At 41.1% G+C, this 1,043,905-nt stretch overlaps 7 protein-coding genes, 4 long non-coding RNA genes, 1 other non-coding gene and 1 pseudogene across 30 annotated transcripts; 4 read left to right on the plus strand and 9 right to left on the minus strand.

Annotated features, from left to right (window-relative positions):
* Window positions 1-3,623: 3,623 nt before the first annotated feature.
* Window positions 3,624-577,443, plus strand: LOC113251236 (uncharacterized). Of its 6 annotated transcripts, XM_057309351.1 has the most exons (11): window positions 152,059-152,342; window positions 240,641-240,800; window positions 389,059-389,132; window positions 452,461-452,589; window positions 461,505-461,535; window positions 521,646-521,793; window positions 556,325-556,491; window positions 556,908-556,994; window positions 561,627-561,926; window positions 562,472-562,737; window positions 577,222-577,443. In XM_057309351.1, the coding sequence occupies exons 2-7, from the start codon at window positions 240,642-240,644 to the stop codon at window positions 556,351-556,353; spliced, it is 570 nt and encodes a 189-aa protein (XP_057165334.1). In that variant the 5' UTR covers window positions 152,059-152,342; window position 240,641; the 3' UTR covers window positions 556,354-556,491; window positions 556,908-556,994; window positions 561,627-561,926; window positions 562,472-562,737; window positions 577,222-577,443. The 6 variants fall into 6 exon arrangements, with proteins under 6 accessions (XP_057165327.1, XP_057165330.1, XP_057165334.1 ...); XM_057309344.1 differs by lacking the exons at window positions 152,059-152,342; window positions 556,325-556,491; window positions 556,908-556,994; ... (1 more) ...; window positions 562,472-562,737; window positions 577,222-577,443 and adding exons at window positions 3,624-3,764; window positions 108,762-108,824 and having other exon boundaries at window positions 521,646-522,074; XM_044381738.3 differs by lacking the exons at window positions 556,325-556,491; window positions 556,908-556,994; window positions 561,627-561,926; window positions 562,472-562,737; window positions 577,222-577,443 and adding an exon at window positions 187,729-187,796 and having other exon boundaries at window positions 521,646-522,074.
* RXFP2 (relaxin family peptide receptor 2) lies at window positions 32,253-90,142 on the minus strand. Of its 2 annotated transcripts, XM_057309317.1 has the most exons (18): window positions 89,945-90,142; window positions 72,280-72,426; window positions 69,488-69,565; window positions 66,502-66,607; window positions 65,586-65,657; window positions 59,044-59,115; window positions 58,367-58,438; window positions 56,754-56,825; window positions 55,638-55,709; window positions 52,311-52,382; window positions 50,779-50,850; window positions 47,382-47,453; window positions 47,203-47,274; window positions 44,890-44,961; window positions 42,053-42,282; window positions 41,015-41,425; window positions 37,806-38,024; window positions 32,253-33,527 (listed from the first exon to the last, which is right to left on the minus strand). In XM_057309317.1, exons 1-18 carry the CDS (start codon window positions 89,985-89,987, stop codon window positions 33,268-33,270), a joined length of 2,214 nt encoding a protein of 737 aa, XP_057165300.1. In that variant the 5' UTR covers window positions 89,988-90,142; the 3' UTR covers window positions 32,253-33,267. The 2 variants fall into 2 exon arrangements, with proteins under 2 accessions (XP_057165300.1, XP_057165307.1); XM_057309324.1 differs by lacking the exon at window positions 50,779-50,850.
* LOC123000723 (tigger transposable element-derived protein 1-like) lies at window positions 132,308-134,052 on the minus strand (annotated as a pseudogene).
* Window positions 389,409-418,303, minus strand: LOC130543177 (uncharacterized). The gene is made up of 3 exons (XR_008958314.1): window positions 417,999-418,303; window positions 411,475-411,575; window positions 389,409-389,812 (listed from the first exon to the last, which is right to left on the minus strand). It is a non-coding gene; the product is annotated as an uncharacterized LOC130543177 (long non-coding RNA).
* On the minus strand, window positions 541,303-661,606 carry B3GLCT (beta 3-glucosyltransferase). The gene is made up of 15 exons (XM_026493096.4): window positions 661,257-661,606; window positions 645,804-645,853; window positions 637,372-637,411; window positions 631,330-631,439; window positions 617,167-617,243; window positions 616,577-616,688; window positions 609,893-610,029; window positions 602,982-603,045; window positions 597,752-597,871; window positions 596,024-596,093; window positions 589,735-589,848; window positions 581,175-581,274; window positions 561,751-561,870; window positions 554,466-554,610; window positions 541,303-543,370 (listed from the first exon to the last, which is right to left on the minus strand). Exons 1-15 carry the CDS (start codon window positions 661,327-661,329, stop codon window positions 543,203-543,205), a joined length of 1,500 nt encoding a protein of 499 aa, XP_026348881.2. The 5' UTR covers window positions 661,330-661,606; the 3' UTR covers window positions 541,303-543,202.
* Window positions 582,781-595,935, plus strand: LOC130543176 (uncharacterized). Its single transcript, XR_008958313.1, has 2 exons — window positions 582,781-590,361; window positions 590,632-595,935. It is a non-coding gene; the product is annotated as an uncharacterized LOC130543176 (long non-coding RNA).
* A 33,752-nt stretch (window positions 661,607-695,358) lies between the features above and the next one.
* HSPH1 (heat shock protein family H (Hsp110) member 1) lies at window positions 695,359-720,842 on the plus strand. Of its 2 annotated transcripts, XM_026493094.4 has the most exons (18): window positions 695,359-695,927; window positions 698,653-698,710; window positions 700,610-700,750; window positions 701,473-701,595; window positions 703,750-703,849; window positions 705,065-705,198; window positions 705,637-705,881; window positions 706,614-706,842; window positions 708,336-708,442; window positions 708,700-708,833; window positions 710,709-710,917; window positions 712,539-712,670; window positions 715,154-715,291; window positions 716,166-716,291; window positions 717,870-717,977; window positions 718,078-718,197; window positions 718,601-718,762; window positions 719,936-720,842. In XM_026493094.4, exons 1-18 carry the CDS (start codon window positions 695,821-695,823, stop codon window positions 720,140-720,142), a joined length of 2,580 nt encoding a protein of 859 aa, XP_026348879.1. In that variant the 5' UTR covers window positions 695,359-695,820; the 3' UTR covers window positions 720,143-720,842. The 2 variants fall into 2 exon arrangements, with proteins under 2 accessions (XP_026348879.1, XP_026348880.1); XM_026493095.4 differs by lacking the exon at window positions 712,539-712,670 and having other exon boundaries at window positions 695,430-695,927.
* A 14,153-nt stretch (window positions 720,843-734,995) lies between these two features.
* Window positions 734,996-833,920, minus strand: LOC113251005 (WD repeat-containing protein 49-like). The gene is given in 26 exon segments (XM_057306790.1): window positions 734,996-735,307; window positions 740,199-740,296; window positions 742,271-742,458; window positions 743,433-743,518; window positions 744,150-744,189; window positions 745,980-746,121; window positions 747,010-747,068; window positions 748,539-748,634; window positions 754,621-754,786; window positions 757,101-757,160; window positions 758,638-758,683; window positions 759,357-759,411; window positions 760,263-760,356; window positions 760,418-760,528; window positions 764,687-764,789; window positions 768,537-768,688; window positions 775,355-775,460; window positions 776,775-776,868; window positions 778,125-778,186; window positions 802,249-802,295; window positions 808,537-808,582; window positions 826,378-826,470; window positions 828,389-828,471; window positions 829,276-829,506; window positions 830,787-830,852; window positions 833,819-833,920. Coding segments are annotated over 26 exon segments (2,634 nt in total). The 3' UTR covers window positions 734,996-735,099.
* A 37,890-nt stretch (window positions 833,921-871,810) lies between these two features.
* On the minus strand, window positions 871,811-907,459 carry TEX26 (testis expressed 26). Of its 11 annotated transcripts, XM_057309372.1 has the most exons (10): window positions 906,845-907,459; window positions 906,615-906,728; window positions 904,145-904,591; window positions 903,860-904,040; window positions 898,098-898,179; window positions 893,172-893,337; window positions 887,318-887,474; window positions 879,774-879,950; window positions 877,920-878,081; window positions 871,811-872,434 (listed from the first exon to the last, which is right to left on the minus strand). In XM_057309372.1, the coding sequence occupies exons 4-10, from the start codon at window positions 903,918-903,920 to the stop codon at window positions 872,343-872,345; spliced, it is 897 nt and encodes a 298-aa protein (XP_057165355.1). In that variant the 5' UTR covers window positions 903,921-904,040; window positions 904,145-904,591; window positions 906,615-906,728; window positions 906,845-907,459; the 3' UTR covers window positions 871,811-872,342. The 11 variants fall into 11 exon arrangements, with proteins under 11 accessions (XP_057165355.1, XP_057165358.1, XP_057165354.1 ...); XM_057309375.1 differs by lacking the exon at window positions 906,615-906,728; XM_057309371.1 differs by having other exon boundaries at window positions 906,615-907,459.
* A 2,234-nt stretch (window positions 907,460-909,693) lies between these two features.
* On the minus strand, window positions 909,694-926,669 carry MEDAG (mesenteric estrogen dependent adipogenesis). The gene is made up of 5 exons (XM_026493087.4): window positions 926,201-926,669; window positions 916,151-916,260; window positions 913,005-913,117; window positions 912,293-912,578; window positions 909,694-910,906 (listed from the first exon to the last, which is right to left on the minus strand). The coding sequence occupies exons 1-5, from the start codon at window positions 926,476-926,478 to the stop codon at window positions 910,782-910,784; spliced, it is 912 nt and encodes a 303-aa protein (XP_026348872.2). The 5' UTR covers window positions 926,479-926,669; the 3' UTR covers window positions 909,694-910,781.
* Window positions 926,670-970,956: 44,287 nt separating this feature from the next.
* LOC130543182 (uncharacterized) lies at window positions 970,957-1,006,702 on the minus strand. Of its 2 annotated transcripts, XR_008958326.1 has the most exons (6): window positions 1,006,243-1,006,678; window positions 1,005,066-1,005,177; window positions 974,039-976,863; window positions 973,346-973,449; window positions 972,225-972,293; window positions 970,957-971,765 (listed from the first exon to the last, which is right to left on the minus strand). It is a non-coding gene; the product is annotated as an uncharacterized LOC130543182 (long non-coding RNA). The 2 variants fall into 2 exon arrangements; XR_008958325.1 differs by lacking the exons at window positions 970,957-971,765; window positions 972,225-972,293 and having other exon boundaries at window positions 972,704-976,863; window positions 1,005,066-1,006,702.
* Window positions 1,006,703-1,011,260: 4,558 nt separating this feature from the next.
* On the minus strand, window positions 1,011,261-1,015,085 carry LOC130543183 (uncharacterized). The gene is made up of 3 exons (XR_008958327.1): window positions 1,014,935-1,015,085; window positions 1,013,022-1,013,135; window positions 1,011,261-1,012,042 (listed from the first exon to the last, which is right to left on the minus strand). It is a non-coding gene; the product is annotated as an uncharacterized LOC130543183 (long non-coding RNA).
* A 12,153-nt stretch (window positions 1,015,086-1,027,238) lies between these two features.
* On the plus strand, window positions 1,027,239-1,027,341 carry LOC113251559 (small nucleolar RNA U13). The gene has a single exon (XR_003314537.1). It is a non-coding gene; the product is annotated as a small nucleolar RNA U13 (small nucleolar RNA).
* The last annotated feature ends 16,564 nt before the right edge of the window (window positions 1,027,342-1,043,905 follow it).

A 1,043,905-nucleotide genomic window follows, 5' to 3' on the forward strand; every position in this document is an offset into this window, starting at 1 on the left:
AGCATCGCCCGCACGCCGCCGCTGCGGGGGGCTACTTCTCTGCGCCGAGAGCCGGATACGGCGGGGACCGGGCGCTGCCGCCGCCGCTGCCGCCGCCGCTGCCGCCGCGTGTGCCGCTCGCGCTCCCTGAGCTGCGCTCCACTCGATGCGCCCCGGCTCTGCTGCCCGGCGACCGCCACTGTCAAGCGGAGCCCCGCCCCCTGCGCGCCCGGCGAGCCGCGGACCCCCGGGACGCGCCGCCGCCGGGATTGGCTGCGGAAGTCGCTGGCTCCGCCTCCGCGCGCCGCGCCCCTCCCGCGCCGGTGGCGCGCGCGGTTGCCGGCTCTCTCCAGGGGCGCCGCGGGAGGGTGGGGTCCCGGGCTGGGCGAGGCTTCCTGCGGGTACGGCGCTCGCGGAGCCTCGGCTTCTGGGCTCTGCAGTTTCTCTCTCCTCGGCCACCCCAGATATAACTGGACGGCCAAGAAGAAAAAGAGGAAACATCTTCTGTAGGGCCCTTCGCGGGGAGGGCAGCGGGCTGCAGCAGTTCTGGTATGAAATCTTAATGATAGAAAGACATTATTAAGGAAGCCCAGGAAAGGCTACCTAGGGTGGAGTATTGGATTATAGCCAGAGGGTTTCTTTTGTTTTTTTGTTTTTGCTGGTTTATTTTTTAACCTGAAGGCGCCCTCACACACCGTCTAAACTTCATCTTACCAAGAAACGAAATCCAGTTCAACAACTTGTCCAAGGTCACAGGGGAAGGAGATTGATTCTATACCTCTATACCAAATCAAAGCTGCTTCGGGTTTTATTTCTTTTCAGTCATGCTAAGGGACGCATTCTAATATTTGATGTTATGTATATTGTGTAACAAATTAATTAAAAATCCGTGGAAAGTAGATTGGTGGTTGCTAGGAGGTGGAGGGGAAATGGGGAGTGACTGCTAATGGGGAGGATTTTTTTTTTTTTTAGTTGTGTGTCACCACTATCAGATCGCATAACTGAGTATACTAAAAAGCACTGATCTGTACAACTTTCTGATACAAATCTGAATTGTATCTCAATAAGGCTGTTACAAAATATATCGAGAGTAATAGTGCTTTGGGTTAACCCACATACACATAGTTGGAGTTTGTCACAATTCTGTTCTTTGTGGGCCAAAATGATAGTTTATGTACATGCACTCATCCATCCATCCACTCATTCATTCAATAAACAATGTCCATCTTTACCAGGTACTTTGCCAGGGGTACAAAGATTAATAATGCATAATCTCTGTCTTCAGGGACTTCCTAGCCTATTGAGGGGGCAGTCATTATTAGTACCGTTAAGTAAATGTTACTCCAGGGAGGTAACCAAAGTGCCAGATTTAGGGTACTAAGATGAACAGACAGCCCTTTGCACAGTCATGGAGGGGCTGGAGTACATGTTGTATTTTAGCAATGGCTGATATGCTGGGTGTGAGAGGTGTGACAGAAAGTGAAGTTGGACTGTTACGGGATAAAGTTTCACTGTGGATTAGAGATCAATTCAAGAGGGACAGCCTAATTAGAAAGGGAAAATTGAGTCCCTCTTTGTCTTTCCTATTCCTGGTACAGTGTGTGATTTTGGTGAATGGTCTTGCTACAAACCTAGTCTCATTGCCTTATCACAGGGAGCAATAGTATTGTCAACTGACCTTCATTTCTACCTTTATAGTACAGCAAGAGTTTTGGGCATTCTTTCCCCCGAAGCTGGAGAAGTTGAGGGGATGCACTCAAGGCCTTACAGCTTCTAAGTGATGGAGCTGTGATGGATCTCCATTTCCAGGCTATGAGTCCTACATTTTTTACATTATCAGCCTTGCGAGTTGTGAAGCTTCCTGAGAAGTGCAAAGAACTCTTGAGCTAAAAAAGCTTTTTAAGCAGCAGCAAATGAAACCTGTTTTTTTTTTTTAGAAATGTAAATTTTTTTTAAAGATTTTATTTATTCATTTGACAGAGAGAGAGACAGCCAGTGAGAGAGGGAACACAAGCAGGGGGAGTGGGAGAGGAAGAAGCAGGCTCCCAGCGGAAGAGCCTGATGTGGGGCTTGATCCCAGAACTCCAGGATCACGCCCTGAGCCGAAGGCAGACGCTTAACGACTGAGCCAGCCAGGCGCCCTGAAACCTGTTTTTATACTTAGAATTGATCTACTTTTTGACTGGGAAGTAGGAGTATTATAGGTCCTAAGGGAAAAACACAAACAACATAGCTAACTGATCCCCTTAGTTTCTCGGTTGAGTCTGGGCAGGAAAATCCTGGATTCTGCATTTATAGAAGAGTGACTCTGCAGCTAGAAAACTGCAGGCTACCTATTTGTGTTGTCAAATATGCAGCTATCAGCACACTGACAACACTTTCCTTTTCCTCCACCTTTCCTTCCATCCCTCATGGGATTGTGAATACCTTTTGAAAGCAGGTACTGGGCTTTGTTAATTTCCTTACTTCCCTTCCCCTCATTTGCATCCTCATCCATCCTTCCCCTATGCCCTTCCCCACCCTCTTCCCAGCCTCAGAGCCTGGGATCCAGGAGCCCCTCAATGAATGTTTGTTCAGTGCTCAATGTTGTTTTATCAGCAAAAAGGGAATTATTTTTTTCCACGCTAATTGTTTATAGTTCTGACATACATTATGAAATTTGGATATTGGCCCATATAGCATGTACATTCTAGAGCTTTGGGACATAGTTGCAAGAACATTACAGAATTAATACATTCCACATTTTAACAAGCTGTGAATTAAATTGTAAATCTAACTGCCTGAAATTTAAGTTAGTTTCAATCTAAGAAAGCACAACATTAATGTTTTAACAGTAAATAAGCTAAGTACTTGAGAGCGGAATAATTTAATATTTATATAGAATTTTATCTCTGAGGAGATAACTTACTAGTAGTTTTAAATGTCTTTGAAATCTTTTCTAAGTCTTCTTTGATTCTTTTCTTTTCCTTTTTCAATTCCTCCTTTTAGTCTCATTTTAATCTTTCACGGTATTCTGTTATCTAATTAACACTTCAACATTGCAATACTATTTTCTGTTAAATTTCCGTGTAAAAATCTAGGGAATCCAAAAGAATGGGGGGAGGAGGATGCTGATCTCCCAGGAGTCTAAAGCCTGGAGAAAACCAACAAGAAGCCCGTAGCTATTTCTCTTGCAAGAACAGATGTTGTCCCTCCCTGAGGAGTTATTATGGATTGGAAGAAATGAGATAATGACAATAAACAAGCTACTTTGTGAATGTTATCAAATATCATCAGCACAGCCAGAGAGATCCCTAAATAAGTATTCTTTACTGATGAAAGTAAAAGCAGATGAATGTAACAGTTTTCTAAATATATTCAGAAAGAAATAATTTGAGCAAAAGGACCAACATAATAGGGCCACACATGGTAGGGTGTGGGAGACAGTCCTTGGGAAGTGGAAACTGTTGGATGGGCCGGCTGGGCTGGCCATCAGCAGTCAACCTTGCCCCAGAGCCATGGCTTTGCTGCCATCTCAGACAGCCTTCCTCCTCTCCAGGTCACATGGTAGAGTTATTGGGACAGTAATCTCCTGCCCCTTAGGATATTTATGGGACCTGTTTTATGGGTGAAAAGCCAACCAAGATAGGAGAAGGGGAGGAGCCAAAATACTTCGCTGCTTAGCTGTCTGCCAGATCCTGGTGTTTTTAAATCAGCTAGCCCTGGTGTTCGTTGCTGTTCTAGGAGCATCAGTTTGTGGCAAAATTTCAGGAAAGGAAGGATACCAGCAGATAGTGATTACAAAGGTATGTAACCTGATAAAAAATAATAATTCTATAGATGGTATAAATGGGAAAATTGTGAAGGTTTTTTTTTTTAAAGTCAAACATAATGCTACAATTTCACACTCTAAACAATTAATAGTGGGAAACTATTTCCTAGCTCAGACAAGAACACTTGATTCTGTCTGATTAGGGAAAGCATCGTGATGAGGGTGGTTGTTGAACTGACAATGAGGGATGTGTGAGGAACACTAGTCAGAACGAGGGGAGGAGGAAGCATTCTGTATGGAGTAAACAGCACCTGGAAAGTCCTAGGGTGTGCATAGGGATGTGGTTTCAGAAAAGAGCAAGGTGACTTGTGGATGACGTGTGGAGGGGATAAAAGTTTCTGTTTATCTAAACTCTGTATAGTTTCCCTTTGTGTATTTTCAGATTCTCCACTTCCACCTCTAGGAAAATAGATACATATTTGAGAGAGAAAAGAAACAGGCTTGAAGTAACTTAGCTGTTACCATAGAGAACAAGAATATAAAAATTTTCACATTATGTGAAAGGAAAGTCAAGCATGATATATAATTATTTGGAACAAACCACTGAAAAGACTCTTCAGTAGAATAAAGAAGAATAGTTATCCCAAAGGAAGCTACTGTTTTGACATTTAACTGGGAAGACATCCAAAAATTTAGACTAGGAGTATAGCCCTTGCTTTTCTTTTGGAAGACTTCATAGTGATTATCTCAGAAAAGCTGATGTTTGTAATTCTAGTTACCTTCAAATGATAATAAAATAAAATAAAACAAAACCCAATGGATGCATATATAAAGGAGATGGACACTGAAATAATTTTCTCTTTTTAATAAATGACTTGACGCATTTTCCTAATGTAGCTAAACTTCCCTTAGAAATGAATCTTAATAATCCTCTTTTATTTCTTACCTCTTTTTGCTTACTTACTAAGTCAGACTAGTTGAAATGGTTCCATTTCTTTCCTCATTTTTTTTTCTGTTTCCTGGTGTGTAAAAATTATATTTCATGGCAGTAGGAGTAGCTTAGAAGGAAATTACCAAGGTGTTAGTTTTTGAAGAATCCTAAGGAGTGAAAGTATGTCAGGAAGATGGGGAAAATTCTAATTTAAATCCATTTTCCTAAATAGAGTGTGGTATGTAGTTTGTGCAAAGAAAGACTGATAAACTTGATCAGGATTCTGAGTGAAGGTCTAGGTCAGGTTATTAAAAGTCTAGATATGAGTACCTAATAGAAAGTAAGGACCACCAGAATCCAGTAGAGATTACTAAAGAATAAATCATGTCAGATTAACCCTTTGGATTTCTCCAGGTTACACTGATAGATCAGAAATTTATTAGACTGATGCTAATTTCCCTCAATATCTATTTTCCCCATCTTATTTTCACTAGAAGAGCCCCCTGTGTTTTAGATGGAAACATGGCAACTTGGTTAGGATTCCAGTGTAGCTGGGTGTGGTCATGTGACTTGCTTTTCCCTGGTCAATGGGCTGTGAGGAGGAGTGACGTGTCCCACCACCCAATGGCTTCCCTTCACTTCTGCCTTCCCTTTCCTGTAGACAGTAGTGGTGAGGACACTTCACCCAGGTAGAGAGAACAACACTCAGGGGATGGTGCAACAACAACATGGAGGGCCCCTGAGTTCCTCAATGACTTCATAAAGCAAAGCCACTTATTCCCCTCCATAACATATATTAGAATAAATTCATTTTGTTTCAGCCACTGAAGTTTTGAGTCTCCATGTTATAGAAGCTTAGATTATAGCCTAATTAATAAAATATGTGAAATTTAATAAGACATTTGCTTAGTCTCTTATGATATGCTTCCATACACAGAGAAGAAATATGTATAAGACAAATACTTGAATTTGTAGCTGGAAGAATAACCTTACTCAAATTGAACTCACAGTTATGGTGTATTACCGTGAAAGGATCCAGATTAAAATCAGACAAGGGATTGTCTGGGTCAGAGTCCAGGAGAGTCCATGACTAGATCTGCAATTTGTCCTCCCCCACTGGAGTCCTGAACACCATTAACTCCTCCCAACAAAAGTATGTGACAGTATGCACTGAGTATTACCAATCAGGGGAACTAACCAGAGCTTTGGTGTCTGGATTTATTACTGGGGCTTGTTCACATAGACCTGCAAGCTGACCTTAGCATCCAGCCCCACCAGAGGTAGAGCTGATACTGCATGGCCCAAAGCCCCAGCCATAAATCACATTATTAGACTATCTTGTGTGGCCCAAGGTTCCCAGATAAATAAAGATATGTTTATCAGGTAGGGGATTTCAAAGACCTATAGATCACCATCCAGGAACTGAGAGCAAAGACAAGATCTCTTTTTGGGTAGGGTTAGTTTTTTACTACACAATAGGTTTCAATCCATTGAAATTTTTATTATTGAAGTCCAAACCTTGTCATCTTTGACCAAGGTGAGCCTCTTAAATTGGTTCCTAAGTCCTTATGAGAAGATTTATTGATCTTGGATATGTTCCTTGTTTTTTTGTTTTTTTTTTTTAATATCACAACATGCTCCAAGCTCATCTAGTTTCTTTTGGAACAAGTGTTTGAAGACCATAGTCTGTATGCTAGGAATTTTCATTGTTATTGGGTTAATTATTGCTTCTAGGGATTTTCAGTGGACAGAGTTAGAATGATATATATTCTATATATTGTATTTGGAATAATATATATATAATAAAGGTCAATTTTTTATGAGTATCATCTGATATTTACAATTGAAAAAAGTACTACAGAACTTTTACTCAAGTTCTTCCATATTAAAAATATATCTTTCTTACACACTGAGAATTCTGGTTCTCAAGGAACAACAGAGAGGATATTAGAATTACAACACCCCATAATTATTCATTTGTTCTATTTATAAACACACACAAAAGAATAGTACTACTAATAGTATTATTAGTACTACTGATGTTAAGGATAATACTACTAACAGTATTATTAGTACTGCTGATACTTAGAATAATGCTACTAATGGTGTTATTCCAGTAGGATTACTGAAAGCCGTTAGAATGTGTTTCCACATTCTTTTCCTAGTGTTTCCCCAACTTGTTTACAGGTCCTATATCTACATTGCTGGAGTGTATGACCTCCACATACTCTACTTTCTCTCTTTTAGACATCATTTAGTCTTAGTTCTATAAGAAACTATACATTCGATGTTGACAACCAGTCACGTGACAATGTCTCTCCAGTCATTTTGGTTATCTTAAACTCATTCTTTGACAGGTTCTTTAGGAAAAGCTCACAGAATAATGTTCCCTGATCTCTTGCATGTTGGTAACATTTTTCTATGTCATTTCTACCTGAAAATCAGTTTTGCTGTAAGTCATCTGTTCTTTTTTGTCTAGATGCCCAAGGACATTTTTTCTGTCTCCTTTGTCTAATAATTTTACTAGAATAGATCTCAGTGTTGGTCATTCTGGTCTATACTTTCAGATACCAAGTGTGCTCTTTTAATATATAGTTTCAAATCTTTAAAAAAATTAATTTCTGGAAAGTTTGCATAAATAACAGTTTTTAGAGTTTGTTCTATTCTCCTGTCCCCTCACTATACTTCCTTCCAATCTATCCATGCCCAGAGACTCCTATTATCTATATGGTGTCTTCTTTGCCTATCTTCAAAGTTTATCACTATCTCTCAAATTTTTTTTAATATCTCTTTCATTTTATTCTGGAGTGCAAGTTACTTAAATTTTAAACATTACCTGTTATGCTTATTTGTTCTTGAGTTCCTTTTAGTTTAGTTTTTATTTATGAAATTGCCTTTATAAAATTTCTAATTCCTTCCTCAGTTCTGTCATTTTATTCTGAATTTTTCTAATTTTTATTTTTATTTTTCTTGCATTATTATCCTAGTATTTTAGCTTGACTTGAAATAATAGGCTAGAGTGTGGCTTTGTTCTAGAAGCATGTCTATCTGGCATGCTTTCATTGTCTGTCCAGATATTATTTACTCCTTTTTCTTTTTTTTTTTCTTACGATAACCTTGCATTGAATTTGACCCCAATATTTTTCTGATGTTCATTTTTATGTGAAATTAGTTTTCTTGAATTGTTAGAAGGAAATAGAGTTCAGGAAACCTTTCTAACTTTACAAAACTCTTTCCTTGAAGTGTTGTAAATTAACAACTTTATTTATAATATTTTCTGGCACTGTGTCTCTCTTTCACTTCTCTGGACTGACTCTCTTTTCATATCTACTGTTGCTCTGCTTATCTGATTTTTCCTCTCAGCAGTGTCTCCTCGGGAGCTTTGGCTAGTCAATTTTGAGACTGTTCCAGCCCCTTCAGACTTCGTTACAGTGCACTCCTTGCACTCAGTACCTACTGGAGCGGGCGGAACCTCTCTCAGTTTCAGTGTATGTTCTCAGGTTGGCCTGCCACACTTTCTGGTGAGTACTTTTGGACTATATTGGGATTTTCTTTTCTTGGCTCCATCAGATATCCCATTACTCCCTCCTGCCTCTTGCGACACAGATGTTTTGTTATAAATGTTGTCCATGGGTTTTCAGTTTTGCTAACCATTTACTCAGTCTGTTTTTAGAAGGAATTTCAGAAAGTTTCAAAATATATGACCATAACACCACCATCATCTGGCAATAATCTTAAGGTTTTTCTGTGGTAGAATCTGTGATATTAATAATGAAAAGTAATAACCTAGTGGATATCCTTAGCCTGGGCTATCTCAGCCTACTCAGGCTGCCATAACAAAACACTTTGCATTGTGGCTTGAACTACAGAAATTTATTTCTCACAGTTCTGGAGGTTGGGGATTCCGAGGTCATGGTACTGGCCAATTTGGTTCCTGGTAAGGGCTCTCTTCCTGGCTTGCAGATGGCCACCTTTCTTGCTCTATTCTCACATGCCTTTCTACATGTATGCATGTGGAGGGGGTGGAAGAGGAAAGAGAGATATCTTTTTTCCTTTCTTTATAAAGCCACTAAATCCCTTACCCTTGTGATCTAATATAACTCTAATTACTTCCCAAAGGCCTCATCTCCAAGTAACCTCACTTTGGGGGGAAACAAACATTCAGTCCATCCCATGTGTTTTATAGAAGGGTTATAGGTGGCTATCAACTTCATAAAAATTTATATTCAAAATTTTATACAGATATGTTCATGTTTCTTGGAAGAGTCTAGTTCTCACTGAAATCTACAGGGATCACTGACCCAAATTTTTAAAACCACTTTCAAAAATTATGAGATCTTTGAAAAGAGCTCATCTTATTCCCCTTTTCAAAAAGTGAATATATGAATGAATAAATGTTTCTTCTTTTTATAATATATACAGACAAGAAGGGTGATTTGAAAAGATAAAAAACTGGCTTCCTTTTTCTGTTACTGATTTATTTTGTTTTTATGGGAATTTGAGTTTGCAGAACAACTGTAAGTACATTTGCCATGCAAATACAGGGTCAGCCACAGAGAATATGAGAATTGATGAGAATGGGACACTGGAAATAATATAAGTATGTAGGTGGGCAAATGGAAATCTTGTAGGCAAACTAAAGACTAGAATTCCTGCCATATTTTTGCCTTTCAAGAAGTACCTTTTTTTTTTTTTTTTTTTTTTAGCGAGAGACAATGAGAGAGAGAGAGAGAGAATAAGCACTTGTGGGGGTTCTTGGGGGGGAGGGGCAGAGGGAGAGGCAGAGAAAGAATCTTAAGCAGACACCACACTCAGCATGGAGCAGGATGTGAGGCTTGATCTCACAACACTGAGATCATGACCTGAGCTGAAATCAAGAGTTGGGCATTCAACCAACGGCACCACCCAGGTGCCCCTTAAGGAACTACTTTTGCCAGGTTATCTTGGAACACTTAATATGATAGCAATTTTTTTATTTCTTTCAAAGGATGTCATTCTAGTGGTGAAATAAAACTAGAGAAGCTCCAACATTAATAGTAAATGCAATAAATGCAATGTTATCCCAGGTTGGATTTGAGTCAAGGTGAAGTATTTTCTGGCAGATTTGAATCATCTTAGCTAGTTTTACAAATTCAGTTCTCATTTCCAGCTAACACTATTCTGCTTTTATCAGGTTAAAAGATATGTGACTGCTGGAAGAACCATGCAGGTGTTGTACTGTAAAAAGCAACTGCAGTGTTTTCAGCTCTCGGCAGGTTCCCAAGGCCTTGTGCTCTGCACCCACAGCCTTCAGCGTGATTCAGAACTAGGACTCATTGAATTGCAAGAGCTGACAGGAATTAATCCTCAGGAGTGTTAAAAATAGGTAGACCAAACCCTGGAGCTCTGCTGATAAAATAAGATATATACTTGTTGACTAGGCAGCCTAGGGCACTCATGTGAGATTGACCAGCAGCCAGGGCCCGGAGCGGGGAAGATGGGGGCAGTGTCATCTCCATATGTGTGCACAGTGTGAAGAGATCCAAAGCAGCCTGCTTTCCTCTTAACTATTCATTGAAGTGAATCAGGTTAAACTCAACTCAATAGCCACCTTAAAGACAGAGGGTAAAGTGCAGCTTGAGGGATGTGAATGAACAAGGGGAGGAAGAATTCCCATGTGGGTTGGAATTTAGGTATTCAAAGTCTGTAGGTATGTGAGACCAGGGTTTGTTGTTGTTGTTTTTTTTTTTTAGCACCCTTTGGTAGCATTATTCTCAGCTTCTTTCTTGAACACAAAAGATATGAAACCCTGTGCATTTCTTGATATATATATATATGTGTGTGTGTGTGTGTGTGTGTGTGTGTGTGTGCGTTTCATTAACTATTTTCTCTAGACATTGTATTTTTAGAGGTGTATTTCTGTAATTGTGTTTTTAAACCAATACCTACCAAGTTCTGTAGTAAGAAGACTCTAAGTATTTTGGGGCATCTGGGTGGCACAGTGGTTAAGCCTCTGCCTTCGGCTCAGGGCGTGATCCCGGCATTATGGGATGGAACCCCACATCAGGCTCCTCCGCTATGAGCCTGCTTCTTCCTCTCCCACTCCCCCTGCTTGTGTTCCCTCTCTCGCTGGCTGTCTCTCTCTCTGTCAAATAAATAAATAAAATCTTAAAAAAAAAAAAGAAGACTCTAAGTATTTTATAGTTAAAGCTTCCAATTTGAGGTCACAATTAAATACCCACTAAAATTAGAACTGTGTGATTTTCAAGCACGTGTTGAAAATATACTCAAATTATAGATTTTGAAGTGCCAAAGAATATAGCTTTCATGAATTTGGACATGTTAAACAATTAGTTATGAATAAAAGTGAAATTCTCAATACCTCTTTGCAAAAAAAAATCAATTTTAAACTCAACTAAAAATGAAATTGTAATGAACAGGAAATTAACTGTAGCTTGATTCGTATGAACTATATTAATATATTGTTTTATTATAATCTATTTACATATCAGAGCATAAATTTTTAGATCTTAGAGTAATATGTAATTATAGAGTAATTTTTTTCCAAAAAATGCTTTTTTTCCCTAAAAATAGGCATAGAAAAAAAATTGCATACCTCATCTAAAACAAAATATATTTATATCTGTTTGTTCTTTCAATATCTGGAAATTCCTGACTTTAAAACAAACAAAAAATTATATTTGTTATAAATTGTGTTGCTTTGTTATTTAGTGATTATTCTTCATTGATTTAATCCCTACAAGACCATTCATCTTGTTTCTCCAAATATAACTTAGGGAAATAAATTATTATATAATTAGGGGGATAATAATATTGAACTCATGAATAATGTAATTGCCTTTTTTCTATAGGTTTTTAGAAATATTAAGATAAAAGAAACAGTGAATTTTTATTTTATTCATTTCTTTGTTAGTCAATATTGCTGATAGTTACATGTTACTAAGACAGAGTTGTAACTCTAGAAAATCTATGGCTAAGCCAATCAGGGTTAATAGTCTTTCAGCATTTAGTTCATCCTCTAAGTTCACTAAATTTAAGTATTATTCTTGCACAATCAAATCATACAGACAGAATTGAAAATATAGTTTTTATTTTGATAGAGCATGCCTTTGATTTTTCTAGAAAATGAGATGCGCTGGCCTCTAGGATGAATAATGCCCAAGTATGCATTTAAAGTACTTTTGGGTATTGATTTTTAAATTACATTTCAGAAACATTATAGTTGTGTTTACAAACACAAGAACAGACATCTCTGTGATATTCAGTAATAGCCGATGGATCAGAGAAATAATGTACTTCATTTTAAAAACAATTTAATGTCAGATATGCATCACATTATACACTTGGATTTAAGTTATTTGATTAATAGACAACTACATGGAAATAATCCTACTTTATAATCTAAGAAATTTAACTTTTCTGTGTCATTTTTTAGGAAAGAGAATGAATCAACAATTTGACTTTATTTTATAATACCCATTGGGCGCATTGACACAATTGAATTTTTCTTGAAAATGCTGTTTCTAAATTGGAAAATAAATACTCAGATAAAAATAAATACTAAGGAAAAAAGTTTATTAAAAATCATACAATTTATTTTCTGCCTTATAAAAATTGAATCTTAAGACTATGAAAAACTAAATTATTTCTTTCCTGCAGTTGATAATTATTAATTTTGAGAATCCAATATTAAACAAAAGTGAATAGTACTCTGATCTTGCAAAAACTCAAGTTATTGCTTTTGTTTTTATAAGTCTTTTTAATGTTGTTTTCTTTTTTAATTTTAATTCTGGTTAGTTAGCATACTAGTTTAATATTAGTTTCAGGCTTACAACGCAGTGACTCAACATGACAAGTGCACTCCTTAATCCCCATCACCTATTTCCTCCATTCTTCCACCCCCCTACCCTCTGGTAACCATTTTGTTCTCTATAGTTACGTTATAGTTTCTTTGTTTGCCTCTCTCTCTCTCTCTTCCTTTTGCTCATTTGTTTTGTTTTTTAAAAGTGAGATCATTCGGTATTTGTCTTTCTCTGACTTAATTCTTGATGTTGTTTTCTTTACGGAGTGACAATTCAGTGAACAAGTCCTTTAGCAATGAAGTCCATGATAATAAAATTGACCAAATTTAACAAAATTAATTTAGAAGAAAAGATAGGGAGTAAGCTCCTTGACACTGGTTTTGGTAATTTTTTTTTTTGATTTGATACCAAAAACAGAAGTAACAAAAGTGAAAACAAACAAGTGAGACTACATCAAACAAAGAAGTTCTGCACAACAAAGGAAATCATCAACAAATGAAAAGGCAACCTATGGAATCGGAGAAAGTATTTGAAAATCACGTTTCTGATAAAGGACTAATAATCAGAATATACAAAAACTCATATGACTCAATAGTAAAAAAACCAAACAATCCAATTAAAAATTGGGCAGAGGAACTTAATAGATGTTTTCCCAAAGAAGACATATGAATGGCCAATAGGTACATGAAAAGGTGCTCAACATCACTAATTATGAGGGAAATGCAAATTAAAACCAGAAGGAAATATTACCTCTCACATCTGTTAGAATGGCTGTCATGAAAAAGAAAACAAGAGATAGAAAGTATTGGCAAGAATGTGGAGAAAAGAGAACCTTGTACACCATTAGTGGGGAATGCAAATTGGTGCAGCCTCTACGGAAAACACTTTGGAGGTCCCTCAAAAAATTAAAAATAGAACTACCATATGATCCAGCAATTCCACTTCTAGGTATGTATCCAAAGAAAATGAAAACAAGATATCAAAGAGATATCTGTATTTCCATGTTCACTATAGCATTATTCATCATAGCCAAGACATGGAAACAACATAAGTGTCCATCAACAGATGAATGGATTAAGATGATGTAGTGTGTGTATACAACGGAATATTACTCAGCCATGAGGAAGAAGGAAATCCTGCATTTGCAACAACATGAATGGACCTTGAACGCATAGTACTAAGTGAAATAAGCTAGAAAAGACAAATATTGCATAATATTACTTATATATGGAATCTAAAAAAACCGTAGAAGAAGTCAAACTCATAGAAACAGAGAATAGAAAAGTGGTTTCCAGCGGGTGAGAGGTGGGGGAAATAAGGAGAGGTTGGTAAAAGAATACAAAGTTGAAGAAAAACAATAAGAAGAAAATCCCAAAACAAAAAATTGGCCAGATTTAAAACATATACCCGTACATTAATCATACGAAGCACAGCTACGTGCATATGTTAGCAAGGGAAAAATATATCTCTTTGAACCACATTTATGTGTTATATCTAAGTAGGAGACAGACCTAAAGACCATTCTGGAATATGTGAAAGTTGATGAAACCCATTTCCCTAGTCCCCATCTTCCCATTTTCCACTTCATTCATTTCACTGAATGAGTGAATGACTATTCCTTTTAGTCATTTGGATGGTCAGGACTTTTTGGGAACATCAGTGATATGGGCCTTATAATTGTCAATTCATAAGAACAAAACAAAGCACTTGCCCACGTTGGCCTTTATGCTTTGGGTGTCCTGAGCTCCCAAGCTCTGGGTTTGCATGTGTCACAGGACATAAGAAGCAAGTGGTGCCTGTGTTGTTTGTAGTAGTACTTTTTGAACGCCTTACTGGTGCTTTCTCACTTAGGGTTGTGGCTTCCCCGTATGTCCCCCTTCACTTCCCAGACCGTCACCTCCTCTCTTGAGTTTCCTTGGCTCAGTTTCTGTTCTTTCCCACCTCTTCCAAATAGAAATTATGCTTCTCACGGGACACCACTACTCCATGTCACTGCGGGTCAGCCTCCCAAACACTGTTGGTGATATACTCTTTGCACACGACTTCGACCTCAGGAAATGCAAAAATGATTCTGTTGCATAAACTGGGGGCATTTAAAATCTTTATGATTTTTTAAAACATAAAAGTTAAACTATTATAAATGTGTACTTACACTTGTTACTTATCTTGTGGGTGGTACTCAGTACTTTGGCACATAATTGTTCTCATGTGTAGAGCACCACTCCTTTAATTTTCTCATTTTGGCATGTTTATCCTTCAGAACTGTCAGATCAGAAGACATCATCATTGACAGACACTGAAATCCTCTCTGTTCTAAAGCCAAGTATACTACCAGACTAATGGGAATTAAAGGAATCAAAAAAGGCTTTTGGCAAGATATTATCGACATTCCCAGAACTTTAAAGGAAGGAACTAGCAGGTAGAGGGCCTCTATATCAAAAGATTAGGGCCAAGAAGAGCTCCTCAGATTGGGGTGAAGGTGGTCATTTGTAGGTAGTTATCTCTGCTCCCCCAGCCAGCTGGAGTCTGGCTCTCCTTAACTGTCAAGTGAGAAATCTCCGCCATCGGCGTCATAGTAGCAAAATGGTTCTCATGGATCGTTTGTCTCTAAGAGGTTATTATTAACATACACCTGTCACAGGTTCTGAGGGAGCAGGCCTACCCACCCATCCTCCTTCTGTAATATTCAAGTAGCCTCTGGATTCGCTAGTTAGCCCTTAAAATCTGAGGGCATGAGAACCCACCGTGCTTTGGGTTGGGGGATGGAGGCAACATAAAGATGGCAAGTCAGAGATGACCAAGTTAAAATGAGGAGTTTGGGAGGCCAAGGGACTGCAAAGGGTGGAAACCTTCACAGAGCTTGGTAGATCCTAAGCGAGAGAGAAAACAGAGATAAACAGAAGAAAAGAAGGGATACCAACTTTGCTTTTTTCCATTTTTCTTTCGGTTTAGCCTAAGCCTTATTCTATTTACTATCAAACTGACCCTACCTTCTCTATTATTTATTAATATTGCCAGGAAAAATCAGAATAATTTGCTCACTCTTGTTCACTGGCTTTGATGGAGCCGCTCCACTTCCAACAGTTAGGTTTTAAATAGGTTATGCTTTGTTCTTATGCTGGAAAAGAGTTAAAAGAATGATCTGTGCCTTAGCAAAGGGAAAGTGTTTTAATTTTTAATTAATAATGTATTTTTCAGTGAATCGAAATAAGGAACTCAAAGATCTCTGAAGGTTGCTGAAGGTTATAGAGAGGCAAATGCCTTCATTATATTCGTTAATTTTTCTTTTGTAGCAACCATTTGTAAGTGAATTTTTACATTAATCTGAGACTCCTTCTCCAAAAAAGAGAAAGAGAGAGAGAGAAATGAAATGTTTGTAGTGAGACAATCTGCAACGGCAGATGTTGTGCATTGGACACCTTTGTCGTATCAACTGAGCACAGGACTCGGTGCTCAAGTTCGGCAGCAGGCATCACTTCTCAGGCATAACTGACACTTTTCAGTGAAGAGCTGTCTTCCCCACGATGTCCAGTCTCCGCATTATCCGTCTCTCCTTCTGTCGCAAATTGAAATGTTGATCACTCTTTTGGTTTCCAGTTGAACTACTTACTACCTTTCCAGCGAGTCTCCTAATGATTAGGAAGGGACTTCACAAGAACAAGAAAAAAAATGAGCCAAGGATTACTTACCAAGTTCTCTGATCAAGATGGGCTGAAACGTTAGAAATATGTCCCCCACCCCATAAAACCATTTCTACACACCCACAGGACTTAGGGCCCACATATATCCCTCCCTAAGTGTCTATCTTCAACTCTCTCATGTCCTTACTTTATACCCAAGATGACAGGCTTTCCTGTAGCCTGGGGCCTGGGTGTATAATGATCAATTATTTTTACTAGAAATGTTTGTAATAAATTGTGGAGTACATTGACATTCACTCAGAGTTTTTGATTTTTGACATCTCTTTTGAGCTTAAAAAGTTAGTTCCAGCCAGATGTGAGAGTAGTCCAGAAGAGTATTATTCCAGAGTGATCTGAATGGCTTACTGTTGAGAAAGATGGACTTACAGAAGAAGGAAAGAAAAAAACCAAACCCACAACTCCAGAGTCTATTGAATAATAATCAATCATCTAATGTCTTGCACTCTGTAGAGTGCTTTCCCAAGACATATATTATCCTGTCATTAAGTTTTCATGATAACTACCCTGTGAGAAAGATGGGGAGGAATAATTCATGTCTTACAAACATTTGAGTTTGAAAGACAGGTCTTGTTCAGGATCACACTGACTCTCTGTGGCTCATCTGGAACTGGAACCAGATCTTTTGATGCCCAGTGTGAGATGTTATATTTCCACCCAGCATTCTGGCAGCCTCGTATTTCCTTCATGGTATGTCACAGGTTGCAATCTCCAAAAAGTAGACCCTCAGTTTCGTTCAGAGGTCTTTATTAGGGAGTACCCTCAGGATCAACACCTGTAGAAGGGATAAGAAGGAAGCTGATACAGCAGGGGGAGAAGTGAGCTAGATGCAGGACCAGCAGCCTTGGCTGATGCCATGAGGAGCCCTGGATCTGAGGTGACTCATCAGAGCTGTCATGCATGGAAATGCACAGGGCCGAAGTGGCCAGCCCACCTCAATCAGTTATTGATGGCAGCCACCCTTAGGAAGGCAAGCCCTAGGGCCCGTGGTTCTGGAGATGAAGTGGCCCTTGAAGGGGCTGACAGCTGAAGGGTGCTGACTTCATTCATAGCATCTGGGACAACAAGTCCTGCCTTAAAGGGCCATGTGGGCAGGTGGGTGGCATATCTGTTTAGCCACACAGAGAACAAATAGGAGGTGCAGTTGTGACTCATTCTGCTTAGCATTCCCCTGCAAAAACAAAAAACAATTCACAAAACAAAACAAAACCCGAAAACAAACCCTGGAGTGACCTTAACTTCAGTTAGAAGCTTTGAAGAATGTTTGCTATTAATGGCCATTAGTATTAACAGAAAACTCTGGTCTACATTGAGCACATCTCACCATTTTAGTCTCAGCTTTGCTTATTTACATTCCAAAAGAAAAGTGCTAAGCCTTGCATAGGTGTTAAAGAAGAGTCAGAAGAGAAAGCTTCATGCTCAACTAAGTCCATTGCCAAGAGCACAGCCCTGATCCCATCGTTAGTGGGCCCTCCTGCTTCTCAGACCTAGTGCACTTGTCAGTCACCTGGGGAGCTCGGAAAATGCAGGCTGTGCTTCAGTAGGTCTGAGGTGGGGCTTCGATCCTGAATTTGTATTCAATTCTCAGCTACTGCTAATGCTGCTGGTCCTCTAACTACACCGAGTACCAAAGTCCCACATGGAAATTTCAAGTCTATCTTCAAGGGCAAAGGAAAGTCTACCTTAGATAAGCTGATGGAAAGTGATATGATCGCATGCCACCAACAGGCATCGGCCATGTTTGCTAATTACTATCTGTCAGGGAATCTTCCTCTTGGGATGATTCATGTGTGGTGAGACAGAAAGGAGTTATGACAAAGAACCTGTACTGACATTTACTTTGTGTAACTTTGCCAACGTTTTCAAAATTATGGAGGCTTTCCTTCTTTATTTTAGTTTTACTGAAAGGTGAATCTTTCAGAAAGAATAACTGTCTCTGAAGACAATTGACCATTGACTTCTGTGTTATTACTCTTTTTTTTTTTTAAAGATTTTATTTATTTATTTGACAGAGAGAGAGAGCCAGCAAGAGAGGGAACACAAGCAGGGGGAGTGGGAGAGGAAGAAGCAGGCTCATAGCAGAGCAGGGAGCCTGATGTGGGGCTTGATCCCAGGACCCTGGGATCACGCCCTGAGCCGAAGGCAGACACTTAATGACTGAGCCACCCAGGCGCCCCTCTGTGTTGTTACTCTTTAATATTCTTAAGGTATAAATTCTACCCTAACCAAAGCTTTGGGGTCCTTTCCAAAATGTGTATTTGGCAATAAATAGTGCCTTTCTTTTCTTGTGTTCAACACACCTCTGTTACAGTAACGATCTTACAACATAGACAGGAAGAACTGTAGGGGACCTTGAATAACATACCACCCAACATCCTAATTTTCAGAAAAGGTACACTGTTCACACAGCTATTTAAAAGGAAAGCAAGAACCAACACTTTGGTTTCCTTGCTCTCAAACAGCCCTCTTCCTACGATGTTATACCTCCATCATATTCCTGCAGAATTCTTGTGGATATTTGCCATCTCCATTTGTAGGTGGGAAGATCGATTTTTTTTTATAACCTAATTGTGTCAGATTCAGAAAGAAAATCAAGTATTTATTCTCCTTATATTGTCATTTTCTCTTCCTAGTCATACCACTTAAACCAAACCAAAAAACCATGTCTAGTAAATGAACCTGAGGCAGCCTTTATTTGTGAATAAAATAATTAACTAATGTGGTTTTTGAGTACTTTCTATATTCCAGATACTATTCTTTGTGTTGAAAATACATTACTTCCTTTAACTTCAAATCATCAAACTTGAAAGGGTGAGGAAATAGGCACAATAAGGCTCAAGAGACTTGGCAGAGCTCAAAGAGCTAGGAATTGGTGGAGCCAGGATTTCAATCCAGGCAGTTTGGTTCCAGATCCTACTAACTTTCTGTTTGCGACTGAGAAAATTAATGAAAGGAAACCTCTTTTAGAATGGAGTTGGGAAGCCAGCAGGTGGGGGTGGATGGGTGGGGGCACTCTCATGCTCTACTGCTTCTTGTCAATTGCAGACCCAATAAGAAGAGAGGGACCCTACAGGTGGCTACTACTTTAAGGCCCCAGCAGGAGAAAGCAAGGCTTTCCTCCTCCCTCAGCAACAGTCCAGCCAACGAGAAACTGTCACAACTCAGCCAATGAAAAGCCACTATACTTCGACCTCCCAGTTTACTCCAATGAGCTTTTTGTTTATACCAGCATCCCAACTCCCAACTTTCTTTTAGAAGAATGTGCCTCTCCTTTGTGCTCAGGAGCTGCTTGTGGTTTGCTGTAGCTTGCTTGTGACAAAAGTGCATTTCTCTTTTACTCCTGAATAAACAAATTTTTTTGGCTGGTAAAATAACTGGCAGTTTTATTTTTTTAAGGTTAACACAATTATGTCACCTGCAGAACCTGGTTACCAGAAATGGCCTTTGCCATCGTGATAACTTCAGCTGTGTGAGAAGTAATTTATAATCCAGTGGGAGTATCTTCTGGATCGTTTCCTGAGAGAAGGTCTTCTTAGAGCAGAAGGGGAAGAGACAGTGGGCCCCTGTGGGGTTTTGAGAGGAGGCAGCTGCGGCGTTCTGACAGATGGTGTAAGACAGGCTGAAGAGGCTAACGGAATCAAAGGTAGCCTCCCCTCTTCTCCAGTATTTCCCAGCATTGGTGGTGTGGTGGCCGTATTAGTTTCCTGTGGCTGCTTTAGCAAACGACCAAAACGTGGCTGGGCTTAAAGCAACAGAAATTCATTTTCGTACAGTGTGGAGGCTAGAAGTCTGAAACCAAGATGTTTGCCACGCCATGCCCCCTCCAAAAGCCCCTGAGCAGGATGCTTGTCTCTTTCAACTTCTGGTAGACCCAGGTGTTCCTTAGCTCTGGCAGGATAACTCCAAACTCAGCCTCTTCTTCACATGGTTGTCATCCTTCTGTGCCTGTGTCCAAATTTCCCTCCCCTTAATAAGGATACCTTGGATTAAGGGTTCATCCTAATGACCTCAATTTAACTTGATTTCATCTGCAAAGACCCTATTTTCAAATAAAACATTTACAGGTACTGGGGTTTAGGGCATTAATATATCTTTTAGAAGGACATAATCAACTCATAACAGTATCTATATTAGGATTCTCCAAAGAAACAGAATCAATAGTGTGTATGTATGTGTGTATATATATATATATATATATATGTGTGTGTGTGTGTGTGTGTGTGTGTGTGTGTGTGTATATATATGTATGTATGTATGTGTATATATATGTATGTATATATATGTACGTATGTATACACATATATGTGTGTGTGTGTGTATATATATATGATTATGGAGGCTGAGAATTTGCATGATCTATTGACTGCAAGCTGGAGATTCAGGAGAGCTAGGGGTATAATTCAGTCTGAGTCTAAAAGACTGAGACCCAGAAGAGTTGGTGTAAATCCCAATCTCAGGATGGAAGATAAAATGAGATGGCTCAGCTCAAGAAGAGAAGCAGGGGAAAATGGGGTGAATCCTCTTTCCTCCACCTTTTGTTCTATTCAGGCCCTCAGTAGATTGGAGGAGGCCCGCCCACAATAAAAGAACATCTACTTTACTGAGCCCACTGATTCAAATGTTAAGCTCATTTGGAAGCACCCCCACAGAAAGACCCGGAAATAATGTTTAATCTGAACACCCAATGACCAGTCAAGGTGATACATAAAATGAACCATCACAATATCCAGTCATAGCTGGGAGGGATCCAGCAAGTAATTTAAACATTTAGGAAGTATTAGCAGCAAATCAGTTGAGTACTGAGGTACATTTGACACCGATTTAATTTGTAAAATTGTCAGGGATAATGCTGTGGATGAAATCGGCAAACTCGAGACTCTGGGGAGATGTGTTTATTATTTCAGTCTGTTTGGACACCTGCTTATAGTAAGTACCAGAACAGCTTTTCTCAGTGTCTCCCTGGTAAGTCGTCTGTCTAATGATTGTCTGCAAAGGACCCTGTGATAGATAAATGTGGGAGATGCTATACTAGCCCACATCCCCTCCTGCAAATTCTAACCACACTGGCTCTCTAGGAGCACAGACTTTTCAAATCCTATGTTTCACTTTCTTTCATTCTAGCTCACCTAAAGCCTACTTGACTTTGCAACCCCTCCTTTAAAAAAAAAAATTTATGTCCCTGCCTAAACATTTTGAGAAATGGTAATCAAGACTCCTAAAAACTTCTTTTTGACTTCTGACCCTTTCATTGCACTCCTTGCACTGGGTTTGGGTCCCCTTTTAGTGAGCACATCTCTGTCACCCCACATTTCTCAAGTACAGATACTATTTCACATTTCTTTCATTCTTACCTTTTTGTCCCTAAAGTTAGTATGATGGTTGGCACATAAGAAGTGCTTCATGCTTAATGAATGAATGAACAATGTTGGAAAGACCCAAAATGTTTCACAGCAGGGAATTAGGTCGATTAGGATGAATACATCAGTGGAAAATCGTGTATCTCTAAATAGAAAAATAACAAGTATGAAAATGGTGTAACAAAAAAATTTTGCAATCCAGCAAAAGGAAAATAGTGTAATGCAATCGTACATACTATATGCTCATTTTACAGTGACAGAGACATGTTTATTTATATAATAAGTTATAGTAATAAGTGAATAAATAAAGAGAGTCATTATATTAAAATGGCGAGATTATGGGTAATTTTCAGTTTTTAAATTCCTTTTCCTTCAGTATTGCCATAATTTATTTCATGTGATAATAATTAAATTGTTAAAAAGAAAAGAAAATGAACCACCAGTTTGTGGCTTTCCCAGCACAACAGTTGGCCTGACAGCCAGCCTCTTGGGCCCCAGCAGTGAGTTGGGGCTTACAGAGCTGGAGTGTAGAGCTGTCAGGTGAAGCCAGTTAGCCACTGAAGAAGTCCCGGAAAGTCCCCTCACCCACCCCCACGAAGGAAGGATGTTATTTCCTCTGCTAGAGGCTATTCTTTTTTTTTTTTTTTTCCAAATTTTTATTTAAATCCCAGTTAGGTAGCACGTAGTGTAATATTGGTTTCAGGAGAAGAATGTAGTGATTCATTACTTACATATAACAACCAGTGCTCATCACAAGTACCCTCCTTAATACCATCACCCATTTAGCCAATCCCCCGCTCCCTCCCCTCCAGCAACCCTCAGTTTGTTCTCTAGAGTTAAGAGTCTCTTATGGTTTGCTTTCTTCTCTTCTTTTTTCCCCTTCCCCTATGTTCATCTGTTTTGTTTCTTAAATTCCGCATATGAATGAAATCATATATTTGTCTTTCTCTGACTGACTTATTTCACTTAGCATAATACACTCTAGCTCCATCCACATCATTGCAAATGGCAAGATTTCATTCTTTTTAATCATTGAGTAATATTCTAGCGTATATATACACCACATCTTCTTATACATTCATCTGTGATGGACATCTGGGCTCTTTCCATAGTTTGGCTATTGTTGATAATGCTGCTATAAACATCAGGGTGCATGTGCCCCTTCAAATCAGTATTTTTTTTATCTTTTGGGTAACTATCTAGTAGTGCAATTGCTGGGTCGTAGTATAGTTCTATTTTTAAGGTTTTGCAGAACCTCCATACTGTTTTCCGGAGTGGCTACACCAGTTTGCATTCCCGCCAACAGTGTAAAAGGGTTTCCCTTTCTCTGCATCATTGCCAACATCTGTTGTTCCCTGTGTTGTTAATTTTAGCCATTCTGGGTGAAGTGATAGGTCATTGTAGTTTTGATTTCCATTCTTCTGATGATGAGTGATGTTGAGCATCTTTTCATATGTCTGTTGGCCATCTGGATGTCTTCTTCGGAAAAATGTCTGTTCATGTCTTCTGCCTATTTCTTAACTGGATTATTTGTTTTTTGTGTGTTGAGTTTGGTAAGTTCTTTATAGATTTTGGAAACTAACCCTTTATCAGATATGTCATTTGCAACTATCTTCTCCCATTCCATAGGCTGCCTTTTAGTTTTGCTGATTGTTTCCTTTGCTGTGCAGAAGATTTTTATCTTGATGAAGTCTCAAGAGTTCACATTCTATGCTGTGATATGTAGGATGAGGGCTTGAGCCATTTAAATTTTAATTCTAAAAGATGATGGGACCACAGAAAAGTTTATGAATTAATATATAACAGATAAGAATGGATATACTGGCCAAGTTAAACCAATAATCGCATCAGTTATATTTGCTTCAGGTCTTTTTAGATTTTTTACAAAAATTATTAAAGACAAATCATTTTTTTCTTTCATCTTTCCCAGAGATAAATCCTTTCTTAAAATTAGAAGATATTCCCCCATAGTGGATATATGTGGGATATACTGTTTTCTGCATTTCAATACATGAGATCATTTTAACTGTTGTCTGATAATTGATTGTCTGAATAAACCATAGTTTATTTATCCATTCTTCTATTGTATGAAACTTAGGATGTTTCCACTTTTGTGCTGTTACAAACAGTAAGGCATTGGACATCTTTGTATTCATTCCTCTGGGCACATATGCAAGGATTTCTCTAGGGTGAACATCTAGCAGTTGAACTGTTGGTTTGTAGGATGTCTTAGCCTGGGTTCCCTAAAAAACCAGGGCCTGAGGCAAGGCTTAGGTGCTAATGCTTTATTAGGAAGCCAGGCTTAGAGCAGTGAGGCTGAGGGAAGCAGGAAGCAAGGCAGGGAAGGTTGAGAAGCAAGTGCAAGGCTTGTGTGAATGCCACTGCTTCACGAGAAGCGAAGAAGAGATACAGCTGGTGGCTGGGCAGGTGGGCCTACTTGGCCACATGGACTGTCTCTGGACAGGCTATACCATTCCTAGAAACAGCCCATAGGAAGAGGAAAAGAGGAGATTGATTTGTTGGCTTCCATTTCTCTTCTCTCTCCTATGAACAAAGTTCATTCCAAGGGAAGTAAAGGACGCTGTACTTTCAGATTATTACCTGGCCTCTTTAATAGCTGCCAGACAAGCCAGGATCTACTTCCCCTCCCCACTTCTCACCCCTCCTGTAGCCCAATGCTTCTTCCTGAGTGCTAAGTGATGGGAAGAGTCAGGGACTTTGATGTCTGGCTGGCCAGTGCCACGCAGTCGAGCTTCATAGACCTACGTGGAGCTAGTCGTAGTGACAGCAACTGAGTTGGCATAGATGGTACAGAATTTGGGGAGGCATATGAGATGTATCCAATAGGGAATGTCTATTACTATTCTACTAGGTATGTAGTGATATTTCATTGTTGCTTTAATTTCATTTTCCTTGATATATGATGTGGAACATCTTTTCATATGTTGTTATCTGAGCCATCATTTGTTGAAATAGTGCTTCTCTTCCATTCTTTCTGTTCTTTCCGTCTGAGATTCCTTTATTCCTTTATTTTATTTAAAAAATTTCCTCCAAGTTTATTGAAGTATAATTGACAAACAAAATAATTTATTTTAAAAATGTACAATATGGCAGTTTTATATTGTATACATTATATAGCAATCAAGTTAATTAACACATCTGTCATACCACATAGTTACTTTTTTGGGTTATTTTGGTGGTGAAAACACTTGAGATCTAGTCTCTTAGCAGATTTCAAGTTATTCAATACAGGATTGACTAGAATGACCATGCTGTGCATTAGATCTCCAGAACCTGGGATTCCTTTTAAATGTGCATTTGACCGTCTTGTACTATCCTCTGTGACTGCTAAATCTTGATCATCATGTATGTATTTTTAAAATCTCTCTGTCTCCATTTTCTGTGCTTTCTTCATGTCTAACTTCTAGTTCAATAGTTTTTTCTTCAGCTGTACATAATCTGAACTTTAAACTATCTATGGACTTTCTAATTGTAAAGAGTACATTTTTCATTCAAGAAGTTCTGTTTTTGTTTTTTGGGTTTTTTTTTAAAGATTTTATTTATTTATTTATTTGACAGAGAGAGAGACAGCCAGTGAGAGGGAACACAGGCAGGGGGAATGGGAGAGGAAGAAGCAGGCTCCCAGTGGAGCAGGGAGCCCAATGCAGGGCTCGATCCCAGGACTCTGGGATCACTCCCTGAGCTGAAGGCAGACGCTTAACAACTGAGCCACCCAGGTGCCCCAAGAAGTTCTGGTTTTGAAGATACGTTTCATAGGGTCTTATACATTTTGTGGTTTCGGTTTCTTTATTTCTTGGATAATTTTTAAAAATGTGCTTTATAGTCTTGTTGTTTAGTTTTGTGGGTTTGTCAGCTCCCATTTATGATGGATTATTTCCTCATGGTTTATTAATTTTGGATTATGAGCCCATTCTTTGTGAAACCTTACCTTTAGAATTTCTATAAAGGCTTGTATGAGAATCTAACATTCTGGAGATGTTTGTGAGGACTGAGTAGGGGACAGATGTTCCAGAGAAATTTGTTTTTGGTTCTTCCTGTTATCTCAGGGTTATTTTTCATCCTCCCAGAATTAATTTTTAGGTAAGTTTCTTGGCTTTGGGGTTCATAGATCACAGGAAGCCTAAATTTGTAGTGGAAATACACATGGATATCCAAGACACACATACAGGCACACACATACACACACTCATACACACTCATATATGCATCCCGCATATATTCATGCTTACAGTCTTCTCTGAGTTTAGAAATAAGAAAATAAACCTTGTTAAAATTATATGTGAACTATAGGAAAATGGATTCTGAACATATGAAGATTTCTGAGATGAGTGAAATTCATGAGATTACAATGAATCTACTGTTTGTTGAGTAATTAACACATTTCAGGCTTGTGCAGGAGTATGGATCTGTTCATTTAAAGCTTTCAGTAATTTTGTGAGATAGTCATCATTTTTCCCATTTTAAAGATAAATAAACAGAGGAGAAATGGTGGCATTGGCTATTTTTCTCAAATGTCCTCTTTTATTGAGGACTCGCACTGCCATGTCCCCTCCTCTGGCAATAACTCATCCGCTTCCCTGATTTATTTGTGTTTTTTTTTTTCCTATAGAATTTCTCTCCCTCTAGTACACTATAGATTTTGCTCATTTTCCTTTATTAATATTTCTCCCCCCATCTACCTGCCAACTCCTCAAAAAAGTAAGCTCCATTCAAACAGGCACTACTTTCTGGTCCATGTGTTCACGGATGATTTCTGTTACTGAGAATATTGTCTGGCATAATGGCACCTGACAAATATTTGTGAATGAATGAATGACTCAAATGAGATGCTCTGTGCTTTTGCTTATGCACCATTCTACTTCCGAGGTTTAATTTACAAGTCTGTAACAACTGTTTTGTCTTGAGTTCCTTAAAGGCTTTAAAAAATTTATGGGTTTATTCTTTTAACTTAGTTACGTTCCAAGTAGGTGAGATTGCCAATTGGATTAATTCCGACATAATGAGGTGTTTATGTGTACGTACATGTCTGTAATACCATGTACTTGTGAGTAAATAATGCTTGACCTCTAGCAGATTAAAGGCTATGTGAAAGCATTTGGCAGACTGTAAAGCCCTGTTCCAGTATAAGATGTTCCTACTATTATTTGTTGCTATATGATGGTAGTCAGATGGTTAGACCCCCTATCACTGACTTAGGGCACTTACAGCTGGCTGAGAGCATTAAAAACGGACCGAATCAATCAGTCTACTCCCTAATGTGCTCAACAGAAGAGTGTGTCTCACTTTTGGCCTTACTCTGGTCTTATATCCCCTGTCCAAACACTGCCTGCCCAGGGAGAGAGACAGAGACAGACAGACAGACAGACAGCAATAGAAAGAGTCAGGACAGAAATGAAGAGGCAAAGAACAGATTTAGAGAGCGGTAAGGAGGAGTGTGTGTGTGTGTGTGTGTGTGTAGTGAGAGAGCAAGAGAAAAAGAACAATAAACAACAGCAAAAAGTTTGAAAGAGGGAAAAGGAAGAAAAGTAGAAAGAAAAAGATATTGCAATAAAGAGGAATGTCCTGTGGATAAAGTGATAAGACTGGTACACATGTGGGACTTAATCTTTGAAGATAACTCTAGAGAAGTCCTCGGTTGTCTTGCTGAGCCTCTTTTATCAGAGTGTGAATTGCCTGCCCTTGAAGATGACCTTGTCAGACAGCACTATGGCAGCTCCAGGTAGCTAGCTGTACAAAGCCTGTTTGCTGACTGAATAAATGAATGGCAATAGAAATTTAGATGTGTACTTCCTGAAGTGATTCACTTCCTTAAAAAATGTATTATTTTAGAATCATACATTATGTCCAACTGTTTTCTTATTGTCTGACAAAAAACATGGCAGGACTCCAACGATGGTGATGATCCACAGTGGTCGAGCAAAGGGTAGGGTTAAGGCTGGAAAGACACAATTGTGAATCTAAATAAAACCCAGTGCCTGGTGGGTTTAGAGTTAGCCCCTATTTAGGACAAAACCTTGAGGCTTTTCTTTTTCTGAACAATAACATAAAAGAGGTGGAAATGAGAAATTCAAAGCAAGTGAGGAACCAAGGTTTTTTTTATGGACTTTTTTTTTAAAAAAGTAATTTCTCTACCCAACATGGAGCTCGAACTTACACCCCCAAGATCAAGAGTTGCACGCTCTACCCACTAAGCCAGCCAGGTGCCCCAGGAACCAGGCATTTTTAAGGGATAATATAAGCCAGTAAAGAGTGAAAAACTAAGAAAAAAGGATTTGCTGTTTACTAAGCAGAAGAACGATACAGCCCTTGATCTCTAAGGCTACTGCCAGCTACATAAAAACTGGAAAAGTAGATCAATTAATATCGCTGGCTCAGTCTCTACGATGGCTATCATGTGATCTGAGGTTTCCACCCCACTCCATCCAGTGACTCTTCAGTAATACGTGTAAAACTTTTCCTTAAGATTCCTTTCTGGATTTCATACTTTAGGTAGACACATCTGCACCAAAAAAGCAAGAAGTTACGTAAGCTTAGGTCCTGGATTAAAAAATAAAGGAATTGAGAGGAAATTTTATATAGAGAGCCACCAGAATCTTCATCTCCCTTCTTTAGCCTAGGCCACTTATGTAGTTTAAGCTTATGGGATTTTCTATTAAAAATCTTCCAAACAAATGATTTTGGTGGGTTTTGAATCCATTTGTTAAACATGTAAAAATACATCAATTTTAGATGAGTTTGAGAGAATAGTTGATTTTCAGCAGGGAAGTTAGAAATTTTGACAAGTTTGTGTGGTGGCAGACATTAAAAAATAAATGTCAAGATTTAATAAGAACTATCAAAATAACCTCCTTCTACTTAATAATTATTTTAAGTGAGTTTTAAAAATTAGTTTACTTAGCTATGACAGTTATAGAGAGGTTAAAGCCCAGGAGGGACTTAAGGAGAGTAAAGAACAGGGAGCCAAGGGTAAAACCACAGAAACTTATTTATAAGTTTATGCGACAGGTGGAGGAAGAGGAAACTCATAAAGGTGTGAGAAGGAAGAGCCAGTGAAGTAGTAGAAAGGGGAGTGGTGTCCTTCATTCCAAGAGAGGAGTTTAAAGGAGGAAGTGGCTGTCAGTGACAAATTCTTCAGAGAAATGAGGAAATGGCAACTGTCCATTGAGTTGTTATCCTGAAGATCTCAAGCAGGAGATGTTTAGCTATAAATGTTTAGCTATAAAGAGAAGGTGAGAATAGGCAGATACTAAAGGAAGGTGTTGGGTAGCAGGACTGTCTTCTTAGATATGAGAAATTGGAGCATTGTGAGCTGAGCAGAAAGGGCCAGAAGAGAGGAGAGGTTAATGATACAGGGGAGGGAGTTCATGGCTGATGGAGCAAGATTTGAGGCAGAGATCGATTCTGGGTCAAGAACCACTTGCTGTATCCTGGTTCTATGGGGAAATTAGAAGTGTTGTTGTGTCTTTACCCTAACAACATTTTCCACAAGAATGTACCCAGTCATAAGTGCTGGACATGCCTGTGCATTTGTGTATTTTCCAGGATCATGTAGGTGATAGTAGAACTATTTATACACTTTGGTAAAGAGACCAATTTATGACTTGTAGTTAATTAAAACGGTTGCTTGTTAATTGCACCAGTCTGTATTCCTAGGTTTTGCTAACAAGAGGTCACCTAATTTTTAAGTGTTCTCACTGCTGTACTGTTGTAATCTTCCACGTCTTAGGAAAGCTTCATTGTCTGAAGTTTTGCCTCAGAATTCTTTCCAAAATAGAATGGGAACCCTGTAAGCCTCTGCTGCAAGAAGTGGATTTCTGAACATTGGTGACCTGTGCATTGGTTCTTTCTGAGAACTTGTATTATCCCAGGGAAACTGAGAGTTAGATGATCCTTGAACTCCATGTAACTTTTGGATTTTTAAGCCACACAGACCTTCAGCAAGTGGTTTAATCCACATTATGGATCCTTCCAGAAATGGGACATCAGTTTATGTGATATGATCCTAAGGAAACTCAGTTATAGAGAATTGAAGAGATTTAAAGTCATCTGTCTGAGGTCTTATAAGTAGTTGATGACTGACCAGGAACTATGGCACCAGCTCCCTCACTTTGACTCTGTATTTCTTTGCCCTGAAGGTGTATGGTCTGTAGCAGGAAAGCATATAGTTTCCATTACAACATCATTACTGAATCAAACCTCAGCACCACGAATTAAGTGAATCAGTAAATAGGTGAAAGTTTTATTGGTTCCCAGAGAGTCCAGAAATAATTTCTTCTTGTATCCAAACTCATCGTGAGTTTATAACTCGAAATAGTTATGCTTGTTCAGTCCTAGAGATAAGAGGTGTCATCGTGAACTGGAGCCGTTCAGATGGCATAAGGCACCCATTCTTGGATCTGCAATTTTGTCATTTGGCCTTATTGTTTTCTATTTCTCTATTTGTAATTGATTTCTTCCACATGCATCATGTAGAGAATATCCTGATGTGTATTCTAGTGAAGTACATTGAGTAATAGGTTTCAATCAGCTTTCAGGGCTTTAGGAAGTATTCCTCACGGACTTTGAGATCTCCTACTACAAAGCCATTTAAAGAATACCCTAATTACATTTTATATTACTGGCTCAGAAGTAAACATTGTCTTTATTAAATATGTATCTTCTATCTTTCAAAAACAGGATATCAGACAATTGACATATAAACAGATAAATGTAAGGAGAAATCTTTGTAATCAGTCTTTCTTTTCCTTATTCAGGAAATAAGAAAATACAAATATTTATTTGCAATGCTTTGTTTCTTGAGTAAAATTGCCTAAGGCTATTTGTTAAACAGGACCATATGCCCGTTTATGCTACATTGAAAAGACAAAGAGAAATATGTCTTACATGTATTCCTTGTTAATTTTGGAAGATCCATTTCCTTCAGACCTCTCTTGGAGCATTTAATAGGGAGCATATGATTTGTGACACTTTACCATTTTTCATTTTTATCGTGTGCATTCTCTGAATCTTTGCATTGATTATAAACTTGAGGATGGTAAAGCAGAGTGAAAGATCACATTGGGTGAGATAAATTATTGACAATGTACCATGAATATATATGTGGCAATTTACCAAATACTGACTTGATCTGGTATCGGAGTCACCCTTAAGAGAAAAACACTGGGGTGATGGGTCTGCTTTTGTGGCTCTATAATAAGCTATAGAGAATAGGTGGATGGGGCTGTAGAGTTGGGGTGAATGGTTGGGTGGGGGACGGTAATACCGCTACCTGGGAGCTAAAGCTTAGCTATGTGTAATCCCACTTAAATACCCTGGTCATCAGGGCCTCTTTTAGCACCTGCAATGGACATAAACTATTTTAATTTTGATTGCAAATAAACCTTAAGAACAAAACAAAGTGATGTAAGTAAGCCTAGCTGTGTCTAACACAGATAAACCATGTACCCTATTTTGTACACTCATTGAGACTCCATGTTGATTTTTTAGACTATCTTTTTTATTTCAAGATCGGACGTCATTAATACACAGAAACATGATGGGGATGTGGACTGGGTAATTTGCCCTCATTCTTTCCTACTCAGAGATGGCACAGTCTATGGCCTCTTACATTCTCAGGTCATGCTTACTTGCTGTTTATATTGTTATGGGAAGTGGTTCAAGAACAGAGGTGGTGTTTTCACAACCATCCAGAAATACTGGGTTTAGAAAACAACTAACCTAATGCAAAAGACCTTACTTAATCCAGATAAAAGACTTATTTGCTAAAATCAAACATATTTTGATTTTCTTACAGGTTTCTATTTATATAGTAGTACAGAATAAGAGTGTAGATCATTAAGCCATTAGAATTCAATTTTATATTATCTGTTCTCACGCTGCTGACCAGTATATAGCTTCAGTTTTTCTGTGAGATATGATGCCAACTTCCCCAATACATCTGACCTTATGCTTTTCACGTCCACTACTTAACAGTGAGAGTGCAGACATTCACACAGTTCCCAGATGCTTAGAGTGTGGGCCATGCCTGATGCTTTTCAAGAATGCGAGATACGCGTTTGTGCTAAGATCTAAATACCCTGGGCTCAGGGTCTATTCCTTATTTATGTTCCTGATGTTGGGAAATGTATTAGGAAACAAATCATCTGATGATTGAGGACTGTCAAAAGACATTTAATAAAATGTCAGCAAATATAGCAAAGAAGTTGGGAAATAACTCACCATAGTGGAAAGAAGATGGAGGAAAGTTTGAAACCATAAGGGAAAAGGGCAGCCTACCTAATGAGGAGGAAAATTATTTGTAGAATCCTGATGGAAAGATTTCACTGATGCAAAAAAATATTTCACTTGATCAAAACATAATGTTTTTTTTAGTCACTATTAAGCAATAACAGGTAAATTACTAGAACTGCTATGACATATGAACTCTAAGATTCTTTCTTGGATGCTACTGGATCCACATAATAGGAGGTAATCTGGGGTTCTCAGATTCCATTCCACTCATTAAAGGAACTCAGAATGCAGCAAGCAGTGAAGACATTCAAGTATTGCTTCATGCTTTGGAAAAAGGGGGAAGAGAAACATGTAAGATGTGTTTTGTTAGCTAAGGTGGGTGTTTCCTAGCTATATTCTCTATCAGGAGAAACATGGTAACAGCCAATAAACACTCTCTGTAGGCTTTGTTAAGCATAAAATAATATATAGACAAATGCAAAATATAATTTTATTTACCCGATTTTTTTTTCACATAGAGACTTTCTTGATAACATGTCCAGGCCTTTACAAGTACTTTCCATTTTCAAAAATCAAATTGAAACTTACTGGCCTTTTTGTTAAAAACAGTGGGAATTTCTCTGAATATGTAAATGGTTCCAACCAAACCACTATTCTTAAATCCCCTTTACTACCACACATCCGTGTGTTCTGTGAAGGCAGAACTTTCTAGCAATAGGGATACTGCTTTAAAGAAGCTATACCTGAAAGATATTAAAATATAGCTTTGGCAGTTGGGATGCCCAATTTTTCTTTGTGGCCTGGGCAATCTGGACAAAAATATCTTGTTTGAGATCTCAGCTCTACTGACATTAAATAATAGCCAAGAAGGTAAATGGTACTAGGCTTAGTCAGTGTCTCTCTCTGCTTCTATGTTGGGTGTGATAGCCTTGTGTAAAGATCTGCTTTCAACGTTCCCACTCCTCTGGTCTCCGGAGGGGCAGGCTTGAGGCAAATGAACATCTCAGAAATCCTTTGTCATCAGTACAGCAGGATGCTGATGATTTCATCTGACGTTGAAAAAGTAAGGGAAGAGATGCTAGGCTTATGTTATCATGGTCACACTGGAATTTAATGTCGTGAATTTTTTATTTTGTGGACAGTGCAACTCAATGTACAAAGCAGACCATGCAGTGCCAACATGTGGGTGTTCACCAGTAGGTTGGTAGTGTTGACTAGCTACAGTTCCACTGCACATGAGCCTACTATCTATGGATTCACTAGTGCATTGCAGGAATGTAAGGGTGAGAAGAACCCGTAGATACAGTTCTTGGCACGGCTGATGAATAGTACAGCTGCTATTGGAATGTGGCGTGTGCCAGAAGTCATTCTGCTGTGCTCTCTGTGCAGAAAGGTTTGCTGTTGGTGGAGATGAAAAGCATTGCAGACGTCATCTTCCAAACGCTGTACTTTTCTTATAGGTAGTCCCCTGAACAAGTCCAGGGATCTGAAACCATTACTAGGACATTGGTTTCACTGTCCCATCCCCAAGGGTTATTTTGTTCAAAACCCCAAGTTTAAGTGAAGAGGAGTCATCTGTCCACACAATGGATGTAGAGAGACTCTTTTTTTTAGTTTTGAAAATCGATTTCCTCCGATGTTTGTGCAGCAGCTGTTTCAACTTGTCCTTGAAAAAGCTGGTTGTGAGCGTGTAGAGGATTGGGTTCAAGGCACTGTTTACTGGAAGGAAAAAAATGACTATCCAGGAGGTGATTGTGCCTGGAGAAGGAAATGAAGTGTGGAAAATTTCATGAAGTGGAAATTGTAAACATCACAAATAACACATAACGTTTTGTAGTCAATGCTATTTGGGGAGGCTACCTAGTTCACTTAAGTTTTCTTTCACCTTATTGAAAATCTCTCTGTTGGAGGAGCATAGGAGCTATAAATCCAAGGTCCTACCATTCTGAATTTCAGTAACTACTTGGTAGTTTGTCGTGAGGTCGAATGAGAGGAAATGTGTAAAAAACACTTCATAGATGTAAGTTGATATGTAATGTCTTTTCCTTGTCTTTATCGCTTTTCTTGATAGAAAAGTAAGAAAATGAGGAAATACTTCTTAATCAATAGATCAGTGTTCAGGAAACGTCTGGTCCAGGGTCAGATCTGACCTTGGTCTTAACTCCACTCCTGAAGGCCTTATTTCCCCCCCCTCGCATTCCAACCATCCTATCCAGAGAGGAGGCTGAAGATGTGAAGAACAAATGAGAATACATCTTCCAACTTAGTCAATCCTTTTGTGTGAAGCCTTACAGATACTAATTAGAATATTAAGGGAAAGATGCCACAAAAAGTCCTTTGTGAGGAGAAATTTGTGATGGTAGTGTCCTTTCCAAATTCATCATGCACTTGGTTAGGGTGAAGTGTGTTTTCCCCTTTATGCACAGCCTGCCGTTAGGGTCAGACACTTAGCTACGTGACCATGGGCAAATCACCTAAGCTCCCTGGACCTCAACTACCCTATCTGTGAAAGGGGCCGATGATAACTTACTTGATCGAAGTCGGGGGGCTGGGTCAGAGTCGGCGGCTCTGCTGACGTCCCTCTTCAGCACTAATACCTGTGATTCTCTGACCCCACCACACTATGCTACTTCTTCCCACATCTCCAAAAATATCAAAGAACTCCCAGCTCAGGGGAAGAGCTGGATTGTAAGGCCAGGGATACATTCCCTGTCACTGTCCTTTGTCACTTTCTCTTTCCTCCCCACCCTCACAGTTTTCTTATCCTTTAGACACCGTTACTTGTTCTTCTTTGCCCTGCTTTGTTCCTTCCATCTTTTCTGTTCTTCTCTTTCTTTTCTATTTTTCCTGACTGCTCATCTGAACTTTCTTCCTCTCTCCTCCTCTCCTTGTCTCTCTCCCTTCTCCTTTTCTCTATGTTTGCCTTTCTCTTTTCCTATCCCATCTTCTCTTTCTTGTCCTTATTTATTTTTTTGAACTGAAAAGAATATGGAAGAAAAATATCTATATTTAGCATATCTTAGATTTATTAAAATTTCATATTACTGTATTACTTGTATTTAATTTTTTAAAATTAGACAATATGGACAGTGCATGATTGAAAAAAAACAACAAAGCAAAACAGAACAAAGTAAGTTGCTTTTTGTCTGTTATGTCCCCAAAGGAAATTGTGACCTGGAATGAGACTTCCCATTCAGTCTCAAGTTGACTCCCTAAAGTAAGGTCAGCAGGTGAGTTCTGAGAAAGGAGGGCTAATGCTGGCTTATCTTTCAGGCTGACCACACGTACTATCAGTGACATGCCTTGGAGCGCACCCCAGACTTCTTGGAGGGTGGGCACAGAATGGATTTAGGTCAGTGAGTGTGGCGTTTCCTACAACACATAGGAAGTCAGGCAAACAAGAAGGGGCTTAGTCAAAAATGACCAAGGCTACTCTCTTAGGTCCATTGAAGTGTTCAAGACAAACTTCAAAGTATTGAGCTACAAATGTAGAGAAAGACTGATGTATGGCCCAATAAGGTTTTCACAAGATATTTTTTTTCCTATTCCAGTTCCCCATTATGATCTGAAATGTCATAGTCTTTCCAAGGATGATTACTCCCGTGGCTCTCAGATACCCCGGATCACCAGACATCTCCTGATTCTAAATCAGGCAGTGCTATGGGCTGAATTGTGCCCTCCCAAATTCATACATGGAAGTCCTAATCCCCAGGACCTCAGAATGTGACTATTTGGAGACAGCCCTTTAAAGATGTCATTAAGTTAATATAAGGCCGTTAGGGTGGGCCTTAGTCCAATTTGACGGGTCTGCTTATAAGAAGAGGGAAACTTTCTTATATGAGAGATACTATGGGAACACGCACAGAGGAAAGGTCATGTGAGGACACAGTGAGAAGGTGGCCACCCGAAAACCAAGAAGAGAGGCCACAGCAGAAATCTGCTGACATTTTATCCTGGACTTCCAGCCCTCCAGAACTGTGAAAAATAAATTTCTGTTGTTTAAGCCACCCAGTTTGAGTTACTCTGTTATGGCAGCCCGAGCATTGTAATACAGAGAGAAAAAGCCTCATGGAGTTGACAGACTCACAGAATATGAAAACTGGAAGAAATTTGAAAGACCGTATGAAAATCATCTCAGTGAGATGAGGTGACCTCCCTATATTTCCTCAACTGCTCAGTGACGGGGTCAGGACAGAAACCCAGGACTCCTGCCTCGCTTGGTCCTTCTTCCATCACACAAGAGAAGCGAGTGCCTGAGGTGGGGAAGGACATTAAAGGTGTGGAAAGAGAAGTTGGGAAGGTTGATGAAATCATCTCTTACCCTCCCTGTTCCACTACTCTTGGACCAGTTCACCATCTTTAGTTGAAGAAGCATTTATTAAATAACATTATATGAAAAGCACTGTGGAGAGATGAATAAGACATGGTCCCTAACATCCTGAACCTTATAATCTGAAGGGAGTAATGAACACATGAAAAAATAACACTGGTGGGAGGCAGTTCAGATGAGGTTAATAAGAAGTATGAACAAAATGTAACAGACATTTAAGCAATTGAGTTGGATGGGAGTGGGTTGGAAAGAAGTCTGGAATGGCACCTTGGGAGAGGAAATATTTGGGTTGAATTTTGAAGGATGAGAAGGGGAATTTAGTAAGCTAGAGTCTTACAGGTGGAAGATAAAATCCAGGTGGAGGAAACAGCTTCAGCAAAGGCAAGACATCAAAAAGGTACAGAACAAAAAAATCCCAATAATTCTAATGGGCCTGTATCACAGAAAAATGAGGGCAGGGTGGGAGGTAAACATCTCTAATGCTGATCCCAGCATTTGGACTTTATTCTATGAGCAAATGAGGCCAAAGGCCATTTTAGTCCTGTTGAATTTGGAATGTAAGGATGTAAACATTGAGATGCCCAGGAAGCTGTAGCAGACTGGAAAACTCATGTTATCTTAATTAACTCTGTTCCTCACAGCCACCTGGCTCTCCCCCACCCCCAAGCGACGGCTCGCACATTCTTATGGCCTCTGCTCTCCCCGCCCAGCCCAGGGGAAGTTCCCAAGTAGTCAGCCCCGATCTCTCTCTTGTTCTGCACTCTCACACCTCACATGGCTCCAGGGTTACCTCTGCCTTGAGTTCAGGCTAAACGGACAGGTTAAGGGGAAGCTCTGGCTGTTACGTGTCATTTTGCCGTGAGGCCTTTGATAAGGCCTCCCATGACTCTGTGCACAGGCCTGAGGGACATAAACTGTTATAGCTGTTACTTGTACCTTCATCACACCTTTATAAGTACTTCTGAAGTGCCAACTCCATGGGTGACCCTGGGGTGCCAAGATGAATAAGACACAATTCCTGCCCCTGATGGACTCCCCAAGTAGAAAGTCTATTTCGCTGAGAGTCGGGCCAAAGCCCCAGAGGGCCCCTCCATGTCTGTGATTTCTAGGTTCTAGAAAGGGATTCACATGAAATCCTAACTCACGAAGGTTTTTTTTCTCTGGTTGAACCAGGGGTGTGGGTGGGAAACCTGGCGTTTCGGATGAAGCACTTGAACAGGACATCTGACACTCTATGGAGTGGAGCCTAGCGTGAGGACCACAGGCCAGGGACCATGAAATAGACCAGGGGTGTGTGTCTCAGAACCTTGAGGGGAACGTTTCCAAAATCCCCATGCATAGCCTTTTGCCCCTATAGGTTAAATCTAGAAGCCCAGGGTGGAACCTGGGCATGTATATTTTGATTTTGTATGTGTCCTCTTGGTTAAGAACCACTGTCTAGCTCAGGTAGAAATGAGACACTAAGTCTTAGTTTTTTTTTTTTTTTTTTCCTAGCTCCTGTTTTCTTATCATTCTTGTCTGGGTTGCACCACTACCCAGTTTCTATCTTAGAATACAGATTATAAAATACTGAGGAAAATAATAGCTGTTTGTGCCAAAGTTGTAGGTATCGACAGAGAATTTACTATATGTCAGGCACTGTATTCTGCTCTCGTCAGGGGGTGTAAGATGGCACAATGTACTTGGAAATAATGGAAGGGACTGACCTGGTATTTCCACCCGGAAGAGGGAGAGAATTTTAATTACAAATACAGGAATCCAGCAGATGGCATCAGAGAACACTATAAAAAAGAAACGATTTGCAACAGCCACCTCTCTTCCAATGTGATTCTTCACTTCCGAAGTCTGCAAGGCAGTTTTTTTAATGGAACAGAACATAATAGTATAGGAAAACACAATGATGAGAAAAGCCAGCAAGTTCACACCTGTTGGGAAAAGCACAGCTCTTAACATCTCAGGTGTATAAATCAACAGTAAAAATATTGTGTTACACAGATGTTCATTATGGTGCCTCTTCTTATACTGTACTTCTGAGAAGCATTCTTTTGCATAAGCCCGGTCGTAATCAGCTAAAAACCTTGAATCTAAGGCTGTAAGCTAACGGAATTGGGTTTGTCAGATCGAAAAGATATTTGAAATACACAAACCCTTTATGAAGAGTTACAGAGCTCTGAAATTCAGATCTATGTGTATCATGAGATGAATTTTAGCTTCTTTAAAGCCAGAAAAAGCTATTATCATTTTTTTTTGCTCTCTGCAAATTCACATCTTAAGGGATTACTGTAATCATACGTACATCTCAAAAAATAAACATGACCCCATTTTTTTATCTTATAAATATGAACAAGATAACCTTGGAATATCAAGAAAATAATAGACTCAGAAACATTATTTCTCATGGATTTTTTGGTCCTAAGTAAAAATAATACATAGAACAAAAATCCATTTTTGTTTTTTTTTCAGATAGCTTACAGTAATTTAAACTAAGATTCAGAACCCTTTAAACTTGTTTTAGAAAAAAAAAGAAATAAGCAAAAATAAAAAAATCAACTATATGGATTATTTTTTAGGATCACATATGTTTAGATGATTCTCACTTAACATCACTATCTTATAATGTTGACTTTTTAGTCACTTTGTTATATTCTTTCTATAATAAAATTCCTAAGAGTAATGATCTTATTCCTCACGGCGAACATAAAATATGCATACAATTTCAAAGTTGTTTAAAAAAATGTTCCTCTGAATCTCGACTATATGTAAGATGGGTGAAGTCTAGGGGAAAATTCTATAAATTCCCAGTGTTCTGTTGTTTTTATCCAAAGTATTTCACATTCCACAGAATCTCATAATAAAGCCATACCATAGAATTTTATAAAATCGGTTTATGTGAGGCCTCTTATCAGAAACTTCAGTTAAGAATAAAAGAGAATAGACAGTTAAAGACGATCCTGTGGTGCAAATTATGAAAACAGACATGAACAGACCAGAAGGGTGTGTTCTGAAAACGCCGTAGGGATGCGAGAGGTTAGCAACAGGGGATGCTGGGCGAGGGGCATATGGAAACTGTACTACCCTTACAACCTCTCTCTAAATCTAATTCCATTCTAAAATAAAGAATTCATTTAAAAACTGGGTATTCTTATCCTCTTTAAAGAGAATAAAGGGCTCTAGGACTCCTATCATAGGTAAGCCAAGTGTATATAGATGATGATGAGGTGTGTGTGTGTGTGTGTGTGTGTGTGTGTGACTGTCTCTTTGTCTGTCTGGAATACGTCACAGGTGCTAAACCCATTTTAGCCTATCCCACCCCCTTTAACTGTAAGATCCAGCCACACCTAACTCCTTGGCCCTTCATCTGGACCTGTTCCTTGGTTATGGGCCCCTACATCCACTACGTCTTTTCCTGGAAGAGACTTCACTTGGCTAACGCCTCCTTATCCTTTGGGCCTAAGGATTTGGATTCATTTCTGCTGGAAAGCCTTCCCTGGTGCTTGGATTTGGGGCTCCTAGAACATTCAGTACTCCTTCTTTGTGGTATTTGTGCGTCTGTGATGTAAGAATGTGTTTACTTGTCCTTATCCCCCTTTCTGGTGGCAGATCTGTGAGGGCAGATCTGTTGTATCTCCAGGGTCCAAATAGTGCCTGGCCTATCGCAGGTGTTTAATAGATCCTTGATGAATCACTGAATGTAATGTAGTGTGTGTGTGTGTGTGTGTGTGTGCGTGCATCTATGAAGTGCATCTATGCTAGGAACAGTTTACAATATCTGTGAAAAAATAGCTATGGAGCAGGTAGTATGTGAAGAGTATTATTAAAATGGTGCTAAGAAAGTGTATTTCTCAGAAGACGAGAAGGAAGAGATCAAGAGCTGGGACTGGTGGTTAGAGCCATTTTAGGATGCGTTAAGGGACTAATTTACCATTTACCTTGGTAGTAGCAGGAATTCATTGAAGGTCTTGGAGTCTTTTTGATACTCAGGTAGTAAACAGGCTAATAGGAGAGAGGAAGCCTCCGAGGCCAAAGGACTAGTAAAGGTTAATGTAGTGAACCCTTATCTATAAGCCCTGTGGGGTTGAGGTAGTGAGGTTTTAAATGAAGGTGGTCGTAGGTACAGACTGGAAGAAATAGAAGGCTGAAGCATATTTTGATGAAAAAACTATTCAATGAAAAAGAAAGGATGATAGAGGTTATTGACCACTTAGATGAGGAAAAGAGGGACAAGGGGAATTAAAATGATAATACTGCCTTAGTTAAAAAACGACATGGAAATCGCCTTAATTTTAACCAGAAGGGATACCTATTGGGCAATAACAAATGCTTTTTTCTAACCTTGAAGAGCTAAACTTCTCATTCATTTTTTTAAACAGAGAAAGTAGGATCTTTTCTAAAAAATTAGGGGGCATTCAGAAAACTGAAAAGCAAACAGTTTTATTAAGTACTCTTACGTTGTTGACTTTAGAGCTGCATTTACCAAAGGCAATAAACCTTCCTGTTATTTCCATTCCGGTAATCTCCTGCTAGCGAGTTTCCAGAATTTTATTATTATTATTTAATTAACTCATATCTAGATTGTAAAAATAAATGATCTCAGATAACTTGGTGGGGTTGCAGGTCAAAACATTAAACTAGAATTCCTCCAGCTCAGAGTCACAATGTGAAAATCAAAGGGTCTTACAGATAATAAAAAATCATCCAGAGGTCCTGACAGTATGCTTTTGTTTCCCATACTAAATCTCTATAATAAAAAGTTTAATAAAAACTATAAATACTCAGTAAGAACTTGTCATTCAAAAAAGGACACAGTCTGGAGTATAATCGTTTACTTTCTGAAATGGACAAAGACATCTTTGCTGAAATTTCTGGTATTTCTATCAGAATTACGTTGGTCCAGAAAAAGAAAAATATAATTTACCTAGGAAAATTCCAAGAGAATACCCTTTGCTTCCAATATCTTCTGTTTGGTCATAATAAAGTGGGAAACATACGCCATTTTTTCCATAAAAGTTTCCAAAATAATCTTCATTCCAAAATGGAATCACAGCTATTAAAAATCCCACAATCCAGATGCAAATGAGGATGACCGAGGTCTGCCATTTTCCAGGACGAATGTTACTGAAGGGAAAGACAATGACCAGGAACTTCTCCAAAGTCAAGTACGTCAGCAGCAGGACGGAGACCTCGGTAGACAGCATGGCCAGGAACCCCATGAAGCGACACTGTAAACTCTCCATCCACAGCAATGCATACTTCTGATATTGTCCACGGTATTTTATATCAAAAAAGCCAATGAAGAACAAATAAACACCCATCAGGCAGTCTGCACCTGTTAAAGAATCAATATGGTGTCTGTTGGTAGTTCCCAGCGTCTCTGCTTTGGTTTTCTAATTATGTCTTCCTCCTCCATCCTGTATTAAATGAACTAATATAAACACCGACAAGAGTCTCTAAAGCACAACGGACTTCACAAAAGCTGTCCTAATTCTAAAGTAGCACACTGGGTCTTTGTTTTATAATTTTAAAATAAGGGTGGTGTGTGTTTCTTGGGGGGAATTTGTGTGGGAAAGCTAGTTTTTGAACAGCAAACAAATATTACTTGCATAGTTAATAAAGAGAATTATTTTCTGGGCTTGAGGAACATGGGTGCTGTTGTAATTGAAGGTTAAACAGAGCTTAGTTTATACCCCACAACCTGTCCTCCATAATCTGTCCATTGATTCATTGGCTCCCTGTTACCCCATTTCCAAGATATAACCCCACACGGTGGGTGCTGGGTCACTGCAAACTCATGCAATCTAAAACAGAGAGCCAAAGAGAACAGTACATCATACTTAGAAAAAAGCAGCCCAGCTCATAGAATTTATATTCAGTGCTATTGTTGAAGGGCCAATATGTATCTAGCACACAGGTCCCAGAAGGCATCCTAAGTCCGTTTGATAGGAAACATACTTACAACAAAGGATTTTGATGGACGTAGCGTGAGTCGTATTTTCAGCTTTAATGAAAGATCTCATGCCAATGACAAAAAGATTTCCAAAGCAGGTTATGAAAGCTATAACCCAGACAAATATTCTGAGGATATTGTTAGCCAAGAGGTCCTCAAATGAAGAAATGCCGTCAGTCAAGGGCATACATATGCGGACATGGGGAGCATAGGAGCAGTATCGAAAGTTTGTGAAATAACTAAATTCAAAGGGAAAAAAAGAGTCACTTTACAGCAATGACAGAGAAACGACAGTTGCCACCCCATACCAGAGCTGCCGCTCTGCCAGGTACGCAACTTCACTAGGTCTGTTTAATTTTTGTTTAGTAGTGATTATGCAATGATAGAATTCTTCATTAAATATTATGTAACTCTAGGCAGGGTGCCTCTTGGGAAGACGAAGGACCTGAAGGACCTAGAAATTTCGTGCCTTGACTGAGATGAGTCGGGGGGGGGGGGGGACAGGAGAATGTGAAATCCCTAGGACTCCATTTTTCCTCATCACATTGGATTATTCTCTAGGGTATCATAAAAAGTAAATTGTCCCTTTTACACTGACCTACAGCAAACATTCAGGGGCTTGTGTTTGGGTGGCTCACTGAAAACATCTCTGTCTTGCACCTCGTTTTAAGTATACTCACTTAACCAGCCTCCTCCTCCCTGACACTGGCAGAAAGGGAGGGGCTCGGAGACTAGGGAAACTCTGTCTCACAGGAGCTAGGAGAAGAAGCAGATTTCTTACCACGGCCTAAAAGGGCTGAAACAGTTTCTAGAGGCAAGTATAGGTGTGTTTGTGATCAGTGTATTTTTGACCTAGGTGTGTGGAAGCTTGACGTGTTTGAATTGGTAGGTCATTTGGCTTATCGCCATTCCCCAAACCTGCGTATTTAGGCTTCCCCACTCCCATAAAACCTATTCCATTTTTGTTTTCTTGTACCACCTCTTTTAGGTCATTTCTCTTTGTCTAATCCTTTTTTGCCATCTCCCCATTCAGGTTTAAGACTAGCAAGTTAAACCGAGCTTTACTTTGCTGTGGCCTCAAGGCCCCTGTGATTGATTGACTGCCCACATCCCCCTCCCCCTCCCTTCATTGCTCACTCCACTCCGCCATATTGGCCTTCTTCCAATTCGCAGAGGAGCCAGGCTCAGCCCTGTTCTCACTGCCGTGCTTTTGCTCTTACCTCTGCCTGGAAGATTCCTCCCCTAGATATTGCCAGACCTGGTCCCTCCCTCCATTCAGGTCTGCTCAGACATCACTTCTCTCTTCTACGCGAGCCATCTATAGCCTCTTTCTGTCCCTTCATCTTGCTATACTTTTCTTCACAGTGTTTATTCACAATTTATTTGTCCATTTTCTGTTTCCAAAGCTAAATGGAAGCTCCACGGGGCGGACACTTCTGTCTCCTGTTTGTCCTGTGTTCTCAGATCTAGAACCTGACACACGGGAAGTACACAACAAACACTTCCTAGATGAGCAAGTGAATGATGGGTAATTTAGTGCTGGGCTTGTCAGGTAGAGAAATACGGGGCAATCTCTGCCTTCAAGTAGCTGACAGTCTAGCTTCCTGAAATCATCTATCTAATTAAAGAAACTTGATGTGTAATTCCCTTTTTATCTTCTCCTTGACTGGAGTCCTTGGCACACACTTAACTTGACCTCTTAGTTCCTTTAAGATTCCCTTATGTCCACTGTCTTCAGATAGACCCAGCTAGGGTCTCTTGGTCATTCAACCTCACCTCCTCTGTGACCATGGCACAGGTTGGCAGGTGGAAGGGCAGGGGGTTATGAGGCGGAGGTGTTTAAATGAAAGGTGGACAAGGAAGGTGAATAACTAGGTCACTTAGTAGGGAAGAGCTAACTTAGCACATTTTCCGCTCATTGTTAGGTCTTTCTTGGCCTCAATGCAAGGTTCGTATTTTAAGTGCCAGCTTCCCCATCAAGTTCTAAAAAGGTTGAATTTCTCTATTCAAAAAGGACCTCACATTCTATCCACAACAAGGAAATGATAGCCTCATTTAATAAGTATCTACTGGTGCCACAGAAAGAGAAATTATGAAAACCATGTGGATATGCATCAAGTACTTGTCTTTTAGTAATCACACCTACTGCAGAGACATAAACAAAATGTTCTCCCAAAAGAGCACCTTCACACCAACCATTTCATCCACTTGCTGCACCCAACTTGTAATCTTACACCGAATCCTCCCTATTGTTGTGGATAACAAGGGTTAATTTTTGAAATCATGAACACATAGATTACACAGTTGATAAAGAAATGAATCATGTCATAAACACATATATTAACACAACTTACACAGTGCACTTTAGCCAAATATATTAAAGTGACATCAAAAACTACTATAAAGATTAATTACCTCCATTTTGTAGTGCACTTAGTAACAGTAACAACACCTGGAATTTATATAGCATCTTGCTTCCTAAGGGCTCAAATCTTAGAGCAGCCGACTGCTCATTCATGTGAGGTGAATTAATGTTTCCAGGTCTCCTGAGTACCATTTAGCCAGGGACTTCATCTTGTGTAATGTGTGGCATTCTGGTACCCTGATCTCTTATTGGGCCTCAATTGGATAAACAGCGTGTTTCCAGGGAGAAGTGTCATTCATGTCGGCACATCATAATATTGAACTCTATTTGACAGGGACCAAAGGTGACAAAATTAAAAAGTTCTCAATAAAAAGACTTTTCTTGCATAAAAACACATTGCAGTGACACATTAGACAGTTTATACTAGGACATCGGCAATATTTCGCCATGCTTACTTCTCCATTCTTTCATACATACATACATGTGAGAAAGATTCATCATGGGTTGAAACATCCGTGTGTTTATATTTGGAATCTCTATCCTTTCCAGGTCTCTGGAAAATATGCACAATAGGTTTCATGTTTTCAGGGCTTTACTTTTTAATAATTGCATTTTTTGTCATATCCTAGATACCACGCTTCAAAGTCTTGTTACCAGTTCAAATTAGGATGAAAATTTTACAGTAAACTATCTTAGAAGATTGCCATTTCTATTTATGACTTCTGTGAGTTGGAGCTGATTTTGTCACTTCATATGCAGAATTACATTCTAATAGAACATTCTCACGCATTTCTTTGATTTAAAAATGGTAGTGGTGATTTGTGTGATCGTGAAATTGGCTGCCTAGTTTGATTTTATAGACCACGCCATGTGAGTTTTGGAGGGTTTCAGACAGGAACTGATATTTCCAACCTGAGAACATCACTGAAGTAGGTTTTGTGAGAACCTGGATTCAAATACAGTCATTTCTCCCAGGTCTATGCATCTTTGGGGTAGAAAACTCTGGAAGCAGTAAGCAAGGCTCCAATTCAGGACAAGTGTTCCTAAGACAGTAGTGGGAAGCATAATGCCTTTCCTTCCTCCAGACCCCATGAGATGTCCTCAGAGGGCTCCAGTGGGAACCCCTATATTCCTCGTTTATCCAGAAGCTTCTTCAAATACAGATTCTTTTAAGACTCTTTAGGATGGCATGAATTAAGGGAGTCTGCCATGTTCTCAAAACAGATGGAGAGAGGAAAATCTAAAAGGACAGGAACCTTTTACTTTTAAGGTTTATTTTGAAAGATGTTTGATTCTCACTCAGTTTCTTTTTGACTGATCTGAATAAGGATTTCTTTGACATGGTTCTGAGTTTTTCTGTATCCATTGAGTCCTTCACAGAACTGCCTTGATCTTTGGCAGTCAGAAATGAAACCTAGTGGAGCAATTATACTCCAGAATGGTCCCGGGGCCTCTGCTGCAGGAAACTCTTGAGTCCTTTTTAAAGGATTTGTTTCCCTCTTCTTTCTTTTGGTCTCTGGCTTTCTTCTGGACTTATCACAGTTTTAGCTCTACATGGATTGTGTGATTATTTGATTAATAGCTGATAGTTTCCAAAAGGGCAGAGCTCACTGTATCTTGGGTGCCTAAGACAGTGCAATGGATAAATGGGTAGCCAGCAAATGTTTGTAAAATAAATGTGTAAATGAATCTTAAAAAAAAAAGAAATGAGACAATAAAGAAAAGAAATAAAGAAAAGTATTAGGTAAATACTTTCTAGTTTCTAATTTGACTTTTAGAAAGGCATGATGCAGTAGTATGATATTTTGGCTTTTAGAATTCAGCGTGTAGTAAATGAAAAATCATTTTGTTCATATCCTAAGGTCTATTCTTATATGAAAATACAATAATCTAACATATATGGCATATATATAAATCATATATATAATATATATCTTTGGTTTTTTATATTCTCACTTCTTAAGAACAGGAGCCAACTCTTTTTCATCAGTTGGTGCTCACTAATACCTGTTGAAAAGGTGAAAGAGAACCTACATCTGGAATCAATTTCCAAAGACAACTATTTAGCAAGAGGAAAAAGTGATATTAAGGATTAGTCTTTGGAATTAAATGAACAAAATCTTTAGGCTGAGATCATGTAATGTGTATGCCCTCTGTGTAAAAACAAACAATAAACTTGAACCAACAATGGCTATTCCTGGGAAAGGAATGAGGAAGTTCAGAGAAAAACTGTCAGGGTTCTTGACACTATTTAAACCTAATACATTTGAAATTTTAAAATAGTAAACAACATTAAGTGCCTGAATGTCCTATTGGTGTGATAATTTTATTCTTTACTGGTAGAAATATAAGAAGCATGCACCATAGACCAATATCAAGTAGACTGTTGTGGCAAAGGAGAAAGGAAAAAGGAAGCAGGTCTTACATAAGCTGGGATTTGTTGTTGTTGTTGTTGTTGTTGTTATTGTTTTTTTTTTTTTTTTTTTTTTTTACCAACTGTTTAGTAACCAAACTACTGAAAATTCAATTCTTTGGGAAGACTGCAGGATGAGACTTTCCCATGTGAATCCGGTATACGTAGCTTCAAACACAGAAATGTTCTTCACAACATATTGGATGGTTTTGTTGTCATTCAGAACATAGTTGCTGGTAACAATGATATTCACAACTGTCTGATGATATGTGCTCAAATAAAAAGCCCTCTCTCTATAAAATACCCATTTAAAAACAAATGTGGTTCAAGTAAACTATATCCACTAAAATGATAATCAACATACTGTTATATTTCACTTACAGAGACTGAAGTTGTTTAAGACTTTCAAACTGGTTCTTGTGGAGATACAAAAGAGGATTGGACGACAGATTCCTTTTGTACCATTAGAAAGAGGGAGGAAAGAAGCATCAGGATGTTATTATTTTGGAAGCTCAAGATGTTGCCATTTAAATCTGCTGATGGTGGGAAGAAGAACTTACAGTTTTTGTAGAAGCTTCAGGTCTTTAAAAATGTGGGGTGGTAGCTCCATTATCATATTGCTAGACAGGTCCCTGTTGATGACAGTGAAAACCCAACACAATTACATCAGAAATAAATGACATGGTTAGTATTCCTCACAATTATCATCCCATTTGACGTAACAGAAAATATGATCCAATTTAACCAACCTGATAACTTGTTACAAAACAAGGCTGTGTGAGTCAGCCAAATGGATATGTTTTCCATCACTTTCAGACGTGTGACATTTTGCTCATTCAGTTCCTGTCTGGAATTTCCTCTGAGTGTCTCTCCAACACATTCCCAACCTGGCTTCAATGTCTACTTCGATTAATTTCCTCTGTTTCAGGTACTCTCTGTACACTTCGATCATTCATTATTTCTGTGATTCTTATTTGGTTCAAGTATGTGATATCTTGTTTATCCAACTGTATTACAAGCTTTCTGAAGCCAAGACCTATGTCTTCTACTTACTCTGCATTTCTGCTAAGACAGTAGTGGCCACATATTATCTGCCCAGATAATCTTGAATTGATAAGTTCACACATTTTAAATCTATTTTGATATGGTACTATTTTTTATAAAGAATTTGAAAATTTAGAATGAAATATAATAGGACTGCCCAATCCACGAAGAATCACAGGAAGTGCTTCTACAGAATGTAGAAAGGGATTGGCTCGGATCAGAAAGAATCAGGACTCTTCAAGAGTCCAAAATATCCTTCTGAAGGGAAGATGTTCAAAAGCGAAACAGACATGCAATTACTTAAGACTCAAACAAAAGATCTCATCTATTTTTGATGCTTTGGAGCTGCTGATGGGTATGTGGGAGTTACAAATAACTAAGACTTAGGTCTTTCTCTAAAGAAGTTTACAATTAGAATAAACAACGAGATTATAAAACAGGGAAGGAATGAAGCAAGTGCTATTATAGAAGCACTGATAAAAAAAAACAGAGGAAGGAGTTGGAAATCAGGAACTATTTGAACAAAGCTTTATGATTTTCATAGGTAGTATAAAAGAAGAACAGCTTTTCAGGTGAGAGTTAAGCAGGATCAGTGAAACACAAACTTGAAATTCAATGACATCTTCTGGTGTTGGCAAATGGTCCAGCGTGAGTGGGGGATGGGGAGTATAGGGAGATGTAGAGGAAGTAAGCCTGGAAATGAGCCTGGAGACAAAATGGAAAGGCTGTGACTACATTCCAAGGCAGAACTTCCCAGAGCATAGTCCAGGCATTAGAACCGAAGAGGATGCTTATAAAAAGAGCACATTCCTGGTGCCTACTCCAGAACTATCACTTTAGAATCTCTGGGAGGGAGCCTGGTAATATGCATTTTAATCCGGTAACCCTTGTGATTCTTCTGAGCATTAGCATTGAAAGTTGGCAACAAGGAGTGAGAATATGAAGCAGGACAGGGCATACTATGCTCCGGTTGGTTCATGGGATGATAGTTCTGTCAGAAGCATGAAAATTTGGAGAGTCAAATGATGGAGGCCAGGCAGGCGGCTTTGACTCTGGACCACGTGAAAACTGATGAGGGCTTAAGATGGTCACGGGCAGGTCTCACCATCTGGTAGGACATGAAGTGTAAAGAGGGTTGGAGGGAAAGGAAGAGGCTTCCAGCCTGGCTGCCAAGAAGAATGCCAATACCACTGTGATGGTAAGCTCAGGAAAAGAAGCTGGCAAGAGGGTAAAGGTCATCTATAAATTAATTGTAACAGATTACTTTTGAGGTGCTATCATGATATCCAAGTGTAGATGCCCTGCCAGCTGGGAATTCTGATCTGGGGCTGCATGTGAGAAGAGGAGCTGCAGGTACGCATGAGTCAGAGAGAGCATGACAACAGAGCAAGATGACGGTGTTTTGTGCGGCTAGAAAACATCCTGCTCAGTGCTATGTTGAAAAACAAAGTACAGCCTTTTGGAAGAAAGGACTTTAGTGGCCTCACCTAAATGTGCTTATTCCTCTCCAGCAGGGTTTGCTGTCATGAAGGCATGGTAAAATTATCTAACATTTTTGTAAATTCAGGAAGTAAAAGTGCCTTGTTCAAGTTAATTCTCTAAACTTCTGAATTTCTTTTCGCTTACTGATGAGCAGTGGATTGGAATAGATTACTGGTGATGTTTTAAAAAGACAAGCGAATATCTCTTAATCAGGCTCTTTTTTGGGGGGTGGGAATGTGTGTGGCTCTGCCAAAGTGTAGGATAAAAAAAGGATTAGAATATTTTTCAAAATGTGGACTCTGTACCACTTTTCCTTAAGTTTGTACCTAAGATATGCTCCTGCATGTCCTGGGCTGCTCGCATGTTCTACCCTATAACCCCAATCCCTATCAACCCTCTAAAGTCTCATCGGGAATGCCCTCGTGAAGAATGAGTGAGCGATTCTGAGGGAGCTGCCTTTCACTTTTTGCCATAAAATGACAATATTTTTAGTTCTAATGCAGTGTCTTGCACACAGCAGGCACTTAGTAAATATAGGTGGGTTTCATTGTGAAACTTATAAATTCATTTGAATTATTTTGATTATTCATGAATTAGTTTTCAAGTTACTCTTACTGAGTTATTTTCCCAATACTTCCTGGATTTTGAAGCGAGGTATAAAGAATGGGGGAGAGGTTATCTAAGACATTAATTTCCATTTTTTGTCTTCAGATCAGGAGGAGGAGTTCTGTACCCAAGTCACCCCCTTTGTAATGTAACAGACTTAGTTTCAACTTCCAGTGATACACAATTGTGGGCGTAGCAATGAATTAATAGCAAGACAGATGCTTTTAAAAGTTTTAGTTCCACAAAACGTATATCTGAACAGAAAAAGTTACATGAGCTCTCTGAATATTTTTCAATAAATCCAATCATTCTAGACATTTGTGTTTGCTTCATCTGCTCTGGAACTCATAATTTCTCAAGGGATAATAAGCATCTTTGTTCCTTTGTTCAGTCATGATTAATAGGATCTCAGTCAGTCATTCATTTAGCAACAATTAATTGAGAATTAACTGTACTCCAGCCATTAGAGATAATGATCCTTGAGTTTAAGGAGCTCTGGAAAACTCATTTGCTCCAAAACACACAGACACACACAGACACACACAGACACACACACACACACACACACGCACGCACACACACACATGAAATCACCCAAAGAAAATAAGGAGAGAAATTAGAGTAGGCTAAATCTGCATTAAGCCCACTGCTGGATTTTAATTTGCTTTTGACTTTAGGATAATGTTGGTTTTCTTAATTGATTTCGAACATCCAGGAGTCTGCCAGGATTAGATTGCCACTAGTGAAAAAGCAGCCTCCCTAGTCACTTAAATTTATAATCTTGGAAGAAGCAATCCTATTTTCCTAGTAGACAATGCTACTTACAGTTCTCCTAAATTTTTTAATGAAGAAAATGTCTTCTCTGGAACAAAATCAATTTGATTTCTAGGCAGAAACCTGTAAGACATGGCGAGAGTCAGCACTGTTGGTTTGTGTCTGCTGTAAGAACCAGTTCTCATTGGGAGATGCCACTGATCCGGGGGTAATTCCATAAGGCCTCCTTTGAAATCTCAAAGGAAGGCGTGTTCTGGTGTGGAACATAAGACACGAATTTCTCACCAAGGATATCCACGTGTTCTCCCTAGGAAATGCTGCCATAGGTAATTTGAGGTGCTGAGTGTGGTCTATGAAGCTGCATTTCGTTTGGATTCTGATCATTTCAGAAAGTGTTCATTTCCCAATATACACACATGGATGTCAAATTGGGATGCTGTTGATTAATTAGAGTAGGCTTTGAGAGGATCCTTGTGTGAGGCACATTCCTTAGGAAAAGGCCAGAAAGAACAAAGCTTAAACCAACCCCATAGCGGTTTCTGGGGCCACACGTGGATTTTAAATTGGGTGGTGGTGGGGAGGACGGTGGTTTTACATTTCCTTTGTCTAGAAATGGAATTCTCCAAGATATTCGGTAGAAAGAGGAGGTCTGCGGCTAACTGCCTTACAGAGGTGTTAAAAGATGCGATCATGAGTGTGACGGGGATTCAAAAGCTACGTGGGGCTATAAAATAGAAGGTGTCAGTGGGACTTGTTTAGTTTACCAGGGTTCTCTCTCATTATCTATGAGAAAAGGAATAAACTCTTTGCATCTCCTGAGTGGGATCGCCCCTCTTTTCTCATTAAATACGCGAGTCTGCAATCTGATTGACGAATACATAGCCTGGCAATAACCTTAGTTCTTACTTTGTTGAAAAACAGTGGTTAGACTACTACAAAGGAATATACTTCAATTTTTCTTTTCCAACCACATGTGCAACCATCAAACATTACTAACTGATTACTACATGTGGACAATTACGGCTAAAACCAAAGCAAAATTCTTGTGTTTTTACCAGTGCAAATGCGCCATAGCCGATCCATGTGTGTACCTCCCCCCCCCCCACACCCTTAAAAAAACACAATCAGCAATCGGAATCACCAGTCAGAATCTTTGGCAAATCAGAACGCATTAAATATTCTTCCCTTAAGAATAAAATTATTATTTTTGTTTCTTTAAAGAGAAAGAAGAGGCATCAAGGGATAACTGTTCACTGGAAGTAATAGCTAATTGCTGTCCAGCTAACCGTTTTCACACACATTATCTCATTTCCTTGGTGATCACAGGGTTAGACGCCAGCTCAGCTGAGAGGACGCATGGAAATAATGATTGCCCTCGGCAAGAAGGAGAGCAGCTGGAGACCTAAATGCTGGGCAGCTAAACTGAAGGCTGGGCCCCACCATCAAAATCGATAAATCTGTGTGTGCAGTTTCAGACCAAGGCTGTAAACAAAACACTACCTTAAAATTCCTTGTCAGTGTTTTCTTTGACTTCCAAATCTATTGGGTCTCCCCTCCTTTACTGATTTCCATTGTATACTTACAGCACTGTGAGTGAAGTGCATGACAGGAAGGTGGAATCCGTAAGATATTTTATCCCGTTCCCTTCCAAATCCCTAAAAGGCATGGAGGAGAAATATTTTGAATGTTTTTGCACAAATCATGTCTACGGGCACTTTTTGTTGATATAATGGTTCTGAACCTTATTTTTTCCCCTCATTCCAATTTTTATGCTTTCTCCCTATTATAGGGATAATAATATAATTAATAATATGCTTCTTTTCCCCTTCCAATTAATGTTCGAACTTAAAAAAATTGAGGGAAAGGGCAGCCCAACATTTTGTGAGTGTCTCTCTGTGCTAGATACCATGCTATTAATTACAATTATATTGCCACCATAATAGCGGTAACTACCATTTATTAGACTTTTATGGTGTCAGGTACTGTTCTGAGTGCATAACAGCCCTCCTGCAAAGTTGATATTATTTCTTCCCCCTCCCCCTCCATTTAACGTATGAGGAATGTGAGGCTCTTGGGAATTCACTTAATTTCTGGTCACACAGCTGGTAAATGGTAGAATTGACCTTCTAACCCAGATCTGTCTGTATCTAAAGTCTAGACGCTAAACCATGTCATTACAGATCCTTATATGCTCACATTCCCCCAACATCACGTAGATACTTTCATCTCTATTTTGCCAAAGGAGAAACTCAGGCAAATTTATCTTCCAGATACTGAACACCGGAGTCAGGATATGCATCCAGCTGCATGATGGAAAGCGACTGCTCTTTCTTTTATTTTGTTTTTTGTTTTATGTTTGTTTGTTTTTGGTGCTGAAACCCAGAAATGAAATGACCACTCTTCCTACCTTGCCTCTGAGATGTTGCTGCTGAGTTAGCCCTGCTCCAGTGTGTCTGGGACAGCCCTCGGTGTCACCTGGGACCTTCTTAGAAATGCAGACTCTAGGGCTCTACCCCAGTCCTACTCTAGGACTGAGGTCTTTTTTTTTTTTTTTAATTCCAGTATAGTTAACATACAGTGTTATGTTATTTCAGGTGTGTGATATTGTGATTCAACACTTCCATACAACACCGGGTGCTCATCACAAGTGCCCTCCTCAATTGTCATCCTCTATTTCCCCCATCCCCCAGACCCAGCTCCCCTCTGGTAACCATCAGTTTGTTCTCAATAGTTCATCTGTCTCTCTCTCTCTCTCTTTCCTTTGCTCATTTATTTTGTTTCTTAAATTCTACCTATGAGTGAGATCATATGATATTTTTCCTTCTCTGACTGATTTATTTCACTTAGCATGATACTCTAGTTCCATCCACATCACTGCAAATGGACTGAGGTCTTAACTGGTCCTCATGATGTCTGTGATGTGTGCTGACACTGGAGAAGCACTGGCAGAATTATGACATCCTGCTGGGAATCCCTTATGACAGTCGCTTCGCACATGATCAGGGAACCCCCCTCGGGAGCACTCTGACATTACCACTTCTAGCAGCACCAAGGAAAGAGACAGAGGCGACTTTCCCACCAAGTCTCCTAACTTCTTTTTATAGTCTGCATCCTACAATCTTCCCCATATATAACAATAGCTATTTTGCTGCTTCGGAACATTTCTCACGTTAACGCCAAGATCACCAATCCTTTTGTCATTCCCTTTTAAGTTTTATTTTATAGCCATCCAGGTGGTCTTGTAGGAACTTGGTATTTTTTTTCAGCCTTAATATACTGTGATTAAAATAATGAACACTGTGCTCTCTTAAAAGTCCAAATATTGTTAAATGGAATGGGAATAAATATTTTTACATCTCACAAGTATAACAGTGAGGAGTCGAGAGCATAGCCCTACTGATGGCAAGTGAGGGTGGAGGAGCCTGGCCAGGGCACAGTTTTTTCTGCCTTTTTAGGGTTTTTTGGGCCTGACCTCTCAGTTCTCTGTCCTCTTGGTTTGAAGGCCTGTTTCCATGTGCAATCAGACAATCTTACTAATGATGTATTTTCACTGGTGTCTACATTTTTCCCTAGTGTTTGAGGGAGCCTCGAGTGACCATGAGTATCCCAGAACCCAGGGTTTTGATGCTGGTTCCCGATCTCCTCTTGGTTGCTGATGTCCATTTTTGGGGACAGGCTTGGGCCCTGATCTTTTTCTGCTACCTTCACCCTTTCCTGTTTGCTTCTCCTTGTGCAGATGTGCTCATGTGTTTTCTCTAAGTTGTTTTTTGTCACTTATTCTTAACAAGTTTTATTCTCATGTCTTTCAGACCATTATTTCCCTTTCAGCAGTGGCACATTTACATGAGACCTCTATTGCCTTAAAAGTTTTTTGATAACAGTATATAAATAATAAATAGATAGATAGATGTCAGTAAATAAACACAAGGGCACCTAATAGTTGTAACAAGTAATTGTAAAGCTACCTCAGAAAGGATCAAAAGCTGAAGTACTACGGTTTTATCATCTTATGAGTATCGAATCCCCTGATTTGAGAATGAGAAGAGTTCCGGGGGGGGGGTACAATCAGCATTTCACAGGGCAAGAGATCACTGCGTGTGGCAATACTGCCTGTCTCAGGAGACCGCGAAGATGAAGGCGGCAGGAAATGAGGAGTGGTGGTAGGGAAGCCATGAAGTAGGTGGGTTAAATGTTGTCAGCCAGTATTGGTTCAAAGCTAAGGAGTGGAAATGGTTTAGCACATTCATCTTACAAAGTTGTGTTGAGCAGGAAATATGTGCTGGTCACCGTACAGATGCTGGGATGTAAATCCCAGGGTGGGTTTCTGCCCTCATAGATTTTATAGAACAGTAGGGGACAGACAAGTAAACCAACGGTCCTGTGATAGTGATAGCAAGAGAGGTATGCAGTATAGGGACCAGGTGGCATGGTGCACGTCTGCCCAAAGTGTAAAAGAGGCAGAGGGGCAGGCGACGAAACTGGCTGGTATGTCAGGGACGGCTTCCTGGAGGGGATGTTTAAGCTGACTTTTGAAGGAAATGTTGGAGTTAACCAAAAGAATAAAGGAGAAAGACTTTTCAAATTGAAGGAATAATGCGTGCCCAGGGAATTGATTATAGCAGTTTGGTGCATCGGGAAGGAAGGGACGTGAGGAGGAGGAGCGGGGTAGTAGACTAGACGGAGGAAAGGATAGAAAATGGGGAACCTTGGGTGCTCAAGGGGCAAGTCTGAATTTGACCCGCACACCCACAGGAATTCTCAAAAGATTTTTAAACCAGGAAATAACATAATCGGATTTGGGTTTTGGAAAGAAGATCACCAGTGCGCTTTTTATGTAATCATGAATTAACTTCCGGTCTAGTTTCCTTAATCTGGGTGAAGACCAACGTAGCTCCTAAATGCATACTCACATCCAGTTGAGCTGAGGCATTCGGGCACACATCTGTTTGGGAAGGGCTTCTAAGTAGTTATTAACCATAGACCTTTACACAAAGAAGATGTTAATTAGAAACAAAATGATATGCCACTTTAAGAACAGCATTTTTACTCTTTCCACAATTTGGAAACTTGCATGCTAAAATCAACGCATCCGGATAAAGAATACAGACATAACTACTTCTTCAAAATGGTCTCTAGATACTTGTACAGCATGGAAAAGGAAGCAGGTGTCAAAGAAACTATGAACGCAAAAGTATGATATATAACCTGGGAATAAACATTGTACAGTTTAATTTTATGAGATGAAACAAAAGTATATATTGAGTAATAATTTTGAAGTTCATGGTAATTTTCCTTGTAAACTTCAAATTTTGCAATCATTTCTGGCACCCTACATCCAGAATTTTTTCTTAAGGGAAACATTAGTCATTTGCAGTATTAAAGGGCCACATCGCAAACTATATTAAATCTAAGAAATGATAGCAGGGGGGCACTGGGGGAAAGAAAACAACCCATCGGCATGTTAAGCTGCACTATTAATTTATGATATTGTGGTCGCTTTTGACAAATGGAAAAATAATGATGCTGTATGATCAACTATAAAGGAACATAATAATCCCCTGCTGATAAATCATTCCAGTGTATTAATAAACAGTGAGAATGTAATTATGAGAACAGCTCTGTCGGTGGGACAAAGATTTTGGAATTTTTAGTGACTCTCGCTGGGCAAAGGCACATTTCCCTCTGTTAAAAATGTAGCCGGAGCCGAACTCCCGGGAGATTCTGATAGATTTATGTGTAGTTAGGAGATAAAAATGAATACTATCTTTGGTTAACCACTGCAAGTCAAACATGCCTTAGGATTAAAGGAAATTAAAGGAGTTCAAAAAGCAATCAACCAGGAGTCTTAAAATATACCATGAGCCATGGCCAGGAAATCGCAGTAACTGTGGCTGGACATACAGGAAAAGTTTTGATTAATAAAAATGTTAGCAGGCTTGAGGTTTTTTAAAGCTCTTTTTGTAAGCTGGTGTTAGATGTCATTGCAATCTATAGACAGATGTACTGAAGGGTAGATGAACACTTACAGGAAAAACAAGGACTTTAACCCAGTAAACAACCGCTGTGAAATTCTGGTTATCGGATTGTCATCTAGAATTCTGAAAAAACATATCACAGACATTTCCAACATTAGAGACATTTGTGAAATTAAACCAGGAAACAAGAAAAGGCCCATGACAATCCTGTCTCCCCCAACACCTGCTCTCCTCCTTCCTGCCTGTCTGCATTTGGCCCCTGTCCTTTTCCCTGAGAGCCCTTCCTTCACCCTGGCTCTTTCCTCCAAATTCCCACCACCCCAGTCCCAGCCCTATGAGCTCCATCCTGATTGTTTTCTCTGCCTGCAACCACCTCCCACTGGACCTCAAGACCCGAGTCACATCCTTCACCTCTGGATACTTGGGTCCAGCACAAGCTGAATTATTAATTGGCTGAATACAGGCTTGGTGAATGCTTTGACCTACTGATGGACTGAAAGAAGAGTGAGTGAGAAAAAAAAATTCTTAGGAAATCACAAATGGTTCTTTGGTCTCATAGTGCTTAAAGGATGCATTTAATAAAGTCTGTACAAACAAAGTCATTAGGAGCTTTGAGGGTGAAAGAGTGAAAATATTCATATATTCAAATCACCGTTTCCAATGATATACGGTATTTTCCTAGAAAGAAATAGACTAAAGGGAAAAATGTCTTCTTTTCTCTTTACCTTTGAAACCAGGTAACATTTCCTCTTACTTTCAGGGGTCCCTGAGGGTAAGATTTGGAGAAGGGAGTGACATTGAACACCTACTATATGCCAGGAGCTCTACATGTGGCAGTTTACATATGCCCTGTGATTTAATCCTCACAACATTGCTCTTAGAAAGGAACTGTAATTATAGTTTACAGAGGAGAAAAAAAGCAGCCTGGAAAGATGAAGAAAGTTGCCTGGAACATTAAGCATAGGACCACGGCATACACAGGATCTGGATGAAGTTGAAGTTCTGGCTTTTTCCACTAGGCCAGGCCAACCTACAGGACGTGGGCAAACTGACACATAGAACCTTCTAACTGCCCAATGTTCATTTTTCTGAAGAAAACACAAACATCTGATGTGAGATTCCTCAGTACAGAGCTGGTGTCTCAGCCTGGAAAATGATGAAACACCACAAGCTATCGTATTTTCAGACCTTTCTGTGAATGTTCTGGAAATCAAACAAGTCCTTAACTTGCTTTCTTTCTAGGTCAGTGGACGTTTGGGAATGTCTGGAGACATTTTTGGTTGTCACAACTCTGGGAGCCAGGACTACTGGCATCCAGTGGGGTAGAGACCCCAGGTGCTGCTAAACATCCCCCAATGCACAAGAACACCCCCCTCATCAAAGAATTATCTGGATCAAATGCCGACAGAGTTGAGGTTGAGAAGTGTTGGAATAGATAAACACTGGATGGACTCAGAAAACGACCTGAAAAAGCATGGCACAGATTTCTTTGTCCACAACTACCATTTGGCATGCCATTATCTGAATTGCTTAGCTGCAGATTATGTGACAGTCAGAAAAATGAGTATAATAATCAAGGTACATAAATAGATGGAAACTATAAGCATTGATGTATGTCATCAAGACTGATCTTTTGTGGGGGAAGGAAAAGCTAGAATACTTACAGCCAAGTTAGCTGATGTAAGTCTTTGAATACTCCGGGTCTGAGAGTTGTAATGCAGTTGTGGCTGAGATACCTATAAATAGCATGAGCGAGTCAATTAGGCAAACTCAAAACTCCATTTTAGTCACATATAATTAGAATATGAGCTGCTGCTGCTGATCATGGATATGGACATCTGTTTCTGAAAGCACCCAACTGGATAAGAAGGTGGGGAGAAATCAGGGAACAGCCAGGGGATACAGATAACAAGTCTAGTGTGTGTGACACCAGGGCCAGGACCAGGACCAGCAAAGTGGCCAAAAGTAATGTGTTGGAATATTACATTTTGTTAAGAGTACAAAAGTAGGTTATTTTTGCTTCTGTTCTTTTTGGTCACATCCTCAGTAGACTAGAATTTTAAGAAAATATATAGGTAAGTTAGCAAGGGTTAGAAAAAATAAAATGTTAAAATATTGTGGAAATGACCCAAACTTGAGAAGACAAAATTAAAGAGAGCCATTGTAACTGGTAAGATTGGAATCTTTTAATAATTCTTTTAGCATAATAACTAATCTAAGTACTTCGCGATAACCAATTTCTACCATTTCGCTATGGCCAAGTCAAGCCTTCAAAAATGACCATTCTACTGTTCTAGTCTTTACTTAAAATTGTACTCATAATTATAAAGAAGTTACTTACAATATTTGCAGGTTATGTAATCCAAAAAATGCTTTCCTGGATATGTGTGTAATACAATTATGCTGAAGAAATCTGGTAAGAATAAGAGAAGAGTCATGTGATCATGGTTTTGGCATTTTATCAAGTCGTTGAATGTGGTCTCTACTTTCTTCATCTAAAGACAGTTTGTGAAACTGGCTTATAAAGTCCCAAGTCCTATTCTTATGTTGGGCAGTAGAGGTGTTGCCCATGAGAGATGGCTGTGAACCTAGCCAATGCTTCTGTCCCGCTAGCACCCACACAGCGAGATTCGGGTATCTCTGGTTTGCACTGCTGAGCTCGTGTGTGATGAGTTTGAGGAGCGAAGTGGTCTTGTTTTAGACTTTTCTTATTCTGACTTGCAAGAGATATGCCCCATGTGAGACCAGCCAGTCTCACTGTCGAGCTTTATTTTTTCAGCACAGAGTTCCAACTTTAATTCCCTATTTCTCTTCATTTTATTCCCGTGGAAAAAGGAGAGGGTAAGTCTTATTCTATTTTGAGATGCAAAGTGAGAAGCACAAAGGGAGTTAGTAAGGTGCCCAAGGTCACAAATGGCATGAGTAGTTGAACTGGGGCTAGTACATCAACTTCAGCCCACGGGGTCATGGTTTACTTAACCCCTGAAGCAATTTAGCAATATAGTATTATTCAATAATAGCACTGTTGGGAGTATCTAAGTGAACAATTTCCATTTCCTGTGCTCATTATACAATGGGAGGTTAGCCTTGAATTCATATTTTCTAAACGTATTTAGGAGCAGGAAATGTCCACTAATAATAGTAACTAATGACTACATAGTCTTTTGAATGGCTTCCCTATCTCTTATTTTCATTTGATTTGGTTCCTAAAATCTTATACAACAACTTCGTAATTGTTATTGTTACCGCAAAACTATTCATAGGACACGTGCTCCTTTAGCATCTGACTGGACTCTGAATTTTGTTATACTGTAACTATTCATTCCCTTGCAAAGCTTCCCAGGCTTTGAGTCATGAAGGCATTATAGGTGCGCCAGGATATTGAAGCCCTCAGACATTCAGGTAGCTAGGTAAGGCAGAGATCAGCTCCCAGTTATCAGCTAACCCATCTGTTACCCTAAATGTTAAACAAATACTGTCATTTTCTCTGTGTACCACCAAGTGGAAAAGGTTGGTACTACAGAGCACATGCATTACACCCACAGGTAGACAAAGCATCGATTTCAATCCTACAAAGTAAACTTGAAACCCATGGAAACCTCATGCCCTTCCAACCCTTCTCCCCCTGAACCATGTCTGTGAAGAGATGGTTCTCGTTGCAGCATAAATTGTGCTTTTGGTTTTAAAGTTCTGCTATGAACAGAATGAATCCATACAGATCAATATCTGTTTTAGCATTTCAGAGCCCTTGAGTGATGTAATGGCAATTAATATAATGAATTATGTTACAATGGTAAATGAAAATAGAAAAAGAATATAATGCTATAATATAGGTATATTGAAGTTCCTCTTAAATATAAGATTTACCACCTAACTAGTGCAATTTATGTTTTATTCAAGATAATGAATTCGGAAGTGGAATGCACATTTTATCTACAAGCTCTCGATCTTGAAGAGATGGGCAGTCATAAACTGTGAATTTGACTTTGTACTTTCGATCTCCATGACTCACTGGACATGTACAGCTTCTCTGCCTTCCCTGACATGATTTAAGTCTCCAACTCCTTAAATAATGAAGAGCCTCTAGTTTTCTAGTTTGGCTTCAGCTTGCTGGCACCCCACAGAGAACCAGAGCCCCAAGTCCCCTGTCTCAGACTCAGGCTAGTTAAATTTAACTTGATCCTGTCTTATCCCCTTTCTTCTTTGCAGAATAGAAGCTTAGTGAATATGAGGGGAAATTTGGAAACATGACAATTTGGCATGTGGCGTCCTCTTTTTATTCCGAGTTGAGATATGAGCCCATTTAATATACTTTACATTGAATGGCTTTTCTAAGAATAACTTACTGGTTCATGAATTCCTGCTGTTTCAGCTGTCAGGACGTTTCAAGCAGAAACGCCAGGAATTTATGTACCTGAAACTAAAGCAAATAAATGCTTTAATGACATGCATGTTTATAGGCTATTTTTTTTTAAAGATTTTATTTATTTATTTGACAGAGATAGAGACAGCCAGTGAGAGAGGGAACACAAGCAGGGGGAGTGGGAGAGGAAGAAACAGGCTTCCAGCGGAGGAGCCTGACGCGGGGCTCAAACCCAGAATGCTGGGATCACGCCCTGAGCCGAAGGCAGACGCCCAACCGCTGTGCCACCCAGGCGCCCCTATAGGCTATTTTGTAATGCAACATTTTGTATTCATGAGCCAGGCAGACTCCTTGAGCTACATTTTGTTGCCAACGATTGTCTTGAACAAGAACCATGTTTCAGAAGGAATTTCTAATTTATATAAAGTTTATGTTACAATGAGGAGGAGAACTGCTGTTGGTTTCCATGATAGTGGTGATAAAGTATTACAGTCAATGTTATAAATTATATTTTATTTGTCTGAAAGGTCATCTTAAAGTTCCCCCCCAATGTAAGAATGTCTTGGTATTTTAAAAGATTATTAAAATGAGTAATCTGATCAATAGTAAAAGCATTCAGATAAGTTGAACAACATTTATTCGTTTGGCAATTAAAATTTCATTTTGATTTATGAATTTATTTTTCTGGATGCCTAAATGACCTCAATCCACTGAATATTTAGAGCTTTCTAGACCACAGATTCACTCAAAGGTAGATTCAGTGATCTCTTAGAATATATCCCAGTGCATAGAAAGATGAGCCTGATGTTGGTTCTGGGCAAGATCACAGAACAGGCTATTTAGGACACTGCCCGTGAATGCCTCGAAGAGAAAGTGAACAAGGGACTACATGAGAATCAGGGTGTGTCAGACCAACTTGATTTTGTTCTTTGAAAAACTGGTCAGTCCAACACAAATGTGTGGCTGATATTGCTTACACGTCTACCAGGCATTGACCAAGTGGTTTTCTTTTTTCTTTTCTTTTTTTTTAAGATTTTATTTATTTATTTATTTATTTATTTATTTTTAAGGTTTTATTTATTTATTTGACAGAGAGAGAGAGAGAGACAGCCAGCGAGAGAGGGAACACAAGCAGGGGGAGTGGGAGAGGAAGAAGCAGGCTCATAGTGGAAGAGCCTGATGTGGGGCTCGATCCCGTAACGCCGGGATCACGCCCTGAGCCGAAGGCAGATGCCTAACGACTGCGCCACCCTGGCGCCCCTCATTGGGTGTGTTCTGATCAGTTTCATGGAGTAAGTCTAAGAAAGATGGGGAGCTTTAAAGATACCTTTGCAGTAGTAGAGTTATGTGACAGGACAAAATGGATCAACATATTCTTGGAAATTTCTTTTCCTCAGCACACCCTCATTCCCTTCCTGGCTTATTTTCCTCCATGGCCCTAATCAGTATCTAACACACTATGTATTTTCGAATTTATTGTCTATCCTCCTCCATTGTACCTTAAGTTCCATGAAGAGAGGGCTTTTCGTAGGTGTTCTTTACTACTGTACCCTCAGTGCCTGGCATCTGGCAGGTATGAACAAATATTTGTTGAAAGAATGAATGAACATGTGGTTTTGTCAGCTGTTACCCTCCTGCCGAATACTACCGAGGGTTCTGGGGTTGTCCATTCCCCGGACACCTTCTCCTGGGGATGGTTTGGGTTTTGCTACAGTGGTTATTTGGGCTATTGTAATGCAGAATAGGGAAGGAGAAGGTAAGTGTATGATAGGACAGGGAAGAGGGTGTCTCAGTCTGGAGGTTGGAGAAGGAGTGGCAGGAGCTGCTGAAGAGTGGGAGAAAAGGGGCGGGGGGTACTCGTGAGCTCATGGGCTGCCTTGTGATGTTTGAGTAATGCTTATAAAGAACTTGAGTTATTTTCAAATCAAAGTTTGGTTAGTGGACGTTTTCATCAATAACAATATTCTGAGACTGGATCTTGCAGCTAAGCTTCCAAAGGATCAGAGTTAGAGGTCTGGCTTTGAGGCCAAATTCTAATACTTGTCAGCTGGCTGCCTTTGGGCAAACAACCCCTCTCCAGAGTAGGTATCCTCATTCCTGAGAGGATCTCATGATGTCTGCCCACACCTCACAGATTTTGGAGATCAAAGTCCAAATGAGAATTCCAAATACTGGGATTCTTTGTAAACTTTAAAAAGTGCTATGTAAATATCAGGAATTGTGCTGTACTTTGCATAAAATAGATACTTGGTGAGTGTTTATTGATGGGGGTCTCCTGATCTCTTTTCTCAACCTGCCTAGAAAGTATCAAATAACAGCTTGCATTGAGAGAGCTTCTGCTGGGTAATGATGTGGCACTTAGGATTTCTCAGACAAAGTAGAAGTAAATATTTACTTGGAGAATTTTCCAGCTGCTCTGGGCAATTAAGGTTAATCCCTATTTTATTTCACTAGGAAACATTGGGGCCTGAGTTATCAAAAGGAGTGATTTCATATTCTTCCCATAAGTGGGCTAGCTGATACTATGAGAGATAAGTATTGACATAGATCAGAGGTCCACAAAAGGGCTTCGTCTGAGTAGTTGAAATTTAACTCTCCTTTGCTTGATCGCCTGGTGATCTCTCTGCCTTTCCAGAAGTCAACTTGCCCCAAATTAGAGGACAAATGTAGAGAAGGGAGTTTTGCATGTACGTGTTGGTAGAACATTCAATCTGATGCTAGAATGATTTCTTTCCATCTCTAGTTTCTGCTTATTGTAAAATAAACACTGCACTGGGCATCAGAAGATAGGGGCGCTAATTCTGCCTCTTCTACTTACTAACTGTAGATCTTAGTTAAATCATTTAACCATTGCAGACTTTAGTTGCCTCATGAATAATAAGAAGATTTAATTAAAAATTCATAAAATTTCAATGACTCTAGATCATAGAATTGAAACAGGTACTCAACAACTCAGAGGCACGCATATTCTTTTTTCCTTCCTTTCTGCTAGTGCTATTTTATTTTTCCTCCCTTGAGCATTATTCAGGCAGTTGCAAGCGCAATATTGATTCATAGAATGAACATGTGGTGATTCTAAGAATTTCCAGTAAGATTAGTAGCAGTATAGTCAGGATTTCCTCTCTGGAGGAATCTGGAAACCCAGAGTCCATGCACAGCTACTCCATGGTGACGATGTCAACATGACCACATGCTCCAGGATGGTATTTACAGAGATATAAGATGATATTTACAAAGGCTGTAATCAAACCCAGGCATGATTATCTCTGTTCACATAAGATTCCACCTCACTCATGGCAGTCTTTCAGTGACTTCTTTTCTTGTGTGAGAAAATCTGTACGTAAATTCAGGAACAGCATAGAATTGTTGATGGCATTTTAAATGAAATATGTCTGTCCAGTATCAGCCAAAGATCAGATTATTTTTATTCCTTTTAAACATATTTTACATTTCTAGATTTTAACATATTTCACATTTCCAGAAACTTTATACGCTGAAGGCTGAAGGATAAAACAATATGATTGTACTGCCAAGGGGCCTTACAACATTACCTTGTTAATTTTTAAATCTAGTCTAATGATCATCTTGGCAAGTGTAGAAACTTGATCTCTTCATTATCCCAGAGTGACGGGGCTCAGAGGAACTGACACACAGTAACCAAACGCATAAGAAGTTGAATACTCTCAATTTCTTTACTTAAATAGGAAGTTTCCAGTTCCACCAATAGGAATGTTCCTATACCCTATCCAAGATAACTGCCCAAATACTTTAGTATGAATAATTTGGGAAGGTAATGCAGTCATCATAACATTGCTTGATGAGCAGGGAATCAAAGCAAAGGTAATCTCCATCAAAAGATAGTTCATGTTAGTTACGGTGGATATTGACAATCTATCCCTGTCCTCCAGGAGAGATTTCTCTAGAGATTATGCCTCCCACATCCTGGTTTTCTTTCTCGGAAGATGGCATCTTGATACTTTGTTTCCTGCTGACTACCGTTTCTTCACTGCTGACTGTGCTCTATTTATTAACATTTTCTTTCCTCAGATATGCTATCACTATTTCATTAAGATTGTAGTTTTGTTCCTATTATCCTGGGGGATAGGCTGTATCCTATCATTATGTGTTTTAAATGATCTGATCATTCTGGTCTATACTAACATTCCTCCTTAAATTAAAAAGTGTGTCTTGTGCCTCTGAATCGACAATGTCATTTTCCAAATGATCTTGGAAAATCTCATGGAACTAAGTGTTTTCTTATTAAGATGCCTGATCTCAACTCCAATTTAGTTCTCTAAAAATAGTTTAAATAAAATCAATTCAGCTACTCTAAATTATGAAATGGAAAGATGATATGCTAGTTTTCAAAGCTTAATTTCCTAATCTTAATTACATTTGGAAAAATAAATTTCATGATAAAGATTATCAAGTTTATATTTCATTTTACTTAAAGATAAAAGGCATCTTAAATAAAACATCACAAGGATTTCTTCATGAAGAAACTGTTAATAGTTACTTACATCTGTTTAAGTTCTGTGTATTTGATGAAAACTTTATCTGGAAGACTGTGAATTTTGTTTTTCTTAAGAGACCTAAAATCACAGGTAAAGCAGACTTCATTATGGGTATAATGACCAACCAAAGTTTTCCCTAGAAAGTGCATGCTTGAAAACAGGGTATTTAATGATACTTCATGCTACTTAACACACATTTGAAAATGACTGTAGTAACTGAAAACTTCCTCATGTGAGAATGAGAAGTCCATAAAGCAAAATTAAAGCAGTTTGCAAACATTTGACAAGTCTGGCCAGTTAGCATCATAGACTAGAATGTCTATGGTGAATTAACATCTTTACTCTCCGGGTAATTTAACAAAATACAACAAACAAAACAAACAAACAAATGAACAAAAAACCAACAGAAAATCCTAACCAACACGTGCATGCTCAAAGTATAACATGACTGCAAATTCCTGAGGCTCTCGAAACATTTTTGCAAAGTACAGGAAAACTTGCACAGTGATAACACAGCTAGCTTCATGGATCTTTTCTATCTTTGCAATCTTGGGCAATTACCTCTATTTAAAATGAGATAGAATAAGCTAGTGGTCTTCCTTTTTATTTCCATTTTTAGTTGTACAGTACTGGCATTTTAGTAAAAACAATAGATCAGAAAGGAACTGAAATAAACACTCCAGACCACAGACATTTGTGAGCTAAATGATATCCAGGCTAATCTAACACTCAGGGTTAAAAACTTGTTTTCCCTGGAGATGAAGCATGAGGAATTCTCTGATAGCAGGTGGTTTAAAGGGAGCTTCTATTATTTTGTTAATATACAAGTAACATAAAACAGAACAAGGGGAGGTTAAATTAGACTATATGGTTTCCATATGACTTTACAGGCAAATATCAGCAAGATGTGAATTTTACTCACAGTAATGTCGTATTGCTGGAAATCACTGGCACAGACTTTAAGCCGACATTTACACATTCCAATTCAGTTCCTTTGCAGTCACAGGGTTGTGGATACTGATTTAGAACTAGGGGGCAAAAGAGTAGTATTTCACTGGGGAAAAAAAATACTTGTCTTATCTCTAATAAATGACATTGTTCTCTCTTCATTGAATGTATAACATTTCCACCTTCAGTGCACTAATTCAGGCCCATAACAAAAGCAAATAAGAATTCTCACTTAGTCAAATGTAGATTAATATGGTGTTTCATCTCAGTTCTAGCTTCCAGGGGTCATTTCAGATGCACTTAATAAGTGATTAGAAAGAAACCACAGAAAGGTTTAAATGGCAAAAAAGCATATAGTGAAGCAAGATTAAGTTCTCCTCGATGAAAAACATTAGTATGATGGAGTAAATCTGTAATGGGTATAATTGAGTCAATTTAATTGAATTGAATGACACAAAGAGTTTGCTCAATAAATGCTTGTTGATTAAGATTAAATTCCTTTCTTTTCACCTTTCAACCTTCTGGAGCTGACAGAAGAGAGGGATGCAGCTTCTTCCATAGCCTCCATTGTGGCTTATTGAAATCAACCAAGTCAGAGTCCTTGTTATTTTGGTTCTTTGTTTTTTATTACTATAAAATTATAGTGGAAGATAAAAATTGTAGAGAAGCTATAAAACTGAGAAAACCAAAGATCCATCTATCTGAAACATTCAGAATTTACTGCGAAGAAGCTTACATAATTATTAAAATAATGGCATATAAAAGGAGTGAGAAATCTATGGAGAAACCAGGCGAAGTTGTCCCATGGGACAGACAATCATTTTGTGTGTGTGTGTGTGTGTGTGTGTGAGAGAGAGAGAGAGAGAGAGAAAGAGGAGTGATATTTATGGAGCACTTGATTTTGCCTCTGATCCTGTGGGTAATTGTTTTGATGGAAGCTAAGAAAATGAGGATTTTTTTCCCCAATTTTTGTATTTATTGTTATTTATTTAAATAAGTTCTTTCTAATTGCTCTTCTTCCTTTAAATCACTTTTATCCATACTTTTTAAAATCAATTTAACTGAGTTTTAACAAATTCAACAAACTTTTATTGAGTCCCTGCTTCATTCAGAAGATGCATTCTAGCATATAAAATTCTGGAAAACATTCTATGTTGCTTATAAGTTTATGCTAATTAGCTCAACTTCTGAAAGATAAGTTCACAATATTTACTTCAATGTTTATTGACATTAAAAATAGTGGTTATGTTATTAGATTGAAAACCTGGCGTTTAAAACTCGTCTTTACCAATAAAAGAATCCCACGTAGTCCAAGCTGGGCCTGTTGTCTAAACCAGCAATGGGAGCCTAGATCCCTCACCCGCAAGTCAGTCCTACCCACAGGCTCTGGATTCTTCCTCAGAAATGCTTCCTGCATTTCTCTCTATCTCACTTTTCTCACTAACATTTTCTGGGCTCGGATTCTGAGTATTAGTCTGAAGCATTGCAGGAAACATAATGATCAGTATCTCTTTCACTGTTCTTTCTCCTCAACCTTGGCAAGGTTGACATTTGGGGAGGCCCATTCTCCTTTGTGGGGGGGCTGTCCTGTACACTATAGGATACGCGACAACATCTTGTCCTCTACACACTAGATGCTGGAGGCAACCCACCAGTTCTAACAACCCAAATGTCTCCAAACAACTGTCAAATGTTCTCTGGGGGGGAAAGTTGCCCAGGGTTGCTGATCACTGTGCTAATCCATTCTTTATAATTCTGGTGGAAGAATCAGTCTCACAAATGCTCCTTATCACGTGCTTCTTCCTCTTCATTAAAAGAAAACAAGCCCACAATTTTGGTGGTCGCCCACTGTGTACAGCAGTGATCTCCCCGATGGGATGTGTACAAGATGACCTATTGTGGCTCAGGAAGAAAATATTAAAACTTTCAGTTATATTTATTTTTAATCTTTTAATTTCTAATTTTTATATATGATATTCCTGTGTATGTATAGTAAAGCATATAATAAGTGGTGGTTATAAACTGGTATTATAAAGTGCATAATATAATGTTAATATAGTGTTAATATGTATGCATTATATATACATAGCAAACGTGTATATAATTGTACAAGCACCCACCAAGTTATGCCTAGGTACACATTATACACATGTATGTAATATAGGTATGTGTAAAGACATAGTTCTATCTACAGGGTAGAGGCCAATGTCCAAAGCATGCACCTGAAACCTTTATGGGCTTGCCTCATCGTCTAGGTCCAGCTCCAGCTCCTCTGTCCCATGCACTCAGAACCACTGCAAAGTGCATCGGGAGCTGCTTTGCACCCTCCTACCCCAGTGCTTTACAGATGTTGCTCCCCTGGTCATCCTGTTACCTCCTCGCATTCCCTCATCGAGACACTCCTAAGTCCATCTCAATGTCCTCTTCTCCGTGGATCTTTCCCCACCCCTGGCACAGCCTTCTATTTCTTCCAATGGGCTTCCACATTCCCTTGTGCAAACATCATTCCTCCAGTTTAGCACTATATTGCACCTTCCCTGCTTCCCTTAGGATTTGTCTTACTTGCTACAATGTGAAGCATTTGTGAGTTGGGGCCACATCTCACTTATCATTGTACACTCAGTCCTTAACAGAGGGGCTGGAAAGTAGTTTGTGCTCAATATCTTTATTGAAGAAAGTAGTTAAAGGGAAAAAGATCTTTATTATTTATCATAATTATTCAATACCTATATATTCTTGCAATCATAGGCTAATACATAAAATGAACATGAATGGAGTATGCTGTTTTCTTCCACCTCTTCAGTCCCATGGCAGACAATAGACCAGTTCACCATTGAAATACATTGATCTGAAATTGAAATTCCCAAAAGGAATTTATCACACTACCCATATAAATCCATGCACCGCAAATCATGTTGCTCGAAAAGCTGATACTGAGTCTTTGAATCAATACCACTTACAGCACTCCTGTGTTAATGCCACATTATTAGCATTTCCATGGACTGTGCCAAATATAGTCGCCCATCCACTAGTGTCTCCTGTGAAACGGTGATGAATATGTGTCAGTTATTCTATAAATCAAATATCAAATTACAAAACAAAAGTATATAAAAATTGATAATGAAATCAATTAAAAATTTGTTTAAGTAATTGAATGATAACATAGGTGGTAAGGGAGAAAAAACTAGGCAAACATCTGGAGTTTTCCCTTCTTTTGCAGTTACAAATATTTCAAATGTCTGTATCAGAAAATAGATAATGGAAATAGATAGTTATTTTACATATATATCCATCCTGAAAAATATTGCTTGTTTCTAATGCTGACCGTTTAATTTTCGTCTTTAATTTTGAGGTCCTCAGAAGAAAATACAATCTGAACTGTTTTGTCATATGCATACTGCTGCAAATGTTTATGTAGATACGTACTTGATAGATGTAATGACTAATAATATGTGTCACCTGACCTTCTTAATAAAGCAAAAGCAAAGTTCCTTTTAATAAAGACTATCTAGTCCTACAGAGTGAAATAATTTCTCAATTTGTGAGAGGACATAACCTGCTTATTTGCCAAATTTCCTTCTCCTCTTATGCAAGAAAATTCTATTCTTTTTAAAAAAGAGGACTGATTCTGAAATATCATTACTTTAATATATGTTATTAAAATGGTAAGATACATATTATAATGTATGATACTGAAGTTCATACAAATAGAAAGTAAATTTAAATAGCTGCCCACAAGTCCCCTTTGATCCCTGAAACCTTTAACTTGTTTCTATTTCTTAGTAATATCCGCAGTGTTTTGTTTTGTTTTTTAAGATTTTATTTATTTATTTGACAGAGAGAGAGGCAGCGAGAGAGGGAACACAAGCAGGGGGAGTGGGAGAGGAAGAAGCAGGCTTCCTGCTGAGCAGGGAGCCCAATGCTGGGCTCAATCCCAGAACCCTGGGATCATGACCCGAGCCGAAGGCAGACTCTTAAAGACTGAGCCACCCAGGTGCCGCCCCCACAATGGTTTTTAAAATGATTCTATTTGAGGCCTTTACACAAATTATTTTTAATTTGCACTCAGAACATCCTCATGAGGTAGATAAACATGCAGGGACTCTGATTCCCATGCAGTGAAGAGGGAATGCCAAGCATTTGATTGACTTGCCCATTGGCATCCAGACAGCTGCCTTCATCACTGAGCAGTGTTTGAGCACCTACAATATACTCTACTGTCTTAGGCTCTGGTGGCACCAAAACAAATAAGACACAAAGAAGAACTCTTCTCAAGAATTTCATGTCTAGTGAAAGAAGTACAGTGAAAAGAAAAGGCACCCTTAGTATGACCATACAGGTACAGCCAGGATGCTGTGGAAACAGAGAGAAAAGGTGCTTATCCTAGACTTATCGGCGAGCTTCCAGGCGGGGAAGTGGGGCCAGGGAAGCCAAGCTTCTCAGGTGAAAGGGGGACCTGAACTTCATTCCAAAGGATGAGCATGAAGATCCACAGGAGGTGAGGGAAGAAGGTTTCATCAGAGGGAAGCAGGCATGAACACTCAGGGGCAGGAAAGCAGATTCCAGAGACAGATGCCTGGCATTCCTGCACAATGTTGTCTCACTTTGCTTGCTAGTTGGGCAGTGCCAAGGAATGGCAGTTCTATGTGGTAGAAAACACACAAGATTCTTGCAGATTCAGGAGATCTGGGTTCTAGCGTCTACTTGTTCATTAACTAGACATGTCAACTTGGCATCAGCTTCTTCAAGTAAAAATATACAGGTTATATTAGACAATATGTACACTCCCAACATACAGACCTGAAATGGCCTGTAAGACTTTTCATGATCTGGCCTCTGCTCACCTCTTCACCCTCTATATCCCTGTTCGCTCTGCTCAAGCCATACTGGCTTTCCTGTCCCACAAACACATTTTCTTATTTCATGGAGCCTTAGGGTTTTTGCACTTGCTGTTTCTTTTGTCTGCAACTCTGTTCGTCTACAGTTTTTCATGGTTTGGTTCTCAATTCAGATGTTATTACCTCAGAGAGGTTTCTTCTGGTTGCATCTCTAAGTAACCCTCCCTTCAGCTCACTTGCTATCCCACCATCTTGTTTCCTATTCTTTCTGAAACTTATCACTCTCTGAAATATTATTTATTTATTTATTTATTTATTTATTTATAATAATAAGTTTTATTATGTTATGTTAGTGAAATATTTACTATTTAAATAAATATTAATACTTAAATACCATTTGCTTATTTATGTACGGGTTTATTGTCCTCCTTCTTCACATGGCCCATATGAACTCCATGAGGTTAAGACTTCCTCTCCCTTGAGCCCGCTCTGGCCAGGTGAGTTGAACAGTCCCTGGCACACAGTGGGCTCTCAATATAGGTCCATTCAATGAATCAATTCTCTAGGCAGAGCCCATTTACACTTTATGAAAGGTATTCCTGCAGGTGAACCAAATTACCAAGCCAAAAAGTAGTCATAGGAAGATATTTAAAAGAGGTAGTCATCCAAGTAGACTTCAAAATACGACTTCTATTTTTCTCAATTTTGTATTTCTGATTTAAGCAACTTCTACCTGTGAAAATTCTGGTAATCATCACAAATAAAGTGGGGAGCAATTATTTGTGTTACAATAGGATTCTCTATAGAATACTGAATCATCTCTTCCCTTTCATGACAATTATTATTTGGTCCAAGCACAGCTTGAGGGCATTCCCAAAGGGAGGTGGGCATGTGGAGCTGAGTGGGGGACTCACCACAGTTGTCCTCGTCAGCCCCATTCCCGCAGTCATCCACACCATCACAGTGAAAAGCACGGGGTAAGCACTTGGTAAGATTCCCACAGGGAAAGTATCCTTTTTGGCACAAAGGAGTGATTGTACTGCCCTCAGTCAATGGAAAATCTATGTGAAAGAGGGGACAGAAATCTCATGTAATAGAAAGAAAGTGTTAATATGGCTAAATTTTCTTCATGGCATTCCCTTTAATTTTCATAAGAACCCTATGAGTTGAGTTTGTCTGGAGTTACTCATAGTGCACAATTTCTTTGAATAATATTCTTAATTACAACATTCGAAACAATCATGGTCATATCTAACCCCAGCTACACAAACAATGGGATCAAGGTTCATTTTGAACTATTCAGAAAGGCAGTAGTAAATAAAACCAATGTAATTGTCTTACTTTCATGTGAAATATAAGAGTTGCCACTCTTGGACACAGAAAGGTAAAGGCATGAGCTAACAGAATTAAATAGATGGATTTATTTACTTAATCCTTTATGAGAAAGATTTGAGGTGACATAATAAAAATATATATGCAAAAGGACAGTTGAAGTGTGAATTAGAGAGAACTCTAGAACCACATTTGACTAAGGAGAGATAATAGTAAGTAATCACACCTAACACTCTTTGAGCTTATTGTGTCCCAGGCCATTTGCACAAGTGGTTTATCTCGGTTATTTCTTCAACCAGTCTATGAATGGGTGATATTTTTTTTATATTTCAGGTGTAAGGAAGTTAAATGCAGTCATCAGTTTGGAAAGTCACGGAAGGTTTGTTCTCTATCGTTCTGCTATATTAAAAAAAATCACATCACCAACCCAAGGGAACTCCTGGCCTTGATGTCAACCTTCAGGGGCATGGTTAGGAGCACCTTGCTAATGCCCCTTGCTCCTTTCAATTAGTTATAATGAGCTATAGTCATGCCTGAGTGTACACTCTCCTTCAGTCGATTTCTGTGAAGTTTCATCTTGCATTCCTTTAAAAAAATACATGACTTCCACAATTTACTAGAGTATTTACGAAAAGCATCTATTTTCTGGAAAGTACTCTTTAGAAATTGCAAGAATGTCTCTTACATCTAAATTTCTGGAGTGTTTTTGGTCATCCTATCCACAGAGTAATTTTGTCAAAGTTAATTATATTCCTTTTTATTCCTTTTTTCATTTTCTCATTCAACCTAGCCACTATTCAGCTTTGGTCTTCTCTTATTTTCCCTGCACAAGAAGACTATTTTTAATTCGTCATCACAGAGAACTTATGCCCCTTGAAATGCAGCTTCCCTCTTTAATTGATATCTTCATAACACAGTAGTTCACAGTGGGCCCCTGGGGCCAGGGGATGATTCAAATATGTGTATGGGGAGAGGGAATATGAGAATTAAATTGTCTTTCATAGGTAGAAGTTCATAGAAAATTGTTTAACATCTTAGAAAACACATTATATTTTGTATTGTCATTGCTCACTTTGTCTAATTTTTACTTCCATTTAATAAATACATCAACACACACACACACACACGCACGGAGCCTGGCCCTACTTGGGGACAGCTGGACATACCAATGCACACTCTACTCCAGAAGCTCTTCTGCCCCACCTGCTACACCTTTCCTAGATGGGGAGGGTGGCCCTTGGATGCTTTTATACCCATTGGATCTTTGTTCTTACCAAAGCAAAAAATATTTGTTCTGCTATTGTTGCAGTGACAGATGAGTGACTTACTATTAGCAACTTGGCATAAGACCAGTCAGGTCTGACTATTTTAGGAAAATTCTGCTGCATGGCTCTGGGAGTTGGCTTGTTAAGCCTATTCACACAGGGAGAGGCATACGGAGTCATAGATTTTTAAATCTCTTCTTTCTTGTAAACATTTCTGTAGAGGGCAGATTTATAAAAAAATTAGTAGTCCTCCTGTGTTTGGAACATGAAGGAGTGAGAGTCAATATATCTTAGTGAAGCAGCTTTGAAATTTTTTATGGTAGTAACTCACAGACATATATTTGTATCACAATTCAGCATACAAACAGACACACGCTGAAAACAAAATTTCTTGAAATATAACTTGCTTTTTACTTTGTGGGATGTATGCTGATCACTGCTATTCTATCTTACCCACAGATGGGATCACAAGCCACTAAGTTGATCTCATGATCCACTAATGGCATAGGACCCATTATTTACAAGTATTCATTAGTGATGAAGTACTCTGGAGACCCTCAGACCTGCCTAGATTGGAATTCTCTCTGCCACTCACTAGACTTAATCAAGCTACTTAAGCTCCAAATGTAGTTTCCTCATATTTAAAATACAGTTCATGTAATATCCCCCTTCTGGATGTGTTTTAGGAGCTAGATAAGCTAGTGCTTGTGAAGTACCAGGGAGTGCCTGGTTCATGATAAGCCCTCAGTTAATGTTGGTAGGAGGGCAAATTCAACAAGGGGCCAGAAAGTAGGACTTTACGAAGGAAACTTTAATGTAGAATGAAGGCTTGCTGTGCCTTAGCATTGCAGAATTTTTTATGGGATTTCTAAGAAAGAAATAACAGGGACTATAATAAAGCTTCCCCTACTTCCTCATGTTTTTCTGTTTGAAAAGCCCTATGACATGTATGGTTTCTATTTTAAGCAGCCTCAAATCACTTTGAAAGCTAATGGAGGGTTATAAATGATAAAACAGCAATGAAAATGCCCTTACAACCTCATAATAATAATATTTTCTTAATGATCTTGTAGAGGTGATTAAACATTTGATTAAAGACAATTTTGAAATAGAAAGCTGAGCACTATGTAAGACATTTTGAAGGCAATGTATTGTGTTCCCTTCTGGGGTTTTCCATGAAGGTAACCTTGAGTTCCTTGCAGGCTGGACCCAACTAAATGTCCATCTCACAGATGGCGATTCAGAGCAAGATAAGTAATCAAATGTCACAGACAAGAGGGATCAATTTTATTTCCTTGTCCCTGGAAGAAAAATGGAATACGTGTAGCAAGTTACGGTGAGGGAAGGGAAAGGGAAAGACTGACCATGTGCAAACAGAACTTATCAATTGCATTTCTCTTAATTACTCATTTTGCACTCAAGAATGGTATTTTCCTGAAGACATCCTCAAGGTATAAATTTTATGTGGAAGGAAAATAAATAAATGAAATCTATTCCCTATGCCTTCCCCTCTGTATCCTAAATCCCTATTGTCCAAGTGCCTGGTACTTACTTGGCACTCAGTAATTTTTTTAATGAATGAATGAATGGGTCATTTAACAATAAAAATAATTGAAGAAGCGCTCTTTTCAAGATTTAAACTTCCCAAACTTACAAGCTTGTATTTTTATTTTAATAACAAAAATACTGCTTAGTTTTCTGAGTACTTCATTTATTATTTTTGTCCTGGTCATTATATAATTTAAAAAAAATAATTAAGAATTCCTGCTGTATTTGGCACATACTGAAAAAAGAATCAATAGCCGTCTGTAGAAAGCATATCTGCTGTCTAGTCTTCCTGCCATCTGTGGAAGTGGAAAGAGATAGGTTTTATTGAAACTTGGGGATTATTAAAATGGAGGATGCCTACATAAAAGCTATGTTGATAGCTTCTGCAGCGATTTTGTGGGACCCCTGCCAAACACACAGCTGAGGGGAGGTTCAAACATGTGAGAGAAAAATGCTCAGTGAGTGCTTCTTCTCTCTTCTGGTCAATATTCTGGACATGTCTGTGCAAAGAGCTTGTTAAATGACTCCTTGATAGCCTTTTGAGGCCAACTGGACTGCTGCCCAAAGACATTTTTTGCTGCCTGCCAACACCTTCCTCGTGTTACTGGGAAACAACAGGTGAAAATGCTTTTTTAGGTCCTCAGTTTAAGAATCCATGGAGATGTGCAAGTCCCTCTTTGTTTTCTCTGATTCTTTGCCAATACTAGTCCTGTATGAAACTGAAGAAAGCCCTTTACCCTTCAACCTGGTGTTCTGGCTAAGATTCTTTCCACACTAGCGCTAGAGATGACAGCTCTACAGTCTACAGGGGGAACATAGAGGATCCTGGCCAATGAGGCCATTTCCCAGAATGCTCTGCTCCTAGTGGAGTTCATTCAGATGCAGATGAAGCCTCTGCCATTGACTAAAGAGCCAGCTACTCTTCACTCTAAAGAGCAGCACCAGGAGAAACATTTATCTCACATGCAGAAATGTTAACTGAATGCCTATGTGCCAGGTCATAGGTCAGACAATGCTCAGTCCCACCCGGAGCTCAGGTGCTAGGATGTCTAAGAGGAGCAGTAACTCCATTCACGATGTGAAGCAAGAGTGAATCCAGCTCATTCCCTGAATCCACCCTCTAGAAGCCCTCCTATTTCTAGGAAGAGTCTGAGCATCATAAAAACCCACCTTTGTGAGATGGATGATTTATTGTTTGTTTGGAGGTAACTAATAAAGTCTTTCTAAAAAACGTTTATGTTAAAGTGAGTGGAGAGGAATTGGCCTCTTGTTTGTTGTTTTTTTAAACTTAGAAATCTTATGCTTTGATAGCTCTGTTTGGTCCTCCCTTCCCTGACAGTATTGCGTGACCATATCAACCAGGATGAATAGGATTCAGATCCAGTTTTAGTCACACATTAACCCACATCCTTTTCATTTCAAATATTGCTGCCTTAACAGAATTTCTCCAAGCCTCTATTCTCTGTCATGTTCTTCTGGGACAAACCAACCATCTCGAGCTGGTGAAAGTCCCTCAGGATCCTATTCACAGATGTTCTGTGGAAACTACCACCCCATCTCCCTCTGCAGATGATTGCCCAATGTTTGAACAAACAAATTGGGGGAAATGATGACAAACCTCCTGGAACAGAGTATAGGCTCAATACGTGTTGGTTTAAATTAGAAAACAAGGGAACTTCAAATTGCTAGTATCATCATCAACAGGGATGGATCTCAGCCCCATGTTTCCCGTGGCTGGGTGCATTTACGTGGATCTTGAACTGAACGCTGTGGTCCTTGAAGGGTTGTAAAGGATATAAGGGCACAAGGAAGATTTCTCTTCCAAAAGCATCTCTGCTACTCACCAATAAGCTGCTGAAATTTCACCTTTAGGGATGAATTCTTTTAAGTTAAAATATTGTCTTTTAGTATTTAAATACCTAACTTGTTCTGCATGAGTTTGAAAGACTGTCTTCTTCTTAAAACCTGCCTGAGCACAATGGACCCAGAGAATGCTCACTGTGGTGGATGAAGGGAAGAAGAACATGGAAAGAGTGCTCGTGAAAGTGAAGCCTGATGGAAACTTGGCACGGGAAATGTGGAAAGGAAAGAAGGTGGCTCCCTTTCCCTTTCTCTTGCTCTTCTAATTCATTCCTGTCTGTTGACTGCTCTGTCAAGGGTCTTTCACTGGCTATTCCTCCTCTTGGCAGTAATTCTCCCAAATTCTAGTTCCATTGATTTACAGATTTACCTATGTACAAGACTGCTGCATGTGCCTGGGCAGGGTGTATCTCACACAAGCATGGGGCGCCATTCACATAGACAGCTGGTGTTGAGCCACAGAGAAGCCACACCGTCCTAGGCTGATGCCCTGGGTGCTCCTTTGACGATGCACAAAGGATGAAGATCTCCTTCCTTGCCCGTGCTGAAGTTGTCCATCTATGTTGTATATTCCACTTCACCTCATGTTCTCAGAATCTCTCTCTGTTAATTATCGTCTTTTTCTCCTATATTTTAATATCCATTTTCTCCACTGGTTTTTCTTTTCAAGATTCTATTTATTTATTTGTCAGAGTGAGAGAGAGCGCACAAGCAGGGGGAGCAGCAGGCTCCCCGTTGTGCAGAGAGCCTAATGCAGGACTTGATCCCAGGACCCTGGGATCATGACCTGAGCTGAAGGCGGACGCTTCACCAACTGGGCCACCCAGATGCCCCTCTCCACTGGTTTTTAAATTCATGTTAATCTTATTCAATCAGCTGTCATCTTCAAAACCAACCAACAAACCTATCAAGCAAGCAAGCAACCAACCAGCCCATCAACCCAAATCCTACTATATCCGCAGTAGAACTGAGACCCAGTTCTCTCTTCGAAATTAAATTTCTCAGAAGAACCATGCAAATCAATGTCTCCACTTTCTCATCAACCTTTCTGTCTTCCACCCACGGCATTGGGTCTTGGCCTTGCTGCTCTACTGACAGTGTCCCATCTGAATCATTAGTGTCCTCTTTGTTATTAGACACAGCAGGCATTTTATAGTCTTCATCTTACTCAGTTCTCTGTACATTTGACACAGCCGACCACAGCCACCAGGCTGAAACCATTTTCCCATGGCTTTGTGATGTCTCACAGCCCTGGTTTACTTCCACCTCTCTATTCTTTAAAGGTCCTCTCCCCTATATCCCCTTAATGCTTTGGCTCCTTTTTCTTTGTCAACACCTTAGAGATCACTGATAAACGTATGGCCAGAGATTTCCGAGACCATCAAGTCAGTTAAAGAATTAAGAGGGACCTGCAAAAAGTTACTAATATTTTAGTTTGTCAAATGAGAAAAAAAATTTAAAACCCTAAATTACCATTATTACAATAATGATTTATTAGAAAAATAGCATTTTATCATTAAAAATTACACAAAACATAGCCACAGGAAAAAAAGACAATCCTTTAAAAGAAATATGCTCAGCTTTATGAAAAAAAAACAAAACGAACTTATTTATGCCCCTGGACTGGTGAAACTTTCATTCCTGACAGCAGTGGCCCAGAACACAGTGTTTGGAACTATGTGTGAGAAAATCGAATCTGGCAATGTTACCAGAATTCTTTAGCGAGCTTAGCCCTCTGGACTATAACTCACAAATATTTTCGCCCAGTCTGTCATTCATCATTAACTTTGCTTATGACAGGGGCTCCAGAGATGGATCTATCAAGTTCTGACTTTAAAGTAAGTATGCAAACTAAAAATAGAAGCTAACTTACTTGATTTAATAAAGGGTACCTATAAAAGCTGACAGTATACAATATGCTTCATGGTGGATTTTTCCCTTTGAGATTGGGAGCGAGATGGCAATGTCCACTGTTTGTACATCTATCCAACATGGTACCGGAGGACTTTAACAAACGTATTGAGACAAGGCAAGTAGATCAATGGTTTAAATATTGAAAGAGAAGAAATAAAACTGTCATTCTTTATGAATGATACGATTGTGAACATAAAAAAACAAAAATATTATTAGTAATAGTGAATTTAGCAAGGTTTTTGAAAATCAATGCCATTTCTGCATGTCAGCAACAAACAATTAGATAATAAAATGTTTTAAAAATACCTTTTATTACGGCATCAACAGTGTTAGAATAAATTAACAAAAATCTTCAAGACATTCATGTAAAGCATATAAAATTATTGACTGACGGTAAAGACTCAAATAAACGGAGACTTAATATTTTAAAGATGTTAATTCTTCCCCCAATTGATCTACAGGTTCAAAGAAATTACAATAAAAATCCGGGAGTGTGTATGTACATGTGCATAGAAATGGATAAGTTGTTTCCAAAAGGCATATATTTCTAGAAGCTCAGTAAAAGCCAGGTCAGTCTGGAAGAAGGAGAACAAGGAAAGAGAACTTATCTGTAAAATAAGACTTATTATGAGGGTACAATAATTTATGCAGTGTAATAATACTGGGGGGAAGGGGTGAACAATAGACAAATCGAATGGAATAGAAAGCTCTGAAAGAGACAGATATGAGCAAGTGGCACTACAGAGCAGTGGTGGGGATAGGTATTTCTAGGTGGATTATATTTAAATATTAAAGGTAAACCAATAGAATTCCTGGAATATAATAAAGGGAAAGTCTTTATGACTTTGGGGTAGAGATTTTTTTTTTAAAGATTTTGTTTATTTATTCAACAGAGATAGAGACAGCCAGCGAGAGAGGGAACACAAGCAGGGGGAGTGGGAGAGGAAGAAGCAGGCTCATAGCGGAGGAGCCCGATGTGGGGCTCGATCCCATAACGCCGGGATCACGCCCTGAGCCGAAGGCAGAGGCTTAACTGCTGTGCCACCCAGGCACCCCTGGGGTAGAGATTTTAAGGAGAATACAAAGAAAGAAAGAAAGAAAGAAAGAAAGAAAGAAAGAAAGAAAGAAAGAAAGAAGAAAGAAAACAAAAGCGTTAATCATAAAGGAAAAGACAAATTAAACTACATTAAAATGAAGAACTTCTGTTGCAAAAAATGAAAAAAGGATACCATTAAGAAAAAGTAATGGCAAGCTACAGAGTAGATGTTTCAGAAAGTTTGTAATTAGAATATATGTGTGTGTGAGTGTGTGTGTGTGAGTGTGTGAGTGTGTGTATGGGGGGCAGGGAAAGGGAGGTCCTATAAATTAATGAGGAAAAGATGAATAGTAAATAGAAAACGGGCAAGAAGCTGAACAGACAGGTGCGCCTGGGTGGCTCAGTGGTTGAGCATCTGCCTTTGGCTCAGGGCGTGATCCCGGGGTTCTGGGATCGAGCCCCGTGTTGGGCTCTTCTGCTGGGAGTCTGCTTCTTCCTCTCCCACTCCCCCTGCTTGTATTCCCTCTCTTGCTGGCTGTGTCTCTCTCTCTCAAATAAAAAAAAAATAAAAATCTTAAAACAAAACGAAAAAAAAGAAGCTGAACAGACACATAACAAAAGCGGATATACAAATGGCCAAAAACATTTGAAAAAGTATTAAATCTAATTAGTACGCAGGGAAATGCAAATTAAAACTACAATCTATCACTACAGATTACCAGCATGGCTATAATTTTAAAAACCACCAATCCTATGCTATTTGGTGAGGATGTGAGGCTATGCAAATTCTCATGCACTGCGGGGGGGGGGGGTATTCCTTGGAGCAATGGCTTTGGGGAAACCATCTGTCATTGTCTGCTAAACACCAAGCCTTGAAAACCTGATGAGTCGGCAGTTTTACTTCGAAGCAAGTGCCCACAGAAATGCATGCGTGCACGTGCGCACCTAGAGACTCAGACAAGATTAGTCACAGAAGCGTTCCTCCTAACAGCCTCAAACTGGAAATAACCCAAATGTCCTTGAAAATAAAACAGATAAAAACTGTGGTGTGTTCATCAATGGCATATAATATAGTGTTGAAAATGAACAAATTAAGTCGTTCAAAGTGATTTCCAATCAAATACAGGCAGCGGAGAGTTCTCCTTGACATTTCATAATTGTTGGGTACTCTGTCAGGAACACACTCCTGGCAGCCCTACGTCTACAGTAATAAGATTTTGAGGCTTCAGGGGCGCCTGGGTAGCTCAGCCGTTAAGCGTCTGCCTTTGGCTCAGGGCCTGATCCCAGGGTCCTGGGATCAAGCCCCACATGGGGCTCCCTACTTGGTGGGAAGCCTGCTTCTCCATCTCCCACTCCCTTTGCTTGTGTTCCCTCTTTTGCTGTCTCTCTCTGTCAAATAAATAAATAAAATCTTTAAAAAAGGAAAAGATTTCGAGGCTTCAGCTTGTGCTGTTCTCTACATCCAAAATGCAATTTTTCTCCTTTTTCACTTCATCGTTCTTTTTACCCATTTCAAAAGTCATTTCTGTGAGAACTTTACTGATCCCCTCCAGAATCTCTCAAAAGTATGAACTTTCTCCAGAGGCCTGGGTGGCTCAGTTGGTTAAGCATCTGCATTTGGCTCAGGTCAGGATCCCAGTGTCCCGCAGGAATCAGGATCCGGCTCCTTGCTCAGCGGGGAGCCTGCTTCCCCCTCTGCCTGCTGCTTCCCCTGCTTGTGCTCTCTCTCTCTGATAACTAACTAACTAACTAACTAACTAACTAACTAACTAAGATCTTAAAAAAAAAAAGCATGAACTGTCTCTTTTCCCCCCTCAAAGCATCTTATACATATCTCTATTGTAGCATTATGGCATTTTATTATAGATATTTTTCTTTTTCCTATAGTGTATTGTGCCCCACTGTTAGAAGGGAACTTATTTTACCAATTTGGATTCTCCCAATGCCTCACAAAATTTTCAGTTTTTAGCATCTACTATATGCCTCAAAATCATTATCTAAACTTAATTAACATTTTCAGGGGTGGCAGTGTTTCCATAATTGGATATATATCCACCTAAATTCCTACATGTGAAAGTGGAGAGCACACAGGTACTTCATGATAATCCATGCCAGAAGCGTAGGTGCAGCTTGAATGTACGTGGGTCAGATATGACGTCAATGTGGGTTAGGTGCAGATAGGAGCTTTATGTTCATTCCTCTTTTCTCATTTATCTAATATCAATGCTTCGGTTATTTTTATGTTGGCATTTTAAAAAAGATTTTATGTATTTATTTGAGAGAGGGAATGAGTGAGAGAGAGCATGAGCAGGGAGAGTGCAGAAGGAAAGGGAGAAGCAGACTCCCCGAGGAGCAGGGAGCCGGATGCAGGGCTTGATCCAGGATGCTAAGGATGCTGGGATTATGATCTGAGCCGAAGGCAGACGCTTAACAGACTGAGCCACCCAGGTGCTGCATATGTTGGCATTTTTGCTTGAAGTTACCTACCATTGAAAGGGAGAGGTGATTAGGTCTCTCCTAATTTCCAGGTAGATTCTGTGTAGGTTAGGTGGGGCAAGATGGCCCACACTGACTTATAGTATATGGTCTATGTGTGGGAGTCAGGTTATAGCCTAAATAATTTCCTCATGCTCCGCTCTTCACAAAACTCTTGCAATTTACTCATACAATGGATAAAAATCACATTTGCAAAACCCTGTTCTCTTAGTGAGGGCAACTTCTTTTTCCAAGTAGATAATTTTAGCATTAGTTATAGTAGGAGTGGCATTTATAAGTGGGAAGTAGGAAACAGCCATAAAGGAATGGCTTCTGAACAAGGGAACAGAATTTTTCACCAACACTCAGCAGGGAGTATTATTCCTTTCCTGACTGTAAGTAAGTTTGCCTACAGACTCTCCTATATCACTCCCAGAATTTAAGACTTTTGAGGGGATATTTTCACAGTGGCCCTCAAAAGAAGAATGGAAGTGAATCAATATCTTGAATTTCTTATATTTCATGAATTTACATGAAAGAAAATTAAGAGTAGAAATATCTACAAAAATAGATACACTATTTTTAGTCTACGTGGTTGAACCTGAAAATATCAGACAGAAGAGTGAATAAGAAAGAGACAGAGAGGGGCGCCTGGGTGGCACAGCGGTTAAGCGGTTAAGCGTCTGCCTTCGGCTCAGGGCGTGATCCCAGCGTTGTGGGATCGAGCCCCACATCAGGCTCTTCCACTATGAGCCTGCTTCTTCCTCTCCCACTCCCCCTGCTTGTGTTCCCTCTCTCGCTGGCTGTCTCTATCTCTGTCGAATAAATAAATAAATTCTTAAAAAAAAAAAAAGAAAAAAAAAGAAAGAGACAGAGAGGTGGGTGGTGGGAGGGAGAGGAGAGGGGAGGGCAAGGGAAGGAAGAGGAAGAGAGGAGTGTTTGCCCTTGTCCTGCTACAGGCAAATGACTAGCCTAGTGTCCACTGGCTGGACCATAACCAAGCAAAATAATGGATAATGAAAACCAGGTGACGAATGAAAAAGAGGATCTCACTCTAAATCAGAGGAGATGCTTCCCTAGCCATTTGGTCTTGAGTTAACAGTTTCTTCCAAAAAAGGTAGTGGTAATTAACATCAAGACTACCTTATAGTTAAACATGCACATTAATTACTTTTCTGGATCATACTCTCCATTAAGAGGCTGTATATCGATCATTAGACAATGTGGGTTTGGCTATTCCCTTGCTAAATATTTAATTTGTTCTTATAATCCTCAAAATTAAAAAAAAAATCCAAGTAGAATTAATATGTTAAATAATGCAGTGAACCCTGTTAGCATCCTGATATGCACAGAGAGTATAGCAAGGAATTAGCATCTCTTCTAGGAAAAAAGCCTGCTTATATTTTGATGTGCTAACTGTAATACCAGTGTTTTCAGAGCTGTAATCCATAGGACAAGTTTATCAGATCACCTGGCTTGCTTCTATACTGTGCAGTCCTGCGCCCTAGCCTAGACCTATTGAATCGACTGGGGGTGGAATCCCAGAATCTATTCCCTTAACCTCATCACAAGTGGGTCTGGAAACCCAGCAGTTGTACCAATATTACGGCTGAGGCTAAGAGATTATTTGCTATGCTGAAGACCAAAGGCTGGTCAAGGATAAGGCAGGGACTTGAACACGGTTCTGCTAACCCTAAGTCTAGCGTCCTTGCCCTTCTGCTGCCTCCCCTACCTTAATCCCTTCCATTTGTACGGCACCTCACTTTACTACTCCAAATCTCTGGTTTGTGGGCCCATCAGTGTCCTATTTCTGATAAAGCAAAATCTGAAGAATGAAAACTACCTTCTTTTCTGAGCTTCTGCATCAAGATGGTCTGTCGTGAGCAAGTTCTGAATATGCTCCCCACAACACACTTGTCCCTAGACGCAAAAAAGACTGATACTATGTTTCTTCATTAAAACATTAAGCTCACAGCAGAAAAAACTCTCCACAGAACCCGAATAGAGAAAAAGCCACGGGTGTGAGAGGAGCTAGCTTCCTAGGTGGGACTGGATGAGCACTAGGGCTGGGCTCCAAGCCCCTGTACAAGAGGGGCTGAATGCAGCCCAGGCCAGCAGGTGCGTGGACCTATAGGAAGCGTGCTCACTGGGACGGAGACCCTGATGATGAATGGGGGATGAAATGGCTCTGCCTGACCACCCGAGGTTGAGAATAGGATATCACCCTGCCCCTGTCAGCAGTGAAAGCAGCAGTGGTGCTTTGCAAACTGAACATGAGTTTTGGAATTGGTAGAATCCCTGAGATTCGAACATAAACTACAGCTCAGATCTGAACACTTCAGTGGGCTATGTCGAGGCAATTATGGGATCCCTCACAGGGAGAGGTGTGCAGGAAGAAAGTCTCTCTGCCGTTATGAAAACGTCCAGGGCTCCAGAAAAGGGAGAGTTCATACCTGGGAATTAGGTGATAGTGCTTTAAAAAGCAGTTTAAATCTGTATGATTAAAATTCTCAAAGAAATAATGGAAGGAATAGTATCATGAGGTAGGAATAGAAGTTTATAAAACCAGAACAGACAGATTTAAGTACAGTCAGAATTATTGGAATGGAAAATATCATCACCAACATTTTTTTATAAATCTGAACAGATTGAGTAAAAAATAAATTGGAATTACAGAAAGGGAGAAATAGTTAAAATGATCTCTCTCTTTTTCTCATCGAACACTTATTCTAGTAACACAGAAACTCCCCGGGCAAAGAAAATAGTCATATAGCACTGGGGAGAATAATGAGAATAATGGGGAGAATAATGGGGAGAATAATGAGACACGGGACAGTCGGTCATCTGAATAGGGTGATGGCTAGTACTGATCTATAACACCTTAAAAGAAACCTGTTGGAGAAACATATTTCAGAATTTATAATTTGTTTTATTCTAGAAAGTTAATATATGCCTATGCTATAAATGACATAACATTCCCTGCTGGGTGTGGGGCAAAATCACATAACCAAACATATTAATATTTATCTATATCACAATGTGTGATATTTTATAGTAAAATTATAAATGAAGACTCTTAACGGCTTCTGGTCAGTTCTGACCACATTTTGTAGGCAAAAGGGTTCATACTCGCAGTTTTCAGAGCTTCCTGGATTTCAGAATTGTCAAGAAATCACCATGGACCTACAAAACGAGTGCACGTTTTAGCTGAAGTTATAAGGAGACATAGTACGAGTTTGCTTGTGTTTGGACACGTGTGCTAGCAGTCGGAGCCACAGAAATGATGACTGCTGACCAGGCCAGGAGCCGCTGGGGCTAGCCACAAATAACAGCAAGGAGACCAGGGCCTCAAAGGGGGACAAGACAGATACACGAAGACCGAGAAAGGAAGTTCAAGAGCGACAGGAGGCCATTAGAGGTAAGATATGCTTGAGGAAGGAGGAAATAGAAGGGCGGATGGATTCCAAGGGGAAATGACCAGGCGGATGCTAACAGTCAAAGTGGAGTAGGTATGGGAATTAGGGAACATGAGATGGGAAAGGCAGGAAGACGAGAGAAGAGGCTTCAGAGGCCGGGAAGCCTGGAGGAGACCACGGTGAGAGGGTGAGACGGAGAAATAGCAGCAAGAGAGGCCGGGCGGGCATCCGAGACAGATGTGTGCAGAGGTGAGGAGAAGAGGGGGTAAATGTTGTGGGAGGCAAATCTAAGAAAGGATCACCTGTGGGGTGAGTGCGGGGGGGGGGGGGGGGGGTGGGCCGGGGGGGGGGGGGTGTTGCCAGGGATAAGAGAGCGGCGTAAACAAGACCAGAGGTAAGGACAGGAGCCAGAAGCCAGAACGGTGGAGAGGAGAAGCGGCCAAGACAAAAGGTCTGCCATTTTATCAATAAAGCCAATTCCTCAACTGCAATTCCTTTCTAATCTTACGATGTTCAAAAGTTTATTTAGTCACAGGAGCATGAAATCAATCATTTTATTTTGATTTGAAAACACTTTTCTTAGGTATTTAACACCGTTGAAATTATCGCAAACTTAATTTTTTTTCGGTATATATTCAATGACAGCAAGTATGGGATGAGAAACTGATGGGTGTGAATAAAGCATAGAAGACAGATATATTTTTTTATTTTCAGATGATTCGTGTAAAAAAAGCGTATTAATTTTTTTTTCTCATGAACGTTAAGTTATATATTTACCAAACAAGTAAAAAGTAAACCAAGCTACTTTGGGTTCTTAAATACCATATATAGTATTAAATATGTATTCTAGAAAACGCTGCACATTTATCATTATATTATTATGTACACAAAAACTATTCTTAGTTAATTGAATTTTATTCAGGCCACAATTTTCTAGGATAAAAATGTGCCATTTTTCAATCCTAACAATTTGAAGGAAATACCAATTTTGTCTCTAAAATCCAGTGACAGCCAATTATGTTAGTTCAAGCAAGAGTCCTTAAAATTCTTAATATATCTGGTCATATTTATTTACAATAAGATGAATAGATGAATAAACGTCTGTTGCAGGGTGTATTTACTTTAGAGAGAACTCATCTCAAATAGCTTTCCCTTCTGGGTTTCTGATATTTCCCCTCTTCGCTCACAGTGGGCTCCTTTCAGCCCTCGAGCAGGTGAGTTTCTTTTTCATTAGTGGGGCCACGTTACCCTCTCTGTATGACTGGCCTGCAGCATAATTGATTTTCACAGCTCCCAGCAGCATGATGTAATTGTGTGAAATTAAAATGTAGTTGGAAAACCTTTTCCTAAGTCGCAGCAACCAATTAGAAGTGACATTACTTAGAAAAAGAAGCATCCACGCTGAGCTTCGAGCTCGTCCATTAGAGGGCAGTCAAATACTGCTCACTTCAAAATATTGTTCCGGCCCCATTTCCTATGACTCCATTTTTTTGAAGGTTAGTGAATTATTTGAGTAAGTAGTTACCAAGTAGCATTCTGGGCACTTCATGCTTTTACTTTCCCATAGAAGCCCCAATTTTTTATTTGTATTATTGTCCATAATTGGTCCACAAAAATCTTTTGTTGGGGAGGAGGTGGCTTGAGGCTGGTTAACAAGGATACCCAATGAATAAATTGATGATAAAATACATGTACCAAGTTATAAGAAGATATGTTATTTCTACTTATCAACTAATGCTGTGGCTTAAGTTAGTCAATATCATTCATCCCTTAGGCACTCAAGGGTGATCACAGCCAGAAGAGAAAAGATAATAGCATAATGTCTACCTTTTCCTTTTGTTTAGCTGTGGCCTAAGAATCTATCACAAATGTTCATGTAAATTTAAAGAGCGACCTGTGCTCTTACATAATTTGGAATGACTTTTCTTTATTATCGCCGAACTGCTTTAACTGTCTATAATTTTATTGTGAAAAAGAAGTTTCACTAATGACATAGCAAATGATTATTATTTTTATAAATCGGAGTAAGATATCAAAGCATGAATATGTCTAACTTTGAAAACAGATAAGTTTGAATATAAAGGGTTAAACTAGCAATCAAAAGTAATGTAAAATCAGAAAGGGAAACTTACAGGGAATTACAATTGAAATATTTATCAGTTGGTACTGTGGATCTGAAATATGGCATTTACTTAGAAATAAAAACCAGAATCATCTGTTTAAAATTTCTTTCCTTCTTTTTTTAAAGAATACCACTACGTCGTGGTCAATCTTAAAACACGATGTTTTTCATCTCAAAGATTTTGTTTTTCAAAATCAATTAAATGCATTACCACAAGCAAAAGCAGCACTGTAATAAAACTGGTTAACTATAGTTGAAATTCCTGTACAGTTAAGAATTAAGGGTACAGATGACCTCTACAAAGTGTTTTGGGTCTAAGAACCCACTTCTTAACTTCTATTCTTAAAAATCATGTTAAATTGAATATTACAAATGTACGCAAGATGTGAACTGAAGGAAGACCTTAAATCAAAGAAATGGACTGCCTTCTACAACTACATTTCATGTCAACTGAGTTCATATATTCTTTCTCTTTAAGAAACACGTAAGATCACACTTAAATGATAACTTATGCTTTCATGTAAAAGAGATTAAAACCCAAAATAAAAATCATGCTAAGTGTATTAGAATAATATTTTAAAATAATTTGAAACAAAATTTTAACATTTCAAATTCACACTAAATCTGATATTTAAAAAAATCTTTTATTTGTTAGAAATTTGTGAATAACTGCTCACAAATACTGCATTCTATTTCAAGATTAGAAATATTCAGTTGAATTCACTTAATACAAATTGAGTATCTTAAAAACCTAAAACAAATTTCTCAGAAAATAAAAAATAATTTCAAATTCTAACTTCTATTTTCAGAGGTTTATGAAAATTCTTTAAGAAAGACTATGAACTTAAACAGATCCATTTTGAATAATAACAAACCCAACATGCCTCGGGTAAGATATATAGATGTAAGTTTACAAGCTCACAACAAAACAAGTCTATATTTTTCTTTAAAACCAGGTAAAGATTAATTTTTTCCTTAGCTTTACAAGAAAAATGCCACTAACTTGAAAATTAGCAGTTTGGCTGAAATAAAAATGTTTAAAAATTAAGAACAGTAAAGAGAATTATCCAAATAGGTATACTTTTGTACGTTTTTAATGATTTTAATTTATATAGGTTTACCCTTAGGGAGAGCTTCTGATTTTTAGATTTGTCTGTGGGTTTTTGTTTTTGTTTGTTTGTTTGTTTTTGCAGTTCCCAGTTTAACTATGTTAACAATGAAACATAGCAACTAACAGTTACATACATTTTATGAAGCTATTTCAACAGGTTGAAATTTCATAAGGCAAAATTTTAATTTCTTAATTTGTCATACGTTTGTTACAAATACTAAAAATTATTTTCTCCATTGTAATTGACATATTCAACATTATTTTTTAAAGACGTTTTATCTACAATTTTAATAACACATAAAAGCAAGTTTTCGTGAAAAATTTGTTGCTAGGATGGGACTACAAGCAATTAGTGATCCTAACAATGACAGTGTAAACTGGATTCTGTTTCCCAAACACTGCATTGAGGCTATTATAAATATGCTAGAACTAAATAGAAATACTCTATTTCCTATTCTTTTGGAATTGCACTCATTTAAGCGAGAAAGTAGCAGCCTTACCTTTGACATCTATCAGGACGATGAAATGAAGTAGAAGGAACATTGCAATCAGTCTGAGGCCGAAGAGATGTTTGATACCAGAAAAATAACAATAGGTTTACAGCAATTGAAGTATTAGATGTATCCTCCTTATACCTCAGAAGGAGTTCTGATATAGTAACTTCGGTGCCTCCCATGTCTCTGAGCATGCTCACAGCTAGAACCTTACTGGCATGAGGGGAGACGGTCTTGTCACAGCAGCCTATCTTTTTTGCTCTTTCTTTTCTGTTTCATTTTATTTTAAATCTACAGTTGTATTCTTGGTTGTTATTTCATTATAGGATGGACAGAGTGACATAAAGAAGACTTTGGTATTATTAGATAGGAAACATTTTTTTTTTAAATCACGTAAGAATTGTTTCCCCTCAAAACATGTAGTGCAATTTGCTCTACTTAAAATCCAAACATATACAGTTCTTACGTATGAAGGGATATAGATTTACACTGAAGAGGTGACGAAACTCTTTATAAGCATGTTTTGTTTTTATGCAAGAATCAAGTGACAAAAAGCTACTTACTGACAAATACACAGAGAACACCTATTCAAGTGCACTTAAATGTTTTCCAGTAATATACAGAAAGATAGTAATAATGAAAATATATGGCCTTGGGTTTAATAGTCCCTGTAAAACATTTGCACGATATTTTAAACATTGACTTCCTCTATAATCATATTCCTTTTTTGAAGTGGATAATTTTATTCTTGCTTTCGAGTCTTGTTGCACGCCTATTAGAAAACATTAATTACAGCTTAGTTCTTACATCCTGAAAGTGGCTTCTAACACAGCAGAGTTAGTGCAAGTTCAAGTATAGGAAGGGACTTTTGGTTGATCCTAATGTAATCAGAAAGAGTGCTACAAAAGTTCGTTGTAGAATTTTGTTGTCAGGGTGTATGTTTTACTAACTGGGAAATGCCTACATAGACATACAAAACAGCTTGTAGTGTTGATCTGGACAGAGGATTTTGTAAATGAATGATACGGATCCTCTTACATGTTATTATTAATCGTGTTGTTAACAATACTGTTTGAAAAACTATCCTTTGATGACTGGCTATTGTTGTCACAAATCATAAGAGACGGGATTTTCATCATTCTTTCTTTCATTCCAGCCTCTGATAGAATAAGGATTCAAGAGGAATTTGAAAGAGAAAATATTTTATTGATCACATAATGTGTTAGTTCTTTCTCTTTTAAGAAGTGAGCTAAATTCTCCAGATACATTTAGATGTGTTCTCTCATTTTTCAAACCAAGAAAGCAACAAAGAGAATCAAGTATAAGATGAGAAGAAAAAATTCAAAATCTTTTCTTACATTTTAGGCACCTTTTTTCTTCACTAGCCTCGGAGTCTTTTCAAATAAAAAATTGCCTTACTTCGCTTTAAAAAAATCAGGGTGATCAGTTTTTCCTATATTTTGTGTTCTGCTGTCGAGAGGATGGATGCTGGTTTCTGGTATTGAAATACTGAGCATGAATTTTTAAGTGCAAGTAAATGCCACGAATTGCCCATCACAAATCTATTTGAAGTTTAAATATATAGTCCATGAAAATACAATTTTTAGAGAAAGAAGAAATGTCAAGATTTCAAAGAACTTACTAGACTTCTACATGAATACTAAGCCTTGGAAATAGATTTAAATTGCTAAAAAGTTGAACCACCATCCCTTTGTGTTAGGATTTTCAGAGCTAATCTTTGAAATATTAGCACACAAACAATTCAGAACTGAGTAATTACAAATAATAGTTAAGAACATCTTTGGTTTATTATTGGTTTCTAAAAGCAGAAAAGGGCAAGTATTGAAATATGTTTCAATTAATATGCTTTAACTTTGATTTATCTAGTGTGAACATCCAGCCTTTTGAACTGAAACTGAAGTGGTTGAAATGTGCACAGGGTATAATGTATGTGTTTAAATAAGGGTAAATGAATTTACTCTTTCCTTGGAGACACTGCTGGGGAGGAAGTTCCAGAGAGTGCTTCACGCAGAGCTGAGAAGAGATGTGCAAACTGATTCATCCCCGGGTATTAACTTCAAATTTGCACAAGTGTGCTTTATTGACCCTTGCCTGAATCAAGTCATTCCTTCGTTTCAGTCCCTGGTGGGTAGCACCCATGATTTCACTGATCATAGTAAAAGCTTATGTACATATAGCATTTACTATATAGCACAATTCAATATCATTCTGGATAGTTGAAGGGAGTTTATTTACTGAAAGTACTGATTACCTAGTTCTGTCGGGGGTGGAGGTAGGTTGGGGCATTTTCCAAGTTTCTGTTGTAACTGGTATTCGTGTCTTAGACACCATTGTTACACGTAAAGCTCTGAGCTCCAGCACATAATTTATTTAAATATTGTCAGAAAACCCCGATTTTGACACATTCTTAGAATTATGTGATCATTTTTCATATAGGCTAAAACTCATTATCCTACCAAACTAATGTTTTCATCAAGACGTTTCCTGAACATTCACTGTGCTTAATGCCAGTATGTGCTTGTAAACACCTCTCACTTCTACAACTTATCTTGTTTTTTATTCACAAAACCTGATCCATTCGCTATTTCTATAATTTTTGGTTTGGGGGGAAAAGGACAGAGTGATATTCAATGAACGAGTTATATTAATAGATAAGATTTGTTCTCAAAAATAAATTATAAAATAATAAATATCAGAATTCCAAGGTTATGATAGCAGGCCAACTATGGCAATGTTCACTTGAGTGGTCTCCCTACCATAAATGAAGTTATGGTAAAGCCTTAGTCATTCAGCCATATTAGCTAAGTATTTGTGATGATTATTGTTAGCCTTTCTTCATGAGATTATGTCGCTAATTTATCATTCAGTGAGTGTTATTTTAAGTAACCTTTTCATCAGGGGTAACAGATGTATATGCACCCTGTTGGCAGAGCAAACCAGACCGAATCCTATGATGTCATTAGCATAAGCTGTCAGTCAGGTAAACAAACCAGTCCTGATATAGGGCCCATTTTGAGCAAGAGAGTCTAAGTTAAGCCTTCTAATTCTGATATTCTATGTTTAAAATAATTTAAGTCATGCTCCATTTATCTGGGAATCTCAGCTCTTGGCAAGCACAGCTTTTAGGAGCACAACTATAAACCCAGAGTAAAAAATATCACCAAGACATCCACTACTGGCGGGGCGGTAGATTAGATACTCTGAAAGGTCTTCTTGTTGAGAATAATAGCTCCTGCATAAAACAATATTTATTGCATTTCTGAAGTCTTTGAAATGAGGAGAACTAAGTATAAGAGGAAAACAGAAGACAAAACAAAACCAAAATTCTGAAATAGTAATAAACAGTAAACAAAAGTAAAGAGCAAGATGCCCTACAGACGACTGTGGATATCAGCGCTGCAACTTTTAGACCAAGCCTTGGGTCAGTGGCAAGTGCTGAGGCTCCATGTCCGCCTCCTAAGAGGATACACTGAGCACTGTTAAAGGAGGTGCCCTTCAGCACCATTCAGAACAAACATGAACCCTGTCGGGAATCTCCTGAATTTAGATTCTTAGGATTTACCCAGATTAACATGAACCAAACATTAACTCATTATCAAAGATCGACCAAGTGCACTTAGGTGATAGTCCGTAGAAATAAAAGCAACAGACTTAAACCCCAACAGTTTCAAATATTGAAGTGATCAGTTGTAGCATATAAAATGTTTAAAGAAAGAGACATGTGGAATCACAAACATGAGTAAGAAACAAGAAACCATTCAAAAGAAACAAAAGAGAATTTTTAGAAATGACCAACGTATTGTGGACATCAGAACTTAATGGGTGGGTAAAATAGTTGTTAAGATATAGTTGAAAAAAAAGTTGTACATTGGAAAAAGGAGGTGAAGAAATTATCCGGAAGGTAGTACAGGGAATGAAAAAATTTAAGGAAGTAAAAGAGATTTGAAGGAAAGCATGAAAAGTTTTAACATACAGGTAATGAGAGTTCCAGAACAAGAGATAGTGAGAATGAAGAAGAGACAACATCTGAGGAGATAATGACTGAGAATTTTCCACAAATGATGAAATATAAAATTTACAAATATAGGAAGAACAATTTCTAGTGGGTAGCACAAATAATTATAAATCCACTTCTAGACTTTTGGCATTGAAATGGTATAATATCCAATATACAGAGAAGGTTTTAAAAGAAACCAGAGGGGAAAGATCACTGACAAAGAGAGTACTTGAATGCTAGGCTTCTCAACAACAATGATGGAAGCCGGAATAAATAACATAGCACTCAGAGCTCTGAGAGAAAGTAGCTGGCAATGAAAACTCGTGTATCTAGGAAAACTATCCTTTAAAGGGAATAAAAAATAAAGTCAAGCACAAGATACATTAGGAAGCTAAGTAAGTACCAAAATGAAAGATGCAGATAAGAAGTTCAATGGCATTTCAGGGAAGGAAAAAATCCGTTTGAGTTGCAGTGACTATTAGGTAAAGCTTGAACTCTACCCATCTTGAATAACGGCTTGAGAGATGAGGAAGTAACATCAGCTATTCTTACAGTGATGTTAAGACACCGTCGAGTAAGGCTGAAGGGAGAAGGAAGTAAAGCAGATTCTTGTGTTTGTGGAAAACTGAGAGAACAACAGGCTGGATATTCAAAGAGTGGGTCAGGGGTATTATGGTACATTATTGCTCCTAATTCTTCCACTCCCTGTGAAAGGATTACACACAGCCACTTTTTGCCCTGTGATTTGGCAGTACCTCTTATAGGTAGTGTGTATTTCTCTGATCCATTGATTTTTCCCTTGGCCATGAGACTGGTTTTGACCAATTCCATGAGGCCAGATGTAGCATGTGCCACGTTCCAGCAGAGGCTTTAAATGTCTTTGCGCTGTATGGCCTGGCCTATTGAGCTCCCCTACTCCTTAGCCAGGTGAGAGTGACATGCAGCATGTTTGAACCTGAGTTGAGCTAAGCCCAGAAGAGCAACAGATGATCCACAGACCTGAGAGCAAGGCATACATGTTTATTATGGTAAGCCACTAAAATTTTGATGTAATTGTTGCCGTTTTGACTGCCACAGCAAAACTTGACTCAAACAGATAGAAGTCATTAGTCCTGTCGTTTATTTTTCAGGACAAACGCTGAAGACATTGGCCTAGAGGCACGCTCTATGTATATTGAATAAGTTAACACACAAATCCCATTTTTCTCTGTAGAAATTTTCTTCTTTTGGAACACCCTCTTCATGATATAGTGTTCCTAAATTTCTTAGAGTCAGTTATGTAGGGACTGCTTCCAGAGATGGCATTCCTGCCATTGTTCACAAAACCATTCCTAAACATTAACTATATTCTTTGATTTTTCTCAAATTCTATGCAATGTGACTGAACTTCAGTATGCACTTAATAAATACATGCTATTTTCTAGTGCATACGGATCATGGTCTCTAAGTGCCTACCTTTTAAAATTTTGAGTAACACATAATGAATTAGAACACTATTTGATGACTGCTTTAATTTTCAAATCTGTGTTTTGAGTTTACCCTGAATGATTGTACTTTTATTTATAAAGTACGATCATGTATATTGTTGGGAAATGATCTTTGATTTGAAGTGAAAAGCCACAAATCATTTTTATCTGGATTCTTTTCAAATTCATTAAGCCAGCTCTTTGTTTTATAGGATCATAAAACCAGAAACCTGGCAAAGCCCACTGAAGCCCTCAAACCAGCCAGAATGCTCATAATGGCCATTATTCTCATCCTCTTCTCTTACTTCTCCTCTTGCTTGAGGATGAGCACTGATCCGTGCACTGTTTCCTCCTAGTGTTACTTTACCTTTTGACAGCTGGATGAAATATGCAGAAAAGTGCCCAAAATGTTAGTTTCAGATGGGAGAATGAGCAAAAGCAAAACCCCAAGCAATCAATAAATTGGGTCATCTTGGATGGCAAAGTTAACTGCTCATCATTGGGCAACCCTGTGACAACTCACGATAGGTATTTTTATTTCATTTGTTGACACAGGCATTTGACAAACACTTACCAAGTTTGTGGTTTAAGCTGAAGAGTAAGGGAGCGTGGCTTGTAAGGAGGCCTGGACTGAAGGGGGCTGTGAGGGAAGCCAAGAGCTTGCATGGAATTGGAATGATCTTGTGAAGTGCTTTTTAAACCATGGAAAGAAAGGTAGACTTTCAGTGGTTGGAAGGGGAGAGCTGTTGAGAAGACTTAACCAAACAGAAGGGGAGAAAAGTTGGCATGGCCACTGTGGAAGGTAAGCTGGGGAGGACAGATCCCGAAGGCAGGAGGACCCATCAGTGCTACCGCAGTGGCCCACAGGTAGGCAAGAGCCAAGGCTGTGGTGGAGAAAATGGAGAAGAGGGAACAAATACAAGATACATTTAGGAGGTAGAATTGAAGGGATATGATGAGCAATGAGAGGAAGGGGGAGAGGGATGCCTCCGGTGACTGTTAGATCTTCAGACTGAACCATTTGGTATGATAATTAGAAGTGTCTCATCAGACACAGCCTTGAGTGAATATTTCCATGTGCTGAATTTGAGGGAACCGAGGGACATCTTGATAGCAACGCCCAGCCAGTAGGTGGAAATAGAAGTTAGAATTCAGGAGTGAGATATGGTGTGGGAAACAAGGAGTCTCATTTGTGAAAATAATTACCAAAAATACTTTGCAATAAAGGGATTGAAATGCTTCAATCAAAAATTTTAAACCACCCAGTTGCTGTGTATCCGAAGATAGTCATTAGAAGCTTTATTTAAAAGTCATTAGAATTCCAAGGCACTCAAGGTACCAGGGTTATAAGTAGCTAATTTCAGATTACTATCTCATGAGAATTCATTCTATGAGTAGCGAACGTGAGCTCCGTTTGGGTAAACCCAAGGAAAAGAGCTAAGAAAAGAAAATTATAATACCACACGGGTAGTAGATGAGATTAGGTAAGTGATTATATGCACATGTGCATATCCAAGCACATATGCAAAAAATCAGCTAGATCCTGTCAATACAATGCTATTGGATTTCGGAATGGATAGTTAAGGCACACAAAGCTAACAAATGAATGGGAGTAACCCCTAAACTCTGTGAAAATGTTACGGAGTTTTATTTTCCCAAGTTTTGAGTTAGCAGCTAACTTTATGATCAAGCCAATGAGCCCAAAGAGCTGAGGCCAAACACAGGGCCTCGTATGTCTTTAGCTGGCATACGTTGAGCTAGTTTTGCAGTTTGAAAATTGTTTTAATTACTAATTTTAGTAAATTGAGCCTTTGTTGAAATTTATAACAGGTACCGATGACATACGTTATCTATACTTGAATTCTTCTCGTTTAATGTATCTTTCAGGAATATAAACAGATTGTCATTCAATTAAAAAGTAACCCTTGACTATGATCAATTTTTCACTGCATGGAACTCTGAACTCAGGACATACTGCAGAATAGTTGCTGTAAAAACATATTGGATTGCTTTGGATTTGGCAAACCTCCCACCCATGGGCCAAATTTGGCCCCCCGCTCTAGTTCTGAATCTTGGCAAATATCCTCCATGCGAGTTTGGGCCTGCCAAGAGCTTCTGCAGCCCCCAGTGTGATTTTATTGCTGGGATTATTCCATTTGGGGAGGAGTCTGTGAAGGTTTAATGAGGCGCTATGGAGAACTTTGCAGTGCAGTTCAAAATGTCAGAGAGCAGCAGGGTTGGCTTTAGGTGACTGCCCCTCGGATAGCAGAGTGTTGGAGAACAGCAGTTAACCCTGGACTTCCCCTCATATGGAAACCACAGGGCTTCTCCCTTGCTTTTACCCGTCCCTTTATCCTCCCCTTCCACCCTTTTAGCACTGCTCTAGGCACATGGGAGACCCTTAGGAACTACTGCTGATGGAGTAGAGGGGTGATGTTTCCTTCATCAATCTTCCTCTTTACTCTGTGTGTTTCTCTCCATTTCCCATTACCTTTCAGGTCTGTTTTCTTTCTGTCTCCATGTCTCCCTCGTTTTAATTAATACAATATGGAGCTTTTTAGATTTTGATTGAAACAATTTTCATTCAATAAAAGAATTAAAATTTCTTTACTGAAAAGACAGGATTCATGTAATCCGTGGGCTAGTTGGTAAATTACCTGTATTATAGTTCATGGAAAAGGAAAAGAGAAGATTTTTTTTTTAGTTTTATTTATTTATTTATTTTTTAAAATAATTTTTTATTATGTTATGTTAGTCACCATACAGTACATCCTTAGTTTTTGATGCAGTGCTCCATGATTCATTGTTTGCGTGTAACACCCAGTGCTCCATGCGATACATGCCCTCCTTAATACCTATCACCGGCCTATCCCAGTCCCCAACCCTCCTCCCCTCTGAAGCCCTCAGTTTGTTTCCCAGAGTCCATAGTCTCTCATGGTTCATTCCCCCTTCTGTTTACCCCCCCTTCATTCTTCCCTTCCTTCTCCTACCGTTCTTCCTGCTGTACTGGAGGAGATTATTCTAAGTGAAATAAGTCAAACAGAGAAAGACAATTATCATATGGTTTCACTCATTTATGAAACATAAGAAATGGCAGGGAGAAGATTGTTTTTAAACCTTGATTGATTTCTCTGCTTAATATTATAAGTTTCTGATAGAAAAATTTTTGTTTTATTCCTTATCATTACTTGATGAACTAAATATCATTATTATAGAAATATTAAAATGATTTTTAAGGTACCAATACTGAAGTAAGCAAAACTCTTGCTTTACTTCTTTCCCCAATATCACTCGGCTCTTCAAGGTTTATTTTAAATACTCAGGGTAGTTAGTCATTTTTGTCTTTTAACTTTTGAAGAGAGAGACACTTTAAGAAAAATAGCATCCTGATTCTAAACATAAGCATATTATATAAACCGAGAACAGATATGTCCTAAGCAAAGGATACTTAATTATAATTAGAAAAAGTGCTCCGATGAAAGTATTCTCTTAGAATATTCCTCCCTTGAGATGTCTTCCTTAGAGGTTCTTTCCCAACTCGAGGTGGCACATGTGTGCTGCATGTGCTCTGGGACTCCCTTGGGGTCTCATTGCAAATGAGGTAAGAGGGGTGACAGCCAAGGTTGAAGTAGGGGATGGAGGGATCCCTGAAGCTAATTATTGATGGAAAAAAAGCAGAGCTGGGAAGGTCTGGAGAGTCTGTTTTTGAGTTACTAAATCCCTGTGTAGCCCACAAAGAAGTGAGCATAAAATAGTTCAACATCCAAATCTGGGTGCAAAACATCGAGAACTTGTATGGGCGAGGTCTGCATCAGATCACACAAGGAATCCAAGAACACCGGACTTCTGAAGAACTGGGAAGAACTTTTCAAGCCCTTGGAAACTGTTCTCTTACCAAATGCCAGAGTAGCTGCAATAGTCCTAAACTCCACTTCCTCTTGGAGAAATTGGCTAGAAGCACAGGAAAGATGTTTCTGAAAAAATGGGAGCCGCATTGGGCAGAACATGCATTGGAGAAGAATGTTGTTTTTCAAAATTCATGTGGGCTGTGCAGGAGCAAGTCTGGAATAAAAATAACTTGAGTAGAAGAAATACAAAGATAATAAGACAATACAAAGACAAATAAGGTAGATATACTTAAAATCAGATCATTGATTCTTTGCAGACACGGAAAGGGAGAAATAGTCATTCTAGCCCAGTTTCAATGGAATACAGAGTAATGCTGAGAAAGCCAGGATATAGAAGAAGAAAAGACTTTGAATGGGAACAGAATAGGAGCGTTTTCTTCAATCAGTTCCTGAGCAAGGAAGGATTAGATGTTGACATCAGCACAGGCAATGCATTGGTGATTTGCTTATTCATAACTTACTCAGTCACTGCTGCAGAGTGGATTCTATACTGTAACTGAGTCTTTTCAATCAATTCTTTGGTTGTATTTCTGATTATTTAGAGAATGCTTGCAAGTCAAAAATTTCAAACCTATATAAAAATAGCAACCACATTATTAGCACAAAAAATGCCTATATATTCTAACCAAATTCAACGTTCATTAGTGTTTTACCTTATTTGCTTTGTTACTTGTTCTGTCTATCGATCAATTGATCTATTGATCTATCTATCTAATCTCATATACATTTTATTCTGGATCACTAGAAGGTTAGTTACATACTTCACGGCCCTTTAAATACTTCTATGTATATTTCCTAAGAACAGGAATATTCTCTTATGCAACCATAGTATACATTCAACATCAGTAAATTTAACTTTGATGCAACACCTTAACTTACCATCCATATTCCAATTATGTTAATTGACCAAGTGATGTTCTTTTTAGCATTTCATCTCTCTGGTACAAGATCCTGGGCTAGGTGTTGCATTTGGTTGTCATGTTTCTTTATTCTCTTTCAATCTGGAATATTTCTTTTTTGTTTTAAAGATTTTATTTATTTAACAGAGAGAGACAGCCAGTGAGAGAGGGAACACAAGCAGGGGGAGTGGGAGAGGAAGAAGCAGGCTCCCCAGCAGAGGAGCCTGATGTGGGGCTCGATCCCAGAACGCTGGAATCATGCCCTGAGCCAAAGGCAGACGCTTAATGACTGCGCCACCCAGGCACCCCTCAATCTGGAATATTTCTATAGCCTTTTGTTGTCTTTTATGACACTGATATTTTTGAAGAATATATTCCCTACTCTTCACTTCAAAAAAAATACAACGGTTCTCATTTTGGATTTGTCTGATGTTTCCTTATGTTTAGATTTGAGTTATGCTTTATAGGCCAGAATATTGCAAAGTGGATGTTTTCTCAGGGTATCACATTGAATGGCATACAAATTCTATTTGTCCCTATTAATAATGTTAATATAATTACTTGGTCAAGATATTTTTATTTGCTACCGTGCAAAAATATTTTTTTTTTATTAGCTTCCAGGAAGCTAATAAGCAATCTGCTGGGAACCACTTAAAAACCATTCAGATATTTTTTTCCCTCAAAACAAGTTTCTTCCTGTATTTAGCATCCATCAATGACTGCTGCCTGACTCAGTCTTTACTATAATGGTTGCAAAATGCTGATATTCCATTTCCAGCACACTTTCTAGATTTACTAGTCTGCAATAGGCATACTGTAGTAAACAGGAACTCACCTTTCTTGTTCCAATAATTCATTACTACAAGTGCAGGTTGTCTCCGATTTCACCTGTGGGTACCCCTTCAAGTTGGCATCTGTGTCCATGACATACCCCCTCATATCTTTTTGATTACTGTATATTTTATGGCATGAACAGACATTTCTGTTCTGCCCCAGCCTAGGAATCAGTCACTTCTCCAAGGAGTTCTCATTCCTTATGGTGGAGGATGGCGTCAGAGATGAATATCTGGGAGAACCAGTTCACAACTGCACTGAAGAATGTGGGGAGATAATGGAAGACCTGGCAAAGGCTTTGCTTACTAAGAGTCTGAATATGGTTTTGTCTTAAAGGGATGTGTTTCACTAGCAGAGGAGAGGGGACTGGGAGCTGGAGAATGAACAGGAGGCTGAAATTGACATACTTAATCCATGAATTCTGCTGGCAATAAAGATCTTCACAGGCAACCTTACCCTCATTCAGAAACTTTTGTGTGGTTATGACCTTGGCTTGTGGGGAGTTAGACAGCTTCAGCATCTAGACAGTAAACTTCCTAAAGGACCATTCATATCTGATCATCTTGTATCCCCACACTGCTTTGTACACTGCTGCACACCTAATAATAGGTATTTAGTAAATAGTTCTTGACTAGGTCAAAGTAAGATGGGGTTAAGACTCTTTACCACCCTCGGTTCTTCCCTTGGCTTCTAGGATATCACACATTTCTATTCTTTTCCCTGGCGACTTCCACAAAGAACTCTGTTTTCTTCACTTATTCATCTCCTCTTTCCTTCCTCCTTGAATGAGTGAAGGCCTTGGGTTTCAGACCTTTACCCTCAGTCTTCCTGCCTCTGTGCTTTTGTCCAGTAACTCTTACTTATTTTTATAATTCAGCCATCCTATTCCAAATCTGGATCTCCAGCCCTGACTCGGTCCAAGTGCCAGCTTCGTGTCTTTTTTTTTTTTTTTTTTTGACGGGGAGGGGCAGACACCGCCCCTTTATTATTTTATTTCTTTAATTAAATTTAATTTTATTTAAATTTAATTAACTAACATATGGTGTATTATTCGTTTCAGAGGTAGATTTCAGTGATTCACCAGTTGCATATAAACCCAGTGCTCATTACATCATGTGCCCTTCTTAATGTCCATCATACAGTTACCACATCCCCCACCCTCATCCTCTCCATCAACCCTCACTTTGTTTCCTATGGTTAGGAGTCTCTTATGGTTTGTCTCCCTCTCTGATTTCGTCTTGTTTTATTTTTCTGTTCCTTCCTCTATGCTCCTCTGTTTTGTTGCTTAAATTCCACATATGAGTGAAATCACAGGATGATTTTCTTTCTCTGATTGACTTATTTCGCTTAGGAGAATACCTTCTAGTTCCATCTACATCATCGCAAATGGCAAGATTTCATTCTTTTTGATGGCTGAGTATTATTCCATTGTATGTGTATGTGTGTGTACATATATACACCACTTCTTCTTTATCCATTCATCTGTCGATGGACATCTGGGCTCTTTCCATAGTTTGCTATTGTGGACATTGCTGTTATAAACATTGGGGTGCAGGTGCCTCTTCAAATCACTACATTTGTATCTTTGGGTTAAATACCTGGTAGAACAATTGCTGGGTCATAGGGTAGCTCTATTTTTAACTTCTTGAGGAATCTCCACGCTGTTTTCCAGAGTGGCTACACCAGCTTGCATTCCCACCAGCAGTGTAAGAGGGTTCCCCTTTCTCCGCATCCTTGCCAACATTTGTTGTTTCCTGACCTGTTAATTTCAGCCATTCTGACTGGTATGAGGTGGAATCTCATCCTGGTTTTGATTTGTATTTCCCTGATGCCGAGTGATGTTGAGCACTTTTTCATGTGTCTGTTGGCCATTTGGATCTCTTTTTTGGAGCAATGTCCGTTTATGTCTTCTGCCCACTTCTTGATTGGATTATTTGTTCTTTGGGTGTTGAGTTTGATAAGTTCATTATAGTTTTTGGATACTAACCTTCATCTGATAAAACATTTGCAAATATCGACTCCCATTCTGCAGATTGTCTTTTGGTTTTGTCTACTGTTTCCTTTGCTGTGCAAAAGCTTTTTATCTTGATGACAGCTTCATGTCTTTGGTGATGGGACCTTTCTGAGTTAATATCTCACCATCATTTACTTGTTTCCTTTTCCAATATCTCCCCTCCATTCAGGCCCACATACTCTCACATCTACCTGGCACAGGAGGCTTCTAACTAGGCTGTACCATGTCTCTCTAATGCAGTGTATGTCTCACTCTTAGATTACCCGCCCCAAAATAGCATTTGACACATCAGGTCAAAAATTTCCACCATTCCCCATTGCCTTCATAATTAAATCTGGTGTCTTTATCCTGGTTTTCAAAGTCTTTCTCTCTAACCCTGTTTACCACTGGCCACTTCATTCTTCCTTGACTCCTGCCAATCAGTCTACCTTAACAGTTTTCAAATACATCCATGACTTTTCACCTATAACTTGTCTCTCACATACTCTTCTCCCTGACTGCAGTGGTTGCCCAAGAATCTGTATTTGCTCACATACAGGTGATGTGTCCTTGAAGATCTGGTAAATGTCCTGCTAAACTCTCATCAAACCTTTTCTGGATATACTAGCTCACAGAGATTTCTCCCTCCTCTTATGGCAATTTTTGTCCATAATATACAACTCATTGCTGTCTATATAGCTTTGTGATGTTATATGTTCCTTTGGTTATATGTTCTCATTCCTCTTCTAAACTCTAAGCTATTTGATGGCAGAGACTTTGATGTTCACAGTGCATGAAGTGACCTGGCTAGTTATTCCTTTGTAATTATTTGCTCATTGTAATGTTAAAGATCATAGCTGATTTCAGAATAAGGAATGAAGAATAAAAGTTGGAGACCTTTCCCTAATCCTGGGAACTTTGTTCTTATGAGTAGTAAATAAGACAGAATATTTAAACCTGCCTTTTCAAATAGGTTTGAACTTGATTCTTTTCTAATTAGTAATTCAGTTATATCGCCATACATTTAATAACTGATAACCTTTCACTTCCATAGATCATTTCATAGTTTGCAAAGTGTTTTTACAGACCTCGTTTAATCTTTATGACAACTCTGAAATAGGCAGGGTTGGTATGATTCTCTGAGGTTTTATGGGTGAGAAATTAGGGCTGACGGAGTTCAGATGGCTTGTTCAAGGTCATTTCATCACTGACCATGTATCTTTCAGCTCCTTGTTCAATGCACTTATTCTATTTTAAAGATATACATTTTCTTATTATTTTCCAGTTGTGGTGAGATAGGACTCATGACTTCTGTTTGGTCTGTCAGCTTGGCCGAAATGAAACCCAAAACTTGGGTGGCTGAAAAGACCTAGATCAACATGTCCTGGGAAATGGAACAACACTGCCCAAACCCATTGCAGTTCACGTTGAAGCAGAAAGCCAACTTCATCATTTTTAATGAGGAAAATGACTGCCAGAGTCATGTGGACAAGGAATGTCAACATATTTTCTTCCCAGTAGTTAATCCTGTTTTGGAAACCAAATACCAAGTCATTATATTCAAATAGAGCTTTTTATGGTTATAGTTTACAAATCACTTTCAAATACATATTCTCTTTTGATCCACCCATCACCCCTAAGTGTCAAACAGAACAGATATGATTATCCCCATCTTAATTCTACAGCAGGAAGGGAGGCTGCTGGTAGGCTCCCTGGGGCAGAGGTCATATAGATCTTCCCTAATACCACCTGATGTGGAGTTCTGGGGGAGGGACAAACAAGGGCAAGGAATCTTACGTATATTATGGCATTTCTTGTAATTAATTACTGTTCTTCCCCAAAGTCTTCACTTCACTGTGTGATTAGTTGTGAAATAAACGTGAAACAAAAAGGAGTTCTTTGAAATGGAAGGGTGAACAGGAAAAGTCTATGAAGGAACAACACGAGAGGGAGGAATTGGGACATCTGAATCCCACTTTATAGGTTGGTCCTGAGGAGGGATAAAGAGGGAAAATCAGGGTATCTGGAAAGAGTGAAGCAACTGGAACAATCCTGGAGATTATGATGAGGGAAAAATAGCCTGGAGACTAGTTAGGAGGCAGAGGTGTGTGGAGGTCAGGGAGGCTTCCTGTTCTCAACCCTTGATGGGCAGTGAGACAGAAAACCACCTGCTCATATACTCTGAGCATGTGGAGATTGGCTGTGCCCCAATGAAGAACAGAGAAGCATTAGCAAGCCAGGGGTGCAAGTGGATCTCCATGTACCTAGAGAAGAGAAGCCAAGAGAGGGTTCACTCTGCCAGGTGCCAGTGATTCCCATGAATGAAATTCACTGGTGGGGCACAGAGCAAAGAGCTTCTAAGAAAACTTCAGAAACAGCAGCTCCAGCATTCGAAATAGAGGAAGTGCTGTGGGACACAAGCAGCATCCAGAGCCCAGGACCCAGGGGCAGAGCCAGGCCCAGAGCAGTGTGAGGACAGAGGGGAGTGTGCTGGTCCTGGAAAAAAGAGGAAGGTGGCCTAGTCTTGCCCAGTGTGACATCTGAAGATAAGGCAGCCAGGAGAGCAGCCAGGAGAAAACTCCTGGGAGTTTCCAGGCAGACAGGAGGAGCAGAGGTAGAGGATCCTTCTTTAAATCATAGCTCACCATAAAACAAAAACAAAAACAAAACCGGAAAAAGATCCCCCCCACCCCCAGGATACTTCTACATGGAGCAAGAACAATTTAAAGCAGTAACAATGAAGATCCTTCCAAGGGAAGTGTTACGTGCTTGTGAGGAAAGAGAGGGGGCCTTTGGCTTCATCTACCAGGTAAAAAACAAGCTCTACGTAAACAACACCAACACCTGGGAGGTTGGTGCCATGTTCTTAGTAAGACTCTCAGCTCTTGATAGCAATCAGCTGGTCTGGGTGTGAGCGGAAGGCGGACACCTCTTGTCAGAAAAAGGAAACTACATGTAGTTTTCAGGAAAGTTCTTTGTACCTGCTCAACTTGGCCCAGAGCACAACAGAAGAAAACATCTTAACCAACCAATGCCTGTAAAATTGTAGACTTCGGGTTTGAAGCCATTTGCAGGGAACAAAACTATTTGAGACACTATGGTATTGTGTCAGCTTGCCAGGGCTTCCATAACAAAATACCACAGACAGGGTGGCTTAAACAACAGACATTTATTTTCTCACAGTTCTGGAGTTTAGAAATCTGAGATCAAGCTGTGGACAGGGTTGGTTTTTTCTGAGGCTTCTCTCCTTAGCCTGTAGTTGGCTGTCTTCTCCCTGTGTCTTCACATTGTCTTCCCTCTGTGTGTGTGTGTGTCCTCATGTCCTCTCTTTAAGGACACCAATCATACTGGATTAGGGCCCACCAGAATGTCCTCATTTTAACTTAATTATGTCTTTCCAGACTCTATCTCCAAATACATTATATCCTGGGGTACTGAGGGTTGGGGCTTTAGCATATGAATTTTGTAGGACACACTGCAGCCCATAAGAGGCAGGCACTAGTGAAAATGAGATCAGGACAAACTTTTTGTGAAATAATAAGAAATAAATATATATTAGTCTCAGCTTCTGGTTCCTGATAATATTTGATTTTCGACTCTGGTTCTTGACACAGAGCTCCTCAAACACTTGTACTTTCCTGGGTCCATAGGAATGTCTTTTGTTCAATACAGTGACTTTCAGTGGGCTCCTGGATGGGAGCTGGTCACCAAAAAGACCAACTATGATTAGAAGCTTGGACTTTTTGACCTCTCCTCCTGTTCTCAGGAGAAAGAAGAGGGGCTGGAAATTGAGTTAATAATTGATCATGCTTACATGATGAAAGCTTCATAAGAGTCCCTGAAGTGCAGGGTTCAGAGAGGATTCCCTGTGGATGAACACATACACAGGCTGGGAGGGTGGCACACTCCAACTCTACCAGAACAGAAGCCCCGTGTTCAGGACCCTTCCAGACCTCACCCTATGTGTCCCTTATATCTGTTGTTCAATTGTATATGTTCACATATCCTTCGTAATAAATTGGCAATAATAAGTGAACTGTTTTCCTGAGTTCTATGATTTGCTTTAGCAAATTACTGAGTCTGAGGAGAGGGTCATGGGAAGCTCTAATCTGCAGTCAACTTGGACAGAAATTGTGGGTAACCTGGGGACCTACTACTGGTGATTGGTATCTAAAATAGGGAGCAGTCTAATGGGATTAAGCCCTTAACTTATGGGATCTGGGTTAATTCTGGTTAGAGTCAGAAATGAATTGAATTGTAGGCTATCCAGTTGGTGTGGGAAACTTGGCGGAGGTGGGAGGAGAAAAACATACATCTGGTATAAGGAGTATTGTGAGTTTGAGAGAAGGAAAACACAGTGTGTTTTTCACAGATACCCTTGTACGCCTTTCTGGAAAAACAAACAGCTTATTTAGAAGCAGGATCCCAAACTTGGTTTCAGACTTTAAAATTGGTGTATTTGTTTGTAACCACCTAAGGGTAAGATTGTAGGGTAAGACCAAGGAAACGTGCTAAGTGGCAAGCTCAGGGAAAATTTTGCCAAATGAAGGATATATTTGATTCAAACTCACTTTTAATATTGAAATATATAGTTTAGCCCATATGTTCTCATAGGTACTACCTTTTTTCTCCATTGAGGTATATTTTTTATCATAAAATTTAAAAGACAAATCTCATTAAATAAGTTATCTCTATAATTCTTATTGTTCTGCCAATTGTGTTTAGAGTCTGAAAAGTTATAGACCTCTTCAATTTCATTTAATCCTGATATAGTATATAAATGTTATCCGATTAAATATAAAGGAGCTCCATCAAAAGATTATCCCCACAAGTCAAGATGTTCTCAAACTGAGTTATAAACTTTCAAAATTAAATCTTGTGCATGATTGAGTCTCTTCTTTAATTTGTTTGTTTTTCCTTGTCTGTAATAGGGGAAAAGCCAGAAAATTTGTTTTCAGTAAATGCAATTCACTAGAATCTTCAAAAGCTGGAATTCTTGGCACTTCATTTGTTTCACCCTTTGATGAAAGATTTTTCAGTTGACTTTGGGGGAAAATGCAGCCAACATTTAGAAGACTTATTTACAAATGAAGTTTCAGAACATTGTAGGATATTAAGCTTACAAAGTGGATCTTCAAAGACATAAAACATTTCCTTAAATCTAACTTATGATGGGCAGCTGAATTGGTTTGCTAGGGCTGCTAGCTACAGACTGGATGGCTTAAAGACTAGAAATTTATTTTCTCACAATTCTAGGAGTAGAAGTCTCAGATCAAGTTGTCAACAGGGTTGGTTTCTTCTGAGGCTTCTTTCTTGGCTTGTAGATGGCCATCTTCTTCCTGTGTCTTCACATGGTCTTCCTTCTGTACATGTCTATATGTAGACATGTACAGAAGGAATTTTTCCTCTGTTTTCCTCTTCTTATAAGAATACCAGGCGCCCATTAGGGCCCATTCTAAAGATCTCATTTAATCTTAATTATCTCTTTAAAGACCCTATCTCCCAATATGGTCACATTCTGAGGCACTTGGGGGGCTAGGACTTTAATATATCAATGTTTTTGGAATGAGAGAAACAATTCGATTCATAATAGTTGCAAAGAGAGAAGGCACACGCTGCCATGCCACATTTTGTATTCAACACCAGAAGCATCATCAACCTCTTCTCTTTTCCATTACCTAGAGATGCTCTTTCTTTTTGCACAGGTGTCTGGTCCTTGGTGTTCTCTCTACTCCCTCTTGGGCCTAAGTGGAGCCTGCGGAAGAAAGGTGAGAAGCAGGAAAGCTCTTACTTGATTTGTACTCATTTAATCAGACTTTGGTTCTCTCTTTGGTGGATGTTTAAAGCTGATTATCTGGGTATGGTGGTGAATGGGCAAAGGTGACTCTTTGGTGACCTTCAGAGGTTTGCATCAGCAACTCTTGGCCAGAGTAGCTGTGCAGTCTTCTCTGACTGGCCACTTGGGGTTGCTCCACTGGCTACTGAGAACTGGATGGCCCACTGCTCCTGGCTGTCCTCTTAGGCAATATTTAAAATGGCTCCCAAATGGCTTTCTCTCCTGAGTGGCCCACATTTGTTCCAGAAGAAATACATCCTTGCTCTCTTTTCCTCTGGCTCCCATGGTTTTAACTTCAATGACCTGAGATGTCATTTGGGATGCTCAGGAGAAGCCATTGTGAGGACACCGATGGTTTGCTTGGGAGGCTGAGGCTCCAGATGTAGTGAACATCAGGGACTCTGAGCAGAGCTGGGCTCCACAGAGAGGCCAGAAGAAGGAAGCTCCCAGAACAATGTGCCACAGGTGGACACCTGTTTTCAGAGTAACTGTATCTGTGCTCATAGACTCTTCTGGTGGAAGACATGCAATCAGTTTGTGGCTTCACACCCCTGGGAACCTCATGCCGTCTCTCATGGAAATGGTTCTACACTTCTTCTAATTTCAGAGGCTCAGACTCAGTTCATGGGGCTGTGTAGCAACAGACACCTTGCCACCCTTCCTCCCTTCACCCCTCCCTTTCCTCAAGTTCCTACTCAAATTAACCTTCTCCCTGCTATCCATTCACACAACCAAAATCATGTGTGCAAAAAAACACCGAGTGATGAGGGATGTTGTCTGTCCTGCTCAACCAGAAAATGTCTGTTGGAGGGGAGATATATTAAGTTGCCCCAAATGTGGTTTCAGCATCATTACCATTACTATTTTTAGCTAAAGTGTTTTGGCTCTTTTTATATAAAATGCTGATCTAACCACTTTTTACTACTACTTTTTATATGTATCATTAATCCTCACAACAACCCCATGAAGTAAATTATATTATAAATATGTAAGAATAATTAAGGATATGGAAAATAGTCACAGTGCATGTTAAGTGGAAAAAGAAAGGTAAATATGTTTAGATAGTATGGTACCAATTTTTTTTTTTTTATATAAAATAAGACCATGGATGTGCAAGGAAGGAAAACTGGAAAGAAAATAACTGAAATTATAATCCCAATGGGTAATGAAGTTATCAACTATTTTGATTTTCTTCTATTATATGTTTTTGTATTTTCCAATTACTTTACAATGAGCTTGCAGTACCTTCATAATCATAAAACTGTTATTAAAAAAAGATATGTCTAGGAGCACTGTAGAAGATAGGTAGGACAGGGGAATGATAGTTACAAAAAAACTAACATTAGTGAAGCTCTTATGTGCCAGGTATAATTTTAAGTATTTATATTAATTAAAGTAATCTCCACAACAACCCTAGTAGGTAGTTACTATCACTATTACCTTTTGTTTTTGTTTTAATTTTTTATTTAAATTCAAATTAGTTAATATATTGTGTATTATTAGTTTCAGGAGTAGAATTTAGTGAGTCATCGGTCATGTATAACACCCAGTGCTCATTACATCAAGTGTCCTCCTTAATGCCCATCACTCAATTAGCCCATCCCCTGATCCACCTCCCCTCCAGCAGCCCTTAGATTTTTCCCTATAGTTAAGAGTCTCTCCTGGTTTGCCTCCCTCTCTGTTTTTATCTTATTTTATTTTTTGTTCCCTTCCCCTTGTTCATCTGTTTTGTTTCTTAAATTGAACATATGAGTGAAATCATATGGTATTTGTCTTTCTCTAACTGACTTATTTTGCTTAGAATAATACCCTGTAGTTCCACCCATGTCATCGCAAATGGTAAGATTTCATTCTTTTTGATGGCTGAATAATATTCCATTGTAGATATATATATATATATATATATATATATATATATACCACTTCTTCTTTATCCATTCATCTGCTGATGGACATCTGGGCTCTTTCCATAGTTTGGCTATTGTGGACATTGCTGCTATAAACATTAGGATGCATGCGTCCCTTCAAATCACTATTTTTTATCCTTTGAATAAATTCCTAGTAGAGCAATTGCTGGGTCATAGGGTAGCTTTATTTTTAACTTTTTGAGGAAACTTCATACTGCTTTCCAGAGTGGTTGCACCCATTTGCATTCCTACTAACAGTATAAGAGGGTTCCCCTTTCTCCATATCTTCACCAACATCTGTTGTTAGCCATTCTGCCTGTTGTGAGGTGGTATCTCATCCTGGTTTTGATTTGTATTTCCCTGATGTCGACTGATGTGAAGCATTTTTTCATGTTTGTTAGTCATTTGTATGTCTTCTCACTCTTACCTTTTTATAGATGAGGAAACTGAGGCACACAGAGGTCAAGTTGCTTGAGGTAGGCAGGTGGTAGGCACCTAATGCTGCAATCCAGAAGGAGCTTATTATTATTAGTGGCTCTTCAAAGGATGGATTTATATACCCCACCAGCTGAGTGTTAAAGCCCATCCTCAAAGGAAGCTGTTGAAGGGATCTTTGCTGGCATTTCCAGCCATACTTCTCAGATGACCTGGTTCTGGAAATGGTAACATCAGGTCAAAAGAAAAATCCACTTTGGGGAGCAAATTGCCGAGAAGACTACATGTTATTTCAGAGGGTAAAACTTGGAACCAGTCGAGGTGGGCTGAATACTGGGAGGCAAATCTGGGTATGTCAAGCTTCCTCCTCCCTCAGACTTTCCACGGGTTCTTCCTCTCCATGGAATGCTCTTCCCCTGGATACCGGTAGGGCTATAGCTCACCTCATTCAGGTCCATGCTCAGAGAGACCCTTCTGACTAGGTTGGCCAAAATATCAAACTCCACCCTGCTACCTCCACTCACTCTGCTTTACCTCTTCTTAGTCCTGCCTCCAACTGTAATCATATCATGTATTTATCTGTTTGTTGTCTATCTCCCCTTTCTAGAATCTAAGCTTCACAAGGCAAGGCTATGACTTGCTGGGCTACAGTAGACTCTCAATAAATTATTTGTGGAGGGACTGAGTGAGTGATTTCATGAGCAAATGAAGAAGTCTGTAGAAGATTAAGAGAGAAAGTTGGCATTCTGGTATTTGAGAATAACTTCTCTAGCTGGAGAGTTCGGGCACTTGTTAGTGGCTTGGGTGCCTAGTCCAGAGTGGCCAACACATTTAGTGATGAAAGTTGGGAACACATGCACTTAATAAACCATATGGCTTCTCCATGTTGAGAACTTAACTAGAAGGATGATCAGGGTCTGCTAAGGTAGATTGCAGGGATAGATTTGAAGAAAGGATTCTGGAAAGTAGAAGTAAGTCCAGAAGACAGAGCCAAGATGATTTTGTTGCCCCAGAGATATTTTATGACTTCATGGCATTTCCTTTCTGGGTAAGGAAAGCTCCAACCACTTGCAGGGACTGGCCCATAATTTTTTTCTGTCTCAAAAGGAATCCATTATGATTATGTATATAGAAAATATTACAATTTTTAATCCAAAATATGGACAAAACATCTGGATTACTTGGCAACACAGAAGTCCAGGCTAATGATGAAACCCAGGCCCTGTAACTTGGGTCACCTGAGGTATATGATTGGCCACGTTATCACTCCTTGGGGACAGAATTGAATCTGTTCACAAATGGGGGAGTCTAAAAACAGAGAGGCAGTTGCAGATTTTCCTGAATTGGATCAGTCATTATCTCATGTTTAACATACTATGCAGAGCTTTGGCTTCTCCCCTCATGAATTTATTGATTAAGTAAAAGCCAGATGCAATAATTTGAAGCCCCGGGTGTTTGGGGATCTTTAACTAATTGGAAGTTGGGAAGACAGAAGACAGCTGTTCAACTCCTCCAGACCTTTGTAGTCAGGGAGCAAGGGCTTGTAACTATGTATGTTGTGGTGGAGAAGAAAAGTTCTCCCAAAGTTGGTTTTATTTAATTTTATTTTTGTAAACATGACTATTAAAGTATAACATGTAAAAAGTAATGCAAATCATAATTGAACAGCTGAATATATTTTTACATAGTGGATATGCTCATGTGATCTGTGCACACATTATGAAACAGAATACTGCACCAGAGCCCTCCCTGCCCTGTGTCTCCCTCCTATCCTAGCTCTCTAAAGCCATTATGTTAGTTTTGCCTGTTCTTTTATCCATACATACGGAATCATGCTATATTCCCCTGGGAACAGCCTTCCTCACTCAGCACGGCATCTGTAAAATTTATCCGTGCTGAGGCCTGCAATTAAACTTTATTCATTCTTCATTGTTTTTTACCGTAAGACACTATCAAGAGCCATCCATCACCCATTATAGATAAACATCTCTGTGGCCACTGCAAATAGTGGTTCTGTGAACACCTGTGTCTTTTGACAAGCATATGTGTGTATTTAGTTGGGTGTATATTAGGAATGTAATCACCAAGCCATGGGGTACATATGGGTTTCCATCCAGTAGATGCTGACAAAGAGTTTTCCATATTGACTGTTCCAATCCATTGACTGTCCCAACAGCACGACTGCTGTAGCTGCTCCACATTCTTGCCAATACCTGCTACCATCTGTCTGATTTTGGCTATTCTGGTTGCTGGGGAGTCTTGTTGCCTGGTGATCTCTTCAATCAGCACCTCCTTGATAACTTCTTCACTTATTTATTAGCCATTTGGATATCCTATCATGCAATCACCCACCCAGCTCTCCTGATGACCTCTCCTCCAGGTGTATATTCTCCTATGGTAAGCTGAATAATGGCCCCTAGAGATGTCCATGCCCTAATCCTCAGAAGCTGTGAGTATGCCACCTTACATGGGAAAAGAGATTTTGCAGATGGGATTAAGTTAAGGTTCTTGAGATGGGAAGTTTATCCTGGGTTATCCAGTTGGGCCCAATGTAATCACATGGTGCCATAAGAGTGAGGCAGGAAGATCAAAGTTAGAACAGGAAGATACAACAATAGAAGCAGAGGTGAGGGAAGTAAGGTTAAGTGAGGTGCTACACTTCTGGCTTTTCAGATGGAGGAAAGGGCCCATGAGCCAAGAAATGCAGGTAGCTTCTAGAAGCTGGAAAAAACAAAGAAATGGATTCTCCTCTAGATTCTTGAGAGGAACGCAGGACAACACCTTGATGTTAGCCCAGAGAAACTGACTTCGGGTTTCTGACCTCCAGAACTATAACATAATATATACATTTATTTTAAGTCACTAAGTATGGCAATTTGTTACAGTGGCAATAAGAAACTGGTAGACTTCCTGCTGGAACTTTCGGTATACTCAGAATAGTCTCCTTTCTAGACTGAGCACTACAGACATCCTCTAGCAGTCTGTGGCCAAACCTCCCTGCTCCCACAATGATGTTCTTAGATGAACAGGAGTTCTTAACTTCAGTGTAGTTTAATTTATTGTGTTTTCTTCTTTTATGGTTAGCAATTTCTGCCTACTATTTACAAAATCTATGCCTCTTCCAAGGTCATGAAGCCATACTTCTTTTACATTCCAATATTCAATCAATTTGGAATTGATTTTTGAGTGTGGTAGGAGGCAGAGGTTAAGACTCATTTATTTTCTCATGTAATGTTCATTCGACTTGATGTTGTTTTTTGAAACAGCCACCCTGGCCCCTATGCCTTGTAGTGTCAACCTTTGTGGTATATGTGTGGGGCCTGGTTCACTGAGCACTTCGTCAGGGACTTCACTTTCACCAAGGGGAACTCTGGTGTCTTGGGAAACACCCAAAAGGGGCTTTCCTTGGCTGGAATAGTGGTTAAGGGGAACATGCTCTTCTCACATCCCCAGGACATCAAGCTAACCTCTAAGACATTGGCCTTTCCAGCAGTCTCTGTCAGACCTGGTAGTTCACATTGCCTTAAGAATTGCAGCAGGCCCTGAATTGACTACATTAATTATCAGTTTGATGGGCACGGTAGCCACTCAGAACAGGCCTATAAGGCCTGCAGTAGTCCCAGAAGGCCCTAAAGAATGTGGAAGAAGATCCTTTTTCCAGGATCTGTATTAATGTGGATATTTGGTTTGGAAGGATCTATTCATGTAGTCAGTTCATGAATAAGAAAGCCCTAGAAACGGGGCTTCAGTTTGTTGGACAAGGGGGCTCCTTCTCCCTACTCTGGATTACGTCTTCTTCTCTTTGGTGCTTGAGATTCCTTGATCCTTCTAAGATCAGTTACAGATCCTGAGTTTGGGCACAGGCCCGAGCTTGGGAGGATATAGAGGAAAGAACCAGCAGGTGTCAGATTGAGAATTCCCCTTGCTAAACTGTTGAATGATGATGGGAGAGGGCACTTTGCAGCCTTGGTCACTGACCTTGCACCCACTGCAGAGAGTGAGCTATAGATTCAGCCCTTCAGCACATTGCTTGTTTGTGAAGAGACACAATGGTGGGCAAAGGCAAGCTGGGCTTGGACAGGGAGCTGGCTGGATCCTGGTTGGGAGGTCTCTTTGCCAAGACAGCACTTCCCTCTGTGAAGGCAGGAGAGCAGGGTGGTGAGTGGATAAATACAAACTTCAGTGGGATGTATGAGGAAATACTGCCAGGAGAAGAGTTGTTTACTCAAATGTGTGAGCTACAACTTCCATTTGACCATAGGTTTGAGGCAAATGGGTGGTATAGACCTGGCTTAGACTTAAAACTGTCTTCATGAGGCTTGTTGAGAATTGGATAAAATCTGAGACCTCTGGATCTCAAAGAATGTAGTCAGGAAGTCAGAGAAGGGGAAGAAGCTTCATGAACTTAAACGTGTAGTCCTGGCCCGAGGGGAGGTCCCAGCCGTACCAGCATTCTTCTTATCCTGAAGCAGGCAGGAGGCAGCCATTCCTACACCATGATGAAATTGTTTTGTCTTCAATTATCAAAAAGTCAATTGAGTGCTTGCACTGGGGATCCTCATTTTTTTCTCCAAATAGCCTATACAATACAGAATGGTAGCAGATTCTCTCTCTTTCCTCCTGCTCCTCTTTGAGCTCAGAGCAAGCAAACAGCCAGTTCTCAATGTTTCTCTCTTGTGGGGTGTTCTGCAACCCCTCAGATCTCCAGAGTGAAACCAGTGGGAGACATTCCATGCCTCAGGCCATTCAGGAAGGGAAAGAAGCAAAGGGAAGGACAGAGCACATGGACAAAAGTGTTATCTTTAACTTAAACTGTCTCTGGTGTCTGCCAGAGGTTTCTACTTCTGCTTTGTGATGTCTGCAAATGAATTGAGAGGCAGGGTAGGAGGGTAAAGGTGTATTTACATGTTTCCAGAAACCCATCCTGATAGGTACCCAATCAATGGCCTGTCTCTGGGCTTGCCCAGCACTAGTCTTTTCACAGGGTCGCTCTTACCCTCGTTTGAAGGCTTCCGTCAGCTAGGCCGCACTGCTCTGCCCACACATTGATTCAGGTACAGTTGAGGGTCCAACTAACATCTGATGGGAATGCACTGAAGACTGGGAGAATAGAGTAACTTCAAATAGAAAGCAAGACAAATGTCTTAGCCTGCTCGGGCTTCTACAACAGAACACCACAGATGGGATGGCTTAAACAACAGCATTTATTTCTCATGGTTCAGGAGCGTGGGAAGTCCAAGATCAAAGTGTCTGATGAGATCCCACTACCTGGTTTTCAGATGGCCATCTTCTCCTTGTATCCTCACATGGAAGAGGCACACAAACATTTAGTCTATAGTCATGAGTCTTTTCTCAGAGTCTGTGTGCCCCAGACCCTCAAATTGGGTCCTCATGGTTCCATCTTTCCTCTGACCCTAGCATGATGCTAAATCTTGCCCTTCACATGGACAAAGGGCATATCCTTGACAAATGTCCCTCCCGCATACAGTCTAGTCACCAATATGAAGAAAATGGCAAAACTTTCCTGATAGATCAAAGAATTGAATAAATGGAGAGTTCTGTGGTGTCCTCAGGGAGAAATACTGAATTTTTTTAAGGGTAATGATCCTATTATCTTAGAGGGTTAACATGATTACAATAAAAAGTAAATTTTTAGAACTTTATAAATGGATTGTGAATTATTGAAAAAATAAACAGGCAAAAGTTACTTGAAAGAGAATAGTTATGAAGTGAACTACCAAGTTTCAAAATCCATTTTAAAGAAAGCTAGTAATGATGATGATGAGCTAACATTTGCTGAGCACTTATGATGTGTTGGGCGTTATACTAACCACTTTCTGCACATTATTTTATCTAATCTTCACAATAATGCTGTGAAATAGGCACCATTATTATCCGTATTTTACAGGAGAAGTGACAGAATTCAAGTGGTTAAATACTAACTCACTGATGACCAAACAGCTAATCAGCTGTGAAGCCAGGGTCGGCCTGATTGCTTGGTGCATCTCTTTGCCCCTGGACGGCAGGCAGGAAACCCACGTGCTGCTGTTGAAAGAAGAGGCAGATTGCACAGTGGAACAGACTAGAAAGCCTAGAGTGATCTTCTTAGTTAAAAGTGATGACATAAGACACAAGGAAAACATCTATGAAAGTAATCCTTTAAAAATTGAAGTTGATGTTGTTACAAACACATATATATACACTCAGTGCACATACAAATCAAGGCTCAAAAAACCAGGCTTGAAAAAAAAATGCAGCAAATGTAATGGGGGTTGGGTGGGGTTAATATGAGAATTGCAGTCTGCTGCCAGGAAAGGAAAACAAGTGCAAACAGAATGGAGTCAAGGGGGTGAAAACCTTGCAGTCCAGTCTAGCTTGGAATCAGCTACCATCTTGCTTATTTGAGCTGAAAGGAGCAGGAGGCTGGGAGCCGGCAAGGGGCAATACCAAGTCCTAAGTCCTCAGCATGTGCTCCACCTTCCCCTTGGACTTCATTTATAAAACACAAACTCGAAGATAAAACTATTGAAAATGTTGAGACTGGGATCACAGAGCATTAAATCCCCAGCACGTGGTCCTTCTGAGGATGGGGCCATGTGTCAGCCTGCATCAGTCACAGGCCTGGGAAGAGCCGAGTAGTTAAGACAGTGATTTTCCAACCTTCAAAAGAGCTACAGAAATATTTTACAAAACACATTCACAGATCCCTGGTCTAGTGGACTCACAGGCTGCTGGACTGTGTGGGGGCCTGTGCACTTCATTGGCGTGGCAGTTTCACAACTCCAGAGAGAGAGAAGCTAAATCCTAGAGGGTCGTGCTATGGCTCCTCTGTGCAGGAGGCCCATTTTGCCTCTACTTGTCAATTCACCTCACATTCCTGATTGTGTCTGTGTCTGCATTTTGGCGTCTTCCCTGGCCTCCCCCTCTTCTTTACACCTTACCGCAAAACAAGTGAAAGACAACCATTGACACATGTTCACATTCTTCATCCACAGAATATTGTTATTTATCTAGGGATTTTCTTTTATTCAATTTCAGACAAGGGGGAGACGTGTGTTTGTACAGCACTGGGATTTGAGGAGGGTTTTTGTTTTGTTTTGTTTGTTTTGGGGATTGTGTGTTAAAATTTTCAGCTGTCTGCCAAATAGTGGAGAGGAGAACATTTATGTTTCCTAAAATTCTATTTGACCACAGTACAGTTCCCATGGGCCATGAGGTGTGAGGGTGGAATGAGCAAGAAGATGGGTGTCAAAAGTATAACCCGCCGGCTGAAGTGTTCTGGAAGAACAGGTCTGCAGCCAGCACAGCTGTGCAATGGCCATTCCCAGCCTGCGGGGCCTTCAAGTCCAGGAGAGTGGGGTCTGACTTGAACTAATGACCTGTGGAAGGTGTGTGTAGTGTCAGGAGGGGGGAGAGGAGGGTCTATCAAGGCTGCCATGGGGCAGAATGTCTCTGCTGGGCACGGTGTCATGTTGCCACCGTGGGTCCACGTGTGTAGTGCAGCCCCGTGTGAACAGGGCACAGCCCTCATTCTCTCTAATTAGTGTTCTGCCCCCATCAGGAGCCCACTGCTGACTCTATCAGTGAAGAACAGGGCGGAAGTGGTACCAGGGCACGAGGGAGGGAACTGGTGCAGTTAGGCAGGTCTTCACTGTCTCCTTCTGTCACCTCTGCACCTCCCAGGCTAATTGATGGCCTGGCCTTCCTTGGCCTTTGAGGTTTTCTGGGACTCCTTCGGGGACCCTCGTCCACTCATTTCCTAGGTGGCATCCCTCCTCCGCTTATGTCCAAATGTAAGCCATCTGCTCTGGCTAGCACTCACTATACAGTCTGAAAATTATTCAGGATTATTTCCGTGTTTATAATAATGTCCCTAATTTTTCAGAACTGATACAGGATTTTCTCTTAAAAAAAAATCACCACTTTGGCAATTTTAGTGGGATTTGGCAGAAAAGCAAGGCAAATCTGTTGGATCAAACAGTTACCTTAAAATATATCATTTCCAATTATTAACTTGTTTAAATAACAATGATGCCATTTTCATATTTGGATAATCTTAAAATCTGGTTCCACAGTGTGATTACTGGCCTACGCATATTGACATATTTATGACTCTTGCTGTATAATTGCTAAGTTGCTTTTCTAAAAGGGTCAATCAAATTTACAGGGCTATCGATATATGAAGATACAAAATGGCAAGACTAGCTCTCATCATTACCATTTTCCCTCCCTAATCTGGTAGCTAAAATAGTACCTGCTGCTTATTTTAATTTGTGTGTCTTTTATTCTTTTGAGAAAGAACGTGTCACATTAGCTGCAGGAATGTTAGCAAGTTCTGCTTGTTGGTTTCACCTTGTCCTCATTATATTTAATTAAAATAGCTTCAATTCCCTTGGGTGGCAGAAACCCACTGTCTGCTATGACACGTCTGGAGATTTGAGGGTCTTATTTTTCTTCCAGTCACTTCTTGTTCCAATTTTCTGAACAGACAGAATTCTCAGCCTCTCCCCTTTCTTACCTCCTGTGATCACGCTGTCCCCTCTTCATTTCCCTCATTTATGTCAGGGACAGCAAAAGAGGAGTGGAACTTAAAAATAAACAAAACCTCTTAGCATGGCCAAACCCTGAAAATTAAATAGTAGACATCTCTATTTGTAAAAGTGATGCTGGGGAAAAAAAGGCAAAAGAAAAATTAAATTTCTTTATTATCTACAGCTCACTGACAAGTTCTTGAAACAGGCAGAATGGCGTTCCTTTAGAAACTCAACTGCTTCGATGTTAATACTTTGCTGAGGGCAAAATGCAATCTTAGCCTGACCCCCAGGATCCTGTGAGTCTACTTTAATATAAAAAATTCCTTTGGAAACTTCTTTTATCTCTACCCCCCAAGATACATGTTGACAATCATCACCCAAGCATATGACCCACTGATATACATCTGAGGAGTCTCATGAGTAAGGTTTTATTAGACAGTAATAAATGAGCTTTTCCTAACAATAGGTAGCCCCCTCAAGGTCCTAGAAAAGCAAGGTCCTTGCTTCCAAAATTCCTTAGAGACTTACGCTATCCCTAGTCCCCTCCCAACTTGAAAGTATATAATCAGCCATTCCCCTGACCCCAGGTCAGCTCTTTCTGCCCAGGGGTCCTGTCCCTGTGCTTTAATACAACCACCTTTTTGCACCAAAGACGTCTCAAGAATTCTTTCTTGGCTGTTGGCTTCGAACCCTAACATCTTTCCTACATCAAAAGGACACAGCTGTTTCTGCTCCTGGGAGCTCACTGGTCCCTTTCCTTCTAGACGCCAGCTTCCATAGCATCTTGTGGCCCACCTCTTCCAGACCACACCTTGTCAAACTCCTTTCTCTTCTTGCCACACTGGGCTCTTGGCCCGGCGCTTTTCGGAGACCCCCAGCCCCTACTCGCTTCCCCTCTGACCTTGGCCTGCAGCTTTCTTTCACAACCAACAGAGGCCCATCCAGGTTTTGCTAAACAAAATGCAGTTTTCTCCTTGAGTAATTACACCAATAACTTTTAGCCACTATTTTTTCCTCCCCATTTCTCTGGCCATATTTTCTCCTTTTTGCATTTTCTGATCAGGCTCTTTGCTCATCTATCTGTTGTCTTAATGTTTCTCTAATTGGTAAATGCCCTCTTTTTTGTTCATTTAAAGATATCTGAATTAAGGGGGAAAATCATAATTAACAGATGCTCTCTCCACAATAAACAAAAATACTATTCCTTAGTTTCTGGGGAAAATTACTTTCACCCAGAAGGATCGATAAATCTTTCAAAAGATTATTACATATATGATTTCAAGCTACAAAGCAGAAACTCAAGTCTCATTTTAAATATATCAGAAGAAATTTTGCATAATTGTGTTTATTTATCTCTGGCTTATCTTGGTGATTAGTATCTCATCCTCACCCATATAAAATACCATAGATAGTCAACTCCTGAATCCTAGACAAAACAAACATCTGCTTTAAATATTAGACATGTGTTCTTTAGTTTTGAATCTTATTCTGAATAATGTAAGAATTATCTATTTCTAGAAATATATTCTACAAAACTCAAATCCTTACTGGTGTCTTTGAGGAAGTTACTTTATCTTGCTGGTTATTAAATCTCAGATGAAAACAGGTAGATTTTCAGAAAATGCAATTCAAGGTTGTGTACTTTATATTTTCTTAAAAAATCTGAGCAGCTGCATAGCTAATACAAATTAGTAATAAATACTCAGAACTTTTGCCAGCATTTCTCATGTCCTCCTCAATATACATGCAGTAGTGACCATTTGAGGAAAGGGGAAATCCTCTTTATAGAAAAAGAAATGATTTTGGGCGAGGATGCAGAGAAAGAGGAACACTCTTACACTGTTGGTGGGAATGTAAACTGGTGTAGCCACTCTGGAAAACACTGTGGAAGTTCCTCAAAAAGTTAAAAATAGAGCTACCCTATGACCCAGCAACTGTACTACTAGGTATTTACCCAAAGGATACAAAAATACATATTCGAAGGGGTACGTGCACCCTGGTGTTTATAGCAGCATTATCAACAATAGCCAAACTATGGAAAGAGCCCAAATGTTCATTGACAGATGAATGGATAAAGAAGGAGTGGTATATATACACAGTGGAATATTACACATCCATAAAAAAGAATGAATGAAATTGTGTCATTTGCAACAACATGGGTGGAGCTAGAGTGTATTATGCTAAGCAAAATAAGTCAGTTAGAGAAAAGCAAATACCATATGATTTCACTCATACATGGAATTTAAGAAAGAAAACAGATGAATATGGGGGGAAAAAAGAGAGACAAACCATAAAACAGACTCTTAACTATAGAGAACAAACCGAGGATTAATAGAGGGAGGTGGTGGGGGATGTGTTAAGTAGGTGATGGGCATTAAGGAGGGCACTTGTGATGAGCACTGAGTGTTGTATGTAAGTGATGAATCACTGAATTCTACTCCAGAAACCAATATTGTGCTGCGTGTTAACTAACTGGAATTTAAATAAAAACTTGAAGCAAAAAAAAAAAATGATTCAAGAATGATATACAAAGAGAGATTATAAAGAATCAATGGGGAGTCAAAATAAATAAAATAAAATAAATATAAATGTAAATATTTAAATGTATTCTATAAATATAAAATAAATCAGAATAAAAGGGTTTGACATGAGAACTAGAAGGCGAAAGTGAAGAAATTCTATGCCATTAATCTCTATGACTGGCATTGGATTTCTGTCAAAGGGTTAAATGTACATCTATGGAGGGATAAGCAGTCTGCAGAAAAATAAGGTTTCATGTGCACCAGGTCAAGGGAGGAACGTTAACACCATCTCCAAGTGGTGGTTAATGAATTCGAGTGTATTCTGGGGAGGTCACCTTACACCCATCTTGATGCATCTAGGCAGAGGGCTCACCAGCTGGCTTTGTGCTTTGTTAGCTGCTATCCAGCAGAGAGCCTGCCAAATACAGCACACTTCTTCCTTATCAAACTTTTTGTCTCTTTGCTTCTGTTGATTCATGTGGCAATAATTCATAGAAACCGAACAAACCTGTAAAATATCTCCAGTAACTTTGGAGTACCAGGAAAAAAAAATAGGTCTCAAGAACGCAGGTGGCATTTCAGGTTTTCTTTAATTTTGGAGACCAGGACATTAAAAGTGAAGAGGAGATCAATAAGACAGAAGTGAAAACTTGCTTTCATGGATGGAGTCAAAAAACTCTGTTTTGTATCACTTATGATTTAACTTATAAGCATCTTGAGGGCAAAATATAGGTTTAATTTATCTTTGTATACCATTCTCAGCACAGTAGTGGTACATAATAGCCTATCAGTTAATGTCGAGTGAGTACAGCTCTTCCTTAGGTGTTTTTTATTTTTTTAAAAACTGAACTTAATTTGACAAATAGTCTTATATAAGAGTTTATGCAGTAGCTCAAATTGATGAATGAGTGAAGTGTGTGCATCTTCTTATTATTTCACTAATGTTCTATTCTGCACTTTAAGGCTGATTGATTCCAACTTAGCTCATAGAAGAAGAAAGACACATAGCCAGTAAACATACAAAAAAATGTTCAACTGAACTAATAAGCAAAGAAGTTAAAATACAAAAACAAGATAGCAAAAATTAATGAAATAAAGGAAAACTTTGTAAAAGATATACAATTCCGGTTAGGGTGCTATAGAATATGAACTTTAATACACCACAGGTGGTAGTATTGGTCTAATGTTTCCATAAAACAATTTGGTAATATGTATCGGGAGTCTTAAAAATCTTATCTTTTCTTAGTCAATTTCTAAGAATATCTCACATGGAAATACACGGAAGTGCAGGAAAAGCTTTGTGCACCTAAGTACTCAGCATGACATCATTCGTAATAATAAAAATTGGAAACAAAACATCCAACAACACAGGAAGAGTTAAACAAATTATAAGACATCCATGAAAGAAATATTACATAATCACTGAAAATTATGGGTAATAAGAATATTCAAAACTGTTAAGAGATGTTGAAGATTAAAAGTGTGTCATCAGTTTCAGCACAAAGATGATGACAGGTACACAGTCTATAATGTCACCAATGCTTTTTATTGGGCATCTTTTATTTTCCTCTGCTATATTTTTCCTATTTCCAGCTTTCTGTAATGAATGTATATTTCATAAAAACTTAAAGGATTAATTTAGAATAAAAGTTGAGCTTATCAGAAATCTACAATCATAGCTTCAAGTGGTTTCTTCCATAAATGGATCCTTTGCTCACCTTCCCTTTAAGAGTGTTCTCCAGGCAAGGGCTCACTCATTTTTAAGCTGAAATTTGAAGAATCAGAATGACTTCATTGGGAAATAAAGAGAAAGAGCATTCCAGGCAGGGGAATAAATGAAATTGGCACAGAAGGTGCGACATCATGATGATAAGTCTGCAGGAATTGCAGAGTAGGTTATGAGAGATAGGTGTGAAGCAGATGACAGATTCATAGAGTGAAGGGCACTGGGGTCTCTTTTGTGGAGTTTGGCTTTACACCTGCTGCCCATGAAGAGCCAATGGAGGATTTTGAGCAGGGAAGTGAGCTAATTAATTTCATTCTGGAAATTGGTACTCTGGATGCATTGTTGATGATCATAGCTTGCGCCTGACATTTATCAAGTGTTCAGCAAATGCTTTATTTGAATAAATAAGTGAATATAAGAGGGTTGATCCGAGAGGCAGGAAAGCAGTACAAAGGCTGTTGCAACATCTGCAAAAGAGGTGCTGGTGGTCTGGGCTGAGGAAAAGAAATAACTTGGAAGGAAATTTGGGACTGCTGGTTCTGGTCTGGCCTACAGGGAACTTGGAAGTCATCTCTCCTTGTTCACACAACAATATCAAAAAGCTGAACAAATAGGGAATCAACAACTCTTCATAAATTCATCAGAGAATGGAGGTCATAGGCAAACCACTGCCTCCAAAATTAAAGAGGCAGACAAGCATATACAGAGAATTACAACTTCTCCAAGCAGAAGTCCAGGAGCAGAAAAGAAGTACTGGTATAGAAAAACACTGTAATTGATGAATTGCTGGAGAGTCAGTGTGGACAAGTGTGAGAGCTAAAAGCTCCCGGAGGGCCCAGTCTTGGTAGTGGGTGGGGGCACACTTCTATGAGTTTTACCTCCAGGAGACCTACCAAGTCTCTGATCAGAGAAAAATCCCTTCATGCTTCCGGTGGGGGAGGGGGGAAGTAACCATTTAAAAGTATGCCCAGAATATTCGGTTCTTCACAAGACTTGGCCTCAAGAGAAACTATGCAAGTAAGCAGAGAGTGGAATAAAATAGTTAGTGTTGAAGGCAAAGAATTACCAACCTTGAATTCGGTACCCATCGAATCATCCTCCAAGTGAAAGAGATGAAAATTTGGGAGGCAGAATGAAGCTGAAGAGTCTTTATCGGCTGTTATGGGGTGAAGTGGTTGGTTAGTGGGAGGATTTTATGGTTATTTTCTCTCTGCTCTAGAGACTGAGTGGGTTAATCAGGAGTGAGTACATGAGGAGGGGGGTCGGTGAGGAATGCTTTGGAAATAATTTAAGACACTTCAAGACATCTATGTAGAACAGGGGAAAGAGTTTGGGGTAGAGCTGTAGATTTGTGCATCTCTAGCATATTGGTGTCAGTGCATTTGGTTCTATCATCCAGAAGATAGTATTGAATGAGAAAGAAGGAACTGGGGACAGAACCCTGAGAAATAGCAGCATTTGAGCATGTATCAGTTAGGATTTGGCTGCCACTGAAAATCTGAATTGTGGCTAAAACAAATAGAGTTATTTTCTCATCTAACAAGAAGTCTTGAGTTGGGAATTTAGTTGGTGCAGAAATCTCTCTAACTTCTCTTTTCCTTTAGCTCCTAGTCACAGGTTTGCTAAGGACAATTCCAGCCAGAGTGTCTGCATTCTAACAGGGACAAAGGAGAGGGGGCCTGTTATCAGGAAAGCAAAGCTTTGCTAGGAACCCCAGAGTTGACTTCTGTGTAAGTCTTGTTGATTAGAACTTTCTTAAGAGCCTGCCCTGGTGGGAAGATGGCTGGGAGACAGAGGTTGGGAATGAGGGCTGATTAGCTAACCAGTAGTGTCTGCTGCTAGTGGTTAAGAGGGAAAAAAAGAGAATCTGGGGGAAAATACTGAGAAAAGAGGCAAACCAGGAAGGAGAGAGGTTGTCCAGAAAATAAGAAAAGAGTGTTTCATGAGCCATGGAGCCTAATTTTGTCAAATGCCTCAGACAGTTACAGTGAAATAAAGATAGACCCATAAGTGATGAAAAAGCCATTGGTCATTCCAGTGGGTTCAGCAATGAGTAGGCAGTAAGGCTGTGGGGCTACTCTTTTTTTTTTCCCTCTGTCTTTATTTGCTATTTACAAAGGCACATATGTGCAACGTATATGTAAGTCACAGAACATAGTGATGAAATGCATACTGCTGCCCTCCACCCAACTGAAGAACAGAACATGACCAACACTGTTATACCTCCCTGACCCTGAGGACCACTCTCTCAAGAAGTTTGATTTTATTTATTTATTTTTTTAAAGATTTTATTTATTTATTTGACACAGAGAGAGAGACAGTGAGAGAGGGAACACAAGCAGGGGGAGTGGGAGAGGGTAAGGGAGAAACAGGCTTCCCGCTGAGCAGGGAGCCTGATGCAGGGCTGGATCCTAGGACCCTGAGTTCATGACCTGAGCTGAAGGCAGACAACTGAGCCACCCAGGTGCCCCAAGAAATTTCATTTTAAAGGATGGAATAAAGCAAATGATGTAGGATAGAGTGGGAAGAAGGAAAGAAAGACATTTTTCAAAATGGCAGATTGGGAGGGTGAAGATACAGGGGAGAGTGGAAACATGTCTGACAGTTTTGCAGGGCCCATCATAGGGAATCTAGAAGACAAGCCACAGGCATCGGGCTAGTTTTTCAGGGTATGCTCTCCTTGAAGGAGCAGTGGTTAGCACTTCTCTTTCTGTGAAAGAGGCAAGTCTAGGAAGAGGAAGATTAACACCAGAAAGAGGGAAATAGGGCAAAGCTATGTGTCAGAGAGGTAAAGCACCGAAGTGTAATTCCTGACGGGTTATAGGCAAGGCTCCCAGATCTCTGCCCGGGGTGAGCTGCACGGTGACAGGGACTCAAGTTGAATGGCCACTCTGAGTCCCTTCCACAGGAAATCACTTTCCCCCAAGCTCAGGATCCAGTCTTCTTGAATTTGGCAGGTATGGAAATGGCACCTTTGTACAAACTCATATCTTCAAGGTGGGAGCAAAGACAATTTCAAAAAGAGACTCTCAAGGGACAGAAACTGAGCAGTTCCTGACAATGTTCCCCTGTGTTTGCCATCCCTTTATAGTTCGTTACCATGACACCTGATGCGTGCAGACTCTTCTCCCTCTCTGCTCTCTGGTCCACATGTAGAAAAAAGCATACAGTTCTTTTCAACTTTCTCCTTAACTAGGCCTAACATCTTCTGGATTAAACAAACAAACAAAACTCCCAAATTAATTGAGTAAAACAGAGAAATATTCTCTGAACATAGCATGTATTGAACTTTGAAAGTACCAACTTTGGGCTCTGTAGTAACAATCCGTTTTTCTCCTACATTTCTGCACCTCCACTCTTGCCCAGTAATAGTGTTTATTTAGCATTGATTATGTGCCAGAAATGGGCTAATTGCTTCAAATGGATTATCTCATTTGGTTTTCATATCATTTTAGTGAGGTAGTTGTTAATAAGTGTATTTCAAAACTTTTTGTACATGAAGCTACTGAGGCTGGGAGAAGGGAGTCGACTTGCCCCAGTCTGCAAGGTAGGTCACTGGCAGAGTTGGGATACGAACCCACTCATGAGGGCTGCCATACTCAGCTGTGCCAGACAGCCTCAGATTTGTCTTTCAGTTACTGCACGATCTGCCTCATCGTTCCTCAGGGAGGTGCTCACTCACAATAAGGTCTCTGTTCCTCTATCCTGTCTTCCCTCCGTTTGCTGAGCTGTAGATGTTACATCTCTTTCCTGAAATGAAATCCCTGGAATTAAACCCAGCTGAGATCTGGCCTGTGGCTAGATTGTCCATTGCTTTCTTTGTAATGAACATATATCTTATGCTAATGCAAGACTAGTCTGTACATTTCTTTCTGTCAATTCAGTGTTGTCCATTCTGTACTGTATCATAAATTTGTTTTTAAACCTAAATGGATAATTGTATGTTTATCTTTATTAAATTTTTTCTTGTTTGTTTCAACCTACCCGTTGGTTTTTCTCCACCTTTCTAGCTTCTGTATACCTTCATCAAAGAGACAGTTCCAAAAACAGAGCTCTATTACCCTACAGATCATCTTTAATTACCACCAATCCTCAAAGAAGGCTGGATTTTAAAACTTAATCAGATAGAAACAAACCTAACTATACTAACATGTAGTAATATTTTAAAAATGTATATTGATGAAGATTTAAAAGATGCTGTTAAGTGACCTGCTTTTTTCCCTCCAAATTTTTATTTAAATTCCAATTAGTTAGCATACAGCGTAATATTGGTTTCAGGTATAGAATTTAGTGATTTATCATTTACATACAACACTCAGTGCTCATCACAAGTGGAGTAGCCTGCTTTTTTTGAAGCTATAATGTTCTAAACTTGCAAACTCAGCTAAGCAAAAATGTAATAATACTTTTTAAAACATATTATCTATTTCGATCCATCATTATACCCATTAACAAAGTTCTTAACCTAAGTTAGTGCAGGTAAAGTGAATCAAATTCTGTACCTATCTGATTGTCTCTATTTCTTTTAGTAACATATGAAACAAGATCCTTGGTGAAAGCAAAGATCACAGAGAAGAGAGAATGGTGTGTGTGTGTGTGTGTGTGTGTGTGTGTGTGTGTGTGTGTGTGTTGGGCAGTGTTGAACAGAAAGAAGATAGGAAATTGCTTTTTTGGAGAGTGGACAATCACACATACTAAAAATGTGCTCATTTGAGATTGTCACTATGAACTTAAGGAGAAGTGAGTATGCTTGATTGTGTATTTGTGGCATTGTTGAGCTGCTTGAGTGCCGGCAGGGAGCAGGTGGACAGTGGGGCTTGTGGGTGGACAGTGGGCTTGCATAGTTTTTCAGCTTTACAAGGCCAGTTAAATGAGGAAGGGAGGAATGAGAGGGTTAAGTTTATAATTGTGGTCTATGGAATTTATGCTAAGCAAGAAGGGACACATGCACAAAGGGAAGGGTGATAGTAGGAAATGGTCATGTCAACGCTTTGGTAAGTCTGAGGATTTCTGAAGCAGCACTCAGGTAGGTGAGATGGAAGGAAGAAATGTAGTTCTCAGAGAGAGGGTGTTTTAAAAATTCCAGAATAGCTGTTGAGGTGGAGGAAGTCACAGGTCATTTGAAACAAAGAGCCCAAGGATTTGAGAGATCAAGATGCTGAATCAATTGTTGTTAAGAATGAGGACAGGAGTAGTTGCGGGGAAGTGAAGAAATCTCAGTTGATCATAGTCATCACTCTCTGAAGGAGAGGGAGTGGTGTGGGTTCTACAGATGACAACAACAAAGAGGAGCAAGAGGTCATGTGTGATGGTGTGAATTTCAGATGGTATGTTGGAACAACTGGATGGTCCGGACATCAGCATCACAGGGATATCAGATGTTCCACTGGCGCCTGTACTTTTTCATTTTCATTTGGATGTTGTGACATAGTGTGGGAAGGGCTACAAATACAGAGTTAAAAAAAGAAACAAAACACCCTTTTTACTTTCTGAAGAACATTCAATGTTAATTATGTTACAATATGCTTAATGTGCCCCCACTGGCAACGGCAAACATTTGGAGAACAAAGAAATCAAGATACTCCAGGGCTGGTAGCGAATGATAAGTGAAAAATATACCAATAACTCAAGTGTGTCTTTGACAGCTGGGGAAGGAGTTTCACTCCAAGCAGATCAAACAGAGGTTTTGCCTGGAGACCATAAAGAAAGTCCCAAGCTACGAAGAGGCAGAGTTGTAATTGGACTCACTTAGCAAAAATAAAATTTAGATAAAGTGAAAGTTCTCTGTGAAATTATTGTGGGTCATTTCTTATAACGCAGCTAAACAATATCCCTAAGGCTGTTTGGTTTGATTTTTTTCCATGTCTTGTAATGATGATGAATTCAGTTTGAGTTCTGATTATGTAAGTAGGAATTTATAACAAACACATAGAAGATACAAGTATAAGACAAAGCTACATTTTATAATGTATTTTGAATGGATTTTGCTACTAATTATGGCAAATGGAAGAAATTAAATAATGTAATATAGAATATGTTAAATCCAAGAGTAAATGTATAACATATAATCCAGGAATATTATACCTATATTCCTATAGGTCACCTATAGAAATACTAAGGTGTTTTCTATCACATATTTAAATTTTATCCATCTAGAAAGAGTCCAACTCTGGTGGTCTGACTCTAAAGGCCACGTTCTTAATTTCTAAATCCTGCTGCCTTATTTGTGAACTTTGTCCTGTGGACAGTACATGGGCCCAGGCTGGGCTGGGTGTCCATGGTGGTAGAGGTAGGCACTGCGGAGGCCTCGGGAAGAGTGCCCTGCCTTTCCCTGGCTTGTACTCAGCCTAGGCCTCAAGGCCATAGAGAAGAGCACTGTCACTATCTTTGTGGTTACCAACTCGCAGGCCCCAGAGAAATGACTGGATGAGAGTCTGGCCATGAAGCCCTTCCCTGGGTAAACACCTGCTCTTCACAAGGTATGTGCAGTGAGAAGTAGAGTCTCCTCAACCAAAATCACATCCCAGCTCCTGGAGAACCTGGTTCCTGTAATTCCTGATTGCCTCTGAGTGAACATTTTCTAGGACTAAACCCCACTGCCTGTTAGAAAATCGTTTTCATTTTTACTTGTCTTTAATTTGTAGGGAGTTCTTTAAATTGAAATGAAAATGACTTAAATTGAACTTTTTTGAACTGGTTCCAGATCTGCCGTCTCCACTTCTCATAACAAACCTGGGTTTGGCGTAGTATCACATACTCGGTGCAGAAAGATTTGCTCCGACCAAAACTCTCAGTGTCTTATTACTTATCCTGGGAGCTGTAAGTGCACGAGAGGATTACCTACCGATATGGCCTCAGGCACCTCCCTCAACAGCATGCTACACTCCTAATAGGAGAAGAAAATTCCTATTAGCAAGTTTAATGTTCTGAATGTGGTAATGAGACTGGCTTAACTTTGTTAACCCATCATTCCCCAAATTACTTGACAACAGGATGCTTTTTTAAAAAGCAGACTATCTGTTAACTCACTGGAGAGATAGAGTTTAATGGAACCCGTTTTGGAAAATTTTGGCAAGAGGGTAATCAAGTGATAATCTAAGAGACATTCTTCTTCAGGTTCTAATCTCAAAGAAAAATATGATTAATACTTCTTGCCAATCGATTCAGTTAATTTTCTTTGAGTTTGCACAGGGTCAAAAACATTGCAGAGAGTGTTCCATGCAAATTCTGAATTGTTAAAATATAAAATCATCTGATGATTCAACAAGGGAGATACACTGTTGATGTGAAGTGTAACTTTTATGTGATAATACATTTAATCACTTTTTAGTCTCTGTGAAAATGAAGAGATCTTAGAGATCATCCAATTCAACTCAGTTCACAAATGAGAAACCTGAGGCCCAGAAAAAGAGATTCTGTCTGTGATCACACAGCTAGTTAGCAAGAGAGAGCAGGAATAGAAGACTCCCAGGGCACCTAGGCAGTACCGGCAGTCTGCTGGACAACTGACTCTTGGTTTTGGCTCAGGTCATGATTTCGGGGTCATAAGATAGAGCTCTGTGTTGGGCTGCACACTCAGCATGGAGTCTGCTTGAGATTCCCTCTCCTTCTCCCTCTGCCCCTCCCACTTGTGCTATCTCTCTCTCTCTAAAAATAAAATAAATAAATTTTGAAAAAAATTTTGAAAGAATAAAAAGAATAGAAGCCTCCTGATTTTATATTTCCATTCCCACTCAGTAAATAATTTGTTTCCAAGTGAAATCTGAGCATGAAGGACAGATTTTTATATATTGAATATATATACAAACATACCTTGGTGATATTGTGTGTTCAGATCCAGACCATCACAATAAAGCAAATGTCACAATTAAGCTAGTCAGATTTTTTTAAAATTTCCCAGTGCCTAGAAAAGTTATGTTTATACTATATTGCAGTCTATTAAGTGTGAAATAGCATGATGTCTAAACAAATGTACATACCTTCATCAAAAAATATTTTATCACTAGAGGGGAAGTGGGTGGGGGATGGGTGAAATAGATAAAGGTGAATAAGAGGTATGAACTTCTAGTTATAAAATAAGTCATGGAGATGAAAAGCAGCTTTGGGAATAGAATTAATAATGTAATAACATTGCATTGTGACAGACGGTGAGCAGTGAGTAATGTATAGAATTGCTGAACCAATATGTTGCACACCTGAAACTAATATAACATTGTATGTTAATTATACTTCAATAAAAAAAAGTGAGAGTTAAAAAAATTCTTCATTGCCAAAAAATGCTAACCACCATCTTAGGTTTCAGTGAGTCATAATCTTTTTGCTAGGGGAAGTTCTTATTTCAGTGTTGATGGCTGCTGACTGATCAGGGTGGTGGTTGATGAACGTTGGGGTGACTGTGGCAATTTCTTAAAATAAGACAACACTGAATTTTGCCACATGGAATGACTCTTCCTTTCATGAACAATTTCTCTGTAGCTTGTGATGCTGCTTGATAGCATTTTACCCACAGTAGAACTTCTTCCAAAATTGTGGAGTCAATCCTCTCAAACCCTGCTGCTGCTTTATCAGCTAAGTTGATGTAAGATTCTAAATCCTTTGTGGTCATTTCAACAATCTTCATGGCATCTACAGTAGGAGAATATTCCATCTCAAGAATCCACTTTCTTTGCTCATCCACGAGAAGCAACTCCTCATCTGCTCAAGTTAGATCATGAGATTGCAACAATGCAGTCCCATCTTCAGGACCCACTTTTAATTCTAGTTCTCTTGCCGCTTGTACCACCTCTGCAGTGACTGCCTCCACTGAAGTCTTGAACCCCTCAAAGTCATCCATGAGGGTGGGGATCAACCTCTTCCAAATTCCTGTTTGTGTTGCTATTTTGACCTCTTCCCTTGAATCATGAATGGTCATAATGGCATCTAGAAATTGTGGATCCTTTCTAGAAGGTTTTCAGTTTACTTTGCACAGATCCATCAGAGGAATCACTCTGTATGGCAGCTATAGACTTACAAAATGTATTTCTTAAAGAATAAGTCATGAAAATTGAAATTATGCCTTGATTTAAGGGCTGTGGAATGGATATTGTGTTAGCAGGCATGAAAAGAACATTAATCTCATTGTACATCTCCATCAGAGCTCTTGGATGACCAGGGACATTGTCAATGAGCAGTAATATTTTTGAAAGAAATCATTTTTCTGAGCAGATCTCAACAGTGGGCTCCCAAGATTCAGTGAACTGTGTTGTAAACAGATGTGCTGTCATCCAGGCTTTGTTGCTCCATTTATAGAGCACAGATGGAGTACATTTAGCATAATTCTTAAGGGCCCTAGGATTCTTAGAATGGTAAATGAGCACTGCCTTCAACTTAGTCACCAGTTGCATCAGCCCATCAAAAAAGAGTCACCCTGTCCTTAGAAGCTTGGAAGTCAGGTACTGACTTCTCCTCTCTAGCTATGAAAGTCCTAGATGGCATCTTTTTTCCAATAGAAGGCTGTTTCATCTACAATGAAAACCTGTTGTTGCATGTAGCCCCCATCATTACTATCTTAGCTGGACCTTCTGGGGAACTTGCCACAGCTTCTGTATCAGCACTTGCTGCTTCCCTTTGTACATTTATGTTATGGAGACAGTTTCTTCCCTTACACCTCATGGACCAATGTCTGCCAGCTTCAGACTTTCCTTCTGCAGCTTCCTTACCTCTCTCAGCCCTCACAGAATTGGAGAGTTGCTCTGGATTAGGTTTTGGTTTAAGGGAATGCTCTGGTTGGTTTGATCTATCCGGGTCACTCAAACTTTTTGTGTATCAGCAGTAAGTCTGCTTCACTTTCTCATCATTGGCATGTTCACTGGAGTAGCACTTTAAATTTCCTTCAAGAACTTTTTCTTTGGACTCACCACTTGGGTGTTTTGCACACGAGGCCTTGCTTTTGACCTGTCTTGACTTTTGACATGCCTTCCTCAGTAAGCTTACTCATTTCTAGTTTTAGATTTAAAGTGAAACTCATTGGACTCTTCCTTTCACTTGAACACTTAGAGGCCACAGTAGGGTTATTAATTGGCCTAATTTCAGTATTATTGTGTCTCAGGGAATAGGAAGGCCTGAGGAGGTGGAGAGATGGGGAATGGCTGGTGGATAGAGCAGCCAGAATACACACAATATTTATCAATTAAGTTTGCCATCTTGTATGGTGTGGTTCATGGCACCCGAAAAGAACTACAATAGTAACATCAAAGATCACTGATCGCCATAAGGAATACAATAATAATGAAAAAGGTTGAAATATTGAGAGAATTAACAAAATATAGCACAGAGACAAGAAGTGAGCATATGCTGCTGGAAAAATGATTCCTTAGATTTGCTCCTTGCAGGGTTGTCACAAACCTTCAATTTATAAAAACAAAACAAAACAGACAGACAGACAAAAATTCCCCCAGTATCATCTTCTTCTTCTCCTTCTTCCTCTTCTTCTTCTTCTTCTTCCCCCTCTTCTCCTTCTCCTCCTCCTCCTCCCCCTCCCCCTCCTCCTCCTCCTCCTCCTCCTCCTCCTCCTCCTCCTTCTTCTTCTTCTGTAAAAGAATAGGTGCAATAACATGAAGAACAATAAAGTGAGGTATGCCCGTGTGTAATTTATTCTCAATATTGCAGCAGGTATAATGGAAAGCGTATTTTCACTCCACCCTTTGGATCTCTCTGAAGTTAGGTATCTTGGGAGTTGCAGAAAATATGAGGTTTTTGTCAGAGATCATAAAATATATTTAGAATGCTACAAGCACAGAAATCCAGACATTAATGGCAGAAGTACCTCCTGTATGAGCCAGAGTTTATTTTCCATGAACATATTTATAGAGTCCACTCAAGACATTTACAAAGCCCACTATGTCCCCATTTCATATAAATATGAAAAATGCTCTATAAAATTTCTTTGGAGAGGAGATTCACAGGTTTGACACACTGAAAGTTTCCATCTGCTAATAGAGTTGTTAGTAGTTCAACAAAAATACTAGACACATGAGGTAAAAATTTGCCTCTGAACACTTGCTATAACATCTAAAATAAAACTATATATCACATTTTATTGTTTTAAATTTTTTAAATGTTTTTTTTATTATATTATGTTAGTCACCATACCGTGCATCCCTGGTTTCTGATGTAAAGTTCGATGATTCATTAGTTGCGTATAACACCCAGTGCACCATGTAATACGTGCCCTCCTTACTACCCATCACCAGCCTATCCCATTCCCCCACAACCCTCCCCTCTGAAGCCCTCAGTTTGTTTCCCAGAGTCCACAGCCTCTCATGGTTCATTCCCCCTTCTGTTTACCGCTCCATTCTTCTTCCCCTTCTTCCCCTACCGATCTTCCTAGTTCTTATGTTCCATTGATGAGAGAAACCATATGATAATTGTCTTTCCCTGCTTGACTTATTTCACTTAGCATTATCTCCTCCAGTGCCGTCCATGTGGCAGCAAATGTTGAGAAATCATTCTTTCTTATAGCTGAGTAATATTCCATTGTATATATGGACCACAACTTCTTAATCCAGTCATCTGTTAAAGGGCATCTCGGCTCCTTCCACGATTTAGCTATTGTGGACAATGCCGCTATGAACATTGGGGTGCATATGGCCCTTCTCTTCACTATGTCTGTATCTTTGGGGGAAATACCCAGTAGTGCAATGGCTGGGTCGAAGGGTAGCTCAATTTTTAACTTTTTAAGGGACCTCCACATGGTTTTCCAGAGTGGCTATACCAACTTGCATTCCCACCAACAATGTAGGAGGGATCCCCTTTCTCCACATCCTCTCCAGCAGTTGTTGTTTCTTGCCTTGTCAATTTTTGCCATTCTAACTGGCATAGGTGGTATCTTAGTGTGGTTTTTATTTGAATTTCCGTGATGGCTAATGATTTTGAACAATTTTTCATGTGTCTGTTAGCCATTTGTATGTCTTCATTGGAAAAGTGTCTGTTCATATCTTCTGCCCATTTTATGATTTGTTTATTTGTTTCTCACATATTGAGTTTGAGAAGTTCTTTGTAGATCTTGGATACCAGTCTTTTATCTGTAGCATCATTTGCAAATATCTTCTCCCATTCCGTGGGCTGCCTCTTCGTTTTTTTGACTGTTTCCTTGGCTGTGCAGAAGCTTTTTATCTTGATGAAGTCCCACAAGTTCATTTTATCTTTTGTTTCTCTTGCCTTTGGAGATGTGTCATGAAAAAGGTTGCTTTGGCCGATGTCGTAGAGGTTGCTGCCTATGCTCTCCTCTAGGATTTTGATGGATTCCTGTCTCACATCGAGGTCTTTCATCCATTTGGAGTTTATCTTTGTGTATGGTGTGAGAGAGTGGTCAAGTTTCATTCTTTTGCATGTAGCTGTCCAATTTTCCCAGCACCATTTATTGAAGAAACTGTCTTTTTTCCACCAGATGTTTTTTCCTGCTTTATCAAAGATTAGTTGCCAAAGAGCTGAGGGTCCATTTCTGGGCTCTCTATTCTGTTCCATTGGTCTATGTGTCTGTTTTTGTGCCAGTACCATGCTGTCTTTGTGATCACAGCTTTGTAGTACAGCTTGAAATCCGGCATTGTGATGCCCCCAGCTTTGTTTTTCCTTTTCAACAGTTCCTTGGTGATTCAGGGCCATTTCTGTTTCCATACAAATTTAAGGACTATTTGTTCCAGTTTGAAAAATGTCATTGGTATTTTGATCGGGATAGTATTGAAAGTGTAGATTGCTCTTGGTAGCATGGACATTTTAACTATGTTAATTCTTCCGATCCATGAGCTTGGAATATTTTTCCATCTTTTTGTGTCTTCCTCAATGTCTTTCAAGAGTGATTTATAGTTTTTAGAATCTAGATCCTTTACGTCTCTGGTTAAGTTAATTCCAAGATAATGTATGGTTTTTGGTGCTATTGTAAATGGGATGGATTCCCTAATTTCTCTTTCTTTGGTCTCTTTATTCATGTATAGAAATGCTGATTTCTGAGCATTGATTTTGTATCCCGCCACATTACTGAATTGCTCTATAACTTCTAATAGTTTGGGAGTGGATTCTTTTGGGTTTTCCATATAGAGTATGTTGTCATCTGTGAAGAGAGACATTTTGACTTCTTCTTTGCCGATTTGGATACCTTTTATCCCTTTTTGTTGTCTGATTGCTGTTTCAAGGACTTCTAGTACTATGTTGAATAATAGTGGCGAGAGTGGGCATCCTTGTCGTGTTCCTGATCTTAAGGGAAAGGCTTCCAGCTTTTCCCATTGAGAATGATATTTGCTAAAAAAAAAAAAAAAAAAATGATATTTGCTGTAGGCTTTTCATAAATGGTTTTTATGAGATTGAGGAATGTACCCTCTATCCCTACACTCTGAAGGGTTTTAATCAGGAAAGGATGCTGTATTTTGTCAAATGCATTTTCTGCATCTATTGAGAGAATCATATGATTTTTGAATTTTTCTTTCTCGATAAAATCTAAGACCCCTATCAATTTGCGAATGTTGAACCACCCCTGCATCCCAAGGATGAATCCCACTTGGTCGTGATGGATAATCCTTTTAATGTACTGTTGGATTCTATTAGCCAGGATCTTGTTGAGGATTTTGGCGTCCATATTCATTAGGGAAATCTGTCTATAAGTCTCCTTTTTGATGGGGTCTTTGCCTGGTTTGGGGATCAAGGTAATATTGGCCTCATAGAATGAGTTTGGTAGCTTTCCTTCTGTTTCTATTTTTTTGACATAGCTTTAGGAGAATAAGTGTTATTTCTTCTTTGAATGTTTGGTAGAATTCCCCAGGAAAACCATCCAGGCCTGGAGTTTTGTTTATTGGAAGGTTGTTTATCACTGACTCATTCTCTTCATAATTAATTGGCTAGTTTAAAAAATCAATTTCTTCCTGTTTCAGTCTTGGTAGTTTATAGGTTTCCGGTAAGGCCTCCATCTCTTCCAGATTGCTTAATTTATTGGCATAAAGCTGCTGATAAAAGCTTCTAATAATCCTTCCCATTTCATTGGTGTTGGTTGTGACCTCTCCTTTTTCATTCATAATTTGATTAATTTGGGTCCTTTCTCTATTCTTTTGGATAAGTCTTGCCAGTGGTCTGTCAATTTTATGGATTCTCTCAAAGAACCAGCTTCTAGTTCTGTTGATCTGCTCTACTGTACTCCTGGTTTCTAATTCATTGATTTCTGCTCTAATCTTGGTCAACTGGTTCCTCATGCATGGATTAGGCCTGTCCCTCTGTTGCTGTTCCATCTTCTTGAGGTGAGAATATAAAAACTGCATTTTAGATTTTTCTATTCTTTTGAGTGAGGCTTGGATGGCTATGTATTTCCCCCTTAGGACTGCCTTTGCAGTATCCCATAGGTTTTGGACCGTTGTGTTTTCATTCTCGTTGGTCTCCATAAATTGTTTAAATTGATTTTTGATTTCCAGGTTTATTGAATCATTCCTGAGCAGGAAGGTTCTTAGTCTCCAAGTGTTTGAGTTTCTTCCAAATTTCTCCTTGTGGTTGGACTCCAATTTCAAGGCATTGTGGTCTGAAAATATGCAGGGAATAATTTCAGTCTTTTGGTATTGGTTGAGACCTGTTTTGTGTCCCAGAACATGGTCTATTCTTGAGAATGTTCCATGGGGATTAGAATAGAATGAGTATTCTTTGGTTCTGGGGTGTATTGTTCTATATATATCTATGAGGTCCAACTCATCGAGTATGGCATTCAAAGCCCTTGTTTCTTTGTCGATTTTTTGCATGGGTGGTCTGTCTATTTCTGATAGTGGAGTGTTGAGGTCTCCTACTATTAATGTTTTTTTTATCTATATGTCTCTTTATTCTGGTTAAGAGTTGGCTTGTGTATCTTGCTGCTCCCCTGTTGGGGGCATATATATTTATAATTGTCATATCCACTTGTTGGATACAGCCTTTAAGAATAATATAGTGCTCTTCTGTGTTTCTAACTATAGTCTTTAGTTTAAAATCCAATCTGTCTGATATGAAAATTGCTACCCCAGCTTTCTTTTGAGGTCCATTGGCGTGAAAGATGGTATTCCATCCCTTTACTTTCAGTCTGAATGTATCTTTAGGTTCAAAATGGGTCTCTTGTAGACAGCAAATGGATGGGTCATGTCTTTTTATCTAATCTGCAACCCTGTGCCATTTTATGGGAGCATTTAGGCCATTTACATTGAGACTGAATATTGAGAGATTAGATTTTAATGATGCCATGTTGCCAGTAAAGTCTTTGTTTCTATCAATTGTGACTTTCTGTTCTGTATCACTCTTGGGGCCTTTTTACCTTTATAGAACCCCCCTTAATATCTCCTGTAGGGCTGGTTTCATGATTACGAAATTGGTCAATGACTGGCGATTCTGGGAGGTCTTTATTTCTCCATCAATTCTGAATGACAGCCTTGCTGGATAAAGGATCCTTGGCTGCATGTTTTTCTCTGAAAGAGCTTTAAAAATGCCCCCCCCCCACCCTTTCTCTCATTCCTGGTCTGTGTAGATAGGTCTGACGTAATTCTGATACCTTTGCCTTGGTACGTGAGAAATTTCTTTGCCCTGGCTGCTTTCAATACTGTATCCTTGGGTCTAATATTTGCGAAATGCACCATGATGTGACGTGGCGTAGGTTTGTCATGGTTGAGCTTGGGAGGGGTCCTCTCTGCCTCTTGGACACGAATGTTGGTTTCCCTTGCTAGATTAGGGAAGTTTTCAGCTACAATTTGTTCAAATATCTCTTCTAGACCTCTGTTTTTCTCCACCCCCTCGGGGATGCCAATGATTCTGACATTGGAATGTTTCATTGAGTCATTAATCTCCTGTAACTTACATTCTTGAGCATGGATTTTTTTAAGTCCAGATTCTATTTTAGCTTTCTCTTCTACTAACCCATCCTCCAATTCACTGATACGTTCTTCTGCCTCATTCACCCTGGCCGTCAGAGCCTCTAGTTTTGACTGCATTTGGCTCATAGAATTTTTAATTTCTGCCAGATTCGCTCTCATTTCCACCCTTAGGGATTCTATATTCTCATTAACATTTTCGTTAATACTTTTTTCAAGTCTACACATCATCTTGACCATTGTTACTCTGAATTCCATTTCTGATAATTTGGTTATATCCATATCCATCAGTTCTGTGGCAGAGGCCACAGTCTCATTGTCTTTTCTTTGCTGGGGGGGATTTCTCCTTCTTGTCATTCTGATGAGGAGAGGTCATGGGGTTGTCCAGAGCCAAATTATTGACCGGGACCCAGGCAGTGCGCTCTTGTTTTATAGGGATCTTAGGGATGTGGGCTTCTTGATTTTTCAGTCTTCCTTCTGGGGGAGGGGCCTGCCGCACCGATACTCAGGCAACCCTGTTTGGGTAGATTCTCCGTGTCCCCTGCGAGGGGGGAGGGGGTGGGCATACTGTGAGCCGGTATTTCCAGGCTTTTGTTCTCTGGCAGCTTTCCCTGGCGGTTTGCTGTGCCTCTTTTGAGAGTCAGAGCAGCAGTGGCCGAATCTCAGCCTCTGTCTCAGAACAGAGTGATCGCAGACCATTCTCCACTGATGTTCTGGCCACTTTAACTCTGTTTCTGTTGGTGCTGCTCAGCCCTGCGGCTTCCCGGGATGTGCGCCCCACACCCGGCGTCCCAGCCCTCACTTCCAGGGCCGGCGCGTCTCTGTCCTTTGTGTTTCTAACACCGCCGCAGGCCGCCCCCGCGCGCTCCCGGTCTCAGTCTGGTTCCAGTGAGCGCACTGGGATTCCGGAGTTCCGCGAGATGCCTGGTGGCGCGCGCTCCCGGCTCACCGGTCTCAGTCCGCTCTCTCGCGGGTGCTGTCTGTGAGTCCACCCGCTCCCCCGTGCAGGTGGCTACCGCTTCCCGGCGCCCGAACGCGGCGGCTCCCTCCCCCTTCCGTTTATCTTCCGATATCTGTGCGCGGTTTCACAGCTCCCCACTTCATACCTCAATACTCAGCGCTGGAGATGTTCATTTGTAGAGATCCAGATGCATCTTCCTGCTTCTCAGGCTGATTCCGTGGTTGTTCAGGCCAGTCTGGTACCTATCCAGCTCGACTCAGGGGACCAGCTCAAAAGGGGTCCCGTACTCCTCCGCCATCTTAACTCCCCAAACCTCTAGAAGCTGAGATTTAAGCAATGATTCTCTCCGAGCTCTCAGTTCGATTGTTTTCCTCCTGCACAGGTTGAAGAGCTATCCTCATGGGTTCCTGCTAGTGTTCTCCCCCAAGCAGGCTTTGTCTTCCCCTCTTTGAACTTCAGATTGATCTTTGTTTTTCAAAGTCTCAACACTGGCTCATTCCACTGGAGACTTCTGTTTGATGGCTGGCTCCATCCTAAACTAATCCAATCCTGGACTCTAGACCTCCATCCAATGCTTGCCGTGTGACCTTGATCAAATCACCTCTCAGCCTTAGGTTCCCCTTCTCGGGCCAACGTGAGACGATAAAACGCCTACCTGTTTATCACATTTTAGTACACAACCTTTTAAATTTCCTTTCTTTTCTTTGATGCAAGTGAAAATAAAAATCCCTTTTATTAGTTCAACACTAAATATATTAAATTATTATTTCCTTAGATCATCCATGACACTAAAAATTCTTTCCTTGCCAATATTTGATAGGAAGTAAAGCAAAAGAAACCAATTTCAGCAACAGGAAATCACCAATATCTATCAAGGGCAGCGTTGGGAGCCCTTCCAAGTATCAAGTGGTGTTTTTCACTGTGAAAAGTGAAATAATATCTAAACTCTGAATGTCTTCATAAAGTCAATTTGGAAGGAGTTCATATTTGAATCAATTTATCAAAATCAATGACTTTCTTCTTTTTAAACTCAAAGGAATCAGAAGGAATTTTGTATTTACAATGTAGTGAAAATAATTCCAAATTGGAATTTTCTAAAGTGAGATAATTTCCTTAGATATTTGAGAACTTTCATGCCCTGATTTAGGACTTCAGGGCTAATTTTTAAGGAACTCTTCCACACGCCAATGTAATATTTTTACTGGAAGATACTTTTCTTCTCAAGAAATTTCAGAATTCAATGTCCCCTCCCAACTTTTTTCTATACTGCTGTCACATATTCCTTAATTCAAACAGGCATGGTCAGGTATGAGCAGGATAAACATTCCGCAGAGGAAGAAACTGTCAAAGGATGCATTTGAAGTGGAATTTATTCGTCACTTTTGTAGAGTTTCATTCTAGAACATTCTTCTGGACAGAAGGTGAGAATATGTGTGTGGCCAATTTGATGAAGAGTCTCTGCTGAGTGGTTCTAAACATGAAGCAGTTTTCTCTTCTCTAAACATTACTTCCAGCTCTGCTCTTCTGACTCATCTGTTGTGATCCCTTGTTTGTACCTTTGGCAGATTCTAGATCTTTCTGATCATTTTCAGTTATTATAATCTACTCTGGTTCAATATTTCAAGTTTAAACTGAATTCGAGTTTCATCTTGATGCTCTTCTCTTCCACCACCAATGTGGTAAATTATTAGGGCTGTTTAAGAATCTTCTAGTCCTTTTTAATAAAATAAAAAATTTAAAAGTTAAAAATAAATATAATTTAATATAATAATTTATAATTATTATAAATAGAAATTAAAAAAAGACTCTTCTAGTCCTTTTAATGAGAACATGGCAGGAAAGCACTTCCCACAGCCTTTCAAGTTAGGATGGCCATATGACTTGTGTTTGGCCAATAAAATTTAAGCAGAAATGACATATATCACATCTGGGCAGAGGTATTAAGAGCTGCTGCATCATTTTCTGCACTTCCTTCCTTCCTATAGTGGTAGAGGACGTACATGTCCAGGTTAAGCTTCCCTCAGCCTAGGTCTTTAAGTGACTACTGTGAGCACAGCCCCCTGCAAACGTGCTTTGGAAATAAAGCATGAGTGAGAAGGAACCCGTTATGTTAGGCCTTTGACACATGGGGCTTTTCTGAATGAGTGTAGGAAAATCTAGCCTATTCTGGTTCCTATATTCCAGCACAGGCTTGATCCATGAACCTGTCTGCTTGAAACTGGAGGTAGTGGGGGTGCCTAGTGTGTCTCTGCAAATGGCTTCTCTCAATTAGGTCTGGCTCCTTCTAGCTTGGAGGGAGGCAGGAGGGAAACGGAAGGCAAAGATTATCTTATATCAGTGGTTGCTTGCAGGTGGTAGGGAGTGTTGCTTGCCTTACTCAGGTTATATCTACTCTTGGTTGTCCTCTGCTGATATGGTAGTCTCTGTGGACAGAACACATAGTGTTGAGTGTATCTCTATTGTTGAGGACCCCTTCAGAGAGAGGCATTCAATTGCCCTGCCCAGTTTGGCATACCTCATCTTGGCTCCTCCATACTTCCTGCAGCTTGTTCTCTACTCCAAGCTCTTTCACAGGGCCAGAGGACAGGACAGATTGGAGTGAGGGTGTCCCTTCTTGTCCTTTTCTTTCCAGGCATGTGATGCTGCAGCCCTTTTTTGCCTACTAATACAGGCTCCACTGTGAACCCTGTGTCTTTAGGAATCCATCTGAGAAGCGAACACAAGTTTCCATGTTTTTACATTCCTATTCCAGAGGACACTCCAGGCTTTCTCAAGGACTCCTTCACCACATTCACTCAGCATCCAGCTGGAGAACAAGAGTCAAGCTTCTTTTCTTTCCGGCACTTCTCATAGATGCACGTTGGTCTTTTGGACTCTCCTCCTTCACTTGATTTTGGAGGGAGTGGAGAATAAATCCCACATGAACGCATTGTCCTCATAAGGTCAGCGATGTCCACTTTTCTCTCCCACCCAAGACTTCTTCTCAGAGAAGACTTGTGGGGGTGGGGCTGGAAGTAGGTGGTGATTAATTGTCATTGGACCTGGGGTGGGAATGCCCTGGCTTTTATTGTTGTGGGCTCTCTTTAGGATGTGACTCACCTTCATCATTGTCTGGTTCCGTAGTTTAATAGCCACAGGTAAGTCCCACTAAGCATCATATTACATTTATAGTTGGAACTAAGTTGATTGCCTGGAGGTACTAGAGAACAGAAAGCAGGCCACTGATTCAATTACTCATGCCTTCTTTCATTTAAATATTTACCAAGATTAACTATGTCTCTGGCACTCTTTCAGGCACTGGGATATAGAGATATAAGGCACTCTGCAGTTAATAATTTGCTGGAGGAGTAGTGATCAAACAGAGTATTAACTATTACATTATGGATCATATGGAACACTCTAGGGGAGTGAGGGAGAGGCCCTTAACCTAAGCTTGAGTCTGGGGAAGGACAGAGGGTGAGCAGGAATAGCGTAGGTAAAGAGGGGGTGGGGAAGTGTGTTGAGGCAGTGGGAGCAACAGGTCAGGACCTAGGTGTGCCTGACAGAGCTTGGAGAGGGAGGAAGAATGGTTGATTCTACCTGGGAGCTGAGTAGGGTTGAGTCTTGAGGGCCCCTGCGTGTCCCTTAAGGAATTTGAACTTTATGTAGAGGGCAAAGAGAACTCCATAAAGGGTTTAAGGAAGGGAACAACACAATCACATTTATGCCCTAGAATGGAGATTGGCAGCAATGTGGGGGTTAAGGCTGCAGGCAGGTAAATCTGTCGCAATGATCCTGGAAACAAAAGATGGTGTTCTTGAACTAAATGGCATTTTCATGCCAGTGAGGCCCGTGACCTTGCAATCAAGTGACAAACCAATGTAGGACACACAGTGAGAGTGTAACATGGGAATGAGGTGATTTGTATACTTGGAAATGATGCCTGCATAAAACCATAATTTGTTTGATATTTTCTCTATCTGGTTCTCAGACAGAAATCTCAAAAATGCCAGACTGAGGGGTTTCACATCAGATATGTGGAAACTATTTCAAAGCCTTGGTTTCAGGCTTATAAAAATAACTCAGGTCAGTCTTGTGAAACACATAGTGTAGGGGTCGTTTGAGAGTTTCAGCCTCACCACAGAGCTCTGGGATAAGCTATTAATCCTGTTGAATCCCTCCTCCAATCACAAGGGAAGGCTGTTTTCTGGAATGGCAGGCTTCCTAAGCCAACTGTACATCTTTCTAGTTATTTGTCTGGATTCTGGATCCTGTCCCTCAAGACCACTAGGTGACACTATGGAGCATGGTCATTGCATTCAGCTATTGTCACCAGCTGAAAAATGAACGCAGCTTTATATTTTTCACCCCCCAAAGTGGTAGAGAAGCCACTTGCATTTCAGCCATTTCCCCCAATTCAGTTATTTCCCACTTGGTGAAATAACTGGGTTTTTTGGTTTTTTTGTTTTGTTTTGGTTTGGTTTTGTTTTGTTCTAAAGTTCTATAAAAGTTTGCTAATTAAAGGATAAAATTTGGGGGTAATATTCTTGGAATATAGCTACCTTCCAATTAATTGGTTCCATAAGAAAGGATGTTTGTTTATAAAGTTTCCTTAACTTCAGGGACGCCAGCAGTAATAATGCCCATCCCACCCCCATCAAAAAAAAGAACAAATGAAACAAAAGTACCCAACAATGTTTGCTATTCACACTGTCTAGAAGCTTTGTGCTTTTGGTTTGCTGCATTTGGGTTGTTTTTTCCTGATCCTATAAGATACAGTCTTCTGAGAGCAGGGGATTTCGGGGTTTTTTTCCCCCCACTGCTGTATCAATACACTATGCACTTAAGTTTTTCCTCACTTTTTCTCATTTTTCTAACTTCTGCTTTAATGAACAGTTCTTTATTTACCCATTCCTTTGTTTATTCATTTATGTGTACTCTAAAGATTTGTGGTTGCGCTGTTATTCTTACGGAAAAGATATTATGTAGCTGGAAACAGACATTTCTGTACATTCTCTCTTGAGGGACACATAACTGATTACATCTTTTAAGGTTTGTTTTTCAGATTATCTTGGCTTTTGGGATACTTGATGAAACAAAAGCACGTTTGTCTCTCTTTTTAAATTTGCCTCTTTATGTACTTTCATACACATTTTTCTCTTCAATGACATCAGCAGCTTGAACTTTTTATCTTCATCATGGAAACTCACATCGTACTTTTATTATAACTGTACATTCTTCTCTTGATTTAACATTAGATCAACTTGGCATTCTTAGGCTATTTTGGCCTCCAATTTCTCCTTTTGAAAAGATTGTATCCCATATTGAAAAATTACAGGTTTCTGATTTATAGAACAATAGAACTAGAAACCTATCTTCCTCACCTTGTCTTATTCTGGTTATTAAAAAAAAAGGGGGGGGGGTATGACCTGCCCTGGACACAGCTCCATCCGAACACTGAGTTTTGGTCACTTGAAGATTGGTGGCCAACTCCACTAGACCCAGAGGATTCTACACAGGCTGCATGTGGGGCTACCAGCAGATGCCAGTGGTCTGTGGAGTTGGCAATGAACCCTCAGCTGCTACACCCAACAGTATCTTTCTTCATGTCAGTAATAATTATAGTATTGTCTGTTCCATCTGCTTCCCAGAAGGAGTCTAGCTGTATATTGGTTCACTTCCTGTTGGGTCTCCTGGATTCCTGGAGTTTCTCTTTCTCTTCGAGGCTCTGGCTCCAATGACAGCCCATGCTTTGCATGCTGGCTTTGCTGCATTACTTAAAAAATGTGAAAATGTTTTGAAAACATTTTCAAAACAGGTCTCTGGAAATACTCAAAATGTAAGCAAGTTTTAGAAAATTCTTTTAGTGGTGGTGTGGAAGATGGTTTTTGGAAGGACAGGTCTCTGGAAAGACTCAAAGCATAAGCATATTATAGTGTTATATCACATCCTATGTTTTATAACTTATTTTTATTTATAGAAGTTCTATAGAAAAATATGGTTCCACATGGCTTATAATGAAAATAGTTTCTACTGCTTTTTGGTTTTTGTTTGTTTGTTTTTGTTTTTTCTGCTATTGGGTATTTTACTGACTTCCAACTTTAATAGAACCCAAGGATTCAGGTCTCACGTATATAGTTGGGTCATAATTTTTAGTTACATCAATAGTAAATGAGGGGTTGCAGATGTGGAGTTGTACTGTTACTGGGGAAAAAATCTGCTTTGCACGTGCACCTCGTGACTGTCCCATGGCCAATGGTGATTGTACAATGCTTACTATTCTAAGATGCATCTAAATTTCAAAGTTGTTAAAATGGTAAAAAAATGTGCTTCAGAATTGACAGATGACTTTCTATTGATGAGCTTCTCAGTGAAGTGATTTGACATTTTGATGGGAGATCTCGCTTTCCTGGACCCCCAGGCGTTTTCCTTTTATTGGCTTAGTGGTTCCCCCAGAAAGATACCTTGCAAACTCTCACCTGCGGCTTTTGGAACTCCTGTTCTTTTCTTTTCTTTTTTTTTAATTTTTTTTAATTTTAATTTTTTAAATTATATTATGTTAGTCACCATATAGTACATCCCTGGTTTCCGATGTAAAGCTCGATGCTTCATTAGTTGCGTAGAACACCCAGTGCACCATGCAATACGTGCCCTCCTTACTACCCATCACCAGTCCATCCCATTCCCCCACCCCCCTCCCCTCTGAAGCCCTCAGTTTGTTTCTCATAGTCTATAGTCTCACATGCTTCATTCCCCCTTCTGATTACCCCCCCTTTCCTTATCCCTTTCTTCCCCTACCGATCTTCCTAGTTCTTATTGGAACTCCTGTTCTTCCACCATTCTCCTCCATCTTTTGTCTTCTTATTTAAGTTAATGACAGACACGTAACTTCTTATTCTAAACATGCTGGTATCATCCTTGAGCCTTCTCTCTCCCACACTCAACCAATTGATTGGGAAGTAGCATCAGTCCTGCATTCAGTACAGATCTGGAGATTCACCACTTCTCATCACTTCTACCTCCACTCTACCACCCTGGTCCAAGCCACCACCATTTCTTCTCCATGACTGCAGTAGCCCTGACCTGTCTCTGTGTTTCTTCTCTTACTCCTAGTGCCACTTGATCCCACCCTCACTACCTACAGCCTGTTCTCAACCCAGATGTCAGTGTAATGCTTTTAAAGCGTATGTGAGAAAGTGTTAGTCCCTGCTTAGAATCTTGCAGCAGCTTCTGTCTCAGTCCAAGTGAAAACCTGAATTCTTCCAATGGCTTACTAGGACACACATGATCAGGACCTTTCTGACTTTATCTCCTATCACTTCACCCTCACTCCCTGCACTCCAGCCATACTGCTCTCCCTATGTTTCCTCAAACACCAGGCATAACCTACCTCAGGTGTTTGTCCCAGCTTAACAATCTGCCTGCATGCATGTCCTTCAGAAATCTAATGTTCAACTCTTCCACCTCCTTTAAGTCTTTGCCCAGATGTGTCTTCCTCAGTTAGCCTGACCACTTTATTTAAAAGTATGCCAGATAGTCTCCAGACCTGGTTCCTCCTACTTTCCTGGTTTTATTTTTCCTATAGCACTTATCACTTTCCAACATATGACAACATCTTTATTTCTTTATTGTCAGTTTTCCTCTACTTTCTAGGCATGATTGTCTGTTTTGTTCACTGATGTGGAACAGCAGGCACTTGATTAATATATACTGTTGAATTAATAAATTTATAGGAAATATTCCCTCTAAAGGATTCAAGATAAGATTTGATGAATATCTACAGTGTGGCCAAAGATTTATGCACATCATCTCATTTGATCTCCTCTATAACCCCATGAAATAACTATCTATACTTGAAAAACATTCAGACTTAGAGACATTTAAGGAAATTTTTCTAAAGGTTCTTACTTAATTAGGGATGCTGGAATTTGAATATTGGTAACCAAAATCCACCTTTTTCTCATTATATTATGCTGGCTCCAACTCTTAAACCACCTGAAGCCCAGCTCCCTCCTTAATCACCACTGTATCTATACTACAATGTCCAAGATGGTACCACTAGACATACATTGTTATTGAGCATTTGAAATGTGGCTAGTCCAAATCAAGATGTATGGTATGTGTAAAATGCATATAGATTTCAAAGACAATAGGAAAAAGAATTAAAATATCTTGATATTTTAAAAATATTTATTATATTTTTAAATAATATTGTGGATATATTGGGTTGAGTAAAGTATATTATTAAAATTAATTTCACCTCTTTTATTTTACATTTTTTAATGTGACTCTTGGAAAATTTTAAGTTTCATACATAGCTTATAGTTATATTGGATAGTGTTGATCAAGACCATTTGTCCCTGGCTCTGTAATCATAAGAATTCACATTTTCATTTCTTCCAGTTAAAGACAATGAAATCTCCAAAAGAAAGAAAGATAAGATATATATCTCACAAATCTGTCAACCCTATGTCTAGTCAGAACAGGATAGAAGCTTTGAAATGTTCTAAAAGGTCAACCTGCTCCAAAACATCTCTGCAGACAATCTTCATGGATTTCCTGCCATTAGACTCATTCCTCTGGAATATTTCCAAGAGCTGTCATTAAAATGAAAATGTCTTTGCAATGAGTCATGGCAAAACAGCATAGATCAGTTTGTCAAATGATCTCTGGAAGGGCTAGTGGGTGTATGGTTTTGATCAGGAAAGTTAATGAGACAGATTGATAACCTCAGGCACTGCTGCTCCACAAAAGGAGATTTGGAAATTTTCAGTAATCAGATAAATAACAGACCGCTTGTTGGTGTCATTTTAAAAGAAGATGTAAGTTCCATGAAATGTAACCACATTTATGTTATCTATATGTTGAGAGTTAGTGACTATTATCTCTGAGTTGATTTATACAATCCAGAAATCCTTATTGCTTAATGCTGGTGCTATTAAATAGAGTGTTAGGTAGGATGTGCCTAAACATTCTTCATGCCTGAAATTGTCTAAATTGGATATTTTGAAGGTTACCCAAATATTTTAATTTTCATCAGGAAGACATGAAATGGTGAATTTATGTATCACTTAACATGTGTGCTTTTCAGATGATTCCAATCTATGGTCATTCTCTAAGTAGGCATCATCGTTGTCACAAATATCTGAAAATGGGAGACAGAGAGAAGATATGAAGAACTATATAGCAGTATCTTTGTATTGGAAAGTTGGTTGAATTGTCATGTTTCCATTAGTAGGTAAGAAATGAAAGATAGTTCTTTACTGATTAAATATGTTTAAAGAAGAAAAAGATGTGTAATATCCAAAAGCCAAGCAATGTATCATTTATAAGAGAAATCTAGAAGTTGCGTAAAAAGTTAGAAGTTAAAAAATCATGAGGTAAAATTAGCCTATATTCAAGCCTCCAGAAACACTCTGTAAGGGGAGAACAGGAATGTTACAGAGTATTCTAATGGTGGCTCTTACAGAGAAGTTTCCTCTTGAGGCATGTATGGCACACCTGGAATGGCACAGTCCTGAAATACCATGTGTTTAAGCCACGTGTTAGAGCACATGTGAAATCACACTAAAAATCAATTGTTAAAAAATGTTTAGAGAAAGTTTGATATCCATATATGGAACATCTATTACTAATGTGAATTTTGGTTATCCATTAATTTTGCAACTCATTTAAATATCAGGGAGAAATCTTAGAAACTAAGTATGAACAGACACTTTTCCAATGAAGACATACAAATGGCTAACAGTCACATGAAAAAATATTCAACATCATTAGCCATCAGAGAAATTCAAATCAAAACCACACTGAGATATCACCTTACACCAGTTAGAATGGCAAAAATTGACAAGGCAGGAAACAACAAATGTTGGAGAGGATGTGGAGAAAGGGGATCCCTCTTACACTGTTGATGGGAATGCAAGTTGGTACAGTCACTTTGAAAAACAGTATGGAATTTCCTCAAAAAGTTAAAAATAGAGCTACCCTAAATATGACCCAGGAATTGCACTACTGGGTATTTACCCCAAAGATACAGACGTAGTGAAGAGAAGGGCCATATGCACCCTATTGTTCATAGCAGCAATAGACATAATGGCCAAACTGTGGAAGGAATTGAGATCCCCTTCAACAGATGAATAGATTAAGAAGATGTGGTTCATATATACAATGGAATATTACTCAGCCATCAGAAAGAACAATTACCCAACATTTGCATCAACATGGACAGGACTGGAGGAGATTATGCTAAGTGAAACAAGTCAAGCAGAGAAAGACAATTATCATATGGTTTCACTCACTTATGGAATATAAGGAATAGCAGGGAGATCTTTAGGAGTAGGCAGGGAAAAATGAAGGAGGGGATAAACAGGGGGAAATGAACCACAAGAGACTATGGACTCTGGGAAACAAACTGAGGGTTTTGGGGGGGGGGGGGGCGGATGGTCTAGCCCAGTGAAGGGTATTAAGGAGGGCACATATTTCATGGAGCATTGGGCATTATACGCAAACAATAAATCATGGAACACTACATCAAAAACTAATGATGTACTGTATGGTGACTGACATATCATAATAATAAAAAGAAATTAAGTTTTTATATTAGAAATATTAGAACAGTTTAAGATTTACAGAATTACTGCAAAAATAATGCAGAGTTCCCATATGCCGCATGCTCAGTTTCTCTTATTATTAACATCTGACATTCATGTGGTACATCTGTCACAATAATGAATCAATATCGATACTGAGCTTTTTCCTAATGTCATTTCTGTTGCTGGACGCCATCCAGGATTCCACATTTTAAGTCTCCTGGGACACCTTGCAGCTGCTAGGAGAAACAACCGGCCCTGAAGCAGTGCAATGGGACAGTGGGTTTGGGTTGCCGCAGCTTGGACCTCAGCAGGTGGGATTGGGGCCCTGGGGTTCCCTATTGGAGGACAGTGTGGCCGCCCGGGGCCTTATGCCTCCTGGAAGGCGACATGTTGCCTGAGCATGCTCTGTTTTCATCCGCCGACCGGCTGCGGACAGGTGTGTTCCTCCGTACCTGGCCAGGATTATGGAGTGAGGAGCCCTGTGGGCAGGGTGGGGGGACGAAGCTTTGGTAAGGATTGGGGTTTGTTTGATGGGTGGCTTGGGCCAAAGTCCCTGTGAAAGAGTGTGAGGCCTGGAATCTCCAGCACTCTGGGCACCCAGGTGCCTGTCATCCCAGGACTCCCCTGCTGCCCTGAGATCCCGCGAGATCACGCTTGCTCCTGCAAGAGTGGCTGCAGCTGCGGCAGCCTGGGCCAGATTCTCCAGTCCTCTGAGCCGTCCTTCTCTCCCTACCCCTCCAAATTTACTCCCGTCCACACCCCAGAAGCCACATAGCACAAACTGTCCGCTCCAGCTGTGCAGGCTTTGCCTTGCTCGAAACCCTGCGCTCCACCCACCCAGACCAGGCTGGCCCTATCCAGACTCCACACATCCTCCCTGGGAAAGGAAGACAAACGCTTGCATGGTTTCCGGGAGAAGGCCACTGTAATTCCTAACGCTGCTTTTCTACAGGTAAGTCCTCCACCCCACCCCCACCAGCTCCAGGGTTCTTGAAAGATTGTCCCTTTGTCTGTGGTTTTCTGCAGTTCGAGTAGGATAAGTCTAGGTGCGGGGCTTTTTGTTTTGCGTGTGTGTTGATTACTCTGAGCTTCCTGGTTCTGTGGTTTAGTGCTTGTCATAAATTTTGAATAGTTCTCAACTTTTATTTCTTTAAATATGTTTTTGATCTCTTTTCACTTTGTCAATGGAAATATTACTTGACATACAATATTACATTAGCTTCAGGTGTACAACATAGTGATTAAGCGATTATATACGTTATGAAATGTATTACTACTCTAAGTGTATCATCCGTCACCGTACAAAGTTATTACAATACTATTTTAAGTATGTGGCCAAGTTGTACTTTTCATCCCTGTGGCTTATTTATTTTATAACTGGAATCTTGTGCCTTTTAACTCCCTTTACCCGTTTCATCCCTCTCCCCTTTGGCAATCACCAGTATATTCTCTGCATTTTTGAGTCTTTCTGTTTTGTTTGTTTTTTAGATTCCATATATAAGTGAAATCATGGGTATTTGTCTTTCTCTGCCTAACTTACTTCACTTACCATTAAACCCTATAGGTCCATCCATGTTGTTGCAAATGGCAATTTCTCATTCTTTTTTACGGCCTGAATAATATTCCAGTGTGTGTGTGTGTGTGTACACACCATTTCTTTTTTTATCCATTCACCTATCAACAGACGCTTGGGTTGCTTTCGTATCTTGGCTATTGTAAATAATGCTGCAGTAAACACAGGGGTACATGTATCTTTTCAAATAGTTTTCTTTCGGTAAATACTCAAAAATGAAATTACTGGCTCATGATCTTTCTATTTTTAATCTCCACTCTGTTTTCCATAGTGGCTGCACCAGTCTACATTTTTACCAACAGCGCATGAGGGTTCCCTTCTCTCTCTATATGCTTGCTAGTGCTTGCTATTTCTTGTGTTTTTTTATATAAGTCATTTGGACAGGTGTGAAGTCATATCTGATTGCGGTTTTGATTTGCATTTCCCTGATGATTAGTAATGTTAAGCATCTTTTCATATGTTTGTTGACCATCTGTGTGTCTTCTTTGGGCAATTGTCTATTTAGGTCCCCTGACCATTTTTAAAAATCAGATTGTTTCTTTTGGGTGTTGAGTTGGATTTGTTCTTCATTTATTTTGGATATTAGCTCCTTATTGAATATCTCATTTGAAAATATCTTTTCCCATTCAAAAGGTTGCTTTTTTGTTTTGTTGATGGTTTCTTTCACTGCAAACTCTTTTTATTTTGGTGTAGTCCCAAGAGTTGGTTTTTGCTTTTGTTTTTCTTGCCTGAGATGATCCAGAAAAATATTGCTAAGGCCAATGACCAAGAGTTTATTATCTATGTTTTCTTTTGTGAGTTTTATGGTTTCAGGTCTTACATTTAGGTTTTTAGTCCATTTTGAGTTTATTTTTGTTCATTGTGTAAGAAAGTAGTCCAGTTTCATTCTTTTGCATATGGCTGTCCAGTTTTCCTAAACCCATTTATTGAAGACACTGTCTTTTCCCCATTGTATATTCTTGCCTCCTTCATTGTAGATTAATTGACGACATAAGTGTGAGTTTATTTCTGGGCTCTCTCTTTTGTTCCACTGATCTCTGTGTCTACTTTTGTGTCAGTACCATACTTCCTTGATTACTACAGATTTGTAGTGTATCTTAAAATCTGGGATTGTGATAACCTCCAGTTCTGTTCTTTCTTCTTGAGTTTGTTTTGGCTATTAGCAGTCTTCTGTGGTTCCATACACACTTCAGGATTATTTGTTTTAGTTCTGTGAAAAATGCTATTGGTATTTTGATTGGGATTGTCCTCTTTTTCCTGAGTCTTCATCTGGTATACCCATCATACTGCACTTTTTGTTATTGTTCTTCTTCTTGCTATTATTTTCTTCTAGATTTTCGGTTTGGGAAGTCTATGCTGACCCAATACAAGCTCACTGACTCTTTCCTCAGCTGTGTCCAGTTTACTGTGGAGCTCCTGAAGGCAATCTAGTATATATCAGGCATCTCCTGATCATTGGAGATTAGCAGTGCTTACTCTCATGGAGCCCATATCTTAATGGAGGTTCCCAGAAATTGTTTATTGTCATTCAACAACCATTTCCTCCTCCTCTCAAACAGCACTATAACTAGTTCAGTAGAAGGAAGTACTTTGACCTTGGGGAAGGACAGACCCTCTGTCAGATTCAGAGACTATATTATAACTAACCTAACACAATCATTGTAATCCCATTTCTCTTTGCTAGAAACTCAATATCCCTGTGTCCTCTGTAGCTAAGCAATACAAGGGAACATTTTCCAGGAGGATTCCAAGGAGGATTTTCTTCCTAAATGCAAAAAGAGAGTCTTAGGAAGTAGAAGGCTTTTGTTCATGCCTTCCTTCCTTTGTGGGGATTTTGGTGTGAGGATGTGATACCTCCAGCTATAGAAGTCATTTTGTGACTCTCAGGGGATAAGCAGGAGGACACAGTCAAAATCGGTGGGTAGCAGTGGAAAAGGCTGAAAGAGCTCTGAACCACAAAATGAACTGTGAATCCACATTCCTCCAGTTAATGAGCTGTGGCTTCTATCAGTGCTTCTGAATGGCCACTTTTTTCCTAATTCTTTGAGGATGAATACTTTTGGTCTTCACCTGTTCCATGAGACAGATCCACTGATCTTGTGCTTTGATATTGCCACACAGTCAACTTGCACTCAAAGCATCTAGACACCCTTGATTTGTGTGATTATTTCATGGTGGACTTCTAACAGTTCATGAACTGGCACTTGTCTGCAAATCATATTTTGAGTGGCACTTATCAGTTAGCTCTCATTTAAGGATGGCTTGATAGAAACCATGTGTTAGACATTCGGGCAATTAGGGTTTTTTGCTATCAAATGCTTTTTAACTGATACACAGGAGACAAGTAGATAAATACATGAATAAGTGAAACAAAGAGAGATACACGTACACCATTTTGGTAGGTCTCTCACAGGTGCTGCTGATATACCAGAGCCTCTTTCTTTACTGTTTTCTGCTTTAGGAAGGTGCTTCCAAACCAGTGTTATGTGTATGCTCTCATACCTTACAGGATATGTTTGTGTCACCCCACATTCATATGTTGAAGCCTAATCACAGTATGATAGTATCTGAAAGTGGGGCCTTTGGGAGGTGATTAGGTCATCAGGGTGGAGCCCTCACCAATGGGATTAGTGCCCTTATAAGACTCCAGAGAGCTCTCTCACTCTCTTCCCCCCAGGTGAGCATGTAAACTGTATACAGTATAGCAGTCTGCAACTCAGAAGAGAGCTCTCACTAGAACCTGACCATGCTGGCACCCTGATCTAGAACTGTGAGAAATAAATTCTGTCACTTACAATACCAGACTATGGTATTCTGTTGTAGTAGCATATATTAAGATACAAGGGCTTTGGGGAAACAGTTTTTTATGTTGTTCTATCTAATCTTCTTATAACTCTCTGCCTCCATCACTATTCAGAGAAGAGCCCAGACCAGTGACGGGAGTAGATCTTGTACTCCGAATCATACTTGTCCCCAACACCAAAGGCCTGTCTGACTGGGCTTGGCCCCTTTTCTCAGGAGACTCCTCAATCATTCTGACAGAAGCATTAGCAGAGGCTGTCCTGCCAGAAAAGCTCAGACATGTCTGAATCTTGGGAATGAACATGACCTGGTCCCAAGCACATGTTTGGGAAAAGAATTGTGTGGGAAGAGATGCTTACGTTCTCTATTTGAAGTGAATGATACCAGTTCAGTTTGTAACTCAAACACGGAGGGAGGGATCATTCCACAAAGTAATTTCCTGCATTTCTTTCTCAGCACAGACCACAGCATGAGACCTTGACATTTTATGCCTTCTCTGAACAAGTATTACTTAACTCCTGTACTGGGTGGAACATGTCCCCCCCCCCCCCAAATTCATTTCCACCCAGGACCTCCAAATGTCATCTTATTTAGAAATAGAGTTTTTGCAGATGTAATCAAATTAAGATGAGGTGTTCTTGAAAGAAGAGGGAAATTTGGGACACCCTGGGAAGAGGCCATATGAAGACAGAGGCAGAGGTTGGAGTTCTGCATCCACAAGCCACAAAGGCTGTGGCTTGCTGGCGACCACCAGAAGCTACAAGACACCTGGAAGAAACCTTCTCTACAGCCTTCAGAGAAAGCTAATACCTTCATTTTGGACCTTCAGCCTCCAGAACTGTGAGGGAGTAAATTCCTGTATTTATTAGCCACCTGGTTTATGGCACTTAGGATTGCTTAATGGCAGCCCTAGGAAACTAACACAGCCCCTAATATGTTCATTGTGCAGAGCTCACAGCACTAGAAGTGCTACAAGCATAATATTTTTGTAGGGATTAGGCCATGTCTATAGAATACCAACAGATACAGAGGAAATGGAAGAAAAATCATCCCATTTTTTTGGAGCGTTACAAATCAACAAAGATAGGAACTACTGCTGTACAAGGAAAGATAATTCTACCAGTTGACTTGACATTTTCACTTTCCATCAGGACCCATATGAAATGTTTCAAAATATGCGCTGAGTCTCTCATGACATCCAACCCTATTCTCATCAGACCAAAGGTCCATGTTTTCCTGGTCACTGGTTAGCTAAAAAGTGTGTTTCTGAAACTTCTCCAAATAATAAAAATTACCTGGGATGCCAGTGAATTAGAATTTTCAGGAAATCTGGATGTTTAGCATTTAGTTCAGTATCAGTAGCAAATTTTAGTCAAAGAATTTAAATTACCCAGGCTTATATAACCAGAGGTTATCTAGAGAACATAAAATATTTTGATGCATTTTGATCTAATTGCAAGGTTCATCTTGTTTCCAGCAAACATCTGAGCAGGTACATATGTAGACTAGAAAGCACAGAGCTGTGGAGCTGGAAAACCTGGACTTGAATCTTAATTCTGCCACATGCTGTTTGCAAGGTTTAACCTCATTGGATGTCTGCTATTTTATCTGTGAAATTGTGATGATATGATATGGAGCATATAAAAATGCAAGGTATTATAATAAATTAGATGTACACACAGATAGTTGCAAGAGCAAACCTTATGGCTCCAAAGGAAACCCTGGAAGTATCAGAGATGTGAAACTAGGAAGTCAATGTATTTTTTTCCTGAATGAAGAATATACTTTGAGTAAGTTGTTCCCCACATGTCCTTTGTTCTGAAATAGAAATGTCTGAGGAAGATTTCTTTATGAGGACCATTGCCTGGCAGTGAGAAAAATGAAAGGCAGGCCCTCTGACCCAGCGGCAGTGATAATTGTACATTCCTTAGGAGAAAATTGACTTTTCTCATTATTGAAACAGAAACAGTATGAAGTTTTTTTTTTTAAATGTGGAAACAATGAATTTTAAAAGTAGGCCCTACTTGCAGAAATAACAGAAGAAACACAAGCAAAAAGACACAAGAAGAGAAATACCGGATCAATCACTTGAAATCAAATGTATATCCCTCTTCTGAAAAATTAAAAAAAAAAAAAGCAAAAGGGCCAGAATGTTCCATTTTTGTCATCAAATGATGAACAGTGTGGGAAAACTCTGAATGGTGTAACTTAAATCATAACCATGGTACAGTAAAAATACATACTGTTTAAAAAAATAACAATTGTACATCTATTTCTTTCTCTTCATAAGTGTAACATTAGCTGGCGTACAGAGGCTCGTGTTACGGATGGACTTGGTTCTAAATCTGGTTCATGTGATCCTTGGCTTCCCCCACATAAGAAATCAGGGGTGCCTTCCCCCACATGAGTAACCCCCCCACCTTCTCCCTGTAATAGACATGTATCATCTTTTTTCATTTATCTGGCATTTGAACTCTTATGTTTGAAAATTTCCTACCTTATAAGTCTGTGTGAAAATCAAATCTACTCTAACCCTATGGAAGCTGAAAATTCCTGCTATGGATTTTCTTTTCTCTTGTAGCTTAAGCAAGATCATGTGCAGAGTACTGATTCACCAATCAGGCATCAGCCTTAGATCTTAAATCAAGAGCTAGACAGATGAAGAGGCAGGAGCTGCAGAGAGTCCTTTTTGGGACAGGAAACAGCAGCAGTCACAACAACATGGGTTTCCATAGTTGCTGGAGTCAATGGTACAGCTATGGCATTTTGTATCCATTGCTGATGGTGACAGTAGTAGCAGGAATGGTTTCCTCACTGAGTAGTGTTTTTTTTTTTTTGGAGAAGATGAAACTTGACAAACACAAAAATTGTTGCTGGCAAAGAGACTTTTTTTTAAAGATTTTATTTATTAGAGAGAGAGTGTGCGTGTGCCTGTGCGTGGGGTGGAGGGGCAGAGGGAGAAGGAGAAGCAGACTCCCTGCTGAGCCCGGAGTCCCAACTTGGGGCTTGATCCCAGGACCCTGAGATCATGACCTGAGCCGAAGCAGTTGCTTAACTGACAGAGCCACCCAGCTGCCCTAGGCAAAGAGACTTTAAAGATAATAGGGAATCTGAGGTTATCTGACCTGGTTGGAGCTGAAGGCAGTGAAAATCCAGTCAGTGTATTGAGGATGGGAATCTATTATACACTCGGTAACCAAAAAATTAATTAAAACATCAACAGTATTAGAACTTAAATAAAAAACTTAATAAAAAGAAAAATCCAGAAATAGATTCCCCCCCAAACCCAAACATCACCAGTATTTATATGGAATAAAGTACAAATTGAGGGCAATGGGTAAGCTGTCAGTTATTGATCAAGTCCAGGCTGCCTTGGGCTGATTGCTATGGAGGTTGTCACTTGACTTTCCAGACTGGTTGCTACAGATTGTGGGTCAGAGTTCTGTTCTGCCTCCCAGTAGCTTAAGAAGTAGAATGGTAGACTTGTTTCTCAATGTTCTTCTATCTTTGATTTAGAATCAGGGACTTTCTGATTGTGCTTAAAACCAAAACCAAAACCACAACAAAAACAAACCCTCTCAATTCTTATAGACATTGGGATGAAAAAATAAATAACCCTTATAGATTTTGATCCAGATACAATATTACAAAGCTGTTGAATTCAGGTCACTTATGTAAGGCTTGAAGTGTTGAGTGAGAGTGAGGACAAGCCCTGGAACAGAAGATAAGGGAGGGGGGTCATGAGACTTGGATTACCTCAACCTCAGCTGATCCTCCCTTGTCATCCAAGAATCCAGTTTCACCCATTTTTTAAAGCTGTATCTACCTTTGTGAAGAGTAATATCCTTAAAGGCAAAGTCACTGTCATGCTTTTACCTCTGTACCAATATCTAGAGGTATATGTTGGCATAGCAGAGAGTCTATTACAAAATCTAACCATGGAGGAGAAGGCTTATATGCCTATACATATGCTAAAGTGTGAGGAATATGTTGTAAATGTATTTGGAGATAGAATATAATTTTAGATTTGATTTAATGTGATAGCTCAAACATGTTAGTTCGTGCTAGTGGCCCTTCAGTGATCTGGATGTCTCTGGAACCAATGGGATGAGGTAGTTCACAAACTGAAAAAAAAAGGGGCTTGTGTATTTCAAACACCACCTGATCTGGTGCCCAGAGACCTGACTTGAACCAGCATGGTTCACCCAATTCCCACACAGAGTCATTTCAAAGGCCTTGAATAGGAGCACCTGGGAGGCACAGTCAGTTGGGCATCTGACTGTTGGTGTTGGCTTGGGTTGAGATCTCAGGGTCATGAGATCAAGCTCCACGTTGGGCTCTGTGCTTAGTGCAAAGTCTACTTGGGTTTCTCTCTCCCTCTCGCTCTGCCCCTCCCTCCACCATTCTCTCTTGCTCTCTTGCACTCTCTCTCTAAATAAACAAATCCTTAAAAAAAAAGGGGTCCTGAATATCTTGAGCAAAGGGAAAACCAGTTATTATTGAGAACCCTGTAATAACATCACAAATGGGTGGGTACATTGACTCTCATCCTGCAATCCCAAAAAGGAATCAATCCACTGTTCATCAATCCACTGTTTTAGCCTCATTAAAAATTCTCTTTAATTGACTGACTGACGAGGAAAGAAATTTAGCCTTAATTATAGAAAACCCTTCATGATGTATGAACTCCAGAAGCTGGCTTCTGTAGAATTACAGACTCAACTGGGGTGATACCGAAACAAAGTAAAAAGTGAAAATCCTCCCAGTGTATAATACATTAAAGTATTTTGCCTGGAAGGAGAGATTAGTTAAGGATCTACAATCAATCACTGATTATTGCTAATGGTTCTTTTGGGAGATAGGAACATGGAAAAAAATTGGAGGTCTCGTGACAAGGATATTTGGGGAAGAATTATGCAGGATTCATGCTAGGCTAGCACATGCAGTGGTGATGACAGTAGTGACAGAACCTCATTGCTGATTGCTGAGATGGAAACCTTCTGATGAATAGATATATAATCTGATGCAGCAAATCAATATTTTGGTAAGCTATTATCTCTCTTCATAAGAATAAATAATCAGCACTGTTCAGGAACATGACAGTCATTTTCAGGGTGCACAAAAATAATTTTATTTCTTGAAAGAAGTAGTTGGAGGGAAGGTGGATGAGTTGTGCGCTCTGTGCTACAGAATTGTTATCAGTTAAGTGATGATTTAGGGGTTGTGTTTATTGACAAAGGGTTGGCTCAGTTATATCGGTACTCCTGTTCCGGCTAAACTATTCAAGGAAAAATAGATTTTCCCCATGGTGCTTGACTCAACTTTGTGAGAGAGGTGGTAGAGGATAGAGCATCTGCTAATCTCTCAAGTGGTATCATGGAATGAAAGAGTTAAGGGTCAAAAGACCTGGGTTCTCTTTCCATCTAGTTTAGGACAAATCACTTAATCTCTCTAGGGCTTGTTTTCCTTATCTGTACTAGATTTTTTAAAAAAGCAATTTAATTTCTATCTGCCTGCTGATATCAGGCAGATCTCTTCAAGTTCTAACCTCTTGAATTGATGATTCAATAAAATAAATGTAACTGCCTTTCCTTCACAGTAGTGTCACGGGGACTAAATCAGTTAATTTATGTCAAACATATCAGTTCAGACCCAGCACATGGATGGCTCTCAACAAGAGGTAGATCTTGCTGTTATCATTATTGTGTAGTTTCCAAAATTAATTTAACCCAAGGCATTTGGTGCCTTCAGTGGATCCTTTCATTTACATGATTATTCTTAAGTAAAAAGGCCAAGAGTTATTACTGCCATAGCAATCTGGACCCCAGGTGATACTGACCTGAATTCAAGGGTCTGTTTCTGGGTCTGGACCAACACCAGACCCATGTTGAGAATGCAGCTGCTTCTAGGGGCGCCTGGGTAGCGCAGTCGTTAAGCGTCTGCCTTCGGCTCAGGGCGTGATCCCGGCATTCTGGGATCGAGCCCCGCATCAGGCTCCTCCGCTAAGAGCCTGCTTCTTCCTCTCCCACTCCCCTGCTGTGTTCCCTCTCTCACTGGCTGTCTCTCTGTCCCATAAACAAATAAAATCTTAAAAAAAAAAAAGAAAGAGAATGCAGCTGCTTCTAAGCATATGTTCCATTTCGTTCAATGGGGCTAAAATAATATGGAGGAAAATCCACAAAACACTAGATTTTTAACTTGTATATTATCTTCCCTTTCTTATCCTTTGGTATTTCCATACCTTTACTTAAAACGAAGGGTATATTTAATTCTACTGCCTGGGTCGTTCTTGTTCTGTTGCCCATTAACACATTTAATAACCTTTGAGAGATTCGCTTTCACATATATAAAATAACTCACCTAGAGTTACGTAGTGGTGATTGGAATACTCATCTGGCATCTAGGTCTACTATGTCTTTTTTCCTTCTGTAATTCCTTGCATTTTAAAAAGGTGACACTTGGGTTAAAAGAAAAAACTATTCTGAACAAATTCACACAGTACATATACTAATACATTCACATTATTTTTAAAGGTCAAATAATATATAATAGAAATTAAAGAGTGAAATTTTCACTCCCCCCACCCCCATCATTCCCACTACCTTCCTTAGAAATAATTGCTTGTAACAGTCTGGTGTGCATCATTTCAAATCACTTTTAATGTTGACATAATGATGTACATACACAAATATATAGGCGTCATTTTGTGTTGGTTTGTGTAGAGGGGATCATAGCGTGTGTGGGGGTGTGTGTAGTGTAGTGTATATATAATAACTCACATTTTTACTTAATATATTTTGGAAATCTTTTTGAAAAACTATGCAGATCCACCTCATTCTTTTAAGCTAATAAATAATATTCCATAGTATGGCTATTTAATAATTCATGTAACAATCCTATTGGCAGATATTTGTGTTGTTCACAGTATTTAAATTCTTCTGAAAATGTTTCCAGAGGTTATATTTGTGCCTCCTTGGGAACAAAAATATTTCTCTTAGATACCAGGAAATGAATGTTCTCTGAAGAGTGTCCATTTTACAAAAGACTATGACTTTTGGGACTGCGTGTTAAGTCTAGGAATAAATATTAAAAACATGTCTGAGAATAAGAGTGGGAATGTGGTAGAAAGAAGGGGCCAGAATCCCTCATGGCCTCATCAGAGAACAACTTTAATGGCTGAATCATCCCTCAAATCTCTTCCAGCTGTAGTGTTCGAAGGCTGAATCCATCTCTGGCTCTCTCAGGGAACTCTCTGTGGCACCAACTCCCCATCATAAATATTTGTAGAATGATTGACTAGACCATATACTCTTTCACATTCAAGGAAGCTGGATTGATAGCTGTGCCTGTGGTTCTCGGCAAATTCTACTTCTGGAGTGCCTTGTTCATTTACCCATGGAGAAAGTTAGAGTATAGTTAGGGTGCATTCCCCCATCTGAAGGTGAGATGGGCCAGTCATATGTGATTTCAAACCCAAGGTTCCTAGTTAATTTGGACATCAGTATCTGGACACGAAGCAGTTAACTGCAGACTTGCTCGTTAGGAAGAATATTAAGGTTAGGGAATAGAGCTGGGTCAGATTATCAGTTCCCCCAACAGCTGAGAAACAAGGAGATTACTTAATTTTGCTCGAGATCATTTATGCAATAGGAATACCAGTAGCTACTTACAGTTTGGACTATGGAAGAACATAAAACCTGTAAAATGCCTATTATACAGTCGGTTCTTTTGGGGAATATGCAAGAAGGCAAGTGTGAAAATCCATCAGCTATCTAGATCATTATCTAGGATGAGATTATGCATCTATGAAATATAGCTGATATCAGGCAGTCACTTCATCTTTCTAAATCTCTTTCTTCACGTGTAAAAAGATTCAGCAATCTTAAGATTTCCATTGCAGATCAATGAGTGTCCTTTGGCTTTCTGGGGAACTCTTACTCATCTTTTATTCATTTTATCATCCCAACCTGGCTATTTTCAATAGTATTAAGGATTATATTTATAATACTTGCCTAATGTGCTTTGAATCACATTATTTCTCTTTTAGGTACATTTTGAATATTTAAAAAATATGTGAAATTTTAATGGTGTTTAAGTTGATTCTTTCTAATCAAAATATCTCTTACTACAATTTGGCTATATAGTCCCCATCATTGCTCAGAAATTGTTTTGCTTGATGTATTGATAAAAATGAATGGCTATCAGACTCCTTGAAATTTATAATGAAGCAATGATCCTTGAAGAAGGGAAAGAAGTATTAATTTTTCCTGGGGCTGGGAAAAAGCTTACTCTGGGGAGGGGCTCCGACTCTCTGGGTCAGGTTCTGAAACAAGACTCAGGTCAGAGGCTCCAGGGAGGAAAAAATATAGACGCTGGCAATTTCTCTGAGTCATTTCATTGGAGTTGTACTTCCATATCAAATTTAAACATAACAGTGATGCTTTATAGCTTAATGAGTTTAGTACAAATCTGAGATATTAACAGTTATTGACAATTCAGTGACCTTAACCCAGTTTGCACTCGCTGCTCTCATCTAGTTGTGCCCCTTAGTGAGTGAGGCTCGTGTTTGCTGGCAGGGAAGAATGGTGCAAAGGGGAAGGTCTTCCATACAGATGCAGAGAGCCTGGAGGCAAAGCAGGTTTCTAAGACCTTAGACAATTCCCCTCTTTGCCCTGAGCCACTCCATTACCTCATCCATATGCTAATTCTCTCATGAAGGCCCTCTGTCTCTGTGTGTTTGTGGAGAGGAGGGGGACACAGAAGCCCTCTTTCTGGAGCTTGGGATTTGAGAGTATGGGCCATGAGAAGACCTATTCCCTTTCTATTCTAATCTGAAATAAGCAGCTGAAAGTTGTGTGGGGTACCTCCACTTCTTTTAGGTGTCAAAGAAAGCTGATGACTGAGAGAAGAGATGTAAAAGAACAAGGTTTCCAGCCTTTTGATATATTTAGAAAATAATGAAAGTCATTTTTGCCGTTAGTTTTAATCATTTAATTATGCACCATGTGCTGGCTGAAAATGATGCATGCCCCATCAGAGATTTGGCATATGTGACCGTCAAAGATGATGACTGATTGGCGTTGCTCTTCTGAACACGTAGGCACATCCACAGCAGTCAGCCCACCTGTTGTTTCATAATCTTCAGTACCATGTGTTCCTGAGACCCATTCTTCTCATCAATTACTCTGCTCTGCACTGGGGGGACTGGGGACCAGGTTTATGGTGAGACACATGGTGAGATATGGAGAGTGATGTTTGCAGGATTGGTAGCAGTGTGTAGGTTAGAGCATCTGTTTAATACCCTGTCTGGCATCAGAGTATGAGGAGGTCATTTGAAGGTCCTGTCTTATCAATGTAGGGAAGCCAAGTACTGCAAGTACGCACTGTGGGCTGCAACCCCAGTGCTGAATAGACAGCTAATGGAAGCAAGAAGAAAGGGGAGAGGAACTTCCCCTGCAGGCCAAGAACCCTGTTCTATAGGACTCTCACTTAAGTCCTTTTAATCTAAAGTATTCTGAGATATATTGTTAGCCATGGTAAAGTGCTTAACTGAATATCCTTCAGACAATCTATAAGATAGTCTTTCTTTCAAATTAAGAATATCAATAATATATTTAGTTATTAATCAGGATGTTTGCTAGAACAATGGTTCTAAAACCCATCAAATCTCCCACTTTTTAAAATTGTGGTGAAATTTATGTAACATAAAATTAACCATTTTAAAGTGAATAATTCAGTGACATTTAGTACACTTGCAACATTGTGTTACTACCACCTCTGTCTAGTTTCAAAATATTTTTATCACCCTATACTAAAACCTCATACCCAGTAAGTAGTCATTACCCATTGCCACCTCCTCTTATCCCTAGAAACCAACTATGTGCTTCCTGTCTCTATGGAGTATTCTGAATATTTCATAAAACTGAAATTAGGGTGCCTGGGTGGCTCAGTCAGTTACCCATCTGCCCTTTGCTCAGGTCATGATCCTGGCGTCCTGGGATTGAGCCCTGCAGTAAGCTTCACACTCAGCAGGAAGTCTCCCTCTCCCTCGGGCCTGCCACTCCCCCTGCTTATGTGCTTGTTCTCTTTCTCTGTCTCTGTCAAATAAATAAATAAAATCTTTAAAAAAATGTATAGTTACCCTGAATAAGGATTTTGGGAAGAGGGTGGAGTAGAAAGCACTAGGAATATATCTCCCCACGTAGACAACAATTGCACTGGTAACATTTGTTTGATGTAACTATTTTGGAATTCTTGAGTCTATTGAAGGCTTACAACTTCTAGGAGAAGGCTTTGACACTAAATTGGAGTTAGTATCACTCAATTTCAGCTCTTAACTTGGTGGGGGCTGCCAAACCCCACTACCTATACCTGTGGCAGGCAGCTGTGCACATGTTCCAGGAGTAGCTTGCATGCAGCTTGCAGGAACCAGGGAGGGGGTCAATAAGCACCCTGTCTTCCAAATATCAAGGTCTTTGTTCTGAAAACTAATGGCTGCTTCTGATAACAGTTACAAAGAGGCAGTCAGCCAATTACTGTATACACCATTATTGCAAACCTCTCTACTTCTTCAGTTGAAGTGACTCTTAGTGGACTTAAAGAGGTGGCATGTTATCCCTCCTTTATTTTTCTTTTTCCAATTTTGGGAACCAGACAAGCAAGAACTAGAATATTCCAAAGCACCTGAATATACGGGGAAATTTGAAAAGTCCCTGCACATGCCCAGGCAAAAACACAGTCTCAGAAAAGACTAGAGAAGACCTGAAGTTTTCACCTCAGTCTGATCCATACCATAGAAATAGCCTATAGCATTCAACAACAACAACAACAAAACAAAGAAAATTTTGCAAACCATGGGAAAGGGGGAGAATCTGATTTCCAATTACTATATTATTAGATTCAAATGTCCAGTTTTCAACAGCAACAACAACAAAATCAAAAGGCATACAGAGAAGCAGGAAAATATGGCTCATCCAGAGGGAGAAAAAATAAGCCAACAGAAACTATCCTGGAGAAAGACCACATGGTGGATCTACACACTACAAAGGTTTAAAACAACTGTCTTGAAGCTGTTCAACGAACTAAAAGGAGGAAGTGGAGAAAATCAAGAAAATAATATATGAACAAAATGGAAATATCAATAAAGAGAAAATCCAAAAGGAAACTGAAAGAAACTAAAAAGTTCTGGAGCTGAAAAGAAAAATAACTGAAGTAAATTTGTTAGAGGGATTAAAAGTAGATTTGAGTATACAGAAGAATCAGAAAACTTGAGGATAAGACAATTGAAATTATAGTCTGAAAAAAAAAAATTGAAGAAATGTGAGCTGAGCCTATGGACCTATAGTACACCATCAACAGGATCAATATACACATTGTGGAAGTCCCGGACAAAAGAAGGAGAGTAAGGGGCAGATGTATTATTTAAAGAAATAATGTATGAAAGCTTTCCAAATTTGGTGAAAGACATGAATATAAATTTCAAAGAAGCTCAATGAACTCTAAGTAGGATGAAATCAAAGCCATCCTCACCAAGAACCATTACAATCAAACTGTCAAAAGACAAAGACAAAGAAGTAATCTTCAAAGCAGCAAGAGATGCAATCCATTACATACAAAGGCTCTTCAATAAGAGTACCAGTATATTTTTTACAAGAAACTTTGGAAAGTAAGAGGCTAATATATTCAAAGTGCTGAAAGAAAGAAAAAACTATCAACCAAGAATGGCACATCTGGCAAAACTGTCCTTTAAAAGAGAGGAAGAAATTAAGATATTCTCAGATAAATAAAAGCTGAGGGAATTTTTTAACAGTAGACCTGTCCTTCAAGAAATTGTGAAGAGGTAAATTCAAATTTAGGATATTAAATGTGATCACCATGGTAACCACAGATAAAATAGGTGTAGAATACACACAAAAGGAAACAAAGGCACTGAAATGTTTTACTGCAAAAAATCAACTAAAAGAAGAAAGAAATGCAGAAAATGAGGATCAGAAATGCTAAAAACCCATAAGTAAAACAAATAGCAAAATGGCAGTCCCTCCAATCAGTAATTATTTTAAATGTTGATCAGTAATTACTTACATGTAAATGAATTAAACTCTCCAAAAGACAGAGATTGGTAGAATGAATTTTAAAAAAATCCAACAATAATCTGTCTGTAAGAGACTCACTTTAGATTCAAAGACACAAGTAAGTTGAAAGTGAAAGGATGGAAAAAGATTCCTTGCAAGTAAAAAGCAAAAGAGGGCAGGGATAGTTATACTAAGACAATACACACTTTAAATAGAAAAAAAAGTTTACGGTAGACAAAGAAGTAAATTATATATTAAAAAGTTCAATAAGATTTAATAGTTATAAACATTTATGCACCTGAAGGCAGAAATATACAGTTCTTTTTTATTTCTTAATTTCTTTTCTGTTTTTTATTTTTTGTTTTTTATTTTTTAATATTTTTTATTATGTTCAATTAGCCACTGTATAGTACATTAGTTTTTGATGTAGTGTTCAGTGATTCCTTAGTTACATATAACACCCAGTGCTCATCGCAACATGTGCCCTCCTTAATACCCATTACCCTGTTACCCACTTCCCTCTGAAACCCCCAGTCTGTTTCCTGGGGTCCATAGTCTCTCATGGTTGGTCTCCCTCTCTGATTTCTCCCCCTTCAGATTTCCCTCCCTTCCCCTATGGTCCTCCATGCTATTGCTTATGTACATATATACCATGTAATATTATTAAGCCATCAGAAAGGATGAGTACTAACCATTTGCATCAACATGGATGGAACTGGAGGAGATTACGATAAGTGAAATAAGTGAAGCAGAGAAAGACAATAATCATATGGTTTCACTCATATATGGAACAGAAATATACAGTTCTATAATAATAGTTGGAGATGTTATTATTCCACCCTCAATATTCAATAAAACCAGACACAAATAAGGAAATAGAGTACTTAACACAATAAACCAACTAGATCTAACAGACATATACAGGACATTATCTAACAACACAATACACATTTCCTCAAGTGCATATGAGATGTTCTCCAGGATAAGCCATATATTAGGTCACAAATGAAATATCAATCGATTTTAATAGACAGATATAGGAAGTATCTCTGACCACAACAGGATGAAGTTAGAAATCAGTAACAAAAGCAAAACTGGAAAAAAAATCATAAATTTGCGGATATTACACTAAAAAACCAATGGAACAAAGAAGGAAAATTAGAAAATACTTACAGATGATGTATCAAAACTTATGAGATGTAAAAGCAGTACTGAGGGAAATTGATAGCTATAAATGCTTTCATTAAAAAAAAATCCCATATCAACAACCTAATTTTACAACTTGAAGAACTAGAAAAAGAAAAAGTAAGGTAAATCCAATACTAGCAGAAGAAGGTAAATACTAATGATTAGAGCAAAGATAAATGAAATAGGAAATATAAAAATGATAAAGAAAATAATTTTGAACCCAAAAGTTGGTTGATCTTTGAAAAGATCAACAAAATTGACAAACCTTTAGCTAGATGAACTAAGAAAAAGAGAGAAGGGCAAAATACATAAAGGGGAAATAACAGGGCAAAATGCATAAAGTGGGAGATAGAGTATTCCAATTATAGAATGAATAAATTACAGGAATAAAAGACACAGCATGGGGAACATAGCTGATGGTATTGTAGTAGTGCTGTATGGTGACAGATGGTAGCTACACATGTGGTGAGCATAGCATAATATATATACTTGTCGAATCACTATGTTGTACACCAAAAACTAATGTAACATTGTGTAGTCAACTATACTTCAATTAAAAAAAATATAAAAGAAAGAAGACTCACACTACTATTATGAGAAATTAAAGTAAGGGTATTAATAACCATTCTACAGAAATAAAAGATTAGAAGAGAGTGCTGTGAGCAATTGTATGCCAACAACTGGATAACCCAGATGAAATACACAAATTCCTAGAAACATAAAACCTACCAAGACTGAATCAAAGAAATAAAAAATCTAAATAGACCTATAGCTAATAAGAGGATTGATGAAGAGAAAGCATTTGACAAAATTCAACTCCTTTTCATGATTTAAAAAAATAGAAGAAAACTATTTCCACATAATAAAAACCATATATGAAAAACAGCAAACATAATATCAATGGTAAAAGATTGGAAGCTTTTCCTCTAAGATCAGGAACAAGGATGTCCACTTTTACCACTTTTATTCAACACAGTACTGGAAGTTCTAACTAGAACAATTAGGCAAGGACAAGAAATGAAAGGCACCCAGATTGGAAAGGAAGAAGTAAAGTTATCTCTTTGCAGATGTTATAATCTTATATACAGAAAACCCCAAAGATTCCACACACACAGACAAATCCCTGTTAGAACTAATAAATGAATTCAGGAAAGAGGTAGGGTACAAATTAAGGATACAGAAAATCAGTTTCATTTCCTTGTACTAACAGTGAATAATCCAAAAGGAAATTAAGAAAACAATTATATTTATAATAGTATCAACAAGTATAGAATACTTAGGAATTAACCAAGATGAGACTTGTATAATAAAAACTATAAAACATTGTTGTATAAATTAAAACATTAATAAGTGAAAACACATCCCGTGTTTGTGGGTTAAAAGACTTAGTATTATTAAGATGTCAACACCACCCAAAGTGATCTACAGATTCAATTTAGCCCTTATAAAAATCTCAATGACAGGCATATGACGAATGCAGCAGAATAGAGTCCAGAAATAAACTCTTGCATTTATGGCCAAATGATTTTTGAAAAGGGTGCTAAGACCATTCAATGGGGAAAGGATAGTCCTTCCAACAAATGGTACATATGGGTATGCATATGCAAAAGAATAAAGTTGATCCCATACCTCACATCATATACAACAATTAACTAAAAAAAATCAAAGACCTACATGTAAGTAGTACAACTAAAAGTACTTATAAAAAAACAGGGCAAAAGCTTTATGATGTTGGATTTGGCAATGATTTTTTGAGTATGACATTAAAGGCATGGCCAACAAAAGAAAAAATAAATGAATTGAACTTCATGAAAATTATGATTTATTGCTTCAAAAGACTTTATCAACAGAATAAAAAGCCACCCAGAGAGAAAATATTTTCAAATCATATATATGGCAAAGGATTAATATCTAGAATATATAATGAATTTCTACAACTCCACAACAACAAAAACCCTAACAGCCCAATTTAAAAATGAGTGAAAAACTTCAATAGACATTTCTCCAGAAAAGATATACAAATACCATTAAGCACATGTAAAGATGCTCAGCATCATTAATTATTAGGGAAATGCACATCAAGTTTTAATCATAAATGAATGTTGAATTTTTTCAAATGATTTTTCCGCATCTATTGAGATGATCGTATGATTTTTACTCTTCACTTGTTAATGTGGTATATCAAGTTGATTTGTGGGTATTGAACCATCCTTGCATCCCTGAGTAAATTCCATTTGGTCATGGTGTATGATCCTTTTAATGTATTGTTGAATTGGATTTGCTAGTATTTTGTTGAGGATTTTTGTATCTATGTTCATCAGGAATGTTGGCTTGTAATTTTCGTTTTGTGTAATGTCTTTGGTTTAGTTGTCAGGGTAATACTGGCCTCATAGAATGAGCTTGGAAGCATTTTTGTCTCTTCAATTTTTTGAAATACTTTGCGAAGAGCAGGTAGTAACTCTTCTCTAAATGCTTGACAGGATTCACCTGTAAGCCAGCTGGTCCTGAGTATTTGCTGGGAAATTTTAATTACTAATTAATCTTCAGTAAATAGTGGTGGAAAATGGGCAGCCACATGCCAAAGAGTGAAACTGGCCTACTTTTATATATATATTAAATTAAACTCAAAATAGGTTGAAGGCTTAAATATAAGACCTGAAACAATAAAAATCCTGGAAGAAAACGGGTAGTAGGCTCTTTGACATCGGTCTTAGCAGTATTTTCTTTTGGATTTGTTTCCTCAGGCAAGGACAACAAAAGCAAAAATGAGCAAGTGGGACTACATCAAACTAAAAAGCTTTTGAACCGCAAAAGGGAACCATAAAAAAATTAAAAGGCAACCTACTAAATAGGAGAGGATACTCACAAATGACATAATCATTTGTGAGTTAGGGGTTACTATCCAAAATCTGTAAAACCTCACAGAACTCAATATCAAAAAATCCCAAACAATCCAATTAAAAAAAGGGCAGGGAACTATTGAATAGGTATTTTTCCAAAGTAGACATAGAGGCACATGAAAAGATGCTCAACATCACTAACCATCAGGGAAATTCAAATGAAAACTACAGTGAAATACCGTTCATACCTGTCAAAGTGGCTACTATAAAAAAAAAAAAAAGGAGTGTTGGTGAGTATATAAAGAAAAGGGAACCCTCATGCACTGTTGGTGAGAATGTAAATTGGTAAAGCCACTATGAAAGACAGTATGGAGATTCCTCAAAAAGTTAAAACTATAACCACCATATGATTCAGCAATTCCACTTCTAGGTATTCTTTGGGAAAAAAATGAAAACACTAATTTGAAAAGACATAGCATTCCTGTGTTCATTGCAGCATTACTTGCAATAGCAAAGACATGGAAGCAGCCCAATTTATGTCCTTTCGATGGATAAATGGATAAGAAAGAAGTGGTGTGTAGTTGGATAACTAGATAGTTTGATAGAATCTATCTAAGACATACAGTGGGGTATTACACAGCTATAAAAAGAATGAAATCTTGTCATTTTAATAACAGATGGATCTACAGGGTATTATGCTAAGTGAACTAAGTTAGATAAAGATAAGTACCATAGGATTTCACTCTGTGGAATCTAAAAGAAAAAACAGAACAAAGAAAACAAAACAGGGACAGACTGATAGATACAGAGAACAAACTGTTGTAGAGGAGAGGTGGGGGGGCTTGGACAAAATAGGTGAAGGGGATTAACAGGTACAATCTTCCAGTTGTAAAATAAATGAGACAGGGATGTAACGTATAGAATAGGGAATATAGCCAATTATATTGTAACAACTTTGTATGGTGACAGGTGGTAACTAGAATTATTGTTGTGACCATTTTGTAATGTTCATAAGTATCAAATCACTACATTGTACACCTGAAACTAATACTAATATTACATGTCAGTTATTCTTCCACAAGAAATCCACCATGAGATACCACCTCACACCCATTAGAATGGTTACTGTCAAAGAAAAAAAAAACAGAAAATAATAAGTGCTGGTGAAGACGTGGAAGAATTGGAGCCCTATGCACTGTTGATGAGAACATAAAATGGTGTAACTGCTGTGGTTACAGTTTAATTCTTAAAAAAATTAAAAAACAGAATTACAATATGAGCTAGCAATTCCACTGTGTATATACTCTCCACAATTGAAAACAGTGTCTTGAATAGATGTTTGTATACCTGTGTTCATAGAAGCATTATTAAAAATAGCTAACACATGGGAGCAACTCAAGTGTCCACCTGTGGATGAGAGGATAAGCAAGATGTGCTACATACGTATAATGGGATATTATCCAGTATTTAAAAAAGAAGGAAGCTCTGACACATAATACAACATAGATGAACTTTTAGGATGTGAATGCTGAGGGAATTGGGAATGGGGTATGATTGTTTATAGGTAATAGTTTCAGTTTTGGAGGATGAAAAAGTTCTGGAGGTGGATGGTGGTGATGGTAGCACAACATTATGAATGTATTTAATACCACTGAACTATACATTTGAAAATGGTTCAGATGGCAAATTTTATGTTCTGTGTATTGTGCAATAAAAATGGGAAGAATTATAACCATCTTAATAGGTATGAATTATATCTTACTGTTTTGATTTGCATTTTCCTGGTGAATATGATATTAAGCATCTTTCCATGGCCACTTGTATATCTTTTTTGGAGAAATGTCTATTCACATCCTTTGACCATTTTTAATGCAGTTGCCTTTTTATTTTTGAGTCATGAGAGGTTGTTTTTTTTTTTTAACATTCTAAATACTATAACCTTAACAGTTGTATGATTTACAAATATTTTCTCCCATTCTGTAGGGTTTTTTTTTTTTTTTTTTTTTTACTTTCCTGATCATGTCCTTTGATGCAGAAAAGGTTTTAATTTGAATAAGTCCAATTTTTTTTTCTTTCATTGTTCATGCTTTTGGTTACATATCTAAAAATCCATAGCCACATTCAAGGTCATAAAGACTTACCCCAATGCTTGCTTCCTTCTAAGATGTTTATGGTTTTCACTGTTTTATTTAGGTGTTGATCTATTTTGAGTTGATTTATGTATATAGTATGAGGGAGAGGTCCAAACCCATATTTTGCATGTAGATATCCACTTATTCCAGGATCATTTGTTGATTTAATTGCTTTAAAAAAATGTTTTACATCCTTTTTACATCCTCAACTGAAGATGTTATAATCTGCCAACTACATATACTTTCATCTAAATCAATATACTAACTTAATTGTAATATAATACAAAGTGAAGACAGGTAATTTCTAATCAGGTATTATGTATTTCATTATATAAATGGTCACGTACCACTAATACTAGAAGACTTCAGGTTTTCATGTGCTTGAACGTAAGCATAGAATGACTATAACTGTAAGACAGTATTTTTTAGAAGTGACTCAAACATGGTCACCAGTGTTTTTCTGAAATGAACAACTCTTTCTTAAGCAAAACAAAGTACAATCTTTCCTTGATTCATATGGCAGTTGAATTCAATGAATTTTAACACCATGCTAAAAATATGTTGTACTTCTGTGTAGAACAGTTAGCTTAGATCCCTAAAGATCATAAAATGGCTTTTCACTTCCATTCTATGTAAAATGTCCCATCTACATGATTTCACTTCTGAAAGTTGTGCGGAATGCAGAATTCATCATGTATGACTATTCTACTCCCTGCAGCACAGGTAGCATTCTTAGCCTTTTTCGATGACTCTTGGCAATACCCACGTCCCCACTACTTACAAAAAATTAAAAAACACCCCACACCAGTTTTCAAATACCCTCACAATGTGTTAAAATAGTGTCTGCCAGGTTTCTCCATTGCACAATGACTACTTTTCCCATTGTAATTAATAAATACTTGAGATTCTCTAAGACTATGCAAATATCCTATTTCTTCTTAAACCTTTACCCCCTAATTTAAACATTTATTAGTGGATTTTACTTACAGTAATTATTTCTATGGTGTCTAATGCTGATTTTCTATTTCTATCATTCCTTCTACATTTAATTGGAATACTTCTTTAAGGAAGAATTGTCTTTTCTCCCCATTTTATTCATTTATTCAGTTATTTATTTATGTCCATTTGGATTCATGGATATTTATTTTATTCTTTGGGTTTTAATCCAGTACTATCATTATTTATTTTATTCCTCAAAATTTTCCAGCTTTGGCCCTTGAAGGGGCTCTTTCTGGTTGGACTTTGTACTCCTTTGACATGCCTCACCTTTCTACACAAATTTTCTTAGTACTTTCTTAATGTCTGGTACCGCAAAATTCTCCAAGCTCCTCATATATTTTTCTGCCCCAGCCCTGGAATCAACCACTTACCCAAGGCACCCCAGTTCTTTTCACTGAAGAATTATATTTAGAACTCAAGATCTGGGCACTAGATGTGCTCAGTGCTCTTGGGGTATCCCTGCTTCTTGACGGTCTCAGCAGATAGAACAGCGGAATAAATACATGAATACTAACCAATGTTAGTATTAGATACAGTCTGTCCATCCATCCATCCATCCATCCATCCATCTCTTTATCCATAATCTGTTAAACTATGTGTTGATGCCGATACCTTCACAGGCTTTGTAATTTTTTTTCTGATAGTGAGAAACCAAATTTTCATTACCTACAATGCATGTACTTAAATGTTTAACCCAAATACATATAAAGTAGTTTCACAACTGCTAACTCATACCTAACAGGGAACATTTTATTTTATTTTATTTTATTTTAAAGATTTTATTTATTTATGTGACAGAGAGACAGCCAGCGAGAGAGGGAACACAGCAGGCGAGTGAGAGAGGAAGAAGCAGGCTCCCAGCGGAGGAGCCCGATGTGGGACTCGATCCCGGAATGCCGGGATCACGCCCTGAGCCGAAGGCAGACGCTTTAACGACTGCGCTACCCAGGCGCCCCTAACAGGGAACATTTTAAATACACTGCACTTAAGATTTATTAAATTTTAAAAAGTAACTGTAGATAGTGACACTAAATAGAATGTATAATTGTTCTCATTTTATAGATAACCAAGGGTCAAGAGAGTTTTGATAACTTCTCCAAGGTTAGATGGAAGTCTTACCTCCAAAACTCATGGACCTTCCTATAAACTAAGTAGCAGTAGAACTAACCTTTCTTCCCAAATGAAGCTTCAGGTCAAATCTCAATTTACAAAACTAATAAAACTGGAATTGCCCTTGTACAGGGAGAAGTAGATGCCTTCCCGTGGTGGTGCTAAGCCCTCTGGGGAATCTTAGATTTTTAGAGAGTGCTGAAACATATTACCACTTTTGATAAAACTAATTTTCTTAGAATAATTCTAATTCCAGACATCAATAACCTGTGATTACAAAATGAAGTAAAATAACCAAATGACAAAATGATAATGGCTTAAGTTTCTATGCCCCCTCTTATTACCTAGGTTAAAACTCACAGTGTTTCTGCTAAGAATGCCATGTCTAGCTGTTCCCAAAGCTACCTACTCTAGACATGGGTTCCAATTATTTCTCTCTGATATATTTTACCATCAGCATCTAGAAGCTCTGTTGAACTCAGGATCTCACAAAGCCTTTAATCAGCTGTACCTCATTAGTTTCTACTGTTCTTTGCTCACCCATTAAGTGGCATTTCACCAAGTATCATGAAAAGTTTCTATCCCTTATCTCTTCAATCATAAGGGCTCAGACCTAGTTGAGGTGGCTGGTTTGGGACAGACACCAGGCCTTCCACTCAAATAAAACACCCCAGTTCCCCTCTAGTTACAAAAGCAAGGCTGCTATGCAGATACAAACAGATATGGATAGGTGGAAGTAGGTGACAGAGAGATGCGGCTTAGACCACCAGCTTTCAAATTATTATGCAAAGTCCTAGGGCTACTTAAAGCCCCTCCAGGAAAAGAGAGTTTTAAGGAAATTGATAAGGTCTTCAATTTTCTTCATGCGTTGTTCCCTAAATTTCTGCCCAGAACAACCCTGTGGTGAGAGGTAGCTTTTTTTTTCTCACTTCCTTCCAAATTGCCCTTCTCCAGATCTACAAAAGAAACACATATCTTTCACCTGCCCAAATCTTAACATGATGCATTGCCCTGATGTGTAAAAAATTGTAAGGATGCCAAACAATATGATAATTGAAAATATTGATTTTTGTCTTGGGAAAATAAATGATTCTAATGACTAAGTAATGAATCACTTTGCAAGTTATAGGTTTCTAATTCTTCACTTTCAACAACATTTAAGGGGAACCTAATGAAGTTATCAACTGATAGATTATAAAAGTAATTTTTAAAACATAATTTTGTGGAGATTTTCAATCATACACAAAGGTAGTGAGACCTTTATAATGAATTCCCACACGCCCATAATCTAGCTTCAGAAATTATCAACATTCTGCCACTCTTGAAAAAATATTTCATGCTTTGTCACTATATGAATTTTGGCATATTTTAAGAAGGAATTCAAAGAATTGTTATAGCTACTTAAAAACAAAAACCATCTTCTATTCCTATGTATGTACATAAGTAACAGGGTTTCTTAGAGCTTATATCTATAGAATGTGAAAAATAGGAATATAATTGATATTAAGCTGTCTTATTCCAGGATTATATTAGTGCATGGATACATGAATTAATTAAAAACAGAGGCCCAACTATCTATTTTTTAATAAAGATTTTTATTTATTTGAGAGAGAGAGAGAGAAAGAGTAAGAGAGAGAGAGAGAGAGAGAACCCAAGTGAGGAGGGTCAGAGGGTGAGGGAGAAGCAGACTCCCCACTGAAGAGGGAGCCTGACATGGGGCTTGATTGATCCTGGGACTCCAGGATCATGACATGAGCCAAAGGCAGATGGTTAATCGACTGAGCCACCCAGGTGCCCGAGGCCCAACTATCTAATTAAAGATTAATTTACAATGAAATTTTACATTTGAGTTAATAATTGTCAAAATTGGTAATATATTTATGTTTTTTTAAATGAGCCATTTACTTTTAATTGTTACAATAACCTCATAAACATGTATATCCTTTTGATCATAAGAAATTTAACTTTTAGGGACACCTGGGTGGCACAGTCTGTTAAATGGCTCACTGGATTTCGGTTCAGGTCATGATCTCAGGGTTGTAGGACTGAGCCCCACATTGGGCTCCCTGCTGGGCATGGAGCCTGCTTCTCTCTCTCCCTCCCCCTCTGCCCCTCTGCTCCCACATGAATTCCTGTGCTCTCTACAAAATAAATAAATAAATATTTAAAAAATTTGACTTTTAAAAATATTGTATTTATACTGTTTTTCGTAGCAGAGAAGTTTTAACAGGGAAAATAAAATTTTTTTCAGCCATAAAATAAATTACATTAAGAATAAAAATATGTGAGGAAAATGTAATGGAAATACTAGTTCAAAAGTACAAGGAACAAAACAAAGTTGCTATTAAGATTGTTTATGTATTTTTAATGGAAATTGATATCAAATGGCTATACTATTTTATTCCTTGGGATACATGTAGGAGAGGACTGCTTCAGTGATGTAATAGTTTAATTTTGAAATGTCAGCATTTAAAAGACGCTAGAAATTATATTCTTTGCAACTTGTGAAAATTTCAGATATCAATTTAAAATTTTGTGAAGGTATACATAGTTTTACAAAATTCTTATAAAATATTTGAAGACCCCTGGATGATGCTCATATTATTGGGATTTTAACTTAGTCACCTAAAATTCCCTTTTAATATAAGAAGAGAAGCAAGATTATGTGTTGAGGAAAATAGTGATCTCTTAGTGTTTGAATAACATGAGTCTTCTGGATAGTGTATGTGCTATGTGGATAGTATCCATGTTTGACTTCCAATAGACCACCAGGAAATGTGTTGCTCATGCTAAGGTGCGTTTATTAGACCTACTGCAGTAAGGAAGAAGACTGAACTGACATCCCTGCCAGAAGAGAGAAGCTAGGGGAGGATATTTATCAGATTGGGGGTCTGACCCATGTGGTTTAGGGCGGGTCATTCATGGTGGGAAAATGGAATGGGCAGAGTTGAAGACCTAATAGTTTGGGATTGGTGTACTTGGCAATGGTAGAGTCTTGAAATGAATTTTCATTAACCCACTGTTTGCCAAGTGAACTGTTTGCCCAGGACAAATTGGCTTTCAGTAGTTTTTTGAAACAAAGAATCATGTCAATTATTATTTTATAGCTTTATCTTCCTGGGCAAGAATTTCCTGGAATGAAGAGTTTAAAGGATTTAACTAGCACAGGCTAACCTGGCATAGGTTTTCTAGTTCTCATTCTGTTGATTAAGCTATGTAGGTATAAGAAGTCTCATTTCTCAGCAGAATATCTGCATATATGTAAGTCAGACTTAGGTATCTGGATGTTTATTAGTGAAAAGAAGGAGCACATATACCCGATGTTCATAGCAGCAATGTCCACAATAGCCAAACTATGGAAGAAGCCAAGATGCCCTTCAACAGATGAATGGATAAAGATGTGGTCCATATATACAATGGAATATTACTCAGCCATCAGAAAGGATGAATACCCACCATCTGCATTGACATGGATGGAACTGGAGGGGATTATGCTAAATGAAATAAGTCAAGCAGAAAAAGACAATTATCATATGGTTTCACTCATTTGTGGAACATAAGGAATAGCATGGAGGACATTAGGAGACGGAAGGGAAAAATGAAGAAGGGGAAATTGGAGAGGGGAGACAAACCATGAGAGACTCTGAACTCTGGGAAGCAAACTGAGGGTTTCAGAGGGGAGAGGGTGGGGGGATTCATTGGCCAGGTGATGGATATTAAGGAGGGCATGTATTGCAATGAGCACTGCGTGTTATGTGCAAACAATGAATCATGGAACACTACATGAAAAACTAATGAAGTACAGTATGGTGACTAACATAACATAATAAAGAATAATAATAAAAAATAAAAAAAAAAGGTATTGGCATTTTGGTTTCAAGAACAAATAAAAAATCACAAATGCAAAAAAAAAGAAAAAGAAGTATGTTTATGTAAGAGCAGTTGTTAACATTACAGATTTTGAATTTACTAAGAATGAAAAAGATGGAGATGTTACTTGCTAAAAGAATGTTGTTTAGTGAAATGTGGACTATAAAAATATACAACTGAGAATATTTTCAGAAAAGCATGTACTTAAATGCTGACATACTTGGTCTAGATTCTCACTGCTCTTGGCTTTCAGTAAAAAGGAACGAGGGCAGGGCCTGAGTTGGAGCACTGGAAGATAGGTTGGAGTTGGAGGCAAAGGGGGAAGAGAGGTCATTAGAGGGCCCCCCTTTCAGGAGGTTGAGGTGTAGAGTTGGGCTTGACTGAAGCCTCCACATGTGGGCTGTCAGCACAGCTGCTTGGCAGACAATGAATTGTTCCAGCTGCTGTGATCACCATTTCATGGTTAGGGAGGAAAAACCAGGAGTCGTTTGGGTTTGGCAAAGCTGCACGGGTCTTGTTTTGGTTCTCGATTTACCACATATGGTGCTTTAAGTTTAAATTTCCTCTCTCCATTTGCAGAAGATTTGAACCTAAGATGCTGCTTCCCATAGAATCCTTTTATCCTTTTTGCAGCATGTGAAATTACCCGGTTTACCTGTGGAGAAATCTCATTTAAAAGCTTAATGCAGAGGCAAAATCTTGCCTCAAATAGTAAAATAGCCATTAATGGGCAACTTTTCCCTGTAAATAGGACTCTAAATAAATTAGGAATAGATAGCTAAGAGGAAAGGAAAACTGTTTATCTCTGGGATTCTGTGTCTTCCAGTCTTCTTCCTCGAGGCCAGTGGTTCCAATGTGCATGGTCCTTTGGCCAGCAGCATTCACATTACCTGGGAACTTGTTAGAAATGCAAATTTTCAAGCCCTATCCCAGATCCACAAAACCAGATGATTCTAATGCACAGGTGATTCTAATGCACAAAAAGTTTGAGAACCTATGCTCTAGGCTATTCTTGCAGTGAATCAGGACCTTTCCTTTCCTGTATGTCCCCTTTCAGTCCATTTGAATTTGATGGACTACAAACAAGAATTTCATTGTGAACCAGAGTGAACAGCCTGGGAAGTTAACCTTTGTTGAATAGTTCCTGGTTAAACTTTTTGCATTTGGCTGAGCCCCAAAAACTCTGGAAGCTCTTTCCAATGTTTTTCCTCATTCCTGATTGTTACTTTTATTCATCTAAAATAGCACTCGGTGTGTCTTGAAGGCAAATTAACTTCAGGCACATTTATTTACATACGACTCTTCTAAGGACCCATACATAATATGCTTTTTCCTTTTACCTGGATGTTTCTTAGCACTGACAATACTGCTCACATGGTGATTCCATCTGTGTTATGAATTGCATTTAGAAGAGAATTTAGGGGCCACAATTAATTGTTACATCTTGCTCATTGATTGCTTCAGAGAATATTCTTGACTATTATACTATATGCATGGTATTGTGGAGGATGCAAAATACAGATAAGCGAAATCTCTATTTGCAGGACTTACAGCCTTGACTCTAGACTGAAGATTGTTGAGTCATATGCTTTGGTGCATATTATGAATAAAGCCTGTTCTAGGTGTTAACTCACCTGGAACCCCTCTGAGGTAGATACTATTTTCATTTCTACTTTAGGGATAGAGAATGTGGTAGGTTAAGTAATAAGAAAGTTGAGACATCTGAAGAATCTGGATTTGAACCCAAATAGTTTGGTTCCAACTACTTGCTTTTAACTACTATACCATACTAGCTTTTGGAGGATTGACAACATAAACACTGGTGAACGCTTTGAGTGGTAAAGATAAATTGTGGGAGTGAATACTTGTTATTAGATAGGATTGCCAAATTTAACAAATAAAAATACAGGATATTCAGTTAAATTTGAATTATTTTTAATTTCCTATGCATATGTATTTTGAGCAAAAGAAAACTATTATTCAGGACACACTAATACTGAAAAGTTATTGTTCATCTGAAATAAATTACACATATCTGAATTCTATACTTCTTTCTTTAATTATATTGCCCCAATTTAGCTCTGCTTAACTGTTCCTTGTTTTGCAGAATTTGCTTATAAAATTCCTTGCAGTTACAGTATGTGTTCCATTTACGTTGTAACATAACTGGTATAGTGTTTATATAAAAATTATTTGGTCCTTGTGCCCATTCAACATTCTTTACTGAGAAAATACACTCAACATTAGCATTACGATCTGGTGTCCTTAACATGTACTGGCATAAAGTTATCAACTGTGAGAATTACATTTCAAACTTGATTTGTTGAAGCACATAATACTGTATTTCATGACATAACTTGCTTATCTATTCTTGAAGATTATGAGGCATCTCTCAATGGCTTTTTAAAAGGTTATCCGCTGGCAAAAAGATGATCATTGTTGCTCATTTTTATTTTCTTCTTCAATACTATACATGATGACTCCTTTTTTATTAAAGAACAATAAACACATTTATTTAGAGGAAAAAAAAAAAGACTGACATCAGTAAAATAGCCAGATAAGATGTGGCTTTTATGTCTCCCTGCTCAGCAACAATAATTTGGCATTCATCCACAGAAAAAAGTGCCTTTGCTGGAACTTTGGGGTCTAAGTAGGAGACTGTGAAACCGTAGTGCAGGTCAAGACCAAGAGCTGTTTTAAGAAGGCAGGCTCACACCTAAGTCAGCTTACTCACTGACTGGTCCACACTACAGAAATGGAGAGAGTTCTGTACCCCTGAGAACACAGCTATAGAGCAATTTGGCTTTGGGTCTGTGTTGCTAGTGCTACATGCCAGGGGACGAGGAAGGAGTCACACCTATCTGTGTGTTTAGGAAAAGACTTACAGACCTTTTTCCTGTCTGTGGACCCTGAAATGGCCCATGAATCAGCATTAGCCCCTCTTGGCTCTACTTCAGAAACCTCTGGAGGTAAGCCTACCAAACTCAGACTGTACATTCTAAAAGGGTTCTGTAACTTGGCTCCAGCCTGTCCTAGCCACACTCTACAAATAGTCTTTCTGGAACAGGGACCCTGCAGGAGACATTCCTATCTGCATCCCCAGAGACCTGAGGGGACCCTATATGCAGCTCCACCTCCTTCACAGTCACAGTCTGCTAGCAAGCCTGAAGATCCAGGATCCCAGCAAAAGACACTCTTATCTGCAAGCCCAGAGATTTTGAAAGGGCCCTATATTGGGCTCCAGTGCCTTCCAACCAGAGAGATCCTGCAGGAGATACTCCTGGCTATACCCATGGACATCTTGAAGTGTCCTGTGCTCAGCTCCATTCATATTACAGCTATAGTCTATCACTAGATGTACCAGCCCTGGGAACTAGTAGGAAACATTCCTATGTTCTTGGAGATCCTGAAAGGGCCTTATATTTGGCTCCAGCCCCTCTCAACCACAGTCCATGGTTCCCTGCTGGCCCAGGTTACCAGTGGGATATACCCTCATCTGTACCGCTAGAAGTCCTGAAAGAGGACTATACTTGATTCCAGGCTTTCTCAGCTACAGTCTACAAAAAGTCTTTCTGGCACAGGGACCAGGCAGAAGACACTCATATCTGTGCCTCAGGAGATCCTAAAAGGGCCCTTCATTTAGCTCCAGCCCTTCCAGTAATGGTCAGGGACCAGTCTATCCCATCCAGAGACCAAATAGGAGGCACACTGAGATGCACTTCCAGAGCCAGGTCTGTAGACCTCAATCTCGAAGATTGATCTGGGAACCTGAAATTGATGTGGTACTTGATTCTGGCCTCTCTCAGTAAGCCCTATGCCAGTCCTGCCCACCCAGAAGCCCATCTGGTGACTAGACAACTGCCCTCCCAGGGATCTGGCAGGAGCCATACCTGCCTTGTACCTGAAAATAGGCTGTCTGAAGATCTAACTGTGGATCCTGAAATGGACCCTTGGCCCAGCAGCACCCCACTAAACAAGCTACTGGGAGCAGTCCATCCACCCAGAGACCAGACAGGATTATGCCCACTTGAGCCACCAGTAACAAACCTGCTAATTACAGACTCTACTGCAGACCCAGTGATAGCCTTATAACCAGATCCAACCCAGCATGACTGCAATCCTAGATGTAATCTTATAACCCTGGGGAACAGACAGGAAAAGGTGTTTATGTACTGAAACCAGTCTGTAAAGACTGGAGAGGAGTTTTCTTTCAAATGTACTGACACTGGCATAAGGCTATATGAATCATGAAGAATCAGACAAATATGACACCACCAAAGGAAACTAATAAAGCATGTGTAACTACCTTCAAAGAAATGGGGATTTAGTGTTTGCCTGACAAAGAATTCAAAATAATCATCTTAAAGAAACTAAATGAAATGCAAGAAAATACGTATAGACAGCTAAACAAAGTGGAAATCAATTCATGAACAAAATGAATTTAATAAAGAAATAGAAACCATGAAAAAGAACCAAACAGAAATCCTGGAGCTGAAGAATACAATGATAGAACTGAAAAATTCAGTAGGAGCTTCAGCAACAGACTTGATCATACAGAGACAGAATCAGTGAACTCAAAGACAACATTTGAAATTTTCCAGTTAGAGGAAAAAAAAGAATGAAATTGGACGCCTATCTTACATCACTCAAAAATACACCATACACAAAGATAAACTCAAAATGGATGAAAGACCTCAATGTGAGACAGGAATCCATCAAAATCCTAGAGGACAACATGGGCAGTATCCTCTTTGACATCAGCCACAGCAACTTCTTTCAAGACACATCTCTAAAGAAAGGGAAACAAAAGCAAAAATGAACCCTTAGGACTTCATCAAAATAAAAAGCTTCTGCACAGCAAGGAAAACAGTCAACAAAACTAAGAGGCAACCCATGGAATAGGAGAAGATACTTGCAAATAACGGTACAGATAAAGGGCTGGTATCCAAGATCTATAAAGAATTTATCAAACTCAACACCCAAAAAACAAATACTCCAGTTAAGAAATGGGCAGAAGACATGAACAGACATTGCTCCAAAGAAGACATCCAAATGGCTAACAGACACATGAAAACATGTTCAACATCACTAGCCATTGGGGAAATACAAATCAAAACCACAATGAGATACCACCTTACACCAGTTAGAATGGCAAAAATTAACAAGACAGGAAACAACAAATGTTGGTGAGGATGTGCAGAAAGGGGACCCCTCTTACACTGTTGATGGGAATGCAAGCTGGTGCAGCTACTCTGGAAAACAGTATGGAGTTTCCTCAAGATGTTAAAAATAGAGCTACCCTATGACCCAGCAATTGCACTACTGGGTATTTACCCCAAAGATACAGATGTAGTGAAAAGAAGGGGCACATGCACCCCAACATTCATAGCAGCAATGTCTCCAATAGCCAAACTGTGGAAAGATCCCAGATGTCCATCGACAGAGGAATAGATGAAGATGTGGTTCATATATACAATGGAATATTACTCAGCCATCAGAAAGGATGAATACCTACCATTTACATTGTCATGGATAGAACTGGAGGGGATTATGCTAAGTGAAATAAGTCAAGCACAGAAAGACAATTATCATGCAGTTTCACTCATATATGGAACATAAGGAATAGCATGGAGGACCACAGGGGAAGGGAGGGAAAACTGGCAAGAAATCAGAGAGGGGGACAAACCATGAGAGATTCTGAACTCTGGGAAACAAACTGAGGGTTACAGAAGGGAGGGGTTTGGGGGGATGGAGTAGATGGATAATGGGTGTTGAGGGCACATGTTGTGATGAGCACTGGGTGTTATACACAACTAATGAATCATTGAACACTGTATCAAAAACTAATGATGTACTATATGTTGGCTAACTGAACATAATAAAAAAAATTAACTTGAAATGAATTAGAGAGTTAAATGTAATACTTGAAACCCTAAAACTCCTAGAAGAAAATATATGGAAAAAGCTTCTTGATGTGGGTCTTGGCAACAATTTTTTTGGATATAATACCAAAAGTATATGCAGCAAAAGCAAAAATAAACAAGTGACACTGCATCAAATTAAAATGCTTCTGCACAGCAAAAGAAACAATCAACAGAATAATGAGGCAGCCTACAAAATGGGAGAACATATTTGTAAACCATATATCTGATAAGGAGTTAATATCCAAAACACATACATAACTCATACTACTGCACTGCAAAGCAAATGAACAAAACTCACCCAAATAATTTAATAAAAAAAATGGCCAGAAGACCCAAAGCAATATTTTTCTAAAGAAGACATGCATATGGTCAGTGAAAAGGTACTCAGCATCACTAATCATCAGGAAAGCAATCAAAACCAACATGAGATATCACCTCACTTCTGTAGAATGGTTGTCATGAAAAAAGACATGCGATAATAAGTGTTGGTGAGGAAATGTGGAAAAGGGAATTCTTGTGCTCTCTTGGTGGGAATGTAAATTGGTGCAGCCACTATGGAAAACAGTATAGAGGTTCCTCAAAAAATTAAAAATTGAATTACCATATGATTGATCAATCCTACTTCTGGATGCATAATTTGAAGGAAATGAAATAATTATCAGCACCCACATATTTATTCAAGCATTATCATGATAGCCAAGAAATGGAAACAACCTAAGTGTCCATCAGTGAATGAATGGATAAAGCAAATGTGATGTATAAAAGGTATACATGTACATATACACATACATAGTATAATATATAATGTATAATATATAACATATATAATATTTATATATAAACATTTTTTAAATATTATATACCTCCCCTATACTCTTGTCCCATCAACCTCTTTGATGCAGATAAGCACAGCAGTTTTGGAAGTTATGTGTTAAAGATGACCATGCAACTACATGAAAGGATCCCAGGTCCCTAAATCAGTGCTTGGAGAAGAATAACATTTCTGTTTAGAAATTCTCCTAAGTGGGGGCGCCTGGGTGGCACAGTGGTTAAGCATCTGCCTTCGGCTCAGGGCGTGATCCCAGCATTCTGGGATTGAGCCCCACATCAGGCTCCTCTGCTATGAGCCTGCTTCTTCCTCTCCCGCTCCCCCTGCTTGTGTTCCCTCTCTCGCTGGCTGTCTCTATCTCTGTCAAATAAATAAATAAAATAAAATAAAAAAAAAAAGAAATTCTCCTAAGTGAACTTCTTCCATATTAGGGCCAAAAGACATTTTGAGATTTATTTGTTATAGTAACTAATGTAAACTAATATGAATTTCTAAAAAACAAAAAATAAAGCAAATGTCATTTTTATCTTTCAGAAGAAAACCACACACAAAACATTTACCAAAAAAAACAAAAAAACAAAAAACAAAACCCTACCAAATTAGAAATATTAAGTCATGAACCTGTGTTAATCTGGTAGACATAAGTCAACATATTTTGTTTTTTAGTCTTGTCACTTCTCTTTGTTGTGTTTCTGATTAAGGCCTTTGTCTGTAAATTGTTAGAACTGCCTGTTGAGCTTCATATAAACGTGGAGATATTTCTTAGCCTAACCCCTGGGAATACATCTTGAAGAGCAAGTATATTTCTTCCTAAAAAATTTAAAAATATTGTTAGGAGATACTTTAACATATCCTCTTTTTTACTGGTCACATCACTGGGGCATAATTGTCTACAATATATGTTAGCCTCCTTCCTTTTTTAAAATGAAGGCAAACATGGCTTTCAAAGGTTTTCTTTTAAGAATTTTTAATTTTTCCATAAAGCTTTTCTTCTTTTAAGAACTGAGGACTACACAAGTACAGCCCAAAGAATGGGGAAAATGAGAATCAAGATGCTAAGTTCCAAAGGTAAGCAAGGCATAACAGACACTATATCCTTGAGAAGATGGAGTATTAAGAGTATTGATTTATGCAAATATTGTTTTATCTTATTTAAGTGTCTCTGACTGGAGTATTTTAACCTTCTAAGATAGCATATACCTCAATCAATATTTCCCTTAACTATGGTGGTTTCCTAGGAGATCAGAAGTAGTCTGTAGAATCAGATTACTTATTTATTTCTTGGACAAATATGAGAGCATTTAGCTCTTCAAATTATGTTGTAAATGTAAGGTGATTCTGAGAAACTAATTGTCCTAAGAATCAGTAACACAGATTATAATAAGCTGAAAGGGAGAAAATGCTTTCTGGAATATGACTGGCTTGTCTGTCATGATTTAAAATGATTGCTAGGAACATAGAGATGTGGTTTTGACAAAAAGTATAATACATGATCCAGATAATTTGCTATTTTTGACAGTCACACAATGGCTCACAGAATTACATAAATATGTAAAATTTAAAGCCCCCAGTTTACCTGTCCCATCTTCTTTTGTCAGAGCCTAATGCAAACCTGGGTTATTGCAACAACCTCTAACTGATCCCCTTCCACATTTTTCCCATCTAATTAATTTTTTTTTCACCAGACAGTCAAAGTGAGAATTCTTTTCTCTATGCAAAGTTGCTCAGTGGGCTAGTATGGCTTCCAACTGTACATAGAATAAATTTCAGCAACCTCAACATGGTTTTTAAGACCTAGCATCATTGTCCTGCTTACCATTCTCACACTTAACATAAAAATACTTCTCTTGCTTGCTCACTCTCTCGCTTGTTTATTTTGTGAAATCTCTTTTCATGACAATTGTTCATTTCTTTTTTTAAAGGTAATTTTAATGAATAATACAAATATGGCTACAAAATTTAAAGGTTTTATAATGGTATATAAGAAAAATAACTACCACCCAATTACTTACCTTGGAGAAAATAATTGTGATTTATTATTTGTGTATTCTTCAAAAGATATTTCGATCATACAAGAATTTTTTTTTTGCCAAGAGAAATTCTTCTGTTCTTCACCATGCTTTTTTCTTTCTTTCTTTCCTTCTTTCTTTCTTTCTTTCTTTCTTTCTTTCTTTCTTTCTTTCTTTCTTTCTTTCTCTTTCTTTCTATCTATCTGTCTGTCTGTCTGATCATCTATGGATGGATGGATTGATAGATGAATTCCATTTCAGTACATATGGAACTGTTTCATTTTAGTTGACTTCATGGCATTCTATTGTATGGAATAAAAAAAATGATATTGCCTTAGCTCAGATCTTCTAGATAGCAGAGCTGGATGCAAGAATTAAGGGCTAACAAATTATTTGAGAGGTACAGACCCAGCACAATGAGGGTGAGGGAGGAGGAAATTGAGGCTAGGCAGGGTGTAGGCAGCATAATGTGATGTGATGTTTGTCATGCTACCTACAGCTTCAGGATAAAGTAGAGACAGAGCTGGGTACTTAGTTCACTTGATGCAGGGGACTTCTCCAAAAAGGATTCAAGGAGGAAATATGTCTCAACATAGTCCACAATAGAAGAAAGGAGGGGGATATTATCTGCTCATCTCCCTCCTGTTACCTGTTTGCCATTAGTCAAGCTTCACCTTCAACTTATCCCTGTACTTCTATGTTATATCATCAGGTCCCTTCAGCCATTCAGGAAACCAGATGTATGTCACATAGTGTGTGGTATTTCATCAAAATCCAAAATTGGGTGGGTGGTCCAGTATGGGTGGGTCATTCACTAAAAGAGAATAAAGAGAATCAGTAAAGGAACAAAAGATTGATTTTTCAGTAGAGACATTTAGACAGTGTATTAGAGAACTATGAAAAGATTTAATGTGATTGGAGATAGAGGAGGGGAGGATATATCATAACTTATAATGCTATCTACAGTTGTTTGTCATTCAGACTACTTTATCTTTTTAATTGAAGTGTAGTTGACATACAATATTAGTTTCAGATGTACACTATAGTGATTCACCAAGTCTATATGTTATGCTATGCTCACCACAAAGTGTAGCTACCATCAGTCACCATACAGTAATATTTCAATACCACTGAGTCTGTTCGTTATGCTGTACCTTTCATCCCCACAAATTGTTTATTCCATAAGTGGAAGCCTATACACTCCACTCCCTTTCACCAATTTTGTCCATTCTCTTGCCCTCCCTCTTCTTTTTTTTTTGTTTTTTTTTAATAATTTTTATTTTGTTATATTAGTCACCATACAGTACATCCCCAGTGTTTGATGCAATGTTCCATGATTCATTATTTGCATATAACACTCAGTGCACCGTGCAATATATGCCCTCCTTAATACCCATCACCGGCCTATCCCAATCCTCCACCCTGCCCCCTGAAGCCCTCAGTTTGTTTCCCAGAGTCCACAGTCTATCATGGTTCATTCACCCTTCTCTTTACCCCCCTTCATTCTTCCCTTCCTTCTCCTACCAATCTTCCTACTTCTTATGTTCCATAAATGAGTGAAACCATATGATAATTGTCTTTCTCTGCTTGACTTATTTCACTTAGCATAATCTCCTTTAGTCCCGTCCATGTTGTTGCAAATGTTGTGTAATTGTTCTTTCTGATGGCTGAGTAATATTCCATTGTATATATGGACCACATCTTAATCCAGACATCTGTTGAAGGGCATCTCGGCTCCTTCCACAATTTAGCTATTGTGGACAATGCTGCTATGAACATTGGGGTGCATATGGCCCTTCTCTTCACTACATCTGTATCTTTGGGGTAAATACCCAGTACTGCAATTGCTGGATCATAGGGTAGCTCTATCTTTAACTTTTTGAGAGACCTCCACACTGTTTGCCAAAGTGGCTGTACCAACTTGCATTCCCACCAACAGTGTAAGAGGGATCCCCTTTCTCCACATCCTCTCCAACATTTGTTGTTTCCTGCCTTGTCGATTTTTGCCATTCTAACTGGTGTAAGGTGGTATCTCAAGGTGGTTTTGATTTGAATTTCCCTGATGGCGAATGATTTTGAACATTTTTCCATGTGTCTGTTAGCCATTTGTATGTCTTCATTGGAAAAGTGTTTGCTCATATCTTCTGCCCGTTTTTTGATTTGATTATGTGTTTCTCATGTATTGAGTTTGAGAAGTTCTTTATAGATCTTGGATACCAGTCTTTTATCTCTAACGTCATTTGCAAATATCTTCTTCCATTCCGTGGGCTGCCTCTTAGTTTTTTTGACTAATATTTGCTGGTGAAATCTGCAGAGGGGTTTTCAGTGGCTATGCTGGCTATTGATTTCTTCAGTGGCAAAATCTGCTAGGTCTGTTGCAGGGCAGATAAACTGTGATTACTCCCACTGCATGGTTGCTTGTGATAGCCCCCGCTTTTTTCCTTGTTTCTGACCATCTCTGGACATCTCAGCTTTGCCAGATGGGGTGGAACAAAACTGAAGTAGGACCTTGGTGCAGTGCCCAAAGCCTGGGTAAACTGGTCACTCACCCTGCTCTTCCTTTCCTGCTGAGGGGAAATTTTTCTAGCTTGGAAGTCCCTCTTGATGCTGAACAATGCTGGTAGGGGATGGGATGATGCAGGCACAATGAAGCTGCCTTCTCTTCCAGTGCAGTTATTCTCATGTTTTTTGTTCCACTGTTTTGTTAAAATGTCTTAAGTGGATTCCAGGGCTCTCCCAGATCTGTTCTTGCTTATGGATAGCTATCTAGTTGTTGATATTTGTGAGGGATGTCAGCTGAGGTCTTCTATGTCATCATTTTTTTCAATATGCATCTTATTAGAATCTATTTCAGATATATACTTACTTAATTCCAGTATAATATAGGAATGCTACTCTTATATAGAGTTCCTCTTCCACCTTTTGTGTTGTTATTGTTATACATATTACGTTTGTATATTACAAACCCAACAATACATTGCTGTAACTGTCACTTTATATATTTTTATGTCTTTTGAAGAAGCTGAAAGAAGCAAGGAGAACAGGTGTACATTTATGGAGTTTGTTACATTAACCATCTTATTTACCATTTCTGGTTCTTTTCATTTGTTCCTGTGGATTTAGGTTACCATATTGTGTAATTTTCTTATTCCAGTACACCTGGGTTTCCATCCAATCCCTTTGTGCAATTATTGTCAAATACATTACATTTATATATGCATAGTCCTAACAATACAATTACATACATAGTGTTCTATAATTCTTTTTAAATCAGTTAAAAGGAGAAAGAGGAAGAAATGTGCATTTAAACTGTCTTATATAATTACATTTACTGATGCTCTTCACTTTTTTGTGTGTGGACTCAAATTACTGTCTGGGATGACTTTCAGCCTGGTAACATTTCTTTAATATATCTTTCAAGGAGAATCTGAGAACAACACATTCTTTGTGTTTATCTAGGAATGCCTTTATTTTACTTTAATTTTTGAGAGATGCTTTTCCTGGGAATAATATTTTTTTTTAAAGATTTTATTTATTTATTTGATAGAGATAGAGACAGGCAGTGAGAGAGGGAACACAAGCAGGGGGAGTGGGAGAGGAAGAAGCAGGCTCCTAGCGGAAGAGCCTGATGTGGGGCTCGATCCCATAACGCCGGGATCACGCCCTGAGCCGAAGGCAGACGCTTAACCGCTGTGCCACCCAGGCGCCCCTGGGAATAATATTTTTGATTGACAAGGATTTTTTTCCTTTCCAGGGCTTTGAATAGTATGTCATTGCACTGACCTTTGGCCACTATTATATCTGATAAGTAGTCAGCCGTTAATCTACCAGGGCTCACTGGTGTATGATGTGCTGTTTTTCTCTTTCAGGCTTTCACAATTTTCTCTTTGCCTCTGTCTTTCAGTGAGCTTCTTGGATGTGTAGATTAATATATGTATTATATATAATATATAATGTATATAAAACATGCATTATATGTCAATATGTAACATACAGCCACATATATATTATATTATTAATATATAATACATATATTTTAATTAAGTTTGGTGTTTTTAGCCATTAGATCTTCAAATTTTTTCTAGTTCTTTTCTATTTCCTCTCGTGGTACTCCCATTAACATATATATTGGCTTCCATAATTGTGTTGCATGTTTCTCCAGAGCAATTCATATTTCTTTATTCTTTATTCTCTCTGTTCCTTGGCTTGTAGAATTTCTATCATTCTATCTCCAGGTTTGCTGATTGTTTCTTCTGCAAGGTCCAATCTTCTGTTGAATATCTTTTGTAAAATTTTCAATTATTATACTTTTCAGTTCTTGAATTTCCATTTTTTTTAAGATTTATTTATTTATTTGACAGAGAGAGAGGGAACACAGGCAGGGGGAGTGGGAGAAGAAGAGAAGCCTGACGTGGGGCTCTATCTCAATCACGCCCTGAGCCGAAGGCAGACGCTTAACGATTGAGCCACCCAGGCGCCCCTTGAATTTCCATTTTTATAATAAGTTATATCTCTTTTTGATATTCTCTATTTGATGAGACATTGTCATACTTTTTTTAATAAAATATTTATTGAGACATAATTGACATATAGAACTGTATGATTTTAAGGTATACAGCAAAATGATTTGACATACATGTATTGTGAAATGTTAACCACAATAAGCCTAGTTAACATCCAACATCTCATATAGATATAAAAAAGAGAAAAAGAAAAAAATGTTTTCTTCCCCTAATGATGAGAACTCTGAAATTTACGCTTCTAACTTTCAAATATGCCATCCAGTAGTGTTAGCTATAGTCATCATATTGTACATTACATCACTGGTACTTATTTATCTTATAACTGGATACTTATAACTTATACTTTTGACCACGTTCCTTTAATTTTCTCTCTAACTATGCCCACATATCTGGTCCACAAATCTGATCTTTTTCTGTGAATTATTATTTTTTTTAGATTCCATATAAGAGATCATACATGTTTGTCTTTCTCTGTCCAGCTTATTTTACTCAGTATAATACCCTCAAAGACCATCCATGTTGCAAATGGCAGGATTTTCTTTTTTATAGCTGAATAATACTCCATTGTATATATACCACAACTTCTTTATCTATTTATTCATTTATAGACACTTAGATTATTGTCATGTCTTGGCTATTATAAATAATGCTGCATTGAATGTGGGAGTGTATATATCTCTTCAATGTAATGTTTTTTTTTTACTTTAGATATATTCCAGAAGTGGAATTGCTGGATCATATGATAGTTCTATTTTTAATATTTTGAGGAGACTCCATATTGTTTTCCACAGTGGCTGCAGCAATTTTCATTGCCCCTGGCAATGAACAGAGATTTCCTATTTTCCATATCCCCACCAGTGTGTGTTATCTCTTGTGTTTTGGTGATGGCCATTCTGGTGGTATGAAGTGATAGCTCATGTGATTTTGATTTACATTTCCCTTATGATGAGTGATATTGAACACCTTGTGATGTATCTGTGGCCATTTTTTTTTTCTTGGAAATAATGTCTATTCAGATACTCTGCCCATTTTTTACTTTTTTCTTTCTTTTTCTTTTTTCCCTTTTCTTTCTTTCTTTCTTTCTTTCTTTCTTTCTTTCTTTCTTTCTTTCTTTCTTTCTTTCTTTTTTTTCCTGTTGACTTGTATGAGTTCTTTGGGTACTTTGGACATTAACCTCTCATCAAAATACAGTTTGCAAATATTTTTCCCATTCCATAGGTTGTATTTTCATTTTGTTGATTATTTCTATTGCTGTACAGTAGCTTTTTTATTTGGTGTAGTCCCACTTACTTATTAATTTTCTTGCTTGTGGTTTTGATGTCATATCCAAAAACGTTGCCAAACCCATGTCAGAGAGCTTTTTTCCTGTGGTTTCTTCTAGGAGTTTATGGTTCCTGGTCTGGCATTAAAGTCTTTAATCCATTTAGAGTTAATTTTTTGAGTGGTGTAAGCGAGAGGTCTGGTTTCATTTCTTTACATGTGAATATTTTTTTCAGCATCATTTATTGAAGAAGCTATCATTTCTCCATTGAGTAGCCTTGACTCTTGTCAAAAATTAGTTGACTATAGATGCATGGGTTTATTTCTGGGATCTCAATTCTGTTTCATTGGTTTATGTATTTATTTTTATGTCAGTACCATGCTGTTTTGATTACTTTATTTTTACAATATAGCTTGAAGTCAGGAAGTTTGATGCCTCTTGCTTTGTTTAGCTTTCTGAGGATTTCTTTAGGTATTCAGGGTATTTTATGGTTTCATATAAATCTTAGAATTGTTTTTTCTAATTCTGTTAATTCTAAAAAAAAAAAAGTCCTTGGAATCTTGATGGGAATGCATAGAACCTATAGATGGTTTTGGATAGCATGGACATTGGTTGTTTATTCCTGAGTATTTTATTTGGTGCTACTGCAAATGGGTTGTTTTCCTTGTTTCTTCTTCAGATAATTTGTTGTTAGTTTATAAAAATGTTACTAATTTTTGCCTGTTAATTTTGTTTTCTACAACTTTACTGAATTTGTTGAGTGGATGTAACAGTTTTTGGATGGATTCTTTAAAATATTCTCTATTATAAAAAAATGTTTTTCTATTATAAAATCTTGTCATCTTCAAATAGAGATAATTTTGCTTCTTCCTTTCTGATTTGGATGCCTTTTATTTTTTGCTGATTTGCTGATTGCTCTGGCTAAAACTTTCAGTACTAGTTTGAATAAGAGTGGTGGGAGTAGGTGCTCTTGTCTTATTCCTGATCTTAGAGAAAATGCTCTCAACCTTTCATCATTGAGTATAATGTTAGTTGGGGGCTTGTCATATATGTTGTTATTTACTATGTTGGGGTGTATTCTTCCTATGCTGAATTTTTAAGGAGTTTTATCATAAATGGATGTTGAATTTTGGCAAATGCTTTCAATGTGTCTACTGAGATAATGACATCATTTTTTTCATTTTATTAAAGTGATGTATCATTTATTAATTTGCATATGTTGAAACAACCTTGCATTCCAGAGATAAATCTCACTTGATCATGTGAATGATGCTTTAATGTGTTGCTGAATTCGATTTGCTAATATTTTATTGCATAGTTTTGCATTTTTAGTCTTCATGAATATTGGCCTGTTGTTTTCTTGTAGTGTCCTTTTCTGGATTTAATATCAGGGTAAGGCTGACCTCATAAAATGAGTTTGGGAGTGTTCCATCCTCTTTAACTTTTTTGGAAGAGTTTGAGAAGGATTGGTATTAATTCTTCTTTAAAATGTTTGGTAAGACTTACCAGTGAAACCATCTGGTCTTGGGCTTTCTTCATTGGAAGATTTTAAATTATTGATCCAGTCTCCTTACTAACATTTGTTCTGTTCAGATTTTCTCTTTCCTCCTCATTCAGATCTGGTAGGTTGTATGTTTCTAAAAATTGTTCCATGTCTTCTAGATTGTCCAGTTTTTTGGTGTACAGTTGTTCATAGTTGCCTATTATAATCCTTTGTATTACTATGGTGTTAGTTACAATGTCTTTTCTTTCACTTAAAATTTTGTTGATTGGGGTCTTCTCATTTTTTTCCTCTTGGTTAGGCTAGCCAAATGTCATTTTTGTTTCTTTTCAAAGAACCAACTTTTAGTTTTGTTAACCTTTTCTGTTGTTTTTCTGCTTTTCATTTAATTTATTCATGTTCTGTTAAAATCTTTATTATTTCTTTACTTCTGCTAACTTTGGCTTCAGTTTTTTCCTTCTTTTCCTTGAGATTTAGCATTTGTTTATTTGAGATCTTTCTTGTTTATTAATGTGGGCATTTATTGCTTTTAGCTTACCTCTTAGAGCTGCTTTTGCTACATTGCCATAAATTTTGTTTTGTTGTGTTTCCATTTTTGTTTGTCTCAAAATACTTTTTTACTTTCCCTTTAATTTCTTATTTGATCCACTGGTTGATCAGTAGACTGTAGTTTAATTTCCCTGTATTCATGAATTTTCCAGTTTTATTCCTGTTATTCATTTCTAGTTTCACACAATTGTGATCAGAGAAGATAGTTGATATCCTTTCAATCTTGAATTTGCTAACACTAGTTCTGTGTCCTGACATGTGGTCTATCCTAGAAAATATTCTGTGTGCACTTGAGAAGAACTTGTATTCTGCTGATGTTGGGTAAAATGTTCTGTATATGTTCGTTAGGACCTTTTGGTCTATAGTATTGTTTAAATCCACTATTCCTGTTGTTTCTGTAGATGATCTATCCATTGTTGAAAGTAGGGTATTGAAGTCCTTAATTGTTGTTGCATTGCTCTTTATTTCTCCTTTTAGCTCTATTAGCTTTACTTTATGTATTTAGGTGCTCCCATGTTGGGAGATATAATTGTTTTATCTCCTTGTTGGATTGATCACTTTATCCTATATAATGACCTTCATTGTCTTTTTTCTCCTTTCCTTTTTTTTTTTTTAACCATTTTTAAAGTACAACGTGAGTGATATTAAGTACAGCTACTTGGGTTCTTGCCCAAGGAAAGCTGTAGGATGGGCTCTGCATTTGCCTGGGTTCTCAATTCAGCCTTACAAGATGGTTGGGACTGAGTAGTATACTCAGTAGTAGATGGGGCTATGAATTAGTTTTCCTGCCCTGATGAGAGAGCCAAATGGGTCCCAGGGCCTGCACAGCTCATTTTTGGGGACCCAAATCAGGCAAGACTGTGCACTGAATTCCCTGACCAGACAGGGCCACTAGTTTTGCTCTGTATGTGTCCTCTCTGTTCCAGTGCCACTGTCTGCAGGGCTATTGGATGGGCTACACAGCTTCCTGTGTGCTTTGGTTTGGTTTCATAGTCAACCATACTGAAGGCTGTATTCACTCTGAGCAGGGCTGTAAATTATTTCCCCTGCCCTCGCAAAGCAGGAAAACGGATTCCAAGGCTGGCAAGGCTGTTTGTGGTCTTGACTCAAGTCTTCCTGCTCCCCAGGTTCCCTGGCTGAACAGTGCCACTGGCTTTGCTTTGCAGATGATCAGTTCTGCTTGCCAGATTCTCTGCTTGAGTGTTGCTGGGCTAAGCAGCTTCCAGATGTTCTGGCTAGGCTTTCTGGTCAGGCAGGTCCAGGAGTTGCACTCCATAGTGTACAAAGCTACTGCTCCCCTGTCTGAGCAGAGTGGGGGACCTGACTCCAAGCCTGGAAAGGCTCTTTGACTCAAGCCTACTCACATCTAAAGTTTCCTCTTCAAATGGCGCCACTGGCTTTGCTCTGCAGACAATGAGCTCTGCCTGACACACTTTCTTCTCAAGCATTGCTAGGCTGCATAGCTTGCAGGTGTTCTGGCCAGCCTTTCTGGTCAGGCCAGGCTGGAAGCTACATTCAGGGATACGCTGTGCTATGACTCAGATCTCTGCCTGGTCAGAGCAAGCCAGCCTTCAGTGCTGGAAGGCTTTTTGAGGATCTGAATCAAGCAGACCTGTGCCTTGCTGTGTTCCCTGGTTAAACTGCACCACTCTCTTGGCTGTGCAGGTAAGCAGATCCACAACTGGGACCACTACTTGGGACTACTGGTAGGAATTTGTTAGTTGTTTCAAGCCCTTCATCCTTCTCTGTCACAATCAGATTCTTGGTGGTCAAACCCCATGATTCCCCTGCAATCCCCATGGGGCAAGACTGGAGTGAGAGCTCCCAAGAAGTGACCTACAACATTGGGGGAGCTGGGTGTCCATCCGAGGTTCTCTTTTCCCACTGGAGAAACTGCAGGCTCAGGGGAGACCTCTTGGTTCTGTGTCAGCCCGGGGGAGGGGCAGTGCTGACACCATGTAGCTGGTCCTCTTGTCCTTCCAATTTAGACCGTCTTGGTCTCTGGTGCAGGGGGTGCTTCAGCCTCACCCCCGTGTTCTAGGATCTCTCAGTGATATCTTGCCAATGAATAGTTTGTTAGTTGTTCTTATGAGGAGAGCAAGGTCAGAAATGATCTACCTTACAGTCTCGGTGACCCATACTTTCTTTTCTTTTATAAGCATGGTTCTTTCAGTTTTTTCTTAAACATACTTATAATTGTTACTTTGAAGTCTTTCTTAAATTTGACCTCTATGCCTTCGGACAGAGTTTCTGTTGCCTGTGCTTTTTTCCTGTGCATTGGTCACCCTTCTTTGCATGTTTCATAATATTTTCTGTTGAAAATTAGGCATTTAAAATAATGTAATTATCACTATGTTGTAATGTTGTATCCCTGAAACTAATATAGCATTATGTGTTAACTATATCCAAATAAATAATAATAATAATAATAATAATAATGTAGCAACTCTGGACACTGACATCCCTACCAGAGGTTTATTGTTGTTTGCTTGTTAATTTGTTTAATGACTTGGCTGGGCTATTTTATTGATTTCATTAATAGTTATGAAGCCTCTAACATCATTCTTCAGAAGGCACAGCCTTAGGCGTGTACCCAGTCATCCTAGGTTGACAGTGATTTTAGCAGAGCTTTTTTACTGGCTTTTTCAGACGCTGCCTGAATCTGTTGGTATCACAACCATATGTTAGGCTTCACTAACTGCCAGATGATTGCCCTACCATTTCTAATAGTGCCCTACAACATTAGGTGTTCCGAAATCTTATCCAACTGAATTTGGGCCTCTTGCACAGGTAGTTTTTGAGTCTAGTCTTTGAGGTTTGTTCTGACTCCAGGAGAGATTTTCGTAACTATCCCTTTCTGTGATTCTTTCTGGTAAGCAAGCAGGCCTCTAGGGTTTAGCTTCTTATTCTTGGGGAGGTTCAAGCCTCCTCTTAAGTGCTTGTCACCAAAATCTCCACTGTTTCTGAAAACTTAGGCTTGCTCTTCCTTACACTTCTTCCAAATAAAGACAGTTCCTTATGGGGAGCTTTAGAGCCCTCTATTCTTATGATCTGTCTCTCCCCCAGGCAAAATCTCTAAGCCACTGATCCAGAACTGGACTCAAAGGGAGCATCCTGTTGCCATGGAGTGGCACTCCTGCTTTATGAGAAAGATACTAAGCAGGGGCCACAGCCTTTGGTCTTCTCAGCTTTCCTTGCCCAGCACGGAACCCCACCCTCAGAGGAGGATGGGGCAGGTCAGTTGGGGACCTAGTACTCTCAATCTAACAGACCTGGGGTAGAACCTCCACCCTACAAGTGGAGAATCATTCAGTTGCTCTCACTTGGAGTTTAGCTTCAGCCACATGAAACTGGGAAGTACATGCCGGGGGCCTCCTCCTCCTGGGGATATAGTAGCCTCCTAACTGGAGATTTGTGGGGAGGGAGTCAGCCACTCAGGGTGGAGTTCCCAACACATTGAGATATAGGAGAAGAGGAAAGGAGCAGGCATGTCTCACGTGCCATAGACTTCTCACTTTCTTGCCAAGATGGGATACATTTTCTTGAATTAATCTTTCCCTATTTATGGTATGACCTTAGGGCAATTTTCAGAGACGATAAATATTAATTTTTACCAGTTATGGATGTTTTGCTGGGGCATGAGTCCTCAGAGCTCATTATGTGGCCACGCTAGAAATTGTCTCATTTGGAATATGCAGAGCGGATTAGATCCCCAAGGAAGTTATTTAATTTTTTTAATTAAATAAACTCTACCCCCAACATTGGGATCGAGCTCACCATCCCAAGATCAAGAGTTGCATGCTCCACTGACTGAGCCAGCACTGTGCCCCGAGCCACTACTTTTTATTTATTTTTTAAAAGGTTTTGTTATTTATTTTGGAGAGAGAGAGAGAGGGAGTGAGTGAGCACAGGGGAGAGGCAGAGGGAGAGAGAGAATCTCAAGCACACTCCCCACTGAGCACAGAGCCCTACACAGGGCTCTATCCCAGGGCCCTGAAATCATGACCTGAGCGGAAATCAAGTGTCGAAGGCTCAACCAACTGAGCCACCCAACTGCCCCTGGAGCCTCTACGTTTTAAAGACAACTTTCTCCTGCCGGTTTTCCTGTTAGTTGTACTGGATGCATTTCTTAAATTCTCTGGGTTCTAGGTGGTTCAGCTTCTCTTAATCCTTCTAACATGAACCAAAATAATTTTATTTAAGTAGTTCACATAGAAATAATCAATTTCTTAGTTTTAATCAACACTTCTTAATCAACACTTACTTCCCTCTAGCTAGGCTTCCTGTGGAGTACAGAGGAAGAGGAAATACAGCCCCAAGGATGATTTTGGTTTTATCTGGGTCTAAAGTAAAATAAACCATACATGTCACAGAAGAGAACTAAATAGCTCTTGGGGGTATATTAGGCAAGTTTTATAGGACGAGCTCTGTTTGCAAAGCAGATGATTTTGCAAAACAACCAGCTCAGTGTTGGGTGAAAGAAATAGTTATAAAAATCTTTTGTAATCTAAGTAATATCCTAATTCCCTCCTTTATTCGGTTGATTTAAACTTGAATAAGTTCAATAATTTATTATTGTGAATTAAATCATTCTGTAAAACAGTTTCATGAAATCAAGTATGAATGCAGTTTACTATTTGGATAATTATTTGCAAACATTTCTAAAGATATCCCAATTGAATTGTGGCTATATTGCCTAATGTTTAATATGGAAATATTAATAATAATAAAACCATAGCTTTTCTGTTTAGTTCATGGGGGCAGTTTTGATGGCGAGATAAAATAGGACGTGTGTTCTGCAAAGTTTTAAAAACTTTATAAATGTAAATTCGAGGTATTATTTAAGTATGTTTGAGGTACTGTGCTACTTTCAAAGGGACTACAGAAAAAGCTGTCAGACAAATGAAGATAAAGTGGGAATTTTGCTAGACTATTCATTGATCGTATCTAGTAGATTCCCCCCCCCCCCCAGCTTCTGTTCTGCCCCTCCTTTCTGAGAGCAGGTACATTCATCTTAAACTCTAATTAGAATATCAAAGATAACTGCCTCCCCCAATTTCAGGGTGGATTTTCTTTCACCTGTTTTATTATTGAATTTCCACGTAAGACTTCTTTTGTGCAATTCACTCTAAGGCTAAAATAATTTTGAAAACTACTTTTCCAGAGCCCTTAAAGATATTACCCCTCTTTAAATTGCGCATATGTTTTCCTGAAATGGCAGCATATAAGAAAATGGTAAGGCAATATATAAACATGTCTCCAATGGGAAGATGGTATAATACTGATAATAACACCTTCCATTATTGAACATTTACGTTATTCTTTTGAACACTTAAAACAGCCCTGCAACAAAAATATTTAAATTTTTGGAATGGATTTATTTCTATCACTGCCTTTAACTATGCTGTGCTATGTCTTCTTTTCCCACAGCCCCCCTAATAATACTACCATATGTCCCTTTGAAACTACTAATCTAGTGGTTTCTGCAGCTTCTTCATGGCCAGTGCCAGGTAGTGATGAAATGTTTGCTGATCTGTAGCAAGGTGTGGAAAAGATCAAACTTTGTTATCAATTTAAAGGACTTTTTTTGAAAATGATAATTATTTATTGCTTTTTTTTGTTTGTTTTAAGATGTCCTTTCATGATGTAACAGGTATAGTAGATGGCAGGAATTTTTTTTAAAAATGTCATTTCTTGGAAAAATATAAATGTGGCAGGACTGTTACAATCTTTTCCTTATTTTTATCATATTGTAAGTTAATTTTTACATGGATAATAGATTCACACGGTTAAACAATGAAAAAATAAAAGTGAATGGTCTCCCTGGCACCCCACTTATGTCAGTTACTGATATCTTAGTATTTTTATAGTTTCTTTATGCATGTATGTATATTTTTTACCCCTTTCCCAACATCTTCAGACAAAAGATAATATTTTACTATCCTGCCCATGTTCTTTTCATATAAACATATTATCCTGTAGGGGTTTTTTTTTGGGGGGGGGTTGGCACATAAAAGTATTTTTCATTCTCTCTTAATAGTAGCATAGAGTTCAAAGTATAAATAAACTATTATTTATTTAACCAGTCTCCTATGAATGGATGTAAGACTGTTTCCAGTCTTCCGCTACTGTAAACAATGCTGCAATGAATAATTGGACATATTTATCATTTCACCCTCATGCAAGTATGTCTACAGGGCAAATTCCCTAAAGCTGAATTGCTAGGTCTGAGGATGCATAAAAGGTGGTTTTAAGGATGCTGCTAGAGTGCCTCCCACAGGGCAGTGAATTAGGATAGTTCTACCAGTTTTCATTCTCACCAGCAATGTATGAAAGTACCTATTTTCCCACAGCCTCACAAACAGTGAATCTTTTGGATTATTACCGACCTAATAGATGAAAATGGTTTGCCTGTACACTTATAAGTTGCACTTCTATTATTATGAATGAGAATGTACATATTTTCATATGTTTTAGAGTCATTTGTATTTCCTTTTCTGTTAACACACTTTATATACTTCGCCCATTTTTCTGTTGGCTTGTTGGTCTTACTCTTCCTGATTTTCTGATTAGGACTATTATTGCTCTATTATTTGATACATGTATATTCATAATCTTGTGTCTTCATTAGCATTATAGAGTTCTCTTTTTTGTCTTGTTTAATTCTCTATTTATTTATTTGTTTGTTTTTTGGTACACAGTGAAGTTTTCATGAGTTTGTTCCCACAGGCTTTACATATCAGTTTACAAACACTTACATCGTAATGAATGAAGAGGTTACTTGAAAGACACATTACACACAGTGTAGGTTCAGTGAGTTAACAATAGGGGTATTACCATATACTTCTTTTCTAAAAAGTTTTTATTTAAATTCTAGTTAGCTAACATGCAGTATAATATTAATTTCAGGTGTAGAATTTAAATGATTCGACACTTCCATACAACACCTAGTGCTCATGATAACAAGTGCACTCCTTAATCCCCATCACCTATTTCACACCCCCTCCACCTACCTCTCCTCTAGTAACCCTCAGTTCGTTCTCTGTAGTTAATAGTCTGTTTCCTGGTTTGCTTCTCTCTTTCCTTTTTTTTTTTTTTTTTTTTGGTGCTTGTTTTGTTTCTTAAATTTCACATGAGTAAAATCATATGGTATTTGTCTTTCTCTGCTTATTTCACTTAGCATAATACTCTCTAGCTTCCTCCATGTTGTTGCAAATGGCAAGATTTCATTCTTTTTCTGGCTAAATAATATTCCATTGTATACCACATCTTCTTTACCCATTCATCAGTTGATGGACATGGGCTGTTTCCATAGTTTGGCTATTGTCGATAATGCTGCTATAACCATTAGGTTACATGTATCCCTTTGAATTACTGTTTTTGTATTCTTTGAGTGAATACCTAGTAATGCAATTGCTGGATCATAGGATAGTTCTATTTTTAACTTTTTGAGGAACCTCCATACTGTTTTCTAGAGTGCCTGGACCAGTTTGCATTCTGGCCAATAGCGCAAGAGGGCTCCCCTTTCTCCACATCCTCGACAACACCTGTTGTTTCTTGTGTTGTTGATTTTAGCCATTCTGACAGGTGTGAGGTGATACTCATTGTAGTTTTGATTTGTATTTCTCTGTCAATGAGTGATGTTGACACATCTTTTCATGTGTCTGTTTACCATCTGTATATCTTCTTTGGAAATATGTCCATTCCTGACTTCTGTCCTTTTTAAGTTGGATTATTTGTTTTTTTTTTTTGGTGTTGAGTTTGGTAAGTTCTTTATATATTTTGGATTCTAACCCCTTATCAGACATGTCAGTTGCATATATCTTCTCCCATTCTGTACATTGCATTATTTGTTGATTGCTTCCTTCACTGTGCAGAAGGCTTTTATTTTGATGAAGTCCCAATAGTTTATTTTTGCTCTTATTTTCTTTGCCTCAGGTGACATATCTGGTAAGAAGTTGCTATGGCTGATGTCAAAGAGGTTACTGCCTGTGTTCCCCTCTAGGATTTTAAGAGTTTCATGTCTCACATTACGTCTTTAATCCGTTTTGAATTTATTTTTTTGTGTGGTATAAGAAGGTGGTCCAGTTTAATTCTTCTGCATGTTGCTGTCCAGTTTTCCCAACATCACATGTTGAAGAGACTGTCTTTTTCTCTGCTTTGTCGAAGATTAATTGACCATATAGTTGTGAGTTTCTTTCTGGGTTTTTTATTCTGCCCTATCGATCTATGTGTCTGTTTTTGTGCCAGTACTATAATGTTTTGATTACTACGGCTTTGTAATCTAACTTGAAGTCCAGAATTGTAATGCCTCCAACTTTGGTTTTCTTTTTCAAGATTGCTTTGTCTATTTGGTTTTTTTTTTTTTTTTTTTTTTTTTTTTTTGTGCTGCCAAACAAGTTTTAGGATTATTTGTTCTAGCTCTGCAAAAAATGCTGGTGGTATATTGATAGGGATTACATTAAATGTGTAGATTGCTTTGGGTAGTATAGACATTTTAACAATATTTGTTCTTACAATCCATGAGCATAGAATATCTTTAAATTTCTTTGTGTCTTCTTCAATTTCTTTCATGAATGTTTTATAGTTTTCAGAGTATAGGTCTTTCCCCTCTTTGGTTAGGGTTCTCCTAGGTATTTTATGGTTTTTGGTGCAACTGTAAATTGGATTGATTCCTTAATTTCTCTTTTTGCTTCTTCATTGTTGGTGTATAGAAATGCAACAGATTTCTGTACATTGATTTTGTATCCTGTGACTTTACTGTATTTGTGTATCACTTCTAGCAATTTTTTGGTGAAATCTTTCAGGTTTTCTATACAGAATATCATGTCATCTACAAATAGTGGAAGTTTTATTTCTTCCTTACTGATTTGGAAGCCTTTTTATTTTTATTTATTTTTGTTGTTGTTGTTGTCTAATTGCTATGGCTAGGACTTCAGTAGTATGTTAAATAACAGTGGTGAGAGTGGACATTCCTATCTTGTTCCTGACTGTAGAGAAAAAGCTCTCAGTTTTTCCCTGTTGAGGATGGCATTAGCTGTGGGTTTTTCATATATGACCTTTATTCTGTTGAGGTATGTTTCCTTTAAACCTACTTTGTTAAGGGTTTTTATCATGAATGGATGCTGTACTTTGTCAAATGCTTTTTCTACATCTATTGAAATGATCATATGGTTTTTGTCCTTGTATTACTGTGGTGTATTATATTGATTAATTTGTGAATATTGAACTACCCTTACAACCCAAGAATAAATCCCACTTGATTGTGGTGAATGGCTCTTTTAATGTACTGTTGGATTCAGTTTGCTAATATTTTATTGAGAATTTTTGAATCCATGTTCATCAGGGAAATTACCTGTAGTTCTCTTATTAAGTGGAGTCTTTTTTTTTCTTTTTTCTTTATTTTTTTTAAATAATGGGATCTTTATGTGGTTTTGGTATCAGGGTAATGCTGTCCTCATGGAATGAATTTGGAAGTTTCCTTCCTTTTCTATTTTTTGGAATAGTTTGAGAAGAATAGATATTAGCTCTTCTTTAAATGTTTGGTAGATTTTTCTTGTGAAGCTGTCTGGCCCTGGACTTTTGTTTTTTGGGAGATTTGTTTTTATTTTTTTATTTTTTTATTTTATTTATTTATTTTTTTTAAGATTTTATTTATTTATTTGACAGAGATAGAGACAGCCAGCGAGAGAGGGAACACAAGCAGGGGAGTGGGAGAGGAAGAAGCAGGCTCACAGTGGAGGAGCCTGACGTGGGGCTCGATCCCATAACGCCGGGATCACGCCCTGAGCCGAAGGCAGACGCTTAACCGCTGTGCCACCCAGGCGCCCCTTGGGAGATTTGTTTTTAATACTGATTCAATTTCTTTGCTGATTATCAGTCTGTTCAAGTTTTCTATTTCTTTCTGGTTCAGTTATTTGCTTCTAGGAATGTATCCATTTCTTTCAGGTTGTCCAATTTGTTGGCGTATAGTGTTTCATAATATTCTCTGATAATTACTTGTATTTCTATGGTGTTGTTATATCTCCTCTCTCATTCATGATTTTATTTATTTGGGTCCTTTCTCTTCTTTTTGATAAGTCTGGCTAAAGGTTTATCAGTTTTATTTTTTCAAAGAACCAGTTTCTGGTTTCATTGATCTGTTCTAATGTGTGTTTTTGTTTTTTTTTTTTTTTGTTTGTTTGTTTCTTATTTATTTCTGCTCTAATCTTTATTATTTCCTTCCTTCTGCTGGCTCTAAGCTTCATTTGTTTTTCTTTTTCTAGCTCCTTTAGGTGTAAGGTCAGGTTGTTTGAGATTTTTCTTGCTTCTTGAAGTAGGCCTGAATTACCATATACTTCCCTCTTATGACTGCTTTTGCTGCATCTTAAAGGTTTTGGACCATCCTGTTTTCATTTTCATTTGTTTCCATGTATTTCTAAAATTTCTTCTTAGATTTCCTAGTTGACCCACTCGTTCTTTAGTAGCATGTTGTTTAACCTCCATATCTTTGTGATCTTCTCAGATTTTTTATCTCAAATTTCATAGCATTGTGGTCAGAAACTATGCATGACATGATCTCAGTCTTTTTTGTACTTGTTGAGCCTGGTTTTGTGGGCTAATATGTGATCTGTTCTGGAGAATGTTCTGTGTACACTTGAAAAGAATGTGCAATTCTATCATTGATCTATCTATTTATTTAATATTCAGTTAGCCAGCATATAGTACATTGTAAGTTTTTGATGTAGTGTTCAACAGTTCATTTTAAACCTGAATTTCACCTTGTTTGCACTGAAGGTTATAATCCTGGTTTGTGATTGGTCATGAACTTGCATTTGCCCAGTTCTCCTTTATTCGTGTATTTTATTTCCAACCTTGCTGTGCCATGTCTTGTGTATAGTTAAACTTATTTTTATTTGTTACTATTAGAATTTTGTTTTTTCTTAGTTCTGCCAGTGTATTTTTGTATTATATTTTATTTTTTAGAGTTTAAGAGCCTTTTACTCTATAGAGTCTGTTGCTTTATTTTGTGTCTCAATGTGGAACGTTGAGAGGCAATTATGCCAACACACAGTGTGCCCTTTATTAAAATATATGTAATTATGTATACATTGTGTATATATTTCATGTTTCCTTTTACTTCAAGAATTTTGTCTTGATATATACCTTTAATTATTTGTTTAGTTCTTCCTTAGGCACTCCAATTGTAAATAAATTGGGTCCCCTTGTCTGTCTTCTTTTCCTATCATTTATTGCGTGTGTATGTGTAATTTTTCTTATCTCTTTATTTCCATTTTACATTGTTCACTTTTCATATATTCTTTGTGTCACTAGTGTATTTTTCAATGTCACTTCTCTCTTCTAATTACAGCTTCATTTTTATTTCTGTGACACTTTTCGTTTTTTTCCTATTTGTTTCCTGAGTTCTGGTACTTTAATTTCATGCCTTGTTATCTTACTCTCCTTTTAATTTGTATATTTCTTCATTGTGGTTTTTCTTCATTGAAGTGACTACTTTATTACATGCTTTTAAATTCATAGTGAATTATTTGGGCACAATTTTTATTTGTTGCATGGCCATTTTTTAGTGAATATTTTTGTTTGTCCTAAATTCTCTCTTTTCCCCCCACATTTTTTATTTTATATTCTCTTTGATTCAGTGCTCTGCCAGTGCCTTTTTTTTTTTTTATAACTCATCCAAATATACTTTCCTTGGACTGGATTTTGCTGAAGTTTGGTGTGTGTGTGTGTGTGTGTGCGCGCGTGCGTAAGGGTGGTGCAGCCTTCCAGGTTTCATATCCTAAATGCTTTCCCCTTTTCTACCACACAAATTGCTTTTCCTCCATGTTATTCTTTGGTCTTTTATCCTTTACTTCTCTGAGCCAAACTGTGTCCAGGGAGACTTGTTCAAGCATTCCTGCTAACTCCAATTCTTACTCCCATTAATAAAAATGATCTATATTGGTTTGCACATTACAAGTGAGACTTCTTATCTTCAGAAAGTATATTTTTCTTGGAACTGAGACATCTAGCCATCTTTAGGTTTTCTCTGAAATGTTACTGGTTTTGCCTAGTCTAAGCTCATTTGGCATCCCCACATATATTTTGAAATATAGATAATAATGGTATCCTAGTTTTCCTGAAGATAAAGTTTGTGTTTCCCCCCCTTTCTCCCTGTTGGCCTTCATATGACTTCCAGGATGAGAATAGAAAAGATACTGACCCAGTCATGTTTATCCTGGCAGTCTCTCCTCCTATATGTGTTTTAATTATGTAGTTCTGAAACCCAAACGAGGGAACCATTGATCTAAACAGTAGTCTCTGACTTAGTTTATGTAGATTTTAAAAACTGAATAAATTCTTAAGATTCTCAGGTTCCAGTGATGCAACCCAATCATTGAGACCCTTAGCAACTGATCCTTTATTTAATCTACAATTTAGATAAACACAAGTACTATATCCAAAGTACCATAATAATAAGGTGCCCTTTACTTGTTATAGGATGACCCACGTACATGAGCCATAGTTCAATGAAGAATCTGAACCTAATGAGTTCTAGCTAAGTAGGAAAGTAAATAAAGGAACTTTGTCAAACATTAAGTGTTCAAGGAAGAAAGAAAAAAAAACTACATGTAATTTGATCCACAAGAAAAACTCTCAGACACATTTAAATTAAATGCATAGTTTCCATTCAATTAGCTATATCTTTCCCACATGATTTCCATTAATAGAACATGTTTTCAACTATTCTTCTAAGCCAGAGCAGAAAGGTTAAAGCTATTACTGTTTCTATATTTCTAAGAATAAGTGGAACGAGAGTTGTTTTTGCCTTCATTACTAATTTTTTCATCATATGTACTTATTCAAGTGTCTGGGAGAGAGACTTCCTTTATTATCTTCTGGCAGTGATGAGAGATGATGGCCAATTCAGATAGTTAAAAATAATTAAATTGTTGCTGGTTATTAGTCAATGGATACTTTATTTTACTTTTAATCATAGATTTCTGCTTATTTTCTATGAAATTATACATCATTTGAGTTGGATAGATTTTAATATATAAAAGGGTGAAAAGAGCATCCATGACAGCAGAAATGACTTCGCCCTCTGCCCTTTGCTTTTGCACATCTACAGAAGAAGTATAGACAAAATGATCCTAAGGTCCTTCCATCCTAAGGTGCTGTGCACTGTGATATTGCTCCTAAAGCAGTGTGAGAGACTGGAACTAATAGATCATTCAAGCCAAAAGACGTAGCCTCTTTCCCATTCTCTAAAGACCTCACACGAGCACGCCCTGGGCAAAACCATCTCATTGTACTGGGAGTGTCTATCCTTACCTTGACCAGAGACAGAAGCTCTGTCTGTTATAGTCTCTCAAGTGATCTGCTGGATTTTTTGATCTGGTTTCCCTTTAGTGGAATATTTGTGTGCCTAGTCAAAACAACAACAATCATAGCCGAACTTTGCCAAGAAGTCTGGGAAGTTACTTTGCTGTTTATATTGAAAAAAGTCTTCAGTTGAAACCCCCTCAGCCCCACTTTGAAATCTAAAGCAGAATTAACTCTAAGGGGAAACCTTTTTAATGGGAGGTCCCATGTTGTAGATGCCTAGGCAGCATACAACATGCCCCTTAGCCTCACACAACGACCTCCCAACCACAAGGAAGTTATGCCTGCCATGTCTTTGAAGGCTCTTGAAGCTGTTGGCTATGAAATCTAAAGCCCTGCTCTACAGATGTCAGTATAAATCAGAGGGTATTTTGACACAAGACAAATTATATTTGAAAGTTTTCAGTTCAGTAGCCAGGGTCCAGGTTTCACTAATTAAAAAGTCTGTTTCTCATTCCATATTCCATGTGAGTCTCTCAAATCTTACAATCAGCAGTCAGTCTTGGTGGCCTCTAAATCAGGCTGCATGTTGCCAGCACTGTGGTCATTTTAAAACACTTGTGTATCTAATGGTTAGGAGTGTTGTCTTTGGAGTCGGGTGACCTAAGACCACATTCCCCTCAGGTATTTAATAGCTTGGGGATTGTGGGCCAGTTGTTTAATCTCTTTGGGCCTCTATTTCTTCATGTTGTGAGGATCAGATACGACAGATCACCTAAAGCAGAGAGTTACTGGCACAAAGTCAGTTGACTTTACAAGGAAGTTATACCACACATTCAAGGAAGAGATCCTTCCATTTGCACACAGTTCTTCCTGATACATTTTATAAAGCTAGTAAAAGGGTTTTATAAATTCCACATAAGTATGGAGTATGGAAGACAAATCTCACTCATAAGTGGTGATTAAAAAAAAACACCTGAATTGGTAAATCAAGTCCAATTTAGCTATTTATATGTAAAAAAAAGATATATGTATATATATCATTTTAGGTTTATTGCAGGAATTGCAATGTTGATTTATAAATAGAAAAATCTCAAGTAATTTAGCATGTTAATACATTAATACAGAAGAACCAACAGTCATCTCAAAAGAGGCATAAAAACATTCAGTAAAATTCAGCCCACTTCATGATGAAGTCTCAGCAAACTAACAATAGAAAAGAACTTTTTACATCTGGGATATGTTTCCCAAAATGAGCACTAGCCTTATTGTTACTGCTGAGGTTTTAGAAACATTTTCACTTGTAATTAGGAAAAAGCCAAGGATGTTTATTGTTTTCTTTTTCAATATTGAATTGTGGTCCCAACCAATGCATTCAAGGAAATGCATTTCAAGAGGAAATTAAGGTTATAAGAGTTGGGAAAAAGAAATAAAATGTCATTATTTGTAGAAGTTATGATTGTCTATGTAGAAAATCCATAATGACTTTCAAATAAATTGTTAGATTTAACAAGAGGTTTTAGCAGGGTTTCTAGATATATATCAATATGCCATAAATTACATTTCTATAGAGTAGAGACAGTTAGAAAATATTATTTTTAAAAAGATATAATTCATTACAGCCAAAAATAGTCATCTTAAAGTAAATCACATGAAAAATGTGCAGGACCATTATGCAGATACGTATAGAACTTTGTTGAGAGTAAAAAGATCTAAATAACTTAAAAACTATATTATGTTCATGTATAGGAATATTTACTACCATAAAAATTACACTTTTCATTCTAATAGACCTATGGATTCAAAAATAGTTCCTATAAAAATCCTGCCAAAGTTTTTTTGAGGATTTGAATAAGTTGATTCTAACATGTGTGAAATTCTAGAAAACAGTATGTAGGTTCCTCAAAAAGTTGAAAATAGAGCTGCCCTATGACCCAGCAAGTGCACTACTACTTGGTATTTACCCCAAAGATCCGAAGGGGCACCTGCACCCCAATGTTTATAGCAGCAGTGTCCACAATAGCCAAACTATGGAAAGATCCCAGATGTCTATTGACAGATGAATGGATAAAGAAGATGTGATATAGATAGATAGATAGTTGATTGATAGATAGATAGATGGAAAGATAGATAATGGAATATTACTCAGCCATCAAAAAGAATGAAATCTTGCCATTTGCAATGATGTGGATGAAACTAAAGGGTATAATGCTAAGTGAAATAAGTCCATCAGAGAAAGACAATGATCATATGATCTCACTTACATGTGGAATTTAAGAAACAAAACAGGATCATAGGGTAAGAGAGAAAAAATAAAACAAGATGAAATCAGAGAGGGAGACAAACCATAAGAGACTCTTAATCATAGGAAACAAACTAGGGTTGCTGGAGGGAGGGGAGGTGGGGGGATGGGTGATGGGCATTAAGGAGGGCATGTGATATAATTAGCACTGGGTGTTATATAAAATTGATGAATCACTGACCTCCACCTATGAAACATAATACATTGTATGTTAATTAATTGAATTTAAATTTTAAAAAATGAATATGAAACAAAATTTTAAAATAAAGATTAGAAAAATAAAAGGAAATATGTATGAAAAAGCAAAGTCTAAGAATAGCTAAGACTCTCTTAAATAAATAGTTAGGGGAACTTACCCTGCCAGAGTCAAGATTTTCTATGAAACATCAGTGATGATAAAGTTATAGCATCAAGGAAGAGAATAATGGAGCAGACTAGAGGGGTCAGGAACAAATTTATGCAGATATGGATAAGATGCATGCCCATGCAGAAGGGCAGTTCAGGGATGGAAAGTCAGGCTATTCACAAATATGCTAGGACACTTGGTTATGCACATGGAAAAATGTGACACTGGAGTCCTTTCTCATACATAACTCAAAAATTAATTTCAGTTGGATTAAAAATTTTAATTTGAAAGGTAAATAATGTAAAGATTTAAAAGAAAACATTGGATAATTTCTTTCTGACTTTGAAGGTAGGGAAACTTTTCTTAAACAAGAAAAACAATATACACATACAAAATAAATCAAAGAGCGTATATTTGTGTAAGAATTGAGAAACTCCCATTAATAAAAATGATACTATAAAGGAAGCGAACAAGACAACCCATAAACTAGAAGACCTTGGTAACGCACATAATACAAGGGATCATGTCCAGAACCTATAAAAGGTCTCCTATAAATCAATGCGTTTTAACATATGCAAGAATGTTTACTGTAATAGTGTTTATAGTAGCCAAAAAAGGGAAGCAACTCAAATGTCCTCAATTGAAAATGGCTAAATTTGATATATTTGTATAATGGAAAACTGATCAGTACTAAAAATGATTAAACCACATAAAATATGGACAAATTTCAAAAACAATGTTGAGTGAAACTTACAGAAGACTATTTATTTGTAGTACGATATCAATTATAAAGTCTCAAAAGCATAAAAGCAAAAATATATAGGTAAATATACATACATATAAAATATGATTATAGTAAAAAAAATGGCATGATAAATACGAAAATAAAGGTAATGGCTACCCCCAGGGGTTCAGAGTATGAAATGTGACCCAGAAGAGACACATAGAGGCTTCAATGATACTGATGCTGTACCACCTTTTAATATGAATTGCCGTTTAAATGATCTCAGAGATGTTAAAATGTGAAAAGATGTGCCTCTTAGAATTCTTAAAATATTTCATGTCATAATAAACAATTTAAAAAGATTAAATGTGCATAGTACATATATACATATTTTCTTGGACATTTCCCATATTTGCTTTCTCAGACATTTATCATATTCAAAATATTTTTAAGGACTCCTCATCTACCTCTTTTAGTTTGTCACTATTCCTCTTACATAAACTATTGTGGCTGGAACTAAATACAATACTCATTTAAAGAATGGGTTCTACTATAGATGTCCTCACATAAGTGAACAAAGACTTTATTTCCCTGAACTAAAAGATCACTATAGAAGTTGTGATTTTTGCCGTACTATTATTAGAGTTTGTGCAGAGCACAGATTTCTAAATGCTTGGTCTGGTAGACAGAAGAAAGGATGGGAAAGAAGCTCACAAAAGAACACGTGCCACTTGAAGGGTATGGGGAAGGAAGAACATGCAGTTGCCAGGCAACCAGTCTGTATCCTTCACCTTGAAATGCTGACTGCAAGTGGCACATGGGCCTCAGGTCTTTCTCTCTGTGACAGTGATGTAGCCCTCCTTACACCTCTATCCTCTTTTTTTCTTTTGCACCCAAGGTACAGGATTCTGCAAAAGTTCCTTAATTTTGCATGATCTATTGACCTTTTTGCATCTAGCTGCCCATGTTGACGTGAGTTTGGCTCACAAAAATAATCCTTGTCTTTATGGAATTCCCTAGATTAAAAGTATAAAACCGTCTGTAAAGATCTTTTAATGTATTTTTAATCTCTGTGTGTGTGTTTTCCATACCTTTCCTAGAAAGTTTTGAGGTAGCTAGAGTGCCATGTGTTTTATTCTCAGTTGATAAAACCAGAAATGAAATTAATCCCCTTTTCCATGATACGTTCTGGACTAAAAGGGAGATTTTCAGCAAGAAAAGCATATAATGTAAAACCATCTATTCCAGCTGAAAGATAAAGATGGTTGAGTTTGGGAGACAGAGCAATATAGAATTACGAATAGGTGTTTGCTTTCATAAATGCCAAGGAATTTCCAAAGTTCTTGTGCCAGAAAATCCTATTAAGTCACTGTTTCCCAAGAGTGATCTTGAATGTCCTGTATCAACATTGTCTGGGATGTGGGATTAAAGTGTACATTCCCTATTCACTCCCAAGCTCATTGGATAAGGTCCTGGGATTTGCATTTCTTTCTTTCTTTCTTTCTTTTTTTTTTTTTTAAGATTTTATTTATTTATTTGACAGAGATAGAGACAGCCAGCGAGAGAGGGAACACAAGCAGGGGGAGTGGGAGAGGAAGAAGCAGGCTCCCAGTGGAGGAGCCTAATGCGGGGCTCGATCCCAAAACTCTGGGATCACACCCTGAGCCAAAGGCAGACGCTTAAGACTGAGCCACCCAGGCACCCGGGATTTGCATTTCTAATAAGTTTTCCAGGCAATTTTGGAACACACCTCTTTAAGTGATTTTAAATGTCCCTAATCATGAAGTGTAAGTATTGTTACTAGCTTGGGTGGTCTCTCTGAACAGAGGATTTACCATGCAATTAGCAAAGATAAGCCTTCACAGCATTTAATGAAATATTTTACTGAGAGCGCCCTAATACAATTATAGTAACTACACATTCTCCAATTCCAAATAATTTGCCCTCTGGATTCTAAAATATTTTACTTCTGAGACCATGAGCCTGATTGTTTCATTGTATATTCAAGCTCTCTGATAGCAACTGACTCATACTGTACTTGAAGCCGTGTTATTCCATTTACCTCTTGCCCTTCAGACAGTAGATAAAGGGAAAGACCCTATCAACCAGAACTTAGGGCAAATGCTCAGTTGCACCACCTGTTTGATTCTTTTATGCAGCGACCACTGGCCGAAGACTTATGTTAGGGATATAATAGGAAAGCATGTTTGTGACCTTGCGGGCTTCACTGTGAATGTCAAGAGTCAAGCGGTCGGGAACGCCCGGCCTGCCCACCGGTTGGGAACGCCCAGCTGTTTGGGGGCAGAACACTGCTGAAACCTGATTGCTCTTGACTTAACAATAGCCCGCAGGGTCCCTAGAAACATGCTTAAGAATAGGCTCCACTGCTAAACGTTACATTACCTGATCCCCTGGCCTTCCCCGTGATGGTGATGCACCACTATCCCCTAACCCTCCCCGTGATGCACTACTATTCACTAGAACGTAATATGGATCACTCCCTTGATTGATTGTGATTGTGATTGCCTTTGATTGTTACCAATAAATATGCGAGGTTGCAGCTGTTTGGGGCGATCACTCCTGGCGATCGTCCCCTGCACCCGCGCTCTCTTTCGCAAGCTAACCTGTCTGTGCCTCGTCCTTCTCCCCAATCGACGAATCAAGGGTGCTGCGGCTGCTGCGCTGTGGACGTGCCGCGGCACTTTTATTTTATTCAAGTATAATTGACATACAGTGTTATATTAGTTTCAGCTATATAGTATAATGATTCAACAATTCCATACATTACTCAGTGTTCATCAAAAATGTACTCTTAATCTCCTTTACCTATTTCACTCATCCCCTTATCTACCTCCCCTCTGGCAACCACAAGTTTGTTCCCTACATGTGAGTGTGGGGTTTTTTTTGTTTGTCTCTTTTTTTAAATTTGTTCATTTGTTTTGTTTCTTAAATTCCACATATGAGTAAAATCGTATGGTATTTGTCTTTCACTAACTGACATTTCATTTAGCATAATGCCCTCCAAATCCGTCCGTGTTGTTGCAAATGGCAAAATTTCATTTCTTTTTATGACTGAGTAATATTGCATTGTGTGTATATATACTACATCTTCTTTATTCATTCATCTGTGGATGGGCACTTGGGTTGCTTTCATATTTTGGCTTTTGTAAATAATGCTGGGATAAACATAGCATGTATCTTTTTGAATTAGTGTTTTCATTTCCTTTGGATAAACACCCAGTAGTGTGATTACTGGATTATGTGATATTTCTATTTTTAATTTTTTAAAGGAAATTCCATACTGTTTCTCCACAGTGGCTGCACTAATATACATTGTCACGCACAGTGTGCGAGGATTCCTTTCTCTCCATATTCTCACCACCACTTATTTCTTGTCTTTGTCACCTTAGGTATGAGGTGATATCTCATTGTATTTTTTTATTTATATTTCCCTGATGGTTAGTGATGTTGAGAATCTTTTCAAGTGTCTGTTGGACATCTATATGTCTTCTTTGGAAAAATGTCTATTCTTGTCTTCTGTCCATTTTTAATTGGACTTTTTTTTGGTATTGCTTATATTTTGGTGTTGGTTTGGTTTTGGTTTAGTATATAAGTTCTTTATATATTTTAGATATTAACCCTTTATCAGACATTTTATTTGCAAATATCTTCTCCCATTCAGTAGGTTGTCCTTTTGTTTTGTTGATGGTTCCCTATCACCTGTTTGATTCTGATGTGTTTTCACATGGTTGTATCCTGTCGGTTCTTAACTTTTTGGCCTTCCTGATTTGGAACTCATCCCTAGTCTTCTTGGCAGTCAGGTCTAAAGTTTGTATTATTATTCTAAACTAATCTGGTCCTCTGGTATAACCCATTGTCAGGAGAGTAATCCTTGTTCCTACCTCATGCTTTTGGAAACCAACCCCAATATGGTTATGGTGAGCTCTGCCCTATTTCTCCTTCAACAAAAGAAGCTGGAAGCCTCACTTGGTATGTGCCATGCCTTCCTACTGCTACAAGGCATTCCTCCCCACTGGCTCAAGTTTAGTTTAGTACAGCTGACCCCAAGTATTCAGTGTCTTGTGACACCAGTTGAACTGGGCATAATATAAGGCAAGGCAGTTGTGTCTGAACTCTGATGTACATGATTACTTGGTCTACTGCTACCTGCTGTGAGAAGGTCCTTCCAATCTACAAAAGGTGATATATCCTGATGGTAGGGTTGAAACCTGTCTAGCCCTGTATCATATCCACACTGAACTCCAACCCACCACCAAAGTATATGTGTCTACTGATGAACTTGTCTGATTCACATCCATCTTGGCAACCAGGGAGTTAAAAATATAGCCAAAGACTCAATAGTTTAATTAATTCATTTTTTTTAAAAGATTTCATTTATTGATTTGACAGAGAGATAGAGAAAGCCAGAGTGCACAAGCAGAAGAATGGCAGAGGGAGAGGAAGAAGCAGGCTCCCAGTTGAGCAGGGAGCCTGACATGGGGCTTGATCCCAGGCCCCTGGGATCATGACCGGAGCCGAAGGCAGTGCTTGACAGATTGAGCCACCCAGGTGCCCCTAAGTAGATAAATTTTAAAAAATATTTATTGGGTACCTGCTTGGTACTAAGGCATTATTCAAATCATTAGTAATATACTATTGACATAAATGATCTTGGCTCTTGTGTAGTTTATATTTTAGGGGAGGGAGACAAATAAATAAATGTAAAATACATCAGGAATGATAAGTGCCAAGAAGAAAAATAAAGCAGCTAAGGAGGTGTCTTAACTTGTTTGACTCCCAAAACAATGGTTTAAGTGTAGGTAGTTTATCTTGGGTAGATCCCAAAGTACAGGATTGAGGCAACTGGGAAAGAATGAAGCAGTAAAAGAGAAAAAGCCCATCTAGAGTGCATTGTCACTGCAGTCAACTGGGACTCAGTCCTCATGGAGATCTTCTGAGGAAATGTATTCAATATGCCTTACAATTGTCTACCCAAATCACAGAAGATGGCAGTATTTATCAATAGCTCCTATTCCCTATAGGTTAAGGACTGTCACATTTGGTTCTACTTTTGAGCATGTGCCAGGGTGGCTGAGTGGCTCATATAGGCAAGAAGCCTAAGAGCAAAAGCAAGAGCTAAGCAGCAGAGCTGGGGAAAGGCTGTTGGTCTATACTTGTGTGAAGCGAGTGGCCATAGTGGCTGGAGAGAAAAGTGGGCTAGAGGACATAAAATGAGGCAACGGTGGGGATGAGGTGGATAATTTTATATAAGCTGCTCAGGGAAGGCATTAGACTACATGCTGTGTGCTGTATGCCCACCATCACCTCCAATGTTTGCTGCCATTAGGGGAAAAAATGGACCAGGAGAGCAGTCATGGCAACTTGACTCACATCTTAAGAATGCTTTAGAATAGTGGTTCTCAAAGTTGGCTTCTGTGAGGCAGCTTTGGGGGCTGCTGAAGTGCTGGGGGGAGAAAGAAGTGAGCTAGAAGGGGAAAGAGGACCAGTGTGTGGGAATCTGGGTCCCCTCAACTACTTCAACCAGAAGAATTCTTTTACCCACTTTACATATGGACCTTTACTGTAATAATTCTAGAGCTAAAATGAATTTGGAAATCACAAGATCACATTAGGAAATTCCACTAGGAGAACCAGGGAGGTCCCAAACCAGGAATGAGTTGCCCATCTCAACTCTGGCCATCTCAAGCTGGGCTGATATGCAATGAACCATAAAAGAAAGCTGCAGATATCAACCTGTGTTCAAGGTAACTCTGCTCCCCCCATAACCCCATTTAATCTCAACCTGCTTTCACTGGGTCTCATTCTCTGGGTCACTCATTCATTCATATGACAAATACTTCTTGTGCATCCATTATGTGCCAGTGTTGTGCTAGGGACCTGAGACATGACATAGCTCTTTCATTCCAGGAACCCAAGTCTAATGACAAATAAAGGCAGATAAAAAATTACTATACAATGCTAAGCAAACAGAGTACTATAACTTGGGGAAAAACCTTCTGATCTAACCTATGTGATCCGGAGATGGCATTTCAGAGGAAGTCAAATATGAAATGAGCCCTGTGTGGTAAAGTGTGCAGGAGTTAGTCAAGCTCTAAACTTCTGTCTCTAGCAAAGTCCTGCCTCTGGTCTTGGCTTTCCTCTTTGAAATTTGGCTTGGCCTGAACTTCTGGAACCTGTTTGACATCATTTTAGAATATAAGGTGTGACCTTGATCAAATTAGTCTTCTGCAAGCAGGAGCTTCCCTGTCTATCCCTGATGGTGGAATGAGGATAAACCTGAGAGAAATAAATAAGGTGACAGAGTGGAGTAAATAGTATTTATTGAACAAACACATTCTGAGCTCCTACAATGTGCCAACCTCTGTAGCCAGTGCTAGATACAGAAATGAAATATTGTCATAGTCTGTTTGGGCTGTTGTAACAAAACACCAGAGACTCAGTAGCTTATAAACAACAAAAATTTATTTCTCACAGTTCTGGAGGCTGGAAGCCTGAGACCACGACATCTGTATGGTTACATTATGTTGTAGACCCTCTTCCTTGTTGACAGTCAGTGTTTTTTTTGCTGTGTCTGCTCATGGTGGAAGGGGGTCTGGGGAGCTTTCTGGGTTCTCTTTGTAAGAACACCAATCTGATTCATGAAGCAGAGCCCAAAGGCCCCACCTCCTAATAACATCACATTGGGCATTAATATTTCAGCATAAGAATATTGGGATGACACAAACATTCAGACCATAACAAATAGTTATTCCATATCCTCAAATAGTGTACAGTCTAACAAGGAGAGAAATAAGAAAGGAGACAATTGCAGTGTGGTAGGTAAGGGTTATGATGGAGGTAACAAATGTGCTAAAGGATCCTGGGGAGATCCTGAAGTGCAAAGGGGATTTGGCATAGTCAGGTGGAAGTGGAAAGGATGGTTGGTACTACAGAATCTGACCTGTGCTAGGGTAGAGCCCACAGTTCACTATGACTGGACATAAAGTGTGAGAGCTGGAGTGAAGTGATAGGCTAAACTAGAGAAGTAAGAATCATACTCTTCTTCATGTTCCATGTTATAGGCTAGACTATCTTAAAGGGCCTGGGGAGCCATTAATGGTTTTTAGAAGGATTTTTCTGGTTAGAGTTTGGAGTATACATTAGAGTGGGTTGGGCATAAGGAGTTTCTTTCCAATGTTATTACAGTAACCTGAAAGGGAATTAGCAATGGTCTACACTAGCAGAGTGCAGAGGGCTTACTTATCTACTGATGTATAATAAACCACCCCAAAACTCACTAGCTTAAAAAACTAATAATTTGTTATTTCTCATGGTTCTGTGGGTTGACTGGTTATTCTGCAGAATGCAATGTTGACTGTAGCTTGGCAACAGCTGGAAGGCCCAAATGACCTCACTCATATAGGTGGCAGTTGGTTCAGGCCATAGGAGTTCAGCTGTAGCTTTCAACCAGAGGTCTCAGTTTTCTTCCACATTGTTGTCTTCATGTGACTTCTTGGGCTTCCTCAGCATCATGGTTGGGTTTCAGAAAGGAATGTACTGGGGCACCTGGGTGATTCAGTCAGTTTAGTGTCCAGCTCTTGATTTCAGCTCAAGTCATGATCTCTGGGTCATGAGATCAAGCCCCAGGTCAGGCTCCACTCTGAGCATAGAGCCTGCTTAAGATTCTCCCTCTCCTTCTCCATCTGCCTCTCCTTACCCTGCTTGTGTGCAAGTGCACATGCTCTCTCTCTCTCTCTCTCAAAAAACAAAAAAGAAGAAAGGACTAAACCAAGAATTCAAGACCCAGTGTGCAAGAGCTTATCAAATCTCACACTTGGTAGTGTCCTGTTGTCCCAAACTAGATACACAGTTAAGTCCATAGAGAATTATATAGGATGTGAATACCAGGAGGCATGGTTCACTGGGAGCCAACAAAATAATGTTATACCACAGAGATGGAGACATGTATTGAAAGTGCCACTGTAGTAACCACCCCAGCCATGGCTTCTCCATCACCTCAGCCTGGTCCCCAGAATTTGTTCTGGTGACCTATGCCTGTCCCCTTCCTCATGTGGGAGTGTGCAGTGGATGAGGGAGGGGTAGCACACTAGCTTATACTGCCTGAAAGATATGTATACCGCTACCAAAATATTATTCAAGTGGAAACTCTCTACCTTTTTTTTTCCTTCAAGGTATTTGGCTTGAGTTTATTATTGAATAATTTTATAAGAAGCAAATGTGACTATTTAGTAATTAGTAACATTTTTTATTCTCTTGGTGGAAAATTGATAGATATTATTCCATGTTATGGCCTGAAATTCCCATAGCATAATTAGTATGTAATAAAAAATAAGAAAGTGAAGTCAGACTGGGAAAAGGAAAGCAGGAAAGAATATAGCTATGGAATGAGTTGCATTATTTCCAGATATGTTTGCATGTGGCCCCTTTACCATAATGAAAATGACTTTTCTGGTCATGCTAATTGCTCCCTATGATTCTTTGCAAATTTGATTCTCTTGGAGTGATTGAATGCCTGAGAAGACATTAATTTCTGTATGTTGCAAGCATACTTTAAAAATAAACTCATTTGTTTAAGAGTCAGATTCTTGATTTTGGCTCAGGTTATGATCTCAGGGTCCTGAGATTGAGCCCTGCTTCTGGCTCCATGCTGAGCATGGAGCCTGCTTAAGATTCTTCCTCTCCCTCTGCTCCTCCCCCACCCCTATTGAACTCCCACCCCATCCCCACTTTTGCACAAGTCCATGTTCTCTCTCTCTCTCAAAACGAACAAACAAAAATTAAATAAATTCCTTGTGTACTCAAAGATAATGCACAAAATTCTTTTCTATGCCCAGCTCCTGGTCTATGCCCCAGTTTCCTCATTTGTAAAAAGAGGATACTAATGGTCACCTCATAGGTTTGTTGTGAGGATGAAATGTGATATAATGTAAAAGTGCCTAAAACAGTGCCTGGTACTCAGAGGTGTTCAATAAATATGAGCTATGATTCTTATTATGCTTTAGGAATATTTTACAGGTAACATTTGGGCAGGATATTACCACATACACTAGTGCTCACACACAGAGCACCCAGAAGGCTCAATAGACAATCTCTCCCTCAGAAAAGTTTCTCACCCTTCAGAGGCACCAAAGAGCAAACCATACCTTGTTCATAGACATCTGTGCCTGTTCACAGGACTCTGAAGTAGCAAAGCCTATCCATGTAAGGGTAAATTATACTCAACCCCAATAATTTCAGTTAGTCCACTTTCCAGGGTCTGACTTAGTAACACGTACAAAAATAAATCTGTATTTCCGAAGACACAACAAGGTTCTGTGATGCCACATTGCAGAAACGAACATTCTCTGATGTTGTCCAGCTCATGAGCAGTGGTAGACAGAGCCAGCTCTGGCACCAGTGAAGGGTTTAAATCACACAGGTATCACATGACATATATAACACCTAATTTTCTAGTGAGAAATTCTCTAACTTGTCCAAGATGGTTATTTTCTCCCCTTTGGATTGAAAACTAAGGAATTTTATTTCAATACCTTAATGTATCACTTTTTTCATCATATCATATAAAATTAAAAGGATTCATCAGCTAATGGCAAAGTGTACATTTCTTGGCATGTATGAAAGAAGGAAAAACAATGAGAAATTCAAAATACCACATTTCTGATCTCCTCTAAGATATCTTCCTGTGTACGTTTGGTAATGTAAAAATGATAATCAGAGCACCCATCTCCTAAGATTACAAGGCGGTTACCAAGCCATCCAAGAAACACTTAACAAATAGGATTGTTTTCATTGAACACTCATGACTGACTCTCAGCTTTTAGATATGCATATTACATGAACAGTGGTCAGAAGTCTACGTTCCTCAGCTTCTTTGTGATTTTCCTTGTTCATGCGTAGTTTCGTTTCCCCCGTTGCATTCTGAACGTGCCCTTGACTGATCCACAAAGCTCTCCTGAGCGCATCCTCCCCCTGAGGGAACTATTACCTTATGTTTCTGTTCACCATCTGTTTGTTTTCTGCAAAGCTTTCTTGAAGCTCAGTCTTTTGGAACAAGAGAAAAACAAAAAATGAAATTTATTGCCATCGATCACTTTTAGATAAAGCTGAATGTCTTCCAGCCACTCTGAATTGATTTTCTTCCTTCCCCCCCCTTGAGAAAGTAACAGAAAGGAGTTAGAAACCATGCAGGGGACTGAATCAATACAAAAGTTAGGAGAATTTCGTGGAGGTAATCGTGTGTAGAAAAGCAAGAAGCTGGCTGCATTAGTTGATAGAGGGGAGTTGCTTGCTCAGCTTTATTAATACCTCACTAGGACATAAAACCTCAGATTTTTCTACCTTAATCTAGGTCCCTGCTCCTTTGTGTGAGGAATTCACTGTCATTGGTTGCATCCTTTCCATGATTCAGACATGGTTAAGACCCCTCGCAATGACATTAGCAAGTGCCTGTTGTATGTATAGCAATATAATGTTAAGAGTAATGAGCTCAATAAGAAGTCAAATAAGAAGGTAATAATTATAATGATAGCAATAAAATAATGTTATTTGAGTATCATTTACTTATTTCCACCAAGAGCTAACAGTATGTCAGTATGTACTCCCTGCCCTCTTTTGGCCCCTCAAAGGCAACTGACTACTATATCTTCTGTAACATATCTTTTAAAATTTTGTTTACATTTTGGTAAAACATATATAACCCAAAATGTGCCATTTTAACTGTTTTTAATCATACTTCATGGCCTTTGATTACATTTCTAGTGGTGTGCTGTCATCATCACTATTTACAAAATTTATTAGCCCAAATAGAAACTCTGTACCCATTAAGCAACAACTCCCCCCATGTCCACACACCCTGGTACCTCTAATCTTTCTTTTTAAAATTTTTATTCTTTATTTTATTTGTTTTATTATTATGTTAGTCACCATACAGTACTTCATTAGTTTTTGATGTAGTGTTCCATGATTCATTGTCTACTCTACTTTGTCTTTATAAATGTGTTTATTATAGAAATTCCACATAAATCGATTTGTCAGCTGTTTGTGCCTTTGTGTCTGGCTCCTTTCACATTTCATAATGTTTTCAAGGTTCATTATTTATTGCAGAATGTATCAGAAATTTATTCCTTTTTATGACTTGATGATATCACATTGTATATACAATTGATTCTCATTGTTCACAGATTTTGTATTTGTGAATTTGTCTTCTCTTTGAAACTTAGTTATAGCCCCCAAATCAATACTGGGGACTCTTTTGTGGCCATACGTGGACATGTTCAGAGTGGCAAGAATTTGAATCATGTGGTGCTGATGTTCCCAGCCGAGGGTAAACAAATAACGCTATAACGAATATTGATGCACAAGTATCTAAGTCCCTATTATCCAGCCTTTGGGATATATACTGAGGAGTCAAGTTTCTGGGCCATATGGTAATTCCGTGTGTAAGTGTTTGAGGAGCCACCAAACTGTTTTCTACAGTAGCTGCACCACTTCACATGTCTACCAGCAGTGTATAAGGGTCCCAGTTAGTCCATATCCTCGCCAACATTTGTTGTTGTTGTTTTTTTTAATTATAGACATTTTAGCACATGTGCAGTGGTATCACACTGTGTTTTTGATTTTAATTTCCTTAGTGATTAATGATATCAAGTGTCTTTTCATATGCTTGTTGGCCATTTGTGTATCTTTGGAGAAATGTTCATTTAGATTTTTTGCCCACTTTTTAATTGGGTGGTTTATCTTTTTGTGGTTGGATTGTAGAAGTTCCTTCTACATTTTGAATACTCTAAACTTAGACATAAAATATGCAAATATTTTCTTTCATTCTGTAGGTTGCCTTTTCACTTATCTTGATAATGTCCTTTGATGCATGAAAATTTTATCTTTAATCCATCCCCTCCCCACTGTTGCCTTTAGGTCATAACCTCTCTATCTCTAGTCAGGATTATTTCAACACACTCTGAACTCCAACTTCTGTCTTTGCCTTTGCTCTAGTATCTGTCCCCTGCTGTGATCCATTCTCCAGTCAGTTGCTAATTGATATTTTTAAAGAAAACCTGATTAAATTTTTCAGCATTTTCCTGTTGCAATCAAAAGAAAACCCAGACTCCTTAGGTAATATTATTCATTATCTTCAGCCTCATTTAATAGACCATTCTCCAACCCATAGCTGATGCTTCGGTCAGAAATCAAAACTTACACTTGTACTCCAGGCAACATGGCACATACTCTTATAGCTCTGTTCATTTGTGCATGTGGTGCTCTGCCTGGAATACTTATAAAATTCTCCAGTCTTCAGCTATTACAATCCTACTTACTTGGACTTTAATGCAAGATGCCTTGATAAGCATAGATGTGTTGGACAGTGTATCACTGAGGAGGAAATTAAGTTGTATTTGAATATAAAACAATAGATAGTTACATGACAGTGAAAAAACATTGGGTCTGTTTAATGCTACTTCATATGGAAGATATAAAGGAAGCTCAATAATGTGACTCTACATAATTTGGATCTTAGAAAATTAATTTGGCTTCTATACAGCACCAATGTAAACTAACTAGCATTACTCCTATCAAGGAAGGACTGCCCAGCTGCCAAACAAAGTAACTCGGGACACCAAACCACTATGTGTATTATTGTGATGCAGTAATGCACATAGGAGGATGAATAAGCCTCATGAAGGCATGGAAACCAGCCATCATGCTGGATGGACCAGTGGAGACTGCCAGAAGGTAGTGGTTGACAGGAGTCCAGGTGGAGTCAAAGTATAAGTATGTATATTAAATCTCATTTGGGGGAATTTCTGAGGTATATCAGCTCCTATTTTCCAGGGACCTATTTGCTGGTGAATAGACCAATGCTGGCACATTCTTTATACTTTTCATCTTCTTATCCCTGCAAAGAATGGTTCTTAGAGTTCTTGCAGGTATAAAGAGTATTACAAGGTGAACGAGAGTTGTAGCAGTTGGGACAACTGCTTTAACTTGGGGGTAGACAAACTTTTTTCTCTGAAGGACCAGATAGTAAATATTTTAGGCTTTGTGAGTCAAGAGGCCAAATCAAAAATATCATGTAAGTACTCATATAATAGGAGGGAAAACATATTTCCCCAATTGATGAAGATCCAAATATAATATATATTATAATATAATATATAATAAAATATAATAATAAAAATTGAGTACAAGTGTAATACAGGCCTACTATTGACAGTAAAATTCTTTTTGGAATGTTATTTTACCTATTTGGGATACAAAGTCAGTGTTCCCTATAATCAGATTGATTGGCAATATTCATCTGTGAAAACTGTTCTCAGCTTGTGGGCCATGTAAAAACAGGTGAGGGCCAGCCTGCTGTAGTTTGCCAGCCTCTGCAGTTTAACCAAATACTTCTTTCTTAGAGCTTCCAAAGGGGTGTGCAGTAGGCAAGAATAAAGCGTTGAGGAGGGTTGTCAACAAAACATTTTGTTCTTGCACACTCCCAGATCTTCACAGCCTCCGCTCCACCCAACTTGTCCCTGTATCATCTTTCAATGAGGCCTTCTCTGACCACCCTATTTAAAATCACAGTCCCCTCTCCCACTAGTCACTCCTCATTCCTCTTACCCTACTCTATTTTTTTTTACATAGCCTTCGTCACTTTTTAATATGCTATATGATTTCTTCATTCATCATTTTTATTGTTCATTTCTGACTTTCCCTGCTAGAATGTAAGCTTAACATGAGCAGCAATCTTTTCTGCTTTGTTCACTAATATATCCCAAGTGTACAGAGTAGTGTTTGGCATATAGTAGGTACTCAGTAAATATGTTGGATGAATCGATATGAAATGGATCATTTCATCTTCACAAAAACCTACTGAGATAAGTACTATTAATATCTAAATTTTACATGTGAGAAAACTTGCAGGTGCAGGGAGGCTAAATAATATGCTGAAGATTATATAACTAATTCTACTACCACTGGCACCATTCCTACTCCAGGTAAATTAATTATTCCATACTAATCATGTGCCAGAAACTGCTCAAACATCTTATTTAATTTTCACAATAACCCTATGAGTTGAGTGTCAGAGTTAAAATTCAAACCCAGGTAGTCTGATTCCTAAACTTATGTTTTAATCATGTACCTATTGTCTAAATTATAATCAGAAGTAAATTCATAGCCTTGAAAGTTTTTATTATAAACATGAAGAAAAAAAACTAATAAGAAAATCATGAAGAAATCAATAATAAAATGAATGTAGAAATAATTGTGAAAACAGTAGACTTGATTAATAAATCCAAGATTTCTTTGAGAAAAGAATAAAAGGTGAATTTCTTATGAATCTAATTATGTGAAAGGAAGGTAAATCAAATTAACAAAAGTACAAAGGAATTAAACTCAAATGTAGAAGCAGAAATTGCAAGGTTGTTATGGATTGAATTGTGTCCCCCCCCCTCTCCAAACTCATATGGTGAAGTTTTAACCCCCAGTTAACCTCAAAACGTGACTTTGGAGATAGGGTCTTTACAGAGGTAATCAAGTTAAAGTGAAGTCATTAGGACAGACTTTAGTCTAATATGACTGGTGCCCTAAAATGGGGAAATTTGGGCACAAAGATGTGCAAAGAGGGAGGACGACAGGAAGCCATAGGGAAGAGAGGGCCACCTACAAGTCAAAGAACAAGGCCTGGAACAGATTCCTCCCTCACAACTCACTGAGGGAACTAGCCTCGCTGACACCCTGATTTCAGACTTCTAGCCTCCATAACAGTAAGACAGTAAATTTCCGATCAAGTTACTAAATTTGCAGCACTTCATTACAGCAGCCCTAGCGAACTAATGCTATTCCTAAATTTGAATTCATTCATATTTTCAGTCAGGATATGGAAATGGTGGGCTCATTACCTTGTAATATCTGATTTATTGTGCTAGAGCTGCTTTGTAGGATGAAAATTTAAAACTCATCTTAGGTTTTCTTTTCACATTTCCCACTCTGAATTTTGAAACCATTTTAAAAAGATTTTATTTATTTGAGAAAGAGAGCACGAGTGGGGGGAGAGGGAGAGGAACAAGCAGACTCTGCTGAGTGAGGAGTCCCATGCAGGGCTCAATCCCAGGACCCTGAGACCAGGACCTGAGCCAAAGTCAGACACTTCACCCAGGTGCCCTGAAATCATTTGAATGCAACCAATAACAACATCTTCTTCCATGAAACTTCCGGTATTCATCTATTAGGGAAGTTTTTGAGAATCCATAATCTGGTTAGTATTTAAAATGGATTTTCACAATGACAGAAAAATGTGATTCTAGGCCAAAGGAAGTTTGACAGGAAGAGCAAAACCACAGTAGGGCAGGCAGGCTGCTTTTAGACTGGATGGGAACCTGTCTCCTTGGTGGGTAGAACCCTTTGGCTTAGCTGAGCCTCTTGGAGCTACTACCTTTTTCGTCATTTGGTTTTGCTGTTTTTATTGCTGGAATCTAATTGCAGTAATTAATGCCTGTCTGTATGGTTCTGTCAGAAAGAACTCCTTGTTCTTCAGAACAAGATACAGATATGCCATGAAAAATATGTGAATTAATATAATGCCTCTATTTGAACATTCTACTCACATTACACATTGATCCCAATTTCCCTTGGTTTTGGCATTCTCTAAGGGAGTGGAGCCACTTACCTGTGATCAGCACATGGTGACCAAGTCAATGGCCACACATAACTAGAAGTGGTATACATCCCAGAAAACACTTGGTGATAATATTTACCTTAAAGTGGAGCAAATAGTCTTCCCATGAGCAGGATCAGCCCCCAGGTCTGGTCAGGGTCAAAGCTCAGAACTTACAGGCCTTGAAGTAGTTGAATTATGTGAGCAGATTCAGTAGCAAGCATACATGAGTCAGAAAGAAGTGTTTTGCGGGGCCAGACAGATATTTTAGGCTGTCTGTCTCCTTCTCGAGGTTGCTCTGACCGTCCAGTTTCCATGAGCAAAACTGAAATGGAAGAATCCTGCTACTCAGTGTAAAAGTAGCATGTATAGGGAAATTAATGAGGATTTGGGGTCAGGCAGACCTCGGTCCAAATCCAGGCTCATGTGCTTCTAGCTGTGTGACCTTAAGAAGATTGATTAACCAATATGACCTTCACATCCTGCGTCTGTATCATGTGAATAATAACGTATCATAGCTCCCTCAGAGGGCTTTTGTTAAATATGGTCGTGTTTATAAATTTATGTGCCTGATATATAACAACAGTTTAGCAGGAATTCAAACCTGCAAACATGCCTCTGACTGGTTTGGCAAGCACTGTGGGAAGAACAGTGGTACCCAGTCTTTGTTGGGAGACCACATGAGACACATGAGCTGAGAAGATCTCAACATGAGATGATATGAGACTGTTACATGGAAGGAAGCCCTGGACTAATAGTTTAGCATCCTAGCCTAGCCTTGACCTTGGATCATAACTGGGACCACACTGAGTCTCTACAGGGAATCCCAGATAGGAGGATTTTCTGCCCACCTCTTCTGTCCCTGAGCCACTTTTCCACCTGTCCTGAGAACCTCATGTGTCTCATGTGGGATATCATCAGAGGATGAGTTTTGGGGTGCCTGAGAACCTCACCTGTTTTGTGAGAGCACAGACCAATATGTATTCTTATCAGACTCTTAGGTTTCAGTCTACTTATCCTTCTTTTGCTTGAATGCCCCTAAGAACCGATGAAGAAGGTAAGATCACCACCCTGCCACTGGTATCACATACACAATTTGGAATTACCCTGAGTTCAAGCACTCAATGTATGGAAATAAATTTATTCCCTGCTGTACCAATGTGGAAAATAAGAGTCTAATAGTTTCAACATTTTAAATGACAAGACTTCTTTAGTAGAATAAATTCTTTTGAAATGGCAACTGTTCTTCTTTATGAATATAATATCATTTGGGGAACAAAAATTGACATCTGGTCTCTCCAGCAAGAAGGGGAAAAGGGTCTTCTAAAAGCTGATGGTGATTTGGGTGAATTTCCCCCCATAGAGCCTAATAAAATTGAAATTCCACACCCTTTAAAATATGGCTCAGTTGGGTTCCCTGGCTTGGCAGAAACACAAAATAGGAACAAGAATCCAAATCCATGTGGCTTATAAATGGAGAGGCAAAAATTCTGGGCATATTCATGTGTTTACCAGCTCAGTTCCAAAGTAAGGCCTTAAAATAGGTTAAGCATTTGTGACTACCTCCTTGGTATAGGCACATACTCCAGTGGCCTCTTGCAGGATTTGCGCATGCAATTCAATACTCTGATTTAACACATACATCATTACCACGAGGAGAAGTAATCCAGCTTAAGCTTGACAGGTCATAGCTTTGATAATAGTAAACTATGGACACCTTGAGAAAGACATTGACTGGAAATCCACGATCACTTAACAGCTTCAAGAGCAGCTCAGGCTGCTATTACAAGTACCAGAGGCTGGGTGGCTTAAACCACAGACATTTATTTCTCATATTTTTGGAAGCTGGGAAGTCCCAGATCAAGGTGCCAGAAGATTTGATTTTGGTGAAGTCCTTTTTCCTGACTTGGAAACAGCTTCCTTTTTGCTATATCCTCACAGGACAAACAAAGGAAGCCCTGGTTCTTCCTCTTTTTATAAGGGCACTAATCCCATCATAGGGTTCCACCTTCATGATCTCATCTAAACCTGATTACCTTCTACAGGCCCTTTCTCCTAGTACTATCACATTTTGGGTTAGTGCTTCAACATATGAATTTTAGAGAAATTCAAACATTTAGTCCATAATACTCACCAACTCCAAAAAACCTTGAACGGCCAAGTGAATTACTTTAGGAATCTTTCTTAAGCTTTCCTTTCCTTGGGCTAAGAAATCCTGAATGCAATCATGAGAACAATCACTTAACTGCAAATCACTTACTGCAAATCACTTTCTAAACTCTGATGAATAGATTGATGAATGGCATCTTGGAGGAAAGTCCTTGCCCAAGAACAAATTGCCTTGTTCAACATTTTGATCAGAAATTTAGATGAAGAACCAGAGAGCAGACTTATCAAAATGACATACAACATAAGGCTTAATGATGGGAAACTCAGCGGGTGGCAGAATTAGATTCCTAGAAGTCTCCATGGGCTGGAGCTGTGAATCACATCTTACAAGATAAAATTTAACAGGGTTAGCTAGATAAGGCTGTGCACCTGCATTTGAGAAATATCAAAACTACACAAGTAGAGATTGGACAAGATGTGGTTGTAGTAGCAACTTGAGTGTCAAGTGCACACATTCTCATCAAAGCAGTTTCATATGAATGGGAAATGTGACGTCTCTGCTGGAAAAAAGTAATGCAGTAATAGAAGCGTAGAAGCATGTCATCTGGAGTGAGGTGGATAATAGCCTGCTCAGACCCACCACCTGTGCCCCTTGTTCAGGTCCAGACTTTTCACTTAAAAAAAGAAATGGACACACTGGACCATGTTCAGAGGAAAGTATCCAGGAAGGTAAGAAAGGCGAAGCTTTGCCACACAAAGAGAGCTTGACAAACCCAGGGATGTGCAGCTTGTAAAGAAGATGAATTGGAGCCACACCTGGCTGTCTTCAGATGAGGGAAAACAATAAACCTATTTTATTTGGCAGGCTGTGTTAGGGAAGGATTAAGACAGCTGAAGAAAGCTTATAGAAGCATAGATTTTGATATAATATAATTTAAAACTTATCAATAGTCAGTTTGCTTACACTTCTTGTCATTCTCACAGCCACAGCCTAGATAGACCTCCTGACAATGATTTACTTGAGAAATCTTTAAACTTGGTACCGCATTTCGTACATTAGATTTAGATTCAGCTGGCAATAACAAGAAATTCCAAAGTAACAAACCACATTGGGCTTTATATCTCCTTCACATAAAAACCCAAATAAAGCTAAATTAATTAATTAATTAATTAATTAATTAATTAATTAATTCCAGAGGTGGGAGACTTAGGTAAGGCCTTCTGTCTTATTCTTTGCCCATCTTCCATCTTTAGCCTGTCTTTAGGGAGCTGAGCTACCTCAGGGGCCATGATGGCCTCTTGTGCTGAAGAAGAATGTCTGTATTCTGGGTGGAAGGAAGGAGGCAAAAGGTGGAAGAGGGAAAGTGTTCACATTATTCCTTTCTTTTCAGAAAGTTCCACTTTTCAGAAGTTCCACTCAACCTTTCTGCTTGTACCTCCCTGCTAGAACGTAGCCTAAGTTGGAGTCTGAGAAATGTAGACTTTGTGTGAGTGCCAGTGTGCCAGGCCTAAAAGGGAGTCCTTACTGAAGGAGTAGGTGGGGTGTTACAAGGCGATTTCAGCCACATTCTTTTTATGGCCACAGCCTCCACCTTTTCACCTCTCGTTTCATGACTCCTTCTGTAACCACTCTTCTGTCACAGAGGTTGCAATTCCTTGATCCCTCCACTTTCCTCTAGCCTGTCAGCCCCCATGTGCTCCCTTCTCTCTTACCAGCTAGGACTCTCGGGACATCATCTGTCCTATTTACTTCCTCCTGAGCATTCTTAGTTCCCTTCATTACTATCTTTTGTGGCGCTCACTGGTCAAGATACAACCCTGTATCTAAAATCTACCTTTTACCCTCCACATACAAATAGCCCAGCATTCCCAGAAGTTATGACAAAACCATGGACATTGGTGCCCTGGCAATCCTCGGATTCCCATATCAGTCAGGCCCCTGGCTTTGCCCATCTATCCTTCTGTTGCATCACAATTAGGATTTTTGCTCCTGCCCCTCCGTGGCTAATCTAAACCTACATCATTTCTTTCAAGTATTGGCCTTTTCACATGCAGAAAATTATCTAATTTCCTAGTGCTTCCAAATATAAAGTAGGAGGGGTGCCTGGGTGGCTCAGTCAATTAAGTGATTGCATTCGGCTCAGGTCATGATCCCAGGGTTCTGGGATCGAGCCCCAAGTCAAGCCCCACATCAGGCCCCCTGCTTAGTGGGGAGCCTACTTCTCCCTCTCCCTCTGCCTGCCGCTCCCCTTGCTTGTGCTCTCTCTCTCAAATAAATGAATAAAATCTTTAAAAAATAAATAAAGTAGGCCATCAGTAGTTGTCATACCTAATATTTATTGAGGGTTTATTAAACTCAAAAACTATGTTAAGTGCTTTAAGTCTATTCTCTCGTGTAAACCTTAAAGTTCAATAGTTACTATTGTTACCCTTAAATATGACCCTGTATTCTTAGGATAAATATTGTTTGATCATGACATGTTATTCTTTTAATATATTGTTGAATTTGATTAGCCAACATTTTGTTTAGAATTTGCACCTGTGATCATAAGAGATATTGCCAAATCAATATGGAATCAATGGAAAAATTATAAAATAGTCAATCATATTTATTTGGACAGTTTTTTTAAAGCTGATAAATAGCTGTATTTTGCTACTAAAATTATTTCTAGGTCATTTGAAAAATTTCACTTACTGAGTTCATTGAAAAAATTCATTTACTGAGTTTATTTTATAGCTTTGCCTCCCAGGTCCTCCACCAACACTATGGCAGAATCCTCAAAGCTAGAAGGGGTCTCTTCCTTCCTCCCTTGCAGGAACAATCCCATTTTAAGAACTAGATGTACCACAATTGTCCAGCAGGTGTGCTTCTAAGAGTCAATGAGCTCAAGGGTAATAGGTCTCTGAGGGCTATCAAACAAGCTTTTCATTTCAGTCCTTTTACCTATCAGGAAATCCCATGCCTCAAGACACAAATATCTAGCAATATAGGTATTTCTAACATCTACTTCGAATCTAATTCTTAAATTTGAGCTTTGAGAACAAAGACATCCATCTGTTTTTGAATGAGGAAGATGACTCAGAATCATCTAGTAATTCAAACCAATTGAAAGTGTTTTTCAGGAGGTTTGATAATATCCTGATATCAAAAAGGTCACTAAAAGCATAAATGTGTTTTCCTTCTTGGAGATTAAACATGAATTTGTAAGAAACAAAGTAAATATAGTTTGTGATTCAGGGTCCTAGAGTTCACTGTTAATTTGGTAGCTAAAAGGGAATAAATGAATGTAGCTTTTTAAATTGTCCATCATGTCAGATCTCAGCATATTTAGTTGGGGCATAGTTACAGATTTTTGGCTGTGGAATTTAACCCTTAAGAGGATAAGCTGCTAAAATAATCAGATTGGCTGACCTATGGTAAAATTCATAGGTAAATTCACAGATGACAGATTCAGAATTCATAAAATGTAAATAAGACTAGTCCTTTGGAAGGCATCAGCCAGTGAGTCAAAATCGTACAAACTCAAATGTAAAATTCTTCTAAATATAAACAACAACATTAATGTGAAATGAGGAACGTAAGCCTCAATAACAATTCATGTGAAAAAAAAAGGTTGTTTTCACTTTTTATTGAAAATAACCTGAATATCCCACAGAGGGAAAAACAGAGACAAGAAACGGATGCCATATAAACAGTTCCTACCAGGGAGATGATAATCCTGAATTCCACATCGATCAGACTAAGTGGGTAAAAAGGGACTCTAAGAAACTATAAATTCAAAGAAGCACTGAGAAGAGGCAAGTTTTCAAAATCTTAAGATCAGCAATGTATATGAATGCTGTTCTATTTAGTATTTCACCTTGTTGTTCTGGGCAATGCAAATATATCTGTCTGTGAGAATGCAGTTGAGCAGCTGTGCTTTTATTTTACCCTATTTTCTTTTAACAGTATGCTTATTTTTCTGCCTGTGTTTCTGGAGCAGAATGAGCAAGAAGGAAAGTAGGTTTTAGACCAGAGAGGCAACAAGGCACCAGAACATACAGGGTCTCCTGGGTGAGAATAAGGACTTGGGAGTTGCTTCTGATGTGGTGGAGTATTACTATCAGAGAATGGAAACCTTTCTTCCTAACTGAAGGAGAAAAGGGTATAATTCAGTGAATTTAGTGCTTACAAAGTCTTTGAAAAGGCTGGGTTCTCAGTGCACCTCTGGGAATGATTTTCAGAAAACTCCCCCACAAAGGCATGCCATGGAAGCTACTCTTCTGCCAGGATCAGGGAGGTAGAGACAGGGGCTCACACAGCATGTGCTTTCCTCTAGAGCCCACAGTTGTCACTGTGGTTGATCTGGTTTTGGAATATAGGTGAGGTTCAGTGGGGTGGAGTCCGGGGCCGAGGACCAAGAAAGCATTCTTGAGATGTCTTTGGTGCAAAATGGTGGTTTATTAAAGCGTGGGGACAGGACCCTTGGGCAGAAAGAGCTGCTGTACCGGGGTTGTGAGGGGTGGCTGATTATATACTATGGTTGGGGGGTGGGGTAAGGAATAAGGGAGGTTGAGAAATGCTTTTATATTTTAAAGAAGACTCACAGGATACTGGAGGCCTTGCCATTGTCAAGTTAAGGTTGTTTTTCCCTCTAGCAAAGCATTAGCATTAAGATGGTTGGGGGCTTCCTGGAAGACAGTTACACATGTCCCACCCAAGAGTGGGGGGTGGGGGGAGGTTGCAGGGTATCAGCTTTGTCTTCAGCCAGACTTCTGCTCCCTCATCATGGTCAGGGATCTGGAAGCTGCTGTTTCTGCAACTGCCTGTTTACATCCAAGCTGGTTCCTGGACAATGAGATGCTGCTGCAGAAACCAAAACAAAACAAAAACACCCAACACCGTTCACGACAGTGGTTGCCAGTAGCAGCAATTAAGGCAGCAGTTAGATGGCTTCTGTATCATTTCCATGTTCATCTTAACTGGCAGAATCTAATGTGTGTCTAAAACATAACTGCAAGGCAGTTTTAAGCTCTGTGTACTTGAGAGGTTTAGAATTAATGCTGAGTGTTGATCCTCAATATCAGGTGCAGATGGGAAGATTTCTAAGTATTTGAGCAGAGGAATGAAAACATGATTTGACTTAACCTTTTACAGAGATGGCAGTGGCTCCTCTGTGAAGGTAGCACAAGAGAGAGCTTGAGAGGAAGGGAAATGGGTGTGGAAGGGAGGGGCCCAGTTGGACACTACTGTAAACAATAGGTGAGATGCGGGGTGATGGGCCTGGACCTGGGAGGCAGTGGTGCAGGTAAGGAGAGTGGGAAGATTATTGTTTTTTTTTTAAATTATTATTATTATTTTTACTTTTTTTTTTTTTTAAGATTTTATTTATTTATTAGACAGAGATAGAGACAGCCAGCGAGAGAGGGAACACAAGCAGGGGGAGTGGGAGAGGAAGAAGCAGGCTCATAGCGGAGGAGCCTGCCGTGGGGCTCGATCCCATAACGCCGGGATCACGCCCTGAGCCGAAGGCAGACGCTTAACCACTGTGCCACCCAGGCACCCCTATTATTATTATTTTTAAAGTTTATTTATTTATTAACAAAGAGAGAGACATCCAGCGAGAGAGGGAACACAGGCAGGGGAAGTGGAGGAGCCTGATGTGAGGCTCGATCCCAGAACTCTGGGATCACGCCCTGAGCCGAAGGCAGATGCTTAACTACTGAGCCACCCAGGCGCCCTGAGATTATTGGGTTTTTTGAAGGCAAAGTTCAACACATCTGCTGATGGAGTGGATACAAGAAAGAGAGGAGGCAAAAATGTGTTCAAACTTTTTGGCGTGCACAATTAGAAACCATTTATTGAGGTGGGGAAGGCTATTGGGAGAGTCAGAGTTAGTTGAGGACAGTAGAAGCTACATGCAGAGATGTCAAATAGATTGGGGAGAGACTGGGCTAACGCCATCACCACAGAGATGACGTTTAAAGTCATGAGACCAGATGATTTTAAACTAGGTAAAGTGTGTTAGAAAAGATGTCTGTGGGCTGACCCCTGAGACACTCCAGTGTTTAGATGGCAAGAAAGTGAAGAGGAAACAGCAAAGAAGAGTGACAATGTTGGCCAGTAAAATAGGAGAATTGAGACAAAGGAGTGCTCTAGAAGTCAAGAAGAAAAAGTAAGTCAAGAAGAAGAAAGTTATCACTTCTATTAGACATTGCTGGTGTGAGAGGGATGACAGAGTGAGTGTGTGAGGAACGAGAACTAATCCATGGATTTGACAACATTGAGGTCATGGATTTTTTGGAATGCCGGGGGCAAAATCCTGATTGGAATAGGTTTAGGAGAGACAGCAAGTATAGATATCTTTCAAGAAAATTTACTGTAAAAGGGAGGAGATAAATGACTTACGGGCTCAAGGGTGGATATTTGGGTTAAGGGATTTTTTTCCAAGTTGGCCAATAATAGACCAAGAGTGTTTGTTCATGGAAATTGTCCAGTAGTGAGGGAAAATTTGATGACCAAAATGATACTTTATTATAGATTTGGATCCTGTTTTTTCCCCGCTTAACATTATGAGCATGTTTTCATGTTATTTTGATTTTTATAGATGGCTTTAGTGGTTATATTATATTCCATGGAAGGAAAATAACGATTTTAGAAGCCTTCTCCTTATATGTTTGAACTGTTTACTTTTATTTGCTACTGTAAATAATGTTGGGAGGATCATCTCTCTATATTTGTCTCCCTATCTTTGTCTATTTTTTCCCCACTTCTCATTTCCAGCTAAGGGGTTTCAATATTTTAAAGTCTCCTACACTGACACATTTGCTTTCCAAAAATCACGTTCCAAGTTTTCAGTTTGGGATTTAAACATTTTTCTTTCAAAGGAAATATCAGAAGCTACTCTAGACTTCACTTTCTAGCTCAGTGTCATGCTGATGTATTGGCAAAATATTGGAGGTTCGGAAGAATGCCCAAGGTGGCCCCACATCACTTCAGCAAGTTGCTTAGAAACAGTTGCCAAAGTTTCACTGTGGAGCAGTGTACTTTTTGCTTTATATATATTTTATAAAGTTCCCCAGTGTGAGAGCTGAGTTATGCTGAAAGGAAAATATCATTGAGAGATTTATCTAGATCTTTCAGTTGTTATATATGAAATTGACTGATGTGTCTTAACTTCCTGCATGGAACTTTTCTGACAGTCAAACTTATTGCTTCAAAGTGGGGGAAAAGGTAGGAGCATTTTTCTAGTTATTTCAAAATGAGAGGGATATGAATAAGGTGGTAAGTTTTTGATTATCTGGAATGGGGGGGCAAAGGAAATAAGTAAAAGAAATTATAAATATTAGCAATGAGTTGTTAGAATCTTTTAATTTTCTGCAACTGAAAATCAATTTCTTTCTTAATTTGTGGGATAGAATTAAAGAGAGGGAAAGATTTACTTTACATCCACCCCTCCTTGCCCACCCCCAAGACACGCACAATCATAGTTTCATACTTTTATACAGCCATATCTCCTTTCGAATTGTAAATACTCAGAATCTTAACCATATTGGTGTTTTGCTGATTTTGACATGGTGAAAATGGACATAACTTATAGTTCTCTCTAATTTTCTATACATTATTATTTGTGCAGGATAGATGATCTTAAAGATTGAGGAGTTTTTGGTTTTTGTTTTTGGTAAGGACAGTTAATCACATTTTACAATCCTTTTTTTCCTTTTATTTTCTTTCTTTTTTTTTTCCTTTTGGGATTAGAATTCAGCGATTCATCACTTACAACACCCAGTGCTCATCAGAATAAGCGCCCTCTTTAATGTCCATCCCCCATCTAGTCCATCCCCCACCCACCTCCTTCCATCAACCCTTAGTTTGTTCTCCATGGTTAAGAGACTCTTGTAGTTTGCTTCTCTCTCTCTTTTTCTCTTTTCCCTTTCCATATGTTCATCTGTTTTATTTCCTAAATTCCACATTGAGTGAAATCATATGGTATTTGTCTTTTCTGACTTATTTCTCTTAGCGAAATACACTCTAGCTCCATCCACGTTGTTGCAACAATGATTTTAGATTCTGTATAAGGCCCTAAAGAAAAGCACTCAATGACAATATAAAACTTTTTAAAAACAAAGTTCCTCCTTTCAATATAGGTTCTCAGTCTCTTAACTACATTTCCAGAATGTAAAAAAGGCTCTGAAAATTGAAAATCTTTTGTTTCACTCATTTGACTGCAAAATCTGATCTGACCTGAACTCATTTGGCCACAAAACTTGACCTTACCTGACATGAGGCTACACTTAGTCTTTATTCATCCTACTTTGTGTAAATATTCATACACTGATATACAGAAACATTAGTGTATTTAATTACCCATGCTGCCTTAGAACATTGCCGCAGAATTCTGAATACTGAAGCACTTATGACTCCAAGGGCATCAGAAGAGGATTACGAATCTACATTACTTTTAATTTTCTAATACATTGCTCTCTACCACTTCCTTTTCTGAAAATAATTGGTGAGACATGCAGACTTCCCTGATAATATTCTAAAATGGAGTCAGACTTTTAGTTGGAATTGACTAGCACCACATTCCTATTTTTTTGGTTCTGTTGAAATTTGTTATACCCAGTCAAAATAGTAAAAGTTTTTTAATGGTTAAGAAATAACTCTGGTTAAAGTATCGCATGCATTTCCATTTCTCCTTTTTCATTCTGAGGTTTCTCCTAACACATATATGCTTCGTATTTTTGGTGTATATTTGATAACATATATTTGATAATATATAATTGATACTTTCATCAATTTATTGATAAGAGGAAGTACAGTTCTGTGACCAGATTATTCCTGATTGAGTCTGTGAACACAGGTAAAGATGGAATAGACACAGGCTTTGAGAAATTCCCAGACAGTAATTTCTTCCTTAGCAGATTTTTGGAAAACTTAGTTTAAGCATGTAGTAAAGGTAGAAAGATGACCCAAAAAGTTTTATTTTGTTTTGTGGTATTCATGGTTTTTTACTAATTTACTTCAAAAAGGCAATTTACCAAAAAAAATTATTTGTCTCAAAATAAAGAAGTACATTAGTAAACATAAAAATAGTTTGTTAATAATGTACATAAGGTGAAGAGGTGACTGGAGGACTTCCCAGAAGCCAGATGAATGAAAAACCAAAACCAGGCCCAGATAACCATGAATAGAGCATTTTCCTTCTGCAACTTGAACATTTGGCCACAGAGAGATCTGATTTTCTTGTGATGTAGGCTGGGTGAAGGGTAATTAGTATCCTGTTCCACTTTGTTATTCTGTGTTTATAAGGAGTCGGATTATGGATTTATCCAGGTAGATAACAGAGATAAAGAAATACCCCAAGTTTTGCAAAGAAAAACCATAGCACCTCATACAGAATGGATTACCAAGGACCCAGATGCCTCAAGAATAAAGTTTGGAGCTGTCCACAAAGCAAAGAACTCAGACAAATTGGGGCCTGGTCCTGATAGAAAGAGTTGGTAAAGAAAAGTGGTAAAATTGCAACCAGTTGCTGAAAAGAGGATGATAACATATACCATATTTCCTTCTTGTATCATGTAATGATAATGTCTTTGAACTAATTTATTTTTATTTCTTTCATTTCCCTGGTATGCTTAGGATGTGTTGTGGTGGTGAACTTTACAAATTTAGTTCAGAGGCTTCAGAGTACCAGTATGGAATTGTGAGAAAACTGGGTGAGAAATGGACTTGGCCCAGAGTTTCTGAATTTGGAGCTGGATGCAGTGAGACTCTTGGACTGTTTCCTTTTGGAAATAGGGTGAGTGAATTTTGATTTGTTACCCTGTGTTATGTTAAGGAGGAGTAACTGTTGATGTTATGGTGCCCATAAGAAGACTGCATATAGATCTTAGACAAGTGGATACTTGTCTTTCCTGGTATCTATCATCTTTGTTCTGTCTGCCTACTGCACAAATCCAAACTCAGAATCCCAGGCTTTCTTGTCACTAATTTGTGAACATTGGAGTTGGGTCTAACAATCAGGTGCCTTTTGCAGGTATTCCTTTTGGAAGTGAGCCATGTGAGAAACAGGCTCTGCCCAGATCTCCCATTTTGCTGAGGCAGGTGGTAGTAGGAGCTGCTGGCTTGGGGTGGGATAATGTGAGGATGCCAAGTAGAATTCTTGATGATGCCAAATGCTGTAGGACTATGTCTAGGACTAACAGTGCCTGTTAGCTTCTAAAAATTCAATAAATGATTATTATTGATATTTTTAGTAGTAGCATCAGCAGCAGATGACAGAGTTCTTTAACTTTGGATGTGTTTAAACATGGACTAGATGACCGCCTGCAGTGTTGCAGAATATCTAGGTTTAGGTAATTCTGTACATCATGCCTTGCTTTTGTTATCCTTGTTATCCTTGATTTTGTTTCATAGGGGGAAATGCTGCTTCCTTATCCCATGTGATTCTAGAGGGCTTTCTAAAGGGGTCCTACCTCCCTATCACCAGGTCAGTGTGGACACATGACTCAGATTGGTCAATAGAATACTCTATCTCCATGGACATAGTGATTTCCCCCATTGAGGTGGATGGGCATCTGATCCAAAAGGACTAGTTCTGGGATTGATTCTTTTTTTTTTTTTTTATTATATTATGTTAGTCACCATACAGTACATCCCCGGTTTCTGATGTAAAGTTCAATGATTCATTAGTTGCGTATAACACCCAGTTCACCATGCAATACGTGCCCTCCTTATGGTCTGGGATTGATTCTGATGCTGGGGTGGAGATGTCTCTTTTTTTCTGAGATCATTACCTCCAAAGACTATTGAGCTCTCACGGCCTTCTTTTTATGTAGTCAAAGAGCCTAGCCTCCACTTGGGTGAAGACAAGCAGAGGAAAATGGAGCTGAGAAATGAAGAGAGAGAAAGAGAGAGAGAGAGAGGAAAGTGTGTGTGTGGGGGGGAGAAAGAGTGGGAGAGAGAGAGAGAAAGAGAGAGTGAGGGAGGGAGACAAGTAGAGAGGGATGGAGGGAGGGAGGAGAGGTGGGAAGGATGGGTGGAAGGGGAGGAGAGAGGGAGGGAGGGACTCAGTGGCATCTTTCACACCTTCGTCAATCTGTGCCTGAAGTCACAGAATGAATTTCCTCGTGATGTGAGCCAACAATGCCATTTTGGATTTAAGCTATTTTGGATTGAATTTCTGTCCCTTGCAACTGAGAAAGTTCTACCTGAAAGAGCAAACATAGCCTTTTTAAATCTGAAATACTGAAATTTTCTGTACAGGAAAAGAGGAATATTTTCCTTTTTTTCTTGAGCACCAAATCATATGCAAACCCACGTCATACACTACGTACACATTTTTCAAACAGAAATTCTGAAAATAGGTTTTTAAATCTATGACTAGGCAAGGGAAAGTAAAGAGAGAATATCGTAGGGTTGAAAATAGAAGATTGAGGGGTAACATGTTGCACTTTCCAACAGAAATAAGTTTTGTGATGATTAATTTCCCTAAAGGGGTCCACTCTTGTCACCAGGCATTCTGATTCTTGTCATCAGAAAAACAGTTAGGTGGGTCCCTCAGTCCAAATATCCATCTATACAGTGGTACTCATGAGGTTCTTTAACTTTATGAATACAAAAAAAAAACTGACTGAGAATAACTAAACCCATATGATGGAACAAGAAATTCTATATAGAGAGAAGTTCCAAAAACTCATTTTAAAACAAAAAAAGATCTATTTGTTTCAAATAACAATTTGGGTTTTAACCAGATTTGGATTCCTCTTCTACCAGTCCATTTCTGAGCTTCTTGGTATTCTTGACACATTGCTTACAGTACTATTAAAAGATAATCTAATTTTATTTAATCTTTTTTTAAATGATTTTTTATTATGTTAGTCACCATACAGTACATCCCCGTAATTTTATTTAATCTTTGTAGCAGTCTTATACACAAAGGGAAAGACAGGCTTTAAGAAACTAAGAAATTAGCTCAAGTTTCATGATTCGTAAGTATGGAGCCAGAGCAAGATTGTGTGGCCTAAATCTGTTTTCTTTCTCTTTTTAATTATTACTGTTGTGGTAAGAACATTTAACACAAGATCTACCACCTTAACAGATTTTTAAGTTTGCAAATATTTTCTCCCATTCCACAGGTTGCCTTTTCATACTATTGTTTCCTTTCCTGTAGTCCCACTTGTCGATTCGTGTTGTTACCTGCGCTTTTGGTGTCATCTCTCTGAACTCATTGCCAAAACCAAATCTTTTACCCTATGTTTTCTTCTAGGAGTTTTATGATTTCAGGTCTTATGTTTAAGTGTTTATTCTATTTTCAGTTGATTTTTATATGTGGTATATGACAAGGGTCCGATTTTATTCTTTGCATGTAGATATCCAGTTTCCCAGCGCCACTTGTTGAAGACACTGTCCTTTCCCCCACTGTGTAGTTCTGGCACCCTTGTTGAAGATCAGTTGACTGTATATGTGTAGATTTGTTTCTGGGGTTTGTGTTCTGTTCCGTTGGTCTATCTGTCTGTCTTTATGCCAGTACGGTAGTGTTTGAATTACTGTAGCTTTGTAATGTAGTTTGAAATCAGGAAGTGTGATACCTCCAGCTTTGTTGTTCTTAAGAGTGTTTGGTTGTTCAGAGTTCTTTGTACTGCCATATGAAAGTGTTTCCTCTAACATCAGGGACAAGGGAAGCAAGCCCACAGTGACCACTTTTATTCATCACAGAATGAGAAGTCCTAGCCAGAGCACTTAGGTAAGAAAAATTGTCCCTGTTTGCAGATGACATAGTCACATATGTATAAAATGCTGAAGACTCCACAAAACAACTTAAAATAAACAAACTCTGTAAAACTGCAGGATAAAAAATCAACTTACGGAAATTAATTATGTTTCTATACACTTAACAATGAATTGCCTGAAAAGGAAGTTAAGAAAACAATCTCATTTACAGAGGCATCAAAAAGAATAAAATACTTGGGAACAAACTTAACTAAGGAGGAAAGGTTTGTACACTGAAAACTATAAAACCTTGATGAAGGGAATTAAAGAAGATGCAAACAAATGGAAAAATAGCCCCATGTTCATGAATTGAAAGACTTAATATTGCTAAAATGTCCGTACTACCCAAAGGAATCCATATTTATTGCGATCCCCATTAAAGCCCAGTGACACTTTTTTTTTTCAGAAATTGAAAAATCAATTCCAAAATTCATATGGAACCACGAAAGACTCCAGATAGCCAAAATGATTTTTAAAATGTTTGCTGCTGATGTGATAACCACATAATAAAAAAAATCTTTCTGATAGGAAGATGTAGGAAAAAAAATTGGTGTAGATATGCAGTGATATACTGTAGCTGGCACACAAACACCGATTCTACACATCTCTTTCCAATTTCATGTTCAGTGATGCCATTTGGTTATTTGAAATCAGATATAATAGGTATATTTACACCACAGAAATTGGCAGATTCTACAAACCAGGACTTTTACTTGGAAAGCCAGTTATTAAATCTTGAACAGCATACCACAGCCTGCATATTAATGAACGTGGAGACTCTTTTTTATTTTTCATAAATTAGTAAATAATTAAAAATATATAACATATATAATGATATGAACATAAAGATTCTTGATATCTGTTTTAAAAGAATTCATTTCCACTCAGTCTAAAATTTAGAGTTTTGAAATTGAAGATTTAAATAGACTCTAAAGCAACTAGGATAATTTAAGAAACTAAAATTAAGGAAGTATTCCTTTTCAAGATAAATTTTGACAAGAAAAACACATTTCGAAAGAGGTATTTTGAGACATAGAATTTGGTCTTTAAACTGGTATATGGGTCTCAAAGATTAGGATGCCAAGTATGTTTAATGAGGTATCATGTTATTTCAATCCTCCTCTTCAGGGATGGGGGGAGGTGGGTGGTAGGAAAGAAAATCTTGACTATGGCAGCCATAAGTACCAGCATTCTAGTCTCCTGTTAACCTGGGTGACTTTTCACTTGGAAAATATGGTCAGTTTATCCATAACCCTCCAGAACAGTGCACATATATAGTAGAAACACATTGCTGAGACAGTGCCTCACTATAATTGACATCATAGTGATATCAAGGTAATTTTTCAGGAAGGAAAGACATCAGGTAGAAAGATTTTGGGTGGCAAATGAACAATTAGGGTGACAGAGCTATGTCATCATTGACAGTGGCTTAATCTGAGAGCCCCCTGGGAACCTCCACTTTTTAAAAGAAGTTGAAACACTCTGGTTGGTTCCAAAGGAAAATCCATATTTAGAGCTTAAGTTTTGTTTGTTATATAAATGTAAAATCTTCCTCTTCCCTTGCATTGCAACAATAATGAAAATGGGAATATAAAATTAATTGACTATTAAAATAGAATCCAACAAATCTGGAAGCCTATAGTGAGTAACAACTTTGTGTGAGATTCTGAGCTACTAATAATTTATTAGAAGAAAAATATATGTATATGTGGACAAATAGGTATTAATATGGGGAAGTATATAATCAAGGTCAAAAGAGCGAGAGATGTATATTTTATAAGAGATAAGGAAAAAGGGAAATCACTCCTAAATTGTGATGGAAGATTGCAAGGACCAAGTGGAATACAATCTGGTCCTTGGTACTCTGCAGTGGATAGAAACTAAGGATAGAGGGAGTATTCGTCAATAGCAAAGATGTTTTCTAACTGGAAAATAAACTAGAGATGTAAATGAAATACTGACCCATGTTCTCTCTGTATCAAAGTTTTTCTCTGGAAGTGAGTTAAGGGAACTGAATCTAGCTGTTCTGAGTATGTGACCTCCTTGAGCTCCCAAAGTGAACCCTGAGCTGCTATGAACTGGGCCAGTGGAAAAGTCACTGGCCTAAGAATAAAGAGACCCAGGCCCTCATCCTGTCTGCACCACTGACTTCATTTGTTTTTCTTATTTGTAAAAACAGCTGGTTAGAGGATTGAAGCCTGAGGATCCCTTCAAGTTAATAAATTCCTTGATAATTCCTGGAGCCACAGGGCCACCTGCGACATCACTCCCCAAGCATGCTAGCCGTTTTGTCCTTTTGGTCATTGTTCATATAAGAATCTGTGTTCCTCAGACAGCTAGTTCACACTGTGCACTGTTGCATGCCAGGTCATCTTTGCTACTAATTCCCAAAATGGAGGTCAGATGTTTTAGTTCCTTAAGATTGACATTCAGGTAGTTCTCAGTTTTGACTGCTCATTAAAATCTCCAGAGGGCACTTAAAAATACTGACATCCCACTCAGGGATTCTGATTTAGTTGGTCTTGGATATAGCCTGGGTGTGGAGACCTTTAAGAGCTTCCCAGGTGATTCTAACTGTACACCTAGTATTGAGAACTATTGTATTTAGGACATTTTCAGATCCTTATTAACAGTACTAAATTTATAAATCATATCCTGCAGTCTGTCAAGACTAAATTCAGTTTCCTAATTTGCCTATGTGATTTTAGAAGCAATAGGTCAGTCCTGTGTTGGCTGGTGAGAGGGCTCTCTGTTAAGCCTGTCCTCAGTCCCAACCCTCTCCTTCCCAAACAAAAAGCCACTACGCATAACTTGGTAATAATATCTAAAGGAATAGGCTTTAATAAATACTAGGAGGCCAATATTCAAAGCAAGTCAAAAAGGTTTATAAGCCAGTAAAGATAGGTCCTGCAACTTTTAACATGCTGTCATTCAGGAAAGACTACCTAGGAAAAACAGGAAAAATGGAAATCTCATAATAGATTATTGCAAAATGAAAAGCATATGGTGTGTAACTGAACAAATTTGGCATACTTGTCCAAAGTAAATGCTTTCTAAATATAATCATTCCATGTCACACCAAGACACAGTGATTTCAGAGGGAAAAAAGTCTTTGACCACATGGCCAAATTAAAAGAGCATTCTTTGGAGTGAATTATTCTTTGTTTACAGTATGTGTTCTTGTCTTTTAAATGAAAAGTGCTGTTTTACCATAATGTATCTTCAATCAAGCAGCCAAGTTAAATTCTTTAGCCTTAGGGAAAAACTAGTATAGAAGTCAGGAGAGAATATTGAATTCTAGGGATCCACCTAAGGTCATCCTGATGCTGTTTGATTGTGGGCAGCAAAACAGAGAGGTTACTATTGAAGGTATTAAATCATTCTCTGAGGAGAGATTTAAGAAGTCCAGGGTAGGCAGAATTTCTCCACCTTGGGGTATAGAGAGGGCCATGAAGTGAAGCTAGCAAAAAATAGAACAAACCCAAGCCATTTTTAAAATTATTATATAATAATTATTTTTTAAAAAAAGGAAGAAAGAGAGGAAAAAATAAGAAAAACACCCAACATTTTTAAAGATTATATAGGCCATTATTCAAAAACTATCTGAAAATCTGGGGAAAAAAGTCTAAAATATTGAGAGTAATTTAAAAAGATAAAAATGGAGAGATAAACCATATTTATGCATTGGAAAGTTTAATATTTTAAGGATGTCACCTTTCCCCCAAATTTGTATATATTTATTTGTATAGATTCAGTTCAAAGTCTCAACCTTTTTGTGGAATCTGAAAATATAATAAAATTTGTATAGGAATTAAATAAAATTTGTATGGAAATGCAAATGGCCACTTTTAACCAAGACTATAACCTATTATTTTGAGTTATAGAGTTATTTATAATATAGAGTTATTTATAATAACTCTATAACTATATATTCCAATGTTGTCTACTAGCTACATGTTTAAATTTCAGAGGAACCCTGAAGAGAGTGGAGCCCTCTTATACTGTAGGTGTGAATGCAAACTGGTGCAGCCTCTCTGGAAAATAGTATGGAGATTCTTTAAAAAATTAACTATTGAACTACCCTATGACCCAGCAATTGTACTTCTGGGTATTTACCCCGAAATACAAACGTAGTGATCTGAAGGGGCACCTGCACCCCAATGTTTATAGCAGCAATATCCACAATAGCCAAACTGTGGAAAGATCCCAGAAGTCCATTGACAGATGAATGGATAAAGAAGATGTAATATATATATATATGCCTATATATATATAGGAATATTACTAAGCCATCAGAAAGAAGGAACTCTTGCCATTTGCAATACTGTGGATGGAACTAGAGGGTATTATGCTAAGTGAAATAAGTCAGAGAATGACAAATATCATATGATTTCACTCATATGTGGAATTTAAGAAGCAAAACAGATGAACACAGTGGGGGAGAAAAAGAGAGGAAAACCAAGAAACAGAGTTTTTAAAAATGTTTCATGTTTTTATTATTAACATATAATGTATTATTTGTTTCAGGGGTACAGATCTGTGATTCATCATCTTACACAATACACAGGGCTCACCACAACACATACCCTCTCCAGTGTCCATCACCCAGCTACTCCATCCCCCCAACCCCCTCCCCTCCAGCAACCCTCAGTTTGTTTCCTAAGATCAAGAGTCTCTTATGGTTTGTCTCCCTTTCTGGTTTCATCTTGTTTCACTTTTTCCTCTCTTCCCCTATGATCCTCTGTCTTGTTTCAATAGTTTGGCTATTATGGATCACTACATTTGTATCTTTGGGGTAAATACCCAGTAGCGCAATTGCTGGGTCATAAGGGAAACAGACTCTTAACTATAGAGAACACACTGATGGTCATCAGAGGGGAGGTGGGTGGGGGATGGGAGAAACAAGCAATAGGAAGTATGGAGTACACTTGTTGTGATGAACACCTGGTGTTGTATAGAAGTGATGAACCACTATATTGTACACCTGAAACTAATATTATACTGTATGTTTAACTAACTGGGATTTAAATAAAAACTTGAAATAAATGCAAGTCATTTGGGTATCTTGTTGCAACAAAAACTATCCTCCAAACTCATGGCTTAAAATAACCACATTATTTTATATATTACTATTTGATGGATCTTTTGAGCAAAGCTGGGCTGGGAGATTCTTCTGCTGCATGTGACATCTACAAGTGTCACTCTTTGGTACTTAGCTGGTGGCTGGTCTGGTCTGAAGGGTCCAACTGACCTCTTAACATGCCTGGGGACCTTGGTGGCCACCTGGAGGATTGAATTTAGCTGGTCCGTTTCCTTCCTCCTATGATCTCAGGACCTCTCCACATAGGCAGTGTACTTCTTAAAGGGCAGGGCAGGACTCAGAGGCCAGGCAGAAATAGCTGGTCCTCTTAGCGGTCAGGCCCAGCATGGTCATCACTCTGCCATACTCCATTGGTCAAAGTAGTCACAAGCAAGCCCTAATTCAAAGAGTGGGGAAACAAATCCCACTTTTCTATAAGAAGAGTGTTAAGAATATGCAGCCATCATTAATGTGCCATGCAGCCCTCCCTCTGGCCGCAAATACTTCAGATTCCTCCCACAAGATCATCAAGGTCTTTTCCATTATGGCATTGGCTTGGAGTCCAGGATCTCATTTTCTGAGTCAGGTCTAGATGTAGATGAGGCTTTTCAGGTATAATTCCTCCAATGCATGCCCTTTTGCTTTGAAGACCTGTGAATTAAAGAGACAACATGTCTGCCTCAGTATAAAATAGACATTTGGTAGACACGCCCATTCTAAAGCAGGAAAATGGGAGGTACATAGCAGTTACTGACCTATGTCACTCTATCTTGATTAGGGTCTAGTGCTATTCCCTTGGAATGATTCTCCTCCATTTTTAGGTCTATCAGTTAGTTATTCACTGATACGTAACAAATAATCCCAGACCCTAATGGCTTAAGACAGCAATGTATTATTCTCTCTCATATTTCTGTGAGGTAACTGGCCTCTACATTTCTCACTTGCTGAGATGCGGCTACAATCACCTGAAGGCTCACCTGGACTGTCTCTATTGTCTTGCCAGAGTTCTAGTACAAGACTGGGTTGTTTATATACATGCTCACTCTGAGCTCCACACCCCTTCTGTAACAGTTGGGATTGGAACTCTAAAAAAATTATATTTCCCAAATGCCCTTGTTTGCTGGTTCCTATTAGATTCTGCCATTGAGAAGCACTCAAGGAAGAATCAGAGGCAAGAAGAAAGGGAGTTTTATTTCTACATTTTCCAGTTTCTGTGAGCTTCATTCCAGTTGAAACAAACACTTGGTTCTAAGCCTAGCTTCTTTTTCTTTTTTTTTAAATTGGAGTATAATTGATATAACATTATATTAATTTCAGGTGTACATGTAATGATGCAGCATTTGTATATACTGCAAAATGATCACAACAGTAAGTCCAGCTAACATCCTTCACCATATATAATCAGATTTTTTTCTTATGATGAGAATTTTTAAGATCTACTCTCCTAGCTACTTTCAAATATGCAGTACAGTATTGTCAACTATAGTCACCATGTAGTACATTATACCACCATGACTTCTTCATTTCATAACTGGAAATTTGTACCTTTTGATCCCTTTCACCCATCTTGCCCATTTCCCACCCCCTACCTCAGGCAACCCCCAATGTGTTCTCTATCTTTATGAGAGCCCCACGTTCTTTGGAAACCAGTAACAGAGCATCCTTCCTTAGGCTGAGTACCAGTTGTATGATCCTTACCCCATAGATTTGAACACCAGTCCTAAAGAGCCCCATCTTGAACTCCTAGGTTCTGGTAACTCCTGATCTCCATTTAAGTTCCTTCAGCCAACATTGGAACAGACTCTTATAGTTATTAATCTCTGAGTGACGTCAGAATGCTTTTTTGCTATTTCAATCCCACAATATTTATAAAACCAACTCCTTTTATATGATATGGTATTATTTCTTTTTTTCTGACTGGACCTTAGTGTATACAGGGACTAAACCAATTGCTTTCTCTCTTGTGTTTCTTGCCTGGTTTGGGAAAGCTGTTGTAGCCTATGTTCCTGAGCTCTTTCTTTTTTTTTTTTTTTGCCATATTTAGTATGTCTTCCCTCTGCCTCAGGTACGCTCAGCCCTTTTTAGCAACCAATTGCATAAGTATTTGAAGAAATCTCTCTTAATCTGAGGAGCACATGCTACAAGTTTACCACTATCTTTCCTATCAAAAAAAAAAAAAAAAGAATTCTTAAAACTAAGGTGGGGTCAAGCAGGCTCTGCCATAAGATCCATGGCCAAGCTCCACTGGTCTGTGTGGATTCACTGATATCAAACAGCTCCCTAGGCATTATTCCAGATTCTCCTTTTATGTTCCATGGCTGCAGCTGGGGTCAAAGTTGCACATATCAGTGACAGCCGTATTTGTTCAGTTGAACAACCCACCTCACCTTGCAATGCTCCATGGCCTCCGAAATTGAAGTACATATTTTATAAGCACCTTCTAACTTTAGAGGAAAATTCCATCTCACGTTGCTAAAGCTAGTACTTCAGATTTGACAAAGAGATATCTAGTTCAGTTGTTCTCAGCATCCCAATTCAAATAGCTGCATTTTATATACCATTCACACTCCTATATTACTAAGTTCAGCTTCACTCTCCCAGGCAGATGTTCTATCAGATCAGATATTGTCCTATTGTGTCATCTTTGGAAACTCCCAAATGGGTATTATTTCTGCCACTTTTCTTCTTTGCCATAAAAGAATATTGGAGAGAGGGCTCAATAGCTGAATTTAGGTATGGAATCTGCTATTTAAATGCTATCCCTTAGGTCTAATCTAAACTCTCTGATCCAAATGTCTACCCACCTTTCCATGCTATGTCTGCATTACTAGCTAAGTTCCATGGTCTAGAATGTCAAATTATTCTTTGTCCTGTCAGCTGATTGTGTATCTGTGACCCAAGACCTCTGCTGTCATAGGGAGGGAGGTGTTTCTCTGGGAAACCTATCTGGGACTCTGAGATTTGACTTCCGGGGCTAATTAGAAGGTATTCTCTGGAACAAAACTGACACAGGAAGGAGGATTGAGCAGCAGAATCTGAACTGCAGTACGGGTGCAGCAGAAGCTTCAGCTTTTCCAAAATCAAGTCAAGGGGGTCTGGGCATGGGGCATCCTCAATCACTGGGTATTGGCTACCTCTAGGAACAGGGCATAGTGTTGGATGAGGCAGCTACATTCAGCCAGGAGGAATCCCAGAGAGTAATGCAACTGGATCTGAATGATGCACCACAGTAGGGACCACAGTCTAGCCCTTGCACTACTTGGATCCGCTTTCTTCTTATAATAAGTTCACTGCATTTAGGAATAGCTCCCCCAGGATTCTGGTAGTTTCTTGTCCTGGGAAAATTTTCAAGAGATGTTTATTGGGATGAAGTATAGCCCCCTTTGCTGAAACCGATCTCAAGACCACAACTGATGCTCATTATCACCTTTCTCTACTATTTATTCCAGATTCCTCTTTCCCTTGACTAGGACCTCTGCTGTTGTAGTAACTTACCTGGTAAGGTGGCCCAGAACCTCAGGCTGAGGTGTCCAAGCCCTTGGTCACCTTGTCCTTCTAACGTCATGGTTATTGTCCTTGTTCATTTACTATCAAAACTGAACAAAGGAATACAAAGAGCTACTGCAGTGATCACCTCAGTGTCAAAGATCTTTGTTCTGCAACTAATATATAATGAGACCTCTCTCTCCTTCTAATGACCAGATTAATCACTCCTGCCAATTGGTTACTCCCCCTTCTTTGCTTGCAGGTCTTTTGGTACAAGAAGCCTGAGTGACTCAGCAGCATTCATACTTAAAGCTAAATTGGGTAATTTCTGTGTCCCATGATGGAGGCATTCCCCTTCTAGGACCCAGAATCTTTAGATCTATAAAGCCTACAGCTATGGGGATAGGAAGAACAATTCCCAGGTGGGACATTGAATGATGATAACAGGACAGTTTCTACTTACATATTTTGGTTCCCAGACCCATGTATTCATCTACCAAGGACACGGTACTATATATTGTCACAGCATGATTTAGCATGTTACTGTATCCTGGAGGACAGCACACCATCTACACAGGGTATTCTTTCCAAGTTGGCTCTTCAGCTGCACCTTCAAGAAGTTTCTATTGCCCTATTAGGCTGGCAACCTCCAGATAGTATGGTATGTGAAAGGACCTGTGAATTCTATGGTCTCATGCCCACTGCTACAACTCATTTCCCAGGACGTGTATGCCTTGGTCTGTGTAATGTCATGTGAGATTTTTGTGTCAGTGGATAAAATATTCTAAGTCCTCAAATAATGATGTGGTCTGAGGCTGGTGAGCAAGGAAGGCAAATCCATACTTGTAATATGTGTCAATGTCAGTCACCATAAAGTACTGTCTATATTGGTTTCCTAGGGCTCCTGTAAAAAATATCACAAACGGGATGGCTTAAAATAACAGAAATTTATTCTCTCATCGTTCTAGAGGCTAGAAGTCCAAAATCACACTGTCAGCAGGGCCATGCTCCTGGGGATAATCTCCCAGGCAGATGTTCTATCAGAGAGATAGGGGAGAATGCCTTGCTTCTTTCTGCCTTCTGGTAGTTTCCTTCAGTCCTTGTTCCCTGTTTTAAGTTGCATAACTGCAATCTATACCTCCATCTTGATGTGGTGTTCTTCCTGTGTGTCTGTGTCTTTTATTATAAGTGTACTTGGATTAGGACCCACTCTAATGACCTCATCTTAACGTGGTTGCATTTCAAAACCCTACTTCCAAATAAGGTCACATAGATAGCAGTCATTAGGACATCAACATGTCTTTTGAGAGACATAATTCAACCCATAACACTACACTGTAGAGGTAACAGGGATCTAACATAGTCAAATTACCACTAGGCAGCTGGTTGGACTTTTTGAAGGATGGTGTCTTATTGCAGGCTCATTGTTGGTCCCTGTTGTGAGTAGGTTGGATTTTCAGCAGTGGCAGTAGCTATGTCTTAGCTTACTTGGTGGAAGGCCATGTTGTTTGACTCATGCATAGCATCTTTCTCCCAGGGTACCTGGCTGGCTCTGCTAGTAGAGCATGCAACTTTTGATCTTGGGGTTGTGAGTTCAGGCCCCAAGTTGCATGTAGAGATTACTTAAAAAAAAAATAGCATCCATCTCCTCCACCAGAGCCACTCCACCTTGCAGCGCCGGAGTGAAAAATGACAAAGAGACTGACTTATGTCAAGTAGCTGGTTCATTCTGCCTACTTGGGTGTCATATGCCCATTCTGAATAATTATCGTCTGGGGGGCATTAACCTGTAATACAAAGATCTTTACATTTGGTGTTCATTCCCATAGATCCATCCACTTGCTTTACCTAAGATCTTCTTATCCAAGATCTTCCGATGCTTTTCCTTTTAAGCCCCTGACCAACCAAACAGGCCATTTTCTACGGTTCATGAGCCTGTACTTACTCTTTCTTCAGGCTACCTTTCTTTCTACATACAATAAATGACCAGATACACTGTTTATAGCCCTGGAAGCCCATTGGAAGAATTTCTTCTTATGCTATCATTTAGGACAACTTCCAATGGGGTGCTAGTGCAACAGAAGTCCAGATCTATCTTATACCTACATACTGCACCAACCTACCCATGAACTAAGCTTAGTTTGCTTACTCCTTGTTTAGTGGGTTATAGGGATACCCTGCTCCCAGCCCATGTCATCAGAGGTGTGAGCTGAGACAAAGGTGCCAGTATAACAGTGGTGGATGACACGCAGGTTTGGGTCACCTGCTCTTATAGTCTCCTTTTGCCCTCTGGCTCTTCTCTTGCCTGATCCTCTTGCATCTTACTGCCATTTAATAGTGGACTGTTCCTGGACCCACTGGACCTCCTCATTTGGTGGGTCTGACAGAACCCAGTTCGTGATGGGCAGCTATGGCTGCAGAGTCACTTGATGACATATGCCAAGTACTCTGTCTTTATCAAGACCCAAAAGAACATCAAGACCTATGTTTCAGTTGGTGTATAATGCTCTGCCACAAATATCTCCAGAAACATAGGGGTCAACAGTGTGATTCTCCCACTGGGGTTTGCCCTAAACCCCACATGACATCTTTTGCCTCCAAAGATTCCTGTTACTCTAGTCTTTGCCTGGATGTATGGCCCAAGTGACAAGCTGCTTCCACAGTAGCCTGGATCTGCTGCTGAATTATTTTCTCTTCTAAGCCACACTCAGAGTGAGCAGTCAACTGGTCTCTTGTTCAATTGTTCAGAGCAGTATCCCCAGCTGTACCTGGCACAGCAGCTATAGTTAAAGCTAAAACTTCCTTGAGTTGTCAATAGTCCATGGTCACCCTTCAATATCTGTCAGACTTTTTTGGGGGCCAGTCTTTTGTGAATTAGAAACATAAAGGAAACCACCATCTCTGCATTCTTTAAGTCTTTAAGGGTTGCACTAATTTCTGCCATTTCCCCTGTGATTTGCTTTCAGGGTTAGAGGAGGGACATTTCCAGAGGCTTCTACTCAGCCTTCTCAACTACCATAGCTTTTGCCAACACACCAAGAAATAAGTGTGCCAACTGCACGTATGTCCATTCCCATTGTGCATTGAGAGACTAGAGAAGTGACTGCTGAGCAAGTGGTCCTGCTGTGGAACTAGATCTGGGCTGATTCCATGTACTACGTGGTCTACATGAGTCTTACTTCTATGAAGATGCCTTTGATGATGTTAGTTCCTGGGTATCAATATCAACTCAGATTTTGTGTCCACCAGTTCTCAAATGTCTGGTTCTTGCATATCTATAGCACTTCCCCTTCCACAGTACATGATTACCCAGGGAAATGGCTGAGGCCCTTTGGGGAAGAACTGGGGCGGGGGGGGGGTTTACTTGTTGTAGTGGTGCTGGTTCCTTCCTCTTGGGCCTCACTTGTAGGTCGGTGGGTCCCAGGTCTGAAAAATGGCTTAGGTCTGGAAACCCGGCAAAGGATAGTGACTTTTTATTTGAGACTGCTGCCCTCAGCCTTCTGATAATCCATCCTTGATTGATTTTGGTGGTGTAGATGGAGCAATATATGGTTGGCTGCCCATCTATTTTGTTCCTAGGGATGCTGTCTTATACCAATCATCCCTATATCTCTTTGCAGATCAAGCTCCCTGGCTCCCTGACTTTGCCACTTATTATGATAATTATATGCACCCACCTTGCTCATTTCTGATGGGAGAGCATCACCTCTTTGCCTTTTATTTTAAGATCCTAGCTATGGATCAGGCATCACATGGGAGCCTGTTAGAAATGTAGGATTTCAGACCCCAAACCACTTCTACTGAATCAGAATCTTCATTTTAACAAGTTCTTCAAGTGATTTGTATGTACTATATGTTTGCGAAGCCCTACTCTGTCTCAAATCTTGATCTTCTGGTTTTCAACTCCAGCCGTATAGACCAAAACATGATTATTCCTCCAGCTTTAATGCTATGGTTTTAAATCTAAGTTCTCTTTTGACACTTATGGGCCCAGCCATTGTTGTTCAGCAGGCTGGGCCCAGACCTTTCCCCTGATGTTGTCATTAACAGAACTGTAGAGGTCATTAATCAAAATCAAGAATTGTGTTTATCCAACCTAATCATACAAATTCATGTAAAATCCCTTGCCTTGATTATAGTCATTAGTGACTGGAAACATTTTGTACTTCCACCGGTACATTTTATTTTTAAACATTGTGCATTTTATACCACAGTTTTAAAGCCACCGCTTTTACCTATGAGGTCAACGATGTGGACAGAAACATCATTTAAGCATTCGTTAATTGACAGACTGTGCTGTGACAATTAATTGCTTTATGTTGTAACTTTAGCAAGCACAAGCATAAGGTTTGCTGGATCGATAGCCACACAGGGCACTGGTGCTAGGGGAAGAAAGCTAGGTCCAATAACAGTAGGGATTGGTAAAATTTACCTAGGTGTAAAAGCTGACCTTTGGGAGGTAAGCCTAGAAGTCCTATGTGCAATGTTAGGGAGCATGGCAACTCTTTGGAAGACATTTTGACCATATCCCTAAAATGTATGTCCCATGTGACCTAGAATTTCCATTTGTATCAATCAAATAGATTGATTAGTGACTTAACCAAATAGAGCTTATTTTTGTCCTAAGGATGAAATCTGGAATAAGGCATTCATCTGTTCTTGGCATGTGACTTACATCCTCATGATTACGATATACGCGTTTCTATACCAAACAAATTCCAGAGTAAAGTATAAAGGTCAAAGGACAAAGGGAACATGTCCAGCTGGGCCTGCACCCTACAGTGAGCTTTGCCAGAAGGGAAAATCTGTCACATCCCCTTATATATCTTTGACTTTGCCTCCTTGGTCACTTTTCCCTTGCCACCCAAGTGCAAAGGAGTTCAGGAAGCTGAGCATTGGAAACAGGGCACTTTGCACCCCACACAAAATTGGGGTTTGGTTAGCAAAAAAGAAAGGGAGAGTGGACATTGGTGGACATCTAGCTATGGCTGTCACATCATCACTGGAAATATATCCTTCAGATTTATTCTCAGCAATACACAATAATATGTGCAAAGTTGCTCATGGCAGCAAAAATCTAGCAATAATCTTAATGACCATCAGTTGAGGACTAGTAAAGCTAATTATTAATTTATAATTTGAAAAATTATGCAACAATTAAAAATGAAGTCTATCTCTGTGGACAGGTGTCCAAAATGCTATTAAGTGAAAAAAGAAAGTTGAAGTATTTAGAACTATAAAGAAATATATATATTTTATATACTCACATATTTACACACATAAAATATGTATATAGATATATAAATGATTCCATTAGAGAAAAAGGAGAGAGAGAATGGATTAGATAAAGCTAGTACAAGTAGAAAGATGAAAAATCCTAGAATAAAACACTGTAGATTATAAATGGAATTTTCCTCTGGGATGTGGAAATGGGAAGCTGAGTTTGGGGCTACAGTTGGCTTTTACATCCTTTGGTACTAACTGAAAAATTTTTAAAAAACTTTTATTTCGAAATGAATAATAAGGCATTAGTATCCGGACACAAGAAAAAAATAATTCAAAGTATTTTATTAAGTAAATGTATCACTTGTGTAACTGAAGACAAAGGACAACGCTTCTAGTCTGGTCTGATGGCCAGCTCTGGCTGTATTTCTCTGTGATTCCGTTATCCTTGTGTTGGCTTTGTTCTTAAACTGACTTCTCTCAAGTGACAGAATAGCTGCAGTAGTTCTAGAGTTTATACCAATATGCCATAGCATCTGGAAAGAAAGGAGAGAGTATCTGGTGGCTCTTTCTTTTAAAATCAGTGTAACATCTTTTACAGAACTCTTTGGCATATCTGCCCTCACATCTCATTGGTATAATTTTGAAGTGGCCCCTGTAGCCTGGGGAATATCTTGTTTTATTGGGTTTAGACCTGGCTCCCTGAGTCCTCAGTTCTACCAGTGGTTTTTTAGTCTTGATTGCTATATGCGTTTGCAAGGGCTGCTGTAACAAAGTACAGCACACTGGGTGGCATACACAACAGAAATTTATTGTCTCATGGTTCTAGAGGCTAGATGTCCAAGATTAAGGTGTCAACAGTGGGGTAGGTTCCTTCTGGGGGAGTCTGTTCTGGGTCTCCACGCTAGCTTCTGGTGGTTTCTGGCAATCTTTGGTGTTCCTTGGCTTCTGCCTGATCACCCTAATCTCTGCTTTCATCTTCACATGGCATTCTTTCTATATATGTGTCATAGTCCAAATTTCCCATTTATATAAGGACACCAGTCATATTGGATAAGAAGCTACCATATTCCAATAATTGTAATTAATTATAGCTGTAATGACCCTATTTCCAAATAAGGTAACATTATGAGGCACCAATAGATAAGACTTCAACAAATAAACTTTTTGCAGACACAATTCAACTCATAGTAGATGCCCACTAGAATAATCTGAGAAACTTTAAAAACTAATGCCTGGCCTGAGCCCCACTCCAGACCAATTAAGTCAGAATTTCTGTGCAAGGGGCCCAGGCAATAGGTATTTTTTAAAAGTCTCCCAATACGAATCTAATATGTAGTGAGGGTTGAGACATGCTGCCTTAGGGAGCTGAGTCTCAGAGCTAAGGCAGTGGAGTTGGATTTTCCTAAAGCACATGGCCTGCATGGGGAAGAAGTAGAAACTGCAATATAAAACAGGAAGGGATGCTGGGGAGGCCGTCTTCAATGTCCGCCACATTATGGCAAACTCCAGCTTGGATCAGACATTTGGCTGGTGGGGTAGTTCACACTTTAGGTGTTGCTGATAGGCAGGCAAGCAGTCCAAGTATGGTTATGTGTTTATTCCCAAAAGACACCTCACCAGAGAATGGGGAGAATATCAAGAATAGGAGAGAAGACCTGTGGAGAAGAGCCAGGATGGAATTAATATGAATTATAGGGCAAAGAATCAGGGGCCCATCCATATGGCATGGATGAGTAGGGATTAATGATGCACTGTGATCATAGACTTCAAAGACATCCCGGTTTCATCTCTTATATAGTAAAACACCAGGTCTGTAGGCAATAAGATTTGAGATTGTCTGTAGGTGATGAGATTGAGGCTTCTGGTATGTAGATAGTCCCTCACTTACAATGGTTTGACTTACAGTTTTTTTAGTTTCACGGTAGTGCAGAAACCATATGCATTCAGTAAAAACCATACTTTTAATCTTTAATTTTGATCTTTTCCCAGGCTACTGATATGTGGTACTGTACTCTCTCATGATCCTGGGCGGGGGCAACAGCAAATAGCCCATGATCGCAAGCGTCAACAAACAATACACTGACAACTGTTCTATACCCAGACAGCCACTGTGATTTTCACTTTCAGTACAGTATTTAATAAATTACATGAGATGTTTAATACTTTATTATAAAATAGGTTTTGTGTTAGATGCTTTTGCCCAGTGTAGGCCAATGTTAGTGTTCTGAGCGTGTTTAAAGTAGGCTAGGCTAAGCTAGGTTAGGTGTATTAAATGCATTTTTTGGCTTATGATATTTTCAATTTACGATGGGTTTACTGGGATGTGACCCCATTGTAAGTTGAGGGAAAGCCATACTGAATTCCTTGGGATTGACCTTAGAGTTGGCTACATAGGTAAGTTACTAGGCAAAACTAGAAGATGGGAAACAGGAAATGGGGTCTTTGGCTTCAGGCCTCTCACAACCTGGCTGTGACACCACATCAGATGTGCTCTCGGTGACTCAGACTCCATCCTTGGCATTGGGCCTTTGTAATAAGTGTGCAACACTAGTCTTTGGATGTAGATTACAGACCCAGAATGAGGAGTGATGGTATGAGTGTCAGAAAATGTGTAATATGTATTCTGTGGAGGATTCAGGAATTCTTGGAGTTCAGTCCAAATTTAAAAACTATATAGGTCACTTTTGTCAGTCAGTACATTACTATCAGGTCAGTAAATTACTATCTGTCCTTAACACTTAAAAAAGGAAAAAAGGGGGAAAGAAGTCAATAGCACCTCTTCTAGGTCTTTGCCCTGGATCATTTCCCCTTTCCACTCAAACCACTGTTCTTGCTTTTATTATCATGGTGGCATTTCTACTCTGAGCCCTTTCAATTTTAGTGGATCATTCAAGCTGCTCTTTTGTGCTTATTGGTCTCAGCCCCTATCTAGCTCTCAGCTCTGCATTGTCCCCTGGCTCTGGCTCCCCAGTCCTATTAGAATCTATAGATGTAGTGTGTCAGCTTTTCTCCTCATATTTCCACCTGAGTAAAGATAGATTTTTTAGATATTGAGTTCAGTTGACAAATTTTTTTTAACTCACCCTGAAGAAATTTGCCACTTTTTTTGAAACCACTCTCTTAAGTTGATAAGCTAACCAAAAGAAAGGGGCATAGGAGGAAAGTTAATTAGTATTTATTAAGGGCCAGATACTTTATCTATATAATTTCTAAACTCACAACAATCCTGTGAAGAAAGTACCATTATCTGCATTTCAGTAATTGAAGAAACTGAGGCCTGGAGAAGACAAGTAATGTCCCGGGTCACCTAGTTAATAAATGATAGAGAGGGAATTCAAATTAGAAGATCCTCCAAAGCCTGCTTTCTTTTCCCTTTTGTTTTGTAGTTTTATTTTTGACTGGTGAGGCAGACTAGAAGCCAAAAAGTAGGAAACAGATCAGGTGGCTGCAACTTATAATGGTCCTTTAGGGCAAGAATATAAATTTTGAAGAAGATAAGGTGAAAAATAAGGTAGGCCTTGGGGTAATCTCGCATTCAGCCATTATTTCTTCAAATATACTTTCTGCCCCTTTCTCGCTTTCCTCCTTTTCTGGAACTCCCATTATGCATATGTTGGTGTGGTTTATAATGTCCCACAGGTCTCTGAGGCTCTGTTTATTTTTCCCCATTCTTTCTTCATTCCGTTCCTCAGACTGGACAATTTCAAGTTCCATAATTATTTTCATCTATTTCAATCTGTCGAGCCCCTCTAGTGAATTTTTCACTTCTAACTCCAAAACTTCTATTTGGTTCTCTTTTAAAATTTCTATTTATTTATTGATATTTGACAAACATGATTCTCACACTGTCCTTTAGTTCTTTGAGGATGGTTTTCTTTAGTTCTTTGAACATACTTAATAATAGCTGATTTAACATTTTTCTCTGGTGATTCTACCACCTACCTTCCCCAGGGGCAGCTTCTATTGGAAGCTTTTTTTTTTTTTCCTCTGTATGTGCATTACTTTCCCACATTTGTCTGCATGTCTGATAATTTTTTTGTGGAAAACTGGGCATTGTCAATAATCTAATATGACAGTTTGGGAAATGAGATTTCCTCCTTATAGGGGTTCTTGTTGTTGTTGTTTCTATTTGTTTATGACCTTTACTGGACTAATTCTTTAAAAGTCTTTATTCTTTCATGTGTGACCACTGAAGTCTCTGCTCAGGTAGCTTGGTGATCAGCTAAGAATTGGATGGAGATTTCCTTAAATGCTTTAATCCAGTATCTCTATCAGCCTTTGCTGAGAAGCTCTTTGGGTGTGTTGGGACAGGTCTTCAACAGTCCAACAAGCAGCTCACAACTCTGCATTCCCTTCCCTGCTTGCACAAAGTCTTGGAAAAATGGAGTGGTTTTCTTTTCCTGAGGCTGCTTTACTCTAAAAAAATCAAAGGAAAACTTACACAAGTTTTCGTCACTGCATATCCCAATACCTGCACCTATATGCCCTACTCACCCTTCTGTTACTACGAATTAAGTGTCCATGTTCCTAGCTATGGTTCCTCCCTCTGCACCAGATCCAATCTCTTCTTTCCTACTCAGTGACATCACTTCAGAAATTCTCCTTCTCTCTCTTGCCTCTCCTTTTCTACTGGATCGTTCGTTCTCATTAGTATACAAAATGCGATTGTTAAAAAGTAAAACTTTCTCTTGACCCCACATTCCCTACCAGACCACTTCATTTCCATGCACCTCTTTCAAGCATAACAAAATTTTAAAATCATCCAGACTCATTCAGTTCTTTTGCCATTCCCTCCTGAACCTACTTCAGTGGGGTTAAATCTCAGACCTCATCATACTTGCCTTCCCAATCACATTGGAAGCAGCTGATTACTCTTTCCTATTTCAACCACTTGTTTCCTGTGCTTCTCCCAGTTTTCCCCTTACTATTATGGCTACTGAGTCTCGGTCTTCTTTACCTACTCCTGCTCATCCCCTCTACCTTTTAATATTGGGGTGTTCAAGAGTTTGGTGCTTATGTCTCTTTCCCCCCTCTGGCTACACTCAGTCTCAAGATGACCCATCTAGTCCTATGGTTTAAATACTATTATATGCTGAAGATTCCCAATTCATATCTCCAGCCCTGACCTCTCCCTGAACTTCAAATTCATATATCTGACTAATTGTTTGACATCTCCATTCGGGTGTCTAACAAATATCTCAAACTTACCATGTTCAAAATTTACCTTTCCTCCTTCTCCTGTACAATATCTGCTTCTCTGGCCACCTTTGCCTTCTCAGTAAATGTTAACTCCATCCTGCCAATTGTTCAGTCTTTCAGAGTTATCTATGGACCTTTTCTTTCACTGCCCATTTCATATCTAATCCATCAGCAAATCTTGTTGGCTCAGCCTTTGGACTATATCTGAAATCTGATTGCTTGCTGTAAATTCCACTGCTGTCATACCGGTCTACCCCATTGTCCTCTCACCTGGGTAATCACAATAACCTTGTAACTGATCCGCTTGCACCACCTCTTTTCTCTTCCTATCATTTATTTTTAACACAGACTCCATAGTGATCCTGTTATATCCCAAGTCAGATTATGTCACTGTCCTGCTCAAAACGTCCAGTGCCTTCCCATCTTATGGAAATGAAAGCCAGAATTTTTACAGTGGCCTACCAAGCCCTAAGGATTTGATATACCATTTCTAACATCATCTCCTACCTCTCTCCCCATTATTCTCTCCTTTTCTGACATGTTGTTCTCTTTGTAGTTCTTCCAGCATAACAGACATATGTCTTAGCATCTGCTAAGATACTTCCTATCCTCCTAAACTGCTTTAACTTTTCCCAAAGCACTTCTTAACTTTTGGCCTATAGTATTTTTCTTATGTTACACCCAAGCAGCTAGAATTGTGCCAGGCATGTAATGGGATGCTAAAAAAATATTTGTTGAATGAATGTCAGTGGATCACCTGGAAGAAGAATTACTGTGTCTCCTCCCAATGGGGACATTAGGACAGTGGGAAGCCAGAGGGCAGGGAACTACCTTCAGAAGAAACAGCCTCCTATATGAATAAAGTTCCTCCACTTAGGACTAAAGAACTAAAAGCAAGCATGATCTTAGAAATAGTAATTTCCACATTAGTTTTTAAAAGATTTTATTTATTTGAGAGAGAGCGAGAGAGAGCATGAGCAGGGTGAGGGGCAAAGGGAGAAGCAGACTCCCTGCTGAGCAGGGAGCCTGATGCAGGACTTGATTCCAGGACTCCAGGATCACGACATGAGCCAAAGGCAGATGCTTAACCAACTGAGCCACCCAGGTGCCCCAATAATTGCCACATTATTGAGGTGACAAACTGTGGAGTGGAAATTACAGTCAATTTAGGGTCTTAAATATGTGGATACCAGAGCAATCAGATACAGAATGCAGAATAGTTGTAAGACAATTTTAAGGACACAGTTATAATAATGAAATGTTAAGAACTCATAGAGAACCTTAACATGAAGCAGAATTTCTGGAAATTAAAAATATAATTGTTGATGTCAAAACACAATGGATGAGTTTAATAGATTATATACAGCCAAAGAGAAGGTATATCTGAAAAATTTAAACATTTACTTAAGAGAGATATCAAGAAGGAAAGTATGAAAGAGAGGTTGAGAGACAAGGAGGGTTGAATGAAAGGATCTAATGTATGAATAGTGTCTTAGAGAGATAAAAGAGAAAAAAATGGAGGAGAGAAAATATTTTAAATGATAATGATGGAAAATTTTGCAAAGCTTTAAAAAAATGGAGGACACAGGAAGTATAGTGTATCTCAAGCAAGACAATAAAAGAGTTTAAGAACATGCAGAGGAACTATATACCAAAGGTACAGGAAGATCTTACAAATGGCCATAGAGAAAGACAGACTATGGTAAATGAGGACAGACTTCTCCACAGCAGAAATGGAACTTAAAATCCAATGGAATAATAATTATAAAATGTGGAGAGGAAATAATTCAGCCTAGAATTCAGCATTCCACAAAACTGTTATTCAGGGATAAAAGTAAACTAAAATATTTATGAATTTAGAAAATGGGAGAGCCTACTTCCAAGAAACTTGTCAAAAGAACTTTTAATTATTGACTTTAAAAAGAAGGAAAATGATTCTAGAAGGACAGTTGGGGATGCAAGACGGAATGGTAGACAGTAAATCGATACATTTGTAGGAAAATTCTGGGGCATCTGCGTGGCTCAGTTGGTTGAGCAGCTGACCCTTGCTTTCAGCTCAAGTCATGATCTTGGGGTCCTAGGGTCAAGCCCCGTGATGGTCTCCATGCTCAGCAGGGAGTCTGCTTGAGGATTCTCTCCTTCTCTCTCTGCGCCCCGCCCCCCACTGCTTGTGCTTGCTCATTCTCTCTAACATAAATAAATCTTTTAAAAAATATGTAGGAAAATCTAACACATACTATCTATATATTTTACCAACTCAGCACTCCAATGCCTCCTGCATTGTTTCACCCCCAGAACATCCACCCTCCATTCAGCACCCCACTCACCATTCACCATGCTTCTCAGAGTCTCACTCAGCCCATACTCTGATGAGTGTTGGTTTAGATCTAAAGGAGGTTTCAGTGCAGTTTTCTGAAGTTCTTCATTTTTGCAGTGGCCATCCTGCAAACCCCATCTACCATCTACAGCAGCTCTGAGTTCCCATCTCTGTCTTCTACCATACACTGCTTTCTATTTGGACACCTCTTCTTTGTGCTACAGTTTGAAAAGCACCCCAGACAGAAAACCATCATGAATGGTGAGCATCGTGTGTTTTTTTTTTCCTCAAAGTTTGTAACTTTGTTCTGCCTGTCACCCATAGCCTGAAAATAGTTACTTCATACATTTTGTACAGGTTTATAGTTGTTTACAGCAGAAAGATAAGTTACTCGTTACTCCCTCATGGTTGGGACTAAATCATTAATCATTCATTTTTTAGGCTATGGCCTTCTTTTACGGCTAAAAATGACAAATTATAGCATGTAAGGCAATCAGTTTTCTTCAAAGCACTTTTTTTTATTGCATTCCCACAAGTTTTATGTAGTGCTTGCAATGTAATTCAATTCTAAGGTTTTGTTTTCATCATCATTCATTGTGGTTTCTTTCTTGAAACATGGCTTATTTAGAATTGTATTTTTTTTAAACTAAAGACATGTACACAAATCTTTATATTCACTCTAAAGCCAAAAACAGGAAACAACCTAAAGAATCATCAACAGAATGGGCAAATTGTTTATTAGTACAATGGAATTCTACTTAGCAATAAAACCCACTAAGTTCTAAACTTGTAACAACATAGGCAAGACTCAAAAACATGCTGTGAGGAAGATGCCAGAGATTCAGGAGAACATGTGTATGATCCTGTTTAGTAGGAAAGTCTAGAGAAGTCAAAACTAACTTATGGCATTAGAAATCAATATAGTGGTTACTTCAGGATGGGGGTTGGGGATTGCAGGGATTGACTGGGAAGGAACAGTTTGGTGGGTATAAAACTCAGTGAAAAGCTTAGAAATGGGAGAAATAAAACTTCAAAATTTTTCTTTCATGCAACTCAATTTTTAATCCTTTAATGCCAGCCATTTCCAATGTTTCCTTCTCTCCTTTGAGTTCCTGCCATTGCAGGAGGTTCTAATGCAGCTTCAAAGCCCTGGGGCAAGGGACACCCTGGTCATTGATCAGTGGCTCTCAGACTCTCTTGCTCCTGACTACAGTGTCCCTTTGCTACTTCTGCACCTCCCTGGGCTATCTTATCCACTTTGCTAGACATGCCATGCAGCATTCCCTCCAGAGCAGAAGCATCTTTCTAGAGAAGTTACTGAGAAGCAGAGTCTAGAGCCCCTCTGCTCTGTGGACCCACAGATGTCTCTATCTCTCTCTCCCTTAGTTCATGGAGAATCTGTCAGTTTGGGTTGGGGTCCCCACATTCACTTCTACTTCCACAAAATGTTTCTTCTCCTATATGCATGAATCCTCTCCTCCTTTTGGCCATAGGCTTTTGGAAGTGCAGCCAAGAGAGGACTTGTGTGTCAGGCAATCCTAATTCTGCACCCTACCCCACCACCTGAAGGAAGCCATAAGCTCAGAGTCAACTCTTTAGAAATGGATGGGACAAAGGGAAAATAAAGGGAAAAAAAACCCCACATGGTAATGTCTTAATATATGATCTCACTCACATTGCTTTTTATTTTCTGACTCTGCCTTATGGAAAAACTCAGTTTAAAATTCCAGTTCAAAGTCCGCTCAGATATTCTTTTTCTTGAATAGATACTGCAATGTGCTTATAATCACCTCCCTGTAAAAATGATTCCACGAGGCTTTTTCAGTATTCTTTGCTCATCTTAAGTGTTTTCTTGACTCTGAGGCAATCAGTGATGTAACAGATTCATACTGCTGAATGTTTGGTGCTATTAACTACTGGAATCCCAGCTGTTAGAAGAAGGATTCTCAGTTTATGTACTCTGCTTGACACCATGTCATCAGTCTTCGTTCTGTTTCTGCAGTCAGCCTGATCTGAAACACATACAAGTTACTTCCTGGCCCAAAAAAGAGGCCCACCCACTAGTGAAGGACTTCTGTTTCAATCTGAAAATGGGTAAAAGTTTCTGCTTAGCTAATGACTAAGATGATAAAGGGCAGATGAAATTGTTAAAAGGGTCAAGGGAAAATATCCTTTGGCTATAACTGATTCAATCTTCTGTAAAATGTACTGAAATAAAAAGTATGCAATTGTGAGCAACTTTGGTTCAGAATTACTTCTTTCCTTGGCTTACCTGAGGGCTGTCTCTGACCTTTCTCCTGTCCCATGATTCAAATTACTACTCCATTAAAAAATTAAAAGAACTAAAGAGCACAGTAGCCTTTTAACCCCACCATTGTCATAAATATCCAGTATGTAAGGCCTTGTTCAAGTACAAGGACAACATGGACAGACTGAATTGTCTTACTTAAGAGCAACCAGTTAAAACAGAACAAATTTGGTGAGTTTCTGCTTGTGTTGACTTTTGGGGTTAAGGTTGTGTGTTCAACTTCCTGAGACTGGTGAGCCTTATTGAATTTGGTTTTTATTTATCTGTGAACATGCCTATATAGGCCTTCTGAGAACGAGCTCCCAATTTCCCTGTGTTATGCTCTGTACCCTATTTCTCTGTACCCTACTATAGCATAGTACCCTATACTATGGGTCACTCAGGTAACCCATGAGCCCAGCATTACCTCATGTTGCTGAGAATCCCCTAGCCCGTAGTCCGCATACCAAAGGTAAAGGAAATTGTTCTAGATCGAAACTGTCTTCTCTACCTCCCTTGAGAGGTATATTTTTGAAAGGTGTTTGTTAAGAAAGAAGCAGACAAGTGAGACGATTTGAATCTTTTGACACATTCACAGATCTCAGAGTACCAAAAGGATAAATTACTCTCCGAGACACCTATTTCTAAAATGTTGATAAACCAGTAACGTTAATATTTTGCTTGTCCAATCTTTGGTAACAACTTAGCATCAATATGCTTATTGGATATCAATAATCAGATAAGTAATTACCTATTTACTTAATGACTAAAAACACTAATTTACTAATCTAAGCCATTCTTGGAGGCAAAGTTACTTTATAAGCGGATTTCTAAGTTAAACTTTACAATTTACATAGAATAGAAAATAGTGTTTCTGATCTGGCAATAATTAATTTTGTGATTTATATAATTTTACATATGCTTTATTCATTAATTAGAATAAATGGGGTAAGTGATTTGAAGTATCACAGGAAGTGCTATACATCACCTTACATTTTCCTAACACTTTCCGTAACACTTTAGTCTAGATTGGCAAAGCATCTATGTACCAAGATTCAGCAGCTGACAGTTTGGCCAGATGTTTTGCTGCTGCAAAATGAGGGTCAATGCTTTCCAACATGCAATGCTTGGATTCTCACCCACCACTTCTCTATCTCCTTTATTCAGTCATTTTCCACGTTTTATGGCTTGTAACCAACTTGCAGTACCTTGCTTCCAAGAATCATACACTATTAGCGATGGATATGAATATGAACATGTGGAGCTGAAAGTAAAAGAATATGTTGTGTGTTTGTGTGTATGTATATATATATATATATATATATATATATATATATATATATATGCTGAAAGTAAAAGAATGTGTGTGTGTGTGTGTGTGTGTGTGTGTGTGTGTGTGTATAATGTGACAGGTCTGGGGGTGGGTGGTTGTTGACTTGTGTTCAGCTGTTGAATGACACCATCAGAGCCTCAGGCTCTTTTCACCTATATTTTCATCACTCTCAGTGTGGGAGCTTCTGACCTCTGGCTCGTTACCTCAGTGATATTTAAATACCTGCTCCAGCTTCAGCAAGGCAGTAGAGGGGATATAGGAGAAAAACAATGCCTGCTGGCTATTTTCACTGTAAACAGAATGCAAATGCCATCCCAGAAACACCAGCAGACTTCTGCGCAGATTTCCTTGCTTTGAACTATGTCATGATAACCTTTGGCTACAAAGGACACTGGGAAAGTGGAAAATAGAATTGTCACACTGGCCTTAGAGCAATCATTATCCATCATCTAGTGATGGATGTGTAATCTCCCTGAACAACAGAGGATAGATATTGAGAAGCCAATTGCCACCACAGTTTGTAGCTGCTCCAATTTCCTTGAGAAAAGGGGAGGCAAATTCTGTAATTCAGTGTTCAATGTATCTGCTCTTGATTTAGCCCCGCTGGGCAATGGGAAGCATTTTGGAGGAAAAGAGGGTTAGTGAGCTTGGTATTCTCTGTCTCTGTATCTGGAAATGAAGCCTGCCAGCTGGGGGTACAGAATTAGATTAGAAGGAAGACAGTTCAGGCTGCACAAGGCATTTGCAGTGTATTGGTGAGACAAAAAATTGATAAGGGTATTAATAAATAATTTCAATAGTGTTATGAGCTATGACAAAAATAAAGCAAACTAACAGAGTAGAGCTTGCCTGGAAGGGAAGTGGGAAACAATGATGAAACTGAGTATTTCAGACAGGACAGACAGGCAAGCCTTCCCTGGGAGGTGACTATTGACTTAGCACATGAGTTATGAGAAGGTGCCAGTTATGGAAGATCTGGGGGGGTAAGCATTCCAGGCAGAGATGATAAGTGCAAAAGTCTTAAGTTGAAAATGAGCTTGGCCTGTTTGGAGCAGAAGGAGCAAAGAGGAGAGTGGTAATGTGTATGGGAGGGGGGTGGTAAAAGAATAGGGAAGGCCACGTAGTATAGGGCCTCAGAAGCATGGTAAGGAATTTAAAGTTTAAGTGCAGTGAGAAACAGAACAGTGACATAATCTCATATGTGCAGTATATGAGCGGCATTAAAGCATTCTTGGAATAAATCAGAAATATGATACTGGTGTGGTAACTCCGATGTCCTGATGTAACTAGCCAAATTTGATTCACTGTTATTCAAAGAGAAAATGCTACAAAGAAGAAAAAAAAATAAGACATTCCTCATAGCTACCACCTCCAAAAACACAAATGTTCAACAAATATTTCTAAAATACTGATTAAAAGGATTGACAGGTTATTAGTTTGGGACATCCATGTGTCTTCATGCAGTGACTTCCTTTAGGAGATCTCTCAAGAAGTGCTACTTCAAAAATAAGTGGATGGGTGGACTTCTGGTTTCCAAGAACTTGGAAATTTTCACGTGAGTTCTTACCACCCACGTACATACATACACACACACACAGACACACACACACCCCACATACCACACCACATCACCTACACACACAGCTAAAGAAACTGAAAATCAAAAACTCTTCTTAGATACGCTAGAGAATTGCGGTTACAGGGCCAACCATTACTCTCAAAATCGGAGGGACAGACAGGCTGATAGAGAGACTCACAACTTAAGTAGAAGCCCAGGAGCAGAAATCACCACTGGAGCTGGTACTGAGATAGGAAAATTTAACCTTTAAGTGACGAATTGCTGGAGGCTCAGAGTAGAAAGATGGAGAATTTAAAACTCCAGGGGCCCGGACTTAGGAAGGTACACAGTTGCGAATTTTACCTCCAGGAGGCCTACCATATTCTCACAGTGAAGATTATAGAAGAATCTCCTCTTCTGGTAGGGTGAAGGGAAGAATAGCTACTTTGATATGTACACAGAGCATTCTTTTCTTAAAAAGGCCTGTCCTCAAGGGAAACTCTTTTATCAGAGCCTAACCAGCTTGGGGAAAGGGAAATATCCGACTGTAGCCCACTGTAGCTTTCTATGTAGGAGAAGGGAAGTACCCAACTCTTATATCCTCCAGTGTTATCTCACCCAAGGAAGTGTGGTTAGTGAGAAGCACATATGAAGGCCACAGCTCAGGGGCACACCCTCACTAAAAAACTGAAACCTAATCGGTCAGAGTATAGAACTAACCCCCTTCACACACACACATACACTTTAATTAGTACATCAGTAGGCTCCTGTATAATAATAGGAGATTACAATGGAAAGGACTGCATGCCTCATATTTAAGAAGAAATCTCAACGGAAACTAAAAGACAACAGGGAAGATGAAAACAAGGGTACCAGAGGGAAATTCAGCCTCTGACACCTGTAGTGACAATAAACACAGCCTAACTCCTACCTAAACATAAAACCTCACACTAAAGGCCCATTTGACCTCAATTCTTTATACCCAGCACATCATGTTCAGCTTGTCAATAAAAAGTTTCAAGGCATCCTAAAAGACAAAACAACAACAACAAAACTAAGCAAAGCAAAATAAAAAAACCCCACAACTTGAAGAGACATAGTAAGAACCAGAACCATACTGAGATATACCACAGATGTTGGAAGTATCAATTCAAGAATTTAAAACAACTATGATAAATACACTAAGGAAAAGTAGACAACATGCAAGAACACATGGGTGATATAAGCAGAGAGATGTAAAACTCTAAGAACAAATCAAAAGCAACTGCTAGAAATAAAAAACACTGTACTGAAAATGAAGAATGCCTTTGATGGTCCCATTAGTAGAATGGACATGGCCAAGGAAGGAATCAGTGAACTTGAAGAAATGTCAATAGAAACTTCTAAACTGAAATGCAAAGGGGAAAAAGAATGAAAAAGATGAAACAGAATATTCAAGAACTATAGAACAACAACAAAAGATTGAGCGCAATGACCATGAATAGAAAACTATAACAAAGATATAACTCTGACTATATGAATAATCAGTTTTTTTTTTCTGAGTCCTCATGCTTCATTGACTGTTAGACACACTTCTACAAGGCACTCCCCACCCTGTTCCTGAGCACCTTCTAAGAGGTTATAGGACATGTTAAGTGTTCATGTTTACCACTTATAGAAGGCAGGACAGATGGATTTTTACAAATCCCTTTTTCTCTCATCAAAGGAAATACCCCTGGGTCTTCTGCCTGCCTGTTCCTCTACACTTTATGCCCCTCTGTCCTGATAACCCCACTCCCTGAGAAGCTTGTCTGGGATACCTCTCCATGGCAAAATACACAAACCTTCACATTCCTTTTGATTTTTCATAGTGTTAAGTCTACAGAGGGATGAGTAATCACTTAAAACACCAACAGCTGAACCAAATAAATGCAGTGATATTCCACATTCATGGATTAGAAGACTTAATATTGTTATGACGTTGATTCTTCCTAATTTGATTGATAAATCCAGTGCAATCCCAGTCAAAGTTCCAGCAAGTTATTTTGTGGATTTCAACAAACTGATTCTAAAGTTTATATGGAGAAGTAAAAGACCTAGAATAGCCAACCGCAAATGCTGGCAATGCTGTAAAGCATCAAGAACTCTCATTTGTTGCTGGTAAGAACATGAAATGGTATAGTCACTTTGGAAGACAGTTTGGCATTTTCTTACAAAACCACATATACACTTAGCATATGATCCAGCAGTCACATTCCTTGGTATTTACCCAAAGGAGATAAAAACTTACGTCCACACAAAAACCTACACACAGATATTTATAGCAGCTTTATTCAAAATTGTCAAAACTTGGAAGCAATCAGGATGTTCATAGTGTGTGAATGGAAAAACTGTGGTACATCCAGACAATGGAATATTACTTGCCAATAAAAAGAAATGGGTTAACAAGACATGAAAAGATACAGAAGAATATTTTTTTTAAAAAGATTTATTTATTTGAGAGAGAGATCATGTACAAGTGGGGGAGGGGCAGAGGGAGAGAATCTCTAGCAGACTCCATGCTGAGCAGGGAGCAGGGACTTGATCTCATGATCCCGAGATCATGACCTGAGCTGAAACCAAGAGTCAGATGCTCAATCTACTGAGCCACCCAGGTGCCCTAAGATATGGAAAAATCTTAAATGCATATTGCTAAGTAAAAGAAGCCAGTTGTAAAGGCTACATTCTGTATGATTCCAGCTGTATGATGTTCTGAAAAATACAAAACTATAGAGTCCGTAAAAAGATCAGTGGTTCCCATGGGTTTGGCGGGGAGACAGGGAGAAAGGGATGAATAAGAGAAATATAAGGGATTTTTAGGACAGTGAAACTATTCTGTATGACACTCTACTGGCAGATACATATTATTATACATTTGTCCAAACTCATAGACCATGCATCACAAAGAGTAAATCCCAGTGTAAACTATGGGCCTTAATAATGATATGTCAATATTGGCTTATCAGTTGTGAGAAGATATATGGGAACTCTGTACTTTCTACTTAGTTCTTTTGTAAACCTAAAACTGCTCTAAAAATAAAGTCTATTGATAAAAAATAAATAAATAAATAAAACCTCCAAGCACTCCTCTATATGTTTTGCCAACTTATTAGCAGAAGCATGCGATTCTAGATTTCCTCTAGGTCTCTCCTTTGCCCCTGTCCTCCTTAGTTTTAAGCCATAAAACTCGATTTAGATCCTTTAGGGTTTTTTTTCTTTTTTTACATTTATGGCTTCAATTTCTTATCTTAGTTGTCCTTACCATAATACACAGTATGCTTCAGATGATCGTATGGTGGTCATATGTCTCTTTTTAGTCATAACTCTCTGTAAATGATGTCTTTGATAACGTAATTATAAACACTATTGGCTTAAAGCTTTGAATCTGTTAAATATAGATTCTAGAAGCTGTAACTAAATAATATGAAAACAAAAAACAAAAATTTAAGCCTCCTCTTTGAAAAAACAAACTATATAACCAGAGATGAGTATCACTTTAAGAAGAGAATCAGATTTTAATATGGGCAACTAAGGAGAAATCTCTTTAAATTTGAAAGTACTCTGTTTTGGAGGTGCTGTTATAAATCCTTCTGTGTACTGATTAGACAACTGAACTTAAAGCCTAGTAAACTCTCCAAAGAGTTCTGGTGAGATAAGAATCAACTGAAGAAACAGTCCCCAAAGCATTTGTGCCTCTGTCTGAAGTGCCTGCTTTCCTTCCATTCAGTGAAAAGAGATAAAGATCCATGATGTCATGAAGCTGTATGACAAGATGTTGCCTGAAAGTGTAAACCTTTATGTTTGTGTGGACAACATTGTTTGGAAAAACAGGTTAGGTAATTGCAAAAGGTGAGAAAAACATGCAAGAGATAGAGATAGTTCATTAATGGTATTTATTGCTAACCACACCACACATAACTGATCTTAGAATAAACTTGCTATGTTTTTAGAGTATTTTCAGTCTGTGATTTGGATCTTTGGTTCCACATCCACCATTAAAAAAAAATCAGTCTAATCTCTGATATTTGAAATAGGAGAGTCTCTGTTTTCTCACTGCTGCTGCTGGTCAGGATTGAGTAAACTGAAAATGCTTCTGATGGTTTGAAAATCTAAAACACCGCTCAGAACATTGTTCATTCTTTGGCACTACTGCTAGCCATTTAACAAGCACAGGAAGAGAATAAGAGGTTTTGGTAGTGATGATAATATGGACAGGTATGAAAGTACAAGAGGGGAAAGTGGAGAATCTTACTGCTTCCTCCCCACAAACGGGCCCCTATTCCAAGGGTCATATTTCTGCCACTAACAATCATTCTCATCAGACAAGTATAGGACTTTGATGTCATCCTCAAATCTTTTTTCCCCTCTCTGGCTTTCAGGTTCTTCTTCTCTGTAATTTTCTGGAAATTATAATCAAGATACTCCCAAAGGAACTATTGATTCAGTGTTCTTTGAACCTGCAGGACTGCAGCTTTGATCTGACACCCAATACAAAGGTCAATGAATTTCTGAGGTTAGAAATCAGGACCCACCATCCTAGGCAGGCCTAACTGAAGCCAAAGGAGAACTATCCCATGAGCAAAATTGCCTGGAAAGGACTTGAGCTGCCTATAATAAAATGCTGGAGTAAACTAAATAAAAGGTTGAATAAAATATGGCATAAGATTCTACAACAACAGTAAGACTTACTAGATTGGATCACTGATATTACCTCATAGCACACCTGGTAGCTACTCGGTCATTGACTTTTCCATTGTCTATTCATTCTGGTTTGCCTCAGTCTGTCTTATTGGCCACTTAAAATTTGCTTCTCACCAGGACTTCACATTGAGAGACTTAAATCAACTAGTCAGAAGCTTATGTGCTGCCTGTGTGAAGCTCCATTCCTACTAGCATCTCTTGCCTCAATACCTACTGTCTCAGTCCCTGCTAGCTTGCTTATAAATGGGCAACTCCCACTTCCGGTCAATCAACAAGCCATTATCTTGCATTCCTTGTCAAAATAGGAACTCAGGGACTCAATAAACATTCATTCTTTGGCCTTCATCTTTTTTCTCTTTGTGTCTATAATTCCTTTTCATCTTTCAAGTCCAATTTCTTATCACCTTGTGTCCAGACAGAGCTCTCTCAACTATTCTTCCTATACTTTAAGCTTTTCACTGTGCAATCTATCTAAAATAATACAGCTATTCACCTTTTTTGACTCATTGCCCCGTTCACCCCCTCCCCCCTGAATCTTTCCATGACTTTGTATTAATTGTGAGAGAGATCCAGCTGTTCTGCAGAGAATCTGGTTCCTACAGTCTGGCTCATGACTCCTGTTCTAGCATGATTTCCTTCATACGTGGACATAAACCCTCTGTTCCATTAAAACTAACCTGGTGATTTTAACCACTCAGTGGAAATGACTTATCCCCACTTTCCCCAGTCTACTCACTTGGCCAGACTAAATGAGACTCAAGAACTTGAAGGGTCTGATATATTTTCGTACTTGTAATGTAATATGTTAGCTTGCTATAATTTCCTGGATGCTGGTAGAAGACGCAAGACTCCTGGGTCAGAGACAAAGAACTTTATTAGTCACAGTAGTCAGAGTAACCAAAGTATAAGTACCAGTTTTAGAACTCCAAGTCCTACAGGGCAACACACAGAGGCCAGGTTAGATCAGCAGTCAAGGTAGATTGTATTATAAGAGAGGAACCCTTAAAAAAAAGAAAGAGGAACCCTGAGTTTAAGGAACCCAAACCTTTTATAATGGAGAATAATTATGCTAGCTGTTATTCCTGAGGACGACGCTGTCACTCTTTCAAGGCACTTCTCTGTGAAAATCCTTGAAAAGACAGTTCAAGAACAAAATCAGCCAATGCCTCTGCTCACAAGATGTGCAGAAACACGAGAGACCCATGGATAGATGTATCTCCACGAAGTATCTACTTCTTGAGAAAGGAGAAAGCTTCATTTGTTGGTGAAGTACACAAAGAAGGTTATAAGGGGTTCTTGAGTCAGACATCACCAATCCATTTAAAGCATTTAGCCTAATGCCTGGCCAACAGTAAGTGTTCAATATACGTTAACTATTATTATTTTAGTTGCTGTTCTTAAGTAACAGCAATAACTGATGATCTAATTTCCTACCCTCAGTCCCAGAACAGAAGGTCCTCCCAGTCAGCATCTGTCTCAAAATACACATGGTTGGTGATTATTATGGACCAAATTGTGAACCCCCAAAATACATATGTGAAAGTTCTAATCCTCAGGCCTTCAGAATGTAACTGTATTTGAACGTAGGCTCTTTAAGGAGATAAGTTAAAATGAGACATTTAGAGTGGGTCTTTCTCTAGTATGTCTGATGTCCTTACATATTTTAGGACCCAGACACACAGGAAGACCATGTAAAGACACTGGAAGAAGAAGGCCATCCATCTACAAGCCAAGGAGAGCAGCTTAGAAACAAAAACAAAAATAAAAACAACACTGCCAACACCTTGATCTTGGACTTCTAGCCTCCACAACTACAAGAAAATAAATTTCCTTTTTTTAAGCTGCCTAGTCTGTGGTCCTTTGTTACGGCAGCTTTAGCAAATGTAGTGATGAACAAAATATAAATGAACCCTCTGAGACCTGGCTTTGGCTGATTCTGGGCCTTGACCAAATAGTTGTTCCAGGGAAAACCTATGTTGAACATTATCTTAACAACCAAAGATATGCACCATGTAGTCCCACCCTTGGCCAAGACTGTTTCCAGTGTTCCTACCCACCCCTGCATGCACCCACCATTCCTGACAGCAAAAGCAGGGTAATTTCCCTTAGGAAATTACAACAGAGTTAGGGACTTACCTGACTATTTCAGCTTCTCAGGGAGATAGAGTCTGGTAGCTCTAAGAACTAAATTACCCTTGCAAATAATTTAGTAATAACAAGTACAAGGTTGTTACCTGCAGTTCAAAAACAAATTTGATATTCATTTTTCTCTTCTTTCCCAAGGCTAGGTAATTAAAAACTATAATCACATGTAAAAAAAAAAAAAAAGCAAACTACAGTTTTGCTTCGGATGTATTATCATTTGTGCCACTTTTAATCCCATGGCCTGCATAGTTCAGAATGCCCCCAAATTCCTCTCTTCTTATCCAAGATCTCCCCTTCCATCAAGGACTTGTCCTTAGAGAGAGTTCTTTTCGACATGAATTGTTATCATTATTGTGAGTTAATATGTTATGTGAGTTAATATAGCACACACTCTCATGCAAATTATTTTGTGGACAGCATCTCAGAAAGATTTTCAATTTTAGAGTAGTAGATTGCAGACCTCATTTTATAGTTTTTGAATTAATGGACTTGATTTTTTTAGAGCAGTTTCAGGTTTATAGGAATATTTAGCAGAAAGGTCAGAGAACTGCCATGTACCCTTCCTCCACCACCACCTTCTCCTATTGTTAACATCTTGCATTAGTGTTGTCCATTTGTTACAATTGATGAGCCCATATTGAGACATTATTATTAATGCAGGCCAATAGTTTATATTAAGGTTTATCCTTTGTGCAGTTCTATAGATTTTGATAAATGTATAATGGCATGTATCCACTTTTGCAGTATTATAATGAATAATTTCATTGCCCTAAAAATCCACCTAGTCGCCCCTTCCTCCCTTTCCTTAATCCTCAGAAACCACTGATATTTTTACTATTACCACAGTTTTGCCTTTTCCAGAAAGTCATATGGTCAGAATCATATAGTATGTAACCTTTTCAGACTGGCTTCTGCCACTTAGCAATATGCACTTAAGTTCCCTCTAAGTCTTTTTGTCACTCGATATTTTGGCCTCATTATAGTTTTAGCACAGGATTCTGCTCATGGCAAGTCCTCAATAAATATTTCCCATTGAACAAAACTTCATGGAAGAAGCAGCATTTGAGTTGATCTTTGAAAGATGAGCAGGATTTCTGTATGTGAAGGAAGATGCATTTCTGTATGTGAAGGAAGCTGGAATGCTGGGGAGAACATTAGCAAAAACACAGAAGTAATGTCCATGATTCTCTGAGGCTCATGCCCTTTGCCTATATTTCCCTCCACCTCCTCTCATTGCTATCATGTCATTTGTTCACTGAGCACCTGGCTTTAAATCCTTCTCTCTACCTCATGATTTGTTCCTTTTCCTGAATATTTTCAGCTTCCATGTGTTGATCCTGTTGGCATTTTAAAATTCTCATTCAACACCTGAGTAAAATAAGTCTCGGAGGAGTTGAGTAAGGTATCAGAGATCTCAGTAAGTGGCAGAATTGGTACCTAAACCTAGATCTTTCTGTCCCTAAATACCACAATGGCATTTTATGTCCCCAAGAGTTATGTCAACCCAGAGCCAGTGAAAATTCATTTGTGGCCCCGGTCAGTGCCTTGAATCAACAACCAGTGTATGATGCTGTTTCTCCCCTGGCCACAATATATAGGTCCTGGATCTAAGCAGTGGAGCTGGGCATGGCCACTCTTACTATCATACCTCATAGCACACTCTGAATTTTTGCTTTCTATTTCTGCAACCAAGCAAGGAATATTTCTACTAGGAAAACAACAACGATAGCAGTAAATTGGAATTAGGACTGTCACTTGGCTACTTGGCTTCTCATGCTCTTGAACCAATACACAATTGGGAGGTTGCTTTACTGGCTCTGGTAAATGATCTCACTTTTCAAGGGGAATCAGGTTGCTGCTACATAATTGTAAAGGGAAAACCAAGGCCGAAATCTAGGTGGTTTTTGTATCATAGGGAGGATGACTTCTTTTTTTTTTTTTTTAAAGATTTTATTTATTTATTTGACAGAGATAGAGACAGCCAGCGAGAGAGGGAACACAAGCAGGGGGAGTGGGAGAGGAAGAAGCAGGCTCATAGCGGAGGAGCCTGACGTGGGGCTCGGTCCCATAATGCCGGGATCACGCCCTGAGCCGAAGGCAGACGCTTAACCGCTGTGCCACCCAGGCGCCCCGGGAGGATGACTTCTAAAGGCAGTCTGGGAAGCATGGGTGTGGGGGTGGTAGTCTGGAGGATTTGAAGAAGGGAGCATCAGGTCTTTTTTCACTTCCCATCTGTCTCTGGTGGTGATAACATCCCCTACAGCAGCTGTGTCACCCTGTGGCTCCAGTTCTCGCTGACAGGCCCACCATGGTTTCAGCTTGCGCCAGTGACCCTGAACTCTGGACTCTGCTCATACCACTGCCTCACTTTGTCTTTCCAGCCAAGAGGTGGTAGTGGCTTCCTGCTATTGCTAATCCCTAGATGAGTATCATTGTCCTGTGGTTTGGCTTTTTAGCTCTTCCATGATTTATGCACCAAATTTCCTGTGTTAAATTTTCTTTGTTTTAGATATCTAAGGTGGTTTCTCTCTCTTTTTTTTTTTTTTATTTTTATTTATTTGACAGAGACAGCCAGTGAGAGAGAGAACACAAGCACGGGGAGTGGGAGAGGAAGAAGCAGGCTCCTAGCGGAGAAGCCTGATGTGGGGCTCGATCCCATAACGCTGGGATCACGCCCTGAACCGAAGGCAGACGCTTAAGGACTGCGCCAGCCAGGCGCCCCAGATGGTTTCTCTTTTTTCCTGGTTTTATCTTTTCACTTTTACAGACTCTTATTACTCTATATGTAATCTCTCTAGAAAAGATCAATGTCTCTAATGAATGTGATTACTACCTAAATACTGATGATTCCCAAATGCATATCTTCTATTCTGCTGTCACATCTGAGAGTTGGTGCCCTATATGCAAATGTCACTGTGAAGTTGTAACACTAAGTATGCTAGGTTATAATGAGGAAACAAGTGATCCTGATAGCTTACAATTTTTTTAAAAATGGTGTATTTTTTACTGACACTACATATTCATCTTGAGTAAGCTGTGGTTCTATATTGTTTTCCTTCTGGGATCCAGACCTGATGGCAAAACATCTGGGTTTTAAGCTTTATGCCTATAAGGTCCAAATGGCCACTCCTACATCTTGAAGCAGGGGAGGGGTCCACAGAGAGGGAAACTGAAGTATTTGCAACATGGTAACAAGCACTCACGTGCGGCATGGTCAGGTAGAACTTCATCATCCCCTACATATGTTCCCCCACCTGTGTTTCTATTCATAAATGTCACCATCATCCACAGTTACCTGAGACAGAAACCTAGGTTGATCCCTGGTCTCTCTCTTTCCTCAGTTTTTCTCAGTACCCTTACCCAATAAATCACCACATTCCACTGAGCCATTCCTAGTACTTCTCAAACCCATTTCTATTCCCATTGTTCAAATTCAGATTACCATCATCTCTAAATGGGTGTCCCTGCCCTGGTCTTGCCTGCCTTCAGTTGGTTCTCTGTAGAGTAGCCAACATGGAATCAAAAAGGATCCTCTTTAAATTTTGACTTACCCTGGTATTGAAGCAGTAAGTTACAACTGTGTAAGACATAAAGCCTTGGAAAGAAAGGGATGGTATTGTGGGAATAAGGACACGAAGAATTGATAATGCTGTGTTGAAATTGCTCTCCTAGAAATGATAAGAAAGAAGTTAAGGGATGTTTACATTCCTGCTACCGAGAGAGCACAGTAAGTCAGAAGTGCTGCTGGAGGCCAGCCAAGTGGGACCAAATTCTCAAGATTACAGATTATACAGTATCTTCTGTTGGTCATTACATTTACGGAACATGACCCTATATGTACTAATATCCCCACAGGATATAACTGAGTTCAAGGGTTAATAGTCTAACCATTTATGTTATAACATTTGCTGTACAAGATTATATTTTTTCACTCAAGCTATAAAAAGACTGATTTCTTCTGTAATTAATTTCAGCCTATTGATGCTGAGTGAATTCTTTGTTGAATTCACTTTTGACGACCTAGTCTATCTCTTTCTACATATGGATATCAGTGTATGTATCAGAGATATGTGTAACCAGTGTTATGGCTGGTTTGGCAGCTCTAATCCAAGTTTCCTTTCTTCCACATCAGAAAGATGTTTCTAAAGCTTATGACCATGATCATGTCATTTATATGTTTTAAATACTTCAGTAATTCTTCCTTGCTCTTGGGATAGAGTCAGAATATCTTAACCTGGTTTAGGAAGCTCTACGTATTTTGTTACTGGTTACTTCTCCAGTATTCTCTAGACCAACTGTTTCAGTTCCATAAGGATACTCCACTTTCTTTCTTTCCAGATCTTTGTATACATTGTTCCCTTGCTTCCAGTGACTCTTGCTGACCCCTAGCTACCCCAGTACTCTCTCCTCCCAAGTTCTGAGTCTGGCTCCCTCTCTGGTTCATCCTTTACATTTCTTTTTTTTGTCGTTGTTCAGTTTCCTTTTTTTTATAATAATATTTTTTATTATATTATGTTATTCACCATACAGTACATCCCTGGTTTTTGATGTAAAGTTCGATGATTCATTAGTTGCGTATAACACCCAGGGCACCATGCAATACGTGCCCTCCTTACTACCCATCACCAGCCTATCCCATTCCCCCACCCTCCTCCCCTCTGAAGCCCTCAGTTTGTTTCTCAGAGTCCATAGTCTCTCATGCTTCATTCCCCCTTCTGATTACCCCCTCTTTCTTTATCCCTTTCTTTTCCTACCGATCTTCCTAGTTCTTATGTTCCATAGATGAGAGAAACCATATGATAATTGTCTTTCTCTGCTTGACTTATTTCCCTTAGCATTATCTCAACTTAGGTGTCCCTTCTCCATGATCAGTCCCCTGGGCCCCTAGCCTGTGTAAAGTCCCTTTCTCTCTGTGCACCCAGAGTATCCCCTACTTGATTAGCACCTGATCACACCGTGTCCCATTTACTTTCCTACGTCAACCACTGCACAGTCAGAATAACAAGAACAGAGATTATGACTGTCTTAATAAAATTATAAGCATAGTACACATTACTAAACACATGCTACTACTGATTGTGCTAAATGCCTTAGGTGGCATATCTCATTCAATCCTCATAGACCTCATCAGCGTTCATTAGCAACAGTTAAATACCAAAAGAAAAGTTGAAGGTTGGGGGGCAGGGTGTGGAGTAATTCACAGAATCAAAGGAAAAGTTCAACAACAAAGTGGTGGTTGGGAATCAGGGAAGTCCTGGGAATCCAGGGCTGTATCTGCAAGGTGCTCCCCTCTAGAAGATGCACATCAAATGGTTACCACATGAGAATATCCCAACACTTCATGGAAGAGGGAGGAATATTTCTGTAAAGAAAATTCTTTTTAGCTTTATTGAGGTTTGACAAATAAAATTGTCATGTATTTAAAGTGTACAACATGATGATTTCATAGACATATACATTCTGAATGGGTTCCCACCATTGAGAGAATTAACACATCCATCACCTCACATATTTACCTTTTATTATTATATTTTCTGTTTTTGGTGAGAATATTTAAGTTCTACTGTCTTAGCAAATTTCAGTTATACAATAGAGTATTATTAACCCTGGCATTCACCTTTCTATTCTCCATTACTATGAGTTCTGTTTTGTTTTTTGTTGTTTGATTTTAGATTCCACATACAAGTGATGCCATACAGTATTTGTCCTTCTCTTCTGACTTATTTCACTTAGCATAATGCCCTCTAGGACCATCCATGTTGCAAGTGGCGGGATTTGCTTCTTTTTAAAGGCTGAATAGTATCCAATTCCATATGCCTGTGTGGATAGATAGATAGATAGATAGATAGATAGATAGATAGATAGGTGAATGATTGATAACATTTTCTTTATCCATTCATCCATTGATGACACTTAGATTTCCATGTCTTGGCTATTGTAAATATTGCTGCAGTGAACATGGGAGTGCAAATATGTCTCTTCAAGATAGTGACTTCCTTTTTAAAAATATATATGCAGAAGTGGGATTGCTGGATCATATAGTGGTTCTATTTTTAATTTCTCAAGTAGACTCGAAACTTTTTTTTATAGTGGCTGTACCATTTACATTGTTTATATAATACAGTGTACATAGGTTCCTTTTGCTCCACATCCTTGCCAGCATTTTTATAATAGACATTATGAAAGGTGTGATGTGGTATCTCTTGTGGTTTTGATGTGTGTTTCTCTGATGACTAGTGACATTTAGTACCTTTTCATGACCTGTTGGCCATTTGTATATCTTTGGAAAAATATTTATTCAGATCTTTTGCCCACTTTTTAATTGAATTATTTGATTTTTTTTTTTTTTGCCATTAGGTGTATATTTTTCCTTATATATTTTTGGTATTAGGTCCTTATTAGATTTGTGATTTGAAAATATTTTTCCCATTTCATAGTTTGCCTTTTTATTTTGTTGGTCTCCTTTGCTGTGCAGAAGCTTTTTTGTTTGCTGTAGTCCACTTGTTTATTTTTGCTTTCGTTGCCTTTACTTTTGGTGTGAAATCAAGGAGTTATTGCCAAAAACAGTGTCAAGGAGCCTACCTAGTGTTTTCTTCAAGGAGTTTTATGGTTTCATGTTTTATGTTCAAATTTTTAATCCATACTGAGGTGACTTTTGTGTATGGTGTAAAATAGGGGTCCAATTTCATTATTCTGCATGTGGATATCTAGGTTTTCCATCACCATTCATTAAAGACACTGTCCTTTCCCCTGTATATTGTTGTCTCCTTTGTCCAAAATTAATTGGCCATTTATGTGTGCATTTATTTCTGGGATATGTATTCTGTTCCATTGATCTATGTGTCTGTTCTTATTCTAATACCATTCTAGTTTTGATTACTATAGCTTTGTAATGTTTGAAATTAGAAAGTGTGATGCCTCCAGGTTTGTTCTTTCTTAAGATTGCTTTGACTATTCAAGGTTGTTTGTAGCGCCATAGGAATTTTAGGATTGTTTTTTCAATTTTTGTGAAATATGCATTTGGAATTTTTACAGGCATTGTGTTGAATCTGTAGATCACTTTGGGTAGAATGGACATTTTAACAGTATTGAGTCTTCAAATCCATGAACATGGAATACCTTTCTGTTTATTTGTGTCATCTTCAGGTTTTTTTTATCAGTATTTTATAGTTTTCAGTGTCTAGATCTTTCACTTCCTTGATGAAATTTATTCCTACATATTTTATTGTTTTTGATGCTGTTGTAAATAGGATTGAACTGTTCCAGCAGTTCGTTGTCAGTGTGTAGAAAAGCAACTGATTTTTGTAGGTTAATTTCGTATCCTGCAATTTTACATATTCACTGATTAGTTCCAGCAGTTCTTTGGTGAAATCTTTAGGGTTCGTCCTGTTCCTGATATTAAAGTAAAAAGTTAGATTTTCACTGTTGAGTATGATGTTGGATGTGGGCTTGTCCTGTATGCCTTTTATTATTGTTGAAGTACATTCCTTCTATAAAAATTTGTTTAGAGTTTTTATCATACAAGGATGTTGAATTTTGTCTAATGCTTTTACTGTATCTGTTGAGGTGCTCATATAATTTTCCCCTTTATTTTTTAATGTGGTTTATCACATTGACATATTTGTGGATGTTGAGTCCTCCTTGCATCCCTGGAATAAATCCCACTGAATCATAGTGTATGATTCTTTAACTTTTCTGTTGAATTCACTTTGCTAATGTTTTGTTGAGGTTTTTAATATCTATGTTCATCAGGGATATTAGCTTGTAATTTTCTTTTCTTGTAGTGTCCTTGTCTGGCTTTAGTGTCAGGGTAATGCTGGTCTCATAAAATGAGTTTGGAAGTGTTCTCTCCTCTTCTAATTTTTGGAAGAGTTTGAGAAGGATTGGTATTAAATTTTTGTAAAGACCTTATTTACATAGTGTGAGTGGAGGGAGGAGCAGAAGGAGAAGGACAAGCAGACTGTGAACTGAGCACAGAGCCTGACACGGGGCTTGATCTCACGACCCTAAGATCATGACCTGAGCCAAAACCAAGAGTCCAACACTTAACTGTCTGCACCACCCAGGTGCCCTAGTATTAATTCTTCTTTAAATGTTTGATAGAATTCACCAGTAAACCATCTGGTCCCAGGCTTTTTTGTTGTTGTTGTAAGGTATTTGATTACTGATTCAGTCTCCTCACTAGTAATTAATCTGTTTGAATTTCCTATTTCCTCATTATTTAATCTTGGTAGGTTATATGTTTATAGGAATTTACCTGTTTCTTCTAGGTTATCTAATTTTTTGATATAAATTGTTCATAATAGTTTCTTACAATCCTTAGTATTTCTGTGGTATCAGTTGTAATGTCTCACTTTTATTTCTTTCTGATTTTATTCAAGTATTCTCTTTTTCTTAGCCTAGCTAAAGATTTGTGAACTTTTGTCTTTATGAAAATCCAGCTTTTAGTTTTGTTTATCTTTTTTGTTGTCTTTTTAGTCTTCATTTCATTTATTTCCAGTCTGATCGTTGTAATTTCATTCCTTCTATGCACTTGCTATCAGGTTGTTCCTCTTTTTCTAATCACTTAAGGTATAATGTTAGGCTGTTTATTTGAGATATTTCTTTTTTCCTAATGTGTTTATTGCTATAAACTTCTTCTTAGCACTGCTTTTGCTGCATTCCATACAATTTACTATTTTGCATTTCCATTTTTCTTTGTTTCAAGATATTCTTTTTATTTCAAATTTTAAGTTCTTCTTTGACTCCTAAAATTCCACTTTCCCACCTGTTATTGATTTCTACTTTTATACCATTGTGGTCAGAAAAGAGTATTGAAATGATTATAATGTTCTTTATTAACACTTGTTTTGTGGTGTAACATATGATCTATACCATAGAATATTCCATGTGCCTTTGAAAAGAATGTGTATTCTGTTGCTATTACATAGAATTTTCTGTATATATTTATTAGGTCCATATAGCTTAATACATGATTTAAGTCCAATATTTTCTTACTGACTTACTGTCTGAATAATCTATCCATTGATGAAAGTCCAATTAAAGTTTCCTACTATTATTGTACTGCTGTCTATTTCTCCCTTCAGATCTGTCAATATTTGCTTTATATATTAGGTGCCCCACTTTGGATGCATAAATATTTACAAATGTTATATTCTTTTGATATATATAATGAACTTTTTTGTTATATAATGACCTTCTATGTCTTTGATGGAGATTTAATCCATTTACACTTAGAGTAATTATTTATAGATATGGAGTTACTATTTCTACTTTAATTGTTCTGGCTATTTTGTAGTTCATTTATCCTTTCTTCCTCTCTCATTCTCTTCTTTTATGATTTGATTATTTTCTGTATTAGTAGGCATAGATTTCTTTCTTTTTATCTCTCGTGTGTCTACAATAGGTCTTTGTTTTTTTATTCCTATGAGGTTTACATAAAACATCTTATAGCTATAACCATCTATTTTAAGCTGGTAACAACTTAACTCTGAACACAAAGTTCTGCATTTTTATACCACCTTCCACATTTTATGTTTTTAGGGGTTTTTAAAAAATTTTTTAAATTTATTTCTTTGAGAGAGAGAGCGAGCAGGGATTCTGATTTTTGAAGAAGAACAAGCAGACTCTGCACTGAGCACAGAGACCGACATGGGGCTCAGTCCCACCACCCTGAGATCATGACCTGAGCTGAAATCAAGAGTCAGATGCTTAACCAACTGAGCCAGTTGGGTGCCCCTGTTATTGTTTTTTGATGTTATAATTTACACATTTTTATGGTATATCCATTAATAGATTATTATAGTTATTTATAATACTTTTGTCTCTTAACCTTTCTACTAGAGTTATAAGTGATTTACCTACCACCATTACAATATTAGAATATTTTGACTTTAGCTATATATTTATCTTTACCAGTGAGTTTTATACTTTTATATGTTCTCATGTTACTAATTAGCATCTTAGATTTTATTCATTTATTTGAGAGAGAGAGAGAGAGAGCCTGAGCAGGGGAAGGAGAAAAGGGAGAGGGAGAAGCAGACTCCCTGCGGAGGAGGGAGCCTGACATGGGGCGGGGCTTGATCCCAGGACCCAGAGATCTCAACCCGAGCCAAAGGCAGATCAGAAGCCAGACCTTCAGGCAGCAGCTGGGAAAGTATGCAGTTAAACTCCTTCCAGGGAGAAATAGATACAAATATTTTTCCCTGCTCTTTCTTTTCTGAGTCCTGGGAGAATAGCTATTGCAAGTGCTCACATGTGTCCCCATTAATAACTGTTTCTTCATCCGCTACAGTCCTATAGAACTCATGAATGCATGCCCCACTTTGCTATCAGAGCTAGGCATTCCAGAGGCCTGTCTCTTGGTAGCAGCTGCAAAAGGCAGGATACCAGATGTGTGAACAAGCTCATTCCAGAGAGTTGCTGGTGATCTGGTTTTATTGTTGGAGTGAGCCAGAGGAAGAAGGTGGGGGAAATACCCACCAGCAATGTTAGAATCCCGGGAGGATTTTAGCCAGCAGAAAACTGAATGCTAATTAGAAAATCAACCTCCAGGCAGCATCTTGTAATGTATGCAGACTCCTCTAGGAAAAAAGCCTGGGGAGGTGGGCTTTTCTGTCTGTTCCTTCTGTACTGAGCTCTGGGGGTATAGCCACAATGAGTGCTTATGAACTCATTAAGAACTACTTCCTTGTTTGCTATAGTTCTGTGGGACTCCTAAACATATTGACTTTCAGGGCTAATGTTAAGGGGCCCATCCCTTGGATGGGAGCCATAGAAGTTGGGGATAAATGGACAGTATAAACCCTTTGTTCCTCAGGGAGAAGCTGGAAGTTTAGGGTTCCCTCCTGATTGTATGGTGCCAGGGCTGCAGTTTATGGCAAGGGTGTGTCTCAGCCTTTCCTACCCATTTCGATATGGTGCTTTTTCACTTGCCTGATGTGTAGGAGTCCCTCATCTAGTTTCTGGATTTCTGTCAGAGGGAATTGCTCCATTATAGGTGTGCATTCAGTATGTCTGTGGGAGAAGGGAAATTCAGAAGTTTCTATGTCATCACCTTGGTCCAGAGTCTATAAAAATTCCATAAGAAAGAAATAAGGCTAGGCACAGAAGCGTACTGACTGTAACAACCCCATGAGGTAGTCTTATTTGCTGACGACAAAATGGATGCTTTGAGAGATTAAATAATTTGTTGAGGTTGTGATTAGCAGAGCTAGACCTTAACCAAGTCTATCTGACTACAAAACCCATGCTTGCAACTAATATGTTATAATGATCTCTTCCTCACCCTTGCACCCTCAGTGACTGCTACAGTATTAGAATAAGGTGAGCATTCCATAAATATTCCTTGGGTGACTGAATGAAAAGATAAATAAATAAATGGATAAAAATATTGGTAAGTGGTCAAAAGTGGCTGAATCATAGGATGTGTGGAGATTTGTGTAGGTATATGAGGATGGAAGTACAGGATGGCCCTACACTTCTCTACCAGTCTTACTTCCCCACATTTGGCCTTCTCTGTGTCTTACTACCACATACCACAAATCTTGCCTCAATTTGTTTTACTTGTTTTTTGGCCGAGAATGCATCTCCACTTCCCACTGATTCATTTAAGCTCATTTGTGATTGAAACCTTCCTAAATATGTTGTTTTCCTAGATCTTCCTCATCTTTGAACCTGAAAGAAAGTTTTGCCTCTGCAACACTAATTTTATTGATAACACTGACTTTCACAGCTTGCTCACTGCTTAGTGTCTATTACATACTACACAATGCATCGCCCCAGTCGGATTAGCATCAGCTGGACAAGGACAGATAAAGGTTACTCCCATTTGCTGCCAAATAGTGAAAAACAAATTAAAGGTGCTCTATGAATAATTATTTCTTGATTAATTATTGAGGTATCTGTTAACAAATCAATAGTCTGTCTCTGGAAATGGCAAAGCTAAACTCCCTGGTTGTAAATCAATCAAACCATAATAATTTGAAGTTTGTAGATTCAGGACCTGGCGCTGCCACTGATTCACTGACCTGAAGTCAGATATTTATCCATACTGTGCTTGAATTCTGCCCTATATGCTGTGCATCCTTCCTGGATGGGAACACCAGAAGTCATGTAAAGTATTGAGACTCTATTAAAAACATATTTAAAAAGACAACTGGAAAAATCAGAACAAGCCACTACTTACTGAATGTCCTGACTAATTTGCTAGAAACAAGGAACACTCTCAACCTGTTCATTTCTTCCATTCTAATGTGGAACCATAAAATGCCTTTATAATAAATCTCTCTGATTCAGTTTGTCTTGGGCAGAATCCAAAATCCTATTTCTTTTTTCCGTGGTTTCCTAGCTTTCTTTCAAAGGATTATCTTTCTTTTTGTGAATGGGGCTTAAGATATTTTTTTGTGTGTGTCAGATGTTTTCTCTAGAGGATTTTTTTTATTCTCTCAGCAATACTGTACAGATTTTGACATTCTTCTTCCAAACATGTTAAATGATGTTTTTAGTAAGTACTTAGAGGGAGAGGCACCAGAGATTAACAGTAGGACAATAAATGCAGAGCAAAAATCAGATGTCTCAAATTTCCTTTCTTGAGAACAGATATTCTGGAACTGACAAAATGAAATAGAAGCTTATCGAAGGTATTAGGGAGTAAAGCGCGCGCACACACACACACACACACACACAAATTTAGACTTACTATCCAGAATAAGCATAGCTCTTAAATATGCTCCTACCCTAAAAACATTTTACAGGACAGTAAGTAGGCAGATATTACTGAGCATCTGTCTCAAGGCAGTAATTAAGGATCATCCTCTATTAACTTTCTTCACCTAGTCAGTGGTGTTTAGATGAAGTTTTCAGCTATTGTAGTATTAGAATTCTCCAGAGGGGCAGGATGAGAACGTTAATCCAATTGGGCTGCTGTAACAAAAATACCATGGACTGGGTGCCTCATAAATGATAGTAATTTATTTCTTACAGTTCTGGAGGCTGGGAAGCCCAGATCAAGATGCCAGCAGTTTTGGTGTCTACTGAGGATCTAGGGAGAGCCTGCTTCCTAATGCATAGATGTCATCTTTTTGCTGCATCCTAACATGACAAAGAGGCAAGGGAGATTTATGGGGCTTCTTTTCTTTTCTTTCTTTTTTTTAAATTTTATTTTAATGTTTTTTTATTATATTATATTAGTCACCATACAGTACATCCCTGGTTTCTGATGTAAAGTTCGATGATTCATTAGTTGCGTATAACACCCAGTGCACCATGCAATACATGCCCTCCTTACTACGCATCACCAGCCTATCCCATTCCCCACCCCTCTCCCCTCTAAAGCCCTCAGTTTGTTTCTCATAGTCCATAGTCTCTCATGCTTCATTCCCCCTTCTGATTACCCCCCCTTTCTTTATCCCTTTCTTCCCCTACCGATCTTCCTAGTTCTTATGTTCCATATATGAGAGAAACCATATGATAATTGTCTTTCTCTGCTTGACTTATTTCACTTAGCATTATCTCCTCCAGTGCCGTCCATGTTGCAGCAAATGTTGAGAACTCGTTCTTTCTGATAGCTGAGTAATATTCCATTGTATATACGGACCACAACTTCTTAATCCAGTCATCTGTTGAAGGGCATCTCAGTTTCTTCCACGATTTAGCTATTGTGGACAATGCTGCTATGAACATTGGGGTGCATATGGCCCTTCTCTTCACTACGTCTGTATCTTTGGGGTAAATACCCAGTAGTGCAATGGCTGGGTCATAGGGTAGCTCAATTTTTAACTTTTTAAGGGACCTCCACACTGTTTTCCAGAGTGGCTGTACCAACTTGCATTCCCACCAACAATGTAGGAGGGATCCCCTTTCTCCACATCCTCTCCAGAAGTTGTTGTTTCTTGCCTTGTCAATTTTTGCCATTCTAACTGGCATAAGGTGGTATCTTAGTGTGGTTTTGATTTGAATTTCCCTGATGGCTAATGATTTTGAACATTTTTTCATATGTCTGTTAGCCATTTGTATGTCATCATTGGAAACGTGTCTGTTCATATCTTCTGCCCGTTTTATGATTTGTTTATTTGTTTCTCGTGTATTGAGTTTGAGAAGTTCTTTGTAGATCTTGGATACCAGTCTTTTATCTGTAGTGTCATTTGCAAATATCTTCTCCCATTCCGTGGGCTGCCTCTTAGTTTTTTTGACTGTTTCCTTGGCTGTGCAGAAACTTTTTATCTTGATGAAGTCCCACAAGTTCATTTTATCTTTTGTTTCTCTTGCCTTTGAAGATGTGTCATGAAAAAGTTCGCTTTGGCCGATGTCGTAGAGGTTGCTGCCTATGGGGCTTCTTTTCTAAGGGCACTAACCCTATTCATGAGGGCTTCACCCTCATGACCTAATCACTTCTCAAAGGATGCACCTCCAAATGCCATCCCACTGGCGGTTAGATTCCCATAAGTGACTTTGGACACAAGCAGTCAGTCTATAGCAATGAGTGATTTCAACATCTGCAAGATGTTAAAGTGCAGCTCTGGCTGAAATCACTGATATGAAGAATGTTATTGAACAGAATACTGGACAAAACACAACCTGAGGAAACCTGCCTGTAACCATGAAACATCAAACCCCTCTGAGGTGTCAAGAATCTTTGTACATTAATACCCAGAGGTGATAACCTTCAGAGCATGGGCTTTCTCTTTATAAAAGACTCTAGAGATGAAACTTTGAAGGTTTCTAGACCCTGTGGGTTTAGCTGTCAATTTTGTGTATTTCTTTTCTTTTTTCTTCCATCTTCTTTAAGTAAACCCCCTGCTGCTATATGCTGTGAAAAGCTGAAATTTTTACTTTCAATCAGTTTTCATATATTAAAGCCATAAGACAAATGCAGGAATGGTGAAGTGCCTTTGAATTCCTTTTTTTGTGTAGAAAGTAAAGAAGGAGAGGAGAAGACAGAGGAGTGGTCTTATCAGGTACCTTGAAGGCACCAAAAAGAAATGGGCAGTTGACCCCAAGAGCTCCTCTTTCATTAACTCCACAAGGCAGACAAGATAGGGAGAAAGCACAGGACATTGGGTGATTTCAGGGCATCATTTATTGCAGGGGTAGGAGTAACAAAGATGACAAGGTAAACTAAAGGCCTGAAGGCACAACATTAGTGCTTTTTTTTTTTAAGGCATCATAAAATTTCCATTATGAAGATTAGAGCCAAAGCAATTTTATGAATTTTATGAATTTTACATCAGTATGCCAATTGGAGGTTTTCAGGATTAAAATATATAGTATTTCATGATATAGAATTATCAGGTTGCTACATCTTCATGTAAATATATTGAGCCTACAAAGCCATTTTCTATAATTTTGTAGCAGTCAGTGACAAAGGATATAGTTTAGAAATTTCAGATAATACATCCAAGAAGTTTAGAACTGCAAACATGCAGCTTTTCAGAGAGCAAATGAATGCACCTCTCAAAATTATTTTTGTATTTATTATTATAATTATCTCCAAAGAACTCTGGCATTCCTTCAGAAACACAAAACACAGGGCAACATCATACAGAGGATTCTTTGAGTGGGTTTGCAAGTAAGGGTTCTTGGGTCAAGAGCAGCAGTGTAGATCTGCACATTACCATAGTAGGGAAGATAAGGGGCTAGTAAACTCCATGTAGGCCATATTTCCTGGTAGGGTTCCTCCACAACAGAGGAAGGGAAGCTTCGTTAGTTACTAACCTTAGATAAGTTAACTATCCCCTGAAGCCCAGTTTTTCCCAGATATTAAATTAAGATAATAATAGCTAAGCTGGATTTTAAGAGGGTCAAATGAGATAATGTAGGTGAAAGTGTCATCTACACAATATTAGATGTGAAAAGACTAAAGATTAAAAACTCTGAACTGCTTCCACCAGGAAAGATGTGCATATTAAATAGGGAAGATAATGTATTTGACCCAGTGGGGAATCCTTTCCAGCACAGACTGAACATGAAAATTTCTCCCCACCAGAAGAAATATATGAGAAAAGGCCCTCAGTTGGGGTGATGTGGACAGAACACAAAAGAGAGAAAGTAGCAGAGACAGTCATATAGAAAAGTCATGTGTAGCTCATTTATAGCCACTGGCAGGATTTTTGCACCTTATATTAAATGAAGCAAACCTCATTACGGATGACATTGATAATGCTCCAGTACTTCATGTCTTTGAGGTCAATAAAGTAGAGCAAGGTGATGCAGAGGAGGAAAACCCTCTTTAACCTCTAGAACATAGAAATGCTGAATGTAATTTTTTAAGTGTTTAATATATAACTCTGCTCAAAACTAAGAAAGGAGCAGGAAACTCTAGGTCAGAATGATTAGTGGAAGCTGAAGCCAAATTGTTACCAGAAACAAGTTCCATATGTAGGACCAGACACGTGGGGACAGAGTTTTGATTCCAGCACATGTGCCCAAAATAGGATCCACGAAGGGCAACTCAAGTGAGAAAGTCAAAGGGAGTTGGCCTTCCCCTCAGGTGGATGAGACAGAAAGAGCCACTCATGAGAAATCTGAATCCTACTACCATGCCATACATCAGTGAGAAGTCTGAATTCACGGTTCTTCATGGTGGAGAGACACCAGGTGAGAACTTAACATAAAAGAGACATGGCGCAGGTTGAAGCCCCTTGGCTCCCAAATGGGCAAACACAAAACCACTCTGTAAGGAAGTTGCAACCAGTACACAGGAGGTTCCCATGAAAAACAACCCAACAAAGAGGCTTTCACAGTAAAAAATAAGTCTAATAAAAATTTTCAAGGTGACATGAGAAAGCAAAACAAAGAGAATCAGGAGAATGGACATTGCTGGAAGATGACCTTCACAAGAACTGAAGGTAACAGAACCATATCAAGGAGCATTTAAAATAAGTATGCCTAAAATGTTTTAAAAATAAAGAATGAAATATATTGACAGTATAGAGGATAAAAATGCAGCACAGGGGATAAAAGGAAACTGAATTAAGAACACATGGGGCTAAAAATTAAAAGCTTTAACATATGTTTTGGAAGAGTTTTGAAAGGAGAGAATGCAGAGAATAGGAGAAAGTTATATTTGAGGAATAATAGATGAAATTTTCCCTGAGCTGAAAAAAACAAAAACAAAAACAGAGGCCTTTTGTAAAAGCACATTGAGCAGGATAAAGTCAATACCTAGGAGTGAGACTATAAAACATGAAAGATAAAGACAAAATCACTAATGCTATTATAAAGAAAAAGATCACCTTCTAAGAAACATCAATTGATGTTTTAAACAATAATTTGTTAAAAGCAGCACATGGTTATCAGAAAGATAAAATAATATTTCAAAATGCTGGTGAAAAATGACTGTCAAACTAAAATTCTATGAGCAATTAAATATCATTCAACAATAAAGTCAAAATAAAGATATTTTGGAAGATGAAAAGATTGAGAGAGTTTACTACTCACAGATGATTACTAAAAATGTATGGCAAAAAAAGATAAACTTATAATTCAAAGTAAATTTTGACTATTAATACTACTAATTATTATTATATATAATTCTAATATCATTATAATAAGTACTATAATATTGAAGGTTAAAACCAGATACATATAAAAAACAAAACCTAAAAGATGGAGAGGGGGGAGATCAGAGTAAAAATATTCTAAGGTTCAGGATGGCGGTTGAGATGCTGGACATTTTCAAAACATGTGTGTTAAATTTTATGGATAATCACAAATATAGTAGAAATAAAATGTATTACTTACAAATCAGTGATGAATAAAAAGAGAATAAAGATCAAATAACAGAAGAAAGAAGGAAGGGAGGCATATAACAATCATGGCAAATAGAGTTTACAAAATACTAATGTAGTCCTTAATATATTAGTAAACACAGATAAACCTTGAAAACAAAATGGCTAGTGAAAAAAGAAAATTACAGACTAATATGTAAAGTCTGATAATATTGATGAACATTTTAAAAGGACAAAAAACAGTACCATACTCGAACCCACACACATACTAGGAGAACATGCACCAAATTTACTGTGGTGCTTGGTTCTCTGGAGAAGGGCTCACAAGAGAGAATGGATGTGGAACCAGCCCTATTCCCTTAGTGTACTGATGACCAAGCATCACATTTTCTTTGAGACTAGAAACTGGCTCCTTATATGCAAACATATAGTATCCTTGATAGTCTATATCATGAGAGCATGAATAGAAAACTGCATATATTATGAAAAGAGAGAGAGAGACTCCATGCTTTCAGCGAACTTTGACTAAGTGTATAAAAAAAGGTAATGGTAAGCACCTCAGCAAAAGCCTCAACCTCTATGGGACAGAAAGAACGGGTTGCCCCAGGAGTGTCAGTAGGGCCTGGAAAACCAAGAAGCAGAGGAATCTGAACCAGACTTCTGGATCAGAACACGACTTTTTTTTGTCATTACTCTTGCTGTAATGTTTCACCATCAATTTAAAGAGAGGGACTTGTTACCAAATACCTGATAAATACATGGTATAAATAGCTATAACCTTATATAGTTATATATAATGGTCTCGAGGCTCTCAAGGTTTCTTTGTCTCAGTGTTGTTAGTAAAAGGGGACAGAGTGCTCTAAGATAATTTGCATTGGGGGTGGCTTTCATTTGTATTTCAAGCTACCAAAGTTAGGCAATTAAGCCCATGTTTAACCCACAGCACAATTTAGCACTTGGGTGTGAAGTTAAAGCCAGTGAGCTGAGGCTGGGCTGACTGCCCCTGCTGCCTCAGAGGGGATCCAGAACTGCTCGCCCACCAAGGCTAATAGCAGGCAGGGGTAGCAGAGAGCAAGAAAAGAAAGCCCCTGGGTACCTACCCCCTTGGTCTGTGGTCTCTGCTGGCCCAGTGGCCACTTGTTTGTCAGTAAGCTACAAGCTAGTGCAAGAGTGGTAGCTGAGATCCTGACACACTCAGAAGGAAGGCATTGAGTTCAGAGAAGATGGATACTAGGAATTAGACTGCACATGTCTCCCTAAGTGCCAGTATGAGAGTCCTGCGTAGGAGAGCCAGGCAAGGGCCAAGGGAGCCAGAAGAGGAGTGGGCCTTGGGAACAGATGGGACTGAGTCACCCTCATCAGCACTGTCCAAAGGGGCCACCTTCACCTCTTCAACCACACTAAGACAGGGGCACTTGAATTTAATTATCAACAGAGATGGGACCATAACCTTGACACAGATAATCACATGAGGAGATTATTGTCTTCTTCACTCTCCTCTCTGGTTCAATACCAGCAGAGTAAGAACAGAGAAGGGAGAGAGAGAAGTGTGGGAGAGGACAAACTGAACCCCCCATCCTAAGACCCCTAGAGGCCCAAGTCTACCCTACACTAGGGATATAAGAGCTTGAATAGAATATGCAGGACTAGTGATATAATTTCTGGGCCCAATGCAAAATGAAAACACTGGGCCTCTTGTTCAGAAGTATTAAGAATTTCAAGATGGTGACAGGGGAAGGATCATATATGGCCCTGTGTGACCGCAGGGATCCCATGACTGTGAAGCCAACCCTGAGAGTGTATGAGAATAAAATTTGAATAGAGCTAACATTTTGGAAACTAGAATGATACTTTTTGAACAACCAAGTAATGCTGAAGTCATCTAGTCTGGAAGAGATACCCTGAGACAGTGTGTCAGTGGGAGAGGATGTTCAACACAATACAATTGGTAAAGATCACTGGGGGAAAAATTAAATATGATCCCAAGCTGACACTGCTCATTAATCCTGTTACTATCCAAGTATTTTATGTATTGGAGCGCAGTCTTTTTACAGCAGGCATTACAGTTTGTCAGGAAAAGAAAGCCTAGTGCATACAATTTTACAAGTAGGGAGACAGCAGACAAATGCAAGGTTTTCCATAATCTCTCTTAAGAAATCCATATAGGGGCTCCTGGGTGGTGCAGTCGTTAAGCGTCTGCCTTCGGCTCAGGGCGTGATCCCGGCGTTTATGGGATCGAGCCCCACATCAGGCTCCTCCGGTATGAGCCTGCTTCTTCCTCTCCCACTCCCCCTGCTTGTATTCCCTCTCTCGCTGGCTGTCTCTCTGTCAAATAAATAAATCTTTAAAAAAAAAATCCATATAATCTTCATTTTAGACATGAATTAGAGGCTGTGAGCATTTCCAATATTTGCTCAAGATCACAGAGCTAGTAAGAGGTGGAGGTCAAATCCCAATCCAGGTCATCAGCTCCAGTCCCTGTTCATTCCACCTCACCGTGCTGCTCTGGGGATCCACCTTATGCAGTGTGTACTTTGCAGAGCGCAAGTATGTGCAGGTTAACTACCGAGCAAACTATATGGTTCTCATTTCATAGTGTGACACATTCAGACTCAATCCTTTGGTTGTCTTCATGAAGTCCCATGAAGATTTTACTCTCCCCATGGATCCCCTCAGCCAATCCCCACAACACACAAGTATTTATGGATACATATTTGGGCTAAGTAGAGTCAACCCAACTATTGCAGTTAAGATGCCAGGAGCCAGAAGAGGGAAAGCAGGTAGGTTATACCCCTTAGAGAATGCCAGTTTAGCTAGGCTTGTACTGAAAATCAAAAACTTTTTATAGAGTAAAATCCTTACATAAATTTAATGAATGTATGTGTCTAGCTTAATGAGATCTAGAATGAAGTTTTAATATATACAATTAGGTTAGCTGATTTTCTTATTCCAAGTATGTAGCAAAGAGTGTTTCTCATTCAGAGGAGGAAATCAAAGAGAGTTAACTCCCAGAATTTTGCTTTTTATTCTGCTAAGACAATATCCTTCTGTGCTCCTAGATCACAGTATTGTATAAAGCAGGTAAAATCCCTCTAGGATTCCATGAAGATGTCTTTGTGAAGAGGCCCAATTTAGTGGATATGTAGTAAGGTGGTGTGGTTTGATGAGGATGAGGGCAGTCTTCTGAGGCTCTCTGATGTGAGTTTAGTTCCATTTTCTCCCTTACCAGCTGTGTGATCTTGGGCAAGCTGTCACGTAAACTCCAAGCATCAGTTACTTCATCCGTAAAGTAGGGAGGAAAAAATATATACTTCACAAGGGAGTTGTTAAGATTAAAGAAGATAGAATCCCTTTTCTAGCCATATCATGGACTGTTTAAAAAACTCACAGTACAAAATATCTGGAAATTCTGGAAAAAAATGGGAACACATCTGTTAAAATGCAAAGTGAGGAAAAGACTAGAATGTTAAACTGAGAGTGGAGGCTGGCCATCCAGAGGGGTACCATATTCCATTACCAAGAAGATCCCATGTACCACTTGTGCAGAAGACAGGAGACAGAGATGAGGCAGTAAAAAGTGGGATGCAGGGTCGGGAACTCTATGCTGGTACCCTTGAACAGTTAGGACTGAATCAAATGGTAGACTAGATAAAATCTACCTTAAAACACGAAGAAGAAACAGAGGAAAAGGCTTGTGTCTGCCTGAGCTCTTCACATGAACCTTACCCTCAACGTCATTCAAGTGTCTCTTCAAACATTACCTCCTCCGTTGTTCTCCAGTCTTTACCTCATTTCTTTCTTTCCAGTGTTTATCACTGCCTATCAATCTCTTCTCTGTGAGCACAGAGACTCTTTCTGTCCTGGGACTAAACTCCTGCACCAGGAATATAGTGGGCTCGTGATAAAGATTTGCTGGATGAATCAATGAACATTTAGGTCGTGAAGCGAAATCCAGTATTCACATCTAGTTACTAAATAAATATTAGTAGAAATTGCTCTAGGATAAGAATTTTAATACTTAATAATCAAATGTAGTGGGAAGAATACAAACATTTTCACCTAAAACCATTAAGCTCAATATTTACCCTAAGATAGGAAAGGCAAAAAGTTTTAACAAAATGAGCTTAAAAACCCCACAGATGTGGCAGGGGGATTGACTGAGACAGCTTGAATTTATCTCCCTGTTATTTCTGTGACTAATAACTGATGATTCACATTATAAAAGGTCCAAAGGGTGCATGTGAGGGAGAAGTTCAGGAAAATTCCCATTCGAGCAGTCACAGAGCTCAGGCTATAAATTCATCTCCTTTTCAAAAGAACTGATGTGCTGGGGGAAGTCAATTCAGTCCTGCAGGCAGTAGAGCCAACTGACTCCACACAAGAAACATGTGACAAAAACATCTGCTTTGATCTGGCACATATTTTATTCATTTTCTAATTTTAAAATACTACCTCATTTCTCCAAAATACTTGAATAAGAATTAGTGCATTTTCTCACCTCAGCTGCATGGAGATTTCCACCCACTTCTGCTTTACCTGTTGATTCCTGTACAGTAAAGGGAATGGGTGATTTCTTGGCAAAGTCTGCTCTTGCCAATTACGTACCTGCCCCTCACAATGCCTGTGCTCACGCACACCTGCTCTCTGTAATCTGGAAGTTACTGGGTTGGGGTGTTACATTTTGAGAGAGATGGATGCTCTTGGGCTCACTCCCAGGTGGTGAGGTAGAGAAAGGTGCTTAGGGCAATCATTCTCAAGAGCCTCTTGGTTCTCCAGAGCAACAATATCATCATTATCATCATCACCTGGAACTTATCAGAAATGCAGAATCTTGGGCCACATCCCAGACCTCCTGAGCCAGAAACTCTGGGGCTGGGTGCAGCCCTCTGGGTCATAATAAGCATCAAGGTGATTCTGATTCTCACTTAAGTTTCAGAGCCACTAGAGTAGAAGAACCAGCCTTTGAGCAGTGGCCACTTTCAGAATGAAGGGATTTCATGTTCTTTTGAAGCAGACACCCAGCCACATGGTGTGTGAGAGATGTAACCTCCATGCTGCACTAGAGCTGGGCACCTCTAATGGACTCCAGACTCAGAGAAGAAACCAACGTCCTACTAAAGAGTTGCCAGGCAAACACTATCAACTGATTAGAGTGGGCTAATAGGATGATACTTATTTGCCACCCAACAAAGACTCTAACCTTGACCAAACTTAGGCAGGCTCCTCTGAGTCCTTTTATTTTTAACTATGCCTCATCCTTGGGTTCTGTTCTTGGCCTGCTGAACCTAGTTTTGGCAAGAATATTGCAAAGTTAGTTTAGGGAGAGTCCCTCCATTTATGATATCTGATCAAGTTCCTCATCCCCACCTTTGATGTCATTGGCCTGCCTTTAGCAAGAATTCTGTTAGACCAGTTTAGCAAGAATCCCCTTACTCTTATGTTCCCTCTTAGTAATTTTCTACCTATTGCCCCCTCACACTCTGCTAGTTGCCTATAAATTCCCAGATGTTTTTGCTACATTTGGAGTTGAGCTTAGTTTTATTGTAGCCTCTCTCCCTTATTGTAATAATACTGAATAAAATCTGTCTTTACCACCTTTTACTAGTGTCCAGATCTGTTTCTCTGTATACACCTTGGCCAGAGGTGAATAAAAACTATTTTAGGAGACATACGTTGTCCATGATCTGATACTGTAGGCCAGGCCAGAAGGTGAACTTTATTTTTTTAAATAATCTTATTTATTTATTTCACAGAGAGAGAGAGGGAGAGAGAGAGCACAAGCAGAGAGAATAGCTCCCTGCTGAGCAGGGAGCCTGATGTGGGGCTCTATCCCAGGACCCTGAGATCATGAACTGAGCTGAAGGCAGACGCTTAATGATCTGAGCCACCCAGGCACCCCTAGAAAGTGAACTTTAAACAATGTGAGGATAGAAACTGAACTTCAGGGAATCTTATCCCTCATAGCCCTAGCCTTTAATGAGTCAGGTCCCGTCTGTCTACATTTTTAAAAATACCAGTTGCGATCAGAAGAAAATTAAAATTGGTGTAAAGTGCACCTATAGCTCAGAAGATCCTACAAAGAAGTAAATACTTTCATTATACTTAAGAAAGTCACCAATGGCCTGCTAATTTCTAAACCCAATGGCTCATATTCTACTTTAGGCATTCTCTGGTTTTCACCACCATTGCCAAATGCCCGAGTTTTGTTTCCCCAATAATTTCCACAATGATTCTTTCTGAGCACCAAATCCTACTTTGAAATATATTCATGTGACCTACTTGTTTCTCAGAGACTCTGATTACTATTATAGCATAGCCTGCATAAAAGGAAAACAACTAAAGTTCCTTAAATGATGAAAATTTAATTTGGACAATATAAGAGGAAGAAAGGGGGAAAAAGTCTTTATAAGGATCCCAAAGGAAGCTCATCAGCTCAAAGGCAAATGGCATTTGACTTTCTGGAAAAAGAGCTGTAGTGTGCTGGATGGTAATTCAACTTCTGTACTTCATGTCCTCCAATTTTCCCCCTGTAATAGTTACATAAACTTTAAAGAACAAAAAGGAAAGAAATTCCCCCTTTCTAAATCAAAGATAAATGCCTGTGTGTTTTGGAATTCATTTCAAAGCATGGAGTGGATTTTGCCAATAGGTACTTCTGCATTTGCATCAGGTATTTCATTAGAATTTATTTTTAAATCAGGTGAAATCACAATGCTTTGTTTTCTGAAGGTTAGGGGAGAATTAGCACCATTCTCTGGTGAGCTCTCTGGAGAGTGTTTCTGATAGATCTGTTTCAAGCTGACATTCCTGAGAATAACCCAGAGCTAGGGAAGAAAACTACGCTTCTGATATGCCACAGTAGATGTTTCTGGTTAAGGGTGAGTGAGCTAGCCAAGTATGAAGAGGATCTGCTAGGGAGTGTGCTGGTGGTTCAGTAGCCAAAAACCATTTGCTGATTGGGGGAGGTGATTGTTCTAGGCCTGCCTGGCCATGTGCCCACTGACACAAATGCAGGATGCTCTCCTCAACCCACATACTTTTCAGAGTGGCTCGCTGACACCGTCGACTGCCTCCATCATCCCCCTAACATTGGTGCCCTTTCCTGGGCACAGTGCCTGACACACAGTAGATGGGCAGCACTTGATTAGTAACTCAATGATTAATCAGCTTTTGGGCCTGACCTTAAGTTGTTCCAAGCTCCAGATGTCTCCAACTTCTGCCCTGGAAGTATTTCTATTCTGGGTCTCCTTTCCTCTGCCAGAGAGCAAGGAGTGATAAATTGATTCCAGCTAGCTAATTCTAGCTTGCTAATTTGCTGTTCTTTTCAGCTACCATAAGGTGTTCATTCAGTTCAAGCATCCAGGCATACTTGCAGGTCAGTGGGAGAAATATTTTGGGTCTGGAGGGCCTGTTTGTGCCCCCTCAGAAGTCACCTCAGAAGTAGTGCTCTTGGGGAGCAGCAGCTGCAGAAAGTTCTCCTTGGTAGAGAGGAGCCAGCTACTCTTAATGCAAATGCAGAATGCTGCCCAGAGGGAAAGAAGTGTTTACAGTAGTCCGGGTTCCAAAAATAACAGCTATTTGAGTATGCAAAAACTGTCTTGGTGTGTCCATAGTAAAGTATGGAAAGAAATCATTGAAAGGTCCTCTGCTTTGTAGCTTCTGTCCTTCACAAAACAGACATCTTTTAACTCTGCATGTCAATACTTTGTGGATTCAGGATCTAGAGTAGCTGATAAGGGGAAGCAACTCAGTGATTCTGTAAAAATATTAGAAAATGCACTGGACATAAAATTATTCTGGAGTGTCTAATGTGGTGAGATGTTGGGTAAACTAGGGCAGAATGCTATCCCATTTCTTATGTGTGTATGTGTATACGTGAGAGGACATAGCAACATACCCATAAATTCAGCTTCCTGCTCCCTTGAGGAGCAGAGCTTTTTAAAAAAAATCTTTTTATTTTTATTGACTATATTCCCTGTGTTGTACTTTTAATCTTCATCACTCTTTTATTTTATTATGACTCATTTATTTTATAACTGGAGTTTTGTACCTCTTAATCCCCTTCACCTATTTCACCCATCCCCCCGAACCTGCTCCCTTCTGGCAAACCCCAATTTCTTCTCTGTATTTATGAGTCTGTTTCTGTTTTGTTTGTTCATTTGTTTTTTAGATTCCACATATTAGTGAAATCATACAGCATTTCTCTTTCTCTGGCTTATTTCGCTTAGCATAGTACCCTCTAGGTCCATCCATTTTGTTGTGAATGGCAAGATCTCATTCTTTTTGTGACTAATATTCCATTGTATATACACCACCTCTTTTTTATCCACTCATCTATGGCTGGACACTTGGGCTGCTTCCACATCTTGGCGATTGTAAAGAATGTTGCAGTAAACATATGGGTGCATGTATCTCTTCGAATCAGTGGAGGAGCAGAGCTTCTTGATGATGGTATAGATGACACAAGGAAGCATATTTCACACCTTTTTAATTAAGAGATATTGGTGCAAATCCATTCAAATGAATTAACATTTTCATCTGGCTGATCTGGTGGTAACAAATCAATGTAAATTTAACCCAAATTCACTAATAAAGACAGGCTACCATCACATTTTCCCACTGAGCAATGAGAATTATCACATTTTCCCTTTTTTAACAGAAATATGTATTTGAACTCAATTTGCCATTCTAAGTGGCATCGATGGGCTAGTGAATACAATTCAACAGCAAACAATGAACTTAACACAGAAAAAAGCACAGGGGTGAGAAATGGGGTTTATCAAGATATTCTTCTATTTTCCTTTCTTTCCTAGAAAAACTAAAAAAAAAAAAAAAAAACAACAAACACTGTACAGGGAACGAACTTAAATAATGACCTTGCTAGAGATCATTGTGGACATAAATTTCTCATAAGACAATAGAGATGTTATCATAAGTGTAATGTCGTACGTCTCTATCAGAAAAGAGCAATTATGACCAAATTTAAATGTCCTACGTATATTGTGAATTTAAGATTATTTATTTGTTAGAATGAGAAAGACCATATGACTTTGGCAGGAAATTTAAACATTCAGCTCAAGTAAAAGATTAAAAAACAGGAAAAAAGAAATTAAAATTTTAAAGTTAAATATTAGAAAACTGAAAATAATAAAATACATAGAACCAAACGCTGATTATTTTTTAATCTTTTTAAATTAAATTTCTAGCAACCTTATTAAAAAATAGGAAAACACAAAGCAAACAAAACTAGAGATGAATACGAGAACATAACCAACCAAGAGATGACAAAGAATAAGCCCACATTCTGTGGCTACATTATCCATGCCCTAGGCAAGACTGCAGGCTCATGCTGAAGAAGGAATAAAAACACAAGCTGATCTGTTATACCAGTGGTCTGGTAGCCTGACAAAAGCCATGCCAGGACTCCCTCCAAGGAGCAGAATCCCTGTATATATCAAATAAGCAAAGGCACCTCATGCTTCCATACTCCTCTGCAAGAACAGAAGCTGCAGGATGGTTGTTAACAGCTCCTGATGCTTTACACTTTATAAGACACTTTTGAGTGGCCCATTCTATATTTTTTTTAAAAAGGAGGTAGATATTATTATCATAATCCCATTTTACAGTCATGGAAATGCATGGAAATGTAAATTCCCCAAGGACACTGCCTGGTAAATGGTAAATACAGGACTTGAGTCAAAGTCCATGCTCTTTGCTGTTTCAGATATACCCTATTCCTCCTGGACTTGCTTCATTGTCACATGGAGAACACTTTAAAAATCTCCATCACAAGCGCTTTTTCATTAAGAGTGAAGAATGAGAATAGCCAAAATTCAGGCACATTATTTGCACCTGGAGTAGGAGAACAGTTATTTCCAGAGAGAACCTATTTAATATAGGTTTGCCCCAGCATGCTCTTTAAAATGGGTAAGTGCCTCAAAAAAATACCAGTCAGGCTGATTGATAAGAAGTGTTGAGGAAACAATCAGGCCCAGAATCTTTAAGGAAATTCTTAAAGAGCCCTGACAAAGATTGGTTTCTGAGTGTAAGCATTTAAAGTTCTTAGGGGATGGTAGAGGGCTGAAGAAACTAATAGGCATTTATTGTGGTGATCACAAGACCCATAAATTACTGATTTTTTTAAATTATCCCTTGGTCTTGAAAGGTAAAACAACAGCTTTTTGATGTTGAGCCTCATGAGCAAAGGAGAGCCTTATCACCTGTGACCTTAGGAAAACACTGAGCCAACGGGAAGAACAGTGTTACATTTCCGCTGCAGCTGTGAGCAAAACGTTGGAGGATATATCACTGACAAGCAGTGTGAAACAGGAAAGCCTTCAAAGAGTAGACCCAAAAAAGTCCAGATTTGGAAATGCTGCCAGGGCTGGGGACTAGAGAAGCATCAATTACCAGTGGTCATGGCCAGCCAGTCCATTGAAGCCAAAGGGGAAGGTGATGACTTGTTATTTTGGTAGGGGAAGGAGTTGGTGCAGAAACCAATGTAAGTGCATTACAGGATTGAAAGGTTTCTGGAGTGTGTATTCCATCTGTAAATTCATTTGACATAATGACATGAAACAAAGCAAGTGAGCAAAAGGCTTCACCAAGTGCTGATTAATTATAATGTGTGTGTGTATGTGTGTGTGTGTGGCAGGGAACTTATGTTTGAACTGACATCTTCCTTTGATAGAATTTTCAGGATGTTATACAAGAGAGAAAAATTGTACTGGCTGTCAAAAACCTTTTTCAATATAGTTCCAAGTGTTGAGCAAGTGGCAGAGTTCAGTTGAGTCAAGCCATTCAGCAAGTGAATAGCTCTAAACTTCATAGGCCAGGGGGAAACCTTTATTTCATGTCAATGAAAATAAGGAGAATAATGAACACGATGGAAGCTGTAGCCAAGATTGAGCAGTAAGTAGAATGCTGACAGGACAGGAGGGAGGGCAAACATTGCTATTCCTGAAAGGGGTTGCAACCAAAGTACTTTCCACTTCCAGTTTGGTACCTCATAGTGATAAGTGTGCTAGCTAGCATTCAGTCACTTTGTCTCAGGGACCTAATGTGTCCATATAAGTTACTTCAACTGTCAATAGCAAAACCTTGTTTCTTTGGGGAGTGGCAAGCAAGATTTACAAGCATGCTTTCTCCTTAATTTAGCTTCCCAACTTTTCCTGGATTCCACTGATTCGCCTCCTTCTGCACCATTCATCTCTATGTTGGATACATTTCCACTTGGGTGAAATAGCTAAATCATTTTTCAGACTAGTTTCTATTATGGAGGACACATCAAGAAGTTTCTACTATAGAGGATACACCCTCCCATTAGATATTTAATTCTGCTAATAGATTCAGTTTCTTCATATTTATTTATTTTTTTATTTCAGGCAGATTTTTTCCCAAAAACATAAGAAAAATAATGCCTAAAGCAAATATACAAACTAATAATCTGAGTGTCTGAGTGGTTTAGTTAACATTTTCTGTTAACACATAAACCTTAAAAATTGGTTCAAGTGCAAAACCTTGATAGACTCATAAAGATGAAGGGGTTTGAGAACATTATCAAAGAAAGCACAAGCAAGAGTCCTAGGCACAGACGTTTTCATGCTAGTTCCTTTCAAAATACAGATGATTCCCTTTAAATTCTAACTTGGTGTGGAAAAACAAAAGCCCAGATGATTTCATAAAGTAGGAAAGTCTCTATTTTAATTGAAAGAGAGGTATAGGCCAATCTCATTTATTAAAATGCATAAAGAAAATTCCAAATAAATCACTAGAAAATAATAATCTGCCATATTTAAGAAGATCTTATCAGGGAAGAAAAAAATGAACCATCTCAGTAGATATTGAAAAGGCATTTAATATAATTGTTACCATTACTGATTGAAAGAAATTCTTTTAAATTTAATTTTGGAAGTGTGTAAACTATCTATTGCTGCAAAACAAAATACCCCAAAATTAACAGTTTAAAACAATAAACATTTATTATGTCACAAAGTTTTTGCAGGTCAGGAAGTCAGGAGTGGCTAAGTTGGATGATTCTGGGTCAGGGTTTTTCATGAGGTCATAGTCCAGGTATCAGCCAGAGCTACGGTCATCTGAAGGCTAGATTGGGGCAGAGTATCTCCTTCTGTGGTGGCTTACTCACATGCCTCGTAAGTTAGTGCTGGCTGTTGACAGGGGGCCTCAGCTTCTCACCACTCTGGTGCTGCTTGAGTGTTCCCACTACACAGCAGCTGGCTTCTCTCAGAGTGAGTGATCTGGGAAAAATTACCAGGCAGAAGCCTCAAAGCCTTTTAGGAACCCAGAAGTCACAAGACATCATTTCTATAATATCCCTCTTAGTTATGTAGGTCAGTCTTCTTCAAAATGGGAGGAGACTCTGCAGAGGTGTGAATACCAGAAAGCAGGAAGCATCTTGGGAATCCTGGAGACTGGTTGTCCTAGACCGTTTTACATAAGATAACATAAAGAATATCTACTTTAAACCATAGACAACATCAAAGTTAAAATGGAAATGCTAGAAGAACTTCCAATAAAACAGAATAAAACCAAGGTGCCTGCTACAGTCTTATTATCCACAGGTACCAGAGGTCTTAGGTAATGTAAGACACATGACAGAAATAAGAGGTAAATTTATTGAAAGAGATGCTTTTCAATTATTCTCAAATCATATGGTTGTCTGAAGAGAAAACTCATTTATGCCAACAATAGCTAATTTGAAAATGACTTTTACCATAGCACCAAAAATCACTAAGCAGCCAGAAATCTCCTAAACAATAAGAAAACTACAGTTTACTGAGAGACATGAGCAACTATAAACTACAGAAGTGCACCATGTTCTCTGATTGGCAGATGTAATAATGAAAATGTTCATTGTTTCCAAAATAATTTATTAGTCTATTGTGGGAGGCATCCTAACAAGGTTTTTAAACATTATTGAGCATTTTAAGTAGTACTAGTTAGCAAATAGGTAAAATAGCCGTGTGTGTGTGTGTGTGTGTGTGTGTGTGTGTATGTGTGTGTGTATTTATGAGCTTAATTTTTTTTTGTTGTTTCAAGTTTTTATTTAAATTCTAGTTATTGTATAGTATAATATTGGTTTCAGGAGTAGAATTTAGTGGTTCATCACTTACATATAACACCCAGTGCTCATCACAAATGCCCTCTTTAATCCTCATCACCCGTTTAGCCCATCCCCTGCCCACTTCCCATCCATCAGCCCTCAGTTTGTTCTCTATAGTCAAGAGTCTCTTATGGTTTGCCTCCCTCTCTTTTTTCTTTCTTCCTTCCATTAAGTTCATCAATTTTTTTCCTTAAATTCCACATAGGAGTGAAATCCTATGGTATTTGTCTTTCTCTAACTTGTTTCGCTTAGCATAATACACTCTGGCTCCAACCATGTCATTGAAAATGGCAAGATTTCATTCTTTTTGATGGCTGAGTAATATTCCATTGCACATATACATACCACATCTATTCAGTCAGTGGACATTTGGGCTTAGTCAAGTATGTATTGAAAAAGAAAAGGAAGGTTAAGGAAGTCATCTTGTCAGATATTAAAATACATCTTACAAATACGATTACCAAGTTTGATACCAATGCAAAAATAAAGATATAAATCAGTGTCACAAAATAAGTCCAGCAATAGTCTGACACATATGAACTTAAGATAATACTTTAAATTTCCAGTGTAACTTCCAGTGTAATAATATCACAATTGGAGAGGAAACAAAAGCTTGTTAAAAATATGATACAGTAATCCTCCCTTATCCATGGTTTTGCTTTCCATAGTTTCAGTTACCCATGGTCAATTGCAGTCTAGAAGCAGAAAATCCTCTTCTTGACATCTTCTCGGAAGGTCAGTAGCAGGGGTGGCTCAGTTGGTTAAGCCACCAGCTCTTGATTTCAGCTCAAGTAATGATCTCAGGATCCTGGGATCGAGCCCTGCATAGTTGTACTCTGTATTCAGCAGGGTGTCTGCTTAAGAATTCTTTCTCTCTTTCCCTCTGCCCCTCCCCCCACTTGTGGATGTGTTCTCTCTCTCTTTCTCTTTCAAATAAATAAGTAAATCTTTTTTTTAAAGGTCAGTAAAAGCCTTAATGCTGTTACAATCCCCACATCATTCACCTCACTTCCTCCCATCACATAGGTATTTTATCATCTTATATCTTCCCAAGAAGGGCAAGTCCAGTACAGTTAGATATTTTGAGAGAGAGAGGGAGGGACCATATTCATATGACTGTTATTATAGTATATTACAATTGTTCTATTTTATTATTAGTTGTTAACCTCTTATGATGCCCATTTATAAATTAAATTTTATCGTAAGTATGTATACATAGGAAAAAGCATAGTGTATCTAGGGTTTGGTCCTATCCACTTTTTCAGGCATCCACTGGGGTGGGTCTTAGAATGTACCCCTTGTAGATAAGGGGGGACTGATGTACTGGGTTAATTGGTTAGAGATGTGAACAATTGAGCTAAAATGGGGGAACACTAAGTACTGGGAATGAAATAGCTCCATTCTGGGACTTTGATAAGACCAAATTTCAAATGATACATCTCCACTTTCACATCTTTCCAAATTCTAAGCCAGTCTTTCTTTTCTTTCTTTTTTTTTTTTTTATTATGTTCAGTTAGCCAACATATAGTACACTGATCCACCCTTTCAAATAAATGCAAAGTGAATACACCTGGTGTCAGGTTTTCTCCACTATTTTCAAAATCTCTCCTTATGAGGCAACTTTAATTTTGGTCAAGTTTTCAGGAAAATACTTTGCCTTTTGGATGGGCCTGGTCCCAGGAAATGAGACAAGTTGTTTTAATCTCATCAGCATCACTTGTAAAGGTCCAGAAATCCCATTCAGGCTTTCAAACTTTTGCAGAGTTTGAATTTGCTCATTCACCACATTAAACCTTTTACTTGTTTTGTCTCTGCTTCATCCTACCAAAGTAGTTTAATAAAGAGTAAAGGGTGGGGGCTGGGAATGGACTAAATTTCAGGTTTATTTTGATGGATTTTTTTCCCCAGTACTTTGAAGCATCTACTGACGAAAGACTCGGAAAGTGTGTGTGTGTGTGTGTGTGTGTGTGTGTGTGTACATAGCATCTAACCATTAAAAAAAATGGGACGTGTTAATGGTCTTAAAAGTAAGACGCCTCTTGAGGAAAGAGTTCCCGCCTAGGGAAAGGAACTCCCTTCCTTTACAGAAACCTCTCACCCTGTGTCAAAGCAAAAGATTATAGTAGATTTGAAAATAAATACCTTTTAAATGTGAACCCCAAACAGAAGTATACAGTAACAAGTTTTAGGATTGATCTGACTTGAATGGATTATTCTAGTTTGTGGCTTGGTAATGCTGAGTGAAATGCACTGTGCTTCCAGATGGTTGAACAGTTTATCCGACTCCCGTTTTCACCTCAGACACAGATCTTGGCTCCCCTTTCATTCTCTCTCTGTCTTCATTTTAACTCAGAATCACCTAGGAATTTTCTCAAAACTGCAGAAGCTTGGGCACCCAATATGAAGCTAGCAGGCTCCCCCAAGAGATTCTAATATGAACTAAGGTTGAAAATCACTGTTTTAAGTCATTGTCTATTGGAACTCTCCCTGGAATTTTTTTCTCAATTAATATGCCACCATTATCTCTGATTTTAGAATAGTAAAGTTAAATAAGTATAGATTTGTAAAATATGTTTCCTTTTACAAGTGTTATTGGAATTTACCTCTCCTGTATAATGTTCTGGTATACAATATGCTCATATTCATAAAATTGTTGCAGTTTTTGGTAAGTGATTTATTCTCCCCAGCATCCACACTTACTATAAATAAAGCTTGATACCAAATGGCTGGTACTTATATACAATTTATTACGTCCGCTACACTGTCTAGATATTTTATATATCTCCTTCAATCCTCACAATATCCTATGAGTTAAGTAATATTATAATCCCCCTTTTCCAATTAGAAACTCAGGCTATAGGGAAATTAAGTAGTTTACCCAAGGTCATGCAGCAGAGCTATAGTTGGGCCTAAGTTTTCCAGCTCTTATCTGCTATGTTATTCTGCCTCTCCTGCTTCATATTTTATGTCTTTATTTAAATTTTTTCAAGCATAAAATGCAGCAGAATAAAAATCTTCCCTAATGAAAATAGAATGAAAGTATGCCTAGTTATTCCTGGCTTGCAAACAAACTGTAACATGGCTTGTTCTTTTCCCATATGTAGGCAAACAAGACTAAAATCACACAGGTAGAGAAAGAAGCTAGTTGTGCATCACTTAAACCTTTGCAGAGATTAAAAGTCCCTCAAAACTTCTAACAATCCTACACCATAACCAGAGATAACTTTGGTGTTGAGGGATTACCCAGTAGACAATTTTATGTGTCATTGCTTCAGCCTTTGAGTTTTTTGAAGTATCAAATTATTCTAATCACTTATTGCAGTCCCTTCCTCCTATGTGTAGAGAAAAAGACAGAAAGAAACATTAAAACCTGCATTGACCCCTTCACTCCATAAGCATTTATTCAGCACTAGCTACAGATGTCATGATAGGTATTTCCAGGAACACAAACATATGGGAAACATCTCTAATAGCAATACTCTGAAATCCTGATGGATCTGAACAGTGACTCAAAGTCCGGAGGAGCGCTGTCTCCATGTCTTGCACAAAACCACAGGGTGAGGCACTTATCACTGATGGTTGGCAACTCTCTGAGCTGCTTGGTTTTATAGACAGTAAGACAGGATAGAACACCCTCCCAGTGAGGACTCAGCGAGGCTCATGAGAAAGATGGTGCTGGAACTGAAGTTGGATAAAATGGAAAGTCATCAAATTTCTTCCAGGCAGAACCTAAAACTATTCCCAGTAACTTTTAATTAAATTGATGCCTAGAGATAAACAATCCTCCCTCTGCATTCTTCATTAGAAATGAGACAGAAACTCTTCTGGTAGTTAGTGATGAATGCTTGTACTTAACTATTTTATTAGTGTGGCTGTACTCATTAAATTATCTTTATTCCAACAACTATACCTGTTGGATATCCTGCTGCTTTAGGTAAATCACCAGTAATACCCAAGTTATATTTGACAGTTGAAGAGAAAAAAACTAGCATCCTGAGGCTTAGCTTTGGTAGACTTAAAACAGAAGTCTATGGCTAATATCTCCATAAAATTCTTCTTTCATTCATTTATTTGTTAAATATCTATTCTATGAGACTGTGGTGCACTGGATACATTTTCAAATTTTCCTTTGCCTTGTACTATTTGCATTTTTAAAACAATTTCATGTAAATGTAAGTAAAGCCTATTTTTCCTATAAATGAGAAGCTGCTGTGTTTCCTAATCCTACTTTAATTAAGGACTAAGACTATAGCTTGAATTGTAAGATCATAAAATGAGAAATAACCTTTTAGCAACTTAGTGTATATAGAATAATGAGTGAATGTTTTATGCTTTTTTGTAAGTGACCCCAGAAACCCACTTAAATCAACATGGAAAATGCTTCCCTGAATATCTGATTAATGTTGCACTTATCTCTGGAAACAAAGATACTAGTGATTAATAAAACAGACAGCAAAGTCATATTTTTTTAAGTTCTGGCATCTTAGCATTTTCAAATGCTGAAATTAATCTGAGGATTAAGGATGAAGAAGGTTTGAGGCAGTTTGAGCTTGCACATTTTGTGGGATAGAATTAAAGAGAGGGGGGCGCCTGGGTGGCACAGCGGTTAAGCGTCTGCCTTCGGCTCAGGGCGTGATCCCGGCGTTATGGGATCGAGCCCCACATCAGGCTCCTCCGCTATGAGCCTGCTTCTTCCTCTCCCACTCCCCCTGCTTGTGTTCCCTCTCTCGCTGGTTGTCTCTATCTCTGTCGAATAAATAAATAAAAATCTTTAAAAAAAAAAAAAAGAAAGAGAGGAACTAATCTCCAAAATGGGAGAAAGGAATCAGAGACAGGGAGATCATAAATTCGCTAAGGCCTGTGTACTTGGTTTGCAGAATGGTCCGACATCTGGGATTTCCTTGCCTTTGGCCTGGATTTGTTGTTTTATTGCAGTTTCACAGCTGGGGTATAAATTATGTCACAGTCACTTAGACAATACCAGTTATATGTTCTGTACTCATTCATCAAGCTTCCCATTACACTGCAAACCCACCATAGCTATCACCATCGTGGCTTCCAACAGGAGCCTGTTTGCATCAGGACACCTGACATCACACGTTGTTATCATCTCATACACTCTGTGACTGTAGAAACCACAAAGATAAAATAATAATGAATTGTAATCTTCACTTTTCCTATAGAAGATATATAATGCACGAGTCCTGTAGGAAATATGTTGGTTTTCTCAAGCTTATAAGAATGCATGAGCCTGAAAGTTACCGAAATAGGAAGTGAATTTCTTTAAAGGGATTTCTGTTACAAAGTGGAATGGAGAATTCTCTCAGACTGAAAACAGCTTAAACTAGAGCTGGATCTATTAGATGGTGTATTTTTATGTGGGGGAGGCTTTCAAGGGTATAATGCTAAATTGAGTTAAGGCTGAAAATGTGGGGAAAAAGTCTCAAGATCCTTTGACTACACTGTGATCCCACAATATTTTCTGGTCACACATTACTCATGCCCAATTAGGGCCGCTATTTCCTTCCTGGCTCCAGTTTCTCGTTTACACGGCTATCCTGTAGCCTGCTTTCAGGCAACTGTTTCTAAAATGCCATTTGTTGGGGAGCCTGGCCGGCTCAGTTCAAAGAGCCTGCGACTCTTGATCTTGGAATTTTAAGTTTGAGCCCCACTTTGGGCATAGAGTTTACTTAAAATACAATAAAATGACATTTATTCCATTTCCTTCATGTGGCTCAATAATATATTGTCCCCAGCCTGGTCTTTCAGAGCTCTCCATTATCTTCCCTGCCCCCACAAACACCAGCAGCTCAGAACTCTCCCCTGGGGGAGCAACCATCTACTCAGGTCAGCTCATTCATCTTGTAGTGAATATGGTGCTCCTTGCCATACCGAATTCCTGCATCTGTGCCTGTGTGTGTGCTGTTTCCTCGACCTGGAAGGCCACACCGTCCCCCAGTCCCCTTTTTGGGTCTAGCTCTCCCTCAACCACAGTTCATCCTCTCTGGATGCTTGTGTCTCAGCTGATCTTTTCTTTCTCTGAACTCCCATGAGCTTTGCAGCCCATGCCTGAGCGCCCTATCCTCTTAATGCTTCATGTGACTTAGTCATTCGTTACCTCCTATAGAGCAGGAACTGTCTCTGACATGTCTTTTGTGTTTCTCACAGCACAGGTGCAATGCTGAGAACAGAGAAAATATACAACACCTGTTAACTAATGCCCATATAAATACCTCATTTCCTTTACTCAGTGAGCCTATTAGTTTTGAAAGTTTATGTTCTATCAATAATTCAATAATTTCTAATTAATTTTATATGTACTATCTCTATAAAAATCTTTCTGCAGATTAAAGACAGCCTGAATTTGTAAGAATGGCACAGGCACCATCATCTGGTGTCCCCAGATCCTCCAGCCTTGCATAACCACCTTCCCTTCAGCATTTATATTCAGCTAGCTTGGCACTTGTCCCACGAATGATGGGAAACAGAGCATTGCCACGAATGTTTCCAGGGATTCTAAAGGAGATTACATTTCTCTGAGTCATATCTTATTTCTTGCCTCTGTAGAATTTTTCATTTCATTTGTGTTTCTCTCTTATGACTGATATTTGCTTTCATCTTATATTAATATAAATAAGCATAGCTTTTCATTCTTGGTTCCCCCAAATATGCCTTATACAAAACAGTGCTCTGTAGAAATATTTCATTCAAAAGTTTGTAGAGGGAAAGCAGGAGAAGAATATTACAAAGGATAGGAGAAAATCTGCAGTTATATCTTAGTCTGAGATACTTCTCAGCCATTGCCAACATTCTCACCATTCCCACCTCAGAGGAATTCTTGCTGGCTGGCTTTCATCCTCAGTCCTCTGTCCACCCTCCAGCTTGTTTTCTATTTTACCATTTCTTTCTTCCTCCTCAGACTGCTCCTGGAACTTAAAAAATCCCACACCACCTCTCCACATTTTTTTTCCCAACCTATTCAGATCACCTTCCTCTTCCACAGTGGAGAAAGTCAAAGGTGCTTAACACTGTTCTCTCAGGAAAACAAATCCGGCCATTGGCATGAAAATGGTTTTATCTTAATATGTAAATAATACAATAATCCTTCACAATTTTAAAGGAGAAAATTTATATATTATATATTATAATATATATATATGTATATGTGTATATATATATATATTCATTTTGCCAGTTCTTTCTTCTGTATTTTCTATTATTTTAGGTTCCCAGAGCTAGTGGGCAATTACTTATTTGCAGTGAGATTAGATTGTTGAGCCAAAATTTCTTTTATACGATGTTCAACATTTTCCCTTAAGCTTCAGTCTTCCTGCTAATCAACCCAGGGATTTTCTCCAACTTTCAGATACACCAAGTAATGAAAACTTAACTTTGAAGTATTTATTGTGATGTGTTATCTGGGAAAGGCTCTTGATAATAGGGTTTGTTTTCTCTTGATCCATCCAAGTCATTAGAGAGATGGGTAGCTTTTCATCTTACAGATGTTTCTTTGACTAATTAGAAAGCCTGAAAATTTTTCTTGGTGATTAGATGGAGGGGAAAAAAGGAAAAGATATTCTTCAGTATTAATCAAGAGAAATGGTAGAATCCTTGAAGCTTGAGGTGCAGGTGACAATCTCAGCCACCACATAGTTTGGAAAGAGTTGAGAAACCAAATCAATAATAGGCTTGAGAATGTTACCAGGAATTAGTTAATATGAGCTAGGCATTAAGTGGAGATTCCAGAGCTGGAAGCCAGAATAAAGCTGGAGCAGGCAACAGAGGTGTAGAGGTTGAAATAAGAAGCAAGACTTCACTAATATATATAGGGCCCAGAACAGGATACAAATGTAGGCCCTCACATGTGTCTAAATACTTAAAAGTTGTAGTAAATCCCTGGAAAAAAACTATTAAACGAAAGATGTTTTATCTTCCTGCCTTGACAAATATACCTTCCTATAAATTTGGAAGGCCAGATTTGAATTCAAAATTCTCAAACTCCTCAGAGTTCTATACTACCTTACAGTGGCATAGATAGTAGGTTCAGTTCTTGGCTTCCCAGTGCTGCCCTCTCTCTCCTATCCCCAGCTCAATTCAGAAGAGTGGAAGGACTTGCACATATGCCTACGGTCAACCCAGCTTTCATATCCAGATGCCATCAACACCCTTGTAGTCAGCCATTCCTCGACTGGCTGTCTGGGCCTATAGTTCTACAACCAGGTAGTATCTGCCTCAGAAAGACAGGCCCAGTGAAGAAGCACACACATTCTTTGAAAGTGGATTTTAGTCTGTTTAGACAGGTGATTCTGAGGTGCTATGTACCTGGGGTATGTTATGGAAGGAGTTTGTGTTTCCTTGACTCTGAGCACTCCTTGCCCTATGGGATGAAGTATGTCCTGAGAAAGTCCAGAACAGGAGTACTAGGCCTGGGAGTGGAGTCCCTCTTGCCCAAATTTAATGGCAATATTGATAAGAGGAGTGCCCACCCCCAACCAGGAGAACTAGGAAAGCCTAGTTGGGTCACAGGAACTAAATATCAAGGTGTAAGGCAGAGGTCCCAGGTAAACCGACTGGAAGATTCTTAAACCTCTAGTATCTACCTAAAATTGGTTCCACTCACCAATACTCCAGTTACTTCTTAATATGGATGAATATCACCACTTTTAGAATCCATCACTCATTCCTTATCCTCTAAACCTCTTTTTCTTTCAAGGTCCCCACCAGGTTCCCCACTGGAATATATCTTTCCCTGTATTTCCCCCAAAGGGGCTTTGAGGGACATATGATGGCAAGAGGTGACCTGCAGGGGGTGAAGGAATTGTCTGAAAGAAGATAGACGTTGGTCAAGTTGACAACCATGAAAGATCTATAAGGCATGTAAGCATTCTCTGGAGAGGTTCTGAAATTACTATGGAGAACTCATAAAAAGTCTGATATTCCTGTAGTTATACAAAATGGAACCTCAATAGATGTTAGTTTGGCATTAAGGGGAAGGACCACTTCAAACATCTGGGAACAAAAATACCATGTTGTTGGCAAAGATGGAGAATAACAGAAACCCTCAAAACTCATACACTACTGGTGGAGGTATAAATTGGTCTGGCCATTTTGGAAACATTTTGTATTATTTGATAAATTTGTATGCACAAATTCTCTGTAATCAGCCATTCCACTCGTGGTATATATCCTGCAGGAATGCACACATGTGTGCAACAAGAGCATGTATAAGAATGTCATAGTGGTGTTACTAGTGTGAGCCTTGAACAGGAAACAACCCTAATATCACTCAACATTAGGTCAGATAAGTAAAGTATGCATAATTACCAACAAAATTGTATGCAGTAATGAAAATTAATGAATTACTGCAACACACTGCATGGGTCTATCCCACAAATATCCTATTGAGTGAAAGAAACGAGACATAAAAAAACACATAAGATTCAATGCATGAGTGAAACTATATGATAATTGTACCATAGATGATGGGAGGGAAATCTGAACGGGGAGAAATCAGAGAGGAAGATGAACCATGAGAGACTATGACCCCGGAAAACAAACTGAGGGTTTCAGAGAGGAAGGGGGTGGGGGGAGGGGGTAACTGGGTGATGGGTACTAAAGAGGGCAAGCATTGTGATGAGCGCAACTAATGAATCATTGAACACCAAATCGAAAACTAAGGATGTACTATACAGTGGCTAACTGAACATAATTAAAAAAATAAGATTCAATGTATATATAGTTCAAAACCAAATAAAACTGTGTTATATAAGCAGAGGTCAGGATAGTGATTACCTTTGGGAAGGACGGTTGGGATGGCCAGTGGGAGGACATAAGAATGATTGGCTGTGCTCTACACAGGTGTTCCCTATGTGATAATTCATTAAGATGCACATTTATATTTTATGCCTTTTTCTATGCATATTATACTTCAGTAGAGTTAAAAAATTGAGGAGAACAAGCTTATACAAAATAGCATTATTTCATGCACATCTCAGTTTTGATCATGTATGTAGCCCATTTTTCCTCACTCCCATAGTACTAGAAAGGAGTTTGCTCCAAGGAGCAAGAAATGATTCTTATTTTTCACCCAAATGAGGGTCATATGTTAGAAATGGAAACTTGGAAAATAAACACAGCAATCTCTGGTGGCTTTTAAAAGTCAAAATCAAACATAATCAGGAAAATTTGGTAAAACCCCATTGTAAGGAAAGCTATCTGCTTTCCCTTGGCTCTTTTGTTTTCAGAGTGTTGTCTTTCCTGGTAAATTTGATTTTACTGTTAAAGTTTTCAAAACATGAAACTGGATATCTGGGAAACAACAAACAACAAAAACGGGAGGCCCAGGCTACTTCCTCCTATACCTGCCTCCCAGTAACACGGAATTTTGCCAAGGAAAAACAAGCAACTTCAACTTTGAAACTCATTAAAGGCTCTTCTGAAAGTCAGGATGGATTTCCTCTCTCCCCCCTATAGAAATGCACCAGCAAATAGGCTTGTCTGACAGAGACCTCCAAGAGTAGGAAATGAAAGGCCACTGGCCCATGGAGACTGGAAGAAATTCTGAAGGCAAAAAGCTGAAACTGGCAATTCTGTTGTCATGGCCAAAGGAAACCTTTGGAGAGTATCAGGGAAAAGGAGGGGATAGAGTTTTAATGGTCCCAGGAGAGTCATAATATGTCAAATTGTGTCCCCCATCCACATCCTTGTCTGTGCATGTGAAAGTCCTTTCCCCTAAACATAGGAATAGAAATAAAAATGGAAAGAGAAAGCAGCTTTAATAAACTCTGGAATTTGGAGTCAGTGTGTAGTTAGTGACTGGGTGAATTTGCTGATGACCAGACCAGCAAATAAATGGGAAGCAGTTGAGTGTTCTGGAGTAAAATGTATTTATGTTTTCATTGGGTTTTAAACCTTGCTCTGCTGTTCAGTTGTGTGGCCTTGGTTACTTAGTCTTCCTAAACCTTGAATTTCTTCATCTGTAAAATAGACATAATATTAGTACCTACCTGACAGTTTAATTATGAGAATTAAGTCTGTAAGCTAGGTAAGGTACTCACCACAGATGCTTACACATAGCTAATATCCGGTATATATTACCTGTTTGCTAGATCATGTGGTATATAGCACACACCACCAGACTTAAAAGCAGAAATTGGACGTGGGTAAATGTAAGTGGATAGCACTGAAGTCACTCTATAGTCAGTCTGTTCGCAATACAAGCAAAGCATTCTATTCACTCAACAAAAGGAATATTCTCCTTTAATAAAGCACTCAGCAAGCAGCAACTCTACAATTTCCAGAGGCGGGAGTTACAACATGCAGAGTTCAAGTCAATAAATCTTTCTGATATTACTTATCTATTTCTCAGGAAAGAGGAAAAACTAACAAGAGTGGGTGGCAAAGTGTCAGAGTGAGTGGTGGAGTTAGCAAGAGTGTATTATCATATGGTTTCACTCATATGTGGAACATAAGAAACAGTGCGGAGGACCACAGGGGAAGGGAGGGAAAACTGAATGGGAAGAAATCAGAGAGAGAGACAAACCATGAGAGACTGTGGACTCTGGGAAACAAACTGAGGGTTACAGAGGGGAGGAGGTGGGGGGATGGAGTAACCAGGTGATGGGTATTAAGGAGGGCACGTGTTGGTGTTATACACAACTAATGAATTGTTGAACACTACAACAAAAACTTATGATGTACTATGTGCTGGCTAACTGAACATAAAAAAAAAAGTGTAGTGACTAGGAAAGCTGAAATAAATTGTTACAAAGTAACACAGTGGCCACTGTTAAGCTATTTGTGGGGCCTCAGTGTCACTGAGGAAGAAGAGAAGCAACAGGCTTTACAGGAAAGGGATAGTGGAAAAGCAGGAAAGCTTTCCTTCCTCTCTACCAGATACTCCTCAAGGGCTTATACTTTAGGGGTGTATTGGTAAAGAGATTGGGTGGGAGTAGCATTATGAGGACTTAAAAGGGGGGAAAAGAACTATTTGCAGTGAAAACAAGGAATGCTGCACTACCACATGCAGTTAAGGAGTAGTAAGCCATAACTTAGCTATTGATCATCAATCATATTTGGGAACAGAAAATAAGAGCTATAGGGTGGCCGATTGTAAGTTGAAGGTGAAATGTGGTAGGGTTTTGCCAGGTTTGCATCTAGATAGGTGTCTGGGATGATTTTTTTAAAAGATTTTATTTATTTATTTATTTATTTATTTATTTATTTATTTATTTATTTGACAGAGAGAGAGAGAGCACAAACAGGGGGAGTGGCAGGCAGAGGGAGAAGCAGGCTCCCCGATGAGCAGGGAGCCTGATGTGGAGCTCGATCCCAGGACCCTGGGATCACGACATGAGCCAAAGCAGACACTTAACCGACTGAGCCACCCAGGCACTCCTGGGATGATTATAATTACACAGATATCAGGTTCCGAAGTTGAAGAGCTAATCACTAATCTGAACTAGAACATACTGCCGAAGAGGCATCCTATAGAGTTGCTGTTCTCAGAGTGTGGTCCCTGGACCAGCAGCATCAGCATCCCATGGGAACTTGATGGAAATGCAGATTCTCGGGTCCCACTTTTATAATGATTGGTTTTATATTTATTTTTAAAAATCATATGGGAAATAAAAAAAGGAGTTACAAAATGAAAATACAAGAATACTAGCTTTTATATTTAATTATGTAGTTACCTTTATTGGGGTTCTTCATTTCTTTGTAAGGCTTCAAGTTCCTTTCATTTTCACTGAAGGATTTCCTTTAGCATTTCTTGTAGAGCTAGTCTAGTAGCAATGAACTTCCTCAGTTTCTGCTTGTCCAAGAATGTCTTAGCTTCTCCTTCATTTTTAAAGGGCAGTTTTGACAAAAGATTCTTAGTTTGGAGGGTTTTGTTTTTTTCTCTCTCTCTCAGTTCTTCAACAATATCATCTCATTCCTTTCTGTCCTCCATGGTTTCTGATGAGAAATTTGCTTCATGGACGACGGCTTGCCTATGACAAGTCTGTCATGTGATTTGGAATAGTCTTTGTCTTTCAACAGTTGGATTATAATGTGTCTCAGTGTGGTGGTCTTTACATTCATCCTTCTGTAGTTTGTCCAGGTTCTTAAAATTAAAGATGAATATATTTTATTTTCAGTCATTATTTCTTCAAAAGTTCTTTCTGCCCCTTTCCTCTCTCTTCTTCTAGAGTCCCTGTTATGCCTATCGTGGTATAAGTGACGGTGTCCCACATGTCTCTTAGGTTCTGTTTCTTTTTCTTCATTCTTTTTCTTTTTCTGCTCCTCACACTGGGAGGTGTGGTTTTTGTTGTTGTTGTTGTTTTGTTTTTTAAGCTCTCAGAAACATATTTGTTTTTGGGTGAAAAAATCCAGGTAAATTTGAGTTCCTCATACTATTTTATGGAAACCATCATTTCATGCCATGGAAGATGTAATTTGTGTAGTATCTTGTTTCTCCACCATGTGTTCTGTGTAATTTGATTTTCTCGGTGCCTAAATCTCACTATCTTGTTATGAAAACTTGAAATAATTAAGTTTGGTTTTTGTTTCTTTATCCATTTGTTTCCTTTTTTAGATTTCACATGCAAGTGAAATCATATAGTATTTGTTGTTCACTGTCTGGCTTATTTCACTTAGCATAATACCCTCTAGGTCCATCCACATTGTTGTAAATGGCAAGCTCTCATTCTTTTTCATGACTGAGTAGTACTCCATTGTGTGTGTGTGTGTGTGTGTGTGTGTGTGTGTGTGTGTGTGTGTATGGCACCTCTTCTTTATCTTCATCTATCAGTGGACACTGGGTTGCTTCCATGCCTTAGCTATTGTAAATAATGATGCAGTAACCATCGAGGTGCATGTATCTTTCCAAATTGGTGTTTTTGTTTTCTTTGGGTAAATACCAGCAGTGGAATTACTAGATCATATAGCATTTCTGTTTTTATGTTTTTGAGGAAACTCCATACTGTGTCCACAGTGGCTGCATCAATTTACATTCCCACCAACAGGGCATAAGCGTTCCTTTTTCTCCACATTCTTACCCACATTTGTTATTTCTTGTCTTTTTTATTTTAGCCATTCTGTTAGGTATAAAGTGGTATCTCATTGTAATTTTTATTTGCATTTCCCTGATGATTAGTGATGTTGAGCATCTTTTCATGTATCTGTTGACCATCTGTCATCTTTGCAAAAATGTCTATTTGTGTATTCTGCCCATTTTTTAATTGGATTGTTTGGGAGTTTTTTGATGTTGAGTTTTATAAATCCTCTTTATATTTTGGATATTAACCCCTTAGCAGATATAACATTTGCAAGTATCTTCTCCCATTCAGTGGATTGCCTGTTCATTTTGTTGATGGTTTCCTTCACTGTGCAAAAGTTTTTATTTTGATAGAGTCCCAATATTTTTTTTTCTATTTCCTTTGTCTGAGAAAAATGTTTCTGCAGTTGATGATAAAAAAAAAAATTACTGCTTATGTTTGCTACAAGTCTATGGTTTCAGGTATCACATTTAGGTCTTTAATCCATTTTGAGTTTCTTTTTGTGTATGGTGTGAGAAAGTGGTTGTTTCATTATTTTGCATGTGGTTGTTCAGTTTTCCCAATACCATTTATTGTCTTTTCCCCATTGTGTATTCCTTGCCTCCTTTGTCACAGATTAACTGACCATATTTGCATGGGTTTATTTCTGAGCTCTCTAGTTTGTTCCATTTATCTATGTGTCTGTTTTTGTGCCAGTACCATACTGTTTTGATTACTCCAGCTTTATAGAATATCTTGAAATCTGGAATTGTGATACCTCCAGTTTTGTTCTTCTTTCTCAAGATCACTTTGACTATTCAGGTCATTTGTGGTTCCACACCAATTTTAATATTTATTCTATTTCTGTTAAAATATTGTTGGTATTTTGTTAGGGTTTGCAATGAATCTGTAGATTGCTTTGGGTAGTATGGACATTTTAGCAATCGTAATTTTTCCAATCCATGAGCATGGAATACCTTTCTATCTATTTGTGTCTTCTTCAATTTTTTGCATCAGTGTTTTGTAGTTTTCAGAATCCAGATCTTTCACCTTGTTGGTTAAGCTTATTCCTAGGTATTTTATTCTTTTTGGTACAGTTGAATTGTATTCTTAATGTCTCCTGTTACTTTGTTGCTAGTGTGTAGAAACACGACCAATTTCTGTGTATTAATTTTGTATCCTGAAACTCTACTGAATTCACTTATTTCTTCTGATAGTCTTTTGGTGGAGTCTGTAGGATTTTCTGTGTATAGTATCGTGTCATCTGCAAATAGTAGTGACAGTTTAACTTCATTCTTACCAATATGGATGTCTTTTATTTCTTTTTCTTATCTGATTGCTGTAGCTAGGAATTCCACTACTATATTGAATAAAAGTGGCAAGAATTGACATACTTGTCTTGCTCCTGAGACTGGAGGAGAAGCTCTTAGTTTTTTACGAGTATGCCAGCTGTTAGTTTTTCATATATCAGTCTTCATTATGTAAGTATGTTCCCTCTAAATTCATGTGTTTGAGAGTTTTTATTATAAACATTAATTGAATTTTGTCAAATTATTTTTCTGCATCTATTGAGATGATCATATGTCTTTTATTATTTGTTTTGTTAATGTTTAATGCCATGTTGATTTATGAATATTGAACTGTCCTTGCTTCCCCGGAATAATCCCACTTGGTCATGATGAATGATCCTATTAATGTTTTGTTGAATGTTGTTTGCTAATATTTTTTGAGGATTTTGCATCTGTGTGCATCAGGGATATTGGCCTGTAGTTTCCTTTTTTTGTAGTGTCTTTGTCTGGGTTTGGTTTCAGGATAATGCTGGCCTAATAGAATGTATTTAGAAGCATTCCTTTCTCTTCTATTTTTTGGAATAGGTTGAGGAGAATAGATATTAACGCTTCCTTAAATGTTTGGTAGAATTCATCTGTGAATACATCTGGTTCTAGTCTTTTGTGTGTTTGGAGTTTGTTGATTACCAATTCAATTTCAGTACTAGTGATTTTTCAGATTTTCTATTTCTTCTGGATTCAGTTTTGGAAGATTTTATGTTTATAGGAATTTATCCATTTTTTCTTGGTTTGTAATATGTTGGCATATCATTTTTCATAGTATACTCATAATCTTTTAGTTTTTGTGGTGTCAACTATTACTTCTCTTTTGTTTCTGATTTTACCTATTTGTGTCCTCTCTTTTTTTTTTTTTCTTAATGAGTCTGGCAAAAGGTTTATTAATTTTCTTTATTTTTTTGAAGAACCAGCTCTTAGTTTCATTGATCTTTTCTGTTTTTAGTCTCTATTTTATTTATTTCATTTACATCTTTATTATTTCCTTCCTTGTACTCACCTTGGGTTTTATTTTTCTTCTTTTTCTAGTTTTCTACCTTTTGATATAAGGTTAGGTTGTTTATTTGAGATTTTTCTTGTTTCTTGAGGTAGGCTTGTATTGCTCTAAATTTCCCTTTTAGAACTGCTTTTGCTGTATACCAAATATTTTAGAGTGTTGTATTTTCATTTTCATTTGTCTCAATGTATTTTTTTATTTCTTCTTTGATATCTTTGTTTACCTTTTGGTTATTTAGTAGCATGTTGTTTAACCTTCACATGTTTGTGGGGGGTTTTCTTATGATTGATTTCTGGTTTCATACTGTTGTCATTGGAAAAGATACTTGAGATTTCAGGTTTCTTAAATTTATTGAGATTTGTTTTGTTACCTAACATGTGATCTATCCTTGGGAATGTTTTATGGGTGCATGAAAAGAATGTGTGTTCTGTTATTTTTGTATGAAATGTTCTGTATATATCTGTCATGTTCACCTGTCAAATGTGTCATGGAAAAACACTCCTTATTGATTTTCTGCCTAATCTATCCATTGATGTAAGTGGACTGTTAAAGTCCCTTACCATTATATTACTGTCATTTTCCCTTTTATATTTGATAATATTTGTTATATATATTTAGGTACTCTGATATTGGGTGCATAGTTATTTATAATCCTCTTGTTGGATTGATCGATCATATGTAATACCCTTCTTGGTCTCTTGTTACAGTCTTTGTTTTAAAGTACTTTTTTCCTGATATAAATACTGCTATGCTGGCTTTTTTTCACTTACATTTGCATGGAATATCGTTTTCCATCCCTTCACTTTCAGTCTGTATGTGTCTTTAGGTCTGAAGTGAGTGTCTTATAGGCAGCATACACATGGGTCTTTTTTTTTTTTTTTTTTTTTTGTAAATCCTATTCAGTCACCCTATGTCTTTTGATTGGGGCATTTAGACCATTTACATTTAAAGTAATTATTGATAGGTACCTATTTATTGCCATCTTGTTAATTGTTTCTGATTGTTTTTGTATTTCATCTCTGTTCCTTTATTCTTCTCTTGCTCTCTTTCATTGTAATTGGTAACTTTCTGTAGTGTTATGTTTGGCTGTCTCTTTATTTTTTGTGTATCTGTTATGGGTTTTAGGTTTGGGGTTATCATGAGGTTCATATTCTAACATCTTAAGTATAGCAGTCTATATTAAGTTGATGATCATTTTAGTTTGAACACATTCTAAAAGAACTTCTGTTTTACTTCCCTTTCCATATTTTATGTATTATGATCATAGTTTACATCTTTTTATTCACAGTTTTTTTTTATGTCTAATTATGGCCTTTTCCTTTCCACTTAAAGAAGTTGGTTTAACATTTTTTGTACGGCTGGCTTAGTAGTGATGGATTCCTTTAACTTTTGTTTGTGTGGTAAACTCTTTATCTCTTCTTCAATTCTGAATGATAACCTTGCCTGGTAAAGTAATCATGGTTGTAGGTTTTTTCTTTTTTCGTTTTTCTGTTTTTTTCTTCCACAATTTTATTTAAATTCAAGTTAGTTAACATATAGCGTAATACTGGTTTCAGGAGTAGAATTTAGTGATTTATCACTTACATATAACACCCAGTGCTCATTACAAGAAGTGCCCTCCTTCCTTAATGCCCATCACCCGTTTAGCCCATCCTCCCACCCACTTCTCCTCCAGCAACCCTCAGTTTGCTTTCTATGGCTAAGAGTCTCTTATGGTTTGCCTCCATCTCTGTCTTTATCTTATTTTATTTTTCCTTTGCTTCCCCTATGTTCATCTGTTTTGTTTCTTAAATTCCGCAAGTGAGTGAAATCATATGGTATTTGACTTTCTCTGACAGACTTATTTCACTTAGCATAATACTCTCTAATTCCATCCATGTCATTGCAAATGGGAAGATTTCATTCTTTTTGATGTCTGAGTAATAGTCCACTGTACATATATACATTTTCTTCATCTGTTCATCCATAATGAACAATTGGGCTCTTTCCATTACTTGGATATTATTGATAGTGCTGCTATAAACATTGTGGTGCATGTGCCCCTTCTGGTCCCTACATTTGTATCCTTTTGATAAATATCTAGTAGTGCAATTGCTGGGTCATAGGGTATTCTATTTTTAACTTTTTGAGGAACCTCCATATTGTTTTACAGAGTGGCTGCACCAGTTTGCTTTTTCCCACCAACAGGGGGAGGGTACCCCTTTCTCCACACAGCATCAACATCTGTTATTTCCTGAGTTAATTTTAGCCATTCTAGTAGGTGTGAGGTAGTATCTCATTGTGATTTTGATTTGTATTTACCTGATGATGAGTGATGTTGAGCATTTTTTCATGTCTGTTAGCCATATGTATGCCTTCTTTGGAAAAATGTCCGTTCATGTCGTCTGCCCATTTCTTAACTGGATTATTTATATCTTGGGTGTTGAGTTTGGTAAGTCCTTTATAGAATTTGGATAATAGCCCCTTATCCAGTATATCATTTGCAAATATCCTCTTCCATTCCAAAGGCTGCCTTTTAATTTTGATTGTTTCCTTCACTGTGCAGAAGCTTTTTATTTTAAAGAAGTCTCAGTTGTTCATTTTAGCTTTTGTTTCCCTTGCCTCCAGTGTCTAATAAGAAATAGTGATGGCCAAGGTCAAAGAGGTTGTTGCCTGTGTTCTCCTCTAGGATTTGGATGGTTTCCTGTCTCACAAATAGGTCTTTTGTGAGTTTGAGCACCACACTGGGTGTAGAGATTACAAAAAAATAAATAAATAAACTTAAAAAATAAATAAAAATAAACCTTTTTGTTTACCAATCAAGTAAAGTTAATAGGGTAGATATGAATTTAGTGCCATTGTATTACCCATAAAGTCATTTCTGGAGATTTTCTGTTCCTTTCTAGTCTTTGTTGCTTTTGGTGTTTCTTTCCCACTCAGAGAGTCCCCTTTAATATCTCTTTTAGGGCTGGTTTAGTGGTCATGAACTCCTTTCGTTTTTGCTTGTCTTAGAAACTCTTTATGTCTCCTATTCTGAATGACAGCTTGCTGGATAAGGTATTCTTGGTTGCATATTTTTCCCATTCAGCATGTTGAATATATCATGCCACTCTCTTCTGGCCTGCCAAGTTTTTGTGGACAAGTCTGGTGTTGACCTTAGTGTCTACCCTTGTAGGTTAAGGACCTTTTGTCCCTAGCTGCTTTTAGAATTCACTCTTTATCTTTGATATATTTTGCAGTTTCACTGTGATATGTCTTGGTGTTGACTGTTTTTGTTGATTTTGAGGGGAGTTCTCTGTGCCTTTTAGACTTGAGTGCCTGTTTCCTCCCCCAAATTAGGGAAGTTCTCAGTTATAATTTGTTCAAATAAACCTTTTGCTCCTTTTTCTCACTCTTCTTCTTCTGGGACTCCTATGATATGGATATTACTGCACTTTATGGAATTGCTGATTTCTCTAAATCCATATTCATGATCTAATAGTTTTCTTTTCCTCTTTTCAGCTTCATTATTTTCCATAATTTTATCTTCTGTATCAACTATTTATTCATCTGTTTCTTGCATCCTTAGTGATTACATCAAGTCAGTTATGCATCTCAGTTATAGTATTTTTAATTTGGCCTGACTGGTTCATCCTGAACCTGGATGTCCATTTCCTTCCCTAGGTTAAGGAAGCTTTTAGTGATTATTTCTTCAAATAAATTTCTGCCCCTTTATCTCTTTTCTCCTTCTGGGACCTCTATAATGCAAATGTTTGTTTGCTTGATGTTGTCCAAGAGGTCCCTGTCCTCAGTTTTTAAATTTCTTTTTCTTTTTTGCTTTTTAGTTTGAGTGCTTCCCAATACCCTGTCTTCCAGATTGGTGATCCATTCTTCTGCATCCATTAGTCTATTGATTCCTTCTAATGTATTTTTTAAATTTCATTTATTGTGTTCTTCAACTCTGACTGGTTCTTGTTTCTATTTTCTGTCTCTTTAGTGAGGTTGAGTTCTTCCACTCTTCTCTCCAGTCTGGTGAGCATCTTTACAATCATTGCTTTAAACTCTGACCCAGAAAGAGTTCCAGTCTTGTTGCTTATCTCTATTCACTTAGTTGCGTTTTTTCCTTTTTTTTTCCTCAAGTTTTGTTTTGTTCTTTCATTTGGAGGATATTCCTCTTTTCCCCATTTTGCTTGACTTTCTGTGTTTGTTTCTATAAATTATATGGAGCAGTAACTTCTTCTAAACTTGAAACAATGGTCAACCCTTTTGTAGGCTGTGTGTTCCTGGTTACTTTCTCTGGTTGACTGGAATTGTGGGTGGCATGGGATATGGGGCACTCTGACCTAGAACTGCCCTGGTGGGATGGCTGGAGCTCAAGTGTGCATTAGCCAGGGCAGTTCTGTGGTCTCCATGCAGAGGATGTCCTGGCAGGACAGCCAAAGTATAAGCTGGGGGTTTTCGGGGTTCTATGTGCAGATGGCACCCTAGAAGGGCTGCTGAAGCTGAAGTGGTATAATCTGGGCTGTTCTGGGACTCTCTACACAGAGGGTGACCTTGCAGGTGACTGGAGGCAAGGTGGGGCACACGCTGGGGGGTCCTGGGGTACTCTGAGCAGGGATCACCCTGGCAGGACAGTTGTAGCTGAAGTGGGCATAACCTGGGGCAATTCCAGGGCTCTCTGCGCAGAGGATGCCCTGGAAGGACAGCTAAAGCTGAAGTGCATGCAAGTTGGAATGTCCTGGGGCTCTCCACACAGAGGGGAGAAGGACAGGACAGCTGAAGCTGAGGAACGTGCAAGCTGGAATATCCCAAGATGCTCAGTCTCCTGGCGAGGTGTCTGGAGCCAAGGAAGGCATGGGCCAGAGGTTCCCATGGTGCTCTGTGAAGGGGTCACCCTGGTGGGGTATGGCTACAGCCAAAGCAGCCATCAACTGGGAAGTCCTGCAGCACTCTTCTCTAGGGGTGCTCTAGCAAGCCATCTGGAGCCAAAGTGGTACAGGAACTAGAACGTTCAAGGGCACTTCGTGTTTGTGTCAATTTACCTTGGCAGCTGGAGCTGTAGTGAGTGCTGACCATGGGTTTCTTAGTGTATACCACCCTGGGACTGCCTTGTTAGGATGTCTAAGGCTGGTGTGTTCTAGAGGCCTAGAACTCACTGATGCAGTATGCCAGTTATGGTGCTCAAATTCTGCTCACTTCCAAGCCATCAAGGTGGAGAGTGAACAAAAATCATGGTACTTGCCAGTCCTTCTGACCCAGAGAGAGTTCCAGGAGCTCCTCCACTGTTTAGCAAGATTCTAGGGCTAGTTCCTTTATATTTCAGTTGCTCTTTTGAACTGAGGCTTTATTTTCCTGCACTCCAAGGCAGACAAACCTGCTTATGGTTTCTCAGTACGGTTCCTCACCACTGCAATTCACTGCATCTGGTGGGGGGGGGGGGAGGTTCTCTTTGCTACAATGTCCATTTTTCTTGCCTTTATCTTTTCTTGTGCAGAATCTATTAAGTCAGCCCTCAGTTCTTCAGGAGGAATTTCTCTGTAAATAGGTGTAGATTTGGTGTGTCCAAAGGAGATGAGTTCAGGATCTACCTAAGTAGCCATCTTAGACCAGAACTCTCCTAGACTGGGAGATTTAAATTGACTTATCTTCAAGTTTGCTGATTCTTTTTTCTGCCTGCTCAAATCTGGTGTTGAAACCCTTCTAGTGAGTTTTTCATATCAGTAATTATACTTTTCAGCTCAAGAATTTTTGATTGGTTCCTATTTACAATTTCTGTCTCCTCATTGATAATTTCTACTTATTTGTATATTGCTCCCCTGGATTCCATTAGCTCTTCGTGGTTTCCTTTAGTTCTTTGAATACATTTAAAAGAGTTGCCTTAAAGTCTTTGTATATCAAGAGTACTGTCTCTGCTTCCATAGAGACATATCTCATATTGAGCAAATCCTATCTGTAACTCTAGATTGACCTGTCTCTCTAGATTCGGTGTCAGTTTTCCCTGTGACCTCAGTCCTTTGCAGTTGTTGATTTTCAGTTTGCTGACTTTTTTTGTCTGTTTTTAAGACTTCTAACCAATTTGCATGTTAGAGCCAAAATTAGAAGTTTCTTCCCATTCTATTTTGTTCCTTTTTACGCCCTCCTTTTTTCATTCCTGTTTTCTTTCCCCATCTTCCTTTTGGTAACTTGAAAATATTTTAGAATTACATTTTGATATCTTATAATGATTCTGAGTAAATCTATCTGTACCATTTTTTATTTCTTGCTCGAGTTATTCAGTTGTATATACTAACATATGTAATGTGTAATACCCATATTTTCTAGTTTCCTAGTTTCTGTGTTTGATGCTTTGACATCTTGGGGTCTTGCTGATCCCGGATGGACTGCCCTCTCCAGGGTTTGCTAATTCCTAAAGAAAGCAAATGATTCACCTGCAAATGTGCCTTTCATATGCAAACTAACCAACCCAAAGCCAAACCTTCCACCACCTCCTTTATCTAACTCTTACACTTCTATACTCCAGACTTACACTGATTTGCCTACCTTTTCCCACAGAAACCACGATAAAGGCTCTTGCCCACATTTTCCCCTCATTTTCTCTGCCTCCTGACTAACCATGGGCATTCCCCATGTGGCCCTGCATGATGTGCCAAGCCTCCTGTTTCTAGGGATTTGTAAGTATAGAAACCTCTTTCATGACAGTCATGTTCGTGCCTATGTATGTGTCTTACCATACCTGATTAAAACAAATCCTGGGTACCTTTAAAACAAGAGTCTGCTAGTGTTGACATTTACCAGTTAGAAGGCAGTTAGAATCCCTATCTCTTTTTACATCCCTTTAACTGTTCCCATTTATGTAATGTGTCTCAAGTATTTCCTCTACATACATTTAAAACCACCCAGACGTTACTGTAATTTTGGTTTTAACCATCAAATATCATTTAGAAAACTTAATAGGAAAGTTACCCATATATTTACTCTTTCTATTATTCTTTCATCCTTCTAGTATCATTTGCTTTCAGTTTAGAAAACTTCCTTTAGCCACTCTTCTTTCAGCATTTGAGAAGTGTGGTAATCACTTCCTTCTGTATCCCATGATGTTTAACGAGAACTTGCAGTCATTCCAATAGTTTTTCTATAGAGGTAGAAGTCATTTCTTGAAGATTAACTGTGATGTATCTTGATCTATGATTCTTTGGGTATATCCTATTTTGGATTTGCTCAGCTTCTTGAATCTGTAGTTTTATGTCTTTTGCCAATTTGGGAAGTTTTCACCTGGTGTTTCTTTGAATACTTTTTTGAGTTTCACTCTCTTTCTCTGCTTCTTCTGGGACTCCTATGACAAAAAATGTTTGATCTTGTGCTATAATCCCACAGGTCTGAAGCTCAGTTCGTCTTTTCTTTTCTTTGCTTTTCTTTTCCTTTCTTTTCTTTTCTTTTCTTTTCTTTTCTTTTCTTTTCTTTTCCTTTCTTTCTTTAGTGTATTTTATTTCTGTTGTTAACATTGGATAATTTCTTATATTTCTAATATTGTTCTACCTTTATGTTCATTGATTCTTTCCTTCTGTTTATTCTGCTTTATTTTATTCCATCCACTGTGTTTTTTTGCTTTACTTATATTTTTTGGTTTTAACATTTTTATTTGGTTATATTTAGTATCTTTTATTTCTTTGGTAAGACTTCCTATTTTTTTCATTTGTTTCAACAATATTCACAATTGCTCACTGAAACATTTTTATAATAACAGCTTTAGAAATCTTTGGAAGATAATTCTAACAATCCTGTCATCTTGTTTGCATGTATTGGCTGGGTGTTTTTGTTTTTTGTTTTCCTAATTCAAGTTTAGATTTCCTGATTCTTTGTATGACAGACTAGTGATGTTTCCATTGAAATCTGGATATTTTAATATTATATTATGATATTTTAGGTATTTTTAAACCTTCCATTTTAGCTGGTTCCATCTATACAATTCTGGCAAGAAAAGAGGGTAAAGGTGATCCTGCTGCATTACTGCCAGGTGGGATAGAAGTCTAGGTTCTTCACTTGGCTACTGTTGAGACAAAGAGCTAAGAGTCTTCTAATTACTGATGGCAAGGGGTGGGAACTTGTACGCCCTGAACAGTCTTCACTGATGTCACTCTGGCTAAAAAGGTTAAGAGTCTCATTTCTGCTCCCCACTTGGCCTCCACTTATATCACAGGGGAATGGGTTTTGATGAAAATCCTCACTCTCTACTAGGCCTCCTCTATAATTATCCCTGTGTGGGGGAGAGGAGGAGCTTCCTTACTTCTGTGTGAAAATGAAATTCCAGTTTCTCCACAGTGTTTTCCATTGATACTAGGGGCCAAGGGGGCCTTCATACCATATACTGGGGATGAAAATCCCAGCTTTGTACTTAGATTTCCCTGATGACACCCCATGGTGAGGGTGTTTTGGGGCACCTCATGACAGCATGGCAAAGATGGAAGTCTGGGTTCCTTACTCTGACTTTGTGGACAAGGATGAGAGTGGGTCTCTGCCATATTTTCTGTGCTGTTTGGCTAGAGTAGAGAAATTTTTATCTAATAGTTTTTGGTCTTTTAAAAAAAGATTTATTTATTTTATTTTAGAGTGTGAATGGGGAGGGGTGCAGAGGGAGAGAGAGAATCTGAAGCAGACTCTGCACTGAGCCTGAATGTGGCTCTATCTCATGACTCTGAGATCATGACCTGAGCCCAAAACAAGAGTTAGATGCTCAACTCACTGGGCCACCCAGGTGCCCCGAATAATTTTTGGTTTTGCTAGGCTTTCCCTTTACCTGTTTTTTTGTTTTGTTTTGTTTTTGTTTTTGTTTTGTGTGGCTAGAGAGAGCAGGCTTTTGTTGGGGCTTTTCTTGTCTACATTCATTGATGTTTCTGAGTTGCCAGCTACATTAGCTCCATGTCTGGAATATATGAGGCAAAAAGGAAATCCATGAAACTTGCCTCTGTTTCATTCCTTTGGTCCCAAAGTCTCTAGCTGGCCTACCTCTTCTCTTCACATCTCAGAGTCTTCTTATAATTGGTTTTATATACAAAGTCAAGAGTTTTTATTTGTACTTAGCAGGAGGAATAGGAGAAAGTTTATCTATTCCATCTTCCCCAAAGAAGAAGTTATAATCTCATTTTTTTACACATAAATCACTGCAACTTTGGCATTTACTCTTTGTAAGTAGACAATATGGACATAACTAGTTTTTTTCCAGATGGCCATCTAGTCATATAAAATCTATTTTTGAAGAGTCTGTATTTTCCAACTTGATTCAAGATAATACTTTTAAATACTTAACAATCCCTATATTCATACATATTTCTGTACTTTCTATTTGTTTCACTGGGCTGTCTATGCATACATCTATATCATACTCTTTTAAATATTTGGAAATCATAGTATTTATAACATGTTTTATGTAGTAGAGACAGCCTCCTTAATTTTTTTTCTATATATGAACTTACTAGTTCTAGAAAAACATCTGTTGCTGTCTTTGCATTTATTAACTTAGGGAGACGAGAGTGAGATATTTTGATGATGAATCTTTTTTCTTTTACTACCTTTAAAAAATATGTTTTGTTACTATAACTATTTCCTCAAATGACGTTTTGTTTAAGCCATAATCTATTCAAATTTTATGCCCCAGTACCAACTATTTTGCTTTTCCATTTTTGTTTACTCGATTGACCTTATAGGCATAGCTTTAGAAATTTGGGCCTATTTCTCTGTTCTATAAGAAAGTGTGTTTGTCCTTAATTAAAATTCAAAATTTGTTTTTAAAATAAATGTTTATTTTTCCCATTAAGTTATAAAAGTTTTTTTCTATTTGAAAGCTTAACTTAGCTTTTTAAAATTTACTTTGGAATCTCAGGTATTTGTCATATAAGTAGCTATTAATCAACTGAGAAGGAACTTTTGAAGGCAGGATCTGTGTCTTATTGACTTTTCTCTCTAGAGTCTGACACAGCACCTGGAAATTCCACAAATATTTAAGAGGTTGAATTGAATACTAATAATTCAACAAAGTATATGATGAATTCATGCAGGCAGTAAATGTCAATAGAGATGAAGGAGAGAAAAATGGTTTCAAGCAGTGGTTTTTATGGTGAAATGTACCAACAAGGTGGAATTTAAGCACCACTTTAAAGAATGAGTTAAAGTTATAGAGGCAAAGATGGAGAGGAAGATAATTTCATTTGGATGTAGTGTGAATGTAGGTACAGATACAGAAAAGCACCAGGTATTTTGAAACCATTAGTAGTCAGGAATAGAGGGCTTATGAAGACAAATAGTTGAAAATAAACCTGAAAATGCATGTTGCAGCTGACTAGGGAATTGTGCTTTTTTTCTGTGTGTGATAGTGATCCATTGTAGGCTGTTAGTATATGCTTCCTTAATGTGTAAACACTACTGGAGTTTTATTCCTTATGTGACTAGAGGTACTTCATTCTATGACATCTAGCATTTAACATTTCAGACCAGCTTTTATTTCATTACCCTGCTAATATTTTTAAACAAAAAATGCACTTCGTTAGTCTTATTGGATCTTATTATGAATAATGTCCTACAGAAACAAAATAAACAAAAAAACCCCCTTATTCTTACAAAATTTTAATAACTTATCCTTATAATAAAAACATACAAAACCTTAGAGGTAGAACAAAATCAGTTCAATATCATGTCCTAATGGTGGTATGTTATTAGATGTAATAACCTTTTAAACTCTTTGAAAATTAATCTCTTTATCCTACTTTAAATAGTTTTTTAAAAATCAGTATATATTGGTGGTTAAAATCTTGGACTTTTCCTCTGCCTGCCTGGGTCTAAACCCTATCTTTGTTAACAGACATATAAAGTTGAACAAGTTCTTTAAACTCTTTAAGCAACAATTTATTCATTTAAGAAAATGAAGTTAGTAACTATATTTGTTTTGCATAAAAATCATTTCAAATGTAGGGGCGCCTGGGTGGCACAGCGGTTAAGCGTCTGCCTTCGGCTCAGGGCGTGATCCCGGCGTTATGGGATCGAGCCCCACATCAGGCTTTTCCGCTATGAGCCTGCTTCTTCCTCTTCCACTCCCCCTGCTTGTGTTCCCTCTCTCTCTGGCTGTTTCTATCTCTGTCGAATAAATAAATAAAATCTTTAAAAAAAAACTCATTTCAAATGTAGTAGCTTAAAATAGTGCCTTTTTTCTCAAATGTTTTATTGTGGTAAAATACATAAAACTGACCATCTTAACCATTTCTAAGTGTACAGTGAAGTGTTATTAAATACATTCATGGTGTAATACAACCATCACTACCACCATCTCCATAAATCATTTAATCTTGTAAAGCAAACTTTGTATCATTAAACAATAACTTCCCATTCCTCCAGCCCCGGCAAACACTGTTCTACTTTCTGTCTCTATAATTTTGACTACTCTAAGTACCTCATATAAGTGCAGTCATACAGTATTTGTCTTTTTGAGACTGGCTTATTTCACTTAGTGTGATATCCTCAAGATTCACCCATATCGTATAATGTAGCAGATTTTTTTTTCCTTTTTAAGGCTGATCTGAGAAGTATCAAACCATGGTTTTGATTTGGACTTCCTGAATGATTAGTGATATTGAGCATCTTCTCATGTGCTTATTGTCTATTTGTATATCTTTTTTAGAAAAGTGTTTACTCCAGTCCATTATCCGATTGTTAATTGGATTGTCTATTTTTTGTTGTCGAGTTTAGGAGTTCTCTATATATTCTGGATATGCATCCTTTTTATCAGATATAGGATTTGCAAATATTTTTCTCATTCTGTGGGTTGTACTCTGTTACAGTGTCTTTTGATGCACAATTTTTAAAAATCTTCATGAAGTCCAATTTGTATATTTTCTTTTGTTACCTGTGACTATGATGCCATATCCAAGAAGTCATTGCCAATTCCAATGTGGTAAAGTCTTTGTCCAAGAGTAGATCTTCTTATTTTTTTAAAGAGTGAAAACAATGATTGTTTTTTTATTATAATAATTTTTATTATGTTATTTAGTCACCATACAGTATATCCTTAGTTTTTGATGTAGTGTTCCATGACTCATTATTTGCATATAACACCCAGTGCACCATGCAATATGTGCCCTCCTTAATACCCATCACCGGTCTATCCCAGTCTCCCACACCTTTCCCCTCTGAAGCCCTCAGTTTGTTTCCCAGAGTCCATAGTCTCTCATGCTTCATTTCCCCTTCTGTTTACCCCCTTCATTCTTCCCTTCCTTCTCTTACCGATCTTCCTGCTTTTTAATTTTAAGAATTAACTTGCATGTTTCAACTGATCATTTGCACTTTAAAAAAATCAGATTTTTGGTTCACAATGTTGAAAAAAAATAGAAGCATGCCCATTTACACATTTTTTAAAATTTAATTTATTTTATTTTTTAAATTTAAATTCAACTAATTAACATATAGTGTGTTATTAGTTTCAGATGTAGAGTTCAGTGATTCATCAGTCTTATGTATTACCCAGTGCTCATCACTTCACATGCCCTCCTTGGGGGGGTGGGGTAACTGGGTGATGGATATTAAAGAGTAGATCTTCTTATGAGAGTTTATTATTTGGGTCTTACAGCTAAGTCTTTGATCCATTTTGAGTTAAGTTTTATACATGGTGTTAGGTAAGTGTCCAACTTCATTCTTTTATATATGGTTATCTAATTTTCCCAGCACCATTTGTTGAAAAGACTACCCTTTCCCCCATTGAACAGCCTTGGCATGCTTATCAAAATCATTGACTATAGGGTAAGGGTTTACTTCTGGGTTCTCTATTGCCTCAGTATATGTTTGTCTCTATACCACTACCATACTGTTTTGATTGCTATAGTTCGTAGTCGGTTTTGAAATCAGTAAGTGTGAGTCTTCCAGTTTTGTTCATTTTCAACGTGATTGGGATTTTGATAGGGATTGCGTTGAATATGTAGATCACTTTAAGTAGCATTAACATTTTAACAATGTTAAGTTTTCTAATCTATGAACATGGGGTGTGTTTCCATTTATTTACATCTTTCATTTCTTCCAGAAATGCTTGGAAGTTTTCACTGTACAAGTCTTGCACCTCCTTAGTTAATTCCAAAGTATTTTATTCTTTCTGAAATTACGGTAACTGAGATTGTTGTCAAAATTTCCATCCCAAATTGTTCATTGATAGCATATAGAAATGTAACTGATTTTTGTGTGTTGGCTTTATATCGTGCTACTTTGCTAAATTCATTTATTAATGCTAACTCATTTTTTGTGAAATCTTTAGAGTTTTCTATATATAAGGTCATATCTCTGGACAGAGATAAATGTAATTCTTCCTTTCCAATTTGGATGCCTTTTTTTTTTTTTTCTTGCCTCCTTGCTCTGGGTAGAACTTCTAGTACTATGTGGAATAATATGGTTAAAGAAGGCACCCTTGTCTTATTCCTGATCTTAGAGGAAAAGCTTTTGGTCTTTCACCATTGGCTATGATATTCACTGTGAGTTTTTCATTAACATCTTTTATTATGTTAAGGTAGTTTCCTTCTATATCTCATTTTTTTAGTGTTTTTATTATGAAAGGGTGTTGAATTTTGTCAAATACTTTTTTTTGTATCAATTGAGATGATCATGTCAGGGTTTTTTTCTTCATTCTGTTAATATGGTGTATTACATTGATTTTTGTATATTGAACTATACTTGTATTTCAGGAATAAATCTTACTTGGTAATGGTATATAATCATCTTAATATGCTGCTGAATTCAGCTTGTTAATGTATAGCTCTATTTTTGCATAAATATTCATAATGGATATTGGTCTGTAGGTTTTTTTTTTTTTTTTTTGTAGTGTCTTCACCTGACTTTCATATCAGTGTAATACAGGGCTCATTGAATGAGTTAAGAAGTATGCCCTCTTCTTCAACTTTTTGGAATACTTTGAGAATAATTGGTATTAAATCTTCTTTAAATGTTTGGTACAATTCACCAGTGAAGCCATCAGACCTAGGGCTGTTCTTGGGAGATTTTCAGTTATTGATTCAGTCTCCTCCCTAGGTGTAGATCTATTCAGTTTTTCTGTTTCTTTGTGATGTAGTCTTAGTAGACTTTCTATTTCTAGGAATTTGTTCATTTCTTCTTGGTGATCTGATATACTGGCATACAATTATTCATAGTGCTCTTTTATAATCCAATTTATTTCTACAATATCAATAGTAATGTGTTTACTTTCATTTCTGATTTTAGTAATTTAAATTTTCTGTCCTTTATTCTTAGTCCACTTGAAGGCTAATCAATTTTGTTGCTGTTCTTAAAGAAACAACTTATATTTATTTTTTTCTATTCATTTTATTCTCTACGTCCTTTATATCTGTTCTAATGTTGATTATTTCCTTCCTTCTCCTAGCTTTGGGTTGTTGTGTTTTTTTTTTCTCCTTAATTCCTTACATTGTAAAATTAGGTTGTTTATTTGAGATTTTTCTTGTTTTTTAATGTGTTTATAAATGTAAGTTTCCCCCTTAGTACCACTTTCACTTTGTCCCATAAGTTTTGGTATGCTGTGTTTTCATTTTCATTTGTCTAATTTTTTTCATTCTTTGTTTACTTATTTAAAATTTTTATTGAATTATAATTGACATATAATATTACATTAGTTTAAGTTGTAGAGCATAATGATTTGATGTTTGTATACACTATGAAATGATCACAATAAGTCTAATTACCATATATTACCATGCAAAGTTTATAAATTTTTTCGTATGAGGACATATTTAAGATTTTAGTTTCTTGGCAATTTTCCAATATGCACTACAGTATTATTGACTTTAGTCAATACATTGCATCCCAGTAATTATTTCTTTAAGTTTTTATTTTAATCACCCAGTGCTCATCATAAAAAGTGCACTCTTTAATCCCTAGCACTTATTTCACCAATCCTCCCCACCCACCTCCCATCTGGTAACCATCAGCTTGTTCCCTGTACTTAAAAGTCTGTTTCTTGGTTTGACTCTCTCTCTTTCTTATCCTTTACTCATTTATTTTGTTTCTTAAGCCACATATGAGTGAAATCATATGGTATTAGTCCTTCTCTGACTGACTTATTTCACTTAGCATTATACTCTCTAGCTCCATCCATGTCATTGCAAATGGCAAGACTCCATTCTTTTTTATGGCTTAATAATATTGCATTGTATAAATACACAGCACAACTCTTTTTGTAAAGATCTTATTTATTTATTTATTCACGAGAGACAGGGAGAGAGAGGCAGAGGCAAAGGGAGAAGCAGAACTCAATCCCAGGATGCTGGGATCAAGACCTAAGCCAAAGGCAGATGCTTAACCGACTGAGCTACCCAGGCATCCCGACATACTATATCTTCTTTATCCATTCATTAATCGAGCGTGTGGGGTACTTCCATATCTTGGGTGTAGTAAATTGATGCTATAAATTTAAGGGAACGTGTATCCTTTTAAATTAATGTTTTTGTACTTTCTGGGTGAATACCCAGTAGTGCAATTGCTGGATCATAAGGTGGTTCTATTTTTAACTTTTTGAGGAAACTCCGTACTGTTTTCCAGAGTGGCTGCACCAGTTTGTCTTCCCACCAACAGTGAAAGAGCTTTCCTTTTTCTCCACATCCTCACCAACACCTCTTGTTTCTTGTGTTATTGATATTAGCCATTCTGACAGGTGTGAGGTGATACCTCAGGCAGTTTTTATTTGCATTTCCCTGATGACAGGTGATAATGTGCATCTTCTCATGTGTCATGTTGGTCATCTGTATGTCTTCTTTGGAGACATGTCTGTTCATGTCTTTTGCCCATTTTTAAATTAGATTATTTCCTTTTTGGGTGTTGAATTTTATAAGTTCTTTATAGATTTTGAATACCAACCCTTTACCAGATATGTCATTTGCAAATATCTTCTCCCATTCCCTAGGTTACCTTTTAGTATTGTTAATTATTTCCTTCACTGTGAAGAAGCTTTTCATTTTGATGTAGTTCCTATAGTTTATTTTTGCTTTAGTTTCCCTTGTCTCAGGAGACATATCTAGAAAAAAAGTTACTATGGCTGATCTCAGAGAAGTTACTGTCTGTGTTCCCCTCTAGGGTTTGGATGGTTTCCTGTCTCTCATTTAGGTCTTTCATCCATTTTAAATATATTTTTGTGGATAGTATAAAAAAGGGGTCTAGTTCTGCTCTTTTGCATATTGCTGTCCAGTTTTTCCAGCACCATTTGTTGAAAAGACTGTCTTTTTCCCATTGGATATTCTTTCCTGCTGTCAAAGGTTAATAAGCCATATAATTGTGGGTTTATTTCTGGGTTTTCTATTCTGTTCCACTGATCTATTTTTGTACCAGTACCATACTGTTTTGATTACTACAGCTTTGTAATATAACTTGAAGTCCAGGACTGTGATGCTTCCAGCTTTTCTTTTCTTTTCCCAGATTGCTTTGGCTATTCAGCATTTTTTGTGGCTCCATTCAAATCTCAGGACTATCTGCTCTAGTTCTTTGAGAAATGCTGTTGGTATTTTGATAAGGATTGCTTTAAATATGTAGATTTCTTTGGGTAGTATGGAAATTTTAACTATATTTGTTCTTACAATCCATAAGCATGGAATGTTTACGTTTCTTTGTGTCTTCTTCAATTTCCTTCACCTGTGTTTTATAGTTTTGAGGGTATAGGTCATTCACCTCTTTGGTTAGGTTTATTTCCAGGTATCTCATTATTTTTGGTGCAATTAAATGGGGTTGTTTTCTTAATTTCTCTTTCTGCTGTTTCATTACTGATGTATAGAAATACAACAGATTTCTGTACACTGACTTTATATCCTGTAACTTTACTGAATTTATTTATCAGTTCTAGCAGCTTTTTTTGGTGGAATCTTTCAGGTTTTCAATATATATTATCACGTCATTTGCAAATAAAGTTTTACTTCTTCCTTACATACCTGGATGTTTTTTATTTCTTCTTATTTGATTGCTGTGGCTTGGACTTCTAGTATTGTGTTGAATAAAAGTGGTAAGAGTGGATATCCTTGTATTGTTCCTAACCTTAGGGGAAATGCTCTAGGTTTTCCCCCATTAAGGATGATGTTAGCTGTGGGGTTTTCAAAAGTGGACTTTATTATGTTGGGGTATGTTCCCTCTAAACCTACTTTGTTGAGGGCTTTATCATGAATGGGTGTTTTACTTTGTCAAATGCTTTTTCTGAGTCTCTTGAAATGATCATATGGTTGTCCTTTTCTTTATTTATGTGATGTATCACGTTGATTGATTTGTAGATATTGAGACACCTTTGCAACCCAGGAATAAATCCCACTTGGTTGTGGTGAATGATTTTTATATATTGTTGGATTCATTTTGCTAGTATTTTGTTGAGGATTTTCTCATCTATGTTCATCAGAGATATTGGCCTTTAGTTCTCTTTTTTTGTAGTATCTTTATCTGTTTTGGTATCAGGGTAATGTTGTTCTCATAGAATGAATTTGGAAGTTTTCCTTCCTTTTCTATTTTTTGGAATAGCTTGAAAAGAAGAGGTATTAACTTTTTTAAATGGTAAAATTCTCCTGTGAGACCATCTGGTCTTAGACTTCTGTTTGTTGGGAGTTTTTTGATTACTGATTCAATTTCTTTGCTGGTTATTGATCTGTTCAAATTTTCTATTTCTTCTTGTTTCAGTTTTCGTACGTTATATGTTTGTTGGAATTTATCTATTTCTTCTAAGTTGTCCAATTTGTTGGCATTTAGTTTTTCATAATATTCTCTTATAATTGCATTTATGTGGTGTTTTTTGTTATTCTCTCTCATTTTTGATTTTATTTGGGGCCATTCTTTTTTGTTCTTGGTAAGCCTGGCTAGAAGTTTATCAACTTTATTGATTTTTTTCAAAAAAAGTAGTTTCTGGGGCGCCTGGGTAGCGCAGTTGTTAGGCGGCTGCCTTCGGCTCAGGGCGTGATCCTGGCGTTCCAGGATCGAGTCCCACATCGGGCTCCTCTGCTGGGAGCCTGCTTCTTCCTCTCCCACTCCCCCTGCTTGTGTTCCCTCTCTCGCTGGCTGTCTCTCTCTGTCAAAATAAATAAATAAAATCTTTAAAAAAAAAAAAGTAGTTTCTGGTTTCATTGATCTGTTTGGTTTTTTTGTTTTTTTGTTTTTGTTTTTTTTGTTTCTGTATCATTTATTTCTGCTCTAATCTTTTTTATTTCCTTCCTTCTGCTTGTTTTAAGTTTTGTTTATTGTTCTTTTTCTAGTTCCTTTAGGATAAGGTTAGGTTGTTTGAGATTTTTATTGCTTCTTGAGGTAGGCCTGTATTGCTCTAAACTTCCCTCTTAGAACCACTTTTGCTGCATCCCAAAGGTTTTGGACTGTTGTGTTTTCTTTTTTTCTTTTTTTTTTTTTTAAGATTTTTATTTATTTATTCGACAGAGATAGAGACAGCCAGTGAGAGAGGGAACACAAGCAGGGGGAGTGGGAGAGGAAGAAGCAGGCTCCTAGAGGAGGAGCCTGATGTGGGGCTCAATCCCATAACGCCGGGATCACGCCCTGAGCCGAAGGCAGACGCTTAACCTCTGTGCCACCCAGGCGCCCCCCTGGACTGTTGTGTTTTCATTTTCTTTTGTTTCCATGTCCTTTTTTATTTCCTGGTTGACTCATTTATTGTTTAGTAGCATGTTATTTAACTTCCATGTATTTGTGGTCTTTCCAGATTTTTCCTTGTGGATGACTTCTAGTTTCATAACATTGTGGTCAGAGAAGATGCATGGCAGCACTTTGATCTTGAATTTGTCAAGGACTGCATTATGGGCTAATATATGATCTGTTCTGGAGAATGTTCCATATTTTAGAATGAAATGTTCTGAATGTATCTGTTACAACCATCTGGTCCTGTGTGTCATTCAAAGCCATTGTTTCCTTATTGATACTCTGTTTGATCTGTCTATTTATGTAAGTGGGGTGTTAAAGTCCCCTACTATTATTGTATTATTATTGATTAGTTCCTTTATGTTTGTTATTAACTGTTTTATGTGTTTGGGTGCTCCCATGTTGGGTCCATAAATATTTATAATTGTTATTTCTTCTTGTTGGATTGTCCCCTTTATTATTATATAGTGTCTTTCATTGTCTCTTGTTACAGCCTTTGTTTTAAAGTCTATTTTGTCTAAGCATTGCTACTGTGACTTTCTTTTGACATCTGTTTGTGTAATGAATGTTTCTCCATCCCCCTTTCAATTTGCAGGTTGTCTTTAGGTCTAAAAGGAGTCTCTTATAAGCAGCATATAGATGGGTCTTGTTTTTAAATCCATTCTGTTACCCTATGCCTTTTGATTGGTTTGTTTAGCCTATTTACATTGAAAGTTTAATCCATTTACATTGATAAGATATGTATTTATTGCCATTTCATTATTACTTTTGTGGTTGTTTTTGAATATTTTCTCTGATCCTGCCTTGTCTTGCTGTCTTTCATGATTTGCTGGTTTCCTTTAGTGATATATGTGGATATCTTTCTCTTTATTCTTTGCATATATATTAGTGGTTTTTTATTTGTCATTACCATTAGGTTTGTATATAACATCTTCTGCATATAGCAGCCTACATTAAGTTTATGTTCATTTAAGTTGGGAACCATTTTTTACTCCTCCTCCCCACATTTTAGTTATATGGTGTCATATTTTACATTCTTTTATTTTGTGAGTTCCTTGACAGATTTTTTACCAAAATACTCATTTTTACTCCTTTTGTGTTTCCTACCTTCATACTGTCATTTTTGGCCTTTCCTTTCCATTCAGAGTCCCCTTTAATATTTCTTGCAGGGGTGGTCAACTCCAAGGTTATTCCATAATCTAGACTGAAATGCATTCACTTTTACATTTCAACTCAAATTTTTCCCAGTCACATAGTAAGCTCAAATGATATAATACAGATACGATAATAATAAAAGGTCGATAATATTAAAAGTCTCAAAATTGCATAATATTGATTCCCTTTTATTATTTTATTTGTATGGAGAAATAAAGTCCAAAAAATCATGTTCTATTCTCTATATAAGTTAAAGGCACAGCCCAAATTCTTCAATTAAAAAAACAAAACAAAACTACAAGACCATATTTCTTTCTTCTTAAATTACTCCTTTTACACAGTGTTAAGTAGCAGTTTAAATAAGTCTCCTGGATACTTATAGGTGTCCATTCAGCTATTTTAGCATGAGTAGTTCCTAACAGAAATAAAGGTGAGTTAATTGGGGGAGAGGGAAAGTTAAAGAAATGATATCTGAACATTTTACAAATTTGATGAATATTCTACACTTATAAATACAATAAACTCAGTGGATCCCAAACAAAAGAAGCACAAAGAAAAGCACAGCAGGGCTCATTATAATCCAGTTGCTAAAAATCCATAATAATAGGAAAAACTTAAAGCCAGCCAAAGAAAACATTACATTTAGAGGAATAAAGATAAGAATGACAGAAGACTTCTTTTCAGAGGATAGGCAGGCCAGAAGACAATGGAACAACGTGTTCAAAATGTTGAAATGTAAAGAAAAAAATGCCAAGCTGTAACTCTACACCTAGCAAAAAGGAGGAAACAAAGACTTTTTTGACAAGCAAATGTGAGAATTTATGATCGGAAGAATGAACTACAAGAAATGTTTTTGTAAAAAAAAAATTTAAGAAGAAAGAGAATAACCATATGGAAATTTGGACTACACAAAAGAGTAAGGATGATTAGAGATGATACATATCTTGAGAAAATATCTTTCTCATTTGTTAATAATTTTCAAAGGTAATGTACCATTTAAAAGAGAACTAATAGCAATGTATTATAATAAGCCTATAATATATATAGATTAAAATGTACAAAAACAATAGCACAAAGGTAGGGGGAAAGTCATCTTAAACTATACAGAAAAAAATTGTATAATGTTATTTGAAGATAGTAGTCAAGTGAAAGTTGTATATTATTAACCCTTGAACAATAATTTAAAAATAAAACCAAGAGGTATTAACTAATAAGCCAATGGTGGAGATAAATGATTCATAAACAACAGCAAGCATTCAACTAAGAAAAAGTAAGTCAGCAAAAGGGGAGAAGAAGAACAAAAAGAAGATTAAATTAAATAAAACAACTAGCAAAATGATAAATCTAACATAATTATAATTAAATATAAATTGCTTAAGATGTTACTATCCAATATGGTATTGGATAATGTGGTTATTACATGCGGCTATTGAGCATTTGTTATATAACTGGTCTGAATTGCTGGATTTTGGGGACTTAGTACAAACAGAATATTAAATATGTAGTTAATAAATTTTATAGCAATTATTTAAGTAATATTTCGTATATATTGGGTTAAATTTAAAAAAACTTAAATTAATTTCCCCTCTTTTTACTTTTTTTTTTTTAAGATTTTTTATTTATTTATATGACAGAGAGACAGCCAGCAAGAGAGGGAACACAAGCAAGGGGAGTGGGAGAGGAAGAAGCAGGCTCCTAGTTGAGGAGCCCGATGTGGGACTCGATCCTGGAACGCCGGGATCACGCCCTGAGCCGAAGGCAGACGCTTAACGACTGCGCTACCCAGGCGCCCCTCTTTTTACTTTTTAATGTGACTATTAGAAAATTTAAAAATACATATGTAGCTAACATTTCTTTCTGACAGCTTTGGTATAAACATTTCAATTAAAAGGCAAGGATTGATAGATGGGATAAAAAGCAAAACCCAATTATATGCTGTATGTAAGAACTCAACCTTAAATTCTAAAAAGGAGGGAAAAGCATGGTAGTAGATACAGGTCTATATTTCAGATGTGAAACCAAAGATTATATAGTTTTTACTATACCCTACCTTTCTAGCTATCTTTAAACCCTTTGTAGTTTTAGGTGTTTGAGATACAAAGTAATTTACAAGTGCAAACATTACATAAAGGTCAGTAAATACAATACAATCCGATACCTTAAGAGCTAGGAAAGTTGTGTGGCAGGCAAAATTTATTCTTTGGTATCTTCCCAGTTCCTTCTTAGCATCTTCATGGGAATGCAATTATTGATAGCTCTCATTTTATGAACTATCTTACTCCCAGCTTTTCTTCTCCTCTTGCACTTATCTAGTTGTAAGTTAATTCTGAATAAAGTGTCAGTTGAAAAAAGTTTAAGGTATTACCTACACCAACTGACTTATATTTTACTAGAGGACTCTAGAAACATCTTGAAGGAAAAAAATTACAAACCTTAGCATAAATAAATTGAAAGCTTATTGACTGAAAGAATAAGCAATATCTCTAGTGATTGAGTATAGACCCCTTGAAAAGCCATGTTTGGGGATGAGAAACCTTCCCTATGCCATCAAATGAGACTATATAATGTGACACTGCTAATGAAAAAGTTAATGTCATAGTCCTTTCATCAACAAATGCTTAATACCCAGTTCATTAAAGGTTATTTACTGGACTCTGTTCTCTGGAATAGCCGTAACACATTTGTAACAATTTTCTGAAGGACATTGAAAAACAGAAGTGTGTCCAGAGGAAAGTCATCAGGATAGTAATGGGACAGGAAACCATTTCAATCAAGGAATACTGAAACATTAGCCTGGAAAAGCCCCAGAATGAACATAACACTCCTAAATATTTAATATATAATCACATAGAAGTGGGAGAGATTTATGCTCTGCTGTTTCATAGAAGGCCATTGAGAATAAGAAAGACATTTTAAGAGACAGTTTAGAGCTGCCCATCAATGGAATGATGAAATGGAATTGGATATGCTTCACCAGAAGCATTCAAATAGAGATAAATGAAGAATAATTGGTCAGGGATGATAAAGAAGTATCATGTGCCTTAGGGAAATATTTAACTAGATGACCTCTAAAAGTTCTTCCAACAGACTCTGTAAGTCCAACACTTAGATGTTAATTTTTACCCCAGAAGCAGCCATATATTTTATTGAGAAAAAAGTCTTTTTTGACATTTATACAAAATAAGTCATTTTATTTCCAATGTTATGTAATATACTGATTTCACTTCTTCTGCCCATGCTTTAACATACTGATCCCTTGTTATATAGTGGTCAGCTGGACCCCTGCATAGTAGTAAGAGATCTTTTAATAATAAGACTCATAGTTCATGCTTTTGTTGCATTTATGTAAATACTGTATCAACATTTTCAAATATAAGTAAATATTTTAATCCTGTTTTTTAAAATAATCTCTTATTAAGAAAAAATGATTTCTTTATTCTTCCTCGACCTAGCATATGCAGACAATTGTAATACCAACTTCACTTCCAGACAGTAATATAGTGAAAACAGAGTGATGCCAAAATAATAGGAATTATCCCACAGAAAATTCTGACAACTTGTATCTTACAATATATTCAGTATCATGGCTAGAAGTGAACTACTGTGTTCCTGGTTATAAGATAAAGTAGACAAGTGAGGTTGAGTTATTGATTACTGCTTTGACCTTAATGAAGGAAATACTGGCTATCACTGTAGATAGTGGCTACTTGGTAATTCTGTGAATCATTGTACATTTGACTGAGTAGCATTAAGACAGGAAGACTTGTCCCTGGTTTTTTATATAATGTTGTTCCATCTAAAAAAATTTTTTTATCTGTGTAGACCTTGGGTGAAAAGCCTCCAAGGAGGGGCACCTGGGTGGCTCAGTCAGTTAGGCATCCAACTCTTGATTTCAGCTGGGGTCATGATCTCAGCATTGTGAGATCAAGCCCCTTGTCGGGCTCCAGTGCTCCGTGTACAGTCTGCTCAGGATTCTCTCTCTCTCCCTCTGCCCCTGCTCATGCTCTAAGTAAACAAATACATACATGCATACATACATACATACATGCATACATACATACATGCATACATACATACATACATAAAACAGGTTTAAAAAAAGCCTCCAAGGAAATGTAAATGTTTAAATTAATTATGTTTATGTTGTTTAGATAAAGGTTTTCTGAGTGTTAAGCAAGTTTCTATATTTAAGTTGTTTGCATTATTCTTACACCTGGAAGAATAAATGAGCTTTTCTCTATCTGGCAAGAAAAAGGTTGTACTGAAATTAAATATAAATACAGAGTTCTGATTTTAGCAGAACATCTTGACCTCATTTTGTCTGCATGAATATATATTTACTAATCTGTCAATTTCACAGTCTCTAGAAGCTGGGACTAAAACCTGCTATCTTGACTATAGACAGAGTCTTTTTTTTTTTTTTAATCTTTTTAGCTGAGAGATAATGCATATTGTTTATGGCATACTGCTACCTGTTCCCCAAAATTTGATCTACCTTTTTTCCCATAGTAATTCAATTTAAACTGGGCTCATGGTCATCTGCCTATAGACTATATTTCCCAGCTTCACTTGCTGTTAGATGTAGCAAGTGAGTCAGTTCTGTAGGGCTGGTTTCTCACTGATGAATTGTTTAAGCAGGTAGTTTTTTTTCATCCTTGGCACTTTGGAAATAAAGAGTAGATGACAGGGCTTCATGGAAATGACACTGGTGTCCTTTTACTTGCTAGATCCCAGAATATGTGTAATCTCTTTTAAGCTAGTGTTGTGATACTATACTATATTCAGTTCCCCTAGAGAACATTTTAAGTTTTAGCATCTGAAAGAAAGTGATATATGCTACCTCCATGTTACTTGCTTTAAAAAGAAAAATCACTTGCCCTCCACATCCCAGAGTTTGGGACAGGAACAGGGAAGTGCCCTAATTCCCTGAGACTGATCAGATCAATATCCTTGGGGTTTGTGAAACAATAAATGGAAGCTCTGAATAATAACCTGGGTCTCTGAACAACCATGTGGAATAGTCACTCCAATAGCAAGGATCTTTGAGGGACATTAGTGGATAATTATAATTAATTAATTGCAATTAATGGACATTTGTGTATCCATTTCTCTCCAAAGTTAGAGTAGGTAAGGGCTTCACCTGGGACAGGGCTAGTGACTATCACAGAAGATGTATAGCGTTCTCTTGTTTGGTCAGCTACAACTCTCTGCTTATGCTGGATGGTCACCTGAATACAACTGTAGTAGTTTTCTTCAGTATGGCTACATTCGATATCAGGGCCACTTGTGTAAATGATTTAATATGTTAAGGTGCAGCTGTTCTTCATTCATTCATTTGCAGAATCCAGAGCAGTGGGGAAAAGTGGCTTTTAAAATGATTTGACCTCTAAATATATTTTCCTAGAAACTGTAACAGGTTTTTGGTGGTTGTTTTTGTTTTTGCTTTTTAGCAGCATACACAGGGAATGGCGGTGGGGAAAGAGGAGTTGGCTCATGAAGGAAGAATATTTTATCACTGACATTGTTTAGAATTGCAAGTGCATTGTGATAATAAAAGCAGGAAGACTTTTAATCAGGTTTATTATTGGTCTTTAGTTATCTACAGTCAATTATCTCCTTACTGCCTATACCAGGGAGCTCTGATCCCAGTAGCCCAGGCTTTGTACGCCACTGACTTATCTGAATATCACTGGATTCTGCACAACTGTTTTTCAGAATAGCTCAAACCCCTGGAAAGATGAAGTTAACTATTAGTGGCACTTGATAAAACAAACTAAAACAAACTAATAAATTGTTCTTTGCAAATACCTCACGGATATAGCCAGCGTCATGCCAATATCCCCTTAGCCACTGTCTTAGAATGTTCAGGTTGCCATACCAAAGTAGCTTAGACTGGGTTGCTTAAACAACAGAAATTTATTCTCACAATTCTGGAAGCTGGAAGTCAAAGATCAGTGTGCCAGCATGGTCCAGGTGCTGGTCAGAGTTTTCTTCCTGGCTTATACATAGCTACCGTCTTGCCAAATCCTCGCATGGCAGAGAAAAAGAGTTTTTTGTGGGTGGGGGCTGAGTGTAATTGATAAAAGGGATTAAGAGTACACTAATCATGATGAGCCCTGAGTAATGTATAGACTTGTCTGAATCACTATAATGTACATCTGAAACTAATATAATACTACATGTTAATTATACTTCAAGAAAAAAAGAAAGAAGGAGAGATATCTGATGCCTTTCTTATAAGGATGCTAGTCTCATCTTAAGGACCCACGCTTATGACCATCTAACCCTAATTATCTCCAAAGGCTCCACCTCCAAACCATCTTATTGGGGGTTAGGCCTTTAACATATGAATGGGGGAGTGGACACAATTCAGTTCATAGCAGTCATTTAATATTTTCATGCATGCCAGCCCAACTTCCAACTTCCCTTTATTTCCCTAGCCCTGGGATAGTCGTTGCTTCCTGCAGTTATTTCTGTATTACTTTTTGTTCTCTAATCCCCTATATTAAATTATCTTTGTTAAAATAACTTGTACAGTTTCTATTTTCCTAAGTGGACTTTAATTGGTAGGGTGTTAAAATTGTGAATCAAAAAGTTTAAGTCATTCAAAAGACAGGCTTTTTCTTAATGCTTAAAAGAAGTTAGGAAAGATATATTATCTCCTACAAATATATATTTTAAAATTTTGCCATGCAGAAAGTTTTAATGAAAAGAATGTTGAAGTCAGAAATCAGAAATGCTAAACTGAAGATCCCATGTTTATTGATTGGTCAACATTAGGCATATCAACTAGTTCTGAAGCCCTCATGAAGATATAATAATCCCTGACTCCTTCACAGATGTGAGATGCAATTCACATAAGAAAATAAATACTAAATTGCTTTATAAATTATAATTCATTTTGAAATAAAAGTTATTCATTATTTGTTAACAATTATACTTCTAAGAATTAAGAATACTAAGCTTAAATTTTAAAGATTATTTTCTTTTAAAGCTTTACCTTAATTCTATGTAAATAATTTACTTTTACAAGGTCTTTGGCCATAACAAAACTGTATTGACCTATATTAGTATTCTCTTTCTTACATGTAGAGATGATTCCGTTAACTCACCATCAGTAAGATTTGTGCTTCTGTGTATTTACTAGTGGTAGGTGAATAGTTGGCTTGAGCCACCGAAGTACAGGAAATCAATTCTGATTAAACACTTGACTAGAGAAATAAAGGATGTTAAAGTGAGGTTATTGGCTCTGATTTATTTTTCTTCTTGTCAATGATATTTTTGGTGATTTTTCTATCATTTCTGAGCATGTAATGTTAGATGTTTAAATCCTCTAAATGACCACTTAAATGTTCTCCCTTTCTAAAAATAAGGACTTCTGTGAGTCATACTTGCCATTGCAGAAGAAATCCAATGGTCCTGGAATTGAAAATAGAAAAATAACCAGTGAGCATTATCACATGGATGCCTCACCAGCTCAGACCCAGCATATTGTGAAAATAACTCATTATTCCTCCAACCAGAAAGAGCCAAGATAAAGCTATTTTTGTCTCCCAATCATTCACTTGGTAAATTCAGAATCAGTCCTTCTCCAGAAACTCTAGCTGCAGGCAGTTGCCAAACTCAATTATTTTTCACTTTTTCATGTTTGCCATATGTACTTCTCCTTTCTTCCTTTCATCTCGGTGCCCAACTCCTGCCCTAGCCTGATGCTTGACTGCTGCAGTGAATTCCTTCAACTCCTAGCTTGTCTCTGTGCTTTTCATGTTCTAACGCAATTCATCCTCTACTGCCAAAGTGGTTTTCCTATATTCCTAGGTCCTTAAGAAAAAGCTGTGTCAAATTTCTTTAATAATCTCCATCCTAAGAAGTTCACTTCAAAAAAAGAGGGGAGACAAAGCACTGCCTTCAGATTCAACAGAGGGAGTTAGCAAGGTGGCCTTATATCAGATGTACCTTCTTCTGTAGAACCAGCCTCGATGCAATGTGGGAACCAAAAACTCTACCAAATAGACCACCTCCTTGCATCCACCAATTATCAGGCAGAGTAAACAGAAACTTACACGGGTTGGAGCTTTACAGTTCCCAACGATTCAGTTACCATTTCTAAGAAGTCCATCCAAAGATCGGGAGTTCAGATAAATGTATTCTGATACATGACTTTAGTTTACAAGCTTTAGCAGTACTTTGAGGGGTGGGTTTTGTAAACACCACTATCTCAGGAACTTCTAGAAATTAACTTTGTGACTATGATTATGCAGGAAAAAAGACTTAATTTTCTTTCAGAAGCCAAATAAAATAGCTGTGTGCAGCTTAGAAGATATGAATGACCACCACTACTAATCTGTAGGTGTCACATATTGATAATCAAGCAATAAAAACATAGACACAAGAATGTTTATTTTTAATCATTGCCATTTATGTTTTGTGAAAGGGAAGGAAATGCTAATTCCAAATGTTTATCAAGGTATACCTTGTTCATATCTAATTGTTACTGCATTTTTTTCAAGTTTTTATTTAAATTTCAGTTAACATACAGCTTAATACAGGTTTCAGGAGTAGAATTTAGTGATTCAACTCTTACATACTGCATTTTACAAATAAACAAATAAGCGTAATAAAGGGCACAATGAATAAGTGTATGGCCAAGGTGAAAACCTATTTTGTGTTTAAGTTTTGATTTCTTAAAAACCATTTTGGGGAAAAATACCCCAGAATGTTATGGTTGTTATACATGTATAATATAACTTTATTATTCTATGGAGTACAATAAGTGCTCTTTGATAGTTTTAAAAAGAAAGAAAAAGAAGGAAGGGAGGAGGGAGGAAGAAGGGAGAGAAGGAGAAAGGAAGGAAGGAAAGAAGAAGAAAGGAAGGAAGGGAGGGAGGCAGACAGAAAGGAAGGAGCTGTGTGACCATTTAGTTAAGATGTAGAGAAGATGCAAACAATAGATCTCTCCCAAAACTGAGATTCTATTAACCTATGATTCTAACATCTTTTTACATTTCCATATATCTCCTTTTAATTTCCTTTTTCCTGACTTTTTCCAAGTTCTTTAAGATCTATTATATGGTACTTTTAGCTAGGAAGTAGATCTTCCCAGGCCATCTGAATTGAATTTAAAATTGCATCAATTATTAAAAATGCTTACTGCATGCATCTTTATTAAAATCTTCTTATTAAGAAGAAAATATTTAAGTTGGTCTTTTCTCAGTTGTGTCATATATTAAAACTGAGTTCAGGAGAATTTATCAAATAAGAATAAGACTTCTCTTACTTTTTTATATTTAAGCAGATTCATATGTTGGAGACTTTCTGATTGGGTATATTTATCCTATTATATTTAGTTTTTATCAAAGCTTTGGAATTAATTAAAATAATTAAAATGCTACTAATAGTAGGAACTTTGGAACTCCCGAAGGCTTTGGGCAATCACTTACTTAGTTCTAAAGTTTTTGTTAAATCTCTTAGGAAACTGAATGCTTTTGAGTCACCACTTTTTTGGTACAAAGTATAACTATAAATAAAACTTTGGTAATTCTGGGTTTTTTTTCCTTTGTGTCTAGTTGAAAGAATTGAAGCAACTCATCCTTATGAAAATACACAGTTTTTAAATTTTACAACTATTTTGGCAATCTTGCCACTCTTCTCTCCTTTACCCATGGTCCCATTGAGTGAGTGGGTTGACCCCACTCTCCATGATCATAGCTGATTGACTATTGGAAGAGACAGAAATCTGACCCAAAGTGAGCCTGTCCATGGGGTGAACCAACACCTATGACATGTGCAGCCTGGTTCAAAAAAAAAGTGGGATCAGCCAAATTTTTCTCTGAGAGAACTGAACTAAGACACAAGGGCATAAATTTTTAATTGGAAAGCTTACACTGAGGTATATCATGGAGCTGAGGTACATCAATGCCAACATTGGGCTCTATAAGCTTACTAACTTCTGATACTGGATTAACATGAAATATTCCTTATCACTCTTACATTAAACTCCCTTGGAAACCAGTATGAAGAGCCTTTGGTAAATGTAAGTAAAGACAAATAATAGACAAATCTATGCATGTTGCAATTCATAATTTGAATCTGAGAGCACATTATTGATACGCTCTCAATTATAAATGCTTAGATCTTCCAAATAATTATATTAGCTATGAGTTGGCACAGTGTCTAGCACAAGGTAGATTCTCAATCAGTGTTTTTGAATGACTCAACCAATGACTAAATAAGCTATTATCCAACAATATTTGCCATGAATAATAATGGTTCCATATTGTAGAATAGTCTCTACATTGTCTAAAACTTTCACAGGCCATTTTCACTTTGACTCATATAATTTTTTTACATCAGTATAGTATGGTCTACATCCTTGCAAAATGTCTGTGTATGAGTATCATCAGCATCACCAGCAATATTATTAGCAGTGCAGAATCTCGGGCCTCATCCCAGCTTGACTGAGTCAGAATCTGCATTTTAACATCTCCAGTGATTTCCATATACACTAAAATGTGATAAGGTTTGCTGTAGAATATGGAGACTACTTCGATAGAGATTAATCAGTTCAGTGGTTCTCATTTCTGGATACAACAGAATCCTTAAAATCCTTTACAGAATGCTCATGCTCAGGTCCCACTTTGTACCAGTTAAATTAAACTCAAACCCACCAAGTTAGGTAATGAGAATTGAGCCCCCACATTGCATGGGGACTGTACTACTACACCAATGATCCACGGTGACATTGTATATATATATATATAACTTACTATGTATTTATCTCTATCTCTATATCATCCCCATTGGTATAAATGAAGAAGGGAGAAGTAAATTAAAGGAGGGATGACCCTAATGAGGGAAACCCTTCTGGAAAAATTAATAGCTTGGGTTGTGATTTAAAGAAGATAAAATATAGTTTGGTTAAAGTAGAAATAATATTTTGGAGCAGGCTGGATCAATGGCAACATAAGATTACAGTAAAGGAATGAAAATTGCAAAAAGGTAAAGCAATTTATCTGAGTTGGGTAGATACTATTTATAAAACAACAAACAGAAACCAGAGATAAAGACTCAATGTTAAAAAAATAAATAAAGCCAAGGGGCCCTGGGTATCTCAGTTCGTTGAGTGTCCAACTCTTGATTTCAGATGAGGTCATAATCTCAGAGTTCTGGGATCCTGCCCTGCATTGGGCTCTGAGCTCAGCACTGAGTCTGCTTGAGGATTTCTCTCTCTCCCCTTCCCCAACCCCCTGCCACTCATGCACATGTGCACTTGCTCACTGTCTCTCAAATAAATAAATAAATCTTTCTTAAAAAGAAGAGAAAGGAAAAGAAAAGAAAAAAAAAGAAAAGAAAGAAGGAGAGAAAGAAAGAAAGAAAGAAAGAAAGAAAGAAAGAAAGAAAGAAAGAAAGAAAGAAAGAAAAGCAAGCCAGCCAAGTAATAACTACATTATAAATTGGTTGGGAGTTTTCCTATACTTAGACTAAGTTAAATGGTGTGTAGATGGCTTTAATCACTTAAAAAAATATTTTTCTTTACCCTGGTTTTATAAAAGAAAAAATTCATTATGAAAGATTTGGATGGAGAACAAAGTAGAAAAAAGGAAACACAAAGTAGTTATTATTCCATAATTCAGAGAATTATGCTTAACATTTTATTGTACAACCTTCAAGGAACCTATCTCTGTGTGTATCATATTTCCTTGCTCTTGGACACTTTTATTTTAAGACATATTATTGATTTAATATCATTTTTACTGGAAGAAGAATAATGTACACATTTAAAAGAGTACAAAATTTGAACCTGGTTATTTTTTATATAATACATGATGCATTCTTCTAAGCCTTCTATATTACTTAATCTAAATATGGTTATAAATTGCTTTGAGCCATGAACAGCTGTCCCTGGCAATATAGTGACATGCTGCTTTTCATACATAATCCATGCCTGTGATCATTACTTCTTTATCCCTTATAGAAATGAAAATATAACTTTGAGATATGTTGAAAAATATCAGGATCTTTCTACATTTCCTATTTGGTTAAAGGTAGTACATGTTTTTCTTTCTTTAACTAGAATACATAGTTCCTTTTGGTCATCAGCAGAGCTTTTGACACATAGATATTCAGGCCTGAGTAAAAATCCTTCACCATGCTTGAATTAGTCATGCCACCTCTCCTAGCTTTGAAAATTTTAAGACCAAGATCATTGTCTATAGACTTTAATACCATTGCCTAGTGTGTGACCAACCAAGTGCATGACAGGCAATATTCTGCATATAAAATAATTTTGGTTTGAAATATGTACCTAGAATAATTTTAAGGCATTAAAAGCAATAATTTGCAATTCATATTTATGTTAAATATACTGCTTGTACTACTCCAATAAAAATAACTCCACTGAGGTGGCAATCAGATGAACATATCTGTACATAAATTTTGATTTTGATTTTTGATTATTTTTTATGGCACATTTTTTGATAACCTAAACCAAGTACCTCATTATTTTGTTTTATCTCAGATGTCTTTGGTGATTAATGGAACTGAGCAAGCTTTATATTTATTGGTTATTTGCATTTTTCCTTCTGTGAATTGTCCTGGAAATACCCTCCGTTCATTTTTTCTTACTGTTTTTGTTTTTTAATGTGTTAAGGAGAGTAGCATTTTCTTATCACATTTCAGGTAAATGTTTTCTTAATATCTTGTCTGATTTTTAAACTTATGTTTGTGTGTGCATAGAAAATGTATAAGTTCAAGAAGTCAGATAGATACATTTTTTCATTATGGTTCCTTTCACTAATTTTGTACTTGGGAAGTTCTTTCTCCATTTTGAGATCAGATAAAAAAATTTTAAATGTATTTTATTTTTAAAATGTATTTGTTTTAAAAATGTATTTTTGTGAGAGTTTTATAGTTTACATGTGTCTCTTGATCTAACTGGAACTTGATTTATGTTATACAAAGTTCTATTTTTACTGAAAGGAAATTATTCACATAATTCAGCCCCCTCAGTAATTTGTGATATTTCACTTATTATTATATTAGGTTATTATACCTACTTATATACAACAAGATATGTTTCTAGATTTTAGTTCTGCCCCATAGGTCTATATGTCCTTTCTGAGTCAGTAGTAGATGATTTTAATTATTATAGCATATCAGTTTTGACCATAACCAACTGTAATAAAAATCCCTAGTATAAGAAAGGCATTACTTTACTCAACAAGAACTCAAGGGATTGATAGCTCATGAGTGATTCAGCTGCTCAATATACCATCAGGAACTCAGAATTATTCTCTCTTCTTGTTTCAACAAGCTTACAAGGGCTAGCTACTATAACCATAGTCCTTACTCAATTGCATGAAGAAAGGAAAAAAAAAAAGAGGCAATGACTGTACTTTGGGGTCATCTTTAGCTGCAAGAGAGTCCAGAAAATTATAAGATTTGTTTTTGTTTGCTTGTTTTGCTTTTATAGCCTCTGTAAGAAAAGAAGACATGACAAAAACAATTGAATTAGCCAACATGTAGTATATGTTGCATGTAGCTTTGTACTCTGTATGATATCTTTTAGGAATAATCTCCTTTTACTCTTTCAAAATTTCATAGCTTTTCTTTGTTTACCTTTCCTCATGGACTATGGAATTAATATGTCTAATTTTATTAGGTTTGTGATTAGAATTCCTCACTCAAGAATATGGTATGTCTTTATTTATATGTTCTTAAGTATCTTTCAGTAATATTAAGGTCTGTAGAGTTCCTGTTAAGTTATTCTTAGAAATTTAGTGTTTGGGGGTTGTTTTGTGAAAATTACCCCTTTTTAAATATAGCTTTTAATTAGTTACTAGTTGAATAGCTACTGATTTGAGATCATTTATCTTGTATGTAGATATACAACTGTACCCTTATTAGCTAGAATTCTTTTTCTTTGATTTGATACTGCTTTTCTTTTCCAGATATGTTACATAGAACGTTTTGCTTAACATTATTTTTGGCATGCATTTGGAACATGGGCATCTCGCTTTTAGTTTATCTTTAAGCATGAATTTTATCAAGAAAATTATTGTGTACTGAACTAGATTTCAAGCTTGAAGAGAAAAATTATGTGATGGTTAATTTTTTAATGTCAGTTTGACTGGGCCATGAGGTACACAAATATTTAGTTTATTGTTATTCTGATTGTATCTGTGGGGGTGTTTCTAGATGAAATTAACATTTGATTTGATGATCTGAACAAAGCAATTCACTTTGCCTGATGTAGGTGGGCCTCATCCAACCCATTAAATGCCTGGATAGAACAAACAGGCTGAGTAGGAGAGAATTTGCTCACTCTGCCTTACTGTCTTCGTGCTGGGACATGGGTGTTCTCTTGCCTTTAGACTCTCACTGGAGCTTACCCTATTGGCTCTCCTGGTTCTCAGGCCCACTGATCTGGAATGGAATTATACCATCAACTCTCTTGGGTGTCCAGTTTGCTAATTGCAGGTTTGGGGACTACTCAGCTTCCATAATCGTATGAGTCAATTGCTAATGTATTTCTACAAACTAACAATGAACTATCTGAAAGAGAAATTAGGAAAGCAATCCCATTTGCAGTTGCTTCCAAAGAATAAAATAAATTTGACCAAGGTGGTGAAAGACCTGTATACTGAAAACTGTGAGATCTTCATGAACAAAACATATAAATAAAAGATATCCTGTGCTCTTGGATTGGAATAATTAATATTGTGAAAATATTTATGCCACCCAAAATTACCTACAGATACAATGCAGTCTGTATCAGAATTCCACTGGCATTTTTCACAGAAATAGAAAAAAGTATCCTAAAATTTGTATGGGACTGCAAAAGACCCTGAATAGCTAAAGCAATCTTGAGAAAGAGAAACAATGCTGAAGGCATCACACTCCTTATTCAAACTGTATTACAAAGCTATAGTAATAAAACAGTATAATACTGACATAAAACAGGCACATAGACCAGTGGAACAGAATAGAAAGCCCAAACATATAGAATCAACTCATTTTTGACAAAGGTGCCATATAATGGAGAAAGGATAGTCGTTTCAGTAAATGGTGTTGGTAAAGTGGATATCCATGTGCAAAAGAATGAAACTGGACCCCTTTCTTACACCACTCACAAAAATTAAATCAAAATTGACTAAAGACTTAAATGTAGACCTGAAAGTATAAAACCAGAAGAAAACGGGGAAAAAAAGATCCTCACCACTGGTCTTGGCTAATCCATCAGAGAAATGCAAATCAAAATCACAGTGAGATACCGCCTCACACCTGTTAGAATGGCTATTATCTTTCGGTATCAGTTGAGACCTGATTTGTGACCCACTATGTGGTCTATTCTGGAGAAAGTTCCATGTGCACTCGAGAAGAATAAGTATTCTATTGTTTTAGGATGGAATGTTCTGTATGTATCTACAAATTCCATCTGGTCCAATGTGTCATTCAAAGCTCTTGTTTCTTTGTTGTTCTTCTGCTTAGATGATCTGTCCATTGCTGTGAGTGGAGTGCTGAGGTCTCCTGCTATTAATATATTATTATCAATATGTTTCTTTATTTTGGGTATTAATTGGTTTATATAATTGGCTGTTCCCATGTTGGGGCATAGAAATTGACAACTGTTAGATCTTCTTGTTGGATAGACCCTTTAAGTACAATGTAGTGTCCCTCCGCATCTCTTACTACAGTCTTTAGTGTAAAATCTAATTTGTCTGATATGAGAATTGCTACCCCAGCCTTCTTTTGAGGTTTGTTGGCATGAAAAATGGTTCTCCATCCCCTCACTTTAAGTCTAGAGGTATCTTTAGGTTCAAAATGGGTCTCCTGTAGACACCATATGGATGGATCCTGCTTTTTATCCAATCTGAAACTGTGTGTCTTTTGATGGGAGCATTCAGCCCATTTACATTCAGAGTAACCATTGAAAGATATGAATTTAGTGTCATTATATTTCCTGTAGAGGCCCTGTTTCTATAGATTGTCTCTGTTGCTTTCTGGTCTATATTACTCTTGGGGCCTCTCTTCCCTTACGGAATTCCTCCTAATATTTCTTGCAGGGCTGGCTTAGTGGTCACTATTCTTTCAGTTTCTGCCCATCCTGAAAACTCTTTACCTCTCCATCCATTCTGAATGACAGCCTTGCTGGATAAAAAGTATTCTTGGCTGCATGTTCTTTTAATTTAGTACACTAAATATGTCTTTGTAGCCCTTCTGGCTTGCCAGGTTTCTGTGGACAGGTCTGATGTTATTCTGATGTTCCTCCCTCCATATGTAAGGAAACTCCTCTCCCTGGCTATTCTTAGGACAGTTTCTTTGGTTGTAAAATTTGCAAGCTTCACTATTATATGTTGGGTGCCGATCTATTTTTATTGATTTTGGGAGGGGTCCTCTCTGCTCTTGGACTCGAATGTTTGTTTCCTTCCCCATATTAGGGAAGTTCTCAGCTCTGATTTGCTCAAATATACCTCCAAGCCCCCTCTGTCTCTCCACCGCCTCAGGGATCCCAATAATTCTGAAATTGGAATGTTTCATGGCATCATCAATCTCTCCAATCCTTTTTTCATGTGTTATAAGCAGCCAATCTCTTTTTTCCTCACCTTCCTTCCTTTTCATCAGCTTATCTTCTAGATCACTAATTCTGTCTTCTGCCTCATTTACCCTGGCTGTTAGAGTATCCAGTTTAGACTGCATCTCATTCATAGCATTTTTTAGTTCAGCCTGATTAGATCTCATTTTTGCTCTTCAAGATTCTGTATTATCACTAATGCTTTTATGTGGAAAACCCAAAAGACTCAACCCCCAAATTAATAGAACTATCAGGAATTCAGCAACATGGCAGGATAAAAAATCAATGCACAGAAATCAGTTGCATTTCTATACATTAACAATGTAACTGAAGAAAGAGAAATTAAGGAATTGATTCCATTTACAATAGCATCAAAAAAACCCATAAGATACCTAGGAATAAACCTAACCAAAGAGGTAAAGGATCCATACTCTAGAAACTATAGAACACTTATGAAAGAAATTGAGGAAGACACAAAGAGATGGAAAAATATTCTACACTCGTGGATTGGAAGAATAAAAATGTCTGCTGCCCAGAGCAATCTACACTTTCAATGCAATCCCTATCCAAATAACATTGACATTTTTCACAGAGCTGGAACAAACAATCCTAAAATTTGTATGGAACCAGAAAAGACCCCGAATCACCAGGGGAATGTTGAAAAAGAAAAACAAAGCTGGGGGCATCATGATGCCTGACTTCAAGCTATATTACAAAGCTGTGATCATCAAGACAGCATAGTACTGGAACAAAATCAGACACAGATCAATGGAACAGAGTAGAGACCCCAGAAATGGACCCTCAACTCTATGGTCAACTAATCTTCAACAAATCAGGAAAGAATATCAAATGGAAAAAAGTCTCTTCAATAAATAGTGCTGAGAAAATTAGCCACATGCAGAAGAATGAAACTGGACCATTCTCTTACACCATGCATGAAGATAAACTCTAAATGGATAAAGACCTCAATGTGAGACAGGAATCCATCAAAATCCTAGAGGAAAACATAGGCAGGAACCTCTTCGACATCAGCCACACAACTTCCAAGACACGTCTCTAAAGGCAAGAGAAACAAAAGCAAAAATGAACTTTTGGGACTTCATCAAGATAAAAAGCTTCTGCACAGCAAAGGAAACAATCAACAAAACTAAGAGGCAACCCACAGAATGGGAGAAGATATTTATAAATGACATTATAGATAAAGGGCTGGTATCCAAGATCTATAAAGAACTTCTCAAACTCAACACCCCAAAAACAAATAATCCAGTCAATAAATGGACAGAAGACATGAACAGATGCTTCTCCAAGAAGACATAAAAATGGCTAACAGACACATGGAAAAATGTTCAACATCACTAGCTATCAGGGAAGTACAAATCAAAACCACAATGAGTTAACACCTTACACCAGTTAGAATGGTAAAAATTAACAAGGCAGGAAACAACAAATGTTGGAGAGAATGTGGAGAAAGGCAATCTCCCTTACACTGTTGGTGGGAATGCAAGCTGGTACAGCCACTTTGGAAAACAGTATGGAGTTTCCTCAAAAAGTTAAAAATAGAGGTACCCTATGAACCAGCAATTGCACTACTGCATATTTACCCCAAAGATACAGATGTAGCAAAAAAAAGGGGCACATGCATCCCAATGTTCATAGCAGCAATCTCCACAATAGCCAAACTATGGAAGAAGCCGAAATGTCCTTCAACAGGCGAATGGATAAAGAAGATGTGGTCCATATATACAATGGGATTTTACTCAGCCACCAGAAAGGATGAATACCTACCATTTGCAATGACATGGATGGAACTGGAGGGAATTATGCTAAGTGAAATAAGATAAGCAGAGAAAGGCAATTATCATATGGTTTCACTCATATGTGGAATATGAGGAATAGTGCGGAGGACCACAGGGGAAAGGAGGGAAAATTGGGAAGAAATCAGAGAGGGAGACAAACCATGAGAGACTCTGGACTCCAGGAAACAAACTGAGTTATGGAAAGAAGAGGGGTGGGAGAATGGGATAACTGGATGATGGGTATTAAGGAAGGCACATGTTGTGATTACCACTGGGTGTTATACACAACTAATGAATCATTGAACACTAATTGAAAACTAATGATATGTTGGCTAACTGAACATAATAATAAAAAAAGAATGGCTATTATCAAAAAGACAAGAGCTAAGAAGCACTGGCAAGGATGTGGAAAAAAGGGAACCCCTGTACACTGTTGGTAGGAATGTAAATTGGTGCATCCACTCTAGAAAACAATATGGAGTTTCCTCAAAAAATTAAAAATTGAACCAGCAATTCCACTTCTAGATAATTATCTGCACTCCCATGTTTATTATAGCATATTTATATAAGCCAAGATGTGAAACCACCTAAGATTGGCAGTTGAATGAAGGCAATGTGAGATATATATCTTAAAACGTTCATGACTAAATATCCCCAGTCATGAAAAACAAGGAAATCGTACTATTTGCTACAACATGGATGAACTTTGAGAGCATTATGCTGAGTGAAATAAGCCAGACACAGAGAGACAAATACTTCATGATTTCACTTAAACATAGTCCTAAAAAAACTGAATTCATAGAAACAGAAAGGAGATTGGTAGTTGCCAGGAGAGATAAGTAGAGATAGGAGAAATGGGTAAAGGTGGTCAAGGGTGACAAATGTCCAGCTGTAAGATGAGTGAGTTCTGGGAATATAATGTGCAGCATGGTGAATAAAGCTAATTATACAGTACTGCATACTTGAAAGTTGCTGAGAGTGAATCTTAAAAGTTCTCACTATGCACACACACAAAAAGTAACTATATGAGGTGATCAGTGTTTTAACTAACTTGATTGTGGTAATCATTTTGTGATATATATATGTATATTGAGTTATCACTTTGTATGTCAGAAAGTTACACGATAATATATGACAATTGTATCTAAATAAAACTGGAGGGGAATAGAAAAAACAAAACAATTGCCATATTTACTTCTATTATCTTCAACTGAGTTCAAATTTTCCTGCTAATCCTTTCCAGCCACTTTTGTTTTTCATTTTCAATGCCAGGCTCCATCTCAGGACCCTGAGATCACGACCTAAGCCAAAGCAGAAGATTAACTGACTGAGCCACCCAGCCACCCCTGGAGTTCTTATAACATGTAGTTTGGGTAACCTTCTTTTATATTTTTTTATACTGTTTCTGTTTCTGGGGGGATATTTTTCTTTCAAAAGCTTATTAGTAGGACGCCTGGGTGGCTCAGTTGGTTAAGCATCTGCCTTCAGCTCAGGTCATGATCCCAGAGTCCTGGGATTGAGTTCTGCAATGGGCTCCTTGCTCAGCGGGGATCCTTCTCTGCCTGTTGCTCCCCCTGCTTGTACTTTCCTTCTCTGATCAATCAATCAATCAATAAAATCTTTTTTTAAAAAAGCTTAATAGTTTCAGTATCAAATCTCTTATTCATGTCTTAAATCAGTTTTTAATTTGTTACTTGTATTTGCCATATCCTTCCAAATTGTGGATTGTCCTTTAATTATGACTGATTGTTTCAATTTCCTTGATAAAAAATTCTCTCAAATCATGTTGAAAAATGTAATAGGTCTTTATGACCTATATGTTGTCTGATTCAAATTATATATTGGGACAAAAATTCCATAAAGGTTGTGAGATATGTCAATGTTATTATCTCTCATTTTTATCTCCAGTGCAGGTTTTTCCAAATTTGCATGTTCCACTGTAGTTGTGGCTGTTGTTGGGGTGCGGTTTACAAACAATGCGTAGATCTTTAGTATTTATTTCACTGAGTTTTAAGAAATACTAATACTCATGTAAATATCACCCAAAAATCCACATACAGAACTTTTCCATTATATAAGAAAATTCTTTTGTACCTCCTTTCATGCAATCAATCTTCTCATGCTAAAAGCCTTTTGACTTCTATCACCAGAAATTATTTTGCTGCTTCTTACAAGTTATACAAATGGAATCAGGCTCTGTCCCTCAACATAATGCATTTGAGATTCATACATGTCATTGCATGTACCATTAGTTTGTTCCTTTTTATGGCTAAGTAGTTTTCTGGTATTCAAATATGCCACAATTTATTAATTTATTCTCCTTTTGATAACATTTGATTTGTTTCTAGCTTGGTGATAGTATGAATAGGGCTTCAATACATATTTCCATGTTAGTCTACTTGTTTCTGTTGACTTTCTATGGAACAACTTCTCTGGAAGATCTTTCAATCTTAAAAAAAATGGAATAAAATTTTTCAAAATGCCTTAGCATTGACCATTAATTTTAAAACATCACTACTATCAATTTTAAAAGTAGGATTTAGTGCCTATCTAATGTGGAAAACATGTTTGTAGAAAAAGTATTATTTACCCAGTAAGCATTAACAATGACAACTTGAGGAGATCTCTATGGTGTGTGTGTGTGTGTGTATGTGTGTGTGCGTGTGTGTGTGTGTATTCATTCATTCATTCATTCTTGATCCTGTAAGAGATTGTATTCAACATTTTAGAAACAAAACAAAGCACTCATTTATTATCTCTATAGATGATACGAAGCTGTGGATAGAGGAGCAGATAGTTAATAGAGTGGGTAATACCATCAAATTGGGGACAATATGAATAATAGACAAGACATAATAATAGACAATATGAATAATAGACAAGATCTGCCAGAGGGGTTTGTGGAGGTGATTCCAGAATGAGATAGGAACTGAAATTTGATCAGTAGTTCATGAACTGGACTGCAGGAATTGGAATAATCTGGTTGGATAAATAACATGAGAGAGGTAGAGAGATGTAAGGAAAATGATGTTTTAAAAAATTAAAACTTAACTATACTCCACTGTAATCAAGGGGATTACAACTCAGTAAGTTAAGGATGCACTTAAGAATCAATATTTTTAAGAAGCACCTCAAGCAATTTTGAGGTGTTTGTTTGGATGATAATCTAGGACTCTGAGTTGAATGACTTCTAAGGCCCCTCCTAAACTGAAGGTACTGTATTCGTATTAATAGTTCGAATGCCTCCTGGTGTCCTTGAATTATGCTGGAGCCAGATGTTATCTTAGGTATGCCAAAAATAATTTACAATGATGTGATAATACTTCTTTCAAAAGACAAGAGGAACAGCATAAAGGACATAGGTAAGAAGGATAGGGAAGATGAGAGGAGATACATGCATAGAGGAATTCGGACCAAGAAAGGATGATGACAAAATAATTCCCAGGGGTTTGGCTTCAGCTTTTATAAATTCTCAAAGTTTCTAGATGTAGAAACTATGAATGAATTTCCTGTCATTGTTTGAAAAATGGGTAGGCATTTTTATTAAATGGATGAAAATGGAGTGAAGTATAGATTCTGTGCCAGCAGTCTAAGCTATAAAAATGTAATTGCTCCCAAATTGAGATACATTATCAATCCCTAGTTTAATAGTGATTCAGAATTAAAGGTCATGAATCAGCATGTTTGGCACAAGCAGAAGTATAGAGCAATAGTAATTGGTTTCAAAAAATAGAGAATCTAAACATTAGTTATTTTTTAAATTACCCATTATGGGATAGGGCTTGTGTTAGGCATCTTACTTATCTTGTCTCTGTTCTCTACAGTAGTCCTGAAAATTAGGTGTGGAGTCTAGAATATCACTAGAACTATATCATAGAATTTCCTTCTATGGAAATTGAATTTATGAATTTTATGAAAACGGGATTTTAGTCCAAGCTATGCCAGTAATTGGGTGATCTCCATTTTATACAGCTACTTAACTCTGAATTTAAGGTTGGAAAATGAAGACTAACTTCAGGCCTCATAACAGTGTATCAATGAGGATCACTTAGACTGTACAGTTATAACAACCCAATTATCTCAGTGCCTTACACAAAACAAGTTTTCCTCTCATACAAAATCCACTATGGATCTAGCTGACTCTCCAGATCAGGTGTTATATATGTAGTGATTCAGTAATCCAATCATCTGGTTCTATCCTTTCAGCATGAGGAAGAAAATCTCCAGGGGCTTTTCACCACCTCTAACCATAGTAACATCTCATTTCTATTCACCTGTCATTGGATAAAACAAGTCATATGGCCCCACCTAACTGCAAGGTAGTTAGGAAATCAAGTCTTCTATATGTTCAAGACATAAAAACGAGGTTTTATAGAACTAGCTCTAGTAAGGCCCATTACAAATTCCCTCTTTTCTTTAAATGCATGAGGTATACAGCCTTGAGGATGCTTGGTTAAGACCATTTGATTCCAGCATTTTATAAATGGATAAGGGAAATTAGCCTCAGTAATTACCCAGGTTCTTTTAATCAGTTACCCCTGATGATTGTTCATCATCATCATCATCATCATCATCACCATCATCATCATCATCATCACAACAGCCAATCTTTAGACATTATGACAATACACTAAAAACTGAAGTAATAATAATAACAATAACATTTATGGGCACTGACTTTGTCCAGGCATTAAAGCTAAGTGCTTCAAGTAAACTAAATTATTCCAATCTCACAACTCTATGAGGTATATATTTTTGTAATTCTCATTTCACAGCTTGAGAACAAAAATAAAAACAAGCATTTAAAAATGCTGAGGTTAAGTAATGTATCCATTTTTAAAACACTAGTATATGGCAGAGCTAGACTTTAACTATGTCTGACCTCAAAGCTCATGTTCATAACAAAGTCATACTTTGTTTTGTTAACAAACATGGAAACTGAGGCTCAGACATTCATGTATCCTGACCAGTGTTATTCATCCTAAATATTGTGAAGCTAGACCACAGGTACTCATTGGGGTTGAAATATTTATTCTACATTTTTTCCATGCCTGGGTCACTTAAGATAAAACAGGGTACTGCTGAAAATAGCCTCTGAAGCAGAAGTTCATCTGTTACTGTTCATCTGTTCATCTTAATTTACTGTTGGCTGCCAGCAGCTTGGCCATGACTCTCGGATCTTACAGTCTTTCTCAAATTTCAGAGTTTTTTTTTTTTGAGGTATTTTTCTTTGTGCCTTCTGTATTGAAGCACACACAGAGTCCACTCAAGGGCACATCTCTTTTGAGTATAGCACACACACACACAAATTCTTAGAGTATAAATCTCCTATTTTTAAAAACTACAGAACCTATTTTGTTTGGTCAAGGTGTTTCTCCTTGAGGAGCACCTGTATCACCAGTCAGTAAACATATGTTGAAATAAATGAATTTGAATTATTCAGTTAGAATTCAGTTGAAGGCATTAATAAAGAACTTCTTTTGGTCAACGTGGTTAAGATGGCGGAGGAGTAGGAGACACCGTTTTCAGCCGGTCCTCCGAGTCGAGCTGGATAGGTACCAGACCAGCCTAAACAACCACGGAACCAGCCTGAGACGCAGGATGATGCATCTGGATCTCTACAAATGAACATCTCCAGCGCTGAGTATTGAGGTACGAAGCGGGGAGCCATGAAACTGTGCACAGATATCGGAAGATAAACGGAAGGGGGAGGGAGCTGCCGCGTTTGGGCACCAGGAAGCGGTAGCCACTTGCACGGGAGAGTGGGCGGGGCTCGCGGACAGCACCCGCAAAACAGCAGACTGAGACCGTGAGCCGGGTGCGCGCGCCACCAGGCATCTCGCGGAACACCGGAATCCCGGTGCGCTCACTGGATCCAGACTGAGACCGGGAGATCCGGGAGCGCGCACGGGGCGGCTGGCGGCTGGCGGCATTAGAAACACAAAGGACAGAGACGCGCCGGCCCTGGAAGTGAGGGCTGGGACGCCGGGTGTGGGGTGCACATCCCGGGACGCTGCAGGGTTGAGCAGCACCAACAGAAACAGAGTTAAAGTGGCCAGAACATTAGTAGAGAACGGGCCGCAATCCTTCTGTTCCGTGACAGAGGCTGAAATTTGGCCGCTGCTGCTCTGACTCTCAGAAGAGGCACAGCAAACCGCCAGGGAAAGCCGCCAGAGAACAAAAGCCTAGAAATACCGGCTCAGGGAGTGCCCATCCCCATCCCCCCTCGCAGGGGACACGGAGACTCTACCCAAACAGGGTTGCCTGAGTATCGGCGCGGCAGGCCCCTCCCCCAGAAGGCAGGCTGAAAAATCAAGAAGCCCACAACCCGAGGCGCCTGGGTGGCGCAGTCATTGAGCGCCTGCCTTCGGCTTAGGGCGTAATCCCAGCATTCTGGAAAGGAGTCCCTCATCGGGCTCCTCCGCTGGGAGCCTGCTTCTTCCTCTCCCACTCCCCTGCTTCTGTTCCCTCTCTCGCTGGTTGGCTGCCACATAAATAAATAAAATCTTTAAAGAAGAAGCCCACATCCCTAAGATCCCTATCAAACAAGGGGCACGGCCTGGGACCCAGTCAATAATTTGGGCTCTGGAAACCCCGCAACCTCTCTTCATCAGAATGACAAGAAGGAGAAGCCCCCCCCAGCAAAGAAAAGACAGTGAGACTGTGGCCTCTGCCACAGAAATAATGGATATGGATGTAACCAAATTATCAGAAATGGAATTCAGAGTAACGATGGTCAAAATGATGAGTAGAATTGAAAAAAGTATAAACGAAAAGGTTACTGAGAATATAGAATCCCTAAGGACAGAAATGAGAGCGAATCTGACAGAAATTAAAAATTCTATGAGCCAAATGCAGGCAAAACTAGAGGCTCTGACAGCCAGGGTCACAGAAGCAGAGGAACGGGTTAGTGAATTGGAGGATGGGTTAATAGAGGAAAAAATGAAAATAGAAGATGGTCTTAAAAAAATCCACGCCCACGAATGTAGGTTACGGGAGATTACTGACTCAATGAAACGATTCAATGTTAGAATCATCGGCATCCCCGAGGGGGTGGAGAAAAACAGAGGTCTAGAAGAGATATTTGAACAAATTGTAGCTGAAAACTTCCCTAATCTAGCAAGGGAAACAAACATTCATGTCCAAGAGGCAGAGAGGACCCCTCCCAAGCTCAACCACGACAAACCTACGCCACGTCACGTCATAGTGCATTTCGCAAATATTAGATGCAAGGATACAGTATTGAAAGCGGCCAGGGCAAAGAAATTTCTCACGTACCAAGGCAAAAGCATCAGAATTACGTCAGACCTGTCTACACAGACCTGGAATGAGAGAAAGGGTTGGGGGAGCATATTTAAAGCTCTTTCAGAGAAAAACATGCAGCCAAGGATCCTTTATCCAGCAAGACTGTCATTCAGAATTGATGGAGAAATAAAGACATTTCAGAATCGCCAGTCACTAACCAATTTTGTAACTACGAAACCAGCCCTACAGGAGATATTACGGGGGGTTCTATAAAAGTAAAAAGGCCCCAAGGGTGATACAGAACAGAAAGTCACAGCCAATACAAAAAAAGACTTTACTGGCAACATGGCAACATTAAAATCATATCTCTCAGTAATCAGTCTTAATGTAAATGGTTTGAACCATCCCATAAAACGCCACAGGGTTGCAGATTGGATAAAAAGAAATGACCCATCCATTTGCTGTCTACAAGAGACTCATTTCAAACCCAAAGATGCATTCAGACTGAGAGTAAGGGGATGGAGTACCATCTTTCACGCAAATGGTCCTCAAAAGAAAGCTGGGGTAGCAATTCTCATATCAGATAAATTGGATTTTAAACTACAGACTATAGTTAGAGACGCAGAAGGGCACTATATTATTCTTAAGGGAAGTATTCAACAAGTGGATATGACAATTATAAATATATATGCCCCCAACAGGGGAGCAGCAAGATACACAAGCCAACTCTTATCCAGAATAAAGAGACATATAAATGAAAATACATTAATAGTAGGGGACCTCAACACTCCACTATCAGAAATAGACAGAACACCCTGGCAAAAACTAAGCAAAGAATCAAAGGCTTTGAATGCCATACTCGACGAGTTGGACCTCATAGATATATATAGAACACTACACCCCAGAACCAAAGAATACTCATTCTATTCTAATGCCCATGGAACATTCTCAAGAATAGACCATGTTCTGGGACACAAAACAGGTCTCAACCGATACCAAAAGATTGAAATTATCCCCTGCATATTCTCAGACCACAACGCTCTGAAATTGGAACTCAACCACAAGGAAAAATTTGGAAGAAACTCAAACACTTGGAGACTAAGAACCATCCTGCTCAGGAATGACTCGATAAACCAGGAAATCAAAAATCAAATTAAACAATTTATAGAGACCAATGAGAATGAAAATACAACAGTCCAAAACCTATGGGATACTGCAAAGGCAGTCCTAAGGGGGAAATACATAGCCATCCAAGCCACACTCAAAAGAATAGAAAAATCTAAAATGCAGTTTTTATATTCTCACCTCAAGAAGCTGGAACAGCAACAGAGGGACAGGCCTAATCCACGCACGAGGAAGCAGTTGACCAAAATTAGAGCTGAAATCAATCAAGCAGAAACCAGAAGTACAGTAGAGCAGATCAACAGGACTAGAAGCTGGTTCTTGGAGAGAATCAATAAAATTGACAGACCACTGGCAAGACTTATCCAAAAGAAAAGAGAAAGGACCCAGATTATTAAAATTATGAATGAAAAAGGAGAGGTCACGACGAACACCATTGAAATTGGAAGGATTATTAGAAATTTTTATCAACAGCTATATGCCAATAAACTAAGCAATCTGGAAGAGATGGAATCCTTCCTGGAAACCTATAAACTACCAAGATTGAAACCGGAAGAAATTGATTCCTTAAACAGGCCAATTAATTATGAAGAAATTGAGTCAGTGATAAACAACCTTCCAAATAACAAAACTCCAGGCCCGGACGGTTTTCCTGGGGAATTCTACCAAACATTCAAAGAAGAAATAATACCTATTCTCCTAAAGCTATTTCAAAAAATAGAAACAGAAGGAAAGCTACCAAACTCATTCTATGAGGCCAATATTACCTTGATCCCCAAACCAGGCAAAGACCCCCTCAAAAAGGAGAATTACAGACCGATTTCCCTAATGAATATGGACGCCAAAATCCTCAACAAGATACTTGCTAATAGAATCCAACAGTACATTAAAAGGATTATCCATCACGATCAAGTGGGATTCATCCCTGGGATGCAAGCGTGGTTCAATATTCGCAAATCAATCAGCGTGATACATCATATCAACAAGAAAAGACTCAGGAACCATATGATCCTCTCAATCGATGCCGAAAAAGCATTTGACAAAATACAGCATCCTTTCCTGATTAAAACGCTTCAGAGTGTAGGAATAGAAGGTACATTTCTCAATCTCATAAAAGCCATCTATGAAAAGCCTACTGCAAATATTATTCTCAATGGAGAAAAGCTGGAAGCCTTTCCCTTAAGATCAGGAACTCGACAAGGATGCCCACTCTCGCCACTATTATTCAACATAGTACTAGAAGTCCTTGCAACAGCAATCAGACGACAAAAAGGGATCAAAGGTATTCAAATTGGCAAAGAAGAAGTCAAAATGTCTCTCTTTGCAGATGACATGATACTCTATATGGAAAACCCAAAAGAAGCCACTCCCAAATTATTAGAAGTTATAGAGCAATTCAGTAACGTGGCAGGATACAAAATAAATGCTCAGAAATCAGTTGCATTTCTATACACGAATAACGAGACCGAAGAAAGAGAAATTAGGGAATCCATCCCATTTACAATAGCACCAAAAACCATACGTTACCTTGGAATTAACTTAACCAGAGACGTAAAGGACCTATATTCTAGAAACTATAAATCACTCTTGAAAGACATTGAGGAAGACATAAAAAGATGGAAAGATATTCCATGCTCATGGATCGGAAGAATTAACATAGTTAAAATGTCCATGCTACCCAGAGCAATCTACACTTTCAATGCTATCCCGATCAAAATACCAAGGACATTTTTCAAAGAACTGGAACAAACAGTCCTTAAATTTGTATGGAACCAGAAAAGGCCCCGAATCTCCAAGGAACTGTTGAAAAGGAAAAACAAAGCTGGGGGCATCACAATGCCGGATTTCGAGCTGTACTACAAAGCTGTGATCACAAAGACAGCATGGTACTGGCACAAAAACAGACACATAGACCAATGGAACAGAATAGAGAGCCCAGAAATGGACCCTCGGCTCTTTGGGCAACTAATATTTGATAAAGCAGGAAAAAACATCTGGTGGGAAAAAGACAGTCTCTTCAATAAATGGTGCTGGGAAAATTGGACAGCTACATGCAAAAGAATGAAACTTGACAACTATCTCACACCATACACAAAAATAAACTCCAAATGGATGAAAGACCTCAATGTGAGACAGGAATCTATCAAAATTCTAGAGGAGAACATAGGCAACAACCTCTACGACATCGGCCAAAGCAAACTTTTTCATGACACATCCCCAAAGGCAAGAGAAACAAAAGATAAAATGAATTTATGGGACTTCATCAAGATTAAAAGTTTCTGCACAGCCAAGGAAACAGTCAGAAAAACTAAGAGGCAGCCCACGGAATGGGAGAATATATTTGCAAATGACACTACAGATAAAGGACTGGTATCCAAGATCTACAAAGAACTTCTCAAACTCAATACACGAGAAACAAATAAACAAATAAAAAAATGGGCAGAAGATATGAACAGACACTTTTCCAATGAAGACATACAAATGGCTAACAGACACATGAAAAAATGTTCAAAATCATTAGCCATCAAGGAAATTCAAATCAAAACCACACTGAGATACCACCTTACGCCAGTTAGAATGGCAAAAATAGACAAGGCAAGAAACAACAATTGTTGGAGAGGATGTGGAGAAAGGGGATCCCTCCTACATTGTTGGTGGGAATGCAAGTTGGTACAGCCACTCTGGAAAACAGTGTGGAGGTCCCTTAAAAAGTTAAAAATTGAGCTACCCTATGATCCAGCCATTGCACTACTGGGTATTTACCCCAAAGATACAGACGTAGTGAAGAGAAGGGCCATATGCACCCCAATGTTCATAGCAGCAATGTCCACAATAGCTAAATCGTGGAAGGAGCCGAGATGCCCTTCAACAGATGACTGGATTAAGAAGTTGTGGTCCATATATACAATGGAATATTACTCAGCTATCAGAAAGAACGAGTTCTCAACATTTGCTACAACATGGACGGCACTGGAGGAGATAATGCTAAGTGAAATAAGTCAAGCAGAGAAAGACAACTATCATATGATTTCTCTCATCTATGGAACATAAGAACTAGGATGATCAGTAGGGGAAGAAAGGGATAAAGAAAGGGGGGGTAATCAGAAGGGGGAATGAAACATGAGAGACTATGGACTATGAGAAACAAACTGAGGACTTCAGAGGGGAGGGGGGTGGGGGAATGGGATAGACCGGTGATGGGTAGTAAGGAGGGCACGTATTGCATGGTGCACTGGGTGTTATACACAACTAATGAATCATCGAGCCTTACATCGGAAACCGGGGATGTACTGTATGGTGACTAACATAATATAATAAAAAATCATTAAAAAAAAAAAAAAAAAAACTTCTTTTGTGTTAGGTCTAAGAATTTGTTAAACAATTATTCTATGTACCTATTCTTCCATTATTCAAGAATAGCTGGAGTGAAACAAAAGAGAGGATAAGAGATTTAAATTATATTTATGAAATAACCATATGATTAGTACTCTAGAGATATCCCTTTCCTTTCTGTCTTTTAGATCTTTCAAGAAAATCTCAGGTTTCCCTCTATTTACCTTAGGAAACTAAAAATTTTCCTAAGATCTCTCTCTCTCTTTTTAAGATTTTATTTACTTATTTATTTATTTATTTATTTATTTATTTATTTATTAATGGTGGAGAGGGGCAGGAGAGAGAGAATCCAAACAGACTCGCCTTGGAGTGCAGAGCCCACTACAGTGCTCAGTCCCACAACGCTGAGCTGAAATCAAGAATCCAATGCTCAGTCAACTGAGCCACCCAGACATCCCCCAAGATCTCTTGAATACAGTACCAGAATGAGATTTATAAAGAAACTTAATTACAACCTAAAATGAAATTTTCCCCTTCCTTCCTTTCTTCTATTCCTCCCTCCCTCTCTCCTTCCTTCCCTCCTTCCCTTTTCTCCTCCCCCTCCCCTCTCCCCCTTTTCTACTTCCTAAAATTTACACTTATTTTTTAATCAACTACCAAATGAAGTATGGCAGTTACACATTCATCTTTGGTGATGGAGGGGAAAATCCAACACAGTAATATAATATGTAAAAAAAAAATGTGAAATTTATTGCATCTGGAGTGTTCCTGAAGGGGAAAATATTTTCCAAAAGTGATTTTAAAAATATTTGTGGTATAAGGTCAATAGGCCCTGTCAGCTTAAACATTTTTTAAAAAGGAGAAAATTTTTAATAAAAAGGAGGAAATATAAGAAGAAAGAAAAGAAAACAGAAAAATAGAATGCAAGAAGCAATGGTCAACATGGTCAATTTATAGGTAATTCTAAATAAATATTGCCTCTAAAAATAATCATAATATTGATGAATGGGCATTACAAACAAGATAGAATTAAAATCAGAGCATCAATAATATGAGACAGTATCTGAGCTAAAACAGTCAGGAGTCTTGCATTTTTTAGGAGAAAGAAAGAAGTATTGAACACTTCATAGAATCCTAGGTACAGAGGAAATAGAAGCACCAATCATCCCTGGGAATGGGAGTACAGAAGGAGCTGAAAGTGGAGACTTGATCATAAATCTGCATCAGAAGCAGGTGGACCCCATATCCTCTTCTTTCTTCCCGACAGCTACACAGCTACCTTTACCTAGTCAGGCAGAAGACTAGAGATTTACTCTCTGAGGAGACTGAAACAAAGGTACAATAACTTTGGGGACATTAGGCCCAGAGAGTGCAGACGTGCCATGTGACAGTAAGAGGAAAAACGAAGTTTACATACTAAACAGGAAAGCCCTCAGTTCCCTCACCCAGGCCCACTTTAAGGCAGGAAATTAAAGATCTACTTTCAGGGGAAATTGACCAAGAAAATAGACCTACCGATAACTGATACTTCAGATACTTGAATGGTCCCCTAAGGGAAAATTTCAGCTCATTACTCTCAATGTCCCTACCCATAAACAAGGAGCAGGAAGTCACTCGGTAAACAGTTTAACAGTTAAACTTTTCATGTGACTCAGCAATTTCACTCCTAAATATCTACTTAAAACAAATGAAAACCTACATCCACTCAAAGACTCGAATGCAAATGTTCATACGGTATTATTATTCATAAAAGTCAAAAATCGAAAGCAAACCAATGTCCATCAACTGATGAACGATTAAACAAAATACAGTATATATCTATCAAGTAGAATACTATTCAGGAATAAAAAGGCATCAACTACTAATACTTGCCACAACATGAATTAACCTCAAAAACATGTTAGCGAAAGAAACCTAATGCAAAAGACTGTGTATTATAGGATTCCATTATATGAAATGTCTATAAAAATGCAAATCGTTAGAGACAGAAAGTAGATTAATTGGCAGTGAGGATGAGAACAGAGATTTACTAAAAATAGGCAGAAGGGATCCTTTTGGGTTGATGGTAATGTTCTTAAGCTGAATTGTGATTGTACAACTCTATAAATTTGCTAAAAATCATTGAATTGTACACTTAAATTGGGTGAATTTTACAGTATGTAAATTGTACCTTGATAAAGTTTAGAGAAAGTACATATCCCATTCATTAAATAAGAACAGGATGCTATGAAATAGAAACAATAAGAAAGAACTCTTAAGTAAACATGATTTTGAAAATAATTTTTAGATGTAATAGAAATTTGAAATTAAAGTCCAATAATCTCCCAAAATATGGAACTGAAAGGCTGAGACATAAAAGATAAAAGAACCTAATCCAGGAATTACAACTTCTGACCAATATGTGTTCCAGATACAGAGGGAAAAAAATAGGGGAAATTGTAAAATAAATAAGAGCAAGTTTTCCAGGGCTGAAAAGAAGCATGAGTCCTTCACATTTTAAGTCTTCAGAGACCCAGGAAGAAGGAATGAAAAAACAAATAACTCTCTCTAGACAAATTGCCATGAAATTTCATAACATTAAGGAGAGGGTATTAAAATTTCCACAATGAAAAATACAAAAAATGAGAAACAGATGGGCATTGGTTGTCTCATCAACACTAAATGCCATAAGACAATGAAATAATGACATTTAAGTTCTAAGAGAAAATTACTTTAAACCTAGACTACAATACCCAAATTTTCAATGAGAGGACAAACAAAAGCCTTTTTTTTTAATGATTTTTTATTATATTATGTTAGTCACCATACAGTACATCCCCGATTTCCGATGTAAGGCTCGATGATTCATTAGTTGCGTATAACACCCAGTGCACCATGCAACACGTGCCCTCTTTAAGCTATGGAAGGGCTTAGGACATTACCTCCCATACATCCTTTCTGAAAAGAACAAGGGTGAAGAAAAGGAAATCATGGGATACAAGAGATAATGAACATCACTGAGCAACTCAGTGAACATGTTTCCCAGCATGTGACAGTTATACAGAATATCTAATAAGCAACTGATTCAAATAAAAGTAGGAAGCCACTAGACTCAAGGAAGAAAAAGCAGTAGGGTGGATTCTAAGCAATATACAATGACTGCAGAGCTAGTAGTTAAAAAAGATGATGAAAATAAAAACAGACGAAAATGTATTTCTTTTTTTTTAAGATTTTATTTATTTATTTGACAGAGACAGCCAGCGAGAGAGGGAACACAGCAGGGGGAGTGGGAGAGGAAGAAGCAGGCTCCCAGCGGAGGAGCCCGATGTGGGACTCCACCCGGATCCCGGAATGCCGGGATCACGCCCTGAGCCAAAGGCAGACGCTTTAACGACTGCGCTACCCAGGCGCCCCTGAAAATGTATTTCTATTCTCAACAAGAGGGATGTAAAATTAACACAGCAAAGAAAGCTATAAAATATGTAAGAAAGATGTGTCGAAATACATTTCAAAGTAAACTATGGCATGATTTTGAACAATAGGAGTGAAGGAAAAGAATTCCACTTAGCTTGGATGCTTTGAATTGTCTCTTTCACGTGACATGGCAGTCAGAACATTTTTCTCTATGGAGAATGAAATATAATTCCAGCACTCTGTTTTGCATATAGTTCTACTTTTTCAAATACTATTAGTTTTTCAACTTTAAGAGATAATTCATTGAAAAAAATTTCCAAGTCTTCAAATGTAGGTATGAAACAATATAAATACCATTATCATAAAGAGGAAAGGAAAGGAGGAAGGAAGTAGATACTAATATCCTCATCTGACATTGTGGGAAACTGAGATACAGTATTTAAAGTTGGTGACACAAGAAATAGAAGTTTAAACATGACATATAAAGTTACAACAATAAGCAAAAGAACTAAAGTCTATCAGAAATTGGAACAAGGAGATAGAAACTTGGGTAAGTTAGGGAGGCAAATCCTCATCTTTCACAGTGAGAAGTTATATGTTAAATGTAAAACCAAGCAATAGTGATATAAGCATATTATTCAGAGTATATGAAGATAACCCCCTTAGAATGTTAAAAAGTGTTTCTCTTGATCCAGTGCAATCCCAATTAAAATCCCAGAAAGTTATTTAGGAGATATTAACAAATTGATTCAAAGGTTTGTATGGAGAGGCAGAAGACCCAGAGTAGTCAACACAGTATTGAAGAACAACAAAGTTGGAAGACTGACCCTACCCACAGCAAGACTTACTATAAAGCTACAGTGATAGAGACAGTATGATACTCACAAAAGAATAGACAAATAGATTAATGGAACACAACAGAGAGCCCAGAAATGAACCCCGATAAATATATTGAACTCTGACAAAGGAGTAAAGGCAATACAATGAAGCAAACATCTTTTCAGCGAATGGTTCTAGAACAACCAGACATCCATGTACAAAAAATAAAGAAAGAAATCTAAACACATACCTTACACCCTTCTCAAAAATTAACTCAAACTGGCTTGTAAACCTAAATGCAAAATGCAGAAGTATGACTCCTAGAAAATAACATAGGAGAAAACTGAGATGATTTTGAACACAGCAATTACTTTTAGATACAACACCAAAGGTATGATCCATGCAAGAAATAATTGATAAACTGGACTTCATTAAAATTTAAAACTGTGAAAAACAATGTAAAGAGAATGAGAATACAAGCTACAGCCTGGCTGAAGATATTGCAAAAGACACATCTAATAAAGCACTGTTGTCCAAAATATACAAGGGACTCTTAAAACTCAACAACAACAACCAAAATAAACAACCCAATTTAAGAATGAGCCAAAGACCTTAACAGACACCTCACCAAAGTAGATATACAGATTGCTGGTAAGCATATGAAAAATCCTCCCACATCATATGTCATCAGGGAAGTGCAAATTAAAACAACAGTAAGATACCACTACATACCTATTAGAATGGCCAAATCCAGAATACTGACACTGCCAAATATTGGTAAGGATGTGGAGCAACAGGAACTTTCACTGATTGCCAGTGGGAATGCAAAATGGAACAGCCACTTTGGAAGACATTTTGGTGGTTTCTCACAGAACTCATACTCTTACCATAAAAAACAGCAATTGCAGTCTTGAAATTACCCAAAGGAGTTGAAAACTTATGTCTACACAAAAATCTGCACATATACGTTTACAGCAAATTCACTAATAATTGCCAAAACTTGGAAGCAACCGCAATTTTCTTCAGTAAGTGAATAGATAAACTCTGGTACATCCAGACAGTAAAATATTAGCACTAAAAGGAAATAAGCTAGCAAGCCATGAAAAGACATGGAAGAACCTTAAATGTATATTACTAAATGAAAGAAACCAATCTGAGGAGGCCACAAACTTTTGGATTCCAGCTATATGACATTCTAGAAAATGCCAAACAATGGAGACAGTAAAAAAAAAAAAAAATCAGTGACTGCCTTAGGAGCTAGGAGTGGAAAGGGGGAGGAGCGGGTAGGTAGTGCACAGAGGATTGGAGGGCAGTGAAAATATTCTATATGATACTATAACGATGGACATATGTCATTCTGCTTTTGTACTTTTGTCTAAACCTATGGAAGGTACAACACAAAAAGCGATGTGAACTATAAACTTTGGGTATTTATGATATGTCAATGTAATTTCATTAATTGTAATAAATGTACCATCCTGATGGGAAGGCTACACGTGGGTGGGAATAGGGGAAATCTCTGTGCCTTCTCAACTTTGCTGTGAACCTAAAACTTCTCTAATAAACTTAAGTCATAAAGAACAGATTTTTTCTTAAAGTGCATGTCTTTAGGAACTAAAATTAGGGCTAGGGCTGAGGAAGGGCTTTAATTATTTAATTCATGCATTCCATTCAACAGAAACTTATTGAATACCAACTGTTTGCTAAACCTCATTTATTTTTTTTACTTTAACATTGTGAATATATTATATTAAGAAACATTAAAAATTGGAAAAGCTAAATAAAATAATAATGAAAAGAAGTGACAAATAGAATTTAATATTCATGGTATGAAAACCTCTTCTATAACTGGAAATGTTTTGAAAATTCATCTTTATGTAGATTCATAATGTATAACTTTGATTCTAGCTAAATTACTAGTTAAATTGCTTTGTCCCTGACTGACCAGAAAGACTCAAATTAGAGCATTCATTTTTACCCATGCTCTTCACTACTTCTCACTCTCTTTGTTCATTTAGCACTTACAACTAATCAAGTATTTCTGAAACTCAGAGCCTAAAGCAAGAGAGAAAAATCTTATGGCATAAGATTTGGATTGAGTATTTGTGCATTATTTATACAATCGTTTACTTCTAAAAATAATTAGAGGGCTTTTATAACTCTAAAATGAGATTGTTAAAAGAGAGAAAAGAGGGAGCAGAAATTATCTAGAAGAGGCAATTCTTGAAATACCTAAAGAACAGAACCCTACTCTGGCTTGTTTGCTGCAGTGCAAGCTGATAGGTCACAGATCAAATCAACCTTTTTGAGCTATGGCTACTTGCAGAAAGGATCCATGCAACATGCTTTACAAATATATCCAGGAAATGCACAGTAAGGAAAACATTTCCACCGGTATGCGTTAAGAAAGATGTTTGGGGAATTCTTCCATAATGAAGAAGATGAATTGGATCTTATTTCGGGTGTATTTGTGACCCACCCTTCCCAATTCCTTCCATTTTTATATAGAGAAGTTCCAAGCAGGGCATGAGATACCATGACAATAAACAGTTCTGCACAACAGAATCCCTCCCCTGTAGCAGTTAATATAATGAAATGGATCTCTATGAGGTCTGTTTATGCAGTTTTTCTCAGCTGTTTCCTTGGTAGAACTGAACTGTGGCTTAGCCTTTCATAACTTCTGGTCTGCCGTGAAAATTATCTCTAATCCACACTCACTCCTATCTCTACTCGGTAAACCAGGATTCATTAAAAACCAAACCTCCCTCCCAAATCCCCACCATGACCCTCCTTCCCAGTCTCCTGAGCGCTTTATGTTTACTTCATTCTTCTCTTGGTCTAGCAGCTAAAGAAAAAAATGTGAAGTTCTATTTGTAGGAAATTCACAATAATGTAAAAAATCAAAGTCCAAGTAAGAAGACTTTGTTTAGGGTCAGAGACAGAAACATTGTACAAATAGTAAAAAGCAGGTTGAGTTCACTTTATGCAATAGGTTTGCAGTATACTGTTTATTTCAATAGTTTTGGAGAAAACACTTTACCCTGATCTATATCAAGTACAGGGGAATCTTGCAATTACCATATGGAAATAATAGTCTAAATTAAGATTAAATGATGAGGATGAATATCTGAGCCATTAATAGAAACCAATTAGCATCCTCTCTTAATGAGCAGAATTTTTCACTAAGTCTTCCTGCTATAAAGCCAAGGATAGAAATGGAAATAACTGTATTGTGATAAGTGCAACTAGCTATTCTCGTTGGTAGAATAGGTTTAAAGTAATTGAAGAAACTAATTTACATTAATGCTATGCTAAAGGTAGTTCACAGAGAAATGGGAGCTCACGTTTGGTAGTAAAGGGCCCTGGCTGACACCAAGTTGCCTAGGATTGTATTCTTACTGCATTGTTTTCTGCGCGCTTGGGCTTCAATTTCCTGCAATGTAACATGGGGCAAAACATTACATGTCCACACAAGGTGGTTGTGAGGATTAGATGAATCAATACACATGAAGTGTCAGGCACATCATAAGTATTCATTAAACATTAGGTATAATAATTTCTTTTTCTGCATTTCACTTAGGATGCAAAATAATTAGCTGGGAAGAGATTTCTGCAGCCACTGAGTTCTACCTTGGGGGTCCACAGTAAATCTTATTTGTTAGCTGTTGCAAAACAGAAAGAGAAGCAAGATTTTTTTTAAAATCAATGTGTTGATTTTTTTATAAGATTTTATTTATTTGAGAGCGCGAGAGAGCAAGTGAGAGAGCACGAGCAGAGTGAGGGGCAGAGGGAGAAGCAGACTCCCTGCTGAGCAGGGAGCCTGATGCAGGGCTCAATCCCAGGACTCCAGGATCATGACCTGAGCAGAAGGCAGACACTTAACCGACTGAGCCACCCAGGTGCCCCCACTGTGTCGATTTTTTTTAAGTATAACTGACATACTATTACATCCTATTACTTTCAGGTGTATATCACAGTGATTTGAAACTTATATATATTATGATATGATCCCCACAATAAGTCTAGTTACCATCTATCAGCATACAGCCTTATTATAATATTATTTTCCTATATTTCCTATGTTGTACATTACATCCCCATTATTTATTTGTTTTATAACTGGAAATTTGTATGTCTTAATGCTCTTCACCTATTTTACCTGCCCCTCTCTGGTAATCAACAGTATGTTTCCTATAATGATGAGTTTGTTTCCATTTTGTTTGTTTTGTTTTTTAGAGTCCACATATAAGTGAAAACATGGTATTTTTCTTTGTCTGATTTATTTCCCTTAGCATAATACTTTTTAGGTCCACCTATGTTGTCACAAATGGCAAGATTTCATTCTTTTTTATGGCTGAGTAATATTCCATTGCATGCGTGTGCATGCCTGTGCATGTGTGTATACACATATATCACATTTTCTTTATCTCTTCTTCCATCCATGGATGCTTAGGGTGCTTCCATATCTTGGCTATTGTAAGTAATTCTGCATTGCACACAGGGTGCATATATTTCTTCAAATTACTATTTTCATTTTCATTAGATAGACACCCAGAAGTGGATATTCCCACTCACATTCTGGATCTTACAGTAGTTCTATTTTTAATGTTTTGAGGAACCTCCCTACTGTTTTCCACAGATGCTGTACTGGTTCACATTCTCACAAAGAGTATAAGGAGGTTCCCTTTTCTTCACATCCTCAACAACACTTGTTATTTCCTATCTTTTTTATTCTAGCCATTATGACAGGTGTGAGGTGAAATCTCCTTGTGGTTTTGATTTGCATTTCTCTGATAATTAGTGATGTTGAGCATCTCTTCACATGTCTATTGGCCGTCTGTATGTCTCTTTTGGAAAAAAATGTCTATTCAAGTCTTTTGTCCAATTTCTAACCAGGTTGTTTGGTTTTGGATATTAAGATATGTAAGTTATTTATATATTTTAGATATTAACTCCTTATCAGAGGTGTAATTTGCAAATATTTTCCTTTATTCAGTAGGTTGCTTTTTCATTTTGTTAATGGTTTTCTTCACTGTGCAGAAGCTTTTTTAGGTTATTGTAATCCCATTTATTTATTTTAGCTTTTTTTGCCCTTGCTTAAAGAGACTGGTCCAAAAAAACAATTGCTGGGACTAATATCAGAGCTTACTGTCTGTTTTCTTTCAGAAGTTTTATGGTTTCAGGTCTTACACTCAAGTCTTTAATCCATTTTGAATTTCTTTTTGTATATGATATAAGATAATGGTCCAGTTTCACTCTTTTGCATGCCCAGTTTTCCCAAAACCATTTATTGAAGAGACTATCTTTTCCCCATTGTATGTTCTTACTTTTCTTATCATTGATTAACTGAACATATATGTGTGGGTTTATTTCAGGGCTCTATTCTCATGCATTGATCTGTGTGTCTGTTTTCATGCCAGTACCACACTGTTTTGATTAGTGTAGCTTTGTAGCATAGTTTGAAATCAGGGAAATCAACTTTGTTCTTTCTCAAGATTGCTTTGGCTATTCGGAATCTTTTGTGGTTCCATAAAAAATCTAGGATTTTTCGTTCTAGGTCTGTGAAGGAAATGCCATTGAAATTTTGCTAAGGATTGTACTGAATCTGTAGATTGCTTTGGCTAGTATGGAAATTTTAACATTAGTTCTTCCAATCCATGAGCATAATATATCTTTCAATTTATTTGTGTTATCTTTGGTTTCTTTTATCAATGTTATAGTTTTCAAAGTACAAATCTTTCACCTCCTTGGTTAAATTTCATTCCTGGGTATTTTATTCTTTCTGGTGCTATTGAAAATGGAATGGTTTTCTTAGTTCTTCTTTCTGATAGCTCATTATTAGTGTACAGAAATGCAACTGATTTCTAGATATTAATATTGTATCCTGCAACTTTACTGAATTCACTTATTAGTCCTAATAGCTTTTGGTTGTCTTTAGGGTTTTCTATATATAGTATCATGTCATTTGCAAATAGTGATAATTTTATTTCTTCCTTTCCAATTTTGTTGCCTTCTTTTCTTTTTCTTGTGTGATTGCAGGGCTAGGATTTCTAGTACTATATAGAATAAAAGTGATGAGAGTGAGCATCCTTGTCTTATTCCTCATATTAGAAAGAAAGCTTTGGGGGCATCTGGGTGGCTCAGTCCATTAAGTGTCTCCCTTCAGCCAGGTCCTGGGATCAAGCCCCATATCAGGCTCCCTACTTAGTAGGAAGTCTGCTTCTCCCTCTCCCTCTGCCCTTCCTCCCCTGACTTGTGCTTGCTCTCTCTCTCAAATAAATAAAATAGAATAAAATAAAATCTTAAAAAAAAAGAAAGCTTTTAGCTTTTCACCGTTGAGTATGATGTTAGCTATGGGTTTGTTATATGTGGTCTTTATTATGTTGAGGTCCATTCTATCCATATCCACATTGTTGAGAGTTTTTGTCATAAATGCATGTTGAATTTTGGCAAATGCTTTTTCTGCATTTATTGAGATGATCATATGATATTATCCTTTGATTTGTTAATGTGATATATTGATTGATTTGTGAATGATGAACCATCCTTGCATCCGTGGAATAAATCCCATGTGATCATGGTATATGATCCTACTAATGTATTTTTGAAATCAGTTTGCTAATATTTTGTTGAGGGTATTTACATCTATGTTCATCAGAAATCTTGGCCTGTAGTTTTTGTGTATGTGGTGCCTTTGTCTGGTTTTGATATTAGGGTAATGCAAGCCTCATAAAATAAGTTTGGAAGCATTTCATCCTCTTCAATTTTTTGGAATAATTTGAGAAAAATAGGAATTAACTCTTCTTTAAATATCTGGTACAATTTGCCTGTGAAGCTATCTGGTCCTAGATTTTTGTTTTGAAGAGTTTTTAATTAGTAATTGCATTTTATTGCTTGTAATTCGTCTATTTAGATTTTCTATTTCTTCATGATTCAGTCTTCAAAGGTTGTGTGTTTGTAAGAATTTATACATTTCTTCAAAGTTTTCCAATTTTTTGGCATGTAATTGTTCATGGTAGTCTTTTACGATCCTTTGTGTTTCTCTGGTGTCAATTGTAACTTCCCTTTCATTTCTGATTTTATCGATTGATCCCTTTCTCTTTCTTGATGAGTCTGGCTAGAGGTTCAGTGATTTCATTTTTTCAGTGAACCAGTTCAGTGTCATTGATCTTTTTGATTGCTTTTGAGTATTTCATTTATTTTAATTTGATCTTTATTATTTCCTTTCTTTTACTGACTCTGGACTTTTTTTCTTCTTCTTCTAGTTCCTTTAGGTGTAAAGTTGTATTGTTTATTTGGTATTTTTCTTTTTTCTTGAGGGAAGTCTGTATTGCTATCAACTTCCCTCTTAGAACTGCTTTTATGATGTCTCATAGATTTTGGAAAATTGTGTTTTCATTTTTATTTGTCTCAAGGTATTTTTTAATTACCTCATTGACATATGATTGTTTAGTATGTTGTTTAGTCTCCACATGTTTCTCCATGTGTTTTTCTCAGTTTTCTTCTCTTGATGATTTCTAGTTGCATATTATGATGGTCAGAGGAGATGCTTGATATGACTTGTCTTCTTGAATTGATTGAGGCTTATGTTGCAACCTAACATGTGATTTATCTTGGAGAATGTTCCATGTGCACTTGAAAGAATATTCTGCAGTTTTTAGATAAAATGTTCTGTATATATCCATTAAGTCCATCTGGTATAAGTGTCATTTAAGGCCAATGTTTCCCTACTGATTTTCTTTCTGGATGATCTATCCATTGATGTGAGTGAGGTGTTAAGTCCTTTACTATTATTGTATCATGGTCAATTTCTCCTTTTAGATCTTTTTATACTTGTTGTATATATTTAGGTGCCCCTATGTTGGATGTGTAAATATTTATAAGTGTTATGTCCTCTTCTTGAATTAATCCCTTTATCATTATGTAATGCCCTTTTTGTGTTTTGTTTACAATTTTTGTTTTTAAAGTCTGTTTTGTCTCGGTATAGCTATCTCAGCTTTCTTTTCATTTCCATTTGCATGGAATATCTTTTTTCATCCCTTCACTTTCATTCTCTGTGTGTCTTAAATCTGAAGTGAGTCTCTTGTAGGTAACATATAAATGAGTCTTGTTATATAGGTATCTCAGTCTATTTAACTTGATAGTCACTGCATATGTTTATATGCATTCCAAAAGCAGTACATTTTTACTCCCCTCCAAGTTTTATGTTTTTGACACCATATTTTTATTTTGTTTATCCCTTAACTATTGTATTTATAGCTGATTTTACTACTTTTGTTTTTAATCTTTATACTTGCTTTTTAAGTGGCTATCCACTGCCTTTACTATATATTTACTTTTACCAGTAATATTTTTTTCATATATTTTATTTCTAGTTATGGCCTTTTTCCCCCACTTACAGAAGACCTTTAACGTTTCCTATAAGTCTGGTTTGGTGGTGATGAACTCTTAGTTTTATCTGCCTGGGAAACTCTTTATCTCACCTTCAACTCTGAATGATGATGTTACTTGGTAGAGTATTCTTAGTTGTATTTTCTTTTTCCTTTCAGCATGTCAAATATATCCTGCCACTCTCTTCTGTCCTGTGAAATTTTTTTGAAAAGTCAACTGATAGTCTTATGGGTTTTTTGTATGTGATTCTTTATTGTTCTCTTGCTGCCTTTAAGACTGTCTTCTTTCATAAGTTTACATACTATAACATTTATGTGTTCAAAGTATACAGTTAAGTAGTTTTTAGTATAATTACAGAATTCTTTAACTTTTATCATTTTAGTTATGGTGTGGATCTCTTTGGGTTCATCTTGTTTTGGGAGTCTCTGTGTTTCGTGGAACTGAGTATCTATTTCCTTCCCCAGGTTAGGAAATTTTTCAGCCATTATTTCTTCAAATAAGTTTTCTGCCCCTCTTTTTATCTCTTCTCCTTCTGGGATCCAAAATGTAAATGTAAATGTGCTTGGTGTTGTCACAGAGGTCTCTTAAATTATTCTTATTTTTTATAGTTATATTTTCTTTCTGCTGTTCTGATTAGGTAATTTCCACTATTCTGCTTTCCAGATTGTTGATCTGTTCTTCTGTATAAACTAATTTGCTATCGATTCCCTCTAGTGTATTTTTCATTTAAGTTATTGTATTCTTTTTTTTTTAAAAAGATTTTATTTATTTATTTGACAGAGATAGAGACAGCCAGCGAGAGAGGGAACACAAGCAGAGGGAGTGGGAGAGGAAGAAGCAGGCTCACAGCAGAGGAGCCTGATGTGGGGCTCGATCCCATAACACCGGGATCACGCCCTGAGCCGAAGGCAGACGCTTAACCGCTGTGCCACCCAGACACCCCAAGTTATTGTATTCTTCAACTCTGATTTATTCTTCTTATGTTTTCTAACTCTTTTTGAAGTTCTTACTGTGTTCCTCCACTCTTTTTTCTAAGTTCAGTGAACATCTTTATGACCATTACTTTAAACACTATCAGGCAAATTACTTTTCTCTACTTCATTAGGGTTATTTTTCCCCCAAGGGTTTTATCCTTTTTTGGAACATACTCCTCTGTCTCCTCATTTTGTTTGATTTTCTGTGTTTGTTTCCATGAATTAGGTGGAATAGATACCTATTCCAGTCTTGAAGGAATGTCATTGTGTTGGAGTGCCCTGTGTGTAAACTGTGTGTGCCTGGCAGCTTTGACAGGCAGGCTAGAGCTGGAACAGGCATCGGCCAGGGAGTCCAGGGCATGCTGTACCAGGGCCATCTTGACGGGACAGCTGGAGCTTGGGCTGATGTGGGCAGGGGTCCCAGGGTTCATGGCACCAGAGCTACAATGGGCGGGGCAGTCAGCTGGAGCTGGTATGGGCTAGGAGCCCAGGGTATACTGAGGTAGCTCTAACAGGCTGCCTAGAGTGCTTGGACTCTGCTCCCATCCAACTGTCAAGTTGGAAAGGAACTAAAAAGTGGTAACCACTAGTGCCTCTGACCCCAAAACAAGTTCCAGGAGTTCTCTGCCCATTTCATGAACACTCTAGGATTAGTAAATGGATTTCTTTCATTTACAGTCTAATTGCCCTTTAAACTGCTTTTTTGTTCCTTCTGTACCCCAGGGCAGGCAAGTCTATGCACAGACCCCTCAGTGATATCACTCCCTACTCCAGGTCACCATGTTGGAGATGGGGTTCCCATCATTATTATGTTTCCTTCTCTCCTGTTCTCTATATGGTTTCTTTATTGTTTGCTGTGCAGAAGCTGTTCAATCAGTCCTCAGTTCTTCAGGAGCAATTGTATATATGTAGATATAAGTTCATAAATTCAGTGTGTCCATAAGAGGACTTGAATTCAGGGTCCTCCTACACTGCCATCTTGGAACCTCTCCAATGTGTTGTTTTTTATTGCCCTGTTTCTCTGGCATCCTAGAATACCACATAGATATAACAGTAGAAGGACTTATGTGAAGGTCAGAAGTAATCTTCACTTTCTCATACTGAAAATGACTGATTTTTTTGGGCGGGGGGAGTGTGTTATATTCTAATGATCTAATTTAATATGTCAAGTCAGCGGGCCAAAGTCAGTCAAGAACCAATTGTTAATAGTTAAGAGTTTTGCAAGCTGGTTGTTAAACTATTGATAACTTGAAATCAATCATGATGGGAGTATTTGCACCACAGAGATCTGTAAATGCTATAAATTGGGTCATTTTTTTTTCTCCCCATAGAGCCCATTTATCAGCACATCACTGAGTACCTGTGTCGTGTACAACACAAGGAAGGAAATGAGGATGCTTCAAAGGTAGTGGCTTTTTCTTTTTGAAGCATGTTTCCATCTTATCTAAATAATCTTCCCACCAATTGTATGACAGTGACAGAGTATCTTTATTATTCTGCTTTACATACTTGAAAACTGAAATAATGATGCATAGTCATTAATAATGAAAAGTAATGTCTATCAGGATAAAACCAGGACTAAAACCTAGGCTTCCTGACGTACCACATATTTATTCTATTCTGGTTTTGAGATACAGCATCATAGGATTTCACTTTTTGCAATTTAGGACTTCCAATTAATTTTAAGAGATGCTATGATATTTTCTAACAAAAGAAAGAAGTCATTAGAATTAAATATTCCATGTATCACTTAGTGGGGAGTGCTTGGAAATGAGGAAAAAGTCGAAGCTATGGTAAATATTTCCTACAGATGTATTAATTTGTCAACATTCAGTGAATCCTCTGCTGGTTGCCTTTGGGTATAGAAAAAGGGTGTCATATGATAATTGTCTTTCTCTGCTTGACTTATTTCACTTAGCATTATCTCCTCCAGTGCCGTCCATGTTGTAGCAAATGTTGAGAACTCATTCCTTCTGATAGCTGAGTAATATTCCATTGTATATATGGACCACAACTTCTTAATCCAGTCATCTGTTGAAGGGCATCTCGGTTCATATAATTTCTCTCATCTATGGAACATAAGAACTAGGAAGATCGGTAGGGGAAGAAAGGGATAAAGAAAGGGGGGTAATCAGAAGGGGGAATGAAGCATGAGAGACTATGGACTCTGAGAAACAAACTGAGGGCTTCAGAGGGGAGGGGGTAGGGGAACGGGATAGACTGGTGATGGGTAGTAAGGAGGGCACGTATTTCATGGTGCACTGGGTGTTATACGCAACTAATGAATCATCGAACTTTACATCAGAAACCAGGGATGTACTGTATGGTGACTAACATAATATAATAAAAAAACATTAAAAAAAAAGAAAAGAAAAAGAAAAAGGGTATCAAAGAAATGGAATGTGTACATGTTTCCCTGAGAAAGATTTCATTATGATTAAGAATCCTGAACAGACATGAAATGCTTAAGAATGTTTATAAAGCAAAATAACAACAAATGAAATGCAGTTTTGTTCAAACTGGGAACCTGTGCACTGAGAGGTTGATCAAAGGAGGCCTCCTGGAAGGAGAGGATTTTGAGATGTGCTTTTCAGGAATTGTCAGCCAAATCTGAATTGCTGAAGATGACAGGGAGGATATTGACACCTGGTGTGCTAGAGCAGCTAAGCAAGGACTTCATTCCCCAAAAGGATTTCCAGCCTTCAGGACATTGCTCTAGATAATGGTATCTCTTCTAGAGATGGGGAGAGGCAGCTCAAACCAGACAATTTTATTATACCTTTTCCAGTCTGGTAAGAGAACCAAGGTTGAAAATTAGTAACAAAATAGGGGCGCCTGGGTATCTCAGTCATTAAGCATCTGCCTTCAGCTCAAGGCGTGATCCCAGCATTCTGGGATCAAGCCCCACATCAGGCTCCTCCACTGGGAGCCTCCTTCTTCCTCTCCCACTCCCCCTGTTTGTGTTCCCTCTCTCGCTGGCTGTCTCTCTCTGTCAAATAAATAAATAAAATCTAAAAAAAAAAAAAAAAAAAAAAGAAAATTAATAACAAAATAGATTGAAGCCTAGGATTTTCATTTTCCTTTCCACCACTTTCCTTAGTCATTCCAGTCATTTCCTTTTGACATTCCAGTACATAAATCAGGTATGAAAATATCTGAGAAAATTTTCCTATTGTTTTCTCTAAAGCTACATGATATATTGTTGTACCACAATTAACAAAAACCTAGTAGACAAATATCTAAACCCATAAACCAAATGGATCAGGGTATGGTTATTTGCATCACACAGTCTTTCATTTTATAAAAGGATTCACTATTGTTTTATTAATTCATTTTTTATGTAGACATTTGTTAAGTGCAGCCTATATTTTAGGCACTATAGACACAAGGTTGTATAAAACAGTATCCCCTGCCCTCACAGATCTCAGAGTATACAAGAGGAGACCAGCATGTTCTGGCGTAATTATAGTCACACTTGATGTAGAAAAATGTTGGGGTTTGGAGCCGACAGCCAAGAAAGAATTTTTGAGACATCTTTGGTGCAAAAATGTTTTATTAAAGCACAGGGACAGGACCCATGGGCAGAAAGAGCTGCAGTGGTGTGACGAGTGACTGATTATATGCTTTCAAGTTGGGAGGGGGTTAGGAACAGTACAAGCCTCCAAGGTATTTTGGAAACAAGGTTTCCAGGATCCTGAGGGGACTAACTATTATTAGGAAAAAGTCATTTGTTAGTGTTTAGTAAAAACTCAGTCAAGAGGCTCTTCAGATGTGTATCAATGGGCTTGGAGGATGATGGCTAACATTTATCTTAAGGGTAGAGATAAAGGAAGCCTCCAAAGGAATTTTCGTATGTTAAAGAAGACTTAGAGGATCCTGGGGGGGTTGGGATAAGATTGCCTCTTGACTTTAGCAAAGTATTAACATCCAGGCAGCTGAGCTCCGAGAGGAATGTCACTCTCTTTTTTTTTATAATAATATTTTTTTATTATATTATGTTAGTCACCATACAGTACATCCCTGGTTTTTGATGTAAAGTTCGATGATTCATTAGTTGCGTATAACACCCAGTGCACCATGCAATACGTGCCCTCCTTACTACCCATCACCAGCCTGTCCCATTCCCCTACCCCCCTCCCCTCAGAAGCCCTCAGTTTGTTTCTCAGAGTTCATAGTCTCTCATGCTTCATTCACTCTGACTCTTTCGAGAACTTGTCAATGGGCTATATGTCGTAAGGAAATTTAATTTTTCTTTTGCCTTTGTTTTCCACATTAACACCCAATGGTTATAATAGAAGTTCAAACACCATAGGAATACAATGATTAAGACAGTTAACTATTGCAGATGTTGGGCAAGTCTATAAACAGAAAGTGATGATTCAAGTGGAAATGAATGGGTTCACCAGACAAAAAAGGAGAGCTTTCCTAAAGGATGACAAAACAGAAAAGCAAGTATTAAAAAAAAAAAATTGATGTGTTGCCATGGTTTCCACTGTGTTCATGGTGTTCCAATCTAGACCACTTAGGTATAATAATCAAAGGGCTCATGTGATATTAGGAATAATCCTCACTTTATGTCACAGGAGTAAAAAGTGATTGTTGTGATTATAATTGGAGTGGGCAAATTGAAGTTTCTGGAGACAGATTAGGTATACGTGATGATAAATCACTGAACATTTTCAGCAGGAACAAGAATGGTATGCTCTGATTTATACCTCTTTAAAAAGGTCATTTTATGATATAGAGGATGGATTGAAGGGTAGGATTCTTTAAATAGAACCTTCCTTATTACATTCAAAACGTAATTTTGTTTACAAAAGTTCTACTTGCATAGAGCAAACCCTTAACCCATCCTCTGTAGCAAGTGGGCCATACCTCAGATATGGCAGGTGAAGTCCAAAAAACACAAATGTTTTGATGCCATGACCTTCTATTTTTCAGTGACACAAAGCAGTTCTGCTTAGAACAGTGGTCCAAAATTTAAGCTTGATAAACTATGATTGATCTCATGCCACCTGCACCATAAATATTTTCAAAATATCAAAACAATGGCTCCAAATAGTTCAGATGTATAAATTCCCAGTTATTTATCTTCCATTTCTCGACCAAAAATTTTAAGGTTGTGAAACCTTAAGGTTGCCCCTTCCCTTGCTTTGAGATGTTGCCAATTAAAGCTGAATTATCTGCAAAACTGGCATAGGATTTACTTCATAGAATAAATAAAGGAAAGCTTATAAGGAAATGTCTCAAAATGAGGACTCAATACAAACTATGTAGGCTCTACATATTTTTTCCAAGGAATTTTGAAATTGAGCTCAGAGTTTACTTCTCTTGGCTAGCATCCTGCTGAGTTAATAACTTTCAAATTTAGAAAAAATAATTAAACAAAACTGTTTCTGGGGGTACTGTAAAGGACTGAAGAAATCCATGATTATTCAAATTAATGCTCTGGAACACTTGCTGATATAGCCAGGGATAATGGCAGGCAGTTGTTTTTTCCTTGTATTTTAAATCATCTTAATTTGGAAATCATCTTTTGGCATTTATAAATCCAATTCTACTGGGTCAACATAGCACATTACTATTCTTTTTTTCATTTTTTACTTTTAAAAAAGGTGAAAGACTTTATAAAACTCAATCTCAAACTTCTTGAACCAAAAAATCCAGGAAAATGATGCCCTGCCTGCCATTTATAAATAACCAGGTAGATCTGAAAATCAGTTAACTCTATTTCTTTTGTCTTCTGTTGTTAACATATCTTTATACTTAGCCAAGGACAGGAGGAAGAGTGGCAATGGCAGTTTATCTAGGGTTGACTCAGACTATAGACGAAAAATTTTTTGCCATTGACTTTTAGAAAAATAGATCTATCTGTAAGCCTGCTTGCATTTGTAATTTCATTTCAGTCACAGTTTGATTTAGCACAGCTCACTTGACATTAGGCTGTGACCAATTCTTTCAAGACCTTAAAGCTGCTGAGCCTTTGTTGCCCAGGAACTCAGGAGACCATCCAGGTGGATGGATTGCAAATTGTCAGTGATGTCGAGGGTGGTGGGAAAGCAGTAGCCTGGTCTACATAATTGTTCAAATCATTATCTTAAAACACTATTTCAGTGCTTCTTATTGGATCAAGACTAAATTCTCTACCCTAGGATCTAATCCAGTCAATGTACAGGCCTCACTCTCTCTCTCAGGACTTCTCTCTGGCTCTTCCCTATTGCCAACCCTCTTGCCAGCTAGTGACCTGTGGTTTGCCTATTTCTTTACTATTATGGCCCATATTTGGTACCTTTGATTTGTTGCTCATATCCAACCTATGATACTCTCTTAAATTCTCTCCGTTAAACTAAATCCTCAATTTTCTTCAAGACTCACACCTTAAAAATCACCTTAACATGCTTACGCCATCCCTCAAAGGTATTTTGGTAGCCATCAAGGCAGAAAATATAATACTCTAAACCCTTTATCATGTATTTTTAGTCTTTTCATTCATGTATCATAGGGCTTCATAACTGGAAAGGACTCTAGAGATTGTTTATAAAAGGGGATGGTGAGGTGCAGAAAGATTGAGGGATTTTTCCAGCTATAGTTAAGTGCAGTAAGGACTGATGTTCCTGAAGATAGTCTTGAGACCTAGTGATATCATGAGATGACCTTACAATCATCAAAGGATGAGAGGCTTGTGTTTATTACAGCTTCATAATTATATCTGAATCTCAGAAAACAAGCATTCCAGGTAATTCTTATGTGACATCTCCCAGTCCTGCAGCATAGATATCCCTCAGAACATCACATTATGTGCTCACTCCAAGAGCAGACAGAATGTGTTATATTTTGGGAAATTTCCACAGTTGTTTTGTATAGATTAAGGTTCCACTTTCACTTTCCCATAGCAACCGTTTCCTTTTGCAGAGCAAATATCTACCATTTTTATAATTGAATTGGACTGTAATTATCATATTATTATAATAATGATATTATAATTGGATTATAAAATCATGAGGGCAGGGACTAGGATTGTTTTGTATCATTATATCCCTGTGTCTAGAACAATGCTTTGAACACAGAAAGTATTAAAAAAATGTTGAATGAATGACTGCTTATGCCTTTTTTCCAACTTAAATGTACAGTCTACAGGACAGGTTATAGTTCTTGTTGGCTTAAAACAATTAATTTAAAGCTTAATCAAGATTTTTAAATAAAAATCTACTAGAACATGAGTCACACACTTAAATGCCCCTATAGATGCAAGCCGGGAGCACAAGTGAGCAAAGCTAGGCTGGGTGTGAGAAATACAGCACAACAGTGCAAGCACAATATTAGAAAAGGATAGTAATAATGATCAGAAGTGTGACAAACAGCATAAGTCTCATCCAAACTGGCTGATTATTGCCATGTCAGAATGGAAACCCAGTGATTTTTATAGAGAGGCTAAGATTCAGATTTTATTATAAAATATAACAATATTAAAATATTGATAATTAATTTTAGAAGAAAAACACTTGGGGCGCCTGGGTGGCACAGCGGTTAAGCGTCTGCCTTCGGCTCAGGGCGTGATCCCGGCGTTATGGGATCGAGCCCCACGTCAGGCTCTTCCGCTATGAGCCTGCTTCTTCCTCTCCCACTCCCCCTGCTTGTGTTCCCTCTCTCGCTGGCTGTCTCTATCTCTGTCGAATAAATAAATAAAATCTTAAAAAAAAAATAAAGAAAAACACTTCATGGACTAATCTTTCTGTGGATAGCCCAGTGGCTGTCAATTCCTAGACTTCTGCTCTAAAATCAAAGGAACATACCTGGGCAGCTCTGTATGGGTAATTGAACCTAGTACTTCCTGTCTTTCCTGTTGGGACCTCCAGTAGTATGTGGACAGCATCATGCTCTAAACATCATGCCATCATGAGAATCAGATGAATAGAGCCCTTTACTCCAATCCAGGATGTACAAGGGCCAAGAAGAGATAGCACAGATGTATACTGCTGGCAGGCTTTGCAGCTTCACAAGCCAGTAATTGACTTGACATTTTTAAAATAGGAAAGCAACAAGACTTATGCACTCTAAATTGACCATGAAATGCTCTCGAAGCAAAATTACCACCAAGCCTGTCTGAAACATATTCCCAGAAAAATAGGAAGGGGGAGGACTAAGATGGGAGAAGTTACTTTCTTAAGCTTACAGATTCTGGTTTGCCTACATATTTGAGAAAATTCTTATAAAAGTAGTACGTGATTTGATCGAGATCTTTTGTATGTAATACAGAAGGGCATGTGCACAAGAAAGGGTTTTTCATAAGAATGATATAGTTTAGAACATACAGTATATTACCTGTTATACAGCATTATACAGCAGGCCGTGCCTTCATGAACCAAAACAGTCAGTTTTCAACTAGAGAAAGTTAGTCATGTCTCTTACTTGTATGGGAACCCATATTTTTTTTAAATGAAGACAAACAAACAAAACCACTCAAATGGCTAACACACACACACACACACACACACACACCATGAGCTAGGTGAATACAATTGTTTTGTTAAAAACAGAATTTCATCAAACTGCCTTGTGTGTACATGGGCCTAAAAATGATATTCATTCAACTGCAAGTTCATTGATCAGCCCAGTGTGAAATGGAGAAAGTTGGCTGTCAGAAATAGCATCCTGTGGAAGGGAAGTTAGAAAGAATCTACTGACTGTGCTCACGTTTGGCTGGCTGGCGCAGCATGCTGCCATCACTCATTCAGCATCCTTTTGAGCTCCTGCTGTGTGCAAGACACTGTGTGGACACCAACACGCATCTCTCACCCCATCTTGCCTTCAAGTTGCTCCAGAGACATTCATTTTCAAGATTAGGCACGTAAGGTACACTGCTCCTCAAGCGAAGAATGTAATCATTTCAAATATAGTGACATTTTCTCTGATCCTACTGGGTATTATTTGACAAACAACACATAGGCAGTCTCAGCACAAACCCAGGGAACAGATACTTTTCGTGAAATAGCTGAGCTGGGACTCAGTCTCACCATCTCTCTCCTGACCAGGTGCTTTCTGCTCTTCCTCTGAGCCTCTCTGCCTCAGACACCAACAGCAGCCATTTGTTTCCCAGATGGCCAATTTCCAGCTTTTGAGTTAGCGGGAGATATGAGAGCATTAAACTAGAAAGAATTTTCAAAACATGAATCCAATATCCTGGTTCTACATTACCTTATGCAACTCACTTAACCTTTCCTGGACTTGGTTTCCCTTCTGTAAAATAATTAGATAATATCTGCCCATCTAAGCACAGAGAACTATAATGAGAATAACAGGAATTTACACACATGAAGTCAAAATATACAACTTATCCAGCAGAAATAAACTTTCTTAACTCAGAATTCCCTATCAGTATTTACCTGGTTTTGCTCACTCCAGTTTCTTAATGACTGCTTGTAAAGTAGGGGATTCAAATCTACCTATATAGAGCAGGTGTTCTTTAAGATGACAAAAATAACAAAAGACATCTTATTGGAAATGACCAACTTTGTTCTGGGATTAAAGTATACCATTTACCTTTCATATTTATATACAAAGAACTGGGTTCAGATATCATTCCCTAGTTTACTCCCACTAAGGAATTTGTTGTAACCATAACCAGTAGGGCTAAAAGATGATTTCTGGTCTGCTCTAGTCTTTGTCTCTGAAGTTACAAACTGAGGCATCATCTCTCACTCCCCATCACCAGTCCATCAGTTCTGCCTCTCCTCTCTGCCTCTCCTGTCTCCTCTCCTGAATCAGTAAAACTGCCTCAGTCCAGTCTGGATCTCCTTCCTCTATCATCTGGATTATTGCACTGACCTCCACACTGGTCTCCTTGCTCTAGGCTTGCTCTGCTCCAATCCTTTCATCACACAACCACTCTAATTCTCTTCCTAAGGGACACATTTGACCAGGCCACAGCCCTGCTCAAAACCCTTCAGTGACCTTCCATTGCCTTCATATGTAAGACTAAGCTCTCTACCTAGCTTTCAAACCCCTCCCCCTGCCTCCTTTCCTGTTTATCATCTTAATCATGCCACTATATCCCCTTTTGCTTTTAGGCCCTCCCATGTTCTATTATTCTCTCAGCCTGTGATGCTATTTTTTCCCCAATCCACATGACATCAGTATGTGACTGAGCAAAATCCTAGTCATCCAGCTTAAGTTTCACTTCCTCACAGGACCCTGCTGAATTCCCAAAATGGGTTACAGCACCCTTCTCTTTCCCTGTAGTAGTAGTCATTATTGTGTAATGTCTGTCCTCCCCCCTAGAGATGGGATCTACTTCATATAGCACTATATCCCCACTGCCTAGCACAGTGAGGAACGCATACTAAAATCTCAGCAACATTTACTGATAGAGTAAATAAATGACTGAGAGAGTTAATATCCCATGCTGTTATTTCCCCCACTCCCCACCCCTAGGCTACCTGTAGTATACTATGTTATCTACTTCTTTTTTAGGGCTTTTATTTGTAATCACATATAGTTCTTAATTTTGCTTATGTTTGATAAATAGTGTGTAAGTACTGATTTTGTCTGCCGATTTCCATTCGTAGCTATACCTCACTGTACCCTCCACTTCTCAGTTTGCACTGTGAAATATTAGCATTCAGTTCCAAAACAAAGAGCTAGATATATATCTAATCATATTCAAAATCTCTAAGCCATTTTGGTAAATAAAGCAAGTTTTAAAAAATACTTCCACTAAAAAACACAATATATTCCCACAGGGCTATATTAAGAAATTTGAAGAGCACCTGGGTGGCTCAGTCAGTTAAGCATCTACCTTTGGTTCAGGTCGTGATCCCAGGGTCCTGGGATCGAGTCCCACATTGGCCTCCCTGCTCTGTGGGGAGCCTGCTTCTCCCTCTTCCTCTGCCTCTCTCTCTCAGTCTCTCAGGAGTAAACAAATAAAATCTTAAAAAAAAAGAAATTTGAAGGCCCTAGACAATCTTAAATTTTGAAGGCACTGGTCCACCTAATTTAGTATATATTTCTCCAATTAAGTATAAAAATTTGTTGCAAAAATTAGGAAGGCTTTTTCTAATTTTGCTTTTGGAAAGATTTGGTTACATGTAATTTATTTAATTTGTAATTAGCTATTATTTTCAGTAATGATCATTCATACTTGGGAATATTTGTGAAATGACAAAACCTAACCTACCTATCGTCTTCAAATGCAGTGACTTATTAATGTTAGTCATTCATCACTTATATATATAAAGTAGGGATAGAGGGAACATACCTCAATATCATAAAGGCCATAAACAAAAGAACCACAGCTAATATAATCCTCAATGGCCAAAAACTGAGAGCTTATCCTCAGCAGTCAGGAACAAGTCAAGGATGTCCCCTTTCACTATTGTTATTTAACATAACGCTGCAAATCCTACCCTCAGCAATCAGACAACAGAAAAAAATAAAAGTCATTCAAATCAGCAAGGACTAAATCAAACTTTCACTATTCGCAGATGACATGATACTTGATGTAGAAAACCTGAGAAACTCCACCAAAATATTGCTAGAACTGATACTGAATTCAGTAAAGTCACAGGATACAAAATCAATGTGTAAAAGTCTGTTGCATTTCTATACACCAATAATGAAACAGCAGAAAGAGAAGTCAAGGGATCAATCCCATTTATAATTGCTCCCAAAACCATAAGATACTTAGGGATAAACCTAACCAAAGAAGTAAAAAGTCTGTACTCTGAAAACTATAGAACAGTGATGAAAGAAATCGAAGATGAAGAAATGGAAAAACATTCCATGCTCATGGATTGGAAGAACAAATATTTTTAAATCCCTGTATTACCCAAAGCAATCTACACATTTAATGTAATCCCTATCAAAATACCACCGGCATTTTTCACAAAACTAGAACAAATAATCCTAAAATTTGTATCGAACCACAAACGGCCCCAAATAGCCAAAGCAATCTTGAAAAAGAAAAAGCTGGAGGCATCACAACTTTGGACTTCAAGCTCTACTACAGAGCTGTAGTGATCAAGACAGTATGCTACTGTCACAAAAACAGACACATAGATCAATGGAACAGAATAGAGAACCCAGAAATGGACCCACAGAAAGCACCTTCCCTTGCACCGTTGGTGGGAATGCAAACTGGTACAGCCACTCTGGAAAACAATACGGATGTTCCTTAAAAAGTTAAAAATAGAACTATCCTACAATCCAGCAATTACACTACTAAGTATTTAAACATTATTTTTCAATTGTGTAGTTTTCTTTTTATTCTTTAGAGGCAATAAAACAATTTAGGACTTAAATATTTTAAAGGCCCCTGAAAAGTGAGTATTAGTTACCATGCTTATCATGCCCAATGGATCAAAGGGCTGTACAGCTCTAGGTTTAACTGTAGATGGAAGCACACAGAAGAAATAAAAGTCTGGAATTATATACAAGGAACTAACAGTGATTTGTTCTAGGAAGGGAATTATGATTGGAATTGGAGGATTGAGGGATACTAGCTTAATTCATAAGCCTAAATTTTGCACGGAGAATATGTTCCTCTATTACTTTGAAAATACAACTTGAAAGGGAACTTAATATTATTTTTTAATTAAATATAAAAAGACTTGAGTAAGAGATGTCATAGACACTAAGGATTTTCAAGTAGATATGAGTATTTTTTAATGATGGAAATATTTCTAAACCTATTTTTACCAGGCTATAATATATTTGGGCAGATGAAATAGTGCTGATTTTTTATAAAATAAGTAGAAAGTCTCCAAGATAATTGTCCAAGAACTTCACCGTAGTATCTGACTGTATCAGGTACTCTTGGAATGGATAATTCAATACATAACTTTTGTAATAAATCTTCCCCATTCATTTTTTTTAAAGATTTTATTTATTTATTCGACAGAGATAGAGACAGCCAGCGAGAGAGGGAACACAAGCAGGGGGAGTGGGAGAGGAAGAAGCAGGCTCACAGCAGAAGAGCCTGATGTGGGGCTCGATCCCACAATGCCGGGATCACGCCCTGAGCCGAAGGCAGACGCTTAACCGCTGTGCCACCCAGGCGCCCCTAAATCTTCCCCATTGTTAATATCTGATTTTGTAGCTTCTAGATACATATAATGGAAAAAAAATTGATATGAAACTTCTGGTATTAAAACGATGATACTCCAGAAGTAAAAATAAGTAGACTATGTTTCATGTTACTTTGCAGTAGTTTGGTTTAACCTCAGCATTTATTCCAAGACCTGGGTCAGTTGCAAAGGTTTTTCTAAGGACACTAAACCAAAGGGTATGTTACCACAGAGGAAAGTGTGGAAATTTCATGTAACAGGACCCCATTCTTTCAACATATATTTTAATAATTACTTTTGCTGACATTTGCAAGCAAACATGGGGTATTTAAATAAAAGCATATAAAGTGCATATCTTTTTTTTCTATCAGTACTTTATTCATTTTTAATTTTTTAAAGATTTTATTTATTTATTTGAGAGAGAGAGATCAGTGGGAGAGGGAGAACATGAGTCAGGGGGTGAAGGGTGGAGGGAGAGGGAGAAGCAGACTCCCCGCTGAGCAGGAAGCACCACATGGGGCTCCATTCCAGGACTCGGGGATCATGACCTGAGCCAAGGGCAGACGTTTAACCAACTGAGTCACCCAGTGCCCCTAACTTTTTTTTGTTTTTTTAGAGAAAAATAGAGAGCATGAGCAGGGGGAGGGGCAGAGGAAGAGGGAAAATCCCAAGCCAGCTCTGTGCTGAGTGTGGAGCCTAACATGGGACTTGATCCCATGACCCTGAGATCATGACTGAGCCAAAATCAAGAGCTGGGTGTTTAACCGACTGAGCCACCCAGGCACCCCGTACTTTTTTTTTTTTTTTTTTAATTTAAGTTTAGTTGACATACATTATATTACTTTCAGGTATACAACGTAGTGATTTGACAACTCTATACATTATGTAGTGCTCACCATGATAAGTGTAGCTATCATCTGTCACCATACAATGTTACTAAAATATTATTGACTATATTCCCTATGCTGTACTTTTCATCCCCATGACTCATTTATTTTATAACTGGAATTTTGTCCTTCTTAATCCCCTTCACCTATTTTGCCAATACCCCAACCCCAGCCTGGGTGTCTGGGTGCTGCTGGCAGCTACCAGTTTGTTCTCTGTATTTATGAGTCTGTTTCTGTTTGCTTTGTTCTGTTGTTTGGATGCCACATATAAGTCATATGATTTTTGTCTTTCTCTGTGTGAGACTTATTTCACTTAGCATGACATCCTCTAGGTCCATCCATATTGTTGCAAATGGCAAGATTTCATTATTTTTTATGGCTGAGTAATATTTCATTGTATGCATTTATAACATCTTCTTTATCAATTTATCTATCATTGAACACTTTATGTTTCTTTCATATCTTGGCTATTGTAAGTAATGCTATAATAAACATAGGAGTGAGTAGTGTTTTCATTTTCTTTGAGTAAATACCCAGCATTGGAATTACTGAATTGTATGGTATTTTTAGTATTAGTTTTTTAAGAAACCTCCATACTGTTTTTCACAGTGGCTGCACCAATTTATATTCTCACCAGCAGTGCATGATGGTTCCCTTTTCTCTAAATCTTTCCCAAGACTCGTTATTTCTTGTCTTTTTTTATTCTAGCCATTCTGACTGGTATGAGGTGATATCTCATTGTGGTTCTGATTTGCATTTCCCTAATGATTAGTGATGTTGAGCATCTTTTCATGTCTGTTGGACATTTAAATATCTTCTTTGAAAAAATGTCTGTTGAGGTTCTCTGCCCATTTTAATTGGATTCTTTGGCTTTTTTGGTGTTGAGCTGGATGAGTTCTTTATGTACTTTGGAAAATAACCCCTCATCAGGTATATTATTTGCAAATATCTTCTCTCATTCAGTAAGTTGCCTTTGGGGGGGGGTTAGATGGCTTCCTTCACTATGCAAAAGCTTTTTAGTTTGATGTAGTGCTAGTAGTTAATTTTGCTTTTGTTTTTCTTGCCTGAGGAAACATATTCAGAAATCTGTTGCTAAGGCCAATGTCTAAGAGGTTACTACCTATGTTTTCTTTTAGGAGTTTTATAGTTTCAAGTCTTACATTTATGTATTTAATCCATTTTGAATTTATTTTTGTGTATGTATAAGAAAGTGGCCCAGTTTTGTTCTTTTGCATGTAGTTGTCCAGTTTCCCCAACACTGTTTCTGTCCTTTCCCCATTGTATATTCTTGCCTCTGTAATTGTACATTAATAGATCATATTCACATGGGTTTACTTCTAGGCTTTCTATTCTGTTCTATTGATCTGTGTATCTTTTTTATGCCAATATCATGCTGTTTTGATTACATAACTTTGTGTAGTATATCTTGAAATGCGATTGTGATACCTCCAGCTTTGTTCTTCTCATATTGCTTTGGATATTTGGGGTCTTTTGTGGTTCTATACGAATTTTAGGATTATTTGTTCTAGTTGTATGAAAAATGCTTTTGGCATTTTGACAGGGATTGCATTGAATTGTAGATTGCTTTGGGTAGTATGGATGTTGTAACAATTTTAATTCTTCCCATCCATGAGAATAATCCCTCAGTTTATGTGTTTGTCTTCAATTTCTCTCATCATAGTTTTCAGAGTATGGGTCTTTAACCTTCTTGGTTAAATTTATTCCTAAGTATTTTATTCTTTTTGATGCATTTGTAAGTGGGATTGTTTTCTTAATTTCTTTTCTGCTAAAAAGTGCATGTTTTAACGCATCCAAGAACATTCTGTTTTCACCCATTCAGACAAGACAGTATTATTTTAAATGTCATAGTTTTCGTATAGTCTAACCTAATAAAAAAGTATTTTTTCAAATAATCTGGCTATCACATGATTGTTTTCCTACATTACTTAGCTAATTTTTTTAAAAAGTAATTTTTGAGATTTTTTAAAATATCTTTCTTTGTCCACAAATTTCCTTTGTGATTAGACATTATTTTCAAATGCAAAATCTGAATTGGCCGTGATGAGCACAAGGACAATTTTGTGTTCCATTTTTTAGTGTGAGAAAAATTATTTATTATCTTTTTATTTCCAAGATAAAGTCTAGAGAAAATGTTAATTGATTCCTTCTGGCAATAATTGAGAACTGGTAAAAGTATCATCCTAAAAACATGAGGTAGCAAGCAATGTTAAAGAAAAAAATGCTGGACTATATTAAAGCCAAATTTTCCAAACAGTATTATGAAAGAAGGACATGGAGCATTCAATACAAGGACAAGATACAAGAACAAAGAAATACATCAAACCAATGAGAACAAGATCATCAAAATGCCATTTATTTAAAAAGTGGCGAGCAGTAAGAAATGAAGGCATTACTGGAAAAAAAAAAACAAGAGTAAGAACAGTGGATGTAAAATGGAGCTGTGAAGAGGAAAATTGAAGAAATTAAGAAAATTAACAAATTGCAGTTTTTAGTAGATTGTGGTACTTAGGTAAGCACCAGTAATGTCAAAAACAAGCTTGTTTTTAATTTCTTTTTTAAAATATTTTATTTATTAATTTCACAGAGAGAGAAAGAACATGAGCAGGAGGAGCGGGAGAGGGAGAAGCAGGCTCCCCGCTGAGCAGGGAGGCTGATGTGGGACTTGATCCCAGGTCCCCGGGATCATGACCTGAGCAAAGGCAGATACTTCACCGCTGAGCCACCCAGGCGCCCTTGTTTTTAATTTCTGATTCTGTTCTGTAACATGAACCAGATGCTACACAAAACCATTCAGTTCAACTGATCAAGTGGAAAATTACTTTCTTTCCAACAGGAACACTTGGTCATCCAGTTTAAGAACTTTGTTCTATTTTGGCGTTGTATCGATATTTTAGGTAATGTAGAAAAAACAGATCAAATTTGAGATAAATTCTGAGCCACCCCAGGTGGGTGTTCTAGACCTAGGTTTAGCCAGAAGCATCTTGATGTTGCTCTGCTTTGGGTTTTGGTTTGGCAGAGCCAGGTATTTTGTGACCTCAGATCTGTTTCTCTAAACCTTACTGTTCATGCCATTCTGATTTCCTTCCTTCATTTTAGACTGACTGAAATGGCCATCCTTTATTTTGAGTAGGTCTTAACTCATTTTTTTTTAAAGATTTTATTCATTTATTTGACAGAGACAGCCAGCGAGAGAGGGAGCACAAGCAGGGGGAGTGGGAGAGGAAGAAGCAGGCTCATAGCGGATGAGCCTGATGTGAGGCTTGATCCCAGAACGCTGGGATCACACCCTGAGCCGAAGGCAGACGCTTAACAACTGCACCATCCAGGCGCCCCATGGTCTTAACTCATTTTTAAATCTCCTGGAGAGAGACATAAAACTGAACCTCAAACACTGAAGTCATATATGCGGGGCCACCCAAACCCCTGAGGAGTCTTACAGGCCTGTGCCCAGCTTGGCAACTGATGCGTGTTCTAGGCATTGCTCCTTCAAAATCCCAGAAAGCAGTAAACTCCCTCTGTATTTTCTAATTTGCAGTGTGGAGGAGAAGATGAATTTTGGAGGAAATAAAAATGTTTTCCAGCTTCTGACGTGAATATATTAATGAAGTCCCAACCTCAGCCTCTGGCATTTGGAGGCCAAGGAAATTATTCCACATCTGGGAAGCCTTGGGACATGGCCCAGTACCTGGGGATTGAGCATGCTCAGTATACTCTCTTAGACAGGGATTCAGCACAACTCAGAACTTATTACCTTCTGTCTATCTCACACCAAATCTAAGAGAACATTTAAAAACAAATCTCAACACTGCCTGATTCTGCTGAAATAAGATGGCTATTCAAGTTGTTTTAACTTACAGAAGTTCCAGTATGTCAAAAATATTCTTGCTCTGATACCAAGGTTATGAAAAATTAAGGTGGCTAGTTGACTTTTTTTTTCTTTAAATCCATTCTCAATCTTGGACTGCTTTCAAAGGTTTACTTTTTTTATTCTGTGTTCACCCAAATGAACTTTACCAGGGGCATCAGCCAGTGGAAGTTTTGTTTGTTTTACCTCCTTTACAGTCTTCTCACTTAAATCACAAAAATAGGCCAACATTCTGTTTCCGTTTTCATAGGGAAAAATAAATAAAACATACCTCTCAGTGCTTGTGCATCATGGTTCCAATTTTATATTGCTGAATTCACTCGGATGGACTTCCTGAACACAGCACCTATCAGTCCTTTCTGATGGGAAGGAATAGCCCTCAAGCCTTTCTCCTGTCCAGTAGTTTGTTTAGATACACTGTTGTCCACTCATCTTAGATTTTCCAGAAGAATCTCAGCTTTAAATATTGTGTTCTTCTGTTGTCTTAAGACACTGAATGTGAAGAGCCACCCCAGGACACTTCCTGAACCAAAATATCCTCACATGAGTTATGGCAATGTTTGGTACAAGCGCTGCTTTTTCAGTGTCTTCCTGGTTATCTTATCCTACAGCAATTTAGGTTCTGCTATCCCAGGACACCAAGCTTTTATCTTGATAAAAGCTGATGTAGGCCAGCCATTTCTGCAGTGGATCAAAGGACAGACTATTAGCAGAAAGAATCCTGTCATACTCACAGCCAATCACAAATGTTCTCAGAGTGGATAGGATGGTCTAAAATATCTCTTCGCTGTTTCCAAACTAAGCAAATTCTTTTTCATATGGGCCTCCAGAGGTCCCTTCTTTCTTGAAATCCTTTCTTCCTTCCTTTCCTACCATCTGTCCACCTTCAAGACCCCCTTTGTCACTGACCCTGCGTATGAGCTCTGGGAAACCCATCCCTGGTTTCATCCAAAGAGGGGATGGTGAGTTCTCACTTTCTTTGGAGCAGAGCCCTTTCAAAACCAACCAATCTAATGCATAACCCAGATGTGTTGTTCTGCTAGAAAAATCCCTCCTTGGCAGAGATGAGGATGCCCAGGAATAGAGGTGGTGAGAAGTCCATTTTACCATAGAGGACTAACAAGAATTTAGGGAGAAGAAAATATTTACCTAGGAGACTTCCACTGATATAAATTTTAAAATCATGGTGATCGAAGTTGGCATATTGCCTATCAAGATAATGGTAGCTAATATTACTGAGTACTTTCTTTATGATAGATACTGAGCTAAGTGCTTTGCTTGGATTATATTATTTAATCCTCAAAATGGCTCTAAGTAGTAGGTGCTATTTTTGTTACAATTTTGTAGTTGGGGAAACAGATTAGGAAGATTAAATTGCTTGATTATAATTAGACCATCCAGACTTTGGGTTCAGAAGATGATGTGCACTCCCGATGTTCATAGCAGCATTGTCCACAATAGCTAAATTGTGGAAGGAGCCGAGATGCCCTTCAACATACGAATGGGTAAAGAAGATGTGGTCCATATATACAATGGAATATTACTCAGCCATTAGAAAGAACGATTACCCAACATTTGCAGCAACATGGACAGGACTGGAGGAGATTATGCTAAGTGAAATAAGTCAAGCAGAGAAAGTCAATTATCATATGGTTTCACTCATTTATGGAACATAAGAAATAGCAGGGAGATTGGTAGGAGAAGGAAGGGAAGAATGAAAGGGGGGTATACAGAAGGAGGAATGAACCACGAGAAACTATGGACTCTGGGAAACAAACTGAGGGGGCTCAGAGCTTCAGAGGGGAGGGGGGTGGGAGATTGGGATAGGCTGGTGATGGGTATTAAGGAGGGCACGTATTGCATGGAGCACTGGGTGTTATACGCAAACAATGAATCATGGAACACTACATCAAAAACTAATGATGTACTGTATGGTGACTAACATAACATAATAAAAAAAAAAGATGATGTGCACTGTCCACATTATAGTTACTTGAGTATGAGTCAATCCTAGATTAAATTAAAAGGACTTGGAAGTCAAAAATTTTATACCCACCCACCACTCCATAACACATACTCACATAGAGCTTAGAACAGTGACCTGCACACATTAAGAACTAACAAATGTTTGTGAAGTACATGAAGGCACAGTGGGATTTGCATAGGTTAATGAAGGCATATTCCACATTTTTGGAGTTATAGTCAAGTGTTCACTCTTTAAGTTTACACAAAGAGAAATAAGAAGTGAAATATAGCAACGACAGGGAGCATATTTAAAAAGAGAAATGAAAGACCTTCGCCAGAAACGAAAACAAGATAAATATCACCCTGGACCAGAAATGGAATAGAGATGGAAAATGATGAGCTGGCTGAATCCAAACGCCCATGAGGCTCTGGGTCTGGACACAGGCAGTGGCTACCAGGAGGCGAGGTTCTGTGGGGTAAAGGGGACTGGAAATTTCTGGAAATTTTCTATCACATATGGGGCAGGAGCCAGGCTCATAGCATGAAGGCAGGGGTTCAGGTGGGGCTCTCCTTAATCATAAAAAGATACTAAACAATAAAATAAAAATAGTGGCAAGTGTCCTCATGGAGCTCTGGTCTTTAGAGAGCTGAGGATCTGAGAAAGCAGCATGGAGGTTCATCAAAATATGAGAGAGTAAGCCAAGCTGCCTGCTGGCTCTACAAGAGGATCTACTATCTCCAATATCTTAGTGAAACAGACATCCAACACTGTTCTTATTCTTCTTAATTTAGAGGCTCAGAGGGCCAGGAGGAGGCAGTTGGAAATCTGCTAGCCTGAGAGGGAGAGACAAAAGTACTATGAAATCTAATATTGAAAAAGCCAACAAAATCAACAATGAAAACATTCTTGTAGAATATTTTATAGACTCAATTTTATAGACTATTTTTGGCAAAACCTTTAAATAAGTATGCTAAATGTGTTCAAAAAGAAAAGGAGGCATTACTTTTTTTAACAAGAAAAGGGAAAACTCCATAAAATAAAAACAAGGAAAAATGAAACGGGTACAATAGTAAAGAAAAAGAACCAACTATGAATTTGGAAATGAAAAATATGATAAGAAAACGAAAATAGGATAAATTCCAGAAAGGGCAGAGTTGAAGAAAGACTAGCTATTTGGACAATAGTAGATAGAACACAACCTGCTTTTCAGTTCACGTCACAAAGAAAATATCTACTAGGTCTTGACCTTTTCTTCCCAAAGGCAATCTAACATCTGTAAGATGTGGCTTTGAGTCTACTTAAGCCCTTCCAGACTTAGTTTAGCAACAATCTCTGATGAGAGCTTTCCAGGAGTTAATGCATCCTGCTTCTGTATATAAGGGTATTCAGTCACCATGAAAGTGTACGTAGCCCCACTTTGCTAGAATAAGGATCCTGAAGCAACAAGAAGTGACTTGCCCCTTCCACTCTCTTAAAGTCCATTTTGGTGACCAAAGACAGTGATGGAGCATCTCTGAGTGATTCAGTGACCACACCTCTGTGCTCTACTAGAGTCCAGAGTATGAGGGGCCCAATCTGGAAGGCCCTTCAACCCCAAGATGGAGGGGGACACATTCTTCAATGAGAGAACATCGATCTCTGTTGCAAGGACTTGCAGAGGAAAGAGTTTGGGAATTAGAGGAGGTGTTGGTTAACCTGTCTGAAGAGAGAAATGGTGCTCCTGGGTTTTGTGTAGTCCAGGACAAAAATCAATCTCCACAAGAAGGGTTGTGTATGTGACTGTGGAGAGGCCCCATTCCTGGCTGGGCTTCTAGGCGGGTGGGGGATAAAAGGCACCAAAAAAGACACCTTATTAGGTACTATATTCTAGAGCCATAGCCCCTGCTCAAGGGGACCAGGAGGGCTTATAGCTGAGGGTGGCAAGCCATGCCTGAGATAGTGGGGTTGAAATGAGCCTCTATTAGAATCACAGGAACTAGAAGTATGCTGGGAAACTGGGAGGCATTGTGGGACCTGAGGCTGCAGAACAGAACATGTATGTTGAATTTTCTTTCAGTTTCCTCAGACTTCTAAAAATACTGTGGGCATTGCACTTGCCGTTTGAAGGGTTGATGCTCACCATTACTGAGGATTTCTGTAAAATTAATATTCCCTGGGGTCTTTAATGCATGGGCATCTTTTACACAAAGCTGCATAAACAGCAGTGGCATTCTGAAAGTAGATCAAAGAGTTTAACTCATTTTATTTGGAGCATCCTCTTAGTGGTGGTTGCACTGAGTTTTGCTTGTACCTTGATCTTATATAGTCTCAAGCTGAACACCACCTCGTTCTGGCTCCCCTGCAATGCCATGCTAGATCCAAAGTGTGTATGCTGGTCTCTGGAAGCATATCTCCTGTCCCTGCCCACGTCTGGTCTGCTCACTCATCTTCTCTGGTCAAGCTTTCTTTCTTCCCTTTAGCAACTCTTACATCCAGAAAATTCTGCCTCCCCTCATAACTATCTTGTGTAACAATTTCTTTTCATTTTTTCCCCATCTCTTTTATTTATTTTCTTTTGTTTCCCTAGAAACACAGAGCTGGAAGATACTGTAGGGATTACCTAGTTCAGCACCCACATCTTACAGGTGAGAAAACTGAGGCCCAAAATGTGTGTGTGTGTGTGTGTGTGTGTGTGTGTGTGCGTGCGCGTGTGGACGCGCGCGCTTAGTGAGCCATGGGATCTGGCTCTTTTCAGAGAGCTGGCTATGTTTCTCAGACTTTACGTCAATAGGATTTCTCAGGATGGCAGACTCTTCCTGCAGCCCTTGAGAACACCCCAGAAGTCCAGCAATACAGGTCATTCTGAAAGTATCTACTTTGTCTTGGGAATAGGTTGAGTCTGTCTCTGATATTTTTGGACTCTTTGAATAGTCTGACCGAGTGTGCTTCTTCCCCAGCTTCCTGACAATCCTGATGTCATCCAGAATGTTCTCCCTCCAGCCTGACCTGATTCTCCATCTCATTGCTTCTATCTAATATTGATCTCCTTGCCATGGAATTTGCTTACTGGTCCAGGAGCAGGTTGCATCATTCTGCTCCTCTTAAGTGCTTTTTGATGCCCCTTGATGACCATGAGCAGGGATCAGTTGCTAGGTTACATTGGGATCAACTCAGCCCCCCAGCTCCCCAGAGACTGAGACATGATCCATCTGCACCTGCATGCCGTGCCTGCCAAGACAATGTGCTGAGGAAGATGTTTGTAGATTTTAGGGCTGATGAAGATGGGGCTTTCAGTTCTTGCTGGACATCTGTGACCCAGGGCTTCTCTTTAGGGAGAATAAAGTGAGGCAAACTTAAATGGGCTTAGAAACATAGAATGTTAGTCCTGAATGATAAGTAAAAGTTAATCTAGACAAGAACCCAGTAGGTATCAGATTTAAGAAGCATCCACATCGTCTTGGGGGATTATTAAAAATTCAGATTTGGGGACACTACCCACAGAAGGTATGATTTACTTGGTCCACAGTAAAGCACAGGAAAGTGACTTTCTATTAAGCACAAATGACTCTTATCTGGAACCCCTCAATATGCACACCTCCTAATGCTGCAAATAAGGAAACTAAGGGCTAGGACCTCTTGGTCCTCCACCCGCGTGCAGTAGGCTGTGGCTCCCCGCCCTTGTAGAGAGGAGATCTCTAACTTGGATTTAGGCCTCTACATGGCCATGATTCTTCCCCTGGCTCAGTGAGAGGTGGGCTGTGCTCCCAGAAGTGTACCTGGAGGAAAGAGGAAACCCAAGGGTATGAAGGAGAGTGGCACAGAAAGAGAATTGAGAAAAAGCAGTGAGGACAGCTTCAAGTGCTTTTCAGTTTGCTGAAGGAAATTACTGAGCCAAAGCACCCAGTCAACTCTGGAAAAAGAGCCATCAACCACCTGCCAACCCATTAAATGTGTAGTCAGTCACTCACCTAATGAAACACAACACGAATGTCTGCTGAAGCCTTTCTTTCTTCCAGCTTCATCTTCCTCCTTTTCCATCCTCCTCCTCCTCTTCTCCTTCCTTATTTTGCTTCCCGAAGTATAATGTGAAATAGCAAGTTGGAGAGAGAAATTAATACAAACATTGCATTGTGCACACTATGTCCAAGAGTTTTTAAATGTGACATCATACAAATGCAAATATGTCAAGGTGTCTCCTAGTTCCCAAAGTCCACCAGGAGTAATGCAGCGGCATAGTCCTGCCTTCTTGGCATTCCTCACACTTCCTTTTCTCAAAAGGATGCCAGTGATGGAGTGTTACATACTCAGAGAGACTGCAGAGAAGGAGGCATTAACAGTTTTCTAGCAGAAATGCTTTTTAAGAAATGATTTTATCTTTCAATCTGAGTTCCTCTTTAAAATTAAAATAGCCGTTCAGCTCGTTTGCGCCTAGTGTGCAATTTCAAATTACATCCTCTTGCAGTTTTCCCAGTGCTTGCCAAGACCTCGCAGATGAGAGGATGTTTTATACCTTCAGTATAAGTTTTGTTCCACTTACACACATTAATCACCAAATGCCAAGAAATGGCAAATATATGGGACAAAACAGGCACATAAATTACATTTTAAGGTGCCCAGATAAGAGCAAAGTCAACATCTCCATGTACCACCTCAAATCTCTTTTGGAATTAGATGGTGGTATAAATTTGAAGCTATAAATAAGTAAGACATTTCTGCACTGTTATACTAACATTATAAAAACAAAACACTTTTCCCCCTTCTGAATGTGCCTGAATTTGAACCAGAAGTCAGAATGGTTTTAGAGAAACACAAAAATGTGCTAAATAAAAGCAAGTTTGAACTGCGAATTTTTTTTCAAATCACTAAATGAAAGTCATCATCATCACGCATGGCAGCTACTTTAGAGCTCCAGTCACACAAATGACAAAAATTCCTGGGTAAATGATCCTCTTCACTTTGTTGAATCATGTTCCACACATGGATTTACTTAAAATGTGACAGTTACAGTACTAATCATTCCTGTAATGAGATATCTGGTTAAGAGAAAACAGTGGTGAAGCCCAGATGATAAAATACAAGGAGTAGCCCTGCATGGATTTGGAAAACCCCACACATAGATGTGTTAAAAGTGTCGGTTCTCAAGATGTGATGGATGATTCTGGACCCCAATGCTTTCGGAGCAGAGGTGTCTCTCATGGGCAATCTGCCAGGAGATGCTAAATGACCGTTCAACAAATGATGGTAAAGGCAGATGCATCCGTCTCTGTACAAGCGGAGCAGACACTGAGAGGCCATGCCTAACAACTGGATACCTCTGGATTTTATAAAGAACTGCTGGGGGAATTGAAGTACCATTTAGCATGCTTAAGTATCAGAAGTGATTTTATTGTGGTTTTGTAGAAGAAACATTATTTTACTCATAAAAATATCGTATACTGTTTATTGGAACCAACGCCAAAATCATAATCTAAAGATGCAGCAATATTCCAACAATTCTGGGCAAAAGGTTTACAACTGTATGATTAAAAATAAATATATTGACATCAATAAATTTGAAATGCAGTAAATTTGCTGATGAATAAAATTCTACACCTTTCAGGTCATACTGTAAGTGCAAATAACAATTTTGCCTTTCAAAGAATGCCGGTACCTAAAACGTCAGCCATAATATAAAATGGATGTGAATGGATTTCTTTTTTTTTTTTTTAGCACTTTGAACAAAGTAAATGTATCATGCAAAATTCAAGAAAGTGGCAAGACACAATAAACTAATTGAAAATAATTCATAGATATAGAGTAAAAATTCTCATAAACAAAAAATATTAATAACTGATAGAAAGCTTTAAACTACATAATAAATTTGAAAGAATTCCAATATCATGCGTATGCATGCAACAAAACCAAATAGTTCCCTGACTGTGAGTAAACAATAGGAAACTAGGTGAAACATGAATTCTAATAGATACTACCTTGAACTTGTTATTATAATGATTCTATTGGTTCTAAGTCATAGCTTATTTTGAGGCAAATACATATCTCAAATGTTAGTAAAATAACACCAAATCTAGTTCTTATCGGTTGTGTGGCTTCAGGTTTGTTACATTTTTTTTTTAAGATTTTATCCACTTATTTGAGAGAGAGAGAATGAGAGAGAGAGAGAGAGAGAGAGAGCATGAGAAGGGAGAGTGTCAGAGGGAGAAGCAGACTCCCTGCTAAGCAGGGCGCCTGAGGCGGGACTTCATCCCTGGTGGGAACTCGATCCTGGGAGGGACTCCAGAATCATTACCTGAGCCTAAGGCAGTCACTTAAATGACTGAGCCACCCAGGCGCCCCAGGTTTGTTACGTTTTGTTTAACAAACACATCCCCCCCATGCCAGGTCCCACCATAAGGAGTAGTACTATCACTGTTGTCCTGATGTCCCCCCTAGAACGTTGGAGGCCTGGCCCGACAATTGGCTTAGGAGCTCATTGGATATGGGAAAAACTTGTATTTGGAGGAGGCTGAGGGAATGAGTGTCACAACCAACAAATCCAGGATATTTGGATAACTGATAGATTGATGTGTTTTGCTATTTTAATTTTCTCTTTAGCAAAAAGGCAATAGCTGCCAACATACTGCATTTTTAAGTGAAATACCTGAAGGTTTTACAAATCCAGTACAATCAGTTGATTTGCTTAGCCAAAAGGAAAAGGGGACCGTGACTGGCTTTGTATTAGTGGAGTCTTGTACCCCAAAGCAGAAAGCCCTGGCAGAAGTGAGTATAAAGAGGCATGACAACAAAATTGAGACAGAAGGGGAGGCCCACACTGACAAGGAGGCTGTGGTCCAGGATGTAATGGTGGATTGAACAGTACTTACAAGTAAAAGGACCTGATAGTAGTAATTAGAAAGATTGCCTTAATTGGAATATTAATGTTCTGAGGCTCAACCGTGCTAAAACTCCTCAGGAATTCATTTAGCTGTCATAGCCGTGGGCCAATTATGCATATTGATACCAGCAACTTTCCAAAGCAGTAATAACAAAAAACATATTTCAAGACCACAAGTGTATCTATACTTCAGCCCACAGTCTACTGCGGTCTGTGTCAACATCTGAGTCTGGAGCTACAAGATGAGCAGCGGACAAATTGAACACAAATTGAGTAGTTGAATGATACTCACATGCCCGAGGATTAATTATATTGAAATTGTATATACACTTAGTCGGCTCTGTCTCATAAAATAAGGAAATGCACATTTTAGAAAATTTCCCATTAAAAATGAATTATATATAAGATTTTTAAAAAAGATTTTATTCATTTATTTGAGAGAGAAAGAACACAAATGGAGAGGGGCAGAGGGAGAGGAAGAAACAGATTCCCCACTGAGTGGGGTGTCTGACATGGGACTTGATCCTGGGACTCAAGGATCATGACCTGAGCCGAAGGCAGACACTTAACCAACTGAGCCACCCAGGTGCCCCTATGTAAGATTTAAAAGGTCTGAAGGTATCTGAATAAACTTGGCCATCCAGAACTTCTTCATTCCCCAAGCACTCTGGATTGTGGGACACTTAAAATACTGTGTAGATTGGGGCTCCTGGGTGGCTCAGTCAGTTAAGCATCTGCCTTCAGCTCAGGTCGGTGATGTGGGGAGGCTGGGGTCCTGGGATAGAGCCCCACATTGGGATCCCTGTGCAGCAGGAAGTCTGCTTCTCCCTCGGCCCCTCCCCCTGCTCGTGCTTGTGCTCCCTCTCAAATAAATAAAATCTTTTAAAAAATCATTTATCTTCTTTCATTTCTTCACGTCCTATCTATACACCACAAGTATTTATTTTGTTGCACAAACATAGCTTTCCACTCGGCATAAATTTCCCTTTTTTTAAAAATCACAGATTCTTTTGTTTTAGTCTCCCCCCCCCTTCTTCTCTTTCCTTTCCTTGTAGAAGCTATATTCACAGTACAGACAAAATGTCTACCTATTGTACGTTCTTTATGACAAGTTGTAATGTATGTGCACACTGTCTTTCTGAGAAGAAAAAGAGAGTCGTGCAGTCCTATACTGTGTGGCTTTCTGCGGCCTCAACACTATCCTAGAATCTGAGCTTGAAGAGACCATGCACCTTGTCTGGCTTACTATTCTTATTTGTTGGCTGAAGACAATAAAGGTGTCATGTTATTTTCTATTAGCTCCAGCCCAGTGCTTGTCCCACTACATATATATTCCCCACTGCATAAGTATCCCCCCCACCACTTCCTTTTCTTATTGATAGTAATGTGCCCTGAAGGTTCTATTTGCTTGTTTGGGGAGAGGGGAGTGAAGTGGGTGGTAGGAGGGGAGCTGGATGGATACTGCTTGTCCAGAATGTTATGAGGATTCATGAACATTGCCAATACAATCATTGTACTTTCTCAAGGGGAAAGCCCCTACAATAAACATAAAGCATTAATAAGAATCTGATATAGTTTGCCTAACCACAATATGGTTAACATCCAGATGAGAAATAAGGAATTTAGAAATACATGCATTCAGAACTAATCCTTTTTCCTTCCTGAACATTTAGATTGGCATGCTACAGAATTTAAACATCTTCAGTCTCCCCGTGGCTATGATTATGAACATTTCCAGCAGTGCTGTAAATATGTAAACAAAATGCTGTGGAAAAATGACTTATTTTTTCAGGAAGTGCATACAAGATGTCTGCCAGAGATTTTTCTTCAAATCCAAAACAATGGATTGATGTGCACAGGCTATTCTTTTCCCTATTCTATGAGCCGTGGTGCCAGCACACTGATCCCGTCAAGCAGAACTCCAGGGCTCTGCCTCTCCTTTCCCAAGTTTCCTTCTGTGTTCCCTGGTGGCCCCAGGAAGCTCCCCACCTCCTGGGGACAATACATTCCTGGGAAGGGCAATTTGTGAAACTATAGTATAAAGGACCTTCTGAACCTTGCACAGAGCACCTCACTGAAACACACTTACTTTGGTAACAACCTCCCTGCAATTTACATATAATGCCAATCAGAGCCAGCTGTAGCTAAAATTATGACCAGGCATGAGTTGCTTCCAGAACATTCTGTACCCTTTGCCCTTTGGTGACTGAGGACCTTCAGTATTCACACTATTACAAAGGAAGTTTTGAAGAGTCCCTGACATTGCTTTATCTTAATGAGATTATGACAAATAAAAAGTCAATGGTCCAGTTCAAAGCATGCTTATGAAGAAAAATGCTGAATAGCAGTTTGGATACAGAAATAAATTAAAGAATGATTTATATCCAAGCCAAAATCCATACACAGACACCTGCTTGAATGTAAAAAACAAAAACAAAAACAAAAAAACAAAAAACAGAACTCTGGGGCCTATGAAAAAAACGGAGGTGAAAACAAACAAACAAACAAACACTTGTCAGGAGAAAGACAGCTTCAGTTGTTTTTTGAAAGGCAATGTGGTTGAGTTAAAAACCCATTAAGTCAATGAACTATTACTTTCTGAGTTCAAAAGGTGACACTTTAATTTGCTTCATTGTCCTTGAATTTAGTGCTTTTAAACTGAAGATCTATCATTTGTTTTTTTAACACTTAAAAAATCTGCTTCACTTTTCCAGATCTTTCCCTCTCCTCTTTATCTTATCTACATGTACTTAATTTTCCCCTTTTTACAAAAGCCTTAGAAAAGGGAAGGACAGGAAGAAAAAAGATTTAACAATTAGAGGCTTAAATAAAATTTTGATAACAGTTTTCATCAAGTTTCTACAGTCACAACTACAACAAACTGAGTGTTTTCAGGTACTCTAAACAGCTTCTGATACTCTGAAAAAGAAGGGTGCTGATTAATCTACCACTCATTGAACTGGACTGGGTACTAAATGGGAACTAGAGGAAGAGTTATCATGTTCCACAAGCATTCCTATGTGAAGGTTCTGGTGTTGGGACTCCTGCACCTGTCCTTCTTCTGACCTGCCCATCAGCCCTCTCTAAGCTCCTCACTGTCTGAATAAGTCCTTCCCCATTTTTCCACAAATCTTTATTGAACAACTATTATATGCCTGGTACTATTCTAGGTCCCTGCCTTCATGGAATGTACATTCTAATTGGGAGAGAAAGAGAGAGATGATAACATCTCATTATCCCAAGAGTTAAGTGATTAAAAAAATATATATATGAAAGCAAATGACTTTGCTGGGTATCGAAAAGGGCAGTCAGAGAAGGCCCCTAAGACCATTTAATATTACATGTCAGCTGCCTTCTCTGAGATGCTACAGCTCAGAAACTAGGTATTTCATTTCTGTCTGAAGAGATGAAGAACTTTTTAAGAATAGTCAAATATGGAATAATATGCAAGTATTTACCCTTGGAATATAAACACTAAGAGAACATAAGAAAGCTAGAAATAGCTATTCTAGACAGAACTATTTGCTGAAGTTTTGTAAATGGCCTCCATTCTTAAAATATAATATCCTTGGATTCTGCCCCCTTTTGCCCCAAGAGCCAAGATGTTTCCTGCAAACTTACCAGGAGACGTGTGGTATCTTCGCAGAGTCTCTGGGAAATGCTGCCGTCAGCTTCTGCCCCTAAGAGATATGGTGCCCTGTGAAGTATGAGATGAGGTGTAGTTCAAGGTAGATGCGTGGCAGAAAGACCGTCAGAGTCTTGGTGAGATCTAGTCCTAGTCTTGCCTGGTGGCCAAATGGCCTGCGTTCCCCTTAGCCTTCCCAAAACTTGAGAGAAATATAGTTCTCCAAGAGGAGAAAGGTTTCCTTTGATTATTGAACTTTGATGAAAGAAATATGGTTCTAATTTGTTCCAACTATGCTGTGTTTCCAATCTTATACTTGACATTAATTTTTTCTAAACTTTTTTTTTTCGTTTTGATCCTAAGCAGCTCAAAAAGGGAAACATGGTAGTAATCATACAAGCTTAATGTGCTAATCTCAGTCTTTATGCCATCTCCTTTCTAAAAGTCTAAAATCTGGGCAGAGACAGGAGAGGATGGTTTAGGAGATATTCAGTAAAAGCATCCAAGCCCACCATGCCCCTCCCCTCAGTACAGTATATTTCACAGACCTTCACAGTCCCTTGTCAAATATCACGCCCCTGATTCAGGACAGAGTTGCTAAAAAGGAAGGGTTTCTTATTTTTAGTTCTATCATTTGTGCTGATAAAACCTTTTAGCTTTTAACAGAAAAAAAAAATAGGATAGGCAAGGTTAAATTTCTATCTGAACCTTTCTTCTTAAATAGTTTTTGGATTTTTAAGGTAATTTTTTTGATCCCTAATTTTCATTTTTTTCTTGAGAACCTTAAACATTTTTTCCTTAACTGAAGTATCTTAAGAATAAATTCAAAGTACTTTATTTAACATGTTGCAGAGAAAAAGTCTACACAAAATATTGTAATTGTTTATCAGTTTGTAGGATGACCCTACGTTAAAAGTTTACACTTTTTAATGGTGGTGGAAACCATTTTTGCAAATTGAATCTAATGTAAAGTACCAACATATAAAGTCAATAAAATTTGGTTATTCTCATTGAAGTGGGGGTGGAAAGACCTAAATGTCCTCTTCTTTCACAAACGCATACCACACACATAAGAAACACATTCGTACCATGCACTGAAGAGGTCCTGATGTGTATCCCCAGAATGGAAGGCTCTGAGGGACACAATCTTAGAGTCAGTTTTTGGGGGACCTCACTCCTTCCATCCTCAATACCACATTTTATAGGTGGCCATATTGGTTATCCTGAATGTGATTACCCTTTTGGTGTGTCCAGCATTTGATTTTTGCTTATTCATCTCCAAATACTATCCAGGAAATTTAAAAGGCACCACATTTAACTCATTTTTTTTTATTTCTCCCTTTGTACCCTTTTATGAAAATAGAAATAGATAAGTTATTGTAATCAAGTTGCTTTGAAAGGAGCCTAGAAATTTTGCCTGGATCTGCTCTTAGTCTTAAATTTTTTGGTTTTTCTTTGTTACGATGTTAAATATTCACCCAACTCCGTTTATACACAAAGCAGTTAATTGTCTAAACCAACCAGATTAAGGCAGCATGGTTAAATGGGAAGGACACGGTTAAAAGGACAAGGACTTTGGAGTTATCCCAGTTCAACCAGTTAGTGTGCTGTCCCACTATGCCTCAGTTTCTTCATCTATAAATTGGGATAATGCCTAACTTGCAGTGTAGTTTTGCAGTGTGAAGCTCAATGGGATAATGCATATGGAAATGCGTATCCTAGCACTTGGCCCAGAACACCCTATTTTCCTTCAAATGGGAAGTAGAAGAGGGAGGGGCATGGCTAATAAATTTTCTGTGGCTTGGCTGTAGAGTGCAGGGTAAAAGCCTGACATCTAGTGGTCAGAGTGACAGTTGCACCTCATCTTGTAGCGTTGAGTCTCAGAAGTTCCCAACTTGAATGTGCATCAGAATGGGTGTTAAACACAAACAATGAATCATGGAACACTACATCAAAGACTAATGATGTACTGTATGGTGACTAACATAACATAATAAAAAATTAAAAAAAAAAGAATCACCTGGAGAACGAGGCCCCTCTCGTGAAGATCCTGATACTATAGGTCCAAGCCAAGACCAGGGAAGATATAGCTTTAAGAGCTCCCCAAAATGATTCTTATACCACCTGCTAGTCATAGATAGTTTGAGGTCACTAACCCGAAGGTTCAGAGAAGAGAGGCTGGTAGGTGAGAAAGGTCTTTATTTTAAGCTTTTCATAAAAAGAGATATTGTGCCTGCAGGAGTGCAAAGGCAAGAAGGTACTTTATGAAAGAGTGAATTTCCAGGTGTGCCAAGTCAAGCAAACCTAAACAAAACTAAGAATGATCTCATAGAGAAAGAGCAGTAACCAGAGCTCCATATATATATATATATATATATATATATATATATATATATATATATATATGTTTGAGGCAAACCTACCAAAAAGCACTATACTTAATCTCTCATTACAATTTATTGAGAAACAGAAAATCAATCAGCATTTCTACACATTTGACAAACACTTATCTCACAAATATTAATTTACCATCAGCTTTGTTCCAAGAACCATGTTGACCCTTAAGAGTATAACTTGAGTAATACTGATTCAGTATATTCTTCTACAGATCTCATGGGCTACTGGGAAGATGAACAAGTAATCAGGCTATTAAAATGGCATCTTAAGAATCTTAAGACATAGAAAGGAAAGAAAGGAATGAAAGTATGTAAAAAGCCATCTGTATTAGTTTTCTGTTGCTGCTGCAACAAATTACCACAAATTTAGTGGCTTAAAAGAACACAAATGTTTAATCTTACAGTTCTGAAGTTTAGACATTGAAAATGACACTTATGGGGCTAAATCATGGTGTCTGCAGAGCTGTGTTCCTTTAAAAGAATCTGCTTCCTTGCTTTTTCCAGTTTCTAGGAGCTCTCTGTGTTTCCTGGCTCATTGCTTCATCAGTCTGACCTGGGCTTCCATTGTCACATCTTCTCTGATTCTGACTCTCCTGATTCCCTCTTATAAGGACCCTTGTGATTACATTGGGCCCATCTGGGTAATCCAATACGTTCTCCCACCCCAGTCTCCTTAACTTAATCACATCTTGCAAAGTCCCTTTTGCTATACAAGGTAATATATTCACAGGTTTTGGCATTAAGACATGGACATCTTTGGGGAGCCATTATCCTGCCTCCCACATCATTTCACCCAGATTTGGGGAATCAGGGTGAGAAGAAGAGATATCTGAACTGAAACTTAAATGATAAAATATTATATTTCCAGGAAGAAAAAAATGGTGAGGTATGTGAAGAAGGTGATCATAGAGTGAGATTTCCCGAAGTAGAAACATGTGAGAAGACCCAGAGGTGAAAGGAAGTATGCCTATGGAACTAAAGATAATGCTTTAGGGCTGTGTGGTAGATGGTAGAGGGAAGGGTTGAGAAGGCTCTAAAAATAATCAGAGGCGAGAGTTTGGAGAATAATATCAAAAGCTGTATTATGTGACTTTGAATTTATCCTGTGAGTAGCAGGGAGCTAAACTAAAGAGCTTTAATTGGAAATATTTCACTCTGGTGTGAAGTGAAGCTTAGAAAACGGTATGGTTGGAGGCTGACATACATAGAAATCCAGAGTAGAGATGATATAGCTGCCTAATCTGAGGGTTCAGTGGCTAATGACACTGGTTCATGCTACAAGTCTCCTTCACCTACCATCTATGTGGTAGGTGCAAAATGCTTAACCTCTTTATACCTCATTTTCCTTATCTGTACAAATAAGAATAACACTGGAGCTCTCTGGAGCTTACCCAGTTGCATTGTTCTGAGGAGTAAATGTGGAAATACATTTAAAGCACTTAGTATAGAACCTGGTACATAACAATGGTCCAGTAAACATTAACAGTTGTTATTTAATGGTCATTTCAGTAGAAATGGAGACAACTGAGCAGATTCAAGAGGTATTTAAAAGAAAGAATGACTAGAATTAGTGACAGGTTGCTGAAGTGAGGTAACGTAGACCAGGAAACCAAGACTAACGCTCTGGTGTCTAGGTGGGCAGTTGATTTAATGGTGCTACAGATAATGGTGCCCCAGGACACAAGGAAAGGACTAAGGTGTGAGTATATGTGTGTGTAGGAGATGAGGGAAGAGATTGGTTCAGTTTTTGACATGTTGAGTTTGAAAGTGATTGTGAGAATCTTGAGAGATCCAATAGACATTTGGTGGGTATGTTTAGAAAGATTTGAGCTGGACATCTCTATTTGGGAGTCATTAATTGAATACAAAAGAGTGAATGAGATCACCTGGGAGCACATATAAAGTGAGGGAAGGAAGACCTAGGATAGAAAATGTGAATGAAGAGGACTCTGCACTTTCCTTCTCATGGCATTTGTGACATTGAGTTGTAATTTTTGTTTATTGTCTCTGCCACATGACCCCATTACATTGCAAGCTCCCTGGGGGCAATGATAAAGTCTAACTTGCTCATCATTGTACCTCCAAAGGGTAATATCTGGCTGGCATACAACCATACTTAATAAATATCTTCCACTGAATTATTAAATTATAGGCATCCTTCAAAACCATAAAAGGATAATAAATATAACATATAGTAAGAAGAAGCTGTGAAAAATCTTTGAAAGTCTGAGCATGAAGACAACTAACATTGTAGCAATATGCATATGGTATTGGGTAGTTTTAATAATGAGGTATATGAGAAGTTCGTAAGTAAAAGTAGAACAGTCACTCTAAGATGAACTATGAAGGAAGAGTTGACAGAATGTGGTTATTGGATGGTGATGATGGTGATGGTAATGATGATAATGATGGTAGGCAAAAATGAGACTTATGGAATGACAGTGTCATTAAAAATGAGATAAATGGCCATTTATGTTCCTGGGTGATTCAAGTACAATCTTGTCTAGTGACAGATCTTTTTCTGGTCCAATAGTTCTGGGGTAATGGCAGCCTTATAATGGGCATCCTAGGTCAAAGCCTTAAATATTCCTTTTCATATATTTACATATTCATTCCACAAACATTCATTGAGAACCTACTGCATGTCAGGCCACAAAAATGAGTGAGACTGTCTAAGAGGGAGTGATATGACACATCACTGGTATAAAAGGATATGTAAACAAATTAACAAGCTGCAATATTGATTTTATAATCTAAATATAGGACACTCTATCAAAATTGCTTTCTCAAGGTCAATAATGACCTCCATGTTGCCAAACTAAATAGTCAGTTCTCTGTCCTAATCTTACTTGACCTATCAGTAACATCTGAGAGAATTGATCACTCCCTATTCTTGTAATACTTTATTCCCTTGGCTCCCTAGTTTGATTTTACTGCCTAGTCCTCTTTAATTTCCTTCAATGATTCTTCCTCTCTTCCATGACTTGTGAACATCAGAGTGTCTCAGAGCTTAGTACTTGGATCTCTTCTCTATCTATACTCATTTCCTCAGTGATCTCATCTAATGTCTTGACTTTAAATGTACTGAAGAAATTTTTATTTTTATTTCAAGCCTGAAATTTCCCCTTAATTTCCAGGTCATGTAATCAGATATCAACCTGACATCTCCTCTTGGGTATCTAGTAGGTATCTCAAACTTAACATGTCCAAAATCCAATTCCTGACTATCCCTTCAAAACCAGCTCTTCCCATAGTCTTCCTCTCTTAGTCATGGCAATTTGATTCTTCTAATTGTTCAGGCCAAAATACATGGACTCCTCTTTGACTCCTGTCTTTCTCTAGCAACCAAAAGACAATCTATCAAAAAAATCTTCCAGCTTTATTGTCACTTTATACTCAGGATCTCATTTCTTTCACCACTATCGAACTTGTCCATGCTATGGGCATCTCTTACTTGGACAATTGCGAGAGTTCCTAACTGTTCTGCTTCTACACTTGCCTTCCTGTAGCCTTGTCTGAACACAGAAACCAGATGATCCTGTTAAACATGTTGGATTACTCCTCCACTCAAACCCTGCTTTTTATCTCAGAGAAAAAGCCGGAATCATGATTACCTATCCGACCTCAGATCCTCCCTTGCTCATTCTTCTTGAGTCGTATCAGCCTCCTTGGTATTTCTCAAACATGCCAGACATTTGTTTGTTCCTTCCGCCTGGAACAGTTTACTCTCAAAAAACTGAATGGCTCATTCCTTTACCTCCTTTCAGATCTTTGCCCAAATGCGAAGTTGGGAAGAGAGACACAATCAGCTCTGTGAATGGTACTAGCAGGCTACAGCACACCACTGGGAAGCTAACTTGTGTGAGGTCATTCAGTTTGTTACCCCTGTGAGCTTTAAAGACCTATCCCTCGAATACATGAAAGATTCTGATAGCACTAAAAAAAATCCACCTTGGGAATACCAAATTATGTCTTGTTCTTCAAATAGTCCTCTTCCCAACAAAGCACAGAGAGAGTGACATGATTGGCCATGCAGTCCTTTGGTTTAGGATGTGACAGTTGGACCAGAGGGAAAGTTGAGAGAAGGGCTACGCAGTGAACTTCACTTGTGCTCAACTTTTAAAGACCTGCTCATTCTGGGCATATGCCTAGATAACAAGACAGTCCTTGTCCTCAGAGGCTCATAAGGTGTTTCATTCAGAAATAGTCCCCAGTTAAAGCAGCAAGTAGACCCACAAATCTGAAAAGAAAAATGAGAACAAGTTTAGATGGGCAGATTCATCGAACCCTCTATAATTGTAAAACTTACAATTCTAGGGCAACTGTTTTCCCTTCAAAAGAGTTAGAAAGAGAACATTTTTTCTTGGAGAAGCATCTGAGATGATTTGAGTAGGAATTAAATATATATTCTCAGACCAAAGTAACCTGCCAATATGAACCCAGAAATATGAATAAAGTTTGAAAGCAATAAAAGTCTTTTTTAAAGTGCTTAAAATATGCCAGATATTGTGCAGACTGTTTTACATAAATTAGTTCATTTAGCTTTCATAATAACTCTCAAGTTAGGTATTATTCTCCCTATTGTGTAAATGGGGAAACTGACACCCAAAGAAGTCAGATAAATTAGCTCAGGTCAGTGTAAATGATAGGGCGAGGTCTGTTCACCCCCAAAGCCCTGTGCCTTCCCCTATCCCAGGTACTGAAGACAGTTAAAAGGAATGTGGGCAATATCTCCTACAGAGGATGAGGCTGAGGTCAAGGCTGATTTCCCTATTGAACTGTTCCTTACCCACCCAGACCTGCCTTCTTAGTTCCTCTCTGGTCACACCTTGCATAAAGTGACTGTGGATCATGGCCACTAGAGGGCAGACATGCCCGAAAAGTCAGAAACACTAGGAGGAAGAACTTTATCCTGTCCATTTCTTCTCTTGCTCTTACTCAGACCAGGACTGGAACAGGCACTCCTGGGTCTGCACAATAAATGGTAATAATTACCCTTTACATTTCCACTGAACAAATACCTTCCACACCACATTCCACTTCATCCTTGGCACAGCCTCATCAACCAGAGTTTTTTATCATTTTCATTTTATAGAAACACTTAAAAGGGAATGAGATAGAGACCTGCAATGTCACTATCAATGTTTTTCTAGACTGTAGAGTCTTGTTGGAACTGTGGAAGGCACTGATCCCTCAAAACAAATTGGTCTGTTGGGATAAGCAGCCCAAAGCATAGAGTATAGGCATTTAGAGGGAACAACACTGTCTTCTTCAGCCCTGGGTTTCTCATAAACAAGAAATATTAATTAACTAATCCAGTAATGTGGCAGGATACAAAATCAATGCACAGAAATCAGTTGCTTCTCTATGTACTAACAATGTAAATGTAGAAAGAGAAATTAGGGAATAAATTCCATTTACAATAGCACCCAAATCCATAAGATACCTTGGAATAAACCTAACCAAAGAGGTAAAAGATCTATACTCTAGAAACTACAGAACACTTATGAAAGAAATTGAGGAAGACACAAAGATATGGAAAAACATTCCATGCTCATGGACTGGAAGAATAAACATTGTTAAGATGCCTTTATTGCCCAGAGCAATCTATACTTTCAACACCATCCCAATCAAAATACCAATGGCATTTTTCAAAGATGACTGGATTAAGAAGATGTGGTCCATATATACAATGGAATATTACTCAGCTATCAAAAAGAATGATTTCTCAACATTTGCTGCAACATGGATGGGACTGGGGGAGATAATGCTAAGCAAAATAAGTCAAGCAGAGAAAGACAATTATCATATGGTTTCACTCATTTATGGAACATAAGAAGTAGGAAGATCGGTAGAAGAAAGGGAAGAAGAAAGGGGTGGGGGTAAACAGAAGAGGAATGAACCATGACAGACTATGGACTCTGGGAAACAAACTGAGGGCTTTGGGGGGGGGGGGGAATGGGATAGGCTGGTGATGGGTATTAAGGAGGGCACGTATTGCATGGTGCACTGGGTGTTATACGCAAGTAATGAATCATGGAACTTTACATCAAAAACTAGGGATGTACTGTATGGTGACTAACATAATATAATAAAAAATATTATTATAGAACAAAAAACAAACAGAAAAAATGAAGAGCTGGAACAAACAATCCTAAAATTTGTATGGAACCTGAAAAGACCCTGAAGCCAAAGGAAATGTTGAAAATGAAAAACAAAGCTGGGGACATCACATTGCCTGATTTAAAGCTATATTACAAAGCTGTGATCACCAAGACAGCATGGTAATGGCACAATAACACACACATAGATCAATGGAACGGAATAGAGACCCCAGAAATGGACCCTCAACTCTACGGTCAACTAATCTTTTGACAAAGCAGGAAAAAATATCCAGTGGAAAAAAGACAATCTCTTCAATAAATGGTTCTGGGAAAACTGAGCAGCTATATACAGAAGAATGAAACTCTACCATTCTCTTACACCATACACAAAGATAAACTCTAGATGGATGAAAGACCTCAGTGTGAGACAGGAATCCATTAAAATCCTAGAGGAAAACATAGGCAGTAACCTCTTTGATATCGGCCACAGCAACTTTTTTCAAGACATGTCCCCAAAGGCAAGGGAAACAAAAGCAAAAATGAACTTTTGGGACTTCATCAAGATAAAAAGCTTCTGCACAGCAAAGGAAACAATCAACAAAACTAAGAGGCAACCCACGGAATGGGAGAAGATATTTGCAAATGACATTACAGATAAAGGGTTGGTATCCAAGATCTGTAAAGAACTTCTCAAACTCAACACCCAAAAAACAAATAATCAAGTCAAAAAATGGGCAGAAGACATGAACAGACACTTCTCCAAAGAAGACATATGAATGGCTAACAGACACATGAAAAAATGTTCAACATCATTACCCATCAGGGAAATTCAAATCAAAACCACATTGAGATACCACTTTACACCAGTTAGAATGGTAAAAATTAACAAGGCAGGAAACAACAAATGTTGGAAAGGATGTGGAGAAAGGGAAACCCTCTTACACTGTTGGTGGGAATGCAAGTTGGTACAGCCACTTTGGAAAATAGTGTGGAGGTTCCTCAAAAAGTTAAAAATAGAGCTACCCTATGACCCAGCAATTGCACTACTGGGTATTTACTCCAGGGATTCAGATGTAATGAAAAGAAGGGGCACATGTACCCCAATGTTCATAGCAGCAATGTCTGCAATAGCCAAACTATGGAAGAAGCTGAGATGCCCTTCAACAGATTAATGGATAAAGATGTGGTCCATATACACAATGGAATATTACTCAGCCATCAGAAAGGATGATAACCCACCATTTGCATCGACATGGATGGAACTGGAGGGGATTATATTAAGTGAAATAAGTCAAACAGAGGAAGACAGTTATCATATGGTTTCACCTATATGTGGAACATAAGGAATAATATGGAGGACATTAGGAGAAGGGAGGGAAAAATGAAGGGGTTGGGAAATCAGAGGGGGAGACAAACCATGAAAGACTATGGACTCTGGGAAACAAACTGAGGGTTTCAGAGGGGAGGGAGGTGGAGAGATGTGTTAGCTGGGTGATGGGTATTAAGGAGGGCATGTATTGCAATGAGCACTGGGTGTTATATGCAAACAATGAATCATGGAACACTACATCAAAAACTAATGAAGTACTGTATGATGACTAATGTAACAATTTTTTTAAAAAGAAATATTCATTAATTAAAAAAAAGAAACTCAAAAACTCATTGTGTCGAGTTTACTACCTTCAAGATTTTGCAAATGAGGCCCCTTGGCAGTATTATCTCATTGCATAAGCAAGGTATCTGAAACTCAGAGACTCACATTAAACCAAAAGTTTTTCAGTGACAGTATGACTTGCAGTATTTACTTTTAGAACTCTTTTTACCAAACCTCATGATAATCACTAGATCCAGAATCCACAGAAAAATCAAAGTCAAAGAGACACAACCTGATAATCAAATTCTAGGAGGCTGGGTATGTTCAGGCTGTCTGTCACTCCTAGGAAGAGTCTATGTTTAGTCCACCCCACTTAGTTTGACCCAAATTAGAGAAAACTGCTAACCTCACCCTGTTTGCAGGGTTTTAGCATGTTATAGATAACAAGGCATTGGAAGAATACTTCTGAGGGCTTATATTAAAGGAAAGGTTAAGAAAAACAGATTCTAACTAGATCAGTAAGATGACCCACCACAGAGTAGCTGCTAAGAACTTGTACCAAGCCATGTTGATGATATCTGAACCAAGATGATGGCAAACACTGGTTTGAAGTTTCACTGGATGAGGAAGCAAGTATCATGAAGAACTTATTCCACTTAATTCTCTAAACAGGTTCCAATCTTTTTATTCCAGTGGTCTCGAGAAGACTCTTTAACTGTACTTCCTAGTCATTTCTCTGCCCAACCAGCTTTTTCTGTGCTGGTGAAATCTTGGTTGTGGCCTCTTTGGTTGATATTCCTTTTGAACTATCTGTTTCATTCTCAAATCTGGCTTCACCCTAAGATACTGTCTTGTGAATCCCCTTAGTACCATATTCTGCAACCTTAGAACCATGTCCATATCACCCCACTTCTGATCCAGCCCTGAGAATCCCATGCTGTATGAAACCCTGGTCCCACCTCTCATTAAAGGGATGCTCCAGAAAGGGAGCCATTTTTATAGCATCAATTCTGTTTCATTCAACAAGTATTTATTAAGCACATTCTATGTGCAAGAGTTATGCTAGGTCCAGGCAAGGACCCAAAGAACATTAAAATAAAAATCCATATACCCTTAAATTTTGACCATATATTGGAAGTGGGGCTTGATTAGGTAGGGCAAGATAACCCTAATATATGATGAAACAAGTTGAATATCATCATAAGTAGAAAATGCTATAGGTGTCCAGAGGAGGAAGAGATTAAAATCAAATTAGAAGGATCAGAAGAATATTTGTAAAGGAGTTGGCACTTACTGGGCTTTAAAAAGGATCAAAGGGAAGGATGTTTCATGAGAGAAAATGACACTCTCAAAAGCATGTACAGAGAAAGCACCGAAAGTACGTCTAAAGTGTACAATATGTTCTAACATTTCTAGTATTGAGCAATATTTAAACATAATGTTTCTACTGGGTGAGCTTGTGCTGGATGGAGCTCCTTGGTCTTGAGAGATTCACTTCATTAATGTTTGCCTGGAACATGTCTTCATGTCTCCCACCGCAGTTTATTAAACTCTTTCCCTTTGCTCCAACAGGTTATAAAACTTCTACCTCTTCTTCCAAACCTTGACTCATTTCCTAGAAGAGAGGTAATAATTTCACCTTTTTACTAAATATATTATCCCAGGCTGTCTCTCAGAGCTCACCTCCTACTGTCCCCCAAAACCTCCAGGCCTCCCTTCCTTCACCCCATCAGACATTTTGCTCATTATTTGTGTTGAACTATGATTGTTAAAAATTGATTATGCCCATTTCCATCCCCACAGTGCTACAGGTCTCAGGTGGTAAGATCTCTGTATGGTGGTTTTCCATATAGCAGGGATCACTGTCATTGTGTGGCTGGAAACGGAGCTCAGAAATAGCTCCAAGGCCCAGCCTGGTACTCTATTGATAGATGCATTTTACAGTTAAAATATAACATGCTAATACAAGTCTAAACCTCAGTTTATAAACTCTTTTGAGAAGTAGCTCAGGAGTGATCTAAGATATGGTGCCCAGTAATGGATTCATTCTTTGGTGGTTTGCTGTTAATTCCCTGTCCCTTTTCAAGTGACAATACTTTGGGTAGTATAAGAATTTGCTACTTCCTTCAGTAAGACATTTAGAAATGGCTTTCTCGACAATTATCATATGATTTCTTTCATCTATGGAACACAAGAACTAGGAAGATCGGTAGGGGAAGAAAGGGATAAAGAAAGGGGGGGTAATCAGAAGGGGGAATGAAAACATGAGAGACTATGGACTATGAGAAACAAACTGAGGGCCTCAGAGGGGAGGGGGGTGGGGGAATGGGATAAACCGGTGATGGGTAGTAAGGAGGGCATGTATTGCATGGTGCACCGGGTGTTTTACGCAACTAATGAATCATCGAACTTTACATTGGAAACCGGGGATGTACTGTATGGTGACTAACATAATATAATAAAAAAAATAAAAAAAAAGAAAGAAAGAAATGGCTTTCTCCATTTCTCCACTGATGTATCCACTGTCCTTAGAGCAAGGATGAGAATGCTAAAGAAACATGGCCCTTCTACCTGTGTGTCCATTTCCATAGAAAGTGTTGTTCCCAATAGCCAGGAAATCTTAGTGATTGAAGCTGAAATAATATTTAAAAAATCTCCATTGACTTAAAATTCAGACATTTTTGGAGGGGCACAGAACTAAGGTATACTTTTATGTCACGTGTAGAGGGAGAAAAGGCTTTACTAAGTATGCAACTTTGATCAGTGTGTTTTTTCTCTTTTCCAACTCAATGAATTATTTTTTTCCAATTTTACATATATATTTTTTCTCCCATCTAATTGATCTGATTATTAGATGAATTTTCAGAATTAATTATAAGATACACTGACTTTGGTGCTAAAAGTAATAGAAGAACAAAGAGAGATCCTAAACATTCTGGTAGTATGTAGAAGTGGGGTGGGATTCTAAGACTTCTACTCTGCATGTATAATTTTCACTGTTCTTTAGAAATCAGAATACTAAGGACATGACCAGAACATGGATATGGAAATATGGTGACAACATAATGATTATATGGAATTTAAGAAGTATAAATGAGGATTTATGTATATTCTTTTTCCTATAATTAACCTTACAAATTAAACTGTCTACACTTCAAATGGACATTTTATTTTGCTTTCACCAAACATTCCTTTGCTCCTTAAATGGTTTAACTTTATTCATGTAGTCCAACATAAGGTCAAGCATTAGCCATTATCATGTATGTATATGAACACATACGCACGTAGCAATTCCTTATCTCTATAGCCATGTCCTCATAAATGCAAACTGGGTGCACAAGAAGGAACGAATTCATCATTCCCAGTTTGGATTGACATATTTATATGGTCTCATGATGAACTTGAAGCCAGACATACTAGGTTTGCCTGTCCCCATTCCACAAGGACTCATAAAGGCCAGATCTGTTGAAACATGCCCAATCCACCCTTGCTTGTTGAAATCATTCAGTCATCAGCACATGCCCTGTTCTGTTTCTTCTTGTGCATTCCTAAACTTCAGTCACGCCCCAAAAGTCTGAACAGCAGTTAATGGGATATGACACTTATTAAAAAGTAAGGCTGTTAATTGGGGCCTGGGGTCCTTGGAGTATAAGCACTACATCAGCTCATGAGCACCAGCTGGGAATACCCCAAATGAAATGGAAGTTAGGAGTGGATGAACAAGAAGAAAGGATTTGGGAACAAAATGCTATCCAAAGAAAGTGAACATTAAAGGAACTAAATGACTCAGCTCTTAATGCTGATTTTTTCTTCTTTTTAAAAGGAATAGACGTCCGTAAGAAGTTAAATTGAAATGCATTGAATCTGACAACACAACCACAGAAGATGAGAAAGATGTTCAGAAATATATGTAAACTTTGAGAAACTTTACCAATCAAATGCCACCCAAGAAAAGAAACCCTTCTGGGATAAAAATCCTTTTACTGAATCGTGTAAAGGCTTTAGGAGTGTTTCAGAAGAAAGGCATCCTGGAAATTTTAAGTTATTTTTATCACTTTTATTGGAAAGGCCATTTCTCTGCTCTAAGGCTGAATTTTCTGCTGCAAGTTCGGTGGCTTTGGGGTGAATTTGAATGCAGTTTTCAGAGCAGTGAGAAAAATCATGCAGTGTTAAGATGCCAAGCTCCCTCCAATAAATCTTTTGAAAATAACTGATAAAGATGCTTAGGGCTTCTCTGAATTCCTGTGAGGTATAGCATTCAAAGAAGCTGGTAGTTTGGAGCAGTGCTTTCCTTTGATTACAGACTGTTGAATTCTCAAATGCCACATAGCAATATAAGGGCAAAATATATTCATTTTTTAACTCACAGTGGACAAAATACATAGGTACAGTCTTCACTTGGAGGCCGAGGAGGTAGATGTGGATGCATCAGTCAAATTATCTTATTGCCCGATCTTTATGATCATTACCAATGCCATGGCCATCAGTAGGGAGGGAAATGATAGTATAAGCCCTTTCTGGCATTTGGCAAAGGTAATCAAATACCAGGAGGAAGAAATGGGATAGAGTAGACACAAATACAACAAAAGTCCTCATAAATCAAGAGATCCAATCTGGCCAGTGGCCAATGACCGACATAATAGCACACAGTAATTAATATCACACCATTCTAATACAGGGGGAAACATCGTTTTGTTGGAGTTTGGACATTTTGTGAATTGTTGGGTTTTTAGGATTTTAATGCTGCTTTGTAACACAATTTGAACTTTACTTTTTAAAAGATTTTATTTATTTATTTTGAGAGAAAGTGTGCATGAGCATGGGGAGGGGCAGAGGCAGAGGGAGAAGGAGAACCTCAAGCAGATTCCACACTGAACACAGAACCCAACATGGGGTTCAGTCTCACAGCCCTGAGATCATGACCTGAGCCAAAATGAGGAGTCTGATCTGATCTGAGCCACCCAGATACCCCTGGGCTTTACTTTTTAAAAAAATATTTATTTATTTACCCCCAACGTGGGGCTCAAACTCATGACCCCAAGATTAAGAGTGGCATCCTTCACCAGCTAAGCCAGCCATGCACCAACTTTTTCTCCTTCAGAAATTGAACCCTAAAATTTCCAAAAATCATTCTATATACCAAAAATCATTCATTTAATAATAACAATAGTCTACACATACTATGCTTCTTATATACCAGACATCATAGTTTACAAATATTATCCCACCAAAATCCTTTAAGATAGAGGATTGTTTCTATCCTCATTTTGCAGAAGAAAAAACTGAATTACAGAGAGGTTAACTTGCCCAAGTTTATACAACTTGGTGAGAGACCTAGGATTCAAATCCAGTTAATCCAGCTTAAATATCAAGGCCTTTATATTACTACACCACACACTGCAGTTTATATTTTTACTGAGCATCTATTAAGGACATGGCATTTTGCTTATTTATGTAGATGATGTGAAGTATGAGACAGGATTTTTTAAAAATTCTTTTAATAAATAACATTCAGTATTTTTCTTCTTTCCAAAAAACCATGAGTGTAAACATAGCATTGCTTAGCGTTTTGCCTCAGTCTTTAGTGCCATCTGTACTGAAAATCCCCAAAATAGTGAAAATAGCTTACTGGCAGAGAAGAACTGATAATATGACACTTAATACTCATCTTTCCCAACGGTAAGATCTGGATCCACTGGAGCAAACATATGTCTTAGTGATGGCTCTCTGGGCTGCAGGCTTATGCTGCGAACTTCCTACTGTGATATCAGTAATGAGAGAGCTCCCCTAGCCTCCATGCCCAGCCCACTCCCCCGTTTCTCCAAGAGACCATTTCCTGGTGGAAAGTGGCATGTTAAAGGCCAAGACTCATCTCCAGATTGCCTTGGATTTCCTTTCACTATAACTAAAGTCTAATAATAATAACAACATTAATCAGACACATTTGTTGCTTAGCACTACCCTATACAGCACTGATTTGTTATAATATTCTCACCACAGAAATATTTGTATTAAAAATAGAGACTATATAAATCCATTATAGTGAGCCAGAGTTCAATTAGAATGGTGAAGTATATGAAATTACCAACATTCAACCTTTTTGACCTACCAAAGAAAGTTTTCTTATATACAATGAGTATAGTACATAGAGTAACATAAGTTCTTACCCAATGAACCAGCTTCCCATAGGGCACTTTGCTCAATCCCAATGAGGTTTAACTCTCTGGTGTCTCTTCCATTATTGGATATTCTTTTGGTTCACCTCTGACTCACCAAATTAAAAAGGGTACACAGGTGACAGTGCCTCAGATGCTGCAGAGCCTTATGGAAGAGCTGAAGGGTGATGTGAAATGCACGCTTAGTGGCTCGTGGCCTTCCCAAGGGAATGTCAGAGAAGCACAAGGTGAAAATCAGCTGCCACGTAGAGGGCCATGCAAGACATAAGACATTATGAAGAGCATCACAAGCATCATTGTAGCACTGGAAAAATAGGATCGAGATATGTCACAACTTCAAATGAGTAACTGTCAAGAATGCCTTTTCATAGGGATTATCCCCTGGCAACCCATGTTTCTAGAAAGAATTCTCTATATTAAACAGATATGTATAAAATAACATTGATTAGTCTATACTTTGTGGGGACTATGATGGGCAAGGCACTGTGCTAACTGCTCTTTATGTATGTATTAGGGTTCTCCAGAGTGACAGAACCAGTGGGATATATATACATTGCCATCAACTTTAAGGAATTACCCTACACACTGGTGAAGCTGACAAGTTCAAAGTCAATATGGCAGGCCAGCAGGCTGGAGACTGTCAGGTGGGAGCTGATGCTGCCATCTTGAACCAGAATTGCTTCCTCCTCAAGAAATCTCAGTGCAGCTCTTAAGACTTTTCAAATGATTGGATGCTGCCAATTCAGATTGTAGAGGATAATCTCCTTTACTTAATGTCTTTATTATAGTTGTTGACCGCATCTACAAAATACCTTCAGAGCAATCCCTAGATTAGTGTTTAACTGAATAGCTGGGTACTATAGTCTAACCAAGATGACAGCTTAAGCTAATCACCCAACATGTATGCTATTTTCTTCTTGTGAAAAAATCTGTGAGGAGGGTATCATTTTATCCTCATTTTACAAATAAAGAAAGAAGTCCAAGAAGGTCAAGAACTTGTTCAAGGTGATAAAGTTTGTAAAGAATGGAGCCATGTTTTGAAATTAGGGAATATTTAACTTTAGAACCTGTGAATCTTAACCACTGGGCTCTTTTGTCTCACCAAGTAGCAAGGATTTTATGCTAAGGATGCAGAAGTTGAAAGGGCAAAAGCCAGCAAAATGTAAAGCCAGAAAGAGGTCAGTATTAGACAGTCACAAGCTTTCCAGCACCACAGCCCCCACCTCCTCCAGCCATCTCACCATGCAGGGAACACAAGCTGAGACATATTAAATGAGCCACTCTATACATAGAAGATTATAACATAGTACACAGAGGGGTACCAGCTTGTGTGAAAAAAAAAGTCAGATCAAATTGGATTACACATAAGAAAGAAATCAGAGGGATGAATAAAAAAGTCCTTCTTTCTACCATTCCACATAGACTCCTTCCAAGGTTTCATTCCAATGGCAGCATTAGCAGTATCTGGGAAAGCTGCTCCCTCAGAACTATGACAACATGGACGTAGAAAGACGTGGGACTTGGGGACTCCAGGGAAAAGCAAGTTGACAGCTAGTTGGAGGGGGATTTTACAGTTGCCAGAGGACTCTCCCTCACCTCCCAAACAAATGCCACTCTCCCACTGTCACCCTCCCTTTCCCATAGACCATTGGTGGCACTTGCAAAACCTTTCCCTAAAACTCTCAGCTCTGCTTGCAGATATTTTAGGAGAAAACCTTGTTCCAGCCTTGGGAGAAAAATAGAGGCCATCAGAGACTACCTTCCTAAACATCTTCTCATCCCATCACCAAACATAGATCTATACCAATACTCCCTGGCTTCCTCTGTAAAATGACCCCTTGTCTTATGCTCTAGACTCCAACTATCACTGCCATCTGTCACCTCTAGAACATGCCTTGTCAGTCTTAATTTCCTTTCCCTCTCTTATTTTTTTCAACATTTTTAGTTTTTTTCTTTCCCCTCTGTCTGCAAGTAGAACAAATGCTTCCACCATCTTAAAAAATACCTTGTTTCTACATCATTGTAATAAACACAGGTTAAAATGCTTTACAAATGGGAAAATTTGGTCAGAGAAGTTGGGATAAAACAATTATATTCTTTTTTTTTTTAAAGATTTTATTTATTTATTCGACAGAGATAGAGACAGCCAGCGAGAGAGGGAACACAAGCAGGGGGAGTGGGAAAGGAAGAAGCAGGCTCATAGCGGAAGAGCCTGATATGGGGCTCGATCCCATAATGCCAGAATCACGCCCTGAGCCGAAGGCAGACGCTTAACCGCTGTGCCACCCAGGCACCCCAAAACAATTATATTCTAATAAATGCATCTTACATATAAGGTTATAAAGATTATAGGGGCACCGGGATGGTTCAGTCAGTTAAGCGTCTGCCTTTGGCTCAGTTCATGATCCCAGGGTCCTGGGATTGAGCCCCACATCAGGCTCCCTGCTCAGCGGGGAGCCTGCTTCTCCCTCTCCCTCTGCCCATCCTCCCTGTTTGTGCTCTCTTTCTCTCTCAATAAATAAATAAATAAAATCTTTTTTTAATAATAATATTTTTATTATATTATGTTAGTCACCATACAGTACATCCCTGGTTTTTTATGTAAAGTTCCATGATTCATTAGTAGCGTATAACACCCAGTGCACCATGCAATACGTGCCCTCCTTAATACCCATCACCAGCCTCTCCCATTCCCCTACCCCCCTCCCCTCTGAAGCCCTCAGTTTGTTTCTCCATAAAATCTTTTTTTAAAAAATTTAAGATATTTTAGATTAAAAGATAGAAAAAAATAGATTCCTTCCAAACCCTAAGCAAAATATAGTGTATATCACATAAAGAAAACACTGAAACAGGAAATATTACTAGAGATAAGAAAAAGAAGTTTCACAGAGATAAAAAGTTCAATTTACCAGGAAGATACATAAAATTCTAAATCTGTATGTGTTTAAATATACTCTTCAAATTTGCATGTTCTTCTAAATATAGACAGCAAAAATTAACAAAAGAGGAAATATGTATCAGTAATGTACTATGGGTTTTAACACACCTCTACCAGTAATTTACAGAGCAAGCAGATGTATACACATAGTAAGATTTCAGATGGTTTGAGTAACATGATCTAACTGACATTTCAATAAACAGTGCTATCAGTTGAATATAGAAATGCACTATCTCTCTTCCTACAGATACACTCAACCAAAACAGGTATACACGTATACCCAGAGACATTTTCAAGAATATTTATAGCAGCACTATTTCTAATTGTCAACAACTGGAAACAGGCATGATATCAAGGCAGATGAAATAAATACCATGAATTATGGTATTTAAAAATACATATACCTTATCTCAATTCTGCTTCTCCTAGAGCTACCAGAACTTTTCTTTGTTTACTTATCTGACAATCTTGAGTACAAACATTTTCAGAAAAAAAAAATACTAGCTCTGTTTCCTCACTTCTATCGCAGTGCTCAATCCTTAGCAATATTCCCAGCCCCCATATTGCCACAGAAATTGTTCTGGGTGAGGCAACAATTACAAAACTCCATTATCTTGTTTCTTCCCCCCATCCCCCATTATCTTGTTTCTTATTCTTGTTTTACTAGGTTGGCTTATCAGCATCATGTGAAACGGATGGTTACTCCCTTCAACCTAGCAATTCCTTTTTTTTAAAATTTATTTTTTATTTTAAAAAGTTTTTTATTTTAAAATTTAAATTTTTAAATTTTATTTTAATCCCAGTATAGTTAACATGCAGAGTTATATTAATTTCAGGTGTACAATATAGTGATTCCACAATTCCATACATCACCTGGTGCTCATCACAAGTGCCCTCCTTACTTTCTTGATTTCTCTCTTGGTTTTCTTTCTGATGCTAAAACCTTTTCTTTTTCCTTTTTTTTTTCCCCAGTGTCTTCCACATCTTCCACAGCCTCTTGTTCTGTCATTGCAGGTGCACTGAGACCTGAGGCCTCTTCTCTCCTCATGCTGGGCAACGATACTCAGTCCCACAGCTTAGTGTCATGTCTGTGCTGAAGCAGCACGTACAGTTACATGGTTGAGCATGGACTCTGAAGTCAGATAACAAGTTAACTCTGCCCATTGACCTCTCTAAACCCCAGCCCTTCTCCTGAGCTTTAATCAGATGGACCCTAAAAATAAACTTGACCTAGGTCCTATCTGTGTAGTAAGCCAATTTGCATCCTTTTGCATTCATAAACTGTTGAAAGCTCATATCCTATTCTCATAGGACTACATAGACCCAGTTCATGTATTTCTCAGATTTGCTTGGCTATGTTGTCTTCTTGGTGATACAGAGGACCCTCCAGGAAGATCACTTGGCACCAATGGCATTCTTATTGGTGCAGAGAGGTGATGTCCATCTTTACTGAAGAGAAGCTTGCTAAGCTCTGTCCTTGCCCTCATGATGGAGGTTGATCTCTTATTGCTCCAGGCTGCCTGGCACTTGGCTCTGCTTCAGTAAGTGACGCTTTTGATTTTCCATGTTGCTAGAAGCAGGACCAAACCATGCCTCATCTCACACCTCTGACCTCACACTGCAGGACTCTCTCTTCTGCCTGTGTGCTATGCCATCACTGCTAAAGTGCAGATGCCAGAAACTTCATAAGCTCCCAACCCACCCATCCCACTGGCTTTCCAGAATGGGTCTTTCCGAATGCAGTTTGTAAAAAGGTGGGCATGAAATGTTGCTGGCCTTTCACTAGCTAAATGCCACTGCTCTTGGGGAAAAAATAACCAGAAATGTGGGGGAGTTACACCCCAATGGTGGAGAGAAGGGGAGACCGTTCAGTGAGCAAAAGGAGATTGAAAGGAGCCAACAGATTCTTCTCCTTTCCTCCTCCCCGAGAGACTATTCTGGGACCCAGTGTTTCCATTTTCCTTCTCTGGAGTTGTCCTACATGACTGAGGAACCAGTAAGTTTCCTGGTAAAGTCTAGACAGCTTGGAATGCACTCCTTTGCACTTGCTTTCTCTCATCCCCTACTTCATTTACCTGGTTCCTTCATTTTTGCTTCCCTGTATTACACCCCCTCAGCAAAACTTTGGCACCTAAGTTTTGACTTAGGTTCAGTACTCTAGGGAAACCCCACTAAAATAGTCATCATATAAAGGAAAAGGGAGTATAATCCTCTTGATTCTGTAGTAAGTGCCTGTGGTTTTGCTAAATGACTTCCATTTATCTCTTTGAATCCTCACAGAAAACTATGCAATAGATATTATTTTTCTCCTATTACAGTGAGGAACTGGAGCTCAATGAGGCTTAAGTAACTTACTCAAGGTGGCCCAGCTAGGAGTGACAGGGCTAAGGTGCTAATGCCTGCATGTCTGGCTTCTGAGGCAGTATTCTTCCCCCTGTTCTTTACTGTCTCTAATATCAGGACATTGGGGCCTGGGGATTCTATGAATGTTATATGTGGTAATTCATTGGCGTTTTCAGAAGCTTTGAGAATGATTCAGTGAAGAACATTTTAAGTACCCAAGTGCAGCACCATAAGACAGTCCTAAGATGACAGGGTGAGCAATCAATAAAAGCAGATGGTTAAAATACCCTTATTATTTGACATTTAGATATCACTTATATAGTCATTTCTAAATGGAATCCCATTAGTGAGCCAACTAAAGGTCATGAAAGTAGCTGCTGCAGGAGGAGACACAGAGATCCGAAAGGAGAAACAAGGGAGGGGAGCTCGCCCCACCCAAGCCCAGCTCGGTGCTCCATCGATGTGTGAAATCATTTGGCCAGCTCATCCAGATCATCCAGATCTGTCTGTTCTCATAAAGATCTTTGAGAACAAAGAGTACGAAGATTTAGCTAGAAAATTAATCTTGAAATGAAGTAGAGGGGTCCTGACTGCCAGAGACTGACAAGGGAGGGATTTCCTCATCCTGCACAAACTGTTACTGGCAGAGTTCTGTGTGTGTCCAGAGTTTCGGGCCAGGATTGCGCTTTGGAAATTGGAGACAGACTGAATTTGGACCCTGGTATGGCACTCAGCATCTCTCCAGGTTGTGAATTACAAACTGAACCTTTTCAATGGGTCCCTCCTATGGGAATAGGATATTTTCTTGTGTGATTAAAAAGTCATACTGTTTTACAGATCTAATCATTTTCTCTGAGTCTGATTAAGTGCTGGGAGATTGACCCCCTGAATATGGCTCTTAAATCATAAATGCATACTTACAAAAGCTGGTGGATTGTGAAGAAAGCATTAATACCACCTGCCTGATACTGAAACTCTTGCCTTTAAACTTGGTAGGCGTCCCAGAGGGCTCCAGCAACTCTGCTGTGCCACAGGAAGCTAGTTCTCCCAGCATCATTGCCTGCAGAGGCTTTTTCCTCTTGTGTATTGTCCCTGTACGCTGTTCTGTCACATTGCTGCAATGCCAAAACCCTCACCTAAAGACTCGGCACTTGTCTCTAAAGATACGTAAACCCCTCATCTCTCAAACCACCCCCCAACAAAAACCGGTTCAAAGAGCTTAAAACACATTGTCTTAAATTGCAATATCACCTGGAAGTCTTGATAAAATTATAACATTTTGATTCAGTAGGTCATAGTAGGGGGTTGGGAGCTGAGATTCTGTATTTCCAACATAATCTCAGGATATGTCAGCGCTGCTGATCCCATGAACAAAATTTAGGATAAAAAGATCTTAAAAGACCACCTTGATTCTCTTTTGAGTTTGAAGATTATTTGGTCCCTAGAAAAATTTGCCCCTTGAAACTTCCTCATTGTTACCAACAAGCTGTTCTGGGCACCACTGCAGAAATTTTCAAACAGATGGGGACAAAGTTAGAAACACTGAGAACATCACATAAGAGCTGTTCTCATTGGCCACATTGTTTTAGCTCCCGGCACAGGCACAAACTCAATGCTGACCCAAAGGCTTCTTCTCAAAATTACATACAAAAATGGATTTTGCCAATGCTACTTGACTAATGTGCTTGTTCCTGAGACCACCAGGCTCATTTTATTGTCTCAAATTGGTTATTTTTCTTTAGGCAATTTCAATTATTATAGGGGAGTAAGAAGATTTAAATGTTAAGGCACATAAACAGAAGCAGCTCAATTGTGTATTTAAATTCTATATTTGTTTTAACAGAAGTAATACTTGTTATTCTGCCTCTATTTTAGGGTTTTCATTTTCTGCCTGGAGAATTCAGTCATTTTAATGTCTTAAAAAAAATCTATTGTGGAAATGCAGCTAGTCCAAAACATGTCTAACTGTCTAGAACAGATGAGGGAAAAGGCTATTGAATTAGGCAGCTCTTTCCAGATGCTTTAGAAATACTTACTTAATATGTATTGCCTTTTACCCAAAGAGTATAGCTGTGTATTATCTTATGTAGAAAAATACCTTACTTGGAGAAAAATAAAGGTAAACATGTGGTTATATATAAACTATACCAATTCTTAGATTTATCCCTTATATTCATTTTTGAAAACTGCCTGCCCTGGATCAAATCTTTACCACCACATTTCAGTAACATCCTCCTGGTTACAACCCCTATCTCTAGAGGCCATCTATTCTAAGTAGATATCTATTCCAAAACACATTTGCCAAATCTCCTTAATTTAAGGAGATTAAGACCTTAAAAGCCATTTAGCATATCATTCTCCTATTTCAAGACATTTGTTTAAATGTCTTGTCTTAAAAAGCTTTAAACAGGGGCGCCTGGGTGGCACAGCGGTTAAGCGTCTGCCTTCGGCTCAGGGCGTGATCCTGGCGTTATGGGATCGAGCCCCACATCAGGCTCCTCCGCTATGAGCCTGCTTCTTCCTCTCCCACTCCCCCTGCTTGTGTTCCCTCTCTCACTGGCTGTCTCTATCTCTGTCGAATAAATAAATAAAATCTTTAAAAAAAAAAAAGCTTTAAACAAATGCCTATAGTTATCAACCCACTATTCAACACCCTTCATCAAATAAATTAACAACCAGATTTGGGGGACTAGTATATTGCTCAGCAGGGGCAAAATAAGGAGTCCTACCTCAGTAAGTTAGTCTTAATTATTTTTCTCTGTCCATAGTGACCTGTGCATTTAATTATGAAACCCATTTCTTAAAAAAAAAAAAACAAAACTAGCGAGTTTTGGTAGTTTGTGTATTCAGAGGAATTTCTATTTCATCCAAGTTGTTAAATGTATGTGCATAGAGTTCTTTATAATATTCCTTTAGTATACTTTTAATGTATGTTGGATTTGTAATGATGCCGTATTTTTTCCTCCTGATATTGTAATTTGTGTCTACTCTCTTATTTATTTATTGTCAATCTGTACAAAGTTTTACCAATCTTTTTTAACTCATAGCTATTTTATTTTTTTATGATTTTTAATAATATTTTTTATTATATTATGTTAGTCACCATACAGTACATCCCAAGTTTTTGATGTAAAGTTCCATGATTCATTACTTGCACATAACACCCAGTGCACCATGCAATATGTGCCCTCCTTAATACCCATCACCAGCCTATCCCATTCCCCACCCCCCTCCCCTCTGAAGCCCTCAGTTTGTTTCCCAGAGTCCATAGTCTCTCATGGTTCATTCCCCCTTCTGTTTACCCTCCCTTTCTTCTTCCCTTTCTTCTCCTACCGATCTTCCTACTTCTTATGTTCCATAAATGAGTGAAACCATATGATTGTCTTTGCTTGACTTATTTCGCTTAGCATTATCTCCTCCAGTCCCGTCCATGTTGCAGCAAATGATGAGAAATCGTTCTTTTTGATGGCTGAGTAATATTCCGTTGTATATATGGACCACATCTCCTTAATCCAGTCATCTGTTGAAGGGCATCTCGGCTCCTTCCACGATTTAGCTATTGTGGACAATGCTGCTATGAACATTGGGGTGCATATGGCCCTTCTCTTCACTACATCTGTATCTTTGGGGTAAATACCCAGTAGTGCAATTGCTGGATCATAGGGTAGCTCAATTTTTAACTTGTTAAGGGACCTCCACACTGTTTTCCAAAGTGGCTATACCAACTTGCATTCCCACCAACAATGTAGGAGGGATCCCCTTTCTCCACATCCTCTCCAACAATTGTTGTTTCCTGCCTGGTCAATTTTTGCCATTCTAACTGGCGTAACATTGTATCTCAATGTGTGTTGATTTGAATTTCCCTGATGGCTAATGATTTTGAACATTTTTTCAAGTGTCTGTTAGCCATTTGTATGTCTTCTTTGGAAAAGTGTCTGTTCATATCTTCTGCCCATTTTTTTATTTATTTGTTTCTTGTGTATTGAGTTTGAGAAGTTCTTTATAGATCTTGGATACCAGTCTTTTATCTGTAGTGTCATTTGCAAATATCTTCTCCCATTCCGTGGGCTGCCTCTTAGTTTTTTTGACTGTTTCCTTGGCTGTGCAAAAGCTTTTTATCTTGATGAAGTCCCACAAGTTCATTTTTTCTTTTGTTTCTCTTGCCTTTGGAGATGTGTCATGAAAAAACTTGCTGTGGCCGATGTCAAAGACGTTGCTGCCTATGTTCTCCTCTAGGATTTTGATGGATTCTTGTCTCACATCGAGGTCTTTCATCCATTTGGAGTTTATCTTTGTGTATGGTGTGAGAGAGTGGTCAAGTTTCATTCTTTTGCATGTAGCTGTCCAATTTTCCCAGCACCATTTATTGAAGAGACTGTCTTTTTCCCACCGGATATTTTTTCCTGCTTTGTCAAAAATTAGTTGCCCAAAGAGCCGAGGGTCCATTTCTGGGTTCTCTATTCTGTTCCATTAGAACAGAGTTCTTTATAATATTCCCTTAGTATAATTTTAATGTATGTTGGATCTGTAATGATGCCGTATTTTTTCCTCCTGATATTGTAATTTGTGTCTACTCTCTTATTTATTTTTTGTCAATCTGTGCAAAGTTTTACCAATCTTATTGGTCTTTTGAAAAAGCCAATTTCTGGTTGTACTTATTATTTTTCTGTTTTCAATTTTATGGATTTCTGCTTTCTGTTATTTTCTTCCTTCTGATAACTTTGGTTTACTTTGCTCTTCTTTTCTGGTTCCCTAAAGTAGGATTATATCATTAACTTGAGGCCTCTTTTTTTCCTACAAAAATGCATTTAATGACATATTTTCCCTCTTAAGTAGTTTTACCTCACCAATTCTGATATATTGTATTTTCATTTTCACTCAATTCCGTATGTTTTCTGATTTTCTCTGAGACTTGCTCTCTGGCCCATGGATTATTTGTTGTCTAATTTTTATCTCAATTATTATCTAATTTCTAACAATTGGGGGATTTTCCAGTTATTTTTCTGTTATTGATTTCTAGATTAATTCCTTTATGGTTAGAGAATACCCTTTGCATGATTTCAATACTTTTAAGTATGTCAGGGTTGTTTTATGACCCAGTATATGTTCTATCTTGATAAGTGGTCCCTGTGCACTTGAAAAAAAATGTGTATTCTGCTGTTCTTTGGTGAAATGTTGTTGTTCATGTCTTTTCTGGTCTTATTTTTTGTCTACTTGTTCTATTACTGAAAGAGGACACTGAAAGCCTGCAGCTGTAATTGTTGGCTTTTCTCCTTGCAGTTCTTGCTGTTGTATTTTAATACCATTTTTCGTTTTGGTTTTTCTGTGTGTGCGTACATATTAAAGATTGAATGTCTTATTAGTATATTGACCCTCTCATTACATAATGATGCCTCTTGGTAATTTTCCTTGTTCTAAAGTCTCCTTTGTTATTATTTTTATTACTGTGTAATATTAATAGAGACAATCCAGCTTTCTTTTGATAAGTGTTTGTATGTTACATATTTTTCTTTTTACTTTTAACCTATCCATACCAGGATGTTTCAAGTGGGTTGATTTCTCAACAACATATATTTGAGTCTTAGTTGTTTTGTCCATCCTGCTGATTACTGTCTTTTATTTGGTGTGCTTAGACCATTTATATTTAATGTAGTTATTGATATTGTTTTGGTCTGCCATTATTTTGTTTTCTTTTTGTCTCCTCTATTTTATATTCCTCTTTTCCCCTTTTGTGAATTAAAAAAAAATATTTAGCTATTTATTTATATTCCATCTTATCTACTATCTTTTTGTCTTTATCCCTTTTCTTAGGGGTTGTTCTAGGCATTACTACATACTTATGTCACGTTTTACAGCTTATTAATATAAGTATTTTACCTCTTCAGATGAAATGGAGAAACTGTATCCTCACCCTTTTATGTTAGATTTGCAGTTGTCACATGTATTACATCTACATACATTAAAACCTTACCAGAGTATAATTTTTGCTTTCTATCATACATATTCCAAAGAACTTGAGGAGAAAATAATGTCATATTTACCTAGTTATTTACCACTTATGTTGCTCTTCCTTCATGCCTAATTTTTGTTTTTCCTGCAGTTCTTCCTTTAACATTTCTTTTAGAGAAGGCCTGCTTTTGACTAATTCTCTTAGTTTTCTTTCTACTTAGACTGTTCTTATTCTCCCTTCAGTCTTGAAAGCTATTCTTACTGGATAGAGAATACTGGGCTGACAGTTCATTTCTTACACTACTTTTAATATGTTGTGTCACCTTATTTTGGCCTTCATTGTTTCTCATGAAAAATCCACATTCAAATGTAATGTGTAATTTTTTTTTCCTCTGGCAGCTTTCAATATTTTTTTTAATGATTTTTTATTATATTATGTTAGTCACCATACAGTACATCCCTGGTTTCCGATGTAAGGCTCGAGGATTCATTAGTTGCATGTAACACCCAGTGCACCATGCAATACGTGCCCTCCTTACTACCCATCACCGGTCTATCCCATTCCCCCACCCCCCTCCCCTCTGAGGCCCTCAGTTTGTTTATCATAGTCCATAGTCTTTCATGTTTCATTCCCCCTTCTGATTACACCCCTTTCTTTATCCCTTTCTTCCCCTACTGATCATCCTAGTTCTTATGTTCCATAGATGAGAGAAATCATATGATAGTTGTCTTTCTCTGCTTGACTTATTTCACTTAGCATTATCTCCTCCAGTGCCGTCCATGTTGCAGTAAATGTTGAGAATTCGCTCTTTCTGATAGCTGAGTAATATTCCATTGTATATATGGACCACAACTTCTTAATCCAGTCATCTGTTGAAGGGCATCTCGGCTCCTTCCATGATTTAGCTATTGTGGACATTGCTGCTATGAACATTGGGGTGCATATGGCCCTCCTCTTCACTACGGCTGTATCTTTGGGGTAAACACCCAGTAGTGCAATGGCTGGATCATAGGGTAGCTCAATTTTTAACTTTTTAAGGGACCTCCACACTGTTTTCCAGAGTGGCTGTACTGACTTGCATTCCCACCAACAATGTAGGAGGGATCCCCTTTCTCCACATCCTCTCCAGAAGTTGTTGTCTCTTGCCTTGTCTATTTTTGCCATTCTAACTGGCGTAAAGTGGTATCTCAGTGTGGTTTTGATTTGAATTTCCCTGATGGCTAATGATGTTGAACAATTTTTCAAGTGTCTGTTAGCCATTTTATGTCTTCATTGGAAAAGTGTCTGTTCATATCTTCTGCCCATTTTTTGATTTGTTTATTTGTTTCTCGTGTATTGAGTTTGAGAAGTTCTTTGTGGATCTTGGATACCAGTCCTTTATCTGTAGTGTCATTTGCAAATATATTCTCCCATTCCGTGGGCTGCCTCTTAGTTTTTTTGACTGTTTCCTTGGCTGTGCAGAAGCTTTTTATCTTGATGAAGTCTCATAAGTTCATTTTATCTTTTGTTTCTCTTGCCTTTGGAGATGTGTCATGAAAAAGGTTGCTTTGGCCGATGTCGTAGAGGCTGCTGCCTATGTTCTCCTCTAGGATTTTGATGGATTCCTGTCTCACATCGAGGTCTTTCATCCATTTGGAGTTTATCTTTGTGTATGGTGTGAGAGAGTGGTCAAGTTTCATTCTTTTGCATGTCGCTGTCCAATTTTCCCAGCACCATTGATTGAAGAGACTATCTTTTTCCCACCGGATGTTTTTTCCTGCTTTATCAAATATTAGCTGCCCAAACAGCGAGGGTCCATTTCTGGGCTCTCTATTCTGTTCCATTGGTCTATGTGTCTGTTTTTGTGCCAGTACCATGCTGTCTTTGTGATCACAGCTTTGTAGTACAGCTCGAAATCCGGCATTGTGATGCCCCCAGCTTTGTTTTTCCTTTTCAACAGTTCCTTGGAGATTCGGGGCCTTTTCTAGTTCCATACAAATTTAAGGACTCTTTGTTCCAGTTCTTTGAAAAATGTCCTCTGTATTTTGATCGGGATAGCACTGAAAGTGTAGATTGCTCTGGGTAGCATGGACATTTTAACTATGTTAATTCTTCCGATCCATGAGCATGGAATATCTTTCCATCTTTTTATGTCTTCCTCAATGTCTTTCAAGAGTGATTTATAGTTTCTAGAATATAGGTCCTTTACGTCTCTGGTTAAGTTAATTCCAAGGTAACTTATGGTTTTTGGTGCTATTGTAAATGGGATGGATTCCCTAATTTCTCTTTCTTCGGTCTCGTTATTCATGTATAGAAATGCAACTGATTTCTGAGCATTGATTTTGTATCCTGCCACATTATTGAATTGCTCTATAAATTCTAATAGTTTGGGAGTGGCTTCTTTTGGGTTTTCCACATAGAGTATGTTGTCTTTTTGTCGTCTGATTGCTGTTGCAAGGACTTCTAGTATTATGTTGAATAATAGTGGTGAGAGTGGGCATCCTTGTCATGTTCCTGATCTTAAGGGAAAGGCTTCCAGCTTTTCCCCATTGAGAATAATATTTGCAGTAGGCTTTTCATAGATGGCTTTTATGAGATTGAGAAATGTACCCTCTATTCCTACACTCTGAAGGGTTTTAATCAGGAAAGGATGCTGTATTTTGTCAAATGCTTTTTCGGCATCAATTGAGATCATATGGTTCCTGAGTCTTTTCTTGTTGATATGATGTATCACGCTGATCGATCTGCGAATATTGAACCACACTTGCATCCCAGGTATGAATCCCACTTGATCATGATGGATAATCCTTTTAATGTACTGTTGGATTCTATTAGCAAGTATCTTGTTGAGGATTTTGGTGTCCATATTCATTAGGGAAATCGATCTGTAATTCTCCTTTTTGAGGGGGTCTTTGCCTGGTTTGGGGATCAAGGTAATATTGGCCTCATAGAATGAGTTTGGTAGCTTTCCTTCTGTTTCTATTTTTTGAAATAGCTTTAGGAGAATAGGTATTATTTCTTCTTTGAATGTTTGGTAGAATTCCCCAGGAAAACCGTCCGGGCCTAGAGTTTTGTTATTTGGAAGGTTGTTTATCACTGACTCAATTTCTTCATAATTTATTGGCCTGTTTAAGAAATCAATTTCTTCCTGTTTCAATCTTGGTAGTTTATAGGTTTCCAGGAAGGATTCCATCTCTTCCAGATTGCTTAGTTTATTGGCATATAGCTGTTGATAAAAATTTCTAATAATCCTTCCAATTTCAATGGTGTTCGTCGTGACCTCTCCTTCTTCATTCATAATTTTAATAATCTGGGTCCTTTCTCTTTTCTTTTGGATAAGTCTTGCCAGTGGTCTGTCAATTCTATTGATTCTCTCCAAGAACCAGCTTCTAGTCCTGTTGATCTGCTCTACTGTACTTCTGGTTTCTGATTGATTGCTTTCTGCTCTAATTTTGGTCAACTGCTTCCTCGTGCATGGATTAGGCCTGTCCCTCTGTTGCTGTTCCAGCTTCTTGAGGTGAGAATATAAAAACTGCATTTTAGATTTTTCTATTCCTTTGAGTGAGGCTTGGATGGCTATGTATTTCCCCCTTAGGACTGCCTTTGCAGTATCCCATAGGTTTTGGACCATTGTGTTTTCATTCTCTTTGGTCTCCATAAATTGTTTAAGTTGATTTTTGATTTCCTGGTTTATCAAATCATTCCTGAGCAGGATGGTTCTTAGTCTCCAAGTGTTTGAGTTTCTTCCAAATTTTTCCTTGTGGTTGAGTTCCAACTTCAGAGCATTGTGGTCTGAGAATATGCAGGGGATAATTTCAATCTTTTGGTATCGGTTGAGAGCTGTTTTGTGTCCCAGAACATGGTCTATTCTTGAGAATGTTCCATGGGCATTAGAATAGAATGAGTATTCTTTGGTTCTGGGGTGTAGTGTTCTATATATATCTATGAGGTCCAACTCGTCGAGTATGGCATTCAAAGCCTTTGATTCTTTGCTTAGTTTTTGCCAGGGTGTTCTGTCTATTTCTGATAGTGGAGTGTTGAGGTCCCCTACTATTAATGTATTTTTATCTATATATCTCTTTATTCTGGTTAAGAGTTGGCTTGTGTATCTTGCTGCTCCCCTGTTGGGGGCATATATATTTATAATTGTCATATCCACTTGTTGAATACTTCCCTTAAGAATAATATAGTGCCCTTCTGCATCTCTAACTATAGTCTCTAGTTTAAAATCTAATCTATCTGATATGAGAATTGCTACCCCAGCTTTCTTTTGAGGTCCATTTGTGTGAAAGATGGTACTCCATCCCCTTACTCTCAGTCTGAATGCATCTTTGGGTTCGAAATGAGTCTCTTGTAGACAGCAAATGGATGGGTCATTTCTTTTTATCCAATCTGCAGCCCTGTGGCGTTTATGGGAGCGTTTAAACCATTTACATTGGCACTAAGAACTGAGAGATAGAATTTTAATGATGCCATGTTGCCAGTAAAGTCTTTGTTTGTATTGGTTGTGACTTTCTTTTCTGTATCACTCTTGGGGCCTTTTTACCTTTATAGAACCCCCCTTAATATCTCCTGTAGGGCTGGTTTCGTGGTTACGAAATTGGTTAATGACTGGCGATTCTGAAATGTCTTTATTTCTCCATCAATTCTGAATGACAGCCTTGCTGGATAAAGGATCCTTGGCTGCATGTTTTTCTCTGAAAGAGCTTTAAAAATGCCCCCCCAACCCTTTCTCTCATTCCAGGTCTGTGTAGACAGGTCTGATGTAATTCTGATGCCTTTGCCTTGGTACGTGAGAAATTTCTTTGCCCTGGCCGCTTTCAATACTGTATCCTTGGATCTAATATTTGCAAATTGCACTATGACGTGACGTGGCGTAGGTTTGTCGTGGTTGAGCTTGGGAGGGGTCCTCTCTGCCTCTTGGACACAAATGTTTGTTTCCCTTACTAGATTAGGGAAGTTTTCAGCTACAATTTGTTCAAATGTCTCTTTTAGACCTCTGTTTTTCTCCACCCCCTCGGGGATGCCAATGATTCTGACATTGGATCCTTTCATTGAGTCAGTAATCTCCCATAACCTACATTCATGGGCGTGGATTTTTTTAAGACCAGCTTCTATTTTCGTTTTTTCCTCTATTAACCCATCCTCCAATTCACTAATACGTTCCTCTGTTTCGGTGACCCTGGCCATCAGAGCCTCTAGTTTTGCCTGCATTTGGCTCATAGAATTTTCAATTTCTGTCAGATTCGCTCTCATTTCTGTCCTTAGGGTTCTATATTCTCAATAACGTTTTCGTTAATACTTTTTTCAATTCTACTCATCATTTTGACCATCATTACTCTGAATTCCATTTCTGATAATTTGGTTACATCCATATCCATTATTTCTGTGGCAGAGGCCACAGACTCACTATCTTTTCTTTGCTGGGGCGGGGGCTTCTCCTTCTTGTCATTCTGATGAGGAGAGGTTGCGGGGTTGTCCAGAGCCCAAATTATTGACTGGGTCCCAGGCCGTGCCCCTTGTTTTATAGGGATCTTGGGGATGTGGGCTTCTTCTTTAAAGATTTTATTTATTTATATGTGGCAGAGAGCCAACCAGCGAAAGAGGGAACACAAGCGGGGGAGTGAGAGAGGAAGAAGCAGGCTCCCAGCGGAGGAGCCCGATGAGGGACTCCTTTCCGGAACGCCGGGATCACGCCCTAAGCCGAAGACAGGCGCTCAATGACTGTGCCACCCAGGCGCCCGGGTTGTGGGCTTCTTGATTTTTCAGCCTGCCTTCTGTGTTCTGGGGGAGGGGCCTGCCGCGCTGATACTCAGGCAACCCTGTTTGGGTAGAGTCTCTGTGTCCCCTGCGAGGGGGGATGGGGATGGGCACTCTCTGAGCCAGTATTTCTAGGCTTTTGTTCTCTGGTGGCTTTCCCTGGCGGTCGGCTGTGCCTCTTCTGAGAGTCAGAGCAGCAGCGGCCGAATTTCAGCCTCTGTCACAGAACAGAGGGATCGCGGCCCGTTCTCTACTAATGTTCTGGCCACTTTAACTCTGTTTCTGTTGGTGCTGCTCAACCCTGCAGCGTCCCGGGATGTGCGCCCCACACCCAGCGTCCCTGCCCTCACTTCCAGGGCCAGCGCATCTCTGTCCTTTGTGTTTCTAATGCTGCCAGCCGCCTGGCGCACTCCCAGATCTCCAGGTCTCAGTCTGGATCCGGTGAGCACACCGGGATTCCTGAGTTCCGCGAGATGCCTGGTGGCGCGCGCTCCCGGCTCACCGGTCTCAGTCTGCTCTCTCGCGGGGGCCCTCCGTGAGTCCACCCGCTCCCCTGTGCAGGTGGCCACCGCTTCCCGGCGCCCGAACGCGGCGGCTCCCTCCCCCTTCCGTTTATCTTCCAATATCTGTGCGCGGTTTCACAGCTCCCTGCTTCGTACCTCAATACTCAGCGCTGGAGATGTTCATTTGTAGAGATCCAGATGCATCATCCTGCGTCTCAGGCTGATTCCGTGGTTATTTACGCTGGTCTGGTACCTATCCAGCTCGACTCAGGGGACCGGCTGAAAAAGGGGTCCCCTACTCCTCCGCCATCTTAACTCCCACCCCAGCTTTCAATATTTTTAATATTGAATTTCTGCAGTTTGATTAAGATGTGTCTGGGCATGGTTTCCTTTGAGTTGATCCAGTGAGGGATTAAGTTTCTTGAATCTGTAAATTTATGTCTTTTACCAAATTTTGGAAATTTTCAGCCATTATTTCTTCAAATATTTATCTGCATCACCTTCTCCCCTCCTAGGTTTCAACTGGCATGAATGTTATATCTTCTTATACTATTCCACAGGTATATGAGACTGTTAACTTTTTTTTTCCAATATATTTTTCTCTGCTGTTCTAACCGGATAATTTCTATTGCTCTATTAAAGTTTATAGATTCTTTTTGTGTCATCATACTTTGCTTTTTAGTTCTAAAATGTCCATTTTATTCTTTTTTTACAGCTACCCTTTCCCTGCTGAGAACTACTATCTTTCCATTTGTTCCAAGAGTGTTCAGCCTTCGTGGAACAGTTATTGTAGCTGCTTTAAAGTTAGTTGGATTTATATCTTCAGGATTCACATCACCACAAGGTAGGCAACCGTTGAACGCTTTTTCCTTATGAGTTATTGAGATTTTCTCTCTTCTTTGTATATCAAGTATGTTTAAATTGTATCCTAGACATTTTGAATATAATGTTTAAGACTCTGGGTCACTGGATATCCTCTGGGATGTAGGACTTCTAGTTCCAGCCAAGTTGAAGTAATAGAAAATAGTTTCACCATCTCTTTGAAACACCTTCCCCCTTCAAAAAAAAGGGCAAAATATATGCAACAGTGGTTTTTAAGATACTGGATATCAGGCAGTTAAGGACAGCAGTCTATAAGGGATAGGGAACAAGTAAGGGGAGCCCTAAAATTGCCCGCTTTTAATTCTGTAAGAGAGTTATCAAGCCATGATTCAGGGAGTGGAGGCCAAAACAAAACCCAGTGGATTCTCTGAGTTGAGTAGATTAAATTCAGCATCCATAGAGACCAAAGTGGATAAAGTTTACAGTACAAATAACAGAGATGGGAGATGCCCAAAGAGGGGACTCTGGAGATCTGTAGGGGTACTGCATGCATATGTATGAGGAAACTACTTGATACAAGCAAATAACCACCCCAGAAGGATCAGAGGAAACATTCTTTGGAGTTCACACAGGACCAGAATATGACCTGTTTCCACCAGCCAGAATGGAAAACCTCATACCCCATGAAACATCTAGTAGGGTACTCAGAAGTATCTTATTTCAGTAGTGAGAAGTAATTAGCCTCAGGTTAAATGCTGCTTTGGTTCTGACTAAACAAATCTTAAAATAAGACACAAAAAGATCAAACTGTTTCTTACTTGCACCTTGCATCCCAGGAAAAAAATATTAAGAATACTTATAAGATGGGGCGCCTGTGTGGCTCAGTTGTTAAGTGTCTGCCTTTGGCTCAGGTCATGACCCCAGGGTCCTGGGATTGAGTCCTGCATCAGGCTCCCTGCTGGGAGCCTGCTTCTTCCTCTCCCACTCCCCCTGCTTGTGTTCCCTCTCTCGCTGGCTGTTTCTCTCTCTGTCAAATAAATAAATAAAATCTTTAAAAAAAAAGAATACTTATAAGAAAACAAAAATGTCCAGCACCTAAAAGGTAAAATTCACAATGCCTGGAATCCAATTTAAAAATCACCAACCATACAAAGAAGCAGAAAAATATGACCAACAATGAGAGTAAAAAGCAATCAACCCAGAATTGACATAGGTGTTAGAATTAGCAGAGAAGGGCATTAAAAGTTATTATAACTACATTATGTATGTTCAAAAATTTAAGTAGAGGCATCCAAATCAAATTTCTAGAGGTGAAAACTACAATGTCTAAGATGAAAATTACATTCAATGAAATTAACAGATTAGACATTATTAGATGTAAAGATTTTTGAACTTGAAGACAGATCAATAGTAACTATCCAAACTGAAATATGGAGAAAAAAGAATCCAGAAGAGAGGACCAGTTAACTGTGGGCTAACTTCCAGAAGCACAATATTAATGTAAGTGGAATCTCTAAACTAGAGGAAGTAGGAAGAAAATGAAAATATTTTTAAAAGTAGGGGGACAAAACTCCCAAATTTGATAAATGCTACAAACCCCCACAACCAACAGGTTCAATGAACACAAACTTGCTCAAAAACAATGATAAAAAATCTTAAAATCAATCACAAAATCTTAAATCAGAAAAATCAAAAAATCTTAAAATCAATCAGAAAAAAAGATTTGTCAGGCATAGAGAAACTAAAGGAAGGGTGACATCAGATTTCTTATTGGAAGTAAGGCAAACAAGAAGACTATAGACAGCATACAAAGTACTAAAATAAAAATTATTATATAGAAATATGTCCCTAGTGAAAATATCTTTCAAAATTATGGTAAAATAAACCATTTTCAGACATACAAAAGCTGAAATAATTCATTGTTAGCCTGAAATAAATGATAAAGTCCTCCAGGCACAAGGTAACTGATTATAAGATTAAAAAAATTTTTTTAGAGAAATAGAGAATATCAGATATATAAGATTTATTTTATTTAAATGTCTTTTTTATAATAATTTTTGATTATGTTATGTTAGTCACCATACAGTACATCCCTAGTTTTTGATGTAATGTTCCATGATTCATTACTTGCATATAACACCCAGTGAACCATGCAATACGTGCCCTCCTTAATGCCCATCACTGGCCTATCCCAATCCCCCACCCCCTCCCCTCTGAAGCCCTCAGTTTGTTTCCCAGAGTCCATGAGTCTTAAATGTCTTTAAAAATTAATTTATATACATATTGGATAAGAAAGCAGGACTCAACCCTCTGCTGCCATTCAAGGTTATATATGTGTATCTGCATATGTGTGTGTGTGTGCATGTGTACATATATATACAGGATCTTTTCTTTTATTTATACCAATATATATAATAGAAGTTCTACCATCCTAATATTAGTTATAAAAAGTCTGTTGTAATTGTATTAATATCATAAAAAGTATAATTCAGAGCAAAGAATATTACCAGAGATAAAGAAATTTAATAATGATAAAAGAAACAACTCATAAAGAAGACATAAAATCTTAGTTATTTATGTACTTATTAATAGAACTTCAAAATATTTAAGAAAAAATTAATAGAACTGTAAGGAGAAATAGAAATATCCAAACTTATTTTCAGAGATAGCTATACTCCTTTATCAAGAATCTATAGAACATGTAGATACATGTAGATAAAAATTCTAAAAAAAAAAAGAAAATATTTTAGCAAACAGAATCCAACATTATGTTGGGGCGCCTGGGTGGCACAGCGGTTGGGCGTCTGCCTTCGGCTCAGGGCGTGATCCCGGCATTATGGGATCGAGCCCCACATCAGGCTCCTCCGCTATGAGCCTGCCTCTTCCTCTCCCACTCCCCCTGCTTGTGTTCCCTCTCTTGCTGGCTGTCTCTATCTCTGTCAAATAAATAAATAAATAAATAATCTTTAAAAAAAATAAATAAAATCTTAAAAAAAAAGATGTCAGTTCTTTCCAAATTGACCTATATATTCAATGCAATCCCAATTAAAATTCCATTTGGGTTTTTTTTTTTGGTAGAAATTGGCAAGCTAATTCTAAAATTTATATTGAAATAAAAAAATCTAAGTTAGCTAAGACAAGTTTTGAAAGAAAAACAAAGTTAGAGAATTAACTTTTTCCTGATTTCAAGGCTATTATAAAACAGAAGTAATCAAGACAGTGATTGTCTTGATTGGCATAAAGATAAGTAGATCAATAGAAAGAAGAAAGTTTCCAAAAATATATGAACATATCAACAAATATTGACAACAGATTTTTGACCAAAGTACAAAGGCACTAAAGACAGTTCAGTGGAAAAATTGGATATCCTATGCAGAAAAGAGAGATGACTTCAATCTATACTTCAAACCATATATAAAAATTAACTCAAAATAAATCATAGATTTATTTTTTAAAATTTTTTATTATGTTATGTTAGTCACCATACAGTATATCCTTAGTTTTTGATGTAGTGTTCCATGATTCATTGTTTGTGTATAACGCCCAGTGCTCCATGCAATATTAAGTATAAAATCTAAAACTATTAAACTTCTGGAAGCAAAAAAGAAAATGAAAAGACAAGCTACAGACTACGAAAAAATACTTTGCCCATTTTTAATATTGAATTGATTATTTCCTTATTGTTGAGGTTCAAGAATATGATAGATAAAAGTCCTGTACAGATTTATGTTTTGGAAATATTTTCATTCACTTTGTTGTCTTTTTACTCTTTAAACAGAGTCTTTTTTTTCCTCCAAGTTTTTATTTAAAGTCCATTTAATTAACATACAGTTTAATATTAGTTACAGGTGTAGAATTTAGTGATTCATCATTTGCATACATCACCCAATGCTCATCACAAGTGCCCTCCTTAATCCCCATCACCTGTTTAACCCATCCCCACCACCTCCACCCACCTCCCCTCCAGTAACCATCAGTTTAAACAGTCTTTTAGAGAGCAGACAGTTTCAATTTTGATAAGGTCTGTTTTACCAATTTGTTCATTTATGGATCATGCTTTTGGTGTCATATTGAAGAAATCTTGCCTAACCCAAGGTCACAAATGTACCCTCCTTGCTTTCTTCTAGAAGTTTTATAATTTTAGGTTTTATATTCAGGACTATAATCCACTTTGAGTTATCATATGGTACAAAGTATAAAATGAAGTCAAAACAATTTTTTAAAGTTTGAAAATATTTATAAATCAATAAAGGATTTATATCCAGAACATATAAAAAGTATTCAAAACTCAATAAGAAAATGCACAACCAGTAAAATAAGCAAAAACAATGAATAGATGCTTCACCAAAGAAGATAATATGGGCGGTAAATGAGCATATGACAAGATGCTCAATATTATTAGTTATTAGTAAAATGCAAATTAAAAACAATGAAATACCACTACTCACCTATTAGCATGTCTAAAATCAAGAAGACTGGTCAAACCAAGTATTGGCAAGGATGTGGAGGAAATAGAACTCTCATGGCCTGCCTCTCATAGGTCAATTTTTAAATCATACAATGATTTTGGAAATGAGTTTGTTAGTTTCTTGGAAAAGTTAAGCATGTACTTACTGGATGACCCACTCTTCCTTTCCTAGATACTTACCCAAAAGAAGTGAAAACATATGTCTACACAAAGCTGCCATTAATGTTCATAGCAGCTTTTATTAATAGCTCAAAACTGGAAACAACCCAACCGTCTATCAGTAGAGCTCAATGGACAAAAACATTTTGTTTATTCACATGTATTAGTTTCACAGGGCTGCCATAACAAAATGGGTGGCTTAAACAACAGATATTTATTGTTTCACAATGCTGGAGGCTAGAAATCCAAAATGTTGGTTGCTTCTGAGAGCTGTGAAAGAGATCTGTTCTGGGCCTCTCTCCTAGCCTCCGGCAGCCTCTTGACTTGTAGTTGGTGTTCTCCCTCTGTCTTTATATCATCTTTCCTCCGTGCATTTCTCTGTGTCCAAATTTTCCCATTTTATAAGGATACCAGTCATATTGGATTAGGGTCCACCCTAATAAACTCATTTTAACTAGCTTACCTCTGTGCAGACCCTATTTCCATATAAGGTCACATTCTAAAGTACTGGAGGTCAGAACTTCAACATATCTTTTTTTGGGGGGGGGTACACAATTCAACCTATAACACTATACAGTGGGTTACTATTCTGCAATAAAAAGCAAAAGCATAAATAATTTTGAAAACATCTATGAATGAAAGAAACCAGACCAAAAAAAAAAAATAGTACATACTGTATGATTCCATTATATAAAATTCTAGAAAATGTAAACTAATCTATAAACTACTTTCTTTATAAAAGGCAGATCAGTGATTGTCTAAAGCAAGGGAAATATGGAAACTTGGTGATGAATGTTTGCTATATTTATTGCAATAATTATGGTCACGCAGAAAAAATAATTTAAAGACAAAACAATCAAATTCAGTGAAACCACACAGAAAAATAATCCAATTATTGGCAATGTTGGGTATCATTATCCAGGACAAAGGAACCAGTAGTTCTCCCCTCTGGCTTCACCATCATGTCAATCATACTCTTTGTACAGGCATACCTCAGAGACACTGTGAATTTGGCTCCAGACCACTGCAGTAAAGTGATTATGGCAAGTCAAAAGATCTTCTGTTTCCCAGTTCATGTGAAAATTATGTTTATACTGTACTATAGTCTATTAAGTGCACAATAGCATTATGTCTAAAAAATGTACATAGCTTAATTAAAAAATAATTTATTGCTGAAAAATGCTAATCATTATCTGAGCTTTCAACGAATTGTAATCTTTTTGCTCGTGGGGGCCTTGTCTTGATGTTGGTGGCGGCTGCATATGCCTCTGAGGGTGTATAAATGGACATAACTAAAAGTTTTGCTAATTATTGGATCCTTAGCCAAGATGTTTTTATTTTTCTGGGCCTTAGCTTATTTAACTAAAAGACAGAGATAATCGTATCTATTGCAATTCAACTAGATTTGATGTCAGCACACTTTAAGAAGAGATTTTTTATTTAATAAACTCTTGCATAGTATTATTTGCCAGCCATTGTTCTAAGCATTGTTCAAATATGAATTCATTTAATTCTAATAATAATCATATGATGTAGGTATTATTTTCCTCATTTTTAAAACTTGAATAACTTACCCAGTGTCACAAAGCCATACTATGACACAGTTGGGACTTGAGTCAAAGAGCACAGTTTGGCTACAGTCTGTGTTCTTAACTACCATGCACTACTGCCTTACATTTGGGATGAAATGTAACTTTTAACAGGAAAAAAATCCAGGTCATTTACTAAAAATTACAGTCTTTGTGTTGAAACAACAGTTTTCATTATCCAACATTAAATAATACTTCTGTTTAGTTATTTGTTACTGTCTGCCTAAGTTTCTAGCACTCAGTAGGCACACACAAATATTGATTAGCTGACTTGTCATGTTGTCAGTTCTCATTTAGCCAAACTGACAAAACACAGAGATCAAACGAGTAATAGCAAATCATTTATATTTGGCCTGTGCATATCTAATACGTTAGAGCAAGATGAAGAGGGCTCTTGTCTGCAGTTCCCCATCCTAAATGTACTTCCCTAGCACATTTCTAAATTGTCTCTCAGACATTCTGCAAGATGTCAGTAAATTTTCTAACTTTCTCTTATAAAATATCATTTTCTATATTTCTGAAATCATTTTAATCTCTTAGCCTCTATAAGTCTGTAACTCATCCCTTTGTTAGCTCAGGGATGGCAAGTGGGTTTCATCTGGACTGTGAACTCTGGATAGTTGTGTCTGCCTTGGAACAATGGATGGAAGAGTCCTGAGGCTGGCTCCTGGCGTAATCATATGGAGCTGCATCTACAGGGGACTAAGGGAGGCATGCACACAGGGTCACACTTACTTCCATCCCTGTGGCCCATCTCTTTACTCAGTACTATGTGTCCAACCATCAGAGTACAGTAATGTATGTAACTGGAATTTAAATAAGAACTTAAAAAAATAATAATGGTGATGGATTCAAACACCACTGTTAGAGAATCCTCAAATAGTAAGAAAGATATCCTCACTTTATTAAATTCAAGTCCAGTAAAGATACTGGAAGATAGAAAAATTGGGCTAACTCTTTGCTGTATACAGAAGAGGCTCTCGGCCAAAGGGGCAGTGATTACCTCAGAATACGGCACTGTCCTTAGACCATATTAACTCTTCCCCTTACTACTTTCCTACTGTACAGAGACACAGGAAAGCATGTTCAGTTTTTCTTCCTCAGAGACCCCTGGCAGCCTGGAATACTCTAGTGGTGCTCGGATTTCTTCTCCTATCATTGTGGCAAATCTCTTCAGAGCAAAGATTTCAGGCACATGTATCTGGTGGGCCAGCCTGAGACACACATGAAACTTTATGGCAGAAAAAGAAATTACCACGTTGTGGAAAAATACTTCTGCCATTTTAATTTTAGAACATTAGAAATAGACTTTCAAAATGGAAAGTAGCCCAGTGGTTTTAAGACTCTAGCTATTAGTTTTTCTAAAACCTGTATAAATGAAACTGAATCCTTTATCCCTCAAAAAAAAAAATAGAGTAGATAGAACTGTGTCATTTAACAAGGTGACTTTTTTCCAAAGCCTTTTTGACTCTCAACTTTAAAAAGGATGACATTCAATAAGAGCTAAAAGCCTCACATTATTCATTCCTCTTTGAACTTCTCTTGACTGTGGTCTCTGATCATGGTGTTTTTGGATAGACTCCCTTTATAGCAGCTGCCCAGTGATCCATTAAAATGACAAGCAAAGGGCCACATGGTGGGCAGAGTGCACTTAGTGCAACTCTGACAGGAGAGATGACAAAATGGTTTCTTCTGGTAAGTTGCAGAGATGCCTCCACACCTGGGCGCAGAGGGGGAACTTTCAAGTTAAAGCATAGAATGATCTTTGAAATTCCAGAGACTGGAAATGGAATTGAGGAACTATGGTGCCAAATGAATCAAAGTGATTTTAAATTGGTATTAGAAACCAAAGGATGCGAAGCTAGTTAGAGGATTTGCTACAATCATGTTCCAATTATTACCTCTTGTCAGTGGGTTAAACTATCATCTTTATGAAGTTTTACAGACATCATTGAGTAGATGACACCATCCGTGGTTATCTCTTTAATTACAACTAAACCCAGATTATTTATACTAATGTAGAATCTGGATGGATGACAGAGAACTGTAGATGACAGATGACCTCCCTGGGATTTTTTTTAGCCAACAACCATTAATACCCATGAGCTTACTACTGCAGAGATCAAATTCTATAGTGCAAGCTTGGAGAAACACAAATGTGAAAACTTTGCTTTTTTGACACAGGACTTTTAAGGGACTCCATTTCTAGTTAATGTGAGCAACGAGCTGATCTAAGAAATAAGTGCTACATGATTTCTATCTGTTTGATTAAAAAAAATTTTAATGAAAGTCATAAGAGGCCCGCGTATTTTCTTTTTAATTTTCTATTTTGAAATAACTTTAGATTTACAAAAAGTTGCAAAAGAGAATACACTAGAACCCCATGAACTCTTTTCCCATCTTTCCCCAATGGTTACACTTTTTACAATATCAAGATCAGTAAATTGGCATTGGCATGTTACTATTAACTAGATTACAGACATTATTCAATTTTCACCAGTTTTTACACAAACTCATTGTTCCACCAAACTTTGAAGAAACAGATTATTCCAAATATTTATTAGAGGAGTACCCATGAAATGTCAATATTTGGTCAGTTGAAAATTGAGTTGTAAACTTGATATATGATTCCATTTATGCTATTGAAAATTTGCAACAGTATTTTCTCTTTAATTTTGTTTTCTTACTGAGTTTATTTTTATTGTTTTTATTTTTTCACAGAAGTAAACAATATGATGTCTTTGAAAGAAATGTAAGTATTGTTTCTTTATGAATTTAAATGAATATTTTATAGCTAAGGCAGATAAGATTGTTTGAGGTTTTCTATGTAAACAATCTGATGTGAATAATGACAATATTATTTCCTCTTTTCTAATCCTTATATTATCATTTTCCTTGATGTACTGTTTTACCAGAACCACCAGAATAATGTAGAAAGTACATGGTAGGGGCGCCTGGGTGGCGCAGTCATTAAGCGTCTGCCTTCGGCTCAGGGCATGATCCCGGCGTTATGGGATCGAGCCCCACATCAGGCTCCTCCGCTGGGAGCCTGCTTCTTCCTCTCCCACTCCCCCTGCTTGTGTTCCCTCTCTCGCTGGCTGTCTCTCTGTCAAATAAATAAATAAAGTCTTTAAAAAAAAAAAGAAAAGAAAGGACATGGTAGTAATGGGTTCTTGATTTTCTAATGGGATGATTCTAATGTTTCACCCTTATGTTGTTTGGTGTAGGTTTTCAGTACATAACCTTAGTCATATTAAAGGAATTTTCTTCTATGTCTTACCATGTCTTTACCAAGAGCTTTTTTAAAAAAAATCATGAACGAGTACAGAATTTTCCCAAATTCTCTTTGTGCCCCTATTGAGGTGTTTGTACTTTTTTCTTTGATATTAATATGATTAACTACATTTAGAGATTTTCTGATGGTAATCACTCCTTCATCTCTAGGATAAGCCCAGCTTGGTCAGAGTATAGTTTCTGTTCTTTATATTACTGAATTTAGTATGATTTTATCATGCCTAGGATTTTTTAGATAAATGAGTGATATTGTGTTATAATTTTCTTTTATTATACAGTCCTTGTCTGATTTTGGTATTACGGATGTAATGACCTCAAAAATGAGTTGGGAAATATCCTCTTTTTCTATTCTCTAGGAAAGTTTAGGCCATATGAAATTGTTGTACTTATCGATAATAGAATTCTGGAGTTTGGAGGAAAATAAGTTTTAATCAACACATATTTACCATTAACATTAATAATTCTTTACACTGGCATATTATTCAATTTTATAAATTTGGCGGTTTTGTATGACATAAATTGTTCCAGTCTTCTAATATACTAGTTCTTGATTGGGGAAAGTTTTGTTATTTAAAGCTCCAATTGATGAATGTAGTGCTGGTCCACTGGAGGAAATTTCATTGAATATGGCAAATACAATATGATGATATCAGTAGTTGTTTTACCTGGGTTTAATAAACCACAACAGAGTCACCAGATTTACAAGCTTATCTTGCTAGTGTTTGATGGAACATGGATTCTAATTTTGACAAACTGACATCAGAAAACTTAAAATCTTGAATTCCACACTGAAAAAGAGATAAATCTGTTCAATGCCTGATTTTCTGGGAGGTATTCAGTAAGTATAAACTAAGGTATGGAAGCTGGCTGTCCATCAGTAGTTGCTGTCAAATTCTGGTCTCTCCTAATCAAATGTATTAATCATAGTTTATGTGTCTTGGGAAGCAGTCCTTATTTTTCTGGAGGAATACCAGAGAAATAAGTACTTTTTGAAACTCACATTTTGAAAAATATGCTTGACTCCCTCTACACTGAAAAAAATTAATAATAAATAAAATGCACACATACACAAAGACATAAGCCATAACAGGCACCATCATAGCCCTTGCATACACTCTCAACCCCTCAACTCCTGCCTGGCTTCACAATACTCATTTGGCAAAATCACAATCCTACTTAAAACCAGCTGTCTGCATGTTTCATACCTGTATCTGCACAGCTAATATGGCTGGAGGAAAACATGCAATCACACTGATTGGTCCTACTTCAAATTTCTAGTTTTAAGTCAAGTGGACCCTTATTTTATGATGCCTAACACTCACTTACAGTTCCCTATTTTATATACTCTCCTATTCTTCTAGAAAAGTACAGTAAATTCTTGTTGTTTGTTGCAGTTACAACCTTTGAAGTCACCAGCAACAGTGAACTAATACATACTGAACCAGTGTTCCTAGGAGAAATACAGAGTTAGGTTCCTAAAACTTCTGGCCCCATTTTCATCAACTGATCATATAGAACCTTGTTTTTTGTGTGTGTTCATTTAAAAATGTCTTATTTAATATATATTATTGATTCATTAACGTTGAACTTACAAGACAATAGCATTCTAACTCATGCCTAAATAACGTTTATCTAATACATATATTTTCTCCATAAGGCATGCCACAGCCTCCTTGCTCTTAGGAACACTAGCCAGCACTTCAACACTATGCCTGGAAGGGGGCATTGTAAACAACAAAATCACCAATAAAAACCACAAAATGTTAAAAATCTGGTTCTGAGTAGACCATGAAGAAGACAGTTTCTTATAGTATGAGAGCTAAAACAAAAAGGCAGAGTGTCACCCTGTTCGGTCTCAGCTGGGAACGTACACGTTGGGTGACTACAATTTTTCACAGCTCAGTGTGTGTGTGTATCTGCAAATGAAAACACTGAGAGTGCAGATCTGGGGGTGACAAGCTAATTTTAGCAAATGTGTGAATTTGCAAATATGAAATCCACAAATAATTAGAATCAACTATATTTTACCATCTTCTCCTCTCAAACCTTCATTTCTCTCCTCCACCCTCACTCTAACTCATGACCTTGTTTTTTACTTCTCCAAGAAATTTGAAGCAACCAGAACTTCTGCTCCCACCACCACACTGTCAACCTTCTAGCATCTTCTCCCACATACTACACCTTCCTGCTTTCTACCAAAGATAAGTTCTCCTTGTTCCTATTTAAAATCACCCCCCACCCCATCTGCACACTAAGATCCCATACCCTCTCACCTCCTTAAGGACATTGCTCTGGCTATTCTGCTCTTACTACCAAGCATCAGTTTTTCTCTCTCTTAGGTCATTTCTATCAGTACAAAAATTTTGTTCTCTCTTCTTTCTTGATAACTGTTCTGGAAGTTATTTTGCAGTATTATGAAAAGCTTTTAAAATAGTCGTACAGTTTGGAAAAGATTTCTGTCTGTCCTTAATACTCATGAAATAATCAGAAATAAGTAGTTTCTATGAGGTTATTAATTACAGCAGTATTCATAAAAGCAAATAATTAATTTGGGACAATATGGGTGGATCTACAGGGTATTATGCTAAGTGAAATAAGTCAGACACACAAAAACAAATACCATATTATTTCACTTATATGTAAAATCTAAAAAAAAAAAAAAACCAAATGAACAAACACAAAAAGCAGATAGACCCATAAATATGGAGAAGAAACTGGTGGTTGCCTGAGGGGAGGAGTGGGAGGATAGAAAAAATGAGTGAAGGGGAGTGGGAAACACAGGCTTGCCATTATGGAACAAATAAGTCACACGAACGAAGTGTACAGTGTGAGGATTTTAGTCAACGGTATTATAATAGTGTTGTGTGGTGACAGATGGTAGCTCACTTCTGGTGAGCACAGCATGACATACGAACTTTTAGAACCACTATGTTGTACCTGAAACTAATATAACTTGTGTGTCAACTGTACTTAGAAAAAAAACAAAGAATTGAAAACAGTCTAAGTAAATAGTAGAGGGCTGGTTAAGTACATACAGTAAAATACTATCCAGACATTATAAGCTACAGATTGATATTAAGTAGGGTAGAGTATTCATTTCTACAAATTAAGTTAAAAACACAAATTACTAAACAAATTATAAAATATTGTCCTAGTTTTATAAAAGGAAAAAATAAATTCATTTTGCCTATGTTGGTTTGTACTCTGAAAAATAATCAGAAGGATATATGCCAACATTTTACTCCTGTTTTGCTTGACATCCAAACCCAGGGTCTTAACCACTCCACTAAACTGTCAGGTGTGCCTGTTCTCAGCTAGACTGGAATGGAATACCATGGAAGTTACTCTAAATCTTGGCCCAGAAAGCCACACTAAAACTATGTATGTTTGACTAACTTATTCCTAGAATGTAAAAACAAGCAAACAAACAAAAACCAACCAACTAGTTGGAGTTGCAGTGTCTTCTTTTTCTTATATAATGGTACACCATATTTAATTGTAAAACTGGCACTGTAACTAAGGGGCTTCTTAACTCTAACAAAGTGTCTGCTGAAGTGGTGAGCTGGGATCACCCTCCCTTAGTCAAAGGCACAGACCACAAAATCTAATACCCCTGGTAGAATAAGAACAAACAGCTCTTACAATAGCAAAACCAACCAACAAGTGTCTCAAAATGGTGTTTAAAGAAAAAAAAAACAAAAATAAAAAACTCCAATGTCAAAGAGCAAGCAGAGCCTTTTGTAAGGTAGGTAGGAGGTGTATTTGTAGTGGGCTGACTAGTTCAAAGCCAGACTTCCATCTTGACAGCTGTTTGGATTCTCACAAATTGTCACCATGGCTACTCCTCAGCTAAGTTTCACCAGATGTTTTGAGAGATTGAGAACATTTCCCAAAACCTAGCCCAGTTCCCCAAAACAATTAAGACCTAAAATCAGATTCTAAAACTTACCTTCATACACTGTCAAACAACAGTACATTACATAATTAGAAAATAAGAATAAGCAATAGAATTTAAACTTAATACTATTACAGTTGTCAAAGGACTTAAGTAAATTTTTGTTTTGTTTTGTTTTCACAATAATCCTATGGAATGGATGGTACAGTTACTCTGTTCAATAGGTGGAGAAAGCAGGGCTCAGTGGGGTTAAGTGCTTTGCTCAGTCACGTGTCCGCTAAGACACAGGGAAAAGAGCCCAGATCTGCTACTCCGAGTTTACTGCTATTGGCTTCATGCCTTGCTGCTCAATGTCTTCTCAGGCCTTGGTGTATATGTACCCCAAAGCAATCACACACCTTCATCCTCACCTCCTTTCTGTGTACCTCAAACCCTGAACACTATGCTTTTACAATGTTCTACCAACCCTTTTCCATTATTTGCCCTACAAGATCCCACATCAGTCAAGCTTGAGGACTAGATTTTGCCTTTTATAGAAAACACATATTTAGGTTACATAGGTGTTTGCTTAGTAATTGTTCTTTAAATGATAATTTTATGTATCCTTCTGCTTTATATCTCAAAAAAAGTAAAAATAATCAGTTCTATGATGAAGAAAATAGTTAACTTTTAGGGTTTTTAAAAATTATTCTTGCCCGTATCTCTCTGTTAGCAGGTCGTGACAGAACTTTGACCCTTTCATGACCCTAGTTTTTGTCTAGGTTCCTCATGCCTGTTCAGTCAACTTCCCTCTTTTTTCCCCACCCTGTCCTATGTCAGTACTCCACCCCCTGCAGAAATCATCCTCATGAGCACAAGAGTGCTGCCCAATGGGCCCCTAAACTCTGGGGGCCTAGTCTTCAGGTCTACCCAATCCAGTATGGGCATATAGAAATACCTAGAACTCTTTAAGTTAAGATTTTATATGAAAATAGCAAAACAATGGACTGAATATGACTGGAATACATACTTCAAAATGAAAACTATCTAGTTTTTTTATATGCATGTAAAAGGGCATTTTTATCCAGGCCAAACCTGAGGAACTTTAGAACTCGTGACCTCTGACCCAGAGGTCAGCTGTGATGCTCCAGGCAGACCACTTCTTAACTGTCATAGAACATCAGGAAAGTTCTTAACTGTCACTGACAGCAATGTCCAGACATACCTCTTGATGCACCTGATGGAGCAGGAACCCTGTAGGGACATTTGAAACCAATGTATATTTAGGTATTTCTGCTGGACTGAGTATTCCCAGAGGGAACCAGACAGAAGCAAAGAAGTAGAGTCCTCAGAGAAAAATCCCTGTGAATAAAAATGATTAGCCAGTTGGATCTGACAGGGCATGGTGAAGCAGATGTGCCAGACAGGAGGAACATTTTATGTGTCCCTGAGCCAGCTTTTCTCCCCACTACCCACAACTTGCTCCCCTTCCACAAGGGAGGAGTATGCTACAGAAAGGAGGGGGCTGTGGTCCAAAGGAACAAAACCGTATCCCTTGCACTCTAATACTGATGGAGTGGTGATCCAGAGGAGATGGGCAGCCGTGTGGGCAGTTGCCTGTGCTGGAGGAGACCAGAGCATTGAGATGAGGCCAGAGAGATTATAAAGCATGTGGGCTTTGTTTTTAGGACGTAAGTTGCTATGCCTCCTTCGAGGGGCTTCAGGAAGAAAAGTGAATTTACCTTCCTAGAAGTAGGAATATTCAGATTACCAATGAAGACACACTTAGAAATCCTGAGGAATGTTTTGGAAGAGGGATCTTGAAGGGGGGAAAAATAGCATTTTTGCTGGGAAGAGATGTGGGCATCCAGAGCAGGGAGAATGGCAGGAGCGCCACAAATGGGAAGTGTATGTACTCAGTGGCAGATGAAGCTGGCAGAAAACTCAATGTGTATACAATGGGGGATATGAATCTGGCATTCTTCCCCGCTAAAGGGATCAATGATAAGCCTTAACCAGGATGGATTAGGGAATCATCCTGGTCCAGTCTGGGTCCTCTTCCTCATGTCCCAGCTGTCCCATGTTCCCCAGAACGTATCTTCATTGTGTATCCCCTTCTTGCTTTGCTGCCCTTATTCCTGAGACTGGGAGTTTTTGCTTTGGAAGTTGCTCACAGAACAGCCTCCAATTACACTGTCTTTGTTATTTATTTTATGGCAGGTTCTGCTTCCCTGAACTATGCTCTGTGAGGTTTGCTGTGGCCTTCTCTAGCCCAAGCCTGCTGTGCCTGTTTCTGTGTTCTCTTTGGCAATTGCATTCTCTCTTTGGGACCAGCTTCTTCCTACATGCTATGGTAATCAGACAGGTGTTTTAAATCTAGCTCAGCAATGAATATTAGCTCAAAAGTGTCTCCATTAGACAAAAAAAAATGTGGATGGGTTATAATTTTAACATAAAAGGTCAGTTCCTGCTCGAAATTAGAGGTGAAAAGTATTCCCCACTAGTCCAAAACATGGACACAAATCTATTGCTTGTGCAGTAGGCAGTAAGCTTCTCTCTCTAGCTTCCCACCCCATCCTCTTGCCACAGTAGCTGATGGCAAGTATATTTTGCCAGTTTTGTGCCAGTAATTAATGTAAGCCTCCATAGAGCAGGTTCTCAGATTTGCTGCCCACCTCTGGTCATTTTGCTTCTTTGTTTCTTAACTTGCCAACAAGTACTCTGACACCTAACCTATAGGTAACCGGGTTACCTGCCTGATCTATAATCTTGCTGCCCCTCACTGTTGTCTCCTTCAGAGGGCCAGAAGGACCCAGGTATCAAGAGTCTGGCTTCACAGGAAGAAGGGTCTGGAAGGTGTAGTCCAGATGTTGAACTCTAGAAGTTGGTTGAACTTAAGGGAAAAGTAGACACCATAAGTCTATATAGACATGTCTGGAGTTTGGAAATCCAGGTTTCTGGAACTATCGAGCCCCCTGAAGTGGAAGCTGACACCTTTGGCAAAGGTCCCATGATAAAAGCACGCAGGTTCCGGTTCTTATTCTGCCAGGTTGGTTGAGTGAATTTGGGCAAGTCACTGACTTTGAAACTTTGGTTCTTTATCCAGATTTCGGGGAGGATGGGGAAAAGCCGGGAGGGCAATTACCAAGAACCTTGTGGATTTGCAGATACAGCAGTGAAGGCAGGAGAGATTGAGACCAGCAGGAGATGCTGAGATGGCTCAGGCTGAGGGCATTAGCCCTGCTCTGTTTTGTAATACTTGCCCCACCTATGTGGTCTGGGAACCCCCTTCATGCAGATGTTTTTCTGTGTCTCCTGACTTCTGTAGCTCATTAAACTGCCTGCTTCTAAGGCTCTCAGGACCCCTAAAAGAATCCTGAAATTCCTCTACTTTCTCCATATGTTTCCTTTAATCCCATATCCCCTAGCATATTGAACAGCATTGAGTTCAGCTGTAAAAAAAAAAAAAAAAAAAGACATTAGGGTCTGATGCAAGAGCAGCCTCATTTTATTGTCTTTTTTCTGTTTTGAATATTTTTATTTTTAATTTTTAAAAGGATTTTAAATTAAAATTCTATATTTTATGAAGTGGATGGCACTATCCTGCTTAAAACTTTATTTAGATATTGCCCCATTGTCAACAAGTCAAATCAAACTCCTTGGAATGAAATTCACAATTCTTCACAGTCTGGCCCAAACTTTCCTTTCCAGTGTAATCTCCTGTCACTTTCTCCCACCCTAATTGCTCTGGCTCCTTCAGAGTGCCTAGAACATGCTAAATAGTGCCATGCCTCTATAATTTTGCTTACGTTGCTGGTCCTTCTCTCTCCTCTACCTCTAGAGCATGCCTCTACCATGTTCTCTTCAACATTATCTTGCTACCCTCTACCTCTTTCCTCCTTGAAAGCCACCTGTCCTCCATGCTCCATACTCCCAAAGTCTACTTCATTTATTCTCACGATTGTATACATACAGTCTTATTATTTAACTTGTATCCCAACTGTTAGAAGTTTTAGGGCAATATAGATGGTTCATGCATTTCTTTTATATTCCCCACGTTGCCTGACATAGTACACACATGTAGCTGTTCAATAAATGTTGAACTAAAATATAGGAAAAGAAAGCATACCAACCAAACCCCTTTAAAGATGTGCCAAACTTAAGCTTCCCTTCTAAACCTGCCACTTTTGTCTCTTGGCTGAGTGCTTTTCTGTTCTTGCATGTCCTCACTGCCTTTAGTGTTCAAGTCAGTTGATCAACGTTGATCATGCTATTGCATGTCCAACTCATGGACAGAAGCCAGTTTTCCAGGCGCAAGCCAAGGAGAGCAGAAATCTTCCCAACATTGCTTTTAGGATGTCCGAATCTGTCACATTGAGGTTAGACTAAAATGGCATGAAAGGAAAAAACAATGAGTGCCCTGAAGGTATGCCTACAGAGGATGAGGTCAAGAGTTAGAATTTATCTACTTAATCATATTTTAGAGAGAGAAGCTGTATTATTCAACGTTTAAAATGGAGTTTTTGAGAAAATTGACAAAGCAGATAACTCAATAAAGCTTTTACTTTTTCTCAATGTCTTTTAAGTGACAAATTATGTTTTAGGAGTCTTGGTTTATCTACCTTCTCAAAAGAAATCCAACTGAGTTTACTCTCCAGTAATTTCCCTCAGGAATAAGAGATGAGAAAGATTTATTATGGGTTATTGAAGAATTGAAAGCAGAATGATTTTTAAAGTATTAAGGAAGCTATTCATAGCACTTTAGATCTTCTTACCAGCTATTTCCAGAACATCTGCTACAAATATTTACATAACAATAGGTTGTGGTGTATACCAGAACATAAATACACAGTGTATGCCCTTAAATTGGAAAAAAAAAAAAGGACTTGAAATGAATGTTCTACTTTCTTGACTGAAGAAAACCTTCAAGCCCAAACCACAACATTCTACAAAATCATCAACACTATACTGGATGACATTTACTCATATTCTCTCCTGGCATTCTTCAATCTTTCAAGATAGGACAAAAAAACAAACAAACTGCCCTAGATAGGATAAGTTCATCCTGCTGGGAAATACAAACTTTTCCAAACAAAAAGCCATGAATTCAACCATTCATCAAGATCTGGGGATTATGAAGATTCCTGGCTCTTGGGCTATTACTTGTTTCCCAGAAAAACCAAAAAGACATCAGTTTTCACTATTCTTAACATAATTAAAACCATTTTGACTCAAAATCACTTTGAGAGGTAGTCATGCACATGATATTCACATCCTAAATCTCTTGTATTCTGGACAGACACTGGGCAGCATTGCAGATATCGTCCCTAAAGAGAGGGCTTTCAATCCTGAAGTCAAGTTCCCCTGGATAAAATTTAAATTCAAGAGGACTTCCAAATCTATGATTTTCCATCTGATTTTTCATCTTATGAGCATATGATTTTCAAAAATGTGGACATTGAAGGATAGCATGCATTTTATTTTTACCTGTAAAACTGTCCTCACTGCCCTCTTAATAACTCCATTCCTCTTGCCTTCTAATCGGTTCTCCACACACAGGCCAAAGTATCTCTAAAATGCAAACATGATTATGTCACTTTCCTATTTAAAATCCCTCAAAAGTCCTCCATTGCTCTTAGGATGAAGTCCAAGTTCCTTATCTTGGCTTACAGACCCTTCTGGGTCAGCCCTGGCTTATCCAACTCTGTCTTTCCATCTATCACCCCTGCTATCAGCATACATCTCTGCTTCCCAACTATACAGAAAATCTCTTAATTCTCTGTGCTCTGTTGTCTCCCTGTCTTCAGCATTTTGTTCCCTCCTATGCCTGCTCCTGCCCTCCATACTCCTTTAATTTAGACTTGACTTCACATACACGTGTTTGCACAAACACATGTAAGAATGAATGCCCTGGTGGTGTGAAGAGTAAGATTTCATTCTTAAATGTTACACACTACAAATTCTATAGTGATTTTACAGGCCAGCATATAACTTATCATTTTAAATGAAGTCATATATGTTTTTGTCTTGATTACATTTCCCACCCCACCAAGTCAGTTTAAATGTTTGATATATCATGAAATAAGTTCTGTTTCAAATTAAAAGCAACTCTAATATGTGGAGGGTACTGGCCATCTTCTTGATGCCTGTAATTGTACTCTAATGAGATTAGATGTAATCACTCTGGCTGTGTTTGATTTGGCTTGGCCTTGACTATGTAAAAGAGTGTACAGTAACATTAATAAGATGCTTAATTTACCAAAGAGGTATATTTAATTTTCTCATTTGCTAAATTAGAAGTATGATAGATAATCTAGGGGAATGATGAAATATAGTTCACCTGCCCAATTTTTACTAGATTTTACAGTTCTTAGAGATCCTCATAAAAAGTATCATAGTACTTTCTGTAGTTGCATGGGAAAATAATGCATTTGGAAACATTACCTCTCTCTACCTCTAAGCTTTTACTATTGAAATAAAATTCAGGATCATATATAGTAAGCATTCACAATTTTTGCTGGTTGGTGTTTACTGCCAAAATATCTGGTTAATGATCTGAATTCTTCAATTTTAACTTGTTTTAATGCCAAGGAACCATAGTTTTATATAACTTAACTTTAATCCAGGAAGCTTTTTCTAAGTGTTTACTATATTTCAAGGCTTTGCTCCTTGAAAATGCCCTTATTTTACACCAACTTACATGAGTGATTAAGCGTGTCCAGTATGTAGAGGAGCAAATGTTCAAACACTGACATTGACTCTAGGACCTCACTGAGTGATGACGGTCTCTAAGGGGTAGGCCTTCCCCAAGCCTCCTGATTGCTTTGTATAATGCTGGCACCCTTTCCTGCTGCTTGCTTTTCAGAGGCTGCATGCTTGTACCCAGATAGCTGACTTCATCTATTGTACAGTGTTGTTACAGAATACCATTAGGATGGGTCTGGAACCAATGAGGGATTTGTGATATTAAGTCCTTAAAGAATTCCTAAATCACGATCTGTATAACCAGGGTCTTTATCCAGTCAGAGTTTACCCAGGATCCCCATTTCCAGCAGCCCAAGAGCTCCTATAGTGAGTTCAGCAAGTCTTTATGTAAATGATTGCTGGAGCTGTCCATGGGGCTGGGGCTGGGGTGGCTTTGATGGGTCATCTACTGCCCTTCTCCCTGCCCCCCCCCCAAGAAAATCTTACATCCAAATGGCAGGGGCTGAGCCGGTGCCTCCCACCCTGCCCTGGTGTTCATAGAGACACTTAACAGTGAATCAGAGAATGAAGTGGGAAGCTTTTCAAAATGGACAAGTTTATCCTAATCAAACCAGTCTTTTTTAGTGCTTGAGAAAAAAAGTCAAAAACAGGATTAAACCAGAATCCAGAATTAATACATTTAAGGGACAAGAGCGAATGAGAGTGTTAAGATTTGGTAGAAAATAAAATCCTTCCTGTCCATAATATCAAAAACATAGGCAATCTGCCAAGAAACAAGTCATCAGTGCCTCTCTGCAGGTACGGTGCCTCATTACCATCACTGTGGGCAGCCATCCGTCTGTCCTGGAAGGGAGAGGCTGCCTGTGAAAGCCAACTCACCTGTCTTCCTTATGGGATGTGGGGATGGAAGTAGGGAGGCTTTCTGTTGGGTCCTTCAAGTGCAGGGAGAGCTGCGCCCTGCCAGAGGTTTTACTCTCAGCAAGTCACACCAGTTCTGTTTGGGAACCATGTGACAGAGAGGCTGACCTCTGGGAGGAAGGAGAGGGCTGGGAAGGGATGGACCCTACAAGATGCTCCTGGGGCATCATTGACAGCCTTTCCTTGACCTCAGTGGTGCTTACATGACTATCGGTTTTACAAGTATTTGTTAAACTGCATGGATTTATGCACTTTTCTGTAGTTTTATTTTACAACATTAAAAATGTTAAAATGAAAAAGAACAGGGCACAAGGGTGTAAAAGCAGGCCTCTTCCTGGTACCTTAGTAACTGTAGGACTTTGGGCAGTAAAAATAAGAATAAAAACTACTAGATGCTGGTTGTGTCCTTGTACTTAACTTGCATGATGCAACAGTCCCATAGTTAGATATTATTGTGCCCATTCCACAGATGAAACTACCTTAGCAAGGTGAAGGAGTCTGCTCAAAATTATACACCCCTTGAGAGGCAGGGCCAGGTTTAGACACAAGCTCCTCTTATAGGTCTACCCAGAGCCCGCTGTCCTGCCAGGACACAGGAAGATATCCTCCAAGGCCAGCTTGCTGCTGGTACAGCCACTCAAACAAAACCATGCTGTCATGCTATTCCTGGAGAGTAGGGTCATTTTTTGAGATTGTAATCTGAAGATGTAGTCTTGACAGCATACTTTAAAGAATGTGCTGCCAAGATATGCCTAATGTGATTTTTTTAAATTGCTTGTAAGACTGTGTTTTGACTCTACATGATGTTTCTGCTGGGTCGCATAAAGGAAAATGGCTGGAGGAGCTTAAATACTTAAGGGGTTTTTACTTTTGTTAAATGGCATACCAAAATGTGGGTACATGATTGACTTTCTCTGTAGTCCCTGGTTTGGCCTCTGGCTCCAAGTGATGCACCAGTCAACCCCTCAGGTCCCTGTACAGTATTCCCTCAGGAGCAGTGATTTGGATAGTCACTGGGTTCTGGTGACCCTGGAGAGCCTCAACTGGCCCCTCTTGACCTGGAAAAATGACTGAGCACATGGGGACCAAGGACCATTGAAACATTTCTCTGATCACTGGCTCCCACCACACAGCCAAGGGCAGTCCAGCCAGGCATGGAGCTGAGGTCCAGGACTCTGGGGACACAGGTGACTGTCACTGACTCTGTGCTTGAGCCAAGTCCATGGGTCCTGTGGAAATTGTTACTCCACAGTGTCCCATCTGTTTCCCCAAGCCGCTATGCTCATAACCCTGGTACTATTATGCCATCCCCATGCTTCCCCAAAACAGGGGTGCTTAGGTCTGGATATAAGTGGCAGAAGGTTGGGGGGTACACAAGCCACTCAATAAAATGTGTACATTTTCCTGAAGTATTCGATTAACTATTATTAGAGTTACAAGATTGTCCCTGTAGCCTGATTCTAAGAGACCCCTGGGTGTCTGAGCCTTGTTCAAATTCATAGCTCTAAAATCAGGAAAGGTTCAGGCTGTGCTGGCCTGAAGAGGTTAAGGGTGATAAGTCAGGAGAATGTGCATGCCTGAGTGGGCTGTGCTGGCCCCTCATGTTGTATCTGGTGCAACATGAGAGCAGTGGCATGCACCTTGTGCAGAGGAGGGCCTCCAGCATGTGCTCCCAGTCTGCAAGGCCTGGCCTAAGGGAACAGTGTTTAAGTGCTGTGTATCTGCTTCCATGAGCCTACTCTAGGGCCCTGGAAGCACAGACCTCCATCTGTCACTGGGGGATGTAGCTGTTCCCTCTGCAGCCTACCCTATTTGCCCAGACTTCTTTACCCTTTAGAGAAGCAGATCTTGTTTGACAGACCTATGCCCAGTCGATCAACAGGAACCTATTTTTGCCATTGTCAATATTGGGGAGGGGGAAGTACAGAAGTAAGCGAATGTTTACTTCTGTTCAAGTACAAAATTGCCTGAATTTTCAGACAAAATGCAAGAATCAATGCTTTGGGGCAGCTTTGGCCTGGCCTAGGGTAAGATTTGGGAGGATAGGGTTGCTACCAGGGGAGGTGGGATAATATAAATTCATTCTCCTCTGCCCTTAGGAACATGTGGCTTGCAGAGCAGATTCCCCAAGTCCAGGCTGACAGCTACCTCTCAGGAATAAATGATCAGGACAGGCTGTCTGTGGTCTGCAGTGCAGCACATGAATAAAAGTTGTGGACAGTGTTGTCATAGAGTTCAGACCAGGAACTGCGGGCTACTCCTGCCTGGGGTTGTGTCCCAGGACCGCCATCTCCTGTCTATCTCCAGCAAATTACATCTCAGCTTCTCATTTTCCTCCGAATATGGTAATAATAGGACCTACCTCATAGAGTTGTTGTGAAGATTAAATGGGTTAATTTGTGTGAGGCTCTTAGAAAGTGTCTGGCAGAGAGTAAGCGCTCGGTAAATGTTAGCTAGCAGCAACGCAGGAGGCATAGGAGCAGTAGAAGGAGGAGGAGGACTGTCGTTGAGGAAAAGCAGCCGTCCTCACCAGAGATCTCAGCCTGGTTCTCAGTGAAGCTGGTTACTTTTGCCCAAAATTCTCCTCTGTCATCCATCCTCTGTTTGCTGTCAGTGGTTTGTAGCATTATCACCCGTGTTTTTAAATCCATGAGCAATTGCAGGGACTTCTTAAGAGAAATACTCCCCTGTGCCATATGATGCTATGTTGCTACTTCTCCTTTCTCCTCCTCACAGAAGCTCATGATTTCCAGATTCGTTTTTCCCTGACAGAGCAAACGTCAAGCTGCGAGGGGAAAACTTGGCCTCTGTATGCTACTTAATCTCATTTTTCCATTATGTTCCCTTTCATCCAGATCCACACCTCAGAGGCTTTTCAATACTAAACAGAGGAGAGGGGCAGAGAGAGGAGGGAGGGGGAGAGAGAGAGAAAACAAAATCTGCTTTTTGATTGGTTCCTGAAACATTTTCCTTAGATGCTGGACAGAGGCTACATTGTTCTGGTTCAACAGTGTGAGGAAGCATTGACGGTTAAGAGTAGGAAATATATTCTCCCCAGATTTCACATACGCCTTTTAAGCACACTCCTCATTCAATATATTAGTGTCAGCCTTCAGCAGCAGGAAAGGACAAGGGTGCTGGATGCCACTGGCCCGCTCAGACTTCTGGTTTGCAGCACAGGGACCCGCCCTCACCTGGGGCAGTGAGGCTGGGTGTGACCCAAAGCACTCAGCAAAGAGAAGTGACCACAGAGAGATGAGGGGAAAAGAATGTCTTCCTGCCTTTTGAGTTTCAAAAGCCTAGACCTTCAAGGGCATTATAAAAAGGGCTTTGGCTTTAAAACATTTGGAAGATAGCCACGTGGGTAAGAGCTAGACTCCCCATGCTCCTCCATAGCCAATGATAGAAGACTCCTCCCTCCTCCTGGTGGGGTGGAAGAGAAAGGAAGAATACAAGGGTTGATGTTAGAGGGTCTCTGGAGAGATCCTGCTCTCCAGGTGAAGCTGTGAGAGGTCTGAGGGGACCATATGAAGAGAGAGCCTCTGCCATCGTTCTCAGGGAAATCCCTAGAGAAATGGCCAGACTCCAAAAAATTAGATGAATAAAGGGGAGAAGGCATCTAGAAAGATGGGGCTTACATGGCCTCCAGAAACTTCCAAGCACTTCAGACTAGCTGAAAACCTGAAGCTGGTTCTTTTCTGCTAGAGACATAGTATATCAATCAGAAGATGGGAACATCCCTGTAGCACCCTGTGTTGTGTGGTCCAACAACTGTGGACCCAATGCAACAATGGACATCACAGTGGACACTGTGCAGACAGGGGACCCTTTTGTAAAGCCCTGGAATTTAGCCAAGATCCAGAGCTGAAAGTACGAGAATCCCTGATTTGACTTGGATAATTTTCCCATTACCCTATCAGATTGACAGTTTCAAAGATGTATTTCTGAGATGTCTGGCCATTTAGATACACATGCATCCTAAAATAATACAAAATAATGTGTAAATTATTGAGCCTGCATTATCGCTGCCGAAGACATCTCTTCAAATGAAATATTGTAAACCTATAGAATATAAGTACAATTTGTTGAGGGTTGATTATTCTGAGAGCTTATCCCATGTTTGGTGCTGTACTGCCCATACCATGGAAGGAGAATGGTGAGTAGCCACAACAAGAGCCAAGCCAAGAGGAAACTCTTAGGGCCACTGCTTCCCCATGGGGTAGGGAGAAAGTCAGGTAGTTTTCCTAGATCTTCAAGGAGATTTTGGAATTCTGAGAGGAAGAGTAACCAAGAAGGGGTCTGAGGTCTAGAAGTTACAGAGGACAATGACAATGGTAAGGTCATCAGCAAGTAGTGAGAAAGCCATAACCTGATGGATCCCAGGACCAGACATCTGATGCCCAGGTCACTGACATGTTCAACAGATACTGCAGGGACAGCCAGCCATGCTCACTGGGGACAAGACACTCCTTTCCTTGTGCCAGAAAGTACATTAGTCTCCTTCCCCCCCCCCCCCCAGGCACTTAATGTCACCTCCAGAAAGAAAGGCGGGTGAAAGTGGAGAGAAAAGAAAACCTAGGAAGCAGAACATTTACCTCGCCATGGCAACCTCTGAACTTAACAGTGGTTGAGAAAACAACTTTTGGGTGTATCTGAAAAAAATCCCTGGATTAGAATGAATATGTCAAAATGAGAAAGAATGACTTGTCTGTTCTCAAGAGCAAAGTTGAATTCAGCATTCGAAAATGTCACATTTACTCACATTGAAATTCTCAATGGTTTGATGTGAACTTGCATTACATACCCAAGAGAGTACAAGCAAAGTAGTATTACAGGAGTGTTCTGGGGAGGGGGGGAGAAGTGGGAAAGCAGCAGGCAGTTATAGTCATGGCAGTCCACATGCAAGGAGATGGTTATAGCAGAAACATTGCATTAAGCTAGAAAGCCACTTAAGTGTAATTTCACATTAGAAAGTTCACAAAGGTAGTAATACAGATAGAGCAGGGAATGTGATGTTAGAGGTAGAAAGCCAGAAGGCAAGTTGGCATATACCAGTCCAGGAGATAGAAGTGACAAGGTCGAGAAGAAGGGATGGATTTCAGAGAGATTTAGGAGGTAAAAAGGAAGAGAACTTGCTGTTTGATGCTTGGCTAAGGAGAGGGCAAAGGAGGGTAAAGGATCTGGGGTAGCTTGGATTCAGCTCCTTTGACAACGTGTGCATGAGCATGGCATTCACTAATTTTACCAGGGAAGGCAAGAACTGAGGAGATAGCAATTTGTGTGGTGAGACAGAATAAGGGAGATGCTGAACTTTAAGCACCTGTGGAACATTCCGTTGGCAAGTTCTGCTAGCCAGGAACTGTCCATGGAGATCTAGAAAGGAATAAGAATCTGGGAGTCACCAACATGCCGATGGTAGCTGAAGTCATGCCATGTGTGAGACTGCTCAGTGGCCAAGCATAGAGTGAAAAGAGGAAAAGGCCCCAGGGGTAGAGAGTAGGGAGGATGAATGTTGGGCAGAGTAAGAAGAGCCCATAGTGAGCTCTGGCCTGAGCAGCCAGAAGTCTGGGATGTGAGTCAAGAGAGAGTAGGTTCAGGGAAATGAATGGACAGTTTCAAGAGGAAGTGGGCAGTTGGGTCAGATTCCCAGAGGAGCCGGTACACTGACACCTTCAGAGTCAAAGGCTCTGAGTTACAACATTTCTGCATTTCCCCTCTCTTCTATGGTTGCATGATTCTAGATGAGCTCAGATTTGCTGTAGACTGTCTTACTGAACCCACCAACCAAGATGGGATTTTGTTTTTGTTTTTCTCCTACTGCTCCCCTGATTTCAATGAGAAGTAAATTGGCCTGACAGTGACTGTAGAATGGCAAGAACTATGTGGGGGGCAACTGCAACCTTCTGGACAGACCCCAGCTCTTCTGTTCCTGTGAGACTTTCACTTTTTCATTGTCTCCTTTGAACTCCAAATGCTGGAATCTCCAAGAGTCTCTTAATACTTTAGAGAAACATGGTCAACATACAAACTGTCTAAGTAGCCTGAGAATTATTCCAGGGCTATGGTGTGCCCTTTGCTTATAGTGGCCCCCAAACAAGATAGATCCACACTGGATTGTTTTCAAATGTTCTCCATGGCCATTCCTCTCCTTAGGAGTTGGATAGCTCTCAGTGCTAACCTTACTCTGGTTTCTAGACCTGTATAAAACTCTGTCCCCTTTTTATCCTACTATATGGGCCACTCAAAGTATGCCCAATCACAAACAAAATGGATTAATGAAACTCTCCTCGATGCAATCTTCTGAAGATATATGTTGGAAAGTTCTCCAAGATTTCCATTCTCCCTCTGGTCTCCTCTAGCCCTACTCAGATGCAGAGACAAGAGACGCCCAAGCTGTAAGTTCAGCTCCATGCCATTCCTGATCACTTCACCTCCCTAAGCATGGTATTTGATGTGTCTCCAGTGCATTCTGGGGTACCCATTGGTCCACTGAGTCTTTCTTTAATCCCAGCATGGTAACTTGTCTAAGTCCTATTTTCCTGAGTGTGCTACAATTTGCCACACTAGGATAGGAAATGGTATCAAGCAAACTTGTGCTCACTTTGTCCCATAGCCTCACCTGTTCATAGCCACCTCCTTTTTATTCTCAAGAGACTCTCAAGAAGTATTAACCCAGCATGCCTCTCCTATATATCGTCTAATGGTTTATCCATTCAACAAATATTTTTGTGTCAGATACTGGGATATAACGAATTAAAACTCAGTCCTTGCCCGCACGGGACTTGCAGTTTCCCAATGTAGACAGACAAGAGAATAGACATGATAATACCATGATAAATGCTAGGTTATGGTGGTAAAGGTGCATAGCCTGGTACTAGACGTCAAGAAGGTTTTTATTGAAGGATGTCTATGCTGAATAGTGAAGAATTGTAAGGTCAAAGAGGGAGAGGAAGCAGGGAATGGCATTCCAAAATGAATAGACATCAGGTCAAAGAAGTCAGCGTGATACGTGAGAAGAACAGATTCTAGGCCATGTAATATATCCTGGGGTCAGAGCAGAGATCAGGGGCAGATGGTGAAAGCCTGGGCCTGTTGGGGGAAAAAAGCTTGGACTTTATCCAGTAGCCAATAAAGAACTGTGGAAAAGATTTTAGTCAGTGGAATAATAGGATGAGGTTGTATTTTAGAAGATGTTTGGAAGGCCCTGACTTGCTTTAATCAACAGGCATGGGCAGGGAAGATCATACTATGGAGAGGACTATCAAATCATCTCTTTGGGATATCATGGCATTGACACCATTTTTTTTTTAAAGAAATGTACCTGCACATGTGGAAGAGATTAGATTGTGGGCACTTAGACCCGACATTAAAGTAGCTAGTTTTCATCCTCCTAGTTGGAAATGGCACATGTTTTAATTTAGTCACTACTTCTTCACTGTCCTTCATTTTGAAACATTGATATGCATCACTTGATAAGCCTTCTGCATATCCTCATTATGGAAATCTAACAGTCATTAATTTCTTACTTTGAAATTTTCCAGTTTTTGACTCTGACTCAGGCCACCATGGATTGGAATAAATTAATCTTACACTGCCGCACGGGCAGTGCACAGGAAAAGAATATCAAAAACCTCAATTCAACTTGAAGTCCAGCTTTGTGCATTGATAGAAGGATGTGAGGATGTTTGTGGTGGTTTGAATGAACCCTTATGTGGTAATGGAACTGCCTACCTGAGCCACCCATACCACATCCTTTTTCATGAAAAATGTCTCCCCATTGTATGGCAGAGCCCAATGCTGAACCTATGATGCTTGGGGTCATGTTACACTGGTGCCAGCATTCAAGGGGCCACTGTTAAAGAATAACCCTTGTCAGAGCAGCAGAGGGGGGCTGTTCCCTGAATGTTAAAACACACTTTTGATTAGTCTCCCAAATAAACCTGTCGCATGAGGTGGAAGAAAGGATCGCTTTAGCTGGAGGAGATAATACAGAAAGCTCCAAGCTCAAGCTCAAGTGGTTTTTGAAAAGAAATGGCATGTCCGTATTCTGATCTCAGAAGATATTAGAGACCATTTTTTTAAAAGGTGGTATTTTAAACTTCTGTTGTTTTTAAGAACAAAGCCTTAACCCTTGCAGACAATGTGGAATAAGAAATAAAATACTCAATTTGATAAAAATAATGAAATGCAACAAAGTATTTCAACCTTTGGTGATCCCTTTGACATACCAAAATCACTCATTTCTAACATTCTTCTCATGCTAAACCACGTGGAATCAATGGTAAATCTATCTCTCAAAAGTCCAGGAATGCTATTGGGAAAATGCTTGCAAAAAAAAAAAAATTTTTTTTTTTAAATCTAAATCCGAAATAGGTGAAACAAGTGGGAAGAAATCAATGATTCTCTTTTTTAAAATGAAAATGACCACTATTTTCAGATATTAATGAAACAGGCGTGACAGCATAGTCCTTTGGATAAGAGCAAAGGTAAAAACAAATGAAATGGAAAAAATTTACCACCCTGAGCTTTGCAACAACTGAGAGAACTATTCTGCTGGCCCATCTGTGTGCTCCTCAGGACAAGCACTAGAACATGTAGTGGCACTAGCCAGAAGATTCCACACGCTATTAACAAAGTAAGAAGCATACCCAGCAAGGGAGGAAGACTGAGTGGCACCAAGTCACCACCTGAGGAAATGCCCTCATGCTGGATGGTGGTGGTGGTGCAGTTTGGGGAGGTGGCTTAGGAGTAGGGGAGCAGGGAGGAGAGTGATGGGAAGGGCTGGGATTTGCAAGGACAAGGGAAGGGTGTGGCAGAAGGAGAGCTTATGAGGGTAAAGGAAGCCATGGCAGAAAGGAGGATTGAGAAGGTCCATATATGGAGGAGATGGAAGTGATGGTGGTTATATAATTTTTTAAAAGAACTTCATAAATTACATGCTTATTCTTGATAGACACTTCAGGCATAAAATCCTAAATAACATGCATGAATGTCATTTTTGAAGTAAGCACTTGATATTCTCAAATCTGGTTAAGAGGTGAGAGTACTGTTTTATACTAAAAGTTGTTCTTTTAGGAGAACAACATTTTTCCTCATACTTTACATATCCTGAGCATGCCAGGTCTTTTTAAGCCAAAAAATATATATTTTTTAAACAAAAACAACTTCTAAATAAAATATGTATTACCAACAAACATGAAAAATGAGAAGTATGTTGAATTGAATGTGGACTGTGACCTATATTCAGTTTGAATATATGTTTGAAACAAATTGTTCCCCTTCTAATGCAAAGAAATGCAAACTACTAGCCTCATTTAAAATAAAAAGTCAGCCTGATCAGTGCAATATTTTTTTAAAGTGGTTAAATTAAAAAATCCTAATCCTCTCAACCCATCAACGGGTTGGTTAAGGTCTCCTCGGGAACCGAGGTCAGGTTACAGGAAGCATATTACTCCCCTGTAGCTAACAGTTTCTAAATAAAGCCTCCCTGGGCAACAAGAGAAAGGAAATATTTCTTAGATGCTGCTGGCTTAGCCACAGGCTAAATTATCAAATCAAAAGAGGCAACATCTGGTCTCCCTTTCTTTTTTCAATCACATAGGGACATCCAGCTCCCAAAACACTGCCTAGCCTATAGCCATACTCAGTAAATCTTGTATAAGGGAATGCAAGAGATGAATGAATGAAATGAATGGAAAAGTTAGTGAGCCTTACCAAGTTTTCAGAGCCCACAGGCCAGCAGTGAAGACAGAATAGCACAGAGAACAATAGAACAATAGAATAAAAAATTAGAAAATAAAGCACCAAAGGGAAGTGTTTTGGTAGCAATAAGTACAGCATGCTGGAGGCACATCAGAGCTCTTGCCTGCATTTATCCTTTTCTATGTTTTCCTTTTTTCCCATTCCACCTGTGTCCTCATTTCATTCATTCAGCAAGTATTCTTTGAGCATCTGTAACACACACACCATTAGTGAGTGGGATATGCCAGGTTTTGCCCTCAGAGAGCTTACATTCCAGGAGACAGACTGGAAATACACAGAGCATAGGGCTTAAGATAATTTCAAAGACAATAAATGCTGTTAAGGCCATAACATAGGGTAATATGGCAGTGATGGGAATTAGAGGACTAATTCATATAGGATTGTCAAGGAAGGCTTCTCTGATGAAGTGACACTGGCCTTCTGCCCACTACCAGAATGAAAATTGGCCTTTCCCCAGACAGTACCTTCGAGGAGAATGACTTTCAAACTGAAAAATCCCCAAGTAAGTAGAAAGAAGACATCTAACTATAGAAGTAATAAGAGAACTCCTAGCAGCTAATTATTTTAAATCACTGCTCAGAAGAGCTAAAAGCATGAGGAAATTTGTACACATAATCCTGGAAACTGAGTAAACTTTGAGGAATTATGGAGAATAAGAGAGGAAGCAAAAAAAAATGCTGATTATTCACAGAAGGAAAGAACATGCAGATTTTGGCCCAGATTGCTCAGTTTAATGTGAATTCTCAGCAAGACTGACTTTCAAAGAACTGATGTATGTGTCCTTGAGGATTCCCCCACCCCCATTTCATCCTCTCAGCACACCCATGGCTTGACATTGAACCTGCATTTCCCAAATATCTCCTAGATTCTATTTGCCTGAATGTTCAGAGCATTTTATACCCACATCCAAACCTGAGTTCATCGTACACCCACCCATATGTCCCTCCTCCCCTCAGTTTACTCACATTCTACTCATTCATTCATTCATTTCACAAACACTTAGTGAGCACTAAATGGCAGTCAAGATGCTACATGCTGGGGCGCCTGGGTGGCACAGCGGTTAAGCGTCTGCCTTCGGCTCAGGGCGTGATCCCGGCGTTATGGAATCGAGCCCCACATCAGGCTCCTCCGCTATGAGCCTGCTTCTTCCTCTCCCACTCCCCCTGCTTGTGTTCCCTCTCTCGCTGGCTGTCTCTATCTCTATCAAATAAATAAATAAAATCTTTAAAAAAAAAAAAAGATGCTACATGCTATCAATGCAAAGAAGAATGCACAGTACAATGTGGCCTGCACCAACTTCAGAGTCAGGCATTGGGAACTCCAACCTAGGCTAGGGGCTTCCACTGAACTAACTATATGCATACAGACAAACATCGTATCCTTGCTCTATCTCCATTTCCTCATCTGTAAAATAGTGGTGATGGTATAGGTTTGGCACCAAAATATGTGCAGAAGGAGGGAAAGGCAAAGGGAGAAAGGGTAGAGGGGAAGAGAGGGAAAGGGGAACATGGGAGACAAAGAGGAAGGGAGGAAGAATTGGCCCCTACCTCACTTGTGAGGATTAAATGAAATACCAGCACTTAGCACCGTGCCTGGCCCACAGTGGTATCTATAATTACAGCCCCTCGTTTCAAGGAGCCCACCATCTATCTAGTAAGAAAATAGAAACACAGTTCAGATAATATTAATAGTTAACACTTATTGAGTGCTTATAATGTGCCTGGCACTACTCTAAACACTCAGTTCATCCTCAGCACTTTGTGAGTTAGGTTCTATTATTATTATCCTGACTCCATAGATGAGAACTACAGGCATGAAAGGATTAAGTAACTTGCCCAAGGTCACACAAGGAGTGAGTGGGGAGCAAAGCTGGGATTCAAACTCAAGCACTTGGGCTCCAATCACTACAGTCTGTTGCCTCACACAAGTATGAGCAAACACATAGCAGCGATATGCACATGCTATTATGGGGGACTTGCAGCCCAGTAAGGTGACAGTGTGGCTGAGGAACTGTCCTGGGGAAGAAGATCGCCTGCACTTGGGGATTTCAGGATGCCCATGAGGAGTCATCCTGGGGGAAGAGCAGGCAAAGGGCATCACACAGAAGACAACATGAGTAGAGCTCTGTGTTGCTGGGTCAGGGATGGTGGTGCAGCTCATGCAGCATTGCAAACCATGTTAGGGGCTTGGACTTTATCCTCTAAGCAATGGGGAGTCACAGAGAAGCAGCAAGATGGGAATTGCTCTGTAGAAAGATTGCCCTGGGGCTGAATGCTTATGAGGAACATGATTGTGGAGAAGGGAGGTGAGTCAGAGGCTGCTCTTAGGGGTCCTTGGAATAGTGGACAAAGGGGGCAGATTCATGACCTATTTAGAAGGTAGCATAGGAAAAACATTGTACTTGTTGAGTGAAAAGGCTGAAGAAGAAAGAGGAGACGAGGAAGACTTCTAAGACTTTTGACTTGGAAGCTGGAGGGACTGTGGTATCATCTTTTGGGCAGGAAACATAGAAAGAAGCATTGATATAAAGATCTCAGGAGCAAGAAATTTCCTGCGTCTGAAATTCAGGAAGTTCCCCTTTGCCTTTTTTAAAACTTTCTTTTATAATGATAATAATAAACTTCAAACATATAGAAAAGGAGCACAATAAATACCCATCATCTAGATGCAAAAATTCTTCACAAATTGTTTGCCACATCTGTTTCATATGTACATTATATATATTTTTATAGTTACTCTTTTATTTTGCTTTTTATTGTTGTCAAATAATTTTAAATAAACTAAAGACGTCATTACTATTTACCCTTAAACACTTTAGCCTGTATCACCAAAAATACTTAACAATCACAATATCATTGTCACACCTCAAAAAATTAATTATGTAATATCTCATAATGAATCTACATTAAAATTTTCCTAGTAATTTCTAGAATTATTTTTTAGGTTTTTTGATCCCATATTGCTTTTGCTATGTCTTTTAAGTCTCTTCAAATCTGTAACTATCTTCCCCATATTTTTTATGACATTGACTTGTTTTTGAAACTAAGCCAGGTATCTGAAGGATGCCTCATAGTCTGGACTTGTCTGCTGGTTTCATCATCATATCTTTTAACTTGTTCCTCTACTCCCTGCATTTATAGCAAACTGGAAGAAAGTTGTAAAAGCTCAACCAGATTCAAGGTTAATGTTTTGAAGAGCATATGTCATTGATGATGTCATATCTGTTGTATCACATTCCATCAGTGTCAAGGTTTTGGTTTCAAGATACCTTCCTAATCACGCTACTAAACAAAACTTGACTGAGTCCAGGTCTGGGATGGGGTAATGAAAATGGTGAGCCCTGTTCTGGAAAGCACAGAAGCACCCAGATACTAATGAGTCATGTCAGAAGAATAAAATGGCCAATTTAAGGGGCCCCACTGGTTAAATTTGGGACACTTTGAGCAAAAAAAAAAAAAAAAGACTGGGATTGATCAAAACACACTGAATATATAAATCTATGTAATAATCATAGTACTCACACACAAAAAATAAACAATTCTGGGTCACTTGATGATTCAGGAATGGTTCACACACTGCTGAGACAGTTTCTCTGCCTTGTATTTCAATCTGATCTGTACCTCTGTGTCTTGAGTCTAGAATACTCCAGCCATGGGGCTCCTGGGTAGCTCAGTTGGTTAAGTGTCTGCCGTCGGCCTGCTCAGGGTCCTGGGATCGAGTCCCACGTCAAGCTCCCTGCTCAGAGTCTGCTTCTCCCTCTCCCTTTGCTCTTCCCCCCTGCTCATGCTCTCTCTTTCTCTCTCTCTCACTCATTGCTCTCTGTCTCTCTCTCAAATAAATAAAATCTTTAAAAAAAAATAGGATACTCTGGCCTTCACTTAAACTTGGACCATGACCCCAGCTGTCTCTTATGTGTGCCTGAAACAATTGGTAATGTGATGGGAACTGAAATTATATTTTCTTCCCAAAAATTACTTAGGTCTCATCAAAAAAGATAATATACCAAACATCATATTCCCATTTTAAAGTAAAATTGACAGCATATTCTAGAACTTCCCTAGTACTGTACAAATTCTTGTCACTATTAAAAACCAACAACAACAACAAAGAAGTATCTGATCCCGATTAATAAGTATGCCTTGGTAGTAAATATTCTTCTCGTGGCTCTGGCCCCACCCTAATTATTTTTCTTAAGTTTATATCTGTTCCATAAGAATAAGTAGCAGGTTTTTCTTTAGTATTTATGAGAACTGGACTCATTTCCTTCATGTTAACAACAGTCAAAAACATCAAAGAAAATTCTACTTCAGAACTTAAAGAAAACATTTGTTCATTAAAGTCTGTCTGTTTTAGATAATTTTTTTTCTCCTCATGCATTAACATAGTAAAGTAACATCTAATCGATGATGCAGAAGTCATACTAAATGAACAGAAATAGTAAAACATCACAAGGATGAAAGAAATAATCTTTGTAAAAATATATGCAAGAAGATAGAGTTCAAAAGCAAACATTCAATATCTTTTTTTGCAGAAAATAGGTATGGTGTCAGATAAAGACTTCTCAAACAGGTTCTGTTTGGTTCTTAACAGAATCTTAATTCTCCCCTATAGACAGTGTGATGAATGATTGAAGCCATCTTTATATACAGATTCTACAGTTGCTATTGCAAATTATATTTGCAATAATCTAATGTTTAGTAAGCCACCTAAAAAAATGGCTTACTCCTGAGACAAGCTTTCTTGGCAAGAAATAGAATTCAATAAATTGGCTACCCAAAATGAGATCCCCACCCCAAATCACAGGCAAAGTGATTATTATACCCATTTCACAAAACTATCAAGTCCCTCGATCAGGCTAGTAGGCTCAAGGCCACAGGAGCCTTCTAAAATCTGACACCATTAGTTTGGAAACTAGTTTCTTGAGTTGTATTTCTTCTCTGTGAGCAGTTCTCTCCAAACCATGTGAAGGCATCCCTCCTTGCTGAGGTTCCAGCAACTGTGTGTTCATTGGACTCTCTCCTATAGAGTTTTTTTGGGTTTTTTTGTTTTGTTTTGTTTTGTTTCTTATCGCAAGGTGACAGCTTTGGCTCATCAGTAAGAAGTTTGGGGAAAAGTTACCAGAATACAGACTACCATGGAAGAATTGCTCACAGGTCGAATCATTTTCTTTGTAAAGACTTCATCCGTATCCCTCTTCAAATCTGTTTTAGGACATGATGGGTTATTAATATTTCTGTCAGCTTCAAATTCTTCATCTTCATCAATTACTTTGTCTTCACTGTCCTGCAACCTCCTCTGGACAGCCTCCCGTGGCAACTCTCCAGTTACCTGATTCATTGTTTCACAAAGTTCTCTAATTCCAAATGAGAAAGGTCACCAGTACATGGAGCCCTCACATTGTCATGTCCATCAGGAATGCTGCCATTGGGACCCAGCACAGAGCGTTGCTCGAATCAGGCTTTGCTTTCTTACTGGACAATCTCCATCATCGTTATGCTTTTGCCTGTGTTTCTTTCCTCACTGAACTGAAACTCCTCAAGTCTCTAGAATCTAGCCAGGGCAGTCAGGGCAGCCTGACCTACAGCAGAAAGGACACTTCAACCCATCTGCCCCAGGGGGCACTCAGGCAAATGTGGAGACTGCACCCATCTCAAGCCTTCCCACCCCCCAGTCCATGAACTGCAGTGACACAGACTTTCCAGTCCTGACCCCAAAACATGTGTTTTTATTTGACTATAATCTCCCTGCTCATGTTCTCTTACAGTTGGGGTTGTCTCCCAATTGCATACAAATAGTGAATAAGAAAATTTCTTAACTTTTATAATGTCAACCCTATCCCTGCCTCTTCTAGCTTAACACACAAATGCATATTTAGCCATATGGGGTAGCCTACACACCAGATCCTCATATAGGAGGATTATTACTATTTGCTATCTACCACCATTAAATGCTTCACTCAGAGAACTGACATTCAATATAGAGAAGATGGCATAAGATAACAATTCTTAATTTAGCTGTACATAAGAACCACTTGAAAGAATTTTAACTAAAAATACAAACTCCCTGTACCCTACTCTAGAAGTTCCTAATCTGGTAGGCATAGAATTTGGTAACAGCTGGCTTTTGAAACCACTGGCTAAGGAGTATATCTCTATATCTTCAGCTGTGCCCTCCTATGGTGGGATCGTTGTTAAAGTGTTTATGCTTGTTTTCCCATATTTTTTCACCTACATGGATCTCTGCAACTCCAAGAAAGTAAGGGGTTGTACTAGCTTGCCTCACTTAAAGTTTTTACTGAGGTCAAAAGCAGAAATGGCCTGAAGTCAAACCCTATCTTGTGAAAACCTAAATCCATTGAAGAAATGTCATTAGATACTCCAGAGGAAGATGATGAAGCAAAGTCATACAGACTAAGAAAGATTGTACCATGGTAGAGAACTACACTGAACTGCATGGCACATCTCTGGAACAGTGACAGGGTCTCAGTAAGGAGAGGCTGCAGGTTCATATGTAGGCAGGACCCAACCTAGACCATGGGATTCCAATGTTGACAAAGACTTGTACCCTCAGTGAGCAGCATAGAAGTGTATTTGTCAGGGTTCACTCAGAGAAGCAGAAACAGTAGGAGATTAAAATATATGGACTTATTAAAAGAATTGGCTTAAGCACTCGTGGGAGTTCACTAAGCAGTCTCTGCAAAGCAGTCTCCACATCTAATGCTGGAACCCAGAACCAACAGGCTGGCTGGCAGGGAAGAAGGTCATGAACAGGCTGGAACCCCAGAAGCATGAGCTGGAACGCCAAGAGGCTAGGCTAACACACATCAGTTCTTGTTGCCTCTGACCTTGGTAACAAAGAGTGTCTTGCAGAGGCCAGGGTCCTTTATTGAGGACCTAGCTACACACGCACCTGACCAGAAGTCAGAGAAACTGAAAGAAGATCCAGGGGGACCGGAGAGCAATTGCTGGCCAAGTTGCCACTTCATGCCAATAAAATGAATCAACAGATAGGATCGATGTGTAGGTGTCGCAAAATGGCTGCTGTCTTCCTTACCTCCTCCAACTGTCAAGAGAATCTCCCTTGTATCTCATGCTAACAAGAAACAGAAGGAAAGGGAATTCTGGGAAATGTTGTTTAGTTTAGCCAAGTGGGCACAAGGCAAAGCCATCGCAGGAAGCAAAGAGTCTCTGGATATCACAGGGAACCAGTGTGGACAAAGACAGTGCCAGCCCTGAACATTCTGTTTTGTGTGAGGGGATGGGAGAACCTTGTACCATCCTAAAGGGAATCCCAATAATTATGAACATTAAGTTTTCTGTCAGCCTTACAGGAGATGGCTGAGTTAGAATTATTTTGGTTTAAAGGGGATAAAATAATGTGTTAAAAGTGATGAAATGTAATCCAGTGAGGCCTTCAGAAATTTGTTTGTACTGTCTTATATTAGCTCCCTCCCAAAACTGTCTTCACTAAGAATTCATTTAATATTATAACTTTGTATTATCAATCATTAGAAGAAACAACTGTATGAATACCATTGCTATATTTATTATTGGAAGTATACTCCACTAATATCAAGGGCATTATTTAGTTTACCATCGCCTATATAAGATCTATGTAAAAACCAAAGTCAAAATGTCCCAGAGATGCCATAGACAACTAGGCAAGAAGTTCATGGGCCATTTTGGTTCAGAAACCTATTTCTGAAGATTTCTGAGCAGTCTCCTGATACTTAAGTTGGAACAATGTGTTGTTCTAACATCATTAGGACATCTTGGAGACCATGATGTGCTTTCCCACAATAATAGCTATTCATGACAATCTCCATAATGCCCTAAACGTAGCTAAGTTTCTTCCCTGGCCAGGACCTGCATAATTGCCTTTCTATCAATGGCTGAGACCCTTGGCCCATCCTGTCTTAGAGTCTGTAGCTGTGTTCTTGACCTCACTCAGAGAGCTTCCATACAAACTCCTCAAAGTGTTGAAACTCAACCAACTTTTTAAAAGAATATTACTAGTCCAGGTTCCCAGTCCTCTGGGAAAATACTTTCATTTGTGTCAAACTCTACAAAAATCCATTTCTCTAATCCCAAAGGAACTAGCAAATTTATTTTTCTCCTTCTGATATCAACTGCTGTATTGCATCATTGTCAGACCCTTCTTATAATCTGACAATGTGGTTTCCCTGTAATTGTCTGGAAATAAAGCAGAAACGCAGCCCCCCCCCAAAGAAAAAACCTCTGGGTTTTATGAAGACTCAGCCCAAGTGTGTTTTGTAAACACTGTCTTCTGTCTCAAAGCCTTTTATCCCTTTAGCATTGAAAGCAAAAGAGTTGGAAGTGCAAGGAGTTGGGACCTGACAAACCAGAGTCCGGAGCTGCACTCTGTCCTTAAACCAATACAATAGTGTGACCTTGAGCAAGTTACTAAGTTTGCTGAAGAAGCTTCTTCATCTGTAAAATGGAAATGTTGTTATCTGTCTCCTAGGGGGAGTATCCCAATTAAATAAAATACCTAGTGGGCACTTATTTCATCATAGCTGTGTTGACAATGATTGATGTTGACATAGTGCCACCTGTGCATGTGCATGAGGTTACAGATATCATTGCTTTAAAAGCATTACATAGACATACTGTTATATAAAAAGTTATATATAAATAATGTTTTCTTATGTAGTACATATATATCCTTTTATTGTGGTGATATCTAAAGTAATAAACATAATACTTTAAGGAAAGCAATGAATAAATCTCTCAAGAATGTAAAAAAGAGAAAGAGAACTCATTTTCTCAGGAGAGAAAGAAAGGAAGGGAGGAAAGGAGGAAGGAAGGAAGGAAGGAAGGAAGGAAGGAAGGAAGGAAGGAAGGAAGGAAGGAAAAAAAAGGAAAAGAAAAGAAAAGAAAAGAAAAGAAAAGAAAACAAAAAAACTATTTAGTGCCTGAAAGTAGAAAAGAAAACACCTGACTAATTAATATTTTGTGTGGCCTATTCTGCAGTAGTATCACTTCTTTAAACAACCTTTGATGACTACTGATGAAATTTTGTTTTTGTATTTGGTCATTAGTTCATTGTGGGTAGAGAAGGCAAGGAGGGGGTTGATCCTTCCAACTTTAGTAACTGGCGCTCAAAGGTAGAGATGGCCAGTACCCCAGAGAGGATTACCACCTGAAAATCAGAAATATGTACAGCTGTGGCTGTGAAGATGACTAGGGCACAAAAGCCACTGGAAGACGACTCCTAGTTTGAATCCAGGGTGCTGTGTCCTAGAGTTATCCTGGGGCCCTAAATTGTGCTCATCACTGGATTCTGAGGAGCTGGGCTCTCTGAAGCACCCTGGGCTAGCTACAGGATCTAGCTGCAAAGTTATAAAGCCCTTCCTACAGGAAGAGGAAGGTGGGAATAAAGCTTATATCTTGGGAGGAGAGAGATAAATTTGAATGTTACTCAATCTCTGTGATTTAGTTGCTTTCTGTCCAGACACCATGTCCTAATATCTGGGGTATGTAGGGCAGAAGGAGAGGATACAATCAAGAGCAAATAAAGACTAAAAGATCTCTTTCACTAAAAATCTCTGTAAGGCTTTGAAGACTCAGTGGTATAGTCTTATATAGCTTATGAATGCAGAGAATAAAATATGCAAGGATGGCAGGTCCTTCCTTTTCTCATTAGAACCAAGAAGAGACATGGGGACCTGAGGAATAAGTCATTTTTCTGCATGAACCCAGGCTAGAGAGAGAATAATAGGAAAAAGTAAGTATGAGTTGGCAACCGAATTAAATATTAACAGCATTTAAATTTTTCTATTAAATATAGCTATAGTAGTTACTGTTTACCAGGTCCTGTTTTGAAACACTTTAAAAATATTCATTTAAACTGTCATAATGACTCTGTGAAATAAATATTATCTTTATCTCCACTTCAGACGGGGATTTTCAGCCATTTTATACTGCCTATAATACTCATTTCATTGAGTATTACTAGCTACTATAGCACTGTGCCCTATAAATTGGAAGAAAAATGAGGGGAAAGGGAATGCAGTAAGCCATACAACCATGAGACACACCTCCAAAGGTATCCCAAATATATTTGTGGAGAGAATTTAAAGAGCTAGATTAGCCTATTCATTTATTTTATTGGTCCCAGGGATTTAAGAAACCCAGATTTCATAATATTGCCTGAAAACATGATTAAAAGCAATATCTTAGTATCAATTCCAACAATACGTCCTGGCAAAAGTCACCAAGTCAGATTTCTGCAAGGACCAGACAGGTAATGTAAGTGAATGAATCTACTCTGGTGTAGAAATACAGTGTCTGCCCCATACAGAGGGGGAAATAGCTTCTCAGATCCAGCCAATTTGCTCAGACTCTCCATTTTTCAAGAGAAGCTAGAAATCCATATTTTATGCTAAATCTCCCTATTTTTAAATGTTTGCAACTAATTCAATTTTTATAACACTATGTAGGTTAACAAAGCAAGTCTGCTAGTCTCTCCTGGATATTGGGCATCCTTTGTGCAATATCTGCTCCATGGCCTTTGCACCATGGCCACAAGGGGAATGTCCTTATGAGAAACTGAGAATCCTATTAAGAGCTCCAACTTATGTGCAAGTCATGCTCCCTCTGCTGAGTTGCAATTGGCATAGAACTTTCTTTTTTCCTCTCTGAAACTTCTTTCAAAACATTTTGAAAGGACTTCTTTAGAAGTGCCAACCTTACTTATTCCTGTGGAGTCTGAGCAAGAGGAAATAAACAGTACACTGCATAGTTGTTTCCCGGTCACTCCCTCAAACCAATAATCAAAAGGCAAGAATGCTCTGAAGTTTCTCTAATTAGTTCAAGTGTACCCAGTGTGCCTGGTTCTTTGTCTTCACCAATTTCTCTGACATTCTTCTTTTGTTTGGGAAACTATCATAAAAGACGCAGAACAACCTAATTTCACGCTAGCTTCTTCTGCTCCATGATGCTCCATTCCTGGAGCTCCAAGGACTTCTCAGCCCAGTGGCTCACATCAGTCTTGGCTGTCCCACCTATCTCCTCTATCACAAGAGCTGAAACATGTCTGTATTGTCACTGTTACTAAACTAACCTTTGCCAGGTATCCAACACGAATCCCTAGATAGGTGCTACTAATCTGAAAAATTATTTTGGAATGATTCAATGTAAGGGCAAACAAATTCTTTGACATCTTGTCATTTTATGTAGCTGACCATACCATCTTTTTTAAAACTCTAGGATGCCTTGACTTCTGAAACACAGCATGTATCTCCTTGCTTCACACAATGCTGGCTCTTCTCTCCCTGGCCTATTTGCTCTTAGTTACCCATCAGGTAGCTGTTAGGCAATTGGGGCTCTTCTTTCTGTGTCTCTGCTGCACTGTCCTAGCACAGCTGAAGGACCCCCAGAAACTGGACTCAACCCAAAGAGCAATGTCAACAGGGTTCGGGATCCAAATAAGCTTGGAGATGCTAGGCTGACTTGAGTTTCTTGTTTCTTTACAGCAGGGCTTCCCTGGGTTTTTAGTATACTAATGTACTCTGAGAATTTCTAACAGTTTTTAAAAATTACTTAACTCTGAATGTCTCCTTCTGAAAAGCATCCTAAAGGTCAAATATTCTGTGGGTCACATCCTGGGAAGCCCATTCTAAAGAAAAATAAGCCAACTGAAATAATCCTAGATTGGGATGTATGTAGGTTGGAAGACTAGAAGGACCATGAGTGAAGGACTATACTTCTTCACTTTAAAGGTCTTATGAGACCTTAGAAGTTAGTGGGCAGTCATGATTCCTTCAAGAAATCTCTACTAACTCACTGGGTTAGTCACTTAGTTCTAGTGAGCAGAACACTTGACACAATTCATGTCCTTGAGGAGTTCTTCCTTTTTGATGCAGCCTGACTGGATCTGCCACAAAGCCTCAGAGGAAAGAGCTCAGTCAGTCTATTCTAACGTATATATGATTGCTTTGATGATGTGTGAAGGAAGAGGTATAGAGGACACAAATTGGAAATAAAGCTTGATAGAACATTCAGAATCTGAGAGGTTTGTTGGTCACAGAGGAAAAATGAGATGTGAACAGTTCCAAGACAATAACCTTTGGAAAAACCAACAATCAATGAGCAGGGAGAGAAAGAAGAACCAAAAAACATTACAAAGGGAAATAGCAGAGAAGAAAGAAGAAAAACAAGCTACTGCATTATTAATAGTAGTAACAGTGGCTAACATTCAGTGAGTTATTGTATTTATTCATTGCATTCAGTGAACTTGACATATTATTGAATCCTCACAAGACCCCCAGTGAGCTTGCTGAAGTTAAGGAATTGCCCAAAGTCACACAGCTAGTAAGTAGTGGTAGAACTGGAACATGAAACAGTCTACTCCCAGAGCCCATATGTAGAGATGGGAGAAGTACGCCCCACCCCCTGCAAGGTGGAGGAGGAGCTTTAGAAAGAAGAGTATGGGTAGCAGTGCCAAATACCACAAGGACACAAGTGAAATAAGAACTGGGAAGGATTTTGGATTTGGAAGTTATAAATTTTGGAAAGTATACTTTCCAAAAGAAGAAGAGTCACAGAAACATACCAGATTATTGGTAATGAGACAGGGATTTGGTGCAAAGAACTTAGAAGTAATTGGACATGTAGCATTTATTTGAGAAATTTGACCTCAAAGGAAACAACTTTCTGGAGGCACCTTAATAAGCACTTAATGCATTAAGGCCAGCGTACTACTCAGGATACAGTAGTTGCTTTAACAATCCTCAAATCTCAGTGGCTTAAAGCCATAGAAGTTTATTTCTTGCCCTCATTAGAGTCCAGTGAGGCTTGTGAAGGAGGAGCACTCTGCTCCACGTAGTCATTGAGGGACCTAAGCGCCTAGCATGTGGATCATCCTTTAAGACCTCGGAATCCTCTAACTCAGTGTGTGACTCTTTAGACCAGGAAAGCGCTTATGAATGAAAGATGGGGAGAGGGAGACATGAGTAATGGCTAAGCTTAGAAGTGATGTGCATCATTTACATCCACATGTGTCCAGCTATCACATGTTCACATGGCCCCACTCTGACCAGAGGGCTATCTTGGAAATGTACCATAGATGTGTGTCCAGGAAGAAAAGCAAGCAGCTCACCTTTGGCCTCTCTCTCTGAGCCCTCTGCTACAACTCTGTTCTTCCTCTGCTTACTAGCTACATGGTAGAGTGAAGAGGTTCAGATGCTTAGAGACTCTAGTTTCTTTTCCACTTTCATCTCAAAAATGAACTTGAAGTCCAGTCTTGGTATAGGCTGCCATTCTCTCCTGCCTCATCTCCCCTGTCTGGCCCAGAGTTGGCCTGTACCTGCAGTGCTGGACTTCTACTTCCAAGGAGACTGGTGGCCCTAAGATGTCCCTGAAATAAGAGAAGTCATGGTGGGATCAAAGCAAATACAGAGCAAAAGAAAATCCCATGCACCGTGCTGACAATTCCAGGGAAGGCTATCACATAGTAAATGTGAATGAGTAGGGCAGGCAGGGAACAGTAGGTCCCCTAGAGAATACTTGCCCCTCCTAAAATTCTAGCTGAGTGTCAGTGCTTAGGAATATGGGCCCCTTGTTGCCAGATCTTCACATTTTTCAAGAAAAGTCAGAAATCTGGATTTTTATTTGAAAAATCATTAATTTAAAAAAATCATCAAACAAAATACTTGTGGGCCAGATTCAACCAAAAAGCTAAGCATTTTCTATCTCTGGATTCTGCAATGTGACTCCAAGGACTCTAACCTCACCATTATGCTGCTCACAGAGCAATCAGAAGAGCCCAGCCTCTGGACTCTTGAACAACCTGTATCATAAGGAGAGAGGAATTGGGGCAGGGGCAGCAGCGGGAGGGGAGAATGCATTCAGAAGCACCTGTGATAAACCTGACTTTGAAACAAGCTACCAGATGCTGGTATGCCAATGATATCCAAAGTGCCAGAAAGAGGATGCCCCTTCTAGGTGCATGCAGTCTAGAACATTCCAGGGTTAGGTTTGAGATTGGGGATAAAGAATCTCTTCCTTGGGGGGACCTCTATCTCTCATTATTTCTTGGATCCTGGCATGCTGTTGACAAACTCTGTCCTCTGCGTTCTAGCATACCCTACTTTATCCTGTGCAATAATGCAACTCTGAGCCATTATGATCTCACCAACTACTTAGAGAAGGTGACCTTTACATAAAGAAGTTACAGAAAGCCAATAATGATTTACTGCCATGTGATATTTACTGCATCTATGATATCCAAGCTTGCAATCTTGACTTTCCTTCCTCTAACTTAAATCTCAGTTGGAAAGAACATTCTGATTAGGTCTGAGAAGGGATTCACCAACATGAAAGATGGAAAGGCTAGAAAAAATTCTAGTATTGACTTAGATGCATTGGTATTACTGTGGGAATTTTTAATACATATAAACACAGACATAGGAATAGTTACAGATGTTATATGTGTGTGTATATTAATACATATGTATGTACATGTGTATACATATATATATTTTTTTAACTTCATCTGCTGAAGGGGCCTAAAAGCAATGACAGCCCAGTAGAAATGAGCATATTGAGTGCTCAAATCAAATGTGGCATCTAAATGTCATTTTTCACTAAAAGGAACCAGAGTTCCTCAGTGGAATAGCAGTTTCTATCAGTGGGGTAGGAAGAGCACAACTTTTTTTTTTTTTTGCCAGAAAATACAAAAATGCTCAAAAGAATTACTGGAACAAAAGAGTAAGAGCCAGCTTGAAGGGGCCCCCCACTGGCCAAATCTAGAAAAAATTTAACATCTAAATATATAGTGGACATACCACTATCTAGCAGCTGTGGAGATACCACATTGTTCTGTCAATGCCCTGATAGAGAATTTGAGGCTAACATTAAATTTGAAATATTTGAAATATTTCAAATGGGTGCCGAAATACTTTAGCAACATAAACAATTGTATTGTCAGTGAAAGAGCCATCAGTTAAAAAAAGAATACAAAAAAAAGAAAGAAAGAAAGAAAGAAGAAAGGAAGAAAGGAAGAAGGAAAGAAAGAAAGAAAGAAAGAAAGAAAGAAAGAAAGAAAGAAAGAAAGAAAGAAAGAAAGAAAGAAAGAAAGAAGAAGAAACCAGGTCACCTGACAGCCTATCCAAATTCCGATCTGAATATATTCCAGCCATGCCTGAAGCTGTGCAGGCACAGTTAGGGTATAGAGAGCCATATGCTCTTGACCTTTTTGATACTACAGTGCAAGACGATTATGACAAAACAATGACCTTCTCTAGTCCACAACAGATGCATCCCTAGTGTGTTTTTCAGTGCTCTCTCTCTCTCTCTCTCTCTGTTTTCATTGGAGAATATGAAAGAAAAGTGGGTACTTGAGACACCACTGTCCACAGGCTCCTTTCTCGCTTGTTGGGACCAACATTGACCTCAAATGATCCCCCCACTACTGAGACATGTGCTAAGAACAAACAAAACCCTATCACCCTGAAGACTGCTGAAAAGCAGGCCCGTGGCCTGAAAGCTCTCAAGTGTGGGGGAGGGGGTGGTTTTGCACCCAAATGGAAAGACCAAAAGAGTGCATTTGACAAAACACTGTTTATTAGCTGTCCTACAGCCTCCAGAGCAGAAGAGCCACAGGTGTGTGCTGCTACAAACATCCCTCTAGAGCCCTTTCTGCACCAGTGGTGTCCACATGCTACCAAAGCAATGTTTGAATTGAACTAAAGATTAAACATTAAGATATGCTTTTGTAATAATAACAAATGCCATGCATCCACCTACAAGTACTTTTGTGAGACAAGACCCATAGGTATGGTCTAAGTCAATTTAAATACTAGTTAATGTAAGTGCTGTACATGATAAGAAATGTGATCAACACCATTTTTTTTTGGTCTTTTATTTCAAAAAGTTTCATTCATTTAAAAGGAAGGCATGCTTGTTATGACTCTGACAAATTCTTGGCTCAAATTGTTGAAACTGCTTCCTGGTTACACTCTGGAGAGTAATTTGGTACCTCTTAGTGAATTTTTCTTGTTTTTTGTTTTTTCTTCTTTTTCCTTTGAGGGGATATATGGAACAGTTTTTATTTGGTCTTGTTTTTAATTAACCAGTGGACAGCCCTTGAGCAGAGGAGTATGGATTGATTGCTTACCCTGCTTCCTAGACCTAATTTGGAAAACATAATCCCCATGTGGTGCTATGAGAAAGTAGTGTAATAGAGTAAATGTCTCATTTAATAACACATAATCCTTTTTGAAAGTTGCCTTTTCTCTCCTTGAGTGGGCCTAGTATTTTATGAAACTTACTATGACTTATAAAAATGGATGGAACTTTGATGTACCATAAATGTGACTATGACTGTCAAGGAAATTTGTGTGCCATGTGCTGTTCTTGAAGTTGTTTTCTGACCTCTCTCACTGAAAAATAGAGAAAAGTATTGCACCTTTTGAAATAATCCAAATAGATTCAGCTCTTAATTACTTCCCTGTTTAGAAATATGCATACAATGTGGGATTGCAACCCATTACATAAAAATCATAATGAAGGAGTCCATATTAACCTAAAGTTAATAAATACAAAGGGGAGAAAAGAAAGCGCTTCCTTAAAATAGAATACCAGCTGACATGTGTAGACAGAATGGGGAAAACAATCATTAGTTGACAGTCAAACCATCACAGCAGCACTTGTACCAGCAGGAGTTGTCAATGGATATGAGGTTTGGTGGGTGGGGGTTTGAGGATAGGATAATTTCAGAACATCTCTTCACAAAAGATGAATCAAATACAATGGTGGAAATGGCAGCTTTACATGAGGAAGGCAGGCAGACACTAACTTGTCCCGGTGATCACAATCAGCATCTTAGAGGGACCAGTAAACATCGTGTGACTACTGCTGACATGATGCAATGAGAAGAGTCCAGCATCATTTCTGTGCTATTTCTGCCAAGAATATGTGGCTCACATCTGGTCAGGAGGAAACATAAGACCAACCCTGCCTGGTAGTCATGCTATAGACCACTGTATTCTTTAAGCCTTATAAAGACATGAGGACAGGAAAAGACTGTCCCAGACTGATGGAAATTGATGTGACATGTTCACTAAATATAACACATGCTCCTAGGTAGGATGCTGGGCCAGAAAGGAAAATAGACATTTGGTGGGACAGTTGGTAAAATTTGAATTTTACTCCCTATTCTCTGTGGGAAAATAAATGTTCCCTGCCTGGATATTGAAAAGGAAAGGACTGCTTCAGTCTAAAGATTGAGGTTGATGCCATTCACAAGTGAAAAGCATTTGCTTTCACGGACAGATTTAAGAGCTCCTAAAGTCCTGTGTAAGGCATTTATGGATGGGATGGTAATACTGTACCAGTGTTGATTTCCTGATTTTCAGAGGTTTGCATGGTGGCAATGTAAGGGAATATTCTTGTTTGGGAGAAGTACATCTCAGAATATTTAGTGCTAAGGGGAAATCTGGGTTTGAGGGATGAGGAAGTTCTTTGTTTTGTTCTTGGCAATTTTTTGGTAGATTAAAAACAAAAGACTGGAAGAAAATAAAGCAAAATGGTAACAGTGGTTACTCTCTGAATACCAAAACTATGCCCAGTTTTTAAAATGTTTTATTAAATTTTGCTATACTTTCCAGGTATTCTATAATCATGCATTTTTTAATTGAGGGGCATTATAATAAAGTACATAAAGTATACCCACTTGATTTCTTACGTGTGTATACACACTGGGCGAGACAGTGAACGTTTCCAGCATGATATAAGGTTCCTCTAGGTGGCCTCCCTGTTCATACCTCATCACCAGAATTTCCATTACTCCAACCTCTGTCAACTACCTTTACCAGTTCTTGAATTTCATATAAATGGAATGACACAATTGTGTTCTCTTTTCTGTCTGGCATCTTTTGCTCCATATATGTGTGAGAATTGTTCATGTTATATCCACCAATAGCTTACTCCTTTTAAGTGCTGTGAAGTATTCCATTGTTGGAATATATCATGATGTATCCATTCTCTTCTTGGAGAGAATTGTTTTTCCAGCTTGGAGCCATTATAATAAAATTTCTGTGAACTCTTCTTGAACGCTTCATTTTGTGGAACCATGCCCTAAAGGGCAGAATTGCTTAGATGTGGTGTACACCAGTGGTCAGCAAAATTTTCTATAAAGAACCAGATAATATTTTAGGCCTTGCAAGCCATACATTCTGTCATAACTAGTCAACTCTGCCACAGACAATACACATTTTCCAAGCCTTCTTAGAAATTTGTAGTTGTCTCTGGACATAGTTCTGATATCTGTGTTTGTGACAGCTATTTTTGATCCTGAGGCACAAGCATGAGCACAAATGCAACATACTAAGAATGACAGGGCAAAAATATATAAGAAAAATGAGTGTCTGATGGCATTTTTGAGCAGCCAAGCCAAAACCAGAAACTACCTACTTCAAAAATGATTTATATGTGAGAAAAAAAATAACTCAATGCCTTTCTAACAGATATTTTAATTCAGCTTCAGTTATTCAATAAACTAACACAGATTTGTTGAAACCTGTTGTAAGATTCTGTTATGCTTTTGTTTTGCTGAGTATTAGAAGGAGTTCACAACATGACTCCTACTTGAAGAACTATAGTATCTTTCAAAGTAAATAGAGAAATGTATCAGTAAATATTAAAAAATGAACACATGGTACATAACCGTCCCATTTCAAATAAATGATATGATAGTGCCCAACTGATATTCCTAAATATAATTATTCTCCCTATTCTCTGTGGGAAAATAAATATTCCCTGCCTGGATATTGAAAGGGAAAGGACTGCTTCAGTCTAAAGATTGAGGTTGGATAACATTCACAAATGAAAGGCAGTTGCTTTCATGGACAGATTTAAGAGCCCCTAAAGTCCTGTGTAAGCAAAATTAAATTCCTTAGCCTGCATGTCCTCATGTTTTAAAAAGCCCACTGTTAAAACACTTCTTTGGAATTAGAGAATTATCCCAGAGTGTTCCTGATTGAAATAAATATCTTAGCCAGAAGGTGTAACATTAATAATCATCATTGTAGGTTTGTGTACCACGGTGCTAGCTGAAAGCAAGCCTCTGACGGATTGAGGTGATAAAGAGGTAGAATTTGAAGGAAGTTTGCAAAGAGAGGTTTGGAAGGGAACCTTTTCAGAAGGTTTAGGACATTGCCTGGGAAGCCAAGTGTATTTGTCTACTCAGACTGCCATAACAAAATACCACAGACTGGGTGGCTTAAATGACAGAAATTTATTTGCTTCACAGCTGTGGAGACTGGAAGTCCATGATCAAGGTACCAGTAAAGTTTCTGGTGAGACCTCTCTTCCTGGCTTGTAGATGGCCACCTTCTCACTATGTCCTCATATGGTCTTTCCTTGTTGCCTGTGCACTGGGGAAGACAGAGAGCAGGATCTCTGGTGTCTCTTGTAAGGACACTAATCCTCTTGGATCAGGGCCCCACCCTAATGACCTCATTTAACCTTAATTACTTCCTTAGAGGCCTCATCTCCAAAAACAGCCACGTGGGTGCTAGATCTTCAACATATGAATATGGGGGGGACACAAACATTTGGTCCATAACACCAGGAAACAGAATGAGGTGCTGAAAGTTGAAGGGAAGAAGCAAGAGAAAATCACACAGAATCCATGTGACATGAACGTAAGGTCACTGGCTTGGGGCCCAGGGTTCTGGTCCAGGCCTTACCACCACTTGTTGTGTCATGGGCTATGTGGTTCAACCACTTTGCATATCTTCAGTTAAAATGAAAAAAGCAAATGGGAGATTGCTACAGTCAAGCATATAATGGAGTAGATGTGGAAAGAGGCAGTATGGCTCTTAGATCAGGGAAGCAGATCCCTGACACTGGCCCCATGCCTCAGGACTCAGTGCTCTGCAGTGCCTTCCTTCAGGAAAGTCCCCCTCTAAAGCCTGGCATTTGTTGGGACTAGCCATGCCATCTGCACTTGGTGTGCCAAGCCCAGATGATGGCCATTTTCTATCCCAGGAGCACTTTCCAACCTTCTACCTCATATGTAGGGTAGACCAGAAGCCCGATGGAGCTCTGGAACTCATACTTACAGAGTCAACCTAGGGCCTCATAGAGATACCAAGTCCCAGGAAGCAGATTGAAGAACAGGTTACTACCACTGGCTGCCACAGTGATTCTTTTATAGAATCACATGAGATTGGGTCAACAAAATAGTGCTGAGACACTAAATTTGGGCTCATTCTCACTCATATAGGACACAGGACAAAGAATCTTCACATGTACTGATTGGAAGATAAATAACTACCTCTTCTCTACCTGTCATGTTAAGTTTTCATCAATAAATCACTATAACTCACATGGGTCCGTGAATTTTTTAATACAGTGTCTAATCGAACTGCTTATATAGACGGGCAACCTACAAAAAGATTTTCCCATAGCCCATGTGTCCTGGGGGTAGCTCTAGAAAGGGGCATACCTATTTAGATTTTGTCTGAAACTGTATCTGATTAAGAGATTAGAGGAGTGAAGGTAGGTAAGAATTAATAGTGAGAAGTTTTCCAGAAGAGGAAATCCTGGAAGCTAGAATGTTACTCAATCTTTGTAAAAAAAGAAGAGCAATTCAGAACCTTTAGGTATCTTGTTTCTTTTAAATAACACTAAATAACATTAATGACTGAATTCTGAGCTCTTCAGCACTAATCACATGTCAGATGTCTGGGTACTTACTCATTCACTGCTCTATAAACAGACCCCTAACCCTGATCTTGGCAGTTGAACTGTAGAGCAGGCTGCTGAGGTCTGGTTTTCTGTCTCTCATAATACAGATGCAATTGAAAAAGCAAGGCAGTTCTTAGTGGGTTATTTCTAGGCCTTAACTGGACTGGTGCAATCTGTGTTTTTGGTGCCCAAAAGCCTTTGGATACAGCGCCAGTTATCAGTTGATTACCTTTCAGCTCCAATCTACCCTTTGTTACCTGCTCTGCCTTATTGGAGCTAGACCATTTAAGCATTTCTCTATTGCAGCAAGCATGATGTTAAGCTTTGTCAGTAAAGTGCTGTGGAGGGACATTGCAGGAGGAAGGGGCTTCTTTTCCTGGTGCCAGTGCATTCACCTCGTTAGACAACTGCATGTGCATGGTCTTTTCTGCTGTGCTCAGTGGGCCAGCAACACGTATAACCTTCCAGTGAGCATCTTCCCCTACCACCTACCTCAGAAAGCTGTGCAGCAGAATGCCTCTGGTGGGAGTCCTTGCTACTACAGTCTTCCCCCCAGCTCCTCCTTTGTACCTTCAGAGTTCACTTTCCAATAAAATGCTAACAAATACTCATTTTCTAATGCTAAACTTATAGCACTCATTGTGTGAACATTTTCATTCTGCAGAGATACTGCAAATAGTTTAAGAAGGGAAAAACAGAAATATGCCTTAGGGAACACTTACATTTCTCAGCATGTCTGCACCATTTTTATTCCCCAGAGGAAGAAAGACTGGGGGAAATGAATGTAGGGTGGTGCATGCTGCCGAGGTAGAGCTTGGCGAATTGATTATTAATCTGGCTCTTAGGATACCTGAAACTTCTGGCATATATCTAGATGCCAAGATCAGTTAGGAACACTTTTGATGAATCAGGCCCTGTTTTAAAGATTACTAGAATAATCATTTAATTCTCACCACCAGCATATGAGGACAGCCCAACTATTAGCCTTGTGCTAAATGAGGTTGAATAACTTGGTTGAGGTCTACAAGTGGCAGAGCTTGGATTTCAACCAGGACATTCTGGCTGCAGAGCATACACTCTTAACCACTGTGCTTAAGTAACATACTTGACAGTTAAGCTTAGAGTGTCTTTGAAGGGAATCCCTCAGTAGAGACCTTAAAAACAAAACAAAACAAAACAAAAAACCCATAGTAGCTTAATTACTCTGTTTTACATTACACTACAACCCAAATCTGTTTGAACACAAATATCAACTTTCTTCACTGAAAGTTGTTAGAGATGTCACAAAGCCAGACTGTCATACAGAATTTAAACTCATGATCATTAATCTCAAAGGGACACAGAACCCTCCCCACTAATTCTATTGGTTCCCTCATCATAAGCTCATGTTCCTACGCTCTGAGGAATTTCAACTTTCTCTTCATTCCTCAAACCTCTCCCACCCTCTTCCTCCCTACCTTGCCTCATTTTTAACTGAAAAATAGAAATGATCAGATAAGAACCTTACTTTCCCACAGTGGAATCCACAGGCCCTCATGCATTTGCAGACACATTTTCTTCCTATTGCCATGGGAGAAAGGCCTTCCTTCTAACAATGGTAGGTTCTTCCACTGAACTCAGGTCATTTCTACTCTCTGCTATGTTAGGAGTTCACTCTTTCAATCTTTCCTCTCTTCTCTGCACTCCTGTAGCAGTGCTCTCTCTCCCTGTGATTGATCCCATCAGTATATTCATATGCTCTGGTATCTCACATCTTAATAAGGACATTCTTTTTTGACCATACACCCCATTTCATTGCTATGTTCTCATCCACAGCAAACCTTCTGAAAAAGGTTGTATTCATTTTTGTGGTATATATGTACAGTGGAATATTACTCAGTCATCAGAAATGATGAATACTTACCATTTACATCGACATGGATGAAACTGGAGGGTATTATGCTAAATGAAATAAGTCCATTGGAGAAAGACAATTATCATATGGTTTCACTCGTATGTGGAATATAAGAAACAGTGCAGAGGACCATAAGGGAAGGGAGGGAAAACAGGATGCGAAGAAATCAGAGAGGGAGACAATCTATGAGAGACTCTTAACTACAGAAAACAAATTGAGGGTTGCTGAAGGGGAGATGGGGGGGGATGGGGTAACTGGGTGATGGGCATTAAGAAGGGCATGGGATGTGATGAGCACTGGGTGTTATACGGAACTCATGAATTGTTGAACACTACATCTGAAACTAATGATGTACTATGTGTTGGCTAATTTAATTTAAATTTAAAAAAAAGATTGTATTCATTTTGTCATCTGACATGCTTACCTGGTCCAGCTGACTTTTGTCCTTAGTGGTCCACATGAAACTGAACTAGTCAAGTCCCAAGTAACTTCCACCTTTTCAAATCTAGTGGCTTATTCTCAGAAACTTACCTTATTCGTTTAACTTGGTGGCCTTTAACATTGATTACTTTTTCAAATACTTTTCCTGTCTTAGCTTCCCTGATAGCATATTTTCTTGTTTTTCCTTCATATCAGCCAGACTGGCTACATAGACCATGGATTGGGAAACATTTTCTAGGTTCCAAATAGTAATATTTTAGGCTTTGCAGGCCAATAGTACTCTGTCCCATATTCTTTTCTGTATATTTGGTGTTTTTTTAACAACACTTTAAAAATATAAAAAATCATTCTTAGTTCATGGGCAACACAAAAACAAGACTACAGACCAGATTTGGTCTATGGGTTATGGTTTGCCATTCCCTGACTTAAACAACAAAGGTTTAATTCTTATGTTCCATCTTAATCATGGGTCAGCTAAGGGTTCTGCTCATTTTAGTGACTCCAGATTCAAGCTTGTTGAATAGCCACCATCTCAAGCATGGCAGTCAGTGTGCCAGAGCAAGTGAAATGAGGGTTCTGGAATGTTCCACATCAGCAAAGGCGGTTCACAACTCATTGGATGGAAGTAGTTGCATGGCCCACCCAACCATAAGAGAGTCCTAAAATTTAGCCCCACTGATGAACATCACTAATCAGAATCACATTTTTGGAAGGTGGTTCTCCACATGTCTCTCCTGTTTCTATATATCTTACAAGCAGAGGTACTGACAGCTTTTGTTCCAGACCACCTTTACAAGGATGTCTTTTTGTATAGAAAAAAGCCAGGAAAGATAGAAGTTGGGCCTCATTCTGGAGCACAGTTTGTTTACTGTTGAATATAATGTGTTTCTGAGGCAACAGATGGGCTAGTTTGCTTGGAACCCATTAAAAAGATTGGGATTCCCTAAGCTCTGAGATCCTCACCTATGATACAAGCCCATAGTGTGTGCAGCATCTACATGTCACCCACACTAGATGTGGGGACAGGAGGAACTGAGCGAACATGAAGTTCCTGTGCCGTTCTGTGTCGTGCAAAGTGCTTTGTCCCTGACCAGCATCTTGTATCTTCTGACACCACCCATGAAACCACAGCAGGCTAAATCAGAAGACAAAGAACGTCCTCATCCTCATGGGTCTTATTTAAGAGTTGGGCCACTTTCATTGCTGTCCCTTTATCATAAAGGTCTTTCCTGAACTTCCCTATAAGTTATTCTCTACCACATCATCCTATTTCCTTCATAGATATTATAAAATTTTAAAACATAAATTCTGTCTTAATTTTCCATTTCCCTTTTCTTGAATGCAAGCTCCTTAAAAGTTGACATCACCATCTTCAGTGCCAAGAACAGTGCTCTGGCACGACAGCTATGTTGAAGGAAGAGGGGACAGAAGAGAGGAAGAAAATTAATGTGGGTGTCATGTCCCTGATCTGCAGCAGGTCTGAGTACTTATCTTCAGCTCCAGAGTCAAAATGTATTCAAAGAGGTTGGCCAAAGGGACAGCTAAGCCTTCAGGAAAAATTAGCCAATGAGAGTCAATCCAAATTTAGAGGTCTTTTTTTCCATCAGAACAAGAACACTGGACCTATTTCCATACCGAACCATATCCCTGAATGGAGCTAAAAGTTTCTCCCTTGAATAGAGAGATACGGGTATAGATTTTGGCTGGTCCTTTGCTGGAGCCCCTCAGCCTGCCCTGCAAAGCCAACCCTGACCATACAAGGAAAAGGCCCAGGTATCAGCTTTGTGGTGGTGAGGGGTTAGAGAGGATGGAGGCAGACAGTTTGTCTTTAATTTGCATTTCTCTCTTAGCATGGGTTTTGTAAGGTTCCCTTAGTTTGCACTTGCTGTGGATTTGATTTCCAATCTATTGACTCTTAACAATTTTTAGATGAAAAATGCACCTACCTTGCCTGGCCTTGCCAAATTTGGAAGGGATACAAAAAAGGCCATTCTTGTAAAAATAGTTTTTTTCTAATTACCATTATCTTTTTCCAAAACTCAGTGTCTCCTGTTTATTTTTGTTCTCTTCTGCTCTCTTGGTGGTTTTCCCATCCTTTTCTCCTTTTGCTTTTCACATTGCCAGCTTTCTTTGGGATTTCACCTGAAATCCACAGCATTACTCTGACTGTTGACATTTTCAATATCTCCTTTCTTACCTGAATTTTAGATCTTGCAAACCAGCCTGGGGAGAATGACAGCAATTTTTACTTATTTACTTTAAATTGCAGCAATAGTTCAAAAGGTTTTGAATTTCTAGAGTAAGGTGATATATTGCTTTATTAATTCAACCATTTAATACAGACAGAAGAATTTGCTGACTTTTGAGTCAACATGACAAATAGAAGACTCAATTTCTTTTTTTGAAGTGAGCTAAGCAAATGTTTACTTCGGTAATGAAGGGCAAATGTGAGTTACACCCTCTGGTGCCTTGGAATTGCTTTCTGTATTGGCTAAAACAGTGATTCTCAAAAAGGTACCCCTACAGAATAGTTTCCCAATGAGATGGGCTAATGTGTTCTAGTGCTCAAATTTTAACAATAGTATTTTCCCAGTTACCTGGGGAAAAAATAGATGAACTGAACTATTTTCTTAATTTTAAGACTTTCTCCCATAAATAGTGTTCATGCCTGTGGAAGCTGCTGCTGCTTATCTGTTAACAGAAGTCAGCAGATGACCACACTTAATGAATCAATAGCAAACAGATAGTTTTTTTTCTTATAATATTTTTTTGTTATATTATGTTAGTCACCATACAGTACGTCCCTGGTTTTTGATGTAAAGTTCAATGATTCATTAGTTGCGTATAACACCCAGTGCACCATGCAATACATGCCCTCCTTACTACCCATCACCAGTCTGTCCCATTCCCCCACCCCCTCCTCCCCTCTGAGGCCCTCAGTTTGTTTCTCAGAGTCCATAGTCTCTCATGCTTCATTCCCCCTTCTGATTACCCCTCTTTCTTTATCCCTTTCCTCCCCTACCAATCTTCCTAGTTCTTATGTTCCATAGATGAGAGAAACCATATGATAATTGTCTTTCTCTGCTTGACTTATTTCACTTAGCATTATCTCCTCCAGTGCCGTCCATGTTGCAGCAAATGTTGAGAAATCGTTCTTTTTGATGGCTGAGTAATATTCCATTGTATATATGGACCACATCTTCTTAATCCAGTCATCTGTTGAAGGGCATCTCGGCTCCTTCCACGATTTAGCTATTGTGGACAATGCAATAGCAAACAGATAGTTACATAAAATTCAGAATCTGGTTATCTTGCTACATCTTTTGCATTTTTTTCCCCCAAATACATCATTTCACACATCTGAAATGGTTCCTGGCTTCATGAGGAAATAAACTCAATATTTGTGGATCTCTAAAATGAATTCTTTGATTTCTAGCTGTTCTACTATCTAAACAAAATTGTCACTCTCTATTTTAGACCACAACACAGATCAGTTCTCCTCATAATAGCAAAATTATAAAGTGTTTAAAATTCAGTCTTAAGAGAACCCTCATATTACCTATTCTACATTCTTCAAAATTCATTGGCTAACCTGGTCAGCCCAAGGGAGACTCCTAAATGAAAGCTAAAGAAGTCCAAATTCTATAACAAGATTGTTCCTTCCACTGTCTCTTCCATGGAGTTTCTCATCTGGTGTCCACTTAAAACTGCAGACTCAGAATGTTTTTTTCTTTCTGTATATGTTGATTTGAAAAAAAAAATGGCTATTCTAGGAAAACTTGGCTTAGTTAATGCCAATGAACATCTACTCAGGTTCTTTCTTTGTTGATGGTTGTGTTGACTATGGATGGATTTCCATATTAACCATTATTTTTATCAGTCCCCCCCCATGTGTGTGCGTGTGTGTGTGTGTTGACTGAATGACCTATCATTCAACCTCAGGTCAACAAAATGATTTAAACTACTGTCTCTGTGGACCCATTTAAGATGAAAGCATATAAATCAAGTGCTATGAAATAATAAAAGAAACATCATTCATCACACTGTTAGTCTGCAGTAATGAGGCTGGATGCTGAGTTTGGGTTAAGAGGAATAGAGCTGTCTTATAACATATGCGACATATGGAAGCCGTGTGCCCAAGTGTTTGTGGTATAGATCATCTTGCAGGAGACTTCATGCCTCCACTGAGAGCACACACTTGATATTTATGACCCATCTGTCAACTCAGAGTTTACTTTGGTTTTTATGTTCCCAGTTCTCCCAATCTTGGTGGCCGTGAGAAAGTGAAGCATAATTGGTTTCCATGGAGATATTATCACTCTTTGCCTGTTGTAGTGCAGCTGAACACTTTAATTCTACTTGTTTTCATGTTTAAATGCATCAATAAATTGTTCAGATTATCTTTTCCCAGGTGAATTTCATGTCCAGAGTGTTGTTACTTTTTCCAAATACTTAGTTGCTTGTAATGTTATAAGAGGAAAGGAGGTAACTTGCCTGCATTGAAATAGATAACCAAGACAATATAGCCCAACACTACATGAAAAATAAGTACCAGTAAATGCACTGACTGAGAGCCAACTACTCTTACTTATCCAACTAAAATTGTATACTGCATAACAATTAAGTGAGAGATGAAAAGTTCATTCAGTTTTCTGGTTATTTTCTACAGCCTAAGTGTTATTTTTGTCACTAAATAACAGCCAATTTTTTGCCACATAACAATTGCGATAGAGAATGTGAAAATAAGTGAGTTTTGAGCATTATCTATACCAAGAGTTCTGAAAAATAAAGGGTAAATCTTATAAGTACTGTGCACTAACTGATTTTGCCACTGGAGGTGTAATAAAGGGTAAATCTTAACCTTGAAAGTGGCGGTTAGGTTAAGAGAGGTGTGCTCTGATCTGGATGGGCCAGATGTCCTCTAAGGCACCCAGTCCCCAGATGGCTTCTGTTCCTCTGCCTACCACATTAACCTTGACGTTTTTAATGATGCTTTCCTAGCCCATGGCTTCTCCTTCTGTATTCTTTGAGTGATTCAACCCACAATCATGGCTTCTGTGGATAGTAGGCAGGTTTGTTTGTGCCCCAAACATCCCTGCAGAGCTACACACCCATTTTCCTAACTGGCCCAATGGCCTTCCAGAGGCCAGTTTAGGCCCCTCAAATGCAATATGACCAAATCTAAACTCTTTTATCTTCCTCTTCCCTAAATCAGCTTGCCTCTCTTTATCTTTTGCCTCTGGAAATGGCTCCACCAAACTCCCATTGTCTAAGCCAACCTTCTTCCTCACCACCTATTCCCACTGCTCTGGCTTAAGCCTTCATCATCTCTTACTTGATCTAGCGTAATGGCATCCTTACTATTCCCTGTCTCTAGTCTTACACCACATTAATCAGTCCCTCAAAATCTTGCTCTAGTGTGCAAATTGTTGTAAGCTTTTCCCTTGATAAAAATTCTTCAAGATCTTACCATCACCTAGGACAAAATCTAACTTCTATTTACAATCTACCAAATTCTTCATAAATCTAAACTTTTGTTCTCAAATCAGCACCATCTTCTTAACTGCGCTGCTTTTGAAATGTTAGTGCTTTCACATTTTATAAAAATAACATATATATATATGTATATATATATAGTTTTAAAAATCAAGTAGTACAGAAGGTCTATAATTAAAAGTAAATGTTCTTCCCCCAGTCCTGTCCTCCTCCCAGTCCAGATCCCCAGGACAAGCACTTTTCAGCACTCATATCTAATTCTGGTATTCACCAGTGTATGTTTAGAAAATATACTTTTACTATCATTTTTTGCTTAGCAACTTTAGGGATCCCATTACCTGCATTCCCCACCTCCTCTAATACAGTTACATCACCTATGTATCTCTCTTCCTTTTTAAACTTCAAATAATATAAACTTCCATTTCTTATGGCATCAATTCTAGATATTGCCTTTCCACCCTTCAGATTGTAATATTAGGATAATAGCCTTCCTACATTTTCCTTCACCTATTCTCTCCATTCCATGCCCCTTCCTAAATTTTATCAAATGTGCGTTTACTTTCACAATCTGTACATGCTATTCTGTAACAATGATTTTTCTGTTCTTTTTCTGTAGGTGGATTTTTCAAGTTTTAAATATCAATGACATACTTACATTATCATGAACCTGTAAATATTGTTTACTGCAGAGCTCTTGTGTTATGATGTTCCTCTCCTTTACAGTTTTTATTTTCTGAAATACTAATTGCCTCTCTTTATCATATTCTTAAATTCATCCAGCATCTCAGTTGTACTGTGTGGTCTATGGATTCTCTTTTTCTCCATAAGATCTCCCTCCTGGGTTGTCCGTCTTCCTGCTGCCATCTGGACTGATTGTTCTCTAAGCCTGCTGCATTCTGTCACTCTGGGACTCTTACTGTTCAACTGAGTAGAAGCCATTGTTTTCTGTATCCCTTCCTTTGTTACTGTCTCATTTGGCTGGAACATGAGTAACTTCTTAAGAAGTAGCGCATAGTGCATGGGAAATAAAATTTCTGCATCTTGGCATATTTAATAGCATATTTACTGGCTCTTCACACTTAACTGATAGTGTGGCTTGTATAGCATTCCATATAACTTTCCCTCAGCTCACATAAGGCATTGATCCACCTGATTCAGATCTAGAATTATTTTATGCCCATCTTATTCTTCCTTTCATGTAAGAGTTTTATGGTTTCCTTCATAGATCTTTTAGATTGTCCTTTTATCCTTGCTTCTATTAAATTTCACATTGTTATGTGTAAGTGTGGGAGGTTTTTATCTTTTGTTACTTTTTTATTATGCTAGACATAGAACCTTTTAATTAGAAGATTGGAGAAAATTATTTCTTTGATAATTTCTGCTCTCTAATTTCTTTATTATGTATGGAAACCCCATTCTTTGGATGTTGTACTTATGATTTCATTTATATTAAATTCTAGGAAAAGAAAAACTATCATGACAAAAAGCATACCAGTGGCCACCCAGGGCCCCTGGTAGACAGATGGGATTGACATCCACAGTGTATGAGGGAACATGTTGACAGATGAAAATGTTTTATATAATGATGATGGTGGTGGTTTCATAAATGCATGTTTGTCAAAGTTCATCCAATTGTACACTTAATATTAGGAAATTTTGAGGTACATTATACCTCAAGGAAAATAACCTTTTAAAAAGGAGCTGAGTCCAAACAAGAGTTAGAAGCATAATGAGATCTATAGCATGATACTGTCATGTAAATTAAAAGTAAATATGGCATACCCATAAATTGACTATCATTCAGCCATAAATAGAAAAGAAGTACTGACCCATCCTATGACATAGACGAACTTTATTTTCAATTATGAAAGTGAAAATAGCCAGACACAAAAGCGACATATTGCATGATTCAATTTATATGAAATATTCAGAAGAGGCAAATTCATAGAAACAGAAGATTTGCCATTTCCAAGGCCTAAAGGAGAGGGAATCAAGGTGACTCATTAATGGATATAGAGTTTCTGCCGTGGGGTGATGAAAATGTTCTAGAATTAGGTAACAATGATGGTTGCACAACACTGAATGCACTAAATGCTACTGAATTACATATAACATGAACATGGTTAAAATAGTAAATTTTGTGTTATCTATATTTTCCCACAATAAAAATAAGTACATGTATACTGTTTTTCCACTTGCAGCACTGATAGGGTAGCTTATATTAGACCAAACTTTCCCCCAAGAAAAACTATAAAAACAGTATACATGTACTTTAGAGGGAACAAAAGCTTTTGAATCTGGTCATCAAAAATTGGCCAAGGCAGACAGAACATGAGGGAGGGAATGTATGATAGTCTCTCAGATGGACCCCAGTGATCATTGTTTCATGGTATTCATGCCTTTGAGTAATCCTCTTGAGTGTAGGCGTGACTTGTGATTTGCCTCTAACCAGTATATTGCAAAGACAATAATCTGTCACTTCTGTGATTCCATTATGTAGGACTATAACTTCCATCTTGCTAGCTGAGTCTACTATGCTCTCAGTTTGTATACTTTGATGAAGAAAGTGTTGGAATAGCCCATATGGCAAGGAATTGAGGACAGCCTATGGCTAAAAGCTACCCAGGAAGTGAAAACTTCCATCTAATAGCCTGCAAGAAACTGAAACCTGCTAACAACCACTGGGTGAGCTGGAAGTAGATTCTCCCCTGGTCTAACCTTGAGATGAAATCCTAGCTCTAACTGACACCTTAGTTGCAGCCTCATAAGAGATCTGGAAGCTGAGAACTCAGCTAAGTCATGTCTGGACTCCTGACCCTGAGAACTGTGAAATAATAATTTGTGTTGTTTTACATCTCTAAGTTTATGATAATTTATTACACAGCAATAAATAATATAAAGAGCTAAGAGCACAGAGGGGAGGATGATATAGTAGGTGCTAGACTGTCTTTGTCCCCCTTTCCCTCAGGGAATTGCTTGTTTTTGGTGCAAAAGATTGAGGCTGAGCAGAAAATAGCTGCCTAGAGATTTTTCTAGTTGGGAGTCATAAATGAATGCAAGATTAATAAGGCAGCCAGACTTGAAGTACTAAAATCCTAAAGTAAAGGAAACCACAGAAAAGTGAGTCCAACATTCTGCATCATTCTATATGGCATTTATCCTCAAAGAATTTGCCACATCATAAACTACTTTGGGTTGAGAGGCCAAGAAACTTAGCAGGAAATAGTTACTAAATGGCTACATGATAGAACAGAGTTTATACACTCTAACAGAGCTGGGGGAAGTAAAATTGCAGATCAGGATAAGACAAGGAGGAGGGACCCTGGTAAATATTTCTTGTTTTTATCTGAGACCCCTAAAGTGCCAACCACTAGATGAAGGGACCAAGTGGAATGATCAGCCCTCAGAAAACCTGGAATCCCACTTGAATCATCTCAAACCCTGATTTAATCAAATTTTTTGCTTCTAGTTTAACTACTTCCTAAAGGGAAATTAAATAATCTCTGGGACCCACAATCTATATGATATTTCATATAAAATGTCTAGCACTCAATCAAAAAAATGCCAGGCATGGCAGAAGACAGGAAAAACAACTGATTACCAAAAGATAAAACAAGCAACCAAAACAGATAATCCAGAAGATAGATGAAAAAGTAGAGAATTTTCCATAATATTGGAATCTTTTTAAAGTTAAATGGAAATTTTAGATCTTAAAATTCCTATTACTGATTTTAAGAACAAATAAGAGAAAATTCACAGTAGAAAAAAGGGTTAGTGAACTGGAACATCAAGTCATTTGAAACAATTCAGACAAACCACCAAAAGAAAAAAAGAGGATGGAAAACACAAAAATAAACTATAATTGGTGGCGTGGATGCTGTAACATATACATAACTGGAGTCTTAGAAGGAAAGAAAAGAGGAGAATGGGATAAAAATATATTTAAAGGGACAAATGACTGATAATTTCCTAAAACTGATGAAATATATTAGCCACAGATTCAAGAATCTCTATGAATACAAGACCTTAAAAAAAAAAAGTAAAATCACAACTAGACACACTAATAACATTCCTGAAAATGAAGGATAAGAATAAATTTTAAAAACAGAAAAAATAAGCATTAATTTCCAGGGAGAAACAAAAAGAACTACTGACTTACTGAGAGAAATTATGAAGCCAGAAAACAATGAGATGGCATCTTAAGAAGTGATGAAATTATTCAATTAAAAAATCAAATTCTTTCAAAAGGAGAGATGAAATATAGATAATTTCTAATTTTAAAAGTAAAGAAATATCCATTTGTTATAAAAACTCTCAACAAAATGGGTATAGATGGAATGCACCTCAACATAATAAATGACAAGTCCACACCTAACATTATACTCAGTGGTGAAAAGCTAAAAGCTTTTCTTGTAAGCTCAGGAATAAGACAAGTATACCCGTCATGCCACTTTTAATCTACACAGTATTGGAAGACCTAGCCAGACCAGTTAGTCAAGAAAAAGAAAAGTCATCCAAACTGGAAAGAAAGAAGGAATACTGTCACTGTTTATAGATGACATGATACTATATATAGAAAACCCTAAAGCTCCACCAAAAAAATCATTAGAACTAATAGAAGAATTCAGTAAAGTTGCAAAATACGAAATAAGTACACCAAAATTTATTGTTTCTATACATTAATAATAAACATTCAGAAAGAGAAGTTAAGAAAATAATTCCATCTACAATGGCATCAAAAAGAATAAAATACCTGGAATAAATTTAACCAGGGAGGTAAAAGAACTGTACTCTGAAAACTACGAGACATTGATGAGAAATTGAAGAAGACACAAAAAAATGGGAAGCTATTCCATGCTCATGGATTCAAAGAATATTTTTATGTCCATACTACCCAAAGCAATCTACAGATTCAGTGTAATCCTTATCAAAATTCCCGTGGCATTTTTCACAGAAATAGAACAAACAATCCTAAAATTTGTATGGAACCATAAAAGACGCTGAAAAGTCAAGTCTTAAGAAAGAAGAACAAAACTGGAGGCCTCACACTCCTTGATTTCAAACTTTATTATAAAGCTAAAGTAATCAAAACAGTATGGCATTGGCATAAAAACAGACACATAGATCGATGAAATAGAATAAAGAACCCAAAAATAAACTCATACATATATGGTTAATTAAATTACAACAAAGAAGCCAAGAATATACAATGGAGAAAGGACAATCTTTTCAATAAATGGTATTGGGGAAACTGGACAACCACATACCAAAGAATAAAACTGGACCACTATCTTTCACCATACACAAAAATTTATTCAAAATGATTAAAGGCTCAAATATAAAACCTGAAACTGTAAAACTTCTAGAAGAAAACAGGTGGCAAAACTCTCTGACATAGGTCTTGGTGATGATTTTTTAAATCTGACACCAAAAGCAAAAGCAACAGGAACAAAAACAGGTAGGACTGCATCAGACTAAAAAGCTTCTGCACAGCAAGAGAAACCATCAACAAAATGAAAACGCCACCATTGAATGGAAAAAAATATTTGCAAATCATTGCTCACACAACTCAATAGCAAAAAAAAAAATCCAATTAAAAAAGAATATCCAAATATGCATTTTCCCAAATAAAATATACAGATGGACAAAAGGTACATGAAAAGGTGCTCTAATATCACTCATCATAAGGGAAATATAAATCAAAACTACAATGAGATATCACCTCACACCTGTTAGAATGGCTGTTATTAAAAAAAAAAAACAGAGCTAACATTGGTGGAGATGTGGAGAAAAGGGAGCCCTCGTGCACTGTTGGTGGGGATATAAACTGGTACAGCCACTGCAGAAAATGGTATGCCAAGTTTCCTCGAAAAATTAAATAGAACCACCATGTGATCCAGCAGTTCAATCTCTTGGTATTTATCTAAAGGAAATGAAAACAGTAACTTGCAAAGATATCTGCACCCCTATGTTCATTACAGCATTATTTACAATAGCCAAGACATGGAAACAACCTAAGTATTCATTAATGGATGAATGGATAAAGAAATTGTGGCATATATACCATAAAATATTATTCATCTGTAAAAAAAAAAAAGGAAATATTGTCATTTCCAACAACATGAATGGATGTCGAGGGCATTATGCTAAGTGTAATAAGTCAGAGTAAACCAAATATAACATGATCTCACTGATATACAGAAATTAAAAAAAAAAAAAACACCTCACAGATACAGAGAACAGACTGGTGTTTGCCAGAGGTGGGGGATGGAGTGGGCAAAATGAATAAAAAGAGACAAAAGGTAAAAACTTCCAGTTAAAATCATGGTGATGTAACCTACAGCATGGTGATTATAGTTAATAATACCATATTATACATTTGATAGTTGCTAAGGGAGTAGATCTTCAAAGTTCCTATCACAAGAAAAAATGTATAACTGTTTATGTTGATGGATGTTAACTAGATATATTATGATAACAATTTTGCAATATATACATCTATTGAATCATTATATTGTACACCTGAAAATAATGTTACATGTCAATTATATCTCAAAAAAAGTAAAGGAATAGAATTTATCACCAGATAACCCATGCTAAAAAAAAAAAAATTGTATACATGGTAAATGGAAAAGATAAAAAGAAATTATCCCAGTGGAATCACAATATAGAAAGGAATAGAGAGCTTTGAAATTTTAAAAATTAACAGTAGATTTCTAAATAATCCATACATAAAAGAATAAATTACAATGGAAGTTTTTAAATATTTTGAACTAAGTAATAATAAATATTATATAGGAAAGTTTATTGGATGCAATTAAAGTTGTGCTCTAAGGAGAATTTAAAATGTATAGGTATATAAGATGCATATATATTAGAGGTATATATTAGAAAAATTAAAAAGGCTAAAAATCAATGATCTGATCTAAGCATCCACTTTTGAGAAGAAAAGCATTTTTGAGAATAAAGCAAAATAAATCCCAAGAAAATAAGAGAAGGAAGTCATTAAGAACAGGGAAGAAATAATTAAATACACAATAAAGGGAAAAAGAAGAGAAAAGAGGAAAGAAAAGAGAAAAGCAATGAACTCAAAGCTGGTTCTTTGAAAAGCCATGACAGGACTGATAATGAAAAAAGGAGAAAAGACATAATTGACCAGTATCAGAACTGCGAAAGTGATGTAACTACAGATTCCACAGCCATTGAAAGGATGAGACATTGAAAAGATGATAAGCACAATGCTATGCCAATAAATTTAAATTTGGGGATGAAATGAGGAAATCTCTTGAAAAAGTAAAGTTTGCCAAAACTGACACAGAAATAGAAAAATCTGATATATTAAACTGAATCTATAATTTAAAACCACCTCATAGAAAGAACTCCAGGCCAGATCACTTCACCAGTGACTTTTTCCAAACATTTAAGAAAGGAATAATGCCAATTTTAAACAAACTCTTTCTTAAAATAGAAAATTTGGGAACACATCTCAAGTTATTTTATAAAACCCACATAACCTTAACACCAAAACCTAACAACATTCTACAAAAAGAAAATTATAAATTAATCTCTCATGAACATGAGTTGAAAAATGCTAAACAAAGTACTGATACATTGAATCCAGGGATAGAAAGGGATAATAATACATCTCAACCATTTGGGTTTATTTCAAAAATTCAAGGCTGTATAACAATAATAATGTGATTTATCATTATTCAAAAAAGAGAAAAAAGCAGTGATCTCAAAAGATGCAGAAAATTCATTTGATAAAATTCAAACAGTGGTTTATACTAATAAAAATAAAACCTAGCTAACTATGAATAGAAGGGAAATTTCTTAATCTAATGGAGGGCACACACACACACACAAACTATAGCAAGCATCATACATATAAAACTGCAAGAGCTTTTTATGCCTGGGATCAGGAAAAAGCAAGCATATACACTGTTATTACTTCTGTCCAACATTGCATTGGAAGTCTAGCATTTACAGTAAGGCAACAAAAGGAGATGGATTGAAGAAATAAAGCTCAGTTAAAAATGACATTATATATGTAGTAAATTTTAAAAAATTTAAAAACCTTTGGTGGGGTGTCTGAGTGACTCAGTCAGTTAAGCATCAGACTCTTGATCTCAGTTCAGGTCTCAATCTCAGGGTAGTGAGTTCAAGCCCCTCGTTGGGCTCCATGCTGGGCATGGAGCCTACTTAAAAAAAATGTTTGGTAATAATTTTAGAATTAATATGTGAATGAAACAAGGTGGATAGATCTAAGGTTAATGATGAATCAACAAAGACTCATATCCAAAATATATTACACATTCCTATAAACCAGTAAGAAAAAAAAACAGATAAGTCAATTTTTCAAAAATGGATGAAAGATTTAATCAGGCATTTCACAGAAGAGGCTATCCAAATGGCCAGTAAATGTATTCAACCTCATTAATCTTCATGGGAATGCAAATTTAAAACACATTGAGGTATGACCACACATCCATCAGAATGACTAAAACCTAAGAGACTGAAAGTAGCATAAGGATGTGGAGGAGGGGATGGAAGTGAGCTCTGAGGACGAAAGCTAAGAGATGCCTGCCTGCCCGCCTCACTAAATACATGAACTAATAAAACAACCGGGAAAGAGGATAAGGAAAGAGGTGAATACTTTTATATTTTAACGTAAGTATAGCCTCTCCAAAAATAAATCAAAGGTGGAGGAACAGCAGGGGAAAATATTTATAGGTTTAACTATAAACAAATTAAAATTTCTTCCTGGCAAAATAAAACCAAATGGATCCCATAAATAAAGTTAAACATTAAACTAGTAAAAAAAAAATGCATACAACATATATCACAGACCAAATGAAATTATATCCAGAATGTACAGAGATATTATTAAGCACAAATCAATAGAAGCAATAATTGCTATTTGTGGCATAACTGGAAACTACTCCTGAAGAGGAGAAAGGTGTTCTTACTATAAGTTTGACAAAATCCCGAAAACAAATCAGCCCACATGATGTCAGGCCACTGACCCACTTTTCAAGGAGTGGACTGGAGGTACTTGTACCTGTCATCCAAGCCTTATCTGGAAGAGTACCAAGGGGACTTGTATTTCCAGAGTTCAGCCCTTGCAATGCTAAGGAGAATCTTTTTTACAGCAGTGGCCGAAACACCATCTCACAACTATTGTCTTAGAATCTCCAGGGACAGAGCTCAGGTATCTGTATAATTTGAAAGCCGTTCAGGAAATCGCTTGTGATCATTGAGAGTGGGGGACTTAAAGCTCTCAATTGAAGAAGCATGAAAAGAAGAATCTGTTAACTAAATAGAGGAAGGTATTCTTCGAGTTGAGGTTGTATACTTGATCAACTGCTTCTGCTCTTCTCACATTACCTCTTCTTCTATCCTTCTGAGTCAGATTCAGAGTGCTAGATGAAACAAAAAAAGTATTTGAGGGAAAAAAGAAACCTTCCCTTTCCTCACTTGAGCCCTTCTTTTAAACATTGAATTTCCAAAGTATTTGGGAAAACATTTGGGGGCAAATCGTTTGTGGTTTTTTCCTTATCCTCCATCCTTGTCCTAGGCCAAGCCATTAACTTAGTTGGGAGAATAAAAGGTTGTGTATAATGGACAATTTCTCTTACTAGTCCCTTCTGGAAGCATTGAAAGACAAGAATTATGAGAACAACCTCTCTTCCTCTCCCTACGAACCCATTTCTACAGACTTGAAAAGTTAAACTTCACTTCCCTCCTTTCTTGCTCCCTAGGTCAGAGGTAAGGATGAGTGGAGTGTTTCAATATGGACTTCCAGCCATGGTGATGGCTCTGACACCACTGCCCCAGGGCACGGGAAGCCATCACTAGGCCCCCTGCATCTTCACTGCTCATCCATCCCCAACACAGAGGCCGCAAGGGGTAAGTGCCTCATTTCTCTCTCAGCCGGGCTGATGCGACGACCAGGGAGTCACAATAAGAGAGGGAAGTAAGTGAGAGTATATGGACCATTAGCTGCTCATAGATGAAGGCTGTTGTATGTGATTGGCAGTACAACCTACTCCAGGCTGGAGAAACCTATTAATCTTATTGCATTAAAATACACTTGATAAAATCAATGGGCAGGTAAGTCTTACAATCTGAAATATTGGAATATACATATTACCTCATTAGCAAGGACAGGTCTATAAGTTAACATAACATGCTTTAGGATGAGTTTAGGGAGTTTTATATATAGATATAGATATAGATATAGATATAGATATAGATATAGATATAGATAGATAGATATAGGTATAGATATATATTTGTATATAGTTGCCTTTTTTCCAATTAATTAAATTAACCCCGACTTATAAGTGAGGTTATAGAATGAAATGATTCAGAAATGGATTGTGACAGGAGAATATAAAAGCCTGTTTCTTTTATATTTTTAAAGAGGAGGTTACAGACTAATCACTTGCGGAAATTTAAGTATAAATTCCTCAAAAGCTTATTGGGAGGAGAAGGGGAAAAAATATTTTTTCCCTCTTACGTTGTTTGAACTGATTATTTGGCAAATAATATCTCTGATTAGACTATTCAAACACTGGTGTGTTCTGCTAACTTTCTTTGTTTGACTGCCTTTCTTCATATCACTGGGGACATGAGAGGGTATTTCTGCATCTCAGTTCCAGGCAAGTGAGTCAGTGAGTACAGCTTTCTGCATTAATATGTCAGGATAAAATATCACCATTAGCTTCTGATGATAGGGGATATATTTCATCATTCTTAAATTGCTTTTCCCTCAAAAAAAATTTGTCAAATTCTGATATAAATTTCTAGGTTGTATTTTCTTCAGTTTGTGAATTTCTCTTTGGAACTATATTGGCAGGTATGTTTGGGTTAATTACACGGCCAATATAGTGGGTTCAGTGCACCTGTACTGGGAGGTCATTTAAACCCACTGAAAGGTTGGCATTGGTGCTTGAGGGAGTCCTATTTTGCATCATCACAAAGCCATGAGCTAAATTATCTAGAGTAGCAGCCTTCAAACTACGTAAGTGGTTATGATGTTTAACAGAATCAGTTTCCAGATCTGCACTTGCATATGTGCCCTGAACTTGGTACTGCAGGTCTCCTTCCCCATCTCACTTTTCACTCTATGAAAGGAAGGCCTATCACTCTCCTATCCCTAATTTCACTATATGTTGCTCTGGGTAGGCAAACCACCAAGTGCAAAACAAAGGATCCATTCAAAATCTTGGTGTCAGCAATGGGAAATGATTAAGTAAAAGTCCTTATATAGGTGAGGTGGTTTCTAGTTCTTTGCTGTCAGCAAAATTGAAAGATGACATAATGGAATTATTATTAGCTGGTAGATCACTAAACATCATTTTAAAAGAATAAATTACTATGTAATTTTTGGCACGTAACTCAGGATTTCAAAGTATTAAATGATAATGCTATAATAACATCGCCTCCATTTCCATCTACTTATTGATCAATAAAAATTAAAATAGCAATAAATAATATCCACAAATATATAAAATCGTATAAACATACTCCAGCAATCTTATTGAGTTGCATTTACCATAAAATAGTTTCTTATATTTAAAAATTATTTTAAAAATCTAATATGTACCTATTGTTTTGATCATAATGATTATGATAAATCAACTTTAATTTTTTTAAATTTAAAGCCTCAGAGTCAGGGAAATAATTTTAAAACAATAACTTTGTAGGATGTAAATTAAATATATATATATATATATATTTGCACATATATATTCCTTTATATATACCTTTTGCCAAGAGGTATGATGAATTATTAATAAACAACTTTTGAGAATTCTGGGCATGAATTTAAGGAGGAAAAGCAATGATTTAAACCTTCTGATTGTTGAAGCATAGATCGTTCCTATATTTTTAAAATGAATGATGGTAGGTATTAAATTGCCATGGTATTTGGATTCATCTAAATAGATCAAAAGAGTGATTTAGCAGTTTTACTTTAATTTTTTTACAATGTATTATAATTGCATATTTTATGACTACTTGAACTGTCAAAGCATAACTCACAAAATGTTAAAAATGTAATTATTATACAAATAGAAGTTAAAGATCATACAAACAGATGAGTCAAAGTTTTAGTTAACCCATTACAGAAAGAACTAGCATGAGACAAGTCTGTTTTAAACAGGAAATGAGAAACTGGGATTTTATGTAGTCAGTGAAAGAAGGAACACTTAAACAGTACAGGTAAATTAGACCAAAATTGGCAAACGTGCTGTGGAGCAATAAGATCATAACCCTTAAGGTTATCTGCTCTAGCAGACAGACTAGAAAAATCCACACACCTTATCATTTTTCTACCAGCTAACTTGTAACTGGACAGAAATATAAAATGACTGGTCCCTGATCAAGCACAAAACTAAGTCAGACTTCTATTCCCTGAAAGAGTCAGATTATCCTGCAACTGGATTGTTAGAAAATACTCTTAGCAAGACATTAAAAGTTCAAATAATGATCTTTTCGTTTTATTTATCAGCTTTGGATAGTTCTCCTCAGTAAAACTTATGATGAAACATTTTAAATGTCAGCTTTAAAAGGTTAAGAAACACAATTTTTTTGAAAAAAATTCAGGAGCTACATAAACAGTAATGGTATGATTGAAGCATGGGAATGAAATTTGTTAGCTGTGTTTTAAAGAATTGGTAGGCTATTTTTGCCCAGATTTGTATGTATTTCCTAAGAACAAAAACACAAATAATTGCAGCACAAAGGTCAAACTCAGAAAATATAATCTAGAATTCTAGTACTTAATCCCTAATTCACATTCAGATTTCATCAGTTGTCCCAGTGGAGTCCTTTATACCTATGTTTTTCCTACCTGGAATTCAAAATAGGAGGAGGTATGATATATTCCAAGAGAACTGTGTGATCTTCCTAACTTACATAGATAGGAAATGGGAATATGTGTGGGAATGGATCTTAAGGATGTGGGATGACGTTGGAAGGAATATAAATTTGGATGAGGCTAAAATTATTAAGAAGTGGCTTACTAAGCAGAATTCCGAATTCAGTGTTTCAGCTTGAGGGGTTAGGAAGAGCTCTGTTTGGTTGATTGACTGAAATATGGACCAAAGTAGCCCAATGCCAGAACCACGTTGGTATGTTACAGAAGGAGGAATTCAAAGATTTAGAGACATTAAAATGTTAACGTGGATTGATCATGTAAATCCTGCTCACCCACCTTGGGATAGTTGGGAGAGACCAAAGAACACATCTTTTAACCATGATTGTGAGAAACAGATTTGGGAGGGGAGCCCCAGCATCCTTGAATAGCTCTATGGTTGCCCTTTTCTGTAGGTCAGAAATTACAGGGGGAACTGCTACCACCAAACTGAGATCTCTAAATGCAATGTAAGTTATGGTATCCCAGTGGCAGGGGCTAAGAGGTGGCACTTGATTGCCAAAAACAATGTGGGCATGGTTACTGTAGTAGTCGATGGGACCAAAACAATAATCAAAATAGCCTAACTGGCCAAGACCTATAGCATTTGCTAGTTGAATCAGTGTCTCTAGAAAAGAAATAGATGGGCAGCCTACTAAATTCTTACCTGTTCTGTGTAAGTAAAATAATTCTAGGTCTAGTAAATAGAAGTCTGACTTGAATCACTAAAATAGTTACTCACTTAATTTCCAATCTTCAAACCCAGACCTTGGATGAAGGTGGAGGGATGACTCCCCTTAAGAAAACAACCCACTAAACTGCCAAAAATCTATACTGTCTTTCTCTCAGTCTTCCCGCAAAGGAACGTATGGGGACTGTGAACCGGGGCAAGGGAAATAATTAGATTTCTCAGGGATTACTTGACACTGGCTTTGAACTGATGCTAATTCCTGGAGACCCAAAATGCCATTATCATCCACCCGTCAGAACAGTGGCTTTGGAGGGCAGGTGATTAATAGTTTTAGTTCAGAGCAGTCTCACACTGGACTCAGTAGGTCCTCAAACCCACCCAGTTCCAGACAGCATAATTGGAGTAGACCTACTTAGGAACTGGCAAAATCAACCATTGGTCACCTGGTCCACAGAGTGGGCATTATTAAGATAGGAAAGACCAAATGGAAGTCTAGAATTGCCTCTACCTATGAAAAGAGTAAATCAAAAACAATACTGCATTTCTAAAGGGACTGCAGAGATTAATGCCGTTATACTCGAAAGGTGCAGAGTGATTTCCACCACATCCATATTCACTTGTCTATTTGGCCTGTGTAGCAGACAGATGGATCTTGAAGAATGACAATGGATTATCAGGTGGTCACTCTAATTATAACTGCTGTTCCACATGTGATTTTATTGCTTGAGCAAAGTAACACATACCCTGGTACCTAGTATGCAACTATGCATCTAGCAAACGCTTTTCCCTCTGTTCTTGTTAGTAAAGACCACCAGAAGCAGTTTGTTTTTTATCTGTCAAGGCCAGCAATTCACCCTCACTGTCCTACCTCAGGAATATAGCAACTCTCCATCTCTATGTCATAAAGTTGTACCCCAGAGACTTTGATCACCTTTCATCTCCACGAGACATCATGCTGGCATTGATGACATTATGCTGATTGTGCCTGGTGATCAGGAAGTAGCAACTATCCTAGATATATTGGTAAGACATTTGCATGTCAGAAGGTGGAAAGTAAATCTTACAAATTTTCAGGGGCCTTGCACCTCAGTGATGTGGAGTCTAGTGATATGGAGCATGTCAAGACATCCCTTCTAAGGAAAGGAGTAAATTGCTGCATCTGGCTCCTCCTGTGACTCAAAATATATGCACCTGGTGTGCTACTTCAACTTATTTGATGAGTGACCTAAAATCATTTTTTTTGTGAGACAATCCCTCTTGAGCCTTAACATTTCTAAACATGTAGGCATTAACAACCAATTTGCTTTGAGCAATCTTTGCAAGAATATTTGTGTGAACAAAGAGCCTTGGAAAGATAGAGACAGTGACTCCTTCTGGAGCAAATTCATTTAGATTCCTCACCTACATTACATTACTATTACAGTATAGTCAGGATAGAGATGTCTCCCTCCTCTCTGCAGAGCAGATTTGCTTATAATCCAGGGTGATAAGAGAATGGCTTTCTGTGGGGAGAGGATGAGCAAATTTTCCAGTAGCCCCTGAATAAGACCACAAGAAGTTTCCTAATCTCTGGTTCTACTCCAAGAATGCCTCCCACTCTATATGCAGGAAACACCTGACTTTGAGCACATGCTCCTGTGAGAATTGAGGCTCAGGGAACAGAGACAAAGTGTTACTCTAGCTACAACTATTGCTAAAAGTAATAAATCATTTTTCTGACCCAGATGCCTCATGTTTTTCTGCCAATATCCATGGAACTGTGACAAGCTTACTTCCTAGCTTGCAGAGAGAATAAAATCTCAGAGCTTTCACAGTTTCTGACTTGAAAATTTAATGCTGATTACTAATTACATTGAGTGTCTTTTTATGTGCTTATTAGGTATTTATACATATTCTTTGGAAAGTGTCTGTTCACATCTTTTGTCCATTTATAAATTGAATTGTTTGTCTTATTGATTTGTAGTAGTTTTCATATATTGTAGATATAAGTAATTTATCAGATACATGTTTTGTGAATATTTTCTCTTCCTCTGGCTTGGAAATATGACATAAAATATGAAGAGGGCTAATACTCAATAGGATATACAGAAATCATTTCCTCTAACTACATATCAAAAAGAGGAGTTGAAATCTGAGTGCAGACTACAGAATTTTATCTCCCCAAGTCAGGAGATAAAAAAGATGAAAGAGATTACAGTAAAATTGAATGAGGTTTAAACAAATGCATGATACACTGGGGGCAAAACTTATCTGAGTAGTATATCTGTCTATTTGGGGTTCATCATTGACACAGTAGGCCTGACTAAGTAGGTTTTCAGAATATTCACTTGTAGCTCATAGAATTCTTGTGTCTCAATCTTGAATCTGTGAGAGATAAGCAATCAGTTCTCAGTCCTAAACTTCCAACACAGTGAGTTCAGCCAGCCCATGATGGCAGTCTGCTTCCCTGGTTCTGTAAATGCCATTGTCACACCAAGAAACTATACTAATTACAAAACTACAAAGTGAATTAAAGTGAAAGTATACTTTCTTTTTACATTTTAGAATCATAATATAAATCTATTTGCATTTATTTAAGGTCTTTTGAATATTTAAAAAAATCAAGTCTTCTGTTTTCAGAAGTATGGTGGACTGATATCAACCTTATTGTTTAAAACAAAAAAGAATGGATAAAATATTTTTAAAATATCCTTAAAGAAAAAGCTGAACTGGAAATAAAGATACACAAGGGAACAATAAAATTGAGATGGGAACCAAAGAAGTAGGTATAGTAGAATGGTGAAGGCTTGTTTCTTGTTGAAGGTATCGGCCAAATTGGACTAAGCTGAAGTTAGGTGTCCTGGTGTGTCCTGAGTGAAGGGCACCGGAGACAAGTGGCCAGGGCCCAGATTGGGAGATCTAATAAGAGACCTCCCCAAATAAAGCTGGGGCCGCAAAGAGCTATACCCTCAGTTTAAGTGTGAAGTAGAAATTCTTCTGCCCTACCCCAAGGACTGTAAGAAACACTGCCTGTCTCATACTTCGGCATAGAGTAGAAGTGGAAAACATTTAATATGATCTCAGTACAAATGCCAATAAAATTGTGTTTAGTTCCCCAGCAGTCACTACTTAGATACACCAGGGTTTGGGCCTGTTCTTAGTGTTTCCCCACTTGAGACCATGTCTTTCAAGGGTGATTTTGTTTTTGTTTGACCACAGTTAACCATCCTGATCCCCTTCTTTCCTCACAGTCATTGTGAGATTCCAGCTCCAGGGAATGATTCTGAGTTGTTGCCATGTTTTATGACCTGTACCTCCCCCCTCTACCTGTCCTCTGTTAAGGACTAGACCTTCCTACCTCTCTGCAGGCTTTTTTGATCTGATGTGGGGTGCCACATTGCCCACATAAGTTTGTCAGTTTCTTCAAAACTGTATTTGGTTCTCTGCTCTCTCAAAGTGCAAATAGTAGAACTTCACATAGGATCATTTGAAAATAGTTAAATATCTTCCTCTTCAGAGGCCCCAGGTTTTCCTTCCAGGGAAATGTATTAACTGGTCTTGGACCAAAGGCATGTGTCATAAATGACACATGCTATAAAAGCAGAATTGTATTCATTTGTGCTTCGCAGAACACTCCTGTTCAAATGATATCCATTTTTCACTCCCTGGGAGAAATGCAGTTGGATTCATCTCTTGGGATACAATCCTCTTGAAAGCAGCAATGAGCTCAATTTTCCACAGGCTGCTAAAACCGTTTGTCAGAACTTCATTTAAATTTTGCTGTGACTTCATCAGGTTATTTTTCCTTGCCTTTGGTTCTTTAAGGAGCCACTGTGGAAATTCTTGAAATTGGCAGATGCTGAGCATTTTAAGTGTCAATGCAAAGATCTTATCATTTGAAAGTGGTAAGAAGCACTAGCATGATGAAAGAGGCTGGCTTCCAGCTTTGTCATCAAGCAGTTCTTACTTCAAATTGTTGCACACCATCTCTCTGAGTTGTTCTTTTTCCAAAGTTGCTCTGCTTACTGTGATGGAGTGTGAGAACACCCAGAAGTGATAATCATGTGTAAACAGCCATGGTGACGAGGTGTTACAGATAGGTCAATGGGCCTCTACTCTGTAGTTTTAAATCTTATATGTGATGACACGGAGAAATGTATACAGCAGCCACTAAAAACATTTCAGGACAATGCCAGTTACATTCAAGGTGTCCATAAATGCCCATGGAATTGATTTGGCAGAGAAAGCACTGGTCACATGTTTAGTGTATAATACATGTAGCCAAAAGTAGTACTCAATAGAAGCACACCCAGATGAATTTGACTTCCAGCTAGGTAAAACAGAGCCTAGGATAGTGTGATAGGCACAGTAATGACCCCCAGAGATGTCTATGTCCTAATCCTCAGTACCTGTGAATATGTTATCTTACATGGGAAAAGGGATGCAGATATGATTAAGTTTAAGATTTTGAGATTGGGAGGTTATCCTGGGTTATTCAGGTTGGTCCAATGAAATCACAAAAGTCCTTATAAGAGCGAGGCAGGAAGGTCAGAGTTAGAGTAAGAGTTGAAGATCATGTGCTGCTTGCTGTCTTTGAAGACAGAAGAAGGAGCCAGGACCCAAGGAATGCAGGTAGCCTCCTGAAACTATAAGGAAATAGATTCTCTCCTAGAAACTCCAGAAGAAAAGCAGCCCTATTCACACCTTGGCGATGAACCCAGTGAGGTCCATTATAGATTTCTGACCTCCAGAACTACAAGATAATAAATTTATGTTGTGTTTAACCACTAGATTGTGGTAATTTGTAACAGCAACCACCGGAAACTAATACAAAGGCATATGGAAATCCCTGCCTAGATAGATGGTTTCCATGTTCTGTCTCATGTTCTTCCCTGTTGGAGATTGAAACTTTGGGTATATACCTTGGAGATGCAAAGTGCCCAAAAAAGTCTAAGCATACGTCTTTAAATGTTATGCTTTCAGAGAGTTTCTTGATTCTGTTGCCTAATATGAAAAGAAATCTAAATTTTTAATTAATCCTTTGGGTCCTTAGAAAAGTCATCAGTTAAACAATGCCCAGTGCACCTCTTCTACACCAAAGGAACATGCAAATTGCAAGCAAATAATTTACCCCTTTCTTAGATCCAGCAGCCCAAGCTGATTCTTGCCCAGAATATCTCCCACTGTCTTGTTTTTCAGGATTTCTTATTTAGTGGCAATGTTACTAAATCCCCTTTGCCTAGGAATTTTAGAATGGCCAACATCCTTTATTTCTGCTTTAATTTTTTTCAATAATTAGAGCTATTTACTAATAGCACACAAGGATTATGAGTTAGATACATGGCTCTATCAGTAATTTCTTGTTTGACTAGGTAATTCTGTCAGAATTAGGACCAAAATGGCATGAATAATTTTAAAACATAAGACACAGCTTTAATGTAGGTTTGTACATACTGTGCTAGGTATTTTGATGCATTATATTACCTAACTCATTTATTTCTCACAACAACCATAAAAGGTAGGAAATATTATTACACCCATTTTACAGAAGAGGAAAATGAGACATAAAGAGGTTAATTAGCTTGTCCAGTATCACATAGTAAATTGTAGAGCCAGCATTAAAATCCAGGTATCCTGTCTCCAGCACTCTCAGATTTTCACTATAAAGCCCTGTTCATTAAATCTGAAAAACATAAAGCCCTTTCCCAGGTAACATTGCTCTTGGAATCTGGCCATCTGCTTAAATTATTTTCATTGTAATGTTACTTAAGCATGTACAAACATAAAACTGATTGCACATTTCTCTATTAGTCTGTGCGGGCTACCACAACAAAATACCACAGACTGGGTGACTAAGACAACAGAATTTTTCTTTTTTCTCACAGTTCTGGAGGCCAGATGCCCATGATCAAGGTGCCAACAAGAGCAGTTTCTGGTGTGGCCTCTCTTCCTGGCCTGTAAACAGCCACCTTCTCACTGCCTCCCCACGTGGGCTTTCGTGTGTGTGTGTGTGTGTGTGTGTGTGTGTGTGTATGTAGGGTGAAAGAGATCTTTAGGGTCTCTAATGATACTAGTCCTATCAGGTTAGGGTCCCACCCTAATGACGTCATTTAACCTTAATCACCTCCTTAGAGACCCTGTCTCCAAATACAGTCACTTTAAGAGTTAGGAATTTACATGAAATTTGGTGCAGACACCATTCAGTCCGTAACAATCCCTTGTTATTGCTCTTATACAAGTATAAAAGCAAAACTAATATACAAAGTAAATACAAACAACATTCCCAAGCCAAGAAAACTAATTTAGTGTAATGATTTTTGTTCCCCAGAACTAAATTGCTGGTATTAGGTTTAATACTAGAAAAGTGGAACCTGAGGCTCTATTTTGACTCTATCTGCATTTTGACTTCAATAAACCTATTGCCCAAGATTCTTGCTCACATAAGTATATTGAACAAAATGTTATTAATGACCTCAAGACTCTGATCGAAAGGACCCAGGTAGACACCAATGACTGTCCCATGGTGCTGGCTGGAAATCACAGCCAGAGTCATAGAGCCATATGTCTCTCCCTGTTCTGGCTCGCATGGGACATATGCTTGCGCCGGACACAAGTGGATGCTTTAGCATCACGAGGCTGTGCTCCAAGACAGGGAGGCTCCCTGCCCTGAAACCCCTCTTCCTGAGGGGTGGGAGCACCTGGTCCCAGCTAACTCACTGCCAGCTTTGCCAGGGGTGTCAGAGCTCTCACAGGACTCGGATCCCACACTCAAACTGGGTCATTGAGAAGAGTTTAAAAAGCAAAGGAGTGGGTAAGGTTTAGGGAAACCAAAAGCAATCTTGCAGTAGTACCTCAACACTAGCAATTGTGAGGAGCTATTCCCACCCCCATGCCTGAAAAGGTAAGGGAGGGAACTGTTCCTGGGACCACACACAGGGGCTGCATGGCAAAGGCTCTCCAGGAGGAGCAGAAGCCTTTGATGGAGGGGCATCCCAAGCCATGGTGGCCCAGCAAGAAGGAAAGCAGAAGTAAAATAGCTCAGACTCCTCCACTTCCAGTCTCCTGTAGGGGTCTCCCACTGGCTAACCTGGACTAGACGCCAGTGAGCCTCCCCATGTCACAAAGAAGGCTAGATCTGAGGGGCAAGCAGAAAATATCCAGCATACACGGCCAGAGCCTCTGAGGTCATTTTGCTGACAATCCCATTCGTCTTATCCACAAACACTTTGCTGGTTCATGATAATTAAGTGAATTAGATAACTGAAACAATAGTAGATATGGCAAAACTGTTACATCCTTTTGGTCTTTTGAAAACAAAGTTAGTATTAGGGCACTATTGAAATCTACCTTAAATGGGTATCTAATCCAACTATTGCTGAAGTTAGAAACTGAAATTATCTGAAATTCATTTGCAGTCTTGCAGATAATGAAATACATTCAGACTGTGGAAGGAAAACAGTAAATAAATGGCTTATTCACTCCATTTTGTAGAGTTAATCAAAGTTTGTTGTCATTGCTTCCACTTTGCCTTCAATGCAGGTTACATAAACACATGCAAAGTATCTTTCCCTAGCGTGCCATGGCATCATTTGGCCTTGGCTATGCACAAAAGCGCCATCTGTGAACCAGGTCTGTCTCCACTCTTTTCTGACTTAATGATGAAGTAGCACATTATTTTCCCCAAATTGTTGTTTTCACATCAAATCAAACCCTTAATATATTAAAAAAGTTCTCACGAAAATGACATTCATTACTTTTCTCTGAAAAAAGAAAGTTTTACTGTTAGAGTTGGTAAGAGAATATGATAATGGTTGTCATTGTGACATTGGTGTTGGCTTGATGCCAACGTAGTCATTGATACAAAGATGATTGTTGGTCATCAAAATGCTGAGATTACTTTCATCATATTTTCGAAAAGAAAACTCAGAATTATCACAGAGACCTCTCAGACTCCTAAACCAGTATAGGGATCTGTACACACATGAAAGCTTGTGGAGAGTTCCTGGTGTCTAGGGTATTAAAGATATTCAGAAACGTGGGAGGTCATGGAGACAAATCAGCTTATCAAGGAGCAACTTGTGGGCTTGTTTGGTATGGTGATGGATATGTTCCTTTGTCGGTCAAACCTGCAGAACACGGGAGGCTTCTTTGCCCCTTCCACCTGGCTCACACTGCAACCAGACTGATTGGTCTGCAGGGAGCCAGAAGTGTGTTTGAATTTGACAGTATAGGACTCAAGGCTCTCTTTGTCCCTCTTTTTGCCAAGCCGAAATGTGAAGTGAGCCCCAGAGATTTAGTCCCTCATTTTCTACCCTCTTCAAACATATTTACTGAGCCCACATTGTGGCTCAGGCTGTGTTCTCTGAGCTGGAATATCACAACACACAGTCATCATGAAAGGCACAAATTTTACCTAATCCAAGGCAAATAATGTTGCCAGGAGATTAGAGGCAGAATTCCTTCTAGATTAAAACAGATACTCTATCCCCTTATAATCCAAGCATCTATAGTGGTAAAGACCAAGGGAAAAAGCTGTATGTAAACTACCCGACAACCCTGAAGAGTCATAAGAAGGGAGAGGACAGGGCCGACTGATGGAGGAAGACCAAAGCTGTCACAGTGGGCAGCAGCCTTGAAGGTGATCAATGGACAGCAAGCCATCTCCTCTGCCCTATTTGCTTATCTCACCACACCACAGGGTATTAAAAATCTGAAAGGAGCCCAACAGTTGATGAAAGACAGGGAGCAGCTGGCCTGCCTAGAGTAGGTAATGACAGCAGAGATGAAGAGAACAGGATCCTGTCATGCCCACCTTCCCGCTGGGCCATGGCCAATGAGTCGTGCCCACCATGTGCCAGGACAAGGTCCTTTTGTTACAAAGGACAATAAAAAACAAAATTCTTCTCTAGTTACTTTTAGAAAGTACTTTTATAAATTGCCTTTTACATTCAGTAGATTCATAACGCCTTTAGGATCTGGGAATCAGTAAGTCTTTAGATCATATATTGCAGAAATCTGTGGGGAAAAAAAAACCTTACATCAACTAAAAAATTAAAGCACAGAGTAAGGAGAACATGCTCTGAGCAGAAGAATCAATATAGTCAATCCTGTGTTAACCATTCTTGACCACAGGTTAATGCTATTTAACAGGTGTTTATTGAACATGAACTCCGTGCTGGGCTCTGTAAAGGACACAGGAATGAGTAAGCACAAGTCTGTTTATCGGGGAATCCTTCAGCGTATTAGACTAATAAGTAGATTTGAATCAAAATAAAAAGGAGACATTTAAGAAAATAAAAGGCTCCCATAAAAAATAAAAAATATTATGAAATATGAAATGTTCTGTGGGACTGGTGGAAGTATAACTTGGTACATTGCTGGAGTGCTCTTTGATAATACACAGTTACTGCATTCAGAAGTTTATCTCATTGCATCAGAGGAATTTAGCCTAAAGAAGTAGTCTTGAACTCTTGAATGTGAACCAAGGTTTAGCTATTAGGTTGTGTACCACAGCATTGTTTATAAAATGGGAGATACAGAAAGAAACAGAAAGGAGAATGGAGGAGAAAGGCGGGAAGGAGGGAGGAGGGAGAGGAAGAGTTGGGAACTGCTTTAGAGATGCTGGTTATTTTTTCTTTAGCTTTCTTCAAAGTAATACTTTTCATTTGAAAAATTAAAGTCCACAACCTACCTACCCGCTTCGACCAACATAACTAATTTAACTCAGAATCATTGCCTTAATGTCTAATCTTAGCCAAGTCATCCTACTTCTCTTACTTCATTTAATCACTTCTAAACCTTAATTGAAAATGTGAAAACAGCAGGGGTGCCTGGGTGGCTCAGTCATTTGAGCATCCACTCTTGGTTTCAGCTCAGGTCATGATCTCAGGGTTGTGGGATAGAGCCCCACTTTGGGCTCTGCGCTCAGCAGGGAGCCTGCTTGAGATTCTCTCTCTCCCCCTACCCCTTCCCTCCCATCCCCCACCCCTGCTCACATGTTCATGCTCTCTCCCTTTCAAATAAATATTTTTTAAAAAGTGTGAAAACAGCAAATAACCAAAATAATCAATAATATAGAGATTTAAGATAAATTATAGTATAAATATGCCCTGAAATACTATGTGGGGATTTTGTTACAGAATATTGAACAGTATGTGAGATGTCCATGATAAAGTATGTGAAGAAAGCAAGTTAGAAAGGGTTATCTGTTGTGATCCTAGAGCATTCCAGCTTTTTCCAGTCCCTTAAAGAAGCTATAATGCCTCCACCACAGGCCCCTTGCATAGTCAGTTTCTTCTTCCTAAAATGCTCTCCTTTTGACCCCTTCATCTGGTTAACTGCTTTTTATTTTTATGTCTCAAATCAAAGACCAACTCCTTCTCAGCATTTATTAAAGCTTATGGATATTGTTTTAATAGTAGTAATAGTAATCTGTGGCCTACATTATAAAGTCTACAAGGACAGAGAGTTTATTTGCTTTTGCTCACCATTGCATGTTCAGTATCTAGAATATAATAGAAACATAATACATATTTTTTGAATGAGGCAAAGTTAATTTTCATAACCAGAAAAAAATATTACCTTAAAACTGTCTTATTACAGATTTCCTATGTTTCTGAATCCATGAATGAAAGCCAAGTATATTTCAAATTGATTAAATTCAATATGACACAATTTTCCAGATTGATAGAGCAGATAATTCATTTTAATTAGAAAACCTTGAAGTCTTAAAATTAAGTTCTTTTCATAATGGAGTATAAAAATGTGGAAATAGCACCCACTGGGAATATTTAGTAATGGAATATTTAGAAATACAGGCTCTATATTTAGACAGTAGAATCATAACATTTTCAAGTTCAAACCACTTCATCTCATTACAAAGCTAAAGCCCAGAGACACCCAGTGAATCACCCAAGATCTCATGGTGAAGGCAGAGCTAGGACCTTTTAATCCAGTGCTTATTATACCTAAACATAAAGGAGCAGAATAACTCCCAGTTCCAGCTGTGGAATCAGAAGTAACTCAGAGGAAGAATTAAACAGGAGGGTAAAGATAGTGAAAAAAAATTCTAGATACAGGAATGTCTGAAAAGGTCCAGTAGACTGGTATGCAGGTCTCTAGCTTAATTTGTTCCCCATATAAAGAATGCCTTTTTAAAAAAAAGAAAATGTGTGTGTGTGTGTGTGTGTGTGTGTGTGTGTGTGTGTGTGTGTGTATGTGTTTCCTGACATGGGATGATCTAAATGGCACCATTGAGAACCCAGCGCCTTCTGACATGTGGCAACAATGCCTGGCACAATATAGTTGCTCAATATATTTGTGGAATGAGTGAATGAATGAATGAGTGGGCATGTCATCCCCCAATTCACCCAGTTGCTTGCTCATGTCTGAAAATAGCTTATCAATGAATGATAGCATACTGCAGTAGGCTGAATAATGCTCTCCCTCAAAAAGATATCTATGTCCTAATTCCTAGAACCCGTGAATGTTACCTGATCAGGCAAGAAAGGGGTTTTGCAGATATGATTAGAGATGGGGAGATTATCCTGGATTATCTAGGTGGGCTGTAAATGCAATCACATGTATCCTTATAAGAGGGAGGTAGAGACATGGATATTTGACATACAGACAGAAGAGAAGTCAGTGTGACCACAGAGGCAGAAATTGGAGTGACGCGCCACAAACCAAGGAATACAGCAGCCACCAAAAGCTGAAAGAGGCAAAGAATGGATTTCTTCCCTGTGAAGGAAGCATTACCCTGCCAGCACTCTGATTTTCACCCAGTGATATTGATTTCAGCTTTCTGGCCTCCAGAACCGTAAGTGTATAAATTTCAGTTGCTTTAAGCTTCCAAGTCCGTGTAATTTATTATAGCAGAGCCCCAAGTACAAATTTTGGTCCTGGGAAGTGAAATGCTGCTCTAATACATAGCTGAAAAATGTGGAAGTGGCTTTGGAATGGGTAATGGGTAGAAGCCGGAGGAATTTTGACATGCAAATTGAAAAAGCCTACCTTGCTCTAGACTGTTGGTAGAAATGGATGTTAAAGGTGCTGCCAGTGAATACTCAGGAGGAAGTAAGGAGCATGGGGAAGAAAACGTATGTTGTGTTAGAGAATATATACATTATTATAAATAGAATGTTGGTAGAAATTTGAGCTTTAGAGGCCCTGCTGGTGAGGACTCAGAAGGAAATGAGGAAAATATTTTAAACTAGAGGAAAGAGGATCTTTGGTCTGTAATAGCAGAAAGTCTAGCTGAATTATGCCCTATAGTTAGTTACATGGAAAGTAGAACTTGTAAGCAGTGAACTTGGATATTTTGCTGAGATTTCCAAGCAAAGTATTGAATGTGCACTTGTTTCTTCTTGTAACCTGTAATGACATTTGAGAGGAAAGAGAGAGATAGAAAAACTGCTAAGCAAAAAGGAAACTGAACTTGATGGTTTGGGAGATTTTTAGCCAATCCAAACTGTAAAGAATGCCCAAATTAGGAGATCGATGCTGAGGGAAGAATGCCAGAAAGTCACGGGCATGGCTGGAACTGTCTTTGGCCAGTGTCATGGGAGAATGGAAAGGTCAGAGTATTCCCTTGCAGAAGGGGTCCCTTGAAGATATAAAGTGTATGACTCATGGATCGCCTCAACCATTAGAGCAGAAGCCAGGGGTAGAGATGAGATCATCAGGAACGATCTGTGGAGGAGTACCTTGTCCAATGGCATGAGTCCCCTTGACATACACAGGTGACTGATGGGATTTTTGAGACTGTTACACAAGTAGAAATGATACATGTTTGACCCAAAGGGACAGAAACAGGAAAAAATGAAAGAAGGCTGCTAGACTCTAAAATTCCACAGGCAGAACAGAAGATAATCATTTTTGCTTTTGTTAAGCCACCCAGTTTGTGATAAATCGCGGCAGCTGCCGCAGGAAATTAATACTCACATATTAAGTGGTCAACCAGACACTCTTAGGTTTTTTAAATTAAATCAAGTTTAACATTAATTATATCAAAATTAAATGTTGAACAGGGAGTATTTATAACATATGTATCAGACATAAAGACTACTTATGAAATAAGCAGCCATGTACCCACCAACCAGTTTAAGAAATAGAAATTAACGTTACCTTTGAGTCCCCCATGTGTCTGAGAGCATAGCCTCCTTGCTTCCCCCCCGAAGTAATTACTATCGTAAATTCTGTGTTTATCATTCTCTTTTTCTTTATTTTTTTAGGTATGTGTGTATCTCTGTGTTTACTTTTTCATATTGCATGGTTTTAAATTATTCGCAGGAAATCCTCAAATTTTTGTTCTGTGACTTTTTTAATTTGCTTAATACGGAGATGTCTCATGTAGTGGTGGTCCATTCATACTAACTGCTGCATAATGTGATATTATAAAGACATACCTCAACTTATTAATTCTTCAAGCATTGGACACATAAATTGGTTCCAGCTTTTGGGTCTCCTGAGCTGTGTATGCTGCTGTGAATGTAGTACGTGCTTCTCGGTGCATTGGTGTAAGAGTTTTGCTGGGGTCTATGCCTCAGAACAGAACTGCTGAGTCACAGCCTGAGTACCTTCACTCTTACTATGTGTATTGTTGGCCAAAGTGCTGGTCCAGAAATTTAAAATTCAATCTCAAGTAGCCAGTTTCTTCATTTTTTAACCTCCCGACCCATCTCGCTTCTATAATTTATCTGATATATAGTCATAGTTGCCTTTTATCTCTCTGATATTGGGTTACTGATGATTAACTCTTGGATTCTTGGTCATCTTTATCCACGCTGGTGTTACATGCTCCTCGTGGGAGAGGCGAAAGAGCACAGGTATTCAATGAATAGACTCTGGAGCCAAAATGTCTAGGCTGGAAACCCAGCTGTGCCACTTACCAACTGTGTGACTTAGAGCTGGTTACTTAATCTCTCTGTGCCTCAGTTGTCCCTAGTGTAAGTTGGGGAAAACAATAATACTCACTTTAAAGAGTTATTGTGAGGATTAAATCAGCTGCTATATGAAGCTCTTAGAATAGTGCCAGAGTAAACTCTAGGTAAGTGGTTGGCATTGTTGTTATTGTTCACATCACAGCTCTTCATAAGAACAAACATATGACGGTGCCTGGGTGGCTCAGTTGGTTAAGTGTCTGCCTTTGGCTCAGGTCATGATACCGGGGTTCTGGGCTATAGCCCAGCATTAGGCTTCCTGCTCAGTGGGGAGTCTTCTTCTCCCTCTGCCTGCTGCCCCTCCCCAACTTGTGCTGTCTCTTTCTCTCTCTCTCTCAAATAAATAAAATCTTTAAAAGAAAAAAACAAACATATGTAAAAAGTCAGATTCTCTCGGCAGATTATCTTACAATAGAAGGGATCAGATTCAAACACTCACATTTTCACGTCAGCAAATCTAAAACTCTTTCTCTGTACCTACACTTTGCTGCCATTTGACCATGGCTCCTCCTGTCAAAGTGGATCCCTCCACTGTGCTCTGGAGTCCATCCTGTTTCACCAGGACTGCCCACGCAGTCATTGTACCAACCTCGCTCTCTATGTGATTGTTCTCATCACATGTGCACATTCCCTAGAATCTTCCATCTCAAAATCCGTGATAACATGCATCATTATTAAAGATCATCTTGTTCCTTCATTTGTTTACTGCTTTACATTCCTTCTCGTTGCACCTACCCCTACTCTCACAGGGAACGTAAGTGCCTCTTAAGGGAAAATGTGCGAAAAGACAACATGAGAGATGAAAGCTTCACTTTCTATGGATCGGAGGAAAACACATTTTGCGGGTGACATGTTTATAGAATTCTTGGGAACATAAAACAATAGCGTACCTACTATGTGCCAGGCACTCAAAGATGTCAGGGGTAGAGTGATGAAGAGGATGAATCTATTATTCATTCATTTTAGTCCACAGAAATTACAAGTCTGACTTTTTAAAAAGATTTATTTATTTGAGAGAGAGAGTGAGAGAGCATGGGGGGGGTAGGTGCGGAGGGAGAAGCAGACTCCCCACTGAGCAGGGAGCCCATTGTGGAGCTGGATCCCAGGGCCCTGGGATCATGATTTGAGCCGAAGGCATATGCTTAAACAACTAAGTCACCCAGGTGCCCTGAAATTACATCTCTGATTATGAATGAAAGACAATAGAAACATTCTTAAAATTCTTCTAGCATTCTTCTAGTATCAATTTTTGAGGAAAAACACATAAACAATTTTAATGGATATGGATGTGGAGAAACAGGAATCAGGAAATTCAGAGAACACTGACACTTACATACCTGTGCATATCATCACTTTGTGCCACTGTTTTATGTTCCCGAACATTCCATAAAGTCTGTGTTTGTGTCTGAATTTCTGATTTAGCTGCAAAATGTAAAATCCTACATAGTCAGACAACTTGGCTTTAGTTATATCAAAAGTGACTTAAAAGCAAAAATAGCATTCCAGCTATTCCTTGATGTTGACATCCCTAGGATTTAAAAAAAAAAACAAAACCTGGAAGTAAATTCCCTTTAAAAAGGCAAAAGAAGTGTGAATAGGATACTATCTGTCCTGGGAAATTCAGATTCAAAACGTATTTCTTAAGATAGGAACAGTATGGGAATCTGCTCCAAAACTGTTATATAATAAGATAGATAATGTTTTCACAGACCTTGTATAAATATATCTTCAATGTCTGATGGTTTTCTCTTAAAAGGATAGCTTACTAATTTTTCTTTCTGACAACTGTGTTTACTAAGCTACCAACTTTTCCCCCTGACTTTACTCATTTTTCCCCTTGCCCTTCCCACCCTCGGCTGGGCTAATGAATACATTGAAGAAATGAGTAACTTAGGCAAAGACCTTTTATTTGTGGTTAGGCTTAGATAGTTCCAAAAAGTAAATAAACATAATTAACAAAACACCTACAAGTATCAGAGAGGTGCTCCGGTATCAGTAGAAGGCACTGATCATAAAAAAGCGTGATGTGGGCCATCATTTACAGATGCTGGTTCACTCCTGTCGAATGAATATACTATATTCTGAGCGTGACAGTTGGGAACAGGAAGAACCAAATCCTCGTCTCCACTGGATGAGGCAGCCAGGTCCTCCAGGGGTGTTATCACAGATGACATGAAGGTGTCGGCAGTGGTAGCTATGACAACAATGCTGATGTCATCACCAACAGTTTGACAGGATCTAGAAATCCTTAGGGTGCTTCTCATCCTGTTGATCACCTCTGATCCATTCCTTGGACAGGCCACAAAATCCACTTTCACAAAAATGAATCCAGTGCATTCAGTGACCACTGAAAACACACCAGTCCTGGTATTTGCTAATTTGGAACCATGGTCAAAATACTATTGGATCATTTTGGAAATGAGTCCAATCTAAGCTATAAGAAAATGTAGTGTTAAAAAACACACATGGGTCCTTTTGGTGGTATGGCTTTGAAACCCTGCACTTGGCTATAAAAGCCTTACAAGTGAAATTAATGAATAGTAATTTTTATTTTTAAAAAAGAGGAAAGTATTTTACTAGACCAAAATTAGTTTAAGACATACAAAAATCAAATTTTATGGAAACACCCTTAGAAAAACTGAATTATATAATTAAAACATTAAAACACAGTCCTTTTTACAAATTAATAATGAATGTTAAATTACTATATATTAAAGTTACGATTTGAAAATTAGAGTTGTTTCAAAATACTATGTTCAAATCTCATTCTGCAAGAACCCAGGGAAGTTGCCAAATCACCACGCTGTCCCTCCGCTAGGGTTTCATGGTACACTGGAGGGTCTATTACGAGCCAGGAGAGAGTCATTAAGTAACATTCAAAGAAAAATAAGAGTAAAACATCAGGTAAAATTAATTTAATTCACTTCCTGAGACTTACATAGATCTCGCTGACTTGAATAAAGCACAATGACATTGTTTTTAAATATTGAGAACACTATTTTCTGGCAGCATCCAGTATACTTTTGTGTTACAAGTAGGTCATAAAGATAGGGCTTCGGGGAGAAATAGAACACAGATGAACCTCTAAAGAAATAGAAAGCTCTAGCAGACGACTTCTTATTCTCTTTTTATGAGGCACAAACAGAAAAGTAGATAAAACATAACAACCCTGATTATAGACTACGGAGGACTTCATATCTCGACTTTTATGATGTTTTATGAATGATATTTAATACAGCATTATTCTTACTGAATAACCAGAAAATAATTTCCGTCATCAATAATGTGGTTAAAAAGTTCACACCATGGTAATAGCCATGTCGTGGATGTTGCCTCTTCTATATAAAGTGTGTGTGTGTATACAGTATATAGAGAATATAGATATGGCCAGAGCATATATATAAACACAGTCATGTCTTCCCAGTCTCATGCCCATCTGACACTTTATAATGAAGAGAGAAAACAGGAAGGAGACTTCTGATACCATTTATTGTTCTGTGACAGTAATAAAGCTGCTGTATCACAGCTTGAAAAATACACGGTAATCATTGTATATTACAATAACTGCATAATGCAAAAGCAAATGATTTTTTCCCAGAAAAAAAAAATCGGTTTTCCCTATGACTCTGCTTCCTCCCCTCTCAAAAAATACCGTATATACGTAATTTCCACCTAAGGTCAGACGGCTTCCAATGCCGCGTGGCGCGCGGAAGCAGCAGCTCAGCAGGACGACACCAGTCTCCATTTCTGTCTCTGACCCAAACTGTGCTCACGGGCCAGCACGTTTTATAATTCTTCCTTAAAGCCTTTGTGTGTCTCCTGCCTGGCCTTGTCTTCCTCCCTGGGTGCCAACCACGTGAAATACACCTTTACTGGATCGATGTTCCAGTGTTTGTGAAAGGAGATGGGGACTTGGTGAGAAAGGTAGTCCCTGGGATAATCCACGGGCCGAGCCTGTGGGAAGAAGAAGAGAGAATTACGTTCCTTTATTCACTGAAAACAATTTTGCCTCAGAATAGCATTTGAATTTATGAAGTGACTGTTTTTCTTCAATATTTGATATGGCTTATGAGAATCTAAAAGCAAAAAGGGAAATCTTTTCCACTACCCTCCCTCTGATGTGAGGCTCTTTGCTTTTGTATCTCCAATTACTATAATATCCCAAATATACCACTTTTTGCTTCTATGTTCCGTAGTCATACCTCTGGGAGATTCCTGAACCATGGTAATAGTTAAAAGCTTTCCTTAGTAAGTCATTTGAGTGACTATTACAACTTCTGCAAAAGGTAGAAAAATTGCTATTTCCCAGGCCTCTCTAAAGAAACTCTGGCCATACATGGTGTGTGTGGGGAGGAGGGGTTGCATGCGCGTGTGTGGCAGGGGGTGTGTGTGAAGAGTTCTCGGGGCTCCCCTTGCCTGTCCACTGCCCTGACGTGTAATTAGGTGTATTTCTCTCAGAGTAGGGAAATGCAGAGCTCATCAGGAATCGGGGAGAAGGGTGAAGTAACTCAACACTCTCTTCCCACCCAGATACCTAGTCTGATTCCAGAAATGGCAAGGGAAACATTGAGTAACCGGAAGCAGTTTGCAAGAGGGCCTAAAAAGGTTTTCCATCATCATAATTTCAGGATTCTCTAGAATTTACAAAATGAAGTTTAAGCAGAATCAGATGAAGCCTAGGATGGCTGAGATTGAAGTAACTTTCCGGGTATGGAAGGAAACAGAAACCAGATACTATTTCTTTTTTTTACTCTAAACAAAGCATCCACCTTTCTCTCAACGCTTATCTTGTTTATAGATTTATATAGCCCATCTGTGTTATATAGTAACTCACTGGGTTATCAATACTAAAACAGTCTTGACTTTATTAAAGCTAGATAGGAAACATTCTGAAAACAAGTCTTCTCTAGGCTAGTATTTTATTACACTCTGCTTAAATGTTTGCAATGAATACTTACATAAACCCTCTTACATGGTTTATAAAGTACCTTCATTAAATTTTATCTCATGCGACCCTGGAAACGACCTTGCAAGATGATCAGAGTATCCTGATTCATCCTCAATTTATAAATGAGAAACCAGAGCTCACAGAAGTTACAAGTTTCTTAGGGCAACAGGACTAGCACCCATTGGAGTGGGGATGAGAGCAGGTGCCCAGCCCCGCTCCCAGTCCAGGGTTCTAGCAGGACACCTGCAGCTGGTCCTCATTCCGTGTGCCACAAGCCTGGCACATCAACGATGCCGTGGCTGCTCTGGCCTCCGTGGGGTCTTTATGCTGGGATGGCACAAATATCCTGCTCTGATGAGCATTCAAATCATAACATCTGCACAGAAGACTTCAAGGTGACCTGGGGGAGGAGGGAGAACTTCCACACCAACCATGCATTGTCCTTTAAAAATTCTAAGTGCTCATGGAGTTAAAAATCTAAGAAGGCAATTTTAAAGGAAGAGAGTGAAACAAAGACCAAAATATACACTAGAATAACATCTAACAGAGTTGAGCAAGTTCTGAGTATTAGCTGAGGGGATTCATATGTGATGTCTACTTGCAAGGTCCTCTGGGAGTTTACTGGCTTGGAAGAAACTCCAGGAAAAACATACTCTCAATTCAGTTCTCAGATGATCCCACAATGCTCCCAGAAGAAAGAAAGAAAAACAGTGGAAACAAATCTTGGCTCATTTTTCACATTTAAAAATGAACTCTCAGAGACACAAATGCATCTCACAGGAAAGAAAGAAATCCATAATACCTTCCCCTCTATTAATGTGGATTCCAGAAGGGATTGCAGTTGCTTGTTAGGACACGAGTGAAGAGCTGGCTTCCTAAGTATTAGAATGTGCTAATCGTTTCTGGCAAATGCAGTTTTGGAAAAGAACAAGACAAGACTAGAGAAGTGAAATGCATCCACAGAGGCATCTGTAACACCAAGAAGTCTAGTTGGACTCTGATAATTACATCTCTGTGCCCAAAATGCCAAAAGGAAGTACCAAACAGGCAGGGTTGGAGTGAGGGAGGAGGCCTTAGGAACAGACATGGAGCATGATGGGAAACTGTGCCCAGGAAGAGCGAGATGGCGTAAACTGCAAGGGAAGCGCATACGTTGGGTGAAATTAAAACTTAATCTGTAAATATTACAGCACACTGAACAGTGCAAAAACAGAGATTAAATTTGCATTTCCGTAGACAAATGCATTTTTTTATAGCTGTATTGACATACGATTTACATACCATACAATTCACACACAGTCATGGTAGTTTGAAAATTTTTAGTAGATTTCCATATTTAAGCAACCACAAGCCCAGTTTTAGAAGACTACAGTCATTCCCCTAAGTTCCCTGCCATGCATTTTCAATCAATCCGCACCCCCACTGGCAGCCCCGCGAGACCACTGATTTGCTTTTTCTCCATAGTATTGCCTTTTCTAGAAATTTCTTATCAGTGGAATCATATACTATGCATGTTTTGAGCCTGGCTTCCTTCACTTAGCATTGCTGCATGTATCAGTAGTTCATTACCTTTACTGCTGAGCAATATATCACATTGAGTGGATACACCATACAAGCAACACACAGTTACTATCACACAGCTTCCATGGGTCAGGAGTCTTGGCAACACATAGCTGGGACCTCTGCTTCACGGTCTCTCTCACTAGATCTTAATCGGCATGTCAGCCCAGGCTCTATGATCTCAGCGGAAGGCTCAACTAGGAAAGGATGCACTTCCAAGTTCACTCAGTGGTTACTAGTAACATTCAGTTCCTTGGGGGCTACTGAGCTGAGGGCTTCACTTTCATGCCCAGTCCCCTTGCAGCTGGCTTCCGCAAAACCTGCAAGCCAGGAAGGAAGTAGGGAGTGTCTACAAGGAAGATGGAAGTCACAATCCCTTGTAACCTAATGACAGAAGAGACATCCCATCACCTTTGCCGTATGCTATTGGCTCATACTCCAGAGAGGGGAAAAAACAGAGTATGAATACCAGCAGGAAGGGACCAATGAGATCTATGTCATAAATTGTGTGTCACATATATGTTAAATTTTTTAAAAACTGCGAAAACACTTCCAAAGTGACTGAATTTTATATTCCCACTAGAGGTCCAGGTTTCTACATGCTCAGCAGCACTGGGAACGGTCTGTTTGCTTATAGGCATTCTATACATGTGAATTTAGTTTGCGTTTCCCTAATGACTAATGATGTTGACCATCTTTCCATGTGTTTAGTAGCTGTTTATGCATCTCCTTTAGAGAAAGGTCTGTTCAATCGTTTACCTAGATTAAACTCAGAAGTTGATTTCTTTATTCAGTTGTAAACGATTGTTATATATTCTGGATTCAAGTCCTTTACCAGATACATGATTTACAAATATGTCTCCCAGTTTATTACTTTTTTTATTCTCTTAAGGATATCTTCTGAAGAGCAAAGGTTTTTTAAGTTTTATGAGTTAAATTTATGAATTTTCCTTCTATGGATCATGCTTTTGATGCCATAAATCTTTGCCTAAACTAAAGTCACAAAGAATTGTCTCTACGTTTTTTCCAGAATTTTATAATTTTAGCTCCTATATTTTGTACTATGAGTCAATTTTTGTGTGTGGTATGAGGGAAAGTTCCAAGCTCATTTTTTTTGTGTGTGGAAATACATAATTGCTGTAGCACCAACTGACCATCTGTGCCACTTCTCCCCTGGATTGCCATGGCATCTTTGTCAAAAACCAGTTTACCACAAATGAGAGGGTTTATTTCTAGATTCTCTATCCTGTTCCATTGCTGTGTGTGTGCGTGCGTGTGTGTGTGTGTGTGCGTGCGCACGCACATGTTTACCCTTATCTTGATTATCATGGCTTTATAGTAAGTTTTGAATCATAGATGGGTAAATCCTCCAATTTTGATCTCCTTTTTAAGAACTGTTTCGTATTTCCATATAAATTTTAGGATCAGCTTGTCAATTTTAACAAAGAAGCCTGCTGTGACTTTGATATGGATTGCACTGAATCTATAGATGAATTGGGGGTATATGGGGAAGTAAAATTTCCTGTAAAAAAACCCTATAGCCCAAAAGAAACATTTCACATTCCATTTGTCTAGTTAACTGCTCTGCTCCCAAAGGAGAGTAAAACTTCCCTTATCTGTTGGAGAGGCCAGTGGTTATATCCCTGAACTAGGTCCAGAGGGTAAGCCCCAAGGTGCCAAAAAGACCTGAACACTTTCCACCCTGGGATACATTTACATTTCAAGGAAGAATGAAGTATTTATTTGCATACCAAAATGCTGAAGTAAGGAAGCATTCACCTTTAGAAGCAGAGAAAACAATTTTTCTTTGTCCCTTGTCTAGGGGGTATCTCGCCACTTGTGTAGGCCAATTGAATTGGCCCTCATGAGACTGCCCTGGAGGTAAAAACTAGGTCAGAGAGGCAGTGGGAGTGGGGATGGGGGCAAGATGTGCTTATTATTTACTGTGAGGTACTTAATGTAAAAATCTATCTCTGATCCAGAACACTTCATTTAGGCATTCAGAATAAGTTAATTTTAAGTGAATAAGATGAAATAATAAAAATCATTTTAAATGAATATTAAAAAATCAATGGAGAAAACTGCCATCATAGCAATATCGAGTCTTCCAATCCATCAAATTGGTATATATCTCTTCATTTAATTACATCTTAATTTCTCTTGGCAGAATTTTATTGTACAGTGTAACTTTCTTTTTAGATTTATTCCTGAATATTTTAGTCATTTGGATGCTATTTTGAAGGACACGGTTTTCTTCATTTTCAGACTTTCTTGTCGCCAAAAACGCAATTGCTTTTGTATGTTGACCTTGTAGCCCATAACCTTGCTGAACTCATCAATTAGTTCTCGTAGGCTTTTTTTTGGTAGAGCCATAGAATTTTCTACATACAAGATCATGTGGTCTGTGGATAAAGACAGTTTTACTTCCTCCCTTCCAACTTGTATCCTTACGATATATATGTATACATATATGTGTGTGTGTGTGTAAATATATATAAATATAAATATACAAATGACTATATGTGTGTGTGTGTGTGTGTGTGTGTGTGTATGGCATCTTATTGCACTGCTTAGAACCACTGAGTATAATGCTAAATAAAAGTGGTGAGAACAAACATCCCTATCTTGTTCCCAATTTTGTTATTTTGTAGATTCACTTTATCAGACTGAAGAACTTCTGTTTTGTTGAGAGGTTTTTGTTTTGTTTTGTTTTTCTATTTGTTTGGGTTTTTTTTAATCATGAAGTGGTGTTAGATTTTGTCAAATATTTTTTCTGTGTCTATTGTGAGGATCATGTGGTTTTTATTCATTATTCTACTCATGGTATATAACAATAATTGACTTTGGATATCAAACCAAGTTTGCATTCCTGTGATAAATCCCGGTTGGTCATGGCATACAACCCCTTTTATATATTGCTGGATTCAGTTTGTTAATATTTTGTTAAGGATTTTTCCATCTATGTTCAAGAGTAATATTGGCTTGTAGTTTACTTTTGAGATATACCATTTTAATCCCTTCCTTACTTTTTTAGCAGTATTTTTGGGGTGATTTTCTAAATTCTTGCTCTAGGGATAACAATATGCATCTTTTTTTAAAGATTTATTTATTTGAGAGGGAGAGAGAGAGAGCGCACGTGTGGGGGGGTGGAGGAGGGAGGGGCAGAGAGAGAAGGAGAGAGAATCAAAGCAGACTCCCCGCTGAATGCGGAGGCTGATGGGGGGCTCAATCTTAGAAGTCTGAGATCATGACCTCAGCCGAAACTAAGAGTCAGATGCTTAACCAACTGTGCCACTCAGGCACCCCAACAATATGCATCTTTGACATACTAGGCTAATATTGGCCTCATAAAATGAATTGGAAAGCATTCTCACTCCTTTAATTCCATCCCATCAATGTATGTAGGTTCAAATACTTTTTCCTTTAAGACAGTTTTGCTAATGGGTGTGATTCAAGAAATTTCTCCCATTTCATTTAAATTGTCTAACTTGTTGGCACAATTTTGGTAGGATTTGCAATGATGTCCCCTCTTTCATTCCTAACTTTGGTAATCTGTGTCTTCTTTCTTTTTCTCTTGGGAAGTCTAGCTAAAGGTTTACCAAATTAGCTGATCTTTCTAAAATAATTCATTTTTAGCTTAACTAATTTTCTCTGCTGTTTTTCTGTTTTCTATGTTGACTTGTAACCTTTAATACTTCTTTTATTCCACTTAGTTTGGATTTGAATTATAATATTCTTTTGCTTTCAATACAGATGTTTAGATTAATGATTTAATACCCTTATTCATTTCTAGTATGTTTAAAGCCATAAATTTCCCTCTAATCCCTATATAGCTATGCTAAAAATTTTTGTTTTGTTTTCATTTTTATTCAAGTTTTTTTCTAATCTTCCTTATGATTTCTTCTTTGACCCATTATAAAATGTGTTGTATGTATAATTTCCAAATATTTGGAAATTCTCCCATTTTTTTTTCTGTTGATTTCTAATTTCATTCCATTGCTGGGAGGATATATTTTGTATGTTTTCAATCCTTTAAAATTCATTTATACTTGTTTTATGACCTAGCATGTGATCTGTCCTTTAGAATATTCCATGCACACTTGAAAAGAATGTGCATTTTGCTGTTATCAGATGAAACATTCTATGTCAGTTGAGTCAAGTAGTTAGTATTTGTCTCTCATTTTAAGTCTGTCCATTTATGTTTCATGTATTTTGAAGATGTTAGGTATACATATACATTTATAATTATTGTATTTTCTTAATGTATTGACTTTTGGTTATGAAATGTCCCTCTTTCTCTTTAGTAATATTCTTCTTCTTGAAGTGTATTGTGTTTAACATAGACACTCAAGCTCTCTATGATTAACTGTTTGCAGGGTACATCTTTTCCGATCCTTCTACATTCAACCTATTTGTGTCTATGAATCTAAAGTGTATTTGACTCTTATAGACAACATATAGTCAAATCTTGCTTTTTTTGCAATCTGACAATATCTGCCTTTTGACTAGGAGTTTGGTCCATTCATATTTAATGTAATAATTGATATACCTGCATTTTTATCAGTCATCTTGCCATTTATTTTCTGTATGTCTCGTGTTTTTGTCCCTCTGTTTCTCCTTTATTGACTTCTTTGGTTAAACAAAATCTTTTAGTGTATATTTAAATCCCTCTATTGATATTTTAAGTTATATATTTAAAATCATTTTCTCAGAGATTGCTCCAAGGATAGCAATATGCATCTTTAACTTAGGTTCATACTAATTTAATTCCAACAAAATAAATTGCTACAATATAGCTTCATTTCCTACCCCTTGCCTTTGCACTATTATCATCATATATATTGCATTTATCTATGTTATGAACCCAACAATAGGGTTATAAAATTATTGTTTCAAACAATCTTTTATTTATTAAAGAAATTGAGAGAGAAAATATGTTTATGTGTGTTTATACACACTTTTATTCTTTCAGTTATATATGCACATATATACATATATGTATACACAAAGACACAGTCTTTTATATTTTCCTCCTTATTAAACCTATCCAGTATTTTTCCATTCCTTCCTATATATTCTAATTACCATGAGCCACTTTCACTCAGCCCAAAGGATTTCCTTTAGTTTTCTTGTAGGGAAGGTCTACTGGAAAAGATTTCTCTCACTTTTTGTTTACCTACAGGTATCTTTATTCCACTTTCATTTTGGAAGGATAGTTTTATTGGATATAGAATCATTAGTTGTTTTGTTTTGCTTTGTTTTTTTACTTCTGCCTTCAGGCTTCTATTATTTTTAATGAGAAATCAACCAGTAACTATATTTTTTGTTTCCCTTTTCATTAGGTTGCTTTTAAGACTTTGACTTTTTCATTGTCTTTCAACAGTTTAACTTGTCTGTGTGTGATTCTTTTCATGATTATCCTACTTGAGCTTTGTTGACCCTTTTAGAGCTAGCTATACATTAATGTTTTTCATCATATTTGGGTAGTTCCAACCTATTTCTTTCAAAAAAATATTCTATCCAATTCTCTCTCTACTCACTTTTTAGAACTCCTATTAAATATATGTTGGTACACTTTATGGTTTAAAGTATTTTAAAGCTCTGTTCACTTTTCTTTATTCATCTTTCTTTCTGTTCTTTGGACTGGGTAATTTCTATTGATCTGCTTTCAAATTCACTGTTTCTTCTGCCATCTCAAACCTACTGTTAAGTCCACCCAGATAATTTCTCAGTCAATTATTGGTTTTACAGCTATAGAATTTTCATTTGTTTTTTTCATAGTTTCTATTTTTTATTAAGATTTGCTATTTGTTGAGTCATTGTCATCATATTGTCCTTTGATTCTATGAACATCATTTCCTTTAATTCTGTGACTATAATTTTATTAGCTTCCTGAAGTCTTTGTCTATCAACTCCAATATCTGGTCCCACTCAGAGTCAGTTTCTATTTCTACATTTTTCCCTCAATATATCTCTTTGCTTTGTGTCATGATAATTTGTTGGAAATTGATTATTTTGAAAATGTATTGTAACAACAAATCTGTTTATTTTTACTACTTTTTAACAAGTAATTTGCCTGGATTTACACTGTGGAATCTTTCTCACTGCAGTGTGTAGCTATGGGTACCTCCACTCAATTTTTAGTTCTAACTTTTATCTTGTAGCTTGGCTTGCTAGAGGTCACCCCTGTGCTTGAATAGCTTAGCAGTCAACTTATGATATAGGCAGAGGTTATGCTCAAATACCTCAAGCCCATAAGGCTTCTACCTATGTATAGCTTCAGTGGGTTCTCAAATATGCCTTGGATTTTACTTTCTCCTAGGCTCATCCAGTGTCCCATGTGCATGCATATGGTTTCCCAGTAGGGAATTGTGGAGAGCTTTCCTGTTATTTCTCTCTTATTTTCAGGGTACTAAGTATTAAATTTCTGGCTAAGAAACTGTTTACCATATCTGAGACTGCAACCTCAGGCCCACAAAGGTGCAGATTTTTCTTATTTGTTTCCTACTAAGTTTGACTATTTTAGCTGACATATCTATGGGTTTTTATCTCTCCCTACCCAAACCAAGTCCACCCACTCTGACAGCAAAGGTGCCGTTTTCCCCAGCCAGACCCATACTGGTCAAACTGTTATTGCTCTAACAAGCTGGGGTGGCTAGGGAGGTGGAGACTGGGGGGCTTCAGGAAGAAAGGCCTCAGAAGGCCTCATACTCTGTTGATCTTATTGAAACCATACTCTTTCGGGAATAAATGCTTCTCGGTGCTTCTGGTTGATTTCCAGAGTCCTGAAATGAGTATTTTGACGATTTTGTGCAGAGGATTCACTGGCCATTGCATGCTGCCATACCCACTGAACAGAAAACCATATGCTCTAGATCCTTTGTTTTTAATAAAAGGATATACTAGACATTCCTTGAAGCCCCCTTCTAAGCCTATGATTTCACAATAACCCCCCCTGACTAAAAAGAGGAGGAAAGTGGCCCAGGCAACTTTGTATCTGAGACTGTTTCCAAAAGCCCACTCCATCTCTAACTCTTCAGGAATCTTGGATTTGTATCTTTTTGCCTCATATGTGTTTCTCAATATGAACAAATACACTGTTTGGAACACTGCTCAAGCATCACAAATGGGAAATGATTTCTAAATCATAGCAAACTCTCTAAAAGAGGCTTAAGAATTAGAAGATATAGCGGTATGTGTTGGGGAGGATATGCTTTAAGCATATTTTGCAATTTTGGAAAGATTTAAAATTTATTATGTGAATTAGAGAAACCAAGAGTTTTAAAGTCTGGGAAATGACTATTTTTTTTTTTCATTTTTAAATTATCTTCAAAGGATTTTTGCTTAAAGAGTATTTTCCTTCTATCTTTTCTCTTTATCATTTTCTTCACTAGCATACTCTTCCTTTTGTGAAAAAGGCTGCTATAAAAATCTAACGCTGCATTATTAACAATAATAAATCATTCCCCTTACACACCAACAGTTTTAATTCCCCTTCCCTTTCTGGAAGTGAAACACTATGAGATAGAGCAAGAGAGAGAGCAAGAGAAAATAACTTGCTTCTCTAAGTCATCCCATAATACAACATACAGGCTTATGATGGGTAAGGCCTCTCAAGGTTTTAAAAAATGGATAAGTACTCCTGACTGGTACCAAGAAAGAGGTTTCTCATACCTTTCGTATTATGAAAAGTCTGTTTTTATTCTCTCTTATGGTCCTCAAGATGCAGAAGTGGATTCTGCCTTTCTTGATAATGCACTGTCTTTGCCTTGTTCAAGTTATTTCCTATAGTGCTATTTCTGTCACGTTCAATTGTCTATATTGCTATGATAGCATTTGCTACTGGTTACTAAATATGACAACATATTTATTCTTACAACATCAGAACATTCACTGACCTGATTCTTAAAAACTACCAAAAATAGGACAAAGGATTTCCTTCTGCAAACTGCAGTACGGTGAAGTTATTAGCACCAACCGTCCCTCGTAAACATCATCTCAGACAACAACCACCCCCAGATTATATGCTTATTGAGATACAAAATTGAAGCTTAATAGAGTTTAGCCACTCAGCTTACTAGCAACCAAAGAGGAGTAAGCCCAATAAAAAGGTAACCAGTGGACAGTGTAAAAACTGAGGACAATATAGAATTACGTATACTTGGCATTTATACAGCAGGAAATATTAGGTCATTCCTGTATATTTCTAGATAGCATTTGATAATTTTTAAATGCCATCAATTTTTTAACTCAAAAATAGAAGGGGAAAAAAGAGCAGCTTTTCCCTTGTCCCATATTCAAAGACAATGGTCAAACACTATTCCGTTTTCTAGAGGTTTCTGACTTCCATCTTCCTGCTGTATGTGGTACAGCATCAACCCTCTGAACAAAGAGGTCTGTTAAGGATGCCCCCCTGGGGCCTGTCCACATAGTTCTTAAGATTGTTTCCAGAAATATGTGAAGGGAATGAAACAGGATCTTTAAGTGAGAAGAAAATCCCCCTCTCTCCCTCTGAGGTAGGAATAAAAACATTGTTCTCACCTGATGGAAGAGAGGGCTGTGCGTCACAGGGATTCCCAGCCCACTAAAGCACATTCCTAGGACCATGTCGTCGGGAGCATCGTTGCTGTAGCAGCGGCATTTACTGGCGAGAAGTCTCCTGATTGCTTCTCTGCTGAAGACCATTCTAGTGGGAAGCCAGAGCAGACAGAGAAAGGGGTTAGCGCAGCAGCTCCTCGAGACCTTTAATCTAAATAAAGAAATATAGTTTGGAGCCACATTCTTGATAAAGTTGTTGACATCAGCAGTGTTTTATCTTTGATAGTTATTCTGGGGAAAATGTTTTGTGCTTTCTATGAAAGGAAAATGGACTTTGAAGAAGTGTCTACCTACCTAATAGGCAACTTCATTCCTTTATATCGTTCTTGCAAATGAATACTATACGATGTTCTTTTCCTAATATGCCAATGGAAAATTAGAATAGTTCTTTAGTTTTAACACTCCCAATGAGATCAGTAACAAAATGCACCAACATTCCCAGCAAGTAGATGGGCCCAGGTACGTCACTCATACAGGTGATGACTGACAGTGAGATCACATCTAACTGAAACCACCAGGCATTGTCCAAGTGATTCCAGTCTCCAGAAGCTTCCTTTAGGTGATTTTGAGAAAGAGAAAGGAGAAAGAGACAGAGACAGAGAGAGATTGACTTGCCTCAAATAGTGCTGTGATGCTACTTGACCTGGTATGTTGGGTACTTTCTGGTGGAACTCATGCCCTGTCCTGCCATTCTGTGCCCTCCTCAGATCTTCAGGACACTGGAAATTGTAAAACAGTATTTTCCAGACTCCCTTGCCAGCTAAGACCCGGCTTCCATCTGACAACAAGGGGCACAATACTGGGGAGGCCATCCACTTCTGGCTCTGGAAGTCTCTGGGGCAGAGGCAGGGCATGGTGGGCAGCGCAGGCTCCAGCACAGCAGCCCCAGGGCAGCAGAGTGTTGGTGGCAGAACCACAGCAGCAGTGCAGAGCCAGTGCTGGGACTGGCCCAGATGCAGTGTTGAGACCCAACCGCAGGAGCAGCCACAGCAACCCACATGAATGGACTCCAGAATACAGCCTTTGCTTTGCTCTTCCAGCCTGTGGGGCAATGGCAGCTTGCTGTGATGACTGAGCTCTCAGTAGAGCCACCTGCACCATTTTATTCTTCTGGCCCTTGCCAACACTCTTGCACCAAGTTCCTGCAATACATCCTCCTCTTTTTGAAATACAGATTGGTCCTAAAGTAGGGGACCATTCTGGCCCTATGGTAGTAATGGATCTTCTCATATTACGAATAATCCAATAGCTGATAGGGCTGAACGGACTAATACGGTTCACAAATTCATTCCCAATAAGCAACGATTTCCTTGAAGGCAAATCTGTCTACAATGTATCCATATATTCCCAGAGCCCAATGCAGGGCCTGTACACAGTAAGCACTCAACAGAATTTGATGCTTCAAACAAGTGAAAACAAAGCTGCCTTTGCAAAGATCTTCCCAGAGGAGAAGAAGGAGTTCTATGAATCAGTCCAGTGGGAAGGAAAAAAGGACAAAGACCTTGGATACAATTCCTGAGGCAAAATGTGAATTCCACACTCAGCTGGAGGCTCAGTTCAGTGTAGTTTAACACTAGTGACCAAGAGCTGGCTGTGCAACATGCACAGGGCACTCTCTCTATCCCAGCCAAGATGCCAGAGGACACGGTGGAACAAGACCAGACAGGTGGAAAAAGCAGCTCTTTATTTAAGCTGATACAAGAAAATAGGACTGTACCAGAGGAAGAAACACAGTTCTTGTGAACTCTACCAAAAGGAAAACTGCACGTTTGAAAACTCACCAGAAATTCTCTTTCTTTCAGAGTCCAGTGCCCGCCAGGGACTGGGATAGCAGCTTCCTGCTGAGTCAAACTCCTGCTCATCGACCTGACCCCAGGAAAAGGGCCTACGTAAGGGGACATGCGTCCGCGGGAGATAGACACTTCCCTTTAAACATCTATCCGAGGCCACATCAAGGGGAATTTCCTAAGTAAGTATACTGCAGCTGACCTTGAACTATACAGTGTAGAGGGGCCAGCCCCATGTGCAGTTTAAAATGTGATCCGACTTTTGACTCCCCTAAAGGATACCTACTGATAGCCTACTATTGGCCTTACTGATAACATAAATAATCGATTAATACATTGTACGTTATATGTATTATAAGCTGTATTCTTACAATAAAATAAGCTATGAAAAAGAGTACGTTATTAAAATCATAAGGGAGAGAAAATACATTTACAGTACTATACTGTATTTATGAAAAAAATATCCACATATAAGCAAAACTGCACAATTCAAACCCGTGTCGTTCAAGGGCCAACTGTACTTGTATTCCAATCAGAGCTGTAATCTTGTTTCTCTTAAGCCCAATTTAAATAAAACACTATTTTTTTCTTTTGTCAGCATCTAATAGAATGAAAAAGAAAAGGAAGGCCCACTCTTTTATCCTGGCCCACTCTCTGAAAAGTTAACTTCACAGGAAGATAAATTGTAAGCATAAAATCTTTATTAGTAATTTTTTTTTCTCTTTTTTCTCTACTCACACAGAACAGTCTTACATTAATTATTCACACAAACTAAGTACACACGAGTCTTTAATAACACTTGCTTATTAGTATGCTGATGGGTTATTTCAAAATGAAGCTATCCCCCAAAATGGAAAACTACCAGACATATTATGTTATGTCTGCTCTGCCCGCCAACTTTTAAATATTAAAAAGATGTTGAGAGGCTGTAAGACTAATAATGTGATTTCTTTTAAGACACAACATAGTAATTTTAAGCGGAAGAAAAATTGAAATGGGAGGCAGGGGCTTGCCCAAGGCCGCGCGTGCAGGCCAAGAACACCTAGAGAAGGTGAAGGGCGTCAGAAACTGGCCGGCGCTCCTGGTCTTCCAGCAGATGAACAGGTCAGGGCTGTCTCTGGGTAGCATCGCCCTTGGCCCCTTGGATGAGGCTGCCAAAGAGAATGAGGACATCCTAATCATAGCTTCCTACTCAGACACAGGTAAGTGTTTCAAAAAGGAAAGCGGTTATTGAATAAAATGTCTGCAGATACCCGAACATTCAAGGAGTTAGCAATAAAGAGAACACCAGACACTTGCATTCAAATAATGCAAAGGTCTCATTTTCCAAACAATACAGAATACCTACACATAAATCACTGTGGAGTCTACACTCCCGATTCGGCTCTGCTTCGTGGGGCTGAAGGGAGATGGTTGAAGGCAAACTGAACTTGGCTGTAAGCCATAGTAAGAACACAAGAAACACATTTCATACTACAACCATTTATATGTGTTGTGTGTGTGTATATAACTGAAACCAAATTTCACAAAACAATACATATCCTTACTACATATGATACACTATGATATTTCTATTTTATTCTATTTCATTATTTTTAAATGATGGTTATGATCCATTCATTGGTTTTATAAGCCATTAACTGACCCTGACTTGCGGTTGTTCCTTAAGCTAGATCATCAGAAAAGTCTACTGAGAAACCATTTAACATGATGTCTGCAGCTTTTTTCAAAGGCTGACATGAGACAATCTCATGATGAATGTTTCTGCATCTTTGTGAAAGTGCTATTAAAAACAGAATATTACACCAGTTGTTAGTTATATAAAGACCAAGGCTCAATGTTCGTGCATTTGTTTATTCATTTATTCATTGTACCTTGTAAAAAAATGAGTCCCTCTGCTAGGAAGTGAGGATATAATGAGAAATGAGACACAGGTGCTGCCTTCATATAATTCATAATTTAGGTGGAAAACAGAAAGGTAAATAGGCAATTAAATGATAATGGTTTGCATAATATGCTATGAAAGTACATTTGAAAGGCATCAAACCCAGATTTGAGAGGTCAGACTAGGCCAAAGGCTTCCAGGACTAAATAATAGCTATATCGCGTCCAAAAAAATGAGAAGGATGAGCCAGGTGACAAAGACAGAAAGCTGGGGAGGGGACACAGTGCTATGTAGAGACCAGCAGATGCCAATCTTGGGGAAGAGGAAAGAAGTGGTGCCTCTGAGGAACTGAAGTAAGGTGAGGGTACAGATGAATGAAGCTAGAAAAGTAAAACAGCATCTGCCAAGGTCATGAGAGACCTGGTACGTCTTGATGAGGAATTTGGACTCTATCCTAACGGTAACAGGGGGTTTATAAAAGAATACAAAAGACTTTTACTTCCCATGGTAATACAAAAAAAAAAAAATCCAAATAAAATTAAAATTACATTAACCTATGGAATCGTTGAAGAGATGGACAACATGAAACCCAGAACTAATTTCTAGAGAGAGGAATCCTTCCCAGGTGGGTAGCAAACTATGGCCAGCTTTCAGGGACGAGCGGGGTCAGAGGGCAGGAGGAAGGAGAACAGACCAGCTAGAGACATTAGCCCCAAGGCAGTGGCCTCGGCAGCACCCAAAGAGGCTGTGGACCCAGCAGACTGGCGGTGGTTAAAATGAGGCCTAATCCCAGACCAGCATGACCCCTGTAGGAATCCGAAAGCCTATCTTAGATGCCACAGGTAGGAAGGAGTTCACCCTCTTGGGGAAGAATGAAAGCAGTGGAAGCGAGTGAAGGCCTCTGAGCAGGAGGGCCACAGGGTCAGACGTGGTTGTAGAAAGGTCTCTGGGGCTACAGTGTGGTGGACAGCAAGGAGCAGAGGAGACGAGGAGCTGTGGCAGGAGCGCACGCGTAAGAGGTGGGGTGACCTCGACTAGCCCTGGGGAGGTGGAGACAGAAGTGGTATTTAGGAGACAAAACTGGGTTGACTGCAGGGTCCTGCAGAATGAGGAGGAGAAAGGGTAAAGCAGACTCACAGGTCTCTGGGTCGGGAACTCATGGTTCCACGTCTTCCCTGAGGCAAGACTACTGGAAAAACAGGGGCCAGAGTCAGAGGATGAGGTGAGATGACAGTGCTGGGTCTCAGGCCCTGTAAATCACCCCAGTGGACGTGGCCTCTGGTATGTGGAAGGAGGAATCCGGAGGTCAGGAGAGAGCTGGAGGCTGGAGATAGAGGTTTGGGTGCTTTCAGCATAGTCACAGGGGTGGATAAGATCACCAAGGAGAATACAGAGTGAGAAGAGAAGGAACACCAGAAAAGATGCCTAGAAAACACAGCCATTTAAGGTACAGGGAAAAGGACCTGAGAAGGAATGCTCAGAAAGGCAGGAATACACAAGGACAGGACACTGTTCTGGAAAGCAAGAGAAAGGAGCCCTACAAGGAGTGAGCAGTCACCTTTGTCAGAGGCTGCCAAGAGGTTAAACAAGAGGAAGGTTGGAATTGAGCCACTGCATGTGGCTACGTGGACACAGCCGCAGACCTCAGCAAGGTAGTTTAGGCTGAAGGCCAAGCGTGGGGGTCAGATGGAAGTGGGGGCTGGGGAAGCAGAGATCATGAATCGTGGATTCTGAAGATGGTCTGAAGGGGAGAAGAGGGAGGGCGTGGTGGCAGGAAGGAGTTTTAAGATGGGAAAACTGGAGGTGGCAGTAGCAAGGTAGAAGTTGAACATGTAAGAGGTTAAAGATGCTCTCTTGGTGGTTACAGTGCCCACGACGGGCCTGGGAAGGGGAGCCCTGACACTCGTGCGGTGTATCTGCCTGTGAGCTCCCAGATGGAAGGAACTGTGGCTTTTGTTTGCGTCCCCCGGGCCTGCACCCACTAAGCTCTGGGAGTGAATGAGCAACCAGCTGGACTGATGAAAGGCAATGCTGAGGTCAAGTGCCATTTCAGGCTTCAAGGGCCGGTCTCAGAAATTACAGTGAAATCCAATAAGCAAGGAAGACAACAAAATAGTTTTCTTGACAAAAAGTCACTTCTGTGTTAAAAGTATATTAAACACTTATGTGCTGCAAAAATATACAAACCCATATTGAAATAACAGGACCCCTTTCAAAGGTAGGAAGTTCTTACTCAACAGCCACCATGCCCTGATCCTTAACCAGCCCCAGTACCTCACCCCCTGAAAACTAAACGCATTACCATAAGGCTGCACATAGCTTGAGCTTTTTTTTTTTTTTCTTTTTTTTTTTTAATGAAGAGATCAATACTCCTTGGCCTTCCCTTTCAGGTCTTTTCAAAGGCCAATCTGCACCCGCATCTCCTGTTGCTACTGACCTCAGGTAGAGGCGTGCCACTGCTCAACAAAGATCAGTACTCCTGCCCAGGCTTGGTTATCGCTACGGAAGAGCCATGTCCATCAGCATGTTATATTAACCACTGAATCAGCTGGACCAAACTAGAACCCCTGGAAGGTGATTCTTGAGGTCCCGCAGTAGGAACCATTCTGATCTAGGGGATCGCAAAGTAAGAATATAAAGTCCTGACCCTTCAGAGGTTTAGAAACCAGTGCCAAGAATGTGGCTCAGCACATAGTGGACATTCAGCAAATACCTATTGAATGACTTTAAATCACTATCATTGATACCAAGTTAAGATTCCCCCTATAGGGGCGCCTGGGTAGCTCAGTCATTAAGCATCTGCCTTCGGCTCAGGGCCTGATCCCAGGGTCCTGGGATCGAGCCCCGAGTCAGGCTCCCAGCAGGGAGCCTGTTTCTTCCTCTCCCACTCCCCCTACTTGTGTTCCCTCTCTCGCTGGCTGTCTCTCTCTCTGTCAAATAAATAAATAAAATCTTAAAAAAAAAAAAGATTCCCCCTACATACCCCAATAGCAAAGACTACAGAAATAATAGAAAGACTAATTTCTCAATTGATTTAACCATATAAATCAAATCAAAATCTTTCCCAAGAGATTTAAGCAGTTGCTTCATTTAAAAACATTGACTTTTCACTATTATTTAAAACCTATAAATCCTACACAAATATCACTTAATTGCTTAAGTCTAAACTTCTATACTACTCTTTTCTGAAATGTGACTTATTAACATTAGATAATCTAAGTAGGATGACTTATTTTCTGAATAAAATCTATATCCAAATTTCTTTTTTCATTTAAGCAATCAAAACTAATTGGCTATCTAGAAACAATCATTCCTATAGGGACATTTCTACCAACTACCTTGACGACGATTTATATTTCTTCACGGGATAAAATATTCTTTAGCGTGGGTTCTTTTCATTTAACAAATTTAATGTTCACTTTCCTATTATAGAAACAGCTGCCATTTACAGAGCACTTAGGTATCGGGATAGTCCCACCGTCACAAACCAATGCCTACGTCGTGGAAACAGAAGTAAATGCTGAGAGTATGTGCAGAAAGCCGCACTCATAGTTACCCTCCTCCTCCTGTGATGTAGCTGTAGCCGCCAGTGCCCAGGCCATAGCCGTACCGCTCTCCCAGAAACACCGGTTCGCTGGAGTCATAACAGCTAAGCAAGTGCTGGAGCCTGGAGATGCTAAAATTCCGAAGGGAACATAAGCAATAATGACTTGACTCAAAAGTGTGTTCACGGTAAATAGTTTATGATTCTCACATCCCACTGGTCATACTATATGTATAATGATATGTATATATGTGTAATTATAGTATAATACTCTACTGAAATTCAAGTGATTTACAGAAGAAATGCCTTTCTTTCACAAAAAAAGAAAAAAAAATCGGGGCCCCTGGGTGGCCCAGTCGGTTAAGCATCTGTCTTTGGCTTAGGTCATGATCCTGGGGTCCTGGGATCGAGTGCCGAATCAGGGTCCCTGTCGGCGGGGAGCCTGCTTCTCTCTCTCTGCCCCTCCCCCTGCTTTCTCTCTCTCTGTCTCTGTCAAATAAATTTAAAAAAAGAAAAAAAAATAGATGGACTGTATATTCCTGGAAACAGGAGAGAAACTAAAAAACAAGGGGCTTACTCCCCAGTGTTAATAAGCCCCTGCCAGCACATGGCTGCCTAGGTTGGGTGAACAGGGTGGCAGGTTAATGAAGTAAAGGTGGCCGATGTACCATTTAGCTCACTTCTGCCAGTCCTGTGTCTCAGTCAGTGTGAACTAACTGTCACATCTTTTCAGGTGTACTTGGTGTAGGGTGCTGACATCACTGACTCCATCTTGGGCCTCCATCTTGGTCTCGCCTCTAGCACACGGGTGGCACCACTTTAGGTAATTAGGAGAGCTTCTGGTGCACAGGTGGCGCCACCTTAGATAACGACCCCGTGACGACATCACCATGCGCCTAGCTCCATAAAAGCCAGGGATTAAGGTCTGGATCGTGGCAGAGAATTGCTGCATATCACCGTCCTGACCGACCGACCGACCCACCCACCGACCAACCGACGGTAAGTTGTCCTGAATAAAACTGTAAGCAGGGTGGAGTGGCTTGCTTGCATTTTCGGTATTAAAGTGCTCTCTCAGTCTGAAGGATATGACTGACCCTCCTCTACCTGCTAACACTTGGTGTAACGTGCAGGATGCCAAAAATCAAACAAGCCCTGGGTAACGGCGCTAGGCCGGGGGACCCCGTTGTCCGTGCGGGAACTCCCAAGCTGGCTAGCCACCACTCAGTGAGGAGAATTAACCGGGTCTTTTGAGTGTTTCAGACCAGCGTGTGAGAACGGGGATGCCCTAAAAACACCTATCTGAAATGGTGGAGAAGCGAAAGGGTTGAGGATGGGTGGCAGCTTGGGTGTTAGGACTGTGGGATACTGGAGGAGATGGTGTTATGGTAAATGGATTCAAGACGTCAAAAATGGCCTGGGCCACTGCTCAACCTGCCTTGTGACAAAGATTATATACTGCAGGTATGGGTGAGGACTGCAGGCGCTCACCTCATCTGACTGATTGGATAAACACTAGCATTAAGAAAACCTGGCTTAACAAGGAAGCTGTTCCCTTCCCTCCGTTGCACTGGCCCTCTATGGAAGAACTGGGGATGAAACGTGCCATTTACACCCATTTTGGTAGCCCCAATGAAGAAATACTTTCCTCTTGTATGAATGTCCATATCTCATGGTCAGCCCCAGGGGCAGGATATGGGACTTTAGTATCCCTTCTTGTCCCCAGGGTTAAACGGCCTATTGCTAAAGTAGCCGCTATAGTGGCAGACTTACATGAAACCTAAAGGGAAATAGATTGAAAAACAGGGAAAAATAAAAGATACTCCCAATGATAAAATGGTGGAAAGGGGGACTATCAAGAGCTCGTAAACAATGGTAGCAAGATCTAATATTATCTGGGACCCCGAGAGAAAATACAACCCAGCTCAGTCTTCCTAAGCCTCTAGAAGGCATTGCCTAAGGGAAAGCCATTTACTTCCTTGAAGGAAGGCTCTAAAAAGCCCGGGGTGTTGCCAAGTGCCCCTCTGCTAATGGCAGAATTTCAGGGGTGGATACCACCTACCCCCAGGGACTAGGAGGTAGGCCAGTGTTGCCCTCTCATGCATGCAATAGGGGGCAACAGGCGGCCCCAGGTGGAATTAACCATTTATTGGCCTTGCACCAACCAACAGACCATACTAGCTCTAACAGTCACTGGCTGACTGCACGCTTATCTATGGAAACGCTTCAGAATTTGGGGGAGAAATAAAGGTGAAAAGGGTAGTAAGATAAGTACTAGGCCTTAGGGATATTAATGCCAAATGGGAGTTGTAAATTGGATGTAAGTTCATATCCAGAAGGGTTTGGCTGGGGCTTGTGGCAACAACAAAATAGGAACTCCATTAGTTATTTGTGTAAGTTCAATAAGAACATGTTCTTGTAACAGGACATTAGAAACAGTGGTTATATTACCAAGGCTGCGGCTGGAAGGTCCCATTTGAGAGAACCTACATAGATGCTGATATGGCCAGACAGCTTTAAGGAACTAAGGTTGACTTTATGGAGCCAAGGAAGCTCCTTGAAAAAAATTCAACCTGGTCCCTTGTTTACAGGACTCCTGGGAGCCTTTACCAGGTGAGTAAGGAAGGTCACTTCCTGGCAGTCTCGGGAACCACAGGATATTTTGGGGGACCTCAAGAAGAGCAGAAGTAACCCAAACTAATGGTATTGCAGGCGAGTCTGATGGCAAGTATTTGGCTTGGCTTCTTGCCTCCAAAGGCTGTTAAAAGCTCAATCTGAAATTCCTTATGAGAAGTTCCAGCAAAGCAGCTTTAAAAGAACCTAAATGGCCAGTGACTATTCTTACTGCATTTATATAAATAATTAGGCCAAAAAATAATTAGGCCAAGTTTGGACTTGTTTTACAAACAACTTGATTGATTGATAGATTGCAGTGGAGGAGGGGGAGGCTAGGAAGGTGGGGGAAGAAGGAAAATCTCAAGCAGATGCCATGCTGGGCTTGGAGCCTAATGGGGCTTGATCTAATGACCCTGAGATCCTGACCTGAGTCAAAATCAAGAGCCTGATGCTTAACCAACTGAGCCACCCAGGTGCCCCACAAACCACTTAATTTGGCTACATTTGATAGAAATGAGGGTGATTTTTAGAGAGGAAAAAGTTGTTTCAGTGGTATATCTTTATGGGTGTTAGATTCTAGTTCTGATTATCTTTGAATGTTGATTGTTGACCTCCAAAACCAGGCTGGACCCCGAATTCTTCTGGTTTCCTTGCGTGTCTGGCTAATCTACCTGACTGCTTGCACACTATAGGCCTGACTTTGAAAGCCCACCAGCAGGACCACCTCCTGAAATAAGAACACTTCACATGAACTGACCTAACCGGCCTTGTTATAAAATGCAGACTAAGATGCTAAGACTAGATGCAAGACTTCCAAAATAATGGCTCTATAAAGGATGGGGGCTCAACTTAGTACTACAGAATCTCTGCAATTGGCTGCAAGGCAGTTTCATCCCTCAACTCCTGACCTTGTACCCCTCTTCAGCAGGAAGTAGTTAGACTGGTCATCGTCCCTACCCCTCAAGAATGAGGAATGCTGAAAAACCAGGAGTGGTACTGGTTAAGCTCCTGTTGCTCTCTGTATTGCTACTGCGGCCCCGGAATGCAAGTCCCCTCCCGGTATCTGGTACTAAGGTAGATTATATGGGCCATAAAGATGTCGGGGGCGGGGGGTGGAGTGTAGGAGTGCTGACAACATTGACTCCATCTGTGGGACTTCGTCTTGGGCTCCCCTCTGGTGCACAGGTGGCACCAGCTGAGATAACTGGTAGCGATCCTCTAGTGCATAGATGGTACCACTTAAGATAACTACCCCGTGACCTCCCCACCATGCCCCTCACTCCATAAGAGCTGGAGAAAGGGCCAGATAGAGGCCTCGAATAGGGGTGGAGAATAAGAGTGTACTACAGCCTGGTTCGTCTGTCAGCCCGCCCAACCACCTGTCAGTAAGTTACCCTGAGTAAAACTCTGAACGGTATGGAGTGGCTTCCTTCCTTTTTTGGTATTAAAAGGCCTTCTCAGGGCACCTGGGTGGCTCAGTCGTTAAGCGTCTGCCTTTGGCTCAGGGCGTGATCCCGGTGTTCTGGGATCGAGCCCCGCATCAGGCTTATCCACTAGGAGCCTGCTTCTTCCTCTCCCATTCCCCCTGCTTGTGTTCCCTCTGTCGCTGCCTGTCTCTCTCTCTGTCAAATAAATGAATAAAATATTTAAAAATAAATAAAAGGCCTTCTCAGTCTGGAGGATACCTTACCTCTGCCACTTCCTAACGCTCGGTATCTTAATTTTTGATGGCCCTAAATGGATTTTTTAAAAGATTCTCTTGAGAGAGCAAGCACGTGAGGGGGTGGGAGGCTGGGCGGCTGGGCGGAGGGAGAAAGAAACTTTCGCAGACTCTGCAATGAGCACGCAGAGCCCAATGTGGGGCTCAATCCCACGACCTTGAGATCTTGACCTGAGCCGAAACCAAGAGTTGGACGCTTAACCAACTGTACCACCCAGGTGCCCCCCCCAACAATGGAATTTTTGAGGTACAGATGAGGTCCATGTCAGGCACATGGCTGGCAGGTGGGGAAAGGGAATTTGGGCAGGGAGGCTTTCCAGGAAACCTTCCAATTATGGTGCACAGCCATGCATAGGTTTCCCCCAAGTAAGCCCACATGAGTTGTCTTTTTATGTCTGTTTATACCTCTGGCACCTGTACTTCTCCGTTCTGTGTCAACAAGATGGCTTACAAAGGGCAATGAGAATATCCAGGAGCTGATCAGAGAAATGCCTGCAACTATGGCTACCCTAAGGATGAAGGAAAGGAAAGACTTCATAGGAAAATAAAAGCTAGAAAGCTTTTTAAAGGTGAGACAAAGGTTGATGTTGAGAAGGGCTAGTTTTCCTGTGTTTGAGGAACTTACACCACTTACAGATGCCTTATAAAGTCCTTCCACTGTCTGTTCTAAACTAGAGCTGGCCAGGTCACACTCCACCAAATCCCCAGTTCTCCCATGATATTAATCAGTGCTTCCTGAAAAAAAGTTGTTCCACGGTCAATTTTGGATTAATTTTTTTAATCAGCTAAATAAATTTCAATGTTTCTCAAGCCTGATGAGCATTGTGCATGTCCAGGAGGTGAATATATCAAGTATTTCTCTAAATTATTAGTCACAAATTCTCACAGAGAAGTATTAACATCGAGAACACGAGTGTTCTAGAATTTCATTTTTCCCCCTTTGGGGGATAGGTAGGGTCTTAAGTCAAAGTGGACAGAAGGACACCTTTCCAATCCACACTCCTGCATCTTACACAAATAGCCCAGCTAATAAGCCTAAGCTGAAAGTGAAGAAAATAAATGTAATGTATGAAAAAAAAGTCCCTTAAAAATGTGGTGCTAAGAGTTTACAAGTTTGCTAATCATGTTTATATCTGCCTGGAGGTCGAGGCCTCTGACAATGTTGACAGTTTCTCAGTGGCCAGAAAACGTTATCTCTGAAACTGTTGTGTTTGGGGCACCCAAGGCAGCTAGGCAGCTAGTTTGGAATCCATCTTTAGGAAGTAAGCTGATAACTCTGCAAGCAAAGGTGAGGAAGTGTGCAGATACCTAGCAAGACACCATTTGGTTATGGAGAATATATTCTTAAAGATCTTTAAAGAAACTGTGGTCCTTGGCTGGTAAAAGTCTGTGTGTTTTTGTTTTCTGTTTTGTTTTGTTTTTTTGGTTTTTTGGTTGTGTGTGTGTTTTGTTTTGTTTGTTTGTTTTAAGGAAAGAAAAAAAAACGCCAAAAAAAGCAAACAAAAAAAAAAAACCCTCAAAGACCTCTGCGGCAAATTTACACCTACTTCTTGACCTGAGAAATAAAGTATTTCTCTTCCTCCTGCATATTTAAAAATGTCAATTCAACCCTCAACTTGTAATTTCTGAGGTTAAAATAACTGGGACTTAACATCTCCTCTGGGTTTCTTTTCCTTTTAACATCAACCCTACTCACAATATCCTTTTAAAGCGGAAGAATCATAGACTGAGTCTGATAACTATCATATGTTTCATTTTGCTAAAAACTAGAAATATGGATATAGCAGATGAATCTCCAATTCTGTCCACGCGGATTGGCTGTTCATCCAGGAAAGGAACTTTTATTTAACAATATGTTACCATTTCAGGCAATTTTGAGGCACAGAAATGAAGAAAAACAATATGGCAGCACTTAAGCTTACATGCTATCAAAATGATAATACAGCTTAGAGTTGCATATAGATTTTTAACGGCATAATGATTTGTGTGTGTGTGTGGTGGACCTGTAACGTTATAAGTTTCAGGTGTACAGCTTAGTGATTTGACGAGTTTATACATGTTATGCTCAGCACAAGTACAACTCCCATCTGTCCCATTACATCGTTATTACAATATCATGCATGGTATTCTTCATGCTCTGCTCTTTATTCCATGGCTCCCTCATTCCATAACTGGAGGTCTGTATCTCCCCCACCCTTCACATATTTTGCCAAACCTCCCACTCCCCTTCTCTGGCATTCATCTGTTCTCTGTATTTATAGGTCTGATCCTGCTTTTTATTAATTTTTTTACATTCTGTTTATTAGTGGAATCAGAAGTCAGACTGAGAAAGACAAATACCTTATTTCACTTAATACCCTCCAGGTCCATCAGTGTTGTCACAAATGGCAAGATCTTTCTTTTATAGCTAAGTAATATTCCACTGGGTGTGTGTGTGTGTGTGTGTGTGTGTGTGTGTCTGTGTGTATCACATCTTCTTTGATTTGTTTCGGGGTTTTGTTTGTTTTTTTATTATGATGTTAGTCACCATGCAATGTATCATTAGCTTTTGATGCAGTGCTCCATGATTTATTGTTTGTGAATAACGCCCAGTGCTTCATGCAGTATGTGCCCTCCTTAATACCCATCACCGGGCTAGCCCATCGCCCCACCCCTCCCCTCTAAAACCCTCAGTTTGTTTCCCAGAATCCATAGTCTCTCACAGTTCATCTCCCCCTCTGTTTTACCCCCCTTCATTTTTTTCCCTTCCTTCTCCTAACGATCTCCCTACTATTCCCTATGTTATGTTCCACATGTAAATGAAACCATATGATAATTGTCTTTCTCTGCTTGACTTGTTTCACTTAGCATATTCTCCTCCAGTCCCATCCATGTTGCTGCAAATGTTGGGTAATCATCCTTCCTGATGGCTGAGTAATATTCCATTGTATATATGGACCACATCTTCTTTATCCATTTATTTGTTGAAGGACACCTCAGCTCCTTCCAGTTTGGCCATCGTGGGCATTGCTGCTATGAACATTGGGGTGCATATGGCCCTTCTTTTCACTACATCTGTATCTTTGGGGTAAATACCCAGTAGTGCTATTGCTGGGTCATAGGGTAGCTCTATTCTTAACTTCTTGAGGGACCTCCACACTGTTTTCCAAAGTGGCTGTACCAACTTGCATTCCCATCAACAGTGTAAGAGGGTTTCCCTTTCTCCACATCCTCTCCAACATTTGTTGTTTCTTGCCTTGTCAATTTTTGCCATTCTAACAGGTGTAAGGCGGTATCTCAAGGTGGTTTTGATTTGAATTTCCCCAATAGCTAATGATGTTGAACATTTTTTCATTTGTCTGTATGTCGTCATTGGGAAAGTGTTTGTTCTTCTGCCCATTTTTTTGTTTCTTGGGTGTTGAGTTTGAGAAGTTTTTTATAGATCCTGGATACCAGCCCTTTATCTGTAGTATCATTTGCAAATATCTTCTCCCATTCTGTGGGTTGCCTCTTTGTTTTGTTGACTGTTTCCTTTGCTGTGCAGAAGATTTTTATCTTGATGAAGTCCCAAACGTTCATTTTTGCCTTTGTTTCTCTTGCCTTTGGAGACATGTCATGAAAGAATTTGCTTGGCCGATGTCGAAGAGGTTATTGCCTATGTTCTCCTCTATGATTTTGATGGATTCCTGTCTCACATCGAGGTCTTTCATCCATTTAGAGTTTATCTTTGTGTATGGTGTAAGAGAATGGTCAAGTTTCATTCTTCTCTATATAGCTGTCCAATTTTCCCAGCACCATTTATTGAAGAGACCATCTTTTTTACATTGGATGTTTTTTCCTGCTTTGTCAAAAATTAGTTGACCATAGAGTTGAGAGTCCATTTCTGGAGTCTCTATTCTGTTCCACTGATCTACATGTCTGTTTTTGTGCTAGTACCATGCTGTCTTGGTGATCACAGCTTTGTAGTATAGCTTGAAATCCAGTAATGTGAGGCCCCGGCTTTGTTCTTTTTTTTTCACCATTTCCTTGGTGATTCGGGGTCTTTTCTGGTTCCACAAAATTTTAGGATTGTTTGTTCCAGCACTTTGAAAAATGGCATTGGTATTTTGATCGGGATGGCGTTGAAAGTATAGATTGCTCTGGGTAGCACAGACATTTTAACTATGTTTATTCCATGAGCATGGAAAGTTTTTCCATCTTTTTGCGTCTTCTTCAATGTCTTTCATCAGTGTTCTGTAGTTTCTGGCGTATAGATCCTTTACTTCTTTGGTTAGTTTTATTCTGAGATATCTTATGGTTTTTGGTGCTATTGTAAATGGAATCCCCTAATTTCTCTTTCTTTGGTCTCGTTAGTGTATAGAAATGCAACAGATTTCTGTGCATTGATTTTTGTGTCCTGCCACATTACTGAATTGCTGTATGAGTTCTAGTAATTTGGGGGTGGAGTCTTTTGGGTTTTCCACATAAGGTATGTCATCTGTGAAGAGAGAAAGTTTGACTTCTTCTTTGCCAATTTGAATACTTTTTCTTTTTCTTGTCCGATTGCTGTTGCTAGGACTTCTAGTACTATGTTGAACAATAGTGGCAAGAGTGGGCATCCTTGTCGTGTTCCTGATCTTAAGGGAAAGGCTCTCAGCTTTTCCCCATTGAGAATGATATTTGCTGTGGGCTTTACATAGATGGTTTTTATGGAATTGAGGAATGTACCCTCTATCCCTATACTCTGAAGGGTTTTAATCAGAAAAGGATGCTGTATTTTGTCAAATGCTTTTTATGCATCAATTGAGAGGACCATATGATTCTTGTCTCTTATTAATGTGTTCTATCACAGTGATTTTGCAAATGTTGAACAACCCTTGCATCCCAGGGATGAATCCCACTTGGTCATGATGGATAATCCTTTTAATATACTGTTGGATCCTATTAGCTAGGATCTTATTGACAATTTTGGCATCCATATTCATCAGGGATATCGGTCTGTAATTCTCCTTTTTGATGGGGTCTTTGCCTAGTTTTGGGATCAAGGTAATGCTGGCTTCATAGAACAAGTTTGGAAGTTTTCCTTCTGTTTCTATTTTTTGAAACAGCTTCAGAATAGGTATTATTTCTTCTTTGAATGTTTGGTAGAATTCCCCAGGGAATCCATCAGGCCCTGGACTCTTGTTTTCTGGGAGGTTTTTGATCACTGCTTCAATCTCGTTGCTGGATATTGGCCTATTTAAGATGTCAATGTCTTCCTGTTTCAGTCTTGGTACTTTATAGGTTTCCAGGAAGGCATCTATTTCTTCCAGTTTGCTTAATTTATTGGCCTATAGTTGTTAATAGTTTCTAATGATTGTTTCTATTTCCTTGGTGTTAGTCCTGATCTCTCCCTTTTCATTCATAATTTTATTAATTTGGGTCCTTTCTCTTTTCTTTTGGATATGTCTGGCCAGTGGTTTATCGATCTTATTCTTTCAAAGAACCAGCTTCCAATTTTGTTGATCTGCTGTACTGTATTTCTGGTTTCTAATTCATTGATCTCTGCTCTAATCTTAATCAGTTGTCTTTTTGTGCATGGCTTAGGCCTGTTCTTTTTCATCTCCAGCTGTTTAAGGTGTGAGTATAGGGTCTGTATTTTAGATTTTCCTATTCTTTTGAGTGTGGCTTAGATGCCTATGTTTTTCCCCTTAGGACCGCCTTTGCAGAATCCCATAGGTTTTGGACTGATGTGTTTTCATTCTCATTGGTTTCCATAAATTGCTTAAGTTCTTCTTTAATTTCCTGGTATACCCAAACATTCTTAAGCAGGATGATCCTTAGCTTCCAAGTGTTTGAGTTTCTTCCAACATTTTTCTTGTGATTGAGTTCCAGTTTCAAAGCACTGTGGTCTGAGAATATGCAGGGAATAACCTCCATCTTTTGGTATTGGTTGAGACCTGTTTTGTGACCCAGTATATGGTCTATTCTGGAGAAAGTTCCCTGTGTGTTTGAAAAGAATGAGTATTCTGTTTTAGGGTGGAATGTTCTCTATATATCTATGAGGTCCATCTGGTGTACTGTGTCATTCAAAGCTCTTGTTTCTTCGTTGATTTTCTGCTTAGATGATCTGTCTATTGCTGAGAGTGGAGTGTTGAGGTCCCCTACTATTAACATATTAACTATATGTCTCTTTATTTTGGTTAACAGTTGGCTTATGTAGTTGGCTGCTCCCCTGTTGGGGGATAGAAATTTATAATTGTTACAGCCTCTTGTTGGATATACCCTCTAAGAATTATATAGTGTCCTTCTGTATCTCTAACTACAGTCTTTAGCTTAAAATCTAATTTGTCTGATATGAGAATTGCTACCCCAGCTTTCTTTTGAGGTCCACTGGCATGAAAAAATGTTCTCTATCCCCTTACTTTCAGTCTGGAGGCATCTTTAGGTTGAAAGTGAGTCTCTTGTAGACAACATATGGATGGGTCATGTCTTTTTATCCAGTCTGTAACCCTGTGGCGTTTTATGGGAGCATTTAGGCCATTCACATTGAGAGTGATTACTGAGAGATATGATTTTAATGTTGTCATGTTGACTGTGAAGTCCTTGTTTCTATAGATTGTCTCTGTAAATTTGATCTGTATCACTCTTGGGGTCTTTTTACTTTTATAGAACCCCCCCCCTTAATATTTCTTGTAGGGCTGGCTTGGTGGTCACATATTCTTTCAGTTTCTGCCAGTTTTGGAAGCTCCTTGTCTCCATCCATTCTGAATGACAGCCTTGCTGATACAGTATCCTTGGCTGTATGTTCTTCTCATTTAATACTCTGAATATGTCTTGCCAGCCCTTTCTGGCTTGCCAGGTCTCTGTGGACAAGTTTGATGTTATTCTGATGGTCTTCCCTCTGTATGTAAGAAATCTCTTCCCCCTTGCCGCTTTCAAGTTTGTTTCCTTGGACCTAAGATTTGCGAATTGTACTATTATATGTCGTGGTGTTGGTCTGTTCTCATTGATTTTTGGGAGGGGTCCTCTCTGCCTCTTGGACACGAATGCTTGTTTCCTTCCCCAAATTACAGAAGTTCTCAGCTACAATTTGCTCAAATATCTCTTCTAGACCTCTCTCTTTCTCCACCGCCTCAGGGATCCCAATAATTCTGACATTGGAAAGTTTCATTCAGTAATATTCCTCAGCTTATTTTCTTGAAATTGGATTTTTTTTCCCCTGCTACCTCTTTTTCCTCCTTTTCTATCATCTCATCCTCTAACACTAATTCATTCTTCTGCCTCGTTTACCCTGGCAGTCAGAGCATCCAGTTTAGACTGCATTTCATTCATAGCATTTTTAAGTTCTGCCAGATTAGTTCTAATTTCAGCCCTTAGGGATTCTGTATTTTCATTAATATTTTTTTCAAGTCTATATATCATCTTGATAATTGTTACTCTGAAATCCATTTCTGACATCTTCATTATATTCATATCTGTTAGTTCTGTGGCAGAGGCCACAACCTCTGTTTCTTTCCTTTGTTGTGTGTTCCTCCTCTTTGTCATTCTGATAAGGTGTGGTTGTGGGGATGTACAGAGTCCAAATTATTGATCAGGACCCAAGCAAGATGCACCTGTTTTATAGGGACCTTAGGGATGTGGGCTTCTTGTTCTTTCAGCCTGCCTTCTGGGGGAGAGTCCTGCTACGCTGATACTCAGGGAACCCTGTTTGGGTAGGGTTGCCCTGCCCCCTGGGGGGGGATAGGCACAGTGAGAACCGGTTTTTTTCAGGCTTTTGTTCTCTGGTGGATTTCCCTGGCGGCTTTCTGGGTCTCTTCTGAGAGAGCAGCAGTGACCATATCTAAACCTCTGTCTCAGAACAGAGAGATCTCAGTCTGCTCTTCACTGAGCTCTCCAGGCCACACTGACTCCATTTCTGTCAGTGCTGCTAAAAACCAGCAGCATCCTGGTTTGTGCACCCCACAGCCGCTCTCCCAGCCCTTGCTCCCAGGGCTGGCATGTCTCTCCCCTTTGTGCTTCTAACACCGCCAGCTGCCCCCAGTTCGCACATGCGCCCCCGAGTTCCAGGTTTCAGTCTGGTGCGGTGTCCTATAGACCTTTCCCCACCGCTGCTGGTCTAGGAGTCCGGCCCACTCCCCAGCATGGCTTTTGCCTTCCCAGCGCACGAGCACAGAGGCTTCCTCCCCCTTCCATTTATCTTCAGATATCTGCCCTCAGACTCTCAGCTCCCCACTTCATACCTGAGACCAACCACCAGAGATGTTCTGTTTATAGAGATCCAGATATATCTTCTTATATCTCAGGCTGATTTCGTGGGTGTTCAGAATGGTCTGGTAGATATCCAGCTCGATTCAGGGGATCGGTTGAAATAGGGTCCCCTGCTCCTCTGCCATCTTTCCCTGCCTCCTATATACCACATCTTTATCCATTTATCTGTCAATGGACACTTGGGTTGATTCTTTGTCTTGGCCATTGTAAATAATGCTGAAATAAACATAGGAATGCATGTATCTTTTCAAATAAGTGTTTTCCTTTTCCCTACGTAATTACTGAATAATGGGATTATTGGATCATATGGTATTTGTATTTTTGACTTTTTGAGGAACCTCCATACTGTTTTCCACAGTGGCTACACCAGTTTGCATTAGCACTAGGAGTGCAAGAGGGATCCTTTTTCTCTACATCCTTGACAACACTTGTTGTTTCTTGCATTTGATTTTTGCCATTCTGACAGGTGTGACATGATAGTTCATTATAGTTTTGATTTTGTACTTCCCTCAAAATTATTGATATTGAGCATATTTTCATGTGCCTGTTGGCCATCTGTATGTCATCTTTGGAGAAATGTCTATGCCAGTGCTCTGCCCATTTTTTAATCGGATTGTTTTGGTGTTGTGGGACTTCTTTATATATTTTGGATATTAACCCCTTATTGGATATATCATTTGCAAGTATCTTTTCCCATTCAGTAGGTTGTCTTTTGCTTTGTTGATGGTTTTCTTAGCTGTGCAAAAATCTTTCATTCTGTTGTAGTCCCAATGGTTTATTTCTGCTTTTGTTTTTCTTAGGAGATATACCTAGAAAAATGTTGCTATGGCCAATGTTAGAAATTACTGCTTAAGCTCTCTCCTCAGATTTTTACGGTTTCAGGTTCATATTTAGGTCTCTAATCCATTTTGAGTTCGTTTTTGTGTATGGTGTTACAAAATAGTCCACTTTCCTTGTTTTACATGCTGCTGTCCAGTTTTCCCAGCACCTTTGTTGAAAAGACTGCCTTTTTCCCACTGTATATTCTTGCCTCCTTTTTCATAGACTGACCATGCTAATGTGGGCTTATTTCTGGTGTCTCTGTCACGTTCCACTGATTTATGCATATGTCTTTATGCCAATACCATATGGTTTTGATTACTACAGCTTTGTAGTATATCTTGAAATCTGGGATTGTGATACCTCCATGTTTGTCCATTCTTATCAGCAATGCTTTGGCTATCCGGGGTCTTCTGTGGTTCTGTACAAATTGTAGAATTCTAACTTTAAGAAAAATGCTGTTGATATTTTGATAGGGATTGCATTGAATCTGTAGACTGCTTTGGGTAATAGGACATTTTGACAATATTCTTCCAATCCATGAGGATGGAATATCTTTCCATTTGTTTGTGTCACTTTCAATTTCTTTCATCAGTGTTTTATAGTTTTAAGAGTACAAGTCTTTCACCTTTTTGGTTAGGTTCATTCTTAGGTATTTTATTCTTTTTGGTGTAATTGCAAATGGTGTGTTCTTCCTCTATCTGTGATTTTGTTAGTGTATAGAAACACTGATTTCTGAACATTACTTTTGAATCTTGCAACTTTAGTGAATTCATTTATTACTTCTAGTAGTTTTTTGGTGGAATCTTTAAGGTTTTCTGTGAATATCATGTCATCTAAAAGAGTGACAGTTGAACTTCTTTACCAATGTGGATGCCTCTTATTTCTTGTCTGACTGCTATGGCTAGGACTTCTAGTACTATGTTGAATAAAAGTAGTGAGAGTGGACATTCTTGTCCTGTTTCTGATCTTAGGGGAAAAGCTCTCAATTTTTCACCACTGAGGATTATCTTAGCTGTGGGCTTCACATATGGCCTTTATTATGTTTGGGTTTAGGAGGAACATCCCTCTTTCATTGAGAGTTTTTATCATGAATGGAATCTTGTCAAATGTTTTTTATACATCTATTGAGATGGTTATATGATTTTTATCTTTCACTTTGTTAGAATGCTGATTTTTTAAAAAACCCAGATGAAATTCTACTCTAATCTACTATGGCTTTTATTTGTTAACATTTTATTTGGAATAATGTCAAGATTATAGAAAAAATTCCAAGAGTAGTACAATGGAAAGTACTCTCCTATATCCTTTACCCATATTCACTAGTTAACTTTCCCTTATTTGCTTTACCATTCTCTCTCAATCTTTCCCTCTATATATTCATGGATTTGTGTTTATATACATGTATGTGTGTACATGTGCACACGTATGCATATGCGTGTGTGCATGTGTGTATATACATATATTTTTCTTAAACATTTGGGAGTAAGGTATCTTCTAAGAACAGGAAAAGTTAAGAATTTCAAAAACTTTAATACAGTAATTGTCTTAAAAAGTTAAATATACACCTACATGTTCCAGCCATTCTACTCCTAGGTATTTAGCCAAGATAAAAAAACATATGTATACAAAGATATGTACACAAAGGTTCATAGCAGCCTTAATTAGGATTCCAAAACTGAAAACAAATGATTATATTTAAGCTACCACTTATTCCATATTCCAATTTTATCAATTGACCCAATGTCCATTACAGCACATCTTTCCCCTAGTACAGGATGCAGCCCAGGATCCCTTATTGCATTTATTTATCATATCACTTTATTCTCTCTTAATCTGCAATAGTTATTCAGCTTCTCTTTGTCTTTCATGACACTGGTATTTTTTAATAATAAAAGCACCTCCCCTATTTTTAATGGAATGATCCTCGTGTTGGGTTTTTCTGGTGTTTCCTCATGATAAAGTGTAATGCTGTGTCTGACACACGATGTCCTTCTGATCTTCACTGGTGATACCTATTCTGACCACCCAGTCAAGTTGTCTGGTTTCTCCACTGGACAGTTACTATTTTTCCATTGCTATTTTTTTAATTTCAGTGTAATTAATGTACAGTGTTATATTAGTTTCAGGTAACCTAGAAGAAATGGATAAATTCCTAGAAACATACCACCTCTCAGAACTGAATCAAGAAGAAACAGAAAATCTGAGCAGACTGATTAACAGCAAGGAAATTGAATCCCAACAAACAAAAGTCTAGAACCAGACGGCTTCACAGATGAATTCTACCAAACATTTAAAGAAGACTTAATACCTCTTCTTCTCAAACTATTTCAAAAAATAGAAAAGGAAGCAAAGCTTTTCTTCCAACACCATTCTATGAGGTCAGCATTACCCTGATACCAAAACCAAATAAAGACACTACATAAAAGGAGAACTACAGGTCAATATCCCTGGTGAGCATACCTATTTTCTACTTCTTATAAGCATGAACTCACTGATTCCTAATTTTAATGGTTCACAATTCATTGTTGTCCTTAATTATATGATGCTTGTCTAAGATGTGGCCAGTGGGAAACCATTTTTCCTTTAGTGTGGTTATGTTTTCATTTGAAACAGTTGAGTTCACTTGTCTTTTTTTTTTTCTCTATCTTTATTGACTTTTCTCCTGTCCTTATTGATCTTCAAATATGTAAAATATGAGCATGCTTCCCTAACTCAACTAAATTAAAAGATAAATTCAGAAGTATCACACCCTCCCCTACTCCATCTATCCTCTTCTCCCACCCAACCCTTTTAGAAACAAACTTCATGGTTTACTGGTTCATCTGTCCCTCACTTCTTTTTGTAAAGATAAGGAAACATGGGTATGCTTTTCCTTTTCATTCTTTCACAGAGACTAGCATACTAAATACATTGTGCACTTTGATTTCCAGGAGAATAATATTAAATGAGAAATGAATTCAGTACCAATTTTTCAAGGAAACACAATTTTAATTAATTTGATCTTTTTCTCTACATCATTTCTGCGTGTATCTTCATTATTTCCTTCCTTGTGCTTTTTTGGGTTGGCTTTGTGATTTTTTTTTCCCCCAACTTTTAGAGTTGGGAATTGAATTTTTTTTATTCTCATTGGTTTGCCAAATCTTTATCCATCCCTTTATTTTTAGGCTTTTTAAAGAACTATGTTTATGTATGTCTCTTACATAAAAGTACCAAGTTGGGGTTTGCTTTATGAGCCAATTTGAAAAGTTCTTTGGTGAGTTAAACCCATTCAAATCTAGTGACACAACTGATAATATTTGGTTTCAACATTGAAATTACTTTGGATTGGAAAAGTTTTTCCCATTATCTTGTATTTAACTTTTTATGCCTTATTATGTTTTATTAGATCTGTCAGTTTTACATGGTATCCTTTGAATCCCATCTACTAGCTATACAGTAAGCCATGATCTTATTCTACTTTCCCTTTCTATTTTTTTAAAGTTGCAAGTTTCTGCTTTGTAAAACATATTACATTTAATACTATTCCCCTACCCACATCCCCAATCGTATTTTAGTTTTACAGTTAAATATGAAATGTCCACCATCAGTCCTCTTGCCCAAATTTCATCTTTCATTTGCATGAACTTCTCTAATATATTCCCCAGGAAGGATGCATGTACATAATGCTTCCTTAGTTCATGGACATTAATTTCCTATAGTTGATACCTGAGAATCTTAGCTGCGTGTAAAATTAGTGATTCACAGTTTTTTTAGTTGAACACGTTCCTTTACTGTTTCCATACGTACGTTATTCTGAGAAGTCTGACACCAGTCTTACTTTCTTGCTCTATAGATTATTTCATCATTTTGTCTCAAGACTCAGAGGAAGTTATCAATAGTAGTTTTACCCAGCTATGTGAAGAAGCTCAGGATCCCGAGTCAATTTTCCATGGCACCTACTATGTAGGCCCTTTCAATATATACATTAAGATCCTTGTTTATTTCTGGTAATTTAAATGTTATTTCTGTTCTTTTGATTTTTTTTTCGTCAATCAGGAACTCCAATTATACATGTGTTGGAGACTTCATTGCCTCTTCATTTTAACCACTTTTTTCTAAACTTTTTAACTACTTGACCCCATTTTCTGGATTACTTTCCTAATTTTCATCCATGTCCCTTATTAAATTTTCATTTGAATTTGTTCACTTTGGGGTGTTTTAGTCATAACTGCAGATATGAATTTGCCTTTTTCTTTCTTTCTTGAGTCTAAAATTCTTTCACTTTTTCCCTTTCTTGGCCACTTTCTTTTTTCAGTTTTTGAATTTTTTTTTTTTTTTTTTTTTTTTTTTTATAAGTAGGCTCTATGCCCAGCATGGAGTCCAAAGTGGGGCTTGAACTCCTGACCCTGAGATCAAGAGTTGGATGCTTAACCAACTTAGCTGTGCAGGTACCCCTCAGTTTTTGAATTTCTGACCTGACTCTAAATCTTGCAATTATTCAGCCTCATGACTTAGGAGAAATCAAAGTTCATGTGATCAGAGTTCATGTGTCAGAGTCTTGCAAGGAAAAGGTGACAAGCTCAAAGTAAAAAACACATTTAAGACCTCATTGGGCAATTAGATATTATTGCTGGTAAATATGAAGAAAATGTGGCAAAACTTTTCATGTAGAGTATACTGAAGATTGATGACACACGTGAAGTGGTTACAGATATAAATAATGCTATATAAGATGTCCTTGAAAAAGACCCCATTCTGCTTGGATGCTCACAGCTGTCTAGGTTTCACCAATCTGGAATCAGTGTCTGAATCAGCTGGTTTATAGTTTTCATCAAATTTGGAAAATACTTATTTAAATATTGGTCAGGTGCCCTTTTTGGGGACTCCAAATTGCATATATACAAAGCCACCTGAGATTGTCCCACAGCTCGGGGATGTCCTGTTCACTGATTTTAAATTATTTATCTTTGTGTTTCCTTTGGATAGTTACTATTGCAATATCCTCAGGTTCACTTATATTCTTCTGAAATATCTAATTTGATGTTAATCTCATCCAATGGATTTTTCACCTCAGACAATGTAGTTTTCATCTCTAGAAGTTGTTTTGTTATACCTTTCATGTTCCTTTTTGAATAAAAGGAAGAGTTATTAAGCTATAACTAACAGAACGCGTAGTTACAATAACTAGTTAACACTGTGTCATTTCTAGGGTAATTTCAATCACCTGACTTTTCTCCTTATGGGTGTGTTTTCCTGCTGCTTTGCATGTCTGGTAACTTTTGACTGAATGCCAAACAATATGAATCTCTGTTGGGTTATGGATATTTTGGTATTTCTAGAAATCTTCCTGAGCTTTGTTCTTGGATGCAGACTAGTTACTTGGAAACAATTTGCTCTTTGGGGGTCTTTTAAGATCTCTTAGGCAGGACTGGAGCAGTACTTAATCCAGCCTTACCTGTTTCCCTGCTATTAAAGCAAGACACTTCTATATACTTTACCCAATACCCTATGAATCCAGGGTTTCCCTGTCTGGCTGGTGGGAACAGGTACTATACTCAGCCCTGTGTGTTGACCACCATCCCCTCTCATTTTGGCTGGTTCTCTCTCTAGCCTTCAGTAGTTTCCTCACACAACATGTATACTGATCAATACTTGAGGGGAGCCCCCACAAATCTCTGGTGTTCTTCTATGCAGCTCTCCCTCTACAGTGCTCTGTCCTGCAAACTAATGGCCTCAGTCATCCCAAGCTCTCAGCATCATCTCTTCAACTCAACTCAAGGGTTGGCCAGGTTCCACCTAGGTTCCCCTCCCTCAGCTGCTATTTACATTTCTTAAGGCAGTTACCTGGGGCTGTCATACAACTCACCTTCTATGTTTCATGTGTCTCAGGGGTTATTGTCCTTTGTTGCCTAATGTTCAGTGTCTTAACCCTCATTTCATATATTTTGTCCTTTTGGGGGAGTTGTTTCAGATGTGAGGGTAAATCTAATCCCTGTTATTCTATCTTGGCCAGAAGCAAAAATACCCATCATAGCTTCTGAATATGAATATATGTAGAATTTAAAGCCATCCTAGAATGAGAAGGACTCCTTACCTTATTAATGTATCGTCATCCACAATGACCAACCATGCTATTTTGTCATGGCTGTGATTCAGAAATTTTTCCAAAATGGCAAATGTCTTTCCACAATGACCTACAAAAGGCAAGAAGAAAACTTAGTGTAATATTTTCTTTAAAATACACATAATTCATTTGGGGGGGGCTGGGTGGTGCAGTGGTTAAGCATCCAACTCTTGGTTTCAGGTCATGATGTCAGAATCATGAGTTGGAGCCCCACATGGGGCTCTGAGCTCAGCAGGGAGTCTGAGTTTCTCTCTCTCTCTCCCTCTGCCCCTCTCCCCTGTATTCTCCCTTTCTCTAAATATTTTTTAAAAAATTAAAATAAAAATACATAATTCATTTTAAAACATTAGTTTTAATGTTTTAAAACTTAAATCCTGACATGTACACAAATAGAATTTAAAAATTAGCCTTTTCTAATTTTCACAGACATAGGTGAAGCAGAGGGAACTTCAAAGATCAGGAAGTCTAAGCCATTTATTTCACACATGGGGAAATGGGAGACCCAGAGGGAGGAGGTCACTTAGCTAATCTGAGGCAGAGCTAGGACTAGTATCTTTGTTCCAAAGTTGTAAGCTTCATAGAAACTATAGAAGCTTGGCACCTTTCCTTAGATATATTCTGAAGCATTACAACTATAGGGAAACAATGGTACAAAAGTAGGAATATAATACGTCCATTCATTTACTATGTAAATTTTTGCTATTAAGTTTCCAATATGCCAGATACTGTGGCAGGTTCTGCTCTAAAAGCATAGTATGGACTAAGAGTTACAGCTCTTCAGATGCCAACAGATAAAGGTCCGTACTTTAATGGAAAATGCTGGGGCCCAAGATAAGAATAAAATGCTTGGGAAGAAAACTATCAATAACAATATACCCCAGATTTCAACAAAATATTCAGTGACACAATAGAGAACAAGCTAATATTAACTAATATTAAACCACTCAATTTAACCTTTATTTTCATTTTTCTTGATCTCTTTATGTATTTTTAACCATTATTTGAAAGCCATCTCAAACTCCTGTTGGAACAAGGTAGAATATAAATAGCAATAAACACAAATTAAGAAATCAATTAGGCTATGGACTCTGGGAAACAAACTGAGGGCTTCAGAGGGGAGGGGGTGGGGGAATGGGATAGACCGGTGATGGGTAGTAAGGAGGGCACGTATTGCATGGTGCACTGGGTGTTATACACAACTAATGAATCATCGAGCCTTACATCGGAAACCGGGGATGTACTGTATGGTGACTAACATAATATAATAAAAAATCATTAAAAAAAAAATCAATTAGGAATACATGAATAAATGATTATTAAAGGCAACTTAAATTGAAATCTAAAAAACAAGCTTAACCAAAAACACCTCAATCTAAAATCATTTTTCCAGAGCCCGGGGAAGATGGCAGAAGAGTAGGGGACCCTAGTTTCATCTTGTCCCCGGAATTCAGCTAGATAGCTATCAAATCATTCTGAACACCTGTGAACTAAACCAGCGATCTAAGAAAAGAATTGCTGCAATTCTACAAATAGAAAAGCGACTTTTTTTTTTTTTTTTTTTTGCAAGGTAGGAAGTGCGGAGAAATTAATCCGACGCGATATATCGGAAGATAAACCCTGGGGGGAAGGAGCCTACATAAGCCAGCTACCAGAAAGTGATATAGCAGTGGGGCGCAAAATCGGAACTTATAGAAATCTGTTCCCACGGGGGACGTCTCTGCCTGAAAGGTGCTCAGGTGGTGAAGCGGGGTGGAATACCAGTGGGACAGCAGGGTCTCAGGATCCCTGGGGTCACAGAATTGGGGTGCCTGAGTGCGGCAGAGCTCCCAAGCATTAGAGCAGGGAAGCCAGATGCAATCGGCAAGCTCAGGAGTGGGCTTTCAGCTACTTGTTGCCATAAACCACAAACGGCTGCATGATTGGGCAACCGCTGTCTGAGCAGGGGTCCAGCAAGCAGCAAAACCACTACAAGAATCCCCTCTCTGCCCCAGAAGGAGCCGCTCATGTGTGCGCTGCAGGAGTCTGTAAAGTTTGGAGACTCAACAGGGTCGTGTGCCTAAGATAAAAATGCTCAGTCACAGGCTGGGTGAACAGAGTGTGGGCAGAAGCCAGGGAGACGAGAGTGACTGACTGCTCTCTGTGAGGGCTCACTAAAGCATGTGGGGTGCTAATCGTCTGCTCCGGGGCTGGGGAGCTGGGCGAGGCCATTTTCAGCCTCTAAACCTGCACAGAAAGCCTTCAGGGAACTAAAGCCAGATAGAGCAACCGGAAGCAGCTTACACTGGGCCTGGCTCCTTGGCAAAGGTGGTGCAACTCTGCCCAAAGACACCAGAGAATCAGCGCTGCAGGCCCCTCCCCCAGACGAGCAGGGGCACATCAGGCGAATACCAAGTTTACAGAGCACACAGAACTGCAAAGCTCCAGCGCTAGGGAAAATAGCATATAGAATTTGAGGGGTTTTGTTTCATTAGGCTTTCAGTTTAAAATTTTCTTTTTTCCCTTTTCAACTAGTTTCTTATTTTATCAACTCTTTTAAGTCTTTTAATTTTCATTTTTACATTTATATTTTACATATCTATACATATTGTTCATTTCTGGCTTCCTTTCATTGTATTTGATTTTATTTTTGTATATATATGTTTTTCTTTACAATTTTGGATCTATTTTCTAACAGACCCAAATATACCCAGGACCTAGTGTATTACTCTGGTGGGTCCACCTGTTTGATTATATTCTTTTTTTTTTTCCTTTTTTGGCTTCTGATCTAGTCTGATTTGTTTAGTACACATTTTGCTGGGGTCATGGCTTATATTTTTGTATTTTGTTCTCTTGTTCATCTATTCTTCTCTGGACAAAATGACAAGATGGAAAAATTCATCCCAGAAAAGAGAACAAGAGGCACTACTAACTGCCAGACACTTAATCAGTATGGATATAAGTAAGATGTCAGAGCTAGAATTCAGAATAACAATTATAAAGATACATCCAGATTGAAAGTGAGGGGGTTGAGAACAATTTATCATGCTAATGGACATCAAAAGAAAGCTGGAGTAGCAATTCTATATGAGACAAAACAGATTTTAAACCAAAGACTACAGTTAAACAACAAAAGGATCTAACAATTGTAAATATTTATGCCCCTAACTTGGGAGCAGTTATATAAACCAATTAAGAACAAAATTAAAGAAACACTTGATAATACAGTAATAGTAAGGGACTTTAACACCCCACTCACACAATGGACAGATCCTCTATGCAGAAGATCAACAAGGAAACAAGGCACACTGGACCAGCTGGACTTTACAGATAGATATATACAGAGCATTCCATCCTAAAGCAACAGAACACACCTTCTTCTTGAGTGCTATGGAACATTCGAATAGATCACATACTGAGTCACAAATCAGGTCTCAACCAGTACCAAATGACTGGAATTATTCCCTGCATATTTTCAGACCACAATGCTTTAAAACTTGAACTCAGGGGCGCCTGGGTGGCACAGCGGTTAAGCGTCTGCCTTCGGCTCAGGGTGTGATCCCAGCGTTATGGGATCGAGCCCCACATCAGGCTCCTCTGTTATGAGCCTGCTTCTTCCTCTCCCACTCCCCCTGCTTGTGTTCTCTCTCGCTGGCTGTCTCTATCTCTGTTGAATAAATAAATAAAATCTTTAAAAAAAATAAATAAATAAAACTTGAACTCAATCACTAGAGGAAATTTAGAAGGAAAACGAATACATGGAGGGTAAAGAGCATCCTATTAAAGAATGAATGGGTCAACCAGGAAATTAAAGAAGAATTTTAAAAATTCATGGAAACAAATGAAAATGAAAACAGAACTGTTCAAAATCTTTGGGATGCAGCAAAGGCCGCCCTAAGAGGGAAGTATATAACAATACAAGCCTTTCTCAAGGAACAAGAAAGGTCTCAAATACACAACCTAACCTCATACCTAAAGGAGCTGGAGAAAGAAAAAAAGTAAAGCCTAAACCAAGCCAGAGAAGAGAATAAAGATTAGAACAGATATCAATGAAATAGAAACCAAAAGAATAGTAGAACAGATCAGTAAAACTAGAAGCTGGTTCTTTGAAAGAATAAGATAGAGAAACCCCTTGCCAGACTTATCAAAAAGAAAAAAGACCCAAATTAATAAAATCATGAATGAGGAGGGATCATGACCAACACCAAGGAAACACAATTATAAGAACATATTATGGGGGTGCCTGTGTGGCTCAGTCATTGAGCCTCTGCCTTCGGTTCAGGGTGTGATCCCAGAATCCTGGGATCAAGCCCCACATTGGGCTTCTCTGCTGGGAGCCTGCTTCTTCCTCTCCCACTGCCCTTGCTTGTGTTCCCTCTCTTGCTGGCTGTCTCTCTGTCAGATAAATAAATAAAATCTTTAAAAAAAAAAAAAATACGAGCAACTATATGCCAACAAATTAAGCAATCTGGAAGAAATGGATGCATTCCTAGAAACATATAAACTACCAAAACTGAAACAGAAGGAAATAGAAAACCTGAACAGACCCATAACCAGCAAGGAAATTGAAGTTGTAATCACAAATCTCCCAACAAACAAGAGTCCAGGGGAATTCTACCAAACGTTTAAAGAAGAATTAATACCTTTTCTTCTGAAGCTGTTTCAAAAAACAGAAATAGAAGGAAAACTTCCAAACTCATTCTATGAGGCCAGCATTACCTTGATCCCAAAACCAGACAAAGACCCCACCAAAAAGAATTATAGACCAATATCCCTGATGAATAAGGGTGCCAAAATTCTCACCAAGATACTAGCCAATAGGATCCAACGGTATATTAAAAGGATTATTCACCACGACCAAGTGGGATTTATTCCGGGGGAACAAGGGTGGTTCAACATCTGCAAATCAATCAATGTGATACACTACATTAATAAAAGACAAGAACCGTATGATCCTCTCAACAGATGCAGAAAAAGCATTTGACAAAAATACAGCATCCGTTCTTGATTAAAACTCTCCACAGTGTTGGGATAGAGGAACGTACCTCAGTATCATGAAAGCCAAATGTGAAAAGCCCACAGCTAATATCATTCTCAACAGGGAAAAACTGAGAGCATTTCCCCTACGGCCAGGAACACGACAGGGATGCCCACTCTCACCACTGTTGTTCAACGTAGTACTAGAAGTCCTAGCCTCAGCAATCAGACAAAAAAGAAAAGGCATCTGAATGGGCAAAGAAGAAGTCAAACTCTCACTCCTTGCAGATGACATGATACTCTTTATGTGGAAAACCCAAAAGACTCCAGCCCAAAATTGCTAGAACTCATACAGGAATTCAGCAATGTGGCAGGATATAAATCAACGCACAGAAATCAGTGCATGTCTATACACTAAAAAATGAGAAAGAAAGGGAAATTAAGGAATTGATCCCACTTAAAATTGCACCAAGATACCTAGGAATAAACCTAACCAAAGAAGCAAAGGATCTGTATTCTATAAACTATGGAACATTCATAAAAGAAATTGAGGACGACACAAAGAAATGGAAAAACGTTCCACGTTCATGGATTGGAAGGACAAATATTGCTAAAATGTCTATGCTTCCCAGGGCAATTTTTAGTTCCAATGCCATCCCAATCAAAATACCAATGGCATTTTTCAAAGAGCTGGAACAAAAAATCCTAAAATTTGTATGGAACCATAAAAGACCCCGAAGCCAAAGGAAAGTTGAAAAAGAAAACCAAAGCTGGTGGCATCACGATGTCTGACTTCAAGCTCTATTACAAAGCTGTGATCATCAAGACAGCATGGTACTGGCACAAAAACAGGCACCTAGATCAATGGAACAGAGTAGAGAACCCAGAAATGGATTCTCAACTCTATGGTCAACTAATCTTCAACAAAGCAGGAAAAAATATCTAACAGAAAAAAGACGGTCTCTTCAAAAATTGATGATTGCAGAAGTGGACAGCAAGATGCAGAAGAATGAAACTGGGCCATTTTCCTACACCATACACAAAAATAAACTCAAAATGGATGAAAGACCTAAACGTGAGACAGAAATCCATCAAAATCTTAGACGGGAATACAGGCAGCAATCTCTTTGACCTCAGCCACAGCAACTTCTGACTAGACACGTCTCCAAAGGCAAGGGAAACAAAGGCAAAATGAACTATTGGGACTTCATCAGGATAAAAAGCACAGCAAAGGAAACAGTCAACAAAACCAAAAGACAACCGACAGAATGGGAGAAGATATTTGCAAATGACCTGGTAAAGGGTTAGGATCCAAAATCTATAAAGAAATTATCAAACTCAACATCCAAAGAACAAATAATCCAGTCAAGAAATGGGCAGAAGACACGAACAGACATTTCTCCAAAGAACATACAAAGGGCCAACAGAATGATGAAAAAATGCTCAACATCACTCGGCCTCAGGGAAATACAAATCAAAACCACAATAAGATACCACCTCATACCAGTCAGAATGGCTAACATTAACAAGTCTGGAAACAACAAATGTTGGTGAGGATGTAGAGAAAGGGGAACCCTCTTACACTGTTGGTGGGAATGCAAGTTGGTACAGCCATTCCGGAAAACAGTGTGGAGGTTCCTCAAAAAGTTAAAAATAGAGCTACCCTATGACCCAGCAATTGCACTACTCGGTATTTACCCCAACAATACAAATGTAGTGATCCGAAGGGGTACCTGCACCCCAATGTTTATAGCAGCAATGTCCACAATAGCCAAACTATGGAAAGAGCCCAGATGTCCATCAACAGATGAATGGATAAAGATGTGGTGTATGTATGTAATACACACACACACACACACACACACACACACACACACACACACCATGGAATATTACTCAGCCATCAAAAAGAATGAATCTTGCCGTCTGCAATGATGTGGAACTAGAGGGTATTATGCTAAGCAAAATAAATCAGTTAGAGAAAGACAATTACCATATGAGTTCACTCATACATGAAATTGAAAAGACAAAACACAGAGGAAGGGAGGGGAAAAAGAACAAGACAAAGTCAGGGAGACAAACCGTAAGAGACTCTTCACTATAAGAAACAAACTGAGGGGGCGCCTGGGTGGCACAGCGGTTAAGCGTCTGCCTTCGGCTCTGGGCGTGATCCCGGCGTTATGGGATCGAGCCCCACGTCAGGCTCCTCCGCTATGAGCCTGCTTCTTCCTCTCCCACTCCCCCTGCTTGTGTTCCCTCTCTCGCTGGCTGTCTCTATCTCTGTCGAATAAATAAATAAAATCTTTAAAAAAAAAAGAAAGAAACAGGGTTGCTGGAGCAGAGGTAGGTGGGGGATGGGGTAACTGGGTGATGGGCATTAAGGAGGGCATGCGATGTAATGAGCGCTGGGTGTTATATACAACTGATGAATCCCTGAACTCTACCTCTGAAACTAATAATACACTATATGTTAATTGAATTTAAATTTAAAAATAAATAAAATCATTTTTCCAGAACAAAGCAATAGACAGACTCAGTAATATATTTAACCCTGACAGAAGAATTGCTAACTACAGGAATGGCATATCTGATTCTACATTGTACATTATCAACCAAGACATTATGAGAGACAAGACCATGAAATAATCCAGATAAATTACTCGACAGAATACGACAATGAACTTTCTTCTTTTTCTATTCATAAGAGGGTATGGGGAAACAGAAAACTAAGGAAAAACATGTCGCAGGAACACTAGATAAAAATTAAGATAAACAAAGAGCATGTGAAGGTGAAGTGGCCAAATGTCTACTTCCAATTTTCTGAAATAAAAAATTTTTTTAATTAGCTGGAAATATGAAGCGAAAAACAGGTATACAACCAATAATTACTAATTAAAATATTAACAAAATACATGAATATCGTGGAGCTTATGCCACACATAAGCAGTGTAGAACGTGGTTAAGCACTACTGGAGAGGTACATATAAAATGTGAGACCATAAGCTTCATGAGGATAGAAACCATAGGCTTTGGTCCTGTCTCCCCTGCTTCTGGGGCTTCGGCAGCTGGCCAATAGCCGTCACAGAACAATACTGGCTGGTTCAACTACTACAATGAAATGAGAAGCAGCATTGTGTGGGAAGATGATAAACTAGCTTTGGACACTCTGTTATGGCCACAACGAATTATGAAGGTATAAAAAAAATCTTAAAGAATGCTAATTCTCATGTGCTCAGTCATATTAACATGGCCTAACAACTTACAACTTTTTTTAAAGTAATTTTTTATTATGTTATGTTAGTCACCATACAGTACATCCTTAGTTTTTGATGTAGTGTTCCATGATTCATTGTTTGCATATAACACCCAGTGCTCCATGCAATACGTGCCCTCCTTAATACTGCTTATAAAGCAGCTCTTAATCCAAGAGAATTGGTCCATACCCATGGGTAAAGGCGCTGGGAGAGGAGAAAGTGAAACTTACATAAGGCAAAAATCATAGTATTTCTATTTTATTTTTATCCTGATTTAGGATAATGGACATTCTGAATAAGGGTAGTAAGAAATAAGGACTCACCTCTATCTGTATTGGGAACCCCCAGATCTACTGTAGGGATGGAACTTTCTGCGTGATCACTGTAGTATTCAATGACACTTGCCTGGCCTGCCCAGGTCTGCTTTACAATGGGAACTGAAAAAAATGAAGGAGGGACAGTCACTGGCACAGTTCTGCAGGAAAGCTTAGCATCATGAAGGGCAGCATAATCGCCTGTAAAGGAAGAGAACCATTATTTGTTCCTCTTGGGGTATCCCAACCTGCTTGCTTTTCCTACTCTGAGAAATGTCAGGTTGTTGGTCGATGACAGCACCTGCGTGGAACCCTCTCCTTGAGACGTTTTCAGTGTATGTTAGAGCCCAACACTTCTCGTTCCTGGTGATTCCTCATTCCTCGAGTCCATGTAATAATCCATTTCCTAGTCTGATTATACCATAGTGTTTTAATTTTCCTTTTTCCCCCACAGGCTATTCCATTTAAAATTCACAACTGGATTTTTCAAATGCTTCCTAGAGGGGTGGGGAATTCCTAGAGGGGTTCTCTAAATTCTAAGAGGTTTCTGTTGTCTTAATAGAAAAAAAATCGTCATATCTAGATTGTAAACCCTGGCAATTTAAGAACCTCCACTCCAGTGAACTCAATCTTCAGGTCAGTATTTTGAGATTTTATCAGATCATTTATCTTTTTCCTTTTTCCCAGCCCAAATAAAAATATGTGCGAACACCCCCAATGCAATGCCAACTTCAAAGTCAGACAGCCTTTGCATATAAAATGCAAAAGTGCACCATTTTATCCATTATTCACCAGCTTTTAAGAAAGACCTATGAATTCTGGACATTTGTTGTAATCTCTAAGTTACCTATTTTAACCCACTAAATAACTTTTAGACCTTAAAATATAACTTTTCTGCAATCCTAGAAAGGCAGAGATTTCTTCATGTCAAAATGGACAAAGATGCATATAACAGATAAGGCTGCTGGAGGAAGCGGGGGAAGAAAAATAAACCCTCTTCTACTTTCAAATCTCAGCACACAATGAAAATCTTCCCCGTGACACTTGCAGTGGCAGTTTGCTGTATATGTCGCACGCGGGAGGACCTGCCCCAGAAAGGGCTCCCTGCAGCCTGCCGCCACTAATTCACTCTTGGGTAAGATGTCCCCCCTTGCATGATGCTGGAAGAAGCTGTGAGGAAAGGTCAAGAATTTTCCTCAGTCCCCAGCCCTCAGTCCTGCAAGCTGTGCAAAAGTCTGCTTTTGCCGTCCTCAGCTGTTAGCCTCCAGTTCCTGTTTGCTCTAACAGCTTTATTACATAGCAGAGATGTTTCTTCTCGGCTGATTTAAAGGACATTAAAATCGTGAGTGAGTTCTTTGCTGTACCTAACTACTTGCTTTGAGTTTTTGTCTGAAACAGCTGAAACAGAAATTTCACTAAAGGTAAGAATTACTGTATGAATTGTTCCCCGTACCAGGCACAGTGCCCAGGAGGTAGTAGGTGCTCAATAAATAGTTTGAATGAGGACTGAATTTTGTAGAAGTAAGTTCCCACAAAAGGAACTAGTTTAAAGGAAGGTTTTATTCGTAAAGGCAATTTATCATTTGGTACAAGACTGCTGCCACCATTACCAATCGTATAAAAATACACCAGCCATTTTTATAGAGTAGGGTGCTATGATTCTATAATCCCAAAAGCATTCTACAATTTTCATCATCTGTCCCCTAATCACTATAACTCCTGAGACGTTTGTCGTCTCTGCCAGCTATAAAAACCTTAAAGCTAAGGCTAAGTCTTCTATAACAGCAGGTAAAGCCTTTATTTTCAACTAGGGTTGATTCTAAATTATGTAAAACTTTTAAAATATTGGCCGATTTTATTAGCGATTTTTTGAATTCTAAATTGAATTCATTCTAGTTATAAAATATTTTATATTGAGGCACTGTGTTCCTAAGTACATTAAACTTTGAGAAAATATTTCAATATAGTTACATGATCTATCGTCTCATTTTCAATACAGAGAAGCGTACTTTCTACCACCTAATAAAACACTAGTGAACGCCTCTTTCAAGAAGGTTTACCGCAAGATAACTTATAATTGGAGCAAAGTAAAACTTGTGCTATTAAAAAAAATAATAAACCCCACTGCACAGATGGTATAAATCTTCCACATGGCTTTACAGACTCGAAGCAGGAGGAGATGTGTCTCGCTAGCAGGCACAGAACACACATTTTTACCCCTGGTGAATTTACTTGCAAAACTGATTACAAAAGAAAATGAACTAGACACTTAAACACGGTACAAAAACTACCCCACAATCAAATGTGAATGACTCTTAATGTTAAGAACTCTGCTATTTTCACTCGATAAATGGACTCCTTGTCTCCGTGTGTACGTCAATGACAAAACCCTGCTGGCCCCTCTCTCTTCCGGAGAGGGTTAGAGACACATACCCTGATTTTAAAGATGAGGCGTACGTCAAGACTGAAAGGCATCCCTCGTGGCTGATCTAAAACAACATTTTCGGGCAATTCTGGAACCTCTTTATCTGTTCCACAGCCAGGGGGAGATCTGAATGGGGCAGCACCTGACTCCCTCCCTCTCCTCAGTCATTAATCTGATCACATCATTTGCAACAGAGTGAAGCCCTCCACCTGGCTGCATTGCACCCCACGCCTCCGGTCTGAAATAAGCACACTCCAGCACGGTACCTGTGAGCCTGTCTAACCACACACCCCTTCAGTAAGTTTGTTCAGACTGGCCTCTTCCAGACAAGATGACTGCAGGAAAGATAACAGGGTGTTTTGTTTTTTTCAATCTGAAAGGAATAAAGTGTTTATTTTTAGGTGCTCAGGAAGCTGTGAAAAGGAACCAGAGGCTGAGCAAATAGCAATTTTACCTCTTTAGTCAGAGGGGACAGCAGCAGGAGAGCATCTCACGACCCAGCACTTGATGAACAAAACAGTGGCTGCCAGCAGATACTTAAAGACACGCACAAGAACGGCATGGCAAAATGGTGCAAAGAAAATTCTTAACATTTTCTGACAGCTCACGTCACACAGTGGAAAAACACATCACCCAGGAGGAAGTGAACAAGCTGAACATTAAAACTCCAGAGACCTTTTCCTTGCTTCATTATAATTTTACGTGCTATGCCTAATTTGCTTTATATAATATGTTTAAAGTTTCTTTAAAACCCTACTAACTGCTTGCATCCCAAGAGCGTGTTGCTATTTCGATGGTGTCAATATGTATTTCTTTCTTAAGCCAAAAGATAGAATGTATTTTTGCAGTGTCCTAAGAATGCTTTATTTCATTTACATCAGAATCTAGACACAAAGCAGTTACATAAACGTTTGTTTCACCGTTAAGCCAAAAAGGTACAGGATATTTAATAATTTTTTTTTAATTTTGGAACTTGCCTTTATTATCAAGTCTCCATTGAGAATATAAAAAAATGGGTTCAATGTGTATTTTCCCTTGCTTGACTGGAGCCTTTAACAGAAAGTGCCATCCCTCACCCTCACCCTGGACATGGCCAACATTATACGGAGCCCAGGAGTGGGGGGCATCACTAGGGGTCTTCTGCCGTCCCCAGGGGGCAGTGCACCCACAAGTGAGAACACGCCACCAGATACATCACCAATAGTATAGCCAGCTCTGTTTTTCAAAGATAAATATATAGTCTTATCTAAGTTTTGTGGGTTTTTTTGACCTTCATTGTCATTTGGCCTTTGTAACTTCAAGTGTTTCTACCACAAAGTGCACAGGGAAGAAAAAAGAAAAAACCCACCCCGGTCCATGTATTCAGCTTGACTACAGCAGTTATATGCTTGGACAGGGGTGGCAGTCTGAATGCCCAGCTTGGTTTATATTTTAGATCCTCTGTGGATTTCAATTTCTGGCTCTCCCCCTTGCTACTGAAAATAAAAAGCCTACTTTCGCACCTTCTGGCCAAGTCAAAAGTGACCTTGAGCCTAGCAGAATGTCAACATGAATATCAAATACGATTTATCAAGTGTTAAGACTGTAACACATCCAAGGAGATGACAGCACAGCTGTGCTGTGGCAGAAAGAACTTGGGATTTGGAGCCAGAAAACCTGAGTCCCAGCTCTCCTACTCAATAGTCTATAAGAACAGGGGCCAGCTGCGTCTTGTCCCACACTCAGCTTTCTCCACACGATCAAGGGAATAACGCTAATTATCACATCATAAGGAATTGTCAATATGAAGGCAGATGATACAACGTATGTAAAACACACAGCAGAAAATGTAAAGAAGATGAGCAGAAGCAGTTAATACAGTGTTGTCAATGTAATGAATACGATTACTGGATAATTCTCTGGGCCAATCAGTGGTTAGACTAGCCTTCCAAAAGAAGGAGGGGAGCCCAGTGGCCTGGAAAGCTCACTTCCATCCAGCCATAGAGACATCAAAGTCCCTAAAATCCTGCTGCCTCAGACTATCTTTATAAACAAACATCCAAGTTTAAAGATGGCTTGCCCCAGAAACCCAACTGTGAAAGCTTCATAATACCTTTTAATTAAGTGTCAGGCTTCAGTGACCTCAGATTCAAATTCATACCAGTGAATCAATGCATCCAGCTTTGGGAGGTTTGGTTTTAACGCTCTTAACAGGGTTTTAAGATTTGTAATTTTTAAAGACCTTTCACTCAAAATTTGAATATAAAAGCATTTGATGGATATCTGAAAAGATTATCTCAACCTTATGCAAATGAGAAAGCAATAAACTAGATCATTCAAAATTACTAAATTAAAATTAGCAAACTTCTTTTTCATTTCTGTAGAATATAAAAAATGCAACAGGAATGGTCCCTAATTTTACTGCTTTACTGTCCCTCAAAAAATGTTTCAAAAGAGAAAATACCACCACCACCACCATTCTTAACATCAGTATTATGAAAACAGTCACTACTCCCAAGTGCAACTTCAAGATCAAATAAATCAATTTGAACACTTCTGCTGGCTGTAAAAAAAAAAAAAAAAGAAAAAAGAAAAAAGAAAAAAAAAGGCAGTGCCTTCATTCATTTTCTTTGATACTTTTTTATAAGATATGTCAAAAATTGTCCCCAAACGCCCTTCCAGATTTTTAAAAAAAAGCAAAAGGATATTAAATCTAGGTTAATTTTTGTGAATGATGAAAATTTTAACTGCTGTATTGATTTTTAATGCTCTTTAGGACTCCCTGTATAATGCATGTATCTATTAGGCTGATTTAATAGGACTTGGTACTTTATGTGACTATTTTAGGTAATTATGAAGGTTTATAGTTACATGCTTTTATGATACTGTACATCATAACCAGATTTTAATTTATGTCAATATCTTAAATAATACTTCAATCCCAAATTATAATATTTTTTATTTGGAAAATGTTCCCCTTTTAAGTATAATTTATAAGTATCATATTATCAAATAAATTGTATAAATGAACTTCCCCCATAGTTCCAATCCCCTGAAAACGACAGCTGGTTTAGAAATCTCTTCTACATAAATATCACGCTCTTGATGAAATCGACAGTCTTTTCATGGAAAAAAATTAAAATATATGCTAAAATTAGAAAATGCAAAAGACTGTCTAATTTTCAATTTCAGAAAAGTGCAGCTTGAAATAAGGCGAAAAAAGAAAGAAATTATGTCTACTTATATTTAGGATGGGCTTTTTCTTTTACATTATCACCATAACTTAGTAGAATTCTGTAATGACACCAAAAACTTGAATAAAAACAACATTCATCTGCATGCCAAGATTCCCTTAAGAAGGGACCGCTGTGTATAAGCCACCTGTTGCCTTTTCTGCCATATAAACCACTCATGAGCGAATACGTATCTTTATAAGTTCCAATGTGCGCATCCACCATAATGTAAAAAGGATTAGTCTTTGAGAAAACATCCTTTTTTTGGCATTCTCTCACCTTGAAATCCCCTCTAACATTCTTTATACAGTTCAGAACTGGTGCATGGACATAATAGGACATTATTCCGCAAAATGGATTGTTATTCATATATCGTGACCAAGATTGCCACAGCTGTGCTTTCCCATTTCCAATTTAAAACACTGCTCTGAACAGTATTCAGAAGGGCTAGGGCCACTCATGTTTTGATACAAAACGGTCCCTTCTAATTGATCTTGGTGATTGAATTGGTATGATGAGGAATACTAAGTAACTGCTTTCGCTTCAACAATAAATGTGTCATTATCCCTTTCTTGAATTTCTATCTGGTTTGTACTTTCCTTTTTTTTAAAGGCAGTTGGGATTTTCAAAGTTCAACAAAAATGAATAACACAAAACATACTTCTATCACCATGAAATTTCTTGCATGTTTTTACTGCAAAAAATATATCCTCTTTCTTCACTGGATTTCCCTAGAAAACAAGAAAACATATATGCATATATGAGTCCGTGTCATATTAACACCCACATTCACACCCATGTTAGGTCTCACAGGCCGTAGAGGTGACCTTCACCAATGTTAAGGACATCAAACCTGTTTCCAGGATTAAGTTCTAGGGGAAAACAGGAACTGGAGTTCAGCTGACAAGTCCTCTGACGTCAGCCAGACCTGAGCCCAAATCCCAGCCCTGCCCTGTACACAGTGTGTCATCCAGACAATGTTCTTCAGCTCTCGACTTCAGTCTGCTCGTTTAGAAAATGGTCAGAATAGCCACCAGTGAAGCTGCTTTCACTGCTACATTTATTCAGCACATTATAACTGCCCAATAAATGTTAGTCACCTTCCCTTTCCTTTTCCCAGCTGGTAAAGATTGTGACAAAGGGAGAGAACAAGTGGGCTGTGTTCATGTACAGTGACTCCCTTTTGTGGGGCCCATCTCACTTTGATGTTGAAAGTATTTTTATGGCCCCTTTATTGTCTACCCAAGACTAGGCTACAGCAACATTCTATCTTCTGCCAAAGGGAGGATTACTTCAAACACTTGGGCTCAGAGAAGGAGGGACAATTACGGAGCCCTGAGCCAGCCCAGACCCAGCTGACCACTCGGATGAAGGCAGCACACAGGGAGACTGTGGACAGCCTACACTTAAGGCCACGGCCTGCTCTGTGGGGTGTTCTGACCCTTTAATCAAATGTCTTAGGCCTTTGATAATATTCAATCATGACTCAAACATCATCTGGGGCCAGATTATAGTGACATTTAACCACAGCTTTGTCATATTACTCAAGACACTAGGAAGCTGACCCCACCAGACTGCCCAGAAGAGCATTAAAGAACAAGTAAGCCATCATGTCTAGAAAGACAGGATTTCCCCCTTAGGAACTGAGCAAACATTACAGATTCTCTCCCATCACTGCAGTGTGTGTACAAATATTCGTCTTTGAATATGCAACACACAGACTTCTGTGTGACCGCCTTGAGAAGAACAGACAACACTTGAGGGTGAGGGATATATTTTCCCTTCTGAGGAAGAACTGTTAACATCCTAGTGAATTTCAGGGGTCTTCAGGCTCATCCTGGGGGCTGGACCATGGGGATGCCATAACAAGTAAGTTCATTCTGAAAGCTCTGCTGGACAGTGGCAGGTGAGATCAAATCAAGGTCTCCCGCTGAGAGGAGATGGGCTTGAGGAGAAGGCTTAGGTAGAACCAGAAATGTGTGAAATCGCCCTTCTAGGAAATGGAACAGATACTCCAGTAGACACAAGCTGAGTCATCGACACGAGAAATGACTGCCGGCACGCTGACTCCAGAGCTGTGGCAGGAAGTTCCGCACGGAGGCTCGGGAGTGAGTCTATGCCCTCGCGGTCCTCACGCCCCCTCCCCCAGACTCACTGTGTGACCTTGAACAAGTACTGCTCAGTCCTCTCTCTTCTCATGTGTAAACTAGGATAACAACTGTGCTCACCTCATAGGGCTGTTATTAGTAGAAACACGCTATCTAGTTCTTACCTGGCACGTAACGAAGGTTGGGGTTTTTTCAGTAGATACTTAAAGTGCTAGACAACGTTATCCACAGCATGTAGATTTTCCTTTGATGTGCAAGGAAGTTTTTCTTCTATTACTTACACAAAGTGGTAGAAAAGAATGGAATGTGGTAGCACAAGAAGAGTCCACAGCCTCTGTACAAAACTCAGGCACTGGAGTGAGGGGAGGCCCATCGCCTTTGTCCCAGATGTAGAGGGCAATCTGTCAGGACAGGAGCCGGCAACAAATGAAAGAGCTTGGCCAACACCACAAGTGTAAGAAGGTACAAAATATCTCAAGGAAAAGCAGACCACAACTTCTAGAGAGTACTTAGACTGAACCGTATCAATTTGACAATATTCAACAGATTTTTTTTATATATAAAAATAGTAATTTCATGTGGATCAATCTAATCTTTTATTAACAAGAATCCATATTCTGACCGCCAAACAATTCCAAAGTTGTCATAAGTAATTTCAGGGAAGCTATTTTAGGGTTTCTAAAACATCGCAGTGGAAGATGAAAGAAAATATTACCATGAGGCTGGTTTTCTGCAGTACGGTAATTACATACCTTGACTAACCGCCTTGCTGAAAACATCTAAAACTGTTGGATAAAATATCTTTAAAATAATTTTAAATGGATTGCTAAATTGCCACAAAAATATGGAACTTGTGAGAACAAAAATGCAAAAGGAAGAGCCTGGGAAAAGGTCATCAAAGATAGTTTTCCTCAGTAGGCGGATAAAGAACACTGGTGATGCTGAGTTTCTGACAGGAGTTAAGAAAATAAAGCCATGACGCACCCACGGTAGGGTGTCTAAGAGCAAACCCCACATAAAGCTGGGACTTTAGAGCTAGATGGAGGGGAAAAATCATCTGTAAATCTCCTCTGAGATTCTGTAATCAAAACCCAGGGCTCCCTAATTCGTGCCACCAATGTGGTCCAAAACACTTCAAACAGTAATTTAAAGTGGTCCCAAATCAGTATAACCCTGTAGCAGTAGGGAAAGCAAATGGAAATTCTTTCTGAGGAACCTGCACCTTAATGTAGGACTCAGAGGATAACCACAGATATAGTTCCAAGCTAGACTACTCAGAGGAAAATCACAAAAAGCACAAGGCCATGGGTGGGTGATCAAGAGCCAACAGACGCAACATAATCAGACCCAAAAGATGGCAGGTCTTGGAATGATCAAACACAGATTATAAAATTACTATATTTAATACATGTTCATAAAGAGAAAATTTTCAAACTTTAGCAAAAAAAAGTTTTTCAAAGATTATATCAAATAAGCAAATTTGAAAAAGAACGAACTAAACTTCTAAAAATAAAAAAAAATTAAAATGAAAAATTTAATGGTTAGGATAAGCAGCATATTAGACAGTGGTGAATAAAAAATTAGGGAACTAAGAGATGAAGGCCCCAAAACACCTGCAATGTAGCACAGCAGAAACAGAGGTGGGGAATGTAAGAGAAAAATTCAGAGAGCTAGCACACATCTAAAGATCCAGGAGGAGATAACTGAGAGAACGGGGGTGAGAACATGCTTGAAAAGACAATGGCTGAGAATTTCCAAAAACTACGTAACAATCCTATTATAGAAAGGGTCAATGAATCTCATGCAGGATGTTAAAAAAAAAAAGGTCAGCACCTAGACATCTCATAGTGACACTGCAGAACACCAAAGACAATCGTAGAAGCAGGCAGGGAGAATGACAGATGACCTACAAAGAAGCCACATGAGACCGATGTTGATTTCCCAACACCACAGCAATAACAGGAGCCAGAACACAGTGTAGTCAGGCCACAGTGATGACAGAGAATGACGGACAACCCAGAATTGTAAACACAAGGTAACTAAGTTTCAAGAACAAAGTTGACATAAATGTTTTTAAAGGGAAAAAAATGAGAATGTACCACCTCACTGAAGGAAACTCTAAAGGATGTGCCTCAGAAGAATAAAAATGATCCTACCTAGATACAGCCACTCTGGAAAACAGTATGGAGGGTCCTCAAAAAGTTAAAAATAGAGCTACCCTATGACCCAGCAATTGCACTACTAGGTATTTCCCCAAAGGATATAAACATAGTGATCTGAAGGAGTACCTGTACCCCAATGTTTATAGCAGCAATGTCCACAACAGCCAAAATATGGAAAGAGCCCAGACGTCCATCGACAGATGAATGGATAAAGAAGTGGTATGTGTATACACACACACACACACACACACACACACACACACACACACACACACAATGGAATACTACTCAGCCATCAAAAAGAATGAACTCTTACCATTTGCAATGACGTGGATGGAATAGAGGGTATTACACTAAGTGGAAATAAGTCAATCAGAGACAGACAATTATCATAGGATTTCATTTATATGTGGAATTTAAGAAAAAAACAGATGAACACAGGAGAAGGGAAGGAAAAATAAAATATGACTAAATCGGGAGGGAGACAAACCATAAGAGACTCTTAACTCTAGGAAACAAACTGAGGGTTGCTGGAGGGTAACTGGGTGATGGGCATTAAGGAGGGCACTTGATGGAATGAGCACTGGGTGTTATATGCAACTGATGAATAACTGAAGTCTACCCCTGAAACTAATAATGCACTATATGTTAATTTATTGAATTTAAATTTTAAAACTGTCCAAAAAAAAAAAAAATGATCCTCCCTGGAAGGTCTTAGAAGTAAGATGGGGTATTGAGCAAAGACACTGGGAAATACATGGTTAAACTAATACAAATGTGACTTACATAAAATAAAGATAATATTTAAGTTGAGGGGTTAAAAAAAAAAAAAGAACAAAAATACTAATTAACAAAGAGCATACAAATTGGGAAGGGGAGGGGCTCCTGGGTGGCTCAGTGGGTTGAGCATCCGCCTTCATTCAGCTCAGGTCATGATCCCGGAGTCCCAGGATGGAGTCCTCAATGGGGATCCCCACTCAGCAGGGAGTCTGCTTCTCCCTCTGACCCTCCCACCTCTCATGCTTTCTCTCTCTCACTCTTTCCCTCTCAAATAAATAAATAAAATCTTTAAAAAAATAGGGACGGGGATAATCAGAGTTCAATTATTCTAAGTCCCTTGAATCTGGGACATCAATTACTTAGCCTTTGTTAGGTTAAGAATGCATGTTAAAATATTTAAAATAACCAGTAAGGTACAGACAGAACTTCCAAAATAGTGGAGGAGGAAAAAATGGAAAAAGAACAAAAAATAATCTCTATAGAAAGTAAGGAAGTTTTTAAAAGAGCCAGAGAGAAAATGGGAGGGAAAGATAAAATGAAGTGTTAGAAATCAATTCAAATATAATGGTAATCATGTTCAGTGTAAGTGTAAATTTGCTACCTGGTTTAAAGACAAAGACTGACAAACGGAGAGGAAAAAAAGATACATCCTCTCTAAGAGAAATGCATCTAAAAGAGGGCACAAAGGGGCTATAAGAAAAAGATGAGAGACAATTAAAAAGCAAATCCAAAAAGAAAGCTGGTATAGAAATAGGGCAACAAAATACATGTTAGGGCAAAGAGCATGACAAGAAAGAAAGATGAATTCATAAGAAGATGTAAGGATTCTAAACTTGCATGCAATTAATTAACGTAATCTCAGAGCAAAAAGCAGGAGTTGGCAGTTATGAGAGGAGACATTGTCAAATGCACCGTTATTATGGAAGACTTTCCCATTCCTCCCTTGATGAATGATAGATCAAGCAGACAAGGGTAGAAGGAAGGGAGGGAGGGAGGGAGGAGGGAAGAGAAGGAAAAGGGAAGAAAAGAAAGAAGGGAGGAAGGAAGATTAACTTATTAGATTAAATCTATTTCTTCCTTAATCTAATAAGGAGAATATTATACCCCCAATATACATTTTTTGTCCATTTATGAAAAGTAAACACGAACCAGGCCACAAAGTAAGCCTCATAGTTCTAATTACTTATAGACCACAATAATGCTAAAAATCAGTAACACAACACAATAACAACATACACAAATATACCGGGTCGCAGTGAAAAATGTATTTTTTAAAGTGGGTCACAGTCAAAAAAAAAAAAAAAAAAGGTTTAAAAGCCTCTGTCCTAGAGGAACTCCTGCTCTAGTCGTAGGACGCGCTCCGCAGGGAGTGGCAGGAAGTCCATGATGCGCCCATATCAACGTGGAGGAGTTTCAAGTTGGAACAATACTCATGGTACACTTCTGTTTATCTAAAGTCCAAATGGTTGCAAAACTGCATAATGTCTTATTCAGGGCTACAGTCCTATGCCGTAAAAGATGAAGAAAAGGAAGAGAGAATTCAAGAAAGCGTTGACTAGTAAGAATGAAGGGGACGCAAGAACGTCACATTCATGTAGCTTCAAAGCGACTGGGGTTGTTCTAATTCTTAAGCCAGGTGGTGATTACACAGATATTTTGACTGAGCTTCATACCTTTCACATTCGTTAGAAATATTCTTTGTAGGTATTTCGTGTTTAATAGATTCCTGAACCTGAGTATCTATACCGAAGTTCAGTCTTCATTAAAAACATCTAGGCAGACTTACGCTTTCAATTAGTCGTTCTTTCCTTTCTACGGAAAGGAAGAAGGGTTTTTTACAGGTATGTTTTTTCCCCAATAAGCTACCTCATCACATGCAAACAGCTAAGAAGGTAAAGCCTTGTGCATGCCCTTTTGGCTCCTGGCATGCTGCCAGTGCTCCTGGCCTCAGTGGCATGTCAAGATGGACCCCACCGTCCTAGGATACAGATTCCTGCAGAGGGAAAGGTGGGGCTGTTCTAGGCAGTCAGATGTGCCTGTGAATGAAACCCACGACAAAACCTTCTTAATGATTCGGGAATGATGAATGATGGGACACCTGCCTCCAGGATGATTGGTCACAGATGTCCACTAAATGCCGGGGATGCTGGGGTCCCAACTGGCATGCCACGGCTGCCTGCTGGGGACCAACTGGCTCGGTTCTGCCCTAGACGGCCAAGGACAGAGACACAACCAAAGTACCAAATAAGAGCAAATAAGAGCAAAGGTGCTTTAATGGCAGTTTTGCATGTTTTTAGAAATCCACCTTTGCACCCATCCACCTAGCTTTAAAAAAAAAGAAAAACCAAGAATCACAGACGCAATCTTTTTCACTGCTCCTTCTCCACCTACGTGATTCAAATGAGCTTACAGAGCCTAATTTGCTGGAGAAGAATCACCTTGGAGGGGAGAAGATACATAGATGCGCTGGGGGGGAGGAGTGAGCTGTAAGAGAATAAAAAACACCCTTTATATCAAAACACATGAATTTTTGATTACTAAGACTTTTAACAAAGAAACTATGACGTACCTCATGTTTTAAATCTATCGTAAAGTCGGATTTCAGGGATTCACTCTTTAACCTCTTGGTAAGCCTAGAAAATAGATACAATTTGAGGCATTTTTTTTTTTTTTAATCAGAAGAAGCATCGAATAAGAATAACACATTGAGACTTTCTAATGTTTGAAAACAGATTAAAAGCACACATTTTAAGATAAAATTAAGAATTTCACATTTCCTTGAGGCAAAGCACTGTGAAAACGGAATTTTTGTTGAGTAGGAAATAAATGCAAGGCTTTTTTGCAAATATAGCATTCACTGTTCCAACATCTGGCAAATACTATAAAATACAATAGAATACATTAAATGTCTTATGTAAAACAAAGCCACAAAGTTTATTGACTCCTGATAAGTGTATTGACTCCTGATAAGTGTATTGACTCCTGACAGAGAAAAAAGACAGAAAAGAAAAAAAGAAAAAGTAAAGCTTGCATGATAGAGAAACAAAAGTTGTTACTTTTCAGTCTCATGCTTTTAATAACGTAAATGAACTATAGCTTGTGGAGTTTTTAGGGGAAGAGAGCATATGGTTTCTGGAAAGAAAAAACATTTAATTTCAAGTCCTTTTCTTAAAGAAATCTTCAGTGGCTCCTTTCAGTGCGGAGGGGAGGCCCATCATTCCCTTCCACTGTCCCCTAGCTTCTCCATACTTATCCATGATAGCCATGACAAACACCTGCCCGCTGCCTAGTACACCCACACCCAACCTTCACCTGGCAAACCTTTCTTCAAGATCAAACTCAATGGCATCTTTTCTGTGGAACTTTGCCAGACTTGTCCACTGGCATAAATGGAAACTTCCTTTGCTCCCGGAGTAGGAAGCAAGCTCCATTAACTTTATCACACATGCTACATCCTGTTGTGTATACGTCCCCCTCTGTGTGGCAGCTTCTTTGTACTGCCCACTGTGCCTGGCCAAAAGGGGCACTCAGTGAGCTGCCTGAATGAATGAGGGCAAGATATTCTTTGATTTTAAGCTGCATGAGGTAGAATTACATACCTACCCAGACCGCTGAAATACCATACGGCTCTATATCTGTCGCAGGGCTAGAGACTAGACCGTCAGTTTCAATTACAAACACCCTAACACATATTTTAAGGGCAAAGATGTAATACTGATTTTAAAAGGAAAAGTAGTAATAAGTTTCAAAACTCTTTACTGAGTTTTTAGCCTAGTTGAACCACAAAGATTTCTTTTTTATTTTTAATTTATTTTTGGGAGAGACAGTATGAGCAGGAGCAGTAGACAGAGAGAGAGAGAGAGAGAGAGAGAGAGAGAGAATCTCAAGCAGACTCCACGCTGAGCACGGAGCCCAAAGTGGGGCTCGATTCCCAGGACCCTGAGATCATGACCTGAGCCAAAACCAAGAGTCAGACATTTAACTGACTGTGCCACCGAGGCACCCCAAGATTTCTTTAAAAATTTACTTTTACTTACAGGAAAGAAAGGACACAGGTTATAATTTATGTTTAGTATTAAAGCATTTGTCTTGGGATAGATATTAGTGCAACTTGGTGGCAGGTGGCTCCAAACAGCGCACGTAATCTCGGTCACATCCCTGCTCAATGCCGGCCCTCAGATTTGTCAGTAGGAGTGGGTGAGGATACGTAAAGAGACAATGTTCTCAGACACACTCCAATATATATTAACAGAAAAAATTCTTCCCTGGCGCGGATTCTTATCCAGTTTGAAGTCTTACAAGCCAGTTTTTATAAACAAACAATATCAAGGTAACTTTGGAATCTGGACTCATGCCAACGGCCTTCAAAATCTGATCAGGCCACATTTAGACTCTGAAGACAGAAAAAGTCATACCTGGGCTTCCTGCCACAGGCAAGGGACACAGAGCTGGGACGGGAACCCAATGGATATGACATCCATTGTTAGACGGCCGTGCATCACAGGCCCCTTAAGCTTCCTAAACGATAAAATACCTCTGACGTATTGCCCTAAACATGCTCTCTGCTTTTTTGACTTTTTAAGTTTCTTTCTCATTCAATTCTTGAAAATTTGTATTTGGGGAAAAATTCAGAGGGGCAAAACTTGAAGACCACTGAATTTCTTTAAGATGGACAATGTCTGATTTGAGGACACACAGAGATGTACATTGGAATTTTTAAGTGGCTATGTCTAGCAGCTCATGGAGTCTACCACAACCTTAAGTGATGAAGGTCACGATGAGTCAGCCTCACTGACACCCAGAGCCTAAGTCAGTCACCTTGCAAATGTGTTTCCAGTTCTAAAAGTGTACAGGGCATTCATCTAATTTAAAAGACAAGTTCTAAAAGTGGGAACTAGGTTTTACTTTTCTATACAAGATAGCACAGGGGTTTTCCAAATGCTAATTTCATTAACCAACAATGCCAAAAAAAAAAAAAAAAAACCCACACAATTAAGGTCAGAAATTCCAATTACTTAGATAAAATATTTCCTCATTAAATATTCAGTTCCTGGCAAATACGACATTTAATATTCAGCTTTCCTATTTTTAGAAGGCTACCTAAGTCATGTCTCAATAACACAGCTCTAAAGACACAACCAGCAAGACTGGAAACTTAAAACAGACAGGGGGGCCCTTCAACTCCATATTGGAAGTTCCTAGCTGACTTTTACAGTTGCATTTGTGAGCTAGTCAAAGGAGCAAAATATTGAAAGAAATCTAGGTAAGTTTTACTGGTGGAAAAACAAGAGAAAAAACCAGTAACATCAACCTATTTGAAGAGATCATCTTACTGGAAATTTCTCCAAAAATGCAAGTGTGTTCTTTTATTGACACTATCGTTAGAAGATCACACAGAGGGGTCACCAGGAATGCTAGGTGGTGTTAATTCAAAACTCATGTGGGATTGCCAGGGCAAATAATGTTTTTGGTGGGAAAAATCTAAAAAAGTGTGTGTCATGAAATGTTTTTAAGTAACCAGTTTTTCTGATGATCTGAGCAGGAGAAACCCTTAAGTAATTGTAAACAGTTGTCCTACCTACGAGTGGGCCATAAAATCATGGAAAGGAGGGAAAAGGGCTCACCACTACTGCAGTGGGCGCTGTCAACTGCCTACACAATACAGAGCTTCCCCTCCCTTCTTCCTAAGAGACTTCTAATTACTGAGCCCAATAAATGGGCTCCAGGGTCAGAATTAGTTTGATCCCAACCAAAGCACTGAAATTCCCTGCAAGCATTAATGGTCCGGGAGCTGCTACATGCCTGAAGTGGACCCAACCAACTTCAATCAGACAAGACCCAGCTAGAGACTGAAGATAAGCACTTATATTCCAATGGTTAGAGAGGTTCTCTATTGCTTAACGTAAACAAACAAAAACATTTAGCCCTTTTTCTTTGAATCACAAGAGGAACCAGATTTAGGATGAACTGATACTGTATGTGGTTTCAGGAGGCTGTGTACTAAAAATGAGAGAGAGTGAGAACCAGCATCCTCAGTAACAGGGCTGAACTCCTGCATCAACCAACACAGACCTCACCCTCAATTACATAATCACATTTCCTTAATCCAGCATGCTAACTGATATAGTCTCTAATAACAGGAGGAAACAGCACATTAGCTTTGGAACTGGGAAAAACCAATTGGGAAGATCTAATTTTGCAGCCAATGGGGCTAATTTATACTTTATGTCTCCTTTAGTTCTAAGTATAATACCAGTTTCTTGAAGAATGTATACAATCTCCTATGAGAAAACCATTTTTAAATAGATCTTGGCCATAAGATAGTTGCTATGCTAAATGGGTTACATCATGTTTTGTCTGATTACTTGTCTGCATCACAAGAAAAAGGAAATACGGTATCAGGTAACCAGAATTTTGCATTTGGTACTCTAGGAGAGCCTACGCTTTCATTCTGTTTTGTTTTTGCTGGCAGGGGAAAGGGAGGAGAAGCACAGAGAAGACCATGGATATTAATTAACTACAAACACTGGGCAGTTTGTTGGCAATCGTTCAGTGTTGTGGAAGCAGAGGACACTGAATGCAGAAGGTTAACTGGTGCCTTAGGATTCCTCTATCACGCCGGAGTTACGGGGGAACTGCTGGAAATTTTCGGAACTTGTACAAACGATTAATCTTTTGGCCCCAATTCCCTTATGTAGTCCCTTACATATCCTACTGCAGTGACATGAGGCCCTCGGTCCTCTCCCACATCTCGGTAGAAAATATAGCTCAGCTTGACCAGAAAGGGAGAAAGCGGCACTTGTCAATAGATATTTTCAATGACTCCGTAAAGATGACAGAAGAGAAGCATGCGCCAGTGCGACTCCCTCTAGAGAACACCAAGTCATCCATAACAGTGTCCCCTTAATAAGACGAATATCTTGGCTAATCCAGAGCCTGGGCCCCAGCTCACAAAGCCCCTGGCAGTTAGTTGCGTGGTGAGCATGAGGTAGTTAGAAGACGAGCATAAGCCAGAGCCAACAGAACCTGCCAGGACTTTGGCTGCCTCTCCAGCTTAGAAGCAGTGAAGCCAGAGGGCAGAATTCATAGGCCCAAGAGGTTTTATAGAACAGGTTTTGTAGAACAGAACTGTCTGCGTGCCAAGCAATGAGTTGGGCTAAACTGTCCTTTAAGAGGATCCGAGGAGTCCAAGATGTGTTCGACCCAGATTACTTCTATCCACCTGGTTTAAAAGTAAGTCAAAAGGAAAGCAATAATTATTATATCAAACTCAGTAAAAGGTGAATTGCATCCAGCATCAAGGGGCCTCCAAGGTCCTTGCTTGATGGGGGATGGAAAGAAGTGATACTCGCTAAACTACGGGATTTGTCTGCTGGATGAGTGGCCTCCTGGATTGGAAGGGCAGGATGGAGAAGGGGGTCATACTGGCTTCAGAGAGATGGTTATATCCCAGGGTTGCTGTATAGGGTCTTTGCAGGTCCGTGGGTTTCTCTTTAGCCTTGAGGGAAGAAGATGGCATCTGTGCTCAGAGCACTGCATGGAACAGTTATAGCTGTACTTGTCCCTCTTTCAAGGGACTTGGTTCTCCAGTAGACAGGAGACAGACTGAGAAAGAGCTTCTAACCCACAAGTCAGAGAAGTCACAGCCACAGGAACTTCTGTAGAGGGTCAGTCCGTATAATTCCAGTCTAGGAAGCTAAGTACAGAGAGTGAGGACAGCGGGGAGGAAGGCTACCATGGGGGAGAAGAATCTGGAAGGCACAAGGAAAAGCTCCAGGGCTGGAATATGCTGCTCACGGCTCTGGAGAGTCCAGACTGAACACAGGTAGCCAAACTGGGCCCAAACACCAGGCTGCTGGACACAGTGGGAAAAGAGTGTCCTGGGGGCTCCCGGTCCTCAAGCCACAGCAAACCCCAAGCTTAATTCATTTGAGAATAAAGATGACCCAGGACTGCTGAAACAAAATTATCCTTCCCTCATTCCTGCAGAGAGTAGAGCCAGGCAGTGCAGGGTGAGGAAGGAATGACAACTTTCTCTTCTCGTTCCCCTTCCCCTCCTGCCCAACCTTTCCAAGAACAGTGCAGGGAAAATGTGTGGGCCTCCTAGGCATGCCTGGCACAGGCTGGGGGCAGGGTATCCTTGCCCGGTATTCTCAGGACGGGCCCATGGGTCAAACGCTGTAGTTGGAAATAACAGAATCCACTCTGGCCAGTTTAAGCACAAAGTTACATTTACAAATGCATATAGATGGCTCACAGAATTACTGGAAAGTCTGAATAAAGAGACTCTAGGCTGAGATTCTAAGAACAACCTCCAGATTGATACTACAGAAATGGGTAGCCGAGGAGTTGTGGCCTCTGCCACTATCAGGAAGCTGCTACCTCAGGAAGCTACTGTCTCAGCTGCAGCCTCCAAATGACCCCTCCTCTATCATGATCTCTCAAGCCGAATGGACCACCACGCATTGTCTCACTGTCTCCTCCTCCATATAACTCAGTTCCCAAAACAGATTTTCCACAGCACATCAACCTAATGGAGCCCACCTCACGTAGCTGCTGTCTTATAGGAGGGAAGGCTATACAACATGGAGGAGTTGTTATTGTCCTTTTCGGATTCCACATTGGGAAAGAAGGTCTTACGCTGTTAAAACTTTCGAATGTCAAATGAGTTGTCAGTAAGGGCTGGCCAGCCACAAATGACAAGGTACTACTACCTTATATGTCTACAATGGGCTAAAAAGTTTTCCAAGACTCAAAACCCCAGAAACAGCACACTTGGTGTAAGAAATAACAGACACCCTTCCATCTTTGAGGATACAAAGGCCTCAACTGCTTTATCAACTTTCCATTCCCTAAAGAACAAAAACACATCATAATTAATCTGAGGCATTCGAATTAAGAGCCTGTCAATGATCATATTTCTCCTGAAATATGACTTAATTATCTTTACTTTTCACATTGAAAAAAGCATGATTGCAATTATATGCACAAATAGCTAGGTACGAATATCTACAGAGCCTCTGATAACTGTCCCCCCTGTTTAAACGTGTGTACCCATGTACATAATTTGCCACCAACTCCCACCCCTAGGCATGTTACAGATTTGTTTTCTTACTGATGACCAAAGTCATACCTATAGTTAACTAGATCCATTAATAATAGTAATAACACTTGTGGAAGTAGAGTTCTCAATGCACTTACGTGCCCTCCCTTGGGCTCACAATTTATTATTCAACTTAGAGGAAATAGAGAACAGATGAGTAATCAGTCTGAGGAGACCAGTATGTGATAGAGCAAGACCCTCAGGTATCGATCAGTTCCTGCTCCAGGTCTTCCCACTCCACCACACGCTGCCTCCCACTGCAAAACTCACCCAAGATCTATCAATTACAGTACTCAGTGAAATAAAAGTCGATCTTCTCACACACACACACACACACACACACACACACACACACACAAAGTCTAATAAATTCTTACTTGTTTACAAGTGGAATACTAAGGGCCCAGCCAGCAGCAAAGTCTGGATATTTAAAAATTGTAGGATTTTCAGAAAAGGCATAATGGTGAATTATTGTAGATTCTTCATCATGTAATGCTTTTCCTAAAAACCATTCCTGTTAAATAAAGATATAAAATGTCATTCTCTTATAAAGATGTGGTATATACATATACAACGGAATATTACTCAGCCATCAAGAAAATGAAATCTTACCATTTGCAGCAACCTGGATAGAACTAAAGGGTATTATGCTAAGCGAAATAAGTCAATGAGAGAAAGACAATTATATGATCTCATTCATGTGTGGAATTTAAGAAACAAAACAAAGGATCAAAGTGGGAGGAAGAGAAAAATAAAACAAGACAAAATCAGAGAGGGAGACAAACCATAAGAGACTCTTAACTACAGGAAACAAACTGAGGGTTGCTGGAGGGGAGGAGGGTGGAGGGATGGGGTAACTGAGTGTGGGCATTAAGGAGGGAACGTGATATAATGAGCACTGGGTGTTATATAAGCCTGATGAATCACTGACCTCTACCTCTGAAACTAATAATACGCTATATGTTAATTAATTGAATTTAAATAAAATAAATAAAAGTAAAATTTTGAATGTACATCCAAAAAATAAAAATTAAAAATAAATAAATAAAATGTCATTTTCTTAAAAAGCCATTTCATACAAGACCAAAAAAAAGTCATATCATTAATTCTAGTTAATTAAGTATTCTGGGTGATAGAGAATTAGCATACATTATTACTTTCTGAAGAATTTTAACAAAAACATATTTAATGCTCTATGATAATGAACATGGCATAATCTTTACAAAGAGAGTAATTTAGTATATCAACAGAATGAACAAAATGTTAGTCATCATTATGCCATAAACATATGAAAGTGGTTTTCTACAGAAAATTCCATATCAAAATACTATTAAGGCAAAGAAAACAGCGCTCCTTTATGCCCTACTGAGGTTTGCAAAGAAGAATCTGAAAAATTCCTTCCAGAATTAGTGCCTATTTTATTCATTTATTCATTCACTCGATTAACATTTATTATTGTTATCAATTAACATTTGACATTTATTCCACACCAGGTGGGAACACAGCTTACACACTAGTGGGGAAACAGAATATAAGTAGGTAAAGTAGGGTCAGATAGTGACTGCAATGCGCTAGGATGAAAATAAAACAAAGCGCCTGGGGACTTCCCTGGAAGGAGAGAGAAACCTCTCAGGAGCTAACAACGGAACTGGGAGTAAATAATACCAAGGGGCCCCCTATGCACAAACCCCAGGAAGAGCCATCAAGGCAGTTACTACAAAGTCCCAAGGTGAGAACAAGCTTGATACTTACGATGAAAAGGGAAGTCCAGTGTGCTAGAATATACTGGATAGGGGGAAATGGTATGAAAGAGACAGGCAGCAGACAGCCCAGGGTGGATTTCAGACGCCAGTGGGAAGCAACGCAGACTTTACTCCAAGGGCAGTGGAACACTTTCACTTCTGGCCACAACAGAATAGTCTGGTTCAGACCTGCTCCCCACTGAGAACAAGTATGAATGCTGCTGGAAATACTTAAACCAAATAATTGAGGGCATCAGAAAACAAAGACAGATAGTAGATGAGGGCAAATATCCAAGAGAGAAGGGGAGCCCATCCCGCAGTCACCTCCTTTTACCCTCAAGGAATTTGCTGGTTCCTGTAGCAGAGAATGGTACAGAACAGAAGGCAGCAGTTGGGACACTGCAGCCTTGCTGCACTGAAAGAGGGGTTGGAGCTGGAGGCTGCCAAGGAAGTAGAGATTTAAGAGGATCCAGAAAAGCGAGCCCCAAATTCTTCATGTGATTTCCCTTCAAGTCCTAGGCTAGAAAAAAGAAAAAGAAAAAAGAAAAGACAAGAACCAAGTGGAAAGCAGCAGTAGAGAGCCTAATTGCTGACAAAGGCTTCAGCAGGGGTGCTGGGGAGCCCAAGGCCCAGGTGCAAGGTGTGCTGGAAGAAAGAGGTCTAGAAGTAAGGGCAGTCTGTAAACAGACGTACCCAAACAAGGTCTAAAACCCGGAAGAATATTAAATCCTCCTGTACCTAGGGATATCATCCACAGCCTCTTTGATTTTTCACATAAAATATCTGGCATTTAGTGAAAAATTACCAGGCATGCCAAGAAACAGCACCAGGACAAAAACAAAGAGAAAAATGAGAAATAGAGATGCACAGATAACCGCAGTTATCAAAAAAAAAATAAGTATTATTCATATATTTAAGGAAATAGATGGAAAGATGAAGAATTTTGCCAAAGAGCTAGAATAATAAACAAAAGTCAGATGGAAATTCTAAAACTGATCAATGCAATAATCGAAGTTAGGAATCCAAGTTAGGAAACAAAAGAGAAGGAAGGATTAGTGACCTGAAAAGTAGTAAGTCAGTAAAATATATTCAGTTTGATGCACAAAGGAAAACAAAAGGAAGAAAATACAGAAAAGAGAATAAAAGCAATATAAGAAACAGTGAGAAGGTCTAAAACACATGAAATTGGAAAGCCAGAATAGGAGAAACAGAATGGAATGGAATCAACATTTGAAGAAATAGAGGCTTAGAATCTTCTAAAACTAACAAAAGTCATCAAGCCATAGATTCAAGAAGCTGTATAAACACCAATAAAGTATAGAGTAAACCACACAGAGGCATATGTTGGTTGAAAAGACCAAAGTTAGAGAAAATCTTAAAAGTAACTTGAGGGGAGACGGGTGTGCACATTTCTTTTAAAGGAACTAAAACAAGACATACAGTTGAATTTTCAATGGAAACAACAGAATGTAAAAGACAACGGAACAACATCTTTACAGTGATAGAAGAAAATCACTGCCAACCTAAAATCTAGCGAAATTATCTTAGCCCAGTGGGAAACCAGGGGGGGGCGGGGTTTGAAGAGGTGAGTGGTATGATCTGAATTACCAAGAGGCTAGATTATTAGGATGGCAAGAGTAGAAACCAAGAGACCAGCAAGGAGACTCTAATTAAATTGTCAAGGCAAGAGATGATGGTAGGGTGGACCAGAGTGGCAGTATTAAATATGGAGAAAGGATGGAAGAAGATGTATTTTGGAGGTAGTCTCAATGGGATATGCCAACATAGGCTCCTGGGAAAAAGAGGAATAAATCATGAGTCCTAGGTTTTTTTATATGAGCCACTGGATAGACCATGATGCCACTTCTGAGATGAGAAAGACTGAATGAAGATGGGAGAGGCATTAAGAATTCAGTTTTGCATATGTTGAATTTGAGGTTGCGATCAGATAAGTGGAGGGTATGCAGTAGGGAGTTTGGTACAGGAGCAGGGAGCATATGGCTCGCTCCCTTGGTTCCTTCATACTCTGCTCAAAAGTGACCGGATACTCTATACAGAATAGTAAGCCCACCCCCAATCTATCCCTTATCCCTCTCATTCTGCTTTCTTGTTCTCCGTAGCTCTTACTACCATCGGACACATTGTTTGCATTTTTGCTCCTTGCCTATCTCCCCTGCCACAAGAATACCCCCCTCCTTGGCAGGGAAACCGTCCATTCTGCTCACCGCTGTATCCCCACCAGAAGACCTAACATGTAATAAGTGTTCACTAGCTTTTGTTAAATGAATGGAGCAAGTCCAGGAGAGCTTCAAATGGCAACCACCCCGTTAGAGAAACTAATTTAAATCAAGCACCCTAAATGCTAAACGTTTTGCATATTTTCCCTGTTATCCAACCGTCCCTACCTCTCTGCCCGCTCCTTATCAGAAAACAAAAGCAGGAGGGACACCATATTATCTCTTCTGTTTGTGGTTGTGTCCCAAATACCTCCCAGACTCTTGGTTTTGGTCACTTCAGCAACAGGTCATAACTGAACACATATGCAACCCATTGATATAACTATGAGCTTGGATTATAGAGCTACACCATGATTTTCTCGACATTTTACAGGTATTTTAAATCATCACTGGGCAAGAGGGATAATCATAAGGTAACTGGCTTTGGCTTAAGATAGAAATTCAAGATCTTTTTAAAAAAATCAATGACATGGGACTTTCTCAAACTGCTAAACACTACCTGACACGAAAATCGTCACATTTAACATAACATGTCAATACAGTTTGTTTAAAGAAAATAAAATACTTCAGGAGATTTTCAGTACCTTTCTTACTAATCCTTCACTGTTAGAATTTCCTGCCGTAAACATAATTTTATGCAGAACATGTTTCAATGTTTTAACTCCTAATGGCAGTGTCCAGCTATTATCCAGTATATAAGATTGTTTTCCAATATTGGGGGGAGGGGTTACTATATAAACTAAGGGAGAAATTTATATAGAATCAGTGGAAAGAGGCACTCCCCCACCCTTCTTAACAATTTTCTTAATAGTTTCACAGTCAAGACAATTATAATCAAGATAAACTGTAAAATAACAATTCAGACAATGTTCTATTAGTATCTTAGAATTACTCTTTACCAGAACCTCTGTTTCACCTCTATTAAAAAAAAGTCAAGACATTTCAGCAAATGCACATTCATATTAAAAGCATATAGTAGGAAAAGAAGAAAGATTCCAGCAAGATATGGAAATTTACAGAAATCACCTAGAAAGGCAATTTAACAAAGATTAATTATTTTAATAAAGATTTAAATTTTCCATTTAAAATATTGTATTACAGTGTGAATTTGTGTAAGAATGACAGAAAGATGTAGAAGGGAAAAAACATCAGAATCCAAAAAAAAAAAAAAAAAGACTGATGCTCTAACACACTAATTATTATTTTAATATAGTTTATTTGTATCAAAGCCAGTTTTGCTTTTTTCTAAAATTTCAAATTGTAGGGGAAAAAAGCATACCGGTTTGAGCTAACTTGAACGTTATGTAATCTTTATTTCCTAATGCTAGTTTCAAAAGAAATAAGGCATCCTAGATTTTTTTTAAAGGTTGAGTTCAGAAAAGAGGGGGAAAACATCTCATTTTACCTCTGTTCTGTACTTGCTTTTCATGAACTTGCTTTGAACTTTTAAATTTATCATTCCAATTTTCATTAAAAAGCACAGTGAGTCACCATCTTCTGCAAAGAATTAGAGCTATGGATAATGGAAAAATAATCTCCAGGTGAAATGAACACTAGGAGGAGATTAAAACTCCTACATTCTAAAAAGGATTTGGGAGTTTTTCTCAAGTCAAAAGGAAACATAACAGCCTAACAAATGTTTTACACAAAACATGGCCAAAGTACATAGATGCTGGTTAGCATCATCTGAAAAGATGGGATAAGACACATTTATAATTCTTCTCTCCTTTGAAGGATTTTTCATTTTAACCTAACAACCTTCTCATTCAATTATATCTGTATCTTTCCTGAAAGCAAAAGCAAAAAGAGAAATCATAATGGACCACTGCGGTTTTTGAAGAACCTCGAAACCAGCGGCTTTGTTAAGGTAACAGACTGTCCAGTGTTCGAGAATCATCACTGTTGCCCAACATTATTCGTCTGCAACAATAAACAAAGCGGCACCCAGAAGCCACCTTTCCTTCCCCACATTCTCATTAAATATGATTTAGTTCTGGAGTGGGCACCAGAATAGAGGTGGGGCAGGTGTCCAGTGGTACCCGAAAGGGCCCAATTCCACTTATTCTAAGTTTAAAGGATTCCATATGGTGATCTGGGTATAACCCAGGCTTCTCCAGGAGAAATGAAGAGCCTGATTACTCTCGATGTATCTCCAAGGCATCCTCCTGAGACACCACGCAGCCCAGCAGGAAAGCTGACATTACACAGTTAATCAGTCATTCACAAATACTCACTGACCACGTATTAAGTGTTAAACACTCTGCTCAGTGCTAGAGACTAAGAAATAAACAAGAGCCAACTGTTACATCATATCTGCCCAAAATATAATCTGAAAATATGAAAAGTAGGACACAGAAAGTAGCATTGGACTTTTTTTTTTTTTTTAGCATTGGACTTCTAACATGAGATGCACCCCTTCTTACCTCCAGACCTTCTCAAATTTTGTTCCCTCTGCTTAAAACACTCTTTCTCTCCTATTAACTCTTACTCATCCTACAGGATGCAGATTAAAGGTCACCTCCTGTCCTGACCCTCGGGGATTAGGTTTGATGCCCTGCTATGTGCTTCTGACAGCACCCTGTATTTCCCTGAGTATAAGATCTCTCACTTTTCATTGTTTCCTTAATGGTCTGTTTTCTCCTGTCAGTCTATATCACCCACGTCATCAAGATCCTTGTCTGCCTGTCCTAGCCCCTGCTATCACAGTGCTTCATACACAGCTGGCAACCAAGAAATACTTCTCATCTAAAATAATATGTGGTCATTGTTGACAAGGAGAAATAAGCAATTTAAACTTATTTCTTAACTCTGGGTTATAGCTTTTTAACTCTCTGAAACTGCTAACACATATAAATAGATTTTGCCATTTAAAAATGGTCCATTATAAGTTCTATCCCTCCAAAGCTACAAAACCTCAAAAAGAATTGTTTTAACATTGCTTCTAGATATTCAACTATTACTTCATTCTTTTTAATTTTAAATTAAGTGTTTTTATTACTTTGGAAAACCTCTTAATCAAAATTAAATCTTCTTTTAAGCATTTCCCCCAATAGATAAATACTGGTACTAAAATTACATTCACCTTTGATGGGTCATATCTTCTGAGTGTTTCTAAGAGTTCTGGAATTTGTATTCTTGTCTCCTCTTCACAGAAGAAAATCCACGATGAATTTCTGCTATATGTTACAGAAAAGCTGACAAAGAGAAATAGGTTATAGTAATCACTTCTATAAAATGAGTTTATGGTAAGGTTTAAAACTAATAAGCAAGAAATGGATGAAAGACATACAAAATGGCAAGAAATCTAGATTTTTTTCCCCTACATTTTTCTTCAATGTATAGTTTCAGCTTATTGGAAAGCCAGATACTAATGGTTTATAAAACAGCTAGAGTTCTTAAAGTTAATTCTCTCCATAACAACACCAGTCCAGAAGGTAGATAATTTTCAAATATAAATATCAAATCTATCAACATTTTAGCTTTTAAGAAAACAACATATTTAAAAACAGAAGCCATCCATGATTAAAAGAATCAAGAAATTTGGGTAATGTAGTAGTCTTAAAAAATAGAGTTCAAATTTACTTTACTTATTGACTTTCAGTAAGAAAAGTAGGGAGCATTGGAGTGTTCAGGTAGAAATGTCAAAATTCACACATTTCAAGTTAAACATACTGTGGTAACAATGGAAGTATGGTCCATGCACCTTCCTGCTTAGACAGCTGGTGAAGAAGAAGGACTCTGGGGAGTTCCTAAAGAAACATTATTAAAGAGGAGAAATAAATAAAAATAAAATATGATCACTCCGATTTAAAAAAAAAAAAAAGACCCAATTTTTAAAGGCAGGTATTTTCAGAAACCTGACATTTTACTCTACTCTCTTTTTTCTTCTCCTCAGGAGCTGCTAGAAATGAGAGATGTTGGCTGACTCCACATAACCTCTTTATCACCTACGCATGGAACAGTGCTAAAGACTCCAAGAAAGGTCTTCAGTGATACCAGGAGCTGACCTGAAATTTGCGAAGGTGACCAGAAGGGAAGAGCTCAGAAGCAGTCAGGGATAACACAGAGGCACAGAAACAGCTTTCACTATACATACCATAGGTAGCAGACGGAAAGTGAAACACATCAGCTAAACAAGAGGGTGTATATAATATTCAATTTATCTCATGTAAAAAAAAATTTAAGTGCCCTTAAAAAACTAAAATACCATGGTAATGAAGAGTTTAGGGTCTAATATTAGAAATACAACCCTTAGGTACTCAGACAATAATAGTAATAACAGACTTTGAAAATTTATAAACATAGGAGGAACTAAGATTCAGAAACAAGACACATCTGTGGTTAAATAAATATGCATACATATACACAGAGAAAGAGAGAGATTAATATGTTTAAGGCTACGAATGTTAGCTCACGTTATTACAAGCCCTAAGTCAGAGATCTAATAATATGCTTGAATACCATCCTCCCAACAAACTTTTAGTATATTCTGTGTTTTATTCAATTTCTTGATAGCTGTTGCAGACAAAAGATATTGAGAATAAGTGCCTAAGTATTTGAACTATTACTACACTAATGTAGATTCCATACCAGCTTTTAAGTTCATATAAGTTCATTATTTCAGGAGAATGGTTTTCAATATAAATCTTTGGAACTGACTTTCAAATAAAGTCTCGTTTCTTTATTTTATGTAGTATTTATTTTAACTTTCATGTACAAATATGAAATGCAAGAATAGTAATCAAAGGTTAAATCAGACTAGCAATATGACATGACAGGAAAAAACCAACTGAAAGGCTGAATTAACAGTTAGTCAGTATACTCAATATAATACCAGGCTTTCCTGCTGTTGGTTATGAATTATGCAGTAATTTTCACTGACTTTTAAGAAATGGCTATATATATATTATATATATGTATACATAGATACATGTATATTCATGAGGGATTATATAAGAACAAAAATCATGTGTGAAGAAAACTAATATTAATAGTTGAATAAAGCTTTCAAAGAATTATGGCATGCTAATATGAACTAGCTAGGAAAGAAAACAGCAAATACTTTAAAAGGTTTTATAAGAAAATAAGTAGGGGCTCCTGGGTGGCTCAGTCCATTAAGCATCTGACTCTTGATCTCAGCTCAGGTCTTGATCTCGGGGTTGTGAGTTCAAGCCCTGTGGTGGGCTCCACGCTGGGTGATGGGCATAGAGACTACTTAAAAAAAAAAAAAAATGAATGACCTATTGTGTAGCAATTAAAAGTATAATAATGAAGACTTCGTAAACATGGAACTGTCTTTATGTTAAATGGAAAAACAGACAGGATTCCAAATATGTAAAACAAATTCATATATGAACAGAGACTGGAAAGGAACCAGAAAAATGAAAATTTTTGTGTCAAGATGACCAAAGTATTACATCTATGCTTTTAAAATCCTTTAATGTAGTTAAAACATTGTTTAGGTTTAAAAGTTTCTTGAGGAAAAATGAATACACCTCAGAAGTCTTCTTCCATACAAGTCCTATCCTTCCTGGTTACAGAAAGTATAAAAGTGATGTCAACAGGTATCACAGGGAGGCTGTGAGGGCACCTTCCTGGCAAGGATGCAAAGACAGGCTTATGAACAATCTGTCACGACAATAAAAGTAAAAAGGCAAAGTCTTAGCACAAAGGAGTAAAATTCTAGTCTAAAATAAACTCTATGGATTACTAGTAAATTATAATCATCCTTATCCCCATTCCTTTTTGTTTACTAAATCATATGCCTGGGTTTCATATCTGCTTCGGTCAGTGAACACGAAAATGGCAATCAAATTTTCTGTACCCACCTATCTCCAAATAGAAACATTTCAAAAACTAGTGGGCTGTGTTGGTAACTGTCTCCAAAGGTGTATGAATACCTTGTTCTTAAAAATATACCTACCTTGACATTCAAAAACTTGGTCTTAATTCTTGATTAACCGAAGGTCATTTAAATTATAAATAAATTTTCATCCACGAATCCTCAAAAAGGCCCAAGAGCTTTTACTCTTGTTTTTTATATATACACACATATGTGTGTGTATTTATACACATGTGTACATATATATATTCTGTGTGAATACATATGCACACGTGTTCTTATGTATTAGCACCTCTAAGGTAAAATAATTTAAAAGGTCACAATAAAATTTTCTATCAAATGATCTTACCTCAGTTTTTACTACTTGGAATTATAATAATTAATGCTCTTTCTAAGAATTTGTGTGTTACAAAAAACACCACCACCAGACTTAGACCTCCTTACAGCTGCCATACCCAGCTTGCAGCACTTTTATATGCAATGCAAGTTTTTTAATATGTAATAGGATGGATGACTGAGAGAGTTTTCAAATGAAATATCAAAGGGAAAGAAAATAAGAAAATGTTGTATCAACAGTGCCATTTGGAGTAAAAGGTATAGTAAAGGCACCCATGCCTACGGCACTGTCTGTTGTCGATCTAAATGACACCTGTTCACCCAACAATACTACTATTCCAAACCTACAAGGTAAGGCAAAATTCTATCAGTAATGAGATAATGCCATAACAGAGGCAAGCATAAATGGGCTAAAAATACGAAGGGCGTACCGTGGGCAAATGACTGAAAAAGGGAAGAAAATGAAAAAGTTGAACAGTAATCTAAACTTTCATGTCAACCCTTTGTCTCGTTGAACCAGTCTGTCTTCACTTCCACCATCAGCATCTACTGGTCCCCAACAAGCACTTTGAGGTCAGAAAGCCTACTGAACGTGCAGTCAGTACTTCCTCTGAACACATGTTGTATCAAGTATATGTTCACACTTAAAGCCACTAACAATTATGAAGAACAATCACCTTCAAAATCAACACTCTAATTGGTTCCCTGGTTCTCACACAAATCCATCACCGGTATTTGGCAAAGGGGTTCGATTCCACAGCTGAGCATTCTAACAACGCTCTGCGAATGGAGATAGCCCATCATTCTTGATAAGGAAGGAAAACCAAGAAAATTTTATATCTGGAAATATTAATAGTATAAATGAAAGAGCTAACACTTGAACATGGATGGAAACAGATCAATATTTAAATATCATAAATAACTTTAATTATTAGGCAGGTTTGGTTTTGGGTCACTTTACTCTTTGTACCTCTGTCTGGAAAGAATGCAACTAATTTAACTTCATGCTGCTGGCCTTTTCCCTTCTCGACGGACTATTTCCCAATGCTTGTGACTTGCCCATAACCTTAATTCAAAGTATAAACCTAGCAGTACATGAGTTTATGGTCTAATTCAGTCTCATCATTCGGACCAAGTACTAAATTTGAAAGCAAAAGCCAAGACATTTTTCAGGATGAGGCAGTGGCTCTGAAACACTGAATCCTGTTTTAAGACAGATTCCAGTTCAACCGCATTTCCAAATTCCAACTGTTATATAGGTCTTAACCATTGAACTGAGCTTTTGGACCAACACATGAATTACGATGAAAACTAACATCTGTTTATTGTTATAATTTCTCCCATAAGAAAGAGGTATATCTTATGAGGATGATGATAAAGATGTCTGATATGCTGTTTGGAACCATGTCAGACAGATTTACTAGTCTTTAAAAATCCAGTATTCACTTATGAACCAGTAGATTACATGTGTTGCTATAATAACGTGTCTTCCAGGAACCTGAGCCTATATTTAAAATATATATATTTCTTTCCAGATACGTGTCTTAATCACTATCTTCTCCTAACAAGAGAAAATTATTACCTCCTTATTTATAAAATTTATTTTTATTAACTATTTACTTTGAAATGCATTACTAAGTACATTTTTATAGCTCATATAAATCTGTTTTAACTAATCATTCATTCATTCATGAAAGGCAGTACTACAGCTCAGTGTTTAAGGATCTGATTTCTGGAGCCAAGGTACTTGCATCAGAATCCTCGCTCTGGGGGCACCTGGATGGCTCAGTCAGTTAAGCATCCAACTCTTGGTTTCAGCTCAGGTCATGGTCTCAGGGTCCTGAGATCGAGCCCCACGTCGGGCTTGGTGCTCAGCATGGAATCTCCTTGTCCCTCTCCCTCTGCTCCTCCCCCTGCTGCCTCCCTCCCTCCATCCCTCTCTCTCTCTCTCTTTTTATCTCTCTCTCTCCCTCTCCCGGAATAATTAAAATCTTAAAAAAAAAAAAAGTTAACCATGATTACTGCCATAGTTTCCAACTCTCTGTCTGCTTCAGACCCCGACCCCATATATCAGATGTCTCACTAGTCCCTGCAACCCCACCTCTCTAAACCTAAGCTCGCACACTGGCTCACGGACTGGCTTACTTTCCTTGTATTCACCCTTTCCCTAATACCCAGCAAGACCCACAACGACTGCCCCCATCAACGAGAGTCCCCACCATTGCTCTTGGCAGGAGTCTGGCAAACTCTACTATTTGTTCAAGGCTCAGTTCAAACGCTGTAACAAAGTCTTCGCTGACCTTTCCAGGCGGGGCTAGATGCTTCCTTGCCTGTGTTCTCAGAGTGCAATGCCACCGTGGCTTCACGCAGCAACGTGCAGTGTGTCCCCTACTAGAACGAGCCTGCTGGAGGGCGGGCACCGTCACTCACCCAGAAGAGACCAGGTGCTGGGCAGCACCCACCACAAGCACCCTGTCCCCAAGGAGCACTTGCCCCCTCTGCACAGCTGCATGTGCTGGCCCTGAACCGATCCCCCTGTACACCTCTAGGCACTGGGTACGGACATCACTACCAAAAGAGTGAGCTCCGAAGTGACTGGCTTCCGTGGGCCCCCAGCTCCAGACTCAGTCCTGCGCAGCAACGTCGGACTGGCCACACTCCATCACAGGCTGCCTCCCCTGAACCTGGGGAGACCCGGCGTCTGGCCTCCGACGTTCTTACTGGGCCAAGGCCCAGCTCCCCACCAGATTCAGCCGGGATAGAGATCCCCAGGACAGGGAAGGGGTTCAAATGCTAGGCAGCCAAAAAGAGATGAATGTTCACAACACGACCTTCTCCAAAGTGGGGTGAACTCATGATTGCTGAGCAACCGCCTCTGAAGCAACGTGGGTCTCAATGCCCTATTTTCTCCTTGGGGCATCTTGCCCAGGTCCTTCCTTAGAATAAATATTCAATAAGGATTTATTAATGAATGGATGGCTGAATAAATTCTTACTCAACAGCAATGTAATGAAGTCTCCAGTTTAATAAACAATTAATGTGATGTCTTAACACCTAACAGTTACTGCAAAAAAATGAATCTTCAGTAAGTAAGCAAGCATCCAACTGCTCTCACCTAAAAAGAGAACTTTGGTGACAGCGACACACTGTCCAAGCCAACCTTTCAGTGAAGTGCCTCGCGCTGTCTCCTTGACAATAAAAAAAGTTCTAAAAACAGGAAACACAAAACCGTCTTGTTTCTCAAGCTTCTTCACACTGATCTATGAAAGGCTTTGCTCTGACTTATCTTATGGAAACAAGGTTTGTTTTTTTTTAAACTAATGAACCAAAGTCTGTAGACTAACTAACTCTCCTCAAGCAAATAGTGATTTACAGAACTTTCTGTGAACAGGGAAAAAATATCATTTATTTGTTAAGGTTGAAATTCTTCCAGGTTTTAAATAAAGTTCATACCACAAAAGAAGAAAATAAAATTAGACGTGTCTGTTCTTTTCAAAAGCTATTTAGTTGGGGGTGGGGAGAGCAGGGAAGTTTCTAGGCAGCTAGTTCAGCTCCATTTGATCCAAAGCATAAAATGTAATCCAATATCTGCCAAATGTAATGTATACAGCCGTAATATTCCCCCCCACTCTTCCCCCAAAAAACTCTTATAACAACATCCCATCTCTGAACTTGCTTTTCTGCATTTGCAGGTTGCCTTAAAAACAAAACCATAATTTGTCTGTGCTTCTGCCCATATCTGTCTTGGGTCCTGCCTCCACTGTGACGGGCCTTCCCTCCCCACTGCGCTCACTCCACAGGGGCTGACTTCCTCACTCGAAGTGGTTCCCCAACCAACCATGACCCTTGCCCTGTACCATGGTTGAAGCTCACACTTTAGAGTCTTCAAAATGGTGCCGGAATTTTTGTTTTACTAGAACCTACCAAAACCCCACCATGATGCCTTTATATTCTTTCCTTTATTATTTCCAACTTCATCTTATTTTGAAATTCCTTTGGAGAACAATACTGGTTTCTGTAACTTTAGGCAAGGGTTAATACCAAATACTTCTGAAGCCACAGGAAAAATGATCACCGTCTCAGTTCCCCTGGGTCACTGGATCCCAGGTCCCAGAAGGGAGAAGGCGACACTCGGAGGACGGCCTCTCCGTCAACAACATAAGGACAAGAAAATCCGATAGTGTCTTCACCAGAAGCCAAGCCGTTTGCTCCTAGCTCGTGTAACAAAAAATCTACATACAAGTATTTTCATGCAAACATCCATTCAAGAAGGAATTTTCGTAGGTTCAAAAAACAGAAGTCAAATCATAACGGACACACAGATCTCTGCACGTAGTCGGCATTTGGAACAACACACACTCAAGTGCCTCATTCATTAAGACACTGTTGCACGAACTCTCCTTACGGGTTTCTGTCAGCCTCACCTCCAGGCGGCTTTTTGTGTGTGCACCTCTTTAAATAGCCGGTCTTTGTAACTCCGCATTACCCCTCCCTCTGTAACGCAGGGAGAAAAAAGACGGAGGGGGAGAAAAATAGCACTTCTTCAAAATCCGTGTTCTCCTACCTACAGATTTGCATTTAGGGGCCCCATACTCATCAACCGCATCCCCCACCCACTGACTTTACTTTCCATCCGTTCTGATCTAAAAAGACCAGTGCTGAGCCCACTGTGAGCACATCCTTACTCATCACCCAAACTGCTCCCAAAATCCCAGATGCCACCTGGTGTCCTAAAAGTAAGCCTTCCTGACGACTTGGCTTTGTCTCCCAGTTCCGGTTTCCATGTTCTCAACTGACACCCCTCCAGCTCATTTTCCTATCTTTCTTAACTGATTTGACAAGTCTTGTTTCTTTACCCTCTCAGGCTTTATTTACATGTGCACTGGGCGCTCTGTTACTGTGTGCTTTTTACATATTGCCCCAATTCCTCGATGGTTTCAGATATGCACCGTCGTTCTAAAGGGCCCTGTGTATTGCCTAGAGTTGTCCTTTTAATTCGTAAGTACTTAGTATAACCACACATGTCCAGTTAATATTTGTTAGATAAATATTTTAAGATGCTTATCTCGGACGTCTAATACCTACCTAATGATATAGTCATTTCTATGAGGAAGCAGTTACCATCTACCTCCTAAGTAATTCAAAGAGCTAGAGGACCGGGGCGCCTGGGTGGCACAGCGGTTAAGCGCCTGCCTTCGGCTCAGGGCGTGATCCCGGCGTTACGGGATCGAGCCCCACATCAGGCTCCTCTGCTATGAGCCTGCTTCTTCCTCTCCCACTCCCCCTGCTTGTGTTCCCTCTCTCGCTGGCTGTCTCTATCTCTGTCAAATAAATAAATAAAATCTTTAAAAAAAAAAAAAAAAACAAAGAGCTAGAGGACCTTTCTCACCCTTCGCTCCACGCAGCCAAGAATGGTACTCTGCACGTAGAAGAGCACTTGGTAAAGTCCGCTGGCTGACTGATTCGAAGACACATACAACTACCAACTACAGAGCCGTTATAAGCTGCCTCGTAAGCTTCAAAACTGGAGCTGGGCCTGATAACTCCCAATGACCCAAATTATTTTAGAAACAAGGGAAAGGGTGTCACTTCTCCAGCCACAACTCCCCGTACAGTCCTAAGTTTCAGACGGAGAGTTAGTTTAGGCTCCTGCTTTCATATGTGCATTTAGAAGGATGAAAAATGTTTGTGTTGTTAGTAAGACCGCATTTAACACTCTGAGGCAAAACAGGCAGAGGTAACGACTTGCCAAAGCAAAGAGAACAGCGAGTAGCAGATGCGTAATCACAGAAACCATTAAATTTTTGCACCTTAATTTTTGGCAGATTTTGTAGTCAAGTGCAACCTGACGAGGGTAATGAATAAACAAACAGCAGTTCTAGACATCTGGTCCTGTGGGAGGAATAGATATTTTGGGCTATCAGATAAATATTCAAATGATAAAACTTACTGTTGATTCCTCCCTTGGCAAGCAACTTTTGTGAATGCTCATGGTGGGCAAATCTACGGGGAAAACCCAAATTGCAACCTGAACGCTTCATGGTTCAGGTCCCAAGTGACACGAGCACCCCAGACATCCTATTCAATTAGAGCACACCCCAGCGAAACCATGGGACTGTCCCCTCCCTGAAGGAGCCAGCATGCTCCCCACCCCATCACAGTGCTAGGGATGCCCTGACAACTTCTGCCTTAGGGTCTCTTCCGTGGCTGATGAATGAGTTGTCAATTCTTTCTCAAGAATAGGTCAATTTATTAAGTTCCAGTTAAATTTTAAGTAGGAAGCCATCCCTGCCTCTTAAAAAGACTTTGCCCCACCCCCATGTTTGGTGCATCTCAGCATTTAATTCTCTGAAGTTAACCTTATTGCTCTATTTTCATGTAGTTCTAGGTCAGGGTATCCCAATACTGCCCCAAGGATTGTCTGCAGACCCTGTATTAGCTGTCAATTATCTTTGGATCTTTGAAACCTAATCACATGTGTAGCATTTAAAAAAAAAAAAAAAAAACCTCTATAAAGAGAAAAAAATTAACCAGTATCAAGTACAGTTGCAGACTCTAAAATTGTTGTGGCCATTTCAACTACCAAAAGGCTGGATCTTACGAGCAAATTAAATCCAAGTATTACAGTTTTGTCGTAACTACCTCAGTATTCACAGTTGGCTTCCATCCTAGGAAAGAATTTCAGAATAAGAAAAATAGACTATCTTATAATTAAAGGGAAGTTTCCTTATTGCTTTCGTCTAGACTCCATTTATTATCACAGAAATTAAATGCTGGAAAAGAAGGGTTTGCTTAATGATGTTGCTTAATTACGTGTCTCTAAACGTAAAACCAATATTGCCACCTAGTGGCAATCTAAGACAGCTACTAAACACGTTTAAGGTGCAAATTGTAAACAGAAAGGACAATACAAATTAAGTATAAGCAAACTGAAAATAGAAGCATAAAAGAAACTGCTAGAAAAGGTGAATACTTGAGTGAAATGGACCTGCTTTCTAAGCTTTAAAAGCTGAGAAAAATGTATCAGTGAAAAATGCAGTTTCTAATATTGTCCACGTGTGGCATTCCATGAGGCGCCAAAGAGAAGTACAGAGCAGGTCTTGCCTCCCTTTGGATTCTGAAAGCAGAACAGATGCCCCGGAGGAGAAAGGGCACTGCAGGGGAGCTCATGTGGGATACCAAAGGAGCATCCCAGAAAGTGGCACCCGTCCTGCTGTCCGTCATGGTGGACCAAGGCTGTCAAAGGAAGAATAATAAACACTCGGCCATAAAAAGGAAGGAAACCCTGTCACGTGCTACAACACGGATGAACCTTGAGGCCATTACACTAAGTAGAATAAGCCAGTCCAAAAAAAAGACAAAGACTATGTGATGCCACTTCCATGAGGTATGTAGAGTAGTCAGATTCATAGAGACAAAGTAGAAGGGTGGTTGCCAAGGGCTGAGGGAAAGGGAAATGCAGAGTTGCTGTGTAGTGGGTATGGATCCAGTTTCAGTTGGGAAGACAAGAAGTTCTAGAAACTGGTTACACAATGTGAACGTTCTTCACCGTACCTGTACTTAAAAATGGTTGGGGGCAAATTTTACATGTTTTTTTTTTTTTTAACCACAATTAAGAATAAAAATAACAGTAACAACAGCACCAGCAACAGCAAAGTGCTCTGCCTGGGGATACCTTCTGAAGTAAGTGCACAGACAGGAGTCCCCACCAGATGGCCCAGTGAAATGGACATTTTTGAGACCCTCTCTTCCAAGTCCAGTCTTGGGAACAGGACAGTACTGATCACTGTTTGAAAGGCTATTCCTTCAGGTTCCCCAACATCAGACAATGCACCTTGTCTGTCTCCATCCCCAGAGTGCTGCTCCCGCTCTGCGCAGTCCCCAAACCCTGGTTTTCCCCAGGGCCCCACTGCTCTCCTGGGAGAAGCACCTTCAAGCTTTCAGCCCCTACCTGTCTATGTCCCCGATTCCAAATCCACCAGCTTCTGGTCAAACTGCTCTCCTGAGTTTCAAGAAAACAAATATCCAGCCTCCAGCACCTGACACCTCCACCTCAGACTTCATGGATAGAAACCTGACATCATCTTGCTCCCTGCAAACCTGCGAGTCCCACCCCACCTCAGCCCTAGCTGGGCACTGGTCCTGACTTCTCAGCCCTTCACCCCAACTGCCCCCCTTCTGGCCTCACATCTCCCCACCACCACCCCTACCAGCTCCACCCCCCGCCCCTAGCCCAGTGCCTCTCACACTGCCCCATGGCTAAGCACCAGCAGAGGTCTGCAGCCCCACTCAGAGCAGCGTCACCCTGGACAACTCCCAACGACCTCACACTAGGCTCCTTGCCCCAGTCTTAGCTCTGTTCAGCCACCGGAGTGATGGTTTTAAAATACGGAGCTGAGGGGCGCCTGGGTGGCTTAGTCCTTAAGCATCTGCCTTTGGCTCAGGGCGTGATCCAGGCGTTTATGGGATCGAGCCCCACATCAGGCTCCTCCACTGGGAGCCTGCTTCTTCCTCTCCCACTCTCCTGCTGTGTTCCCTCTCTCGCTGGCTGTCTCTCTCTCTGTCGAATAAATAAATAATCTTTAAAAATAAATTAAATAAATAAATAAATAAATAAAAATAAAATAAAATACGGAGCTGACACGCAGAGGCCCTAACGGCTCTCCCTAGCAGCCATGTTCAACTGGCGGTACTCGTACTAACAGGGATTGCGGGTTCCTCCTGCTTGTACTGCCAGGGGCCAGAGATGCTGAAGTCCTGGATCTCAAAGAAATGGTTCTCAAATGCGCAGAGTCCCCCGAGAGGCCCTGAAGAGGACACAGAGCTCCTCTGTGGGCAGGTTCCTACCTCACCTGCCGGGCTGTGGCACCTACACTGCCCACCTCCTCCACAACACGCTCCCGCTTCTCACCTAGCTGCCTTCCCCTGACTGGCTACAGAGGAGCCCTCCCTGCCCCTTAACCTCACAGTACCTGATTTCTTACTTATTTTTATCGTACTGTGGTAAGAACATTTAACACGAGCTCTGTCCTCTCAACGACTGTAGTGTACAACCAAGCACAATGCTGGACTGCAGATCAGAGCTAATTCATCTTACTCAATTGAAACTTGACACCTGCTGCTAACTCACTTCTCCCTCCCCTGGTTACCACCGCCCTGGCCTTTGATTATATGAATCTGATGATTTTAGATACCTCCTGTATGTGGAATCACGCAGTACTTGTCCTTCTGCACTTCTGCCTTGCTTTAAAATTGCCCGCGTATGGGCCTGTCTCCTCTCCTGGACTGTGGGCTCTTCAAGTGCAAGGACTATGCTTTGCTGATGCCTGTATGCCCAGTGCTTTGAATGGATGGGAGGTTCACAGATAAATTCTTCTATTGACTAGGTGAGTCCCTGATGTGTAAACAAAATCCTGACTTTAGCAGTGATGTCAATTTATCTCTTCTTCCTTTCAGAGATTAGAACTCCTTGCGTTTTGGCTGGATCCAAAGGCCCAACTAGATAATACTTTTCCCAGCTTAGGTGTGCCCACGTGACAATGGGATGTAGGGGGACATGATGGGAATGACGTATGCCACTTCAAGGTCATATCCTTAAAAGGAAACTGGTTGTCCTCCACACACCAGAACGCCAATGTCGTGGTAGTCAACCAGTTCCAGCCATGCTGATGAGGACAAGACACTTCAGCCGATGGCAAAGTAACAAAACATAGAATCCAGGAGCAGAGCTGCCAACTCCCGGCCCACCCAATATTTGTGAGGGGAAGTAAATCTCCACCTTCCATAAGTCATTGCTATGTTGTCTGTGCTGAAGTAGTCAAGCGAACTTTCTTCTTTTCCGTATTGTCTCTCAAAGATCCACTTACTCAAGAGATCATATTTTCCTAGCAACAACTCATACTCAGTTTTTTACTCTTTTCTCTACATTCTGTTGTTTCACGGGAAGAAGTAAAATAGCTATTCTAGTTAATAGGAGAGGCGTTCACCATTATCAATTTAAGAATTAACAAAAAATTTTTAAATAGAGAAAATAATTTACTTAAATTTTCATTTTAATATTTGTTCAGTTTCCTTTGGATTCCATTCCACTGCCATAGGTTGAATACCCATTATGTTTAAGATGCTGTGGAGGAAGAAAAAGCAGAACCACCTGGATTAAATGGGGAAGATACATAATCTAAAACACATGACTCTGCTTCTGCAGGACGGAAGGTATCTCGGAGAGCAAGGACACATATGGGTGCATAAGGATACACATGCTCTTAATTCATATGAGTAAGTGATACAGAAGTCTGTCCTGGTGTCATCACTGATTACACAATTTGGGGTAATTGCCAAGGCCCAGTGGAGCTAAATTCCATTAATGCCTATCTGGACCCAACAGAGGGATTATTCAGGTTATGGATTCCCCATCCTCCCTGCCTCGACCTTCATCTGACCGCTCCACTAGTCTCTTTACCAGAGCAAATGGAAGGAGGCCATTCAATCAAGGTTGCTGCGTGTCTGCCTCTCTGATAAATCAGACAAGGTTTAATAGAAGGAAATCTCCAAAGTCGGTTTCCAAACAAAGAAGTATTTTAATAAACTCATCACCTGCTCCTATCTCCAATTACCAAAAAACAATCTGTTTCTAGCATGCCAGTCTTTCCTTTCCCTTGAGAAGGTATGATCTTCCTAGGAGGGGAGGCAAGGACCTGTCCTTGTAAGGATGCTGGGAGGTTGTATGAATTTTATAGGTAAAGCATTTAAAGGCTAAGCACAACTAAACCTTATGCTCAGCAGTGTCTCAGCCTTGAATACCATTAAGGCTGCTAATTTGTCCATTGATAGTTCCAATCCTTTATTTCCCAGCACCCACCAACAGAAAGAAAGCAATCCGTCAGAGACACACATCTCCTGTCAAAGAGTTCTTGCCGACAGAGCTGAGGGATGGCATTCATCTATAGACAAGCACGTCTGTCTTGAAGGCCGTAGCAATGCAGTGTAGCGAGTGGGCTTGGGGGAATTTCTTTTGCTCGGCTAAAGAAAGCCCCTCTATGGCAAGACAAGAAGGTAAATCTTCCTTTACTCAAACCTCCAGCATTATTCACAGCAGCTTTAGATTCAGTTCATGCCTATTTTAAACATTATTAAAATATGTACCTGCAGGTGTCGATCTTTCCATAATCCACCTTGGATATTACATTAGAAATCAACCCAAAAGTTCAATTAATGATATCCAATTAAAAAACAGATTAAGAGACTCATAGAGGAAACACCACACTAAGGTTAATGAAAATGTTATTTCAACATGAAAATTGCCTTAGAACCTGGGACTAAAATTTTGAATATTAATTATCTCTGCTATTTTAAGCCCTGCTTTTAAAATGTTATTCCTTCCACTTCTTTTTATCATATTTTGTGACAAAACCACAATAGTCCTACACAATTATGCAAGTCTCTTAAATTTAGAAAAATAAGAAGAATTTAGAAGATGATGCTTTGAGCATCAGGAATTAACAAGAGAATTTTAAACAAGTCAATATTAAATAAGGAAAACAAGTCAGAAGAGTTATTCTTATTTAAATAAAACGATTCTCTACAGACAGAGTACTTTGGAAAACATGAAAGTAATAACAAATAAATAACTAGCAAGCATCCCAGCCATCACTACATACCTGTGTAAGATTTGCCGCTTGCTTTAAGATGCTTTTTTGTAACTGTTCTGCTCTCTTTGCATGAAAAGAATTACTTTGACTCTGGATGACAAATACAATTCCTTTTAAATCTAGAACCAAAAAAAAAAAAAATGTTTTCAGGTATTTATTTTTCAACAACTGAAATAAACTTAAAAACAAGTTAAAAAAAAAAAAGCTGCAAGGCAAGCCTTCTGGCCATAATCTTTTAGGGAAAAAAATTAAATGTAATCATAGTGACAAAAATCTCTTTAAACAGATCTCTGAAACATCCTTCCTAGAAGTTAGCAAGTAAATAAGCTCACTGTACTTGATCAAGTCTGTGGTAACAAACTGTGAATCTGCTCCCGCTTCTGTCGAAAGAATGACTGGAAACGTGAGAAAGTACAAAAATGTCTACAACACTAGCCTCCCCAGTGGCTGAAAATCTTGTTTGCCACTAGCCTTCTAACAAGTCACACGTAACCCTACATTGCACTGTTACCTGTTATGGGTTGACGGGTGTCCCCCAAACATCAGGCATTCAAGTCCTAACCCCCAGGAACTCCGAGTGTGGCCTCACTTGCAACTGGGTCTTTACAGAGAGGCACTCAAGTTAAAGTGAGGTTGTTGGCGGGGGCCCGAATCCAGTATATTTGATGTCCTTACACAAAGAGGAAATCTGGACACGGGTACACAGAGGGAAGATGATGTGAAGCCACCGGGAGAAAACAGCCACCTACAAGTCACAGAGAAAGGCCTCAGAAGAAACCAACCCTGCCCACACCTCGAGCTCAGACCTTTACCCTTCAGAACTGTGAGACACGTTTCCGCTGTTTAAGCCACACCATCTGTGGTACTTCATTTCAGCAGCCCTACCAAACTAATAACACTACCTCAAGAATGTTCCGGATGGCTCTTTAAGGTGACACTCAACAGTGACCGCTTCTGTCCCATCAGTTCACAAGAGCTTGCAAATAAATAACTCCATAATCTCTACTCTACTTCACAGGGCACCCAGCCAGAATTAAGTGTTATCTCCAGGAAAACAGCCCCAATGCCACAGGAGCAGGGCTTCAGCAAGAAGTACTGCATAGAAGCCCATCCACAACCATACTCGCAGTATTTGCCAGCCCCTTAGAGACTCACCTCGGGGTGGACAGCTTTCTTGCAATGACGAGCAGAGAGTAAACCCCCGAATGTTAGGCCCACATGACCAGGGAAGACTACTGGAGGTCTTGCCAGCAAAGATAGTTGCTCAGTCCCCACAATGGAGAAGCACGTTAGGTTCTGAGTTTGCAATAAAGCAACAGACAGAAACAGCCATTGGGTCAGCACCCTGCCCCCAGACAGGGGCACTGGCAGAAGGGAGACTTCACATAAACTATAGCCTCCTGCCCAGCTTACAGCAATGAATGTGGCGACCTACCCCCCACCATGTGCCTTTCCTTTTAACACCTCGACTCAGAGACATCATCTGGTTTTAATTTTATCCCATATATTTTATTGTTCTTATGTTCAGTTCTATGGTTCCATTCATTTATTCAATCACTCAAATATTCATACAACAAATAGCTCCACAGTGAGCCATCTAGATTCTAAAAATAATCCAAAATGCTCTTTGGTTAAAACTCAATAAAAAATTTAAAAGGAAATGTTCGACAACCTACTGAATATGACCTAATTCTTTTCCTATAGGAGTTTATATAAATATGAACATTCCACCTACCTACCTCTATTTCAAATCAACTTCTCGGCTCTATAAATAGGACACACAGGTAAGACTTAAACGAGTATCTTATATTTCAACTGAAATGTAATATTTGATCTACTATATCTGAAACATTAAACAAGTGACATATCAAAAGAGGAGTTATAAAGACTTACTTCTGTTAAAAATGAAATAAACTTCAGAGAATAATTTTTGCAAAATTTAATAAAGCTGAAGATGCACATTCCCAATGACCCAGAAACTCCACTCCTATTAATCATCCTTGAGAAACTTGCATATGTATAAACGAGGCTATATAACAAGAATGCTCACAACAGGATTGTATGAAAGGAAAATAAATTTGAAGCAATTCAAAGACCCACTAATAAGATATATAAACTGGAAAACTAAGCAGCAATGAAAATTAACTAGCACTTGATGCATCAATCCAGGTGGATATTGTAGATGAACCCTACAGACTGAAAAACAAAAGCAAGCTACAAAGGTATAACCATATAAATCGATGGTTTGTGAAAAGACAAGCACAAATATATATAAGATGGATTTTTACTATATATATATATATGTATGTATGTATATATCATACATGATCAGAAAATATAAAAGATTATATGAGAGTGATATAAACACCAAATCAAGATCATGGTTAAAAGGCTCCCACTGTGTTAGGAATGTTTTATTTCTTAAACTAGGTGGTAGATACACGGACGGTCATTATACTACTCTTTGCAGCTTCTGATATGTTCAACATAATTCCTAATAGAGTTTTAAAAAGAGCAGATCCATCTGTCAAAAGGTTAATCCTGCAGTAATCAACTCGTGCCTTTTTTTCTACCAGATCAGCAAAATTCCCAGTGTTCCCACAAAGACAACAGTTCTTCCACACAGGGAAGAGGTTTTGCAGGAAGAAAAAAAGTGAATTCTTCTCCTTTGCTTGTACCTGAGTCATGTGCTATGGGGTGTATTTGTTTTTTCTGCTCCTAAGAAATCATCAGCTTCCTTCTTCTCCTGCCTTGATCACACGTGCTACATGCACTCGCCCAGCAAGCGTCTCTACGTCTGTGCTGAGTGCAAGGGTCTGGCATACTGACGGAAGCAAGCACAGTCCCAGCAAGCACGAGCCTGAGCCGGGGTCAGAAGGCAGTCATCACAATGCAGAGCCAAGCAGGGAACCACGGGAGCACAGAGGAGGGAGAGCAAGTGTGAGCAGAGCTTCTGGAAAGGGGCATTTCCTGCATGTCCTTTAAAACGCAGCAACTTTCTGCAGACTTGGGCACAGAGGGTGGCAGGTCAGGGGCAGAGAAGGAAGAGGGGTTATCCCAGAGTGCACAGCCTGCCTTCTCTCTGCGGCATCAGGAGTCAATGACTGGGGAGTCTGTCAGGCATTGCCCAGAAAAAGACGAAGGGACCAGTCAGTGGTAATGTTAGAGGGGGAGGCTGGCTCAGCCAGATCAGATCATGAAGGATTTACGTGCACAGTAACGGGGTGGATCTATAGATGAATAGCTTTCAAACTGGGGAAGAGCCACAGAGCCATCCAGGACCCCCGAGAGTAGGGCCTTCCCAGAGGAAGCGATGAGGACCCTGTGTCCTGGGGATGCCCACAGAAGAGGTGGGAGGAGCTTCCCAACAGAGGGAACAGTGATGCTCTGGGAGAGCTAGTGGAATTAGGGCCCTGAAAACAGGAACAGTGAGGTACGGCTAAGAAATAGGCTGCATATGGGGCAGTTACTGGGGATGAGGGAAAGGAGGAAGGGTGCACCCAACCCAGTTCCTAAAACCCTGTTAATAATCAATGACAGAATACCATTTACAAGCCATTCAGCCCCACCTCCACTCCAGAAAAAAAGAAAGAAAAACAAAAAAACAGGTTAGCACAGTTAGGTGCTGAGCGCTGCTTATATACTTGAATTACTGGTGTTTCGTATATCAGCTCCAAGAAATATTTTTCTGACAGACATCCTAAGCCCTCCCTCACTAGATCACATTCTGGCTGAGTCTAGACCCCAGGGCTCACCTCTGTGGTGGTCTTCTCTGCCTACGCTGTCCCACCCTCTGACTCTTAAGCTCCTGCTGCCCAGTCAGTGGAGCTAAATAAGACGATCACCCTATTTCCTCATCGCTTCCGTCACACTCCTCTGAACCCACCGCAATTTGCCAACGGCAAACACTGTCACAACTCAAGACAGATGGTCGTTGTTTCTCCTCCAGGAATGTGCAATAAATGGGTCGTACACTGAGTGCCTGACGACAATGAGGGGCGTGATGAGCCGGAAGAGGAAGATAAAGAAATCAGTCAAGACTAGGAAAGAATCCGTGTGGGTCTGAGGCCAACGGTAAGCTGCAGAGAATTAAGGAAAGGTGATGGAAACAAGAAGGTCGTTAGAAAAGATCCCTGAAGGAGAAGTAATTCTTTGAAGGAAAAAGAAATCAAAGGTTCTCTATTTCTCAGTTGCTGAGCACCTATCGTGTGCCAAACGCTCTACTAATTTCTAATCCTTCCGGGTCCGAGGTAATCTAGAAACACGGATTCCATCCTGCTGCTGTCTCTCTGATGAGGAATCAGTGCGGGGTTCTTCTGAGAAAAGCCGAATAGCAAGCGGCCTTAGGACTAAAGGCTGAGGAGTACATATGCACGCACAGCACATGCATGAAGAGCCACTCCAATCGTGTTCTCCTTGGCGAGAATAACCGCCACCCATGAATCTACTGATGAGACAGTGAGCCGAAACAGAGAGAAGGCTATCCAGCCCGGAGTGTGGTAAGACTCTGACTCCTCTGGGAGGCTTGCTTTTATAGCCCGCCCCCAGCCCCCACAAGGTCTGCAAACCCAGGTTAACACTGTGGCAGATAAGGCCCCTGGGTCTTTTCTGGATATGCTGATACCAAATCACATATCACTAGCTTTGCCATTTGTAATTCCAAGAAAGTCGATTTACTTATCCAGGTAACTTCCCCTTGGTACTTTCAAGCCCATGTCCCAGACTAGCGACATTAGTTCATTTAATAACCGTTTTCGGATTTTCAGGGCACCTGGGTGGCTCAGTTGGTTAAGTGTCCGACTCTTGATTTTGGCTCAGGTCATGATTTCAGGGTCGTGAGACTGAGCACCACGTCAGGCACTGCGCTGGACATGGAGCCTGCTTAAGATTCTCTCTCTCCCATCTCCTCTGCCCCCTAGTCTAAAAATTAAAATTAAAAATAATCATTTTCTATAAGAAGCTCCAGGAGCCCCAACAAATCTCATAAAATAAACACACAAACAAATGCCCAAACCCACAAGTGCTGGCAGCAGAGAGAACATCTCCACATGGGGAGGAGTGGCTGAGCCATCCAGGGTGTCGTAATATAAAGAAGAAAAACCAATGAACCAACATGGCTCCTTCAATACGCCAGTCTCAGAGCTGAAGGCATGCATGTCCAGGGACCCAGCACAGGCCATCCTCCCCCTACCACCCAGGAGCCCTCTCCTGTCTTCTAGACTCCACAGAACTTAGACCTGTGAAAGGAAGGCCTAGAAAGGAAAGTGTGCCCTTTCTTTCCTGTCCAGGGCCCACCTTGCAGGTTCCCACAGCCTACTCTCGAACCACCGACATCGACAAAGTTCACACCCTTTGGGAAGAAACCCAACACACAGATGTCAGCCTTATCCTCTTGTCAACACACTGGGGCATATTTCTCACAATACCAGAAAACAAAAACAACAATTGTGACTTCATGGTCACATTTTTGAAGATACTTACAATATAGCGAAAGGGAGGACAAATAAGGGTGCACAGGGGCCATGATGCAGGTATGGGGCGTCTACAATGAACCAAGTAGCTGCTTCTGCACCAAGGTTCTCGGGATGGTTTGACAGATGTGGTTGGTAAGCTGACCCGTAGGGAAAGCAGTGTCTGCAAGTCAACAAGTGGGGAATCTGGCCCCAGGTAGAGGTTAGTCCTTTTCTCCCACTAAGTGTGGGCCTAGAATGACAGAGACTGTGTCTTATTCGTCCCCATCGCCCCCACAGTGGCCACCTGGCCCAGTCCTCCACCCTTATTGGAAACTCAGTAAATGAGGGTCAAGGGAATTCAAACTAACATATTGGCTATTTTTTCCAATACAAATCACACGCCACTACGTCGATCTGAAAAGTGTTCTCCCCGGGTCTTCCTGAGGGTAGATGCAAGGCCAGGCCCAAGACAGAACATTTGCACAGCAATACTGACCTTCTAAATAAAATCAGAAAGAGAATTCATTTCACTGAAATATAATTTACATGAAATACACCTGGGTACATACGCATAAGTTAAAAAAAAATCATTACTTACCTATGTCACTTTTCCTTGAGACACCACTTTTCTCCAAATTCTGTATTTTGGACAAAAGAGAAAAAGATAAATCTCACATAACAAATCTAGCAAAACACCAAATAAATATGCATGGTACACAGTAACATTTGGGGGAAGACACAGAAGAGGAGAGCTTGGCAATAAGATGGTGGTGGGGGTGGGGGAGGCAGCAACAATGAGCCTCTGCGTCATGACAGGAGCCTCCTACGAGGCCTTTTCTTACTTCTGACGTGCTCCTGGGCAAGTCACGTAATTGAACTGAGCCTCTTTCCTCCCATGTAAAATGGAACTAAAGCTAAGGCTTAACTGGTTCACAGTGTTCTTGGGAGAGTTCATTTAAAAATCCTGTGAACTCAAAAGCATGGCAAACAAAACAGAGACCGTATCAATGCCGGCAGTGTGTGGGCCATGAAGACGAGCCCCGCTAATGACGGTATTTACCATCTTGTGGGCCCAGACATACTGGCATCCAGAACATCGCCACGATATTCTCTTCCACCTGCGGAGCAGCACCGGGGGCCTCAACGGGGCCCGAGGAGGCAGTCAGCCTGCGGTTCATGAGCTCCAGAGCTCTGGACACAGAAATCCGGATGTGGGCACAGAAACACCTGACCCTGATCCTGGGTCGATCAGGGGAGGGGCTTGTAAAAGATTTCTCTGACAAAGTGCAAAGTGCCAGCAGCTAAATCTGCTGTTTTCATGGTCTTCTCCAGCAGACAAGGAAGGAATTTTCTCTCTAATTGCCCTTTTCTGCTTTCAACTGCCATTCACTATAATTATAACAATTGGACAGTGGCAAATATCCTTCAATTTTCTTCACAGACTGCAACAAGAAATGCACTTGTGAGCCTTTACGAACAAAACTGGGAACAGCTAAAAGCCAAGATGCAGCCACACAGAGATGTATCCTCTCAGAATGCCAAAGGGACCATGACAATAGACAGGGAGCAGAGACGGGGAAACACGGGACAGTGTCTACCTTTGGCAGCATTTCCTGCAATTATCTTGTCTCAGCAAAAGAAATACCACTGTGTGGAGGAGAACCCCATAGTTGTGTACTGATTTGTTATGCCTCGGGATCAAGTGACACTTTACTTAATCCTGATAAAACACGGATTTTTTGGAAAAGCCCACTAAAAAATACTGGAACGCTCGAGCTGGTTTTCTAACTGTGCTGAACCAAAACCGGGTTATCATTGTTAAGTCACCATGTATGGACTTACTGCATCTTCCACGCTCTAAACACCACCAGCAGCCAGGAGCACAGCCCCCCTCTCCCCCCAGAGAAGCAGCCCCGGCCTCAGAACCAGAAATACCACTCTGCGTTCACCATTAACCTGCTGCCCACCCCTTGGCCAAGCTGCCCGCTCCTTTCAAGGCCACGGCCTTGGCGGGTAGGTTAGGATCATGGAAAATTTGCAAGTTTAGATTTAAAAATAGCGGTGGAGTGGGTAAAGAAAATATGGTGTATATACAGAGTGGAATATTATTCAGCTTTAAAAAGGAAGGACATTCTGGCACATGCTACGCCCAGGTACCCTGAGGACATGATGCTGTGTGAAATAAGCCAGACGCAAAAAGACAAATACTGTACCATTCCACTGACAGCATCGTCTGATTCACAGAAACGGAAAGTAGAGGGGCGGTTGCCAGGGGCCAGGGGGAGAACAGAGAGCTGTTTAATAGGGACATTTTTAGTTTTGTGAGATGGAAAGAGTCCTGGAGATTGTCTGCAGGACGCTATGAATATCCTTAGTACTGCTGAACTGTACACTTAGAAATGGTTAAGATGGTAAATTTTACGTGTATTTTATGATTTTTAAAAAGAGAGATGATCCAACCCAACACTGCCCTTTACAAATGAGAAAATGGAGGTTCAGAACAGGTGAAGGATTTGCCCAAAGCCCAACAGTCTTTCTAGGCACAGACCCAGGCTTAAAACCCAAGTCTTCTGAGTTCTTCCCAATGTTCCTATTATCCACCCACAGGATAATGCATGCCCTGTCTTCCTCCAGAGCTATTCTTCAGAAAATGGGCACCAGAAGAACCACTTGGGAGTGAGCTCCAAGTGACACCCACAACAAAAGTCACCTTTAGCAACAAGCTGAAAGAGAAAAAAAACAACAACACTGAACTCAGTGTTTCCCAACTGAGTAACTTAAGCGGGAAACCAACTGGACTTCCTACCACATCTCTTTATGAAACCAAAGAAAATCAACCAAAATTACACATCTTTCCATTTGTTATCAAGCCCTGCGGCTCCAAATGGCTGAAAACAACAGCTCGGAAATGATTAACCATTTCGAATGGCTCGATTTGTAAACTGTAAAAATAAAACATCCAAGAACGCTTGCATTAAGTGAACTGAATAGAACCAAAGTGGTCTTGAGCAATTTCCCCTTTGAGAAAGAAAATTAGACTCAATGAACGAACTGACAGGACATTTAAAATTCTGTCTCCAGCTTTCCTCGTGAAAAGGCTTAGCTCTTCCTAAGCAGAAACACGTGGTTTGTTTTATTATCTCTGCTGCCGCATGTTTCTTACACTGACTATCAATATCAGTCAAAATGTGCTGTCCAAGTTTTGTAAGTCAACTGAATTGCTCCGCAGATAGGAAAGAGATTTCTTACTAATGTATCTACCCCACAGACAGCTCCTCCCCTAGCTGGAAAGACACATCCAAGTCACCCTTTGGTACGGGTTTTATCTGTGAAGGCACGATAGGTGTGAACATCTGCGATCCACATACACACTGACTCATTTACAAAACCTTCAAGAAAAGAAGGTAAAACATCCTCCAAAGAATTCGATAGCAAATCTTTTAGGAAGAAAAGTAAAATGGCATCTTGTACCCAGTCGCAAACAAACTCCACCCGCGAGATGTTGAATAAAATGACTTGGTCAGGGTGTGTTCATCAGTGGACTCGGCTAAAAGCGGGTCCTGTGTTTAACTTCTGCCCCCACCACTTACTAGCTCAGGCCTCAGTGTCTCATCTGTAAACAGGAAGAATAATTATAAGACCTATGTCACAGGGTCACTGTGGGAATTTCGTTAGGTAATATAATGCTCAGCGTAGCGTCTGCCCAAAGAAAATGCTCGGTAGTTGTTAACTTGTCTTTTTTAATCATGAACATCATCCGCCTCATATGAAGTCAACTAACACCATAACAAAAATTTAACTGATAGAAGCAGTAAGGTCTATGGTTCCTCTTTTTTACTCTGATTTGTTTAAGGTTCCCCCTTGAAAGGCTATGTAAGGTATTTCTTGCTGTCACATCAGGTACACATTTCAAAAGAGTCTAGCACAGTTTAACTGGTGGACACACACACACAATCTTCAAGACAGCTTTCTGGTATAGGTTCTATTACCCCATCTCCTAGATGAGGAAGCTGAGGCAGAGAGGGTCAGTAAGTCCCACAGCATATCAGTGTTGGAAGAGGGGCGTGAACCACAGTGTCCAACTCTACTCCTACATCACACAGGACACAGTATCATAAACCACCTCAGGGTGTAAGTATGGGCAGACTACAGGTTGAAGCAGGTACGTATCCATGGCTGAGGGGGTGCCGCAGTTGAGGGGGCATCGCGGCCTGGAGCATGAGCCTGGGTGGGCAGGCTCCCCTGAAAGCTGAGCTAGGTCAGAATCCGGGTCGGTGCCGGGGACCAGAAACCCAGAAAAGGAGCCTGGGCCCAGAAGTCAGGCCCCAGGAGGTAAGACAGGGCACTGGCAGCACCAGGAATTCGGATGTGAAGCCACCTGATGCCCTGATGTGCGGGGCGGGCCCCCAGCCCTGAGCAAGGCTGCCTGCATTCCAGAAAGAGCACCACCTGGGGCCCCGACTCCAGCAAGCAGTGAGGTGAGAGGGAGGGAAGACGGCTGCTTCTGAGCAGCTTGGCCAGGCAGGTTCTGATCCATTCTGCCGAGGGTGATCAACTAATGATAATCCCAAATTAACATGGTTGTTGTTAAGAGCCTTAACTCCTATCTCCAGTTTCATCTACAGACTTTGGGCGACCTTGGACAAAGGAATTCTTCTCTAGCTCCAGACTTGGGTATGGTCTACAGTGGACATTTTATCTCTGCCTCTCCTCAGGGAATTAACAGCTTTTCTGGTTCCGTGGCCTAAGCACAGATGGGGTTAATGACATTTTTCAAGGACTTTAATACCTTTGCTTGAAAAATTACACTAAGATATAAGACTTACCTTACTTCTATCTATATTTATATCTATATATATATTTAAGAACACAGATATATATATATTTCCCCATTTGAAAAGCTGAGTTAGAACCTATGCTTGAAAGTATAGACTAGAATTCTCAATCCATTACACAAAATTTTAGCTCCCTATTAATATCCCCTAGGTAACACTTTAAATTCACTACAAATGAGCTTTATTGTTGCCAAACACACATACACATTATAATGCACACAGCTATATAATATAAAATTACAGTGTGAAAAATTCAAGGATGCAGGAAATTGAGATTCTGATTTTCCTTTTATTTTCTTTTCAAGATTTTATTTATTTATTTGAGCGAGAGCAGAACGAGAGAGAGCACACGAACAGGGGGGAAGGGCAGAGGGAGAGGGAGAAACAGATTACTCTCCAAGCAGGGAGCTGCCCCCTCCCCCACATGCCAAGCTCCATCTCAGGACCCTGGGATCATGACCTGAGCCCAAGGCAGACGCTTAACTGACTGAGCCACCCAGGCGCCTTTTAAATGCCATGTGAACTCAGTCAAATCACGTAACTCCTCTGAGGCTAAGTTTTTCTGCTATGCAGGCATGCCTCAGTGTTTCATTGTGCTTTGCTTTATCATGCTTTTCAGATACTGTGTTTTTTATAAATCGAAGGTCTGTGACAACCCCGCATCCAGCAAGTCTATCAGTGCCATTTTTTTCCAACAGCATTTGCTCACTTTGTGTCTCTGTGTCACATTTTGGTGATTGTCACAATATTTCAAATGTTTTCATTATGATTACATTTGTTATGATGATCTGTGATCACTGATCTTTGATGTCACTATTGTAATTGTTCTGGGGTGTCACGAGCTGCACCTATATAAGATGGTAAACTTCAATGACAAATGTGTGTGTTCTGACTGCTCCACTAACTCGCTGTTCCCCCATCTCTCTCCCTCTTCTCTGGGCTCCCTATTCCGAGACACAACAATACTGAAATTAGGCCAATCAGTAACCCTACAGTGGCCTCTAAGTGCTCAAGTAAAAGGGAGAGTTGCACATCTTTCACTTTAAATCAAAAATTAAAAATGGTTAAGCTTAGTGAGGAAGGCACATTGAGAGCTGAGATAGGCTGAAAGCTAGACCGCTTGCAGCAAACATTAGCCAAGTTGGGAATGTGAAAGACAAGTTCTTGGAGGAAATTAAAAGCACTGCTCCGGTGAACACATGAATGGTAAGAAAGAGAAACAGCCTTACTGCTGATATGGAGAAATTCCAAACAGTCTGGAGAGGAGTTCAAACCAGCCCCAACATTCCCTTAAGCCGAAGCCTAACCCAGAGCAAGGCCCTAACTCTGTCATTCTGTGAGGGCTGCGAGAGGTGAGGAAGCAGCAGAAGGAAAGTCTGAGGCTGGCAGAGGTTGGTCCATGAGGTGTAAGGAGAGAAGTCAGTTCCGTAACATGAGGTTCAGGGTGAAGCAGCAAGTGCTGGTGGAGAAGCTGCAGCAAGTTCCCCAGAAGGTCCAGCTACCATAGTAATGACGGGGCTACACACAACAACAGGTTTTCAGTGTAGACGAGACAGCCTTCTACTGGAAGATGCCACAGAGGACTTTCAGAGCTAGAGAGGAGAAGTCAGTGCCTGGCTTCAAAGCTTCAAAGGACAAGCTGACTCTCTTATTGGGGTTAAAGCAGCTGGTGACTGGAAGCTAATACCTATGCTCACTGACCGATCCAAAAACCCTAGGGCCCTTAAGAATTATGCTAAACTGAACACCTGGCTGGTTCCGTGAGTTAAGTATCTGCCTTCAGCTTAGGCTGTGATCCCAGGGTCCTGGGATCGAGTCCCACATCAGGCTCCCTGCTCAGTAGGGAGTCTGCTTTTCCCTCTACCCCTCCCCTGCCCCGCTCATGCTCTCTCTCTCTCACTCTCTCAAATAAACAAATAAAATCTTAAAAAAAAAAATACACTGAGCACTGAGTAATATATGGAATTGCTGAATTGCTACATTGTATACCCAAAAAATATAACACCGGAGATTAACTATACCGGAATTAAAATTCTTTAAAATTGAAGATAAATAAAAAGAAACACATTTCATGAGGTAATATAATGATCTCATGGTGATTCTCTGATGGATCTGGGCAAAGAAAATTGAAAACCTTCTGGAAAGGATTCACCATTCTACATGCCATTAAGAACATTCATGACTCATGGGAAGAGATCAAAATATGGACGTTAACAGGAGTTTGAAGGAAGTTGATTCCAACCCTCGTGGATGACTCTGAGGAATTCAAGACTTCAGCAGAAGCAGTGACTAACTGCATTTGTGGTGGAAATAGCAAGAAGACTGGAATTAGAAGTGGAACTGGGGGCAGGGGGGTGGTGGTATGGGCAAAACGAATGAAGAAGAGAGAGAGTTATGGGCTTCCAAGTATGAAATGAATAAGGCACGGGGATGAAAGGCACAGAACAGGGAGTAGAGTCGATGATCTTGTAATAGTGTTGTATGGTGACAGATGAGAGCTACATTTGCGGGGAGCATAGCAGAATTACAGACTTGTCTAATCACAGTGTTGTACACTTGACACTAATGTAACATTGTGTGTCAACTCTACTTCAATTTAAAAAAAAAAAAAAGAAAGAAATGGAGCCTGAAGATGGGTCCACCTCATGATCAAACTTGAATGGATAAGGAGTTGCTTCTCATGGATGAGCAAAGAGAGTGGTTTCTTGAGACGGAAACTACTCCTCGTGGAGATGCCGTGAAGATTGTTGAAATGACAACCAAGGATTTAGAATCTTACATCAACTTAGTAGATAAAGCAACAGCAGGATTTGAGAGGATTGACTCCAGTTTTGAAAGAAGTTCTACTGTGGGTAAAATGCTATCAAACAGCATCACCCACTACAGAGAAATCATTCATGAAAGGAAGAGTCAATCGATGGGGCAAACTTTATTGTTGTCTTCTTTTAAGAAATTGCCACAGCCACCCCAGCGTTCAGCAGCCATCGACAGTAAGGCAAGACCCTCCACCAGCAAAAAGATTACGACTCACTAAAAGCTCAGATGACGGTTACCATTTTTTTTTTGCAATAAATTACTTTTTAATTCAGGCATATGTTTTAAACAATGCTATTACACACTTAACAGACTACAGTATAGTGTAAACACAACTTTCATGATGCGCTGAAAACCAAAAAAGTCATCTGACTCGCTTTATTGCAGTATTCGCTTTCTTATGGTACTCGCTTTATTGCAGTGGTCTGGAACCAAGCCCACACATCCCTAAGGTACGCCTGTACATGGGAATATCTGTTTTGCTTAGCAATAACAGGATCATTGAGAAGATCAAGTTAATGAAATGTCTGAAAATGTTTTATTAACCATAATGGATCTTACAACCAAAGGAAATCATTATTATTGTTCCTGTATAGGAAATCCACAGTACAGTTAGAACAGATAATATTCTGTTGACAAAAGAAACACCCTTTTAAAAAAATGTTTTTACACTAATTGTGGGATAAAAAATCAAGTCAACTGAGCCTTAACTAATATGATAAAGACAATTCATATTCTTAAAATACTGTTTCTCTTTTAAAAAAAAAATACTGTTTCTCTTTCTCATTTGCTAAACTCCTCCAGGGCAAAGTCTAAATGGTAGACTTTAGGTGAAGTTCTTGAATGCAACCAATGATGAAAAAAGCAGCAGCTCTGAGATTTGGGTAAGTGGTGTCCTGTCTCCATGGGTCCCCCAGGTCTCAGTTCCTGGGTCTAACTGTGCAAGGAGCCTGGAAGTCACCTTTGGGGATTCTCACACAGGGCCACCTTCAGGGAAAGGGATACTCAGGCTCTTGTGACCCCAGCGACATAGCAAAAGACTCCTTTCTCAGACTGGGAAAACGAAGCCCAAGTTTAGATGTGGTCAGACTAGAGAAAACTAGGGTCTCCAAGTCTTCTAAAATGTCTAATTTCATTTCAAAATACTTCTTCTTAAAATGAAATTCGAAACCTACTTGGTCTGCTTTAACTATCACAGGACTGTTTGTAAAGCAAGCTTATCTGTAGGTTGCCATTAGGGATTAAAAATCTGTGTTGACCAACATTTCATTAATTCATAAAAAAAAATCGGTAACTGTTGAAAGACGAAATCATCACAGCTCCCATTAAAGCAAATACAAATGACTCTTAGGAAGAATAGATTTGATCATGAGAATAGTACCTTAGATTGCTTGACCTCTTTCTTTATATCTTCAGAAACCAAAGCAAAAGCTGGAAAAAAGAAAACATTTTTCCATTAAAATTATCAATTAAGATTCATTCTCACATTCAACAGTTGTGCTTAAAATGAGGGGGAAAAAAAGGTACTTTAATAAGACATACTTTGCTCATTAAAAGCAGCTGCATTGCTACAAACCAGCACGGTGGGCCACCTTCATCTCCGGACCTGAAATTATTCATCGGCGGGAAGCCAACGTGCTTAAGCTACCAATCTAAAGAAATACTACATCAAAGAAATTAGACTCTGTATAACATTTGTGTCTACGGATATAAACTACAAAACAGATGCGTACAAAATACACCTTCTTAGCAACCTTCATTCTGGTGCCTTCTAAAGCAAAGGGGAATTCCTGAGAATCTAAAGGGAAGCGTACAAATTCCTACTCACACAGTCACTGCCAGAGCCCGGCAGGCGACGGAGCTAAATCTGGGGCAAGCTTTCAGTCTCGGGGCTGCCAGGGTAGAAGTGTGGTGCAGATAATGGTGCCGCACGCAGGGGAGGCTTAACAGAGCCCGCTCACGCAATGGGGCCGGAGAGTGAGGGGAATTAAAATCATTCCCTATTTAGAAGGATTTCATGTTTTGAGTTGGAGCCCATAAGCAAAGATATCCCTACAGACACACCTAGGCTCTACATTTAAAATCATCATCATAATACTAATAACAACATGACAGGAACACTTTGAAAATACAAAGCGAAATAATAAACCCAAGTCAGGAAGGTTACACCAGACAAAAAAATAATAATATTATTTTCATTTGGTAGTGCATTTCTCCTGAGGAGCTAAGAGGAAAGCACCTCATAGAGTTTGCTTTCTCCAGTTAGCATCCCCAGGAGAAAATGGGCAATGGCATAGAGCAGTAATGTACAAAAAGTGCCGGACAGCCGATTCCACGAGGCGGTAATGTAGTACAAGGGGTTTCGGCGGTAAGTCTCCCGCGGTAACAGGAAGCAGCAGACGACCTCCTCCATCCAGACCCCTCCGACCCCTCCCCCACCCTCACCCCCAGACATCCACTGCCTCAAATTCTCTCTCCATTAACATAGGCTCAAAGGAAATAACCGAACACATTCACACAAAAATGCAAATGACTGACATCATTTAATCATTTCCATTTCCAGGATGACATTTCAAAAGGCAGGGGGAAATTGAAACATAAGCCAAATGCACCTCTGTATGTGGGATCTGGATAACAGCAGATGCTACAGGAGGCCTGCCTGAGACCACCTCCTCTAAATAATAATCCCCAACTCCACCCCTCCTTACCTTCCTCACTCTTCCTTTTTCTCCAGAGCACTTACCACCATAATACATGTTTATATTTTTTTGTCTATTTCTTGTCTTACATATTAGTTTATTGTAAGCTCCATGAAGGCAGGAATGTGGTTTTATTGACTGCCTGCCTCATACCGAGAACACAGCCAGCATGCAGAGGAAGGTCAATAAATATTTATCAAATAAATGAATCGATCAGTGAATACAAGTCTTTACAACGGCACTGGGATCCCATCACTTACGGGCTATCTACTCCTTACACCAGGTAGCAACAACCAAGCAAACTGAAGGAATTTAGTGTATCCTCCCAACACCAATTTATTGTCAGTAGGATCTGATCGACTTTCTCACTTTACATACAAACATACACAGACACACACACATACACACACGAAGCCCAAATCATTCATTAAATTCTAAGAAGAAAGGAGAGATTTAACCCCAAATACCATTTTAAATTCTGCTCCCGGGTATTTAATTCTTTGGTTCTGTCATATTTGACTTACCTCTAAACTAGCATGCACACTTAAAACCCTCAAGAAGATATCAAAAATAGACTTATTAATGAATATCACACAGGGAAGTCACAACATGTTAATATCACTCAGCACCACAGAATTACAAGAAACAGAACATTCCAACAACTTGCAGGATATAACAACTGTGGTCAATCTAAGACACAACTCTGAGTCCAAAATCCGTCTCTGCCGACTCCATCAATTCTTAATCCCAAACACAGACAGTTAAAGCTCTCCGGGCTAGAATTCCCTCTTTTGTCAAGATAAAAAAAAAAAAACAAAACAAAAAAAAAAACACCTTCTCAGTTTAACACATTCAGTGACTCATCATCTAATAACCAGGATTTAGTCTTTCCTCACTTCTTTTGCAGGCCAGATGGCTATGGAAAAAGAAGAGTATGTCAACATGAAAGCCCTTTAGAATGCAGACTCTATACTGAAGAAAACATGTCTTTATTTGGTATTGGTTCTGCAAGTTACTAACACATCACCTTTCATAAGTAAGCAGCTAATGTCATTTGTTAATGTTTCGCGTAGGAATCACACGGAGGGAAGACATTCCCAATAAATCAAGTGAATTCCACATATGTTCCTTGTCATAATCAAGACAACATACCTCTACTCAGGCAATGCTTAACTGAAGTGAGCGTAAACTAGATTTTAGTTTAGTTCCTTCCCAAACCACAAAGGCCTAGAGTTAAAATATCCTTTAAAACACACACACACACGCACACACACACACACACACACAACTGTCATTTGTCCCTATCACACTCTGCTGTGAAATTAAGAACTCCTTTTTCCCCATGATAGAATAAAGTATACAATGTTTAAAGCAGTAATAAAGAGGTGTCTGGCTGGTTCAGTCAGTAGAGCATGGGACTCTTGATCTTGGGTCATGAGTTCAAGTCCCACGTTGGGCATAAAGCTTACTTAAAAAAATAAAGCACTAAGGTAAGAAATGCATCAGTTACTTTCAAGTACAAGAGCAAATCACATGGCAAGATAGTCCTCATTAAATGAATATTAAAAAAAACTAGTTGGTTTTATGTTTCCATAATCTAAATAAAACAAACCACCAAGGAACCAAACTCATTTTGAAGGCACAGAATATGCTATACCACTAATAAATCCAATCTTAAAATAATGAATCCTTTACAAAATTCCTACCCACAAAATCCCGGCTTTCACAGTTGGTGCAAATGAAGGAGAAATGGTAAAATTAGAGGAGAAAGTGAGAAAAATTAGCAAGCGAGGTAAGAAATTACCTGTCACACAGTGGGATTTTAACAGTGTGCCTGAGGGGTGGGGGGGGGAAGAACGAGGGAGGAAAGGATCCCCCAACTCTGCCAGAGGGAGTGGCCACCTGGGGCTGGATGTTTGCTGTTTGGCTTCATCCTAATTTCCAGATTCAGTGGGGAAAAAATATTCTTGAAAGCTTGGCCTTAATGTGCAGTTGGAGAACTGTTCCAAGGTAAATCATGCTCTTATATGCCAAACTGCTGTTTAAAAGTAATTTTCCCTTTTCTATTTTCAACATGAATTCTTGTGAATTGCTACAGGGAACTATATTTAAAGTGCAAATCAGGACGGGCAATAGAAATAAGACCTTTCCGAGATAACTTTAAATAATTCAAGCCAACTAATGTGTTAGCACACCTATTCTAAGAGATAAATCAAGATTTTACAACTAACCTGGGACTAAGATTTATAGGCCAGCCTAAGCCCTGGAGTGCCAGAAAACTGGAGAGGAATTAATTGCAACGCATTTAAGCAACACTAATCAACTATCTTTTCTTGTTCCTGGGAGGGAGCAAGGGACCCCAGGCCCACGCAGGAAGGACATGTGTACCTCCTAGCTCCTCACTCCGTTTTGTTCCTCTTTCCTGATTTGTCCTCCCAGACTCTCCCAGGAACATCTTTCATAGAAACCAGATTAAACACAAAAAAACAAAAACCACTGAGACATTAAATATCCCCCGTTCAGAGGGGAGGGGTGCTGCCGGGATTAAGTGAGGTAAGGGACACAGTGTTTAGCTCCGTCATTGTTGCCATAATGCCCCTGGTGGGGCAATGAGCGCTGTCTGGCCAGTGTCTAAGTGGTCGTGGGCCCTACCCTGGAGCCGGGAGGGAGGAAGGGAATGGAACTGCGTCCCTGGCTCTGCCATCTGGGACAAAGCCCCAGCACACACGCTGGAAGCTTGCAGCTGGGGCCCCTGCACGACTCAGGGTCTCGCACAGGCTCTGCCCCACTTTTTCTTCTGACACACTGTGGGAGAGAGCCTGTGGGGCTTCCCTTTCTTTCCTGTGACCTACTTACAACACGTTTCACCCAGCACAGCTCCTCCCGGAGTGGCTCCAGCTCCCTGGAGCTTTCCAGGTTGAATTCCAAGTTCTCCAAGAGGAGGCCTTAAGCTCCAGGATGTGCAGCCCACAGCTGATTGACTTAGTTGCAATTACCTGCTTTGGAGATAATCCATGCCAGCAGAGTGACCAGAAACAAATGCACCCCCACCCAGCGACAGGAGCCAGAGCCTGCCTTTCCTTCCTCCTCTTCAGACAAATCTCTCCCCTGGGGCTGTGCACACCCTGGGTAGCAGGTCCATCCACCCACCTTGAGGCACCACCACCCAAATTGAAGATGGGGGGCCCCTGGCACTCCACATGGGCCGAGGACAGAACCAGCCCAGGCATGTGGCCAGAGATCAAATGGTTTCGCCTGTGTTATGTTTCTAGCACAGGGCCTAGCACATGCTAAGTGCTTTGGGCCTTAGCAGTTACTGTCATTATTATTAGTTTATACTTTCATTTGTGCAACAGAAAATCAGAGAGTGGCTGGGTGCATCGTGCCACACGTTCTGCTAGGGGCCGGGGAAGATGTGTAAGCAGCTACCCAAGGAGCTGACATGAGGCACACGTCCCTCAGTCAACAGCCAAGTGCACAAGTGCCCACGCCACTGGCTGTCATTCTAATGGGAGTCCCTGAGAGAGCACCTGGGGTAGAGACAAAGGCCATCTCACCCAAGGCAGGGCAGCAGAGGGAAGGGGAGTCTTCTGGAGAGGAAAGCACTGCTTGGACCAAGCTCAACACAGCACTTGAGCAAGTAAATTCCAGGCAGCGGAGACTTCAAGTTGCGAGGGCAAGGAGGCCTGGAAACAGGCTTCTGCAGGGAAGCATGGTGAATAGTCCAGTGTGCCCAGAGCATGGACACCTGAGGGGAGGGACTACGGCATGCACACCTGAGGTCAGGGGAGAGACTGGGGCATGGACACCTGCAGGGGAGGGGAAAGACTGGGGCATAGACCCTGGAGGGGAAGGAGTGACTGGGGCACAGACACTGGAAGGGAGGGAGTGACTGGGGCATGGACACCTGCAGGGGAGGGGAGAGACTGAGGCTAGAGATGAGATTGGAGTCAGCAGGGGCCATATCATGAAAGGGGTCAGTGTTAGGGAGTCTGCTTTGATTGTAAGGGCCATGAAAAGCTTCTAAGAAAGCGAGTGCCATGTTGAAATGTGTGCCTTAGACGGGTTTCTAGAGTAGTGTTGGGTGGGGCTGTGGGGGGACAGAACAAAAGGCACAAACATGCCTGCTAGGAAGCTAATGCAGCCAGGTAATGAGAGAGAAGGGACAGAATTCAGATGAGGCAATCCTGGGGAGGTAGGCAAGTGAGCAAAAGCAGGTGTTGGGGATATTAAAGCAGCAGAATGCACAGGCTAGAAGTCAGATGCTACCAGTAGATGGTGCAGGAAGGGAGAGTCCAGAGGGGTTGGTGAATGAGAAAGGAGTGTAGGTGAGTCCAGGTTTCAGAGGGAGTGGCTGGGCACACTGCGGTGCCCATTCACAAGCCAGAGAATAAAGCTTGGTGGGGGCGGGGGGAGATGTGTGGAAAAACTCCATTTGGTTCCCAACATCCTGAGATGCTGAGGCTATTCACAGGGACACATCCAGCAGCAGGTGTACCCAGCACCTGTACCCAGGTGTGGAAATGGGCACAGGGTCAAGAGGAGAGGCACCGACGGTGGCCCCACAGTCCAATGGAACCAAAGCCACAAGACTGGATGGGAAGACAGGTGCAAGGCAACTCCCACATTTCAGGGACAAAGCTATAAAGATGACCAAAAGGAATGGCCAGGCAGAGAGGAGAAGCTAGAGAGAAGGCAGTAGTTTAAGGAGTTTTTAAGGTGTTCTTTCTTTTTTTTTTTTCTTTTTTTTTTTTTTTTATTAATAATGATTTTTTATTATATTATGTTAGTCACCATACAGTACATCCCCGGTTTTCGATGTAAGGCTCGATGATTCATTAGTTGTGTATAACACCCAGTGCACCATGCAATATGTGCCCTCCTTACTACCCATCACCGGTCTATCCCATTCCCCCACCCCCCTCCCCTCTGTAGCCCTCAGTTTGTTTCTCATAGTCCATAGTCTCTCATGTTTCATTCCCCCTTCTGATTACCCCCCCTTTCTTTATCCCTTTCTTCCCCTACTGATCATTCTAGTTCTTATGTTCCATAGATGAGAGAAATCATATGATAGTTGTCTTTCTCTGCTTGACTTATTTCACTAAGCATTATCTCCTCCAGTGCCGTCCATGTTGTAGCAAATGTTGAGAACTCATTCTTTCTGATTGCTGAGTAATATTCCATTGTATATATGGACCACAACTTCTTAATCCAGTCATCTGTTGAAGGGCATCTCGGCTCCTTCCACGATTTAGCTATTGTGGACATTGCTGCTATGAACATTGGGGTGCATATGGCCCTTCTCTTCACTACGTCTGTATCTTTGGGGTAAACACCCAGTAGTGCAATGGCTGGATCATAGGGTAGCTCAATTTTTAACTTTTTAAGGGACCTCCACACGGTTTTCCAGAGTGGCTGTACCAACTTGCATTCCCACCAACAATGTAGGAGGGATCCCCTTTCTCCACATCCTCTCCAACAATTGTTGTTTCTTGCCTTGTCTATTTTTGCCATTCTAACTGGCGTAAGGTGGTATCTCAGTGTGGTTTTGATTTGAATTTCCTTGATGGCTAATGATTTTGAACATTTTTTCATGTGTCTGTTAGCCATTTGTATGTCTTCATTGGAAAAGTGTCTGTTCATATCTTCTGCCCATTTTTTGATTTGTTTATTTGTTTCTCGTGTATTGAGTTTGAGAAGTTCTTTGTAGATCTTGGATACCAGTCTTAAGGTGTTCTTTCAAGGCGTTTTCTTCTTAAAGCTTCAAAGTGCGATGGAAAGAGGCTGCAGCACGGAAGACCTGGCCTCCAGGCCCTGCTCCACTAGGAGGCCTCGCAGCATGCTGGGCGGATGCACAGAATCTAGACTCCCACCTCGTGGCATCAAATCCAGGCTCTGCCACTTAGTAGCTAAGCAACATCGGGCCATTGACTTGGCCTCTCAGAGCCTCTGCCTCTATCCCCGTACAAGGGGGGAACCTTAACAAGAATGAGCTAAGTTGGTGCATGTACAGGTTCCAGCCGGTAACGGACCTCCAGGAAGAGCTAGGGAGCCTTTTGCTCGGGTGGCAAAGAGCAGAGTCAGGAAGACAGATGCCGCACCGGGCAGGAAGCCGGCACAATTCCTCAAGTAGACAGCTGCACAACATTGAGGGTCAGGGAACTACTGTGCCCCATTCCGTGGGTTCTGCACCACTTACAAGGTGATCAGCTGGTTGAGAGAAAGGTTGGAGATTGGGGGGGGGCCTCCCCTCAAGTGTGGCAGTGAGCACACCAACATGACAGTCCTCTTTTGAGCCACTCACTACCCACCCCTGTTTGATTTTACTCCATCTGAAGCACCTCTTCTGTTTTATCAAAGAAGGCAATGGGAAAATGGAGTTGGAAAACGAATTTTTCTTCCCTTGGGAACAAAGCCGGCCAGGACCAATACAGTGTCTGTGCCAGAGGGCGAGCGTACTTATAGAAAGGGCAGTAAATAGAAAGAAAATAGGAAGAAATAGGAAATAACTGTTATTTTAGAAAGACAAAGATCATTTGCTTCTTTGATTCCTATCTCATTTAAACAAATAATATGAAAGCCCACATGCCAACTGAAACAGAGTTTCGGGGGAGAGATTCAGAACACCACCCTCATAAGCATGTTTCATAGGCTGTGTCATAGGTAAGGGGCAGAAGAAACCCTGGTCACACAACCCACTCCCAAACAAACTCAACCTCAACAAAATCAGCCCTTCGTATAATCCCTTCGCATTGCAAGAGTAGTGCTGAACACCTAACTGTCAAGCTAACTTAGACAAACTCTGCTTAAATTTGGGGGTACTTATTTCTGCAATACAAAAAGTGGTTTTAGAAGCCCTCCCTGTCAGCACCACTGAATCCACGGTAGCCACAGGCCGAGACGTTCTAACTCTGTTAGGAACTTGTCAACTGTCCAAACACCTTTGCTCTTAACAACCCACTCTCTAGTTTCTGAGACTCATGCTCCTTCCCCTACAAGCCCCTCCAGTAGCAGGGGACACATCCAGCAGCAGGTGTACCCAGCACCTGTACCCAGGTGTGGAACTGGGCACAGGGGTCAAAAGGAGAGGCACTGATGGTGGCCCCACAGTCCAATGGAACCAAAGCCACAAGACTGGATGGGAAGACAGGTGCCTGTTCTCAAAGGATGCTGGAACCAGAGAAAGACTGCTTCCTTTGAATCCTGGAGTTCCTGGTTCCTTTCCCAAGGAGAGGAAATATCTGAGCAGGACGTATCAGCCCTCAAGTCCACGCTCTGCTGTCTCCAAAACAGCTCCTTATTTCATTTTATTTCTATTTATTTATTTTTTAAAGATTTATTTATTTATTTATTTATTTGACAGAGACAGCCAGCGAGAGAGGGAACACAAGCAGGGGGAGTGGGAGAGGAAGAAGCAGGCTCCCAGCGGAAGAGCCTGATGTGGGGCTCTATCCCAGAAGGCCTGGGATCACGCCCTGAGCCGAAGGCAGAGGCTTAAGGACTGTGCCACCCAGGCGCCCCACCTTATTTCATTTTAAAGACAAAGCAACCAGCAAGCATCTTTACATTCTACAGATATGCAAGAAAATCATCTGGCAAGAGTCCCAGATGATTTCTACCTGGGCCTAGGCAGGGCTCCTGCACCTGCCAGCAAAGACGACCCACCTGGGGCCTTGTAAAAATGCAAATCCATAGGCTTCATCTCAGATATTCTGAGTCAGAAAAATCTGGAGCTGGAACCCCATAATCTGCCTTTTAACAAAGGGGCCCGCAACAAAGGGAACTCTACAAGACGTTGAGGTGATTCTCCTGTGTGCTGAAGTCTGACACGCTGGGGTGCGTAGCTAGACAGCCTCTTGAAGGAACGGAACGGGGCTATTTTTCCAACAGGCCTTGGCCATTTACCTTCCTTTACTTCGTTCACCGCATAAACGAAGAACAAGCTCCAGTATATCCACCCTCAAGGATCTGGAGAAGATAAATTCAGTGTGATGTGTAAAGAGCCTTGAGCTTCTTACGGCAAGCAATGATGTAAACTAAAACATATCACCTTTTCAGACCGTAAAATATTCTTTTAGTAGTGAAAATAAGTCATATCCCCAGGAGAAAATGGCATTGCTATAATTGAGAGACATTCAAATCTTATTTGATGATACCTTTACTCATTTTTTGGTATAAACCTACAGCTTTACATCATACAGATAAAGACTTTTCTGCCCCAGCTTCTACCAAATCTTGGGTACACATATATTTTGAATACAAGCTTAAAATGGATTAATTTTGCCAATTAAGATTTTCTACTCTTAAAAAAAATCTACTCAAATTGCCCCCAAATCCCTCTGCAGCCGACCTCTCCTCTGAGCTCCAGACCTACAAATCTAACTGCCCACCTGACGTGCACCTGAACATCTCACATCCCCCCAAAACTCAGTTTGTCCAAATTGAACTCCTCATCCTCACCTCCCTCTAAAATTAAAAATAAATTTCAGAAAAAATGTCTGGCTACTTAATGCCATAGAAATGGTTAAAAGAAATTTTATGTTATTTAACTACAATTTTTAAAAAAAAAAATGTTTAAATCTGGTCCTTCTCCATTAGCGCCTGTATCAGTAAAGAGCACTGGTACCCACCCACAGCTCATGACAGAAGCCTGATTCATCCTTGACCCCCTCCTTCCTCTCAGCCCACTGTACCCATCAACCTCCCTGTCTCCGGGATTCTTCATCATCTCTCACGTAGTTGATTCCAGCAGCCTCCTCGCTGGTCCCACATGTCCTCACTAGCCGCCTCTAATCCCTGCTCTACAGGACAACCAGAGCGAGTTCCTTAGAACAGGAAGTTAAATCGTGTCACTCTCCAATTGCAGCCCTTCAGCCACTTCCCACAGCTCTAAGGACAAAGTCCAAAATCCTTACCCTCCTCTGCAAGACCCTGCATTGCCTGACCCCTGCTGAATTTCCCAGCCCCTCTCTCAATCTCGCCAGAACTGTCCTTTCTCCACTGTGTTCCTCCAGCACCAAGCTCTTTCCCCTGCTGGCCGTGTCCCCTTCCTCCATTTAACTGATCTCTGCTTCTCGTTTAGATCTGAGTTCCAATGTCTCCTCCTCCAAGAAGCCTTCCTTGAGCCCCTGTGCCAAGGTTTCTCAACCCAGCACCCCGCACTATTAACACCAGACCAGATCATGGATTCTTTGGAGGGGGAGGTTGTCCCGTACATGGTAGGATGTTCCTCGGCGGCCCTGGCTCTAGATGCCACTAGCACGCCATCCCTGTGGCAACCAAAAAGTCTCTAGCCATTGACAAATGTTCCCTGAGGGGCAAGATAGCCCCCTGTTGAAAACCATTATGCCAGACTCCAGGCTAAAGCCCTCCATCTCTCTGCCACGTGTTCTCACAGCGCCAGGAACCCCCCGCCACGACGCTGAACACAGTGCGATTTGTTTCTGCGGCATGTTTGATGTCAGCTTCCCCTCGAGACTGCATGTTCCACCAGGGAAAAGCCAGACTCGATCTGCCTTCTTCCTGCAATATCCCCAGTGCCCGACACATGTAGATACACTTTCTGAATAAATGAAAAAAATTCCAAGTACAGTTCTTTCTTGTAATACTATTTTTGAACTGTTAACATTTTCTAGGAGTGCAAATCAGCGCCTACACTGAATTGGGTTTCTCTGGGGAGTGGCTTAGTGAATAGAGCTTTGAAACATGGAATTAAGGGAGACTCTCAATCAATAATAGATCTGATGAACCCCTGACACTCACTAGAATTTTTCCTTTGTGTTGGGAAAGATGGAATTAGCACTCCTATACACTGTTCTTAAGCAAGAATCTGGCAACACCAAAGATGGATTCCCATAATGCTACAAAGAGACAAAAACATAATAACATTTGTGAATTTCCCATAAATAATCCTTTTGTGCCTAGAAATTATGCCCGATTTATGTTTCTAATGAAAACAAAAAACAAAAAAAACCTGGCCCTTAGTGGTCCAAATGAGGTCAATTATTAGGACTTGCTCAAGTACTGGGCCCACAATGTTTGCTTCAGAACAAGTTAACAAAAGGGTCAGGATAGCTCCTCCCAATCCCCTCCCCAACTGCCATCCCATCTGAAACAGATGCTCTTTTCCCCCCTCTCTTTATATGCACCCCTCCCTATAAAGAGCTTGACTGTTGGCTATAGGCAAACTCCCTTGGGTCAAGTCCATAACCAAGAGGCCCATGCAAACTTGGGAACCCCAGAATACCCGGACAAGAACCCATCCAGACAGGTAAAATCTCTGTCAGTCCTATCTGCTTAAGAAATAAAAGGAGGGGGGAGCCTGGGTGGCAGAGCGGTTAAGCGGCTGCCTTCGGCTCAGGGCGTGATCCCGGCATTGTGGGATCGAGCCCCACATCAGGCTCTTCCGCTATGAGCCTGCTTCTTCCTCTCCCACTCCCCCTGCTTGTGTTCCCTGTCTCGCTGGCTGTCTCTTCTCTGTCGAATAAATAAATAAAATCTTTAAAAAAAAAAAAAGAAATAAAAGGAGGGTTTAAAAATCAAAAATTAAAACACACACACAGACACACACGCATGAATCTGGGATCAGGTCTGACTCTTGGTGCCCTAAAATGCCTAACTCACCGCAATGAAGAGAATCTGAGCGAGAACTGGACCAGAATGAAAAATCAACCCTAATTTTGGCAGATGCTAACAAATTCAATCCTGACACATACAGAGTAGAAACACGGATAAAAAAGATAAAAGTTAGTACCTTATTATTTTACCATTGGTTCAAATGAGCTTCTTCACAGACGTATCAATTAGGATTAGGTTGGCTGCTGCATGTAACGGAAAACTCAAACAACTGAGGCTTAAACAAGACAGAGGTTTATTTTTAACCTCCTGTAAAACAAGCCTGGAAATAAGTGACCCAGGGCTGGCGTGGTGCGCCACATCCATCCGGCGCCCAGGTGGTGCTATCCTTTCTGCCCTACCACCCTCACTACTGGCTTCTGTCTTCAAGGTCACCTCATGGTCACAGGATGACCACTATGGCTCCAGCCATCAGATTTACAGACAATGGGAAGGAAGATGAAACAAAGACAAGCCAACAAACAAATAAAAAAATAAAAAATAAAAAATAAAGCACACATCCCAGCTGGGTCAGCTACCTTTAACAAGCTTCACCAAGAGACCCACCCAAAAATCTCTACAGATAACTCAGTGGCTGCCCCTACTTGCAAGGGCCACTGAGAAACATTTTCTTTCTGGACACACTGCCACCGCCACGACCATGACATTCCTCCGTCCTTCCCCTCGCCGCCTATATTATTAGTCAGCTAGGGCTGTCTTAACAGCAACCAAGGCTGGGTGGTTTAAAGAGAGGAAATTTATTCCTCACAGCTCTGGAAACTAGAAGTCCAAGATCAAGGTGCCAGCAGGGTTGGTTTCTGCTGAGACCTCTCTCCTTGGCTTGCAGGTAGAAGTCTTCTCGCTGTGTTCTCACATGGCCTTTCTCTGTGTGCATCCCTGGGGTCTCTTCCTCTTTGGAGAAGGATAAGGACAGGGGTCCCGCTGGATTGGGGCCCCACCCCTATGACCTCATTGACCCTTCAGGATCTCCTTGGAGGCCCTAACTCCAAATACAATCACCCAACACTCCTGATTATCTAAGAGGTTTTTTAGTCAGGAGAAGAAGGAGCTATGGGTTATTGAGTAGGCAGACAGCAGTCTCTGCCACAATAGAATCAGTATGTTAAAGCTGTGAGAAATGGCAAAGTTCTGGTATTTTATCTAGTCTATGCCTCCTGTTTTATAGGAGAAAACTGAGCTTAAACCCACTAGGAGCCACACAGTGGCTGACGGAGAGGTGTGAATAAATCTGATTCTAGAACTGGCACTGGACTTTAGAACTGAAGTTGCAGTGAATTGGGTCTGTATAATCATACGGGTTTAAAATAAATCTTCTATATTGACTTTTCTCTAAAAACTCAAGTGAATATGCTACAGTTTGTGGGAAAACTAAACTATATATATATAGCCAGGCCAAACTCATAAGGGACTATTTAGAGTATTCTTAAGCAATCAGGATTGTTCACATGCCTCAGAATTCCTATCATAATCTCTGTTTCAGCAAGAGTCCAAGATACTTGGTTCCGAGATCTATAGAGTGGGTACCACATCCTTCTGCATCTTGCTCCTCCCCCAACACCACCAAAGCAGAGCTCAATAAACTGAGCTCGTGATTTACCTCAGACCTGGAAGAATGCAGCTTCTTGTCTGTACCAACCCATGAAAGCCAGCTCACAAAGCCAAATGTCTCACAGGGACCTTTTAGTAGGTTTTATGTCTTATTTATTGTGCTTATCTGACAACTTCACAATGTTAATAGACATCTCTAAAAATGTGTTGACATTTTGGTTCATTCTGACTGTCCTTTAATGTATTATCAAGTTTGGGCAGTACAGATATTCCCTTAAGTGCAGTAAAAAACAGATACGCACAGCAATACAAATGTGTATTTCAACCCATACGTTGAATATATTATGTACAAATATTATATCCCCAGTACACCATTATAAAGTGCAGTGCTATAAATAGAAGGCCAATTTCAGCTACCACCCACCCCATTTGGTTAGGTGCAAAACTTCCAGGCAGCAAGCCAACTGAGGCAGCCAAGAGTCACCTAGTTAATTTCCCACCCCTTCAAACTCCCCTTCTCCCTGGGCTGCCCCCTCCCAGCGATGCATTCTTTCTTCCATTAAAGCAGATCTCCTCCAAGTTCAGTTGCTCCCCACCGTCAATTATAGCTTTCTGTGCCCAAGGTGCCCGAACATTTTTAATTATATTGTTGCTTACTTAATCATGCGTGTGAACAATTAATTAACAATTAATCTCACTCGATTTTCCCACACTTTCTGAGCACCTATAGAAAAGCGAGGTGTACGCAAATAACGTCCTTATTCGGAGAGTTTAAATCCAAATAAAAATGAGCTGTACAGGTTCCGGTGGGCTACCAAAAAGCAATGTGCAATAACGCTACGTCTCTTCCTAAATTGCACCATTCTGCCATTTCTAAAAATCTGAGATTACTGCCTTTTAACAGACTGGAAACACAAAAGTCCGGGTTAGAGGACAATAACCCCGAGAACACTGAAAAGGGAGTAATTTTTCCCCCAGGCTTTCAAATTTGAATAAATCTCACCATAAATGTCAATTAGAACAATTTTTTTAAACTTTGCCACATCATTTTACAATAAAGGGGAGAAAATACTCTTGTGAGGAGAACGGAGGAAAAAAGGGAAGGGGCATTATGGCAGCAGCAGACCCGACAAGCATTGTTTTCAGAAGTGTTCTCTAATTTCCCCCCATAAAGACTCAAGATTGGGGAATGTCCCCACCGCCTCCCCCACGCCACCACCGCACACACTGAGGGCCCAGCCGGGCACCCCGATCCTCCCTTTCTGGCCAAGGAATCTGTAGAAGGGGTTGGTGCCAAGTTGGCATCTCAGCCCCGGAGACCCGGGCACGGCCGGAATACCCCCGCAGAGAGCCCCTGCAGGGCGCGCGGACCTGGCGGGGTGGGGGGGGGGGGTGCCGTCCCTAGCCCCCCGCCTGCAGGGCGCGGAGGTGCGGAGCGAGCCAGCGGCCCCGACCGCAGGGCCCGCCCGCCTCCAGCCTGTGGCGCCCGCGCAGGGCGTGTGGGGCGCGCGGGGCAGGCGGGACGCGGGCGGAAGGCAGGGGGGCGGGACCGCGGCCGCCGCTTCCCTGCTCTCAAAGTTTCTTGCAGTTGCACATTTACTCAGCGCTTCCTGTGGGGGTGAGCGCCTCGCCCTCCCGGCTCGGCCGGCCGCCAACTCCCGGCGGAAGGAGGCGGGAAGACGCGAGTGGGGCCGGGGAGGCGGCGGGACCCAGCGAGCCGAAAGGGGCCAGGCGCAGCGCGCCCCGGGGTCCCGGAAAGCCGGGTCCCCACCCGGACGCCGCGAGAGGGCGCTGCCGCCGGCGCGGCGGGGACGGGACGGCGGGACACGAACGCCCGCGGGGCAGGGCTGGGCCGCCCGGCACCTCCTTTCGCGTGCGGACGCGGGACGCGGGCGGCAGCGTCCGGGAAGCCCACGCCGCTCCCGTGCGCGCCCGGGCCGCCCGCTACTTACCCAGGGAGCAGGTGAGGAGAGAGAGCAGTGCCGGGAGCGCGAGGCGGCGGCCGCGGCGGGCGGGCGGCAGCATGCCGGCGGCGGGAGCTGCGCACCCTATTGAGGCGCGGGGACGGGAGACGCGCGGGGAGCAGAGCTGCGCCGCTGCCGCCCCTGCCGCCGCGGCTGACCCTTCTCCGCCGGCTCCCCTCCTCCCTCCTTGGGCTCCGCCGTGCCGGCTCCGGCCGCGCCCTCTGGCGGCCGACTTCGGGAGCGTCCTCGAGCCGGTTCCAGAGCCCGCCTGGCTCGCGGCTGTGCCTCGGGTCCCGCTGCCTGGTGAGGGTAGAGGACAGTGACTCTCTTCCAGGCTTGTGGCCTCTGCCGCCTCTGGCCATTAGTCTCCACTCCTTTTTTACCTAGGCCCCATCTTCTACCTTCCTGTCCTCCCACCTTACCCCTTCCCCTCCCTTTCCTGGATCTCCTGGAGTAGATCAGTAGGTCTTCCTACTCCCAAAGTGAGGAACTGGTGGGGGGCAGGGAGGGGAGGAGACTGGAAGGGAAGTCACTTTTCCTCCCTGCTAATGTACCATCTGCTATTAAAAAAAAAAAATCAATAATTCAACTCTTAATATTGTTGGCACCCGTGTTCTACGTTGATGAAGGTGTTTTTAATCAGCTCAACTAATTTACTTAATATCCTCTTTTTTTAATGGGATTTGGCCAATAGCTTAGGTCTGGAATTTGGCTTTCAATAGAAGTTTGTGTAAATGTAATTTCGTATAAATGTAATTTTAAGTGTGCACCATAATGGAAGAGGGAGGGTGTAATTTTATTCAAAACGTCTGATAAAAATTAATTAAATTGGAATACAGAGAAGTGGAGTGACCTCATGTGGAGAGTCCCTCTTGTCCTCATGGGACCGTCAAGGGGCTCCCTCCCCAGCCAGGAGGTGTGGTAGCCCTGGCAGAGGGCTGGCCCCCTTATGTTCTGTGGTGGGCAGAGGGGGAAAGCAATAACAAATGAAGAACGATGAACCCCCTCTAATGGTTCTTCACTGCTTTGCACCTCCCTCAAGCCTTGACTCATGTCTCTCTCCTGGAAAGTATATGGGACCAAGTGCCCATCACTTACCTGAGATTAGGCCATGACCTTCTGAAGCCTGTGTCCATGTTCTCATTCATACTTCATCATATTTTTTGGATGCCTACTCTGTGCCTGGGATGGTGCTAAGCACGCTACCAACACCAGTATCTTCCACATGGACATGCAACATTCACCCACTTGCTAAACATTAAATGCAGACTGGTGTCAGGTGGTAGGAATACAAGTAAGATGTTGGGATAATAGCAGTCCAGGTGCTGAATAAATGTTTGTTGTCTTGAGCCTTATTAATGTGAAGACCAGGGGCACCTGGTTGGCTCAGTTGTTAAGCATCTGCCTTTGGCTCAGGTCATGATCTCCAGGTCCTGGGATCGAGCTCCCTCCCTACCTCAGGCTCTCTGCTCAGCGAGGAGCCTGCTTCTCACTCTCCCTCTGCCCCTCTCCCTGCTTATGCACTTTTTCTCTCTCTGCCAAATAAATAAATAATCTTAAAAATAAATAAAGAAATGTGAAGATCATTATGGGGGTTAACCTTGAATATGTTAGGATAGTATTGTTATTTGTCAGTTCCACATCTGCAGCAAGGAAGGAAGGAAGTCCAGAGGAGTCCCAAGGAAAAAGGAAGTCCAAAGGCTCTGGGTTTTCTCTCTCTGGTATACATTGACTTCTTAAAACTGGAAACTAAATATCTTGTGTGTAACCCATTTTGTGTGAATGCAAATAGTGCCATCTTGTTCCATTCAGCCAGGGTTTGTGGCTACATGTCAATACTATTTTTATAAAAAGGGAAAAGAAATGTAAGAATCCTTCCTTTCTTTTTTTTAGTGAAGCTTTTCTTTTTTTTTTTTTTTAAAGATTTTATTTATCTATGTGACAGACAGCCAGCGAGAGAGGGAACACAGCAGGGGAGTGGGAGAGGAAGAAGCAGGCTCCCAGTGGAGTAGCCCGATGTGGGACTCGATCTTGGAACGCCGGGATCACTCCCTGAGCCGAAGGCAGACGCTTAAGGACTGCGCTACCCAGGCGCCCCTAGTGAAGTTTTTCAAATTTATGGTTGACTGCATTGATCCCTTTCATCTTCTAAAATGTACCTGCCTGGTTAAGAGTTCTAGAAGTTTTCCAATTTCCAAAGCTGTTTAGCTTTCTTCCAAAAAAATATTCCTCAAATGTATTTGATATTGAATATTAAATCAAGGTATGTGCACATAGACACAAGACTAATAACTAAGCAGCTTGCTTACCATGTATGTGTTCAAATACCTACTTCATATTTGGTAACAAGCAACTCTAGGTGCTCCGTCAATGTTTTCAACAAAATTCACCATAGGAGAGTATTTTGTGTGCTGGAACAAGGTGTGGGGAATGGAGCCCTAAAGACAAGAGAGCACACTCTAAATAATAACCCTGCCCTGTCGTTCTCCCATCCCACAGTAGACATAGATAAATGGCACATTACAAAGCTCCATAACTCACATTTTAAAAAGAATTACCTTTCACTTACTCTAGTCATATGATAAATGGACTTCCTGGGAGTTCCTCTCCCAAAAACAAGTTGAGAGTTTCCTGGAACAAAATGTGCTTGTGAGGACACTAACAGATTCGTGGTGAGGCTCCGCGTGCCATCTGAAACACCAACTGTAAGGGGACAGCTTTCAATGGGAAAAAATAAATCTCATAAACTCTAAGATTGGGATCTGAGAAAAAAAGCAGGCCTTAGCTCTCTCTCCCTGGGGTTCACTCATCTTAATTTCAGATGCCACCCCCATACTGGCCCCTGAAATTATGTCCCTCCCCTGTGCAGGGGTGGATCGAGGAGTTCCCTCTTTTGAGGGAGGAGGGCCTATAACAATATAATTGAAACAGTTTGGTAATTTCTAAAATAATTTTCTAAATGCCAAGAAAGAATATAGAAATATATACATAAACCGTAGATAGTCAAATAATCTAATAGGCAAGCTCCAAACAGATGGTTTCTGAGCTTGTAATAACTATAGACCCAAAAGCCTGGACTCCATTCATTCATTCAATTGATAGTGAATGGCTTTTTGCTGGTGTATCCTTTACTAGGCTCTGAAACAGATACAATGAAGCATAAAATATGACACTGGGCACAAGAACTCACAGTCCAGTTAGGGAGATAAAAATGTTCAGGGGCATCTGGATGGCTCATTCAGTCGAGCAACTGAATCTTAGTTTCAGCTCAGGTCATGGTCTCATGGGATGTGGGATCGAGCCCCGCATTAGGCTCTGTTGGGCTAGGCTGGGCTCCGTGCTCAGCAGGGAGTCAGCTTGAAGGTTCTCTCCCTCAGCCCCTCCCCCTGTGCGCACGTGTACTCTCTCTTTCTCTCAAATAAATAAATAAACCTTTAAAAAAAAATGTTCCTGGGTCACTTGGGTGGCTCAGTCAGTTAAGTGTCTGCCTTTGGCTCAGGTCATGATTTCAGGGTCCTGGGATGGAGCCCTGCTTTGGGGTCCCTGCTTGGTGGGGAGTCTGCTTCTCCATCTCCCTCTGTGCTCTCTCTCTCTCTCTCTCTCTCTCTCAAATAAATAAAAATCTCTTTAAAAAATAAAATAATTTTTTTAATGTTCATGAGTGGGGTTCCTGGGTGGCTCAATCAGTTAAGTGTCTGCCTTTGGCTCAGGTAAGGATTTCAGGGTCCTGGGATCAAGCCCCCAGTGGGCCACTCTGCTCAGCACGGAGTCTGCTTCTCCCTCTCCCTCTATGCGTGCATGCACTCTCTTTCTCAAATAAATAAATAAAATCTCTAAAATAAATGTTCATAAATAATTTTACTGCCCCATGATAAATGCTACAGGACAGGTGGATGCAAACACTTTGGAACATACAGAGGGAAAAACAAAATGGTGGCCATGGGAATCCATCAGTAAGACAGAAGTGACTTGTGCAAGGTCTTAAAGGAAAAATTGGTTCCTGAGCTGAGAAAAAGAGAAAAGGCATCCCAGATAGAGGCGCAAAGAAGTGTGGTGTTCTGTGGCCGATGTCGAAGAGATTACTGCCTGTGTTTTCCTCTAGGATTTTGATGGATTCCTGTCTCACATCGAGGTCTTTCATCCATTTAGAGTTTATCTGTGTGTATAGTGTAAGAGAATGGTCCCGTTTCATTCTTTTGCATGTGGTTGTCCAGTTTTCCTAGCACCATTTATTGAAGAGACTGTCTTTTTTCCATTGGATGTTTTTTCCCGCTTTGTCAAAGATTAGTTGACCGTAGAGTTGAGGGTCCATATCTGGGATCTCTATTCCATTCCATTGATCTATGTGTCTGTTTTTGTGCCAGTACCATGCTGTCTTGGTGATCACAGCTTTGTAATATAGCTTGAAATCAGGCAACATGATGCCCCAGCTTTGTTTTTCTTTTTCAACATTTCCTTGGCAATTCGGGGTCTTTTCTGGTTCCACACAAATTTTAGGATTGTTTGTTCCAGCACTTTGAAAAATGGCATTGGTATTTTGATCAGCACGACATTGAAAGTGTAGATTGCTCTGGGTAGCATAGGCCATAGCAACTTCTTTCAGACATGTCTCCAAGGGCAAGGGAAACAAAAGAAAAAATGAACTTTTGGGACTTCATCAAGATAAAAAGCTTCTGCACAGCAAAGGAAATAGTCAACAAAACAAAGATGCAACCCACGGAATGGGAGAAGATATTTGCAAATGACACTACAGATAAAGGGCTGGTATCTAAGATCTATAAAGAACTTCTCAAACTCAACAACCAAAAAAGTAATCAAGTCAAAAAATGGGCAGAAGATATGAACAGACAGTTTTCCAAAGAAGATGTATGAATAGCTAACAGACAAATGAAAAAATGCTCAACATCATTAGCCATCAGGGAAATTCAAATCAAAACCACACTGAGATACCACCTGACACCAGTTAGAATGGCAAAAATTGACAAGGCAAGGAACAACAATTGTTGGAGAAGATGTGGAGAAAAAGGAAACTCTCTTACACTGTTGGTGGGAATGCAAGTTGGTACAGCCACTTTGGAAAAGTGTGGAGGTTCCTCAAAAGGTTAAAAATAGAGCTACCCTATGACCCAGCAATTGCACTACTGGGCATTTACCCCAAAGATACAGATGTAGTGAAAAGAAGGGCCATATGCACCCCAATGTTCATAGCAGCAATGCCCACAATGGCCAAACTGTGGAAGGAGCTGCGATGTCCTTCAACAAATAAATGGATAAAGAAGATGTGGTCCATATATACAATGGAATGTTACTCAGCCATCAGAAAGGATGATTACCCAACATTTGCATCAACATGAATGGAACTGGAGGAGATTAAGTGAAATAAGTCAAGCAGAGAGACAATTATCATATGGTTTCACTTATACATGGAACATAAGGAATAGCATGGAAGACATCAGGAGAAGGAAGGGGAAAATGAAGGGGGGGGAATCAGAGGGGGAGACGAACCATGAGGGACTATAGACTCCGGGAAACAAACTGAAGGTTTTAGAGGGGAGGGGGGTGAGGGTATGGGCCAGTGCGGTGATGGGTATTAAGGAGGGTACATATTGCATGGAGCATTGGGTGTTATATGCAAACAATGCATCACGAAACACAACATCAAAAACTAATGAAGTACTGTATGGTAACTAACATAACATAATAAAAAAAGTTAAAAATAATAAATATGGGACACAAGATGATCATATTAAAAAGAAGAAGAAGGAGAAGAGGAGGAGGAGGAGGAGGAGGAGGAGGGAGAGGAGGAGGAAGAAGAAGAAGTGTGGTGTTCTGGGAAGTGGCCAGAGGGTTGCACAGGCTTCTTACCCAGGCCCTTTCCAGCCTGCTACCTCTGTCCCACGACCTGGAAGTTCCTGTACCAACAACGACCAAGGAACAGATTCCAACTCTCCACTCAAGAAGGGCCCTCTCACATGGCTTCAGGAGAGCGGTTCTCTCCGCACACAGAGAAGAGGCCTTAGGAATTATTTTCAAAAACCTGAAATCAGGCCTAGGCTCTGACAGTGGACTAGAATGTCTAAAACTGGGTCTCCAGGACATAAGATCATTGTGATAATCAGACCTATGATTAACTGTCTGCCAGCCACGTTCCACACGCTCAGAATCAGTGCACACCTGGTAACAGAAGAACATCTGGTCACTTCACCTGAAGCTTTAAACTTTAGGGAAGCATGAGAATCTTTACTCCCTACGGGAAAAGAGTGAGACAGGAAGGAAAGACACATAGCAGGGCGCCTGTGTGGCTCAGTTAGTTGAGCGACTGCCTTCAGCTCAAGTCATGATCTCAGAGTCCTGGGATTGAGCCCCATGTTGGGCTCAATGGGGAGTCTGCTTCTCCTTCTCCCTCACTCCTCCCCCCTGCTCATGTGTTTGCTCTCTTTCTCTCTCTCAAATAAATAAATAAAAGCTTTAAAAAAGAAAAGAAAAAAGAAAAAGAAAGAAAGAAAGAAAGAAAGAAAGAAAGAAAGAAAGGAAGAAAGAAAGAGGGAGGGAGGAAGGAAAGACACATAGCATGGACCTTCATGGCTCAGTAGATCCAGTGGCCATGGCCTCGCCCTGCAGCAGGGGCTCAAGAGGAACACTCTGATAACACAAATAAGGTGCTCTCTCCAACACCCTGGAGGAGCTGGTCGCAACTTTCTCCCAAAGCTATTCAAGCCAGACTTTCAAACAAAACTTACCCAAAGAGGCTTAACCACAGGATTCTTACAAAGGAACAGCTCTGAACCAAGATCCAGGAAATAAACCAAAGTTACCATCTTGTCAGGCCCCAGGACCAGCCCTGAAATCCAAAGCCATTGCCATTTGGTTTTCTGTTCTTTTGAAGATACTGTATGGTAGAAACACTTCTCTGAAAAAACAACAACAACAACAACAAAAAACTATCTCCTAGAAACTTCTGATCAGAAACAAATCAGCCACTTGACTGTTCTATTCTCCTTTCTAGAATCACATATCCTCCTGTTCTCAGTAAAGATTGGGAATTACTCTTTACATCTCTTTACATTACTCTTTACATCTCCTAATAGGTGTTATCAACAGGAAGTGTCTGCATTTGACTTTTTTAAAAGCAATTTAAGTATATTTTAGCTCCCCTCTGTGATCCATTCTTTTTTATTACTCAGTTTATTTAAACTAAAACAAACACATAATTCATCCATTTCTCCTATCCTCCACCTCCCTGCCTCTGGGAACCAATTTATTCTCTGTACCTATAAGCTTGCTCTATATATAGAGAGAGAGAGCGCAATTTTATATATATCTAATATATATATAAATATATAATATATATATCTAAAATATATATAATATATAATATATATTACATATATATTATATATAAAAATATATATATAATATATATATATATTAGCTTCTGCATACTAAAGAGATCATATAGTAATGGTCTTTCTCTGTCTGTCTGACTTACTTACTTAGTGTAATGCCCTTAAAGTGTTGTTGCAAGTGGTAAGATTTTTATTCTTTTTTATGGCTGAATAATATTCTTTATTATTTCTTTTTTTCTTTATCCATTTCATCCATCAGTGGACACTTACGTTGTTTTGATATCTTGGCTACTATAAATAGTGCTGCAATCAACATGGGGGCGAAGATATCTTTTCAAATTGGTTTTCATTTCCTTCAGATAAATACCCAGAAGTAGAGTTGTTGAATCATATCATAGTTCTATTTTTACTTTTTATTTATTTAAATTCAAATTAATTAACATATAGTGTATTATTAGTTTCAAGGGTAGAATTTAGTGATTCATCAGTTGCATATAAAATCCAGTCTTTAGGGGCGCCTGGGTGGCACAGCGGTTAAGCGTCTGCCTTCGGCTCAGGGCGTGATCCCGGCGTTATGGGATCGAGCCCCACATCAGGCTCTTCTGCTATGAGCCTGCTTCTTCCTCTCCCACTCCCCCTGCTTGTGTTCCCTCTCTCGCTGACTGTCTCTATCTCTGTCGAATAAATAAATAAAATCTTTAAAAAAAAAAAAATCCAGTCTTTATTACATCAAGTGCTCTCCTTAATGCACATCACCCAATTACCCCATCCCCCACCCTCTTTCCCTCCACCAACCTTCAGTTTGTACTCTATAGTTAAGAATCTCTTATGGTTGGGGTGCCTGGGTGGCACAGCGGTTTGCGTCTACCTTCAGCTCAGGGCGTGATCCCGGCATTATGGGATCGAGCCCCACATCAGGCTCCTCCGCTATGAGCCTGCTTCTTCCTCTCCCACTCCCCCTGCTTGTGTTCCCTCTCTCGCTGGCTGTCTCTATCTCTGTCGAATAAACAAATAAAATCTTTAAAAAAAAAAAAAAACAATCTCTTATGGTTGGCCTCCCTCTCTGTTTTTATCTTATTTTTCATTCCCTCATCCTATGTTCATCTGTTTTGTTTCTTAAATTCCACATACGCGTGAAATCATATGATAATTGCCTTTCTCTGATTGACTTATTTCACTTAGCATAATACCCTCTAGTTCCATCCACATCGTTACAAATGGTAAGGTTTCATTCTTTTTGATGGCTGAGTAGTATTCCATTATATACATATATATATATATATATACATATCTCACAACTCCTTTATCCATTCATCTGTTGATGGACATCTGGGTTCTTTCCATAGTTTGGCTGTTGTGGACATCATTGCTATAAATATTGGGGTGCAGGTGTCCCTCTGCATCCCTATTTTTGTATCCTTTGGGTAAATACCTAGTAGTGCTATTGCTGGGTCATAGGGTAGTTCTATTTTTAACTTTTTGAGGAAATTCCATACTGTTTTAGAGAGTGGCTACACCAGTTTTCGTTCCCACCAACAGTGTAACAGGGTTCCCCTTTCTCCAAATCCACCACAACATCTGTTGTTTCCTGAGTGGTTCATTGTAGCCATTCTGACCAGTGTGAGGTGGTATCCCATTGAGGTTTTGATTTGCATTTCCCTGATGATGAATGATGTTGAGCATCTTTTCATGTGTCTGTTGGCCATTTATACATCTTCTTTGGAGAAATATCTGTTCATGTCTTCTGCCCATATCTTTTTCTTTATTAAAAAAAATTTTTTTATTATATTATGTTAGTCACCATAGAGTACATCCCTAGTTTTCGATGTAAAGTTCCATGATTCATTACTTGTGTATAACACCCAGTGCACCATGCAATACGTGCTCTCCTTAATACCCATCACCATATCTTGACTGGATTTTTTGTTTCTTGGGCACTGAGTTTGATAAGTTCTTTGCAGATTTTGGATACTAGCCCTTTATCTGATATGTCACTTGCAAATATCTTCTCCCATTCCATAGGTTGCCTTTTAGTTTTATTGATGGTTTCCTTTGCTGTGCAAAAGCTTTTTATCCTGATGAAGCCCCAATATTCATTTTTGCTTTTGTTTCCCTTGCCTCTGGAGACATGTCTAGCAAGAATTTGCTGCGGCCAAGGTCAAAGAGGTTGCTGCCTGTGTTCTCTAAAATTTTGATGGATTCCTGTTTCACATTTAGTTTTTTCATCCATTTTGAATTTTTTTTGAGGAACTTCCTTCCATACTGTTTCCCATAGTGGCTGCACCAGTTTACATTCCCACCAACAGTGGGATCTGCACTATTTCCAGATGACATGGTATTAAATATAGAAAACCCTAAAGACTCCATCAGAAAGCTTAGAACTAATAAAACAAATTCAGTAAAGTTACATGATACAACATAAGCACACAAAAATCTGTTGTGTTTCTATATACTAATAATTAGCTATCAGAAAGAGAAAGAAACCATCCCATTTATAATTGCATTAAAAAGAATAAAATACCTAGGGATAAATTTAACGAAGGAGGTGAAAGACCTGTGTATTGGAAACTACCAGAAAGTAATGAAAGAAAACGAAGATGACATAAATAAATAAATAAATACATACATACATACATACATACATACATACATACATAAATACATAAATAAATAAAAAGTTATGCTGTGTTTTTATTAAGACTTTTTTTTTTTAAGAACAGAAGCTGTGGGCCCTGACTGCACAGCAGCTTACACGAAATGTATTGGTTCTTTGGTGCTGTTGCTGGTAAGTAGTCCTTTATTTTACCACGGCTGCTTTCAGGCATAGGATCCTGGTTAATAAACTTGACAAAATGAATAAAAATTAGTTTCACTTATCCATCAATAAACACGTCACAGAGTCACTGCAGGTACGAGGGCCTCGCGTGGCTTACTGAGGTTGGGAAGAGAAATGCATTTCCTAGGGAGATCACAGTCCAGTTGAGAGGACCAGATGTGCATAAATGCCATGAGCTCATGAAGAATATGGCAAATACCCTAACTAAGAAGCATCTGAATGAAGTGACAGAACTGCAGGGAGAAAGACAGCACATCCCCCTGGGGGACCACAGAAGGTCTCACACACGGGGGAAGTGAACTGGGGGTTAGTGAACAGATGGGCAGTCTACAGCTGGAGAAGGTGAGGAGAACATTCCAACAGAAAACAGGGGGCACAGTCACATGGAAGCTGGGAGCTGTGAGTTCAAGGACTGATGAGTTCAGTTTGACCAGCACATGAGAAATAGGAAGAAGAAGCCAGTTTGGGCCACCTTGAGGAGGATTTTAAATGCCATGCTAGGGAGATTGACTTTCCATTGAGTGTGCCAGGAAGGGCAGTGGAAAGATGGGAAAGATGCTTCAGCGGTGACGACAAAAGCCTCCACCATGGGACTGTAGCTCTCAAGGCGTATCTTTTGTCCTTAGTCTGCAACCCCTGTCAGAAAGCCCAGTAGGTAATGTGTACCCAGTTCATGTGTGATTTCATGAAAGAGCTCCGCTATGAAAAATGTAATTCAATGGTAACATTTTGGATGCATTGGATAGGGGAAGGAAAAGAAGCAAGATTGGTTACAAAAACAGAACACCTGAAACTAATAAAATACAGTATGTTAACTAACTGGAATTAAAATAAAAACTTAAAAAAATACAGAAAATGAAAAAAAATGAGAAAAGGATAAAGGAAGGGAAAACAAGATGTGTGGAACACACACACTAGCTGGGCACTCAGCCAGTTAACTTTCAAATATGTTACATCATTTAACCCTCCCAAAAAATGCATATAAAAGAACTATTCCCATTCCCACTTCACAGGGTAGTAAACTGAGTCTTAGGCAGGTCAAACCCCAATAGCCAGAACTGCCTGTAGTGGCAGTTTCTTTCCACAAAATCATGCTCTTTAACCAAGATGGTAGCAGCAGGAAGAGAAGGGATCACTGTGAAGGCACGACCGAGGTCAGATCAATAGTACAGTTCTTGTGGGTGAGCAGATATCAGCTGGAGCAAAGAGACCACAGAAGGAGACCGCTGGAGCAATGAACTAGAATGGAGATCTGCCAGAGGAATGAGTTGGTAGGGAAAAATGGAAGATTATCAGTACTATAGTTACTAATGATAGCTATACCCTTACAACATCAATAGAGGGATAGTAATAGCTAACCTGTAATAAACACGTATATACGAGGCACGCTACTAGGGGCTTTACATGCATTACTTCTTGTTAAATATTTTATTCAATTCTCAAGGCAATATTCCATTCAATTCTCAAAACTTTTTGTAGCGATACTAAAATGTTATTTGTTTTTTTTCTCTGTGTTTCCACCACTGGTGCAAAAGCAGTGTGGGTAGAAGGGTTATTGCCTTAGCAGTAATCAAGGCAGCGGCTACAACAACGTAAAGCCAAGTTACTGCTTAATGAAGCACTACAAATTACTCATTTTCTGAAATTACACCTTGAGTACCTATCTTTCCGATATTTTGTGTGGCGAAACTGAGGTGTGGCGTAAAAGTACTTCTCCTGTATATCAAGCTACAATGTCATCTCAAGAAAAAGCACTCGTGTGACTGATGGCTTGAGTTGCAAGCTGAACTAGCTGCTTTTTTCACAGAACACCATTTTTCGTCACTAGACTGACAAACTATGCCTATTCGACCTCACGGACTGGGCCAACGTTCTCTCAAAAATAAACCAAGGGAGCCTGTCACTTCAAGGAAAACAATGGATGGTATTTGTTGCCAACAATAAAATTCAAGTCTTGACCTGAAATTTGAATTTTGGAAAACCTGTATCTGCAAACCATGAGCTTAATAGCTTCCCAATCCTTAAAAACTTTTCCATGAGATCAAAAGTGGTGGTAAGAAATATCACTTTTTTGATATCATATACTGATGTGTGTCACATTTGGAAAATCTGCATACTTCCGTGAAGCAATATTCTTCAATGACCTGCGTGTGATGTTACAAAACCATGAATGGGTTTTAGGAAGTTCTATTCAAAGTAAACGATAGACCAGCGAGGTTGAATGTAACACAATACAAAAGTTCACTGATATGGCTTCAGATTCCATGTGGCAACGAATGTTTGAGAAACTCCCAATCATCTCAAGTTTTGGTGTAGTATCAAAGAATGCCTGCAATTAAATGAAAAGGTTATTTAAAATCCCTCCATTTTTCAACTGTGTATCTGTGAAACTGGATTTTCTTCACTTACTTCATCCAAAACTATATATCCCACCAGATAAAATAAAAAAACAAATATGAAAAAAATCCACTCATCTTCTATTAAGCCAAACACTAAAGAATTTACAAAAATGTGAAATAATGAGACTCTTCTCCCTATTTTTTTTCTTTTGGAAAATAGAGTTATTTATCATAAAACTATATTAACAGATGATGGGTTAAGTATTGTTATTTTTTTATCTATTAATATGTTTAAATTTCTTGGGTCTTATATCTAATAAAGTAAGTGAAGTGAGAGAAATATTTGCAAGAGGGCCAATAGACTAATGTGGTAAATATTCATAGATACGACCCACATAAACAAAAGTTCTTTAGGGTCCTCAATAATTTTTAAGAGTATACAAGGGTCCTGGGACCAAAAGGTATGAAAACCACCCATTCAGGACATATAAATTTTAAAGCATGGGTGCCAGGACTCAAACCCTGGTCTGACTCCAAAACCCTTTCTCCTGCCCTGAATTGCTCCCTTTTTAGTTGTAGATTTATTGCATTTGAAGTCCCGAATTTCCAAGGATCCCACTTTGGCTTTCAGTTACCTAATTAAACCCCTAATCATTAGGGATTTAAAATAAGTATCAGTTAGATGGGCCAAGTTATATTGTGGTAACAAACAACCCAAAAATTTCAGTGGCTTACAATTACAAAGGCTTTCTTGGTCCTGCCAAGTCTGCTGCTGGCCCGGGCGACCCTCCAGGCCAGCTGTGCTCCATTGTCAGTGATCTCAGGCTGCCTGCCATCTCAACTCAAGTTCTCCTTCACAGTCATTGTTGTAGTAGAGACGCCTGCTGGAGAGCCAAGCACCGGCGGTCAAAGGCCTCCAGCAACAGTGAACAGTCATCTCCACTGGGGTTTCCCTGCAGGGTGGGGCAGGTGCAGTCCTCAGGGCCAGAACAGAGGACAGCCGGATACTGCTGGTAGCATCCACTCCCTCTGAGCCCCCACCTTCCACCACCGCAGGGTCTGCTCTGAAGAGATGCTGTGCTAGACACTAGGGGTATGAGCAAGTTTCAGGTCTCAGAACTCAGCCTCTGCCCTTCAGAAACTCACCATTTATCTAGAAAGAAAAAATAAGACTTCAAAAACATCTCTGTAGCTGACCTTTGTACAGCTTTTTACTATTTATCAAGTAATCATGAAAATAATTGCTGAACAAGGCAGCTAGAGGAGAAGTCCAGATGAATGGAACAGCTTTGAGTGTCCTTTGGAGAAAGAAAGGTCTGGGTTGGATATACAAGGATGCTTTTAGGGAGAAGGTAAGATTTGAACAGAGGTCATGAAATGAGGGAAGGATCCAAACAGGTAGAAATGGGAAAGGGGTAGAGGAGAAAAAGACATAAAGTAAGTGAAGTGAGAGAAATATTTGCAAGAGGGCCAATAGACTAATGTGGCTACAGGTAATCATGTCAGAAACTGTATTGGTAACACATAAAGATGGCGCCAGGGGGAGCAGACAGGAAGCTGTCTGGAGAGGAGAGTAGCAAGCCCAGGAGAGGAGCCCTGGCCTTGGTGAGGGCTCAAGTCCCTGGGAAGAGAGGGTTCAGCTGACCAGGCCCCCACAAAAGAAGGCCACAGGGCCCTGAGGACTTCTCATTAATCAACAAGAGAAATGTTAGCCTTAGAGATACAGACATCATTTGTTTTAACTGAAAAAGCTAGAGCCAAAATAGAACCAAATTTTTACCTCTTTTTTTTTTCTAAAAATATACTTCCTTTGTAATTCCCCAACTTTGATAACAACAAAATAGCTGTGGCATGATAATGTCTTACATAAATGAAAATACGATTTTTAGAAATCGCATTTCAGTAACTTTAAGTCAAGCGGATGTTGGAATATTTGGCTTCAATTCAATTGTCAATGGCTTTCAAGAGCAGGCAAGTCCTGTTTTTTGTGTTTTCCTGCCTTGTGACATCTATCAACATCCACTTTTGGAGGGATTTAAAATGAAAGAGAAGCAAGAAGGAAACCCCAAATCTTGAGATGCAGGCTCTGCCTCTGCTCAGGGAAGCTGCCCTGACTCACTGAAGCACTCAGGGGTTGGCTGAGAGTGGGGACAAATTCAAATAGGGCAGTGGTCATGGAAGAGAAGAGACTGCAAGGAGACACACAGCATGCATCGAATTTAAAGGACCTTGGAAAGACTGAAATCAACAGCTTTCTGTGATCCCTGCACAATAACATTTCTTAGTTTGTTTCAATGTTTGAGGATAAATCAGAGACTATATAATGCCAGAACAGAGTAAAGGAGTTGAAGCAAGGTGGGGGAGGTCTTGAATGGCAGGCTTGCAAAGGTGTACTTTCTCTGATAGTCAGAAGGAAACCATAGCATTGTTGAGAGGCGATACTCATGGAGGTAGCCCATTTAGAAGACTCTGGTGGCAGAGTCTAGGATGCACTGGAGAGGGTACAGACAGAGGGCAGCGAGGTGGGTTGAAGAACATTGCAACAGTCAGGGCATAAGTCAAAAAGGAGCTGAACTAAAGCCCAGGCTGCAGAATTAGGAAGGAATGCAAGAGTTGTCATGAAGGATAAATCAGAAAGATTTAGGATTAGCCAGAAGGAATGAAGCATGATTCTGAAGTTTGGAATCCTAGTCGCTAAGTACCATGGCAAGATAAGTGAGGGAAAAGAACATATTGAGTCAAAAGATTTCGGTTTTGTGACAAATTGTATCTGAGGTGAGGGTGGGTCATCTAAATAGAAACATTCCATAAGCAGATAGATGAGAGGACTGGAACTTAGAGAAGGGTCAGTGGCTGAAATACGAATTTGAAAGGAATGACAAAAGAATCAGAAAAAAATTCACAGGAGTCAATGGAGAGAGAGAGTGGCAAATGGCAGGAAACCAAGTTAGGGACGCCATCCCGGCAGCTGTTAGGTTTTTTCCATCTTGATACCAAATATTTTGGCGTCTTTTGCAACACCACATCGCCAGTCTCTGACAACAGTGAGTGTCACCATCCACCTGGAAGAGGTGTCAGATACCGTAGGTGAAAAGTCTCCCACAGAGTGCCCCACTTCAGACTCCAATTGCGAGTTCAGGGTCACCCTGACTGATAACTATAAATCTATAAATCCTACAACCCCCTCTTCAGTTTCAATACTTTGCTAGGACAACTCACAGAACCCAGAAATCACTTTGCTTAGGTTTGCCAGTTTATTAGAAAGGATACACATGAACAGCCAGATGAAGAGGTACATAGGTGAGGTCCAGAAGGATCCAAAGCACAGAAGCTTCTATCCTCATGGAGTTGGGGTGCACCAGCCTCCCAGCACATAGATGTATTCACTGACTTGGAAGCTCTCCAAATACCATCATTTAGGAGTTTTTATGAAGGTTTCATTCCATAGGCATGATAGATTAAATAACTGGCCATTGGTGATTAACTCAATCTCCAGCCTCTAGCCTCAATCTCTTTTCTCCCAGGAGAGAGGGGGTGTGCAGCAGTGATGTTTGAGACTGAAAGTTCCAAGCTTCTAATCAAGGCTTGATCTTTCTGGCAACCAGCCTCTATCCTGAAGCTATCTAGGGGATCCCTAAGAAATGCCTCGACAAAAGAAACTCCTGTCACCCTTATCACTTAGGAAATTCCAAGGGTTTTAGGAGCTCTATGCCAGGAACCAAGAAAAACCACAAGGGCTGTTTTATATAATACTACAGGGATTGTCCTCATTGAAGAGTCAAGGGCAGGAAGAGAATCTAGTGACAAAGCAGTCTGACATGTAGGACAGGAACCAGACTTGAAAGTGCCATGAAGATAAGCTGGGGCACTTCCAAAGGAGCTGGAAAGTGGACATTTAGCTTTTCTTTAGACTTTCCAGCATTTGGGTCCCTTTGCTACATTTGGGAAATTCCTCATCTTACTATATGCAGAGTCTGATTACGTTCCCACCCTGCATTGCAGCTAGGAAGCAGGGGCAAAACCTCGACTCTGCCAACCAGACACCTGCGCCCCAGGCTCTGAACAAGAAGCTGGGGATGCTGCCGGGTACACTGTGAAGTGAATGGTGGCAGCAGCAACAGGCTGGTCCAGTATTGGTGCCACCAGTAGTGGAAGCAGCAACATCCAGGGCTGGCAGCAGATTCGATGAATCAATTTCCAGCATGACTGGGAGACTCATTCTTGGCTTCCTGGCCTCCAAGCCTGATTCCATGCCCTCACCCCATGTCCATCCCCCAAACCCCCAGATTATTTGAACTAGCCAATACCTTTGTGTCCCTTTTCTTCTTAAACCAGCCAGAGTGACTTCTGTTGTTTGCAACTATGACCCATGGCTAATACAAAGTTGGCAACTTTGTCAAGTACTGCAGATTATTGCATTCAATTTCATGATTTGGTTATTTGTGACTTTTAGACAGATATCTAGTAATGAGAATAAAATATTATTAAGAGTGGAAAAAAGAGTGAGTTCTAAGATAATACTTATCTAGCCACATGTCTGAGATCAATATTGTGCTAACCAAGACTATCAATTTGTTGGGGCGCCTGGGTGGCGCAGTCGTTAAGCGTCTGCCTTCGGCTCAGGGCGTGATCCCAGAGTCCTGGGATCGAGCCCCACATCAAGCTCCTCCACTGGGAGCCTGCTTCTTCCTCTCCCACTCCCCCTGCTTGTGTTCCCTCTCTCCCTGGCTGTCTCTTTCGGTCAAATAAATAAATAAAATCTTAAAAAAAAAAAGAATATCAATTTGTTGGGGCACCTGGTTGGCGCAGTCGTTAAGCGTCTGCCTTCGGCTCAGGGCGTGATCCCAGCATTCTGGGATCGAGCCCCACATCAGGCTCCTCCACTGGGAGCCTGCTTCTTCCTCTCCCACTCCCCCTGCTTGTGTTCCCTCTCTCACTGGCTGTCTCTATCTCTGTCAAATAAATAAATAAAATCTTAAAAAAAAAAGAATATCAATTTGTTTATAGAGTTCTGGAGGACTCATCACGGTCCAATTGTTAAAAGTCTTAGGCCTTCTCTTGTTCAGAGCTACATTTTATGTGTTAGATGAGGTTACAGACTGTTTCATTCTCATTCCTTCTTCCTCCAACAGAGAGAGACCCAGTCTTAGGATCATAGCCAAGAAGAGAATCGCACAGATTGGTCCAATGGAACAGTAGAAAGGTCTGATTATCCTTCTCTTTCCTCCCCTCCTCTCCTTCCTGTGGCACAAAACACGGGTTCATGAACTGGGCATCCTCAGTTCTTCACTCTCTGGTCTCAACCTTTCCACCAGGGTCTCTACCTCTCCCTTCCTTCACATGTCCCATCATAGACGCAGGACTCTCTCAGAGCACATTCCATTCACAAAAGTGACATGTTCTTTCACACATATGAGAAAACACTGCTATATTTTCCTTCTGACTAAGATGGTTCCCCCACTTTTCTGCCTGGCAAACTCACAGGCTTCCTGTATGACTCAGATTGAATATTGCTTATTTGGGGAAGTCATCCCGAGTTCCACACTTCAGATTAAGTGATTCCTGTTTCTGTTCTCCTTTAGCACTGCTCTCTAAACAATCGATTATGCAACATATCTGCCTGTATCTATTTATGAATTACATGGGTGCCACTATACCAATGATACATAGCTAAAAGCACATAAAAACAGAAAAATTTAAAACGTGAGATAAAAAATGCAAAACAAATTCTAGTATTTTTCCTTGTCCCCTATCCCCACCGCCAGTCCAGCCCAGTCACATCCTTTGTACATTATTCTTTTTTTCCTTTGTACATAATTCTATCACATTCATAGCATCAATTGCATCCTATCATAATTCTGTTTCAATATCCTATTGAATTTGCCTTTGTATCTGCACATAAAATAGGTGCTTATATATATCTGTTGAATTAGCCTAATAACATTACAAGAAATCAGTTTTTTAATAGTTTCAAGTCCCCATAATTTCTCAGTGATGACAGATGGAAGAAATTGGTATATTGACTGGGTCATGTGAACAACTGCCGTTTAAAATCAAGTGAATTGCTCTCTTTCATTTAAACTGCCCCGATCTTGTGCTCAGTTAGGTTTTCTTTCTGTCAGTCCTGGATTTATGCTTTAGAGCACAAATAAATGACAGTCCAATCCTGGATCTGGAGCTATTAAAAATTTCAGAATCTGGGTTTGTTTTTGAAATGAAGTATTTGGACATTACCATCACAGCTAAGACTGGGTCATTAATTTGCAAATGTGAAAGTCTTCCCAAACAAGCCAAAAGCCCAGTTATTCATGACAGACTTGAATCAAAGAAAAAAACCAATAGGAATATACTTTAAATAGTCACAATTTCCATTTCTGAAAATTCTATTCATTTTGGGCATTCAAGGCTCAGTGCTTTTTCTTATGAAAATTATCTGACTGTGAAATACTTGCTTAAAAATAGAATCTTTAAAAAATACTATTATGTTGTGGTACTCTCCAATGTTCATCCTACTTGTTTTAATTATATGCTGGTGGCCGAGCTACATAGGCAACATATTAATGTGTTAATATTTAAGTGAGTTCTGTGAGGAAAGCCAGCATGCACCTGCCTGATGGGAAGGTGGCTCGGTAAGTGCGTGTTGACTCACGTGATGTTCTAAAGCTTCGTTTCCCAGCATCCTTCCAATAACCCCTCCCCCCTCCAAATACTCCAATTAAAAGGAAAAAAAAAGCTCATCTGAAATAGGTCTGTACAGAGTCTTTACTGAGCACTTATTCTTTCTTTTATTTCAGTTTACTTCTCCCTCAAGACAATGGTAAATTTCTGCTGAAGGCTATTTGGAAACAATAATACGGGGTGAACTGATGGCAATACTGCTTTTATTTGGGAAATCCTACAAATGAGAAATTGATAGCAAGTTTAAAGGAGTGAAAGGAGTTGTTCAGCATTTGAGTTGGTATTTGGGGTAGTAGACCACTCATTCCTCCTTTCCTCTAGGGGTTTATTCCTGACTGTCCCACCTGAGGAACAATAGCCGAAGTACTGCTTGAACAATGACCCCATTGCTGGGCTATCGTTAAACTGGATGCATAGGGCTGGGGCTGTACCCACGGTGAATATGGCTGAATAGCGCTGAGGCCAAGAGGCTTCCCTTCCAAATATTAGATGACTGGGTCTGTACTGCAGAGTGAGTCCACTCGCCCAAGCAATCAAATGGGCGGGATTGATATACTCTCCCAGCAGCATAGTTCTGTGGAGGCAGAATGTAAAAAAGGAAGTGCGTTTTGTCCATCCTGACCTTTAAGACCAGCTCACTAGCAAAGCGCAGACCAGGGAATGCCTTGAAGTCCTACTCCACCAGATCAGCAAGTCCTCTTTCTGTAGGAGTACTAATAGAGTACTAATGTAGGAGTACTAATAGAGTAGAGTTGAGTATAAGGATAAATATGGGTTAAAGTATTCTATCCACTCTGGGGAAGGAGGCTTAATAGGATAAAGTCTGAAAATTCCTCTTCTCCAATAATGGTAATATTCAGTTCCAAAATTTGCTGGTGTTTTCTAAATTTCAGGGGTTTGAGGTTATGCATCTGTCAGGTTAGACCACGTTATGCTGCAGTAAGAAATGACCCCTAAACTCTCAGAGGCTTACGTGATAAAGATTTATTTCTCTCACATTATGCGTCTATCAAGGGTCAGCTGTACGTCTGCTCTGTGTCCTTTTGACTCTAGGACCTAAGATGACAGAACAACTTCTACTTGGGACATTAGCGGTTGCTGTAGCAGGAGGGGAAAGATACAGCAAATAATACAACACTTTTGCTCACATTTCATTGGGGAAAAGAAGTTGCACAGACATATATGAGGGAGGGGATGTGTCTGTTCTTTCTAGGAGAAGTCGCCCTAAGTAGGTCAGCGAATATGATTAAACTATATGACAATCTAATGCATGCTGTTACATTCTTATGTTTTATGTTGACCCCAGGGAACTTTAGAAAGGTAAGTCTGGAAATGGAGAAATACTACTAAGAACATATTCCAGCCCCAGGGATGCTTCATTATCAAATACTCTAAAAAAAAAAAAATAGGCTTTTTTTGCTCACAATACAAGTCCTTCTCAAGAGGCTCTGATCTATGATGTCCTCACTCAGAGACAGGGGCCTTCATCCCTTCATCTGCAACATGGTGGACCCATGGCAGGGAAAGAGAAAATAAGAATTTGCACATTCTGTCTTAAAGACTTTCACCAAGGGGCAACACAAGACACTTCTACTCCTATTCTGTTGACCAAAGTAGATCACATGGCCATGCCCAGATTTAAAGGGAAAGTACTATCCCACGATGTTCTTGGAAAGAGGAGAACCAAACCACAGTTGAACTACCCACAGAAGGTACTGAAGGTGGCCTAGGCTGAGCAATGAGAGAAGAATCCAGAATCTACCAGCCACCTATGACTGCTCTGGCCAGATTACAAAGAATAGGGGACAATGAAAAAAAAAAAAGTACATCTTTTGTACGTCTCTTCAACTTGAACTTCTCTTGGGGAAAAAATAAAAAGGTTAAAGTTTCATATGTTGATGCAAATCTTGAGTTATTTTATTTACTAGCCCTTTATTATCTGGGCTGGGTTCCTGTCTGAGCTCACCATATAAACCTGCCAGACAAACTGAATTAGCCATGCAAATAAACTCTGGATGACTTCTCAGCCTCTTATAGAGTATGACCCTGGGTGTAACAATATCTCTTCTTGATTCAGTGTAGAGATGATGGAAACCACCTCATAAAGGCCTGATGGGCTCAAATACTCACCTTACAGACTTTGGGGGATGTGCAGAGAAGATAGGGTAATTCTGTGAAGGGGCCAGAGTAAACTTCTCCATTAGGCACAGAGGCATAGTGTCTGGGGCCCCCCACTTCTTTCAGGAAGTTCTTTGAAAATCAGAAGAAAAAAAGATCTTTTATGTTGAAGAAAGTGTTTTCATGTATATTAATATTCATCTTTTTACCAATGCTTTAGTAAAATTTTTCTTGTTTTATCATGAGGGAAGGGGCTCATGAAGACAGAAGTGGCTAAGACCCATGGAAGTCATAATGCGGTGCTAGAAAGGGCACCCAGGATTCTCCCCTAACCTCTCTGGAGAGCAACGGAAGTATGGTTGACTCAACCCAATCATTAAATACCCTAGGATTAACAAGCCAAGAACACAAATGAGGTAATTTGGCCTCAAGGGGAAAATAGGGCCTCGCCCTGCTCCCCAACCCAGGGCATACCATATAGAGGGTGCTAAAAAGCATGTTCAAGGTCTACGTAATAATTTGGGAATCAAGAGGAGGTGGAGCTTTGCTGGGTGATTGAGTGTGATGTGGAAGGGATTACATTGTTAAGCCAGAGCAGACAGTCTACTTCTGGATTCTTCTCTCCCATTACATCTTGGAGTTGTTCCCAATGTTGTTCTTCCTTCTCCCTATAAGGGGTAGGGGTGCAAGATTCTGCAAGTTCTAGCCTATGCCTTAAGAAGAAGCTATTGTTTCTCAGGTTGCTCATCCTGGGTGCATTTTTGCCCTTAGTGTCATCTTCCCTCACTATTATCTCCTATCTGCACTGTTGCAAGAATGTCCCAAATGGTGACCCTGTTTCCACCCTTGCCTTCTATGGTATAGACCTGTGTTACACATTATGGTAACCACAAGCCACGTAGGGCTAGTAAGCCTTTGAAATGTGACTGCTGAATTCAGAGGTGCTATAAGAGTGAAATATACACCAGATTTCAAAGATTGAATATTTTTTAAAAGATGTATGTATATTATCTTAATAATAATTTTTATATTGATTATATGTTATATTAATAATTCAGACATTAGGTTAAGTTAAATATACTAAAATTATTTTCACCTGTTTCTTTTTGCTTTTTTAAAGCAAAAAAGCTGTTTCTATTTGCTGCTTGAAAATTTTTTAAATTATGTATGACTCATTTTTTGTGGCTCACGTTACACTTGTATCAGACAACACTGCTCTAGACTTCATGCAACACCTAGAGTCATCCTTTGGGAATCATGAATATCACGTTTCTCCTCTATTCAGAACACTCCAAAGGCTTTTACATTTTACTCAGAGGCAAGTAATAGATCTTATTGTGGTCTGTAAGGTCTTATGTGATCGTAGATGAAGCCAGCTACCTCTCTGAACCCCTCTCCTACTACTTTTGCCTTTGCCACTCCATTCAGGGCACAGTGGCCCCCTCGGTAAACATGCCAACCGTGCTTTTACCCCAGGGCCTTTGCATGTGTTTTTCCCTCTGCTCAGAATCCCTTTCCCCAGATACTGGTATGCCACTCCCTCGCTTCCTTCAGGTCTCTAATCTTTTGTTACCACCCTATTTAAAGTAAAAGTGTGTGCACGTACGCACATGCATGCACACACAATCCCCTGAGTCACCTGTTCCCCCCTTATTCTGTTTTAGTTTTCCTCGGTACTTACCAGAAGCCATCAGTTTTTCTTCTTTCTTCTGTCTCCCTCTGTTAGAAAGTAAGCTCCACGAGGGCAAGGCTGTTTGTATGTTGTTTACTGCTGAAGACCAAGTACCTAGAACACTGCCCGGCATGCAGTAGACACTTAATGAATGTTTGTTGAACGAATGAATATCAGAGCAGTAAATATGTGTGGATCGGAGTGGGGGGGGGAAAGCCCAGGAGGATGACCCTCAGGTTTGCCACTAGCCTAAGTAAAAGGATCTCCTTCACCACCAAGAGATTTGTACACCGGGGTTTGCAAAAGCCTCTCAGTAATGGGGTCCCCTTTGCCTGACTTTGTTCTCTGTAGAAACTCAAGGACACGACAGGCCCTGGGGATGCTAGGTGCCATCCAAATATTATCAGCCCTAACACAGCTCACAAAAACCTCTTTTGTGTGTGTGTCCTTTTTTTCTTTTCTTTTCCTTTAAACACAACTAAAACAGAATACAGTGCTTTAAAATTCTTACGTTAAATGAAAGGAAGCTAAGAAATCCGAATAGTGTAAAACCAATTACTGTAGGACTTGGGCTATGCTCCTACAAAAACTAGGGTCAAGTTCCAGATTGATTAAATTTTCAAGGGCAAGGCCTGGCTTCCTCCAGCTTCAGCTTTCATCTGTCTCCAGCTCATATGTGCTCAGGGCATTACCTCATTTCCAACTACCTAGTACACTCCAGAACATTGCCCTCAATTCAAGGAGAAACTGGAATGCCAACTTTTCTAGCTGCAAACCCTTGCTTGCTAGAGACCCAGTTCATAGTTTATGGTTCCCTCCAAACGCAGTTAATTCCCACTTCTTCCAGTCAGCCTCCTCTCCTGCCCTCACTGGCTCCAAGGTTCGCTTCTCTGGGCCCTTCTCACCCCTGCCAGACTCAAGCGAGCCTTTCTGGCAAGATTTGGCAGCTTGGTCTCAATTAACAAGGAAATGGAGTACCTGGAGGCCGAAGGCCCCAGGTGGTAGAAGAGCCTCTTGGAACTCAGCCTCACCATCTGAGAGCGGCTCCATACTGTCTATGCCCCTTCCCCAGGGGAGGGTTAGGACCTGCTCTGTGTGAGATCAGAGGGGAGTACAGTACCCACCTACACTCCGGAAGTCACACCCCATTCCATCCCCACACAGCTGCCCAGCACCAGAGAGAGTAACCTGTGTCTTTAATGTGATGAACATTGTTTCCTTCTCTGAGACTCGCCTGTGAGGGATTTTGTGGCTTAGGCTGTGCTTGAAGCCAAGGGAGGGAATGACTTAGAAGCACTCTGCTCTGTTTCCTCTCACTGCCTGCATGTACACCCGCTACCTCTCTCACCCAAGCCTGACAGCCAACGCCTTTCCCCCACCTGCCCGCCCCTTTCCATCCAGCAAGGACTTCCCTAAGTAACACCTGGCTCCGCCACTTAACAGCTGTCCTTCGGGAAATCACTTAATCCAGCAGGGCTGTACTCTCAGTGTAAAATGAGGATGAAATAGAAGGTACCCATCCCCGAGGGGCCTTGGGAGCTTATCTGGAAAGCACGTGTGACACCCACTTGCTCTCCTCTTCTGAGCTGTAAGTACCGTGTCCACCTGGAGCTGCAGGGCCTGACTTCCTCCCCAAGACAGAAGGAAAGAGCAGAGCTCAGCTGAGAGTTGGATAGAGAAAGAACAAGTCCTGATAAGCTCAGTGGAGCCCCTGGATATGGTTGAGCCTAAACCAGATGTACCCCAAAACTTCCAAGTTGGGGGCATCAACAAATTCCCGTTTTTATTTTGTTGGGTGGTTGATTGGTTGTTTTGTTGCCTGCAATTGCAAAAGCTCAAACTAAAATACTGCTTTTCTATGCCCTGGCTCTTAACTTTGGCAGCTTCGTGTAAGATTTTCATGAGTCTCTGGCTCCCCTGGGTGGCAAAGAGAATAAATTCACCTTTCTAGGATTCCTACTCTACAGAAGCATTTTCATTTCTACAATTTATTCACACTTTGGCGCCTCTAGTCACGGATGTATTTGGGTTACTCTTAGCCCACAGGTGCTTTGACAGAGATTTTTTCTCATAATTTCCCCCCACCCCCACCCCCTCCCCCTCGCTGTGGCAGTGCTGAGTCTACTGAGCCAGTCGAATCCTCTCACTGGTCCTATTTGGGGTGGCTACTGGGTTTGGGGCAGTTGCATAGTGAATGGCCCAAATCAGGGGAGCAAACAGTCACCTGCCTCCAGAAGCAGTCAGGGCACAAAGCACCATTTTGGTATTATTACAGGTTTCACCAGCTATGTGAACCCGCCCAGACTCTGCCCCAGCCATGTGAATTAGCCTCATCCAAATTTCTCTGAGTGAGGAGAGTGCAGAATTGAAAAAACGTGCAAGGTGATAGTCATTTTCATTATGCAATTCATAAAGACATATTTAAAAACACAAAGGTTTGGCCATATTGATTTTATTTTATCATGATTAATTTTCTGGAGAGCCGTTGCTATTGCAAAAAAGCAACAGTTCTCGGACCCCTTACTCACCTTTTAGTACTCGGAGACCATCTGGAAACACGTCTTTAGTACGTGCCACACCGTTCTGCTCACATTTTTTACATAATTGTTGCTCATTCCTTCCTTCGACCCTTGCACTTCAGAAGCACTAACCTGCTTGTCCTTACAGGTTATCGTTTACCTCCTGTGTATTTGCATCCTCTGGCAGAGAAATGGAGTATCCCTCCCCCATCCTCCTCGCCTCCTCAGCTCAGGTGTATCTACTTTATCCCCCCATTCTGCATCCTTGGCCCAAGTTGGGCTAGGTGTCCCCCTTCCATTTCCAGTAATGTTCTATGCACAGTGCTGTCATTACAGCGATTACATTGGATAATTACCAGCTTATGAATTGTGTCCTCAACTAGACTGTGAAGCTTCAGGTGTGGTCTATTATCTCTTTTTTCTTTAAAAAGTGCTTCCTAGCACAGGGCTTGGCCCAAAGTTTATTAAATGAATATATGAATTAGAAGGGCAGGAGAAGATTAAATAGCATTTGCTGAGGACCTACTGGCCAGATGCCTTATAGCACTGTGGTAAGAATTCCACAAGAGAGCGTAAGTAAAGGACCTGGAGACATACCTAGCACAACGTGGACATGCATGTTGAGTGAATGATGGTAGGTCCACATTCTGAAGAGGAAAGCTAAGGCTCAGAGAGCTTAAGCTACTTCCTGAAGTCACCCAGTTACAGTGAGAGAGCTGAGATTTGAACATAGCTCTCTCTGGCCCCCAGGCCTGGCCTCACCTACACCCTGTAGCCTTCCACTTCCGCCTCACCATCCCTCACTCCAGCAGGTAGGCAAATTTTTTTCTGTTGATCATGATCTTTGAATCAACTGTAACACTTTTACATAATGACTTTCCATGGGAAGAATTCCACAAATATTTGTTGGATGAATGGGTAAATGACTAGACTGGGGGAAACTCCCAGTGCCGTACAAACACAGCCGGCTGACTAGTCCATTTAGTGCACAGTATTAGATTACTCCTTCAGAAAATGTACAATATCACTATAACAATCTATTAAGCAGAAACATAATGCATGATAAAATAACAGCAGGTAAAGGGCTTTAAGAACAATGTAACAGAAGTAAAGGTAAAGAAAATAATCTTTCCAGGACAATGACAAAGTTAAAATCTGTGCTATTCAGAATATTTTTAAGAATTTCTCACAACAGAGAGGAGGCATTTTTTTTTTAAAGATTTTATTTATTTATTTGACAGAGACAGCCAGTGAGAGAGGGAACACAAGCAGGGGGAGTGGGAGAGGAAGAAGCAGGCTCCCAGTGGAGGAGCCTGATGCAGGGCTCGATCCCATAACGCCAGGATCACGCCCTGAGCCAAAGGCAGACGCTTAACGACTGAGCCACCCAGGTACCCCGAGAGGAGGCATTTTAACCTCCCTGCTAAAATCTGATCCTCTGATCTTGAATTATCTGCAGAGATATTCACACAGATCTATCTAACGTTTTGAAATCTGGATGGTTGATTGTCTAAGCAGTTAAGCAGTATGAGTAGCACACTGTGAAATGTGAGGATAAGTAAAGAGTTTCAGGTTCTCTTACTGGGAGAGGATTAGGAGGAGAATGAAGCTAACTGGAGGCATTGTGGGTGACCAAGAGATCAAGGAATCAAAGCAGTAACAATCATAACTGCTGTCCATCATGCTCCTTTTCTGTGACAGTCACCTTGCTTATGCTCTATGATTGAATTAACTGGTCCCCACAAGACCACAGTGCAGTAGGATTTCTTATCCACATTTCACAACTATGATTTCAGAGAGGTTAGGTATAGTAATTTGCCCAAGGGATGTTACAGATGCAAAGATTTACACCCAGATCCATCTGACTCCAGACACGGAGGCTGATGGATTGTCTTGTGACTCTCACAAGAGAGTAAAGGCAAATTCACAACCCTGCTGCCCAGGCTGTGAACCTTACCGCGCTGGGTTCTAAGAGCTGTGCCCCCTTCAGTGTGCTGAGGATGTGGGCTGATCACCATCAAGTCTTCAGTACAAAGCAAAGGCCTTGCACACTGAAGGTGCCCATCCACTACAGGTGACGACAAGGGCTACTCTGTAATAAGCAAGATGCAAAGTTGACTAGTTAGGAAGAAAGCATATTAAGCTGAAGGCTAATAGGCATTTTAATTATGTAAACTGTAAGGACATATTTAAAACTCCAAGTTTTGGCCATATTGGTTTTATTTTTTGTGACTAATTTCCTAGACACCCACTGCTATTGAAAAAAGTCAACAAGGTCCTTGCAATCCTTCTTGGAAACAGCCCAGTGCTCCTCACTGTTACAGTCTTCCTGCCACCATCCCTGCCAAGCATCCCCACATTCTCTTCTGTAAAAACTCTGCCCCAGGGATGAGTTCCATTCAAGGACAACTGTGATCCTCAAGGACAGTTCCTCAGTCACAGTCATTAGGGTGGGGCTTCCTATACTCCCAAGGAACAAAAATGTACTCTTCTTTCATCTCTGTCCCCCAAGGGAACAAGCATAGTTGGTACCTCCTCTTCCTTCGGAGGTGTCCTTACCATTGGAAGATCAAGCAAGGCCAGTGCAGGGCCAGAGGAAATAAAGTTCTGTAGTGGTTTGTTCTGGGAGAAAGAGGCCCTTTTTTCACTGCTTCGCACTTAATGATATAAAACAGGACTGGGGCTGCCTTTTGCTGGTAGGCCTCTCAGGCCTTGGAAGGTCAAAGAGAAATCAGACAGGAACAAAACATGCATATGTATAGAACCTTAGCAGAGGCAGGTCAGGGATTTGCATTCTGGGCCACATAAGAGACACAACCAACAGTAAATGAGGAACCCAGAGGCGGGTATAAAAAGGCAGGGGTTGGGAACTATAGACATTCCTGAACTTTTGCTTTAGGTTGACCCTGTTCCTTCTTGTACAGACAAAGGAGAAGAAATTTACATTGTCAGAAAGTAAAAACAGTTGACAAATGGTGAGCTTCTCAGAAGGGAGACTTTGCAAGTGTAGAATAAAGTGCAATAGCATATTTGTGGAGTGTACTTTTTAAAATGAAAAATAACAACACACAAACTTCCTCAGGAAAAACAGACTTAATATATAATAATTTAAATAGCTGGTTTCAGGGTTGTTAGTAAGCAATATCAGGTTCCTACCAGTAATTGCGTTTTTCTCTTTCTGGGAGGTTGGAGGGATACATCTTCTCCAATGCTTTACTCATAACGTACCTTATGCCTTATGTTTGTTGATAGAGAAGGCAGTTGGAAGGCACGTGCTATTATTTTGGAGTGCCTCGTCATTCAGAATTGGCAAGAGTTTTTGCTCCCTTTTTGCTATTTCTCCTTTTTTATTGGAGAATTAAAGCAACTTTAATTTGCATGAGTCTTAGTTCTCATGTCTCTCTCTTTTCCAATTATTCTAGCTGTCCACCGTTAGACAACTGACTTTTTGTGATTATATGCATTTTTGCTGAGATCTGACTTTGCAATCAAGTAGCCAACGCTCCTGAAGGATCTAGAAAGAGGGATTTCATTTCACTCTGCACAAACGAAGTAACAGTTCAACTTGCCCAGTGAAAACAAATCCTGAGCAAGTTATTTATTCCAGCACTCCCACCCTCCTGACTGGGTTATTAATTCATTTGGGAAACTGAATATATATACGTTGGTTCCATGAATCTAAGGTGCCATCTTACAACAGCATCCATAAAAGCGCTAACATCCCTGCAACTCAGACACACCTGGTCTCAGAATCTACCTGACTCAAAAAAAAAAAAAAAAAAAAAGCACTGACACTTTGGTGGTTGTTTCCCACCAAAATGAAGGTGCTTCCTTTCAACAGGGAAAATCCAAATAGTCTGCAGTGAAATGACTCATCTCTATGTACAAGGACTTAGAATTTACCCCATTATAGCTCAGAAAAGAGAAGACACAGGAATACTAATTTTTCTTCCTTTCCTTTTTCTTACATGTGCTGAAGAAACAAAGAAAAGGGAAAAAAAAGAGGAATCTATTTCTGGCCTACGAATTTAGTTTTCAGGATGAAAAATGTAGGGCAACAATGATTCCGATTATCCAAATGTGAAATCTCTCATTTCTACTCTCATAGAATGGCTCAGGTAACCATAGATTTACGAACTGTTTAATAATTTTCAGTAACAGAGCAGGAATTCTAATGACTAGTTCGTAGGTGAGGAAACGAAGGCAAAGAAATGTGGTGAGTTACATATACTTGTCTGAATTAATTTATAGTCACAAAGTCCTTTTCAGTCACAGTCAAAATCAACTCCTTGGAATGGGCAGGGCAGGTATTCACAACAGCAAGCATGTCCTTAGCTAAATAGCAGACACACCATCCCTTCTCACCTACTGGAGGGAACACAGGATGGAGCTGGTTGTCTTATTCATAGTGAGGTCATTGTTCTTCCATCTCTTAGCCTCTGGTTTCAGAATCAAACATTACTCCATTTTTTTCTCTATTTGTGCCAGTTAAGCTTAAATAAAATCTTATAGATATTCTAGCAGTGGTTCTCAATCAGGGATACTTTTGCTTTTTTCTGCTACTGGTAAAGGCTTCGGGTGCTGCTAAACACTCTAGGACAGCCCATATACAATAAAGAATTATCTGGCCTAATATGTCAATATGCCAAGCTTGAGAAACCCTGTATTAGAAGAAAGCTGACGAATGTCCCTTTTCCCAAATAAGTTTGTGATATGTTTCTATCATCCAAATCATTCACCAAATATTTACTGAGCATCTATTAAGGCACCATGAAGAAGAAAAACAAGATCACTGCCTTCCTGAGCCATACAATTTAAAAAGAGGAAATAACTAACTAAATAAATAAATAAACAATATGTCAGAGTGTGGTACATATTGTAAAGGAAATAAATGGATAACAATAGAGAATAACCAGAAGACACTCTTGATAATATAGTCAAGGAAGACCTACCTTGATAAGGAAATGAGGATACTTTTAGCCACGAATAACAGAAACTCCCAACTCAAACGGACTTAGTAAGGAAAAACATGGTTTCACTTATATCCAGAGGTAGGATGAGTCTCAGAATTGAGTTAATGCCTAGACTCCAATTTCTATCCAAGTCTCTATATCCAGCTTCCTTTTCTGGATAGGAGTAAGGTCGGTTGTAATCATGAGGTCTCATAACGTCACATAATATGGCTTGAGGGAAGGCAAGGGAGATGGAATGGGGCACACAGATAACAGTCACATCCCAGGGCTCTAAGCAATAGCACTGAGAATCACCTGATTGGACTGTGTAGGTCACGTGCCCATCCCGAACCAATGACTGTGGCCAAGGGGAATGGAATGTGCAGATTGGCTTAAGCCCAAAGGTGCCCACCCTTGGCACGGGGTCTGGCATCAGCTTCTCCTTAACAACTAAACAAACACTGGGAAGAGTGATGTACTTACTGGGTGACTTGCTCTGTAGAAGATGAGGTTCAAACTATGCCTTGGAGAATGAGAAGGAGCTGGCCTAGCCAGGGACCCAAGGAAGAACATAGGGATGGCAGGGCGGGGCACAAAGGCTTTGAAATGGGGAAAGGAGGCCATGCTGCTCCAAGGGAAAAGTGGTCCACAGTAAGCTTGGAGGGTTAGATAAGAACATTATCCTCTAATTTGAGTTTTTGCTAACCACATTTGTTATAAAATATGGCGATCCTTTTTAGGTTGGAAAAAAAGTATTTCCTTCAGGATTTTTCCATGCATTCCTACTTTTAGGTAATGGTTCTAATGTCACTTAAGATTAAGACAAAATAAGTTTTATCAGAACTAATATTAACTTTCAAAGAATAATTTTCAAGTTAATATATGAAAAGAAAAAATCCTTTAGAAAGCAAATATTGAAAGAAACTCAAGTGGACGAGATTTCAGATATTTGAGCATTCAGAGAAGCTATACAAAACTCATCTTGATTTAGAACAAGTTTTATGTACTTCTGTAACCCCCAGCACCTGCCACCCTCCTAAATACAGAGGTGGCCTCAATAATACTGATTCACACCGGAAGTTGAAGATCATGAGCACTTTCAAGTTCATTATTCTACCTACATATCCACTGTTTTGACCATCTCTCCTTTCCTTGTAAGGAAGCCCATCACTTTTTTATATTGACTGCACATTATCTCTCTGAATGGCATGTTGGTTTGGGCTTTTCTTCTTTTGTCATTGTGTTTTTGTTTTATTGTACTTTGGGAGCTGCTTCTGCTTCTGATTTTGATGACTCTGTTGTTCTCCAAGACAAATATGGGGGACCCCCCCCCCGTAACTGCACTGATAGCTGCTAGCAGATTTAGGATAAAGTCACCTTAACTTCTGGTTTATCTTTGACTCCATAATTACATTATAATGATGTGTTGCAATTATGTTTATCCGTTCTTAGTTTCATCCTAAAATTTGACACTATGACAAATAGTGTGAGAAATTATGTGTATTAAAAATGTAATAAAATAATAAAATATGATAAAGTAATAAAAACAAGGATTCTAATTAGATAATAAATGCAGCATTATCTAATTAGATAATAAATGTGGTAGTTCATATGGTCCCTACTCGTCCCAATAATTAGTTAAAGGTTATATAAAATGTTAAATAAGGTTAAATAAAAGGGGGCTACAAAAATGTACAACTCAGCATTCACAGCAGTGTGAGCGGAGATGTAAGTTCTGGTACTGGCTTTTCTTGAGTAATATTACTGTTGCTACAATTTATTGAGTGCCTGCTACCAAATTGGTGTTTCATTTATAGGTAATCCTTCCAAACTCCCAGCGAGATAGTATGATCTCCATTTTTACATATGAGGAAACCGCGGCTCAAATAAGAATTGGAAGATTACACAGCTATCACATAATAATGACATATGTTTGGTGGTTTATATACATTTTCAGTCATTATATACAACCTATGAGGCGGAACTCAAGAAAGCTTAGTAATTATCTCAAGGTCTCACAGCTGGCAAATTAGTAAGTCTCTAGAGCCAGAATTAAAGCCCATGAAGTTTATCTCTGGGAGGCTGGCACTCTTAGAAGCTGTGCTATAAAACATCTTAGTATTGCCCAGGATTTGAACCTGACTCAAATCTGTCTAGTTCTAAAGACCAAGAACGGTTCCTTTCTCCTTTCTGCACAAGTTTCCTCATATACAAAATGTGAGAAGACCAAAAAATCTCAAAGTTCTATTTCTGTTCGAAAATGCTACAATTCCATGGATTTTAATATATAAAATTTTGTTATGCAAACAGCATGGGGGCCAGAGAAGTTTTTGTAAGGCAAAACAAAAATCATCATAGCTACCACTATTTTGTAAGAATACAATCACCTTTCGTTAGCTAATGAAGCCTTTAAAGGTTAAGTAGATTGTCTAAGTGCCATGCCAACCATCATAAAGCACATATAGTTTACTTCACGTGTAACAAAATCTAATCTAGACTTGTATCTAATACAACCTTCTAAGAGTTGTTGCACTCTTCAGAAGACGGATTTTTGTATCTTTGGGTCACCACTCCTAACTTACCCAGTTACACACCTTTGAACTGTGCTTTTATTTCTCTGTGCCTGAGGGAGAGTGAGCAGAGAGCTATCAGGAAAACTTGAAAGACACAGAAGTGTGTAAAAGACCTAATAATAGCCACAGAGTGCCCACTTTTTTCTTTTCATACGCGTCTCTTTACTGAAAATAAGTTGATAGCACCATCACCATTCAGGGAAAGAAACAAAAGTTGTTTTCTGATCAAACCTAGAAGCAAAACTTAATATTATGGCTAGGAGTGGCAGGGTAGAATAAGGTCCGCTGAAGTAACACATCAAAAATAAGCAGCAAGAGATACCACAGGCAGCCTTCCATATTACGTCACATCTAAAAACGATTCCCTTAAAAACAAATCAATAACAAAAAAACCTTTTACATTTTATTCCACAAAAGAATATCCTGCCGACTGAAGAATACAAGAACATTTAACACACACCCTGAGCCTATTAGCGGCTTAAACGGAAATTCCCCCTTCTAGTTCATAATTCCCAGGTGGTGGGGTAATCGGTACAACAATAGAAGCGAACACAAAACAAACAGCAAACAAAATGCTACTGCTACAGAACGCGCGCAAAAGCACTAAAGGGAAACCAGCCTCTCCCGGGAGTCTCCCAAGACAAAGCCGGATCCCGGCACGCACTGCGGCCAAGACTACACATCCCAGCATGCAAGGCGCACTCCATCTCCCAACTGGACTACGGTTCCCGACATGCTCTGTTGACAGCCGGTCGGCCTCCTCAGGGTCTAGGGGTCTAGGGTCTCCGCAGAAGTGGGGTTTGTCTCTGCCCGATCAGCCTTCCAGGGTCGGACACCATCACCCACTAGTAAATTGTGAAGATTACGATTTTCCATTTTTCCATTCTTCATTGTCCGTTTTATTAGGACAGCAAAGAGCCTGGTGGCTAGGGCGGGCGGGGACGTAGGTGGGTCAGCCTGGCCGGCTTGAGCCAATAGCGCCGGAGCGGCTTTTCTGCCACTATGGCAACCGCGGCCGTCCCCAGAGGGACCAGCCACCCATTGGGTAGAATCTTTCGAGAAGGCTCGAGAAGAAGGAAGCGGAAGTGGCACGTGGAGGGGCCGGTGGAGGCGCCGGTGAGTAAATGCCGCAGATTCTGGAAAGTTCTGATCAGTGCGATACATAAGGCTGAGGAATTGGGACCTCCCCTTCTGGGTCGGTAGTTGAGCGCCGCGCCGGTGAGCTGTGGGTGCAGATTGAGGCAGTCAGCCCGAGCTTGCGGAGCGACCTGCGGAGACCGATCGCCGCCTTCTTCCGTGCTTAGTCCTCTGAGAGCTGCCACTGTCCCCGGGAAGGCGGAGGCGCCAGCCAGGCCGACTGTCCGTTCGTCCGTCCGAGTGACAGAGGAGCGGTCGGACTCCGCGGGAGCCGCGCGCGGCCGGGGCAGGAAGCGGCTGCTGAAGGAGCGGGCGGGCGGCCGGAGGACGCAGACCCAGACCCAGACCCAGAGCCCAGGCGGAGGAGGACCGCGAGCCGGCCATGTCGGTGGTGGGGCTGGATGTGGGCTCGCAGAGCTGCTACATTGCGGTGGCCCGAGCCGGGGGTATCGAGACCATCGCCAACGAGTTCAGCGACCGGTGCACCCCGTAAGTGGGAGCCTGCGAGGGCGCCAGGGGAGGTTCTGGAGTGAGGAGAGGAACCCGGAGGGGGCTGGGGAGCGTGGGTACCCGGGGCTTGCGGGCTGGCTGCGGAGCGCCGGGCCGATCGGAGGGCGATGTGAGGAGTGGTGCGCTCCTCGGTAGGGTCTGGGTACCGGCGGCCCGGTAGGACAGGACGCTTGCCCAAGAGTAGGGGTGGGGGCTTGCCGCCCGGATTGGACAGGGTGGGGGTGTCTCGGCGATTCACGGGGCCAAGAGAAGTCCTAGAGTGTAGTAGCCCAGGGTCGACGTTTCGGGGGCGGGCTTCCTACTGGGGGCCGAGCTGCGGCCAAGCCCCGCGACTTCGTTCCTTTTCTTGGCAAGCCTCAATTCGCTCTTTCCGCGGCCGCCCCCGTTTCTCCACGCGGCTTCTCTGAGCTGCCTGTGCCGCCCCCAGCTTGTCCCCCTCCCTCCGAGCATATCTTTGCGCACCGCAGATGCGGGGCTGCTGAGTTTTTTCTTCCGCATTGTGAATCTCGAAATGAAGTGGAAGCTTCCAGAGCCTGTGTGCTGCTTCTTGTCCAGTGAGCGGGCGGACTGTTGTTAGCGACCACAGAATCACTCCTTTCATAGATACCTCTTCTTGCGCACTTTGGGTTGCTAACGCTGTCAGCCTCAGTGCCTGGGATCATTTGTGAAGATGTAAACATTCTTTTGCTCATTTTATGAGAGCCATTCAAGGGGAATCCTAAATCGTGTTCTAGTTTATTAATTTTGCACATTTTAAATACAGGAAATAAAATGAAATTTGCACAGTTTTGTGCTAGAACTCGGGGATGAATGTTGTCACCGAATTAAATGTTATATTCTACAGCAGCGCAGGGTGGGCAAAGGTAACATTTTATTAAAGCAACTTTTTCGAGGGGCTTATTTTCTGAAGATAATACATGAAAACATGCCTGCATGTACATTAATGAAAACAATTGCTTCTCCGGAAAATTAATGTAGGTATTTGTGTTTTAAATGCCTTAAACCCAAGATAAAAAGCGTAGAATGACACATTGAAGCCCAAAGGTAGAATGACTTTATATGTCACGATTTGAGTACAAATGGCCATTTATGAAAGTGCATGGAAAATCAGAAGATAAGCAAATATTTGACGAGTAGCCTTGGGAATTATTCCATGATATTGCCTATTTGCAAATTTACAGTCTGTGCTTTAGCTGTGTAAAGAGCTCTGTAATTGGAGTATAGTAAGAAAGACTATATCAGGCTTTCATGCTTAGGTACAGTTCACATCTTTGTTCTCTTTGATCCAATAAAGGGAAGAAAAGCTGTTCAAATGAGAGTAGGGAAAAAAATGGGTATCTGGCTGTAGTGACCACCGTGAAACTAAAGACAATAGATAAAGTCTCTAAGAAGGGTAAACAGGGGGCAGCTTGGAATTCCCTTTAATCTTTTGATGTAATAGCTGTTTGACTCATTTGCATTGGCCACTATTGATTGCAGTGTGGAAAATGAGTAAGTCGTTCTGCAAGTGAGTAGTTACTGAGTCTAGGATGATACACTGTTTTTGGAAGGTTCTGGCCTTTGCTTGAACACTTCTTTGGCTTTTAGGATGCTGTTTAGCACCTGCTCAGAAAATTTAGGTTTAGGGTGTCTCCTTAATAGCAAATTGAAAGTTGATTTAGCCTGGTGTATAATGCCCTCAGCATATTCCCATTTTGTTGCTCATCTCACTATTACTCCTACCTGCTCTCTGACTGAAAACCTAATTTGCTTACCTCCTCCTGACAAGATTTTGGGAGTTTCTCTCTGCTCTGTGCTACCTGAGAAGGCTGTCTCACAGAAGTCCTTTTTCATCTCTTCAGGGCTGACTTAATGTAACGAATTATTCACTCCTTTCTTTCAACCCCATTCTGCTGTGATACTTGATCTGCGTCATTTTTACTTGGTTTCATTAAGTAGAGTCTTCCATGTAAGAGCCTCTTGTGCTTTTAAACTTCAGAAACATAACTTAGGCCTATTTGTTTGGCTTTATATAAACCTTTTTTTTTTTTTTTTTTTTAAAGATTTTATTTATTTATGTGACAGAGAGACAGCGAGGGAGAGAGGGAACACAGCAGGGGAGAGGGAGAGGAAGAAGCAGGCTCCCAGCCAAGGAGCCGGATGTGGGACTCGATCCCAGAACGCCAGGATCACGCCCTGAGCCGAAGGCAGACGCTTAACAACTGCGCTACCCAGGCGCCCCTATATAAACCTTTTGATACTAAAGAGGCCGATGGTGCATCAGAAGAGCATGGATAAGATAGTGATACTTAGATTTGTACAGAGTTGCCAACTGAGAAGTGGAATGACACCATATATTTTGTTAATCATGTATCTAAGGCCAAGTTAATGATACCTTTTATTCAAAGTATTTTCAGAGTTAATGTGCACTTCCTAATAATTGGGGACCTGGAGAATTATACTGGTATTTGAGGTATTGGAAAATGTCCCCTGAACCATGAGCAGACTTTTTTGGCTAAGATGGCCACCTAGACTGGATTCTCAGAGTAGCAATTAAGCAGGCTTCTGCTGAGTATCTGACCAAAGCTTTAGAGTCCAAAATTGTGCTATACTTCTGCTGTCCTCCACCCGCCATGGGTAAGAAATTACTATTCTCTTGTCAGTTAAAGATGTCCACATCTATGCCTTTTAACAGTTTGAGACATGTGGTTTGTATATCTTCTAGATCAGTCATATCATTTGGATCAAAAAACAGGACAATTGGAGTTGCAGCCAAAAATCAGGTATGTTCTTCAAGAGAATTCTGGTCATTTTTTTAAGGGAGGGGAGATTTTTAAGGTAAAATCTCAAGGGCATTCAAAAGTATGAAATATCTCAGCCTATGTATTTTTGAATTTTAGAAATGTAATGCAAGTATTCTTTATGAGCCCTCAGATGGCTCATTTTCCTTCTGTTCCCTTCCTCTTTTCCTAACATCTACCTTAACTTTCTAATCTGCCAACCTTAATTTTTAGTAATTTTGCTACCTTCTAATTTATCTAATTTTTAAAAATTATAAATAAGACACTTGAAGTTCTTTCATGTGGAATTTCTTAGGATATACATTTAAGAGTTAAAGATTCCTTCTAGAAGTTCTGTGTTTGAAAGCACGTTCAGGTTATTTAATAATCAAGGTAAGACTGGGAGAACTTTCTGTATAGACCTGTACTGTCTTATAGGGTAGCCGTTGGAAACATTTCAAATGTACAAATGTGAAGTAAGTATGAAATACACATGAAATTTTGAAGTCTTAAAAGGAAATAAAGTATTTCTTTGATATTTTATATTGAGTACATGTTGAAATGACAGTATTTTGGATCTATTAGGCTTTAAAATAAGTTACTGAAATTAATTTCACCTGCTACTTAATGTGACTAGAAAAGTTATGCGTGCCCCTCCCATGTAAGCCTTATAACTGATGAGCCCTTAGCGTTGGGGAGGAAAAAAATGAAAGAAGATGAAATATGAAATCTCTTCTGAGAGGCTTTTAAAAAGAGACTGAAAAAGTTCTTTTAAATACAGAAAATAGTATTGCTGAAACAGAAACAAAATTCTAAACCCTGGAATGCTATAATAAGGCTAGTTGGAAGAGATACAAGATATAAGAGGAAAAAAACAAAGGCAAGAAAAATAGCTATATATACCCAAAATAATATACTCAGAAGGAAAGAGACACATTAGTGAAGTAGCTATCTTCCTGAATATGGCCGTTTAGAATATTGATAATTCCAGACCTAAAATTCTGTTGATTTTTTTGTGTTTATTTGAGGAGAGTCAGTTGAGGCTCAGATCTAGCCTGTAGGGTATTAGATATACTTCAAGTCAGTTTCAGTATCACAGGGAATTTTAGTATATAAACATGCTTCAGTTCTGTGTTATTTGAAAAACCGGTGCTGACAACTTTAGTCTTCCCTTTAAAAGAAGTGGACCAGAGGAAACAGTAAATAGTAAACAATTTTGGGATTTTCATTACTTCAGAAGTCTCAGTTTTTAATCTTTGAACTATTTCTATATTTTAAAGTTCCCACTGTGGACTTCTGTGAGCGAAATATACTGTGAAGTGTGGGACTTTTCAGTCCAGAGCCTAATCATCAAAAATATGCAGTTGAAAGCATTAAGTCACTTTGGAACTTCTTGAATTATCCTTGCCTCTTATGCTTTTGGTATAGATAATAAACATTCCATTATTGTCCCAATCCATGTATTTTGTGGCACAAAATGTTTATCCTGACCACTTACCAATTTATTAGACTGTAACAATTAATTTTAACTTAAAATATAATTTGACTTGTGCTTCTTGATCTCCTTATTCATTTATTCATTAGGTATAAAACTTCAAAGTTTAGTGGGGAAAAAGGAATAAAATAAAGGGATGCAGTTCTTAGTTTGTTCAGGGCTTTAGTGATAGTTTCACCATCTTTGATTTTATCTTGCAGATTTTGAAATCTTTTTAAAAGTCTGTGGTGCCAGTATTGCCTCCTGTTCCTTCTCACTGCCTGCCTTCTGGCATTTCCCGGGGTTGCGGAGAAAGTTATTTATGTTCTTAATGGTTTGAGTTGTACAGTTGACTTTCTATAAAATTGTAATAGCTGATAGATGTTCAAATTAGAAAAAAAAAATTAAATTTCTAATTTCTTTTGCAGCAAATCACTCATGCAAACAATACAGTGTCTAACTTCAAAAGGTTCCATGGCCGAGCATTCAATGACCCCTTCATTCAAAAGGAGAAGGAAAACTTAAGTTACGATTTGGTTCCAATGAAAAATGGTGGAGTTGGAATTAAGGTAATACAACTGAGCAGGCTTAGAGTCCTTAGTAAGAAATGGAACTCACCTATAGAAAAAAACACTTAATTCTTAATAAATATTTAATTTAAAGTTCTTAATTAGATGAGATCTTTTTTTTTTTTTTTTTTTTTTTGGTCAAGTTCTTGTAAACTGTAGGTATGTTTTAAGGTCTGAAAATTATTCATATCCTATATACTGCTGGAACTTAATTTGTGTCTCCTAACTTTTTTATAATTGTTAAAATTTAGGTTTCCTTAGTGGTGGTTAAAAAAATCTCAGTTGTGTTGTTTTATCAAACAAAAGTCTATTCCATGACCACCCGATTACAGTTGTTTGGAGAGCAATCATGTAATACAACCAGAAATCTGTTTTTAAACTAGCAGGAGCATTCCTATCATAAGATCTACACAAAATAATATTTGTCATAGTGATTCATCTCTTCAGTTAGAGTGGAGATTTACTACTTTCTATAATATTTCGACTACTACTTTGGGGAGAGGAAAAAATCTGCCCTAGCTTTTTTCCTTCTCGTCATCTCTAGAGAAAAGTTTTTCTTCCCTTTTTTTTTTTTTTTTTTGTTTCTCTTTCCTTTCTTCTTTTCTAACAGCTGTAACAATAAAGCTTTTCCGGAAGAGAATATGTAATAACATTTGGAAGTTAGTATTAGCATGTAGCTTTAACTACTACAGTGTTTAAAACATTTTCTTTCCTCAATATAGGTCATGTACATGGATGAAGAACATCTCTTTAGCGTGGAGCAGATAACAGCCATGCTGTTGACTAAGTTAAAGGAAACTGCTGAAAACAACCTCAAGAAACCAGTAACAGATTGTGTTATTTCAGTAAGTAGAATTCAGCAAGGCAATGTGTTTTATTTTAATTTGCCTTTTTTGCCGCTCTTAAGTATTACATGTGTGAAAGCTGTTCTATTACTAGAGATCAAAATCCTACTGGACTATGTTAGCATAGGGTTCGGGAGCAGTTCAGAGTATGTTTGAGTGGTATTTTTAGCCAGAAGTTGCAGAGGTTCTTGGCTGGAGGAGCAAATCAGAATCTCCTGGGGGGTTCCTTGGAAAAAGAGACTCATTGGTTGAATGGGGAGGGTGTTCTCATACAGTCAGTTCACATGCTGTTAGACAATTTGTATACTTAATGGGAGATTTTCAGAATTCTGTCAGTTGAGAACCAGTTCATTAGAAGTTTTACAGTGTCACCTACCAGTAGTGACAAAACTTCTAAGATTTTTTAAGATTTTATTTATTTGAGAGAGAGCGTACAAGCAGGGAGAGAGGGAGAGGGAGAAGCAGATTCCCTGCTGAGCAGGGAGCCCAACATGGGATTCCCAGGACTCTGGGATCATGACCCGAGCCAAAGGTAGATGCTTAACTGACTGAGCCACCCAGGGGCCCCAAGACTTAAGATTTTTAACACTGGCACATCCACTACCTTGAATGAACAGTTGGTAGGTTATCAAGGCGTATTCTAAATGGACAAAAGTCATCTTGTATTTGGATACCAAAGAGGTAGCAGAAATTCCCCTCCCAAATGTCTAGGATCACTTTTTGATCTTCTGTGGTTATGCCCTGGACCAAGACGGTCTGTGATGGACTTACTGTGTCATGCGTGGTCTTTGCATTATAACATGGGCACAGTGGCCTGCCCAGACCATTCAGAAGCTTTTATGGCAGTGTGTCTTAGGATATGAAAGAATAGAGGCAGAGGCTTAAAATTTCTCCTATTATTGCCCTTCCAAGACAGAAGGTGTTCTAAAACAGTATTTGGTTGTTGCTTGGAAAAAAATATTAATCTCTGGTAAAAGTAAAGAATTAAGTTTTAAGTCCGTGGTTCTTCCTTTTTTTTTTTTTTTTTTTTTTAAATAAGCAATATGGAAGACTGATGAAAGCAGTGTTCCTGATTTGAAAGGTGAACAGAGACCCACTTTTGCTCTTGCCTCTCTTTCTGAAGCAGCTACAAATACTTTGGGGAAAAAAATGAAAGCCGCTTATACCAAGTTTTCTCTTCGGTACTTTCTAGTTAAGTGAGTCTATGGCTGTATTGTTAGACACTTCTCCTGAAGAGTGTCCTAGTTAACGTGCTGTCCTAGAAAGCGATCAAAAGAGTTAACCTAGCTGGAAGCACAGGTCGGCACCATAAGAAACTTCATCCCATCCCTTGAGCTGTTTTTGCTCTTCTTTCTTTTAAGAATATCAACAGGCTTTGCCCTGCCTAAAAATGTTTTTATAATCTTAACAGGTCTACAGAATTAGAAGGTACCCTTTCCTCTACTAATGCTTAAATGCAATGAATAGCAAAACTATAGGGTAGTGGCATATGCTAGAATTAGCTCTGTATTATCTTTAAGCTCCTGCAGTATTTATCTGTAGTTCAATTATGTTTAACATTAAATGTTGACTTAGCATTGTGATTTCCAGCTGTCAGAAATTTAAGACTGGCTTTGGAAATGGTATTTCATACACTTAAATTTAAAGCTTTTTTTTTTTTTTTTAAGATTTTATTTATTTATTAGAGAGAGACAGCCAGTGAGAGAGGGAACACAAGCAGGGGGAGTGGGAGAGGAAGAAGCAGGCTCCCAGCGGAGGAGCCCGTTGTGGGGCTCAATCCCAGAACCCTGGGATCACTCCCTGAGCCGAAGGCAGACGCTTAACGACTGAGCCACCCAGGCGCCCCTAAGGCTTTCTATTAGATAGAAGCAATTGTGACTTAGCGAATACTCCTGATTAATTTTTATTTTGGGTTAAAATTTGGTTACAGTAAAAATTACTTTGATAATAAAATTTTGGGGCAATTTTTTTTTAAAGTAGTTACTCTAAAAGTTAAGGAACTTGCTAGGAATTAAGTCTGAAGTTCTATTTATGTGTTGTGATTTCACTGGCACCTGTTTAGCTGAACTGTTGTTAATTCATTATAAGTGGTTGTGAGGAATTTGTATGTATATGTTGTAGACAAGTTAAAATTCTTTCCTTTCTTGTTGGTAGGTCCCCTCTTTCTTCACAGATGCTGAGAGGCGATCTGTATTAGATGCTGCACAAATAGTTGGCCTAAACTGCCTGAGACTTATGAATGACATGACAGCTGGTAAGGGAAAAAAAAAAACCCTTATTTTTGTGTAGAAGTGAATATACTATCAAAACTAGGGTTAAGACACATCAGATATCATAACCAAACACTTTTTCATGTACTTGTAGAAACATAGCATATTAAAAAATATGGGTTAGATTTGAAATTAAAGAATTCTAATTTTTCAGATGCTTACGTCTAACGAGAAATTGGCACTTTGTCAGATTTATGATTCTGTTTTCATTAAGAAATTCTTTTATGTGTATATTTTAATCTTTTGAGTTGTGTGTGTTGGATTTAATTTTTTATTTCCTTACATGGCTTTTATAGTTAAGTTTTCCCAAAACCTTAGGATTTGGGGTTTTACAACTGTCTTGACAATAAGTATTGATTAAGTAAAAAAAAAAAAAATTTCCCTTCTATATTTCCTGAATATATGCAGTTAGTCATTGATAATTCATCTTCTATCAAATATTGACATAAACTATATCATTTACCAGTCACTGTATTAGGTACAGATATAGTGGTAAGCAAAGCAATCACTGTTCCTTCCCCCTAGAGCGTTTTCTAGATCTTTATAATTACAGGTGAACAAAAGGTCAGTTACAATTTAGTGTATTCAGACAAAACAAGTAAGACTTTTTTCCAGTGTATATCTAATATATGTGTTTTATATCTAATATATATGTCTTTCAAATCTAATATGTGTTTTAAAACTGCTAAAGTATTGATAAAGATGTGTTCTTAGGGTATATGTATTTAGAAATACAGTGGTTTCAAAGTTCAGAAAAAGCTAACAGTCTCTTTAAGGTAGATCCGTTATTTGCCTTGGATCTAAAAAGAAATTGGTAGGAACTGCAGTTGCTGTAGTTGTATATTAAATTCTTAATTTTTTTGGATAAGCAGTCTCCTGGCAGGTTGTGGTTCAAATGTAAGTATTGCGTGATGAGCCTGCTACTGTTTGTGGTTACATTTCATTGTATTTGCACCTCGCACATTTTCTCTGTCACATCTCTTCATACATTGAAAAGTGATAGAGCATTGTTCTAAAATCAGAAAGGGAAAAAGTTATTGATGCCATGAAAATTAGTTCGAAGTCAGGTATAAAAAGAATGTGTTCACCTTTAAGTGTTTGAAGTATAGTCAAGTTTCCTGCATGTATAATTATTTTGGTAATGATGAAATTCCTAAGAAAATGTGAACCAAAGAATTGAAACAATTATTTTTTTGTAGTTGCTTTGAATTACGGAATTTATAAGCAGGATCTTCCAGGCCTGGATGAGAAACCTCGGATAGTGGTTTTTGTTGATATGGGACACTCAGCTTTTCAAGTGTCTGCCTGTGCCTTTAACAAGGGAAAATTGAAGGTAAAGCCATAAATTGGAACTCAGTGACCAAAACATATTAAATGTGTTGTATTTGTCATTACTTTAAGCAGCTGAGCTTCTTGACTTTGCTTCTTGGTAATGAAGAGTTTGGGGTAACGATATTAATTAACAAGGAATTATTCCTAAGGTTGCTGTCCGTAAAGATGATGTAATTATCTTAACATTCTCCTAAGTATTCTTGCTTAAGAAAGAGCAGCTTTTAGGATTATCTTCTATGTAATTATTAAAAGTAAATCAGAGATTAGCATTTCATTTGGATTTGGTAGTAACATTTCTCTTGACTTGGATTTCATGTTGTAATTTAAGTAGAAGTCTTGATCCTATTTCTCTTTAGTTGGTTGAGTAGCAGTATTTAAAGATTCTAGTTAAAAATACGATTGAAAATAACCAGATTATTTGTCGTTTTAACTAAATTAGGTACTGGGAACAGCCTTTGATCCTTTCTTAGGAGGAAAAAAATTTGATGAAAAATTAGTGGAACATTTTTGTGCGGAATTTAAAACTAAGTACAAGTTGGATGCAAAATCCAAAATTCGAGCACTCCTTCGTCTGTATCAAGAGTGTGAAAAATTGAAAAAGCTAATGAGCTCTAACAGCACGGACCTACCACTGAATATCGAGTGCTTTATGAATGACAAAGATGTTTCGGGAAAGATGAACAGGTGCGTCTTGAATTCTGCTAGATTAAATAGAAGAAACTTTTGGTTAAATCTATAGCCCAGACGTCAGTCTAGCTATGGTGTTGAGAGTCTTGGCCCACATTTCAAGATTGTATACTACACACGAGGACTGTTCACACCATTAGAAACTAGAGTCACTTCTGCAAAGAGGTGGTTTTTTATTTATTTTAGAGTTGGGGTAAGGGCAGAGGGAGAGAGAAAATTTTAAGCAGGCTCCACGCCCTACAGGGACCCCGATGTGGGGTTCGATCCCACAATCCTGAGATCATGACCTGAGCCGAAATCGACAGTTGGATGCTTAACCAACTGAGCCACCCAGGCGCCCCATGCAAAGAGGTTTTTTAAAAAGATCTTTGCGAAGTGCCCTCACAATGGAGTCTCTTTGGTACCTATCATCTCTTAGTATTTCTAGGCCAGTAATTGAATAATGATTTCACAAAAAAACTTTTAGGATTAAAACGGCAGTCTTAATATAAAAGTGATTTTTTTCCAGTAATACCAGTAGAACTGATTTTCTCCCCCATTTCTTTTCTGTACCTGTTTTGTATATTTATATATATTTTTAAAAGTTACAAATTACAGTACACATGGAATCTGAGGTTGTCGAAGGAAAAAGAAATTCATTGTGTTAATAGTGGTTAAAAAAAAATGGACAGGATATTGGCTTTAAGATAACGTTTCTAAAGATTTATCGTGCTCCTCTTATTTGCCAAGGGCACAATTTGAAGAACTCTGTGCTGACCTCCTGCAAAAGATAGACGTTCCCCTTCACTCTCTGATGGAACAAACTCAGCTCAGAGTTGAAGATGTGAGCGCTGTGGAGATAGTTGGAGGCACTACGCGAATTCCAGGCGTGAAAGAAAAAATTGCCAGATTCTTTGGAAAAGACATTAGCACAACACTCAATGCAGATGAAGCAGTAGCGAGAGGATGTGCACTGCAGGTACTGCTTTCTCAGCCCTTCTTTCTCTTGGTGCTCATTTCTGCTTCACTTCATTGTGGCGGGGTCATACGGAAGCAAGCCCTGTGTCTAATTAGGTGTCACAAGGGAGTTCACTTCCAAACACATCCATAAGGCTGTGGGGAAAGAAGCATCTTCAGATCTGGAACATCCAGGAAATTTTCGATTAGAGGAAATTTGCAGCTGATGTTTCTTAAACTGCAGATCAGGAACAGGCATGATTCTGAGGGCACACGGGAAACACAACAGTCAAGCACAAATCAGCTGTGTGGTGGTGGTGGCAGTAGTTCCAAAGCACTAGAGGGGAATTCGAACGGCAATGTGGTGTGATGAGGAAATGGTTTGGGGGAAGATTTGCGGGCCTGAGAGTATTAGTTAACAAGAAGTTTTAGAAAGTAGCTCTTCTTCCTCCTCCAAATTGATTGTAACTTGCTTAGCAAGTAAGAAGGCCACTCAGAGGCTTAATTTGTTTGGGAAAGCGAAAGCACCAAAACTGGATATGAAAATTAATATTTATATTAATATATTGGTAAGAAAATTATTATTTTCTTTGATTAGAAAATTGATATTTGCTATTGATAAGAAAATTTATATTTAGAATAATAATATACTCATTAGGTAGTTTTTACTAAAGTTTCAAGAGAACTGTGCTTCAATTTTAATCTAGTCAGCACAGTTACTTTTAATGCAAGACAGCAAGACTTTGTGTACACAGAGGTTTTTAGAAGGACTATGCTTAATACTTTAAAAAGGGAGAATATGTATCCATTATTACTGATAATGCATTGTAGCCTCATGATGCATCATGGGGTTTTTGTTTTTGCTTTTTCCTTGATAATGGAGTGTACCTCCTTAACTAAGTCTCTAATTCCCCAAAAGATTGGAAGTTTATAATTTCTTTAGAGGAAGGGCTTATTGTGGCCTGTCTTTTGAAGGATGCTGTGCTAATCAGAGATTGACTTTTAGTTTAGTCGTGTATTTAGTCAGTTGTATGTGACTCGTCTGAGTCCACCTGTCGGGCATTCCCCACCTCAAATTTGAATTTACCATAGCTTCCTTCAAAAAATTACCTGAAAATATGAACCTTTTGGGTCTTATCCATTTTCAGTTTCTTAGACATTTGAAAAGTGATGTGGACAGAGCTGTTTGTGGATATATACACAGATTCAAAAGTGATACAGCTTGTAGTTGAAATTGCTATCAGGGCATTTCTGGCAAGTCCAGTGTTTTTTTTCCTAAGCTCCCGTGAAACTTGTTACTAGTCGCCAACTGTCCTGAGAGACATTGTATTATCGGTCTATGTTTAGTGATCGGCATAGTATTTAGATGTTAGATCCTTAGTACTTAAGCTGGCGTATGCTGTAAATAATTTTGAATTTGAATTTAAACTTAGCATCCAATTTGAATTGTTTTATATTAAAAGGTGAGTGCAGTTATTCATAATCTTATGATAATCCTTTCTTTTTCTTTTAAAGTGTGCAATTCTTTCCCCGGCATTTAAAGTTAGAGAATTTTCCATCACAGATGCAGTTCCTTTCCCAATATCTCTGGTGTGGAACCATGATTCCGAAGATACTGAAGGGTATGTAGCAGAAGATAACTTTATTCAGCTACTGTATTTTAATATAAAGAGGAAAAAAATCAACAAATGACTTTTACAGTTGAGGGTCTGATTAATCGGGATCTTTGAACAACCAAACCTATCAAAATACTTCTCTCATTTTGGTGTTAATAAATGGTGAGATAGAATTGGCGGAGATTCCCGAGCATTTATTCCATTTTGTGAGGCGTAGTAAGCTGAAGTGCTTGCAATACTGAATGCCTTTTCCTTTCCTCTAGGGTCCACGAAGTATTTAGTCGAAACCATGCTGCTCCTTTCTCCAAAGTTCTCACTTTCTTGCGAAGGGGACCTTTTGAGCTAGAAGCTTTCTATTCTGATCCTCAAGGAGTTCCATATCCAGAAGCAAAAATAGGTGAGCAATTAATTTGGTGTGTTTAGGCTTTTAAAGACTTAGTGTACCAATGTAAAAATTTTTCTTCTCAGTGACATTGAGTGGAACATATTCCGTGTAAAGACATTGTCAATTTAGAGTAATGGTGGTGGAGAAATCTGTTCCTTTTATTGATGAATACATTGGCCTGTAGCGATGAAACGACTTGCTTAGTGCTGCTGTTTCTTCCATGTTTTTGTGTTTAGGAGCATGTCCGTCTTTCTTTTCTTCTGATACAGTCTCTCCTTAAAGGATTGCCACCTGTTTTTAATATCAACCTTTCTTCTAGATGGAATGTTACTTCCAGTTTAAAACCTGGCTCAGAAACCATTGCAACAACTTTTCAAGTGTACCTTTCTTTTGTAATCTCTCTTTAAAAATGTACCTTTCTTTTGTAATCTCTCTTAAAAGCACATCTTTTTTGGTACATTTTTCTTTGAGAGGTTTGGCACTATCCATCTGTTTTGACTCTTGGTAACTGGAAATTTATGGGAGAGCTACAGATATCTTCCTGAGTGGCCATGTGCCTTGCCCAGGCTGAAGGTAGAGTTTGCCAGTATTGTAAGATCTGTTCAGGACTCACCCTTGCCCCACACCTTTTCATAATGAAGTTGTTTGAAGAAGTCTAACCTGACTAAAAATGTTCTGACACAGAAGAGGTTTTTTGTTATTGTTTTGTTTTTAAACAGTTTTTATGAATTTATTGCTAGGAAATTAGTTTGAGAAATTGTTCACTAGAGATGGTTGGACTCTCTACATTAATTCCCCATCATGCAAAGGATAAAATCCAGGCTTTTTAGTATGACATCAAATCAACATGTTATCACCAAAACTGAAAAGTTTGCATGTACTTAAAGAACGATCTTATGTCTCTCTCTCCTCTAACTCATCTCGGATACTCCATAGTAAATGCTGTTGCTTTAAATGGGTCTTATGGTAATTATTTCCTGTGCTCCAGTGATTTGATAATTATCGAATGCCTACTCCAACATCTCTCATTGACTTGGTAATTAAATCTGTAACTTCTGTGTTTGTGTAAACAGCACCTTAAATATAAAGATGTCAAACCCCATATAGCGCTTTGCACATAGTAGGTTCAAAATACTTCATTTTGGTTTAGTGGCCCCTGGATTAACAAGGCCGTCAGTGGAGATGGTAGCTAACACGTAGCGCTTGTTCTGTAGTCTTCCATGCTCACGTGAACACTCACCAGCTCAGTCCACAGAAGCATAGATAGCTTAAATATCCGTGCAGTAGGTTACACGGCCAGGATTCAAGCCCAGAGACTGGGTCAGAGTCCATACTCTTAAGTCCTATTCTGTAATGCTCTGGAACTACTGTATTTTGCATAATAATTTCAGGCTTTGATAACAGGTTTTATCAAAACGTCTCCTATTTAAAACATAGGAAAATGTTTTGATTATTCAGTCAGAAAAACAGTATTCCCTAAAGACTCTGTAGGATTAAAATGCATCCGGTGCTTGGTATCACTTGAGATCTCTGCCTGACACTTGCTAACAGATTTTCATGTCTAGTGTGTGCTTACCCATCTGGAGAAATAGGGTAGGAGGAGGCAGGGATTTCTCATCATCAGTATCTTACAGTATCTGTTAAATAAAAACAATATAACAAGAGTGCCTTGCCTTTGAAGGTTTTATGGCCTATTAAGACTAATTCCAAGTATTGAAGTAATAACCATGCAGCTAAATTTATTTTATGTTAATAGTATATGTCAGTTGGTAGAGAAAATGGGAAGATTTGGGAGTAGCAATACTTTGAAACTGTATTTCTTGGCCTTTGTCTTCTTTACAGACATTTAGATTCACTTCGAAAATTGTCAATTTCTTTTTGTTCTAGGCCGTTTCGTAGTTCAGAATGTTTCTGCACAGAAAGATGGAGAAAAATCCAGAGTGAAAGTCAAAGTGCGAGTCAATACACATGGCATTTTCACCATCTCCACAGCATCAATGGTGGAGAAAATCCCAACTGAGGAGAATGAAGTATCTTCTGTTGAAGCAGACATGGAGTGTCCAAATCAGAGACCAGTAGAAAACTCGGACAATGATGTAAGTTTGTTCATAAGCCTTTGGGTTGGAATATGTAGTTGACTCAACTCTATAGGAAAAGAGTAGGGAAGGGTTCAAATACATTTTTCTTAATTTTATTTAGAATTTTGGGGAATGATGATAGCAATTGCTAGATGTGATAATATATGGCCAGAATTTGGTGAATTACGCTTAAATTTTATATAGTTAATTTGAACTGGCACATTACAAAATCATTAGAGTATAATAATTTATTACAAAATAATAAATTGGTTTTTTTTAAAGGCATTGATCACATACTGAGAAGTTTTGATTGATGATTAAGAAAAAAAGAAAAGACTTAAAAATTAATTTGGTAGAATATATACTAAATATTAAAGCTGATTCTTAAAAAATTATTGTAAAATTGGCTTTGGTATTTCAGGACTTATTTGCTTTTATTGACCTGATTTGCTATATTGTGGGAGGGAAGGAAGAGAAGTATCTGCATGAGGTACAGAAAAAAAATTGTTACTGTTCATGTTCTTTGAATTAGCATGAGTGCAGACGAATTTTAAGAAACTTCAAAATAGATTCGCTGTTAGAGTTTACTTCTGGATAATAATAATCAGAAATAGCTTAAATGAAGAGGCAAGTGAACAGTGTTTTAGTTAAGATGTGAGAAAGTGTGCTATCCTGTGGTCAGACAACTCTTATCACTATCATTCCTAGAACATTTAAGGAATATTATTATCTGAGCCTTAGCTTTGTTCTCATTTTTAAAAATTTCAAAATAATGCGTTAAATGATCAGTGCCGTATACTTTTCCATTTGGGCTATGGACACCATTATTCTAATGCCTGTTGTATCAATTTCTTAGTACCTTTTGGATCTATTTACATCACGAGTGCCTTGTTTCTGAATACTTCAGTGTCTGCCTTAGAATCTTGAAGCTCTGAAAGAAACATTTGAGAGACTTCAGGGTGGACAGAAAGCAGTTAAATTAGAATGTTTCAGGCTTCTCCCGAAGATGGGAGAAGACTAGAGCAAGCACTGATTTATTGGGGATTGAGGTCTACTAACATGTAGCACATATTCTTTATCCTGAGATCTTCTGAGGTGGAAATAGCTGGATCACGAGAAGAAGGTGGGGACAGAAGGAGTGTTGGGTATCTCTAAGCTGAAATGATGAATCCCTGAACGACTGATAGTTGGCTGTTTTATGCAACTGTTCAGTTCATTGAAATGGCGATATGTCGAGACGCTGATGGCTGCTGGTGAATTTAAGTTTTGGAATTTTGTTTCTGGGAGAGAGGCCTGGAGTAAACCTATTTCTTGTGCTTCTGAGAGTTAATAGCTGTACAAAGCTAGGTGAAAGTTTCTTAAGGGAGAGTTCTTGGTAGTCATCACATCAATCAAAATGCCTACTGCCTGGTTGTTTAACAATATTAACTGCTCTCATTCAAAGAATTTCTTACAGGTTTAAGATTTGTAAGGAGTCTTCAACTATTTTGTGTTTATTTTGCTTTTATCCAGTATCTTTTCTCCCCCACCTATTAAGATTTCAGAAATTGAGTGTACTGTCTTTGGTGCCCTATAACCTTTTAAATTTATATAAGTACACCTGCTTTCTACATCCTTTGTGCCTGGGCTTTCATTTCAGAAAAATATCCAGCAAGACAACAGTGAAGCTGGAACACAGCCCCAGGTACAAACTGATGGTCAACAAACCTCACAGTCTCCCCCTTCACCTGAACTTACCTCAGAAGGAAACAAAATCCCAGATGCTGACAAAGTGAGTGACTCTTCTAGTTCATTCCTTTAGACAATGTTGCAACATGTGATCATTAATGATATCATTAAATCTGCAGTTTCAAGAGCAAGCACCAAGTTAACTTACTCTGTATAGGGTTTTTCTTTTAGTTTTTTATGTGTTTTTCAATTAAAACGAGTTAGAGGTACTCAAGCTCAACGAAGGGAATTGAATATCCTGCTTTAGACCTAAAAGCTTCTCTTGATTAACTGCTGGTCCAAGCAACAAGAGGCGAATGCATGGCATTTCTTGTCTTCTCTGGTGTCAGAGGTATCTGCTAATGTGGGGAGAGAAATAGGTACATCCCAGTGCTGTGTGATGAGTTTTCACTTGAATTAATCTGATGATAAATACATGGGCTATAGGAGTCTAGTAAACTTTTTTCTCCTCTCAAATCACCTGTCAAAATTAAATTGATTATGGTCTGCTAATAACCAGATTGTACTTCAAAGTCATTTTTCTTTGCCATGCTTCCACAGTATGTATTGGAGGCTAAATTAAGTATTTGTGCCGGTCCCTTGAAAAATGACAGCTTCTAATCAGACCTGTAAAATTCATGGTGGGATAGATATCGGGAAGTTCACATTGTCACTCCAGATCATTCTGTGCTTTGCAGAACTTCACTCTTCCTACAGGTTGCATGTAAATTATTAACCTTTCATTAGTGGTTTGGTTTTCTCTTTCCTTTGGATGAATTACAGAATTGGTCATCGGCAAAAATACATTTTATACTTGATAAAAGTTTCCAGTTTTTAATCTCATGCCCCGATTGGTCCTGTGCGGTTCCTAAGATGAGCTTTAGTTCCTGACTCTGAAAGCTCTGTGATGAGGATGGTGGAGCAGCATTGCTTTCTTTGCCACAACAGCTCCTTAATGTCCCGTCCCTCCCCTCACTTAGTGTTGAGTATTAACTGACTCGTGCTGATAGTCTCAGTGCCTGTCTGGAACGTGACATTGAGTACCATCTCATGTTCTTAGTTGTAGGTGGGACCGCTGGCATCGAGCCCTTTGGAACATTCTCACACACCCCTTTGGAGGGTTCTTCATCTGTGCCTTGTCGAGTGCCATTTTGTGATCTATCGGTTTAGTCAGTAGTTGGTTTAATGTTGTGCCGTCAGAGTCTTATGCTGACTTTAACTGCCACGCGTGTACTGTCATCCATTTGTTTCCCAAATATCTGTTGTACTCCTGTGTTTTGCGAGGTGTGGGTGTCCTCTAATTCATTTGCCTTGTGGTCTGTGCCCCCAGAGCATGCACAGTATATTGGGGGGTTCTCAGGTACACTAGAGTGAAGAAGACATGGGGACTGCAGGCTGTGATTGACTAGATCCTTGCTGGTGAGACAGCTGGCTACACTTCTGAGGCATGTGACTTTTAGGAATACTGAACTAGAAGTCTGGGAAACATGAGTTCTAGTCCCATCTCTGTCTTTGTCATTTTAGGCAAGCCACTGAACCTTTTTCAAGTTCCAGTTTCTTCTATAAAGTGTCTAGAGTTCTAACAACCTTTTAACTTCCCAGAATTAGCCAGTGGTGCTACCCATTATACTGATGGGCTAGTCCGTCCTATGTGACCATCCCAGCCAGCCATGGTATATGTTTTATTCCCTTGGTTATTTTCTGATCTGTTCTACAGCTGAGTTTCCTAAATTGTGTTCTTTGTCATCTCAGCTCGTAAGAACCTGTAGAAATGGAAATACATAGAAAAGTGTTGGAAAATTAAAGGCCTTAGGAGATACTTCTTTAGCCCTGTATTTACATATTTTGAAAAACCTGCAGTAAACTCTTAGCATTTGCTGCATCATTTCATTTTCTACTTTAAGGCTCCTTTGTCTCTTTTTAGCTTATGTTTGCTTATGAAAAGGGGTATGACTCAAAGGCAGATAGTAGGAATAAGGATATTTATGCATACATATATGTATGTATGTGTATATATAATCCCCAGGTTCAGTAGGAAACTTCAAAAGGCGCCCCTCAGTGCAGTGCTAATTGTAATTGCAGCAGGTATTATACTGGGATAGAGGGACTCAAGTATAGAAGGGGAATAGAAGTGATCCTAACGTGTTTAGCATTGGTCACAGTCTGTTTTAGTTACTGTTAGATTCTAGACTGTTACTTAAAGATGTGGTAACATAATAAGTTCTGACTTTTTTTGGAGTCCGAGACATTGCTTTACGGGACTTAAAAATTAAAGACCTATGAAGAAAAGTTTAAAAGTTTTAGCAGAAGAGATTAAATTTAAGCTTAATATGCAAAGAGAAAAATATCCTCGTGAATTCTTGAGAGAAAGTATGACGTTTAAGTTGTCATTGCAGCCCGGTTTGAAATGGGAGGGTGGGAACTAGGTGATCTGCACTCCAATTTAGCATTTGAGGGATTTTATTTTTAGTAAGTATGATAAGGAGGTTTTGTTGTTTTCAAGAATTATTTAGGAGTTTTTCCATTTCTTTTTTACCCCTTCCTAAGGCAAATGAAAAGAAAGTTGACCAGCCTCCAGAAGCCAAAAAGCCCAAAATAAAGGTGGTGAATGTTGAGCTGCCTATTGAAGCCAATTTGGTCTGGCAATTAGGGAAAGACCTTCTTAACATGTACATTGAGACAGAGGTAAGTACTTCAGGTAATTATTTTCCATTCTGGAATGTATTTAGTTGGTTGGCCCTGTTGCCCATACTTCTAATAGAGAAATAGCTGTGCTTTTTTCCCATACCGCATGTTTTATACAGTTTCAGGAAGAGGATGAATCCAAAACTAAAGGTTCTTCAGTTTAATTTTTTTAAACAAGTTTTGTTTACTTTTTTGCATCCTTATGAAAGAGATCTATACCATAGATCATTTTGCTTGGTATATAATTGACTGCCCAAGTTCTTGGAAGACATTGGATGCCAGTATGTCCTAGCACAGGGCACAATACAGTTGGTGTCTCAGGCCATACTAAATATTTCTGTTAAAATACTTGTGCTTCTGTGTGGTCAGAATAAGTGAAATAATTGAGATTCGGTTTTGTTGTTTTGTTTACTGAGATGGCAACATTGTGTTTCAAAATTTAATAATAAATTGTAGCTCATTAATATTTTATAAATAAGTAGATAAATTTACTTATAGTCCTTGATTTCAAATATGGTTGTAGCATATATATTGGCCAATATTAATCCCAGTGTGAGACAACCATATAACTACCTAAAAGAAAATACAATTATAGTGAATTGGGTTTTTTTCCTTCTTGGTATTAAACCTGAGATATGAAAGCTATGTAATTTATTATATAATTAAAAAAAAAAATCACAGTCCACTATGTGTGTTTTAGTAAATGAAGAACTTTGTAAGATTGGTTATAAGCTTTATGAGGTATAAATTACAACTGTTAACACTTTTTTTTTTTTTGGTATAATTGTTGATTTTAACTCTAGAGTCTAGTTAACATTCAGTTACAGATAACAGAAGACTAAGGCTGGAATTAACGTTTTCTGTTTTCTGACAGGGTAAGATGATAATGCAGGATAAATTGGAAAAGGAAAGAAACGATGCTAAAAATGCAGTGGAGGAATATGTGTATGAGTTCAGGGACAAGCTGTGTGGACCATATGAGAAGTTCATAAGTGAGCAGGTGTGTGTGGAGCTGTTTTTATTCAAATAATCTCATAAAGTGTTTCATATCAGATTTGACATTTAAATCTCTCCTAGACTATGTCATGAGCTTTTTGAAAACAGAAAACTTGAAATAGAAAGTGAACAGAGTCCTGGAGAGAAGCTCATTAGTAATGTGCCGTTTTATTCTAACTTGTCCTAATGACTTTTTAGTTTTTACCATCCAGAAGAAAGAACCTATCAAACATTTATGTAGAGTCCGTGACACTAAAGGTATGGGGGCTAGAAAGATAAGAGAAAATCCTTGGTTTTAAAGACCTCAGACCTTTTATTTCTGTTTTTTTGTTATGACTCTGGTTCCCTTGGTTGCTCGTGGTCATTGTTTTATCCCGTAAGACTCATTCATCCAGTCATTCCAAATTTTATCAGGCACAGTATTCCCCTTAGCCCTTTTCTAAGCTCCCAAAGTCAGTGTGGCTCTGAGTAAATCCCAGAAGCACAACTGTGAAAATGGGGCTTAGAAAGCAATTGGCTAGATAAAAATCTGGGATGGTTTCAGGATTAACTCTGAAGTTAAAAGAATTTAAACTTAGGGGTCTGTTTTAGTTCTAAGATCCTTGGGCTCCCTTGTAATAAACGTTAGTTTTCGGCTCTGCCCTGACATTTCCTGGGTTTCTTATTCTTACGGTTGAGATTCTGAAGGCGAGATGACCCAAGCAGGATAGACCTCCTAAGGCAAGAGTAGAAATACATTATGGGAATTGGTTTGGAATGATTTTTTTCAGGTTCAGTGATTGAGTTGTGAACTTGTCTAATTTCCCTTTGATAGTGTGGGGTGAATAGAAAGTTACCTGATTGCTTTGGAGAGCAGGAAGATAGTTGCTCTTCCATAACCCCATTTCAGTGTATAAATTGTCCAAAACTGGAACTCTCTTACACATGTCCCCGTGTAAGAGAAGCCAAAGAATTATTGTTCATCTTTCCTATAAAATCTAGTGTTCATTGTTCCTTGATACTTTTCAGTAAAGAGAATCCAGCTAATCAGAGTGCTGTCCTAGAAATAAGATTGGTGGGGCGCCTGGGTGGCACAGCGGTTAGGCACCTGCCTTCGGCTCAGGGCGTGATCCTGGCGTTCCGGGATCGAGCCCCACATCAGGCTCCTCCGCTATGAGCCTGCTTCTTCCTCTCCCACTCCTCCTGCTTGTGTTCCCTCTCTCGCTGGCTGTCTCTATCTCTGTCAAATAAAGAAATAAAATCTTTAAAAAAAAAAAAAAAAAAAAAGAAATAAGATTGGTGACTTAGTGTTTAGCATTTCTGAGGATGACTCTGTTTTGTTGGGAAAACTTTTTTTTTTAAGATTTTACTTATTTATTCAACAGAGATAGAGACAGCGAGCGAGAGAGGGAACACAGGCAGGGGGAGTGGGAGAGGAAGAAGCAGGCTCATAGCGGAGGAGCCTGATGTGGGTCTCGATCCCAGAACGCCGGGATCACGCCCTGAGCCGAAGGCAGACACTTAACCGCTGTGCCACCCAGGCGCCCCTGTTGTGAAAACTTTTAAATTGCCACTGATACGGACTCTCGTGTTCCGTATACAGGATCACCAAAATTTTTTGAGACTGCTCACAGAGACCGAAAACTGGCTCTATGAGGAAGGAGAGGACCAAGCTAAACAAGCATATGTTGACAAGTTGGAAGAATTAATGGTAGGTCTATCTCTCCCCCTAGAAAGTGGTACTTGTGTTTTAGACTACAGACTTTCGAAATGCAGTGAGACAAATGTTAATTTATTACATTTTGTTTTAGAAAATTGGCACTCCAGTTAAAGTTCGGTTTCAAGAAGCTGAAGAACGACCAAAAATGTTTGAAGAACTGGGACAGAGACTGCAGCACTATGCCAAGATAGCCGCAGACTTCAGAAATAATGTAAGTCTTTTTGTACAACGCGAGGAAGTTACCCTAGATTTTAATAAGCTGATACTAAGTTGAGGAACCTTCACTGTGAACACATCTTCTTAAATGAGAAATTTGTTTTTGGTATTTGAGACTGGAGATAGAGTTGAACTTCATGGAAAATTGGGTCAAGTTAGAGGTTACTGTTACTTTTTTTTTTTCCAGATTTTATTTATTTATTTGAGAGAGGGCATGAGCAAGGGTAGGGCAGAAGGAGAGGGAGCAGCAGTCTCCCCACTGAACAGGGAGCCTGATGTGGGGCTCAATCCCAGGATCATGACCTGAGCCGAAGGCAGACGCTTCACCGACTGAGCCACCCAGGTGCCTCATGTTAAATACTTAAGTCTACAGAATGACCATGCCTTTTTCCATTCAGGATGAGAAATATAATCATATTGATGAGTCTGAGATGAAAAAGGTTGAGAAGTCTGTTAATGAAGTGATGGAGTGGATGAACAACATCATGAACGCTCAGGCTAAAAAGAGTCTTGATCAGGATCCAGCTGTACGTGCTCAGGAAATTAAAGCCAAAATAAAGGTAAGTATTATTGTCCGATTACTGCTGTGTTGTCTTAGAAACTCCAGTTGCAATCCTGTGAACCGTAAACATAGCTCTTTCTTTGATCAGTCTTATACCTCATCCTGATTGAGACCAGATTTCTCAGTTCCTTATTGATACTATAAAATATAGAAAACCGTATGTTTCTCTTAAATTTCCATTTCTTCATTATTTATTCAGTTCAACAAATATTCTTGTTGAGCCCCTACCACGTGGCAGCCATTGTCCTCAGGTTAAGCTTTGAGTGTACAAAGTCAGTCCCTGCCCCTGTAGCAGTCACCCACTCGCTGGTTCGAGGAAGGCTTGACAGCAGACGAGGAGAAGTGTATCAGATGGGGTCAGGTGCTGAGGGCAAAAATAAAGTAGTCAAAAGGGTTAGGAGATTCTGGGCACTGGAGAAGGACCCACATTGGTATTTTATCAAGGAAGGCCTTGCTGAGTGTGTGAGACTTTGAAGGAAGTTGAGAAGAAAACCAAAGAATGCTTTCCCTCTGGAAGAATGTTGACACACAATGAAGGTTAAAGAATTGTGAGCCTTTTTTTGTTTTTTAAGATTTTATTTATTTATTTTAGAGAGCATGTGAGTTGGGGGGGGGGCAGAAGGAGAGAGGGAAAGAACATCCCAAGCAGACTCCACGGTGTGGAGTCCAGTGTGGGGACCCTGAGATCATGACCTGAGCCGAAGAAGTCAAGAACTGGAAGCTCAACCAACTGAGTCACCCAGTGCCTCAAGAATTGTGAGCCTTTGAAGTTGGGGGGCTCTAAGCTTGAATCCCAGTCCTTCGCGCACTGGTTTTCCTGATCTTGAGGTTAAGTTACCTAACCGCTCTGGACCATCTTTCTTCTTTCATTGGTGGAGATTAAAATTTCTACTTTTTAATATTGTTGTGAGGTTTAGATGAGGTAATCATATGGGAGTACTTTGCAAGTTCGTGACTCATCATAGAATATTTCCTGCTCTTTTCTCTTTTGATCAGGCTTCAAGCCATAGTTTTGGGCAAGTGTGTAATGAGGAAATTGAATTCATTGAGATATGTATAATTGGAGTTGATAGAAAAATAACAGCTCAGCTGCTGTGTTGGGAAAGTAATTGCAAAAGACAGGATGGAGCGGAGTTAACCTGATTACCAGTTTTGTTTTCCTTGCTTTTAGGAGTTGAATAACACTTGTGAACCCGTCGTGACACAACCCAAGCCAAAAATTGAATCACCCAAGCTGGAAAGAACTCCAAATGGCCCAAATATTGATAAAAAGGAAGAAGATTTAGAAGGCAAAGAAAATTTCGGTGCCGAGCCTCCACATCAGAACGGGGAATGTTACCCTAACGAGAAGAGTTCCATTAATATGGACTTGGACTAGATAACTTTACGTTGGCTTAGTCCTTCAATGAATAAAATATTTTTGCCATAGTATGTGATTCTACATAACATACTGAGACTATTTATATTTTCTTTTTTAAGGATGTTTAGAAATTTTGTGTATTATATGGAAAGAGAAAAAAAGCTTAAGTCTGTAGTCTTTATGATCCTAAAAGGGAAAATTGCCTTGGTAACTTTCAGATTCCTGTGGAATTGTGAATTCATACTAAGCTTCTGTGCAGTATTACCATTTGCATCACTGAGGATGAAATTGACTTTTGTCTTTTGGAGAAAATAAAACAAACTGTACTGCTTGTTCAAGAGGGCTGTGATTAAAATCTTGAAGCATTTGTTCCTGCCAAGGTAGTTTTCTTGCATTTTGCTCTCCATTTCAGCATGTGTGTGGGTGTGGATGTTTATAAACAAGACTAAGTCTGATTTCATAAGGGCTTTCTAATATTAATTCTGTCCAATAGAATATGACTTTTTGCTTTGATATTAAAAATCAACGAGTAAAGCAAAAGCTAGTGAAATGTGTTAGCAGCATGCAGAACAAAAACTTTCAACTATATCTCTTGTTATACAGTACATTGTCATGTGAAGGTGTAAATTGGAAGAAATGTTGATTCTGTTTGTAACTGATATTGTGAAGCCTTTTATGAGCTTTAAAATAAAGTTCATCTTACGGTGTCATTTCTAAACGGTTTTGTCATTAACTCAAAAATGGAATTGGGAAGGGGCAGGTGTATAAATTGTAGCAGAAATGAAGTTACTTTGTATGAAAATCCAATTTTCCTTTTTGCTGCTCCTTACATATGCTTTCTCCTGATAGAAAAATGGCATATATTTATCACATTAAACGTTTTTTTAATATAAAGTTGAATATAACTCCAACACCGGGAAAAAACCGTTAACTTGTTGCACATCCTTCAAGCCTTGTCCTCCTAAGGAAGGTGTGTTGGGACCAGTATGCGTGTTCTGCTGTTGTGTAGGCTGTCTTTTAAAACTGTTCATAACCAAGGGAAGAAGTAAATATAGTCAGGTGTTGTAACTGCGCTGCTCTCCTGAGTTCCAATATAAAGACATACAAAAAAGTGTTTTAAGCAGTCCCAGTGTCAGTGGAGAGGTTTCTCTGGGTTTTGCTATCTAATGCTGCAATGAATCCTGTCTATCTGCTTATTTTCTAAGGGCAATGAATCCTGTCTATGCTTCTTTTCTAAGGACAAGAAGTGTTGGGGGTGTGCTGGGGAAGACGTGGGCCTACGAGAGATAAGTAACCACACTACCCTCAATGGGGCCAGTCTTACATTCCTTTAATGAGGACCAGCTTTCCCTCACCAAGGCGCAGAATTCATGTTTTATCTGTTGCCAGTCTATTATAATACCTACTGTTTAGCAACTGTGTACCAGGTATTTCAGAGTTTGGTCCTCAAAACCTCCTGGGTACCCCAGTCACTCAAATTTTAAAGTCCACACTCCAAACAGCCACTAAGCACTAAGTAACTTGTCTTTGTGTGGCGTGTACTTCAACATTGTAAGTGTGCCTATTCCTCTTTCCTGAATACTTTATTCTAATTTGTGATGTTTGTTGATTTTTTGTTTTATAAAATGTTCTTCGTAATTTTTTTTCATTTTTTTAAACCATTTAGAGTGTGTCTCTTTTGTGGTTTTCCTTCTGTTCTCTTAATGCATGTTAATATATACTCATTGGGTATATGATTCCCCCATTGAGAAGTGAAGATAGGTTAGTGTTCTGTGTATAATTGGGAAGCTCATTAAAAAAAAAAAAAAAATGAAAGCTTTTTAAAAATATGAATGGGAAAACTTTTTTACTTTCACCCCAAAATAGTACCTGGTGATAATGATAGAGGAACTATCAGTCTGGTCCAAGTTTGTTTTTGTAATTAAAGGTTAAAAATTTTCTGTAGTATCACCTTTCTGTAAAGATGAGGTATTTTTTAAAATGGCTCAAATGGCTATAGTTTGCAGACCTCCGCGTTGTATTTTTGGATGTGGGGGAAAAAGCACATTGTCAACATTGACTACTTTGATTATTATATCTAATACAGGCTTACACAATTGATATATATATCTAGTCATCACCTAGAATCCTCAGGACATGGACTAGTTTCAGTAGTCCTATTTAACAAAGCATTGATTTTTATATTTAATTTTCACTTAAGTTATTATGTCATGACTGATATTTCAAAATGTCTACTCACTGGAGAACACAGGCAGTAACCTCTGACACTGGCCACAGTAACTTCTTACTAGATAGGTCTTCTGAGGCAAGAAAAACAAAAGCAAAAATAAGCTATTGGGACTTCATCAAGATAAAAAGCTGCATAGCGAAGGAAACAAAACTAAAAGGCAATCTTCGGAATGGGAGAAGATATTTGCAAGTGACATACCTGATGGGGGGTAAGTATCCAAAATATATAAAGAACTTAAAAAACTGAACACTCAAAAGACAATCCAGTTAAAAAATGGGCAGAAGACATGAATAGACATTCTCCCAAAGAAGACTTACAGATGGCTAACAGACACATGAAAAAACGCTCAACCTCACTCATCATCCGGGAAATAGAAATCAAAACCACAATGAGATACCACCTCACATCTGTCAGAATAGCTAAAATTAGCAATACAGGAAACTACAGGTGTTGGTGAGGATGTAGAGAAAGGGGAACCCTCTTACACTGTTGGTGGGAATGCAAACTGGTGCAGCCACTCTGGATATAGTATGGAGGTTCCTCAAAAAGTTAAAAAATTGAACTACCCTAGGATCCAGCAATCACACTATTAGGTATTTACCCAAAGATACAGAAATACTGATTTGGAGAGAGACATGCACCCGATGTTTATAGCAGCAGCATCAACAATAGCCAAACTATGGAAAGACCCTGAGCATTCATCAACTGATGAATGGATAAAGAAGATGTGGTATATATAATGGAATATTACTCAACCATCAAAAAAAATGAAATCTTGCCATTAGCAACAATGTGTATAGAGCTAGAGGGTATTAACCTAAGTGAAATAAGTCAGTCAGAGGAAGACAAATACCATATGACTTCACTCACAGGTAGAATTTAAGAAACAAAACAGATGAACATAAGACAGAGACACAAACCAGGAAACAGTTAACTGTAGGAAACAGGTTGCTGCAGGTCGGGGATGGGCATTAAGGAGGGTACTTGTTCTGATGAGCACTGGGCGTTGTACGTAAGTGATGAATCACTAAATTCTCCAGAAACCAGTATTACACTGTATGTTAACCAACTGGAATTTAAATAAAAACTTAAAACCAATAAAATAAAATAAAAATATCTACTGATTTTAGTAATCAGTAATGGACCTCCGGAGTCTAGTTCATCATGAACGTTGGTTAAGTCTGAGCAATGATGAACTTTTGTGGGTAAAATCCCTAATATTTACTTGATCTTTATTGTCCTTGATTTCTCATCAAAAAGTACAATATGGCTCTTTTAAAAATAGCAGTCAAGAGTTACTTTTAGAAAGACCAAAAAATAAACTTCAGCTGTTGCCAATGACTCGCTTTTATCAGCAGTGTTCAATATTTCTTTTTTGACATTACCACTTGTCAACTTGTACCCAGACTGTTGCCTTGCCTGCGGTATTTGCTGTGCGGGAAGATCTCACTATCTATATGTAATCAGCACAAAATAACCACGTCATACTTTTCTGGAGAGATGGAGTCCTGGTTCAATGATATTTTGAGAGAGAGAGAGTCGCTTTCCCAAAGAACGGAGGAGTTTGGGCATGGTGAAGCTCTTGCAGGGGCCAGGGTGAGGGGGAAGTGTCCCCTGTGCCCTTGCAGCTTGCTCTGGCAAATGTGCTCTGGTTTTCTCTTGGTGGTCTAGCTTTGCTAGCCTTGGCTACTTCCTAAAAGACAACCAGTCAAAATTAGTTATTTTTGAGCCTGTATTTGCATGTGTTTTGTAAATAATAAGAGCATGTGTGACATATTTGAAAGCTTTAGAATAATTAGCTGTTCCAGTCTCTAGTTTTATTTTCTCAGAATTGTTGCATGGTGTGGGTCCCTTCACAATTCTTACTTTACTTAAGGACAGGTGGCACTATGATACAGTGGAAAGAGCACTTTTGGGGGTAAAAAAGGATTTAGTTTCACGTCCAAGGGTCCAAACTGTGCCTCCCTCAGCCCCCTCCCCAAGTATACTATGATTCTTGGATCACCGAACTTTCCCAAATCTCCCATTTCCTCATCCAAAGCTTCATCACATACCCTCGGCAGAGTCTCTGATGTTGTGCACCCTTCGGTGGCAGAGCTTCTCAACCTCAGAGCCACTGACACTGGGGAATGGGTAATACTGTGTCGTGGGGGTTGCCCTGTGCCTTGTATAATGTTCAACAGCATCCCTCCTCCACTAGGTGCCACTAGATGCCCCTGTTGTGACAACCCAAAATGACCCCTGCCCCTTGAGATCCACTCTAGGGAAAGTGACTGAACCTCAAAATCATACGGAAAGAGAAGGTTCGCAAGCGGGACGTAACCAGCCCTGAGTGTCCCCGCGCTCTGCCAGGTGCTCTTACTCGGGCTTCACAATCCTTTGAGGGGGTGGGTACTTCCCGGTTTTCAAGTGGAGAAATGGGGCAGAAGACAGTCCGGCCAAGTTGGAATGTTGATCGGAACTTACATCTGACTGACTGCAAAGCCTGTGTTTTCTCTGTGGCAGTAGAGCGAGAGAGGGTAGCACGCACTGGGGTGTATCAGCACTGTCAAAATACACTTGTATCATCCTTGGAAATGCTTCACGAGAGGATTCAGAATCTGTTTTTTGAAATTCTCTGTTGAATTCAACGATCTTACGATTTGCTGTTTTTTTTCCCACTAGGCTGTATATGGTTTTGTAAACTCATGCTTATATGAAACACCAGAACTTTTCTTTACCACACACAGACCCTTAATCCAGTATTTTCAACCCTGGTCAAGAGACAGAAAAGGAGAGGGGGCGGGGGATTAAGCAAAATATCAGTGTATCAAAAAGAGATGAGTATCGGTTCTGTTAGACAATTGCAATTGTTGATCATGCTTTTATTAGGCTTTGCAATTGTTCATTTAAAAACAAAACAAAAAACAAAAACCAAGCTTGCCTTTCCCTTAAACTCTGGCCTAGAAACAGTATTTGCAACACTGGCTGCAACTTACAATGTTTCAGGGGCTTAAAAAAAAAAAATACACCCACACGCAGAAGTTCTGATTTAATTGGTCTGGGATGGGACCTGGGCGTCAGGATTTCCCACGGTTCCCAGATGAGTGTAATGTGCAAGGTCAGGAACTCCTGAGCTGCTGACCGCTTGTGTAGCATCTGTGATAACTGATACTTCAGCCCGAAGAATTTGAAGTTTCATTTTCCCAGCATTGATACTGTGTTCTGTAAACTGATATGTGCTCATCCATTTACCTTTTTCTGCATGTAGCCTCTTCTCATGGGCTGTGGATGTTCAGTTCTCACTTATAGCTCCCCAACTTCCTTACACCTCCCCTGTCGCTTCGCACTAGGGGAATTTGGGGACTGACGTGAAATGGTTGCTGCGCTTTTCCATAGGTCTGTGTACATTACTTTACTGGCTTCTGTTTTCATCACTTGAAGTTTGAGTCATCTTGAGAATGAACCCCCGTGCCGGCAACTGAATGAATGGTAAGAGTTATTTGCTCCAGTGCTCTTCGGGGGCCCTTCCCTGCATCATCACCACCCCTCACCCCAACAACCTCTGCATATAGTTATATGCCTACTCCATCCATCCCAGAGATTTCCTACAAATGTGCTCCTTTTAGATACTTTGGTCTTTTATTACTAAAAATCAAACAAGCCAAGTAGAGAGAATCGGGAAACAATCCCCTCCATCCGCAGTCCTGGCTCGGGCTCAGTTGGGAATTGTGCTGGATAATAAATTAAGTGCTTGCATGGCTTCTAAGTCAAGCATACTGGAGTTTCCATTCTGGCTCCACTTTTTACAGTCAGCATGGCTTTGGCAGTGACCTGCCAATTTCCTCTGTAAGCCCAGTTTCTCCCTCTACAAAGTGGTTGTGAGGACAAAAGGAATTTAGACGCGTGAAGTGTTTGGTGATGGGGGCACAGAGCGGGCGCCCAGAAGGCTTGCCACACCAAGAGGAGGGAGTCACTTCCTCTTTGCTAGTTTTCTTCTCCAACATCAGCATATACTATTTACTCCTCAACTGCTATCACTGCACACACACAAACACAGCAATATTTTTAAATTTCCTCCCTTTCATGTTTTCTGTAAAAAGCATGGCTTTTTAAATAGACACAGGCACTCGAAGCATGCCTGTCTTCCTGCTCAGCGAATTAACCACTTGCTGTGGGGTTACCGGAAATTCAGCCCATTTATTATTGCTGGGTGCCCAGGACTACCTCTTTGCTAACCACTTCCAGATTTGGAATGTTTTAAAAGCCAGATGGTGCCAAAAAATGGCTCTTGGGAACCATGACTTCATAGTCCATAAGCAGAGAACAATATTTTCCCAATTCCCAAAAAGTGGTGACTGTCAGGATTTGTGAATTTTCCTGTTTACTAGCATAAAAAAACATCTAAAAAAGGAGTGTGCCTGCGTGGCTCAGTCAGTTAAGCATCTGGCTCTTGATCTCAGTTCAGGTCTTGATCTCACAGTCATGAGTTCAAGCCCCATAGAAGGGTCCACGCTGGGCATGGAGCCTACTTAAAACAAAACAAAAGAAAAACCTCTGAAAGAGTTACCTTAATAATATCCCTTTCCCTTAAAACAACAAATACCAGAGTAGCATTGTTTTTTTTTTAAGTACTCCTACCTTTTTATTTAGAAAAGTTAGTAAAATATTACAGTCATGGCAACACTCACCTCTCTCTTCCCCACATACCTTCTCAGAATAGGGACCTTGTCCTCCTCCCAAACCACAAGTCCAATGCCACACCCAAGAACCACTTGTTGGCTCAATAGCATTATCAGGACCACTTGTCCCCTAAATGTCCTTTACAGCTACTTTTTAGATCCAGGATGCAATCGAGGATTATACACTGCCTTTGGTTATCATAAGCAGCCCAACCCTTTTTTAAATGTGTAAAGTAAGTTTTGATTGAGAATGTTGGACATTTTACAGCAATACTATTCATAAATGTTTTGCCTAAGGAGAGCTTTACTGAGGAATTAGAAGCTAGTTCTTTATTAGTCAAATAATTAGACAGTACTTGTATTCACTTAGATCAACTGCAGCTTTATAAAAGCTTTGGGGGTGATCTTGTGATTAGGGTCATAACATTCTTCCATTAGTAGATAAGACACATCCAAGAGTAAACAGCCCTACTGCTTAACGGCTACCAAAGTCAGACCTAGACTAGCAGATCTCCACTTCACAGTCGTTGTGTTTCAGTGGGACACAGGCGTCCTGCACACAATTGGTCCCTACATTTTCCGCTCACGGCTGATGTGTCGCGGTCGTGAGCCCTGCGTCCTCAGGAGGAAGCCCTGCCTTCGCTGTACTAGTCAGGTCTCTCAGCTGTCAAGTGTGAGACACCCAACTTCAAGTACTTTGGTTCAAAGAGGGAATTTATAGGAAGAATGATTACATGTAATTAAAGAGCACTGCAAAACCAGTGTGGGAATAACCTGGGGCGACTGGGCTTCCAGAACGTCGGGACGGCATGAGCCCGGCACGCCTCTCCTCTGTCCTTGCTGATGTCTGCCCTGCCTCCTGGATGCACGCCTGCTTCCTGGGCTGGGTGTGAAGTCCCCCAGCAGACCGTGCTGACCCGCACCTGTGTCCAGGGGTCAGGGCGGGGGGGGCACTTGTGATGGGCGCCCTCCTGGGGCCCAAACTGTGCCCACAGGAGAGCTCTGTAAGAGCATCACCTTCCATTCAAGCCCTGGGCGACGTGGCAGGAGGAGCGCGTCTCAGGACGCTTGGCACAGCGAGCCACAGGGTCTGCCAGCTCCTAACCCGGGTTCCCTGGGCTCTCCGCAGCCCAGAGCATCACACAGCACCCTCGCGGGGCATGGAGGAAGGTGGGCAGGAGGTGATTCTTCCGTGCTTGGAGGGCAGCCTCAGGAGTCCAGCTCTCCCTGCCCGTCCAAAGTTGTGCGCAGTAAGGATGGGCTGGGATGCTGAGAGGGAAGCAGGCCGTTCTTATGCCTTTCCTGTCGCTGGGAATCATCAGGAATAACCCAGCAGTTCGCAGATCCCTTCTCTGAACTCGGCGCCCGTGGTTTGCCCCAGAAGGCTCACCTCCCCCGAGCCCTCAGAGTGCTCCTCTGTCACTTCAGCGCCTCTCCTCCCTGGTGTGCTGTGGGCTCCCAGTGAACGGCAGGGACAGGGACAGGCTGAGTCCCAGGGCTCTGACTTTGGCGTCATTCCTCAACATGGAGCCCGCATAGGGGGGAGGTGAGGAGAGCTGACGTCACCTGTGTGCGTGTTGCGTTTGAACTGTGCCGAGAGCCCGGGCAGAGAGCCCGTGAGCAGGGGGGTGCCGGTGCGGCACTCGGGGGGAGGCCTGAGCCGAAACAGACTGCCAGTTAGCGCGGAGGCCGTGCCCCAAGCTCTGGGTGTAGAAGCACAAATGGGCCATACATGGAGCCAGGGTGAAGGGTGGGTGGTTGGGGGGCCTTTGGGGGAATCAGGGCAGGGGGCGCACAGGGTCCCTGGGAGTCACTCCTTCTCCCCAGGGGAAGCCACAATCCTGTTCCAACATTTCCGCATCAACCCCTTCTCTGAGGGGAGGCTGATCACAGTCTCAGGGACCCTCTTCGACAAGCCCCGGCTTCCCCAGACAGCTACAGGAGGATAGCCTCAGACTGCTCTCCCTGGTTGCCCAAACTGGCCTGACCTCTCCTCCTACGAGGAAGTGAGGATTTATTAACTTCCGTAAGAAATGATGCACCCTGTCAGGAACATGATGATCTGTGTAGACTTCAGCCTGGAGTCGGTCCCAAGGGCCTGCAAGACCCCTCTGCAGACTTGTTTCCGGGGGCCAGTGGCAGCCCCCTGCCCCCTGCATGCCCTCTCCCTGCCCCCACGAGACAAACCAAAAGCAGGATTGGACACATGTGGATTTCTATTTCCGGCCCGGTATTCCAAAGAGATCTTTGTGTCATGAGACTTGACAGTGTCTGTAAGGGATGGAGTTTGAAATCCACTCTTGGCTAAAACTCTGGATCGCATGGGAAAGAGGGGAAAGTCAGTTCTTGGCTGCAGTTGAGATTCGGAAGGGTCCCAGGTAGGAAACAGGCGGAGGCAATGGGGCGAGACCTGGGTGACACCAGATAGACAGAAGGGAGGACCCAGGACGCCTGGGGGTTCTTTCTGGGCTCCATGACAGTGGCTGAAACAGGTGGTTCTGATTTCCAGGGCCAGTTTACTCAGTGGGACCAAGGACGTGCAGGCACTGGAAGTGATTTAGGGTTCTGGTTTACTGCTCCTTCTCCTAAGTTTACATGGGGGGGGGCGGTGTTCTGCAAACACCATGTCAATCGTTTCTTTACATCCATTCACTCCAACTGCTCTGCTCTCAGAAATCACCAGTGAACTTTCTGGGGCTAAGGCTAGTGACCTTTTGGGCCTCATCTCCTCTGGCAGCTCTGTAGCACTCACTGCTCTCCATGCCTCGCTCCTCTCTCATGGGTCGGGAGGCCAGAGGTCTGAAATCAAGTTGGTGGCAGGGTTCCCCTCTCACTGAGGGCTCTGGGGGGAGCATCCCTCTTTTCCTATCCCAGCTTCTGGTGGCTCCAAGTGTCCGTTGGCGTGTGACCTCATCTCTCTTTTTCATGTCACCTTCTCCCCATGGTCACCTTTCCCCCATGTTCTCTCCTTTGCCTCTCTTACAAGGACACTTGAGATGGCATTCAGGGCACACCCAAATAATCCAGGGTCATCTCCCCCTGTCATGATACTGAGGTTAATCACATCTGCAAAGACCCACTTCCCAGTAAGATCACATTCACGGGTTCTGGGGATGAGAACTTGCTAGGTCTGGGCAGCCATTGTTCAGCCCACTACTCTGCCCTACAGTGGACAAGAAGAAATAGTGCCTGTCTTTCTTGCAATGTTTTCCTGTGTTTCACCAGAGAGAAATCTCCCAGATAAAATGTGCTTGCTTTGTTGTTGGGTAGGAATATTAAGCCAGTAATTAAGATTTGTAAGCCTTTAGTAATACCTCTGATGATCAAAAAGAGGCATGGAGATGACATCTGTCTTCATGAGCGTCACCACAACAGGAGGCAGAAGAGAAAGGGAAGGCTAGAAAGTGTGTCTCAGAATGGGAGGGAGGGGCAGGCGTGATCTATCAAACTGGCCAAATTATTTCAGACTAGCGTCTGAACTATAGAATATTCTCTTTGGGATCTTGGAACTGAGGGTGGGGAGAGAAGAGGCCCAGGTTTAACCTGATCAGAAAGGGCAGGGGGTGGTATGAGGGGTGGAGGGTAGAGGCTGACCTCGGGGAGGGGTCTGGGCATGGTCAGGATTCAGGTAGGACAGAGTGGTTTCCAGGGTCTAGAATAATGATCCTGCCCCTGTCTTGAATCTCAGAGGCTGCCCGTCAAGCATCTAGGAGCTGTAGCCAGCCTCCCCCAAGCACCTGGAGTGGAGAAAAGACTGTGGTTCCTCTTTGATGGGCCCCTGCTTTCTACCAGAGCTTCCCAGGAAGGCAAACAAATTGTGCTCCAAGGCTTGGCCAAGTGGCGCTACTCTGGGTTGTCCCCAACAGAGGAGAGAAGACAGTGCCATCACTCAAATACCACTGGTGAGAGATGGGGATCCCAACTGGGCTTCACCACACATGGTGGGTCAACTCACACCAGAGTCTTCAGCTCGCCAAAGTCCAGTGGTAAGATTTGGAGAGGAGAAGGAAAGACCTGCTCAGGCGCTGAGCTGTCATAAGCCCCAGCTCAGCTTCCTGGAGCAGTCCAACCGAGGGTCGACTGGGCATCCCAACTAGCAATAAAATGGCACCTGCTTCCATCTTCTGTTGCTCCTTGTTGCATGTCTCCCCCTGGGCTCTCACCAGTAGAAGGGGTTATTGCCAGGGCATCATCAGTATTTCACATCCTATCCGGTCTCATCCTTCCCACCAGCTGCCCAGCCATTCTCCCCACTTGGTAGTCCATGATGCCTCATGCTGTCCTTTATGTACAAGGGAAAGAGGACAGATGGAGGAATCCGGAGACGTCGGTCCCAGACGTGGCTCTTGCCACCTTCTTGCTTATGATCCTGAACGAGTTACTCTCTGTTATGGACTGCGTGTTGGTGACACCCCCAAATCCATATGCTGAAGCTCTAACTGCCATGTGGGGGTGGTAGGAGGTGATGCCTTTGGGAGGTGATTAGCTTCAGATGGGGTCAGAGGTAAACAAACCCGCTGAACGGTCTTTAATCCAACATTTCCCAGACTTATTTTTGCAAGGCCCTGCGGGTAATGGCTGCACTTGTCCCTGCTCCTGCTGTGTTGGGCAGCGGGCAGGTGAGAAAGCAGGATTCTGGCTGCAGAGGTGGAGTGGGAAGGGGCAGAAGGAAGAGCTGGGTCAGAAAAAGGTCCGATGTTCTTCACTGCTTTGCCCCATTTTCTTCCAACAAGGCCAGACCAAGAGGAAGTAGCACCTGGAGGTATCTGGAACCCTGCTTGTCATGATTTATAAGATGGGTTTTGTTTAGAAGGCCGCTGACTTCATATAATGACATTATTTCCTCAAGGGATTAGTTAATGGAGGGAACACTGCCCTCAGCAAAACAGCATTAATGCAGAGCTCTCAATTTAAAATAGTACCAAGTAGGCAGGCTAGAACCCCGAGGATTAAACTCTAAATGTTATGGTCCAAAAATAAAGGATTAAAAATGAGTACTTCATTAAAATAGGGAGAGATCCGGTGTTTTAAAGGTTTACATAAAGTAGGGTGGGAAAGGGGGTCTGGCCAAGGTAGGTTGGTTGCTTAGGAGGCTCAAAGATTCAGAAACAGAAGGACAAAACCTGTGTGGGGAGCAAACTGCTCCCCCTTCCCTTTTTAGCAGCTGAGGATATTAAGGCTTAAGGGATTGAGTAATAATACACTCTGGCCCATCAGCAAGCTGGTAACAGAGCTGCGAGCAGGTCCTGCCGGTGCCTCTGGAGCCTGGATTCAGTAGGAAGGAGAAAACTCAGGATTTAAACCCATGTCAGGAAGAGGGGAAGGAAGGAGGGAGGAAGGGAGGAAGGGAAGGGGAAGGAAAAGGCAGGCAGAGAGGCATAGTTTGATAGCCTGAAGCAGTGGGAATCAACTGTCTAGCTTTCAGAGACGTGCAGAGGATTGTTTGTGTACCCAGCCCCCTCCTCTTCAGGGGACAGCAGGGCCTTTGCATCACCATGGCTCTAAGAGAGCAGCCATTTCTAAAGGAACCAGTCCTTTACTTTCTAAAGGAACCAGCCCTTACTTGGTTTGAGCCAAGGTAAGCACTGACCCAAGATACATCAGCAAGTCCCTTTGCCAGGGATTTGAGACTTGGAACCCAAGAGAACTTGAAGTCAGTCTCTCTGTGGAATTAAAGCTACAAATTAAACCCAGAGACTATTGTGGCCATGTTTCCTGCAACGTGGACAGAACTGGTCTGCAGAGAAAGAGAGAACAGACAGTACCATGGGGACGAGGATAGAAGGTCAGTCCTGATGGGGTTTTTAAGTCCTCGGTCATCATTTTTCCCAGGATTCTATGAATCAATACATTTCTCATTTTGCCTAAGCTTGGATTGCCCAGCAGGTAACCAGGAGTCTTCACTGATGTGAGGGTTTCCCACCGGTGTCAGCTGGAGGTACTGAGGCCTGGGTTCCTGCGTGGCTGGGTCAGAAAAATCATGGGGAACAAGCAGGCAACTTAACCAGAAAGCAGAGCAGCAACTGCCCTGGAGCTGCCGAAAACACAGAAACCTGTGGAATGCCCCTCATGGTGGGGGGCGGAGGGGGGCTCCTAGAAAGAGCTCAGTGAGGATCCAACATTCCTGGCAAGGGCGGAACAGGGAATAAGGCCACGGGGGCCTTGGGGTGTGTGGGACAAGAAGACTCTGAGAAGAGAAAGGGAAATAGCGGCAGGCTCGCCCCTGATATTTGAGGGGCCAGGGCAAGAGTACAAATGGAGGTTCAGTCTTTAAAATTAAATATCAAGGGGCGCCTGGGTGGCACAGCGGTTAAGCGTCTGCCTTTGGCTCAGGGTGTGATCCCGGCGTTATGGGATCGAGCCCCACATTAGGCTCCTCCGCTGGAAACCTGCTTCTTCTTCTCCCACTCCCCCTGCTTGTGTTCCCTCTCTTGCTGGCTGTCTCTATCTCTGTCGAATAAATAAATAAAATCTTTTTTAAAAAATTAAATATCAAGTTAACAGAGTGTTCAGTAAAATGTTAACAGATGGTGAGTGTTCTCTCCTCCTACCTTGGCCACTCAGAAGGCCCCAGAAGGCCAGGAGGAATGTAGAATTTTTGGAGTCCTCATAGTTCCATGGTGACGTGGCAATGCAGGGAGGGCAGCCGCTGGTTCCCAGCCCCCAGCTCACCCTCTTGCTCCCTCCACCCTTAGCTTCTTCCTGCACCATGAGGGACATATACGGGCACCCCCTGTCAGGATGTCCACTGTGTGTCTGCACCCCAGCAAATACCCGCCCTCTTTGCTGCCCTGCTGGCCTGGGACTGCGTGGTCTCTCCAGGGACGGACAAATCACAGAGGACACGGCGTGGCTCTGGACATGGATTCAGGGCCGTCTGGACTTGAGATTTCCAGGTCCCAGGACCTGCAGCATGGTCCAGAAGCAGGACACGTGTCCTCAGTCCTGTAGACTCTTTGCCCTCTGGGGACGTGGGGATGGCCAAGACAGTACCCCTCTTGCCCTTCTGAGAAAGCTACTGCTCATGGGCTGACCACCAAAGGTGAGTGGGAACTAGAAAGTACTGGACTGCGGGGTCAAGAGACTTCCTGTGTTTGCAGTCATGGACTCTGCACCGTACTGTCCTCATTTGCAAAATGATGGCTTTGAATTAAGGGTAGAGATTGATAGCCCAGTGACCAGAGCCAAACTAAGGTTTGAAGTTTGAAGAGTTGGGCTTGTGTGACTTTGTGCAAAAACCCCATAATCTCTCTGAGGACCAGTTTTCTCATCTATAAAGCAGGGATGCACCTTCCTTCGGCTGCTTCAAGGTGAAATGATGCCCCTGAAGAGATTGGCATAGCAAGTGCGCTGTAACTGGCAGCTGCCTGTTATTCTTTCTCTCCCACTGTCGGGATCTCTGAGAGGGCCGATAGCTTCAGAATGGCTGCTCTAGGACCACGCTTGGAAAGGAGAGGGCAATTGGCCTTCTGATTTTATTCCCAGACGCTGCTTTTCTCTACTCAGTCCAAATTATTGGTAGTTAGGACTGTGGGCTCTGGCTTTTCTTGTGCCATTTATTTAACAGACAGCCATCGGCCAGTCATCTAACCTCCTAGAGCCTCAGTGTCCTTGTTGGTGAAATGGGACACTAACAGAATCTACTCATAAGGGTGTTATTAGGAATAAAGGAGATAATACCTTCCAGCTCTTAACTGAGCCTTGTCCGGCACAGTTGTTTTTTTTTTACCAACAGCCTCCCTTTCCTGGCCACTGTCCCATCCCATGTGCAGGTGGTGGCTGGTGGTGATACTTGGGGTGTGGGGGAGCTGCAGGCCATCAGTTCTGCCCTGTCTTCACTTAGAGAAATCATGGCTTCCAAGGAAGGAAAACCTCGAATTCAACTCTGTTGCTTCAACTCAAGCTCTAATTGCTTTGGGAGGAAGCCCACATTGGCTGGAATCCTTGCTTGCTCTGTTCTTCATTGCCCCTGTTGGGCAAAGCGGACTCTCACTCAGACATCTGGGTTAACTGGGGAAAAAGAATTTGCCAAGAAAATAGCAACCTGGTCCCTTCAGAGTCCAGACATGGAAACTGCTATGTGATCAGTGCTCCTTCAGGGCAACCTCACTTCCTTCTTTTTCCGGCACGAGACAATTGTGATTAAACAAATCTGAGCCAATAATAGACAAGTCTGGCTTCTTCACTACAGTGGACACGCAGGCAACCTCGTGGCACTGGAGGGTCTGGTAGATGCTGGGCCACCCCAGCTCACACGTTCTCCCGGAAGGCTGGTTCCGGTGCAGCAGCAGCCTGGAGGAAAAGAACCAGGTGAGTGGGCGGATTCCTCGGGCACCTGCTGCCTCCTGCTGAAACACAAGCCCCCAGCTCAGCACGGTGGTCCTTCCCATCAGCACACGGCTTCTGTTAGCAGAAACATGTGCATGTTGGTCTCTTCTACTCGACCCTCCATCATCAGCTAATCTCCCTCTTGTTTATTTCTCAACACCTTGGATAGCCATCTACTCCCACCCCTCAGAATCCTTCCTTTCATAGTCAAGTCCTTGCCACTGTTGCCTCCCCCCACCCCGGACCACCCCAGCGGGCACACGGAGCTTCTCGCACTCCCCGGAACTCCTCCACCTTTCTCTCTTGCCTTGGGCCTTGCCTCATGCTCCCCTCTCCCTTCCCTTCCCTCTCTCCCTCCCTCCTCACTCCCTTTAACTTTTAATTGTGGTAAGATTCGCATAACTTGCAATGTACCATCTTAGCCATTGCGAACTACAGTGCAGCTCGGTGACATGAAGACCATTCACACTGCTGTGTAGCCATCACCACCATTCATGTCTGGAACTCTTTGCTTCTTGTAAAATGGAAACTCTATCCCCATTACACGATGACTCCCTATTCCCCTCTTCCCCCAGCCCCTGGCAATCACCTCTCTGTCTCTCTGAATCTGACTACTCCCAGTTGTCCTGTAAGTGGAGTCCTGCAGTACTTGTCCTTTTGCGTCTGGCTTCTTTCACCTACCTTAATGTCCTCACGGTCCATCCGTGCTGCAGCCACGCTGCCTTTTCTAAAAGTGCCCTTCTAAAGGGCTATGTCCTATTCAACTTTCAGGCCTGGGTAGGTATTCCATTCTTCCAGGAAGCCCACACTACTGTTTCCATGATGATTTGCACCTGAGCTGTCGGGGGGGGGGGGGCAGCCAAGCCGTGAAGGGGTGGAGCCTGGGGACCCCCTGCTGCCCCGAGTGTGCACTCCTTTGGGTCACAGACTCTCCCTATTCCCACCATGCCCAGCAGAGAGTGGTGCTCAAAAAACAGTGTAGCATGAATGCTGAATAAACTCCCTGGAAGTATTCATGGACAATTTCCCACGAAAACCTCGAGACCAAGCCTGAATGTTCCAGATCTATCAGGGATAGTTGACATACTTGACTACTCTTTACTAGAGCACAGTTTGTCTCTGTGGTGCTATTCTCTGTCTGTTTATAGGTTTCCACGGCCTCAGTCAGCACCCTCTCCGTGTCTCTGGGAGTCCAAGTGTATCCTCTCCCTCCCTCTGCTCCATGCACGGCCGCTGGGTCAGCCGCTCGCCTCCCTGGTACCCGGTCTCTTTCCAGTCTGCCTCTCCCAGCCTCGCTTCACCCTGCACAGCCTGGAAAGCACCTGCTCCTGGCCACTTGTTCACCCCTTTCTGTGTAAGTGAACCCCAGCTAGTTAGCACTAGCGCCCTCACTTGGGCCTGCATTTGGGGGAGGGTGCTTGATTCCACGATAACCTGCCCATTGCCAACAGCTTCTACTTCGTATCTGGAGCTTTATAAAGCTCCACCTCCCTGGGGCGCCTGGGTGGCTCAGTTGGTTAAGCATCCGACCCTTGGTTTCAGCTCAGGTCATGATCTCAGCGTCTTGAGATCAAGCCCTGCCTCGGACTCCACGCTCAGTGGAGCATCTGCTTGACGATTCTCTCTCCTTCTCCCTCTGCCCCTCCCCACCGCCTCAAATCAATCAATCAATCGATCGATCGATCAAACAAAACAAAACAAAACTACAACTTCCTTTCTATGCTCATATGGAAGCCCTTCTCTGAGGCACGGTCCTTTCACAGAGCAGTGGCCACTGACCAGTGGTTTGACTTTGGGCAAACTCCTAAGCCTCAGTTTCCTTATCTGTAAGTGTAGATAACACACAGTACACCGTGAGAACGAAACAAAATAATTTAGTAAATCCCACCTAAATATCAGAGGGGGCCTGGAAGATGCTCAGCACTGTTTGGTGTTGGATAATGTGAGTGCTATTGGAGAAGCCCGGGCCCCCCCGAGAGAAAGTAGATAAGCTATCCGTAAAACCAGTAGGGGCAGACCAACCACAGGGTCATCTCCTCCTTCCCGCCCATCTTTTCTTCTTGTCCTCAGTGCTACAGCCAAGCTGTCCAGGAAAAGCATCAGTTTGATTTGTTTTGATTCTTGCTACTCAAAGGATCACATGTGGCAGACGCCCTCCAAACTGAACTGATGGATTGACTGACTCTGTAAACACCCTGCTTGATGCCCGCAGCTTCCCAGCGGTCATGGCTGGCAGATGACACGCCTGTTCCCAATGGTTGCAGGTTGAGTTGTATGCGTAACAAGGACCCACTGCATTTGTTCCCAAGCCTAGTGATGCCAGTGGTGCATTTGATTGTGGTTATAAATCAACTTACATGATATGAAAATTAATGAAGTTAGGGTGAAAAAACTTGTGAAAACTAAGATGAATTCTTTGGAAAGACCAGATGAAAGGTGATATTGAATTGAGGATAGATGGGATGACTTTTAAAGTGTGGGGAAAATTCTAAAAATCTAGGAGGCTACTGTGCTCATGTTGCTTTGCAAATATCTTTCAGTTCTTGCTCTACTTAAAAAGAGCAGAAACTGAAATTCGTACATAATATATTTATGGAAGACTGTGCTGAACTTGTCTCTTAGTTGAAGAAAGAGTCTTGGCCCAGCATTCAAAGATTGGGGAACGAATGTTACTGTTGCAAATTGAAATAAAACATTTACTAGATGTACATGGGTTCCCTGCCTTAAAAAAACATATATTTTTAAGTAGCCCAACAAACTGGTGTCTATCCAGTCGGGGTAGAGTATTTCCACTGGTTCCTTTCCTGGTTGGGACTCTCTAAGCAGCTCGACTCTGACCTCTTCTCTTCACTGCTCACAGCTCCCCCTTCATGTTCCACTCTCGTGGCTGTTCAGTGGTAGAGAATTGGTGCTGAGTCCAGAGGCGACATTCACGCTGCCCCACTTGGAGTGGACCTAACGGGTGTGATGGCGTCTTCCCACAGCTGCCTCCCGCTGTTGGTTCCTGTTGTTTTGCAGCCTTGCCCCACCTCACACCCCCAGCCATCTCTGGTGATGGACAGAATGGTGCCCCTCAAAACTCAGATGTTAGCGCCCTAACCCCCAGTGTGATGCTACTTGGAGATGGGGTCTTTGGAAGGTAATTAGGGTTGATAAGGTCATGAGGTGGGACCCTTAGGATAGCATTAGTGTCTTTAGAAGAAGAGGAAGAGAGATGGTCCTTGTTTCACCCCATGAGGACATAGTGAGAAGGACCTCACCTGGAACTGAGTTGTCCAGAACCTTGATCTCAGACTTCCCAGCCTCCAGAACTCTAAGAATAAATGTGTGTTGTGTAGGCCACCCAGTTGTGTTTTGTTACAGCACTTGAGCAGACTAACACTCTGAGGAGAGGCAACTAAACCCACGCTGGTTCTGCAGAGGTGTTTAAAGAATGACGTTGATTCCGCTGCTGCCCATGATTACAATGATGGAGATGCTGGTGCTATCAAACCCCAGGTGTCTGTGGACAGAGGAGCCCTCTCCCTTTCTGTCTCCAGACCGACACCCCGGCATGCTCACCGTCTCCTTAGAGTGCAGCCACCTGGCAGATCACCAGGTGTACCAACAGGAAGTGTAAATGACTGGCCTGAGGTCACACTGTTTTCAAAGACAGACCTGTAACTCTAACCCTAGTCCATGTCATTTTCTAACGAGCCAAATAGTCTCCCAGACCAAACTTTAGATTCATGACTGTCAGCCTTTTTCTGGCACGGTACACACGGTGGGGTTTCCATGTGTGATGTCCTCCGATTTCAAGAGCATCTGAAACATCTTACTATTTGACCCACTGGAACAGAGATTGCTAGTCACCTACCAAAAATCCTTTGTTGCTTTCCTCCTTGGTTACAGAACTCTGAACTTCTCTTGCAGCTAGATGTGGCCTGTGTGACTAAATTCTGGCCAATAGGATGTAAGCAGAAGTGTGCAGGACCCCCTGGAAAAGTCCATAAAGGGAGCCGATCTGACGGGGATGTGCCTCCCTTCTGTCCTGGACTTCCATGCTCCTGTTTCTTCACACTGTCTGGAAGGTGGGGGTCCCTGGCAGCTGTTTGTACCATAAGGTGACAGTGAAGACAGAAACCAGAGCTAGGACACTGAGCAGAAGTTTGAAGGAGGGGCCTGGGCTCCTGATGACAAGGACCAACTGTACCAAGGAAATGGACAAGTCAGAATGGTGTCATCACTCATGCAGCCCCACGGCCTAGACCTAAATCCCATGATGCAAGGAGCAGCAGATGACACTGAAGGGGCTGTTTTCAGGCCTCTTGGGGATTGGGGCCCATGAAGGCTGGTACGGGGTTGGGGAACAAAACACCTCGCAGAACTGGAGAGAGGCTTTCGTTCATCCTACTTCTCTGCAGAACCCAGCCACATCCAGGTGCAGGGAGACTGGAGGGCACACAGGGCCTTTGTGGTACCCCATGTTATCTGAGCTTTGGGCCCCCAGTGTCTGCCCCCAACCCCATGGCCTCAGGAGGTCAGAGCGGCTGCAAGAGGAACAGTGATGGGATAGTGCGTCACGTGGCCTTGAGGGCAGCAACGTCAGCCATGGAGCTCAAGGTGAAGAACCCAACAGGTGGCCCTTAACCACCTGGAATGGTTAGACAAAACTGGGGCTCAGAATGTCCGGTCATGCAGGTAGGACATCACACTGATGAGATCAGAATAGTGACCTCGTTATAGTCACAGGCTGGGGGCTTAGGGACAAGTGACCCATGCTGATGACAGAATGGCGTGGGATGCCTCAGCCAGGAAAGCCTGCCTTACTTCAGGGGGGGCATCAATTCCCCCTGCCTATTCCTGTTAGGTGGACCTGCCGTTGCGAAATGCATACCATTGGTCTATGTCTTCTTTCATTTCAACTTCGAAGATAGGGTCTTCTGGAGAGCGAAGGTTGGGGGTCTTTTGAGGCTGGAAGAAGAAGGAACAGTTATGGGAATGGGAACCCATGATCACACTGTGACGGGGAACAGGGATAACTTGTCAGTTACAAGAATTTTCCATGTTGGAACAAGATCCAGGCTGGCTGAATCTGTTAGAAAACAAGAGCATGTTCCCCTGAGCTTTTACTCAGTTTTCAAACCACAACCTCATATGTGATATTTTCCAGGTGAATGATTTTCTGCATTCCATCGACTTATTTTAGTTGTAGTTGTGTTTGCTATGCTGGCATTCTAGAAGAATCGCTACTGACACCCAGAATTCAATCAACACATTCGGTTTTGCAAAACAGACATTCAGAGAAACGTAACATTTTTAGGGCTGGAACAAAACTCACAGATCAGCTAATCCCCCTCTCATTTCATAGACTAATGGGAGGGATTGCTGAAGGTCACACACCCAACGCAGGTGAGCTTGAGATCAGAACTCAGGTGACCCTACCTTGTAAACAGTGCCGCAAACACTTTATTCTGCAATTTCACTGACTGGCCCAAATGCACTATATAAGAGCTCAGATTCTTTTCTTTTTTTCCCCAGTGTATTTCTCTCGGAAAGAATTTACAAACTGTTTCCTGTGGTACCAGCAGTCAAATTGGACAGAATAATAAACACAGAAGCACCTAAAGATTTATCTACATAAGACCAAGGTCAATCCTGGAGTCCGCTGCCCCACCCCCTCTCACCCTCAAAGAACAAACGTCACGTAAATTATCTATTTGGATTTGTTGAACTGAGTAGCCTTCCGCCCCTCCCCGCCTCTTCCTTCCCCTCCCTTCCTTCTTCCTCCTGCTTTGCCCTCCCTTAGCTCCCTCCTTCCTGTTCCTACATTAGACTTGCAGTGGGAATTTCTCCCTAGGACTGCCTTCTGGCCAAACATCCGCCTGGCTTCTGCACACATCAGCACATTTCCCCGTCCTGGCCTTCCTCTCTTCCCACCTCCCTCTGTGCTTTTGTTTCCAAATTGCAGGTCTATCAAAATTAATGAACTCATTTATTTGCTCTATATCAAATGCATGTGGAAATTACTCTATTTCTAAATAGGCCGATAGTGCTGGGTTGACACATTCTGATCTCCTGCGAGCCACCGCGGTACCTCTTTATAACCTTGGGAATGCTTATGAGAACACGATCGTGGAAATGTGAGAGGCCTCTGACAAGACGGAAGGTTTTCTTGATCTATGCTTGCCCGGTCCCTCTATTTCCTATTTTGAACATGTTTGGGGCTCTCCACAAAAGTCAGTGATGCTGTGTGATCAGTATTCTAGGAGGCTGCCGAGGAAAAACCTGAGACACATTATTTTGCTGGCAGAGCAGGTGTTCTGCTTTCAGTTGTAACATAACCAGCGAGCAATAGCTCATGAAATGACCTTCTTTTCAATTTATTAAAGGGCAAGCATTTCTTGGAAATCCATATATTTCACTAAGCTCTAAATCAAGACTGCATCTACCAGAGCCCCTCTCAAAATCTCTTGCTCCAATTTTGACTTTCATAGACTAGGGCACTAACCCGATCATTTCGCCCTTTCACTTGTTAAAAAGCCAAGCCTTTGTGTTTATTTCTTAATGGGGAGTGTGTGCAGTGGGCTGAATTTTCAGTGTCTGTCGTTCTCAGATGTGACAGCGGGGCTGAGCATAATGGTGAGTCTCCTTACTTTCCGAGGCCATGGATGGTCACTGCCTTTTTGTTGGTCAAAAGGAGGACAAAGTCAAGTGACACTGGGAGATGAGCTTCAACCACTCCCACAGACGGACCAACCCCTACCCCCCCCCCCCAGCTCTGGTCAGTAACATGATCTAGGGACACACTTTGAATCTCCATATTTACTTGGTTCTCTGGGTCATTCCTTGACTCTTTCAGGATGCAGTTTTTATTCCATGCTGATCTGCCTGGAAGCCACAAAATTCCAAAATGCAAAAATGTGAATTGGATGTGCCAGGACCAACCTTAGCCTTTTCCGCCACCACGTTGTCTTGCTCCCCCTTTCCTGTGTGCATAGCAGCCACATCCCCTTCCAGCACCGGGTGAGCAGGCATGCTCTGGGGATCGGTCAAAATTTCATCCGGCACTCTAGGGTGGCTCCAGGAGGCAGGAGTGAAAATATCCCAGAGGTTATGCTGCTGCCCAAAGGTTCCTGGAAGAATAGAGACAAGCATAGGGCTGGAGCTAACCTGTCTTCTAATCGGAGCAAAGCTTACTGCTAAGATTGCTAGGTCAACCTAATCAAATTTAGTTCTGCTTCTGTAGTTCCGTAAGGAAGAATTCCAGGGCGGCTGGCTCTGGAGACTCGAGCCTGGTATGCCTCCTACCAAATGCAACACATGGATGCTTAATCTACTCAGTAATATCTCAGGACTTACAGGATAAATTCTAACGAGTTTTAGCACTTGCTTCAAGGAATATCAGTTAGGGAAACAAGATGACCTGCTGAAACAGGTATAGAGTCTCTGTACACAGTAAGTCGGGTTAATCTCATTACTTTAGCCTACTCCAACTAGGCGTGCACAGCTCCCCCAGTCCTGAATTGTTCCTATCGAGACATGACCCCATGATAACATGGTTCCTTACCAAACTCACCGAGTTCAGTCTAGCTGATTTCTCGATGTTTAAATGTCTTTGATTTTGCTAATTTTTGTGAAAGTAAGCTAACTTTAAGGTATAGACTGAATTTTGTTTTCCCCTAAAACTCACATGTTAAAGCCCTAACCCACAATGTGACTACATTTGGAGATAAAGCCTTATGGAAGTAGTGAAGGTGAAAATGAGGTCATAAGGGCAGAACCCTGATCTGAGGGGGATCTGATAGGAAGAGATACCAGAGCAGTCTCTCTGCCATGTGAGGATACAAGAAGATGGCCCTCTGCAAGCCAGAAAGAGAGCCCTCTCCAGAACCCAACCATGCTAGCACCTGATCCCAGACTTCCAGTCTCCAGAACTGTTCTCATGTGAGAAATAAATGTCTATTGTTTCAGTCGCCCAATGGATGGTATTTGTTAGGCAGCTTGAGCTGACTAATACACTTGGCCTCAGAGAATTCATGACTCCACAGAGGCTACATCAGAAGCCCTGAACTGGGACTGAGGCAGCAGCCGGGTGGATGTTCCATACCTATGTACTCGCCATCCCTGCTCCACAGGCACACGGTGCGGTCGAGGGAGGACGACAGCAGAAATTTTTCTTCTATCAGCTCCAAACTAATAAGATAAAAAGGGAGGAGAGATGGTTCAAGGCTGCTCCAGCATGAAAGGGACATTGGATCAATATGTCAGTGGTCCACGAATTACAGTTGGAATATAGAAGCCAGGTCAATCTCCTGAATTATTCTTGGTGCCATTCTTTCCCTGCCTCCTACCACATCATGCCCTCCAAATTCTCCAGCTCCAGCCCCAAGATATCAAACAAGATACACTGGAAACCATCTTATGGATGATGGGTCCGGGGGGAAGATCAAGAGTTTGTAAAGAACAGCCCAGCCAGAGTTCAGGTCTTAGCACTACTCCTTTCAACTCAGTAAAAAAAATTTAAAAATATAAATAAATAAATAAATAAATAAATAAATTAATTTACTAAGTTTCTAAACTTACAGTAAAATACCAGATCAGATCTAGTCAAGGAAGACAATCATCCATTTACGAGAAAAATGAAGACTTCCAGTCAGCCCTGCGCAAGCAATGCACACATCTTGTCTCCCCAACAGCAGGACTGTAATACCGCTTTCCTATTTTGACTAATTCAGAGGCCTTCTGAGAGGGTTGATTTGATCAAAGCTATGAAGAGTATCTTAACTCTTACAAATTTTTGAACTCTAAAATGGATGGTACTCACGATGTCACCACACCGACATGGGCCCACCAGAATGTCACATCTAAATCGAAAGAAAGAACATACCTGAGTACAGTGGGAGAGTTAACCACCGTGATGCTAGATGCTGTACAACAGTTCCTACAGGATGGGGTTGCATCCGGATGAGTGTCCAGCAAGGGGAGAGGTCCTGGTGTGGCAGTGGTTGGTTTTGCTCTATTAATTGATAAGTGTTTCTCGAGCACCTACTATGTGTAAGACCTATGCCAGGTCGAAAGACGTATAAAATGGGTCCCATGCAAGGTGCTTATGTTATGGTTTCCCTCACTGCTTAGGGTTTGGTAAGCACGCAGGAGTAGACAAGTAATCAAAAATGATTTGTAAAATAGCCAGGTAAGAGCTATGCTCCTAGTACTTGGAGTAAAGGACCGATGCTAGATAGGTGTCTCTTACTTCTAAATTCCAATTTCTCTTACTATAGCATTTAAACTTCTGTGGCGAGCAGGAAAAGGTGACTAAATGGAAGTATGCAAACACTTACCTCTCTATTGGCTTTATAGAAATGTATTTAATGGGATTTCATATAACCATGTAAATATGTTAGATATTAAATATGCTAAACAGGGGCGCCTGGGTGGCTCAGATGGCTAAGCGTCTGCCTTTGGCTCAGGTCATGACCCCAGGGTCCTGGGATTGAGCCCCACGTCAGGCTCCCTGCTTCTCCCTCTGCCTCTGCTGTTCCCCCTGCTTGTGCTCTCACTCTCTGTCAAATAAATAAATAAAATCTTTAAAAAAGTAAAGAAAAAAAGAAAAGAAAAGAAGAAAACAAATATGCTAAACAAAGCTAAACATGCTTAGTTGGAAAGTTGTCTAAGGGATACAAAGAAAAAAACAAGTCCTGAGAATGATGTATTGTGTGTATGTAGGTGTCCTGTATGTATATATATATATATATATATATGGATAGAAACTTTCTGGAAGAAAATTAAAATTCACTAACAGTGTTCCCGGGATGCAGCAATGGCAAGTTAGGTGGCAGAAGAGGTCAGGGTAACAACTACTACTTTTCATTTTCCATTCTTTTGTGTGTCTGGTTTTTTTTTCCAAACTTGAGCACTTTTATAATTGTATGAAAGGGTTTTAAATTTTTAAACATTTTTTTCTTACTGCTAAAGCAATATGTTTCTGGAAAATTTAGTAAATACAGATTTCCAAAAATAAAAAATAAATACCCTTATCTACAAAGAGCTAACATTTGCTAAAACCTCGGTGCAGGTCTTTCCAGACTTGCAGTCTTCCACATACATCTTCATTTTAACAAAGACTCGTACTTCACTGTTTTGCCATCTGAATTTCATTTAATAGTTTACCATGACTATTTTCCCCATGAAGACATTTTCATTTACAGCATTATTTAATGACTAGACGATATTCCAGTATATTTGTTACACCATCGTGTACTGAATCAATTCTCCTTATTTTGGATATCTAGGTTGCTTCTAATTATTGTCTTTCTTACAAACAACATATTGATTCACAACCTGATAACTAAATCTTTGTGCACCTGTCTTAATCTTTCTTTCGCCCAAGTGCCTACAAGTAGGACCGCAGGTTGGAAGCTTTAGCTATGTGCTTTCAAGTTGCCTGCTGTCTAAGTGTATATAAGTGCCCATTTTCCTGTAGCCGTGCCAACCGTGAATACTTTTATGAAAATATTTGTTTCTACATCTATTCTTAAAAGGCTAAGAGTCCCCCTCCCATCGTCACTGGTACAATTTACTTTTATCAACAAGAATATTCAATTAAAACCAAAGCTGTGCTCATCGTGGTATTTAACATGAGTTCATGGCCTACTCTTGGGGGACTGCAGCTCAGGTCCCCGCAGGCCGTACTCTTTGATGTCATAGACGTGCACGAAGCCTTCCTGGTCAGCCACGTAGGCAAGGGCATCTCCTGCTGTCACCGCGATGCTGCTGACCTGCGCTTTGTCCCTGGACTGAAAGACACATGCACAGGGCCCATTACAGAGACACCGACACGGTCCATCACAGACACACACAGACATGGCCCATCACACTTACATACTCATAAACATAGCCTTTCACAGACGCATAGATACAGGACCACTCCTAGACAGACAGACAGACACACACATACAGGGCGCATGACACAGACACACACACACGCACAGACACACACAGACACACATACACACACACGGTCCATCAGACACACACAGACATGGCCCATCACACTTACATACTCATAAACATAGCCTTTCACAGACGCATAGACACAGGGCCACTCCTAGACAGACAGACATACACACACAGGGCCCATGACGCAGACACACACACACACACAGACACAGACACACACACACACGGTCCATCACAGATGCACACGGGACCATCGCAGATAAAGCTTACCTGTCAGACAATGGCAAGTGGAATGCTGTATCTCATTTACAGCAAGAACTAATCACTGTGCCTGTGTTAATCTTTCAGCAAGATAGGAACGTCACATAGAGAAATAAAGCTAAGAACTTGGAGCTCACAGGAGTTGCTGTGTTACATAGTCAGGCTAGTGTCAAAAAAGAAAAAAACAACAAGGGGCGCCCCGATGGCTCAGTCGGTTAAGCGTCTGCCTTTGGCTCAGGTCATGATCCCAGGTCCTGGGATGGAGTCCCATGTCAGGCTCCCCACCCAGCAGGGAGTCTGCTTCTCCTTCCACCTCCCCCTACACCCCTCCCCCCACCCCACTCATGCGCATGCTCTCACATGCTCTCTCTGTCTCTCAAATAAATAAATAAAATCTTTAAAAAAAAGAAAAAAACAACAGGCCCAAAGCATGGAAGTTATTTCCAACCAACTGCCCAACTTACCAGAGTGAAGTTTGCAATAGGACAGGCCCCACCGAACAGCCTCCAGAAGGTGACAGAACCTGTGAGGAGGGGACAGCAGGGAGGGCACCTTAGGTGTGCCCTCTGCCAGCAGGGCTGAGTCTCTGAGCCTTTGCTGACAGGCACTGCAGCCCCGTGACACCAGGGCCTTTTTCTTTTTCCCTTGGCTAACCGATAAGTTAGAATTATCAGTAAATATTGGGGCAGGGGTCCTCTTCATGGATTTTGGGTTAAGTGGCTCAGTAGTCTTTTCTTTCTTCTTTCTTCACTAATCTGGGCAGCTTTCCTGATGAGAAGGGCTCCAGATTTGACTATGGAGGAAGGGTCCAGAAGTCTGGGCTACAGCAATAATACGTGTGTGTGTGTGTGTGTGTGTGTGTGTGTGTGTGTGTGTGCGCGCGCGCGCGCCTGTATGTAGAAGCACTTATTTGAAATATACAGTGGGACTTTCCTAGTCAAAGGGATGCTTGCGGGCGGCAGTTCTTTTTGGCCTACCAGTCACACCCAGTTCTTGACTGTGTTTTAGACACGGCTGCTCATGTAGCAGGCCTTTGTGAAGTGGGCCCCATGCGTATTGCTTTCTCTTGGGGGCTCCCTCATGAACGCAGTTTCCTCCTCTTCTCTCAGGGGTGCAGGGGCTCTGTGCCCCCCCAGCCCCCTACCCCCCCGCTAAAGCAGAAGCCATGGACGCCTCGGTGGGCGGTGGAGGGACGCCTCCAAGGGCATCTGCAGCTCGGGGGCTGCTGGGGCCGTGAGGCCGCAGCCTCCTTTACTACCTAACGAGAAGAACACGAACGACCAAGTACCCTGGGACCAATACACACAACTCGAGCCTCCCCTGGCCCCCAGAACACAGGTGGCTGGCTGCTGTCAACTCGCAATTTTAATTAAAATCTTAGAGCTCTGGAGCAGGACTGTGGCCCACTTGTTTACATCTTACTAAAGCCCAGGGGTGCGGGGGGCGGTGTCATGTCATTTGTGTAATGTCACCGACCTAGTGAGTGGCAGATCTGGACTCAGAAGCTCCTCCTGGAGCCCTGATTTGTCCGTCCTAAAATGAGCAGGTTACATAGCTGAGCTCCACTTAGGATTCTTTGTTTTTCTTCTTCAGCCTCTTCGGTCAGGCTGCCTGTTGCTTGTGGCCTTCCCCTTAAAGGCCGTGCTCGGTGTTTACTCAGCCTGACTAAATGATGTCCTCTGTGGCCCAGTTCACCTGCAGAGGGCCTCTGAGTGGGCAGCTGGGGCAAGGAAACTTGATTTGGAGGAAGGGGGAGTCAGGCCCTCACTCCCCACGTGACCACCTGGCTGGCTGGCAGGACTGGGCCAGAGCAGGCCGGGGCGGGGGCCTTGGTCAGCCTGGGCTCAAGGAGAGACAGCAGCCAGGGGGAGGGATAGCACAGGTTGCGGAGGACAATAGTGAATGCCTAGGGACCCTCCCTCTCCAAACCTGGACCTGCGGTGACCCAGTCTTAGCAAAGAACAGCACAGCCTCCGGGGGACGCCATTCTCACCCCAGGGCCCATTGGCGATGAGGGAAGCGGCTGCTGATTCAAACTTGGCGGCCCGGGTCTTCAGGAAGGCGAGGCAGGAAACACTCCGGTCTGGGCCTGGGGACCAGGGAGAGCTTGGTTGTACCCCCATCAGGCTCACAGCCCTTTCTTTCCCCCTCTCCTGCAGCTCTGCCCCCTCCACGCCCCACCGCCGGCCTGAAGCAGGAGCTGAGCACACAGCGGTGCGGGCAAGCAGGCACCCTCGCCGGTTAAGAACCAACCCAGGTAAAGTCAGGTGTGAAGGCGAACGGCCCTGGCAGCCCAGGACCCTAGGACTTTTGGAGAGAGCCAAGGATTTGGGAGACTTTGCCCGGGATTTTACAGGTCCTTCTCAAGAAGTCCCCACTCTCCAGAAATTCCTGAATTGGAATAATATGAATTAACCTTTATGTCACCTTTGACATTTACCAAGATGGAAAACCATGTGAAATCCCAGGGTTTATTGGATTATTAGTCCCATGGCCAGATGAGGAAGTGGAGGCTTAGAAAGGTGAAAAGCTTCACTCGAGGGCATAAAGATGTTCATTTTTCCATTTACTTGTTTTTTTAGCAACATCTGTTAAATCTCTGGTATGGCCTAAGCATTGCACTGAAGGCGGTGGAGAGGGGGGAAGCAGAGAGCCAAAGCAAAGCAGAGGGCCCTCTAGGGAGAGACCTCAAACCCCGACCTTCACAGCACAGCCGAGTGTTGGAATAACCTCTAAGCCCACCACCCTGCTTCCCCCCAGCCTTCCACTCCCCATGCTAGACTTTCAGTGCCATCCACACAGGGGACACATCTGTCTCGTTTACCACTTATCTGTAATCCCCTCAGTGTTTGGTACACAGAACTCAAATACTTGCTGTAGAACAAAAATCCAACAAACTTCCTTAGATGCAAAGCTGTGAGAGCCACAAAGAACGCTGCTACGTGAGGTCGTGGGCTAGGAATTCTCTGTTTTCCTCCTTGAGTCTGTGGGCTCCATGGTACATACGTACGTTGCCCAGACTAGCGGTACAACGAATGGTCTCATGTAAATAAGGGGCCATAGAAATAATGGGGTTGGTGCTGGAGTTAAATACAAGGGGTGCTGCTCCCTGGTCTCACACTGTGAGGACACCCATGTATCAGGCTGTGAATCATTCAGCAATATTTATCTCGGCCTGACTCTGAGCTTGGCACTGTGCCATGCACCCAGGAAACCACAGTGGATATGGCAGACTCAGGCCCTGCCCTCAAGCTGTCATAGTCATGGTTACTGAGCTCTTTGGCTCAGTTTCCTCATCTATGAAGATGGGTACAATAGCACCTATCTCTCAGGGTCAATGTGAGCACTAAATGAGATAAAATATTAAAAGCACTCAGGAAAATGACATAGAAGGCTAAATATATTATTTTTCTAGTATTTATATATTGTTATATTAATTATCTTATTAAATACTAAATACTATTTATATTATATTTATTAAATATTATATTGTTATAATAGACAAATGTCATTATTTATAAATAAATAAATATTATTATATTGTTTTCCTAGTTAAAAAGCCTTAGTATCTAAGAACTAATAAATGAATTCAGCAAAGTAGCAGGATACGAAGTCAACACACAGTAATCAGTTGCATTTCTATATACAAATAAGGAACAATCTGAAAAGGAAATTACAAAAACAGCCCCATTTCCAGTAGCATCAAAAAGAATAAAATACTTAGGAATTAAGGAAGGGAAAGACTTGGACAATGAAAACTACAAAACATTGCTGAAAGAACTTGAAGACATAAATAAATGGAAACACATCCATGCTCATGGATTGGCAGACTTAATATTTTAAAATGTCAATTTACGCAAAACAATCTAGGGGCAACTGGGTGGTTCAGTCAGTTAAGCGTCTGCCTTTGGCTCAGGTCATGATCCCAGGGTCCTGGGATGGAGCCCCATGTCAGGCTCCCTGCTCAGCAGAGAACCTGCTTTCCCCCTCCCTCTGCCCTTCCCTCCCCTCAAATAAGCAAAATAAAATAAAACTACACAAAGCAATCTACAGACCCAATGCAAGCTCCGTGGTATCTTTTGCAGAATTAGAAAACCCATCCTAAAGTTTGTATGGAACTTCAAGGAATGCCAAACAATCTTGAAAAAGAAGAGCAAAACTGGAGGACTCACACTTCCCAATTTTAATATTTACTATAAAACTACAGTAATCAAAACAGTGGTGCTGGCATACAGACGGACATGTAGACAAATAGAAGAGAGAGCCCAAAAATGACCCCTCGCATTTACGCCAAGTGATATTTGATAAGGGTGCCAAGACTGTTCGATGGGGAAAGGACAGCCTTTTCAACAAATGGTGTGGGAAACTTGGATATCCACCTGCAAAAGAATGAAGTTGGACTCTTACCTAACACTACAAATAAAAATCAACCCAGGGTGGATAAAAGACCTAAGTGTAAAACCTAAAACAGTCAAACTCTTAGAAGAAAACAGAGGATAAAAATATCAGGACTTTGGATTTGGCAGTGATTTCTGGGATATGACACCAAAGGCACAGGTAACCAAATTTAAAATAGACAAATTGGACTTCATGAAATTTTTTTAAAAATGTGCATCAAAAGACACTACCCAGAGTAAAATGGCAACCTACAGAACGAAAGAAAATATTTGCAAATCATATATCTGATAAGGGATTAATATCCAGAATATAGAAAGAACTTCTAAAACTCAACACAAAAAACCCACAAACAACCTAATTCAAAAGTGGGCAAAGGACTGAAACAGATGGTTTTCCAAAAAAGATATACAAATGGTTGATACGCACAGGAAGAGACGCTCAGCATCACTCGTCATCAGGGAACTGCAAATCAAAACCACAGTGAGCTACCACCTCGCACCCATTCGGATGACTATTAAAAAAAGAAAGAAAAAAAAGAAAAGAACAAGTGTTGGCAAGGATGTGGAGAAATTGGGGTTCTGTGCATTCCTGGTGAGAATGTAAATTGGTGCAGCCACTGTGGAGAACAGTACGGAGGTTCCCCCCCAAATTTAAAAAAATACGGCCTGATTAAGCAATTCCACTTCTGGATACATACCCCAAATCATTGAAAAGCAGGGTCTTGAAGAGATATTTGTACACCTATGTTCATAGCAACATTATTCACAATAGCTAAAATCTGCGAGCAACCCGAGTGGCTACTGATGGGAAAATGGGTAAGCAGACTGTGGTATATCCACACACAGTGGAATCTTATTCAGACTTAAAAAGGAAGTAAATTCTTTAATGTGCTACAACATGGATGAACCTTGAGGACATTACACTAAGTGAAATAAGCCAGTCACAAGAAGACAAATACTCTATGATCCCACGTACAGGAAGGACTTCGAGTGGTCAGAATCACAAAGACAGGTTTGTAACGGTGGTTGCACCAGCTGCAGGGAGGGGAGGATGGGGAGTTAGTGTTTAGCAGGGACAGGGTTTTAGGTGGGAATGATGAAAGGGTCTGTGGCTGGGCAGGGGTGATGGCTGCAAAGCCACGTGCATGTAGTTAGTACAATTGCCCTGTACATTGTACTGTGTGGATTTTACCAGGATAAACAAAGAAAAAGGAGGAGGGGAAGGAGGGGAAGGAGGAGAAGGAGGAAGAGGTAGGGGTAGGGGAAGGGAAAGAGGAGGGATGTGGGGTGGGTAAGGGGAGGAGGAGAAAGAAAAAGCCTTAGTTTCTCAGTGAGCCCACTGCTTTCCTGGATTTTAGCTTGGTTGAAATCTGTCCCTCTCTTTCCGTCAAATTCTTTCTCTTTGATGTCAAGGAAGATGTGACAATCCCCAACAAAAGGAAGAATGAAGTTCAAATGTCAAAAAGTCAGCCAAAAGAATTTGTTTTCAGCTCATTTTGCTTTGCTTACACAATTGCCTTTCTCTCTTAGCTCCCTTCTCTACTAAAAATGACTTCAGAAGAACAGTCTGGACAGTTTTCCAAATAAGACTGTGACCTCTTAACCAATCCCATGTGAAAAAGACCACTGGGTTCTGGTTTGACCTTCAAGAAGAGCCAATACTGCTCTTTCCTGGAAGGGTAGGGAACTTTCACATATTTTCATCTCATTTGTGCAATGTAGAAATGTGAATTATTGGTAGCTACGGCTGGCTTTGCATTTGGGGAGCAGAAAAGGAGTTTCTCAAAGCCAGCAGTCACATAACTTTAAACACTAAATGCTCCTGCAAACGGGGTTTTAAATTAGAGCTGCTGGCTAAAAGGTCAACATTGCATTCTTGGCCAGTGACTTTATTTTCATTTTAATGGCAATGAAAATAATCATTTAGAAGGAAATGCCACCACTTTTCCCCCAAAGATTTTTAAAAGTTTTAGGCACTGGCAGAAAGAGCCTCATAGAAGAATCTTTTTAAATGTTATAGTAAAGGGGGTAGGAACAGACTGGAGAGTAAGTCTACAGGTAAGAATTTCTTTTTAATCGCGTGGTGTTCAGTTTCTAGCCACTGCCTTCCAGAGTGTCTCTCAAGCACTTCAGTCCAGAGGCTGACTGCATTGCGTTACCAGTCTTTTACCTGCTGGGCATGCACAGCTTGTCTCTGAATTTAGACTGTGAGCCATTTGAAGGCAGCATCAAGCCCCACATCTCTCTCTAGTCTTTTCTATGCATCTCCCTCAAGGTTATGCTCATGGGAATGGCTCAAAGATATTTTCTGATCAAATGAGTCATTAGAGCTGTTCCTTGGCTAAGAAGTTATCAGACGCCTCAAGCTGGGGATTGCAGGGTGGGGTTCTCTGAGGGTTTGCTGGTTGGGTTTCAGGAGATGCAAGAACTCCCCAGTTTTATGTAAAATCACCAGTGCCCTCTGTCTCCCTGTTGAGGCTCCATGGGTGTGGGGTAGTGGGTCCCTCGGCTGCTGACAGATGAGTGTCTGTAGACTGCCACTTGGAAAGGAGGAGCCTGGACTCTGGAAGCAGGGCAAGGAGTGGTAGGAAGTCTTTGACTGTGTGTCCCCATGGTTTTCCATCCAGCACAGCCAGCCATGAAACTGATAGATAAGTGTGTTTTTAGAAGGGTTCATGGCTTGGAGGGAGAGGAGTGTGGTTACCAGCCCCAACACCTAGTACTGGGCCTGGCACATAGCAGGAACTCAACAGTGTGTTTTGAATGAAGACATGAATGAGCGGGCCCGTGATCACATTAGCAGAGAGAGACGGTCTTGAAGAAATGGAACGAGGGCAGAAAAATTAGGGAGAATGGATGGGAGGGTGGGGAAAAGTTTTGCAATGAAATATACAAGTAATAAGAGGCACCTGGGTGACTCAGTTGGTTGAGTGTCTGACTCTTGGTTTCAGCTCAGGTCATGAACTCAGGGTCCTGGGATGGAGCCCCACATCGGGCTCCATGCTTAGTGGGGAGTCTGCTGGAGATTCTCTCTCTCCCCCCACCCTCCCCACCCACTGCTTGTGTGTGCTTTCTGTCAAAATAAATAAATAAATGAAATCTTTAAAATACATATATGTGTATGTGTGTGTGTATACATACAAGTAATAAGGATTGATCCATGTGGCAGAGTATAGGGGGTCACGGGCAATGTGGGGACTCTAGGACCCTGGGGGCCACCCAAGGGGGCTGATGGAGAGGGTGACATAAAGACTGAGGGCACATAGCTGAGTGACACATCGGAAGATGATGTTTGAGGTGGGTTGGGAGAACAGGCTTGCTAGCTGGGCAAAAGGAGCCCGTAAAGACAGAGGGGTAAAATCGGCACTATAACAAAGCCCAAGGCACTCAACAGGGGAGAGGGTGGATGGACAGTGGATGAGAAAATGCTCCCGGAGGTGGTAGGCTGGTCTGAGACAGCCTCTGATGTATGAGTGCCTGGGGATGTGGACTGAACTGGCTGGACTCTTAAACTCCCTCCCAGCTCTGGGAATATCCAGCTGACAGGTTAAACCTGAAACCAGGCTAATCCCTTCTAACTGGGAAGCTGTCCAGAACTGAGATCTCTTTAGGACATGCCAAGAAACCAAGCCTGCTGGGGCCTGTGCAGAGCAGCCATGAAGCCTACCCCTCACCGACCTTTTCTGTCTTCTGCACCATCAGAGGGGCTGGGAGTATTCAGCTTGCAGTATATGTGGCCTGAGATGACATTCCAAATAATGACCTCCCCATCGTAACTGGAGGTGGCAAGAAGAAAAGGTGGGCATTGAGCCACACAGAGGATGTCCTCTTTGTGCCCATGGTTCTGAGAAAGAGACATGGAGAGAGACAGGGTAAGAAGTCAAATCACCAATCACCCCCGGCTAGCTCCCCTTCATCTGATGCCTAAGACAGAGGATGCAGATGGGTTCCTCCTTCTGTGCTTGCCCACATCGAAGACTCACCTGGAAACTTGTGGCCCTGCCCCAGGGATCAGGGCATCCCTCCATGCAGGAGGCTGTGTACAGGTCAGCCAGAGAAGTGCTGTCTCTCTTTGGGTCAGTTGTATTACTTTCCCCAGGGAAGTGATACTCCTAGAAGCCTCCTGACCTCCCCATAGTACTGGCAAGCGTAGTATTTGCAAGGAGGCCTATTTGGGGCTGAAATGTTGATGGCAATGGGATAATGGAAATCAGCTCTGGCCAAGGTGGTTTGGCTTCCCAATAGCTCAGGTCTAAAATCCAGAGTGTGCTGTCCCTTGACTTGATTCCTACAGGGTTCCCATCTGCAGCTTATACATGCGATGAGGAACTGAGATCACCTACTCTCCTCGAAAGGAAGATTTGGATACAGATCCTTAAGAAAGATGAGAAACTAAAATGGAGTTTTTTTTGGTCACTATCATTTCAACTTTCTCACTGGGGTGTAGTTTCCCTGTAAAGAGGATTGGCTTCTCTTGGCATTGTCAAGATATTTTTTTCTCCCTTTTCCTCACATTCTTTCCACAGAGTGTCCCTTGAGGACCCACCCATGTCATCTAAGATGTCCCTTCTGCCTGAAAGTGGCTGGAAAGGTGGTGGATTAAGACAGCTGGAAAAGAGAAGACGGCTGGAAAAGAGAAGGTCAATGGCTCTCTCTTTCCCACAATTATCTGCCAAATCCTGCCTCCTTTTGTGATTTGTGACCACATACGTCTGGAATCCTCCTCCTGTGGTCCCCCACTACCTGCAGTGAGGCGTACATGCCTTAGCATGACTGTCAAGCTCTAACTTAACTTTCCAACCTCAATTTCCTCCTCAAACTTTTTATAATCCTCCAAACAACATGCTTTTCATGCTTCCCCACTTGCCACGTGCTTCCCCCTTTCCCTCATCTAGATTGCTTTCCTTACCTTGGCCTCCTGGAAAAATCCTAGCAATCTTTTAATATCTTGTGTGATATTAGAGCAAAGGTAGTGGTTCCCACTTCTGGGCTTCTCCAGCATCTTATATGTTATTATAGCACCTGTTACATTGTATGTTTATTATTTCCTTAGTTTATCTCCTCACTAGTCTTTGAGATTCTGGGCCAGGAATCACATTTTATTCACATTGTATCTTTTGGACCTATCCACTAAGCACGACACTATGAAACTGTTCAAAAATACATGTTGAGTGAACTAATAGTTTAATGAATAAATGTTTGGATGAACTAACACTTCGCTGACTTGCATAATGCTCATCCTTGCAATGGCCACCTTTTCTGGGGCATTTTCTGCCTAACTTTGTTCGTTCACTCAATAATCACTAATCTGCAAACTCCAGGAAGGCAGAGATCCTGAGATGACCATTTTGCTCATCACTTCATCTTCAGTGAATAAAGCACACTTGGCCCAAAATAGGGGTATATGCTAGTTGAATGAAAACAAATTAATTGCATTGCTATAAACTGGATGCTGGGCTAGGTCCTGGGAAGATCATGGTGAAGACAGACAAGGTCTGGCTTCATGGAGTTTGTATTCTAGTGACTGCACCTTCTGGAATATTTATGGGGGTATAAGATAGGGTTGAGCCATGGCAGCTGATGGTTGGGCACAGTGACTTTTCTTTCTTAGCACTTTCTTATTGGCTTGGCATCCAGGCAATTTTGAGGAAGGTCATTCAACCCTGGGAGGCTGTAGAAAGTTGGGGGGAGGCACTCTGCTAATAAGAATCACAAGAAGTCCCCTGCTTATAGGACCCCAACAAGTCACAGGGAATATTGTCATCTCTTAGGCTCCCTGGCTGCCCAAGGATGACACAGTAATTGCATATAATTTTGCATGCCAAGCAGAGGAAGGAAGTAGATGCTTCTTGAGGAAAGTTACACCCACCACATCTTGGCTGCTATTCCTGCACTGCATGAGTGCTGGCTGAGCTCATAGAGAGCTGCATGGATTGGTTTCTGTGGCCCCATACCCCCATCTGAACACAAGGCCATCACTCTTCCTGGAGGGGAAGCAGCTGCTTGGAGCTCAGTGCTCCTGGTTCTACCTGGACCAGTCATGAATCCTATCATGACAGAGGCAGGCCCAGGAGAGTTAGGGTGAGCCTCTAAGTGAGGGATATCCTCATCATGTGCCACTGTTTGGGCTGAGAGCCAGAGAGTGGACCAGGGCTCACCAGGTCATCCTGCCAGTGTGGCTGTGGCTTCCAGAAGTGATGAAAGTCACATGGTGTATCCTGTATTCAAAGCCAAAGAGGAGACGTTGTATAAGCAGTAAAATGAGCTGCCAACACACTCACAACTTCAGAGAGAAGGTGTTGGCACATTTCATAACCCTACCCCTCACCCCACCAGTGATGTAGATTTTTGAAATGTCAAAGCAAATTCCCCTAGTGCTAGTGGGAATAAAAAGCAATCCACTCTGACGTTTGGGTGATTGCATTTCAACAAATCATATGTCAACTGACAAACTCTCCTGGATGGTCTGCATAGCTTCGCCTTCATAATAAAACCCATAACTGTTGCATGTGTTCAAACAAAGCCTTCGGCTCAGGAACCTATAATACCAAAGGACGAATTCAACGTCAGGGCTTCTCAGGTAGTCATCTTTCAAATCATCTGGGGATGCAAGGCTCAGGCTGTGAAATACAGCACACCTTCAAATGAATAAAGAATTTACAATGTTTAAGGACCGTTGGAAATCCATGACCATCCAGCATAGCAAGCAGGGGAAAGAAAATGTCACAGGTAGATTTAAAACTTAGTTTCAGTCAGCATTTTCAGCTTCCCCTGTCTCTGAATCCCTTCCCCATCTCTAAGCCATAAAAATATTTTTTTTCCCATAGAGCTGCTTATGGATGGCATTTCATCTCCTCTTTCCACTTAGAGAGGGACCAGGGCCTAAAGACAGGTGGGAGGAAGAAGGAAGAAAGTAAAGGGGTGGAAAGTTGATAGAGAAGTTAACCCTCAGTTAGGGATGGGTGTGTGCAAGGTACAGCTGAAGCCCCTGCATGCTGGGGAGGAGGGAGCATGCCAACCTGTACAAGGGGTAAGACTATGAGGCAAGGCGTAGAGAGATACGCGTTCCAGGTACGGGCTGCTTTGGATTCCCGAGGATGCCCTGTATGGCTCTGATAGCTCTTCAAGCTAACACTTTGTGGTATTGCGATTTACGATAAGAAACAGGTATTTGGTCTTGGTGCCCATTTTTGGCAGATAGCTCCTAAAAGCCTTGGAATTTCTTAAGTGATGAGAGCGTGGGAGGTGTCTGAATGTGGAGGGCAAGAAGGACAGGCTTGTGGGACTGAGCCTGTAACCTGTAGGATACAATACCATCTCTGGGTAGATGGTGTCAGGATTGAGCTGAATTATAGGACACGAGCTGGTGTCAGAGAGTTGCTTGTTGGTGTGGGAACCACCTGTCTCCCAGAATTGGGTGCAGAGTCATTACGCTTCTTCCCATAAAAGAGACAACTAGAGGGAAAAACTGAAGCATAAAAGAAAGTAAAAAAGGTTTCTTAAAGGGAGAAATGGAAGGAGGGGGATATTCTTCTGTCTATATCATGGTTTGACTTGTAATAGAGAGCAGAAGCATGAAGAATTGCTGCAAGTATTGTTTTTAGTGGGAAAAGAATTCACAGGTCGGGGGAGGAGGATAGCAGTCTGAAGCAGGGTTTCGAATACCTAATACCTAATTTTGTACATTTCACTTACAAAATACACATTTATTCTTCTGTCCCATCCAACAGCTATGATACACCTAGAACAGTAACAGAGTAGTACATTTCAGTACTTAAGCTTAGCATCTCTTCGATTTTTGCCTGCATTCAAGACCGTGGTTTAATTTTGCCCTGTCTATGTGATAAATGGAGAGAGCCAGAGCATTTTTTATGAAGAACAAGATAAAATGTAATTGGATAAATTACGGTCAGTGTTTCCACTGGTGCTTAAGGGATCTATAATTTCCAAGATCTACAGATGCTACTCCATGCTAACCCTCCTGAGGGTTACTCAATCCTAAGAGCATGGTTGAACCATGGAGGCAAGGGCACGAACAGAATCTGGTCAGGAATTGTTTTTACTCTTAGTGTTCAGGAGAGAATTTATGGAATTTTTGACTTGTGTGTGCTGAATCTAGTCTAATTGCTCTAGTAATCTAGTCTGTGCTTTATTCCTTCAGAAAGCATTTGGTGGAGAGATACAATGTTCTCTATCTCTATCTCTAAACAGTCATAGAAATGGGCAGAGAATTGCTTCCAATATTCTAGAAGAGCCTAGTTGCCTAAATTACCATCAGGGAGCAACTGGGATCCTTGGAAATTTTTTGACACGTTTCCTTCTGGAAAATTCCCTTCACTGTCTCAGTGTCCTCCTCTAGGATAGATTTTGTATAAAAAAGATGCCTCTCTATATCCAAGCTGAATATAACTCACTTATTTTGGTTCACCTCCAAGTAGGTACAATCACAGACTTCATTTTGCTTTTCATCTAGAAAGATCACATTATCGAAGTATATTAGACATTTTTCTTTACTGGTTCTTGAATCAGTTTAAACATATTAACTCAACTAAACTGATGACTGGGGAAAACTTCAGTACTGACTTTCTAGTTTTCAGACCACAGTTAGCTGTCTTTTAAGGCATCACAGCACTGCTGGTTTCCTGCCACACTCATTGCCCTAAAAGGCTGACCCTGCCCTTGCTCAGCTCTGGAAGAGGCTTGCCTTCTGCTGACAGGACCCTACACGGTGCCCGGCACTTGCTGAGCGAGCGAGTGAGCGAACAAGTGAGTGTATGCAAGTCAAAAGCAGACCTGGAAATCACAAACTCATTACCCGGGGTGATTTTTGTCTTTTTAACTTCGACTTCATTTACAGTCTCTGGTAGTTGAAAACTGTCTGCCTCTTATCTTCCTCATAGAAGGGTGACAGGTCAGAATCGTGGAAATTCTACCAAGATCAGGCACAGCACGTGAACAAGTGGAAACAAATCACAACAACGCACAAAACAGACCAGCTTTTAGTTTGTTCATCTAGATTTTGACTTATGTGATGTTTAAAATGTTTAGAAAAGTTAAGCTCATCTAAGAACTCAGATAAATACATCGGGTAATAAAGGACCAAGTGCACGAGGCTTGGCTGGGAGCACATCTATTTATGTAAAGTATGGCTCTCCTCAGTACAAGTTTAGAGTCATTGGTAAAACGAAGTGCCAGAGGAAAAGGATGTAGGGCTGTTACATGCGTTCTAGACGCCATCTCATTCGTTTCTTCTGCACTGACAACAAATGCCCAATCTCACATCATTACGTGCTGTGGACCCTTGGTAGGAAGCGACTTGCCGTGTTTCAGTGTGTGCAGACAATGTCCGTTGTTGTAGCTCCATATTTTCAGACAGCCGTCTCTGCCCCCGTGATTAACTTAGGAAACAGTCTCCTGTCAGGAAGTCATGTCAGAGATCTCACTGATTAATGGTTGAAGAGACTGAAGAAGATACTTACCTTCTTCCACTGGTGTCAAAGGTCAGACATGTGATTCCAGCACTGCCATGAGCCCCAATGAATCCAGACAACAGCCTTCCTGTTTCAAAGTCCCACACTTTTACCACCTGTATCCAGAAGTTGAAAAATAAATGACCCAGAGATAATGGCTATCAAATTAAAGGGAATTTGCCTTTAGAAGTCTAGTGTCTTAGATAAAAAAGATGAAAATTTACCCTGAAAGTATCCATCTGTATATCCAATGGCTTACTTCAGTGTGTTCATTTGCTGGGGCTGCATAACAAAATACCACAGAGTGGGGGACTTAACAATGGACATTTAGTTTCCTATGGTTCTGGAAGCTGGGAGTCCGAGATCAAGTTGCTGGCAGGTTTGGTTTCTTTTGAGACGCCTCTTCTTGGCTCACAAATGACCACCTTCTGGTTGTGTCCTCACATGGTCTTTCCCCTGTGCGTGCACTCCCAGGGTCTTTCTATGTGTCCAAATTTCCTCTTGTTATAGAGACACCAGTCAGATTGTCAGCGTCCACCCTAACATCCTCGTTTTAGTTTAATGCCCTCTTTAAAGGCTCTATCACCAAATATAGCCACATTCTGAGCTGCTGGGGTTAGGACTTCAACATACGAATTTTGGGGGAACACAATTTATCTGTAACACTCAGTGAGAAGATTAGAAAATTTAGAAATCTTTGGATAAAAATCTCCTGACTACCTAGGCTCAGAGGAATAGGTGTGGATTGAATTTTGAGCAGCAAAATTTATTCGGCACCAAGGCAAAGCTGAGTGAGAAAGATGGCCTGTTTGGAGGGAAGGACATGTCTTCTAAACCCTCAGCTTTTTTTTTTCACTTTCTTATGACAGAAATGTTCTTTTTTTTCATTACAGTACATCATTTCCTACAGTACATCCTTAGTTTCAGATGTAGTGTTCCATGATTTATTGTTTGCGTATAACACCCAGTGCTCCATGCAATACGTGCCCCCCTTAATACCCATCCCCGGGCTAACCCATCCCTCTACCCCCCTCTCCTCTAAAACCCTCAGTTTGTTTCCAGGAGTCCATAGTCTCGTGTGGTTCATTTCCCCTTCTGTTTACGCCCCTTCATTTTTCCCTTCCTTCTACCGATCTCCCTGCTACTCCTTATGTTCCACAAATGAGTGAAACTTAAGATTTCGCTCAGTCCAGCTAGTTCCAGTCTTGGAATTGCTTTGTTTCAGCCCCATCCCTTGAGCAACCTTGAATGAGAATCATCTGTAAAGGGAGTGGAGTGGCGTCTTTCATGACTTCGGGTAGGTAAGTGCCCACCCTAAGGACAGCGTCCTCTGGGGCAGACTTTCTGGAGCCTGCCCCCAAAGGCAGTGACAGTGTGGGAGGAGAAATGCTTGAGGACACCACTCTTTCTCTGAACTACTGTTTGTTCCTTTTAGTCTTTCACTTTGTAAAAGAGGCTGCTCCATCGACATAGAGAAACTTCCAGGTCTCTCAATCCAGAAACCAAAAGGCATGCTCTCACTGGTGTTGATTTCAAGTACCTGAGGCGAGATTTTTGTAGTGTACACTTTGCTTCCTTCCCCTCTGTCTTCTTACAATGTCAGGGTCTACAGCTCACGTGCACCCATTTGTTCTTCTTAATATTGCAATAGACCCTTAGCATTACTGGGCTTTACTCTAGTTATTCCGACATTTGCAAACATCCCAAAGTTCCACAGCATGCAATGATTTGTAATATGGTTGAGGTCCAGAACTGAATGAAATACCAGTCGGCATGGAAGAATGAGCAGAAGGGCCTAGAGTGAGGAAGATAGCCCTGGATCGACACCCAAAGGAGACATCCTCCCTGTGGACCTGTCTTCCTGTGAAGTGATTAAACAGTCACACGTTTGTTCCATAAAAAGAAATTCCCCTAAGAACACCACCTGCTACTGCAGGTAATGGGAGTGAAAAGATTGAAGCGAGCAATTAAAATATCTTTAAAAATGACTTTAGGGTTCTATTTATAATCAAGAGAAGTCTAAACTTGCTATTTATCCTCTTTAGGTGCATTGTAGAGGGGATTTCATGCCCTAGCAGGGCTCCTCTAAGAATTTCCTTGCCCCAAGTGATTCTTCCTTTTGAAGTTCCCATTCAATTAAACATATTAAAATGCAACCACATCCCAAATGAAATATAATTTTACTATTAAATTTTAAAATATTTACAAATGTTTATTGTTTTTGCTTTATTTGCTCTGTTGATGAAAATTATCGTTATTCTTAAAAAGTAAACTTCCATATTACATATAACTGGGTATGTGGATGTGTGAAAGTTGCAGTTCCCATGTCACGCATTGAAAACATTTAATTGCATATTTATTAGTTTGCAAGGTGCCCTTTTCAAGCATTTTCAGAAGCATTGGAAGTTGGTGGTCCCTAGCACTCTGCTATGCAACTCGAAGAATAAAATGTGGTGTAGTGGTATTCATAACTTTAAGCATCATGAAGATCTTGGCCTACATTCTCTCCTCCACAAATATAGGCTGCAATGTGGCTTAGATGCTGTGGATCGTGACAGTGAACACGTGTTGTAAAGATTTCACACAGATCTGCAAGGTGAGCAAATACTCAAATTGATAACTCGATTCAGTACGTATCTGAGAGTTTATTACCAGCGTGTGCCTAATACAGTGAGAGCTAGAGAGTATTTATATCTCAATTCAACATCTCCTTACCACCCACAGGCAGGGAAGATATGCATATCAAAAGTAATGCTATTGAAGGAGGCTGACTGTGTTAGCAAGAATTAGGAGCCCAAATGCTAATGGAGCCCTTCATTCTGCCTAGGTGTGGGAGGGATCTAGAGACTTTTCTCAGAGGAGCTGATATCCAGAGTTGTGCACTGAAGAATAAGAAGGGTTTTGACAGATTAAGAAGGAAGAAGAGGGAAACACAGATGAGCTGCTTGTTCCCCTCAGTGCCTGCCGAATGATTAGAGACTCAAGGCTCACGTGTGTGAAACAAAGCAGAACAAGTGAGAACTGAATCCAGCAGCACATGGGAGGCTCCGACTTGGGTGGTCAAGAAGAGGGAGGTGCCTGTATGAGTCCAGGGCAGTGAAGACAAGTTTTGTGGAAGAGCTAGCACTTGAGTTGGACCTTGAGGGACTGTTGAGGTGTGTAAGAGAAGAGGAGGAAGGAGGACACTCCAAGGTGGAGATGGGAAGAAGTTGAACAGGGCCAGGGACAGGCCGGTGCAGGATGCTGAGACCAGAAGTTTGGCGTCTTTGGAGTCACAGGCGATTCTGATAAATCTGGAGGGAAAATGCTTCTTGATAAGTATGAGCCCAAACTATGCAGGAATCTACCTTCTTTGAGATGAACTGCGACTGAGTCATCATAAAACATTTTTGGTCAACAGACCAAATAATCTATTTCTTTCAATACTTAATAAAACCATGGTGATGACTAATCTCTGAAACAAGGACTGGCAAGAACATACGCAAAGACAACCGAATCTCACTGGGAGTGAAGCCGAAGTGAGTGTGAACATGAAGAAGATAGGTCCAGAATCCAGGCTGTGGTGCCCCCCGGGCTATAAAACCTAAAGACAGGGTGTGCCAGGCAATTGCAGGAAGAAGGAAAGAGGGTGCAGCCAGGTGGCCTGGGACACTGGCTTGTAATGCCAGAGCCTAGGCCAGTGATTCAGAAAGTGATTGAACTGATAAATTAGGAAATGTCAGGCCACTTAAGCATCTTGAGTGTACTTGAGATGTGCCCCCCATTAGCTCAAGGACAGAAGTACATAAGTTATGGGATGTGCTCTTGCTCCTTATTCAAGGAGCACTGGTTATGTCCCCTCCTGTGGACCAGACTCTATGTCACTCATCGAGGAGGGGGCCAGTATGATCCTTGAAAGCTCCAGTGAAAGGGGAAATGGACATGGAATGCTCCATACCCTCAGCTCCAGATTAGAGTTACAAGGTAGGGAATAGGGTTGTATTAATCATCCTACACCACTATGATATCATATCATTCCTTAGTACCAGATGGGACTTCCAAACAGCTCACACTACAAGCCACTGGGAAACTGTGAGCTCTTCTACCCAGCTTTCAAAGAAGAGTGTCCAAACAGTACTTGATAAATAGTAGAGTTGAAGAATTCTAGTAGAATTCTTAACCTCCAGGGACAGATGTCCCCAGAACATTCTGCTCAGCTCCAAGGTGAGGACGATGGGATTGTGCCCACACTCACAAATACATCATTGCTAAAGAAAGCAAGAGTCGATACTTACAGATGCCTCGGAGCAGCTGACCACCTGCCTGAAGGCTGGGTTGTAGCGGCGGCACACCACAGGCTCTTGGTGGGAGACCACCAGGTAAGGCTCCGGCGGAGATCTTGCTCATGAAAAACAGAAAGGATGAAAACCTGAACCGAATGTATGACATGGATACTGTGGATGAGGCATCTATTGCTTTATTAAGAAAAGTTAAGAGGACAGGAACACCTGGTTGGCTCAGTAGGTTAAGAATATGACTCCTGGTTTTGGCTCAAGTCATGATCTCAGGGTCGTGATCTCAGGGGCATGAGATTGAGGCTCCCTGCCCCACCTCCTGTTGGGCTCCAGGCTCAGCATGGAGTCTGCTCAAGATTCTCTCTCTCCCCCGCCCCCGCCTCCACCTCTCCTCCCACGCTTGCGTGATCTCTCTCTCTCTTTCAAATGAAGAAATAAACATCTTTAAAGGAAAAAAGGTTAAGAGGATAAAAATGGGTCTGTGACCTTGGACAGATTGTTTAACTGCTGAAAACTCTCTTTCTTATCTCTTAAGTGGGGATGATGGTATCTACTTTAAAGGGTTGTTTTGAGGATTCGTTGAGAAAACCTATACAATGTCCTTCCCACAGACCCTCACACAGCATAATTGGTATTCAGTGAGCATGATACCACATGTCTCCTATTTAGGGCAGGAGGAGTGTGATTTCTTAAGGCTACACAGTGGACCTTCTTCCCTATGAATTTACATCTTCCCTCAAACAAACACCAGCGGTAACATCCCGTCCCTAGTCTTCGAGCCTTAAGGGCAGCGCTTCTCACTCACAGTAGGGACAAGGCCATGCAGCATGCTTCCCATGGCACCCCAGGGCCAAGGGCGCCCCTCTGTACTTGGGCTTGGTCCCGTGTGCCCCCTCTGTGAAGACAGTGCGCAGAAGGGATAGCTCTAGGAGTTACGCAATCCAGTTGCTTTGCACTCATTTCCTCATCTGTTAAATGGAACCCCATAGAAATTTTGTGAGGAGTAAGTGAGGAAAAGGATGTCAAATGTCTGGAAAAGTCTGGTGAGCGGGGGACACTTAATAAATGAATGTTGGTTGTCAGTACCACCGCTCTGTCCTCTCTCCTGATGGTCCCTCCAGTGCTCGGCCCCAAGGCTCAGCCGCTAATAGAGATTCCGTGGATCTGAAATCTCCGGCTTAGTGCCAGACTGTTCCCAGTGGGAGGAATCTTTTTCAAGGAAGAATGGCATTGGCAGAAGGACGATGAGCACTTTCCCATGAATGGTCTCTGGACTGCTCTGAGGGGAAGTCTGGCCTGTAGGGAAGGAGAAGGGAAGGGCGTGGGAGACACAGTCCCAGAAAGAAAGTGCTAGGCCTGGAGCCAGAGCCTCCTGGGGTTCCCTACACCCCTTCCCCAACACCAGGAGGAAGGCACTGAGTCTCCCTGCTTCACAGATGAGGACACTACCAGAAGGCTAAGAAGGACCAGCTAACGAGATCAAGATCACAAGGTTCCCTGCGACAGAGCAGGGACGGGCAGACATCATGTGACTCCTAAGCATTGGCACTAGAGATGGGGGCTGTTCTAGCCACGAGGTGGAATTTCAGTCACTTTGCTTAAAAAAAAAAAAAAGGAAAATCAATCTAACAGGTTGTTTTTCTACACACGGACTCCACGTAGAACAAACAGCCGTTGGACTGACTGCAGTCCCGTCTTTCAGCAGGTTGCTTTGGTATCCTGAGCAGGGAGCTCACACTTGCACGCCTGGCAGTATCGATGACCACGCAGTCATTCTGCCAGGTGCTCCCCATCCCTGCGAGCCTTCCCCATGGCCTCAGGGGAAACATTAGGAAGGGTGGGTACAGGCACAGGCAGCAACCTTACGTTCTGGACTTCTCAGTAGAGTTTTCATGCTGTGAAATCTGATCACCTTTCTGTAAGGTTAATTCTTTCTTTTTTTGTAAGATTTATTCATTTGACAGAGAGAGATACAGCGAGAGAGGGACAGGGGGAGTGGGAGAGGGAGAAGCAGGCTTCCCGCTGAGCAGGGAGCCCGATGCAGGGCTGGATCCCAGGACCCTGGGTTCATGACCTGAGCTAAAGGCAGACGCTTAACACCTAAGGCACACCCAGGTGCCCCTGTAAAGTTAATTCTTGATCTGTGATTTAATCACCGAACACAGTAAATATATTTAAGGTTCTTCTTATGCATATGTTCATAAATCTTTTTAAAAGATTTTATTTATTTATTTGACAGGGTGAGAGAGAGAGAGTGAGCGCACAAGCAGTGGGAGAGGCAGGCAGAGGGAGAGAGAGACTAGCAGGGAGCCCAACACGGGGCTCAAGCCCAGGACCCTCGGATAAGGATCTGAGCCGAAGGCAGACGCTTAACTGGCTGAGCCACCCAGGCACCCGACACAATTTTTTTTTAAAAACCCACTTTCCGAGACAGTATGCCATCATTTTTGGCTCAGGAAATCCAGTTGTCATTATCATATAGATGGGATGTGAACCCTGCAAACCACAATATTCAGCCTAATCCTTCTCTGCCTCCTTTCCCTAGTTTTCAAAGACTACGGATTTGGGATCTGTCATCCTGCCGAACAGTGAGGGGAAAAGCTGCAGGCAGGAATGAGGAATGTACTTATGTCAGGGCAGCAAGTGGCGGTAAATGGGTGGGGGAGATAATCATAGGCCATATTTGAACCGTGAGGCTCTAATTATGTTCCTCGTTTTAGTATGGAGAGGGCCTGAAAGTTCTCAAAGCAGAGGTGATGTGCCCTGCCAGCCCTGCCAAGACCAAGGGCAGGGGTATGACTTACCCCAAGACCACTGGACCCAGGGAGGCAGAGCCCATTCTCTCTACTGCTCACAGGTACCTCGTAGGAGCTCTGCAGGCTCTGGAGAAGGAAGACTAGACAATGTGCCTCCCATTGTCTAATTAAACACACAAACAAATTAAGCTCTCCTTCCCATTCAATGTCTCAAACAGACTTCTGCCCTTCCGGTGGGAGGAGCCGCACACAGGGGAAGGCATGGGGCCAGGCATCCTGAGAGAGGCCTTCTAGTCCCAGCTCTGCTCCTTACTCCCTGCTTGACCTTGGGCAATTCATTCCCTTCTCCAGGCTTCTGTTTGCTTATTTGTAAAACTGCAGCATTGCACTGGGTGACCTGTGAGTGCCCAGGAGGCAGGATTTAAACTCTCCAGTAAGACCAGGCGGTCTCAGCCTAGCAAGCCAGGGACAGGCACTGAAGTGGACATTCATGCTAAGGGTCAATGACCTCCCTGAGTGTGGAAAAGGCAACCAGGCGCCCTCTTTCCTGGCCGAGGAGGAAATGAAATGTGGCCTGGTGAAGGCGTGCCAAGGAACATTTGCAAAGGAATCAGGGAGACGGGTCTTGAAGGCATTCAAGCTCCCTGATATGGAGGCCCTGGGCAGGAAAAGCCCACTAGGGGACCTTCCATAAGGACCTGTTCCATCACTGCGGCTTGTGCTGTCCTTGAATGGCTACCTTGCTGTAGGGACAGGGTCTCACACGTGGCCCACTGCTGCAGCAGTTAAAAGCCCCCAGGGCTCCTTGGACAATTCTCTGTAGAGGTAGGGCCAGTGGGTCGATAAGGGCCCAAGAGGTACATTCCAGACTTTGGGATAATCTACGGAGGTGGTGCTGGAGCAATTAATGGGAAATGTTCAAGGGAGCTCACCAAATACATACTGCAAGATAAAGACATGGGGGCATATAGCTCAGGAACTCACCCAGAGATCTTAACTGTGGATGGTTCCAGAGAAGGTTGCAAGCAGCTCACTGGGCCCTGCTGTACCCTCTAGAGGACTGACAGCTTGGGGCCAAGAGAATAACCTCATACCTCAGTCTCAGGTGTAGGAGGGCAATGGTGTCAGTGGCCACACACAGGGCTCCGGAGTGGGGGAGATAGAGGCAGGCTACAAACTCCCCCTTAATACCGCTGGCTTTGGAGGAGATGGTAAACAAGCAGCTGTCGGTCTCTAGATCCCAGATCTGAGAAGGGAATGAGGAAAAGAGTAATTGGAGGTCTTGATCAGGCTGCTTTGCTCTGTTTCCAAAGCTGTCACCTGTTGCGGGGGTCTGGTTAGGACTGACCAAAGTTTAAACCCTGCCTCGCTTCTCCCTCGCCAAAAGGAAACATGTTAAAAGGGCTTCCTTCTCCTCTGTCCTTTGTAAAGGAAGCAGAAAGGCGGGCCCTTGTTCCTGAGCCCCTCTGCCATGCTGGAGCTGCCCAAGAAGCGGAGATACCTCTGGCCAAGCTACCCTGGAGCTGAGCTTCACCCCCCACCACGAGGAGCGGCCAGTGGCTTCTCCTCTCCTGGACCCTCTTTCACAGTGGAGGTTTGGTATCATGGGTCTGATGTGTGCAAAGAGCTACCTCTATCCCCCAGATATGTTCCCATTTCTTAATACAGTTCCTCAAAACCAGCCACGGGGGAGAGATTTGGAGGGTTCAGGGAACAAACTTCAGCGTTGCTATTGGTTAAGGACATGGAGATCCAGAACCCCCTGCCTGGGTTGGAATCCAGGCCAAATTACCATACTCCCTTTCCCTCAGTTTCTTCATCTATAAAATAGGGTGACTAATAATAATGCCTATCTTACAGGATTTAAAATCCTAGGGATTTTCAAATATTTATACAAAATAGTGTTTAGCATTGCTGCTAGGCCATGGTGCAATGGTATATGATTAGAGTGATAATATTACTGTTGATCATTTATTAGGATTATTATGTAAGCCATGCTATGGGTCTTGTATTATTTTAAGGGACTGTGATCTGAAGAGAGCTGCAAGGGATGGCCACATCCCTGGGGAAGAGCAGATGGGCCAAGTGTAAAATGGGGAAGAGAGAATCATCACAAAGACAGCCGTTGCTTAGTGAGCTGACAAGTGCCAGGCATTGTGTTAAATGCTTTCCATGCATTGTTTCCTTTACTCTGTTATGGGTTGAATTGTGTCCTCCCCCAAAATTTGTATGTTGAAAACGCCCAGTATTTCAGTGTGCCCTTCTTTGGAAATAGTGTTGTTGCTAGTGCAATTAGTTAAGAGGAGGTCAAGCTGGAGTAGGATAGGTCCCCCCAGACAATATGACTGGTGTCCTTGTAAGAAGGGGAAATCCAGAGACAGACACAGAAAGAGGGAGAAGACCATGTGACGATGAAGGCAGGTGTCAGACTGATGCTTCTATAAGCCAAAAAATGCCAAAGGCTGCCAGCAAACCACCGGAAGCTGAGGCACGGAACAAACTCTCCCTCAGCCTCAGAAGGAACCAACCCTGCTGACACCTTGATTTTAGACTTCCAGCCTCTAGAATCGTGAAACATAAATTTCCATTCTTTAAGTCACCCAGTTTGAGGCATTTTGTTACAAACAAATAGGGTCTTAAACCAAGTTTGGGAGGTAGGTACAATCCATTGAGTTCCAGCTCCCTTACAGACGCAGTGAGCAGCTAAAGCGGGAGTCCTTCTCAGGCTTATCTCCCTCCAGAGCTGCACTGGAGAACCTGAGGACTCAACTGGGCGGGATGTACTTGGATGGGGCTCCTTTCCCCTCCTTTGCAACTCCGGGAAGCAAATCAGCTATCAGGAAATTTGAAGCCTTTACCCTTTAAGCTAGACTCTTTATTTGTTGAATTTATACTGTTTATTTTCCTTAGTTCTCCCCAGCAGGTAGCAAACTCATTTTGAAAGCTCTAGCCTGCTTTTTCATCTGTGATTTTAGGTCATGATGTAAAAAGTGGGAAGCAATACACTCTGAGAGGTCAGTATGGGGGTGACAGAGTAAAATAATCCCATGGAAAGGTGACCCCAAGGACTACTTGTGCAAGGAGCATCCCCCACTCCTTTCTGGAGTATTGAATTGTTTGAAAATGCTCATTTTCCTGGATAGAAAGGTAACACCACACAGTTTTTTATCAGTCACTTATACCACAAGGGGAATCCATTCATCTGGTAATTTCTTCTTACTTCATGAGGTAATGTTACTGAAAGAGAGGAAGTTTTGATGAGGGGAAGGATGAGGTAATTCTGAAGCCTGGCAGAGTGATCTCAATTGGGATGCTATTGAGGGACCCCAACGAGGTCTGCGGAAGGGAAAGGTAGGAAGGAACTCTTCCTACTGTTGTTGAGGTTGAGTCAGCAAGTTGGCATTAAATCCCCAAAGTAAAAGTAGTTACAACAAATTAGCATCACTGACTTATCTGTGGCCTGTCCAGCACCCTCCTGTCTTCTGTTAGGAGAATGGCCTCTCTAATTGCAAGCAAGAGACAAGAGACCCAAACCTGGTCAATCTGTGTCTTCTCTTAGATTTTTCTGGCTGGAGCTGATAGTGAATCTGGAGTTCGGTTGTGAGTTCAGACACATCAATGGTCCCAAGCCATTTGGAAGGAGATAGCCTTTCTGCACTAGGAGTTGATATCAGTGTGGACAAAAGTAGGCAGGCAGAGAGCGTGGGAAGAACGGTGCCATCTTTGAACCTAGCTGTCTATGAGGCCATCTGTCTGATGATCTGGTTTCAATAACCAATAAATTCTCCCTTTTTAGCTTAAACTACTTGAGTTGGATTTTTGTCTCTTTGTTTCAAAAGAGTCTTACCTAGTACAACTACTCTGTGGTGAGCATAGTTCATACATTACCTTTTATGAGCACAACTAAGCTACAAGGTGGGTCTTTCCTCCATTTTACAGAAAAGTGACCAATGTCCAAGAGAATTAAGTCACTGAGCTCAGAAGGATTGAATACTTCACCCAGGGTCACCTAGTTTCTGGTAGTTTCAGAGTTTAAACTCAAGTCTGTATTTCTCCAAAGCACGCTGTGCTCCAGCCCCCAAATGCACACAGAGGTCCACAGTGGAAAGGTGTTGCTGGGAACTGGCCACCGAACTAAGGCATTTCCTGGTTTCCCTTTCACCCAGCATTATGAACTCAGTGGTGGAGTGTGAGAGAAAGTGATGGGTCATTTATAGCTGTGATTTTTAAGAGGCAGATATGCCTTATCTGCTCTCATGTCCATTATCCTGGGATGAAGAAGACTCTGAGAACCAAAGGACCTTGCATAAGGACAGCCTGGTTCTTGAATGGGAGAAAAAATGCCCCTCACCAGGAGCACTGGCCTTGGGTATATATGACAGCAAACACATAAATTTCTATTGTCTCAACGTATGGAAAATATAGGGTTTATTTTTTACAGTGACAAGCCTTATCTTAACTATCACACCACGCTTCCTTCCTTCAGGAAATAACTTCCTTTCTATACTAATTCCTGTTGACACAAAACAGCCCTCTTCGTAGTGTGCAATATTAAATTCACAGAAAATAACAAGTGAAAACAGAAAACCGAACCTGTCACTTTACTCTCCTTTAGAGTAATGCCAGAAACCAGCAGACTCCTGAAACGTTTCTTGTGTCCCCATGATTTAGAGAAGTGAAATATTTGGGCTGAAAAATCAATTCAAAGGACAAGGACTATCTGATCAGGCATGCTAGAAATTTAGCTGTCTGGGTCCTGGTTGATTACTTTTTATTTGATAGGAATAATGTATTCTGAAATAAATTACACACCATATTTCCAAGATAGGATTTCAATATATTTTAAACACATTTTGGGAAGTGATTCAATATGCCTGAATCATCACAGGCAAGAAGCTAATCTTGTAATCATGATTTTAGATTGGAAGAAAATGGAGAGGCACTAGGAAAAGAAAATAGGATAGGATACGTGTCCTCACATACAGAATTATGATTATCTGATGGTGCTAAGTTTTGGGGGAAAAAAAGCTCATTAAAAATATGAAGTCTCCAACTTTGTGGCTTGGGAGGATACCTTAGGATGGATTCGATTTTCAAAATAAATCAAATACTGAAGTCCATGAATCTTCCCATTTTAATCAAATTTGTTTGGAGGACTGAATTGAGTGTGGGTCCTGGTTGCATCATTGACCATGATCTCAACACCTACTTTTGTGTAAAATGTCCTCATGGTTGCCATGACATTGACTCTGAGCTCATTCTACGGGAGCCATGGCGTACCCCCACACACAGTGAGAGCATAGTCTTTGAGGCTTTTCTCCCCACTGCTCACTCTTGCTCTCTTTTCCATCTCATCCCCTCCATGGGTTAAAATTCCATCTAAATGCTAATGACTTCTAAACTTATATCTCAAGCCCTGACATCTCCCCTCAACTCGGGATGACCCTATCCAACACATCCACAACTGAGCTCCGGGTCTTATGCTCCTCTTCCCCACCATCTGCCCTGTCTCAGTGGGCTCTAGCCCAAAGCCTTGGTGTCCCCCTTGACTTCTCTCTCTCCCCTCTCCCCCTCCTTTACAAAATAATGGTTTTATTGAGATATAATTCACATCCCACAAAAATTCACATTTTTAAAGTGTACAATTCAGTGGGTTTTAACATATTCACAGAATTGTGCAACCATCACCACTGTCTAACTTCAAAACATTTTCATTATTTCAGAAAGAACCCCCATACCCATTAGTGGCCACTCCCTATCCCGCCTTATTGCACAACACCCCCCCCCCCCCCCGGCCCCAGCAATGACTAAACTAGTTTCTGTCTCTGTGGATTTGCCTATTCTGGACATTTCATATAAATAGACTCATCCAAAACATGGCATTTTGTGACTGGCTTTCACGTAATATAAGCTTTTTCAAGGCCCATCTATGTGGTAACACCTATTAGTGCTTCATTTCCTTTTGTTGCTTCATAATATTTCATCGTATGGATATACCACATTTTGTTTACCCGTTCATTTGTTCATGGACACTTGGGTTATTTCTACTTTTTGGCTGTTATGAATAATGCTGCTATGAATATTTGTATGTAAGAATTTATGTGAACATAAGTTTCCAATTCTCTTGGGTTTAAATCTAGGAGTAGAATTGGTGGGTCGTATAGTAACTCCATGGCTAGCATTTGAAGAACCACCAAAATGTTTTCCAAAGTGGTTGCACCATTTTAAATTCCCACTAGCAAGGTCTGGAGAGCTCCGATTTCTCCACATCCTTGTCCATGCTTGTTATCATCTATCTTCTGATTTCAGCCATCCTAATGGGTATGAAGTGGTAATTCATGGTGGTTTTGTTTTGCATTTCCATAATGACTAACAATGTGGAGGACCTTGTCCTGTGTTTATTGACCATTTTAATATTTTCTTTGAGGAAATTTCTATTTAAGTCCTTTGCCCAGGCTATTTGTGTTTTTATTGTTGAGCACGCAGGGTTTTTTTGTATTCTAGATCCAACTCCCTTATCAGAAGTGTGATTGGCCACATTTTCTCCCATCCCGTAGGTGGTCTAACCGCTTTCTTAATGGTATCTTCTGAGGCACAAGGTTTTAATTTTGACGACATCCAATTCATTTATTTTCTCCTTTCGTCTCTGTGTTTTGATGGCGTATCTAAGGAATCATTCCCTAGTCCAAAGTCATGAAGATTCACTCCTACGTTTTCTCTGAAGAGTTTTGAAATTGTAGCTCTTTTTACATTTAGTCTATGGACTGTTTTGAGTTAACTTTTGTGTATAGTGTGCAGTAAGGGATTGAAGTCCTGGATCGAGGTGTAAGCAGGTTTGGTTTCTTGCGGACTTTCTCCTTAGCTTGCAGATGACCCCCTTCCTGCCATGTCTTCACGTGGTTACACCTCCATCTAAGTGTGCTGATTTCCTCATCTTATAAAGACACCAGTCATACTGAATTAGGGCCCACCAATATGACCTCATTTAACCGTAATTAATTTTTTCTAGGCCCTGTCTCCAGATACAGTCACATTGTAAGGTACTGGTGGTTAAGACTTCAACATATGAATTTTGAAGGGATGTGATTCAGCCCACAGCATCTACAAATCATTTACTATGTGTGTAGTCGATAAGCTGGTTTTACGTATCTATGCAAAGCAATGATACTGACCTGCCTGAGGCTTCAGCATTCCTTTGATTCAGACTGCTCTAAACTCCCACCCTCTGGTCCCATGATAGTCGAGAAAGAAAGATGGATAAAATCATGAAAACTTTTCATATTCACTGAAAAAGCATATGAAACGCTGGATAAAACAAATCAATAAAATTTCTTTTTTTTTGGTATAAAAAAGTGCATTACAAATGTCACAAGCAGCTGAATTTTAGAGGTGGGTAGGACCTTACATATAAAAAGAGGTGTGAAGGCAAACAAAATGAAGGTGATGATACCATGACCTCTACCAGGGTCAGAAGTGTTTAAATTCTAAGCCTTACTGACAACATTTCAGGAAGGGCCCACCTGCCCTAGGTGTATTGCAAAATAAGGTAAGCACTAGTAGCGAGGGATGGTTGCCTCCCCCATGTCCCCATTCCATCCCTTGCTCCCCCTCTTCATCCTCCAACACACATTCTCCCAGGGGAATCAGGACAGCATGAAAATAGGAACTGAGATGTTTTAAGGTTTACTCATCCCAACAAAACACCAGGTATAGAAAATTCTCTAAGAGACTACCCTTTGATTGCCCACATATCTTCTTTTTCCAAAGCAAACCCACAAATGTAACTACCATTTGAGTATCTGCTAATGCAGAGACCTCTAGAGCTGCAAAGAGGGGAAAGAAAACACCAAACGAACACATTCTCTATCTGAAACTGTTGGACAATGCATCCAAAAAGTGAAAGGGTGAAGACCTTAATAGTGTTGTCGGTGGACATGGAAAATATTTTGTTATCCTCAGCAGATACATGGATGTAGATCACTGGAGCCATGTGGCTTTTCAGCATACCTGTCGGTTTTCTAGAATGGAAAAAGAACAGATGAACACCAAGCAGTTCTAAGTGCTATTTCTAAATAAAAATGCAAGACTAAACTTGGCCCGGATCTGGCAGTTCTATTCAGCCTGGAGGAGGGTTATGTCTCCTTCTGAAATCACACAAGTATATATCTTGTGTGATAAAAGGACTGAAGCAAATAATACCCAGTTATAGCAACACAACTCAGTGTGAGATGAAGCTCTGGGTTTTGTTTCTCCAACTGCTGACAATATCACTATAAAAGGAATAAACGAGGAAGAGCACAGGGTGGTGTGGGAATAGATTCTATGGCAGGTTGTTGCTTTATGCAGGCCAGAGTTAACAGTATTCAGATCTGGGGGGAATGTCTTTTTAATATAAGTTTATTTTAAGGAGCTCTGAGGAATCACAATGCCCTCGGGGTCGCAGGGCTGGGTGTGTAGTGAGAGGGCGGGGAGGTGGGAAGAAGGGAGGCAGGGCTGAGGTTGAAGGGGAGAGCACATCATTTTATAACCACGTCACTGGAAGGTAAGTGAATTGTTCTCTGTCACCAGAAGAATGGGAGTCTAAGGTAAAAGATGTGGGTCGAAAATCATCTTTCTTTCTTTCTCTTTAGGCATCCAACATTGCACTGGGTGCTATACGTGGATGACCTCATTTGTGATCTTTATTACTACTGGAAGGGTAGATACTCCTGTGATCACCATTATCGAGGAGGACCCTGGCTGCAGCCCTTGCTCAGGATCACTGGGCTAGAAGGTGACAGGAGCAGGATCAGATCCCGCGTGCCCCCTGGTCTCCTGGTGCGGCCTCAGCAGCTGCCTGCCCCGGCAGAGGGACATGGGTCACCTTGCAGGTCCTCCACTGATGCCTGGTACAGAGCTCAGCGAGGAAGTGTGGCGCACCCTAGGTGACTTGTTCTTGTCCCCAAGTCCCCACTATCAGTGCATGAGAAGACTACTCCCCATTTTCCACTCTCCTTCTGTCTTCGACACTTACCAATGGAAATGGCATAGGCTTTTAGAATCAACCAAAATGTGTTTGAACCCCAGGTCTGGAATTATTTCCAAAATTTATTTAACTCCTCTAAGTTTCATTTTCTTCATTGATAAATGGAGTCGATGAGTTGCCTATTAACCCCAAAGAATGAGTCTTTAGTGGCCACCAACAGAAGTTTCCCAGGCTGTGTGTATAGGAGATCAATTTTGGACAAGGGTTCTTAAATTATCCTAAAAGGGAATTAGTGATCCCCTGTGTTGCTTTCATGTACTTTATTAGATCAGTGGCACTTTTGGTTGGAGAGAGAAAGAAAACTTACCCAGGCAGATAAGGATTCCAGATTTGAATGATTCGATCCATTCCCCCTGTCAGCAGCAAGTTCTTTCTCTTACAGAATGAAAATGCCTGGACTCCTTTGTAGATGCAAAAACAGTTCGATCACATTCTGCCCGCCTTTGGGGCAGACCAAGGAATGCTTGTTCTCTTCTTGCCTCAACATCTTTTCTAACACCCCTTATCTCTTTCGTCGTTTGCTTGACATTTGTTGTTCTCATAGTGCACCCTAAAAATAATCACAGAAAAATAAAACACAGCTTCTTAGTATGATCAGTCAATTTTCTGACAAGTTGCTGATTTTTAAAGGTCCTGGTTTTGCTTTCAGTGAGGACTACTTTTTTTCTTTCTCCTTTACCCCCTGGTGTTACACCATGGATAGTTTGAAGGATGAAAATGGAGTCTGTAAGAATAGCAAGATTCATTTCCCCTCCTTCTCTGGAAAGAGGCAAGAAGAGTCACCCCGGGGTAAGGAGGAAATGTGAAGAAGGCCAACTCATTCTGAGGAACCTTGATTTTAATAGATCTCTACCTAGCACCAGGCACCGTACCAGGGTCTCACCATACATGATTTTGTTTGAACCTCCAAGAAACTCAGTGAGGCAAGCACCTTTACCTCCATGGGACAGATAAGAAAATTTATACTATAGGGGTTAAGAAACTTGTCATTAACAAGACAATGAAACTACGTCTCAAACCCTAAATCAGGGCTCATTGAGTTGACCTATCAGTTTCATCCACCAACCAGGCAAATGTCTCCTACAATTATTTTGACATTTATTTTTAGCCAAATGACTTTTTTGCTTATGAACGTACTGAACAGTAAAATCAAAACAGTAGCAGCATACCGAAGCAATCACAGGCCTTCTGGTAGGTGTCAGACAGGGTCTCATCAGATGATCATGAAGGACATCCCGTCTAGCTTACCCTCAGCTGTGTCCAAGGTGGCTGAAGGGCCTTGGATGAAGAAGGTGGAAGAATATTTCATCTTCCAGCCTCCCCCTGCCCTCACGCCCAAATAAGAATTCTCTTTCATGGCTTGTGACGTCGACAGTTACTTGAGGGATAATTGGTGCTGTCTGGATGTCATGTGTGTTATCACAAGTTACCAGTTCAACCGTTTTCCAGGAATGGGGAGAAGAGTTTGCTATTCGGGAAAGTGGGATGCTTCATGCTTCATCTCAGAGGGTGCTTCTTCAATCCAGCAGGCCTCCTAAAGGAGGACTCCGATGCAGATCTGCTAAGTTTCAGGAGAAGTGGGAAGTGTCTATTTTCATTGGAAACTTCCAGAATTTTAAAGTTTGGTGCACGGTTTCAAAACAGGATCCTGTTTTACGTCTGTCTGTGGCTGCTTGGCCCATGGCTGCCTCTGGAGACCTCTGGTTTGGGACCGTGTTGCTGTGAGGGAGGACAAGAAGGTGTCTGGGAAGGGAAAGGGGGCTGTCATCTTTCCACTTCTGAACCTTTTTTCCTCAGTCACCTGACTGGTCTCCAGTCCATGAATTCCATTTCGAGGGACTGGGGTATGTGATCCCCACTTTATTTGGGGCTATAGTCTGAGTGTTGGGGCAGTTTGTTGATGGTGAGTTGAGGTGACAACCTGCTGTCCACAGTTTCTCCCAGCAGTGGTGAAGGGCTGGCGTGGGTAGTGCAGCTAGCTAGTCCCTCTGGCCCTGTCCTTCCCTTCCTCCTTTGGTATGCAGCAGGAAGGTAAACAGCCTTGAACTCGGAGCTCTTTCATCTGTTAGAGAGAGGGGAGGGGAGGGTGAGCACTGAGTGCAGATAATTACTTCAGACGGCAGAGTGAACCTGTGTATCTGTGTGAGCACTTGAAGATCAGAGCAATGCAGCAAACCCTCCTCAAACACCAGTTTGACACTTTCACCTTTCTTGTTATGAGCAAAGATCTGAAACTTCTAAGCAGGTGTGTCACTTTATTTTTATTTTTTTTTAAGTAGAAGGAGAGCAGCCAGTTCATTTGCATGATCTCTAGCAGTTCTCTTCCAACAGAGCCAGACAGAGATACATGTTTAAATGGTTGTCATGGAAACCAGAGAGCATAGCTCTCCCCCAAGGTCTGAAGGAAGGATGATGAAAAGTTTAAAGCAATCACCATGGAAACCTAGAGCAGATCCAAGGCAGGTTCTGATCCCCAGCACACTAACTAGCAGATAAGTCTTCAGGTGCTGGAGTCCGACAGGAAGGTGGATTCTGTGGCTGCTAACACCAGGGCTGACCTAGAAGCCACGTGCACAGTTCTGGGCTCCCAGCATCCCATGGGATTGGCAGTGAGGTGGGTGTGTTTCCCCAAAGCTCAGACTTTCACTCTTCCTCTTTTGAGGTGGATCTTGGAGCCTCTCCTGCCCATCCTTCCTTTTACCTTATTCCTCCCTTCCGTCAGTTTCTTCAGTGTGGCAGGAACCCACCTTCTGCTGTGACAAATGGAGCCCTGCCCAGGTCTGCAGAGGGAAGACTTTCAAAGCCCAGCCTTGGTTTCTCTGTGACCTCGACCAAGATATAGCTCCTTTTGATGTTCATTAATAACCAAAATGAAGTCAGAGATTCCTGTCTTCCGTCACCCTGAGTAAACAGATGCACTTGAAAACACTTCCTACTCTACAGAGCCCTCTCTGTAAATCCCATTTAGGGATGGGGAGCGGGTGCTATAGCACCCTGCGGAGGAGTGTGTGTGTGTGTGTGTGTGTGTGTGTGTGTGTGTGTGTGAATACACGGAGAGCTGACAGAAGCAGTGATGTGAATGTAGGACACTGTGGGGACATGCTTGGAGGGCAGTCGATGGGGAGATGGAGAGGGGATAGATAGCACAGAAGGAAAATATTTGTCACCACAGAATTCTACTTTTCCTGGAAGGCAATGCTTCAGAAGATCTCTTGGGGAGAGAGAGGTATGGGGTTTGAATTCTGACCACAGGTAAGTCCATTCAATAAATATTTATTGAGCACCTATTACGTACCAGGCACTATTCTTAGCACTAGAGACACAACACTGAACAAAACAGAAACCTCTACCTTTGTGGGGCTCATCTTCTGTTGGGGGAGGGCAGACCATAAATAACAAACGAGATAAATTATATAGTCTATTAGAAGGTGATTGGATTTATGGATTTAGAGAAGAATAGAACAAGGTAAAGAAGATTAGGAATGCCAGGAGCAGGGGCTGGGCTGTTCCAGGATATGTATAATGAAGTGGGCAGGGGGGCTCACCAAGAAGTGAGGCCTGAGCAAAGACTTCAAGGAAATGAGGGAGTGAACGATGTAGACATTTGCAGGGAGAACCTCCCAGAGGGAGGATCTGGTGAAAGATCTTAAATATATTCCAGGAGATTGGTGTGAATGGGGTGGAGTTCATGAGGGAGAGAAGTAGGAAACCAGGCCAGAGATGCAAGGGCTGGGTTGACACACAGGGCCCTGGAGGACTTTGGCTTTTACTGCGAAGGAGAGGAGGGCGGGTGGAGGATTTGGATGGTCTGACTTCTAATTTTCCAGGCTCTCTGGGTGCTGTGTGGAAAAGAGACCATAGGGGAGGCATGGAAGCAGGGAGAATTGCAAGGCTCTTGTGGTAATCTAGGGGAGAGAAGAGAGTGACTCCCACTAGATGGTAGTGGGGGTGGGGCCAGGGCAAAATGGCCAGATCCTGGGTGCAGTATGAAGACAAAGCCAACGGGTTGGATGTGGCCTGTGAAAGAGAGGGTCAAGGGTGACGAGTAGGTTTTGGCTGGAGCAACTGGAAGGATGGACATAGAAGCAACTGAGCTGGGGAGGATGGTGTGAGGGAGGTGTGGATCCGGGTTTGGATATAATTTGGATGTCTATGAGACATCCAAATGGAGAAGTCCTGTAGACAGACCCACGGCAGTTGGAAACACCAGACTGAAGTTTGGGGGTGGAGCTGGGCTAGACACATGAATTTGGGAACGGACAGCAATGGTGCTGGAGGGGATCACCGTGGAGCTGATGGAGATGGAAGAGAAGAGCAAGGACAGAACTCTGGGGCTCCAGCAGCTAGTCATGGAGACATGCAGGAGCAAAGGCCAGCTTGCATTGGGTCTTAGACAGACTGGGAGGTGTGGCCTTGGAAAGACCAACTGCAGGCAGCTTTTTCCAGGGGTCTGGCTGCAAAGGCTCTTCGAGCCCCAATATTCTCATCTTAACACCACGCCTGAGAAACTACAGAGATGGTAACTGGGCTGGGGACGGTGCTGACTCTTCCTGTCCTAGACTTGTCTAGATCTCTAGAGACAATTAATATTGGTTCAGAGTATGAGCAGCTTAGTGGCCCTTGCTTTCTGGAACATGAGAAAGAAGAAGGGATGAACAGGAGACTCAGCAAAATTAGGGATCAGGGAGTGTGAGCTGGATGGATCCTTAGAGCTCATCTCCAGCATTTTTATTGAACTAGGAAGGAAATGGAGGCCTGAGGCCATAGGTCTGTTAGTTGCAGAGCCGGGGTAGAACTCAGAGATCCTCATTCTGGATTCATTGCTTCTGTTCTGCACAAACCCTGAATTTTGAGCTGCTTCAGTTTCTGGAGGCTGAATTTTAGTTTCTTAGGATTCATATCCATGACCATTCCAGAAAACCACAATTTCCCAGTTCCAAGAACATCTAATGAAAATTCCCAAGAAATTTCTTAGCCATTGCACATCTCTTTCTAACGCTTTGGTGATTTAAATGTCAGTGAATCAGAAATGTATAAAGGAAGATTTCCTTGAAAGACAACGTGAGCTTGAAGGCTGTGAATCAGAGGTGGAAGGGGCCTCGGGGAAGCAAGGTGGTATTTGATAGGAGGCTGAGATCTCAGGCATGACTCATTACTGATTTTCCATGATGTTCGGTGGCAATTGGGACAAGATTCTAAAGGAAAGGAAAGGGGAAAAAAAGAAACTCCTAGGATTTCAGCCTTTCCAAATCTCAGAAATGCTCAGGCACAGCTTGGCTGAAAGGCATCACGAAAGAAATGGCTGTCGTCATTATGTGGGTGGTTGACTTCTGAGTTGTTTAAAAAAGCGTTAACTATTTTATTCATTACAAATGCACTGCTTGGTGAGTTCTAAGCAGGCCCTGAAAATCCAGGAGTGAAGCTGCAGGAAGGGAAAGAGGAGGTGAGGGCCAGTTAGAAAGGCCAAGAGAAAAAGGTGAAGATCTTTCCAGCAAAGGAAATATCTGTAAATGAAATGAAACACCCCAAGTCATGCCTGTCCTCTCGGTGGTGAATATCCACCTCTTGCCTCCCAGCCTTCCCCTTCTCTCTGCGGGGAGCCTGGCTGGGCAGCAGACCTGAATGTCTGTGTTGGGACTTTTCGCGGATTCCTTTCTCAGGCTGCTGCTGCTCCCGAGCCCAGGCATGCAAGGCACCCATCCAGAGAGCACAAAGATGATCAAAGGTGGCTTTTCTCGGCCACAACTTTCTCCCTATGTCAGGGTGGATGATAACATTTCTTTTCTCTGCAGTCAGAGCTTTGTTCTGCTCCAGGGTCAGAATCTTCCTTTTGAAACCAGGCTGTCCTAAAACAAGTCCCAGGAGCTGAGGGATAGACTTTCCCAACCCAACTCTAGGGCATGGCAGGTGGACTCCTGGCCTTGGGGTCAGAAAAACTGGACTTGAGTCCCCACCCACCTCTTTTGGCTAAGTGACCCAACGGGCAAACTTTAGCTTATGTGTCCTCACTGGTAAAATGGAGCGTGCACACAATTCCTACCTCACCTGGCTATCATGAATATCAAATAAGAAATATAGTTTATGTGAGTGGTTCTTGCCCTTGGCCACAAATTAAAGTCATTGTGAAGTGTCCAAAACAAAATACAGAGGCCTGGGCCATACCTCCTCGAACAGTGGTTTTAAATCTATAGAACCACCTGGGGGGGGGGGGCTTTTAAAGGTCCTGATGCCCAGGTTTTATCCCAAACCAATTAGGTCAGAATATCTGAGAATGAGACCCAGGCAACCAGCTTTTATAAAGTCCCCAGATGATCCAATAGGCAGCCAAGACTGAGAACCTCTAGTGAATGTGGAAGTTCTTTATAAATTAGTAAGTGCTAAACACAAAGAAGGAATCACCATCAGTAGCAACTTGAAAATTAAGTATGGTGATGGGGTGCTGAATACGTGTATGGGGCTTTCCGACATACTCTCAAGGCCTTCACGTGATAAGTATGAAGTTTAATTAAGTAAATGTGAGGAACTGAGAAGATCTTCAAAGGGCAAATTATTAGAAAAAAAATAAAGATATTAATAAAATATAAAGAGGAATTTTTATGTTATTATGATTAAAGGATGCTTCTCAGACTGGCCGTGTACACAAGTCACCCTCAGTTCTTTTTCAAGTGCCTGGGACCTCTCAATTCTAGCGTACACCCAGGGGACGCCATTGCTGTGGGTCCAAGGATGACAGGCACAGGCCTTGAAGACACACGACCTGGAATCCAGTTCTTTGTCTTCCATTTCTGAGTTGTGTGACTCAGTGCAGTTGTCGCTCTTCACTTTTTTGTCATTAGTAAACCCCCTCTTCCCATCCCCACTTCCAGAAAGCACATCTCTTCATGCATCATGTGGTTGAACGGGCACAATCAGGTTCTTATTGCCCCTGCCTTTCCTGGGTCACTGGATTTGCAATTGTCCCAGAGATGGGCCAAATTGGTTCAGTGAGAACCTTCCCAGGGGCAGCAGGACTGGAGACCAAGAGCAGCAGCCAGTCTCTGTTAGTGGCAGTGATGAGAGAGGTGGGCTCTTCACACTCTGAGGGAACTGCTGTGCAGAGGAGAGAGAGAGACAGAGTTGGAGCAGAATCTGAGTCCCTGCTTCTAGGACTTTCCAACACTTGGTTGAGCTTCTGCCCTTCTCATGTTATATGAGCCATCCAAAAAATTCTCCTCTTGTTTGCCCATTTGAATTACATTTCTTTCAATACTGAAAAAAAAAAAAAAGCCCTGAAGGATACCCCAGGACAAGTTAATGAATGACTCTGTGCTTCACTTTACTCAACTGTAAGATGGACTAATAGTGGGACCTAAACCATAAGGTTGTTAATGGAGATTAAATAAAATAATACATGGAAGGTACAGTGTCTGATACTTTGTGCTCTGGGCCAGAGATTGCAACAACTTCTGACCATGAGCTGTTATGGGGGGAATGATCCATTATAAAGGGGTTGGATTCCTGGTTCAAATCTAGACCAGTCCTTCACCCAGTACCAGGATGTCTGTCCTCCATCTGGTCCAGACAAAATGATTCCCATGTGAATAACACAGACTTGTTTTGCCATATTCCCTACTTCATGGACCTAAGATCAACCTGACTTAGCCCATGTCCAGACTAGTTGTGCATTTGGGGATGTAAAAGTGAGGGATGAATTGGGATCTGGGTTCTTCCTTGGCCTTTCTCTGAATGCACTTGGTCAACGTCCTGCTTCCAGAAAATGCAAAGGTCTTCAGGTTCTGGGTCTTCCTGTTGCCATCACTGAAAACTGTTATTTCCAGCATGCCTTTTGAATTGTAGAAATTCCCCAATTCCACTTCACACCAATGCCCAAGACCACTGTCCTGTGTTGATATTACTGTATATTTAATATCTTGTAACACATTAAGGGTGCTCAAACGGTGTAGCCTGAGGTTGCCTGAAGTGGATTTTGCTCTTATTTCAAATCAACAAATATTGACCGAGCTCTCAGTATGTGTGAAGCCCTGTGATAGGAGTGCCTTCCCTCACTCTGCCTCTCCAGCAGCCTAGTGTGAGGCTTATAAAGCAAACCGAACAGTGGAGGATGTCACATTTTGAGCTGCGGAGTGTGGGATGCCTGTTGCAATGCAGAAATGATAAAGGTGGGAGACATCCAAGGATCTGGCATACAGAGAACATTACAAACGTAAGGGGGGGTGTAAGCAGTACCTATTACTAGAGCACTGGGCTCATGGTTGGAGCTTGAAATGACAGCTTTGATAGAATCGTAGTAGTTCAGCTAGAAATGACAAAAAAAAAAAGAGAGAAAATGCTAATTAATATGGAGCTCACACACGAGGTCAAGAAAGCGTTTGTAACAATATCCAAAGCATTCTCCTGACACCCGTTTCGAGAAGGAGAAAGGACCCGCTTGCTCATAGGATAGGCACATGTTAAAAAACCCACTTTTGCGAGTGGGCAGACGTGTGTAGGTGGCCTGGCAGAGTGCGAGTGCGTGGGGGTTCTCTCTCCTTGACGCTAGCTCCAGGCTAACACCAGAACGACAATTCCTGGGTATCCTGTCTGGCAGATTGTGCTGAAGCTTCTACTACGTATTTTAGATAATTCTGAGAAAATCGGAATGCTGCCTGCATAGCTGCAGGGGGTTCATGGAGAAAACAGCTTATCCTTCACTATAAATTGCATTTAAATTGGATGCTTCACTGAGCATCATACTGGGAAGGGTAAAAGACTCCCTTCCCCTGTCTTTGAAATTGAGAGCCAGGGGGCGCCTGGGTGGCTCAGTCAGTTAAGCGTCTGCCTTCAGCTCAGGGCATGATCCCAGGGTCCTGGGATGGAGTCCCCTATTGGGCTCCTTGCTGAGCGGGGAGTCTGCTTCTCCCTCTCCCTCTGCCACCCCCCCCCATCCTTCTCTCTCTCAAATACATAAATTAAATCTCAAAAAAAAAAATGGAGAGCTGGGCTCTGAAGCAGCTGTGCCAGAATTAGGGAACCAGGGCCTTCAGGCAGGTGCCAGGGCTGGTCTTAGGTTCAAAGAACAGGAGTTGGTGGCATTTGCAAGTGTCTCTGCTCGTAGGACACCTCCTCCCTGGAGGAAGTCCTTATGAAGAATATAAACTTGTAAAATGGATAAAGCCACAGTAGTGTGGGAAGAGCAACATGCTAGCTACAAGGGCAAGAATGGGTTCTCCTTTAGACCTTCCAGGCACTCTGCTAGGCTCAGAGGGGCACCGACAGAAGACAACCCTTGGTTCTAACCGCCACGGCGGGCAGAAACCAGAAAGCCAGAGACACAGGAAGACGGAGGGGAAGTCTGGGGAGTGAAGAGAGGGTTTCCGGAGCTTGAGGCCTGACCCAGCACGACAGGATTCAGTGTCCCACGCAACCTACAGAGCTCAGAACTGTCTCTGTCTTTTCTCCGTTGGAACAGGCTCCCTCAAGATGGCTCAGGTGGCAGACCTCTGAGTGGGGATATCATGAACACACCCCCTGAGGTGGTGGGAGAGTTCTCCTATGGTTCAGCCCCTCTCTGTTAGCTCCCTTTCTACACAGCCAGTGCCAAGGCCCGCTTTGTCTCCCCCCACCCCACCCCCCCTCCATGTGTGGTCATCCCTTGGATGGCACTGACTCTGGATTTTGGTATTGTTCCTTCTACCTTCCAAGATAATAAGGGTTGGCAGTTCAGTAGGACAAAATGTCCACACGCCAAGAATGGCTCCATCTTGCAAAGTAGAAGAAGCCGGGTGCAAAAGGCCATATAGTGTGTGATTCTATGTACATGACATGGCCAGAAAAGGCAAATCAATAGAGATGAAAAGTAGATTAATGGTTGCCTGGCCCTGGGGTTAGGAATGGGGATTAACTCTACCTGGTTAACAGAGGTCTTAGTAAGAGGTGATGGAAATGTTCTGAAACTGCATTATGGTGATAACTGCATAAGTCGGTAAACTTACCCACAATCATTAATTGTACACTTACAATGGGTAAATTAATGATATGTACTTAGCTCAAGAAAGTTGAATAAAAAAGGATTTTGTGCCAATCACCTTTAAGAAACATATAGGTATTACATATGGCAATTTTACATGTGGTTGTTTCGTTGGGTTGTTTCTTTTTTGTATTCTTAATTAATTTACATTTCCTCTCCAGGAATTTACATTTCCTCTCCAGGAATTAATTTACATTCACCTACTCCAGGATTCCTATTTTATTTTCTTCTTTTTGTGTTTGAAACTTTGTTGGTGTTAATCTTTTAGACAAATGCGATTTTCTTGGCCCAATTTTTCTTCCCCTTGGATTTTCCTTTTCACTTAGCAAATAAATTTGGTCCTTTTCCTAGTTTTCCTTTCACCCAATAATATTTTCTAACTTTCTTTTCTTGCCTTAAGCCTGATGTGTTTAGGAATAGACAAGAAATGTTGGCAGGAGTCTCTTCTCCCCTAACTGGTGCTCTATCAATCCTGAAAAACTCCTCTTCTCTTTCTAATCCTCCGGACAGTGTGTCCACTCTGTATTTGGTTTCTAGGCTGCCTTAACGTAAAAAATAATGTTTTGCTTGTTTATGTGTTTAAGAAACACTAATTTAGCTTCTCAGAGCCAGTAGAAATCTCAGGAAAAGGACTCTCATGTCCAAAGTCGTATTATTGGTCCTAAACACTTGGGTCATTTGAGTTGGCTCCCCCCACCAAAGAGGAAAGAAAACACACCTACTGCCTTCAGACCCAGATGATGGCTGAATGGGAACCCCCAAAAACAAGTATGCCAGGAAGTTCAAATTGATCAATTTCACTAGCTTCTAGAAACCAGATGTTTATCATTCTTTGTACTATTCTGGGTATTTCATGCAACTTTTATTTGTTTTTGGCTAAGTTAATAAAATTATCTCAGGAACAGTGGTCACTCATTAAAGAATATATATATTTATTGGATAGTTTGGCCCCTACACCTGGAGAGAGACGTCAGGCTGGCAAATTCCAATTTACTGTTAACTTAAACATTTCTTTCTTTTCTTTTCCCTTTCCTTCCCCCTCTTCCTTCTTCCCTCCCTCCCTCCCTCTCTCACTTCTTTCTTTCTTCCCACTCTGCCTTCCTTACCTACTTCCTTCCCTCCTTCCTTCCTTCCTTCCTTCCTTCCTTCCTTCCTTCCTTCCCTCCCTCCCTCCCTCCCTCCTTCCTTCCTTCCTTCCTTCCTTCCTTCCTTCCTTCCTTCCTTCCTTTACCTGAGTAATCCCGTCTCCATGCACTTTCCAGCGGATATAGTTTACATTTGGAGAGGTCACAACATTATTAATGCTAATGTTTGGCATGTTCTCAATTTTGGGCAGCTTCTTCCAAGTTCTAAGGAGAAAGATATAAAAATCTCAAATGGATAAGAATGAATGTCCCTCCCACATCCTGCTTATTCCAACCAGGAACTTTTCTCAGATGATCCTTCTGGCCACAAATTCCTTCCCATCCTCTGAGGCCTCTCTAATTCCTCCACAGAAGCCTCTTTGATTATGCTAGACCATTTAATCGCTCCCTTTTCTGGACTCCAGGATACACTTGATGTGCAATGCTCTAGTTTTCTCTCCCAGACTTGCACAACCAACAGGCTTTCAGAGCCCACTAGGCCCGGCAGAGAATAAGGACTCAACCAGTACTGTCTGGCTGAGGACTCTGAGTATCCTTGTGTGTCCCAGTAGATGTTTGAGCATCTTTTTTAGAATAAGATAGGGTTTTTGAAGTCAGTCTGACAAAGAAGCGGACCTTGCTTGTAGGTATCATGCATGAAGTCAAATGGGAAGAACTTGGAAATGGCATCAATGACCTCATGCGTTATAAAAGCTCTTAAATTATTAATTCACATGGTATAGCCACTTTGGAAAACAGTATGGAGGTTCCTCAAAAGGTTAAAAATAGAGCTACCCTATGACCCAGTAATTGTACTATTGGGTATTTACCCCAAAGATACAGATGTAGTGAAAAGAAGGGCCATATGCACCCCAATGTTCATAGCAGCAATGTCCACAATAGCCAAACAGTGGAAGGAGCCAAGATGCCCTTCAACAGACAAATGGATGAAGAAGATGTGGTCCATATATACAATGGAATATGATTCAGCCATCAGAAAGGATGATTACCCAACAATGGCATCAACATAGATGGAACTGGAGGAGATTATGCTAAGTGAAATAAGTCAAGCAGAGAAAGACAATTATCATATGGTTTCACTTATTTGTGGAACATAAGGAATAGCAGGGAGATCATTAGGAGAAGGAAGGGGTCAATGAAGGGGGGTGAACAGAAGGGGGAATGAACCATGAGAGACTATGGACTCCAGGAAACAAAGTGAAGGTTTTAGAGGGGAGGGAGGTGGGGGGATGGGCCAGCCCGGTGATGGGTATTAAGGAGGGCACATACTGCATGGAGCACTGGGTGTTATATGCAAACAATGCATCATGGAGCACTGCATCAAAAGCTAATGATGTACTACTGTATGGTGACTAACATATCATAATTTAAAAAAATCACATGAATATTCTGGGAGACAGATTGTCCTTCCACAGCTGAAGCAGGAACAAAGCATTTGGAACAAAACAGAGAAATGATTCACTGCAGTGGACCCATGTCTGCCCAACAGGTATTCTCGCACTTCTTCCCTACCAACAAAACCAAGGCACAGATCCCTTGATTTCAGAGGTGACCTGTGACTCAGTTCTGGCCAATGGGAGAAGGTAAAATTAGTGAGGGGCTCTGGGAAAATATTTTGCTTCTTCAGATAATGTGAAAATAGTGTGAAGCACTGCCTCTCTCTCTCTCTCTCTCTTTCTCTCATTTTTCTTTCTCGTTTTTCCTCTTCCCGGCTAGCATTCTTTCTGATTTTTAAACACTATGTGAGATGATGTCTAGAGCTCTGGCAGCCATTGTGAGACAAGAGGCATAGGTTGAAGGTTGAAGGTTGAAGGACGTAGGTTGAAGGACAAAAAACCAACATGCTAAAGATGGTGAAGTGACATAATAGAGACTGAAGGCTCTTCATGACACCACTGATAAGCTAAGCCAATGCAGCAACCACCTATATCCTGACATCTTTATTAATGAAAGAAAGATAAATTCCTTTATCCTTTGCTAGTCATTTTTCCCTGTTATTTAAAAATAGCAAAAATTAACTTTTTACTATGTCAAGCACAGTTCCAAGCACATTATACATATTAACCCATTTACTCCTCAGCGTAAATCTATGAGATAGGCACTACTATTGTGCCCTTTTTTAAAGATGAGGAACATAAGGCACAGAAAGATTAGAGAACTTCCCCAAATTCACAAGTAGAAGAGTCGGGATTCAAACCTTAAGCAGCCTGGATTGCAGCTTAAAGCACTCTCAGTGGTTAAACTAACTGTATACAATAGTCTACAATTGATGCTCTGCTGGTTCAGCAAGTCACAGAATTACAGACTGTTTTAGAACTGCCAGGGATCTTTTGAGATGACCTTGAAAATATTTGAGTTAGATATAATCTGGGATGGTGATCTCAGTATCGTGAAGCTTGCCAGTAAGCCATTTTTATATATACCACCAGCAACCACAGAAGTGCACTAGCTTCCCCAAAAGCAGTCCTAATATTGGACTTTTTTCCAGAGTCATTGTGGTTTTTCCCCATTTTATTAGTTATATCGTAATAAAGTTCTCTTACTCTGTGCTTTTTATTTTATTTTATTTTTTTTAGTTTTTAATTGATCTTACTCTGTACTCATGGCAGTTTATTTTTCCATTTAAATTGTTCATTACTTTTGACGACTTTTGAATAGTCAATTGTATGTTTCAATCCACTCAAAAGTTATTCCTTGAGATTCTTCTGTGAGTAGTGGTTCTATCAGACTGGTAAGAGACCCTCTAAATTGGCGATCACTCAGCACTCCCTCTCAGTTTGGTTATAACCCTTGCTGTACTGTCTCACGTCATAGAGGGGTGAGGGAGAGTCTATGTGAGGACTCACCTTCTCTCCAAATTCCCTGTCAGGTTATCTTGCCTCTTGCACATGCCTTTCCATCCATCCTTACCTGATGAAGCTCTTTAGTGCTGAGTTTTCTTGAATTTTCCACCAAATACCCCTCATCCCCTACCCACCTAAGCCACAGAGTACAGAAAGTTACAGATTGAATAGATCTCCATTCCCAAACTTCAGAACTCTGGACCCATTCTTTGTCTTTTTTCTACTATCAGATTATGGCACCTCAGAAACCAACACTGACTACTTTGACAACCCCCATTTTACCTGGGGAGTTGTCCTTTTAAAAGTTATTTTATGCTTTAAATTGACTTGGCGTTATAACAATACCCCCGAAGAATCTGATATCACTGGTTAAATGGAACATCCTTCTTTAAAAGCAATTTTCAAGAAGCAGTTTAAAACGTCTGGTATTGTTACTTTATGACGTGTCTGTTCTCCAACAGTAGAGCAAATAACAAGTACGTCTCCTCAGCCCGCACCTTCCTTTGTCGTACTTTGAGAATCCCTCAACTCACTTTTTCTGTCAATTAATCTCTTGTTTAAATTTCTCTCACATAAAAACTTTTCTGACCTTCTTCCATTAACCTCTCCTTCACAAGACCATTCATCATCTGTGTTACTTTTCTCTGGATACATTTAATTTCTTAGAAGGAATTTTCGTAACAGAAATAGGGCAGAAGAGAAAAACTGGCCAAGTTTACAGACTTGGTGAGGTTAAGGAGATGGGGATGATGCTCAGTACTCAAAGGTGACTGACTGGAACCTGCATCAGTATTTCAAGAGCTAAAACTCTAGAAAAAACCTCCAATACTGCTGGGAAACATGGGTTCAGTCTCTAGTGCTGAATTAACTGATGGGGAAAAAGTCTCTAAAATAAGAATAAGAACTTGATTTTAATTTATATTTCATTCTGATAATAGTTTCTTTATGGTCCAGCAGTATTTTTTAAATTCAGACAAGATTTTTTAATTCCACCAGGCATAAAGTAGATAGATTTCTTGAGATACTTATGACAAAAGCTGTTCTTGTTTGAAGGTGCCTACAGGAGAGAATTAAATAATCTTTCTTGTATCAATTTTTCATCCACTCTTAAGAGCTGTTCTCCATAGTGCTGGCTTGATGAGTTCGAGTATGTTTGTATCAGGAGCCAATTGTTCACCTTGAACTTTATCTTTCAGCTTTTCAAAAAAAAAAAAAACAAAAACAAAAAACAACTAACACATTCAAATCACCAGCATGAATCTCCAAGGAAGCAGAGATTGGAGGAAGCTGTCAATGCAACCGGAACCTCAAGTCCCCGGCCCTCCATCCAGGACACTTCAAGAAGCAGTATGGGGCTCTTCCCGGTGACCCATGAGAACCCTTCCCACACTTCAGAAGCTCCATGCCTGTGGAAGGCCAATGTCACCTGGGACTCTGGTTCTCTGGTTCCCAGCAGATATACTGAGAAATTGTTTCACCGTATGTGTGTGTGTGTGTGTGTGTGTGTGTGTGTGTGTGTTGAGGGGTGATGACTCGTCCATTATAGGGAGAGCTCCAGCAGATTCATTCTTTTTCACCCAGATGCAACTGAAGAATATTGTGAATTGTCCTGCTGTGACTTGAGAGAACCAAAGATTGCTGGAATTATTATTACCAGTACTGTTTCTTCTGTTTCTTTTCCATTCTTCCCCCAAAGGTGTCCTTGCATTATATCTTTTGAGCAAATGAGTGAACACCTCTAGTCAAAGCGAAATGAATAGTACCAGGTGAATCCCACCCTATGGGGAGGTTTGAGGGACATGCCATAGGACCCTGTTCTTACTGTGCCCTGTTCCATAGTCTCCTCTAGGACCTGGATGAATACAGTGAAGTACTGTTAAATGTATTGACTACACAAAGCTGAGAGAAAGAGAGAATCTATTGGGTGTCAATGTCAGCATTTAACATTATTTTAACCAAATAGATTAAGGATGTAAAAATTCAAAAAAATGAAATTTAGCAAGAAGGAAAGTTCTGCATTTAGGTTCAAAACATCAATTTATAAGAAAAGGATGAGGAATACATGGCTTGAATGTGGGAGGTAATGTGCCGGCAGGTAAAGCCTTGGTGGGCCATATGGTGCCTTCTGGTGTCCAGTCTTGAGTACACCAGACAGAAAAATCACACTTTGTTTTTCTTTTCCTTTTAAAAAATTATTTTTATTTCTATCCAAGCTATATGAACTTGCTTAAAGAGTACAATAGTTCTGCAAATTTGAGAAGCTTCACTCTTCTTCCCATTTCTATCCCCAAGGGTCTCCACATTCCCACGTTTTAGATGATTATTTGGCATCTATTTCATGTCTTTAAATAACATGCCTACGTGGCTTCTTTGGTTTCTCAGAGTGGGGTATTATCTTTTGACTCCCTACTTTCATTTGCTTAGACTTCAGAGTACTTAGCATTTTTTACCCACCATGTCAATCTTCTCTGAAGACACCCAGCTCCACGAAACATTCATTTCATTGGCTTCACCTTCTGAATTGCTCTGGCTGCCCTAACCCTGATCTACAGCTGTCATCTCAGGCCCTCCTTTTCCTGTCATCCTGGGACGCAATTTGCTCCTCTTCTTTGTTATCTCCTGTCTGTTGTATCTCTGTTCTTCCTCTTTTCAGTTTTCTCCCTCACTTTGTAGAGAAAATCCTCTCGTAATTTTCTGAAAGATATACATGTATGGGAAGTACATTTTAAAACTCTGGATCTTTGAAAACGGCTTTGTTCTACTCCCACGTTTTGCTAATAGTTTATCTGGGCGTAGAATTCAACACTGGAGATAATTTTTCTTCAAATTTTTTAAAAGATTTTATTTTTAAGTAATCCTTACACCCAACATGGGGCTTGAACTCACAACCCCAAGATCAAAAGTCACATGCTCTACTGACTGAGCCAGCCAGGCACCCCTCCTTCAGATTTTTAAAGAGATTGCTCCATTGTCTTCTGGCTTCCAGTACTGCTCTGGGGAAGTCCAAATTGTGAGTATTAATCCTATGTATAGTGAACTGAATTTTTCCTTCTCTCCACACTTCTAGAATCTTCTCTTTGCTCTTAATGCTTTGGTAACTCTTCTCAAACTATTCACTCGATTATTTTCTCCCCTTTCTTTTCTCTTTTTTGTGGGCCCAATACTTGGATATTGTACTCCCTGGACTGGTCCTATGGTTTTCTTGTCTTGTCTCTTTTATTTCACACTTTTTCTTGTCTTTTTGTTGTACATTTTGGGAGAATATTATCTTCTAACCATTCTACTGAGTTAAAAAATGTTTGTCACAATTTTAAATTCCAAGAACTTTTTATTCCCCAAATTTTCCTCTGTAATGGCACCTTCTTGTTTAATGGATTTTATCTTGTCTCTCCAAAGATAATAATGACTTTGGATTGCTATTTCATGCCTGAAAGGAGAAAGTATGTCATCAGTGATCTAGCTGGTAGTGCTTCCAATTCTGGGGCCCATGCAGAGGGGCATGGCGTTCTTCCTTGTAAAATGGTTTTTTGGCTATCAGCTATTCCCATGGCTGACCTCAGGATTTAGTTTTTTGAGGTTTCCTTCGTAACTTATCATGGGTTTATCTGCTTTCCAAATTCCATATTTTGCTGCTGCTGTTTCCATTCATCCTATCCTTGTGGGGTTGTGCCTTCGGAGGGAAAAAAAAAAATCCCCTTCCTGTTGTTCAGATGAATTTTGTTTAGGTGGGAATAAAAGTAGAGGCCTGTGTTCAACCTTTTCTGTTTCCTGGAAGGATGGAAAGTCTATTTGGAATCATGCAAGGGTTTGTCTTCTAATATTTAGAAATAATCTACATTTTGGGCGGGCTGCCTTGAGACAGAAGCTCCCTTTTCCTGGAAGGGCCAAACCAATTTGGAACGTCTACCTCTCAGGGATGTGGTAGAGACGCTTCTAGTTCCACTGGCTTGGTCGCAAATTAGATAAGATGCCTACCTGAGACCTCACTCAGAATCCTTCACATCTATTATTTAAACCTCTGACTACATTACAGTTATTCCAGGCTTGGAATAATGTTCAAATGTTCAAATCTGAGAGGATGTTTTGTTTCATTTTCCACACAGCCTACAGTGTACTTTTGTGGAGGGATGGCCTCGGTGAAAAAGTGATACTAGGAGGGAGAATTTGTGCCTTCTGGTTCTGTCCTCCAGAGATTCAGGGGATGAGAAATATGTCTCTAGCCACCAGCAGGGAATTGTTTCCTCTGCCTTCCTGAAACAATGGGTGGGGTAGGCATCCGCTTCCGGTATGACCCGTATAATCAACATGTTACAGCATTTCTCAAGGTAAGAAGACCCTGAAGCCCTAAAATGACAACACTAGAGAAACAGATGAACTAGGAGATGCTTATGTGTTTCAAAAAGACTCCTCATGTTCTAAAAGGGTTCCCCTCAGTATTTTGCCAAACAGAAATCAATCCTTTCAGCTGAATGATATATCTGACAGAGGCAGCTAGGGAAAGCTGAATATCAAGGAACACAAAGTTATAGTGTGAACCACTGCTAATTGAATAGCATGTCAAGAAAATTGGGGCGCCTGGGTGGCACAGTGGTTAAGCGTCTGCCTTTGGCTCAGGGCGTGATCCCGGCGTTACGGGATCGAGCCCCACGTCAGGCTCCTCCGCTATGAGCCTGCTTCTTCCTCTCCCACTCCCCCTGCTTGTGTTCCCTCTCTCGCTGGCTGTCTCTCTCTGTCAAATAAATAAATAAAATCTAAAAAAAAAAAAAAAAGAAAAGAAAATAAAGCATGACTGAAATTATATTTGGTCAATGGACAAATAAGAGGCCATTTATCAAAACTCCTCTTATAGTCAACTTTCCAGCAACACAGCTGTCATGTGCAGTCGATGAGGACATATGCTCACAAGTGGTTACCTGAATGCAGTCTTTCAGCCATCTCTTCAACAATGAAGAAGTTAATGTCTTAGTTAGTTTTTATGCATTTTCTAATGCTTAACTAATTTTAAACTAAAAATAAAATCCCTTGAATTCAAGATCTTGTGAAGAGCCAGCAACCATCCATCCATGCATCCATCATCCACGCATCTGTCCAAGCATCCATCCATCATCCATCCATCTATTTAATGTCTACTAAGGACTCAGAAAGAAATTACTACCCTCTAGGAGCTCGCAGTTTAGTGAAAGAGACAGATTGTTGACAGAACATTTTGTCTCAGAGTTATAATCCCAGTCATTGAAGTATGCATGGACTGCTTTGGGATGCATGGTATGGAGAGGAGAGAAAGGCTTGCTTGAGAAAAAGAGGCCTAGTGAGGGCCCAGAAGGGTACTGTGGTTGAGGCAGAGGAAGCCGTCTACACAGACTCATGGGACCATGAGAGGAGAGAAGAGGATGCTTATTAAAAGCCCACCTGCGTTAGAACATGGGGGCCACTGGGAATGTGAAAATACCAGGAAGAGATGAATCTGAATAAATAAGCAAGGCCCCAATCTTGAAGTGTTTTGTGGGCCACACTGACACATTCAGATTTTATCCGAAGGCAAAGGAAAGTCACTGAAGGATTTTCTGCAGAACAGAGACATCACCACCTCTCAGTCTCCTCTGCTTCCCCCTGGTCTGAGTCACCATCAACAGTGGAGCGATCATTCAACATAGAAGTCAGAGCCTGTCCCACATTGCTTAAAACCCTGCCATGGCTCCAATCTGCTACAAGACCTCAAGTGACTTCCCTTGATTTGGAACTCATGCATTCAACTCCCTGCACGAATCCTGCTCCAGCCACACCAGCACGCTCACTGTGCCACCATAGAGCACTTCTCTGGATGTTCTGTCTGCAAGGAATGTTCTTCCCCACCAATATCCTTGTGGCTCACTCCCTCACTTCCTTTTTGCAAATACCAGCCTTTCAAGAGGACTACACTGGCTACCCTATTATAACATATATGCACATGCTTGTGCACACACACACACACATGCAAACACACATGCCCTCAGCACTGATGACACCCTGTGCCTTGCTCTGTTTTCTCCTTGTTTCCACAGTACTTATCACCTTCAAAGGTATCGTGTAATTTATTATGCTTATTGTTTTTCTCCTCCCACTAGACTCTAACTCGGTATCGAGTAGACATCTTTGTTGTGTTCACCGTCATGTCCCAAGCAACTAGCATGAAGACTGGCATACAGTAAATGCTCCATAAATGCTTGTTGAATGAGTGGAAGATTTTACAAAAAGATCATTCCATAAAAATATGGAAAATGATCTGTGGGGGTTTGATATTCGAGGCTGGGGAGCTCGATGAGGAGTTTGTTGCTGTGATGGCGATAGGTTGGATGCGAAAAGTGGCTGAGGGGAGAGAAAGGAGAGCACAGGTGATAATTACTAGGGGGAGAGAATTTTCAAGACTTGGTGACCAATTATTTGAATGTAGAGCTGCGTGACCTGGATGATTGGCCTGGAGTGGGCACATAGGGCTAGTGAGGCCATTCACGGAGGTGAAGAGAACACGGAGGAAGAGAACAGAGACACTAACTTTTGGTGGATGGCAAAGACATCACTAGACATGCCATCCTTCGGTTCTCTGTAGGACAGGTGAACGGATGCTTACTATCTCTACGTATTATGGCGTATATATGGGTTTTACGGTCTCTTTCCCCCTGTACAACCCTGAAGCAAACACACAATTTACCTTCAATTTTTACCAAAATCAAAATAACTGATGATAATAATTCAGTGCTTATCCTATAGCCACTGGCCTTCCCTCTGGTCTTATCTGAGGCTTTATTTCTTTTTAAGATTTTATTTATTTATTTATTTATTTATTTATTTATTTATTTGCGAGAACAAGCTGGGGGGGAGGCACAGAGGGAGATGGAGAAGCAGACTCCCGGCTGAGCAGGGAGGCCCATGTGGGACTCATGAGATCTTGACCTGAGCCGAAGGCAGATGCTTAACTGACTGAGCCACCCAGGCGCCCTTTAACTGAGGCTTTAAAAACAACTTCTGTATGAAGCACAACCGAGTACCTCTCTCATTTCCCTATTGTCCATTTTCACATTGACATCCAGAGGTTAATTCTCGATTCCCCTCCACCCTCAGACACCCTCTAATTTTCCCTGAAATGATCATGTCCTTAGCTAGATTACTTGATACAAGAGCAAACTCACTGTAATCCAATCCTTAGGGAAACCACTAGATTTTTTTTTAATGGCTGGCAAGGCTCTGGCTTCTCTCCAGTTCCTCAAAGCAGTAACCTCCTCTCATGATAAAACTGTACCCACTTGCTAGAAACTCAACAACTTTGTTCTTCCCTTTCTTCATAGCTCCCAGATGGCCACCAGCTGGTCTGGGCTATTTCTTGCATTCTAATCCCTTTATCCGTCCTCCTGGTTTTCTTTTTGATCTCTGTGTCTTGCCCCTCCTCCTTCTAACAGCACCATACTATTATACCCCTCTTTGGAAGCACCTACCTTCTAAGAGAATTTGAGGATTTTTTGGAGCATGACTTTTTTTTTTTTTTTTTTTTGGCTTTTGTATTGTAAGGAAAACCAGCTGCGGGGACGTGTGGGAAGAAAAGCTTTCTCCAACAGAGGGACAACCACCTCCTGCGTGAAAGGGGTCAGAGCTGACTTTGTTCCCTGACAGGGCTGTAGGGGGACAAATGCACCTGGCATGATCCAGAAGCCACACCTCGGTCTTCCACCTGCTCTTCATGGGCACAGCGAGATGTCTGGCTCCCTTCCTGACTTTCTAACCAGCCGGCCGGCCAGGGTGATGGAAAAATGCACCATTTGATCTCATTTGAGTGCTTTTCTATCCCAATCCCCCATGACCAGAGAGTGGTGCACCCTATCCCCCGTGCTTTGCAATACAGAACTTTTATTGATTTGCAAGATTATAGCTAGCAGAGTGTCTGAAATAGCAAATCGAGGAAGTGAAGCTACGGTGTCTGTGTCTTCTTCTGTGTTCGTTAGGCCTGTGAGGGTCTGTGTTATGTGTGTTCGGGGGACAGTTTCCGTGAGGTCTTGGTGAAGGCCTTGCAGGTGATGAGCCTCTGTGTGTCTGTGTGGGTGGCATTGCCGATGCAAGGAAAGGGTGGACATATTTGCGTGTCTGGCTTGTGTCTCTGTGTGCACAGGACCCGTGCTTGTGACTGCATGTGTGCGCAGGATCTGTGTGTGACTGCGTGTGTGTGTATGCAAGATCCTCGTGTATGACTGCATGTGTGCGCAGGATCTGTGTGTGACTGCGTGTGTGTGTATGCAAGATCCTCGTGTATGCGTGTGTGCACAGGATCTGCGTGTGACTGCGTGTGTGCACGGGATCTGTGTGACACTCACAGGGGACCTGTGTGGGGTAGTGACTGGGTGTGCATCTGGATCTCTGCACGGTGTTTGGAAGCTCGACTGTGTCGTGCCTGTGTGTCAGAGGGTAACGTGCGGTGCTCTGTGGGGGGAAGTGGTGAGTGTCTGGATGGGGGATTGTGGGGTGAAATTAGGAGATGCACGTGGCTGAGTGCTGCAAGGGAAATCTGTGGAAGACGTGTGGAGGGGTGTCTGCAAGGGTTTGGAGGGTATTTTTTGAGATGCTTGTGGAGGACTTTGGGGGTGTTAGTAGAAGTGTCTGTGTGGTGTCAGTGGGGTGTGTGTGGGGTTGTGGGGTGTATGAGAGTGACTGCAGAGTATCTATAGGGTATCTCTGGGGGCGAATGTGAGCATGTAGGAGTGTGTAGGGGTATTCTACTCTGGAGCCTGTGGGGGTATTTGTGGGATGTTTGGGAAGAGTCTGTACATTTGCCTTTGGAGGTATTTGTGGGGATGTCTGTGGGCGGGCTTCTGTGAAGGCATGGCTGGGTGTGGGGGTGCCAGCAGACCCCCACGCCTCTCTCCATGGGTCTGCGTGTCTGTGGACGTATGGTACATGAGGGCAAAACGACCTCAGACAATTCTCGCAGAAGCACACCTTACCCTGCGTTAGTGCCTCAGTGTCCCCAGAGTGTGGCTTGGACAGGCCCAGTTCTCTGGCCACAGCGGGCCACTCTCTCGCTGGGATGCCCGGTCACCAACACTGATTGGCCGACGCCTGTGCTGCACACTGCTGGCCTCTGAGGGCCCAACGTGACTTGGGCGTCACCTCTCTCCCGAGGGGAGCAGCCGTGGGTGCCTGCTGTCTCCTGCAGGGTGCACACAGCTGCGCGGTCCTCACCCCATTCCCAGGGCACCCCCCCAATGGACCGAGGGAGGCCTCAGCTGATAAAAACACAAACTCGTCATCTCCAGGACTAACTGGAGAGGCAGAAGAGAGAGCATGTCCAGCATCCTTTCTTCCAGCCAGCTTCCAAAAATCAGGTAAAAGTGCAAGAGACACTTGGATTTCAATCCGCTTTTCTCCAAAGGGAGAAAATGAGATGTCCTACAGAGATTGTGCTTTTCGCTTTATCCAGCCAGCTTCAAATTCACCAATGATACGTCCATTCAGAGGAATCCTGTGTCTCCTCATCAAGAGGCCATTGTTGGCAAAGTGGCATTTATGTTTAATGTGGGTAGCGCTGGTGTTCAGCATTAACAATTAAGTCCTTTCAGCATCTCCACGACGCGGCTTGTATTTGCTCCCGGGTTTGCAAATGGAGAAAGCAAAGCAGAAGGAGGTCGCAGTCTTGCGTGAGCCCCTGCGTGGCCCGGATTCCAGAGATGCCCAGCTAGCGTGGGACACGCCAGGCCCTCCTGTGGTCACTCCAGCCACGGGGGAGAACATTCCGGGATGAACCCTGAGGGCCCAAGCAAAAGCAAAAGCTGGGGGCACCTGGGTGGCTCAGTCGTTAAGCGTCTGCCTTCGGCTCAGGGCGTGATCCCAGGGTCCTGGGATCGAGCCCCGCATTGGGCTCCCTGCTCTGCTGGGAGCCTGCTTCTTCCTCTCCCACTCCCCCTGCTTCTGTTCCCTCTTTCACTGGCTGTCTCTCTCTCTGTCAAATAAATAAAATAAAATCTTTAAAAAAAAAAAAAAGGCAAAAGCTTGCGGGGAGGCAGGTGAATGGGCTTATTTACATAGAGGTCCCCCACATATCGTGAGGCACGATAAATGCTTCTAAGTAGAGCTCGGAGTTGCCATCATAGTGATTTTAGCCAGCTGTTTCTTTCATCTGAAGAAAGGTATTTTATTAATGTCAAAGCCAAAAGCCAGGGGTGTTCATTCCTGACGTACCCCTTCCTATTCACTTGAGATAAAACTTCTCCAGTTTCCAAGAAGCACCACAGGTGGCCATTCCTTCCCCTCTCTGTCCGGCTGACACAACGAGAGCTTTGTTGGCCCCTTGGCAGGTGCTGAGACAGCACCTGAGCCCCTTTCCCAGGATACCCTCGTGTGCTGCCTCTCAATCAGATGAGCCTGGTGACTCATCTTCCTGTCCTCCTTCTAGATACCTGAATTACTTCATTCGATTCTCAAACCCCCTCAGGGAGGAAAGGTGGGGTGGGTATTGCAGGAGCAGAGGTAAGGATCTGGAGACAGCCAGGCTGCAGGGAACACACGGGCAGGGACCAGAGCTGCGGGCTGGCATCCCCACGACCTCAGCCTCCTTTCCCCAGCTCTCAGGTCTGGATGACACGTGCTGTCCTCTCTAACAGCCTCTGGTCTATTGAAAGATGAGGCATCGCTCTAAAGCCTGCCGACCAGGTGGTGAGTGAGAAAGCCTCAGGGGCAGTGCAGACAGTGAGACTTACAGAAGGACTCTGGAAGACACAGGATTTCATCCAAGCACTGAGGGTGGGAGAGGAATTTGAAAAGCCAGGATGGAGGGAACGGCATACTCCAAATGTGCAGTTTGTAAGCCAAGACTTGGAGGAAGGCAAGATTCTGAGATGACCCACCCAGAGCCGGCGGGGAGATGGATTCAGCAGGCCGGGCAGGGCAAAGAGGAATGGAAGGAAGGGGTAAAAGAAAGGTGACAGGGAGAGAGAATTCCCTGGATTGGGGGGGGGGGTCCATGCCACCAGCAGACACAACATAGGACACATGTTGTGTTGAGGTTTTGGTACCTTAGTTTCAGGTGACTGTTTACCTGTCCCAGCGTCCACTGCAATTAAGGTGACCGTGTGGTGGACTTCTGGAATATGGGCAGAAGAGATCCAAGCACTTCCAGCCATGGTCCCCAAATCCTCCTATATGACCCCGCACTCAGCTCTTCCTTCATCGGCTGCCTGCATGCAGAGGCTCCAAGGCCCTAGGGGAGCCTGGGTCCTCGAATCACCACATAGAGGCCCCACACCAAATGCATGTGGTGAGCTGTTACGTGAGCAGGAAATAAATTTCTACTGTGAGAAGCCACTGAATTCGGGGGGCTGTTTGTTGCAGCAGCTTGCCTACACCATGCAGACTGACTGTGTTTTCATCTGATCCTCTGAACGTTTTATGCTCAGGCTTTGTCTGTGACTCGATTGGGTTTCACTGCTCTCTACCCTGAACCAAGCAGAATGACCGGACATACCCTCAGGAAGCATTTCTTGAGTGAATGAATGAAAGTACCAACTTTGGAGGTCCATAGTGGTCTTGTAGCCATGATAGAGACTCCATGATTGGAGCAGGGAAATCAGTATATCAGGGGGCGGGAAAGTGAAGACACAACCTAAGAAAGGGGAAGAAAAAGCTAATCCAAACCCTAAGCTATCTTAAGAACATTTTCTCCTTTTATTATTTTACCCCATGTCAATAGTTACATAACGAGGCTATGCCCTTGCTTAAAAATGTATTATTCCCCTTCTTTTGAAATTAGATTTAAACTTCAATATTTACCTTAATAGTTCACCTACAGAAGCCAAAGACAGAATGTTCACACAGCCCTGCAACACAGTTTAAAAAAGAAAAGAAAAATAAATTCCCTTCCGAAGTAAAGAGCCACCACATTCCATTTATTTCCCATGCTCTAATAAATAGCTGTGCTCTCTTGGCGGAATCAACAAGCAATGTTTTTCCAGTTAAAAGGGAATAGATAGTTTTTCAGGCTTCTCTGTTTCTCCCTGAGCAGATGGACTTTCATATTTAGCAAGTGGAACTGCCATAACCTTGAACGGGACATGAGCGTGGCCAGACCGCACGGTCCAAATGCCCGGACCTCGGTCGCAGGGAGAGCTCCCTGTCGCGTGTGACTGCACACAGAGGACCTTGATCACTGCAGGACATTTTTCACAGTGCCCTGCACTTGGAACAGCATTAGATACGGAGGAAAACACTGGCGTTATAGCAGGTATGTGTGGTAGCAGAGCTCACCCTCTCTTGTATGAACTTGCCCACGGGAGCGTGCTACAGTATTTTCTGGTGTCTATGTGACTAATCTCCTCGAAGAAGTAGCAGGCTCTGCACTAACAGCTTTGTATACATCATCTCACTAAATTTTCACAATAGTCCTGGGAGGGTAGGCACTTTGATTTTCTCCATGATGTAGGGGGAGGCAGAGAGAGGTTGAACGGTGTGCCCAGGGTACCAGAAGTCCAAAGCGGCAGAGCACTGAAATTGCTAGATTTCATGTGGTTTCTGAGCTCAGGTGAATCAGCCGTGGAACCAGGTATGGTCTTAGTTGGGTTCACAGCATGTGGAGTGCATAGGTCTGTAATGTCATTTTTTTGGTCGGTCTGGATACAGATCTCTAGAATTCTCTGGACTCGCACTGGGCTGTTTTTTTAACCTTAGTAGGACATGACATACACCAAAAATTCTGTGGCATGTGTCTTATGTAATATTTTTCCAGTGCATAATCGATTAATGAGAATTACATTCGCGTCCTTGGGTTCTGCCACTTTCCATGCAGTACCATTTAGAACCTTGTTTTATTTCAAGAAACCACCGTGTACGGATCCCCTCTCTCCACATTTCTCCTAGTGAATGTGTTGTTTTCTCACTCCGCACTCCCTCCTTAGAGCCCCGCAATCTGTCTCGCTGTTCCTCCAGTGACATTTTTCTCACCACTGGGTCCATTTCTAATAAATCGAATGGAATTTTCCCGGGCTCTCAACTTCTTCAAGTTCCCTGGATGTTCGGCTGCTAAGCAGCTCTTTCCTCTGAGACATCCCCCTCCCTCGGCTCTTGCCGGTACCGTGTCCTCTCGGCAACTTCCTTGCACCTGCGATGACTCCCAGCCTGCGTGCTCACAGCTGCTCCGTGCTGACTACTCCTGTATGGGTTGTTTTCCGTCCCCCACAGGATTTAACAGCAAAGATCATTTATTGTACTACTTAGTTTCTCTTCCATTGGGCCTACCTAATGGCTGATCAGATGATATTTAATTAACACTCACTTATTCTGGCTTCCGGCTTCCAGACTTAATGATACCGTGACCCCAATTAAGTTAAGCAGTTGATGAAGCCAGTGGTCATATCAGGATTATTTGCCTGATAAATAACAGAGCGTAATCAGCAGGCCATGATGACCAGTGACAACCTTGAGAGTACCTTTTTACCATTTCCTTTAGACAAAAAAGAAACCAAGGTAAAAAAAAAAAAAAAAAAAAAAAAAGAATAAAAAAAATAAGAACAAACCCGAGAGCTCATTGCTAGTCTGAAATCATTTTGTTTCCAAGTCTTATCAAATCATCTCAGAGGCTTTGTTGACATTATCTGCTAACGACTGTAATCCATCTTTCCAAACGGAGAAAGGCACCAGGAGGCCAAACATCACCCTCTGTCCAGAGAGCTGAGGTGTGAGGTCAGACTGTCGTGGCAAGCACACGCGCCCAGGCCAGCTGCCTGCACGGGGCCTCTGGATGCCTTTCTAAAGGGTTATATTTACAGTGTTGGAGAGCTGGGCACTGTGGAGCTTAATGGGATTCTTAATAAAGGCAGCTTTCATTAAGCCAGGGAGCACAGGCAAGGTGCCCTTGCTTTTGAGGGAAGAACGACCCGGCACAAGACCGATGCTCCTCCTTGGTTTGGAAATCATGTGGGTCAAGTGCCTTGTCATGCATTAACAGCCTTTTTAAGTCCCTGGCAGATTGAGAGGAACAGCTTAGATAAATGAAGGAAGAGGAATCATGCGATCTGTCTCGGTAGTATAAACGCGAGACACAGCAGCTGCATTTAAACAGAGCAATTTGCTAAATGAGTGGTTGGCTCCTTTCCAGATGGCCAATGTGACACAGGGCTTGGATGAATCCTTTATTCAATCATGCATCTGTCTAGACGGAAACAGGAAAGGCCAGGTTATAGCCACTGCACCAGCGGCCCGCAGCCACAGCCGCAGCAGCTCTGAAGCCCTTAGATAAAACCGGCTCAGTTTCGCCCACGAGGCGGCTTGGCCAGAGACCAGGCGGGGAGGTTGCGGCAGCGGGGTGTGCGGGAAGCCGCGGGAAAAGCCAGCTCCTCTGCTGAAGGATGGCCAGCTCGGAACAGGGGCCACTCTGTGAACGTCTGCCTGCTGGACCACTTCCCCCGCCTGCCAGGGACACGCAGCCAGGTGATTCTCATGGGACCAAGCAGCTAAGCTTCGAAAGCACAAACAGGGGTTGTGTTCTACGTGTTTCCTTGATGCGCACTCGTAAAGCATTTCACACGTGTTCTGTCTTGATTCTTCCAGTTAGGCTGTAAAATTCCCAAGGCAGATGAAAGAATATTCTTAGCTTTCACCCACGACCCCACGCTGCTGCCCCTTCCCTCTGCCTCTGACACTTAATTCAGTCCCAACTCAAGCACCTCTTTGGAGATGGTATCTCAGAGATGCTGGCTGGAGAGGCCAGGGGGTAGAGCAGACGATCACTCCCTTCTGGGGTCTCGGGGTCTATGACACATGTTGATTGACCGATGGAAACTAGGTCAGGTAAAACGGAGCCACTCGATGGGCAGGCTGCCCAACTTTAATAAAATAGGCAGTCCTAGGACTTCACTGGGCTGTAACGGGGACTTACAGGAAGGCAGCTGTACTGACCTATTTCTCTCTGCTCAGTTATCCCCCAAGCCTATTTAATTCTTATAATTGTACTGAAAGTTTCCACGGTGAGAGTTTCACTGTATTCTTTAGCAGGCTAGTTGACTTTCATGGCTGGGAGTTCTGACCAGTTAGTAAACCAGCCTCCCACCCCCCACCCCACCCCACTGAGCCCTCTGAGCCTCCACCGTGGATAGCAGCTTCTGCCTACTTCTGACTCAGGAGGAAAAGTTTAACCTGGTGAATCACCAGCAGCACTTCCTGTGACAGTCTGAGGAAAACTACAGTCTGCTTAGGAAGAACTCTGAAGCAATTCATTTCCTGCTTTTCTGATCTACACGGGGTGGAAACATTTGAGTTCTGCTCTGTGCCGATCCACCAAAGCTTTCTCACCAGCATTTTTCTCTCTTGGAAGTTTCCTCTCATCAGGGCTCTGCTGACCCTACGGTCAGCCTGACATAATGAACAGGGCTGTCCTGTAGGGGATTATAGCATTATCCCTCTGCCCGTCTCACCCAGGTTCCACTTCTTTTGTAACCATCTGAGCCCGGTTTCCTCATCTGTACCACAAAGCACAGAAAATGATTTGTGGGATGATTTTGTCAATTCCGCCAAGGATGGTAAGTAACTAGCATCACTCTAGATGGGTAAGTGAGAAGTTAATCCATACACAAGGGTTGCCTTTGGGCGTGGTCACCCTAGCCGCTATCAATGGAGGTCTTTAAGGCAAGACTCCAGGCTCTGGAAAGGGAGTTATTCTAATATCTAGAATATTCTAGTAGTAGATATGCCAAAAGGTCAGAGCAACAAAGTCACTGAACTCTGAGATAATTACAAGTCTGTTCAAGTCCTTGCAACAAGGAAATAGCTCAGAAAGGGTATAAAAGTAGATTATTAATTTTAAGGAACAGGTTCCTCAGCATGCCAAATGTAACACTCATGAATATTATGAAATGATCTTAAAGTGCACGATCCTGGGCTAGATGCAAATCTAAAGAAGTCCAAGGATAATCTCTCATCAAGAGAGCCTTTGTGGTATGATGTCGGTGCACCAAATTCCCCTTGCCTTTGTCAGCGTATTGCAAGTGTAGCTTCCCTTCTGCTGAGTGTGACTGGGTCCTCAATTCCAGGTCTTCAATGTGTGACCTCCAGAAGTATGCACCTTGTGAAGACCTTGAAACCTGCCAGACGATGATTAGGCGACAAGACAGGCAGAGCCAGTGCTTCCGCCTTATAATAAACTTATTTCTCTCTCAGGCACCACTGATGGCTTTGCTAGGTGGCAACACGAACTCTTTGATGCTACATTCACTGTAAGCCTTTTTCTAGCCTAAAGAAAATTTGATTTTTAAAAATAAACCTCAAATGAGGATGCAAACACTGAAAATGTCGTGGCTTTTTAACATTCAAATACAGCTCCACAAAGAGTCCCCACGATTGACATTTTATCTTATTAAAGTGCCGTTAATTAAGAACTGCAGACACCAGCGACAACGACTAAGGCAAGACTCTGGCAAACTCTTTCCTGACATAAAATGCAACTCTGATTTGCTTAGAAGCTGAATCAAAAGAACACAGGGTACCGGCTCATTCACATCTTGTCCACTAGGGGGCAGTGAATGATCGAGTTTCCAGCGAGGCGGGCTTCAACGCCGGTTGGTTGCTATATATACACCTGAAGTGTGGCAGGCCTTTTACACAAAGTGAGCAGCGCGGCAGCGATGACAGGTGTAGGGAGCAGCCAGTTATTGCTACCAGAACCGTCTGTCAGAAGGATGAAGTGAAACGAAGCATTTGCATTTTTACCAATGAACCCGCATTATAATGAACAGGCGGTGTCGCCCGGATGGGCCCTGGCTTCGCCTTCCCGGCTTCCGCAGGACCGCTGCCGCAGGCACCAGGCTGGACCGCACCCAGGACTGCAGCAAGGAGACGAACAGAGCCAGGGAGCCCGATTTACCAGGCGCCTGGGGCTGGTGACCACTGGGGCACGACTGACCCGCGGCAGGGGTCGGGGTGGGGATGCTTCCCTCTTGCATCCCCTCCCGGGGCCAAAGTCCATCGGAGACATTCCAGGCCGGGAAGCCGTGCTGCATAAATCCAAGGACACCATTCACCTCGTAGTCTGTGTGAACGGCGCCCCCTACAGTTGGGATGTGCGCAGATCATTCCCCGCTCCCACCACGTGGGGCCTTTTGGCTCCAGGTCTCTGCGCAAGAGTCCATCTGCTCTCTCCCCTGCTCCTAGTGTTTTGTTGTTGTTGTTGTTGTTGTTGTTGTTGTTGTTGTTTTAATCTGCTATAAAAGGCTTTCGGGGAAGTAGAGAGTAAGGGAACACCTGAGCAAAATTAGAAATTGGGACCCGTTGGATTTCAGTGTCTGCAATGGTTCCCTCTTCATTCCTCTCTGTTCCGTTGGAGAGCTAGCGCCCTCGCGGTGGTCTGTCTTTGCCCTGTGCTCGTACTTTCTTCAGGCCGATCCTAGAATACCAGACCATTCAACTTTAGCTGGGTTTGCAGCACTCTGTCTCCTCTCCCACTGGAATCTGCGTTTAAGCCTTATTTATGTGAGTGGGAAACAGAGTACCGAGAAGGGAATCCTCCCCTCTGGCCGTGATTTGCTAGAGCCTCTCCTTCCTAATGGGAGACAAACCAGATGTGCCGTTTCCCCCTGTGCTCCGATGTCAATGCTTTCAGACCGACTTCTTCATTCCGGGCCTGTTTCTTCACACATTTGCCTAGAACATCCCTTCTGTTTTCCTTCGAAGTCAGTCAAGCATAGTGGTTAAATGCACAGACTTGGGTCAAACTGCTTGGGTTCCAATCCCAGTCTGTCACCTCCCAGGAGCATGTACACTCAAAAACTGCATGACTGCCCCGTGCCTCAGTTTCCCCATTCGCACAAATGGCAGTCGTAACATCACTTTGTGTTTTGAACCGAATGGATCCAATGGAAAGCACTAAGCGCAACACCAGGCATGTGAACGAGTACTTCATACACGTTACCTCTTCGTAGTTCATTTTATTTGACATAATGTTGTATTTCTTCTTTGTCTCCGTTTTAAGACACACCCTCCTTTTCTCCCCCTTGCTTCTCCCTGAAAGAATGGCAGATGGTCTCCTGGCCCCTGAATAAATGCCTACCGCTCCCTTCCTCCCTCCACACCTACCTGATTATCGCCGTAGAGAATCAGGCACTTGTCAGGATCCTCGTAACTAAAGCAAAGAACGTGAAGAGAAAACATCTTCAGACACCAAGAACGAGCGCAGGGATGGGGTGGGGGGGAATCTGACAAATGTCCTTTATGTCATGCCTGTGTTCTATTTGTAGAACCATCTTGGAAATAGGCACTTGTTTACTTCGCCCAGATCAGGAGTGATTTCAGATTCTCTTCCTTTAATTGTCCATTTCCCCTGTGCAGCTTTGCAATTAAAATAAGAAACTTATTTATAAAGCCAGTGCCAGAGCTGAGAGATAACCGTAAGGAGGTGCTCCTCTGTGAAGCTGACTCTAAACCATGTTGGCCTGCCTGGAAGGAGGGGCAGGCACATCCCAAGTGGCAGGAATCCCTACTGTAGGGTGGGACTTGGAGAAAGTATGGAGGGACCACTGGCTCCCCAGTCCCAGTGTATAAGATAAGAGTGAGGACATTCCTTTCACAGAGCAGCCAGATGTTTATGGGGAAATGCAGCAACTCCCTGCTTTGAGTAAATGGCTGGTTCCAAAGGTTTGGACAACACTGGCTGGTACCAGGACCGGCAAAGGGAGATGGCTGCCCCACGGAGGAAGGCTTGAGCGTGGGTGGCGTTGGCAGGAGGGGCAAGGGAGGCAGGGAGGGGGATGAAGAGGCCGAGCAGGATAAGATGGTGAGGAGAGTGGGCAACAAAGCAGCAAGACCCCGAGTGTACCATCTTTCCCTGCGACCCCTGGAATCTTCAGTTTCGTCTGTGAAAATCACAAAATGCTTGGTGCGGTTGGATTTCTTATCAAAACCAGTGACGTGGCTATGTGGACGCAGGAGAAGGACGCCCACCAGTATCTGGGAAGCATCAACGTGACAACCGCAAGGCTTGTTTGACAGTATGCGGCCACATTAAATCTGGCAAATGACTCAGCCATTTATGTTGGATTTATTTATTCTTTTATTTCCCAAGACAAGAAGGGACCTACTAGAGGGGTGCTTGGGTGGCACAGTCGTTCAGCGTCTGCTTTCAGCTCAGGGCGTGATCCCAGCGTTCTGGGATCGAGCCCCACATCAGGCTACTCTGCTGGGAGCCTGCTTCTTCCTCTCCCACTCCCCCTGCTTGTGTTCCCTCTCTTGCTGGCTGTCTCTCTATGTCAAATTAATAAATAAAATCTTTAAAAAAAAAAAAAAAAGAAGAAGAAGGGACCTACTAGAGACATTTCTTCTTTGTGTCCGTACCAGAAATCCATGTGTCTCTTAAACACCTTAATTGTTCTCTTACAGACACTATGAAGCTGCCAATGGATGTTGTTTCCCTCTTTTTTCGGGCTTCTAGGAAGTCCAGAAAGAAATACTATATTCGTATTTCAGTTTTTAGAAAAAAATTGTTTAAGGTATTGTAGAATATATTTTGCTCATTGGCTTTATCTTTCTACATATGTTTTTTGTCTTCACCCCCATTCACATATGTACATGTGTATTATCTTCTATCCTATTCTATACTCATTGCTGTAAGTGTTCCCAAATCCTGTTTCAGACAATGTGGTTCTTAATAAACAATAACAGCAATAAATGCATTTTTTGTCTTTCCTGAAGCTTTTATACTTTAATCTGTAGTAAAAGAAAGGTTCTTCAAGTTTTGTTGTCAAACTGTTAATCTTTTCTTGACTTCTATTTCTAGAGTCCTGTTTTTGCAAAAGACTTTTTTTTTTAAAGATTTTATTTTTAAGTAATTTCTATACCCAACATGGGGCTCAAACTCATGACCCCAAGATCAAGACTCGTATGCTCTTCCTACTGAGTCGGCCAGGCAATACACTTTTTTTTAACCCTAATTATTGATAAGATGGTCTCTTATATTTTCTTAGCTCTTTACCTGGAGTTTATTTTTATATGTATTGTGATATAAGGACTTAATTTTTACCCTAAATAAATAGCCAACTGTTATCCGTTAGACTGTTCTCTCACTAATTTGAAATGCTTGTTTCATCAAATACTATTTTCCACATAAACGTAGGTCTGTCATCAATCCATTTGTCTCTTCTTTGCACCAGTATCTTATCTCTTTCATTTACTATAACTTAATAGCATACTTTGATATCTGGTAGCTTAAGTCATTATCCCTTTTCAACATTTCTTGGCCATTTTCACATATTTATTCTTCCAGATGAACTTTAGAATCAACCTGTTGAGCTCCAAAACAATCTCATAGAGATTTTGATTGGAATTCCTTTGAATTTGACATTTAATTTGGGGCGAGGTGACATCTTCACAATACTGAATTTTCTCATCCAGGAACGTAGTCGCTTCCCATTTATTTGGGCTTTCTTTCATGTTTTTAGAAAGGTTATCTATCTTAACATTTCTTGTTAAGGTTATTTCTGGGAATATTAAATAATGTACCAGTCAATTTCTTCCTCAGAGAAAAAATGAGAAAGATAGGAAGGAGTCAAGTTCCCCACGGCCAAGGTATTCTTAGTATGCAGCTATATTCACCTGCAAAGATACGACATACCTTTCCCAGCAAAGACCAGTTCAGCCCACATATGATATTGGAAATACTGGCTAAGAACCGTTGGCCAGTAAAGTAAATTACAAAAAGAAAAAGAAGTCATACAGGTCCCTCAAGAAGACGAAGATCTGAGGCCATCTGCTAAGCTATCTAAAACACCTGTTTGGGGGCACCTGGGTGGCACAGTCGGTTAAGCATCTGACTCTTGGTTTCAGCTTAGGTCATGATCTCAGGGTTGTGAGATCGAGCCCCACGTCGGGCTCCACATTCAGTGCAGAGTCGGCTGGAGATTCTCTCTCTCCCTCTTCTTCTGTCCCTCCCCCTGCTCTCTCTCATTCTCTCTAAAAAAAGTAAAGAAATCTAAAAAAAAAAAAAAAAGATCTGTTGGACCAAAAAACATTTCTTTCTACCTCATACTTATATAAAAGATTTAAAATAGAGAATTTAGCTCCTTGCACATTATCATTCTCCCCAACACTACTCTTTTCATAATTCTTGGGATTTAATATCAATCATAAATCATACGGTTTCTCATTTTCTCACAATGGTTTTGTCTTCTACCGCACTGCGGTCGCTCACGGCCACGGTCACACCCTTGATTTTGTCATTAGTAATAACTGCAACCTTCAGTGGAGAATCTCAATTTCAAACATTCTACCTCCAGTCTTTCACAATGTACTACAGATTTAACTCCAGGACTTTCCATCCGTTGATCCGAACACATTTTCACTGTCCACGACCCTTTCGTGCTTCGCTTCCCTTCCTCTGTGGCTTAGATTCCACGGTCAGTTATAACCACTTCCTCATGTGTGCCCTCAACTTTCTCTTTTGTTGTTGTTCTTTCTTGGCACAAGCACACCCCTGGTTCATTTTGACTTTCCACCCACCCCATGCATGAAAATGTGGCTGGAGACAAACCACACAACTGTGCTGAGTGGTCTGACTTCAACTTCATGACCACAAACCACAAATAGTTCTTACTGCTTCCTGGCAGCCATCCCTCATCTCCCACTCTCCAAGACCATTTCCACTTCCTCCTTTGTCTGAAAATCTCCAACAGCTCCCAATTCCCATTCTCAGATCAAGATCTTGCTTTCTAAGTCACTGAGAAAATGGAAACTCTCTGCAGAGGCCCTCCACCAGATCCCACCAGATCCCCTGCTTTATCAATGTTCTGGATCATTCCCATCAGCACACATACTCTTATTTCCCTCAACGGGGAAAAATTTTTTAAATTGTCTTGCTGGCTTTGCCCCTCTAATTATCACCCCGTTTTCTCCTTCCCTTTACAGAAGAGTTGCTTGAGACAGGTTTATGCTGCTGCCCCCATTTCCCTTCCTGTTCCCACGGGAAGGCATTCCCATCAGGCTTTCGCCCCACCTCACACAAAACTGCAGTGACCTCTAGTGGAAATTCTGTGTCCTCGTCTTTCCAGCAGCCGCACTTGACACTGGTCGCCGGGGGTTTGAGAACCCTGGACCCGAGCCTCACTACCTACTTTGTGCCATCAGCGAGCACGCCCATCAGCCTCAGGGCTTTACCTCCATCTCTTTATGGTAACGACCTGAGTCCGCACAACACGCACACACGAGACCACCCTGAATTTCTGAGGCCCTCACCTGGTCTGTTTTCTTCATAGCACGTACCGCTTTCCAGTGTCCTACGTAATCATATATTGACTGTTTATTGTCTAAAAGCCAGGCTCTGCTAGAGCAAGGGTTCTGGCCTGTTTTATTCATTAACATATCCCAACTGCCCAGAACAGTGTTGGGCCCATAATGAACGACACTGATCTTTGTTGTTGATGCATTTATACACTTCCAGGCTGGCCGCACAAACTCCTTGCCTGAACCAGGCATGTCTCACCGCGCAACCTTGCCTGGAAACTTTGTGACTCATTGCTGTGCTCCCTTCAAGTCCTTGCCGCACTGGCGCCTGGCAAGCTTTGCCCTTCCACCGCCCCATGTTTCAGTCCCTCCTCTGCTACAGTTGCTCTCCTTAGTTCTTATTCCCTAACATACTACCCACCGGTTTTGCATATTGCCTGTCTCTTCCACTAGGATGGAAGTTCCCTGAGAGCGTAGCTTCTACCTGCCTCTTCTGCTGTCCTGGCACCCGAAACGGTACCTTGCATTGATCTGTGGAAGTACCTACATAGAAATCATCCTTTATAGAGTTCTCTGTGATCCACGTGCACACTCATCGCTGTGTGTGACAGTCCACACTAGCTGGATGCACTGTGTGTAGCCCGCACATTTCATCCACATTCCTCAGGGTGGCCCTCATCCACCCTGGGCTGCTTGGCCTCCGAGCCCCATGCCGTGACCAGCCCCAGCCAATACCACAGCCTGCCCTGGAGGTCACAGGGCTTCCCTTCTCAGTCGCAGTGCTACCACTACGTGTGGCCTCTCTGATTTCTGAGCCTCAGCCGAACTCAGGGACCACGTTGCCCACTCTGGGCTTTGTCTTCCAGTTGAATGAATGTTGGTGTTGAGGACAGTGTCTGTCATAGTCTAGGTACTCCCCCACACCCATTCATTCCTTCATTCTTCAAATATAAATATATATAATACATAGCACATGCCCAGCCCTGTTCTAGGCTAATGGGATAGAATAGATAAAGTTCTTGCCCTTATGGTGCTTATATTCTAATCAGGAGGCAGATAATAAATAAAAAACCAAATAAATACATCATCTGTCAGGTGGTGATAATGCTGTGAAGATAAATAAAGCAGGGTAAAGGCAATAAGGAATTCTGGGTCTGGGGGAGAGGTGGTGTGGAGAGTGTGTTTGCACGTAGGGTGGTCAGAGAGGCCTCTCTGAGTGGGTGACATTGGATTGAGCCACATGGATTTCAGGAGAAGAACGCTTCTGGAAGAGCTAATGGGGAAGGCCCTGAGGCACAAGGGTGCTTGGGCTCGTCCAAGAACAACCGGGAGTCCAGCAGTCTGGAGCAGGCTGAGCAAGCAGGAGGGTCAGAGTAGGGATGGAATGGTGTGGAGAAAGCAGAAAGGGAGGAGGGTTTCTCCCACAACCAAAAGAGAGCCTCCACAGGCTGGGAAAAGAGTAGGAAAAGGAGAAGAACCACGAGGCAAGGGAGGAAGAGAGGGTTGAGGGTCCCATAGCGGGTACCCAGACCCCACTTCCTAGAAGGGCTGCCAGAGGGAGCAGTGGGTCCCCGTGAGAGAAGTGGCCGTGTGCAGCCAGCCTCCTGCAGGGCCTTGTATCCAAGACAACCAACCACAGGGCCCGAGGGGCCTTGACATGCTTCCCAGCAATGGGCCCCCCACCTGTGCCATGATGTTGGTGGGGGAACCCCTCAAGCGACTGATATTATGGTGGGTGATACGAACTCAAAATAGAACTGAACTCAAGTTTTGGGAAAGAAAATAAGTGATGTTTCTTGCACACCCGAAGCTAGGGACGGAAATTCACACTTGCTACATTATTCCAAGTACATTAAAATAAGGGGAAACATACTGTGGGTGCATCCCCGGCTTATCTTTCACAATCTTTGCTCCTGGATACGGGCCTATTTTTCTTACAACAAGACTGTTGAAAAAAATGGGAAGAGTTGCCTCAAGTGGAGATCTCTGCTCTGCTGTTGCTCACCCTGAAAGGAGCCTCTGAGCCTGCCTCGCGGCATGAAATCGCTGACTTCTCTAAGAGAGATAGACTCCGGCCGTATTTCTGCCAAAAAAATCCCAGAAACACATCCATCCTGAGTATCAGAGCCCAGAAATTATTCATATCACTCTGCGGCTCTGGCAAGAGACCAGATTCCTGGAATTCAAGGCATCTGAAGCATTTCATTGTTGCAGTAACAGCAACAGACATGGGCGATAACCATCTAGAAAGATGGAGTTTTCCTGAGAGGGTATCTTTGATTTCTTTTTAAGATGCAAAGAGGTCCACTTTAAGACTGATAATTTCCTTCCTTCTTCAGAAATGTCTCTGGCTAATCGGTGGGTGTACCCAAGTCTCCATAAAAGAAGCGAAGGCTCTCATCTCCTTTGGGAGTTAGAGGTGACAGAGAGGCGTTTTATCCAACTAGCTGCCGCTGAGAGATTCATGAGAGCATTTTGTCACATCTAATAACCTGCAGCTTTCATACGGTGCTTAGGACAGGGCCCCAGACCCAGGACAAGCTCAGCATATGCCCCTGGAAAGAACAGGGGAGCCAGGAAATTGGAAGTACCCCGCAGTGTTGGAATTGGCTCCAGATTTCTTTTCTTTGAACTTTTCTAAATTGCAAAGTATCATGATAAGTGAGTCGATTTCTGACAAGTCTTGGTATTCGAAATCCTAATGATCTTACCAACTCCATATATTTTTCTGTCTGGAGTGCAATAAGATAAAGCATAGAACAAATCTCGTTTTCCCCTTTAAAATGGAGAGAATCATTGACTCCCAGTTATGAAAGGTGATCCAGGAGATTGATACCGATGACAACCGTCCACAAGGGGCCAACCAGTGCCCTCCTTTAGGTGGCAAAATGTGTCTCTAATTATGATGTTAGATTCTTCTTCTCTAGACATCAGCCTTCCAGAAAGACAGTGAATGGATGAGCAGTGTTCCCGACTCACGACTCAGCTAAGAAAAGAATGCAGGCCTTTTTTATTTAGCACATGCTTGACCTGAAGCAAATTGATTATATTAAGGCACTGAAGGGTAGCTGGGGTTCTGTCACTTTTGTGAGAAGGTTCACCTGGGGCATCATGGAGATTGGTGTTATGGGATGAACTATGTCTTGAAAGTGCCAGATAGTCTTAATGTCATCTTGGAAGAAAACCAGAAAACAATAGTGATATTCACCACTTTTATGCCTTGAGGAACCTGTAGGGAGTTCAGATCATATGGCAAACATCAGTGTCCCAAAAGGTCTTGACCTATAGCATAGGAGCCAATATCACTGAGGTTTATTCAACACTGAGCAGAGCATAATCCAATCTGCCCAGAGTGTGTGGGCCAAGTTGCGAAAAGGAGAGACTGCAGGCCGTGGGCCAATTAACTAGCACACGTAAGAAACTGGGAGGACTCACACTGGGCAGTGATCACAAGTGGACACAGAATCACAAAATGGACAAGATTTGGCCAGTGATTGCAAATGGAAGGTGAGGAGGAAAAGAAGTGACCACAGGAAATTCTAAGGTTTTCAGTTTGAATGATGAAATACAGCTGGAAATCAAGACAGGACACACAGGAAGCACTGCAGAACTTGAAGGGAGTGCATTTGTCTTTTGACACTTCGAGTCTGAAAGGCCTACAGGTTATCCACATGGAAATGAATCTAGCATTTCAAGAGCAGGTGTCAAGAAGTAGATTCTAAATAATGGCCAAACCCAGTAAAGGAAAGACAATACTCAAATAGGGAATGTGGTACAAGGAGAAGGCCAAGGATAGCACCTGAGGGGCTCTCAGCATGTGAGTGGGGTGAGGAAGAAGAAGGGAGGAGGAGCAGTTAGAGGAGGTGAACCAGAGACAGGGCACTATTGCAGAGGTCAAGGAGAGAGGAATGGTCTATGTCACAGAGTGTGATATAATGAAGACTCAAAAGAGGGAAAAGATTCACCTCTTGGAGGTCATTGAATTAGGACCAGTGAGAAATAGTGAAGTTGTAAAGCCTCGAAGTGGTGGTGTCATGGGCACATAGCAGAGGACCAGTGACAGGCTGCTGTGAGTCCCTGAACGTGCAGGGCGAGGAGGTATGTCCCACTTCAGGCCTTTGCTCTGGCTGTTCCATTGTCTGGACTGCTGTCTTCCAGGTATCCCCTTGGCTTCCTTGACTCACTCCCTTGCTTCCTCTGGGTTTTTATTTGAATGTCACCTTCTCACTGAAGCCGTCCCTGATCACCTTATTTAATACTGCAACTGACAGCTCCCGCCCCCCAATTCCCATCAATATATTCACATACATCCTTGGCATTACCTTTTCTTTTGTCCAAACACTCATCACCTTCTAACAATACTATATCATTTGTATATTTATAATATTTATTATTTATTGTCAATTCACCCCCCACTTGAATGGATACATCTTAAGGGCAGAAAATCTTACTTATTTTGTACACTGAAGGAGTCTCTGTATCCAGAATAGTGTCTGACCCACAGCAGTCCTTCTACAGTATTTGTTGAGTGGCAGTCCTTCTATAGTATTTGTTGAGTGAATGAATACAGTGGACTGTAAAAAAAAGACAGAGGATGATAGTGCCTAGAATAGATATATAAATAAAGTACTATGGAAACCCAGAAGAAGAAATTAATTCTGTTTCAGAGAATTGATAAAGGCTTTGGGAAGAGTGATATTGGGGATTGGCTGGATATCAGCAGTCATAAGTGGATGCTGAACGGGTGTGTAGGTGAAGAAAACTGTGATGGGGCTTCTAGGTGGGAAATAACTCACACATGCAGGGAAAAGCAAGCCACCCAGTTGGCTAGAACATGATTCCAAGAGAAGGACTATGGGAAGGTTGGGTATGGGTAGTCAAAGGATCTCCAAAGTCATATGTTCTGGTGTCTACATGTGCGTACCAGATTTCAAGGTAGAGACATTGAGTAGGTAGTTGGATGCAAGACTCTGGAGTTTGAACGAAGATGTGTTCCAAAGATATAAATTTGAGCCATTGACATATTGGTGGTATTTAAAGCCAAGAGACTGAAGATCACCAAAGGGAATGAGTATAGATAGAGAAAAGGACCAAGGATGGAAGTTGGGGATGCTCCAAGTATAAGAGGTGAGGGAAAAGGGTAGGAAACAGCAAAAGAGACTGAAAAGAATTACCAGTGAAATAGAAGGAAAATCAAAAGTATGGTGTCCAGGAAGGTAAGTAAAGAAGGTAATCAACAATCAGCTAGGTCAAATATAGCTGATGGGTTGTCAGATGCGCTCAAAAGGATGAGTTGAGCTGACTAAAGGATGTTCCATGTGGGTTTTGTTGGTAACCTTGGTAGCTCGGTGGAAGGGGGAGGAAGAGAAAAGCCTGGTCAGAGTAGGTTGCTTCTTTTAAGAAGTTCTGCTGCAAAACAATGGGACATGAGCTGGCAGTACCAGTGGGATATAGAGCAGGATGTTGTTTGCTTACAATGGAAGAAATAGCATTTTTATTATTTAATGGGAAGGATCCAGTGGAGAATGAAAAGTTGATGGAAAAAAGAGGGAGATTTGTAGAAGGGATCTCTTGAGAAAGAGGATAGACTCTGTTACCTAAATAGAGAGATTCGCTTTTGATGGAGCATGGAAAGTTTATTTGGTATAGCAAGTGAGAAGGCAGAGTATGTGGTACAGATACTGGTAGGGGGTATGAAGGGATGGAAGCTGGTGAAAGTTCTTTCCTAGTAGCTTCAGTTTTCACAGTAAGATAAGAAACAAGGTCAATAGCTGAGATGAGGAAAAGGGAGGGGCTGATGGGGTTTTGAGGAGAGAGGAGAAAGAATGAAATTACAGATTTGGAACAAGGTTGGAGTAAGTACACTTGGAATGTGTAGATGACTGCCTGGGATCTCAAGGGATCTCTTGAGCTTCATGGTCATGAATTTAAAGTGAGCTCTATTGGTGTAACTCTGTGTTTTTCTTCACTATACTCATATGTATCTCCTTCACTTCATTTAATCTTCATTCCTTACTCATCATTTGACTTCTGTAAGGACTGGTGCATACAACAAGCTAAATCAATGTTTGCTATTTGCAACTGAGATCTTTAATACTTAAGGAAAGTACTTAGAGGAAATTCTGACAGGCAAAGGCAGGAGATCTAAGATTCCCAAGTAGGCTGAGCGGTAAAGCAGGGGGTACTTTTGAGATCCTCTCCTCTGACCCTCTCCTTTATCCTGGTTCTTCTCTATTATTGTGATAGATATAGTGTTGGAGAGCGGGTGAGAAGGAGAGAATGGAAGGGATCTTAATGATTATTTTCCCTAAACTAAGCAAAACCGAATGACCGCGTTAGTCCCTGAGTGGTGAAAGGCTCCATCAACTACCCAGACTTAGAGTGACCTCTGCTCAGGTGCTCTCAGGCCTGCACCTCCAACCAGTAAGAAGCCCAGTTTACATGGCCTTCTGAAAAACTTGAGTCATTTTCTTCTCCACCCCATCTGTATTTCAGCTTCTGTTGGTTACCTTCAGCATTTGTCATATGGATAATAATAATAATAATTGCTACTATTTATTGAGTACCTATTATATGTCAGTCACTAGTTCAAGGGCTTTGTACTTATTCCTTCATTTAATCCTCAAAATAAACCCATTTTACAGATGATGAGCTTGAGGCATCTGAATTTCTGCAATATTCTACCAGTCTCTCTGAACCCAGTCTAAATCATCCCTCATTTCTCTATGAGTCTCCTTAGATATCAATTTAAAATATGCACTGGGGGTGCCTGGATGGTTTAGTTGGTTAAGAATCTAACTCTTGATTTCAGCTCAGGTCATGATCTCAGGTGTGAGATCAAGCGCCATGTTGAGATCTGAGCTCAGTACAGAGTCTGCTTGTCCTTCTCCCTCTGTTCCTCCCCCAACTTGCTCACTATCCCTCAAATAAATAAAATCTTTAAAAATAAAATTAAATATGCATTGAAGGGATGTCAGCAAAATGGTGGAGTAGGAAGCCCTGGGCCCTGAACAAACACACTAGTTCAGCAACAATCCACAGACAAATTTCCTTTGTAAGAAATCCAGAAAGTAACTGAAAGCCTCCAGCACCATGGAAGAGTATGAAATCAGCCTTCCTGAAGCCCCAGGGAGGTTTAAGACATCGTCTCACAAGAATCCCTGACTGTGGCACAGTGCCATATGATCAGGAAGAGTCCCCCTTGCTCCCAGCTTCATCCAGGGGAGGGAAGGGTTGGTTTGTGTGTCCAGTATCCCAACTCTTCAGCTCTCAGCTTCCCCCTAGGGAGTCAGAATCTCTGGCTGAGCTGATTAATGGGGATCTTCTCCTATGAAGACAGTCTATCAAGGCTGGGAAAGATGCCCGCTTTGTCTAATAAGCAGACACCAACACAAAGAGCCAAGCAGAATAAAGATTCAGCAAAGATATTCCTAATAAAGGAACAAGATAAATCCCCAGAAACCAACCCTAATAAAGTGGAATTATATGATTTACCTGACAGAGAATTCAAAATAGCTATCATAAAGATGCTCACCGTCAAGAGACCAATGTGAGAATCTCAATGAAAAGAAAATATTTAAAAGTACCAAACAGAAGTCATGGAGCCAAAGAGAACAAAACTACACTGAAAAATTTACTAGAGGTATTCAAAATCAGACTAGCTCAAGTAGAAGAAAAGATTGGCAAACTCAAATATAGGTCATTGGAAATAATTCAGTCAGAGGAACAAAAATAAAAAAGAATGAAGAAAGTTTAAGGGACTTATGAGATACCATGAAGTGGGCCAATACACAAATTAAGGGAGTTCCAGAAAGAGAAGAGAGAGAGAAAGAAAGGAAAAAAAGAAAGCTTATTTAAAGAAACAATGGCTAAAAACTTCCCAAATCTAGAGAATGGAATGAACATCCAGATCCAGGAAATGGAAATTAGCTGATAAAGGTAAATATGTAGACAAATGTAGAATACTGAGTTGCTGTAATAGTGGTGGGTAAATTAGTTTTAATTCTAATATAAAAGTGAAAGACAGGGGCACCTGAGTGGCTCAGTCAGTTAAGCATCTGGCTTTGGCTCAGGTCATGATCCCAGGGGCCTAGGATTGAGCCTAAAGTCGGGCTCTCTGCTCAGTGGGGAGCCTGCTTCTCCCTCTGCCTGCTCCCCCTGTTTGTGCTCTCTCTCTGTGACAAATAAATAAATAAAATATTTAAAAAATTAAAAGACGAAAGTATTAAAATAATAACTAAAATGTATTAAGTAAAACAAAAAATTGTGACAATAACAAAGTGTGTACATAGGGCTATGTTAAAGTGTAGAGATTTTGTATGTGATTGAAGTTGTTATGTGCTAAAAAGGAATCGTTATCATTATAAGGTATTTTATGTAAGCCCCGAGGTGACCACACACAAAAATTAGAATAGAACATGTGACAAGATGTACAATTAGTATGGAGACTGAACCAGTAATCAAAAACCTTCTACAAAGAAAAGCCCGGGACCAGATGACTTCACTGGTGAAGTCAAACTTACAAAACTAAAAATTTTTAATACTGATCCTTCTCAAACATTTCCAAAAAAAGGAAGGGGAAAGCACACTTCCAAACTCATGAGGCCAACATTACCCAGATATCACAGCCAGCCACATACCACCAGAAAAGAAAACTACAGGGCAATATCCCTGTGGCTGCAGAAGAGGCATTTGACAAAATTCAACACCCTTTCATGCTAAAAACTCTGAACAAACTAGGAATGGAAAGAAAGTACCTCAATATAATAAAGACTCTATATGAAAAACCTGCTGCTAGCATCACACTCACTAGTGAAAAACTGAACAGTTTTCCTCTAAGATCAGGAACAAAGCAAGGATGCTTGCTTTGCCACTTCTATGCCACACAGTATTGGAAGCCCTAGCCAGAGCAATTAGGCAAGAAAAAGAAATAAAAGACATCTGAGTCAGAGAAGAAGAATTAAAATTGTTCCTGTTTGCAAACATAATGATCTTACGTATAGTAAGCCCTACACATTCCATTAAAAAAAAACTATTAGAAATGATAAAGTCAGTAAAGTTGCAGGATACAAAATCAACATGCAAAAATCAGTTGTATTTCTATACACTAAAATGAACTATCTGAAAAGGAATTTAGGAAAACAATGCAATATAAAATAGACCAAAAAGAATATAATACTTAGGAATAAGATTAACTAAGGAGATGAATTGGAAGCTATAATACATTGATGAAAGGAATTAAACAAGACACAAACAAATGGAAAGATACATGTTCATGGATAAGAAGACTTAATACCCAAAGCCATCTACAGATTCAATGCCAACCCTATCAAAATCCCAATGTCATTTTTTAACAAAAATAGAAAAAACAATTTAAAAATACATATGGAACCATGAATTACCAAATAAATCTTGATCAAGAAGAACAAAGCTGGAGACATCATACGTCTTAATTTTAAACTATATTACAAAGCTATAATAATTGAAACATTATGGTACTGGCATGAAGACAGATGTATAGATCAATGGAAAAGAATAGAGAGCCTGGAAATGAATCCACACATATATGGTCAACTGATCTTCAAAAAGGGTGCCAAGAATATACAATGGGGAAAGGGTAGTCTCTTCATCCAATGGTGTTGGGAAACCTGGATATCCACATACAAGAGGATTCAATTGAACCCCTGTTTTACATCATACACAAGTCAACTCAAAATGGATTAAAGATTTATATAAGACCTGAAACTATAAAACTCCTAGAAGAAAACATAGAAGAAAAACTTCATGACGCTGGTGTTTGCAGTGATTTCATGGATGTGATACCAAAAGCAAAGGCCACAAAAGTTTTATGCAAAGTGAAATAAGACAGTCACAGAAAGACACTGTATGATTCCACTCATACGAGGCATCTAAAGTAGTCAGATTCACAGAATCAAAGAATGGAACAGTGGTTGCCAGGAGTTGGGGAGATGAGAAAATGGGGAGTTACTAATCAATGGCCATAGGGTTCACTTAAGCAAGAGGAATAAAACCTTAGGGATCTAGCTGTAGAACATTGTACCTACAGTCAACGATAGTCTATTGAACATTTAAAAATTTGTCAAGAGGTTAGATTTCATGTTAAGCATTCTTACAACAATAACTAAAATAAATCTTAATATGTAATCCAAATCTTCTAGAACTGTTGTCCAAATTATCCCAAAGAGCATTTCTAAATCAGGCAAGCAATGTGGTCATTAAATAAAAAGTTAGAAACATGTTTAAGCTAATATAGTTCTTGGGGCCAAATTTATAATCTACCAAAATTCTGTTTTGTGAGCTTCATGTGTATTTTATAGAACAGGTTGAATGATAAGAAATTGCATTCATTTGACCATGTTGGGCCTACAAAATGAAAATATATTGCTGGCTGTAGTATACAATATAATGTTCTATTTCTTTTTCTAAGACTGAATAAAAGTAGACTATTAAATATTTATTAAAATGAAAATGAAATAAAATCCACACAGAGTTGAGGATGCAAGACAAAGTGCTTAGCAGGGCATAAGTGACTCTTCATTAGCAAATCTGTTGCCTGTCTTTCCTGATGTTCTTTTCTTTTCTTTCCTTAACAGATGTTCTTCATTCCAAAGTATCCTAGTTTCTCCAAAAACTTCAACATCTTCTACTCCTCCCTCTCCCCACCTATACTCATACTATTGTCATGGATTGGAATGCCCTCTCTGTCCCTGGCCCACTACCTATTTGTCCTCCAGTTCAAAGGTCACTCCCCTGTGGAGACTTTGCTGTCAGCTGCCATCTTTCCTCCAGTTTAACCGGTAGGACTCCTGCCTTCACACTTCATGCACATCTCTATCCAGCACTTAATCCTCATCTTGTAACAATTGGTTGGTTGGCTTGTCTATCTGCCCCCCTGGGGTGAAACATTATGAGAAAGTAGTGTTTTTTAAATATGTATTCCAGAGCTAATTTCATGGAGAAGTAGTATTCAAGATAAAACATGTTTTTTACACATAACAAGAGGAATGTCTCTAATTTGGGAAGTAAAGCCAATCCCTGTTTGGTCTTTTACTGACATATTGTTTTAACAAGAGAAAAACTTCAGTTTTTCTTCCAAGAAATTTTCTGAGGTAAGTTGATGTTATACCCCTGAGCAAAGTGGGGTTTTTTTCCTTCTTCTGTTGCTGTCAATTTATGTCCAAGGAGAGCAATGTCTTGTCCTGGGTTAGCAGACAAATTAGCAGTAGATCAAGCCAGGATTAAAAAATACTTCTTTTTTCCATATTTGTTAAGTCAAAAAAATAGCTATTGAATGTCTCCTATGATCCAAAGTTTCTATTAGGCAGATACATTTATCATTCATCAAACATATTTCTCTTGCCTGTCTGTTTAACTTTTATATCTAAAATTTTTAAGGCTGAAGCATACCATAGAGTGTGTCTACAGTAGTGTGAAAGCAACAAAACAGAAGTTGTATTGTATGTGAAATTGTATATTAAAGGTAATGATAGAGTGAGCTCCATACACGGCAATTAGTTTACAATGTGCTCCCACAAATGCACTCAGACACCATGATTAATGCTCCCTGGAGCATTCAGTCCCTGTAACTAGCTCTCATTGTACTTACCAGAACCCTACTCTCCCAGGATATTATGATAAATACCATGTTGGTTCTAATATTGCTCTAAGCGATTAGGTCTGGGTGTGAGGGGGTGGTGAGATGAAATAGAGATAAAATGCAAAGCTTATGTTCTGGTTGCTTAGCAAGAAATCAGTAAGGAATCAAACCAGCAACTCTTAAGTGAGGTTTTAGGGTGACATAGGGTCATCTCCCTCCAATACACCTCCATGCCCAGTCTGTGGGGGTTATAATGGGTTACAAGTGCTGTTTCACATTGGTTTTCTGTTGGGTGTGTCTGGAAGCTAAAGATCAGAAGTTGAAAGAAAGAAAAGAAGGGAAAACTAGTCTCCACATCACAGAAACAGAGAAGTATCTGAAACCTCACCCCTACTCTCCTGGGATAACCCTTCAACAGAGGAGGGGCTCTCAGAGAATGACATCATCAACAGACAACCCCATTAGTTGATGGGACTGGTATGTAGCCAACACCACTGACTCCATCCCAGATGAACACCTCAGCAAGGAAAAGATAACATAATTAGAGAGCACCACCCATGTCAGTAAACATTCACTGTAGTGGACTGCACGTTTGTGTCCCCCAGAATTCATATGTTGAAGCCCTAATTCCCAATGCAATGGTATTTGGGGATGGGGCCTTTGGGAGCTAATTAGGGTAGATTAAGTTGTGAAGGTAGTATTCTCATGATAGGATTAGTGTTTTTATAAGAAGAGACACCAGACAGTGCTCGCTCTCTCTCTCTCTCCATGTATACATATCACAGGAAGGTCACATGAGGACACAGTGAGAAGGTGGCTATCTGTGAGCCAGGAAGAGAGCTTTCACCAGAAACAGAACAGGCCCGCACCTTGATCTTGAACTTCCCATCCTCTAGAACTGTGAGAAAATTAGTTTCTGTTGTCTTAGCTACACAGTCTATAATATTTTGTTATGGTAGCCCAAGCAGACTAACACATTCACACCCACCAGACTGTACTCTTCTTGAGGCTAGGTGTCCTGTGTGTTCAATTCCTGAATCTCTAGCCCATAACAAAGGACTCCCTTCACACACACACACACACACACACACACACACACACACACACAGAGAGAAGAAAAAGGAAGAGTAGGGAGGAAAGGGCAAAATAAAACTGGAGCCTCCTTTTGTCAACTCACATAAGAGTTTTCGGACTTCGTCATTCAACAAACATTTCTTGAGAGCCTGCGTTGATCCCACCAGTCAGTGTGTAGGTGTCAGAGAACACACAGAAAAGACTAAGGCACTGGTGCTGCTTTTGAGTTACTCAGGACCTGCACCCCGTGACATGCAGGACCACCAACGCCAAAGGTTGGGGAGGCTTCTAGGAGACGTTGACTTTTGGGTATGGAGGAGATTCAAGAGAATCCACGGAGGTTTGGGCCATGAAGAATGATAGGATTTCAGCAGGAACCACCCACTCTGTGAGACTGTGATAGCCCCTAATAATCTTATCTCATTCAAGCATATGTCTCATTCATGCATACATCCAACAATGAGGGTGCACAGTAAGTGCTCAAGGAACATGGTGGGATGGATGGTTGGGGAAGGGGGCAGCATTGGGAGCAGTGTGGTGGTGACAATGCCTGGCCCAAGTTGAGAGTCTCTGTTTAGCTATGTTGGTGCTTGGGAGGCCTGAAGGCTCAGAGGGGATGAAGCTGAAAAGGCAGAGGGGGGTTTGGACACTTTCTGGAAGTGTGGATATTTTTGGAGAGGGAACTAAACAACCATTAAAAAGCAGAGTAACATGGTCAAAGTCAAGTTTCAAGAAAATTAATCCCAACAAATTTAAAACAGATGAATTCATAATTGCATGACTCTAAAAATCATTTCACCTCTCTGGGCTTCCCTTTCCTAATTAGATGCAGGAAGGACCCTCCTCTCTGGGTAGTACAGTGATGTGTGACATGGTCACGACAGGCTGCATGGAAGCCCTGATATTTACTCATTGAACACGATTGAACGTAACTGCCCAAGGAGAGAGGAGAGAAGGCCCCAGTGGCCAGGAGACAACGTCCCCGTGAGGCCTCCTGGCCCTGGAGATGCTCTTACCAGTAGTCCAGTTTCAGAGGAACAGCTTCCAGGCCACCAATCTGACAGTAAGGCTCCAGGTTGGAGAGTTCATACAGCTGGATTTCACGGTTTCTGTTCAAAGATCAAGCACCATTGGAGTAATCTTAAATTCTCCACTTCACTTTTGTAGAACAGTTTTTATATTTCATGGATTCCACAGAGCAGAGACACCTGGCCGGTGAAACAACTGCCCTACTGAGCAACCCCTCTGGCTGAACCTGGGGTCTCCCTCCACTGTTCTACCATTTGGGGATGTCTCTTCTGCCTGGTTCTAAACCATCCTGGTCTATCCTTCTCCATCAGGAGGCTGGCACAGCTTTCAAAAATATGAGCTCTGGGTGCCACTAGTTGGGGCGTCAGATCCCAGCTCACCAGTTAGTCCCCTCATCTGTATAATGGGGTCTCCTGTCTTTCAGGAGAGTTACGTGGATTGAACAAAAGCACGTGTGAGAAAGTGATTAGTCCAGGACTTGGGACTTGCTAAGGGCTCACAAATGTGAGCTGTTGTTTATTGCAAATACTAAAGATGGTTAGATCTGCAAAGAGGCGGGCCAAGGCCTCTTTCTAGAAACTAAGAGGTTAACTCAATGCTCCCTTAATTTCCTACCCTTTCAATCTGCATTCTTGACCCCTTCCCTCCTGTGTTAGCTTGTCTACCTTGGAGCTGATTGAGAGAAGAACAAGTTTGTGGCTACAGGAAACACAACTTACTGCTTTGACCTGTTGGCATAGAACGAACAGAGGTCACTCTCTAAATTCCAAAGTCTTGCTTTACCCTCAGTGTGAAATGTCCTTTTTTCCATCTCCTTTTTACCTGCCATGCAGCTCTAGTGGTTCCCTGCCTCCATGTGTCATAAGCTTTGCCTCACCTTCTGATTTGTCAGCTCAGAGAGTCTTTGGTAAGTTACTGAGTAATCTCTGAACCGCTTTGTGTGCAAAACACATGATAATTAAATTATTGGGCATGGCTTTTAAAACCAAACTGGGCTGAATGTATATGCCCAGACTTGTTGCTTTTTAGTAGCTAATATTAATTATATTAATACATTTTAATATATAAACAAATATATTTTAATTATTAGATTTAACATTAAACTTGATTGAATTTAATAGTCTCGATTATCTGAGGTTGGATTAACTGTTGGTTCATTAAAGTGGTTGAAGACTAGGGAACCAAGGGCTTCTGGAGGAGACTAGGTGGAGAAGAGATATCCCTAGCCTGGGGGGAGTCAGGGGAGTCCCAGTAGGCAGGGCTGCGGGAATCCCTTTCAAGCTCCACCCCATCTCTTAGCCATGCCCCCAGAGCCCTGTGTTTAGCAGCTTCACTCCTCAGTCTCCCAGCTCTGGATCACAGTTCACACCCCTGCCTCTGTACCCCTTCGTGTTGAACTTTTTGCTTTACCCTTGATTTGAAATTTTCCAAATTTCCTTCCCACCAAGCCACATTCCCTTCGCTGAGGTCCATTACTGGGGTTAACCAAGCAGCCCAGGATGGTGCCTGTTCATTTTCCTTGTGTTGCCATGATCAAAACCTTTAGGATCTTCCTTCCCATCCTCAGACCCATTCTTCTGAGGTTCTTCAGCAGTGAGCATTATCTTTTTACAGATTTTATTTTTTGAATCAGTCTAAAGCACTTTCGACTGAATTTTGGTGGATAATAAAATAGGAATATTATTTTGAATCTAAAATAAAATGTGCTAAAAGTTCACAAGACTGATTTTTTCCCCATCTGGCCCATACTTTCACTCTGGAACTATTCCAAAAGAGGGCCTCCGGCGGTGTTGGAGGCAATGACATCATTGCAATGGGCCAAACAAGGCCACGACTTTGCAAAGTAGCTTTGATTGATATTATGTTCTAGCATGTTTTAAAAAGGGCTTCATGACTTTTAAATACCACAGATGTGTATGTGTCTGTGTAAACTCACACATGGAAATGAATTTCATAACACGACTGTTTACTTCCAATTAAAGAGCTGCAGGCACTCACCCAGTCCCTACGATCAGTTTGTTGTACTGTGGCATGCTGATGACATCCGTCACCCACCTCGGCTTCCGACTCATGGACTTGTCCTAATGTGTTGAAGAGAGGAAATAAACAAAAATATGCCTTTTTAATGATAAGACAATTTGACAATAGACATGCTTAAAATTATAGTTTTTAAAAATTGATGCTCTCCTTCAAGTATAAGGCACTTGCTACATAGATTCAATGAGCCACCTTTATTCCCTCTCTCTACAGAGAGCTTATTTGGCAGCCTGAGGGGTTTAGGATAGCTGTAACTTCTAGTGTAGATGATAAGTTTCTGGAGGGCTGAGATGGGTTCCTATATCTCCAGTACCCAGCAGAGAGCCTAGGCTAAGTCAGGGGCTCAACTATTACTGAATGAAATAATAAAAAAAAAGAAATGACTTTAAAGACAGGATATATTGTGGAATAGGTCAGGCATTTCTATTCCTTTCCTAAGTCTACTTCCCGAATGCTTTTTGCCTTCTGAATTTCTGATTCTGTGATTGAATACGAAGACAAACCCTAGCAATAGCTGCCTAAACTGAAATAATCATTAACAGGAAAAAAAAAAAAACAATGGAAAATTCTTTTCCATTTGTCATTCATTAAGACATATGATAAATTACATGATGGTGTCATGTGTAATTCATTACTCCATCTGATTTTAGAAGCAAAATGAAGCATTATCTTGTACTACATATAGAGATCATATTTTACTTGCATTCTATAGATTAGCAAAAGCCAACATGAATATATTACATTCAAGGACACAATTTCTGTAATCATGCCACTTGAAGAGCAGTTTAAAATAGCAAATAAAATCAAACTGGAGCACTCAGCATCCTTATCAAATGAAAATCACATACAAAAACTCTCTTTCTTCTTTTCAACTTCAGCTGCAGGGACCAGAAATAAATCGCTCCATCTTCTCTGATCATGATTAAGGTGTCGTCAGGCACAGAGAGAATGCGCAGCACGGGAGCCCCATATGACAGCCCCTGCAGCACAGCAGGCAGCTGGAAGGAAACCTCTTTCTGTCGGGCCAAAGTATCCGCTTGCTCTGAATACTCTAGCTGCAGATATGTGCAAAAGCTATCCTGGAGGATAAAGGGAAGTTCATTAAACATCTACTATGTTCCTTTCTTTCAAAATTTCTCTTTACCATTAGAGTATGGTCCGTCCCTGGACATGACATAATTACTAGTACTCACTAGCTCATCAGTATGCCAAGGGTAATAACAGTGATGTGCCTGTTCAGCTGGGGTTGGAAGTCTGTTACCCAGCTGGGGCTCCCTTCCCCAACCCCAGTCTCTCTCTCTCTAAAGAAGATGGTGGTGATGATGATGATGATGATGGTTGTGATTAACAGTATACCATGTTCCATGCAACATGGACCTTGCTTTCAATTCTCATGATAACAGTATGAGATAGATACTATTGTTCTTCTATTTTACAAATTTGGAAACCCAAGCTTTGAAAGGTTAAATAGCTTGCCTAAGATCAAACAACTAGCAAGTGGCTGGCCAGAGACTGAAGTCCTTACCGGTCAGACTGCACAGTTCCCACCCACCAGCATATGCTTCATTTAGAACCTCAGCAGTACACCCAGGGAAAAGAAGTCTGCAGTCAGAGGGAAGGGGTGGGGGCACTGTAGGACCTGGGAACATTTCTTCTCTCTCCACTTTCCCCAAAGCCCCACTTCATTAGAGCCTCCCCTTCTCTTCTCTGGAATCCTGACTTCCTATTCAAGTCCGATGATAACGTAAACACTTGCATTCGAGTTGGTTGGGGAACTGGCCCACGGTCTGAATAGAGGTGTCTTATTGCTCAAGTTGTCATTTTAGAACTTAATTTATCCTGGAACAATAGAAGGGGACTGACAGACACAATGGCAGAGAATGTTTAAAGCAGGTATCTCAGCTCATTATTACACAACTCAAATTGGGTAATATTAATAATGATGGTGATGATGATATTTGTTGAGAATTTACTTTGTGACTGTCCTTGTTCTAAATACTTTACTTGTATTAACTGATCTGATTATCAACAGGTATTTTTTGCTCATTGAATTTCTTGTGCACTGGTGTTTTATGTTTGCTTTGGGGTAAGGTGACAAATGTATCCTTTATTCCCTAGTTTTAGGAAACCCTTCTTGGAACTCGCCTCAGCTACTGAAATCCCTAGTTAAACTATTCCAAGTATAATCTGACATTACACAATTTGAAAATTGTGAACATGCATATCCCCTTGGTTCAGTTTCAAGTTGACAAAAGCACTGAGGGGCATAGCATACTCCAGAAAGGAACAGGCTCAGAACTAACATTTTATGTTCCTTACTAATCTCAAAATTTGATTTACAAAATATAATCCAACTTACCCATTGAATTCTGCCTGCTGATTCATAGTCTATTTTCATGAAAAGTTGTTCTATTTGTTCAATATTCTGGAAAGGAAAAAAATAAATCTATTTATAGACAGGACAGGAGTAAACTCTTCACTAGGTTGTCAGAGGAGAGGTTGCAGAAGGAGGGGAAATCTTAATTTTTCCAATTTATGAATCTCATATTAAAATGCAAAATACTCAAAGATCTCTGGAATGCCTATTCTAAAACATAAATAGGACTATTAGTTGGTGTTCAATGTGCTGACCCTAACACTCTTCCCCCATGAGAGACTGGGGCTCCTAGAGCTTCTGTTTTTGAAATGGAGCCCTAGTTAGCATGAGGAGCTTTGTGTTTCCCAGTCCACGTGCTCCCAGGAGATCCCACTCCACTCTGGTCAGTTCCAGCCAAAAGACTGGACTGTGTTTAGGGACCCCACTTTAGATAACAGCAAAACAGGTTATGAGGACAATGGTTGGGTGGTAAGGGTGGGCGCTTAGGTGTATCTCAAAAGAAGAGGACATGCAAGTCATGAAAATTATTTTTGAGTATTAGAAAGATTATTCTATGAGAGGAGAATAGATTTCTTCTGTGTGGCTGTAGTAAGTAGATTATAAAATGGACCCAATGATCCCTGACTCTTGGTATTCATGGCTTATGTAATCCACTCCCTTTGAGTAGTTTACTTGTAGCCAATAGAATACCTAATGTAGAGGGTAATGCCATTTCCATGATTAGATTACACAAGATCCTAACTTTGGCCTTACTAACAGGCTTTCTCCTTGGTTGGTTTTGATGAGACCAGCTGCCCTGTTGTGAGCTGCCCTACGGAGAGGCCCACATGGCAAGGAACTGAGGGCAGCCTCTGGCCAACAGCCAGCGAGGACCTGAATCCTGGCAACAACCATATGTGCTTGGAAGTGGATCCTTCCCTAGTCAAGCTTTCTGATGAGACCCGAACCATAGCTACCACCTTGTTGCAACCTGATGAGACACCCTGAAGCAGAGAACCTAGCTAAGCCATGATTGGATTCCTAACTTCTAAAAACTGTGAGATAATAAATATGTATTTGTTTTAAGCTACTATGTTTGTGGTAATTTTTTTTTATGGTGGCTCAAAAGAATAGAAATTGAGCTAATGGGTAGAACGTCAAGAAAGACCAATTTCGGTTCATAAAGGGGGGAAAAGTTTCTAAGGTCAGAGCTCTCTAGCCTTGAAATGGGCTGCCTTATAAGACATTGTGTTTTCTTTAGCTGAGGGTATTCAAGCATACGTGGACTCATGGCTTAGCAGAGAAGAAAATTTGAGCATTGAAGGGACTATATACTAAGTGACCTCTAAGGTCCTTTCAAACCCCAAGATTCTGTATTTTCAGGAATGTATGTAGAAGGTAGCTTTGGGGTGCCTGGGTGGCATAGTTGTCAAGCGTCTGCCTTCTGCTGAGGGCGTGATCCCAGGGTCCTGGGATCGAGCCCCGCATCAGGCTCCCTGCTCCACTGGGAGCCTGCTTCTTCCTCTCCCACTCCCCCTGCTTGTGTTCCCTCTCTCGCTGGCTGTCTCTCTCTCTCTGTCAAATAAATAAATAAAATCTTTTTTTTTTAAAGAAGGTAGCTTCAACAGAAATATTAAGGTTGTATGTCTCTTTGGGAGAGTGAGATGTTGGCTTTTCTCTTATAAGTCCCACGGGTGTTTGCCATTGTGTAGTAATGGCAATAAAAGGGAGAAAATAAGATGAGGCCTGGTGTTCAAGACACCAAGGCATTGCCTCTTGGTGAATCAACACTCAGTGTCAGTGTAGTGGTTATGAGGAAAGGCCCTGGCTGTGGACCTCATCTCAGCCCCACTTCCCTTTAAGTCATGCTCAGATGGAGACATATCACACTCCTTGGTGTGGCTGACAGTGCAGATTTCACCATGGCAACTAGACAATACCATACACATAATATGAAACAAATGTTTTTGAAATGAATGTCCAAACAAACCAAAACACCCAGAGGGATGGCCTCAAGAAGAGTGTAGGGCCACAGATGGAACTGGAAACAGAAAAGCTCAGGATGAAAACAATCGCTGCCTGGGCTCAGGATGCCCACTCAGACCACCTTGTCACCACAAAGCAGAATGTGGGAGAGCTGTGGGTATGTCTGGGCATCTTGGAGCTCCAGACAAGGTGCATCAGGCAAGGATCATGCAGTGTCACAAGCCATGGCAGGAGCTGGCCATCAGATAGGGCATGGTCAGATGGTCTCTCTTTGGGGTGGGGGCATGTGTCTATGCATAAATAGGGTCTGCCCAAGGTACTGCTTTCTCCGCATGATTATGTGGGATTCCGAGGAACATTGGACTACTTCCTCCACACATTGATTCACTCATAGAAGAAACACAGGTTGAGCACCAATGGTATGCCAGGTCCTGTGCCAGATGCTGAGGCCTCAGAGCTGAAAGATGTGTTACTTGCCCTCGCAGCATTCACTGCATAGTGGGGTCACAAACAAGCAAACAGTGTAATGCAAAATGATTAGTTCTGTGCTACAGGAAACTATAGACCACTATCAGGTTAAAAGCAGAAGCATCTATTAATTTCTAGGAAAGTTAGGACAGACCCCTTCAAGTCCACGATGGCTGCCCTGTCTTAACATCATTCATTCAACATTTATTGGGCACCTGTCTGTGCCACACATGGTGCTAGATTCTGAGAATATTTTTTTAAAAATCAGAATTCAGAGAGAGTCATTACTAAAGCAAAATAGGGGTGGAGGGGGGTGCCTGGGTGGCACAACGGTTGGGCGTCTGCCTTCGGCTCAGGGCGTGATCCCGGCGTTATGGGATCGAGCCCCACATCAGGCTCCTCCGCTGTGAGCCTGCTTCTTCCTCTCCCACTCCCCCTGCTTGTGTTCCCTCTCTCGCTGGCTGTCTCTATCTCTGTCAAATAAATAAATAAAATCTTTAAAAAAAAAGGGGGGGAGGAGGGCATTCTAGCAAAAGGAACAGTGCATGCAAAGTTACAGAAATAAGAAAATAGGGCATTACCTTCTCTGCTCCTCCCCTCAAACCAATGGCTTTGTGGACTTGGGGACTAAGACTCCTGTTCCGATAGATGCCTCCTCTGTCTAAAATGCTCACCCTATGCATTGTGGTCTTCCTAAATGTTAATCTTTTTTTTTTTTAAGATTTTATTTATTTATTTGACATAGAGAGACAGCCAGCGAGAGAGGGAACACAAGCAGGGGGAGTGGGAGAGGAAGAAGCAGGCTCACAGCGGAGGAGCCTGATGTGGGGCTCGATCCCAGAACACCGGGATCACGCCCTGAGCCGAAGGCAGACGCTTAACCGCTGTGCCACCCAGGCGCCCCCCTAAATGTTAATCTTTAGCACCCTCTCCCCTTTTTGGCATTGAATTTTAACTAAGTCAACATTTCTTACAAAGAGCAAAGGAGATACTTCCTGGTTTTTAGCCAGTACTAGAATATGAAACCCCAGAATAGTGGAGGAGACATGAGGGTTGTTAGCTGTTCCTCTTAGCCATTCTTCCTTACTAAAGAACACACAACTTTTAACTGGATACATGCCTCCTCAGAAAAAAGACCATATTTACCTGCTAACTTTTGCTGCTAGATATGACACATGATCAATTTCTGACTAAAAAAGTTAAAAATGTCACAGGCAGCTCCTGGGAATTGTCCTTAAAGGGAAGGAGTAGATCTCTTTTTCCCCCTCTCCCTTCCTGCTGCCTGGAATGAGAGCACGTTGGCTAGAGTCCGAGCAGCCATCTTGAGCCATGAAGAGGAATCCATGTGCTGAAGGTGGGAGAGCAGCAAAGTAGGACAAATCATGAAGTCCCTTTGACCACCTGACTTCTTACATGAGAGAAAACCTTTATCTTGCTTCAGTCTTGGTGGCTTAGCATTTTCTGTCACTCTGTCACTCTGTAGATGAACCTAATCTTAACTGACATATTGAGCATCAGTTGCAGACCGGAGTTTGAATCCCAGACGCTTTCCTTAGTAGCTGAGGGACTTGAGGCAAGTTATTCAGATTCTCTAAACCTGTCTTTTTAGTTACAAAATAAGAATAACAATGCCTTCCGAATGAAGTTATTCTGATATTATGGAGAATATCGATGAAATGAAATATGAAGAGACCCTAAGACAGTGTGGTCACATAGTGAAAAATCAATTAATTGTTTGGTACATAGGCGAAAAAAAACATGGCTTCATGGCTCCTCGATGATATACTGTATGAAATTAAGCTTAGTACAAATGGTCCCAAATAACCTGATCCTTGTCCCATATTCCTTTGCACACATTTCCCTAGATGTATGTAACAGGCCGCACGCTGGCTCTTGCCTTTGTGCCTCTGGGAATGCTGTTCCCTCTTCTTGAAGGCCTTGCCTGTTTGCCCCCCTTTATGGAGCGATTCCCTTCATCCCTCAAGACTCAGACCAAGATTCATCTCCTTCAGGCCTGACTCCCTGGTCTGGTTGACATGTCCCCATAGCACCCATACTTAATTCTAGAGAGGCTCTAGGCCATATCTTGACTGACTGTGTGCCACAGGGGCTAAAACAAAGCCCCTTAGTAAATATTTACTGAGTGAATATTGCCCCAGTAAAGATTTGTCAAATGAATGAATGAGTGAGGAAATGAATGAACGAAAGTCAGGAATGAGGGGCTGACTAGTCAAGCAGGCATTCTAAAAATACAGATAATTAGACTGCTTTTGTTAAAAAGATCTAGAATGTTGGTAAAACACCCAAGAATTTATCCATGTAAAACACTCCCCTCTCTTTCCAAAAGAAGTTCTTTGCATAGTATTGCACAAATAGAGGGGAGACTGTTTAAAAATTGGTTCCATTTAATGATCACTTCTCATTGTAGAAGAAATTTTAAACACACCTAAACTTGTACCGTAGCCATTGGAACTGTGGGCTTTGCAGTTAGAATGGGCATGTTTTTGTTCAAATCCCAGGTACAAGATCAAGGAGCTTTACCTTGAGTTTGTTTTTATATATAATTTAAGATGTAATCAGGAAACCTTACCAAGTAGTGCTTAAAGAGCTTCTCCTTTTATGATATGCATTTTATCTGAGGACTATAACCTTATTTATTGCTATGGACTGAATGCTGTGTCCCCCACACCCCAATTCATATGTTGAAGTCTTAATACCTGATGTGATGGTATTAAGAGGTGAGGCCTTTGGGAGGTGCTTAGGTCATGAGGATGGAGCCTTTGTGAATGATATCTGTGCTCTTAGGAAAGACATCCCACAGCCAAGTCCCTTCTGTTACATGAGGACACAAGGAGAAGACTACAACCTGGAAGAGACCCTTCACCTGACCCCGTTCTCAGACTTCCAGTCTCTAGAACTGTGAGGAATAAATGTTGGGTATTTACAAGTCACCCATTTTGTGGTATTTTGTTAAAGGAGCCTGATGGCCCTTCATTAAGATTTCATCTTCTGAGCTAACAACTGGGCTAACCAATATGGCAAAGGGAATGTTTAAACTATTTCATTCCAGCAGATCAGGTGTGGAAGGGAGGTCCACACTCTTTGGAAACAACAGATATGCAGATCTTCCTCAGCTTTTGATGTGATACATCCTGATAATCCCATCGTTAAGTTGAAAATAATGTAAGTGGAAAATGCATTTAATACACCTCAACTACCAACATCATAGCTTAGCCGAGCCCACCTTAAATGTGATCAGAACACTTACATTAGTCTCCAGTTGGGCAAAATTATCTAACACAAAGTCTATTTTAAAATAAAGTGTTGAATACTACACTGAAAGTGACAAACAAAATGGTTGCCTGGGTACAGAATGGTTCTCAGTGTATTGTCAGCTGTTGACCTTCATAAGTGCATGGCTCACTGGGTGCTGTGGCTGCTGCCCAGTCTGGTAAGAGAGGATCAGACCACATATCACTAGCCCTGGACAAAAGATAAAAATTCAAAGTATGGCTTCTACTAACTGTGCATGGCTTTCATACCATCTTAAAGCCAAACCATCATAAGTCAGGGACCATCTACAGAAATAAGTGAAGGAACAAGAACCTTTCTCTCCTTTTCAATAAAAGTCTCTAAATATCTTGCTGGTCTAGCTTCTTTTCAATAATTTAAAAATATTTTCCCAAATAAACTGTTCTGTGAATCAGGTAGATCCTAACAGAAACCACAGTTTAGAGCCTTGAGTGAGCTTACAGATAGAACATCCAGCCTAATTGGTTCATACAGGTAAAGTTTTAACTGTGGTTTCAGTGATCCAACATTTATAAAATCCATTTACTTTATTCTGTGACTTCATACTCTGTTTCATTATGCATTTAAAAGTTTCCATGTCCAGCAGCTGTCTTCCTCTCTTTTCATACTCCTAGGAGGGAAAAAGAATAATTAATGATGAACATAGCTGCATTTTGTTTAGTCTAGGAGCAAGAGCCCAAAGGATCGAATGTCTAATTAGACTTACCTAAACCCTGTCAACTTCTAACATGGTATCCCTCTTGTTCATTACTATGATGGATTCACAACTTGTTTCTAATTCCATTAAAAAATGACAATTAAGGCGACTTTATTCTTCACTGCTATTTTATAGGAATTAAAAGGATTGTACTTTTCACTGAAAAATCAACCATCAAAGAGAATCGAATTACCCAGATGAATATTTAGACAGCTCACCTGGTCGATTCCTACCTGAAAGAGTGCACTTAAGTTGTGTAGCTCTTCTAGGGTCAGTTGATGTTCGATCTCATCAAAACAAAAAGAAAATAAATTTAAAAACACATAATACTAATGATAATGTCTATAAAATGCAATTTCTGGAAACCCATTATTTTTTTCTTTATGAGAGGCCAAAGAGATAGTTGAGCCTCCGAGTAATACTTAGGGTATTCCAACCCTCATTGTTCCTAGTTCCTATTCCAATTCGACTAACTCCTCAGTCCCCAGCTCTGGAGGAAGGTTGGCTGGATGGGTCTGGAAGGAAGGAAGAGGTGGTGAGGTAGTAGAAGGAAAGGAGAAGATAGGCACAGACTTATCATGACCCGGATGGAAATGGGAAAAGGGAGACTGAAAATACTTTGCTACATCATATTCCAAAGATTCTCTCTTTCCAGTTAGGCATGCTGTGCATTAGACTTGCCTTCTGCCACATCCTCTGTGTCCCCCACCCCACCCCGTCCCGTCTCACCCCAGGCTGAACCAGGAGAAGGTCTAGGGAGAAGTGATCTGGGATCTCTTTTTTGGGGGGTATATTTTCTGAACCTATGGCTAGATGTTCTTGGTGTTAGGGAAATGGGCCATCTTTTAGTCCCTTATCCTTAGCTCAATAAACAGACCATCAGAGGATGCCTCTCACCTCCAGTCTCTGAGCTACTACCTCAACAGTTTTGCTTTCATTATTGAAAATCTCTAAATTTCTGGCTTAGAATGAATGAATAAGCTGTGACCAGTGGGTAAAGCCAAGTTAAGCTCTGGTGTTCTTGTATCATCTCATGAGGCTTGAGGAAGATAGCAAAGGATAGAATTGGCTATTTCCCCAATAGGATCATTCTCTGAAATCACTATGACCAACCTCCAAGCTTCCAAGGTGGCCTTTACCATAAAACTCAGACTGACACCAAAGTCATTGAGAGACACATCATTTTACAAATTGAAGTACCTTTCAAATTCTGTCTTGAATGATCCCATAATTACTTCCTATTTGCTTTCATCAAGGAACAAAATTGGAAACCTAGCTCTAGAATGGGAAAACACTCCACCTGAAGATGCTATTAAAATTTCCCTATAGGGCTTTTTTGGCAAAGCCTGAACCCAAAAGGTAATATTAAAAAGCTGACTGGGGGGATGACTTCAATAGTATGAAAGATGATTCCATCACACTGCGGGGCCATTTCACTTACCCAACAAACGTTATGACCACTGAATGAATTCAAAGTCATCTTGGACCAAACCTTCTCTTGATCCAAAAAAGCAGATGAGAGTTTACCAGGCTTACACACAACACATATGAGAAAAATGTATGTGAATCTGCAACTAACAAGATGGCATCTCTACCAGCATGTGACTTCTCTTCTTGCACCCTCGATGTGAATGCCACGGGGTGAAACAATTTTTTAAAGAATGTGAAAATTATTTCCCTTAAGATCGAAAAATTATGGGGAAGACATGCTACTATTTCCATTTTTTACATTGCATTTTTCTGAGCCCTTATGATCTTGAATATACAATATAAATACTTTATGAGCCTATATGTTACATAAGATACTTATATTCCTAAGCTAACAAAATGACTCTAGATTTGTACAAAGCAATCAAAACACTGCATATATGTTATCCTGCCTTCTGTCTTTCTGCTGTCCCTGATGCCTTTTCCTCTTAGCTTCAAAATTTCCTGAAATTCTATATTTTGTAATTATTTGTCCACTAATTCCCTTATTATGTGAAATTGGCCTTTGACCTTTCTCTACTTCCATTACTGAAAGAGAATAAACAACAAAAAAATTGCCCTACCTCCCAGGAGGGGGCTCCCCAATCCAGAAAGAGACTAGCTCATCTTCTTTCAAAAATTTACTAGAAATGCTGCTGAGAGAGTAGTGTGAACGCCATCATTAATCGTAGTAATGAAGGGCATGAAATCTACAGCCAGAGTGATTATATAATTTATAAAGGGTTTTATGGTAATTTTCATTTAAGTATAAAATGTAACCAAAAAGCCTCACTTTCTCCCCAGAGCCATCCTTCCATGCCCGGCAAATATTCTATCCCTCCCGGCTTCCTCCCACACTCGTGACCCTCCGACAGCCTTCCGATCTTTAGATCTTTTGAGGTTTACTCTTTGTTATCTTGGTTGTTCTGTTCCATCCTAACAACTAAAATGCAGTTTTTCCTGCATCCTCTTTGCTCATTTTCCACAAAAATAAGGACACGGATGAAAGGTAAGTATATTTCAGGCTTGCAGTACAAAACTATGTTAACTAAATTTCCATTGCACTTCAGAAAACAGTTCTTAAATCTCACAGACCTCAACAAATTTTCATATGTCATGACGGAAATCGAAAATCCAATGATCATTAGCCAATGTCTTTTGAAAAGGCAGCAATACAAATACGTTTTGGAGAAACACGGCTACAAAACAGAGCCATTATTGTGCTTTTCCTTGAAAATATAAATCAGGCCTTCACATAATTGCATGTTTTTTAAGGCAAATTTGGAACACAAAGCAGAGAAAACATATGTCCCTTCTGGGTACTCCTGTGCTTGGCAGAGCCTGAAAATTCGTAACTGCCATCGACAGCAAGTCACATTGTATCACTAAAAAGCTTGAATGACTTGTTTTCCTACAAATAAAAACAGGGAGAAAAGCCTGACTATTTTATTTCCAAACTATCATAGCTATAGTGACAACCATAAATAATTCAGTCTACAATTGTGGAGTCAAATTTTAAAGATATTATCTATTGCCCAGCAATGCATTTTGCTTTACTCAAATGCAATTTCATAGAAAATTACCTGGATAATTCTCTAATATCCTATATTAGAGGGGATTCATGGAGCTATGATTCTGCTTGTCCTTACATTGCAGTCTCCCCAAAGCAAGTGGTTTTTATGATTAGAGTGGTTTTCCCATAAGGATTCATTTGCCTGCTGGTTGCTCATTTGCATTGCAAATGAGCTCTCCTATTGTTACAACCCAACATCTCTGTGCTTCTCACTGTAAGAGTCCCCTCAGTCGGGATGGTTTAGGGGTAATTTTACATCTACGACAAGGGAATTGACTAATTAATCGAATAAAGTATCCTTTTGAAAATCTGTTCCTTGAGCGGCTGTCTCTATAGCTTTAGAAAATAGTTATGATCCTGTGGTCTTAAGATTCTAAAAGAGAAAATAACTCCAGAGGGTTTGGGGAGTTCTATGGGTTGAAATCTAGTCGATCCTGTGGCAGATCGTCCTGATGAAGAGGAAAAGGGGCAGGCTACAGGGAGCTCTCCAGTGAACCTAGATGGTGACAGCATTTGTGTACAAAAGAATCATAGCATAACCTAGGAAGAAGAGGAAAAAGGGGGGATGGGGGCCTGAGTGACTGTCCCAGGAACTCTCAAACCCACCCTCAGCCATGACTTTAAAATAGATGGTCGTTTTAGCCATATTAAAAGCAGGAAGATTAAAAGAGTAGCTTCGATTTTAAAATAATTACTGTAGCCCTAGGCAGCACTGCCCCTACCATCCAAACTTTATTGAGTGTATCGTGAGCTGGCCACTGGGTACCTTATCTGCATGTTTCCATTAATCTCCACAACTCTGTAAAGGAGATCTTATGATGATCCCTATCTTAAAGATCAGGAAACTGAGGCACAGGGCAGCCAATGAACTTTCCCAGCTTCACGCAACTAGCAACTGATGGAACCAGGACCCCAACATAGGCTCTCTGTGCTGCTGACCAGGTCACTCACTGCCCAGCTCGATGTTTCACTGCTCAGCCTCTGTGTGAGGTCCTGGGCCAGCTCCCAAAGGAGCACAGACAGATGAGCAGACTGTGAAGGCATGTGGACTTCAAGACCTATACTGTTCACTATCACTCATGTCCTTCCTCTAGAGAGTCTAAAGTCAGAGTGGGTTATTTCAGCTCACGTTGCTAGTACCTTAAATGTGACCCTCAAATTCCCCTTTACTTGGAGGTATTCTTGATTTCTTATTTTGGTTATGGTTACATGTTATATGGCCAAAAGTATGGTGACATTGAAGAGTCAACTCCTCTCCCTTCCTTCAGTGAGTATTAAAGACTTCCCACCATGGGGAGATTTTACAGCTTATGTAAGCTTTTAAAAGGATCCAAATTTGTTGCAAGGAGCAGCCCAAGCATTTCCCAGTGTGCTTCTCTAAATTAATCTAAAATGAATACACTGCTGCTTTTCCAGCTGCTTGGGTAGATTCCATGACCTCCTAGGAGTTTAAAGAGAGAGAGAGAGACAGTGAGACAGAGAGAGAAATGCTTCCTCCAGTCTTACCAAATAAGTATGACAAAGCTCACCTTGCATGTGTATTCTGATCAACAGTATTGGTCAAGTACTATGCTGAGGAGAATTCTGAGGCAATATTCACTCTCGGCAGGGAAAACCCAGGATGGATTCACTCTGTCTGCCATGAGCACTGGAGGGAAGAGTGAGAACTGAGGCAACACATCTGTACCATGAGCAAGGTAACCAAGGAAAGAGACAGAGGAGAGCTGGAAGGGATCTTAGAACCCATACGGTCATCCCCCTTCCTTTACAGTGGGGAAACTGAGGACCAGAGAAGGTAAGTAACTTACCCAAGGTCCCATCAGCATCAAGACTGGGAGTCTGGTTTCCTTCTACAACACTCATGGGATAACCCTTCCCATTGCTGGAACAAGTTGATTGGAAGTTTCTCCTTGAACCGAGTGCAGGGTTAGAAGGACAGGGATTTTCCCAGTTGTCATCAGGCCCCTCCACACCCCTGGAGCTTTCCTCATTCCATCTCTCCTCAATGTCCTTCACTGCAGCCCTGCCTCACCAGGAGATGCCAGATTCCTAACTCACATCCTGTGTCCCCTTTTAGTCTGTCCCCTGAGGGCACCTCCTTGCCTACCACCTGTAACTCTTCTACCTGTTAGCCTGCAAAGGGAAGAAAGACTCCTGCCATACCCTCTGGAGTTCTAGGCACTAGAGGTTGAGAATCAAGATCAGAGAAGGGAAGACCAATTGTCTGGAGATAGAATCAATCAAAGCAAATCCAACTTCATTGCTCATTGTTGTAGCAAACTATAAAAATGGCCCACGTTTTTTGCCAAGTTACCACGCCTTCCCATCTTGTCTCTGGGTTTGGCTGGGTGACTTGCTTTGGTCAATGGAAAATTAGAAAATGTGATGCAAACAGAGGCTTAAAAAGTGTTTGCACAAATCCTTTTGCTCATGCCATCAACATGAGGACATGCTAAGTCTAGTCTGTTAGAAGAAGAGAGACACTCATCTCAAATTGCCCCAGTCATCCCAGCCACTCAGATCTTAGATCAGCTGATAACCTACTGGTTTCCAGACATGTGAGGCAGCCAGATGATGAACAGAGCTATCTAGCTGATTCTGCAAACATGTGAGAAACCAACGCTTGGTGTTAGATGCCACTGAGGTTTTGTGTTGTTTGCTCTGCAGTGTCACTATGGCAACAGATAACTGATATACTGTCTCTAATGTATTGGTTGGGGTTCTACCACAGGCACACATGCCTAAAATATCAACCCTTCCAATGTTAGATACTGTACATCATGACTTTTAAACTTTCTTTGATATCACAATCCTCAGTGAGAATCTATTAAACATATATATACATGCATGTTATAAATTATATATAAAAATGTAAAATTTCACAAAACATTGTGAGTGTATATATATATACATACACATATATGATTTATAGCACACAGGTATACATGTATGTTTAACAGATTCTCACCGAGGATTGTGATATCAAAGAAAGTTTGAAAGTCATGATTTTGTGAAACACTATTTACTTTATTTTTTTTTAAGATTTTATTTATTTATTTGAGAGACAGAGAGTGAGAGAGAAAGAAAGAGAGCACGAGAAAAGGCAGGGGCAGAGGGAGAAGTAGACTCCCTGCTGGACAGGGAGCCTGATGCGGGGCTCAATCCCAGGACACTGGGATCATGACCTGAGCCAAAGGCAGATGCTTAACCCACTGAGCCACCCAGGCGCCCCTACCTTTAATATATGTGATGTACTCGACTTCTTATTCCATTCTATTTCCCCTTTTTCTCCCCCCTAAATTGTGCTTATCATCTGCTAAACTGATTTCATGACCCACCAGCAGGCCAGGACCTGCAGTCTGAAAAACCTCAGCCTTCTGTGCCACAGACTTTCTCATGTTAGCAAACGGGCCTCATTCATCTTTGTGTTCTCATACCCTTCTCGGTAAAGGGCACAAACACTCAACAAGTGTTTGCTGAATTCGATTGAATCGAGAGATGCTTACAGCTACAATATTCCTCGGTTCACATTTTAATCTCTGCCTGCTGGATTTCACCTTATCTCCCAAGATTTCAGGGACAGGACAGTTACTGTTCCCCCAGCTCCACTTCTAGACTCCATGGAAACCAATTATGAGTCACTATTCACACACAGCTCCATCAAATGAAAGCATCTTTTCCAACGTGGCCCGTACTGGTGCCCTCTCTGCCCACTCTCAGTGATAGGCCAGCCTGAGAAGCGATGATCCCACTCTGAGTCTGTGCAGATGGGCATGGGGTGCTGGGAAGATGAAGGGTAGGTACTGCATCCTATCCATCCTTGCTTCCCTGCATCAAGCATGGTGCCTGGCATAGAGTAGGTGCTCAAAAAATACCTATTCAGTTGAGTCTAACTAACCTCATCCCTCTGAGTCTTGTTTTGATCAGGTTCTTTCCAGCCTTTAAAGCCAGGTTCAAAGTAGTGCCTACCAAATTGAGGGCATGCATTGGTGGAACAAGCAGCCACCTGCATACTGCGCTGTAATGGTGTGAGGAAGGGCCCCACTGCCTGACAGATGCTCTACTCACTAACGTTGGAGTCCAGCTAGAGCTTTCTTTTCCACATTAAGTTACTCAGCCTCACTGAAGTACAAACCCTTCTGCAAAGGTAAACTTAAGCTATTATCAGTCTTTTCCACCCAAATAAGAAAGAAAATTCTAGATCTTTCCCCAACAGCAGGCCTTGAGAGAGGGGTGAGTAATATACGAAGCAGGGGACCTAGGGTGGTACAGGAACAAGGCTGGAGTTTCTAAGATGAAATTGAGTCTGGAGACAATGAGGATAAACTTGAACTAGCCCACAGTGGGCCGGCCCTGCTGCCTACTGTCTTCCCTTGGCTCTTTCCCACTGGCTGCCAGCACAGAAGTTAGTGATAGAGCTGAAAAAGTCTTCATCTCCTATATCCAGAGCCAGTATTCTACTCTATGAGCAACTCCAGCTCTTACAGTTCCTAACACAAACTAAAAATAGCTGCTGTGTGCCTGTTTTCCCACAGCTGATTTAAATATGTGCCACTTAGGCCAGCCCTTTCACTTTGAAGTGGCTTCAACCCACACCCTCCTGCATAGCCTTGATTCTGCACCATCCCACACACACTTCATGCCAGGAGCTTCAGATTCTGTCACTATTCTGGGATGGCAACAGGAGCCTCAGGCCTCAGAGGTCCCCTGCCAAACACAGCCCAGTCACAAACAATGTGGCCAGTGTCACTGAAGTGTCCAAACCGGTTAACCCAATTAGTAAAGGATCAAACCCTGGGCTGGACACAATCAGTTAAAAACTCACCCTCGGGGCACCTGGGTGGCTCAGTTGGTTGAGTGTCCAACTCTTGATTTCAGCTCAGATCATGATCTCAGGGTTGTGAGATGGAGCCCCACACCCAGCGCAGAGCCTGCTTAAGATTCTCTCTCCCTCTGCCTTCCCTCCCCTCCAAAACCAGCTCACCCTCAAGCACACAACACCCCACATGTCTCTGCCATCCTCTGACAATGACCAAAATTTCCTTTCATCATGGGAGACTGAACAAGAGTCTGATGGACAAAGTGAAGGTGGGAGTCGAACATATATGGGAGCCACTAGTTTCAGACTTTTAGAACTGCCACCCATTTTCCATCACGACTCAATGCATGCTCAGAAAACAAAGGTCCCACAATAGACTACTTGTGTTTGTTCTGGAAGATGCACTCTGGTATTAACTCCTGTCTCTCTCTTTTTTAGATCCCAGTCGTATTCCCATAAATTACTCTCCTGACCCATTAATTGATCTCACCCACACTATGAAGCTCCTGTCCTAAGGAAAGCTCCTTTTGATATATTAGCCACATGGGTCACAAAGGCAAAAAGAACAAAACCCAATTCTTAACACCTAATGATCCACTTTCAACCTCGCTTCCCTGAAATCCCACTTCTGCTCCTTAGTCCCTGTGTACCTCCGTCACTTGTGTTTCTTGGCTTGTGCTATTTCCTCCATGAGGAGTGGCCTCTACTTCACAACCTTAGAAAAACTCCTGGTCATCCATGAAGATCCACCTCTAATGCCACTTCCTCCATGAAGCCTTCCTTTCCACCTCCTTGTCTCCTCATTAGGAATGAGTCTTTTGTCTACAAATGTTCCTCTCTTACTGAGCTCCTACTTCAAAAATTAGCCAGGAGTCCATCATCACCTGCACAAATTTTTGTCATTTCTGCATTACTTACTTAATATGTTTCTTTAAATAGACTTGTTTATTTTATATACTACCTTCTTTAGCCTCATTCTAAACAATAGTAATTATGAAATCATGGGTTTGATGTGCTTGTGAGATTTCTAGTGCACATTTACATACATATTTACCATTACTACAATTTAAAAAAATCTCATCCTAATACTTCTTCCTTTGAGGAAAATCTGTGCTAGTTGTATAAAGTCTTGAGAGACCATATTTTGTTTAAGTTTGAATTTTCTCTAGAGATCAGTACACGATATTGTTCCATGAATGTTTGCTGAATTGAAATAAAATAAAATGATTAAATGAAATTTATTCACACCCTTAACATATTAGCATGAATCTGACTTATCCAAAGAGGTAATTGTGACCTTGAAAAGCAAAGGATGATACTGAAAAGGAGCCGGATATTTAAAAAAAATAAAAGTTGAAAGACATGGAAGGGAGAGCGAGGAAGAAGCACGGTGAAGCTGGACACGTGGGTTACAGGAAAGGCTCTGGGAGGTGCGTGCATTAGGGCACGGCTGGTTAAGGAGCAGGAAACACAAGAATGGGACCTTACATGGGGGAGACCACAGCGCACCTACTATGAACGTTGGCTTTAAGTTGGGTTATTGGCCACGGACCCTAGGGGATTCCTAGGCAAGTCCCACAGCCCTGTCCGAGAGACTGCATGGCCCACCAAGGTGTGGTCCCAATCGCTGCGTCCTTACCTTCTCCGCCCTCAGGCTCCGAGCCGGGTCCGCGTGGTGCGGCGGCGTCCTCCCCTGAGCCAGGTCCTCCATTCCGATGGAGTGGCTGCGCATCCTCTGCCTCGTCAGGCAGGCCCGAAGCAGCCAGGCCGTGGGGTCGCCCCCAGCAGCCCCTGCTCGCCTGAAGGCCGAGGTCCAGCAGGGCAAGTCTGGGCTCTGAGCATTACTGGCTCCTCCAGAATCGCCGCTGCGTCCAGGATGCTGTCCAGACCCCAGCCCAGAACACAGTCACGTTAGGGGTCTCAGTAAGGAGACTGGCTCCCACTCCATTGCCATTGCCCGCGACCCCACATGCAGTTGCCTTGTGGGCCACCTAAGCAGCCACCTTTTCAGAGGGGACACCAAAAGTAGGGAAGGACTTTGGGGGTGGGGTGTGGAGGCAGGATCTCTGCCCTAACTGACCAAGATGCAAGACATCAAGCAGAGCCTTCACGAGTCTGCTTTAAGGAAAAGAAGAATAAAAAAAGAAAATAAAAAAGACCTATCTAAGCCCAGAACTATTCGTTCCCTAAATATTTTCAGTTCTGAACGGACAATATAACAAGCAGTAAACTATTAACAAGAAATCCATAGAAGTTAAGGATTGTAATTAAATAAAGCCTACAACAAAGTGAATCTGTCATGATAATTTTTATTGTAGTGAGTGGTAATTAGATATAAATGACAAGTTGTTTAAGCAATAATCCTAATTACTATTAATTTTACAAGAGTGTTATGGGGGCTGCTCAAGAAAATCCCCAAAGGTGCCTGAGATTGCTGCTTTTTCCATGTATTTCCATCTTAAGGAAACAGAGGCAAAAATAGATCCTAGACTTTTTTACATAAGTACTGTGCCCTTTTATATTTGTGTGCAGAGAGAGTAACACTTGGTAGTCCCTTTGTTTAAAGTTCTTGCTCACTGGATCTTTTTGAAATATAGGGATTTGGAAGAAACTCATCTCTTCAGTTGCCAAGTAAGGCAAAAGAAGTTTGTAATCTTATTTCATTTTATTGGTCCCACAATTTGGGCTCTGGGAAAAAGAACAAAAAGATAGACCAGTTATCCTACCCGGAGGCTCAACTGTAAGCCACAGGGCAGACTGCGGGTGCTCCTGGAGGTTCAGAATTATTGAGTGATAAAGAGCGCCCCCTTCGGAGCATCCTGCATATTGCTCGGATGCCCGATGTAGAAACGGAGTCTATAGAACCTGTGAAAACCTTTGAGGAGTCTCTGACTCTTGGTGCCCTGGAATTGTGTTCCATGTGACCAAAAGAGCACAGATTCTATCCTGGAATAAAAGCTCCCCAGCAATGGCAGGCTTTACACAACAAACAAACAGCCAAACCAGGCTTTTCTGGGGTAAGAGAAGGGGAAGGGGGAGAGAGCCAGAGGTGAACTGAGCAGAGTAGAATTTGGATGAGTAGTGGAGAAGGAATAGGGATGATTTTGGGAGCATGAGCATTTAAATGAAGTACCTTGGACAACTAAGGTGAGGGCACTGGACCTGTGCAGGAAGGGGACAAAGAGGAGAGAGGAGGATAGGAAGCACCACAGATGCACAATCCCCCCCTCCTTTTTAGGGTGGTAGAGTAAAGAAATACGGCTACGTGGTTTATAAAGCTTAATTTCCCCAACTGTGAAATGATCATAATTGTAGTACCTAACTCACAGGGTAAAAAATAAATGTGAGAATGTATGTCAAGTATTTAGAGTAGTGCAAGGCATATAGTATGTCCTCCGGGCCTGTTAGCTATTATTACTGTTGCTGTTATTCTTGTTATTAAAGCTCACCCTGCTTCCTCCTATCCTACATCAGGTGGGCCAAGTGTCCTTGACTCTCTTGCCCATGACTGATTGGGTGAGGTATCAAAGATGTCCATCAAGCTGAGGACTATTGAAGAGAGAAGCTGGGCCAGTACAAGTCTTTCTCTCAGTGTTTAAACCAGACTTTTGAAAAGTGTTCAGGAAATTGTGGCAGGATGGAAAGAAGCAGACATACGGAGTAAGCTGAACAGTGGGGCTCCACGGGAGAGATTCTGAGCTACCGCCACTTGGCTCCCAGATATCCTCTGAATCCGAAGCTGCTCCCCACTCCAGTCCCATCAAGGTCCCGTGCAGAGACAGCATCCTGCTCTGAGATTCCCACGAGAATCCCTGTGATTCCACGTGGCTTTCCACCACAACAACTCTTGGCTTGAGCCACCTTGAGGAGATTTCTTTCCCTTGCAATCCAAAACGCCAAATCGAAAGTGCAAAGGGTCCACACATGGTTTCCACTTTCTTTTCTTTGTTTTTCTCTCTATTCTATATGTTGTACAAAGAGCCTAGACAATCAACTTCTAATATTCTATAATCAACACTTATTTCATAATCAGAAAAAAATACTTTTACAGGAAAGGAATTGGCTCACTTCTTTGCTGCACCTGGAACGTTTGTATGAGGTAGACTAAGTCTAAGTCGGGTCTATCTTCAGTGGCTTTCTCATTATCCAGTCATGTCCCTAAAATGAGGAAGTGGGTTAAGGAATCTCTCTAGGATCCATTTTGGTTCTAAACACTATTGTTATTCTACTTATTATCCAGCTTAGCTGAATCTATTACCACCCCCCGCCCCACCAGACCTGTAGCTAGTCTACTAGCTCCTGAGTTCTGGAAGCGGTGGCCCTTCAGAATGAAGGCAGGAATGGTGGCATAGCATTGCTGAAATTCTCCGTTCATGTCTTCATTCATTCTTACTTGGATCAGCATTTATTAAACCCATGACCAACCCTGACACTATGAAGGCAAAACAGTACAGACAGGTGAGCCAAGAATTTTAACACTGTAATAAGTGCCATGTCGGAAGCTATCTGTTGGAGCCCTGTAACAACAGAGAGGAAGCACTTAAGTCTGGCTGGACAGGTCAGGGTGTGGACGTGCTTCCAAAGGAGAAGCCATTGGAGAAATAAATATTCGTTTTCCAGGAAGACTAGAGGGTCAGTGCCTTCCAGGAAGAGACAAAGCAAATAAAACAGTGCAGAGGCAAGAATGAGCTGGATGCTAGATGTAGTCATGGAGCTGCAAGCAGTTGAGCAGGAGACGAAAGATAGAACAGCAAAATATTAGTGGGGGGTCAGATCCTGAAGGAGCGGGTATGTCGTACTAAGGAGATTTCATCCTTAAACAATGGAGAGCCACCCCAGCTAGACGTTTTAGAAAGGCAGTTCTTTCTGCAGCAAGAAGGAGAGATTAGAAGGGACAGAGGCTGTCTGGAGCAGTCCAAGAGAGAACTGCAGAGGGCCTGAACCACAGCAGTAGCCGGAACGGAGATATGGGTGATGTATGAAGTAACAGGCTTCCGAGACTTTGTTGATGGACAGATGAAGAATGAGCGGCTCCAGAGTTCTGGATGACATAAATGGGGAGAGGTTATTAGAAAACCATGGGGGAAGAAAAAAGACGTGCCACTTCAGATCATACTGAACTGAAGCTCCTGTTGAGATAGCTAGGTAAAGAGGTCTGCCAGGCAGTCAGAAGTAGAGGTCTGGAGTGCAGAGGACTGGTGTGGGAGACCTCCCCACAGAGGTTATTGTAGCATAAGGAGAGGCAGGGAAGGAAGGCATGTTCAGTGTCTTGTTCTCAAATTGTCCATGTCACTGGCATGCCCGTGTATGAGGATCCAAGCACCTAATGGTGATGCTCAAGGTCAACAATTCAGAGGAAAAAATGCACACAGGTTAATGAAAAAGGATCAGATCTTGGGGCAGATGTTGGGAAATACGAAGCCAGAAGACTTGAGAACAAGGGCAAGAAGAGCAAGAGGCGAACTCTGGAGCCAGAGACAACAGTGTTCTCCCTCGCATGAGGTTTGGAAGGTGGAGGTTGGGGTTCCACTGTTCCTGAAATATAGGGCAACCTGCGCTAGCGGCAGGATCTCTCCTTTTGGTTGTCCTTATGGCTGCTGGATCCCAGCATGCTGAAAACTGCTCTTGTCTCATTTCCCTGGGAATGATCCCACTGTTAAACCAGCTGCCCAGTCCCAGAACCTCAGACCTTTTAAATTCTTTCTTCTCCCCACCTTCCTGGAGGCTGACCCACCATTTGAACAGCTGCCCAAACTCAGAAATTTGATCATCATGTTCCTCTTTCTCACCCTCTATCCTCTTGACCTGCCCAGTCACCAAGTCATTACATTCTGTCATCCTCCGTTCCCATGACCCTCAACCTGAGTGGTTTCTGGGTCTCCCTGACTTTTGAATTGGTCATCCCTGATTCTTCTTGACCCCAGATCTGCTCTTCTGAAGACCTTTTCCTCACGCCATCCCTCTACTGGAAGCCTAGGAGCTCCCCACTGCCCTACGGTCTGTACTCACCCTCCGCTCTCTGGTTTTCTGACCTTGGGCAAATCGTTTAACTTCTGTGACCTTAATTTTCTTGTCTGTTAAGTGGTTGGATCAGCTGATCTCCCAAGGGCTTCTTATGATTTCTCTGCTGTACTTTAAAATCTCTCTTCACCTCACACCTGTTAGGATGTCTCATTATCAAGAGACAAGGGATAACAAATGTGGGTGAGAATGTTGAGAAAAGGGGACTCTTGTGCACTGTTGGTGGGAATGTAAACTGGCGCAGCCATTATGGAAAACTGTATGGAGGTTCCTCAAAAAATTAAAAATAAAAATACCATATGATCCAGCAACCCCACTTCTGGGTGTTCATGCAAAAGAAAAAAGAAGGAAATCCTGTCTTTTTCAATAACATGGATGAACCTGGAAAGCATTATGCTAAGTGAAATAGACCAGACAGAAAGAAAAATACTGCATGGTATCAATTATTCGTGGATCTAAAAAAAGTCAAACTCATAGAAACAGAGAAGAAAGTGGTGGTTGTCAGGAGCTGGGGGTAGGGAAAATAGGGAGAGGTTGATAAAAAAGTACAAATTTTCAATTACAAGGCTAATAATGTCTGAAGATCTAATGTATAACATGGTGACTACAGGTGATGATATAATACTGTACTATATAATTAAAATTTGCTAAGAGGGTAGAACTTAAATGTTCTCACTTAAAGATAGGTAGGGGGGAAAAGGACTCTCCTGATGGATCTCCACTCCCACTCACATAACCCTTCATGTTTACAGGTCTCCTCCCCAGCCGAGGAATGAGCAGTGCTAGTCTCACCTAAGACCGCCTACTCATGTTGTTGTCGCCTGAGGCACCTCCCGGCTGTAGCAGGTATATAAACTGAGGTAGAAGCCTCAATCACAAGCCCAAGCATGTTGCTGTTCAGTGGCAGTGGTACGATATAACTTAGGTCTCTCTGTCAGTCTGCTCTTCTTTGTATCTGACCAAGACTAGGGTCAGCGAGGAAGGACAGGTCATGTTATAGCATCATAAAACATCACCTAATTCTGAACGTTTTCAGGGCCTCTCTCACCTGGAGCATCTCATAATTCAGTTTGTGTCACCATGTAATATATAGGCTGAAGCCCTGATCCCCAGTGTGATAGTACTTGGAGATTCAGCCTTTGGGAAATAATAAGGTCATGAGGGTAGAACCGTCGTGAATGAGATTAGTGCCCTTGTAAAAAGAAACACAAGAGGGATGATCCGTTTTTCCATAATGTGAGTATACAAGAAGGTGACTGTTTATAAACCGGGAAGAGAACCCTCAGCAAGACTCCCACTGTGTTCACTATGCCATCCCCCTGATGCTTGGGCTTCTGGCCTGCAGAACTATAGGAAGTAAATGTCTACTGCTTAAGCCACCCAGTCTGTGGTCTTTTGTTATGGCTGCCTGAGCTGACTAAGACAGGCTCCTTTGACAACAAATTTTGGTTTGTGTTGACATATTTAAATGGAACCATCATGGGCCCTTCCTGTGCTCCCTCCTTCCCTGCAGCCCTTTTAACGGGACCCTGACTGCCTTTCACCCCATTCCCAGAGCTGGCATTTACCCAAACACCTTCTCATTCCCGTCACGCCTTTTTCTTGCTCTTGTTTTCTCAACCAACATAAATCAGTTCCCAAGATCTGATCAGGCCCTCTTTGGGGGAAGACCCATTGGGCCCATTATTCATTTACTAACCAGCCTGCTCGCTCACCTCTGACCAAAGCACCACCCTTCATTGTCCTGACCTTCAACAGCAATGGCAGAGTTTCTTGTCACCTGCTCTTGTCCACACAGCTCCTTCCATGGTCCCCACTCTGTCCCCTAGCCTGCTTAAACAGAGCCACAGAAGGGATATGGAAGAAGTCCTGTGCAAATAGGAGTTTTAAAAAGCTGAGCAATTCAATCAAGAACTAATCCAAACCATCACAGGGGTACATTTTTGCAGCGGCCAGATCAGAGCCAACACTAACATCCTTGGCTCCCTTGGATTCTGTCTGCAGAATGTGCTTACCAGGCTGGGAGACATGGGCCTGTTTCAGATCACGAGCTGGCATGCCCTGGTTGCCCATGGCAACCCAGCTGCGGTGGAGTGTTAGCATTTGTAAATGTGTGTGGGCTTAAAATTATATTATTGATTCTGTCTGGAAGACGATAGTCTGATTTGTATATAGCTCTGAATAAATTACTCATTATCCTTTACAGCCATCAGAGTATGAGTGTCTCTCTTTCTCCTTTTAAAAAAAAATTAGAGAGGCAGCAAATTGTGTCAGCAGATGTGAAATGAAATGTTTCCCATAACAACCATACTATAGGAACCAACATCTAGGGCACCAGCCTGGGAAATTGTCTGGGCATTCCTGAATAGATAACTAATGGAATGTCTTTGGGAAGGATGGAGACTATATCAGGTAGTCTATTCCAAAGGGACCGTAAGGCGTAGTTTGAATTATAGCAACAAGCAGATGGGAACAGAGGAGATGCAGCCACACCCTGGGCTTGATCAGTTCAAGCTGAACCCAAGCTTTCTCTTCTGTTTTCTTTAACATGTAGTATATACTTTGGCAGATAGAGGTATTGTTCTGATTCATCACCCTTCCCATATTCATGCAACTTGCCCTGTAACTCAGTAGATGTGCCCACAAAAGGCATCAAGTACTGCTCTTGGTCTTGTAGCTTGCTATGATTGATTGGCCAATGTGGCAGTGTGCCAGTTCTGAACTTAGGCTTTAAGAGGCTCCAAGTATTTCCATTTGTCCTCCTGTGCCTTTACTCTCATCACTATGAGAACAACTTCCCTTGGGAATCTGCTGCCCCTTTGGATGGGATCCACAAGTGGAACAAAGTCACCCCTGACAAGCCCAGCTTCAAGGACTACCCCAGCAATGCCCAACCTAGGTGAGCCACTTGGCTGAAGATGCATGACAAATAAACGCTCTCTGCTCTATGCCATCAAGATTTTCTAGGTGCTTGTTACGCAGCAGTAGCTGACTGGTGTAATTCTCCATCTTTTCAACATCATAGCTTAACAGCATCATTGATGATGGAAAAGACGAGAATAACATCCCTCAGCTTTCCATTTCATTAGTCACTGATCACAAGCCTTATTGAGGGAAAATGCAGGTCATGCATTACAACTTCAATTCACACTGGGCTCTCATTGTACACTGCACCACCAAACATGGCCTTGCTACCAGGAGCATTATGGAAGTGAACGCTTCTGAGAGAAAAAGTAAATTGTAAAATTTCATGTCCATCCCTCCTTTAGTGCTCGTGGAAGTCCTGTCAAAAGATCGATGGGATTACGTTTGAATTGGAGAGGAAAAATGGCATTATACCTCTCAGAAAGCACTGTGAATGTTTCTTTCAATTTATCCCAGAATGAACATCTTTATCCTAATGCCACCCATTATTACCGTCACACTCTTTCTAACCTCCACACTTCCATTCTCTAATCAAGGTATGTACCACACAAGCACATTCAATTAATTTTCAACAAATATTTATTGAGCACCTACTATGGGCTGGACACTTGGAGTGGCATGCTAGATGCCGTATTGAACAAAAGAAAAGTGGTGGTGATAGGTAGTTAGGGAAGGTAAGTGTCAAGACTGACTCCCACGCATCTCTTCTGAAACACTGGGCAGATGGAGGTACTGTTTACTAGGATGGGAAAGCCTGCAGAAGGGCTGGTTTGGGGGAAAATTAAAAGTTCAGTTTTGGATGTACATGTTTGAGATGCTTCTGAGACACGAAAGTGAGCTGTCAAGTGGGTAGTTAGATGCCAAATGTGGAGCTCAGAGGAGAGTTATGGGCTGAAGATATCAGTTTGGAGGGTTGCCAGCATGTAAATGGCATTTAAAACCACAGGACTGGATGAGATTTTCTAAGCAGAGAGTACGCATCGAGAAGGAAAGCGGGCCCAGGCTGAGTCCTAAGGAATCCCAGTATTTCAAGGACAGGCAGAGGAAGGGAAGTAAGAGGACCACAGATGAGCAGCTAAAAAGATAGGAAGAAAACAAGAGTGCCCATGCATTTCTACCCAGCCGCATCCCCCCCCAGCCCTGCATTTGATGACAGAACTCTGCCTTTGTTTGCGTAAGTGATGGGGGCCATGCCCTTCATGAAAAGCAGGGCTCCTCCCTAGTCTCAGGGGCTGGATCATGCGGTCTGAGACAACAAAAGTAACCCACTGTCCTTGCTGGCTTGGGTTTAGTCAAGAGCACGTGACACAACTTGGCCAGTCAAATGTGAGTGGAAGTCCACTGGGTGGTTACTGGGAAAGGTTTCATGCTTTTAAAAAGTGAAAGAAAGGACACAGAGTTCTTCTCCTGCCTCAGATATGGACCCTGGCTGGAGATACCGTAACCATAGGTAACCCAGATAAATGAGAGACCAAAGCCCGAACAAGGAGGATAGACAGAATATTTGTGTTAAGTAACACTTTGAGTTGTTGAATTAACCAACCTCGGAGCACTCCCTGCCAACAAAGCGATATCGTGGGGTAATCCATTTTCTAAATGTGTAGGTGTTGCGGGTCTTCTATGACCCGCAGCACTAAGCCTCCTAGGTGGTACCCATGGTTTCACAAGACAGAGAGCAAAGTGACCCACACCTACTGGTAACAGGATTAGTACAAGGGCTTGAAGGTGATGCTTTGCCCATAACTTAATGGTTTCTTTTGACTTCTTTGGGGAACTAGCAATTAACCAATTTTTAAGTGTATTCTTTGTCAACACAAATATTAATTTAATACTATGTTTACAGTTTGTTTCTTTCCACAGTCAAAAAACATATTCTTCTGCCAAGCTAAAAGCAGGTTTTATCTTAGCCACCTCAGAAGAAATGGCTCACTTTTAATTATGATACTTCACCAACACTTGGCCAGTAAGAAGGATGGGTTGAAAGACTGAGTAAATATTCTAGGGCTTCTTTTCCTGCCAACATGACTGGGCAATGTGAGGAAAAAAAAAAAAAGATACCTAATGGTCAGGACAACAAGAAAATTAGATGGAAACAAATATAAATAAAGTACCCTGAAGTCAAAATGTTTGATGACACTTAGTACTTTAATTAATCAGATTTTAAGATAATGACTGTAGAGTCTGTATCTTCAAATGGTTTGGGATGTCCTTAAAGCTCTTTGAATAGTGTTCTTTTTATTCAATTAATGCTTCTGAAAGAGCTTTAATTTTGCATTAATCAAAAGCCCTCTCGTGATGTTCTCACGATTTACTCAAATTCAAGGTTGTTGTTTTTTTTTTTTAAGTGCAATTAAATTATCAAGGCAGAGGCTCTGATTACAGAGACAAAATGCCATAGCAACAGCCAGTTATGCACACTGAGCCCAATCCAGTGCTGCACACTGATGTTCGTGCCAGGTCGGGGTGCGGTCAGGCTTCACAATGAATGCGACAAACTTCCCTTTACCTTCCTCCTGAGGAGCAAAACCTGCTTCCCTGACAATGTAAACGACTACCTTATAATATCCACTATTATGACAAACAGCTCTCTGTACTCAAGCAGAATTCTAGAAAATTCTATGAGATTAAAAAAAAAAAGCAAGGAATGAAGGTAACTCTTCTTACCTGTTCACATGAGCTGTTTCTAACCTTCCCAAAGCAGAGCCTGCTCTTCTTCCTCTCCAGTTCATGCTATCAGACAGCAAAACCTGCCAGGCACTCCTTTACTGATTAGAATGGTGTCCACTTGGTCCCCTAGAGCAATTACTAATGATCAGAGAGATGCCAGATGAAGAAAATCTTGCAGCTTTTTCCTGGGAGCAGCCAATGCTGGTGCGTTCTGCCCACGGTGGTGGCATGCCCCTCACTGCCAGGGTTTGTAACTGGAGTACCAGGCTAGGTTCCTCCTCTCTCCGCTCCTCCCCAGGTACGTTAATCCCATCACCCAAGAAGGTAATTGATGCTAACATGAAGTTGGGGGTGGGGTGGGGAGGAAATGCCAAGGAGTGAACAAAGAGGAAAATAACTCTGGTATTAAATCAAACGTACTCTCTTATCACTTTGCCCTGCCGGGGTACAATAAAAATTATTATATTTGAGTGCTACCCACTGTCCAAAACAGAACCCTTGATTACCCAACCCCACTTCCCCACCTTCCCTAAGTCAGATGGCAACTCCATTTTTCCAGTTGTTTACAGAAAAACTCTTGGAGTTATCTCCCTCTCTTGCCCTCCCAAACACACATTCAGTCCACCAACAAATGCTATAGGCTCTGCTTTTGAAGTATCGCCGGAATCCAACCGTTCCTTACTTTCCCCACCAATACCTCCCAGTCTGAGCTAACTCATGTCTCTTGCCTGGCACTAGCCTCATGTTGGTCTCCCTGTTTTAATTTCTGCCTTTCTACTATACATTCTGTGTAGAGAGCCAACTTTTAAAAGCAGAAGTTGGATACTGTCAATCTTCTGCTTACGCCATGATTCTCATTTCATTCAGACAAAATCCATAGCCTCAGAGGCTCCTATGATCTGTCCACCCTTCTACCCGCCTGACCTTACCTCCTACCACTCTCCTCTGGCTTCTCTAGGATCACACTGATCTTGTTTTAAAACATACAGGGCTTCTGCCATTGTTCCCTCTACATGGGAGACCCTTCCTTCCGCTGTCCATAAGATCCTCCCCTTCTCTCTGACTTCTGTCAGGAATGAGCTCAATGCCCCCTTATAAATGCCTTCCTGACCACCCCACCTAAAACAGCAACCCCTCATGCCTCTCTGTCCCTACTAGTCTGCTGTATTTTCCTTCACACTCCTGAATTCCACAGTGTATCATATATTGACATGGTGTAATATATGTGAAATACATATTTGTATTACATGTTTATGGTTTTCTTCATATTGCTGTAACTGTCATTATATCATGCATTTGTTTATTAGTTTGTTATCAATTTTCTTTTTTTTTTTAAGATTTTATTTATCTGAGAGAGAGAGCACAAGCAGGGGCAGAGGGAGAGGGAGAAGCAGGTCCCCGCTGAGCAGGGAGCCCGACGTGGGGCTCGAACCCAGGACCCTGGGGTCATGACCTGAGCCAAAGGCAGACGCTTAACCAACTGAGCCACCCAGGCATCCCTGCTATCAATTTTCTATCTTCAGAATATAAGCTCCGAAGAGATGAATTTATCTCTTTTCCAGCTGAATCCTCAGAGCCTAGAAACATGTCTAGTGCAGGAGAAGCATGAACGAATAGCATTTCTCACTTTGCCGGTAGCTCCTGAAACTTCATCTGCTTTATTTGGGGGACAAACTCCTGTAGTGCTGTGATCTTCCTTTACACGTAGGGTGTGGCTCAGCTTCCATCTCATGGTCACTACATGGTAGAGCCATTTCTGCCGCGACATGTGCTAGCTTGGCTCTCTGTGCTCTGAGCTTCAATAGCTGTGTCACCTTTGGTCTCTCTTGACATTTATTTAAAAGTGTGGAGGTTGGGGCGCCTCGGTAGCACAATCGTTAAGCGTCTGCCTTCGGCTCAGGGCATGATCCCGGGGTTCTGGGATCGAGTCCCACATCAGGCTCCTCCACTGGGAGCCTGCTTCTCCCTCTCCCACTCCCCCTGCTTGTGTTCCCTCTCTCGCTGGCTGTCTCTCTGTCACATAAATAAATAAAATCTTTTTAAAAAAATAAAAAAATAAAAATGTGGAGATGCTCTTTTTTTAAAGATGTTATTTATTTAAGAGAGAGCACGGGGAGAGGCAGAGGGAGAAGCAGACTCCCCACTGAGCAGGGAACCCCCAACACAGGGCTTAATCCCAGAACCCTGGGATTGTGACCTGATCTGAAGGCAGAGGCTTAACGGACGGAGCCCCCCAGTCGCCTCTCAAGATGCTCTGACTTGAAGCACTATGTGTGATATGTCACCTGGCAGCACTCTGAGATCCATTCCTCAAGATAAAGTGCACCGTGCTAGACAGCAGTGTATTATCGTTTTATTCTATGCTAATATGAAGTTGTACAGTTTTATAGAAATGGCATCACATCATTTTGTAATCTACTTTTTTCACTTAGCAAGATGCCAGGTGACATATCACACATAGTGCTTCAAGTCAGAGCATCTACTTCGTTTCTTTATCAATAAATAGAGACCTAAATGTATGCATGGTGTTCCATTCTGAATTTACTTAACACTCCCCTATTAACAGAAAGAAAAGTCGTTGACATTTTTCTCCAGTTTTAGGGAGAACTTTGATTTAAAAACCAAACTGGGCCTGTCACTTTTCCCATTCGTGCGAAGATCTCCTTATGGTAAATTCATGAGGGGGAGCTCTGAAGCGTATTCCCAAACTGAGGTCATACTGCACAGGGTGGGCCCTTGTCCAATTTGAAGAATGTCATCATGAGAAGAGGGACACTTGGACAGACACACAGAGGTAAGATGGTCTTGCGAAGACAAAAAGACAAGGAAACACTGCCATGTGCCAAGGAGGCAAAGGCTGAAGTGACGCTTCTACAAACCACGAAACGCCTAGGGTTAGCAGAAGCTTGTGGAAGCCTGGAAGGATTCTCCCCTGGAGGCCTTGGAGGGAGCAGGGCACTGCCAACACCTTAACTTCTGACTTCTAGCCTCCCGAACTGTGAGACAATAATTTCTGTTGTCTCAAGCCACCCAGTTTGTGGTACCTTGTAACAACAGCCCCAGCGAGCTAATGCACACCCCAACCACACATGAGAGCATCCTTTCTTACCCTTGCCAGCACTGTTTGGTTCATCTTTGCCAACATGGCAAACCTTTGCCCATCTTTCCATTAAGGTGTTTGTTAATTTCTGATTGATTTATAAAAACTATTTGAATCTACTACTGCCACTTCATTATATGTGATACTAATACCTTTTCTGTTGTCTCTCACTTTTATGACAGACATTCTTTGCCGGGGGTGGGGGCGGGGGGGTGGGGAGTGCTGTTTGGGCCATCCTGAAGGTTTTTTTTTTTTTTTAAAGATTTTATTTATTTATTCGACAGAGATAGAGACAGCCAGCGAGAGAGGGAACACAAGCAGGGGGAGTGGGAGAGGAAGAAGCAGGCTCATAGCGGAGGAGCCTGACGTGGGACTCGATCCCATAACGCCAGGATCACGCCCTGAGCCGAAGGCAGACGCTTAACCGCTGTGCCACCCAGGCGCCCCCATCCTGAAGGTTTTAATTTTTAGGTGGACAAATTGAGTAGTCTCCTTATTTAAGAATCTGAGGGTTTTACCCTAGCTAGGAAAAAAAAAATTCTTCCAGTGTCTGGATGATTTCATTTTTTTAAAACATTTTACACTTATTTATTTCATCCATCTGCAATTTATTAAGGGAGTGATGTACGGATACCTTTTTCCCTGCAGTGGTTGGTTTTCAATGACATTTATTTGATAAGCCATTTCCTTCCTACGATTTTATACTGGCACCTTTATTATATACCAAATTCCCATCTATACATATTTTAGTTGTTTCCTGGCCTTTTTTTGTTCCATTAATCTGTTCATTTTCCCCTGCACCTGTGACAGAGTGTGGGATGGTAACTTTACCACACATTTTAATATTTGTAAGGGACATTTTCACCTAACTATTTTCTCCAATTGTCTCCTGGATTAAAATTTTCATGGTTATTCTTGACATTTATTCTTTCCAAATAAGGTTTAGAATTTTTTTGTCAAGTTACATACACAGCTATCCAAACTCATGAAAATACTGTAGGAAGTTCTATTGGTATTAAATGTATAAGTCAATTTAGGAAAAAGTGTCATTTTTACAGTATTGAATCTTCTGTATGAAACTATACTGCCTCTTTACTTACTCAAGACTTACTTCCTGTTCCTTAGAGAATTTTATGAGTTTTCTTCATGTGGGTCCTGTACATTTCTAATTAAATATTACCCAAAGTATTTTTATGGGGGTTTATAGTTACTATAAAAATAAGAAAAATTGAACTAATAAAATAAAACTAAAAAACTAGTAAAATTAGTTAATAACTGACTACTGATTAATTATACCCACCAATTAATTATAAAAAACTAGTCAATAAGATTTTTTAAAACACTGTTAGACTTTTATTGATACAATTAACATGCCGAAACATTCATCCTTTTTTTTAGTTTTATTGAGATATAATTGATATATAACATTGTATAAGTTAAAGGTGTACAATGTAATGATTTGATACATGTTGATATTGTGAACTGATCAGCACAGTAAGTTTGATTAACATCCATCACCTCATATAGTTACATATTTTTCTTGTGATGAGAACATTTAAGATCTATCGTCATAGCAACTTTCAAATATACGCTACAGCACTGCAAATTCTGTCATGCTCTACATTGCCTCCCCAGGACTTACTTATAACTGGAAGTTGGAAACTGTTAAAAGACAAATAAAAACCATATTTCTGACTTTCAGTTTCTATTCAGGGATCTGGAAACCTAGAAAGGGTAGAATTTCCACCCTTAAAAGTAGAACAAGAACAGAAAGCTGGACAACCTGTAAGTTTTGTGCCTCTCACAGAGGGCAACCGACCAGCCCCAAGTCTAAGGAGACACAGGCACCTGCAGGATGAGATGGGAACTAGTATTTGCTGACCTGGGACAGAAGCAGCTGGACACCAGAAAGAATTCAGCAAGAATAGTTAGTAATTTGATGGAGACTGAATATGGGCTGGCAAGAGCATGTGGAGCCCAGTGAGGCAGCACATATAGGGGGCGTTTCCACCCGATTGCAGACTTCTCCATGGACCCCACCAGGAGTGCATGGAACGGACCAGTGATTCTCCAGAGAAAACATGGTACCAGCCTTAGGGAGAGCAGCTACTAGAGGAGAAGCATGAAGTCCTACCCAAACTCCTGTCTCCCCTATGAAATACAAGCTTTAATCTGTAGGGGGAAAGAAAATAACACTGCCCTTAAGATACAGTGGGAAATCCATTGCTGCTGAGGGAAGGGAAATGAAAATATCCTCTACTCATGCGAGAGGGACAGGAACAAGGACTGGGCTCAGAATTATAGCTAGAAGGGAGGCAGGAGTCCTGAGAAGGCCACATCCCAACACCCAGGAACATAGTATCTGCCTAAGAATCAGGCTTAACCAGAACAACAAAGAACACCCCCCCACCACCACCATAAGGCTAACAAGCTCTGAGGAATGAGTATACAGGAAAGACCTAAAGTTGAGGATGGAGCAGGAATTGAAAATACCCTCTGGAAAACCAGCTGCTACCCTACAAGGTACTGTTAGACTACAAGGTATTGTTAGAGGGATCTGAAGCCTGTGGTGCACTGAGGGTAACCATAGCAACAATAAACCTCCAACCCAGTCTGACTCCTGACTGTATTAACCCTGATTCCCACACAAAAGGAAGAACCAATTCCCAGTCATGAAAACTGTCTACTCCAGTTCCTACTGTCATACACAAGATGTTCAGCTTTCAGCAAAAAGTTATGAAGCACATGGAAGCACAATTTAAAAAAATCAGTAGATTTTGCCAAGAGACAAAGCAATCAACAGAAACAGACTCCGATATGGTGCAGATGTTGAAACTATATAATGGGAAATTTTAAACAACTATGATGAATATATTAAAGTCTAATGGAAATGCAGACAGTATACAATATCACATAGGTAATGTCAGCACAAAGAGGGAAACCACAAGAAAGAATCAAATGGAAATGCTAGAAATGAAAAATGTAGAAATGGAGATGAAGAACCCCCTTTGATGGACTCATGTGTAGGCTTCACACAATCAAGAAGAGAACCAGTGAACTTGATGACAGGCAAATAGAAATTAGCCAAACCTGGGGCGCCTGGGTGGCTCAGTCGTTAAGCGTCTGCCTTCAGCTCAGGGTGTGATTCCAGCGTTTTGGGATCGAGCCCCACATCAGGCTCCTAGCCTGCTTCTTCCTCTCCCACTCCCTCTGCTTGTGTTCCCTCTCTCTGGCTGTCTCTCTCTGTCAAATAAATAAATAAAATCTTTAAAAAAAAAAAGAAAGAAAGAAATTAGCCAAACCGAAACACAAAGAGAAAATAGAGGAAAAAATGAACAATACAGAATACTCAAGAGCTGTCCGACAACGTCCAATAAGAAATATGTACTTGGAATCACAGAAGCAGAGGAGGAGAGAACAGGGCTGAAAAAATATGGAAGAAATAATGGCTAAGAATTTCCAAAAGTTGATGACAGACACAAACCATAGATTTAAGAAGATCAGAGAACATTGAGCAGGATAAATACCAAAAACAAACAAAAGAACAAACAAAAACCTCAGTGTTATACTCAAACTCCTGGACAAAAAAAGGAGAAAATTTTGAAGACAGCCACAGAAAAAAACCACATACTGCTGAGGAATAAGAATTACAGCACTCCTTGTTAGAAATGATGCAAGCAATAAGGCAATGGAGTAACACCTTTAAATGTTGAAAGCAAAAAGTATCTGTCAAACAAAAATTCTGTGCCTAGCAAAAGTAGCTTCAATAAATGAAAGAGAAATAGACATTCTCAAACAAAAACTGAGAAGCATTCGGAGGTTTTGTCCTACCGAGAATAACCCTACCAACAACAAACCTCAAAGCCAGCCCAGCTCCTGGCAAGATTAACATTAACCCTCACACTAAAGTCTACCAGAAGGAAAAGCTTTGGAAATGTTAAAGGAATATAGCATCAGAGAGAAACTCAGAAGACCTGCACAAAGAAATGAAGAGTGCCGGAAATACAATAAATAAAGATAGTATAAATTTAATTTTTCTAAAAGAAAGCTGCCTGAAAAATAATAGCAATGTATTATATGCTTACAGCATAGGTAAAAATAAAATGTAAGATAACAACAGCAAAAAAGAAAGAAGGGGAGAGTTCGGCATATACAATTACAAGGTCTTTAAACTATATAGGAAGTAGGAAAATATTTGATGATGGATGTATATTAATTAAAGATGTATATTAGAGAAACCAAGGCAAGCACTAAGAACATTTGGAAAAGCAGCATAAATAATAATAGTGGAGACAAAGATGAAGTAATAAAAATACGTGAATTAATCCAAGAGAAGACAGAAAAAGAGGGGAAAAAGAACATATGAAATAAAATGGAAAGCAGATATCAAAATGATAAGTCTTAATCTGTTCATATCGATAATCACATTAAATGTGAATGGCAGAAACACATCAATTGAAAGAGAGAGATTATCAGATTGGATTAAAAAGCAAGTCCAACTATTTGCTATCTACAAAAAACCCACTTTCGTTTTTAAATTTTTTTTAGGTTTTAATTTAAATTTCAATCAGGTAACATACAGTGTACAATACAGGGATTCAACACTTCATACAACACCCGGTGCTTAACATAATTGCCCTCCTTAATCTCCATCACCTATTTCCCCCATCCCCTCACCCACAAAATACTAATTCAAAAGGATACATGCACCCTGATGTTGATAGCAGCATTATCTACAATAGCCAAATTATGGAAACAGCCCAAATGCCCGACTGATGAATGGATGAAGAGGATATGGTTATGTACACACACAAAGTAACTCACTTTAAATGAAAAGACAAAAAGCAAAAGGATGGAAAAACACATACCACACAGAAACTAACTGAAAGAAATCTGAAATAGCTACATTAATATGAGACAAAGTAGACTTCAGAATATGGAATATTATCAGGGTTAAAGAGAGCCAATATATAATGAAAAAAGGGGTTACTTCTTCAGAAAGACATAGCACTATGTTTCCACCTAACAATGCTGCTTTAAAATACAGAAGGAGAATGGACAGACTGATGGAAACTGAAATGATACATAGATAAATCGACAATTATAGTCGGAGACTTGAACACTCCTCTCTCAAATAGAAAATCAGTAAAGACGCAGAAGATCTGAACTACGCAAACGACACAGCTGACGTTTAGAGAATACCCAGAAGTATGGTTTCCAATGTCTTTGATTTCTGTATCTAGCGTGGCACTGTGTCAGGCACAAAAGACTCTTAAAGAATATTCTGAAATAAATGTTGAATGAATGATAAAGTTTAAACTGTCATAATCATATACCTTAGCTTTTCTGGAAAAATCCCAACTTCACGAAATGTGATTATTTTTTAAGATGATTCTTTAAACAAATAATATCACTTTGTTTTGTAAAGCATTTTACAAAATTACATTTAGAAATCATACTCAGCACTTGGCTGCACACTCTGCTTTTGGTTTTGGTTCAGAAAGCCTAGCTGGTTGTGTTGGTTATATTTGGTTTGGCCCCCAAAGTCCCTTTAATGTTCTTCTCTAACCCACTCTGGGCCACTGGAAGCTGACCCTTTGGACTGTATCTCCCTCAATACGTTTCTGGTGGGAGTCCATTGGGCTTGGTCAATGAGAGCCATTGACAGGTGTTAGATTCTTTTAAAGGGCAGGAGAAAACGAGAGCAGAGTATTTCTTCCCCCATCTCTCCCTGTTGGCATGTCTCTGGCAGTGGTTCTATCCCTCCCTGACTACAATTCCCATGGGACAGGAGCTTCTGGGTCTCACTGGGCTCTGGTCACATTGTCCATCAGGCCTAGAGATGGTAACATTTCCTTCCATTGCTAGTCCTTTTAAGTAGTACACCATTTAAGCTTTATCACACGAAACAAATGGGGTGGGTTCTCTCTCCTGCCCAGACCTTGACTGAACTAGCAAGTGCAACTTGCCAGCTAGGTCACTTCTTTAGGTCAGCGGCTCTTCATCTTTGCTGAACATTAGAATCACCTGGGAAAATTTAGAACCGAGCGTTGCTGAGTTCCACCCCTAGAATTTCTGATGTAACAGGTCCAGGGAGTGGCCAGGGCATCCGGATTTTAAAAGTCTCTCCTAGCCATTCTGTTGTGCAGGCAAGGTTGAGAAACATTGCTCTGGCCCCTACACTTCCATACAGAGAGATTTTTAGCACAGAATGAAAATTCGACTTCAAATGCCCTGTTGTGATTTTTCTCTTTTTCTTTTTCTTTCATTTTTTAATAAATGATTGCAGTCTTTAATTTCAAGTGATATTATTTTTCTACTCTTCCATTTGTGAAAGCACTTTTTAAACAAAATAGAACAAATTTAAACATATTTATATCACAGTTTCCTCAGGAGGTTAACAACAAAGAACAGATGTTTCTGGAGAGCATAGAAATCTGTTATATGTATTTTTTTGATTGGGTGTGTGTGCGGGGGTGAGTTTTGCAAGAGAGTAGAAAGGGAATCAAAAAAGCCATCAGGGGATTCCACAAGAGAAACAATTTCAGAATCATTATCTGTGTTGAAACACTACTCTCTTTGAACTATAATAATAGAGGTACTAGTACTACATAATTAACTCATGTCAGACTGATCTGGTCTCGACAATCCGCTCTGAGAAGGAACCATATTAAAGTAATCATTCACATCCTTTGGCACATTAAAATAAGCAGTGGCTACTGGCCTCATGAGAACCTTTGAAGTTTTCAGTGTTTAAAATGCCTTTCACCATTTGGCAGGCTTTAAAATACAAAGGAACCACAGCCACACTCTCCTATGTTGAAAGACACCCACTTTTTAAACACTACCCATTTTTAGCGGTGATCAGACTTAATATTTTTAGGAGGGTGAACTGATTCTACCAAGCCTTTCATTTCATTTTGAGGTTTCCTGAGGTGTCTCATCTAAATAAATGTTGTGCCTGGATCACTTAGCTATGCTACGTTAATCTTGGTGGTATGCAACAAAAACCATTTATTTCTCACTAACAGTTTGTGGGTCACTAGAGTAGGTGAGCTGGGGTAGCTGTATCAGTCCATTTGGCCTGCTGTAACAAAATACCGTAAACTAGGTAGTGCATAAACAAGAATCATTCACTTCTAACCGCTCTGGAGGCTAGAATTCCATCATGGTGCCAGCAAATTAGGTGTCTGGTGACAGCTTCCTGGTTCAGATGGCTGTCTTTGGGTCCTCAAAGGCAGAAGGGGCTGGGGGCTCTGTGGGTCCTGTTTAATAAGAACACTAATCCTAATCATGAGGTCTTTGCCTTCCAAAGGCCCCACCTGCTAAAAATCACTTCAAGGATTAGGATCTCAACATATGAATCTGGGACAGACCATAGCAGGAGATCTCCCCATGTCTCTCATCCTCCTCCTGGGACCAGTGGGCAGTCCAGGCTCATGTCTGCTACTATCCCACTGGCTGAAGCAAGTCACATGGCCAAACTCCCCATCAAAAGCTGAGAAATACATTCCATCCTTGGTGGGAGAGACTACAAAGTTGTGTAAGTAAGGGTGTGGATACATACAGAAAGAGATGAAGAATTGGAGACAATCAAAACCACAGTTACCACAATGCCTCAAGAATAAGTCAGTTAAATAGCACATCTCAATACTATATTTACAAGCAGAATTTCTGGCTCTAGAGTGGCAGCCACTTCCCTGTTCTACAATTCTGTACATAGCATGCCTTTCTGTATCCAGCCAGGTGGATGGTAATACTCATCTGTAGGCTGTCTCCCACGAGGCAATAGATTTGGTGTTGGCTTTTCTTGGCCCTCCTGCCCTTAGAATACCAAAACCATTTCCAAAAGAAGTAATGAGAAGTTTGGGAAGAGCAAAGGGAGGGTTGAATAGGTGAAGCCCAGGTGGTATTTTAGGGTGGTGAAACTATTCTGTACAATACTGTAATGACTCTATGCTTTTGTCAAAATCCATAGAACTTCACAGAACGAAGAGTAAACTTTGTAAACATTAAAAAAAATCATTTAAGAGGGAGGTCAGAGATCCCATTTGGGACTCCCAGGGTGTGGAGCCTTCTCCTTTTGGAGATAGGTGGAAAGCTTTAGATGTTTTAGATGGTGTGCAGTGGCTAAGAAATCCAGTCCTAGACAAAGCTTTACGAATGCCCTTGCCTTACTGTTTCCCAAGCCTGGAAAGCTATTGCCTCATCTCTTCACCTGGTTTGCTCTTTCCCCTCTTTTTTTTTTTTTTAAGATTTATTATTTTAGAAAGAGAGAGAGAGATCAGGGGGAGGAGGCAGAAGGAGAGGAAGAGAGAATCTCAAGCAGACTCCCCACTGAGCATGGAGCCTGACATGGGGCTCGATCTCACAACCCTGAGATCATGACCTGAGCAGAAATCAAGAGTCGGACACTTGACTGAGGCACCCAGGTGCCCCGCTCTTCCTCCTCTTAAAATCTCAGCTGAAATGATCCTTCCCTGTAGGAGCCTCTTACTATTCTCTATCACAGCACTATTCATATTTTGTGTAGCACTTACATTCTAATTATAATGTTCACTTTTACTTGTTTATGATCTGTCCCTCCCTCTATAATGTATTTTCCATATTTTTCTTTTCACTACTAATGCATTCCTATTATCTAAAACACTGCTTGGCATATAATAGATGTTCAATAAATATTGACTGAAGTGGCTACTGTTTGTTTAATATTTGGCTCAAGATCCCAATGGAGTGTAGACCATACCTTGGCGTGAGTGTCATGAGAATAGTCAGGAAGTCCCACACCGCGCACACTATGCTAAGAAAGAATCCATGTGAAATTACTGGCTGGCCACAGCTAAATCCCTAGTACTCCAAGAAAGACATCAATAGCAGCTCGATGTTGAGGTGCTGGCCCACAACTGCTAAGGTGGGGCAAACACCAGCTCATAGGCAGAAAATCACCCATCCGAAAGAAAGGCACAGCACTGAGATATTACTGCTTTGATACAAAATGAAAGTGGAAAGTGGAACAGGTCCAAATAAGAGATCCATAAAAACCTTAGTGGTCAAGCTGCCCCCCCCCCATGCATATTTTGCTGGCAGTTGTCATTCAAGGTAGAGAGCAGAGGAGAGATGCCCCATAGGACTTTCAGGGAAGCAGAGAAGGGAGTGAGACAGAGAAGACTTGAACCTACTCCAAATCTCTAAAGAGCTTCAGACACACTCCAATGCCTTACAACAACAGAACTGCACACTTTTGAGTGGGGCCTGGGCTGTGTGTGAAGCCACGAATTCTTCAGAGATTTGGAGTAGGTACAAATCTTTGTTTTCCCTGAACCCTGTGCCATGATAGAGCAGTAGGCACAGAGCCATGGGAGAAGGTACTCTGCTGGAACCCATGGCAAGGATCTCAGACTTCAAGTTTCTCTGATAGGTGCCTGATGGGCAGATGTGGGAATACACCTTCCAGAATGGCCATACCTGTCCCCTCGTTGCTTGTGGTTCTTAGACAAGCTGCTCAAGCCTGATAACCATATAAAACCTGGAGGGGTTTGCAATAGTGGGATAAACTTTTCCCAGTCTGTGCAGTTGAGAAAGAGTTGTCCATCCCCTTCCTGGAGGAGCCCAGAGGGAGCATGGGATTCTTGTGTGCACGTCTGCAGCAAGTGAACCCCTTCTGTGTTAGCCCAGCCCCTTCACCGCTCATCCAGTAAATAAAACACTGACCAGCCTTCCCCTACGGCTCATTTTTCTTGGCTCAGAGGCCCCAAAGGACTGACCTTACCTGAGGGCACAGACAACCCATGATATTCTCTTCGAGCACCCCATATGCTGAAGGAGAAGACCAGACCCAATAAATAGAAAAGGTGTTTCCGCTGAAGGTAGAGTCCATGGAGAAGGTAAGGATATGTTTAACAAAACAGAAGTAAACTCTCAAGGAGATTCAATCATAGAGGGGGATTAAAAGACTTTCTAAAATTAATGGTAAAATAAAATTTCATGCCTGGATTTTAAAATAGGATAAACAGAACATTCATTGCTAAGAGCCAGACTGATGTTCTGAGTGGGTAAAAGGAAGAAATTGTCAACAGAAGTCAAAAACATTATTCAAAATGGAAACTATGGGATGAGCACTGGGTGTTATATGCAACTAATGAGTCATTGAACGCTACAACAAAAACTTATGATGTACTATACGCTGGCTGGCTGAACATAATAATAAATACATAAATAAACAAACAAATAACCAAAACAAACCCACCCCAAAATGAAAACTATAAACAAAAAGTCAAAAAACTCAAAGGACAGATCCAGGAGGCCTCTGTTGCAAATATTATATTCAGAAGAAGAAAAAGGATCATCGAGAGTAACATAGAGAAGAAAGGCCATAATAAAAAAATATGAAAGAAATTACCTGAAGTCAAAGAAAAATTCCAAATGAAATGAACATAGCCTTGAAAAGTTACTGAAATACTCCAAAAGGTAAAGAGACAATCTTATAAACTTCCAGAAAAACAAAACCAAAAACCCCAGATCACTTACGGCAGTAATTGAACCAGACCAGTATCTGACTTACAAATCATACTCTCAACCAAAAGACAATGGAATGGCTGCAGACTATGGAGAAAATCAAAGTTCCAAGAATTCTATACCCAGGCAAGATATCATTTAATGCAGAAGAATGACATTTTGGGACAAGTAAGGATTCGACGTGTCACCACCCTTGTAACCCATGTGAGGAAATACATAGAAACTATTCTAACCAAATAAAAGTAAGTCAGAGCATGGATCTGATCATTTGGGAAAACAAGAGAATGCACGTACAAGTGATAGTTAAACACAAATGGATGATACTGATGATGTGACTGAAAATTTATATGCCTTAAGTCTTCTTTAAATAGGACAGGAAATTGTAAGGAAATCCCTAAGTAAAGCTTGAAGCAAAAATTCCAAACTGCCTGAGCAATGACGTGCACGTGAGTGTGTGTGTCCACGTGCGTGCACGGATGGAGCAGGAAGTACGATATGGAATGGGAAATTGAAGATCTCCTCTCAGTTAGTGGAGAAGGGAGGAATTATGAAGGAAAGATACTGGAAGCATAGGAAAGTACAATTTTTATATATTAATGAGCACTGGGTGTTTTACGCAAGTAATGAGTCATTGAATACTACCATCAAAAACTAATGATGTACTGTATGGTGACTAACATAACATAATAAAAAAATTAATAGAGAAATCCAAATTCAGCAATGGCCATGTGTTATTTTAAGAAATTGCTAGTATAGTGAAAAATAGTATAATTTAAAAATTAACGGTGTAAGGGGAACCCAGGTGGCTCAGTCCGTTAAGTGTTCAACTCTTGATTTTGGCTCATGTCATGATCTCAGGGTCATGGGATCCAGCCCCAAGTCGGGGTCTGCACAAGCCCCTCTGTCCCTCCCCCATTCATGCTCTCATGCACTCTCTAAAAAAAAAAAAAAAAAAAATTAACAGTGTAAGAAAAAAATAAAGAAAATTAGGAAATGTAAGACTAAAAAAAACAACAAAGAATAACAAAAAATAATATGGAAATCATAAAACCAAGTATGTCAAGCATCATAATTATTGTGTACTACGGACTAAATTCTTATATTAGTTGTAATATAAAACCCATACATAAGGTATTTCTAGCAGCATACTGGAAGAAATTTACAAAGAAAGATTGGAAATTAAGGGAAGGCAAATATATTCCAAGAAAAGGTAAAGAAAAACAATCCCGGCATGAATGGCAACCTTAATATCAGTTAAAATGTAATTCATGGCCAAGATTATTAATGAAGTCAAAGAGGAATAGCATGTAATGAGTAAAAAAAATTAATCACTGAAAAAGCTCTGTGTGAGTCATAAACATTGATAAACAATATAGCAGCTATATATATTATATATTTACATATATAAATGTATACAGAATATATATTATATAAATATATATGAAACCCTAGAAATACAAGAAAACTGATGAAAACATTTTTACTGTGGGATGTTTTTAATATTATTCTTTCAGAATTCGACAGTTCAAGTATACAATTAAAGCAAAAATATATGGGATTTGAGAAATACATTAAACTATACATTTTTTTCTCTTCTTACATTCATGTAATATACAAATCACATGCTTAGCATAAAAGAAAACTTTGCTAAATTTCCCAAAACAAAGATTTTTTTTTAATTTTTAGGAGAAAGTCAACAATAAAAAGTTTTTTAAAAATCCTCTAATTATTGGAAAATTAAGCATCTTCCACATAATTTCTGGGTCAAAGACGAAATCAAAATTGAAACCACAAATTCAGTATCCAGAAGAGAATAGGAAAAAAAACATTATAGCAAAATCTATTAGATACTTCAGTGGGGGGAGGATTTATGGCCTTATATGATTTTATTGTTTAAAAACAAAGTACAACAAAACAAGATTACACAAAGCCATGAATATATTATTTGGAACAATTTGGATCTTTTTTTTTCCTTTAGTGAGAAAATGATCCGGTGCTTTTATTGACTTTCAACTTTTTTCATTTGAACGGTTTCCTTTATTTTTCTGTCCCATGCCAAAGTCACAGTGAGAGCGGATAAAGCGATCGAGAATTTGTCTGTCTGAAAATTACAAAGAAAAATAGGATGAAATTTTCCATTTAACTATTTAAGTGCTAAATAGACAAATTCTAGGAAGGAGGCAAGTATCGGATAATAGTAATCTATATACAAATTTGATGAGACCAAAATAATCAAAGGGTATATGTCTAACACCTATAAAGGCACAATTGTGTAATTATTGATTTAAAAAGAGTAAATTTAGTATTCAAAGGATCAGCAAGGCTTCCTGGAAAGAGCACGGCGTTTTGAATGAAGCTGAGGTAGGTTTCCATTCCGCCCTGGCAAGCGTTAGCAAGTCACGTGACCTTTTCATTCCTTCATTTCCTCATCTTTGAATATATACAATAGGATTTACCTTGCACAGTTGTTGGACTGGATTAGGGATACTATGTGTGAAGCACCTAGACAAAGCCTGGTCCATAAGAGACAATAAATGGGACAGCCTTACCCTTTAATACTGAGAACACAGTAATAAACAGCGATTAAAAAAAAGAAAAGAAAAGAAAAGAAAAACCAATACAGGCTACAGCTCCCAGAGTTTCCTGCAAGCTGGGGCTGTTTTTCTGCCACCAGCTGTTGGTGTGCTTTGCAATCTTTGACTGACAACTGACCATGAGAGGGCCCTTCAACTTCCTGGTCTCCACTTCCTCAGATGGAAAATAAAGGAATCTTGTCTGGTTCTGAACAGCTATAGTTCCCTAATTCTATTTAAAAAAAAAATTTATATATATATATATAAAATATATAATAATTATATATATATAATATTACAGAGTGGAGCTGTAAAATTGTTCTGACTCCTAGCAATTGTCATCTGTGTAGCAAAAACCAAAAGAAAGGAAAAACGCAGGGGCACCTGGGTGGCACAGTTGTTAAGCGTCTGCCTTCGGCTCAGGGCGTGATCCCAGCATTCTGGGATCGAGCCCCACATCAGGCTTCCCCGCTGGGAGCCTGCTTCTTCCTCTCCTACTCCCCCTGCTTGTGTTCCCTCTCTCACTGGCTGTCTATCTGTCAAATAAATAAATAAAATCTTAAAAAAAAAAAAAAAAGAAAAGAAAAAGAAAGGAAGAATGCAAGTAGTACCATGTTTCCATGTTCAATGTTCCTGTTACCATGCTCAGTGTTACAAATGTCAGCCGGGGTCTAAAGACTGGGAGTGCGTGTGTGTGTGTGTGTGTGTGTGTGTGTGTGTGTGTGTGGTCCTACTCTCCAATTCTTCATGGTTCTTTGTTCTTTTGTGACCTAACATCTTCACCCTACTCCATATCTTTTTTGACCTCAACGTCGTTTTCAATCTACGTGTACTTTCCTTGAAGTGAAACACACCGGTCTTTCATGAGCAGTTAGATGGGTTGATACTTGCATGCATGTAGCCTGTACCCATATAATAAGATCACTGCCACCACTCCAGAAAGACCTGTCATGCTCCTTCCCAGTCAACACCCCTCCTACCCCAAGACACTCACTGTCCTGATTTCCTTCATCACAGAGAAGTGTTGCCTGTTGGAGCCCTTAGAACATACGCAATCACACGACGTGTAAGATTTTGTGTCTGGCTTCTTTGACTCAGCACGGTGTTTTGGAAGTTCATGTTGTTGACTACTACGATAACTTATTCTTTTTTATTACGTAGCAGTATTTCATTTTATTAATACACCAGTTTGTTTACATTCTACTGTTGGTGGAAATTTGGATTGTATCCAGTTTGGGACTATTAAGAAAACAGTGGCTGTGGACATTTTTGTATAAGTCCTTCAGAGGACACATGTTTTCTTTTCTGTTGGGTAAATACCCAGAAATAGAATTTCTGGGTCATGGAGTAGATATAGGTTTAACTTTATGGGAAACTGCCAGATCTGTTATGAATGTTACACTGATGCTACTATTTGATAGGCCTACCAGCAACGGATTGCTCTGTATTCTCAACATTTGTTAGTTTTAGTTCTTGTCATTTTAAGCCTAAAATGTGTCTATTTTAAATCCTGCACCAAAGAGTTAATTTTAAATAAGCAAGCAAGCGAATAAAAAAATCCTTCTTATGCCAAAGATAAACATATAAGATGAATCAAGTTCAGCATGAAGGAATAAAAAAGAAGAGATGGTATCAAATTTAATATCAACTTAAACAACTGTTCAAAAAGGCTACCAGTTATAATTCCAATGCTACCTGCATTTATTATGCATAGATGCAGATTCATGTCCCCATGTTTTTGTTTATGCTATTCCCTCTGCTACCTCTGAATGGCCCTGCTTCTCGTCATCATGCTGATTCATCCTTGACCCTTAAAAGAGGCCTCAGAGCAGCCTTCCCTAATGCCCTTTCAATCCACAGAGTTGGGAGTATCCCTTGTAGGCATCTAATATACCCAAAGACTACTTCAATTACAGAGCTTATCACATTGTACTTATGTGTCTGTCTCCCACACCTGATGAGGAGTTCTTTGGAAAAGTTCTTTTTTATTTACTTTTGTATCAAGTCAGCATTACAGGTATTCAATCAATGAAGCTCCTTGAGCCTGTGAATATATTTTTAACAATACTGAATCACAGCCTAGGAAGAAATACCCTTTGGATAGCTATATGCATGGGAGTTTTGATTGGAAGAGATGGGGAGGGAGTGATAGCTGAAAGATTCTGAAAACCAGATTTCAGATAATTTTGTCTTTTAAGGCGGAGGTGGGGAGAGGCGGGGGGATAAGTACGGAAATGACAGTCTTTACCAATAGATAACAGAGGCCCAAAGATTAAGATGTTGGGTGGTCTGAATCACTCAGAGATCAAAACAATTTTGAAAACAGAATGGCCACTAAAACATTTAGTTCAAATCTCTCAAGTTATAATAGAGAACTCAATACCAAATAGCGATAGATAGAATTGTCGGAAACAAAAAGTTCACCTTAAGTTGCTCCTCCTTTCTTATTTCCCTAGCTTAATTTCATGTCTTCCTGGAATCTTCTCTACCCCACCTCACCACACCATCTCCCTAGCCCCTTGATTTAGGCCATGATGTTCATTCTTCCCCTTCCTCTCTCTCTTTCAAAATATACCTGTTCCCCCTTCCCTTTCTCTTTCAAAATGTACTAGAACAGGATACCGATACTGCCTAACCGGGGTAATCTAGTAAAGTACTTTAAGCGAGGTGGTAATAATTCACTCAGCCTAGTGTATCCGCCAAGTTTTTTATTCTCTTGCATACTGGCTCAGCCCTACCACACATGAGCTCTGCTGAGACACTTGCCATCTGAAAAGCATTAGTGTCATCCCAGACACTAATGACAATTAAATGACAAGAAAATGACAAGAGTTTTGGGGCATAAGAATTCAAAGGGAACCTCCTACTTGCTTGTCAGCCTCTAGCATAGCTGGCTGATGAGTAGGTCATTCAAAAGCAAAACTAGGAAAGAGAAACTAAAACCCACAGCAAGCAGAATCTGCAAACGCCCAAGTCAGTGCAACATGGCAAGGCTCTGGAGCCTGATCATCTGGGTACCTGCCCCCAGTGCTGTCCTAAGGGCACCAGGAAAGCAGGATACCTGAAAAGCAACCAAGGCCTAGATTGGCCCAAAAGCTACCTTGTTAGTTAATAGATCATGTCTCACTTGTTTGGGGAGAAGACTCAACTGGAAAACCCAACTGGATCAGCTTATGCTAGGAATCTTGGAGAAGGTAGATCTGAGTAGAACGGAAGCTGTCAAAGCACCTGCAGAGTCCTCAGTTCACCCCGGGGGGCGCCACGAGGGCTCAGTTACAAATCACACACACACACACACACACACACACACACACACACACACACAACCAAGGACAGAGGCACCAGCAGGCGCCATGGTTTTTCCATGCAGGCAGAGAAGTGACGACTCCACCTGTATTTCAAATCCCCGGGCAGATGGGAGCATCTGCTTTGGGCTCACTCTGTAGGGTCAAACAGATGTGGCTCCAAAGGTGAAAAGAGCATATTACAAAATGCAGACTATGGTTTTATATATATGAACAAAAGCTGGGAAAAAGATTGGAAAGCAGGCTGGAGCTGGATGGGTAGCTTCCGCACTGCCGCCCTGGAAGATCTGAACAGCCGAACTCAAGGAGCCTCTTGGTTTCCTTCTGAAGTGTCAGACTGGCCCAGAAGCATCTGTTGAGAGGAACAAGGCTCCCAATGGCAAACACAGGCTTCTGCCTGTGCCTTCGAGCGAGGCAAAACACCTGCTTCTGGTACTTCTTGAAACCCAACATTCAAGCTCTTTTAAGGGCCTTTGGGCCATCCACCCTCAGTCTGCAATCATGGAAAGTATCCTCTTTCCCTCCTTACACACACATACACACACATGCACACCCCTCACCAGTCTTGCCTACAGTAGGGTTTCGGTTTTGTGTGGGGCACAAGACCCTAGCATAAGAGGGGGTTTCAGTGAGGATTACAGAGGACCAAGCTCTTCTGATTGTAGCTGGGGACAGGCAAAGGACAGAGATTGGGGACCCAAGGCAGGTGGGAGGCAGGGAGGAGGTGGAGGGTTACTGAGGAGCTGGTGGAAGTCCCAAGTTAAGCCTGACCACAGGGCAAAAAACGAGGCAGTGACCGCCACATGGCCCCAAGCACCAAGTGGCAGGTAGAAATGGTCCATAGTGTGCAGGAAGAAATATTGGAACCTATATTAATATTCTACATATTTATGTTCTATAACATTATATTGCGTCGCTTTTTATTTCTATCTTCAGCATTTAGTATTAATTAGTTTAATGGTATATGAGCATGCTTTATAGAAATAAATGTTTACATTGGGCATGTGCTCAAAAATGGGGAGTAACAGGGAGTGTGATCACTAGCCGTGGTTGTGGAGGGCTGCTGTTGGAAGATTTTAGTTTCCTCTCCTCCAACTCTTATTCTCTGAGTTGACATTTTACACATGCACAGACTGACCGGTTGCCCCTGAGGTGCTCCCAAGCAGATTCCAGTCCCTGGGCCCGGGCTGGGCTAAGTCTCTGTAATACAGAATGAACTAACACTGTCCAGAGAACAGCCTTTGCTCTATTGGAAGATATCCTACACAGAGATTCTCATGTACCCGAAAAAGCCTGTCACCAAAAGTACCATCAGACAGGAAATAAAGATTATGTAAGATAAAACAAAACTCTGAGGAAGCATAAACACCCACAGAAGAAATCACTTAACTGTAGTAAAACCAGAAATCATCCTGGAGAAATGCAACCACGGGTTGAAGGAGCAAAGTGAGTGAGATCAGAAAGGAGTGAAAGGCTAGATGTTTCTTTTTTAATAAGTGGGGCTACAGTCGCTGGGGCCTCTTTTAAGAAAAATTTATGTTCAGTGGGTTGAGGTTGACACAAAACTATGGGATTTCTTTGAGGCAATGTTTATCTTCTGAACATTTAATTCCAGCAGCTAAACATTGGAACAATTTCCATTTGGCATAAAAAACAATGTATTACAATCTGTACATTCATTCAGTAGTAATTCAAGCCCTCCTCCTACCTTTGTAGGAAACACTCTGAAGGTACTCTGTGACTTGAGAGGGGGTAAATGAGCTCAAAATCGTTAAGAAATCCAGGTAGGCTTTCCCGTAATCACTTTGGTATATAGTCTGCTTCTTCGTGCGCTCTTGATTCCTCATGTGGCTGTACAGCACAGCAGGGACTAGGGGGACACAGGGGAAGGAAAGACATGGAGGCTGTCACTGAGCAAAGAATTCCTGCCCTTATTTGTCAAACACACCCGCAAAAGCCAGGATCCCCACTTGGAGCTTAGTCAGCATTCTTGAGGTTCTGGAAAGCCAGGCAGGGTAGGAGGGACTTCTCCCATGATTCGGGCTATGCAGAGCTGCTGGGACTCAGGACGGTTGCTGCTAGCAGTAGGGGTGATTGGGGCTATTGGCCAGAAACTCAAGAGTGACTACCATTTTCTGAAAAGTTCTCCCTGAGATCGACTCTTCTGCAGGTCAGAGTGTTGGGATGGTAGCATTCACTACCTCCTTAGTAAACAAATGCCTTCATAGAAGCTTCTTTCCTCTTTGCGCCATCTCCTGTGCCGACTGGGCTGACACATTAAGAGGAGTCCCTCAGGGACCCAGGTGAGTGTGGATGAGCAGTGATGATATGTCCAGCCAGTACTCATCGTACATTCAGACTAAAAAATTATCAGGTGCAAGCAAAACCAAAACCATTTATGTTTGATTCTGAGTATTGCTCATTTCATGTGGGTTCTGATAGTCATGGAATTATCATGACGAAAAAAAAGCAATGAAAACAGGATGTGAGAATCTAATGTCTACAACATGCCCAATCTTTGTAAATCTTAAGGACACCTTAAATACTGCTTTCGGTCCCAGGGGTCCCCTTTACAGGGACCACCGGCCGGTGGGAGGAAGCAGACTGATGAGGGGACTTTGATGGCACATCCAGAGAAGAGTGTTTATAAGGTCTGGAAATGCTTTAAGTAGAGAATATGGAAGGTATGTAGTAAGATTTTCATAGAATAATTTATACTGGTTAACTCTGTAGGAAGAAGTATAACCAAAGCCAAAGTTTATGCAAGGGAGGTTCCAGCTGTTGAGAACTTTCCAACAGTATCCAAAAATGAAACCTTTGCCTTGGGGGTGGGGCACTCCCCCCCAAAAGTGACAATATCACCCGTTGGCAAGGCCGGGATAGAGGGAATTCCCATACGGTGTGAGGATCTAGACGAGGTGATTTCTAGGCTGTCTTCTAACCTCGAGATGCTAAGCTTCTATCCTGTGAATTTTGTCTACAGCAATACTTGATTCCGACTCCATGCCAGGAATAGACTGACACCAAATTATACTCTTAACCGGTTGCTTCGAGATGGCTTGGCCATGGAACTTTCAAAAACTTTTCTTTTGAAAACAGCAGGAATCAGGATCATAAAAGAACACTCGAATAGAATGGTTTTCAAATCTGATGATGCGGGATGGAGGTACCACATGGTTAAGCTTCCGGGGGATAACTGACAAGTCTAATTTGAGTCCTACCCAGTCTCTTTTTTGGTCATTTTATAGCAACTAAATCCTTCTTTTTGTTTTATAAAGGGGAAGCATCTGCCAATCCCAACAACTGCCCCCTCCCTGCTCCCCCCACCCCACCAGCAGAGCATGTACTCGTTTCATAGCATAAGCAATCAGTTCTTTTCCAAGACTTACTCATTCCCTGGGTTTGAAGCTAGGCATAGTTTTGATTCCTTGCAGGGATGCAGGGATCACTGACATTCTTCATAACTGTTACCAAGATTACCTGGCAGGGCCCTGAGTGCTGAAGAATCTTGGAACAAGGACAGAATTTATAAAGTTGCTTTAAAAGCTACAGATGTACTTACCTAGACCCTGAGAAGCAACTGGTAGGCTTGAATAGCATCCATATCTGAAACTAAAATCCTGCAACTCAGGAATTTTAGCTGGAACTTGGTAATTCCGTCGAAATTCCGTGTCTGCAGGTCGGGGAAGTAGCTTTTTCCATTCCAGAAACATCGGAGAACTTTCCTTAATCTTCTGAGCTGGGGAGGGGATACAAATTCAGAAGTCCTTGTGAGCTATTTAAAATAGTGTCCTATTTTCCCATTTTGCTTCTGGCAGTACCTTCCAATTTATCACACTAAACCAAAGTAGTTTTTATGGATATTTCAACCGAGAAATAATTTTCTGCTTTATCAGGCACAGAAAGGGTTGCTCCAATGATTAGAAGCAGCTTCTAATGAAGAGATTGTATGTCAGTTAGGAGTGCTCTTTTGTTCTGCTGGGTGGACACAGAAGGCATTCCTCATTCCAGTAGGCCTGCCTAGTCCCTGGGGCAGGGGTGGGGAGTGGAGTGAGAGTTTACGTAAGGCTAGGGTTGATGTATAAAACATAGGATGCCAGTTAAATTTGAATTTCAGATAAATAATGAATAATTTCTTGGTTTAAGTGTGTATCAGAGTTCATTGTTTATCTACTATTTATAATTATTCAAATTTAACAGGTCACCCTATATTTTTATCTGTTAAATCTGGCATCCCTAGATGGGGTAGTGCATATCATTCTCATTACCTGGAAAAGAACCACTTGAAGCTTATCCCTTACTGATGGGGGGTTAGGTAACATTGTTCTCATTGGTGGACAATAGCACTATTATTTCTTTGAAATAACTCTGCTAACAAGTATTCATTAAATATATAACCATTAAATACCTATGAAGCACTGACTAAATGCCAGGTCACACAAGCACTACCAGATTATAGAGGAGTTGCAAGCCATCTGCCTTAGAATAAGTTCATCCCTAATTCTTGCTATCAAGTGTTGGTTCAGAGGCACATCAGGTCACACCAACTTTATCCAGGACAAAAGTGTTAAAAACATGGATATCAGCACAATATCCAAATAGTGCCAATTACTATTGAAACTAAACTCGAATTTTGTTCTGAATTCATTTTTCAATAGGTCTTTTCAAAATAAATTCAAATGTACATCAAACAATATGTGATGCTATCTACTGGCATCCGAGAGCATTTTAATATTGATTTTTAAAATGATCTCTGTCTAGACCAGAACAGTGAAAGACAGTTTCACTAGACGCTGCCTCTTCAGTTAGAAGACTCAGGAAAGAGACGTGATATTCAATGAGCCTCATAATGACCTCATACACTGCCCAAGGAGAAGACAAAGTTATAGAGAAGAGGCAACTCTAGGGCTTAATATCGGGACATCCCTCAAGATATTTTGGAAAATCATCTGGTAGTGTTCCTCGTATCCACCATCTATAACTTGGTTTTTGTAAATTACTAATAGCTTTATAGGAGAAAAACAAATTCCTGTGGAAGTACTTGATACATATGTTTATCCCTCTTCCCTAGAACTACCACTCAATAGCAAATGTTTTCAGATCCTACATGTGTTCTGTGCCAAAATTAAAAATAATGTAGTCATTGTTCTACCTTGAGACAACCTCAAGCTAGTGTGATTAGTAAGATATATACAGGACAAACAGATATGGAATGTGATGTCTTGTATCCCTAACACCAGGAACCATGGTTCTCACGTGGAGATAATACATCAGACTTACCCAGGAAGGTTTTTCCAAAACCTATTTGCTGAACCTCATCTCAGACATTGAAAAGCTCTAGAAGCGGGGCCCAGGCACTTACACTGTGAACAAGCTTCCCATATGCTTAACAATCACTGCCTCAGAGCCTTCAGTAGGTGCTACAGAAGCCCAGAGAGAATACAATGAGCTCTGTTAGGGGAGGAAGGAAAACCAAAATTAAAAGGCAGACAGAGCAAAGGATGTGCTTTGATGAGGTGTCAACACTGAAGCAAAAGGTACGCAGTGCGTTTGTGAAGTATGGTCTGGCTGGCAGGAGTATAAGCCATGCAGAGCAGGGAGAAGTAGCTGAGGGTGAAGCAGAAGAGGTGAGAAACCAGTTTGCAAAGGGTCTTGAGGGGCTGGTCCACGGAGACCACAAAGAAACAGCATAGTGGAACAATTGGAGGTGAAGACCCAGAAAAGACAAAAATCAGGGCCTAGACTTACTGAATCCATTTGAAGATAAAGATTAAGTCTTACTCTTCATTGATACCTTAGCACTTATTATAGTAACAGACCTCATTAAATGTTTATTAAATTAATGAGGGAATGAAAGAAAAAAATCAGAAACAATCTGAACCACATTCTAGTGACTATGTGATACATGCTTATAGTAATCTTTAGCTCTTCTTAACTAATGCTTTTATTGCCTTTATAAAATTTCATCTTAATGTGTCCTTTCAGCATTATTAAGAAGAAAAGTTCTTGATACAAAGGATCCAATCAACCCCTGAAGTCCCCATAGTGGTATGAAGTTTGGACAGACAGGTTAACTATGACTCAGAGCTAACCAGACCCAATGCTAACCCCACCTCCAGGCCTGGACTCCTCCCAGGGAGGCATCCCTGTTCCTCAGAAGCTCAGCTCCCACGGTTTCTTTTCCTCTCGATAACAGTGATACTACACTAGTGTAGCTGTAGTCCAAAGAGAGAAACTGGCCCATTGCAGATTAGTATGGCATTTACAGAAAGGCCCAATTCAAAAGTAACATCTACAGCAAAGACTATTCAAACCCACTGGGACCACTGGCACATAATCTACAGCCAAGTGAGAACTAGTTCTGCTGTCTTTGTCTGCTGTTCCAATTCATCACAGCCAAGTTCTCCAAGCCTAAATGTGAAAACAAGCACACTTTAGTGTTTCTCACTCATTTACCTTAATACCCTAATGAGGACACAAAGATAAAAAATGGTCCCTCTGGTGTTTCAGAAGCTTAAATCATTAGAGAAACAGATACCAAAAAAAAAAGAGAGAGAGAGAGAGAGAGAGAGAGAGAGAATTACAATATTAGGTGATAAACACTGCAAAAGAGACAAGAATAAGATCTATAAGAACATATGGGAGGGCCACCAATCCAATCTTGCAGGATCAGAAAGATTCCCAGGAGAGAAATGAAACCTATATTTAGACTTAACTTATGGATAGGCATGGGCTAAAAGAAGGGAGGGACAGGTGTTCCACAGGAAGGAAGCAGTGTGTGCAAAAGGCACAAAGCTGCCAGGGGCATAGAGAGTCTGGAGGAAGGAGGGCAGTCGGTCTCAGGGAGAGTATGGGGGGTGGCAAGGGAGAATGCTGGCGTGGCAGGCAGGGACCAGATAGTACAGACTCACATTAAGGCATTTAGCTTTTGTCCTGAGGACAATGGGGAGTCACTGAAAAAGTTTTCAGCTGGAAGGTGATATCAATTTGCACATCTGGAAACTCGCTATAGCTATAGGATGGACTGTGGATTGGAGGCAACAAAAGTGGAAAAGGGACTAGCTGGATTAGAGGTCATTCAAGGAGGAGACACGGGTAGCAGTGGCTTTGGGGAGGAAGAGAAGCAGATGGAGTTAAGAGATTTAGGAGAGACTCTTGGCAGGTCTTGGGTATTTATCTACACATGGGGAAATGGTAATTTGTGCACACTGAAAGGACTTTGATTAGAAGCTCGAAGACATCTTTTAAGAATGCTGACATTTCAAATGTCTTTCCATCACCCTTAATGTTTATCTGAAGTATGGAGGTCTTTTGATTCTCTACTCATCTAACTTCAAAAAGTGCATTTCCCATATATTTTTTCCATCATTCAGCAAGTATTTACAGAGCATCTCTTGTACACCAGCACTAGACTATATATATTGCACTAGATTCTGAGTGAATAAAGGCCTTTGGGGCACCCACTGAATAGTGCAGGGAAGAGCAAAACAAAAGCAGCAACAACAACAACAACAAAACCCCAAGAATCAGTAAACAAATGAGAGCAAAATGCAAGGTGCTAGAAGGTAACAGTGAGGTGATGGCACACCTCTTCAGATAAAACAGTAAGGAAAGCTCTCACAGGCAAGGTGACATTTAACTGGAGTCTATAGAATGACACAGTAAAATCACAGAAAGAGCTGGGAGAAGAGCAATGCAGGCAAAGGGGACAGCCTACACACTGGCTGAAGGTGGGGGGAAAATTGGCATCTGATAGGAATTTTTTAAAAAGGCCCATGTGGCTGGAGCCTGGTCAATGAGGGGGGATGGAGTGAGAAGAAATGGTAAGGAGGGAAGCAAGGTCCAGGCCAGCCTCGTAAGACAGAATGAACAGAGAGAAGGAACTGAAATTTGGATTTTATTCAAAGTGCAATGCAAAGCCAGTGAAATAAAGCAATAGAATCATATGATCCAGTTTAGATTCATAAAAGAACATCTATATATATTTGGCTCCTCCTTCCCCAAATTTCACCAGAATGATAGATTAGAGGTTAACACATTTTTAGTAGACGGAAATCAAATACAGACGTGCCAACTGAATTAGCAAAGTAGAGGAAGCTAAAACAAAGTGACTGCTGAAGAGGATAACAAAACAGTGAGCTAACCCACACTATAGAACCCCAACAGGCTTCTGTAACAGGTACAGGGGAAGGCAGGTACTGCAGCTTAGGCTGAAAACAAGAGGCTTGGGTGAAAGCTTATGCACAGAGTGACTAGAGTTCCTGCACAATCTTCTTAACTTCACGTAGTTATTTGACTGTCCTTTCCTAACCTGAAGTTTATTAGGTGCAAAACTGAACCAAAGAAGCTCTGGATGCCAGGACATCAGGCACAGTGGAAGGTAGGTGTAGTGGGATGCTAAACAGGAAAAAGAAGGGTTCGGTGAGAATCTGCCCAGCAAGCAGGAAGATCCCAGTTACCTTCCTGATCCTGCTCTCAGAATGCCAACAGCCAAGTGTTTATCTCCCTGGAGAAACTGACCTATAAATACAGGCATTTGGGGGTTTCCCAACCAAAAGAGAGCTTATCACCTAACCACCTAAATCAAGCACCAGCTAACAAGCTCCATCTCTTGTAGCTTCCAAACCCTTATGGGTTTTGTGAATCTTAGAAATTAATATATTACATACAGTCACTTCAAGAAAAGAAGTGTCCACAGAATTGAAACAAGTTTTATTAGCATCATAGTAAATCTGCCTCTGCTTCTCTTGTATATATGAACAGAAGAGCAAATTTTCATTAGACTATTAAAATGCTCAGAGAAAATAGAGACAAAGCAAAGAACAGATGAATACGTTGAAAATTAAGTATATCATAACTATCCTAAATTTTGTAAGAGAATTACTACATGCATAAAACAAGAACAGAATTCTTTTTAAAAAATAATCATGTTGAGGGCAGGGGTCTATATACTGCAGTAAATAGAATTTATTCATTTTATTTTTCAAACAAAAAAATCAGCAAGAGGAAGAACAAGAGCTTGGATATTAAAAATTCAATAAAAGAGTTACATTAAAAAGTAAAGAATTTTTCAAGTTAGCAGAACAAAAATACAAAGAGAGGGGCGCCTGGGTGGCTCAGTCGTTAAGCATCTGCCTTCGGCTCAGGGCGTGATTCCAGAGTCCTGGGATTGAGCCCCACATCAGGCTCCTCTGCTGGGAGGCTGCTTCTTCCTCTCCCACTCCCCCTGCCTGAGTTCCCTCTCTCACTGGCTGTCTCTCTCTCCATCAAATAAATAAATAAAATCTTAAAAAAAAAAAAAAGAAAGAAAGAAAATGGAAAAAAAATGTTTAAAAAAAAAAACAAAGAGGGGCGCCTGGGTGGCACAGCGGTTAAGCGTCTGCCTTTGGCTCAGGGCGTGATCCTGGCATTATGGGATCGAGCCCCACATCAGGCTCCTCTGCTATGAGCCTGCTTCTTCCTCTCCCACTCCCCCTGCTTGTGTTCCCTCTCTCGCTGGCTGTCTCTATCTCTGTCATATAAATAAATAAAATCTTTAAAAAAAATACAAAGAGAAAGATACTAGAAGAGAAAAGGTAAGAAAATTGGAGGATCAATTCAACTAATAGGAGTCCCAGAAGAGAACAGAGAAAAGAAATGGGGAAAAAATAGGAAGGAGCTATGCAGGAAACAATGCCCAGAATTGAAGGACATGACTCTAGCTTTTAGAGTCCCTGAATGTCCAACATAATCAGTGACAAAACATTCTTACTAACGCATATAGTCATGAAATTTAGAATGTCAGGAATAAAGAAAGGATCTTAAGCACTTCCAGAAAAAAAAAAAATACAACAGGGTCAGGAATCAAAATGGCATCAGTCTTCTACAAAGAAATCCTGGATGCTAGAAGACATTTGGAGGAATGGATTCTGAGGCAAAGTGATTATCATCCTAGAATTTTATATCCAGCCAAACTATCAGACAAATGTAAGGAATTAAAAAAGGACATTTCCAAAATGGGAAGAACACACTCAAAAAAGTTCCTCCCATGCACTCTTTCTTAGGAAACTACTGGAAGATGTGCTTCAGCAAAACCAGGGAAGAAAGACAAGAAAGAGGAAGAGGAAATAAGATCCAATGCAGGCAGAGGCCAAAGCAATTCCCAGAATGATGTCCCAGGGCACAGTTGGGCAGCAAAGCCCCAAAGCAACCAGTCTAGATTAGGGGAGAATGATGAAAGGTGTCAGAAAGGTCATCTCTGGGAAAAATACTAGAAGTGGTAGAAGTGTTTGAAATTGTGTTTGGAAAAACTCCTGGTAAGTATGTGACAAAGTATTTCGAAAAAATTAGTGACAGGCACATAGAAGACTAGGCATATGGGGGAAAAGTCAATTATTAACTCTGGTAAAAAAAAATAAAAAAAAAAAAAAGGAAAGGAAACAATCATAAAATACCACCTGGCAAAGCAGTGAATGTTTACATAATCATATCGTTATATCATCACAATATAAACATTAGCAATTGAATTAAACAAAACTTTGTAAAATAATTATTGAGAGAATGGATGGAAGGGGTGTGAGAAAGAGTTACAGGACAGCCAAATCCTCAACCAGCATAACAGGAAGTCAATAATGTCTAAAACTGATGAATCAAAAATATCAGTATATGGATATTATTTTAAAATATGGAGGATTACAAAAGAAACAGTTGAAAGGATTGAAATGATTGCCAGTGGGGTCAAAGAGCTGCTGTTACTTTGTAATAAGCCCTTACATTACAATTTGATTTCACTGTATGCATGCATAATTTAATAAAAGTAAGTTTTAATTTTTAAAAATAACAATAATTGGAAACAGCATGTTTAACTTGACCCCTTCATCTTCATCAGGCTCTTTCATCCTCGTTTTTCGGGCCCAGGAAGGCTTTCCTGACCACCCCCCTCTTTAGGTTACAGCATTTCCCACCTGGTGCACCTTTTCATATTTGACTGTCTTTATTTCCCAAATTGCCTTTTTCTGTGTCTATCCTGTGAGTTCCTTGAGAGAAGAGATGCATCTGTGCTGTTCACCAGAGCAACTCCAATGCACGACACATAACCAGGAAAAGGAGAAAAATGAACATGTTTACCTTTTGCTCTGTCCACAAAGTCTCTTTTAGTATTGGAAATAAACTGATTTGATATTGCCTTCCTAACCTCTTCCTCTGTAGCAGCAATCTTCCAAGGGAGGTAGCTCTTTATTGATGCTGCTGGTTGCCCTTGAGGTAGCGTCCAGAGAAAGAAATCCTATCAATCCAAACACAATTTTTAAGAAAATCCACATGGGTTCACCTAATGGAATGAAGACTGCGTCTGTGTGTACATATTTACACCCGGCAACGCACTGCAATGTACGTAGGAGCCTGTCAACAGGAACCATCAGTTTACCCAGCTGTAAATCAGGTACTTTGTAATTTCTTTGACTTTTCATATTGAGACAAGAAAATGTGACCGCAAAGTCCAAAGAGTTGTACCAACCAGAAATCTCCAGCCAAGATCAGAAGAGAAGACCCAGGCTACCCCCAGCAGACAGCTGCTGCTTCCCCTCTGAGCCCCAAGCTTCAAGAGACACCCTGTCCCATGGAGAGGCCTCAGAATCAGCCTGGGGGACGGGGGGTGGGGGGGTGGGGGGGTGGGGGCAAGCCCTCTCTCCCCTTTGCCTGCAAAGAAATTTTATGATCATGAAACCTGAAACGTCCAGCACCTCTTTCCATCTTCCCACTCTCTCATAACCTTGCTGTTTCCCTGAGAAAACTGAAGCCATCTGATGAGAGCCCACTCCACCACCACCCAGCCACCACATCTGCACTCACTTATGCTGTGATGGGAATGGAGCGGCTGGTGCTCCTAGCAGGGCCCACCGCATCTGGTACGCCACAACCCACTGCGTTTAGTCTGCTCCAGCCCACAACTCCCAAAATTCTCACTTCTCTCTTGCAACTTCCATTTCTCCCTCTCTTTGGGATCATGGTTGTCAATATCCAAGCTTGCCCTCATTTCTCTTAGAAAAGAAAACTCCCTCTTCACCCTACTTTCTCCTCTAGTTATTAAGATATTTCTCAGTCTGCCTTTACATTGAAAATCCCCAAAATAGTTACATATATTCCCTGTCCCCAAAATGTGTCTTTTAAGTGTCTTTTAATCTTCAGGGTCCCTCCCCGTCCCCTTCTTTCCCTTCTAATCTCTCTCTCTATTGAAGAAACCAAGCCATTTGATGTGTAGAGGTTCCCACACTCTGGATTTTGTGGAATGCATACTCATTGTTCAGTTTAACAAGTTCCTCTCTTCCCTGTATTTCCTGCAATTGGCAGCTAGATCCAGAGACTGATTTATACTTGGGATAGATCCCTTGGCAAGACTGTATTTGGCAAGGAGGGTCATAATATACAGCTATTTCTCTTTGTGTGATGTTAGCAGTTGTTGATGCTTAATGTCTAGATTAATGGATGCAAAGAGGCGATATTCCAACATTTCTTTTTCATTTATTAACTAGAATATGTTTATAAAGAGACATTTTCCCTCATCTACCATTTTGCTTACCAATGGCATAGTTCATACAGATAAGGCAGAAAAAGAAAAGCTTGATCTTTCCCCCTTTGTCAGTTTTTAAGATAATGAATTGGTTTCTTATTATCCTCTGGAAATGCCCCCCCCCTTTTTTTTTCTTACAGAACTCACAGATCTAAGCATATTTGATGTGTTTCAATCTATTGCATATATTATCCTTATAGAAGCTCAAATCATTTTTGGCCTGTGGACACTTCTTTAATTTTAATAATAACTCTAGTAGTTTTTTATGGGATTTTTTGCTATGTGGCATGACAAGATGTTCCAGACTCATCTCACACATTTCCCACCCCAGATCTGGACTCAGCCAGTTCTCCAAGAAGCCCTCCATTTCACACTAATCAAGCATTCTTCCACCACAACTGCTCTTGTCAAGGCAACCAAGGAACTCCCCTCTGCTAAAGTCAATGGCCAACTCTATCCTCACCTTCCTGGACCTGCCAGCAGCATTTCACACAGTGGTCAGTCCTTTTTCTTCCTTTTCTTCACTTGGCTTCCAATACAACACACTCTGTTGGGTTTTTCTCCTTCACAACTGGCTGCCCCTTTTCAGTCCCTTTTGCTGCTTCTTCAACTGGCCTCCTAATAGTGAAGTGCCCCAAGTTTCAGTCCTTGAACCTCTTTTCTTCTCTAGCTTAATGATCTCATCCAGCCTCATTTTATTTCAAATACATGGATGACTCCTGTTTATCTTAAGCTTAGACCTCTCCCTCAACTCAGATCCCTATATCCAAGGTCCTCCTGTAGATGTCCTGTTGGAACCTTACTAAGACACCTCTAACTTCACATTCACATCTGAACCCCTGAGCGTCCCCCTCAGTCTTGAATATTCTACATTTCAGTTAATGGCCACTCTATCCTTGCCACTGTTTAGACCTAAATCCCTGGAGTCATTCTTGGCCCATCTCTTTGCTTCCCATCCCACATTCGTTATATCAGAAAACCTTATTTACCTATGAAGTATATTTAGAAATTGACCATTTGTCCCAACCATCCCAACCATTTGTCCTAACATCCTAGTCTGAGCCATCAGAGTTAATCTCCTGGATTATTGCAATAGTCACCTAACCAGTATCTCAGCTTCCCCCTCTACTCTTTTATAGTCTACTCTTGGCCAGGGTGAGCCTGGTAAAGCCGAATCACGTGACCCCTCTTCTCAAAACCCTGCATGGCTCCTCATATCTTTCAGAGTAATAGTCACAGTCCATGCAATAGCCAATAGGCTCTATACGATTTACTCCCCCCACCTCAGCACACATCTATCCCTCACTCCCTCCCAACGCCCCTCCGCTTTGTTTTCTGTCCTCAGCTCCTCCTCCTTCTCCTTTACTCACTGCACTCCAGCCACCAGGACTTCCTTGCAATTCCTTAAACACCAGACATGCTCCTGCCCCAAATCTTTGCCTTTGAAAGGGTAAGAGATTCTCTCCCAGCTCTCAGCACGGCTTTCTCTCTCACCTCCTTCAAGTCTTAGTTTGAATGTTACCATCTAAATGACACCTCCCCAAATATTCCCACCTAAAATTGCAAACCCTTCCCCCACCCGCTCCACTCTGGATCCGCCTTACCCTCCTCAGTTTTTTCTGGAAAGCTATCACTTCCTAAGCCTATTACAGTTTGCCTGTGTGTTATATTTATCATCAGTTGTCTGGCTCCCCATACTGAAGTGTAAGCTCCGCAGAGATAGGGGTATTTTCCTGTTTTGTTCATTGCTACATCTGCAGGCTCAGAAGAGTGCCTGGCACATACTAGGCACTCAGTAAATATCAGTTGCTTAAACAGGTAAATAAAAAGGTAGGACACATAACCATCCACTGCCTGAACGCTTTGCCCTCCCAGTCACTGCTAAGCCCAGGTAAACTGGTTTTTTCCAATATCCTGAATGAGAATTGCAGTCACCAGTGACTTCTGGTGGGACACTCCACAGATAGCAGAGATAATTTACATGATGATGGATCGCTCTTGTATCTCTTTCCCAGGCATTTCAAATACCACATCTTTCCAGCTTTCCTCTGGGGCTGCTCCCTTGTCTCAATTCCCAGCTTCTTTCTTCACCCTGTACCTCAAACCTAGCGATTCCCCGGGGCTTCATGAGGCGCACAGAGCTTTATCGTCTACATGCTTTTCCTGGTGGGGCTAGTCCTCTGAGGCCTCACTGCCCCATAAACACGCAAGCCCTGCCAGCAAAGGGGGCCAGCCAACAGAATCAGCTGCAGGGTCCTGTGATCAATGGCCAACCCCTGACCCGCCTCCAGCCCGTTTTCTGCCTGACTGCCCACGCCTGGATGCATCATAATTGCCACCAATACAGAGCTGGCCCTTGTTTCCCACCACCCTTTCCTTGAAGGAACTCCAAAGCACTAGTCTACATTTTAACTCCCAGGGCAACTGGTCTTTAGCAGCAGACCCTCCCTGTTGGCAGAGGGAGCATCTTGCTAGTCTCATCCTAGTTCAGGCCCTGAGCCACAGTCAAAACCACTCAACAAGGGGCGCCTGGGTGGCGCAGTCATTAAGCGTCTGCCTTCGGCTCAGGGCGTGATCCTAGGGCCCTGGATCGAGCCCCACATCAGGCTCCTCTGCTGGGAGCCTGCTTCTTCCTCTCCCACTCCCCCTGCCTGTGTTCCTTCTCTCACTGGCTGTCTCTCTCTCTGTCAAATAAATAAATAAAATCTTAAAAAAAAAAATCATTCAACAAAAACAACAAATGGCGGATAGAGAGGGTTCAGCACAGTAAACAATGCAGCACACCCTCGGCTCAGGTCGAGGGGAAGGGCATTCACGTGCTGGAGCGGCTGCAGCCTGGTGCGGAAACCTCATCGGCTGAAAGCGCGCAGGGCAGTCGGCCTCACTCCCGCTCACTGGCTGAGAACGCGCGGGACACCCTACCACTCTAGCTCTCGTCGGCTGGGAGCCTTCGACACACCTAAAGGGAAAATAAATGCTTTGTGTGTATGTGTGTGTGTGTGTATGTATACATACACAGTATAATACGGTAACTAACTGCTTTTCATTAATTTTAAAACGTTAAGGCAAATATTTAAGGGGTAAATGCATTAAAATAAATGGGTGCCATGAGGAACCAAGTTAAACGGGGTATGTATGTTCTGATTCCCAAGTCGACATCTATAGCTCTCTTCTTCCACACAAACTGTAGACCTGTATATGTAACTGCCTATTGGACATATTTTCAACCAACATATCTTCAGCTGAACTCACATTTCCCCCATGCCCTTTCCCACCAAATCTGGTCCTTCCTACGTTTCAGCTCAGCAAACAGCAGCCCGTACACGCAGCCATCCAAGTCAAAAACGGAACCATCATCCTTCATTCTTTTGTCTTCCTTGTCTCTTTTATCTTTTCAGTCACCAAATCCTGCCCATTCTACCACCTTATTATCTATTGAATGCATCCAGGTGGCTCCACCCCAGGTGGCACCATGCCAAGGCAAAGCCAAGTAAATCAAATCCTTTACTACAATTGAGCATTGCTTTCTATGGTGGGAGAAGGGTATACGGTGCCAAGAAGACAGAGGGAATTATCAGTTACTTCCATCTAGAGGAGAAGGGAATTAGAGATAGCTCTCTTTAAGCTGTGTCTTACAGAATGTATACATTTCCTTGGTGGGCAGGAGAAGGGATTCTAGATGAAGTAAACAAAATGACAAAAGAGCTGGGAGTTTGAGAATGCATAATGCCAAACACAAATACTTGTGAGTACCAGCATTACTGACAATAGCCAAAAGCTGGAAACAACCCAGATGTCCACCAACGGATAAATGAATGAACAAACGGTGGTATGCACATACAATAGAATATTATTCAACCATAAAAGGGAACCATAAAAAGGAATGAAGTACTGATAGATGCTACAGTGTGGATGAACATCGAAAGCATTAGACTAAGTGAAGAAGCCGGACACAAAAGGTCAATATTGTATGATCCCCATAAAAAATATCCAGAATAGGTCATCCACAGAGACAGAAAGCAGATTGGTAATTGCCAGAGGCTAGGGAAGAGGGAAGCAGGAAGTAATTTCTTAATGGGTGTGGGGTTTCTTTTTGGGATGATGAAAATGTTTTGGAATGAGATAAAAGTGGTAGTTCCAGATTATTATGAATGTACTAATTGTCAATGAATTCTTCATGTTAAAATGGCTAATGTTATGCCCTGTGAATTTCATTTCAGTTTTTTAAGATATGTTTTAAAATCTGGAGGATATGGGAGAAGTGGTTAGAAATAGATGTGAGAAAGTAGACAAAACATAGTATAAGAAGGACCATAACTATAGATGAAGGATCTTTGGGATATATTCAAACTCTCATTCTTATGGATTACTGATACACCATTAAATTCAATAGATATGTAAATATTATCTTACTTGACTGGGGTGAGATTTGTGTCTCCTGATTCCTCCTGAAGTCCCGGTTCTGATCAAATCTTCTTTAGAATATGTTTTCCAAACATACTCATCATTGTACTGTGTCTGATTGGGAATAGGGTCATTAAGTGAATATGTATATCCTAGTCTTCTGATACTTTTTTGGCTATGAGAAAAGATAGTGGAAATCAGAATAAGGGATTAAATACCAAAATTCACAGCAGTACACATGTCAAATGATTTTGCTTATTACATTTTTTTTTAAAAGATTGGCTGGTTCAAGACTTGGTGCCAGAAATAATTTAATTTCCGGATTCCCTTGAAAAGAAACAATCCTGTATCTTAGGATGGCACTTCACAAAAGTGTGGGAAGCCTAAAATGGAACTTAAAATAACAGCCATCTGAAATTCAATAATTTAAAAAAAATTTTTTTTAAGAGTTTGTACTCTCCTCTATAAACAGTACTTCAGTGCAATCAAATACTTGGTGAAGAAATGTTTCTCTCTATGGAAGTATTCCAGTTAATAAAAGGAAGATACAGAAGAGCTGGGATATCACTAGTTTGCAAGGCCCAAAGAAACCATGCATCCAGGCAAAGATCACCAATTCCTACTCACAGTTCAGGAAGAGGGTCCACCAGCTCTTATGTGCCCTGGATGGACATACAAAACACCTTTTAAATATTTTTGTCAAAACACCCAGCTTGAATCAGATGAAGTCTTTGAAATAGTAGATTACAGAAAATACATGAAAAGAGGAATATTTTAGGGGTGCCTGGTTGGCTCAGTCATTAAGCGTCTGCCTTCAGCTCAGGGCGTGATCCCAGAGTCCTGGGATTGAGTCCCACATCAGGCTCCTCCACTAGGAGCCTGCTTCTTCCTCTCCCACTCCCCCTGCTTGTGTTCCCTCACTCACTGGCTGTCTTTCTGTCAAATAAATAAATAAATAAATAAAATCTTAAAAAAAAAAAAGAGGAATATTTTAAACAACACAATGGGGATGAAATCAGAAAAATCCAGAACAATGATCTGTTTCTTCAACAGAGAAATGCTCAAAAAAGAAAAAGAAGGGGAACTTATAGATTAAATGTGGTTAAAAAACAATAGCCAAGTGCGATGTGTAGAACTTATTTGGATTTAATTTCTAACTGACTGTTACTTTTTTTTTTAAATTATGAGACATTAGGGGAAAATTTGATTGCTGATTGGCCATTTGATATTAAGGAATTGTTTCTTTTTGAGCTGAGACAATGGTATTGTTGCATATTTTTAAGGAGTCCTTATTTTTTAGAGATACATGAAAGTAATATTTAGAATTAAAATGATAAAATGCCTGGAATTTGCTTCAACATTATCCAGCGGGAGGGCTGGGTGGAAGGTATACATAAAAAGCGTTGATTATTGTAGCTGGATAACGGCTAGGGATTCATCGTATATTCTTCTGTGCACATCTAAAATATTTCATATTGGCTTTTTCTTTAAAGAAGCCTGGGTTGGACTTAAAGAAGCCTGGGTTTCTTTAAAGACAGCCTAGGTATTGTCTATAAGAAAACAAATATCTAGAAAGTGGGATACATCTGGATGACAGACCATTTCACTTGTCATTCAGATGTGTGGGCTCAGGTAGGACTGTGGTCCTGAATGAAACTGAAGTAATCAAAGGCACATGAAGCTTTTGCAAAAGCAACACAGCACACATAGCCTTAAGGGACTGATCTTCAGATCTCCATCTCTCAATGTCCTCTTTTTCAACATGTCTTTGCCTGAGAACAAACCTTCATACCTATACAAGTGTTTTCTGTCGCTCCCCCTTGCTCCCTTCCCCGTGTTATGGTTGTATTACACAGGTGCGGTACATCTCTGGGTATAAGCCTCCAACGGTGAGAGGGCTGCTTCCGGAAGGGAAACTGTTACAGTAGTTTCAGGGAAGGCACCTTGTAATCCAAATTCCATACCTTTCCCTTGGGCTTGCTTTTGGAGGTCTGCGAGCATGAGAAAGGGGGACCGCAGAGGGGGTGCATTGCTCTAACCAGGGCACATGGTCTGTGTGGGGATGTCTTGAATTTAGGTACACTGTAGAGTGCTGTGGCTAAGAGTAATGTCTCATTTTTCATTTCTTCACATTTACAGAATGTTCAGCCCCCTTTAAGGAGAAGCCTCTAAGAAGAGAGCACAGTCTATAGAGCACTTCAAATGACTCTTTCCCCCACATATTTAAAGTTAAACATTTTTTCAGCTTTAAAAAAAATTCCTAGGATATGTCATTAGCTAGAAAGCATCTCCGCACAGGTGAAATGGTACAGGGTGGCAATGCTGACTCTTTGGAACATAACTGGAATCTTTTCTGAGACTAGCAAATTTGTAAGGATTCTCTGGGTAAAACTGGTACATAAAAATTTTGTTCTTTTTTTCCTTCAGATTTTGTATTCATCATTCAATAAGATATTTGAGTCTTATTTTTTTTAACCCAAACATATTATGAAATATTGAATCCAATACAGCCAGTCCTCATTTTATCTATATTTTAAAATATGTAACAATACATAGCAGTACATGCTGGCTTGCCAGACCAATTACTTTTCAGCAATTAGAACTTTCTCTCTCATTAAATGCATAGTAAATGTTTGATTTGTATCTATAAGAGAAGATGATGTTAGCTGAATCTATTGTGGCAATCATTGCACAATGTATGTAAATCAAGCCATCATGCCGTATGCCTTCAACTTACGCAGTGATGCCCGTCAATTATTCCTCAATAAAACTAGGAAAAGATATCAAACAAGTTTCTTCCAAGTGAAAGAGCAACTGATGTAATTTAATAGTCCTTTGTTAAGATGTAGCTTTTCAGTACACTTTGCCAAAAATGAGTTGGGGAATAACTCAATAACTGGATGACATATCATCTAATTATTTGCTTTCAAGAAAATCAAAAGACTAACCCAACCAAGTTGTCAGCTGCTCAATCATAAAAATCACCTTGTAACTTTTGGTGTATAACTCAGAAAGAGTTCAAAGTCTTGAGCGACAACGCCACACTTAACTCCTTTCATTCACATCTACTTATTTATGTGAACAAGTTTGCTCAACACTAGCATCTAAAATTGAAAAATAAACATGAGAAGCAGGAAAAAAATTGATGCTGACTGCAGTCCTGCTCCAAAAATAACACTTAAAACTGGATACATAAATTAATTGCGAACAGAACAGTCACATTCATCTCATTAAGTTACAGTTTCAAAAAAATTTACTTTTTGTGTTTGGTAATTATTAACATTTGTAATGTATTTATTGCTTTGAGCAATTGTGAACTAAAAATAATTGCGATAAGTCAATACTTAGGGTCACATAGTATGTTTAAAAATTAATTTCAATTAATATACTAAAATAGTTCCAACAAAGTATAATGGAATGATCAATAAATTGCTCTCAGACACAAAATGTATTACAGCAGGGTAAAATTCTATGGAGGAAGTGGAGTGGAATAAGAGTTCAAGAAGCAAAAGGAATGAGATAAATGGTCTATTAAAGAAGAGTGTGTGTGTTTTTTAAAAAGATCATAGCAAGTATCAGTTTGTTAAGGTGTTTAGGTTACCCATTGGCTATGTTTTTTTTAAATGACTTAATAGTTTTATTTTTGAATGTCAATGTTTAGGATGGGCTATGCATTTTATCTTTCACAATTATTTTAATTGACAATGAAAACTTTTCTGTGAACTTAAAAAATATGCAAACTTGAAGACCACTGACCTAGACTCCATTAGTACCCATTTGTTTTTGGCTTTTATCCCAAATGTTTCTTCTTGAGACAACTGTTACTGACTGGGAAGCTGGCATGATCATTATTGTCAGATGATAAATCTCCCAGTTAGGGGACATAATGTAACTCAGTGGGATAGCCAGTAACTCCGATATCAAGAGTCTTGCAGACCTGTAGTATTTGAAAGTCTATCAGATATTATGCTAGGGGGAAAATTTAATGAAAAATTTTGAATAACTTCTTGATGCTAGTCACTGTCCTAGTGCTTTCAATCCATCCTCAGAGCAACCACTTGAGTCAGGGATCAACATGTCCACTTCACCAATCATAAAACTGAGCCATAGATGGCTTGTTGGCTGCCAAAGGTAGCAGAGATAATAAGGGGTAGAGCAGGAAGCAGAGGTTAAACCCATTTCTGCCTGACTCTTCAGCCGTGGTCTTGCCCATACTCCATGTGACTTCTCAACAACTTGAACTTTTGGGGTGAAAAGATCCTCTTTATTGGAAACATTTCACCCAGGCAGGTGAAGTTTCTCCATGCTGGTTTCCCAACTACCACGGATGCAATGAACAATGACAGGGCTTTCCTGTTTCCACTCTCACTCACCCACCAACGAGCTTAAAGAGGCAGCGGATGGACAGAAATTCCCACCACTCACAATTCAGGTGGAAATGGAAAATTTGCAAGCCATCTGAGGAAGCAGTAAGTGGAGGAGGAAAGCTAAGGGTGAGGGGGTTATGGACGTCCAGCTTCCAAGACCAACCATTGGTGATGGAAGTGCTAACAATTCTTCATTTAGCCATTCATCCGATTGTCATTGCCTGCCTACTATGTACCAGGTAATGGATTCAATTCATACTCTGTGTTCAGGTAGCACGATTCTATTAACCTATATACTGGCTCAGTCGTAAAGCATGACCCACAGTGACTTTATGAAGGATCCAGGTGTTCCTTTTCTTAGTTCTCCTGTAGGAGGTCTGGAGACTGTCTTACGGGGGGAAGGCTATCTGCTGCTTGGAGGAGCACCGCGCATGTAATAGGCTCTACATGCATACAGTTTTATAAGCCTTCTCTGATTACTCTTTCTCTTGGTTTTGGGCTCTGAAGAATAGAATACAGGTGAACAGTTTCAGGTGTGTACATCCACCTGACACAAATTGGGATCTACCGAGTTAAAGCAGGCACGGCTCCAGGCTTGGGCGTGTATGCAGTCCTCATGGTGGTGGCGTAGGAATCCCAGGTGGCATCGCCTGCCAAAAGCACAACCAAACAGTTTGAAATGTGGCAAGCCAGAATATTTCTGTGCTATGTTGTTTTAATAATTAAAATAATTTTGCAAGAGAAAAACATTTTTTGGATAGTGATTTAAAGTCTAAAGGAATAAAGGCCAACTTGCGGCCTCTTATAGGAAAGAGGAAAGCTCAACTGAGTGAGCTGAGCTCCTCCCTAAATAGAAATAAGTCCGGGGCACCTGGGTGGCACAGCGGTTAAGCGTCTGCCTTCGGCTCAGGGCGTGATCCCGGCATTGTGGGATCGAGCCCCACATCAGGCTCCTCTGCTATGAGCCTGTTTCTTCCTCTCCCACTCCCCCTGCTTGTGTTCCCTCTCTCGCTGGCTGTCTCTATCTCTGTCAAATAAATAAATAAAAAAATCTTTTAAAAATTTTTTTAAAAAATTAAATAAAAAGAAATAAGTCCACTGTTTTTCCCCAGAACTCATACATGCTATTTTAAAGAGTTCAAGCAACACGTAAAAATATAAAACAGAAAGATTGTTTGAGGTGCTATAGCTTTAAGAGGCCCACGATGACTTTAGTGACTAACTTCTCAGGCATCGTGGTAGATAAACCTATACACACGTGGCATGATTTTACACGAAGTTTACATGTCCGTTTTATCCCGGGCCCCTTCTCCTCTCTACTTCCTCCCTCGGCTCATTATCACCCTCCTCCTCAGCCTTCCTCCCACCCCATGTCAACAACTGTGCTGGTTTCTTTCATGCTTTAACATCGCTGATACAATGATCTAGAGATTTATATATACATATATAAGTACTCGGACATTGGGTTTTAGTTTTCACCATCTTGTTTTATAAAAGTGGGCTTATAATTCACCAAGTGTCCTTTGCTTCTGTCACTGAACAGGGTCATATGGGAAAGCCCTCTAACTCATCCGGAGGCGCTCTAATGCATTCTTTGTCACGACTTTGCAGGATTCCTCAGCACCGGTGAGATTTAAAGCTGTGAGCGCTGGTGGGATCAACAAGAGAGGGAGGGTAGCTGAAGCCTTTGGAATGCGAACGTCAAGGGTTTCGGGCGGTGGGGGGGGGGGGGGCGCCTGGGTGGCACAGCGGTTAAGCGTCTGCCTTCGGCTCAGGGCGTGATCCTGGCGTTCTGGGATCGAGCCCCACATCAGGCTCCTCTGCTATGAGCCTGCTTCTTCTTCTCCCACTCCCCCTGCCTGTGTTCCCTCTCTCGCTGGCTGTCTCTATCTCTGTCAAATAAATAAATAAAATCTTAAAAAAAAAAAAAAAGGGTTTGGGGAAGGAGAATCAGAGGAGGAGGCCTAGAAGAGCTGTCAGCAAGGGCAGAGGAACACCAGGGCATGTGGTGCCCCGAAGGCCGCAGGAGGGAGGGGTTTCCAGGAGGCGGGGAGGAGGGATCACCTAGGGCAAATGCTGCTGGCTGGGCCCAGGAGCACGGGGACAGAGAATTAACCACGGTATACATGCTCACAACAGCAGAATTCATCTGCTCCAACCTCCCATAGTACCACCACACTCCTTGGGAGTAAAGGTTTTAAATTTAACTCAGTCGTCCTCTGATTCTTCCTTCCTGGCCAATTCACCTATTTACATTTCACTGGGACTGGGTTGAAAGGGTCCCCTTTAATGTCTGAACACACTGCGGTCGGGGTCTAGCACTCACTGGAGCCTCCTCGTTGCCTGTGATGTCCCCACTCGTGCATCTTAAATATAATTGCTAGAAAGTATTCTTCTCGAATACGTCTTCAGTTTCCAAATAACCCTAAAATCTGCATGCACTGCCTAGCATATAGTTTTTGCTGTGTGTGTACTTCTTCCTGTTTCATCTCCCCATCTCTCAACCAGCTCTTGTTTCCGATTGAACAGGCCCTTGGGTGCAGCCAGGCAGCTGGACGTGCTCACCCGTGACAGTGTCCCCACCGCCTTCCCGCTGGTGGGGATTCGCCTCCGGCAGCTTCCCCCGTCTAACAAAAGTCTAGCCCCTGCAGGCTCCACTCCGTGCCTCTGCTCACACGCACTCCGGGTGTCCCCGCCCTGATCCCACTCGGCGAGAAATGACGTTCTGGTCTGACGCCGCTGCTTTAGTGGGAGTCACTTCGTGCTTTCAAGCATTTTGTTCCAATTGTAGAATTAAATGTTCTTTGTTCAGAGAATTCCAAGTATGGACAAGTAAGTGGGAAGAAATTGGGAGGCAGAGCTGAGCTTAAAAGAAAACTTCGCTTAGCCTGATTTGAACCTCGAAGTGCAACTCTTGCAAGGCTCAGGAAAGACCCTCTGCACAGAGAGCACACATCATTGCCCCCTCTTTTTCCTAAAGCAAACAACACTAACCCCAGCCAGGCCAACGTCCTGCTAGGCCCACACATGCCTCAAAACCCCTGGTAACACAGTGTCCAGGTGACATCTCCCCATCAACCACAGACAAGCCAGATATACCTCTGCGTGTCCCTGTCTGTGGCCTGTCCCCTTTCTGAGGACAGACTGGGGGCTGGCAGCCTCCTATTGCTAAGATCCTATTCCAGAAGGCATCAGGTGCAGGAGAGGCCATGCCCAGCTGCCTCTAGGACCTGACAGCAAGTGGACCTCCCTCTCCCTAATTCTAACCCGCTTGGATGACTAAAATGATGAGATGCGTAATTTCCAGTACATCTTCCTACAATTTTTTGTTTAATGACTTTTCTTACTAAACATTTCTTACGTCAGGTCTGAGTCTATGCTTCCTATTTCCATTGACACAGCTTCTGAAAATACAATGTGATTAGAATTGATCCTCTTCCTTAACAGAAATAATAACTTCAAAGTCTATAATCATTATATTCTAAACACGTGTTTCTAGAATGTGCCACCACTTGCCTTTGCATACATTCTCGGTAAGTGTCTCAGTGTTTTTCCCTGTAACCCTGTGTCCACCTCTCCCAGGATTCTGTCTTCCTGTTTCTACCTTCTCTCATTTTCTGTTCTTTCTGCAGTGAAGTCCTGAACCCCTCCAGTGAACCAAGCCCCCTACTGGGCCCGAGGACAGAGAGATTCTGTCCTGGCCTTGGGGAACTCCCAGGTGAGTAGAGGAGACAGCAAATACCCAGTGAGCACAAACTTAGAGATGTGCTGCTGGGCCGTGTGCCGTGGGAGCTCCCAAGGAAGGTGTCATTCTTTCTGGGTGGATGAGAGAAGGGGTGTCGAGGGTGGGTCCAGGAGGTACTTCATAGAATAGGTAACATCTGAGCTGGGACTTGAAGTCGGGGTTGGACAGGGACCACAGGAGGACGCGGAGTGTAGCATTTTTCGGAGGAAGGGGCATGAGCTATGAGTCTGCGACCCGGCAAGTGGCCCAATGTGAGCGAGGCAGAGGAAGACGTGGCCAGTGGCAGGTCAGCGAGGCCTGGTTTCCCCTGCTCTACCCTGGCGCTCTATTATCCTTGGAGATATTCACAATTATAAAATAGTAACGAGCACGCGCATATTATATTACCCTTTACAGAGTGTTTGCACGTAGGGAATCTTGCTTTATCCTCCATAATAGCCCAACAGATGGGCAGGTATGAACAGTACCTGATAATTCTAGGTTTGCCTTGTGGTTGGGAGGATTAAAGGGGATGGCAAATGCAAGCATTTAGAGTGGGCTGAACGGGAACCCAAAAGATACACCACATCCAAACCCCAGAACCTGCGACTGGTACCAAAGAAGGAAAAAGGGCCTGTGCAGATGCAGTTAAGGATCGCGAGATGAGCAGATCATGCTGGATTATTGGTGGGCCCCACATGCCATTTTGCTGTCCTCATGAGAGGCGGAGGGAGAGTTCACACAGGAGAGTAGGCGATGTGACCGTGGAGGCACAGACTACCGTGAGGAGGCCCCCAGAAGATGCAAGGGGCAAGAAAGGGTTCTGCCCCCGAGCTACTGCTGGGAGTGCAGCCAGGCCAGCACCTTCATTCTGGGCTTCTGGCCTGCAGAATGTGAGACAATAAGTTTCCTTTGTTCCAAGCCGCCAGTCCATGGTTATTAAGGGCGGTCCTTCAACCTGATACAGCAATTACAAGCCCGTATCCAGTAACGGTTCAGTAGCAAGCAGCCCATGGTAGTCATTGTCCACGTCATCTTATTTTTGGATCAAAGCTAGGCAGTGACACCTCAGTCCCACCTTTTGGAGAGTGACACTTCTAGCAATGGAAGACAGAGTGGCAGAGAGCGCCTCGTAGAGCCCCAAGACTGGGCACGAAGAGTCAAACTCACCCACAGGAAGGGGAACTTTGGGGGCAGAATCGATGAGCCTTGCTGATCAAAGTGAGATGTCAACGAAGCTGCCCTCCCTTCTCCCTTGAGCAGCTGGCACCCTCCTAACAGCCTCCAAAGTCTGGGAGGACAAGGAGTGTAATTTTGTACATATTAGTTCAAGGCCCTTCTGTGACATCCAAATGAAACTGTCTGGTAATCGGTTGGATACTTAGGTTTGAAAATTAGGAGTGAGTGAGAGAGAAGATTAGAAAGCCATCGGCATGTTTCCGTAGGCTTGAAGCCCTCGGTAGGATACGGCCACCACGCAGATGTAAACCTAGACGGATAGATCTTGGAGGACTCTCACATCCCCCAGACAAGAAGGGGGAGAGGAGACAGCGGAAGAAACCAAGACAGGTGGCTGGAAAGAGAGGAGGAGATTCGAAAGGAATGCAGTGGGGGAATCCTGGGAAGGAGGTTCTCCCCCACCCCACCCCCCCGCCTCTCTTTTTTGCTTTGTTATCATACAGAAACAGCGAGTTTTCAATATATTGTGTACGAATTAAGTATTTTCATTTTCTATCCTTAATTTTACAAAGCGATGAATGGAATGAAAATATGCATTTCATTCGTGCTGGTGGGTCTACAATTCTAGAGAATTCACAGGTGAACAGTTTCCACCGCCCTGTAGCCACCATGGAATCACAATTACCCAGCTAGAGGGCTGCGGTGAGTTATTACCGCCATGAGAGAGGCCAGGATGGAGCTGACTACACAGTAATCATGCCACTAGCATCACAGCTAGAATGGCTCTCCCTCCATGGACAAAAAAAGCTGACTTTGTAAACCTGCTGCATTTGCATGCAAAATTAGCATTAAAAGCTCTACCTCTGTTAAATGCAAAATCACGTTGAAAGAGAAATCAGCAAAGGTTAGGTAAAGTGGCAGCTGAAGGCCAAGTTCCCAGCCTCTGCTACAACCACGTGGGGGGATGCTGTCTCCGCAGATCCGCTTAGGCGCCCCGCATGCTGCACCTCCACGCCTTCTGTGCTGTTCCCTACATTCGGCATGGGGACGGGTCTCTGCTGGGTCTGCTGTCTTCAGAGCGTTTGACCTCTGTACCTTCTTTGTCTTGGACATTGTTCTCCTGGAAAGGCACTATTCCCTCCCTTCTCCTGTAACCTCCTAGGCACTTCGTGGGGGGGTGTTTAAAAACACCTGCGCGGTTTAGGGAAAGGATCTGCAGAAATATGGCGAAGGGCTGTAGAAGGGCTGTAGGAGGGACAAGGTCATGAACACCTCACTCTCTCTGACTCCCAGACTCTCCATGAATTGAGTCCCACCCGGAAGAGGGAGGCAAACACCCTTGCAGACCGAAGCAGCCTTTGTTTTAGTGTACCGCATTCCCAGGAAAAAGCCCGTCCCCCGCTGACCCGCAGGGTCCGCAGCCTTACTTGGCTGAATCTTGTGGCCGCTTGGAGAGGGGCACGCGACCTCGGGCCCAGGCTGTGCCATTCTTGCTCAAAAGAGGCCGTGGCGGTGCCCTCTGCTCCTGCTGGACTGGGTGCTGCGAGCTGCGCTCGGTTGCTTTGTGACGCGTTGCCATGGAGACGCGGGTCACTTCCCGCAGCTCAGCTGGGGGCGGACAGGTGCGGGAGGTGGAGAGCGAGCTTCATCAGGCAGGCTGGGGGACGCGGTGCGGAAAGCAGAGATGTGTTTCCAGTAAAATGGATACTTACTTTCGTGTATTCATATAGTTCTCGAAGTGAGCTTTCCTGAGCATTGTCTTGTCTATCGGGGGAGTAGGTTGAGAAGAAAGTAGTATTGTCAGATTTGCAACTGCAAATTTTCATCTCTTCGTAACTTTCAACTTAAGTGACTGTGGGCAAAGCTGTCCTAGATCTTTTCATTAAGAAGGAAACAAGAGTGAGCAGGGATGTGTGCGACACCTTTCTCCCCAGGGGAGGTTTCTGGCAGGAACCATTGTGTTTTGTGATTGTCAACTTAATTGTTCTATCCCCACAGACTCAGCTGTCTTTCTCCCCGCCCCCGTGTGTGTTACAGTTTTCCCAGCATTTGGAGGGTCTTTTGTCTTCATATGCTTGGCAACGACCTCGGTAGTTTGACACATAGTAGGCGCTTAGTAAATCTGAATGCTTCCAGGCTAGGACACAGCTATTAGCCACCTGGGTGCAAAGAAAAGAGAGGAAGTACTCATTACAGACTGCTGGCAACATATTCAGAAAGCAATTTACAACCATTCCTTCTCTGCAAAGGGGTTATTCGAAAGTAGGACTTTCCGTGAAGGTGATGTTTTAAAAAAGGAGTTTATCAAAGGACACAGAATAGTCATCAAAGCAAGCATCCCAAGTGCATAAGCAAGGTATTGCTTAAAAATGAAGAACTAAAGCAGAATTTTTATCCATATGATGCAACACATATAACACATTCTAGACTCTCAAATTTTATAGCTGTGAATGGTGGTGGAGCACAGAGAAGGTATAGAGTTCTGTCGATATTATTAAAAGGAATGAGTCTAAATTAGGATTTAGTAGTGGCATCTAAATGAGGAATATCACACCCAATAACAGATTACTGTCTGAAAATGGCAGAGCTAATTAGCATAGCATAATTTAAGAAAAATATTTTTTTAAAACAGAGCAGGGAGTCTATAGAATTTTGAAAGTGAATTCTTATTAATATCTTACATTTGTCTCCTCTTAGGCAAGCTGTGAAATTGTGGCCTACGCACCGAATCGGGAGCTGGGAGATCTCTGTACTTTCTACCTGGAGCCCTTGGGATCAAGCAGATACTTCTCTGAGCCCCAATTTATCCGTAAAATGATTATACCAGTGCCTGCCTCACCGGGCTGTAAAGATGAATAATGAATAATTCTTACAATAATTTATAAATTATAAAGCCGCATAAACCTAAGGTATTGCTCTTTTGTCTTACTGCTATTCTGAGCTTCATTCTTTTTATAGTCTTTCATTCCCGCTTCAAAATGGATTTTTGGTACAAGTCCATTTTATCACGACCAGTATAGCACTATTCCTGCCTCTGAATTTGGGTTGCTTGAGGCAACCCCTTTCAATGATTAAGATGATTTTTTTTTTTTCCTTTCTTCTTTCCCTCCACAAACACTGTCTGGGCCCTGAAAACGAGCTGCATGATGACATTAAGGGCGATGCCCTGGATATTATGGGAGCTTGGGGAGCTGGTCCTAGAACAGGAAATGCCCAAGCTGAGTTCTCAAGGATGCCTAGGAGGCAACCAGGGGCAGAGGGAGAGCTGCCACCAGGCGGAGCAAAGGCCCAGGAGGCAGGGGACAGCACAGGATTGCCCCACTGGAAAGAGTGACGGGGTTTGCTGAGGAACACTGAGGCAAAGGCCACGTGGGCCGTGCTGGGAAGTTGGGCTTCCCATGAGCGGGAGGAGCATTCCTTGGAGTGGGTTACAGCAACGGAGTGAAGGGATCAGCTCAGAAGCTTGCACAAGGGGCGCCTGGGTGGCACAGTCGTTAGGCATCTGCCTTCGGCTCAGGGCGTGATCCCGGCGTTCTGGGATCGAGCCCCACATCAGGCTTCTCCGCTGGGAGCCTGCTTCTTCCTCTCCCACTCCCCCTGCTTGTGTTCCCTCTCTCGCTGGCTGTCTCTCTCTGCCAAATAAATAAATAAAATCTTAAAAAAAAAAAAAAAAAGAAGAAGCAGCTTGCACAAATCCTGACCTCTTTGTCCAGGGGAAAGAGAAGCAAGATCAGCCCTATCACCTCCCAGGAAAAGTTCACCATTCAGCAATTAAGATGTGCCGGTTACTAATATGCCTTTTACAGAGTTTCAAATTGGTCAACAAACAATTTGAGAGTAGTTGTATTGAATGGGCTAAATGTTAAATGGTCGTTTCCAATTTAAATTGTGATAATAAATTTCTTCCCACATACGTACACACATACACATACACACAGAGGTAACAGGATGTGAAGGAGTAGTGACAGGTGGGTGGTAGAGGGAGAGGGCAGCAGGGACAGAACACCGAGCTTTTGGCTGTGAAGCAGAAGGAAGTTTCCAGCTGGAGGAGAGGGAGTAGGTCACCTAGAGAGTTAATACCCAAATGAGAGAGGCGGCACCAAGTTCATAGGCCAGGGCTAAGAAGCAGGGAGAGAGATGGAGCTTGCCCGCCGCTGTGGAAAGAGCAGATGGGGCCCAGACCTGGAGAAGACGGACGTGCTCCTCGTCAAAATGAGCGTGACCACCAACACCTGGGCATCTTGAAAACACGGGTTCTGACTCAGGAAGTCAGGCGGGGCCTGAGATTCTGCTTTTCTAACAAGATCCCCAGATGATTCATAAAGTTTGAGACACGCGGATCCAGAGCCTGGTCCAAGGACCAGCAGCCTCTGCATCACCCAGGAGAGGAGCTTGTTAGAAGGCAGACCTACTGAGTTAGAGTCTGCAGCGTAGCAAGACCTCCAAGAGATTCCTAGGCACATTCAACTCGGAGAAGCTCTGCTCCAGGAAATACGACAGGCAAGGGTGTCTCTGAATGAGAAGGAGAATGGGAAATTAGTTGATAGGAGAATTCAAAGAGCAAGCCAACAAAGGATGTGTAAAAGATTCGGCAGGGGACTGCCTCCAAAAACCCGGGAGATGTCACAGATGATCTCCAGTGTTCCCCAAGAACTTCGCATATGGGTATACTGAGTCAAGTTTCTCTGGCTTGGTACATTTGGGCAGAAGCCTTTCTATTACTAAGTAATATGCAATGCTTTTATTCAAGTGTCTTCATGTTTAAAAAAATCATACTGCTTTTTCTCCTTTGTTTTAGCTGATTGATAAATTCATAAAATATTTTCTCAATTTCTGTGATGGAGTCTATTATTCAGGGTTTCCTAGAGAAACAAACCAATAGAGTGAGTGTGTGTGTGTGTGTGTGTGTGTGTGTGTGTGTGTGTGTGTCTATAGAGAGAGACTTATTTCATTCTAAGGAATTGGCTTACACAGTTGTGCAGCCTGACAAGTCCAAAATCTGCAAAGGAGGCCAGTGGGTGGTGGGCCCAGGGCAGAGCAGACATTGCAGTTCAAGTTTGAAGGCCACCTGTGCAGATCTTCTGTTGCTCAGGGGAGGTCAGTCTTTTGTTCTATTCAGGCCTTCAATTGATTGGAGAGGTGCACTGATATTGCAGGGGGCAAGGGGGCAATTCTGTTTTACTTAAAGTCCACTAGCTTAAATATTAGTCTCATCCAAAAATACTCTTCTAGAAATATCAAGAATAATGTTTGGACACCATGGCCCAGACAAATTGACACATAAAATTAGCCATCACAGGTCCAGATCTTTCTGAAGTCACCAAATTCCTAAATGCCACTCGGAGGAGCTGTTAAGTAGTCAAGAATGATTGCCATCTTTTTACTGAAAGATCCAGAAAAGAAAATTCTACAATGTTCTCTATTTTGTTAGGACAGTCCACTCTAATGGGCAGATTCTAAGCCCTGCTTCTAATGTGCCACTTGCCAAACTTACTCGCATTTTATCCAAATAAAACCATAGCAGCAAGTCCAGACTGTTGATTCTATCAAAACCTTGTCAATCCAGTATAAACATCGCCTCCCTCCGCCCTCCCTGGTTCTTGTGCGTTCCTCTTCTTTGAACTCTTGAGAGGTTAAGTGGGCCAGGCCAGCCATTGGGTAATTACTAAGGCTTTACACTGTTGGCTCTTTCAAGTGTATTCAAGTAGTGAATATCAAGTGTGAACACTCTTTTTAAATCTGTTATACCAGCATTTACCCATCCAAATGAATGTTCTCTGCTTCAAAGTAATAATTTATTCTAATGACACTGCCGTTGCTTAAAGCATTTCTGAAATTCTTTAGAAACTCCCTTCAGAACTAGATGCATATTCTTTTGAATTTCTTAAATAGGGGCATAACTTGGCTCTTTGAAGATAGATTGGGGATTTGAAAGAGTAAAAAGACATTCACATTCGAGCTGATAATTAAGGTAGGCAATCACGTTGGGCAATGTTATCCTTTAGCCAAAAATCAAACTATAACCATGAGGTAATGAGAAAAAACCTCCTTCACTCTGTAGATAATGTCTGGATTTGCATTCTTGTTGGAATAAATTAATAGCCTCCAAGGTGACTCTTGGACTGAGAGCTTCAATAAATCAATCACTGGATCAATCGGTCCTCACGTATTTGTTTTAAAACTCAGTTTTACAGTTTTACGTCATTAATTTTACCTCCCAAACCGGATCCCTAAGTGTTTTAGATGTTCTCTTTTTTGAACTTCTCTCATAGCACTTATTTTATTGTTCTTCTTAGCTTGCACACCTGTCTTTTAAGACTGGACGCTCCCTGAAAGCCAGGGCTGTGCTTTAGACACCCTTGTGTCCCAGCCCCCACCTGAGCGCGCTACGCAGGGTAGCCACTCAATCACACGTGTTGAATGGATGACTTGAATGAATGGATGACCTGAATGAATGGATGACTTGAATGAATGGATGACTTGAATGAATGGATGACTTGAATGAAGGATGACTTGCCTAGATCATTGTTGTCCTATAGATTTCCCTTGATCTTGAACTGTTAAAATATCTGAATGAGGCTGCAGTTATACCCAGATTGAAGCCTCCTTGACCCAGAAAGATCTGTCCCGGTAGACTTTTCACCAAGTTTAAAGATTGCCCACTAGCACTTCTTCGTGACCCAGCCTAGTAATTACATTAGCACAATGTATATTCCCCTGGAAAGGGTTCATAAAACTTTGCTGAGTGAATACCGAATGGGTGAATGTATTAAATGAAAATTGCTTTTAATTCAACAACAACAACAAAAAGGTTTGAATTATAAAAGAAACCTTCCAGACCTTTTAGTCCATTCTCGGAGTGATTCCTGATGGTTTTTCTCAGTTCAGCTATTTTTAAGAAAATCTTCTCTGTCAACTTATGTGAACAGAGTCCCTATTTCCTTTAGGAAGCATTTAATATTTGATATCCAGCTAAGGTTTGTTTGCACTGGTATAAAACTTATTTTATTGTCAACATTCTTCATTTTGCACTGAGTTGAATAGCAAATGGTTAGCCTCTTCTGTTATTAAGGAACTTTGTTTCCTTTTGTGAGAGATCAGTTATCAAATTCTTTTTCTTTTCTGCAAATGCTTCAGAGACCCGTTCTTCAAAAAGCTCTTCTTGAGAAAGTAGCTGTAAAAACCACAATTCTTATTGTCCTTAGTAAGTTATAAGGACACTATACCACCCGCAAGGCACAATGGAAAGATCACACATGCGCACTTGGTCACAAATTTAATTGATTCCATGTTGAATGCTAAGAAAAGTTTTAATTGCACTAACAGAGTACCCAACATATCAATATAAATGAAGGGACAATCAGTGGTGCTATCAAAATGTATAATACAGGAAACTGTTTAAAAAGGATAGAAAAATTATACTCAGGACCCATAAATCTTCCTCATTGTAAGCATATGTAGTGACTCGTTCATGCAGGTTTTTTATGCAAATAGAATTTTTTTTCTTTTTGAAGAACTCCATTGTAGCTATGAGATGAAAAATGTATTGATGTAACAATGTATTATGGTAATGTTATAGCTTTCTTCTATTTTGCTTTTAGTGTTAGGATGGCTAAAAGCTTATTTAAAGTACCTAACTGACTTAATGTGCTTCCGAAAGAGGACGCTGCCATGTACCTTATCCTTCCCCTATTACGTTTGGTACCACATCACATGGCCTCTTTCTACACAGGCCACTTTGATGAGAGAGATGGGCAAGGGAGCTCGAATTGCAGGCAGTGGGTGGCAAGGTTACCGTCCTCTCAACCTGGCCAATCCTCCAGCACTTCTTACCTAGAACGTTCCTCCTAAGGATGAGAAACATACTTGCCTTCCAGTGAAAGATGTCCCAGGCTTCTTATCAGCCACGTTTGCAAGAAAATAGTACTGCTAACCACCTGCTTGCTGGGTTTGGGTTCAGACAAGGAGGTCCCAAGCAGGGGGGCATTGATTTACGCAGTATCGAGAATTGGCACTCAAAGGCTGACAGGGGAGCTCCCAGGATGCCGGGGTACTAAGCAAAGCATTCAGGGTGGCAGGACTCTGCTGCTCTCTCTGCCTCTTTGGAGAAGGGTTAAAAGGAGAGGATACCCCTCCAGGCCACCAGGCCAAAGCCCTCCCCTCCTGAAGTCCGCTGCATGGGGCCTGCCAGGGAGTCGCCCAGGAAATGCAAGACAGGAGGCTTCTGTGGGAGCAGAGGGTTGACAAGCAGGTGCAAGTGCCCGCCTCCCACCGCCTCTCGCCTCCCCTCAGCCTTCTGCCCTTGCACAGGCCTGGCGGGTAGCAGTGACCACAGCGTGTTCAATCCAATCAGATAAACTGGTCGGGTGTCTCTTCAGATTCCAGAACACTTGGAAATGGCAATTCTGCCAAAAGAGCCTCTGTCAGAGATGATCTGGGTGACAGGCTGCAGTTGAAAACTTCATCTATTGAACCTGAGAAGAATGACAAGGCACATTATTATCATCACTGGAAAAACAAAAACAAAAAAAACCAGCAGGGCCTTAAAACTCACACAGCACACAACGTAACCATTTCAATAATTAGTAGAGACTCCTGACTTCCTCAGAAAAACTCAAAAAGCCGAACGGTTTTTTCTGGCTCTTTGTCTACCAGCAGGACAGGGACCATGTGCTTTTCCACGGGCTGGAGTAGGAGGTTGAGGGAGAGCGTGTATGAATGCCCGGGAGTGGGAGGCCCTTCCAGGATCGGAAATACTTACGAGTAAGCATGTTTGCTATAAACTTTGGAAAAAGGCAACTTTCATTAATACAATTAATGAAGACTCTGCTTTTTTACATCTGAACATATTTTACAGTGCAGGTTCATAGAGACTGGTGTGATTGTGTTTGTCTTTCTTTGTGTCTTTTCTTCACGCAATTAGCAGCAAGAGGCCTGGTGCAAGGAAGTTGCCTTCCTGCCCAGACTAGCACGGGGCAGGAGAGTGGGCTCAGCAGAAGACAAACCCAGACAAGACTTGACAGATGTCATCTGTCTTAGCCACAAGCTGACTGAAAAGTCTCACCAGCTGCTGGGGAGGGAGGAGGCACTGGATAGTGAAATCTAGATTAAAACCTGTTAGGTAGGGGCGCCTGGGTGGCACAGTGGTTAAGCGGCTGCCTTCGGCTCAGAGCGTGATCCCGGCCATCTGGGATCGAGCCCCACATCAGGCTCTTCCCCTATGAGCCTGCTTCTTCCTCTCCCACTCCCCCTCCTTGTGTTCCCTCTCTCGCTGGCTGTCTCTATCTCCGTCGAATAAATAAATAAAATCTTTAAAAAATAAATAAATAAACAAACAAATAAATAAATAAATAAAACCTGTTAGGTAAAGGGTTCTTAAGATTTGTTCTTTTGTGGTCTTATAAACTCTGGAGAACCCTTTCAATATTTTTAAAGATCGATGTCTTGACCATGCATAGTCCTCCCCCTCCCCCCAGCCGACATCGTCTGTTAACATCTGTTGCCTTGAATGTGCCCAGCAGGAAAGCATCATTCCTTCCTAATATTTAAATTATTGTTAATATTTAAATGAGGAGTAATACATATTTAAATGAATAATATATTTTAAAATTATATTCTGGGTTTGTTGCACACTGTAACTGCTGTGTCAGAAAACTTTAAGGAGCCTAAAAAGAAAAGTCACCGTATTTCTTCTTGGTAGTAAACATTTCTTGCTTCTTACTTTCTGAATTATGTGATATCGTATTTCCCCTTTACCAAGGGGCCTTTCTTTTTCAGTTAATTGACTTTCCACTCCCGTGATATTATTCTACCCATCTATTTAACTACCTTCCTCGGGTACTTGAGAATTTTTAACATACCTCTGGAAGTTACGCTGAATTTTCGGTCAGAGAAACTGCTCCTTCGGATTAAAGGTTCACTCATTTTTTCCAGAAATAATTTAATTGTCTCCTTCTTTTCTGGACTTGTACTTGACAAATTCAGAACTTTTCCTTTCACCTTTACAGTGGAATTGCTGAGCCCAAACCAATAGAAGAAATCAAATAATGCATCAGCTTTGAATTCATACACAAAGCTCAAATTTTCTCCATTAACCACCTCATTTCCTGGAGGGAAAAAATTTTTTACTGCCTCTTGAAAGTCAAACTGAAAGAGAGAGAAGCATTTAATTAATGTCATGGATATAACTACAATGTTATATTACAGAATTGTATATTATTATAGAATTATACCATTGAGTTAACAATGGCCCAAATATCCAAGGTAGCACACCCCTTATTTCTTTTTCATTCTGACAAATATTTTCTAACAGTTGGCTTTTGTTTTTTAAAACAAACCTCTGCATTTGCATCCTCGCCTTCTGAAGCCCTTGAACTTCTTGGTTAAATTGACATTTATTGTTTCTAGATCAGTTGCTAGAAACCAAGTTCATTTTACTGGTAGTGATAATGAAACAATAGAAAATCTGTGTGTCTGGTTATAATTAAGCTCTGGGGACTCGTACTTGCATGAAATGCACAGACCCCTTTCTATGTGGTTAGCAGCCCTGGATTCAGATTGACCAAAGCTTACCTGAAGCCGGTAGCTTTCTCCAATCACCGAGGAGATGACCATGTCCATCCCTTGCTCTATCTGTCTTCTTATTTTGGGGTGCCTTGTGTTCACAAGAAATGCATATGTTCTTTCTAGACGTTAGGAAGCAAAATTCAAATGGAAGTGCGCATGTGTGACAAAAACCTACTTCTTAGCATTTGATAAAGCAGTGATTCCCACCTTATTTGGAGATGTTATTCATTTGTAACTTCCCTTGGGTTCCCTCAGATCCTCCCTGCAAAGCGTAACCGGATTTCTACAAATGTTCCTGACAATTTTGTAAATGTGAAGGAAGCTCTGGGATACTGTAACAGCTGGTTAGAAAATCAGCTCCCCCATGAAGCATGAGAGACTGTGGACTCTGAGAAACAAACTGAGGGCTTCAGAGGGGAGGGGGGTGGGGGAATGGGATAGGCTGGTGATGGGTAGTAAGGAGGGCACGTGTTGCATGGTGCACTGGGTGTTATACACGACTAATGAATCATCGAACTTTACATCAAAAACCAGGGATGTACTGTACGGTGACTAACATAATATAATAAAAAAATAATTTAAAAAAAAAGAAAAAAAAGAAAATCAGCTCCCCCAAGTGCACTTTGTCACCCTAATGATCACAGATGAGAACCAAGTCCCAGGGTGTATGTCCCAAGGCATGGTCAAAACAGCCTTGCTGGATAGTTAAACAGCGACTTGGCTCTCACCAACATTTCCTTATCTGCAAAGCAACATCAGCCAAGTCCAGGGAAGGAGGCTGCCCCGTGCCTTCTCCCCCCATCACCCATCTCTCCCCATCCTTCCCCAAAGACCCGGCATGCCTTCTGCCAAAGGGCTAGTCTAGGGTTTTAAGGATCAAGACAACTTGAGACTGAGTCCCCACCAGGTCCCACCCCAACACAGTCCCCAGCAGAAGTCCTTCCCATGGTCTAACTAACACCACGTCACCGCCCTGGCAGACAGTTGTTTCGTTGGTGGAGGTGGTGGTTTGATTTGGGATTCTTTTTTCTTTCTTTTTTTTAATTCCTTATGTCCAATTCTGTCTGATTCTATACAATCTAAGCAAAGAGAAGGTTGTTTGTTCACCAGGAAATTTGAACTATTATAAACCAACAGTTTCTTAACTTTTCCGGTCCCCAGAATCAAGCTCCATGACCTTAATTAGCCAAATGCACTCTCTAGACAGACACGTAACATAGGTGGTCACTCTCTGTTTAAAGGCCATGGACTAGCCATTATGTGATTTTGAGAACTGAACATTTTGCATAGGCTTTGAGAGCCAAACCTGTGGTCCACCGGTAATGAGTCTTACAACCCTGAGGAATATATTTTGAGCTAACTTTTGCACTAACCTTATCCATCTTATTTTTTCTATCCCTGTTTCCTTTCTCCCAAATTACCATTTTTGGGGGGCACTTTAAATATAAATTACCTTATATGCTCTTTGAGATAACAGATTAACAAAGCAAGCAAGCTATTTGATACCGTGAATTAACTTTCACACAAACCAAACTAAGATCTTTAGGTTCCTTAGATACTAAGGGCTACCACATTCCACAATTGTGCTGGTTGGGCAGGTTGTGCACTGCACAACTCTAGAGGATGCCATTGACATTCACAGACACCATTTGTACAGTTATTATGACAAACTTCTGCAAAAGATTAGTGAATTGTGTTGAGTCACTGGTGGCTTTTTTCTAATTTGCACAAAAGTGCCGTTTAGCAGCAAGGTTGGACGTGTTACCTTACTTATAATTTTCATAATTTAAACTTGACCATCTTAAGCTTCTGTATCATAGGAGCTCTTTAGTTCATGGCTTTCCTCACAACTACACAGCACTGGGTTTCTGTACCCCCTTCCACGACAGCTGTCATACAACTGTGTACCTTTTGTAGGCCACCCGCAAATCCACAAATACCTCCTGTACCATTCCCTGCACTTTCATTACAATACTAAAATGGAGAGGTCTCTTATTCTTTCTTAAGATTCCTCCTGAGAGTTCGACGCAGGAGGTGTACTTGATGTCTGTGAATTACACTCCTGGAGAACTCTCCAGCTTTCCGGTCATCATCAAGCCAAATAGCATCAGGGGCTCAGATGCTCTAACAAGCATGGCTTGTTACCTTGTGTTGTGTTCCCAGCCCCTCCTGCCGAGAGAGCACTGTGACTGAACTACCAAGTGAGCAGAGAATCTGAATGATTCTGAATGACATGAACAGAGAATCAGCTCCACGAATCTGAATGAGAATGAATGTTTGAGAAAGTCTATTTGGAATCTGTAGATCGTTTCTTATTACCTTGGACTCATTTTAAGAATGCTATTTAGAAGGAGAACTAAGAAATTCTACCTCTATCACAGAGCATGATGCCTGTGACTTTCCCCGACATAACATGGAGCAGGAAGAAGGGAAAATGGAGATATTTTCATATCGGAACTGGAGTTAATAGAGTTGTTAGCAGTTAATTGGATTTCTTGGAAGAAACGATAAAGAGATACCCCTAAAATTGAAATTTGAAGGCCATAGCATGAAACATAAAAGCATCTACAGCTGCTATTTATTTCTTTACCTTAGTTTCCTTATCTATAAAATGGGTATAAGCACCTCATACGGAGGATGACTATGCATCTTAGCTCCCCTGGGTCAGTGCCCGTTTATACCTCAGTCCTAGCATAATTATTAATAGTACCTACTTTCATGCTCAAAAATGTTCCCATTTGGATGAAAGCCCTACAAGGCTGTTGTGTCAATTAATGACACGGGAGTACACCTCACATATGGAAGCAATCGGTATGTGGTGGACAGTATTATAGATCATCACCATCATTCCAGCTATTTTTACAAACCCTGCAGACTCGGAACGCGATAACACTTCCTGCGTAGACAGGAAGTGAAGACAAAACCTGGAGACAGAGGGCTTCTGCGATCAGATCACTGAGAGGTTCTGCAGGCTTGGGCTGTGCTTCAGATCGTCTAACTCCAGGCTCCCGGCTCCAGGCTCTTCCTCGCTCCCGACCTTGTCACAGCTGACACCCACCCTGCTTACTCCATGCACAACTTCTGCCTCATTAGTGTGCCACAGCCCACAACCCCAGGAGGCAGAATCCAACCAAAAATATTTTTATACCTACCTTTCGAGGTGTCTTTTTTGGTCTGTACATTCACAAAGAACAGCATTGGTTTGCTCAGGATAGTTTCCCTGTAGTCTTTATAATCACAGTAGTTGGTCAGTTCCACATATCTAGGAAAAAAGCAGAGATAATTGCAAATGTAATCTACCCCTCCATCTAGGTCAGGAAGGGGATGTCTTGGACAGGTGCCTGCCACATCCACAGATCTCGTGAGAGAAGTCCCCTAAAATGTGTCCTATGGAGGCAGTCATATTTTGTACCATAGAAATAAATCCCCTCCCTAGTCAGATGAGCAATCGGGACACAAACCAAAGGTGGTCCTGATCTTTGGGGTGGCCTGGCACCAATGCTTGGCTCTCAGGGGCAATTTTCACAAGATCATGGCCAGTACCATCTATCTTCTGGGCTTTAAGAGTTAATTTGAAGCAGTAAGAGCGCTGTGTCTCTCCAGATTGAGAAGGAATTACACTCAAAGAGTGAGAGAAGCTGGGTCTTCTCCAGTCATCCTGCCAAACTGGTGGGTATGAAAATTTTCCTTTTCTTCTCCTCCCCTCTTTCCTTCTTTAATCCCAAAATAAGATCCCAGGCCTTCCGTAGATGACACACTCAACCAATATTCATATGAACTAATTCCTATCTCCCTAATCCTGAGCTTTGTGCAATGAAGGGGAAAAAAAGAGCACACTGACGTTGGACTTTTGTCCACGACCCTATTCATTTTAGCCTCCTTGGTTTTCATTCATTATTTCAGCCTGGGGAGTTCTTTTTTGCTTTTTGACTCTGTCATCCAGCATGCCAGCTTTCTTCCCTATTCTACGACTTTTCCAAGTACTCTTTCTACCTGCATCGTTGATAAAAAAGATAGATGGAAGCGCAAATCGGCTCCCCTCAAGAAGATGGCTAATTTCCTGTCCACACCCAAGCTCAGACAGCACGTGGATGCAGGCAGGCGGAATGGAATCCAGCAGGCTGGGCGATGCGCCTGCCACAATCCCTCCTTGACACAGACCTGGTTCCCCATTGAGAGGCACAGCTGTGTGCACCTGCATGAGGTGAACGGCTGCCCTGGCTGACAGCATGGGCTGCTTTTGCTGTGCTGCGTGTGTTTGCTTCTTACATCTAGTCACAGGCAGAGACAGCGCCAGTGTTTCTCTCTGGCTTGTCGTCTGTCCAGTGCCAGACAGGAAAATTACAACCTTGGAGGGATCTCCGCTGCAGGGAGCTGCAACTACGCCGTCCTCTCAGCCTCCCGCCCCACCCGGCTTCCCACAACCCACTCAGAGGGGCCGGCGCACGAGACCTGGACCTGGGCATGGTTTGCGAGCACATGGGGAAAATATCTACCCCCGAGGCAGAAAAACACAGCTTCAGCTTGTCTGTCTCCCAGCTTGGTTTCTTAGAAATCTGTATCATTATCTTTTTCCTGGGATTGTCAGACCTGATTGCGAGAGCTTTTAAAACCTGACCCCTGATGGAGACTCTAAAACACTTCCTGCCTTGTATTTCACCAGGCTTTTCATGTAGTCTCTGCTTCCCATGCCAAGGGCACCGGGGGTGGTCAGGGGGCTTGTCCTGGGGTAGGGAAGGGGATACAGGGCTGGTGTGTTTCAGGGGAGGGAAGGGGGTGCAGGTGTTGACATTCAGGTGAGGGATGAGGGGGGCAGGAGTCGGGGAGAAGGGGTGGGGGACCAGCAGGAATGACAAGGGAGTGGACTGCGGAAGATAATGCAGACCAGGAATTTTGTATGGTTCTTCCATGGTCCCGCTCCTGCCCTCATCCTCACCTGTGCTGTGAGCAGCACAGTGCCCAGTGAGAATGGGGAGAGGTGGGGCACCTGAAGGGGAGTGGCCCTCATGGTCCGTATCAGCAGGGAGAGAACATTCCTGTTCTTTTTTATCCCAATTGGCCAACTGCCAAAAGGCACTAAAAAAGGAAGCAAAAGAGAAGGAGGGAGAAAGGGAATTACCATTTTCGGAGTTCATTTGCTCTCATGCATTCATTCATTCAACAGCAGTCGCTGGGCACTGATCATGTGCTGGGTACCAGGTAGGCGTCACACATGCTTTATCACACAGGAGGGGCTCAGGGCCTGCGAGGTGGGGCTGGGATAGAGGGTGGCAGCACAGGGTGTCCCCTGTGTCCTCCCAGCCCTCTGCCATCATCTCCTCAACTGTCCAGGGCCTGGCTTGGGCAGACAAGAGTGGCCTGGCAGAAGCTGCAGAGAGCCAGTAAGGTCCGTGGTTGCAGGGGGGGTGGGCAGAGGCGCCGAGGAAGAAAAAAGGAAGAAAACCCTTGTAGCCACGGAAGAAGAAAAGGACAAGTCCGACTGGAGTAAATATCAGCAAGATAGATGCGTGATGATGGGGTAGAGTCAGGTGCCACCTGTGACCCATCCAAGGCAGATTTTCCTATTCTCCTGCCTTGTTTACCATGGAGTTAATTTATAGTCATTTAAACATTTCATATTTTCCTCAGGGTGACTCCTTTGATCTGTCACTATCCATGGTCTGAGGGTCATTCTCGAGGGCGTGCACAAGGCATTGATACAGAGCACGTCTGGAAAATCTGCCATCCCAGTTACTATTCTGATCTTGCAAATGACAGTGCAGCACTTGCCTCTGCCTTCGAGACCAATCAACATCCAGTCGGAGGGACCATCGATTTTATTCTGATGAATCCACAGCTTATAGGAAAAGGATGAAAATCTCAATTTAGAAATGACCACTGGTTGGGAAAATAATCAGTGTCCCCCAGAATACTGTGGAAGGTTTTGTGGAATGCTTTGGGGCTCCGAGAGCTGTTGGTTCTTGTGATCAGAGAAGGGGGACCGGGCCAGCGGAGGCGGGGGGCTTCCGGATGGCCACACACTGAGTTGAATGCATAACCTATACAGGAGTCATTCTTTCTGGAGTCTGAATTTAATAAGATGCCCTGAATAATAAAACTATGCTCAACATAATTTAATCTTCCTTTGATGATTTAGAGGCACTTTTAAGATCTTAACGGGGCTGTAAACATCACCACAGAGCATGTCAGTTATCACGACGCCACAGATGTGTGAAAATGCTGCTATTTATATGAGAGGTCTGTAACAGAATTTACAGACAAGAGATTGTAGCAAGATCCCTACTTAATGAACTCTACTTAAACCGGGTCACAAATAAGAAATACCTTCTTAATTCATCATTCTCAGCCTCCCAGTGATGGTACAATTGTTAAACACCTTGAAATTCCAGTGAAATTAATGAATGTGAGCATTCCTTTGGAGTTCACCATTAGAAAATTCGGATATGTAAGTCACTAAAATACAAAAAGACTGAGGACCTGGTTGTGAAGTCTCACAGGTATTTAAGTATCTGACATTCGTTCACTGGTTTTGTCTTAAGATGAGCCTTACCAGACTACATTAGGGACTAGTTATTTCAACTTTAATCATGCGTATTTCTGAATTACTAATGCAAATACTGCTTCTTGTGTGCTGGATGTTTATTATATTTGCTGAAGTTATTAAGGATGAAAGGCAAAGTGTCTAAGATAGCTCCTTTAAACTCTCATGTCTTCATTGCGTTTACCCTGGCCCCAAAATGCTTCTAGGCTGAAACTTTCTATGCCTGGCTTCAATCCAAAGATTGAAAGGCAGACCAATGTGACGTAATGCACAGTGACTCGAAATAAGAAGATCTAATTCATGCCCTAATTGACTGGCTGTGTGACCTCAGCTGCAAAGCCACAACTCACTGTGACCTTGAGTGAGTTACTTCACCCGTCTCAACTTGTGCCTTCATCTGTAGAAGGGATAGAACAGGATCTCCTTCTGTGCGAGGACTCAAGGCAGCACAAGCAATAGAGACATGTGTACTTGGGCCCATAGTAGCTGCTCAACAAACATGGTTAGTATCTTTAATCCTGGCCAACTCTGCTGGCCGCAGGGTAAAGTTCTATAGACTTGTGATACACAAGCAGGGCTGTGTTCCTCTGAGTGACCAGGAAAAAGCACAACAGGGGCATCTGAAAAATACATGAGCAAGAGTTACTCCTTCCTTGCTTAAATTCCCTTCCTCCATTTTTCAGTTCGGAAGGCTAAAGCAAAGCTTAAGGAAAGCAATGCCTGGAAGATGAGACCAAGAAAGAACACTGTATTTTTGCTTCTAGCAAATCCGGAGTGGTCGAGAGATCAGATCATTCCCCTCTGAGATGCCTACCTTACTCTGGGGGTTCCTTCTGGTTTCACATCATTTCTGGCACCATCTGCAAAGCTGTGCCAAATCTCCCTTGGCTCTGGGAATTTAATGCTCAGAGGCCAGTAAGAATTCAAACCTATGGCTTCTGTCTGAGGGTGTGTGTGCATGTGTGTCTGTGTGTCTGTGTGTGCGTTCATTTAAAAAACTATGGAGCGTGGAGCCCAGAAAAAGAGGAACACATTTGGAACAGTCCTTATGTAGAAGGTCCAGAAACTGCTTATAACTTCCATAATCCTTTGCTGTGACACTACGCAAAAGCACCCCGCCCTTGGGAGCAAGCAGGATGGCCCTGCTGTGCTTCCAGGGTTAACGTGACAGCTTTATGTGGGGCCTCAGCCTGAGCTGTCATGCAGTTCCTTTTCTCTCACTACCTCCCCTGCCTCTGCCCCAACTCTAGGGAAATTAAGCAAAATTTTCTGATTTATCACCTTACTGTCTGGTGATTCGAATCAAGGACACACATGTTCATCTACTCATTCATTCATTCGTTCTTGATGCTCAGTACATGCCCCCCACCCCACCCCCGTCGTGGGGCAGAAATGATGCTTCATGCACCCATTTATTCATGCAATAAACACGAAGCCCATGCACTGGGCACTGCGGATACAGAAAAGCAAAAGGAAAGAGTCTGGCTCTCAAGGAGCATCTAGTCTATTAGAAAGACATAAGAAAATGCACCATGTCAATATAAAATGATAGACTGGTAAAGCCTGGTTGCTGAAAGCGTGATCACTGGGCCATCAGCACTGGCATCGCCCAGGAACTGGTACAACTGAGGAGTCCTGGGCTCCTCCCTGGTTTTATTCAACCTAAAAGCTGTGTTTTAATAAGATCCCCAGGAGAACTGCGTGCTTATTTCAAGTTTGAGAAGCACTGATCGGAAGACATGGTCCCTGCCATTCAGAGGCTTACAAACGAGTTAATGATTCAAACACAAATGTCCGAGAAAGGCATTCAGGTGTTAGAGGGCCACTGGCTTATGTTCTGGTTATTTAAATAAGAAAGAGCAAAGCAAGAGGGGTCTGGCGTTAGAACCATTTACTGAGCTGAGACACACAAGAGGGATTGTTCTGTCAGGCCAAACGTCGCACCATTGGGTAGGCCAACGCAGGAGGAAGGCGTCCCCCGCAGGAGTCACGGGGTAGCTGAGCCATGGGGACTGTGCGGTGGCCGCGCTCGGGCCTGCAGGCGGGCATCTGACAAGGACCAGGTGAGCTGAGAGGAAGAAGCGGACCAGAGCGTGGCTGGAGGTCCAGAGCAAGGCTCCTGAGGAAGGAAGCCAGTAATGGCACGTGGCTTTTGAATCATCAGATCTGGGTTCGATTTCTGTCTCTGTGACCTCAGCAAGTTTGTTTTTGTTTTTGTTTTTGTTTTTAGCTTTGCTGAGATTAGTCTCCTCACCTGTAAAATCTGGCTAACAAAATGTACCCCATCAGGTGGCTAACGGATTGGATAATGTGTGTGAGGCACTTGGCTTACGGGGCTGCTTAATAATATTCTCGGCTAACATTGGTCAAGCGATCGATATGTGCCAGTAACTGCATTCAGGACCTCATACATTTAAATTCTGAACAACAACCCTATAAGGTTGTTGGTACTATTATTTCCATTATACACTGAGGAGACTGAGTCACAGGGATTAAGACATCTCCCAAGTCCTTCAGCTACTAAACAGCAGAACCAGGATTCAAACCAAGGCAGTCTGGTCCTGGCCCCCGGGCTCGTCCACATTGATTCTAGACTGCATTTCATGCAAATCAGAGCTCAACACATAAAGGATGATTAGTTCATCACTATCCTTACATGTCCTAGTGAGGGGCTGCTGTCCTGGGCAGGTCACCAAATCCGAGACTCAAGACACCAGGATCAAGGCAGAGGACCAGTCGCAGGGACACGACGGGAGCCCCCGAGTGCTGCACACCGCAGATGGGGCCACGATTGCTTCTACGCCTCCCGCCTCCAGTCAGGGTCACCCCAGAGAGCTGAGCCTGGGCCCGCAGACACAGCCTGACACTTCCCGGGGCAGGTGGGGGCGAGACCTCCCCAGGCCCCAGCCCCGACTCCACCTCCCCTGGGCCCCTGTGTCTCCCCACTGCCCCCTGCGCCTCCTGCCCCAGGTGGCTGACCTCCGGGCGGGTGTCCCTGTCCCCATCTACCAGCTGGTCGCCTGCGGCCAGGAGCAGCACACATGTCTGCTTTTAGTGGCTTCCTCCAGGCCGCGGGATTTACTTCCTCTTTTCACCTGATTATATAAGATGCTTACTGTCTGCTGTAATTCCAGTGATTTCTCTGTTGATTCGGGAGACTTCTGAGAAAGCTGCTGCTGTCTACAGGAAGCCAGAATCCTTTCAGCTTCGGGGCTGCTGGCTGAGCGCAGAGGCTTACAGCTGGCCAAGGCCACACAGGCCTGGTTCTACTACTCACCAGCACCTCGCTTAGCTAAGTTATTTAATCTGAGTCCTGATTTCCTCACCTGGACAAAGAAGGGAAACACCAAGAGTGCCAACTTTGTAAGCTTTTGGGAGGTCAGTGTTGTGAACTATTTTGTGCCGTTCCTGGTATTTGAGCGAACATTAGTGCCGCCATTATTACAACACACTTCTGTTTATCACCCGAACAGCCTCCTTCGTGCTCAGGGACTTCTGGAAAGAAGGGTGGCGTTCCTATTTGCCAAACACGTGCCATTACATCTCACTAAGAGGCTGCATCCCGTGACAGGAAAAAACGTGTGTGCGTTCCTGGTTATTTACACCTGGTAGCCGGAGCAGGGCTTGTCCATAACACAGATGGCAATTCTGAGCGTGAAAGAAAAAAACAACAAGAAAGAGCTTACCATTCATTCCCGGCAATTTAGAATCGGTTTTTCCAGAAGGCTCTCGTTCCCTCAGGTTTACTGAGTAGGCATGAATTTCAAAAACGTTTAAGTATCAGAGGACACACCCCAGTAAGCGGAACCACCCTCTCTGTCCTGCTCTTACTGTCTGAATGAGTGAACCGCGTGAATGCCAGGGTCATAGCCCTAAGCCTTTTCCTGGGGAAAGGGCCTCATGAAATACACAGCATGCATTTCTGAGGCCTCAAAAAGGAAATCCTGCTTACACTGTAAGCTTACCCACACCAAAAATAGTTGTTGAATGGGAAAAAAAAGAACTAAGTTAATTAATGGAGCAAGGATCCTTAACCTGGATCCAAGAATCTCATAAACTACGTGGACGGTCAGCAACATTAGTGTGTGTGTGTGTGTGTGTGTGTGTGTGTGCATACACACACCTCTGGGGAGATGGTCTACATAAATCCTCAAAAGCTCTATTAGTCTAAAATGCGTAAGAATCATTGCTTGCCTTTCTCATTCCTTGGCCATCTTGGCAGCTGCTGTTGGTTGGAGGACATCCCACACCTACGGTGGGAATATGGTGGCTGAAGAGAAGATGAAAAAGTTGCTGGAGTCCATCAACTCCAGGTCCTAACTGGACATGAAAAGCGGGAAGTACATGCTGGGGTATAAGCCGACTGTGATGACTGGCAAAGCAAAGCGAAACTGGTCCGCCTCAACAACTGCCCCACCTGGAGGAAGTCTGCAATAGAGTACTATGCCCTGTTGGCCAAAACTGCTGTCCAGCACGGCAGTGGCAATAATGTGGAATTGGGCACAGCAGGCTGAAAGTAAATAACGCACGCTGGCTATCACTGATCCAGGTGATTCTGTGATCTTTAGAATTGTGCCAGAACAGACTAGTAAAAAGTAAATCATGCAGTTTTTCTTTAGTAAAACTGGCCAAAGTTTACGGAAGGAAGGAAGGAAGGAAGGAAGGAAGGAAGGAAGGGAGGAAGGAAGGGAGGGAGGAAGGAAATGAATCACTGCTTTGGAGTAATGTTCTGAGAGAGGAAGCTGTATGCTATCCCCAAAGCCAAAGACAACTTTGTAAATTTGGCAAATCTGAGGAGGCAACTTGGATGTGTGCATTCTGACTGTGCGCCCACTTTCTGATCCATGAAGACAAAACCTCTCACTGCTGCCCACAACCCAGTCTTCCCTCCCTTTCCAGAAGGCTCTCTCCGTCCAGATCAGGTTCGTCCTTCAGGACTGCACACCCAACCCATAAAAGCCTGCTTCCCCTGCCACAGCATGTCCCCTGCGAGAAAGACAGATCGTTCTTTCTATCACCCAAATTATTCTCAGATGCTCCTTATGTCCCAGGGTCCAAAGGCCCTCACTCAACTGCTTTGACAATGAGAACCTTGTTGTTGCATCCTCACTGCATTCTGGGCTGGTCATTGTTTATTTTGGACTATAAACTGCCAGGGGACCACTGCTGTTTAATAGGCTTTTGTGTAGGAGGTGTTCAAAGCAAGAGTTTAATAACCAGACTTCGACATCATTTTAAATTTTGCCACACTGCTTGCTAAGATTGAGGGAGCTGGCTCTGTCAAAAGCCTAACCTATGGCTTCAATTAATTTTGGACATTTTAATTTTTCATAGTCTGTTCTCAAATACAATGGTTACCTTTTTTTATTCTGTGCAAATGTGATTTCTAACTCAGTTCCTCCCATAGTCCATAGTCCCCTACTTATGGGTTATAATATTCAATTCACTAAGAAAGGGAGAAGTTCTTGCTGCAGAATGGTTTTTCAGGCATTCAAAGCCCTCACTATCTTTGTGTGGAAAAGCAATGTTTTTCCCGGCAGCCTTGAAGACAGTGTTTTAAATATCTCATTTTGTTTGCTTGCCCTTCTTGGTTCCATCCCACCTACAGTGAGCCACAGTGCTTCTGTCGTTCCCGGTAGCGAAGGCTTTATATCTTCATAGCTGGCCAGCTTACACATCTCTGATTCAAACTCTAGACTGCGTTGCCCACTTCCCAAAGCTCAGTTCCACAGCACAAGCATAACACCCACCCCCACCCCCCAGCACACACACAAGTACAGGATGACCTCTGGAAGGTATGAGGCCATGTAGAATCAAGCACGAAGCTCCCTCTTCCTTTATCCCATGATGATCAAAGCCTGCTTCAGATGGACTATGGCCTGCTGGCTGCAAGTTTGCTAAGAAATGCTTCTGACACTTTGGCCACAACAGCTAAGCATCCTGGGCACTCGCCATCAAATTAAGTTTAGGGCCAGCTCTGCACCAGGATCCTGGAAGCTACACTCATTGCACTTATCTTCCCAGAACTCGCCTCCCCACATCACAGCCCACATGGCCCTGAGGTGGACTTCATACCTGGCTTTGTTCCTTTCTCAGCCACGGTTTGTTTCTTTTTTTTTTTGAAAGCTAAGGCAGGCCAAAGATGGGAAACTTTGAACTTTTGCACGCTTTTCCACTGGGTCTCCTCACTGGATCAAGCCAGTAATACACAGAATTGAGCAGCCTCTCCCCTCCCCACAAATCCAAAGCCAGGGCATTGAGTCTCTCCTCTGCAAACACCCCCTGAAGGGTGTGTCTCCATTTGAGCTCATCTGACCCAGTTAAGGGCCCAGAAAGGGAAAATCACCCGCCAGTTACGAGCTCCCCACCCAGCCCTACACCACGCGCCTGCCCTGATGCCCTCCTGGGCGGCTTCAAGCTGCAGCTGCAAGATGTCAGTGCAAAGGGCAGAAAAGGCCAGGGCTGGGGGAGCCGTGCACCTCCAAGTGACGTTAGCAATGAGGCAAACCTAGAAGTGGCAGGAAAGGCGGGGGTGGGGTCCCGGCGGGGGGGGGGGGCACGAGGAGAGGGGGACAGGGGTGGCGGGAAGCCGGGCCACCCGGGGCTCCCAGGAACGACAGCGAGGTGGAGGCCTCTGCGGGGACCTGGCGAGGCCACCCACCTCTTGATGTAGCCGCTGAGGCGGTAGAGCTGCCCGTCGAGGCGCACGCGGCCGTCGCCGAAGACGTTGAAGCCACCGCGCGCCGCCGCGGGTCCCCCGGGGCCGGACACCACGAGCTGGTCGCCGCGCAGCTGGAAGGCGCCGGGCTGCAGGCGCAGCAGCTGTGCCAGCGGCAGCAGGGCCAGCTCGCAGTCGCACGTCCACAGGCTGCGCAGCTCCCCCGACGAGATGGAGGTCAGGCTCGGCCGGGCGGCCGGCGCTCGCGCCACCTCCGCCATGCCCCTGCCCGCGGCGCCCTCGGCCTCTCTCCCCTGGCTCCCGCGGCAGGTGCCCGCCCGCCAGCAGCGCCGCAGGCCCGGCGTGGAGAAAGCGGGTCCCGCGCCGCGCCGCCCTTTTATCCGCCCTGGGTGCGGCCGCCCGCCCCGCCCGGGCCTCGGGCACGACCCCGGACGCTCCGGACCCAGCTCGCGTCGGGCTGGAACTTGGCACGCTCCGGGCCGGCCGCGCCTGCTCGCCGCCGAGGGTTACTCATCCCCCTCGGGTCCGCCGCTCCACACCCCGGGCCGGGCCCGCCCCCGCCTGGCCGACACCGCCGGGCCGGGGTGGGGACGGTCGGCCCGGGGGCGCTGGGCCTGGCCTCTGGGGAGAGGGGAGCAAACCCCCGCGCGCGAGAGACCCCACACCTCCGCGGACCGATGGGGGGAGGCGCGTCCGTCTCCCCGGCTCTCCCTGCCTGGGGTCCAGGGGTGTGCGGGCGGTGCTGACTTCGGACCTCCGCTCCCAGGCCGACCCCGGTGTGGAGTCAGTTACCCACCACGGTCTCCCGGCTTGTTTTCTTAACTTTTCTTTTCTTTTTTTTTTTTTTTCTCCACACCATACCCTGCATGTTCGCTGCTCTCCCTGGATCCCTTTTCCATGTGGAAATTCCACTGATCATCAGGGCACTTTTCCATAAAGCCTTTGTGACTCCACCGTGGATTTCATCTCTTTGCCTCGGCGTGCTTCTCCTGCAGGTGGACCACGGGCCACAGTGCACAGAGTAGTGGGGACCTCCGAAAGGACCTGGCATTCCTGCCTCTTGCCTCCTGCCCCGCCCCCGCGGTAGGCTGAGCTCCCGAGTCCCCGGAATCTGTGTGTTGAGTCAGTCTATAGATGCTGGAGTGTTGGCTATGTGCTCATTCTGTGGACATACTGAATGTGCTCGGTCTCCTGAGGTATGAAGGACTATTGCATTCAATATAGTTAAACAACTGTTTCCGAACTACCTACTAGGAGCCGACAGTAGGTGAATTCTGGGCAGACTAGGAAGACTACGCACAAGCCCTGTCCTTGCCTAACTCCCAGTGTGGTTATAGAGGGTACTGAATAAAGCGCTCTGCTGAGGATAAACCTGGACTTATGGGGGAACAAGTAAGTCAGCCCAGTTTTGAGGAGCTGGGGAGGCTTCCTGAAGTACAGTAATTTAGGACACAAAACTGGATCCTAAAAGTTGACTAGAACTTAGAGGATATTTTTAATTCCTCTTTGTGGGCACCCAGCATGGACCCCCGCGTAGGTTTAATCAAGTTGAATGAAGAGCCTTTCTGACATATCTTGTTGCAACCCCAGAATATAAATGCACTCCATTCACTCCCTTCTCCAGACATGGGTGCCTTTGCCCCAGGATCAGTCCCCATTGCTGAGTCTCACTGAACAAATCTAATTCACCCAAGATGCACTGACCATGACTGAATCAGTCTTTTGTGGGGAGGAAGGGGGAATGTGCCCATGAAACCAGCACCCAGGGGGCTTCTCTCACAAAGTGAAGCGTGAGGACCACTCCGCAGAGGATAGGCGTGGAGTGGCTGAGGCTCTAGGCGATACCCAGAGGCTGAGGTTGTGTTCACAGGGACAGACGTGACACTAACTGTGGACCCATCACACTCTATTGGGGCATTCATTCTTGCTCCCAAAGAGATCAAGATGAGTGATATAATAGGTATATTGACTAAGTACTATGAGAGCAGGGTCAAGAGAGTGGTTGGTTCTACCTGGGAGGCCCCAGGAAGGGTTCTCAGAAGAGGTGACAAGTGGGCTGGACTTTGAATACAGGGTAGGAGCTCCCAGGTGGAGAAGCATCGTGGATAAAAAGTTGGGAGAAAAGATCCTGAACTAACCTATGCAAAGAGAGAAAGTATGGTCTATAGGGGGAAGAAGGGGAATTCTGAATGGCTAATACAGGCAAAGTCTATTTAGGGTGAGAGGGGTGAGTTTTATAAGAGATGAAGCCAGAAAGGGAAGTTGGAGCCAGATTAGGATAGGCTGTCTGAGTTGTCTAAGAATTTAGATTCTTAAGGCAATGCAGAGCCTTTGAATGTTTTGAAAGAAGGATGTGATATAATTATGCCTGAGCCTGAATAAACACCTTTGGTCATGGTCATGTAGAAGATGTTTTAAAACAGGAAGATTGAAGGCAAAGAGACTAGGTAGAAGACTGCTGTAACAATCCAGGTAAGATATAACGAGAGTCTGAACTGGTTCACACAGTAGCTGGGGGGATGGAGATGACAGGATGAGTTTGGGAGATTTTTGAACTAGAATCCAGCAGGATTTTATGAGCAAATAAATGAAGAGGGAAGAGGGAGACAAAGGAATAGAGAGAGACGTTTAGTATCTCACTGGGGTACCGACACAGATGGTATAGATTTTGAGGCACTTATGGAACATCCAAGTCGAAAAGTGCAGGAGGCAGCTAATTAGCTGGGTCTGGAGTTTTGGAGAGAAGACAGGGTTAATGATTGAAATTTGAAACCGATGAGCTCAAAGACAGGGGTTAAAATCAAAGAAATGGATGGGAGCATCTAGCTGATAAGTGATAGGGTAGGAACTTGAGCCCAAGGCTTTAGTTTACCTCCACGAATGTTTATTGAGCACCTGCTCTTTTCTAGGGCCAGCGGTTTGCTGAAGATTATGGAGGAATAGGCAGTGAAAATGAGTAAAGCAAAACCTCATTCAAAATGGGGTCAGGAAGACTGGAAGTGGGAGCTCTTATACAGGTATCACACATATCATTCATTACTTTATATGCCCCATTAAGAAGACACTTACTTTCCATAACCCGGCAGGAGCAAGGAAGTTTTTCTTCTTGCCCAGCAACAAACCCAACCAATGAGAAGCTGCCACAACCCAGCCAATGAGAAACTGCCATAACTCAGCCAATGAGAAGACACCACAACCTCAAATTCTCACTCTCCTCCAATGAACTTTTTTTATTTCCTCCAGCAAACTGTCATTCAAAAACACCCCTCCCAACTCCCTCCTTTCCTCAAGTAACGGGGAAGAATGCAGGGATCGGCACAGCTGGTCTTCTGGCACCACATCCAGACTAATTGATGAATTCTAGCTCTATTTTGCTTATAGCATGTCTCTGATCTCTGATCTACTCAACAAGAGTAACTGCTACAAAAGTTGCTTTCCTGGTTAGTAAGGTTAGTGAGGGCAGGTCCACTGCAGAGCCCCACCCAGACCCACATAGACTGAGCTCAACATTGTTGATCACCCTTAAACCTACACCATCTGTGAATGATTTGGCTTTGTTGAGGGGTAAAATGTAGCATAAGAATTTTATGTCACAGTTACATGCAACTTGTTTAGATGAATGTAGCATTTTCTCCCACCAAAATCTGTTTTCTTTATAAAGTAAAATATCAACATTTATTATCTAAATAGAAAGATTAAATGAAATTTTTCTTTGCTTCTTCATAGTTCTCTGATTTACAATTTTTCTACATTTTCCAAATGAGTACGTATTGTTTTGTACAGAAAAATGGTGTCAGGCATAATAAAAACATTCTAAAGATGCTTTCCTAGTGTGTTATCTAGAGGTTTTCATCTGATGCATTTTCAGTAAAACACCTGCATTTCTTAATGGATAATTTATGCACTACCAAAATGCCAGAGAACGGTATGAAAAAGTGAATGGGAAAAAAAATGGCATTCATTGTAATGTCAGCCATTGCTAATCAGTGGAGAGCTATAGAGATCTTTTCCTGTTTAGTATCTTTTTCATTACCAAAGAACCAACCAAGCAAACATAATCACTGTGAGTGAAGATACTTTTGGTCTTTTTTATACTGTTGGCTTATTTATGTTGTGTTCATATTGTAGAATTGGTATTCTGCTTTTCTCACTTAACACTATATGTATATCAAGTATCGAAAATTGTCTTTGTAAGTAATATTTGAAGCCACTATGTTATTTTCCATCAAGAGGATTTACTATTGTTTGTGTGTACATGTCTTTACTCATGACTACTCAAACTATTTCCAGTTTTTCCTTATTGTAAACAATGCTGCAATGAACATCTTTGCACTTTAGTTTGTTTCTGTATCCAAAGTCTTGGAAATGGAATTACTGACATGACAATGTTTTAAGGTTATTGAAACATGCATCATTATTTTCCAAAAGCATTGTACCAAATTGTCTTTTCACCAGCAGGGAATTCTCATGGTTTCAAATCCTTGGTACTGGGTGTATGGTACCTCCTGGTATTTATATTTGTATGTCTTAGATTACAAGTGAAACTAACAGTTTACTGTTAGTGGTGTTACTATTCAGATTTGGAGACTGTTTATAGCAGAACAGTTACCCATTGGTGAGTCTGTGGCTATGCCTGCAGTTAATGCTAGGCAAAGGAAACACAGGGACCCCCCCCCCCCATGTGTCCCCACTGGGATGACTGTGATGCTTTGGCAACACTGCCAGCTTATAGGCTCAGTTTCTCAGTGGAAGTCCAAAGTTAGAGACCGTGATTCAAATTAACCAAACTCACAGCAAACTGAAAACCAAAGCTCTACCACCTCTACCCCCATTCTTGGATTTCCTGTCAGCATACAAGTATCAGCAGGTTTTTCCCTCTTAACCAAAAAATAACGTTTAAACATTTTTACAGCCCACTTTTCTTTCTAGCTACTTTCCCATCTCCCTTCTTATCTCGATAGTCAAACTTCCTAAAAGAACAATCTAAATTCCTTGCCTCTCATTCACTCTTCAAGACTTTACAACCTGACTTCCACCCCATCACACCACTGAAACTGACCCTAGTGCCTCCATGTGGCCAGATGTAAGACACTTTCTGTTCCAGTCTCACTAGATAACACTTGTCCCTGTAATTCCTTCTTCCCTTAGTTTGTGAAGAAGGTGTACTGTATAGCAGAAAGTGAAACATTCTAGTTTAAAACCCGACTCTGACACTTATTAGCCATGTCACCTTGAGCAAATTTCTTAACCTCTCTGATCCTTGACTTTCTCATCTCTAAAACTAGTGCAGTGTAGGGTGAGGAAGAGCTCAGACTTGGGTGCCTTCTCAGCTGGGTCCGAGTTGCAGTCTACTCCGTGATCTTGAGCACACCACTCCTACGCGCTTCAGTGTCCTCGTGTATAAATAGCAGAGCTTTGTGAGGATTTAATGAGCTACTGCAAAGCACTCCACGGAGTGCCTGGCACATCGTCTATGCTATTTCGGTTTCCGCTCTACGCCTGCATCAGGGGACTTCCGTTTGAGTAGAAGGAGACACCAGTGCAGCATCACAACACAGCTCTCGGCACATAGACCCTCAGTAAATCAGCACCAGCTCTCTGTCTTCTCCTGGCCTTCCCCCCACATCTCAGGCCACTCCTTTTTTCTGAATCCCAGAGTTCTGTCCTTGACTATTTTCCCTTTCCCTGGATGACTTTGTTTAAATCCTTGGCTCCAATGAACTCAAATCTCTAGCTCCAGGCCAGATCTCTTTTCAGATTCTCAGACCAATGGACCCAACTGCCTGCTGACCTCTCCCTGTGATTTTCCACTGGCATCTTTAACTCACTGTCTCCCTCCCACCTCCAGATGTACTCCCCCTCCCCTGCTCCTCCTTCCAGGGAGGCATCCCCATCCTTCTGTTCAGAATTTCGACGTCATCCTAGACTCTCCCTCTCACTTGCTCCCTCCACCCACGCCCTCCCCTGCTGTCCCTCCACCCCAGCCAGCTGGCACCTCCGTGTGCAGGGGCGCCTTCCAGAAACCTCAGGGATCTATCGCTCTCTTCCCATCCTCACGCCTGGTGTTCGCTTTGCCTTCCATCACTTTTCCCCTGGACTATTCCAGCAGCTGCCCTGCCAGCTTCAGCCCCCTCGATCCCTCCCCCTTGTAGCTTATGGTTGAATCATGCCTCCCCACCCCCCAAATTCGCCTGTTGAAGCCTTAACCCCCAGTACCACAGAATGTGACTGTTTTGGAGATAGGACCTTGAAAGAGGTGAGTAAGTGAAAATGAGGCCATCAGGGTGGGCCCGAATCCAATACAACTGATGTCGCTGTAAGTCGAGGAAGAGACACCAAACATGCCTGCACAGAAGGACGGCCATGTGGGCACTTGGCTAGAAGACAGCCATCTATAAGCCAAAGGGGCAGACCTCAGGAGAAACCTCAACTTCTCCCACCTTGATCTTGGGCTTCCAGCTTCCAGAGAGCGGTGAGAAAATACATTTCTGGTCAAGTCTCCAGTCTGCGGTGTTTCGTTATGGCAGTGCGGGCACACTGAGACCCCTCCCCAACCCAGGTACGCTGCTGTCAGCTTGTGCAGTGTGGCTCAGAGATCCCTGGACGTGTGCACTGCCTTCCCTCAAAGCCGTGCAAAGGCAGCTTCTGCTCCGCGGCCCCTCCTCGCTTCTCAGACCCTCACTCACCTTTGAAGACACAGTTTGAACATCACCTCCACGGGGCTAAGTTACATGCCCTTCCTCCTAGTCCCCAGGACAAATTAGATATGCTGTGTGTGCCCTTATTACAGGCATTGTGCTATTGATTGCCCTGTTTGTCTCGCCCACGAAAACCCGAAGGGGGGAAAAACGGTATCTTGTGCCTTTTTATTCCTAGCGCAGTGTGGTTCAACAGAATATACCCAATTTATTTTTATTGAAGAATGAATAAATGAATGAAAGGCAGCATCGTGCTGTGGTCATATATAAAGTTCTTAGAATGGTACCTGACACGTAATACGTCCTATCGAGTGTTTGTTAAATAAATGAACACAATTATACTGCACATACTTCAGATCATTTTTTTCTGTGATTATATCTGCTGAAGACTTATGAAAGCTCAAGTAGGAACATATGGGAAAATAAAAGCCCAGATTTGCAAAGAGATTTACCCATGCAAATCAGTTCAAATTCGTCGCTATTGCACTGATTCCTGACAACTTTAGTCATGGCTGAACTAGAATGGAAAATTTTATTTCTTTCCCTCTGTGCTTACCTCATTGGGCTCTGGCTGTGTTATTCTCTGAGGTCACTGCTTCCTGTCTGCCCAAGTAAACACTCCCTCTTGGTAGGAGAGTTCATGGAAGCCTCCCCAGGCCAGTCCTGCTACATTCTTTGGCCCTTCCGTTAAAGCTCTTTGATTGCTGGGAGGGCACTGAGGAGAATGTGGGTTAAGATGTTGTAGCAGCTGGAAGCATCCAGCACATGGAGCGTTTAGTGCCAATGACTGGAGTCGAGCAAGTCCACAGAGAACCACATATGAGAGCAAAGGTGCAACGTCCTTCTCCGACACCTAGTTGGATGCCTGCGTGGGCTAGGTCCCTGGGAGGTGAAGATGCCAAAGACCTGTTCCCTGCCTCCAGGGACCTCAAATCAAGCCGGCTACAAGTGTTCACTAACTGTTGGGAGAGAGGACGGAAGAAGACACAGAAAAGGAAGAAGGAGGACATGCAGAGAGCCAGATATGGGGGACAGTGTCAGGATGGAGGGTCTTGAAGTCCAGGAAGAGAAGGTTAGACACAGGAGGCAACCAAGGGCACCTCCAGAACTTTGAACAGGGTTCGATGCAGCTGAAAGGCTGACTCCATAATGGTAGCTGGAGGTAAGACTCCCACCTTGGATGGGAGGTTACACTAGAAGGCCTGACAGCCCACCCAACTCTGAACACTTCTACTCCAAAGTGAGCAGACTGGGAGGGCCAGGAGATGGACCCGGTGACCCCCATAATACCCTCCAAATCCCTGCTGCTCCCTGGGAGAAACAAATGTGCCAGGTCGTTGTTGGGATTTCACATCCGCCGGTGTCCACTGCAGCATCAGCCGTGACCTTGGCCATCGTGATGATGGCCAGCAGTCGGTGAGGACTTCTCTGCTCTAAGTGCCTTCGGTGGATTATCTCATTTAATCTTCCAAGCTAGGGACTATTCATAGTCCACATTCATATTTTTTAAATATTTTATTTATTTATTTGAGAGAGTGAAAGCGAGAAAGATCACAGAGGGAGAGCGAGAAGCAGACTTGCCACTAAGTGAAGGGCCCAATACAGGGCTTGATCCCAGGACCCTGAAATCATGACCTGAGCTGAAGGCAGACTCTTAACCAACTGAGCCACCCAGGTGCACCTCCACATTCATATTTTATGGAAGGAGACATAGAGGTACACAAAGAGCTCCAGGTATTTGCCCAAACTTACACGGATGGTACAGTAGAGAAGCACAACCCCATCCTCCCCTAGATGGGTGAGCTCACACCCTAGATGGAAAGGTTCACTCCTCCCACTGGCCTTGACTCCAGGGCAAGATGGGCACACTTCGGTCCACAGACCAAGTCCTGCCTGCCCCCTGTTTCTGTACACTTGTGATTAAGAATATAATTTTTTAAATAGTTGGAAAAAATCATAAGATGAGTAATATTTTGTGACATATACAAATCACATGAAGGTCAAAGTTCAGTGTCTGTAAATAAAGTTTTATTGAACACAGACACACTCATTTGTTGACATACCATTGCACGTGAGCTATGGCAGCAGGACGGAACAGTTGCATTTGAGACTGTCTGGCCCTCGAACGTAAAATATTTACTGTGTAGCCCTTACAGGGAAACAGTGCCAGTCCCCGCTCTGCAGTCTGGCTGGCATCTAGAGTCAGGGGTTCCTCTCCAGTGTGGCAGCCTCTTCTCCAGCCAACGCTGGGCCCCTCGAACTCTCCTGAACTTACAGGACCCTCAGCCCCCACGTACGAGACTCCAGACCATAAGAGAATAAAAGCCACCTCCCAGGGGCACCTGGGTGGCTCAGTCGTTAAGCGTCTGCCTTCGGCTCAGGGCGTGATCCCAGAGTCCTGGGCTCGAGCCCCACATCAGGCTCCTCCGCTGGGAGCCTGCTTCTTCCTCTCCCACTCCCCCTGCTTGTGTTCCTTCTCTCGCTGGCTGTCTCTCTCTCTGTCAAATAAATAAATAAAATCTTAAAAAAAAAAAAAAAAAAGCCACCTCCCAAACCCAGACCCTCAAACCCCCAAGACCCTCTCTCAAATCAAAAAGAAGTAACTACTTAATGACCATTTTTCACATCTTTGGCAAGATGGCAGTGGCTCTGTTCATGCATTTATTCACCCAGACATCCATTCATCCCATGAACATCGGTGAGCCGTGTGGCCTTGGTGCTTTCTAGGTAGGTGAGGGAATGGGAAGTGAACCCTCAACCTCACATCGTCAACAGTTCCCTCTAGTCTTAGACCCTGACCTAGACAGTCAGGCACAGACTCAACTTGGACAGACCAGGGTTAAGATCCGGTTCTTCTGCTTCTGAGCTCTGACTGCACAAGAGGGACTAAAGCACTGAACCCTGCAAGAAGTGGGGATGCTCTTACCTCCCTCTCATTCCTGATAGGAGTGGTCGGGAGAGTAGTGTGGGCAAAGCGCTCACACGGGGTGGGGCACCGGGTCAACCCCAGAGAACCGTGTCCACCCTCAGAATCACGATCCACATCACTGGTGTTATTGGAGGAATGTGCTCAGATCCACCTTCAACCTGATAAAGCTGACGCAATTTAGAAAAAGCCACTCCTAGTGTGTTCTCTCTTTTTTAAAGGTTTAATACCTGGAAACACTGTACTATTTCTAGGTCCCTTGATATTTGTTACAATCTCGAAAGCCAAAATGATTTGAATCAGGAAAAAAAAAAGAAAGAGACTTTGCCTTTCACCAAGATCCTCTGGGATTGTGAGAAAACACAGAGCAGAAATAACAAGGATCTTGGCAATGCTGGGCTGACAGCAGTGGGAAGAGGGGCCGAACTCCTGGTCTGAACGTCAGGACTTTGGAATGCTGGGCTCAGCTCAGTAATCCTTTTAGAAGAAAAAAAATGACGGACACAGAATGTTCAGAAAGCAATAAAATTAAAAAACAAAAACAAAAACAAAAAAAACCACCACCACATTTTGTGCCTTTGTGAGGCTTTACAGTCAAGGGTTTAGCAGAGACGTGGGTTCGGAAGCCGAGTTGGTTTTCCTTAATCCTATTTTGGCCTGTAAATTACCAAAGTAGTGGAACAAGGGGGAGAATGAGTATTTCCTCACCCTTTCTGACAACTTCGCAACTTTGAAAACCTTGTAATTCATTACCACCCAGTGATATGTGTGAAGCGCAGAAAAATCAGAATATATTGGATTTAATATTTTTTAAATTAATAAACAGAAGCTTTTCCCCATAATCCTCCCACCCGGAGATAAACATTGAAAGCTGATCAATGTGCATCCCCCCGCCCCCAGTCTTTCTCTCACCATGTAAAGTGAGCACACAAAACGCACTTTTCCACTTAGTGTAGCAGGGTTAGCAGTTAAGACGAGGTGGTCTGGAGCCACAGGACCTGGCTTTGAATCAAGACTCTGCCTTGCCACTGTGTGACTTTGGGCAAGGGCTTTCCTCCTTCTGCCTCAGTGTCTTCATTTGTGAAATAAGTTTTTTCTTTTTTTTTTAAGATTTTATTTATTTATTTGACAGAGAGAGAGATTATCAAGAGAGAGAATACAAGCAGAGGGAGCCGCAGGCAGAGGGAGAGGGAGAAGCAGGCTCCCCACTGAGCAAGGAACCCGATGTAGGGGCTGGATCCCAGGACCCTAGGATCATGACCTGAGCCGAAGACAGACGCTTAACCGACTGAGCCACACAGATGCCCCTTTTTTTTCTTTTCTCTTAAAGATATGTTGGTTTATTTGACAGAGATAGAGAGAGAGAGAGCACAAGTGGGGGGAGCAGCAGACAGAGGGAGAGGGAGAAGCAGACTCCCCACTGAGCAAGGAGCCCGACGCAGGGCTCCGTCCCAGGACCCTGGGATCGTGACCTGAGCCGAAGGCAGAGGCTTAACTTACTGAGCCACCTAGGTGCCATTTCTTTCGTTTTCATGTAAAGATTTATGTATTTAGTTGAGAGAGAGAGACAGAGCACAAGGCGGCATGCGCAAGAGGGTGGGGAGAGGCAGAGAGAGAATCTCCAGCAGACTCTCCACTGAATGCAGAGCCCAGATTCGGGGCTTGATTTCAGGACCAATGATATCATGATCTGAGCCGAAATCATGACTCGGATGCTTAATCGACTGAATCACCCATTTGCCCCTGGACATGTGTGTTTTTAAGTACTCAAACCTAGCAATATTTTCCATTATACCTTTTGTCCTACAAATCATAAAGTCCTCAAATGATAGCAATATTCCTTTTCATTTTCTTCCAAAATATTTATAATTTCATTTTTTAGGTTTAAAAATCAGATTTATGGGACACCTGGGTAGTGCAGTCATTAGGCGTCTGCCTTCGGGTCAGGGCGTGATCCCGGCGTTCCGGAATCGAGTCCCACATCAGGCTCCTCCGCTGGGAGCCTGCTTCTTCCTCTCCCACTCCCCCTGCTTGTGTTCTCTCTCTCGCTGGCTGTCTCTCTCTCTGTCACATAAATAAATAAATAAATAAATAAATAAATAAATAAATAAAATCAGATTTATGTCAAACTTACTTTGCAACTTGTATCTGATATGTGTGGTTTCACCACCAGACTCAATGGTTCTATAAACTGATCATTCTCCAAGTTGGTTAATTTCTTTGAGCATCAATATTTCCCCCAAAAAAGTGAAAATAAGGAGATTCCTCTGCTTGTTACATTGAAATAAACATGTGTTGAAAAGTATTAAATGATGCAGCAGTGTACATAATTATTAAAAATTCAGGACATGAACGTAGTGAGACATAGAAGTGCAAGGTTGGAGAATTCTTCTACAATCTTGAAGAGAAGTGAGAAGTTCCAACTGTCAGTTTCCCTGATTCTGAGTGCCCGATAAGCTCACTCAAGTTTCCGAAGCTGGGTACAGGGAAGCATTTGGGATTGTTCAAATATGTCAGACACTTTATATGTACCTTTAGAATATCACAGAATTGACTTCATGTGCTGTCAAAAGAAAAAAAAAAGCCAAATTCAAATTCTAGAACTCAAAAAATTAGAAGTGGTTAATTATCACACGTTTCAGCTGAAAAGAACTTCTAGTCCCTATATGGCTTTGATTCTCCATAAACCTCGTGCCAAATGTATTAGTATCAAGCAAGACTGGCACTTCCCTTGTAAAGATTTACAAACTTTCACCTTGTTGTTTGCTCTAATCAGAGTAGTGCAGCTTGGAACAGGTCAGACGTGGTCAGCCAGGCCGCCCCACCGCCCTTGACGTTCTGGCTCTGCTCAGTGCTGCCTCCACCCACACCTGAATCTTGCACACCTTCAGTGTGCTCGGAATCCAGCACCCCAGGGGGCGACAGCAAGCGCCAACAGCCACCCACCATTTTGCTTCCTCCTTTGGTCCTTAACAGGGATAAATCGTGCCTTTGACAGCTGTCCCGGACTCCACTTCAAAGACGAGAAACATTACTTAAGGGGAAACAGCACCGAGTTTATGAGTGAACAGTTAAGAAACGGCTTTTAAAGTTTCTGAAGGGATGCCGAGAACCTGCTGACTAATCCACAGGCATCCATCTCTTTTATTGTGCGTTTGCTCAAGGTCCTGCAGGACATTATCAGAAACATGAGACATCTCGGATGGTATTCAAGGATGTGAACTAAAGCCTCCCTTATTCTTTCAGATGAATGTTAGTCAATTTAGCAAGGAGAGATACAAGAGGGCAGTGTTCCACCCTGATTATGCAGCCGTGATTGAATTTTGAGTAAGAAATGTTGATTCTCTGGTAAGTACCATGTGTTCTTTCATTTCATGCTTTTTCCTTTCTGTGCTATTGGACACTTTTGAAGATACGTCTTTTTTTTTTCCTTTCAAGAAAAGCAAGAAATAAGTGTGACAACACTTTTTTAATGAGTCCAAGTTTGTCCTACTTATATAAAAAGTACAAAATAACAGCTTCCATCTCCTATGTGCCTGGTATATGCCAGGCGTTGTATACACGTTTCTAACTGCTGTAACCCCCTGTTACGGTCAATATTATCACTGTTTTCCAGGTGAGGAAAGGCAACTCAGAAGAATTAAGTAACTTGCCCGAATTGTCGGAGGTGGGTTTTGAACCCTACTCAGTCTCAGTCTACAGCCTTTGCTCTTTCCAGGGCTGACCTTCCCAAACCTGACCTTCAAAATGCATCCAAGAGGCATTTCTCTCCTTTTCTCTGCTTTCACGCGGGACACGTAAAGAGGAAACAGACCCTTGCTGAGTTCTTAAATTGTGAAAACATTTTCAGCCATTGATTCTATGAGTTTGGGTTTCTTTGAGGTTTCTGTGAGATAGAAGGAGTCGCACTGCTTGGCCGTGTCTTCATTCCGCTCCACATTCTGTCCCGGGGGAATTACAATTCAGACTCTTTTCCTGACTACTTGGTTAGTGCCTCATCCCCACAGGGGGATCTTCCTTCCAGTTTCTTGTTACTCTAAACTCTGACAGGGTCTCAAACCTGTATCTTGCCTTTCCCTGTGAAGTATGGATTTTTTATCTACTAGGATACAAACTAAAATAGTAAAAGTCGATCTTAATGGTCCCCCCAGAGATATAAATGGACATCCTAGCATGCTGCCAGAGAGAGGCTTAACATTAAGAAGACGATAATTCAATGTTTGTGAGTTATTCAGACTGCACCAAGCACTTACAGCTGTCGACATGGCTTTCTACCTGCGAAGTCCATTCTCAAGGTAAACGAGGCAGAAACCCTGAATACATGCAACAGAAAAGAGAAGATTTTAAGACACAGGCATCCTCCCTCGCAAACCATTACCGGACTTTAAATATACATAATCTCTTAACTGTTGAAACTTTTGTAAAAGAGCACAACAATATTAAAGACATCAACAATTTTCTTCTTTTTGTTTTTTCTTTTGCACTAGAGTTGCTACCACAAATACAAATTAAACACAACACGTAGTAAGCATTTGGTAAATATTTGTTGGAAAAATGAATGAATAATTGAAACAAATAATTAAACAAAGGCTATTTTCTTTTTTACTCTTCAGTTCTGTCCTTCAATTTATTATTCATTCAACAAACATTATATCCAATTGACAAGTACAGAAAAGACACTGAGAATACAACTCCAAAATATGTACTAATTCCTATCCTTGTGTGGCTTTTCTACTTAACCATCTGTGTAACCTAGGGCAATGCCTTCACAGTCCCTCTCTTCATGTAAAATGAGAGGAATAATAGCCTTTCTGAATATCCCAGTGGAGATTTGAAAATGAAGTAACATAATGTGACTGTAAACTGTTAAGTTGTATACTGATACATCATCTATAAACTATATTGGCAAGTAACAGAAAGCCTCACTCAATATGGTTTCAACCATTAAATGAATTTGCTAGCCCAAGTAACTGAAAATGGTAGAGGGAAGTAATTTGGCTTCAGGCAAGTCTTGATCCAGTAGCTCAACAATGTCACCAAGAAACTGACTTCTTTCCAGCTCTTCACTTTGCCCTTTTTGGTGTCAAATTCTCAGACTTACTCCCTTAATGTCCTCTATGGCTTCCAGTGGCAATCATTGCTGGTACTTCCTCATTTTAGTCCAGAAGGGCAGAGAGAGCACCCCTGCCCAAGCTTTCCAAGGAAAATCTGAAGATTCATTCTGATTGGGCCTCCTAAGGTCACGTGCCCACTCTGCAACAAATGTCTATGTCCTGAAAAATGGAAGGCACTTATGGGCTCAGCTTACACTACATGCCCCATCCCTGGAGATGGGGGTGAAATCAGGTTCCCTCCAACTCATAGATCCCCAGAGGAAAGTGGTTGGCTGCTGGGTAGAGAATGAGAATGGAGGGGAATGGATGATGAACATGTGACCAACATACTATCCAGTTAGCTGAATTTGAAACAAAAGTTAACCAATAATACTGCCGGAAATCCATTTTATGGTCCCAGGTGAACTGAAAAAAATCTCCATCCTTGGAAAAATTAGAGACACGGGTGGACATACTATGATGTACATAAATATTATTTACATACACGTGCTCTGAAAAGTGAGGTAATAAGCAGAATCATTTCCATAATCCACTATTTTACTCCAAATCATGGCCATACAGTTTAAGGGAATTTTTAACATTTATTAAAATTATGAGAAAAAAGTAAGGGCCTGCCTGTCTGTCTGATAATAGATACTTCCAAGGATTTTTTGAAAAAGATTTTCCTGTTTAAACCTCTTATTCAAATCACTGGTTAGTCAGATATGAGGATTTCTCATTTCCTTAGAGAAATAAAATACCTTTCACCTCTGAATGATTTATCTGGTTAAGGTTTTGCCACCCCCAGGTCAGCCTTATACAGACATAGACCTAAAAGAAAAGAAAGTCTAAATCTGTAAAACTTGTGAAGTGACATAAATCTTCACGGAAGGTACTGCAAAGACCCTAAGAAGGCCTTACACGCAGTTAACACACAAGAAGACGGACAAGGCTTTGTACTCAACCATTGCCCACGAAGTGGGGAGCAGACAAGTGGCACTTCTCACCTGATGTGGCTCTTGCATCTGGGACACGTCCACAGCCAGGAGAGATCCGCATCAGTAAATTATAAAACATCTCTTCATAGGTGGAACTTAGAGCCATTATATTCACTACATGTTTGAAATATTTTAGTTCGAAGTAGGAGACCCCCCCCCTTACTAAGTCATCAGAGAGAACTTGGGGCAGTCAACGGGCTTACTGAATAGAGTCAGGAATGGCATGATAGCTTCCCGAGCTCAGAAAACATCAGTTCTCTGCAAATGAACAGAGATCCTTTCTCTCGGGACCAAAAATAGAAATTTCAAGGAAGGTCCAAAAGGGTTCCAAGTGTCGCAATGGGGAAAAAGTGATCTGTCACTGGTGGAGGGAACGGGGTATTGGGATCGTGGCACCAACTGTCCAGGCAGCTGCTGTCGATGCTAAGCCATGATATAAACGTTGGTGAGTGGTTTTCACACCATGCTCCGCAGAGTCGCCCCGCAGAGTCCTCGGTGTTCCCTGCACCCTCCCTGCAGGCCATTGTGCGAGAGAAGGGAAGCTGACTTCGAGTCTCCACACTTGGTTACGCCTCAGTGCTTTGTTCTATCTTTTACATCTCAAACTTCTGTCAAGATTTTATGCGAAGCTTTGCTTTCTCAAGATGGTGGTCAAAACACCTACAATGGCCTCTCCTCCAGCATCAGGGTTTCTAAGATGATGGAATGTGTACGTAATGTAATAATCCTCAGAAAACTAGAAAGGGAATTTTTGGTGAACCAGAAACTCTGAAAATACCTAAAAGACAGAAAGGATCCGATGGAAGGGAAAAAGTTAGCATCCTAAGAAGTTTGGGAAGGGCCCTGCCGCAGGGGGTGGAAGCAAGGAGCCGGGGTGGCTTAGATGCAGGGCGTCGTGCTTATTTGGGAAAGGAGGACCAGAGCCACCCTGGCTGGGCCCCTTTCTCCCCACAGTCACTGTGAACAGAGTAGAGCCCGGTAGGAGGCAGCGGCTTCCACCTCTCCTGTCAGCAGCCGGAGCAGACAGTGTTTGCAAGCATCCTTGTTGATCAATAAAACCCAGTAGGTGGGCCAAATATCCAAACGGATGCAGGTGAACGAGGCAGGAAAATCCCCCAGAAAGCCACACAGAGGGATAAAGAAATGGAATGTAAGAAAGGAAGAGTAAGAAATGCACATTGTAAATTCAGTAGATCTTTGACTCATCTTTTAAGAGTTCCAGAAGGAAAAAATCAAAAGAGGGGAGCAGAAGTAACATTTAAAGAAATGAGAGAGAAGAATTTCCTGAAGCTGAAGTCCTCCAATTGAGTGTATCTGGAAGGACAAAACAGGATACATTGAAAACCAAAATGAAACAAACCCACCCCTGTTGACATTGGAGTGAAATATCAGAATATTAGGGAGAAAGAAAAACTCCTAGAATCTTCTGGAGAAGAAGCAGTTCATCCATCCAGGAACGTGAAACAGTCTGACATCACACTTCCTCATCAGCACCCAGAGCAAGAATACACTGGGGTAGTAGCTTTCTGAAAGGCTGAAGAAAAATGACCTTGTTCTAGAATTCTCTACACAACCAAACTCTCAAACTCTCTTTCCAGTGTGAGGGCGAAAACTAAGATATTTTTGGACATGTAAGAGCTGAGAAAGTGTCCCACCCACAGACTTACCTGAAAGAATTACCAGAAGATATCGTTCGACAAGGAGGAAAATCAACCGGAAGGTAGTTTTAAAGAAGAAGACTTTTTCAGGCTGGATGATAGTCCATTGTATGGATAGACCACTTTTTATGTATCCATTTAGCGTCAATGGACATTTGGGTTGTTTCCATCCTTTCAGTTACTGTGAATCCTGCTGCTAAGAACATTAGTTTCCGAATATCCATTCACGGCCCCCCTTTCAACCCTTTTGTGTATATACCTAGAATTGGAATTGCTGGATTGTGTGGTAATTCTGTTTGACTTTTTGAAGAACTACCATGCTATTTTCCATAGCAGTTGGATGATTTGACAGCCCCAGAAACAGGGCACAAGGGTTCCAATTCCTCCACCTCCCCACCCCAACACTATTGCTTTCTGGCTTGTTGGGGGCAGGGCTCCTCTTTATGATAGCCACAGGAATGGGTGTGAAGTGGTATCTCGCTGTGGTTTTTGCGTTTGCATTTCCCTAATGGCTAGTGACGTTGAGCACCTTTTCATGTTGGCTGTCACCGGTAGATCTTTTTTGGAGAAATGTCTATTCAAGTCTTTTGCCCATGTTTTTTATCGAGGTTTTTTCTGTTGCTGTTGAGTTGTAAGAGTTCTTTATATGTCCTAGGTATTAATCCTTTGGTGGGTATATTATTCTCAAATATTTCCTCTGAGTCCATGGGGTGCCTTTTCACTCTTTTGATTGTGTCCTCTGACGCACAGGAAATGCTCTCTTGTCGTCCTCCCTACCTGCGCCCAGCTCCTTCTCTCGGGCTGTCTGGCACCCCCAAGGGGTTCGCTGGTGTATCCTGCCTCCTCCCTGGGTGGGCTCAACCAATGGGTGCTTCAGCTCCATTCACTGTGATTTCAGCCCCCCAGCAGGGCTGCCCCAGGCCCCAGGCCGACTTCCAACACACTTCAACATCAAGACGGTAGCCTACCATCAGGATTTGCTAACAGCTTTTTAAAAATATGGAAATGGGTTGTGAGCTTATTTTAGGGACACTTTTTTTTTTTGAAGAAAAAGCAACCTGTATTTTTGAAAATCCAGGGAATGTAACAATCCTCTGCCCCAGCCTGAGGGAAAGCGCTCTGCTGACATGTGACTGGCAGCAACCGAACAAGATACAAAGGCAAGTGCCTGCCAGAAGCCTGTGAGGGAGACAGTGGGGACGGTGAGGTAACCCAGGTCAGCAGACACACCTGTGGGCTCCACTTGAACCCTGTGCCCTGCCCCCACCCCCAACCCCGGGAAGCCTCTGGTGCTGGTCCAACGTAGTCCTTGGCCTTCTCTGGGGGAGGCCCCCTGACGCAGGGGGGAGAACATGGGAGTAAGGAATCGGACCACTGTGCAGGCCCAGCTTCACTGTCAGAATTTGGGGGCTGCACCTTCCCCTCCCTGAGCTTCACTTTCTTACATGGAAAATCAGATCAATAATCATTATAAATCTGACTCCTTTGTTATACGATACAATTTACACAGTGCTTCGCATGCATTATCCAATTTAAGAAAATACTACAGCACGAAGCACTTTGAAAATAATAAAATGCTTAACATATGTAAGAAATTCTTTTCTTTCTTTGAAAACTGCTCTGGGTGGTTCCGCTATTGTTTAGTTAAGAGAATTATACAATTTTGAGACATGGTTCCTTATCTTGTGTAGACTGAAAGGCAATTAAACAATTATTCATGTCAGAATGTGAGGTAAGGAGAAGGCTGCTTCAAAGGGTCCACTTGACAAAGTGAAAAGCAGTTGAGTAGAAACAGAGAGCAGTATATAATTTCCTTCTGGAATATCCACTCCATATGGCCCAGAGCAAGAATTTCAAACTCATCTGTGGGGAGAAAGAGACAGAAATAAAAACATCAACTTTTTTGCTCTGATTTCTCTCAGCCATTTTCTGAATAGCCTATGGAAACCATCCATTTCTGTAAACAGAAACCCACTAAGAGACGGCAAGGATGTTTTTTCTCTCTGTGGAGGGATTGTTCAGTCGTGAATCAGTGTCTGTTTCCGAAGGAAGGTGCCAGCAACAAAAGCTGATCATAGAAAGGACATTAAACTTTGGTATTCTCTTCATGGGCCTCTCCCACTTCCAACTGCCAAAAACAGAGACAACCAGAGGACATGGTGTACTGAAGGCTCCCCCCCCACAGCCCGCCGGCCAGGTGACCAGGACCCCAGCTCCCCTGGCAGAGGAATATAAAGGTTATGGCAAACACGCTTGCATGTACACCAGTATCACCCCTCACTGGCACTAGCGCCTGTTCCCCCCAAAACCCCATGTCTCCCTCAGCCTTTTACATGTCTCCCATGGGCGCTCTTGTACTCCAGTGTCCAGGGAGTGGAAACCCTTCCCCAGGCTTGCCCTGTTGGGATGAGCGGATCCATCATCTGCTTCCTCGTGTGTTCTTCCCCAGCCTGGACCCTCACAGAGCAGCCCAACACACACAGTCCTGAGCCAAAAGGAATTTCAAAATCACTCCAACCCTTGATTCGTTTTCCTCAAAACCAAAGGGGACCCACAGACATCATCCACAGCACACTTTAAGGAAGTATCCTCCCGTGTATATATATTTCCAGCCCACCCCACTCTTTCTCACTCCAGGACTACACCCGAAGCTGGTCCAAACACCCAGCCCCCTGCCACTTTTCTCTCCTCTCCCTGCACCTGGTTCCCTCCCGTTTCTATTCTTATAGCTTGACCAAGTATCTACCCCACGAGGTTTCCTGCTCTTTGGAGGAGGGCATGGGCAGCAACCGGGCTGGGCTCTGACCGGGGTGTCTGGTGGGCTGAGTGGGTGAGTGGGGGCTGGGAAAAAAATCCCTGCACAAGCGACCGTCCGTACCAGCCTTGAGTGCCTTAGTTGCTTGGCCTCCTCCAAGCCACCCACCCTGGCGTGGTAACAGCTTCAAAGCCTGAGCTCCGGCCCGGGGCATGGAGGTGGAGGGGGCGGAAGAGGGCGGGCAGCACGAGTCAAGCTTGGTTTGAAAGATCTGGAGAACGCTAAAGAAATTTCTCCTTACCCCTCCCCACCCCCACTGAGCCCTTCCTATGCTGCCTTTTGAAATCTACTTTTCCTGGGGGTAGGGAATGTGATGTGGACTGGCTTCTGCCCGTGAGGAGTTTATCGTAAGCCCACCCCAAGGTCATGCCTCCCACGGAGCCACTGGGTGGATCTCTGCCTGGATGGGGCTGAGACTCATCATTGTGCTCGCTTCTGAAATCTTTCTGCTTACAACCTCAGGGAGGCAAAGGGGATAGAATTGAAGAGAGGTGGGGGCAAGGCTGGGACTTTTTTTTTTTTTTTTTTTTTTTTGCGAAATGTAACCTTGGCTGCAAGGACAGCTGTTACCATTTGAAAGGATATATCAAATGAGCATTTGGTGGGTCTAGTAAGCCTCGCTGTAATACACGGCTTTTAGCATGAGTCACCTCCCTGCTGGGAAAGAAGTTAGAAGTTCAGAAATAAGGATATTGCAGAATGGGACCGTGTGGTTCACGAAACCACAGGGGAAAGGGTGGAGAAGCAGCCGGTGCCGCCTTAAGGGTCACAAAGCATTATTTCTGCTTATGATCCAGAGTCCAAGTGAAGTAAACTGAGAAGGTTAAGATCTAAGTGAAAACGAACTGAGGGTAGATGTGCCATTGCGACTCCGAGAACACGCGTGCTGTAGGAGAATGCAAACCACCTTCACTCTCTTCCCAGGAGCAGAGCCGAAGAAGGAATAGGTAGTCGTAAGGATAGATATAAAGGAAAAAAATACTGGTACAAAATGACAAGAAAAGTTTGTGGAATTCCTTTCCTTGTGGATTCTTGGAACAAGAACAGACGTGTGAGTTCGGTGCCGACGTCCCCTGGAAATGAACGAACTTCTGTCCCCAGGACTGTGAAGTGTGCTGTGCCTCAGCCTTAGTCCCCATGGCCGTCCTGGCCTGGGTGAGTCATTCTAGCAGTGCAGGACGCCACAGCCATGCTCATGCCAACCCACTGGCTCCCAGCCCCCACCCGGAAGGCCGCCGTGGGTGCTCTGACCTCCTTTCTCCTGGCAGAGTCACCGGGAGGTCATGTCCTCTTCTTGGTGATTAATAAAGATTTCGTGTCTCTCCATCCTTTGGCTTCATGGCCTTAATTTGCCGCCTTTTCCGTTGCAGATGGTCACTCTTGTATCTGTATCAGCCCGACCATTCCTCCAGCCGGTGAGTTGGCTTTCCTGCACTGGATGCTCTCAGAGAGGGGGAAGGGGCTCTCCTCACCAGTGTTTCTAATAAAAAGAGGGGCCCCTGCATTCTCAGTTGCCGGATTTCTGCCGGTGGAGCTAACCAGTTTTCCAGTGAAGGAAATACGAGGACCCCTTCCCCAGGACGCCCAACACACCTCTCTCAACAACACTGAACTCCTGCTCCGGGACAGAGGCTACGAACAAGAAATCCATACCAAGGACTTTTTACACACGAGACACTATGCTAAATACGCCGCATGTGTGAAATTATTCGATCTTTGCTTCAGCCCCACGAAGTGGGTGCCATTGTCATTCCTGTTCCACAGATGAGGACGCAGATGTGCAGAGACTCTCAGACCTCACATTGAGAGGGCGGGGCAGCCCGTCTGCTCTTCATGTTCAAGAGGAATTTTCACCATGTTGCAGTAAGCAATGCTCATTGTCATCATTCTGCCTGTCAAGTGTCCCTTGGGTCATCAAGGCAGTAGGTTTCCAGGGGATATCACTGGAGTGCCTGATGTGAGGTGGGCATTCGGCCTCACCACATTACAGGCACTGACAGCTTTTGGTTTTCCTTTGGTTACAATGCAGTCAAAAATGCGAATATAAGCTCAAGAATAGGAAATGCAGCCTGAAGAACAAGAGAGGCGAGGATATCGAGTATTTAATATTACCACGCTCTGTTCTGTGAGGACTCAGTCCTCGTAACACCCCTAGGAAGTAGGGACTGTTATTGTTAGGAGTTAGTTGGACAGTTAAGTAGTGAGGGCCAGGGTCCCCAACAAGAAAATATGGAGTCAGGACAGCTCAAATAAGAGCACTGCCAGCCTGCTTTGCAGCTAAGACAGGACCGCACTAATATTCTGCTTTGTAACCCTTGCAGAACTGACTTCTGCAAAACACCCTAAAATAAGACAATTAACCACAAGACATTTGTCCCTATCAAGGGCAAGGGGCAGTTAAGACAGAAGCCCCCGGATGTCAGCAAAAGAAGATCATCAGCACATAGACATTAACCTAGTAGGTAGACAGATACGTGACCAAAGCCCTGATTGGCAGGACTCAGCACACCCTGATCGCTTAAGATATTTCTGCAAAAGAGCTCATAAAACCCCCTAAACTTAGAAACTCCAAGGGCAATCCTCTCGGGCCCCTTCCCTCTCCGGGAACTTTATACTATTGCTCAATAAACTTTGCTTTGCTGCCCACCACTGTTCATCTGGTCTACCTCTTCATTCTTTGAAGCGGTGTGACCAAGAACCTCAGGCACTAAAGACAGAGAAATCCTGCAACATTATTATACCCATTTTATACGCACAGAGAAGTTAAGTAACTCGTGCAAGATTGCACAGCTCTTAAGTGGAGAGGGCAGCATTGAAATCCAGCAATAGTGTGAGCCTGTTCCTTGCAAATGCCAAATACAGCAAGGCTTTCAATCTTCTTGTTTCTTATCACAGTTTAGGAAAGAATACACCAAAAACAACAGAATTAAAATAAGATGTGAGAAGTAGCTAGAACAAGGGCTCAAGTCCAGGGAGTAGTGTGGAGGCCAGGCTCTGTGCTTGGTCCCTCCTCTCAGTTCAGCAAGAACATGATACTCAGCATAAAAGTGTAACCAAATACAAAGAGGCAAGCACCCTGAGAAGGACACACATACAGCCCTGTGGGAGGTTAGGTGACAAAAAGGCTCCCCACCCACTCCTTCTTCACAGAAGAGGCACCATTGAATGAGGTCTTGAACAATCACTAGGATCTCCATGGGTGGACACAGGAAAGAGACAGGAGCATTGGAAGCAGAGAAAGAACTTTGTGGCAGAAGTGTTCTGGGGTCCAGAAATAGTGAGTTACTAGGATTCCTCTAAGGAGGAGGAAGAGATGATTCCAGGAAGAAAAGATGCCAGGATTTACAAGAACCATCAGCAGGTGAAGTTAGCCACATTTCCAGCATACACGGGGCCTCCCAAACCTCTTGGTAGTGGCGTAGGGGGCGGAAAAGCATCATCTGTCTGGGGGGAACCTAGGTGCCCGTTCGCCATGATGTCCTGGTTTACACCTGCTATCCTGGCATCCCATCCCACAAGCACCCCTGTCCACCAAGAGGGTCCTTGCATGGACAGTGAATTATGTGGCTACCCTGTACCTGGCAAATTGAAAGGGCCAACAGGTCGGGTCCAACCCTTAGGACTATGGAATGTGTTTAAGAAGTTATGTCTTTAAAAGCCTATATCACAATGCTAGCTAAGCGTTATAAGGAAGACGGGGTCATTGACATTTGTACTTGTAAGCAATTACAACCACAGTTCATTCTGACAGCCAGAATCCATTGTTCTTCCCCACCCCCACCCCCCACCTTATTTTGTCCGGGCCCAGTTTTACACGGAATAACCCCAGCCAGCACCTATCACAAAGATATCCAGGAAGAGCCTGCTCTTTGTTAAATATCCCATCTCCCCACAGCCAGTTATAGCAAGGAGAAAGCTTACCGCAGGTTTAAAACGCACTCTCACACACACTGATAATGCTAATTTTTATCCAGGCACACTTTTGAGTCTAAAATAACTGAATTCAAAGAAGGTAATTAAAACCAGATAGAGTTGTCAGGGAGTTTAAAATTCAAACGCAAAGGACTTTGAAACAATGAGACTTACTAACTCTGCGGTAGACAAGTGAGCTAGGTTATGCAGAGAAGTCGGCCTATTTGTATCGGGGCTAAAATACTTTCAGGAAAGAAAGAAAATTGCAAAGTGTTTGCAGAGCAGAGGGCTCGAAGTGGAGGAGGCGTTTCCAACCATCCTTTCAACTTGGAAGTGGAATCTGTCTGCAGGGCTCCCCCAGGGGTGAGTGCAGACTCCTTTACTGAAGCCTTATTTAGTTGATTGATGCTGTGCTGTTGCTGGGTTTTATTACTATGTGAAGTTGAAAGGCCTGATGTTAACGCATCTTAAACTTAAGTCTGGCCATTCACACTCCCATTTAAACTTGCCTGTGTTGGTCAGCAGCTCTGCTACACATTCAGCTTGGGGGTTTCTTCCATCACCCAACGTGCGAGGTATGCTCTGAGCACCGAGAAGGGTAGGTTGGCTGTCTCTCTGGCTCTCCTCTGATTCTTCTGTTGTTTGTTCGTTGGAAAATGGGCAAATAATGATAAAAATTATTAATAAAGCGTCCCCCCCCACCACCAAAGCCTTATATTTAAAAGAATGTGGAATGAAAACAAGGAAAATAAAGCAACTTGAACGAATTTCTGTGCTGGATAGGGAATAAGGAATTTAGACCTTCCCTAATTTTGGATTCCAGATTCCAAACATTTCATAAATAAAATATGACTAGCTGCATGAAATTGCAAGGTATGTACCGCGTGAATTATATACACAGGGAGAGGTTGTTTTAAAAAATTCCTACTGGCGAAGCCAGACTTCTCATTGCCACTTTTAACCTTGTCAAATGAAATCATTCCAGATAGGGAGGTTGGAGAGACTTCATGGTACATTTTAATATGAAAGCTTAAAATTTGCACTCCAGAGTAGGAGAAAATCTGATTATATTCATTTATCCTCTATTAGGGACATCGCACCCAGCTATATTATTAAAGAAAGAAAAAGCATGTCATTTCCTTTGCATATCTATCATACAAATGGACATTTGGAAGTTGATATCAGGTGTCAGTAAAATGCCATATGACAGAAGTAAGATCACCTATGTAAAATGTATCTATATAAAAATTGCACTCTTATAAGTACTTTTTTATCTTAATAAATATTATGAAATATACACATAAAAGGTTACCTCATAAATAAAATCCAAGTTTTTTTCCAATGCTGAGGGTCTGGCAAGACCTCAATCTGGGGAAGAAAAAAAAAGCCTTCCACCACATTTGCTTTATTCCTAGATGACTCCTTCGTACTTAAAATGTGATAAATTGAAAAAATGGCATAGAATACTATAACGGAAATCGCTGAGGGAAAGCAAGAAACTATTTACTCTAATTAGCCGGGTAGCTGTTTCATGGTCAGGGAATGCTGAAGACATTGACTTGTTGCAAATACCACCTTTATTCAGGATGGAAGGGACGGAGCGCTTGGGGGCAAGGTTCAGTTCCAAACCCTCAAACACAAGTACATGAACACGAACTCCGACTGTGTGTCAGGGACTGTTAGCTCCTGTGCGGTAAATGGACAATACTGTAGTGGGCTGAGAGGCAGCCCCCCAAAAGTTACATTCACAGCCTCACCCCCGGAAATTGTGAATGTGATCTCATTTGGCAAAAGAGTCTTTATAGATGTGATTAAGTGAAGGACTTTTTAGATGAGCTCATCCTGGATTAGCTGTGTGGTCCCTAAATTCAATGACAAGTGTCGTCGTAAGAGATGCACAGGGAGGAGAAGGATCAAAAAGGCAGACGGAGAGACGGGACCGCGGGTCAAGGACTACCTGGAGCCACCAGAAGTTGGAAGAAGCAAGGAAGGCCTCTCCCCTAAAGCCTTCGGAGGGAGTCCCGACCCTGCCAACGCCTTCACTTTGGACCTCTGGCCTCCAGAGCTGCGAGAGAATAAATTTCTATTGCTTTTAAGCCACCGGGTCTGTGTTCATTTTTGACAGCAGCCCCAGGAGACTAATACAGACACCGGCCCAACATCCAGGAGCTTCAAGACAATATCCAGGGCAAGGAAAAGTTCGATAAAATTTACTTTATAAGTGGCTTCTTCACTACAAAGAAAACAGTCGACGGAACAAAATTTTTTAAAATTAATGGTATGTGTGATTTTTGGAAAATTCAAGCTAGATGGGGACTCCCACAGATAACTGGTGGATAGTCCCACCTCAAGCACTGGAGTCCTGGGCCGCCTGGAGTTTGGCTCGAGGCCTCGGCGCTCTGCCTTTCCTTTGCTAGAGGCCCCGAGGAACAGGCTCGAGTAGAAACTACTTTCTTGCCCATGCTTACTCGTATCCAGCCTGTGTAGAAGAAGGGATGTGACGATGATTGTGCATGCTGTGGGGGCCTGGGCTACGCCCACCGTGGGGCCTCAGCCAGGACTGGGTGTGTTCTACACACTGGCCAGTTGGACTGGCCCCAAGTGTTAAGAAAGCGGTACTAACAACGTTCTCGCGAGAAAATTCCCTTCTAGTAGGATTATTACTCAGAGGCCCAAGCATTAGCTTCCAAGGCCCATAAACTTCTGAGCTTGTCTCTGAAGTGCTGCCATTGGTGTCTGTATTTTTCTGTGAGAGGTTTCAGGGCTTTTATCACCTTTTCCTAAGGCTCTATAACCACTACCCTCCCCCCGGGCCCCAGAAGTTAGGACTTACGTCCTAAGTGATGTGGGGAACAAACGCAGAAGAGAAATTATTAAATTTCCTTACTACCGACAGCCATTGACAAGTCCTTGAAACAGGCAGAGTGACCTTCCTCTAGGGACTCAACTGCCTGCATGTAGACACATTGCTAAGGGCAAAAGGTACACTTAGCCTGACACCCCCCCCACCCCCACCCCCCAAGATCCTGTAAGCTTACTTTCACGTATAAGAATTATTTTAGAAATTTTCCTTTATCTCTAACCTCCCCCAAGATACATGTTGGCAATCATCCCCCAAGCATATGGCCCACTGATATACATCTGAAGGGTCTCATTACCCAGGTTTTATTAGACAGTAATAAATGACCTTTCCCCAACAATAGCTAGCCCCCTAAAGGTCCTGGAAACCTTGTTTTCAGAATTCCTTTGAGACTTACGCCATCCCTAACCCCCTTCCAAAAGGTAGGTATATAATCACCACCCCTCACGACCTCATTGCAGCTCTTTCTGCCCACGGGTCCTGTTCCCGTGCTTTTATAAAACCACCTTTTTGCACCAAAGACGTCTGAAGAATTCTTTCTTGGCTTCAGCTTCAGACCCTAACGTCTATCCTACATCACTAAGAACCCAGAGGAAGACTCAGGGAGCCTGATGCATAGAAAAGCCTCCATTATCAAAGAACAGTAGGTTTTCCAGGTACAAAGATGCAGCTTGTAGCTCGGGGGGGCAAGGGTGGGTCTGAGGTGGTGAGAGAGGAGGTAGGCAACAATTGAAAAGCCAGTATCTGGGGTCCCAAACAGCCTGGCTTTGGGGGTCCTATGAGGGAATAACACAGCCAAGAAAGGCATTCTCCATCCCTCCGCCTAGCACCCGGCAAAGGGTTGGCACCCTGAGTCTTCACGAGCCACCAGTGGTGAATGGCTGCTCCCTGCCGAGCAGGGTGCTCACGAGACGCCCCTGGAGACCCCCAGAAACCCACAGGCAACGCTTCAGAAGGCTGAACGTCCTGCTGCAACCTGAGGGGATCAGGGAGTCAAGCAGAATTCAGGTCACGATGTTCTACAAACTCATTTCCCCCACAGACATGGGAACACTGGGGTAACACACCACAATGACCCAGGACTTGTACCCCCAAAAGATTATACAAATATATTTATGCCAATCAATGCTCATTACTTTGGTGACAATTTTCATATTTAGTCCCATTTGAAAAAATCCCCTAGATTCCTGCCCAGATTCTTGTGACCAAAACAGTAATGGTAAAGCTCATTCCCTACCATGCCCAGAGGACTAGACTGTTCCGTGAACATTGCAGAATGAAGACGCGCTCTGTGCGTGTGAGAGCACTGGGGGTTATAAGAACACACGCATCTCCACGGATCGTGATTACACGGTCTTTGCAGAGTGCTAGTGGACTTCTGCTGGACGGCTAGCAAGGCCCTCCACCCTCCAGGGCTGCTGTCGCCAGCATCTCTGTTCCAGATGACGACCCAGAGCCTTTTCCTTGAGGTAAACAAGAAAATAGGATCTTTTCTCAAAACACTTGCCAAAAAAACCCAAAACCAAAACCCCCAAATGCGGAGTTCTCATTTTGTTTTGTTTTTTAGGGTCTCGACAGAGCCAGGTAAAAGCTAGAATATCTATTTACACAGAATGGTTTTTTGATAAAATAGAAAAGGAGCTTAGGGACTTTCCATTTTGTGATTTGCTTAAAAAACAAAAAAGCTAAAGCCTCAGCCCTAGTCTCTATTGAAAAAGGGAGGGAAAAAAAGCAGAAAAGAGGAACTTGTTGCAAAGTGGAGTGAATGCTGGCTTCCCTCCGGCCCACTCCAGCTCGTCACCATGGAGACTCCGGAAGGTTCCAGGAATGACTCACGCGATTCGCTGGCGAAGCCTTTGAAATGGAAGCAACACCAGAGCACAAAGACAAAGTTAGACTGCAGCCCTTGAAGAATGAGCCTTTGACTCCTGACTGACGGCCTAGGATGTGGAATCCGGGCTGTGGCACTCAGACAGAATGGCCCTTCCTTCTTTCAGGTCCTCATTATTAGGGGCACTTGCTCTTGAGAGCAAAGGTCAGAAAACACGTTTGCCTTGGACCGGGCTCTCCCACCACTATTAGAGAAATATTGATGTCAGCCCCACCTGAGAGTGCAAAGACTTGAAAGGGGAGGTTGCCCCCAGGGAAGGGGGGGCTGAGAGTGGGGAGAGGGGCCAATGGGGGGGAGTCTCAGAGACTGGGGAGGCAGTTTCCAGAAGCCCAGGGCTGGGGAAAGTGTGCGGGTGCCTGGAACTTACTCCCCTGTCTGCCCCTCTGGCTGCGCGACACTCTCAGTCACATTGGGCTCCTGCAGAGCTCAGTGATGGGAATGCGGGCTCCGTGCAGGATGGCACTGGGCCCCACCTGCACCTCAGCAAGGATGGAAAGACACAGAGCCCCAGGAGAAGCTCAAAGTAAGGACTCCTTCGCCCTGAGTTTTGTCTGCTGAATTCCTCTGAAAGCAGCCCAGGGGATTGGTGTGGGCTGCCCGGGGCTGGGATGCATGCCTCCCCTAGGAATCCACACAGGAGAAACGTGGGCCTCACCAGCATCTTCCTGAGAAAACTCCCCTGCCACATACCGAGAGTGCTTCTTTCTTAAGGGCCTCATGGGTATAGCAGGGTCCTCTAGCCCAGGGCACCCTGTCAGTGCCCCGACTCAGGGTACCCCTGGCTGCCACTGGTCCGAAGTGCTGGGGGGCCCTCTGTGGCAGAGGGCTTATCTGAGGCATTGGGGTTCCCACAGGCAGCTGTGTCAAGCTGGGCTGTCCACTGGCTCCACGGGGACGCCGGCCATGGTGGAAAGCCCGAGGAGGGAGAGAAACTTCTGGGGCCAGGCCTTGTCTCAGACTGAACAAAAGCACTGAGTCTGCGTCCTGGAGGGACCACGCCAGGCTTGCCTCCACAACACTTTTGTAAGACAGCAGTTCACCAGAATTCGTGTCCAAAATGCAGGGAAACCACCCCCCTTTCTTCCCTCGAGTGGGGAGAACCGAGGCGGAAGATGTGTATTCTTTCCTCCTCGCCCCTAAATCTGCATGCTGGTGACTGTAGACCTGCTTAAGCAGGAAAACAAATAAGAAATAAAGGTCTGAGCAGAAGCCCCAGACGTCTCCTCTCAACTATTTATTCTGATTTCTCGACAAGTGAGTTAATTGGATGGGCCCCCGTGACAGACATTCCATACTGAAATTCATAGCTTTCTGCCAAAACAACATATTGTGTGCTGCTATATTTTCCACATTGGAACTTGGAACTGACGTGGGTCTTGAGCAGTTTTATGTGGGAAAAGGGAGACCAAAGGTGTAGAAACGCAGGCGGCCGCTCCAGAGGTTCCAGGCCAGCCTGGGAAGAGGAGCTGCCGCCCGGCCCCTGCCCTTGGCGGCAGCCCCTGCTCCTTCGCGGTTTGCTTGCTGCTTGTGCTTTGCAGGGTTTCTGTTCAAAGGGAGCCACGGGGAGTGACACAGATGCAGCCCCGGCCGAGGCCTCCCTGCAGCCTGGGAAGGACCGTGCTGTCTGGCCGAGGCCTCCCTGGGCCCGGCCATCCCCGGGCCCGGCCATCCCTGGCACCGTCAGGTCCCTGCCACGAGACCCTGTCCCTCGTCCCTAACCCTGTGCTCAGCCCTGTGCCACAAAGAGGCACCCAGATTTGCGGGACAGTGTGGTGTCTGCTGACTGCTTCTCCGGGGAGGTAGAGCTGATCCTGGCTGCCCAGAGGGAAGGGCAAGGGCCGGAGCAGGCTCGGGGCTCCACGCGCATGCTGGCCAGCCTTCGGTGACCCATGTGCAGCCCCTAGTGCTGTCTCGTGGGTTCCCTTCCCTTTCGGACTCCCATAACACAGTGATGTTTCCGCTCTGAAACATCTCTCGCTTCATTTTCCAGGATTTTCTATCTCAGCATCCCTCCATCCATCTGCCAGGATCTCTTAGCCTCCGCCATCCTTCTGCCTCCTGGGCCCTTTCTCTGGTCCCCTCATATTCAAGGAGCGCCACGGAGTGATGCCAAGGCCGTGGCTCTCCCCCCAGCCCTTGGGGCGACCCCCACCCCCTCTTCTCCACTCTCTGTAGCAGGTGCTCTCAGCATGAAACAGGCAGAGACAGGCCACAGCCTCCCTGGGAGACAGCAGCCTGGAGCTTTGCTTCCCACTGCAGGCCCCAGAACGCTCAGCCGCGAGCAAGCAGATGCCAGCCTGGAGCGCACTTGCCAGAGATAAGAGGCAGGCCCCCGATGCCACAGAGCTGCAGAGCCCCCCGCCCCCAGCTCACCCCAGTGTGCGTCAGACCTCTGTGTCACTCTTTCCCTTCTCCCAAAGGGGCTCACCTACGTGACTTCACACAGTGCTCTTCTCCACAACCCCAAGGAGCCCCTAAGAGCAACCTCCTCATTCAAGAATGAACTCCTTTGTGCGGGGTCCTCCCTCCAGCTCTGTTGACGCACCATCTCACTTTTCTCCCTGACTCGCCTCACTCCTGAACCTCTAGTCTGGAGTCTCAGTCCTCCTGTGGTCCCTTCTCCCGTGAAGCTACCCTCTCTCTGGGCAACCTCACCCACCTGCAGTTGCCATGGCTGCTCCCATGGGGAGACTCTCCAGCCAAGAAGCCAAACCCGCAGGTCAACGTCTGGCTGGACCTCTCTCCCTCACAGTTCCAAGGTCACTTGAATTCTGTACATAATGAATTAAACAGAGCACCTATCTCTCCACCCTGTTCTTTCTCTGGTGTCAGCTGTCTGCCCCACTCTGCGCCCAGTCACCCAGACACCTGGGGCCACCTGACCCCCTCCCTCTCATTGTCACCACCGTGCCCAGTCCGTCACCCGAAGTGGACCCTCCGAACCAGCACATGCCAGGGCCTGAGCTGAGCACTTAGAGCGTTCCACTTACTTCCCAGCACACTCAAGAGGAAACACTCGTTTAATCCTTATCTTAAAGATGAGAACATCAAGATGGAGAAAGATTAGCAAACAAGCCCCAAAGCCCACAAGTGGCAAGTGGTGGTGTTGAGCGCTGAGCCCAGAAGAGATGAACCCATGTCCCTGTGCTCAGCCAGAGCCTGCCCTACACAGCAGAGGACCCGCGAGGTAGAGAGAAGCCGTTGGATACGGGAGAAAACCAAGGTCAAAGCCATGGGAGACCTGTCCGGGGCCCATCAGGGCTCTCTGCCTCTTCTCAAGCCTTTGAGGGACTGCTTCCGGGGCATTCAACAGTGCTTTCTTCTGTTAAGTGCCAACTGAGTTTAACATTCTTGTGTGAGTGACAATTATTCCAGCGATGATGAACAGTTGCTCTGAATTTCCATCAATTGCAAAGAAAAAGAACTTGTATAAGTCGCAGCATGAAAGATCTAAGTTAGACATTTAAGAGTCCCTTCCAGATCTGGAGAGCCGGGAGACTCTGCCCTTCCTGGCTAAGAGCATCTATGAAACCTCTCTCACACCGTTGCGGGAAATCCTTTCAAATGGCTCAGAGACCTGGTATGGCTGGAATGAGTTTGGAAGAATCCAGAATGAAGGTAGCTCCACCACCGTATACCAGAGGTTGCCTTTGGCCTGTACCCGTATTTGGTTTGGCACCACTAGTGTTTCATGAAAATCCCAATTCTGGCTTCTCTTGAAAGATCGGTTGGTATGACAGCTCTGGGCTCTCTGTTCCGTTTGGCAGCAACCCGCTGACGGAGGGGGGTCAGCCTGCCTCCGTGGACAGGGTCCGCCGCTCCAGCCAGCTTCGCTACTGATGTTACCTTCCTGGCCTCCTTAGCATGGGGAGCCGGTGACCTCAGATGACACGGGTAAGGTCACTCTTTCAAAGGCGTGCCTTTCCACGTAGCCAACGTCTGAGCCATGCCAAACGTTGTTAGACAGCATGAGAGCACAGCCTATGAGTGGAATTGGTTTTGCATCAGAGGCCCGACTCCCAACGCTCCCGTTTTACGTCTCCACGAAAATAGAGCCGAATCAAGTTCTCTTCCTCCTTACCTTCTGAGAAAATCAGAAGTATTTACCAGGTGTGGAAATGCAAACTTCGTTCTCAGAATTGCCAACGTTGCCGCACGGAGTCACGTGTTGATTTCTGCCTAATGAGAAATCCAGAGCAGGCTGGAGTCTGACAGATAGAGCCCAATCGGCTGTTTACTCTCGTGCTAATCACAATCATGTTTACAGGAAAATGCCCTCCTCGGCTTCCAGCAGCTCCAGCCACTCAGCCACGGGAGAGCTGTCTTCAAAGTCAATTGCCTGTCATTTTGCTGATTTATGTGGAGCAACTGCAAAGACCCCTCGAGGTATTTGTAGCTAGCTTGATGATTCCCGGCTTATAAAGTGGCAGTGGGCAGAGTATTTCAGTTCAAATTCCCATCAAGACGGAATTTAAATCCCCAGCTCTGCTGCTCATCTTTGCAATGTGAGCACTTTAGATAAGCAGAAACCATCATACCCTAAATGCTGGGGGACGTACAACCTGGGTTTCTTCAAATGGAGCCTGAACCCACATCTTTTAGACCTTAGCTAGGAAAGTGATTCTAACAGTCTTTAAAATCGTGCTCACAGATGCTGTTTCCCAAGAAATATTGATGATGGAGGCAGAATGGGAACTCTCAGGTTAAGATCGGAGGAGCATTCCCTTACCGCCTGCCTGGATTCGTAACATTTCAGCCAGCGGAATCTAATTTCTGTGGAATAACTTGACTCTTTTAAAAATGAAAATATTACTGGAGAGGGTGACCTATTCAATTACTAACCCATTAGCTTCTGGTTTAACTCCAATTTTAATGGGGCCTCCCTTCTGTGCCGATTCCCTCTCAGCCCCTCCCCCCCTTACAGAAAAGTGCTGGAAGGTTCCAGATCCCGGGGAGCTGGCCCTTCTCTGCTGATGCTAGAAGGTGAGACTGCAGGTTCTGAGAATCACACACGTCCTGTGGGGATACTGTCCCAGCGTAGGTGAAAATGGATGCATCTTTTATGTCCCCACTTACAGCCTTTGGAAGTTGAACACGGATGATTTAAGGATTGCCCACGGCTTACGTTGCCTGCATTTCTGCATTGCTTGCTCATTCAGCATCTCAGATAATAAAGCCACACAATGTTAGGGCTGAAAGGAGACCCAGAGGTCTAGATCAGTTGCTTTGGGTCCAGTGACATCCCCCAGATCGGTGGAGCCCGAGGATCCTTAAGAACCCAGACATGTGGGAGACTGAGTCATTCAAATTGAGGCCAGCTCCAAAAAGAGTACCATTGACTCATCTTCCCGTCATCTTTCTCCTGCTCTCTCTTACAGAAAGTGTGTATTTCTTCCATTTAGAAAAAGACTGCTCAGATGTACTATGCCATTACCTTCTTCATCCTTCTCTTTATAATCCAGCCTCCTTTCTCCTGGTTTCCGTCACCTGCCCTATTTAGCCAGTTCCAAACTAGCTACCTGTCTTCGTGCGTTTCTGCAGCTGGCCTCGGGGTCCTTGGACACCTTTCACACCCCTCTCGCTCTTCAGCCTTCAGCTTCTAAAACTGGGTTCCTGGCTTCCTTGCCGATGCGCTGTAATGCCTGGGACGTGCCACTGGGTGGCAGTGTTTCAGAGCATTCCCGAGCCCGGCTACGTGGCCTTGGGCTGGGCTGGGCTGGTGGTTTGTCTTTTCCAGCACAAACAGGGCTGTGGGAACAGGCAGAGCAAAGGGGGACTCGCGTAGTGCTGGGGAAATCGAGTATTAGATATTATGGTAACGAGGGACGGAGGTCTGCATGCTGTCTGTGTGCGCTCAGAGCTTGCTCTAGCCACAAAGCTGACATCTGCCATCATTCTAACAAAGGAATCTCAAAATCCTAAGGCTGTTTGGGAGGTGTCCTTGGAGAGAATGGCCATAACCCTCTGCCCTCCTCGTTTTGATTTTTTAACCGACCATTGGGCCTCGATTCATCCATAAAAACAACAACCAAAGGGAAAAAAGGCAATCCTCGTGAGCATTATGTGTTTGCTGGACAGGATAGTAATGGCCTAATCCTCCTAATGGCTTTGGTCACTGCAGGATATTAGCTATTAGAAGGGTCTGTTTACAGGGGGGCGGTGGGGGAAGGTAGGGCCATCTGCTGATTACAGCATGTATGAGGAATGGAAAGAACATTTAAAGAGACACTGTCCGGCTACTTGGACACAAATATTTGCCTGTCATTTCAAGGTTTATTTAGGGCTTGGATTTGAGTATCTGAATCGTTTGCATGGTCCAAACTCTAAACGCGATGTTTCACACTGGAGATGGGCCCAGGAACTGTTTGTTTCCACCCTGCTGCTTTCTGAAAAGAACTTCTCCGGGGAGTGAAAGGAATGTGGCCTGAATGTTTCAGCATTTACATCATGGGTTGAATTCTGTGGAAGTCAAACCAAATGTTTTCATTATAAACAAGTCAGCCCAAGACCAAACTGTGAAGCACCGGTTTGATTTCCAAGCCTCCCACCCAGCGCCAGCCTCCGCACAGGAAATAGGCCCCGGAATCCCACCAGGGGCCAGGCCCCCTCTCCAGCTCCTCTGCCGTTGCCTGCAAGCTGTCCACCTTCCCTTCCAGGCCAGACAGGCAACTAAGGTGAGATGTCCCTACGTATCGGTAGGGTCCGGTGTCCCTCCCTTTTCGAAAGTTCGCGTTAAGCCACTAGGTTTTCATAAAAGACCCTCACGAGTCCCTGTTTCCACTGACCACAAGAAATCAGAAGAGGATTTTTGCTTTGATGCGCAAAGGTGTAAAGTGAAAATCGCGTTCAGGATATGTTTGCAGTGAGCCATACAGAGACAGCACGGACCCCAAAAGCTGAGAGCCCTGTGGCCAAGCTCCTTCCCCGGGCGCCGTGCTGGGCATCTCAGCATCAAGCCGCCACACCTTTGAACTGTGTCTGTGAGCATCTGGGCTTTATCTTGAGTTACTTTGTGCCTCCACTAGGCAGATGTGTCTTAAGATATGGGAAAAGCCTAAGAGAGGTTATTTTGGGGGACTGAGAGCGCTCAAATTTTTTTCCATAGAAATTAATGGCTGTTGCCTCTCTCCTTTCCGGCTTACAAAAGATTTCATAGGACCACTCTACTTTCACGTAGTGGGGAAGTACCCATTTCCAGCCTGTAGCAGGAAATGAATGTAGGTGCCCATGCAGAAAAGCTGGAGGCAGGCTGACCACACGTCCGAGAAGGGGTTAAGCCTAGACAGAGAGGTGAGCAGATCCCCGCTTCCCCTCCTGGCCAGACCCTGGCTCAATAAGGCCACAACTCTTGTCGCATCTGCAGATTTTATACCCCGGCTCAATGGAGAGGAAGATGCTGAGGACATATTTGGTATCAACTCAGCCTATCATCACACGAAACCAGACATGCGGTTCCTGAACCAAGAGAATGTAAAGGCTTAGGGAGAGAGAGCTCCTAAATAGTAAGAGGTGAATGCTGAGTGACAGAAGGGGGCAGACGCTGTCCCATGAACGGCCCAGGCAGGAATGATGCCGGTGTCCAGAGAAAAGCCCGGCCTCTATGATGGTGACGTCAGGTAAGCCTCAAAGGAAAGGCGAGACTCAAACTGGATCTTGGGGGAAGGGTAGATCCGCCAACAGTGCTACAAGACGGGGGGAGGGAGGGCATTCCTGCAGGTGGAGCTTGGAGGAACAAGGTTCAGAATACAGGCACATTTCTGGATAAAAAGACATCGCATGTGGTTGAGGCTGAAGGGTCTGAGGAGCACAGTAGGAGAACGGTGGGAGAAGCCCGTACAGGTCCCATCCGCAATCCTTGTAGCTGACTTTTTCAGATTGCAAGGAAGAGAGCCACTCAAATTACCTTAAGCGAAGGGGGTTGAATCCAAGACAGGAGAGGTGAGGAAGAAACCACAGCCCTACTTCAGAGAAAAGCAGGGATAGCCACCCTGCCAAGCTCCCTAGACATAGGAGTGTAGTGTGGGAACGGAATGTTTGAAAATATAGCATATTAATAGAAAACTTGAGGTTTGTAAGGCCAACAATTCCGAAGATGATTGCTACTGAAAAGACAATTGGTTACTCAGAACTCCCAAGAGAAGGGGACATAACATACCACACAGGGCCACACAGGGAAGCACAGGGCCAGTCAGAGGGCAGAAGGAGGAGGGAAGTGGGAGCAAGAGCCGTGTATATGAGAAGGAATGGATGAGGCAGGGTAAGCAAGTCAGGATTGGCTTGTTTGGATAATTTCAGCATGCTCTGCGACACAGGGCTGCCCCTAGTTGCTGGTAGCTGGCCCTGAGATGATCAGTGCAGGTGGACAGGGGCCCAGGGCGCGAGAGCAGGGGGGGCGGGGGGTGGGCTCTGGACCGGTTGGCTTGTATTGGGAAAGCACACTCCCAGACGTGTATTAGCTCTTGGTCTTGGCTCACCCTGGGAAGGGCGGTCCCTCCAGGGCCAGCAAGTCCCCAGATGTCAAAGCATCAGAACACAGAAAATGAAAGACATGGTTAAGACACCAAGAGATCATTCAGGACACAGTGTGGCTCGAGCAAAGCTGTCATCTTGTCCCTATGGCTGCTACTCCAGTGTGGATTGGGTGACTCATCCCCACCCCTTGCTGACTGTCCCCTACCGTCCTGTCTGCAGTGGGACTCCCAGGAAAGAACCAGATTGGCCAAGTGGCCTCCATCCAGCACCAGCTGTTCCAGTTAGGCAGATCTTTACGCCAGGCCACCCACACTGCCACCCATAAATCAAGTGTCCACTCATGGACTAACCAATTTCCTAGTAGATCTCAGGGCTTGGCAAGCTACGCCTTGAGCCCCCTGGCTGGGGACACCTGCGGGGGGAGGGGGAGCGACATCCTGAAGATTCCCGGGAGGAGAAAACACAACCAGCCAGCGCCTTACTTGCCTTGTCCTCTGCATAAAGCTTCTGAAAGGCCAGAAATGAATCTGAGTTACAACTGCAGATACACCGAGGATTGCAAACAGGATGGGACAAGGGAAAGCAGGGTTTTTATACAAAAAGATGAATCTGGCAAAAACATAGCAAGAATGGATTGGAGAGGGAAGAGCCTGGAAACTGGAAGAATCATGAGGATCCTATGATAGGTCCTCAGGGCTCCAGGCACCTGGAGTGGGTGGTGATGATGGGGACAGGGAGGAAGGGGCAGTTTCCAGAGACAGGCTAAAGGAGGCGTCGATGGAACTTAGTAGCGGAGTAGACAAGGAAGGAAAGGGAGAAGGACGACCCAAGGGCAACATGGAGGCTTTGAACCTGGGGATGGAGAGAAAACACCTCACTAACAGAAACAGCAGATAGAAAGGGAACAGATATGAGAGGAGCTCATGCGGATATACGACCTTGTGTCCAGGGATGCACACCAAGAGCCCTGCAACTATTGCTGCACAGGAAACAGTGTGGCCCTAGCAACGGTCGCCTTGCTCAGTAGACAGCCTCGTAATGTTCTGCTTTACTCACAAATCCGGGAACTCCAAGGACGCAACTACCACTTTCGAGATTTCGCCCAATTTTCTTAGAGTCCTCAAAGGCCAGGTCTGGTCGCCAGTAACGAAGTGCCAACCACGCTTCTCTGATGTCCTCCACTCACCCCTGTCCAAGTGATTTTTTAATGATGTCTAAATCATTAAAAGCGTGGCTCTCGTACAAATACATACCGAGCACATGCTGAAGAGATCTTTTACACACTAATGAGGAAACCAGCAGGATGGTAAAACTGGTTCAAAGAGCATTTGTGGAACAGACATGTATATGCTCTCTCGGGAAAGGAATGTTGAAAGAAGTTGGCTAAGTTAGACGCAAAGCAAGTTAATGGCCTATGGGGCAATACAGCTGTAACCTGTTAGGCTGTCTTCTCAACTGGACAGAACCGTTTGCCTCTCTACTAGACAAAAAGTCATTTGCCACTTGGCAATTGTCTACAAGAAAACTTCTAACTTCACGCAGCTTCGGCCTTGGTCAACGGTTAATAGCAGGTCACATTTGGTACATTCCTTTAGAGAGCTGGATGGTTCTTGCGTGGGCCTTTTAACAATGTTCCAGTTTGGCACTGAAAGGTCGTGCCGTCATCGTCTTGCTCTATTTCCAAGTTTCGGATGATTCTTAACATTCATCTTCCATCCCGCCTTAGGATGGAAGATCTTAGCTCAGGCATCATTTCCTCCCATCAGCCTTCCTTGACTTCCGTGATAAGGTCAGATCCCCCTATTCATTTGCTTCCAGAGCTCGGAGTATTTCACCTTCACAGCAGTTAGGGGAAAGAAAAAATTATTATGACACTTGTTACAATGGTAATAAGACTTACTTGGGCCTATAGCAATAGGTGTCAAGACAATCGCAATAGGGAAGAGGGATGGGGCTCAATGCCCCAAACTAGGACAAGTGGAAGTTCACAGCCGATGAGCAAAGTGAGGGGGCAGGGGATGGAAAGTTACTAAGAGGACACATGAAGGGTGGGGGGATTCTTGCTATGCTGACTTAATAAGATTTGAGCTGAAGGCAAGCCAGGGAGAGCAGATCTCGAGGTAGGCTGGGGGGATTCTCCCTAAACTAGTTTAGCAGGATTCTTGCTAAGACTGGACAATGCAGGACCAGCAAGGACAGGATGAGGGCCAGGTCAAATCCTAGTCAAGAAGACGGCTCAGAGAGCCTGGCTAAAACTGGGTCCAGGAGAGAGTTTTACCACTCCTCTAATTTTTATGTGTCTGTGCTGTCACATGACTCACATCTGCCTCCTCTTCTAGACTATCTGCTCCTCGAGGACGAGGCCATTGCCAGCTTCTGCTTGCCGTCCCATCCCAGCACCTACGCTGGACTTGAAGCATAGAAGGTGCTCAATAGCTGTTTCCTGAATGAATGAACGAACGAACGAACGAATGAATGAACGAATGAAGGCCCAGGAAGCTCAGCAAGGGGAATGCCCTGGAAGGCAGGAAACAGTCGTCCACACACTGCAGCCAGTGCACTGCCTGGCTGTCATTATTTCCCTTCTTTGTTTCTATTTGCTTCATTGCACCTTTTCCCATTTGACTGCCTGGCTGGGAATTCAGCTCTGGGGGACTGGGAGCAAAGTCAAACTGTTTGCTCCCGCAGCTTGCTGGTGCTGACTCAACCAGCTCTTCCTGCTGAGGCCTAAACACACTGATCGAAGCCTGGGAAGCAGCTAACCTTAGTCTGTGGTACAGATGGTTTGTACGGCCTGCCCTCTGCCTCTCGTTCCTTCCCCATTTTCCAGGGGTTTCAGGATCTCCCTGCCAGCCTTCCATTGGGGTGGGGGAGGGGGGATCTGTGAGGACCCAGTGGCCACCTCGTGGCTCCATTATTTAATTTGCTTGGGATAGGGAGGGTGAAGGAAGGTTTGCTGAGCACCAAGGATTGGGAAAAGGATCCTCTTTTCAGGAAACAACTTCTTTAAGAATAAAACACCGGGAGTAGGATTTGGGTATTGTGTGTCGCTCCCCTTCCCCCCGACCTCCTGAGTAATATGTCAGTATGGTTTTGGAACCCCTCCCATTTCCACTTTGTGTCTGTTTCTAGTCAATTCCAGCCCATGCCACCTATCTGACCTCCCTGGCCCTCCTCTCTTACTCTTGTTTGTTTCTTCCCAGATGGCAACTCCTGAAGACTGGAGGGCTCAGAGCTCTTCTCCAGTCTGAACATTTGATCCCTGACATCTCATTCTAACCGGCCTGGCAGATCTTGAATGTCTGTGTGCAGCCCAGCCCTCTTCCCAGAACACCAGGCTTGCATCTTACGGAAAGCAGCCTCTAGGGTGACCCCTGCGATCCCCACTGCCTGTTGTTCACGACTCCTGTTGAGTGTAGGCTGAACCCAGTGACTTCTAGCAAATAGGAGACCGCCAAAGTGATGGGATGTTGCCGACCCAAGATTAGGCTTCCATCTTGCTGACCCTCTCTTCCTCTCTCTCCTGCTCACCATGATGGAGGCCAGCTGCCATGCTGTGAGCTGCCCTGTGGAGGCCCACGTGGCCAGGAACCAGAAGCTGCTTCTAGCCAGCAACTAGTGAGGATCTGAAGCCGTCAGTCCTGTAGCTGCAAAGAACTGAATCCTCCCGACAGCCACATGAATGAGCTTGGAAACGGGCCCTCCCCAGTAGAACCTTCAGAGGAAAACCCAGCTTTTTGATTACGGTCTTATGAAAGACCCCAAACCCTGAACCAGAGGACCCAGCTAAGCCATACCCAGAAACCTGACCCACAGAAACGGTGAGATACTGAATGTTTGTTGTTTTTGCTTTACACAGCTAGAGAAAACTAATATTATATGTAATTATCTACTCGGACTTCAAAAGGAGTTCTCAAATGTAACGTTGAAACCCAATCTCGATTTCCTATCCTCAGAGGAGAGAGAATAGGATATGTCACTGCTAAAGCATCACGGACAGGGATAGAAGCACCATGCTGCCGACAGTGCGGGGGGTCGGGGATGGAGAAATCTCACGGCAGGAAGTAGCAGGCCTGTGAGACGAGAAAACAACAGGATGCAGGGTGGGCACCCCAACCCAGGGGAGCACTCAATCAAACCCTCTGTCGATTGTCCCGCAAAGTCATGTGGATCGGCTGAAGTGGCTAACTTTGACATCACCTGCACTGACACTGTCGAGTGGACAGACACACGGACAGCCTGGCTGAGAAAGGACAGACTTCAGCACCGTGACAAACCCCACCGACACTCAACGCCAAGTGTATGTCATTTAAACATTTCAAAAAAATCCACCCCAACTCAGGCACGATGTTTAAATGCTTTTTAAGATAAGACTCTAACTGAGCACGAACTACGGAGAAATGTTTTCAGCTTCCTTCTTACGTGAGCAATTTTGAAATTTTATTCCAAGTCTCCCTCAATAAAAATGGCAAAAACTGAGCTCATCTCCAACATACCTCCATTCCAGGCAGAGATGGGGGAGAATCCTAAATCTGAAAACCTAGAGATAAGCTCCCTCTGTATATTTTGTGTTTTTGTAACACCTTATATGGAGAGTGCGTGTGAAATAAAGTGTGTTCTTTCACATATGCTTGCTCGTTTGAGCCTCATACAAGCTGTGGAAGAAATGGAAATCATGACTTCATTGCCATTTTAAGTGGAAACTGATGTTCAGAAAAGTCAGAGACTTGCCTTGAGGTCCCACAGCTGGTCCATTCTGGAACTTGCTCTAGAGTCAAGTTTCCTGATGTCTGAGCCAGACAGTCATTCACTCCTTTGCCTCCGAAGCCCAGCTTGACCCAGGAGGCGTCCGCCCTGGGACTCATCCAGCACGTTGGGAGAACAAGCCCATCACCAAAACCACATTCGCCGAGGCAGTGGAGGTCCACCTCGGATGAGGGGAAGCCAGAGGGGCCTGCGTGCCTCTGTGGTCAGAGGGAAACAAGGGAGGTGCGCTCTGCACAAGGCGGTGATGGACACCAGGTCAGTCTCTCAGGCGAGCCGTCCAGGGAGGGGGCTGACTGTTTAGCCTCACTCTCTGGAAGACATGAGCACACAGATAGGGCCCTGGTGCCCCATGCAGGATGCAGTACAAAAAGGGCCATGAGGAACTGCGGGGCGCCTGGGAGTTCCAGGGTCTCAGGTGCGACACTGGCAGTGGGTGGAGATGAAAATGGCATTGATGTGAGGCTGCCGGCGCTCACAGACCCCACCTCAGTCGTTCTGAGAGCAGGACCGGGAGAAAAGGGACTCGGCCTTGGAACCCACATGCCCACCACCTCATGGTCAACAGATCTTTGCAAGAGTGGAGTGCACAGGGAAGCAAGCAAAGACGCTGAGATCGCGGTCCAGGTCTGTGAGAGGGAGGCGTCACTCTCGGGAAGGGAGAGCGGGAGAGAACCGGGAGTGGAGGCCCAGGGCGATGTGCAAACTCAGTGGGGACTTGAGACATCCCAGCTGTCCGAGTGGAGGTTTGATGCAAACTTATCCTAAAATCCAGGGAGGCCCCGATGACCAATGACCCTGATAATGAAATTAAGGCCTGGAGGGTTTAAGGACTTGCCCGGGTCATCGAACTCCCAAGCCAGTGCTCTTTTCGCTATATCATGAATGTGCATGATACACCACATCGCTGGACTCTGTGGGATTTTCCCAGGCGGCTCTGGGTGACAGCCTGACAGTCATATGATTAACACCCAGCTCCCCCCATCCTTGCCTGGCCTGGCTCTCTCTCTCCTGAGTGCCAGTTTCTGCCTGTCCCGTGCCTGTTGACTCAGTCTAAAGGAATGCTCGTTTTCTAAAGGTTTGCTCTCATTATACAGTCAGTGACAAGACTTTGCAAACCCCTCCTTAGCTTATCGATTCTGACAGCAAGCTCCCAAGGGGCACGCAGTGAGCATGGATCTCCTGTGTGAGGACCCCAGGGGCAGCCTCAGTGTTCTCGGGCTGTGCCTGTCTGCCCAGGGCGGGCACAGAGCGACGCTTCACTGATCATGGAAGGCACGTTGTTCATTCATTCACTAACAGCGAATCCAACAGCGGAGATCTGAGGTCTTGATCTAGAACCGCAGGTCATAAGGCCATTGGACCCTTGACAGCATTTCCCCAAAAATGGAGGCTGGAGACAAGTTTAAATCACCCTGCAAAGTGGTAACATTCACAGCAGCCAGTCATGACTTCCTTCAACACATGCTTATCGAGTAGAAGTATGTGGCAAGCCCTGAGTTACATGCCTGGAATTTACTGGAGAGCAAGACTGACGCATGGTCTGGTCTCAGGGCAGGAATGCGGAGAAGACAGACAAGTAGCAGTTAGACAAGGTGCGGGGCAGCTGAGCTGGGGATGCATGTGGCCCAGGTACTGATGGAGGGGCTGGGGGACCAGGCTGGCGAGAATGCACACGAAGTTAGCCATGGCAGGAAAAGTCCAAGGTGCCAACACAGCGGCCAGAAACGGGTTTGTTTGCCACATCAGGCTATGAAGAAGCTGGTTCTCTGAGACTCAAGAGTCAGTCTTCAACCTTAACTCCTGGAAATCCTTGGGCAAATGGCTATAGGATTGACATCTACTTCAGCATTCATTTCTCCAGAACTCACTGGCTGGACTTCTTTCACTTCAGGGAGCCTGGTAAGACCACGTATTGGGGCATTGAAACCACAGATTCTGGAAACAGACCCAGCGCTGCCTCTCGCTAGCTGAGTGACAGGGCAGGTTCCCTAATGCCAAGGCCTCTGTGACTCAAAATGGAGATAATCGTAGGATTTCTAGAAGATATGTCAGTCAGGCTTCTCCAGAAAGACAGAATCTATTTCTATCTCTCTCTATCTCCCTCATGTATATCAAAAGATTTATTTGAAGATGTTAGCTCATAGAGTTTGGGGACTGGCAAATAAGAAATCTGTAGGGTAGGCTGGAAATATAGGCAGGAGTTGATGCTGCCAGTCTTGATACAGAATTTCTTCTTCTCCAGGATACCTCAGTTGTTGCTTATAAGGCCTTTCAACTGATTGGGTGAGACCCACCTCTATTATGGAGGGTAATCTCCTTTTGCTTAAAATCAACTAATAGCAGGGGCGCCTGGGTGGCTCCGTTGGTTAAGCATCTGACTCTTGATCTCGGCTCAGGTTATGGTCTCAGGGTTGTGGAATCGAGCCCCATGTCGGGCTCCATGGTCAACATGGAGTCTGCATGAGATTCATTCCCTATCCCTCTGCCCCTCCCTCATCTTCCTCTGCCCCTCCCCCTCCCCCTCGCACTCTCTCTTAAAAAAAAAATCAACTGATAGCAGATGTTAGCCATATTTACCAAATACTTTCACAGCAACACCTAGATTTGTCTTTTTTTTTTTAAAATAAAGATTTTATTTATTTATTCGACAGAGATAGAGACAGCCAGCGAGAGAGGGAACACAAGCAGGGGGAGTGGGAGAGGAAGAAGCAGGCTCCCAGCGGAGGAGCCCGACGTGGGGCTCGATCCCACAACGCCAGGATCACGCCCTGAGCCGAAGGCAGACGCTCAACCGCTGTGCCACCCAGGCGCCCCTAGATTTGTCTTTGATTAAGTAACTGGGTGCTATAGCCTGGCCAAGTTGAGACATAAAACTAACCATCACAGAGCATGAAAATGAGGTAAGTGTAACGCTTACCCCAGTCCCTGCCACAGAGAGTGCTCAATATACCGAAGAGATTCTTATTTTTAGTTTATTCAGAGGTGTTTGGGCACCTGACAAAAGTACATCTAATTTCTCCCATATTATGAGAGAATATTGGTACACCCAAATACTACCAAAGCTGGTGTCCAGATCCAATACGCCCGTCCCCTCTGAGCCAGCTCCTGACTGTTTGCGCCTCTGAAAGCCTCTCTCTGTACTGGCCAGAGGGTATCTCTTCATCACGAACTTCGCTGCCACAGGAAGCTATTATTAATAAAGAGCTCTGTAAACGCTCCCAGAATTCTAATCCTCACTCAGACACTGAGGGGAGCTCAGGACTATGTCTCTCTATATTACAGCCAATATGAGGGCTTTTATTTTTAACCAAGACCTTTATGAGTATTTTCATGAATTAGAATTCTTCAATACCTTAAAGGAGAGGTGAATCTTTTGTCTTCCTGTCTGATGAAATTCCTTTCCTCCTCTTATCTTCAATGCTACAAGAACTTTTGGCTGATGGAGGAGGGGTGGGAACTAGAGCAACAGAGGCATGTAAAACCAGAAATTAATTAAAGTTCACCTTACTTATGGCTTTGCCTTTAGTGGGACTTGGCAGTAGACCAGTATCCCATCACCAAAAGGACATATGGCTCTGGGACAACAGGCTCAATAATGGTGGCCACAAGTCCTTTGCGTGGAATTTCTTTCCTTTTCTATGTCTTGATCTAGAATCCAAAGATATTTGGCGGGGGGAGGGGGGAACAGATGATGTCTGCCCTTCTTCTACATGGTTCCTCCATGGTTAAGGTCAGAGCAAATATAAAGCCACATACAAGTTACAGATGTGAGAAGGTTTGCCCTAAATGAAGAACGCTGGGAGGCTGCTCGGGAGAGGAACTCCATAATTCTTTTAGAGAGAGGTCCTGTACCCTATGGTCAAGGGTACAGATCTGGGGTCCGATTTCAAGTACAAATCCTGGCTCTGCTACTTACCGGCTGGGTGATTTGGACAAGTTACTTCACCTCTCTGTGCCTCAGTTTCTTCACCTGTAAAGTGGGTTCCTGTAGGAATGAAAGTTCTCTAAGTATGAAGTACTTGGCCCATGGTAAGTATTTAGTTGAACTATATGATTAGTGTTAGTATTATTTTCACTACTCTTAGTAGTAGTAGAACCCAACTCAAGCAAACGTTAAAAAAAAAAAGGGGGGCGCCTGGGTGGCACAGCGGTTGGGCGTCTGCCTTCGGCTCAGGGCGTGATCCCGGCGTTATGGGATCGAGCCCCACATCAGGCTCCTCCGCTATGAGACTGCTTCTTCCTCTCCCACTCCCCCTGCTTGCGTTCCCTCTCTCGCTGGCTGTCTCTCTGTCAAATAAATAAATAAAATCTTAAAAAACAAAACAAAAAAACAAAAAAACAAAAACAAAACAAAACAAAACAAAAAAAAACACCCCACAACACAGGAAGTTTATTAGGAAAACAATGAGTTATTTTATAGAATGCAAGGATTAGGCTTTAGGAAGGCATAAGCCAGGGCAGCTCCAGGAGCCTCAGGGAAGAGGGTGCCCAGGATGTTCTCATCCTTCTTCCCTCTGCCTTTCTCTATCCTTTGTTCTCTTGATCAAAAATACAGGTTTTCTTCTCTTTCATGGTACACGTTCATCACCATTAGGCTGTGGCCACATCGTCTTCACCCAGGGAGTCAGGCTGAAGGAGCAGCCACCTGTTGCCACGGCAAAGAGAGAAGGAAGCCGGGCAGACCAGCCAGTCTGCCGAAAGCTGCTGCCCAAAAAAGTGACCCCGTCACATTTGGTCCCGGTTCCGTGGCCGAGCCTGCGAACAATAGGGTGGAAACGCATAATCCCGGGCAGGAGGGGCGTTGCCGGTGGGAGAAGAGGAAAACATCTACTGCAAGAGTCATTGAAAAGACCCCCCTTGAGCAGAACCATATGGTAGAGCGTGGTGGAAGGGCAGATATCTCCTCCCAACAAAAGTGAAGAAGAACCCTACGTGTGTTTTCTAAGGGAATTGTATGCCAAAATGCTACACACACACACACACACACACACACTTCAGAGGGGACATGGATAAAAAGAAACAAGAAAGCTGATTCACCATGGGGCGCCTGGCGGGCTCCGTCAGCAGAGCCTTCGACTCTTGATCTTGGGGTTGTAAGCTGGAGACCCACACTGGGTGTAGAGAAGACTTAAAAATAAAATCTTAAAAAAAAAAAGAAAGAAAGAACGCTGATTCACCAGAGCAAAACTCCCAAATGAAGATGATCTGACTGGCAGTAGGAAAGCCACATTAGTGATTAGAAATATTTAGAACAGTTAGACATGCTTGAAATCAAAGGTTACCATAAAAAGACTATGAGAATCTTGGAAAGGCATTCATTGGAGGATATTGTTAACTGAAGAGAATGCTCTCTCTCAGGGGGCCAAAGCTGCCCTGCGAACAGTCCGGTCCAAACTCAGGACCAGGATCTGGAGAAACCAGGTGGATTTAAGCTTTCTCGTGAGCAGCGGAGCTCCACAATCAGGGACTTGGCTGGATATAGAGAATGGGCCCATGGAAGGAGTGAAACCAGAGACAACACGCAGACACGTGCAGCACCAAGACTGAGGTGGCCCAGCCAGGCAATCCCGCAGTGCCCTGCGATTTGTCTTTCCATCCGCACTCCGTGCTCCAAATCTCCATTCGGCTTCGAAACAGTTCTAGGACTCAAAACAACTGACCCAACACACACCGCTGAAATACATCAGAGAGAAGAAGGGGAAAGAATGAAATTGCAGAAGTTCTACTCACAGAGAAGTCATTGAACCCCTTGTGAGGCGGCCGAGGACCTACCGGTCACTGAAGAGGTAGTTTTGGTTTTGTTTCTGTTGTTTCGAGGGGTCTTGATCCAGTACTATCCAAAAAGAAAGAGATGATAATAATATTGATTTCCTCGATAAATATTTATTGTCTGTGGTGTTCTAGGAGTTGAGGATACGGCAATGAGCAAAAAAGATTGTGTGACCTCATGGCATTTACTTCCTAGCTGGGAAAGATCGACAGAAAGAATGAGTGTGGTATGTGTGCTATTGGAAAGCTGTGTATCCTGTGAAGCAAACAAAGCGGAGAATGAAGACTGAGAGTGTTGCTGGGAGAAGGTTTGAGATTTTAAGGACAGAGGTCAGGGAACCCTTTGCCAAGAGGGTGATGTTTGATTACAGACCTAGACGAAGTGAGGCGTGAGCCAATTGTGCATCTGGGGAGCAGCGGTCCCAGACACAGAGAAACAGGACAAGCAAAGGCCCTCAGGTAGAGCCTACTTGGTACGTCGAGGCACAAAGAGGTGACAAAGGTGGGTGAGCTTAGCAAGGGCAGAACAGAGGAGATGAGGTGGGGGTGGGGAGCACATCGTGTGGGTGTTGGCTGTTCCATACCAGGATCTTGCCATGCCCCTCTGACATCTGCTCTTGTTAACCCCAGAGAGGCTAAGTCACAGAGCCAGTATGTGAAGGGGTCAGGACACACTCATGAGTGTCCACGCTGTTCCTGCTGCTTGCTGCTCACATCCCTCCTGCCATTCTTCGGGGATGAGGACTGTGAGCTTGGGAGCCAGCCACAGCTCCACGTACACCACCGTGTGGCCCTGGGCAGCGCACTTCACCTCTGTGAGCCTCAGTTTCTCATCTGTAAAATGAGTCTGCTAACTCTTCGGAGGATTGTTGCAGGATTAGGTAAGATACTAAGTCGGCAATGAGCCGAGTATGCTTGTATGTTTCCAAGCTACTCTGGGGCTTTTTGCTCATTGCATTAAATTTAAAAGAATTGTTTTTAAATTTATGATTCACACATATACACGGGTGCACCAGGAATTCAAACCAGACCATAAAAAGAAATAGAAAGAACAAAAGGACAGAAATGGAGCCCCAGAAATGGGAGATGCGACTAAGAAGGAAGCAGAGGTCCTGAGCAAGACAAGTGGGCAGGCTGGAGCCCCAGGATGGGGACCCAGACACTCGGGAAGATAGGAGAAGCCTGACGAAGCCGACAGAGACAGACCACGTTGGGTGCAGCACTATCAGCGAAACACGCTTTGCACTTCCGGCCCCCACAAAGCCCATCCTGTTGTATGCCACTGTTATCATGTCTCAGAAGTCCAGCTGGAGCAGCCACACCTGTCCTCTTTCGATTCCGCAGCTCTGGTCTCCCCAGCAATCGAGGGCCACAGTACAGGCTCACAGGGCTCTGTGAGCTTTGGGTTGTCTGTTCCCCAGGAAAGATACATAGAAGGACGACAAACTGTTCAGTCTACTACTGCTGTGGCCAAAATATTTGTGTCCCTCCAAATTCAATGTCGAAATCCTAATGCCCAAAGGAGATGGTATTTAAAGGTGAGACCTTTGGGAGGTGCCTAAGTCACGAAGGTAGAGCCCTCAGGAAGGGGACGGGTGCCTTCGTACGAGAGGTCCGGAGAGCTACCTACCTCCCTAGCCATCGTAAGCCTGCGAGGATACAGCCGGAAGCCTGGCATCTGGAGGAGGGCTCCCACCAACCGTACTGCACTCTGATCTTGGACTTCCAGCCCCCAGAACTGTTCTTCCTAAGCCACCCAGGCTGCGGGACTTTGTTATCACAGCCCGAATAGACCAAGACACCTACCTGGCTGCCCTCAGTCTGAACTTGGGGAAGACGAGCCGCGTCAAGACTCACTTACTAGCAGGTCAGAGATTGAAACTGTCAAGGGAAAGCGTGGGAACCACCCCTTCACATAGGGCTCGTCTCTCCGTCACAATCATCAAATGCTCACAGGAGGAGCACCGGAGCCGCTTGTGGCTAAGGACAGACGTTGAGGCTAAAATTCAGGTGCAAGAGAGAAGTGCTTGAAAGAGACACAGGGAAATGAGGGGCCGTGTGTGTTCCGCTCACTGTACTTAACAGGGCGTCGTCCACGCCCCCTTGAGATAGAGAGACCGCGTCATTGTTAACCGACGGCCGCTTCAGACAGGAAGGGTACAGGTCAGCTCTGGGCTAGCCCACCGTCCAGCCACTGCCAACACCCCCTCCAGGAACTTGCCCAGATGCGTGGGGGTCCACCCAGGTGGGGCGATGACTGCGGGAAGCCGTGCGTCCTGGCTTCAACGGGAATTCATCCTAAAGATAGCCACCTGTCCAAAGAGTGCTTGCATCTCAGGAAAATCGCCCCACGGACAGTTCCTAAGCTTAAGTTCTTCCTTTCCAGCACACCTTCTTGCCATCGGAGTTTTCATTTTTAAAACAAAGCATCATTATTCTGCCAGGAACATTGTAATCACAAGAAACACTTAAAAAAGAAGAGTGTTCTGACTACATTTTGATTTTCTCTTTCAGAGTAATGTCATCTTATGCCCAACAGCCCAAGATCCAATTTAAATAGAAGCTGGTGTCCTTTGTTAAAAGAGCCGTTAGTGTTCATTATCAGGTGTCCTTCTCGCAAAGCACAAGTTCCCTTGTTAGGGGACTGATGACGGCTTTGTAGCACACACTAGTTACACTTGAGAGCAATAGCTGCGTTCTCGCGTCAAGACCCATGGAGCACCTGCGATTTTATCTCCTTGTGCGAGCACAGTCGTTCCGTGGATGTGACAGAAGACATGGGTCCCCTGGATCAGAGATGAGAAACCTCTGTTATTCACAGCAGCCTCGCCTCACAGAGCATCAGCATCTCTGCGCCAGTTCCCCGCCCGGAGTTTGCGGCGCAACGTGTTGGGCCTGGGTGGGTGATGAGGACCCACCGGGTGGCACAGCAGCAGAGGAACCCAGGGCCAAGGGCCGGCACTTCTTGAGTGAGCAGAAACCCTTGTAGCAAGCACATGACAAGCCATCCCCCCTCCTCCTGGGGAGTGAACAGTTGCACGGTAATCAGGCTGGATGCACCTTGACCTACTTAGTGTCTGTAACTGCTCAGGGGCCGCGGCATCAGGAGAGGGTGGCCCCGCAGTCTGGCGCGCACAGCGTGAACGCGCAGCCGTGCTCACACCCATGCCTCTGCCTCCCCAGCACCTTCATCTGGTCAAGTGATCTCTCCTCCAATCATTCCATTATATGGTAACTTTAAATAACGTCCCTGCTACTTCTCAGACAACGGAGATTCTGGCCTGAGAACCATATCTCCCAGGCAACCCATCTCTCTCCCTCTCTCTCTCTCATATAACACTTCTCAGAAGAGCACATTAGAATTAAATATAAAACCAAGGCTTTTGCCTCCTATTCATGTGCTTGGCCTGTGCTGACTTCATTACAGAGTCACTGAGGCCAAGAGAGGTACTTGTTTCATGGCATGGGGAGGGGGGTGGGCAGGGGTTGGGGGGAGAGAGCTCTGCATACGCTGTCATTACATGTAGCTCTTAGAGCAGATGACTAAGGAAAGTGTTGGGTGGTACGTGTGTTGGGATATCTATTAACAACATAGCTCACAAATACTTTTCAAAATGTCGAATGTCTGTCCTGTAAGCATGGCTGAACTTTAGGTCACCTTGAGGCACGCTGTGTGGAAATCTGTTACACAAGGTGGAAGTTCATTAACCGTGTCTTCTATTTTTCTGCATTCTGATGCTTTGACATGCGGGGCCTTGCTGGCCCTAGAGGGACTGACCCCATCGCCCCCAGGGTTAATCAAGTCCTAGAGTTAGGGAACAACTGGACCAGGGACATGCTTCTCAAATGCAAACCAGCTAATGAGAGCCCACACCCCCTCACCTTCTGCTATTGGGCTCCTACACCCCAGGGGTCTACCCACCTGCACTGATCACCCCAGAGCCAGGTACCAGACAACTAGGGACAGCCGTATGCCCCGGGGCCTGCTGAAATTACTCAAACTAGCCAATCCTAAATCTGCTTCCCCTGCCTCACCTGTTCCTTCCCGTGGAAACCAGCGTGAACACCCTTGCCCACAGTTCTCCCCTCCTCCCTCTGTCTCCTGACAGACCCTGGTGCTTCCCTGTGTGGCCCTGAATGGTATGGCACACCCCCTCTTCCTGAAACCTGGGTCTGATAAATTGTCTTTCAATGGCAGTCATCTCCGTCGGCCTGACTGTGCCCCGGATTTCCTATTAATACACTCTATTTGAAGACAGGCACTAACATGTGTCCTGGCCTCTGAGTGAGAGCGGAGAATCCGGCATTGTGTTCGAGTCTCCGGCTTCACCAAGGGTGCAACGGGGAGGTTTCACTCTCCTTGTACTGAGACCGCAGAGATCTAGGGTCTATATTCAGCTGCCCACCTGGCATCTCTGCTGGGTGTTCCAGAGGCAGCTCTACCCACACTGTACCAGATGGAACCCTGAAGCTCCCTGAAATACATGCATGTATGCACACGCGTGTGCACACACACACAGACACACTCTCTTCCTCCCCTAGCCTCCCTGCCTTTATACCTGGCGTCTCCACTCACTAAGTTGCTTAAGCCAGAAAATTTGCCATCATCCCTGACCCTTCTTCCTCCATTCCAACCTACCACCCAATGTCACCAATTCTACCACCAAGATATCTCCCCATCGTACTGTCTCTCTCGCTCTCTATCACCCTACTCTGAGCCACTTTCATTTCTAGCCAGGACTATTTCAATAGTCCCTCCCTCCATTTCTCCATATAATAGCTCAAACCACTTTTAAAATAATGGATCATACACCCAGAATTCCTTCCTTTAAAACATTCATGTGTACTTAGAATAGAACGTGTAATCCTTCCTGTATAAGATCTGAGCCTGACCATGTTTTCAATCGACTCTCACTGCTTCACCTTTGCTCACAATCCTCCATCTACCCCCACCTTTCTTTTCCCACCTGGAATGTCCTTCTCCCCATTCCTGGCCTATGTGGTAGACGTTACTGGCACTCACCAAGATTTTTGGTTCTCTCTCCTTCCGGGCTCACATCTCCTTGAAATCAGGCATGGCCAGGAGATTGGCTTTGACAGTGAAATACCAGTGACACATGTCACTTCAGAAGCATTCAGAGCTGGAGTGCATTTCTCCACGCTCTGTTCCCTGCCGCAATGCTCTTAGAAGACGAGTTAACACGGAGGGGCCATAAGATCAAAGCCTCCTAGACCCACTGAGCCACATGTGGAAGGCAGCTGCCCTGAAGTTACCCGGACCCTCAGCCGATTGAATGTGAGTGAAAAGTAAAATTTTAATGTTAAGCCACAGAGTTCTGGGGTTGGTTGGTACTACCTATTTTGACTATCACAGCTGGGCTGGGAAATTTTCATCCTCCCATTAACAAGTCTTCCCTGACTCTGCCTTAAAGAATCACACACACACACACACACACACACTTCCCCAAATTCAGTCCCCCCATTATTCTCCCATAGCCTTCTTTACTCTTCCTTCATAATAGCCTTTATCAAAATTTGCAATTATATATTTAATGTGTATTTATTTGCTCATTATTTGCCTTGCCTACCAGGTTATACACTCCGCCTGGGTTGGAACCTTATCTGATTTGATTATCAGGGAACCTCCCCTGGGCCCGTGCACAGAGCCTGCACATAATAGACGCTCAAACAACACTTCCCGAAGGAGTGGATCCCCTCCCCCTCTTCCTCTCCAGCCTCCTCTGCTACTCCTACCCCTTCCTCTGCCTGTACTGCCTCGGGATCCTTTCTTTTCTCCTTCTTTTTCTTGCCTTTTCTCCACTTTCGTCCCTGCCTAAGATGGTGATAGAGACCAGGGGGCAGGACTGCCTTGCCATCTTAACTAACCGGATGGTAGATTTTGATCTCAAGATGAGTGCAAAGAGAGAGCTAGAAGTCTGTTCTCACTATTTGCCTTGGGGGGTCAGAAGGAGAGTCTCCAATCCCCGTCTCCTCTGCGTTCTGCTTGTGTGTGCCCACCTGCAGGCTGCCCCCCTCCACCTTCTCCCTCTCGGAAAGGTACAGGACCAGCTAGAAATCTGACAGTATCTCAGGCTCTTGCCTCTCCCCTCCATACCACACCGAATGCGTCACTCGGTCCTGCACACTCTATCCCCGAACCACGAGTCCTGTCCATCCCCTTCTGCACCCCATTCTGCCAACTCACGCCCACTCTCCCACCTGAGCTCGTCGCGTCCCCTCCTAACTAGCCTTCCAGGCTCTAAACTCAGAGCATCCTAGCCTCTGATCTGGTCTGACTGGGCAGACCTGCGCTGAGATCCATGGCTCCTCTGCCCCTAGGATGCACGTGGTACAGCCTGGCCCGCAGGGCCCTTCAGACTGAGCCCAGCTGACCTTTCCATCTTTGTCTCTTGCCTTTTGCCCCCCACACCCCACATTCTGGCCGTACTGGACCCTGGCAGTTGTCAAAACTTTGTGGTGCGCATCCTGCTAAGAAGTTTTTTCTTATCTTATGTTAAGACATTCCTCTTCAGGGAAGAACTGCTTACACTTAGCAAAATGCCTAGATAAACTGCTTTGGAATAGAAGATGAGGCTCTAAGACATGGTTAGAAGGAAATAAACAAGAGGTAGTTGAACCACACTACAGGAGAAATGAACAGGAATTTTTCCCCTCTTTTTTTTCATGTAAGATATAGCGTGCATCCAGAAGAGTGAGCAGGTCATATAGGTTCAGCTTAAAAAATAATTAAAAAGCAAATCCCCACGTAACCACCACCAAAGTCAAGACAGAACACGAGCAGGATCTCAAAAGCCCTCAAGAGCCCCTCCCGGTCACGATGTCCTGTAAGCAGGAGTCTGGGGCAGGGCGAAACTAGAGGGGAGGACACTCGAGCAGGGGGATGACACCGTGGAAGGCTAGAGAAGGCAGGGGTGGAAATGCCCAAGAGACCTTTTAAACACAGAAAGAATCATATTTGTGTTTCAATTATCTGATGTGTGTTGCTGCCATGTAGGCCTTTTTGGCCTTAATTTTCAGGAGAATTTTTTGTGTGTTTGATCACGGGGTGGGGGCAGGGGTGGATGCTACTGGGAAATCAAGGAGGATGGGTCTGTCCCGTGCTTGAGTTGTTCTGGGACAGAGGTCAAGGGCCATCTGCACTATGCAGGGGGGAAACGCAAAATTCAGACGAAACTGGGAACTGGAACCGGGGGAGATCCAGAGCCTTGATGTGAGGCATGGCCATCCTTGGTGCCCTTCTTCACTCCCACATCCTGATCTCAACTTCCCCACGTTCTCTTTGTAGGGCTGTGGGGCCTCCTGTTCGCCTCGCGCCTGCGTGATGCATGCATATTGGCTGTTGGAGCCTAGCTGTTGGGATGTTATCATAAGGACCCAAGTGCCAAGAATGTTGGGAGCCCCTAGATCCATCTGGGCCCATTTGGGGGGCCACATGCAAGAGTCAAACCTCAAGGACCTACAAGAAGATGATAAGAAACCCCCATACAGAAATACCAAGAGCACCCCCATTCCAGTTCTGTTGATTATGGCTCTCTGCTTATTCTGGGATACAGGTTGTTATGGTGATGGGAGAGAACCGACGTGGAATGAATCTGGGGGACATACTGGTTGTATAAACCTTTATGAAAGTTGACTCTTCTCAGTGGGGTCGGAGGTACCGTGCTGGCTACTATCTGCACTAGTTAGGGGTCTAAGGTTTCAGGTGATTCTGCAAGGCAGGCCAGTTTTCTCCTTCCCTACGCTATCCCAGAACTGTGGGAGAACAGGGCTAGCAAGGCGAGGGGTGGGAGAGAAGCTCCGGCCCCCCGTTAGAGCTTCTGTGATGGGAGAGGAACAGCTACAGCTCGGAAGAGGCACATACTTCCTCACCCTGAGCCCAGACTGAGAAGGAAGAATGAGAAACAGACGAAGCCGTGTCTTGGCAGTGAGAAGTGAGAAACATCTGCTCTCAGGATGTTGACACTTCTCTAAGGGCTCAAAGGCAGACACTCCAACTGCAGAACCTCAGTGACTCCCACACGGGTCTGCAAGGTTGAAAGGGGAGTCGTGTGCCCCACCGAAGGCTCTGCTCTGGTTAGAGTCTGCCCACTGTGGTCATCGATGGCTTCATTCGCAAGGTTCTCCAGCAGGACCTGCGTCAGCAGAGGGGTCTTGGGAGTCAGTCTAGGAGCTGGAAGCTCAGGAAAGCCTCTCACTTTCCCAGGGTGCCTCCCACCCCCAGGGACACGGGGTTTGCAGGGCACCTTCCCAGAGCAGTGTAAGGACCCTGCAGGAGAGTGTCCGGTTCCTGCATCGGGTCTGCTTGGAAACGATGAGCGCCACGTCAAAAAAAAGTTAGGCTTTTCATTCCAGATGCTCGAACCACGGTCACAGCAAGATGTTAAATGCTAGATTCAGCTAACATTTGAAAGGAAGCAGGAAAATGGAAAAGGACACAAATGTCTAATACTTTGTACTTTTGATTTTTTTTGCTTTCAGTACCTCTAAGAGCCTTTTGCCACATCAAAACCACTTTTTCATTGAGTTAGTCCCTGTGCTGTGTGTGAGAGGTTTGGGGTGTGGGGCTGTGGGAGAAACAACAGGGCCTCGGATATGGGTGTGCCTTCAAGAAGCCCAAAGTCCAATGGGACAGATAAAATGGGGCTGTGATTACCACAGATAGAAAGTGATAAATAGAGCTAAAATGGTATGTAGTTTAGAGGAGAGAAAGGTTTCTAGATAGGATTGCCAGATAAAAATCAAAATGCTCAGTTAAATTTGCATTTCATATAAATAATGCTTTTTTTTAGCATAAGTACGTCACAAATATTGCTTGGGACATACTTATGCTAAAAAATTATGCCTTGTTTAGCCTTGTTTATCTGAAAATCAGATTTAACTGTGTGTCTTGGGTTTTTATGTGCTAAACCCGTCTCCCCTATTTATGGAAGACTTCATGGTGTAAATAATATTTCATCTAAGTTTTCAAACATGGGCAAGACGGGGACGTGTGGCAAGCCACGCCTGCCGCACATTCAGGATGCCCACTGACCCACTGCAGAGACTTCCTTCAGCACACTCGCAAAGGGAAGCTCTGAGGGTTTACAAGAGGACAGGAAATTTTGTTTCTGCTGCCTGTCACCATGGTCCGCACGTTGCTGGGAGGGGCGGGTCGGTGCAGCAGTCCCGAAGGGCTGGGTCATGCCGAGGTAGCCAACAACCCCAGCGTCAGCCTCTCATGTCCTCACTTCAGGACCCAGGCTGATGGAGGGGGGGAGGCAGGAGGGGGAGGCCACTATCTAGGACATTGCCAGTTGCCATGGCAAAGGGAAAGAATGTTGCAAAGCAAAGCATAGGCTTTTAAAACTTACGCTCAGAAGCGGCACACTCACTTTCATGCAAATGCCGGAGCTCAAGGAGACAAGAAAACACCACCCCACCACATGCCTGGGAGAAGAGGAAAACACAGATCTCTGGGAACAACCCTAAGGACGCCCTCAGTCAGTGTGCTCCAATTTCCAGTCCTACTGACAGCCTGGCTTCAATTGCTCCTGCCGCCCTCCCCTCCCCGCCCCCGTCCCCAATGCCAAGAGCAGCTCTCCTCCCCAGGCTAGCTCCGGGCTGTCACATTCAGACACGCTGGGCCAGTAGCTCCTGGTGGTAGCCTAGAGATGACCAGGGGCCCTGGGAGCACCGAGCGCCCTTGCAGCTAGGGAGAGCTGCCAGCGTGAGTGGAGGGGGCAGCCTGCTCCTGGAACAAAGGAGCTGGCTCCAAGCTGATTCTCCGAAGAACCCAAGGGGGACCCTGGAGATTTGCATTCGTGTGTGGGGCCTTCGGTTCCCCCAGGGTGGCTGTGGCAGCTCAGGTTCAGCTCTGCCCAGAGGCCAACGTGGTGACCCTCCCGAGGAACCAGAGCATCACCGAGCAGACCCAAGACTGACCCAGAGAGCCTCTGGGACCACGTAGCAGCCTGCATTTAAAAATCAACATGGAAAGGAAATGAAAAACACTTGCCCAGGGCCACCCAGACCCAGAAACGGTTTACGAGGCGGTTTCTGGAAGAGGCATGACTAATGTTGTTATTGCTGAAAGTGCCCTGGCTGCGCGCCAGGAGCGCCGTCACCACCTCCGCCCGCTGCAGTCAGGTGCGGCCCAGACAAAGGGGCCTTCTGTGCACGGCGGGGACAAGGATGCCTGAGGAGCCAGACAATGGTGTGCAGAAGCCTGGGGGAGGCGGCCCCGGGAGCAGAGGGGGCAGGGAGAGGGGGCGGGGGAGGCGGAACCTTCGCCCTCACCCTCACCCTCCCTCACCCCAGGCCAATGAAAGGGGAAACCCGGAGCCGTCCTTGGGCTGCGAAGCATCCTTGGCACCTGAAAAGAGGAGAAGCAGAACGGGAGCCACAGGGAACCAAAGGCCCAGGGCAGGGACCCTGGCGCGGTAGCCCTGTCTGTCTGCCCTTTGAGCCTGATGTGTTAGCCGATTTGCCTGGCACAGCCCCCGCGTCGGGAAACAGCAGCCCTTTATTGACCACTGGCCCTGCGCGAGGCCCTGGTGAGCCCTCGCGATCACAGCGCATTAGCTAATTTCGCCCTCACTGCAAACCCTACCAACAGCGATTTATTAGCCCTGGGTTACAGAGAATGAACCTGAGGCTCAGAGAGGTTAATGACCTGGCCAAGGTCACACAGTTGAGGCAGAGATTCCCTTCCAAATCTTCTCCACCGGAGAGCCTGTTCCCATGGCCACAAGCCACACCCACTAACGCTGCAATGAATGCCACTTCCCTTCCCCAGAGCTGGGCCAGGTGAGAAAAAGTGAGTCTCACTGGCATCTGGGGCGAAATGGAACAGAACACCAAAAAACGTAGTAATCAGGATAAATAATATTTTAATGCAGTATTTTTTCTTTTTTAAAATAGTTTATTTATTTGAGAGAGAGAGAGAGGGCGCGTGTGCACAGGGCAGGGGGTGGGGAGGCACACAAGGAGAGGGAGAGGCAGACTCCCCGCTGAGCAGCGGACCCCAGGACCCCAAAATCATAACCTGAGCTGAAGGCAGACACTTAACCAACTGAGCCACCCAGGCACCCCTTTAATGCAATATGTTTAAAAAATCAAAATTAATGCGAAATATCTATGCTGCACAAAATACCAAAACTGTGACTAAAGACAGGATCCAGCATACATGTGTGCGGCCGGAGGATCACTCCTGCTCACCTCCCCCTATACTGGCCTTGCCCCAGAAGGTGGGTCCTCCGTGGTGGTACAACGTGCACCCTCGGATACACATCATCCAGAACATCTTCATCCCAACAGACAGGGATCCCTTAACCGCACCTCTCACGCCCGTTAGCTCATAAGACCTGTTGCAAGTTCTCGAGCCTCCTCCACTCCAGCGTGGCCAGCACCGGACAAAACCATAAGATCTTTGGCATTTAGTGCCCCTCTCAATTCGAATGTCTGCCTCTCCCCCAGCACCAGGTTTGCACGTAGCTGGCTCTCCGCGAACAGAGGCAGCCTAGGAAGGTTTCAGGCAGTGGTGCTCACGGCTCTCAGCCCCAACTGCACCTAGGACACTAAACACGCAGCAATCTGGGCCTTACTGGTCAATCGAACAGGAGCTCTGGGTGTCACGCACTTATCTCCGTTTTTTTTTTTTTCTTTTAAGATTTATTTATTTTAGAGAAAGAGTGTGCAAGCCCTCAGAGGGGCAGAGGGAGAGAGAGAATCTCAAGCAGATTCCCCGCTGAGCACATTCCCCCCAACACAGGGCTTGATTCTCACAACCCCGGAGACCATGACCTGAGCCAAAATCAAAAATCAGACGCTCAACTGACTGAGCCACTCACGGGCCCCCCAGGTGTCTGTGTTTTTAAAGGCCCTCCTGGTGATTGTCAAACGCAGCCAGGGTTAAGAGCCAAGGGTTAAAGGAATGACTTATTCCTGGGGCTGGATTTGCATTTTCGTAGTGGATGCTTAAAGGCAAAAAATCCTTTAAGACCCATTTCTGAACTCAAATTATGGGAGTCAGTCTCCAGTGGGTCAGTAGACCCTTCCCAGCATCTCTCAATCATTACACATAGGCAGGTTCTTACTCAAAATAGCACCTGCATCTTCTATCTCAATTATCCGTCAGCAGTTGTAACACTGCAGCAGCTCCCGGACCTTCCTTCATTCCATGGCTTTAACTCTTCTGAATGCCCAACGAGGAACAAAGTTACTACTTGCTTATCTTTAGATCTCCCCACTAGCGCTGTGCTGACTCCAAAAACAGTTTGCTGAGTCGACCGATGAAAGATGGATTGTTACTTATGTCCTTTCTTCAGCTGTTTGTGTGACCTCGGGCTGCGCCTGACTTACAATCAGGGGACGTGCCAGCTGCTGTCCCCACCCCCAAGCTGCTCAGCACCCCACTCCCTGTCCTGGGAAGCTCACCTGTCTGATCCCAGCAGGGGCTCCCTTGCCCTCTGGTCTTTGGTTGGGTGTAGTCAATGGGAGCTCTAGCAGATCGGAGGACAGAGAGTGAGGTCAGCCTGCTCAGCCAAAGTGGGTTTGTTATGCTACTTGGGGGTTCTGGGATCAAGCCCCACATCTGGCTCCCTGCTCAGCGGGAAGCCTGCTTCTCCTTCTCCCACTCCCCCTGCTTGGGTTCCCTCTCTCACTGTCTCTCTCTCTGTCAAATAAAAAAAGAGCCAAGAGGGTCCAAAGTACCTGAGCTTCTGAGTTGGGGTGCACCACCCTCCTGACACGCGGGTACAGTCTTCTTGCTCACCAGCCCAGAAGCTCTCTGAGCCCCATTCGTTTGGGGTTTTATGGAGGCTTCGTTCATGGGCGTGATTGATTAAACCATTGGCCATTGGAGACTGAACTCAATTTGTAACCCTCTAATCCCCTGGCACCAACCCCCTCCTTAGGGGCTTTCCCAAAGTCACCTCATTCACATAAGCTCAGGTGCGGTGGAAAGGGGCTTGTTATGAAGAGCAAAGACACCCATTTGAACATTATCTCTTTGGAGCTATTTTAGGAGCTGGGGACAAATATGCCCTTACTGCTCTTATCACTCAGGAAATTACAAAGGTGCCAGGAGCCATGGAAGAAGACCACACATATATTTCTTATAATAAATTACAATATCATAAAAACCTAATGCCCAAGCTAGGTGTTAGGAGGTGAGGTCTTCGGGAGATCATTGGTCATGAGGCTGGAGCCTCATATATGAGATCAAAGCCCTAATAAAAGAGGCTCCAGAGAAATCCTTGCCCCTCCTGCCACATTTTTACACATTTTAGACAATGAGACAATAAATCTGCGAGGCATTGACAGGACAAAGAAAAGTTAACTTTGGGCGCTTCAATTAGTAAGGAATGCTAGACAGAATTCGGGTTGGGGCAGTAAACTAGTAAGAGTAACAGGAGTTGTTTATATAACTTCCTCTGCCCTAAATTTCTCACCTCTGGTGATAAGGGTATCTCGTCCCTCCTGGTACAGGAAAGGAATCTTTCACATGGGGGATTTATTTCCTGCTTTCTGGGGGACTGAGGAGGGTGAGTGTCCTTTTTGCATGGCTGTCTCTTAAGTAACATTTATTTAAAACAGTCAGAATGCTGGGGCACCTGGGTGGCTCTGTCAGTTAAGTGTCTGACTCTTGGTTTCAGCTCAGGTTGTGATCTTGGAGTCCGGGGATCGAGCCCCATGTTGGGCTCCAAGTGTGGAGCCTGCTTAAGATTCTCTCTCTCCCTCCCTTTCTGCCCTTCCCCACTACCCCTCATCTTATCTCTTTCTCTCTCTGTGTCTCAAATAAATAAATAAAATCTTTAAAAATATAGTTGATATGCCAAAAGGGGGCACATTTAGGGGCACCCTGACCTTGGTCCCTACGTGGTATATTTGTCTTCCTTAATATCCTTTGTACTAGACTGGTCATCTACTAAATAAACTTTTTTCCAAGTTCTGGAAGTGGCTCTAGCAAATTAATCAAACCCAAGGAGGGAGTCGTGAAAACCTCTGACTTCCAGCTCATTGGTCAGAAGCACAGGCAGCAACCTGGACTTGTGATGGACGTCTGAATGTGGGGGCAGTCTTGTGGGACTACGCCCACAACCTGTGGGATCGGATGCCAGCTCCAGGGGGATGGCGTCAGAATCGAGTTAAATTGTAGGACCCCCGGCTGGTGTTGCAGAATTGCTTCATGTGTGGGAACCCCACATGTCTGGGGTCAGAGGTGAAGTAGCCTGTTGAGTACTGAGAGTAGAGGAGACCCGGGAGTGTTTTCCCCTAGCAGACTTCAGCACACGAATTTTGAGGGGACACACTCAGGTCATAGAAGAGACTTTGTGCTTCCTGTCCCTACCACTCTGGGCTCTGCAGGCTTAGAGATCCTGGATCCTAAAGGGAATGCACTCTCGCCAGGGTACCCCACAAGCGTCCCTTTGAAGTACAAGATAAGGTTGCAGCGAGGGCACTTTGGACCCTTTGTGTCCACTGGCCACTAGGCAAGAAGAGTCGCCATCTTGGCAAGGGTAACGGACCTTGATCAGCAGGAGGAGATGGGACTGCTTTTATTCAGCAGGGGTGGGCTGGAATATGTGGGGAACGCAGATGAGCCCCTGGGGTGTCTCTTAGTACTCCCTTGCCCAATCGCAACAGTGAATGAACACATGCAGCGTCCATCCTGGCCCAAGAGGATACGGTCGTCAGGAGCTCAGAACCTCAGGAATGAGGGTATGGGCCACAAGACCTGTTGGGGGGATAGCTTAGCAAGAGGGGAACTTAAAAAAACAGAGCAAAGAAGGAAGACATTGACGGGGTAGTGTTCAAGACCCACTGCAATGAATGCAGAGGTAGATTTTCCCACTAAGCTCCTTCTCCCAAATTTCTCCTTGGGAAGAAAGGCCCACGAGAACCCTATTCCCCACACCTGCTTGGAGAAGGAATTCAGACTGGCACAAGGAGTGGACTGTGGCGGCTATGGAGTGCGCTTGGCCTTGGAGAGAGCCCACTGCAGGGAGCATGGCGGGCTCCCTGCACCTTTGGCTCCTCCAGGGCCTTCACTTCCCTTGGATGCGTCTAGCCAATGCCGAAGCATAGTGGCTACTGGGGCCAGGCCGTTGCAGCCCATCATAGGCCTCTTCCAACGGATCTCCTGTGCTTGACGTCTCCCCAGAAGCCTGGAAAAGACTCTCTCAAAACTGCACAGCAGTTGGAGACCCTGCAGCCAATCTTCCTTCCCTGTCCCTCCGCGGGTGTCAGACCTGAGTCTCTGTCTGCAGGCTCTGCCCACTTTCACTCCTCCCCCCTTGTGCTTCACACACATTTCCCCTAACACATCTCTTGCACATCTCCTCCTGTCCTGGTATCTGCTTCTCAGAACACCTCAACACAACCCCGGACAAGAAAGGAAACGTCCGCCTCGCTTCCAAGCCAGAGGTCCACTTTGGCCCTCATTCTGAGGCACAGAGATCTGGGGGACATTTATGATGGTCCCTCGGAGGCAAGTCTGGAAGAAGGCAGGAAGCCTGCCCAGTAAGATATGCCAGGGTAGGTCTGGGTCCGTAAGACAAGGTGATATTTTCTGTGTTGTGCTTCCTTTCCATTTGTCCCAGAACCTTAGGCAGAGCCCTGTTTATAATTTCAGCCTAGTCTCTGCTCTACAAAGAGGCATTAAGGCAAGGACTTGCTCCACACCCAGGAGAACAATGTCCCCTCCCCCACTCTGTGGTCAGAGTAAGGTAACTGCTGGGCCATGGAACAGTGGTCCCACAGGGGGCCCCAGCAACAGGTGGCAGCGCCCTGGCCGGATAAGGAAATGGGGAGGGGGACCTGAGCCTTCTCCCCAAGGCCACCAAGGAAGCCCTGGCAGCTCTCAGAAGGAACTAAGGGAAATGTTGCGAGAGAAGTGCCAATGTCCAGCCAGAAAGCCTTTGGGAGCTTGTGATATCATAACTGAGGTTCCGTGAGAACACAGGAATTAAAGGACCCCTAAATCCTCCAAATGGATAATTAAAAATTGACCACATTCATGCTACTTGGCTGCCCTATACACGTCTGGGTTTTTTTTTCCCTTGTTTCCTGTGGTCAGAACAACTCCGATTTTCCCAAGCCCCTCAAACCCAGAATGCCCACCATTCCAGGCCCCGACTCCCTTGGCTTTCTATCAGTGTTTCCATAAACTTTAATGACCACAGACTCCCCAGGGGCGTTTATTAAAATGGAGATTCTTGGTGGGGTTCAGAGACTCTGATCCAGTTGGTCTGAGGTTGGTCTCAGGCCTGAGTTGTAACGGGCAGCCCAACTTCAAATGCAGGAAGCTGCAGCCCCACCTCTCTGAAGCCAGGGTTTTTCAAACTGCAGCGTGCATCACAGGTTCCTGGAGGGCTTGTGAAAGCCCTGATGTCTGCCTCCTTGTCCCCAGGTTTTTTTCAGTTCGTCTAGGGTAGGCCCCAGCATTTGCATTTCCACCAAGTTCTCAGATGGCTGTGAGACTGCTGGTCCAGGGACCACACTTGAAGAACCTTTACTCTGAGAGGTACACTCCCCTCCCCCCGCAGTCCTACTTCTACCAGGAAGAAACGATCTTATACGTTTACTTCTCTCAAGCTCTCCGACAAGACAAGAGCTCCCACAGACCCCTCACAACTGTCAGGGACCTGGACTACTGCACATCTGTCCTTGCCAGGTGGGCTGGGTCAGGTCACAGCTCCGTCAGGCTATCAAATCGAAGTGTCAAGAGCAGATGTGACCACAAAATTTATTTGTAGAAGAGGCCTTAAAAGGGATAACCTGGTTGGAATGGGGGTCTGGAAGACCTGTCTTGAAGTGTTAACTTAGCAAGTGCACTGGTCTTATTTAGATTGTATTTTATTTGGGGAGGTTTGGTGGTAAAGGATATAGAGTTGATAAAGATGGGGGAGGGTGCCGGGGAGGAGGTAAAATCCAAACCACCTCTGAGAGCTGTTCCTGGAAGGGGCAGACTACTAGCCCACGGTCAGAAAGGGAGAGGTAAGTTGAAAGAGAACAAGCCGCAGCAAGTGGCTGAAATCACAAGAAGACAGAAACAAACAGGAAAGCAGTGGGGTTTCAACTCCTGGGGTGAGACAGAGCAGCAGCCCATTTGTAGAGACTGCTTGGGTCTTAAAGCCCCAGCTGGCATGGGGGGGCCTCAGCCTTGCCTACCTGAGTTCCCACGTGGCTATCAGCCCTTCCCTTCCCGCCGTCATCACAGGAGACCTGGGGTGGGGGTTGATAAAGATAACTGACAAAGTAAGGTCTGGGATAGTCCCCCTCATAGAAGCTAGTTGTCAAGGCCTCTCTGAGTATTTGAACAGCGTGTAGGGAGAATCCCGGGTGTCGCTTTCATTTTGGGGTTCCTTTTGTAGCAGGAGGTATTAAAGGGGTCAGAAAACCCAGAGGAAAGAAGCCCCAGCATAGTAAGATGAAATTCAACACGACAGAAAGCATGACAGCAAGTCTCATCCCCCTACCCCCACACATGTGCATGGGCACACACACGAGCTCACACATGCATGCACACACATGCGCGCACACACACACGTGTGTGCACACACGTAGATACCCTTGTTTGAGCTGTGATAGTCTTTAGTACTTTCTGCCAAATATTTTTGGTTCTTCTCCTAGGCACCTAACAGATTTGAATTTCCTAGCACGCCCCCTCCCCGGAAATTACGAGTGACTGTGTGACTTGATTTGAACAAGGAAACGTAAGCACTTCTTACGCTTCGGCGAGAAAATTTCAAGAGCCAATAAGTGATTCCCTGCAGTATTTTCACCTCTGTCTCATTGATCCGATGGAAGCTTCTCCATCACAAGGGTCCCAGAGGGAGGCCCAGCCGACCAGTGATAAACATTTAGAGGGAGGAATTCTTTTTTTAAAAACTGACAAATGCTTTGCTGTTTTAAACACTGAGTTAGGGGAGCTACCAGTTACCACAGCATCATCTAGTCTCTGCTCCCTGAGGCGGGGTATGTTGCTCGTCCTCTCACCCGCCTGGAGTCACATTTTCCCTGGGACTGAGGAGGAATGGGAGAGATAGAAAAGTTGGGGACAGACTCTGTATGCGCTCAGTGGCGGCTGGTCAAAGATGAGGAGATTGAAAATGAGATGTGACAACTGTCCCATGCCACCAGCACCTGCGTCCTCTCATTTATGCTCCATGTGTCCGTGCAACAAACCCGAAATAAAAGCTATGCAATCCAGACCTGAGGGTTATTCTAGTCTTTAAAAAGCAAGCATGAACCAACACAGCCTCTGCCCTGGGGAAGTCCAGGGTGTGGGGGTGACAGGCATGGAAACAAGTTGTCACCATGCAAGTACATTTGTTTTGTTGTTGGTTTTTTGGTTTTTTTTTTAAAGATTTTATTTATTTATTCGACAGAGATAGAGACAGCCAGTGAGAGAGGGAACACAAGCAGGGGAAGTGGGAGAGGAAGAAGCAGGCTCATAGCAGAAGAGCCTGATGTGGGGCTCGATGCCATAATGCTGGGATCACTCCCTGAGCCGAAGGCAGATGCCTAACCGCTGTGCCACCCATGCGCCCTTGTTTTGTTTTGTTTTTTTAAAGATTTTATGTATTTATTTGACAGAGAGAGAGACAGCCAGTGAGAGAGGGAACACAAGCAGGGGGAGTGGGAGAGGAAGAAGCAGGCTCCCAGCAGAGGAGCCTGATGCAGGGCTCGATTCCAGAACACCGGGATCACGCCCTGAGCCAAAGGCAGATGTTTAACAACTGAGTCACCCAGGCGCCCCCATGCAAGTACATTTGGAGACCCAAAGACAAAGCGCCAAGGGGAGCACCAGGGAAGAGAGGCCTTCTGCCTTAGGCAGATGGACCGGGCTCTGCGGAGAAGACTAAGGGTGCCCGGGGCTCTGGAGACAGCTGGGCGTCGTCCAGGTGAACACAGAGTAGGAATCCGCTCTCATTCACAGAGTCTGGCCCCACCTGTAACTTCTTGTGAGCCCAGGGCCCAGCCTCATCTGACAGCACAGGCCAGGCCGCCGGCCCCTGGAGGTCACTGGCTGGCTGTTGGTGGCTGTGCTCAAAACCAGCCTGTCCACAGGAACTTCACAAGTAGGATTGTTTTCAAGCTGGGCAACTAACAGGTTGTGCCCCAGACAAGCTTCATCGACCAAATCAAACAGAGTCGATCTTAGCACAACCCCCATGGAGGTGTTGATTGGCTGGGCCTCAGCTTTCAGTATTTTCAGGAGGCCTGAACACTGAGGAACAAGCCCACAGTCTGCAGGAATAATATAAGGACCACAGACCACCGCTGGACTCTGAGGTGTGAGATGAGGACATTACGCAGAATCTCCCAGAAATTGGGGGAGAGCTTGCTTGCAGAAATGGTGCCACGAAGATAGATAAGAGAGTTAAGATTGGTGATAGACATGATAAATAGGTGATTGATAGATTAATAGATACATAGATGGTGGGTAGGTAGATAAAAAGATAGGTAGATGATAGATGATTGACAGGTCATTGATAGATTAGAGATAGATAGATAGATAGATAGATAGATAGATGATAGATAGCCAGCCAGCCAAGTTGAGGGTACATAGCCCAAGGTTTCTGGGGTCTCTTGGAGTGACCCAGTTTCTAAAACAAAAGTCTCAGCGGACTGCCATTATTTTTTTTTTCTGATTTGTTTTATCCACAAGTTTTACAAAAATGTTAAAATGAAGTCTTTTATTTTGTCATATAATAATCGATTTTACTGAAAATATTTCCTGCCATCAAACCAGGAAATCCCCCAGGTGTACAGAAATCCATGTGTGACTCCACCCAGGGACAGGTCTGACTTCTGCCTTTGTAACAGAGATGTGCTGGCATCTCTGTTTAAAGGAAATCAGAAAGTTGATGTCTTTGAAAACACTTTGGAGCGTGAGACTGGAGAACAGGTCATTTCTCTGCCTCTCCCAGCCGCGTCTCCCCCAGGGGTTAGAGGATAGACCACTTGTTGAAACTGAATCCATTTTACCAATGCCTCAAAATAACCACCCAAACTTCACCAAGGCACCCTTTGCGGGGAACAATGACTCGGGCTCTTGAAGAAGAGGACTCAGATGCAGCACCAGAGCCGAGGACTCCAGGGACAGCGTTAGAACGGCTCCCCATATAAGAGAAGCCAACGGGAAACAAAGCGCTGTCATTTGGGTAGCATTTTGCGTAGCAAAATGTGCCTCTGTGTGTGACAGTCACCCCTTTATTCGGGGACAGCCTCAAGGTCAAAACAACACACTCTGTGATTCTTTAAATGAATGCACATGTACCTTGGCCATCGTCTTTGATAAATGGAAAACTACCCAAATGCAACGGTTTCTCTGCTCCTCTCCACCTCTCCTCCCGATCCCCAATTCCCGCTTGGATTAATTTCTCTCCCTTTGTTTTCTCATTCACGTCTCACCCTCCTTTTCTTTTCTTATCTTTTCTTTTCTTTTCTTTTCTTTTTTTTTTTTTTTTGATATTCATTTCTACTTGAGAAGACATGGGACTTCGGATCAAGTGCTTGCCACAATGTTTGTAAAATCCTGTTTCCCAAAGTGACACTAATGGTCTGTGGAACTTCTCTGGCCCTAATTACTTGGCGGTAGAAATCTCTGTGGGCTGCTTCTCCTGCAATCAGCTCGGCCCGTAATTACCACAGGCCAGAGCAGCTGAAGCCATGGGCTGGGAAGAGTGTGGCATGGGTCAGGCCGAACTGCCCGCTGCTGATTTCGCGTGTACAAGGAAAGATAACAGAGAGGTGAAACATGGAGCAGGAAGGACCCACAGGTTCCACACAGTTTGAAAACCAAGGTCAATTTCTAGAAAAAGAGAATCCATTCCTGCAAAACTAACACCGTGATCTGTTTAGATCAAATCACCGAGTCTTAGATGGTTTTAGGTCAACTTGCCTAGAATGAGGTCTTGACATCGTGGCTCAAGAATTCTGCCCCACGAGGAGAAGACATCAGGGGACACCAGTGAGCAATGCGCAAGACTTGGCCATGTCCAGTTTGTGCTGCCACGGCACTTGACTTCTAACCTAAAAGATGCCAGACTTAGAGTGAGTGACAAAGCTAGTTTGTAGAAGCCTCCATCACTCTGAAAATGTGGTGAGAAAGGTCCTGGAAGGGAAGAAACTAGTCTTCGCCGTGGCTCTGTCCACTACTTTGGGCTACTTTAGGCTATAATATTGCAAAAGCCAATTACAGGCACTGGATTTTCATCCCCTGTTTCTCTGAATTATGATTATTATTGAACTGATCTCAGCCCTGTTTCTCACAGCTTCCAGCAGCTGGAAGCACAAGTCCATTTTCAAAAGCTTTTAATTTGCCCTCTTTTAAAAGGTAGCACATACTGCATGATAAAGGACATTCCTTGCTGTATCCCCAGCACCTAGGACCGTGCTGGGCACACCGGAGGCATTTGGTACATATCTATTAAAAGTTGATTTAATGAAACAGAACAGAGCATGTTATGGGGTAATTTGCTTACAGGCTTTGGTTTTCTGACTAAATGTTCCAGTAATCATTCCATCACCAAATTCATCAACAAATATTCATGGAGAATCTGCTTCATGCCAATCTGGGACTCTGGGGCCACAGTGGTGAGCCAGACAGGCAACCAGCCTTGTTAAAGTCGCTGAAAACCATGGTCTCCACCCTTGAGCTGCTTATAATAGGGTGAGGGAACAGAACAGATCAGAAGCAATTAGAAAACAATTAAGTGTTAAATTATATGCCTCTGACTAGCCCAGGGTATTCTCAGAGGGAGAAGACGCTAATGCAGTCATTGCTGTTTTCATGGAAGAGGTGGGTCTTTGGCTGGGCCTTGAAGAACACTCTGGATGTGGGCAGCAGAGCCAAGTGGCTAGAGTGGAATGTTCCCATCAGGAGCTAGCAACCTGGTAGCCACCCAAGGAAACTGAAGCCTTGAACATCAGTTATACACCAGACCGGAATCGCAGCGAGTTAAAGAGCTGGAAAATGTTCTAAGGGTTTAGTAGAGCTTGAAGTGGACCTAGAGACAATAGTCAGTTGCTGCTACCGAGGCTAATTTTCCCTCCTCTAAAATACCAGAACATGACCCTTTGGTTATTTCCTTCAGGCCACTCTGCTGGGGGAGAAGCTAGAGGCCTCCTCCAATTGCGGGCCCAGGCTGAACCACCTGGGATTTTCTTTCCTGACCACCCCTCTCCCCCCACCGCTCCAGTCTCTGCTTCAGTATCTCTGGGATGGGATCCAGGTATGGTTTTAAAGTTCCCCCAGGTGATTCTATTCATCAGCTTGGTTTAGGAACTACTCTCTTAGATTTATTTCAAAGGCATTCCCTTTCAGGATAAAAGGGAAGGCATCTAATAGCCCGGGAAATACATACGACTTATATCTGCGAAACCTTGTAATAGGCGGCCTGCGAAGTAACGGGGGAAAGAATTCAGTCCAACACATTCTACTTCCTTGACCTCCTAAATGAGTCCAAATGGTCAAAATGTGGCTAAAATGAATTACGTGTTGCTTCTATGGCAGAGGCACAGCCTGATGAAGGAAAATGAGAGATTTTCTTTTTATCTAAAATATTAGGAAGATGAAGCTGTGAGCAAATGGGAGTGGAACTAGATTAATGTACTCACTTTCCTTATTTGGCTATGTCAGTTTGTGCCTCCACCTCCAGAAAAATGTCCGTTGGTGTGTCCACTGGTGTGTCTCCAATTCCAGAAAAGTGTTCCAAGCCTAAAAATCAGGAGCAGCGTCTCCCTTTGGTCACCGCACTGCGTGGAGAACGGTGCCGCGTCTGTCAGTGTTGAGAGGATGATTTCGGCCCTTGTCTGCCGTGTTCCGTGTCTCCGTCTCCCCATTTTTTAATAGGCGATGCTTATGAATGTTTCAAGATGTGTTCCTCCTCTTAGATCACCTAGCAAATCCCTGGTTCTATTTTCTTTTATGTAGCTAATTTATACTCTGCATTGGGGGTTGGTTTGCATTTTTCTCTCTTTGTCTGGCTGTTCAATTCCTGTTGCTATCAATGGGAGTTATGTGCTCAAATTGAAGGCTTAAAATCTACCTGCAAATTTTTTCTTGGCCGACACATGTATGCACACCACACACACACACACACACACACACACACACACACACGATCCTCCTCTTCCCACTGTGTTCTTGACCCTTGCTTAATCCAAGACACCAGCGTTCAATTTATTTGTGACATTTCTAAAATCTGACTGAGGTTCCCCGAGGTCACCCCCGCATGCAGAAATTAACTAGTTTCTCCCATTCTGCAGCAGTACTGGTTTCAGAGGTCTTAGTGGCTCAGAGGACGTACTTATTCTCTGTAGACCTAACTGTATGACCTAGTTTATTATGCGTTCAGGATTAGTTCTGAATCGCTGGGAGCAAATCTCAATGTATTCATTATTTTCTGCTTAGAGCAGGTTATCACGCGATGGCACCCAATTCTTGCCTGGAATTTGTCTCTACATTGTTTTAACAAATAACCAGCCTGATAATTATCGCGGAGTTAGAGTAACACAGAACAGAGGAGACGGTGCGAGCACACACACCAAAAACCTCGACTGTGAATATTTCACATCGATATCGCTATGATGTCATTGCAATTTTAGCATCTACTTTAATGATAGACTAGGACTCAAGATTTACTTCCACAAAAACTGATAAGTGCAAAAGGTAAGGCACAAGCACCAGGTCTAATTATATCTACAGTCAGGTTACATTAGTCACAATCCTACAGGAGAAGAAACATCACACTCATCATTAAGCTGACAAGCTAGACTCCGTCTCCCTCATATATGTGCCTTAGAAGGTTCAGAGCATTCTTGGCTGTTCGAATTCTTCTTTGTGGCCTCAAATATAGACTTTTTTCCAGAGCTGCCTATGCTAGATTATTCTGATGAGTTGGCACAGACATCAGAGGCCCTTTCTGGAGGTGACTTGGTGGCTTTATTCACTCAGTGAGCATGTATTGAGTAGGCACATTGTGCGGGGAACCTTGCAAGTGGCTGAGGGTACACGGTTCCTAGTCCCATGAAGGCCCAGGCTAGCAAGGGAGACTCAGGAAAATCAAGTAATGACAGATGCATGTATGACCAGAAGTTGTGCTGAGTGTCAGCACAAATGAGCTGCTCTCTGAGCCAGGCGACAGGACACCTGGCCTAGGCTGAGGGTCCGGGAAGGTGTGAACAAGACAGGGCTGTGCCTGAGCTCAGACACGGGGGACGGACAGGATCAGGAAAGGCGTAGGAGCAGCATGGGCAAAGAGCAGGTGGCGTAGGCACACGGCCCTGTGATGTGATAGGCAAAGAAGACAGGTGTGGCCCGAGCAGGGGCTGCCAGGACAGGTGCAGCTGGGGATCTCACATGATGGAGCCTTGGGAGCCCCCCTTCAAGGACTCCATCTTTATCCAAAAGGCAACTGAAGGGGTGCCTTGGTGGCTCAGTCAGTTAAGCGGCTGCCTTTGGCTCAGGTCGTGATCCCAGTGTCCTCGGATGGAGTCCCGCGTCAGAGTCCCTGCTCAGCACGGAGCCTGCTTCTCCCTCTCCCTCTGCTGCTCCCCCGGCTTGTGCTCTCTCTCTCTCTATCAAATAAATAAAAATCTTTTAAAAAAATGCAACTGGAACCTATCGAACGTTCTAAGAAGGGGTGACACAATCGGATTTACACACAGGAAGAATGTTTAGGTGGCAATGTGAGGAAACCACCGAAGAAGTACAAAAGCAGAGGAAGACAGGGAGACTACTTAGGGAGGCAGCTTAGCCATGAGCAGTTGGTATCCGACTAGAAAAGGGGATGAAGGGCAGCTGGAAATAAGGGGACTGATGCAAGAGTTATACAGGAGGTAGAAGCACAGGACTAATCAGATGTCAGGAGTGGGGGGGTCACTAAGAACTCCTACACTTTTTTTTTTTTTTAAAGATTTTTTTTTTTTTTTATTTGACAGAGATAGACAGCCAGCGAGAGAGGGAACACAGCAGGGGGAGTGGGAGAGGAAGAAGCAGGCTCCCAGCGGAGGAGCCCGATGTGGGACTCGATCCCGGAATGCCGGGATCACGCCCTGAGCCAAAGGCAGACGCCTAACGACTGCGCTACCCAGGCGCCCCAGAACTCCTACACTTTTGACTTGCGTAATGTGAGGGATGGCGTGTCCTTGGCTAGAAGTGGACCAGACTTGAGGGATGGGGTGGCAGTGAAGCATCTGAGTGGTGATGTTGGGCAGCCACTTGGGAGACACACAGAAGAGAGATGTGGACCAGAAGACACCTGGAATTCATAATCTAGCTGATCACTGACGTCACGGGCATGAACAAGTAAGCCAAGAGAGAGAATGGAAGGAACCTCGGGTTTCTGGAAAAACGATTCTGCAATGTAGAAATGATATGAGTCATGGAACTTCAAATCAACCTTCCTAAATTTCATATTCACACCAATTCGTTGTTCTACGCAATCCGTCTATGACTTTCACAGCTAAATTTAAGGGTCATTGCTATTTCTTCATTGGAGAAACCTTAGGAAAGAGGCTTAGTTATGGCAGACCACCAATCACACAGGATTCCAATTTTTTGAAAGTCATTTATCACAAAGTTTTGGTCAAATATGCTTACTCGTGCCCTGGTCCATTCTGAGCGATCAGGCTGACGCAGCGAAGTGGGAGGCCGGCTCAGTGTCTGCTAGGATTAAGATGGAACGGGCCCCAGAGTTTTATTTTCATGGCTCTCTTATACAAAATCAAAGGAGCATGCTCCAGTCTCTCTGCTCATTTATCTTGCTCACTAATTTTATTAACCTCTATCAAGCAAGTCCAGGATACATGTGATCTTGGGGCAAAGATCTTTATTTTTCTTTATCAGCCCCCTGAGAACATGTTGATTGAGGTACAGTATAATTATCAGTCCATTAGCTCACCAGCCAACTTTTTGTTCTAGTTAACAAATGCAAATTCAGGTTCTTGAACACTCTTGAAAAGCATTTCTACCTTCCTCTCTCTTCCCAGATAGAGTTTTCTATCATCAGATTGCTGTGTAATCTGCATGTTTCTAACTGGTAGACCAGCAGTCAGAATTTCCCAGTGCACCAGTCACTACCAACTTTTGGCCCGTAGGGGCTCACATCAGGCTGGGAGTGGAAAAGATGTGAAGAGGCAGATATTACTCCCTAAAGCAGAGCATCCCAGTGGGTAACACTGCGCCGAAAGTGGTGGAACATAAGATATTTACAATCACATCGTGGATTTGAACTTCCAAAACCTGGTAGCCCAGAAGTTGCTGCTGGACTTCCAAGGAAGCCATCTGCAATCCTGATAACTAGATTTACACAGACTACAATTTACAGTCCTTCAGAAATCCTTTCGATTTCTTCAATGCCCTGTGGTTCCTCTCTTATCTCCAGATGTGTCACCTGCTTCTCTGTCCAGGATTCTCTTTCCCCTTGTCTTTCCTCTTGTTGGAACTCAATCTTACTCCTCCAGCCTCAGCTCTCACTTTCCCGAACCTCTCTTGGGCCCCCTCATTCTTTAAAGCTCCTCCCACACTGTTTCCATGGTACCTTCCGCTCCCCTCGTCCTAACGTACGCTTCATTATGAATGTGTTCTAACTTCAGTGTATTCCCTCTATGCCGAAAGGTCTGGGTCAGCCCCCCACAGGACCACACGGTCTATGCCTCTTGCATAGTGCCATTTGGGAAATACATGAAGGAACAAATTAAATCACCAAAAGACCCTGCCAGGATGAAGAACCCTGGGTATATGGCCAAGAGGGAACCAAGCAGGCCAGGCCATCTAAGATGAGACCGTGACTATACCTCTGACCATAGTAAAGGGGAGAGGACCACGGACTGGGTATGGGGTGGCCCCATAGGACTGGTAGGCTGCATCCCAGGGAAGCCGAAGCTACAGTCGACACGCCGAGACCTCTGGGTGCCAGAAGCACAGCTCAGCACAGCTCAGAGCTGGATAGATGGCCTTACTGTTGGTAAGAAGCAAAGCCTACATCAGAGCCTTGGGTCCAGTTCACTGATTTGGAAGGTGGTCCCAGGAAGAAGGAGGGAGGGAGACAGGAAGGAAGGCAACGCCACTAAAGGTGAGGTACTGCAGGTTACCGCTATGACAGCTGGCCCCCGAGGAATAATGGATGAGTGTCCCAGTCGTGCCTCTGAAGGACGCGGGGCTCCCATTGGCTGAGGCACGCCGCAGGGCACGTGACCTCTCCCACAGCGCTAAACGGTGCTGGAACATACTTGGCAAATTCCCACAGCTTCCAGGAGGCAGGCAAGTAGACAGGCACTCAGGCACTCGAGGCAGGACCCTGTGTCTTGCCCAAGGGTCTGTTGTGGCTACGCACACGATCAAGGCTACGATCAGCTCATTTTGGGGGGTGTACAGGACACTTCAGCACTCTTGAGCCTCAGTTTCCCCATCTATAAAGTCAGGGTGAGAGTAATACCTAACTCTGAGGGTTGTTGCCAGGATAAAAGAGAATATGTTATAAGGAAACGCGTAATGTGCCCTAACACACTTTCCAAACGTAAAGGATGAAACTTGAAGGTGGGAAATCGGTTCTTTTTGCCAGTAAAACGTAAAATGGTACAACCCCTGCAGGGGAGTTTGGCAGTATTGAGCAAAATTACGTATGTCTTTGCCCTTTGGAGCTGCAATCCCACTTCTAGGAATTCATTCCAAAGATCAGTTGGCAAAAATATTTAAAAAAAAAAATATGAAGAGACAAATGCACGTAACTACTTTTTAAATACCTGAATTTTTAAAAAACAAAACCGTATTGAAACAAACTTAACTCCATACCCTCTTGATGGCATAACCACACAAACAGAAGCTATCCCAGCAAACTTTGAGCCACCATTATTTTCTTGTAGATCTCTGATGGGATATACCCTGAGCGCAAGGACTGGAAAAGAAAAAAACGACCCAGACTGTTTTCAATAAACCCTGTTGTACTGAGATTAAGCATGTGTATTGTGGGATAAGGCAACTTCAGCATGGAAGAAAGGAAAGTCATCTACAAGCCAATGGGATTAAGTAAAAACCTCATAGTTCTAATATGAATGTATCAGTATAAACTCATGACACATTCAAATAAAATGTGTAATTCCTGGCCTTGACCACTGAAAAGGCAGGAACGCATACCTTGGTAGCTTCTAAACACCGTCTCCTAGTAAAAGGAACCTGAGTTCCTTGGAGAAACGGCAAGTAACACGTCAGAGGAAGGACATGTATGAGAGAAGCCAGGACCATCTTGTCACATAAGGAACTAGAGAACTATCAGAGACCAAGGTATCAAGTCGTATAATCCATTGAAACCCCCGCCCCCCGCCCCCGTAAGGGAACAGTTTGAGCACCAGTAAGAGTACTAAACGTAACAGATTGAAACACATAAAATTTTTTTTCATAATAGTGCTTAAAGAAAAACTCATTGGTTCACACTGGAGGTGTTAGGGAACCAATCCAAAACTTTAGAAAAATTTGGTAAATCAAGTGAAAGAATCAGCATTTATCCTTTCTTTCCTGAATGACCAATACCCCTGAATAACGAAAGGGTCGATGAGAGGAATTTTTTTATATACAGCTGTGTCAGCTAGCAAATGAAGAATGACAGAACACCACCATTCTCCAACTTCTAAAAAAAAAAAAAGAATGGATGAATGAACAACTGGAATTTGAAACTAACACACCATACCATTTACATTAGCAACCAGGAAAATGTAATAGAAACAAATCTAGTGTAATATGCACAGGAACCATAGGAGGAAAGCTACGAAACTCCAATGACAGAAATCAAAGAAAATCTAAATAGATGAGAGATCATTTAGGTCCACAGGCGAGAAGAATCAAATAATATTAAGTCAATTCTTCCCAGCCTGATCTATAGATTCAATGTGATCCCAGTCAAAATTTCAGCAAGTTATTTTGGGGATATTGAAAAACTCATGCTCGAGGTTGTGTGGAAAGGTGAAAGGCCCGGGGTAGCTAAGAGAGTCCTGCAGAAGAACAAAGTGGGAGGACTGATGTACCCGGATTTCAAGATGTGCTAGAATCAAGTAACCAAGATGGTGCAGTCCCGGGGAGAAAATAGACAAACAGATCAATAAAACAGAATACAGTGTCCAGAGATAGAAGCACATAAATACAGTTAGTTGATCTTTGACAAAAGGGCAAAAACAACTCTGTGAAGATCGGAGTCTTTTCCACAAATTATACTGAGAAATGACTGGACATCCACATGCAAAAGAATGAGCCCAGAACTTATACCTGTCATAGAAATGAGCTCAAATTGGATTCTTTTTTTTTTTAAGATTTTATTTATTTATTCGACAGAGATAGAGACAGCCAGCGAGAGAGGGAACACAAGCAGGAGGAGTGGGAGAGGAAGAAGCAGGCTCATAGCGGAGGAGCCTGATGTGGGGCTCGATCCCATAACGCCGGGATCATGCCCTGAGCCGAAGGCAGACGCTTAACCGCTGTGCCACCCAGGCGCCCCTCAAATTAGATTCTGATTCCAAATGTAAAATGTGGAATTATGAAACTCCTAGAAGACGACAAAGGAAAAAATCTAAACAATCTCGGGTTTGATGATGAGTTTTTAGATACCACGCTAAAAGCAGGCTCCATGGGGGGAAAAGTCAATAAGCAGGACTTTATTAAATTAAAAACTTCAGCTCTGCAAGAAAGACATTGTTAAGAGAATGAAAACATAAGCCATACGCTGGGAAGAAATATTTGCAAAATATGTATCTGATAAAGGACTGGTATCTAAAACACATAAAGAACTCTTAAAACACAACAATAAGAAAACAAACGATCTGCTTTAAAAATGGGCAAAAGATCTGAACAGACACCACACCAAAGAAGAGACAGGGACGGCAGACAGGGGTACGCAAAGATGCTCTACACCGTCTCATTTGAGAATCACAAACTAAACCAACAGTGAGATTTCACTACACTTCTACTAGAACGACCCACACCCAAACAACCGATGAGTTCAAAAGCTAGCCAGCAGATGGGACAGCAGGCACTCTCCTTCACTGCCGGTGGGAATGCGAAAATGGGCCGGCACTTGGGAAGACGGCTTGGCACTTACTTAAACGTTAAGCGTATTCTTACCACATGACTCACCCACGTGCTCCTTGGTATCTGCCCACGTGAGCTGCAAACTTACAACCACACAAAAACCTGCGCACAAATATTGATAGCAATGTCCTTCATAATCACCCCAAACCGGAATCTTTAGTAGTTGAGTGGGTAAACAAACTGTGCTACATCCATACAACGGAATATTAGGAAGCCATAAAAGGAATGAGCTATCGAACCGCAGAGAGACATGGAAAAAACACATGCATGTTGCTAAATGAAAGAGGCCAATCTGAAAAGGTTGTATGAGTCCAACGGTGTGACATTCTGGAAAAGACCAAACTATGGAGACAGTAAAAAGACGAGTGGTTGCCAGGGGTGCAGAGGGGCAGGGGTGGATAGAGAGGTGCCGCCCCGAGGATTTTTAAGGCAGTGAAACTATTCTTCATGACCCTCTAATGGTGGGTCCATGTCATCACGGCATTTGTCAAAACCATAGAATTGTACAAAACAAAGAGTGACTCTTAATGTAAATTGTGGACTAAATAGGAATATATCAATACTGGTTCATCAATGGTAACAAACGTTCCACACTAAAGCAAGATGTTAATAATAGGGAAACTGGGGGGTGGGAGGCAAGTAGGGGGCGTATGGGAACTCTCTGTACTAATGGCTCAATTATTCTGTAAATCTAAACCTTTTTTCAATACATAGTCTTTTTTAAAAAGTAAGAATTGATCTAGGCAATAATCGTCAATAGTTGCTAACACACAAAATAAGAAACAGCCACACGTTACGTACCCCCGGACGGAAGAACACAATACCGCCCACAGAGTAACCTTAGCGAAAAAAACGAACCAAAAACAAAAGAAAACTTGAATCTCATCAAGCTCTTACCTCTCACTTCCAAATGGCAGAAAACACCACTGCATTGTAGGAAATTTGGAACAAAGAAATATGTCCAATAACGACACAGGGGTGCAATCAGAAATACAGACTATAGGAAACCCTGCAGAACAAAACACAATTTCTTCAACAAATCGCTTGTAAAGAAAAACAAGACAGATAGAAAAGAACTCGTAGATAAAGAGGCTTAGGGGACCGATCAAGCAATTGCCATTTAAGGATGTCGTCTAGATCCCAGCCCAACAAACAAGCTGTAGGGAAGAAAACACAAAACCTGTAATCATACACCTTTATGAGACAGCTGGAAAAACTGAATACTAATTGGATATTTTATGATATTAAGGAGTTATCGTCAATATTTTCAGATGTGATAATGGCATTGTGCGTTTATGTTTCAAATCAGAGTCCTCTTCTAGAGATAAATACTGAAGTATGGATATGGATGAAATAATTTGTTGATTAGAGGTTTGCTTCCAAGACTGCAGCAGGGAGGAAAAAGGGATAGGAGGATAGGTAAAACAGGATCAACCGGGTGTTAGTTTTTGGGGAAAATGGGTGCATGATGGCTGCAGGGAATCCTTACCTCACTTCAGGGTCAGAAAACCAACTCTTTTTGCCCTGCCGATGAGCAGAGAATGACCTTGACATTTTTAGGTGTCAGAGGTGACCTTGACATGTTAGAGAAAAATTAAAAGAAGGATATATCATAAGATGTGAAAATGAGATGAAACTCAAATGTTAGTGTCCACAGATCAAGTTCTATTTGGACACCACAGTGTCACCATTTACGCGCTGTCCGCGGCTACCCTTGTCCTCTAACAGCCGAGCTGAGTTATAGACGCAAAGGAAAATACGGCTGTCCATCGAATCTTTTTTCGAAGAACTCCCCACTTTGGCCATTTGGCGAAACACGCCCCATGCCTCATCTGTCCTCTTGGATGCCTCCTGCTCTGCCACTCAGAAGGTGTCTATTACATCATGAAATAATATTTTTCACTGAATTAATTTTGACCTTAAGTACGGTGTCGAAATTGCAGCATTAGCACATATATGGCTTGGCAGCCCCGGCTGGATTCTCATATTAAATTCTCTACCCCGAGCCATTCTTTGAAGATCTGCACCCAGGCTGATATTCAAGCAAATGAAACTGTATATTAAAGCTACGTACATTTTACGTGACCCATGGCAGCTGTATACTGGAAGATTGGTGGGACTCTCGTGAAAGCCTGCCAATTTAGACCCATTACTTGTGATTCTGAATTCTTCCATTGCAGGTGCCTGCGCGGCTCCCGGGTAGCTGCCGCGCATTTCTGCTGAAGTCAGGCAAACCAGCCAAATGACCCACTAGGATACCCCGCCTCGGATTCCAGCCTCTGCTCCACGGCCGGCTCCACAAATCCTTCTTGTCGGTGCTCATGACAAATCCAATCCTTCAGGATGGGGCTCTGGGAAGTTAATTGGGTGGGGAAGAGAAATGCTGTGCCTTCAGAAAAGAGCCGCAGGATGGAGCCCTGCACACCTGCTTGGTGGCCGGCGTGTGCCCTGGGGTGGCCGCCTGTCACCAGCGATGTGGCTCTCGCGGCAGCGAATGGTTTGGACTGCTGTGTGAGTGATCCTAAGGGCAGAGTGCGGCCGCTGCCAGCTGGTGTCAGAGGGAATGTCGGGGCAGGCCTGGGTGGTGCCCTGGCATGGCCTCTGTCACCCCCTGGCAGGGCCCGCTCACCTGGCAGCACGCCCGAGGTGGGAGGTTCCACGGCTGCTCTGCACTGCGCCCAGGGAATCACTGGACTGTTTTCCCCAGTAGGTTCCTCCCCACGGATGCTGGCTTCACGCCCGCGCTCTGGGAGGCTGGTGCTGGTCTGTGTGTGTGCCTGTGCTTCCTCTGAGCCCAGAAGCACAGGCTGTGAAGGTTCCTGGCAGCTCCTGGCTGCCTTGGCTCCTTGGGGAATGAGGATGGAAAGCTCCAGCAGCCACGACCAGGTCCAGTTACCCAACAAGCCTGGCTCCCGCCCATGGTGTGTCAGGAAGCTATCGTCTGCGTCTGCTGCCAGCTTCCCTCCGCTGGGAAGTAGAGGAGGTGGAGAAAATGAAGCCCCGCGGGGCTTTGCTCAGCCTTGAGCAGACGGAGGGCAAAACTGGAAAGAGGCTATCTAGAAAATGTCCATAATGTCTGGATGAAGTTGGTGGTGGGCCCTTTCATTCAAAAAGGCCAGGAAGCAGTGAGAGACTGAAATGAGAATAAAAGTCAAAATTCTCACCATGGCCCAGGCCCCGCTTCATGCCGCCTGTTTCCTCCTACCTCGCATCATGGCACTTTCTCTCATACTTGTCTCATACTGGCTTGTGCGGTGGCTCAAGCCTCAGGCATATACAGCCTCACGGCTCAGGGCCTTTGCACGTGCTGCTCCCTCTACCTGGAGTGCTTCATGCTCTCCTTCTGCGTGCTCTGCTCTCTTCCAGTCCTAACCTCCACCCCGACCCTGCTTGGAGCCCACCCCTTCTCTTCCATTGAGCCTTAGGGGAGAGCACCCCTGGCCTGCTCCTTACACTCCCCCTCAGATATTCTGTCTCAGCCTTTATGTTGTTGTTTTACTCCAGCAGAGCCTCTGATACAACTTAACAGTTTTCTCACTTATTATTCTACTTACTCATTTTTGTTTCTGTCACAACTAGATTAATTCCCTTTGGGACAAATACCACGTCTAACTTGTTTTCTACGGTATACGCAGACCTAGTACAGTGTGCCTGGACAGAGTAGGTGCTCACTAAATGTTTACTAAATGAAGGGATGACGGATTCGGTGGTCACTGCATTCAGTTTTCCTTCGCGTTCTTGGTTCCCTCTATAGATTGTCGAAGGGATGTTCTCAGGGTTCAGTTGTTCCTCCTGTGCATTTTCCAAGCCCTTTCGTTTCTCCCCCCCTTGTGTTTGGTCTTTTGGTCATTTTGATGCTTATGAACAAGACGTACCGTAGAGTGGGCAGAAGGAGTGGTGGGGAAGGTCCTCGAAACGGTCAGTTGCCCTGTGAGCTGGGCCGGGGCCCTCACCGCACTCCCTGTCCTTGGAATGTGGGCTCTGCCTGCCTTCCCCGCTCCCAGAGGCCGCCCCAGGGACACAGCCTTGAGAGAGCGGTGGGGTGATGAGCGCCCCTGCACAGCACAGGTGTCTGAACCCAGTGAAGGCCTTTCGAGAAATTTTAAAGGTTTGCGGCCGCAGGGATCCACTCATCTCGCTGCTGCCCAAGACAAGCCTCAGATGTAGGTTCCCTTTGCTTCTTAAACTGTCCCTACTGACCTGCAGTCAGTCTCTCCCTGCCGTCCGTGTTCGGAGGCCAGTTCCGATGTCACCTGGGAAGTCCCCACCCCCAGCAGGTTACAAACCAACAAGGAGTCATTGGGTTTTTTTAACGGATCCCACCCAAGACTTGGTCCGACCAGAGTTCTAATTATGGACTAAACTATCATTTGGAGATTATTTAATGTTTCAATTATCCATGAGATTTCTGTCCACTCAGAGCAGGCATTTGCATGGGTCCGAATAGGTTAACTGTACGCATAGCCCCCAAATCTCAGAAGCTTAAATTGACGCAGAGCCCAATATGAATGTTCTGGATTGCACAGTCCTCCTCCAAGGAGTGATTCAAGGATCCTTTTGTCGTGTGACATTTCATCTTCAACACCTGGTGGGCAGGAGAGCAGGGGAGACACCTGGACACCCCCCACCTTGGTCAGTAGTGACACACAGAGCTTACACTCAGTCAGTCATTCACCAGACAGTCACAAGGCCCCACAGTGACACAGGGTCTGGCATGGCGGACGGGAGATGGAACCCCTGGTGGGCAGCCTCTCCCGGCAACAGCTCTTGCAGAGGGAGCATGAGGGTCCCCGCCACAGCAGTAGGCCACGGGCCGTCGGAAAGAATACCCCAATGCGTCCACATCACCCCCTCTCATGCCCTGTTGGAAGAACCAAGTGCCTGACAAACTCCAGAGGACTGCCCGCAGAGCTGGGCAGGGCGCTGGCCCTGTTTAAGAGCGCCAGAAGGACATCTCACATACCTTCTGTTTCCCTTGTCCTCTGCGTCACTCTTCCTGGCCCTTCTCTGTAAGGCCCTGGCAGGCCATAGTGACCCCACGTGGCCCTGCTTCCCTCACTCAGCATCCTAGCCTAGCCTAGCCTTCCGATTCAGATAGATCCTAACGTCCAGGCCTGTCGTCCCCAAGAGAGCTCCCTTTAGTAAATGATCCTCCTCCTCTCTCTCTCTCTCTCTCTCTCTCTCTCCTTTCTTAGCTTGGCTTCTAATTGGGTGCCAGGAAGAGAGCAGTCCTCCTAGATCTACTCTCAGTCATAAAGGACGGACAGCACCCCCTCTGTGACACTTGCCTTTGAAGCAGGATGTCGGTGGCAGACAGACGTGCGCAGACAGAACGGCAGGCAGCTCGCCAAGCTCGAGGGAACCCCTTCAGGCTGCCAGCGGGGACAGTCATCCACTGTGGTGAGGAGGTCCCTCAAATAGCAACAGGTAGTTGTCCTTGCTTTAAAATAGAAGTTGTGTCACTATTCCGGTATGGTGAGGCCAGCGGACCAGGAGACCGCCGCATTGGAAAGACTGTCTGTGACTCTCAGTTCCCAAGAGGAGGGCCCCCCTGGGAAGCACTGTGGTTTTTCCACAGGGCGGGATGGGCAAGACAGGGTAAGCAGGCTTAGCATGGGCTCCTTTGAATCATTTTGCTGGGCTCTGGGGCACAGGCTGTCCCTAGTTGTCTGGTACCGGCCCTGGGGTGATTGATTCATCAGGACGGGGGAGCAGTGGCCCAGGGTGCGACAGCCTGAGAGATAAAAGAGGCGGGTAGGGTGTGGGCTCTGGATTGGGTTGGCTAGTATTTGAAAAGCAGGCTCAGGGCAAGCTGTTGACTATTTCTAGGAATTGGCTCACCCTCCAGGGCCAGCGAGGCCCGGCGGATCAAAGCATCAGAAAATAAAAGTCATGATTAATACACTTTCTCCAACTCATACGCCAGCTGATGCAGTTCCGTGGACAACAGTCCCGTCTAGTGGCAAAGGTGCACTTGGAGATCATGACTTTGCAGGGACCCCTCCCTCTCCTTCATCCCCGCATCCTGTCTGCCAACCAGTCCTACTGGTTCCAGCTCCAAAACAGCCCGGCCCTCCTCCGGAGCCAGGCCCCGCGGCGCCCTGCCTGAACTACTACTGCAAAAGTCCTCGCACTGGGTGTCCTCCTCCCGCGCAGCCCTTCCGCACGTCATCTGTCGTCCACAGGGCAGCCAGAGAGGGCATTTGGCTATTGTTTTGTTTTGTCTGTTTGCAGTTTCGAGCCTTCTTTTTCCATTTTGTTTCTTTTGCAATTGAAAGAGTTCTTTTATAAATTTTTTAATAGCCATTTTCAAGCACACACAGAACAAAGGCCCACATAATATCCCCCCCGCCCCAGCCATCACCTGGCCAGTCCTGTTGTAACTATCCTCCGACCCACTGCTGCCCTCTCCCCACGCTGTTTCACAGCAAACTCTTGACAACAGAGGGTCTTTCAAAACAAATCAGATCAAGTCACTTCCTAGTTTCAAAACCTCCCGCAGCTTCCCAAGGTCTCTGCAGGGACAGCCTGCACGCACCGTGGCACCCAGAAGCCCACTAACCACTCTGCTGGCGTCTCCTCACTCTGCTCCAGCTGTCATGGCCCTTCCGTGCTCTGGACCCACTGAGCAGATCCTACCCCCGGGCCTTTACACTTGCCATCCTGCCCCCTAGACAGCCTACGCCCTACATCTATGAGGCTCCGCTCTACCCCAGCATTCACATCCCAACTCAGATGCCCCACTCTCTCCGAAAGCTCTTCCCAGTGGGCCCATCCCTGGTAGCCCCCCGCCTCTAGCCGCTGTCCACCAAAACACACTGCAATCAGTCCATTCGTGTCAAAAACGTGCTTGGCCTAAACTCAAAGCTTCATAAAGCAGAAACCTCGTCTGTTTTGTTCCATGTTATTTCCCCACCCAGTGCTTGGTATATAATAAGCACTGACTATTTGTCGAGTTTAAAAAGCAAACGAGGAAGAAGAAGAAGAAGAAGAAGAAGAAGAAGAAGAAGAAGAAGAAGAAGAAGAAGAAGAAGAAGAAGAAGAAGAAGGAGAGGAAAAATGAAAAGTATTAACTTCAGGGCAGTTTTTAAAAATAAACTTTCCTGGTGTACTTATCTTTAAATTCACTGATTTAATGAAACCTCATTTGTTAGGAAAAATACATGCGTACAAATGCATTTGCAGGGGTGGTGGTGTGGGGACACAAAACCTTTTGCAGTGCAAAGACACTGGCATCCGTGAAAGATCCTGAGTGAGCTGAGTTCTAATTCTGCAAACAGAGAAAGAGAAGTCTGGGAGGAAATGACTATTTTTAGTCCTTAGAAGCAGCTCCTGCCCCAGCTAACGTGGGGGGGGCGGGTGGCTACCCTGAGATGAGAAGCCCCTACTCTCCCGCTCTTAATGCCATGTCATGCCAGAGGAAAAGAAAAACCTCTAAGGAGGCAGGATTAATGAATTCTGAAATGAGAAGTAAAAGATAGACGTTTAGTTCGTTTAAGAAAAGCCTCCATTGCAGGCCCCTGAGTATTTGGGGTCCTGTTTGACGGAACTCAGCTTCTGAAGGGAAATCACGTCGCGCTTCTCGAAATTCCACAGCATGTTTTAAAACAAACCTGTAAAAACATACTTTAAAAACATAACGTTTTTCAATTGGTGAAAATCCATTCCCAAAAAATGCTCCTTTCTCCGCAGTCCTGCGCCCCCACACACTGCTGTGTCCAGAGCCCCTACTCTCAGCCTCTCCCTTTCATCGAACCTGCCTTCCCAACTGGCCCTAGAACCGAGACTCTGGCTTTCATGGGCCTGCAGCAACGCTTCTGTGCAACTGGTGGTCAGTGCTCCCGATTGTGAGTGCGAACGGCCTCACACAGAACCTGTATAGGAGAAAAGTTCTGGATTAACGAAATCTGTATGAATGTGACACTTCCGAACTCACTGGAAGGGAATCCTTCCGCAAAGCAAGCGACACAGCCCAGAACGGTTGGGTGGCGGGTGCCCACGCGGGGCTACCCAGCCGGGCCTCCCCTTCCTCCGCGCTCGCTCCAGCTTCCCAGACAGCCTGGCGGGCCGACAGCGTGCCCTCAGCCTTCTCCCACACGTCCCTCGTCTCTGAGGAGAACAGCAGCATTATTAACTCAGGCTCTGGTAGGAATGTGCAGGGGCTGGGGCCGGCTTCTGGCCCCGGAGCTCTTTGAAGATAGAGCACTGAGGCAACCGGGAGAGCTGAAAGGCTCTGAGCCCAGCAAGGAATCCGTGGAAAAAAACCTCCCCTGGTTTCCTTCACTCTATGGCTGGACTCAGGCCTGCTACCTCAAGGCCTAATGTGGCTGGGCTGGGCTGGGCTGGCCGGGGGAGGCTGGGCCCAAATTACTTGAAAGAAGGCGCTTTGAGTTCTGCGGATGGCCTGAGTCCGAAGACTTCTTATATACATGCCACTTCATCATGAGCACTTTTCTGTGGGCCAGCAAAAGCCCTTTCCATGACTGGCTCACGTATGCCTCACACATCTCTGTAAGTAGGATTAATATCATTCTCTGCTCTGTGGAAGAAGCTGAATCACAGGGCTAGGAAGCCTACTGAGCTCACACCACCAGCCCGAGGAGGAATGGGAATGTACCCAAAGCCACTGGACACCCGTGTCTAAGTTCTTGACCACTAGCAAGCCTAGAGCCAGCACAGGTAGGGATAAAAAAAACCACAGGTCTATACTACCTGGGTTCGAATCCCACCTCTGCTGCTTTTTGGCTGTGTGATTTTAGCAGATTGCTATACTTCTCTGTGCATCAGTTGCTTTAAGTTGAGAATTCTGATAGGACCTATCACGCAGGATCGTGTGTGCACTTAATCCCTTACCGCATGCGAGTGCTTCACGGTGCCTGGTATGTTAAGTGCCGTGTGTCTGTTCTAGGTCCCATGATGCCACTTCCTATTCGTGCACAATTCTGTGTTGCTGGCTCCTTTCTCCACCTGTTAATGGCAGACATCTAATTCCCTGCAAACCCAAGTGAATTATTTCAGGACGGGGGACTTTCTGGAGGAGGTCCTGGAAGATGCCACTTCCTAGCTGCCTCCTCTATCTCTCTAGCTGGACATTGTTCAGTGACACCCACTCTCAAAGCCAACTCCTACGAAGGTGCCTAAAGCCCCGCCTCCTCCAGGGCTGGTGGGCACGGTGGTCTCCCCAAGATAATGTGGGGCCCTCCCCCACCCCTGCCAGATGGGCGACTGGGCCCCGGCACTCCAAAGCCGAGCCAACTCTGCTCTCTGAGCCCTCATTGTGCCAGAGCCATATGGGGCCAAGCCGGGCAGCCTGCCTTCAGGGCCTTGCCGAGCACTTAAGGGAACTGGCTTCCAATTTTTTCTCACAGAATCCATGAGCTCATGGGAGGCTGGGCTGAGGGTCAGATCTGAGGCAGAAATTAGAATTAAGTCCTCTCCAAATGCTTGAAGCTCTGTCATCATCCTTCCCCTTCCCCTCCCCTTTCCCCCTCCCCCAGACCTCCAGCCCCCACACCCTCCCCACCTTCCTCAAGTCAGGGGTTCTTAACCCCGATTTAAAAGACCCCTGGGATGCCTGGGAGGTCTGAAGTCTGAAACGGAGCGTGTATGCGTGGGCATTTCCTGGGAAGACTTCCACGGTTATTGTCATGTTCTCAAAAGGGGTTTATGATCCCCCCAATGTCAGGGACCCCGGCTTCCACAGGATAAGTCCATCTACTGGGTTGGGCTCTCCGGGAAAGGCTCTAAGCTGGAGCTGGGCATGAGGGGGTAGCTGAGAAACTCCTGTGGGAGAGACAGGTGGGAAAAGCAGAAGGTGGGGGCAGTCAGGCAGGGGAGAAACCCAACCCAGAGCTGCGCCCTGGGATTCTGGAGCACGGACCACCAGTAGAGGAGTCCCGCACTGGGCAGAAGTGCTGGGCCCCAGACCACAGTGTTGCTCTCACAGTGGCCTGGGCAGCCCTAAGTATAGGGCCGGGTTTGAAAGCTGAGGCATGCTCTGAAGGAGCTAACAGCTGGAGGCTGTCCGCAGGCCATGCTCATTGTAACTGGGGCCTGAGCTATTTCTGGAAGCTGGTCTGGGTGGTGCATCTCTGTGCCGGCTGGGTACCCTGGGTAGCCACAGCACACAGCCCCTGGCTGGGCCACCTCACAGTCCATCAGACTTGCCCAGGCAGATCCCAATCCTACAAGTGGCCCAGCCTAAACCAGGCCAGGGGCCCCTCACCCTTGACCTATATACATAGGAGTCCCAGAGACCCGGGCCCTGAACTTGACCTCAGGAAGAGAGCTAGCAGGATGCTGGGCAGGAGAAGCAAGTCATAGAAAAGGGAAGTCTTTATCTTATGAATGGATTGTATACACGATGGTTGTTTTAACATTGGAATACATTTTCTCATGGAAATCCTATTAGAAATGGTTCCCGGGCTTATCTGTGAACACCTGTTAAATTCACAGCGAGGTTCAAGGGTCATCCTGAGGTCGGAGGCCGGAAGACCCCCCCCCCATACCGAGCTCCTCAGAGTAGTGCAGGGACCCCTGCAGCGCGGAGGGCAAGGAAAATCTGTCAGCATCAGCCGGCGGAAGCAGTGGGAGAGAATCCAGGCCGGCAAGGGCGTCCCAGGACTTCCGCAGCGAAGGGAGAGGGGCTTAGTTATAGAGAGACATTGCGCACAGGGATGCGGGGACCCCAGGGGCCTGCGGCAAGGGGACCCCGCGGCAAAGGCACGCTGCCCTGTACAAGGAGGTTATGCCGCCCTTTTACTAACCGGGTTTCCTGCCTCCCATCAGCCCAGGTCCCTCTGCGATCACCCTCGGGGAAAGGCTCAGCCAGGCTGGAGGGAGTGAAGGCGACATCCCGCAAGATCTCGGTTAACCTCTAATGCGGGCGGGCGTCTCATCCCAGAGCGGCCGCAGCGTCAGAGCGCGCCCGTGGGGGACGTTCTGAAAGCGGCCACTAGAGGGCGCGTCCGCCCTTCCCTACTCCCCCGGCGCCGGAGAGGGCGCGGGTGATGAAACCGGTCTTCTCCTTGCCCTTTAAGGAGCAGGCTGCTCCTGAAGTGCCCTCCTCCCAGGGCAAGCTCCAGGCTTCTATTAAAGGGAACAGCTTCTTCATCCTGTAACGTGAAGAAACTTCCACACAGCATCCCTTAAACACGTTTAATGTGACCAGAGTGGGAAAACATCTGAAGGATGGAATGTAGAGCCGCTACCATTTAAAAACAACAACCACCCATTCCCATCTCCTTGGTGTGTGTAGACTGGTCCTGGGATAGGTCTCAAGTTTGCCTGTATGCCACGGAGTGCTGTCCCCTCCCCAGACAGGCTGAAGGTCGGGGGCTTGCCTAGGTACCGTGTCCAGCTACTCCAGACACTGCAGGTAACCTGGCATCATACAAATTTTCCGTATCAGCCCCACATGGACACTCATATTTGTCCGGATGTGGTTACAACGTGGGGGTTGAAAAATAGGGCCACTGGTGATATTTTCTATGCTGTCCACTTAGATTCTGGAAGGTACCATTGTCTGGACCAAAGCAGGTCCACATTGAATAAGTAGGTCCCTGGGTGGGGTTTTCAGGAGCAGACAACACACCAAGAAAAAGCGAACTGAAATCTTAAGCAAGAGCCACGGTTGTGAATTCTGAGCTGCTGGAGGGGATGGTCAGACCTGAGGTGCTATCGAGGTTGTGGCTTAGTACATTACGCAGAAGGCTAGGTCCGAAAGGCCCTCAGGAGAAATGCCCATCTTTCCTTGGTTCCAGAAATCATGATTTTCTAAGCAGTTGATCTGCTTTTATTTCAACACTCATCTGTTTCTCTTTTTCGTTTATTCCTGGGCCCAGCTTGTGGCCCTTTGAAAGGAGGTGTACCAACCCGCCCCGTAAACTTTGTATTTTTCCTCACCCCACTCCTGGCTCCGTATGATGTCTCCACTCTTATCGCTGCTCTTGCTCTTGCTCTGGTTTTTAGTGTATATTAAAGTTTATATTTTGTCTCTTCTTTGTAAACTGCCTAAATCCTTTGTGGAACAGAGCAAAATGCAAATAAAATAAAACAGGCATCAGATACATTCTTTCTGTGGCACAGTATTAGGCCAAGGGGTTCGTGACTATTCAGTACCTGTAATCCTAGGAGAGAATTTTAAAGTTCTCTGCCAGACTCCTGTGTGGCAACGTTTGCCAATACTCTCTACTTCCCATCACCCTTAATTTCGCTTAACCTTTGATTTGAACACCTCCAAGTTGTGTCTTCTGGACTTTTCTCTTTTGTATGTAATTCACAAAGCCTTATTTTTCTGATTTTCTGATTTCAGAAAGTATATTCTAGCTTCTCATGTCATCCACAGATTTTTTTAAAAAAAATTTTAAGTCGGTTTACAAATTTAAACGTTTTTTCTCTTAGAAGACCTAAGTACTGCAAACCAACAATATTGTCCCACCAATCTGGCCCGTGCCTTGGAAATCTATTAAAGAAACAGAGAGGAAGTCATGGTGGGTTGACTCAGAAGCTCAGATATCCCCAACACAATATACTTTTTGGCTGCTGTTGCTATGACAAGTAGTGATACACTTTTTGAAGTCCTCGATTCCTGAATCTCAAAGATTTGACCCCAAATCTGCACACGGGACATGCTCAACATTATTTGTTAAATGAAGAAATGAGTTAACACAACCCAGCCAAGACGCTGGGGAAGAATGAATGAATCCCCTCGGTCGGGCCTCGGGAGTTCCACTCCTCGGGTCCTTCAGTGGGACCGACTGACTCTCAAAGATGTGAGGATTTGCTGAACAGCTGTTGCTATGGTTTTCTTGAGAAGGAAGGGACCGGGCCGGAAAAGACTGGTCGCTGGAAAAGGCAGCTTTGAAGGAGAAAGACTTGGTGGACAAGGAAAGCTTTGCGGAAATGCTTGGAATGTCATTTTTTTAATAAAATGAGCCCCTTCCCTTCTCTGTCCCACCACCTCGCCTCCCTCAAGTATTAGGCACTTGCCACATGAATGCTAGCAATGGTCCTGATCCCACAGCCCCTTCCTTCCTGAGCTTACTTCTGAATGTTTGTTCTGAGAGGTTTTTTTTTTATGTTTTTAAATTTTTATTTATTTTTTTTTTTCTGAGACGTTTTTCATTTCTGAGGATTTTAGGTCATCGGCCAGGCCTAAAAGTTTAAAAGAACAAAGAGGGTAATTAGTCTGTGGGTTTAGGCTGTGTAAACAACTGATTTCTCTAATTCAGGTCAAAAGCTGGACTTAACCAAGGACACACATTTTTATGGAAAAAAAACGCATTTATATTAGAAAATTTCACCAGTTGGTATTTTTTCAGCTCCACGGATGTGTCTCAACCTCCCTGGCTCCTATTTCTTTTGCTTTTACTTTGACTCCTTTCTTAGGACTTTGAAACACCCCAGTGTTGTGAGGCCAGGCTTTACAAGAAGCAGACGGTGCTTGGTGAGGGGGCCTCTAGGCAAGCTGGAAACATTTACTTTCCTAACCAGCTTCCCTCCCTGCCAAGGAATCGACGAGCCTGGGGAAATGCTTTCCCTTCTATGTTTACAAAGCACTAAATTTTCGAAGTCATTAATTCCCTTCATAAAGAAAGGGCCTAATGGAGTTTTCTATTAGTCATTGAGATAGCGGTTATAACCCCGAAAGATCCAGAAAGCAATAAAGAACCTCAGTTGAAGGGAGTCTGGGGTGGGGGGGGGGACAAAAAAATTGGTTCTCTTTCTTAGCCGTCAGATTTCTCCGGCAGTAAATGGAAATATTTTGAATATCTTAATCGCTACCTCACACATTTGTTTATTTTGTTCTCTTTTTCAGAACACTGAGAAGTGTGTAGACACAGGTCCCTTCCTCCTCCATGCGTTTGTCTTTCGAAGGAAAGCGTCTTTGTCTTGAGGGGTCAGGATAATTGTGTCGGTGCGAAGCACCCAGTGTGGGGGGAAGGGAGGAGGGGGAGGCCCAGGATCTCAGCATTCCCCCTCACCCCCCAGGGGCAGGCACCATGACCAAGGAGCTGGCTGGTGTGCCCAGAGGACCAGGCTGAAAGTCTCAGTGCTCAAATTACTCCTTGGGACCCAAGCTTCTGGGGAGACTGTTAACCCTTTCAGGGCCTTAACCCTGCAGGGACCCCCTCCTGCTCTGAGCCCTTGCTTGTCCACCTCTGGGCAAGCCCAGGCTACCTACTCTGGGTTCTGGGGGAAGGAGAGGGGACATTCTTCCTAGTCAGGGCATTGCTCCGGCACAGCCCTGTCCCTGGGGCCTTAATGGGGTCCTCCACAACTCCATGATGAGTTCAGTAAATACGTCTATTTTTTTTTTAAGATTTTATTTATTTGAGAAAGATTGAGAGAGAGAGAGAGCAGGAGCAGGGGGAAGATGGAGAAGCAGGCCCTCCGCTGAGCAGGGAGCCCAATGTGGGACTCGATCCTAGGACTCTGAGCTGAAGGCAGATGCCCAACCATCTGAGCCACCCAAGCGCCCCATCTCCTATTGACTTCAGCACAGAATCATTTTCTAGAGACTCCAATGGCTATAAGAAGTGTCCCTGTGGCCAGGGGAGAAGCCAATAGAAGCTGTGTTGGCAGGGGAAGCAGCAGTTTTCAAAATATGCCCACAGACCTCCCACACCAAAATCACCCGGCAAAGCTTGTTAAAAATGCAGGCACTCCCCCACTACCAGCACTGCCCCCTACAAACTCAGAATTTCTCAGGAAGGTCAGGGAGAATGGCAGGGAAGACAAGGCCTCCTGCACCTGTCTCGGGGCCCCTGAGGCACACAGCCCTCCTGGCCTCCCATGATGGTCCCAGAAGACTTTCCCTCCAGGTGTGGAAATGCCGGGCTCCCATGGGAGGGGATACTGCCTGGAGGCTACAGGGGACCCCCAAGCCATGCTCTCCCCACGGAACGGTTGGCAGACTGTGCCTGCCAGCCTTCTGGACTCTGAAACCTTCTTGTGTGTGTCAGTGTTTTCACCTCAATGCTCCTGGGTAGAATCCAAGAGAGCATTAGAGTCTCCGGCTTGAGAGCGTGGATTTCAGTTACCCTGGAGATGGCCTTCATCCCCCTGGCTGCCTGTTTGGCATGTGGGTCTGGCCCTATCCTATTCACATTCCTAGAGAGACACTGCATGAGCCATATTCGGTGGAAGAAATTTACAGACGGGCACAGGGATCAGGGCTGCCTTTGGCAAAAGGAATTCCCAACCTCAGATGATCAAATGAAGCCAGGGCATGTTGGCCCCTGCAGCACCCACTGGGACCCGCGTCCTCGGGGAGCCTTTCAAAGACACTGGGAAAGATCTTCTTGTGTTCCTCTTGCCTCTGTGCCATGCCTTTGGAGGCAAGGAGCCAGGAGCCAGACCCTGGCCGTGCCTTTCACAGCTGTGTGACCTTGGGTACATTCCTGTCCGTCTCTCAGCCATAGGTGGTCTTATCTGTAAATTAGAAAAAATAGTAGTCCTCATGTTCCTGCGGCACCGGTGAGATGAAAGCTCACGCCAGGTGCTTAGCCGGGGCTGAAACAGATCTACTCCTCCCCCGCCCGCCTCTAGCATTCTTACTCTGGCCACGCCAGGAACTCAGGCGTGTGCCTGGACACTGGGAGAGATGGAACCAGGGAACCATTCCAACAGCCTCAGTTGACAAGTGATCCGTCATGCCTGATATGCCTGAGTTTGAGTGGAGATAATTATCATTCGTTTTTGAAAGCGACTGGTTACCCGGGCTGGTGATGAGACCTCCCATCAAGACATATGCTTCACCAAGCTAGGGATGGATGATGCCACAGCTGTCTTGCTCCTCGGATTTTCTTCTGAGCCCTGCCGCGCTGGGGTGGCTCCGAGCGTGGTAAATACTTAAGCACGTGTCTTGTATAGCGGTCACGGATCTGGATGCGCCAGGGGCCACGGAGCAACACATGGACACCTGCCGAAAAGTCCCAGCTTTGAGAGACAGTGCTGATGCCGCTACAGGGAGTCTGTCGGCTACCAGTGGCTGACAGGGAGCAGAATTCTGTGGTCTATTCATTGTCTTGGAAACAAATTCTTGAATTGGGAGAAAGAGAAAGCAACTGTAATTAAAGCTTTCCTTGGGCAGAGTTTCCCAGGGAAGGGAATTGGCCTGTATCTTATGTGCCCATTAAGCTCCAAGCGCTAGGCTAGGAACTTTATGTATATTGAATCTTTTGATCCTTACAACAGCCAGAGAAGGGACTGTGATCGTCACCAAGAAACAGAGGCTCAGAGAGGTTAACTTATCTCCTCGGAGTCTTAGAGCTACTCGGTGTCAGAGCGAGGGGACGGAGCTAAGGGTGGGAACAGTAACTGTGGAGAAGGGGCCAGTAGCACTCTTCTGGACCCTGAAACCCGGCCAGTCACATGCCCTCCGAGACTGCGTATCCTCGAGAGCAGGGAGGAGGCTCCTGTTTAGAGAGGTGCCTTAACGCTTCACTACTATGGTGACACTAACTCGCTTCCCGATGCTTCGCGGATGCCCACTGGGTAAATCGGATCTGTCTTATCTCAAAACATATATTAAGACTCAAGGGAATGGAAAGACATCAGAGACAAAAGCAAACAGGTGCAGGATTAAGGTGCCGTGCCACCTGCGGTGAACAGAAGCCAGGAAGCCACAAGCTGAGAGAGAGGGAGGCCGCCCCACGTTCAGCTCCAACCGCCTCCCGTTTGCATTCTCCCTCCGCTTCTCACACAGGCCTCGGCGCCCACCAGCCATGGCAGGCCCTTCCACCCTCTGTTCCCTGGATCGCGGGCAGCCACATGGATGCCCAGCAAGCCCTTCTTATCCAAGTCGGTGCCTCGGCCCGCTAGACGCCACCAGAAAACTGGCACAGCCTTCTCCTTCTCGCCAGGGTCCCACTCCCCCACATCATAATTGTGCGCTGATACATTTTTCCCTTCTGTGAACGGCAGGCTCTTCAGAGGATGCTGTGCCCGTCTGTGGCCCCCCGGGATGTTGTCCCGGGCTTGGCACATGGAAGGCACCAGACGAATGCTAACTGGCAGACTGAATGAATGGATCGTGGCCTGGGAATAGAAACTTTGTGTCTCCAATCCACATTTGAGGACAGGAGCATCATCTGGTCATTGTTTTCATTGCAACCTGAGTGCAGTACTTTCTCATTCAGAGATCGTCAGTCAGTCTGACCCTGTTCCCTCAGACGGTAAACAAGGTTGCGCTGCCTCGTGGAGAGTTTCTAAGGAATAACCAGTAACTAAACAATGACAATAAACAACGCTGGAAAACCGTATTTTTACATTTCCGAGCCAGCATTTAGTAGATGCCGGGACAATTCATTTCACTTTTTTAAGAATCGCTTCAACAACTCAGAAGCGCTCATTGAGTGCCTCCCAAGTGCTTGATGCGATGGGGAAAATTATTAAGATCTTGCACATATAAAGTGCTTTGTGGCCCTCAACACATTTCACAGAATTGCTTCTGTGTTTCTCGGCGTCTTCCCTCGGTGTGCAGAATAATGGCGGGGGAAGACGCCCAGGGTCTAATCCCTGGCACCTGCCAATATGTGACCTCACATGGTATGAGGGACTTTGCAGATGGGATTAAGGGAAGGGTCCAGAGATGCGGAGATTTTCCTGCTTATCTGGGTGGACTCAGTGTCATCAGCAGGGTCCTTATAAGAGGGAAGGAAGAGGGTCAGAATCCGTCATAGATGAGACAAGGGAAGCAAATGGTTGGAGCCATGTGTCCGGGAGCTGAAGAATGCAGGCAGCCCCCGGGAGCTCACAAAGGCAAGGATGCTCTCCCAGAAACTCCAGAAGGAATGCGGCCCTGCTGACACCTCGATTTCAGACTTCTGGTTTGTGGTCAGTTATTACCAACACATAAGGAAACTAATACACACGTCCTTACCTCATGGGCTGTGCTGCTAGGTGACAGGTGACAATGGTCCAGAGCAGTGCCAGGCGCGTGGCCGTTTGGTTGGTCATCATTATCACAGAATTATTATTTTATTGTTATTTATTTGGAGACCTTACCCTGTGGGGTAGGCAGGCTTACTTCATCTTCATTGAATGGGCCTGTGTTCAGTCCTTGTTAGACACCAGGTCCTCAGTAACTCTGGGAACTCGAGAGGAATTGAATGGCCTTTCTGAGCCCGGGGGCTCCTGGCAGGTCGGGGAGGCAGACATCTCAACAAGGAAGGCCAGCTCGGGGTGACGAGACTCAGTGAGGGGTCCGCCTGGGATTGGGAGTCCAGGGGAAGGATCTCGGGTGGGAAGGGGGCTGACTGGGGAGGTACCTGTAACGAGGGAAGCCTTGAGCTAGGAACTGCAGGCAGCAGAGACCACCAGACGGACAAGAGGAGGTGTGCTGCAGGCAGAGGGAGCAGAGGGAACCCTCTAGAGAAGAAGGGAGGGAGCAGCTGCCCAAGACCCCACAACCGAGACGCAAACCTAGACCCTCTGCCCTCGCCCTGGCTGCTGCCCTGGGGGTACTCTGCACTCACGTGACCTAGCCGCTGGCAGGCCTTGAAGAGTATATGGACAACTGGATATGGGGTAAGGACACAATTTAAAACAACCATAGAAGTCCCTATTTGAGAGAGTTTAATAATAAATGGTGGGGAAATTCCACCAGAAAGATGTAAAAGAACTGGGCCTGGGAAGATTTAGAGAAGGAAGAACATGAGTCGGACCCTGCAGGTGGGTAGGGTGTGGACAGTCGGGGGCAGGAGTGAAGGGAGAAGAACCTTCTCAGCATGGAGGCTGGGCCTCCGGGAGGCAGGGGAGGCAGGCCGCTGGGTGAGCATGGGGAGCAGCCACAGAAACCCAGAAGGTAGGGATGACAGGTGAGCAGCAGAAAGTCACGCAGGGCCTTGACAGCTCGTCCCGGTCAACACTATATTCTGAGGCTGTCTGGGGAGTCTGCTGAAGGGTCTTTGAGTAACAGGATGAAACAGTGCCTTAGAACTACTCGTGGGTCTGTCTAGGAGACTGGGACTTACCTTCATGACCCCAGCGGGGTGCGTGTTCTGTTGTTATTTGTTGAGCTGAGCTGACATTTGTAGGATGAATTGGAAAGAACGGCAAAATCTGGCTTCTGATCTAAATCCTCCTTGCTCACGCCCCGTTGGAGGCAGAAGCTAATGTTGCCACCTGCACAAAGCCCACAAACCCTCCCGTTCACGGAAGGTTATAAGTCATCCCAGACTGAACTCTCCTCGTTGCCTTTGGCCTTTCCTGGTGTATACTAAAAGTCTCGCCAAGTGCGGGTTGCAACGATACCCTTTAGCTCCTGTTTTATATCCGAGTATTGACTATTTATAACTGACTGTAACTGAGTATTGACTCAGTTATAAAACAGGAGCGGAAGTGTGATTTCAGTGCCAGATTCCGATGGTAAGAAGCAAAGTCTTCTCTGGCTTCTAAGCCTTAGCATAGCGTGACTGCTGCCCACGCCAACCCTGCATGTTGGGAGTTGCTGGAGGGAATGGGGCCTTGGCTGCCAAAACGTGCCAGAAACTGTGCACCAGAAATAATAGTAGCGACACGACATGGAGCATGCTAAGAAACCGTCAGCACGTATCACAGCAAGGAACACAACTTGAGCTTGGGCGAAAGGAAGAGCACGTGGATTCTTCTAACCAAATGATGGCAGACGCACCCTAGCCTCGGGAACGGCTGGAGCAGGGACTCAAGTTCAGACAGAAGGTTCCAGCATGTTAGCTTCATTCTCACCAAAAGGTAGTGGACCCTTTTTTCTCTGGAGGTGGGGAACATGACCACCAGCAGCTTCCAGGCTCTTCTCCCCCTCCCAAAAAGGAACACCTCTCCCCCACCCGCTGCAGTTCCAATCAGCCTCAGGGAGGGACTGTCTCCAATGTCCTCCTCTCAAGGGGACTGAGGCCAGGGAGGCAGAGACACGGAAAGGGATGACAACCCCCTTTTGGTCCATGTGGCTGGAATTGGGGGACAAAAGGTAGTGTCATCAAAGAAGGGCTTGGGCAACAAGAACACTAAGGAACCATCCTGGGCCAGAAACAAACTTCAGGATCTGAATGGCAGCTTGTGGTGAAGTTAGGCCTGGGAAGGGTCTGTTATCTTTCCAGGCCATCCTGTCTGGCCTCTGGTTATGAGCCTCTGATTCCTGCCAGCGGAGAGACCTCACTCACCCCTCCGCCCCCTGGAGTCAGCCTCGGCTTTCTCCCCACGTGCCCTCCACACTGCGTCTTCTGAAGTCCCCAACGCCTGTAATGAAAAACCCAAATTTGCCATGAAGTTGACCTTGTATCAGGCAGGCACAACAATGAGAGAGACTATATATAAAAAGACCTAACATTCTTGTCAAAGACTCGCGAGAACATACAGCTTCAAAATGTAAGGGGGGGGGGTGGAATCAGAGTAGCTTGGCTTTGATTGTTCACCAGAAATTGGCACATACCTCCCGTAATGACTGTGAATTTGACATCCACAGCAAAGGCTAAGTGACCAACCAAGTCATTGGTCATTGCCCTGACAGGTGGTTAAACCTTAGCTGTGGACGATCCCATTTGTTGAGAAAAAGGCCTTGCCAGGGGCGAAATGTTGACTTTATTTAGGGTTGGTACAATTATTTTTTTTTTAAAGATTTTATTTATTTATTTGACAGAGACAGCCAGCGAGAGCGGGAACACAAGCAGGGGGAGTGGGAGAGGAAGAAGCAGGCTCCTAGCGGAGGAGCCTGATGTGGGGCTCGATCCCAGGACTCCGGGATCACACCCTGAGCCGAAGGCAGACGCTTAATGACTGCACCACCCAGGCGCCCCGATATTGGTACAATTACAGCTGCAACTACTGTGTTCCGCTGTCGATGCCACCAGAGCCTGCCCTGCTGGCTGCAATTGTTTTAAATCGTCTGACCCCATGGATCCCTAATGACCCCGGGTGCCTGAGCATCGGGCGCTAGCCCTGACCTGCCCGTCCCCGGCCCCCACAGCTGGCGCTGGCTTTCTGCGCGCGTGTCATCTGCTGTGTGCCACTGAGCTCAGCCTCGAAGGTCACCCTCTCACCGTGAGTCATCCAAGCCCATAGCCAGCAAGCCGACCTCCTTGGGGGCTCAGCAACAACAGAACCTGCCTGTAGCTAAACTTTGTATTTTTTCCTTCTGTAAAGCTATTGAAAACAAAAGTCTGAATTTTCTGATTATCTGGCCAATAGCAATCCTGTCCGTCCTTGATTATCAGAGAGCTGGCTGTCACTGCCTGGGCTAGTTATAACTTAAAGCAATGGGGAGCATCTGACTCTTGATTTCAGGGTCATGAGTTCAGGCCCCAAGTGGGGCATGGAGCCTACTTAAAAAAAGAAAAAAATGTTGAAGATGGGTTCATTGCACCCAGAGACAAACTCTGTCCCTTTGTCCTCGGGATACACCCTGAGCCAAAGCCAGCTGGCTTTGAGAGTCTCACGGGGGTGAATGGGTGCCTGGCCGAGCAGGGCTCGCTCACTTCCCCCATCCCTGATGATAGGCGGCCCCAGATGTCACCTGATGCAGAAGAGAGTGAGTTACTGCGTTGAGAACCGCATCTCACCCCTGCATGTGAGAGCCAACCAGCCGTCTCTGTGGGAGCGGGCCAGGGCTTCAGGAAGCCTCGCTTGGTATGGGACTTCGAGCAGCAATTTGGTCAGAGGTATCTTGGCAGCCCGGAGGAGACGGCATGGAAGCCCAGCACGAAAGCAGCAGAGCCTTGAGGCCCGCGGTTTATTGGGTGTTTCCTACGAAGGTGCAGAGCCCAACGCATCCCTGAGGAATCCCTGGCCCAGGAACACAGCACACGTTTATCTGGCCACATTGGCACTTTTCAGCACTTAGGAAGATGCAGAGAAGGGGCCTGTGCGCCTTGCCAAGCCTCACGCGGGCCTGCGTCTGCAATCAAAGCTGGATGGTCAGATTCCTATAGGAGAGGGAGCGGTGCGGAGCCGGGAGAGGCATTAAAGGCTCAGGACGAAATGGCTCCTCGACGGCAGACAAAAGTACGCTTTTTCTTAAACCACAAACCTGGAATGTGCCCTCTGATGATGATTACAGGCCAAATCAACACTCGAGTGATGGAAACCAGGCCCACGCTTTGCTCATGGTGTCCAGGCTGGGACAGCTGTGGCCTAATGAGATCCAGAAGCCCCGCCATGCTCAGGGGAGGGCACCAGGCGCTGCTCTGAAGGGCTCCTTGCCCAGCTCCCGGGCTCAGCGGGTGTGCACCAGGTCAACCCCCTCCCACCCATGGACTCCTTGCTTGGGTGACAGGAAGGGGTTGTGGTACTGGGGTCAGAGCATCCAGACAGAGCTATTCCCGGACCTCCTCTCCAGCTCGAACCATAACCTGTATCTGCCTGCAAATCTCTGAACTACATCTGGAAATGCAGGTAAAGTGTGCTCTCTTGGCACTTGGTGGAAATGATGTTTCTGTTTGCTACATAATGAAGCCCTATGATAATGCACTCACAATCACATAAGATTGGATGAAAATACAGGGAGGGTGATTCCTCCCTGCCCCCTGGTCATTTCCACCTACCTCATTATAAGACAAGCCCACGTTTTATGGGACCAAATTCTGGGGGCCCTACTTAGGAATTTACTGTATTTTTTTGGTAGCCCAAATCATGCATAGAGAAATGCCAAGCATATAGAAGGCCCCTCCACCTGCTGCCACAGCCGCTTTGGTAAGAGACAGCCCTAGTGAGATGCTGCTGTCAAGGACATTTATACCTGAAGGGGCTTACATTTTATTTCATTTTATTTTATTTTTATTTTTTTAAGATTTTATTTATTTATTTGACAGAGAGAGAGAGAGAGAGAGAGAGAACACAGGCAGGAGCAGCAGGGAGAGGGAGAGGGAGAAGCTTGATCCAGAGCCCTGGGCTCATGACCCGAGCCAAAGGCAGATGCTCAACCGACTGAGCCACCCAGATGCCCCAGGAGCTGACATTTTAAATGTGCATGGGTCACTGTCACCTCTCAGTGGTCCTCCAGGTAGCAGCTCAACATTTAACAGGGTGCACCCGGTCCTGGTAATGATGTTTAGTCCTCGCAGAGTGAAGGGTGGAAAGATGGCTTAATGGATCCTTTTGTAGCTACAAGCGTGATGATTGGGTGTTCACACCATTGTGGGCCACATGCCTCCCTCCAACCTTGTTACAACCTCGGCACATTACCTGTCTGACGTGAACTTGGAGGAGAAAGAAAGAAAGAAAGAAAGAAAGAAAGAAAGAAAGAGAGGGAGGGAGGGAGGGAGGGAGGGAGGGAGGGAGGGAGGGAGGAAGGAAGAAAGGAAGGAAGGAAGAAAGATGGCTTAACAGAGAAGTCAGGGCAGAACATTTGTTCCGGTCCCCACAGGACAGCAGATCCAGACTTGCCCTTGATAATAAGCTGCCTCCTCACACAGTTCTGGGTGGGAAATAAGGCTGGTAATTAATTCTCCACCATTTTGGATGGTATATGAGGCAACGCACCAGATCCAGCTGTTCCTTCCAACATCATCTTGCCCATCACCATTACTGGAGCCATTGGTCCTGAGAGATGAAGCGTTCTTGAGAGATTGGAGACCAGCACATCACTAATCTTGCTTCATGTCATTGTCAATGACATTCTCGAGTGTCAAGGAGCTGTGATTCCTGAACAAGAAAGAAAAGTGCCTTCTCCACAGCTTTAGCACAAAAGACGACCTTGGAGAGGAGACATCCATGTGTGGAGGGGGATAGGAGGAAGGTAGTGATTTTCCACACTTAATATTATCCAGGCTTTCTGGAAAAAGAAAAAAATCACAGTACAGTTTAGACCTGGCTACACTCTTGGAGGAAGTTTGCTTCACTATCTGGAGTTCTGGGCTCTTTAAAGGGGCAGAACTCTCCAGACGTGAATACAATGCTGCCGTGGTCCTCTCTGGGGCACCCCACAGGCAGACGAGTCAACAAACCCAATCTCTTACTCACAAACAGAATCGTGTGAACTTCTCCCTGCCCTCTGGCTTCACCCACAGGAAGTGCATTCCAGAATATACTAGAATGTTCTAGAACTTCCCGAGAATTCTGGAATGCCTGTACTCTGTGACCAAGCCTACCCAGCTCTCTCCTCCAGAGCCCTTGCAGACTTTAGACTGTCCCACCTACAGATTTTTCCCCCACCATGAACTAAACTGAAATTTAGAGACTGCTTGTACTTATGTCTGTTACCTCACCACTCACATTTTTTTGCTACTCAGTATGTTCTCACTATACTGCATTTCCTTTTTCTCTGACTTTCAATCACAGTCCACAGTGGATGTGTGAGAGGCAGGAGAAGCCCCACCCCCAGTCTTGTCAGCAATTAGTAGTAATTGTAGGACCTCCCTGACCCCCAGAGGCAGTTATATGCTCCTCCTTTGTGTCCTCAACCTTCAATATAAAAGCTCACTACACTTTTTCACATTCTATGATGACCGTTTGATATGCCTTCACCCTAGAAAATAACATCAGTCACTGAACACTTCCTACGTGACCGTGTTTAACATACATTATTTCCATTCCCTTCAGATAAGTATTCTTTATACTATAAACAGGTGAGGAAACTAATGTTCCAAAAGATGAACTACCTTCTCCAAGATCACGCAAAGGAAGACTGAGCAGAGAAAGCAAACTTCAGATGGGCAGGCCTGGTCCAAAGCCAGCCCTTCTTTCGGTGACCTCCCTGCCGGTCAATATCCTATAAACCTGAGGTCTGGGCTCAGACTTTCCTCTCTGTCCTGAAGGTTAACCCTGAGACTGAGAAGTTTCATGGGACGTGGGATTTTTGGTGCTAAAACCGGGACGGTTGGCCATCTGGGGAGTGTGGACACTTGGACCTTAAGGTGGGCCTCGGGTGTAGAAGGTAGATGCCAGGGAGAGCTGAGCCAAGGGAAAGAACGCTCACTATGTGCAAAGACGCCCCCTGCAGGGCAGACACTGTGATGACAAGTCTGCCAACGCTGCAGAGGGTTACAGCTTCAGTCTCCAGGCCAGAACACAGTCAGGATCCTCTGGAGGGTAGAGATGGGACTTGTCAGTGGGTTAGATACACCAAACATTGGAGAAACATCCCCATGTTTTTCTTCCATTTATATGAATTCAAGGAAGCTAAAACTAGATAAAAATTTTTGAAAATATTCATGGATTCAGCGGACCCGCCCACCTCAAATGCTCATCTCTGAGAAGACTTCCAGGTCCTCATGCCTTCAGGTCCTTACAGTGCTCCTGATCCCGTGCCTGCCAACAGCAACCATGCCATAGCCCCCCCCACACACACACACAAGCACACACACACACACACACACACACACACACACTCACTCTGCACTTGACCTTGTCAAAGTACTTTGCAGTTTCGCTCCACATTTCTGCACATGCTGTGGCCACGGCTCAGACCAAGTCTCTCCTCCCAGAGCCTTCCCGACTACCTCCTCCCTGCCCAGGTCACTGTCCCCTTCTGTTGTACATCTATGTTCATCTCGCCCTCCAGGCTGGCATGCAAGGGCCCATGACTGCGTCTTATTCCCGGGGTTCCCAGTACCCACCCTGGTGTTTGGCAAGCAGATGATCAATTAAGTGTTTGTTTCAATGAAATGGACACCGCGCTGCATAGGGCATGCTGGTAACGAAGTATCCCAACTGGAAAGGCGCTCTGCTCCGGGTTGCAGCCACAGGCAATTCCAGGTTTATAAGCACTAAGCTTACCATCAGCTTTGAACTAAGACTACTCAGTTCCCACTGCTGTGGAGGCCACCCCATGGTTGCCATGGGAACCAGCCACTCACAGAGCCTCTGGGGCCCGAGGAACTCCACCCGCACTCCCCACTGCAGAGCCTTCTCAGAAGCTACTGGGGGAACTGCCCAGGTGCCAGAGCCTCCCTCCAGCACCTCCCCCTCTTCGAGTTGCCTTGAGTCAGGGGCCGGGCTTCAGCAGCGATCCACATACAGCTGCTTTTATGGAGAAATGCACTCCAAGTTGCAAAGTGACCAGCAGTAAGTGAACTATTGGAACACAACCTGTGAGATAAAGTGGCTTTGCTCTAGGCAGCTGGTTTGAGAAGGGCAAGAACCAAGAAGCAGGCAGATGGGAAAACGGAAGAGGGATCAGGTCTCCTTTCTCCCCAGGGTGGGGGTGGGAAGTCTGATGCTGGGAAAGGGGAGCTAGGGAATGTTGCCCCCTGCCAGTGGTGGGTCCCAGCAGAGATTCTACGAACTGGCCTTGGAAGGCAATCAGTGGAGTATTTAGCAAAAGAGGGGACTGAGGCTCAGAGAAGTTAACCGAATCCATGTTCATTTCTTCTTTCCAGGCACATGCTGCCTGGCCGCCCTTGCAACTAGGCGTGACCATGCGGCTATCCAAGGGATCTGAGAGGAGGTGATGTGGGCCATTACAGGCCTGGTCAAATCTCCCATGCACACCTCCATGCTTTGGTCCTCTCATGGCTGGCTGGATTGATGATGACCCCTGGGCAACCTTGGAAGTGACCAGTGACCTGGTGAAGGTGACAGAGCCTCTGCCAGTCCAAGTCCCCAAATGAGTGTGCTGAGGGGGTTGCCCCACAAATCTTTACACCTTCCCAGAAGTACTAGACTTCTAGTGTGATTATACGTGTGGAGGTCTGTTACAAGTAGCCTTCCCTAATTGATACAACAGGACCGTCCTGTCTGGCTTTCAGCTTCTCTGTAGCACACGTCACAGGTCAGGGCTAATTCCAGGGCAACCGGTGGCATCCGAGATATACAGGCTCAGCTGGACAAGCCCAGAGATGCTGGACTCAGAGCTGTTTTATTCATTGTAACAGCTGCTTCCTAGGCTCTGGAGGACTTCCAGGAAGCTGGCTCCAAGACAGAACATGAGTTGTCCACATGACATGTTCCCAGGGAGATCGTGGATTTGCTGCCTGGTGTCTGGGACTTAAAAGGTGTTCTATAAATACCTATTGGATGGATGGATGGATGGATGGATGGATGGATGGATGGATGGATGGACGGATGGGTGGAAAATAGCTTCTGCTATAGGGCTCCCACTGTAGGGGAAGGAGAGAATGTCCTAAGTACAGCCATGGAGTCTAACTGAGACACAGGAAGGTAAGTAAAGAGAGCTGTTCACTCCAGTGACAATGCCCATTTGCAATCCAAATGGGTTGAGGGAAGCGGGTGACCGGAGATGGGCAGGCCCAAGGAGACAGCCGATGTGCGGTGTTAGTGGCCCCCACGGCAGAGGAGCCCTCACAGCCATCCCCGACCGGGGCTAGGGCTGCCACCTTAGGAAATAAAAACACAGGATGCCCCCATTCCATTTGCATTTCAAATAAACGACCACTATCTGTCCATATAAAGCTTGGGACCTACTGATCCTAAAAAAGACTCATTTTTCTAAAACCTTAAATTCAAATTTAAGTGGCTGTCCTGTAATTTGATCTGGCAACCCTAAAACAGGCTGCCCAAGAAGATCTTGTATGGACAAACGGAGGACACAGCTGACATGGCCCGGATCAAAGACCGTTGCTTCGGGGACTTGGCCTTCTTATCAGGATGGTTCGCCCCTTGCGAATAATCAGAAGGTAGAAGACCTGTAGCAACTTCATTTGGCCTCTTTCCTGCATTCTGGAAAGTATTCTAAGTATGGAAAGTGGTAGGTCTATAAATAGTGCTGTAAATGAGAACAGGGAAAAAAACAACAACAACAACTCTGGCCTTCAGTCCACTAGATCCAGAAAAGAAATCCTTCCAAACCAGTGACTGTTTATTAAATGTGAAACATACAGCCTCATTCATAATAGAATTTATGGAATGGGAGCACAAGGGGCCTTTCTGTTTTTAACCTTTAGAAGAAGTCTCGGTGTTTTTTTCAAGATTCTTAAATATTATTCACATGTAGTTACTATCACTGTCAAAAAGCTGATATTTAATAAATAGTCCATTGTCAGCACAGACAGAATTCTTGGTCAGTCTTTATTTGGACACTGTTGTTCTCCCCCGGTAGATTCCACACAATTTTAGCTTATCTTAATATTGCTGGGAACCATGAAAGAAAGTTCTAGAAGTAAAGGGAATCTAGCCTCCCCCTCCACCCCAACACACACACAATGATCAAATTACAAATTTACAGTAAAACCTCCTGGGAAAGGAAAAAAAAAAGCAAGAGGGCCGAAGGGGTGAGCCAATCACTGTCCTGGGTCGGGGGGACGGGTCAGCGATGTGGGGACCTCATCCTGGCTGGTGGGATGATGCCTCACGTTAGTAACAAGATTCAGAGCTGCATCTAAGCATCACCTTGTGACAGAACCTCCATCACAATCAGCCCCACTGGCCATGTGTTTTACTTGTCACTGTCCCCCACTGGTGTCCCTATTTTAAGGGTTGCCTCTCCACAGGCCATTCTCAACCCAGCAGCAGTCAGAGGGATCTTTGTAAAATGTCATTCTCCCATTTTAAACCTTCCAATGATTCCCCAGCCTTCTAAAAAATATATCCAACCCCCTTCGTGCGGTTGACAATGCACAGGACTCGACCCCTCTGACCTTACCTTCTTCTACTCTCCCCGACATTCACCCCACCCTCCCAACCCTGGCCTGCCTTCTTCTCCTCAAACACACCACCCCTGATCCCTGCTTAGGGCTCTGCATGAACCAGTTACTGTGCTTGAAAAATTCTTGCCCTGGGTGTCTGGCTGGCTGCTGTCTTTTGTCATTCAGGTAACAGCTTAAAATTACCTTGGAAAGCAGCTTTTCTAGATCAGGAGACCTACACCAAGTCCCTCCCCAATCCCTCCCCACCTCCTCACCCTATTTTATTTTTATCATCACATTTACCACTAGCTCATAATTTTTCACTTATCTGCTTATTGTCTCTGTATCCTCAAAATAGCACGTAAATTCCAGGAAGACAAAGACCCGATTCGTCCTATTCAACCCATATCCCCAGTACCTGGCACAGCGTGTAGCATACAGCAGGCTGTCAGTCCATGTGTCTTGCAGGAACTTTCAAAGCTTTGTCACATCACCAGGCACCAAATCCTTACGAAGACAGCATCATGAAGAAATTCTCATGAAAACAACATATACACGGATGAATAATACTAGCAAATATTTATCCAGTGCTTGCCACATGCTTAAGCACTTTACATGTAATTGATTCTCCTAATCCTCACAATAGCTCTAGGAATTCTGTCGTACATGATCGCATTTAATAGACAAAGGCCTGGAGCACAGGTGGGAGAAGTAACTTGCCCATGACCACGCCAAGACGAAGGAGTTGCCTGGATAACTCCAAAGAAAGCCTAAATCCTGGGACATAAATGGGACTGAGTCCAAGTTAGTGTCTGGAAGATAGTCCCTGTGAGGCTTTTTGTTGTCTACGTGGGTTGGTTTCATACCATGTGTAGAGTTCTGGTCATACGTTAGGAGGAAAGAGAATCAACCATGATTTGGCAAGAATTGTGAGAGAGCCAAAGACAGAAGAGGAAGGAGGCCAGTGAAGACCTCAATAAACCACTGTCTTCTGTGTCCACCCATCTGTCCATTTGTCATTCACTCAACACACGTGTTTTGAGTACCTAACCACTGCCAGGAACTATCCTAGACACGTTTGTCCGTCAAGAGGTGGTAAGAGCTATCAAGGCCCAGAAGCAAGGTGGAGCAATATGGAGGGCCAAGGCTAGAATGCTGCTTTATAGGCTTCCTGAGGGGGTCTGGAAGCAGGGTATTCCAGGTATGGGGATAGCAAGCGTAGAGGCCCTAAGGTTCAGAGACATGCCTGGTATATCCAAAGATAAGCGAGGAATGGGTCTGAGACAGAGAGAGCAGTGGGAGGGACAAGGTCAGAGGAGAAGAGAGAGCTGTTGTAAGGTGTTTGGATTTTACACTGAGTCGATGGGAAGCAATGGTTTGTCTTAACAAGTTTAGAGAGTCGATCTGGCTGCTCAGGGACTATGGGGGCACCAGCAGAAAGCAGAATACCAACTATGGCAGGGGTTCTGCCCCTAGTGGACATTTGACAAGTCTGGAGACATTTTTGGTTGTCACAACTTGAGGTGGGAGGGGAGGGTGCAAGTGGCATCCAGTGGATAGTAGCCAGCAACGCTGCTGACCATCCTCAGCGCACACAAGGCCCCACCAGAGAATTACCCAGCCCAGAATGTCACTAGTGCTGAGGTTGACAAGTCCCGAGTTCAGAGACTACTGCGATAATCGAGGCAAGAGATTTACTCATTAAACGGGTACTAAGGCCCTACGATGTACCAGGCAATCTACCAGGAACTAAAGATACCACAACAAACAAAACAGGCGCCCTCACAGAGCTCATGTTGTGGTGATGGTGGAAGCTCAGAACACGGTGGAGAGAGATGGCAGGGTGAGGAAGGCCAGATTTTTTAAATATCTGTTGAAGGCAAAACTGACAGTTTGCTCAGAACTGGATATACTGAAAGAAGAGTCAGAGTTGACCCCAACGCTTTGTCCCAAGCAATTAGTGCAGACTTGCCATGTATTAAGACAAGGACCCCTGGAGGAGAAAGTGATATATTAAGTAGACACGAGGGCAACTGGATATTTTTAGTCTGGAGGTTTAAAAAAAAAAAAAAAAGGCTGGAGGTAAAAAAAAAAAATTAGAGACAAAACCTTAGAAATTGGCAAATGTAAAGAAGAATACTCAGAGATTCAGTTTAAATGTAAGAACACGCCCAAGAGAGCTTCACACCAAGCCTGAGCTCTCCCCCACGAGGAGGCTGGGGAGGACCGGGAACGGGATGAGCTGGGGAGACAGCAGGTGGGTGGAGTCTTGTGGGAAGCCAAATGAAGAAAATGTGCCAGAAGAAGAGAGTGGTCAAACCATGCTAGGTAAGTGCTCTCATGCAAGGAAGAAAATCTAAATACCACCCATCCCCATTTCTAACACTACATTGCTCCGGTGAGACCATCGCAAAACTTGGTCTGCCTCTCGCTGCCTTGTCTATTCAGTCTCCCCGGGAGAATTACTGAGCCTGTATCCTGAGCAATAAATTAAACTGGATGCTGCATAAGATCCCAAAATGATGAATACATAGTTTCTGTCCTCATGAAGGTTTCTATCTACTAGAGAAAACAAAACTTCCACAGTCTTCTGTCACATCAAAAGAAGGAATTAACCCATTGGTACTCATTGGGCATCTACTAAACTCATAGCATTCTAGTGGTTAAAAATATACAAGAGACGCAGCTCTTTCTGTCCACAGTCCTGTCCCCGTGCTTTAATAAAACCACCTGTTTGCACCAAAGACGTCTTGAGAATTCTTTCCTAGCCTTCGGCTTTGAACCTTAATGTCTGGGCGTCTGGGTGGCTCAGTTCATTAAGCGGCTGCCTTCGGCTCAGGTCACGATCCCAGGGTCCTGGGATGGAGTCCCAAGTCAGACTCCCTCCTCAGCAGGGAGCCTGCTTCTCCCTCTCCCTCTGCCTGCTGCTCCCCCTTCTTGGGCTCTCTCTGTCAAATAAATAAATAAAATCTTTTAAAAATATATACAAGAGAAATGTAAGACAAAGGCTTTTGACTCATGGAATTTACAAGGTAGTGGAGGAGACTGGGGTAAACCCAAATAAAATATTTAGAGAAGAAATAATGGTAAACCACTATAGTGTAAAGTGGGAATGCCCTAGGTGTTCGAAGAAGGAGGAAACCATTCATATTTAAAGGCTCTCTTCCTGAATGCCAGCCTGAAAGACTTCCCTTTTGCCGTGGTTTACATATGTGTGGGAGACGGGGCCACACAGAAGTTGGGGATCAGGCAAGAGAATGAGAGTAAATCAGCATCTGACCATGACAACCTCTGAGAAAGTGGCCCCAAAGCACACTGGCCCCTGCTGCCGGTTGGAGGAGACTTCTAGATGCTCAGCCTCATGATTAAGTATCCACTAGAACTGGTGATGGAAGTGGAATTCGGGCCAACATGAGCGGAGATGAGATATCTTGGTGTCTCTTCCCATTCATTAGCTCCCAGCTGTTATTTCCCCAGAAGTAACCAGATAAAAGAGTCTTTGCATTTGAAATGTTGAGGCTTTGGAAAAATCAATTTCCGCACCATTTTCTCCCTCAGTCTGATACAGTACCCCAAAATACTTCCCAAGTTTGCATACCCAAACATTACAGTGGGAAGTTCATGCATTTCTGCATAATATAACCAAATTCTCATATTATACAGAGCCAAGCTTCGGTGCTCACAGGAACTCTTTGTGTAAGGGGCAGATGAGCCTCAAAGGACAACCAGGCATTTGCCTCTTTTATCCTAATTTCTGGTCTATGGGCTGGGCAGTAAAGTAGTGGCTTGTTTGGCATGTGTAAGTAGAATACGGTACAAGTTATCGTATAATTTATATGCCTTTTTCTGTACAGATTTCAAATAATTTTTAAGATAAATGTGTATGACTTAAGTAGAGAAGGGATCAGAGAAACCATATATTCTCTTTTTGTGCTAATTCCTGAAATACTATTTCATTGCAACTCAAGATAGCTCAGAAGGAAGATGGAAGGACAAATTATTTCAAGAAAATATCTACTTCCTCTATCTCCCCTCTTCTTTCTCGCGTCAGTTTGCCTTAGCAACAGTAAGATATTTCAATTATCTGTTCTGTCAACACCCCACCAAAGCCAAAGGAAACATGATCATTTTGCTCTGGTCCAAATAAATATGGGAGTAGATTATTTTTTTTTCAAACAGCAAAGGACCATAGAGTTAGAAATGACCTACAAAGTCTGGAAGGCTTATACGGCCATTATCAGGAAAATTCCTTCAAGTCTCTTTTCTTTAACAAAGAAACAATAAAAAAAAAAAGACCCATATTTTTATTTTTCACAGTGTGGAGACTTCCTGTTCTCTTTGAGCCTAGTTCTAAATTGGAAAATTCAGAAAAGTAAATTATAAATACACAAGATCAATTGATTTCTTATGAATGCGATTTTTCTTACCTGACATGTTTTCCATAAATTAGGATAATGTTGCTGTGTTTTTAGATTAAAAGACCCGGTTCAATATGTCTGTCCGCGGAAGAGGAAATGAAACATCTGCTTCGAGCTTCCATTAGGAAGATGACTTACGACAGGCAGCTGTCAAGCAAGGCGTCTGGACTCTGATGGTGCTGGTTTAGACCACAGTGCTGAAGGTCTTCAAGAAGCCAGTGAGAGTCATAGAACCTTACCGCCGCCCTTCCCCACCCTCCACCCCCAGGAACAACACGAATGACAGGGATGCACACATGCATGATCCTGAGGATAATTTCAGGGCTTTCCAGCTTCCTCACCCCCAAGGTCCAGACCTGTATCCCACATCCATTAGCTTCCAGCTGTCTGATCGGGTCAAATGACTTGTTCTCTTTGAGGTTCACTTTCCCGCTTTGTAAAATGGGCATGTAATGATCACATCTACTTCATCTGTTTGGAAGGTTAAATGAGTAGATCTATCAAAGCCCTTGGCACAGTGCCTTGCCCATCGTGACAGCTGGCTATTGTTAGCTGTAATTTTCAGGCTTGGGCCATGAGGTTAAGATTCCCTGGTTAAAAAGAATAATATAGGTACTTTATAGTTTATTGATATCATTTTTCCAAAAAATCCATATTACAGGTTTTATGGTGTAATAGTTCAAAGTATGGGTTTACTTTACAATGTTCATAATTTACTTTAAAATAGTTTGACACTGACTATGAGAACATGAGTTTGTATTAGTGGAAGCCTCAACTTTAGGGGCATTTAGTTGCCCTTAGAAATTCAAGGGCAATAGAGAAATTCAGCCTCCAAGCGTGGTCAGATGGGATTACATCAGAAAGATATCAGCTCTCCTCACCTCAATTTGCCACCTGAGCCCTTGAAAATCAGGATAGTGAGTATCAGAAGTGAGTTTCTATTGGTGAAATGAGAGGCTTTCTGGTCTACATGGTGAATATCAGAAATAGGCTCTCAATGTTAAAATTAAAGATATTCAAGTTTTGAGGACTGGGTAAATATTGGGAAGGTGTTCCCCAGCCCATGTGTAAATGGGCTATAGGAATCCAGTGAGGCCTGAGGCAGTGTCCATAGGGATGGCACTGAATGTTGTTTCTTCCGACTCAAGGGAAGCTTTTAGACAAGAGGTGGAATCCTCAAGCTCACAGTTGTATGAACGGTCGTAGGCCTGCTTTCTAAAGGAATTTTTGTTTAATAAAAGATCTGTATCTGTGGCCAAATTTGATCTGAGAATTGCTTTCTTAATAACTAGATAATAAGGTCAAGGGCTTAGCTAATTCTCACCCACCCTAAATAGCCCAGTCCCATCATATACCCCAAATTAACCATGAGTTGTGGTTGGACCTTTTGCATAAAGTCAGTTCACAATGACTTTAAAATAAGATAGACTTGAATTTGGATCCAGGATATGCTCCTTCCTAGCTCTTTGACCTTGGGATAAATGTCCTTACCTGGGGGTTATTAGAGGATTAAATAAGATAAGCCCTACAAAACATAGTGAAAGAATAATAAAAGCATTCATGGTTATTATTAAGTGTTTAGGGATTCTCATTTCTCCTAATTATTTTTTTTAATATTTTTTTATTATATTATGTTAGTCACCATACAGTACATCCCTGGTTTTTGATGTAATTATAAGTGGCTTTTCAATGTCCCTTGATTTTCATTTTCATTGTGATTTACACAGAGCTATAAGTCAAAACTGTCCACTCTTATGCTTTTGTAATCTATGTTGCTGTGGTGATTCCTCTACCTCTCTGACTGCTTACTGTCCCATTAGAATAAATGTTCCTCAAGGGCAATCTTGTCTCTCTTTGTCACTGGTGATGCCCAGCCCCTAGCCCTGGGCTTGGGATATGGTAGGGGCGCTCCAGGAATGTAATTACATAGTGATTCTCTTCTCACCCAGGATCAAAACCAGTTCTCTTTTATTCTCCTTCTCCTTTCCCTATTCCCATGCAACCACTCATTTTCCCTCTTTGTTGTTTATTCATGATGTTATATCTTCCACTCTCTTCTCTATCTGCTCTGCCACCATCTTAGTTTGGGCTCCATCTTGCATTTAAACCATTGAAATTTTCACCTACCAGTTATCTCCAGCTTGTTCCTCCTCCCCCATCTAGCCTATTTCCTTTCTTCAGTTATCTTTGACAAAGCGGCCAGATTATTCTATTAAAATCTTGCTTCACACAAGTCATCATTCTCTCAAAAATAAAAACAAACACTTTCAACAACTATCTACTGAGAGCATCCAAATTCCATAGACTGGCTGGCAACTGAAGTGTCCACGACCTAACTCATAGCCCTTCCTTTTAGGCAATCTTTCACTCCCGTCAAAATAGTCTACTCATTATCTCCTATTGATCCCTGTGTTCACAGTCCAACATTTCTCAAATCTTCTCACCAGTGTCCCTAAATTACAGAGGAGATTGACTCAAGTACATACTGGGAGATGTTACTTTCAAGTCTTGTGTTTTATATTTACAACCATATCAATTTTGCGTATACATTTTGCATATATCCCTTAGTGGTAGGAGCTTTTCTGATGCTATGCTTTAAAATGTTTCCAACAGAATAAAAGTAAGTAAAGGCTACTTTTTTATTTAACTAATTTTTTAGCATTTTATGAAGGTCAGAAATTTGTTTGACTTGTTTCATAGTAACACACTAGTTGAGAATCCCTCACTGAAGCAATGTGGAACATTCTAGAAGAGTACCCAACCAAGACTTGACTTCCTGGCGATCCACTTCCTTTCTCTGCCTAGCCTCTCCCATTTAATTCCTCAGTAACCGCCTCACCACAGGGGAAGAATGAAGGCAGGGAACTCAAGAAAGGAAGGGCTTTGAAACGTGTTACAATGAGATGATGTTGAGGAATTAGCTATGTTTTCCATGGTCCTCATTAACCTAGGTGATTGAAAGAGAGAGAGAAAGGATTTGTCAGATGAATCACAAAATGTTATTGTGGGCTTCGTCTTCTCAGTAGGCATGAACTGTGCGCACGCGCAAAGACTTTCCCCAGCAACCCCCTCCTCCATCAAGCATTTTGTGGAAGGAAGTTACAAGTACCATCCAGTCTCATGGTGTCAGTCGCATCAACCAGCACTCTTTTCATACCAGCAGATGCACTGATACGTTTAAATATAATTGGGGGAGCGGGGGAGGCTGTGCGCCCAGCGGGCGTGGCTCTTGGGCTCCAGGTAAGAAAAGACATTTCCAGACAATCGCTGTGACCTCGTTCTGGTTGCCATAGTACTGACGTCAAGGACGCAAACGTATATGCAGGGAAGGAAGTCATCCTGCAACACTTGTCCAGCCTTCCGCAGTCTTGTTTATTGGCTGAACAGTTATTTATTAGTTTGAATTCTGAAAAGACTTATAGTTCAGTATGTTTATGCAGTGGCTTCCAGTCTATTAATAGCAAGTCCATTTTTGCAACAGTCTTCAACTATTAAGGCCAATTTCTGTTAAAAATTGTTTCTAAAAATAATCATGAGAGAGTCAGAGTGGTTGCTTTCCTATAGATAGACCTTCTAATACTCTTGAAGCCTCTGCTGACTTCTTTTAGACAAGTAGGAGTGTGCCTGCTTGCAGGGCTGCAGGAAATTCTAATGCACGTGCTCTGTACAGACATTCTGTGCTACCTATCAGCATGGCATCTAAGTGCTTAGGCGAGGATAACAAGAAGAAAGGAGGATAAACTTCTCCTGGGACTCTAGTCTATTGGTGTGCCAAGCCAAATTTTTAATTTGGAGAGCAATTCTGCAGAAAATGAACAGAAACTGCTATCTAAACATTTTAATAAGAATAAGCCCCCAAGCCAATATGCAATCGAGTGCACTGCTTTCTAGTAATTTCATTTATACAACAGCTCCACAAGCTGTTTCTCTCTCCATATTCAGATAACCCTCGCCTCTAGGGTGACCGTAAAAATGATATTTTAATAATGTGCCACATCTGTGATCAGAAATGTTTAATGAAACACTCTTGTGACCCTATGGTAACAAGCTTCAAAGAACTATGTCCAGATTTAGACAGGACCAGTTCGCTTTTTGTGGTAACTTTCATCAGTACATTTTTTCCAAGGTTGTGTGCAAGAAATCATACCTAAAGATAAGTGCTCAGGGTGAGGTCCAGCATTTATTTCAGCTGTGAGGCCTTGCTGGCTCCCATGGAACTTCTAGATCAATAGAAATATAATACGAGTCATACATGTAACTTAAAATTTCTGGTAGTCAGATCAAGAAAAGCACAAAGAAACAGGTGAAATTAATCCCAATAATACATTTTAGTTAACACCTATATCAATGAGAGTATCATTTCAATAGTAATCAATATAAAAACATTAGGAATGAGATATTTTACGTTTTTTGTATTAAATCTTTGAAATCTTGGGGCGCCTGGGTGGCGCAGTCATTAAGCGTCTGCCTTCGGCTCAGGGCGTGATCCCGGCGTTCTGGGATCGAGCCCCGCATCAGGCTCCTCTGCTATGAGCCTGCTTCTTCCTCTCCCACTCCCCCTGCTTGTGTTCCCTCTCTCGCTGGCTGTCTCTCTCTCTGTCGAATAAATAAATAAAATCTTTAGAAAAAAATAAATAACTCTTTGGAATCCGGTGTGCGTTTTACATTTATAGCGCACCTCAATTTACAGTAGCCAGCTTGCAAGGGCTGGTAGCCACTATACTGGGTGATGAGGCTATAAAACAAAAAGCCATGAAGGCATGGTCTTCAACCATCTGCATCAGGAAAATCCAGAGAATCATTAGCATGTGAGTTCTAGGCCCTACCCCTAACCTGCCACATCAGATCTCTGGGGGTGGCACTAACGGGTTCCATAGCTGGAGTTTTGCTTACTCAAATGTAAGATCATCCGTGAGGCTCCCTGTCCCACATTGGCTCATAGCCCCTGAGCCAACACCGCTACAACCTACCACGCAGTCACGTAAGCCAGTAGACACAAGCGCACGACCCATTCTATTCTTCCATTGACTCATTCAGTCCGTGCGGAGTGCTGATTATCGGCCTAGCGCTGTTTTAGGCCGTGGGGCTAGAATGATGAGAAACACAGGCCAAGTCCCTGCTCTTTGGAAGCTTATAGCCCTAGTGCAGGAGAAAGACAGTAAACAAATAGAGGACCAAATAAGAGATCTAACTTCAGGTGATGGAGAAGACAAAGTAAAGCAAAGCTAGAAGAGGGTGGGTGGGGCCGAGGAAGGATTGCACGTCTACGTAGATGCGGCTCGCTGGTCTTGGAGGGCTCTAGGAGGAGGTGACCACTGGCAGACTCTGAATGCGAGGAGGGAGGGAGCCACAGAGCGCCTGGGGGAAGGGCCCTGCATTAGAGCCAGCAGCAGGAAGGCCAGCGGGGCTGGAGCTGAGCGAGCCAAGGGGGACAGTGCCAAGAGGGACACAGCCACCAACTGTGCAGGCCCCAGAAGGCCACATCAAGGCATTTGGGGTTTGTCCTCAGAGCCATGAAAATGCCCTGGTGGGTTTCGAGCAAGGGCATGTGACATAACCCTCGATGGAGGTGGCTAGGGAAACTGTCCAGGAGAAACATGTCAGCTCGGACAACAGGGACAGCAATGGGGATGTGTGTTGAGTAGAGCTGGTGGAATTTGGTAACGGATTGGCTGGGGGGGTGGGGAAGGCAGGGCGGAGTGGAGGGACAGTAAGTTCTTTTGGGGCCTGAGCAACTGAGTGTTGGGTGGGACATTTACTGAGAGGGATCAGCACGGGTGGAGTGTGCGTATAACAAACCACTTGCTGCCTATCTCTTTCCGATCGGGGAGATTCTCATCACGAAAATAGCGTATTTTTGTCAAAATGGAAAGGGAGGAGGAAGTACATTTATTGTCTCAGGCTTTTCTGCCCTTCCACTGTCCTGTTTCCCACAGGGGATATAAAAGGTTATGAAGCTTCCCTGCTCCCACGGAGTTGGAGGAGACCCCAGCCTCCTTCCTCATAGAATTCTCACCCAAGTGTTAACACACACACATTCCACCCCGCTTCTGCCCAGAAGACCCACAATCTCACCATCCATCCAGCTCCCTTTGGCTCCTCTGAGACTGGAAGACAAGCTGGGCAGTCAGCAACCTAAAATGCCCCACATCTCTATATAATCCCCTCCCTTTGATGTGAGCAGGGCCTGGATTGTAATTTCACTAAATTACATTATAAGGTAAAAGTGAAGGGATTTTGCAATGTCGCTATGGTTCCAAATCAGTTGACTTTAAATTCATCAAAGTGGGGCTTGACCTGGGTGGGCCTGACCTAATCAGAAGAACCCCATAAAAGTGGGTCTAAAGGTCAGAGATGAAAAAGACACCAATGTTGCTCTCCTGGTGGCCTTAAAGACATAAATTGCCATGTTGTGGAGAAGCCCATGTGTCAGGAAGGGGTTTCCAGGAGCTGAGGGCCTTTGTCCTAGAACCACAAAGAACCAAGTTCTGCAAACAACCAGTGAGTCTGGAAGAGATCCCTGAGCCTCAGCTGAGATCGCCTCCCAGGCTGACCTGTTAATTATGGCCCACTGAGACCCTGAGCAGAGGACCCAGCTCAAGCATAAGGACCTCTGACCTAACGAAACTGTGTGGTGGCAAGTGTATGGGGTTTTAAGCCACTAAGTTTGTGGGAATTTCTTACACAGCAATAGAAAATTAATACAAAAAGGTAATGATAATAAATATAGCAATACGAGATAATAATATTCAACATTTATTATATGCTAAACAATTTCAATTGCTTTATCTCATTATTCTTTACAATAACCCCATCA

Source organism: Ursus arctos, unplaced genomic scaffold (assembly GCF_023065955.2).
Source record: "Ursus arctos isolate Adak ecotype North America unplaced genomic scaffold, UrsArc2.0 scaffold_10, whole genome shotgun sequence".
In the NCBI taxonomy this organism is placed as follows: Eukaryota; Metazoa; Chordata; class Mammalia; order Carnivora; family Ursidae; genus Ursus; species Ursus arctos.

What these genes read in the sequence shown, in the direction of transcription:
- LOC113251236 (XM_057309344.1), top strand. Translation starts at nt 240,642, where the DNA reads ATGTGTTGTGGTGGTGAACTTTACAAATTTAGTTCAGAGGCTTCAGAG. An exon ending in TGTTTCCTTTTGGAAATAGG is followed by an intron (nt 240,801 to 389,058) that starts GTGAGTGAATTT and finishes TTCTCCCCATAG; the next exon opens with AGCCCATTTATCAGCACATC. An exon ending in AGGATTCACATCACCACAAG is followed by an intron (nt 452,590 to 461,504) that starts GTAGGCAACCGT and finishes ATTTTTTCACAG; the next exon opens with AAGTAAACAATATGATGTCT.
- HSPH1 (XM_026493094.4), top strand. Translation starts at nt 695,821, where the DNA reads ATGTCGGTGGTGGGGCTGGATGTGGGCTCGCAGAGCTGCTACATTGCG. An exon ending in TAGAAAACTCGGACAATGAT is followed by an intron (nt 710,918 to 712,538) that starts GTAAGTTTGTTC and finishes CTTTCATTTCAG; the next exon opens with AAAAATATCCAGCAAGACAA. An exon ending in AAATTAAAGCCAAAATAAAG is followed by an intron (nt 718,763 to 719,935) that starts GTAAGTATTATT and finishes CCTTGCTTTTAG; the next exon opens with GAGTTGAATAACACTTGTGA.
- MEDAG (XM_026493087.4), bottom strand. Translation starts at nt 926,478, where the DNA reads ATGGCGGAGGTGGCGCGAGCGCCGGCCGCCCGGCCGAGCCTGACCTCC. An exon ending in CAAAAAAGACACCTCGAAAG is followed by an intron (nt 913,118 to 916,150) that starts GTAGGTATAAAA and finishes CCTAACGTCTAG; the next exon opens with AAAGAACATATGCATTTCTT. An exon ending in GAGAAAGCTACCGGCTTCAG is followed by an intron (nt 912,579 to 913,004) that starts GTAAGCTTTGGT and finishes TCTCTCTTTCAG; the next exon opens with TTTGACTTTCAAGAGGCAGT.
- B3GLCT (XM_026493096.4), bottom strand. Translation starts at nt 661,329, where the DNA reads ATGCTGCCGCCCGCCCGCCGCGGCCGCCGCCTCGCGCTCCCGGCACTG. An exon ending in CTCAAGGAAAAGTGACATAG is followed by an intron (nt 631,440 to 637,371) that starts GTAAGTAATGAT and finishes TTTTGGTTCTAG; the next exon opens with ATTTAAAAGGAATTGTATTT. An exon ending in GATGACGATACATTAATAAG is followed by an intron (nt 561,871 to 581,174) that starts GTAAGGAGTCCT and finishes TCGGAATTTTAG; the next exon opens with CATCTCCAGGCTCCAGCACT.
- RXFP2 (XM_057309317.1), bottom strand. Translation starts at nt 89,987, where the DNA reads ATGTTCCTTCTACTTCATTTCATCGTCCTGATAGATGTCAAAG. An exon ending in TACACAGAACTTAAACAGAT is followed by an intron (nt 59,116 to 65,585) that starts GTAAGTAACTAT and finishes TATTCTTACCAG; the next exon opens with ATTTCTTCAGCATAATTGTA. An exon ending in TTAAAGTCCTTGTTTTTCCT is followed by an intron (nt 55,710 to 56,753) that starts GTAAGTGTTCAT and finishes CTTTGTGTAAAG; the next exon opens with GTCTATGGTTAATAACTACT.
- TEX26 (XM_057309375.1), bottom strand. Translation starts at nt 903,920, where the DNA reads ATGGCACAGCCTGGGCCCGAGGTCGCGTGCCCCTCTCCAAGCGGCCAC. An exon ending in CGGCCACAAGATTCAGCCAA is followed by an intron (nt 898,180 to 903,859) that starts GTAAGGCTGCGG and finishes TGCTTTTGGCAG; the next exon opens with GCGATGCCACCTGGGATTCC. An exon ending in CTTTGTGGACAGAGCAAAAG is followed by an intron (nt 879,951 to 887,317) that starts GTAAACATGTTC and finishes TCCCCTCCCCAG; the next exon opens with CTCAGAAGATTAAGGAAAGT.